The sequence below is a fragment of the Accipiter gentilis genome, chromosome 13, assembly GCF_929443795.1.
Source record: "Accipiter gentilis chromosome 13, bAccGen1.1, whole genome shotgun sequence".
NCBI lineage: Eukaryota > Metazoa > Chordata > Aves > Accipitriformes > Accipitridae > Astur > Astur gentilis.
The window spans coordinates 19,598-1,122,907 of record NC_064892.1 but is presented as its reverse complement, the minus strand read 5'-3'; the positions used below and the strand labels follow the sequence as shown (position 1 = coordinate 1,122,907).

Here is a 1,103,310-nt window from a genome sequence, read left to right as displayed (position 1 = left end):
CCGGCCCGGTCCGTTCCCTCCGCGGCGCCTTCCACCCGCGATGCCTCCGTCGCCGCTGTTGCCGTTGCCACCGCGGCGGCCAGTCCCCGGCGCAGGAGCGCGGCCGGCGGCAGCGCGCCGCCGTAGCCATATAAGCGCGGCCCCGCCGCCCCGCCGCCGCCGCTCATAGGGCCGCCGCCGGGCCGCCGCGCTGGTTGGGCGCCGCGTGTGTCACTTCAACCGCGGCGGGCGGGGCCGACGCCGGGGCCGGCCGAGCAGGGCCGGCAGGTAACACCCCCCCCCCCCCCCGCACCGGGACCGGCACCGGCGCCGGGACGCGCCGCCGTCGGGAGCTGAACCCCGGAGCCGGCCGGCGGGGTGATGGGGGAGAGCCGGCCCGCCCGCTCGCTCTTAGTCCCGCTGCGGGGCCGTGCGGGAGAGCGCGGCTGGGGGAGAAAAATAGGGGGGGGGGGGGTCAAATAAAAGGAAATAAAACCCGCCCCAACGCGCCTCTTCGCTGAACCTGAGCGGTTCTCAAGCACGCCGCCGGTTGGAAGAGCCGGGGGGGCTCTCCCGCACCCTCCCCGCTCGCCCGGGACGAGCCCCCCGTCGTCGTCGTCCCCCCCGGGAGAAGCCGCTCGCCGGCCCTCCGCGGGCGCGGAGCTCCCCGCGCAACTTTCCGCGGGCGTCCCACGGGGACGGCTGCGGGCTCCCTTGCCCTTTTTTTGTTGTTTTTTTTTTTTTTGGGGGGGGGGTGTCAGTTTTAGCACCCCGTTCTTTTCAGCCCCCCCCGCGTATCAACCCGACCCCTGGCTCTTTTACTTCATTTCTGCCCGGGGGGGGGGGGGGGGGGAAGCAACCCACAGCAGCGCTGGAGATGCTCCCCCCACCCCGACGGGGGGGGTCTCCGCACGGCAGCTCCCGCGGCACTTCCACGGGGCCACAGCTCCCACTAGCGGCCGGCGGCAGCTAAACCGCGGGGCGTGGGCGTGGGGAGCGGTCCCCCCTCGGTCCCTCTGTCTGTCCCTGGGGCTGGGGCTGTCCCCCCCCCCCCCCCGCACTGCCCAGCCGCTTCTCCCCCCACGCCGAAAGAAATGCCGGCCTGTCGCGGGTGGGTGGCCCCCCGAGGGGGCAGGGGGATGACGGGACACACACGGTCGGGGCTTAAAGGCTGGTGGATGCGATGTCGGGGCGGCTGCTGTAAAACGAAGCGGGGGAGGGGGGGGGGGTATTACCCAATTTCTTCCAGCGGGGATTTCTTGCCAAGCTCGTACCTGCAGAAGGGATTAAAAGCGAAATCCCGGGGAAATGACGGCGTTCTCCCGTTTCCCTGCCCCTCAGCTGAGACACGCACAGAGCACGCTGCGACAGAGCGTGGAAAAGAGCCGGTTTCGCAGAGTTTTATTCCCGAAGAAGTGCGGGAATAAATTACTTAAAAACCGGGTCAGTGGTGGTGGTGGCCCTTCGGCTTTCGGACGAAGGCAAAGAAACCCTTATAAGGAAAAGGACTGGCCTCGTAATCTATTTAATTTATTTCCCTGATCAAGTTGGAAGAAAATGATTGCTTCCCCCCCCCCCCCCGTTCTTTTTTTTTTTTTTTTTTTTTTAACTAACCCTCTCCCTCGCTACAGAAGGGAAAAGGAGATTTGAGGCTCGCTCGATGCCCCATAGATTTTGTGTTAATTGTGTTTGGGAGTTCTCTAATGAAATCTACCGCTCAAGGAAACGAGGAAATCAGTTTGCTTTTCCACACAAAACATCGAATACGTTTTAAGTAAACTGCTTAATTAAATTTAATTTGCAGTGAGGAAGGAATTGCAGATCCGGAGACACAATTTGGTGCAAAAGGATCCGATTCCCAGGACGGAAACTTTGGCACTCGAGTGGGAAGCGGCGCTGGGGTATCTGTGCACATCGAGGGGCATCAAAGGAGAGCTCCGCCCGTGGGGGGAGGAAATCCCTCAATTACTAAACTTTTAAGCAAATGTACGGTGGGTGTCCAGTGGCGAGGCAGTGTCAACACCGAACCTGATCAACGCTTCTAGCGACGGAGACGTGTGAAATGGGTTTACCTCAATTTGGGGCTTGCCGCTTCTGCTGTTTGTTTTGAAGCAAAAGGTTACGAGCGGTGTTTTGTAAAAGCTGTGAGTAAACTGTGACCTCTAACTCCCCGTATCCTTGCTTTAAGTAAACCAGAGGAAATGAAGAGCCCTGGTATTGTCTGAAAATATCCTCCTGTAGCTAAATATATCGCTCGACTTCTATTGTCCAGCGGCTAATCATTTTACGTAAATACAGCTGTTTACTCTCCAGCATCCTACTGATGCACGCTGTAGGGGTACAGAAACCCGCGTTAATAAAGTCACTTTTTAAGTAAGAACCTGGAAAACCCCGAGAACTTCTCTCCGAGATAACCCAAGCCACAAAGGTGAAGGCAGCCGAAGAAACTCGGGCTCGCTGACCGCCCCGCTCCGCTCCCCCTGTTCTGCCGGAGGGGCCGCTTGCTTTTTTTTTTATTTTAATTTTTTTTTTTTTTTTTTTTTTTTTTTTTTTTTTTTTTTTTTTTTGCGCCGCGGAGTTATTTGCGGGTCCGAGAAGGGGTCGGGACCGGGAGTGGGAGCGCGGAGACCCTGGGCAGCCGCGGTGCGGTCGCGGTCGCCCCCCGTCCCCATCCCAATCCTCATCCCCAACCTCATCCCCGTTCCCATCCCCGTCCCCGTCCCCCCGCTCCATCGGCCTCCAATTTTCCCGTCTCTCTTCCCAGGAGCAGCGGGAATCGGCCCCGACACGGAGGAAACCTGAGGGTACGCGTCGGGGCCGGGGGGGATGGGGGTTAAACCCCAGAAAAACTCACAAATAGGAGGAAGCGGCGGCTTCGGGGGGGTTTGTTTGGGAGGAGGGGCCCGGCAGATATTTCGGGTTTTGCGGAGAACGCGGTTTCCTGGCAGACAAACTCGCGGGGGACACGCTCCGGGGGAGAGGAAATCCTGCCGCGGGGCCATGGGAGCCCGGGCGTGGGGGTGTGTGTGTGGGGGGCGTGGGTGGGTCAGTGGGGCCAGCGAGCAGGTGAGACCCGTCTTTCCCTCTACCTTCAGGGGAAAAAAATGGGACTCCGCCACCGGCACCGCAGAAAACTTTTATTTCTGGTCCTCCAGCCAGCCTCACGGCCAAAAGCGGGTTTCTCACTGAATGACCCCTTTCGGCTTCTTTCTGACAGCGATGCGGGCAATAAGGACGTAGATATTGGCTCAGATCCTACGGAATCTGTAACAAAAAGGCAGCTAATCCGAACGGGATCAGGATTGGGCCCACAACCCCCAATCCTCTTTTAAACATCAGCCACAGTGAGAATACATGGCACATGAAATTTTGTACGAAGTGGAAAAGCTCACCATCGTTCACCGTTACTGCAAAATTTACCAATGATGTTGAAAAGAGATAACTCAATAGATACAATTATTGCTAAATTTTATAAAGACAAATGATTGCATGATTGACACTTACTGATTGAAAGGGATTGTTTGTTGCTTGTACAAAAGGCCAAGTATGCCGGATACTTGAAACAGCTCCTAAAATACCATTCACACTATAACAATGCGTTTTCTGCACTTACGGGTAGAGTGAGCATTTATTTAGATGTTAACTGGTCTCTTCCATGTCTGTTTTATAACTGCAATTTTGGTTAACCGTAGCTTCTTAGAAATGAGCTTGGCTCCTCCTAAATACAGCCACAAAATTCAAGCAGCCTTGTAATAAAAATCAGAAGAAAAGTCGGTACCGCCTAACCATGCATTTTAACTCTGATTGACTTATTTTTATACTGATCCTCAGTTTCACTCTGTGAAAACAAAAATTCTTGTATTTTGTGGTCTACAATGAGATATGTGGGATGGGAAACAAGAGCGGGGATCAAACTTCTGCTACACGACCGACCTTTAGAAGGGTTTGTCCCCCCCCCCCCCGCGCAGAGCTAACTGCTGAGCCAGCGTAACCCTCGCGTCAACATGTCAGTCCAGGAAAGACGATCGGAAGAATTAGGTTGTTCAGGACGGAAATGTCAACAGAGGCTCAGCACTCTTCAGTTGGCTAACAAAACAGTGGGATGGGAAGAGGGGGATAACCCTGACGTGGACGCATTTGGTGGTACTGGCACGAAATCGGAACAGAAGTGCGTGAAAGCCGCGGTTCTGTGCCAGCTGGACGGGCCTGTTGGTCCGAAACTGAACCAGCCCAGGCATTTGGACCATATCCTCCTGCCTTGGAATGAGCCTCGGGCACACAGGCAGCTCCACTGTTCTCTTCAGAAAGAAATCACCTCTGCAATGCGAACTGAAGAGTGTTTATCAACTTGAATTTCACCTGAACTTGCACCGAGTTGAGACCCTGCAGCAACAGAGCTAATCATTTTCCTCCCGCTTGCCAAAGGGACAACACATCCCCAAATACTCTGAAAATGTTTAACGAGACCCTCCACGCAGTTAAGAGTGAATCACAACCAACGCCTTCACATTTGGTGAAAGTGCAGAAAACAGCACAGAAACTCAAAATGATGCTAGGAGGGCACGTTAATAGCATCAGAAAGAGGGCTTTACGATCTCTGCATCGGCAAGGGCGATAGGCAGCCTGAGGTGTCCGAGGTGACACAAAGCTTAAGAAAAGAGGAGAGACAACGAAGACAGATCCTTCTTTTTCAGGACAAGATAGGAGCGAATAAAGTATTGATACTTGTAAGATAAGACTGACATATCTGTCTATACATAGGTACGCAGTTGCTTGGCACTTTAGACATCTCGCCAACCTAATTGCCTCTGCTTTGCTAAGCTTCAAGGACATCAGCTCTCCAATACATTTCACAGCAGTCAGCTTTCCACTTGTGCTTGGAAAAATGATGGTAACGAACATGGGAAGTTCAAAGGGCAGTTTAACAAATCTCCAAAGTAACAGCACACTACTAGGATACTGCTGTTAAGGCCTTCCGCTCGCTCCTGCCTCTGCCGGAGAGATGCATTGTTCAGTATTAAAATAAGTCTCCAGGGCATTTATGAACACGAGTTGGGAAAACGAAGATCTCTTCTGTCATGACGTAAGGGAAATGCATACTGCTCAAGGCAGGTGGCAACAAAAAATGCCTACCTGCCTCCTTGGGGAGGGAAGGGGGAAGAAAAAAACCCCAACACAATCCAAAAACTGTCTAACCAAAATGTGAAGTTGAAACTTCAAACTCAGAACTGAAAGAAAAATTAAAACAGCCAACATAATTTCTAATAGCAATTTTTTTAGGTAAGTCAATATCCTCATGTAGACCCCCCCCAACCCCAAGCTCATATTCAGTTTAATCACTACCTAAACATCAGCCTATGTTCTAACCTGCTTTGCGTTAGACGGGTATCAAGTTCTAAGGGACTACAAGAACATCTCAAGTTCTTACCACCAAATATCAATTTACACCCCTCCCAAACCGCACGCACCTCTGTTTTCCTAGAAATCAATAGTATCCCAAAGTCCTATAGTAATTTTAAAAAGAAAGCAAAGCCCAGAATAATGCAAATGTGACATCAACCCACACCGGGTCTACAAAAAGCTATGGAACAAACGCAGCATGCTTTAGGACAATAAAGAGGCAGTGGTTTCCACCCACTGAACTTCTGCCCAACAGAAAAATAAATATTAGCTGCTTTTCCTTTTATGAGGGCAGCAGGGAAGGACACACAGGTAGGGAGGTGTGGAACGGCAGAAAGGGCCATCTAATTGTGATTTTGTCCACACAGTAGTCCTAAAGGTGCGATTGAAAATAACCTCTCGGAGTCTAAGCCTACGCAATGTTAAGCGTAAAGAACAAATGTTATCATTTAGCAGCAAATTAGTGAGGTAGAACAAAATGCTAGGTACCACAGCTGTGTGTATGAGAACTTAGCTTCTTGCTTTTTGAAGAGGAGAGGAAACAAAAATGCATAGGTCTGTTTTGAGTATTGACTTTTAATAGCTTGTTTCTCATAAGGGAACAGGGGATGTTTTCTGTTTTAGAAATACAGGTATCAGTTGAGCTTTAAATACAGCCTGCTCCTGCCAACAGGTCATGTACATGATTTACTTGGCTTCAGTTTTTGCTTTTATGCGTTAAGCAACCTTCAACCTTCTTTTGTAATACAATATATAGACAAATTTAAGTACAGTAATAGTGTAGGTATTTTACTGTCTTCACATTTTTCTTGACATACTGGACAAAGCGATACATTATCGGTCGGCCCCCAAGCCCAGGTTTCATACAAGCCATGTTGAACACTGCTTTCAGTGGCACACTTAACTTGCTCCCACATTTAATTTGCCAAATCTACAGAAACAGATCCTTTGGGAATACCCAGAATTATTTCCACCTTTGTCCAGTGACATTCAAATGCTCAGGCAACTACCGGTAACTTTCATTTTACGGTTACTAGAGATGTTGCACACTAACAGGAAAAAGAAAGTTTTAGAACTGGACAAGCTATATTAATCCAGGTTTTGTTAGAAGAATTATATACAAAAGGGGACTTTTATATATAGTTTTCAATCTGTAGTTTCATTTTTCAAAATAAAACCTGTATATATAAATGGATAACATTCAAGATCTGTATATGAATAACAGTTGCTTTCTGGCTAAAACAATACATTTAGACAGAATTTCACTTTCTGTTTTTCACTTCGAGTAAGCTAGCCGGTCCAGTCCTTTGGGAAAAAAGTTCCATTTTTAAATCCTTTAGGATCCATCAGATTCATTATGTGGTAACGACCTTAATTTATACAATATACTATATTATTAGGTGAACTGAAGGGGATTAGATATGGGAGTATTGGTCTGGGTGCAGTAAGCCAAACAGCTGCTTGAACATGATACTACAGCTGAAGTAAGTCTCTGTCAGAATAAAAACCAACATTCATGAAAACAGCAGCAGCCATCAAAAACATTCACAACTGCAGGGAATTTTTACTATGTGTAATTTTGCATTATAAGTAGGAGAAGCCACAATAGTTTAAAGCAAAATTTTAAAAATACCACTATAGTTTTGAATTTAATAATGTGAACTGTCACTCATAGCCGTTTATAGAAGTGTACTAAAAAAATTTACTTAAACATATGAATTTAAGACTTTCACTTTATTCAGCAAATTGGTTTATTTACACAATGGGGAACGCTGGTTGAATGCTGTCAATGTAATAAAAACAAATCTAACAGAGACAATACTGAACTCTCTCTATGTATTCATAGCAGAAGTGACAAACTATTTCCTTACCTGTATCAGGAACATCAAGCGCAACAATGGGACAGTATCATAGGACACTGATTTAACAATAAACCACAGAGGTCCAGTAATACTATGGCAATTTACTCATGTATTTACTGACTTTAAAAAAAAAAAAATAATTAAAAGTCAGCAATACCCAGTATAAATTTCTGTCAATTATCAGAGTCAAACTCTGATGTGTAGGTCAGTAAAACCTTATCAGATCATCCACGATTCATGAAGTGACCTGATCTGCTTCAGACCACTAATACAGAAACAAAATTGATGAGAACAGATTACCCTCTAAAAGGCAACAATGATCTGATAAGGGTTTAACTTAATGGAAGTTTAAAAAAAATTAAGAATTGCAGAGCACAGCCCCTATTAGAACAAGCTAACTTTCCAGACTTTCAAAAAAGACAAAAAAAAAAAATATGAGAGAAAAAAAACCCAAAAAACACTTCAACATGAAGCTACCATACAAAGTTTCTTTTTGTTTTCCTTTTTTGTTGGTTTTTTTTGTTTGTTTCTTTTTTTTTTTCTTTTAAGAGTTCAGAGTTGCAATTTAATCCTGGCTTTTTAGTGAGAAGGACAGTTTTGGCCTAGACTTTCCTTTGCCCAGGATAATTTTTTGCTCTTCCTTTTGCTGACGTTGTCTCTCTTGTTCTAGTTTCATCCTCTCCTCATGAATCTTTCTTTGTTCTTCAACAATTTTCAATTGTTCTTCAGCCTATATATGAAAATGGTAGAATTTAGGCCAGCATATTTTGTAGTCATAAAAGCAATTTACAAGTCCATATTAACTTCCAAACACGTCCAATCCTGCACAGGTATGTAAGCAGTCCTACCTGAGCTAGATGCCATAGCTGGTTTCAGGGAAGCTATTTAGAAAATGGTTATGTGAATTGAGTTTAGAAGAAACACTGAAAACTTCCTACAGCTAATGTATCAAGATCTTGAGTGCTCACATGCAACGTTTTTCAGCATTGCCTTGCAAACAACACATTACATTTTAATTAAGGAAGTCAGTGTAGAGAGAGAAATTCCCCTGACACCGGTCATGTGTCAGACAAAGGCACGATATAATGAAGTAACAGACCTTCAAACTGAGGTCTCCCCACTCCAAAACCCACCTAAAACCCCCTCCTAATTCAAAACCATCTTTACTTGATTTGTAACAAGTCAATTCTTACACCGACTTATGGTTCTTACAGCTCTTCCAGTGGTCTTCTAAAGCTGCTTATTTTGTTCATTACGTCAGTTAATACTATACGTTTTCTATTTGTTCCACTTCTACCATACGAAGTTGAGAAAAGGGTAAAAGAGAAAAAGATCTAAAGCAGATGTCATTCAAGCAAACAGTTTTAAGAAGCGTCATCTTTACCTGAAAACGGTGTAATTACTTGGGTAAACGAAGCTGATAAAGAGTTCAATCAGGATTTAGAAGCAGCTTTGTTTGGCTTATCATTAATTGATTAGAATCGGCTAAATCATATTGAATGTTCTCATGAGACAGGCACCTGCTTAAATAGGATTGGAGTACCAACGCAAGCTAGACTTTCATAAGTTAGACACCTTAAGCTTATGCTGAAAGCCCCTTTCAGCACTTGTACATCACCATTGTACTAGTCTCAAATCCAGTTTGTACTTGTCCTGCTCAACAGAACAGAATTAGTCACTTCTGCTCTAGAAGCTGAACAAGTTTGCAAACTTTCTTCAACCTTCCCTGTGAGATACAGTTAAGAATGTACTTTCTAAATTCTGAACACAACTACCTTCCTCTAAATTAACTGCTCCTGAACTATTTTTTCAGACTAGTCTTATTGCTACGGATCTGGTCTCTCATGCTGAAGGGAAGGAGAGCAACAGTACTGAGGTAACCAGCAACATCCTGAGTTCAACTCCAGAAAGGGTCAATTTGTTTAATTGTGTTGCAAAGCAGGCAGAGGGACCTGTATTCCCCTACAGAATGGTTAACTACATCTTCACATACCAGTTTAGCTTGTGCTTCTGCAATTTTTCGGTTATTCTCTTCTAGTATTCGCTCTAGTTCCTCACGCTTTGCACGCTCTTCTTCCTAAAGGGGAGGACAGGGCAAGATGTTAGTAAAGTAGAATACTCATTTCTGCATGTTCACTAATCTTTCTCAGAATTCTTCTGTGAACTGACTTAAAGTGGCAGCTTTACAGCCACCTATTTTGTCTCACAACGGTAAATTGTGCAGCCACTAAAACTGGTTTCTAGTACTCAATTTAAATCACCCCGCCCAGTCCAAACAGCAACCAACTAAACCCTCCCTAATCATAGAATCCTGACAATTTATTACTAGAATTTTAATATCACACAAATCAACAAGGACAACTACAAAAACTGGATAGTATTTACCAAATTAAAAAGTAAAATAGAAAATATAAATAAAGTGAATAGTTTGTCTCACCAATTAAGTATACCTACGTATTCTTTACCTATACTCCTTTAATCAGCATTAAAAGTTGAATATTTACTGTCTTGTCCAGTGTCCTGCAGAGTGTGCTCCTCGGCTGCCATACGCGCCAGCTTCCTCTTTAAAATGATTTGTACTGTTAGCTTGGCAATACCTGCATCAGCAGCTCAACCATTTATAAAGAAACAACATACAAGGAAGGCTGAGCTGAGGAATGCAGATGTTTATGATAAGAAGGAACAAAAATATGTAAATCATTCCTAAGGCAAACAATTAATAAGAAAAATACATTTACTGTTAGTGAAAAATACAAATGGTAATCCATACTTCATGGAGCTATGGGCTTCTTTCATGGGGAGAATGGACTTAACATTCAATATTTTGACAATTTTAAAGACAGCTGAAACTGTCATTTGCAGTCTGAACTTGGAATTCAGGAGTCCAGGGAAGGCAAGATCAGGAAATAAAGCCTTGTAATTGTTGTTTTCTTGGTGAATTTTATGGAACTCTGTTATGCAAGTCATAAATATGAAGACTGCGTGAAAGCTTTTGAGGTGTTTCAGATCACGTAATATATATATCCGAATTATTTTAGTATTTGGAAGATTTAAAGTTAGCCAGAGGTTTGTGTCTGTGTAAGAAAAAAAAGTTAATACGAACAAAGCAAGCATATGAAGAGAAAACTTCTTACTATGACTAGTAACCAGCTACTAGCTAGCACAGTTCACTCCAGGCATGGAAGTTTATTCTGCGTTATAAAGAACTGATGGGACTTCTCCACATCACACTGACAATAGCAAAAATACTTTAAAAAAAAAAAAAAGTCATCCATCTGAACAAATGAAAACCTCTATACATGAAGCATTTGCTGACTACAGACGTCTAAATTCAACTTAAATTCTTTCATAGTAAAGTCTGAATTTGCAAGATAAGTGTAATGTATATTCTTAATATTTGTTGTAACTCAGTGTTCCCGTGGTTTTTTTGTTCGTTTATTTTTTATTAATTTAAAGATAGTACGTGACAGACAAGTCACTTCTAGTATGAAGGGGAAAGCTTCATTGCTACTGTCTTTCCTTTTGTAAGCCAATCAAAACATTAATTTAAAATAAATTGTGCAGGAAGTAGAGTGAAAAAGGCATCTGAGCTTATGACTATTTAGCACAAACTTCCTTTACAGTTTAAAGTTTGTCTTGAATTTTCTGGATCCTGGAATGATTGGTGCAGGCAGGCGTCAAAGCCTTTAGTAGCAAATTACTGTCTCACAGAAAGACATTTTCAGCTTCTGCTCCAGCTGCTGATTAAAAAAAAAAACCAAAACGGAAAAAAACCCACAAAAACCCAAGTCACATGTTCAGCTTGACTTCAGACAAGGGCAACCTGCTCTTTTATAACTTCTAGGGAAAAAAAAAGTTGTTAGTAGTTATTAAAAATGGATATAATGATTTGGACATAGATCCTTCATGAAGACGTGGATGGGCTTATGCTCGAAGTCCCAGAATTAGTCCAATGTACGCTCAAGGAAAATGTTCATTTTAAATGAAGAGTAAGAAACCTATTTGTTAAAGACAGGTACTGCAGCTCACTGCTGGACCCTGCTTTTTGCCTGACTGAAGGCAAAAGCCTCTTACAGTCTATGTAAACAAAATGAAACAAATGAAGGATACATAATTACAGATTTTCAATACCCTTCCCCAAAAATGAAAGGACCGCTGATAAATCCTGCAGCCATGGCAAAAGTTTCAAACAATTCTGAAATATGTAGGTCAGTTCCATTAAAATCAAGTATCCTTGTTCAGGTTTTAGGAGAATAACTGTTTAAGTATCAGTGAGCTCCTCTGAATAGGCTAGAAATTAAGTTTCGCAGCAATGCAAGTTTATACGAGAAGGGAATTAGATTTGCTGTATTCCATCTCTTTCTGAACCGAACAGGAGGCACAAACCGACACTGAAAGTTTTGCCATGGACTGTCTCTACTTTCCAAACGACCGAGCGTTACCTCTCTGGCTTTTTGTGCTGCAAGTTCAGCTTGTCGCTGTCGCTCGAGTTCTTCGAGCAACTGTTTTTCCATGATGCGCTTAGCCTCCTCCACCCTGCGGAGAACCTCTCGCTCAATCTCATCCTTCCTTTTCTCCAACTCTTCTTCTACACGTTTAGCCACAAGCTCTTCCACTCTTCGAGCAGTTTCTTCCTCTATGAGTTTCTCTTCAATTTCTTGTTGGCGACTACAAAATGCAAACACAAGAATTACCTTTTTAATCAATAAGGAATGGTTGCACTGAAACAAACTCTTTCAAATACACAGCATCAGCCACGCTACTGAATCACTTTTAAACAGTGATTTTATACCTCATACACACAGATCGTATACTTAAAAGAATGTTTTGCCCTACATTTAAAGAAAGTCAATATTCAGGCAATCAGTGTTCCTGCCAGAAGGAACCCATTCAAACTGTACCATATTTAGCATCTCTTCATATTTCGAGACAACGATTAAGAATACTGTTTATCATACTTCTTCTTGACCATTTGGGGAGGGGGCGGGGAAAGACCCCAGTCAACTTTGGCCATCCTTTACCCTTCAGGAATTTAAATAGTCTCAATTTTAAGCCACATATACCAATGTTTTGCAAAACCTTGTCTTAAAGCCACCACCTCAGATGCAACAAACTTATCTCTAATAACTTAAATAGAAGACAGAAGCAATAAAATTTGTGATTTGAATATTTTAACAAGAATTCCAGGTGTTGTATCTGTAATATAGTTATCCAATCATTTACCTTATAAAATTTCAAATACCTCAGCTCTCCTTAACTTCTTTATCGCAGCACTGTTTCTACCATAATTATCCAAATATACCAATACCGAGCGCCAAGTAAATTCTTGCAAAATTTATAGTTTTCCATGTTCCAAATTTTGGGAGCATTTTCAAATGTCTTCTTGTCTTTATTTTTGTTTAGCAGCAGCATTACCACTTAGCCTGATCACTGTTTTAAGTTTTCATTAAAAAGGATACAAAAAGATTAGGTCAATTTGCAGGTTTATTACCAAATGAAGGAAAAAAAATCTTTCAGGTCTTAATTACTAGTACAATATGGCAATTAGACATCCAAAGACCAATAAAAGTGAATACTGTATAGCTATGGTTCACATAGCACTGCTTATTTATAATCATTATGGGCTTTGGGGAGAAGGTTGTTCTTTTTAACCTTGAAACTGAACTTTCATTTTAAGTATTCTTTGAAGAACGGAACAATTTTATAAACATATCTTCTGGCCTGTCAGCAACAGAAATCCATGATTTAGAATAGCAACTACTGTTATAATATCCTAATATCCTGTCATTTTCATAATGTTTGCATTTTCTTATCTTATTTATATTGAGAGACATAAAAAAGCCTCATTTAAAAAAAAAAAAAGTCACAGGATTTACTAACTTTTAGATTTCCCAGGGTACAATTTGCAAACATGCAATAGGAGATAATGAAGTAAGGACTACTGACCTAGATAAACAAGTGAAATACTGAGGTGAAAGGCTCCCAGTTTCCCCTGTTCTTGATTCTTCTTTTCAAAAGTGTACTGAACCAAACAGATAGTCTATCTCCTTCAGTAAGAAGTTCTGGAACCCTCAACTTAAACATTCAGCCCCAGAAGACAAACTTCATTCTTACATTCCTCAAGAGATAGCAAACTTATCCCATGGTGCATTAGGCCAGCATTCACTTTTCCTAAAGCGACACAAAACACCTTGAGGTGATCTTTTCAGAAAGCCAAAAAAAAATTAGACCACCACCATCCAGAAAAACACATCAACCCCATTCTGTTAGTGTGTCGTTGCCAAGCCACTACCTACAATCCTTTTTGGACAGATTTTTAAACATCCTTTATGTACCAAATACCCTTTATTTTTAAAGGCTTTTCTTCCCTCTTATAAGTATTTATTCAACTGCAAGTACTCTCACCGTCCTGTACTGATACAGCTTAGCATACATAAGAGGCTGTTCTACAGAAATAATTTTTCAGAAAGCTCATATTGATGTGTTTTATTCAACTATTTTAGCTTTACATTTTATTCAACTATTTCAGCTTTACATTTAACATCGGGGAAATCTAGAATAAAAGTTAGCTCATTGAATAAAGATAGTACATAGTTACCAAAAATCCCCTGACACTCATGTCTGAAGTAAGTTTTCAAACATGCTCAGCAACTGATGATGTACTCAAATTAAGCACTGTGCTCACATACATTTCATTCTTCTCACCCCAACAAATTCCATTCAAATTTCATTATCACATTCATAGGCTATGACATTATTACAAATATATAATAGTATATATAATGGCTTTGAGTTTATCAAGAAAATCAAATTATAAACACAGATATAAACATCAAGGATTTATTGTGTAGTTTATACCAACCATTAATTATTTTTTTAACATTGCATGAACTTAACAGTATTTTATAAACAGGTGTAAGTTTATCATCCTGACCTACTGAGCCATGACTTGAGAGCAACAGATAAGTCAATAAAGTTTTTTTCGTATGCTCTACTTACTTCTTAAAAGACTAATTTTGTATAATCTGCAGAAAAGAAACTGCTTACATTTCAGCAGATTTCTGAGGAAAAAAAATGTTGAACTTGCAAGGCCTTTACAGAAGACTAGCATTATAGGAAAAAGCAGAAGTTAGGCTATATATTAAGATTTGAACAGACACGAGAAGAAGGTGGTCATTTTCAATATATGAACTGTCCACTAGTTAATTCAGTCAGCAAGAAAGTACTTCATTCCTTAACATGAGTATATACTAACATCTATGACGGGATTTACAGATGACTTACTCAACTACCATAGTTTTCTACTCTATTGAGTTTTGTTATCTCATCTTTTTGAAATTTAAAGCGCATTCTAGAAGCATCAAAATTCTACACCCACTCTTTTCCAATATTGTTTCACCCTCAAAAGTTTACTATTCTGTTGCCAATATCGCTCAAATTTCATATTCCTCCTATACAGACTTCTGGAGTATTTTAAAATTTCAAAGGTAACTCATATAGAAAACGTACCTGCATATGAACTCACATGAGTCCGGAAGACTAAGATAAACTATTCACTGTATTCTCAAATTGTTAAGCACATCCCAATTTTTCATTGCAGATATGCATGGAGTATTTTTTATTAATTTAGGTACTGATTAAAATTATAAACCACAAAATTAGGATCAGCAACTCAAAAAGCCTTCAACGTTTTCACGCGAGTTTGTGTTACTAGCCAAGTTTTTGATGGCATCGCTGCTGTCACATTCTGAAGTTAGCAAAGGAGATTATGGACAAACAAAAATGAAAGCGAGAACTCAGGGCGACCAAGCCTTCTGAACTACAATCAATATTTCATTAGCATAAGATAGCTGAAATAAAACTCAAAGCTCCACCTGAGAATTAACAGAACCACTTGGCTATAGTGCTATTTGTGGATTCAGTGCTCCAACGAGCAAGGGTAACAGTCAAAGAACAAGAATCACTTTATCACAACCGTTAAAACCATCGTTATCTCTACTGCATAAAGGCCTCCTTCACAACTCGACAGTATTGCTAAACGTCTTAACGCGCACCCAATGCTCATTAAAATAGAATTCATCTATCTCTGTAGACTTCACAAATAGCCACATTCCCCCCAAGGAAAACCGGAAAAAGCTTTCAGATGAAACAAGTCACCGGATGTCACCGTCCCGTTCGGCAAGAAAATGGACAGAAAACAAAACAAGAGAAAGAAGCAAGGCAAACCTAGCTGTTAAGACAACCGTCGCCCAGCACTCCCCCAAGCCCCTCGCCGAGGAGCTCCGGCCGCCTCCGCCCGACGCACAACGGGCTCCACGCAGCCAAGGGGAGGGGCCGGGGCCGGGGCCCGGGCCGGGGCACAAAGCCCACGGGGCGCGGAGGCCTCTGTCGCGGAGCGCGGTTTCCGCGCACGGGGAGGGGGGAGAAGACCGGCGGCGGCGGGAGCGGGCCGGCGCCCCGCGCCGGCGTTTTCTCCCGCAACCAGGCCTTCAGGAAGCGGAGGCGGGACGGCGGGAAGAAGTCGGGCCTCGGCGAGGGCCTGAAGGCCGTCGCCCCGGCCGCAGGCGGCCCCGGGGCTGGCGGAGGACGGCGCGGAGAGCACGGCCGCCGGGGCACCCCCCGCCCTTCCCCTCACCACCACCATCACCCCCCCCCCCCCCCCCCCCTCCGCGGCCGCCCCCGGGCTCACATTTTCCGCTGCCGCTCGAACTCCGCTTTTTTCTCCTCCTCCTCCCGCTTCTGCTTCTCGTCCAGGCTGCTGCGCTTGCTCACCGTGCGGCCGAAGATGTCGATGCGGTCGGGCGGGGAGGAGGCGCGCTCGCGCTCTCGCTCCCGGTCGCGGCGGGAGGAGGGGGCCGTGTTGGAGCGGGAGCGGGAGCGCGACTCCCGGCGCCGGTTCCGCTTGCTCTCCCGGGACTTGGAGCGTTTCCGCGCCCGCTCCTTCTCCCGGGAGCGGGACCGCGATCGGCTCCGGTTCTTCTTGTTGTGCTTGGAGCTCTTGGTGTGCTTGGAGCGGGACGAGCTCCGGCTGCGAGACCGGCCCATCCCGGCAGAGGAGGCGAGGAGAGGAGAGGCCGCGCCGGCGACCGCCCGGCCGCCCCCGTCCCCTTCCGCTAGCGGCGCCCGAGGGAGGTGCGGGGAGGCTCCGCACGCATCGGCGCCGCCCGGGCGGGCCCCTCGTCCTCTCCCTTCCCGCCGGCTCCGCGCTGCGAGGAGGAGGAGGAGGAGGAGGAGGAGGAGGCCCCGAAAGCGGGAGCGAGTCCGGACGCAGGCAAGATGGCGGCCCTAGCAGAGCGGTGACTCTCCTCTTCCGCCCCACAATGCGCTGCGCCGCACCCGAGCCGTTCGCTCCCCCGCCTTCGGCGTCGCGCCGGAGGAGCACGAACGCACTCGGCAATCTTCGGCGACCAATAGCGAGCGTCGCATCATGAGGAACGCCCCCCCCCCCCCCCACACACACTTTCTTCAGGCAGCCCGTGTGCCCCGCGCATGCGCGTAGCCGAGTCTCGTCGTTGCCGCCGCCGCAGGAGGCGTTTCGGGGAGGTTACGCTGGGCCGGGGTGGTTCAGGGCGGCGGGGCCGGGCTGTCGGGGGTCAGCCGGTGCGCTGGGGGGGCTGCTTCGCTCGCCGGTGTCCCCAGCAGCCGTGCTGTCCTTACCGTTAGCGCAGTGGGGCTGGGCGGGCGGCGGCTGGGCTGTGGTGAGGGCAGGCCCCTCAGGAGTCAGGGCGGGGTGTGTGTGTGTGAGGTGCTGAGGAGGGAAAGGTAAGGGGGGGTCGCCGGGTATTGGAGCTCCATCCAGCCGAGAGCGGGAAGCGTGTGAGGGCCTGCGGGTGTTTCCCGGCTCTCCCCTCCCGCCCCCCCCAGCCCGTTTGCAGGGTACCCCCCCCCCCCCCCCCCCGGCCGGCTTCCCCGGGGTGCGCTGTCCGGGGACCGGCATAGGAGGAATTACCGTATCTTTCTTGGAACTGAAGTTTTTTTCAAGCTTTGATTGGTTTGGGGGGTTGGGTTTTTTGTTGTTGTTGTGTGTTTGTTTTTTGTTTTGACGTAGGAGGGAGAGGGAATCTGTCGCTGTGGATTTTAAGGGAAGTTACGAAAAACAAAGCCCCCAATAAATTGTGAAAATTAATTTTCCTGAGTCCTCTGTCGAGCCACATAGGCGGTGAGGTCTCTTTTGTTGTAGCTAATCTTTAACGTGGCACAGCAAATGGCTGTTTGGACTGTATTTAGGGTGAGTTTGCCTGTATGTGTTACTATTGTTAACAACAGGTATGTAGGCAAAGCAAGCGGCCTCAGGTCAAGCAGAGTATGAACTAGCGGTTCAGTAGGCATCTCTGTACGAATATTTTTTTTGTCCCTGTTCTGCCATAACAAAATTTTCAGCTGATGTTATTCTTGATTTCAGGTGGACTGGTGCAAGCTATAGGTAGTTAAGCTTGCTCTCTACTTTCAGTGGAAATCAGCTCCTTGATATCTTTCACAATTGGTGTTGCGGTTTTTTTAATAGGTCTACATTTTTAGTAAGTTTTAAGTATACTTCTGTGGCAGGTTGACCCTAGCTGAACACCAGGTGCCCACCAAAGCTGTTCTATCACCACCCCACCCCAGCTGGACAGGGGAGAGAAAATATAACAAAGGGCTCATGGGTTGAGATAAGGACAGGGAGAGATCACTCACCAATTACCATCACCGTCAAAACAGACTCAGCTTGGGGAAAATTAACTCAATTTATTACTAGTCAACCAGAGTAGGGTAATGAGAAATAAAACCACATCTTAAAACACCTTCCCTCCACCCCTCCCTTCTTCCTGGGCACAACTTCCCCCCTGGATGCTCTACCTACCCCCTCCCCCCCAGCAGCGCAGGGGAATGGGGTTTATGATCAGTTCATCACACATTGTTTCTGCTGGTTCATCCTCTTCAGGGGCAGGACTCATCACACTCTTCCCCTGGTCCATTGTGGGGTCCCTCCCACAGGAGACAGTCCTCCACGAACTTCTCCAACATGGGTCCTTCCCACAGGCTGCAGTTCTTCACAAACTGCTCCAGCATGTGTCCTTTCCACAGGCTGCAGTCCTTCAGGAGCACACTGCTCCAGCGTGGGTCCCCCACGGGGTCACAAGTCCTGCCAGAAAACCTGCTCCAGCGTGGGCTCCTCTCTCCACGGGGCCACAGGTCCTGCCAAGAGCCTGCTCCAGCGCAGGGTTCCCATGGGGTCCCAGCCTCCTTTGGGCACCCACCTGCTCCAGCGTGGGGTCCTCCCCGGGCTGCAGGTGGAGATCTGCTCCACCATGGACCTCCCTGGGCTGCAGGGGGACAGCCTGCCTCACCAGGGTCTTCCCCAGAGGCTGCAGGGGAATCTCTGCTCCGGCGCCTGGAGCATCTCCTCCCCCTCCTTCTTCACTGACCTGGGGGTGTGCAGGGCTGTTTCTCTTACATATTTTCACTCCTCTCTCTGGCTGCCATTTTTGTTTGTCCCAGCAACTTTTTTTTTCCTTCTTAAATACACGCCTCCAGCCCCCCACTACTAAAACCTTGCCCCACAAAGCCAATACAACTTTGCAAAACATTCCTTTGGTCACTGGACAAAATCCAATCTCATCTTAAGGTCTTGTCATCTAATTCTTTTGTCTGACTGACTTGTCTTATTTTTCTTGAAGGGAGGAATTCCTTATTTTGAAATTCAAACTTACTCTAATTAGTACCAAAAATAAATAAAATGGAAGCATCATTCTGACAGACCACTTTGCAAGTAACAGCAGAGTAATGGACATTGTGAAACTTGCATGGCAGGAGTTCAAGAGTTGGAGACCCTGGGTGCACTTGTTTGTCTCTAGCGCTTTTGGAAGTACATGCAACAGGTAAGAGGTAACTAAGGAAGTTGACAGTCAGACCTTTTAGCTCCAGACTGGGTCGGTGAGTTTCCAGCTGGCATAAATTCTACAGCAACTTGGCTACAATTGAGTACCGGAGCTTTTAAATTCATATGATGCAACAGGTTCTGGTTATAAGGTCTATCATAATTTTATTGGTACTACATTCCATATTGGATGTACCAAACCTGACCTGGAATGGAGGGGGGGGGGGGGGGGGAGAAGAGGGACATCGATAATTGTTTTGCAGTCAGTTATAAGTATAAATGAGTTTTAAAATATTCACTATAAGCTGAGTTTTCTCCTTGGTAAGCCACGGTTAACAACCTATATTTAGCACCTTGCTTGTCTGAAGAAATATAAATTTGGACTGCAGAACTCTATCCCTATTTAGTAATATTGATTCATTGGAGCTATAAAATGCCATATACAATATTTTATGAGAACAATTCGTGATGATAGGTTGTGTGGAATTAAGAAATTATATAATATGTTATAATGAAATAACTTTCCCTAATCCATTATTGTATTGCTCCGTCTCAGTTTTGTTAAAACTCCTGAATTAATAAGAGCACAAGATTTTTATTACCTATACTAGGTTAAGGTCATTAGTCCATTTACTTCGTTATTATGAGAAATAAACTCTGCTACTTCTGGAAAAAGCTTCTTTTCCTCTTAAAAGATACATTCCTGAGAGCTGACAAATTGGTAGAAGAACATTGTATCTGTGGTTTCTTTTTTTACTTTGAAGTTTGGTTGGTTTTTTTTTATTGTATCGCCTTATTTTTCCCAGGTTAATAGTAATAAAATATTAATATTTAGGTTCCCCCCCCCAGTGTAATTACAATTGATATGGAATTACAGTGCCAAAAGAAAGTTTTAATAAATTCTAAATTTAAGAACCTTGTTTCATTATATAATTTCATTTCTTGTTTTCAGTTAATTGGAAAAGATGGTCATTTCCCATGTCAGTTCCATTTAAAAATTTTCAATAATTGATTAAACTCATGTAATTTTTTTCTGGATTAAATAAATTAATTTTTTTTAGTTTTTAATCACATTTAAATCCATGTATTATTCATGGTTTGGTAGCCATACTTAATTTCTATGCACTCTTGTGTTTTTGCATTATTTTTCTCCATTTTAATATATCTCAGCATAATTTGCTTCTTAAACTGGTTGCCTTAGAGTTGGAAAACACCTTATTTGACAGCCAAATGGTGGCATAATTAAAGCACCTCACCCTTCTTTACTTTGGCTGCTATCATCACATGATATCTCTCAACCTGTAGGCATTTGGGGGTAGCCTTGTGGAGATACTGTGTTCTGATAAACTCCAGATCATACCTGCTCTCACACCATCACTTTTGTCATTAGCTGGGTCAAGAGGAATCTTGGGACGTTAAATGTCATTTACTTTGGTTTGTGTTAGTGTGGCACAGCTGGATGCAAGATTTTTGTAATGGGTCTAAAATGAAAGAAGTCTGGAGGGTAAGCAGAGAAGGAAAGCAAGAGCATATTAGGATAAGGTGTTTGGTATATAATTTACTGTCATCTGGTGTAGTCTGGCTGACAACAGTAAGAGGGCAGGAATAGCACTGAAGAGCTAAGTTCTTGGAAGGAAAAAAAAAAAAAAGTGGTTTAAATGTGTGCCTGTTGGTTCTTTCAAAGTAGTTACTTCAGCCTGAGTTTATTACAAGGTCAGAAACTATGTGTACAAGGTTTGGGTTTGGTTTTTTGTTGGTTTGGTTTTTTTAAAGTATGAGTCAGTGATCACAGAAGCTATGCAGGTGTAGAAGTTGTATTACTTAATCGCATTTTTTTTTTTTTTTTTTTTTTTTACACCTAATGCCAAGGTTGCTTGTTTTGCTTATGCATTTTCTGTCAGCTGCTTTGTTTCTCTTTTAGCAGTGCTATGGAGTTCCGAGCTGCTAAGCTGTAGAGGTAGGGGGAGATGAAGCACCTGGGAGACTGGCAGAACAGCTGTGAGGAAGGCATGGGACGGTTAGCAGAAAGGGAAGTATCTTTTCTAAAAATTGAGACAGTAAGCCATTAAAACTGCTGCTGCAAAGGACTCTATTGAAAAGGGGGGGGGAAGTTTAATTGAAAGAATGGAGGGGAAACCCTGTACAATGAGAAATTAAATAAATGGAAAGGGTTTTCACATTGTACCTACACAGAAAGGCTGGGTAGATTGTATACATAAGTATAGTTATTAGCCAAAGTACTCCTATTTTCCATATGTTCAGATGATAATCATATCATTGGGAAATGAGCAATACTGTACAGAATGCTGTTGGAAGTGTTTTGTAATTTGGATATGAAAAAAGGCACAGCTTGAGTAATCAGGACTAGTGTGTGGATATATGATAATCAAATTAATTTAAAACAATATCTGTTTTCATTCCTATGTGGATTTAGCTTAGTGGGAATTTTAAAATAACATTAATTATCAATGTCAGAGATCATTTTACAATTTTTATTTTACGTGAATCCACTTACCAGTTTTTTAATGTTTGGACTACTTTCTATATGGAAGAAGGGAAAAAGAACATTCACTCGCTTGCTTTGTTCACATTGCCTAGTCCATTTAGGTCCTAAACAAAAGCTCTCAAATACTATTAGAAGTGGTGAATATAAGTTTTGATCACAACTTGCAACACTGATCTGCAAGCTGTGTAACCATGGTGATATGCCTTTTTCTCATAATGAATACTTTTTAAAAATCATTATATGGAGTATGCAGATTTAATATCACATATAAGTATTTATATCTGGACCTAAGAGTGGTTCATTGAAGACTGACTAATAAAAATCCAGCCAACCTTCTTCAGCAGCTGTATAATCATGGAGCTACTTTTAACTGTGTAGGCATATTCTGATTTATCTGAAAGACTTCATAGCAATTGTAGTGTTTGGTATGTGTAACTAGGGACTTAAGCCAATCAGAAATGAGTTGAAGTGTCATCTAAGCCTCATGAGGGACTGATGCAATGTGAATACTTGGATAATTCCTTTTAAAAAAAAAACAACAACAAAACAAACCAGAGTAGCAACATACACTGTTATTCAAAACCAGGCTGCTCATGATCCAGTGGTTAGCATAGTGGTTAGACTAGTTGGACAAGCGAGAAAATTGGATTCAGGTGTGTCCTCATTCACATCAATGTCTCTTCCTTCCCATGACAGTATGTTAATCACCAGGCCAGTGTCTAGGCTAGAGGAAGGTGAGAAGGGAGTTAGGGGTGAAGTCCCCCTCTGCTTCCTCAGTTGAAACCAAGTGGATTTCACAAAATACAAAATAGACACGTTCAGATGCTGGAGGCAATGTGGTTCTAACGTAATGACTGTGTGTATAGGGTTTGCGTGGCAAGGTTTTGGTAGCGGGGGGGTTATACAGGTGGCTTCTGTGAGAAGCTGCTGGAAGCTTCCTCTGTGTTCGACACAGCTAATACCAGCTGGCTCCAAGACGGACCCACTGCCGGCCAAGGCCAAGCCCATCAGCGATAGTCGTAGCGCCTCTGTGACAACATATTTGAGAAGGAAAAAAAGTTGCAGCAGACACGGAAACAGCAGCCAGAGAGAGGAGTGAGAACATGTAATAGAAACAGTCCTGCAGACCCCCAGGTCAGTGCAGAAGGAGGGGGAGGAGATGCTCCAGGTGCCAGAGCAGAGATTCCCCTGCAGCCCGTGGGGAAGACCCTGGTGAGGCAGGCTGTCCCCCTGCAGCCCAGGGAGGTCCATGGTGGAGCAGATCTCCACCTGCAGCCCGGGGAGGACCCCACGCCGGAGCAGGTGGGTGCCTGAAGGAGGCTGTGACCCTGTGGGAAGCCCACGCTGGAGCAGTCTGTGCGTGAAGGACTGTAGCCTGTGGAAGGGACGCGTGCCGGAGCAGTTTGTGAAGAACTTCAGCCCTTGGGAAGGTGGGAGGGACCCCACGCTGGAGCAGGGGAAAAGTATGAGGAGTCCTGCCCCTGCGGAGGATGAACCAGCAGAAATAATGTGTGATGAACTGATCATAATCCCTGTTCCCCATCCCCTTGTGCTGCTGGTAGGGGTTAGGTAGAGCATCCAGGGGGGAAGTTGTGCCCAGGAAGAAGGGAGGGGTGGAGGGAAGGTGTTTTAAGATTTGGTTTTATTTCTCATTACCCTACACTGGTTTGATTGGCGATAAATTAAGTTAATTTTCCCCAAGTGGAGTCTGTTTCGCCTGTGACAGTAATTGGTTGAGTGATCTCTCCCTGTCCTTATCTTGAACCACAACCTTTTTGTTGTATTTTCTTTCCCCTGTCTAGCTGAGGGGGGGAGTGATAGAGCAGCTTTGGTGGGCACTTGGTGTTCAGTCAGGGTCAACCCACCACACTGTGGTACTCTGGAAGGGGGGGATCAAGTTGTCCTGGATTGAAGTCTATTCAAAATACAGGTTTAGAATTTTGTTAAATAATCATGAGAAAAGAAACAGGGCTAATCTTGAGAGCTTGAGCACAAAACTTGGCAGGTGCTGTAACTGCCTGGGTCTTGCATAACGTGCCTGCTCCCATGGCAGCTTGCATTTCCAAAGGGGTGAGCTGTGCTCAGTTCTTCAAAGGCTACTGTAGGCACTGCCCTCAGGAGAGGACTCCAGTTTTTGGCTCTTACATAGATGAAGATGCCACTGTTGCGGTGCTGACTCAGACACCTTGGCTTTAATGGGGGAACAGCCATGCCTCTCTGTGCAGCATTTCCGCTTGGCTTGGTGACTCCTAGTTAGCATGTGTATTTTATGAGTTCCTAATCTTCGTTTAACTTTGAAAAACTATTTGGATGAAGTACTGGCTGTGGAAATTTTATATCCAGAATGTTTTGCATAGTTTATTTGTAAGCAGAATTTTTCCTGTTTTTTTCCCCCCAATTTCTTTAAACACACTAATATGTCTAGCAGTACTACTTTTTTCCATGTGAATATGAAAATGACTGGGAGCGGTTACTTTTTTTTTGAAAAGCAGTCAAGAAGTAACTTGTTTATGATAAAAATAGGGTTGCAGGTATGGGAAAAGCATCCTACCTACACTTAAAAATTAAATCAATGCTACCACAATTAATGAGAATTGACCCTGAAGCATTTTTGAATGTTAACAGCTATTCTGTTAAAATTTTATCAAAAAAGGTTGAATGAAACTTTTTTTTCTTACTACCATGCAAATTGATGAACTTTAAAATTAAAATTTGCACATATTAACAGGCTGAAAATAAGAGTTACTACTTTCCTAAAATGTTTTGTTAAAAAGTATAAGACAAATATGCTGTCTATATGGGCAAGCCAGTTTAGCAGGAAGTCTTCTGTGTGCCAGATCCTGCCTCCTGTATTCACAAAAGTAGCGCTTCATTTTGCAAGTAGATTCATTAATTCATTTCCCTGACTAGCTAGGTTAAAGGTTGAAGGAATAAAGCATTTGGGCATGATGCAATTTTATTATATAGTTTAATTTTAACAGAAGCTTTTAAACTTTTTTTTCAAGTTTTTGTGAAAATCTCATTAAAATGGCAAAAGCTGAGAGACTATACTTGTAGAGGTCTTCCCTAATGATCTGAAGAGAAACAAAATACTAGAGAAAAATGGTCATTTTGAAGTCCACCCTTCTGGGGATTTTCATTAGAATGTCTCTTCACTCTTTTTGGAAGGCATTGAAAGCATCGTGGCATGTGTTGTTTGACTCTATTATTGTTCCTCATGTCTTTTATTCCTAAATTATATCAGTAGTACTTGTCTGCAGATGGTTTGATAACTTTTAAGCCACAGTGATAGCAATTGTGCTGGTCAAACTGAATTGTATTTTTGTGAGTGATCTGGCTGGCTTTGTTGTCCCAGCTGATCTGCCACAGAGCTATAGCCATGACTTCAGCAATGTTAGAACAGGGCTGTCTTGATGGATCACAAAGCTCTGAACAGTGGGCACCCTCGGCGTACACAGCCATCTAACCCACTGCTTACGTCGTGTAGTGTCGTGCTGTACACAGCTGTGCACCCTGTCGAGTCTGTGCACAGTGTATTTAATCTGTCTTCAGCCCTGCTGTGCATTGGTTTCAAAATGGGCTAGGGGCCTGGTTCGTTTGGGTCTGTGTCTAAGGCGGCAATGTGTTAGAGCAGGATAGGCTTCTAAATGCATGGAATATCTAATGCCTATATGTACTACTTCTCTAGACATATAGCTGACATTGTCAGTGTGTATGTGGTTACCGGTCATTGGTAGTGTTCTGTGTTCACATACAAGTTTGATAAAGTTGTTTTCTGGTTTCTACAACAGATGCTAATTGCAGCTTTATGAATTCTTGGGATATAATCTCATTAGTGTGGGAAACAAAGTAAATGTGGAAAGGAATGCACCAGTCGTTCTCCTTTATCTCTTATTTGCATTATTACCAAGCTTTGAATGGATGAAGCACATCCTTCTATGACTTAAACCATTGCAACGCATAGTGTGGTGGTATATTTGTATTTAAACAGTCCTCTGTATTTTACTTTGTGTCCTGTTTTTGGGGATGGGGAAGCAGCTAAGGAAGAAGAAGAAAACTGCCCATACCGTGTTAAAACATTTAAAGAAATACTGTATTAAACACCACTTTTTAAAGTCAGGCACTGCTGATTGTGAGTAAGGGTGGTGGAAAATGGTTGTTATAGAAGAACCAGTGAATGAGTGTACAAAGGCATTTCAGCTTGGATAAATGGTTGTGGTTTTGCTGTTGAAGCAAATCTCTCAAACATCAATTTGATTGCATTGGAGTGGTCTCAGACTGGGTAAACTGGATTCTTTTTGGATAAGACTAAGTCTAAAATAAAAACTGAAACATGGTAGGTTCTGTTTGAACATAAAGAAGCACTTTTTTTTACTGTGAGGGTGACCCAGCACTGGCACAGGTTGTCCGAAGAGGTTGTGGAGTCTCCATCTGTGGAGATACTCTGGACATGGTCCTGGGAAACCAGCAGCTCTATGTGGACTTGCTTGAGCAGGGCAGGTTGGACAAGATGACCTCCAGATGTCCCTTCCAGTATGAACCATTCTGTGTTTCTATGAAATCGGATGGTGTATTCTAGGACTGCTGTTGAGGTTTCAGTCTGCAGGACTGGTCTAGAGCTAGTGGAAAGTAAAGCACTTCCCAAAAGCATGTAGCGTGGGCATCCAGTTCTCAGCAGGCACTGTCTTAGTTCACAGACTTTCTGTTGTAAACTGCTACTTGCTAATGTGGACTTAGCCACTAACATCACGTAGAGCTGAGTTAGCAAGTCCTTTGGTGTTAGCTTCTTTGCTCAGGAGCACATAGATATTGCAGAAAGCGCAGGCCAAAAGTTGACACAATTACTTTGTATATTGGATTTATACACACATAGCCCCTTAAGCCATTTTTTTTGCAGGCTAGAAGACTGTGGTATTTGGCTGCCAGCATCTGATAGATAGGCACTAGGCCAATTTGAATGTATATAGCATTGGAATATCTAGCCAATCTGAATTTGTAGACTTTCCTGCTAGTTGGTTGATGAGTTAGCATACCCTAGACTCTCTTCATTTAGCTCCTCACTGGACAATTATGTAGTCTTTCTGGCTTGCCAAAGGTAACTAGAAGAAACGAGTAGGGGAAGGTAATACTGAGTTTGAATGGCACAGGAGGCATGGGAAGAGATGATGGTATTGCACTAGATGCTTAGGGAGGATGTATGTAGTTTAGGGTTGGTATGATGAAGGTTCATCTGCCCACTCAAGTCTGGTGCTCCTGCTGTGTATATTAGGGGATGAAATAATACACTGACATGCTCTGACTGCTCAAAACAGGACTCCCAGGGCAAAATGCCATCCATGCTTACTCACCCCGCTGGATAGCATTGTCTGCGATTTTTCTCAAGCTGCTTCTACAGATATTCAGTCTTGGAGGTGCAGAGGGACCTGAAATTCTCTAAGAAGCTGTACTTCAGGAAAAGGTGACTTTGCTGCATCTGTGTGAAAGTGCTGCTGCAAAGAGCAAATGTGAAGAAAGTCTGGAGCTTCCCTCAGGCTTGGAGCCAAGAGCAGGCTTGTAGCTGATTGTGAGACATCTGTCATCAGCAGGAGTTGCCAGTAGTGGAGCTGGGGGCTACAAATGAGAGTGACAGAAGTACATGATGACCTAGTGAAAGAAGAGGATTTTCTAGGACAAAGGGTAGTAGTTCATGATAAGAAGGCAAAATAAACTATGTACCTGAAAGAGGACGATCAGGTGGGTAGGGTGGAGGGGTAAGTAAAGAGGACAAAACCACACCAAGAAATAAGCTGCCAGTGAGTAAGATTGGGGACAGATAGTAAAATGCGTGCATTGGTGAGAAAGGAATGAACACAGTGAGAAAACAAGTAGGAAGTGAAGAGCAAAAAAGCAAAGACATGAAGGATGCAAAACCCCAGGCAACACTCACTGCATTAAGGAAAGAAAAAACTACAAAAATGTATTTTCGATACTACTTTTCTGTATGGTCTGTTGCTAATGTTGCCAGAATGAATGTTAAACAGTTTAAATGGAATGGTGTCTGAGATGAATTCTCTTCAGCTGTACGTCTCCTAGGCAAGTGTGGGAGAACTGCTGATCTGTTCATCTTGTTCAGATCACATGAATGTGAACACAGCAGAGATTTGACTTGGTGTGCCCATCTACAAATACAGAGGGCGGGGGGGAATGGAAAGAGAAAGCCTCCCCTGGGAAGAAAGGGAGTGATCCCATTATAAATGAGAGTCATACAACATCCCTTCTGGAGGCGTGTTGAAATTTCCCATGGGAGGAAGAAGAATAAACAAAGGTCGGTATTGCTAATAAAAGAAAAATAGTTGGCAACCAAGGAAACAATAATTATTTGATTGCAGTGTCCTGAAAAGCTAGCAACAGAAACAATACTAGCTAAAAGCAACAGGCCAACTGCATCTCAGTTGCAACCCTACCTGTCATTACATCATGGACGTGTTTGCCTTACTGCTCTGAGAGCAATGCTTTGCCAGCAAAATAAATATGCCCTGACTTTTTGCCTTTGCTGCTTTACTCTTCTTACGACCACAGTGTTCCTGAGGGTTTATTGTGTTTAACGTCTCAACACTATTGTGAATCAAGCAAGGAGTTGCTGTAATCTCTGTTTCACAAATGAGGAACAGAGCCTGCAGGAGAGCTGTGCTTAGAGCTGCACAGCTTATGGTAGGCAAGGGAGTTTCCAAATCACAGGCCAGGAACTTCGCTCGCTTTCTGCGGTGGCAGAAACGGTAATGGAATAGTAGTACTGGGAGGGCATCTATAATGTTTTGTCTTGGACAGTGCAGTTTCCCTACCGGGAAATAAATGAGCAAAGCTCGCTATTGCAAAAAGATATCCCCAAATCATGACTTCAGCAATTTCGAGAAGAGATCCATGTAGTCTGGAAAAAAACACATCAATAATGAAATATTTCCGTTTGGACAGCAGCAAGACTGTATTTAAAACCAGTACAGTTTCATTTTAAGTTCAAAGTGGCAAAGCCTGTTAAGGCCAAATTGCAACAGGCATTATTATTTCTTTATGGAGGTGTGTGTGGTGAGCTGGGCAGAAGGAAGCTGTGCAGTGCTCTCTGGTCGTGTTTCCAGTCTGCCCGACGATGCAGCCACAGCCCGAATTGCACCTCCTCAGAGGTAACCTCACTGAATGGCACCATCTAGTTTAGCTTTGTCACAGTGCAAACAGCTGTTCTGCATTCCCAGTGACCTTATCTTTGCTAGCAGGGTATAGCCCAGTTGTGGGATGGTTTGTTCCTAGTTCACTGGGGGTTACACGGAAAACAGTGTGCTAGAGGTAGTTTCACTTTCTCAAGCCTGAGCACATGCTGAAAGTGATTTGAGAGGCAGCACTCTGATAAGAGTCGGAGCTAATGCTGGTGGGAAGGGTTAGATTGTGTAACACAACCTCAGTCCTCTTTTGGCTAGAGAATGGAAAGGTGTTGGGTGTTGCCAACACACCAATTGCTGCCCTTCTGGAAGGGCTGTAGCACACTGCTTTTCATCTGCAGGAAGACAAAGCCATTTGGCTAGATTGTCTTTCCTGATTATTTTTTTGTTTCAGCGGTGTCCATTTCTTTTTTTAGCTATTAACATTAGGGTGGGTCTTCAAGAGCTTCAGGGTCATCTTTGCTTTTTTTTTACTGCATCTTTGAGTTTTTCTTCTATCTCCTTTGTGTCTCTGTTGGGCATCACTACCCCCTAAATGACATCAGTCTTTTAGGATTGTTACTTCCTCTTAGTACCTTGGAGAACAGAAAAGAAAGAAAAACACCACTTTGAATTCTAGAGCTTTTTTTCTCACGAAACCAGATTATAAAACTGAATATTGGTTACAAGCAGAATCATCTTTTAGAACTTAGTTGCATTGCAGGAGTGAAAAACACAGACCATGCAAATTGGTGTTACTAATAATGCTGGGGTTTTATTCTGCCTGTAGCTTTTTAGGTATTTTAACATTAATTACATTTTCTTTATTGAAAGAAAGCCAAATCTGAAACTACACTGGTAGCTGAAGACTGATAGTGGTCATTGTGCAGGGACCCTTTCATATGGCTGTGCATGCAAGTGACTTTCATTTTGTAGTGTTAATTTATGATAGGAATTTATACCATGAGTGAAAGTAACTGTTCTTATTTCTGACATAGCTCTGCAAAGTTAGATATCAGCAGTATGTATTTTCCAAAGAGGTTGTAAATTTATGTTTCATTAGACATTTGTATGCAGCTTATTTAAAAATGTCAACCTCCTGAATTAGTATGAAAGCGATCAGTTCAAATATGCTGTTTGAAACAGCGATCTGAAAAAGAGCATGTAGAAGTGAGAATTCCCGATTTCTTTTTCTTTCCCTTTTCGGTGACTGCCTTGCCTGTAAGAAAAAAACAGCCACATTTTAGTTTCCTGTTTTGGTTTTCCTCTGTGGAAAATGGTGCTAACAGTGCTTCTCAGTGTCTTTACAATTCTTTGAGATATGTAGAAGGAAAATGCAAGCAGATAATTCAAATATTTTCTAACAGTGCTCTACGCAGTTTATTTTCCTTTGCCCGTAGAGTGTGCTAGAAAATCTATTTTCTTCTTGCCTGTTCCAAGATGGGATAAAGAGTTTTCCGTGTAGCTAGGTACTTTGGTTAACACTTTTGAATTGAAAAGACCTTTTTAAGAGCTCTGGATAGACTCACGGAGGTTGGCAAAAGGATTTGCACTCATGCTTGTGGATTTGGGTGGTGGTCTAGCTGTGTGCGTTAAAGAAGAATGCCAGGATGATTGTATAAATATTACATTAGCATGCCCTTCTAAAAACAGTCTGCAAGGCACCCTTGGATTGCCCTACTCTAGAATTCATAAGCGAGTACGACTGAAATAGGAATAGCCTAAATGAGTATGTATTTACACGTGTGCTGGGATCTCTGACCGCAGGAGGAGATGCTGGAACGGCCGGTTGATGCTTTCGGTGCCAGGAGATGGCACTCGAGAGCACGTTCCCCACTGGACGGGTCCGGCCGTGTAGGCTCCATAACCACGGTGAGGTTGGTGCGACTGACTCCTACCTGAAGTTCTTTGCACGGTGCTCTTAATGCAAGTTAAGCCTATTTTAAGCCCACTGCTAAAACGGGGCCTGGGGAACTTGCGTTTGAAAACTGTTACCCTGTGAATGTGAATTGTACGTTTATTTTTCTGCTGAAGTTCACCGGCTTCATTCCGGTTCTCAACGCTTGTTCTGCTTGTGCAATTTTTTTCAAAGCATAGGCGATTTTAAATGAATGCGTCCATTTGAATATATAAAAGGCTGCAATGAGAAGAATTGGAATGGTACAATTAGAGGAACCCTGCTTCCCATTCTGAACAAAAGCAGTGTCGACAAAAATCTACAGGAGCAGGTCGACCTTTGTTGAACAACATTCCATTTCCTGCTTTATGGGCACTATGCTAAACGCAGCCCCTTGCCTTTGATGGAAATAAACGCACCGTTTGTCGGTCCCAGTAGAAGCAGAATTCTTGAATGAGCCTAAATTTCCCTTTTATAAGCAAGCAAGTAAGTAAGAGCAATCCTCGGTGACTAGTCTGACGCCTATTATTACCAGTTTATCAAAGCCTCCGCCCGTTCCATGTGGATAATGGACTCACTCTGTCCTTACCATAATTATTAGTCTAGACTGGAGACATGTCAGGTTAATATTTCCACAGAGAAGGGTTTTCCCCTTTAAAACCAGATGGTGGCTTCAATCATGGCACTACATCTGGAACGTGGTCCTAAAAAGACCATGATTTGGTCCCATTGGTGAAGATTACTATACTGGGAACCACTCCCAGAAAAGGAAAAAAACCATGAATCAGAAATATGCTGTTTGATTCCCTGTGGAAGGGATCTAGTGAAAAAGTCTTAAGAATAGTTTAAAGGTATTTTACATTAACCATGAGTTTCATTTCATGTTTGGCCTTGGCCTACTGCTGTACAGAAATTACTGTACCCAAATATCTGATGAATTTCTGGGAGCGTCAGGTAGTACTTTTTGCTAAACTGTAATGAAAGCCATGCGTTATTTGATTGCTATTTCTCCAGCTTGTATTGGATAGATGATTTGAAACAAATGCCTTCAATTTGCCCTGGAAAGGGAAAGTTAACTTTGCAATGATATTTTGGCCATGGTGACTTCTTTAAAGCATGGTCTCTTAACAAAAAAAGTAAGGAGTGTAATTCATGCCTCGTTAGCACTTCTTATAATACATCTTCACTCATGACTTACAATAATTCTTGCTTCAAAGCTATTCTGGGAAGTCAGGAAATTTGCAATATAGGGATTTCTGCGCTTGTATCTGTGCTGAGCTGAAAAGCTGGGAAAGGTGGTTGTTCATTTTTGGTTACGGAAGCAGAGTTTATCAAAGAAAGCTTCAGATTCTTAGAGTGTCTGTGAGCATTTATGTGTCTAGCTAGCACTGGTAGAGTAGTCAGTCAGCATTTCCATTATGAACCTTAATTTCCAGTGTTTTGTAATAGTAACAGTCCCTAAAATTTCTTTCCAAGTGGAAACTTGGCATGTAAATTCTCAGTCCAATTATTTTTATATAAATTTTTAGACAAATCAGTTTGTCCATTTTTAAGTTATGTGGGAGATCATAAATTTTTTATGGCTTCAGATGCTTTATTACATTTCTGTAACAGTGCAGGAATTCATTTTAAAAAGTTCTTCATTAAAAAGAAAGTTTTTAATACATACTGTTAACCTGTGATTTTTGGGTTTGGTTTTGGTTTTTTTACATTAGAAAATAGCTACTGTGCACCTTGTCTTATTTAGCATATAATATTATTTCACAGAAACGGATTCACTTATTATGGACTGCTTGGCACTCTCCTGTCAGTGATCTGTAAATAAAGGACTATATTAAGTGTTAATTGTGTGAGAGCAAGTCTTCAAGTAGGCTGATGCTAGGAAATGCCTTTGAAGGTAAGCTAAGCTTAGATAAGGCATTGCAGTTGTTATCTAACTTAGACCTTTTTCCAAGTTAAAATCCAGGATATCTCTCCTCCTCCCCACCCCCCCCCCACCCCCCCCCACCCCCCCACCCCCCCCCCCCACCCCGTCCCGCCCCACCCCTTGATTTCCCTAGCTGGCATCCATTCTCAATGCCCATCCGAATTAAACTTGCCTAGTTAAGCTAAGTTAGAGTATTAACCCACACCTTCATGAGGGGAAAAAAGTGAGGTTAGCTCATGTGTGGATCAGCTCACAACTAGTCTTGAATAATTTTCTTAATCTAGATAAACTCTTTCTTGTAATAGACAGTAACAGAATGTAATAGAAATTGCTTTAATATCTCTAAGTTTCTTTAAAACTCTGTTCCAGGAGAAATAGAGTATGTTTTTAAGGGTGCTTTCTGTCACTGAACACTAGTTCAAGATTAGATCCTCATAAATAAAAAATACCATAATTTTATATACTTGAGTATGCCAGCTTTATAGTTGAAGTTAGTTGGATACAAAATATTTTAAAACATTAATGAGGTAAAAAGATCTAAAAACTTATATTCCATATAAAGTCTAGAAATTGGTAAGTAAAATGGAGTATCATCCTACTTGCTAGCCACGGTTCTTTGTATGATAAAACCCCGCTTAAGCAATACCTCCGCAGCATTGATATTAGAGTGGAACCACCGGGGAGTTAACAATTCACAGAAATAAGCACTTTTCCCTTTATTGTCCACACATTTGAATCCACAATTCTCTGAAAAGCATATTAACTTCCTTGATGAAGAAATAACTTAATCATTGGGTTAAAGTAATTTTTATTTATAGAAACAAAGTGTATTTGTAATAGCAGGTAGGTCTGCAGATACAACAGCATATTCAAAGTCTGTAGACTTTTTCCTGATCAGAGTGTTTTCTTTGCCCATCTGATTTCTGTGCTTCGTTTTAATGATGAGTGATAATGGTAGCAGCAATGACAGTGAAAATGATAATGGATCTTAATAGAAATACAATGTCTTGCTTCACAAAAACATTTGAAAGCAAGTGTATTCAGTGAACAAATGCAGTCTGATACTGTTTTATAGTACATGTCTTTTAGATACACCTGAATCCTCGTGAAATTGGGGAACTTCACTATAGGATGGGTCTCAGAAAGACAGGTATGATGACTGGCTGGGCGTCTGTCTTTGTAGCTGATGTTAGTAGGCTCTGTGGGTACAAAGACCAAGGAGAAGAGAGTTCTGAATGCCCCTACTGAGCAGGTTCTTGCAGAGACCGAAGTTTAACATCAATCCAAGGTGATTCTGCTCTGGTCTAATGTCAGGGAAACGCTTGTGGTAAATTTAGTGACGACTCCAGCATTACAACTTAAGATGCTGGATTTGGCTGCTCCAAATGCATTATTGTTATTACCGTCGTCATCATTACGAAGAGTTCAAAATCAGGCCTCGGACTGAGTGATGCTGCACAGCTCCAGGGAAGATGTTGCAGGTCAATGTCTGACCATTCTGCGGCTGTGGGCATCAATGTTTCCTCTTCTGCTCCTCCAACCACCCTCTTTTGCCTTGTATATGCAGTTACGTTAGGCCGCCGTAGTAGAAAATGAAGCCAACTATCTTGGGTTTAGGAAAGGCAGAGGTTTTTTCACTAACTCAGACCCAGAGAATATATTTTGCATAGCAGCAGAGGGGTTCACCACTCATCCTAGAACCCTAGAACTTTCTCCTTGATCTTTTATAAAGTTGAAAAACATTTTTCTTTAAGGGAAATGTTTACGTTTGTAGTACGTTGTCTCGGTAGCATCATCATAACATCATTTAAGCAGGACCTCTTCTGGCTCTGATACCTGCATTCCTGAACCCACCCTTGGCCGTTGCAGCCTTACTGCAAATGAAAGAGCGAGACAATCTTCGCTGTGATTGACATCAAGAAGGGATCATCTCCCTGGGGCAGTGACTGTGGGTGACTCACTGTTATCCTTCCCTGCTGGGCTGCAAATATGTATAATAATAGAGCTTTGTGAGGGGAGAAGCTTTCTGGCAGCATGTTACTTGTGTCAAACCACAGGGGTTTCAGATTTTCTTGAGTAACCTTACAGTAGTAGCTCAGAACTGGCAAACCCTGGTGGAAATGGAATTATTGCAGTGAAGCTATTCCCTCATTTGTAAAAAAATGTTAGAAGAATACAATGTGACTGGAGAGATTCAATATTTTATGTAATTATTTCCTTTAATAACAATTGTAAAGCATGTAACTTTTTAAAAATCTGTATTAGAATCATACTGATTTCTTGTGAAGTCATGTAAGAACAGGAGCATATGAAACATCACAGAATAGGCAAGTTCATTACACAGAACTTGGTTCTTGGCAGTCGTCTCAATTAAGGAGTTTGTTGTTTCTGAGGATGGCATTTTAGAGATGTTTATTGCAATATGATAACCTGCACAAGAAATGAACCCTTTCTGTGGCTTGGCTGTTGTAGCTACTATTGGACTGCTGGTGGTAAAAAGGTGATGAAGTATTTTTCCTGAAGTAATTTTGGTTTTATAATAATACAAAATTACAGTGATTTCATAGCCCTGCTTTGGGATCAAAGATTAATTAATTGGTTTTGTTTTATTGGGATATATCCTAATGCATGTATCCTATATGACTAATGCATTGTAATAGAACTAAAAATGTCCCTTAAAATTCATATATTTCTAAAGAATTTTTTGTTTGGGTTTTTTTTGGTTTGGTTTTGTTGTTGGTTTTAATATTAGTTAATTGATGTGTAGCTTAGAAAATGTAACTGTACTTTATTCTTAGTCCACGTGGAGTGGATGAATTCTTATCTAACTTTAAGGGTCAGTTAAGTCCCCTAAATAGCTGATGAGAAGAAATGGAGAAATGCTGAGGTCCTGTCCTAGGAAATGTATGGCAGTGTAAGTGGGAACCGTTATCCCTGGCAGCTGCCTGTCCATCTTTTCCCTGGGAGAGGGGTGGGGTGGGTTGGTGTCTACACAACTGCCTTGAGCAACACCTTAAGCTGAGGTTTGAATCCCTCTTCAAATGTACAGAAAACAGGGGACCACTTTAAAATGTGCAGATTTAAAAAATAAATATTTGGGTCTCTTTTTTTTGTTGTTTGGGGTTGTTTTGTTTTGGGGTTTTTTTTCCTGAATGCCTAGAGTTTATTTTTTATGTGTTTCTTAGAAGTTTCATGGGATAGAAACTTTTCAAAATTAAACCTGAGGGGTGTAGTATCATCAGAAAAACAGGGGGCTAAGTTTTTAAGAAAAAGATACCAAAAATCCCATGAATCATGATGAAATTGTGAAGACTGTCTGTACTGGTAGGCAGGGACAGCTTTTTGATTGACCATATAACTGTGACATGTTACTTTTGTCCTCATTGCTATCATTCTTACTGATACTAGTGGTGGTCCCTTTGCTGGTAGTAATGCATCACTGCAGACTTTATTAAGTTCAAGGGCAGTTGGACTTCTTTCTTTTGTGACTGATACGGCAAGAAAAGATCTCTTGTGGAAAAAAAATGCCCTTTATGTGATAAGTTTTTTGTTTGTTTCTTAGTTGATTGGGGAATATTTTTTTTCTTGGTCAAGCCCGGGAAGTATCTGTTTTGCAACCTTTCAAAGCTCAGTAGAGCTCTAATGTTACAAGTTAAGCGTATTTAAGATTTTTTGTCAGGCTTGCTGTATAAAAAATGTTGCCTTTTGTCTGTTCATAACAGAATCTAAAGGGACTTAGGCAATAAATAAGTACATTAAATACTTTTGCAGTATTGTATGCAAAACAGTTAAACCAACTGATATGCAGCTTGAAAGCCTAGCTGAAAAGATTACTAAAACATCTGTGAAGGTATTTTTGGACTTCAAAAGTATTGTAATGAGATACTGAGCATTACTGCTGAGAAATTATGTCACTGTTGCAGAACTATATATTACAGAATTAATTTATACTTTATGACACATTATTTTTAAGTGCGCATCTTGGAAAAGCTAACTCTTTAAAAACAAACCCAAAGAAATGCAGTAAAAGTTCACATCCAGTGTTGTCACCAGAGCTGAAGGTCTAGCCTAGGTTAACTTCTACTCATAGGAGATGATCTGCAGGGAATAGGGCGTTATCTTGATGTCCTCACCAATGCAGCTTTTTACTGTTTCTTCTGTTCTTGTGGAAAGCTATGACACAAACTACCTGGCTGGGTCAGTTTTGACTCTCATTTATGATCAGAACTGATAGAGGAAATGTCTGGTGCCCTTGTTCTGGAGCTGCGCAACTTCAGGTGATATTGAATTTGTCATTGATTTCTTCCTGTGGTGGATGGTGCGTACTGGAGACACAACTGTCCAGGGTGGGAATGCCATGCTGCCTGAGTTCACTTGAGTTGTACCTTGAGGAAGCTACCAAAATTAGAACAGATGTGGGACTGCGCTGAGGGATTTTCCTGAAAATTACATGTCTCCAGAGGCAAGACTTAGTAAGAAAATTTTCACATGGGACCTATAATAAATCTCGTCCTGTAGATTTTTATGAGGGGAAAGGGCAATCCAAGTCCAAATGTGGTATATCTCTGCCATTTTTTTTTATTTTTTTTTCTTCACAAATAACCCTAGTGGTTCATGACTTGAACTATGAAAAGAGAATTAGCAAGGAAAAGAAAATCAAACAATGTCATGGTTCTGTTAAAAAAAAAAAAAAAAATTAAAAATGGGCCAAATTACTTTTTTTTTTGTATAGTTTTCCTGTCTTTACTCAGAAGGAAAGGTGGCTTTTGTCAAGAAATATTTTGTAATTGGGAGGGGATAGAAGACCAAAGGCTCTTTTGTTACCCTTTTTTACAGTTCTTTGTGGAAGGTGTGAAGGACTCATTCGATACTGGTTCTGCTACACTAATTTTTGTTTATTTCTGGAGATGGAGGCAAGATTGCTCATTTCTTTAATACTGCTATGGTTGTCTTTCTTGCTGTGCTAACCTTTAAATTTTTATTCCCTTATAACACTGTATGTGGAATGTGAAATTCATGACTTAATATGCTTTTGTATCTTCTTTTTGCCATTGCACTCAGAAACAAGTAAAATTAATGGGTTTTACCCTTTCATATTTAATTTGCTTTAGATCTACATTGGCAGAATTTTGTAGAGGGTTTCTCTACTCCCAGTGTTGAAATTTGCTGTTCCCTTGAATGAAAATGACATTGTTTTCCTTCATCTGTTTGCAGAAAACAAATAAAGAGGGGGATGTTAAATATGAACACACACAATTTCCACTCTTATTTGTTAGCTTTAAGATGTGAGTGCATGGCCTGCTTTACATGGTAATGGAGTTAATTAAGAATTTGGCTACTAAGTGTAAATAATTTCTTCCCGTTAGGTGTTTGTAATTTCTTTTCATTTGTACAGAGTCTCTACAGCGTTGTAAACAAGTGAAAAGGAAGAAAAAAAAGAGCTTTTAAAATAAAGATATCCTACTTTTGTAGAGTGTAATTATTCTCAAAGAATTTTAAAAAGAAACAAATTTTCAGTTGCGAGGAGTGTGCATCGCAACTGAGGAGCTACATAAATATGCTTTCAACCCACCTTTCCACTCAATAAGAGTGGAAATAATGAAATTGTTCTGGACAAGCCTGTTCCTTAGGAGAAAGCTGCAGAATAAGGAGCTGCGTGACCGCAGTCCCTGCACTGTTGCAGCACAACAGACTGGCAGTGTCTGAAGCATTCCGCACCACCACGGATCTTCTCGTGCAGTGAAGGACCTGCTCGGGAGCCAGTGGGTCACTTAGAGCCCCTTTACAACTGTCTTTTTCTGGGAGGATGTTTGGTCTCAACCATTCGGAGTACTGCAATTGCTGTCTAGCTGCTGGGTTGGCAGTGTGCAGCGGTGTGAGATGGAAGTGAAGAACTCCTTTTCCAGCTGAAACTGGGAAATGTCGATCCTCTGGCCAAGGTGGTTTGGAAGCTGCTCTGGGGATAGTAGTACAGTGGAGGCCAGCACGGCTTCACTGCTTTTTTTTTTTTTTTTTTTTTTTTTTTTAGTAAGGATGCTGTGGGAGAGTCACCAGTGCGCAGAAAATCAGTCTGAAATCAGGGTCTAGTTTTACCATGGGATAGTCTGGTGGGCTGTGCTGCACCATTCTGAAACAGAAACATGAGTGTTACTAATGCGTTGCCTTTCCTGCAGCGCAGAAATTAAATAAAATGTATGTATTTATTTGCTTTTTATGCTCTGTTTCTTTATGTCCAGTATGCGCTATTGTCCAAGTTGTAGCATAGCCTGGTGCTACCTGATGCATAATATTTAAGAAAAGCCTACTTTGGGTTGCTGTCTGTATATTTCTCTTAGGTAGAAGATCTTTTTGATTTTTTTTTTCCCAGTAGTATATTTTCACTGTGCGTTTCAAACGGTGATGAACAATAGCTCTGATTACTCCACACAGGCTGTGTCCCTTCAGAATGTATTATCTCAACAGGGACTCAGAGTGAAAAGAAAGCTATTTCCTTGTTTTCTAGCAATAAGTCAATGGACTCTTAAGAGGACAAGCTTTGCCACAGATGCAATTCTTAGGCCATGAGCAAGCAGAAGATAAAAGAGATCAAAAGCTTCAGATTCTCGTGAGGGGGGGGGGGGAAAGCTGCTGTTAGCAAGGGGCCAAAAGCTATAGCAACACAACCATTCTCTAAGAAGTGAAAACTTAAAAGGAACTTTTAAAATGTGTATCAAACAAAATCTAGTGTATGTTCTCCATGGACAAAGGAACATATGCAGGCTCACCACTTTCTGTCTCTTAGTGAAAGGTAAACAAAAATCTTGTTTGATTGGTCTCTTTTGTATTTGCCTAGATACATAGAAGACAGTTGGGGGAAGGAGCGGCTTAGAAGCTGGAAGGACTGTGCTCAGCATAAGTGGTTTTATTGTTCAGGGAGCTGCGTTTTAACTGCTGGGTTGAATTAGTATATAAAATATAGCTTTGCAACAACTTAGGTTTTATTAGAGAATTATATTTCATTTGATCACAGTTCTCTTTTTAAGGATTCACAACTTTAGCTGACCTAAACAGCAACTGAAGCTGAGGGATACCACTAAATTATCCCTGGTACTAAAGCAGCATTCAGGCTGTCATTTGAAGTATCTCATATTTCTTCCTTGCTGTTCATAAAAGCACTTATTGCGGAGGACTTTGAGGTTTGTTACATTAACAAACACATTAAGTTCTGAAGATGAAGTCTATCTTCCTAAAAACATAGAAGTAATTATGTAATTCATTTACATTTAGATATGCAATCATATATAATTTGTGAGTCCTTATAGTCTTCTGTGCCTTTTGTACAAAAGCAGGTTGTTGTTACATATGCCCAGGAGATGCAGTTCTCATCAATGGAATATATGCTGGAATTCAGAGATACCACTTCTCACACTGTTCTTGTAGGCAGCATTAGGAATAAAATCTTTTAGTGTGATGATGACACAGAAGAATTATATGGTTGTGACATTTTGTTCTTCCAAATTTTAGCTACAGTCTTGTTTTCTCGGGGAGCAGTGTTGCCAGGTCATTTTCCATTCCGTACAAGGAAACAGTGGAAACTACTGTGCCTCTGAGGTCCTAACTTTGGAGGGAAACTTCTCAATTAATTGCCTTTTCCCATCGAGGGAAAATGCTTCCCAGTTAACTGCAGAGTTTAGGCAATGGTAGTTGATTGTGGAAAGAGTTTTAGTCTGCAAGATAGATATATTAGAATGTTACCGAGGTTTCACAAGAACATCTGCAGGTTATACACAGAGCGCTAAGGATAGTGAGCTGTAAAATACTGATTAGGACTCTAAATCCATTATGCTTTTTTCTCTTTTCTCCATTTGAATTGGATTAGCCGATGATGCATTTTTTTGGACCCTTTTCCTAAAATAAAGTATTTTATAGCTATGTATCTTCTGAAGCACTTGTAAAGCCTATGCTTGTACAGATATGCACACCAAGAGTCTGAGTAGAATTTGCTGAATACATGTAAGAAATTTTTTTTTCACCCTCACATATAGATGTGTTCACCTATACCAGATTGCATTATTATATGAGACTGAGTATATCTTTTTCAAATCACAATATATTTTGTTGGTCAGAGGTTCAGAATTAATAGAATGAGAATGACAAATCCCTAAGTAGTTTTTTGGTTTGATTTTTATTTCATTCCACTCGAATAACACTGGACAAATGAGGCTGCTGCTTGAGGTCCTTTTTTGTTACTTCAGATTTGGCATACTTCACGTTGTACTACCACAATCCCAAACTGTTCCTTAAGCCTTCATAAACATAGCCAGACCTTTTATAAATCCTTAACAAAGACTCTGACATCATCAGCAGAGAAAATGATCTTTTTTCCCTGTTCCGATATCTGTATGCCTTCTACAGCAGTAATCTCTTAATTTAATAAAGATAAGAATGCAATAGCTTGGTTAAGTAATGCAGGACACATAACAACATTCCTGGTTTATCCGTCTGTTTAGCCTTATTGATCTAATTACAGATTAATTATCCACATGGGTGCACTGGTCTTCTATACAGTATGTAGATCCATCTAAATCTGCATTCCTCTAAAACCTTTGCAGAAGAAAAATGCTCATGAGTCAAATGTCTCGCTGGCATTCATGGTCCAGAAATTCTCTTAAGTTCATTAATTACCTTGGCTGAGCATTCTGCGTGGAGCAATTTCATTATGGTGATCAGCAAACAGTGCCCTTTATTAATCCTGCGTTAGCCAGATGAACTAACTTGCGAATCGAAGTCAACCCATATCTTAGGCTTCAGAGTGTACAATATGCAAGATTGAGGTGTTGGACTTGCAGCGTCCTTCATTAGGTTTCGTGTTACTTTAACATCGTCTGGATAAATATAGACTGTGGAGTCTTCCTTACCTAGCAGTACAGGAGAAGGTCTGCTTTATTTTAATTGGCCTATTTATTTCAATCTCTCTTTTATTTTGGGCTCTCCCTATCCATTAATAATGAACTATTTGGTCACAACCCAACGTTTCTCTATATCATGTCCTTTTTAAGTGTCTCACAAAAGGGTCTTAATGGTATCATTATGAGGCTTGGTTATTCTTTTAATTTTAGTGCATTTTCTTTTGCTTTAATAGGGAGAATGTATCCTGTGGCTTTAATCGGGATTTAAGATGGTTTTATGTAGTACACAACATTCAGCAGCACTCTCTTTTGAGACTCTTCAGTACCTACTAACTTCCTACCTACCTTCAGTACTTAACTGCCCATTGTCAAATTGTCTTCAAATCAGAAGTTTTACCTCCTCATGTCATTTTGAGTCTGGTTCTTCAAATTTGGCTAGGACTAAAAGCTACTGTATTAAAACTGCCATTTTGAAATAATGTTTGCCATATTAATTTTTCTTTCTTTTTGATGGCAAAAAGAATTTACTTAAATTCTGACATACTTTCTCAAATTTTTTGTCTCTATTTCACTTTTGTGAGTTGTCACTGGAGTAAGCTATCCTCTGAATGGCACTATGTATGGTTTGGGGGTACAGTACTGGAGATGCCCAGTTGGAGCAGCCCAAAACAGAGCCGGGGACTGAAATTACAGTTAAACAACACAGATGATCAGGTCTAATGGCTGGGCTCCCTTCCTAGCTCTCCCTTATTTAGCACTATACCTCCATCCCTTGAAGTGTTTACAGTATGATGGATGTCTTTCTGGAAGATCCCTTACAGTTGAAGTAGAAGTTAGGAATTTGCTGAAAAGATAACTGTTAAGAAACTTTGTAATAATTTATGCATGAAATCAGTCTAAATAAATGCTGTGGTCCTTCCTAGCTTTAACATGTGTGAGCATATGTGTAATGACTGAGTTGTCAGCAAAGCATTCTCAATAATAAGGATACTTTATATTTCTCTCTGGAAGATTATGATTCCTATATTTCACAGATTTTTTTATCTACTTGGGATAAAAAAACCCTGACTGTTCTGCTCTCTTCCATATAGCTATAGCATTAGTGTTTTGTCTATGGGGTGATAAAATTACGTATGATTATCCTTGGCTTCTGTACACTTTCCTGCTGGGCTGTACTACCTCCTAGATGCATTCAATTTTAACTTAACTGTTGTGGGGATATAGACTGCAGCTAAAGAAACAGGGATATTTGTCCTCTGTTTCCTTCAGTAGTTCAGTTTTGCAGATGTTCTTCCTTTTCATGCTTTTTGTTCAAGTCTTCAATTCACTACTGTTTTCATCAGCTGTGTAGTTTGTTAGCCTATTCTATGTCTTATCTTTAATGTCCAAAGGCATTGTTTAATTTTTAGTGCGGTTCCTGGGTTGTTACAATGCTACTGTTTGTCTTTTCGAGGCTAGAGAGCTTCGTATCTCTGGCTTAAATCATGTAATGACTTATACATGCCTTTTATACAGTGGAAATTCTTGCAGTTTCAGTGGGAACAGTCACAGGGTACTAACTTTATGGAGCGACAAAATGTTGGTAAAAGTTTACCAGTAAGCAGCATTTTTGATAATGAGACAATATATTTCCAGAGAACTGTAGCTTTAAATGCTAGAGGCACTTCTACCCTACTGTGGTGCGTTTTTTTCCTTTATCTGCAGTTGTATATTTTTAATCTAATATATGAGTACTCCTCTGAGTGGCTATTGTTTTTGAAACACTGCAGTGAGATTCTGATGAGATAGGCGGATAGTAAGCCTAACCAGATGGAGAAGACCGTAGCTGTGCCACTGACTTCAGGAGGGCCAGGACCGAGCCCCTGATCTTCAGTGGCTCAATGAAATGCTGCCGAAAAGCCCTGCCCTTTGCCATTTATCAACGGCACGTTCTCCAAAGTGCTTACAGTCTTGCTCTGTGAACCGGGTGAGCACCCAGGGTGTGAGTAAGTGTCCAGTGTAATTGTTGCCGAGAAAACTGAAGTTCCAATCCTTTCTCCTTATTCTTTTGTACCCCTGCACCGATTTCTAGCCATATGGTTCCAGCCCTTCCCTTGTGTCAGCTTTTGCAGTAAGGCAATTCGTCTTACTAGTCTGGCAGGAAGCTAGTCAGGTTTTCTTCTGCTGTATTTTGCTGCCAGATTAGTAAAATGCATTGGCTTGCCAAGGGATCTGATGACAGCTTACTTTCTGTATTGACAACTGTCTGAGAAAAGAGCTCTGCAGACAAACCGTACACCATCTCGGAAGCAAGCTTCCCCACAGTCCAACTTCTCCCCAAGAGCCCCTGAGCTCAATTTTGGGGAACACATGCTGGATGTAAGTAGAGGCCAAACACTGGGCTGTGTGATCCTTGCTTTGAGAGTGCTATTTTTCCAACGGGAATTTCCCTCGTGGAGCGAAATCACTTACTTTGGGCAGTTGGATGATAGAAAAAGAGGCCTCATTCATCTTGATTTGAAGGTCAGCCCCAAGGGACACCTGGTGTGTGTGTCTTCAGTGCAGTTCTGTGCTGCTTGGAGCCAAGGACTGTAGGTGCTACACTATTCATTTAGGGAGCATCTCTGGAGGGTCTTTAGGGAAGAGGCTTTTTGCAATGTTGCCTGTCTTTCCTGGAATCTGATGTAGTGGAAAGCAACTTAGGCCTGACTCTAGGTGGGCCTAATTTTAGAGTAGAGGTTGCTTGGAGGAAGAGACCGTCCCGTCTACTGCTACTGAATGATTTCAAGGTGACTAAGGATATTGAGGATGTAGTTTGGGGGGTGGCAGTGAACGCCTGTTCTTCAACGGTGACAAGAATAAGGAGAGCAATGTATTTGCTCCAGAAAAAAACCCAAACGCAATAGGATTTTTTTATTAATATTATTTTGAAGGGAATAACATATTTAATTTTATATTCATTTTCTAATAGACACTCCCAGAGAACTAGGATTCTTCATCATTAACTCAATCTTCTGTCCCCAACAGATATACATACAGTCCTATGCCTTATTCCCTCCAGAGTAAAGAGCTGCGTTTCTGCATGCTGCTGTGATCTATTTGTACTGAACCACTGGAAGGTCCCGCTAGGTATGGGGCATCTGTGTCTCTAGACATGTGCGTGAGAAATTATTAGAGAAGACACACCATGTAGGACTATCCTTTTCGAGCAGTCTTCAGGCAAGCTGAATTTGCAAGTGGGAGAAGACTGAGTCTTGCAGAAGACTGTAAACATGTCTTCTTGCTGCCCTCTCCTGTGTTGGCACGTGAACAAATATGCCTTATGAATAAGGAGCCCAGACCATGGCTGAAGTTTCCTTCTTTTGTCGAGAAGTGCTGGCAGTTCCTGATATGAGTCAGACAGGGAAATTTTGTGTAGGTCATGGGCACGCCAGGTTGCTGGCACACAGATGATGGCATGGGGATGGGACCAGCCTCGGAAAATCTTGCTGGGTGAGGAGCAGCGGATAAACACAGTCCCGCAGGGTGTACCGACCTAGGTACGCTCTGCCCGTGGTGGTCTGAAGACACTCCAAGAGCCTGAAGTGGAAATAGTCTATTCCATTGTAGTGCCATAACTGAGACCCTTCTCAGGAATAAATCTACCGTGGAAATGGTCAAAGAGAATGAAGAGTACATTCCCGAAACAGAAATTTTCTGGCTTTGAAGGAAAGTGTTTCTTAGAAACTTTCATACGAGACATCTTGTAACACTCCACAGACAATGTGGACTGACTGAAGGCTGCCCGGTCGAGACGTTTCAGGCAACCAAATTCCAGACTTTCAGAATATTTCACCTGGCTGGTCACCAAACTGACAGCTCAAGTTTGACTCCTGAGAAATGAGTCTTTTAACAGAAACACTTACTTAGCCTTTTATGAGAGGAGGAGACCTTCTCAATGCTGAAAGTAGTATTCTGGTTTCCTAGTCTTGGTGGAATCAAACCCCTTTAGAAAAAAAAATAATAGAGTTTTAATTTGAACATGAGTACCTTGAAACTTCAGATAAACATCTTGCCTCACATCTTACTTGTAATCCAAGAAGATCACCGTTTCTCATCAGAATGAGGTTACCCTTTTCTAATTTTAGGTGACATCAGCTTTTGGAACAGAACTAATTGATCCAGAAAAAAACCTGATTTATTGTTTTACAGCAATACAGCCTTTATATTTTCTTTTGTTAATTTATCAGCAAAGCTCCCATTGTTTTTTTACTGATGATAAATTACACTTTTTTATGGAGTGCCGAGTCATAGTAATTTCCTTGTTCCAATTTCATTAACTTCCTGGTAGTATTGTCTGGAGCAACCAGATGCTGATGTGTAATCCAACTGTTTCCCTAGTATGTGGGAAGCAGTAAACTTTTTGTTTATCTTGTAAACAGTTCTGGCTATATATCTTTGGCTGTTTCTTTGCTATGGCCAGATAAAGATTGGCATAAACTGTATTCTCATTGGCACCATGTAGTGCCTAGAAACAGGGACAAAAACATCCTAGACCCGTGTCATTAGGCGGGTTCACAGAAGTTGAGTGACTTTGTTTTGTTTCTGGCTGGGTTATGTTATTTTTATGTATCATCTATAATGAACAGTCTCTGAGAAGCTGGAACTTTACAGTTGATCATAAAATTAAATATATTTTTCTAGAACCTTACTTAAAATCTTCTGCAAAAGGGGAATATTAACACTTAAAACCAATGCAAGAATATTAAATGATATAGAAGAAAGACATTTTCTTAATTCTCACAAAATATAGCAATTTCCAAACCAAAAATAACAAGTTAATAATTCTAAGTGACTGCAGTGAGAAAGCGTCAGGCATTTTGCATCTATTACAAACACTTATGTTTAAAAAGTGATTTTGCTAAGCATCAACTTGTATTTGGGTTCATGTTTGGATTTTGTATCAAATCTATAAAATCCTATTGCAGATTAACACTTTTGGGCTTGAACATCTCTTTCAATCATAAGAGTTTTTGGGCTAGTCTCAAAAGGGTTTGAAGTCTTGAATTACTATTTTTATTGGTGTAGCCAGGAATATCAGGGTCATAATGAATTGCCTATGCATCATATTTATAAATTGCTTGAATATTTTGGGATGAAATATCTTTATTTTCCTTAAGATTAGTTCAAAATACAGCATCATCTGACATTCTGTCCAAGTTATTCTGTCAAAGCTGGATATTTTTAGCAACAGCAAATATGAGTAACTATGAGCAGCTATAGCAATAAGATGTGTTTTTGTTTTCTAAGTGTTGAAAGCGTTACTTGAAAGGGGGGGGGGGGGGGGGGGGGAGAAATGCATTGTTCCTGATTTGGAATTTCTTTGCTTTATGTACTTTGAGACAGGCTTTATGAAAGACCATGGTGCTAAAAGTTTGACAGTGCCACTTTCATCGAGGTGTACTTACTTCAGCATTCTTGACCTGAGTTACAGTTTGAAATATTTTTTTTTTTAATTTTTAGACTTCCTAATAATGATTTTTGGAACTTAGAACAATTTGAATTTAAACTTCTGGTTTATATTTGGTATATTTTTATTTATCTTACTCTGTAATTGTGGAGCGCCCCTTTGCTTTATTTTATCTGGCTCGGAAATAGGCACTCTAATCTTTGCTTACATGACCAGATTGAGATTGGCATTCAGGCTGATTTTTACAGAATGTGGCACATTTATAGTGTTTCTTTTAGATGCAGCAAGATTGTGAAGTTGGCCGCAACTATATATAACTATGTATGCAACATAACCACTTGCAGGTCTAGATTCAGTACTGAGGCATATATAAATTAGGCACCAAAACTCTTCCATTTTGGGTGCCCAGATCTGTGGTGGGCCAGAATTGGACACCTAGTGTTCCTATACCACGTGCAAGGAGGTCCAAGTGCCTTAGGAAGATAACTGTGCTTATGCAGTAAGGGTTCCATCACTGGTAACTCAGAAATGGGAGCAGGAGGGAAGAGAGAGAATCACCATCTACGTGAAAGGCCACCTTGGAGAACGTAAGTGGACTTTGGAGCTTGGGAATTCTTCTTGATTTAGTTGTTTAGACATAGCCTCTGAGAGTCTGCAGGGCTTTCCAGAGGGCTTCCAGAGCTATGAATTAGAAAACAGTGAGTACAGCGATGTATTTAAAAAGCTTTCTCCTCCGTTGCCTGTTTCTGGGCTGTAGGTAGGCACCTCCATCAACTTGGGATCAAGAGTTCAGAAGCCACCGCTAAGAGATGTCCATGCATGACTACTGGAAACAGCAGAAAAGAATTTACACCATAATTTCTTAAGTTTATACGTTTTTTTATGACTTTTTATGTCGTAGCCAGTGCTGTAGGATTCCTTGAAGACTCCCCGAAGTGGCGGCTGAGCAGCAGAACTCCCCTGTCCCACCCAGCTGCTTTCACTTCCAGGAGATAGGTTCATCCTCCTTGGCTCCCTTTCTGATACTCTGAAATTCAGGATTTTTGCTGCAAAATAGGCTGAGAAGTTTGAGAGTGATCTTTCTTGCTCACGTAAGTTTAACTGTCCTGACGGTTGGGTGGCAGCTTGATAGGAAATTGCTATTTTGTACCTAGGCCTTTCCATTGGCCTGTATTTTGCTTTAGATGCCTGCATCCTCACTTGGACCTCACTCTTGGTTTTGTCTACAAAGCGCAGTAAATTGGCCTCCAGAAATACTGGAACTGGTTTCTCTGAAAGATAAGTTAGTCTGGCTGGAGTATCTCCATAACACAGTTATACTAACTCTGCTAATTTGGATAGTTTATTTAGAGTTATCTGTCTTTAGATGGAACTGAGCCATAAAGTGTAGAAGTATTCAGCTCTGTCCAGAAATTTTGAGATGGGAAGCATCTGCAGTTCTACCAGGGCGACTAGAGCAATGCCAAAATGGCTAGTATTATATAAGTTCAAAATTTATTGCTTGCAAAGTAGTTATTAGTTTGGTTCGTAAAGTGTCTGCCAGAATGGGCATAGCCAATGGAAGTTTTTACTATTGTTTCTTTTTGTTCCAACAATGAATAATAACCAAAGACATTGGATTTAAAGTTTTAATAATGCTTTGGGTTGAATTTTTCATTTAAAACATTTATTTATAAGTAAGAAATGCTTCTGTGTCTCATAAAAGTAGTAGTCATGAATGCCAGTTACATGAACCGATGTTTTTATTCAGCTGCAACTATTTTTATCAATGTTATTTATACACTTATTTGTAGAGCATTTGGTGAAAAATGTAAGGTATTGCTTAAAAGTAGCAGCAATAGTGATGAAAATATTGTAAAACTGATAGTAAACATTTTATTGGAAGAAAAGTGCACATTACTTTTATTAAAAAGAATTACTATATTAGATGCAGATGTTTCAATTTTACTACTAGAAGGTAAAATTAGGAGACTCACATACTTTAATTTCTAATCTGTTGACACTTTTCCACAAATTTGGTTAACATTGACTGAGTCAGACCTTGTTCTGTAATCAGATTAACATTGCAGATATTTAAAATTTTCTAATGGTGGAAGAGCTGGTATCCATTTCTCATCTGTTTTATAGTTTGTTTTTAATAATGAAATTGTATTATGAAAATAACAACTGAAACTAGTAAATAATTACTTTATTAAAATCTTCATACAGCTACTGCTTAACAGCCCAGTCCTATAGGATTTAATTTTAAAATGCATAGTTTTCATTGAAAGGTGCTCTACAAAATGGATCTAATTAAAGCCAATGGAACTGCAAACCTGAGTGTTTTCAAAATGTTTTTATGTACAAGACCTCCTGCCTATAGGAAAATTGTCACAGTGACTGTAAAAAATTATGGTTTCAACAAAAGAAACAAGTTCAATGTATGGAGTGAATGAGACATCTCCTAGTTATCTTTTTTGCTAAATGCCTAAGCAGGGCTTAATTCAGTCATGTTAGTTTGAAAATATTTCTGTAATCCCTCTTTCCTCACAATATCATAATAATCTTGTACACATCAAGTTGTATGCCTCTGTCTCATCTGATGTGGTGGTGAATTTTAGCATCTCTTCCAACGCTTGTGGTGACCATGGAGGGAAGTAAGGTGGTTGGAGCCAGCTCTTTGTGAGGGAACAAAGAGTCTGGGGGAGCTGGAAGGGAAGGTGAAGACAGTACTGGATTGAATGCATAAATCTGATGAAAGTTTTGAATGCACACAATATAAAGGAGCTTTTCTTTTTTTTTTTTTTTTGCGTCTGTTGGCTGGTCATACCAGAATAGAATAAAAAAAAATAAAGTCCACTGGAGCCACCTTGCATTTCCCTGCCAGTTGCCTTTTTAAAAAAAAAATAAAATAAAATTCGCTACATAGAAAGCTGTTCTGCAAACAAAAGGGAATCGGATTCGAAGGTCATAACAGAACTGAGGAAAGGAACTCAGAAAATTCCCCTTGCCGAAGAGCGGTATTGTTAATTGCCTCTCCCACTATAAAGTTCTGGTGTCTGAGGAAAGCTGGAAGAGCTACAAGTAGTGTTTTAATCTGTCTTCAAGCAGTGGGTGCCAGCAAGGATAGAAGACAGCCAGCAGTATGGTTTTTGTTTTTAGACTTTCTTTTCTGACACCAGCTGGCACTGAAGCACTTGATGTGTTTAACAGGCAGGAAGGATAGCTATGAAATGGTTTAAAATAAGTTTGAGGAGTACTGAAATCTGTGTAAAAACTAAACATATGAAAGATGTTTCTATATTAGTTAGGAACTGTAGATGAAAAGCCAAGCATTTGTGACTGTATAGAGGTTGAACATCCTCAATTTTGAGAGGCTGAATCCCTGGTGATAGGCCAGATTTAACTGCAATCTGGAACAAAAATCTCTAGAAAATGTGCTGTTGAGATATCCAGAATTAACCCTTGGCAAACCAAGTGCAGTTCTGTTCCTCGTTGGTTTAGGGACGTGGTTATGACTTATAGGTGTGCTTTGCTTGGTTTTTGTTAATCCTTGTTCACTGCCCTTATACAAATAGGAGGTTTATTAATTGTGTTTGTGGGTAAGATTTATCCTTGCTTTGTTTTGACGTCTTCAAATGCTGTGGAGGGTCTGTGCAAATTCACCTATAGAGAAGGATGGTTTTGTTTAACAGTTTTGGGGGACTTTGCTGTTACTCCGCACTGTCTAGCCTTTCCAATTTGGAAAATGAGTATGAGAAGGTAGTTTTATAAATCTAAATAAAACTTGTCTCAAGTGGATAGTCCATCTTGGATGGATTCTAGACTGGCTTTTAGATTTCACCTGGCATTGGGGTTATTTGTGTCTCTGACACAGTTACCTGCACATTTTGACCCTTGTACATACGCTAGAGCTCTCAGCTTGCTGATATGAGGGAAAACTCCATTTTCACTTTGGGTGATTTTCATATGGACATTTGACTTCAAGTGTGCAGGAGACTTATAAGACGGAGCTTGGAGATATTTTGTTTGGCAGTAGCATACAGCATGCATACGTATAAACTGAGGTTTACATTTGTGCCAAAATAAGACATGCCCATAGTTCATATCAGAGGTAGTTCCAGATTTCCAGCCAAACCAACAGATTCACGTCATGTTTTTCTGAAAATCCCATCATCAAGTGTCGAACTGTCTCTCCACTTTTTGGACAAAACCCTGTGTTTTTTTAAAATACAAACACAAATTTTTATGCAGTCTGTCACCATAATAAAGAGAATCACATGTAAAACTTGTCAGATGGACGTGAAATGTGTAGAGATTTGATGGTGGGCTGGACTGAGAAAGCACTCCAACAGATTTTGAGCAAAAATGGCAGCTTAACTGAAAAGATTAATGTTTAACTGATTTTTTTTGTTTTGCAGTAGCTGGAAGCAGTATATGCAACATTCTAATTTGTATAGGCAGTGTGTATGAAAGAACATCAGCAGGTACCAGGTAAATAACTTTGTACTGTATGTGGAGGGAAAGTTATTTGGTAGTGATGGGTAATTCTGTACTGTCAACTCATCAGCAGGAGATTTGAAATGCCATCCCACCTCTTATATTTCTCACAAAATTCAAAATAAGCATTCACAAACTAAGGAACAGCTGAACAAAGTTAATAAGGGCAATTAAGATAATCAGTCATCAGAATTTATGAACATTAGTTTTCAAAAGGAAAAAATAATGGTATGTAGTAGTAACAATTGCATTTTTAAAGTGCTTATGTTGATACTTGATTGGTTTTTTCTGATTCTTCTTCTACATGTGACCTGATTTAAGTTGCAGAAAAGACATTCAGACAAAAGGCATATTTAAGGAATAAGTTATTCACCCCCCATTACTGTCAGATATTAAGTAATAGTAATATTTGGAACAATTAAGGGACTACCATAAGCTATGTCCACAGAGCTGTAGATATCACTGATTTTATGAGCTGGTAAGCATATATGGTAAAAACCTGGCTAAGAATATTCCTCACCCTTTGCACCATTGACTGGTGAATATGAATGATCTAAAAATTAACGATAAATAATGTAGATTTTTTTTTTTTTTTTTGGTAGGCATCCTTAACTAATGTAGGTTTTGAAGGCCTCTGTTTTTTTCATTTTAAGCATTGAGTGTTTTACTGGTGTTACTGCAGAATGGCTTGTGATGTGTGAGAGAGGGGAAGATCTGATGTTTCCACCTTTCTGCTTTAATTTCTATTGTATGTTTATTTGCACTGTTTTATGAGACTGCAGTCATCTTAGTCCCCTTTGGTGGTATCACTGTGGTGTCCTGTAAAACTGTGTAACTGGCTTAGGAAGAAGGATGTTGGAGAGAGAATATGTTTCGAGGGATTTGAAACAGTATGTTCATTAATGGAGGGAAAGCAAGAGAACATGCTGGGCATAAAAACATGAAAATAGGAAACCCGGCCAATGGTATAAGGCCTAAAAGGTATGAAGTTTTAAGTAATGGCATTTTGGCACTACAGTTTTCAGAACTTCAGAGGAAACACAAAAAGAGAAAAATCCCACTTTTTGACAAAGAGGGGAATTTGGACTTTGAATTAGCAGTGAACTAAAGGAGGATAATAGGTGTGAATTGAAACTAATTGGTGTTTCAGATCACTGAGCTGCTTGAAAATAACATGTGTGGTGAGAACTGTAGAAGTTAAGTCTCTCTTAAATGCCTAATTAAGCACAGTTCTGTCCTGCACAGAGAGAAAAAATGTTATGTCACTTGCTGCTTTGTACTCAACTGAGTGATTTAAATGGACAGTCAGTCAAAAGATTTAGCTTCTGTGTGGTAAAGTTCCCCTTCTGATTAGGCTGGTGTACTGGTCCAAGAAGGGGTGATGCCCTGAGGCGTACAGCTATAGGCATAAAGATGGGCACAGGTATAATCAAAGCTGTCCAGAAAACATTGTGTAAATCAGAATGAGCAGGTGGTTGGCACAACTGATGAGCATTAAGTGCATGATTAATGTGGGTGCAGAAGTCCCGGAGCTGGGTGTCTAAATCGGCTCACACCCTGTGGCCTGGTTTAAGCACACACATACGTGAGTTAGGATATGACAAAGATATTAAAAATGAATTTTTCACTGGATAAATATCCATTAAAAAGCATGCAAGAACCTCTCTTCTACTCCCTTGAAAAAGGGCTGACAGTTGATTAAACTCATGTAAAATAAATTGGACAATTTGACATGTAAGATCCTTTGCTTTCCAACAAACTATTGAGTTCACTGGCCGCAATCCAACAGAGAAAACAAAATGTGCAGAATAAACACTGTCTATAGCAGGTGGAGGTAATGCCTTATTATACACAAATGCTGTTTTGTGTTGTGTAACCTGGGGACAATTTAGCAGACAATTTTGTACTTAGAAAAATCATGGTTTATGCAGAAAAGGAGAACCACGGATAATGAATTGTCTACATCTGAAAATACCACACTAGATCTGAAACACATGTCCTACCACAATGCCTTACAATTTCAAAAGCAGAGGAAGGAAGAGAGATTATTAAATTTAATTTCACTCCCTCATATCACTTTAAAACAGATGTTTAAAACCAAAACCTTACCCCTTCTTTCCAGTGTTTATTCTTAAATATTTTACTACCAATGTTTTGTCACTCAAGACCAAACATACAAACAGTGGCCCTTATTCATCATGCAACTAAGAAAGAACTATTGTAATTTTGTGCATGCAAATCTCAGTTTAATTGTAAAAACAAACCAAAATAAAATAAAATGCAAACAAAACACAACTCTGCTGTGAGAAGCATGGGGTGTATGTGTGTATGTGTGTGTGTGTGTGCAGGTGGGGCTGGCTGGCTCCAGGGGAAGCTGATCCCTGAGGCTTTCCTTCCCCAATAGTTCTTACCCTCAATTCCACACAATCAAATGCCAGTATTTTCAAGGGAATATGGGTTAACTGAGGTGTGAATTATACATTTAAGAAGCCAGGAGTCATCCGATGTATTTTTTTCAAGACCAGAGCATAGAGTTATTTCTTGCGCAGTTCAGGTGGTTGTGAGCAAAAGGGAAACTTATTAACGTTTTCGGATGCTGACATTTTGTGTAAATGAGTCAGTTGTCTTCACATTCCTACAAAACTGGAAAGGCAAAATTATGTGAATACTCCACTAGGAGTGTGGAGTCCAACAGACTTGACTGGAGTGTTAGAGCCTGCATCACCAATAGATTACTGCAGTTCTGTGTTTCCAACTTTGAGATGTAAAGGAAGAGGAAACAACTGCTTTCCCATGCAACGTGTTTTGCTGATTTCATCTGATTTCATAATTATCAGCAATAGCACTTTTTCTTCCAAGCGATTTAGAAATACTGACAAATTTGTTCTCACAATTGTCACAACAATCTGGATTTTACTGTCTCAGATTAAAAAATATCACGGAAGATGGGGAAACATAGTCAAATATTAAACAAAGGGTTCATTTCCTCTGTGAAGTCAGCCTCAAAATGGCATTAGATCTCATCTGGGCAGTTCTTATTTCCAGTGTACGTCTAGTCACTAGGCACTTGTTCGCTTGCTCATTTTCTGTGAAGCTGGTTTCTCTGGAACGTTATTGCCAGAGGAGAGGAAATTAAAAGAAAAAAGAAGTTTTCCATTGTTAGTGCAGCTGGTTTTGTAAGTTTACTTCAGCTTCATTCCCATCCTTTTCAGTTAATGTTTTGTTCTGCATATACTCAGGTAGAAACATTTATAGAAATGCTCTTTTCTTAAGATTTATGTTGCCTTCTCAAGCGTGGCATGTGTAAGTGTTACCCAGAACTTTCCATTCAGGCAGGCCAAAAGAGCTGCTGTTTTGTTCTCTGTGGCATCACAGAAAAGAAAGATGAAGGGGACAAATGAGATGACAGAGCCGTGCTCAGCCGGAGCCCTTAACGCTCATCAGAAGATCTGGCAAAGGTGTCCGACGTTGTCTCCTCCATGGCCAGGGAGACCTGGGCCGTACCTCTTGGTGGCAAAGGTTCCCCCACTGTCTCCTGCCGTGGCACGACTGGACCGTCGCCCGCTCCGGTTGCGGTGGGCTCTCACCATTGAGCCTGCTGGTTGGAGTGGGACCGCTCACGGAGAAGACGCTCTTTGTAAGCATGGCTGATAACAGCGGACCTGAAACGTGGCAGCGTTCCCAAAGATCTTACCCCTGGGCACCAGATCAGCCTAGTGCCCTTTGGTTGGTGAAGTCTCATGGAAGTGTAACACAATGGATGATGATGATGATACTGGAGGTCTCAGAGTGTTTTTTCCTCAGAGCGCTGTTCTGAAACCCCACAGAGAAGTACTTCTTTTCCTGCCTTGTGTGTGGTGTGAATTAACTCCGTGAGCAGAGTTGCGAACAAAAATAAGCATTTAAAAACTTTTTTCTTGGCAAATGCTTTCCAAAACGTGACATCTCCTGTATGTGTATCCATGTGAATGCAATGGGATGTTAAGCAATCCAATTTCCATTTTTTCTTTAATGCTCATTTAATAATCACAAGAGCTTTTACTTTTTAAACATTTGCTTAAATTCAAATATTAAATATTAGTGAGGTTTTAATCTGAAAAATGTGTAAGAGCAGTTCTACTTTAATTTTACTCCAACCTTGCGTTCACCTTGCAACTATCACATAGGGAAGCCTGAAATATTATTAGTGGCTATAATTTGTGACAAGCTTGTCTCTGAAGAACGTTACATGAAGTCAAAAAATGTGACTTCCTGTTGTCCCCAGGACAAAGACTTATACTCATTCACTGGGGCAAGAGATGGAGATGGCTATTAAATAGCAATGTTTCAAAGTTTTATAAAGCTACTGTAAGAGATTCAAAGCAGCTAAAATTTTTAACGATTATAGAATTTGTTCAGGACTTTAAAATGGAAGGTGCAATTTAGTTGATGGCGTGCTAATACAAATTAACAGTTTTCAACCCTTCTTCCTGAAAAATGAGATATTCTTTAAAAATTGACTGAATTCTCTAGCACCCTCTTCCTCTGAGATGCTGTACGTTATTGTCAAAAGGTGACCGGAATACAGAGCCACTAAATATTTCATCTTAATGATAATGTGTGCGGCAAAAGCTTTGAACTTTATATTGAGCTTTGAATTGACTTTTGATAAAAGACATACTGGATTCTCTCTCTCTCTCTTTTTTTTTTCCACATTAACTTTGTGCCAGGAGCAGGGGTCAAAGTTAGCATTTAAATTCAGACTTTTCTCTATTTATTGCTAGTAAAATGGGGAAATCAGGGGATTTATTTATTTTTATTGCAATTTTTAAAAGTTGTCTGGATCAAATTCAACTAGTTAGATAGAGATGGATGAGATAAATGTCAGAAGTGTTGTGTGTGAGTTAGTTATTTAAGTGAAGTATGTCCTATTCCACTGTAGTCAAAGGTAATTTTACAGTCCCTAACACTTTGAAAGTTTTGTGCTGTACTCAGCTGTGCACCCAGCTGTGTCCTACCCAGCTAGGTGCATTTATTAGTCAGAGAATTGGCATTAAACACCGGTGACATAAGAGCCAAGTGTCTATCATAGTAAAATGGGCTGTAGTTCAAGACAGTTCAAAATGTATTTCTTAATTTTCATGATTGACTGCAACACAAAACCAGGTATTTCCTGCATGTCTAGAATTGTTTCTTCTTTTCTTTATTTCTTAAAGGAATTTCAGAAAAAAGTTGTTCAAGCTTAACATAGACAAGTTGCACCCAGTTCTCTTTCAAGAGCATTTTACAATCACAGTCCCATTGTCCAAAGTTGCTTCTGTATATGAAGCAGCAATTAATTTATGTGCATTAAAAAAAAAAAGGTGAAGGTAATCTTTAGGGCTATAGGTATTTTTCTGGATGTATTGCTTTTTCCCCCTTTATGTTTATTGTATGCTTTCTACTGTTGAATTTAAGTCTCTCAAATATACAAAGTGCTATCCATGCTTTAATTCTTTTTTTCAGTTTATAAACTTTTTAAAGAAGGTCCTTATAAATCTTGCAACATAGCATTAATAACTTACCACTCACATAGTTCTCTCTTTGGAAGAATTTCCAGGAAAATTACCACAATCTCTACTCTTTCCAAATAGGAGTATTTGCTCTTAAAAATTGTGTTAGGGAAAAAAGCCCTGCATTTGCCCCAGATAAGACGGTTAATTAGGAGTGTTCTAAAAAATAACTGTTTTCCGGCATTTGCCTAGTGACTGATTTATAACTTAGTAGAATGGAAAAATTACACTGCTTTGTTATACTATTGCAAGGTCTAAGTGTCAATAGTGATTTTTTCCTCCTTGAACTGGCTGTTTGAGTTCTTCTCTTAAGACTGGTTGTGTTCGAAACAGATAAATGAGTTCAGAGTTTGAAAATATGGCAATCCAACCATTTGTGTGCCCCATGTCATACCTGCATCTTTTCAGAAACTAAAATGTAGTTTACTGCTATTTCCTTCAGTTACCAGCATTAGTTTTGCACCAGCAAAAGAGGTTGAGATGGTTCAAGGGCTTTTTGTGCCTTAACTGCAAATGTGGAGCATGATGCAGTCGCTTACACTCAAGCATCAATGAGAGGAAAATGCATTTAACATCTCATAGGCTTGAGCATGGTGAAACAAATAAAATTTGGACTTTAATCCCGCCTTCATTAAAGCTGATGTCAAAGTTTTTGCTGTCTGGAGTGGTACAGGATGGCGCAGAAAGAGGAAGTTTGGGACTGAAGGATGATGCCAAGGTCTTTGAGAGGTAAACAGGAAGTCTTAATCATGGAAAGAGGAGAAATGAAGGGAAAAAAACCCAAAAAACCCAAACCCTCAGCGCAATATTCTGTTTGCTTTGCAATACTTAACTGAATGAAGCTTGGAAGCTACAAATTTACTTGATCAAGGCAGAAAAAAAAAAAGAAGGGAGAGGATGTCAAAACACATAAGCTTCAGCAGATCAGTGGATGTGCAGCTGCTGCAATTAAGCTCTTTAAAGGGCATGTGTTAAGTTGTAAAAGTTTGAAGTCAGAAATGTTTGTTTTGCACAGTGGTTCATTGTGCTGGGCAATGAACATTTGTAGCACTATGCAAACAAGGACGTTTTCTCTGTTTGTCCCAAACATTGACATGAGTGCTGCGGGTGGCGAATTCCTTCATTGCCTGGGGTCTGTGGGAACAGCGAGTGAAGGTCCTGCCAGTTCTTTAAGCGGTGGAAACTGAGCGTTTCGTGCTGTCACCAGCACGGTGACAGACACTGTTCTCCACACGCCTTAAGAGAAGACATTTCTTACCTCTCATTTCTGTCTGTGCTATACGCTATACCCAGTGGCAGAACGAAGTACGATGCTGTAATAACATTCATCATAGTATATTAGTTGGGTATACACATATTACATTCAAATTACCTTAATAACTTTAATCAAGTCTGTAATTAATGTAAAGCATTAAAGAATGCATTTAAAGCATTCCTGTATGGTTTTTGTTCAAGTGTAAGCAGTAGAAAGGAGACGGAAGAGGAAGGCAGCATCAAGGTTAAATTCAAAGCTTCACTAAATGAACAACTCCTGATCTTCCAGATATTCCTCAGATGTTTCATTATAACCATTGACAGTAGTCCCGTTGCTTTTCTTGGGGTCATTTGTGAATTTGAAAGTACGGCAATGAAGCATGAAGTATCAGGATGAAAAACGGGAGAGGAAAAAATAGTGACCCCTTCTTCCAGCCCTCTGGCAGATCCGTATTTGCTGTTGGATATACTGAGCACAGCGTGAAAGTCTCTCATGAGAACTTTGTGCGAGGAAATGCACCGTGTCTGTCACTAAAAGTAAAAAAGAAACATGTCATCACTCCAAGTGTTATTGATTAAAACAATAAGGATTTCCTGGTGCCAACAGTTGAAACGACTGTGTGAAAAGCAGTGAAGAGGTATTACCGTATTGTTGGAGCTTTCTTAGGAAAATTCCAAATAAAGCGAAGGATTCCTGTCAATATTTGTATAAGGAAACATGCTGCCGCCTGATTCAGAGACGCTTCATACACATGTGCACACACACATGCCCCTCTGCATGCAAAATTCTTGAGAAACGTTATTACGACCACACAAAAAAAGGACACACTCAAGAGTTTGGTGCGCTCTTTCTCATGCTAATATTTACAACATCGATCTCTTATTGTCGGTATTTGAGCTACATTTTTCCCAGCTCCGGTCAGTGGAAGGCACAGCTGCTGAAACCCCATATTGTGTGGGCAGCGTGCCTTTGTGTTCTGCAGCTGGGGAGTTCTCAGGTCCACAATAGCAAGTCTAAGCACACTAAATTAGGGAAGATTATTGTTTCATTTATTGACTACACAAGTTTAAAAGAGCAAGTATATCGTTTGTTTCATGTTTTATTTGTTAAGGTCATTTTCACCAAAAGCTGGGCACACGGACACAAATACAGGGCAGCTGTACTTCCAGCCATCCCAGTAGGAAGAAAATTACAAACATTATTGAAATGAAATTGGATGGTTGGTTGCCGTCATGTGGCATAGCCTCCCACCTGCCTTCTCCCAGCCATCCATTTGTGAAGACTTGCTCCAGGTTTGTTTTTTTTTTTTATCTTTTGCATCCAAGTTCCTTCCCAATAAAGTGTTTATGCTACTGTACAATTCGTTTTAAGTGAAGCTGGTTTTACGTCGGAAGGGAAGACAAGTGAGTTCAATTTTTGAGCTCGGGTCTCCAAATGTTTCTTTCATGGAATGATCTACAGAAAAAGGAAGGCAGCAATTTTAGCTGAAAGCAAATATCACTTCGGAGTAACAAAAAAAGGGAGGGGAGAAAAGGGAGAAAAATCTATTTAACACTTTAGGTTATAATGGTATTCAAATAGTATATTTTTCTCCCATTTATTCAATTGTGAAGCAACTCAGTGAATAATAATAGCTGCTGTCAAAGATATTTATATTTAAGAGGGTCTTTATGTAAAATCATTTTTTTTATCAGGAGTGATTTTTCTCCAGGAGAAGTCTGCCATCTCCTAGCAACCGATATGGCTATCTTTTTTAACAGACGCTGCAACAACAATGGGTGCCTAACCTTTATATGGAAGCATTTGCACATGTACAATCAGACCGCTTACGAATTCAAACCGAGTTGTTAAAGTGCTCCAACGGAGACACTAGTTACCACTTTTATCTACTATGCATCTCACCTACCCAAGGTTTTATAATGACAGCCATTTTAGCTGGAGCTGAGTACCTCCCAACGAGCTCCAAACCTAAATCTGCGAGTGACCCACACCTTACCTTCCTTCTCCCTTCTCTCCCAGGAAATGATGGGACTCATTTTGGTGGTTAGGTTTTATTTCCTTCTCTCTCTTTCTGATTGTGTCGCTCCACTTGCAGAGCCGTAGCATCGCTTAAACTTGCTAGATAAAGCATTCTTTTAATTTGTAAGTGTAAACAATAGAGTAGAAGGACCTGTACCTGCAAGTGGGTAATTAATTTTAAAGGTACATGACTGTAAATTAAGTACCTCTGACTAAGGGTAGGGTCTTCCACTTTCTCCGCTTGGCTGGTTTTGGACCATGCAGGTTCAGAAGATTTGGACAAGGGGAAAGTCCTCCTAGCTGTAACACACCCAGGCTCATTCTAGTGATTCACACCTGCGTGCCTGAAGACCGGTCTGGATCATGAACACCATGTAACGCCAGGAATGAACGCTGTGAAAAAAGAGTAGCCATGCAAAAACGTGTGTGTGGTACCCCATGAAACATGAGGTCTAGCTTTCAGTAGCTCAGAGCTCTCCAGCTACTGCCCAAAGGCTGTTCCATAACATGTTTCAGTAAGGGGCCTTCCAAATTTCTGCTGCTTTGCAGAAATAGAAACAACCGTTGGCTTGGGAAGAGGGAGCAGCAGACTGAATGAAGCTTGGGACATGCACCTGATATATGGCTTCTGTTCCTGCTCCTAGGGCTGTTAATATCGTCTTAATATCTTGAACCATCCTTGAACAAAATACAGGAACAGCGTTGGCAGCAAACATGTTCCTGGTGATAGAAGCAAATGAAACGAGAAGCCGTGGCATTCCCACCAACAGCATGACTAAACTGGTAATTTCTTATCTGTATACCACAATGAGTAAACCAGATCCAACTCAGAAAGAAAGTAAGGAACCATTACAAGTAAATAAATTAAAACTTCCCCTTGAAAGCTCTTCTATCAGTTAAGTACAGCTAAAGATGGAACTCTTAACACCCACACCCCTAAACCTGTAGCTCAATCCCCTATTTAGTAAATTCATAGGAAGCTATGACAAATCACAAGGTGTGATGACAAACGGACCTTTCATTGAGCTTCAGCATCCTTCTCTGATCCCCGTTTATCCTCCTCCATTCTGCTATCAATTCCATTCAAAGTGATGCTTAAGATTCACAGCCTGAAAATAAGTACTTTTTTTTCATTTATGGTTGACCCCAAATTTGGTTGAAAACAAAATCATCTTATATATGCATTTTTAGGTCAAAATGTTTGAAAGCTGAGGATGAAAGCAGAAGTCATCCACTGTGGAACAGATTTTGCTTTCTTGTATTACTAACAACATTCTCTTTTTTCCGGCTGAAAACTGAAACTTTTACAATCAATTTGCTTTGTCTTCCTTTTGCCTTTTCTCAAATTTTTAGCCAACTGCAACTTCTTGTCTATACATTTGGATATTCTTTGTTTAGTGGTTGAACATTTTTCCAAGCAACCCTTTAGATCCTTCCTTCAAGTCAGAATATAGAGGTTCTGTTTCTCATTTTTGATATCTGTCTTTCCAAGTTGATTTACTGTGGTCTCTGCTTTTGCCACAACATTTAATGTTTTCCATTACTGATACTGTCTCCTTCATTTCCACTGGTAAATAAGACTACTGTGTTTGCTTATCTACAACTTTGGGATCACAATTTAGATATTTCCCTATAACTTTATATATATATATATATATCTTTCATCATATATAGATAACTTTCATAAGAGGGGCTGGCTGCGAGGTCAGTGAAGTGCCTTGATGATGTGTCAATACATACAGGTTTTGGACGCAGCAGTTCTTACTTTCAAAGTACATCTAACTTTAGAAGTTTTTACATAAATCCTTGATGGAAAATATGTGTCTCAGGAAAAAAAAAAGAAAAAATGCAAAATCCTGATGTCAGGGAAGTAAACAGTAGCCAGCATTCTTTGAAAGTCTGATGCGTGTCATTTGAGTGCTTAACCACAAATCTTTAATTTAGTCCTACGAAGGGAATTCATTAATATTGGATGAACTTCATTCACTACGTGAGTTATAGAATAATAAAACTAGTGAATAATTTGCAGTGGATAATTTACTTCTGAAGCGCATTTGACAAATTTAGCCTCTTTTTCTGTTTGTGGAATACCAACCAGTGCTGACAGGCCTGTGTTTGGTAAGGACACGAGATAAGAAAGGACATCCTGGGTAATGGGGAGCAGCTACAACCTCCTGGGTAACAGCTCTCTGCTGTTGCTGGCAGCCATGTCGTATAATTCCTTTTATAAACTTATCCAGTTTGATCTTAAAAGGAGTTAAGCTGCTATCTTACTTCGCTGGCAATTAGAAACCTTCTTCTAATTTTCCTGTCTAATCTTACCCAAGACTACTTTTTTTTTTTTGATCATTCTTGGATGAACTTCGGTTTTTCAGCTTTGCTAGCTCTTTGTCTTCTCTAGCGTATACTCGTTTCTCAGCATCTGGTTTGCTAAATTAAGCAAGACTCATCTAAATCTTCTTTCTATTCCCTGGACCATCCTAGAAACTCTTTTTTCCATCTATTCAGATTTCTTACTTTTATTATAGTTTGACTTAATTTAGCTGTATTTTCTAACTTCAGAGGGTAATCATGAACAGTTGGTAAGTATTTAATAATCAACATTCACCGTTGGTTTGTCTCAAGTATTGTTTTTATTAATAATCTTTCTCTATGCCTTTCTTTTTATTGTAGCCTACCTAAAATCTATTGACTTTACAGTATTCAGTGGGCTGAATCCGACTCCTAACAAAAGGATAGAAAACATCTCATTGTTTCCTCTTTTGAAGGTATAATACCTGCAGAATTACCAGACGAGTAAAATTAGGTAATTTTAGAACCATTTAATTTTTTTTTTTCCTGTGTCATGCATGTCTTGCCTAGGGTTATTACTCTAGAAATCATCCTGGTTTGTTAAAAATTTATGATGGGTGATGATTCAAAATATGTACAGTCTAACTTCTATGTCTAGCCTGTCCTATGTCTATTAAACCTTCGTTTCAATCCTTCTGCATGTTCTTCTTGTCACCTGCTATAAAATTGCTAGGCAGCAATGGCTGGATGAATTATTCCTGGCTGATTTTGGTTTTGCTTATAAAATTAACTTCTTTGCCCTGTTACTTGCATGTGTAGCTACTCTATAATTAGCTGTTTCCTTTTCAGACATCCCAAGTGTCTCTACTTGATTTCAAGTTGGGTGAGTGCAGCACCTTGCAATAAATGGGGAAAGAGCTGCAGAGGGGAAATGTGATTTCTAGTGGTGATCTTGTCATTGGTAGATCACAGACCAAGGCATGGTTTGCATTTGGCATATGGGGCCACAGGGCAGGAGAAGGTTGTGGTGCTGATCTGCAAACAGACGAAGTAAAGACGTAACTAGGAGAGAAAATGAGGCAGAAAGCAGTTGTGTGTAGTTCTCTCGATGCACAACACTTCTTGGATCTCTGGCTTGTTACTGGTGTTGTCCTTGCTCTTTCTCTAGCTGTTTGCTAGAGTTGCTTGCTGAACCAAGTTAGATTTTATGTATTTTGTCAAAAAGGCAAAGGTGAGAAGGTAATTAGCTCCTTTTTCCCTGTGTAATCCAATGAGTAAGGGACCACATATTACCAAGTGACCAAGAAAGGTTTTGATGAAGGAAAGATGCAATTTTAAGAAAATTATTGTGCCAGTAAATGCCGAAGGTCAGGCTCCGCAGGGGAGAAAATTGTACCTTTTCCCTGCTGAAAGCAGAGGGAGGGCTGAGCCTGCTTTCCCGGCTTGGGAAACATTCCTCCCCGGCTTGTGTTCTGAGAGCTCCCCCTCCTGTTCCATCCTGCAGCTGAGTGCTGGCAGATCTCACACCTCTAAAGCACACATTTCTGATGTCTCCTGGTTTTTTCTGCAGTATGATATACCGACGCAGAGAACACTTTTCGGTGCCAGTTAAATACATTTCCACAAGCTTAAGTTGTAAACTTAACCGAAGAGGGTATGCAGGAGGGGACGCTGCCCAAAACTTTCAGGTGCTAGTCCACACGCAACCGCAGTTTTCCCGTGTTTGACTTTGGGCTTATGGCATTAACTTCCCTTTTTCTGTTTTCTAACTGTAAGATGCGGATCATAAAATTTCCTCCTGGAGGGAATTTCACAAAAAAGTTGGCAATTTTATACTTAAAATTTCCCATGAATTTTCAGATGCAAAAAAAGAAAGAATAAAACTGTTTCTTGGACAACCAGATTTAAGAAATTTCCCCACCTCAGATTCAAGAAGGGGTGCCGTGGAACACCATGGAAAAGTAATCAGAGAGTATTGAAGAGGAGCAAGCGGTGACTCTGAGAGAAAAGGACGTTAAAAGGGACTGGGTCCCTCCTGTTGGAAATTTTCAGTTCTTACTATGTCCACAATATAGAAACTGAATGACATCTTCTGAGCCGCAGATGATATAGAATGACACATAATTTGTGGAAATCTACTCAATTTTGAAAAGAAAAGAAACAAATTAAATGTAGCCACAGCCACCTAAGACAGAGAGATGGTCTTTGCTGAAGACTTCATTGAAAGAAGGAGCAATAATATTTTTCATGAGTCTTGCTATTGATATCATATAGGCTCTTAATTCAGAACGTGGAGAACCACGGATGGTGGTGTACATGTAATGACTTGATTTCACTGGATACCTCTCAGCAAATTAACAACTTCAAGGAGCCTCAAAGGTTGCTAAAGGAGAAGAATTCCTAGCAATTGAATCAGTAATTTTTCACTTCCTTCAAGCAAAAGAGGATAGAGGACAGAAGATTCTGGAAATAACCTCCTGGTAAGGCGAAGTGATGAAAGACACAGATGCTTGCTTTTGTGGACCATTGTTCACTTTTGTGTGAGAAATGAGGGTTACATGGTTTGAATGTCAATAGAAGGAAGATCAAGATTAAATATCTGCAGACATATGTAACACTCACATTACTTGCAGTAAGGCAACATAAGAACTTGCAAAAATTTAGAGTGCTTCATCCAGTGGAGAAGAATATTATCTCTCTTTGTGACAGGCAAAAAGAAACATGAGAAAATGAAAAAAAAAAAAAAAAAGCGGCTACAGAGGTAGCAGAGCTTATGGCAGTTTTATTTATACAGGCAGAATAAAGTTCCAATGACTAATTAAAACAACAATTAGACATTATCCTTTAAAGGTAAAAGTTAGGTTATTATCAAAAAATATTCTCTACCATTTGATATGACATTGCACAATTTCTCCTTTCTTCCCTTTACCTTTTCCCTTTATTCACAAAGATCCTTATTCTGCCTGCTTTTCACTGCTTTACTGCTCGTCTCCATCCTCCTTCCAGGTTCATCTTCTGAATCAAATACTTCTTTTCTGTTTTCTCACAGTAAACACATTTATTGAAAGAAAATGGAATTGAGGCAGGAGGAAGGAGACTACAGTCACATAATCTTCCCTCTGTGTGTAAGGTACTGAAGAAAGTGCGTAAGAATGAATTTCCAAGAAATGTAACTAGGGTTCATGATGTTCTGGATTGTCTGATGTTGTATTTTTCAAGTGTCCTTGCAATCCCTTTTTCCCTGATGAAGTTCTTTTGGAAAACTACTCAATTAGTTTCTCATTGTGAGTGAGAAGACAAGGGGGTTTTGCATGATTTTTTTCTCAGTGAACTTATGTGGAAGACAAGGATATCTTGAAAAGGAAAATCATTACTTATGTCTTAGGATTTTAGACATACATATACGTTTTAAAGATACTTGTAGGAACATGAGTACATCCCATTTGAGGGATGGCCTTCCCTAATCTTGTTTGCTTATATAGATTCATGTAGAGCAAGGAGTCAAGCGTTTTGTTTCATTTCTTTCTGGTTTTTTCTTTTTTTTTTTTTTTTTTTTTTCATTTCCAAACAGGACCTGCTTTTTCTCTTCACCCCTGCTGTACCGTCTTTTGCAGCCTTGCAGGAGATCCGGGCAACCTTTGGAAAGCTGTGGGAACGGGTGGCTTGCAAAACGAAGTTTTGGTGACATGAGAAGTCAGCAAATCGTAGTCTGAGAGCGGAGCTCAGGCGCCTGCGAAGCAGCACCGATGTCTGGAAGGAAGCAGGGCCTCAGGAAGGATACGGTGAGGCTGGGGCTTGCAAAGCACATTGTGTCTAGAACTGCAATTGGGACGTTTTGTCTCTCTAAGACTGTGTTTCGGTTTTGTCTGTAGAAAGCAAGATTATACTTTTTTTTCCTTTAGGACTGATGCTTCAGGGTTGATAGTCCACGGGAGTTTCTGGCTCCTTCATTGCCGTGAAGTAAATCAGCTCTGAAGATGCCAGTGCATCCCAGGGGCTGGGGACCTAAAAGTCTCAGACTCCTAAGAGCAAAGGGTCTGCTTTAAAACAACCCTATCTACGGATAGTTTCACTAGTGAATTGCACAGGAAAAAAGATGTTCCCATCCTCTGCATTGCCTGGCTTTTAGGTACGTTTCCCAGAGGAAGTGCTAGTACATTAACTACTACTCTCCTTCTTTTGCCTACAGCTCCAGCCTACCCACGGGCACTGCAGGCTCAGGCACAAAAAGAAGTGTTTCTGGAGCCCACTGCTGCAAGACTGCGCAATCGCTCGTGCAATGCAGTCAGCGGGGACAGGGGAATGAGGCTCCTTCACTGCCGTCGTGTGTAGCATAAGCAGAGGAGTTACGGCTAAATAACAGCAGCAGCCGCCAATGAAGCATCTGTATTTGGCTGGCCACTCCGATGGGCGAAGAGGAGGATTTTTTCCTACTTCTTCGTTAACGTAAGCAATGGGGGGTTGTCTCTGCTGATTGCTACGTACAGATTACAGAAAACTGTGAGAAGAAGGTAAGAGACTGTGTGAAACAGAGGGAGAAATATACTGGAAGGTAGCTTCGGGAGGATGAGAAAGAGGAAAGGGAAAGAGTGAGATCATTACCGTGGAGATTAAAGAGCAATTCAAGACCTCTTCCTGTCAGCCAGGATTAGGATGGTAGGGGGAACGCTCTTACATGTTGCTGTTAATTTCTCTGCTTTTTTTGGACGCATAATAATCATCCGTACTATTGGATACAGACTAGGCAATAAACTTCTCCCATGGTTTTAAAAGCCATAACACAGGTGATGTAGCAACGACACTTCTTTTCAGCTTTGTGCTTTTTCATTTAAGGCAAATGACATGAGTTCCAGTATGATGGACCAGCCCCAGCCATGTTTCACAGGGCATGGTAGCAGTACATATGGACTTAATAATTTCCTTCGGCAATAGTGCCATTTACTTCCTAAAATCTTTAAGTTTGTAACATAGATTTGCATACATTTGACAAGAAATATTTTATCTTTTCATATTTAGCCTTGCAATGAGTCACTCTCAAAGTGCATTTAGTTACTTTAAAAGTATCTCAAGTCACTTTCAGCCATTTCAAACCTATACAGATTAGCAGAACAATCTCTGTGTGTTACTTGAACTGAAATTCTACATATTGAGACTAAGGAACGACAGTATTATGGCAGTTCAGTTAATATTTGACTACTGTCTACGTTTTTTTACCATAACTTTTTCTTGTCACATGCTGCTGTAAATCTGGGTAAGCATATATACTCTTGTAAAAATAAAAACAACACTTTAAAATCTCTAAATTAAGCACCTGAATTGGAAAATGTTGAGTAGTTGTTATGTATTCCATTTTACTTTCCCAATACAATTCCAAGTGAAAGAAAAAAATTGAACAGCTTTATTAATAAATTCCAGAGTATTCCTGTATTATGGGAACAATATATTCTTAAGTGCTCCATGCATCTGAAATTTGTCTCGATGTGGCCCATTTATTTTAATTTGGGTCTGTCAGTGGAAAAAAAGAAGTAATTAAACTTGTGACTAGCATGGAGAAACATTTTATGTCCTAACACTGTAGCTTGATACCCAGTAGTTTCTTTATATTTTTTCCAGTTGTCAGATCAAAGTCTCTCAAGCACTATAACTCAGCCATGCTTTGATTAATTACTTCACACAATGAATTTGCAAATTATATTTCTGAAGTGATTTATGTACTTTTTAACTTCAATCACACACACCCTCCCCCCGTTTCATTGTTTGGGGTTTTTTGTGTTGTGGTTTTTTTTTTTTTTTCTATTCCAATCTTTATTCGCTAATGTTGTCAGTCCGCACCTTGGAAAAATATTTTTGAAAAATAACTGATGTTATTTTATGCTTAGCGAATTGGTATAAACAGAGGTTTCCGGTAGAGAATGTAATCTTACCTGAACAGTGCAATTAAACAGAACTATAAGAATCACTTAAATTGCAGTCACCCACCAGCACTCCTAGTCAGGTCTTCAGCCTCAGTGCTTTGTACAAATACATGAAGTCCCTCCCTAAAAATTCCCAGCTGCAACTTTTGTCTAGGCTGGGGGTTTGCTCGAGGTAGGGCTACTGGAACAGCTGAGCTAAGGCAACCTTTAAAATACATGTTCAAACCAACCGTTAGGTTACTGTAGTCAGACATTGGTAAACAGTATTTAGGGAAGTAATAACTTGCCTGCACCAGTGGTGTGCTTGTCTGGGCAAACTTTAATATTTACATTTGTGGTTTCATTGTACAATCTCACATGGCATACTGCTGTTCATGTTCAAGCCGTTTGCATTACATAGTGGTATCTAATCTCCATTTAGTGGTCTTGTGTTTATATATATAAATATCCATGCCTTCCCTAGGACTTGATCTGACAAGCTTCTGAAGGAGTGCGATGAGCTTATTTCTCTCATTAACTCTCTCTGATATCCTTCGCTCTGAACGTTTGAACAGGGCACCCATTCGCACCCGTTAGAAGTAATTTTCATCTAGATGCTGCTTAGTTTTTTATTCAGGTATGAACCAAACACAGACATGTGGGTGGAGGTAAAGGGCCAGTAGCAGGGTCCTGACTGCAGATGTTTGACTGGGATACTGTCCCAAATACTCTTGTTCCTTCTCACAGCTGCAATGTAATCGTTTTGTCCATCCATATTAAGAAATTGCACAGAGTGAAATGAGATGAAGTCTTCCTTTTGAAGTATGCTTAATAGCTCTCCATCAGACAAAACCCAGCTATGGTTTGGGGACGGTTCGCTCTGAAGGCCCCTCATTGTAGGAAAAATAGGCAAGATTTCAACAAATTTGGTTATTGGATGCTCCTGGCAAGTTCTGCACTCTCAAACATCCCAAATGCCTTCACATCATGCCCCAGGACCTGCAACAACTTCCTTAGTATGTGACATATAACTGCTGTGCTGGTGGACGGATGTGTTGATCTCGCAATATTTTCAAGTCTTTGAACTGGAAAAAACCGTGCATACAAAAAGTAGTGTGTTCGAGGGCCACCAAAACGGGGCAGAAGGAAGACCCATAGGAAATGCCGTGCAATGTGGATGAGGCTGGTCTAGTCTACATGGGGACAGCCAAGTAATATAGGTGAAGGAACGCTGCAGCACCTGCCCAGAGGTGAACACTCATTCCATGGGACAGATGCATTTAGCCGTATGGATATAACACAGTCAGAACAAGCTGTCCAGCCCAGAGTCCTGTCTCCAATGACAGCTAGTAGTGGAGGGATGAGCTAATAGGTATGCATTTTAATCAAATTTAGAGCGATACTTCTCCTTGTATGCTTTCCCTGTCCTAGCTTGCTTGTGCTTTCTACATTCAATTTTGAAGAGAGCCATTACTTCTGGGTCTGATCTTGGGCATTGGTAGAGACAGGTCTATTTCTATTTGTCAGGAAACATTTTTCAGATCAATTTTCCTGGTCTTTCTGAAACTCTGTGATACTCCAAAATTTTGCAGGAGTTTTAGAAGACTGAAACCTTTATGACTCCTGTGCAATATTTTTTTCTTATTATATTGACATTTTTGCTACTAAAATGCTAATTTCACCTAAAAAATGAACTTGGACAAATGATAAGGAGGGTACATGTATAGGAATACGCTTTACAGACCGCTTAATTTGGCCACTAAAACATAAGCAGAGGAATTATTTCTGTAGTTTAAGTCTTGCCATTGCCTCATTCAATACTCTGTTTACGGCACTTGTCAAACTTCATTTTAAAGTAATGCGGGCGCAGCCTGTGTGCAGCTGCACAACGATACTGTAAGATAGGGCACAGCATTGCCTCCATTTTTTAAAAAGCAAACCCAGCTGACTCAGACTGAATGCCCGTGGTCATAAAAAGGAGCCTACATGTGCAATACGTTTTCCCATAACTCTCCCAAAGGATACAAAAAATGCAGATCACAAGATTGTTTCTATTGCTAGGTTCCCAAATCAAGAAATAATTTCAGCAAGCTAAGTGCCAGCTTTACGTGAAATAATGGAGTAGATCCTTAAAAAATGAGTAGGTTGATTTTTACATAGCAACTGTTATGAAAATTCTGTGTTTATGAAAAGAAAATCAATGTCTCCATTTCTGGGTTGCGACTTGAGAAACCAGTGGATCTAGCATAGTAAAAGGCATTTTAGAATGCTTATTATTAGGATATCAATGCGTCTTGTGTATTGAAGCAGGAAATACAAGTGTGACGTTCTTCAGCCACATAACATGTATGTCAAAAGACTGCTATCGTTGTAGAATAAATCAAAATAAATAACAAATTCCTGGAAAGACCGCATGTTTCTTAAAGTAGGATTCATTCATCTTTGTTTTCCAATGTGTTTATATGTATCTGTGTTGATCTTTGTAAAGGATCTGCTGGGATATATGAAATGTACTTCCTTATAAATGAAAATGAAAAAGTTCTAAACTAATTCTTTCTTTGTATCTGTTATTACCTCTGTGTGTGTAAATTCCTCTTTTGCTTGTTAAATATTGTCAAATCTACCTAAACTTATTTTGGTTTCTCACCCTAGTACCCACAATAGCCTGGTAGGCATTTTGCAATAGTTCATAGTTTAATGCTTCATAAAATTTATGTCGTTATCCCCTTTCAGTTTGCATGTTGCTTCTTCATAAAGGAAGTATTTTTAATAAATGATGAAAAAAAACACCCTGAAACAAAACCAATACACTAACCCTCAGTTCTTCATATATAATTCATAGTGATGTTTCATGTAGAAAAATAAAGAATAGTGGCAGAAAAACCATTGGTATGGCCTATCACATTAGAGTAAGGAATTATCATTGCTTGTATCGACACTGGAACTGACATTAAAACTTGGATTCAAAGAATACGTGTCCTCAGTTTTACTAGTTACAGTCCTTTCCCTGCAAAAGATGTGTTAGCTCAACTTTTACACATCCCGGCTTGTCTTATGACTGTAGCATGTGTGGTTAAATGCATGTGTAAACTTCTGAAGATTGATTCCTTGATGGGGAGAATGTCTTCTGATAATTTTCAGCATGTAAAATTAAGGTCTTACATCAATATTCTCCAAACTGGAGTGTGTTAAACCCAAATTAGAGCTAGCCATCTCCAACATATAATAGCAATCTGTTGAATTAATAGATGTTTATCCTCCTCAGTAAAATTTCATTTCTTATCTTCCCATCAGAAGAAAGTCTGATGGGATGCCTATTATCCTAGATTTATTTTTTTTTCTTATTTATTTCTTAAAAAAATAAATTTAGATAATATTTCTTTTGAAACATCGCCCAGTTGTGTTTGGTTTTTTTTTAGTTTGGCCTTTCACGTGCTTTCCTTCCCCAATACCTTCCCAACACTACCATCCTGGGGATTGCCACCTGATTGTCTGTAGGAGCACATCAGTAGGCTGGAGAATTAAGACCAGTTTCTTTATTTCAATAGCAACATTCAAACAAGAAGTGGCTTCCACACTTCTGCCAGCACAACTATCAAACCTGGTGTGTGTGGGAAATCTGTTTTTTACATTAAAGGACTCTCAATTGGTTTAAATTGGCACAGTGCTGCTGAATGATTCTGTGCTGATTTAGACAAGCTGAGGATTTGGCTGTTTTTATCTGAAAGAAGAAAACGGATTTAAAATTCAAAAATATGAGCACACTCTTATTTATGCTGAACATGTTTTTTATAATGATTTTCCAAAATTCTGGAGAAAGGTTTGTTGGCTGCCCCCCCCCAGCCTTAAGTGCACTTGAATACCAGCAGAAAAAGTCTCAGGCTGTGATGGAGGAAGCAACTTACTGACAAAACAACTCTTCTCTGAAGGACCAGAGAAAATAACCCTGGAACATCTGGTTTCCGTTTAGACCGGAAGCCCAGAAAAGTTGCCTTCCACTTAATTTTGGCATTTAGGATACGCAAGCATCTATTTTTGTCTGGTTTCCAAAAGAAGTGAAGCTGCTGTCACCATGTTGCCCGTCACTCTGCTCACTCTCATTTTTCTCTTCTTAATAACTTTGGAACCCACCGGCCAACTTCCAAATTAGACAGAGAGGTAGGTGTATGACAGATACAGACTGCTCATGTAGTTCTCAAAAATAACAGCCAAGTCGAGAACCTGCTTAATGCCTTTAGTGAGAATAAGGGGTAGGACATGGACTCAGGCAAAGATCAGAGATCTTGGGACAAGTATGGTATGAATGGCTTAACTGGAGAGGGGGAAGCAAAGCAAACCCCAATCTTCCTAGTCGTTGTTTATAATTTTTTAGAGATCAAGAAACCTACACATGATGTTACTGACAGCTGACATCTAATAAGACGCAAACACTGACTCAAGTTTTCCCCACAGTTAGGATATATAATTGTCCTTCTGCTGCATGGACTACCCAGTATATAAAAAGTACATATAAAAATTAAGTTGCTGCTTTATTCTAATTCAGTTAAAACGGAAAAGAAACATGTGATGCAACTCTGTTGGAAACTAGGCTTTGGGGGTTTGGAGTCTCACATTAGATCAAGAGGTAGGTGTGGGTCGAAATTAGAGGAGTTCTGTCCATTTGGGTGTTTACACTCATGCTTGTTTCAGGACCTCTTCATTTCTTTATGTTTAGCAATTTAGCTTGTCCTTATTCAAATCGCTTCCTACAGCATTTTCTTTGTGGTGGCTTTTAACATTTAACCCACAACATAAAATGAATGAGATATACATATTTATGATCTATTTCAAAGCATATCAGCACTGATTACACTGTTGCAGCCTTCAGTGTAAGCGAATCCTCGCATACGATGAGGGACATTAGGCCAAAATCTATTTTCCTCCCATTTTTGCCAGATATTACAGAGGACTTTGGACATGAACTGCATGATAAGACTGAAACTTCATGGACTCTGGGGGGAAAGGCAGAGTAACGTTAGACTGGAAGAAAAATTTGTTTCTTGCTGCATCATTGGTCCTTTCCCAAGTTGTGGATGTTGGGTTTTTGGTTTGGGTTTGGGTTTTTTTTTTTCAAATTAATACAGCTCACTTGAGCAAGCCTCTTCATATTTTCTAGCCCTGCAGTTTTCACTTCTTTAACTCCTCTCGTCCGGCACTTTTTTGGCATCAGCTGAGGCATTAATGTAAGAAGTCGCCAATGACTGGGCCCAAAGGAGCAGCGTCCCCTCCGCGTAGCCGGAGGTCTGCGTCTCGAGAGCGGCCGGTGGCTTTGGGCGACTTGTCCACCCCGCTGCTGCAGGACTGCACCCGCGTGTTCCCGGCACGGCGCAGGCGTTCTGCCTTCTGTGCTGATGGGAGAAAAAGCAGAAGAAGGAGACCTCCATGCGTCTGTAGTCCCTTACCATGGGCTTGCTCTCTTCCCTGAGCTAGCCTGAGGTATGCAAGCTTGCTGTCTGGTCGGATGCAGAACGCGGCTTGGTTTCCATTTCCTCATTCATATTAGGATATTATCTCTCTTTTTTAATGAAAACTTCAAATTCTGGGCAAATCTGGGGACAAGACACTTTTCTCTTTTCTCTCTTCTTGGGTCCTGTTTCCCCGCACATTATTCTGCGGTTTTGTGGACATAAACCGCTCTTACCTTGCCCTCCCTGCCTCTGTGTTCCTCCCATTCGTTGCTCCCTGCGTTGCTCTGCTACAATTGTTTATGAGGCAGAGTAAGCACTAGATTAGGATAAAGGAAAAACAACTGTTCTTCTGTAACGGTTTGGTTTTAATTTTTTTTATTTTTTTTTTTAAATCCGGATGGGTCTCTGACCTGACTCCAGGTGAAGGGGCAGGCTATGCCCAGGCTGAAGGGACAGTCTGGAGGCAGCTTTATGGTGGGGAAGTAAAGAGACATTCAAGTCAGCCCTGCCTCTGAGAGGGATGTAACCACAGTGTTAGAGGAGGCCAGTGAGCACTGTGTCCCTGCACTTGTTGAATTTACTGAGAACTTTACTGTGAAATTTATCCTCTCCTGTTGCGGACAGTTTAATCTGTCCTTTATTGCACAAATGCCTCAGATTGGGAAAATGTTTATACAACACTGAGCAAACTGTGATTGCTCAGAAGATAATTGCAATTATTTTCTCCATTATCTATTCATCTTTAAGCTCCTCCATTATATCTATTTTGGTGCTCATGTATAAAATGAAATGGGAGGAATGAGTGAAATTTCCTGTGTATGGATAATAAATACCTGCTTTGAAGGAAGGCCTTTATATTCAGATCCTGTCCCTTCCGTAAAACACTCCCCATGGTATACCATTATGTTAAACCAATAAAGAGGAAAATGGTATTCCACGCACATGTGAGCTAATAACAACTGGCATGCAGAACATAAACACCACAGTGGGTCACACTAAGGCAGACTGGCAAGCTGCTGTGCTAGCTTAGTTTCCAAATGCCTGAAGATAATTGCCCCAGTATATCCAAGCAAAACTTACAAAGAAAAAAATAAGATTATCCCAAGCATGAAACTAGCTGGAAAATTACTCAGCAGTGTTATTGAAAACTCATTTTACCTGCTGTGATATTTAGCTAATATGATTAGCAACATTAAGACGGAGACTTCTGCTATAGTTTAGAAATAGACTCCAACCTACCTATCACAGTGGGAAATTTATTTTGTTCTGTAACATATCAGCATTTCCTGCCTGCTCGAAATCTCTTAAACATCCACCTCTACTTTCTTATATCACTAGTGTCAAATTCAGCACTGATTTATGAGCAATATATAGTTCAGAACCTCCACACTCAGTAAGAATGGTAAGAACAGTAAGAGAAGCATTATTTCAGGAATTAATCACATGGTGCAAAGGTGAAAATCTTTTTTAAAAGTTATTTACAATAGATTTGCATGCACAAAATATTATTTTCATGCTGAGCTCCTTTTCAGGCTTTTGCATAGGTGAAGACTATTCTATTTGTACGGGTATATAAGAAGTTGAAATGTTGATGCCTATTTTTAATAAGATATAAAAACAGTTTTCCCTTTTCTTGAAACTATTTTCTTATGCTTCAGTCCTCACTGACCATACTACCTTCCTGCTTAATTTGGTAATTGCACCTCCCTCTTTCTTACAGACTCTATAATAATATCAGTGATTATAATAAAATAATATCATGTAACTCTAGCACCTGGGGCCTGCAGCCGTAACAAAGACCTCATGTGGTGAGGGCTTTCAAAAAAAAGCACAGAACTGGAAATTAGCTTTCCCTCTCACGGTTTCTCAAGAGAATGCGTTGTAAGACAAGAGGAGACAGATAATACACGCTTATGGGGAGGCTGCACGAGAACAATAATATCAAATAAGGTATGTATGTATAAAGATCGGGCTATCTCTGAATGAGGCGGTGTCCACTTCGATAATTTAAATACTAGAGCATCTGCTAACTTGAAGATTAGAGGGGTTAAAATGCCTTTTTGTAAAGTGTATTAGAAATCGACCACAGAACGGGTGAAAACTTGTGAATTTAGTTCAAGGAAAGCAGAAACTTTTCAAGACTGTTGGTACGTTTGTAGGAAATCTAGAAGTGCTAGGGAATGGTTCAATTAAGGCACCCAAAGGCTTGGGTGGAATGAGGTACACAGGTTTCTTGCAGAAAAGCATGGAGAAGATTTGGCATCTTGGAATAGAGCGAGGGAGCTACCTGGGGTCAGTAAATGGGTGTAATTCTGCCTACGCTTAACGAGTTGGACGGCTGGGGATATGTCTCAAATCCCACTCACTGGTTTCTTCGCTTGCGGTTTCTAGAGATGCTCCTCTTCATGTGTAACCTGCAGCGCAGAATGCAAGCTCTGTCCAGGAGGCAGGAATATAAAGCATTTTAAGAAGGAGTGGCTCATTTTGGTCTAGTGTTTTTAACAGGGCTTTAACACCTCTCTCTGTACCTGTGTGTGTATATACACGTATATAAGTAGACATTTGGTTCTAGGGACCAGAATTCACATCTCCTCTTGCAAACCAAGTGCTCCAACTATGAAGTTACAGCAGGCCTTCATCTGTTGTTCTCTCCTTTCATAGAGTAACAGAATTATGGCAAAACCGAGGTTGGAAGGGACTTCCTGAGGTCGCCATCTCTAGTTCCCTGCACAAAGCAGGCTCGGGTAGATCAGGTTGCTGGGAGACTTGCCAGTAAATTTTTTAGTATCTCCAAAGGTAGTGATTCCACGGCCTTTCTGGGCAACCTGCTCAGGCATCCAACCACCTCCATGGTACATTTTTCCCCCCTTACACCTAAAGAGAATTTCCTGTTTTCCAACTTGTGGCCATCGTTTCTCATACCATCAGTGTGTGAGAACTTCAGTGCTCCTCCTCTGGGAAGAGCCTGGCTCTGTCATCTCTCCGTCCTTCCATTTGGCAGCTTCAGAGAGCAGTAAGATTTCCTCTTCACCTTCTCCTCTCAAAGCTGAACAAACCCAGTACTCTTGGCCTCTCCTCATATGCCATATACTCATCTTGCTGCCTCTCCTCTGGACTTGCTCCAGTATCTCAACATCTTTCTTGCAGAGGGGTGCCTAAAACTGGAGAGTGCAGATGCAGCCTCACAAGTGCCAAATAAAGAGGAATAAACACTTCTTTCGACCTGCTGGCTACAATTAACTATGGTGCACAGCAACACTGCTTCAACAGCATTGGTTTGAGACTACCCTTATTTTGAATAATCTGTAGCCTGGTGGTTAGAGCATTCTCTAGGGGAGATGGGAGTTGTGGATTTGCATTTGTTCAATAAGGGAGGCAGCTGAAGCTATTTTCTATGCCCTGGCTGAATGTAACAATCGTTAGGTTTTATCTTAAAGGGGAGCAGCACACTTTGTGTGGGTCCTAATGCTTGCGCGTGGATGCTAGGTATGCTCTGAGAATGCTTATTGGATCATGACGTCAAAACAGGTTGAGAAGCATCTGATATTATTATTGTGATCTGGTTTAGGTAAGACAAATGTATTTGCTGACTTAGTCCTGTGAAAGCGGAGATACCTCTGTGCATTCTAGACTACCACAAAACTCCACGGACTTACCAAAGGAGTTTAGGTAGCTCCAGGATTAGGCAACAGCTGGAAAAGGCTTTTTAGAATACTACATCTTTGTCATATATGCCTAAATTCTGCTTAAATCCAATGCTTGAGCTACCTCTGATTGCTTTCAACTTGCACTGCCCTTAGGGATATCTCAGAACACAGCTTATACACAGGCAACGCAAGCTTTCCCCCCAGAAGGGCAAGAGCCTGAAGACTGACTATACCAAGTAGTCAATGCATGCGTAGCTACAGGTAAGAAAAATATACTATTTGTGTGCCTTGAGGCTTCCCAACATCTTAGGTCACTAGGCAGCATCTTTCCGAGCACCCCCTGAAGATAAGCTCCCCATGGATTTTTGTATATATTCAACCCCACCCTCAGCCCGTTTCTGGCTGGGTCTCCCCTTTCCACACCGAGGTGCCCGCTGAAGCAACGTGCTGTTGCCAACGAGTCGCAGGAGAAAAGGGCATGAGCAGGGGCCAGACCCCAGCTTAATGCTCCCTACTTTGCAATCCCCTTCCTTCAGGGCTGGGATGGTCCACTACCGGCACCTGCAGAGCCAAAGGCAGGGTTAAAAGCAAGGGCCGTGGTGCCACGGGCACACGTTGCTGGGGCTGGAGAGCCTGCCAAGCCTTGCCAAGCTGAACCGTTGGCAGAGCGGGCGCTTAGAGGGGCAGTTGTGCCAAGGGCTCTGAGCGAGCTGAGGCTGGCTGCACGGCTTCGATGGCTGATGTGAGGTCAAGCGACCTCTTTCAGAACAGATCAGGGTTTTAACGGTCCCACAGTCTTCCTCTCAGTCAAGCTCTCTCACGGGTATGGCTGACTTTCCTTTTGAATAAACCGGCACTGACCTTAGTAACACACTTTTAATTGACCTAAGACTCTATCAATGTTATCAGCTGGATCTTAAAACAAATGTATGTTTTTGTATGAAATTGCATTAGTCCTTTATCTCTGCTCTAAGGAACAGTACTGACTAAACAGAAACACTGGACAACAGTACACGAGACTCCAGTTGCTTATTTGCTGCATTTTTATGTTACTGTCTGAGAAGATTTGAAGGGTGGACCTCCTCTTGTCCCTCTGCTTCCACTGCAGGCAGGAAAGTGCTTCAGCAGTAAGTCACGTTTCTCTTGTTTACTCTCATCAAGACCTTTCTGTTGCGTAATTCTTTTGTTTTCCACTGTTGTAATCTCTGATGCACACGGATCCCGGACAATGTAGATGACCCGTGTGGGATGCATGAGGTTCTCTGTCAAGATATTGTTGTCCCTCGCTGGCTGGGATCCAGGTTTAGTGCTAAGCAGAAAAAAAAAAAGAAAAAAAAAGAACAATGGAGATAAGTTTAGATGCTGTTGGGAAAAAGAATCCAGCACACTGTCCATCCCAGCCCTTTGAAGCAACGCCCACAAAGCAGTTTCCTTTGACTTTCTCAGGGATTCCCAGATTTTCACAGCAACTTACGCAACCACAGCAGATACCACCTGACTAACATTTGGCTAACCCTTTGCAATCTCATTCCAAATGCAAGCTATGAAACAAAGCCCGGTGTCGTAACTTAGAGGCGCGCTGTGTGCGCACTGAACACAACTGCAAACAGCTGGAGTGTTGGTGGTGGTACCAGAGGTACCGAGGCAAACCGGACCCCTGGTGCACCGACTCCCCGGCAGAGCATTACTGGCAATGTTCCCCAAGAAGCAGTGCTCCCCAGGCCTGAATTTAATTTTGCTAGTACGAGAGCCTCCACTAAGACTGACATTTCTTCTAATAGCTCCTCTTAAATACTCTTAATCAGTGACTTTTTATACCCATTTATTATTGTGATTAATAACTTAGTTACATAACTGTCTTTCAAAGGTCCCATCGAGGTATTGTTAGCTAAACTGATCACTACATCCAATTCTATAATACTAGCGTTTCTATATAGATGTGACGTTTAAAAGGAGGAGGACATGTTGCTTGTACTAAGCGAGCTTCTTCACTCAAATTCTGGGGGCTGAGGGAGGCCTTGGCTACCTCCATACTTTGTGCTTTGTATTTTTCTCAAATGGCTCCTTTTTTGAGGGTTCTTTCTCTGTGTTTTGCAGATTCACATTCAGTTACTGATGAAAAGTTTTTTCTTCAGAAAGAAAAGTTTGTGTAACATATGTTTTTGAGTGGTATATGCCCATTCTGTATTTGGGTATATAATATGGGCACCTTAAGTAATGGAAATGCATGTTCCTTTTTCATTGTGTGCTTATAAAAGTCAAACCCTGAATAACGTAATTTTGTGTAAGTAAAGCTATACATAAAAATAACATCAAGTGCCTTGACTTACTGGTAAAAAATAAAAGAAGGGAAAATTTCAGTTTGTCATTCAGACACTCAAATCACAAAAGACTAGTAGGGAATATTAGACTAATTTGAGACCATGCCTACTGCCTTAACTATGGGTATCATGAATGTAGATACTGGCAGACTACAGGTATTTACCTTTTTTTGTTAATTACATCGTTTTATGAAATGGAAGTGTAATTTGTATTTACACAGCAGTTCTTATCCAAGAGAATGCCATGACAATTCTGATCTGCTGACAGAGGTAGCCCAAACTAATGTTTGCCATAACAGCACAAGACTTTTATTTGTTTTCACTTTTTAAAGTTGTAAAATGTTGGTTTGGGTCACATCTTGTGAATTTTTGTCTCATTAGTTAAATTGCTTTGTCCTAAAATAGTAGAATTTTTTTACCAGATAACATAACTTCCATTTTAACATCATGTAATTGCAATAGTTACTTTTTTCATTTCCAAATGATATTTTGGTACACAGTTTATTTTTATGGTTTTTAAAATTAAACCACTTTGTTTCATGTAAAACAATATCATCCAGTTGCAAATTATTTTCTCTTTCATTTTGTCACAAATGTATCAAAAAATGAATTACAGGCAGGTCACAAGTTTTCTTTCTGATTTAACCAGAAACTAAAAAAAAAAAAAAAAAAACAAAAAACGCTTTCTCACCAGTCCAGTCGTAATTTGTTCTTTAATACACAGTTTCTCTATGGGCAAAAACCCCTTTGGGGCGAAATTTGCATGATAGGATTTAGGTTTTTGGGTTTGAAGGCAGGTAGTATTTTTCTGTTCCTCTCATTCTGATGTCAAACCATGTCACCAAAATACTTTTCATCACTTAATGGAAAAATACTGGGGTGGAGAGTTAAACTGAAGAGCTTGAATAGCATCCCACTTGGAAAGTGCATGAATAACTATGAGAAGGGTTTTAGCTGGAGTTCCAAGCTGGCAAGCTATTTCAGCACACACCACTCTTCAAGGATTTCAGCAGTACCACAAGACCTATAAAATTATTTGATACATAATTTGGTGACATTTGAAAGCTTTTCCTGTGCAGATGTTTTGGTTATCTGACTATAATAACTCTTTGACCTTAACCTTGGTAAATAGGTGTTGCACGTGTTTCTAATCAGTGTGTGTATGTTGTTTTCATTTTATTTTTAACTTGAATGCCTGTCATTTAATACAAACCTATGCCTTTAAAAGTACCAAAATTTATTAATCCACTTAAAGGCTTAACCATCTATAAAAATATACTATGCAAATTGGACTTTTTCCCTTGGTCAGTCATCACAGCCAAGCACATAAAGCTTGGGGAAATTTATGCATTCCGACCATCTCTAAATCGTTAGAGGCCAAACCAATTTAAATAGCAATCACTGACCAAGAACACCCTTTGCTCTCTGAAGGTTTTTTTTTTCCTTGGTATTCTAATTATTTAATTCAAGCTTGTTACGTTCAGCTCTGATGGATGCTCCGTAGTCTGAATTCATTCTGCCTTGTTTAATTTGCCTTTTCCCTCTGCCATTAGACTGTTAGCTCTCAAGATGAGAACAGAGCACTAAGTCACCACTGCATAGTAGGAGGAGAAGCTGTTTCTTAAACTGTGAAAAAAAGATAGGATGATCATTTGTATTTGACATTTGGGACAGAGTTTTTGTGCCTAGTTTAATTGCTTTCCAGGCTGGGATCATTACCCCTAAGTTTTCCCACTTGTAAGACTGGACTCCTCTCATTTTATAAAGTGTTTAGAGGTCTTAAAAAAACCCCAAACCAACATGTAAAGTTTTATTATATTCCTTTTTCACTGACTTTAGTGGAGTCAAAGTTTGTCTCTGAGGTCTGTGTAGTCCATGAGATCTCTGCATGTGACCACAGTGGAAGCGAGAAGGAACTCCAGACATATCTGAAGGTTATTTTCAGAAGTGGCATCTTACAGTGGACTGGAGAGGCAAACATGTTATTCTCAAACCCTGTAACAAATCCAGCTCACTGAAATGCAACATTTTCCCAAAGTTTTAAATAGTCTGCCAGTTGAGAAATTGCATAGGTTTAAACCCTCACCATAATGTTTATTCTGTTGGAAAAGTCGACAGAGGCATTTAACTCTGGTGTCACTTTTATTATCAATTATTTCATCCCTTGTGCAAGATCTGGTCTCTGAAGTCATCACTGGGAAGAGGTAGAAAAATCTACTACTGGGCAGGTTTTTTATGTCTGTGTCGCTCATGAGGTATATGATGTTATAGTTTCTATATGCAAAAGATTCATCTTTTATGGCAAGATAGCTCTTCTGATGTCTTGAAGTGTCCTGAACTCATTACAGCTTTTGACTTGTTCCAGCCTTCAGATTAAAATGGTTCAGGTTACATCATTTTAAACTGCACAAAGGGTCAAGAGACCGTATCATTTCAATGAGGCCACAGTTCATTTGCTTTGGCTCAGGAAAGCCAGAGGATGAAATACATATTAATAGTCACAGTTTGAAAGAAGGATTGCAGCCTTGGCATTACAATGAGACAAAACATTTCATACATGATGCAGCAAAACAGTCACTGGATTTTTGCCAGTTTGAAGGAGATAGAGAGGGAGAGAGAATGAAGAAAAAAAAAATCAAAAAATGCACCTGCTATCTAATGCCTTTTTTTAAACTTTTCATTATGGGGAGAAGCAATATTTGCTTTTTGCTTCATGGAGTTGAAATCAGTCCATTAAGAGGGTGGGAGAAAAGATTAATAGGTAAATTCAGCATGCTGACTCCTTCATGTAGTTAATGTGCTTAATCTTACCTAGGCGATGAGCTGCATTTACACTGATGGTGAGTGGAGAGAGAGGAAAAGAGGTTAAATATGTGGTTAGGGGAACAAAGTTAATGAAAGCATATTACAGGATTTTACAAAAAACATATATTACTGTTCATTTAATTTTGTCCTTGGGACAATTACATCCCCAGTGTAATCTCATTAAGCTAATGAGATCACATCAGGGATGAATTTGGCTCTTGTATTTGAAGTTTTAAAATGGTGGTGTTACCGTAATTTTCTTCTTTGCTTAGAATGCAAATGAGATTTGGAAGCCTGAGAGAAGAATATTTTCAGGGATGATGGAGACCAGTGAGATAGGGAGGATGCAGAGTAGAATATCGAGCTAGTTCCTTTTTAGCTCTCATTGTCCTTGTCCAAATCATTATTTAAAGTTTGTTTATTAGCTTTGCACTTCTGTATGTGGAGGGACCGTTGCCATCTGACATCCAGAGTCTTAAAGATATAAGGCACCTACCTCTCCCTAAAAAGTGCCAAGGTTCACCTTTAGGCATGACTGACACCCTCAAAGTCCTCCTCAGCTGCACTGAGCCGCTGCAATCCCTTGTCAACATTTGAGTGTCTAAGCGTGCACAGCTTGGGTGGTGTGTTAGATCGCCACTCTGCCTGCTGACCATCCCACAGCAGGTTTCCCAACGGAAACAAAAGCTTCCCAGCCTCCAAAATATCGCTCCTCAAATGCACCATTCGTCTCCTTCTGTCTCCTGTGAGCTTGATGCCTAAAACATACGCAACGTACTTTTCGTCTGCGGATTTCTGGGTTTTGTCCTTGACAGTAGCATGTTCAAGTTGACTGTAACAAGCTGTATCCAAGTCCTTTCTTTTGACGACAGGACTTCAGACTGAAGTCTGTGAGAGCTCCAGCCATCAAGCTGTTGGGAGTTTTATTTCACGAAAGTGATGAGGTAGTCATTGGAGCCGAGACTTGCACCAGCATCTTGGGTATGTGTCTTATGCACTGGGGGACAGCGGCTCTTTCCATCTGTGGTCCAGTGAGCAAAATGGAATTTCTCTAACAGGGAGAATGACGTGGACCAGTAACATAATATTCAGTAACTAACCCACTGCTAAGGGTAGTCTCTGATAGAAGGAGTTCAGATTACTGCCTCCGTGAAGTTACAGGAGAGATTATTTAGATTCAAGTCTCTTAAAGCACAGGTGAATGATCCAAGAAAGCATCTACTTGATGGTTTCTCTGACTTTCTGTGGTTTTTCACTGATAGGGAAAACTAGATGTAAATGCCCTCAGAGTAAATTCATGCCTGACAGTCTGTCTCACTGCAGAGAAAGCTCAGCCCGGTGCTTCACATGGATCATGTCAGCGTGACAGGGGCATAAGCGTTGACTCTGAATATTACTCTTTGTTAAATTGTGCACAATCCTGCTTAGCTAGTTTTTGAGGTACCTGACTATCCCTATGTTTAAGGGAACAGAGAATATGGCTGCAGTGTAGCAATTCTCCAATTATCCCTGTTTCCCAGAACGGACGAGCAATCCAAAGACCTCTGAGAGTTACGCCAGCAAATCAAATCTTTCATATTTCACTTACATTAGCTCAGTAAGATTCCATATAAAAGAAATTACACTTCTACGAAATTTATCCTAAAAGCTACACAGTAATAATCCTTCGACATTTTTGAATTACCCTATATTGCACTTATTTCTCAATAAATCTGGGAACGGTTAAAAAATCCCTGTAGATTTTTTTTTCTGATATTTTCCCTTAAATATTACAGGAATTTTCCAACTGAGATATAATAACATTATTTCCTTCCAGCCTACCTTCTTATTCTACTCCAGCAGACTCACAGTGAACATGTTCTCAGAATGCACACCCAGCTGCACTTTCCTTTTATTACTTATGACAATCTTCAGAGGGCTTTTTTTTTTTTCCCCAGACCTTATTCTTTATTCATCATGACAGTGACACAATGCTCAAGACCTTAATGATCTTCTGCAATTTCATTTTTGCTATCAATAATAGTTCAGACATATATAATCCCCTCTCTCCCCCTTCCTCCCTTTCCTCACTAATGTGCTTCTGAATTTTTTCAGCAAGATATGTAAACATGTCATTTTTCTAATTATTTTGGTTGTTTTACCTGGTATTATAATAATGTGATGTTCACTTCTGTTTCAGTCTAGTGCCTCTGCCATAGTAGTGAAGAGGTTAGGTTATATAATCTCATTCTTCTGTTCAGCTGGATTTTAATCTTGAGTGAAGGTGGTTAAACTTTGGAATGTTTATTCTTTGGAAAATTCTGAGATTTAATTTTTTTTTTTAATTCAAAAATTGACTAAAATTTTCACAAAATAATGGGAGACCAATGGATATGTTCTGCTCAGAGACTATTGAAATATTGTGCTCTGATTCAGACCTGTAATTTTTTTATTCCACATTCGACTAAAAAAAAATAAATCACTAAAAATGAAACACAGTTCTGACATTATCAATATTTTCTATCAGAATTTTTTAAACAAATCCATCCCTGAACCAGGCTATTTCCTCACATGGTTTTTTTTCCCCTGTAAATGAAATGTCATTTTCTAATGTAAGAACATAATTGTTGGGAGCTTCTTACTCTACAGTGGAGCTGATAAGGTCTTGTAAGGTGTAGAATTCAGCTGAAATCAAAGAGGAGCCTAATCCATTCAGGAGGCGCCTTGGCCACAGGGAAGATTTTGGGGGAAAGAGCAAGGAAACCCTGGTGCTGTTCTGCAGGCAGGACTGCCTGGGACCAGAGTCCTGTCTCACCCGCTCTGCCCTCCTGAGCACTATATCAGTTTTAAGGTACTTAAGTAAACCAAATAAACAGAAAAAGAGGTAAAAGGCCATTCTTGGTGCTCAGATAGTGATGAGAAGGGGAAAAGCATGCTCTTGCAAGCCCGAGGGAGATATATGGTTACCCAAAGGTGGAGGTAAACAAAAAGGCTGAGTGAAATTTGTGTCTGTTTGAAATGTGTTTCTCCTTTTTTTTCTTTCTTTTTTTTTTTTTTCTGGTGACATGGAGGGACTGGAGAGTTACGAGTATGGGAACATTTTGTTTTGTGTTACTGAATTCGGAAGCCTTTGTGGGTTTCATTTCTTACTATAATAGATATGTCATTTTGAATGCTTTAACGTCTATGAGGCTCTCAGTGTAGATGAATGAACTCTGCCATCATTCCAAGCACATCACTCTTATATCTTCTTGTCAGACGGTTACAGTTATTAACAGCAGCATTTAAAATTCACTTTCTTCTTCGAAGAAAGCCCTGACTATAAGACAGAACAAATTACAAGTAGTACGTATAGTGCAGCAGTGTTAAAACTGCTGTCAGCATCCCAACGTGGCCATATGTCTGACATAAAGTACACAAAAGAAAGTGTTGAGGATTGGAGCACAGTCTAATGATAAGTAGGCCGTTTAAACAATAAGCCTCTCAAGTGAGCAATATACATTCTGTTCTGTTTTTCTTACTTTGTGCTGCTTTAAATCAAAGTCCACGGGTCTGCTATTGCTGGGAGGTTGGACATGTTGTCTGCAAGTAAATGGGCCCTCTGCCAAGTAACTAGAGCTCACTCTTGGTAAAGGAAGAACATTGTTCACTAAAATAGTTTGTCTTTTGATGCCAAAGGAAATCAAATTGTAATCAAGGGCTGAGAACGGACTGAAGTCATAAAGGCTGGCTTGCCTCAGACTTTGGCAGCCTCACTTGTTCCCAGGCATATTAAATATAATTTACATTTGCAGAGGGGAGAGGCTTTATTGCACTGAAAATTTGTTTTAAATAACACTTAAGTGAAACACCGTCAGGGGCAACCAGGGATACACTTCTACTGTCATTTAGGCTGCTGAAAATCCAGAATATGTTCATGGGCTTTACCACATTTGTTCTGAACTTACATCTGTGTAAATGGATATTTATGGTCAATGTTAATGAAACAATCACATTTCCTAGGTTCTGGTCACCCGTGCTGGATGGAAAGCTCATGACGAAAGGCTTACCTCAGTTACAGAAAAATGTTTATATGTTTTTCTTCCATTTTATCATGCATGTGAAAATTCACATTAACTATAAATAACCATCTTTGGATGAAAAATTGTGAATGCTGTGTAGGACAGTTGAATCAATTCTGTCCTTGATCTGTAATGTATGAAGTGGAATCAATTTTACTGATAATTCCTGTGTAAAAAGTTAAAGTTTGAAATATATACCTTATGGCTTCAGAAAGTAATTTTAGGATCACTTCAAAATAAAAAAAAAAAAATCTGGTTTTTATTTTTCTAAATGAAATTTATCTTTTGGAACAGTAAAACTTGCTTTTATTTCACCATGGAATTAAAAACTGATTTAAAAATAGCTTCTCCCATGAAGTGATAATTCTACTTTTCAGCATCTTGCTTATAAGTAGCCAGCTGAGGGAAAATACTGTTTTAATTCTTTGCACACTTTTGGACAAGATTTTTTCCTTCTAACCTGACACCATAATGTAGGTTACATCTGAAACTTGTTTTACAGATTTGCACTGAGTCAAAGCAATGGAATCTGCCTACTAAAAAAGTAAAAGGTCTTCCATGAACATCTCATTTAAGATCACAATAACTCCTTTGTTTTGCATCTTTGTCACATTGCATATAGCATTTGTCAGCAAATTCAACGTAGTTCTGTATGTACTATGTAAAGGGAAATTTGACCCTAGGGAAAATCATAAGGGGTAATTAAACTACCAAAGAAATGTTAGGGTAGCTGCTGTGTTTAAAAAGTAGGGGTTTTTGTTTCAATCTTTCTGTTGGAAATAACATTGCAATAGCACGCTTCCACCTTAAAATGGCAATGTTTGCATCATTTTGCACAGCTTTCCTCTGTCCAAGTAACAATTGCCATTTGAAGCAAATGAAGGTTAATTCTATTAAAAGACTAAGACGGATTTTAGACCTTGCTGACTAATTTGCAGGTCTAACCCAAGTTTTTAAGAACCTTAAGAATACGTTTTCTGTGTCTCAGTTCTTGAGGATGAAAATAGGTAGGCATCTGTCTGTGATGTTTCTTAAAGCCCTGCCCCGTCTGCGCATGTATTAACCTAAGTCTTGACATTGCCCAACATCTGAACGACTAGCTTAATGCCCAGACTGTGTCACCTCAGAACAACCTATAGCCTCATGATTAAGCTTTTTCTGGAGGCTCCTTTGAAACTGTGTGTTGTTCATGTGTTCTGGACAAGACATCTAATTTAATTTGACTCAGGGTGGTGGATCCTTATAAGAGGCAAGGTGTCTAGAGGATATGACCTGCATTTCTCACCATTGCCTGAGTCCTTGTGTGGGTTTAACCCAAGGCACCTAAAAATAGCTTGATGAAAATATAAACAAAACCTATCTTTTCCTGGAGCTGGAAGGAAGGGAGGTAGAATTTAAATCCATTATTTTCTGAACAACATTAATTAGATTGCCCTATTAATATTCAATAATTTTAAGGCAAAATATCAGGTTTTGTTCTGAAGAAATGAGAGTCAATAACTGCAGCAGTTCTGAAAGTAGCCTTACTTATGATATCAATGGCTCTGCTGAGGGGAAAATGACAGGATTAATTTTTTTTTACATCGCAGCATAAAAATACCGGGACTATCAACTATAACCCATGGCTGTCCTTTTCCCCAGCTGCAATACATATTTGGAAGATATATGGTGAGGGCTAAGAAACTACAAAAGACAGAAGGGTGACTGAAGAGGTAAATGCTATGACACTCAGACATGAACTAAGCTTCCTGGCACTTTTGACAGCCACAGGCATTCCTGGGGATGTGACAAATTGGTAGTCACTTTAAAATAGTCCATGTCAGTGAATAATACCACATGATCATGGAGCATGGGCTTTTGAGGCTAGTAAAAGCAGGACACTGCTAAAAAATGCTATCAGACTAGGAAGACGGTCCAAAAAGTAGCTGGAGAGACCTCAGGACACGTGTTCCCTTAAGCGCATGCAGGGATTAAGCTGCTATGTGAGCTCGCATCTGTGGCTCCTGCGAAGCTCCCCAGCTCACATACACTCTGAAGTCAGGGAGATGCTCTGAGACAGCCCCGTGCTCTCTGAAGAAGTCCACACAAAGAGCCTTTCACAAAATGACTTCAGGATCCAAGCCTGCCTTCGGTATTCCCTTCTCTAATGCCGCACAATCCTGTATCGCACTTTTCAAGTGCTCTCAAACTTTCTGTTGCTTTTCTTTTCCTTCCCTTTCAGTCAAACAATGTGATACAGCTTATTCAGATGTTAATAGGACCATGTGTGTATTTCTTGAAAGAGGAACAGACAGGCTGCTTTAAAAGTTTTTACTTTTATATATAGATGGGTATATAGGGATATTTATACTTTTGTTATGTTTTCTGCCTTCCCTTTGTATTGTCTTGTAAACATGTCATGAACTTGATCCTTCATTTCTGAAAACAATAGGAGCTGGATGCTGACTTCAGGGGAAGCAAATGAAAGACCCATCTCTCTATTGTTGCAGCTTTCTTAAAAAAAAAGCTGAGGCTTTCAGAAACATCCTTTGAAATAAATATGTGTATTGCCAACAAAATAGGAGCAAAAGGACATATTTCAATGCCCAAACTGTACTTGCTATCCCATCCACTCAGAACCAGGGTAATGCTAGGAAGCAGGGAGGCACATATGAAAGACAGCCCAGCTGAGCGTGAAAACAAAAATGTGCAAGAAGTTCAAAGCTTCCCCACCTCACCATTATCTTGTCTGTAGATGCTCATCAACAAATCAACTGGTGATATCCTACCAAGTGGTCGGGAACTGAATGGCTCACAGTGTTTCTGCAGTAGGAAATTAGTCCTACTGCTGCAGAGATTGGCAATCTATTTCTATCAGCTTACACTCTTCTGTTGGACCTGTGTTTTCTCTTCTCAGGGGACCCGAAGCCAGTCAGTTCAAAGTTAAGAGCTGTTCACATTGCCATACTCTTTTAGAGGAGACATGAAAATGAATGTGTGCCAGAATTTTGGTTGAGATTATGATGAAGTTAACTCATTTTGACAAAGAGATCCTCCCCCTAAACTTCTTTTACATGCTAAGACTTGGTAATATGGGAAAACCACGGCTGATGGGGGTAGAATTACTAACCTGTCATCTTAACAAAGGACTTTTGGAAATGCGTTCCCTCCTTGGGATTCTCCTGCACCAGGTTTTGTCTCAGAAAATGTACAAAAGACTGTTATAAGAGAAAAGTACATAAACAATAATGTTTTAAGCTCTGTAATATTCATATTAATTATCCTATATTATTTACTCAATCATCCTTCCTAACTTAAGAAACTATTTTTCAGCAGTCAGGCAATTGGGTGACATAGGCCTTGTAGTCATGTCTCTAAGTAAAATCATCGGAAACTCATGTACAGGTATACATCTGTGTGGATGTGCATACATCTGTATTATGCGTAAAACCATACACCTCTCTATATAAACACCAAGTATAATTTCAAAGAAGTTTGCTTAATTAAAATACCATTCAGACTAAACAAGCATCTGTTACTTCTGCTACAGGAGCAAACACTTTTTTCTTTTTTTTTGTTTGTTTCAGTTGGCATTAAGTGAAATGCAACATCCCAAATCAGCTACACTGCAAATTCCCAGTTTATACGACCTATCGAAACCATAAGCAGGTAAATTTTGATTTTCATCTGCTGAAAAATCCAATGCCATGAAACAGCGAAAAAAAAGAACAACCTTGCCATGCTTTAGTAAAGGAAGCAGTGATATTGATAATAGAGCCCCACAATGCAAATAACTAAATGATTTCAGCCAAAGTAAATTTAAACAAACAAGCAAACAACCCAAGCTCAAAACTCTCACTCCAGATCAGGTGTTTGTTACAAGGAATGTCAGAAGCCATGTCAGACAAAGCATAAAAAATTCAAGAGACTTATTTTGGAATGCTGTCAAAAGCAAACATGAAAGTCTATTCAAAGGCAAAGATATCTGTTCACTGTAGTGCATTATCATTCTGGCAATTCAATTTTTTGTTCAAGCTCAATGGTCCTAAAATAAAACCACAAACTCTCAATACAGATTTCTTTGCCCACATACATACAAATAACTTTAAAGATACATATTGTACTCATCCAAGCACTTTCCAGTGTATATTTTCATTCTTTAAACACTACCATTTAATTGCTAAATTCCTTAGGTGTGATGAATCTGTGTGATAAAAAGAAGTTTGCAAAACAAGGGAAACTTCTGTAGCAAAATTGTCCACTTTTCCAGTGAAAAAGATAAAAGATATGAAAAGACTTTTAACAACCTCTAACAATAAGTCTCTGTGACGTGAATATTAATGAACAATGAACGGTAGCATTTTTAGGACACTTGAGTGAAACCATTGAATAGTACCCACAGATACTTTCTGCCTTTCTCTACGATAATATAGACTTTTCAATATCTTCTTATTGTGTAGAAGAGATTTATAGTTTGTCTTGTGCTTTGCAGTTCCAAAAGAAGACACAAAGCAAAAGAAGCTCAAAATTCAAAGAAAAAAGGATAGCACATTTTCTCTACTGTATCAAGAAAAAATGAATAACTGTTGTGTACCTAATATGCAGAGACATCTTAGTATAACAAGATACAGCTTAACTCCTAGAGTCCTTGTTATTTAATCCATTTAGTTCTGCCCAGGGATCACATGAATTTATGGAAACCCCCTGCTACCCTCTTTGTTGACTTCCATCCCTGCTGGGAGATCCCCATCTGCTGGGAAGTGAAACTCTGTCCTGAACTTTACCTCATTTAACGGAATGCCACATGTAAATCCAACTTCTTCATTTATTACTTTGACAGAGCAGATGGCAATGGGCTTTTAAAAGACTGTGATGTTGCTTAAAACCAGCTATATTTGTAGAAATAATAGTTTTAGCTGCTTGGATTCTAGTGCCTGATTTTTAGGAAAAGAGTCTGACACAGGCAATTAAATTTTTGAGCCATCAGTACTTAGTGATGCATCATAATTTAGCTGTTTTCAGAAAATCATATTGTGACCAAATAATCATTCATTAAGACAGAAAATACTTTTTTAAGTGGAAATTTGAGACTCGTGTTTGGTGGCTGATATGAGTGACTAGTTTTCTAATAGCCTTAATCACTGGAGTATTTCTTTACTTGTTCATTTAAGCCCATTAATGAAAACGTATGATGTTAAGTCTAATATCTACTAACCCTTGATGACTGTTTTGACTTCCAGCATTGTCCTATAAATAACTGTGAATGACATGCACTGAAAATCAAAGAGTATTATTTCACTGTGATTAAAGAGAACAGGTTCACCCAAGACTTCCTTTTCATCCAGTAAGACCACAGAGAAATTCATTGTTAGCTTGAGTCAGATGTAATGTACTTCAAAATGTCTTGTCCTTAAAAATCTTACCCTAAATGCATAATGCAGCTTTTAGAAATAACCTGAAAACTCAACCTCAGCCACTGAATTTGCTTATAGAAGACACGTAATGGGATGGGGAACAGCAAGCACAATCACAGCATCCTGGGCTTGAAGACTACAAATACTATAAATTACTTGTCCTCAAGATCCAGTCTAATGGTTTGTTCATTTGTCTGTTTGTTTATATTCCGTGACATCTGAAAGGATTTTTAGCCCTGAAGAAGGAAAGTAAATCTTACAAAGCCAGTGCTGACTGTGCTTTTCTAACTTAAAATATCAGCTAACTTGATGCTTTGTGAAAATTCAAAAAGCGTGTGTTTATCTGATACAACTGGGATCTTTGGTTATGTTCATCTTGGCCATGAACCTTCTGATCATATTCTAAATATTATGGCCAAAGGGCACTGGTGGCTGGCATGACACTTGTGCTCTGTCATGCAATCATGTTGTCTTGTATGGCCGCTTCGGGCTGAGACCTCCTATGAAGTGAACAATCTGTGTTCTTTGCTGTAAATTAAACAAATACCTGTAATATGCACTTCCTTAGTTTTAAGTCAGGTGTTTTAAGGTATCTCAATCTTGTGCATATGCATATGCCCTAATGTCAGATACTGTGTTTCATAAGAGGTTTTTGCCTCTCTGATGATAAATAACACTCTTTAGAAACAAGGATGTCTGTCCCCAGAGGGCTTTTTTACTATGAACTGTGCAGGCCTCCTCTGCAGCTACACTAGTCAAACCTCTCTGATACAACACCCTGCTTTTATTGATCATCTGGAGAACTTTTTACCAGAAGGGGTTTGTCTCAGTGTCATTTCCTTTAATATACATTGTATTATATTTAAAATTGTAGTTAATCTATGGCAACTTTCTTGAGCTTTAATGTCATGCTGGTTTTCTTTGATTTTAGTTTCAGATACTTTTTAAGATTCTTGAGTTAAAAATTAAAACTTAAGGGCCATGTCCTGCATGAAAAGCCCCAGGGAGATAATCCTGGTGGCAAATTCCTTTGCAACAATTTCTTGCAATATGATATGCAGAAAAGTAATGCAACAGAGTAAAAGCCAGGAGGGCTCTGTTCTTCTCTAATAAATCCCCTGAGGAGAACCTAAGGAAAATTGGAGTCAGGTGTGGCTATTCCTGCTTTGACTATAACCTCAGGAAGACACCTCACCCTTTTCAAGGCACCTCCGATGGAAGGGGCGGCAGCGATCTTCTCCTGCCCCATTGCTGCTGCCTAAAAAAGTGATAGGAAATCGTTGGATAATTATCGGGCACGTATAACATGATCTGGTTGAGAAACTGGGCTGCAGTGGGAGGCAGTGTAGGTAGTATGAGGAGCTGAGAGGCCTGAAGAAAGGAAGGCAGATGAGTCCTGCTGGTGGAAAATGCGCTGGCATCCACCTACACGTGGCTCACGCTGGTACAATCTAGCCATGGTTGGTTTATGATGAAATAAAAATGCTTGCTCTTTCTTGCGTTTGAGAGCCTACAGGCTGAACTTTAGTAGGGAAAGAGTTATTACTCAGGATGAGGAGAACTGGTGGAATCAGGACCTTACTTTTTTTTCCTAAGTTGTCTAGGTTTAGCATTGTCTCCTTTGTAATTTAGAATTAAAACAAATGTAAAAAATGCAGCAAGTATTATTTACATAAAGAGAGAAATGTAATCACTAATGAAAGTTAACACCATATGGAATTTAAAGAAAAAAGAAAAGAAAATCCCCAACCCGATTGCACAAGGATTTAAAACCCCCCCATGTCAGTAAGCCAGCCGCTTCCTTTTCTCAATGGTTGTGTGTAGGCAGTTTATGGTATTTCGGTAATTCCGACCTTTGTTTAACTACACGGCTGTGTGTCAATAAAACGAGAAGTCTAAACAAGTAAAGCAATCACTCTGTGTACAGCTAGTTAAAATTCATGGCTAGCAGGGAACAGCTTGCCACAGGAAAGCCCTCAGCCTGTCCATCTACTGGTACCATACCACCAGCAGAGCTCCTTTTATTCAACCTTATCCCCCGGCCGTTGCCTCCAATTCTTTTGCAAATCTTCCTCTCCCCTCAGAAATTTATAGCCCATTGACGACTTTCCGTGGGTGGCTTGAAACATCTGGGTCACAATCCTTCAGTCTCTGTCCCACACCCTTCCGTCAAACAATGGCGTGTAGGCCGCAGGCAGCCCTGCCACGGAACCCAGAAGGAAGAATGGAGCTGGTTAACATGTATATTCATTACCCACGCTCAATTAGGGGGTGAGGGAAGGTGGAGGAGCTCAGGGCCTTACTTTGTCAGCCTCAGAAAAAAAAGGTTCCTGGGATTGTTACATCATGTTTCATTAGAGGAGTTCAGTTTAGGCAATGCTAATTTCCTCCTGGGTGTCAGGCCTATCACCGCCAGCTGCCACTTCTACAGGAGGTTTTGCAGTAGGTTCAGGCTGAGCTGGTTGAACTCATCTATCCTGCGCCATTGGCCTGACAGAGCCGGGAACATCTCAAAAGAGCGCATGCAATTCATTTACAGGAGTTTTACATTTAAATTAATTTAATGGATTTTAATAGAGAGGGCAACTTTTCCCCAGAGTTTTAAAAGCATGAGATAGGTGTGGTAAAGCTCCCTATTGAACTTTAAATATTTTATAAGAAACCTCTGTATTTCTAGGGATTTATCTGAAAAGCTATATTTTAGTAGATACTCTTTTACTTTAGGATAACCAGGCAATGTGAGAGAAGGAAGAGTGGAAGGAACCTTTTGCTACTTTTTTCTAGACAGCGTAATGATGCTAGGAGATTAAATTAGGAGATTTACAGCGGAAATAAAAAAATCATGCTAGGAGATTAAATTAGGAGATTTACAGTTGAAATAAAAATTCTTTGTTTTTTTTTTTAAATGTTTTCCCCCCCTTATATATCTGAGGGTGTTCAATGACAGGCAAAGGAAGATATAGCATATTCTTCCCTTGTATTTATATTACTCAGTGTGTAACAGTGTTCCTAAATGACACATGCTAAATCAGAGTTAGTTATTTTATTGAGATCTGTTGACCCACACTGATGGTTAACTTTCTCATTGTTGGACCAGCCAAGTGCTGCATGTCATGTACCTCACTGCAAACTGTGAATGCAGGAGGTATCACAACTTACAGATCTTGGTAAATTCTGGGCAAAATTTTGCTCCAGATCGAGGTTAATTCTCCCATTTTAGTATGTCAAGGTTAGGTGCTTAAATTCTGTAAATGACATTGTTTTTATTGTCATTATGTTCTATTATACAGCTGCTGTATTGATTTTTGGAAATTTTGAGCAGAGATAGAGAGTTGAGCCTTTTTTTTAAGACTGAAAGATGTCAAGCAGCTTATCAAAACACACTCATACAGGTGGCTTCTCTGACACTTCTTCCCTGCCCCGTGTCCCCGTCCCCGTCCACCCCCAAAAAAAGGAGGAACAGCAAAAAGCAGCATCTCTCACTGTAACTTGGACTGTATCATCCTTTGCTGAGTTTTTTTCCTGGCTTAATAACACATCTACATCTGGGTAATCTGCTTCATGCTGTTCTGGGACAATAGATCTGCGACCTCAAAAGATGCACTTCAGATTCACCCAAGTGGCAAAGCAGTGGTAAGATGACATACCAATCTATTATTACCTGCACAACAGTAAATATGTTAGGCGATGAGGCTGATTCAGAGCTGGTATTGATGGGACATGAACTTGTGAGATAACATACAAACATGTCTGACCTGTTAATCTATAACTGTTTTTCTTCAGTGTGTGCTGAAGAACAATGATGGCTATTAGTCTATTTTTATAGAGAGAGGACTATTGGCAGGTGCTGTAAGTCTCTCCAGAGAGCCTTGGTACAAAAATGATTAACTGACTGAGACAGGAGTTTGAGCACACACACAATTACTGTGTATCATTGCAGAGACGATAGTGTATGTCATATTAGTTGGGATGGGGAACTGCCTCAGTATCGAATATCAAATACTCGGAACAAATCATTAAGACTCAGTCTACAGTGCAGGAAAATGCCTTTCTTTAGGAAAGAATAATCAGTTTGCAGTCATTCTCAGAATAGAAAAACTTGCTAAATTTACTGAGAAAATTGTTTCTCTGTCTAAAGAAAATGTGCTTAACCAATGTTAAGCTGTGCATTACTTATCGGAGAGTAGAATGAGGTTATTATTGAGCAAAATATAAGTCATATTTAAGAACATGATAGAAATCCTGTCTTTTTAAAATACTTTTTGTATAAATGTGTTTTTACACTTCAATATTGTCATCATTTTGTCAAAAAAACCATGACAGGCATTTAAATTAGAATAATAAGTATCAATTTTCAGCCAAAACAACTCTTGTAAAAACATACTAGCAGTATATTTTTAGTGCTAAGTGATTAATAAAAAATAATTTTCAAGGTGATTCATTTATTTAGCAGCAGCTATAAATTACACATAAACGGATCCATCTCTGAGGAGAAAGGTGTATGGTTTAGTCCCTTGTGGAAATCCTTCAGTAAATTCCTGCAGGATACATATTTCATTGATTGGCATCTATCCAGGCTTAAAACAAAGGGAAAAACAAAAGGGGAAAGAATTCCCCGTGGCACATCCCCTGAGGACTGGGGAATTTCTTTCTTTCATCTATTGTGGGTGTAAACACTACATTTCACCCTTCCAAACTAAAGCTTTTGCTCCTGAAATTAGAGATACTTTGCACTTCTTGTCACATCCCAGCTCTCTGTGAAGAGAGGTCCTCTAAGGAGCTTCTGCTTATCTTGTTTTACTTTGAAACCTGTTCAAAGGAAAGAAGAAAGATCCCACTTAGCCTAGTTAGCTTGAGACTAGATCATTTGGTTTGCTTAGGGAAAGGCTTCCCTTTAAAGATAAGAGCCCCTAGAATGTGTCAGATAATTTGAGTTAAACTTTTGGGTTGTATGTCTTACTATCGGTCTAAGTACTTCCGTGGCTGTCTGCTCTAGCATGTGAGCACATCACAGTTACTCAGTTTGTCATTATAGCATCCCAATGAGATAAGAAAATGTCTTTATTTTGGGCCTGGGGAACTGAATCACAGGGTAGGTGAAGAATCTCGCCTGAAGTCAAATGGAAACTCTGTGGGAAGCTCTGTGGCTGATCCAGGGGACTAAACCTCTGCCTGGTGTCCCACAGCAGTGCCGGCTCCACAAAAACAACCGTTCTCTTCCTTTTGCCAGCTGTGCTAACATCTAGTAAATGCTTTCTGTTGAGAGTCATGTCCAAATCATGCACAGACCTGAATCAGCAGGAGTGCTGATTAGGTAGAGGTACAGCTTTTTAAGATACTACTCACACCATGTAACGGGCACCTTTGTGTGAGAGGTTGAGTGCTGTGCGTTCTTCAAAGATGTGACTAAATATTAAGGACTTAGCCTTATGAATAAATTTTTGTGGCTTCCAAGACAAAATTAGAGAATATATTCCTTTAAAGTTCAGATAAAAAAAATCTAAGTGAACATGTTTTATCAAAGTTTTGAGGTAAGAATATGTAATGATTTACCATGATTCAGCTGATTCACCTACCTTAAATTGCAATAGTATGATGACCCAAACTACAATAACGTGATTCTGGACTAACTTTTCCTGTATGCTTAACAAGAGCTAGTGAGAACTAGGATTGATTCTTTAATGGTGCAGATATTTTTTTCAGTTTAAATGGGACTTGGATATTATGTCAATTCATGAATTCAATTAAGAGAAGGTAGCTGAAGCAAGTTCTTTGTTCCCCATGTCTGCTGCAGTTACCAGTAACAGTGAGAAAGGGAACGACAGGATTTGAACTGAGCTGGGTTACAGCAGAGCAACATCTGGTGCAGAAGTCCATCCCTGCTCAGTTGTCTGTGTGAGTAACATGGGGTGGGAGAAGATGCAGTCTATCTTCTCTCCTGGGCTGCAGCTGGGGAGGCTACCAGTGTCTCCATATGCGGTGACTGTGACTACTGGCGAGGCCTGTGCTTGTCACACTACTTACACTAAGGGTCTGTACAATGGAATACAAAAAGTGCTACCCAAATGTGCAGGCACCCCCACGAAAGTGTCATGAGACTGGAGGAAAGGCTTAGAAGCAAAATGATGTAGTCACATTTCTGTTCCAGTTTGGGGAAGGATTTGAAATTGCCATCATCAGAAACACTTGTGGAATTTGATGGGTGTAGCCCAAGTGGAGTGATACTGGCTGAAGTGTGCCTGTGTTTATGTATATACACACTCACATGCATATACATATATATGTGTGTGTGTGTGTTCAACTGTACTTTAATTTTTTTTTTGGACTGTTCTTCCACACTTAGAAAAACAAATGTCAAACTGATAGAAGATCATATTCTCCTGCGCTGCCTTTGGAGTCTCACTTATTCAGGTAGTTAGATAAAAGTTATTTCAAATGTAAGTAGAGTATCATAAACCATCTTCTCCCACTGTTTTTTCTGTCACAAGCACTTTGTTTCTTTGTGCTAGTAGATGATCCACTTTTTTTAATATCCAACTTGTGGCAATCATTAGCTCCTAGGCTGACAATGCCAAGAGCATTTTAAATTTTTTGTTTAATGAAAGATTGCTTTACTAGGCTATTTGTCTAATATTAGACACTGGACTGAGTAGTCAAGTCGTCTTGTTTCTATCCTTGCTTGACTGCCTGGCAAATTTACTGATTTTAGGATTTCAGTGTCTAACGCCTCATGTCTAATGGCTCCTGTGCATTTCCATAATCTTTCTGGGACAGTTTAGATGACACGAGCTGTGTTTCCTAACGTGGTTCTTCACATGGCCTTGTAAGCAATTCGGACACCCCACATGCAAAGCAGACATGTTATGATGTTGCCTCAGTGAGCTTTAACTTCTGATACTGTTAGACTTTCCTCCACAGCCTCACTCAGATCCTTCACAAGCACAGGTGGCTTCAGATAGTTTGTGGTTGCATCACCATCCCACTTAACACAATGCTTCCCAGGTAAATGAACTTACCAGCTATAGACAGTGAATACTTGTAACTCGTAGCACACAAGATTTAGCAAAACCAACTACTTTGAATGCAAGAGCAAGACGCTGCAACATTTGTGTGTGCCCTCAGGCATCAGTTCTGAATTACAGCATTTTTTTCAGGTTAGATATACAAGAGTGATTATTTACTGAATTAACTCTGCTCTGACTGCCTGATTTTTGGCAGTGTGCAGAAATTTACAGTTATGGCAGTGAATGCAGGAGATTCTCATCATCTCTAAATATGGAACATTTGTGCTAGGCTTCAAGTTTTTAAAAGTACATTTACTGATTTTTCCTCCTATGTTCCTGTTATCCAAATAGATACTGGACTACGTTTTCTATATTGACATGGTAAGTTAGACCTGAAAATACGCTTAAAATATGCCAATTGTACACTAGTAAGGGATCTGATTCATCAAATAAAATAGAAGACATAATCTGGAGGTAATACTCAGAATGATATCACTCTGCAGAAATATTTCCAAGCGGATTTGTTTAGCCTATTTTTTTGCCTGCAAACTTTGCATGTAGATTCAAAATTCTGGGAATTTGGAAGGGAAGAGTTAGAAGGGAGGCTTACCTAGTACAAAAGCAAAATGGCATGAGAATTCCTTCTGTGCAGCCATTAGATACCAGAACCTGTCATGCAATAGCAATTTATTGTGGGAAAGAATAAGAAAGATCATGTGCGTAAATCAGTGTTAGCTGAGTTGTGGCTCAACTTCAAAAGCCTTCACACTTCCTTCCCTCTACTTTTTACTCTATTCTACAGCTTCTTTTCCCAGTGAAAGCTGCCTTTTTCCTTCATCTGTGCATTACTCAAGGTCTGACTTCTTGGGTACTTTAAAGTCCCCTGATTATAGCAGGGGTTTTGAGCTTTTGCTTTAGTTTCTGTGTTACTCTCCGTGTCCTGCTTGGGGACGTGGTAGATACTCTGCTGCACTGGGCTGAGAAGTGCTGAACTTTCAGAGGGCAGGCTTCATTGCTCTGAAACAACCAAAGGTCGTATTGTAGGGTAGCCATTAGAAAAAACACAAAACAAAACAAAACAACTTAAAAATGAGGCAAAATAAATAGCGTATCTTCATGTAGCGCCTTATGCCCAGCTGTCTTTGCCTCTGCAGATGGACTTGGCAGAATGCCTGAGCAATAATTACCGAAAAGATTCTTCTAACTTTTCCTAAGTTAAATGAACCAACTACTGAAAGAAAATTATTCACTTATAGAACAACATCAGAATATTAAAGTAGGTAATATCACAATAAACAAATACAGACTTTTTTTCCTTTATCTTTTATTAGACTTCAGTGACTTCAAGGTTAGCCTAGGGGTGTTTTTTTTGATGGGAGGAGGAAGCAAGTCTGAGAAAGACTGAAGGCCCTCTGGAGATGGGAGAGTATTTTCTGTCTTTCACCAGTTATTTTTAGCAAAGGACAAACTAATGAGTGTGTAAGCATGCAACCATGACAACAGTGCAGGAAAAAAAAAGCCTCATTACCCACAAAATTGCTGAAATTACTGTTCTCATAGGTTTCCACTGAAGAGATGCTGTTTTCCCTAGACTGAGTTTCTGTTACTTGTCCAGACTGTGTACTTTTTATAACTTTTGTTCACTTTTCATCTCTTTAATAAATACTTACACAAACAGCTATGACCGTCTTGGAACTCTAGATGTGATTGCAAGTCATAGAAACGTATTCGTGAAAACTTGAGTTGTGTAGTTGCTAAGCCAGGGTTTTGGCAGTATCTGCAAAACTCACTCCGGACTCTGTGCCAGCCTGGGAACCATGCTGATGTTGGTCCACCTTTATTACTCATCAACCTATCTTGTTTGGAACTGTTTCTGGTAAGCCTGCGTGAATTGTGACATCATCTTTCAGTTTCAGCATAGGTATGTACTTTGCCACAATTTCTGCCTGTTCATTTACCACTTCTGGTTGATATGTATGTGGAGCCCAATACTGAACGTAGACTCCAAATGTTTGGAAATAGTCCATGATTTAGGGCACTATCTGCATGTGTGAAGTCCTTACATACAGAAGGAACCGAAGTAACTTTTCATCGCTTTCGCAAGGTGGAGGGCAGTTATGGGTAGATGATCTTTCATCTGTGCACCTTTACATTTAGTCAAATATTTTGCAGAGCAGCTGCAAGAGAGGAGCCTGCTAGAGAGGGGTGCATGACATGGTCTTCTAAAGACCTTAATTCTGCAGATCCTGTTTTGTTCCTCTGCCATCATAGAACAGACTGAGTTCAGTGATATGGTTCCTAACCAGGGACAGAATCGTAGCAGCATTGAAGTGGCCCTGGACTACAGAAGTGAAATGACTTTGTAAAAACCACACAACCAGGAAGGAGCTATGGATGGGACAAAACAGAGGAGAAGGTTGTTTTGGCGCTTTGTTTGCCCTTTATCACTTGTAGGAAGAAGTCACTTATATGAGAAGACTTTTCAGAGAAAATCTGTTTTCTGCCTTTTTTTTTTCTTACCAATTTGTCTTTCCTCTCTGTCACCACTCTCTCTCCATATTCTCATTCAGCTGCACTGATGCCATCAGACTTTGGTATACCCTGATCACATTCTTGTCTGGTAATTCTCAGACTGCCTGTATGCTACATCTGTGAGCTGAATTAAGCACGCCATCTTCCATGTCACAATTTAAAACCTTAAATAAAACACAGCGTAACACTGATCCCTTCAGTAAGCCACTGGCCAGATCTCTACAGGCTAACACATTGTCATTCATCATTAGGCTTTGCTGACCGTACTTGCTTGCCCCTCATTTCTACCATAAAAATCCTATAGTTCGGGCACTAGCTGTCCGTAATGAGAGTTAAGACATTTGGCTCATTGCAGGTCACCTCAGTACCTTCATGTCCTTCCTGGAAACGGTTGCCAAAAGAAAAGGTTAGGAGTTGCACAGTAATAAGGTCATAAGATACAGAAGGACAGCAATACAAGGGGGAGGAAAACAATAGCAAGGACAGCTGGGAGAGCTGAAATAGTGAAAGTTTGCTTGAGAGAATAACATCAGTGGCAATGACATCAAGAGGAAATGGAAACAGTTATGAGAAGAGAAAAACAGATCATTAGAAGAAAAAGGAAGTGTTGGGTATAGACAGAATCCAGTATTATGTTCAATTAAACCTGTATTACACATCTAGTCAAGGCACCTCTTCAGAGGTTAAAAAGAAAAGAAAGTTGGGTAACTGCATTTAACAGCTGACATTTTATTCCAGCTAAAATAAAAAACAGAAAGAAGGATGCAGAAAAATCTCTTGTATTACTTGCTTGCCTTACAGGTTCTCAATTACCAAGGTCCAATGGATCTCAAATGGAAGAGTACCACTGTGTGTTACCACAGGCCTGAGCTGGGGATGTGATTGCTTAATATAGATAATCTAATATTGTGAACTGCATTAACGATATCTTGGGATAGTCATTTAAGGAGAAGTTTGTGTAATAACATTTGTCACTGTATTCTGCAATATTAAAGAAGAGCCATATTTTGAATTATTAAGCTATAGTTCTCTCTTGAGATGTAAATCAGCTGAAGTTTCAGTTCAAATAAATCTTCTCCAAAACCTCTAAGGGCTTCTCTCTTCCTCCCTTACTCCTCCCAATTCAATTGCATTCTTGATTACCCTCCAAAATCTATTCATTTATGCTGATTGTTAAATATCCTCTCCCCATTTCCACTAACTACATCATTATCAGCCTTACCACAGCAGGACCATTTATCCCGTCCTTTACTGCGCTCTCATATTACCATCCCTCCTCTCCTCTGACCACTGACCTTCACCTTCTCCACTGATTCCACTGTCTTTACTACTGTCAAAAGCTCCTTCCCTGTTTATTTCCACCTGATCTAATTTTAACTGGATTTTACTAAACCTCTGCTAGGTGTCAGGTGATGAATAGTGAACCTGAAGATTTTGTGTTAGTGAATACTCAGAAGTTCTTGAGTCCTTCTAAAGTGTATTTTGTGGTGATGATATGGCTTGGAAATGGTGAGAAAGGTTGAGGTTTTGTTATTTTTTAAAATTTTCTATACTATTTTGATAGAATTTGGAATAAAAAATGTTAGACAGGGAAAAGTCACAGGAAAATGTGGTGAATTTTCTAAGGTAAAGAGGTGAAAGCAGAAGGACTTTCATTTAATTGAACACATTTTTATTATTTTATCTTCTTTTATTTTTCCATCTTTTCTCTTCTTTTTCCATGTCCTCTCAGTTTCCCCCCACATTTTTCTTCCTTGCTATATAAAACATGAATGAAGTGATGTATCACCATTTGGTAGGTTACAAGGCTTACCGGGTTGCAAGTGCCTTGAGCTACTCCCAGAATTGAACAGGTTTTCCTACCACGCAGTTACAGCAGGGGGATTTGGGGAGATCTCTGTGGGATGTGGTGATCAGCTCTGTCTTCCAAATAACTGTCCAAAGCCTTAAGCATTCTTGAAAATTTAAGGATGGTTTTGTTTAGGAACAAAAATGTCGAACAGGTGTTTGTTTCTTTCTGCTTCCTTTTCTCTGTCTCTGGACAGAAAACAGGGAAGCAACTCAAATTTCTCTATACACAGGGCGGCATGGAATCCCAGCGAACCCCTAAACCAGCAGGATGAGTGGCAGGCTGGCAGGACCAAGCAGGGTGCTGCTTCCCCCAGCCCTCAGGGCTGGAGTGGGGAGCAGGATGGTGCGGGAAAGCGTTGGGAAGCAGTTGCATCCACCCTTGTAAGAAAAATGGAAAAGAAAGAACTTTTCTCAGCCCTTTCACCCGAATAAGAACTGGCAACAGTTTTGCTTTATATTTTTAGGACCTTACCAGCGCATGAGAGTCCCTTTGCTCCGCCGTTCTGCTTAAATCAAGAAGCCAGGCAAAGGTCACCAGTTTTATGAATGGTATCGTGCTAAGGGGGCAGGCCTCTTAGGTGAAAAAAAAAAAGGTCGAAAATGAACAGGTGAAAATAATCAAGATTTAAATCCTCTCTTAATGTGGTAAATTCCGTGGGTCAAGCTAGCGCAGCACTGAAATGGGCAGGCGTGGAAGCTCACATTTCCCCGGGGTGTGACTAATGCAACTCTAAAACAACACACATAATCCCAAAGTATTAAAGCACTCATAAAAGAACACTCCTCTAAGTATATGAATATTGTGTGAAGTGTGTGTCTGCTTTGTGGGATGTTGTTTCTTAGTCAGACTGCCTCAGCGTGGAATATCCTGGTGCTAACACACTGCTCTCTTTTTCTCTGTTTTGCAGCAAGAGTTTACTAATGTTAGTGGATTACCCCCTAGCATTTCTAGATGTATGGGACAATATTTTATTCAGCTGGTTTTTTCCCTGTAAACTGTGGAAAAGGCTACCTGAGTGGTCCTTACTTAAGGCTCTCTAAGTGCTGACATTCAGCAATGTACTGCACAATAAAAAAGTTTGTGACACAAAAGTTTGAGAGAGACTCTTCTGTCTCTGCATAGGTAGACACTATTTAATTGCCATGATATTTCACAACATCTTGTAATTACCAGCCAGATTTGCTTCTGACCCATGCACTGATGTTCCAGGTTTTCCTTTCAGGTATGCTGGAGCTGTGTCTTTGAATTAAACGGAGTTGGCAGTGTGTGCATTAAATACAAACAGCAGTCCTTCATGTCTGAACTAAAAGAGAGAGCACAGGTTGGTGGGAATTTTGTGTATCAAGGAAAAAAAAAACAAAACCCACACAACAAAGCCTGGCTTTACTGTATAAAATTCTACTTCAAAAAAGAAAACCCAGAAAGTGAGTAGTTTGTTACAATCAAGCGGAAAGTCAACAGAGACTCTTGAACTTTTCCTGTTTTTGTTGTGTCTTATGTCCAGCAATTGGTTGAGACTAATAGCCAGTTTCTCAGGGTTACATTAATAGTTCAAAGAATTTGACCAAGCCACAACTGAAAAATGGTTTTTCCTTTTGAAATTGTTGATGGCAAGTTTGATTAAAACCTTTTATTCCTCATAAACGACTTCTGCAGTTAAATAACCCTTTTATGTTAGACTTGTTTAATTTATTAAAGTTTCATCTCATCCATTTGCTTAGTGAAACTGTTTCTTTGCAAAGGTTTGACAGAAAAGGAAGTCTGAGATGCTTAAATGCAAATAAATATCTGTAGCATTAAAACCTTTACATCTACTTAAGAACAAACTATTATTTTGAGCTGAACATTTACAAGATGTTTAAAGGAAGACAGGATTCTTCTATCTTGGTATATGTTTCCGTGGAACTGCTTGAGCTGGAGATTATTCTTACATAATGAATGAAAGACGGTTTGCTACTTCTAGCACAATGTCTTCTCTGGGAAAGACTGGGATTTTTAGCTTTGCCTCTGGACTTCCCTATTCATACTCTAACTCCTAACTGCTTTAATAGGTAAACATGGGACTCCAATACTCATCAAGGCATTAAGTTCTGTCTTCAGAGAGATTTTAGCAGCTGAAATGTGGACTGTGATAGAAATGATTTTGAAAAAATGCTTTTAAAATTGAATACAGCAGTACTAATTCATTCTATTTCTTATCATTTGCACTATTCCAAAAGCAGAGGGAGAAAGAAAACCACCTGATCATCTTAGCAGATAATTCCTCTGCCCTGCAGAGTTTTCCAACAAACAGTTTGTCTCTCATCAATAGTTTATCTCCATACCAGCAGGGTTCATATTAAATGAAGTTGTCTGCCTGCACCACTTAAATGGAGTTACTCCACATACTCATCCCCTCCTCTACACCCTTCCGTCTTTAATAAAGAGCACTAGGAACACACCTAGGTGAAAACCAGTACAGAAGAAAGAAAGAAAGAAAGAAAGAAAGAAAGAAAGAAAGAAAGAAAGAAAGAAAGAAAGAAAGAAAGGAAGAAAGGAATAAAGGAAGGAAGAAAGGAAGAAAGGAAGGAAGGAAGGAAAGAAGGAAGGAAGGAAGGAAGGAAGGAAGGAAGGAAGGAAGGAAGGAAGGAAGGAAGGAAGGAAGGAAGGAAGGGAAAGAACTAACCTGGGACTTACTGGGTGTCTGAATAAACATGGTTTTCCACAAGGAAGAAACCAGTGTGGGAGTGAGAAGTGGTGACTGTGGTGATGGGAAGTGGGGACTACTTAATTTGGTGGAAATGCTGGCTGAAAATGGTAGCTGAGTTACAATGTAGCTTTTATTATGAGTTGAATATTGGCTGTCCTCCCACCGTCACTGCAAATCTGGAATAATAAAACTCTGTATCAACATATGCTAGCTAATTTAACAGAAGTGTGTTCATATAGCCACTCCCGATCTAGACAAACTTGAGCAGCATGCAATCTAGCAATGCCCAGGGCTCGTACAGGCGGTTTTGAAGCCTCGGACTCTTTTTGTATCCAGCGCGCTCAGAGATCAGGAGCTACCACCATCCACCTGGCAGTGGCCCCTGTCCCACTGCATGCACTGGATGAGCTCCGCGTCCAGCCTGCAGTTTTGTCTAGGCAGCTCATGCTGTTGCTCTAGAGCCCTGTTGACTCAGATAATGCGTTAAGGACACCCACTACACAGATTCAATACAGAACATAGGTATTCACGTTCAATGTGCTTATGCAGATATTGGTTACAAAACGATTCCTCAGAAAGATCATTTGGATTTTGTTCCGAAAGCATGATGGCAAAACATGTTCATACTGAAATAGTATATAGCTGTTTTAATTTCAAATGCTAATTCCATTTTTTTTTTCTAAGATCTTGTCAAATTAATTATTTGAGTAATTTATAGAGAGTAAAAGAGAAATATAGAAACATGAACACCCATATAATAACAGAGCTGACAGAATGATTAGTTTATGAAAGCAAGCAGTGTTCCTGACCTTTCTAGACATACCATTCACTCTGCTTAGTTTTCTTTCTCATTCTTGTGCCATTATATGGTTTCTGCAATGCTGGGGAAAAAGCCTAGCTTTTCTGAACAACAAGCACTTTAGATCCCTCGTACCTTATAAAATGGACATAAATATATGTCCAGTGGCAAATAGCTTTGGGGTATTTAAATCACGTTTGCTGCTTGTATTTAAATACATTCTAGCGATCTAGCACTCTGCTGACCTCTGGATAGCAAATACCTCTGTCTGAATACACCTTATTCCCAATTTTGTGAACAATCACTTTGCTGTTTCTTACAATTTTGCTTTCACCATATTGCTCTACTTTGATTTCCTCCTATTTTTCATCCTGACATACACACACACTAATGGTTGTTAATATCCTTTCTAGAAACTGAGTCCTGGTTACATTGCTCTTCAGGTAATAGCTGGGGGTAGGCAGGCATGGGACCATAAAAATACAATCTTTAATCTTAAGGACTTCCTGTTCAGGAAGGACTAAGTGCAGACCAAATGGCACCAAGCGAACAATGTGACCTGCGCTGACTTTTAATGTGAATAAACAAGTCTGATTAAGAGTTATTCACTGCTAGATATTCTCAGCAATTCTGAAAGAAAAATAATAGCTCTGCTGATACTGAAATTTCAGTTGTTTCTACTAGAATCAAATAAGCCTTAGTCACTGGAGAATTGGAGTGCTGGATTTCCTTTCCCCAGCTAAAGAAACAGAATAATACCTTCCCACTCCCTAACAGTTGCACCTCATGCTCTCGCTCTCTCACAGCTACAGACACGCAACTAGCAGCATGTTACTTTCTGGCTCTATTATTAGATTTACTCACAGAACCAACGTCCTGCAGTAGCCACCTTTGCAAGACCCTCCTTTGGAAGCTCCTCCTCTATAGGTCACATCTGAAGAATTGGATCTTTAGGCTTAATGCCAAATGTTTTTGAATTGCTGAACTTTACCACATATGATTTTGTTTGGAAATTGGCTGAAGGCAAGTTAGCTTTAGTTCCCGATGCTCTGTTGAGATGATGAGCACCAGGCTTTATGCCAAGGGAAAGCTGGTCTGAGTAGCATGAGGAGAAATCTCTACTTTCTTTCTGAATAATGTACAGGCCACCTTCATTTTGCTATTGAAAATATGAATTCTATCTGTATGATTATTGTATTTTAAGCATTTTATTTTTTTTTATCTAGGTTTGCAAGGAAGGGAGTAAAAGGTGGGCAAGTCTTTATCACAACACTGAATTCATGCCTCACTGACAGTTAAGGATAGGTAGAATGGTCAAAAAAGAATTTTACCCCCTAATTTAATTTTGTAGAGCTGAGATTTTTTTCCAGTCAGTTGCTGGTTAACCCATTGGTTAAGACATTAGTTTGCTTGGTGTTAGGTTAAAGCATTTGAATACGGTTTTGTTATTCACATTGTCTGTGATGCAGGATTTTGTATTTGACATACAATAACATTTCTTTTCCCTTTTTAGCAGGAGTCTCTCCTGACAATGTGACTTATCACAGAAAGATGTGGTGATCACAGAAAGATTTTTTGATACATATTATTCAGACAGCCCCGAATTGCAGGATTCGTCAGTTCAGAGCTTGGACTACAGAATTGCTGACATTCCTTTGTGCAAGGGTTGTGCCAGCGTTACTCCTCTAGCTATGGTGCCATCTCTTAGGCTATAAAATAAGTAAGGAGGATGAACCATTTGGCACCTACTTTCCTGCCTGTAATGGATTTTGTTCAAAAAGAAAATCAACTAGTTTTCAACAGAAAAAAAAAAATCCCACAACAAACCCACCCGAGAAAGTAAAAAGTAAACCCTCAGAACTAAAATTAGATAGAAGACATTAAGGCTGCTACAGTATATGCTAATTTGCAGGAGTACCGCAGGTATGGTGTTGGTCATTCAGCACTGTACACACACTTTTGAAGGTAGGACTGGATTCACAGTTGCTTTGACTTCCTTTGGCTTTTATGGGATTAAATTGAACCTAGGTCTCCATATAAATATTTTCCCAGATTTCACTGCTCTCAGCCACTCAATTGTACAGAATTGAGATCTATATTTTGCAGAAATTTTGTTTCTACTTTTTAAAAAATAATTTGAAAGTCCTAAACCTGAATACTTTCATGTAAATACCTAGTCCATATGTACTCCAGTATTAGTGGAAATGGATGTAGCTTCATGGACTTAAGTAGAATCTGTGATTTTACATTTCACGGGTTTTAAATATTCTCAGGCTTACTAGGTGCTTTCAAATCTGATTAACATCTCAGGAAGGTGGAAGGATGTTGGTAGAGAAAATGATGAGAAGCACTTACTTTAGCTTTCAAAATTAGGCTCCCACCACTGTTATTTAAGCTATTTTTTTCTGTGTGTTTAATGTTAGACAAAACCAGCTTCTTACTAAAATAGACTGTCCTTGTTGAAGTGTCCCCTGATACACTGAAAGCAGCTTCCTCTCAATTTGGGAAAGCCAAGACTACGCTTATCAGAAAAGAGTAAGGCTGTGTGTTTTCCTGTTGGTTTTGTTTGGTTTGGTTTTGTTTTATTTTCATTTTCTTTCTTTCCTTATATAGATAGCTTGCTGCGAACAAGAGGTAACTGCAATGCCTCTGATTTGGGAACAGGTATTCACAGGGCAGAAAAGATTTGTTCAAACTTAACAAGATGCATGGTAGTTTTAAGACTTTGAAATGAACTCAGTGGATGAGTTTTATTTCACATAACCAGAAGAAATCTCTCCCATGCAAACCACTGTCCTGATACTTTAGAGAAACAGGAAGCAATTTTCACAGCTCATTCACGCAACCAATGAAATGTGAAATAGGTTCCATGGTTAGGTGAGAATCCTGGATGTTCCCTCTATCTCTGAGTAAGGCAATCTTATTCCCATGGCATTAGGTTAAGGAGATAAACACAGAGCAAAAAGTATTTATTAAGACCAATGTTACTGCCTGAATAACAGAGAGAAAATGAAGGACTACCCAATGCTCTATATTCTTATTTACATCCAAGAAGTGTTACCGAAAAGAAAAAAGAATTATTTTGTTTCATCCAGACTCCAAACGAGTAGTTTGATGTAAATCAGTGGATATGGATATATAGCACAACAGATTATAACAGTTATCACCTTCTGTATTGGAGATATATATGTCAATCTTCATGCAAAAGCAGAAATTGTTTTTAGTGCTACTACAATATATAAATAAGGTGCTGAGGTGGAAAAATACATCTCAGCTTCTTATCAGGATTGCATTGACTTAAACAAGGCAATCTGAACCTTGCAAATGCATGGAACGACCGCAGGATGAAAGCTAATTACATTTAAAAAATTGTTCCACACTCCCCCCCCCCGCCCCATCAATTTGATTGACACTTAATAGTTAAGCCAGTCCATTTGTTTCTTAAGAGTGAAGTTCCCACAGCAAAAAAAATACAACACAATAGTCTGTGCTGGAGTCTTGTGGGCAAGTGCAGCGAGCATGGAGAAGCTCTGATGAGTCTATTGAAAAAGCAGCTGTTTCTGCCTTCCCTTCTGACCTGGTAGTGCACTCCAGTATAGCTGTGTTCAAAACCCTTTCACTATTTACTCAGTGCTGCTTGCCATTCAGTGGGACAGAAGCAAGATCTTTACGTTGGTTTTAAACTACTCCAAGAAGCAGATGCAGCAATTACCTTTAAAAGCAATAGCTAGATGGACCCTGAATGGTGGCCTGTTTTTATTGTTGCTGTCTGTCCAGGGAGCACTTTTATTGCTAGCAATCAGTGTTAGATCTTCAATAGCGGTTGATCATTTTTGCTTCAGGCTTTTGTGTGTCCATATGGCCTTGTGTGGGGAATGCAAAGAAGAACAAATTTTACTACTGGATTACCAGTTCTTGTCTTGCCTTTTAATTTTACATTATGGTCCATTGTGTGCATACCGCAAAACAAGGAAGCAATGTGATTAAACCATAAGTGGTAGCCAAACTGAAGGAATGCCTCAATCAAATACTGCATCTCTGGACTCAAAATTGTTAACATGGCAATTACAGAAGGTCTATAGAATTGCTGACACAGATGGCTTGGGAAACAATGTGTACTTAGCAAAGAATACAGTGTTCCCAAAGAGTTACACTAAGGGTGGTGCAGATTTCTTCACTTGTTAAATTTGTAATATACAATTGGTAGAGCTCAAAATGATAGGATTAGAAAAGTAGGACAGGTGTTAATAAGTGTACAACCTCTTTTAGCAATATAACTATTAGAGGCTTTTGGGTTGTCAAGTATTCGCTGAAGATATAGCGTAGTCATCTTAAAAGATGATTTCTTTTCAAAGACTTCGTGGATAAAAAATTACCACCCTCATGCCCCATAGCTTCTCAGATTCAAACATTTTGACTGTTTGTTAATTTTGCAAGTGGCAGTGAGCAACTAAGCACCGAAAGATTCAGGACTACTGATACTCAACACAGAATAAATTCTGTGATAATTGGGATCCATGTCATTTCATTAGTTGAAGTGAGATTTCTCAGGTGTACCAAAGACTGAATGTGCTGTACTATAATTAGCTCTGTCAATGCTCATTGATAAGAACTATGATATATCTTTTTTATTGTAATAGAAAAGTTTAGAAGGGTTTTATAGGATTTTTATGTAAAAGACAGTTGTTTTGTCTTGGAGTATTATGCAACATTGATCAGCTGAAATAATTTGAGTGGTGTATTTTTAATCAAAGCCCAAACCTCTTTTTTATTCCTCTGAAATTCCAGAAACAAAATTAAAAAAAAAAAAAAAAACAAACCAAACTAAACTGTCTCTGACTTCTATTCTGTGACTACTCCCACAAACTGCAACTCATAAAATACCTACTCCAAAGAACTGAACATCATCCTAATTTTATTGCTCTCCTAATTTACTCTCACCTGCAATCTAAAAAAAGTGACGTGTGGTGTAGTGGTGATGAGTAAACAGCAACTAGATGTTAATAATGTCCTATTTATCAGTATTGAAACAATAGTGACAAATGGTTATTATGGAAACAAATTACATTGCAGATGTTCAAACTAACCATAGGCATAGTGTTACATTGAGTTACCTGTGACTGTGGAAGCAGTCTATCTGTAAACAGCAAAACATCTTTTACTTTCAGGAAATAGCGGATTTGAGAATTAACTTCCCAGAGAATAATTTACTGAGGAAAAGATGGGGTCACCAAGTTATACACCACAGCTTTATGCATACTACCCAAACTGCAGATAACTTTCCTCCTTCAGAAGTGCTGCTCCTTGAATTGAAATCTTCAGATCACCCCAGTCTGGTGAAACAGCGGTGTTTCTGGGACTTACTGGGAGCAAGCTGTGAAGATTTGGATGTTGCAAAGCTGTTGGAGGAAAAGAAAGTTGTGGGGTAGCCTGCTCCGTGTAGAGGTGTAACATGCGCTTGTGGCTGAATGAAGGTATCTTTACAAATAACCCACAGTTTCCAGATGTTAAAATACAGTAGTTGATTTTGCAGTGTGGGGAAAGACAAATAATTCGATAGTGGTCCTCATATCGCATGTATTTAAAGAAACTGAACCAGAGACACCAGTCTGTGCTCTCCCTCAGTGTTGTCCAGATCCCAAATAGGCCATAAGACTGTAGATCAATGACTGCAGTTTTGGACATCTTTGAAGAATATGTGTCACAGGGATATTGAGTCCAGGGGACTTGGCTAATCTGAAATTAATTCCCTGAGTAGATGGAGGGGCTGCAGTAACAATGGGTTCAATCTACTGTTCTGTTTTTATTGCATGGAATTGCTTACTAAGAGACATACTTTAATCAGCATTAAATCAACATTAAATTTGCAGCACTAATATTTGATGTAGTAGAGCCACTGAAAGAATATCTGAAAAGTGAGGGAACTTTACCTGGGATTTTAATAGCTTGGTGCTAATTTATTGCCTTTGAGTTTCTGGGAGTTAGATTTCCAATTATTTTTCACCTGTAAGTTACGGCCAGTTTCCAAGATTTTGCATTTTTCAGGAGCTGAGCTGATGCCAAGCAGTAAGCTTTCCCGAGTTTATAAGGTTTGATGTGTAACTTTATTTTGTAGTGAAAGACTGGACATGGGCTTTCAGTCTAAATAACTACTTGTGAAGGAGAGGAGGTTGGAAGTAGATACAAATTGGTATTACAATTTACCTATGATAAAATAAAGAAGAAGAAATTATTAATAAACCCATAATTTTTAGTGTTTGGAAAATCAGCATCCTGCTGCTTAGTTGGTAGATATAGATGAGGACCTATTGTTTTTAATGAAGCTGTGTTTGTTTAACCAGCTAGAGGTCTGGTTTGCATTTTTTTGTATTGCGGTAATGTCTGTCGGCTCAAGCAAGTGCCAGTTGTGTGAGAACAGCTCAAAACAATTGGTTATATAATGTCCCTGCCTTAAAAATCTGTACATCTAGATAAGCAAGAAAGATTTTAAAAATACAAAAACAAGCGTCTGGATTTTACACCCACTAGAGTACAGGCTGTGGCTTTGCTAAGAAAATGAAATTCCCATCATAAAAAGGTAATTTCGGAAACTAATAAATCAGATTTTTTTTTTTTTCCTGGGGGTTGCTCTCAATGGCATATTAATTTCTCTGTAACATGCAGCTCCGCTTCTTTCCTTTCAGAAAATGCATTGGCAAGACGACCCTTCCCTCTCCTGTGGAGTTTGACTGACAGAGTGCTGCCAAGGAGGGAAAATGATTTTCGAAGTCTGACATAAGAAAAACCATTTCTTGTGCTCTCACCGGACTTTTGTTGCTTCAGGTGTTACAGGAAAAACAAATCAACTCAACTGCTCTGGTTCGTAATAAGAGTATTATTAAGATCCCCAAGCATAGCTGATACTGCTCTTCTAAACAGACCGAGGAAGTCCATTCATTTATTGATGCACTCTCTGTGAAGGGATTATGTTTCACTTTGTTTGAAGGACCTGAGAGCCCTTATTATTTTTGTTTGCAGAAACACTGTGGTGCACATGAAAGAGACACAGAGAAAAAAACCCTTTTTTTTGGTGGGGGGAGAATGGCTGGCAGTTGATTGCCTCTTTTTTTTTTTCCTTTTCCATTTGAAAAAGCTTCTTGGATGATTGATTTCTGATTTAGATTACCACATCCTCCCCGTTGTTCCCTGTTCTGTTTACTGAAATTTTCTAGCTGCCTTGTTCGGCTGACATTCAGGATATTGATAAGGTTAAAGATAATGACTGAGTTGCTTTAGCGGCCAGGTAGAACTCTGAGTCTAGCTTATTTTGATAAAGTCTTGCCTCCCTGCTATCCAGTAAAAACAAAGATTTACTTAGGTTTATAAAAAAGAAAAACACACAAAAAAAGAAAACGTCTCTCTTCTCGATTGCCTTTCCCTGTAGCTGCCGTAAGTCCTTGTGCAACAATACCTATCATGGGAAGCAAACGTAGGACTTGGTGGGAAGACGGCGTGTTTTTACGAGGCATCCCTCGCCCAGGGCAGAAAACCCCAAGCCAGCCGTCATCTCTGTGTCTGCCAGCAAATATGCGGCTCCTGGGGGGCAGCCAGTGAGGACAGCAACCGTGCCCAGGCCACGCAGCTCTGTGGAGGCTCCGCAGGTACGTGACCTTCTCAGCGTCCAAAATCCTGCGTGAAATCCACGGGGAAGGGGTGAGGAAAGGCTGACAGGAGGTTTATGGGATCCGAGAGACCACAGTAATTCTCCAGACTGGGCCCACTGTGCTTTCAGCAAGCCCGGTTGAGTTACCGAGCCTGAAAAATTGTCTCTTCCATACCTCTGTGTGCCTGTACCGTGATTTTTCACCCCCTTTTGAAAGTAACCGAATTGAGTATTTATGGCGTAATCCCTTTTTCTGCAGTTAAGACTTGAAAAATCCAAATTAGGGGCTCCATTTATTTGGGATTGTCAGAACACCATTATAACAAGACGAATGTTTTTCACACTCGTACTGCTCAAGTACAGTAGTTAGACTCATCCTTCTTATACCTAGTTTGAATTGTAATTGCTCTTGTGCTTTCTCTTATCCTGCTTCCCTTCTCAGCATGAGTCAGCCCTGGACAAACAGTTAATGACAGCTGAGCAGGATTTAATGTAACTGGAGAACGGCGTGTGTAGCACAAGAAATTATAACCTTTGCACCATTCCACCTCTGTGTCTGGCGGAAAGGGGGATTTACATTTTCGCTGCATGCCAGCAAAAGCTACAGGCTGCTGACAACTGGGGAAGGCCAGAACGTTCCTGCATCCCCGTCATACGTCCCCTCCGAGTGCACCCACTAGGTACCCCCAGCTGTGGATACCTCTGGGGATGGGATGCTGCTCTTCTTACTCTGGTTACGGTGTAATTTCCCTCTGCACGCAAAGCAGTCTGCAAGCATGTCACAGATTTGCAGAGTGAAGCAGATCCTTATACTTGGATAAGTAAAGGAGATATTAATTGTATCAGGTATACTAGATCCCTCGAGACAGTGAGGCGTTGTGTAAAATTTGCAGCCTCTGCCACATACAACTAGTGACAAATAAAACCAGAAAGGAATAAATTTTCTCTCCCAAGGAGATCGTAATAATTTGACACAACTTCTAAGACTTCACTTAAAAATGAAAACACCTTTGTTTTTTGTGTTTACCACATTATTAATAGTGCAAAATGTAAGCCATTAAAATATGACTCAGCTTACTAATACACTGGGCCAGATTTTTCACTTATTTACTATACCTTTTTATGGACATAGTTTCATAGGTTTTGATAGCTTTCTTCTGGATTTACGGTGTGTAATATAGTATAGGGTCATGACTTTTACTGTAAAGAGTGTATTTGCATTTAAAGGAAGTCTTTACAGACAGCTATTAAGCTAAAGGTTATAGAGAAAAAAATACAGTGACTGTTGCTAAAGCTATAATAGGGCCACAGCAAAGTGGAAGAGGAAAGATATTTTTAGGCTGTGAACTGCTGGCTTTCTTCCTGTGTCATGATTCCTGCTGCTCAGACCTGATGTTTTAGACTGTCTGACAAAGAGTTCTGATTTTTTTTCACTCCCATTTTTAAAGTTTTCTGCAAGATAAGGTCAACTTACTCCTGCAGTTATCTATTTTGATAGCAATGCAGAGAAGAACAATAAGATGTGGCAGCACTATAATGTAGTTGAGGTTTTGGAGGATTCTCACAAACATAAAAAGGGGTAGTTTGTTCTGCTTTCTGCTTTATACTTGGTGCAACTAGAAATCCAAATATGTGATGCCACCCCCCCTTTGGAAAGAGTGGGGGTAGTTTTGGTGTCTCTAAAAGATAATAATACTACAAAATAAATAACAGAGACAAAGTTCCTGCATCTCTCTTCAGGTTCTGCAGTGCTGTTCCCTTGTAATATGTTGAAAGTTTCCAAATTCTTATTGACATCTAATGGAATTTAAGGAGCTTAAGAAATCTCTGTCCTTTATATCTTTAAAGATCATTGTGGAGTGGTACTGATTCAGAACTGCTAACATTCTGTTCCAGTTCTTCATTCTTGATGGCAGCAAAAGTGTCAGGGAGGCCCGGGGAAAATTACAGAGAAAATAAAGATTTTAAAATAATATACGAAGTAGGGCATGTCTTTTATGTGAACTTTATAATGAAAAATATCAACTTTCTCAGCTAAATGTATGGATCAATCTCTGCTTCAAAGCTGTGAAAACCATCTTAGATCCTCTCATATCAACGGTATGGGGCTACTATACACCAGCTGAGAATCTCCCCTGAAATACAAAAAAGCCCCCAACATCACCGCAAAATTAAGTTTTCCACAGAAAAATGTTTAATAGCCTATTGTTTAAAGACAAAACCCTTTGTCTGAATCATATTCTGACTTTTGACAGATAATATTCTGTGCAAATTAACTTCCATATTGATAAGCACTTAAAAGAAGGTTCTCACTACTTGAAGATGAACGAATCCTTTGTTGATCTCTCTCTCTCTCTTTTCAAGACCAGTCGTGGTCAGACTTCATTTTTCCAACATAATTAATTTGATTTTGTTGGTATACCACACAGCAGAATTTAATATAACTATAACTGAAGAAAAACAATTTAATTTTGGACTCTTTCATTATGAACATTTTGCCATCTAAAGGTTCTAGCTGATGCAGTTATCTATGGTTTTGTGTTCAACCGGTGTTGATCATTTGTTGCATTAAGGTTGACTTCCATGGATTTGGTTTTGATTTTTTTTCATTAAGCCTTAGGACAAAGAACTCACTCCAAGCACACAAAATAAAAAGGGGAAAAGCCCTATAAATTATGACCATGTTATAACAAGTATCTAAATTTGCCTATTGAAAAAAGGGGCCATAATTTCTCATATAGTCTGAGAGGATATTTTGAATAAATAGCTAAAAGCTAGACTGCAGGGAGTGTTGGAGATGACACTGCAAGGAATTATTCTGCCTTAGCAGCAAATGGATCTAGATCTTGAATGTGGGGGTTACTTTGGTTCATGAAAGGATATGTGGAACATTGTCTTCTATGGTTATAAACTGCTTTCATGGCTGTCTTTAGAATTTTTTTTTCTTTAGAAATAGTGTTGGACAAGTTGATTAAAGTCCTAGTGCAATCATTTCTTCATATAGAGAATTCTATTTATTAGTAAGGTGTTGCTTGATTAGCCCATGTAATCAGTTTTATGTGTTTTGCCTCAGATCCACTCAAACATTTAGATGTGTTATGCTCGCTGACTGAAAGCCACTGAATACTTTAAAGACAAGAAAAGTCCAAAAGACAACTTTTGTAATGAAAGCACTATTATTATCCACAAAATATTCTATAACTAATTATTGTTTGTAGCATTTTCATTTAAAAAACCCCTCTTTTCTATAAAAAGCCTGTGATAAGGTGCAGTTTTAGATAAGAATATTATTTGTCTTAGATGGGCAGTCAGAATATTTGAGTCTCCTGCAGATGTTTGGTCCTCTTGGGAAGTAAGTCTGATAACTTTTCACATTGAAATAAAACTCCAGAGACCCTACCTCTCATAATCCTTGCTAAAGACTAGGCTGTACTTGAGCAGCAAAGTCAGTGGCTAGTAGTGCGGTGGTGAAGCAGAAAAGCGGGAACACAGAGGAGAATTCTCTATTTGTCAAAGCAGGGCTGCAAAAGGAAAACAGTCGCCTTCCTTTCACGTAGGAAGCAGCTTATAAATCAGTGAAAGGGAGCTGCGGCCATTGCATTTTCACCCGCTTTGCTGTAATGCTTTTCCTTAGCTGTCCTTAGGAAAACCAGTGTGTAGGCTTCCTAAATTGGATGAAAGAAGGTAGTCTGACCCTGTGTACAGAGGATGTGATACCACAGCATAAACCAATGGCCGAGGAATGGGTAAGACTTAGAAAAAGTCCCCTTGCATTTTGAATTTACGACCAGAAAAGTGCAATGTCAGAGACAAAGAATGGGGTTAGAAGGACCACTGGTTTGATCCGGAAACATCCAAATAACTTGCAATACGAGTCTGAAATGGTACCTTTGTAACACCTGCTCTGGTAAATTCACCTGTTGATGCCATGGCATAAAACCTGCATGTCCTTGCAAGTTACTTCCATTGTAAAGACTTTCAGTAAGATTGATAACTAGCATGAGTCATAACAAAGTAACAACCCATGTGTCTAGAAAAATATTTTCCAAATATATATCTTATGGCAACTGTGGTACTGATGATGCCTGACAAGTATTTCTGTGGGGATGAGAGAACATGAAAGCACAGGGGAAAATCCTAAAAGGCAGAGCTTGGGAGAATTTGGATGTCTTTGGTCAGGCACTCAGACAGAACCGGGTCAGCTGGGACCTACTGCTGGGGCGATTTTACTACTAAAAAGGGATTTAAAATAATTGGACTAAAACCATGCGTAGAAAAATAGGAAAATTCTGTAGAGCTTTACAAAATCTGAGGAACTCCCCACAAAATCACTAAAAAATCATCTTGCCTCAAAAAATCGTTCATTCCTAACCCCTTTATGCCTGTGCTCTTCACTCCAGCCTTTCAGGGATGCTAGAAGGTGAAACCAAAGATGTAAAAACTACAGTCCCTATGTTTAAGAGACATTTTTGACTCACAGTGCTCATTACTTTTCTACATTTTTTCCTGGTATGTCTGCCCAGAGGAGAAGCGGTCACCTGCCTGCTTTGTGACAACCGCACTCCAAACATTGCAATGGACCATTTGATTACCAATTGTGTGCTCAGGGAAAGAAGAGTTCCTCTGTGATGGATCTGAATGAACAGCCTACCCCTCCCGAGCTGTATCTTTGATGGGAGGTAGTAAGTGCTGTAGAGTGTGCCTTTGCTGGCCAACACAGGCACGAATAACACAAGCAGCTCCTTAGCCACCCACCCAGCCAACTGAAATGTCCTCTGGTGGAAGCTATATGAAGGAAGAATTTCTGTAGGAAAAAACTGTCAATAGATGAATTCGATTCCTTTGAAAGGAGTATATAAAAGAAATCCACTCTTGGCCAAATGCAAGAAAAAAATTGACTTCTCTCTTGAAGGGTTTATCTATTCATTTGATTGTCTCTTCTAAGTGAGCTGTAATTAGAGCTAGTCCTCTTCTAACCCTTGTGCTAATGAGGCTTTGCTCACTTCTATTAGTGACAGTACATTGTATTTTAATAAGGATCCCCTGGCCTGGCAGGACCTGCAGATAAGGGGAAGGAGAGCAAAAGGAAATGTAAAGAAGTGGGATCAGCAGGGGGTCCCCTTCTTGGCACTGGGCTCCACAGGAAGGCGCTGGCTAACTTTGTCTTAGAACTGTCATTTGTATTAACTTCTAACCCATCACCTTCTCTGGTAGGGTAGCTTTACTCAATGAAGCGGGATAGATCCTTGGCTTGGCCTCTCTATCCCCTATTTCAGCAAACTGAATACAACACAAAAAGTTCACAGGGGAAGCATTTGGGAAGATGGTGTTAAGGATAGGGTCAAAAAGAGCTTTTAACTCATCTTAACATTACTGTCCTTTTCCATTTCAACTCTTATCTGCCCATCAAGGCTTTCGGTTTGCTCGCTCATCCATTGCTAAAAACACCCCAAAATGCAAAAAGCCTCCAAATGGAAGTTATATGTGTTTTGAGATATGCAACACTTTGGTCTATACCTGCACGCTTACTTGTGTGTTTTCTCTGCATGGTTTTTTTTTTCCTGCTGATCAATTCCTGGTTGGATCAGAATTCTTTGGCTGATTCCACCTTCGCGTATGCTGATGCAAATTGTGGTAATTTCTTTGCCATTCAGTAAAGTTAGCAGGAAAAAGAGAATCAAGCCTTTTGTATCTTTTGTGTAACAGTCTTACATCTCAACCAGAAAAACCCTTTCTAACGAAGTCTTTTTGGAGATGCTGGGGGCTGTTAGAAAGTGACAGATAAACAGCTCCCTGTATGGCAGAAGGTAGAAAAGCATTATTCTTTTTTGTTTAGTTTCTGTCAATGACTTCCCAGAAGCTCTAAGCAAAATATATTTCTTACCGTTAGTTCTTTCAGAGCCTACCTTGGGATCTTTCAGACCTCCGGGGACATGACTCTGCTATGACTCAAATTCGAGAAGATTGTTTACATGTCAGTAAAGTGAATGCGAAACTTTACCATTTTCACTCAGTTTGCCATCTACTTCTCCTTTTATGCATATCTGTAAATGCCCTTACCAAAATGCAAAGCATGGAGGAATCAAGCCAAAGGCCCTCCATGAAATACTGAGACATGTATCAGATGTTATTTACCCCTTTAAATAACATGGTATGCTCAGCCGGCGTCCTTTCTAGTGGGTCATACATTAGTGACCACCTTCCAGGAGGAGATAATCTTTGGTGACGGAGTTGAACAGAGAGCATGGCACCTGTTCAGTCCATTACTGATATTGTAAACAAGTAGGATTTATAGAGATATAAGATATGAGTTTGTTTATGTTAGCTGAGACTCAAGTTCACACTCAGATCATTAGTAGAAAGAAAACTGGTATTTAAGTTCTGCCCCTATCTTGTGTGGACATGACAGGGACCAGGCCGGCTCCAGGTAGCTTGATCACAGGTCTCCAAGGTATTCTAGTAAGCTTTGAGAGTTTGAATGGACCTGCTTTGTCTGTCCTGGCATTGGTTGTGTCACTACATAAACCTACACTCACTTTAGAAACTGGCTTTTGCATGCCTGGGTGATTTCCCTAGGCATGATTTCAGATGGCTGGAACAAAGCTTCCTGAAACACCATGTAACTGGGTGGTCTTCCTAAATATCACCTGGCTGCCAGGATCAAAGGCTGTTGCAAGACATGTTCCTTAAGATTAGCAAGTGTGTTCTCAGTCCTAGGTGCCTTTCCTTCACCAGATGACTAGCAGGCAGTTCACGGCCTCCACCAGCACCGAGCCCAACCCTCCACTGCTGTCCCAGTATACCGTCCTTCCCTGGGCACCAGTGTGAGTCTTCCAAGAGGAGTAGATGTTTCAGGGTTAGTATCTGTGTGGGGCAGGAGAAAAGACAACCTTAGGCTAGAAGATCTTCAGAGCCACCAAATGTGCCTTTTGCTGGCAAATCAGAACATATTCGATGCATGGGACTGTTCTGGGTCTTTTGAAATTTTCCTGTTATCTGTAGCCAGCTCACACAGTTTTCTTTTCCTTTCCCTTGGCTGTGTTAGTGACCTGCTGTGCCATCTACCTCAAACTGGCAGTGCGTACTCTCCGCCTGGAAGGCGAGCATGGTGCAGGATCTTAATTTCCTTAATGGAAGTGTTGGTGTGTAACGTAGGCTTGATGCTGGTGCATACAGCTCTCCTGTCCCTTCTGCCACCTCCTTAGTTCTCTTCACGTCATTCTCCGTCTCCATCCCACTAGACACCGCTAACTCTGTCCTGGAAGACAATCCACCACACCTCTGGCTGTACCATGGCCATTCATCCCATACGGAGCCCAGGTTCCCTTTGGAATAGCGGTTCCAAGGGATACTGAATAGACGGCAATGTCATGAAGGACGTTTGGGGAGGAATAGGGTAAAAAAGAGAGAAAATGAGAAAACCAGTTGTACAACAAACCGTATTTTACCCATGGTTGTTATAGAACATCTCTTTTATGTCTCTTGCATGTAAACAAACCAGCAGTATTTCATGTGGGGTTTTGTTGTTGTTGTTGCTGTTGTTTATTTGTCTTTCAGTTCATTACACTATTTTATCTAGGCCAGTAACACAGGACTCAAAAGTAATCAGAAGTGGTAAAATATTATGGTTATGTAGTAGCAGTGAATCTATAATAATGCTGTAGTCTTCAGTACTCTGGACTCTGAATGCTTCAATATTTTTTCATCCTTTCCCCTACTCTCTCTCCCCCTCCGCCCCCATTTTCCTCAATGTTCTCTTTGTCTTACAGCTGAGGAACTGATAAAAATTTCCAAAATTATTTAGCTGTTGGTCTAATGGCAGAACAAAGTTTAACCTCATTTAACTTCTTAGAGGAATTATCAGACCTCATTTGTCTGGCTGAGTTGGTCACATGGGTGTCTATCAGGTAAACAGGGATAAGCAAGCACCTAAAAGGGGGTCAGAATTAGCTATCATCTGAGCACAGAGCCAAATGGAGGACATAGTTAACACACTGAAGCAATTGTTCTCACCACTTATTGATTCACAAAGCAATTTTGTACATACTTGGGCTTCAGCCGCGTGCAAGACTAAAAACCTGCTGCAACTGCAGATGCAATGACACCTTGCTTTTTAGTGGAAGGTTGGGTAGATAAATGAATTAAAAAGAAAGGAAAGAATTAATTTTTCTTATGGCTTTAGCAATTGATCTTCCCAACAGGCTAGACATAGGTTCCTACTACCACCCCCCACCCCCTTCCATTCCCATTCCAGTAGGCTCTTGAACTATGAACTTACTGCCGGAGCTGGATACCCAAGACATACCAGCCGTTTGTTTCTTTGCTATCTGCCTTCGACCATATCTTTTTGCTCTGGTGAGTTATTTAAAGTCCTTGATATAGTTAGTTTACTACCTTTGTGTTTAGAGATTATATCAATGTTAATGTCCATGCCTGGTGTCTCGTTTGCTGATGGGTTGAAAGCACAGTTCAGACAATTCATTCAGCTGTTGTAGAGAAAGAGAATTTCATTAACTATGAGAAACAGCACATCGTCAGGCCATAGTCCTCACCCCTTCTTGTCTGTCCTTGTCCCAGAGAGGAGGAATCATGAGCTGAGGAGATGAAGACTGCCTGTAGCGTTGGTATAAGGGTGTCTGTCACAAGGAGGGCTCTTTCCCTTCCTCTTGCTGTATTAGGGACGTCCTGCCAGTAAGTGTGACGTGCTTACCTCCGTGGAGAGTGGTGTAAGCTATGTCTCTTTGTTAAGAAAAAATGGTTCCTGATTTCCGACATGAGAAAATACCCCAGCCACTTACGTGGAAGCAAGACCAAGCCTGATGTTTCTCTCTTTACTTTTCAATACATACCTGAATGCTGGTCTTGTCCTAAACATTATACAACATTTTCCTCGGATTTTGAGTTCCTTAAAAAAGTTGGGTTTGTGTTGTAGAAGACAAGATCATACCTTGTAATTACCAAATACACTTTGACACTTGTGTATTCAAAAGAGGTGCCAAAAGATAGAAGTGTTTATATATGTGACAGCTACTGCCCAAATTGGGAAGAATATGTTACTCAAATATGTATATTTACTTCAAGAATAATCAACCATTTGCTCTTTTGAAGTCTTACACTTTTCACTCTTTTTTACAAAATCAGAGATTTCACTCTGCAGGACTCATGTTTTACAAATCAGTGAAATTTTAGTTCTTTGTTTTTGTTAATTATGTACAGGATAAAAAGTATTTTTTGGAAAATAGTATTCTAATTAATGTTTGATTGCAAAAGCAAAAAAATATGCTACACACAAAAGTCTTTTAACTTTTAGACTAATATCCTGTTAAGACTTTTTCTCAGCTGAAGTGTCACAGATGTAGTTTTGTATCTCCATCTGTGTAACATTATATTAAAAAGTTACAACATATTCAATTTTTAATTATTAATGTGATTAAAAATACTGTGTGACTATATTTCTTAGTTTGTTCTTAATCAGCGAGGACATATGTTAATTCCGATGATTCTTCATCTACAACTGAGTTTAAAGTACTATAGAAGAGTCTCTAATGACAAGATTGTGAGTAAATTTTAATTATATTGTTTTTAGCCTTTAACTTTTATTTTAGAATTTTTCTCCTCAGTAGCTAATATGTGCTGTAATCTAATGTATTTGCTTACCACATTTTCATGTTGGATAATCAACAAAACCTGAATCTGTTAAATGCATAGTTAACAAGTTATGAAAATTTATCATTTTACTTTGTCCTCAGTTGTAGAAATAAACAAGACGATCACCATTGTTTAGTGCAAAATTTGACAAACAAACTGCAAAGTCTTTATCACCAAAGACTTCTTGCCCTTAGGTCAAAGTTGTATGCTTTCTTAAGTATGTTTTTCGTAACACTTGTTCTTTTTCAGAAAGAAGAAAGAAGGTAACAATGAAGATCTTTGAAAAATCATTTATCAGACTACACGTCCCCTGGTGTGTTGAACAAGGAAGAAATCACGGAGGTAACTTCTGCCCCAATGGATCCCAGATCCAAAATCTTCTTTGTAAACAGAGCCTTTCATTTAGTACAACTGGATCATAAAGTGACAAGTTTTCCCCTAGAATTTAGCCTAAAGCCTCTTCTGGTCAGATTAACTCTGTTGTATTCAGCTGCAGACCTGGATTAACCCCTAAGAAACTCTGTATTGTTTCTCTTCATTGCATATATCCCCATGTCTCCTATTATCTCCTTTTTACACCAGACAAAGTGATACAAAGTTTAATCCACGATAAGCTTTTTTTAGTTTTGCGTATCTGTTAAGACTTCTTCTTTGACAGTTGTTTCCCCTTCTAATGCAAACAGCCCATCCAAATAGAAAACCTTGTCAATAGAATTTGCTAACCTGGAACACAGGGGAGATAGTTAGCAGGAGGAGTGTGCTTTTTGCAAGGACAAAGATGCCAGCGCTAAATCCGTCGTCCCTTATTGTTGTCGCTGATGTGTGCAAATTGAAAACACATACATGTCTAAGATGCGTAGTTCTTGTGATGGACCTACTACTAGGTTGTGGTTTTCAGCGAAAGCATGGCTGTTGTGAAGTTTTCTCAAAGTAAAAGTATCTCTCGTTAATTTTTAATAGCTTTTTTAAAGCCGCTTTTAAAAACTGTTATGTCTCTAATACAACTGACAGAAGGAACTAGACGGGAGCTGTGATGGAAGCAGTTATAAAAGTGGATGCTAGAGTAAGGAAGGGAATGGCCTTACTGGTGTACCTACCTAACTAGCTGTTTACTAGGAAAAGCAGGCGGAGAAACAATGCAACATGGGCCTCATTTTTTATTTGGATAATACAGCTCTGTTCGGTCAGCGATGATTTATATAACAAAGAACTTGCTCCAATATTGCTATTATTATATGACGATATATATGATGTACTAGCAAAACCGGCGCTTTTTCAACAACTAGGCTAAGATCCAAGGAAGCTTCACTGGCCTCATCACATGAGTTTTGCTGAAGTCTCTACAAAGCAGCGTTCTCCATGGGATAAGGTTAGGGCTAAACAGAGATAATCCTGTCAAGACTTTAAGATGTTTTCAGAAACTCAAACCAGGGCACAGTGCAGCAGATTATCCCCTGGCCTTTCACCTCCAAGGCAAGCAGACATGGTCTTGAGAGATGAGACACAGCTTTTAAAAGGCATATATTAGAGGTTTCTAAACTGACTGGTATTAGCTCTATTCCTGTAAATGTTTCCTGCAACCTTTGGATGGCACTGTTATACACCTGGCACAGATGGGCTGTATTTCCAGTCTTTCTGACCCCCTCCATAACTTTGTAAGCATCACTTGTAAGAGAAGTTTGTTTCCTCTGATAATTTCAAAATGGCTTTTTTTTTTAGCATGTTTTTGCTTTTACATGAAAAAGTTTATGCATTTTCATTAAAAAAATTAATTGGAAACTATCTTATTTTTGCTTTCAGGTTTTCATTTTTGGAAATGAAAATAAAATGTTTGGGGAGACTGTAATTTCCATTTTTTCAAAACTCTGTTTTCAACCAAAATTATTTTGTCAGAATTTTTTTAACTATGGGTAGTTTGTAGTTTAAGTATATTAATAGTCTTCAGAAAGAATATCTCTAGGGAGCTAGCACAGGAAGATTCTTCGGAAGCCCAAAATGCAAGATTATAATGTCTCCTGTTCTTGTCATTTCAAGTTCTAGATATTGCCATTGGGTCCTTTCTCCCGTTTCTTAACCACTTACAAAAACTCTGGGACTCACTAAGTAGATGACGTAGATGTATGCACACACAACTTACATACAGAGGGCATGGTAAAAGGGGACCAAAATACGTATTTTCTATCAGACTTGTGACTTCTGTCTTGATTAATCCTGCAGCGTGGTGCACTCTCTCAACCGGTTCTGTTCAGGGACATCAGAAGACCTTGGGGTCTTCAGTAGGAGTTTAAATATGGAGAAGTCTGGCTGCGAAGCATATTTCCGCCTGAGCTCTGGAAAGATCGTCTTTCCTGAATAGCAAGGAAGGTAGGCTGGACACATGCAGAGAAGAGGGTAGGGACAAGATGAGGTTGTTATCACTGACAGAGAGGTGGAGAAGGACAAGACAAAGGTAGATCAGTAGGGAGAGGTAAAAGACAAGCTTTTGATAGTGCACTGCAACAGTGCTAGTGGCATAGTGGGAAGAAGAAAACCATGTCACACTTCCAAGGAGACAGGTGTGCTGCTCAGCTGATAAGCTGATCTCAGTTCGCATGGGCTGAGTTGCGAAATAGCTACCTTAGGGAGAAAATGGTGCTGCAGACATCAAGGTGTGACATGACGGTGGCTTCAGCTGCAAATGGCAGGGTGGAAGAAAGCATTATAGAGATGCTGAGAAAAAGGACGGGTAGCTGGATTTGGATGCCACATGTAATCCTTTCAGGTGTGACATTCTCGTAACAAAATGTGTGAAAATCCTCTCTTTCCTTGAAAGAAATTTTTTGTTTGACAACCAGCTCTCATGTCTCTTTCATGTTAGCTAGAAAGGAATTAAATAACCATGCAAATTTATGAAGCTGCCTCAAAGGAATGTCTCTGCACTGCAGCTTGTACCTCCATACTGAAATTACAGTACTGTTATACTTCACTTTTTTGCAAATGTTGTGCTAATCAGCTTGATAATAGGGTTATCTTGAACTGTGTTGATGACAATATCAATGCAGCTGTCAAAATTTAATATGTTAAAAATTAATAAAACTAAATTTCTGAAAAAAAAAAACCCCAAACATCAAAGGCTGCCAGACCCAACTCTATAGAAACTCTGCCTCAAGAAATTCCTTACCCTTGGATTACTGGAAATAGGGATGAAATGCCAGGGTAAGGATCGTGTTATCCTAAACACAATGTTAGCTACTAGTGGTCATTAGTGGAGACAGAGTACCTATGTCAACTAAGCCATTGATATGATCCAGTTTGGTTGCTCTTATTTTCTCATGCAAAAATGCAGCATTAAATACATGTTATAATTCATCCAACAGCTGGTTTGGTCACTTAAGGAAGTATATGTATTGTCTGAATTTATTCTGCGATAGCCCTGTGTGCTACAGTCTCTTGCTCCTGTTACTGATCTCTGTATTTGTAAAATGATCACATGCAACTGTAAAATTAACACTGATAATTTTACTAGAAAATTATTAAATTAACTTTCTAACGTGTCCAGCACTCTTGACCTGATCCACTTTGATCTGCGCTTAACCTGGAGCATGTACAAATTAAATTGCTTTTCCACAATAGGGCTTTTCAAAATCTCAAGGTTCTGCATAGACTTGTTTTGCAGGACCAGCAGCCAAGGTGATTTTTGTTTGCAAGTCAAATTAAGTTGTTACGATTAAGCATTTTGTTGGATTAGGGGCCAGAATGCACCCATTTTACTGGATCAGTCTTCCAGTTAGTGTGGTACGTCTGGTAAATAAGCTTTCAAAAACAGATGTCTGAAAGATATAATTATTCCTAAGCTTGTTACTGACATCACCAAATATAAATATCCTTCTGAATTTCAGTGTTTTGAAACATACATCTGGAACAACATTCAGAAATGTCCCACAGCACTAAAAAGACCATTTTTCGAAATGAAGTTTCCTATCACTATGTCAGTTACCTAAAAATTGAAGTCACGTATGCGTGACTTCAAGAAAAGGTATGAAAAAGTGTAGGAAATGTATCTTCATCCTCCCAAGTGAATCAATGCTTCTGGAAGTTTCCTCTGTGACACTGAGAGTAGTCTGTTCCCACTGAAATAACTGCTGAAGAAGGAACAACTTTAACAAAATTTTGAATGAAATCCTATTTTAAATATACACCTTGTGGGTACCTTTGAAGATCCTTTCGAAAAGTGTGAAAATCAACTGTAATAGTTGTTATAGTAAAAAGTCATCTAGAAGTACTGATCATTTTTTTTGTTACTCTCATCAAAATATAGACTGTATTGCTCATATTGATGGAGTAGTTCCCAGTGAAGGGTTTTTTTTACAACAAGATGTTTCTTTTAATGGCATTTAAAACTATACTGTTTCTAGCTGATACTCCTTTAAGCAGTTCAGGATTTGTCTATAAAATGGAAGTTTGTCCCCAAACTGATTGCTTTTTTTTCTCAACTCTAGTCCTATCTGTGTGCGGCTTTCTTTAGCCCTTTGTAAGTTTCCTAATTAATTACATGTGAAAAGTAACAGAAACAAGATACTTGATCTTATCTACCATTCGTCTTGCCTTCCACCCTCTTCCTTCTCCTTCACCCAGAAAAGTGACTCCAGAAAGAAAGCTACTGTTGTCTTTATACCATCATTAACTATACTCATAATCAGGTGAAAACCAATGTCTTTCAGGAAGAAGTGTAGATGTTTCCACCCAAGAAACACATCACTCTAATGACCTATAAAAGACTGAAGAGCAGATTTCTGTTAGATCTCATCATTTAGTGGTTTGACAGATATTAGCAGGGACTTGTTCTTTGCACATGTCTGTCTTGCTGGGCGCATTATATCCAGGCAGGGGACATTAATCTGTAGCATGCACTTCTGATCTTTACAGTAGTTACTGCTTCGTAACATAAATAGCAGACCCTAAATAAACATGAAAGGCGTCTTATTCAATCCAGTGATGGACATTAAAGGCACAAGAATTTGACATTTCTCATCCAATTGGTAACAAAAGAGAAATGCCAGGGTCACTGAGAGAATAGCAAATTTGAATTATTTTAGTTTTACAAAAAGACTTGCTGCCTATGCCAGTCTGTAGGTTGCTATTTTGAAATATTTAAAGCTCATCTACATTGGAAAAAGCGTCACAGTAGAGGAGAAAAAGACCCACTATTTTGAGTAGCAGAAATGACTTACACAGAAGAGATTACTCTTGATTGTGAAAATTATACAGCAATGTGTTCCTTGTCTCTAAATCAGTACAGAAGTGTAAAGTCATATGAACATCAGAACATCATACCATTATCCTATATTGCAGTGAAACGGGTCACATACATATGGGATTTTCAGAGGTGTTCACTGATGTAAAGTCTATGTATCTGTAGCTAGGGGGGTCTGGGGAAGGAATGAGGAAATATCCATCTTTATGTAAATCATGTCAATAAATTCTATGCATTAGTAAAGGTGTACAGTTGTAAATAGTATTATGAAGTGATAAAAGTTGTTGTCTCATAAGCGAAACACTGAGCTTTGATTTTACAGCCATTTTTGAGAAGAAAATTGCTTTAATGACAGGATGGCACGCACAAGTTTTATACCACTATCATTACTGAGGATACGACTTTATGCTGCTACAGCTAAAATTTTGAAACCCATAGTGTGATTATAATGTGCATGTGTACACTCATCTATTATGTTGTCCCTTCACCATTTTAGTGAGGATTTGTTTTGGAGTACAGACCTGTTGGGTCTTGTGGTTTCCTGTGAAGGGTTCAGAGCTAAGCCAGGATGTAAGGGGAATTTAGCCTTGAGGAAGTCAAACTTGTGGGACACGGTAGCACAGGCTGTTGTTATCAGGCTAAAGATTTCTATACCAGTGTAGACTGTTGAAAGTGAAAGGAGGAAAACACTTGTAAAGGGAAATATTTCTCAAGATGTATTTCGTATTGTCAAATCTTCTACCTGGGGTACCAATCCTCCACATTTAAGATTCCTCTCATGCTGCGTTTGGCCTTTCTTCCTTTTTCTTTGTCCAAGGAACAAAACCTATCCATGTGCCTGCTCAAAGGGAGTGCAATTACGCATCTTACGTGCAGTCTACTTATGTCCCCCAACCCAGCCTTGTTTACATAACACACCTCAACAGATTAGATTATTATGCCATTTTCTACTGGTCCGTGCCTCTTGCTTTTGAAGCGATTCGGCCTAGATGGAAGCTTAGCAATGAATTGTTCTTTACCCCCTTTATTATATGACTGTTTCCTTGAGAATAACTTATCACCACATGTATCTGTCTCTAACCGTATGCTACAGAGACAGTAGAGAGTGCTGGTGATTGCATAGAAGGACAGGGGGGACTGGGAAAATGAAGAAATCAAGTTCCACAGGCAGGGACTGACAGAGTGGAAAGGGAAAGGAAGCCATTCAGAAAAAAGCAAAAGAAGAAAATGTGGGGAATGTAAAATGGGAGAATGAGAAAAGCCAGTCTATCTCTGCCCGATCTCCTTCCAGGTCTATGCAAATCTCCCTCGAGCCTCTGGATAAAACCTGACAGATCTGTGTATCTGCCAAAGCAGATGGAAATTATCTGATGCAGAATTAACGAAAAAAAAAAAAAAAAGGAAAGAAAAAAAGTTTTTAAAAATGTAAGTAAAATGCAAACATAAGCACAGAGATAACCATGAACGCTACCAGTTTAGTCCCTAAGCCTGAAAAGGACTATACATTTGCATATCTATGCACGCCATGAATAAACCCTTTGACATTTATGGAACTAATAGCAAGCATGCAGACCCCTTCTTTGCAGGGTCATGGTTTTACATTGTAGACAGAGCAGAGATCAATCTTGCAAAACCATAAGCTGGTTTGGATTCTATTCTTATTTCAGCAGAACATCCAGAATATGAGAGATGTTACAGAAAAGTCAACTTCAGTGCCTTTTTGGTTTTATTAATTCTAAGACTAATTATTTTTGTTCAGCAGGATACTCATCTAGAAATCATGTACACAGAATCAGTGTATTTCAAAAGAATGGATACATTTTTCCATATGTAACAGTAATGCTACAGGTTGCTTATCCAAGGACTGTGAAGATGAATTAGCCAGCTCTCACACAGCATACTTCACTGGTTTGGTTAGTATGCTGGGATGTATGCTCAACCCCTTTTCAAGTTGTTTTCCCCTTCTCTGGATAAATGCTGTAATCACAAAGATAATATACAAATGGCACCAAACCCATGTGAACTTAATGTTGTACAAATGAGTATAAGCCCATACCTACACCGTAAGGTCACTCTGTAGGTGGCTTTCTGTACACCTCCGATTTCCAGCAGAGCATAGGCATCTCTTTCACCAGGCCACTTTGTTTCTGATCATAATTGGGAGCATTAGGAACTTTGTGATCCAAAATTAAGAGGTAAATTTTAGTTGCAACTGAGCATTTCAGGAGTGCATCTGGATGAAGGTGTTTGATTTACTCTGTGAGATGGGACCTGGGAAGGTTTTAGCTGGGCTCACTACTACCCTATGTGTCATCAGGAGTTTCTCATGGCTGGTAGATGAGTAGAGACGTCTGTCACCTGAAAGCAGTTACATAGTTCTCGGTATGATACACTTCTCAATGGACATGTATCTTCCAGTTAAGGCTGGATTGTTAAAACGTGTTTGCATCAGGATGGAATAGCCATGAGCACTGGCTGGGCAAGGCTTATGGAAAGAGGTAATATCTTCTGTTGAATAAAATGGTGTAACTGGAAAGATTCTTTCAGGCAAAACCCCTCCTTCAGCTCTAAGCAACTTAAAAAAAAAGTTACATAGCTAAGTACAGAATTTTATTCACTATATTCCCCATGTATGTTTAGTGCATTTATTGTATTTACAGTACTTGTATTTAACTCCACTCATACTTTGCCCTGCCTGAAGGGAGAAAAATAAGGCAAATTTTGGTCAGTTTTATTCACTGAAATGTTAGCTAAAAGAGAGGAAATTCAGCAACATGGTTAGTAATGTCAAGCAAAAGAGCTGCTCCTGTTTATATCCATTAATAGAGGAGATAATTTGAAGGTAAAGTGCCAGCAATCCTAAGGTGAGTACTTATTAAGTCGTGGCTCAGCAAAGCCATAATGTATGCAAGCTTCCTAAATACCGCCTTGGCCATAACTTCCATTTCCTTTGTGTTTTAAACAGAAGATTGTACAGGCATGAGCCTAGCAATATTCTGCAATGTTCAAGTTTCTTAGATGTGTTTGGGTGGGGTAAGGGTTTTGGGTGGCTTCATTTAACCATACCATTCATTAGTGTTGATGATTTTAGATTATTAGTTGTCTTGCATAACCATACCATAAAACCTGAACAATAGAATCAGGTAGAAATGGACGCAGTTATTACATTCTTTCAGAGATCCCAAGAGCTTCCCAAATTTATTTCCATTTGTCATAGGTGAGTCTATTCTATTTTGAAGTGTATTTTATACACTGATTTTGAAAAGTCCTTGAGTTCCTTTGGCCAGCAAGAGTGAAAATTAGATTAAGAAGAGTTATGAATGTGTTTTTCATTTGAAGTAGCTCTATATAAAACGCAAGAGATCCACCATTTTTTTCATCAATCCCAATGTTTCTGTGGAGATTTCTTTCTTTACCCAGTACTGCATTGAAAAGGAAGAAAAATGGAACTCTTTGTCCATAAAAACTTACTTAGATTATATATTCTTAGACTATATTTAATGTATTCTTATAAAAGAATAATAGCTACTCTCAAATTCTTTAGCTAAACTTAACTGATCCTTCAGGGGCATCAAATCTGGCACGTGAGCTTCTACAGAAAGGGGCAAGCCCGTACCTACAGAGAGCTGTAAATCCTAGGTGGATATAGCCCTTCCGCCATATGGACTGAGGATCTATTTTTTACATTAGGGCACTATAATAAATCATGTGACTTTTACAGCTGTTGAATATATGACACACGCCCCCGCCCCGAGTTCAATGTGTCAATCTCTTCAAGAGCCCACCCTAAGCCTAGAGAGGTCAAAACATTCCATTAGTTTCGGAAAGATTTGTCTTATCCTTAATTAGCACAAAGATATCCATTCACAACTGAGCACTGTAGCCTGGCAATGCATTCTTTTTACATTAATAAATTTGAGGAACAGTTAAAATGAGGATCAAGATGCCTTTTTTTTTTTCCTTTTCCTTTTCAGTGCAGCAGAAACCTTGAATCCCTGCTAGCCTACTGAGTAAACTATCTCATTCTTTATATTTTGACCATTGCTTTTTCATTTTCACTTTTTTCTTCCTGGGACTTTTATTATCTATTTTGCAGATTAATATTACTTCTTCCTCTCACGCCCATCTGTCCACCCATCTGCTTATTTTAGCTACATTTCCCTTCACCCTGCTGGCTCCTCATCACACCCCGGGCATGTATCCTTCAACAAGATTTATAATGTGAATCATTTTGAATACCTTCAAAATAGTGGTATAAGAAAATCGGATTCCTACCTTTTGGTGAGTAATATAAAAATTATTTATAAGGTTAAAAATGAACACGGTTGCCCTAAGAGAGTCTTGAGGCTTCGGGTAGGATTTCAAAGAATAAAAACAAAAGTATATTTTATATCTAGAAGCTTAAGTACCACCCAGAGCTGTTCTAACTGGTATGCAGAGAGTGTGTCCTCCTCCTTGGCCAGTGGAAAGAAAGGGAGGCTGCACATCTGGGCCAGATGGGGCCTGGGGGTTCCACACCACCCGCCTCTTCTGCCTGAAGGGTGACCAGCAGCCAGGGGCACGCTGGCCCATCGGCCACAAGGTAAGCGGGAGCACACCTACGAGTGCGGCAACCGTAGGTTCTCAGGGGACAAAAAGAAATCAAAGAACATTTTCCCACTGTAGGGTCTTACTGCATATGCACAGTGGTGGTCAGCGCTGAAGCTAGGGAAGTGAGAGAGAGGAAGAGAGTGCAATCTGATCTTCGTCTCCTCCCTTAAATCATTTTATCTTTGCTTGTGTTAACTTAGTAGAACAAGGGGAGCCATAACAATACCTCTGCTGCTTGCCCATTGCTCAGCTGGCAGAGCTCCTTGAGGAGTGGTTTTTGGCATGGTACCTGCCTTAGGAAAAGCCATGCAGGTGGAAGACTGAACCAGCAGCGGGGAGAGGTCTGGGCTCCTCAGCTCCCCGTGCTCCTATTTAGCTTGGCTTGGTTTCTCTGAGCTTTTTTGACAGCCTCACTGGGACAATAACATCCAATTTGGTGGTGCTGAGGAGCCCTGCGTGGTCCCTGCTTCCAGGGCTCAGTCACCGTGCCGCCTGCTGAGGGAGGGCTGGCCGGCACAAAGCCAGGCGAAAAGCTGTCTGCGGATGCTGAGTGAGGAGGAAAACCCACGCTGGAGCTCTAGATGAGGAGATTTTTGCCGCATACACCCGGTGCTGCCTTGCCTCTCCCCGGCGCACATCTTTGTGGCGGGTAGCACTGCCTGCTGGGCTGGTGGTGAAGGAGGCTGAGGGCCGGGATCCAGCCTTCTTTATGGAAAGCGGGCTCCAGCCCATAGCTCTAGCTCAGGGAAATGACTGGGTGCCACAGTTTTCACTTCAAGGCTTCTTAGGGCAGCCTGCTCTTTTGTACCAGGAGCTGTTTCCAGAAGGTGCTGATGTTAATGGAAAGTTAGTTACGTTGGTGGTACAGAGACGCTTGGTGTTGTAGATACACATGAATTTTTTCTCTCTACCCAAGAAAGTGTATGTATTTTCTTTTATCTAAAGGTAGCTGCTTCTTTCTTTCTCCGCAACTGCTGATAGAGCTTTGTTTATTTGTATTTATAAATTATATTTAAAATATATTACTCAGTAAAGCAGTTTAACTTATAGTATTGATCCCTATCAGTGAGAAAAAGAAGTCCTATCTCCCTACAGTATAAAGAAATCTCAGATTTGTCTTATTAGCAGACAGTTTGCCTATGTCTAAATACTTTGAACAGACTTTAAATTCGTAAGCGTGACTCAAAAAATCGAATGACAACACATCTATTTAATGTGCTGAAGAAAACGGAAATTAACTTAAAACAACTGAAATATCTTCTAAGAAGGAATTGTCAATGACTATTTAAGCAGTAGGGGTTGCGTGTGTAACAGTATGTGATGTAATTGCCTTGTATTTTAAAAACTGGAGTTACTTTCACAAAGATGATTTTGTTTCCTCCCTTTAGTAAAAACATTCTTTTATTAAAGTTTATTGACCTCACTTGTGTTAAATCACCACAATCTCCCTTGCCTAAGTCATAGGCTCATTTAGTAACCATTACATGTTCTTTTTTCACACAATTGAAAGTGCCTATAAACTATTTTGGAACAGGCTTCAGTCCAGAAATATGTTTTACTTTATTATTTTCTGCTCTCTCTGGGGATGCCTTCACAAAATGCTAAAGCCCAAAGACTTCCTGAAGGCTAATCCTTTTCTGGGTCATATGATTCTTTTCAGATTCCATCTTGAGAGAGTTTTCTTATAACAATAGGTTCTGCTGTCTGCGAACTGGAGAAAATCCTGTTGCTTTAGTGCTAACAATGGGTGGAATTTTAGTGCAGGAGGAGTGTTTGCTTAATACAATAGAAGTTGGTACAGGCTGGACTCGCAAGTGTCAAGTAAACAGTGTGGGAAAATCTATACTGCTGCAACTGAGTCAACAAGGTGCCGAACGCCTAAATGTGACTGAACTATAACTGCAATAACTATCTGGTCGACTTCATCCTTCCCTCCAGGATAGGACTTGACACATATCTTATTGAGAAAGGGTTAACAAGAAAACGGGCTGCTCACAGGGAAAAGATGAACAAAGCAAGCATTCAGTCATGCATCAGAAACACCACACAATGTGCAATCGGAACGGCTGTGTTTCAGGACCAGATACCAGCCTTATAAACGAAGCGAATATGATGGAAGATAACTGTTTAGCCCCTGCTGTAATTGCGTAAATTCACCCAGAAATGTAAACCAAACAGTACCTAGGTCACAAAAGGGCAGCTTTTTTTTTTTTTTTTTTTTTTAAATGCTAACACTCCTCAAATTGATACCAATTCAGATGAGCCAGAGAAATTTGAGTTCACTTGGCAGTAACAGGAACCCCGGTATCCTATTCATGTTTGGACTGAGAACACAGATTGACTGAACCCTTAGCAGAGGCAAGACAAATGAGACAACATACATTTATATTCAATACAGCAAATAGATAAAGTGATACAAGTTAATCCAAGTCAAAAACTACCATTCAACCTAGCCTACTCCCTCATTTGCAATGCAGAAGTCGCTTTTGTAGTTTTAAGTTTGGAAGATCTCTAAAAAAAAAAGTCTTATATACTTGGATTTTCAAAAGCAGGAAGTTTTCCAGGTATTTTGTCCATACTTTTGTTTTCTGACTTGTATTTCTTTACTCTCATTTGCAGCCCTATTCTTATTTAAAGATTTATTTGTATTCAGATTGTGCCTATAATTTCCACATACACCTAAGATTCCATTCAGCTAGCACTGTCACAAAACTCCTGTCTTAGGAATAAAGATAAAGAGGCAGATCAGTGTCTTCCAAACTTCTTTAGATCAGATGCTGAGCTAGAAAGCTGTGGCATAGGTCGAACCTCATCTGCAAATCTGCCCCATGCAAGAAGCACTCCTTGCAACACTACAACTTCCCTCCACTGGAATCACCAGTGAGATGCTTCAGCATCACCAGTGTTGATTTAACCACTAAACCCAGAACTTTTATGAGAGCTAGGCTGCTGAGTTTGCTTTTGACCCATATAAAACCATGTGTGGACTCCAGTACTTCCCCAGGTAATGCTGGACGTCCATGCAAAACCAGTTCAGGGTTAGAAAACTCCAGCTGACTCATGCGAGCCACCGCTAGGGTCGGAGTTCCTGTGACTCACAGTCAGCTCAGCCTAGGAAAATCGCTGCAATAAAGTCACTGCCCTGTTTCTCAAACCCAGGCTAGCAGCCCTGCACAGTTTCACCACCGGCACTATGTCACGTACCAGCCTTGCTGAAGTGCGTGTACATAGTGGGGCTTTGTCCCATGCATACCTGCTCTAAATGCAGAACTGATTCAATTTTCTGGTACTGATTCATATACATTTACAGTACTTACAGTACTTTTTTTTTTTTTTTTAAATTCATTTTGTCCAGACACGTGTATATTTATATCTATATCTATACCTATATCTATAGCATCTATATATATCTACAGAACTACAGATCTATATATACATATAAAGTATATATGTATTTATATTTATACCTATAAAACACATCTTATGGGTGTATATATGGACATACACCTACACCAATCCAATATTTCTGCAAATTAAGCCATTTCTCTTATTGCCTGCTGCAAGAAGAAGATGGGAGAAAGAGAGTGAAAGATTGGCTCTTATTTTTATTTTAGAATATTTAGGAAATAGTCAGCTGGCAAGGGCACAGTAGATAGAGAGGAGTGCCTTGCAGCACCAGAGGTGTTCATTATTTGTGTGCAGATTTGTGAGTCAGAGGAAATAGGCTTGGGATTCTCTTACCTTTTGGCAGGATTCTGGATGTGTCTGTAATTCACAGAGTTTATTGTTTAGTGTTTCTTGAGAAAATGTCAAGAATATAAAAAAAGGGTGAGATTGAGCCTATCAACAAAAACTCTGTATGGCACGTAGTGGTACCTCCTGACTTTGTAAGGAGCTGGATAGGTGTTGCGTTTCTCAGTGCACCAGCCACCCATGAGCTCTTCAGCGTCCAGGGCAGCATGCGTGCCATTCTTTTCTGCAGCTGGCCAGCTGTGAGGGCAATGCTGCGGTCCATTCTCCTTCCCACTGCTCCTTGTCTAGCTCAATATACCTGTAACACTTTAAGTTCTACAGCTGGTGAAGAAACAGTGCATGGACCCAAGCATGGGTTCCTATCTTCTTGTTTGTTCCTCAGATGTGATCATATACCCGAGAAGGAGCCAGAGATAAACTTGGTTTTAACAAATTAAAGGGCCGTTAATGGCAAACAGACACGTCAAGATCAGCATGCTTTTTCTGTAGATCTCATTCTGGACTCTCCTTTGCCCTTTCTTCTTAGCGTGTTTTGTAAGCAGCTGAGCAGCCCTGCACTTGGTAAAGCTTAAGAGTAATGCAGGTAAACGGAGGTGCTTTCTATGAACCCGATAAAGCTTCAGTGACCTTGACAGAAATTGCAAACATTGCTTTATTCTGATATTACAAGTTACAGCAGTTTAGTTGTTCACCAAATCAAGCAGCTGACAACCTGCGTAAGTATTCTTAAATACTAATGCAGAAGCAGAATTAAGTCCCACAAATCTTGATTGCTGCAAGAGACTTATCAACACCTCCGTTACGGAATACTAACAGTCCTCACTTACTCCTGGGTGCAAGAATGAAGCACTGTTTCTGAGATATGCTGAGACAAACTGGTTTCTTTTTCTACTTCGTAATAAGACAAATGGCAGACAGGGGAAAAAAAAGAGAAAGTAAGTGATTTTTTTTGTACACAAAGGGATATGCATGTACCTATATTTAAAGTAACCTTTCCATACCTTGGAAAAAACCAAGATAGTAGTCAGCAACTTATGGAAGATCAAACATATTAAAATAAACACAGATAACACTTAAGGGAACCTGGATAAATTTGTTTCTCATACTCATCTGCTTCCCTCCACCACCCAGAATTGACTAGGAGAACATATTTTATTAAAAACATTTTTTATTTGTTTGTGGTCCCTAAATCTGCCAGCCAGCCAACTGAGAATTAAAAAACTAATTATATTTTCTGCGTGTGCCAAGGACCAGGCAGACATGAGATAAAAAAAAGTTATCAAACTTCAGAGGGGCCAACTCTCCATTTTGCAGAAAATAATGACCTACAGTTGCTGCAAATGAATGGAGAATTTGGCCCTATAGCCTTTCCTTGTTTGCCAGTAGCATAAGACGTTTCATAGACGTTTCAAGGTCTGTGAAAGACATTATTTATTATTAAGACGTTTCAATGACCTTTCCATAGAATATGTTTTGAAACCCACTTCTAATCACAAAAATAGTTGTTACTGTTGAGCTTTGCTGTATTAATTTAATAATACCAGTATTATTCCTACTTTACACTGCCTGGTTTCATAAAGCATTGAACAAAAAACCAGCCCATTTGCATTAACCTCTGTAAGGATGCACCATAACATGTGATGTAGTTCAATGTCTCCTAAGACACCGCATTGTGGTATCTACACTGCAGTTTGCTTCATGAATGAGGGATTTGCCATGTCCTATCAAGCACTATCCTCTTTGTGCTCTGTATTCACTGCGGAGACAGGACTGCATGGTTTTGTCATAAGAGCATACTTTCAGCACACCTATGTTGCACTCTTATTGCCTTCATGACAGCCTTTGGCTGAAAATTGGGTCTAAGATTTCTTTGCAGTTAGAACAAAATAGCAATTTTGAATCCTTTCCTCTTTTCAAGGCTAATCTCTGTCCCCAGACCTCTAATTCTGTTATTTGAAAGGAGCATCAAAAGGACTATCACTGTCTTGTAGTAAACATTTCAGATCCCTGGAACCGGTGTCTAATATAAGCAGAATCTGCAGAATGGCCATCATTTGTATTTAGCTTGAACACAATCACACTCAAATATATTTTTCCAACAATTTTGAATTCCTTGTATTTCACCTCAATTCTAAGGACACTATGTGTTGAACTCTACCCACGTAAATGCTTTAAATCTCTTCTCTGGCAGGGTAGTATGTGTTTGTTTCCTACAGGTTTATTCTGTTATTCTTTCCCTTTATCTCTGTGCAGTTCCTGGTAGCAAGACAAATTATTAGTGAGGCTGCATTCTTTTTGGCTTCCGAGGCAAGGATAGAGAGCAACGATTATGGAATAAAACTAAGATTTGGGGACAGAGAAAAAAGACTGGGAAGGGTAGAGGAGTCACTGTGTAGTTGTATTTTAGTAATGAGCCAAATTGTGAAAGTGAAAGGTTAAGCAAAGGTCTTTGCTCCACTTAGCAGGGAAGGTGAAAAGAGTGGCTAATTAGGTTATGCAAACCAGCAGACCGTCCAATTACAGTTGATAGGCCAGATGTAACCACTTGTGCCTGGAGGAAACCTGGAGGGAACACGTGCTCGATCAGCAAACGCAACCAGGTGAGAGCCCGCTGTGCCTGCCAGGGGTGGGAGGAGGCTGGTGCTGTCGGGAGATGAGCAGGTCAAGGCTCGGAGGCAGATGTTCTCCAGAGTCTGTCCATCCCCAGAAGAGCCCGTCTGATGGACGTTGTTTATCTGGTCCACAGAGAGAAGGACTTTGCCAAGGTGCAGGTATCAGGGAGCAACCTCCTGTCCCTTCTGGGCAGCTGGTGCCTTTGGTCGTAATGTAGAAAGTGTTACCCCCTGCTCCGTGTTTTGGGGAGCTGGCTTCTTGATGACCTAAGTGTAAGCATACGTCTACGTGTCAGGCCTAGGAAATTATCCTGATGTCAAGTTTTGGTTGTAGGGCCTGACCGTGGCATGACATTATGTTAGGATGACGGTTACTGGCTAAAATCCAGCAGTTAATATCCAGCATCTTGTTGACTTTCTATAGGCAGTTACGGACCAGAGATTTCAGACTTAGCTGAGAGCTTGTGTTTTTCTGTAGGGGAGAAAGATTTTGCAAACTTTACTGTTTCACCAAAGAATTTCATGATGTTTTGATTTTTGGACAGATTAAAGAACACTGCATAGATCTTTGATAGTTTTCAAACTCAGTTATGCTGATTTTATCAACATAAAGCCCTCTCCACTTTGTGAACTTGTGTATGAACTCACACATCAGCTTATTTTAAAATTTAGCATTTATTCAAAAAAGTAACTCAGAGTTTTGCAGACTAGAGGTGAGTTCATATATCACACTGTGGTTACAGCTACTGCTCCTTTTCCTTACGAAAGAAGGAAAAAAGAAGGAAAACCAGCTAGCATATTTGTATCTAGCATGCACTTAAGACAAATACAAAGAACTTTAAGCTTTTGATTATTTTTTTTTTTCAGTGTAAACACCTTACATTTAAACTGGTTTTAAGGGCTTGTTTTTGTTATTTTAGATTGTACTAAGTATTATACTTCACGTGTTTATGAGTCATCCTCAGTGAGTATATTGCTTGTGGAAGAAGCAAGCTCAACCATATGTTCTGTTTGCATATTGCTAGTTTGGATGACTGTTCATTCCTTCTCCTTCCTTTTTTCTCTCTTCTTCCTCCCTCCCAGTTTGGTATTTTTTTTAGCACTCATCTACATTTCTGAATCCTTGTGATTTTGCTCAGAGCTGGTTCATGGATAAGAGCATTATGTCTTATATATTTAGCAGTAATATCAGATTAAAATAGTAAAATTTTAGCAAACTATGCCAGAGCTGATAAGATAGAAGGCAAGAAATGTGTCTGTGTAGATGAAAAGCCTATAATGTAGTTTTGGTTTTTTGTCAACACATTATATTCTTCTATGGCTGAATCTAGCCACAGTCTGAAAATCTGCCTCTGTTATTTTGTTAACATGATGAATCATTGTGTAGCCAGAAAATCCTACTTTTATAAGTGAATTAATTGTTTTGTTGCTTCTTTTTTCCCCTGGGGAACAAAACAGAGCATTCTTTTGTTTATCTTTGTTTCTGTCTGCTGCGTATATCAACACACATCATGAAGCTATTAAATTGTGGAGAGGGAGGAGGATACAGTACACAAATTCTGAAAGAGAGTGGAGGACTGAGGAAAAATATGTGTTGTTGATACATAGCATACAGATAGCCTAAATTGAAGATCGTTAATTTGCTGAAAGCTGTGCGCCATAGAGACGCTGCTTTACAGTGTCCTAAATATCACACGTTCCCTCTCAGCTGGCAGTCTTACAGGGGTAACAGCTTCAGAAGAATGCTTGTTCTTGACTATTTCTTTCCTAGTTTTGGCACAAATGTGGCTTCTGTCAGCAGTCAATATGCCTGGTATTTTCCTCCCACCATCATTATTTCTTGGAAGTTCACGTTCCTTGCACCAACACATAGAAACCCACGTTCTCCAGCTGTGTTTGAATTCCCTTGTCTGAAGCTGGTATCAGGCCCTGACAGTTAGAGGTCCATGACCCACACCTGGGATGGGAAGGATAATCCTCGGAAGACTCCAAGCCCACTGAGCGTTCGTGTGACTAGTTACACGAAACCAGGCTGCTTCCCACTGCTTTGGCAGGATGTCAAAGTGCCTGGAGGTATCCAGGGCCATCAGCAGCCAGTTATGGCACCAGTGTTTGAGGGTTCAGGCATTTCAGGGAAAAGTAGGGGATGCAGTTCTATATCGGACTGAGGATAGACTGGCAGATATTTGTGTAGTTTTCCCGAACAAGCAAATGCATACAGAACCAGAAACATTGTAACTCTACCATATATTCAGTAATTTCTTATTTTATGAGTAGTCCTATATACTCCAACAGTTGTCCACGTGAAATGGAGCAATGACACTTGTGCTATGGACAATCAGCTGAGTAGACCTGCTGGCACACCAGAAGACCTCTAATTTTGGATGCAATTTGCCTCATGCGTTTTAACAGCTGTTCCATAAATACTTGTTCATTAATGTACTACATCTACAGTGTACATCTATATGGAAGTGTTGCACTATAAACACATGATGTGAAAACTGAAATTGAAATTCTTCCTGGGCAATGGGTTTCCGTTAGCATCAACAGTAAAATGGTACTTTGATTTGTGTGAAATTTACTTTACAAGTGCACTTTGTTTAAAAATGCACTAAATGGAAGCAACTTGAGAAGCTGTATGTATGTCTGTATTTTAGGGGTTCTGAAACAATTTTTGTCACTTAAATGATAGTTGTCTGCATCCAGATCAAATTCAGTCAAGGTATAAAATCTAATCCAAAAGTTTGTTCCAAATTTGAGCTGCACCTAAATTTAACCGTGTAATTTATCATTTATCTTGACTTAAACTACTTATTGATACTTTAGAGAGATTGTTTTCACTTCCAAGCTATGAGCAGTACTGAAAAAAGATCTGTCTAAATTCCTATGGAAAAGTAGTTTTCATAAGTATTTTGGTTCAATCAGAAGCAAGAAATAAATGAAGTCAGGTCTTACTGTTATTTTGATTAGAGTTTAATGAGTTCAAGAGGTTCAGATAAAGATGGGTATGTATCTTACTGAATGAATCTTTTCATTATTATTCTTATTTAATGCTGGTATTTGGATGGAACCCAGCGACTTTGAACTTTATTGCGCTAATCAATGCAGAAATCCGACCTTATCCATTAATTCTCCAATATTTGCCCATTATTCCAGTGCAGCATTTCACAATCTTTTCACTGCATTTCACTTTTAAAATGCTGCTAATTTGGTTTTCTTTGTTTAAAATCCTAGTAGCAATAAGAGTTTGTACTCATTGTTAGCTGAGGTTAATGTTATGCTTCTCACATAGGACTTAATATCCTTCACAAGACTAGCTCAAACTAATGATTGTGATATAAACCCACAGCTTTTGCCAGCACAGACATAGTTGCAGAAGCTCTGTTTGCCCCTTATTCATGCTCCATTGTTAACAGAAAGAACAAAAAAAGGACTCCCTCCTGACTGTGGACAAGTCCCTTCCCGGTAACATGGACAAACTGGGGTAGAAATATTCATGAAATGTTTTTATTTCTTGTCACGTAAAGTTAATAACTAGAGCTGGAAGGAGATAACCTGTAATTATTCTTAAAGAATATTCCTTAGGTGTTGCTTTTCAGACTTTATTTCTGTGCTACTGAAAGTAGAGTTTTACTTTCTGATGTCTTCATATGTACTTTCAGTTAAAACAATGAATGCCTGTATTTTAGGGGTTCTGAAACAATTTTTTGTCACTTAAATGGGCAAATGTTTACAATATGTAGAAGTTTTCTATCTTAACTAAGCATGTAAATAATAACTAAAGCAGATGATAATTGAAAATGGAGTCAAGTTTGGCATATTGCACAATATCCATCCTGTCAGTAGAGCATGGTGACTAGTTACTCACTTGTTTCTTCAGCTGATGGGAATGTATGCTTAGCAGCTTTAGAAGCATATTTAGCACTTTGTAATAAAAGTTGAGAGATGACAAAGTGGAAGAGACATTTAAAAGTATGCTTGAGCTATGAAAGTACAAACAGTGTCCGATGAAAATGCATGAGATTCCCCAATACAGTGTTTGAAATAGCTTTGTGACTGGAGGCTAACTTCTGATATGCAGTGCATAATACAACGGGAATTGGTCCTGCTTGATGTCATTACAAGCACCACAAGAAATGGTTATTGGTAAATGATAAATAAACTTGAAGAAAATAAGTAAAATTCTTTTTATAAGCATGTGAGTGCCTTACAATTGAGGGGGAAAAGTTACCCTCTTAAAGCGTTCGATGTCTTTGTTCGAGCTTTAACCAGTAAGTATTTGCAGAGTTCTGAGGAGCTTTGCTTTAAAAAAAAAAAAAATCTAAAAATAATCCCCAGCGGACTATGATGTGTTACGAGGAAGGATCTCCCGGGGGGTGGGGGTGGGGGGTGGTGGTGGTGGTGTCAGAATATCTGCAAGGATTTACACCTTTACTGAGAACAGAAGAGAGTATAATTTCAACCTTCAAGTTGCGCATAGATTAACTCTTCATTACAGAATTCAGCATAGCTAGAGGCTAAGGAAAGTTCAGCTTGATCTTTTGTGACATCAAACAAAATAGGACCATGTTCCTGAAGCCTGGTAGCAGCAGCAGCAGCAGCAGCTTTCAGTGTGAGAAGAGAAATAAAGAAGCAAATTAAGGCTTAACACTACATTTGCATGCAGTTAACCATTTGCTTTTACCACACTGTAGTTACAGTCCTTCACTGTCATTCTTGGAAAATGCAGAAGAGAATTAAGGGTATTATTTTCTTTCCTGTGTTTAATCCAGGAAAGATCATGAAAGCTCCCCACAGACCTAACTTCTTTGGTTTATGCACTCCATCACCACCTCCCCAGGTTGAAGGCCTGCTTCCTATTGAACAAAAAGAAATGCAGAGCTTAAAATTCTGTTACCCTGTCCCTTTCACTTAACTGCTTCGAGGGTTATACCCTGTTAGCATGTTAATTGAATGATAGAAAATGTGCAAACAACTCCTCTTTTAATTTTATTAGACACTTCCTACCTCCTTCCTTTCAATATCTATAAAGAAATTTAGGGTGGCTTGCTTACTTATTAAAAAAAAAAAAAAAAAGAGGAAGGGGAAAAAAAAAAAAAAAAGAAAAAGCCACTGGATATCCTAGGCTGCCTCCATTATGTTGTATATAACATATTTGTCTTTGCATCCTTTGATTAAAACGTAGTAGTATTTCTCTGAAGGGAAGAACTTTGCAGTTGCAATTACAGATAATAGGGTTGTTTTCTAAACCCCAGTGTGGTGTGAACATCAAAGTAGTGTGGATTATAATAATCCAAACAAATAACCTTCTGTAAACTCATAAGAAAGAAGAAGCTGAATGTTTTCATTAAGAGAGAAGCAATTCATTTAACAGTCAGTTGTTGCCTGTTTCTAGGTGGTGAAAAGTCTGTTAATTTGCATAAGAAAATAACCACCAAAGAAATGTAAATGATTGAACTAGGATCTCATTAGCAAAGCCTCTCTAGCTACCTGAAGGACCTACCTCTGCTGGCAGTAGATCGAGTTTCAAGTACCTTCTTACCTTTTAGAAACCAATTATCTTCAGGCATTTCTGTCGGTTAAGTCAGGGGGAAGGGAATACGGCAATGTTCTTGGCAAGAGATCTTATAATTTAACGAAAATATTCTCCAAAATAAACATTTGAATGACTTGCCTTTTTAAAAATTTTTTTGGTAACATTTCATGAAAATCTATCCTTTAAATAGCTACCTGTAAAACATACATGTTTTTTACTGCTTTTTACTGTGGTAAGGGAGGAGTATATACTTTTCTGGGGAAAAAAAAACCCAAAACAATAAATTCCAATCAAAATGTTCCAATTTGGAAGGAGAGGTAGAGGTCGTTGGAAGTTTTTCATTCACTAACAGAACAAGAATGTCTAGGTAGGGTGAAAAAAAGGTTGCTAAGTTACTTAAGTGGGTAAAGAGGAAATGATTGTTCTGCAGTGATGCTGGTGACAGACACAGTATAAATATATAAAATACAATAAAAATGTCTTGAAGTAAATTCATTTAGTTCTACTGGAGTCAATAGGTGTTTGCTTGCCCATGTCAAATGAGAATATGGTGTACCATATTCTCTCTCAACCCAGTACATATAGTCTATAGATGTTTTACACGTGTACAATTTCTAGGAGACAGATCGTTCGGTGCATAAACATGGTAACATTTCACCTCTGGAGTCCTGAGCTTAGCCAGGCCCGGTCAGGTTACAGGCAGCAGGAGTTTGATAAACTCTGCTTGTCTGCTGATGGAGGTTTTCAGTTTACAGGAGTCATTCGTTTCTGAATTCTGTCGTAAGCAAATGTTTTATAAGGGCTTGGAAGAGAGGCTGGAAATATGGCACGCTCAATTAGGGAGAGGTTTTCAGGCAAAGGCGTGCTGCCGGATTAGTAAGTACTTCCAGGGTCATGACGTAGAGCGTGGTTTTGAGGCCATAGGCAAGGATTTGCCTGTCTGAGCGTGAGTGGGTAGGGAAAAAAATAGGAGGAGCCTTATCTTGAGCACAGTGTATTAATGATAAGACTGTGTATCTTGCAAAAAAAAAAAAAGAAGAATGTACTAAGCAAAGTGAATGTAATTTTCTCCTGCATCAAGAAAAATTTCTCCAGAAATCTTTCCATGAGTTTACGGTTGAGGTCCCTCATCCATTCTTGCCCGCAGCTGGCCTGGCTGAAGACATTGTCCTCCCCTCCACCGCCTCTCGCCATTTCCTCACCATGTGCAGCTTCCCAGTCAGCTCCGACGATTGTGATGTTCTGTTACTGGCTCCCGCCTCAGTGCAACCAAGATGCATATTTGTTCTGCCATAACTCTCCATATTTCGGTTTTTCTCCATCATACCTTTTCACTGGGGGCAAGGTGCAGAAAGACAGCCAGACAGATAGGTACCAAAACAAAATAACCAATATAATTTGTCTTCACACTCTTGCTTACCCTGTGGTAAATTCTTCATTTGATACCGATAACTTCCTAGACCAGTATTGTTAAATTGTTATTAAACTTGTATATAAATTAACCTCTCATTAAGCAAGACATCTTCTGGCAGACAAGTGCCTGTAAGCAGATACGAAGATGCAGAACCAGTGAAGACGTCTGTGGGGCAAGGAAGTCTCTGTACTCAAAATAATCGCGTTTGTTCCAAATAAATAGTAGTGTAAACGTGATTACACACTAGAGCCTTTATTACAAAGTTACTACGAACAGATGATCTCTCCGTCACACTTTGTAAAAATCATTTAGTGTCCAGTTCAATTTTGTCTGAATTGACAGGCGATTTGCCCACAAGCCAGAATTTTGGGGATATGTTTTTGGGGCTTTTTTTTCTTCTTTTTTTTTGTTTTTCTTCTTTCCTTTTTTCACACCACGTTCAGCCTTCTGTTCCCACAAGACATATCAGTCATCCCTTTGACCTCAGTTACATGCAACTGTTGGATATTTCATTGTCTTTAATGGCAGAATCATGACGTGGAGGTCACTGAGCAGAAATAATATCAGAGCATTGTGCAGAAGAAGAAAATACTTGAAGATACCGAAGTGAGATTGGGTATTTTAGTGTTGGCTCAGCTCCATCTGCAGTTCCCCATTCATCAGTGAAATTTTAATCTGCTATAAAATTATAAATGAGTCTTGGGAAGATAAAGAGCTATTTTTACAAGTTTATCTCTTCTGAAAGAAAGATCAGTACATAACAGGTCAAAACCATTGTAACAGGGACTGGACATAAAATGGAACATTGGTCAAAGGCCAAAATAATATTTGAAAGCAAAATATTACTATTATTTAGAGGCACTTGTGTTAAATATGGTGAAGCTGAACTGTTTATAGAAGATGCTGGCTTCCCTCCAAACAAACTCTGGCTGCACCAGCTCAGTGTTATGTTTTTCAGAGACGAGGAATTCTTTTTTTTTTTTTTTTTTTTTTTTAATAGCAGCTGTAAATGAGAAAAGAAAAGGGGAGCAAAAAGAAAAGTGTACTTCTAGCTGCCACCCAGATTACAGCAAGGTTAAATGGCTGGGGGGGCAGGTTTGGAAGGGTGGCCGGCCAGCAGAAGTGTGTGCAGAATTAAACAACGCCGCCGTCCACGCACACCTCAGCAGCAGTGACTCTCCGCACGCTGTCCGCCCGTTCCAGTTTCGCCCTCCAGCAGCGCAGAGGGTTTGGGCTGAAAATGTGGGATGGCAAGCTGTCTTGTAACGAAGTCCGGGCATTTGTATGCTCCGAGTGGTGGTGGGAGGCATATTTCAAAAATGTCATTACCGCCCACATGCAGCTTTCAAAATTCCTCCGATACGGTGCTCCAGGTCTTGGGTACAATTCACGCTGGAGGGGAAGAGGCCACTAATATTCTGCCAGTTTAGCTCTTTGATCCAGCTCACTGCCAGCTCAGATGAATGCCAGAGCCTGTGCAAGAGCGAGGCGAGGGCGGTGGGAGGGAGCCGTCCCTCCCTTCAGCCACAGCTGGCGAGGGCTAGCACAGCTGTATTGCTCATCCACACCCTCAGATTCTCCACCCAGCACCGAACCCCTCTTCTGAGCAGGATTGAATCTGTAGAGATCTCATGACTTGACTCCAGGTATCGCCCATGGCTGAATCAGAAAGCAACACCTGTTCCTCTTAACAGGTTTTCCTGCTAGCTTCCAAATCCGTGCAAACTTCTCGTGTTCTTTCATTTTCAGTCCATTGCCTGTCATTTCGCTCTTTCTGCCCCTCTGATTTCAAGCCTCACACGATCTGAAAGACTTCAGTAAGTTAGTTTAGCAAGTCAATACCTCGCTATTACTCTTAATTTACATTAAATTTCTTCCTGTTCCTCCTTGGAAGTCTAATAGGGAGGGGAAAAAAATAGCTTCAACATGTGGCCTTAAATACTTCCCAGCTGAAAAAATACAGTTAACCAGCATGAGGCTAATGGGCTGATGTACAAACTGATGATCCACACCAGTTCCCCTGCAGCCAAATAACATCCTCTGGCCTGCATACACAGCAGCTGATTTTACCCTGGATGTTCCAGTTTCTCCTTTTCCTGCATTTCCCATCTCTCAGCTCAGAGCTTTAATGTTAATTCAGACTCTCTTAGCCCATTAACCGACTGATGCAGCACCAAGCTCCCTGGCTTGTGGAGTCCTGCTTTTTTATTTCTCTGCAGCTGATAGTCAGCTCCTCATTATTTACCTTGCCCTTTCCTTAATGATGTACTTCTCCATGCACATTCAAAACAGACAATATAATGATTTAAACTACTTCTGTAGGTTGAGTAGCTTGTTCACTTTTTCTGTTGTTGTTCTTATCTAAATAGCCCTTTCTAACAAAATATGTTTGAAATTCTATCTTTTGAAAGATCTTTAACTCAGAAAAGCTGCTTAAAAATGAAAGTTAATAGCTAGCATTATTTGTGCACTACCAGTAATATGACACTGGTTAAGTTTTCCTTTGGTATAGTTTTCCCCTTATATTTTTGACGTTTTTTTTCTGGTTTCAGTTTGGTTTTGGTATTTGGGGAATTTGGATAAGAAAAAATAAATTTAAGAGAGACAGGAATGTTGGAGGTTTTTAGCCTGCTTTCCTGACTGATAAAGAGTTATTACATCTTTAGATACTGGACAAAGTGTCAAGATGCAAGAGAACTCTTGGGAATTAGCATAGAATTAAAATATATGGGAAATTAATGTAGAGATGGAGAAAATTTCAACTCTCTAGATCTCTTACAATGTTGAGCAACTCATAAGATCACTCTGTAAATGAAGTCCATAAGAGTAAAGTTGGATGTTCATAGTTTGCAACTAAAATAATGCAAGAGAAGGAAAGAAAGTGTATGTTCTTTAAAGCACAAACGGCCCAACTCTGCTCTCAAATGTCTTCAAATTAGAAATAACTTAACCAGAATCAAAAGTCATTTAACTGATATGAAAGGAAGAGGAAAAAATAATTCCCTGGAGATTCTTTGGACCAATACAGGATAAAAATGATATAGCTATTTTAAAAGATCGAGTTTAATTATAGTGAACAAAAATCTTTCCATATATTTTTTTAAACTAGTGTTTAGACAGCAGCGATTTGCAACTGGTGGCCTACAAAACCGTCTTGGATCTGTGGGGCGGTTCTAAAAAGTCTCTGAAATGTAGCTCAGAAAGCAAACATATTTCAGCAGCCTAAATTCATAAGGATGTCAGCACATCTGAAAGGGTTGAAAATCATCACAAAGTGTTAGCAATGCTATTTCCCACTTCTACCTATCAACAAGAGAACATTGCCAGCCTCCCCCTTAGCTGAACTGCTCGATTTCAAATCAGAGCTCTGTACTGAATCTTAATCAACTTGAGAAGTGGAAGACGTAAGAGGAAGTCATTTGAACTCAGAGCTGAGTCTCCTTGGGTTTTTCAAGGCTTTTTTTTTTTGCGGTGATACCCTGGCTGTCAGAGTTTAAATGCTGTAGAGGCTCAATAGCTGTGATATTTATTAACCAAGTGGTTATGATCAGAAGTTTGACACTCAGACTTGCTTGGTATCAGCTGACATATGGTATCATGTTTGAAATACCACTCAGTAAATCACTGATAATGTCAATGTAATTGCTGAAAGCTAACACAGGGTATAATTCTTTTCCCATTGAAGTTGATGGTAAGAGTCCTGTTGATGGCAGTGGTGCAGGACTGAATCTGCTAATGAGAAAAGTATTTTCTTTTTCCTAATTGCACAGAAAGAATCAATAATTTTCTAAAGAAACAGTCTTTAAATGAGTTTACATTTATAAATGGTAGCACGTTAAAAATTTCATGATTGACTCTTTTGGTAGATAATGCTGCTGTGACTATTTCAATATGTTTTATTTGTGAGTCAGATGCTAATATATTCATAAGTAGATGAATATATGAATGTAAGAGCTCTGCATATATCTCTGTTCCATCTGTTATTTCTTTTTTGCCCTAAATTTAAGTACTCTGTGTTCAGTGCTGGCATTGTTATTAGCATTTCATCAAATTTTGCCATATATTAATTAGATCGTATCCATGGAATAGTTTTATTCTGCCTTTTGGGGTTTAATTTTTAACTGGTCATTTTCTCATAAAAATGTTAAATTCCCCAAAATAAAACTTTCCTGTAAAAAACACATTCTCCCTCCCCCCGCGCAGAGAGCTTCAAGGACAAGGATTTCTCATGTTCCGGGTAGGTTGTCTGGTGGAGAGACACTGCCACCACCAAAATGTGAGAGATTCAGAGTCGGCTGTCTGTTCTGTACAATTTGGAAGAGTCTTAAATCTGGGCCTCCCACGCCCGGGAGGTGCCGGGATGCCAACTCAGGCTCTCTCTGGCCGAATGCGTGACAAGTCTGTTGGGCGATCAGCTATTCTGCAGATTTATCTCTCTGCCTGATGTGTGGTTGCCTAGAATGCTTAGAAAGGTCTTGGTTTGTTCTAATGTTGGGAAAAAAATTCAAGATCTCGAGAGAGTTTAGTGACATAATGACAGTTGCTATGATTATGATGCATTTGCAGCACCTGACCAAAAAACAACCACTGTAAGCAGGGGTTAACTGAATACAAAAGGTTTCTGCTTCAGAACCACCATTTTCACCATTTTCACAATATTTGGATCTCTTAATAAAATGGTAATATTATAAAGCATTTAAACTTGAATTTTACAAACTCTGATTTATTGGAAATGTCTTTGTATTTGCCAGCTTGTTGTTTGAAAATTTCAAATGTTTTGGTGCATCTCAAGACCTTCATAAAATTGTTGTTTGTCTATTCCACTCAGTCCATAATATGTACCGGCATTTTTGACAAGTATGAAAACAAATTTCATTTGGTAAAGGTATTATAATCTAAGAAGACAGTGCACAGATGAAGGATAGGGAAAGTGGAGGAGTAACTGGCAAAGTAACGATGTTGGTTTGACTACATCAAGCGTCTTGTTTTGTCTGTTCCATGGTTTGTTTTTTTTTTTTTCTTCAGTTTTTTTTCCTCCTAATTGTCTATCTGATCATCACATCTCCTTTCTTACTCAAATGAATGTGGGAAATATTTTTTGTCCTTTGAGAAAGGTGGCTGCTGTAGGAGGGAATTATGGCAGCAAAAGTAATGTCCGCTGAAAATCAAGAACTTTTCCTTTGCACTGTCATTGCGGTCAAAGGTTAGTGCAAACAGCTCTGGAGATAATCTATAGATATAATTTTGAGTTTTATTTTTCTCTTTCTCTGAAGGCTATCCAGATAATGTGTATGTGGGCTTGTACATAGCAGGGTTATTACCACATTTGCCTGCTGCTTTTCAACTTCCATGTGGCATTTGACTCCTTTGACCATTGGCTGTAATTGTACTCTTTTTTCTCATTTTGTAAAATATATTGCTTTGATCTCTGGTGTCTTCAGTGTCATCTGGTATCCCTCAGGGACACATTCTGGGATCTATAGTATTTCTTTGTTATATGTAGGTTGGTTGGAATTACTTGTGTTCACAGTCCAAACTGTCAGACAAATAGCTCTTGGCTTATTTATCACTCCTTGAAGACCTTGTAATAGCAGCTGCAGTGCTGCCTGATTGTCCTTCCATTATCAAGGATTAGATGGTGTTAATTTTCTTAAGTGTAATGCTGAAAGGACGGTATGTAAGTGGAATAATTTCAGCTGGAAGTGGAGCCTCTTAGGAGTCTTTTATCTTCCCTGGGTTTTAGCTTTTCCTCTTTCCAAGCTTCCCAGTCTCATATTCATGAGAGTGCCTCAACTTTGGCTGAGATTCTACGTAATTTTGAATGGCTGATGTAATCTAGGAGAAATGGACACCTGGCTTAAATTTCCAGCTGGATATTCTTCTCATCTAGTGTCGGAAAATGGAAATTGCTTACTCGGGGTCATTCACTTCTGCACCCCCAGACCCTTTCCCTAGTGAAAGAGTCCAGAATCCCAAGATCTGCCACTTGTAGATAGTGTCCTCAGGCTTCTGACCCTCAGAGAAATATCAGTGCCCACTAAAACTACCAAAGCGTAGTTTTGGGGAGAAGGGAAAGGAAGTACGTGTAATGCTTCCTCAGAACCCTTCCCATAGCTCGATCAGCCAGAAAACTTTGAGGGTATTAGGAAGGACTCCACGTCGTCTGCTCAAACATCCTCGGGATAACAGGAGGCCTCTTCTCCTCAGGTGGTGACTGGCAGGTAAGCTACATTTAGCTTTACTCACAGGCAGTGGCTGCAATGGGCAGCTGGGCTGTGCTTGAGGCAGTTCCTCAGGCTCTGAGGGGCGGCGAAGCCTCCCTACCACAGCAGGTTCACCATCTGTGTTTGAGGAACTTCTTCATACCCACAGTGACTATTTACACTCTTGCCATCTCTCTACTGGAACTCTAAACTTCTCCGGCGTGGCCTTTTTGTCCTGAAACCCGCGGCTCTGAAATAATTTGGATCTACAGAGTTCTGCTAGTCTTCAACACTTTACAGAAACCGGTGTGTACTCTTCTCAGCAAACTTTCAATTGCCAATGCTGTGCATTTATTATTTAAAAGGATTCTGCAGATTAACTACATGTCCTGCAGGAGAGCTTGGGTCACAGCAGCAGTGCTGTACGAGGAAAAAGGGTGGCCAACTTCTTTTGCCCTTTTCCCTTACATGTGTACATGCAGACACTTGTGCATATACGTATGCAATTGATCACTCTTCTGCTGGAAGAAAGAAGCATGGATTTTCCTCAGTTTTGCAGCAAGAATGGGTTGACACTCCATTTTCAGACAAGCTTTCCTCCTTTCGTCATGAAAGTAAGAATAAGAGGTGAATCCTTGCTTTAAATGTGGCTGTGGGCACTTCTGTTGCCTTGATACTGAATTCCTTCCTCCAGGAATAAAAAGACTGAGTTTTTGTTGTTGTTTTGTTTTGGTTTTTTTTTTAAGAATCTTCAATTACTTTTCTAAAGGAAAAAATAAAGACTTAGTGTGTCTGAGACCTCTGTTTAAAGAAAGTTTTGGGCTTGTATTTTTGGCTGTGTGGCTTCCTTTCTTAAAAATACAATTTTATATATTTGTACTAGGGCTCTTAAATTAATTAATACTGATAAATAAGTCCAAATGTTGCAGAATAATTAGACTTAGTTATGACTGGCTAACAGTTTGAGTATCTGGAACAATATCACTAAATAATTCACACTGATAAAATTAAAATTTGCTTTTAATTCACGTCTGAATGTCCACAGTGGTAATGGATTCATGACAAAACAAAAAGCCAAAGGGAAGAATTTTTCCTATCCTATGTGCTACAGCCAATAAAGGTGACTCTAAAGGTCACTATTTTTAAGTATCTCTAAAAAGATGAAACTGTGGAATGTGCAAAGACATAGACAGCCTTAGCGAACACTGGTCTTGGAGTAGAGAGAGCTTCTTTCTACTCCTGTGTTGCTAACTTCTTTTATGTTATTTCTTTATGCCTCTGGGTTTCCTTGTTTTCTCTGTTTATTTAGAGTGTATAAGGTTCACAGCAGAGACCTGTTCACTTTTACTGTGTGCAGTTACCCACGCCTCACAAAAATGCAAATAAATAATTCACCTAGTGCTTCGCATTACATTTTCACAGTAAGGGGTTTTATTTATTTTTTTTTTTTAACACAGAGACAGTCGTCTTTGCCTGTGCTTTTAAAGGTCCTAGTACAATATGGTTCTGGTTCATGACAAAGGACTCCAGGTGATGTATCGGTGCAAATAATAATAATTCTTTTTTCTATCTCTTTCTATGGTTTCTGAACATAATTCAATTCACAGAAAATAAGTGGTCGGCCTGAGATCACTTTCATCCTGTAATGTAAGGAAAATGTTTATGTTAAGCACTTTCATTGTATGTGTGCGTGCTCGTGCATGTATGTGTATAGAGCATAACAATAGAAGAATGAAGTTTAGGATACAGGGCTGCAGAAATATTTTTTAGAAATAACACTATCTTAAAACCTGTGTTTACTTTGATTTTAGAAGGAAAATAAAAATATTATGAAGGAAAAGCTGCAAATGACTGAAAACCTGCCAGATGGAGTGGGAAGAAAAGAGTTGAAGGCCATAGGACACAGACTGTGTTCTGGGCGAAAAGCATTACAGAGGACAAAACAAAAAGCAGGCAAAAGTCAGCCCCAGACAGACGAAGGAAAAAAATTGGAGAGGAGATGGCAGAAGGATACAGCCACTGAGGTAAGAATTTTAATGCAGTTCCAGAGGTGACATTTTCCAGATCCTGTGTCTTTAGTCTGTGGAAAGACTTGAAGGAACAGAAGGAAGGATCACATTAAAAAATGCAACTGCACAAGACTGTCACCAAATAAACACGCTTTTTTTCCAATAAATTCCACATTTTTCCTGACCTTTTACACAAGAAAATCAATATTCAGATTTTTACCCCAGTAAAACCTGCCTAAGATATTTTTGCCTAAAGATTAAGACCAGGCAGAGGATAGGGGGGGAAGGCTGGCTGTGGAAAGGAAGGTGACCCGAGGAGCTCCGCAGTACCTGCCGCAATCCTTGCAGCGCAAACCTTAACTGCGATGCCAGGTGAGGTCACCTTGGAAAAGGAACATAGCACAGACCGGCTATGCCAGAAGCTGTGGAGACTCTTTGATGAAGGGCTGGTAACAACTTCATGTGGTTTCAGATATACTGGGCATCACACGTAAGAGAGATCAGCATGCATTTAGTCTTAAAAATCCCCCCCCCCCCCCCCCCCCCCACCTCCTCCCAGTCCAGGACCTTGTAAATCTGCAGTTACTCCTAGTCTTCGCTGCCCTCTACTGCTCATTCTCACCGCCGCAATGGTTACCTTCGTGCTTGCAGCTGGATGTTGTTTATACTGTGTTTGCTTCATATAGTTTAATATAGGAAGCATTTAGAGATGTAGGAACTGTTTAGGGTAATGGTTAATGTGAAGCTGGCATGCAGCTCAACGACTTTTCAGGGTAGTTGTTGGACTATTCACGTGCCTCTTCTATTATAGCAACTTATTTATGGATAGTGAACAAGTGAAGATTGTTTATGTTAAAAGGAAGAATTCTCAGAAATATTTTTTAAATTAATAGCTTTGCTACTCATAAAGTAAAAGGTAGGTGATGTTGTTTATTTATGCTGATGTTTAGCTACTTTGAAAGAGATGGAAAACACTAAGGCATCAAGCAGATCAAGCTGTTGGCGCAGAACAAGTCTTTATTATACTTCTACTTGTGTTTTGTCCAATCTAACTTTGAATGTTCTTGTTGACAGGCTTTCTATCATTTGTAGCCCAGACGTTAATGGATCTTTCTGTAAGAACACTTTTCTGCATCTTGCAGTTAATCGTGTTGCTAAGATTTCTCTTTCTTTGTTGTTCAAATATTTAGGGGTTGCTATTGTGTTCTACCGCCTTAGCCAAGCTTAGACATACTTAACTCTGTTTTTTTAAAAAAAATAATTCCTTGCATGTTCTTAACTGGTTTTCCTGTTTCTTTTAGAGTGCGCTGCATGTATCAGTGATGAGGTACCCAGATCTGAACACAGCACTCTGCACTGATGAGAACAGTGCGATTACTTTCCCTTGCCATTGAAGGCTGCCTCTCTCTGTGAAACCAAAATTTATGCACCCTTTTACACTATTTATTGCCTACAGTTTCTTATAATTTTTAATTTAATTGAGACAATGAGTATTCCCCCTTCCAATCTTTACTTAAAATGACCATAGTGCTGAATGCCTTTATAGTGTTGAGTATTCAACAGCCAAATCATTGCCATCTAGCATTGCTTTCTATGTGTCAGTTAGCCAGTTTCCATTAAACCGGAGAGTTGACCTGTCTAGAATAGAAGAAACTAGTTCTTCATTATATACTGCAAGAGGTAGAGCCTCAGGTACTGTACCAAGATCCCTGTGCATCGCTTTTCTTGCATTCTCTTCAACAATTCATTCTGGAACACAACAAAACAAGCAATCCAGTTCACTTTGCAAAATGCATATTCTTTCTAAACCTGTGCACCTTATTGCTCCCGTGTCACGGTCTGCTATTGATATCTGATTCAGCTAAAACTAATTGAAATAAATTAACTTGGGAACAATTGGAGTGTGTTTATATGCTCCTGCTGCTGCTTTTTTTTTTTTTTTTCCTTTTTCCTTTTCCATTTTTTCCCCAAAGATATTGAAAGAGTAACTTTTCGCTCTGCACGGTTTACTTGTGCCCCCTCAAAACTCTTTGGTGGGATTCTCTCAGGTCTTTTGCTGTTGAAGAGCAGAGATTTCTAATGCAAGGCTAAATCTTGCTGCTTTACCCCAGCTAGGTATTGTCCCTCTGAGCTTGGCCCCACACAAGGTCCTGCGCCTTCTGGACACTGTCTGGAGATGGACTTAATTTTGCCTCAGGTGGGACTGCTCTCCCGGACTGAATTTCAGCATTTTCTGAAGCTCTTTTGCAGAGCCTGGATCTCACAAGGGCTGTAAATGAAAAGTGCTTAATACTGCAGCTCCCTTGGGCTTGCAAGGTGTTTCAGTGTCTCCTCTGAAGTACGGCAGACTCTTTACTCCCACTTGCTTCAGCTCTCACCGCTCACTTCTTTGAATTCAATAAGAGAGCATATGTGCACAAGATGAACAGGATTTAATCCTCAGAGTATTCCTGGTCTTCACTGGACAGCAGGTTGCTTCCAGTAGTTTTTAGCTCATTTTTTTATACTTTTTTCAGAAGGAGGGGGCTGGCTCATGTTTCAGATGTGATCATCTGGTGTTGGCCGAGTAGCAGACGTGGATGGATGATGCAATGGGGTTGCTAGAAGGTGTCTGTTTGTTCAGACTGTGCTGCTGTTTTCAGGGCCGAGCAAAGGAATCAGACTCTGGAGTTCGGTGCAGCTTTCTAAATCACCTCTCCAGCACTAAAAAACTCAGCCAAAGTCCTTTAGGGGTGTTTATTTTTTACATGTATTTAGTTAATAGAAAAGGAGCCTTTCAGTGCCGATAAACTGCCCATTCTTTCAAAACCCAATGCTTTTTGTTACATTTATTCATTTATCAATGCTGTGAAAGTTTCATGCGCTCCAGCCATTGATTTCAGGAGCCAATGCTATTTTTCCTGTTTATTATAATTTATTGTCTCATTGTTGCCGGTAGTTTGCACTTAGTTGAGGTTCCCACACAATATACAGGAAACATCTCTATAGCATCAGGCTTCCTCAGATTGATTCCCACAGGGGCCAGGAGGGACAAGCCACTCCCGGGCGCTTTGTGATGTGGCTGCGGAGACTCCTGTTAAATCCACCATTTGGAGACTTCCTTCCTTGCACCTACAGGCGGTAGCCAAATCATGTCTGCTCCCACTACCCGCTCTCCCACACAGCCTTTGGGAAAATTTTACCTCTGTGTGTGCTTTCACAATTGTATCACTTTCTTTTCAGGCGCTTAACACGTTTACTACCAGTCTCCAGCGAGAATGTGCGTCTCTGAGGGCGTCTATTTGTGTTAGAACAAAGCTAATGAAATTATTCAATTAGGGTATTTCATTTCAATTTGCCTTTCCTCACTGCTGATTGACTGATGACTTGCAAATGTTGACTGATGTATTAAGTTGTCTAGGTGGAGGTGCTGTGGGTAGTAAAGAGGGCCGATATACATACGTTCCTTTGAAAACACTCCTTAAATAATACCCGCAAGAGTCTCCTGGGAAAGCTGCAAAATTAAATGAACATTGTCTGTGTCTCCCTCATGAGCAATACTTCCCTACTAACAAACAATGAGTTCAAGGGTTTAGAACAGAGACAACTTTATTGGGAGTGGGGGAGCGGCTGAGGGAAAGGTGAATATGGAATTAACTTCACAAAAAGTCGGTGATTCATAAATCAATTCTATTAAACGATGTCATCACCCTTTCCTGCTGCCTTTCTCCTTCACTCCCTTCTCCCGCAGCTCTCCCTCCTCGCCCTGGCGGATGTGCTGCACAATAGTCCTGAGCCTCCCCCTCCCTTGGTCCTGGGGCTTAGTCACTGCCCTACCTCAGAACACATTGCTCTTGCTTTTGGATTATTTTTTGTGTGTGTGTGTGTGTGTGTGTGTTTGGTTGTTTTTTTTTTTTTTTTTAAATCAAGTTTGACCAAACCGGAAGATTTTGGCTGGTTCCAATTCTTGACCATACAAGGTCACACTTTGCCATTTCCAAGGTGCGTTGATTCCAGCTCAGATGCTGGGAAAGCTGCTGTTGGCAGCCCTGGTTTGAGCACCTTCAGCTCTGCCTAACGTGCTGCTGTGGTCCTGGGGCTTTCTTTGGTTTTCTCAGGTTTTGGCAAGGAGCACTGCAAGCATTGCTCAAACTGGCATATAAGAAATTGTATTTAAACTCAGGAAAACACTTTTTTTACCATGAGGGTGGTCAAAGACTGGAACAGGTTGCCCAGAGAGATTGTGGAGTCTGCATCGATGGAGATGTTAAAAGTCTGACTGGAAATGGCCCCAAGCACCTCTGGGCAGGTGGGTTGGACCACCCTGTCTCCGGAGGTTGCTTCCCACCTCTGCCATGCTGTGATTCTGTAAAAAGTATGGTGCTTTCAGTTGTCAACCAAGATACCTGCATTAGCACTTCCAGAACAACAAATGCTATTTCATACGAACCAAATAAGTATTAAAAATTCAGTAGTGGCTTCCTTTTAAAAGTGATTGCCATAAGAATATATCTGGAAATATTTTGAGACCTTAAATGCTTACGTGGGTAGCACAAACTTTGACAAAGTTCATGGTCAAATGCTATAAATTAGGTGGTTAAACTGAAGTATTCATGCCAAACTCGTGACTGCTCAATACAAATTCTTTCTAAATGAAAGTTAACTGAATTTTTTGGTTTGCTAATAATTCCCTGCTGCCAAAAACCAACAGAGCACAGCTTTCCATTTTCCCATTTCTGCTCCTGTAGAAGACAGGCTATTGTTTTGTCTAATACGTGACTCCCACGACAAGAATACTGTAATACCTAGGTCTCCCTCAACAAAAAGCCAGGTGTTTAGTTAGCTCCTGGTCAGCCTGAAGAAGACATTGTTTTCTACGTTCTCACTTCAAAGCACAGCGAGGACGTACCATCTGGCTTTAGGCTGCCTCATATGCCAGAATTAATTTTAACTGACTGTACCAGAGGAAGAAATTTAATTGGCCAATGTTTTTTTTTTTTAGATTTGCTTGTTTATTGGCCTACATTTGTATGTGTGTTTTAAAACAAAACAAACCCAGCTAATTCTCTGTTTGTCTAGCAGCCTTTAGGAGTTGTTGCATTTCTTTTCTGTCAGGAAATTTAGTGAAAATGTATATCATGGGAAGATTACCATCTCAAGAAATAGAAAGCTGGATGAGTTTTTTTTTCTCCCGGGACCTTCTGCAGATTTACAAATATATTGACCAAGGCGCTTGGTGCTCCATCATTGCTTTCTGTCTTGGCATCCAGTTTGCTCTTTTTATCCACTGGCAATTACCTCCTGCTCAGAGGTGCTGCTAAGCATCTCTAAGAAATGTGCTTCTTTTTCTCACTGTCTTCCTGTTCATTCATCTGCTGATCTTGTGCTGATCGTCACTTTGTTTCTTTTCTTTCCTGCTACCCTCTCTTTTAACTTAACAATATCTTTTGTCCTAGTGAGCTTGGAAAGATGATAACATGCAAAGTGACTATTTTCCTCTGACTCTGCTTCCTTCCTTGTCTTTTGTTTTGGTTCAAAATTTGCATATTTGGATCATGCCCGTTTTCAGGCAGAACCTGATATAATTACCTGGCTGTGTTAACGTTATGGGATCTCTAGCAAGGTTATTAGCTATCGTTAATGATAAAGGTAATGACTAGAAAGACATGCCTATAAAACCTCTGTATGTCCTGAAAATGTATAGAAAATTTAGAATACCTGGAATCCAAAACACTCCATTGCACACTTCTTTTTTTCTGTAAGTTCTGTTAAGTTCACAAAATGCTTTTCTGTACTTTACAGGGCTGAGGTGACTGGATGAAATTGCTTAGATGCCTGAGGCAACAGACTGAGTTGTCTGGAATGATAATGATTATTCAAGTGATAATTATCCAAATGACCCAGATTTCTTCCTTGCTGTATCTTGACAAATTGCTAGGCAGTGACACCTCTGCTGTCTGTGGTTCCGTGGGCAGACACGTTCGGATAGCCACGTAGGTAAGCTGTATAGATCAACATTGCCAATAAGGCATATCAGGAGTTAGGTGTCTAAACTACAGCGTCTGTAGTGCAGTTTTCAAAATTATTAGTTACTGTAACAGCCTCCTTTTTTTCCTTTCTATTGTACTTCGTTGTCTTTATGTTACAAGTTCACCTTTGTATTGTGCAAATTCAGAATATGCAGTCTATTTGCAATCAGCTGTTGCCAATTTACCTGAATTAATTTTATTTTCTCGAATTGTTTGTCCTGAACCATGTACAGACCAGGATCACACTGACAGTTTGTTTAGCTTACAGAGTTTATAGTTGCAGGCTTGCAGTTTTTGTGGGATAAAATATGATTTATACTGGAAACCTCCCCGGTGGCATCTCCCTGCCTCCCTGATCTCCCTGATTATGCTATGGGAAGCTTTCCATCTAGGTTGGAGTAGTGCATTTTATGGTGACTTCTGCTAAACAGATTAGACTTCAAAAATAACAGTATAATAGCAAAGGATATTATGAATATTAAAATGCTTCTTTTATATATTTCTAGTCTTTTTACATTTAGCCTTTCTTCATGTTCTATTGCACGCCATTCTCAAGTAATACTTTGGCCTTACTGGGATTTTTATTTTTTAATTTATTTGTTTGTTTGTTTGTTTGTTTGTTTTCTAGATAACTTCTCTCCTTCTCCCCTTCCTCTTTGCCAGTTTACCGTGGATTCATCTTCCACACTTGCTTCTACAACTGTTGGATTCAGAAGTGTAAGTGCTCAGAACAGGGTGTCTGACTGTCCCCAGCACAGCTGTGTGCCTTGTAAAAGAGACTAGCCTCTAGGTCTCTGTTTTGTGTATTGATGATTTATATTATTCTTCCCTCTTACACTCATCTTTAATGGAGAAGAAATAGGCTAAAAGAATGGAAGAGAAGAACTGAAAAGCAGCAGTTGCTGCAGAAACAGCAGTACGACAAGGTGTGGCTATAAAGTAAATAGACAGGAAAATGTTAAGCAAAAGGATTAGCAGATTTGAGGAATATGAGGGAGATGCCATGACTCTTCTGGCTTTATAGTAGTTACCCTAGGAGTCTCTCCTCCATACAACCATGGGTCAGACTGAGAAAATCTGTACCAGTCCTCTCACCTGTTATCCAGTTCTCTGACCTGTTATCCAGTTCTCTGCGGTATCTTTTTCTCTCTAGACCACAATAATAAAAGAGAAAGGAACCTCCTCTGTCACTCTGCAACAAACCTGATGCCATTAGAAGGCACTGTTAAGCACTAAAAGAAATAAGCTCGAACATAAACAGTCAAGACCTAGCATTTCTTTCAGTATGTGACAGAAGAACAGCTTAGGCTGATGCTTTCAAAAATCTGAAGCTTTCAAGAGGAGCGCATCAGTGACCTCCTAGCTTTCTACACCGGTAGAGTACTGCTTGCAGAATACATTCCAGCACTTGTGGAATTTTGATGAAGCACCAGTTTGCACAAGATATTGTCAGCACATTTTTATCCCAACTGTTGCACTTGGAATGAAGTGCTATGGACATAAGAAGCATGTGCATCATTAGTTACTCAGGTTTGCAGCTCACACTAATTTTGATTCCCTACCTTTCTGGCTCTAAAACCTCTGCTTATCCTAAGAAGTTAAATAACATAAGAAAATGAGAAACTCTGGATGGGCCATACACTTTGAAAAGCTTTGATAATTTGGCCATAATACTGTCTTTGACATAGCTGCATAGGTTATTATTTGAAACTGATCTGCATCCAACTGGTTAGGAGAAGAAGCAGCGAGGACTGCTATCTATCTGTAAAAAAACAACGACTGCTTGGAGAGACTTCCCTGATTTGGACTCTTATGTTGCTTATCATTCTGTATGCCAGCTATCTCAAAAAATAACACATTACAGGATTTAACCACTACAAAGATTAGACGATAAATGAATATATGAAAAACTACACATAAGACAGCACATTTTTGATAGGATATGAATAAGAAAGAAATTTAGTACAAGAGGAAATGGCCTCAAGTTGCACCAAGGGGAGGTTTAGGTTGGATATTAGGAAAAATTTCTTCACCAAAAGGGTTGGCAAGCACTAGAACAGGCTGCCCAGGAAAGTGGTTGTGTCACCATCCCTGGAGGTATTTAAAAGATGTGTAGATGTGGTGCTCAGGGATGTGGTTTAGTGGTGGACTTGGCAGTGTTAACCTAACAGTTGGACTCGATGATCTTACAGGTCCTTTCCAACCTACATGATTCTGTGATTCTATGTTTCTATGAAATTTAAGTTGAGGAAGCAGAAGGATGCAGAGATTCTGTACCAAGTGGCTGTGATACCATGCTTCTGCAGGGCACTGAGCACCTGCAAGTGTCCTGACAGCAGCAGAAGTTGACGTTGTTGGTTACTTTGGATTGAACCCTAAGCTTTTATGTTATTGTATAGAGTGTATCACACTAAACTGGAGGGTAGAAACCCAGAAACACAAATTAAAATGAGATGAGGTAATTTGAACTAAATGTTCAAAATATTTCCATGCGTAGCACTGAATTTATTTGGAAAATATGTCATGTCTATAAGGCAGCATAATTCCTCACTCTCCCCAACAATAAAGCCTGGTTTAACCTTGGAATCTTGGGAACGATTAAAACGAAAGACCTATTTATGCCTAACTGATAACTTCTTAAAATAAAAGATCTCTCAGAAGTACCAAAAAAAGAAATTGCTGCAGTCACTGAATTTTACTGAAAAGTACCCTGTGCACTACACAAATGATAATATTTGCTTCAGAATCATTGTCACGTAATGTGTAATTCTGGGCACCCATATAGGAACTCTGTTTATTTTCTGTACAGAAATATATGTACAATTGTATGTACAAATAATGCCTCGTAATGAGTTAGTACATCTGTTACTGCAGACAGAACTCTTCATTTTTGATATTCAAATAAGAGTTATATTTTTTTTTTTAACTTGAAGATTGCAAGAACTTTGTCCTATGTACAAAATGTTGCTCTCCTCTTTTAGTACAGTTAAGTGTAGATAAACTGTGCTGGGATTTCTGAAAAGCAGGAAGTCTCCAAATATATATACAAATCAGTAATGACCTCAGGGAAACTAAGCTGCATATAGCAAGCAAAATGTCATTTTATACTGACATATCTGTCTTAAAACAGATGCCGCACAGGTGCCGGCATTTGATTCAATGGAACAGGAGTCCTCTAAGGTTTATGTTAAGAAGTAGTTGTTAGGCTTAGGGAAAACTGAAAACCTTCTTCCAGCCCTGGCTGTGTGATATAGGTCAAATTAAGAGAAAGAAATGTGCCTCTTTCTGTGAATGGCATTTGTAGTTCCTTAAATCAGGGCATCAAAGAGACTCAATCAGTGCTATCATTAGGCACACCATGTCACACCTAGATTAGACAACACTCTGCCATCAACTTGCCATGTAGTACTAGCCATTCTCCAGACACAGCCAGGGTAGGTAGGCATGGGGGATGATGAGAAACAGAAGGAAGAATTGGCTTGCAAAAGTGGAGTTATGTGATAGGAGAACGGGAGTAATAAGGACCCTGGGGTTGAAGACCAGCCTTTGGATCTTCAACCTTAAGGTTGATTTGAAGTGTTCAGCAAATTCCCCTTACGTTTAAGACTGATGAAGGATTCCACCTCTAAATATCACTAGTTGCCCTACTTTCTTCAGGGCAGTGAAGGCATTATTTTCTCACCATAAATATGGAAGGTGTGCTGAAAACTGAAAGCTGTAGATGAAACATTGCAGATACCTGTTGAAAATTCCTCTCCACAAGGAACAGATGGTTGTATGAGAGAATCTGTATTTGTGCCAACAGAATCATTCCAAACACCCACATCATGAAGGTCACCAAGTGCAGAATTAGCACAGACACCAGCTTCGGGACGATGGTTGCCAAGTCCTAGCTGCACCTGGCTGAAAGCGAAACGCAATCATCCTGGGGTGAGTCATGTTTGGTAACTGTAATCCGAGTAAACCAACCAAGTGCATATCAAGCTGAAATAAAACATTATTGGTTCATTAAATTACTTTTAAAAAGCAATTTAAAGTCTCTGCATCAGTAGCACAGAGGATAAAGAGCCAAAGACTGGACTCCTGAATGAACTTGCATGCAGAACTACAATGTCTAAGTCTTAGGTTTCCTGCCAGCTAACAGAATCTTGTACATGAGGAGCTACAAGAAGCAGCTTACTTTTAGCCAGGAACACTAAACACTAGAAAACACTTGCTAGAAAGCGCTACCAAGAAAATGCTGCTCTGAAACTAGCACTTACAGTTGAACTACATAGTTGAAAGTAACTTTACTGGGAATTTAGGATACAGTGAAAGGAGGATTTAAGGCTTATTAATAATTATTATCTTTTAATTCAAATGCTTAAAAATAAGTTAATTGTGTCCTCCTAATTGTCATAAGCTTCTCCAGATGTCACCTGCTTCACCTTGTCCAAAAGAAACGGCCAAGGTTTTAGGTTTTGAGAAAAAATGTAGCAGTGCCTTGGAGTGGACACTTTGAGGAGAAGTGACTGGTTTCCCCCACTGTTTTTGGATAGGGCAGGGTTTTATTCTGACTTAAACAAGCCTCTCCTAATTTGGGGATAGGGCTTTGTATATAGCCACTTGTAATTTTGTTTCTTTAAACTTGGGGATTTATTATCCACATTATTCTTCAAAGAAGCCCATGTTAACAGTTTTCCAAAGGTGGGGGTTTCTTCTTTTTTTTTTTTTTTTTTTTTTTTTAAATTTCTTGGTCCTGGCTCCAGTTGAACATATAGTCAGAAGTCAGTGATAGCCATATTCCATTAATACTTTTAGTAGGGTAAGAGTAAAGCTTGAGGAACCTGAATTCTCAAGAGAATGAACTTTTGTTAAGCTTCTTGGCACACCCAGCCTGAGTAGGAGGGTGCTATCTTTACCAAAGAACCATGTAGGTAGGTAATTACCAGATCCTTTTGTACACTTTCCCTTTCATCTTTTGTTCTGATCATGCTATTTGTTGTCTGTCTTCATTTTCATGTCATTTTCAACCCCATTCTGCAGATTTGCCTGCATTAGTATTGAATTTTTGTCTTTCTTTTCATGAACAATGCTTACTTGGCTTTACTTAATCAAATTAGTTTCTTATTTTCTGACACTAGACCTTCTAAGTGGTTCTGTGTAGTCTGTTTCCTTCCCCTTTTGTTCTAACTAATTCCCGGGTAATTCCTTTGTCCCTTCCAGATGAAGCTTCTATCCTGCTCAGCGGCTTTCTTCTCTTCATGTTCCTCACGCCTAGCTCTGAGACCAACCTCTTCCAGCCCTAGGCTCTTTTTTCATGTGGGGCACTTTGTCTCAGATTTGGATTCAGTATTATTATTACAAGTTTCTCTGGCAAGTTTCACCGATGCCATCATCTGCAAAGAAGGAAAACAAGTGTGAAGGACATTTATGTCCAAAAAAGGTTTTGCTCTGGGCCTAATCTGCATGTGCATTCCAGCCAAAGGAGTATTTATATGTATGTTAAAAATAAGGTTGACAGAGAATATACAAATCACAGCTAAATAGTCTAGAATTCTCTCTCCCCTCACCTTCCCAATAATCTTTGTTATAAACCCTCCTTATTTTTTAAATACCCCAACAAACAGTCAGTTACTTCCTAACATCCCCAAAACAAGCTTTGATCTGTTAGGGTATTGTCTTGGTTTCAGCTGGGATAGAGTTAATTTTCTTTCTAGTAGCTGGTACAGTGCTATGTTTTGGGTTCAGTATGAGCAGAATGTTGATAACACACTGATGTTTGCAGTTGTTGCTTAGTAGTGTTTAGACTAAGTCAAGAATTTTTCAGGTTCTCACGCCCAGCCAGCGAGAAGGCTGGAGGGGCACAAGAAATTGAGAGGGGACGCAGCCAGGGCACCTGACCCAAACTGGCCAACAGGGTATTCCATACCATTATGAAATCATGCCCAGTAATATAAACTGGGATGAGCTGAGGAACTAACTGGGCATTGGTCGGCGAGTGGTGAGCAATCACATTGTGCATCACTTTTCTTTCTTGGGTTATATTTCACTCTCTTTTTGTTACTTTCCTTTTTATTATTGTTGTTATTATTATTATTATTATTTTACTTTTTCTTTCAATTATTAAACTGTCCTTATCTCAACCCACCAGTTTTACTTGTTTTCGATTCTCTCCCCATCCCACTGGGGTGGGGGGAGTGAGCAAGCGGCTGCGTGGTGCTTAGTTGCTGGCTGGGGTTAAACCACGGCAGGTATACATGCTGCTCGAATCATCCTGAGAGAGCCTGAAGTCCTTACAGCAGCTAAAATAATAAGCATTACTTTCACTCCAGGAATCTTATTCTCCACTTCAGTCACTACATTTAGTTGATGATGTAATTTAATCTTTAAGTGGTTACATAAAGAAAGCCATATTCAGAGATTCCTGAAAGTCCTGGTCTCCACAGAGGTACTATCTAGTGGAAATTATCTATTTCCTAACGTTCTATTGCCTGAACCACTTTGCTTAACTATATCTCCAGCCTGCTGCTTTTACAGCTTTAGTTTCATTTCCCTCTCTCTTAAACAAAGTCCTGGTCCCGAAAGGTGCTCAGTACTTGAGGTGCAGTCACCTCCGTTTCCATTTGAAGTCAATGGGAAAGGATGATGCTTAGCCTTTTACGCTACTGATTCTCCCAGTGAGAGAGCAGTCAAAGGTCTGCAATATTGGTCTTTCAGATGATTGAATGTCAACCTCATCAAATTGAAATTCAGGCTTTCTTGACCTCTGGCTAATGTTGTTGACTTCATTTAACATTTTATCTTTAAAAAAAAAAAAGTAATAATTCAATGCTGTCTCCTTAGAGCTTCCTGTCAGCCTACCCAGAGTGAACTGGGGAATGTGAATACGTTTTGCTTTGTTTGAGCTATCTCAAACACCTTTCGTTTGATGATCTTTTTCTAGAAGAATCTAATCTTTGTTCAGTCTGCTGTATCACAAGTATTAGAGTTCATTCCCATTTCTGACACAGACTTGAAGTGAGGAAATCCAGGAGGATATATTCTATAATTGCTCCTGAAACCACATCTCTTTTCTTTGAGATTTGCCATACTAGCAAGAGCTAGCCATGAGCTACACAGAAGGTTAAAGTTTTCATTTTAAATTTGAAATGAAAGGAATGTAACAATAATTAGGGGCAGTATCAGGCATACAGGCAACACAGAGCAGAAAGTGAAAGCCACCGTTCCCATGATTACAAGCATGTGTCACTGAGGACAGGATGCTATGGACTAACTTGACCTCTCTGGGAAGGAGATGGGGAGGTTCCTCTCTAGTCAATGCACAGAAACACTCACCCCTCGAGGGCAATCCATGCCACTTCTTTTAAACGCTTATTCTGGACTAAAGAGGGAGCCTAGACAACAAATTTAGACTGGACGCATAGGGAACGAACCAGGTGCCTAAATGCAGATGTGTAGTGCCAATTTGGATACTCAAAGGAATTTCCTCTGGCGTAGGTGGATGAGGATGGGTGAACAAAGTGAGCTGTAATAAGGCAGAAAAGGAGATGCTTCCTAGAGAACTTAACATCTAAGATGACTATTTGTAGTACTGCATGGGTATTGGTCAGAAAGGGAATGTGGCAGTTTATTTTCACTTGCTGGTATGAACTAGTCTGGGTTCAAAATTCAATACTCGAATAAGATAACAAATTGGGAAAATTCTAAATAAAGGAACAGGAAAACTGGAAGGAAACTAAGACAACAAGAAAACGTTCAAGAGTAATAAAGTAAAAGTAAAGATAAATCCTAGTGATGATTTATAGCTACACAGCAGATCAACAGAAAGGAAAGATATTTGAGGTGGAGGAAGGAGGTGGTCATTAAAGATTATTATATGCTTTAGGCGTATGACAAGTTCTCAAATGAGGGGAATAATAGTCTGTGTTTGAGAGTAAAAAGGCATGTTCTGCAAGAAGGAAGATTTTATGACCTTGAACTTGTCCAGAAGTATTTAGAAGAAATTCAGTCAAAACCAATCTGACAATATCAAGAAAACACGAGCAAAATGATGGGACATTGAGGGTCTGTCAAACGACTGTGAGACTGCAGATAGGATAGAATTTAACAAATAAGGGGTTTGGTTTTATTTTAGTGTTCTATCTTCAGAGCAAAGACAAAAGTTGGACAACAAAACACATCCACGTCAGTGAAAGGACAATAGACACTGCAGATAGCAAAGGCAAGTTTGAAAGAAGATTCACAGAGAAGACGTTTCTCTCAGGGAAGTAATGATTATTCAAGGCACTGTGTTAAACAGATAAGATAAAGAACCGAAAATTAGAGAAGAATCACTTTAAAAATTAAAATAACTGCTCTGAAACTGTGACAAACTAATTGCAAAACCCTGATGCCAAACTATGAAAGGGTTTTTTTTGGCAGGAGAGTATGGTTGTTTGGCTGACTTCAAAGGCAGCTGTACTGGCAACAACTGAATTGTTTCTAGGTCAGTCACATGGGTGTATGGAGCTCGTTTCAGCATGAGTGTTCTCTCAGTTCCCTGTTTCCCTCTCACAGGTTTTCCCCAGTGTCTATTCTTTGATTCTGAGGGATATGAATAATAGCATATTTAATGAAAACACTATGTAAATACTTCATGAAACCCGTGCAAATAATTTTTGTGGCTGAAATGAAGTTGTAAAGGTAGTGGATATATTGTGTAAAAATTTATTCTGGTTTTTAGGAGAAAGCATTCATTCTGTCAGTTCCATTCAGCTATAGATAAGGTTTAGTGAAGGAAACGCACTGAAAGCATTTTTTAATGTTATGGGATTTTTCACTGTGCTATATCAGTGCACAAATGCACGTCTGAAATTGTTCAGCCCAAGAACACCATGTAATCTTGAAATACGGATAGCATTTCAGAGACATAGAGAATGTTAAGGGAAGATTTAATGGTCAACGTGCTGATCTCTGAAACCAATTGTGTCTGTTACAACACTATCCTAGATTTATATAGAAGTCTATGTAGTTTAATTGTCCGAACTATAGGCTGCCAGGAAACAGAAAGAACCCTAGGGAAATCTTTTGGAAAAGACTTGTTAATCTCTGGATGTTATCTCTGCCCGAGCAGGTAAGGAGCCAGGCAGAGACACAGCCTACAAATTCTGGGGAGCTCAAGGGACACCCAGTCCTTGGTTCATCGTTCGTGCATCAGGAGCCATGGCCCTGCCTCCCTGCGCTGGGTCAGAGACCTCATTTTGTGGTAGGAGGGCATGCAGAGAACATCAGATGTGAGTCCAGAAGGATTAGTAAGTGTGCGGCTATTTTTTTTAATGCTGTTTCTAATCACGTATATGCTTATTGACAATAGGAACGAGGATTGTGCAACTAGAGTATGTGTCTGTCTTCCCAATGCACTCTTCTTAGGAATGTTTGCACCTATCAGGCAGTTTTCACTGCATTTAATGTAAGCATAGACCAAAATCTGTGATTTTTTTTTTTCTTGTAAAATTAACTTTTGTGAAAATTTTGGAGCAATTAAGAAAGGTAGTTGCACGTTTTGACAAGATAGAAACACAGACTTTTATCATTGATGTAGTGCCAAGAAACATAAGAAGTAACACTGTGTCAGGAACTGATATTTCTATTATTTCTGATATGGTGTCTTCTGAATTTGAGATTGTATCAGCCTTATGGATGCTTTTTTCCCACTGAACGGGACGTTTTCTGTCCTCTCAAATGGGAGCACAGTATAAGCCAAAGCTCATTTTTTAAAAAATCCCTACCACAAAGATCCATGTTTTCCTCATTTTGTAGTACAACATCGCACTGGGTTATGCTTTCTAAATTGATATTCCATGTGTTAATCATCACTATTTATATTCATTTGTATAATGGCTGTAAAAACCCTATTCTAGTCATTATTTCAAACCCTGTCTTCTGCACCCAGACTTTTTCTCTTTATCAGGCATGATTATAGGGTAGGGAACAATTTGTTTAAAAAGCTGAAAACTGAATGGAGTTTAGATAAAGATATTTAGCTACAAACATTAGTGACAAACACTAATGTGCAGATCCATGGAAATCAAGTCACCATGGAATTAAATTTCTACTTGTTGGCTTTTCAAGTAAAAAGGATGAACTTTGCTTTCAACTTAAGGGAGGAAAAAAAGAGGAGTTTTGTTGGTTTGTTTTGTTCTGTTTTTTAAATAGAAAAAGTCGAGATCTCATCCAGCTGACTTTTAAAGCCATTAAAGCTGTTTAGTGCTCTATTAGATTTGGTACTCAAATTAATGTTAAATGATTTGTAGTTTTTCAGCACTGAAAAAAACATATTTTATGAACTCCGGCTCATGGCTTTACACACGTGACTTGCAGTTTTGAATCATGTTGTGTGAATAATTGATAAAACAACTTTGTATTGCTTTTGCTGATCGTGTTTCCTCACAGGAATTGCTTTGTCTAATGGTAGTCAATGCTTTATAAGGATGGTTTAAGTTTTAAAATCATTATTTTAACATTAGTAGAGTAGAGTAGTAGTATGGGCCTAAGCAAGAGTAGTAGGAAGAAGCAATATCTTTTATGAGATTAATAAATATGTTAAAAATGGTCAGTGGCCTCCCCACTCGAAAACAACCCCAGAACGAAACCTCCCACCTCCCCAGCTCTTGGTACCTAAACTCTTATTGTGTCAAGGCGATTTCCCTACATGGCAAAGTGGGTCATTTTAAACTCAAATCCAAATTTTAAAATAATCGTAACTACTTCAGTATTCGTTCAGTGAACAAGTGTGTTTGGAACAACAGATGTTTGACAGAGCTTGAACTGAGGGTGACCTGGCAGTGCCAATCTGCAGATAGTATTTACTTATATAATTTAATGGCCTTCACATTTTTCTATCTAGGTGTCTGAGGCAGGTTTCCTCTTTCATACAAATCTTGTTGTAACCTTTGCTCCCCAATGGTTTAAATCACATTCTTAAGGGATTAAACTGTTATGACAAAAGAAGAATGTTTAGATATTCTGCTCTGCAGCTAAAAATTTGTCAGATTAGAAATTGTGTATTTTATAATCTCAAGATCAAAGAAGCTTTCCATCAAAGCTTTATGTCCACTATAATATTTTCCCAACCTTTGTTGAACCTGAATTGTTTTGGATTATCTCACATTGGGTTCACTGAGTACGCCTAGCCAAATGTGGGAAAAAGCTTCCTGCCAAACGTTTTAAACATTTCACATGTGTAGGGCAGAGGCGGTAAGCCACAGATATTAGTTTACTGCAGTCGCGAAGCTTGCTTTAACAGTCTTTTTAACTCTACTTTTATACGAGATGCTTTTTGAGATTAGTATGACAGATAAAACCCCCCAGGGCAACCGTTTATCTTCCATTAGGAATACCATTCACTTTCTTTAACCTGGTGACCTAAGTGCTCCTGTAAAGAGTCTCTTTCATAGAGTTTTTACATCTCGATGGATTAAGTATCATTTCTCTGCTGAGGAAAAAAACCAACACCCCACAGTTCAATTTCTTTAGAAGAATGGTTTGTCAGAGGAGAATAGTTTTTGTCTTTATCCATCTTTAAATCCAGCAGTCATGTTCCCCAAACAGTCACAAAACAGTGATCATTCAAAGTTCAAATTGTGAGTTAATTTAAAATCCATGCACCGAGTCCCTTTATTACAGTTTCACTGCATATTTGGCAAGGCAAATAGCATACCAAGAGGACAGAGGAGAGAGGGTTTAGCTATTCTCTGTGCTGGGTAGTACCTTGAGTGTCTTTAATGTTATTTGGTGTAAGTTTTGTGAAAAATGCATATTTACAGTAGTATCTTTTTTTCTGCTAAAAATGTAACATTATTGAGAGGTATATATGCCTATATATGAAAACATACATAATCAAAGTAAATCTGAACAGACTCCATAAAGAAATAATCAAAGACTTTCTTTAGACATTTCTAAATAAAAGCTTGGAATTTAGTGTATGGAGACATGTGCATTCCCTAGTTTCCAATCAGTACCTTTGGGGAAAGCCAGATAGGTTGACTTTTTAATTAATATAATGGAAAATAATATGCCCAAACATAAAAAAATGTTAAGTGTCTCTTTTGCATTTGCTCTGTTTGGTTTATAAAATGTAGCAATGCTTTTGACAAGCTGTTTGGTGCTTTCACCTCTGTTTGCTTTTAGAAAGATCCATCTATGATGAGAGATTTGGCCCTGTGTTCAGACGCTGCCCTGCACCACATTTTAGACTGAGGCTCAGGAACAATTTATTTTTGGTGGCACTTGCTTGAAATAAACCTTTCCCCCTACCTTTAAAATCTTGAATATAAATTGTGTTCTCCTGATTTTTTTCTGCATTACTCTTGTCTAACTACTACTAACTACTACACTGTAATAACTGGCTATTCTCTGTTCTCCAGCATGTCTTTATTTAATTTCCTTTTCTGCAGTCAGTGGCCTGTTTTCTTGACTGATTTAGGTACCGTGCATCTATTTGCAAGACTTGGAAGACATTTTGGATTCCCTGTTCTACCTGCACTATTTTAGGCCCTGATCTTTTCAATTGCAACATGAAATGGCCCAGTTACTTTGCTGGAGCTCTGCAAAGGAGTAGTAGCTCACACCTTGCAACCTGAGTGCATTCCTGTTTCTGTCCATGCTCAACTTCTTTTGATTCAGTCAGAGAGTCTATAAAAAGCACTGGATGTAGCCTATCCTCCAAAGTTTTTATTTTTTTAACTCTTTATTATTTAATAGCATTTTTATTGATGTACTTGAAACACTTTATAGGTGTTATCACCAGTGGAGAAAGTCCACGGAAAGCATAGTACTTACATGTGTCATTTGTTTTTCAAGGGGTGTACAGATATCATTAAAATAAGCACAATATCAGTGTCTTCAGCTATTCAAGTTTACACAGGTGAACTTGTAGTGTCTGTATTTTTTTTATTAAAAAAACATGAAAAATACTATGACTAAGACAAAGATTTAGACTTATTTTGTACTCATACTAGATGGCAATGGAAAGATTTGCTATAAGTGCATTGCTATCATATCAAATGTTAAAGAATTCTTCATTTTCTTTCCCCCTTTTGTCTCCAATACCACCTTCCTCTTCCTAGTCTACTGCTGTCTGTACCCTGACATGTTTGTGCCCAACTTGCCACTTTAAAGGAAAAGATTATGTTTTCTATTTATTCTAAGAATGAAACTGTATTCTTGAGCTCTGAATTTTAATCTAAGTCTGCTACTTAGGGGCCACCTGTACTAAATATCAGTCCCCTATATCCACTGTTTATATTCTATTCTCCTGTGCTTATGGAGTCAGAACAAGACATCTGGTCCTATAACAACATCATCTTAGTGTGTGTCTTCACTCACTGGACCTATTAATTATGAGCTACAATGTTTACATTAACCAGAAAATTTATTTCTAAGTGCCAGAATCTTGTGATTTTGCGATACAGGACAAATCTTTTGATCATGGTGTGGAAAAGTATACTAAAAGGCTCTGCAAATACTTACTAATTAGTAGAGAAATTGGCATTAGTCTGAGAAAGATAAACTGTGCCAAAGAAATGTTACTGCAGTAACACAGTCTTCCCATGCTTGTTTAAATACAGTAACTCTGGATGCATTGTTCCCCATGTTCTGTTTTCTTCATATGTTATTTCCCCAAAATTAAAAGAGGATTTTTAGATTGAAGAAATTTTATGAATGAGTATCTTAAGGAGACGCTAACATATTAATGGAATTGTGATTTGGTAGAAGGATGTAAAAACTGAAACCTTGCAGACTAAAAACCCCAGAATTTAGAGAAGAAAACACAACATGCCTTCTGGGATACTTCATCAAACTGTTTTAAAGGACTGAGAAATGAGATTGTACTTGCCCATGGTCAAGGGATTTCTGAACTAGAATATTAAAGGTTTGTTAGAATTAGGTTTCAAACAATGTTGGGCATTTCATGCTTGAGTGACGAAAAGACAATTATTTCCCAGTGTCTTTGCTGCCTCTGGGCATGATTAAATAATGGAATTGTATTCTCAGAAAGATTTGGTTTATTACTTTTAACAGATTTTCAAGCTGAAGTCTTTATAAATAAAAAGAGCTATAATTTAAAAAGGATAAAAGCCATATGACATTTCAACCCCTCAAAACATGGAAGAGAAAGAAATGTGTGCAGTAATATCTATAACATTTAGCACGTAGTTTTCCTGAGGTATGTAGTCTTGAGGGAAAGAAAATGTGTTGCTCCAAAGGCTGACGGGCTGTGCTCATGCTTTGTTGTTTTATGTTTCTCTCAGTGATGGCTTATGCAAAAAAACCAGAGTGAACTGATTGAGGTTTGCTGAATTTTGATGGTGGTTCCACAGGTGGGGAATAAATTAAAAACAAAACAAAACAAGACACAGACAAACCCATATTTAGATATTTTACCTAGCTTTGCTGTTCATGAATGTCTCCAAACCAGACTGCAGGGTGTGCAAAGGCAACGGCTGTTGAGCAGGGTGAGTCCCGAAGCACTACGAGCATCCCGCGCCTGTAGACTGCTTGTAGTCAGGTCCTTGCCAGGTGTCATTTCTGGCCACATGAGCAAGTTGGGGCGCTGGGCTCCTCAGCAGCATTACGGTCTGGGGTTCAGCCCACGGAAGAGGTGTTTGTGACCTGTCCTGTCCCCACACGGGTGCTGGCAGGCTGGTTGGTCACACAAGATCGGCGGTGTTGTAGCTGCACTCAGAACCACAGCTGAGACCATCCACCAGCAATCAGTGGCTTTCAATCTATTAAAATTGGAATTTCCATTTAATGTTTCCAGTGAAGGTGAAGACTCGTGTATGAAAAGCCAGCAAAAATAGGACTGCTTTTATTTTCAGTTTTAAATGAATTTAATTTCTGTCCCTCAGAAAGAGACATTCTGCTGGCTGTTGCTTAAAACCATTTTGGCTATGGTTACCTGGTCTTTTGAATGTGGAAAAAAGCAGAGGACTCCCAAAAGGGATTGTTCTGCCCTCCTCTGTGGTGGGTCATCAATGCTTGTCCCTGTCTTCTCTGTAGCGGCAGATCCAGCCTTTGAGCCACCATATAATGAAACCCGTTGGGAACAGCCTTCTCCCAGAACCAGATTCCTGCTCCCCCCCGTGTCCCCCAGAGCAGTTTAGCTGGATCGGTTCCTTCTTTGAGCTACTGTGCATCTCCACAAACTCTGGAGCTGGCAAAACTGGAGGGGGAAAAGCAGCAGAGAAGAGGGAAGAGAGAATCACATCCCTGGTGCTGAGATGGAGTCGTGTATGATACAAACAGGCAGGACACACGCAAAACTAAAATGACTGATCTGTTCCGTTGCTTTATTGCACTAAGCCAGGATAACCGTGAGGTATTACGGCTCCATTTGCATGATATCTTAAAGATTCTGTATGTTTCTTATGTTCCCAGGATTTCGAATCTCTTTCATCAGGCCACAAAACCTTCCTCAGAGACTACCAGCTTTCCTTTATAGTAAGCAAGGTTAAGCTTTGTGACAGCAGCTCAAAAAGCAATACTTGTGTGTACACTCTCTGACACATCGTTATTCTGTGATATGTATCAAAGCTCTCCTCTTTTTATCAGATTGGAGAATTGTCCCATTTGTATAACTTCTCAAAGTAAATAAATAATCTAGACAATACTAAGTGCGAAGGCAGTTGAAACTATTCATTGTTTGGTCTCACATCAAGGAGAAAACACGTCAAAGAACTTGTCCAATCAGAGCAAGGTGCCAAAATCCCCAGATCTAGCCTTGGCATATGGTATTGAACAGATGTACTGGATATGAAAAATCACAGCTGCCAGCTAGCTGATAGCTACCTAAGAATCAGTTAGTGCTAATTTGGTGTTCCTGTGCTAGATAAGATCTATGTGGTGTGGCTGTGGGTAACTAAAGCTCTGTTTACATTAGGTTGATAAGAATGGATACCATACAGAGTGTCTTAGGAAAGATGTATCCATTTGTGACTGCAATCCACTTGACAGCTAATTATTTAACATGAACTCTGCTATTACTGCATCAGAAAACTGCATCTATAAAAGCAGGACAGAAGTGGCATCTTCTTCATGAGATCGGCTGGGAGTTATGAACAAGCAATTGTACTTGGAGTCTGAATCTTATTTTAATCAGGCCCTTAACTTTGCTGTGGAGTGGAAATTATCTTTAAAGTGAGTTAAGTTGGTCAGGGTAGGAGAACATTTTATTAAAATTGAAAATAAGGTCCACGATGACTAGGTACAATAGGAAGATCCCTGGTGAAATTTCCCTTAGCTGTATTTTTCTTTCATCTCTTCACATTCCTCTTTCAATGAAATTACTTGGGTAAGAAATGGTAGCATTTTGTCCCCTTTACTGTATTACAGAAAACATTGATTCTACACTTGTAATGATGCCAGTAAACATTTCTTCCATTGTGGCCAACCCCCCCCCCCCCCCCGCCCCCCCTTTTTTTCTAGCACCTTGAAATGAAATTAACACTGTCTTACTAGCTGGGGAAAAAGGAGAATAAAAAAAGGAAAAAAAAAGAAGAAAAGAAAAGAAAAGGAGTGTGCTATCAACTTCCAAACATAACTATTCTGAGTCCAAGAGGCCTGACATCTTCCTCAGTGCCTCATATCTATTAATTTGCAAGATTTCAGTTCCTGCCTTTCCTATATCTTACACCTGCAAAAAAGCAACATTTCCCAGATGACTTAGAAAAAGGGGACAAATTTAGTCTACCAAATTCAGTCTTCCTTTTTAAAGCAGTGTTCTCTCTAATGTCTACATTAATTAAATAAATGCATTTTTAATTGAAACACATGAAGCTTTCAAGTCAAACTGAGTTCGTGTCCTCAGGCACCCTATTAATGGAATTTTGGAGTGACAGTGCATGCCAACCAGCTGGGTCAGGGCCATGTTAATGCATCATCAAAGTTTTTTCTCTGATGGCACAAGCCATTGTAGATTCATTCTAGAAGGGAAAAGTCTATCCCTTCACAATTCTTAGAGAAATAATATCTCATAAAATCCCAACAGATTCCACATGCAGTTTAGAAGATATCTGAACCAAGTTAGTTCTTTTCAAATGTTTTATTTTTTAGGCAGTCAAGTTTTAACAGCAGTTAATGGTGTTCATCAAGAAGTGTTGTCTTCCCTTCCAAGGGCAGAAGAATCATTTATTGTTCTTTTACTCCAAAAGAACGATGCGTAAGTGCATTATGTACATAGAACAATAAATAGTTTCTGGGATTCATTGATGTTATTTTCAGAGGACCAAAGCATTTTCTTTCTTTATAAAAGGGAATAAGAAGAATACAGCACAAGTAAATCTGAATAAGTACACATCAAAAGGGGTTATCCTTATGCAAATACAAAGCACAGTCACCATCAGCAATGTGTATGCCAAAAAAAAGGCAAAAAAAAAAAAGAAAAAGCGAAGGCGTGGTTAATTCCCTTGCCCTGTTGACTAATGAAGCTTTCCAAGTTATGCACACACTGCAGCTGCACATCCTTTGTGTTCTGTATTGGCCAGGGATGCTGGAGCCTGCTCTGCACCTTGTCTATGTGAGACCTCCTGGAGCTCCCAGGGGGACTCAGCTACCAGTACGGGTTGGTTTCCCAAGGCTCATGTACATTAGTAAAAAAAAAAAGGCCAGAGTGTCTTATTTGGTCCAGAGGCAAACTGATGCAGGCTTATACATTTATGCCCATGTTATTTCTTCCCTCAAACTAGAATGGCTATACCCATACAGTGTCTGTAGGAAACTCTCTGCGATATGCCATATCCTGAATTTTTGCCTGCATCGTTTGAGAGAGTGTTAGTTGATGTGGATCAAAATTATAGCAGGGAATGTATTTACAGCTAAACATTAGAAGTGATCCTTGACCAGCAGGCAAACCCATGACTTTATAAGTATCAACACAAGCTTAGAGTGTAGCTCTGCCTGTAGGCATCACTATATCAGAAAGATACTTGAGGGACAAATTACCTACTTATCACACCACATGCAGACCTGAGTGAAAGCTCAGAAGCCTAAGTTCACTTAAAATATAGCCAGAAAATGAAGTAAGGTGTTGCTCTTATGCAAAGCCAACACCATTTTATTAAGGGGGGGAAAAAGAAAAATTAATTTACTCCAAGTATAAAGGCTAGCAGCTTCTAAATCATTCTTTGTCTTTTAGAAAGAAAAATTTAAATCTGGTCACTTCCTTCTTAGTAGGGTCCATTTTGAAGGAGACACTTTCAGCCTTGCCTACTAAGTCTGGTTACACATTTATTCACTGAATGAATAAATAAATATCAGAGGTATAACAACTTGGTGCAAGTCTCTGACTTCCTGGGTTTCAGAGTCCATCTCATCCTCTACCTCTGTGGCCTTCTGAATGCTTAATGTAAGAGGAACAAAAAGCCTTTTGTACATGCTGTGAAAGACATATTTGCTTGAGAACTTGTAGGTCCATATTCCAGATCAAGTAAGAATGTATGTTTCTTAAATATTGGCCATGTAAGGGGAAAGGGAGCTGGGTTTTTTGCCAGAGGAAAAAACACATTTGGCTTGTGAAGAAGAGGTGTGCCCATGATCCCCAAATTGAAGATGGTTAACTTGTAAGGTAATGGATCTTTGTGGAGCAGTATGCAGGACAACCCCACTGCCTACTGCTACTACCATTGGTCCCTCATTACTTAGCTTGCTTTTCTCTCTGAATTCTTGTTATAGGCTTCTTGCATCACAGAGGAACAAGCATTAGATTGTGGGTTCCAATAAATGGCTTTTTCTCTCCTCAAAACATTCCTCAAGCACCTTTTATAATAATCTGTTAAGACACAAATACTTTTATTAATACTTGTGAATATAAACTTTTGTTTCCTTGCTGGAGAACTGTTCAGGCAATCATGACACAATTCATAACAAAAGAGGTTCATAACAGGAATGAAAGAATAGCCACACAGTTCAGATTTAGCTAGTTTAGCAACACTGCCATTTAAGTACACATTCAAGGAGGAGAAAAAGAGCAAGTGCATGTGATACTTCTTCCTAACGCGTTCCTAGTCTGCAGTTATTTTCAGCTCAAGTGTTTCCCTCAACATCTGTGTTTTTTCTGTTTAGTAACCTTTTATGAACCTTTCTTTCAAGTAGTTGGTCAGTCTCCCCTTGAGTCCATGTATACTTCTTGTATTGACCAGGTCCTTTGGCAGGTTGTTACAAAGGTTAACTTCATGTTGCAGGAAAAACTACCTTTTTCTTTCTTCTTTGAATCTAGGTTCTACTAGCTTCTTTTGCCAGCAACCACCTCTTGCACTAGAAAAGCAGTGAGTAATGAGTCTCTGGCCAGCACTGCTTCTGTAGACCACTGTACCATTTGTGGTTCTGTAGAGCTTTGTCTTATGATCCCAAACCATCTCTTTTCTGAGCTGAAGATTTGAGCCTATTAAGTCTTGCCTTGTAAGACACCACTTCCATACACCCATCCTAGTAGTCTTTGAATCTGAGATGAGATGACTAGAGTAGAGAATTAAAAGTTGGAGCAAATAGATCTATATTCCAGAATAATATTTTTGGGTTTATTCTCTGTTTGTTTTCTAATAATTCCTAGTATTTGAATTTCTTTGTTGACTGCCTCTGAATACTAAGTTGATGCTTATTTGGAACTGCTTATCACACCCTCAAGGTCTTGTTTCTGTAGAGTGATGGACAGCTCAAAGCTTATCTTGCATATCTGAAGGTAGAGGGGTTTTTCCTCATATTCTCCATTTCATAGAATCATAGGATCATAGAATGGTTTGGGACGGAAGGGACCTTTAAAGATCACGTAGTGAAACCCCTCTGCCATGGGTATGGACATCTTTCACTAGGTCAGTGTTGTGGGGGAATTTAAAAATGAGAGGGGGAGGGAAGGGTCAGATCACTTAAAGAATCACCTTCAATTGTATTAGCAAGAGAAAAATTGTTTAATAGAAATTTATATAAAAGTGCAGCTTCACAGAATTCAATGGCAAGGTTCGCTCTATTACTTAGTACATGGATGAAATGCACACAGGAAAATTAAATCATAATCAAATTAAACTTATGTATATAGGGACCAAACCCAAAATAGGGTAAAAGGGAATGTGGGAAAGGGCGAGACACTCCCATTGAGTCATGAGGTTCAGAGAAGACCCCCTTGCTTTCTAAACTCCTGTCGGAGTCTTGGTGTGGCTGGATCGACTCCTAGTCCCAGACTTGGTCAACAGTTTATATCTAAAGGGATTATGAGTATAATAGCAACCTAAAATTTATTCATAGTTGAATAAAAAAATCATGACAATAATTTGAGTATAAATTTGAAAGTATTAACTTATAATGTATCTTATAATATCCTTGCTATAACTTACTTAGTATCTTTTACTTGCTATAACTTACTTGTTACAGACTATTCAGGTTAGTACACATGCATAAACACACTAAGAGAAATACATATAAGAGAATAAAAGAGAATAAAAGAGAATAAAAGGGAGAGAAAAGAGGTGTACCTGTTCAAAATGCCCCTCAAGGTCAGTGAAAATATTCACGTTGAATGCTTTGGCATTTGTCTCAGTGGGTGAAGGGTCGAGCCTCAAGGAGTGGAAAGAATCAGCCCAGGTCATGTCAGCTTTTGCCAACAGACCTCTGATTTTCGCAAACCAGAAAGTTTGCGAGCTCTGAGAGGAGTCCCACTCAGAGGGAGATGCTGGTCGCAGCCCACTGTGGTCCAGGAGAGCTCAAAGGGTCTCACTTCGTACCGCTGTTCATAGGTTCAGGAGATGACTGACTTTTGTCCTCAAAAAATTTCTAGAATCCCAGCTGTGCTGGAAAATTCCGAGACTGTTGGAGAATAACTCAAAACATAGATACGGGGTGCTCCAAGATTGTCGGGGGAGGACTGTGGTGTCTCAAGGTTGTTATGAGAAAGAACTGGCTGCGGGTTGTTATGAGAACTGGCTATCTCTACTCCTGTCCCCCGCCTCCGCCGGGCAGCAGAGTCCTCGAGACGCACGGCGCATCTCCCTGTCTCAGCTAGGGAAGAGTTCCTGGCACAGCCAAGGGTCGCTTCACCACCCCACTCATTACACTTATGCTAAGACCTAGCGAGCATTCCCCTCCCGAGTTCGTAAATCAGCCTGGAGAAGGGGAAAGAAATGCACCACCACACTCAGGTTGCTCAAAGTCATGTCCAACATGACCTTGAACACGTCCAATGACGGGGCATCCACAACTTCTCTGGGCAACATTTTCCGGTGTCTCACTGCCCTCTTTGTGAAAATTTTCTTCCTTCTGTCCATTCTAAATCTACCCTCTTTCAGACTAAAACCGTTGCCCCTTGTCCTGTCACTAAGCCCTCTTTATATATTGAAAGGCCACAATCAGGTCTCCCCAGAGTTTTCTCTTCTCCAGGCTGAACAACCCCAACTCTCTCATCCTTTCTTCATAGGAGAAATTTTTCCTTACTGATATTCTTCTGACATTTTGTTATCCACTTGTTCAGCCCTATTAATCTGAAATTCCTCAGCTCCAACCTTGTTCTCAGTGTCTTAAATAAAGTAGTGTTACCAGGTTATTTCACATGAAACTTTTTGTTCAAATGGCTTGACATAATTAATATAATAATAAACCTGTGTGGTTTCAAAAATTTGCAAATAATTAATAAACCAGCTAAACTTCATTAAAATTGCTAGCCATGAAATTAAGTATTCCTAGTAAGTCATCCTATTTAAAATGAGTATAGTGATTTTTGGCCTATATACCACAAGTGACCTACAAGTTTACCTAAAGGTATCTGGGAAAATAATAGTGAATTATTATTCAAACCACACTAACAAAAATGTGAGCCTTTTGGAAGTGCGCAGAGAACCTTGCATTTGACTTTGGTTCCAGTAACAAAGGGTTTTTATTTATCTTCCTTTTAAAAAACTATTTGTTGTTGACACACATGGTTGCGTTAGAGTGAGTGTTCCCTAATATAACAACCAACAAAAGATGTTCTTACTTCACAAAAGAGTACTCCAACCTCCTTTGTATATTTGCTGGACAGTAGACAAGAATCACCCCTCTCGCATGGTATTCACTTATTTTGTGCAGTACTCAGAGTGTGTCAGTAAGCGATTCCAGAGTTGTCCAGTCCTATCAAGACCTAAACCTTACATTAGCACATAATTTAAATGAAGGGCTTGCACATGGAGAAAGTTGCTGCCTGGTATATTGTAGTTGTCAGGGTTGAACTCAGCGTCTGTGCTGTAAGCACGGATCAGCCAGCTATGGCCCCCTCCTCTCTCCAACATCTCCTCCTTCTCCTCACCTCCCTTAACCTCATGCTTTGTACGACAGCTGTGGAAAATCAAATCATCCTGCAAACCTGCTTTCTGCTGGCCAGCTGGCAGCACGGGCCAGGACCAGGAGTGCCAGCACCTCACAGCTGTACGTGTATCGCTGCCTATCCATCTGTAGCATATGCCATATGCCAGTCCCTGAAGTAAGCTGAGAGGAAGATCCTTCTGAAACAAAACTCTTTCATCAGAACCTGAAAGTGTCCCTTCCCGCTTTTTCACCTTGCTCCTCTGGTCTTTTCTGCTAGTCATTTGTTCTCTCCTCCCTTCTTCCATGCTCTAGGAATCATATGCAGGGAATTAATTCAAGTTTGTGGCCCGCTGCTATTTTTTTTTTAGGAAGTATAAAAAATTCTGTGTGACCTTTTGAGTAGAAGGTGTGGCGAGTCCAACTTGTCTTGAGTAAGTAATGTAAATGTAGGATTTACTGCTCCATGAGTTCAGACAAATCTGTTCAGGCAATTTACAGCTGATTCGATTTTCTTTCCCACGAGGGCAGTACAGTGCATATAAGGGGGTATAAGGAACAAGAGGTTAATTCAAAGATACAGTCAGTTCTGTCTTACTAAAATAAGCATGTCCATCTAAGAACACATACATTTTCTAGTCTAAGTTATTTAAAACATTTGCTTACTTAAATAATATTTTTCTCCTTAAAAAGCAAAGGCAGATGTTTCTTCAGTTCCCAGATTTTTGAACAGCTTAAAATAGAGGTGGCAAAAAGCCAACATACTTAGTAATGTGCAGTGGCACTCTGAAGGCAAACACGAACAATAAAAATAATCCCGCACTGGCAGGGCTGATCACATTTGACTGGAATGTGGATTTCATTATTTGTTAAAAGATGAAGCCTTTTGCCATTCCAAATGCACACCCCTCACCACAGGCGGAAGGAAATTGTATGCAGAGAGAATTCAGGACAGACGTGCTGCCTTTTTTTTTTTTTTAATGCAAGATGTAATTGATAAAAGGATTGTGACGGTGGAGTAAAGTCCTTAGAGCTCTCTTACTTTGACCTGTATATATAGACCTGTTCTTGCCTAGCCTTTTCACTCAACAGAAAAATAATCAAGGCTTCTGAGTACAGGAATATCAAATTTTTATTCCTCATAGGCCATTCTTCTAAGTAGATCTAAACTTAATTTTCAAGAAAAAAGAGAATCCTCCTGTTGTTTGTACTAATTCACTTTCTGTCTTTTCCGAGTGTTACTTGTTGTAAAACAAAACAAAACAAAATACACCAAAAAGCCCAACAGCAGTGCTCTTCTGGAATTCTTGACCTGCCTCTTCTCTTTGCTGTTACCTGCTGAGTGGCTCTGGGTGGTTAGCCATATGTCGAAGGTTTCACTTGCAAATTATGGGGCTACTTGTAATGCCTAACTTCCAAGTATCTAGCTTGAAAGCTCAAAAAGCCCTCTCAGGGTGTCTCCTTCTCTCTTTGGGTTATATAGAGAACATGTGCTCCTCAACTGGAAGTCTACCAATTGCTCCTAAACTGCCTTCCCCAAGTAACAGCGCGAATCCTTTTCTTCCCCAATATTCTTATTTTTCTTCACTCATCCCAAACCATATCTCTAGTAGTATAAACTGTCACAGAAAGTCAGGCTCAGGTGCTTTCTAGAGCCATAATTTAACAGCATTGGTAGAGATTTTTTTTTATCTTGGAACCAAATTAAAATTTAAAAGACTCAGATCTGACCCTTTGGTAAGTGAGAATTATCCTCTTTTTTCTATTTCCTTCAAATATTTATATTGAAGAAACCAAATTTGTTTGCATAACTCTGAAAAGCTGCCATCTGGCAACCTGCTGTCTCAATTCATGGCAGAGTGTTTTGTTCCTGCCAATTTCAAGCCTTTGTTTTAAAATCTGTGCTGAAAACAACCCAATCCTCCTTCCCCTGAAGTCAGTGGCAGAACTCCCACTAGTTACTGAGGGAGAAGGATCAAGCCCAGACAATAATGGAAGGTAATTTAAAAAAAAATTTCAAAGTATCATCAAAGGAATTGCACTCCTAATTCTATTTGTTGCTGCTTTGAAAACATAATGGCAAGGTTTTGCATATATCAGTCAATAGCTCTAGGCAACTTGAAACTGTCTGGATTAACTACTGTACTTCTCAGTGAGGTTTTGGTTTGGTTTTTTTTTTTTTTTTAAGAATAAATCCCCATGGGAAAAGAAAGGAAAACATTAGCAACTGTGCATACGGTACCGTGATTTCTTTTCTGAAAGCTAAAAGAAGCTGCTAAGCAATTCTCTTATTCATCACTCAATAAATAGAGGTTTTCTGGAGCAGGTTGAATTACAGGACGTAAGATCATAGCCATGCTGCTTAGGCTGAAATCCCATCAGATCTCATCACTAAAAAGAAGGTGACTTGAGCCCCAAGGATAAAGCAGGGTGTTTAAGAAACAACTGGTGATTCACCATGCTCTAACTCCTACAGAAATCTTTCTATTTATTTTAGGGGAAGCTGGATCACTTTTTCCTAATGTTTTCTTCAGTGCCAAAGTCGGACTATGCCGCATTTCTAGGCCCCTATGGCTAGGCACAGAGCTGAAGCCTTGATGACCTGTGATCACAGAAATGTGTACATCACCCCTTTCCCAGGGCGAGAAGTCGGCCTCTGTGTTCTGGCCCAATTCCAGGTGAATTCCACTCCGCATCCCTGGAATTGCCCTGTAGTTTTAGACATGCATAAATATATGTTTAATTTCCTTTGTTTAAAACTGTTGCACAGTGTTACTGGTACAAAACAGCTGTGGTATTCTGATCTGAGATAGCTGCATGTCACTGGGAAGGAAAGTGATACCTGCTGAGGTCCCTGGGCTTGTAAATAGCTGTTGTTATTAGAAATGGTACTGATCATTCCTTCCCTCCTGCAGACTGCCATTTTCAACCTAACCCCAACATTACACCCGCCCCGTTCCCCGTATAGATATGATCTGAAAAGTAAACGTAGAGCAGATGTCCAGAAGTACTTGCTACCAGCAATCGAGATTCACGGAACGTCGAGTTAAGCAGGACACAATCTACAAAGAAAAAGCAGAATGAAACACAGACGGAGATGAGAGGTGGGAAAGTCACCTGCCCCAAGCTGGGTGCAAGCCTTAAGGTATGGTTGATACACAGGCCTTTTTTAAACTCTCACCCTTGCTGCGCCTGCAGGAGATGAGGAGTTTTGGCATCGCTATTATTTTAACTAATGGACTAGTTCTGTGTTTAAGTGATGGAATGCGAGCCATATTGGCTCCCCACAGGTAGAAGGAAAACACTACTGGTCCTACTTATATGCCAGTTAAGCATCTGGAGTCATTGTGTATGGAGCAAATAAAATTTAAATGTGAGGCTGGGAGTTGGGTTTTTGAAAAAAAAGACATCTAAATGTTTGAAATTTGCTTTTAATTGCATTTTTAGTTTCATTGTCTCCTTTCTTACTGCACATATAAAATTATTTGTTTCATTTTAAGTACACGTAAACTGACTCCATACAGAAATGTGACATAGAGATCCCGCCATTTTAGTCAGGTAGGTAGTTTCTTCTACTTTTTTGGGTGTCTGGTTCTAGGAGGCCATATAGAGCCTAGCTGCGGGGTTGTAACTGCATGGTATTTAACCCAAAATTTCTGCGTGAAAGGTGTGTAGCAAATGCAGGACATTGCACCTGACTCCAGGCTGGCTTTTACTTGTGAAATCTTTGTAGAATTCCTCTGAAATTTATGGAGTTACACACTTGACACTGGGCTTGCTATCTCTGGCCCAGAGAGTTAGCTGTGGGCTGTTCAGTATGACTCGCTGTGGTTCTCACAAACACAGCAAGGTCTTCTCTTTGAAAGAAAATTAAAGTGTCTCAAACTGTTGTGGTTGTGGAAAAAGACCTAAAAAGACCTGTCAAACGTAATCCGCTCGAAGAAAAGGTAAATGTCTGAGAACCACAAAGCTGGGATCTTGACTTGTGGTGTGAAGCTGGATGTATTTGGACCGGGGCAGGGTCTGAACGGAGTCTCCCTGGGGAAACAACCACAGTGTTTTGAATGGGCAGCATTCGGGTTTTACGGGTGTAAAAAGTGTTGAAAGGTAAATCACTTCTAGTATCTGACTACGAAGCAGTGGCCATGTATTCTCCTTCATGGATCATTTCAAAGTCCACACGACAGCATTAGCCGTTGTGCCCTTCACACGTATGGGCTTAAGCTGCCTAAATGACGATGAGTTAGCTAACAAAGATAACAAGTATTTAAGGAAGACAAATTCCTCCTAGCTGAACTCCGACGGTCAACAAAGAGCAAGCCTGCAACGTTTTAGTACAGCTTTGCTTCGGCCAGGCGACGTGACAGACGACGCGCGGTCAGACTCGGCAGGGCTCTGGTGCGTGGCCAGACAGACGGTGCAGCGAGCCAAGGGCATCCTCCTACCTGAGAAGAGGCTGCATCCATCAGAGAACGTGCTCAGGGGTGTCCTGTGGCAAAGTACAGAGCAAAAGTCACGGCGAGCACGAAGGAGCATGACTGTTTGGAGGCTAATGCTGCTCTGTGTTCGCTTTCTCCGCCACGATTCTTTCCCCATCCTTTAGTTTTATTCATTAAAATATTCTGATATAGCCAAATAGTTAATAAATATTAATGCTTCATTAAAAGAGATCCATGTTTTCCAGTCCTTAGTGCTGCCTCGTGTCCTAGGAAGCACTGCCTCGTGTCCTAGGAAGCACAACTGGAAATTGCCAGTTTTAGGAATGAGATGTGAAATATTCAGAAAAAAATTTTCAATTGACCTGAAGTGAGCCCTAAATTGGATACGATCACAATCTATGTCAGTTGACACAGGGTGTTGCTGGGATAAGAGATTGTGTGACATTGGTCTGGTATCTCCTGTATAAACTCCCACTGACAGTGCTGGAATGATCACCTCTGGTGAGATTTAATATTCAAATTATATCTCTAAAATGTAGCATCATTACTCTATACTTAGTTCAGGCATATTGAGAGCTTCATAAGGTTTGCTGTGAACTTTTTTTCCCCTTTCCCCTTCCCCTTTTCCTTCCCCTTCCCCTCAATCTCTTCCTTCCCCTCTCCTCTTCCCCCTTTGCCTCTCCCTCTCCAGCTCCCTTTTCTCCACCCCTCTGCCTTGGAAATCTATGGAGGTTTAACCTTGGGAAATCTACAGAGGTTTAATTTGTTCTTTGTTATTTTTGAACGTTACCAGTTAAAACACCCCTTAAAAATTCTGGGTATCTTTAGATGTGATTGCTGCAAAAATGAAATTTTTGGTCAAATTTTAATCCCATGTATTTTTAGGCTTTTGCTGTTTGTCTCTTCTTTAAAATCATATCCACACACAACATTAACTTCTCAGTGTTTTATTTGGGGAATATCTTAAGTTGGTGTATTTTTCCTTGGTTTTTAATTTAATGAATTAAGTTTCTTGTTTGTTCATTTTATGGTCATATCTTATAGAATTAAACCTTAATTGGTTTTTTGTTGTTGTTGTTTTTTGACAACAAAGGACAAGCTGATTGATGGAATTTACCTTCTGTGAAATCAAACAATCATTTAATCTTGGAGGGGAAGCCTGTGATGTATTATTACACATCTTAGTCCAAACACTTTTTTATCATATGTTGAATGATTTTCTTGGTTGATGTACTGAATCTTACAAAATACGTAGGTATAAATTACTCTAGAGGAGCTGCATAAAAATAAAGTAGAATTTGCACAGCAATGTAGGGATGTGGCTTGTTACGTATGAAGCCACTGGAGGTAAGTATGCACTGGAGAAACTGGATTTGGTGGGCCTGATGCAAATACACATACATACCTGCATACATATATATAATTTGCTCAGATAACCTGCATTTGCCCTATTTGGCGTCAAACAAATGCCTATATTCCAGACACATCCTGGACTGAAGTAGTCGAGATCAGTAGTCATTTTCAAAGCTAGGAGTGGACAAAGAGTATTGCTCAGAACCAGGCTAAGCCCTCTGTTACTTTGTTCGGTCTTTGGCTGATTATAGTCTTTGGACACGTCTGCGGTAGAAACATGTGGTTATAATAAAGTAACAGATCCACTAATGGTGATCTGGTTAAGCAAGACAAAACTTTCATGAGAGCCAAGAGTAGTGTGTCTCTTCTGAAGTGTACTACTTCAAGCAGGCATCATGAGATGCAGCTTCCCTGCGTCAGTGAAATGAAGAGATACAGAAAGTGTGTCCCACACATCAAGAGTCAGAGACTTCAAGCCTTTTGTATAAACAGTGCACCCAGAGAAAAAGATTAAAAATGCTCATCCACATTTGATTTGATAAGACATAGGTCCGATTCCTTTCCTTTCCCTTTCCTTTCCTTTCCTTTCCTTTCCTTTCCTTTCCTTTCCTTTCCTTTCCTTTCCTTTCCTTTCCTTTCCTTTCCTTTCCTTTCCTTTCCTTTCCTTTCCTTTCCTTTCCTTTCCTTTCCTTTCCTTTCCTTTCCTTTCCTTTCCTTTCCTTTCCTTTCCTTTCCTTTCCTTTCCTTTCCTTTCCTTTCCTTTCCTTTCCTTTCCTTTCCTTTCCTTTCCTTTCCTTTCCTTTCCTTTCCTTTCCTTTCCTTTCCTTCCCTTCCCTTCCCTTCCCTTCCCTTCCCTTCCCTTCCCTTCCCTTCCCTTCCCTTCCCTTCCCTTCCCTTCCCTTTCCTTTCCTTTCCCTTCCCTTTCCCTTTCCCTTTCCTTTCTCCTCTCTCCTCTCCTCTCCTCTCCTCTCCTCTCCTCTCCTCTCCTCTCCTCTCCTCTCCTCTCCTCTCCTCTCCTCTCCTCTCCTCTCCTCTCCTCTCCTCTCCTCTCCCTGTTTCATTTCTCATGGAAGGAAGAAGGCATTCTGAAACATACTTTGCTCTTCCAGTCATAATGATTTGCAATAATATATGAAATTACTTTGAGTCTTGAAATGTGATAATATTGCTTCATGTGATACATTGTCTCACGGGATGTTTATAAAAATATGTTTTAATATGACTAAGCATACTAATTTCTTTCATGCTTAGGGTTGAACTCTTGCATTCTCATGTGGGAACTGAAATTATTAGTAATGTGTATTGCCACTAAATGCCATTTGGTTTTGTGAAAATATTCCAAATAAAGATAACTTATTGTAAAATTTGCAGTAAGGATTATGATTTTGCTGTTTGAGGAAAGCATCATTTTGATGGCATTTTTTCTAGTCCAGAAAGGTCTTTTTAGTGAAGAAGCATATAAACCTGGCATAATGCATGTTTTACAGTATGTAAGGATAATATATCAGATTAACTGATACAGTTACTTAAAAAGGACCCATTTGCTGCTACCACTAATCTTAAGTTATGAGGAAGGAGACCTAAGAAAAGTTTTGGGTCTATGGAAAACATTACTTGTCTCTAGACCGTTGCAACTTGTGTATCACTAAAATTGTGTGGACGCAAGATCCCCACTGAAACTGAAGGAATTACTTACCTTCCTATGGTGAGATTAACAAACAAAAGTAATTAAAATATAAACATGGGAAAATAGTTACCTGGGGACTTACCTTTAAGTATTTGAATGGTTTTAATGGCTTAATAGTATTTCTCATACAACTAAAACTGAGCAGTAGAGGTAGGTTAAATCATCCTTATTAAAACATTTCCTGCTTTCTTCTGTTGAAAATATTTTCTTTTTTTTAAAAAGTTATTATTGCTTCAGAATGTAGTATTGAGTAACTTTTGGCATGTATGTAAAGAGAAATAGGAAATTCCAAACCTAAATCAAGTAAATATTGCCTTATAAGTTGGAATGTTTCTGTGATTTTTCATTAAGAATTTTGAGGGACATAAGGTTTTCAAAAACTTTTAAAAAGTGTTGTTCTGGGGAAGGACCCAGATAATAAACACAAAGTTTGTTAGGTAATAATCATCCAGGCAGACTGGCAATATTGATGAATAATGAACCATGAGAGTTCAGATTTTCTGTGTCCTGGTTTTATTAGAAAAAGGTTTATTGATTAGGTAATAAGCTGTATGCTAACACTAAGCAGAACAGGGCAAGATATTTTTGCTTGGGTTTGGCTCTAATTTTAGGCAGAAATACTGGCGTTTCTGAGTTGTGAGGAGCCTTAAGCAAGCTGTATGGCTTGTTCCTGCGGTTCAATGCCATTTGCTGTAGGATGGGTGTAGCAGTTAGGGAGGGCAGTGGTCCACAGCAGCCCCAGGTTGAGCCTCGCTGAAAGCTTGACTGTTTGAGAAAAGAAAGAAGGCTCAGAGTTCACCGGCAGTCTCCCCGCACAAGGGAAGTCCAACTGAAAGGCACAGAAGTCTATTACTTTCTAGTGGCCCTATGGAGCTTGGTCCCGTACAAGATTTGCGTACAGAAGTGATTTTCAAATGCTTCCTCAATGCCTGCACCCCTCGTGATATCTCATATATCACCTCACCTCACCTTATGCTTTCGAATGAGAAACTTGCTTTCCAATCCTTGCAGCTGATAAAAAAGGAGTAGTGAAAACATTGAAAATAAAACTGCTGTAATGCTACTCGCTGGTAAATATGTATGTCTGAGGAAGAACCACAGGCTTGACATTTTATAAATTAGTACATGGAGGGTTAAAGGCACATCCTGTGGGTATGTTGTAAGAAATGCCCAGAATACCTCGGTTCCCAGGATACTACTCCCCTGCAAAAAGTGCCTTCAGCCTCGTGGCAGTGCTGTGTCTGTTTCTCTAAGGGGAACTACAGACATAATCCCCCTCAGCTGCATCAAAAATAGTACCCAAGTACTTTTCTTGTCATAAGGCTTTCATTTACATTTATGTAGGAATAAAATTTTTTCACAGTTTAATTCCCAAATTAATACTTCAGTTTTGATCTATGTTTACTGATATCACTTTTAACAGAAACAGACCCCAAATTATTCCCCATAATTCTCAAGAAGAATATTTATGTGAAATATTCCTTAATTAAAGAATATATTATAGAATACCAACAAGGACTTTATGATGGAAGGAAGCAGAGTGACAGGATCAGAGGCTTGCTTTAGGGCTCCATCACTCATGTAGGCTGAAATTTAGAAACTGCATTAAACCATCAGCCAACATTTGAAATGAAACATGCAGAAGTGATTTTTCTTTCTGAAAGCTGGAAGAGCTTCAGAAACCTTTTCTTTTTCATTTCTCTTCATCATTTTATTGCTTTTGGTTTCAGCTATAAGCAGAAATGGCTGTGTCCCCTCCCAACTCCTTGTGCCCCTCCAGCCTTCTCGCTGGCTGGGCATGAGAAGCTGAAAAATCCTTGGGTTAGTATAAACATTACTCAGCAACAACTGAAAACATCAGTGTGTTATCAACATTCTTCTCATACTGAACTCAAAACATAGCGCTGTAGGAAGAAAGTTAACTCTACCCCAGCCAAAACTAGGACACAGGGTCATCAAAGGCACAGCAGACCACTTATCTTATTGTTCAAGCCATCACTGTGATGGCAATGAACAGAAAAATATTATTTTTCCATCTGTACAAGATAATTGCGTATCATACCTGTCTTGTCTGAAGCTGTAGACCACAGATTTTGCTTATTTTAGCTCATATATATATATATATATATATATATGCTTTTCTCTAGAAAGTTGATCAGATATGCAACCTGACTGTTTTTCTTAATTTGCTGGGAAGCAGAGGTGCATATTTTTGAAGTTCTGAATAATATTGTTGAAGCTGTTGCTAATAATCTGTGCTTTTCTAGTACCCTTATTCTCCCTTTGCTCTGGAACATGAAATGTAAATTGCAGCTAGTATAAACAACAGCAAATCAATTCTTACTGTGTCCTGCAAGTCAGTTTTGTTCTATCCATTTTCTATATGTAAGGTATATCTTGCTTAATATTTTGAAATAAAAATAAAGGCCAGTGAATTCTCTAGATCTGTGAATTCCTATTCATTATAATAAAACAGCACCATGAAGCACAAAAATGTTTTTATAATTATATGAAAAGTTGTTAGGGAGGTACTTTGTAGGTTTTAGTTGTTTAATAATAAAATGATTTTGTAATTTAGTGAAAAAAATGTAATTTTGATTAAAATCAAGTTTTATCAGAAATTGCAAGGGGCAATTTCCTGTGGCACCAGGAACATTTTGTTTTTCAAAAGGTGCAAGCATACTGTCTAACTAACTGACTTTATTTTTAACTTTTCTACTCCTTTCAAATCTACTGTTCTCAGTGGAGAACAAGGAGAGAACAGCAGAATGTAAGATATGGTACTTACCAGCCAGACCTCCAGCAAATACTTTGCAGGTGTTTTGAGGGCCCCATATTACAGACTAAAACTCCTTACACTAAATATTTTTTAATTCTAAGAGTGGCATAAAATTGTCTGGTGCTGCATATTTTTGATAAACCAAAACCAAATAACAACCTATTTGCTGTGTGCTAGGTCCTGGGAAAGCACAGAAAGAAAAGGAATGTCAAGCCACTAACAAATGATATTTAAAGAAAAATAGATTCCTACTGACATCATTAAGTCTGTAGAATTGTTTTTGTAAGGGTACATACCTATGCCCTATCAATTTTTCCCAAGAAATATATAAACAAAGAAAAACATGAAGTGTTAGAGCCTGTCTTGAGAAAATGACCAGCTATTTAAATATGCTGTTGCATTTTCAGCATAGCTGCTTGCTCTAAATTAGCAAATCCAAATATGCATATGGCAATTTACTGTGGTCAGTGTTATTTTCATTAACTACTAGTTATCAGCTTCTAAGGGAAAGTTTATTCTAAAATCAGTAAGAAAGCTTATATATAGTGGGGGAAAGCAGAGAAAATTTTTTGTGATTTAAAAATGTGTATTTATCTAGTTAATGAAAATTTGATTTAACTCTTAATGGAAAATTATTTCACAGTCATAGGGTTTGGTAAGGATCTATTTTCAATAATTAATTAGGTGGTTATTAGGTTGGTCAAAATACCTGACTCATTATCAACCAAAAAATATATTTCATCAGATGTTGTTTTATTTGTACTTCTAAAAAGAATCTCTGTTTTCAGACAAATTCAAGAATGTGAGTATATATAAATAGTGCAGGTATTCATGAACATGTATTTTAATATGGAATAAATATAAGGTGGATATAACTGTTCATGGAAACACAATATCAGGAAATGAAAAACTGTTATTCGGGGTCTAGAATTAAGTTTCATTGATTGTCCAGGCCAAATTTCTGTGTATCCATGCCTCAGTTACCCCTTCTGCAATATAGCTTTTATTTCTCAGGTACGATATTGTGAAATTAAGTCAGATTTGATTTCATGTTGAATGATACTGTGTAAATTGTGAGCCTAGTGTTGTATAAAAATATTGAAGGAGCTTTTAAAGCAAGCCACAATAATTTCCAACTGTGTGTAACTGTAAGGCCATATGTTTGCTTCATTTTTTTTTTAAATCCTAGAGCTATTTTGATTTTCTATAGTGTACGTAAATAATGAACATAAAGCACTCCTCCACCTATACGTAGATACCTAGCGGTTAAACTTCATGTCTAATAATAAGAATGGTTGTTGAGAGAGAGAATACAAGTCGCATGGCTGTACAGTCTTTAATATTCTTGTAATAAGACAGTCACAGATCTAATCTTGTTGCTGATAACATTTTGAAGGGTTTTTGTCTGAGAACACTAGGCACAGGAACTGGCTGGGAACTTCTTAATGAGACATTTCCTTAATCAGAATATCTATGAGTTGTGAAGACTAAAAGCCTCCCGTTTGGATGCCTTCTCAGGTGAAGGAGAGAATCTATGTTGGCAAGAAACACTAATTACAGCACAACCAAATGGCCAAGGCACTCTCTTGGGATGTTCGTTCCCTACTTTGCCCCTGTTGCAACACATTTCATTGGAGAACATTAACCGTATCTCTGTGGGCTACTCTAATCTCTCCCAAAAACATCCATTGGTGATTTTCTATAAATGATAGTAACCCCGACAAAACCCGCCTGTTGAAGCAGGCGGTTTACACTGGAAGTGGGGACAAGAGGTGATTCCAGATTTCAGATGAAGACTCCAGTCACTGGGCTGCTGATTTTATTTGAGGGTCTCTCTCTTTCTTGCATGTCTCTGGGATTGCACATGGAAAACTAATGAAAAATTTAAAACGCAAAATCAAATACTAAATTCCTTGCCAGCCCTAATAGGAACTTGCTTTTCCATAAAAGTTTTGAAACCATTAAAGCACAAGGGAAACTAACACGATCAGCAGGAAACACTCAACTCCTTGAAATGTGTTCGTTTTGCAGCTACACAGATTTCCAGCTGGAATGTCCCTGATAATAATTAATTTCCCCCTACAGCACTGTTTTCATTCCCTTGCTGGGAAGAGCACTACAAAGCCTGGCTCTGCTCGAGCGTCTGGGAACAAAGACAAGACACTCCCACTTCTCGCTGCCTCTTTCTCAAAACTAAACTCAGGTGGAAATTTCACTCCCTGTGTATCGCCTTGATTAATGAGATGATATCAGGTCCAGGGCTAAATACACTACAGCCTTCACAAAATGTTCAAATTACTGGAACTCTTTCCTCCTGACGATTAATATGAGTGTAATGGGCTGCCATTCCCAATTGTTTTGTCACATCTTTGCTACACAACCGGAGTCTACATTGGAACTGAGACTCACTTTAATTATTGAATTAACACAATTTCATGGTTGATATGCTTCCTTCTCACCTCTGGGCTTTATATTTACTGGTCTGCCGTGATCTTTTTCCCTATTGGTGCAAGGAGAAATTAATGTATTTGCTTGTTGCTCATGCATTACTATCCAGAACAATCCCAAATTAAATTTCACCTGAAGAAACAGAGTCTCGCATCAAAACTTTTCCCTACAGCTCCTTATACATTTAAAAATAAGCAAAACATCTTTCTTTTCACAATTACAGCCATACGTTTCCATTGCAGGATACTCATATCCAAACTATCTGTTATATATATATGTTTTATGTCATTTCTTGAAACCTGTGGCCCAGATTACTGAGACAGAGTAACTCTGAACCTGGTCCCTGGCCTGTCCCTGAACATCACTACGCTATAGCTCGTTCAAACAAAATAGCAGCCAGTGTTTAGATTCCAGAGTATTACAGTGTTCAGAATGTTTAGATACCCAGAATATTTAAGCCTACATCTAATGCAGGTTCTTCATCATTAGGCCCACATTCAGATATATCTGTGCAGCAGTAAAAAAAGGACATTGCCATCTGTGGTGGCAGAGTTCCCCATCGTCTGTAGTAAAAGAATTTAAGGGGGGGTTGTTCTTTTCTTCTGAAATGATGCCCACTGTTTTCTAAGCACTCACAGTGGGGCTTAGCTGAGAGAAACTTGTGCTGGATATGTGACAGCTCATCACAATCATCTCCTCCTTGCACCCTGTCACATTTAAGCCATCTGAAGTAATCTCCTATCATGGTGATGAGCTTGGCTAAGAAGGCAATGCATTGCAGAAAAGGTAAAGTCATACTTAGGGAAAACTGAAAATGTGTGATTTTAAAAGCAAACAAATTAGCCATTAAAAAAAAAAAGAAAAGCATTGAATAAAAAACTTCTTCCTCATTAGTGTTTCTTTTTTTGTTTTCACCTACTGTCTTTTTCCCTATTGCGTTGTAAATATTGTCCTCTCATTTCATTCTCATCATTTTTTTCTCCCAAAGGAGCGGAGAAGTGAGGACTACTGCTTTGCCAGCTCACCTGGAAGAACATGTAAACAACAGCAATTAAACTATGGAGAAACAAAGAATTATTCAATAACATAACAATATCGGGGAAGTGGGATATGCTCATTTCAGTATCTGGTTCACGTAATATCCAAGCATTTTTTAGAAAGACCATCATCATCAGCAAGCCTTTTAGCTATCCATGTCTTGCATGAACCTGTCAGCAGCAGGCCATTTAGAGTAGCAGGGGTAGTGAAGGGGTGGCCTCCCTCCGCTACCCTTTCATTTATTCTGCAAATCAATATTATTTTTTTTCCACCCAAAATTGTCCCGTATTGTGTGGTCCCATTTTGTTAGTAATTTCAGTGAAACCACAAATACCTTTTTAGCAAGAAAACTATTTAGTCTGTGAATAATTTCATGTTCATCTGACACCAGGAGGAAATAAAAGGAAAGTGATTTACTACCGTAGTCTCTTACTTTAAAAGTTAGTTCCCCCCCCAATCCAAAAGAGCAAATTCAGACAGATTGTGTTGTGACTTTGAGAGCTTTATGCTCATTTACTTACTACTGGAATTGTTTTGCAGATGGAAATGTTCAGGGCTGCATGGCCTCCGCTACAGCATTTACTTGGGAATATTTAATTTTTCACAGAAGTTATCCTTCGGAGTTATATGCCACTGAACTTCCTCCAGGAAGAGGGATTGCACACTTGAGTAACAGTTGCCAAGTTTGGTTCTGTGTTTGTCTTGTACTTGTTGAACTTAATACAAAGGAGACACACTACACTGTGTCAGTACAACTGAACTTTAGGTAGCCTTGCTAAAGCAGGAAATCCACATTTTGTATATTCTTTCTTTCAGAGTACATATTGAAAGTACATTTTTATAAACGGATATTATACAATAGGAGGTGCTTTCAGAGCTGACAAAGACCTTGGGAAAGTTAATGTTTTCCTATTATTAACTAATCAAGAAACCATACTCCCTGCTCATTTTTCTATGCAATGAGCCATAATTCTTTTGTTGTTGGGTAACCTTTAACTTTTATGGAACATTAACTGATCATGAATTAAAAAGAATTTCAATAGAAGATCAGACAGAATCTCCATGCATAGTATTATAAGATTTTAAACTGCCATTATTTATTAAACTTTCCAGACTTATTTTTATATCATAGCAAACCAATCATATTCTAGACACTTAGAATAATGATAGGAATATTCTATACTAGAAATGATAAAAGGCTACAATGCTACACAGTGCTTGTATATCCACCTGATAACTCTTCTGTTTCCAACACATGGATTTTTCTGGTAAATATCAAAAGAAAACCCATGCAACTAAGAAATTAAATGAAGACAATTCAAATCCAGCTGGAAAAGGGTTGCAGTAAGGATCAGAAAAGAGAAAACAGTTTTGGGACAAAACTATCACATCTATTGCCTCTATTTCAACCAAGAAAGCAAGAGTTTCTCTCCTGTCTCAATTCAAACTTTTTAGTTGAGCGGTTTGATGAAACTGTCTCAAATAGACCAAGGTTTTCCTCAACTTTCATCTACTGCATTTTGTCCTTTTTTAGCCAAGCCTGGTAAAACATCATTTTAAAGTCCTGTGTGTTTAATAAGATGTTGTAAAGTCTATCTGCATAATGAGCTGCATTAGGAAGAGCCAGCAAGCTAAGAGAAGAGCTAATTAACCTCTGCTTGGCATGCCTGCAATGTTCTGTCCAGTTCTAGGACGGAAAAAATATCAACAAACCGGACAGAGTCTGGTGAAGGGACACTTATGGACAGTTAGGGGGTGAGAACACACAACACACAAGAGAGGCTGAAGGAACGGGGTTTGCTTAGCCTGGAGTACAGAAGCAAAAGGAGAGGTCAAACTGCAGTCTTCCACTACCTGAGGGAGGATTATAGAGAAGAAGCAGCCAGACTCTTTTCAGAGGTCCACTGAGAAAAGACAAGAGGCAAGAGCCACAAAATATAGCAAGTGAAACTCTAATTACATATAGCTGTTGCCCAGAGGCAACCTTCTGGAGATGAATCTCCAAAGCGATGCATCATCTTTCTCAACTGTGCCTTTGCAACTCTTCATTTTTGTCCAATGGGAAAATGGCTATTTAGCCTCACATTCCTCTATAGCAAACCTGGGCACAGATGACTGCTATTGCCTCCTCACCTTTTGTGGACAATTAGATAGCATCACTTTTCCCTTTTAATGTAAACAAAATCTTAAATTTCTCATCTTAAGGTGACTCAATACTCTATTTATTATATATTGTTCATCGACAGACAACTCATCTCAAACTTACAGTTCCTGATACTTTTAGGTTTCCATAGTAACTACAGATGACACAATAAAACTTCAGAGGTAAGGAACGGGATAGAGTGCTGAGACCAAGCACACTTTTGTCAGATGCTGGTGGCATGTTTTCACATCTCAGAACTGCGTGACAGGGAATTACAGGGCAGGGGAAGTGAGAGAAAACTGACACGAATGACCTCTTCCATGTTTTGACCACCATGAACATGCCACAGTGACTTCTCTGCACTGGTTCGGGTAACCCCATTCTTTCACAGTAATTTCCACAGGTATTTTGCCTTATTTCTGTAAAAAATTTAACTGGGATAAGTTGTTAGTACAGTATATGTTCATAAGCTATTCAGTCGTTAATGTGGAATTGCAGTTATGTAAAATTAAAACCTTTAAAATAGATTGAATAATTATAACCCTCAGTCGGTAGGTAGGCTGGCAGATTGGCAGATCTATATCATTATACAAGACATATTTCTATTCTCATCAACATTTTCTCATTCATTAAAAACAATAAAGAACAACTTCTTGCTGTATTTTTTGGCTTCTTCTTTCTTTTGTATTACTTTTAAGATACCTTTTATCTTTTTTTCCTTTTTTTCTTTTTTTTTTTTTTGTTTGTTTGTTTTGTTGTTGGTGGTGGTGGTGGTTTGGTTTGGTTTTTTTTTTTAGTGTTTCTGGACCAGAATGTTGAGCTTCTGGTTGGTGAGTAGCTGAGCTTATTTTTTCTCTCTAAATAATTTTCAGGATATTCTAATTAAAAAACAAGGATGTGTTTGTAACATTATTGTCTAAAACCCCATGAACTGGAAAGATGGAATGTTAAAGAGGATCCAGGAACTGATTCATTTTGGTCACTTGTGAAATACCAACACACCTGAATTCAAATGAATGATCCCCATACCTCAACTCTCTTGCTCTCTAGTCTCACGAGATAAACAACTTTGGACCTTAAATCTTCCAGACACATACAATCCTGTATTCAAGCATACAGACAAAACTTTAATTCAAATATCCTGTTGACTAAGCTTAGTCAAGATCTGGAAACTGGTTCTCTGCCTAAATCCCCTGATTCATTTGTCATGCTCTGAGCGTGACCACAGGAGCAGGTTATTCACAGGATAAGTTTCATGCCCCTTTTAACTTTTCCACGGCAGCACAGCACACTGACCCAACTGGTAGGTGACCGAGCTTCAACTTCTTTTCAGTGTCAAAGAATTTTGACCCAGCATTCCCTCTCTTCAGCAAAATCCCACTAACTCCTTGAAAAAAAAAAGTGATTCTCTACCTTTGAATTGATGTTGTCTGTCTACAGAAAATGTATGAGGTCTAATTCAAGCCTAGTTGTAAGGACCCTTCAATGGAAAAAATGAGGACCTAATGGAATTTTCTCCTCTGTGGACAGTTTCTGTATTTCATCCAGTCATACTTTCATTTCAGGTGTTCACATGAACAAGTCACTTTGGATTCTCTTCTGAAATTATAAGGAAGCCTGCACACCCGCCACAAACTTCAAGCTTCCCATCTAGTGACCTTGGAACCTAAACCACATTCAAGCCCATGCTTTTTAAAGAGCCCAGCTCTGTTGCCAGTTCTAGCTCCTACCCTTGAACCAGGAGGGCAGGCAACAGATGGTAATGCAGGCTGAGGTGTCTCTGAACTCCTTCCTTTGCCTTTACCACATCTGAAACTGCACTTCAATGCCCTTCATGCATGTTCCCTGTATTTTGGTGTGTAGCCTCATGCTGATGGCAGTAGCCAAAGATCAGTATCATTTTAAAGGCTTTCTGCAATTCATATGTTCTGTGTTTATAGATATCAATTAGGTTTCTTTGAAAAGAGATACCTGCACAAAAAGCAATTTTCTCTGCTTGTAATATTCTACATTGCACTAGATATTGCTGAAGATATTGCTGTCTGAATAGGATTGTTCTCCCTCATTACCCCACATTTCAGCTTGGTAGTGTGATGAATCCACAATCCTGTATTTATGACTTCACGGTCCTAACCATGGAAACAATCTGTAGTAGCGCAAATTCAGTGCTGTGGCTTTACTTAAGATCAAACTGGTAAAGCAGACAAGGAGTGAAGAGAAAGGCTGCTATTTCAGCAGAAATAATTTGAAAAAGAGAAATGAATATGTGGAACGATAATGAAAAGCCATTCTAAATACAGGGAAATTGTTTAAGTCTTTCTTTAACCCATAAACAATCATATACTTCATTTGAATTACTTTGGGTAGCACTAAACTAGGGCTTATTTTAAGAGCATTTCAAGGCATTGGCTGTGATGCCTTTCCATTTAAATATGAATAAGAAGGAAAAAAAAGACGTGTTGTGGGGTGGAGGGAAAGCAAATCCTTGTATGAGGCTCTGTCACCTGGCCAAATTCTCGGCTCTGTGTGCAGTTCATTAGCTTTAGAGCATATAGTCATACCACTACATCTGGTCCATCTGCCCTGGAGGGAATGAGAAATCAAGCTACAAAGATGAGGGAGAAAAGTGAGGCAGTTGGCTAGCCAGAGGAATAATTTTGTTTTTTGCAACTATTGGCAGAGAGTACATGGGATGTCCACCAGAAGGACTGGCTGAAGTTATCTCCTGTTTCCCACTCCTGACTGTAAAAGAGAGGCTGAGCTCCTCTGGAGCTGTAACTATAACTTTCCGTCTGGAAAAAAACCCCAACCAACCCTATGATGGGAATGGGAGGAATTTCCACTGCTCTGAACGGAGCTTGAAGACTGAATGACTGCAGGAGTCGCTACATGCTGTGCTGGCGAATTTGCCAACACTTGCATTACATCTTGTTTGATCTCTACTCAAATTTCCTTATACGCTGTCTGAAGAAGACACCCTCAAATCTGGTCCAAACCCAGCAGCTGCAGTGGCTGGCTCCCAGAGCTGTGATCCAGTGGGCTGCAGTTGTCTGTAGATGACTGCTGCCAGACTGCAGTAACCTGTAAAGGCATTAGCCACAGCAGGAAACGTTTCCTCTGCTTCTTTTCCTGCCAGAAGAGTTGGATGTGGCAACGTGCTGAGATGGGAATGCTGCCTGTAGCTCCTTCCTCCTGTCCCCTTCCCTCCCCCACCTGTATCCTGCAGAAAAGGTGTCCCTTCTTTCCCAAGAGCATCCATAGGCATTGGGACAGGCAGTCTCTGAGAAACAGGACAGCAGGATGGTGTTGCCAAGCCATGCATGGGCAGGGCACGTCTGCCTCCTCCCCCTTTACATGCTCTCAGGGCCAAGAGTTCGCTTTGTCTTCGAGGAGGTCCTGAGCAGGAGGAGGTAACTGCTAACGAAGAGACTACTGGGGATGGATGGAAGAATCTTAAGATGAGCATCTTCATAAACTGTGCGCTGAACTACATTAGTATAGCCATTTTCAGAAAATATTCTTAATGTATAAACTATTTTTTTCTCACATTCCTTCAGCCATGCTCAAAATTATGAACTTTGGAGTTTTCCAAGATTTGGACACCTGTGGGAAGAGCTTGTATTTGATGAAGATTTATTTTAAAGCTAATTATGACTTTTAAATCCGCGTGCAGACATGATGTTTTGGGAAAGACTTGGTCAGAAAGCTTGTCACACCTACAGTTACACATACCCCTACGATCATCAAGTGCCATCAGAATATTTCAGATTAAAATAGAACAGGGTTCACATAACACTAAACAGTCCCTGTTTAAGTCACTATTAGGACGTTACCTAACCCCTCACAACTCTGTTGATTCCACCTTGATGATGTCCTTAATTACTGTCATGCTGCAAAGGCTGCCTGTAGCCTACATGCTTTTGATTAAAGTGATATTATGAACACCATATGAATTAGCACCAAGCAGGGAATAAGAGATTATTGCTGCCAGAAATTGATCTCAGGCACTGAAGAAAGATAAAACATTATTTTTCCCTTTAAGCAGCACTTCCTCCTTTTGCCTTCATATGCTTTCTATACTGTGATTATTCATTGTATAAATACAAGTGTAAGAAGTGCTACATAAAGTATATTACACTTGCTAAACCTTAAGCCACGTTGATACATCCTTGAAGCACTGCAGCATGGACTGAAAGATACTTCTCCAACAACTCTCATTATTCATGGATCATTGACATGATAGACCCTAATGGCTCCCTCAAAGCCATTACAGTGTGCTATATGAATGTGAGCCCTTAATCCATGGATCATTGGCATGATAGAATGCAACATTCTTTCAAAACCCTTGCAGTCTATCAAGTGAATGCATGCTATTAGAGATCTTTAATTTGTGGATTATTGCCACAATTGATCATTACACTTCCTTTGGGGCTGCTATGGTCTATCCTGTTAAAGTATATTCGGTGAGCGCTAATTGGTAGATTATTGATACAAGTATTTTCATCTGTTTTGTCAAAATAACTGACACAGTTGAGGGATCTCTCTCTTTTAGGCTCTTCTAGACTCTTTAATTCTTTAGTTCAATGACTTGCATTTTCACTTCTTTCTTCTGCTGCATTATCAATTGCTTATGCAAACAAACAAGTTTATGTGTTCAAATGGTGGTTTATATTCATCCTAGTAAAGTAGGATTTCAGCTTTCACTTCTATAATCTGTGAGATCAGGCACAAGATGACACATGCAAAAATATGTGTTCTTGCTTGAAAGTGTAGCCCTGAGACTCCTGTACCCTATGAACCCAGATACTATTATATTTTGAGTGGCAGAGATGGTAAAAACATTCATGAAAAAAACATATTGCACTTCTTTTATGCATACCAGTAATGAGTGCTTTTAAATGGACTTTCTCACACGATTCTTCTATTAAAATTCCTAAAGCTATCAACCCAGACCCTATGGATTTGTAGTCTTGAGATTAACCTTTTAATGTTTAACTATTAGAAAAGTTCTTATGGTAGCCCAGTGGCATTCAGCTATTTCTGACCTGTAAGTAATAAAATGGCTAAATCTCACCTCATAAACCCCCATAACTTACATTCTTGCCTATTCCTGATAGTATTGTAGTGATAGGTGGTTGGGGTGGGAAACTGATGGCCTGAAGAGTGGCTCCGAGCACTACAGGCTGGTAGGCAGCAAAAGGACTGTATCCAAGGCTCTTATGTTGCTTGGATTCCCAGCCAGGACACAACTGCAATGAGCTGGCTGCTTACCTCCCCCTGAAAACTTGCCTTTCAGTTTCAGCACATTGACATTTCTCAACAAAAGAAAAAGTCTGCATTGCTAGAAAATTCCTAATAATCTGTTTTTCTTCTTGCTCAGTTCATGCCGACCATGGTTTGGATAGACCCTTGGACGGGTCCAGTTCACGTCTATCAGGCATACATCTAGCACTGATGCAGTGAGTGCAGAATCTCAGTTTTCATTAAAAGATTTTCTTGTTCAGCTTTGGTGGTTGCTAAGAAAAACCCGGAATGTGAACTGAATGCAGTGGCTTTACTTACAGCTGCTTGGAGACACGAAAGAAGAACAGCAGATGGGGAAGCAGCAGCGGTTGCTAGAGCACAAAGCCGGCGAGAAAGCCACTTGCTCCCACACCTGCAGGAAGAGGCATGGTTCTCATTTTTCAGGGGGTGATGGGAGAGTGAAAGGCCGGTTAAGAGGAGAAATCTGCCTGGGGAATGGACATGGGAAATGAGCAGAGATGTCTGTGGCAACAACAGCAGGGAATAGGATGAGGAGGAAAGTTTACTCACCCTTCCCTGCCTCATCACCTGACTCAGAGACTCAGATATTTGCTGCTATCAGCCAGGGTATGTGGTTTCCTATCTGAGTGCTTATCTAGTCTAAAACTGCTGATGTTGTTTTTTTAAGAGATAACTTCCATTGTAGCTAAGACTTCTGATTCTGTAAAGCCTGCATCCTTTCACAATGAAGGATTGCCATATAAACTCTGTTGCAGCAGAGTGTAAGATATGTGAATTCCTTAGCCCTTTTTTCAGCCTTCTATGAACAAAAAGATAGCAAAATCAATTTAGACCAGATAGGTCCAATAAATAAAGGTGTATGTGTGGGACCATCTCTGCTGAGAGCATATGTGGTTTTTCAGCTAAGGGCATGTATTTTCAGAAACCGTGACAGCCTCTCAGTGGGACAGCAGTAGGTAGTTTAGGCTCCAGATCTGACTTATGTTAAAATGATCACAATCTAATGGAGATAACCTCAGCAAGTTATTTTATTTGCCTTCCCTCTGTGCTTTTAGAAGAGAAAATCTTAAATTTCCATTGATTTTAGGGAACGTAAACAAATTCTTTTAACTAATGTGCTACTATTTGTCTTGCAGCAGTGCTCAGTGTAACTCCACAAAATTACTATCCAGGATGCAGTTCCTCATTAGAATTGCTTTGAAGGCAAATCTGTAGTGAGAGTTCCCACCACAGCCTTTTGCCTCACCACACGTTGCTGCCCTCTCAGATGTACTCGTTCAACTGTTTGTGTATCTGTGCTCTAAAGCAGACCGGTGAAGTGACCTTCGGTGCGCACAGTAGCTGTTTTTTGAACCCTGCTGTTTTCACACAGGGACCTGTTTTCACTGATCCCATTTGTAGAACAGACCATGTGGTGCTGTTTGGGAAGGTAATGAGTAGTGGGAGGTGAGCTTGCCTCTGCAAGGGTGGGACAAGGACCTCTAAAATGGTTTTCATAGAACCATAGAAATACAGAATGGTTTGGCCTCGAAGGGACCTTTAAAGATCACCCAGTTCCAACCCCCCTGCCATGGGCAGGGCCACCTTCCACCAGACCAGGTTGCTCCAAGCCCATTCTGACCTGGCCTTGAACACTGCCAGGGATGGGGCAGCCACAACTTCTCTGGGCAACCTGTTCCAGTGCCTCACCACCCTCACAGTGAAGAATCTCCTCCTTACATCTAATCTAAATCTACCCTCTTTCAGATTAAAGCCATTACCCCTTGTCCTATCACTCCATGCCCTTGTAAAAAGTCCCTCTCCAGCTTTCTTGTAGGGCCCCTTTAGGTACTGGAAGGCTGCTGGAGGGTCCCCCCCGAGCCTTCTCTTCTCCAGGCTGAACAACCCCAACTGTCTCAGCCTGTCTTCATAGGAGAGGTGCTCCGGCCCCCTGGTCATCTTTGTGGCCCTCCTCTGGACACGCTCCAACAGGTCCATGTCCTTACGTTGGGGGCCCCAGAGCTGAAGGCAGCACTCCAGGTGGGGTCTCATGAGAGGGGCAGAATCACCTGCCTCGACCTGCTGGTTACACTTCTTTTGATGCAGTCCAGAATGCCACTGCCTTTCCGGGCTGCGAGCACACATTGCTGGGTCATATTTGGTTTTTCATCCACTAATACGCCCAAGTCCTTCTCCGCAGGGCTGCTCTCAATCCACTCACCACCCAGCCTGTATCCATGTTTGGGACTGCCCCAACCCACGTGCAGGACCTTGCACTTGGCCTTGTTGAACTTCCTGAGGTTTGCACAGGCCCACCTCTCCGGCCTGTCCAGGTCCCTCTGGATGGCATCCCTTCCCTCCAGCGGGTCGACCGCACACACAGCTGGTGTCATCAGCAAACTTGCTGAGGGTGCGCTCAATCCCACTGTCCGTGTCGCTGACGAAGATGTTAAACAGCACCAGTCCCAATTCTGACCCCTGAGGAACACCACTTGTCACTGGTCTCCACTGGTTTTGCTGAGAGACAGCTCATAATGTTGGATATTATATGGAGGTTACACTCGTATTAGTGGTATTACAAAGAAGCTCTTCAGCTGTATTGTTGTGTATATTCTTGCAGACGTATTTTGTGGTGTGTGTGTCTGAACAAGGATGATGAAAAATGCTCTACTGGCTTTTTCAGAAATAGAAACAAATATGGAAATAATGCAAAAAGGCTGCATTTGTTTTCCTTCTTCCAATGGCCTTTGGGAGGTTTCTGTGAAAGAAAAATGTAATAAAAATCAATATTTAAAAACAGCCTGGAATTTCCCTTTAAACTATAACAGCGCTGCTGGTTGTTGCTACATTAACTGCTCTCATGAAGTTGCTTAATGACATCTTGTTAGTGATGGAAGATAATGAGATGATAAGGGCAAAATTCATTGACCTTTCAAAGCTTTTGATTCACTAAATGACACTGTTAGATAAGCTAATTAAATTTTGCTTTTTCTGCTGGAATGATGGCTTGGTCCTGATCTTATTTGATTAAGAGGAAAAATCAGTGGCTGTTTTAGGCTATCATTCTGATTTATTACTATTACTATTGAAAGGTGCCTTAGGGCTCAAGAACTGATTTACTTCTTTTTATTTAGTCCTAAATTATCTCTGAGATATTTGTGATAAGACCAACATTCACTTACATGGTATTTGACAATACTATTTTGTACAACAGTTCTGTAATATCTCTGCTTTAATATGCTTGCTTCCAAAATCACTGTCATAAAAGCATTTGGAAAGATAAACTTGAGATAATGATAAAAGACTAACTTCATCTCGGTTCCCCAGGAGACTTGTCAAGGGGAAAGAAATACTCAGCTAACAGTAAGGCTGCAATAAATTATCAGAGAATAACATGATTAGTCAGAATATTTTACTCATGGCATTAATATACAAATGCTCCGAGATAAAAGTGTGCAGGCCCCCAGTTCTGCAAAACTTAATCATGCATTTACTTCTAGGCATTTGAGCAGTTTAAATTTTATGTCCTTTAGCCCATCACTGGGAATCCAATTGGGTTTGATGAGGCTTCTCATGCTCTTTAACTCAGCATATGTTTCTGAATCAGACTCATAGTTCACAAGAAGAAAAGTAAATGATATATACTGCTAAAGCTACTGAAGAAAATGGTGAAAAGCATGAAGTCTGCTACCAGCTGCATGTGCAATATAAAACTTTCTTGATTTGATGATGTCTTAATATTGCTAGCTACTTTATGTTAAATATTAGCTAGTCGACTTAGATATCACTATTTTTAGTCAGGTTATTTTATGAAGTACAATATCTCAGACTGTATAAAATATTTTACAAAACTAAGTATAGTACATCCATTCGTCTAACTTCATGTCTCAAACTTTTAATCTCACTAAAAACTGATACCAGGACTCACAGTTTATTTTTCTTAAAATTATGTTGACAGCTATTATTAATACATCTTGCCTTAATTTGTATCAGTTAAGTTTAAATAGATTTCACACACACACACACTTGAACTGGGATGCTGCCAGAATGACTGAGCTCTAGCTGGTCAGGCAATTCCAAAGACATTGGTGCTACATTAGTATTCTTCTACTCCTCTGGAATTTCCTGGGCTTATTATTAAAAATGACACCCCATAAATCAGCAGGGTTTCTGGAAGCCCCCTTGAAACCCAGTTTAGGTGAGAAGTGCCAGCACTTCCAGATTTTTTGCTGCAAAATTAGGACTCAGAGCCTGGAAGTCTTGCCGTGGGCTTTGGGCTCCGTAGCTCCAGCCAGGCCACAGGCACTGCAATTTTATTTGTCTGTTTGTCTGACTCGGAGGCAGATTCTGCAGGAGTTTACCTCATTAACCTCACCCCGAGCTGGGGATGATGCGACATCAGCGAAGGCAGTCTATAACGATCAACACAGGACCCTGCACGTCCTTTTCAGACGAGATCTCTGCAAATGAAGTTTTCCTGCAAAGTTGCAGAAGAATAGGAAGCTACCAAAATCCACAGAAGCCACAAAAATTTACAAGAGGGATATAAACAGTGAGAGGCTCACGGGTACACGTAAGACACAGCAGCATTTTGCAGTAGATCAGCAGCCTTCTGTGGCAAAGGTAGGAGAGACTGGTTTCATATGCAAGATCAGAGAAGACAGGCCGATGCAGAAAGACCGTGTGTGGTGGACGAAAGCAAAGTGGAGGCTCGTGGTTCTCTCCAGAAGGCAGGACTGCCCAGCCCCGCAGCGCTTCAGGTTGGCTAGAGAAAAGAGACAGAGGAGCACAAGCAGATTTTATTATTTTGATCTTGCTTATGTAGTTCGTGTTCTTGTAAACAAGAACATTGTACTGAGAAGCTTCAAGTAAAATGTACCCTAATACTTGTGGGTCTGTTTGATTATATTGTTCATTTACTTCCTGAAAAATTGAACTATAAACTCAAAGCTGACTACCACTGATGGTAGCCTGGGAAAGGTACATTGAAGCTACCAGAGAATTCTGACTTGTTTATCCTATTTTTCAAATTCTAAATAACTAGAAGACACGTTTGCATACTTAAAAAGATAAAATAATCAAAGGGTAAGGAAGACTATGCCTGCTAGCAGGTAGGGTTGCACAAGTAAGAGTAGACTCAGTTCGGTGATTGGTGCTGAGGACGGGATGTTCTTGTGATACGTATTTAAGAAGTTTTGTTTCTTTGGACTAGGTCTAGTGTGCACACAGCCTGACCAGATGGAGGGTGTTAAGTGAGCTCCTGGAGTACCACTTCTGGTTTAGTTTTGTTTGGTACAAATATGGTTCATGTGCCCTAATATTGTTCCACAGAGCAAAGTGAAGCAAAAGAAGTGAGGGTGACTGAGAAATTTTCTTCAAAAGCATGATTCATATTGAAAGAACAACATACCCCAAACATCTAGAATCCCTAAAGTGGGGAATGCTGAAGCACTTTCAGGTTCAGGGGCTTGAAATATGTGGTGAATTTAGCAGTGGATCCCCCTGACCAGTAATGGTTACCAAGAGGAGAAACTCAGCCAGATTCCTTCACAAATCTTGTCTAAAATAAAACCTGGTTTATCATTTGACTTGTGAAACAACATCAGAGATTTTGGATGGTTTGGATTCTGCCTCTACAAGCTGCACTTAAGCGTGGGGATTGCTACAGATGGCACCTTTCAGATCAAGCAAGGGATATTTTAAGAAGTTAACGGTCTAGAGGATTTTCTGGTTTGCTTTTGAAAACACAAACATGTAACTATGGTGCTTCTAAAAGTTCTTTTAGAACCTATAGGGGAATAAATAATGTTTTACAATCATAGTTTAAATAAATAATTAGACTGATTTCTTGGCATCTGTGATAGATGATAAAGTGCAGAACATTGTTACAGGTTTGATGGGTAAAGAAGTTTTTTTTTTTACATCAGGCAGGGCAAAATTTTACCATTATTCCTGTGAATGTAGTGGATTTATGCTTACTATGTTCTGGTTCCTTATTGTAGAGGAACACAGTCATGTCTATGTTATTGAGTTAGGACCAGTTAACATTTGCAGGCTCTGGAATTTTAGTGTCTATATAGTTAAGTTTTTTAAATGACCCCTGGTGGTGTTGTGGCTCATGTCAATCAATATTCTCCAAAACGTATCTCCACCAAAGTTCTGGAGTTATCATAGGACAGAGGCCTAATGTGCCTTTAGACACATTCCCGGTGTGGACACCCTGTTTTGGAGAGCGAGTAATTTAATAGCATGGATGCAGCTGCTCTGCTCCCCTTGGCCTCATCAGGAGACTGGAGTCCTGGGTATACTCAATTTACTGGTTTAGGCATAGCCATATGGACAGAGGTTTGGAGAATGTTGCATCTTAAATCTGCTGTATTTTCTGCATAATGTACGAGACCTTGAAGCAGATTCTGTGTATCATTCTGCTAAGATGCTGTTGTGCTTATTATAGTGTAGCATAGCACAGCATTATGAAGTACAGTGTTCAAACCAGGTCTGGGAGCAGCTAGAGCTGTCTGCTCCTCTTTCACATGTGCAAGAATGCGAGCGTTGCCCCATGCAGTGCTAAATGGCATGGCTACTGAAATACAATACCGAGCTGCTCAGACAAAATATGTTACAAGCCTATAGGGTAAGAGGAAATATTACTTTACAGTTCAACCAGTTACAAACTGGATCACTTAAACATAGAACACTAGTTTTGAAGAATTTGAACAAATTAATGTATAATGCTGCAAGCTCTCTATGCCTGGAATTCCTATTGGCTTCCCAGAGAGATCAGTATGTGGCAGATTTATAGAAATAGTTCGTAGGCAGTTTGATCGTTCAATAAGCAAAACTGTGTAAGGCACATTTTTTTATATAAAGTCATGTCTGCTTTATTCTCCAAACTTCTCTTTCCCTGTTTCCAATTTCATTTGCCAGTCATGCAGAACAATGTGGTGTAACCCAAAAAGGAGACTGAGTAAAATGAAAAAGGGCAGCATACACTATAGCATGCAAAATGCAGCCTGACAGTGGTGCTGAATGTTGATGAGTAATTATTTGGTCTCACCCCAATCAGTCTTGATCAGATAATTAATTCAGGGCCTGACCATATGACCTGAATTTCTGAATGCAATTGCTGCATAATATCATTTTTCAATGTGTGAACAGGTGGTTCACAAAATGCATTCATTTTTTACAAAATAAATTCCCTTCATCTCAGTTTTTCAAAAGCTTAACAGCATAATGTGCACTTAGAAAAATCTATAAATGTAGGTTGTTAATATTTTGGACCCAAACAGCCTTTCTTCAAGATCACCGCCCACGTAGAGGTCCTTTGTATTAGTATTTAAGCACAGTAGAGTTACCAAATAGTTGCTTATAACCTCCAGGTTATCTTAAATTCCCACCACTAAGCATCTATTTATTAACTAAAATGCTATTCAAACAGAAATTTAGATCTGCAGCTTCACCTTGGCTAACTCTCAAAATGTAGATTCTTCCTACATGCAGAAAAGTAAATGAGTAATGGACTGTGTATTACTTTAAGTATTACATTTTGTGCTCTTTTATTTTTGCTTGCTTTGAAACTTTAAATTCCTGTGAGACAATGATGGATAAGGGATACTGGGGAGAGAAGATAGATTTTATTTCCTTTGAATATGTACCTAAATATTTTCACTTATGAATATAGGCAAATGTGGAATATAGGCAAATGTGGAATAAAGGCAAATGTAGTCTCTAAGGAAACCACATTCCTTCTCTGAGGAAATCACATAGATATGCTACGTGAAGATCTGAATTACTGAGTGCTGCCTTGAAGCGACAAAGAAGGTATGTGGTATTACTTGCGAAACTTGATTTTTAAAGTCTAACGTCCTGCATTCTAGTTCATGCTGTCAAGAAGGTCAAGACACCATTTCCTCCTGCTCACATAGCTACAGATTCAGGAGGTAAGTCAGAACAAAAAGATTTCATTGAGCACCCTTGATGTGAATAAATAAATACTTACATGGAGTACTTGGACCAATTGGATCTGGAATCAAGGTTATAAATATTGCACCTGTGGTGCCTTGGATTTGGAGGGGTGTGTGTGTGTGTGTGTGTGTGTGTGTGTGTGTGTGTGTGTGTGTGTGTCTGTCTGTCTGTCTGTCTGTCTGTCTACTCTGAATCGGGAAATAAATTTGGGAAGTGGGGGAAGGAGGAAGATTTGACACAGGATCTTTAGCACAGTCACAGAAAACTCTTAGCATCAGAAGATTCACAGCAGTTTTAGTTAGACCAATGATGGCCCCCTTTTGAGTGAAACAGACTTTATTTTTAGAGGCAGGAGTGACTGTAAATCAGTAAGAAGGTTCAGGAGTGTGTTAGTTAGAAGAAGAGGGAAATGGGCAATTATTATGCTCCAGGTTGGAGCATGACCACTTCTGGTGGATTCCTGAGCATGAGTACTCGGGAATCTACTGCATTAAAATCAAAGGAAAATTGGAAAGGAAATGAAAAGAAAGAAATTAACGTTGGAAATGTTAGTTAACACAGGTGAGCAGTCATCAGCATGACAGACTCTCCAGCTGAAGAGCAGTATCTCATCTGCAGGAAAACTTGAAAAGATGGAAGACATCTCTGGACTCTGGGCAATAACAATGGAAGGTAACCGGCAAGTCTTTGAATCACATGGGACTCATTTGAACTTCCTTCCTATCCTGATGTAGACTTCTATAGATAGTGTTTCATTTTCTGGTGGGAAAGAATTAAGATCCAGAGGAATCATGAGACAATACAGTACTCCTTTGGGGGGTTCAGGGGATCTTTTCTTTTGGTTTATGCCATCTGGTATTTATTATGGGGCTTTGAAAACTGGTTTATATGTGACATATATAAATTTCTCTAATGCATCAATTCAAAAGTCCATTCAAGCCAACATCCTGTCTCAAATACTTTCCACTTTCTTGTGCTGAAGGAAAAATTGTAAGAACAGGTGTAGAGTGATTCTTTTCCCCTTAAAACTTCCCAGTTTCCTGGACCTTGTGGAGGCAGATTGCATTTCATTCATTGTGTTTAACAGCTACTGATGGGCCTAATGTCCATAACCTTTCCTAATCCTCTCTTTAACTCTACTTACATTTTTTTGGGTGCCATTAACATAGATTATATTTCTTTCTGAGGCAGCAGGTTATTGATGTATGAAGCAAAACTGCATAACTCTATAAACTGTGGGACCTGGAAAAGAAGGTATCTGTGCTCGACTTTCATGAGTTAGTTGTGTAGGCAAGGAGATGATAGCCAGAATAATCTTAGTAAGTCTGGGTAATGGTAAGCATAGGATATGGGATGTGCTGTGGATTGTACCAAATCTGCATGTTACAAAGAGCCTTTGTGTTACCATTTATACTGCACGCCTGAAGGAGGAAGTTGTTCTGGTTTTATTGACAGTTTGTCAACAGTGGGTTTGGGTTTTTAGTTTTTTAATAAGGATTTTAATTGGTTAGTTATCGTGACTAACTGACCAACATCTACCTCATATTTATATGTTGTCATTTATTTAAAAAAGAAAAGGTGAAGTTTTGAGACATTCCAGTCTTGGAAGGAGGTTCTTCTACGTTTTTGGGGGTGAATCAGACATTTGATCATTTTAGGTAAGAGGTATTTATGTGCTGATAACCTATGGAGTTGGTTAACACTTGCTTGAGCCAAGGAAACTTGTGTTACAGGAGACAGATTTGGGGCTGGTGCAGTCTGAAAACTAAATTTTTTTTTTTCTTTCTAAGATTGCTAGAAAAGTCAAAGACATTTTCAAAGTGCAAGAGTTCAGGAGTGTTGCAAAACCACACAGATGAAATGGGAGTTGACGAAGTAAAACCTGTTGGTTTTTTTCTGTGTTCTTTTGCAGGACACAAATATATATCTGCTTGTTATCTCTTCCTAAGATTGTGGTAAACTGTGGAACTCATGGACACAATCATCCTAAGGAAAGTGGTTACAGGAGAAAGCTGGAGTCAGCTGTATTTGTAAAGGACTGTAGATGGCAGAACAACCTCCTTTAATGTATTAAGGAACTGAAAATAGAAGAGGGTACAAACAGGTAGGATTATAAGAGGCTAAGCATACTGGGAGAGTATAGAAAGAAACTGCTGACATGCTGAATATAGTTCAAGAGTATTGCAGTAAACTCTTTCAAGGACATACTATTCTTTCTTTCCTGCAGAGACATTTTTCAACAAGTATTTCAAGTTTTCTCATTTTAGTGGTTAAAGGTGGGATGGATGGACCCTGCAGTTAGCAGAAGGGATGGTGTTAATTAAAACATTTGTTACCACTTGCTTTTCTGTATCACAAAAAAAATTGTTACCTACCTTGACAACTATTTTTCTGATGTTCAGAGACAATGAATGCAATTTATAAAGTATCTGCTGACCACATAAAGAAAGGATTTAGGATTGTCCAACAGCCTTCTTCAGGTTGCTTGGCTGAGAGTATAGAGCAGCAGTTCATTTTTCACAGTTACTAGGAAACATCAAGGGCTTCCCAATTGCTTCTGATGGAGGTAGACCGAGATAGATATTCAGGACGTGTTTTTGTTTGCCTGTACTTTGACTTCCGTAATTATTACTTTAAAGCTTTTATTTGACAAATAAAAACACTCAAGCTGAAGTATAAACTGCTTGGCTCAGAAAGCTGTAGTTAATTTAATCTAGAATTGAGGCATACATGTGTCTATATGTGTCTTATCTTGGAGCATCCCTTCAAAAATATTCATAAATGAAAAGGATTGCACCTGGCTATGCAATATGCATTTGATTTTCCTTTGCTGCAGATGGCACTGCTCATCGGCTGGATTGGGGTACAAAATTTGTTGACGCACAGATATGATTCTCTCTGGGCTGAAAAAGGTCACCTTGCCAATGAAGGAGTCTTTAACTTGTCTTGCCAAAGCCACATAGCAATGCTTATTCCTGCCGTAGCTAATTAGCAGTGTTACAAAATGAGGAAGTAAGAAAGGAGAATGGGAAGAAGTTAGGATTCTTTCCTGGCAGTACAATGGAGTCAGAAGCATTTCCATAGGTCATAATAAACTGTCTCAGACGTTAGTAGTTTACACTGAGTAGCCTTACTTGCTGGTTGAAACCATACATCAGTTTCTAGTTGACCACTGTCCTCATGCTCCTGTAATTCAGTTTCTTCATCATTTCCTTGCACCTCTTTGTTTCTGTTGATGCCCAAGGAACATTGTGTTTCAGAAATTTTTGTAGATGATGGCAATGCAGAACCCTTTCAGCACACTCTTTCCAGAATCAAATGAGAATCCTGTGTTCCTGCTAGAATGTTTAAATATGATATATAGTATCCAAACAACTCTGACTAACAAAGCACAAATTATAAGTAGAATCACATACAAATGAGGAATTAAACACTGAGAAGTGGTGTATGTAGAATGACTTCACCCAGACATCACAAGGCATGTGATGTGATTGACGGTGGTAGCTCTCCATGGTGGGACATAACATGAAGGTGGGCTTCCCTGTATCAGCTTTGTGCAGCTTATCTTCAGGGCCTTTGTACCTTCTCTCCAACCAGCACCAAAAGTCAGAGTTCGGAGTACTGCAGAGGGCTTGGCAGGGTTCTGGGCTTGCTGCTGGAGGCTTTATGGCCATTTCGTGCTGTCACTTGGATGTAACGACAAATGTGTGATGAATAGCAGGTCTGGTCCATAGCTGGTGGTTTCAGGCCCAGGCCGAATTGTTTAGTCTGGAGTTAGAGAGCATCTATAGAAATTTCTTCCTTTAGAAACATCTCAACAAGATATTTGTTTATGACACCTAGAGAGATGATGTCTGAAACCTGGGAGGACCTTCAGGAGGAGGGCAAAAGTGTCTGAATGCAGAGAACAGTGAGAATCAATCACTCGGGTTTTGTGTTCTCAGAAGCTTTCTGTGGATGTTACCTAGGCTACTTCACAGAAGTAGCAATCGGGTAAATATTAGAAATGATAAATGAGAGCTCAGCTTTTATAGCCTAAAGTGTGCAATCCAGTTCCTAGGCTTTTTGAAAGAATTCTGGTCATGGTTTCCTCCCTATTTTGCCTCTGAATACCACATCTGGTGTAACCCTGGCTCTACCACTGTTCTACATGTGGAGGTTTTATATGACTACTCTCTCAAACCTGCAACTTGAAGTGTTTCCTTTGTCTGCTGTATTAGAATTACTGTAACGTAGGCTGGAACTTTGCAACCAGTAAATCGGTGTAATCAATGAAGTCAATTTTATAATCGGTATCTACTTCTACTGTGAAAGTCACTGTTGTGACTTTAAGATATTAAAGATAAGATAGTAAACACAAGTAAGCAAATATTTTCATTGTTATGTACATCTTCTTTTGATACAGACCACAGAATCGCAACCAATGTTTTTTCTATACCTTTCACTCAGGGAAATTCCTTATCCCGGTTTAGAGGCTGGACTACAAATAAAATGCTTATCAGTTTACTAATAATCTGAACTTCCATAACTTTGATGATACAAAATATTTGATCCATGATGGTAAAGAGCCTGTAGTCTTCAATCCAGAGTCCTAGTTGTGAGCCTTACTGTCCACAGTCATTTTCAAGATGCTATCATAGGAATGAAAAAGACTGTTACTGCTAAATCTTTGTGAATAAATGTTGGTTTGTTGAAACTGAAAATTCTTGTGTGTCAAGTTCTGACTTAAGAAATCAACCAATTCACACTTTGAATATTTGCAGAATGTTTACTATGGAAGAGCCTGGTGGTTATAACAGAATGAAGCATGAGACCCCTGCTCCCCTCATTCTCAGTGCTAGTAGACACCTACATGTAGCTTTCCCCATTCTTGGATGAACTGCTGGTCTCCAAATGACTAGTCCTGGAGGTCTTTCTCTTCCCCTCCATTCCCTTGGGATATGCCTTACTGATTCCTTGGAGAAGAAGAACCGTTATTCACCCACCTTTACTCACGCCACTTCTGTACTGCACTCAGTAACATACACCGAAAGTGAATAATCTTTTAGTAACTGCAGACTTCAAGTGATGGAATAACTATCAAGCTCCTTCAGAAGCTGCTTGAAGTTTTTATCCTGTTAACATTATTTGCTTAATTTTCATTTGGAGTTTTTCTCATTTGAGCTTCTTAGCAGTACATCTTGGAGGAACTCCCTCCTACAAAAGTGTGTATTAGATCAGGCCATAAATGAGCAAAATGAAGAATATTTTCTGGAATGTAACCTCTTTATATGTAAGTGATTATAAGTATTGTCGCTCATGAAATACCGATGTAAAGGAATAATTCCTGTGATATTATGAGCTTCTAAATAAAGAAAAGTCACAGTCTAATGTTACTATAAGCTTTAAAAATATATTCTTAGGTAAACATTATGATCACAATCTATAAGATTAAAACTGTATTACGTTTTAGCCATTAAACAGCAGATTACTAAAGAAAAAAAAAAGACTAAATGCACTGAACATTTTTGCTTGAAATGTTTATAATTTTACAGTCTAAACTGTTTTTAGTCATGAATGTGTTCTAAATGTCCATTCAAATTTTTTGTTTTATCTTTAATTATATCTCACCTTGACTAACAGTTCTGACAAATTTTATAGTAATGATGTAGTTAGATACACACAGAATGACCAATAAATAAAAATAGTTTTGAACCTTTAAAATATACCAGTAAAAACCAAAAGGGTAGTAATACACCAGGACTTCATTCTGCCTTGTTTATGAGTGGCATAAAATGGAAAACCTATATAAACATTACCTAAAGTCTCAGATCTCTTTGAATGAATGGAAGCAGCAGTGCAATGCCTCTAAATGAAGAGTGGAAGAAGCACGGATGAAAAGCCAGTACCCCACTGACATTAGAGCCCAGGTATCTATAGTCTGTTTCCAGCCACCTATTTGTTAGCAAGCTACGCCTACTTTATGAAATAGTGTTTCTATGAAAGCTTCTGGCTCACCAGACCAGAGGACCAGTTAAATGCGGTGTTCCCTTCTCTCTGGGGTGGGAAGGTGAAGAGGGAATGGTCCTACATGCCACAGGTGAGGCATAGCTACAAAGCCACTTAGGATGCATCAATGCAGAAATGATGCTGCTTCATCAAGACCTTTCCACCATTGTATCTCCATTACGTATCACGATTTGCCCAAAGCAGTCTGCAAGCTGACGTGGGATTGCAGCTGTCCCCAGCAGCATCCCCCTGTGCCTCTCCCCACATGCCTTCATATGAGGTCAGCTAAAAGGAGGTGTTGCCAACGATCCTCTCACTTCTGTGAATTCAAAATTGTAGGTGAACCTTTCAGAGAGCTGACAACAAGTTCACTTACTTCACAACAATTATTCAGTCTGTTCTAGTTTACGTGAAGGTATAGAGTTGATATGAACCATTCTGAGGATGAAGGAGTAAAAAGCCATGAATTTTTTTAGGAATATTTCATTAGTTGATTAGTTCTTCATGGCCTCCCCAAGCCCAGCTGGGGGACATCAATTTATGGTGTAAATATGTCTGCAGGCATATAGTTCAAGGGAAAACCTGACTAAAAAAAAACCCAAACACAAAAATAAATAAAAATAAGTAAAGACATCTTTGCTCAGTGGGCATGAGATTTATTTGCTTTTATTTTATTCTATAAAAACTAGCAGAGAAAGAAAACACACAGTTGCTGCACACTGAAAATGTGCACACACACACAAGTAATATTGAACAGTACAAGTTGCTTGTTTAATTTTAGCTCTGCTCCCTGGATATTTAAAAAGAGTACTTAAAGACTAGCATTTTTGGAAGGCTTGATCAAAATGCATGTGAGAAGGTATCTGAGAAATTTTATTTAAAATGTAAAAATGTATTATAAAAACTTCAGACAAGACCATACACTTATAGTGCACCAGAGGCCTTAAGGAATGTATCTAGAAATAGCTTAGACATCCTTAGAAATATAGCAAGGAACTGCTATAAAACAAGGCTTTTACATTAATGTAAACAATATTTTGCTGTCTAATTGCTAAATTGGCTAGCAGTTCTCAAGAAATTACTGAACCAGGTGAGCACATGGGAATGCTAAACCATGGGCCCCTAGGGAAAAGAGGGCGGTTAGTTGGCCTTGCTTTACAGAATACAGATATGAAAAGATGACCTGAAGAGAAAGAGAGGTTTTCCTGCAAGTTGGCGGATCCTTAGATGTTGATCAAAGCCAGTATGTGTGTAATGCATTCAGAACTGGCTCTCAATTTATTAAGGTAACAGAAAGGCTGGGAGATCTTCAGTATTGGCAACACCTTGACAATAGGATTTCTAGGAAAAATGAAGGTATTATGAGCAGGTACTTCTGTTTAGAAACTAAGCTCTGCCCAGCTGTTCTATGAATCCTGGAACTTGTGCTGGTCGTAGAGGTGAGGAATAAGACTGTTGACTCAAGCCAGCTCAGCTCAGCTGTGTTATCACCTCTCAGATTATTAACCAGTGTACATGTGCTCTGGGGAATTGTCACCTTTTGGATTATTTACAAAGAATCACAGAAACATAGAATTGCTTAGGTTAGAAGAGATCATCTAGGTGACCCCCCCTGCTCAAGCAGGGTCAGCAACAGTAGGTTGCCCAGGACTATGTCCAGTCAGGCTTTGAACATCCCCAAGGATGCAGGTTCCACAACCATTCTGGGCAATCTGTTCCTGTTTTTGACCACTCACACAGTAAAAAAGTGTTTTCTTGCATTCAGATTGAATTTCGTGTGCTTTAATTTGTATCATTTGCCTCTTGGCCTGTCACAAGATACTACTGAGAAGAGTCTGGCTCCATCACCTTCATTCCTGACCATCAGGTAAGTGTGCTGTTTACAATTGTCCCAGTTCCATACTCACAAAACCACTCAATCTTTCTTTGCAAAGAATGGCTATACTGCATCAAGATGGAAATGCACCTGGAAGAAACCTAAGAAGATTTGAATGGTGCTGTACTAATAAGTCTTTTCAGACCTGAACCAATTTACACTGCCTACAACCATTGTTCTGCTGATATAATACACAGGTAATCAATCCCTAGATAAGCAAGATGCATATTCATATTTATAATCATTATCAAGAAGTGTAGCTATTGGCTGAGAGTTATGCTTTAATTGCTCTTTATCTTTAGTCTGTGGTACATCACAACAAATGTAAGCCCAGAAGGCAGCATTGAATCATTTTGATCCATTGCATTAGGTAGCTTAACAGTGTGACATGCTGAAATGACAAAATACCAGATCTCTGTCGACGATGTGAAGTGCTTAGAATTACTTTTCATTCAGACCGAACATAAAATGTTAGAAGAGGACTTGTGGAACAGAAATAGCATGATGAAGGATAAGACAAGCATCTTTCAAGGTCATAGGCTGTCGAAGTCAACAAATTCAAACACAGTCTCAAGAAGCAGGAGTTTCTGAAATATAAATACTACAGATTTTTCTCAGAATCTGTGTTATGTAACTCCAATCTTGGGAAAACTGTCTTTTCAGTCTAAATGCATCATTTCAGACTTTTTAATCATATTATGATATATCCTGTTTCAAAATGTTTAAACAAAGCGAACTCCAGTTTAATGCACAGGTGACCTTAGAAGGAAACCTGTTTTTCACCTCATTAATCTATGACTTTACAAAGACAGAACAGAACTTTTTTTAAAGGCTTATTATATTTCTTTTTTCTTCATGTTTGCCCCAAATATAATCTTTAGTGACATTTCAGGTTGAATTGTGAAAATATATGGGTTTCATTACATTTTGCCTTTTGTTATATAGATATGTATTAATAAAGGGATCTATTTTATCTGAAATGGCATACAATGCCATTATAATTAGTCTACAAAGTTCACAATGCCTTCAGTAAAAACCAGGAGACATATATTTCAAGGCAATGATTTTCTTACTAACAGTGAGCAGTCTTACTAACAGTACTTTCCTCATACAGAGCATCTCTACAAGCACTTCCATTTAAACTAATGGTTCACACCACATCCTCCAACACACAGATTTCCACCTGTTTTAACAAAAATGACCATGTCAGCATAACTTCCCCTCCAAGACACTACAAGCAGAGGAAATTAGGTACATATAAGTGTGGAGACGCTATTAGGAAGAAGTGGGAAGGAAGACCAAACTGAAGAATGAATCCACCTAGTTCCCTCAAGTTGAGCTGATGCAATTTATACCATCTGTGCGAACTGTAGCATATTGAAAAGTAGGGGGAAAATGTTAGCATGTGTTAATGGCATTTTGTAATTTTCATGGGCTTTCCATCCATAAAAGAACAGTAACAGCTCCTGCTGATGTTTCTGAACTTCAAAATCTTTTCTGAACTAGGCTTCACCAGGGACTCATAAGGGCTATGTGATCAAGAGGAACCTAAAGCTGGCAGAGATTAGTTTGAGAGTTCAGCTGAAGAAAAGTATCAGATAGTTTTATACAGCAAGGTCTCAACTATTGAATTAGTTCCCACAGAAATTAATCAGCCCACATCCTTAACATGCCTGAACAAAACCACAAAATGTACTTATTTTTAGAAGACATACCCGTAACAAAGCAAAAATAAAAAGAACACAAGAAAAAAAGGCTAAGACATTGGAACAGAAAGGAAAAGGAGATGTCTGCATATTTATGATACCAAGTAATAATTAAATGCTTGGCACCTGAATCATATTTTGATGGACAAATCAGAAAATGAAACAAAAACAGGCAATTAACATGCAATATGACCTGAAAAAGTTAGACATCATACTCAGATTTTATGTTAGTCCAAAATATTTTTTTTACTTGAGAATGCATCTGGGTGTTGTTTTCTAAAGAAAACTAGCATCTATTTTTCATAGTTTGTTTCCTTTCTACCCTTCAGAAATGTTACCTTTCATTAAAGAATCAAATCTCTGCCAGATTCTCCTAACAACCTCTAAAAGAGTAATGTCTCCCTGTTAGTTTACCTGCCAAAAGAGTAGCAGAGAAAAAAAAAAAGCACAGGCTGCTAATCAAAGTTTTAGAATTTACCTTCAAGGTGACTACGCCAGAGTAACTTTAAGGTCACTGTGAATGAAACAATTGATGGATGAGAAGTAATAACACAGACAATCTTTAGTTTCAAATATCAGAATAACTCAAAATGTCCACACTTTAATTACTTTTGTCAAAACACATATTTTAGAAGCAATCACTTAATATCAGTATTGTGAAATGCCATGAAAAATTGAAAACTCAAATACTTTTTCTTAAATGATATAACACTATTACATTTTTGAGTGTTGTACTTCTAAGGTGGTTGCTGAAAATTTATGTTAACTGTTCCCTAGTACAATTTAACTTTGGTTTATTAAACTTTTATGTTCAACTGAGGAAAACGATGATGAAAACTAGGTTGACTAAAAAATTAAGTAAAATAGAATGAAAAGGTGGTTAAAATCTCATTAGTACTGGAATGCATAGTTCAGTCTAAAAATATTATTTTTCACATACATATTTTGTAATTTTTGTAATGTTACTATTGATCAACGTAGCTTAATTAAATAGAATTGCATTGTATAGTTATAAGGGAGAATGGCTTAGATCTGGTAGTAAAGAATTTAATAGTCTGTCAGTTTGGAACAATAAAGGAGAATTGGGGGGAAAAGATATGAGAAAGTGACAAACAAGATATTTTTTGTTTAAAGTATAGTTTAAATAATCATATGGAGTGGGAATCATCAATAGTAGTTTTTTAAGTCTGAGCTAGTCATCTAGACTCCGTCATGAACAGAGAGAGAGAGGCACTTCCAGGTGAAAGATTTGCCCCATCCACTGCTAAGTGCCTAAGCTAGTTGGGATGAATCTAGGTTGGGAAGTAATTTCTCTCTCCACTGGCAAAAGAAGGAGCTTTGGTTACCAACTTGGGCCAGGTGCCCAGAGGCGATGTAACTGCCAGCCCGAATCATATCTCAACATACTTATCTGGGCAGAATCATTTTGTAGCTCTACAAAAGCTCAGAAAATAAAAGAAAATTAAACAATTAACCAAAAGACACATTGCAATTATTTTACTTATTGATGTTACCTAGAGTGATAAAAGAAGGAACACTCGAGCTATGACTTAGTGACATGATTATAGACTTTTAGTGAGGTTTATGCTGTAAATCAGTCAAAAAAGTATCGTTGGGGCAGAAGAACATTTCTGATACTCTGACATTTTGTACAGCTCACTGTCTAGGTGATAGTGTTGAAAGGTGCACTAGAACTTGATGGTCATAAAGTATCGTATAAGAAAAAATACTAAGACAAAATTAAAGCATAAAGTTAGCAATTATGAGGAAAAAAAAAGAAATATAAAAAGCTCCAATCTGAGTTACAACAGGTGACTATATGAAATGAATTTAGTGGATGTAAATATGTACAAAGAACCTTAGCTTTTTGGCCCTTCTGTGCAGTGTATGTCATCAGTTCTGTGTGCACAGTGCTTTTTCTCTGAAACAATCTCCATAAAACATGTTACTGAATGACTATCTCAGGCTGAGGATCAAATATGTGTATTTACTGTATGCTGAATAAAGCTTACTCTCACTGTGAGTAGCATTTGTTAGTATGAGTATTGAAAAGATTAGGGCAGAGAGCAATAATAACTTAGAGAATGCAGATCATATAACAACAGACTATCTGAAATTTCCTTTTTTTCTTATTTGCATTATCTTGTACACAGAAAATCGAGTACATGCGTATCTCATATTCCATCTTTAAATATTTTTTTGATGGTTGTTTCGGAATCCAAATTCACTTTAACTAAAATAAGCTTTATTTTCTTATACACAGGTCTCTGTTTTCTCAGAATTGCCCCATGGAGAGAAGACATGATTTGCTCACTCTCCAGCATTACAAGATGTCTACTGTGGATCTCATTTGTTGTATTTCTAGGGATGTACCATTTAATTGTCTACACCTAAGCTAATTGTCTGAGCCTCTACTATAACAAAAGACAATGAAGAGGCATTTTTAGGGCATGATTTATGTGATGTATTTTAAATATTTACTTTTAAATGAGATTAATAATTCTCTCAAAGTAGCCTTTTTTATTTTTCTCCATCAGTTGTAAAGAGAATCTGGATGACTAGTTCAGAAGTATCTGTCTACGTTTTAGATGGATAAGATTTAGCAAGATGAATCACATCTTCAATGACTCAGTCATCTAAAAATCTTACCATTGGGAGGTTCGTGGGCTAACATTTCTGCCATGACACTAGTTGAGCTTTATGCAGTCATTGTCTACAGTTCACCAAGACTCTACAGTAACTTCCATAGATATAATCCAGAAAGAAATAATATTCCTCAGGGAGGGCTCATTCTTCATTTACAGTTTGCAGAATATTTACAAAGTCATCTAAAGCTAGCCATAAATCTAAATAGAGACAAAACCACATAGACAATGGCAAGAGATTTTCATAAAGACCCAGGGAAGAGGGGAAAATGAAAATACAGATCCTTACCTACTCTACAGTCTTTCAACTTGCAAGAATATATTTATACTTTAGAAAGCGCAGAAAGTAACTCTTGTTGACATTATACTGGTGCTGAGGTAATGCCTGACGGATTTTGTTTTCGGTTTAGTTTTGTTTTGTTTGTCATTGTTAATGGAAGTATATTACCAGCTTTTTAGCTTCTTAAAAAGTTTCTGCACATGAATTAGTCAGATACACTGAAGTAAAATACAGCACTTATAATTGATTTAGACTTTCTAAAGATGATGACAAAGTTTCCCCTGAGATTTTTTTTGAGGAATTGAGTACTCATTTGATGAGAAGTAAGAAAAGTCACGGATCAGAAGCTAGCTAAGAAGCGGAAAACAAAGAGTAGAAATTAATTATTATTATTCAACAGGGTGAAGGTTAACATATCAGGAGCTCTTAAACAGTACTGGTAAGGAATTTTAATGGTCCTCTAAAAAGGTATGGCACACAGGTAACAAAATTGTGTGGGAGTGTGGAAAGCTTAATATCTGTCTGGCTTAAGTGTACTGATAGAAAGCATTTATATATGTGGGGATGTAACAATTCAGCACTGGGGGGAACACAGTTACCCCAGGAAAAATAGACAGAATTCTACTGATGTGAAGTTGCCCTTTACAAATCTAAGATATTTTGCTTTTTGAATTGCGGAGATTCCTGCCTCTCAAAACAAAACAACTCTTCACTAGTCTGGGCAGTTTTAAAGCAGAATATCTGCATACAAGCACAGAGGAATATGTCTGCTTTACTCAATTCTTAAAGTGACAAACTGATCAGGCATGGACAAATCTTAGCACGGCTTATAAGGCAGACTGAGAAACTTAAAAGGTAGCTAGTATAGCCTCACTGTCTTCATTTAACATTCATCAAGAAAGCTTCAGAAGCAATCTTGGAAAGATAACAGCATCTGAGTTCTTTAGAGACTTGGTTGGTAGTATACTGTCTGCTCTTTGGAGCAAGCTTGTATAGGTAGTCCACAAAGGAGCTATGCAAACAGAAGATACCCAAGAAGTGGGGTGTACTGTACTTTTGTCTCCTTCAGAGACTGTCCTTTCAAAGCATAGTCAGCATTCTTCTTTTTAATAGTTGAAATATAATTTTTATATTTCATTACATATATGTTTGCATATTTTTCTATTATAATGCAGAATGTTTAAAAAAGTTCTTGTTACTTTTACTGTTTCAGTTTTAATAAGCAACATGCAGAACTCACTCACTGCTATATTATATCATTTAATTCAAACATCTGTTAAAACTAAAAAAAAAAAAAGAGGGATCCTTCATTTGGATATGCATTACAGCAGATAATTCTACATAAGCGTTGACAGATAATCTAGCTACTGGCCATAATAAAAAGTAATGCCCCTTCAAATAAATTGTATTATAAAATTTCTTCAGATTTCTGATGATTAGACAGAAGATACAATTCTAGATAGATAGACTATCACAATCTGGATGTTTCCTTCCTGGTAACTAAGTTATGGCATTTCCATTTGGGGAAAAAAAAAAAAAAAGGCACACAAGATAATTTAATCATTTCACAGTTATTGATTAACACCTCAAAGCCATCTTCATGCATATCAGTCATAGATAAGAAGTGAAAGAACAAGAGAGGATAATAGCCAAAATGACCAACAGCCAGAGACAATAAAGAAGCTGCTGCAGTCTGCTGAGAAAATCTGACACATATGCGTTGTTACATACACATGCATAGGTACACAAATGCCTACAAGTATCCTCAAATGGAAGCATTGCCAAGTATTGAAATAAAACTCTGATTTATAAATACAGATACCATATTATTAATCTCTATGGAAAAGAGATTTTTCTATGATATTCCAGGCTTTTTTTTTTTTTTCTTTTTTTTTTTAATGTAAGAAAAGTATTATCTCTGACATAGAAATGATACATTTGAAGTAACTACATCCATTTTGCTAAAAACGCATGGTCTCAATGAACTCCTGAAGTGAAATAATCATCAACTACTACTACCATCTACTTAACATGCTACGTGTAAGATAGGATCTAACTGCTGTATTTTGTTTGACTAGTGTTTTTCTTCATAACCTTTTCCAAACATTGAAAAAATAAATGTTTGCCTGCAGAACCTTATGCTTTTTCCTCATGCTAGGATTTTCAAATGCATTCAGAATGTCTCTCTTCTGTTTTATACATGCCAAAGCTGCTTTCTTTCAAAAGTGTTTCAACTATATCAATTTTAAGACTAACAATCTCCAAGTCTTTAACCTTTCAGTTAAAGGTGTTATTGTACCTAGTTAGTTTCACTTTAAAGTGAAGTTTTAAATAAGGAGTGCAAAAATTGAATGGAGGGAGTCTGAAATTATCATGAATCGGTAATTTCCTCATATATACGTATATAAATGTATGTATGTATACAACAAATGTGAAATGAAAAGAAATACTTTCTAAATATCACCCTTGGAAAAATTCCGTCTGGGATCTGAAAAGCAATCTGCATTAATTTGTATTGCATTGTTTGCACTTCAGCACAGAAAAAGAAATCTGTTAACTTAAAAGCTGCCATTTTAACACAGACACTTTTCCAGTGTAGAATTTCCCTTTAAAGGTTATCTCAACGCACTTATCAACATCCAATAGACAGTTGCACAAGTGCAATTTTGTAATTGGAAATAATTTCTCACAATCCTGAGTTGCCGCAACATTCTGTTAATTGATACTATTTGTTAAAGCATGTGTAATGAAGAGTACTGTATTTCCATCCAATAAACCGGATTCATTAGTGTGTTGTTAAACACTGTGGTTTTGAAGAATGGGTAAGAAGCTGCAAGAACAAAGTACTTTCCCAGTTCTTTGCTTCATTAAACAGTCTGAAGGACTTCTCCAAAGGGCACAGCCTTGAATGCATGGGTTATCTCAACTAAACCTCTGCATTGAAGAACCTACTTCATCGGTAGAAACCCCTCTGTATGCGAATGATAAAAAAGAACAAAAGATTCAGCTCATTCAAACAGTAGGCATCCATTGAATCCAGGTTCTGTGTGGAAGCAGAGTTTAGGATGCTTGAAGCACAACAGAACAGCGAGGAAATAATTTACTCTAGTGTTACAAAGTTGGAGAGTGAAAGCTCTCCCAAGTGAGGGAGGATTGCTTTGAAAGCAGATGAATCAAGTTAATTAGTAGTGTATATAACACAGATCATGAAATAGGCCTTCAGGATTTAAAAGTATCAGGCTAATACTATAAACATGCACAATGCATTTTACATTTGCTTCTATTATAATACTTTTTAATGAATGAAATGAAATGAAATGAAATGAAATGGGGATGTGATTGAATGACAGCATAATAACCTCTAAAAGCAAATCCCTACACAGAAATCTTTTACTTTAATAAAGTATTATTACTACGGTTTTTCAAAATGTTGCCAAGCTTTCTGCAAGTAGTAAAAGCAAGATAAGCAAAAATACACAGTCAGTCTTTGCAAATAATAAGCTTGACAAGTTCATCAGTAAGGTAATGCAGCTAATAAAGTCCTTTGATCTCGTCAGAGCAAACTACAAACGAGTAAGTTTCAACAACACATACACACATTACAGATGTGAACTTCCTTGAGTCTGCCCCTCCTCATCCTCCAAAGTCTGTGATCCCAGGAAAAGAAAAACAGTACAGTAGGGATTCATTTGTAACTAATGGAAATGAGCATGAATAAGTTTTCAGTAAATACAAGCAATTCTTAAGGATTCCTCTTCCACTCTTAGTATATGTTTTGGTCACAGGATTTTGCAATGGATCTGACTTATAAAACCACATTTTATTAATCATATTCCTTGTCTGATTTCCTGTGGAAGTAAGATTTGTGTCCATGTTTAAGTGTGTGTGTTAGAGCTTCTTGCTCCCTGGCCCAAGAGCTTTTAAAATCAGCTCTTTTCAGTCAAATTTAACAAAGGAACAGAGGTCTCATGTAAGTTCATTATGTCAAATTTTCCGCAAATAAGCAAACTGATAGCAATGAAGGTACCTCAGCTGAGGGAAAAACAGCAACATGAGCACACACATTAGACACCTGAGAGTCTAGATCACATCAGGAGATGGAAGAGAGCCCTTATAAATGCCCCAACAAAGAGAAATGTTTTCATCAGAGCTAGCACCTTTTTGGGACATCAAATTTAATCAATCATGAGACAGGAACTGTAGAAAAACAGGCTTCATTAGTTCTAGTGCTTGTACTCTTCTAGCATAGATTTGTGAGGAAACATAAAATTTTCTTCAGAATTATTCCTTTTGGTTTCCTTCCCACTCCCTTTTTTATTCTACTTTTCATCCATAGATCTCACCAAAGTTAAGAAAGAAAGTGTCTTTACCACATAAAAATGGTGACATTTTGAGGAATAAATGTAGTTTAGGTAAAATTGCATTATTCATAAAGAATATATTTTATGGGAAAAATATTGACTTGTTCCCAGAAGACAAGAAAAAACCACATGTTTAAAACTGTATTTTTTGACATCACTTGAAAACTAATTTAGAATCACACTTATACCTGACAGAACTCTAATTCATGCCTGGCAACCAATTCTTTCAACACCCAGCTTAAACAGAGAAGACCCTATTTCATCATAGGGAAGGTAGTCTTTTCCCAGGAAGAAGAGCATGCCGCTCCAAGCTACCAGCCCTGTAAACCTACAAGAAGACATTTAAAAGCAAGAGTCTGGTTTGTAGATAGATTTTCAGTCTTTAAATTCCTATCCAAGAATTAGAATTCTCCACAGAGAAATAAAATTATTTTAGAGTGCACATAACAATCCAGACTTTTCAGGTATCACAGCCTTTAGATACAACTAAAAAGAAATTAAATATCTGTAGTTGTTTCTACACGGAACATGATGAAACAGAAGTATCTGAGCTAGCCCTCATACCAAAAGAAATATATTAAGGCAAGAGAGTACTTTGTTCTGGCAATTTTTCACTGCTGACTTCAGCCCAAAGTATATGGTTAAAATTATGAAAAATTTACATTTACTTTTTTTACTTCCTTTTTAACTTGCTAGGGTGGAATTGGCAATTCTCCAGATGGTGACTGAAATGGCATGGAGTTAAATCATATGAGAAACATCCACAAACTAATATCCAGGATAGGGGCAATAGAACCTGGACCTATACAACTGCTACAGACAAATCTCCCTGTGATATGTAATGTGTATTTTGACTGGACTATTGAGTTGCTGTTAATAATATTTCCCTAAATGCATATCTGAACTCATTGTTGATTTCAGTGGAGTTGCATTTCCGCCAGAGTGCACATTCACATTCAAAATCTCATATAATATACATATTACATTATGAATATAGGATATTAAAATTCTATGTATAATATATGAATATAGAATATTCATACTATGTGTGAAGGTTTTGTTATAAAATAATACTCTTTCCTCAAAGTGACCAGAAGCCATGAAGCCACTGACAATGAACGCATCTGTTTGTCATACTAATACAATATTTTCTTGTCTTACTTTTATGGCAATAATCACTAAACAGCAAAAACCAGAAGTATTAGGGGTTGGCACATTAAACCATAAGTACGTACACAGAAAGATGCAAATAATTTAATGTGAAAATTTGGTTCACACCATGACATTACTTTGGCAAAGAATAGATCAGACAGTTACAAGACTGGGCACAAAAGGTTGTCTGAAAAGACTTTGCCTATGGAGTGAAGTTTGGTGTTTCACAAAATTTCCCTTCTGATATATGATGTTTAGACTCACCACTGAACATTTCATCCACCCCACAAACATGATTTATACTGTGCTGTTCATCACCATTTGTTAGAATAATGCTTGCTATATCTCTAAGATCTTTCACCTTCTGAATGATCTTTCACAGGTGAATGAGATGACTAATATAACTTACTGTGTCTAGAAAATAATACTGTAATAAATTACAGACCTTACAGCATGTTCTGTAAAGAAAAGATAAGGTTATAGATGGGCAAGTATTGGTATACTTACCAGCTGATGAAGAAATATAGTGAAACAGAAACTGACCCACTCTGGGAATAACTCCATGTTTGACCTGAAGGCTGGCGGACATTGTCTTTTAGCTAAGTTGATTGAACTGAAAACTCATGTATGTGTGTGTATGTACGTATCTATGTATATATATACATATCTATAAGTATGGAATCAGCAGTAATCAGCATGTGCATTTGCGTTTCAGCTAGGATTTGTTCTTAAGTATGAAATCTCATCCCTAAGAACAATGACTTTAGTTAATCATGCTAGACTCATACTTAAGTTAGCAAATGTGATGCCCATCTACAGGAAGGGACAGAAGGAGGATCCAGGGAACTACAGGCCTGTCAGTCTGACCTTGGTGCCAGGGAAGGTTACGGAGCAGATGATCTTGAGTGCCATCACATGGCATGTACAGGACAACCAGGTGATCAGGCCCAGTCAGCATGGGTTTATGGAAGGCAGGTCCTTCCCTGATCTCCTTCTATGAGAAGGTGACCCGCCTAGTGGATGAGGGAAAGGCTGTGGATGTTGTCTCCCTAGACTTTAGTAAAGCCTTTGACACCATTTCCCACAGCATTCTCCTGGAGACACTGGCTCCTCGTGGCTTGGATGGGCGTACTCTTCGCTGGGTCAAAAATTGGCTGGATGGCTGAGCCCAAAGAGTTGAGGTGAATGGAGTTAAAATCCAGTTGGCGGCCAGTCAAGTGGTGTTCCCCAGGGCTCAGTGCTGGGGCCAGTTCTGTTTAACATCTTTATCCATGATCTGGACAAGAGGATGGAGTGCACCCTCAGTAAGTTTGCAGATGACACCAAGTTGGGAGGGAGTGTTGCTCTGCTGGAGGGCAGGAAGGCTCTATAGAGGGATCTGGACAGGCTGGATGGATGGGCCGAGGCCAATTGTATGAGATTCAACAAGGCCAAGTGCTGTGTCCTGCACTTCGGTCACAACGACCCCATGCAGTGCTACAGGCTTGGGGAAGAGCGGCTGGAAAGCTGCCCAGCAAAAAAGGACCTGGGGGTGCTGGTTGACAGCCGGCTGAATATGAGCCAGCAGCGTGCCCAGGTGGCCAAGAAGGCCAACGGCATCCTGGCCTGTATCAGAAATGGTGTGGCCAGCAGGAGCAGGGAGGTGATCGTCCCCCTGTACTGGGCACTGGTGAGGCCGCACCTCGAGTCCTGTGTTCAGTTTTGGGCCCCTCACTACAGGGAAGACATGGAGGTGCTGGAACATGTCCAGAGAAGGGCAACGAAGCTGGTGAGGGGCATGGAGCACAAGTCCTATGGGGAGCTGCCCAGGGAACTGGGGTTGTTTAGTCTGGAGAAAAGGAGGCTGAGGGGAGACTTATCGCTCTCTACAACTACCTGAAAGGAGGGTGTAGTGAGGTGGGGATCAGTCTTTTCTCCCAAGTAACAAGCGATAAGACAAGAGGAAATGGCCTCAAGTTGCACCAGGGGATGTTTAGGTTGGATATTAGGAAAAATTTCTTCATCAAAATGGTTATCAAGCATTAGAACAGGCTGCCCAGGGAAGTGGTTGTGTCACCATCCCTGGAGATATTTAAAAGATGTGTAGATGTGGTGCTTAGGGACATGGTTTAGGGGTGGATTTGGCAATGCTATGTTTACAGTTGGACTCAATGATCTTAAAGGTCTTTTCCAATCTAAACAATTCGATGATTCTATACTAAAAAAAAAGGACTTCTACTACTGATGATGTTCTGAATTATCTTTCAGTGTTAATGTAGCATGCCACTCTTTCACAGAACTAAAGAATTGGGTTCATTAAGATGGTTCTTATGCAAAGATCTTCTCTTTCTCTTATTTTCTTAAATACACACTAGAGGAATAGTAGTCCTTTCACTGAACTGAGAGATCTTCAGGGCAAAGTCTACCTTGCTGTCACTTTTTGGTGCATTCTTTGATTGCAAACGTTCCACTGTTTCTCAAAAATGATAATAATAGTGACAAAGAGCTTTACTGAACGTGGCAAGTAAGAAGAAAGAGCACAATATCACCTTTTTGCTCTAAGCCATAGTTTGCCAGTTTAACTGTCTAAATGATACATACTACACAGGATTCAGTACTAGAAGATCATACAGGAGTTATTACCAAAGTAGCTAGCAGTGCTTGATATTATTGTTGTATATTTATGGAATAACTGAGTGTTCAATGCTTGCTTCTGTTCTGTCACAATCAAGGGGTGGGGGTTCCTTTTGCTTCACCATTCTTGATCTTTTTCTTAAGTGAGCCCTAGTATTTATGTGGTCAGCCAGATAAGACAACTGATGCAGCTGAAGATTATCCCTACCAAACATATCTGTTTACCTCTATGTGTGTGTGAAATTTGCCACTGGATCAGATCATTGTTCAGCTAACAGTGCAGTCTTAAGAGTGCTAGCAGTGGTATAAGACACGAGGTGGGAAGACTTAACAAAGGGCAGGAAAGTGAGACTACTTGCTCTTAAGCTGTCTTAAATCAACTGTGAAATTGCATCCCCCTTATAGACCTTCACTGGCTGAATGAAGTTCACTGTGAGAGATGAGGCTAGATTCCACAAACGCACCCAAAAGTCAGGTACTGCAAGATGTGGAATATTTATATTTTCATCCTCATTCATACAGATTTTGAGGAAAGTTCATAGCTCTTTTTTTTTTTTTTTTCCCCCCAATTTACCTTTGTGTGTGAGTTAAGTGCTACAGTGTTAGACAATTTCACTATCAAGAATATAAATATGGAACAGCTACTTGCAGTGACTACTTACCTCAAAGGGACATCAGATATGAAGAGGCTTCTGATGTCTTGCAATCCATACTGGGCAATTCAGAATGGTAGTGAAAAGTAACTGATCTGTGTTAAAATTATATCCTCATAATACTCACAAGTATTATGCAGACAGGGAATTATTAATTATTTGTGGTTTTAAAGGTGTGTGATAGCTTAGTTGAGAAAGTGTGTTATAGACCCTCAGAAATACTCCTTCCATAAAAAAACCAACAATCCTCCTTCCAAAAAAAAAAAAAGGGTAATCACTGCATTTTTGTTAGCTGAAGCTGTAGTCAAGATCACTGGAAAATCATGGGCAGTATAAGATAATGGGTTCTGTACATTTCACGTAATTCTTCAATTTTCTGCCACCTGGCAATAATACTGTCTGTTTAGCAGCCTCTGTGGAGGGCAGCAGTTTGTAAAAATGCTTATGGTCAGAAGAAAAGTGAAAGCACAAGAGAAAGAATTATAAAGAATGATCTTTACAAAGTGCAAAGAAAGGAAAGTGGTGAAACTGGAAGGGAGATAACTTTAAGAAATTCAAAAGAAGAAGAAAGAGAGATGAAAAGTAGAAGTAAAGCAAGCACTTAAAAATTGGAAGGTAAGATGGGAATATCCCTTGTGATATTTAATAGCTGTATCTAAACTGCCATATTCACACAGGCGTGCTTGTAAAGCCCTTTGTGCCATGTATTTGCCATTTGAGGTGAAATATTTTGTGATCATTCTTCCCTCCCACAACCTCCATGTGGCCTGACTGTGACGGAGAAGAAATCCAGAGGGATTTGGTGGGAAGGGAGCTTTAGCACACACAGGACTTCCAGGTATACCACAATGCACGTCACTCAGGCATACAACTCTCCTTCTCCCATTACTGAGTGAAAAAGACCTCTGTAGAGACCCTTTGCACTGGCAAACCTCTCTACAGCCAGAAATTACATTCAATAACTATGCAAACTGCTCATGTGAAAGGCTTAGGGCTTGACACACCTATAAAACAAATGCAAACATCAAGAGAACTGAATTCTAAATAGATTGTCAAAATGTCTTTTTTTCTAGTTAGGCTAAAAATTCAATAGGAATTTGCTTTGAGACTATATTTCCAGATTTAAACTTTCTATCTGCATTAGATGTTCACAGACTAGAATGAGCTCAACCTGCAAGAAGTCCTCAAAACCACAGAATGTTGAGATGGTGACAATTTTCATGTTCTTATCAAGTTTGTGTACTTGATAAAATATACATTTTACTGGCTCAAGTCCAATCCAAGGGCTTCATTTCCTGGGGCGGGTCTCATCTCTGAATTTTAGCCATGGAAGAGCAAGGCTTCTAAACTGAGATGTATTGGCTTCCTCTCTAGCTAGTGGGGGGAAATAAGAGCTTCCAGAAAATAATTCGTCCTGCTTAATTTAGAATCAAATTAATTGCTTTTCTTGAGGGGCTTACCTACCTTTCACCACTGATTGTGGAAATGAAATGCCAACAATTTAACTAGCCAATATTAGTTGCAGTGAATCTAAGCTTTGAACTTTGACTCAAAGAACTGCATACCAAAACCCAGACTGCAGGTCCTGCAAAATCTGGCTCAGCCCCTGAGTAATTATGAAGGTGCCTTACTTTTTACGTTGAAATACTCAAGGTAGGGAACTCCTATATGGGTGTCTGCATTTGTAACTCCTGCTGAAGACAGGAATTCAGAAACAAGATACTGTTCTGCCTGAGTGCCCTGCAGGGCTTTTCTGGGAATGACTGCTGTAGGGTGTGTGAGATTAAGTTCCGCACAGAATCTGTTTGCAGTTGCCACAATTTTTTTAAAAAACACCACCAGAAAAGGTTGATTTATCCTCACTTTAAGTACCAAGGGGTTACAGTAGTCCCGTGGGAATGGGGATATAGATGGTCTCAAGCCTGACACTTTCACGCTTCAGGAAACTGCCTTAACAGTCAGGCTGCAGGCTAATGCAGGCAGAGGGAGGAGGAAACATCCACACACCAAGCAAAATGTGTGTCTATGTAGCAAGGAAAGCAAGGTGTTTGGGGTTTTTTCTTACCTTGTCCCTAACCTTTTCATGATTTCCCATTAGCCATACGAAGAATTAATTCCTTAACAGCAGCTTGAATAATTTGTACAGAGTGTCAAGGTAATGATCTGACAAACATCCCTAGAACATATTTAACCTTATTGGTAGGAATAATTCCAAAATAGGTTGTGAGACAATTGGTGTATGATTGCTTGTTCAATAGGCAACTGCAAACTGCAGAGTAAATATCTGTATCCAGGATCTCTTGATCCTAAACAAATGAGTCTCTCTGGTCTCTTAGTCTCTTATTACATAGGAATGATGAGGTGTTCTTTACTCTTTTTTTTCTTTTCACTTGCCAAAATGTTGACAGATTGAGTCAATTAATCCTTATTCAAACAATGTTTCCTGTAGAAAAAGCTCTGTTATAGGCTTCCTCTTTCTGTACAACAGTCGACACACTCTTATCACTGTTTTACCTTGTGATAAAAACAGGGAAACCAAAGAACCCCAGCAGGTACACTGCACAAAGGTACACAGAAACAGAAGCAAAGCAAACTGCCTGCTTTTATTCTGCTAAAAAGATAAAACTAAAATCAAACCCATCAAATGTAGATGCAAGAGTTGCTAGCAAAGGAACAAAACTGAGTCCAGTCCAATGGAACAAGGTAAAGATCACCAGTCCTCCTCCCTTCAAGACCTAGCAGCCCAAACTTGTAAAAACATTCCTCTTCCAACTCATTAGCAGTGGAGATAATTGTAGGGACATGAGTCTGATTTCCTCGTGGTGTTGATTGGCAGTCTTAGAACTGCTGGTCTGTTTACTTTCTTGGCTGCGGGGTTAATGATATAGACAGCTGAACAATTGGAAGGGAATTGAACTGTATATTGCAAGGTTTTTCTCAACTGCCAGGAGGATAGATGACCCTGCTGTGCTTTCATTTTCTACCCACCCAAAATTATTTTTCCTGAAAACCTCCTACCGATCTTATGCTTTCAATAGGTTAAAATTGTAGTTTCCTCTCCTTGTGGGGGTGTCTTTTGAGGTGTCATTTCCCATCCAATTTATGATACAGTACTAACTTGGTGTTGTGAAGGCTTGTATTCCAGCATCTCTCAAAATATTGAAACAATTTATAACATGGAAGGGACGTTTGAAATTTAGGAGAAGACAAAAAAATACTTTAAACTTATTGGCATTGTCATATGGGGTCATTTTTTCTTCTTCTCTCTTAAAACCGGAAGAGACTCACACACATAGGGAGTCTGGGCTGAAAAGCAGAAAACCTGAAAACACACTTAAGGGTTCACAGAAACTCTCCTCCTGAACAGTCTTCCTAATTCCCTGTTACATTTCATGGATCAAAGTACATGATATGCCAGAAAAGAGAGCAAAAATGTGCTTTACACAGCTATTCCAAGGCAGAAATTTTGCGCATATGGGTCCCTTCAGGGAAAAAATATGTACGGTATGATTCTTCCTTTATTTCATGTTTATCTACTACTAGATCAGAAGCTTCACTCTCTCAGACTGCTTCAAAAATCCTCCATCTTCTTCCAAAAAGATATGGAAGACCTCAGAAATAAATTTAATAGCTTTTATCCACTTCTTGTAACAGTCAGGGATTAAATATCTCTCTGTGACCCTGAATCTATAAAAAGTCTATCAGGTAGACTATACAAGTTGCTGGGCAACCTAACCCAAACAAGGATCAAAGCTAAATAGGGACACCAGGCATGTGTATTCTCATATTGTAAAAAAAAGAAAACAGGAATGACCATTAGCTCTCTTACTGGAAGCCAGTATGAGAACCCACATGATTACAACTTGAACTCATATTCAAATTTTGTTGGAGGGAGTGCAACACAGCAGAGACACTGATTTGCAGCATTTGGTTGTGCCTTACAATTACACCTTCAGAAAAGTCTGCTGTCACTATATAGATAAAACTTCCAACTTCCAACTTTCAGATTTCATCACCAAAACTGAAACCTGCTGTACAAAATATGAACAATTTTAAATTTTCTACTTTTTTCCTCATTCCACTTTTGGCTACAAAACAAGCTGCAGTCAGAGAGACATATTGGCCCTAACAATTTAAAGACTGCAGTAAAGAAATCTTGTTGAAAATGTAGTTCTAACTTCTTAGGGTAACTATGTATTTTTTCAAGAAAGCACTTCCTCTTCCAGTACAACATTAAATTTTTGATTCATAGGCTATGACAATTATTTTTCTGGGAGTGAATTTTCCCTAGGCAGCCAACCAGAATGAGGCAGAAACTTCACTTGGATGAGGAGACTGAGAGGGTAATTGTTAAATAACACACCAGTTCTTAACTGTTGGTCTTAACTCTTGTTAGATACCACTTAAGTTCTAAATAGGTTAGATTTCTATTTAAGGACATAGGAATGACTGGACTAACTGGGACCTGAGTCTGGGAAGCCCAGTATCTTGTCTCCAGTGACAGCCAGTAGTAGATGTTTGGGAAACGTGTAAGAAAACAACAAATATTCTTCCTTTGTGTATTTTTATACTTTCCAGATAAATCCAGAGACTGAGTCAGAAGTTCAGTTTTGACCACGCTTTGGCTCCTTCCCCTGTGTACTCATCCTTGTTTGGTAAGCTCTTGCACTACAATTTCCACCACCCTCTCCTGTAATGAGCTCTACAGCTTAATTATCCACTCTGTGAAAGGTTGTTTCTCTTTTGTGTTAAACTCTGCATGATGATATCACTAGGTGCTCTTCTACTTTTGTGTGGCAAGGAACAGTGAAAGAATAGTCATTCCTTAGTCACTTTTCCTTGCCATGCATGATTTAACTGATACCTAGCCCATCACTTCTGTACTGTTTTTTTTCTAAGCAGAAGACACCCACTCTTCCTGACCTTTGCCAATATGTTGTCACCATTACCTGTATATTTTCCAGTTTCTCTGTAAGTTTCTGAGAGAGCAACAAGAGTTTCATGCAGTATTCATTGGTGGGGACTTACCATAGAATTATACAATAGCATAATGACAGTAAAACTTCTACTTCGTTTCCAATTCCTTCCTTCATAATTCTTTATGTTCTGTCATTTTCCCTCACTTCTCCTGACTACTCGGTCGATATCTTTGGGACTGATATACTGTGACACTGTTATACTTTTCTGAGTAGTAATATCAAACTTAAAGCTTGCAATTACACAGATGTTTTTATGGTTATACTTTTCCACATGAGGCACTTTCTGCTCACTGATGCTAAGTTTCAGGTGTTATTTTGCTACCTACTTCCCCATACCTTATGAAATCTTCTTGGACTTTTCACTTTAAATTTTATAGCCAAGCTTTGAAAGGATTTCTTGTCATCTGCAACTTTTACGCCCAATTATTTTTTTTCCAGATTATTTATGATTATCTCAGGTTGTAGAGATGCTAGGACAGATTTGGAGTAAAGCTGCTTATATATGCCATCATTCTGGAAACTGAATGTGTCTCCTGTCTTTTGTTTCCTATTTATAGACCACTTGCCAGTCTGTAAGAGCACTTCTTCTCCTAGAAAAAAATTTAGGATTTTTCTTTTATGAGCGCCTTTTATGAATATTTTTCTAGCAAGTTAATAGCAGTATACTAAACCATTTCTGATGCTTTCCTGTTGATGTTTTTTTCCTTTCTCATTTTTAACCTTGTTAATTTTATGCAATCTTTTATTATTATGATCATTATCATTTCAAGTTCTTTGAGCAACTGATATATAACTCAATAGAATGTCAAACCTGTGTTTTCTATCAGTTTTCAATTAGAAGGCCAAGATATTAAAAAACAACTAGTGATTTTGGATCCTTAACTGCATAGCTGCAAACATAGGACAATTTAAGACGGGAACTCTTCAACAAATAGTTGTAACTCATCTAATCCGAAGGTTCAAGTCTTGGAACAGGTCAGAGGAGTCAATCATTAAAAATCCCTGGTTTTACCCTGACTAACTAAGAGAGCTTAGATGATGACCTTGGGTGTAGCAGCCTACAGATGTAGGGGGGTACAGACATATCCCACCTTGCTTATCTAGACACAGTTTGCATGAGGAGATAACATATTTGGGGCATATCTAATGTCAAAGCTATCAGCTTTCTTTTTGTTGCTTAGAATGAATAAACAGATAGCAAGCATATGAAATTTGTATGGGGTCAGCTAAAGTCTTCTGGAAGTTTGTAGACTTCTTGGTAATGTGGGAGAAAACAATTGGAGAACAAAAATTTAGGCTCATTTGACAATGGTCTGCTTGTAAACCTGTCAGGAATCCATGTATGACATTACCACTTCTTGATAAACATCTTTTATACTAAAAGGCGGGGGGGGGGGGGGGGGGCTGTTTTTATTGTTGTTTGTTTGGGGGGGTGTCTGTTCTTTGACTAAAAAATAAATAAATAAAAAAATTTAAAGTTTCTTAAGGCTAGCATGGGCATGGAAGAGCAGACACATCACCTCACATGGACGGTTTAATGCAGGCAGTATTGTAAACAGCACTCTAGGGAAAGGTTTCAGAAGTGCATTTAATTGCATTTTCCACTTCTCGTAACAGCAAGGGATTAAATTGAGACACAATGTAATAGAACCAGTTCTTTCCTATCTGCTTAAAGAAAGACAGGAAGCTAACTGAAAACTGTGTTTATTAACTTGCTAGGAAAAAAAAGCCTATCAAAAATTAATGAATTTATAAGCCTATTACTTCTCATGACTAATGGAGAATTCTTCAGCTGGAATCTAAATGAGTGTTTTGAGAGGTTAAGAAATGAGGATTGTAACCTACTGCATTTATTTACAAGTGTTTAATTCCCATAACCTGATGAAGCTAACTAAGGACATTGCAGCATCCACGTGAAAAGAGAAACAATGCTCAGTTAGATATTGTACATTACTCAATGGTCTAACAGGTGGGATGTGTTACTCAGGATTCATATCTACTCAAGAGAAATACCTGTCTTCTGCACTGCTCTAATACTTGCCCATTATCTTTATACTTGCCAGAATGCAAATCCTTGAGGTTCTTTCTGGGAGTTTTCTTCTACAAATTGTAGTCCTGTAAAATTTTTATTTATGCTGCTACTTTCTTTTTCTGGAAGAATTCTTTGCTGGGATAAACAGCAGAGGAATAAAATATGCCCCTTCAGACAGACAGTGACAGTGACAGAATCCCCATCTTCAACGTGGATCAGTGGATACCTGCATGTTTCAAGATAACAGAACTTAATTGGTAAGCAGTGACACTCTCCACTGTGAACGGATTGATATGAACCCCCCCCCAAAGAACAACTATTTGAGGTTTCAAGAAACAGTTGTTCTAAATACTCATACCTGATATTATCTTTCTGCTTTTCAAGGGGTAGTGTTTTTAAATGCTGTATTCCCATACACAGTATCTCTAGAGGTGGAACACTCAACTGCCTGACTCACTAGAGCAATTAAGAAGAGTAATATTAAGGCAATAGTACAGACATCTCTGAAGTTGTTGTAAATGTTCCTAGGCTTAAAATGTCATGTTATCTTGCAACTTGAGCTATCATATGAATATATAAGGATGGACATCTTGAATCAGACCAAAATTTCAGCAGCGACAGAATCCAGTCTTTGGCTGTTGTTAACAGCAGAAAGAATAAGGTAATTATGTGGTAATGTACCCTTTGTATGCGTTGTCCATTTCTGGCAATTTGTTGCTAAAGGAATTTTCAAGACAGGTGGAGAATTGGGTCTGACAGGTCTTGATAGATATTTCTTCCAGAAATTAATGTGGCCTTCTTGCTTTTTGAGCTCAGTGTGCAACATGGGGCAAAGTCCCTTCCTGCTGCTTGCTCTCAGAAGAGTAGACCCAACACTAGATGAACTTGGGAAGTAAATGACAACTTTCCTTGTGCAACAGCAGTAAAAACATTACGTGCATGGGAAACAAACAAGCATTGAAAAACATCCTTTCCCACACATCTGTGGTGCTAGGCATTTGACACATCGATTCCTCCTTGCCACCCTATTCCATCCAAGAAAACTCTATAGTCTAGGGTTTGGTTTAAGCAGCCTTCACAACAGCACTGCTTAACGTGCAACCTTGCTAGCTTCACATCTCTGCTGTGTGACCAACTGGGTACTAACAATATGAAAGACTTTGAAGAATCTTTCACTCTGATTTTTAGTCTTGAGAGAGTTTTATTAAAAACTAACTTGCAAAGTCCAATGCATTTGTAAGGTCTTTGGTGGGTTTTTTTCTTTTTATTTTATATTATAAGGGGATTAGTCCCTTTTTATTCCATGATCACTTTTTTGTCCATTCTGATTTTTGTCTCTGATGACTCTGTCTTCTTCACATATGTACAGCCTTATTTCTCTCACCCTGACATCTTGTCAGTTTTATTTTATCTTGACAACCACAGCTGGGAGTTACTTAGTGTCTGAAGTGGAAGAATGAAAAAATAAAGGCAGCTTTTAAACTTCTGCATTCTGCCTACCCTGCACTCGCTCCCACAGCTCTTCAGTGGGTTAGTTTCATTTTGCATTGAAAAAATACAATCAGGTGAACAAAACAGCACCCAATTGGATTTTTTTTTTTTCACCACTAAATTAAATTACCCAGCTGATCAGATGAAGGGAGGAAGGCTCTGGAAATTCAGGGTAGTGATTAAAAAAAATAAAAAGATAAACCCCTCGTCTGTTTAAAATGTAAGAGCACTAAAGCAAGCTTTTCTCCTAACTCCATCTCCAATTACTCTGTTATTCTGGTTATATTGTTTACTACAATATACCTCATTATATTGTTTAATACAAATGCACTGGGCAGTAGAAAAGAGGGTTTCTTGAGAGGTCTAGCAGCAGTAGAGGTAATCTGGACTAGAGAGGCTGATCAACTGCAGCAGCCATGGGCAAATTAGAAACTAAAAGGAATGGGAGGCTCCTGAGTAAAAAGAGAAGCTTTGAAACAAGGAGAGACAGCAGCTTTATTAAATGTGTTTAGCATATTCATCCTTGTTCTTGTTCACAGTTGTGATAGGATCTACTTGAAGAGGAGTTTTAAACTGTGGTGCAGCCTGCTAATTAAACGCACATCCACACATGAACTCTTGCACTGCCTGATCACAACCAATCTCCAAAGAGATTTGAAACCTCTTTCATGAGCCAATTTCCATTTGGCTTTCTTGGTGATCTGTAAGACTTTTTTGTTGTATTCATCTTAAGTATGGAAGACTAGATCCACTGGGAAAACGTAGCAGTTGCATTGTCCTAAGTTGAAGCACCTGACTTTTACAGTATTTAGCAGAATTTTGCCATTCAGGTTTGGTACCCAAATTACTTGTTTAATACTAGAGCCAGATCACAGTGAGTTGAACAAAGTAGCTGATGAGCTCAAAATGTACCATTTCTAGTGGGAGGAAGGGCATTTTCAATATGTTTTCAGTTGGATCACCCCTGTAATTGTGGGATCTTGATGCTGGAGGAGAGCTAAAGCAGGACCAAGGCATGCTGGACCACCTCTAGTAGATCTGTGTCCTTATATGCATCATAATGGGATTCACAAATATGGCTTCTTTAGTAGGACCCTGTATTAGCTTCCCAGACATGAGCTCTGGAGTAGCCTAAATCCCTGCCTTCTCTGAGTTTAGGCTCTTATTTTGACAGAGTGAAATATATCTCTTTGCAAGAGATTTGCAGTAGCCTTACAGGGGAGTAACTAGGGCATAAAGTAAAATGAGGAAATACTGAGAAGGCTTCAAATAAGGAAAATAAAAAGTGTATTATTCTGCTTTATTATCCTGCCTTTCAAATGTGCATTGCTAAATGAAAAAAAAAAATAAATTAAAAGCTATATTTTTCCATTTCAAAATGATGGAAGAATTGCATGAAATAAAATAGTGTGGTAAGGAAAAGCATACATTAAAAATATCTAATAATCACTCCAAATTTAGCTCTTCAGTTTCAAGGTCTTTGATAGCATTGCATATACTTACCCCACGTCTTTATATGGAATCCTTTTTCTGTTGGATTATGTTGGAGAAATCATATGACTTAAATAGAGATCTGATCTAAGCAGATGCCTACCAAATTATTTGCAGTGTGCTTGTATGGTATGTGGCTTTCTGTGCTTTGAGTCTTTGGAGTGATGATTGTCCATTAATTTACATTTTCCTGCTGTTTTTTCCTTAGAAACAAAATTATAATATTGTATGCTTGCTCTCTCTTTGTTTCTCTTTCTCTGTCCACCCAACCTCATGCACGATATAGTCTGAAAAGCTCACAAGATTTTAGCACACATATCATTAATATAGTCTTTCTGGTTCCTATACAACTGAAGAAAGATATGGATTATTTTAAAATTCCTAGTGTGTAGAAATAAATAACATTTTTGAATGCTTTTTTTTCAATGTATGAGCTTGCTGGGAATAATAAAAACATGAGATTTGTGTATGTACTGAAATGAATTACATCTAGCTATACCTACTTGCCTTGCCTTTCAAACACAGATTTGTGGTATATGCATATATACCACAGAGAGTCAGGTAAATTTGCAGCAAAACTATATGGACCTCTGGGATTGACTGGGAGCTCCTACAACCTCTTGACCTGGCCATCATGATACTGTACAGATGTGATATCTGTCCTATGAAGAGTTTGGTGTGACCTTATTTCGCTCAGTTGTCTTCCTGCTGACTAAGGTTTTCATGGTCAAGTAAAAAATGGTAACCCTAATTAAATGCAAATGCCTTAGGTCACTCTTTCCCGGACAGCTTTGAATAAGAGAACAAAAACCTTTGAACTGAAACCTGACTTTAAATGGGAACATGCGCAGAATGGATTTGTGAAATAACATGTTCATGGGACACTATTACCAGCTTTTGATAAAAAGGTTCAGCTGAGGCCAAAGAGGACAATACCAACATTATGTTTGACAGGTTCATATATAGCCAGCAGGTCCTCCTAATATCTTGAATGAAATGGTTTTGGATGAGAGAGGGACCTTTATTGTCTGTATGAGGACTACAGGCTGGGGCACACTTCAACTAACTTTAAATCTCCTAAAGTTTGATGTCCAGGTTTGAACTACTCAAGATTTGTTTATAGTCAGCAAAGAGTAATAATAGGCATTCTTAGACTGCACTTTGACCTCTCTTAGATGTTTCTACCTTAGGAATATTAGGGTGAATTGAGTCACTCAGGAATTTTCTAGTTCTTTCCATAGGGAACCTTGGATGACTATGTCAGGCCGTGACACCCACCTTTAAGATGCCAGAGTAAGATCCTCCATAATGATGTCATAAATAGACCATTGTCACTTCTCTTCCATAATTTGCTTTCTCGAGGGTTTCATGCGTGAAGATCTACATGTATATGCCTCTGAGACATAGGGAGGATGTGGGAGATGTCTCTGAATATGCAGCAATGTGAACATTGATCTAATAATTACTTATGAGTAATTGCTAAGGTGAAGAATAGATACTACGTGCCTGGGTGTTGCAGATGAACAATATGAAATTCATCATATATTCATGCAGAATGTCTATCAGTTCTGGAAGATATTTTCTATCTGAAGAGTGGCAAAATGTCAACATAATTGTCTCTGAGTTCAGATAAAGTGAATGCACTCGAAGGATTTTGTTGCAAATGAGCTTCTGACTCATTAATGCAAAGAAGAGAAGAGAATGGTTATGGTGTCTTCAGTTTGTTTGTTTATCTCTCTTGGCCTGAATTTGTGACAGCTGTCTGGAAACCTTCCACTGGGAAATGCACATTCAACAACATTTCAAATGTTCCACCAAAACATGTCAAATTCTTCTAATTTCCCAATTGGATCCAGGAAGGTTTCTCAGGAAAAATCTGTTTGATTAACAGCCGGTTTTCTGCTTCCTTGGCACTCCCCATGGCAAGCTCCTGCGGTGCTAGTAACCTGGGGAGGCCAAGGAATGCCGCCTCCAGTGATGGCTTCCAGGTTGCCTGCTGGGCAACCGGGCCACCAGAAGCCCTGAGGACCTCGGCTTGCCTTTCAGCTCCTACAGCTTCCAGACGACGGGCCACATGGCAGATAGCCTGGCAGTGAGCCAGCTTAGATTGGAGGAAGGTTGGAGAGTTGCACTAGGGGAAAAAAAAAAAAAAAAGAAAAGAAAACTGTATTTTTTAAAAGAATGGTACTCAAGGAGAAGTGTCCGTGTGCTGCTTAGATGGCCTTCTGAAGCAGGTAAGAGTGGGCAGCTGTTCAGCAGTATGATTCAGGATGGTAAAAAGGTTTTTGAACAGAGAGCTTGTGTCGGTTACAATGAGGCAAAAGCTGAGCCCCTGCACCCGTATTTTGCACTTTTGTGAGACAGTTCTTTACCAGTTTATGATCGTGGTCTGATTAGGGAAAAGTTGCGTGCTTAGTGGTTTAATCAGTTTGAACCGATGAGCAATTCATTGGAGATCTGGCTCATTTTGAATGAAACGTTTTAGCAATTGGGCGAGCTTCTCAGCTGACTCTTCAGATGGAGATAAAACTGGTTGAGATGGTTTCTAGGGCCTAAATAAGGATCTGCTGCAGGCGGTGACAGCCTACCCAGCCCTCCTACAGCTGGAAGAATATAGATATTACAACCAGCAGAAAGTCTTTTATGCCAATACAATTGCATCACCACTGTAGATGGGGGCATTGCAGTCCTTTAGTCAAACTGGCGTGGTTAAAGTAGTACAAATATTCGTGGGCACTTACAGCCATACTTCCCTGCCACGGAGTTCAGGCAAGTTCTGGGAAGAATCAGCAGAAGTTTGAGCAAAGAAACACACCTGCAGAGCCAGTGCAGCAATCAGCGGTGAGCATAGCTGAAAAATTCCAGGGAGGTGCACCAGATAGACTGTGGAAGATTGGCTAAATAAAATGCTAAGGGAAAGATGACAGGTCTTTTCTGGAAAGGTCAGGAAGCTAAAAGTAAACTAGGGTTTTTGTGAAGAGGGAAAGAGAGCTAGGAAAATTGGTGTGAAGAAGAAAGGACGAAGAGCTAAGTACATGCTATTCCCCAGTTTCTTCAGAGACAGGATTTTGTGTTGTACACATGTTATAGCTCTACTTGAAATAGTTCCCTGGAGGCTGGGTTGAAAATGAAGATACATCTTTCAAGGCAAAATGAGTATGAAGTATTATTGCTTTGTAAATGAAAGCAAACGTATTAATTAAATTGCAAACAATCTAAAAAAAAATAAGAAAATTAATTAAACATTCTCTTTTTTTGGTGACATATATGTAAAATATGAGTCCAGAATAATCCAATTACAAGCATTTTCAAATTATTGGGACGAGCTGTTAGTGAAATAGGATGCATAATTTTCATACTATCAAGGAGTGTTGTCACTCTGGTCTTCATCCTTTTGCTTTAATATCTCCTGTGTAATGATAAACAAAGATCCAAAGACAACACCAGCACTGCTGAAACGTACAATATGGGTGTCTAATATAATTATAATTAACAGTTTCTATTCATTTGCAGGATATACCCTGATGGCATTGCTCAAGAGAGGGGGACCATTAGTGGTAATTATGCTTTGACTTTGTAATGTTGGATTGAAGTGATGGTTTCTGACAAAACCAGAAATAAAAGACTGGTGCTTCGAAAAGCGTAACACCACTGCCATCTAACAGCTCCTACAGAGAATCACAAGTTAGCGGCAGAGAAAAATACCTCAGATGCACGAAGCTACAGAGTCCTTGTATTTTTTTATGGTGACCACATAAAGAAAGTCTCGCTCTATATTGTTTTTAAATCAGGAATTACCTGGTTTTGCTTTTTCAAGGAGTAATATTAAACTTTTGTACTTGTTCTGAATTTGATTGTAAGCAGTGAAATTTAGTTTATCTTTGCATGACAGAGGGGAAGTTAAAACTGTAATGGAAATGTACTTGACTTCGGAAATTTGGCTTTGCCCAGGGACAAGATACAAGACAGGGTGTATGCTGGAGGGCAGTGAAAAGTCAAAGGAGACAACAGACTGCATGATCTCAGGAATTTCTACATCAAATCACACAACTGGACTACCAGTTTGCTACCTGGTACCTAATAAATGCTCCGGAAGGATGTTGAAGAGCAGTTAAAATAGAAAACGGTAAATTTTTAACTCGCAGATCGTGTTATTCTATAAGGTTCTGTCTTCTCTTTATGCTACCTTGTGTAAATTGGGATGATCCCGTTATTACCATTTTTTCACATCCTGTTAACATCGCTGCTTCTGAAAGTGACTTTCACCAGCGTACAGGACACTGAGTACAGAAGTTTCTTATTTCCATGCTCTAAACCTGATGTCCTTCAAGCCTACTGGAGGGTGGATTTTTTTCCTATGCCTGATATCAGGGGCTACCAGCAATTCTTATTCCGCCTTTTTTTTTTTTTTTTACTGTGAGTTCTCTTATTATTTCTAATTATTTAACTTTTCTTTTCCAGACATTCTTATTATGTTTCTAGTTATTTTCATCATCCGTTTTAAATTCTTTTTGCTTTCTGCCATTTCTTTTTTTTTTAAAGGGAAAAATGTGTGGCATAGTCAAAATACAGAATTTCATCACATTAGGTAAAATCAGTGTATCCATTACGAATCTGTTGTGTTGTCTTGTTTTCCAGTTAGCTGAAATGAAACTAAGCATAGGACAGTTTCTCGTGAATCCAAAGGGATGGGAGCTGAGAGTGAAAGATCTATAGGAAAAGCTCTAGACACAATAGACCTGAAAGAAAAACAAAACAAAAGTGAGGTAAGTTTTTCTTTTGGTCCAAAGAGCTTCCGCTCTGTGAGACAGTGAAGGAGTTAATGTCTCAAACACTGTGGTGGGGCAAGTTCTGCTGAACTCTGCGTCACAAGGATCTCTGCCTGGCAAGGAACCCCAGGTGAAAACCGCCGATCAGCACCCATCGGCGCCAGGATGGGGGGGGCCACGCCGGAGGGTGCCCAGCTCCCTGCTCTGAGGTGCTGAGCAGGGCAACTCACGGCGCAGGGAAGGGGAAGTCACCCCAGTCCCAAAGGCTCACAAACTGCTCGTGACGCCCGATTAGCCTAATAAGTTCAGGTGCCTGCCCGAAGGAGGGGCCAGGGTGATAAAAAGACACGAACTGAAGCCCCACGGGCGCAAACCCGCCGGGCCTGGACCCCTCGGCTGACTGGACCAGCGCTGGGCCCAGGGCCGGTGAAATCCTTCTCTTCCCTCTTTCCCTCTTCCCTCTTCCATCATCCCTGCACCTCATCCCTTTAGCCATGAACCATTGACGCAGTCTGGGACCCGGAGCGGATCCAGCCAACCCGGGCTCCTCTCTGAGAAGGAGTCTGGAAAGCGAGGGGTCTGCTCTGAACCCCCCGACCCAGCGGGAGGGATCTCCTCACTGTCTTCCCAAAACTGATGCCCAGATGAGCAAGGCCTGTAGATATGTTTGGCGGTGTAGGGTTAGCACGTTACGCAGTTTACTGACGTAGTATCCATGCCAATTCTTGTTCTGAGCATAACAGTTCTTGTGGTGAGGGTGCCGTTTCTTGTTGTGAGCAAATAAAAATTGAGTTTTGTGTGTTAAAGGATCCCTCGTGTCGTTTCACCTTAGTCCTGATCTGGGAAACAGCAAACCTGAGTCATCGTCCTGAGAAATTGGGACGTGACACCCTCCTACAAGTCAGCGGGATTTTGGATCTTTAAACACTTTTGAAAAAAAAAAAATAAAAATAACCTGCTGATCTTTAGCTATAGCTCAACAGGAATGTTCAGAATGACACACACATGTGGACCAGAGCTTTCCATCTTTACTTTTCAGAGTGTGGTGATGGTGTTGAAAGCCGAGCTGCTGTCACAGGGCTCTCAGCTCTTTAAAAGCCAAATGACATGAGAGGAAAAGTGCAGAACCTCTTTCTCTGCCTGCCATAGCTCTGCAATTCCTCACTGAAAGCCCCAATAGAAGACAGAGAAAAACAAGTACTCTAGGCCAAATTATTATTAAATTAGATATTTTACTTGGGTAGAAAAGGCAATTTAAAAACCCATATAGATTTTCTGCAGGAATGTTCACTGTGGTCACTGTCCAGAAGGCTGAAAATACCACATGGATAATAAGCTATCTACAGGCTCTTTGTGAGACAAAGTACATCTTTCAGCAGAACACATTTTTTCAAGGTTAGCTGCTCAGGACTTAATGAGATGAAATATGTAATTTAGAAGCATGAACAGGGTTTCATGTAGTGTCACCCATGACAAACAACATAGTATAATAGTCACCATGGAGATACCTTTTTCTGCTTTATGCTTACAGAGTATTCTCAGCCTGCAGTAGCTGCTTCGGAAGAGTTGATGGAGCAGGCTAAGTTTATGATTGCCACCTGGTGGCTACTAAAGAAAATCAATTAGATTTTGGAAGCTCCAGGATTATTAAAAATAGCAGTACTGGACATGCTTCAGTAAAAAAAAAGGCATTTCTGGTGATTCAGGAGGTATCCTGTGGAAAACCCAGCAGAAATTACGCAGGGAAATGTATGCAAAATTTTCATTCATTCTTTGCCTCATGCTTCATTTTTTTAAAGCATATTTAGATGTTAAAAGAGAAATCAATACATTGAACAGAGGAGCTGAGATTCCGTCAATACATCATTCATGAGGGGCTCCTTGAACTACCTTCCATCAACATACACAAACGGTTTTTTCTTAACAGCTGGAATTTGTTTGGAGTGAAACTTATTTATAAACAGTAGCATTGTTTATAAACAATCAAAACCAACAAGACCCCTGCAAAGTTTGTTTCCTGCATTTGCTTTTTGTCCTGTATTTACAGTTAGATTCTAGGGGAACTTCTGTTATGGAAATAACAATCAGAGCAAGCAAAGAGCATATGTTGTCAAGATTTAAAATGCTGGGTTACAAATCTCCCTTCTGGTTCATGATGAACTCAGTAACATTGACTGCTCAGGCTTACTGTAATGAAAAAGTAAAGGAAATTGCATTAAGTGACCAGCAAATGCCCAACTGTTTCAAATAACAGGCTAATGGTACTTTAACTAAGAGAAAATGAAACTCGTGACTCTGGGATCACTATGCCATTTGAAAATAGGTAAAACTGGTTAGAATTTTTTTTTTCTCCCTGTGATTTAAAAAAAATTTAATATATTTGAATGAAGAAAAGTTGTGAATGCAAAGTGAAGTGCTGGGATTTGGAAATCCTGTGCCTTATGGTAGATGGAACGTCTGACTCTGCCTTCCTCTTTCTGGGCCAGGTGTCTGGAGCGGGCACATCCCTGGAGGACAGCCTTTTGGAAAGAGGAGGGAATGAGTCATGAAGTCCCTGGATGTGATGGATGATGTGAAATGTATTACAGCAAGACACTGAGACTTGGAGAAGAAAAAGGATATGAAGCAAGCAAATTTATCTGCCCCCTTGACTATTTCATTCCTGTTTTCCAGGCGCTCCTTTTCTGTCCCCATTAACTTGGAACTGGAAAAGTGTCACACGTGGTGGCAAAAGAACAAAAAGAGCAGGGGCACCAGTGCCCACTAAAGTGAGGGCACTTGCATGAAGGATGCAGATCTCAGCCACAGGAAGAAATTGAACCACCGTCACCCACATGCTGCATACATTTAAACCACTTTATTGAAAAAAGTGTGAGAGTGTGCAGTAATACAAGGAGGGCAAGAGGAAAGAAGATGAGAGAGAAAGGAATTAACTTTCCCCCCCTCCTATCAAAAAAATTGCTAAATCTCCTCCCTCTCATTCCAATTCAATCCTTGGGCATTTGGAGAAAGAGCAGGGATATCTCACATAAGGAGAGGAATGACATTTGGTATTCTTGCATACATTCGTTTTTCCTGCAGTGTTGAATATGGTGTCCAAATCCTGGTGAGGAAATCATTTCAAGAATATGGAATTCTTATGGATGTGGAGAATATTTCCTCTGACTAGCTTAAACAGTTTTCTGAGTATGTTTATATTCAGTGAAGAACTTTATTTTCCCACGTATTTTAGAGAGCCTGTTTACCTGACTCAGAGCTGTAGATTTGCTGTAGAGCTGGTAGATGTCAGCTAGGCACTGCAAGCCTCAATTTGCATTACATTTTTTTTTTGTTTATTTAATCCATTATGCTTATAATGGATATATTCATGCATTTTATTTAGGGTAGAAATTTATTTATTGAGTTTTAAAATTTGACACTTCAGGGACATCTCTTAAGGAGTGAAATGAGATCTGAATTACAGATGAGACAGAGCATCAGCACCTAAATGGGAATTTTGATTACCAGAAGATCAGAGAAAGGGAGGTTGTTCAGCTCTAGGTCTTTGATTCAGTTGCACACAGTACAGGACCTGGCAGACAAATTCAGTTCCAAGTTTCTAAATGCTAAGATTTATTAAGAAGGAGACTCTTCAGACCCTATGGAACATTTGTTTCATGTCCATCTTTGCTTTAAACAAAATATTGTGTAAGTTCAAAGACAGTGTAGATAAGCATTACTGCTGAACTTAGTCTCTGGCTGAAGATGAAGAAACAATTCATAATTGTTTTCCTGTGGGTAAATTTTGCCCCAAATTCTGTGCTTCTGGAAGATATAATATCAACATCCATAAGACCTCATGTAATAACTATAAACAGAAAAAAAACCAGCCCAAGCCCCATGAAACTAATGCAATCTGGAAAGCCTCCACAGAGCAGCTGTGGAACTACCTCTTGACTGTAGCAGGATTCCTCCTGCTCGGTATAGCAGCCCCCTGAGTAACCAAAAATTGCCTACACCTATGAGTAGAAATTCAAAATATTAATAAAGCCAAGAACCATATACTGTGAATATGAGGGCAAAATGTTCCAGAACAGTTTATTGTCGACAAGTCAGAGTAACTTTGATCCTATTGCGTTCTGTCAAAAGTAGTGGGAGTAAGTGTGCAACTGGATTTAGGACCTAGAGGATTTGAGCTATAAGGATGCCTCAGTACCGAACCAGCCATGGTGCCAGTTTGTTTCCATTTCCCTAAAACACGAAATGAACTTCCAGGATTTTTAAGTCACGTGAGTCTAAACTGACTATGACATGGCTTCCATGTATCATTTGATATTTCTGGATGCAGTTCTTAATACACATTCTGTTGTTTTGCAAGACTTATTTTTACAGCTCTGTGTGGAAAACTTGTATTCTTATAATGTCATCACAATCATAAGACACCTTGAAGAAAATATATAATTATATATTATTTTGATAAAATAGGAATACACAGTGCTCCACTAACTCATATAAAAAGAAGACATATTTGATTTGAAGTTGACACTGATTTTCCCCTGTGTGAATATAATGGTATGTATAATAAAAATACTGACAAGAAGGTGTATTTCTTATATTGTATAATTTTCATTCAAAAGTAAGTTTATTATGATTCCTTGCTATTGGCTACACCCAGTTCTTACTGTAGCACTACAATAGCTTTGCTGTATTCTTCAATCTATTTAATATAACAGATTGTTTTCTTTTTTTCCCAAACAAGAAATTCTTGCTGGCTCAGAAAAAAAAGCTAGTACACTTATTTGCTGCAGAGGTGTAACATGAATTATATTTTTTTAAGCTAATAAGCAGCTTTTTTATTTTAATTTTTTATTACTCAGGAGCACAGTGTCAGAGCAGTATGTTATCAAGGACAAGAGAATGGTCACCACATGAAGAGAAGCAATTTTCCAGAGTAGTCTGGAAAAATATTTTCAGTAATAGCAGAGGATGCCTTTAAAATGGTGAAGAAAAAAACCTGAAACAATAAACTCCTCAAAATTACAAACAATTTTCATAATGGCAAAAAAATACTGAATTCTTGAACCAGCTTCTTGTTTGTTTGGGAAATTTTGTTTGTCACTTTTAATTTTGTTCTTACATTGTAGATTCTCACTCGCTAATTTGCCAGACACAGGCTTCCACTTGCCTTTTCATTGCTATACAAATTATATTATTAAATTTCATACAGGACTGTGTGCCTATGCCTAGTAGTCCTTCTCCTGGTGTCTGACAACATATCCCTGTACTACATGCCATTGTACCTCCAGTTTTATCTGTTTCCAAAATCTGTATGTTCTTCTGAATTTAAGCTTTCTTAGAGCCCCTGATTGATTTGCTGTGAGGGGGGAAAGCCTCTGCTCAAAAGCCCACAGACAAATCAGAGAGGATTTCTATAATAGCAGAAAATGTAAGGCATAAAATATTTGCCTAAAGATTTTTTCCAACACTACTTACTACATAGCAAATTGGGAAAGACATCCTAGAAAGCCTTTAAAAAACTTATATTTTCCATGAATCTTCAGAAGCAGGAAGATTTGAATCTTCTTTTAGCGGGACATGAAATGTGGTACATAGCAGTGCAGCTTTGCTCCTGGTAGCTTTCTAAAATCTTCCAAGGAAGCCAAGGCTTCTCTGAAGTATCTGAGGAATAGCTTAAGTAAAGTAAAATGTCTAGTTATGCCTATCACTCTGGTTTAATTGTACCTGGGACAAAAATTACCTGATAATCTTTATTAAATCACTGTTAGATTAAAATAATGCTGAGACGAAGGCATCTATGCATTTGACAAGAAGAGATATACTCCCATTCTGGAAAGATAGAGATTTCTAAGAGTGCAAATCTCTCAATCCCCTGAACCTCAAGGCAGGGACTAGGGCAATGAAGGCCCCCCACACTGTAAGCGAAGATCAGATTCAAGACCACCTGAGCAACTGAACATGCGTAGGTCCATGGATCCTGAGGGAACTGCCTGATCTAGCTGCCAAGCCGCTTTCCATGATATTTGAAAAGTCATGGCAGTCAGGCAAAGTCCCCAGTGCCTGGAAAAAGGGAAACGTCGCACCCATTTTTAAAAAGGAGGACCCTGGGAACTCCCAACCAGTCAGCCTCACCTCGGCGCCTGGTAAGATCATGGAACAGATCCTCCTGGAAATTATGTCAAAACGTGGAAGACAGGAAGGTGGTTAGGGACAGCCAACATGGCTTCACCGAGGGCAAATCATGCTTTACTGATCTAGTGGCCTTCTACAATGGAGTGACTGCATCAGTGGACAAGGGAAGAGCTACGGATATCGTCTGCCTGGACTTCTGTGAGGCCTTTGATACAGTCCCCCGCAACATTCTTGCTCTTAAATTGGAGAGATAGGGGTTTGATGGATGGCCTGTTAAATGGATAAGGAATTGGCTGGATGGCCACATCCAAAGTCTTAGAGTCAACGACTCAGTGTCCGAGTGAAAAGCAGTAACAAGTAGCATCCCTCAGGGCTCTGCACTGGGACCAAATCTATTTAATAGCTTAATCAGCGACAGAGCGGGACCAAGTGCATCCTCAGCGAGTTTGTGGCTGTGTGGCAGCGCACACCGCTGAGTGGTGCAGTGTGCTTGAGGGAAGAGATGCCATCCAGAGGGACCATGACAGCCTTGAGGGGAGGGTCCATTTGAACCTCATTAAGTTAAACAGGGCCAAATGCAAGATCCTGCTACCTGGATAGGGGCAATCCCTGGTACCAATACAGACTGGGGGATGAACAATTGAGAACAGCCCTGCAGAGAACCACTTAAGGATATTGGTGGACGAAAAATTGGATGTGAGCCAGCAATGTGTGTTTGCAGCCCAGAAAGCCAATCTTTTCCTGGGCTGCATAAAAAGCAGCATGGCTAGCAGGCTGAGGAAGGTGTTTCTCCCCGCCACTACTCCACTCGCGTGAGACCCCACCTGGAGTACTGCATCCAGCTCTGGGGTTCCCCAGCACAGGACAGACAGGGACCTGTTAGGGCAGATCCAGAGGAGGACCACAAAAATGATCAGAGGGCTGGAGCACCTCTCCTGTGAAGACAGGCTGAGACAGTTGGCATTGTTCAGCCTGGAGAAGAGAAGGCTCTGGGGAGACATTTCAATATATAAAGGGGACTTATAAGCAAGATGGAGAGAGACTTTTTACCAAGGCATGTAGTGACAGGACAAGGGGCAATGGTTTTAAACTGAAAGAGGGTAGATTTAGGTTGGTTTTCCGATGAGGGTGGTGAGACACTGGCATAGGTTGCCCATCATAGGATTCCCCCTCATTGGAATTGTTCAAGGCCGTGTTGGACATGACTGTGAGGTACCTGACCTAGTGAAAGATGCTCCTGCCATGGCAGGGGGGTTGCACTAGATGATCTCTAAAGGTCCCTTCCATCCCAAACCATTCCATGAATCTATGATTCTAAGAAATGCTCAGGGCATATTAAGCAGGAGGCCACAAGCAAAAGGGCATGGAAGAGGACTGAATAAGCTAACTGGGTAGAAGTGATGAATACACGCTTGAAAAACTCATTGCTTGCTTGGTCTGGTAAATGCATTTACTTTTGAAGAACATAGTCCATCACTTTTAGTCTAGAGTATAGGCTAGCGTAGTCTCGTGAAGCTTTATTAAAAAAAGTGGAACAACTCAACGTTAAACTAAAAAAGATGGAAAATATGTTATAAAGAAAAAAAAGAAAGACAAGGTTCTTAAAATAACATTACATATATATCAAAAGCTTAATGAGTTTTACTTTGGTTTACAGATACTCCGTTTCCTTCTTCTCATCCCCATGTGAATAATGGCCAGCCAGAGAACATATTGAATTCCGAGTTCCAAACGGTTTTCTTAAAATAGGAACCACACTTCACTGGCATTTACTTTAGGCCTTATGGCGTTGCACACGTAAAGCGACACCTTGATCTTGTTGCAGTCAGGGCGATTTGACCCCAGGTTTGAAACAGAGTTGAGGCCTCACGTCTCTTCCTGGGAACCCAGTGGCCTAATGATGAACTGGCACCACTGGCCCACTGGTTTTACTCTACTGAGTCATTTAAATCACTCTCATTCACTATGTCTGAAGCCGTTCATGGCAGGGGAAATCCGGCTTCAAACCATTCTGACACGCAAAAGGAGTTTGTATGGAATCTGTACGTTGAAAGGGAACCGTCGCGGTGGCCTTCGCTGCACGCACCTACCCGTGCGAGCGGGTGGTTGGGCCAGAAAGGCGGGTGGCTGGGAAGGTGTGAGTGGAGATCTCAGACAGGGTACAGGGCTGTGAGGGAACTGGGACCCTTTTGGCTTAGTTCCTCACCGTATTTATGGCTCAGACTGTTACAAATGAGTTTTTCTTTTCATCTGTTTTTTCCCACAGTACCTTATGCCGGCTTCACTCTATTTTGGCTCATCTTATCAGGAGGGACAGCACTGGTTTCCACAGACGTATTGCCATCATTTAGTGTCACCTAAAATGGTTCCTAAAACATTTGAAATCTGTCTTGTAAGCGTCTCCGTACTTACCTCTTTGAAGTGTTGTTTTGTTACCAATCCCTTTTGAGAATAACCAATCCTCGTGTGACCAGACAGACAAATATCTAATACCACTTGTTGGTTCAGATCCTCATCATAAACTATTGAGTATCCCGTAGGTAATAAACGAGCATGTATTTTTGTAGATGTCACATCACTGAAATTTGATATACACATGATCTAAAAATTAATGCTTTTCTTTTGTAGGTATTCTTTTTCATTTCTTCTAATTTTATTCCCTTGGTAGGAAGTCTGAGATGAACAGCTGGAAAGTACTGATGTTATGTTATACAGTACAGTCTGGAAAACCAGTCGAATATGAGGAAATTACCTCAATCTTTATATTTTTGTCAGAGGCATTTTACAAAATAGGTAGCTGCAGTCCAGGTGAGAACACAGGTTCTTTTCTGTTTTGTTTTGGGTTTTTTTCCTCTTTTTTTTTTGTTGTTTGTTTTTCTTTTGAGGAAAAAGGAAGGTTGTTTAAATTTAATCATGATTTAAAATCATTATCCCCCCCCAACACCTTGGGCTTAATTTCATTCACAAATCCCTAGTACCCAAAAAGTCAGACTCACTGGTTGCATCTTTAAATTTATTCTTAGTAGAGCATTATTTTTAGTATTTTTTTCACAATCTTCAACAGTTTCTCCTGTCATTTTGAAAACAAGTTTTTCTGTGAGTCATTGTAATAAATTATTTCATCAAAGTTCTCTGTAAAAAATTAAAGATAGTATTAGTTGCTTAACTAAAGTTGCTATAATAATACAATATTTAATATATTATTACAATTTACAGGTTTTTTTTTTCTTTTTTTTTTTCTTTTTTTCTTTTTTTTTTCTGGCAGGACCACGTAGCCCTCTTTTTCAATGCTAAGAATTATAGGACATTCCATATAGTTAAAAAACACTGATGCCAGTTTAGGCCATTTCAAATAAAATCCAGTCCTTAACTCTGAAGAAATTAAAAAAAAAAAAAAAAAGAACAGCAAAAAAAGAAGGAAAAGCAAAAGGAAACAAGATTAAACACAGTTAATTAAATTTGCTTTTAACATGAGCTTTCTGTTCATACAATTTGGGAATAACAGAAGAGTAGAATAATTTTAATTGCAAATCTGTTAACATAAGCATGTAATTTGTAGCTGCATAGTTCAATATGAATCTTTTAAAGGCCAAAAATCTGGTTTTGAACAAAACAAAAGAAAACAAACAAATGAAACCAAGCAGCTTCTGAAGAACTACATAAATAAATTGTCATTAAGGGTTAATAATAAAAAATGCAATAATCAGAATTCTTTAATTTAATTTTCACTTGTAGGAGTGAAAATATTGTCAATTTTTTCAATATTTCTTCTAGTATTTATAATCCTGTGTAAGTTTTTGCATATTCAAACCCTGAATGAAGCTTGTTAGATTTCAGAAAAAGAAAGGTCTATCAAAGCAAAGCTCAAAGCTTTGGCTCAACATGACTTTTGCATAGAGCTGCAGCTAATTATTTGACCAACCACTTGGACAAACCTTTGGAACATTTCAATATTTCAGCTGTTCACATGCTTATTTATCTTATCCGTGTGAGTTTATATGTGCTCAAAGGGACCTTGGGCTTTCCAAATCCTCCCTGAAGTCAGTGGAAGGACTTGCACTGGAACTGGCAGGTTTTGATCCATAGCATTAATCCTAGTTCTATCTAAATGAAAAGCATGAGTCCCATTGAATTCAGTGGACCTGTGGACTAGTGATGGATAGAAAATTGATGGGAGAACACCTCTCTGTGAAGGAAAAAATAAATCTTTTTTTGTGGTGTTTTTTGTTGTTGTTGGTTTGGTTTGGTTTTGGGGTTTTTTTTGTTGGTTTTTTTTCCTGCACATGTAGCAAATATGAAGTAGGAGAGCTTTACATCTTATCAAATGCATTTAATTTTTCAGAGGGCTACTAAATCAAAAATATGTCCTAGGTCAGACCAGTGACTCTGTCAGAGAAAGGGGAAAGTGGAGGGAGGGAATGAATGGGAGAAAGAAAGGACATATTTTTCCTTCTTCTGCCTTTGTTTTTACTGGTCTTCTCCAAAACCCACAAAAACTAGTGACTATTTTTCCCATTATTCACAGGCCTGATATCTTCCAACCAATGTAGCTGCTCTGCTTTCTTTTCAGAGTTTTCCTAGAAAGCTGATTAGTAGCTGACGATGGTTAAGTACCGCTACCACATAGGAACTTGGTCCTGTAATGTGCTAGGTGCTCTTCACCATCAGGTGAAGTAACTAGAACTGAGCACATTTGGTTGAAATCCTGTATTGCCTGTGCAAATTGTAATAAATGGTGTCAAAATTAGGTAATGCTACCAGGTTATCGACTGCTTAATATATAATCTGTCTACATTCCTCAGAGAAGAGCATCCCTCTCCCACATGTGTGGTGTAACCAGACCTTGCATATTTTGACTAGGCCAATTAATACTTCATTAATTTGTGTCCACCGGAGCAACACCAGAAAAGAAACAGATAAAAATACTTCTTTCTCATTCAGTAAAGAGTAGCCTGCTGATTAGAGAGAGGACTAGTGTGCATTCACAGGAAACTCAATCACTGCATTCTAGCTGGTATAGGGTTATCACTTCATCCTCCATCCGTATTTCATGCAAAAAAAAGCTGGTGTAGGAGCCTAAGGCTAGTAAAAAACTTTAGAAACATGAATCCCTGGTGGAGATAGGTACTTCCTGGATGCTCAGAGGACGACTCTGAGGGCGAAATAAGACTATCCTGTCCAGGGGAGACCACGGGCTTAGGTGGCACCTTCCTCAGTAGATTCTCATTCTATATCACCAACTCCTATTGTGTACTACTCTTCACCCAGCTTAATTCAGAGGTGTATATTCACCACTTATAAGATGCACGAAAGTTTGGTGCAGCCATGCTCAGCATTGTCCTGACTAAGGATACTTTCAAATAAAACTTCCAGTGGTGTATGAAGACGTTCTTTCCCTCTGCCGCCTGCTTTAGCCCTCTGACAGAAAGTACCTCTCTGCTTGCTTTAATTCCCTCCACCGCTAGAGTCTCGACGGAAAGGTACGTGTGCCTGTGTTACAGACGTCTCTGTTGGCAATCTAGTCGTCACCCAGATGCCCCTCATTTTGCACTGGAGTGGGACATCATGTCTTCTCTTCTGCTTATCCTACTCTGGGACAATAAATCCTGGCAAAATCATACAGGGAGGCAGCTGGGAGGGGTAATGCCTGAGCTGCCACGAAGAGCGATTTGTCAACAAACCTCTTGTCCCTTCTGCTGAGATAGTCCTCGGTCTGAGAATAGCAAAAGGATTTGAAGACATACGCAGCTGGTAAAATCCTCACCCTTTACTCAGAGGGCTGGTTACAAAGCACGCCTATCATTTTAATCCTACCTCAGGTGTTCAGCTCCCGTCTTGCACTTAAAGTACACTAGTGCTTTCCCTGACCTTCCTAACGGGGCCTGACCGAGGCTGAAGGCATGAGCAGGGCAAGCACAGTCCGCTCCGAAAAGGAAACAGAGTCATTTTGTGTATGTCCAAGAGGTAAACGCAGCATGAGGAGAGTGAGAGAGTCTGGAGAACGGGCTGAAGGGCTGAAGTCAGCACTTTGAATGGAGCCTCTCCCCTGGGACCCGGGACGGAGACCTCCTGCGCTCCTGACACCCACTGGAACCGCTGGGATGGGGGCTCTGCTGGGAACCTGCTGCAGAAGTCAAGGATTTGAACGAAAAGTTCAGAAGAATAATAACTAAGGTTATAGGAGACAGGATAGTGGAATGAATAGCTAAGTATGTCCCTTCCCCCCAAATTTTTTACTTTTCTTATTACAAAATACATTTCTGCTGCTGAAATTCTACCTGAAAATTCACACTCCATAGTAAGGAACATAAATACAGTAATTTGGCCCTATTTATTTTATAAGCCTTATCCTTTGGTGGGTGTTTTTGTATTTGTAATAGTTGGGGAGAACATATATTGCTGTCTCTCTTTTAAGATAGAACTATTTCTATACAGATCTACACCTCCATAAGTATCTTTTTTTTTCATCTCTGTTATATTTTGAAGAAGTATAGCTTGTTTCTCAGATGGATTTTCCAAACCGGCCCAGCTCTAGTTTTGCTTTTTTTTAGTTCCATCACTCACAGTAGTTCTCTCTCCCTTCTTCCCCCTCCAGGGACAGATCAAGCCTGTTAACATTTGGAAAAAATGCCAGAAAATACTTGAAAACTTAGAGGTGTTCAGTAAACGCGATTGCTCAGAGTTGTTGCAGAACCTGCAGGCAAATTATATCCCTCAGTTGAAATGTTATGCGCTCCAGTCCTATTTGCCATCCCCAAATCTAGTTTTAATGAGAACTATCACATTCAGAACTGAACATATTCTTTTCCCAAGCTTTTCTAAAATACTGCTGTCTCCTGACAGCTGCTGACTGATGACAGAGCCTCTTTTTACCTCAGAAAGGCTATTTAATTTCATTTCCGCAAGGACGAGGTTTCTGTCAGTTTGTCCTCTGTGTTCCTAGCTAAATTCTGAAACCGCTCCTCCACCCAGCTAATAAAATAGCAGACAACGGCAAGAAAACAGAACCATTCACCATTCATTTGCCATCGCCAGGCTCTTGTTAAGACTCAGCATCCTCTGTTGATGCACTATGCCCACGAGCAATTCCTGAGTAAAGACTACGGGACAATGAACCGAGACCTACGTGCTACGGAGGATGTTTTGTGGGTGCATTCCCGTGCCTGTATGGAGGCCCACTGAGGTCAGCGTGACTCTGAGCCCACTCGAAGCCTCCCTGGGCAGGGCTCATCACGGGGCTGGGGCGCTGAGGGGAGGGACAGTGAAAGCTGCAGTAGGGACCCGGCACCGTCACAAACCCCTTAGGTGACTGCTGACAGGCAGCTTGACGTTTCCGAAGAGAAATTTGTTTCCTAAGAGAAATTTCACTTTCCTTAGAGCTACCTCTACTCTGCACGTGAGTTTTGCTTGCGCTTTGGATAGTCGCTTAAGACAGGGTTCACTGTGTAAATTTGCGTGCACGTACATAAGCTGTCTTCAGCTCTCGCAACAAGCAGGCATCTTCTGTGCGGAGAGGCAATGCTTACAAAAAGGACGTTCATTAGAACAAATGCAGAGAGAGCAGAAGACAACGTCCTTGTCCCTTGCTTTTTAATAGAAGAGTATAACTATATAAGCTGAGCGCCACATTGCGTACCAGATGAAACCTGCCATCTCTGCTGTTTGAAATACAGCGCTCATTCTCTCTTCTTTAGTCACTTAGGGTAACATTATTTTTAACCCTCAGGAAGGAATTTCTTGAAAGACTACGTTTGGTTTGTATCTATTGTTCCACAGGTTCTTTGGCAGCTGATGGCTTGGTTTCATCATTTATAGAATTAAAACTTCATTCTAATGTTTTGTTGATTTTGTCTGTAAATTATGGCATGCAGAAGGACAGCCTTCACCTGCTATATTTTCAAAAAAAAAAAAGATACTGTCTCTTTAATGGAAAAAAAAAAAAAAAAGCGTCAGTATAATGTATTACCAAATGCAAATGCAATAAGGAATAACATATAGCTCTAGTTATGTTATATGACATTTGGCTTAGCAGTATTAACATATTGCACAAAATTTGGATTTTCCCTATTGCAGAAAATAAGACGATAAAAGACATGGGAAATTTCTCTCTTCCATATGATCATAAAATAAATATTATTCTATTTTTTTTCTTTTTTCATCTCATCAGTCATTTGCAGAAATATTTTAGTACTATTTCTTTGTTAAGCCAGCTCTTTATCATGTATGTGTTAGGCATACAGTACAAGGAGAAATGGAACAAGATGGCAATTACAGCAGTGGCAAGATGCAAATTTATTCTGGCAAAAAAGTAATATGTGCACAATATCAAGCATGCTTAAGTTTGTGCCAGGAAAACTATTACGAATGAGGAATGGATGGAATGGAATTTTGCATCATACATGATTACGTGTTGCTTAACTTCTTAGAAGAATCTTTGTCTATTCCTGATGTCCCAGGCGCCACCAAGAGAAGCTGCGTGCCACACTGCTGGAGTGAAAATGGCAACAGATACCCCAGCAGCAGTCATCTCTGCAACATGACTCTTTGTTTCAAAAATTAAAGAAATAGACATCAAAAAGATGACAGAGGAAATTCACAGACCATTGAACTGCAGGCACTAACTCCAGGTGGGGAAAGGAGGAGGAATTTATGACATCTTGTACTTCTGTAATAATTGAAAGTCTGTAATTTTTTTTCCCACTTCATTTTGCCCAAGCTTAATTTGGCTACTTTATGGATGTGATGATGTTGTCACTGTTTTTCCTCATGTCTCTCTCATATTGTATGACACGTGACTGAGTGTAGCCAAGCAGTGGAGGAGTCATATTTTTCACTGTCACCACCTGAAAACATTTTTATAGAAAAATAAGGGATGAAGAATGAAGAAGAGCAGGAGAGAAGAAAGAAAATGCCTTAAAGATAGCTCTCTACATTAATTCACCATGAGGCAAAACAGAAATAATAACTCTTCTTCATGTGCCAATTCAATCAGGATGAACCAGGCTTGCTACTGTATTGGTACAGTGTAAAAATAGATGACAGTGAGTAATGGCGTGAACAAAAAACCATGAGGAGTGTCACAGAAATGGATGTTGGATGGCCTTTGCACAGCAGAGGTAGATAAAGGTTATAACAAACTGTTTACTGACCACGCACACTTACTAGAATTAAGAGGTCAGTTGAACAAGAGCTCACCTAGTAAGAGCTTTCTCAGTAGTGTGACTCATCAGCTGTTGTACAGTACCAGAGCACTGCCCAGTTATTGCTCCATCACTTTTCAGTAACATCTCTGTCCTTTCAAAAGTCTACATTCTACCATTAGTTAAGGCTTTTTCATTTGCATTTCTACATTTTTCCCCACTTTTTGCATCAATTCAATATAATTAATACATGCCCCTCTAACAGAAAATAAAATAACTAAAAAGCACCATGTTTTATTGAACAAAATATAGCATGTGTAAGGAAGGGAAGGGAGGAAGTATAGAAACAAACCAGTGCTGAAGAATTTTGCATTAGCTGGTGCTTTTTGTTGTTGTTGTCATATTTGCACAGATTGTTTTAGGCTCTTCAGTCCGGGTTGTAGTAAAACACTATCAAAACAAATACTCTTGCAAAATATTTGAGCTTTTGAAGCTTAACATGTGCATCTTGAACCGCTTAAGCAGCATGGTTATCTTCTTTTTGTTTTTCTCCAGAATTTAACAGACCATAAAGTGTATACAAAAACGCATTATGCACCAGTGATTAAATGTTCTTACAACATTAATATTTATCAAGGGGTATCTCATAGTTAGAAAGTAGGTAACTATATTTTATTTCCTAAGACAACATTTCCTATAGTTTTCCTTCATCTCCCAGCTACACAACAAACATCTCTAAAGTGCACTTCCCAAGTGTAGTTAGAGAATAGGAAGGAATGTAAAGTTTTTAAAAACAGCCCTTATTAACTTTTCCTTCCATTGATTCTACTGTAAACTCTAAAAAGCCTTTTTAAAAAGCAAATTCTCATACACTCAGCAGGTGAAATGTTCCCACAAAAATAAAAGTAAACAAATTAAAAACCACCCCAAACAATGAAAAATCAGCAATCATATTACAATCTTTTCTCGACTACTCATTTCCTAGTATATCTTTACTGTTTTTATTGCACATTTATGAAAACGGTTGTCCTATATATTTAAAAAAAAATAGTTTCTTTATCTGTGCTAACACATTCTTGTGCACCCTTAATAACTAGAGTAACTTTCAACAACACGTAGATATTAGAAAAACAATGGAATCAAAACCAAAGGGATACTTTGTATCGTAGATGCTCAAAGGCTTCCAGTGTAATCCTGTTGAGACAAAAAGACTTGGATTTTGGAAGCTCTTGGCTCCCATTCCTTATGGAAAGCTGCTGGTTATGTGACAGCAGGAGAACTCAAAACGTAATTCACAATGAATGCCAATCCTTCACCTCCAATATGAAGGCTTCCCAACTACTCAACTTGCTGAGCATAACTGGTTTTACGTAGCATATCTAAAAAAGGCTGCTCCTGTTCAACTGACCAGTGAGAAAGGACTGGACTTCTTCAAAACGGGTATTGGAGCAACAGTTTGTTATATATTTCTTTACATTTTTTAACTGTCCAATCCCACCTTGTAAGGAGAGCACTTGTTTGTTCAGCTAAAAGGAACCCCCTTCATGCTCCTTTTGGGTTTGCTCAGTCAACTGGTTTGTGCAACAGTGGCAGAGGCACACTGGAATTGTGTACCCATTCATTGTGATTACACAGACAGAAGCAAATGTACGTTGTCTGCGATGGGAGATGGGAAGGGGAAAGGAGATGAATGGTTCCCGTGGGTAAGAGGACAGTTAGGTTGTTTGGGTTTATTTGTGGTTGCTTTTTTTTCTTTTTTTTTTTTTTTTTTTTTTTGTTAAATATTGTTTTGTTGTTCTTTTTGTGAGTTTTTTTTGTTGGGTTTTTTTGTGTGTGTTTTGTGGTTTTTTTGTTTTTTTTGGTTTTTTTTTGTTTTTTTGTTGTTTTTTTTTTTTTTGTTTTTTTTTTTTGCTATGTCATGGAATCATAGCAGTCATTCCTCTAATAGAAACTGACAGGACATAAAAGACAGAACTATCAGATGAACACACACAATGACTAGAAATATATCGACAGAGAAAAGACTTAATTTAGCTTTGAGAAACCGTCCCAAAAATAAAATCCTGTATTAACAAGTGCAAAAAACAAACAAAAAAGAAACTCCAAACATTAAAACACAGTGTATAAAATGGTGTGAGAAATTTAAGTCACCATACAGCCTTTTAGTCAATAAAAAGCTGTGTTCGTGCGTCCTTGTTGTTTGGGTAGTGGCCCATTCTTTTCATTTTACCCAAAAGGTCATTCGAGAAGAGATCTGAGGGCAAAGCGCTCAGTCTTTGCTATTTTTGACTGTAGTCATTTGGGCCTCTTGTGTTTCTATTATGTAAGATGAATCCTTTCTTTTATTCCTCATTGGTTGAATTATCTTCCAAAGTTGTTATGCCTCCAAAGCCCAGTCCTGTTGAGTTCTGTGCTGCTGAGACTGTAAGTACTGTATGTAAGAGAATTAATACAAGAACACACAGTTTAAGTCTGCTGTTACACAGTCTTGATGCTGATGAAACTGTGAGCGATGTCCTGTGACACATTGTTGAGCCACTTGTTTTTATAGTCCCTTTGGATTGATGATCTGATAATAGTCCCCATCTGACATCACAGCATTCTGGTTCTGCATTGGTTGGATAGTTTTCATAGAGCCCTGTAGGGTAAACACGAGAAAAAAATCAACATCAGGCACAACAAGATTGGCAGAAGTTGGTGGCTCAAAGGAACAGTCAATCGTTTAGTCTAAGCTATCGAATGCACATCTCTGGCCGAGCCTGAGGCCCTCAAACCACTTGCCGTTTTGTATAGAGTCGCTTGTATATTAGTCGTTGTCTAACTGGAAGCAACACCAAAAGATCATTCAACAGAAGTATGACACTGAGCATGCTTGTGTAAAGAAATGGCATTAAAAAGTAATTACTGATGTTTGAATGATAAGGATTTTTGAGGTCTTCCTTTGTGGGAAGAAACAACTAATGATGAAGTAACAAGTAATCAAATGACATTTCCACAGAATTTGAAAGGATCTTGAAATTCTTCCCCAGTCTGCAAGCACATACCACTAATAGCACTGTCTATGAAAAGTTAGGCATTAAATAGCAAATAATTGATATACTGACAATAGTGACAATATTGATTGTCAAACCAATACAGATCCAACAGCTCCACAGGAACAGCTTCCAAACAGAGCTGTTCCGAGTCGACCCGTTTACCCCACCTCAGCCGAGTTCTTCCAGCTGGGGTGTTCTCTTCGGCACATCCCAGAGGTGAGAGCAATCTTTCCTTACCATGCAATAATTGGATCTCTTGATATTTCTCACTATACATCTAGGCCATTTCTGCCTTTGGAACGTTACTGAGTTACTCAGCCCGATCTGATTATGAATTTTTGAGCAGTTAGAGGAGTTCTGTCTTCTCCAAAAGACACAACTGTCCTTCTGGAAATCGCCAGTGCTTTCTGCGTTGTTATATAGGAGAGTAACATAACCAGAGTGTTCTGTTTGCTTCTCACATATCTTCTTTTCTGACAAATTAAAAGAACCTAATTAGGCTGTTTAACAAATAGTCAAATGCAAGAATGTCTAACAAAATGGGCAAGCACCTTTTCTCCATTTAAACTGATCTTGGAACAAATCTTGCAGTAAATACTCTATGGTAGTGCTAGGTTTTATAAAAAACCCCCACCTATCTGTGTTGAAATATTAGGATAAAGATTTTGAAAGCAGCTACGTAATTTCTATAATTTATAAATTAACTTTACTTCTTGGAACAAGAACTACATTTTGTCTAAAGTATCACAGCAATGATATTACTTTCAAAAAACAATGCCTACAAGTCTAGGCATAACAGTCTTGGGTCCAGGCACCAGACTGCTTGTACTTTGGGAATAACCTGTAAAGAAAAGCATCACACCTTAAAATAAGATAAAACTGAACTCTTTCATTCCTACTTCCATAATATTTATCTGCAACTAAACAAAAAGTACATTAGGTATGCTGAGCATGTTCAAATGCAGATTAAACCTAGACTGGTACTTTTTTACATAGCTGACACAACAGTCTACTATGTTATACATGAGTCCAAATAAAGTCGCATCTATTTTTGGATTTAACCAAGTTTTTAAAGGTACAGGAATGAGAACAGATTGCTTGATTTCTGTAAAGTCAGGGTTTACTCTGTAGGAAATCAGGGCATTTTTGCACCTGTGTAGTCAGATGCTTAAGGCAGCATCCCAATGCTTGAAAATTATTTATTCTCTCTCAGATCATCCCTAAATGTACTTCATACTTTTGAAGAGATTCTGTTACATTTTGGAACTTGTGGACAGTTGTTTATTGCAATAAAGCAGTCTTATTGCTAACACCCTATTTTCTGAGACCCATCTTTTGGTGTTTGTGTGCATAAGAATGTTTTTAAACATGGTAACGAACAGGAAGTGTTTCCCAGAGCAGGTAATTACACAATCTGTGCTGTGACTGCAGTAGCTCCAACTATTAGCGGTAATTGAAGAGACACAGAGAATGGTTAATACTTTGATCCCACTGAGGCTTGTTTACTCTTCAAACTATTTTTCCTGCCTTTCTTGTTATAGGAAAACCCAGACTTCCTTTGAAATCAAAGCCTATATATACAAGTTGGCAATCATAAGGTATTTAAATAGTTTGTATGCACTTACTGAATTATAAATAAATTGAAGGCAACTCCACATTCGAAGCTGCATTGAACTTATTCCTTAATGCAAAATTACATTTCCTCTTTTTTCAATTCAGCAATCGAATTTAGGTTTTGAATTTGCTGTTACATATTTAATAATCAATTAACTACAGAACCACTATTCATATGACAGTTGCAGCATATTTAGATAAATTCAGTCAGAGCGTTTGCACTGAAATAATAAAACTTTATGACTGTGCTTCACTACGTACTTGTTTGTAGCCATCAGTATCAGTTTTGACCCCTTGGATCTAATCAGTCAGTCTACTCAGACAGAAGGCTACCGTGACTTGCCAGAAAGCCTGGAAAGCTGGCTACATCAGCATTGGAAAATCCAGGAGAAAAAACCTAGTTTGTTCTTTTATCAAAACATTTTATATGGACACAGAGTTTGGGATAAGAAATAAAAAACATCAGTTCAGCTTATGGACAACGTTACTCTGTAATACTCGAATGTTCGTTAGTTGTATTTCTCAGACTGACTTACCAACTGTTACTGGCTCAAAACATACTTTGATTTTCACTTTTCACCTAAAATTCTCAGCTCTGGATCTCCCTTTCCCAACTTTTCCCAGCACTCACCTATATTTCACCGGCAGAAATCTCAGGGCATATGGAGGTTCTTGGACCTTGGTCATAATCAAGGATGTAGAATTTGCCAGGATACTTTTTGTTATCAAACCATTCTCCAGACAAATATGCTATCACTCACAAAGGTCATGTAAAAGCTATCTCTTTGGTTTTTAACCAGATAGTTTTTTCACATGCAGAAAACATTTTGATGATCGGCACAGCAGTTATATCTGTAGGGAGTGTGTGTTACTAATACTGATGCAAGAATTAAGGCTACTCATTTGACTGAGATTATGTTAATGGATACATGACTGTAGATAAATCTAGTGTATCCTGTTCAGCTGAATCACACTGGAAAAGGTGTGACAGCATGAGCATGTTACTCACTTTGTGCGGAAACAGCTTTGGGGGGGGGAAGCAGCAAACTGCACATAAGTTCTTATACGAGGATTAAAATCACAAAGACTGTCTATGCGTGCATGGTCTGCTGCCCAGCTAGATCACCAGCTAACTCAGAGAATGCTCTGGTTTCTGTTGAGCACTTGCATTTCTTTTGCTCAGGAACCAGCATGCAAAAGAGGTGGTTGCGTTTCCACAGCTCACCGCAACACTTCCCAGGATGTGTCATGCTTGTAGCTGGATCTGCACCTGCAGCAGCTGGTCTGGCTTGGCTCACTTCTTGGTTTCTTTGCTACAGAAACAGCTATGGAGCCAGAGTATTCTGCATCAAAGGAAACTGGCCTGGTTGATGTATTTATTGTCGTTGCTGGATAAGTATTTTGGAAAGCCACAGAAATAAACCAGATCTTACTGTATGTTTTTTTCCTCATGTTCTTTCTGTAGAGCTCTAAACTGTGGTTCTTTTCAACATAGATTTCTGATTATTTTGAGACGCATACGAAGCTTCTTGTGCTTGAAGAAAAGGCCGTGAACTAGAAGAAGAAACCTGGTAAGTAGATGTAGTATACCAGAACTTTTGAATGCTCCATTTTATTGTGAAGCCCGAAGTAAATAATGTCTGCCAAGAGTGATCCATCCAGCAGTGACATCATTGTAACAGTGAACGCCAACACTCTGCATGACATTTCTCTTTCTGGGGAATTATTTCTGAGATTTCAGTATTAACATTTCCCAACTACAGAAGGCAAGAGAACACATTAGATATTATCTGACTAGATTTCGCTGCTTGCTTACATCTGATCTGCAAGCCAGCACTCTTCGATCTTATCCAGATGGTCCTCTCAATTTCCAAATTGCTGTGTCTGTGACACATTATGATGCTTCTGTTTAGGCATGTATTTTATACCCTTCATATTATAAAAAGTAATAAAATGAAATGTAGAAGAAGGCTTAAAAAGAAATAAATTATTCTTTAGTCAAACAGATTCTTATTCTTAAACTGGTGAATAAGGCTGTTCAGCTCTTTTAAAAAGGATAATTTCCATTTCGGACTCCATTCCAACGGTTGGGGGAAATCTGGGTTGCTCTGTTTTAATTTTGTTTTATCACTATACGTTGGTGACTATTTTAGATAGTTGCCTCTGGGATATTTTCCTGTGTGTACGTGTCCACATTCAAGAAAAATTCATTGTGTTTCTTCACCATGCATGGATTTTTTCTCCCTGAAATATTTACAGGACCAATTTCCTCCTGTTGGTGTTATCCCTGTAAAAGTGACTGAGCTGCTGCAGGTCAGAAAAATAAGTACATAGCTAACTCTCAAGGCTATGTTTTATCTCTGCTGTGTTGAGATACAGGATAAGGGTCCGATAACTTGCTTCTAGCAAGCATTTGGCTTTCCCCAGCTCCCCCTCCAGTTTTGCTTCTGTTATGTACAATTTTTGATCAAAATTATTTACTCCTGTGACTCCTGAAAGAGTCGGGTCATACATACCTAAAAGTACTGTGTTACCATAGAAAGTTCAGGGATATCAATGAGTTAATTGCCTGGGGCTTTTTATGGAAGAACATTTGCAGCTAATAAACTTATTATGATATGAGACTTCATTCATGAGAAAGCCCCAATATTCTAGACTAGAAGAAAACTACAGTCAAAAAGATTAGCCATTTAGTTGACAGATTCTGCTGCAAAACCGTGTCAAATTTTCCTTGTAAGCAGGTCCATAGCTAGTAACTATTTAAACCATGCTTGTCAAACAAAAATGGGATTTATCCTGCTGTCTGTGTTAGCTTAATATTTTGATATTTTAGGACCTACTAAGAAGTGTAGGCAGGAGGCAAATGACACATTATTATGAGTTATTTTTAGAGTAAGAATTTGGATTAAGTATATAATTTTTTTTTGAGTTTGCCAAGAACATAAAGCAGATTGAATTCAGAGATTTTCTCTTCTTGAATTGTTCTACAAAGAAAAGATCGTGATGCATTCCATATATCAAATTTTCTCAAGGAAATTGCTTTTCAAATTGCACTGAAATCAGGGCATCTGTTTTGAAACAGACACTCCATAGCTAAACCTGCTGGTGAAACCCAGACACACATTACCCCTTGAGAGGAAGCTGCAGTTTAAAGAATTGTTCCTAATACCTTTGTTGAGCTTTGTTAGTCAACAAACTCTTTCTACAGAGTGGTGAGAATTCTCTGTAATAATTCTCACTATGTCCTTAGAAACATTAGTGTGTGCTATGAAACATGATTGAGTGTTCTGGTGAATACTCTTCTTTACTCTAAAGGAGGAGGAGTTTCTGAGGAAGTATTACTTTGCATGGATCACATAAAAATATGTTACTGATGTTTGCCAAAAATAGATATGTGAGAGAATATTCACACCATGCATTCCAAGCAACTGTGGTGTTGATTGGAACACATGAAATTAGGAGCCTAAATTAATATGAACCGAACGGAAAGATATGAGTGATTCAAAGCACCTGAATCATCTGCCCGCTCACCTCTTCTCTCCCCTTACTTTCTCTTTCTACACTGAAAAGTATCAGAAGTGTGTTCAGCTCAGGAAAGCAGACAAATTTGATGCTCCTCCTGGTGACAGAAGACTCCTTCTGATGACGCCGCTCTTAGGAAGTACCAGCGGGTGCCATGCTGGTTTTGGAAGAAGCTGATGCAACGCATCTCTGCCTTATTGCTGCTCACTACATTCCCTTCCTTTCCTTCAGAGAGGAATTTAAGTGCTCCTTTAAATTCCATGACATCTATTGTACAGGCAAAGAGCGTGAGAAGATGGCTGAGATTTCCTGCCTGATACTTGCTGCTGGGTGATGGCCCTGTTATGCCACAAGGCACAAAGAGACCGTGAGTCTTGATCAATACAAAGAAAGCCCCTAGCAACACAGCTAGCCCCAATTCTGTACTCTGAAGTGATCCAGACTTGGCACACGGATAGCAGTTTTGGGACTGTACTCCCAGCAGGCAGAATAGGCTACATCTGTATTAACAAGTAGTTTGGGGCAAGAAGAGAAATCTGTATAATGAAACAGCTGGTGCTGAGTATCTTGTGTCAACCCTAAATACATTTGGAGGGGTTTTACCTCACTCTAGCTCTAGTCTAGTTCTGTAGACCGTTTGTGCATTAGCGGTTGGGGCGTGCTAGGCATGGTCCTGTAGCACATCTCCTAGTTTAGTTTAATCCAAAGGAACCCAGTTTGTATCCTCCAAGACCTCTCCCCAGTGCAAGTCAAAGAGCAAGGACTATGAACAGGAGATTTGTTTCAAAAGTACACTCCTGAACTAGATTGCTAATGTGGATGCAAGTGCAGCGTTGGTCTTGATGGCATATCCTGGCTGCTCGGGGAAAGGTCGTGCGTGCAGAGGAGAGGTGATCTCTTCTCCCCTCTCTCTGGCCAACTGCTCATCATTTGGTGAAAACCGAGCTCTCATGTTTTCTGCCTTGAGCAAACTGCAGGCCTGAATGTATAGTTTTGGCTGTGAAGAAAAGATTTACGGCCTCTGCATCCTCTTTCTGTCTCCACTGGGAGATGGCAGCAAGTCAAACAGAAACAGTCCATGGGCTGGACCAGTCCCCAGGCCAGCTGCTGGACCACATTACTTTGGAAGGCATGGGAAAAGCAGGAGTTGTGAGTCATTACCAGTCTCTTCTCAGTGCCCTGTACATAGAGTCATACAACTTTCAGCTCTCTTTTCACACTCAGAGAACATGCGTGAAAGAAATCTTCCACATCTTCCATTCGCACTGGGGGAAAAAAAGGAAAAGATGGCTACATAAAAAACTTTACGTGGAACTTTGCATGGGACTCATTCACTGGAATCTGCCGCGTGTGTGTATGTATGCCTAAACACTATTATTATCTCCCTTCAATAAGATTTTGTTTTGCCTGGGCAATTCTAAACATCTGAGCTGCAGAAAGAAACATTAGATGAAACCACTAGAAACTTTAATCATATGGATATAAACTCTGAAAGTCTAAACTGAAAGCAACCATTCAATTTTAACGAATATGAAAAACAGTATGTTCCAGAACAGCACCTGATGGAAAGAACGACTTCTTTCCTTCTATTTCCTAGAAGAAAGCAGGGAGAGGGGAACACAAACTTCTTCCTAGCTAACTGCATGTTTCCATAATCAGAACCACACTGTGATTCTGATTGTTTTGATTAATCTCCCAACTACTTCCTCTTGCACTGCAACTGTCTCACATCCTCACATGCTTTTTTACAAAAGCCAAGTTCTGGTGATAGACAACTAGTATAGCATGCCCTCTGCTTTTCCCACTATCTACTTTCATTGGAGGTAATCAAATAAGACTTTCTCAGCATTCTCAGGCTAGAATACTTCTTACTTACTATACCAGTCCTTCAGGAATTTCCAAGAAGTCATTATTAATCCATATTATAAACTACAACTTTTTTATTTTTTTATTATTTGATGGTGTCAAAGATAACAATGACTGCAAAATTTCTTGGGAAAAATAGCCAGTCCTATGCTGTTTTCTCATCACGTAGGCCTTCCAGGGAAGGATAAAACCTCTGTTATTATTTCTTTTTACAACCTCCAGTACTTTTTTTTTTTTTTTTTTTTTTTTTTTTACAGCCTCCAACCTCGAGAAAACCCTGCCCTGAAAGAAAAAAAAAAGTATGTGAGTTCCCTGTCCACCGGTGCCCCCATGGCCCCGCTCCCAGCAGGCGGTCACCGCTGCGGTGGGATGGGGATGGGGTACCCCTGAGGCAGCTCCTACCGCTGCTGGTGACATGAAGCCACACCAGCCTCTTATTTAACTGCAACTGGAAAATGGTCTGTAATATTTGTATGTACATCCTGTGCTCTGTGCTGTAATCAATATCAAATAAAAACAGTATCACTGGTACAACTTTTCCTGTTACTTGCCTTCCGCTGTGTATTGAAATGTTTTATAGAAATCAGTCCTCTGTCTTTCCATTAACCAAATCTTTACCGGACCTTAGAGGAAATAGTCCGTTACCATGGAGTGGATGAAGGGAAGCCCTTCTTATAAAACTGTTGCTTCTAAAACATTATTAAAGAAAATCAGAATCCACAAGTTCTTGAAGTTTCTCAGAGATAAATCATCCTATAAACAGAGGGGTTCTTTTTTTTTTGTCCAGAAAATATTTTATAATTAACAGTGTTCCTTAGTTAGCCAGCTAGTCTTTCATTAGTTTCATGGGGGAAAAAAATCTTATACTGACATAACCCAATTCAGTTCCTGCTGGATTTCTCTGAATGTGTAACTCAAAATTTCAAAAAAGGACTTGTAGCATTTCTCTCCATGGGATGCCATCGGAGCCAGGAGCAGCAGAGATATTGAAGCCTAATTTAAATGACTGACAGGCTGTGGCAAAATGCCATTCATGAGGAATCCCTGAACATGAAGTTTGCTCCTGCTGTGTTTCCAATAGCAGAGCTCAATGCTGACCAGCTTCCTGGTAAACTTAGGTCGAAGGGAGACACCAGACAACCAGCTCTAGCACATAAATATCAAATAGAAATACCTTTGGCCTGACTCTTTTGGGGTTTGCCAATGAATTTCACCCAGCCCAGGAAGAGTAGGATCAGTAACTAGAAATCCCAGAACAGGTCTGCCAGAAAGGAGCTCGGAGAAAGCGGAGCAGAAGACATCCCCCATGACATGGGAGACCTGCTTCCAGTTGCTTTTCTGCAAATGGAGTTCAAGGTAACTGTCGAGCCACAAGCTATGCTGAGGTAGAGTATGCTGTGTGCTGTTGAACTCACCGCACTTTGCATGAAATTATTCTGCCTTCACTAAACTGCAGAGAAGTGTAATTCTTTAGTCCCACAGCAGATACCAATTTCCCGTTGTTTAGGGCCAGGAGGTGCTCTTACGGTGAGCTGCTGATTAATGAGGGTGACAATGAGCCTGTGTGCCAGGTAAAATCTGGATTTCAGCCCCGTACCTCTCCTCAGCATCTTCTCTTGCACACAACTGCCTAGCGTCAGTGTGCTGACTCCTGCTGGTCCACGAACACGAGCTCTGCTCTGCTGATGCTGAGGGTCTCGAGAGGACAAAGAGTTCAACCAAATATCAGCTAGCGGACTGCTGAGATGAGATTCAGGTCACCCTGGTTTTAAGCGTCCGCAGTAAGATCTTGGGCACCGACGGCAGCTACAGCAAATGGAGAGGAGCCAGCGCTGTTAGCTCGTCAGCTCCTCAGGTGCAGATGCCTACTTAGGTTGAATTAAATAGCGCTCAGCTCTACTGACTACACCAGATCTTCAGTGACTCTAGTGAGAGCTTAGTCACAGAGTTTATGTGTAGATACCCACGCTACTAATGCCTGCACTAAAATGAGTTTAATCCTCCTCTAAATCTGCTTTTCATCCCAAACTCAGAGCTACTGACTGTCAGTAATCTTTGCAAAGTCATCTATTTTGTCTGTTTTAGGAAGGAATTTGGACTTGGAGATATTCTAGGAAAATGAAGAGGTGGATATGTATTTCCTGAGAGGTTTTCTGAAATAATTACTAAGATGGTTTTATTTTTTTTTTGCTTGTTCTTTGCCATTGTGTGTGTAAGTGCGCACACATGCGTATATACATGTATGCACACACACATATATTGTATACATGTTGTAAATAAAAATGTCCTAAGTCTCTCACTTCAGCTTTTCCTGTCCTATCTTAAACTGGAAAATAATGCTCGTTTGCTTGCTGTGTTTGCATATTGGAAGGCTATTAATATTTATGAAATGCATTGAAGTGCTAAGCACCATTACCTTATTGATGACTACCAAATTATAATTCAGCTTACATTTTATTATATTGTCTTTTCCATATGGCTTGATTGTGCACAATAGGCTTAATCTTCAAGAAGAAATACAGTAAATATCTTGCTACCAGAACCCCCCTAAATCCAAACACAGGGTATAAGGTGAAGTGAGCTGCCACAAATACTATGCCTGCTTCTGAGATTGTATAGAACATTTATGGGGTTCTATATTTTACTCTGCTTTTAAGTAGCTTACCTTGGGCAGCGTATTTGGTATCAAGCTTTCCAGTGCAGCCCTAATTTAAGATGGAGGCTGTCTAATTTCAGATATTGGGACCAGGCTGTCAAATGACCTAAGTGTTGAAATGCCTTTTTACTGATTTAGTGGGAATAAGTTGCCTAAATATCTTCAGGATTCTCAGATGATACTCTAGACACCAGAAATCTTCAGAGAGCATTGATATGAGATGAAATTTTGTGTGGATGACTCTCAGCAAATCCTGAAAAAAAGTATCTGAGGTACCTGAGATGTACCAGAAGTATTTCTTGCCTACCACGTCCTCTCTGGTTGGGTCATTCTGGGATAGTGTTTGAAGCAGAATGGAATGTAAAAAAGGAACCAAATAATTTTATCAATCAATGCGTAGACATATATTAGCAATACCTTTTAAAATTAAAATACTCACAGAATGTAACAAGACTCAAGAAGAGACCAAAAGATCAGGTCAGGTGAACAACTGATTCTTAAAATTCTTCACTAGTGAAAGACCTTTCCTTAGACATTTACCTTCCAAGAGCTGCTGCACAGTTTTGAGTGCTATGCCTCAGATTCTTCATCCATCTGAGATAGGAAAGCAGGTGAACAAAGGTGAATATATTACAAACTGGTCTTGCCTCTCTCTTTTTTTTTCCTGAATATTGCATGACACAGAGCCTCTTTCTCTGAGTACTGCATGACACAGAGCAACAAAAATCCTCCACCAAATTATTAAGCATAAAAAATAACCAGAACAAATTTCTTCTAGTAATTTTATTTTGTAAAGTTAATGACTGTGGCAAGCTGTAGTATAAATGTGCATTACTAAATCTGGGCTCAAATCCTAGCACCTCTGACAAATCTTTGTGATGAGGAATACCTTCATGCTCTCACAGTTAGATCTAATGGAAGAAACATTATCCATACTCTCCTTCACATTTAGATTTACGAAAACAAGTGAAATTAGCTTTTCTATACTATACCTGTACAGATGAAACTTGATAGTCCTCCATAGATGACATCATCATTGTCTGGTAATATAAAGGGACACCTCGTCTGAACCTCCAAACAGTATTGCTTGCAAGGAATTCTGTTGCTGCAGTGAAACTGTGTGACTTCAAAATACTGGGAACAGAGCCAGGCTTTGTAGACAGTCTGGAAAAAGAGAAGAACCAGAAGTATAGATGGATGACAATAGCACTGTCATTATTAGAAGAACATGCTGTACTGCACACCTACATTAACGCTGCTTCTGAAAGCAAATTTTGAGAGAATATCACCTGGGTGAAACATAATCTTAACTTTTGACTATCCTCCCACTTCAGAAATGAAAACTCCAGCCAAGTCATTTAAAAGCAACACTTAGTCAGGACTAGGCTTATGCTACTCTTTTGTCTTAGTTTGTAAACAAGTATGTCTCTTAGATGCACCTTTTTATTAGATGCATGCACACATGCCACACACGCCTGTCCCTGTCCCTTATCGTATACAAACTGAGATCCCAACCGCATTTGAAGCTGGTCTGGGAAAAACTTATGAAAGTACATGCAAGAAATAGTTTAAAACTCAGCCCAGGCCAGCTCTGTTCTTTGTATCACCTAGAGCTAAGCTATCAGGTTGCAATAGATGGTGCTGCTTCCCTTCAAATAAAACCTTATCCAGCCAACAGCATTAAAACTCACATTAGGGTTCCCGAACACCAGCAGCTGTAGGCTAGGGGATAAATGTGCAGCAGTGAGGAGCAATGCCTACGTTTGGGAGCTAAAAGGAGCACATTAAAGATGCTGTCATCTGATGCTGTGTAGCCATGGCTGCAGGACCTATGATTATTACAAATATTATCATCATTTAAACAGAAAAACAAATAAACATCTTGATTTTAGTTCCTTTTGCCTATTCTCTTCTAGCAATGATCTTTGTCGTAAGAATTAAACTAGCCTTTTGGACAGAGAGAAGTTTCACATGTGATCACACAAAAATGGATTGGACACCAGGCTATGAAGGTGATGAAAAGCCTGTATGACTGAGTACAGAGAGGTTTGCTTGTTTCCCATTTTATTTTCCACTTATCTGTTTTGAAGTACATTATTTACTGGTTAGGTGCTTGCTATCTAGGTTGTTATATAATGAAAATTTCCTTTTCGTATTCATTCAGAATATCTGAAAATCTTAGCAACTACCTTTCCTTTATCACAGGCTGAAAAGCAATATAGTCAGCTGATTGTTTTCCTTCTTCCTAGACCTGTTTTTAATAAAAAAGGAAACTTAGATTAAATTTTGAAGCACTGAAAATTCAAAAACTGACACCTGAAAAGAGCAATCTAACTAACAGTTTGGGTTGATTTCAGTATATTTCATCTCATGAATTATAATTTTATTAGTGTCAAGAGTGGGTTACGCTGTATAATTAGTTTCAATTTACTAGTCCCAGAATTGCAAAACTTCTGTCTTAGCTTGTTTGCAATGGTGGCAGGTATGGGTAGGGTTGCTAGGTGATAAAGTGTAGCCTGTATCACTAATCTATGTTTTGTGATTATCTCTTTATAGAGATAGTAGCTGTTGCCTACTGCATTCTGTAGAACATGATTTTTTTCATTACAAATTCAAATTGCTTACAAAGGTTTCTTATCCACAGTAAATGATTAATGAGAAGGAAGACTAGGTGGTGTGTGTACTTTTTGTTCTTAAATAAACTTTTAAACAGCGAGTGGTTTTCCCAGTGTTGACTATATCCCCCACCACATTTTTAATGCTTCAGTTGCTATATTGACACTTCCAAGAATAAAAGAAATAAGGTAATTGTTTTTCTGTTTTTAATTAGTCAGTGAGCCTAGTCTATTGCTCGGAGACAGGAACACTGGGTCTGATAACAGATAAATATCCACAGATGTTCCTTTCTGATCACGAACACTGTAAACCTGCTTAGTATGAATGCACATCTTCTCTTCATAGAAGAGATCTAGGAGTAGTAAGTTGGCTTATGAATCATATTTGAAAATGTACATCAGTTTATAGGGAGTGTATTGAAGAGCACACCATGCATGGTAACAAGAAAATGAGCAAACCCATGTGTCTACTTAAGCAAGACGGTAAATAAACGTTTATTCAAGACCAGAACTAAATAATGCAATCATAAGCTTCTGTGACCATTTCTCTGTATCCAATCTCAGTTTGTACACATCATCTTCCTGCTCTGATTCACAAGTCCTCAGCTTTGGCTCAAAATTACATTTGAACTCTTGTCCGTATTTTTAAAGAATGCTTGAGTATACCTGTTCCTGAGATCCATTTCTCAGATAAATGCCTCCCACTTTGTATCCTTTTTATTGCAGCCCCTTTCAACCTTGTCTGCAGTCTGTATCAAGATTTTTAACATGTTGGTCCCATTTTGCTCTGTTTTGGCAAGCGAGATTACATGGAAAGTAAGATTTTCAGAGTTCTGTCTGGATGTGAACTAAGGTCATATCCCACTTCAGGGTGAGATGGTGATACTTATCAGCCTTCCTACCCCCATACTCTGGTTTCTGCAAAAGAAATTTCAGGTCTGTGGGACAAGATACCTCTGCAGAACAGTGTAAGATGTCCAAGTAGTAGTAGGTGAAACCCTCAGGGGGTCCTGAAAATGAGCCTAGGAGAGAGGAGATGCTGGTCTTCAGCCCTTCCCACTAAGATCCTCCATTTTTCCAGGTCTTTTTCAGGCCTGAGAACTGGCATGAAATAGCCTGAGTAGTTGGAGGAGTGAACAACATGGAAAAGCACCAGTTTAATACTCGAGTACTTATAGTGCAGCTGAGGTAGAATTAAGTCACATCTGGATAAGGAAAAAGAATAGGGTCAGAGCCAGACTTGAGCACCAGAGCAGGCTCCGCTGTAGTACCTAGCTGCTAGCACGCTGCCTCCACGGCTTTGGCTGTGCTAACTCACATATTTCCAGACAGTGCCCAGCCATTGGTCTGGGAAAAGGCGTATTCCAAGCACCGTACCCAGTAAACAGTTTTCATATGGCCATGCTGTTTTCTGGAGAAAAAAAGAAAAAAAATGTAGACGTTTGCAGATGAACTGTGCTGGGCTAGCTGGTAGACCAGAGAATAGTCCCTCTCCGCTCCTACTGACTAGGACAGACACGATTTAAGCACCTACTTTCCCAACAAAGACCCCAAATAACCTCTCCTATCCTTCCTGGACATCTAAAACTTTCTAGGCACCAAAGGTTTTACACAGAAATCTTCCTTTCATGCCTAAAGATGTGCTACCCACCGGGGAGTGCAGAAGAAGATCTGATCCTGTATTTGTGCATACCGCTCGCTGCTCAGCAGCCTTTGCGTGAGTCCCATGGCTGATCCAAGTGAGTTAAGTAGATCCCGAGCAGTCCGAAGTCTTTTCTTTGTTTCAGTGATAGTGAAAGGTGACTTCTTTAGCTTAAATACTAGAAACCCATGATTTGGAACTGAAATGTATTGAAATTTCTTGAAATTTTCTTAATAGAAAAGCAGATATTAGGGCCTTGGATCAGCCAGTATTCCTTCTTATACCCTGGGAAATGTTCTATCTCCTAGCAAATCCCAAATGCACTTAGAACATGCACTGTATAACAAGGCCTGAAACTGTCAATGAAAATACATATTGGCTTGTATCTTGAGTATAGTGTGCACTTTACAAACTGTGCTTTAATAAGAGGGTATTTTTCTTTTTTTAAAAGACATCAATGGCTAAACCCCCAAATTTATAATCACAATAAATGGTCATCTTAAAAAATATTACATATAGAACACCATAAAGTATTAGTTAGATTCTATTAGTATTTTCCTATGTAATTTTCAGTGTGTCAATGGAAAAGATAGAAGGTGGATGTGAGGAGAAGACCATGTGTTAAATAACCAGAGGCACGGAAAATCCTCTAGATTTTCCATTAAGTAAAGTTTTCTAGAGCAAAATTCTTGCTCCTTCAAAACATGCACTTTCTCAAGATTCAAGTCAGTCAAATAAACGTCTCCGATTTCAAGGAAAGCAAAGAGGGTCTGTGACAGCAATAGATAGGGCTTTCACTTTATTGTATCCTCAACTAAAGAAAACAAAACTAAAACTAACTCCCAACATGAACTGAATTAAACTGAGCTATAAGATTGGGAAAGATATATAAATTATAGAGAAAATATAAGAATACACAACTATCAACAGCTTTTGAAGAAACAAGAGGAAATCTAGATTTTTACAAAAAATGAGAGCTTTAGAAGACAAAAGCATCATTTTTGTTAACAGATATTTTGTGAATTTAAGTTCTGATTTAGGCACTCTATTTGAAAGAGGTACAGTCCTGGCTATTAGTCAAGACACTATGTTGGGAAGATAGTATCACATAAGAATAAGGTCATCTTTCATGTACAGAAGCATAACTACAAAATCTCAGAAGGGTTTAGTGGTAATTTTGCTTGCCTAAATAAATTAAACCTACACTACCTTGTTCCTGTAGGAAAAAAATTAAAAATTACACTTTTGAAAAAGTCCACCAATCAATGCTGGCTTTATATACCTGTATTCATACGCAGAAGTGCCTACCCAGGACAATCATCCTCACTGCAATCTTCTTGGTATTTGAAAATGATAAATAATAAAATGATTAAAATGTAATATTAATTAGGCAGATTAATTCATTATTTGGCATTCATTTTATTTCTACTGTATAAGTTTCAAGCCAATGTCTGGAAGCAGAAAAAATATTCTGCGACTTCATTGACCAAGAACAAATACCCAGCTTCAGCAATTCAAGGAATGAACACTCCACAAACAAACCAGACACTAAACGGCATTTGCTTGTCAAATCATTACAGATAATAATTGGATTCAGAGTTAAAAGGAAGAAAGCAAGGTTGTGTGTGGAGAATTTGGGGAAACTAAAAGAGCAGCGTGTGCTGATCAGGAGATCAGGAAGAACACTGATTTTTGTCTCTTTGTGGGGAAGAGCAGCCCAGATATTGTCTCTTTTGAGGAAATTCTGTGTCTCATATCACATGTGAGGTTAGACAGTGCCTCAGAGTTATTCTTTCTGGTCTTGAAAGGCAACCAGATAGAACTATTAGGTAAGACAGCTGCATCACTTGCCCAGAGAGGGGCCCATAGCTGCTGCCCACAATGCGTACGGTACCACCAGGTAGAACGGTGCATTGGCTGACCACAGCCCTGCTCCTTACACTAGCTGACTCACAGCTGGCTGTGCAACTGCACAAAACTAACTTTAATTGTGTGACCAGTATTCTCTAAGACTGCAAAAATGATGTATTTGTATTTACTACGCATATATGCCCACAGTCTTTCTCCCTGCCCCTCTCATTCTCACTCACTCATACAAGCACAATACACGTAATACAAAATAGCCTGATTTCTGTTAAAACAGACTGACTACATAGCCTGAATCATCCGAGTCCCACTGCACGAGAATTATCAGTAGAGCAGAATGGAAAAGCTCGAATGGTTTCATTTTCTATGGCTGTCAATTCTTCATAGTTTTCAAGAGATGAATTCGGCTTTCTTCTGTCCCTTCCCCCGTTGTACCTGACTGCCGTTGCCATCACAGTTCTTAACGAACAGTGTGAAATTTCCAGGAAGTACTTACTCTAGCTATTCTCCATGTAAATGACTTTTTTATTTTCACTGAACAAAAATTTGATGTTACTGGCTGGCTTGTCAAAATAATAATACAAAAGGGAACCTAGAAATCATCAAGTAACTCTTACTGTGTCGATGTGGAGGATGGTGGGAGGGAAAGAAAGTAGGAAGCGAGAAGTCACAACAGAAGCTTTCTCAAAATGGTAAACTTTCTGAATCAAAATAGATTTCAACTGCTTTGCACTGATGTTTGCAACCATATTAATTCCTCAGTATGAAAATGAAGTCTTCAGAGAACAACTTCACAATTCCACCTGTCAGTTGAAAAGGAAGAGGCCCTCATGAACTTCAGAGGCATTCTGTTCACTGACATTTTCACCCACATCAGGAAACTGTCCCTTCTTGGGATAAAGGAATCAACAATATTGCCTTGAGACGGTGTGATATGATACCAGCTCAGCTTCTCTCAAAGCTTGTGAGTATTCTGAGCTAAACTCTGCAGTCGTTATATATCCTAAGGAGTACCTCAGGCTGTCACTGACTTAACAATTAATTTTGCCAAGAATATTAATGGCATAACTTATTATGTAAGCTGAGCTTTTTCAGCAGACCTGGATGCAGAAACAGCATTCATTAAAAAATAAAAAATAAAAAATCTGGGTTGCAGAATAGTGAAGTGGCCTTCAAGTTTTGGTGTGTTCTACCCCAGTGGTCCCCAGCCCATGCTGACTCACTAACAACAACAGTGAATAAGCAGTGTACGGAGAGCAAAACCCTTCTTTTCCTGTCAGCCTCAGTTTCAGCACATGATTTTCTGTAGCCAAAAGTAACCTTAAAGATTCTAGTACGCAACATGCTGCCTATATACAACAGGTGATGACTACTTCAGGTGTCTAATCTCTGCCTGATTCATAGACCTATGAACGTATGAACTATTTAAAGGCATTATATGTGCATTTAAAGTTAGAGCATAAGTTTAAATCCCATGCATTGCCTTTTTTTTGAGTCTGGGTGAATTGTTGTCTCTGTGTGGTATTCTGTGACATTACCACAATCAATAATGTTGTCTCTTCTATGGTTTCCATCTCAACCTTTCTAGAAACATTTTTAAAGCATTGACTTCAGCCTGACTTCCTTTACTTCATTGTAGTTTGTTTTAATATCTCACAACCTTAAAGGGTAGGGTCACCAGGTATATTAGGGGGTTAAAAATAGCAGTGCTCTTCATGAGCTGAGATGCTGTCAATAACAGCGTTGGAGAAGAGCTACTCGTAAAGGCTGGAAAACCTTCTAAGCCTTCGCTTACCCAAATAAAGATATCCACTCATGCACTCAGAACTGTGCCTGAACATTGGCCAGGCAAAGATGAATATATCAAACAATATATACAGGAAATAGGGGGACGAGATCTTAATGTAATTATGGGTTTCATGCCAGCAGTGAGGGCCCTCAGAAGAGCATGCCTATTTCTTCCTGTGCTAAAGCTTTTGCTGTAAAATTCACTTTAAATCTTATGCATGCTGTTCAGCAGAGAAGCAATAGCTACTGTCACCTACCAACTAACTCACTGTCTGGGCAGTGCAGTTTCTAAAAGGCTTTTTATATTTGGATCACCAGGATATTATGTGTTGGTTTGAGTGACAGTGCATCTCCTTTAAGAAACACTCAGGTCAATCTCAGCTTCTGCTCTGTGCATCAGGACCTGAGATATCACATTGTACAAGCAGAGATGTCTTTTAGATAGGTTACAAGTGTATTTTATATAGACTACACAACCCAAATATAGGTGGTTAACTGGTACAAGACCTGATTAAGTCTGACAAGGGTAGTGTTACAAATGTGAACTCCCCCAGGAACTTTGTCAGTTTTGAGCAGTAAGGGCTGTCTGACTTCAGGAAAACTGCATTTTGCATGTGTAGTATGGAATAAAAATCAGCTCTTACGGAGAGCCTTCTGCCCGTGAGAGCTGCGGGGCTGCTGGTGACATTCCTCTGCTGCCAGCCTTCGTTTCCAGTCCCGTTCTGAGATTGGGGGCAGCCTCAGGATAGGGCTGACTACGCACACAAATAGTGCAGCAATAGCGACTGGGTAGGAGGATCAGTCCTCCATAAGGTGTCTTTGCCAATGAGAGTCAGTGGTACCATCAAGTGATTAAACGTTCTTCATTACATACAGTAGAAAATATGTAACAAGGGGCTTTCCAAGATGTCAGTTGCTGAAAATAAGATATTTCACAGGAACAGGCTTTCAACAGACAAAAGGGTTTTTTTTTAAAAAAGTTGTCATTTTAATTTTATTTCAACACTACCAAAATCAAACAATTTTGACTGGAGAAATATTTTTCAATAAGGTTCAAACATTTTTTTTCCAAATAAACTATTGTCATTCTGTTTATACAACCAAACATTGCTCATAAAACATTCATTTAAATACATATCACACTTCTGTATTTTATTACATTAATATTGACTCAAAGCTGTTCTGCTTTTTGGAGAACTTGCTTTGTACATGCACACACCCCCACACCCACACCCAACATTTTTTTTTTTCTGGGGAATTCTAATTTTGGTTTTGATTATTATTTTTTTTTTTAAATCTGATCCAGAATGAACAGAAATTAGTAATCTGAGCTTCCTGTAGAACAGACATTATATTTTCCAGTTTTTCCATTCTACATGCATTTTTTTAAATTCTTTGTGTTAAAACAATGCACCAGGATATGAGAACGTCTGTTTCATATTACAGAAGCATGCCTGAGATTTACAGTAATTTGGGAACAAATATATCTGCCTGGTGGTTATTTCAACCTTTGATTTTATTTATATTTTATTATCATAAAGACTTTCTGTATCTTCATGGATGGAATATAATAAGTTAAGTATTTTAATATTTATCCTGAAGATCTTGATGTTAGTGAATGCAAACAATTGTATTAAGAGACAAAAACTATTAGTGTTTCCTAAAGGACCGTAGATTAAATAGGAAAACTTGTTTCTTTCCTTATTTTGCCTATTATATGAATAATTTCATCTGAAAGACACACATGCTATTTTATTTGAAGATAGGGGAAAGGAAAACCAAGGTTGAAATTAATTTGCCAGAACATTGTTGATCTTAGCTTCAGTTCATATACTACATAACAAGATTTCCTTTAACCAAATACAAATGAGAGAACTGACAAGCTGCTCTGCTCACATCTTTGTTGTTTATATTGGAAAAGACAACCAGAAAGATGCAAATACGCCAGCTCCTAATACAAATATGTTTCTTTGATTATAGAGAAATTACTGCAGAGTAGATGGCATCAACGTCTCACTGTCACTTTGGCAATTTAAAGAGAAATTAGACCCAGATATAGAAAAGATCTATAATGTTCCTATCTGCCAAAAGAAATTAAGCTTCTGCAAGGAACAGATGTGCAAAAACCCAGATCCATCAGTCCTATCTTTCTGGTGATTAGCCATCCAATCAATTGGGGTCATCATAATGATTAACTTCTCTGTTGTTTTATAATATCCTAAAACCTGAACTCATAATCTGTATCAGAATTCAGTCTTAGCTCTTAATATCACAAAGAAACTTTCTTTTGAAGATCACAAGCATCCTTTTGGGTGAGCTTAAAGGAAATTGAAAATTAAATAACTCATTACAGAAATAAGTGGTCTGGTAAAAAGCAAAAAGGGGGCACTAGCCTTTGGGTTTGTGAGCTTAGTAGTACTCCACCTAATCAGATGCTGTATTAAAATGTTCAAATGACTAAAATAAAACAAATGAATAATCTTTAAAGTGTCTGATCAGCTTCCCTGGAAGATATTAGGACCACTGACTTTGAGTCAGTTCGCAACGGGCAGGGGCCTGTTATAAAGTTTTACAGTCTGTTCTAAAAATACATCTGAATTCATGACCCAAGAGACCTGTCAAGGTGGGAAGGTCTTTGTGTTCAATTCTGCTCTCCATCACTTTTAAAGTGATGGCAGTCTATATAAATCAGCTTAACATGACATTATTCAGAAGGTTGATACTGCTGACTACCAGTGCATGCAGGAGGCCGGGACAGTCTCTCTCTTTCTATCCTCTGCATCCTCAAATTAAGGATCTGATTTTTTTCTCCTTACAAAGCTCCAGGGTTGTTCAGAAGAGACAACCCCTTATGGGCCCAGAGGGCCTCCAATCAACTTGCAACAGCTGCTGCAGGTTCCTGGCAGATGAGGGGACTCGTCATAGGCTGATATAAACATACACAGAGAAATAGTTTTCTGTGCCTTGACTTTCTCTTTCCATTTGGAATTATAACCTCTTTAAGCACAAGACTTATTCAACTGCGATGCTGAATTTCCATCTTGATCATGCAGGTGGGAAAGTTCTCTGTCTAAATCCAAACGAGCAGCTGAAAATTCAGTAAATAAGATGACAAAAGCTAAAGTCAAGGAGCCAATGAATCCAGAAGAAATAAGAAAATTAAGGCACCAGAGATAAGACAAATCCTTTAGAACCTGAAATCTATTAAAAAGGCAAAAAACCCCAAGAACTCATAACAATGGAAGGAGCCTGTCGTAGTGTAGACTCTATTAACGATGATGTCGGTATCACCACCGCAAGTTTATTTTAATCATGGTCTTTTGAAATTTATTAGAAGAACTTTATGGTGTTGTAAACTATCTAGAGACAAAGCAGATTGGCCTTACTCTTTCTCTAGACATTTTTGAATGCAGGAACAGAACTGGAGACGCCACTGCACTATTCTACATTGCTACACTCAATGTCTTCAAGTTGTGCTACCTCTCCCCTTTACATTTAATGGACTGACATAAAGACCTCAGAGTTGCATGCTGTTGCTACGACATTGAAGTGACACATCCAGACACCTGAAGATGGTGAGTGCCTGGGCTTAAAAGCAGCTCCCAAGGAAAGGAGACAGGTCCCCTCTTCTCATGGTTTTTTTCTCTCACAGCTCTGGTTTGAGGCAACACAGCTGCACCAAAAGCTGGCTTGACCCCAGGTAGCCAAACCTGGCCTGGATGGGGATATATATGACATTGCAGTCAGAGCCATGACAGCTTGTGATCATGTATTCAATAAATCAGATTTTCTGGGAGAGCACAATAAGCTCTCCAAAGAGTTCACCAATAAACTCAAGAATAATTTCACCCAAGAGCAGGTGTCCCAAGTGAGGAGTTTCCCCAGTCTGGTGTGGCTCTGCGAGGGACTAGACATTTGCCACAGCAGAATGAACCTTGTTATCACAGGAGATTACAGAGCAACACAACAACTTGCACATACCTTTTGCCATTTCACCTGCCAATCGGGTGATCACCAGCAGAGAGGCTGAAATACAATCTTCCCACCTCTGATTTCCCAGAAGGGTTGGAAGCATCAAGTGTCTGTCTAAGAATCTGTGCAAACTGTCTGCAGTTTAGCCCACAGTGACAGCTCACGTCTGTAAGTTCAGCGTTCAGAGCTCTTACACCATATAATACAGTATTCATGAGACTTCAAGCTCAAGCAACCCCCTTAGGAAGCTGTGTTACTTCCCCCCCCAGTTTTCTATTTTATTTGTGTAATCTCAACATAATATAGTTTGAGAAATCCCTTGGAACCTAGTGTATATGTTGTTTACCAGCATACAGAACCCATGATGCCTCTGCAATTTATACTTCATCATCAGGCTCATAGTTCATTGACTGTCTTTGAACTTTTCTTTTTATATATTAACCCTCCCATAACTGGATTTACCTTGGAGAGAATTTGAGGTGTAGTTTTGATCTTTTCTACTCCGTTTACTCATGTATAAAGATAAGTAAAACAAATTTAAGATATTTAGGACCCTCTCCATTTATTCAAACACTACAGTCATATACTGTGTCATGCATGTAGGCAGAGATGGCTGATTCAGTTGAACACAAAGAGCAATGCTGGAAGCACAGATTATTGCCAGATATTGTTGCTGACATTTAGAGATTAAAGTGGAATTTTGCAAGCACTATTAACACTAGAAATGCTTATTCAAATACCTAGATTTATCAGGTTTTGCCACTTAAATTCTAATACATCTTTTATATCCCCCAAACTTGTAATTGTGCTTTACCACTTTAAGCCACTTAATCTTGATTATTGGTCAATTAGAAGGAACAAATATGAAGATGAGATATTGAATTGTGATTCCATTGAAGACAAGACAGGTCCGTGACTTCTACCTAATTTTGTGTGCCAGACCATTAGTTCTGTCTCATACACGCTCTCCCCAGGAGAGTATGAGATAGGTATTACTTTGAAAAAGCTTCAGTCTCAGGGCATGAGAGTTGGTAGTAGAAAATAAGCCTCAAGAGCTTTTGGATGATGGGATTAGTGCACAGTCATCAGCTACTGCTAGTGATGGTCTGTGGTCTTGAAGAGCTCGTAGACTGCACTGTTGTTGACTGATTGTTCAACAGTGAGACCACAAGCAAATCACGGATGCAGGATTCAAAGCTGTTGAGCAAGCAGGCAAATGAAAACATTAACTTTGAGTATTTTTGCAACAAAGAATCTCATTAGGCTTTCTGATAGAATTTATGAAAGCTTCTTTTTTGCTTGTGTAGCATGTTTGCTTCCCTCAGTTGTCAAGAAGATGCGAATAATACAGTTCTTTTCACTTCCTGTCTATTTCCATTATTTTCTTCCTACTTTCCTATCCTGCATTTCCAAAATACAATTGTTTGTTTACTTTTCCCAATCCTTTTCTACGTTAGTGGTGGTCTAACATGTTCTCATGTCTGGATGCCTGGCAGTTCTTGGAAGGAAAAAATAGGTCTAACTGATCCAAACCTTGTTGTGCTTCCAGAGAAGACCCAGGAATGTCTCAGTGATTCCAGCCCAAAAGGGCCAAATTTCAGCATTACCATACACTCCTGCAGAAGAAATAGCTGGGTTTAATAACATACAGAACGTATACAACATGCCTTATCTTTACAGTGCCTAATACTTGGATCAGTTCTGCATGCCTAGTCCAGGGAAAAAGCTCTTGTTTTGTGCTAGACTCTTGGGGCTAGCTGAGGTGGAAATTACAAGACAGGTCACATTAGGTAACATTTTTAGCTAACAACACAAAAAAAGCCTTATCTAGTTGTATGATTAGTGTGATACTACTCTGTGAGCTGCTGTACTAGCAATTATCTCCATAAAGAGAAATATCCCTTGTTTTTCCTCTGCCAGATTTCCATCATCTTTAATAGTATCAAACTTAAAATATATGATTTTATCTGAAATATCAAAATGCTTTCACTGCTTTATGCAGTGTCTGTCTGGGAAAATGAATAAAACGCTATATCATAATGTGCAGTGCTTGCTATAAAATTCTTTCTATTTGATCCTGTTGGATTATATCATGCTGTTTCAATTTCAGGCATTTTGCTTAACCATGTATATTCTTGTTATACATCAGACATTAATATCAATTTACTTACAGCTAAAATGTGCCTTTAGAGGCATCCTGTTAAGTGTGGTGCCATCTTAGGGAGAATCAGGGGATTTGGGGCTCAGTGTTTTTTTATATTTCATTTGTATTCCTTCACTGATAAGTATGCAATAATGATATTCAAAAAGATACTGTGTCTTCCACAGTGATATTGTAAAAGAGTTACACACAAATGAAACAAGACGAGCTTGTAATGAATGCACCAAATCACTACCACATTATTTTTATGGCATTATATATATTTAACTTTGCCGTCACAATAGCATGTTCGTCCCCTCTTTCTTTTCACAGAGGACTGCCTGAGTTATGCAAAACTGGTATTTCTGCAAGCTGTTGTAAAGGGGACTTTTCCTCTCTGAACAGAAGTGTTGTTTGCTCTCAGGTTTTCAAATATTTACTTCATTGCAGCTTTTCTTAGATGATTTCATGTGCTACACGGGGTCAAGTCTGAGTGCAACTATCTGCTGACACACCTAACAGTTTGCATAGGTCAGAAACATCAGGGAAAATATTGTGATGCAGAGTTTTGCCCTTCAAATTTACTTTCATTTGCTGTTGCTACAGCTTGTTCAGCAAATAGAAGACAATGTTGGAAGACTACCAAAGAGCTTGAGAATAAAACACCAGACCCGCTACCAAAAATTGTACTGTCTGTCATTAAGAAAAGATGGCTTGAGAGTAGAAAATATTGTACTTTGTATTTCAGAATGATTCCCTGAAGCATTCAGAGACTCTCTGACAAGTAAGGCACAGACATATTTGGAAGCTAATAAGTTGGTTAAGACAATATTTCAAAGTGGAATAATAAAACAAAGTGTAAATGGTGATATGAGAAAGGCTAACCAGTGTGATTTCTGCAAAGGTAAATTCTCTCTCTAATGCATTAGAATTCTTCCAAAGCATAAAAATGAAAATGTGATTCTGGTGCCAATTTATTTAGCCTTTCAAAAATCCATTCACAAGATCTCCAGAAAAGGTAGTAAACAAATTATTACTGCTTGCGAGTAGTATACAGTCATGTATACGAACTGGGTAAGGGGAAACAAAGGGAGGGGAGAAAATAACCAGTTGGTTTTCATCAGTACAGAAGCTTAAAAGCAGGGCGTCTCAGGTTTTCATAAATGCTATGTTTTGCTTAGTAATGTATAAATGCATTAGAAAGAGGGTTAAACAACAAGAAAGCAAGAGTACAGAAAGAAAAAAAGTTAATGACATCCAAAAAAAACCCAAAATGTTCAGCTGAACTCAAAACTTGTTGAATAGTGAAGTTCAGTGCTGAAGAATTGAAAGAAATGAAACTTTGTGAAGGAAATTTAAACTACTTGTATACTATAAGGGATTTTAAATTTAGTATGTGATCCAGGAAAATTATCTGGATCTTGCTGTTCAGTGATGTCTGTGCAGTTACAGCCAGAAAAGATAACAAATGGATGCACGAATGCTGGGAAGTGAGGTAGAAACAGTTGTCTCCTGCATAGCTAGTGCCACAGGCTTACCTGGAATACTCTACCCAGAAAAAGATAAACCTACCCACAAAATTAGAGAAAAGCAGACAGCATTTCCATCACTGGGACCTCTGAAGAAAGACTGAAAGACTGAGTCATGAAACTTCAGAAAAGAGATGGTGGCAAGGAAAATTCTAAAAATTATGAGTGTTGTAGAGAAGAGGGACAATTTTCTGATCTCCTTATTTTATGTCCCAGAACCAGGGTGCAAAGAAGTAATAAAACAGAAAAGTCTTACTTTTGAAATTATAAAGGGAAATATTTTTCCATATAATGCTTAGACTTGGCAATCAAACAATAATATTTTCTAGAGAACAAGCAAATAAGATTCAGAAAATTCTTTCTAAGGTAAGGCCATATGTTCCTTTGTATAGTTAACAGAGGAAAAAAAGTTTTTTGAAGACCTTCAGGGAGCAAAACTGTGCCCATCTTAGATACCTAGGTGTACTGGCTACTGTCTTTGAAGAACCTGATTTCTCAGTGATTTGATTTCTCACTTTTGCATATATAAAGGCATTTATACTTGCTTTAGGAGAGCTACTGCACTAGATACTTAAAATGCAGGTGTCCACAAGGTGGCTTGGATACCTTATAGTGCTAACAGAAAGAGTACTAGTATAATAGAAACAAAGTCTTTAAGAAAATCTCTCACTTTCAGATTTAATGATCAGGAAATTTCTGTGCTATTGCGTATTCTGAAATTTCTGGCTTCTTCCTATGCAAGGTCTATTGCTGACTACTGTGGAAACAAGATTGAGGATGGGATGGCTTATTGATAAAGTCCTGCAAGTGACAGTTGTCTTGTGGACAGTTGCCTTCTAGGGAATTACTCTTAATTTCAGTGGGAGACAACAGTGAATAAATCATGTGCTAGTGCCCAAGAACTGGACACTCATATTTGCCTCCAAAGCTAATGGGAACCCTACAAAAGCAGCAAATGGAAATGCATGGTCTGATTTGCCCACATTGTTTAATAAAATGATAAAAGGTAAAAAGATATCTGTTTACTATACTAAAAGAACTTAAATGTTTAGCAAAAAAAAGGTCCTGAAGGATAAATTATAAAAGAAAACAGATTAGCTTTTTTATAATGCAAGTCCTTAGTTTAGACCCAGGTTCTCTAATTACCCTGTTCTTTCACGTTGTTTCCATGATGACTGCAAGTCAACATAAATACAGGCTGTTGTAAAAATAGCTGAACCTTCCCACATCTTTACAGTAGATGCACATTCCTGCTACCACTCTTGTACTGGGAATAATATTAGTGCAGCCATATCTTAAGGCAGACCAGGTCTTTACTGACTTAAGTCTCAGCTGAATCAGACCTGTGAACCAGCCCTGTGACTTGCAAGCGTGGGAGAGACACTAATTGGGAATGAGGAGTAAGGAAGCCCTATGTCTTTTTGTGCGGTCCCATTCATTTATAGACTTCAGGTGACTGTGGAGGCTAAACCTGCACCTTTAGGTAGCTTGTGACCAGCTGCAGCACCAGGACAGACCATGTTTCCTGTGTGACATTCCTCCAGCAATGACTGAAGAAAAAAAAATGCAGAAAGACATAGAAAATGTAATCAAAATGGTTCAATAGCAACAAACTTTTTTTTTTTTTTTTTTTTCACCAAAGGCATTAACATCTCATAAGTTAAAATTAAGCCACGGGTTATTTTTGATCTTTAAATTTCTGTTTGGAACTTTAGATGCTTTAGAACTTTCAAACATATAGCTATTTTTAAATTTTCACTGTCATTTTGTGATGATTTTTGTTCCTTAATGAAACCCTGTTATGTCTGGAAGCTCTGCTGTGACTTTCAAAGTGCCTCTTTCCTGAATGCACTCAATGTAATAATTGCAGATCTTTCTTTGCTAGCCTGTGACCTAGTTAATTATCCTTTTATGAAGCTGTATTTCTTCTCATATTGACAGGTTTTATTCTTTTTTTTAATGAAGATGCTGTCTTTTTGAACATCAAAGGCATCTTGGAAAGCCATCACTGGCAGCATAGTCTGTCAACCTGTGCTGTATACAATGGTATTTTGTGGAGTATAGACTGGGAAAAAAGCACAGAACCAAATCCATAATTTCTGCCATCAGCTGCTCTTCTTGATGCTGGGAATCTCACCCATACTAATAACGATCTTTACAATGGCAAGCCTGCGTATCTTCTTAAAAAGTTCTCCTCTTTAGCAGAATGAGAAAATAATACATTAAGCTCCTGTGCTCCTTTGCCTTCAAAGTTCTAAATTCCTTCAAAGTTGGTTAATCTCAGAAACTAGCCTCAGACATCTCTTTTTTGGGGTGATTACAGTTCCACTGATTGACATACAGAATCCTTCATCTAGGCGGTGAACTATCTGTGTGACATGATAATTCCTAAAGATCCACTCTCATGAATGCTAACAAGCTGCTTGGAAACAGCAAATCTCCCCTGTCTACTTTTTTCCTTCTTAATGACTTATTTCTGCTAAATTATTTCCCAACCATGCTGTGTTAGCTGAATTTTTATTTTTTTTTAAACTACATATTTTGCTTTCATTTCTTTTGCTTGTTCACCGGCACTAAATGCACTCACATTTAATTACCTTTTGTTCACAACCTTGTCTAGGGGCCACAACTCCTGGTCAGAATCAGGGCCCAGTCATGCTACTTAGGAATTAAGTGCGATGGGCGAAACCCAACACTGAAGCAGACAACTGACAAGTCTAGAGCTGAAGTTTTAAAAATGAAATCTGTTTGCAGTCAGCTAGTCTGCACGGGTGTTAAAACACCATAGAACTCATTGGCTGCAATTGAATTGATGATTCCTGCTTTCTTAGATAGAAAGCAGCCTTTACATAATTAAAAAGATGCAGGAAAACTGGTCACAAAGGCAGAAGCCCCAGAGATTCTGAATTCCCACAAGTTCGTAAAATTACTTGACGGAACACAGTAAAGAAATACAACAGAGAGAAAGGTCAAATTACAAACTTAATCCTTACTAAACATCAAAGATGTCACCCAGGAGTTTAACAACTCCAGACATGAAGCTAAGCTTCAATGGTTCTGCTGTTCATGAATATACCTGTTTTGTTGGTATTGCTGTGGTCTCATCACTGTAATAAAAAACAGCCCTTGTGATGCTAAATAAAAATTCTTTCCACTATATTTGTTTTCAGAACTTTTATTCTTCAAATAAGCAAGTGGTTCCATCATAGGCAGCCACATTATGCAATGATTTGGGGTATTATACTGGGCTGTAATCAGAGTTGATTGTGAACAGAGTTGTCCAGCTCAACCTCATTTTCGAGAATGGTGATAATCTGTTTTGAGAAGATTTCTCAATAAACCATTCTCTTGGAGGTTACCAGAACAGGAATTACAGTCTTCCCTGCCACTCCTGTGTTATCTGGATTAAAGGCATTTATGCACTATTTTCTCCTGTCTTTCATAAAGCAATTCTGTCCCATGTCGCATCTCTGTGCTCTTTGGACCAGCAATAACAGGAATAATATTTAAGGAAATAGCTTCTGCATTAATCAATTAATTAATCATTAATTCATGAAAATCCTGTTTGCGGGAAACCTTGGCTTGGAATATCAGAAGATGATACAGGCCCGGAAGATCCATGTGGTTTTGAGGGAGAGGAAAAGCTCAGAACATGAGCAGAGTGGAGGGAAAGAGTTGTGGTTCAGAGCAGCTTGAAGAGATGGGCATGTGTCTCTGTGGAACACTCCGAGTCTGCAAGAGAGTGGTCGGCCGTAGGACCTATCAGAGGGTCAGTCTAAGTTAAAGACTCCATACGTCCTTCCATATGGCTTCCCGCCTGGTGCAAACACTGAAACGCCGTACCTTTGCCACTCCGTGCGGTATGAAATACTAGGTGGAATGTTCTGAAGCCTGCTGCCGGTACCACAGCTCGGCTGTCTAGGCGTACGTCAAGGATGCTGGGATACGCTTCAGGAAGAAAACTTGCTAACCCCACCGTTCTGACCACTGTTTTCTATGGCAGTGTCTGGTGCCAGGAGTTTGTATGAGCTATTGCAAACTGAATAATAAGTATGATTTGCAAATCCTATAGGGGTTGGCTTGTGAAGGGTCTTTCATGAACTGAATCCAACCATGTAGTCGTCAAGACCAGGAGTTAATTTTTAATTTTTTTTTTATTTTTTTTTTTTAAGGTATGTTCTGCTAACAGAATTAGACAGAGGGATACAAGAGAGAAAGAAATGGCTGAGGAGACCTAAGAAATATAGCAGCATATGTGACGACCTCTCTTTCTCTGCAGCTATATTCAATTCCTTGCAGGCATAACTTCAAAATATAGAGATATACTTTCCTGTCTCAATTCTACCCAGTTTGATGTCACCTCGCTTTTGTTGTCTAAAATACACCAACCAGAAATAAAGAACAACAACCCAGACTTTGTTCTTTTTGCCATGATAATTTAAAGCTTTAGTTATTTAAGTCTCCACACAATTATTTACTCTCTCATTTTGGATCTGTTTTGTCAAATGTGATTAATTTTTTTTTCGTGACTCTCTCTTGATATGCTTTGTGGAAGTCGCTGTCTCAAACACCGCTCAGCACCAGATATCCTAGGCTGTGTTTTAGCTGTGGGAAAGGGAAGTGTAGGTGGAATTCATGCCTTCGGTTTCTAAAAGCAAGTCTCACTCTTAGCTCAAGCAAGGCTGTACTCGTATTGCACGGATGAAGCTTTTATCTGTTTAAATGTTAATGAAGCATTACTAGCTGGGCACTTCAGGTGCCAGGGTCATCTTTTTCTGTGGGTTCTGTATAATCAATAGAGACACACTGACTCCTACTATGACTCACTTGCTGAAAGAGCCTGCCTACCTACCCTAGGGATGCAGAGGTTTAGAGAGATTATCCTCCCCTACTCCGAACTCCTATATTAGGGCATATAAGTAATTCATATTCTTTTGATAAACTGCAACTAATTCTAAAGATAGGAAACAGACCCAAATAAGTAAAGGAAGTTTATTAACACAGATTTTACTGGGGAGTCTTGTCTTATACCCACAGATCATGGAGTGAATGAATGCAATGAGATGTCTGTATTTGGGAAATGTGGCATTCTCCCGATAAAAAGAAGCTTATGATAGGGAAAATTAGCCATTGTGGGGGTCTTTGTTTTGTTTTGTTTGTTTGTTTGTTTGTTTTAAATATGATTGTTCTGTTAAAGAGCATGCCTCTGTACAAGCAAGTAGACTTTGTGCTCTGTGGATTTAGATCTGGACACAGGGAAGAGAAGTGGATACATACTTCTTGTCTGTAAATATAACCTTCTGCTAAATAGCTCAAAAACATGTTAGAAATTGGCCAGTACCAATATTACTGGTAAACTCTAATTCCAAAAAGTGCTGTAGCCACAAAATCAGGAACAACTTTTTTGGCAGTCAATTCCTTTTTTGAATTGAACATGACCTGTTAAAAGAGAGGCCAAGGACTTTGCGACAAACTGTACAAAGTAATTTCTTGTCAAAATTTGCTGTATAATTTCCCCCATCAGGAAGTCCTCTTTGTGAGATGTAAAAATAATTCTACTGTCCATCTTAGTCCTGTACAATGAAATGCTGGAGCTAGACCAAAGTGGCAGTTGTTTAAAATTAAAGATTAAATAATTACACAGATTTATGCACAAAAAGAATGCTGGGGATAATGTGTTCAGTCTGCATCAGCCAATGACACACATCACAGCATACAGTATCCTGTCACGTTCTAGTATTGTATATAAATGTCAACTCTGCTATTTATTTTCAATTTAAAATGCATTAATATTAGCTCTATCATGCTGACAAATCTTATAATGCAGACAGTTGATTAATTTTTTTTTTTTCCTGAAGGACGGGCAAAGACAAGCAGGAATTTCAATGCAATGATGAACATGTCTCATTATTTTATTGGGAACTTCATTCATTCATCCAGTTCTTATTCATGGCAAAATAATCTATAAGCAAAGACACGAAGAACGAGAGATGAGAGCTAAACACATAAGAAAAATTGCTAGGAAATGTTAAAGAAAAGCCAAGAACAATGTTTTTATTTTTATATACTTTGATACCTATGATTAATTGCTTTACATTATGACTAATTGCTTTACCTGTATTCAACTTTTTGTTAATTTTAAATTGCTTTACACTTTTCAAAGTTTATACAGACGTTATTATTTAATCACTTGGTTTACTTGACCACAGAACAAATCACTGGATTGATTCATTGATTCATTGATTTGTATTTTCTTTAGCTAACAAAAGACAGTGCTATGATGGAGTGGTGTGTTTTTAAGTATATGCAAGGTCACGTTTTAACATTACCTGTTCCAAACACTTGAAAACGCGGGATCGAGCCTGAGAAAATCACAAGGCTAGATTAATTATCATGTACTCTTATAAAACAGTGTGTTCAGGATTCATCTTCACTAAACAAAGAATCACACTGAGGATCTGGTTTCAACAACAGTTTTTGTGAGCAAAAAGTATAAGGCAGTTACTGAATGAAAAGTTGCTTTCATTGAAGAAATGGTCACTAAAGACTCTATGATATGGTGATGCTGAAGCATGTCCAGAGAATCATGGGCTACGATCACTGGATAATCCAGGTGGGAAGGGGCCTCAGGAGATCTCTAGAGCCCCCCTCTGCTCAAAGCAGGGCCACCTGTGAGATCAGAAAGGGTTGCTCAGGGCTTTGTCCTGAAACCCCCCAAGAACGGAGCCTGCACAACCTCCCTGTCCCACTGCTGATGATCTTCATGGGGGAAAAAGTATTTTCTGACAATCTTCTGGAACCTCTTTTGTTTTAAGTTACGTCTGTTCTCTTCTTGCTGTGAAGAGCCCGGATCTGTCTTCTCACTGACCTCCCTGTAGATACTGTTAGATTGCTATTAGACCCTCTAAACTTCAGAGATGCCATCACTCGATGTTTACTCATCGATGAGCAGTCACACTCAGAGAAAGTGTTTAAGGCTTGATAAACACTGAGTCTGATCCATCAGGTTTTTTCTTAGATTTTTCAGATTTTTCAAAAAATAGTAATTTTTCTTCCTTGCATACTGATCAAAAAGGGGCTGAATTCATATAAGGTAATTGCTGAAAGAGTTTGAGGTGATGGAAAGCAAATTTAAACAAATTCACTGAACTCTTCTGTAACCTACAGATAGACTGCTTTTGAACAAAAGAGGAGATTCTTATCTAGTCAAAGGATTTGATTAATCTTACACCAGTGTAATTTCAGATTTCAAATAAAGCACTACATTTTGTGAATTTTGATTGATAGAAATTGTAAGATATGGCAACTGGCACAAGATGTGCTAGACTTACATGTTCTTTTCCAAAAGTTGTTCCTCCCCTGTTTCTGTAGAAAAGATGAAGGAAAATTTTCAAATTGGGAAAGTTTCTGAAGAGCAGAGAAACCAGCAGTGGCAAAAGACACGCAAGGCCAACGAGTTTGTTACTAAAAGTCATGAGTTGTGTCATGCTGTTACTTTAAAGCATAATTCCATCACAGAATTAATAATAATTGTTTAATGTTAATAATTTGCAGCACAGTACAGCTCAGTACAGATACTTTGTACTTCTAAATTTACAGTTCTCAAAGGCACTGTCAACACTGGGTAACTCTCACCACCCACAGCGAGACATGAAACATGTTTGACATGTAAATGTGTAAAAAGTAGTAGAGAGTAAAAGGTGAACAAATGTAAATATGGGAGCCTAATATTAATCCCTTAAAGTAATACTTATGCACACAAAGAAGGGGCCTATTTCTACTTCATTAACAGGGACTAAACTGCTCCACATCCACTCACAAAAGATATAAGGCAAGATTTTAAAGCAGAATCTTTCTCTGCTGTTTTCTAATTAAAGACAAAAGTGCTGAGGGCACAAAATGTAATTAATTTAAATGAGCACAAGGTGATTGAAAGCAAATTTAGAGAAATTCACTAAATTCTTTTGGAGCTTAGATCAATAATGTATGTTCAATTAATGCTTAATCATAAATTATTCTTGTAGTAAAATACAGGTTTGCTTTAAATAAAGAATGAGACATGCCAGGAAATAAATAAGGTATTATTGTTCAGCTTTGAGGACCACATTGTATTCTGGCCATTATCCAATCATGGGATCACAACACACTTCCAGATGCTGATCAATATCTTCTCATTGAACAGGCCTGAACTAAAGGGGCTAATTCTCATGTTTGTAGAGGAGCTTTTACATTCCTACAAGGAATATGCAATATATTCCAATAATTTTTCCAAGTGTGCAAAGGGGCATTTGTGGAAATGTATTCAGGAGACTTAGGCAGTTAGTAAATGGTTTGCTTTGTCCCTTGTGCTGCCTCCATTCTGAAGGTCATGTTCACTTTTTCTCCTAAAGTATCCTGTACTTTGGCTTATCTCAGCCTTAAAGCATCAGCGAGAAAGCTGAGAGTTAAATCTTCCTTTGCAGTACAGCTTCAAAGTGTAGAACAGGAACTGGGGAAACAAACTGAAGTTAATCTTTGTCATATATGCCATCTATACCAAATCTGTTTTCACTTTGGTTTCTTAATTTGACCACAACGGATTACTTTCAACTCCCAGTACTGTTAGGATGCTTCAAAACATTTACATTTTTTAAAATGTATTACTATTTCTCTGCAGAGTTCTTCAGTTTGCACTGCAGCCTTTTTTTTCTTTCAACTACATTTTCTGTGCAAGTGCATTCTATACCTGGACGTGACCGCTGGTCAGTTAGAGTCTTACATATTCCGTATTTATTATCTCCACTTTCAATTAAAACTGAACAACTCATGTAGTTTCAGGGTTAAAAAAGCATAAACACTATAAAAATATCAGGAACCGAAGGGAAGAGCTGTTCAGGGATATCACTATTCACCTAGGTTCAGCAGCTATTTATTTTCTAAATGGGCCAAATGTGAGAAAAGTTAGGACCGGTCATGTCAGCCCAGCCAGGAGGAGCCCACCTCCTGGGTGACGGGCTTCTGCTAAGGGGAAGAAATTAGGGGAAGAAAAGGTTCCTATCTCCCTGCCCATTTGAGGATGACAGCTTTGCCCATTCGCCACCCCTGCCGTGGATGCTCCTGGCAGGCTGCGAACCCCACTTCTCTCTCATTTGGTGGCACCGCTCCCTTTACGCCCCCCTCTGCTCCCCACCACAGATAAATCGCACGTTCCCGGACAGCTCAGAGCACTAACCCCCTTCTTTTGGTAATCCGGCAGTTTTCCCTGAGTCGCATTTCCCCCGAACCCTGTTCGGTCCAGCTCCTGATTAAACCCAAGGGCGATGGAGCAAGGACAGCAGCGGGGTCCCGAGCGTCCCCTCGCAGCTGCAGACCTCTGGTTTTTCTTCTGCAAATCTGAGCGTTTCGCAGGTAGAACGGGCCACCCGTTTCCACCAGAAATAGCTCTGTCCGTTTTAGAGCACGTGTCTGCACTCATGTCAGCTTCGCTGGGGTTTACACTCTCTGATCTGCAGGACCAGCAGTGCCGCTTTCATCGCCGTTTCGCAAGAAGCCTATTTGTAAACCTTGTTTTTCACTCACTAAAGAGGAAACTTGTTGAAACTGTAGGATATTGCAGCGTAACCCGGAAAAATTCTTAAATCACTTGACATTCATCTGTAAAGCAACTCTTCTGTCGCATTGGGAAAGTAAGTTTCTTGCCAACTTAGCCTCGCTCAGTTCCCTAAGTGTCAATCCTTTGCGCACCGATAGATTGCTTAAAGAAATCTTATAAAGTCTGAAGAGAAGCTACTTGCTATTTATGCCACAAAGAGTTTTTGCAGCTCTGGGGAGCTGAAATGTGACCTGTTTGTTTCACTGCGGTGCACAGCAGCACGCATGAGAAATCAGCCAAGAGAAACTTAAAAGGAAATATTGAGCTGCTCCCTGTCTTTTTAAGCACTCTAATCTCTTAATAAGAGTTGGCAGGTGCTAACGGTTTTGCACTGATTTCTTTCTCCTTTTTTGGTTATCTCAGTTCTGTGGAGGTAGATTCATTTTCTGGGTTCATTAAGTATTCCTTCACCTGCCTCGAAATGGAACTGCAGGCCCTTTAATAAATAGATTAAAAGGTTATCTAATTTCACTGTTGCTTCTACAAGTGTCTTTGTTTTCTCTGATGAAATGCTCTTTTGTAGCTTTCTAGAGCGGTAACCTCCGTGGATCACAATAAATGTCCCTACTCCTCCCACAGCAAAATCAAATGAGGGTGGGAAGGAAACGCTTTGCCTTAATTCTTCAGCAAAGACGTTCAAAGCAGTGCTAAACAACAGGACTCTCTTCTGTGCTGATTTCAGCAGGTCCCCCATGAAAACTACAGTGCCAGCTTAACCCCTCACTAATGCCATTAACAGAGGTTCACCAGATGCAATTTCCTCCTGTTATTAATAAGAGCAGTTTATGTTACAAAGCACGAAGGAATACAAAGGCACAGAAAGCTCCGGTGCCTTCACCATATACTTTCACAGCCACGTCTGAGAAAAGCACCAGGCAAAGTAGAAAGATGCGGTAAAATTCAGCTCTTGAACATTAACAGGTTTAAGGTGGTTTAAACATCGGATACAAAAAGTAAGCAATCCGATTAGAGCACCCCTAAAGTAAAACACTTTCGGAAAAAACTGGCTGCTGAGACAGGGATTTACGGAGGGGGACGCAGAGGCTGTAGCGTGTCCTGCCTGACAAAGCCTGAGCTCCACGGAGCGCAGGGAGAAAGGATCGGTGCTGCCGCACCCCCCGCCGTACTCGGCACTAAGCTCCGGAGCACGCGACCGGGGACGCGATTTTGCCACGGCATGAATTGCTGCCGGGAGACAAAACGGAGAGAAAACAGGGACGTGAGCTCTCTAACCGATAACCCCTGGGAGACAACATCTGCCAGCCACGAATGCATTCCGTGCTGCTGTCGGTCGGAGACAACCACAAACTGGTAGCGCTTCTGTAGGTACTGCTCTTGTTTTCTCCGAGCGTACCTCCTCCAGATGCACTGGAAAACCACTTCGCCAAATAAGAGCCACAGACGTTATGCACATGTAAATATATTGACTTCAGAGGGAGTCAGGTTAAGCGTGTACCTGAGGGCCTTTCTAAATCAAGGCTGAAGCACAGACTGCGAATGGGAATAGTGCCTCACGCAACTTTCCTTGCGCTTTGTATAAAATAGCCCTATTGCCTGTAGTTTTGCAGATTCGTCTTTTTGTCTTCATTTATTCACGGTCTAAAAAGACCGTTAAGCAAGAGAGCAAGCCTGATGACAACATAACCCATGCCAATATTACAAAAGACAGCCTCTGTTCTGCTAAGTAAAAGATCAAGACCAAAGGACACCAACTGGCTCACATCCACGCTGCTCAGGGCTTATTTAAACCTCACGGTAGATTTAAGTATCTGCAGCAGTTCAAGGGCAGAGCTGAGGAGACAACTAACCATTAGAGTGTGGGTAATTAGGATCTAGAGCTTTCTCTCTTGCTCTTTTTCTTCTCTGGCTTTCTTTTTATAAGTATCAGATATTCTGCACATTTCCTAGGACCTGAGGAAGCACCTGTGACCCTTGTGATTTTCCGGTGTCACATTCTAGGTCTGGGCATAACTTGGTAGCGTGCATATAGTCGGTGTGTGAGACATTTCGTCTAACTTGCTGAAATGCAGCTGCACTCCAGATTCAGCTGCAGAGTAAAATAGAATAGTCCTTGGCTTCTGCAGTCCTCAGTGAGTTAAAATACGAGACACTCAGGGAAACAACAAAAAATCAAGGGTACCTTCATATAATATTGCAGAAGCTCGGGACTATACAAAGAGCAGAACACTTGAAAGCAGTGACAGCAAGCACTCTAAGTATATAGAAGTATTCAGAAAAGTGCTTTAATAAACAGGCATTGAAAATAATTTTACATTAGGAAAAGAAAACAAAGTTGTTAAAAATTCAGGGACATTTATCGGACAGTCGCTTCTTGAGGTCATGGATGTAATCAAAGCCTATTACCATGTCAGTGAAGAATTTGCACAAGTACTTTTTACCACATCATTGTTTTGTACAATGTGAAGGAAAAGCCATTCAAGATCGTGAACTAAAAAAATAAATAAATACCCAAGTTCTACAAGGACAAGGACAATGACAATAGGACACACAGTTCTCCTAGTGAATCTTATGCTGATATGTTTTTCTGACAATAAAATAGCGATTTCTTGCTATTCTGTAACTTCTGCTATTTTTCTGTTTTTACAAAGGCATATATTTTTCATATTCATTTTAATTAAATGATATACAATGACCAGAGCCTACAATACACTTGTGAGGATTTAAGAAGGAGGTAAGGTAGGACAGCTTCCCTCCTCTCTACTTGCAGGTTCGGTGACTTCTTACCTCACGCAGGCTTGAGGCACACTGAAGGGGAAACTGGGACATTTGCCTATTAGCTTCAAGCCCAGAAGCAGCTCTAAAAATGTTTAGTCATGGAATTTTTTTTTCCTTCTGAAATAATCTGTACCTTTGAGAAAGAAAAAATACAGGAAAAATGGGAATACTTTTGGAACTAATAATGTCTATTCTGTAAGTAAGCATTTGACTATTTCTCTGTTACAGTTTTGTGGAAATTATATGTGTAGGGGAAAATAAAGATGGGAAAAGACAACCACTCTCTCACTATGACTGATCTGTTATCCAAATCAATTTAAAATGGAAAATATTATGATTTCTAGAGTTTTGTGAAAGCTAGCAATTTTTGTAATCCTGGCAGAGCAATGTTCTCTTTTCCAAGTGTACACTTTAAGGAAAATCTGTTGAATGCTCCATGGAGAGGAGAAGAACCATGTGGAAATTGCTTTCTAAATATTTCAACTCTTTCTGTGCACCCTGGGACACCCACTGACTTTCATTAATGTAAAACATCAAAAACTATGGATTTGCTTGTCAGTTGACATAGTAGAACTATAAGTCAGCTAAGGCTCTGGTATTATAATTTATCTAGGCATCTTAGGAAGAAAAGCCTTGTTGATACCCTCTGACTTTGGGACATAAGTAAAACTAGAATTCAGACCGGGAAAGACATTATAGAATTGGAATACTAATGTTTCCAAAAGCACTGATGCTTCCAAAAGATGCTACATCAATGGTGTGGTCTAGCACAAGATGACCCAGATCCACACTCTTGCTGAATAATGAAACATCCAAGTCACAGACCACTTAGCCTATCCTGGGGCTTCTAAGAAGCAGCAAGAAAATTACTTGTTCGCATATTCCTCATTTAAGCCTTTTCTTTCTTTGTTTGTTTCGAGTGTTTCAGCACTGACATAATCAGCAGGTTATTTCCTGTAACCCTGAACAACCACAAGATTGGATATTGGTTTTAAAAGATTTTAAATATATATTTTCATAAGAACTTTATCTGATGTAATAACTTTCATCATGCCGTCACACCTTGATATTATTTTTATGTCTTTTCTTAAGTCATAATTGTCTATTTAAATTTAAATTTAATTCTTGGTGTGTGAGACCTAGCTAACTGAAATTAATAGCAAAAAAGGAATAGTAAACTTCACAGTACAGGATGTATTAAATTAATTTGCTGGAATTATAAATAGGGTATGATGTCAATCTGTCAATAGGCAAATGCTCAGAATCAGGTGAGAATCAGTTTATTTCATTTCATATGCTATCTGTAAGAGAAGAAAAAGAGAAAGAAGCCATGAAAAAATATCGTGCTTGGGTGGATTATGGAATCCAAGAGACATTGAAGTACCCAGTAAAAAAAGACCAAAGAAACCCAAGAATTTCACATTTGAGTCTACAAACTGACTTCTACAGAAGTACCTCTGAAGGAAAAAGCACCTCTAGAATTTCCAACTCATATAATTACCTGGAAACATAGTCCTAGTGAAGAGTTATCCTAAATAAGTCAAATATAAGGAAAGTCCTCCAATGAAAATGAAAGCAGAAGATTTGATATGCTTTGAAACTTGAAAAATATAGCAACAGAAGCTCTGATCACTATATAATATCATACAACTAAAGAAAAACAAAGTAAATAATTTATTCTTTTAAAAAAACAGGAGACACTGTTATGATGCTATAACAAAACTAAGAAGACAGAAATTAAATTTAACCAGGAAATCTCAGCAAATTGATATTGATCAAAATTCTAGGACTAGGCAAACAAATTCTTTTCTTATTTAATAGGGATAAAAGTAGCTTAGGTGAACACCAGCAGAAGTTTAATGACTATCGCTGCCAGACTACATCCTAAACTAAAATTCTTCTGTCACCATAAACACCAATATACAAGCAGGTCATTCTAGGCTTCTTGTTACAGCCAATGAAAAAGAAATATGTGTTTGTGAAATTTGGTTCATCTATTATGAAGTATAAAAGAAGTAAGATGTCCTTGGCACAGAATCTTTTCTGGATGAGTTCCTCTAATTCACAGTTATTGTATCAGCCAATGTGCACCTCCAACTGGATGAGTACAAACTTGAAGTTTAGGTGTATAACAGTGGACCTTCAGGTTGCTCAAACACACCACTTTTTTGGTCTTTTGCGTGTGATGGATAAGATACAACACGACCGACAGCAGCAAGGAGATGCAGGCAATGAATAGATGTTCCATTATGTTGAAGGTAAAGAATGTGTGATTCTGACTTTATTTAATATTATACGTATATAAATTTACATCTATGCACATAGCTCTTTAGCTGTCTGCACAATCTGTTGGCAAAGGGGGTTCCCGTAATCTCCCCTCTAGTCTGTGTCAGAACTGCTGTTTCAAATACCATTCCTTCAACTGAAGACTGTATCTAAAAAACCAGACTCAGAAACTTTTCTGGATTCAGTATTCCCCACACACTGCAATTATGTCCTGACTCTATATTGCAGTAGGATGGGGACATGCTCAAGGAGAAATATCTGCTTTCTCTTCTCAGACATTCTGGCTTGCCCCCAAGAAACCTGCTCATGTAGGGTGTGTTACAGCGTGCTCCTCCTGGTACCAAATGTTGTATTCCTCAGGAGATAAACCTGGAAAGCAATTTCTCTTTGCTGTCCTAAAATTTTTCAGAAATCTTGAACCTGTAATGGAGGGGGTTGAAGGAAAGCTGAAGATTTTTGCTCATTGAGGAGGTTTCAAAGAAACTATTCAGTCAATGAAAACTTTTTTCTCTACAACTCTTTTCTTAGCAGTACCCTCAGAACTATGGAGACCTACAGAACATTTATTATTCTGGCTTATTACACAGCAAGAATAAAAGTCAAGGTATGTCATCTTGTCCTTTAAAAATCAAGAAGTATTTGCAAATACTAGTAGTACTTTTTTTTCCTGGAATGCACTCTCTAAAAGGAAGCTAAGCTTCCCAGAAGAGAAATTTTCAGTATAACCACAACTTCTTACAGCTGTAACAAGTTGGACAATTTGGAATATATTATTCCAGAATATCTCTGCTGCTAAAATGAATGTTAATGTAAAAAGTAATAAAAAAAGATTACTGAGCATCCCCAATGATGCTGTGCTTCTGAATTATACGATTTTACAGTCTTCTTCATTAGATTCTACATTTCTCAAAGTCAAACATGTAATTTCATCATTTCCACAAGCAAAACTTAAGATATGGTACTGGATTACATAATTAATGAAAACGACACAATAAAGCACTTAGCTGTGTTCGGCCTATGAGACTACTTGTATGCATGGATTTAAAAACCTCTGCAATTTTGCCTGTAGATGCCTTACATGGTTTTGCCTCGTGATTATGTTCAGCCAGCATGTGTTACCATTCAACTAGGGGAAAACAGATGTTCTCTATTAATGCTAAATCCAGCAAAACTGATTCATTTTATGCTTTAGAATGAATTTATATGCTGCCTTGGGGGTAACCTTTCTGTAATACAGGGCATCTTGTTCACAGTTTGGGCAAGCTAGAATAATTCTACTTTGTTTTATAGCTTTATCCTAGAGCTAGCACAAAACCCTCTAGAACATAAAAGATTTTCCTTATCAGCATGATATACAGTATTATTGTTATAATTCTCTCTAAACAGATAATGTCAGTGCCATAGAATCAGTACATTAATACAACCGTTGTCAAACTCCTCATCTTAAGCAATCCCTAAAATCTCCCCAAAATTTTGCACTCATAGTTTATGATTACATATGCCAAAACCTCAGTTATCACAGCAAACTCCAAAATTTAGGTTCCCAGTACAGACATCTGGCTTAGGACCCTCTTATGATCAGCAGAGACAGATATACTGCTCAGAAGGGCAGTTCAGATACTTCAAGGGCTAAAATTCCTGCTGGAGATATTATTAACTCTTCAGTTTGGTAGAGAAAATTTTGAAACTACAATCCTTTATAAAATCTTCTTCCATAAGCCCAGGCCCAAATATAAATATGTTGCAAATACGGGGACATGATATGATTTAATAAAGGACACTGAAGTATAAAACATGTCTTAAATCAAAATACTTTGTAAAAGGGATCATTTCAAAAGTTCTATTTGAAAGTCTTATCTGTAGGAATTGGTTTCTCCTTCAGGATTCTTCAATCCAGGCCTAGAACTGGATTTCACTCTCATTTATGAATATATGGGAGCTTAAAAAAAATAATCTAGTTGACACCCATAGGAAGAAGTACAATCTGCCAACAGGGTGCAGTATGTTCTCACATGTGTGGTCTTCTGTATTTCTATCAAAGAAAACCACCTGAAAATAACTGCTTCTACTGAGAACAAGTAGTTTCTGCTGCTCCCAACAGAAGTTCTATGGAGACATAAGTATAACAGACTATCCCAAATTAAAACTCTTACCAACTTTACTTATTTTTATCTTTAAATACAGCTGATTTTCTTTCTTTTTTTTTTTTCTTTTTTTTTTTAAAGCAGGTTTAACTATATGCACATTTTGAAGGGCTTGTAATGAACCATTTCTGTGTTCTATAGGAATAAAAAGAAGTTTTAACAAAAGGCAATATTTTAAGAGAGTATGTTTTAAACTTAAAATTAGAAAAGGAAAAAAAGAAAAACAAACATCCATGTTCTTCAAGGTCTGGAAGAAAGTTCACCATAGTGTTAACTTTTACAAAAAATAAAACAATTTTAAGGTTAAACTAAACCCAAAAGGCCAAAAGAAGGATTTGCAGAGAAGGATGTTAGTAATTATAGATCCAGGGAGGTTCATTCATTCTGGAAGATTACAAGGCAGTCTACTCCCAGTAGAATATTGCTGAAGCCAATACAATCTGTCTGTGACATGGAGTAGTTTAATTCATTGTTTTTATGTGTTGAAAGTAAAAAAAAATAAATAATAATTTGCAGCAAATTTGCTTCCACAGGCCACACTTTACACATGTAAAGCAGCCAAATAAGTTGAAGAGATTGTTTGCTAGTTAAAAAGATTACAGCTTGCATACTTTTATGCTTTATGTTTCCAATTTCTCTCCCAAACGCTCCTCAAAGTATACTTTGTTTCCGCTCTTTGATTTAACTTTCTGTCATTTGCTTACCTAACTTTTTTGTTGTTATTTTGTAATAATAGATATTAGGGGGTTTTATGAGTAAAATCTTTCAGTCACTTCAATGCACTTTGCAAGACATTCACATAAAACTTGCTGTTTCTGGAAATGACAATAGTTTTCTATAAGGTTTTCCATCAGCTCAACAAATTTACAGGAAACCACTCCTTTTTTTCAGCAGTATCTAGGATAATAAATGATCGCTTATGTAAATTAATCACGTTATGCCATGTTGATCTTCAGTGTCATCTCTGGAGCTGGTATGTTGAGATGCACAACGTTTTTCAATATACCTTTGCTTGTTCTTCATCAGCTTGTGCTTCAGTCCTCATTCAAACACAATTAATTCATGACTGTAATACAAAAAAATGTCTGGGCTGCAAATCAGGTTATTAATTTTCCTGGGTTGGGAGGGCTAATAATGACAAGATACTGAATAAAGCCTTACCTGCTTAATCCTCCCTTTCTGAAGCAGAAAAAGGGTGCCCAGCCGAAGGTTCGTTTCCCATATCCACAATTCACTGCTAAACAGCGAGAGGTGTTATCACCTGGCGGTGTGGACAGCTGGAAAGGACCACCCTAGTGTAAACCAGGGAGCTCTTATGGAGGGAACGAAATGTTTCCTGTGGTCACTTCAGGTGTATTTCAGCTTTTATAGCCCTGGTCATTTGAACTATTGAATATAATGCATGACTGTAAGGCCTGATTAAATGTATTGCATGACTGTTAGGCCAAAGCTAAAGATAATAATGCAAAAGTAAAATCAAAAGTGGAAAAGAGCCAGAGATAAGCAAAAGACGGAGATAAGTAAGTATTTGGGTATTATAATGTGCCAGATTTTATGATGAATATAATTAGAAAGTTACTCCTTACAGTAGGTCTTATACCTTTTAAGACTACTGATATTTAGCCTTCTCTAAATCCCAGTTACTCCAATAGAACAGAATTTGCTTTTTCTTGATATTACTCCCAACTTCCCATCTGTTTTTTATGAGGCTAAAGGTGTCAACGCCTTCAATGAAAGAACTGTTAAAAGCAACAGCCATTCAGAAAGATGAGAAAATGCAAGACTGATCCTTCTATACAACTCTCATCTTCTTACATGATTGAATCATGTTCTGCTGTCACATCCCATTACTGTTTTAAATGTGTACAGGTGGTTTCATTTGTGCTTACTTCACAACGGCAAGCTTGGACTTCAAAACCCAAAGTTTACATCAGGTCATTTAATGGAGCTGAAGCTAAAATTTTAAGGCAGAAAACCCAGAAAAAGCAGCAGTTCTTAAAGGAATTTGCAAAGTCTTTTTGATATGGATGTAAAAATAACATAGTCATTTCAGTCGGTGTTTTAAGACAGATTATTCAGTATAATAAAGATGCTGCAGGAAGTCCAAATAATTATTAATAAAAAGCAGCCCTTAAAAGTCAAGAGGAATCTTTCACAGGAGTCTTGTTATATACAAGGAGCTATGCTATTCGCCTAAAATTTAGTTGACTGGCTTCTCACCATCCCCTGCTCCTCCCTGAAATCTGTCTTTGACTCTGTTTTCTGAAAGAAAGGCCTTTGTCTGCTTGTTCATCTCATTGAATAAAACAACATAATTCACTGCCCAGGGCTGTGCTCCTCACCAGATTATCCTCCGGACCAGTTTTTAACCTAACTCACCAAAGACTACCTAGCCTTCTTTGAAAACAGCTGTGGAACTGTACAGATACCTGCAAGCAGTACTGAATGCAGTAACTCAAAAATAGAATAGACAATATCTTTGGAAAGGGACTGTTTTCATAAAAAATATTTTGCATTAACTGAAAACTTCCACAGCTGTATGCTTTCAATTAGTAAGTAGTATCAGCTGGAAAAAAAAAAGGGGGGGGGGGGGGTTATTATTAAATTCAAAAGCTTTGTATGGATATTTTATTGAAAAAACATTTTGATTTTCCCTTTCAAAATGTTATTTTTATGTAGAACATTGGTTAAATTGACTATTGGATACAATGGTAAAGGAGAAAAGAAATAAAAATTTGACATCAATATTCTGCTTAGATTTGACCAAAATATTTTCACTGATTCAGAATGAATTTTTCTCCAATGTACAGTTTGTCTAGTTCTAAGTCAGGGCAGGTACATCAAAAGTTAAAATGATTAATTACCTAATTTCTTCTACTCAAAACCAATAGATTAAAGAAAATAAAGTACTAAAGGTAAACATTATACACATTTCCTATTACTTGAATTTAAAACTTTCCAAAATGTTTGCATATATGTTTTATCTCACACCTTCTTTCTTGGGTGTCACAACTAAATTGTGTCTCTGTAGATCAGCTCCTTCTGCCACAGCCTTCTTTCATGCTTAACTCTTCCTGACACAAAAGGTAATTTAAAATATTATAGACCTTTGCTGTTTGTTTTCAATTCTGGGAAGTTAATAAGTGCCACCCAGCTGATAGGGATCCACAGATGTCTAAAGAATCATTAAAGTATTTTCTTAAATTAATCTTAATTTCTATTAATTATTTTCCTTTTCTACCTACTTTTTAAAGAAATCCTTCTTAAATATTACCTCATGGTTCTTCTAAGTTGCATCTATGGTATCTACGTATTAATATAGAACATCCTCATGCTCCAGTGTCTATAAAGAAGTTTGCTATAATGACTGTTTTGTTTCCTTTACTTGTAAAAAACTTGAATCTCTTTTCATATAGAATTAGTGTGCTTGTTTAAAAAAAGCTACACTTGTAAGATGTTAAAATGGAATTTTTAAAGAAAAAAAGTAATTTGATGCTTATGGTTTTTCACCCTCAAATTCTGAAATTTTTTTCCTCCAGTTTTTGATGTAGTCAGTCAGAACAGATGCTTTTGCAGAGGTCTAGGCAAAATAGAAAATAAACCATTGATTTTTATATACCATATCTACTTTGCCCAAAATTATATTAGTATTTTGAATTTTAAAACTTTATTGTCAAATGTCTGTGATTTCATTCCTCATATCTAAATAATGTAACAATTTTGATTACCTATTCATTCTCTACTAACATTATCTTTTTAAGTTGACAGAGGAATATATAGGAGACAGTATATATGAGTGGCAATGAGGATAAGCGTGTGTGCATGTGTACATATAGGTGTGTATGTGTGTGAGAGAGTACTTCCGTGCCATGCTTATGTCTTTTATTCCTCCCTTACATATATGCAAGCCTTCACTGTCTACAAAGACATTAAAAAAGCAAAACATGAAGAACTAAAAGAAAGCGTAGTGTCACACGCACATTTCTTTCAAAAACTTCTTTCTTTTGCAGCATTTCTACAGCATGAAGTATTCCATGCTTTTGAAAGGAAGTCCAGGGGGTTTGTGGGTTTGGGTTTTTTGCTTCCATGTCTAGGAATTAAAACATTGCTACAATCCATTGGAAAATGTTAGATAACTTTGAATATGAAAATATCACCATAAACATCTCTCAAAGTTATTCCAGGTGAAACCCCTTATTTTATCAGCTCTGAGTCTAACACTTTGACAGCCTGACAGTCTTGAAAGATGTGCATAGGAAAAAAAGAGAAATTTTTTTTTCATAAGAATATTTATTGCTCCAAAAAGTCATCTAAAATTAGAGGAAAAAACCTAGAACACTAGGGAAAGGTCTTAATAATTTAATAATAGAACTTAATCAGGACTTAAAGGGATCACTGGAGTTAATTAGCAAGAAAGAGTGCTTGTAATATGCAGTCAGGCTGAGAGGAACATAAATAAAATGAAGCAGTGATCTATGCCCTAAAGATATGTTACGTATAACCACAGAGGCCATATACTGTACCAGCACAATAGCACAAAGATTAATTATCGCTAGAAACTATTTCCATATATTCCATCTGTTACAAAATATTTTAATATAACTTATTTCAATATATATCCGTATGTTCCTTCAGGGAGGAAGATAGAACAATCACTAGTGTACAGATTGATTATATAAACATAGAAGAAAAGGAGAATCAGATATAGTGATTAACACCAAAGTTATCTCAGATATAAATTACAAGGAAGGATAATACATGAGCTAAGCTTTCACAGCTTGTTCCGAGTCATGAAAAAGAGAAACTTTGAAAATAATCCTAGATATAGGATAACCACTTTCAGCAGGCCACTGTAATGGCTATGTTATTTTCTCCATTACATCGCTGTCGTACAAATGCCTGGAAGCAAGAAGGTAAGGTAACCAGAGGGATCCCCTACCCACTCCCGCAAAAAACACCCCAAGACAGGGAAAGGCATTAGGGCTGAATGGTGGGGACAGATGGGACGTAGCTCCTCTTTAGGTTGGTCAGCTCTTTCTTCAAAATTTTCTGTCTCCCTCTCGGTATCCTTGCTCATTCTCTCTCTGCATAGCTGCATTTGCATTCAGTGACTAGACGCATTAATGCACAGAAGAGTATAATGTATAGTTGTGTCCGTACAGTGGCAGCGAGGTTATGTCTGATACAGGGCTGCTGCAGAAGCAGGACCTGCAGCCTTGTGATTTAGAGATGGACAATCTGCCACTCAGGCAAGTTTCCCAGCTACCGATACAACCGCTTTGTGCTGGTTTAACAAAAAGTGTTGGCTGATGATCTACTGACTAGCTACTGCCAAGCATTGCTGTGAGTGGGAGGCTGGCCTAGATGATGGTCAGTGGTCTCTTCCCATCATTTTTTTCTATGTTTCTACTATCGAAAAAGACAGTTTCTGCCCTCCTCTCTCCTACTCCCTCACTCTTCTCTGGTCTGACCCTTCAGTGAGTCCATTTAGGGAGTTAAGCTCGTACAAAACTACTATGACCCCAAAAAGATAAAAAACCCCCTCATTATGGCATTTAACTCCATGAAACAGTTCACCAACCATTTGGCAATTTTTTGTTCTGATACAAAATATAAGGGAGATGAGGAAATATGTGGCCAGCATGAAGGGTGGAGAGAGGACTGCCCTTTTCTGCAGCAGCTAGCCTTTAGGTTGCACAGCTGAAACACCAAATTGCATGCTAAGTTTGGGGGTTTTTTTTGATATCACAGCAATTCAGGAAAAAGCTCAACAGGAGAAAATTTCCACTGATATGCTATACTAGCTTAATCAAGTTGCAGCAGTATATTCAATATTCTGTTAACAACATTGATTTCTTAAAAAAAGTAAATATAAGAAAAATATCTCCTACTGACTGTTACATTTCATAAAACTCTCATGTCACTGCTTTTCCTGAACTGCTCTATTTAAATAAAAAAAAAAAAAAGAAAAAAAAAAAAAAAAAGAAAAAAGAGTTTAATGGATTTAATAGGCAGAGTGTGTTTGTAAAGATGGTTTGTATATTTTAGTGAGAATGAAACATTTCATTCATGATACTTGATGTCTTTGGTGAAAATCAAAATCAAAATTAATATAAAATCACATAGGAGAAGGACACAAATCCTTTTTTTCCTTTTCCTTACTTTTCTTCCCCAAATATTAATCCTTCTGCTTTTAATTGTTTCAGTAACTATCAATATTCTGGTGTAGTGCCAGGAGCACGTCTAGTTGAAGGCCTGTTCAATTTGTTCAATATGGGAGAAGAATATAGGAAGATATTATCTCTGAGATGTGAAATAACTTTAGCTATAATATGGATTCATTTAAATCTCCTTAATACTTAATAAGTTTAGTACCTGACACAAGGTTAAGTTTTATAAGGATTCTGTTTCTCGTTAGTATAAGAAAACAGAAAATTAAAAATTGCAAATTGGCTAATATTCTGTGATTTTAAGGAGAAACATAATTTTAGTTAGTTTTTAACAGGGTAGCAAAAACCTGGTTTTAAAACTCTCTGCTACTGGATGTCAAGATGTTACTCCTATTACCTGGCTCTTGATTTCAATAATTTCTCTGCCAGTTTACAGCTTACCTCTTGTATGTCAGAGTTTGTAGCTGATCCATATGTTCACCCAGGTAAGGTTTGGACATGGGACTGACATTCTTACAATATTTCTTTAAAATGCCTTGTAAAATTTACCTGCAAGAAATCTGAATTCCTTTGGAAAACAATGTAAGACAGCAAAGCCCTCACCTTTCTGAACAATGTGCACAAAGATATGAATTTAGGAGCAAAGTTGCAGCATGTTTAAATAAGTGCATAATTAAAATTCTGTGCATAGCATACCCACTTGAGCGACACTTAACATTTTCTTAAGGTAGACTCATATTCTGAAGTACCACGAATAAGGACGCAGACACAAACAAGTCCTGAATTTTGTGGACAGTTTATGTTGATCTTCAGTGTGATTTCAACAGGCACGTGTAGGTACGGTGTGTGCATGTGCATGTGTACAAATAAAACTGCTAAACACTGACATTGTTTACTCATAGTGATGTCTGTTACCTTTGAATAAAAGATATAGATATATATGTATAACAAAGAATTTTCCACTGATGATAAAATGTAGAACTAAGCAATTTTGTATTTTAAACAATTACATAAGAAATATGCATGATATATACTCATATACTATATATACACAAATAGCAATCATATGTACTTTAATAACACTTGTTCTACATTTACAAAATCTAGCTTTGTGGTAGGTCTATGTCCACATAAAGGTCCAATGCCTGTTTTAATCTGTAAGACCCAGAGGGCAGATACAAAATTCAACTCCAAACAAAAGAAATGAAACTTTGGTCTTTACTCTAAGAAATAAAATGATGTTCCTCTAAAGTAACGATTTTCCAAGGTTATATGCTACAGCTTTAAAACATTAAAGATCAATTGTACAAAGTACATGAAGTTGTCTCATAGTATAAAAATCAGAGTACTTATTTTGTGTATAAATTTTATTCAAATTTAAGATCCACAATTGAAAATGTTAAAGATGTCTTGAAGCTAGTAATCAGAAATTTAGTCCACTATTACTACCTAAGATACAGATAAATTATGTATAAATGAAATAAATCCTTAAGTTACCTATAGAAGTGTTAATTCAGAAGTTAGCTACTTTCTTTCTTCCACAATACCAATATAAATTCAAATCAAGATTTTATTTCATATGTAACTAATTCTTTCTTGACCTGTGGATGAAAATATCAACTTTGATGATCTCTAAAAAAAGAAAAGGATACGGATGAGTTGGATACACTTGTTGAAAACAATTGTTCTTTCAGTATGATTGCTTACATCGACTCTATATATTGTTCAGCAAACTTCATTCATCCAAGGTGAAGTTAAGAAAAGATCTCTATCATTAAGCTTAATTTTCTTCTAACTCAATCTTTTTTGTCTTTATACTCCATCAACCTACTTTTGTAATTTCTATGCAAAAAATCAAGGAAAGGTTTCCCAGTAGCCCTACTGGAAAATTAATATGCTGAAACAGAGCATAGGGTATAGGTCAAGTTAACTTCTCATATGAAACAGATTAGGTAACAACAGGAGAAAAAATATGTGCCTAATGGATAACAGTAATCATCATCATAATAAAAGTGTATTATCTTGAAATGTAGTGAAGATATACTGCCCTTGCTGTACAGCAGAGATTATTTCATTAATTGTTAATTATTTTTACAATCTCCTATTAAATGAAAAAGCCTATTTCAGACTTTGGAAGTACTGGGTACTTTCTTTACAAATAAAATAGTCATCATGGCAGAGGGGAACACAACAGTAAGGAAACTGGGAAAACTAATCTGAGGAAGCAAAGCCTTTCTGCAAGATCCCTAGTGCACGACTCATTTTCTTAATACAATTTGCTAAAGGAGACTTAGTGCACTGGCTCAACACTGTTTCCTAGTTTTTCTCCTTTTCACAGTTATTTTAAAAATCACAAACAGCTCTCCCTGTAATTTCCAAGCTCTTAAGGAGTGAGCTATAAAATACAGAAAAGACTTTCTATCCTTTCCTTAATAAGACCATACAAGAATTCGGAACAATCTGAAAGTAACAAAGTTCTGAAATGTCTATATTGTATTCCAGTGACTGGGGAGAAAGTATCAATCATCTTTGTGTACTAATATTTTTTTCAAAAGAAAATTTAAAAAAATGCATATTGCAAGACTGCTGCCCCTGAAATTTCAGGATAATGTGGTACGACACATCGTTTTATTTACTACTTACAGAGCTACTAAGTAATTCGCAGACTTAGAGCATTCACCTCCCATCGCCCACTTGGCCAAAACAGAGATGTGAAAAGCCAGGTTTACTGCTCAGCAGGCAGGGAGAAAACTGCTGCACAGAGAGGGCAACCAGTGCTTGGTAGCAGGACCTACCCAGGAGGCTATGAACACAACCTTCAACTTTTTGCTTCCCTGAAGGAGAGCCGGAGTGCCAAATCCAACCAGTCCTCCTTTTTCTTTATCTTGTATCAGCTTTTAGTCTGCTCTCTTCTCCCCAGGAAAAGGGGAGGGGGGTGGTGGCGGTGTTTGTAAATCAGTGCTGTGTATTCTTCTGAGAAGCTTGAGCTGACTGATTATTTATAATAGCGGCTGTGGTTTGGAGGCTCTGAATTCTTGGAAAGTCATTCTGCTAAGCACTGCAGAAAGATACACGTAGAAAGCACAAAGCCCTGCCCCAAGGAGCTTGCCCACTAAAAGGCAAAAAAACCTAATTAGACAAGTAAGCAAGATAAAACCAACAACTAACAGAATGTTTTAGTAAATCCTAAAGCACTGATGGTAAATTAACTAACTCACAGCAGCGAGCACAGCTCCTATCCTGCCTTGCCTATCTTAGCAAATACAAGCTTTCTGCATGCATTTTATAAAATTCGGTGTTTACCTTCGTTCCATTTCTGTTTATGTCATTAATCCCCAGATGAGCTGCAGACTTCTCTGAAGGAAAACTTTATTCAGTAAGTAAATGGGTCATTCTGTTGCTGTGCTAATGACATATTCTGATCAGCTTCTTTCGTCATAAATACAAACTGTGGAAAGCTAAATAAAGCTGGGATGACATTTGAACAACTGAATAGTTCAGATTAAAAGGAGGAAGATCGGAGTGATTTCTTCCATAAGACACAAAATGCAATGGGAAAACACCTGGTTGTTTCTCACTCTGTTTGTTTCATTTTGCTTATGAAAGTTTTCAGTGTGCTGAGGCAACTTCTTGCAATGAATTCTAGATATGAAATATTCTTATATTTCCTAGAATCAAGCACAAAGTCTGGAAAAGTTGAGACTTATTGCCACAATGACTGAGACTAATGGAAATGTTTAATAATTTTTAACTTAATTCTCCATTCTTTGACATCTAGCGAACTGTTCTTCTGCCAACCAAATGTATAAAACGCTTTAAAATTACCTCAAAAATAAGAACTTTATCCCTGTACAACAGTAAATCACTGTATATGTGCAGAACAAGATGGAGAATCATTATGATTATATCAAAATCAGAATGTCTTGTGGAGGTCATATTTATTGAAAGGCACTTATCTCTGGAATATGCTGTCCTCAGAGCCTGATAAGCACTAATCCTATTGCTTCTTAGGGTATGACATGAAGCACATTTGTTTATAAATGCATGTTCATAAAGTCAATTCCTGTTTAATGTTATATTTGTCAGCTGGTATTTTTATAAACTAAAAAGATAAGCAATAGAACCAGATTAAAAAAAATTATATAAAATTTTGCATATTTATATTTCAACAGTGATGGAGTATGCTATTATTTTAACATATATGTGGAGAAATTCAGAATAGTTTTGAGATATTGGAATTCATTCTTTATTCTGTGCAATGCAGAAAAATATTCCCAAGGACAATCTCCTTCAACTTTCTATATATCCCCAAGCCAAAATTTCTCCATTGATATGAAAACTGAAGCTCATTCATGAAATTTGTGTTGATTCTTGTCAAACTGAGCCTAAGGAGCTACACAAGACTATCTATTCAGGAAAGAAAATGGCTCAAGGGTCTTAAAATGCCTGTGACACCTCAGTGCACACTTGAACATTTTGACCCAAACCAAAGAATCATAAAATCATGGTTTGGGTTAGAAGAGACCTTAAAGATCATCTGCCATGGGCAGGGCCACCTTCCACCAGACCAGGTTGCTCCAAGCCCCATCCGACCTGGCCTTGAACACTGCCAGGGATGGGGCAGCCACAGCTTCTCTGGGCAACCTGTTCCAGTGCCTCACCACCCTCACAGTGAAGAATCTCCTCCTTACATCTAATCTAAATCTACCCTCTTTCAGATTAAAGCCATTACCCCTTGTCCTATCACTCCATGCCCTTGTAAAAAGTCCCTCTCCAGCTTTCTTGTAGGGCCCCTTTAGGTACTGGAAGGCTGCTCTTAGGTCCCCCCGGAGCCTTCTCTTCTCCAGGCTGAACAACCCCAACTGTCTCAGCCTGTCTTCGTAGGGGAGGTGGTAGGTAAAAGAAGAATGATAGGTAGGAGAACGTGGTTGCCAGATTCAATAGTAGGTAAACTGTCTGTGCCCAGCTAGTTAAACAATTCTCTCAAATCTGAAGGACAGCAGAAGAAACTGAGGGGGAGTGGGGGCAGGGGTGAAAATTCTTTTTTCAGTCAGAGTGCATATAAAGATAGCTAGGTTTTGTTGTTGCTGTTGCTGTTATTTTTTTTTTCCTTAGTAATAATTCACTCCAGATATTGTACAGAAAGATAAATAATTGAAACAATATTCCTTTTTTCCTTGCAAATGATAATAAGAGTGGGACAGAAACCAGGTCAAGAGTTTTATGTGCTGAGAACTGAGAAGCGTCAGCTGACCTCAAAGGAAGCTACTTAATACTCGGTGTTTTAGAAAAGCGATCACATACTTAAGAGTTTAGTATAAGATCTAATTTATTCTTTTAATTTGTTTAAAAGTTAACGAAGTGATCAACTCCTTGAACTTCAATAATACTAAACAGTCATGTAAAATTTTACAAGTCCATGCCTGAATTGTTTTTTACTATATTAGGTACCAACCCCTCCAGAGTCAAGAGGAAAGTAGATTTAAAAACACTTCACTGTCCTATACTACTTCTTACCTATACTGAGGAGTGCAGAAAACCCCATTATTTTACAGTTAAGAAACAACTAGAAAAGAATAGTAAAAAGTCTTGAGTAGAAATATAATATGACATCTCCTTGCCCATGCTCCATTCTCTCTTGTTTCCTTAGCTCCACGCTACTACATATGCAATTGCATATCTACTAATATCATACGCAATGCTGAGATGCCTTACTTCATATCTGAATAGCAAAGGACTTTAATGTCACAGTATGTCTTCACTGAACACATCTCACTATTTAGAAATTGTTTCTGGCACTTAAATACAGTCTAGTATTTATTTCCTCTCACTCCAAACCTTAAGGAGCTTATCATATTTACAAAAAAATATTTTTTCTTTATGTTTATAGATCTCTGATCTTTCTTTGTTGGACCTTAGCAATGACATATATGTCTTTGAGACTTCAGTATTAATTCACTTAACTCACTGTTCAACCTCTGCTGTAGTCTCATGGGTCATTCATAAGAATATTTTAACTTTTCTTTTCTGTGAATATGCAGGCCGCATTTTTCATTGAATAGTCTGCTACCATATGTCATTACAACCATGAATGTCTACACTGGTATTATAAAATTTTTGCTTGTTTTATTCTGCATTTGTATCTTTGAATGGAGCCAAGTGGAAAAGACATTATTATTTGTATTAATGAGAATAAATCTTACAAGAAACAAACTTCTGTTCCTCAGAAGAATGAAAATAAGAGCCTTTCATTGTTGCTTTGGAGACAACTATGAACCTCAAAGATTTATCCTTTTCCATATAATTTTAATTACTGAAGTGATGAAATTAGAAGTGTAATTTTATGTTCCCATTATATTCAATAGAAAGAGAAAGGGTGAGAGACTGTGACAGATGGCAATGCAGAACTAAGTTAGGGTTTTCCTCTGCAGTACTATGTCTCTTTGCTATATGCAGCATGCCTGACTAGCTTCTTAATCTAGAACTTAGTCACCTAAAATTAGGTGTTCTGAATACCACCGTAAACATTTATTTTCAGCTCTTTTCAGCCTAGATATAGCACAGCGTTTCATAACATGTTTGTATTAAAACTAATGTTTTTTTCCTAAAAGTTTTAGTGTTAAAACACAAAAGACATGCTATTATTTTTCTAGCTAGCACCAGAATTTCTTCTTTCATCCAAACCCATTAGTCTGTTTCCTGTCACAATCCTTTACACATGTAAAACCTCTCTTTTATAATATCCTCTTGTATTGGGCCATATTCTCACAGTGATTTGCAACACATCATTACTTATTTTCTAGACTTGTAATTAATATTCTAGTTATTCTCCCTTTCAAATACTAAATGAAGAAACTAAATACTATTGTTGTTATGTTTTATTATTTATTCATATACTCATTTTATATTGTATAGTATTATATTAGAGATAATTATATGGAATAACACAGGCAAGCCTCGGACGTGATGCATCCTTATTCTGCTTGCCTCTATGCAGCGTGTGTAGAAAATTATTTGCAAACATTCTGACAAATTAAAGAAGTTAAATGTTGCGGCATCTTGGCCTTTCTGTGTTCACTTTTCTGGAATATGAGCTGCTCCTGTGAGAGTCTGATGAATTTCAAGTCCATTCAAGCTTGTTTTCTGACAAAATACAATTATTTTCAGATGGAAATGAAACTGCTTTTTCTTTTCCATTTGTTGTTCTGTTTTTGCAAAAGCTCAACATTATCTTATACGAGGAGCAGTGACAGATTGTGGTGATAAAGCCACGCTGACAGAGCTTTTATTGTGAGAGTCCTTCCTCATGTTTTTATGGAACTTAAATGCATCTTTGACAGTCCCTAGCCTCTCTTCACTGCTAGCATTTTTATTCTTCTTAGGCTTATGATAACGCTAAGCAGTAGAAGCAGCCCAGCATAGCACAAAAGTTAATTAACACACCAGATGGAGAGAGAGACCTGTTGACATGTTCTACAGATTCTTGGCCAAAGCCCAGGCACAGAGGTTGTTATAAGGTCCAGCCAGAGTCCTGGCTGACACCGGACTCACGACACCTACAGCACCGGTGAATACGCGTATGGTCGGTAACCGCACCGGGGTACGTGACACATTGCACCGGGACACTTTATTGCGCAGGACTCGGAGCAGGCAGGCGGACTAGAGGATGCCTTGCTGCCCCTTCCAAGGATCTTTCATCTGATTTGCATGAGTAAATGAAAATGCCCTCTGCTGTCATTTTCTTTTGATATGCATAGATATAATTAATATTAGGTTCATCGCTTCCAAAACTATTAAAGTAGTGACTGGCTAAGGCTTCTAGGCTAACCTCATCACCTAGGCTCCCTCTGAAGCCAACAGAGACAGAAAGATCCCTTCCAAAAAAAATTCACCCCTCACGTTGCAGACATTTATTAATTATATGGGGTGAGATCCTAGCTGATCTTCTTCCAGGCCCTCTCACTGAGCTATAGAAGAACCACAGGCATAAACATTTGTCTGGAAGAAAAGTTCATTAACCACCAATAAATTTAGATAGTATATTTATTTTTTTAACTGGTATTGAAAGATATAGACTTCTGAAATGACAACGATTAATAAGAATTACATGGGATTGTTTGGCTAGTTTAGTGCTTTCGGCATTAAAAAGTTTAGAAGGAATTAAATGGTTTTGTTTAGCTGTGGCAAACACCTATGTAGCACAGAGCTACATAGGGCATCCTTAATGCAAAATATATCTTAGAAAGGAAAATACTCAGCCTCTTGTTAAAATGTGCAAAGTTATCTAAAATTATTAATGATCCTCTCTGATTTTAAATGGAATTGTCTTATAACTTCTTTATTCTGCTTTGCCTCTGACTACTCCAGGGGATTTTTCCTTATGTTTTCTGTGCTAATTAGAAAACAAACCCACACCTAGAGGTCCATTTTGTTGCCCCAGTGGAAGTAAAGAAACGGAGAAAATAATAGAAAAAGAGAAAAGGAGACAATATTTTTAAAGAAAAACTCAACATTGAGAAAATCTGTCATTTGAAATGCTTGTTCCAGATAGCTTCAAATAAAATAATATTATGTATAACAAGTATTGTAGCGATCTCCAATGTTTTCAGCAGCACTGTAACGCATACCTTCCCCACCCCCTTTAATATTTTTGCAAACGGTCTATGGTATTTTCCCTTACACCTTTTTCTATTCATCTAAAAGTAAACTGAAGTGAACCTTTTAAAACATAAAAATGCACTCAGGGCATTGAATCTTGCACTGACTGTGAGTAGAAAAGCCAGGAGAGTGGAGAGCTGCACGCCTGCTCTGTGCCCTTCCTTCTTTCCTTCCTTCCTTGAACCTTTTTCTGAGGGGTATTTGAGGGACTGTCTGCTAAACCTCTGCTTTCCATTTTTGATCACTTCACTAAAAGGACAATTAGTAATATATGTTTCCAGAACTTAGTGAATTCCAGCCATATAGAACAAATACCAAACTGGTCAAAAAAGCCTTGGACTGATGTATTATGCAATTATTTTAAAATCTATTGCAGATAAAAATATGACAAACTCAGTTAATTCCTTCTTTAATCTGTGCATATTTTGAAGGAGGATCCCGCCCCCTACCCCCCCCCCCCCCCCCCCAGTTTTTACTAGTTACACAATAAATGGTGAAAATTAGCAGGTCTGTATGGGGCCCCCTGTTTTTTTGAAACCTATTACATAACTATGGAGAGATGTCACCACTAATGGCAATAAAGCTTTGCAGCACTTGCTCATCTGGCTTATTTCCCCCCTGTGATGTTTCCATCAGATTAGACATATTAAAATTATTTCACCAGAAATATCAATAAATGAAGTTCAAATGAAATTAAATTTGGTCAACTGCTGGTTATTTCCCACCTTGTGTGACAGAAGTTTGAGCAGTGTTGTAATAAACTTCTGACCTGACTCTCTTCTTTTGTATTTATTTATTTATATATTTGTTTAAAGTTTAGAAAGAGACCTTAAATATCCTTTTGGCTACTTTCTATGGCACCTACTGGTGACAGAGGAAGGTGTGGGAGAAATCTTATTTTATTAAGTACAGAACTTTTGGGTTCCTGTCCCTTTGAATTGCTAGAACCCTTTTACACTTCTCCACAATAGACTTTTATCTTATTGTGCTCACATTTTTACTATGTTAAAAATAATAATAGTGTATTTTAATGAGGTATTAATAATTTCAAATCATTCCCAACATAAGGCAAAACACAGTTTATTTTATAACAGCTTGGTTTGCCCTTTCCTGTTAGAAACCATATTCAAATTTCAGGTGATTCATGGTCATTGATTATCCCTTGCAAAGACTGCTACAAAGGCATGTGGATTTATACATAGTTTTGGTAATAGTGATTTGAATTACAGAAAATAAAGTTTGCCAGAAAAAATAAATTGAACTTATTTCACATTTGAGTGAAATACTGTGTTTGAAATTTATTTTTCCTTTTCAATGCTACTTAAACATCACAATCTGACAAACTCAAAATACCTTTTACTGCTTAATCGTACAGTGCCTTTGTTCATGTTATTTATACTGCACCCTTGATAGTATGAAAGTTTATTGTTTCAGCTGTAATGTTTTTTCATCGTCTTTTAAAATAGTTTTGAGGTAGACTGAAGAAAAACATTTCCCATCTGAATAAGTTCAGAATTTTTTGTTCATCTCTTAATTTCATAGCAAAGTCCTATTTTATTTCATTTTATTATCTCTCTGTCTTTAATTTCAGTTATTTCACACGATGGGAAGGCTCTGGATTTATGCATAGGACATAGCATGAAAAAAAACATTTGTCAATTGTTAAATGACCCTGATGTTCTTATCATCTCCCACTGCTATCATCAGATGCCCGCCCTGCATAATCTAAAATAAAAACAACTGAAAGCCACAAGAATTGTGATCATCGACCCTCTCCCAGGTTTGCCATTCCTATTCCAGGAAGTTCCTGAGCTAAAAATAGTAGGAAAGTTTATTTCTAGTGTTAGCGAGAATTGATGTTTATTCTCTCTCTTTTCTGACTTTGCTAATGGCCACTTCTGAACACTAAACTAAATGGATGTTTGGTCCTCCCTGGACACTCTTTACTTTCCTAAACGCTACTAGGACATGTCTATTGCCTTTCACTGTCAACAGTAAATGATATATTTAGGTCAGAAAAGAGACTCAGGATGGCACTATACAACATGGAATGGGTCACTAATGAATACATCAAATTAGAAATTCCCCAAGAACATCCTGGTGGCCACCAGAGGCTGAAGAAAACTTTGAAAAGGCTTCTCAAAGTGTGGTATCCTGCATCACTCTGATGGAGACAGATTTTTTTAAGTAGCTCCCAGCTTGCTGTCCTGCATGTTAAATTGTCCTCTGAAGACAGGAGCTTGACTTGCTCTGCATCACTGGAGGGTGATTTAACTACATCAGTTTGCTTACTTTTTGCCTACATACTTCCTTTTCTCTGTCATTGGGTCTTGTTTTCCTGAACCACTCAGCTCAGGAATGAAGTGGAGGAGGTTGATTGGTATAAATGAGACAGTTTGGGCTCATTTCAACTGTGAATTAAAATATAACAAGACCAATGTGATGACAGTTAATTTTTTATTATTTCAGAACATTATGTAACTTACTAAAATTATCGTCTTCCCCTGGTCCCCCTCTCATTTTACAGGCAGAAAATCCTTAAACAGCTTCCTCTATACTACCTGTCTGACAGCTTTGCCTGGGAAAGTGTATGAATTTCCAATTAAGTCAGACTAGATAAATTTGCTTCTGCCATCATCAAAATGTGAAAATCAAATCAAGTATTCAACATATTACAGCCTAGTGGCACAATATAAGAGCAAGCTGAGACGTAGCAGAGTATTTGTTATCTAATAGGCAGCTAAAGAAGATTATAGCTAATAATACAGGTTACTAGGCAGGAACTCTTCTTTCCATTCCTCCCTGCTTCTTTGGTCTGGAACAGCAGTAGAATATACCTTTGAAGTTGCTCTGTAAAACACCTTTTGAAAATGATATAACTAAATGAGCTGCCTGCTTTATGCTAGGGCACAGGACCTGTTATTTTTACAGCTCTGAGGGTCTTGAGGAGCTATTGTCATCATCTACACCTGGATTTCTACTGCTCAATTCCCATCAGAATTCCATTGTTAATGCCTTCAAAAAGTCAGACACCTACCAGAAAAATAGGTACCCCAGTTAGCATCAGTAGAATTGAAGCACTTTAAGGCTAACAGAGGTCCTTTCCCTGCTTCTGTAGTTTTGATGCACAGGAAATGAGAAACAATCTGGATTTTGGAAGTGGAATTAGAAGGCGTTATTAACCTCCATGAAGAATCATGCAGAGACAAAATCTTTACTTGATATCTTTGCTTGAGAGGCTGACATATAGCAACCAGCTTCCTTTGAACTACTGGCTAGGCCCCTTGTATATTCAGTTTAGTCAAAGTTAGTCAGATTTGCCAATAAATATGGATCTAATTCTTTCTGTAACTCAATTTATTTTGACTTGAAGTGATCACACAAGCACCGTGCTTGTGTGCACAGCTGAGGGGGTGGAAAACTCTGACATTTCAGCTAGTGTTTGGGGATAACATATAATAGATACAAGAGAGGATGTGTGCTGTGATCTTACCATGAAAAAGACATGGATATAGACAACTACCTGCTCAGGACTGCTTGCAATATCTGTCGTAAGATGTCAGGGGAGTCTCTCCCTAACCTCAAATTAATTATTTCTCCAAAGTTCCTCTGGAGTTCAGCAGCAAGCAATTATGAATGTTCCAATTTAGATGCTGGCTTTGGAGGAGGACCTCCACATCAGACGTTCTCACGCAACAGTTTTGGTTATAGAAGAAACCAAGTGCATATACAAGGGCGTGAAGATAGAGAACTAGGCGTAACCCATTCTCACTTCCAGAAATAAAAATATCTGGGTTCTAGCTCACTCCTTGCCAACTGCACAAAAGGAGAATCTAATTTTTGTGTTTTCACTAGTCATGCCCTTACTCTGATATTCTCCTTACAAACAGTACTTACTAGATCTGTATCACTGAAAGTCTTCCAGAGAAAACTAACTGATGGTATAGCTGGATGAACAAATTCATTGTTGAAAACCCATCGATGGATCAAATGACAGAAGAAATTACGGATATTTTATAACAGAAAACAGGAAAAAAGGGAGGAGAAGATCTGCAAATTCAGAAAAGCTTTGGATGATATGACAACAACTGCAGTACATATATTACGTGGCCATGCTGGCCTGTCATTTATGGGTACCTGCAGGCTGAGTGAATGATGAACTTAAACTCCCACAGAGAAAGTGTCTCCTTTGGCTGCAGGTCAGAGGTGAAAGTGGTCTTAAGCTAAGAGAATTTCAGATAATCTTTTAGACCACAGAGTACTCCAGACAACAGTTTGGAATTTTCAAAGACAGTAGTAAAAGGCCTTTACTAAAAACTGTCAGGAAAGGGAAAGAATCACAGTAAAGCTAAGCCAGGCAAAAGGTTCTAAGATGTGTCATTGGAGCGGGGATTTCACTGAGTAAAGATTTTATTCTAAGCAAATGTATAGTGGGCCACCATGGAAGACACTGCAGTAGGAGACAGTGATTTCAAGCAGAATCTAGGCAGAGTTTAACTGTAGGCCTTGCTTGCAGAGACCCATACGTTAGTGTGAGCGACTGCTAGACAACCTGAGCACATACTGTGACATGAGCACGTGCTGCCTTCACCACAACCTGTACAGACTTCTTGCAAGAGCTGTTCCTGTGGAGCTGTGTAAGAGCATAACGCTCCCTGTGAACCTTGGTGTGCCAGCTAGAAAGTTGAGCATTGTCCAGGTAAAAGCCTGATACCTCTGTCCACTTTTCAGAATGTAGAAAGAGGTGGAGAACATTGAGGCTGGAGAACCTCACCGGGGGTGGGCTCTGAGCAGCTTGCTGCAGTCTACGAGGAGGGGCTCAGCTGGTGTTACAACAGCCAGGGTTCCCAGCACCAGAAGGGACGTAAGGTTGCTAACATCTTTTCTGTCATTTCCATCCTTTACCCAGTAAACCAGTTAATTAACCTTGAGTGTCAGCACTTTTCTTACCGACATCCTAAAAGAATTGATCTCCCCTGTGCGAAACAAAACATCTGCACTCCAAGATTAGGATTGCAACAAAACTGAGAATAGATAGTTTTGGTCTGGAAAAGGAAGGTCAGTAAATTAAAAGTAACTGAAGGTGGTAACAAACATACTAAGAAAACTACTAATTATTACTTTTAGTATTCAAGCTCAGACTGGCTGTAAAATAACTAAATTAAATTGGTGTCTTATACTGTTATGTTGGTCAAATGATTATGTATAGACAAAGCCTTGAGGCCAGACCTTAGGTCCTAATTTTTGTTAACTTTATCACTCCTTCATACTAACTGGCTATGTAATGGAATACTGGAATAAAGAAAAAGTGTCGGGCCCATCTATTTCCTTAGCCAATGCATGTTTTACAATGAAAACTGTAATAAATATTGGGGGGGGGGGGGGGGGGGAATCTTACCTACTTTTTATCTTAATGTGGATAGATGTTCCCTTTCCTTAGTAGAGAACAGAATAGAACTAAAATATTTTTTCAAGAAGATTCTACAGTATTAATTCACAGTTTTAGTAAGTAACTGGGTTGACATTAAGAATATAGCCATTATAACCTGATCAGTATTAGACATTCATTTTTGTAGATCTGTAGATGTTCAGAAATGAAGAAAGAGGTTGAAAACTAAACTCTTCCCCTACCTACAAATAAAAAAAAAACCCCAAAATCATCTTTCCCTCTCCTGTAGCTATGTAATTAATAGCAAAAATATTATTTGAATTTTCTCTCTCTGTGCCTTCAGTCAATTCTTCAGGGCCAGGCCAACGTACTCCACAGTCACTGCCAACTTAAGCTGCCCTTAATTCCTGGAAAAGAAGGCTTTGGTTTTCAAAGTTCTGATGGTAGGTAAGTGAAGAACCTATGCTACAGCTTCTTTTGACAAACAATGTATTGGGGAAAAAGAAGAAAAATCTGAAGCAAAAGATTCTGCCAAAAATATTTGAACTTAATTATTCCCTTTCAGGACTTTATTAAAATACTTTTAAAACTTTGATCATCTTTCATCTACTGAAAAGTGAGTGGTTTTGAAGGTAAAGAAGAAAACCCCTAATAATTTAGAAAATATTTTTGATATAGTAGTTTATGTCCTCTGTTTTTAGCCTGGCGAATAAATAAATAAATAAATCAAATTCTTGATGAAAGCACTGTTTGTGTTAATCATACAAATTGTATAACAGTATTATAGCTGCAAGAACTGGTCAGCTTTGGTCCAGAGATCTTACAGTGTCCTTCTAAACATTCTTCATCCATCAGTATGAATTTATCAAAGAATTAAAAATATTAGGGGTTTCATATTATTTGCAAAGTTGCATGCAAAATTCTAATCTCTGTTAGGTTTCCAAACTAAATGTACTTCTTTAATTTTGTAAATTTTATATACCTCTTAAAACTTCAAATCATAGTACCAAAACCTTATGTAACCTACAATCCTTTTTAATTTTAAAAATTACTATATGAAGTAGGGAAGTATCACAAGTTCAGTGTTCCGGTAGAGAATGAAAACCTTTTTCAAAGTAAAAGAAAGCCTTTGATAATCCATAGAAATGCACTCAACTCCTCTGAAACTTTAATCCTTATAATTAATGACACACTCTTTCCTTATACTTTTTAATATGTTTTATGTAGTCATCCAAGCAATTAAGTTGATACATAAGAAGGGCCAGCCAGTCTCTCAAAAGCCTCTGGCAATCAAGGGAAAAAGTACACAATCTGAACATGACATAGGGAAAACATCATGACCAAATGATTTCTATATGCATAAATACTGAAGAAATCAGATTTCCTGACTCTGATATTCAGCTGAAAAGCTCCTCTACATAAGCTTCTCCCGCGGACTTTTCATTGCAAAATAATTTACACAAGGCTAAGCATGTGTTTTGGATAGAGAAGTACTGTCCAACAGATATTAGCACCTTAAAAGGCAGAAGTTTCTTAATGCCCAGAGTGAAGTCTGTTCATAATTACAGACATCTATGAATTAAAAAAGAAAAATAAATCCACAAAAAAACAAAGCCCCAAAACAGGGCTGCTGTGCGTACACAGGACAACTGTGTCTGGTCACACGTACGTAGTTCACGTTCATGCGCTTCTCCAGTGCTCACAGCTCAGGTATACCAGATCCGTTGTGCCTATTTCTTAGAAGAGACATACGCATCATATGAACAAACAACTATACAGGCCCTAAATCTTCACATTAATCCGATTTACTAATGCAAATGACAGATATCTCATAGAAGAGTGAATTTTTGTGCACATGCTTCAGTCTGACCTTTTGTTGCAACAAATCTTTCGTTAGGTTGTATTTTGTCTAAAATCAAGTTCGCAATCAAGATTTAAGATAAACTACATTTCTGAAGAGTATTTTAACCAAAAAACTGAGACCAAGTGATGACTACCTTTGGTAGTGCCATATGAAATACAGCTCTAGTTCTTTTCACCATGCTACATGGAATTGTTTAATCATTTTTCAGTTGCTGAAGAATTTACAATTCAAACCTTATGGTTTTTGACATTTTTGAACCAAGTCATTTTAAGACAGGCCAATCTACCACAGACAGTGCAGCATATCGAGACAGTTGATACACTTAACTAACAATTATTTTGTTTTCTGTATTAAGCATTCCTTTATGTGGTTTGTGATACTATGAAGAAATATATTTAGAAAAAGAAAAAGAAAAAAAATGGTGAAGCAAGCCAAGAGATATAGTGAAAAGTTAGGAAAAGGATTCTAATTTTACAGTGAACCAACAAACCCCTGATAACGTCGGTTGGCCCTTACTACCGCAATGCCTCCTGCTTCCTTTTGAGTTGGGGACCAGGTTTTCACTTCCACAGAGGGTCAGGTCCCCCTTCCTGGGGAGAACAGCGGAGACAGGAGCCATCTGCCCTACAGCTCTTACAGGCTGCTGTGGCTCCTATGCCAAATCAAAATGTTGGGCTTGAGACCAGTTCTTTTTTGATTTTAGGCTGCTGTGGGGTTTTTGGTGAAAAGCCAGGCCGACTGGGCTCCAGAACCTCACATAATATACATAAAAAAACCCAACAAAATGTAAATGAGAAAATTTTAACCAAGTGTATTTGACACCAACCTTTAATCCTTTCAACTTTCCACACTGGAAATGCTTTGCAAAGCACAGAAAATTGTGAAGAAATTAAGCTGCAGTTTTTCTAACATACCAAACAACACTTGAGAATGAAATGTTTTTATGAATTACAGAGGCAAAATGCAAAACAGTTGAACATATGTTAATTTAATGAATGTCATCATCTATGACTGGAAATAATCAGTATTAATCTTGATGAAAAGTAAGACAGTATTAAATGAAATCATATTTGTGAGACCATGTTCAGAGATAAAAAAGTGAAAGGAAGCAGAATATTTTCACCTTTTTTCTGCTTAATTTCTTTTCCCAGAAATGTTTTGCTCCCACACTACAAAACAGACTTAAATCAAGCTGCACACCTGTGACAATGTATCTGTATTTTCTTTTCTCTAGGACCTTTTTCTTAAAATATCAGTTCGGGATGGCAGAATGTACAATTACTCTTTCAATAGAATTGAGACAATTCTGCTAACAATTTTCTTACACTGTTCAATTATATAGTCTATTATTTAGAGTGTTTTAAATCCCTTCTTCCCTATATCCTTCAAAAAAGACTGTGTTTTACCACCAGAGGCAAAGTTCTCTGGGAGAGAAAGTAACAATGCACGTAACTGGATCCCTCACCTATTACTTTAAATTACACCAAAAGAACACTTTTTCAAATCTATAGACAATAATGAAAATACTTCAATAGAAAACATGGACAATTTTATCTGTGAAAATTTAATGAAAAAAATTTACTTTAACAGTATGTATCAGTAGGGACATGCAGAATTAATGTCACTGTGAATAACACTGTTGGAAAACAATTAACCTATGAAGCAATATCTTGCAAAGTCTTTTCCTAAAGCACTCAAAGTTCTGATGCAAATCTCAGAAGACAAAAAATTCTGATTATTCAGTGTTGACTAATACATTATCACTGTTTACTGTAACATACCTTTGCTTTTCATGCAGACTAACACAAATTAGCTAGCTTTCCAAAGCCTATATTTTGATTTTATATTGAGCTGGTTATTAACCACAATCAAATATGCAAAGTCACATTCTAAATTTGTACCTTTTTTCCTCAATGACTGTTATTTTCCCATTAGTCATATTGGTATAATCAAGAATTTGTCAAATTATGTTTTGATTAATGAATTTTTTTCTGCTATAGCTTAATAAAAACACAATGGCAATCATCACTGAGAGAAACCTTCTCCCATCTGGGCTTTCATATTACAAAGAATGAATGTGTTATTAATTGGCTACAATTTTCCTCAGAAACCAAAAGATATTATGAACCACAGTCAGAAAGTATGTGTAATGACTGTTTGCATGTCTAAACACAAGTGGGTACTTTGCAGCATCATTTTATGATTGTTAGCATAACTCTGAAGACAGTCTTCGGTAGTGTCTGAACATATGTTTGAGGAACTGGCAGCGATAGTAGTTTTTCTTGAAGTAGTTCCATAAAAAAAGAGCAAGTTCCATTTTAAAGGTGTGGATTTCCTTCACGCTCCTATCTAGCATGCTTACAGGAAATAAAGTGGGAGTGGAAAATGCAGTTAGAAAATTCCTTCACACCTTAACTTATTTTGGTTAACAAAGAAGAAAATATGATTTATGAGCTACTGCAGTAAATAATAGATATGAAGCAAGCAGGAAGTGTAGGAGTATTTACAACAGAATAGCTGAATTTCTAGGAAGGATATTGCAAGTGAAAGGAAAAAGGTAGCAGGAGAACTTTTGCGTAAATTTGGAAGTAAAAATTAAGTCTAAATTCAGAGCTGAACAAAAAATTACAGAAAATGAAAGTGTCTAATTTTCCTGATAACATCCAAAATACTGCAGGAGATAATAATAAGGTTTTAATGAGAACTGTCATCAAGATAAAATAAGAATATATACAGACATTTTGCTTTTGCTACCCAAAAGTTCAATTCAGTTCATTCACAGCAGAAGGTGAACATTTTGCTGTTGTAGCCACAGTCTATTGAGAAATTTGAGCTTTCACCCAGTGACTCTTGTTTAACTAAGGTGTTTTTACCAGCCAGCCCTGCTCTTCCCAACTCAATTCCCTGTATCCCGAGTCTTTACTTCTGTCTGATGAAGAGTTTTGCTGTCTAATGGCAGTGTGTGTTGTGTCTTCTTCCCCAGCTCCTTCACCAGGCCTGAGGTCACCCTCTCGTCTGGATCCAATCCACCCCAGAGATGCACGCCTTGCCGAAGAAGCGCATGGGTGTCAGCCATGTCTATACAGCAACTTTGTTCTTTTATACATATATATATGTGTATATGTATATGTATATACACATATCTCTCTCTCTCGTCACTGAGACAAACAGTCGGTTGTCCCTGCTCTTTCTGGTTTGGTGTCACCTCTACCCGTGCACATACATGAGAGACTCAGACCAGGCAACTGATGTGTCACCGAGCAAAAATGAATGGATTTTTGCTTGGTTGTTTTTTTCCCACATGTATTTTGATGCCATAAGGAGGAAATGAACATACCAGCGCAAGGAGAGACAAGGATCAAACAGCTAAAGGTACAGGAGAGTAGGAGAAAACCATTTCCTTCTAGAATATACTGGATTTAGAAGGACACTGAGTTAAAATTGCTGTGTGAACATAATTTTGCTGTTCGGAATTGGTTTTCCTGTTCTCTTTTAAAAAATCTAGTCATAAGAAGAAGTAATAAGTAACATAGCAAAAGAAACCTTGAATCAAAACAATAATAATAGTATTAAAATGCTCAAAACCTACAAAGAACAAGATCTGAAGTTGATTAGACAAACTTCTGATGAAGTTAAATGTGATATGGTGTCCTACTTTCCCAAGGAATGTGAGTCTCATTCAGTCCATGGGATGGGCAATACAAGATTTCCTCAGCTGATGAAATACCCCAAGAACACAGTCCTCTATGGCAAAGTAATATAAGAATATTTAAAATGAAGAAAAGGAATTAAATTCAGACCTTATCTGCAATACTTTCACGCATTATACTCCTAGAAAAAAATGTCAAATTTCTAGAAAAACAAAAAGTACCAAATAAAATACATTAAAAACAAAATTTGACATCACAAAGGAACAAGTGGCCTGTAATACCAGATATTCTTAGACATTAGGCATATTCAGGATTCAACGGCCATCTGTTGTGAAACAACCAGTCTCCACCTCATCATTTTCAATTACTGCAACCCCCATGTTTAATCAATTCCAGGCTGCTTTTATAAAACTATAATACTAACTGGCCCGATAACATACTATTAACATTAACAAGTAACAACCATTCTAGAGGACATGAGTAACACAAATAAGAAGTTCTGTGTTACAGGAAATAGGTCTTGTTGGGAAGGGTAACTTTGAAATAAGAGTGTGGATATAGAGAGTAATTTCATAGTTGCTGCTGTGCTTAGTAAAAGAATTCTCCCTCCCTCAGCAAAACAAAATTGTACACATAAAAAAGACTTGATTGTTCAGTGCACTATATCATGCTGATGCTTTTCCATATCAGGAAGACAATATTTAAAAAGGGAAGACCTGAGACCTGTGCCCCACAATATTGTGACTTACTGAACTTTTGCAACTACATTGGCAGTAAACAACCATTTCCCTCCTAAGAGTTCAGTGAAAAAATTCTTGCATCTCTAAGGAGCTCTTCTATAATGAATTGCAATCTGCTTGGTCACAAGGCTTTCAGACCATATCTTGGTTATCATTTACTTATTTTGACCTGCTAACTTCATATTTCATTTATTATCAGTTGCACAAATATATCAACAACCTTGTCATTCAAAGCCAAAATGTAGGAAGTTCTTCAGGCAGAATGCAATAGAATTTCTAATACAATCACTTGTTGCAATTACTATATGCAAAATAAAATGCTTCAGAAAATTTCAAACCAATAAAAGTTGTATTTTTTCTTGTCATTACTAGATATCCCCACTCTATCTGTTTTGAAAAGTTTTGTTTCTGAACTCAACCTAAGTAGAAAAAAGATAATAACTTGTGTAAGAAGAAATTTCACCCAACTAAATGAAGATATTCCTCACTCAAACTGGGGAGCAGGGGTGAATTATGGAAGGTTACGACCTTGAGTTCCTATTTTCAGAGAAGTGCTCTATTTAGATATAGAACTAAAACATCTGTTTAAGTGTATTCTATTGTCAATCTGTCTACCTGAATGAGCAGCTTTATGAGAACTTAAAATATTGGCACAGTCTGTTCTGCACAGTCAGTACTTCTGGATGAGAAAAAGAAAAGAAGAAATCAGATAGAATTAGGCTGAAAGAGATTTTGAGAGTTTAATCAAGTTTTTTTCCCAAGACAGGATCAGTTCTTCCTAACACATTCTTGACAGATGTTTGTTTTATCCATTCTTAAATCCCTAAGGATTCCAGCATTCTGGCTAGGCAAGCGATTCAAGTTCTTAATCATCGTTAAAATTAGCAAGTTTTCCACTGTGTCTAATTTAAACATTCTTTACTGCAGTTTAAACTCATTATTTCTCTGACAACAGGAGGTATAGAAAAGGTTTTCCCTTTATCTTTTCAGCAAGTTTCCCTCTGTGAAAACCCTTCTTATGCCACCGATAGTCTTACTTTTTCTAAATCTTTGAGTTTCTCTGAACATCTAAACTTATGACTCTTTCTTCCCTTGTCCTTTTCAGCCTCAGAAGGACAGACCCTGCTGCCTCTGAGCTGCAGCTTTACTTCTCAGTGTCTCACCTATCTCTTGAAAGACACACCACAATCCTGCTCATGGTATAACAAAAAAATTATCCCAACCTTTGGTCATCGATGAAAAACAAACTATGAAAGAAGTTGAGCAGTTTGTTTCGACTTCTTGGTATTAATTTGTATCTGATTAGAAAAGTTTTAATTCACTGAGGGAGGGAAAAGGGGCTACAGACTCACTTTTAATTTAAGAAGTTATATTCTGAATCTCTGAACGGCTTTTGAGATCATCATTGATTGTTAGTCAGTGGGAGTCTTTCCATTAACTCCTGTAAGAATTTGAATCAGATTCTTACAATTATAAAACCCCAAAGTACATAATTCTCATTATGTCAATGGATGTTAGATGCCTATCTGTGTGTGTTCCTGCAAAACCTGTCTTTAGTGCTTATTAATTCAAAGAGCACTGATGAAAAACATCAGCTTGTCCTATCAAAAATGAGATTAATGTTCCATTTGCACAACTTTTTAAAAGCATGGCATGTAATATATATACAATTAACATGATTTTTACAGCAGAAGCAGCAAAAGTAACAATCTGTACACACCAGCTGCTGGCAGCTTAGCAGAGCACATGTTGATTTCAAATGTTTGATGTCTCATGTCATTTAGAAAGCATGAGATTTGGACGAACAGCCCTCTCCAGGCTTTTGACATACTCTAGAAACCAATCTGTTCTCTTGGACTTAGCTGGTGTGCACAGGACAGATATACCAACCGCCTTAATGAAGTACTGTAAATTCTAATTTAGTGTCTGCAGAATTAATGAGGCTGTTCAGAAGCAATCTAACTTACTTACAGGTCACCATATTAATAATTGAAGAGCGCTGTCCCATACTACACAGCCTACGGTTATCGAGCAATCTCTCTACAGTTCCACCATTCTTCCCAGGTTTTTCACAAAAATTACATCATTCGGACTATTGCCACATGCTGACCTTCTACGTTTATTCTCAGGGACTAGCCCAAGTGAGACGGAGGCACAACTGATGACACACACGCAGGCTCAGCCAACAGCAGAGCATGTATCTATTACTGCCATTACTGTCTCATCTCTAAGAGCCTAGACAACCTCAGTTGCACTCGTAAGATTTCCTCCAATTCTCTTCCATGAAGTATTTTTTACCACATTAAGTGCAATGCACTCTGCCATATTGTACCTTCTTTATCTTCGACTACAGTTGTATTTTGTTGCCCCCTCTTTTTGTGACATCTGCAGCTACGCCACATTCTTATGAAATACGGGTTTTCTGTAGTGTAAAGTAATAAGAAATGTCCATTTCTACCTATTTCATGTTTCGTTTTCCCGATAAAACTACACCCCTAGAAAAGTATTTCCCTGGCTTATTGAGACTGACTTATTCTAGAGGTCCAAGGAAATGTCAACATGTTATTGAAGGATTTTGTAAGACTCTGTGAAACAAGTCTATGAATGATTAGGTTGCTGAAAGGCACCCTGATTTGGAGAGGACATAGACTAAGAAACAATACTATTGCCCTCCCTAAGATTAAATAGCAGTTTTCAAGTCACTAAGTGATTGTCAATTCCAATATTCTGGTTTGTCAGTGTGTTCAGGGATGATGAAAAAAAATAATTATAAAAGTGCTACATCTTTTAGCTGATGATTTTAGTGTGGTCCAGAATTATAAATGTTAATAGTTTAGCATCCTTTTTACAAGTGTGCCTAATCCCATTTTACTGGTTATGACATTGAGGTATATGAAGGATAAATTATTTTTTCATTTTCTTCTCTTCTTCTCTTTTATGTATACATATATATGATATACAATATGGTTGAAAAATGAATATAATACTTTAATTATCAAGTCATGGTGTGGGGAGGCACTTTCTGGTCCACGGTATGCTTCAGATGCTACTGCAATTAATTATAAAGAATAAGAATAGCAACAACTCTGATATTTTTCCAGAAATTATGGTTTTTTCTGAAATCAGTTTTGCATACCAGCTAAGGATATATAATTTTAAGTGAGGGTTTTTTTCAGTAGTAAATATCACAAAGTAGTTGTATACTTAGGAAAAAACCAAACAAACCTGTTGATATGTATTTGTTTTAGAAAGAAAAAACAACATTATAAGTGTTCTTATGATGTAAATGATTCAGGAGTTCTAAATTGAGTATTTCTCTCTCAAATTTATGTCTGACTTGTGATTTACAAAGAGAATATGGAAAGATGTGTTTCATCTGAGTATTTCATATCAAAGGAAAATGCTGTATTTAGCATAGGTAGCTGATTTCTTGCTGGTTTGGGAAATCAGGTCCTTCTTTCTATATGTGAAAGAAAAATAGGTTAAGATTTTAAGAACATGTAAAGAATATGAAAACTGTAACAAAATGTTTTTATTCCGTACTGGAGAAGTATTTTTCTGCTTGTTTCCATTTTAAAATTAACTGACATTCAGAGTTTTGGGATCAAAAGGAATCAAAAAGATTTTCTTAGTGACTTTTTCTTTTTTACTGACAAGTCAGACACACACTCAAAAAATTGCTAGACTGGTCGGGAGTTTGGTGTTATTGACTATTTATCACAAAGATATTTCAAATTACTTCTGCTTATTTAACTGTATTGTCCACTTGAGCTTATGGCAATGATTTTGAGATCTCCTGGACAGCAGACTCAGGTCAATCAAGTAACTCAATGACTTCAATGGGATTATGTGCAAGCCATAAAGAAAAAGAAGTAAATATATTTCAGATTTATGAACATCAAAGCATATATGCATACATTTATGAACATCAAAACGCATACAAAGATGTGGGTTCTGTGGTACTTGCATGAATTTTCTGTCTATCAAAAATACTAGCAAACTTCCACAACTTTCTGCCTGTCTGCCTAATGATAGAGCTTCTGTAGGACTTCTGTCATCTTTCTGTCTAATTCTATAGACAAATACTGAAAGATGTATTTAGTTGTTCAATGACAACAAGCAAAAGTGGCTAACACCTACAAATTCTGCAGAACTGTCTATCCTAATAAACAAAGAAAACTTTCAATATGAATACATATAATTCAGTTTTACTTTATCTTTTTTATATTTATCATAGGTTTATAGTAATCCTTTATAATTTTTGTAATCAACTTGCTGAAATTACTGTAAAGAAGTGTTTGACTGCACAAATTTGTACAAAGATTTTCTTCTTGCAGTTTAAAGAAGCTGCCTTGAAAAATTTCTGCCAACTTACTAAGAGAAAATACTAAATTATTGAGAAAGTCTTCCCTTAATTAATTTTATTGCTTTTTTAAAGTGGTATCATGTTTCTGAAACTTACAACTAAGTTAAATTCAGTGCCACGCTATCACATCAAAAAATTGGTAAAATGACTCAGCCATTATCTTGATGCAATATTTATATGCACAGTGATTATAAGAGCCTATTCAGCTGTCACCTAGAAGGTGCATTAATCAATATTGTATATTCACATTAATAAGAAATGTGATTATCTTTTCCTTCAGTTTTCATACTGACAAGTCAGGAACCTTAAAACTAATCTTTTCAGAACTAGAGAAAGCCAAACTATTTTACATCAATAAACATAAAATACTCCACATATAAATTTACATTATTAAATGAATGTATATTATCATATAGGAAAACTTGCAAATGATCAAGTAATGGCTGGATAGCTGCTTCTGAAGGCTTAGTTTCAAATTACCTTCCAGAATGCTGGATATGTTCATTCAAAGTCATACTGTGGGGCTTTTTGTCCCTGTTCTCTGGTGTCCCAATTTTATTCTCTCAAAAGATACAAATAAATGATTTAGACTGGGTGCTTTGTGATCCTGGTGGGTTTGGGTTTTTTTTTGTGAGAGCTCAAACTGAAGAAATTGTACTGACAAGTGCAAATATCTGTGGATCAAAAGCAAAGCCAGTTTTTATCCAAACCCCTAAAGACTAAAATTGCTGAATTTTATAGTGCTCTGTTAATTTTCTTCTAATAGAATTATTCCTGTAATTTATGACTCTGCTGTAATTGGAATTTTCTTGACCTATTGAAAGTTTTACCAGAACTGACATGCTTCCATGAGAAGTTCAGGTTCTGATGGACTAAATCCAGCAAAAAGACATTTCATCACAAAGTCCTCTACCAGATGTAGAAGTAAGACTCTTGAATTTTACTGTAATGTCAGCATGCAAGCTCTGGCTAATTGACATGAAATATTTAGATAGATGTAAGGAAGAAGTTCTTCACTGTGAGAGTGGTGAGGCACTGGCACAGGTTGCCCAGAGAAGCTGTGGCTGCCCCATCCCTGGCAGTGTCCAAGGCCAGGTCGGATGGGGCTCGGAGCAACCTGGTCTGGTGGAAGGTGGCCCTGCCCGTGGCAGGGGGGTTGGAACTAGATGGGCTTTAAGGTCCCTTCCAACCCAAACCATTCTATAATTCTATGATTTAGATGTGCCTCATAGTGTGTGCCTGTGAAGAGCTGGCATGCTGTTAACCATTGACTCCTCTGAAACAGGTACCTTATTCCTATATATATCACCACAAGTTCCTGGGGGACAGTCATTTATCTACAGAAGAAGTTAAGAGTACTTTCATAGTTTTGTACTTCTATGCAGTATTATAACTGGGCTACAAGCAAACTAGACCTTAAACAAGCATTTCACAGCTGTCTGAATCAAGATATGTAAACACCTGAGGATGCAGATAGACATTAAGTACAATTTCCACAATAGCACGTACAAATGACAGTTCTGTTGCTTTCCTACCAGAACTAGTTAAAAATTACAACTGAAGTGAATGGAACTCTGTGAATATCATGCAGGACTTATAGAAATGAATGTGTAGAAATGAATTAATGAGAACATGGCAAGAACATGCCCTGTATGAGCAGAGAATTTGTATTTGGTGTGCAAGTCACTGAAAAGGCTCTTTCCAAACTGCTGCTGTTTGTGTGCTGTTATTAGACTTTACTGACACATATTGTCTCTACAACGACTAATCAGAGTACTACTAAACAACTACTATAACTGAATATGTTCAGTCACTGGGGCTGGGATACATTTCCAGTTCATGACAGTATATTTATTACTATATTGTGGACTTTAACTACTACTTGGAAAAGGGATTTCTATCACTGTCTTTCAAGCTGCTCTGTCATTTAATGTGGTTGTTCAAATGTAAAAGATTGCTTGGATGGTAATATAATTCTGTTCACATTGTAATCAAAATCAAAATGAGCTTTCATGAAAATAGTATTTGGCTTTATCACACCATATTGAGAACGACTAATAGAAAAATCTAACCTGATTCCTTATTTCTTTTTCTTTGGTTGATAAAGTAAGATATAACCCATCTTATTTTCAAATTCAAGAGTATCTGACAAAATGAACAGACAGACTTTATGGCTGATGGCTTTTATTGTGATCAACAGATGAATGACATCAAGGGTATAAATAGAAAGCACATATCCATATTGTGGCTTATCATTCTGTGTTAAAAAGAGGCAGTTCTCATTTGAGTAAGTGAAGGAACTCAATGTTCCATCAGAGAAGGGCAAAAAGTTATTCTTAGATGAATCTTAATACACATACATCTGAAGCAGATTATGAATTTAGCAAGCAGCTTTCATTCCCTCTTTCTCAACATGTTATAATTGTAATTAATATGGCTCTGACTGAGAGATGGTCTGAACTTTTTTTTCTCTTCCCTTCTCTGTGAAAGACAGGTGGGGATAGAAAGCTTTGTTAGACTGAAATCAGTAATGATCGCTCTCAAAGGAAGGAGTGGCAATTTGGGCAGGTCGAAAACCGTCACTTTCAGAGAAGCAAAATGAGCAGATAATTGCAATCTTCAACTTTCAAGGTTCACTTGAACCTTTAAATGACACGAGCATATTCATGTAATTTCCTCCTCCTCTTTTACAAGAGGCCTAAGTTGTCCCTTTCTTTTTCTGGTGTAAAGGCACCGATAGGAAGATGGATGGGAGAGCAGGAAGGTTCCTCCTCGTTTTGCTGGTGGTGTTTGGGGATTTTTTAACCTTAACGGATCATCTGAAAATGATATAATGATAATATAACGGTGGATTCCATTTTACATGCTTTTCATTTCTCTGACCTTGGGACTATAGGCATGTATCAGATGCTACTCAAAACCATTACCTTCATCTAGAACAAAGATTATCGGCTCATGAGCTATCGAAGCAAAACAGCACGCTGATCTCCACGTCAACCTAGACTGTGGTCGTAGCGCCATTTTAAAGTCACACTGTCAGATCTTAGAAGCTACTGCTTACTTAAAAGTTACAGTCTGAACTTTCTGAATACAGCAGGTACAATGAAGAGCCTCCTTGTTTATTGGTGCACACTAATTAATCACCAAATAACCAGACAAAGACACCTCTCATGATAGGTGACACCAAAAAGACTGGGCGAGGCTTTCTTGGTTCTGTTAGTGCAGGCAGGAGGTATTTACAGACTGAAACAGAACCCATGAGCACTGCCAGAGAAGCTGTGCTATGGCTACATATGTACTGGTGGGCTAAAAAAAACAATGCTAGAGGCAAGATCATCTGTGCGCGCTAGTTGCCAGTAGTGTCTAGTATATATCTGATTGGCGTCAACATGAACTCTTTCAGAAAATGCCTAGGAATGGTTTGGGGTGCTGACTGATGGACTGTCGCCAGTACGCAGTATGCACAAGGCCACTCTGGGTAGTGGGTGGGAAGTCAGGTGTATGGACACTGTCCGAGCTGAGCCATTTGTCCTCATAACAAGAAAATTATGTTTGGACTATTTTAATTACTGGTTTAGATGTAGCTACTGGGACTGTAGTGAAAGGCTGGAAAAACTTAGGTAAGATAAACAGGTATATAAATGCTTAATTTGTAAGTCTTTTTTCCCCTCTGGAGGTTTTCTGTTACCGATAAAATAAACTTGTGATTTAGAGGGATTTCAAATCACCTTTCCTTACATTTTCCAGACAGAAGAAGTATGTGCACCCAAAATGAAGGATATGCACTGTCAGTGATAGACACCTGGGTTCATTCCACATATTTACAAAATTACTTGGCTCCAAAGGCTAACCTAAGCTTCAGGTGAGCTTTTGTGTGTTGCACTACACTTCCATGCTTTTAGTTAGTTGTTGAGGCAAGTAAGCCCTAAATGTTTCTTCTTTGCATTGCATTTGACTTGGGAAGCAACTTGAAGGAGTGAACTATCTCTTTTAAGTCATAATAAAATTCAAGCATCACGGTTTAAAAGTCTCCTTCTCCACATGGGGTGTTAGATTATGTAGGAACAAACAGATAGACAAATGTCTGTATTCTTAAATCAAAACTACTTAGGGAAGCAACAGTAGCACTGACAGGGTGTGATGTTTCCTGGCACACTATTCAGAACATAGTGATCATCATTTATTTCATAATTGCTATGGACTTCAACTGATTATCTAATAGGTCTTGAACCAACGGTCACCCAGTAAAAGGTACAATACCGAACTACCATCCTGTTGGGTTTTGTTAATGTAAGAGGAGATTCTGAACAAACTCATAAGATTCCAGTTAGAAGCAGGAGATACCAAAAGGCTGTGCTGAAATTCAATTATCTGAGACAATTCAAAATCTGACTCCAAAGGGGTGCGTAATCAGATATGGGGACACAATCAGAAAAGTTAAAAAATCTCTGCTGCAGCCTCTCTACCTTGACTTTTTGCACTCCTACCCAATACAGTTTCTTCTCTTTTTTTCACTACATATAGCCACTTTGTTACTTACACATAACAGCACTTTCTCTTTAAAAGCAGCTTTTTTAAAAAAATCTATGTAAGTGTTACTACTAATGGGGAAAATACAGGGAAACATCCTTTCACCCTGAAATTGTGAAGAATGTTATTTTTTCATTTGGCTGTGTAAACTCCCTGTTCATAATATAGGAGCTTGAGGCTTGGCATGGGAGGAATGTTTATACATGTCCACCAAACTCATCAACTTTTCTATTTTTTTTCAAGATGACTGTACACTCCTAGATAATGACAATGACAGCCCCACAGAGATTCACACAATCTGTAATACCTGGGAGCCTTCTCTGTTACTCAGGTCAGACCATCTTTAGGTGAATCAGCATTATAAAATAAATAAATTTTAAAAAGGCACTCACTATATGGAAAAGTTATAGAGAAAAGTGGAGTTTTAACCTTTTTCAGTGCAGTTTAATCAGCAGATTCATAAATGAAAAAATTTATCTTAAATATTTTTCAGTTGTACATAAAAAAAAGATAAGAGAAATGTTACAGTAAGAAAGACCACTCTAATTTTCCTCTAACACCTTTCTTTTAGAGACAGCATATTTACAAGCCAAACTTCTATTGTAATTGAAACCTTTTTTGTTTTGTTTTTTTTTGTTTTGTTTTTAATGCATCCAGATTAAAAGGGAATGAAAACTTTAACCTAGGAAATGGTAGGTTTTTTTAATGGCCAGTATGTTAGAAATTTTCAGACTTCTACCTAATAAAGCTATTATAGAACAGAAATTAATTTAATCATTCTTACAGAGGAAGAAAGCAGATTATGTCAAGCAAGAAGGAATGTAAAATAGAAATTAATTAACTGAAATGTTGGGTAACTGTAGAGATCAGTGACAATAAGATTAGTCATGGACAGAAATGAGTAAGAAATGTGCTGCAGTACTAGCCTACAAAGCACTAACAGAAGAATTAAAATTATTAAACAGATTTTCAAAACATTTTGATATATTAGTAGGCAAGGTGGGGTTTTTCTGTTGTTTTTAATTTACTCTTTAAGGTTAACATCTAGGAAAAATGGCCAAGTGAAAACACAGAAGGAGGTTAAAAGGTACGTGAAAATTGCAATAAATTGGCAATAGGTAACTCTGTGTGTGTGTGTGTGTACACACTTCTTTTTATACAAAAATGAACATACACTTTCCAGCAAATAATTAAAAAAATCCAACTGCTCATGCAATCAAGAACTGAAGAATTGTATTTGTCAAAGAAGATAAATTGCATTCTTGTGATTTTTAAGGTATGATTAATGCTAATTGACTTCAGAATTGAAAACAAAATTCTTAGTCTTATTATATGATCAGTCCAGAAAGATTAAAGTGTCAGCTGTTTAGCCTAATGTAATTTCCATTGCTTGTGTAATTGCATATATGTGGATTTCTTTTATGAAGATTGGTTCTAATATCAAGTTTAATACCTCAGTCCTTTCTGACAGTAAGAATATAGGGAAGTTTCTGATTATGCTGTTCTTATTCATCCCCAATAGACATTAAAGTACTTATTTCACTGAGGTGTATTTATTGCAATTTTTATGTACGTTTTAACCTCCTGTGTTTTAGCCTGGCCGTTTTTCCTAGATGTTAACCTTGAACAGAAAATTAAAAACAAATAAAAAAAACCCTTCCCTACTAATATATCAAAATGTCTTAAATATCTCTTTAATAATTTTAATTCCTTTGCTAGTGCTTTTTAGGCTAGTACTGCAGCGTGTTTCTTACCCATTTCTGTCCATGACTAATCTTATTGTCACTGATCTCTACAGTTAAGAGTTCAAAGTGAAGATTTTCTTCTTACGTTACTCAATTAGCAGGACTGCAGTTTACCTGGTCATGTTTTCATGATGGTATTGACAAATATGTGTGCAAGTTTTGTGTAAATATCTACGTGTATTTTGTCTATAAATCTCAAAAGATAGAGTTTGTTAAAAATTCACAAATTCTAAAATAACAGAATCTGTACTAGTCTCTTGTCTTTAACCATATCAGTTATTGATGTCAAATGTGAGGTCAAAGCAGGAATTTCTCTCACTTTGTGCTCAAATTTACCAGTTAATCCTTCCCAACAGCTAACCTTTACACCTCAGAGCTATCACTAATACTGAATCCAAAACTGTGTAAGAGCAAGCAAAAACCTGAAGCTTCACAAAATCCATGGAGAAACTCAGAAAAAATATCTTGCTTTCCTAATGAAAACCCATTGTGACCGTTCTGTTCTAAACCCCTAAATTAGACAAACATCTTTGAAATCACTCTGAAGGCAAAGAAAAAGTCAGGATGATATCATAAAATTTATGAGCTATCTTGCCTTTTTCTTGGACTAATGGTATAGTTCAGTTAATGATGAAAGGACATATATACTTGTTTATTGTTTAGGCAGAAGTAACATAAAATGTTCAGGGAGTGTTTCCTACATTAATACTCTACATTTCAGATCTTGGGCACATGTAAGCAGCTTCCAAAAGCAAATAACTCTGTGTCCTTTATTACTGCATAAGTTTATTTTTTAAATATATATAAATAAAAGCAAGGAAGATTGTGTTTGCAGATAGACACCCTTGCAGTTTTAGTCAAACTATTTACAACCTCTCCTACGCCGGAGATTTTGGATATCACAGTTGAGATGCAGTAACTGATAGTGTGAGCACAATATAAAATCTCATATCATAAAAAAGTTCCATCTAATCACTACAGGATGGTGATTTAAGTTAATTTGTCATATGAACAAGGAGAGCTTCCTTAATAACATAGTGTTCAGGACGCAGAGATAGTAATTGAACAGGTGGGGACAGTAATGTTTTACATCATTCTGGCCAGGTTGGCAAAAATATTTTTGTGCATAGCCTGTGTAAGCTGTATATTTTAATCCCTGCCTTATATGACAAAGGAGAAATAGTTAAGAATATGCTGCTCTGTAGAATTTATTCCTAGCTGAACAATAGGTAATTTAAAAGTTATGATTGTGAGAAAGTCACGTTTGCGTAATCAGTATTCTTACATACAAAGGCAATAAGTGAAGTTTTATAAGGGCAAATTTATGCAGAAAAATACACCAAAAGTTGTAAAATACAAAGATATGCTTTCTAGCTTCAGAAACCCACAGCCACAAATTGCTGGAAGCTATGAGTATGTTCTGGAGAAGTACTCCTATATGCTTGAGCTGTTCTTAGATTCCTCTGTGGACATTCACTGTCGACTGTTGGAAAAAGGATATTGGGCTACATGTTCTTAATTTGTCCAAAGCTAGAGCAACTTCTTGAAGGTCAGCCTTTTCCTGAGTGCTGACAAAAACTGCTTATAGCTTCTCCCTGTTAGTGGTTCATGTAACCATTATCGCTTTACAAACAGAATAAAGACAATCACAGCCCTTTAAATAACTGGATGAAGACAAAATGTAGATGTTAATAATCTGTGTAAATATAACCGTAAAGCACTACTATCATAACAGCATTCTCTTCCAAATAGTACTAATATTATTCTGCCACTCTCAACTGCAATATGCAAGTCTGACCATGTGACCAGAGTAAAAATAAATGCCAATTTTTATTGCACTATGTGAGCCCATAATTCCTTTTGTGGACTTCAACTAGTTGATGAACTTGTCTGTTTTGCACCTTCTTCTATTCTGTAATGAGCATAATGATAAGTAGCTTTTAGGGGAGGCTATATAAACCAGGAGAAATTTCTCACTATACAGATCTTATTTACAATATTAAGAGTGTGTGAAAAAAAAAGACTTATTCAGGTATAAAACCTGCTGGAAAATGCAATGCATTCAAGGACCATTGGAGCAAGTCCATAGAATTAAGAATATTACCTGGACTTTATTACAGTTCTACTAGAGATTAGCTCTACTTCAGATCTGTTATTAAATCAGCTCACACCCAGAAAAACCTTGTAAGTAGGTTGTTCAGGCATGCAGCTGCCCAATGACACACTCCTGAGTCACTTAGCAGGAGTTCACGTAAAGTGCAACGCTGCTTAGTAGAGATTTGGCATGCTAAAAGAAGTGATCATCTGTGAGTGTCAGACCTATTCAGATAAATATTAGTTAAATTTGTGAAATGGGAGGTTGAGAGAAATGTTGCTCATAAGAAAATTCGACAAAGTTTTTAGTGTGCACCCAAAAATATTAGCTAGGGTCTCAGATTTCTTTTCTTTAAACATTTAATTGGCTGTCTGGAATTCCTCAGTCCTTCTTCCAGGCAATTATGTACTTTGAAACATTCATGTCTCTTTTGGTAGTAAGCTTAATCAAGAAGAGCCAAAAGGCTAAATCACTTCTCACTGTAAACTGGCTACTTCACCACATCTTTTTTAATTAGTAGTGCCTTCATACTGTATGCTTAAATTTAGAAATACATGCACAGCTTACAGTTTTTAAGCTTTAAAGCCTGGGTTTACTCTTCTCTTGTGTCCTATTGCTCACAACAGCTATTGTGCATTCATTCTATTTCTTCTAACAGAGAAGCAGATCTAATATGAGAAAATTTGGCTTAAACCACTTTGTTTCTAACCATAAGATTTTTCAAGGTTTGAGTCCAATGTTTGGCCCCTGAGAGTCCAAAATGACAGACCAGCGTTCATGGACAATTTATTCCTTGGTCAGATGAAGTCAACTAATAGTATTGCTGCTGTCAGCTGGAAAGACTGTTACACACATGAAAATGCATGTCCTGCAAAATACAGCATTGTTTGTAAGGACTATTGCATTTAGTTTCTGGATTCATTCTAATAAATGCTTATCCCTAACAGTTCTGCCTGAATTCCAAAACCTTTCTGCCTAAATAAAAACAATGGTATGCAGTTTATAAAAGTAGTGTATGAAAGACCTATCTGCCATACTTAAGTAACATTTGCAGTATTTCTGCTCTCCATCAGAGAAATTTACCATTGCACAGAATCATGTTGCACCAATTTGGTATCTCATCAGCTGGCAACAAAACAAAACATTTTTCATTTTTTAAATCTGTTAAAAGTATGTTTTATTTTCTGTCGTGTTACAAGTAATTAAAATTCTTCTTCTTCTCTGAGTAACAGTAATCTCTTTTTTCATGAATATTCTTCTGAAAGTAAGCTTATTATTCTCCTAAATTTGGGGGGGGGGGGGGATATTTAGAACAAGTAATTATTAATTTTATGAACCCAGACAACTTCTTCCCAAGTGTCTTTTACAGTGCCCTGCAGCTACTGGGGAGTTTGCAGGAAGGTCTGCACCCTGCGCCCAGCACCAACGGGTGCTGAGAATCAGACAGGCACGGCCCTCTCATCACTATGTCTTCTGAGGGTTCCCAAGTGCCTACATTTGTGTTAATGGAATCTCAGAACTACTTATTACTCTTTCATTCCTCACATGTGCAAGACAGCTTGGTATTAAATTATGTCTACGCTGAGATTTTTTTTTCATTCAGAATACCAAGAAGGGCTTCTAATCTCTGAAAAAAGGTCAGCCAAAAATAAAGCTTTATGGCTGGGACCCACATTTATGTTGTTATGAGAACCTTTGTTGAGGGTATTCATTTGTGTATAGAAATATTTCCATATCATGATCTTAAAATACACCTACTCAAGTCATGCAAAGTAGTTTGCTTTTAAACTTTTCCTCAGATCAACTTGCCATGGAAAAAATAAGTACCCTGAAGTTTTTCCTAGATAAAATTTTCTACAATAATAGCCGATAAGCTTAAGTGCCTCCTAAGACAAAGGACAGCTCTTCACTGAACCCATGTAAGTGTCCTCTGCTTTCCAGTTCAGATTCTGCCACATCATGAACTCATCACTACAGCAATACTGATATTTATGTGCTTTGAAGAAGTCAGGAATCATTTTTCTTTATTGGCTGAGTTATTTTCCTCACAGAAATGTTCTTACTAATAAATCCTCTTGAATTATGAAGGCAGTTATCTGAAAGCTCTGTAACTTACTTAATTGCTTCACTACATTGAACAGTGAAAATCCTTCCAAACTGAGTAAAGAAAGACAGAGTTTGAAAGAGGAACCAATATATACTATGATTATTGTTTATGAAGAAAGCATGGGGTTATAGTAATTTGCTTAAAGAAGTGTAAGGAAACGGCTCCATTTTGCCGTTTATGATAAGTCCTCATTCCGCTTCTCCCCGTATGCAGAAAAGACCTACTTCTGGTATTCCCAAAGATGAAGAAAACACAAAACATCAGCTACTGCACTGCATAGCTTCCTATTATCTCATCAGTCCAATCTCTTCTTTGGTTAAAAGGTAATGTTTCTGGTAAGACTAGAGCAATCCTCAATTTTTTTGATGTTTTGAATTCTGCTAAAAAAAAAAAAAAAAAATTGAAAAATGCTTTAGAGCATCTGTTGTTCAGCTTCATGGGAATCCGCTATTTCTGCATGTCTGTACCTCCACACCCATCACATACATTTCAAAAGTCACTTGTTAACATTAGAATAATATAATTATTAGGAGAATAAAGAAGCATTTACACCACTTATTAATCTATGTACTTTACTGGTAATTTTGAAATAAGAAGTAGAAAAAATAAAAAATGAGATGAATGCATAAAGCTTACTTGCATTTTTGAAATATAGAAACAAGTTTTAAGCATTCTGAAGGTCAAACCCCCTAATATTCAAATAAATCTAACTGCTGTAAATCAGAAAATAACCCACAGGTAAAAATAGGAAAACATAGCACTGACATGCATGCAATTGCATCATTCATTTTCATCTCTAAACCAAAGGAAATAATTATAAAACATAAGGAAGAATAACAAAAGCCATGGAAGCAGTTGAAAGAAGCATATAATGTAGAAAGTAAAGAAAAAAAAAAAAGAAAGTATGTAATCTGGGAAAGGGTGGGCATCAACTGTCACTGATTCAAATGATATCAGTAAGTAGCAGAAAAAGTAACTGTGAGGTACAGAAAATGGGTGAACCTGATAAATTTAATTTTTGTTGTCCATATGCTAGCCTTCTCCGAAGATATTATTTACAGTAGAAAACAAACAAGCAAACAAAAATTTACCATAAAGGGAGTATTTCAACAAAGCTACCTCTGCCATTGTTGTTCAAGTATAGGTTACAAATGTTCCATGTGAAGTGTCAGACAGCTTTGAAAAACAAACACCATAAACATGTTACATGGAGGTGGCCCTGATAATTATGTATCTACTTGAAACTGCTATTATTGTAATATCCCAAGCAACAGTGAAGAACAGTTATGGAACTGAATAACCATTTATGCAAAATATCCCTATGCTACAGGGCAAGTAGAAAGTAGAATATAAAATTATTCTCCTATTAACTTTCATTTGACTCTTTCTTCAGAGGGGAAAAAAAAAAAAAAAAAAAAAAAGCAAAAACCTAAACCCCTAAAGAAATATTTATGGATGGCAAGTAGTGCCCTGACACAATTGTGCTAGATCACATCAATATCAAATATCAAATGTTAGTAAACAAGGCTCTTCAATTTCCCTGTCACAACTCCTCATGTTCTCTACTGAATGTTCATTAGGTCTCTATCCTGTGGGTGCAACAACAAGCAGCAGATCCCTAGGACATTGAGCCTCCAACTTTCCTTCAAAATTATTGATAAAATACTGTTGATTTCAGAAAAAAACAGGATTCAACTCTAAAACATTTTGTGATACATAGTTCTAGTTGTAATACCTGTTATCAAATTAATCAATTATTTAAAATACTGATTGAAGTATTTTTAATACTTGCTATGGACAGAATACAAAAAAATCATGCTTGCCAATTTGGATTTCTGATCAGATGAGTTATATGGTACTGTTTCTATTCCTTGAAGAAATAAATACACAATTACATCCCACATTTTTCTGTTTTAATCTTTGGATATTATGGCTTATAAAAATTTGTGCCAATAAAACTATCGTATGAATGTTGATGGATAAATAATCCAAAAGGGCAGCAGGCACAGACAAAGCATAGACTAATGACTGGTCACAGTCAATATGTCGAGTTTGACTTGCTTTTGAGCATATCTTAATTGTGCTTGTCGTGGTTTAACCCGAGCACCACGCAGCCGCTCACTCACTGCCCCCCAACCCCCTCCCAGTGGGATGGGAGAGAGAATTGGGGGAAAAAAAAGTAAAACTCATGGGCTGAGATAAAGACAGTTTAATAGGACAGAAAAGGAAGAAAAAAAAAATAGAATTAGAATATACAATCCAAGTGATGCGCAATGCAATTGTTCACCATCCACTGACTGATGTCCAGTTAGCTCCCGAGCGGCGATTCCCCCCACCTACACTCTCCCCAGTTTATATACTGGGCATGTAGAGCACATTGTATGGAATACCCCTGTTGGCCAGTTTGGGTCAGGTGCCCTGGCTGTGTCCCCTCCCAACTCCTTGTGCCCCTCCAGCCTTCTCGCTGGCTGGGCAGGAGAAGCTGAAAAACCCTTGACTTAGTCTAAACACTACTGAGCAACAACTGCAAACATCAGTGTGTTATCAACATTCTGCTCATCCTGAACCCAAAACGTAACACCGTACCAGCTACTAGGAAGAAAATTAACTCTATCCCAGATGAAACCAGGACAGTGCTCTATCCAAACGGTAGCACAGTTCAAGCATTTTCTGAATATTTTAATGGCATGTTGCTGAATGGAATATTGTAACAGCCATTTTGGCTGTATTTTGTTCTGTGAATATCAGAATTTGCACTCCCTTTTTCCTACCTCCAGGGAAAACACTGTATCCATGGAGTGGATAAAACCACAGGAAAATCTACAAGATTAATCTTACAGATAATTTAACTGCTATGGTTTTTTTGGTTTTTTTTTTCTGTGACAAAGTGCTCCTTGCCTTAAGCATAACATGACCTGGGTGGCCATTACTGTCATTATGAGAACAAGAATAGTATGAAAAAGGACCTCATGGCTGAATTCTCAAAATCCTAAGATCTAGATTCATTTCAGCTAGGGCTTTTAATGAGACACCTAAGTGACATTCCCTAGGTGAAGAGAAAGAAATTGAGAGATAAATTGGTTCAGCCCACTTAAGATATGGATGGATCTGCAAATTGATTGGATAGATTCATGTCTAAGTCCTTTGGGATAAAAAACATCCAGAAATCTCAATACATTTCTTATTACATGGAGTCCATTAACACTTATGTCACATAGTCCTGCTGGACCACATCCTGAAATTTTACCCTATTTATAGTCAATCTTTCCTCAATTACACAACCTTTGAATTTAATGTGAGCTTGCCCAAGTAAAAATGAGATTCAGAAGAGTAATATCTGCAGGATTTGCATCACTGATAGCAGCAGCAGAAAATTTCTGAGAAGCAGAACTATTCAATTGATTCGATCTTAATTAAAATAAAATTGATTATGTGAAAAATATTCATTTGCTTTCACTGTTTCACAGACACAAAAGGCAGCACTAATTAGGTGTCTAGAAAAGGGAAGAGCATTCTTTTCATTGTTTTTTTCTCAGTTGTGCTTACTGTGCTACTGTCTTCGAGAGCAGCAAAAAACCATGACACACTACAATATTAATATTGTCATGAACTGAAGATCATTACGGTACCCATTCAAGTACGCTGCCAAGAAAGTACTTTGCAGAGCCGGAAATGGAAGGTTCAAAACCAAAGGATGATGGTTTTAGGCTTCTTGAAAGACCTTTGTTGTTCCTTATGGGAGTCCTATAGTAAAGAAGGATTTCAAGTTGTGCCAAAGTTGTTTGTCACTGAAAGTAGGAAATTTTCATTCTTTTTCATCACTTACATGAAAACGTAGTAAGGAAAAGTACTTTTCTGTAGCATGAACTCAGGAATGATGCGAAAATGAAAGTAGATTCTGTTCCTTGCAATAAACTTGGAGACTGAAAGCTGAATAAATATGAAACACTACAAAATTTTGAGAGATTGTAAATTTTGAAAGAATAACTTCCCAAGAAGCTCTACTTTGATAATTTCTTCCCAGTTCTAAACTAATCAGATAATTTTGCCATTTTTTAATAGCTGAAATGTACTGATTTGTGAATTAAGAAAATAGCAAAAAACATAGTTGAATATAGATGGACTTCCACATATAGAATCTGTGCAGGATTGGATCTGTCAGTATGTCCAAGCCCAATAAACCCACCACAGAAATTTATGAACTTCTCTGAATTAATACAAAGATATTTTCATCCAGCCCTTCGGTATTACTGAAGTAAGTGGTAAGGAGACATGAAATTTAGAATCAACTTTGCACGACATCCCTTTGCTCCTAGAAGAATCAGCTCTGACTTTTATGCCCCTATTACAACACAGGTAATAAATGTTCAATGTATAAAAATCAAATACATATGGAGAAATTAAGATTTTGGTAGGAGCAATAGTCAAGTGTTCATGTTCTGCAGATCTTTCAGAAGCAGCTGTGTGTCTCAGAAATATGGTGTGTTCTTAAAAGGTATAGTAGAAAATATTTGCATGGGATTACAGTATACACTCAAATACATTTCTGTTAGCTTACTGAACAAATGTACATCAATATGATATTCAAAGCTGATTTAATTATCTAAGTGTAAAGCTAGAATATTTCTCTGTTCATGTCTTCAGTACTAGAAACCAGAAAAGGAAAGACATTTGGGAATGTCCAAAATTAAAATTCTTTTTCCTGCAGTTCTGCTTTTATAGTTTACCTAAGCTGTGGCTCCAGTTTTTCTACCACTTTCACTACACGACTGTGGATAGTGTTTTTATATTAAAGCAGAAAGATTTCTGCTACATAACAGGACTTAGTGTTGCAATGATTTTATAGTTAAAATATAATGATATTGCTTTTCTTATGGCTGAGACAAGATAGAGGTTATATTCATGTTTTAGAGCATGGAACCTTCAGAGCTTTAGAAAAATAAAACTGAGCACCTTTAATTTCCTGTTAACCTCAACTATACTGAAAAGGAACTTTATATTTGACAATTGTTGCAAATGAAGTCTTGTGAAGGTGAAAAATGTCTGGATGATCGGGAGACCATGAGAAATCTGAAAATAAAACCTCAATTCAGTTAGCAAACATAGGAAGTGTTGATGCTTTTGAAATCTATTAGAACTTCACCATCCACTCAAAATTGTCTAACAATCTATGGGATAATCATAAAAACCTGAGGGGAATTCTCCTTACTGTCTGGATGATTCTTCATATTTTCACTTAAGGTTAGGGATTACCAGTAACTATAGTAACACTACTATTTGAGAATGCATTTCCTTTCCGAATAATTTCTGGATATTTGTATACAAACTACTGAAGTGCATCTTTCAAACTGAATATGAGACTGTTCTGAATTCAAATCCTATGACAATGAACAAAATATAATATAAAACAAGAGGAAAAAAAAATTATGTTAACATAATTCTCCCAAATACACAAAGAGGCTTCTACCAAGAGCTTGTTCTTTTGTGCCATCTGTTCAACCTCTCCATTGAATGAGGTTGCAACTGTGATTTTCATTTCAATGAGTATTCTGATTCCATAGGAAACAAATAAAGGCTTATACTGTTGATGAAGTGAGAAAAGCCTAAGTAAAATAACCACTTTGATAATTTAGAAAGAAAGATGATGCTTAATATAATCACTGTATCACAATTATTTACTCTATTGAGCAATGGTATTGTGAAATGCAGTTTATCAAATGTGTAACTTTTGCTAGAAACTCTAAAAGAAATCAGAGTGACAGAACTGTGCAATGAGCTGGTAAGATCAAATGGTTTGTAATTGATCTTTCCAGGAAATCTGGATAATAATGGGAAAAACTAATGGAGTTAAGTTGAATTCTTTGCTAAACTTTGCTAGAAGATGACAGAAAACTTCCAGAGTTGGTTGGTTAATTCTGTTTGTATTTTAAAGTACAATCTTTCAAACTACTACGGAGAGATTTACTACAGCACTGTAATGTTTCCTAGATTACACATATAGATAATTTAATGTGCCTACATCTAATATATCTGAAGTTAGGCAAGCTTTCTTAAGCTCCTGTTCTGCAACAGAATGCACACAAGATTATAATTTCACACTCACTGCTTCTATCATATTGCTAGGCTCAGGGTACTGTAATTCATGGACTAATAATTCTGTAGAGCTACAACACTACTTTATTGTAAAGACTAAATAATGCAGTGCTGTGCCTCGAGGTTCTACTCATCCAACTCTTTCCAAAGTTGCTAAATACAAAAGAAATTATAAAACACAACTATCATGATTTCATATATCAAGTCAGTGGCAGTTCTAAAACTGGTAAACAAAACACTTAACCATGATGAGTCTGAAGTGGGGAGCCTCTTTTCCGGGAATTTCTGAGGTGTCTGTGAGAGGAGTTCTAAGATAAGGTTATCTGTGGAATGGAAAATGGTACATCGATTGTCTCCAAACTAAAAATTACTTTTATTATTGAAGAGTTTATTTTCTGAAAGCACAGATGGCGTCAACATGCTTCAGTAGCCCTCTTTCAGTAGCTGAGAACAGAATGAAATTGCAAAGTAGTGGAAAAGACCAGGTATAGAGAGCAGACCTGTGTAGTTTTGATGAACAAAATGGAGTTTTATTTCATTAAGATCCAGGAGAAAAAACCTCAGGTTCTTTTTTCTTTTCTTTTCTTCTCTTTTCTTTTCTTTTCTTTTCTTTTCTTTTCTTTTCTTTTCTTTTCTTTTCTTTTCTTTTCTTTTCTTTTCTTTCTTTTTTTTCTTTTCTTTTCTTTTCTTTTCTTTTTTCTTTGTTTTAATTTAGGAAATTTTTAAAACAAAACTACTCTTACATGTCAAAAGGTCATAACAGTTTTACATTTTCCCAACTGTTCTTGGGAATAATAATTGCTCAAAGCCTGAGCTTAAAAATACTTTTGCTACCCCTAAAACTATTCTCAGCTTTCACATTATTTACTTCAATCATGCATCTTATTGAATTCTTCTCTCTTGGAACTGGGGTGGTTAAGACCTTTCTAATAAGCCTGTAAGTCAGAGAGGAGCAGATATTGCAGCTGCATATAATCAGGCACGACTCTCACCTGAAGATAGTGTGGTTCAGTCTCAACAGAGTTTTATAGACCTCGATAAAATCTTTCTTTGAGGTTATGTCTTAACAGTGCCATCCAGTAGCAGCACAGCGCCATGGAGGTCTGAGAACAAATCATACAAAACAAGAACTGTGTAGGTTATTCATTTCCAAGGTAATACTAATAGGGCCAAAATGGTTAGTTGTTATAAAGTGAAAAATGAAAAAAAAAGGACATTATCTTGCAAAGGACATTGTTATTTTGTCCTGTTTGCCCCTTTTCATGAAATTCCTGTTGAAGGTTAATGACCATGCTTATTTTCATTTATCTCCTATCTGTTGTCAGGTCCAAACTAGTGCCAGAGTGAACTGCAAAGCATGTTTCTTGGGAGTAGGTCTTGGTCAGCCTCTCCACCTGCAAGCCTCTGGTTTCAAAGTACAGAAGAATGTCCCACTGCCGTACCCTCAGGGGTGACTTCTCTGACTACTCAGGCTTGCAGAGATGAGCATGTAGCAGCTGGGGCTGAGCAGGAACAGAGGCAGAGGACAAAGTTACAAGGTCCTTTACAAAGTCATTAGCATTTTTTCTCTTCTCCAGTGTACGACAGCTAAATATTTTTGTCTTGTAAGCATTACTTTATTATCTTAAAAATAATGAATCTATACCATTCTTGTTTCCTATGATACTGTACTCTTAATTTTTTCTCCCTTATACATGCATGCATACAAGTGTGCAGGCACACACACAAAATGCAAAAAAATCTACTTAAAAATTATTCTTAATATCCCCACCAGCTAAAAACCACTAGAGCCACCACTGAACAAACTATTCCACCACATCTACTATGGTGTGTAAAACCACACCTAATCTTGCACACCCACCCCTGCACTCCAAATCCAAATCTTAAGACATGAAGTCCTGTATGTGCACCAAAAGATTTTTTTCTTTTTCAAAACCTACAGGTGCATTGACTTTACTTGCACGACTGCCTTTGCAGAACCATCTCTATAAACACCTCCCCTTAATCCTTGAAAGAGAGTATGCCAAAAAGCTCTCACAAATAATAAAATCACAAAACTTCTGCTCAAGGTAAGGAAAATATATAAATACAAGTTTTATGCCCAACATTTTTGCCTGGCCCTAAGATGCTTGCTCATGCAGGACTTTCAAAGACCTCCCTGAGAAGACTGACTGACTGACTTTTGACTAATAGGATCCTAATTAAGTTAAGCCAGGACATAAAAAGGCCGGTAAGCAGAAATGTTCATGGTCCTCAACTCATCAGACCTGAAAGGCCATAAAAAAATCACTGCCAGCCACAGAGAAAATTATTCATAGCAGTGCTTGGGAAACATAAAAACATTAAGGAGAAAGAAGTTAAAATTGTTCAGATACAAAATCAACAGAAAAGGAACATGGGGAAAAACCATAGCTGACACTCCCTACCTTCCCTTTCCCATTACCATCTACTACTTTCCTTTCACCTGCTCTGTCAGATTTAATCCCTCACAGCACCAGATTTATGAAAAAAAAAAGGCCTTTTCAACCACTGGAGGATATTTGGTCTGTCTTTCTGGAATACGAATGTTGATGCTTTCATTCATGGTAATCACACTAGTGACAAGACTAAAGGGCGAATGATAATGTCTCCAGAAAGTTTGCAAGGGAAATATAAGTTAAAAATACTCTTCACTGAGTATTTTTTTCTCTTCTGCTATTGTGAAGTGGTTTTAAAAAGCTGAGCACTGCGGTGAGCAGTATCTCAAGAAATACACTGATGTACAGCTGGACAACAACTTCAGAAGAATTAGGGATATTCAGGTCTCTTCATAAGGACAAACTTATTTTCTTTCATAGAACTGGTGGCCACAGTGCCTTTACCACATGCAGGTATCATAACTTTTCTCCAAAAAACTTTCTGAATTAAATTCTTTTGCTTTTGTGTTGCACCTGAGTGCCTTTTCAGAGACACAGAGCCTTTCAAAAATTACAAAAAGTTATATTTCTCCTTAATTTTTCTGCTGGTAAAAGGAAGGTGATTCTTCTTTTAACTCAGAAGAAATAAAGTGTGCCTGCATATAAGGCAACTGAAATGGCTGTAGAGGAAAAAGCTGCTGTTATTTTAGAATAGATCAGGAAATAATAAGCTTAAGTTACAATATAAGAGATTTTAGTTAGACCATAGGGGGAAAACATAATAGTCCTGTAACTTTAGTTTGCTTACTTAGTGCAAATTCATGTTTAGTTCAATTCTGATATTCTCAACATTGTTTTAAACAAACACTAGGGAAAAAAAAGGTGAGATTGTGTTCTTGGTATAGGGTGACAGAATGAAAAGCTTGAAAACAACAGTATGTGGGCTTCAGAGGGACGTGATTTTCTTCACTGGCACTATTTTTACAGTTAACATTAGGTGGTACATGATACTTCAATTAGTATTGAAATATTAAAACTTTAATGCTATTGCATTAGTACTCACTAAACTAAGGAAAGCACCCGCATGGTTAAAAATAGCTATAAATTTATTGTATAAGTAAGGTTTTTTAAAATTTGAGACAAGTAGCTAGTCTTTCTCTTTTTCCTTTTTTTTCTTTTTCTTTTTTTTTCTTTTTTTTGTGTGTCAGTAGTTGCACTGCTGCCTTTTTGACAAGAGAAACCAAGAACAAAAGACAAGGCAGTTGCTGTGAGAACCACTGCCTGTCTCCTTTGCACCATCTCTTATGAACAGTGTCACATTTTCCCCACAGCAGAAGCAGATCCATAGATGTAACTGGGATCTGGCTTTTTCCATAGCACTACATGGAGTCTTAGTTTAATGTGTTGCTAGCCACTAGTTTGCTAGGGCAGTGCAGGTCCGCCCCCCCCCGGGTTAAAAGCAGGATGTAAAGATATTTCAGTGCTAAATATGTGCAGGGGCCCCTTGTGAGGATTGCTACCTAACCTCTCAAAACCTTAAACATATCCTTAGCAAAAAAACCACAACAACAAACCAAAATCCCACCATAGCAGCATTCTAGACTAAATTACATGAACAAAATATGTATAATCACATATACACATCAGTACAGGGTTTCCCATCACCATTGCTTATTGCTTAGCAAGATAAGAAACACTTAGCAGGGTAAGAAATAAAAATAGAATAATTTCTGTATTCATCTTTCTGTCTCAACTTCCCTTCTGAGCAGTTGCCAGCCTGCAGCAGGAGCCATCTCAAGGTGTTTAAATGCCTTCTGAAATTTGTGGTTTCTTTCCTGATTTGTGGAACCTTCCTATCACATCTAGGAAGGTGATCCTGTCTTCTGATTTGGCTCTCTAGTTAGGTCAGACTATTTCTGACCTTGGCCTAAGCTCCCCGTGTTCTGAACTGGGTTTGTCTCTTGAAGATTCCTATTTGGTTTTCCTCCCCTACCTTCCTTTTTTTGATGAGGCTTCCACCAGCGTACAACACCCAGCAGATCACAGACTGCTCTGCTTTGGGTAACTTGCCATTCTTTCAAAATAAACTCCTCCCCACAGACGGAGAAGAGAACACTGGGTCTCCTGGGCTTCTGCTAACCCATCATCCCAACTTGCTTTTAACTACTGTCTCTGGTCTGGAGGGACACAGTGCAGTCCTTGCCAGCTGTACTGCATGCACTTTAATATGGAAGAATTTAGAATAAAAAAAAGAAAAGGGCAGAGGAATTTTGTAATAACTCTACCTTGTGAAACAGAATCTGTAAATTGTGTATAGACAATTATTTATACCATCACAGCCAATGAACTTATTTGGACTTGATACATATTTTTTTCTCCCAGTAGAACTATTGAGTTCACTGGCAGGAGGAGTCCTCCTGGGACAGAAAATTATATGAGATCCAGATAATCTCTTTGCAAAAATCTCTAGGCACTTTCATCTCTCTAAGCTACTTTTATACAATGAGCTAAAATGGCTGTGGCACACCATGCTAACAAAAGACTCATGGATTTTCATCCTCTGCTTGTCTTCTCTCCCAGATAGTGGAATGGAGAATGAAAATAATGCCGTGCATCTTCTCTCTTTACGGAAAGGGCTGTGCATAGCTGGTATTTGTAATCTACAATACCAGTGAGATTTAGCAGTTTGTAGATCTGTATTTTGTTAGCATTTCTACAAAAGATTTACTGTCAGAATCTGGATGGACCGTTTTACTTTTCTGTGGCCATGTAATGAGAGAAACTATGTTTATAAATATTTATATAAATGCATATATATATTAATGCAAACCAGAACATATAAAACCAGAAAATGGATGAAGCATGACGGGGTTTTCAATCTAATTTTAATAAAGCAAATTAAAACCAACTGAAGGCCAGCTTTCACAGCAGCTGTTAATATAGTGAACTTACTCTGAGATCAAACCTTGCTTGAATCATTAAGACTTTGGGTTTCTCATGCTACCATACTATCTTGCCCTTGAAACTCACCAGTGTTATATAGACTGCAGAATGAACTTTAGTTGGAAAATTACATGCCAGTGAACTAGAACTAGATCTCTAGTTCCATTTTATACACAGGTTGAGCAAAAAAAAAGTAACCATAATTTCCCCTCTTGCTCTATGACTCTTTTTTCCTGGGAATAGAAAACAAATAGTACCTCCATCTTGCTTTCCAAAAAGTAAACAAGGTGATAATATAGCAACAGCAATTCTGTTAAACTTTTCCTCATGCAGAAGGAACTTTGGATCCTGTAGGGTTCTGCCAAATAGCTTTGCTTCAGTGCAAAAATAAGGCCAAATGAATGCACGGTGGTTAGTCCCTAACTCAGCAGGAGGGAACACAGAGCGAGGACGCTGACTGGCAAGCGATGACAAATCTTGCGACAGCCCCCAGCTGGCGACTCTGCCCTTCTGACAGGGGTCAATGGCAGAGTCAGCAGAGAGAACGCTGGCCCGCTTGTCAGCTGCTTCGGCACAAAGTCCTTCGCTGGCAGCCTAAACCGAGACTTCCAGCTTTACATTTACATCTCTGAGGGTGAGAGTTTGTGATAAAGCTGAACCAGTCTAATGGCTCGCTTCCAGGAAAACTGGCTGTCCCTTTCTCCCGTGTTCTCTCATCCTAGATGCCGACTGTCACCTCCTCCCCGCTGATGACTTTGACACTCATCTGACCTCAAAATGAGACCGTTCAGTGGAACACTAACAAAATTAAAACAGCAATGCATGCCTAGTGGTGTAGGTGGAAAGGAGGACAGAAAACTTTGCCTCTAAGTGAGCAAAGGAGGACTGCTCCCTTTGGTGCAAAGAGTTATTAGATCGGCTTATTCACATTGTAGAGCCATGTATTGGGTTTGCGTGGCAAGGTTTTGGTAGTGTGGGGACTACAGGGGTGGCTTCTGTGAGAAGCTGCTAGAAACTTCCCCTATATCCAACAGAGCCAATGCCAGCCAGCTCCAAGACGGACCCACTGCCAGCCAAGGCTGAGCCCATCAGCGATAGTGGTAGCGCCTCTGTGACAACATATTTAAGAAGGGAAAAAAGTTGTGGCGGACACAAAAATGGCAGCCGGAGAGATGAGTGAGAACATGTGAGAGAAACAGCCCTGCAGACCCCCAGGTCAGTGAAGAAGGAGGGGAGGAGATGCTCCAGGCACCGGAGCAGAGATTCCCCTGCAGCCCGTGGTGATGAAGACCCTGGTGAGGCAGGCTGTCCCCCTGCAGCCCAGGGAGGTCCACAGGGGAGCAGATCTCCACCTGCAGCCCGGGGAGGACCCCACGCTGGAGCAGGTGGGTGCCTGAAGGAGGCTGTGACCCTGTGGGAAGCCCACGCTGGAGCAGGCTCCTGGCAGGACCTGCGGATCTGTGGAGAGAGGAGCCCACGCTGGAGCAGGTTTTCTGGCAGGACTTGTGACCCCGTGGGGGACCCACACTGGAGCAGTGTGCTCCTGAAGGACTGCAGCCTGTGGAAGGACTGTCTCCTGTGGAAGGGACCCCATGGTGGAGCAGGGGAAGAGTGAGGAGCCCTCCCCCTGAGAAGGAAGGAGCGGCAGAGACAAGGTGTGATGAATTGATCATAACCCCCATTCCCCGTCCCCCGGTGCCACTGGCGGGGTAGGTGGAGAATTCAGGAGTGAAACTGTGCCCAGGAAGAAGGGAGGGGTGGGGGAAGGTGTTTTAAGATTTGGTTTTATTTCTCGTTACCCTACATTGGTTTGATTGGCAATAAATTAAGTTAATTTTCCCCAAGTGGAGTCTGGTTTGCCCGTGATGGTAATTGGTGAGTGATCTCTCCCTGTCCTTATCTCGACCCATGAGCCTTTTGTTATATTTTCTCTCCCGTCTGGCTGAGGACAGGAGTGATAGAGCTGCTGTGTGGTGCTTAGTTGCTGGCTGGGGTTAAACCACGACAAGCCTCATCCTGTGAAGTGGAGTGGAAATGGAGAACTCGCCTCATACACCAGCTGCAGTGCATAGTTACTGTCACCAAAGAGAGAAGAAATAGTTGTGGATGGTAAGGTAGCCACAGCACGATCTGCTAGAATTAGCATGCTGCCTGGGGTTATCCAGTATTCAGGCTACATTGGAGTTAGCCATTAAATCAGCAAATTGCCAGGGTTTTCCACCACTACGATCTAACTTGCTGCATCACTGTTGTGCTACTATCTAAAGCCATCAACACTTGAATTCCAACTGCTCCCACAAACAAGCCAGGTAGGATGAAACTAAAGCATCACTTAAGTTTGTGTACGCTGTAATTACAAAATGCAATCGCAACACATGGAGGATACTTTTATTAGCTTTAATCCGGCTATCACGTTGAGAGCAGTGAAACTAAAGTAGTATGGCTTCTGCAGGAGCCATATGACCCTGTCTAACAATTTGGTTGTGTTATGAATGTTTGCTGAACTCAGAGCACCTGAAGACCACTTTATGCTCACCAAAGCTTAATATCAGCCTAGGAACACTGAAATCAGCCTCAAAGTGCAATGCAGACATCTCTTTCATTTGAATTTTTCCAAATACAATTTTGTTGTTCCCATGAACTACCAAGAAATCCAGCAGCCCCATTTTCAGGTTCTCAGAGTTGAATCTGGCAAGGAAAACTTTGGAAGGCTTGCCTGCTTTCTACTGATTGTCTTAAGCAAAAACTAAAAGCATTCTGAAGAAATGTGCCAATTTAAACCAGTCGACATCATTGGACAAACAATTTCTGACTAATTTCACATCTCAGATTGTTTCTGTTGGCTAACTGTTATTTGGCCCTTGATTACAAGAATAACAGAATTATCCTCTTAAGTACAGCCTCCTAAGCAGAGGAATTGCTTTGCAATGTGTTTGCTCTGGATGATACAGATGCGGTTCTGGAAATCAGAACACAAGAGAGCCTGAGTCCTAGAATGCAAAAATATTGCCATGGAAAAACATAGCAAAACCCAGGAAACATCACTAAAGCTGAGGAGCTCTTACTTTCATTTAACTGGCAACAAACCCAATTATTTAACAAATTTACGATTCTCTGTTTTGGATCTTAACCAGCCAACTGAAGCAATGTTTGCAGAGAGGGGGAGAAAAAGAGAAGGCAGGCAAGTTTGCTCCAAACCTTCTGTTCAGCTTCTTGAGCTTAAAACATTTCTGTTCTGTTAATTTCATGTCATTCAGATGCTGACTGTGAATGTCAAATACGGTTACAAGCTAGAGCAGATCATTTTCCATTCATACATCTCAGCCTAACCAAATGGAGGACCAAATCCATGTCAGAGCCTCGCATCAATTTTGCTCAGACCCTGTAAAGAAGTTGCGTGCATTTCTAGTTGAGTATCATCCCCTAATCCTAGGATTAATTAGGTATAATGTTGGCACGTAGGGCCTGGGTGGAGCTGGAACTGCTTCTGGAGGCAGGACCTCATTTAAAGTGACAAGAGTGCCCTCGTAATAAGCAGAAACTGTTAGAGGAAACAGCCTGGCCCAGGCTAACATGCTCCAGTTAGCTGTCTGCGCTTATATCGCAGTGAATTATGAAGAAATAAAAGACCTGCACAATATCACCCTCTTCATTTTCCTACCAAATTACTCTAGCTAAAGAAAAAAGACTGCAGGCTTCCTGAACACTTTTGTCTCAGCTTTTTCATGCCTACTTTATAGGAGGGCATGATTTACGTGTCCTCCCTACAATGCCTACGTTACATATGACAATAAGAAACTGTGGCAGAAGAACATTTTATTTAAAAGCAAAACAAATTCAAGTTACTTAAAAAAAATCTTGCTATAAAATTCTTTGTTCAAGAAATCAGAGTATTTAGGATTGTCTGCACAGGAATATATTTTCCTCCTTCCATTTTAATATAATGAAAATGCAATCATTCCTTTCTGTTACCCGTGCAAGCTGAGTAGCTGAGAATCTTGCTTTATTACCCCAAAGAACAAGAGACAAACATCACATGAATACAGTGCAAATGCTTCTTCGTAATCACAATTTTAATTAATAGTCAAAAATAACCAATAAATGGCCAAGCTACATATACATAAACACCTCTCTTCTCTCGAGATGTACAATTTAAAGTCTGAATCATTATTGTTGATGAAGATCCTATGAAACAAAACCTGCTGAAGTAAGAATCCAGCTCTTCTTTCTGTTCTGGGCAGCCTTGGGAAATTTCATTCTATGTGCTTTAGTTCCTTTGTTCCTCCTGTATCATGGGAATAACAGTACTGGTAAATGAGCAGATGTTTTTAATGATGTTTGCAAAAGTATTTGCACCCATCAGTTCTTGCATTCTGTGCATAAATATGCTTTGCTTCTCATGATATATACTACCTCTATGAACATTTCTGTCAGTACACTATTTTGGGAGAATGTATCAGGAACTAGATAAAACAGGAAAGAGTAGCAAGTTTAAGCTAATCTATATTAAAAATATGAAGCAAAAAGTCACTAACAGTAATTTATATGACCCCTATATGCCATATCTTCTCAGCAAGAGGTTTCCAAAACTCCAACCCTTTTCCCTTTAACTTGTACAATGTAAACAGAAAGGTGTATGAAATAGGATACAAATCTAGGCATGTTTGGTTTAGCAGCAATAGATCTTCATTTAGGCCTTCACTAATGGGGCTTTTTTTCTTGCTTTGTTGCTGCTTCTCATCTCCTCCTTATTTGAGACTTTTTTTGGTCATTAGTTGCCTCCTGTACTTTTCCTTTAACCAATCATCAAATGTTCCCATAGAAACATCTGGGGGTTTTATCTGCCATTATCCTTTCTTTTATACTTTATTATTTTCACATTTGTTTTATGTTTCTCATCTGCCACATTTTCACCTCCAGATCTCCATCAAAAATATATTTTCTACAATAGCTGACTCATCTAGAGATGTAAAGACATAGTTTAATTATTTCAGTTCAGTTTTTGGCAAGATGACAATAAAAGCTAAGAGTGTTAATCCCAGGCTTTCAGAGCCCTTGTGAAATTAAATATTAACCATGTACAATAAAACAGATCAAAGAATAATGTGCATAAAAGCTCACAATCCACTTAATACTAACCTGCAACAAGTCAAAGTAATAATAGAAAAATGCAGTTGTAATGAGCATAATATTTTAACTGAGGGAATAATTTATCACTGGAAAGATTTACCAGAGCACGTGGTTGATTCTGCACTATTTGAAGTCTTTATTATCAAGCTACTAGTGTGTTTTAAAGGATATTTTAGGCAGAAAACCTTTTAATGAGTGGTTTCAATTCATGAATCACAGGAAATCCTCAAATGTTCTTACAACTTATGCAAGACAGAAGTTAGAAGGGGAGGTCTTGCAGGTAAAGCATTCACTTTTCTTAGATTACTGTCTTTAAAACAGTTTGCTTATAAAATCTAGGAAAAAAGATCTAGTGAATGTAAAGAAGAGTGAAGGGCACTTAGCAGGATTCAGGTATTTTCCAGACCTGGAAAACAGGTGGAAGAGGTGTTCTAATTGCAAAGGCCATGTAGAGAATTCTTCCCAGCACAGAACAGCCTTCCTTCTTCTCATGGTCCCTTGCAGCCCAAAGGGAGAAAATATAAGTTGGTTCAGGGAAGGTATAGTGAACAGGATTTGGAGGAGTTGGTAGAAACAGGCAGACGCTACAGTGGCAGCAAAGACATTTCTTGGAATACCATTCTGTGCCTGCCAATCTCCAGATAGTTTTACTAATGCCTTGTATTAAAGCAGCAGACTGACAGCAGTATAGAACACAGCTGTCAGAGATGGCCCCTGCCTTTCTTGATGCTGTAGGTCCTGTTGGAGGGTGATGCTACATTAAATCTCTGCTGGGAGTTTATGTTATTAAACAGAATGCATACTACTAAGGAGAAAAAACATCAAATATATTGGTAAAAAGGCTATGTAGTTGCCCTTGTATAATATAATATGCAGCACTTGTATATGTAGATTCATTCACACATAAAATTATGCAGCATATTTTTTGAGGCTATTGTCTTTCCATTGCTTTTATTAAGAAGCTGGGATTATCTTTAAATCTTGGCACGGTCATCTCTCCAAGGGTATAACGAGCCCTTTCCCCTTGCTCAGCGACTCACCCACCACTACAGCATGATTGCTACTAAAGTTCAAGGAGAGTTTCTGTTAGATACTAATAAGCAGTATGACTTTTTCCCCCACCAAAAGTTGTAACAGCAGAGGCTTCACCTTCTTCTGAAAATCACTAATACAGCAGATATGCCACCTAAATACACTTACTTAAAGAATGAGCTATTTTACTGAAACCCTCATGAAAAAGCTAGCGAAGCACCAGATTTTTGAGAGCATTTGAGGACATGGAGATACAAACAAGATTTTAGGCAGGGTTTTTTTCAAATCATTTCATTCTCCATCAGATCAGTGGATGTCAGCATCTTTACAGCAGGAGCCATCAGCTGGTGAGTTTTTAAGCAGCTCACAAGTAGCTTGCTTACAGCTCCCTTGGGTCGCTCCTCTGCTGAGGTGGTGACGTCCAGTCAACAGAGCTGAGCTGGCACAGACACTTTTGGGTACTTTTTGAATATTTGGGTCTTTACCTCCCACTAATCAAACGCTCCCTCGCTTCACAGCCTCCTCAGCTCAGGTATGTGTCTTCACACAGGGTTTTGATATATGACAGCTGGGTCAGGAAGATTGGTCACCTTTGCATTTAAATGGTTTCCAAAATGCAACTAGGGTCCCAGTATATACATGGAACATGTTTTCCTTGCTGGACGCATCCTGTATTTTATATACAACATCATGCAAACTTGGTACTTTCCCCTGAAGTTACATTAATTTAGATGTGAGCAGGGCAGGCTGCAGCACATGCCTTGCCTGCCCCCACCCCCCCAGACCCCAGCATGCTTAGAATACATCTGGCTTTACTCAGAAAACTAAGAAAAAAAAAATAATAGGTTGGCTGTATGTCTGGACTTCAGCTGGTTTTGTAACGGAAGCTGTATTGGAAATGAACGGGAGTACTTTTGTGGATGAGTTGGTCTTTTACAGGAACAACTTTCTCTAAGAGGCTCTTGCAAAGCGGTTCAGGTACCCTGCTGAACCTCCAGAAATAAGGTCTGCTGGATTTATGACAACAGTGGTCCTGGCTGCCCCACCCGATATTTCAGTCTGGCGAGTTCAATATGACTACAGTAGACAGTACCTATACCACTCTTACATAGGATGTTAATTATAGGAACGCTCATGTCTGACCCAAGCACTAGTACACCCTATCTTTAAAGGGATATTTTACTCCTGCAGAGGTTCGCAGGAAAACAATGCGCTCTAGAAGAGGGTTCCTCATCACTGTGTTGAGGGGCTGTTTGCCAGTTCTCAAGTCCATTTCAAGTGCAGTCTCCCAAAGGTGTTGATTTTTCTGTGGAATCATCAGCTCTTGGCTCAGATGCCACTTCCCTGGGACAGCCTCAGAAATTTGGGTTGAAATCTTTTGAAAAGCCCTTTTATTAAAGAGAATTTATCAGGAAATATCATGCCAACATGCTCATTCCTTGTGAACTGGACTGCATGCCTCTGAAATGGGGGAGCCACACTTTCTCTCCAGAAAGTTCCTAAAGATAACAAATACCCTCTGCAGAAGTATAGGGACATCCCCTTGCCATACAAAGAGACACAGTAATCTCATTCTTTTCATTATAAGAAAGTTTTTTGACCACAAAATACGCCAAAATTCAGTCTGAAGTCCATAGATCTATATTTAGCCGCTGTTTCACTTCCTTAAAAAGAAAAAAAAGTTCCTAAAAAAGTCCGTCATCAGGTTTCAGACTATGTTTTGCAGACTTCAATGGCTTCTGTAGCGCAGAGGGCTATGCATTACTGTGGCTAAAGCAAAACCTCCTCCTAGAAAAATCATCTGGTTTTAGTGAGAACAGATGCTTCAAATTGACTTTCAGATTGAAACATAAACTCCTCTAAATCAGGGTCATGTTTGACCGTAGGGCAGCTGAACTGCTTTTTTACTGCATATGGAGGATGTATCTGGAGTTATGCTTATTTTGAAGCAAAGATATTTTGTTTTCCAGAACTATTTAGTCTGTGGGTAAATTTTTCAAATAATTCTAATCATTTGGATGAAGTGTTGTCCATTTATCTGAGTAAATAGGCATTAAGTGCAGCAGTTGAATGCTGTTGGAAATTTATATTCATTTCATTCTTTTTTTTCTTATGGAGCAATGCTTCTGTAAATGATCCAGGTCCTATCATTCAGTTTAAATTATGTTAGATGCTGTGTTAATTTAAAACTAATGCTTTGGTTAGACTGATCAAAATACTATGGCTCCAATGTCAAATGTTAATGGCCAAAATGAAAGGCACATGTAAGGGAAACACTATAAGAAGCTTAAAATAATTTGGAGTTTGTGTAACAGACCCTATAATTTTTGTTTCATGAATCACTAAGTCAAACCTACAAAATGCATAGTAATGAAAGTGATATTTTTTTGTGTGACAGCAGTAAAAACAGATACTGTTTTAAGGATATTGTGTAGCTCTGTATCCTTAAAAAGTGTTGTCTTATCCAAATATCTCAGCTGAAATTTCTCAGTATCCAAAAAAGAGTTAGAGATAGCTGCAATACCCTGTTGTAATCACATTAGTTAAGAAGGTCATACTAGCTTTATCCTGGGGGCAAAAGGATGTGCATGTGGTTTATATTGAAAACAGCAGCGCACTTTGATCAAAAACTATATTTTGATCTGCTTTTGTAAAAGAAAAATTATATAAGTGAAACTTGTTCAAAGTAAGCTGTTGACTCCTTCCTATTAACATACTTCTGCTATATTTTTGCAAAATGCTAATGAGCTACAACTGATGCATTCATTTGGAGTAGGAATACCCCAACTCCTGCTTGAAATGATGCTATGGGGCCCATAGAGAAGAGTGCACACCTGAAACAGTGGTACCATTTCAACAGTCAAACTGAGGAAATTCCCCGAGACTGGACTTCCATTTAGCCAAGGGCATTCCACAGCACAGTGGGACATAAATTTTAGCAGAAAGGGATGAGTTATTACTTATCCCAATCTTAGTCCCAATCAACGGGCTTCTAAATATTTCAAATTCATTTTTAATTGCTTCTTTTCCAAGAATCCACAAACCTTGCACAATCCCCACAGTGGCACTTTACCACAAAGCGGCAAAAGTGTTTGGAGTTGGCTTTGTAATAGCATGCTTGCATGAACTTGCCCTTGAAGCAGAAGAAACTCTGGCATCAACCAAATAATATTGACAGAAACATATCACAGTGGCCAGATTCTTTCTTTCTTTCCTTCTTTCTTTCTTTGTCTTTCTTTCTTTCTTCCTTCCTTTCTCTTTCTTTCGTTCTTTCTTTCTTTCTTTCTATTTACAATGGTTTTTCACAGAAAGAGAAAGTCCTTTATAATGATCCTGAGCGGCACATTCCTTCTGTCTGGCTCATAGCTCACAGACCAAGTCAGCGTAGGACAAAATGTGACAGTGTTAAGTTACTTTTTTCATAGAGAAAAGAAAAGGAAGACGTAAAGCACATGGACTCTTGTCTTACATGACCCAGAGCAGCAGAAGTGTCTTTGCCGCTGCTCTGGATTAGGGGAGCATTTTACTGCTTCAAACTAAGGCAAACTGTTGAGATGTCCTGCAAGACCTATTCCAGCAGTGAGGCCTTAGCAATTCTGTAGCCCCTACAGAAGCTGTAGGAGACAAGAATAACACCTGTAGCAGCAGCAAAGTTTCATAGATATGTTTAGGGATTCTTTCATTAAATTCAACAATTTTTTTTTTTTAAGAAGTCACAGTTGAATAATTATTTTAATTATGCTGCAATTGATCCAGAAAGTGAAAATAAAACATACAGAAGAAATTCTGCAATCTTAATCCAGAAAAACTTTCCAGATGCACAATTATTTTAATTTGCTGACATGCAGATTTTTTGGATGATGTTTTCAACAATTGTTAAGAGTAATTTCTCATATGAAAGAGAAATACAAAGCCTTAGAAACCCTGTTCTCAGTTTACTGCTTTTATTTAAGATTCAAGTCATCTTTATACAGAACAGGAGACTTAGGACAGTATCAACAGGTAGTGAAATTTCTTTCCATGCACCTCTGAGCTCCAAGCAAGGATCAGGTTTAACATAGCGATATATCAGATATATTTAGGACTAGTGACATTCACAACCACTCTCCAGATGTTTTTAGACCAAAATAAGTAGGCCATAAATAGGTTTGATCTAAAGCCCTATTGTTACGAGCCAGCATATTCATAAACGTAGCAAAATGTGTTTGCCCTATTATTTGAGCCAGAAGGTAGTTGTCCCTGCCTCCCCCTACCCACCCAACTTTGTTATTCTGGTGGTCAGAAACCTGTTTCTAGTCTAGCTTTATTCATGACCCGTGTGTACTTATTTCTTTTTGTACCAATATTACCTGTTGCGTACATGTTTCTTCTTCCTCACCAGTGTTTATGTCCCTAAAGGATTTAGAAAGAACAGTTGTATCCGTTCTCAGCTCTTCTCTTGCTAAAGTACAAAATTTAGGATTGGATCCTGTAAGGTATTTGTGCGCCTAACTCCTATTTAGGCCTTATATTTACACTGAAACCAATTACTTCAGTGGGCATTACGCTCCTCAGTAGTTCAGTGGATACAGAACTTGGAGAGGCTGAACTGAAGCATCTCTGCTTTTCTTTCATTATTTTCCTAGTTTCAGCTGGGATAGCGTTAATTTTCTTCCTAGTAGCTGGCACAGTGCTGTGTTGTGGGCTCAGTATGAGAAGAACATTGATAACACACTGATGTTTTCAGTTGTTGCTAAGTAGTGTTTGGACTACGTCAAGGATTTTTCAGCTTCTCCTGCCCAGCCAGCGAGAAGGCTGGAGGGGCACAAGGAGTTGGGAGGGGACACAGCCAGGGCAGCTGACCCAAACTGGCCAAAGGAATATTCCATACCATGTGACGTCATGTCCAGTATATAAACTGGGGGGAGTTGGCCTGGGGGAGATGGCTGCTCAGGAACTAACTGGGCATCAGTTGGCAAGTGGTGAACAACTGCATTGTGCATCACTTGTATATTCCAATTCTTTTGTTATTATTATTGTCATTTTATTATTGTTGTTATTATTACTATTATTATCATTATTATTTTTTTCCTTTCTGTTCTATTAAACTATTCTTATCTGAACCATGAGCTTTACTTTTTTTCCCCCGTTTCTCTCCTCCATCGCACTGGGTGGGGGTGGAGTGAGTGAGCAGCTGCGTCGTGCTTAGTTGCTGGCTGGGGTTAAACCACAACAGACCAGTACACAAATATTTTCCTGTTTGGTGTGATGATCGTATAAACAAGGACGGAATGAAAGTCCTTTAACATTCCAGTTTATGCATTTGGTTAATGCATGAACAGTGTTGACTGTGCCTCAGTGATTGAGGTTTTTTCTGCAGCGTGTTACATTTCATGGACAACAGGTAATTAAGTTTCATCAGCGTAACAACTTGGTCAGTGTTTAAGTGCACTTTACATTTGTATTTTTAATGGAGTGACAATTTTTCTAACCTTTTATAAAGACAACAGTGACACTTAAATGTTTTTGCTTGACTGATGCAGATAAATCTTTAACATCCCATTACCATATTAAAACAGAGCAGCTATGAGCTTGACTCTGGCTGGCTTCAGACAGCAGCAGAGTTGTGCATGTTTGAGGTGGTCTGTAGGTGTGGAACAGCCAGGAGGGCTGCTACTGCAGAATGACATTTTCAGATACAGCAATCGCTCTAAATTTGGAGCCAGCCTACTGGGGGAGAAGATGCAAATAAATCAACCGTTCAGGAGATCATTTACATCTTAGATCAAGCAGATCAAATGAAAAGAACATTTAAACTCATTGAAGTAAACGGAGAATGAAATTAAACCAAAGGTAGATCATGTCAGACTAAGATTGTATTTATCTTTGATAACTCATCTGCCAAATAATCTTAGTGGTTAGTCTAATCTACAGAGACTTCAGAAAAGCACTGATATAGTACTACATGGGGAAGCACTAATTGGGCTGGGAAAGCAGAGCAGTAGCACAAGAATTACAAAGCAATGATCAGAGCACGATCAATCGAAGTTTCAGCTATGCAGCTCTGCATTTTCCTGTTTTCCAAATCTTGCTCAAAACCACAACCGCCCACCTTGGAGCAAACACTGATGAATTGTGTGGAGTCATGAATCAGAAGACTGGAGAGATGCTACTAGTGGGATTACTCAAAGACCAGAGTTGAGAGGCATAGTAATTCTGTTGATGACATCAGGCCATGGAAATGTTAAGCTAGAGGGTATGGATAGTCAGAAATACTATGTAGGAGGAACTGCGTGTCCTCAAGTGGCCTAGGTGAACTAGGATGAAATTTTACAGTTACAGGTATGCAATTAAAGACCAGTAACAATAATTTTACTATTAGATCTTTTATTGGTAATGACTATCAGTAGAAAGGCTTGATTACACTAGCTGGACAGAGTACCTCAAGTGCAGTTCAGCCTATAAAAAGGCAAAGTTAACTGAAGATAAAAGCAAAGTTATCCTAAAGACTTGGGAGAATATTAATAGCTTTTTATAAGGCACTGAGAAGACATTATCTTTGGTGCAGTGTTGTCAATGTCCACGAAAGATAATTGTCATGATTTAAACCCAGCCAAAGAACGTTTCAAAGAGCAGCTTGAATTCCCACTGGAATACACAGTGCAGATTTTGCCTTTGTGTTTAATGTTATAAACTCATGGTGCTTCCCTCCTAATATTTGTCAGCGACAAATCTCTGGTACTTACAGTCTCTCCCCATCACTCCCCCAATTAAGTCCAAGCATCAAATGCAAGAAGCTGGATGTTTTTCTTGTACTAATATCCTTTCTGTGAACAATGCTTTTAGTCATATTTTACAAACACCAGAAGAAATTAGGTTTTCTTTGCCCCCTTTATCACAGAATCAAGAATCAGAGAATGGTGGAGGTTGGAAGGGAGCTCTGGAGGTCCTCTGGTCCAACCCCCTGCTCAAGCAGGACCACCTAGAGCTGGTTGCCCAGGACCATGTCCAGGCAGCTTTTGAACATCTCCAAGGAGGGAGACTGCTCAGTCACCATCACGGTGAAAAAGTCTTTCCTGATGTTCAGATGGAACAGGTTTTTCCTATTATGAAGAATTATGAAGGATTAATTGATCCAGGGGTTTGGGGGTTATTTTTGGTTGGGGGTTGGTTTTTTTTGTGGTGGTTTATTTATTTTCCCCTCTGCTATTGAGACATAAAAAACATTATGAAATTGTTTTGCCCTTCAGGAAAATAAATGGGGTTGCTCTTGAGGTGCAGTGATAAAATGCTGGATTTCTTGGTGTGTGATCATACCTATAACTCCATACAGGTTCACAGGGCTTCTCCTGGAGGTAAATTCTTGTATCAGCACTGGGCAACCTAAGAGAATTTCAGGGGACGGTATAAGAACTGGGGAACAAATAACTCCCCTTGTTCAGTCTGTTACTCTCACCTGCCAAACACGGGTAGGGACACTGATGAAATGTCAACAGAGAATCTCTCTAACTTCTTTTACAAACAGAAACATTGCCTGTCTTTGTCAACTGCTTTTCTTTGCTATTACTGATATATCTCATGAGTAATTAATTTTAAATTTTTTTAACTCAACCCCTAGAACTTGGCCTAACAATCTTGAAGCTAATATCCATTCAATAGATGTTGGATGTTTATGTAGTAGGGACAAAACACAATAGAAACTTATCTGCAAGTCAGTTTATGACTGTTGTAGTTCTATAAGGAAAAATATATCAAAATCTTAAAGCTCAAACAAAAAGAAAATGCTGATGTTTATGCTACTTTTTATTTTTACATTGTTTCCATAATTAATTAAAAAAGTTTTGATTTTTTGATAGTGTTTTAAGCTGGCTACTAATCAATATTGTTGATAATTAAAGTATATTGCAATCAGTAAGTCCCATATGAATTTTAGCATAAGTAATCCAGCAGATCTGCAGTTTTATTCTCCCTCTTTCCTTTCCCCCTGCCCCTAGTTCCTTTCCCACTCAGATGGCTTTTAATGAGCTCTCACCATCTGATGACTGCAGGAGACTGATATCTCTTTAATAAAATTTTGTAACCGCTGTTGTAAGGAAGGCAGAACAGATTAAAATTAAAAGATTTGGAAAGCTCTTTCTTGGGCAACCATCAGTTTTGAATACACACATTTAGATTTACAACAAGAGTAGCAGGAGCAAACTATGCAACTACCTCTTATTATAATTTGCTCATTTACACTTTAATGAATAAATTATTATGCTGTATCAGTTCTGTTCTGCTATCATGATAAAACTTGCATTTATATAACCTGTAATCAGTTTCACTATGGGCACAAGGGAAAAATTGATTTTGAGATGACAACCACAAATTATTTTTTTTACATACCGCTTGGTTTTGAGAATTTACAAATGGTTTGTAGCAACATGCAAAAGGGAAAGTGCTATTAGAGGTGTGTCTACAGCAATTATTACTGTGCTAAGAGCTAGAATGGGTAGAGCGAATAGGCTGTGCCATCCCCGTTTCACTTGCTTGAGCTATAGCACATATTTTGCTTCTTGTGATTTACTTTGCTGCTACTCTCTTTTGTCAGAAGGAAGAAAAAAGACTTTTTTTACATCTATACAAGATAAAAAGTGGATTTCAACATGAGATTACTTAATCCCAGCAAGCCTGAGATATTTTGCTAAATGGCCCACATGCATTTTTATTATATAGGTATCGCTCTCTCCACTGAGATTTTTTCAATGTCTATAAATAAAGGCATTAAATATCATTTGTTCCCATCCTTGGGAATCATTTAAGTCCTAATTTTTCAGATCTTCAGTAAAAATAGAAAAATGATATTAAATCTCACTTTGTTTTCTCCTTCATAGAACACTAGCTGGTCTCCTTTTTCTATTGTCAATTGACTGTTATTCAAAGCAGCTGACAAATTTGAAGGTTAACTTCAGAATATGAGGGGGAAGGCTTATATCTTCCTACACATCACATATAAGTCTTTCACAAAGTTCTCACACTTTTTTTCCTCACCAGGAAGGACTAAAACTTATCTGCAGAACCTATATCTGTAGCTTTACTTTCATAAATTCATCATTGTGCTGACTGAGTGATACAGCTCTCCTGGTGGCATAGCCAACATTCTCAATATCTTGCTGTAGTTGTAGCTATGGTGGAAAGAAGTTGAACAGAAAAACGCAGATGTATGCTTTTGCCATCATCTTTTATGGCAGGATAACATGGTATCCTTTTGTAGCCAACTTTTTTTCAGTACCTACCTAACCTCTGTGTCATGGTATTTACAATTTATCATGACCAGTAGGTTCAGAAAAGAGCTTCAGTGCCATGGCCAAGCAAGAGGTAGAGCAAGAATGGGAAGCCTAAGTCATGAATGCAGACCTCAGTGCTTTCCAAATATCGTAAATTTATCTTTACAACACTCCCACGAAGAAGCAAAACTCCCAGTACTTACACAGATCTCAGAAACCTGGGACTTGCCTCACCTACAGCTAGGGATGATTAGGAAGAAGTAAAAAGGTGGGAGTTGACTACGTGAACATATCTCTTGTTCACAGTCGGGAAAACTTAGTTGATGCCCAAAAACAGCTTCTGAAGGATGCTTTACCAAACTGGGACTGTAAGTAACCTGAAACATGTCCTACATTCCATTTTTTATAAGGACTCAAACAACTCTAGCTCCCTATTTGCCCTTATCCTATGAACAGACTTCCCCAACATCCATTTGATTATGAGAACTGGTAAATTTCCATAAAGAGCAGTTCTGACCCTCTCTGCCCCCCAGTTCAATAGTATCTCAGTAAAATATTTATGTTAAATTCTGGCCATACCAAAATAATCTTATTCTATTCTTTCTTTTCTAGCTTGACTTTTATTGAAGTTGTCAAAAATGTTAGACCTCAAATTATAGAAAGGCAGACAAATAGCAAGATATTTACTATTTTTTAAAATTTGCTTTGCTTTGTTTACTTATGCACGGTATGGTGTCAGAATCTGAGTCTATGTAAAATACTTGTATATAACTGCCAATTTTTTATTACTAGATTTGCTTAAATTTTCAGTCCTTTTATTTAATTTCAGGGTGATTGCTGGGAATCTAAGATATAGTAACTAAAAGCACTTGCCGCAGAATAACTCTGCTGTTGATCAGCTTTTTTTGAATGTTAATGACCTGTTCTGAAGCTTTTTTTTTTTTTTTTAATTAAGAAAATGTTGACTCGCTCAGTTTTAAATACAAATTATCAAACACAGTGTCAATTCATGGTAACAGAGAGAACCAACAAAGATTTAGAATTCAGGCAGTGGTCGTTCCGCAGCATGCAGCAAACATTCTTTACTTAAATTCTGTTTTCACAGCTAGTAACTTTTCAGTGATTCAAATCATGTCAACTGCTGCCACAGTGGCCCTCTTGAGACAAGAGGGGTGTAATAAAGGTTTTCAATTTGTCTGCACTGGTTTAGCTGAGTGGCAACATCAAGTAGAGCTTTCACATTTATAATGAATATGATTAAAGAATGTATTTGTAAAAATGCATACTTGAAATATGAAAATAAGATCAGAAACAATGTTATGACCATTGAGCCATATTTGGGAAGAGGGCTGTACATTTTACTAAGATCTGAAGGTTACTCCTTACGTTCAAGCCTCTCAGGTATTTTAATCATTTATTTTTCTGTGTTACATTGATTAACAGCTAGCAGGCACACTCACATTTGTTTCCAGACAAGACATGGGCTGTCCAGCAGTGAGTAATCTTTGCTCTCGTGGTTCAGTTCTTTCAAAGAATGCCTTTGAGGGCCAGGGAAAGAGAACAGTGGTGCCAGGCAGAATTAAATTGGTTTGCGTATCTGCCAACTTGGCTGATCTTGGAAATTCAAAACAGCAACCATGCAAAGAAGTTGTCTTCTCTTGAAATTTAAAACTGAAAGGTGATATGAGACATAGCTAAGCACACAATATTGGTGTCCGAGGCAGAAGACAGCTTTTTTCTTTTGTTGACAGTACTTAACCATACCCAGTGTATGTTAAAGAATAGCGGCAAAGCATAGAAAATGACTGAGCATTTGAATTAATCATTTACACCAGTAGGGTATTTGGGCCACATGGACAAAATTCCAGTTTTAGCCACAGTCTTTCATTGGGGGTGCAGGGGCTTCTCCCCACCTGCTTGGAACATTTCTGGGAGGCTTTCTTCTCGCCTCAGCTTTTCACCACCGACACCGCCCTGTGCCTTGGAAGCTGAATATGGAAGTTAAGTGGCACCAGAGGTCTAAAAGCATTAATGCAAGGAGTCACAAGGAGGCTGGACAATGACGGTCAGAAAGGGACACAAAAAGCATGTAGAGAACCAATGGATTTGGCTTCACTTTATTATCACTTCAATAATATGAACAAAAGAGATTTGGGAATGCAAAGCATAGCTTGCACTTATGCTACTTGTTCTAGAAATGACTCCAAGTGTTTACTTCAGAATATCACCCTTGCAAGAATCCATAAAGGGAGTAATGAGAAACTGGTGTTCAGCCTGCCTTCTTTCTGCTCCCAAGCCTGGCAGAGGATGTGTTTAAATTGGAGGAGGTGATACAATTTGTGAGGTGTCCTTAACAGATCAGAAGAGGACTGTAGAATTTCCTTCGTTACATTTATTTTCATCTTTCTGGACAGGTTAACCCTTTCAAATAATTTAAACCATAAACTATTGTACTTTTTCCTTTTTTACCCCATTACTTTAAGATCCTGAATATGAAACTCCACTTAAAACAATAAAGTAACATTAATTAAGCTACAGAGTCATTACTTGATAACTCACAGCAACCGTAAGCTATTTATTCCCAAATTCAGGGGATATTCGCTGGAGAATGGTACCACAACCCACACTCCTGGACACACTCTATCTCAACCAAATTCTTACCTCTCTTGTTCTTTGTGTAATTCTTCCTATTTTCCTGTCAAAAAAATTGCTATTTATTTTTAACCACAATATTCCATTACATCACAAACCTTCCAAGCATATAAATATTTATATTTGTACACAATCTGTCTACAAATACAGAAGTTAATTTATGAATAAATTTCAAGTCTGCAAAATTAGACAGTATTCAAACACAGAATATCCATATACAATGTGTATGCATTTATAAAAACACACATACACACGTGTGCATGAAATATGTATAGATAAATAAAGAGTATGTACTTATCTGTGTATATATGGATATAGATGTGTGAGTGGGTATACACATATATTCACTTACACTCCTCCAAAATTCTGTAATTATTATCATTCTGAACATCAGTAGTCAGGGATATTCAAATTATTATTATAATTTCCAATTATTTTCCATTTTCTACTAAATTAGTGAATGCCAAAAGCAGATGAGGTTTCCTCTTTTTCAAAACAAAACACTGAAATCACAGTAATAACTGTTAATACCGCTACCTTACTTGTATTCCAGTTTATCCTTCCCTCAATTAAAATAAAGACATATACATGTTTTTCACTCTTGCCTCTTCATTTCAATTTTTTATTTATTTTTTTTTCCCCCAAATTAAATAGTGCTTTAGTTTACCTTGCTCTCTTTCCCTCCCTCTCAATTTTCTCTCCTGTCTTTGTTCTCTTTGGTTGAGATAGAGTGTGTCCATTTCTCTGACAACCCAAAAGTGTTTCCTAACTTGTGGATTAAGGCCTACTCTTAAATTTTAGACTTGGAACAAGGAGTGTCAGGCTTCCTCAGTTATTATATTGAAAGTGTTTCACATTATTGATTAGTAAAAGAGAGTAGGAGTGAAAAACAACTTACTCTTGTGACGCTCTTCTTTTTCCTAGGTGAGATATTCTGGTAAATTTAATACTAGTTTGAACACATTTTTGACATAATTAAAACTACCTGTCAGCAAATATGTTAATTGCTGAAATAAAAATCATGCTTACTTCAAATTTTTTGTAAAGCAGGTCTTCACATACAGTGCTACTTTATGTCAAGTTCATGACAAATGTTCTATTAAGAAAAACTGAGTGTGTAGCTGGAATATGTGTGATCATTATCATTATCATTTAATGCCTATAGGATTGAGGCAATATATAAATTCTTCATTTCAGTGCAAAACCACTGCTACAGGGCTTTCAGAAATGTGACAGATTACATGGAAAAATTCCAACAAAGTAGAATGAATAATCACTAGAATAAAAAAATAAATTAATAATACACCTTTTCATATATGATTGATCTAAGTTGTCAAATATTAACAAACAAAAATTTAAAAATTGTAAGATAAAGAAGAAATACCTGAAAATGTACTGGCTAACCTAAATGTGTATGAAATCTAGTACATGACCACAGGTTTTATGATTTCCATACAAACAATGGCATCTCTTGGGCAATTCTGAATTCCTCATCTACATGAGCAGGCTGCACCTTTCACATTTCTAAGTGCCCCCAAAGCGTCTATTCTAGATAGCTCATTGTGTGTTAAACATCAGAGATATTTTTACCTGACAGGAGCAGCATTGCACTAATCCTAACTAAACACTTTCTCTGCAGAGAGGCAGAGGGGGAAAAAAAAAAAAGAAAAAAAAGAAAAAAACAGGCGTAACAACACAGCCAACCCCCAAACTTTCAATTTCAGTCAGATTTTCTGATTAATTATATTAATTCCTTCCTGTTCCTTATTATATATTGAGTGGGCAAGCATTTTAACTAACATACCACAGTTGGAAAGTGCCATGTCTCCATCTGATGCTCAAAAACATCTGTGAGGAGAAAGCTTTCTGTGTCCCCAGTCACCTTGGAGCTTACACGAATTCTCAAGGAAAATAAATTACAACCTACTTATTCATCGGCAGGGAATTTATGGATCTGTCCACAGGGAGTAAAGATAACCTTTGCATTACTCTGATTTGAAGACCAGGTGAGGAAACATTTCTTCATCTATATAAAGCTACGTGAAATCAACCAATCAGAAGAAACAGAAGATCCGGAAGTAAGCTTGGGAAACAAGGAGAAGGAGGTGCAAATGGACAGGCAGCTGCTCGCGTGATTTTACACCACCTGATCTACCAAGGTTTTGGGTTGGGTTGGGTTGGTTTTTTTTATGAATACTGTATGAATAAGAGACCATTGTGGTCAGTATTTGAATCGGATACATTTACATTTACAAGGTACAAAACTAGTTTCCAGTGCTGGCACAGTAATCACAGCGGGCCAAGACTGAAAATCTGGTTCACGTTTTCAGCAAACTGGAGTTTGAAAAAGAGACCAGCTATCCACGTGTATATAGTAAATATTCCCAACGGATGGTTGTGACCCTTAGGCAGCTGGCTACCAAAGCTTCAACGTACTCTTAGAAAACCTCTTAGTATTTTAGATCTCAGCCCTAGAAATTCGTTCCTCCATAACTTTATGAAAATTGATGAAACTATAAAAGTCAACAAGGCCACTTATGATTGAAAGTACTGCCCCAGTGGGATCAGGCCAGTATATGGTAGTCCAATGCACTCTGTGTTATATGCCTTAGCTAGCTTTTTTTGATGTGTGCATGAGTGAAGAGGTGTATACACTATTTGTTTGAAAGCCATGACAAAAGGAGAGCTTACTGAGTGCCATAAAGTAAATCTGCTGAGTGATAACCAGAAAATAACCATTCCTTGGAAATGGCAGTATCGGTTATATTGAAGGAAACAGAATTAAAACAAATAGCACCTTCAAATATCCCAAGATAAAATCTGCAATGCAGTAGTAAATCGCAGTGATTGTTTCCTCAAAATTACCTGAAGTTTCTAAGTAGAATGCGGTGAAAAAGAAGAAAAGGAAGAATGCATTTTTGTGCCTCATATTATAGTTCTTTTCCATTGCACTGCTTGGTGTAAAGTTACAAGGTGTTCACTTTCGCTGTTTTCCTCATTCTGGCTTTGGCCTTTGTTTTATTATACCCTCTTTGCAGAGTGAGGAAAAACATTGAATTTGGGATGACTAACAGAATTTTCAGGAAAAGAAATAGAGACTTTTGGAGATATGGGAGAATGAGGGTAAATAAGTCTTCAAACTTGGAAAAAAATACCATGGGGAACCTTCGTTTTCTTGGGATCACTTATTTGTTCATTCATAAAAAGCAAGTCTATGTATACTTGTCCGAGAGTCTGAACAACCTCATAGATGCTAGAAAGTGAAATCTCTATCATGCCACAGCATTTACATACTGTTTACATACTATGCTATCAACTTCTAGAAAAACAGGAAGAAGTGAGAAGGCGTTGGAATTAGTTTTGTGAGAAGTTGCTCAGCATCTTTCAGATTTCGGTCAAGTGAACCTAGTTGAAAAAGCAGCACTGAGATTTTTTGCTTTTTATGAACTGGGTAAGTAGGGAATGTAAGAGAGGACTTTACAGTCTCTGTTCCGAGTAACATTCTGTATTGCTTGGGCAAGTTTCTAAGCCTACCTGAGACTCAACTCCCTTTCCATAAAAATATAGCTAGTAATGCTTCCTTTACACCTTTCTTCTCTCTCGCCTACTTAGAACCTAAGCTTTTCAGACCAGGGAACATCTCCTAGTGCAATCTCTCTGGGATCTCTTCGAAGGTTTGTAGAGCATTGATACCCAATACATAGCAAATGTTCTGCTAAATGGGAACCAAAAGGATGAACGTAGGCACAAAGAACACAGATCCTTTGACAACATCATTTGAGAAAACTTTCCTGAAGAAAAGACAGCAGTAAGAAAGTATAAAGGAAGGAATAAAGAAAGAAAAATGTTCTGAGGAAGCCGAGAAAGGATTAATGTTCAGTTAATATGAATGATTTAGAGCACCTTTTTAATCCTCATTTCAGGATCTATATAAAACTGATGAGCACAAAATTAAGAAGAAAAAGAAGCTGAGATGTGATTAACATTTCTCAATATCAGCCTTTGTATTCTAACTAAGGATAAAGTTGCTATGTGACCTATTTTTTGTGCTGCAGGCAGATGATACAAGGCATAGTTTTTTCTAACTGTGCCCATCCAGGTACTTATTCAACTTGTTTTCAAGAGACACATAGAAGCTGAGTTAAAACATTCTGCAACAGCCTCAATGAAAAAAACCCACACCAAACAACCCCATCAAAACAAAAATGCAATTGATTTGATTCCTGTTGTCCAAACACCACAATATAATGAACAAATTCAAGCACGGTGAAGTTCAGGGAAACACAGAGCAGTTTGCAAATACTCTTTTGATAGACAATTTGTTTTGTATCTATGCAGTTTCAACCTGTTCTCTGAGATTTGTTTACACCCCATAAAAGACGCAAGCAAGCTTTGCAGTGAAGACCATGGCCTAGATCCCTCTTCTTTTTCCTAGGGCGCACTAACTACCAAATTACGGAAGCATTTCGCTTTTGTCTTAACCTGGACTATCGATAGCATTATTACTCAAAGTGGCACAAAGAGCAGTGAGCATCAACACACGTGTATACCCCAGCCCAGCTTAAGGCAAAGGGTTAAGAAAAGGGTATGAGAATCACCTCACAGGTGACAGAGACAGAGAACTCAATTCTCCCAAATACTAGATTAGTGCAGTAATTGCAGTTACTGGACAAGCTCCAATAGTAGTGCTCCATCTAAAAGCACAAGTGAAATTAATATGGCCATGCCCAGTGCACCTTGTACAGCACTCAGTCATGCCAATGTTTATTAAGGAAAATGTGAGTGCACCAATTATGTTACATTCCTCTGGATATATAAGAAATGAGAATGCACATCTGGTTGAAGAATCTTAAAACAAAAGAGGTACTGAGCTGCTCAGTGATTTCAGGACAGTTATTTCTGTACAAGAAGTGATGATCCTTAAGCATACAGTGAATTTAGCAGTAGAATCTTAGGAAGCTAGAAGCTAAGTATGTGGTTTTGAGATTATAGTCTTGGACTTAGACTAATAAATTTGACATAGTATCAGTTTAAGTGCCTTTATAAATCTGTATCTGTGGCAGTGCAGCAGCATTTCCATTAACAGGTGGTTTCTCTGTGGTTTCCTCTGGTGACAAACGCATTTACTTTACATGTCAACCCTCCAGTGTAGCATCAGTTCACTGTACTATTTGATCCAGATGTCCTCTCCAAAAACAAGATCTGCATGCGCTTCTGCACAATTTTACAGGTATCTTGTTCCTTTGTGAAGAAAACCTTAACTTTTGTTTTTGAAGATTTTTTCCTAAAAAATTTCTGAGGAGTAAGACTATCACAGACAGGTCTTATTTTCTATAACCAGCCTTAGTAAAGATTATATCTCTCCTCCTAAACAATTGCGACATGAAAGAAGTCTCCATTTAAGCTGACTTTCAGCAACTTGTGGAAACAACCCTTCACACTACTGTAGGTAGGTAACAAATTTATAAACAACTGCTATCTGGGCCTCTAAATTATCCTCAAGTGCCACTTACAAGGTTTTCAGAATGGTTTATATTTTTCCTGAAAGTAGAACCATATAAGCTCTATTTCTACAATGTTTCCATCAATGACAGATTTTGTACATGAAAAACAGAACATCATATCCACAATATTTGCAAAGGATAACCAGAGACAGAAGTTAAAGAATTGGGACTAGTCCAAACATTTAATTACTTTTTAAAAATACGTAAGTAACATCCCTTTTTTTCTAAAATATAAGAATAGCTAGGAAAATGTTCCCAGATCCGTGCAAAAGCCTTCAAATAAAAATGTTTTCTAACATTGTTAAATGACAGAAGGATATTCTGGCACGATGGAGCTGACTTGCTTCCCCTTCCCTCCTGAGTGATAAGACTTCCAAGGAGAAAGGTCTCCTCTCTTCCTACTTGATCAGAAGTTGCCACTGTTAGTAATGTGGCTTAAGTGTACTGACTTCTACAGGACACCCTCTTACACTCCCTTGCAGGCAGGACTGAACTCTGCTGTGATAAATGAGTTCTATTTAGTTCATCCTCAGAAAAGTTTTACTCAATTACATAGCAGAGAGTTTTATCTGCAGGTTATTAAGGAAAGAGTGAGTTCAAGGAAAAAGAGCAGTCTGCATAATTTATTTTTATTCCTTCTCTTCTTAAGTAGCATTAGAAACCCAAGTAGTGGTATGGGTAATGGAGGGACATCACTAAGAAATGAGATTTAAACAATTTGAGAATGAAGAAAATAGGTTGAATTGACAAACTGCAATACAATAGTTTTTACAGTCTTGGGACAGCATTTAAAAAAAAAAAAAAAAAAAAGGAGAAGTAAGTGTGAAAAAGCATTACCTTACTTCCTTTTTCTTGGTCTGTTTGCATACAAAAGATCATGTTTACATATTGGTTTGACATTACAGTGGTTTCTCTCGTTTTATATTTTGCAAATCAAATAAGAAATCTATCAGTAATGATATTAAAAGGACTTTATCTAGTATACCCAGCTATGTTGGGATTATGAATAGCTGAAGCGTATTGTGCTTGTTTCTCACTTTGATCACTGTAAAAAATTTTAAACCTATATTTTTTAAAAGAAAGGAAGAAGGTCAACTGTATCATTATTTTATTTTGGCCTTGGTGGTAGGCAATTTTGTAATTACCCTTTTCTTAATACTTTGAAATACTTCAAAGCTCCTTAAAACTCAGAACACTTTGACTGTAACATACCATCAAAGCACTGAGGCATGGAGTGTAATAAGATAAGAGAGATAATGTATCATATCTACCAAGTCACATAAAAGCTAATACTTCGATATTAATGTAATATAACCTAATGGTGTCTTTTGTGCTAAAATGGTATCTAACTGTTACTACAAAATACACATATTTTTTGATAAGGGCAGGGAGAAAAGCAAATCAATCTTTTAAGGAGGCAATAATTTTAGAAATGTTAAGTTGTGTAAAATATGTATATATTATCTATGTATATGTCTATATACCTACCTATATATAAAGAAATGTTGTCCTGTGTAAATAAGTTGTCACCTGGGAAAATAAAAGAAAAATAAGGCTAGACTGTGCTTCCAACTTTTCAGTAAGATATCTGTGATATCTTTATCGACTGCAGCTGTACCTTGCATGCCTCAAAGTAGGCTCAATTTCAAATGACTTCAAAAGGCAAACTGACTACTCAATTCTCTAACTTACTAAAAACAGCTACTAATTTATGAGAACAGAACAACCAATCAATCAGAGCAGCGTCCTATGTGGTAAAGGCATTATACTGACACAGGAATTACTGCACCCAGCTAATGGTTGTACAGGGAAAGATCTTTGGTCTGGTTTTGAAGAGATCACACAGTAGAAAATTTGTCACAAGGTAATTTAGCACAATATATATATCACTGTTATTCTGTTGATTTCATTTTTGTCTATACAACTGAAGAATCTCCTACTACTCAGTAACTTCCCCCTACATAAATAAATATATTTTCAACTCCCATTCTCTGAAGTCTTCCCTGTTTTTTTCATAGTAAAAGGTATGCTGAAAGGAACATGAACTTTAATCTCCAGCCTGGCATTATGGTCTTCCTTCCCAATAAAAGAACAATAATAGTTAGTGGTCATAAAGATTCAGCTACATATTTATGGTTGACACACCATTCACCTCTCGTACAAAGTTGTGGTTAACTGCAATGGAGAACTTTTTTTTTAATTTAATATACTTAGCTCCACCTGAAGAAACATTGCAGGATACTTCTCAGGGTGAGGTGACAATACCAATAGCTTGTAGGATGGTTTGACTTGCACTTTGTGTATCTTTGAGCAAGTTAAGTCTTACCCAAGTCTCAATTTTTGTGAGTAGTTCCAAAATTATTTTCGGTTTTGTCTGTTGTAACACGGAGAGTATGAAGTCCTGATGGAACTGCAGTATTGCAAATGCACCTTGCAGTTCATTCATGGTCTTAAAAGTAGAAATAGACTGGATTCAAAGCCTTCTGAAATCTATAAAAAATGGAAAATTTTCTATTAACTTGAAAGAAAGTGTCCCAGGCCTTAGATCTCTCCTGTTAAGAGCTAGTATCTGGATACTGAAAAAAGATCCAAGAAATTATTTTTTGAGAACCTGTCCCACAACCTAAGCTGCCCGCTTCTACTTGTATCCACTTCACAAACACAATACAAAACATGAGAGTACCTATTGCCTGCTGGAGATGTCTAAATGTCTCTTTTATTGTAAGAAAACTGCCACAAAGGCATTATGCTATAATAAAGGGTATAGAAAAATGTGATACTCTTACAACAATAAAAGTAAATAAGGAGTAAATACAGGTTTCATCTTGCTTTTCACAAACAGAGACACATGGCAGCTGCCAGGGTACTTCATGGCTGGTGGGTTGAGGTAATGGAGAGGGTTTGAGCATGTGCACAACTCCTTCCAGCAAAGCTGGTTACCGATGTTTTTCGTTACTCAGCAGTGCCAAAATCTTCAGAATTGCACATAATTTATCCTTAATACGTCAACAGGCCATTGTCAACTTCATCTGCCTGCCTGTCTGCTGCTGTTTTCTTCAATTGACATATGTGCTTCAAGATAAAAAGCAACACATGGGTGTGTGGATTTTCATTAGAAATGCAATCCTAACATCGAGTGGTATAGTAAAACTTACCACAATTCAAGCTGAAGAACACAACACAAGCACCAAGGCGCTAATCACCGAGATCTAACACCTAGGAATCAGCCTTTAAGCCAGGAAAACGTGTATGCATCTGACAAACTATTTGCTGATACAATCATTTTTTCAAGGACTGCTATGCATTTGTGCCTGCAATTGTGCAAATTATGTGTGCAAACTCATGAAATTTACTCACACACTTGCCTGTATGCTATCCTGATTTGTAGTTCCAGAATTTTGCTCTTAAAAAAAGGTCTTTGCTTTCTTTTTGGCCTTAATTTAAGATTGTGGTTCAATATTTTCAATTCTTTGCTTTGTCATGGGATTTAATATTGAATTCAGAGGAGTCTCACATGAACATATCCAGAATAGATTAAAACCAAAATTATGTTATGAAATTTGCAGGAAAACAGGAAGTTTTATATACCTATACAAGTACGAATGAGCAAATTTTAATTAATATTACTACTTATAAAATTCAGTAATGTTTACTTCCATCATGGTGAAATTAAATTAAATGAAAGTCTGATTTCACCTGAGCTATTTGCAAATGGTTTACATTTTTCTCAAATGTTTGTTAAAATCTTTTACAAAATAGTTTCTTAAGGTAATTGAGGTAGGAGATGAAAATTCAAATAGACACTGCAGTGGCTAGTTTTTACTGGACGTAAACAGCAGAAGGAATTTCACATGCACAACAGAGAAAATATCTATGTTTTGAAAAACCAACTCCTATAAAGATCTCTAGTATGTGACTGATAGTTTCTGGAGCTAAATTAATTTGCTAGAATATTTACAGGAGCTGAACACGTAATAAATTCAATCACAATAAAAGGTAATATAGTTTTTAAAACAGCCAGAAGGTAGTAATTAAGTTTTATCTTAGTTTAATGGTATATCCTATTTCAGTTGCCCCACCTGCCTCCTAACTGCCAGGAATTCATTGTGTCACAGGAGCACAGGGGGACACCAAAGCCTGATCGTCATACCCACGCTATAAGGAGACTTTCACCTTACCTAACTTTAAGAAGTTAGGTTTGGTGTGCAAGTCAGAAAGCTTGTTTGTTGATACTCCCAACAGAGACTTTTCCATCCAGAACTTAATGCAGTGAACGAAGATATAGGATCCTTCTCGGAATCACCTTTTAAAGAACCTTCTCTTTCCGCCATGTATGAATGAAGCGTAGCAAGACAAGTGTCCTACCTGGGACACATCAGCAATTTCTTTCAAAAAAGGCAGCGCGGGCAACTCCTAACCTATACAATCATTCCAAGTACAGATGAAGGAAGAGCACTGGGAGGACATCAGCAATTCTGTAAGTCTGAAATTATTAAATTCATTATTATATCATGGATATGAAATCATGGCACAGTCCAGGAAGCAGAACAGAATGTCTAATTTTCTCCATCCAGAAGCCCCAAGATTCTCCAGACACAGGGAAAAGTCTTGCAGAAATGTGAACTGAGGATGTGATGTATGAAAAAGGGAAGGACATCTGTTTGGATTTTGGCAAGATCGAAAAGCAGAGAAAGTGAACGCTTGATATCGGAGATATACTGTAGATAACAAATAAACAGGGAATTTAGATGGACCTAATAAGAAAATATTGTGGATTTAAAAAGGCAAATCAGTAGTATCGTTTGCATAGGGGGTAGGTATGCAAGTCTATAATAGCTGTTCCCCACAAAGTTTACTTCTCCTTTAATTAGAAAACACTAGATCCTTAGCTGGAAAACACTAAGTTGCTCTTAAACCATGAAACCTACTCTCAAAGTACTGCTAAATTATGATGAATCACAGTGCAGTGAATTTAAATGAGAAGTCACATATTCTCTCTATAGACTACTCATGGACAATGTAAGTAATGGGTTGGTTTTTTTCAGATGTGCATTTTGACTAAACTGGCTTCTGTGAAGAAAATAGGATTTACAACCCAAGATTCTGATACTATATAACTAACTAATAAAATACCAGTCTTGTCAAGTTACTGATCACCCATAATGACAATTCACTGGTAAAATTCTGGTAACCTCCATTGAAATCCTACAGAAATAAATGAATTTTGAGGCAAAATTTGTGAGGAAAAAATAATAATAAAAAAAGGCTCCTTGTAGCTTCAAAGCCAATTTCAGAGACCCATTAATCTCCTAGCCCCAGAAATTATTTTTACAATACCAAAATGACAAGTAAGTGGTTAGCTTTTCTAGTCAAAGTGAGTTTGAAGAGAGCAATGGTAGACAACAAGCATTTTATCAGAAAGATGGGTTACATGGTCAATCTTTTACATTTCTACCTCTTGGACTTCTACATCTTCCTATAAGATAGGCTGCCACTTTCTTACACTGCAAAGCTCCAAATAATACTAGCTTTACAATTTGAGCGGTGACCATTGTGATAACAGTGGCAGTTTGCATTGCAGGCTATTGCCCTCTGCTCATCTGTTCTGTAACTGAAAAGAAGAATCAGACAAATGTTCGGAGTGTTTCAGGAAATTGGAACAGTGTAGTAAGCGTCTAGTTTCAGTAATAATATATGTAAACCTTGGTACATCAGTATTTAAAGTGAATAACACTAGAAAATAGCAAAACCTAAGTAAATAACTGTGTTCTTAGTGAAGGAATCTAACTGCTTGCAGAAAAGAAATAGGATAACACATTTTAATCGTAAAACTGTATTTTATACAAAATTCGGAAGCGACTATGTCTATCAAAACTTGAATATTTTATTTGTGCTTTTCTGTTCAAGGTGTCCTTTGCGTTAAGTACAAAAGTGAATATATGTGAGACACAGACTTCTCCCAGCTCTCAAACTGCTTCAGAAAAGAAAAAGTGTCTGGATCTGGAGAGCAAGGAGGAATTCCTCTGCACTTTCAAAGAGCTCTGAGAGAGAGTTCAGAGGAGGCTGGCATCGTCAATAATGCCTAAAGGAATATATGGAATAAATAAAAGGAAATACCTAGGTAATTTCTAAAGATATTTTTTAAGAGAGTTTCTGAAATTAAATAAAAATAGAAGTTGAAATCCTAGGCTGCTCACACCACATTTTCTCTGTGAAGAAAAAATAATAATTTTATTAGCCTTTGGCAGAAAAGAGCCTATTTTTTCTCAGTGATAGTGTCTCCTTGTGGTAATAAAAATATCAGAGAAGTTTATTATGGTTAAAGGAACATTATTAGTAAATTTGGGGAAAACGCACTGCTTTGTTCCTACCTGAACTGAAACCAGTGGGATTTTCTCCACTGATTTTGATGTAATAGGATTAAGACTTCATTTTTATCAAGCAAGTTATTAAAATTGATGAGACTGACTCTGAATCCCGCTCTTATGCAAGTAGTAGCCACATCTCTATGGGATTATTCAGAAGATGACCACCTAAAGCAGATTTAAGGCCAACAAACCTTTTTTGCTGTTCTTTTCACTCACTGTTTATCCAGTGAGAAACCATCCAAACGGGGGGGGGGGGAGGGGAGAACACAAACCCAAACAAAAAAACAAAGCAATTTTTTTTTCCCGTTGGGTGCTTGCAGTCAAAATTTTGCAGTACTGTGTATTTCAAGTTCAGACTTGAAAAGCACTGGATAGTGATTCTAAGTAAAAATCAAGTTAAACTTTTTATTTTTAATTTCCCAGACTGAGAGAAGTGTAAATTCGATGAAGAACACATCTGAAATACACTGTCAAATAAGATGTTACTCTCTATTTAAAACATTTTTTTTATGTTGCATCGTTATTTAAACCAAGGATAAGAAACCAATAATATAATTATTTTTTCTAACCATTCTGATCAAGGCTCACTGCTTAAGTGGCAAAAGATGCAATTTATGGCTTATGCTGTATGTGGAAAAAAGCTTGTTAATGGTTTTTTTCAACAACATATCCATTTCATAGCTGACTGCAATTTCCGGGGATTAGGCTCAGTCACCCAGGTTCTTCCTCCCCTTCCTGTGCTCCCAGATGCTATTTAAAGTTCCCTTAAAAAGTGTCACTGTCCCGTCGTCCCTCTCTCCCCCCCACTTTAACTGTATTAATCTTCCATTGCTCAGGCTAGAATATTCTTTGTAAGCTATAACTGAAGAGAAATCTTTATTTCGATTCTAGTGAAATTCTTCCTTCCTTTCTCAGAATGACATTGTGGATCATCAAGTTCACTGAGGACATCTAGGATCTCACTGCTTCAGAGCAGGGACCCGCTCCATCGCAATGACTAAATGGTGTCTTTTGTATTCCCATTATGCCTCTTGTCTTCCCTTGAAATATATCCAAATTTGCTGAAGTCATTAATCTCTAAACCAAAAATTTTAGATTACATAGATTAATTAAAGTCTCTCCCCAGGATCAGCCTGCAATAAGCATTCCTTCAGCAAGGAGAGAGGTGGCACCTCCACTACCTCCCACAGACTCTTTACGACTCTTTTGTCCCCAGGATGTGAGAACTTAAGGGACTTTCCCTAGAACTGCTCATTCCAACTTCCCTGTCACCATGTGGGAATTCACCTCCCTGACTTGAGATCTGAGGTCCTCCTCTCACGCTCTCACTGCCAGTCTTGTGGATGCTTTGGCAGTGAAAGAGGAAGAGAATATAAAAGGATAAAGTCACATATGCAGAAGAGAAATGATAGTGCCCCCACTCTAGAAACATAGTGTTATGCAGCCCTGTTTTTTGCAGGCCTTGGAAAATGTATCGTGTATGGAGCAATGATTTCAGGAAAAAAAGGAAAATAATTTTGCGTGTAGCTGATTTCATGTCTGAGAGAGATGAATAGCATGGCTGGATCTTTTTCATGACAGTATTGCCCTGGCGATGAGCAAGTCACCTAAACCAAAGATTTTTAGAAATGCTTACTAATAGCTTCTCCTATTTTCTGGATTAGCAATTTTGGTTTTAATAATGAGCATTAGCAACTGAAATGTGAAATTGTTATTCCTATCATATTATTGTTACTTACTCAAAGAAAAACAACAAAAAAAAGGCACCATAAATGGTGGGTTTGATCCATCTGATACTTGATGTTTAAAGAATAGGTTTTTAAGGTGTGATAGTTATCTACTTCCTTCATGGCTAATGGAAACAATTAGCACCCTTCGATGGCAGTTTGGCAGGATCTAAGAAAGGTGTGCTGCCCTCTCCATTGACAACAGAGGGCAGTGAGATGACAAGCTTAGGCTAAACACACAAGTGTTAGGTGGATATTATAAAACAGATTAATTCAACAGTGATTCATAATTTTGGAAAATCATTAGAATAAGAACTTTAGTCTAAAAATCTTGTTGCTAATAGTGATGTCCGATTTTCTGTATGAAAAGTATCATTTACTCTAACAAAGACCCTGAAAAGACAAATACTTTAGAGTTTTTAAATGAGTAAAATAGTGGACTAAAATTACCACAAGCTCCTGAAAAAAAATCCCAATGGAAACTTTATATTTGCCCATGAATTCCAGGAGTAAATGAGAACACAGCACAGAAAATGTGGATCCCAGTGACCTGTAGGCAAAAATGAGTATCTAACTCTAATTAGTGAGTTTCTTGTAATGTTTAGGTACAGACAAATATGGTTTTCAGAATATTTGAAAAAAACAAGGTTAAAAACGTCACTGGCACTCTTGCCTACTTTTTGGTTTAGAATAAAAGGCTCAACCAGAGCAATATACCAAAGAAACCAACTGCTGAAATGAGATATTTGAAAATGTGTCTCTGGCCCTGTGACTTCCCGTGCAGCACAGCTGACCTTTGTCTTTGAAGGTCCAGTGACTCCACATGCAAAATACAGTGTGACTCTGTGATAAAATAAAAAAGCTGCCACCCAGCCTGTGGCAGAACAAAGCAAACAATATTTTTCTAATACATGCCACTGAGTGGTGGCACTAGGAACCTTCTGCAAATAAACATTTCAAATCATCTTTTCAAAGACACAAGTACCGTCCCTAATTAAGAACTACCACAAACGTCGTTTGGAATCAGCTTAGATATTCAATGATATGAAAACATGTCAGGATTCCTATATATTCCAATCTGGTCGAACTAATCAGAGGTTTTCCCTTTCCTTACCCTGCAGAGATTGATGTCAGCTCTTTCATTTGAGCTCTTCTCCAACATATGCCTTTTGCTAGTTGCCGAGCAACCAGCATCATTGAGAAAGCTAAACATGTGCACCAACTATTATTCCCATCAATGCGTTATTTCAGAGTACCTCGAAACATCTTGGCCAACCCACAAGTTTGGTTTCCCAGCCTGCAGTCCCCGAGGAATGGCTTCACATCACCAAGTTCAGGAGGAAATGTGGATGCAGTTGCTTTGAGCAAATAAAATCCTCTGAAAATGCTATTGAAGGAAAATACAAACATAGGTCTAGAATACTGAGGTTGGTTTGGGTTTTGGGTTTTGGGTTTGTTTGGGTTTTTTTTTCTTAAAAAACCCCAACAAACAGAACCTGAAATATTGATTATTCATTTAGACCTCTTCAGGAAACCTTTAATGAAGTAGCACACCTGAAGTATATGGAAAGATTTACACTCTTTCTCACAAGTATAAGTCATTTTCTAATGGTCCTGTAGAGGTTGTGAGAAGAAAAGTCTGCAGAGTAGCATCGATATTGGGCTATTAAGAAACAGAAAAACAGACAGTCTGAAGTAATGAGCTGAATCTATCATGGTATTCACAGACAGTTTTTCAGGTGAAAGAATGAAAGCATAAATTAAATCACCATACAGTTTAATAACTCTCTAATATTCTTCTCTGTAAATCCAGTGGCATACACTGAACACATGATTGTGGAGTCTGGTGGATGGTTTAGAAAGGTCTGTGTATAGGTTAAATGGCTCCCACTGTGAAGCCTAGTAATTTTATCTACTGCTTATTTCTGATGGGAAGTGGCTATCATTATGATAACTAACAAAAATTGATAGGACTCCAGCTTCAAAGACATTACATAGTAAAAGCCCCAAAACATATGCAGACAGGCAGAGAAACATATAAAAAGAGGTGCATAAAAAAAATGAGAGTAATAGGCATGGCACCTTGCCAATATATGTTTGTTGTGATCCAATGGTTTTATAAAAATGAGAATCAGAGCTTTAGACAAACCATAGTCCTTTGAAACGGAACTACTGACAAATATGTTAACACTTAATTTTGATATATGTGCAGTTCTTTCTGATCTGAAGCTACAAGGGTAAAATTAAAATTTCATTCTTGCTGTGTAAGTGGGATCTGTTAATCATCTTTTATTAGGAGAAAAGTAACTTCATGGAATATTTACACTAAGAAATAAAATCTTTCCTAACTGGAAATGTTATTTCTACTACAATATTTATGTCTTTGTTGCATTTTCTTTAGGGCTTGGGGTTTGTTTTGTTTTGTTTTGTTTTTTTGTTTTCGTTTGTTTGAGTTTTTTCATACATTTATTATTTTTATATATAAAGTCTGTAATAAAGATTTCTCTTTCCTTTGTATGTCATATGGCAGCACACGGTCAGGAAAACAACAAAACAGTTTCAATGTTCCCTAAGTAACAATAAAGTGAAATGGAAATTTGAGATGTTTTCTTCCAGTTTTTTCCTGTCAAAGACAGTTCATCAGTAAAAACTGTAGAGTCTAATATTAGCTCAGTTCATATCACATTGGGATAAAAGATGAAAGGATTTTTAGGTTTATTTATTAGTTGTACTCTACACAAGTGAGGATGTCATCTTCATACAACTCTGGTCATATCAAATGGTGATTTCAGTTTGTTTAACCTGAATCCTTTTATGAAATGGGATTACTTACATCAGACTAACATTTCACTAGTAATAACTAGCTTTCTAATATTTTGAAAATAAAAATGTCTTTCAGAGTATGAATAAGAATATTCTTTGGCAGAATCTGGGTCCAATTATTATGTTTTTATAAACACATGTATATATATGCATGCATATAAACACATACATATACATGCAGTCCTAGATATGTATGGTAACATACCAAACCTTATTTTAAATGTCCACATTTCATTAAAATACTGTACCAATTAAGAGCAGTGCTGTTCTGCAGAGGTTGCTGGAGCTAATTTGTGTAACGATAAATCCTGGCATATAATTGACATTGGAGACCTGGATGGGTCTTCTGAACCTCAGTTTTAATTTTGTGTATTTTTGTTTGATGCTAAAATGAAAATTTAATTGAGGGGATAAAAAATATGCAGTGGGCACACAGTTTGTGATAGCTCACAGTGAGGAAACCTCTACAAGCTCATAACCAGGCTAGTAGGAGTTCTCAGTTTACCTAATCATTAAGAATAATTCATTAGCAATCAATTTGTGCCTGTAGTAATTGTGGACACAGTTCAAACTGTTGTTTTATGCTCCCCTGAGTCACACAGTTTTCAGCAGATGTATCATCCAAATGTGGTTGTATATTTGTGAACATATGTTGATTTTTAAAAATATTTTTACCTGAAAAAAAATCAAATCTTTAATGTCCCTGAAATTTATGAAGATGACCTCACAGTTTGTGCATGGAAATATCCCTGATAAAAATATTAAGGAACACTAGGAAACAAACAGAGACAACAAACCAACTCTAGCAAGTTGGAAATTATAAAAAATATATTATCTTACTCTCAGTGGAAAAAAAATCTAAAAGTAAATGAACCGATTAAAAGGTTTTTTAAATTACAAATTAGGTATCTACTTTCCTCTCTAACTTCTAAAGCCTTTTTATTCCATTTTGTTTAAACCTTCCCTAACCAAACAAAATCAGCTTGCAGAAATATGTATTAGTTTTTGTTTCGTCCTCTCTTTCTGTTTGCAAGAGTAAAAATAAACATATTTGCTCCGCAGTTATTCACAAGGGAAGATTGTATGTTGCTGTCTCCCATTACAAAAGTAGTTGAAATGGGTCCTGTTCCAGCTTGAAGAACTCCTACAGGTTGTTATAAATTAAACAGAGGTGGAAGAAAAAGAGAAAATCCGTTCTACGCAAAGTCCAGCATTGTTGTTAATGTTGGTGTCTGTATGATGTGCAGCTCTAACTGGTATAGCCTTGTCGTTAATATTGCCACTGTTTTCACATCATTAGCAGATAATCCAGTAAGATTTGGAAGTAAGAAGTACAGTTTACTTCCCTTCCTTTCCAAAGTTATCTCTAGAAGTAAAATTAGCTATATTGTGTCTTACAGAGTTCAGTAAAGTATTCGAAGTTTTCTGAGGTTAACAGAAATTACAATAATTTTATTAAAAAGGAGACTGTCTTTCTTGATTGAGGACCAGTTAGTCAAAGAATTATTCAATAATCTCAAAATAACCCAGTAAGAGCTACAATGCATGGATGATTTTCTCTGGGTCCACAAAATTATTACAAGTTTCAAATAGGAAGTCCTTCAGAAAGAAAGAAGTCGGAAGTATAGACCTGTTTCTTGGTGTCTTCCTTAACCCTCTGAGTTTGGCAATTGCCTAGTTCAAAACACCATAATAGTCCTCCTGCCTTGAAAAATCAATCGGTAATTAAATATCCACAAAAAGATTAACAAAATGGGAAAATGCATCTGCTATAACAACTATCCTAAAGTTTTGGTAAATCTGTGGTAACGAGCACCTAGTCCTCAGTTACAATACCAACTATAATGAAACAGTTTCCTACGCCATGTGCCGTATTGCACCAGAGTGGAGCTGGTTAAGTCTTCTGCCAATTCTACCTTCACACCGTGCTTGAAACCTGCCAGCAGGGCTGGCTGGGAATTGAAAGCTGAACAGTTAATGCATCGCTCTCCAGTTTAATCCACGGTGGTTACAGGGGGACTCCTGAACTCCAGGGCAGCCCCTTTTGTCTCTTTCTTCCAGGATGGATCCTTTGGCTTCCAGGAGTCGATGACAGTAGACCTAGGGCAGAGGATTTTTCCCTAAAACTCAATACCCTGGTGCCAAGCCCAACACTGTAATGACTTCCCTTTCCGTAGTAGGCTGTCCTGCAGAACAGCAATTCTCCATTTTGTGAAGGAGTGAACTACACACTAGGTCCCAAAATCTTGTGTGACACTGAGGAGCTGGACTTCCATGAACTGCTTCATAGACAGGGCCGTACATATCACAACAGTGATTAAACAGCCTGAAGATAAGACACAATATCCAAACATTCATTTTTCTCCAGGATAGTGCCCACAGCTCAGACTTGGGGTGAAAAGTTCCTATAAACATTAAAAAAAATTGAAAAGTTTATGAAACTAATAAGCTGCTACCTCTGGTCCTTCAAAAATCTATGTATAAAACAGTTTTCCCTCAATTTATCTACCCCAGTATAACTAGACATGACCCAACTAGGTCTTTTCTTTTACTTTGCCAGAACATGTTCGCCTCATAATGAGGACATCATTATGATGAGCCTCATAATGGGACATCTTATTTTTGTTATTATAGCCATTTCAAGTGCTATCAACACTTTTATCAGCCAAGATGAAGGAGTGAAAAGCAGTATGCAAGTATGGACAAGCATTACAGTGAGTAATGAAGAGACATTCAGGTATCACAGAATCGTAGAATCGTTTAGGTTGGAAAAGACCTTTACGATCATGGAGTCCAGCCATTAACCTAACACCACCAAGTCCACCCCTAAACCATGTCCCTAAGCACCACATCTACACATCTTTTAAATACCTCCAGGGATGATGTCTCAACCACTTCCCCGGGCAGCCTGTTCCGACGCCTGACAACTCTTTCAATGAAGAAATTTTTCCTAATATCCAATCTAAACCTCCCCTGGTACAACTTGAGGCCATTTCCTCTTGTCTTATCACTTGTTACTTGGGAGAAAAGATCCACACCCACCTCGCTACAACCTCCTTTAAAATATATTTTTCTAGCTATTTTCTTTCAGAATCAAGCATTTATTAAATTAATTCCAAGCTAGCTAGCTTTATTGAAGTGCGGTATATGCAGAAAAGTACTGAGTTTTGTTTAAAAGTGAGGGAAATTATTCTCTGCTAAATGTTGTAAAACTAAGCCTTTAACTACTTCAGATTAGTTTTAATATGAGACCTCACAATCTTTTAGAATTTCATAATAGATTTGAGAAAACAAATGTGCCCAGACCAATTTCCTGTCTCTTGAGGGAGATTAAGTTTGCAATAAACAGAAATTAGCTAACTCTCAATTTATATTGCAAAGTTGGAAATAATATCCTTTCTTTCAACAACTGAACATACTGTACAATTGAGTGTGAAAATTATTTAGGAACAGTCATGACCCAACTTGCCAAATTTTGCTTCACACTAATTATTGTAAAAAAATTTAAAAAGCTCCAATTCTGTCAGTTCTGAAAGAGATGCCCATACTACTTAGTAGCAAATAAGAAAAACAAATGCAGTAATTAACTTTCCAAGCCCAAGTCCTTGATTTTAATTTAAAGCAAATAAGTGATAAATATGTCAAAAAATATCTTGGTGAGTAAATTAACTGTTTAGTCTTTGGCATGGCAATTCAATGGTAGTGACAGAAACTGCATAGAACTAACCCAGTCCAGCTCAGCCCACACCAAACAACCGCTAGCTCAGTGAAAGGGCTGCTTTAAGAACACATACATTTTTACAGTGCCAAAGAAAATGAAGAGTGGATATCAAAATACTAATTTTCAAAGAATGGGAGAACTAAAGCCTGTCTTCACTAGGGTTTTTTATTCAAGTTGACTTCCAATTCCCTGCTGTTAGTCTATACAGTAATATTATGTTTGTTTGAACCCTCTGTAGTTGTGTCAGGAGGCGAACATGCTGTCCAGAACTTCTCACATGCAGATTAGAGCATTCAAATTTATGTTGACGGACCATTACATAATTTGAATTAAACTCAACTATTTTCTTTGAGTTTGGTGGTAATCAAAGACCAGATCACAACAGAGAGGACCTGCTGATGCATCTTGCATCCCTGTGCATTGGCAAGCCATTATTCTAAGCGGGCAAATTCCTTTCAGATGAGATGAACGACGACACAAATCACATGTTGAGAAACTTAAATGTATTTGGCTTGTTAAAAAAGGGAGTTACCTGTTAAAATACAGTTGGAAATCTAAACCTTCTTCCAGACCTCCTCTTTGATGGATTTCACAGAGATTCAGAACATACAATGTGTTTAATTCTCCTGAACTAACAAGTGACTTGGCCAATACAAATGCCCCCAAATCTGTGAACTGACAGTGATGTCATGTATCCTAGACTAAGTGTACAAAATGTGTGTATAGGGATGGTCTCTTTAATTTATGACATGTATTTCAAAATGTACCTCCATGCACCCAACTTATCAGAATTTTTATTTTACTGTTTCAAAGTAGAGCTTAACTGTTCACAATTTTCTGACCTTTAATGCTCTTCCAGGGAAAATCCCCAGTGCACGAATTTAAAAAAGGCACCAACTACTGATTTCCTTTTCTTAAAAGGACTCCATAGGTCCTAAAGGATGTTAACAGTAGCAGCTGAAAACTGACTTAAAAATATTTTTAAAGGAATGTAAACAGTGTCCTATTTCTTCCAGAATCTTCAGACTATTATATTCAGTCCAGATAAATGAATATTCCTTTTACTAGTGTATTGGTTTTGTTTGGCAAGGTTTTGGTAGCGGGGGGGGGGTTACAGGGGTGGCTTCTGTAAGAAACTGTTGGAAGCTTCCCCTGTGTTCGAGAGAGAGCGAGCCCATATTAGCCGGCTCTGAGACGGACCCGCCGCCGGCCAAGGCCGAGCCAATCAGTGATAGTGGTAACGCCTCTGTGATAACATTTTTAAGAAGGAAAAAAAGTTGGGACGGAGAGAAACTGCCGCCGGAGTGAGGAGTGAGAACATGTAAGAGAAACAAGCCTGCGGACACCAAGGTCAGTGCAGAAGGAGGGGGAGGAGATGCTCCAGGCGCCGGAGCGAAGATTCCCCTGCAGCCCGTGGTGAAGACCCTGGTGAGGCAGGCTGTCCCCCTGCAGTCCAGGGAGGTCCACGGTGGAGCAGATATCCACCTGTAGCCCGTGGAGGACCCCACGCCGGAGCAGGTGGGTTCCTGAAGGAGGCTGTGACCCCGTGGGAACCCCGCGCTGGAGCAGGCTCCTGGCAGGACCTGCGGATCTGTGGAGAGAGGAGCCCACGGAGCAGGCTTTCTGGCAGGACTTGTGACCCCGTGGGGGACCCGCGCTGGAGCAGTGTGCTCCTGAAGGACTGCACACCGTGGAATGGACCCATGCTGGAGCAGTTCGTGAAGAACTGCAGCCCGTGGGAATGGCCCACGTTGGAGGAGTTCGTGGAGGACTGTCTCCCGTGGGTGGGACCCCACGCTGGAGCAGGGGAAGAGTGTGATCAGCCCTTGTCCTGAGGAGGTGAAGCGGCAGAAAATAACGTGTGATGACCATAAACCCCATCCCTGTCCCCTTGTGCCGCTGGGGGGGCTTGGTGGTGAAATCCGGGAGGGTAGTTGTGCCCGGGAAGAAGGGAGGGGTGGTGGGAAGGTGTTCTGAGATTTCATTTTCCTTCTCATTACCTTGCTCTGGTTGATTTGTAATAAATTGAGTTAATTTTGCAAATTGAGTCTGTTTTGCCCGTGACGGTAATAGTGAATGATCTCTCCTGTCCTTATCTCGACCCGCGAGCCTTTTGTTATATTTTCTCTCCCCTATCCAGCTGAGGATGGGGGAGTGATAGAACGGCTTTGGTGGGCACCTGGTGTTCAGCCAGGGTTAACCCATCACAGTCTTTTTGGTGGAGAATGCGGGCAATGCGAGGAATTTGAGATAAGGATAGTAACTGAGAGAGGTAACGGGCAAAACATGGACTGAACGCAGCTAGAGAGTTAAGAGCTGCTTGATGAGTGGGGAATCTTTATTGTTGTAATTGTGGTGAAGGGATGAGGGGTGGATTGTGTGTGTAAATTGTCCACTTTTGTCAGTTTTGTGATGATATTATTTTGATTTTGGTGTGGGGAATTATTTTTGTGATGTGAGTGAAGACTTTGTGTGATGAATGTGGATTTTAATGATAGTTCTTAAAAATGTGATGCACAGAGGCGAGGGGTGGAATGTATTGGTTTTGTTTGGCAAGGTTTTGGTAGCGGGGGGCGGGGGTTACAGGGGTGGCTTCTGTAAGAAACTGTTGGAAGCTTCCCCTGTGTTTGAGAGAGAGCGAGCCCATATTAGCCGGCTCTGAGACGGACCCGCCGCCGGCCAAGGCCGAGCCAATCAGTGATAACTAGCAAGCCACAATCATCTTCATAAGGTTCCTTTTTGTGGCCAGCAACATTTATCTTCATCACATTAATGATGAATGGCACTTCTTACTGCACTGTATGAATTACAAGTTCTCTCATTCTTGATATAAATTCTGCAGTTCAGGTCTTTTCTATTGGCTTTGGGGAATAAAACAGGAGTGGAATGAGGAAACAGAGGGCAGAAATAATTCACAAAATTTCTGAACATGCAATGTGTGAATTTGTAATTTGCACTAGCATCCAAGTGGGAATGATTTGATAGAGTATTACTATCAGCATTAATTGCTCCCACAGAAAAAAATAAAATCATCATTCTATCTAAAAAACCATTGCCTTTGAAGTAGTCAGATTTTTTTTTTTTTTTGTGAAATATTTGTATTCCTGAAAATAAAAAATATGTATCATTACACTGGCCTGCCTTTCTGATAAAAATACAGAGAATATTTTTAAAACAATTTCTTAATAATGTTTATCACTGAAGTCTAAAATTAGAGGTGTTTCAGTAACCTCCATAAATGAGTCCAAAATATTTCCAGTGCAACAAAGAATCAAGATTTGTGGGAAGGAAGCACTGCAAAGAATGAAAAATATGTCCATTTTCTATTATTGCATTGTTTGCCTTTAATGGGAAAATTTACATTGAACACGCTACTAGAACACAAAAGATTTGATTCTGACTTTTGCAGCCAGCAGAGCATTGCAGGTGAATGACATTGCGCTGGAAGCCTCAAGTGGCTTCCACGGTCCTAGGGCCATCCTGTCAGTGAAATAATAAGCTTTCACATGGCTCAGTTTTCTGAGCTTACAGAGCTCCCTCTTTAGTGTAGACTAGATACTTCTGCAGAACTGATCACATGTTCTATAACTACATGTCTGTTCTATAACGCCACTGAATTTAAGAGGCGTTGGGTCAGTGCTGGAATGTATACTTTCCTGTTTAATTTCTCCCATTCCGTCATCATGTTGAGAATCTCTAAATCTGGCGTCTTCCATTTAGCATCCAAACAAGTCTCAGTCTCCAAGAGACATTAGACTCAGCTTTACCAGACTAACCTAATGAAAACTAAGGTTTCAAGGTCAGGAATCCGTGCCATCTTAATGATACTTTAAGAAAGGTCAAACACTAAAAACGAGATTTACAGAAGCCAGCAAGCTGTGAGTAATCTCAACAATGAGTACTGGAAATGAGTATTACTAACACCTTCCCTGTCTGGGAGAATTTAATAATGGTCTAGAAAAAAATGTCTACCTGAATTAAAGATTCTCAACTATGGACTATATTCTTTGTGTTCAGGCATGCAAATTGATGAACTCACCCTGAAATGGAGAAAAAAAGGTCTTGGTTGCTTTCTATGCAGTAATTCAGCACTCAGAGAACTCACTGCTTATATAAGAAAAACCTGGTTCCAAGCTGCCCTCCTCTGATATTTGCAGTAGGTAGTTACATCTAGGTATTTCAACCCACATCTCTGACTTGGCATATTCAAGGTTTAAGGAGTTGGGTCTCTTTCACAGTCTTACTTATACCACAATTTATTTGCAGGTCATTCAGAACAGGGACCGGGACCAATGCGTTCTTTATGAAGGGTATTTAATGATTTCCTAGTTCAATATTTAATCATTTTTTTCAAAAAAGCAAACCAGATTAAAGCATGTTTTCCTGTAGACAAGCTCTGCAAACATCCAGCAGGTAGCCAAGAGGACCTCTGATTAAGGAAATGCAATGGGAGAGGGGTGTTAAATTGGTCAACTTCATCAAGCTGTGGCTGTTCACATACTTCTCAATGAAACTTTAAGTACCTTAAAGAACTTGACCATTTCCAGAGCACTTGAGATCTGCTCTTGGACTTTGGGTTTTAAAGGAGAATGTAGGTACCCAAATCCATTTGTGGATCTTGCCCTTTGCCATTCATTCTGGCTTCCAGTGGCTGAACTCACAACAAAGTAAGTGTAGATAAATTTATGAAATCACTGAAAACCTCTAGTTTTACAAGTTTAGAAAGAAAATAAACAGCAATAGATTGGTTTCTTTTTGTTCTTTTTATGTGTGATCATAAATGACATAACGTATATTCTTTTAGAAAAAAACCTTACAGAAACGTTACAAGGAAAGCACATTTTTCAAAACAGTGTGAATGCAGTAGCCATCCTCTGCTAGGTAAATCTTTATACACTTAGATTTTGTACCATACAACGCAATTTGCATTCAAAGTACTTATAAAACATGGCCCCATCAGCATGGCTATACCTTATAAACGACGTCCTCAGTTACTTCCCACCAGAAACCCCTCTTTTTCCTTAGGTTTCAAGCCAGACGGTCAGTGAGACGTCTTGGTTCTGGAGCAAGATGTCCATCTATTGTTCTCTAAGTCCGTAATTGCCTCTCAGAAAGACCTTAATCTAGATCTGGGATCTGGACACTGACATTAACTGCCCTTCACATATTAGCTGCATCGCCTCTTGCTATTGATGCAACTGTCACTCTTCAAGTTGGAGGACCCCTACGCCTTCTCTTAAAACCAGGGTATGGTTTTACTGTGCAGTTAAAGCCATGGAATTCTTGAAATTCCTATGCAATCTTCTTACCTAAAACCCAGTTACAGCTGTTTCTCAGGTACAGTGACAGGAAGGCCCAGCCACGAGTTCCCTCATGAGACTCATGGCATTTTTTTATTTTTGAAAAAAACCCATTGTGTAGAAAAAATTCCTACTCACACGGCATTTGCACAACCTGGCAGTTTTCCATGTTCAAAACTGAAGATACAATGTCATGTTTTTATGGAAAGATATTTTGTTTTCATAAACTTCAGTAAACACTAACTGCATAAATCCCTCGTAAGCAAATATAAAATAAGCTTATCTTCCAGCTTATAGGAGAGGAGCTTAATAACCACTTCTTTCAGATAAGTAGTTTTGGAACTGCACTGGGTAAACATTTCAAAAGCAATTAAAAAAGTAATCCTTGATTTTCAATAAAGAAGAACTTGAACAACCAGTGACCTGTGAGCATATTAAAATATTGTTACATGTTCAGAATGGGTTTTTAATTGAAGAGTATTTTATTGTGTATAACTACATGCACCCTATCTGAAAAACAAGTAGAAGATTATTAAACAGTGAGAGTAGGCATTTGCTTTACACTTGCTTTAAAGACTTTATTTGCCTGGAGGTGAAACTGGACATTTTTGTCAGCTGCAGTGTAAGCAGCATAGCTCTCCTTTGCAAACAAAAAGCAGCCCTGAAAAAGGTTAACACATAGGTGGGAAATGAGCATGCAACATGAAATCAACATCTGGATTCACATAACAATCCAATGGTAACAATTCCTAATTTCTAAGTCAAACGTGATTATAGCCGAGAAAACAATGACTGGTTTTATAACATTGGGACTCAAGATTTGGTGAACAAACACAATGTCTGAAAAGAAGGTTAACCAATGTTGTAGCTTTAGACAAGGATGAATATAAAATTTGTGACACCGTCCTTAATTTTATCACAACATGGCAAAAAGAAGAGGGAGGGGGGAGGAAAAAAGAGGGGAGGGAAGGAAAAAAGAAACAAATACTTTTTTTCACTTGTATGCACCCTATCTGAGATCACCGAGAGAGAGGAAAATTATTTTATAAGGTGTCATATGAATTGACACACAGGCACTGTTATTCAGCAAGGAAAGAGAAGATGATGCAGAAACTCATACTGTACTTGGCGGAGCTAGAAGAATTTGATTTTTCTTGAGTAAATGGAATAAAGGTATCCCCAGCATTTTAGAGCACACATAGAGCATCTGATTAAAAAAAAATCTAAAGCTGATTGATTAAATTTTGTTTAACTGGAAATAAGAACATTTTATTGTTCCCTTATTTAGCCTCTGATTCCAATACTTTAGCTGCTGTTTTCTTTCTTTCTTTGCTCCCTAAATGAGTCTGGCTCTTCATATGCATGACACAGTTTAACTATTTAAAAACAAAGCCAACAAAAAACCCCAAACCACCACCACCAAAAAAACCCTACCAAGAAAACCCCCAAATCCTCTTGCTCTTTACTAACTGTCTCTTGGTGAAGAGTTAGATGTAATTGAATTCGTGTTTTTTATCGGGTTTGGGTGTTCCCCGATGGGATCCCATAACAAGCTGTAGGTTTTGACAGCGGGGGGACTGCAGAGGTGGTCTCCGTGAGAAGATGCCCGGGGCTGCCCCATCCCAAATACAACTAGCTCCAGATGGCCCCACCACGGGACATGGCTCAGCCCTTCGGCCAAGTGCGTGGTGCTTCTGGGAAACGTGTTTAAGAAAGGGCAAAACACCAGGAGCGGGGGGAATGAGAGAACACTGACGCCAGAGGAACAGGAGGTGGTACCACCCCCAAAGGGACTGCAGCCTCTGGAGGACACTCACTGGAACAGGTAATTCCCCGAAGGAAGTGCAGCCTGCGGAGGACCCACGCCGGAGAAGTGGAAACGAGTAAGAAGGAAGGAGTGGTGGAAGAAAAGGGTGGGGAACAGGAGCGGCAGAACGAAACTGCTACACGCTGGCACCAACCTCCTGCCATTCGCTGACGGGACTGAGCGTAACCTGCGGTAGTGACAAGGGACTAGAGATTAGGGAGTGGGGAGGAGAGGTGTTTTCCGTAACTGTTTAAATATTTGTAGTTCTTTCTGAATACCTCAGTCAGTATTTAATTGTTTAAGTTAATTGGCAATAAATTAAATTAAATTCCCCAAGTTGAGTCTGTTTTGCCTGTGGCAGTAACTGGCAAGTGATTTCCCTATCTTTATTTTGACCCACGAGTTTTTTCACTGCTGGTCTTCATATTTTCTTCCGCATCCTGTGGTGGGTAGGACTGAGCAACTGGATGGGTGTTTGGCTGCTAGCCAGGGCCAATCCAACATCTAAGATAAACATACAGGGTTTAATTTTAGGCTTTCGAGGACTGACTGCCCTATGGTGCAATAGTTTCTGTCAATGCAAAGTGAACAGAAAAAAAAAAAAAAAAAGAATTTCTGACAGGGATGAGACTTCGAAAGGATGGGAACTTCAAAGACTACATTATGATAGATGTTATGAGCGTAGATGATATTGAAAAAAAAACAGTTTTGTTGCTAGAATTGTTATGTAGCATCCTTAAGCTGGTTCAGTTGTGAGATAAATACAACAATCACAAGGCAGGCATCTGAATCCTCAAAAAGTATTGCTCCTGGAGAAATGCAGATACATGCAAAATGAAATTGTACACAGAGGTTTGTTGCAGTGGACAAACAAAAAAAGCTAAGAAGAAGGGAACAGTCCTCACACAGGTCTAAATCTGACACGTGGAAATATCTTGCATTTTTTTCCTGGACCCCATGAAGATGGTTAGTGCTAGTAACTGTTCCAGTTCCTACCATGTATTTTTATTTTATATATATATATATATATATACACACACACACATATGAATTCATACATATATACGCACAAAACCCATCCTATGTTTATATGAGAATTGTCTGGGACATGTTCATATTTTGTGTTTTCAAATATATACTTTCTCTTTAGAAAGACTTTCCCCTGCCTTCCTCTTTCTCCGCCCCCCACCCCTGCCATGACTATACTCAGGAATTTACTATTTGCTCTCTCCGACATGAGCTTTTTACATTATTTTATCATAAGTATTCCTTATGATGCCTCTGTCTTTGTCTGTTTCTTCTGTAGACATTTTCTAATCAGACCTGGAATTGTCTTAGAATGGAATTCCACAAATTCACAATACCTTCGAACAGATCAGGGGGCTACTACATCTGCTTGCCCCAGCAGCATAAATTTGGGCATATCCCTATTACAGGAGAACTCAAAAGTCATAAGATGGAAAAACAAATCCTTTCAGACATCCAAGAAAAATAATTGTCTTGAAAAGAGCTGCATTAATACTGTGAAATTTAAGTGAAGCAGCCATGAAATCTTTGTATTGCGACTGTTGAGTATCATTGGCATGAACATAAGTCACTGTGAAAACTTCATTTATCTCCTCAATTCTGCAGCCATTTCCTAAGGGTCATTAGCATGTGGTTTTCCATTGTATACCATATTGTGTGATTTTACTACATACATTGCCTTTATGGTAATTTTGAACACGTAACAACATTTTCTTCTTCTATGGTGCTTTCTCTTGCTTCTCTACCTCCACGAGATTTTAAGGTTTAACAATAAAGTACCCGTATAGAGTCTTTGCAATGAGGAGAAGCATGCAAGCTGAAGTTGTTAACAGGGCATTTTTTTGCCTCGGCCATTTTTGCGATCCCTGAACTTTCATTATATCTTTTATCAGATGTACTATACTCAAAGCAATCACAATGAAAATCTGTATTATAAGACTACCTGATTTTTGATACCTTCATACATTCAAACCAACAGTTATGGCCACCCAAAGTGTGCGGTGTACTTCAACAAAATGCAGAACAAGAAAAAGAAAAAAGAAACCCATTAAGCTCCTAAATCAAATAAAGGTACGGAGAAACTTTATATTCAAGTATGAATAACAGACTAGGTAAGACAGTTGTTTAATTATGATTCAGTTGTAATTTAACAATAAGGGCAAGCAGAGGTGAAACCTAGTGTACACCCATGCTGCTTAGCCCATCTTAGACTCTTGATTTTTTCAAGTTTTAAATAAAAGTATTCAGTCCCTTGCATATTGCTGGATCAAATGATCAAAGCCACTGTAGTATATGGAAGGAGAAAGGGGAAATCTGTCTCATTTTTCTATTCATTGGCAAAAGTAGTTACAGTATTGTGAACAGAGGGAATATTAAGATTCCAGCTAGGATTAACCATCACTAGATTATCAATATTAAAAGTAGGAATGGAGAAGAAAAGAAATAAATATTCACAGCTGCACCTAAGGTATTGTATTTCATAAATTTTCACTTGGCATTGATGTGTTTGCACATGCCTAAAGGAAAAATTCTGACTTCAATGGTTTTTCAATGATGTATGATACAACGCAAATTTGGATATAGTACGATTATAGCAATAAGTTCTTGTAGTACTAGGTAATACTTGAAAAGAAGAAATTACTGAGCTCGAACAAGGGACAAAGGTTCTGTCACAACTGCCCTTTTGCTCTCTCCACATGAGTCCGTCACATAAAAAATCCCCAAATGTGTTGTGAGGTTTTTTATTATTTTAGTGGAAAAATCCTGTAGCACTAATGTTTCATGCAGAGACCCTGATACAGATATTAAGTACTTAACTCACATTTATACCACTTGTTTGGTATAAGTATTTTGCCTCCTTTCCAGTCTCCACAAAGAAAAGATGACATGAAGGCAGTAAGTTTTTCTTCTAATTAAGCTAAAAAAATCAGGAGTTAATTTACACGTGTTGGGGAAGATGATGCTCCTCTATAGAGGCAAAAAAGACTTCTTCTTGAGCAGCTTATAAAGAAACTTTGGATTCAGTATAACAGGGGGAGTAACAAGATATTAGGACACAGAATGGCAGATGAAACCAACATCCATGAAAGTACATGGTTATTCAGCAGGAATAGTGCAAGGCATGATGCAGGAAGAACATTACATTCTGTCTTCCATTAGAAATAAAAGCATTAGGTAGTTATTTTCTCTAAGGTTTTAAGGAAGAAAAGGATTCTAAGGAGAGAACTGAGCAAAACAAGAGTAGTCGTTTATGTGTTTTATGTTAAAAAAAGAAGACCAAGAAAAATATGTTTTCTTATACCAACAAATGCTAGTGTAAATTTTTTTTTCTCTAATTAACAAAGGATTTTGCCTTACATCAATGACAACTGAAATTTTCTAACCCTTTTTTCTTGATAAACAGCAAAGAAATAATTATAGTTTCCACTCAAATAGTTAGTTTCCACGTAACACTTCTTTTGTTCGAGAAATTTCTCATAAGCCATGAGAAATTTAGATTTCAATATTGTCTTAGAGCAGAAGCTAAGGCTGCAAAACGATAAACTATTTTTCTCACAAGAACAAAAATAAGATATTGCTGGCTACATAGTCAATAGAGCCCATTCTCTCTCACACCTGCCCAGCCCAGCTTCCTCCCTCCCTTTCAAAAGAAATCAGAGATTATGAATGGTTAAACAAAGTCCATAACCAAGCATGAATTTAGATAAAGGAAACTGATGATTTATTTGGTGTAATAGAAAACCTTATTAATTCCTTCTCCCCCAGCACTATGGTACATCTATGACAAAAGGGAAGAAAACACCTAAGGAGCAAACAGTGAGAGGAGAAGTAACACAATACTGACCGGTGTCTCAGGCTCTCAGACGTGGGAAGGTATTTGAGAAAATGGTTCACACTCTTATACTGAAAACCCTTAAAGATATAGTCCACCACCACTATCCCTGAAAACAGCAGAAAAGCCCGTAATAATCATCTTCCAAGATGACCAGACTTTATAGAACCCATCCAAAGAGGAAAAGGAAATGATGAGGGGGAAAGAACAATCTCAAAATGCTCTTTTTTCAGGATTGCAAGACAGAATGAATGCCTTGATGAATATAAAATGGTGAGATCCCTTCACTAGGCTGTGAGAAGTGAAATTTGCTCTGATTGCCAAGATCTTTGCAACTGAACAGCATACTCGCCATCGCTATAATGGAGGATGCCAAGAGGCATCTATAAGAAAAAGAAGCAGAAAACAATGCAGGATAAGCCAAGATATGAAATGCTTTTATTTTGTTTCATCTGCTGCCGGCAGAGGCCTTGTCCTAAGACCTGGCTTAGCACCCAGTGTAAACTTTTCTAAACACAGTTTATTCTGGCTAAAGACCGTTGTGTTCGCAGTCATGCTTTTTTTCCAAGAGAATCTTCTCAATTTTGTCAAAATTCTCTTCCTCACTATAACTACTCTTGCATTTGAATGGACTTCAAATATTCATTTCTATCTGCTTACTGATTATGTTACCAGACATGACTGCATAGTTTTGGCAAAATAACATTTCCAGAGACCAACACAGCTTTATATTTTGCATGATGGCTAGTCAGCTTTCAGGGATCACCTACTTGTTTCAATATATTGAATATGCATCTAACGGCAGAAATTACAGCTGAGTACTGGGTGGCGAAGGAATTATCAGCAACACGGAAATAGAGCATTGAGGAAAATTGAAACAATGATGATGTTTATTTTCTTAAAAGGTAGAATTATACTTCAAGTAATAGAGCAGTGATGTACTTGTACTTGATAAATTTGGTATGACACATAAAATAAAATACAGATGCTTTGTATTCCAGTATACAGTCACACACATTAAAAACAGGAAATCCAAACATTACCATTCCAGATATAAGGTTTTGTCAGAAATGTCTGTAGCTGACAAACAGGTAAACTTTCTTTGCACTGTGTACACTAAACAAAAGAAAAGTTGTGGCTCCACCGTAAATGCTGAATGTAAGATATTTTAAAATAATGAATGTGTTTAAATTCACCTAAATTATTTGTTGTTAAAAATTCACTTGCTTCTAAACTTGTTAAAATCTTATTAGAAGGTGGAAGTTTTGTTCATATTTTATGATGTGAGTTGCTAAAGACCTTGCTCATGCTAAACTGTGCCACATTACCTAACTAATCATCACAAAATCCCTCTTAAGTTGGCATAAGAATAATGAAGCTTTTTTGTACAAAAGAATGAACAGACAATGGAACAGACAAATAGATTCATAAATATTTGTAAATTTCCTTTTGATTACCTCAGGAATTTTTATGATCTTCAGAGAATGTTTCTGACAAGATATGAATGTGTGTCTGCAATTAAAACCTTCCAATATGCAGAGGATGGGAATATAATCCTTATATACAAGACACAGCTGTCATACAGAATTTAATTGCTTGTAACCCATCAGCATCCCTAGCCAGCACCACTGTTTACACTGAGATATTTGGTAAACTGATGGTGAATAGGATGAAGACCGATTTAAACAAAAAAAAATAAATTGCAAAACTGAAATAGCAACAAGAAAGTCACTAAACTCAGAGTAAACGGACCAAGAACATGGCATACCACATACTTTGTGGAAAGATGTGTTACAATAGTTCCTTGGTGTTATTTCAGATCTCCCTTTAATGCACAGAATCAAAATGAGGAAGATCTAGCTTGGGTTTTAACTTTGTTAAATGCTCAAGAACTACTTTTGGCATATAGATTGCAAAGAGAGAATTTCTTCCAGCAATTAACAAGGAATAATGTATGAATCAAAAATTAGCAAAGTCTTCCTGTGTTCTTAAAACTAACTCCCATTTGCAGCACCATACCCTTCTTAGAATCTAGTCTTCCCTGATTACTTAGCTGTTTCAAACAATGTTTGGAAAAAATAGTCATAATATTATCATTATAGTTTCTTAACACTTTTAAAATATTGTCCTGTCAAAATAGTATTTCTCAAGATAGAAGGAGAGAAGAGGCCCTCCCATCAGCAAGAAAGATGTATTACAAATATGCATCTATGGACCAGAAGGAGAGAGAAGAGAATGGGAAAAAAAATTAGACTTATTTTTCCCACCATTTCATATTTTTTAAAAAAATAGAGGAGAGTTTATTATTTAACCCCAAACTGGACAACAGACAATAAAGTTTGAAAACCCCCGATTTAAACCATCTTTCAATAATCCAAGAAATATAAGTCTTTCAGGTCTTTCCTTTGGCCTCAAGAGTGAACTTTGGCAACCAAATATAACTTTGACTTCTGTTGTCTGGCACTTTGATTTCTTCAGTTGGAAAATAACTTTTTTCAGGTAAGCTATTAAGTATCATTATCTTATTTTAATGGAATTCTGATTCCAACATGTCTTCATTTTATTTCATCAGTTATCACAAATGTTGTCAAGCACTGATGTTTGAGTTCTTCAAGTTTTAAATGGAGACACCTTCTTTAAGTGCCTGTGCTGCGAGTGGGAGCTCTCATCATAGCTGTTGAAAAGAGGTAGACTGTTTGAGAGACTAATTTTAGGTAGGCTATCTCTTTTTCATTAGACAATGCTAGATTCCTAGTTTACACACTCCGTTAAGTGCCTAAGGTTGGACGGAATAGGCCTGGGCCTTAACACAGACATCTTTTCTTTGTGTGAATAAAGAGTACAGTTAGAAAAACAAGAAGTAGAACGTTCCACTGACTACACTCAATAACTCCAGCTTTCAGCAGTCAGGGATTTGGAAAACAGACCTTGACACTCCTGATAAACAATGAGGAATTAAGTAACTCCAAATAAATTGCTAGGTAATGTTACTTTTATTACTGCTCTAAAGAAACATGTCCTATGCAGTCACAGTTCACACAACTCAACAGATACATTTCATTTTGAATTTATCCTTGAGCTGAGAAACTACATGCAGTAGGAAGTAACACTAGACAGGACTTGAAGAGAAAAATGTTTCAATACTGATATGTACTGTATTTGTAGCCCTTGTAAATGAAAGGAGACAAGGAAGAACACTACTTATTCACTGTACAAGTTTATTACCGTCTCCAGAATCAACATTAACAAGAGGAAAAGTCAGAAAGAGTCCACTTCACACTTGCTGGATAGAGAAGAATTACTGGTTACTTGATCTCTCAAAAGCACTGGGTTAAACTGTAGAAATTCTCCTAATAAGGCCATTCGACTTTGAAATCATCAAGTCACAGAGTGCAACCCATACAAGTTCAGTCCTACCATGACCAGGCATTGTTTTGAAATTAGCAGCCGTGATCCAAAACTTTGCTAGTGACAGGTAAATGGGAATAAAAGAGAAAATATCTATTTTCTTTCTTTTTAGAAATAAGAGCTTAGAATGGGTTTGGCAGAGAATTCTGCCTGGATGGTAAAATCTGTGCTGTGTGAGCTTCCAGGGCAGATGAAAAACCTTAGCTTTGTCAGTCCAGTACCTTTTAATGACATGATATAGCTGCTTTCTTTTCAGTATAGATTATGTTACTGTGGAACAATCAACTTGAGATATATAATAGCTTAGTGAACAGGTTATGTTATTGTAGAATGATCTGCTCAGGATATATGATAACTCAAAGGTGGTTGCACACTAACCTACCTATTGCACCCTTTCCCCTCACTACACACAGACCAACTGAGGAGGTCCAGTAATAAGAATGGAGAAAATTCTGCATATGCTCCATGTGGCTTATGTGAAGTGTGCTTGGTCAAGGTGAAATATAAGCAGAGAAGCAGAACAACATACTCTTGAAATACCGATGGAAGTTTCTCCATGATGAAACAACTACGATAGAAAGTATTCAGCAAAAATGACTAGTTTAGAAGCAGTTTGAGATATGCACTAGGGATGGATCGCAAGGCTGGATTGCTCAGGGAGGCTGTGCAGGTTCCATCCTTGCAGGTTTTCAAGACCCAGCTGAACAAAGACCTGAACGACCTGGTCAGATCTCACAGCTGATCCTGCTTTGAGCAGGACTGCACTATAGACCTCCTGAGGTCCCTTCTAGTCAGAATGCTTATATGACACCATCTCTGCCTCCAGCTTGTCTTGTCACTTTTTTCCTAACCTTGTGCATAAAATGAGGCTCATTACTATTTCCGTCACGTATTATATCATTGTATACTACGTAGGATATAATAATGACAATGTTATTGAAATGAAAAGGAACGTTAAGGGAAGAGTAACAATAAATAAACTATAAATAAAATATATTTCAACGTCTTATGGATATTTGTGGAACATGAGTTTCAAAATTTTGCATTCACATGTGTGAATGGAAAACTAATTTTGCTGCTGTAAGCAAAGAATATTTAATGCTGTTCTTATTGCTGTGGCTTAACCACCAATACCTTTCCAATAGGTGAAAAAAATATATATGGCTTGTCTCCTGAGGACTACTTGTTCCTATTACTTACCTCAAAACTCTCTGGGTGCTGAAAGATAAACTGATGAAAATACCATACCCAGGGAAATCTTATTCTGCTTGCAGATATTCCAGGAGCAGAAAGAGTGGCTAAATTTATCAGATTAATTATTCATTGTGAATTAATATAAACACTAATAATAATAATTATTATCATGATGATGATGATGATTACTACTACTACTACTATTTCCATTGTTCCTATGCCACAATTTTCACTGCTGCATGTCAGATGCATATATTTTGTGGTGCACTGATTAAAGATAAAATTAAGTTCCTTTTCCTGAAAAAAATCTTCCCATTCCCTAAAAATAGTTATTTTCATCAAGTCATGTTAGAAGCACTGTGACTGCTGATAATATACTCTCAAAGAAGACAGAGAGGAAAAAAAATTTTTTGCTTGAAGATCTTTCCTCACTGAGTAGTATAAGATATTAAGTAAGTTTCCATATGTTGGATTCAGGAAGGAAAAAGTAATTTTAGGGAATACAAAAAGCAGGCAGTTTCCAAGGTGACAGCCAGAGAATACTAACAGTTTATTAGTTTTTAAGTCATGAGAAAAAAACCCCAACAAAACAAACAAGAACAACACCTCCCCCCAAACTGTCAGGATTCTTGGAAGTTTGACTGTCATGTTTGGCCCTCTCTTTACGTGAATTACTTGAGCTTGATAGCATAAGGTCACATTAGCAGCTCTGTGCCAGTGAAAATAATGTTAGGTTAGTTGGAGGCACTTCAATAACCTTACAGCAGTGATTAGGCAGGATACAAAGTTGAATAGAGACTTATTTAGGTCAAAACATTATAAACTTGTTTTTACTGGGAAAGGAGCAGAATGCAGATGAACAGCATAGTAATTTCTTAGTGAGAGATATATGTACCTCCTGCTAGCCAAAGCGGAGGGTTTCTTCTTCATTTAAGAGTTTTTATTTTTTTAATTGACTTAATTTTTTTATGAAACATGTATGTCCTCTTGTTCCTGTCCTCTTTGCTGAAGTAAACTCGACCGGTCTACATTACTCCAGTTTAGCCACCGCCAGTATGCTAATTTAGTTGACTTGTGTGATTGACCATTTTCTTAATGTGCGTTTCTACCATGTTGCAGGCTTAGCGACCCAAGGTTTATTAAGTGCATCTATATAACTTCAAAACATGTTTCGGTGGAAGGTGTCAGCTCCTCCAAACACACAAAGGAACACCGAGGCATGACAGCAGATGGAGAACCCAATAACTGAGCCAGAGACACGAGCCCCCCCCCAGCTGTCCCAAGGGAGCCTCCAGCCCACGGAAACCCATCACAAGTCCACGGGAGATGCTTTGCTCCATCACCTTTTGGACTGAAAGGTGTGAGGCCCCTTATGGGACGCAGGGAAAGAGCGTTTCAGGTTTGCACAAGAAATTACAGGACGTTTGGGAGGAACCAAACATGGAGAAAGAGCAGGTTCGAAGTGGAGCAAACACGTGGAAGGGAGGGATAATGGTTAAAGAGCATTGGTCACACGCAAACCATGCAAACACGTGGCGGGTCAGGCCACGCCCTGCACCCAATCACAGCGGTTTGTCCTGTCTTCTCACTGAACTACATTTCCAATTCCTTTCCTGTGTGAAAGGACTCTGTTCAGTTCGTCTGTGTGTATGGAGGTGTGCGTGCCAGCAGCTGGAGTCAGAGCAGGATGTCTGTCTGTCCGTTTATCTGTCCGTCTGAGGTGCCAGCAACTAGAGAGGCCAATGAGCCTGCATGTTGAGTTGGGGGGGTGTGTGGCACCATGGGATTGCTGGGGAAAATCAAGTTGGACTAGCTGGCAAGTAGGATAAGAGGTTTGAGAGTCAAGTATTGGAGCAACCGTAAGTCTGGGCCAAACACTGGAGAGACAAAAGGATCAGCAAGTTGGCTACTGGACGGGCCAGGAGGGCTGAGTCAGCTAATAGGGAGACCACAGAGATAGCGGGTCATCTACTGATATGGCCGTGGGTCTGGTCCTGCTACTGGCAAGACTTTTTTTGTAAATCTGTGTCCCTGTGTGTGAGGACACGAGAGGATCCAGGCACAGATTGGGTGACTGTAGGGTGCGCACACGTGGCGTGCAGGTCTGAGTTCTGGCAACAGGAGAGGGGTTGTGGGCTTCGGTGGCTGGCATGCCCAGATGCCGGCAACTGGGGGGACAATGGGGACCCAGAGGCCAGCTACTTGATGCAGCTGCTGGGGACCCAGTAAGTTTTCTGGCTGGGGAAAGACCTTAAGAGTGTTTTGGAGTCAGCAGCAGAAGCAGGAAGGGAACGGACTCTTCCTTCCTCCGTTAGTAAAATGCTTTGTCCTCATCTCATGGCTGTGTCACAACGGCTGAAGCTTGCCAGCTTCACTCCTCCACCACAAAGAGGATGGTGAGGTCGCATCAAAGCATGGTGCATGTGATAAAGCCAGAATTCCTCTTAAGCCCCATGGTGGCTATTTTATGACATGAGAACTACATTTTTATTTTCTTAGTTGAAAAGCTATTATTACTTAATAGTTCTATTAGAAAAGCACCCACAGGTCCTGCTTTAGGATTGGAGACTGGCTGTGATAGGCATTGCCTTCACAGAGAGACAGATTTAGTTCCTGCCTAAAGAGACTGTAGTGAACAGACAGACTGGCAGCTGAAGAAAGCTATTACTGGTCCCAAAATTACGTAACCCCTTTTCAAACAATCTAGTTTTGCCTTTAAAGCACACACACAGAAGTAAAAAGTTTGTCTCTAGGTATAATGAAACGCAGATCCCGGCTAGATCTTTAAGTAATGTAAATACTTATGTGTATATATTTAATGTTTTTGTTTCTGTGTTTGTTATGCTCTATAAGAATGTGAAAAAGCAGGACCTGATTATGATTCCTTATATACTAGTCCATTTTCACTTAAGGATTCAAACACTTATTTTCGATAATGTAGCTCATGATTTGCAAATATAATAAATACATATTGCTTTCTAAAATCAGTCAACATATATGATGATGAAATATCTGCCGTTATGTTTTGCAAATCTGCACACTAATGTGCTACCATTTACTGTAAAAATAACACTTAAACAATATAGTCATTGTATCATTGCGAGTTAGAGATATTAGAAAAAAAGGCCAAAAGAGCAAGGGAGAAAAAGGGCTTTGTGGTGAACAGTGTGAACTAACAGCATGATGCACAGCTAAGTGGGAAGCCTGTGCAGATTCCGAGAAGGACTCTGAATCGAAGGCCACAGGATGGGGGAAGAGACATATGCTTATGCAGGTGAACAGGCAGAGCTTGCAGCATGTGAAAACTTTGTGAGATAGCTAAGAAATCCCATTAACAACCTCTCAGCTGCAGGGCTGTGAAAAGATGAGGTACAATAAGCACTGATGGGAAACCTCGGGAAAAAGAAATCTGAGGAAAAAATTAGTCTAGAGTGAGAAGTCAGATGACCCATTTAGTTGACAGTGGTTTAGCCTGCTCTCTTAAATAAATGGAACAGAAGCAATAATTCATCATTGTTCTACCTCCTTGTCTCTCTTGTCAACCCTGAATGTATTAGAGCTCTCTGACTCTCTCCTGCATGATTACATTAGAACATAAAGTCTGATTATTCATGCATAAAATGATTAATTTTTGTTTTAACTTACGGAATATCCTTTGCTGTATCAATGCCGTGATTAAAAAAGCTCTTCAGTGCATAAAATAAATGGCTTAAACTTGATCATGCAATAATTAACACCTAAATGCACACAGGTATAAGTGTATCAAACAGAGCTATGTGGCAATGATGCAATTCACACCAGCGGTCTAAACGGTATGGGAATTTTCTACTTTTGTTCCTTTTTGGAAAACGCCTGTTCATGCATATCAAATAAGTCTATGAAAACTTATCAGTGTGAAGAAAAAAGTCATTGGAATATGTTTCTTAGCTCCATAGTCTTATATACTAAGACATCCTTTTTCACACTAAGCTAATAACAAGATAAACAGAAGACCTGGGCATAAGTCTTTCCTCTCAGTCTCTCTGAAGAGGGACCTGAAAAGGATATTCTGTATCCCAGTTAAGTCCTGTGCATTTTTCCTTCATAGTTTGAAAGTCTTCTTTATCACCATGATGCAGAACAATAATATTTTTTGAATTCTGGAAGTTTCATGGGTGGGAAAATGGTTCTCCATTTACTTCCAAATCAACTGAGTATTGAGATCTACTACAAGTGAAAGGTAGCCTGCTACAGCATGATTTCAGTCTTGAAACCATGTCCATCAACACCACAGCAACCATTTATCCTTGCCATGGAAACATCTTGCAGAAATGACATGGAGAAGAAACAGATGAAAGAACAGATAGATTCATACATGATCCAGAATTCAGGTTTTAAACCGAGGAAAATAATCATAACCTTCTGTGATACAGAAGAGCAAGAACATTTAGCATAACTGATCAGGAAATGAAATTTTCTAAAGATTTTCCTTCATCTTAATGAGATGTTGCATGTAGATTGGTTCTTTAAAAATAATATACCTACATCAGGAATACAAAGATGTGCACATTCTCTAACTCTTCAGTGTTTTCATGGTACAAAACAGATACCACAAGACCACACATACACACAAATGTAATCTTCCTCCCTCCCTCTCTTCTTCCGTCCTTCCTTCCTTCCTTCTTTCCTGCTTTCCTTCCTCCTTCTCTTTTTCATTCCTAATGCTGTTGCTTAAGGCATACGTTGGCTGAATTAAATACTTTGCTCCATACTGGATTCCTGGTTGACTTTCAACAGAAACAGCTTGTTTTTATCTTTATTTTTCTGTGGGATGTGGAATGTTTTCTTAGCTTCTTTTTACTGAAGTAGTAAGAACCGACTGGGGAAAATGAGGTGGAAAATGTAATGCTAATACTTTCCTGATTATAGATGGACTGCCCAGTTACCAAACATAATAAACCAACAAGAGACTATGCTAGGGGAAAGCTATTTGCTGTTCATCTTCAAGTGTTAGGAGTGTGTCTCTTTCTAAGAAACACAAACATGAATTTATACCACACAGATGTCATTCTGAAGAAGTAGAATTTGCCCTGAAAGAATTTAGTAATGTATGTCTAAAACCCATAGATAGTTTTCGGGGGGTGGAGGGGTGCCCACATGCCTGCTTCATATATATTTGTTGGTGGGTTTTTTTTCAGAAATAAACATTACTACATGAATTAAATCCAAATAATGTTGCTCAATTAGATTTAGTAAAGAGAATTAACTTGCTTTTGATTCCAATGAAGGAAAAAAATCATGGAAAAACTAGTACTAGGGAAAAACAATGGGTTAACCAATCATTTTTGTTTATAAGGAGAGGATGAAAATCAAGTCAGAACCTAAAAGATTTGATGAATAGTTATTCTTTACTCCAAAAAAGAAATTAATTAATTTGCTTCCTAGTTCCCTGCCCTTTTCCATTCCCTCCATTATACAAATAGAACTCTTATTTTACCACTATATGAATCTGAGCAGTGAAATATTCTGTGTTTATTTTAATTTTGATTTTTAGCTGAGATATTTCAGATATTTTGTTTACTGCAGAGTTTCACTAACAATTGGCACAGCAGAAAAGACAATAGCTTGTTACATGAACACAGGAATGAGTGTCCAGCTGTTCTTAAAATGGCTTTTCTGCCAGAGAAAACACACTGTTGAATGACATCCTTTGGTACCATGTCTGAAAAAGGATAAAAAGAAAATGGGTTACATTCCAATCTTGGTTGCCCAGTGTATGCTTCAAAACACGTTGGTATACTGACATAGAGGGAATTATTTCACACGTAACATGAAGTAGCTGAAATTTGATTTTTGTTCAAGTCAACAACTGACATGTAAAGCAGAATTTGCAGGCTAACATTCAATTAAAAAAATGATTGAATCTGCAATCAGAAAAGAATGCTTTTATTTTAAACCTTTTCTTGGCACAAAATCTAAGGCATTTCATTTGTTCCACACAGTGACATGGAAAGACTAAAGACAACGCCATGACTTAAATGGAGGAACGTGACAATAAATACTTGTTTTGAATAACACCTACAGAATATAGCAGCCACTAGCAAATTCTCACAGTTCCTTGCTGCAATGATCTAAGTGCCAAACATACAATAAGAGATATATCAACCAACTTTATAGAAATATTTCAGCATATCCTTGACTCTTTTTTGAATAAGACAGACTTTGTATAGGGAAAGTTTTGAAAATTCAGTGCTGAAAAGGGAAAAATATTCTTCATTATTTAAGTCCTTTTCTTGACTAAAGACAAATCCCTAGCACAAGTTTAACTGTTCAGTGTTTAACAGAGCACTAGATGGGGCAGCTAAGAGAAAGGGGGAGGGGGCTAAGAGAACTTTTTCATGAACTCTGGTGGAGGTTATGAAACGGTCCCATCGTGTAACACCTTGGCATTATGTAGACATCAGTCTATAAATTGTCAGGGACGTGTGATGTTTCTCCAAGATCCACAGCAAAAGGCTGATGGCTGCCCAACAAGAAGGGATAGACAGAATGCAAGGAAGCACTACTACAGAAAATGAGATGCTTTGACGAAACAGTACTTCGTCAAAAACCAGAATAACAAGCAGGAGAAAGGAACAACAAAATAGACTTTCATCGTGTTGGACTATGGAACTAGCCAAGGAAAAGGGAGGAGTTTGGGTAATAAAACATTTTCTAAATGTAAAAGATGCTAAGAAGCAAAAGGCAACACATTCCTCAACATGTCTAATATTTATTTCCTAGCTAGAAAATTCCTGAGCTATCTACTGTAGAAAGTGTTTTCTTTCTTGAACCTGTGCATACTTGTTTGCTTCCATTATCAGACATCCCTGAAGACATGACTTGTAAACACAGAAGGCCTACAAGATTGGATCGCTAGAAAATTTTGTAACTAAGCTACAAGGAAGCCAAAGAATGCATTTATGAGAAAGTAGGAGGATTAAAACTAATCCCCGGCTTTAAGGTAGTTGTGAAAAGTTCCTGAAAAAAACCCGTAAGACAGCCTGCTGGGATCAGAGGGCCTAGTGCAGTAAGAAGCAGGGAGTGCAGAAGAACCTCTCGTTTTATATATTTGGCTTGTTAAGACATTTTACTAATTCTGTTTGGGACCATGCTCATGTGCTCCTAAAGTCCTAAATCAGTTAAGAAATGTTTGATTATACTACATTCAGTGAAGCTCCTCAAATTTGTTGACTGTTCACTTAATAAGAGATGCCAGGTACTTAAAGGGTCTATGCTAGGACTGGCCATAGATGGCTTATTGTTTGAACGAAAAGAGTATTAATCCTTTGCATAAAGTTAATAGAAATAAAGTTGAGTGACAACTGAATAGATAAGCAATGTTATGGTCAGTAAATACTTCTGAGGATTCTTAGGTACAAAAGCTAGTCAGTTATGAATTGTTTAAATACAGATTATATGCTTATGAGGGGACAGTATATACCCAAACCAGCAGTTATCTGCACTTCTGATTTCAGGAAGCATTGAATTCAGAAAAAACTAAGTGCTAGACAATAAAGTTGTTCTCATGATCTGCATTAGTTGATTTTCTTTCAGTTTATTTTTAAAATCTCTAACCCATAGCTCTAAGTAAAACATTGCAGGCTGCTTGTGAACATAACCATAAAACGTTACTGGTTTGCTTCAATCCCATTTTAACATGGCAAAACTAGCTGAGCCTTTGGTGGCATATTCTAAATCAGGAATTATAGTACCACCGAAGAACAAGTGAGTGTTTCATTTCAACACTGTCAGTCAGTCATCCTTCTTTAATATAACCTCCCCCTGGAAGTAATACTTTGAGAAACAGAGTATGCTAAACCTGAGCAGAAAAACAACCTGTTAGCTTTCTCGAGACAGGCTGCAAGCATCTTCAGTTTCTACTCATGTCAGTGGGAACTGCCAGAGCTCAATGATTTTGAAACAAGTTTTGAACAAAACCATCATCAAAATAGCCATCCTTCCATTTGGACCGCAGAAAATAGAAACGGTGTGTTTCTGTCGAGTTCAATCGATGCTGGAGATACCAAATAATCTCCTATAAGAATTATTCATTTCAAATTACAATAATTTCTGAATATATAATCCAATGTCAGGTAGCCCATAATCTGTTTGGATACGGGATAAGGAAATGAAAAAAATCTTTATTGGTCTTTGTTCCTTACAGATGCGTAGCTACAAGATCTCAAAGAGAATCTGTCACTAGCAGTAGCTGTAGCAGCCTCAATGAAATCACAGGAGAAAAAAGTCTAGACAGATGAGAGTAGGCTGACTATGCTAAACTATTTTATAGTAGCAGTAAAGTGAGGAATACAAAGGATGTGGAAAACACACTGAGAAACTAATTTATGTGGGGAAAATGCTTAAAGTGATGCACTGTCTACAAAATGAGGCTGCAGTCATAACTGCTTTTATAAAACAAAAGAGACATCCCTATGAGATGCTGCCAATGCATTTGTAATACCTTAAAAAGCCATTTTACTATTTGTTGTGCATATTATATATGAAATAATTATATACATGCATCCTTCAGCTAATGCTGGTTTCGTCTACTTCATGTGCTCATGGTGGTTTTCATATGAGAAGGGAATGAATATTGATAGACATTGTAGGCAATTAGCTATAAATCTATGTAACAAGTAATTAAAAGGCATAACTTCTATGGAAACACTCCTGAAAGACAGCATGGGCAAAAAAAAAAAAAAAGTATTTAGGGTAGATTACCTCTATTCTATCACAGACAACTGCTCTTTAAAATGCATACTTTGTTCCTGCCAATTTGCATAGCTAATACTGAGTTAATTGAAATCTGAGATCAGGAGATTCTGATATTTCTTGGGCTTTTCTAAGCCTGCATACAATTATATTTTTCCATTTGAGTAGGCAAACTGACATGAATATCCCTAATCATGGAGGAATACAGTACTGTCCTTAAAACTATTGTCAAGGTAAATAATTTGTTCTTCATTTCTGAGTATCAGAACATGAAATGGTTATAATTTTCAAGGTAGTAACTCTGAATCTCTGTTTGCCAGGCAGTGAAAAAAATGACGTTGAATGGGGAGTCAAGCAAGATCAGAGATCATTTTTTTTAGTATGCAAGACATTTTTTTCCTAATGATTGGATCAACAGAAATGTCCAAATAGTTTTTAATTACTTGCAGTTTAGGGGTAAATACACTGAGCCAGTTCAAAGTGTTTTCTCCCTCTCTTAAACTGCATACAATCCTCTGTTAAGTATGTTGATTTCCATTTTTATTTGCATGAAAGAAAAACAATTATTTGACATAATTACTGGCATGCTGTTGACAATTTGTCATTTGATTCATCCATGGTTAACATTTTCAAGGGCAACTGTTGTGATATTTTTAACATCCTTGTATAACAGTAAATTGGAGGGGGAGTGGGGGGGTGTCCTTTTTTTCCCTTCTCCCCTTTTCCTTTTCCTTCTCCTTCTCCTTTTCCTTTTCCTTCTCCTTTTCCTTTTCTTCTTCCTTTAATGATGACTATTTCAGAGTGCTGTGCAGGTAGTTTGTCTGTGCATTCATCTACTGTCTTCTTCATTCACCCTAGTAGTACTGCAGAAATGTTACACACTCCAAACCAAAAAAAAAGAAAAAAAAAGAAAAGGAAGCAACTGACTGTAAAACAAGCTATATTCAAATTTAATTTAGCAGTGGCAATTGTAATTGGTTTGAACACTTGAAACACTTCCAAGATTTTACACGTAAAAGCTCAGATGAAAATGGAAGATCTGCAATTTGAGCTACTGAATCGTATGCTATGGCATAGTTTAGACTGCAAAAAAAGAAGCATCTGCACTTGTTCCCTGAATTCACTTTAAATATGGGACTTAAAATGTTTCCACAACCTAAATGGTAAATAGTATGTATTCAATGTGCTTGTATGTCCTTTTTCTCAAAACTCTAACCTTAGGAAACACTGATTTAACGATTCACAGATTTTGTCTGAATTGGTAACCACTCACTACTAAGAAAAGAAACACTTCAAAGAAGAGTTTAGATATCTGTGGATTTCTGCCACCGTGCTATTTTCAGTATAGGCAATGAAATGTTGTCGAGGAGAGCTATACTGTAGGTGATATTTTGTCATTAACAACTGTTTAAGCATTACAAATTTCTATGAAATACAAGTTCTGGTCCTGAAAAGTGCTGGACACCCTCAAGTGCTATTACATTAAATGGGAGTCAAGAGCTTGAAGTACCTCAGAGAAGATGCTTGGAATATCCATTCAGCCCCACTATAAGTTAAAAACTTAAAATTCATTCAAAACTTAATGTGGGAGTATACCAAGAGATGTCATTTTCTCTAAATACAAACCTTTCAAGCAAAACAGTCAGGGCTGTAATAAATGGTACCATGATGATTTTCAAGGACTACATATTTCCTTTAGGCACAACAAAAAGCCACATGTTTAAAATTCTGAGACAATCTAGGAAAGAAAGTCAGCCATGTCCTGTTTTTTTCCTTCTTAGTGAATAAGTTGTTATTCTGCATTTTTAAGTCTCCCAACATGAAGTATTAGATATGGTTATTGCTGTATTAAAGATTACATACACATATCATTAAAAGATACTATTTTTACACTACTGTGTGATGCAAGAAGTGGAAAAAATTAAAGCCCATCATTCCTTCTGAAGAAAACTCCTTCTTTAACTTTATAATTAAGATGAACTAAAAGAATTATTCGTCAAATGATGTTAAAAGATCAATTTATTTCCTCACTCTTTTCAAGTGTAAATTTGAACTGCATTCATATGAAGTTAAACCAAGTTAAATTATTGAACTGCAAGTCTCTGTATGTAAGCAGTAAGGTTCATTTAAACCAGCCTTGAATTTCTAGACTGAATTTGAGTCACTTGTTCTTATTAGTATTTCCTGCACAAAGTAGAAATCATCACTTAAGGAAAAATGAATAGGTTTAGGAATTGTTTTAACTGCCACTCTTATGCTGTTCTGTAGACAAAGATGTTCCATTTTTTTCTCATTAACTGCATCTCCTGTACCCGTCCTTTTCCTCAGATGCAGACTATCCATTACATGTTATTTCTAAGTGTACTTGGGCATGACAAGGCAGACTAGGGAAGCACAGTTTGCACTTCTTGTATCTGTTCCTCCAAAGACAGTCATACTCTATGTACAACATCCTACACTGAGTCTGAGAAGTTGGAAAGGATTCTGAAAATCCTGGCTTCTAAGTTTTTAGGTAAATTGGGTGATTTGCCTTCTTCTGATATACCTCATCTTTTCACTCAGGAAATTGCTAAATTATCATCTCTATCATACAAAGTAGTACATCCAAAGAGGAAATACTTACACTTCTAATAAACCAGATGGTACCAAATGATACAATTCTCAGAAAAGGATGTCTAAAGACCCTTACAGAATTTTCTTAACCAGCCTATTCTCTTGCCTTGACTTGAAAATACAATATATAGCTGGCTGGATATATATTTTTATCATTTTATGGAAAGAATAAATTTTTTAAAAATTATTTCCATTCCACTTTGTGATGAAACTCATACCATTTCAGGCTGAAAACATGTCCAGTACTAGTTGTTAGAGTATTCGGATGGGGTGTAAGAAATCTGTTTCTGTCTTTTTTTTTTTACATATAAGGATGAACAAGAAGAAGGATCTGAGCCTGCTATTTCCTGAATGTTTGTCATGCTTGCTGTCCTGGCTTTTTTAGAGTTGGGAGTGAGCAGGGGAGAATTTTTCTTTGTTATAACCAGAAATTTCATTCAGGACAATGGAGTTATATTTCCTTAAAAGCTTCTGCTCTCAGCAAAAGGCTATTTTCTAAAGTAAAAGTGGCAGGTTGAAAAATTTCACACCAACACTGAGCTAACTCAATATACTTAGTATACTTCATACCAAAAAATAGGAAACATCATGCAAAACCATGTTTTGTGGTTCTGTTTTTCCCCCTAATTCTGGATTCAAAATTATGTTTTTATTTTTTTGGGGGGGTGGGGGGGGTGGGAAGAGCCTCCGAGGTGGTTTTCACTCTACTCTTGACTTACCTGCTAATTTAAAACAGAACTGCCATACTTAGAAGAATGCTTGGAGGTGAAACAACTGATGAAATTTTATATTACGTCTCCCACTGAAGAGTAAGCTCTGTGGGCATCTCTTCAAATACCAACAACCACTGCAGGTTATTTTCCTCTACCAAAAAAGCATTCTTTCTCAGCATGCTGTCTTCTGTGAATAGCCTTCTGGTGTTCACTAACTCCTATATACCATAGGAGTAGGCATTTTATCCAGTTTCAAAACCTCGTGGCTTGAATCTTTTTCCATCCTTATCTTCTACACTCTTTTCACCTACTCCTACTGTGAACTCATTGCTATGTGGGACAGCAGCTGATGCATGAAGGTCACAGACAAGGCACACTTGAATAGGCAGTGCATTGTTCAATTCTGAATGCAACTTTGCTCTAATACACTTATTATGATAATGAATGTCATACCTTAAATAACAGAAAGAAATCACAGTTTACAAAGGACAAGGTTTTTAGGACAGAGAGAAGTAGGGAAACGGTCAGACGCTTCAAGGGAGAAGTCACCGTTCCTGACATTCTTCTGGCAGAAAGAATCAGAGATTCAGGGACAAGCTCAGGAGAAAGAGTTTAATCTCAGAGTATCACATGAAGTGCTTGAATGCTGTAACTGAGTGATAGAAATGTATTTCTCTAGTCAGACCACTTCATATCTTGTGTAAGCATGGAAATACCTTGTTGTTGTTGTAACCATTTATTGATGTATTCTGAGTGTTTTTTTTTTTTTTTTTTTTGGTTATATCACTTCTATTTTTAGACTTGTTTGTGAATCTGAAAAATTTTATGACGCGACTAGCAACTTTGTAGATTATATCATGAAGGAAAAGATTCTTCAGTCTGCTCAGCTTGAAAGTAACAATCTAGAAAGAAAGAACTAAAACCTCCTTTTTACAGTGTTTTTTCAAGCCTCCAAGTGCACAAGAAGTCTATAATGACAATAGATGAGTGCTAAGTATGGCAGGCTAAAATGACAGTGGTGTGCATTCACCCAGGTGGAAGGAGAGAACAAAAGTCTGACACCCACCTGCTATGAGTCATGACCATTTTAATGTTAGCTACATTTTGTGATGCCATCATCCTAACCCAGCTCAGGCAACTTTATTGTGGAATAACCTCCATTTCCACCAATTGGTTACTTGAACAAAAACTTATGTGTTAATGATACAGACAATCACACACATCTATCTCTATCTAAAGTCTTTCAAAGGCCTTTGAAACCTCCCAAGAGGCTGTCTTACAAGAATAAAACTTATTATTCATTTACATCAGCTGTAATTCCTCCTTAAAAGTCCTCTTCTTCTGTTTCTCTAGATCTAGTTTTCCAACCAACATTTGAGGTAACCAGTGTGAGCTTCATCTCTTTCAGATGTGTCCCTGTGAGGAGGCTGAAGTAGGAGTCTGTGAAACGTGCTCGAGGCAAGCTCAACCTTTGAGCAATCTTTTAGCATGCGACAGCAAAATGGGCAGAGAGGAGCAAGAGGGTGATAACCCTGGACTGATCAAGTCAGCTGAGAGGTTGTTAGTAGATATTGTGACTATTTGGAGCTGAGGAATAGAAAGAAGTTCTGTAGCTCCAAATGTAATGAATTGGAGTACTTAGTTACATCTTCCATACAGAACACACATCAGGCTTTTTCCACTTAGATGAGTTACTTGGTGATAATCAACAAGGAGTCAAACTTCTGTTCCTCACAACATGTCTCCCTCTGCTACCAGGAACAAAAATCAGTCTTCTGATCCTGTCATCAGTTATTTGTACATTTGTGATGTACACCTGCCATAGAACAAAACCAGCAGACCATTTTTTCGTATTGAATATGCTACTTTTTATGGATAAAATTCTCAATCTGCTGAATAATCAAGTTATGTGATTAGAGTGTAAACCTCATCTCCGATGGCTGACACTATAATGCTACAAGAAGCTTGTAGCATTATAAATTAACGTTTGTTTTGTGTTATTTATCATATTACAAACTAGAAGGAGAAATTTAAATAAAATGTTTATAAGCAGTTTTCTGGAAGTAGCTTTCTTCCTCTACCTTTTCTGCCTTTGCTTTCCTTCTTTCCCAGCTTTCTTACCAGATAATGCTGATGTGTTCTTAGTAGCTTATTTTCTCTATAGTACTACTACAGATGTGTTTACAGAATATATACAGTTTAAGACAGACATATTAATCCTGATTTAAAAAAAAATAAAAAATAATTCAAATTCTACTTTACTAAACATCCATAGCTATATATCTGATGATAAGTTGTTTCCTAGTAGATGTTTTTTAAGACTGTACATTGAATTTGTGATACATAGTACATCTGCAGTGTTTTCTGGTATTACCAAGAAATGTTATAGTCTAGCAAAATTTTGCTTTCTGTGCATGAATTAGAAAATTGCACCAGAGAAACTGGGCTAATGTAGAAACAGATACCAGACTGCAACAAGAATGTTAAAAAAACCCTAGTTCGATCTGCAATGTTGACAGTGTATATTGGTAAATTCATGTCACCAGGTGAGACATCTGGCAATGAACTGTGAATGATAGCATGAAGTAATTTAAAAATATCTGAAAGTATGGTAAAATGCCATCTGCACATATTTTCATTGTTATATTAACTGCAGTCAACCCAGCAACAAAAATTAGCATACCTGCTTATCTTGCAGCAAGGCTCTTTTGAAATTCTATCACCACAAAAAGCACGTCAGTTACATTAACATTGTTCATTTATTTGTTCAAGGCTTTAGCTACATTAATGTAAAGCAATATTAGTAAAAATGACTTGAGTTTTCTGGAGTGTGAGTACTTATTAATTTGAAAGGGGATCAATGACTCTGCAGAATGTCTCGAAACTAGATTTTGTGTACATACACAAAGTTTAGGGGCCTGTTTGAATAACTCAGGTTTGAACATATTGCACTGAAGAACTTGGTTCCACTCTACCAGTCACTGAATTCAGTTTCTAAGAGTACCTCAGAAGGTTCAACTGGATTGAGCAACACATTCTGTGACAGTAAGGAAAAATACATCCCAGAGACTGTTGCACATAATGGTAATAAAATCTTCACAAGACATCACTCTAATATGCATGGCTTTGAAGAAATTAAGTTTATAATTTTTCCATATATTATATATTAGTTAATGCTATACATTAATGTTAGAACCAAAAATCTGGATGTGTCATTCATGTCTGTGCTGGATTACTGCATTTGAATCAGTCCTTGTCAAGAAAAAAAAAAAGGGGGGGGGGGGGGGGGGGGGGACGGGGGACGACAACAACAACAACAACAACAAACCAACCCCAAAACCCAAAGAAAAACAGTCCTGTAAATATATTGAAAATTTATAGTCTTCGGTGTTAATTCTCCTTCTACATACACCCTAAAATAAGCTACTGCTTCATCTTGTGCCAGGTTTGATTTATGGCATTCAAAGTAAATACAAGAATAAAAGACATGAATACTTGTTATCTCCCAGTAAATTATAGGCTTTCACAAGCTTGTGTTTTATAGCCTGATGTTAAGGGATATAAATATAAAGCACACTATAAAAGCTTCGTCAGTGATCACCCAAAGGACTTTCAAAGACTGTTCCTAACAACTGTCAGATCTTTAACTAAAGGTCAAGCAAAATAATACTGCAAGCCATGGGAGACCTTCAAGTTGTTATGTAACAGGAGATTACTTTTTGGAGATTTCTGTTTACAATAACAAAATGGCATGAATATATATATATATAAAATATATATATTGCTATGTAAGATGATATCAAGAGGGATCTGGGAAATACCAGTGAGTAGAGCGAGAAGAATCTCAAGGAAATTCTTTAATATGCTAAATGTAAATGTATTTGTTTGTTTGTTGGTCTTTCTCAGTGAGTGTCAGGAAGCTGTGAAAAATATGTTCAGGGAGATGTGAACTGAAGGTTTTGATAGCTTTTGCCAGGCTCATAGGTGCATTCTTAATGAAATGCAGGAAGAGGACCCAGCAGATTAAAAGGCAAAAACAAGTGGTCAGATGGGAAAAGAAGAGACAGCAGTTCATGGTGATATGGACATCTCTACATAGCACTTGAGAGGAAAGCTGGTTGCAATTCTTCTAATATTTTTTTCTTAGAAAATCTAGGTTGGCTAAAAGTACATACGTGAGGCTTTTGACAAGCATAGGATTTCCAGCAAGAAACGCATGGAAGAAAAATCATTCCTGGACAGCCAATAAATCAGACATTTGGAAACTCTGTGGCTTTTAGGAGATCAAATTTCAAATTCATACAATGCACACTAACAAATTGAACCTCATTCTCTTTTGTTTCAAGTTAATGCCCTGTTGGTTAATTGGTAGAAAATGTTTGACATTGTTAAAACTGTATAATTGAATATGAAACCGCTCAGAGGAGAGGTCAATTCACACCATCAGAGATTTATACACATTCATGAGATCTCCCTGTGCCTTCTCTTCTCCAGGCTGAACTGCCCCGGCTCTTCTTATATGACAAATGCATCTGTCCCTTCATCATCTTTGTGGCCCTGAGCTGGACTTAATTCCATGCAAAAGTAAATCCACATCTCTCCTGTACTAGAGAGCCCATGTCTGTATGCAGCACTCCTGATGTGCTTCACCAGTGCTGAGCAGAGGGGGAGGATCACCTCACTTGACCTGCTGGCAATGTCCTGCCCAAAGCAGGAATTCTTTCTTGATGAAGAATACAGAAAAGGTCTAAATCAAAATATTTTGCTGGATGGATAGATTTTCCCATAAACACATTCAAAGGGAGGAGGTAGGATGGCAGAGAAAAAGGAAGATGTGGAAAGCAGCCAAACGAATTCTCTTTTGAGCATCTAGATTCAGTCAGGGGATCTGCAGCTTTAAATACTGTATGGTTTGCAGGTATTATGGATCACACATGAGTTAACACTAGGCAGGATACCAGCAAGGTATGTTTCTGATTCGCTCAGGTTTTGATTTATTGTTCCTGCTATAGAGAAGAAGGTGGTAAGATTTGCTATTGTTACTCTAGGCCAAAAAAAGCTTTTGGAAAATGCATCTTTTATGGGCTTCAGGAATTTCCTTTTTTTACCTTTTATTCATGAGTTATCTTTGCGAATCCTTATACACAAAAGGAAACATGTTGGTTCGGAGGTATGCACACGATAAGCTTTTTAATGTCTGGCAATGTTATGATGCCCCAATTCCCTGTCCCTACTCTTTCAAGATCTGTGGTTGAACAGAAACTCTCACTTGTCTCAGTTTTGAGATGACCATGTGATGTACATAAATTGTGACTTTCGGGAAGCTTCCTAAATGCCACCTACATGAATTTATGCGTTTGGAGGTGACTAAGTCAGCTAAGTGAGCAGATCTTGCTTATTTTAAACGTAAAGAGCATTCCCCTTGCACTCTTACGCCAACTATTTTCACCCGTTTGCAGTGGGAGCAGGAATAGGTGGACTCCACAGAAGAGCTGCTCCTGTTGGCTTCATAACCTGTGGGCTCTTGGCCCATATGGGACTCGTGGGAGGTACAAGAGGCAGCGAAGCAGGAAGGGAATCCCTCTCCTCCAGAGTGGCTCCTGGAAATGTTCAGCCAATGCTGGACAACCCCAAACATAGTTATGAGGTTACTTCTCTATTTTGTAACAGAGCCAAGAGATATTAAAGGAGATTGGGAATCCTTTGTGCTAGACAGCATGCAGCACATCACAAAACAACCTCTTCCCTTATTTCAGAAGACTGGAAAAAGCATTCTGTTCCATTTTAATGATGACAAATTGAGGTTCAGACTTGCTGAAAGCAACAAAGATCTTCACAGGAGATCTGGAAACTGAACTTGGACATTTTGAATCCAGCACAGTTTAAGAATCAAGTCCCATTATGGTTAGCCTGAAATACAGGACATTTCAGGGTATGGACTATAAAACCAAGTGAACTTTAAAACTTTTTCAGTCAACTAATGAGCACCCTTGCAATATTCAAATTAACTGTTATACAAGCTCTTTTCTTTTTCTTTTTTTTTTTCTTTTTTTTAGTTACTTGGACATTCTCTTTAAAACTCTTTCTTTTTTATAGCAGTCTTCAGTCCAGTTTTCTAATTTTAGGTTCTTCATCAGCTTTTAGCACAGTACAGAATTTTTGTATGGAATTAAGTTGCCTACTTTATTTGATTCTGTATCCGAAAAAAAAGAAAAAAAAAATCTTTTGCTAATTCTATTTCTCTATTAAATTTAGCTCTAAAGTTATACTAAAGTTACAGCTGAACAATTTAACACAAAACTATGAGAAACAGATAATTGCATTCATAAATGTACTTTGAACCCCTAAGCACCAGTTGGCACTTTTTATTTGATTTGCATGTTTAAAGTGTTATTACAGCATTGTGACATAGCTCTGTTGCTTTTTCTTTCTTTTGTTTTTTCCCCCTCCATAAAATTTGAAAAATAAGTTGTCATCATTTCACTAAACATGCAGGGTGTTCACTGAATATGCAGGATAACTGATCGGATTGGGTTTGTGTTTAAGAAAGGATTTTCTTGTGGATAAGGAAGGGAGTCTGTGCGCACACGATTGCTAACTTAATGCTCTGTGAACAGCCTTTCTGAAGTCAGGTTCTACTTGAAGGGTAGGAAGCTGAACACACACATCACACTTCATAAGATCACGCACTAAAAAGATAAGCAATCCCTTATTTTCCAGGCTTTAAAATACAGCAGTGCATAAGCTGAGCTTTCCCCATACAGGTAAATGATGGCAACTGCAGATGTGGCACTACTGCTGCTTCTTTTCCTGACACTATTGCTTTTGTCACCATCTCCGTCTCCCTCACTGTAACTCTGATTGCTAGCATTTATGGTGGTGACAGGAGCAGTGACAGCAGGCACAGCAGCAGGCAGCTTCAATCTGTGAGATACATCTTAATTTTAGATATCCTTTGGAAAGAGATTGTCTTCCATAGAATAGAATATGAGGAGCAGCACAAGATGCGCAACGTAGGTAAAGGACGTTCCACATATACTCTACATAAATTCCTTAAAAGCAAAGGACCAAAGTGTGGCAGGAAATGTAGGCTATGTCTGGCATTCATATTCTGTACATTTTTAATAAATTAGCTTGTACTAAGAACACAGTCAAAACAGCCTTTGCCGTCCTCCAAGTATTTTTTTGTGTGTGCTGAAACAACTCATTCTCAAGGAAGAAAATGCCAAAGGGAAGGATTTAGTTATTTTGACTAAAACTTTTTATGAACTCTCCAAGGGAAAGATAAAGGAAGAACCAACTGAGTTGCAAATGTGCAAAATTAGGTTCTTCTGTTTTCGTCTTCATAGACTGCAAGGGAGGGGGAAAAAAAGGGGGGGGGGGGGGGGGGGGAGTGAAAAAAAACCCCAAAGCCACAGTCAATCTCCTTTACCTTCAGGGAATACTTTCATTTTTCTGATATTTTTCTTTCCCCCAGATGTAAGACAAGGCAATGCTATTTACTGAAAGGTCCTATTTTGAAGCTCCTGTGTTGGAGCCTCACACAGCAGCAGTACTGTGGCCTCATCTGAGTCAAACAGGTGACATTTTCTGACTTAGTTCATTGGTTTTCTTTGTCATCTTTATGTGTTCATGGGTGGCTGGCATTTATACTCCCTTATTTCCTCATGCCCACTGTGACAAACTATTTGTCAGCTATAATTTGCTCAAAAGCAACCAACCAAAACTGCATACAGCAGAGCAAAGAAAAAAAAGAGCAAGAGGGTGAGGAGGTTTACAGAAAACTACAGACTTCTAATGGTGAAGGGGTCCTTTAAAACCACCAGTAAAACCAGTGAATTTCACAACCTAATTCTAGCATTGCGTTGTTTCCTTTTGCAAATTCCGATGGAAAGGAGTATTCCTCAGCACCCTACCGAAGTGTTAAAGTGGGCCACAAACTGCTTGCACAGACCAGGGCAAGCTTAGTTCCCTTTATCCCTGGCACCAGCTCAGCTCATTTTGCCTGGCTGATGAAAATTTATACTTCCAGCCAGTAGTTATATTAAGTTTTTCCTCCTCCACTTTAAAGCAGCCACACTGCTGTCAGTAATCAAAGGTAGGTAGTTGCTACCTGGCTTGCATAAGTACTGGTAATTATAGCACTTTCTTTCTCCTGTTCTTCCAGGAATTTACAGCTCCCCTGTAGCCTGAGAAGGAGAAGAAAGGCGAGAATGATCTACGGGAAGGGGAGCAGGGGGAGAGTCACAGAGGGACAGGTGAACACAAAAGAGTTTGAGAGAACACAAGGGAACAAAGCTAGATATTTTTCTAAATGCTGAAGACAGAAAAGTTACCTTTTTCACAGTATCTGCCACCCACTGCAGCTTCAGTCTTACATAATTTGGAAGCACAATTTTCTAAAGTTTAACAGATGTAAATAAAATAAAAGAGCATTCACTACAGGGTAATCCTTATATATATATAAAAAAAAGGAAACAAACTTGGTAAAAAGTAATAATAACTTGGACTGCCCTTGACTTTATACTGCAATATGTGTAGCTTCACTATTACATGTGCCAGACCACATATGCAGTGCAAGTAAGCAAGGCTTGTAATAAAGGACAAATCTTTTATTAGGCCAAAGTAGTATAGCTGGGGAAAAAAATTAGACAAGCTTTTGGGTGCATATGCCTTTCTTCAGATCTGAAATAGAGGGAGCAGCTACAATTCTGGAGCAGATTTTGTCAGAGGTTAGCAAATAATGTACTAACAAAATGTCCTCTGGAAGAAAAGGTAATTGGTACCAGTAGAATAAAAGAGATGATGCAGGGAGAAGGAGCAAAGAAGTGAGGGAAAGAGGTGTGCTAAAGTTATGTTACAGGGAAGAGAGAGAGAGGGGTATATAGAGTTATTGGTGTTGGAGCAAGGCTGCTTTTCAGAGATATTAAAAACTAGTATCTCTATTAATTCAGTGATTTTTTTTCTCTTTACTGTTTCTTCTTATCTGCTTAAGCCATGATAGCTACGGCAGCACTGTTCTGAGATACAATATCCAATACAGCTGCTTAGATAAATAATATGCTATTACATTTCAGTTGTGACTGCTGGCTCTGAAGGCATGGCTAAGGCTTTCCTGAACCTCATGAGTTGTGTCAGCCTCTTGAGACCTTCATTAATCCAAATTTGTTAGGATAGTTTTTGAATGGCCCTTGCACTGTACTGATGAATGGTCCCAAAGACCCAGTAAGTCTATTCTCATGTGCAATTCTTGGTTACCATTAAAATCTTTTTCTTCTCTGAAACTTAAGGAAAGCCATTGATTTTTACTGCAGATGACCTTCATAATGCCCACAGTTTCTTCGCTGACTGAAAGGAAACGCCTCAAACCATAACCCATTTCTTTTTTCAGCGTTTTTTGTGTGTGGTGTGTGGTCAGGAAAGCTGGGGATTATGATAAAATTTCCGCTATTTCGCTTCACATTTTTGCTGATAATATGAATAGTGTTTTGCGCACAGATTAACATGATCCTTTGCATTATCTGATTAACTTTTGTAACTCTGTTATAATGAGCCCATACTGTTACTTACCATAGTAATTGGTATAGTGTATATCTGTCTTTCACTGTATTAGTTTTGTATTTTTAATAAAATTAAATCAATACCAAGAAATTACCTTCTAAAACCCTGCTTCCTGTTATTGTATGGGCTGTTGCCCAAAGCATTGTGAGAAAAAGGATGCTTAGGTGAAGAGGAAGGTACCTTTCTTCTCATGACCTGACTACTGCCTATATATTGGAGGTCAGACTAAAGACAGAGATGGGATTGATCTTACTTCAGCGCCATCTGAAACACCATAATTTTATTTGAATTCATGAGTATTTAAGATAAATTAGTGTTTTCTGTCCATAATTCACTATGTCAAGTGCAGACATCTCAAGTAGTAGGATATAAACTCCATCTCAGACCTGTGTGTTAGTTCTTACGGACTAAAGGAGAAACAAGAGTGGTCAGTGAAAAACTATCTCTCTATGTTGGAAGACTTTTCATATGGTCACCTGGGGCAATTCTGATCCCAGAACTTTGGGGGAACCTTAGGAAAAAAATTAAAATTACACAACTGAAGTACTATCTGCAAACTCTACCCTGGTCTTCAAGTTTTACCTGCTGTTAATGGTCTCAAATTCCACATCACCATATATGATCCACAGTTTTATGTGGCTATACATAGGGACTTTCCTGAAACTTTGCAAAACACATTTTTACTATAAATTTCCGTGATTTTTTGATTTTTTTATTTTTGACTTAACCCAAGAAATTTTTACTTCTTATTCCCAGGAATATTCTATTTGTTATGAAACAAAACATAAAATTTTCATTCTGAAAGTCTCTAATTTACAGTCAGACTTGCGCAGTAGTTCAGAGATTTTTTTACTGAAGTTTCCTTTTCCATGAATTAAAAATTATAAGGGAGAAATCTTAGATTTCAGGGATCCATTAATTAGCTTAGAAAATGTTCAGCTTTGCTAGAATAAAATCCTGGCCTAACAAGAATAGACACAAAAGTAATATATCTATTATTCAGATAAAAAGATGGTGAGTTTTGGTTTTTTGCTTAATTTTTCTATCTATCATTAACGTTTAGAAGAATTACAACCATAAAATGTACTTATTAGCTTAAAAGGAAGTTAAGGGGAATTCACATAAACTAGTTGCAATTGGAGAAAAAGGGTTTTATACGGAATCGAGCAGTCAGAAGCAATATCTGGGAATACTGTGTAAAGTAAATGTGCTCAAGTGATTAAGGAGTCAACTAAAGTGAAAGAAAAATTATTTTCAGATATAAACTAAGAAGTGAAAGGAAGGGGAACAACCCTAGCAATGGTTTAGATAATTATGGCAGACTAATAACTCCCAATATTCCTTTTAACAGTATGAACGTGTGGCACCCTGAATGATTCAATAATTGTTCTCAGAAGCAGTGTTTGCAGCGAGAAAATCCTGAGAAATGGCTGTTTTTAGGAAACTCAAGCAGACGGGGGGTTGTGGGCTGAGTGCCCAGAGGACGGCTGCCCCATCCCCTTTGTTGGCCACCCTGGCTGCTGCCAGACCAGTTCTGCTCTCCGCCCCCCAGTTAAAGAAGGAGAAATCTCAGCTCTCGGGGGAGCGACTATCTAGGAAGAGGCTGCAGCTCCTGGGGGGGCGGTTTCTTAAGAGGCACTGCAATCCAGCAGGTCGTCTCCTTACCTGGCAGGGGAACAAATGAGAAAAAGCCTGCCAGAAGCCCAGCATCCTTTTTTTTTTTTTTTTTTTTTTTTGCTTTCTCTTAAAACTATCGAGTTTGTATGCCTATTCTTTGTAATTTCTCAATACTACTTCCATTTCTGTATATTGCCAATTACCTAAGATTACCTGTAGGAGTATAAATTACAACTTAACAATGACTAATTAAAATTTACACGTGATTACTTTACATTTTAAGAATAAATTATACACCATCATATTCAGTCATGCTGCATTAGTTGATTCAACAAATTCAAAACAAAGGCTTTTATCTCTCCCTTTCTACTAAATGACTTCACTCTTATCATGCCATTTTGTCTACAATAAAGTTAGGAATTCATTCATGGTTTTCTTTCTAATTCAAAACTCTAAAACTGAGATATGTCAGAATTCTCACTGGATGCAAATTATCTCTGAAATGTTTTCTTCTTTCAGTCTTAATGAATGAAATCTTTTACAGAGATCTTCCCAAGCAACTGCTTATGCAAAGCAAATGACTATGACATTCCTAAAAGCATTTCACACAGCTCTTTTTAGCTTCATTAGATATTGATTCTTCAGCCTTCTGTGAGTCAAAAATAAAAGTTAAATTTATAAAATCATTTTTGAACAGTATTAGAAGCAGCTGAGACCAATAATCTAGGGTTTACCAAGAGCTAGGTTTAAGGGCTAGTGAAAGCAATCTAGAAAGCTGGACAGGCTTTTGGGGAATATCATCATCCTCAAACTCTCTCTAAAATATTTCAGAAAAATTAACAATTTCTTCATATCCCCCCCCCCCCCATTTAATTTCCTCCTTATCCTCATGATAGGAATTATTTTTAAGTCTGAAAAACTGGGGGTGTTTAAACTTATTCTGTAATCTTCTCCAAAAAAACTTCCTAATTCTTATTTCTTTGTAATACACCTCCTTCAAGTCAGATAGGCTTTCATTTCAAGATGCACTTTCATTCCTAAGATGCGCACATACTATGTGCTCAGAAATTCAGCAAATGTGGCATTCCAATACGGATGTCATATTTACTTATTTACTCATACTTACTTTCCAATACATGAAAGAGAGGTTTTACAGCCCACCCGCTGTGAAATACAATAGCTTGGTATCAAGCATTAAGAAATTCCAATTTATGCAACATCCAAGGCTGACAGCAAACCTTATTCAGTTCCGCTCTCCAGCAGCTCATGATCATTGTAAACAAATAATATTAAGAATTGGGAAAATACACTGCACAGGAGTCTGTACTCTGAATAAAATCCATTCTTCCCGAGCAGAGGGTGGAAAAAGGAAATCACGACATTCTGTGAAAAGAACAAGCTTGAGGCATTCTCTCAAGAAGGAGAATAAGGGTGACTAAAGAGCAAAATTAACAATAGTACTTGAAACGCAAGCTGATAATAAAACCAGCTTTTCAAACTTATGTCCTTCTTAACATAGCATCGGACTTTTTAAAGGAAGTTACCTTTCCATTGAAAGATGGTTCATAACGATTTGAAATGATCCTATAGACGGTGTAAGTACCTACAAGTTAGTTTCCATAGAAAAAGACCTTACAGGTGGTGAGACTCCGAAGTGGGTACTGCAGCCCGAACTCTGCGTATGGGCAGAAATCAGTCTCTGCACCCTCTTATTGACTGCTAGAAGAAGGACCGTTAGCAATGGGAGTGCGAGGCAATAAGGATGGTCGGAGGCTAAGGAAGTACACATGCCTGAACGGTAGTGAGTGGTTAAAGGAACCAGTAAAAGGTGGCAGAGCTTGATTTTCAGCCCTGCACATAACTTATTGTTACTTACTCCTACTTCAGATCCTCTCGTGGATCCCAATCCAATTGTTTTTCCCTTATGTCATACAGAAAAGGTATTTTCTTAAGACTGAATTTCATTCACAGGAGCGAGGTTTAACAACACGCACCATCACTGCGGTTTCCCAGCTGGGTCCTGCCTGGAGTATCACGAGAGCTGTGCAGTGCGTTAAATCGGGTTTTTTCTCTGTAGGAACCAAAGCTTTCGTTCCTCAGCTGTGGGGCTGGGAGATGGATATATGCACAGATGTAACCTGCATGTAGGGTTGTGAGAGAGGGATGAGAGTATATCTAGCCTTGGAAGATGGAGAAGCCTTTCACAGTCTTGCAGCTATGTTGACTGGAGGCAAATAACTGAGAAATCACTTAAACCTCTGTATCACTTCTTCCTGTTGGTAAAACGAAGGTAGCGATATTTCCCTTCCTTTGACCCTCTTTTGTCTGTTTATAATTCAAGCCAAAAATTTATATATAATGGCAAACTATCACTAAGACTAGCCTAAAGATATATAATTGACCTACAAATATCAGAGGTTTGTTTCTAAACATAGCTTCTAAGCTATATGCTTAGCTTTCCAACAGCTGATTTAGAAAGCAGATGCACCAGCATAAAATGAGACTTATTCAAGATGTTTATCCTTTATTTCAAGTGTGTTCTATTGCAAGAAACTGAAACCATCAGGGTATTTTGGGGTATTTTGTTTGGGGTTTTTGGGGGGTGGGGTTTTTCTTTATTTTCTCACATTGTCAAAGAAGTATTTTTCTTATTTTCTCCTTGTGTCTCTTCTTCTGTTGATACTGTGCACACTAGGTTAGCAGATGTGTTTCCTTACAATTTACTAGTGATTTCTATTCCTTAGCTGCATGTTGCAGTGTTCCAAATAAGGACTTTCTTGAAGGAACGTGTCTAAAACCTTGAAAGAATAGTTGAGATCTTCCATAATAGAAATCAGTTTAGAAAGATATTTTTATTTTAAATCCTTAACTTCATACTGGTTCAAAATACAATCTTAGATTCTTTCCAATACATTTTACTCCTCTGTAAATTACTAGTGAAGATGCAACATCAGTGATATGTACAGATTTTTTGAGTTCAGTGGACTAATATGGCTCATTGAGAAATGCACACCGTTAACCACTTATTTTACGTATCTCTTTTTAAAACAAAAGAGAAAGAATAGAAATGCATACATCACAGAAGGTAAGAGATTAACCAGAAGGTTAGAGAAAAAAACAAAGTAAAATATCACTAAAATTTATATATAGCAGAAAATACATTGCCAAAATTCTTCCTACAGAATAAAACTTGCAACTGCTTGAGCAGTATGTAGGAAAATCCAGTTCAGGAATCATGCTAAAATTCTGTCCTTTCCCTGTCCAGTTTTTTAGCATTTTGTAAAAAATGGAATCTCTTTGAAATTCAATGCCATTGAGCCAGTCTGAACTAAATTTTTTTTTCAGAACTATAGAAAACCTGGAGATTGCAATAAAAAAAAAATAATCAGAATTAATTCTTGTTAAGGATATCAACATTCAGATAAGGAGTTATAGGCAATCAAAAGGTTCTCTGCTAAGAGTGAAAAAAATTAATCAGTATGACAATTCAAATATTACTATCTCATGACTGTCAGAGTTCAGAGATTGAGAATGAATACCCAAGAAATGGGACCTTATGTAAGCTCACTGCCAAACAAAGTGACAAGTCTTATGGCTTCAGGGGTTTCAAAATCTATTGTCTTGCTCTACTGCATCATCACATTTGCTTCATACTGTTCTTACAAGGCATCATTACAAGTGTGAAGATGTAACTATTTGGCAGTTAAAACTCTTACTATATATTTGAGAAACCTTCAAAGACTAGTAATCTAAATTCTTCTTTGAACAAGATGGCAAAAGATACCACTTCATGAAGATAATGGGTGTCTATGTCTAACTCATTTATAGTTGCACGTATTCAGCATGAAGTAACAATACAATTTAATTTTACTTAGCAGATTTTGCTTGCTTGGAGATGCTTTCAAAAATAGTAAATTACCGACAGAAACAATACACTAAACATTCCAGTATAATATGGTTTTTAGCAGCAATTTCTTTGTTCTTAAGGGCAAAAGCTTTTTTTTCCACTAAGAAAAGCATTATATGTGGAAATAACATGTTATTATATAGACCACTTGGCTGAGCAGTAAGGCTTAAGATGAGATTTTTCATATTGTACAAATAGGAGAAGGCCAGACTTTAGGACTGGCAATGGCATAGGATGGAATGCTTTTCCTTCTCATCAGTGGTTTGAGGTGAGCCATGTTATTACAGACCAAAAAACATATATGACCAGTTTTCATATGTATTTGATGTCACATGTAAAAGAAGTGCATGATTACAGATTTCTAAGTCACATATATTTTAACATAGGAAGTCTTCACCAAAAATAACAGGTACTGAACCAAGGCAGTAACAAAAAAAAAAAAGAAAAAAAAAAAGATGTGTTTGGCTGGCTGAGGAGAAAAACAAAACAAACAACTATAAAACTTTCATGCAACCTTTATAAAAAGGAAAGAAATATGAACATAGTAGTATGAAAAACTGGGTATACTGCCTCCCATGTATCATGTCTATAAATCATGAGCCCTTCCTATATGATTAGAATCTCTAGATATTGCCACAATTAAAAAAAACAACAACTGATTATGGTTTATTACAGCTGAAAGGCTACTAATCAGTATTTCTCCCTCTCTGGTTATTTCATGCAGAGAAATAGAAACACACAACATTGCAAGTGCAGTGTCTGTTATCCACCTGAGCCCATGTCTGAAGAAGATAACTACAGCAGAGGAAGACATGCAGAATTCTCTTGAAATACAAGACAGTTCTAAAAACTTGCTTTCTCTAACACACAGTACTGTGTAGGAACAAATTATATCGATAGAAATAAAAAAAAAAATTCTTGAAGAATATACTACACCATGTATCACATCCAATTCTGCCTTTCCTGGCAATGCGTTAGTCATTGTCGCCTGCATAATACACTACTGAAGGACTTTAAAATACTGTGGTCATTATCAAAGCCTATTTAATTTTGAATAAAATCCTTAAGTTCTTTTGTCTTGCTTATTTTCACAAGCCATTATACTCAGTTTTGTAGGCTGTGGCAATTCAGCTGCAGGTCGTTTTGGGGAATGAAGTTATCACATTATAGCCAATTTACAGATGGACCGAACAACACCAGCTGTTACATCTGGTTTTGGCCAGAAGCCTAGGGTGTGAATGCAGCCCACTCAATATTTTATACACAGTCAATGAATATTTCTTATCTCATGATTACAGTGGCGACTGGCTCTTTTAAGAGATTTAAGCTGAAATATAAACTCCCCAAAATATTCTGACTCAGAGTGGTTATTAGAGTGAGTTACTGGTAACAAGTAACAGAATCAGACAACCCTCACAAACTCTTTCCTCTAATATTTGACTGCATATTTTTTTTAAAAAAATAAATCAGTGCAGTTACAAACCTAATACTAAAAATTATGGAAGAATATGATATTGGCCTCAGAGGTTCTACCGCGACTGCAGCGACAGTTGGAATTGAGGACGAACTCTGAGCTTTGCAGCAGCCGCTCCTTTGAAATCAGTCCTTCAGAACCATATCTGTGCACATCTGTAATTACATGCATTTACCAGTAATGGCAGAATCAAAATAATGCTAAAATCAATAAGAGACCTTCCTTTCATTCAGGGTAACGTGGGATAAGGCCCTGCTATGGTACACAGATTTCTCTGTCTTCCACAGAGAACATAGTCTACTGAGATCAATGTACAGCTCCCCTATAGCAACCAGAAATGGAAAGTAAAGCAAACACAGGATCAAAATGCAATATAATTAAATAATAATGATAACTGTACTAAATTATTAAATATTACTAAATTCAATAGTGCTTCAATAGTATTAAAATACCAAAAGATTATGTCTTCTAAATTTTTAGAGCAAATTAACGTCCAAGAATTAAAGTGAATAGACTACATTCCACTAATACTCACAACTGGGGATAGTGAAGGAAGGACAAAGTTAAAGCTACTCAAGCCACTAGATCTTTGTCATGTTATAGGAAAGTCAAAATGCCAATATGATTTTTCCTCCTTTCCTGCTGTGATACAGGACTGTTCCATGTACAAGAATATGGGGAAAGAGGAGAGAAAGAAAAGTGGTGATAAATGCCACAAAAACAACAGAGCAGGAGCTGGAGATGTGTGTGGGAAATGAGGATTACTGCTAGTAAACACTAGACATCAAACTAGAGCCTTAACAGTCCTGAGGAACAACTTGTACCTGAAGGTTCGACAGAATTTATCTATCTTTGAACAGTAAGAGTATCGCAGCTTCTATCTTTTTCCAAAACAAACACCCGGTACAGACACGCACAGAAACTTTAACATATTCATTAATTGTTTCCTCTTTCTCTAGGGGAATTTTTAAATAAGCAAAACAGAAGATGGTAACAAGAAGAGTTTCCTTCTGCAAAGGGAACTCTATTGGACAAAATCAGAGGGCATGCTGCTCAGTTAGGCCTGAGATAATAATGGTAGTTTAGAAAAATATATCTGAATATCTTAATTTGGGGATACTTAAAATTTAGAGTTAATTATGGATCTACACTGAAGAAAGCATTGGAAAATTATTTCTGAATATCCTTCTTAAAACTATGAAGCTTCCTTCAGTTTTGGTCCAGACTATTATTTTGTCCAACTAGTTGATAGAGTTATCAAGACGTCTAGCTCAATGAATACAACCAGTTGCTGGAGTTTATACAGAGAGCACAGACATTCTGTTGGAATTAATAGGAAGTTTTGCCAAAGAGTTATTTTAGTAAAATTACTGTGCTATTTTGGGTGCCTGTGTTTACAAAGAGTTGGATAAATTACTTTTTAGTATTCAAAAGAATCGATTATTGAGACTGAAGATTCATTATTGTTTTTATAAACTAATTTGACAGCTGTTGATTCGACCACTCAAAGTAATCTCTGAGCATTTATAGCCTAATACCATCTCAAATGGAACTTACTCTGGGGAAGTACATTACTAACCACAGAAATCATTTGATGATTTGTGAGAACATGCCTGAAATCTGCTTGAAGTGTGTAGAGAGACAGAGGCTATTGTTAAAAAATTCTCAGAGTTCATTAAAATGAATGGTTCTATGCAAACTAGTATTGTTTTACAGTGTAGTCTGTATTTAAATGTTCTTAAACTGCATTATTCAAATCAGAAACTGATTAACATCTGCCTTGTTACACACAAGCCATTTTGTCAATATCAATGACAATAAACAATAACAAATAATGATCAAAAGAACAGCTTTCAGTATTCAATATTTCAGCTTGGAAATCAGCTAAAATTGTACTTGAGTCCTGAGTTTCAGAGACTTTTAAATTGAAGACACACTGGAAAGATACTAATGCTTGTTATAAATTCAAAAGTTCGTTCTAAAAGATCTCAATGTACATGTAGTAATTTGATATGGAAAATGAGCCAAATTTTAAGGAGTTTAAATTCACATTATCTAGTGTACTCACTAAGTGTTGAGACTATGAAGAATCTTCTTAGATGCAGTAGCTATCTCAGAATTATCCACTATAACTTTTCCTCCTATTTAACATGAACATCTAGCACTGACTACCGTTGATGGTAATTTATATGGTTCATTGATTCCACCTGATTCAGTTATTACTAATAAATCATATATCAAAAAATGATGAAATGAGGATACGATATTTTGAAATGAAATAATAAACTTCTATAAACATAACATGTAAACTATGATTACACTTAGTGATTCATTAACCCTATGATAACAGAGTGCCAGTGTTGAACTCTGGGTTTTTACAAAAAATGTATCTTTTGTCATAAAATTCTGATCTCTTAACTCACAAAAATAGATCTAGCTTTTTTACTAAGATTGCTCAAAATATTAGGCAAATACAAATGAAAACATAAACATTTCAATAACAAAAGTTACCCAAATATTTTAAGCGGTGTGCTGCATTTATGTGTGCCACATGCTGGCAGCTGCAACAGCCAGACACTAATATGTCATTGAAAGACTATATAATGCAATATGAAAATATCTTCATATATCTTATGTCAAAAATCTCATGACTATCAGATAGAAGTCAGTGTGAGACTGTTTCAGCTCAAGTTATTATAATATAGGTAAAATTATAGCATAGCTAACATTATAGCAGCTACCTCCCTGGTTGTTCATATTTATGATTTACATGTGTTTCATTTTAAAATAAGCTATTTCAAGACTATTGAAGACTGTTTTATCAGATAAGCAAGTCTATTATACAGGAATTGCAGATGGTTTTTTTAATCTATTTGAGCTTGAAACAAGGCGTCATGAACTTACAGAAATCTCTGCCCTGCCTTGGATGTAGCGCTAGTTATTTATTCAACAATGACTTCTCTGCTTGGTTTTAGCGAGTTGTTTCTTTTTGCCTGTGTATCTGTAAACTAGTTTAATTGACAGACCCACATTTCTCCAGCTCTCTAAGGTAGACTGTATAATATTTTTGCCTTCCTGCTGCATGGAAAAATTTGAGAGAAGTATTCTGCTCAAGTACACTTTGCCCTAGAGGAAAATTTGCAAATATATTTAATGACTGTTTATCACAATGCACATGGAAAACAATGTGATTTCTCTTGCAAGGTTTTTTCCATTTTTTTTTCTTCTGCAAGTAGGGAAAATGTTCTTAACTGAGAAACAGAAACACTACTGAAGCTGAGAACACAAAACTGAATGAAAGAATGAGATCTGGCACAGCGTAGTGAACGTTAATGCTCAAAGATGGTCAAATTTTGCACCTTTTGAGCCAGCCACTACTAAAGGAGCAAATCACTGCTTAGAAAACGCAGTTGCATTAGTACATGAAGTTACTAATTACAAGACAAAATGAGAGCAGTTAATTCACCCAAATTCTAATTTTCTCATGATCCAGTGATTGACTACATTTGAAATGCACTTTCTTATTAAATGTGATACTGCAAATGACAAATTCAGTTAAAGGGGTAATATTAAACAAAGTCAGTATTGAAAACTGCATATAAAAATCATATTTTATCTGATTTCCTATTTAACTAGAAATAACAGTGTTCTTTGGGTGCTAAGTATATTCAGCATTTGCTCAACTACATTGTGGCATTGGAGAAAAAAACCCTGCTTTAAGCATCTGAAGAGAAACTAAATAAACACCAGGGATCACCTTATAAAGACAGGCTTCTTATAAATTCCGTCAGCACAGAATAATCTTAACCACATTAAGCTAGGTCCTCAGTTCACATATACTGCCATAAATTGTTGCTAGCAACAGAGATTGCCCTGGTGTAAGAAAAAAGTGGAGGAATAAAGGAATCTTACTCTGATCATAGGGCATGAAAACAAAAGGCAGCTTAGTGTACAGATGAGAGGGAGATAGCTGTTGTTTAAAGCAACAGCTGAAGCAAGCAAACAACTGCAGTAGAGAAAAATAAAATCTAAACCCAGCACTAGCTGAAATCAGATTGGATAACATGAAGGATGAGTGGTCAGCTGCCAAACACATACAAAAAAAAAGAAAAAAAGTACAAAACCAGATTAATGATAAAGTTATTGGGAATCCAAAACATTAGATAATTCTACAGTAAACATAACTGATGATTACAAGAAATAGAATTTCTGGATGGGATTATTTAATTTGTTTGCAAATATGTTTACTGTATTTGCCCAGGATAATCCTTGAAGTTCTGCTTACATAAAATTAAATCTGAATAGTCAGTTGCCATAACAACATAATAAATTAGTTCTCTAGATTTATTTTCGATCATTCGACTGCAGGATTTTTTGCTAGGATCTTTGTGATTCAACTCCTCAATGTTTCCCAGTATTACTTAAATGAAGAATCTGCATATTTAATTAAGCTCTAGGATACTTCATAATATCTTTTCCTTAAAGAAGTAAGACAGACTCAAAGAATCTGATACTTAAATAACAACACCAGAAAAAATATTGCACTTTCTTTGGTAGAATCATAGAAAGCCTCAGAAAATAAAAATAGATAAATATATTTCATCCTTTTGTGTTTTTACTGGCTGTATTAGATTACAGCACCACATTCTGCTAAAATAAATACAGAATTAGACTATCTACTGAAGACCCATACTCCTACATACAGCTTTTAAGTATAGTATTGCCCGTATCATTTTGCAAACAACTACACTCTTGGGGAGTGCTGTGTTCTAAAGACCCAATTTCAGTTCCTGCCCTCACAAGGTGAAATCAAAATTAAAATTAATTTTAAGAAAGACAAAACTAAACAACCCCCCGACAATCTAGTTAATTGTTGCCAAGTGGAGGAGATATTACTTTTAATGTGCCTGTCCCCAGGTGAGAACCCGCAGGAAGGCAAATGGAAGAGGTGGGAACTTCTCTCCGTGCCTCCTGCCTAAGGACGGCTGTACCAGGACTCCACGCCAGTCGTGAGGAAGAGTGAAATCTCCTACACCGGTGGGCCCAAACTCAAGTGACTATGTTTGTAGCAAAGGTAAATGGGAGCGCACACAGCAGCTAGTGCTAAAGCTGATCAAATGCTAATGCTGGTAACAGGTATGCTAACAGCCCACAGACTACTCATGAATAGATTAGTATATGTTTGTCCTGGTTTTGGCTGGGGTACAGTTAATTTTTCTCCTAGTAGCTGGTACAGTGTTGTGGTTTGGGTTCAGTATGAGCAGAATGTTGATAACACGCTGATGTTTTCAGTTGTCGCCAAGTCGTGTTTAGGCTAAGTCAAGGATTTTTCAGCTTCTCCTGCCCAGCCAGCGAGAAGGCTGGAGGGGCACAAGGAGTTGGGAGGGGACACAGCCAGGACAGCTGACCCAAACTGCCCAAAGGAATATTCCATACCATGCGACGTCATGCCCAGTATATAAACTGGGGGGAGTTGGCCTGGGGGGATCGCTGCTCGGGAACTAACTGGGCACCAGTTGGCGAGTAGTGAGCAACTGCATCGTACACCACTTGTATATTCCAATCTTTTTATTTTTATAATTGTCATTTTATTATTATTACTACCATTATTATTTTCTTCCTTTCTATCCTATTAAACTGTCTTTATCTCAGCCCACAAGTTTTACTCCCCCCCCCCCCCCCCCCCGATTCCCTCCCCCATCCCACTGCGGGGGGGGTAAGCAGCTGTGTGGTGCTTAGTTGCTGCCTGGCGTTAAACCATGAAAATGTTTAATTGTAAAACTGTTCAGCTCAATCAGAAGAGGTCTTAACTTTCCACTGATGCATCAAGTATCCATCTACTGAAGGATCAGCAAATAATGTAAATTGTTTACATAGTCATACGTTTACACTCAAAAAGTAAAGTATATTCTCTCTCTTGGCACACTTGGAATTCATGTTCTCTCCCGTGCTCTTTGTTTCTCCAAAACACACTTGCCTACATACAAATTATGTTCAAACTTGTTTTCTTATTGTCATCCATAAGGATTACATGGCAAATTAAAACACATTCAAGTAGACGTAGCCAAGAGAAGAAGTAGGGAGGGCATGGAAAACCTTTATAAGTGCCAATGCTGCCAGTGGGATTAGACTAAGACAGGCAGGTAAAAATCTTGCTTTTCACAAAAAGAACTAGACTGTGTGAAAACACATTGAATGAACAGATACTAGGGGGAAAAACAAGGGGGGGGGGGGAAAGAACTAGCTCAGTATTTGGGGATGCGGTTCTTCATTAGTTATTGTAGTTTGCCATCTTTTTCATCTTCTTCAGTTTTACATTTTGACCTGTTATATCTCCTTGTTAACTGTTTCATACAATGAAGATTCATTCTTATCTCTTGTTCTTAAGTTATAATAAAACCAGTAAAAATACCTGATCCCTTATCAGCATAAGTACCTGACCATCCCAAATTAACCTGAAAAAGGCTCACCTGGTTCTGACATTCACGCAGCAACGAAACATAAAGAAAATTCGTAAGTGCTGAATCAGATATGAACTTATCCACTCTTTCAAAGGCATCACCTAAGCCTACAGTGGGGAATTGTGTGCGATTGAGCTGTCTGAGCTAACACCAGTCTCGGTTAGCTTGTTCATGTGGTTGAGCTCTGTACCCCTAGACAGAGCTCTTTCCAATCCTGCAAAGAGTAAAACCTCCTTAGTACAGCTAATGGCCTTACACATAATATATTGTTAACAGTTCTGCAGATTGTTTTATTGTGTTCATTGTGTGAAACAGCTGTGCCTTAAAAGGTGTAAAGATGATGAACGTTAAATGATAAAGAAGAAAGGAGGCTCCTTCATGTTTAATATCTGCATAGAAATTTCTTTCAAGCTCGTTTAAAAAAAGTCTAAAAAGTTGCAAAATTTATGCATGATTTTCACAGGAAAAGTTTCCCATTAAAACATACTGAGGGAAACTTAACAACATATTTTGCCATTTTTTGGATCATCCATACGTACTTTCAATTCAGCTTCATACATTATATAAAATGCCTGTGAAAAGTTGCAAGGCTTAAGATAAAATTGTGGTATGACTAAGGAAAAAAGGAAAAAAGCACATAGAAAGTGTTTCTGTCAACACTGTTTTGTGTCCCCATTTATTAGCTGTGGTACTGCAAAATGAAATCATCATGAACCTATAAAATACAGTAAAAACTTCACATCAGTTTTGTGTGTGAGGAGCTTGGATAATTCTATTATTATGCTGTGTAAAACTCTACAAACATAAATCAGAAATTAATAAGTTTTGAGAATGCCTTTAAATAACAAAAAAAAATAATAAATTGACTTGTGTATTATATAAGGAAAGGGTTTTGGGGGTGAGATAGGGTAAAAGGGGAGCCATGAGTGAATTGCTGGGGCGCACAAGCGGAAGATGGAAAGGCACAACGTATAGTGACTTCAGTGACTAGGCAGGGGAGGGAAGTGGCAACTGGGCTCAGCTCAGAAGCTGAGGAGAGAGAAAAAAAGATATTTTACTCCTATCTTCAAAATTGTCATGAATCTTACAAAATTTGAGGATAGTGACTAAAGAATGAGGTTTTAGTTACTCTTATTTATATTTAATATGTCTTTATTTAGCTGTCAGGGTCATTACAGCTCTGCAATGACACTGCCTCTAAAAGAGAGGAAGCTGAACAAACCCATTTGTGGGAAGATAAGTTGGCAATACGTGTTCCCATGCTAATGCCTCTGAAGAGTATATACAAACATGTGCGACGTATCATCATGTCACAGTCTGAATTGCATAAAGCTTTCTATTACTTTCATCTAGTAGAACTAGAAGGCAAGCCTGCACCAGAAAATTTCTGTTTGCCAGGTGATATAGTAGCAAAGGATTCTCCACTCTCGGACGCTGTCTGGCAGTAAAGAATAATTGTTTGCTGCCTTATAAGAAACAGGAATTCAGCATAGTGCAGAACAACAACAGCTACACTTGGGCATATTTTAACAACTCACTACCTTCAAGCTCACCATTAAATAAGAAAAGGCATAAGAAAGATTAAATTACTTTTGCTTGGATCTTTGGCTTCAGAGTTGCCTATTTTGTGCAATTAAAACACCTAGAGAGGATTGTTTAGTAGTCAGTGGATTAAAGACAGGAGCTGGGACTGTAAACCAAATACTATTCCATCATTCTATGTGCCTTGCCCTCTAAGATGTAAACTGTGGACTTGCTTTTTTGATTTCACAATAGCATTTTGAGAGTAGTCATCACCAGACTCGTATATTAGCCTTCTCCGATGAAATGTGCGTCTGAGTTCTCCAAGTTGAGAAAAAGATAGAACCCAGATCCCCTATTTCTTAGACAAATGTCTCACCAGTTTTATCAGAGGTTGATGGTTTCACTTCTTATCTCTATTTTATAATCAAAGCGTAAATCCTATCCCTGTCTTTTAAGCATAATTATAGGCACCAACTCTTGGGAAAGGATTCTTTAAAAGAGGTTTTCTGATTTCTTGATTTATCAAATTTATTTTAATTTACTATGCTTCTCCAAGTTCAACATGCTTACTAAACTCTGATAGAATCTGACACATCAAATTTAAGCTGCAACTTCAATTTTACTTTTATTTTTTTTAATGAGGAGGTCCTAACTAGTGGTTGCAAAACTCAGACAGGACATTTGAGAAGACCAGCTTTTCTTTCTAATAGCATTTAAACCCATGTTTCCTCCATTCTCTGCTTCATTCACTCCTGTCAAGAATCCTACACAACCAGGTCATAGACCATTCAAGAAATGCCATACATGGGAAAAACGTGACACATTTGATCTCTTCTATGCTGTGATAACTAAATAATTTGAATTAATTTTAAATTCACTGGACCAAGACAAAAGCAGAAATACTATGACAACTGTAGCATAATGTTTAGGACACGTTCTTGGAAGCTCTGAGTTCTAAACTAACTGGGTCTCACAGAAAATACAGAAAAACATCATAAACCAAAGACCAAAAGCAGTCCCCCACCACTTTCTTATGTTACTGTTGGGTACCAGAGAAAATACAGAACTGGGATGCAATGAATATCTCGGCTATTTTTTGTAACTATGATCCCACATTGCCGCTGCCTGTCAGCACTAGCCATCATTTATTTATGCTCATTAAACATAGGAAAATTATTAGTCCTGTCACCCTTTACCCTGATGGTCATCATTAGTCACGCCGTATGTCCCAAAGAACCTCCCTGATGAGAACTGCTGCGTTATGCACCCCTCTGCTCACGCAACCCCAAAGTCACCACTTCACCTTCACAAAAATTAAGCAGTGTTCTCACATTCATGCTCAGGTAAATCCTTTGTGAGAAAAATTGCGAGACCTGAAATCCATTTTCCTCTTAAGAAGATCCCACATACTCTCATACAGTTCACTTTTCATTACGGAAGAAACTTTTCAAAAACCAGATGTTCACGGACCTCAAAAGATAATGTCGCAAGACCCCAACAGCTTCCTTCGCTGATTCCTTACCCCTCCTCCCTCCCCCAGGGCCTCCTCTGGCCACGACTTCCCAAAGACACTCCACATGAAGAGCAAAATTTTTGGCAGCAGGGAACTTTTTAACGGTAGACCCTTACCTTCTAACTTCTTTTGGTAACACAGTGAAGGAAGGTGGTGCTCAGGTTGGAATAGTTCCTCCATCCCTAAGGCACTGCATGTTTTAATACACCATTACTACTGATCTGCCACATACCTGCTTATTTGCACCCATTTTACCTTATAACCCTGCTACTCTGCAATAGCTGTTACTAGTCATTATGCATCTGTATTTTTTTAAGAGGTATTTTTTAAGTAGAACTGTAAAGATAACTCTGTACTACTTTGCCATACACTTAAAGTCTTAACTTTGCAAAATTTAAACACACCAAGCTCAACATTTGGACTATTTTTACAGCAGTTTTGTATCAGCAGAAGAGCTTGTTTAACATTAGAAACATGATTTCCACATGCAATAATTGGGTGGATCAGTCCCTTAGCATAACTTATTTAACAAGTCATTATTTGATCCTGACTCTAAACGACAATCCGTTCACTCTAAGTATTTACCCAATGATTTCAGTTAAAGAATGTTAGCTATCTTTTCCCCAAAGCATTCACTTGGAGTACTCAAGGGCCACTGTATTGATATTCTGTAGCTGTGAAAGGCAGAGGCAAGCAATTATCCAATTCCAAAAATTTAATGAGGCTCAGGTGGATTTAAAACCACAGTCTGATTTGCCCATTATATTCAAGGTCTACATGCTGTAGATTTCATGCTTTACAAAATTATGCATTAGGTTTGTTGTTCAAATTATTTGCCTTTTGGTTTTTTTTTTATTGATTATACCATGAATCTTAGGCACTTTCTCAGTATGCTTCCCTAATCTATAGAGTGCTGTGCTATTTTAAATTTGTAATACTTATTCCTGTGCTGCTTACTTATCTAGTTCCAGTGCCCTCTGAGAGAGTTAGAGTGTGTTTTATTATTTAAACCATTAGCAATTTTTTCAGCACTGCTTAGGGATGGTTTTATCTTAAAACTGATAAATTGCTTATCACTTGGTATCAGTGTTAAAACCAAAACACTTTCATTTCTCTCTCGGAAAATAAATAAATAAATAAATGTAGCATTCAGAAGTTAAGAGCAATTAAGCTGAGCTTTGCTTAGATGAAAGCTTCCTATTGCAGCAAAGAGGTGATACCAACATGCAGATTTTTTGTGAAGGTTAGAAAGCCACTTAGCTTTCTATTATGGAAAGTAAACAGATGTGGACAATTCAGAGACCATTCAATATGAGGGGAATCCGTGGTGTTTCAAGGCAGCCTGAAATTCAAGAAGAATTCTTTCTTTGAACAAAAAGTCTTGCTTTTGTAAAAGGAGTGGACTTTAAGTATGTTTATTTAACCACATTGTTGGGAAAGAAAAAAAAAAAGCGACTACCAGTGAGAAGATGAGGAGTGAAAAAGCACAAGGATGGATCACAGGGTAGGATTGTCAGCCTTGGTACCTGTTCGCAAGCCCTGCAGCTATAGGTCCCTCAAGCATAGCTTTGAAAATTTGGTCACCTGGAGTTGAAGGCAAAGCACTGAGGGTTATTTTGGCTGTCAGCTTTAAATAACAACCAACTCCCGGCTCCCTTTCTCTTTAGCATATCCTTCACAAACAAGGAAGATCACACTCTGCTACAAAATGTTAGGCTGTAGTGATGGGCGTAATGACCTTTATAGTGTGTCACATCCTGCAGAAAGTTATGTGCAGTGACGGATTTGATTATGTTTTCCTCTCTGACCGTACCACTCTCTATTGGAGTATTTTTTTTTACAATTGCTTAGATTGCCTGGGAAATTGGATTCTAGTTTACAAGCAGTCTTTTCATTATTTTTTTTAACTAGCAGCAATACACTGGAATTTATACTTCACATGCTGCACTGTACATTTCTGGAAGTCTCAAGTATTCTGCTGCTTGTATAACGGTTGACATCTGTTATGCAAGATATGCTATTGCTCTCCAGACTATTATATGCACTATTATTAGATAAAAGCACATGCTTTTGCCCATGCATTTTGCCACTAGTTTTACGTGGTACAGTACATCCTTTAGGGACTCCACTTTTCCAAGAAGGCTTTAGACACAGCAGTGAGTAAAACAGAGCAACACCAATTGACTAGAAAAAGTTATTTCAAAATATTCAAAAAGTTATTTCAAAACATTCAAATACCTTTTGTAGTGCTTGATGCAGAAAAATACAGACACTAACCAGGTATTGGAGAGTATGCATAGGTTGGGGGTTTGGGGAGGGTTAGGGTTTTTTCCTCTCCACTATAAAAAGTAAATCTTTTCACACTGAACCAATAGCAGGCTTATCATCTCAATTTTACTAAGAATTTGTTTCAGGTAGACCAGAGGCTATCTTTAATATGGTCACATTTATTTCAGTGAGCTTTTGAATGTAGAAAGATTTCATGTTACGGAAGACAGACTATGCTTAAATTACATGATAATATACATCTTTTGACATTTCCAGAGTTCCCCAAATTGAGGTAAGCCTTTACCCAGCTTAAAATACCCATTAGAATAGACAAATCTTGCACAGGACTAAACCACCTGCTTAAATATTTCAGAGATTCAGTAAGAACACAAATTAAAGGAAGCATTGGGTTTATGTCGTTTGATAGTATGAGAGAATTGTGGGGGTTGATAGCTCATAAAGTATCTTCACGGATCTTTTGCCATCAGCTCCTTTTCACAGTTAGTACTAGGGTATAGCCCTGAGCAACCCGCCTGGAGCATGGGGGCGACCAGGAGACCTCAGAAAACTCCCGCTGTCCCTAAATCTATACTGCCGCAGCAGAAAAGAAGATTCCTGGCAGTTTTTCTAGGACATTTGCTAGGTGTTTTAAAAATTAGAAGCTGCTAATCTGTAACATCCTCGGTACAAACAGTAAGCTCTTAGGGGTATAATATTTTAGCTATACTGAATGCATTTCTTTTTAATATAGTGGTAAAGTCACTGCTGTTCTGGAAAAAGGCTAAGAGAAAGGGTTAGAAATTACTGGCCAGCACCACTCCTCCTAATAGCATTACTCCCTAAATAGAGGCTGTGTACTTAGCTGCCTTCTGCTCCCCTCTTCGCAAGACCTTGCTTCGAGACTGGAATTTCTCCTTCTGCTCCTACAGCTCTCCTTACCTTCCGTGTTCCATCTTCCTACTTGCACTTCTATTTATTTTTCCTCTTTTCAGGAAATAAAACTTTCTGAGTTTTAAATAGTAACACTTTATTTTAGAATTGGTCTGTAAAGTACCAGAAAGGAAAAAAAAATAATCTTGGGAACTCCTGAAATGTTCCAGGACAAGTCATTCCTCGTCCCTCCTCCCCCCCCCCCCCCCCATACATTCGCGTATAATAACATAATAAACATGTACTGCTGAGTTAAATATGAGAGATCCAGCTTTGCTGTAACTCAACATATTCTATTGAACTTGCTCTCCTGCTTCCACATTTTCACCAGGTCAAACATGCTGTCTGCATAGCCTTTTGGTAACTCTTTTATTTCAATAAGAAATTCTACCTCAGCTACAAGAAATCTCTCCTATGATGTGCCCCTATGAAAAGTTTCTTCTTCGAGTAGCTGATATTTTTTCTTTCTCCCCAGTTTCTAACAATCTTCTAAATTTTTCTCTATGATCAGGCACTTGATTTTCTTACAATAAACTGATACTCTCTTAAAGGAAAGAAACCCCCCACATTTCATAGGACTTACTCTTTTAGTCTCTGTGAGATATCAAAATTAACAGAAGCAATTGTGACAATATTTCTTTTGTTTTTTTCAGAGCTTGCTGGGATGTGTTTCATCCAAACCTATGCTCATATTACCAATTTATTCGACTTTTCTTTCTCATTTCTGCTTCAAATGTCACTTTTTTTTTTTTTTTTAACTATTAGATTACATACCACTAAATTGAGAAATAGCCTTAATCAGGACATTTCCCAAGGAATGGAATTAAACCTAATGATACTTATCAGCAAGAACTGCTGCTTAATTGGGATAGTAATTCGCTTAACTGGGATGCCTGTAGGTTATTTACTGTAATCAGATAAGGACATCTGATCCTTATTTTCCTGAGAAGGTTATTAGAAGTGCTAGTTCTAGAAAGATGTTGTAATTATATCACAGTATTTCAAGTGTGATACCCTCCTTTGAGTTCTTGTTCACCTGCTCACAGCTGCGCTGTGGCTATATTCACTGCCTAAGCCATACCAGAGGTATCCTCCTCTGCGGCAGGGGAGTTGAGGAGGTGACAGCCCGAGCACTCCCTAACCCTTAGGGCAGGATAAAGAATACAGCAGCTCATGCTGTGAATGAACTGGGAACTCATTCATAAAGCCAGGTGACCACTTGATCTGCCTGGCAGCAAGATCCCATAACCAGCATTGGACTAATGGAATAGTCTAATAATGGCTAATAATGACTACAGAGTAACTAACATCAGCTAACGGGTCGTTCTTGTGAGGTCTTGGAGGATGCACACATGCAACAAGAATTTGAGTGGTATTTCGGTGAGCTGCAGACGTTTTATAACCGCAGATGTAAACTGCTCTTTCTGAGCTATTTAGGAGACTATGCTCTCTGGGATGGCTACATTAAAAGAGCGTTTAGGAAAGTGTTTCAATATGCTACTTTAATTCACTACATTTTAGCTCACTTGGTCAAATATAACAAAAGTTGAACTGCTGACAGAAGACACGACATCGTTTTCAGCTCCTTAATGAGACAATAGTTTTGAGAGGGGTAGGGCAACAGAAAGCTACTTCAGACTCAAAATAGCATTTTGCTAATTATACTCCTTCACAGCATTATGCAGATGAAAGTATTCAGCCTCTCAGCACTAGACATAATGGAACCAATCATGCAAAGTAACACCGTCAAGCTAGAGGTTGTTACAGTTAGGACTAAAACCAACAAAAAACCTTTTTTTAAATTTTTTTATTATGTCCTGGTTTCAGCTGGGATGGCGTTAACTGTCTTCCTAGTAGCTGGTCCAGTGCGATGTTTTGAGTTCAGCATGTGAAGAATGTTGATAAAACTGATGTTTGCAGTCGTTGCTCAGTAGGGTTTAGACTAAAGTCAAGGATTTTTCAGCTTCTCATGCCCAGCCAGCGAGAAAGCTGGAGGGGCACAAGAAGTTGGCACAGGACACAACCAGGGCACCTGACACAAACTGGCCAACAGGGTATTCCATACCATGGGATGTCCCATCTAGTATAGGAACTGGGAAGTGGGGGGGGCAGGGAATCGCCGCTCGGGGACTGGTGGGGTGTCGGTCGGCGGGTGGTGAGCAATCACACTGCGCATCATTTGTACATTCCAATCCTTTTATTATTGCTGCTGTCATTTTATTAGTGTTATCATTATTAGTTTCTTCTTTTCTGTTCTATTAAACCATTCTTATCTCAGCCCACGAGTTTTCCTTCTTTTCCTGATTTTCTCCCCCATTCCATTGGATGGGAGGGAGTGAGTGAGCAGCTGCGTGGTGCTTAGTTGCTGGCTGGGGTTAAACCACAACATATTATTAACAATTTTATTGCAAGTTGGGTACACCAGAGCTTTAAAAGTTGTAGGTAATGGACAATCCATTCTTGATTGTTCTCATCCTGAAATTCACTGTTACTCTTTTCACTCCATTGAGCGTCGTGCTTTGCTTGGAGGTCAGGAGTTCACTCCATCTAAGCCTGCTACTCAGGGTCCTTGGGAATGGAAAGGATGAAGAATGACTGATTCCATCAACACAGATCACTTAACCACGCATTCACAAATGCCAGTAGGAATGGCAGTGAACATGAAAACCATGCTTTCTAACATGCAGAGTTAATGCCTGTCACCCTAATTTCAAAGACTGTAGAAAGCAATTATACTTTCTTTTGCTTTTCATTCTCCAGTGGACATTTCTGCTTCATTACACAGGACTGTGCTGAGCCCAAGCACCATTCGCAGACCTCATCTGAAATTTTAATGAAAAAAGAGAGTAATAAAATCCGGATATTTCCATAAAGCAGAACTACATCTCTTTCTCTTCATTTTTTGCAGGTACGGATTTAGGAAGGAAGCTTTGTAAATTCATTGATAATTAACCTGGATTCACAACAATCTGCATGAATGCTACAGTTTCTTGGACAGGGGAAAGCTGCTATTAGCTTATAAGAGTGGTCTAATAGCCATTTTTCAGCTGCTCAGGTTATGTTTAACCACTCAGCCATCTCATCCCAACAACAACAACGCACAAAGTCCGTATGTCTTCATTGCAGGACCTCAAAACCACACACGAATCAGGCAAGAGAATGCACAAATGTGCAGATAACTTTGAAGAAGCATTTATACGTTGAATCATATAGATACTCTTGCTGGTCCTACTGCTACTGACATCATCTGACATAACATTCTCCATCTGACTGATTTACCCAAATAAAACAGAGTATTTCTGTTTAACAGTTCCATTTCACCAATACATTCTGGCATAGGTTTCTAGGACAGTTGAATAAACAACAACCTCAATCTATTTTCGTATGCTTTTAGAGATTGATCAACTTTTGAAATGACTGTGTATAGCAGGGGAGATATTGAGCTCCTTCTAGCAGCCACCAGAGATCCTGTGCGATGTGCAGCAGTACTGTACAGCTTCTGCGGAATATTCCTAGACATCGATCTTTTGATGGACATTTGTAAAAAACCAAAGCTTTTCTAGGCAGCGTGCAGTCTGTTCCCTGACCCAGCTCCATTAGAGTGTATGGACCGGTGAAGATGACAAAGGTTGTAAAGCTCTGGCAGCTCTTTTCCAGGAGTCTAGGGCTGCTGCCACTGCTGGAGCTCACTGGAATTCCATGTTCCTGTAGCAGAGCTCTGCTCATGCTGCAAAGCAGCCAATGATCATGGAGCAAAGGCTCCTTGATCTTACTGTCAGATGTATGTTTCCAGTAAAAAAAAACATGGGCAGTCTCTAAAACTACAGTAAATGATACAAGTATAACAGTGAGTGGTATAGCCATATCATATGGATATACTAGTGAGGTCTTTTTTGAGCTTGAGCCTAACATTATGTTGATCTCACCTCTGAACTCTCTGTGGGAGCCATCTGAACCACATATACGTGGTAGGACAGAGGTCGGCTACTTCTTGCTCTATATTATAATCAGTCATCCTTCTTACCTAGTAGCAACATGCTGTTCACAGTAATCCTATTTAGGATTTGTTTCAGGTTGGCCCTCTTCTCTCAGAAGGGCATGTGCACGTTAAACATACTGTTCATTAAACTGCAGAGTCCTAATGCCCAAGAACACTTTGCTGTTGTATTGGATATGTATCCCAAGTGCTTAAAAAACAATACTGAAGATATTTTTTTTGTTGTTAGTTTCAGAGTAAATACACATATATTCCTTTCCTCCCCTGCCAAAGTATTACTTATGATAGAATATTTTTTACTTGGTTTCATTTTGATCAAAGGTTCATTAAAAGACAAGAATGTCAGGCAAAAAATAGATGTAATTTGGGGAAAGGATGTTCTGTCTCCTTACGGGAGAAGAAAACTGTTTTGGTCAAGGGGCATATTTAAATGCACAACTAGGAAAAGACAGATCTAGCATGACTAGCAGATATCGTGCCATCACAGTATGAAACGGACAGCACTTGGATCACATGATCACGGTGATATCCCTGTAGAAAAATATCCCTTCTCTTAGGCAGAGCTTGAGATTCAGTTCCTTTAACAGTCAAAAGCAACAGAGAAGCAGTTTGGTGATGGAAGAGGTCTTCACCCTCCAGCCATCTCTTTTGTGCTGGCATTAGCTGTGGTGTAACTTTGTGGTGAGACAGATCAGAAAATTTATCTCAACAAGAACACCCAGACTGAAGGGAATAGAAGAAAACTGCCCTGTTTGATGACAGCTTACAGTCACATAGAAATTAAGTTATTCCAGATAACATCTGAAGTACTGCAGATAAACTTTTGACCAAGTTCAATAATTACGGTTACCACGCTGTGCTCTGTGGACTAGCTTGTGTCAATCAGTCTGGAGCTAGCTCACTATTAGTATTACATCGCGTTGTACAATGCAGATGTGTGTGTGGAGAATTCTCAGGCAATATGACAAAAATGCTCTTTTTATTTTTTAAAGCTAATGGTTTATGGTATAATTACAATATCTACTCTATGTAACTAGTATAGTATGAATAGTATTAGTATTAAAAATTTATATCGGTGTCAAGATCAGCATTCGGTTGTGCTGGTTTTCTTTTCTATGCAAAATTATTTGCTAATTTATAAATGAAAAGCCTCTGTGGAGTTGAAACAAACAGACACAGCAGATGGTTACTTTCTACTAAAATCACAAGTAAAAATAATTCTACATTTTTCTACAGTAGTTGTCCATATGACAAAACAGACACTCACTAATACGGAAGTACTGTAGCACGTTAATTACAACTTTATGTTTTTAGGTAGTTATCACAAGTAAGTCGACATAGTTAATCGTGTGTTAATAATTCCCTTTCATATCTATTTCCAAGGTTTCCAAACTTTTTTTTTTTCCTAGCGGAGTATTGTCTGCTGAAAGGCAATATTTAAATATGCATTTGGGATTGAAAATCATGCTCTTAAACACAGGAAACAGGGTACATATTTTTTGGATTGGACCTAACCTCAGTCCTGAATGTTCACGCAAAAACGTCCATATGCCATAATGCTTAATTGTAAATGGAGACACATGTTTAAAGGAAGCAGCTTGGCTCTATGCCCTTGTGGTTAGGACACTTGCTGGCTGAGGATGTGAAAGACCTAAGGTCATGTACTACTGAAGGGCACAAAAGCACTGAAGGGGTTTTGGAGGGTTCCACCTTAAGGCCAAGAAGAGAAGAAAAAAGTCAGGATACATATGGTCAACTGTGTAATGCTGGATGAAGAGACAAATATTATTTCTTGATCAAAGCACTGATCTGTTTATTCCCTGAAGCATGACATTATGAAGATGAATGAAATTTTCTTCGTTGTCATTTTTCAACACAATATGCCACCTGCATTAGCTGACATTCACAATTCATCAGCATTTTACATTTTAGGAAGTATATCAAGACCTCATCGCTCTTTTCTTAAAAAAATATGACTTCAAATAGCTTTGTGGCTTTTCTTTATGTGAAAGAAAAGACAAAACCTTTTCCTATTATGCACTTAGACAGCTCATAGCCACTTAAATAAGAGGGATTTCTACAGCATACTTTAAAATATTTTTCCAGCTATAAAGACTTTTATTTGCAGCTGGCTTCTTTGCACTTAAGTGATCTCGAATTTACACATAAATGAAATCAGTAACCAAGACAAAATTCCTCAGGCCATTAAATCTTTGCACATTTAAAGCACTAGGAGGCATAATCTTACTGTGACCTTGAGGCAGAACTGTGTTACTAGCTATATTAACTCCTGAAACTATAAAGACATCAAATTTACTTCCAAACTAAGAATATATTTCATTTTCAGTAAAGAACTGCAGGAGTTATCATTACAGCTGAAGAAACATCTTCCCCTGAAAAACAGTGTAAAAATGTGATACTTTGGGACATTCAAAATGAATCATAAGTTTCTGCCAAATTTGCAAATAACTTTAGCTGAAAAAAAAATCAATTCTTGTATCCAAGCAAATATTTCATTTGGAAATAAAGATAAAATTAATTAAGAAGAAAAACATTTCGAAAATGCCAAAAGCCAAAGCTAAATGGTTTAGATTGAATGTCATTTTAATCCAGCAACCTAACCCTATGTTGCTTGAATGACAAATTCTTTGGTATTTCAAAAAACTGTTCTTACCGCTGGTGTAACAAGAAGCTATATATTCATCTTGTTTGGATGGGGTGTTTTTTTATATAATGTATCTGCACGTAGGAGAGGGAGTAGCATTTTGTTAAAGGAATGATGTCCAAAAGTCCCAAATCGTTCTTATTATTTAGCTTTATCAGAGATATTTTATTGTTTGCTTTTTAGCTTTTATCAAACCAAAATATAAAAAGAAGAAAATAACTGTGATGGATTGTCTCACAAAGATTTTGTCCATCATAAAGTATGGGTAACTGTTTGGTTTTTATAGGCTCTTTTAACAATTGAGTTCAAAAATTCCAAGATTGCCGAGTGCATCTAATTATATTCATGCAGTCCTACAGGGAAAAGTCTTAAAGAGCTGTCTGACAGATCAGTAAAGTTTAGCTGTGGTAATTCCAGTGGTTCCTACTTTCAGCTAACTTTATTCCCAGGTCCTTATTGAAAGTCATGTCTTTCACATAGGGATGGCTCAGTGGCTCATGAACCAATTTACAGCCCTACTTTCTAAAGTAAACAAGCCCTCAATTTCAGTTTTCCTTAATTCACCAGAATGCAATTTGCAACAGTTTAGGAGCTGTCACCCAAGCGTCTGAGCTACGCTAGCAGTAGATGCAGAGAGATAACTGAGAGGGGTTTTGGCAGCTGGAAAGCAATGCTGCAAGGGGCAACTCTTCCCAGCCAAGCCATCCCCAGAGCAAATCAGAGCCATCAGAGAGCAATTCAGTGCATGCCGAGAAGGAAATCCTCACTGAAATCATTAGCGATGATCCAAACACAGATGCAATGATTAGTTTATAAATCATTAATCATTTAATAATAATAATAATACCTTATTTATCATGAGGCAAATTATTTTTCATTGACTCTCACACATGTTTGTAAAGTTCCTATACTTTTTTCTCTCTGTTATAACAGTATCTTTTGGGCAATGTCTACACTTTTGCTTAAACCTAAAATTGTTCTGAAGAATACATCTTCATCCAGCTCAAACATAACAATTACAAAATGCATTATTAATTCATGAAAATCCTTCTCTTTTCTGTAAGCAGCACATTGTAAACTGGTGTTCATTGATTTGCTTGTGAATCTGTGTGTATTATTAAGATGCAGTGATATGATGCCCAACTGGGCAGCTCAGAATGACAGAAATTCTCCCTAGGGAAATTGAGTTAACATTAAAGGAGAAAATCCATGATCATAAATTTTCCTTAGATAGAATTCCTAACTACGTAAAATAAGATACTATTATTATTAGAATGCCAATGTAATAAGTCACCTAAACTTTTCACCTAAAAAATCACTTTCCATACCTAAAGCCACTATCTCAGTAATCCTCTCATTTATGTATCTGTGTTTGCATCTGTTTGCAATTTCTAACTGGAGTGCCTTCAGCGATCGTACTCGGAACTAGCACCTTGACACTACTAACACAGATCAAGGTCAAGAGACGCTTTTCCTTTGCCCCTCTAAGGCAGCATTTTGAAAGCTGTCGCTTTTATCTTTTATTAGTCACTTCAAAGCTAGTCTGGCACACCCATTACCATCTGATTACCTCCTAAAATCCTGATAAACATAATTAGTATTTTAATATCTTTGCACTGCACAATTGCATTTTAATATCTTTGCAATCAAGAAGACAATGTAAGGAAAACACGTCCTTTCAACATTTAAATGAATGAATTTCATGACTTAGCTCCTTTTACAAGACTGAAATATTGCAAGCCAAGAATACCTACTTATTAAAATCTTAACTTGAAGTGGTTTCCAAGTAATAATTCTCTTTTCAACTGCCACTGTTGAAATAATTTAGTGGTGCAAACTCTTTGCTTTACTAGTAAAAAGAAACAAGCACAGACCAAGAAAAACAAAAGATGTGATACTTACCCTTTCTACCCATTAAACAAATTTGTCTGGGTAATGGCATGAAATGAAAGAGAAAATACATAGTTATTACCCTCCCTACTCCCTCAAAGCTTGGAAAACACCATATCACTTCTTTTGTTTTCTGTTTTCTTTTGCAGAACACTTTTATGTTGATCATATAAGTAAATGAACTTTGGGACATAAAAATTTTAGGACATTAAATGAAAATAATCCATTATTAAAAATATGTGCATTAGAATCATAACAACATAAAACACAGCGAGCATATAAAAGCTTGCTTTGCATTTATTTGCGAAAATTTTCCATAAGCAGAGCTGTGGACACTGTAGCTCTGGCTTTTTTGCAGTTTGGGGTTTGGGTTTTTTTGCTTCTGATAGGTCAGGAGTCTCCTGGGGAAACAGAAACATTTTGTTAAATGTTCAAATTGTTAGTGACCTAAAATTCAGTTAAAAATTAATTAATTAATTCAAGTAGAATGGTCCTCTTCCAAATGAAGCCTTATGTAATCAACATACGTTACACTCCTAATAGAGAAAACTTTAAAATTTGCTCCTGTTATATCTCAGTAGTTGATAGGCACAGCAAGTATTTTAAGAAAGCACTTTGTGTACTAGAACTGCCTTGGAGATATCCAGTATACGTCTGGAAACCTAAACCAAGGCGACACATGCCTGAGAGAGTATAGTGCCAGAAATGCTCAGGCTCTATCACTACATGTCAACTTAACACTGCCAGTGCATGAGCTGAGGTCTGGACACTGCTCCAGACGTAACGTGGTCTCTGGTGGGGGGCTCTGGCCCACGCACCTACAGCTTTCCCAAATAATTCCTCAGCACGGGCCAGCAACCGGTCCAAAGAGGCAACCTGAACATGGCCACCCCCTTTAGAGAAGGAGTGATGTTAGTGAGGCGGACCGGAGCGCTGCGATGGCCCGTCCCCACCTCGTTCTGGTCTACTGCCCTGTAGCTTTGAAGTCTCTCATAGTTAAAAGTCAGAACATTGATGTGTCATGGCAAGGAAATTGAATACTGGGATCCTAGGATGGGTGGAAGTGGTAAGACGTTACTACAGTAAGTTACTCTTTTTCCCTCTCAATAGTTTAACGATAGTTACCAAAGCTGAGACTTACAAAAGTATAGTTACAGGGTGGTTACTGACATGAAGATACAGCTGGACTGGTCTCAAACTAACCAGCTAAGGAAGTGCAGGCTGTGGTGTTGAATGTTTTTGTCTACATTCTCACGGGTTTTTAGTGGTATAAAACATGCATGGAAGTCAACGGAAGGGGTAGGAAAGCATCATGTAAAGGAAGATTAGTTAGACTGCTATAGTAAAGTAGACCTAGTCAATCACCTCTTTAATCAAGTAATTAAGAAAAATATGAAACATATTTACCAATACATATTTTTTTGTTCTAAATAGTAAGATGAGCAACAAATCTAACATTTACCATACTTCATTTAATTTTGTAGCCAACTGGTATTACGTATATGTGTATAGGTATACATATATATATAAAAATACCAATTTTGCTGCAAAAAAAAGGCTTGTAGTTAAGTGAAGCTATACACTTAAATCTGAGGGAATATTTTTGCAAAGGTGTTTTTCTCTTACTTAGGATTATCCCCGGTATTTAGAATCTGATTTATGAAAATGCCTTTTCTTAATATTACTATTTTGTTTACTCTACAACAGTTTATCCTGGCTTTTCATTTCTCTGAGAGACAAAAATGTAGACTGATAAAAACAATTTAAAATGACTTTTCACTCATTGCATTAGATTAAACTCCACACATACAAATTTCTGTATCTTTCATAGGTAGAGGATCATTAACCTCCAGAACAAATGTTTTCCAATAAAATGATGAGTAAACAAAAAAAGTCAGAAGCACACTCAGTTTTCTGAGTGAAACTAGACAACAGCTTTGAGTTCAGGACGCTGATTTCTTTCAAAGCCTAGAAAAGCAAGAAAGAGCTCTGACAAGAAAAGCTCTAAATAACAAAATCATTGGAGGATAGATCCTTCAAAATGTGAGCAAATCAGTTCCTAAGTAATCCATCCCTAGGATATACCATTACAGTGTTACTAATTCAGATTTATAAAATAACGGAGTCACTGCTTTTTTTTTAACTGACTAACAAGGACAGAACCACCAGGCAACAGCCTTTTTCCTGAGATGTAAACTCAGCCTCAAGCTGTTCCAGCTTGGGACTCCTGATGATGTAGAAAACACACTGCTAGCCAGGGATTCCAGTCAATGGCCTGGGAATTAAACTCTGGGATCAGTCCCAGTTAAACCGTCTTAGAAAGGGAAATTGCATGAGACCTTGGAGTTTCCATAGGCAGACAATGAAAGTACGTAAGAGCAGTGAAATCTGCATGCAGTTTCTAAGTAATTTCTGCCTGGAATATTCCACATAAATAGGATGCGTTTTCACAGAGCTGGCATGAATGTGAGAAGGAAGAATGTAAATACAAAGTATTTTCAGCTTCGATGGATTTCTCACTGTCGTGGTTTAACCCCAGCCAGCAACTAAGCACCACGCAGCCGCTCACTCACTCCCTCCCCCACCATCCTGTGGGATGGGGGAGAAAATCGGGAAAAGAAGTAAAACTCGTGGGTTGAGATAAGAACGGTTTAATAGAACAGAAAGGAAGAGATTAATAATGATAATGATAACACTAATAAAAAGACAACAGTAGTAATAAAAGGATTGGAATGTACAAATGATGCGCAGGGCAATTGCTCACCACCCGCCGACCGACACCCCGCCAGTCCCCGAGCGGCGATTCCGCCCCCCACTTCCCAGTTCCTAAACTAGATGGGACGTCCCATGGTATGGAATACACCGTCGGCCACTTTGGGTCAGGTGCCCTGGCTGTGTCCCCTGCCAACTTCTTGTGCCCCTCCAGCTTTCTCGCTGGCTGGGCATGAGAAGCTGAAAAGTCCTTGACTTTAGTCTAAACGCTACTCAGCAACAACCGAAAACATCAGTGTTATCAACATTCTTCACAGGCTGAACTCAAAACATTGCACTGGACCAGCTACTAGGAAGACAGTTAACTCCATCCCAGCTGAAACCAGGACATTCACAAGAATCATGATTTTAAAAGTGCATATATTCATATATGAATTTATATATTACTTGAGATCAAAACATTTTCTCTTTAAGTAATTGTTAACCCAAGTATGAGACTGTAATCATCATGTTTTCTGCAAGATTTAACCAAATGTTCAACTATAATATTAGTACCTTTATTAAATATGGTCTCACACATAATTGCCATGCATATGAAATTAAAACTTCATCAGTTGTGTTGTGCCTGGTTGCCTTCCTAGAAGCATTAAAATAGTGCATTTTAGCACTCCTAGTGACTGTATATTAGTAAAAAGTAATTAGACACTTTAATAACACTTTGGCTAGAGCATCAGCAAGCTTATCTTCTTAGTTTGTGTTCTGGATCTTATTAGTTTGCATTTTGCAGTATGGTACACACCCACACAAAGCAAAACCTGGCCAACACCTGAGAAGACACAGCCATAGACTTTTTTTTTTTTTTACAGCAGAGCCTTTATTCAATTTTGTAGAATAAAGTAGCAAGCATTAAGAGTTCTCGACAGGCTTAACCACTACCATGTTTTAGTTTACTTACAACTTTAAGAAACTTTTCTACTGTAAATTTTCTTATGAATATTTTCATGCTTCAGATATCGCTTGAAAATACATCAGCTATGGTGAGCTATGTCTCAGTGAGCTGAGTACTGCAATTTCTTAACAAAGATAGTGCTTTTTACAGGGGGATTTTCTCTTCTAGAGAAGTGTACGCACCACGTTTCCCTCAGCTTGTGATTAAAATCATTGTTGTTTTAGCTGCGTGCACAGAGATTAATGCCATCATCAAGTGAGCAGTTCCTATGATTAGTCTGGAGAATTATGTCCCAATCCCTAACAGGCAAACACCTAAAACATTCCTTTAGAAAAGTTGTGGGCTGTAGAAGTCAAATAAAGCACTAACTGGAAAAGAGAAAAAAAAAATAATCTAACAGTATGCTTGACAGGTCATCTCTAAAAAAAGCCCTGCTAGAAAAATAAGTTACAATTTCTTTTCTTATATAAATCTCATCTCTATTAAGTACTTACATCAAAAACCATTACTGAGCTACAACATTATGGCCTTTTTTGTGCAGTGTTTATCAAAACCAAACTTTTTAATGATGCCCTTCTTTATAAGTAAACCTTACAGTAAAATCCAGAAACAACAATGAATGTAGATTTGCCCGTAGGCAGTCCTGACTGTAGACAGGTCCAAAAATGTGAGAGTTGTCTAGGTTTCCCTCTGTCAGAATGTGCATATGATATAAATGTTATTAAATATTAATATACTATTAAATATTAATATTAAATGCTTTTAATTATTAAGATACACATATTAAGATAAAAAGATTAAATAACAATTCTCCAAATATATTTCATGTATCAGCTAGTCATATGCATAGTCTACTGTGTGTTAAACTCCATGATTGATACCATCAATCATAATATGATATATAACGTAAAATAATTTTCTAATATGTTAATTCTACCTAATAAAGTTTTTATTCAAAATTATTTAAGGGACAGGTGTGAAATTTCCCAAAGGAAGCCTCCCACCAATTCTAGATCAGGCACCCTGCAGGTTCAGGTTCCAAACAAGAATGAGAAATAAGAATTTTACTAACACTTTAAGAACCAAGCTTTCTGTCAAAGAAAATCTCTTCCTTCACCAATTCACAGGAAAGCTTCTGAATGAACAGTTTCCGCTGCTTCCTTTCACTTCTGATTTCACTCGCCTACCACACACAGAAGTTTAGCACATTGAGTAAGGCATTTCTGGGTTCAACATGTATGCAAATTCTTCTATACAGAATATGTCATTGCAACAGCACTAAAATTGCAAAGTCATGTCCTCAGAAGTTTTTTAATTCCAGAGTTTTTCAGGAGTGGCCCATTACTTGAAAAGGCTGGTGAAGATACAGTCTAGATAAAGTCTAAAAAAGAGCCGTAAAGATTTAAAAAATCCTCATATTTGGTTACTATCTATCCCTATAAACACCTCAACTTTCCAGTATTCCAATTGCCAGAAATTCAGTCCTTTAGTTCTAAAATTACCTGACATGTAGCATCATCACAGTAAGTAATGCACCAGGCGACCAGTTGAGCACAGCTATTGGCCGCCACAAAAGTATTTTCCTCTTCCTTCGATTCCTGCAAATCAACTAATGAAACTAATGCTTTTCAGGGTGGGTGGGAGGTGAATGGGGTCAAACTGACCTCTCCTCTTCCAGATCATTAAATTATTCCAGGAGAGGAATCCTTCTGATGCCCCTCCACTCTCCAGATGGCAATTATAATTCATGGGGGTAGAAAGCATGGGTGGCACCTGGAACACAATTCTGAGTTTATCTAGTGGTAACAACAAAAACAAGGGGTCCAACATGCTAACCTCAGCTCCAAAAATGAACTAATGTAAAAATGTTTTGGCCTAGGTTTGGATCTCAGAGCTGCTCAGGTCAGCTCCTCACGCAGGCAATGATCTGCTGATGGCTGACCTCCAACTCCTCCTGGAGTTCAGAGCAGATAGCAGCGCAGCTTCAAAGGGAGATATGGAGAGCTTCCCCTCCAGCAGCACATTTCCCAGGATGAAGATGTTCTCCAGAGAAGTGAGAAGTCAGCTGGGATTACTTCAGGATGGAGGTGGATACCTAACTCGGTTTCCAGTGTCCCAAGTAGTGGGATCCCATCAGTTATTGTATAAAAAGACCACCATCTTCTCCTCTGGTTTTTTTCTGCATGGACATTCACATTCAGATAGAGGTTAAGGGGCTCTAAACCCCATGTATTCTCTTCTGGGGCCCGACCCGGAGCAGGCTGTATCGTATCATGGCCTTCCAGACTGAATCAGTTGGGCCAGGTCAACCAAGCACATTGTCTAATACAGAAAAGAGGATTAGCTGCCACTGCTTAAGCTGTGAGCCTTTTTCCACGGGCCATTCCGATTTGCCTGATGCATCAGGTATTATTAATTGAGCAAGGGAAGTAGATAAGTTATTGCAGTATCACAGTCGGTCTTTGCAGCTGATGAGAATTGGGGTTGCTTAATTCTAAACATGATAAAGACTTTAAAAGTTAATGTGCAGCTTGTACTGAATAATAACAGGAAAATATTATAATGAATAGTTAATCATCACTTAATTAAATTTTCAGGATACAAGGGCTACTAAGCAATTAAGCAAATATTCTGTACTTAAGGGCATAATTAAAGGGCCTTCCTGCTTCCTGCATATAACATCATTTTAAAAACTTTACATTTCTCATGATCATTTTTACCGGGAAATACCTGTGAGGCAGAAGGCAGATTATGCAGCAGTATTTCTTTGTTTCCTCAAAGCTGCCACAATTAAAAATAATGTCTTAAACAATTTACATAATAATCAGTCACAAAAGCAATTGTTCATTAAGTCTAGCATATTAAGGGTCAATGCCATACAACTAGATCGCTGAAATAATAGAATGTGCTCTTTTCAACAGTTTGATATCTGACTGATTCATCACACCCTTCCATCTGTAGTTAATAAAGTCTGGCTGGCGCTCTGCTTTTGAGCCTTAGTTAGCTGTAGAGTTTATATGATAGGGCATTATGAGACTGGATGTTGTCTAAGGACAACAAACATGTACGCAAACATTGCAATATTTTACAAAGAAGTCAAGATTTATAAATCAAAGTTTATGAAGTCTAGCAGACTTTATCAAAACAGGTTCTGACTCACCTGTTCCTTCTTTCTCAATTCATCCTGTTATTTAAAACATTCCTGCCACCATGATATCATAAACCGCCCAAAACAACTGGACACTTTTGCAAGAATTCCAATAAAACAAGCAGCCATCTCTGTTTTTGTAGAATGTGCTTTGTAGCTCTGTTTGTAGTAGCCTTATTAAACCTGTTCAACAGGATGCTATGACAGTGGTATCCACTACTCCGGTTTACCTTATAGACTCCTTTTTATTCCATGGGTCTCTTTAACAATATTGTTTATTCCATTTCTTATAACACAAATTATTGATAGAAAAAAGACCAGCCTAGTTATCTTGTCACTCAATCAATCTTCTGTATGTTTCCTGAACTATGTACATACAATTTTCCTACATTCTATGTGGCTGTGAACAATAGCTAATGTAATATGGTTATGCTCTTTTTTAATGTGCTATCTCTAAAAGAATGGTTAAACTGCATCATGTTATGAAACAATGGCCAACTGAGAAAATGCAGAAATAAAGGCACCTTTGCAGATTTCGACAGTTGCTTTGTTCTATTTGTGGCTGACATTTTTACGCATATTTCCATGGGTTTCCTCCTGGAAGGCAGGTAGGCCATGATTATTCTAATTTTAGCATGTGAAGTGCAAGGTGAAAAGACACACAAAGAAAGAATTTCTTCACTATTCCTCCTCAGAAAACTTATGAACTGTGTGAGTCACCAGATTTCTTTGCTATTTATCCTACCAGAACAGTATATTTGGATGTCAGGAAAATTATAACCCAATCCCAGTCTACACTTTCCTAAATAGAAGTGGTTGCACAGTTCTCCCCTCCTACTCATAGTCTACTGCAAGACAAAAAAAAAAAAAAACAAACAAAAAAACCCACAACAAAAAAAACCACCAAAAAACAACCCCCCTCCCCCCCCCATCCCCTCTATAATATCAACATTTTAAAGCTGCCAGTGCTTTCCTCTGTCTCTCACTTTCTCTCTGGTTAAATACTCATGTCATCACTAGCACACACCATCTCATCTCTTCATGAAGACAGCTGCCAAGATCTAAGCTGCTGAAACAGCAATGACTTTGTAAAACAAGCCAGGCAAAAGAAAATAAAAAGTTACATTTTTTCAGTGATGATCTCCAAGTTCAAACTAGTGTAAGGTTCACATGCACTAGTATTCAGTCTCAAGAAGACAATTTAGCAGCAGACAGAAGCTATGAATTATCAACATAAATTGATTTCACATTGAATCTTTCTTAGGACCTTCTACAGTCCACATTAGCATTTAGCAGTCTACCACTGTTTTAATGAACAGAATGCTGATTTGACAGCACACCCACTTTCACTCCTTCACATCTCTCTACATATGAATCCTTAAAATGCAGAATAAATTTTATAGCGACACAGCATTTGAAAATCACTGAGGAGTTCTGCTTTGAAATTACAACTTATTAAACAAATACCTTGCTTACTGAAAACAACCACAAGCATATTGATGTGATGGAGATACTTTTCATTAGCCAGCTGTCTGTTAGGACACAAAAATACTTTCAACAAGACATTTTCTGAGGAATTTTTGTTTCTTCATAAAATGTCCTGTTGGTGCTATCCAAGTGATCTATGGAAAGGAACTTACTGTGTTCTAAAAAACTTACCTAAAAATTTGAGAGCTCAGTAGACTAAAGACACTACAATCTGGGATGTCTTTTCATAAAATACTCCTTGAATCTCACCTTGTTAGCATCTCTGTCAGGTCATTCATTTCCCAGCAGCCCACTTAGCCTCCTAGATACATTTTTCTTGAGCCTGTAAACTCTGAAACTGTCCAGCTTCCAGGGAACTGTGTGCTTTGGCAATCCTGTTTTCTGTAAAAACTAGTTAAACTAAGAATTAAGAAGTAAATATGCTGCAACCCTTGTTGCATCCCCTTAAAGTCCACTGAAGAGAGTGCCATATGGTCAAGGCTTGCAGAAAGTCATAGACATGATCTATTGGACTCCAGCATCAACTAGGGCCTTCACAAAATTGTTTTCTGCCTAGGAAAACTCCGTTCCATAATTACTGAAATAAAAGAAGGAGGAATATTTGTATCACTTATCTGTGGGGACCTAATGTAGCGTGTAAAACTTCCTCAGTCCCTTTTGCAATCCATTGGGGAAAAAGGTGGTAGGAGTGGAGTATTACAACTGTCCTTTGGATACTCCTCTCTCTCTGTCATTCATTTTTTCCTGACAGCAAAGACTCTGTGTAAAATAGTAGGGCAACTAAAACGGGTGATGTGAATGTTCCTCCAAAAAGATTCAGTGTAGTGGATTTCTGTTTTGGCAGAGCATTTTTTAAATCCAAGTATCTCATTGTTATATTTGAACGAAGACAAATTCTGAAACCTTGACATTCTTCATAAAACCTTCAGGTGTTTACTCAGGTTTAGTTATACACTTAGGCATCAAAATCATCCTGATTTTGTGGGTTATCTGACATCACTGATATACAGTATTAAAGGATTTTTAAATCAATTGTACACGTGAATCTTAAAAGCAATGAAGAGAAGGTAAATCAACACTGGAACAACACTGCACAGGGTGCTTTAAATTCTCTGCCACCTGAAGTCTATATACTACAGAAGGGGTAACTTTCCAACCACAACTACTACCAGAATTCACATTTGAAGCAAGGACATGAACAGTAATGGAATGAAGTGCAAGTTATTAACAGCAAGTGTGAAGGACAACTGTGCAGGAATGCCAAAACATCCCTTTCTTCCTCCAGAGAGCATCCCTGAACGCCAACTGAAGTCACTATCTTGTTGCAACTAACAGAAGAAATGTCTCAGTGTTAAGTACCTGAATAATAATAATGAGGAGGAAGAAAGAATGTTCTTCATTGTTTTTTCTTTCTTTTCCCTTGCTTTTGTGTATCTGCTTGATCTTACATAAATGTCCTTTTTATTCAATGATCTTCTCATCAGGAAAGTCTGAGCTTTTAAGAGTTGCAACAGTGCCATGGGACTCCTGTTCACAGAATTTCATTTGTCTTTGTAGTCTGCAGCCTCTGATCTCAGAAATACAATACTGAGAGTCCAAAATATGAACATGAGGAGCAGCAGCAACAGCATACTCAAAACATAAATTTCTTGGGGACCATTGCGGAAAAATGTCAATTAAACAAGACACTATTACTAGTTGTTCTATGACAATGAGTTCCCTTCTGACTATCTGTTATGCTATAAGCAAAACTGACATATGTTCAGAGTATGTTTGGATTATTCGTCCAAATAATTTCTTCCTCAGTTATAAGATTCTGCTATTGAATTTCTCTCTTCTTCATCCATTGTTCACTCCTGAATTTCCTTCCAAGATGCTTGCTAAATACTGCTAATGCTCTTTTAGATTAAATTGAGAATGATATTTATCAAATGCTTGCCCAGTCTCGTCTGCTAGCTTCCTGGAGTAAATGTTGAAGGAATTTAATGTTTATTTAATGTCGGGTTTCATTTTGGCATACAGAATTTTGGAAATATATTCTTAACCTAAATACAATTTATGAAATGGAATTTAAAATGGAAGAGGTCTCTAGATCAAATTCACTGTTAGGTTTTGATAGCTTCTGACAGCACAAAACCGTGGAAACATTACTTTTAGTTGAAAGCCATGAATAGCCTGTATAAACAGTAAAACAGAGGTAAACTCTTCTAATCCAGGTTAATTAGGTCATTAGTTTATGATTCTGAGAAAGGTTAATACAATTTATGCCAGACAACATAGGGTAATGGAAAATATAGCTTGCTCAGCTTCTTTGATATTTCCTTTTCTTTTTAATGAGATAACAAAAAAGACTGATTAGGTTAGTAGAGTCAACACCATATTCATAGGTCTTTTCAAATTAGGGATACAGCTGCTATGTAAACCAGAATATAAATTGTATGGCTTTTGTTTCTAGCTCACATTTGTCTAAGTTTGCTTTTCAGATACTCAATTTAATTACATGTAATGTATAGTCATGAGGGTAATTAATGGAATATAGATTCCAGTGTGGCACTATCAAAAGACTGTCACAGTCCTTGGATAACTGAACAAGGGAAATATTAATTAGCCATGGGTCAGTTATTTTATCCATTTATTTTTAGTGGTACTGAGAACATTTTGCAAGCAGTTTAAAGAAAGTAATGAAAAACAATTGGAGACAGTTCAGAAACAAGGATCCAGAATGATGAATGGACTGTAAAACATGCCATTAACGTCCATTCAGCAACATTCACCCCAAAATCTATGTAATTCATCACACTGAAATTAAATAATTAATCAATCACACCTGATGTATAAGTTAATACAACCAGACCCAAGGCTTGAAAGTTGGGTAGAATCTCACAGAGGACTGAAAAAGCACTTTTGTTGAATCATGATAAACTTCTAGTGAAATTTTTAGCGTCTCTTTAACTTTTCTGTTGAAAATGGTCGATGAGATCTTTGAATTCTTGGGAACTTTTTTACTTCAGTTTGGTTCCAAATGGACGTTCACTAGCTCTGATAGTAATGGATTGAGTGAAGTCCCATGAGCTCTATTTGCATACATGGCCATACTAGTCCTCTGGACTTCTAGTTTGTGACTCTATTTTAACATTTTAGTAAAGGCAGTTATAGTACTTTTTTATATGAATCTTGAGTTAACATCCATGAATGACTGTTACTGGAAGGAGAGAAGGACATAAAATGTACTTGCAGAGAGAGTTAAGTGTTTGTCTTATGTGTAGGGCAAAGAGAAACATCCATATATTAAGTACTTTTAATAATGCAAGAACATCAACTCGCAGATTTAGAGGCCCAGCTTTGAAGTACCAAAGTGTAAAGAGGGGTTTTTTAGTAAAATAGAGTATTCCAGAAGGAAGGTGATTTTCATCAAGCATAGAGCTGCAGGGACAATGAAGATTGGGAACCTTGCATCCGATTTAGTACTGAATGAAAGCAGTTCCCAGGCAGAGTTTTTGCAGGGATAAAAAGAACCGTCAAATGAAATCAGAAATTGGCGTGCAAATTGAGAGCTATAGAATGCTATAATTAACTGAAAGAACTGGCAAGCTTGGGCTTGATGACATTAGTAATCAAAAGTAACCTCAGAGATTTGGGGACTTTGTTCTTATTCTGAAATCTTAGAGATAAATTATTTGTAACTACTGTTTTTCTGTATCTGTCTCAGTTCTTGTTAGACTATTGTGTTAAATGATTTCTACATCATTTGCAAATCATTTTATTGCCACAAAAGGTAAAATTATGCTTTATACAAAAAAAACCCAACAAAACGAAACCATCCTCAAATTTATGTTTAAAAGATCTGCTTTTTATTTACTGTCATTTTTCACTCTTAGCTTTTGGTCTCATAAATCAATACACCTATACCCCTAATGTGATCAAAATTAGCAATCGTATTACATGCTGCATTATTTGGGGAAGTCAGTTCTTCTCTTTTGACCTCGTTTGCCATCTATAAGCAAGAAATTACATGAACATGCTAATTTTAGTTTTGGAAGGAAGGGATTCTGTCACTGTGTAAGCGTTCGTGTGTGTGTTGGGTTTGACGAAAGGCTAGATAAAAGGTACAACATTTGAACAGAAGGTTTCCTCTCTCCAAGACACCAAAGCTCTGCCGAAATCAAGCACCATCATCTACTTCAGAGTTTGCTGAGTAGCGGGGGGACTGGACTCAGCCCAAGGCACCCTTGGAGGCCACTGCTGCCAAACTTCGGAGCTCTGGAAAGCAGATCAGAGCTGGGTTTCCCACTGCACAACTTGCAGCGGGCTCCTTCAGTCTTTTTTCTGTTTCCAGAAACTGCAGAAGTATGTCCTCAGCTTCTTCACACCTTACACTGCGCATAAGTGAGCCATGTTCACAAGCACAGAAACTCTTTCTTCTGCATGCCAAGCAGAAGAGGACATCAGATAAAGAAGCACACGGGCTCTACTAGTGCTTCCTCTGTTTGCAGTATTTCAATATTCAAAAGATAACTACTTGCTCTAATCAAAGCCTACTTCTTCCAGAGGCAAGGCTTCATTGCAAAATGTTTGGGTTTTTTCCTGTCACAATTCTCTTCGGGAGAAAGAACTTTATTGCCACACAACAGCTTCAAATTTCACCGTCTACTTTTCCCCTTCCTCAACTAGGAGCATAGTAGACACTGAACCCAGGGTAAATATTTATGAGCGCTGAGAGAGAGAAGCCGGCATGTAGAGTTACAGCTTGCATTTAACAGCAACATTTCTGGCTATGTCTATATCCGTTAAGTAAATAAAGTAAATAAAGAAACATTTCAAGTAGCCGATAAGTAATATGATGTACATCATTTACCAGTCTTGTCCACTGCAGAAACGAGCTGTTTCAGTCCTAACTGGGAAGTTAAAACTATCTTGTAGCCTCTGCACAAGAGCGTTCCCAGGAGCAAGAAGCAGCACCCCCATGGCTGATAGAGGGGCCCCTGGCAGGGCAGCCGGGAGGTATAACGCAATAAAACCCACAGGGTCCCACGGAAGAAACAATTCCTCCCACTTTCTGGACTGTGTCGTAGGCTCTGCCAGCACCAGGTGGACCTTAGTTACAAGCAAAACGTCAGCAACATTAATATAACTTCATGCAGACAAACGCGAGGCGACGCATCTATGCTTCATCTTATGTACGCAAACGAAGGGCCCGTTTAGCACCACTCCGCAGCGCAGCTTGTCTCCTGCATCAGGAACCAGTCACGAGAGCAGTTGGCCAATTTCAGTTTCCAAGCCTGGAAATCTTAGCAAAGCAGGTAATTTGATCTGATTTTCCTTGGACCCTGTGTATTTCTAAAACTATTGTTTATCACTTAAACTACTCAAGCAGCACTCGGCCTGAAAAGGCAATTGAACTGAGCAAAAGTTAACATTCCTTTTAACAGCAATATTCTGCCCAAGGTTCTATTCCTCCAAGTCTTTTGCTTTGCATATTCTTTTCTCCTAATCCAAGTTCTAAAAAACAACTGAGACTTTCCTTTTTAAACAACTTAGACTTTCCTTTTTTTTTTTTTTTTTTTTTTTTGTCATCACTGCTGTTATTCATGAAACTTTGAAATTTTGGCATCCTAAAAAAGACAGATGGAATAAATATCACACCTACAAAATAGATGTGTACATCTGTGTTAACTGTTGAGACTTTTTCTGTGGACATTAAAGAGAAAAAATCACATCATATCTGATCCTACAAGGCAAATCAGTTGAACTCACGTAGTGTCTACTTCTCTATGTTGACTATGAAGGGATTTTATAGACTTAGTTCAGATGCAGTCATGTACATTGTAGGCATCTAATCCTACCCCAGGATTTTCACAATATTCCACCGGATGTGTCAGCCATGTGCATAAAGTAGGTACCCAGTAAGAAACACAGAAAGACAAACATTTCTTAAATATCTAAAATAACTCCTCTGTGGAATGTCCCTGTGATTTTGGTGTAGGAGGCATTCAGCACAGAAATGTAGTTCTAAGTTAATTTTCATGTTTCCTTTTCATTTTGCCTCTAACTGTTTGGCAGGTTCTGCAGCCAAGAGATGGGTGTTATTCCAGAAAACAAGAAGCACAGTTTGCAGGATCTTCCTATTGAAGTAGGCTGAAACTTCTCACGCAGACGCTATCACGTTTAGATTTTCAGAGCACAGCTTTAAAGTAAATGATGGTATGCAGGCACAAATTATAGATACCTTGCTGGATCAGATGAAGAACTAATGGGCAGAAGAAGAGGGTAAGATTCTGAAAGAAGTCCAACAGTTCTGCTTGATTTATCTTCCTAGCCAGGCTGAGCTTACAATATTAAACAGCCTTTTGCTTTATTCTTCATCTTTCCTCCCGCCCACATTCCCCAATTTCCTTGACATTAATGATGTTCAAATCTGGAAAGGACAATCACTGGATGCAAAGTCGGCACAATGTATAGTAGCCACTTGTTTCACAGCAGAATACATATTCTCTTGTCCCTTAGAAATATCTCACCCCAACTTACATGTATATGTGTTTCTAAAAAAAAAACAACCAAAACCCAAACTCAAAACCCAAACCAAAACAAAAAAAAATCAATGAAACAAAAAAGTTTGGGTTTTTTTACCGGTACTATTTGAAATTTCAAGAATTTCTTAATATTTATATTACTTCTCTTCATAAAAGAAAAACCTAACAGCCTTACAAGCATTCTGTATATAACCATACTCAAAAAAGTAACACTGTACATTTCTTGATGTATTCTACTCACAGGATTATTTCCTTCTCTGCTATATTTCTACTTCCAGACAAGCTCCAGTGAACCTCAACTTCTTAATTTGATAGTTGATATGGCTAGATATTTTTATTTTTATTTTTATCCTAAGCTATTGTTTTAAGAAGTCTTTTAAGGAATCCACACATGATGTTGTAAAGAAGTAACTATACAAAAATGACCCTTCTTAATCAAGTAAATCTAATGTTTATTTATCCTCAGGGTTGTGTCTTTAACAGCAAAAAAGTGCTTTTTTTTATTGTTGTTGGCTTTTTAATACTCTCAGTAACAATGTAGTGTTTATAAAGAAACGAGACAAGAATTTTCCTTATGACACCCATTAGTAGAATTGTTAATTGATTTGATCCTTGTCTATATTATCTTTCTCCACTGAAATTTCTTACTCATTCTAATAATATTAGTCAGGAAACACCTGCAAATTAAGAATGATGTCTTTCTTTGAACTTAGTTTACAACATCATGATTAAATGTCAGCCTCATTAGTATAGGAGTATTTTCACCGTTCCAGTTGTTGCAGCAGCAGTGAAGAACGATAGGGGAAGCAGATTACTGTAAATAACAACTTCATTTTATCTGTATGATCCACATAAAAACCAGCTGCTCTGGTAAAATTGTATGAAGCTAGATTAATAATTATTGATGGATTTATATAGAAAAATAAAAGAACAAAGTTGACTTTTTGAATCACAGGCTGAGTTTATATGTATGCCAACTGAAAAAAATATATATGTGTGTGTTGTTCCTCTTGCAAACACATTTTAATTGGGAAGTCATTGAGATGTGAAGAATCACTGAGACATCATGAAGATGAAATCACTTTTTCACAGGAACAGCAGAGTCACTCCCATACTGCCATGAGGGAGAGATGCTTGTAAAATATTTGCTAGTGGATGAGCAATTGCTATGCAATGACTGAAGCTTATAAACCAAATCACAATCACCTGGCAATTGTTTTTCATCGCATCCATAGACTACAAGTACTTTGGGAGGAACAGTCTCTTTTATACACAAAACTATCATCGTTGAACTGAGGCACAACTGAAACATCCATAAATCTGTAACTAAATATTTTAATTAATGCACTTGTAACCAGATTTAACATATTAGTTCAAAAGTGGTTTAACTGAGTGTAACCCCTGAACTTGAAAGACGTGTTTGTTTCTGTTCCTTTGCTATTTAAAAATATGCATCTGTGTTTTGACCTAAACACTTCAGAAAAATGAAGAGATTATTTCTGTGACAGCATTAAAAGCTATTATACAGAGAGCTTTGAAACTTTTCTTTTTAAATGCATCTAAATAAATGCATAATGGTTCTTCATCTATTTGATTTGTAGATTCAATATTTTCACGGAATGCTCATCAAATGAATTTTAAATTTGCCTCTGAGGTCATGCTTACTTATGTTTCCCTAATGTGAAGCTACTGTTTGTTAGTCTAGCAGTTCCTTCAAGATACAACTGAAGATTTGCAAATTTAGTAAGTTTATCAAATATATATATGTCAGGAAATCTGGAATGAAAATCATACTGAAAATCATCCATTTTCTCTCAGTAATTTAAGAGCTAAATCTACTTCATAGTTAATAAAGGTCTTATTTTGAGAGATTGATCCTTTTTTCCCTTGTCTCATTGGTATATTGGCATTTCATTATTCCCTTCTAACTCACCAGCTGAATCATACTCAGAATCAAATTGGAAGAGCTTGAATCATGTAACTGAAACATGAATAAAATCTAATGAGCTATCTTTACTGATAGGACATTTTTAAGCTGATTAATTTGAATAGGATAGTTGCATTTAGAATTTGCGCATACAGCAAGACTACAGGACACAATGACCCTAAAGAGCTTTGGGGGCATATTTGGTAGAACATCTGCAAGTAACTCTAATTTATGGTCTTAGTGAGCAAATGAAACATTTATTCAAATACTGAATAGGTCTTACGACTATAAGGAAGGTAAGAAGCTGCCTTCATATTTGCTTATTTTCCATTTCAATGAAGTAAGAGCTTTTCTTTTTCCCCACAATGGGAGGAGTGAAAAAGTATCACCGGAAGGAGAAAAAGTTAGGACAGAGAAGGAGAATATATTTCTTAAGGGCTTTGTTTTGGCCTTTAGAAAAGGAATAACACAATTCAGTCAATGTTCTTTTTGGCACAGAGCATAAAAAATTATACATAACATTTCATGGCACTTCATAAAGCTGAAGACATCTTAATTGGCTGCTTTTGAATGAAAGGCTCTTTTATTCTTCAGTATCCTATACCTACATTTTAATAGGCATGCTTTTTTGTAAGAGTGTTTGTCCAGACATTTCTCCTCCGATTTTTAGGAAAAAAGTACTTGGTATATAGAATCCTCTAAATGGAATTTTTAAATCCTATTTACTGTGCTTTTTTCTCTAAGTTAACTGCTTCCTTCTTCCACAGAGGAAACAAAGCATTTCCAAATGAAACAAGAATGCCCTTATTCCAGGCTTCATTGTGAGTGTTATGCTATTTACCATCCGTGTAACAGAGGGTAAAAATGCAGTGGCTCTGTTTCAGAGAAGTGGTGGATCCCAACTGCAGGAGTCAGATATGTGTTAGTGTTTCCTAACCACATTCCACCTCTGTATGAGCGTTAAAAGGAACATCTGACTGCATTTTAGCTGATCCAGCCAAATATCACCTTCCCAACCTGAAAAAAAAACCAACCACAAACAAAAAAGCTTTTTCCCCAGTGCTTTTCATTAATATTATCCTCTGAATTAAAAAACAAACAAACAAACAAACAACAAAAACCATAGTGGAGTGGAGAGACAGGTCAAGGCTGTTATCTTTAATTTCTCCACAACTGTGCTGGAAAATAAGCCTAGAGGTAAAAAAAATTATGAAACATCACCCTGTTTACCACCTAAAAGGAGAAAGTTGGCATGTACAGATTGTTTGTGATAGTGAAATTAAACAGCAAACAATTCTGACAGTGAAATTAAACAGCAAACAATTACACATCCATAAAAGAGAATACCCATCTGAGCAGATGATGGCATACATTTATGTGTTGAAAGCCTAGATATACCCAAGCACTAAAAAGCAAAGATCTATAAAAACAGATTATAAAACTCTCCATTTCTACGCTCTTACATAACACTTGAAAGTTAATTCCAGTAGAGCTAAACTGCTGCAGAAACATTCAATACACCCCCAAAATACTGAAACAGGCAAAGAAAATACATACACTGCTGTTCTCAGATTGGATGTTAATGGTTAGGGTGGCCCACTGCATCACTGTACATCAGACTCCAAGGTCTTGATCTGAGTGATGGGGTTTAGATTAAACTAGAATTACATATGGCTTTTCATTTGTATTGTTCAACTGTACATTAACTCCTGGAAGACCACCACTACAGTCAGATGGATTAACTGACCCTGAATAGCACTACATGTACCTGTATTTACACTTGAAGAAGAAATTGTTTATTTTGTTCTCACACTGGGCTTTCCTCTCCTTGCAATCTGCAACTACAGCTATGATGCTGGGCTAACGAGAAGACCCCGAAGTGCCACAGGTTTTCCACATTTCATGTAGCTGAATATAATCTGCTGTGTAACTCTGCCAGCTCATTGCAGCGTTTGGAACAGCATGGATTCCTTTTTGGGCTTGGCTCATACATAATAGATCGAGGGACAGGAAATCACTGTGTAGTTCAGCTGAAGTTTGTGTCATGGAAGAGACCGAAAATAGTTGCAGGATATAGAGCACTAACTGCTGACAGGCTCTTGGTCAACAAAGCCCAATATAGCAAACTAGGACAAAGTGTTTTCCCTGAACAGCAGGGTTTGAGTTCTAGTTCAGATGGTTACAATACAGACACTTTACAAAACTTTCCTTCTCGTATTTTAGGGCTACTACTACAGATCAACAGTCAACCTGGCATGCAGTGCGCTCCACATGTAATGGCTACAGTCTGAGTCCTCAAGCAGGACTGAATGAGGTAAATCTATTTAATCCTGTTTTTTGATGTCATCAAATATATCAGCAGAATAATATAATACCTACCACTAGCTGGATTCTAGCTAATAACATCTCTTAATAAATGCAATTATATTCCTAAGGCATTTCATCTTCTAACATTAATTTTTATCAGCCTGTCCATTCTGTAGACAACAAAAGCAATCATTTAATGTAATTTAAGCAAACTGGGGTCTGTTTCAAAGTATGATATATCACTGGAACCCACAGCAGTTCGTTACACTGGATATATAAAAAAACAATTTGTTTTCCATGCACAGGAACTAATGAGGCTTGTTGTCTTTTGGATTTATATACAATATCCTTTTAAGTCACATCACGATAAGAGCTCCATGCTTTTTTCCATCTCACTAGCTTTTGCACCACAAAGTTGGTAATTCCCTCCTATATCCCTGCTCCAGCTTTCTCCGTGTCCCCTAAAACATACCCCAGCATACACACCTCCCTCTTTGATCCTCTAGCCAGAGCTGGACCCGTGGCAGCGTACGCGCTGGCTCTGGGAGCAGCCACTGGTTCGAGGACAGGGAACTGCCGAGTTCACTTTCCATCTTTCCATCCATGGACATATTCACTGGGAATGCTCCCCTCTCTCCACCAACTTGCACGATACTTGTGTAACTTACTACCTTTGAGGCGCTTAATCTTTTATCAGATTTGGCTAAAACTGGCAGGAGATTCTAAAATTAAGGGGGGAGGAAAGTCAGAGATAGTGAAAGCAAATTTATACAGGCTTCATTTCCTCAAGAACCACAGTAAAATTTGATTCACCTAAACATGTGTGAATCTTCACAAAGTACTTTAAGAAATATAGTTATGTTAGAAATTTAGTAAAGGATTATGAAAATGTCTAAGCTTATCATATTAAAGTTCTTTAAAAGCCTCTGTGGATGAAAATACATGCAAAATACCTTCCAAAACCATTGCAGGCTTGTTGTGCATACTGAATAAATTACTCTATTTTTCCATGATTCTATTTTCTATGATTTAAGAGGTGCATTTATAAGTATGTCCTCAAGTCCTTTGTTGGCATGTAATCAAAGATCTGTTAGCAAGGCAATTCTCTGCACAATTCTCTCTGTCCAGATTGAAGCTGCATTTGACACGACCTCTTCTAGACAGAATGCAATAAAAATTGCTGTCACTAGTCAGAAACTAGTGTTCCTTATGGTCAGAAATACTAACTTTGCTGTATGGGATTGTTTCACATTCATCGTACAATTATATTCCCAGCTATTTTATGTGGGAATATATTCAGCAGTTTCTTGATGATCAAAGTCCAAGATGAAATTTCTGGTTAAAACCAGACAGGGAACCATTCCAAGCCATACCTGAACACCCAGCAACCCAGCAGTTACGGCACACGTTTAAGAGAGAGAAGCAGCAAACTAAACCCCCTGCCTTCCTAATTCAGGTTCTTTAGTTTCACATGTAGAAACCGTAACCTGACATCTGTAAGAAGTAAGCAGCACACGCTGCCTCACCAGAAGAGCAGGATTTTATGTCCTTTTTGACTCACTTTATCTTGGCACGAATGCCCGAGCAAGGTTCAGAGTGGTAGGGTGCCCACAGACTTTCAGCTTTGGTGGTCAGACCAGCTTTCTGTTTGTGGAAAGGCAGTCTATAAATACATCTAACGAGATGGCTTGAGAATTTATTTCCTGGATTGCTGTGTAATGCTACTTGGTTTGTTAAGTAGCTGTCACATCCCTGTGTGGGCTGAGAAGATTTGTGCACTGGGCACATTTACAAGGTGCTTCAAGAGGAGAGGAGCGACAGCAGCCAGCGGCACGAACACAGAAAGCATCCTCAGCACTGAAACCCGACACGAGCATCCTCGGAGCTGAAACCCAACTCGAGCATCCTCGGCGCTGGAACCCAACTCGAGCATCCTCGGAGCTGAAACCCAACTCGAGCATCCTCGGTGCTGGAACCCAACTCGAGCATCCTCGGCGCTGGAACCCAACTCGAGCATCCTCGGTGCTGGAACCCAACTTGAGCGTCCTCGGTGCTGGAACCCAACCTGAGCATTCTCAGCGCTGAAACCCAGCTGGGCGTCAGGCGGGTGGCACGCTGTCCCCTCAGCTCTCCCGTCTCTTACAGTCAACAGGTGTCGATAACTTCGATTCGTTCTGCTGGTTCGTTAGTTCACGTTCAGTAATAGCAAATTTATTGCCCCGGGCAAAGAAAAATAAATGTTACAGTATGGAGGATCTATAGCTGTGCAACTGGCTTGATTTTGTGAACTCTTACTGCCCCGAAGCAAAGGACGCGGAGTCGGCGTGCTGCACGGCATCACTGACGTAACATCCCCTGTTTGCTGCCCAGGAACCCCCCCAGACCCCTCGTGATGTCTTTGAGTCTCTGCTTTCCAGTCAGTTTGCACCTTCTGTACTCTACTGCTAATCTCCATTTTATATAATAAACTGAGGATGTGTTGGGGAAAGACATAGCAGGTAAAAACATTATAGTGCTGTTTCCAAGCAGCGTAAAGGTAAAGTTTAGTCACTATTTACTGTTGAATCTTTCTGTCCAACACTTCTTACCATGAGTAAGCTTTCGCCTGTGTCTGCACTCGCCTCCCTCATTATTTGTTGAACTAATACTGACCTTTTTATCTCCTCTGCAGAATTTAACTTCATGTATTCAATATGCATTTTCTGCTGGAGTAACACCAACAATAATTACTGAAGGACATGAACGTTTTAGCTAGGCATTTCTGCAGAGTATTTTCCACTGATAAAACAAAGGCATACTTTCCTACATAGACAAAATTTGACTTTAATTTTGAAAGGGTAATGGCTGAAAGAAGAAGGAGCCGAATCTAAAACAGAGACATTAGTTGTGTTCAAATCAGATAGACAAGTGTAAACAGCACGGTGGAGAGGGGAAGACTATGAATCTTATGATAATTTTTTTTTTTTTTTTTTCAGTCTCCATTGTGTTCTTTTGCTACTTATTTTTAATTTTTATTCTTTTGTTTGAAAACCAAGATCATTCTTCTGTATTCCTGAGAGCAAATGTTTTCTCCTGTCTTTTCTAACCAGCTTGTAGTGCGTGCAACTGAGTCTAAGAGGAAGCCCCAGAAAACACCCTGTGCTCTCTCTTATGGACTCGTTGGTTCACTTTGTTTTTTCCAGTGCCCCCCACCCTCCCCACCTCCATGACTTTTTGTGATGTGGAAGCATAAATAAAGCCACATCCTTTTAGAAAATGAGAAAAATCTAACTTAACATTTCCCTAGTGAAGAGATGATCAAACATCTGGTACTTTTCTTGGAACACATACATATTGACAGCCTGTGAATTTTTTTTGTTCTGTACTTCTGCTTCTGTGTGTGTGTGTGTGCATTTTAACTATTAAGGATGTATAAAGCTCTTCGGGAGCTTTAATAAAAACTGCAAAACAATACAAACAATAAAAATGCTACTGTGGAGAGTGCTAGGAATAGTTATCTGTAGTTCATCTTCATGATATATTATTACACTATCTGAGCTATAACATTTTATTAAGCTAACCCCAGGGTACTCCAGATCTCTTATAAATGGGGAATATTTTTTCTGAAGTGAAGGCAGACTTTTTCCTAGTGATTAATCATTAAAATAGTCCCTAGAGAATGAAATACCAGATTCATACCAAACTTGCATTTTTAAAAACAGAGATTAAGAAACCCTACCTAAAGAGGCTGGGAACACGCTTTCGTCTTGGAATTAATACATAAAACGTGTATGAATCCACAGTGTTATCTGTAATTTGCTTATATATAAACTTTCTTGAAAGAACGAACTGCCGCTGCATGGACTATCTTTTGTGGAATATTAATTATGAAAATATTTAAATTCTGCCATTGAATTGGAATTATAGCCTATTTGGAACTGTAATCTGTTTCATCATCAGAACAACGATTTATTTTCTCTTTCCTTTTCCCATAGATGACTCAGGAAACCCTCCCACTAACCTAGTCCATTCATCAGCCTGAAGCAGAGCTGCTAGTTTTTTAATGGGTTAGATGTTGACCCTGGGGAAAACTGAACAATTCACACACTTTAAATCAAATCAGGATCAAAGAAATTTATTGATTCACTAATGACATGTAATTAACCAGCAAACACTATGCCGGGGAACAGTATCCGAAACACACCAAAACACCGTAATAGACACTTGCAAGATCGCAGCACATACCTTCAGATTTCTAAATGCAATTTATTTCTCATCCCGAGCAGCTGTACACCACCCCGCTGCGGTGAGGGTTCCCTCAGCCGTGGGGGTCAGAAGCTCGCGGCCCACCCCAGGAGCGGGTCCCCGTTGTGTGTCCCCCCTCCTGCAGGACAAGTGGGTGCCCTGATGGGGGGCTGTCCCTGTGCTGTACCCTGCACCCCCCGACCCACAACTGGTGAGAAAGCCCCCTGCCCCCGCGGGATGGCTGACCCCCTCTGGGGCAAGGTCTGTGCCAGAAATCTCTTTGGAATTCTCTGCCTGCTCATTAATTTTGCTGATGGTTGTCTTCCACTTTGGTCCGATCAGCGTGGGGCAAAGGCCCTTTTGGGTGCCCCCCCCCCCCATCACCCAGACATACACAGGGCTTACTCCCACTTTCCCATTCTATCAGCTGTGGTTACAGGGGCCTTTCTTTTTGTCAAGGGCCAGCGACGTCCCCACCTTCACGAAGTTTGAGTCGAAGTCTGAGACAGAGCATTTCCAGCTACCATTGGGAAGACAGAGGCAGGTTGAATACAAAAGTCCCAAGAGTCATTCAGTGAAAATATTAGTGGTTTAACTGCATACTGTTTGTATTGTTACGCTGACACCTCACAGGGCATCTAAAAACAGGTTTTATGACAGACAAAGAGAAGGCTACCTGAAAGGATCTTAACGTAAAAGCATACAACTTATCTGCAAGTCCTTGCAATGCTATGAGGCCAAGGAAAAATTTAGATGACATAAAGGAAAGAAATGGTAGAATAAAGTCCTATAATTATTATCTTTTGGCTGCCTACCACCTAAAGTGAATCTCGAGCTCTTGGAGAGGTGCCTGGGTCTTGCTCCAAAGGTCCAGGGAGGGAACTGGGCTACTCCACCATAAGACTGTTACTAACACAGACCATAGCACAACTCTGACATTACCACATTTCAGTGTAGGAGCCAAAGTAGTGCCTGCACTGAGCCAGAGGACACAGCTAAGAAGAAAACACTTGGCTAAAAGGTGAATGGTAAGGCAGCATAAGGAATAATCACGGCCAACGTGCAATAGAAGCAGCAAATCTCTAGACGGATTGAAATTACTGAAGGTCACAAAAGTAAGGGAGGAGATTATTCTATGTTGAAGGTGGGACTTGACCAAGGGTAGGTCAAGATGACGACAGAGGACCTCTTGCATAATACTTCTGCATTAGGTAAGTAATGCCTTCCAAGATAAAGGTAGAACTAAAGCAAGGTTTCTTAGATCCTTCAAGGACTCCTCTCCTCCCTTTCTCATTCCCTCCCCCTCTCTCTTCTTTCCTTCCTGTCTTTTCACCAGTGTACTTATGGTATTACCTTAAAATCTAAAGAATTTTAGCTTTGGACAATTAGACAATCGCCCAACTGTCATTAGACAATTACAGTATTATAATGTGCAGAGCCTACCTCAAGGCAAACCCAGGCTCAACATCCTATAATTGAAAAATGAGGCCAAAACTAGTAAGCCAAATGCATTTTTTCATCCCTTGCATGTGAACCAAAGATGCCTGTTCACTGGTTAAGCAAGAAAGAGATAAAAGCAAGTCTGTTTGTGAACATCTTTTAAATATGGAGTGACTGATATGAACTGTACTCACCTACAGCTTCACACTGACTTATACAGTATCTACAAGTTCATCTAAATTGAATTAAAGGATCAAGTTGCTTTACTGTCATAATAGTTTGAGGAAATTATCTTAGAAATCAAATCCTCACAGTTTATACCAACCTTACCATATAAATCTTCACTGGAATTTTAGTTTTCCAGTTTGGAAAATATGTTCATTTTTGAGATATAAAAATGCTGGGAGTTCATTAAGAAAACTCTAGAAAATAAAGGCTTCTATATGTCAGAAAATACTTTTTAAGGAATTACTTCCAACAGATACATAGACCAGCTTGGTAGATAGTTACCTCCTGGATAAAGTGCGAATGACTGTTGCTTAACCTACTTTAAGACGAGAACTCATCCCAAGTTTCAGCTCCTCAGACACTGACAGGAACCCAGAAATAAGACAGAAACTTGCCTGATTTTTTCCCTGAAATTCTCCCGTTAATTCATATTATATAGCAACTTTAACTTTCAGTAATAAAAACAGTAATAAAAATAGTATCAACAGTAAGATTAAATTTTTTTATAATTATTATAATATTTTTCCTTAAATAAGTGTTGTTGGCGAAGACTGAGAATTTTGAACTAGTGAAATGGGAAAAATCTGGAAAGACAAATTTGGCATTTTAATGAAACTGCTCACAGCTATAAGTCTAATGCTCTTACACTTTATACAATAGTTATAGGTACCCACTAGCACTGTCATACTTAAGGGTCTGTCATCATTTCCATTGTAAACCCAGTTTTTCAAGGATTAAAATTCAGCTGTGAAAATTTTCTTCTGCTTTAGATTTGGCATTGAAGACCCAGATTGGGAAAGCATTTCTTTAGCATCAGATACCTTGTGTACCCTGATAGCCCCATATCAGCTGTGAATATCACATTTAAATTTTAATGAATAGGGGGAAAAAAAACCTGAAAAATTAAATTCCACTTTCTAAATGGTTTTGCAAGTATATTTGTGAGGAATGCAAACAGAACAGTTGAGAACCAATCATACAGTGTTACAGTAGCAGCATCTAGTAGTTTGGGAAATAGATCAGTAGATGAAAACACCATTCAGACTACCTGACTTTTAACCTAGATCTCAGTATTTTTCCTTTGAATTATTGTTTTTATCTTATATTTCTCTTGTGCTGTCTAATCCAGATCATCTGAATTACAAGGGATGCAGAACTAGAAACACTAGTGGGTTTCACTCACTCTAAATTAGGCATTCAATTGTCAGGCATCCAAGTCTGAGCTTAGTCTCCATTTTAGTCAATGGACAGACACATTGTAAGAAAAATTTCTTTCAAAGATGGGGTTTTAAGACAGGTTACTGAAATTGACTTATTCAAACTTGCTGTTCTAAACAGGGTCAAAATAAAGCACAGACTGTATTCTGAGCACTTTAGCACTCCTTTGTAATGCTTTGAAATGAATAAATGATTAAACATCTCAGTTTGTAAGTTATCCCCAAATTCATATGTCAGAATGTTAAACTTTGCTACCTTGAAATATTTGCCATCACTTGGAAGCATTCAACAAACATATTTTACTGAAAAAAAATTAAGACATTATATAAAATTTTTACAATAAATTGAGTATGTATCGAACCAGCAGTTTTGTGACGCTGATTTCTCTGCTGTATAAAATGATCCGAGTTATCTGGAAAATTCCTGATAGAATTCATATTGTCAGCAAATGTTTAATGTTATGTTTAACCCACAATTTTCTTAGAAATCTACTATGTCTTTGCAATATTTTATCAGGAAAGGTTTGGCTGAGAGGCAGCTTGTCTTGAACAGCCAGCATCCATTGGTACTCACCTAGTAGACACAGGAGAATTATAGTTTTCACACAGTCTGTTTCAGGTTGAAATTCGAGCCTCAGCCTCTTGAATACCAGGGACACCCTGGACCAAGGACTGCTGAACATACTGGTTTTGGAGGTTTTTTTTTTTGGGGGGGGGTTCATTAAAACAAACAAACAGAAATCTTTGGCAGGTCTCATTTCATCATGGGGATGAAGCAGGAACACTCTTAGATCTTGAAACTTTCCATTTAACCTGCATGGGATTTTGTGGTTTATGTTTTGTATCCATCACACAATTCACTTTGTGAAAGTATATCTAAGATAACTTGTTGTAAAACAGTAAAGATGATAATAATAATAATAATAATAATAATAATAATAATAATAATTTTAAAAGCTACAGCAGTGTTTAGGAGGGATTGTTTCATGTTAACCTCAGAAAAAAGCAAATAAAAAATACGTAGCTAAAAGACATCCATGAAATGATAAGCAGAAAATGTTAAATGAAATAGGATAGTAAAATTTTCTTACCACTCCATGTCATAATGCAGTAACATATATATAGATGTGTGTGTGCATATGTATGCACATACATTTAGATATATACCCCTATATACATATGTTTACACACACATATTTCACAAATTGTTTCACTTTTGTAGAGTCTAGTACCGTAAGACAAATTCACTTAGGAAGCTTATTTTTCTGGTCTTTTAAATGATCTTTTCAGAGCTTTACTGCTATATGTATGTGTGAGTGGGGGAGAGTGAGAAGAAGAGGTTGGGGGGGATGAGCAGGACTGCTTTGGAAGCATTCTCATTGAACTACACTGTAAACCAGAAAGTAAATGGATCAAACACCACCTTCATTCTTAATTGAGCTAAATAGTCCATTCTTATGTGGGTAGTCTATGGGACTTTCTCGGAGCATTATTCATTAATTTAATTGGGAGTGCTCTTGAAGTAAAATACTAAATGTGAGGAAGCTGGAGAAAACATGACGAATAAGATTGTATAATCCAGGTCTGGGAACTTGTCTACACTGATGCTTTATCACACTTGGCTTAGCCTTAATAAAATGGATGCAAGTGTCAATACCAGAGGAGCAGCAGCAGTGAGAACTGGAGTCACAAGACCATATCTGACCATTCTCTGACTGGCCAGTACTGAAATTTGTATTGAATGTAACTGAGGTATGTCTGCTTGCCTCACATTGGTAACTGTGGTTAAATTTTCCCTCCTAATTCTTTGAAAAAGAACTGGGAATAATGATATTTAGAAAGCTATGAATGCATATGGCAAGTTTTGTTGCAAAGCCAAGGCTCTTTCTGGGCATTGAAACTTTCACTCCTAATATATAGTGATAAGAGTAAAGTTCAGATAAGCTACCAGCTATAGATAACAAACATGGGCATGCTGCAGCCATTCTTGGCTGTGGTTTTCTTGTATGCCAGTGCTAACCTGTGTGTGCCACATCTGTGATGTTCATAGGAACATTCTTCCCTCCTATATATTCATCGCAATTCATGTAGGGCTTTTTCCACTTTTAAGGACACAGTTGCATCATGCAGTCTTTAAAGTAACATAAAGTTTCACCACAAGGAAATTCCAAGTTATTTTCCACAGCTAGAAATGGTCAGAAAACTTGTTTTTTTCTAGTATCAAACCACCTTCACTATGAGGTTCCTCAAATATAACTAAAATAGATATGTTTATGTTTTTCTTAGGAGAAACTATAATAAGTGAATTTGTAGGTGTGTGAGACATCTGTGTGACTGGGAAAAAAAATACAGGAAGGTATTGTATTTTGATGTGGGGATATAATAAAGGGAAGACTGAAGAATCTGTCCCTGTAATTCTATGCAAGTAAATGCACAAATACATACACAAAATAGGCATATTCATTGTTCCTCACATAAGAAATAAGTTAAGACAGTTTAAACTGGAATAAAATTTACTTGTATATGTTCTGACAGTTCAGAAACTGCCCCCCCGATCACTAAGAAAACCTCTCAAATGGTGGCAGTTATCAATAGGTATTGACATCAGTAAGTAGTTGGAACAATTCTGTATCTGGATCCACTTTTTGAGCATTTTGAATGAAAGATGAAATCCCAGCTTCAGACAGATAAGTGTAGTTATTTTGCCTTTAGCCCTGAAGCTGTTGAGGAAGCTACACAAAGCTTTTTTTCTCAATATCATGAGAAAATATGAAATGGAAGTGGAAAATTCACTAACAGAGAAGACTAACAATTGCAATGAAAGTCAAGCTGTTGCTGGAAAAGACACTAGATAGCAGTCTCCACAGAAGACGACTAACGTAAGCCAACATAAGACATGCCAGAGAAATAGCGAGATAGGCATTTTTTCTTCTTTTTCTGGAGTAAAGAGCTACACCAGAAGTCCTGAATTCTAGCTAATCTTGTTCATCACAGGAGGTAAGTACAGAAATTCCGGTGTTACCTGTCTTCATATTCTTAGCATAGTCACATGCCCTCAAGTTTCAGACATTCATGAACTGAAATACTAGAATATCATAAAGGTACTTTCAGTGGTAACTGTTAACTTCTCACACCATTTAAAACCAGAAAAATACAATTTAAAAAAAGACATGTTTTGAGGAGAGAACAGGTCCTTAAAATTTTCATGTTAAGTCATGTACAGAAAGTCTTTAAAATCATGCTTGAACAAACTTGGCCCAATCCTTTTCAGATTATATAAATAGGAAGAAAACATACTTCTACTACAAAACCAGGTTGTGACCTATTTTTGGATACTTTGAATTGGTTCAACCTATAAACTTGGTATAAACACAGTCTTCCATGAAGAAATCAGCTTGTCACATGAGTTTTCTTGCTTCATATAGGAAATAAAAAGTGATTTAGTATGTGCACAAGCTGTGCAAAAAACTCCAGTAAAAACTGTCCACCCAGCAGAACTGCAGTGTATAACGTAGCTTTAGTGAAACAGGTAGAAAGAACTGATTCTGTAGGGGCATGTAAGCAAGAATCCTGTTGTTGCTCTCTTATCCCTTTCTCTCAGCTCCCAAATAGAGGTGGAGAAATTAAGCTTATCCTTTTCTCAATCAGGTTAGAATTACTGTGTCTGAGAACTGGTAGGAAAAAGGTGAGGTGGTGGAAAGCCCACCCCATTTACACAAAGATATGACCCCCCTGCAAAAGAAAAAGGGCATCTCCAGCGAGGGAGTGATGGGATGTGCACCCTCTGTATTAAGACAGATTTTTGCATCTCCATGGTGCAAAATGCCTTGTTGGGCTCCTGCCGGAGCAGTGTCCATACCATGGTCCTTATGCCAGATTTAGATAACAAACCACCATCTGTCCTGGAGCTTATGTGTAATACCAGTTAGCCAGGATATCAGATTACCATTCAGTTATTTGTTTCCAACTGTAGGTTTAGACATCCTGTATAAACATATTTATTTTTACAGTTTCAGAAGAGGATAAAGGAACTCAAAATATCAAGCTTGTAATGCTAATTAATTGTCCATGTGCCTACAACAAAGCCGTCATCCCAATATGCTATAATAGCTGTTTATTTAATACTGGTTTTATTTCAGAAGTATCACACTTAATTTCTTGTTCTTCCGAGAATTTTTTGGGAAAACACCTAATACAAGTTCTCTACGTTCAGAATTATTGTCCTGACTGAATAAATGGAAGATCTTATAATGTTCCAAAAGTGGCTATCACAAACCATCTTCTTGCTTTTAATGATAATAGGAAGATTAACAAAATGTATTGCTTTCCGGATTTAGCAGAATATAGATCAGCGAAGGAACTCGTGCCTGAGACAGAACTACTGTGAAAACTAACTATTGTAGCCAGTGGAAATGTCTGATAAGGAAACCCATAAGAATCTGTAGTATTCCTTTTCAAAAAATAATTCCAAGATTTACCCAGTTAAATTAGCATTATAGACTGCTAATGGATTTCTTAATTGGACATTGTTATTAACAAGAAAATTAAATTGATTGCACACAGACTGGGCATTCCCTTTCGATAAACAAAATTAAAAGTAGGATTTATGCCCCCTCCCGCAAAAGCTTTCTCAAATGCACTGCAATTAATAATTCACCTGTGAAAGATAAAATAGAGAAAGATCTGCGTGCCCATGCAGGGAGTCTCCCATCTGTGACTTCAAAGGGGAAATTCTGTCTTCTTGTGTTGCTTCTATTATTCTCTCTGTTCTGCAGAGGCTACTGCAGTTCTGGTGCTGCATAATCATATTTCTACCCTCTCCTAACAGTGCTCTCTTTCACTTCTTCTCAGCATCCTGGCAAGACTGTCTCCCCACTCTTTCCTCCCTCCCTGTGCTCTCTCTTTTCTTGAGGAGTTCCTTCATAGCTCCCCAAATATTCTTTTCATTAAGGATGCTTTCAGGAAGGAAAGGCACAGCCCTGGTCAAATCAAAGGCTCTGGAGCAATCAGCCAGCCTGGGAATCCCTGGTGATTGTGGAAATGAAGTAAAGCACTTCCCCTGCGCTTGCAGAGGTAAAGCCACAAACCCCTTGCTATGGACTATATGGATGGGTATTACAGCAACTGTTCGTAACTTATGTGGTCCTTAACTTCTTGAAAAAACACACTTACACATGCAGGAGAAGCAAACTATGCAGTACAATATGCAGACAAATAACTACGCACACGTGACAACCTCTGGCAAATGCGGCACTCTTTGTGACGCCAAAACCACAGGAGACACACCTGAAGTGGCCAGGCACTGGCAGAGGGCTCTAGGCACCTCAAGAGAGTGGACAAATACACAGAGAAATAAAGAAAAAAAGTCAGAGGAATATAGAGCATAATATCTTCAGACAAATATTTTGCTGTCCATGTAGGAAAAAAAGGAGGAAAAAGATTCTGCCCCATAGAAGTGACAATGTAGAACCTTGATCACAAAAATAGAAGGGCTGAACTCGATTCAAACAAGGTGAGTTTGGGATTGCTCCCATGTCAATCTGTACTCAGAAACATAGAACCTCACAACAGGGTCAAATATTTCCACCACTCTTAAGATATCCTTCATCAAACTGCTCGTCAGGATGGTGGTGCCACAACCTTCCCAATCTCTGGCAGGGCTTTGCTGACGTTTCAGAAGAGACGCAGTGTTAAGCCACCACTACTTGTTCCTATCCCCACTGGATACAAAGAACAGTTACCTCCCTCTGAAAATAATCTTCTTTTAACTTGGCAAGCTTATGTTGAAGTAGATCAGCTAGATAGATTGAAGCAATATATCTAAGAGGAGTAGGGGAAGGACTATAATTGTATCCTTTCCATATGCCAGCTATGCTAAAGAAAGAATTTTGCACATTATAGATCGTAAAGTCATTGTACACACAACTGTTATCAACAGTCAGTACTCCTCTGTACCGCTCCTAGCCATCACTGTTCTCTACAAAAGTAAAAGTAAAGCTGAGATTTCAGTTGCTGCAGTGGGAAAATGCTGTATATTCTGACAGCAACTGATGTTGTTCCACTAATTCTTTGTAAACAGGTAGTCATGATCATTATGACACCAAGAATTATACTAGAGAACATGTTTTGAAAAATGATACATAATCAGAAAAGAGGCTATCCAACTAATTTTAGAGCATTATGGAATACACAATTAAGGAGCTTTTCCATATGAAAAAAGCTCATCATTCTGGCATTCAGTTGTTGGAATCGTTGCTAGAATGTTACTTAAACAGTATTTTAGAACAGAATTTCACAGTAATAAGTACTTCCTTCTTCCTGAGTCTCCTTTTTTTTTTTTTTAATCTGAAAGAGGAAAATTCAAAGCATGAATAATAGAATATAATAAAAGTGATTCCCTACTTTTTGAAGGGCAATTTGCTTTGCAATCTATTGGAAATGATTAATAGAAAGAATAACACAATAGCAGTGTGGCATTAAATTAGGCCATTTGTCCAAACAGGGCCATTCCACTGATTATTAGATGCCTAACTACTTTGTACAAATTTCTCTAGCAGATGTTAAAAGCCAGTATAAAAAAAAACGGAAGAAAAAGAATGAAATGGAAACAATACTACAAAATTTTCTTCTGGCTTTAGATTCTGCCATTAGCTGTGTTTTCATACAACAAAAGGAAGACACGTACAACCACTATTTGATTAATGATATTTTGGTCACTCAGTACCTAACTCTTTGCAGGCTTTTACAGGAATGCTCATCTGCTCCTTCCTGCTTCCGTGGTCCTGCTCTGGGAAGCAATTACATTTTGCAAAGAGCCCAGCTTTGCAACCTGGTCCTGTACAGCATTTAGGTACGTACTTGGACCTAATCCCCAAGACATGGGGTATTGATTAAGGCTACTTCTAGATGAAGAACAGTCTTGAAGACAGGCTCCAGGGAAAATGTAGAGGCTGTTCATAGCAATTATTCCCAGGGCTGCACACAAGGTTTACTTCTTGTTGAACAAGATGCACACCATGGGGAAAAAGGCTCAGTAGAACAGCAGTGTACGCTTACTGCTTGGACCCGTCCTGGTGTTGCATCTCCTGGCTCTAGGTGACAACCTAGAAGTGTCCCATCTATTGGTGATGCCACATGAATAAAGCTTGGTAGAGGATGAGATCATTACAAACTTTCATGGCAGAGCTAGGATACTTCCTGCCACAAGGCAGTTTTTTTTGGTAAGAAGCCTTATTTCAGTCTTCTGCAGGACTGAATGGATGGATCTGTCCTGACATGTCTCAGAAATGCATTAGGCTCTCTACCACATTTATGTCAAACTGAACAAGGCACAGTGCTGGCATAGTTGAGGTGACTCCATAAGTTCCTTTCCAGTACCTCTTTTCTTTGACTGTCCACATGAGCTGACACAAACCCATGAGAAACTGAACATTTATCCTCTCAGAAATTCACTGTTCATCCATCCTGCCTTTAAAAATCCAACCCAGCCTCAATCCCAAACCAAAACTAAAACTGGAGAGCTCACTAGATTATTCTCTATAGCTGAAGGTATTCAAGAAAGGAATTCGATTTCCTGGCCAGCTACCCACTCACAATTAAGATGACTGAGAGTAGCTTTTTAAGTCTGAAGCACAGTTCTAATTTACGTCTGTGAATCTGCAAGAGCATGCTTAAAACATGCTATTTATTTATGTTTAACCAAAATTAAATCATTAAACCCTCAAACTTTACACTAAGCAATACGTCATGTGCTGAACCACAACTCTAAAGCTTTGAATACCTTAAGAAAATGGATCTTGAATACGTCACCCTGTTTTCATCCTCCTGATGTGTATGAAACCCATTTCCAAAAGTCTTAAGTTTTTCCCATACGTATCTCTTTGAACCTAATCTTTGGATGACAGGTGAAATGACTCAAAGCAGGATTCTGTATCAACTTTACATTACCTTTGTCCTATCTGTGGTACAAATATTTTGAAACAAGCAATCTGAATCTTATTGTCTAATAATAATTCCATTTTCTGTGAGAAACTACTCATCATTCTGCACATCACGCTTAAAGAAAAATGGGATATAACGTCTGAATTTGCTGGGGGGGGGGGGGGGGGGGGGCGGAATCTTGCAAGAAAAATACTTAAGTCCAGCTACAACAGCAGAACAACTGTATTCCTGTGCTCAGAAAGCTGGTTCTAAAATCCTATCTCAGTCTTTTTACAATCATAGTTATTATCTCTCAATCTAAGTGCCAAGCAGACAGAAGAGGGATAATGAATAAGCTAAACCATGGAGATAGCAGCCAGTGAGAATATTCACACTGGCACGATGGTCTTCCCCTGATCTTGGTGCAGAAGTCAAAATATATATGACCCACATTAATAACTTTACATTAATTTGACTGAACGCAATGGCAGGGAGTAGTGACACATTCATTCACAAACTGTGCAAGTCACTGTGTTTAAAAGGAAATACATTTCATTGTGCTACTCAGTTGTCTGCCCTGTGTCCTTGTAGTGACCGTGGCACAGTGTTGCCAACTGTTTTATCTGGTAGCAGTCCAGTACTGGTGCCTTCAAAATAGTTTTTAGAAATTACAATAGAACTGGTACAATAATAGCATCACAACACAGTGTCTGCTTGGAAAATGTGGGTGCAATTCCTTACAGTCATATTTGCATGTGGATTTATAACTGTAGCAAGTTACTTGGTTTACCAAGTTTTATCTCTAATCTAGGCAAGTACACGCACACATGATTTCTGTGAAATATCCTTTCTTTGCCTATGTACCCCACACTTACCAAGGTTTCTAATTTTAAGAAGACCATGAAACCTTTACGAGAATTCACATTAACTGGTAAGACAGTCTTCACTAATGACTTAGGATACACATTTATAACTTCAGTATGTTCTGCGGACCAAATTTCACTATATCTCAGTATTCAAGTCAAGAGGAACATATGGATATTACAAGAATATTTTCTGTTGCTTTCAAGGAGTATGCATTTAACAGAGATTTAAAGCACATGCTTAAATGGTTTGCTGAAAAGGGATCATCTGGAGAATCAGAGCTGAAGACAGGAGGAAACAGTAAGGTAGCTTTCATAGCTATCTGAAATTGCTTTTAATCCTAATCGAAATCTGTAAATATCCATATACGACAGTTCAAAGTCTCATACATTCTTTTATAGACCTTTTATGGACAAGTCCGTAAGGTCAGGAGTATTTAGGATTCAAGATCAAGCTGTGTTATTTTTGTATGTAACTAACACTGCATCTCACTATTAGTAAAGCCTAAAATTACCGTTGTTATTTTGTCCATTCAGGGGTGATTATTTCTTAGTCTAGCTGCCAACTGGCTTTGCGGTGGCTCTCTCTGAACAATGGAACTTCTCCCAAGGAGAGAAGAGTTGAAAGGCAATTCATCATCTTACGCTTGCAGTACAACTGACGTATTGAAATAAACCCACATAAACTGTATTCGATTTAAATCATTTAAGTGCCCAAGTATTCCTGTATTAGCTAATTCACTGTACTGAACTATACTTTTTACTCATTAAACCATTAAGATACTCGTCAGTTTGTCATTACAGTTGCCATTATCTAGGTCTAATTATGAATTCCTTGATCCTTTCTGATGAGAATGCATTGATATTGGACCTTTAGGCAATGGTAAATACTTGGAGAATTTGAAATTAATTCACATTATATGGTTCAGGATTTTGAAAAATGAGAGTATTTATATACTTTGAAAAGTCTCCTCCTTCATGTTTTGAAGCATCATCTTTCAAAATTTTCTCACTCTACTCTAGGAATTCCATATTTATTTTATTTGCTCATTTATTTCTGACAAAAAAAATATTTCCAGATTAAATTTTCTATTCCTTATTCTCATCTCAAAAATGAGTTTTGTTCGTTAAATTTGAGAAAACTGTTCAAATGTACACATTGGGAACTAAGTTGAAAGAGGATTTTTTTTTCTGTAAAAATAAACTATGAAACTAGATTACTTTTTAAGGTTACTTCTTCAGTTACTTAAATAAAATTAACTGCTCTGACAATCTGATAGGCAACATGAAATTTTGGAAACTAAGTAAAATAGTAATAGGCAGTGAAATAAATCATTTTGCAGCAATTAAGGTACATCATGCTCACTAAGTTTTAGAGTAATGGCAATCTTTAATTAAGCCTCTGTTCCCTTCCCCAGATTTCATAAGCAATAAAGAACGCTGTCAGAAGAGGATGGACAAATATGGGGCAGAAGCCCAGAGAAGATAAGTCATTCCTGTGCTAAAGGAAGCTTTCTTTCCCTAGGCATGGCTCAGATCCATACAGTTAACAGGCTGAGTCCTTTCGCTTTCGAAGAGCGACTTTCTTCATTGGCAAATTTGTTCTTTTCTTTTTTTAGTGCTAGAGTTAATTAGCTTCAGCTGTTTTATTACAGGAGCTTCATGTTCGGGACATTACTCAACTGTTTGCATTTTCATCAGTGTCTCTCCCTTCTTTAATAATCTAAATGAGAGTTGTCCAAGCGCAGAGGAAAATATATAACCTCAGCTTCTCAACTGATACGTAATTCCAAAGTTTCTTTCACTTCAACGAATATAAGCTGATCTGGCACTGAATGCATCAGCTCAAGAAGCTCCTTAGCTTTGGAGCGCTAACCCTGTCATTTGGCATTTGACATATGTTTTAACTTCAATAAAGCGAACATCAAATTCTGTGGATATACAATTTCTTTTAACATGGAATTCAATATGGCTGTAAATCTGTATATATCAGAGATAAGCAGAATTTTGTTTCCCAAACAGAAACTTGGTGACATAAAAGACCTTTTGGGGTGAACAATGCATTTTCTTTAGAGCGATTAAAATATCTTTTGAAAACGATCCTATAAAAACAATTATTCCATATTTGTCGCTAGAGATCCTCTGTAGAAGTCCTCTTTGCTCTCTTCTCCTTCCAGCTGCTGCTGTTGAGGGCACTCCCAGATTCCCAGGGAGGAAAAATATACTTGACCTTAGGACCCCTCGCTTCCCAAGGCTATTGTCAAATTAATGACACTTGGCAAAGGAATTTACAGGGGTATTAACTGAAACATTGGCCGGCCTTTACAAGATAAAATACAGTGCAGGACACATTTTAATTAAACTTCTTCTGCAGGAAGATGTCCTCAGGCAGCAAAAGCCGGGCTCCCCCTTGCCTCTGTGGTTCTGATGATAAACTGCTGAATCCTATGTGTACAAAAGGCTACCAACTCCCGTGTGTGCAACCTGCGAAGAAATAACACGCTATTTTTCCAGCCACTGTTACTCCTCCACAGGTTATATTTTCTCCAAGTTTGTTCTCAGTTTTAAAGCTATGATCCTAAAATTTGCCCGGCAGACAGAAAACCAGTAAAGATTAGAGCTTCTGCTTGAATTTGCTGCCGGAGTGGGATGGGAAGGGGTGAAGGAGAAAACATATGCTTTTGCCACAGTCTAAAGAGCAAATTTTTCTCCTCAGTGACAGTATTGGCCTGAGAGAAAAAACATATTACCCTTTAACTCTGCCCTTACCAAAGCCTTCTGATACATTGCTTGGTCATGTATGTTGACCTGTACCCTTGAACACAGCCAAGGTATAATATCAGACCTCATTTCATAAATACTCACAGGTTTCATCTTTGAGCAAGCAAATTATATTGATTGTATTGCAACCCATAATATAATAGAAAGGAAGAGTAAAAATATACTTAAATATTAATAGTGCAGCAATAGCTGTCATATGGCACTCATGGGAAAATCTGCTAACACAGAATATTATACATTTTTATTTTTATGTATCCTATTTCTCATAAACTTTAACAGATAAACCCAGGAAATTCTAGTCCAGTATACTGTCAGCTATATGACGGCAGTTGAAAACATGAAGTACCTTTTAAATCGTCTACTGAATATGAACTGTTGGCCAGATATTGTATCAGGCTTTCCTTCTGAGACATATAGTAAGCTAAATCCTGTAAATCCTCATACACATATTGGTCGTATGGATAAAACATCAAAAGTTATTTCGGTGAAAATTCCCCTGCTTAAAACCAAATGGGGTTAGATGTTTCAGGATCAAAAAGCTATTCTTTAAGTAGTCTTTCTGTTTTCATTGAGATGATTTGAAAAGATACTACTCAGGCTAGGAATGCAGAATCTATCCCACCATTCATGCTATGCAAACAGCTTAAAACTCAGGAGATACTTGGAACACATAAGCTGAAGTTTAACATCCACGGAATGAATAAACATACTTTATGTGACATTAAACTCGAAAAATGTTTTAAATAATATATTGGAATTCTAGGCACAGTAACCCCCTTACCACATCAAAATTAAATCTGGGTTTGGGACACTACTGAGAACGAGCAAGAAGTATTTGCAAAAACTGACTGCACTGAAGTGTGAAAAACCAATTAAAACTTCCAGGCACCCCTGGATATAAATGTTTTCCATAAAATAAAATGTTGCTAAAAGACTCATGTTATGATTACACACTTAAGAAAGAATCCATTTTATTTAGAAGAACTGCTAGGAGAGAAATTTAAATTGAATAGACGCAAAAGATTTTAATTACAGTTTTAAATAGGATTAATTGGGTCTTTAAATACCGCACCCACAAATATTATTTTTAGCACACATTTTCTGCTTCATATTTATACAGAGCCAGTGTACTTGGGCCTGACCAGGCAACCTTAGACAAACGATACTCCATTTGATCTGCGGAGCCAAAAGCCTGCAATCGCTGCTGTACGACCGAAGCCTCTGTAAAGCTGAACACCACCACGTCTGCTGTACCACTCCGAAGCTTCGTCCGTCAAGCCTCAGTACGCCTTCACCAGCCTTACCCCTCCACCTTCCCTGCGGTTCGTGCTGTTACGACATCCTCCTTCCAGCCGTATCGCAACTCTGCCGCTTCGTTGCTTCACCTCGTTCTGCTGCCGCAGCAGCCTCCGGCAGTGAGGGGCAAGGAGGTGGAGGGCATCCCTCCCTAACTCCCCACGTTGGCCAAGTGTCTTCTGGCCAAGGGCAGCGCTCTCAGGCGTGTAGTGACAGGGGCCAAGGGGCCACCCAAGTGACTCCACTGGGGGGACTTCACCAAGGATAGCAGTCAAGGTGAAGGGACGTTGGTCGCAAGTCCCACTTTTAACAGCTAGGTAAGTGCCGATTTCTAATTCCCAGAACTCTGGGAGACTTTTATTTTAGCAGGGGAAAACTTACAAAAACAAACAAGCCAACAAACCAAAGTAACTTTCCTTTACTACCATAATGTCTACATTTCTCAGAGTAGTATTTTTATAGACAGACCTGCTGAGAGACCTAGCGCTCATTCCTCAAAGCAGGTTAGAACACAAAAGTTAACACCTTGCTGGATCAGACCAGCACGTTCAGAGAGTTTAGCGTCTTGTCACTGACCATAGGTATAGACGGCAGTTGGGGGAACACTTACGGCACTTATGGAAGTACTAAAAGTAAATTTAAACTGTCTAGTTTAAGGAACAAATGCTGCGAGAATGTGTCAAGACAGGTTTATACAAACCTGTCAGAGACTGGGAATACTAGTCCACAGTGAATACCATACTGCTGAGGGTTTTTTGCATCTGGCTTGGGACTTTGTTGTTGTTGTTGGGGTTTTTTTTGTTTTGTTTTTGGGTTTGGTTTTTTTTTTAAGCTAGAAGGATTTAAGAGTGCTAGTATGCTTACTGATGCTGTCATTACACTCTGAGTTATGGTAGAAATCATAGGCAGTAACGGTCCACAGAAAACGTTTGAAAGGGAAGTACGAGAAACTCATCAGCGCAGCAGTACTTGAAGCGCACTCATGGTAAAAATTTCTTTAAAATATAAATGGTTAAAAATCTTAAGACAGTTTAATACACTTTCAAATATTGTTTTTCTCATCTTTAGTATAACAATTACAGACAATCCAGTATAGTTAATTGACTAAGTTAAGGCCAGAAAATTGGACATAATGTCCATTGGGAAAATCACTTATTTTGTACGGATATATATTTTTTTTAATCATTAGTAAAGTGAAGAAAATAAACAGCACATTTGGGAACATGCAGGCATGTGGATTAGTAGGATGTCTGATGTTCAGTTCTGTAAATTATTGATCTACTCTAATCAGTTTGTTATTTGGTAACCCAAACTCAGAATGGTTTAACCTGACAACCTTGTACAAGTAGAATATTTATTTTCTATAAGCAGACTACATGATTTTCAGGATTATTTCAAGAAAGCAACAGAAAGGAGAAAGTTAGCTGATGAATAATAGCCTGAGGCTAAAGGCTATCCTCTCAGTCCTAGAAAGCTCATACCAATTTAGCTCCAGCATTGCTGTAGAGGTGATTCTCATACTTTAAATTGGTTGACCTTTCCTTGAAATCCACGTCCCAACAAATCAGCTACTACTATATACAAGGAGCACATGCCAGCCTGTGCTGTAACCAACTGTCCCTGCGCCTGTTAACTTTGCTACCACAGAAAGAAACATTTTCACGGAGGAAGAGAGACATGAGGGTGAAGGAACGAAGAGAAAGTCAAAAGCTGTGCAACTTCTGCTGGGGCTTCATTCTCCATCCCTGCTGAAGATACCTTCCTGCTTCTGCCTTCCCTAACCCCAACATGGCCCAGCTTGAAAACAGGTCATTAATTTATACAACAGACCCCAAATACAAAAGCTGAGCACCAGGATAAAAAAGAGGTGTCGTGGTTTAACCCCAGTCAGCAACTAAGCACCACGCAGCCGCTCCCTCCCTCCCTCCCCATCCTGTGGGATGGGGGAGAAAATCAGGAAAAGAAGTAAAACCCGTGGGCTGAGATAAGAACGGTTTAATAGAACAGAAAGGAAGAGACTAATAATGATAATGATAACACTAATAAAATGACAGCAGCAATAATAAAAGGATTGGGATGTACAAATGATGCGCAGTGCGATTGCTCACCACTCACCGACCGACACCCCGCCAGTCCCCGAGCGGCGATTCCGCCCCCCACTTCCCAGTTCCTAAACTAGATGGGACGTCCCATGGTATGGAATACACCGTCGGCCACTTTGGGTCAGGTGCCCTGGCTGTGTCCCCTGCCAACTTCTTGTGCCCCTCCAGCTTTCTCGCTGGCTGGGCATGAGAAGCTGAAAAGTCCTTGACTTTAGTCTAAACCCTACTGAGCAACAACTGCAAACATCAGTGTGTTATCAAGGTTCTTTGCATACTGAACTCAAAACATAGCACTGTACCAGCTACTGGGAAGATGGTTAACTCCATCCCAGCTGAAACCAGGACAAGAGCCCATGAAGGCAGGTACACAGGGAAGAGCTGTGGGGTGTTGATGTTCTCCTTTACCAGGAGCAGCACAGGCAGGTGCAGTCATGAGGAGGTATTTTCATGGGTCATTTTCTTTTCCAGCACTCACCTTTCAGGAGGAGCAGCAGTCAAAGCAGTTGAGTATGTGTGACAGGTTTGTACGAGACAAAGCCTGGCACTAACAGCATCTGACAGGCTCTAATAGAGTCCTACAGGAAAACAGTTTAGGAACTTGCCTTTAAAGCTGAGGGAAACGGGAAAAAAATCACACCAGCACTCTTACCACATGTACTTAGAGATAGAAATGCCTATTGACTTTATACAACTCATGATTTCACTTGCTGTAGGATTTCATTTTCTTGTGGTGGCAACAATTGACCCAACGAGTCTATTTGGTGAGGCTGCTATGCGAGTCTAGAAAATGCGATGTCTTCTGGTGCTAACATTGTGTCTTCCCTATCTTAAACAAGCATGTGCCAATGCTTCTTATTCTGAATTAGTAATCACATCCTACACATTACAAACCATCAGATCTCGGGGGCTAGCAAGCTGTTCCATGTTGCCAGCTATCCTCGACATTAGATCTGATAGTTGCCTGGTGGTTGCTAAGGCAGTCTTGCTAAGTCTCATTCATGCAGAATAGGAATTATTCACTGCTTCAGTTTCCAAGCTCCCTGTCTTCCAAAGCGAGATTCACAATGGATTTGATGGCAAATAAAACAACAACACCCTTGCTCAGAGTTTTTCAAGAAATCCCCCTTATTTCAGTGTTCACGAATGAGCAGGGCTTGATTGTGACAAGCTTCAGACAGAAACCTGCCACATAAACCTGAATTTGAACTTCGTATACTGTCTGCTTTTCTGCTCTTCAACCTTATCAGACTACCCTCCTATTTCTAAAAGCATTTCTAATTAGATTATATCAAACCATATATTAATTAGCAGACTCCATATTTCCCCAGTACAGGATGTAGATTCTAATTCAGATAGCGATTTGACTAAGGAAAATCTAAACAGTTATTTAGCTGGCTGCACAAAGAAACACAGCACTGCAGTCCTTATTCATGCTCTGCTGAGCAGAGGAATCAAAGTGATACCAGGAACCCAGGAAAGCCACTTTGCGTGCCAAATCTCATCTGTTTTTAATACACCATTTAATCTCATGATCACTTTCGCAGTGTCTGTTCTACTTTAGCAAAACAGTATACCATGGCTATGCTTTCATACCAACAAATTCAACTATTCAAAACAACGAAATAGAGTTAGATCGAAGATTTTTCTTCCTAATAACTCAATTGCTAAGGGAACACAAATGCACCTGTATAACCTTTAATACATTGATACACTTTTAAAATATTCCTTTACAGATGACATATACATGTGCCAAGTACTGCGCCCTGGGCAGATTTTTCGCTGTTAGTTTAACCGGTGTGCAGATGTGCTGAAGTTGGAAGAAGGTTATATTTACAAACACTAAATTAACCAAAGTATACCTTTTCCAAAACGTGCCATCAACATCACAAAATTGTGTATGCATTTGACTGAAATTATCATAGACTTTCATTTGGGGAAAACCAAATGCTCAGACCCAGCAAGGTTCAGAGGGGAGGCGAAGTGACCCCTCCACTTGGCACATCAGGGATTAGAGCCATTCACAATCACTGTGAAAGGCAATTTTTATTTTTGCTGTCTTGCCTGACAGCATTTCAATCCAAACCTTCTAAGAAATATTCCTAAGAGCAGATCTTTGAGTGTCTTTTCATGCCAGTGAATTCTACTACTAAAATTAGAACTAGTAGAATTAGTTTGGGTTTTTTTCTTTCAAATGAAGTAATTGGTAGAGTAAAAAGCCTGCTTTTTTTGTATTATTCACTCATACAGTAGAGTAGGCAGAAATTTACTTGTCTGGTTGCTAATATTTTATTTAACAAAATTAAAATCTTGTGTGGTGGGGATTGGTTACAGGGTAGGAAATCACATACTTTGTCTCTGAAATTACTGTTTTGTTAAAAACCTGGTTTATATGAAATATAAGAATTCCAACAAGAAGGATCATTAACTCTATGGAATGCTGGATTCACGTCTCCAAAGAACAGAGGAGAGAAATGAAATGTCCTTTCCTTTGTTGTTGATGAACTTTGTAATTATCAGTTACCCAGCTTAACTGGGAATGACACTTTTATCCAGAAGTTCAATAAGAATGGTTGAAATCAGTGTGCCTTATTTTAAACTAAAATATGGGATTTTCCCACAGTTTTTCAAGAATCAGAAACTTTTCCATGTAGTAAAACTACAACAAATAAGTTAACCTTAGATTATGGGTATCAAATTAAGATATGTATTTGTTTTTTTCTCTAAAACTAAACAGCACTTTACTATGATATCTCAGTAGTCATTTTATGCTCCTTGAATTTTATATTAAGCTGCTTGTTTCCCCCACATAAAATTTTAATAGCAGGTGTATGAACTTGTGATCTGATCAAAAAATAAAGGGTCAGACTCCTAAGGACAGCATCCGATCTCTATTATAAAATGTGGTTCAAGATATAAGAAAATCTGTCAGAGGAGTGCATTTTAAGTAAATCTGCTGTAATTTATATGTTTGGGGGTCGAAAAGCTGGTATGTTTTACAAGCAAAAGTTGCACAAGGGTTATTGTGGGCTATGATTCTGTTATATAAAATCTGCCTTGCAGTACAATTTTCTATAATCTTCTTCATGCTTCCGCATTACAGTGCAAGAAGATTTTATGCACCAGCCAATACAAAAGTATCGTGAGCTGCAGCTGTTCCCTGCTTGACCTATCCAAGCCTTTTTGTTCTTGCTGGAGATTTTTTTTAATATATGAAAAGGAACTCTGTTGTGCTCAGGTGGGGTTACACAGATAAAAAATCTGCCCCAAAGTCAGGGAAAAAAAAGAAAAAGAAATGTGAGGTGATTTAGGAATAAATGCCCATTTACAGTATTACCATGCTTACAAGTGCTGTGCCATCCCACCCATCCCTTAATGCACTGAATTGCTCTTGGTCCCCTTTTACTAAGCCACCTTCTCTCAATACAACAGAACCAAAAGGCAATAACTGTGATGAGTACAATTAGAATAACTTTACCTACTTATTAATACAGCAAGTTGAAAGCACTGAATTTCAATTTTGATGTGTGTCTGTCTTTTGTACCAATATGTGTCAGAATATGAAAGTGTCTATCTGTATCAACAGGCACAGGAGGCACTCTGATAAAATTTGTAGTACAGAGGGCAGACGGGAAAAGCTAGCACTGCAACTGGAAAAAGCCATTTTTTTTCCTTTGGGTTTGTTTGTGTGTTTGTTTATGAGTGAATTGAAGGTAGAGTGCATCACGGTACAGCATAACAGAACAGCGAGGCTACAGACATAGATAAGAAAAGGAAACAGCAGTTGCTGAAGAATAAAACAAATATCAAGTTATACTAGAAGAATGAATGTAAGCTGTGGAAGTTGTGGTACATTATGAAATCTTAAAGAGCAATAGGAGGTTTTACTTGAGTAAGAAAACAGAAGATGCCAGGGAATGAATTATTCCACAAACAGGCGTGAGAAATATAATTTTTTAAAAATGTTAGCGCTTTTTCTTTTTTTTTGGGGGGGGGGGGGGGGTGGTGGTGCACGAGAACTTCTTTAGTCTTCTAAATGGTTTCCTCCTTCTCTCTACTTCTCCATTTTTGATATACCGAAGAAGGCTTTTTCAGGTCTGGTGGAAATAGTATCTCAAACCCACATGGATTTTGACTCAAACAATTAGGCTTTTTACGTCTTAGCTGTGATCCAAAAGCCCTGCTTCCAGCAGAAGATGTACAAGCCTATGACAACCCCCCAACCATAAGTGTTTATGTGCTTTGACCTTTCAATTTCCTTGAGAGAGAGCTAACAAGATAGCCATATCCACTGGATATGATTATTAAAGGGAAGAAAAGCTTTGCTGCAATACAGCATTTTCAGAAAAAAAAATCCAGCTAATGGAAAGTGCTTGACAATGCTTGCTTTTGTCTTGCCCTTTGCATGTTCAGCTGTACCTAATCTTTGCAGTTAGACAAAAGCCAGGACAAATTACATGTTTGTCTATGCCTATCCAAAGAAAAGGAACAAAGGTTTCAGAACCAGCTATAGAAAATGGAGTTATTTTTCTCACTCTTTACAAATATTTAAATTATAAGTATTTGAGCTGCAGAAATAGCAAACCGAGCTGAAACTGCTGCTTCCCAAGAAACTTGAAAAGACTTTTTTTTTAAAAATAAGAAATTTCTTTTCATTTGTCATGCAAATACTTTCAAGAGTAGTTCAAAGGAAGAATTTTTAGGTTTGATTTTATGAGATGAGAGTCATTTTAAGTATTACAGTTTGGGGGTTAGGTTTTTCTGATGAAAGAATGCAGAAAGTGGACAAATCCACAAAAAATATTTCTTTTATTTTGAAAGCATTTGTTTAATAACAATTCTGCGGTACTTCTGGTCCTAAGAAATGTCATACTCCACAAATTTATATAATTTTAAATTAAATACATGCTGTAATTTTACAAGAGAATTTTTACCGTTAGTTCCACTGCACATTTTATTTATCTCTGACCTTTTACTGTACAACCATGTTGCTTCTTGCAGCATGTCTTATGTCATCAGTAAGGTACTAAGTCCAAAAGACACACACTTTACTGTACAACATGGAGCAGTGGGAGTGAAGAAATGTCTTCCAGGAAAGGTTAGTCATTCAAAAAATGGTTAAATGTATTTTTTACTGCATAATTTTCACTATCTTGAAAAACTCAGGAGATTCTGGTAGTGGGGTGGATGGTAGGCTACTGTATCATGATATGAACCCTGCCACCTGTACACACGTAAGTTTTGAGAGGGAGTGGTGCCGTAGCATCGTCTTTGGTAGTTACACCACAGTCATAGTTGTTGTCCACTGCTGTGGTTCTCCTCTTCTGGCTGTATGCCATGTTAAGGGATAATGAAAAATATTGCCATTTGTGGAGTGAAGTAAAGGTCCTCATTCCTTTACAATGCAAAATCAGGCAGCTGCAGGCCAGAATTTCAATTTACCCATACAGCTTGTGTGGAATACCTGAGCAGGAATGCAGCTACTGTATTAAGGCAGAAGGAATGGCAACTATCTGCCTTTGAGCTCTGGAGACACGGAATTAGGGAACATAGATGTGGATATTCAGAGGAAAACCCTGAACTGCTACTCTCATAGGATACAAGTAATTAACAATGCTTTGTTTTAATAATACAGGTACACAGAGCTTGTGAATGGGCTGAAAAAAACCCAATTTTGTTTTAAAAGATGGTTGCTATGTTATAATTTTATTTTTTTTGGTAGCAACTAGACATATCAATCGATCATTTTGTTGATTGCATAATTATTTAAGGATTCACCCTTCTAAGTACCCCCCCAGAGTGCTAAAGCAGCAGAACAATACCAGTTCTGCAGAGTGAGTGTTCAGTTTTGTGTAGCCAAAGAGATAATGTCAATCCATTTGACACAACCTAGTACAGGAAAATGAGAGTTGGATTTTCTCCGGGAAAATGTTTCAAGATAAGCAAATGAGATCTTGGTCTAGAGAATGTCATGAATATCTGAAAGTACATATGTAATTGCATATGCATATATGTCTGAGATGAGTCAATTCATCCTTGTGTTTCTGTAGATATTTCCACAGCATATGGGTATGTGTGTATATAGACGAGACTGTTTAGCATTAGAATTTATTAGATTTTTCTGCCTCTATTCTACAAGTTGATATTAAAAGTTATGCCATGCAGTTTATGATATGTAATAGGAAAGTACACAATGCAATTCCTTGATTTAAAAAACTGTATTTCTGATCTGGGACTAGGGCTTCTCTGTAAGGGTGCAATAGAGAAGTGTTCTTTGGTGACTGACCAGAATAGCAGAAGAGCAAATGGGTCTTGAACCTTCGTTCTAATGTGCTTGCATGTTCAGCATTGAATAAAAATAATCTTTGCACATAGTCTGAAATTACTGTCACTTTTTCAAACCAACTAGGGGCCGAAATGGATTCTTTTTAGTTTGTAACACAAGCTGAACTTGTCACAGCAATAGTGGGCAAATTTTATGCTCTTCTGTATGTCTTATTAGCTGCTCATCCACTGCAATTTTAGGTGAAAAATCTAAATTGTTAGAAGAAGCCTATTCAGCCTAAAGAATGCTTGGTTTTCTGTGATACATAAGCTCCGAAAGTTCATGATTACTTGCTGTGCACTCTTCACAAAGGTTGGCACGAGGTTAAGCAGTCATAAAAATCCCTGCTCTGTACTGTTAGGCAGAGAAGATGTTCAGGCTCAGAGGGACTGAGTTACCTTGTCCTAGAAGCTGCCTGTAACCCTCACCTGTTCTTCTGCCCTCTGCTAGAATAAAGGACCAATACTTCTATAATTCTTTTGGTCTGTCCAAAAATCTTGCTAAATTTGTCCAAAATTTTGAAGTCAAAAAAGTTTCATCTGGGAAGATGCCATTTCCTTTACACCCCACTGTTTGTATTTTAGCAAAATCTATTTAGGATCTCTGCAAATTTTTTTTTGATAACATGACATGTCCCGTTCCCAGAATTTTTGTTTACCATGAGCATTTCAGTTAAAGTGAATCCTGGCTGGAATCAAAACCATTCTCCAAACTTCCCTATATGCAACAAGCTAGCTTCTGTAATTCTCTTTTCTTTTTTTTAATAACTTCAGCCAAAAAGAAATTACTGGGTAGCTAAATATTTTATCTCTGTGTAAAGGAGACAAACAATAAGGGGTTAAAGTAACAGACCACAGGAGCAACGATCAGGGATTATTTGGTCAATCTTGTGGCTACATTCTAAAATGTATTGAATTCTTCCTTAAACTGGAAGGCAAGTGCTTTTACCTGATGGAGGAAAAAATGTTTGGCTGATAACCTGCAGCTTGCTAGAGAAAAGAACAATAATGTGCTTAATGTGATCAGCAAGAAATGAGCTGGGCCCTCACTCTTTACCTCCCTTTCCTCATGTGTGGCCATGCTAAACCATGCTGTTCTTGGCAAGAAAAAACATCCTAACCTACTCTGCCTATACAAGGTGGTTATCTATGTGTTGAAAACCAATCCATTTAGAATGAAGTACAGGAAAAACAAAGGCTTTCTCCATACCTAGAATATTATTTTACTAGAAGGAGTTTCTGCAATGCTGATGATTTTCAACTACCTTTAGCTTTAACTGGAGTTCTAGGAACACTTTGAAGGTTTGGACCACTATTTTTCGTAACATAAATCTAAAAACTTCCTCTGAATACACTCTAGCTATTATATACTGGCTTGCTTTTCACAGACAGCATAACAAAAGAGATTCCTGAAGGTACGGAGGAGGCAAGAATTAATTTTGGGAATGCTAATAGCATCACACATAAATTTACCTTCAAGCAATTGTTCTAGTAATTATTTTTCTCATTTATTATATTATAATGAGTGTATTTAAAAAAACCTGACAAAATCAATAAAGTAATTTCTAATAAATTTCATTTAGAATAGGTGTATTGAACTCTCCTTTTATAAACTCATACACCCTAAGCTCATCAAATGTAACTTCTGATAGCTAAAAAAAAAGAATTGCCAGTGGATTTCTTTTGATTGTACAGTGCAGCATATTTCATTTTCCTTGGTATAGATGTCTGTAGGCACTGGATTACATTTTCTCAAGTATCTTCCAGAAACTGTAGCACAAACTTACTGTTTTCTTCTGGATTAAAGCTAGGAAAGTCGACAGCTTCAGCACCTCTCAGGATACAGTCTCACCTGATTTTTGCTAGCTGTTATTTAATAAACCTCTCGAAGGGCAAGAGTGGACTTGTGCTTCTAAAATTTGCATTCTCTGTTTTTTTCAGTGAAGTCCTGATGCACAACTGGCTGGAGCTCCCACATCAGTGTTCCCCACGGATCTCCCTGTGTCTCCGAGAGTTAAGTACACAAATGAGAAGGGCAAAACGCAGCATGAATATTAATGTCCTGGCCATGCATCTTTGAGCTGGCAGGGCTCGTTTACCTGGGTGGCTACCAGATGTGATCATTTGGAATATGAAACTACTTTAGGAGAAAGGTGTGAAAGAAATCAAGAATCCACAGGAAAGCACAAAGCTATCATTTGTTTTTTTACAAAACTATGCATTTATTTTTGTCTACGGTCTAGTCGGATATCTGCTAGAAACTTAAAAGAAAGGTAGGTGTTGCCCAAAGTTGAATAAAATGCTGCAAGCCAAACTTACAGAACTAATAATAGGTGAAGATGTGCAGAACCAGAGCTAGTGCCTTTGTTTCCTGTCTCTGAGACATTGAATAGATATTAGCAATATATTTAATGGACACTTGAGTATTAATGTATTGCTGCTTTTTTCCCCTTCTTTCCCTCCCTTTGGAGGATATTTTTTGTGGGTAACGAGAAAACAAGGCTCTCTGCAGACTGGCAGTGGCTAACCCCAGCTGTTTCTTGTATTTTTCCTAAGCCGAGCACCTCACGTTACCAGTTGCTGTGACACATGTAATGTCATTAGACAGAGAATAAACAACTTCAAAACCATCTACAGAGCCCAACATCTAATTAGTCAAACAAGCAGGCTGGGAAATCAGAAACACCAGAGCCAACTCTATCTTGCAATGTGCTGTGAGAAAAACTTATGCCAACTGCCTCTGTGCTCCAGGGCAGTACTGAAATGACTTCAGGTACAAATAATCGTGATCAGATGAGACTCAAAAAATATCAGTTTTGTAATTCTTGAGAAAAAAGACGGATTTTGATATGCTATGGCTGTGTTGTAGAAGGAGGGGGGAGAAAAAAATAATAACTTTTTCAGTGGTGAGTGAAATGGTATCCTCTGGAAAGGGCAGGAGGAGGATGCCAGGGCATTTTGGGATGGGAGTCTTAAGATTTTCTTCTTGGCAAATTAATATAAGATGATTGTAAAATACCCAGCAGAAATCCTACTCTGACTGTGATGGGGCTGGGAAAGAAGTGTAACTTTCACACTGGAAGGGAGACCTTCAGCTAGACTGCTGCTGTTCCTTACCCTGAAGGGCTATAGAACTTGCCTGCACAACCTGTGACTTTATAAAGAAAGCACTGTCATCCGCTACGGAAAGTGGGGTATAGAAAAGACAGAACCAGGCACAAGAAAACAAAAAGAGGTGACGGGCTGTAGCAAGGCAAGTTCTGACTGGAGAAAAGGGAAAGAAAAAAACCCAAAAAACCTCCAGGTTGCAAGTGTTTCGACATCAGGCTGTATCATCGAGAGAGGCTCCGGGAGACTTTCAGAACTGAACCAGAAGTCTTGAGCAACCTGATGTCCTTTGAAGTTAGCTCTGCTTCGAGCGTGTGACTGGGCTCGAGGAAGACCAGAGGTCTCTGACAACCTGAATTATCCTGCGATTCTGTGGTATCCTACCATGTTTCAGGGATGGGGTCCTCGAACTTTCAGCCAGGACTGTATGTCGGGAGTGGAATTGATAGTTTGGGGGAAGTTGTTCTGACACAAGGAATGAGATTGTCATTCTTTAGAGGTGAAGCAGTTCTTAATGTGTTTGTAGATTTGATTTAGTTTCCAAATCTATTAGTTGTCCTCTCTTGTTGTAACTAGAACTCTCTGCAGCATTTCAGGCTGCTTTCTCCACCTGGACACCTTTTCTTAGATTATTTTTTAATTGTGTGAGTCAGAAGCAATGTCTTCTATTGCCTCTGTTCCTCAGGGGACTGTAGGACTCTTTAGGCTTACTATTTACGTAGCCTATTTGCTATATGCTTTCTCCTGACAGCTGTGAATGCCATTGCTAACTCTTCCTTATATTTCAACAGCCACTAAAAAAACAAAAAAAAAAACAAAAAAACCCCCCAAAAAACAGAAGGGAAGGGGAGAGCGGAGGATGAGAGAAAAGTCCCTAAATAATAAAATATATCTGATAGCAATGACTGACATATGGCTGAATTACAAAGAATTAAAAGTTCTTTTTTGTAATGAATGTGGAATTTTTTTGTCTTACCAGATGTGCTGCAATGTTAATAGGGTGGGTTTTTTTTATGCAAGACTTCAGGGCAAAAAGGATCTGACAGAAGAGAATTTATCCTTTGCCTTCATCTCTAACTTAAGTCAGCCCTTGAACTCTTGAGCAAAGCTACTCCTAGCAGTCTAGGTCTTGCTACTGTAGATAAAATAAGATATAAATTCCTTCCTTTCTCTTTAATTCTATTCATTCTAGACTGAAAATATACATAAAGGGAAACAAGTTACTCATTCTTAGAATATATACAGACTCCATCTCTGTTTCCTCCTCCACTGAGAAATCAGACTGTAAATGTGCACAAATATTACTGCTCAGAAGGTAAGTAACATGCTACTCAGGAATTTTGTGAGAAATACTAACTTAGTGCCAAACAAAACATGTAAAATGATGATAGATTTCTGACTTTTCACTAGAAGTTGACACATAGACTTGATTAACTTTTAATTTATTTTTAAAGGGAAGAAACATGTGAACAAAATTGTTTTTGCAAAAATGCTATTGCACGTTTCTCCCAGCTCCAATGGGAGGCTGTCTAGAAATAGAACATTCCTCTGGTAGCTACCGCTAGAATGAATACAAGGTAACAGCTAAGCTTTTAAAAGGTTGCCCGAGATATGTCTTGCCTGAAAACCAAGAAGATCTGTGTACATATTATTAACAGCAATGTATTTAAAGCATGAATACAGGAATTATAACATAAAGACTTTCTCCAACAAAAGTCAGACCTGTCCATGGACTGAGAAACCACTACTTGGGCAAAGAGTAATAAATACCATATTACACCTTGTAAATATAGTTTCTTAGCATCAAATTAACTCTTTTTCTAAAATTAATTCCACTGAACCTGAGCTTACAAAGTTTTGTACAGTACTTCCTTTAGCAATTTCTTTTACAGAATTTATTTTACAGAATTTATTGTATACAGAAGTTTGTGGGCAAAATCTTTTTTTTTCCCTCTGCGTTCCACCAGTGTTTGCCAACACATAGGTCTCAAAATACTTGCATTAATACCCTCCTCATTGTACCACATTGTAGTTGCAGTGTTGCTCAGTACTCATGATGTTCTTTATTTCTTTGGAAAATATCATACTTTCTTTTTCTTGACTAATACTTATTTCCAGTTTTGTTCATAACTTAACTGACCCAAAGAAACCAAATTGCCTTCACTTTCCAGCCGCTGTAATACATAACTATGCTGGTTTTAACTACATAGCTACATTGCAATCCAAAAATAAAATGTAACTCTGAGAAAAATCACCTTATTTCTGGTTTGCAGACAGAATTTTCAGTCTTTCACAAGCATTGATGCTATGTAAACTAAGTGTTTATTTCATTAAGGCCTGAAGGATCATTTGTCATTCTAGTGATCAAAAATAAAACAAAAAACTAGGCAACAACACTGACTTACTGTACAAAGAAGACATTTCCAGGTCAAAATGAAAGAACCTAGACTGTCTTACCACTTCCATATTTACATGCGTCCCCTGCATCTGCTTTTTTTTCTCCTCACTGTACAACCCATTGAAGACAATACTGTTAAAAAACTCTTGTTGCTACATGAGAAAGAGAGAAAACATTATCATGCTGATCACTAGTGATAACAGCTGTTACGTAATTTTGTTATGAAGCTACTTCCTGCTGCTAGAGGGCTGGAAATAACATTTACTTGTATAATTGTAATTCCATTTATTTTATTCATCCTGTCCTAAATAAAAAGCATAAGTTGATCCATATTGAATATTTCATGGAGATAACCTCTTTAATAAAAAATCACTTAAAAGTTTTCACTAATATTTGACATGTTATTATAAAATAACTAGTGGTAAAAGTCGTATCTCAAACAACTAAAGCTATACTAACGTCAAATATCAGTTTGTCCTCCTCATAGGACTAGACTTCCATCCAATTACCTTTCATCAACCAGTAAATTATTTACTTATTATTTATTTACTGGTTTTATACATATATATATATATATAAAAATACATATATAGGTCATAGTACCCTCTTTAGCCATCTGAAAATTTGACATCTGCATAAAGCCAGTCATCCAAGTTATCTCTATGGTGAATGAAGAGAGAGAGTCTCTAGAAGCCAAATAGCAAATCCTTTAAGAGATGTCTCAAGACAGGTATGCTTTTATAATTACTTTTCTCCTCAGATATGACTAGCTTAAACTATCTGTGCAGCTTATCTATGTATATTATTATGTATGATGAATCCTGCCTGAAATGTGGGAGTCATTTTTCTTAAATTATCCAATTAAAGGCTAATCCTAACAAAAACAAAGAGCTGGGGAGAATCAGAGGAACAATGAAAGACAGAGGGGCCCTCATAACCTAATAATCACTGCAAAGAGAGCATACAGACATGGTTAATCCCTAAGACCACACAAGGAGACCGGTGAGACCATTGTCCCTGGTCAAAAGGAGTCACAGAAAGGAACTTTGTCCCTGTAAAGGCATGACATGCAACTGAAGAGGCTTGCTGTCTCAACGGGCGTGGGACTTACTGGCAGAAGAGGTTTGGGGAAGGCATAAATCTTACCAAAAGATGTTTTCAGGGGATTGTGGGATGTAAGAAACTCATTAGGTGATGTTAAGGAGTGCATCGATGAAAGAGGCACTCGGGATGACAACGAGATGGTTCCGAAGCAATGACAAAAAAGAAGGAACTCTTCATTGTCTTTTACTGCATACTCATATGTTACTAACACAGGAGCGCATATCTGGCCCAGCTGGGATGATTGCCAGTCCTCAGAACAGTTAAAGATAAAAACATTCCATAGACACACTCGTGACTGTCTTCAGCCACATCTTCCCAGGCCTACACAAGGCCACCCTCCGACCTGACCTTGTGAAACTAGTTCTTCAAAGGCTTGGCAAACATGCAGCACAACAAATTCTAACGGTCACTCTTGAAAACAAATGCCAGGTGTTCTGAGCTGCTCCCGCAAAGGAGCGAAGTCAAAGGTGGGGAAAGGAAGGGATCAAGGTGGATCCGGGAGAACAAGTGTGAGGGAAGAGGTGACAACATGGGCTGGCCAAGTGCCACAAGAAGGAGAGGCCACAGCCGGAGGGTCCTGGCCGCTAGCAACTCAAGGAAGGTGCAGTCTAAGGGCCTGCTACCAAGTGGATTGACCATGAAAAGCTACACAAGGGACTCGCGTATGGCATGTGTGTGTGCATATATACTCCACATCAATCCTGATAATCCGGAGCAGAGGAATAGCCTGTGCTGCTCGTGTTGGGATGAGAGACATGCTCTTCTGTCCCTGTTGGTCTGAGCACCTCGCCACGTTCGTGCTGCGCACACGTCTCTGCTGGGAGTGGGCGCTCAGCCTTGCAGAAGGCTGGACCTGGGGCCAGAGGAGACCCCCCAGGTCCTGTAACCCCCAGATTCAGGTGCCTCTGGGGAGGTGCGACCTCACTCTGCCACAGGAACGACAGAACCGCGGAAAAGCACCAGGGCAGGCTTCCTCTCCAGCTGCTTACAAGGGCTGGACAGCATTAATTAACAGGTCATTCCTCCCTCTCCGCTCTTCATCTTGGCAACAACTGGAAGGAAAGACCTGCTAGATCTTCATCCGTCCTCATATCTCTCTGCGTTATTACCTGTCTGTAATTCCCCTGTAGGACAACCTTTGAAATCTTAACATGATGGATCTATATGTCCTTCTAAAGAGTTCCCTAAACCCCATGTGACCTGTTGAATGGGGTTCCTTATATGTATTCAATTAATTTTTAAAAATGGTTAATAAACCACCACCACTGACAATCAAAATTTTAAAAATCAGTATTAAGTAACCGGAATCTTAACATACATGAGCAAATTGATAATGTGCTCATTTTTCGGTGAGACTGCTTATCTACTTTCTCTACTGGTTTTCAAACAGTTGACTCTGCAAAGAAAATTAGTGAATGAGAGCTCTCTTTAATTCTCTGCTGGTTTCCAGGTCGTCCTTCTGCTTTCCACACAGCACTAGATTCACATTCTTCATTTGGTTATCTGTACTATTAGTAAATCAGAGGAACAAAAGGCGGGGGGAAAGCTGCTATTCAGACACAATTATACACAAATTAAGACTTAAAAAGCTCTCATCCCTGCTGTTGACTATACAGCTTCACCTTGATCTCAGTGCATGGCTCACATTAAGTACCATCTTGAGTGACAATAGAAACTTGAAACTTGAATCACACTTTAATCTGTGATTGCATCTGAATATATTTCATTCATCTCCCTGAATATTTATTTTTAATCACTCTGTAGCACAATCTACCAGAGCACAGTGAAAGAAGAGATGAGAGGACAGAAAATGAAAGAAAGGGCTCCTGAAGAAAAATCATGTTATTGCCTCTTATTTCTTATTTTTTCTCATTCTGTACTTGTACCATACCTAGTAGTCCAAGTACTTGTCCTAGGCTTCTTATCCAGGAATGAGGTGCTTGTGCTCCACTACAATATAAATATTAGTTAATAAAAGTATTCTGGAGTGTTTGGTTACAGCCTACAACCAATATGAATGTAACACAAAACCAATGGGTTTATAACTTTCCACCAATATTTTGCTATTGATCTAGATTTAGAACAGTCTTCTAAAATCCATCTTTTAGAAGATGAGTTGTGGATAGCAGAAAAATAATCAATTACTGATTAGAAACAGAAGAAAAGTACAGGGAAAGATAATAGATTAAGGATGAGAAGTAGAAAAAGACAAGAGAAAAATAGAAAAAAGAAAAAGAAAGAAGGGTGAATCTGAGAGAAAGGTAGTGGCAGAGAATATTATTTACATGAGATAGATGAGAAGAATGCAAGAAGAAAGAGAAAACTGTGAAATAATAATGAATAAAAAGGCTTAGAAAAGTTGAGGAGAAGAAAAAAGAACACAGTAAAACAATCAAGGCAAAAGAATTAATAGGGAAAAAAAGGATTTTTGAACACTTTTTTCTGTGCAACTTGTAACCAAAGGAAAGGAGGGTAGATGGAATAGGACACGAAGAAAACTAAGAAAAAAAAAAAAGAAGGGAAATCTGTAGAGAGACTACTAAAGAAACAAAAGAAAAGGCAAAGAGCAAAGGAGTAGAACATGATATACCTTGTGCTGCAAGCACCAACATTCTAAATATATCAACATTTTACAATATATTTTACTTTCTCTTCATTCCCATTCATTACATTCTATACTCTTTTTCAGAAATTCAGTCTTGAGCTATATCCTGCAAATTGACAGATATGAAATTCCATCTGCAATCTTAAATAAATTTCTAAAGGTAGAACATTGGTGCTAAGTATTTCCCATAATACAGCAGAAGTTTTATTTTAGTTTCAAGTCAATAGATGGCATTAGTTTATTATAATAATGATATTTAATATATTGCATTTCACACCGGTATTTGTGATAGATTTGAAATATGATGCAGAATACCTCAATACAGTATGACAATCTTAAGTATATCTTTTCAATGTGCATCATTAAGCTTACATTTCACTGCTGTTTAAAATAGTTGGAAATGATAAACACTTGAAGTACAAATAATTTACCACTGAGGTTTGATTTTCATGAAGATTTTCACTGGTACAAACTACAAAGGTAAAGTGGATGATTTCTTTATACACTTCAAAATTTGAGAGGTCTTTTCCATCAATAAAAGTATCTTCACACCATGTGTAAGGCTATACAAAGAAATAAAGACATCTCAGCAGGTCTTGTAAGAAACACCAATCATTCATCAGACTGAATTTGCTCATTTCCACAAAAGTAAGAAACAAAAAGAGTAAACTTCCTTGCTTGCCAAGCTTGCCAAGCATGACTGGGATGACAAATGTCTCTAGCACCGACGCACAGATTCAGGCAAACCTCTTGTAGACTGGTTTTGCCCCAGCTGGGCTAAGATCAACGCAGTCCTGCATCCTGTTTACAGTACTAGCGTATTTCATCAGTATAGCTGAAAGGGAGGCAGATAATAAGAGCAGAACATTTTAAATCATATCTGCCACTTTAGTAAGATCCAGGTTTCTATAGGCAGATTCTCTGCAGAAGACTATTAGGTGTCTCATGTATATGTCTAAATCATAATCTATGAACCTAAAAAAAATTTACTTTACTTCCCTGAGTAGAATCCTGCTGGAATTATGCCACTTTAGACTTGGTCTAGAAAAGTTTTTAATTTCAAATGAAAAGAATTATTCCTTTACTGTATCTCTTTTAGGGAAGTTTGAAAAATTGTACTCAAGTCTTAAATTAAATAGCTCAGGTTTCAGTTGCAAAACAGACAGCTGATCACATTTTTTCTGCCTCCTTTTTTCTCAACAAATCACAATTACTTTTAGGCCAGCAGGTAGTTTCTGCAAAACTGCCAAAGTCCAAATTTTTTTGTTTTAATTTCTGTGAACAATCTTCATGGTTAAAAGGAAGAAGCGAAAGCTCATTCAGATGCAATATTGACTTTGTTGAAAAGCATTTCAGATGTTTCACACCAAGTGTTAAATTCTTACATTCATAGTTATATATCATCGGTGTGTTTATATACCCTTAAACACTATGAAACAATCCCTGTAAGGGTTGCTGCACAATGTCTTTCCTGGGATGTCATCCTGGGAAGTACCGGTACAGAATTCTGACATCTTCTGCTTTCTAATATCTCCTGCTCTCTAAATATTACTACTCAGTGCCCTAAAGCTCTCTTTTTACCTTAACTCTTACTGATTTTGTTGTATATGAAAAATGTCCAGAACAATCATAGACATACCTCATATCTTGCTGTCTATGGTTAAAATGCTTAGATTTCTGGAGGCTAAAAATGCTAATTGTTATTGTGTTCCACCAGCTAAAATATTAGCAGGAAAACCAACGCCTACAAAATTAAGATGTTTTCTTTTGAAGGATATTTTGAAATCTCAACCTGAAAAGGTAGCAACACTGCATTCAAGGGACACAGGATCAAACCCTTGCAGTTTTAAGTGATATTAAAGTTCACTTTCAGTGAGATATAAAGGTCAATTAAAATCACATATTTGTAACCTTGCATGTTGCATAGGCAGAAGCTGTACCCAGGTATTCTTATTTTTGTAAGCCCAAATTCCTTAATGCCTCAAGACATTAAACTCAGGGCTCGAAAGGACTGCATCAGCCACCAGATCCAGTCTCCTGGAACTGTGGGAAACAATGCAGTAGGAACGGAACTCAAAAACATTCTGCAGAACTTCTACCCTATTATCTTCTGTACAATAAAGGCATGAGACACCTTTAAAATATGACACTTTTCAGACTACTATACAAAGGACAGCATGCCTCGAGGTAGCGGAAGAAGAGCAGGAGATAAGAAGGTTGCCAGTAATGCATTGAATTGCTGAAGTGCAGAGAATTTGTTATCCAGAAGTGAATGCAGTCACTTCCCTAATGATCTCTGCCCATCTGCCCGGAGGAAAATTGTTTCCTATTTCCTAACAAGAAATATCTGGTAATTACATTAAATTGGCTTGTAAATATGGGAGCAAATAACAATAACCAACAACTTAGAAATCTGGAAAACAGCTCCTTGTATGGAGAAGCTGAACAATCATATCCATCCTTAATTCTGAGCACTGAGAGCCTGGGATTTAATGCAATCACTGCTAGAGTAAGCCAATTTCTTTCCAGGAGTGGGATTTATTGCTTATGTATGTTGTACATATTAAACAGATATTTAGATTCAAAGAATTGACTGTGATGTAAAGACCAATAAACTCAGGTCAAGGGTTGGGGGCGGAGAGGGAATCACAAATGGTATTGAAATCCTTTACTGTTGAATTATTAAGACAACACTCCAGTAACAAGTATTAGAACAGACCCTTCAAAAATTCACGGACGGATATTTGTAGTCAGCTTCTCAGCTATAGAATAAAACCCTTCATTAATCATTTCTATTAATTGTTTTCTGGGATATTGTTTAAATGTTGACTTGTAAAATCACCCTTCCAAATTCATTTAGCAACCACAATATGATCAAAGGAAACATTGGAAAAAAACAGCAACAGAACCTGATGACCAAATCAGAAAGAAGACTTCTTTCCCCAGGTCATGTTGTTCTGTGATCAAAGAAAATTTCCACTCTAAGAATCCCTGTCTTATGCAGTCAGGGAACACATCATCAACTAAATAAACAGAGCTACCCAATCTATTGCTGAATAGATGTTGATTTGGAAGGAGAGGAGTGAAAGCGAAAGACAGAGAGAGAGAGAACCTTTTGGGATGGCTATGCATGTATGGCAACAAAAGTTGGTAAATTAGAAATTGCAATACTTGAGATATTCTAGAAATAAGGAGGGGGCTAAACCAAGCCTCCTACAAAATAATGTGCCATTAAATTCAGTCCAAATAAATTCTGACCTTTTACTTCAGCTCGCAAGTATTTTCCTTCCTTTCTTTCTAATCCCTATTAACTTAGGAAATGTTCCCTCAGGAAACACAACGGATCATAACTTTCCCAATAAAGCAACTGTTGAGAATAGGGAGGCTTCCAGTATGGTTGAGAACTAGTCTGAACTAAGTAACCAATAAAAATAACATAGGAATGAAGAAACTGAAAATACATCCATTTAAAATTATACTTTGTTCCCATGCCCACTCCTTGAAAGAATCAAACTGACAGGATCATAGCTTTTTACCCCAATGCTAGACTTCTGGCCATGTTTAATAAAAGTCCTTGGAGAAGGGATCTAGCAAGAACCGTTCTTTCCCTAGACCACCCATGTTCTTCAGAAGGTCCATTTCTCTCGTACTTAAGGGATGATACCAGTGACAAGAGATAAACAAAAGACATCTGCAAAAAGTACGCTAGAACTTATTTTGACATCCGTGTTAAATCTGAGTATGCAAAGGCTGTCTACAGCATACTTCCACCACTTTCTTCTAAAAAATCGCATAAATGGATATAACCCACTTTAATCATTCTAATTTGTACTTTACTGAATACATAAGAAACAAACAAGTCATCTTCAGAGTCCTCATGGATGTGGCACAAATGACCTAAGGGATCATTCCACTCTAACGATCATGACCTGCTCTGACATCTACAGAGGAACAACATCCAGAGCGATGTACACATCTGCACAACTTCCTTTTTCACCCATCGACAAATTTTTTCTAGCTTTCAGGGTGAGCTGTGCCATCAGGATTTTTAAAGCAAAACCACAAGATTATGCTTTCTTTAACCAGCATTTATGTCTTAAATATATGAAATTGATTTAGATAACAACTCTGCTGATTAGAAAAGAGAGACTTTTTTTCCCCTGTCTCATAATCATAATATTGTTTAACAGTATACATGAATAGATCTATTCATAGTAATGTTGCATCCACAATCAGGTTTATGGTGCAATCATCTATCTGTAAGCAGAAATTGCTACAGTCAGGTGTCAAGCTGAAATGTTTTGCCGGAGCAAAAGCCTGCCAGACACTACATATTTGCCACTATGGATTAGGTCTAGTCAGAAAGTATGTGAAATGGTGTTGGGAAAATTCAGCTTGCCAAAACCCAAACAGTAGTTCAAGCAAAATTCTGCCATGCATTTTGGAGAACTGTCTAAGCCTGAGAAATCAATGCTTTTGGCTTTCCTTATCATCCAGTACATCTGCTTGCAGTACTCAAGTCCTGGAATTCCTCGTCTGGGAGTCTCCTTTTGCATCTGGCTTGAGCCATAGGACGGGAGTCCTTGGCTGTAGGGTGACCTTGTCCTCAAGCCCTGAATGAGAGTCCTGCATCTGCAGCCCTCTGCTTGATAGACCGTCAGACCAAAATAAAATCTAAAATTTCCTGACATTTCCTAACTGCATTCTGGACAGTTCTACTCCTGATTTACTGTCAGAGCAAATTAAAGTTATTTCTTTTGAAATACAAATTTAATAAAATAATTAACAATTCTAGGCAGGACAAACTATAATAGTAAGTTTCATCACAATCTGCTTCCAACAGGGGAGATAAAGATGAAGCATTTTTTCTTGAGTGATAAGAAAGAAGGAAAAATGTCTGGTTTATCTTTAAAACTTCAAAGACAGGTGAGCACATCTGCAACATACTCCCAGAGACTTCTGGAGAGATTTGGTACTTCGCGTACATGGGCAACAGTAGATCTACATCTGCAAGTGAGTGCATCACAATTTCATTTTGTTTGCTAGGAAACATCCAATACTTCCACTTGCCAAACCTGCAGACTGTACCAGGTAAACCAGTGAACTGTGTGGCATGACACTTCTTAATAAACGATCATGGTGGTTCTCATTATTAATGACTGTGAAGTGCTCACCTAATGAAGGTATTTGTAAATGCTGGCTTCTAATGTAAGCATGTATTAGCTAATACAGGAATAGTCACAATTAGTTAAAAACATAAAAGCAGCATAATTAATGTGGCTAGCAAGAAAAACTAAAGCCTCATTTATTTCAGGATAAACTTGCTGCATAACTGTACATAAACAAGGGAGCAGGAGTGACTGGAATGTCATTACTCAAATTCATGCTTCCTTGATAAAAATAAAGCAAACAAAAATAGTTACTCAGCTCATTCATTTTATTCCTCATTTCTTCATATGTTTTGTGTAGGGATGAAAGCCCCAGCCTGCCCTCCACTTGTTCCAGGAACAGATAATTACTGCACTGCCTGCCTCAGTTCTAAGTTATTCTGAGCTTAGTGACTGCTAGCTTGTTTTAAGTGCCAGCTTGTTTTAAGTGCAACCTAGATGTGAAAAAATACAGAAAAATCGAAACAGAAAAGTGTCAATCATTTTCTCTTTAAAATGCTAGCTTGAAATAATAAGAAGAGCTTCATGGCAGTTTGGGGTTTTTTTAATGTCAGATAAGGATCAAAACGTCTAAAGTACCAGGGGACCTTAACTAACCTGTCTGTCGTTATCTAAATGATAAAAGGCTTATGCTGGCCTTATTGCTTAAATATGATATATCTACAGTAGCATTTTTCTTTTCTTGTACTGCTGGAAGAAGAGAAATGGCAAAGCAAACATCTACTCAGACCTGAAAGCTACCCAGGCAGCAGGGTCCTTTTGTGAAGCTATGCAAAACCAGTGTTGACCAGCCTACAACAGCTTAAGGTAACTCTTTAAAATGACGTGGCAAAACCCATACCCCACAGGGTAAAAAATATTGCCTTGCAAGTATGCAAACTTGCTCCAACAAACTGTTACAGACACTACTATCTGGGCTACTAAGAAATCAGCTTTATAAAGTAGGTACCAATTCCAACAATTAGAACAGCTGTGTTTCTTCAGATGTGCAACAACAAAAAAGATCCCACCAGGCGCCACAGAGTAATGGTGTGGTAGTGACATAACCCCACATAACCAAGGTTGCCTGAATTGTCGTGTTACAACAGCAGCATTCACCTTCTGAGAACCAAGTTTTAAGTTTAATCTTTTGTGTGACATTAATACTTGCTGGCTAAAAAGGACAACCCATAAATTTAAGCTTTTGAAAGTTTTCAGTTCACCACATATACAGAGGCATATTCTGAACCTTTTAGCGACAACTAATGGAATGAACAGGTGGAAAAGAAACGGAAGAGCTCTATACCGAAAAAATACTATTTGTCAAAGTCTAAAAAAACCCCCACAAATAATAAATCTTAATTACATTTCATTTTAGTAGTGATACTTCTATATTATTTTTAATGGCATAAAGGAGTCTATTGTTATTTTTTACTTTGATACACAATTATGTGAAATTAGAACAATTGAGAACTTTATTTAATTTCCAATTAGCTATAGTCATCTGGCACTGGGAAAAAAATTCAAAAGACTTATGTTACTTTTTTTATACTTAAACTTCTCCAGTTTGCTTAGGGTTTTCCTGACTTTGCTCAATAGACTTATACATGTTGAAATTTGTTTTTCTAGGTATGCCTGCTCTGGGAGTCCTCAAGTATGATCTGTATTTCTGGACCTTGGCATTAAATAGACTTCATTTAATAAACTAAACTATATAGTTCATACCTATATTCCAGCTCTGCAGTTTAAAATGGTAAAGACATCTGATTTAATGAGCTAAACTAAACTAAGTCAACACTGTGCACACAAATTTTCATTATCAACATTTCAATATCAACAGTACGGATATGTGGAATACACTAAAAACCAGTAACTGTGAAACACACTTCCCTTAATTCTTATCAGAAAAGTTACTGAAAAAGAAGAAATAGATAAATATTGAATTACTTCCTAGTTCTTGAACTAGTATACATTTACATCTAGATTGCATGAGGTTTTGCTTGATTTTTAATTCAAACTGAAGTTTCGCTTTCCTTCTCTTTAAATAATAATAAAAAAATATTATTTGAAACATAAAGGTATTGTATTTTTTCTAACTAAAGGTTTAACTACTCTTGTGTAGGTATGTCAGCTTAGAGGAACAAATTATATTTGTCTAATCAAGATATGGTTGGAAGAAAAAAAGCACAATAACATTCCATGCTTTGGAGAAAAATAACAAAAAAACATAAAAAACCTTCCCCAAAAGTCAGAAGATTGTTCCAATGATATTTTATCCCACCCTCTATTGACTTTCCCAAAGCCTTCTGGACTGCCCTTCCACTGTGGGAAAGGAACCGTCATTTATCATAGCCTGCTCCTTGCTTGCAGGGCCCTATTAACCTCACTGTCAGGCCCTGCCATCTCTTCTTGGGTAACCGTGAAGGACATCTTTCCTGTCATCAAAAGATAAAAGAACATCTCCTTTGTTAGTCTCCCTTTTCCTAGCTTTTCCCTACCAAAAATAAGCAAAGCTGCACAACTGTTTTATGCCCATAGTTAATTCAGTCATGTTCTTTGAAAAGTTGTCAGGTATTTGGAAACTGCCAACACAAATTTGTTTCTTATTTCTTCAATATGTTGCATGTGTTATTAAAAATCTGAGGTGAGTATTTGAAGGGGAAAAAAGGAAACTTCAAAGCTTAAATTTACCGTGTAGGGACTTATTCTGTTCAGAAAAACATAAAGATCTCTGGTGGGTGACATTCTGTCCAGGTCAATGTATATCCAAATACATCCTATTCATTTAAACCTTCTCATCCAATGCACAGCAACAAGCACCTCTGGGGATTAAAAAATAACTGACGTTTCAGAATTTCCTGTGCTCTATTCACTCCCAGAATTGTTCCATGGTATTTTCCAACACAACCCTATGCTTGTATCCATCCGCTAATCAGGTCTGTGCTTCCTGATAATCTCAATTTGTCAGTGTGCAGTGCACACAGCTGGCTCCTCAGAACTCCTCACCCTCCGAAATCTCCCCAGTTCCCACGTGCTGCAGCCCCAGGAAAAAGGGCAACCTGCATCCAAAGATGCCACGGGGCCTATTTTCCAAGCATGAGCCCAGCACAACCTTGATGCCTACAATCACCTTAGAAAAAAAAAACTTAGAAAGAAGAAAATCACTCAGAAAGTATAAACACTCATCACATGTGCTTTTATTATGTGGTTCACTTACGTATATACTTACCTTCCTAGGCAGTTTACGATACGTGCAGCCATACAAGCATAATGCAACCAAACACACCATAAGCCAAATGCATGGAAGGATTTTTGGTAAGTGAAACAAAATTTTAGTATCAACAGAACAGAATAAGATCCTTCCCACTGAAGACTATTTCCTGGCACAATTTGTACTTTCTACCCCCAGCTGCTCTGTTGTTTCACTTACTAAGAGTGTACATCAGAAATAGGTATGTAGCACAAAACAGTCTTCACATTTTTAATAACAGACCTATACTTTTGCTCATAGTTTCCAGGGAGGACAAATGAATCAGGAAGTGCCTGTGGAAACTTTTAGCTCAAATATTACCATTTTAAGTAAAAGTGAGTTAATGAGAATAGAACTAGAATAGAAATACTGCTAAAATGTAACCGCAATAGTCATTTTCATCCAAACACAAGGCATCTAACAGCTTCACACTGGGATGACCTGCCATGGTGAGGAAATCACAGGGAAAGATAAGAAGACAGTTTTCAATAGAATCCCTTGTTTCTTAAGCAGAAATTGTGTATAATATATGTGAGAAGGTTCTATTAATATCCTTGGACAAGACTGAAAGGACTGGAGCAGAGAAATGCATGTATTATTGTTGTTTCATGCCTAACAAGCTGTTTGGTGCTTTCTCTAATATGTATTCCTTGTCAAACTGTGGAGGTGTTGATAAAAGTATTCTCCATGTCATTTTCCCATCCTCTCTCATAAAACATTGATAGAAACAGAAAAGGAACTGCACTGGGGAAAAAAGTACCTAGAACACATCAACTTAAGTGTTTTTAAAGCAAAAGCCTCACTTTTCTGTTAAAAAGTGTTGAAAGGGATTTTTTTTTTTAAGTATCCCTATCCAAAAGGAGTTCTAGCTGGCAGAATATTTGGAGCAACAGCCTTTAAGCTATCATTGCCCACCTGAAATTTAAAAAAAAAAAATATGTATTTTTAAGACACAACACAGAAGAAGGGAAATTTTAAAAATCCATCTGGGACCATGAATGGCGGTCTCCTCACTAGATATATATTCTAGGAACTGAAATTTGGTAACAGCTTGGTACAACAAGGTGGCAACGATTTTAGTTAGAGTTCATCTGGGCATATATGTAAAAAAATGCATGCTATGCAGTCAAAGACTCATCTAAAAAGGACCCAAATCCACCTTCCCAATGGTAAAATTGAAAGCATGATACTATACTGAATTGGATAAGTTTGCCGTTGATTTATTGTCTCTTCCACAAATAGTCATTGCAAAGACTGCAACAAAAACCACATGGTGTTTGATAAAATCTTCATGTTTCTGCTGGGTAGAGACAGAACACACAGCAAAAGTTAAATCTACACAGCAGAAGTAGAATCTTCTATACTGCTTGCTTTTTTCTTCACTGTTAAATGTCTTGGGGTCTTTTCTTATGAAGTCCACCAGCAGAACCTTATGAGGGCGTCTAGTTCATACTCAAGGCATGCCCACAGTTTAACAAAGTAATTTTCCCCAGTAAATTTCCAGAAAATGCTGAAGTTCCTTCATGCCCCTAGAAAATATACATCAAATCTGGTATCAAGTGTGAAAGCAGCAGCGCAAGGACACCTGAACTGGAAAAGTGAGAAGGGGAATCGACACTGGAATCTGCTTCCAATCTGTCTGTTGAGAAGCCAGCTGCAACAGAGCTGAAATAGCAACAAATGAAAGATCTGCAGGTATAGTCACAGGAATATATAGATGGTACTTTTGACACTTTATGTTTTCTGACTCCAATGATTTTTCCAATTTCTTCACTCTTTGGCTGAGTAAAGGTGATTTAACCCTTTTTTCAAAGCCTGCCTAGTATGAAGCATGATCCTTCTCTCAGCCTTTTCACTCCTGCCCCGAGATTATTTCTTATATTACACATATTTTGAAATTCTTGAGAGCTGAGAAATGTGCTTTCCAATTTTTTTGGCTTTCCTCTCCAAAAGGTGGTTTGAGGTCAGGTGATAGTGAATAACACGCAACAGTCAAAAGAAATCTCCTAGCTAGCTTCTCTGTTAAGAAAGAGCTTACAGCTCTGAGAGTACTTTTTTTTTTAAAGAAAACTAGCACATGTTCCTCTATAACTGCACTTCACAAATAGAAATACTGAAACAAATAGAAAATGCAACTTATTTAACAATTTGCTGTGTATTCATAGGATGCAATATTCTCTCCCAAAGAAATTTGTTTTCTTGTATTACCTCTTTTGTGATTGCCTGAGCTGTCTGACACTAATAAAATTAACTCACTGGATTCCTTATTTTATAGAACTGGGATCGCTCTGAACTATCATTTTATTTGGTAACAAATTCAGTGAAAATATCTCTTGATTTTCACATGAATTTGAAATAGAATAATCACAATTTCTTTTTTAATACTTACTACAATTTCTAAAGATGAAACTATAGCATGTCACAGAAAGTAGGAGAGATTGCTGTGGAAGTCTTTTTTTTTTTTTTTTTTCCTGGCCTTTGGCCATTATTCTGTGAATCAGTGTGGCCATCAGGTATTGACAAATGTGTCACCAGTGACAACGCTGAGCAAGAGGGATTAATACAAGCAGACATTTCTTGGACTATTTGGAAGGGAGGCTTTGGAATTGAATTAAATGTGACTTTGCGGACCATAGACTCAGAGCTTGACTGTAGTGGTGAAGATCTTTTCCCTGTGAATCTCTGTTTCTCTTGACTGGTGCACATTTGCCACTATTGAAATGGCATTCTCTTTGGATACTAATCTGATAAATCACATTTCTCGGGAGGAGAAAAAAAGTTTTGCATCTCTACACTAGGCAACTGACAGCACCAAGTGGCTCATAAAGAGATCATGGAATTAATATTCTGTAACTGTGCGAGAAAATCATGCTGGGTAGGGTCCTATTCACCAGTCACACAAATGTGCCAAGGAGTGATAGTGTGATGCAGTTTTGATACAGCTTAAACATTTTAATAAGCTGAAAATTATCAGCTTAACCAAAGGTTAGTGCAGGGTACTGATAGAACTGATTTGATTCTAGTCCAGTTTAATTTAAATGCTGGCAAGGAAACCTGAGGCAGTAAATGATAAACCAGTCACTGCCAAGATATTCTTGACCTCCTTTTTACAATATGAAATTGTTTGTTTCTGTGGGTTTTTCCTGCCCCCATGCAATGTTTATACTGTTACCAATGTAAGCAAGTGAGATCTCTGACCAAAAGGCAGACATTTGGTGGAAAGACTATGTTTTCACAGCATTTTATGAAAGAAGTCCTACTGTGAATTATGAATGAACGATGGCTGCAGAGGTACCCACCCAAAAGAATATCCCTGATTTCCATCCCCTCAGTGGTCAGTCAGCCCTCTCCGTCTTCTTCCATTCCTCTTGGACTGACCGTTAAGAACAGCTGAGTTCTTCCCTCTGTCCTGTATTCCTCAAAGGACTTCTTGACAAGGAACTTAGCTTCTGCCATTTGACTATGCATGTTAAGATCTTCTAATAGGCTGACACAAGGAAGGATTCATACCCAAGGTCAGTTATTCTGGCAAGCCACAAAGCTGCCACTGTACAGGAAATCCAGCTTTTAGTAGTAGAGAACGCAGTATTGCTATGGTCAAAATCCATTTATAACGTGTAAAGCAGCCTTTCAAATCAATCAGAGGCAGTGAGCTGTAAAGGAATTGCATCCCAAGGAATCTCCTTGCACTTCCATTTTAGTGCACAGCATCATTATAGATCTCATGTCACATAAAATCTGACTACTGTGAGAACAAATGAGGGCATTAAATTCTTTTAACTTCCACTGACATGGCTGCAACTATAAATCATGTTCAGAATTGCCTGGAAGTCACAAACCTAAAGCAGAAAATAAAATAAAACCATCAAAATTACTTAATTCTTGTCCTGGCTCTATATCATGCACAAATGCAAACCTGTATGCAGGACTGATGCTCAAACCCTGCAAGCAGTTACCTGTATGAGAACCTTTATGCTCACAAGTAGCCTGAAGTCAACCAGTAAGGGAATCCAATGGGACAACACGCATTCATACGTGTTTGCGGGTTCAAAGCATTACATTGCCTTCAGGTGCCGGGTGCAAGTACTGGCTTTTCCTTCCAAATTCTGTTCAGACATCATAAACTGTAAAGGCCATGTAGAATTTTAAATTTCCCTCCAGGAGATAGTGCGGTATTTCATCCTCTAGAACATTTCCATGTGTTGATGAAGGTGAAACCTCCAAGACACCAATGGAAAGTTTATCAGCCTTGCAAGGATCTGACAGGTTTCTCAGCAGTCTGTGAAAGCTTCTACTGCTGCTCTAGGAAATGGAGCGGCTAGAAGGAATTTAAAATTTCAGCAACAAATACAAAAACAGCCGCTGGCAAAAGAAGTGCTAGTTACAAACTCAGTACAGCAAAAATACTGATGCTCTAGTTCAAGCATCAACAGCACATTCCCTGATGGCACAGCTAGATGACTTCTACTAATTCCCATATCTCCTACCGAGTATAGCAAGACTGTTGTTCCATCTGTCGGCAGCGGAGGGGAGGGGGGTAGGGGGGGAATCACTTATGCCAATTTGCTAAGAAGAAATAATATCCATCTTACAGCAGCAACAGCAGCATAGCAACAATATGCCGATATGCGAATAGCAGAGCTAGAGCCCTGCATCTCAGAGGTTTCTTGGTTGTGCTAAAGACATATGATGAACTTTGTCTCTGCAAAAGTCAGTCCTGCTGTTACACTTACTGCTGGCATTGTGGCAATTACAAATGCCAAATTTGCAAATGCTGGCAAGGCCTAAAGCACACTCGCTTGGACTGTGGGGAGTAAAGAGGTAAGCGACCTCCAGGGAGGACTTCGTGTCCAAAGACAATGTTTCGTGGGGATAGCAAGAATGAAGTGGTTATTAAAAATGTGGTAAAACAATTGCTCTGGGGTATGGGCAACAAAGCTACCAGTATGGCAGACAGTTATGGCAAGCAGTAGTAGTTGACTAAATATCTACTTGTTTTACTCACTATTTGGGGTCTGTGCTAGAAATTGTCCAGCAGCGTGCAGGAGCTCCTGGGGCAGAAACAGCTGCTCCTGCTATACTGTCTCCTACGCGGTGCAAGAACCCATCTCGTGTCCTGGTCCTTGTGCGTATTTCAGTGGGAGACGGCAAACAAGATTTACCCCTCTTATTGTTGGGTTCCTTTTATGCACCGTGAGGGGAAACATCCCCTGCCGTACTTCACGGAAGACAGTACAGATACACAAGGATTTTGTGCGAATGAGAAAATCTGCTTGTGGTTTTTGTTTCACATCTTCCTTTTGGCCAGAGCTTGCTCAAAAGAGCACAGAGCATGATTCAGGTGTTCTTGTTTTATGGAAACACCTCCATATATTATTTTTTACCCCAGAGGACGTTTTAACCAATAATTCACATTTTAAATTTCTTTAATTAGAAATATGCTTTAAAAGTAGTAGAAAGAAAAGGAATTAAACCCTCTTGGCAGTCTTTCACTTAAAGAAGAATACAGTGGGTTAAGGCAGCTCCTGGAGAGAATAAAGATGAAATTATTCAAAAGACAGTCTTTTCCTGATTTTAAACAATAGTATTTTTTAAATTCTTTAAACTGTTGAAAAATTCAGATGTAAGGTGCCAGGCATTTATATTGATGTTATGGTTGCAATCAATAGTAAATCTCAGAACTGCAGCAATATGAGTGGGCAGCAGACAGAACTGAAGTCCTTTGCCCAAGAATAATAAAACAAAATCTGCATACATAAAGGCATCAGATACACCAAATCGAAGTCAAAATAAATTCTAACAATAGCAGAAGAAAAAAACCTGGTGAAACTATGGAAAACATTCATAATTTCTAAAGTAGGGTGCTCCAGTCACGTAGAAATATACCATTTAAATTTCTTCAGATCCTCTTTGTCGGGGAGAAACAGATTTGAAGCTTTTAAATACCTGTGAAGGCTGCCGAGGCACAGATAAGAAGGTGTGCCAAACCCTCAGCTACAGAGGAACCCCTCATGGGCCAAAGAAACTAAACACAGCCTGGTGCTTACTTCTTCCATTCCTGTGTCACTAGGATGAAGTCTGAGGTATTGTGAGTTATCACAGAACTTTGTGGATATAACTTGAGCATCATTAGGGAAGAGCAAAGTTCCTTGCATAGATTAGACATAACTGAGAAAACAACAAAACAAAGCTGTCTTTTAACTTAATAGAAAATCACATTAATAGAAAATCAACTTCATAGAAAATTCACATTAACCAATTCTCATGTGTCCACCAGCTCTAGGTATTATCTATTCCATTCCTTTCTATACTTTCCATTACTGTACTTCTCACTTGGAGTAACCGAACCCCACAGTTGTTAGGACTTAGGAATGTAAATACATGAGATTGTAAGAAGTGGAAGCACATATCGCATCCTTAAAGCCACCTGCTATCACACTGCATGCCACATTAACTTAATTAAACCTCCTATAGGGTGTTCCGTATTGTTTCACCAGTTTTTGCTCACGCTAATTCAGACAGGTCAGAGGAGGTAGACCAACAAATCAACAGTGGAACAAGGTCCAGATCATGATCCTGTGTGCAATAAAAGTGATTAAATTAGTTTAGAGAATGTGACTTCAGTGAGGGAGCACACAGGATACATGTTAACGTCACTATATTAATTTGCCGAAGTGTGATGTAAGGAAAACAATTAAACAAAGGAACTTCCTTAAGGAGAACATCTACTCAGCCATAGGAACAGGAATTCCTTCCCAAAACTTCAAAAATTATAGGAGATTTTTTAAAGGTGCAATAAACTGGGAGTAGCTTGACTGATTCTTGATCAAATAAAACAGTACCAGGAAACAAGACGATTTCAAAAATTTTCCTTGGGGAAAAAAGTAATAATTAAAACCAAAATTGTTTTAATTTGGATCAAAAATGTGACTGGATTTCAAATGACCATCACAAATCCCATCAACTCTAAATACTATAGAATTTTGCTGTCTGAATTCCGTAATGAAGTTAGTACTTGAACAAAACAGAAAATATTTAACTTTTTAGGAAAAAAGGGCAGAAGATTAAAGACAGATTTATTTGACCAAATTTTTGTACATGTGTGCAATATGGTCTGTAACACTTAAGTTAAAATCCAATGTGTCATTAACATAGATTTATGAGCCACATTCCAGCCAAAATATGTCCCTTAACTTAAAGAATAATTGAGCTTGGAGGGTGTGTGAATGGCTAGAGACATGCTCTGCTGTCAAATTAAAATGCAATCCCTTTTTAAGTGCAAACCTAAATATTCCTCAAAATCCTTCAGTTTAGGATGGAAGAAAAGGAGCATGATGGGTCAACTTTTTGCTGAGTTTGAAGGGAGGTGAAATGAAAACTGTGACTTGCTTTCACTGCAGCACATGCCGATGTCTATCCCAGCACAGTGTGTTTGAATAAGATCTTGCGGGCTGCTGTGGAATTGGAATATTCAAACACTTACCAAATTTAAGGAAGCACATCGACCCAATGAACAGTTATCCAGCACATGCACTGTAGATCTTTTGATTTTGGTGAGGCACTTAAAGCCAGTCTCAGCCATGCTGGTGCCAAAACAGCCCCCAGTGCCGTGCTCCTGTATCCCTCCTCATCAACCACGTCTCTCGGGGGGAGTGCCTGATGCAACTAAACAATAACAACTTCCATTTCGTAAACGTTTCTGCTCAGTCCAGCTCACCACGTCTGGGCGTTCAACTGTACTTAAACAAAAATGTGGCAGAAACATGTGGTGATGTGGAGCAATATCACCCTTCTGGGCACAGCATGTCTTAGAGCAGCCGCACCTGTAAGAGACCACAGCCTAAATAATGATGAGGGAGTGTTCATTTCTACTGACGTTAACAGAAATTTTGTTAGCAGTGTCCATGAGGCCAAGATTCCACCTCTTGAACTATATTTGCCTTTGACTCAAGGTCCCTAAGCCTGTGTATGGATCAGCATGTGCGAACACCTTCAGCCTCCTTGACTGCCTCCTGGTATCTTGGCGTGACAGGTTGGATATTCATATTTGATTTATTATGTGGGGAAGTCCTTCCTGAAGCAAACAACAGCTAGAAGGGAGAAGCTGGCTCTCGCTTAGAAGCATTTAAATGTTATTTTTAAGTTGTCTTTAACTCTGAAGAAATTCCAGATTTATGTTTCCTGGAAAACAATAATAGCAGCAGGCTTTCTGAATCAATGTGAATAAAATCTAAATGTGTTATACGAGGAACACATAATAACTCACTGATGGATAATTTGAAGAACTGGCTCTCAAAATATGAAAAACTGTCTCTGTGAAATAATTGCAGTATTCCTCCAAATTACCTAACTCTTTTTCAGAATGAGAGAACAGTTTGAAAAAGCTTTCCAAATATTTCACAATTTCCACTAAAAATGGAGAAGTGTAATTTTGCCACAAAATGTAAAACAGAAGAAAGCTTCACAGGTTGAAATGTGCTCTTTTTTGGTTTTTTCAACAACATATTCACTTTGAAATTTTACAGTGAAGAAAAAACAAAACATACCTCTTTTCCATTCTAGCCCACTTTGTTCAAAGAAATGCTTTAAAGGCAATGATCAAGAAAATATACTTGATCACTCATAAAAGAATCGTGACGCATACTACCTCAAAATTACCATCAGTGCTTTTCCCACAACTAAGATTAGAATGTCCACAGGTTCTAATTGCCTGCACTCACTTGTTAAAAATCAGCCTTTTATATACATTCATTCTACAGTAAATCCAAATTTCATTACCCACCTTTTAATTCAGGCAGAACTCCTACAATATACAAAAGTCACAATAAATGCAACACTAATCAAGGTTACCTAGTTATTTTTATTGTATGTTTTGCTAAAATTCCTGTTCTGTTCAGACTTTTTATTATTATTATTTTGTAAAATAAATTGCATTTTATTCTACCTTATGGAAAGGGTCAAAGTTGAAGGTAGATTTTTGGAAAGATGATGAGAAGGCTGATAATACACTTCCATTCTAAAAGACTTTCCATCATGTATCTTCATTGTTTGTGTATCAACCAATTTCAGTGAAGGTTTTTTGTGTATAAACTAATTTCAGTGAAGATTGTTTGTGTATAAACCAATTTCAGTGAGGAACAGTCTTGTGTATGGTTATGGTTTCCACAAAAGCTCTGGCTTTAGCATTTTGCAGCAGGCATGAAAATGTTTTCTCTAGGTCTGCCTTTTTTCCTCTGTTTTTTATTTACCTCTTTCTCCCCCGTTCTGCCCCCCCCCCCCCCTTTTTTTTTTGGCCATTGTTTGGCTGTTGCTTACAAACGCAATTCATTACTGTCCAGTTTCCCTGGGAAGGCGACGTTAAGCAAAACTATTCTTTGAGAAACCATCCAAATCTATCTATATTCATAAAGGTTTTGTGTATGTATGTTTGGCAGAAAAGGAAGTCTGCCTCCCTTAATTTTAAAGCTATCTTCAAGAAGAAAGAGGCGAGATTCTCCAGTGCTTGAACAAAGTGAACAATATACACAATAATATTGTGCAAGTCCAGTAACATCACGGTATTTATCTTTCTACTGATGTAGTCATAAAAAGATTAAGCACTGACAAACTACAATTTTCGCTTAATATTTCTGTGCTTTCTCTTATTCTGAGAATCCATAATGTTAGGCCATCTTTCATTTTAAGTTAAATCCCTGCTCTGGCAGAGTTTCCTGTTATCCATGGCTTAATATAATACAAGTCCATACAGATGAGGGTTCAAAAGCAACTAATCTTAGCTATTAGCACAAAATCTGTTAGAACATGTGAAGTATGTATATGAGGGCGAAATTGAAGCTTAGAACTTTTCTCTACAGTAGGTTTAGAAAACATTTGCATATTTAATAGCTAGTGAGCAAAGGTCAACTCCATCAGCAGCACTGCTGTAATGCTACATAGAAATCTGCACAATAAGACTTCAGTCTTTCTGGTGTTGAAATTATAGTGGTCTGCCCACTGTTGAGGCCAAAGGCATAACTAATTCCTGTAGCCCTCCTAAAAAAAACAAATTGGCTGCTACCATCTAAATCACAACACATTAATATGTACTTCTCAAATGCAAAAAGATGATCAAGAATGTAAAATAAGTGGAATTACCATAAACCCATAGGAAATTAACTATCAAGCAAGCAAGTAGACAGAAAAATGTAGAAAAATTTATAAAGGTAAGCACTAGAAAAGAATTTAAATTAGTGGCCTTTTAGTAGAAACCCAGTAAATTTTTGCAACAAAAAAAGTTGGCTTTGAAATGCATGAGTCTTCTGTGGCTATACCTTTACTCAGGTAGTCCTTCGCTTGCTAAAATGAGAATTTCTTTCCACATTTCTTGGAGGTGCTTAATACTGGCATTGCAGAGAGCAGGATCTTCAGGGAGACAACTGTTGTTAATCAACTTTTGTACCACTACTATTTTTTATTTTTAACAAAGTATTCACATTTTTCTCTGAAGGCTCCATTTAATTGTGAGGATATTCAGATTTAGTTCACAAGATGGGAAACCTGATGGTTATTTTTCTAATTAGACATAGAGCCATACACAAAAAGACATGTGACTGAACACAAAGACCAGGTATTTAACATTCATAGGTGCTTAAATGTGACTTAAATTACTGACGAATGCAGTGAAGATGATACTATGCATGAGAAAGCATCATGAATTCATACAAACCAAACTGTCTTTTTAGCATAAATATCCTGGATTTGGACTGAAAAATAAATATTCCAAAGACTGTGACTCACCAGTTGAAAAACTAAAACCAGAGATGAGTTCCAGAAATCTCAGTAACTGGGCGTGTGACATCATAAAATATGTTTCCTGAAAATGATTCTCACATGAACAAAGATTTCATTAGAAATCTTCCAGGGGACTCAGCCACTGGAAAAATAATTTGTTTCCTTTTCACTGACTTGCAGCTAGTCTGAGGTCACTTTTCTTTGTATTTTTAAAGAAGCTACTTCATCATAGCCTTCTCCCATTTTGCCACAAGTCAAAAGGATTTATTGCAAAGTCCTCAGCTAATCAGAAAGGTGAGAAACAATAATGACTGGGTATTTCTAATAGTAACCACAATAAAAAGTTACTCCATTGGACTGTGTGAATAGTATCTGGATATTAAATTAGACTCCCATCTTGCATGCACACCTTCATGATGAGATAGACAAGCATGCACTCCGTATTAACTTTATTTCTCTTTTTCCTAGCTCTGCAGAAGTGCAAGAACATAAGAAGGTGGGGAAGGAGGAAAGGAGGTTTGATCAGCATGTCAGAAAACATTCAACACACTTGTAAGAAACAACTGAAAAGTCAGATTACAGCCACAGACCTCTCACAGAGTTAGGAGAGTCAGCCTAGCCGGTTCCCAGCTTGCGCAGGTATTTGCTCCCTACAGTACAGATGCCAGCAGCCACCTCCAGGTGATGGATTTCCACCATGACCACCACACTGTATCACATTCCGGATGATGAAGCATCTTTGCATTGAATGACTGGTAGTAAATCAACTTTATTAACAGTGCCCACAGAAGTCACCAGTTCCTTTTCAGTCCTTCCTCCTCCTTTTCAAAAGGGCAATTCAGGAACTGAGGTTGAGTAATGGTGTGGCTGCTAGCACAATTTATGAAATGAAGATTGTATCTTAGAGGGTGAGCAGTCTGTATGATAGCAGGTTCAGCTGAACTATTTGGGAAGAAATCTTCGCAACCAAAAGGGCTTTCTTACTACTTGGTTACCTTTTTTTGTACATAAATCAACCAAACATACTAGGGATTCACAATGTTGGACTGAGGTGGGCTTATCAGGGAAGTGCTGTTTCAGCAGAACACTGTAGCAACATCACCCTTAAGCATGTGGTTACCCTGATTGAAGTCAGAGATAGCTTGGGCACGGAGCTGGGAGAGGAATTATATTCCCAGTTACAGAGGGTTTATGACTATAAAATGTTCTCCTCCCACAACTCTAAGTGCTTTCAACACAGAAAAACATAACACAAGATGATATTAGTATTCCATGAAATACGGTAGTATTACAGGAGAGTCATCTTATTTATGATGTGTCGGAAGGGATGGGAAGGGAAGGGAAGGGAAGGGAAGGGAAGGGAAAGGAAAAAGGAAAAGGGAAAGGGAAAGGGAAAGGGAAAGGGAAAGGAGGAAAAGGAAAAGGTGGAGGGGGGGGGGGAGAAAATGGGGGGAAGAAAAAAAAAAAAAAAGAGAAGAAAAAAGATTCAGATTCATGCCAGGGAAAAGAATATTAAAAAATGGAGAAAAAAACCACAAAGCAGTCTCAGGAAAGCATGAATAGCAGAAAATTGTAGACACACAAAGGCATTACAGAGAAGAAAAGGAAAAGCATAGTAACACCAAGAAACAGGATGAATAACGACAGGATGAGGATAATATAGAATAAATGGAAGAGTTACATAGAAGTGATGAGACTAGGCGAGGGGAATGAACAAGATGCTGGGAAGCCCAGAGAGAGTGGAGAGAGGAATGAGTTGCACTTACTACTGATTATGACGATTTCATGAAAGAGCATAGTATAGGGACCATCACTTATTATAAGAACTTAATTTGGCAGACTTCCCTTTTGGAGTGCGTTATATAAGGTATTTCTCTTCTCTCACCACTTAGTATATCCATAATATTGCTTTGGTCTTTGCTTGTTAAAAAGATACTGTGACTGACTTTGAGGTAATACCACACATCTCTAGGAAATAAGTTTTCATGTGTTATAGTTCTTTATTATTTATTTATTCTTTTCCTTTTAACACATTCTTTTTCCTACATGCCACCCTGGGACATACATTCAGAGAACTCTTACTCTTCTTGGGTATGTAAGGCCATTATAGAGCAGCTTTAGCCTCACGCCTTATGAACAATACTGCTGGAAACATGTATTAACAGGGAGATTCACTGCCAATTGCTAAATCATATCCAAATCCAAGAGCCTGACTATAGATGCATTCATATCTGGTGGGATGCTACCTCCTATCCAAAGGCCATCTTTCTACATACTTTTAAATTTTCCCTGTAATTGAAGATCCAGAGTCCAGAATGCCTAGGTGGCAAAATGGTTTTCATGGTTTCTTTGAGAATTAAAACCTACTACGGCAATATTTTGTTAACATTTATGAGAAGAAAATGTCACTCTTGGGTGGCAAACCTCTTTAGCTGAACAAGGCACACCTTTATTTCTTCCACTGTTTCTTTTGCGAGAGGCATTTCTAATCCACTGGCTAGGATGCAGTATATAAAACTGAACTGTTGGGCTGGATTATTCATGTATGGGTTTCCTGACGGTGCAAATGACATACAGCTAATAATGATCAAACTAATTAGCACGTGTATAGCACTTTGTATCTTGGACGCCCATACAAACATTAACTAATTAATTCTCACAATACCCCTGTGAGGAAAGGAAGTAATTATCCTGAGCCCCATTTAACACACGCAGAGAGGTTAAAGCATTATTCTGGCTGGAAAACGTAACCCGGGGGTTGGTATTAGGGTGCTTTATTTTTGGGATTCCTCAGTGATACCGCTCATCAAGAGCCAGGCCAGCAAGGTGGGCTTTTACGCTGGCATTGGAGAGGGGACAGCCTGCCCGGGGCAGGTTGCCCTTTGCAGGAGGAGACCCCCTGCCTCTTCGTGCCTCCTCCCTAAAATTCCTCCTTCGTAAAGCCCTTTCCTTCAGTTCCACTATATCCTAGGCGTTTTGTGGTTCCAGTGAGGCCTTTTGGTCTGTGGTGGCCTCCCCACGTTCCTGCTGCGACGGCTTTGGCCGGTCCGCGGCGTGGGTACGGCGGGCGCTGAGCTCAGCCCAGGCAGCAGGGAGGAACGCGAGGGAAATCCTCCGCGCTTGGCTGTGAGGGCTGAGGCAGAGGAAGAAGCGAAACTATTTCTGACATTAACGTAAATAGGTTTGCCTTTTCTATTCTACACCTCAGGAACAGGCCTGTTGTGTGAGAAGAGGCCATGAGCCTGCAATTCATTTTGGGAACAAAACCAGTTTTAAGATACTTCCTTTCAGTGAAAGCAGGTTACTGCAGAACTAAAGTCTGCCTTCTTGCATGGGAGTAAAATAAGCACAAGAATTCATGTAACAGACTATTTATCTCCCAGTTAACTTTTGAACACATCATAGAGGCAAAATGTGCAATGCAAATCGAGCAGCCCAGGTGTTGAGAATACAGGTTAATGATTACAAGAAATAGTCCCCAATTAGAATATATCTTGGTCAAGAGCAGGTCACGACTACTTATCATTACCTTACCTTTCACTAGCATTATTTTGTAATCCAACCTGTTATAGTTATGGAGAAGTACTGCTTGCATAAATCCACCACCCATTTTGGAGGACAGACCATTGCACTGGACGCTGCCTTCAAGAACTTACGAGTTCAAAAATGGAGAGCAAGAACTAAAGGACTACAATGAGAACAGAATAACATGTCTAAAGCCACGCAAAAAATTAGAGGCAGGCTCCCTGTTTTTCAAAACCTGTGCTAACATGGCTTTAAACTACAAACACACCTGCAGTGGCTGTATTTTTCTATCTGTAAAGCCCAGAAGGTCCAATGGTTAGATACTTTTGGTTTGACATTCTAAGAAATGGGAAAATTGCATGTGGTACAATTTTCTACTCTTAGAAAACAATGAGAGTAGATAAAGTAATCACAAAGGATAAAAGAGTAAGGCTTTCTGAACTTTGCTTTGTTTATGGATTTTTCCGAAGAAGCAACAACTTGTGCAGGGCTTTATCTCGGACTTCCAGTAATACTTCTTGTTCAGCTTAACTTTCAAATGCTATCTCTTAGAGAGAAGCACACTATCCGACAGATATAATATCTACTTGTAGACCTTTAAGAGGTCAAACAAGTTCAGGAATCAAGTCAGATTTTACTCTAGATGAGAATGAAACAATTAGGTAATTCATCTAATTAAGTATTACGTATTTATGAAACAAAATTGATTTTGTAGTGTAGGTATATCAAGAGAGTACTTAATGGTAATTAATCATCTATCATCATTGCCAGGACTTGTCAACCACAATTATGCAAAAATTCCTCTCATTAACACAGACTTAATCGCACAAATCCAACTTAACTTATAACTAAGGCAGGGCCACCAGATGGTATAATCCGACAGAAGTGTGTCACAAGTAAACAAATGAACCAAAATAATCTCCCATAATACAAAACCAACAGGGGAGGAAAAAGCCCAACCAAGCCCTCATCTGTTCATTCCCATGATGTTTTCAGTATCTCTGTTTATGAAAGACTTGGTGCTTTATATTCAGCTTCATTAAGTGAGCCTTGAATCACTGATAAGTGGTGAATACCTTGGGCAGGGAATGGCCTAACAGCCTCGAAACGACACTGTGCCATTCCTAAATCCCTCTTGCCAGGGGGTGCTGCTTGGGGAAATAATGCTTCTTTGGGATACAGGAATTTTCCAGGCATCTTTATGTTTCCAGAACCACCTACGAGATCTGCTCCATAGCCACAGACGGACTCATTGTCTCTTTGGATCAGACCCGGATCAAGGGTCAGAGTGAAGGGGCCACCTCCATTTCTGACTCCGTTTTTGCAGCTCTGTAAATTCACCATTTCTACACTGTCTGTAAAGCAAAACCTTCTGTGCTCTGAAATGCACTACACTGGACTCCCTTGGTGCTTTCTACTTTGACCTGGTTGGTAGAATACATGAAGTTGCATTCCCTACATAAATCGGTAATTTAATAGTTTTCTGCAAAAAATTTTCTCTCTCCAGTAAGACTGTATATTAAAGAGAAAAAAGTCTATATGTATGTTTATATCCACATAAAAAAGTCTATTTCAAATCACTGATTAGATGGAGTTTATATTTCATAATGAAATGAGTCTACACAACTGCCATTATGGGAAATGTGCTTAAAATTCATACACACTCCTTAATAAAAATGCCAAATTAACAGAAAAGAAATTAACAGAAAGAATCGGGAGCTGCCATATCCAGCTTTCACAATGTTTAATCGGTGAAGTTGGCAATTGAGAAGGAGTGTTGATATTTATTTGAATCTTTTAAATACTTTGACACTTTATAAAGTTACTAGAAAGTAGTAACATGCGTTCTCTTTAGTAATCTACATATTATCGATACATATTTCAAGTTAGCATATGTCTCTAAATAATGAGTCTGACATAGCCTCGTATACACATAAGAATTTTAGTAATTAACTAATTAATACATGGCTTCAATAGTTATTCCCAGAGCTGGCTTTGCTTTTATGCTGGAGTTGCAGCTGCATTTCTACATTTTAACCAATAGGTGGCACTATGAATGTCTAGAAAATATCTATAAATTTAACACATTTTTTGATTGCAAATTAGTTTCCAGGTGATCAGTAGCCAAACTAACAGCTAGATATAATTAATAATTATATAGCAGTAATTGGAGTATGAGGGAAGCATACAAGAAAAAAAAAAACAACACAACTAACAAGAGCCATGAAACTCAAACCCAGATGGAATAAGAAATGATGAGACACTGTCAGAATAGATTTACAAGAACCGAATCCTGGCAGCAACAATACAATAACGTACAGATTGATACAAATTAGAAAGGCACAAATTAGCAAAGCACACATTTCTGTGATAGAATTGCTCTTCACTTCAGAAAATAAGATTCCTATAATATGGCTCAAGCTAGACATCAAAACTTAAAACACCTTAAATAAAGTTTTTGGAAAAACAGGTGAATATCTGAACATTTGATATGTATGCAAACTTTTAGATTGTGCCAAAACTAAAGGAAAATGAGTGTCCGAAAGGACAGCTCAGAAAATGTGAAATATACCCAAAAGCTGGCAAAGTGTAGCCGTGGCCCAGGGAAGGACACACAAACACCTGTCATACGACATCCTGACCCACAACGGCTTGCAACAGTTTGTGCAAAACATATAAAACAAGAGTCAAGGTGCTGCCATGCCAGAAGACATTAAAAGGAAAGAAGGATAATGGGTATTTCTAAGAAAAACTGAAACACTAGACAAAGGAATTTACTGCCAGCTCCAAACTGGGATGCTACTGCCAAGTCAAGTACTACACCACATGATAATAAACATATATCCATATACACACACACACACACACATATGCACGCACAAACCCAGGTTTTTAACATATTATTCCTTCCTCTCCTCACTATAGAGACAAATTTTCATACAGAGACAATCACTCACTGGAAACACTTCCTGCAGAAAGGTAGCCAAAATTATTGCTTCCAATATTTTGCTTAAAAGATTAAAAATAAATAAGAAATGTTGCAAGAAATTGAATGCAGTATGTTATGTGAACCCAAAGAAATAATTCATTAAAAATGCTTTACAAAACAGCAGATGACATATCAGAAAATTGACTAGAAAGCAAAGCCTTTCAAACAAATGGAGGAATATTTTCTGAAAGACACAAGGTTTTGTTTTGAAATAAGAGGGTGCTGTAAGCTACAGATGATTGTTTAGACATTTTTTGAAACTCAAATACTTGCACTTAACCCACAAATTTGTATTTATTCAAAGCTGAAGTAAAAATGGCTTACACGTAAATTTTGTTTAAATATTAAGATACATAACTATGCACTTTTTGGAGGGAACATAGTGCCATCCATTAACAGAATGAAAAGCTTTTTTGTAAGTGTTAAGGAGTGACTTAAGGAATCGGAAAATGTGAAAAACATATTTTTTAATTTGGCTCCTAAGACTCAAAAAGTCTAGAAGTATAAGCTTGGCATTGTCTCAAAATGTTTTAAAAAATAAAAGTTAAAAATCCTTCCAAAGTGAAATAACAACAACAGATACAAAAAGCCAAGAATTTGCAAGTATCCACCCCTTTGTGGTTTTGATAAGTGTAAATATCTAACTGAAAGACTCCACCACTACTTATGAGGGTCCAGTAGACAAAACTGTGAATGGTGGGGAGAAAAAATAAATTACTTCAGCTTTTAAAAACCATCTTATTAAGAAGAAAGCTAGAGACAGATGTTACTAACATGTATCACTGACATCCTATACATACATATTTATGCCAACACAGGAATATATTTTTGACACTAAAGAAATCTGAAAGGAATTTCAGGAAAAAGAACTTTATCAATGTTTCTACTGTAAATGGGGAAAATGCAAAGGATCTTTTTTACTCAAGAGGTTGATAAATCAATGGCAACAATGTAAATTCTGAAACTGAGGAAAAATCCATCATAATTAAATGGAATTAAAGCAGTTGCAGTAGGAAACAATGTTGAGATATATTACATGAAGAAATTAAATTTTCTTTTTTAAAACCAATGTAAAAAAAGGAGGGAACATCTAATTGTTACTTAAGAGAATGAAATTATTTCATAAAGTTTTAAACAACCCACCTTTGGCATTCAAAGAAGGTAAACCACTAAACGCACTAAAAAGTTTGCAAACTCTTTGGCATGTCATGCCTGACTAGATTTGTTAAGGGAGTACATTAAATGAATGAAATTTTAAAAAAGCTTCTCGCTCTTATTTTACAGACTCCACAGGAAGAAGAACCCAGAGCTCTGCTGTTCACTCACCCCTATGGCTCTGCAAATAATTAATTTTTCAGTTCACTAGTCACTCACTAGAGTAAGGGTAACAGGGAAAAAAAAAAAAAAGCAGGAAGCTAAAATAAATATTTCAAGCGAGATGGAAAAAATTCTTTATGGGGCATTTCTTTATAAAAGAGAAAAAAAATATTTTGAGAGGTCTTTAATCTGAATTTTGGCATCTTTGTAGACAGAAGTCTTGCTTGAAAGAAAAAAATATTTATTTTGTATCAAAATGCCAGAACAAGATACTTCAGAGTTTCTCCTATGAAGGAAAAGGAAGGTCCCAAATTAACTAATGAACAAAGTTCTCTTTAGTCTATCATAGAATAAAGTCATGTTACTGAAGAATTTTATGTAAAATCACACCAGGAAAATGCTTGGCACAAACATCCATACAGCAGCCTATAGGCAGTCTAAAAAATATGCTTATCTTAAATATCTTTTTTTTTTTTTTTCTAGCAAGCTGTTACAAACCACTTTCTGCTGGTGAGACACTGCCACTTTCATCTAACAGGGACAACCTTTCTACCCCATGAAAGGAAGAACACTGCAGAAATCCCCTTTTTTCTCTAACTGAAACACCATGTCTACACCACACAGGAGAAATTTGGGGTTTAAAGGATATTAGAGCCACATCTTCATGACACAACACCTGAGCATTTAAGCCCTGCTCCTCCACAGAGCTAATGAGCATTCAGTGCTGATTATTCACACACTCTGAGATACTTTTTAAACTTTACTCTTTATGATAAACTGTCATTTAAGATGACTAGTTGTTTGTGTAAAATTCTTTCCCAATTAATTGCATCCATGCCCACTGGTACGTGGTTATTTGGGCTGTATTTGAACTTTTTTGTAATAGAACCTGCAAGAATTGGCAAAGCTTATCAGACTGAGACCATTTGCAATTTCATTAGGAGTATTCAGCAGTAGCAACAGGTCATGACTTGCTTTCACAGATCATTTAGTTGTCATAAAACAGAGTGGAATCAAGATCTCTAAATGCAACAACAACAACAACAAAAAAAGATATCCAAACAATATGTAAGTGATGGTCGGTGCACCGAATTCCTTCTGCAGATCCCTTCCAGCCCAAGAGCCTTGTTTTGTTCATCTTTAGAGAACATTGATTTACACAGCTATACAGCCTGAGATGGACTGGCGGGTTCCACCAGTCCGAGCAGACAGACATTGAAGAGGAAATCCCCATCAGTATGGCTGTCACCCTTTGAGCTCAACTCTCTTCAGTTATACTTACTACAGTAAAGGTCAGCACAGTTCCACTGCTCTCTTTTCTGGACATCAGAAATACTTATCCCCCTCCCAAAGAAACTACCTCAACAGAATTGATCATTTGAGACTGAACTGATCTGAACTAGAAAATCTGCAACCTTCCCTACCTTCATTTTCTTTTGAGAGGGGGTTGGCTTACTTTTTTTGCTTTACAGGGTTCAATACCCAGAAATGAATGAAGTTGTCCGAGTTGAACCTGAGAGACACAAAAAGTCTTTGATTACCATCTGTAAACAACGTGCCAGCAGGCCTGACGTGGGTATGGAAGTAGCCCAAGCATGTATATAAAATCAGGTATAATGGCATGCCAGACCACTCATAGCCTATCTAAGGAAACCCCTGCACAGTACCTTCTCACTCATGGGCAGAAGACTAATCTGAACAACACAAGCATGAGTTCAATTTGCCTTGTATTTGCCTTGTAGCTAAAACTGCAAATAACAAGTCGCCCGTTCAGAACTGCAGTGTCGCAACAATACAACCACATTAATTTAGGAAAAGAAATAGAAAAGAGAACTTAATTGCTTGAGAAATACCATGATAATGAAATACTAAATCATTGAAAGTTCACCTGGAATAGCCTGAGCAGTTCTCAGCAGACTGGTAAGGAAAGAAAGACAGTATAGCCAAACAAAGGCAAAATGGATAATCCAACGTATTACAAGTTGGAGAAGATATCCATGATGGCAAAAGACAAGCAACATTCAAATATACAAGATATATATAAAGACAGGCACTTCAGGGATCAGAGGAACACACGGCACGTTACATCAAAACCTGAAGGAATTTGTCAGCTTGAGACCCAAGGGCGCACATCCATGCCGCTGCTCTTTGCCCTTCAGCAGGACTGATTTGTTTGGCTTCCCTGCTACGTGACATGGTTAGACACTTTCCATTGCAAAACAAGGAAACACGTTCCCTGTTCCAAAAGACTGCTGTAACAGAAGCATAGGGTTTCTCTCTCTAAAAGCTATGCCTTTCTAGCATAAATAACCTAAGCTAAAAACATGGCAATGACTCGGTGTTGACATCCACATAGGGTTTTTTTGTCATTTAGGGGCAGAGTGCTTTTCGCTTGTGCCAATGTAATAGCTTGAAGATTAGCAAGTTTTCATCAGGTCCCTGGCCTAGGGTTCAGATTCTGCTACAGCCTCAGATAAATAAAAGATTCACCCTTATCCTCAAGTGATTCCAACCCCTCCTGCTGAAACCTTTCTTCCAGATGTTGACTTTGCAGACTGTATCTTCGTTAGCGATTAATGTGGTGCAACAGCAGTGGATCTGTAGTGCGGAACAGTTGGTACGTACGGCGAACCTGATCGCCACGCTGCACGTGATTCAGGGGAAGTTTACTCCTGGATAGCTCTGGTGTGGTCCTATAACTGGAGCATCCATTAGCAGTCGGAGCGCACTAGGAGAGCTTCTGGATTGCATCTTGCTGTTTAGTTTTACTTGAAAGGACTCCACTGTGAGATCACAAAACCAGCCAGCAAGAACTGGGTGATTACTTCAAAAGTGCATGTCTGACCTGAACAAAAACGCTAATGTCAGCAGACCACGGGGTATCACCCCAAGACCAGGCTGTGACCTACGTAGGATTGCACAGGCTGAGAGGACAAACTCGAACGCGAAGGGCCCTCTCAGGAGAACAGGGAATGAAGAACATTGCCTTGTTCACTTGAAGGATTACACTAGAAGGAGCAGAGACAGTATCAGTGACATTGAAACATAAACAAGTAACACATTGGTCTATAGATTGTAAAATAGAGCTCTAATTGCTGCACTGTATAGAAAAAAATTAAATCAGGCTACTAATATGCCCAAATACTATGTAACTAGCCACCAGCAGCTGTAGCCGAAAGATAAATACTTTGTCCTACTACAGTCTGCTGTTCCTTTTGAGTCCAGCCCTCAGTTATTGAAAGACGTGGAGATAGCATTGAAGGGCAATAGGGGAAAAAAGAAAACATCCCTCAGTTCATTTTTTCTGTAATTGCCACTGCTTTTGTGGTTAAGATCTGACAAAAAAAAAAAAAGATTGCTTTGCTCTTCTACCTAGGGCTTTTTGTTTGCCTGGTTATCTCAGGCAGGAGTATGTTATTTTTTTTCATGCTTCTAGATCAGGACTCGTCATTTATGATCATAAATAAAAGCTAGAAATCTTTTAGAAAGATGCTTTTTTATGGTTTAATTTTATACTTTCTAGTTATAGTTACTGCATATTGATTATAATTACAGTTTACAGTTCATCAAAATGGCAATGTTCCTATACATAATAGAAGACAATGTCTTTTCAATCACGGATAGCTGCTAAAATCACAAACACTTTACATAGTTTTTACTGAACTTTATTTTTAAAGTTTACTGTGTGCTTTAAAAGTTTTGCCACCTTAGCTCAAACGGGGAATTAGCAGTTCTGGGTTTATCACTGTAGCATGCAGTAATTAGGTCTGCTTACTTACATTTACATTAAAACAAGTGATTCCTCCAACTTGCTTGCATTTTCTGGAGACATTCATAATATCTGGTTATGTTAAAAAATGACATAACGCAAAATTTCAAAGCTCCTGAGCTTTCCACACTTTTAGAAACAAGGCAGTTCTTAAAAGAATGGGGAAACAAAAACAAGGTGAGACAACAGCACTGCTTTAAATCATAATTATCCAGAAGCTCAGGTGCTTAGAGCAGGCCAAGCTCCACTGGGTTCAGCAGAGCTACATGCTCTTGCACTGCTTTAGGATGCAGTCGGGATTATACAACACGCCTCATGTCTGCCTCCTCGATTCCGCGTTTTGCCCTTGCTACTTGAAAACAGACTCTGAGAAATGCTTTGTATTCCAATGTCTATTTAATCACAGCTGATCTATTTTAACAAACTTTTCAAACACTGTTTCTGGATCTCTCTATTTTCATTTTTAATAAGGCTATGTAAAAAGCAAGTATAAATAAAGCCCTACTACAATAGTACTGCATAAACACATGTGTTTTGCTCAGAACAAGAACTCTGGAGAGATAATTAACTCAAATTGCAGGGGTTTTGTCCAAACACTCTGCAGTTACTGACAATTTCCCTACTTTTAACTACCTTATAATTATAAATGGTCTATATGCCAGACCACTTTGTCATTTTTCTATTGGCTAGTAAGAAATAAAAGCTTTAGCTGTAGTCTGCCTTCTTTCTTTATACCATATTGTACCATCTCCATGGTTGCTATTAGAAATGAGAGAAAAGGATAACTCTAACCTTAAAGTCCCTTCAGTCAAAATGCTGCTAATTTGTAAATCCCATTGGCAGTCACTAATAGCAATGAAGGTTTACCTGCACTCGCATCCCTTAATATAATATACAAATTCCTTTTACACAACAGCCATTATATTCACATCTCAAGATCTATTCATAATGACAGTGAGCCTTTCTTATTATTTTTTTTAAATAATTTCATTATAATTATGTAACAGTTTAACTCATGTTCAGAACATCATAATATTTTATTTCCCACATACCTAACCACCATTGTTATGGCAATGCTATCCCTAGAACATGGTCTGAAGTGTCTCCTCATAGAGGTTGATGATCTGGTGAAAAAAGCAATGTTTTCAGGGTTTTTTTCAGTAAGAAAATGTATTTGGTCAAGTTAAGGTTATGCAGTAGTTATCAGCCTCAAAGATGAGTATTATTCATCTTGTTGGCAAGCAGGACTTCTTGTTTTCAGGTCTTAGATTTTTTTGCAGGAGATGTTTCTGTTGGGTTGAATGTTGCTTCCTGGTAGTAGTCTAATTCCCCTGAGCAGATATTAAGATTCATATTACCTTTATATGTGTATTAGATCAGCAACTCAGTATCAGGACGTTGTGAATGGCCAGAAAAATACTATTTTTGAGGAAGTCATCAGTTATCCATGATGGCAGCATAAGTATTAAATAATTATCACTGAACGTCAGGAGAAAGAAAAGGCAAAACCATCCAATATGAAGCTCAGTGTCCCTTCTTCTTTCCTATATTTGTTTATGACAGTTACTATGTAAAACTTCTAGTGATGACAACTTTCTATCTTTCCTGTTTCTAAAGGAGCCAAGACAGTCATTCTAGAGAAAAGACTGGACTATGAATATAGGCTGATTTTAATAACGAGGAACTGCCAGTGTTCTGTGAGACCACCTAAGCCACATATTCCAGTATGCAACAGTCCTTTGTGGATCAATTTTCCCTTGCCCTTGCTGGGTTCTCGCTTTTTAACGAGCCCAGAGGGCCAAAGGAATCACTTTCTCAACTCTGTTCACACTCCAAGTGTCATGACCAGATCCCAACTAGACAGACTAATGCCAAAATGGTTTCATAAAAAGTCTTAAAATGAAACTTTTTTAAAGTAATAGTACATCAATAGCAAATTGCTTTCTTTTGTCAAAGAATTACCCAAATAAGATCTCTTACATTGAAAGAAGGAAACAGGACACATGAACACACATTTGAAGGACTGATTTTGTTTGTTTTTCTATCAGCACAATGAATATTCGTACAATTAATTTTTTCTTATAGCTAAAGGAACTGATTATATTGCAGCCAACCTCCAAATTTATGCATCAGTACATATTCCTAAACAAGTGTTAGGTATTTGTGCAATATAATTAGAGTGCATACCAATGCAACATAGTTGTATTGGGAAACAAAAGAACCCACTCCACTTCTATTTTGCATCCATACAGACCTAAAGCCTGAATAATTAGCCTGGCATCTGGAAATGTTCCTTTGATATGAATGACAAAACTCCTGCTGACGTTAGTGGATCTAATGGCCCACTCTAAGCAACCTCATTTCCTTCAAACAGATTTTGGCTTTGTTTTCCTGGATTTTAAAAGTATTTTGGCCATTTTAAATTATACTATATGTTTTTAATCACCTCTCAGTTGAGTAGTCACCACTCAGGCAAAGATCCCATCAATATGAGAAAAGGTTATTAGATAAGACTGTAATTAATGGCCATAGACATGTGTCGTGGTTTAACCCCAGCCAGCAACTAAGCACCACGCAGCCGCTCACTCACTCCCCCCCATCCAGTGGGATAGGGGAGAAAATAAGGGAAAAAAAAGTAAAACTCCTGGGCTGAGATAAGAACAGTTTAATAGAACAGAAAAGAAGAAACTAATAATGATAATGATAACACTAATAAAATGACAGCAGCAATAATAAAAGGATTGGAATGTACAAAAGATGCGCAGGGCAATAGCTCACCACTCACCGACCAACACCCCGCCAGTCCCCGAGCGGCGATTCCCTGCCCCCCCACTTCCCAGTTCCTAAACTAGATGGGACGTCCCATGGTATGGAATACACCGTCGGCCAGTTTGGGTCAGGTGCCCTGGCTGTGTCCCCTGCCAACTTCTTGTGCCCCTCCAGCTTTCTCGCTGGCTGGGCATGAGAAGCTGAAAAGTCCTTGACTATAGCCTAAACACTACTGAGCAACAACTGCAAACATCAGTGTGTTATCAAGGTTCTTTGCATACTGAACTCAAAACATAGCACTGTACCAGCTACTGGGAAGACAGCTAACTCCATCCCAGCTGAAACCAGGACAACATGTATGCAAGCCACAAATTTATAAACTATGGGCATATAAACTTTGGGAAATATTTCAAACTCAGTCCAAACCTATTTCAATACCAGAAATAAAAAATTTTTAATCTTATCATAAGGTGTGTGACATCAGTGAGGTATTCTTTATTTATCCAAATGATATACTCATCCCACATTTATACAAGCTAATATTTGTCTTTTATGTTATGCCACTTTCTGGGCTTGCTATTAAGAAAACTGACCAAAAAAACCCCACCCCAAAGTAATCTTGGATAAGAAAAATATATACATATTAGGCATATATAAGAAATGCAGAAAACTTCATTATTAGCAATGATGAGAATTCAGTGAAAAAAGCCTACCTTATGCTATTTACTTCCTCATAATAGGCAGAAATTCCAGTTTGCCCAAGACTGACACTGCGATGAGCTGACATTGCTACTTGCAGGTAAATAATGTGAGAGACTTAACACCGATTACAGAATCTTCTGGTGCTAGTGGGGTGTAAGGAAAGTACTTAACTCTTAGTCTTGCTCCCAGTTTCCTTCCTCGTGAAAGGTATGGCATTATCAACCTCTAGAAAAACAGTGGAACGCTAGAGAAGCTCCTCACACACTTCTGAACATGAGAGAAGAAAGACAAAGCTTAATGAAATAAAATACTGACCCCAGTCAGTAAAGCCGCTTAGTAGAATTAGTATAGGATCTCCCATTAACTGCAGTGAGGTCATTCCCTCCCTAGATTTTAAAGATAGGTGGTATAACAACCTGTTATTAAAAGCAAAAACACTGCCAAAAAGCAAAAATGTGGCAGAAGAATAAAAGGTAGGGAAAGAGAAACAAGGCAACCTTCAAAAAGGTCAGTGGGAGAGATAACAGGCAGAGAATCAGGGAGCTCAGTCTCTGGAATCCTTTTAGTCACTAGTGTCTTATACCTGATTAAGATGAAATGATTGTTATGTTTGACTTTGTGTCAGAAGAGATGGAAGAAGTGTTGTATGATCTTCTCTATTAGGGCTGGAGGGAGAAAACCCAGTAATGAACATAAATGAACTGGAGGAAGAGAAGAGAAAGCTCCAGCATGCAAGCTCAAAAAAAGTGCCAGGGGAGGGTAGTTGCCTTCCTGAAATATGGGCATGAAGAGGTCTGAATCTTTTAATATATATAAATATATATAAACATACCTACATATATATATATAAAAAATGAGGAAGTATACCCTGCCCCCTTGGGGAAGTAGCTTAGGATGGTAAACACGGATAAATTAGAGCTTGTTGTAGTAGATAGGATGGTGTAATCCTCAAAGATATTGTCAGTGGGTTTGAACTTGTTTTGGAGTATGAGAAGAAGACTTGAAATAGCCATCTATTTCTTCAGAATTTGCATATACATCACGACTGTTGTCTCAAAGCTCCACTTCTGTGGAGAGTATTTCCAAAATATGGTACAAACATTGGCCAACATGCTATTTTGCAGAACTGTTCCCTTGGTCCCCATCCCCTTGTTTAACCTTTCTTGTGATTTTAGGGTTCTTTACTTTCTCCTTTTATTGGCTTTTTGTGGCGAGGTTTTGGTAGCAGGGAGGGGTTACAGGGGTGGCTTCTGTGAGAAGATGCTGGAAGCTTCCCCTGTGTCCGACAGAGCCAATATCAGCCGGCTCCAAGACGGACGTGCCGCCGGCCAAGGCAGCACCTCTGTGATAACATATTTAAGAAGGAAAAAAAGTTGCTGTGGCAAACAAAAATGGCAGCCGGAGAGAGGAGTGAGAACTTGTAAGAGAAACAGTCCTGCAGACCCCCAGGTCAGTGCAGAAGGAGGGGGAGGAGATGCTCCAGGCGCCGGAGCAGAGATTCCCCTGCAGCCCGTGGGGATGAAGACCCTGGTGAGGCAGGCTGTCCCCCTGCAGCCCAGGGAGGTCCATGGTGGAGCAGATCTCCACCTGCAGCCCGGGGAGGACCCCACGCCGGAGCAGGTGGGTGCCTGAAGGAGGCTGTGACCCTGTGGGAACCCCACGCTGGAGCAGGCTCCTGGCAGGACCTGCGGATCTGTGGAGAGAGGAGCCCACGGAGCAGATTTTCTGGCAGAACTTGTGACCCCGTGGGGGACCTACGATGGAGCAGTGTGCTCCTGAAGGACTGCATGCCGTGGAAGGGACCCACGCTGGAGCAGTTCATGAAGAACTGCGGCCCGTGGGAAGGACCCACATTGGAGAAGTTCATGGAGGACTGTCTCCCGTGGGAGGGACCCCACGCTGGAGCAGTGGAAGAGTGTGATGAGTCCTTCCCCCGAGGAGGATGAAGCGGCAGAAAATAACGTGTGATGAACTGACTGTAAACCCCATTCCCCATCCCCCTGTGCCACTGGGGGAGGTTGGTAGGGAATCCGGGAGTGAAGTTGTGCCCGGGAAGAAGGGAGGGGTGGAGGGAAGGTGTTCTGAGATTTGGTTGTACTTCTCATTACCCTACTCTGGTTGATTTGTAATAAATTGAGTTAATTTTCCCCAAGCTGAGTCTGTTTTGCCGGTGACAGTAATTGGCGAGTGACCTCTCCCGTCCTTATCTCAACCCACAAGCCTTTTGTTATATTTTCTCTGTCCAGCTGAGGAGGGGGTGTGATAGAACGGCTTTGGTGGGCACCTGGCGTCCAGTCAGGGTCAACCCACCACACTCCTCTTGGGAAAGGAACCAAAAAATGCCCTCTGGTAGCTGAATGTGACTGTAGCGAAAAGTACCCAGAAAAGAACTGACCTGCTGCTGAACTCCGATAACAAGCAGCTTATGCCTACAGCAGACAGCTCATGCCCTTTAGAGAAAGGAGACAGACAAAGAGAGAAAGTTGCACTGGCAATTGTACTGGTTATTCTTCTACTTTCCCTTCATGAAATGACCACATAACCCTGTTCAAAATCCAGTCAGAGGCATGAGGAATATGCAGTATGGCCGTTAGGTCTCAAAAAGCAGTGAGGAAGTCAAGAAAATAAGTTTTTCATTCACCCAGTTGTATTTATACAGACTATGCTGTCCTTTTTCCTTCCACATTTTTTCCATTTCATACATTGTCAAAATCATCTCAAGTAAATGCAGTCAACTGACTTGGATACGTCTTAGCCTCCTCTGATTTACCGTGAAAGAATAAAGATGTGTCTGTTAGTGGATGAGAAGGCGGTACAGTCAATGTGTCTTTAAGTATAATAAGCAAATAATCCTAGCTTCCCAATATATTTTCAGAAACATCTCAGTCTGAAATAGCACTTTCACATACATATCCAGGAGCAGTTGGATTTTTATAAAAAATACATGGCACTATTAATTGTCAGGTTAAATCTGATTTCCTGGTACAGGAAGTATCTATGAGGTAGTTCATCTAACAGCAGAGGTGAACCCGAATAACTTTCTTGTTCATGTAACATTTTTCCTCAGATTTTAGAAAAACAGGTCAATGAAAACAAGGTGTTTGTTGTACAGCAGAAACACAATGAATGACTGGGGCATAAGAAGACTTCTCTGGAGCCCAAAGGGCTGTGCAGAAAGAATACAGAAGAACAGAACAAGCGTCTTCAGTACAAGCTCTGTGCTTTAGACACAAGTTATCTAATAGAGGATGATTTAAAACATTTTTAGCACTAATTCACAATAACAACAGAAAAAGATTCAGAATAAAAAGGAGGAATTAGAACAACTTCTGAAAATGTTAAAACCATTTCATACTAGCTTTGTTCAAAATGAAATGCTTAATTTCATTACCATAAAATGTTTCAAAATTAGCAAAACAAAACTCTTTTTTAATTTTGAAACATCAAAAAAATTGATTTTTTGATCTTGAAAAAATATTTTAAGAGGCTATAAAAATGAAATTAAGCATCCTCTCTGCATTTACCCAAAGTAGTTTTGTTGACAATGCAGTAGCTTTTTTATAGCAAAATCTTAGGGGAAAAAAAAAGTTCCAGTTCAAGAGATTTCCTGTTTTTCTTAATTTTGTTTTAGCTACTGAATTAAAAATTGATTATCTACTTAGCATTAATCCTGAATTTATTTAAAAATTCAGGTAGAAACACATATACATTTTTTAACAAGAACTCTTTCTAACAATACTTCTGACCTTGAACATACAGAGCGTATGAAACAATTAAAGTTTAAAGCATCCTTTAATAACTGAGACAGAGAATTTTTCTTATTAGAAATTGGGTAATCTTTGCTGCAGCTGAAGGAAAATGGGACCTCATCTCTATTTATGATATGTCAAACCCCAGGTGTATTACATCTGGGGAGCGGGGAGATTATCTGATGCTGAAGACCAGGTAAAAATTAGTATGTTAATGTCAATAATGTATTACCACAGTTGGGAGTTATGATGGTATTGAATTAATGATTTATGACTGGTATTGCGATGAATATTGATGTTTCTGTTACTACATATAACTTCAATAGTTCAGTTTATTTATTTGGGGGGACAGCTGCCTACAAAACTCTAATTTTAAATCAAAGGGGTTTAGTGAGTCATGTTACATTTAGTCATGCCACCTCCTTGTCTTCCAGAACCCTGTGATTTAGAATCTGAATAAATTTGTGTTTAACTTGTTAAAACTAAGGGTAAGGTCCTTCTCTACTGTAATATCATGCTGAAGGCCCAGGCAGAAGGTCCAGCTGTGTCTGGCTTCAGCACCCATGTTAGAAGACGGCTCTTTAGCAGGAGATGTTGGAGCATGTTGGTGGAACCAGCAAATGATCACGATCCGGTATTGCAAAAATAAGAATCAGGAAAAACTCTCAGCTTTAAAAAAAATCAAACTAACAAGGAGACACATTCAGATCCACATCAACCTTCTCTTTCCAACATATTCCAGAACTAAAACAAGGAAGTTTGGGATCCTCTAAGCACTATACTATGGTGGACAAATATCCTACAATGGTACCTACGAGCTGATTTATTAAGCTGTAATCTGCTGTTCAGGCTCTCTCTGCATCACAGTGACCTGTGATGGAGTCAGTGGCACAGATCCCATACTTCACTCTTTATTTGCTATGAAACTTCCTCCAAACCCGTGGAGACAGAAAGGCTCCGCATTCACTCCAAATGCGGAGCTGCAGACTGGGAGCACGGCTGAGGCCAAGTAGTATTTTAGCATGTTGAGACACTACCAAGGCAGAGGTTTCTTTCTTCGGTTGTAAAAGGAGTGTGAATGGAGAGAAGCAGGTTAATGGGGGACCGTGAACATTTGTTTGTTCTGCTGAACTGTGCTATACTTGTCTAAATTTTGTTACTCTTTTTATTCACTCTGACCAAGGAAGGAACATGAATCATGCCATAAGGAAAAACACACATTTGTTTTTAATGAATGAATCTTCTCATCATTATAATGTGTTAATCACCCAATAACCAGAGACATTATTTAGGTAATTATTATGGACATATGAAACAGAGGTTGTTGAAAATGAACACTTAGATGCTAAATTAATTCCACAGCATTTATGCTTCCTGCATTAACAAAATGTATGTCTTGTATCTGGGTTTCAGTATACACTTACAGATATGAAGTGAGGCCATTCATGATTTATTTATATTCAGTTAAGTAAGTGTTAAGAAAGAAGAGATGTCAGTCTGCCTATAAAAATGTTAGCAAACAAAGAGGAGTTTATAGGAATAATAAAAAAATATGTTTTAGTCACAATTTTCCGCACATCTGATATGTAGCATAGAACTAAAACATTTTGCCTACAAAACTAGAGGCATGAACGAAGGCGACCTGCCCAGGGTTACCATTCCAGAGGCTTTCTCATGGGATGGAAGCTGATCTGTATTCAGTACATGTGTATCAACCCACATATTTATTCCAACCTTGCCACCAAGACATCTAAGGATGCTTTAGTCTGGACGAGGAACTAAGTTCTCAAACACAAGATGGCAATGCATCCACCTTACTCTGAATCAGAGAAGCCCAGACACCTTAAATATCACCGAAGCAAGGAAAATGGAAAGCTTGTGATGGATGGCTGCTAAACTGTAAAACAATAATAATACAGCTGGTAGCAGAAGCAGCAATACAGATGTATTAAGTGTGAGACTGTACTTTTCAGACTATAGGAAAAAGACTTCTGACCATAAGGTATTTACAATTTCTAGAAGAGTGGTTGGACAGAGACTTATCAAGAGACACAAAACCTTTTAACAAAATTGCTGCTCACATTTTAAATAGAAATCAAAATAGTCTATGTGAGGAATTGAGAGTGGTGGGAAGAATGAAAAAGAAATTAATTAAAACTTTATGTTTGGGGTATTTTTCCAACTTACTGACCACCCTCTGCCACAGCACCGCTTCAAAATACTTTCCAAAGAAAAACAATTTATCGGTTTCATAAAAATCTAGCTCTGCAAGCCACAGCAACAACAGCGAGCTACATTTTATGCTTTAACAGAGTTCAGCTTTGCCTAGGTCACTGGTAGGAATTACTGAATATAAATATACCTTTCTTCATTACATAAATTAGATCTTCTTTTTTTTTTCCTTTTTTTTTTCTTTTAAACCACAGATTGCAAGCTTGAGAGCATGTTATCTAGCTGTGTAGGAAAGTTAGCTAGCTTCAACTGAGAGAAAGAAAGGCAATTGTAGAATTAGATTTGAGCTAACTTTAAGCTACAATTGTCACTATGTATGTCCTACATAAATACCTTCTATTTCATTCCCCTCCCATAGCTCTTAACAGGTAATATTATATTTGTCATTTATACAAACACCTCCTGGGTTTTTTCTCTCTTCTGGACATTATTCTCAGTTAGCCAGAGAAAACTCAGTCTCAATGCTTGAATGCTAAACACTCCGTTTTACTATCTGACACTAACAGAATCATTTATCTAGATACAAAGGAGCTGGTTAAGACAGATACTGAAAACATTGGATTATGAGTCACACACCAGACATACATTCATAGTTACTTATTCCTGTTTTTTTTTCAAGCCAGTGATTTCTAGTTTTCTAGTGATTCTGCTTGTAGTTTACCCGCAATATAACTCAAAACCAGGTGCCTTCACTCAGTTAAAAAATGCTTATTTATATCTACACCATAAATGCAAATACAGCTGAGAAGTGCAAAAGAAAAACTCTTAAGATTCTTCAGCACTATGCACGTGTGCTAAAATACATATTATGACTCCGAAAGGTGATGTGTCAGCTCCAGAGGAAAACAAAAGTCCCTGCCCCGTTGCAATGCCCAGCATCCCCTGGACATTGTTTAGTGCCACCAACGCTCACTGAGGTCATCTCTCACTTTTTAATGGTGCTGAACTCACATGTCTGCAACCCGACGAAGGCTGGCTACAGAAAGTTCTCTCAACTTGCTTATATGGCTTCCTGTCAAAGGGCTTCCAAAGGAATGACCATGAAATCTTTTGGAAAAGAATTTTTAGTTTTAGTAGTTTGATAAACATACAGAGGTGAACACTCCACATATTCTCACCTTTAGCCTTTTTCTTAATTACACTGCTATCAAAAAGATATATGATCTATACAGAAAATAACAAGAATAGGACAATACAGAATAAGTTCAAAAATATTAATAAAATCTAGGAAGCCTTAAAAGCTTCACAGTGGTTCTTCCCTTTGTACATATGTGAGCACATGTCTTTTTTCCCTTTTTAAGTGGGCATTTTCTGAAATCAAAGGGTCTGTAATTTTTCAAAGCATATCGGGTTGTTTCAGTAAAACTCAGGCAGCACATAAAGAAAACAACCAAGACAGCAGAAAAGAAATATCCTTTACTAAGCTAATTACTATGCTTTATACAACCAAATTAGGTCTGAAATTTTCTAATTACATAGAGAATACATGAATATTTCCTCTGGCATATGGGATTTCAGGAGTGAGTTTGGGAAGATATGAAAGGAAATGAGCACCTTGAGAGATTAAATATGATACCAGCTTGATTCCATTACAATAATTTGTCAGCTGCTGTCTGATTAAAATAAAACAGAATACTCAGGCTCCTTTTTTTTTTATTACGATACTTACTATGACAATTATTAGAAAAACTTATAATGAAGGGCAAGACTTTGTGTGAATGGCTTATTAATTTTCAGGTTATTTACTATCATTTCCTTTTTTCTCGGAGTTTAACATAAGTCCAGTCAAAATTCGTTAGCCAGTAGGAACTGCATTTTTGTTACAAGAAGCCAGAAGCAATTCTGTGTAAAAAGCAAAGCTATTTCTCAAAGTTTTATGTGAGAGCTTAAAACCAAGGACCTCTGGAGAAAAACAGAAAACTTGTTCAGAAAGAGTAAGGGAAGAAAGGAATACGAGGTATGTATGCTTATTCCTATACAGTGTATAGAGGTGCATGGTAACTTTTAGTTATTTAGTGGTGCTCACCTACCAAGTCTCAAGCATTCCATGGGACATCGGTGCCAGTTTACCCAGGCAAGGAAGAGTAGGGCCAAGCAATGGTCCTGGCTGTGTGGCAGGACCAGTTTCACTCCTCGGCAGTGACGGTCACTGCTAACTGTTCTGTTTCCTGAGAACTGCTGTTCCCGACAGTTCCTAATGTTTCCATTGACTCCACAGGGCAAACCAAAACACCTTTTACACTTCCCTTCTTCTCTCGTCCCTCTGTCTCCCACCAATAAACATAATTTCCTGCCAGAAAGTTAGATCAAATATTTTAAAGTCTTTATTTATAACTGTAGTAAACTGTATACACACGCACACACATGTAAAAAGAAAATTGGGCCAGTAATATCTTCTGAGGACTGATGAGAGTAATCAAGATGCTTTTGCTCTTCCTGCATGAAAAGATTAATTATACCTCCAATATGTTCAGATATAACAAGCAGGACAATAGCCAAGATATTTTCTTCCTGGTCTCTCACACATTAGTACCTCATCAGTCTACACTGACTAGATTTTCCAAAGCTGCCAGAGGTGCGAAAGAATAGGGAAAGAAAAAGACAGAATTGGCTGTGTGCATATATAAACTGCAGCATGGCTCACTTATTCTTACCTTATAGCAATGTTTAAGTTCTCAGCTCTAGTCCATAGCATGACTCATTATTGTGCCTGCCATCTTGCAAGGCATCTGAGCACGAGGCGTATTTCTCTATAGGTAAGAATCTGTTAAGTGTTCTGGTAAGAACAGCTGTATACCTTGAGGTATTCACACTGTCAGCTTATTCCTTTGTGGGAAAAGCTGGACTTAAAAGCCATGAGACTACATCTTGCCAGACAGTCCATATAGATTTCTTACACACTTAAAAACTGTTCTAAAGGCAAAACCTGTATTTGGAAAAGATGCAAAAGAGGGAGTTTTTTGTTTTAGTTTCGGGGGGTTTTAAGGAAATAGGAGAAATGACCTGTACCAACTGCTTTGCTAGCACAGACTGGCTATTCTTCATATCAAATTGATGGAAGCCTATTAAGAGTCTAACAGAACTCCGGTGCTTTTATTTAACACAAGTTCTCGTTTCAAAAAAAAAATAAAAAAGACAGAAGACCAGGCTTCATGTACAGGTCAATTTCTTAATAAATCATTTGATGTTTTAAGTCACTTAATTTGCACTTCTATCACTTCATTTGCAGGCAACCTGAACTCTAAACTCCATTTCACAGAGCACCTTTTACTATTTTCATTAAGGCGTGCATGTGTGTGTGTAGGGTCGGGCAGGCGGGCGGATCTGATTGATTTTCCCCTTTTCCACCAGCAGCATGTGGAGTGGACACAGTAACTGATCTATGGCAGCTCCGTTAGAAATTTAGACCACTAATGATTTGTTAAGCGTTTTTATTCTAGGCAGAATGGCCTTTTATCTAACTTATTTTGTGTTTCAAAAGACTGTGAAATGTTAAAACCTTGTAATATTCCATAAAATATGTTTCACAATATTAAATATGTACTAATAAGAATGTGTTTGCATGAATATGACAAATTGAAGAGATAATGAGCTAAAATAAATTTGCAGAAGTATTTTACATACCAAAAAAGTAATAGGACTGTGCCGTTGCTTCAGGTAATTTTGTTTGTTCTTTTCAAATGCGAGATTTTTAGGCAGTGTTTTAAACCTCCAAGCAAGGCCATCCCAAAAATTATTTTTAAACAACTTTTTTTTAATATCCTCATTATCCCGTCAACATAACATATTTAGGGAATAACCATTATCTAAAATTTTGTTGTCAGTTTGCAAGATTTTCTAAAGCATGCAGTCCAAGCAGTGACTAAAGCACTCAAAGCTTTTGTGTGCATCTACACAGGTGTGCATATTATTTTTCACATAAAAACGTTAAAATTATTTCCTCAGTATTTTTCATTTAAAAGCCCCACAAATTAAAAGCACAGAACCCTTTCTGTGAAATATGCACTAGGTCTTCAAAGAGCTTCACTGATCCACACAATTTAAATGCCAATAAACCTTATATTTCTTCATGATAGTAACTTGTGTTGACAAGCATTGCTTTTTTCCTGAGTCAACCACCACCACACAATTATTCCTTCCTAAATCTCCCTATTTAACCCAGGCAGCCAAAGTCACTTTATAATTTCCTCAGATATATTATGCAGGGGTCTAGTTTGGGTTTTTCAGGGAGGGGTGTTTGGTTTTTAACTTGAAATCACTCTTTCATGACTACTTTCTTGAAAATATATATTTGACAAGACTTTATCCTTTCACACGTCTTTCCCTTCCTTCCCATTTCTGTAGCCTCAGTAGAGGTTTATCAAATACCCTTCTGCTCCTCAACTCTCTGGAGAAATTTGCAGCCATAAAAATAACAGCCAGAAAAAATCTATGTATATCCCACATGAAGTATGCTGTCCCTCAGACTCAAGCAGATATCAAAGATACTGTAACCTCTTCAGCAGGAACCTGTTTGAAACACACATACAGAAAAATAATGAGTTCAAATAATCGATGCTGTTGCGGTGTCCTTTTAAGTCCATGTTACTTTGTGTGACTGTTGCCTTGCGTCACAGTTTTCTCTGCCAAATGCCATGATACCAGACCTTCATTTAGCATTCACAAGAGCTGAACCAAGGACAGAAATTGTTTTCCTGGGCAACTTCTGAGGTTTTCAGAATTACCTTTGTTTCTTAGTGAAACAGATGCATTTTGTGCACGTTAGTTAAAACAGCATTTTGCAGGGTACAGTTTTCCATAAAATAGAGCACTGTGGGGAAAGAAATGTCCTCCTCGGCACGCGGGGTGGCTTTGTAAAAGTTGCCAGTTCAAGTCTATGGGCTGCCTGATTCACAGCAGAATTTTTCATTTCAGGTCAATAGAAAAAAGCTTCCAACTACACCTCACTTCTCTCAGTCAGAATTTAACCATCTAATTAAAGCTAGAATATCCCTCCTCTGTTCTCATACCTTCTTCAGGTTTGACAAAGCTACTGATTAGACACATGAAGGAGATGACTGGGAATGGTCTGGATGGATTTCCCAAGGATAAATCACACATAACCTACCCAATTGCCTTATGTGCTAAAATGAGGACCTCTGTGGACAAAGAGAGAGCAGTGGATGCCATTTACCTGCCCTTCAGCCAGGTTTTTGATGCTGGGGGCCCCGGGCAGGAGCCGGCAGCAAGCCCTGGCAGTGGATACAGCCGGTGGCATCGGGATGGGGACCGAAGCCTTCCCCCCATGGGGACTGGCTGCCCAGGGAGATTGGGTGGGCTCCATCCTTGGGGGGCTTAACATCCAGGTGGGCAAAGCCCTGAGCAACCTCACCCGGTCCCACGGCTGGCCCTGCTAGGAGCAGAGGTGCACGAGAGACCTCCTGAGGTCCCTTCCAGCCTAAAGGACCCTACAAAACCATGATTTTTCAGTGAAATATAATTTTCCAGAGGAAGTATTCTGAGCAGCTTTAGTACTTAGCCTTCCCGGTTTTCTTAAGTCTCATTTGAGAGCCGTGCTCCTACAAACTGACGGGGAATGTTTTAAGGTCCTAGGGGACGGCTAGGAACCTCTTGGCTATTCTGCTAATCGATTATGATAAATTTCTTGATTAAAATATCACCAGGACAGACTCACAGGATACTCTGACATGTGAAATATTCAGTACATGAGTCAAAATCATAAGCGTAAGAAACTAAAATTAACAAGGTTGATTCCATGCTGAAGCTGATTTTATGTAATGTGAGTAACTGATTTGATATTTATATGGATAAGAGAGTGGAAAGAATTATTGGAAATACACGGTTAGAAATGAAAAAATTGTTAGGAACTGCAGTATGGCTGGGAGGCAGCTACTCACCTCCCAGTTCAGTTTAACCACACAACATTGTTTGCATTGGTCAGAAATTGTCCTGTTCCTCCTGAAGACCATTTGCTCTCTTTCTGTCAAGCACTCACTGTGCAAAGCCTGCTTTCCCCTTTGCCATCCATCCACCCAGCACCATGTCAGCCATTGCTGAAGAAAACCAAGGTATTCACGGCTTTCTCAGATTGTTACTTTCCCCCGGGTTGTTCATCTTGCTTCATTCCCCTTCCTTTTGACGCTACAGAAATTAGTGAAGCCTTTCATCATGAAGTTCCAGTTTGGGGGACTTCAAGGACAACTGAGAAAATGCAGCCTTCTTTATTTGCTGTAACATTTCCCTGCAAGTCGCTAAACAGTAGCACAGAGGTACGGCACCCTTTCCCTGAAAATGTTTGATCGTACGATTGTATCTGGAGGCTTCTGCGTGTCCTGTGCAACAGCCGTGCCTCCATCAGTGCAGGTGAGTACGTACAGTTCCCTTCAACAAGTCTGAGGGACAGTCAGCTTTTCCAACAAAAAGAGACAAAGCATTCAGAGTAAGTCAAAGGAAATTCTCCAGTGTGAATAGAGTCTATTTTCAAATTATTAGAGAATCATTTTGCTGCCACTTTAAGTATGCTTTGTCTGAGATGTCAGAAAGAAATAAGAGCAGAGGCTGTTGTGTGGGAAAGTCATGGAAACAATCCAACAGCTCCCATCAAACCTGCAGTCTTACAGCCAGAGTTACTACACTCGAGCTCATGGGGTGGAGATGCCCTAAGTCTCAGTTTCTTCATTAACTTTGGTAATATTGGTGGACCTCGAAACCTTCCCAATGACTCAAGGTGAAACTATACGACCATGAACTTCACCTAAGCAGAGTCTAGCTTACCTGGACCCAAGCAGAAACGCCAGACACCTGTCTTGTTATCACATTAAAACTCAGACTCTTAACTTAAACTCTTAATATTAGGTGTCAGGAGATGGAAGTTTGTTTTCTAAAAGGCAGAATTTAGCTCTAAGGAAAATCAGTAAGAGCTTGAGAAATGATCACTGGATGCAGGTGCCTTCATTTCTGTTTTAAAAGGCCAAACCCTAGATGAAGGAGTCAGAAAAGAACGTGACGGGTTTCTCAAGGCTAAAGAAGCTCTGAGCTGAGCGGAGCCGAGCACGGGTGCTGTGAACAGAGATGCTGCTGCTGCCGCGGGGACATCGCTTGACTTGAAACTGCTCATTTCAGACCTTGGAGACAGACTTGGGATAAAGACCTTTTGGAGGTTTAAATTCCTGAATGGAGGCAAGAAAAAGTAAATAAAAATATATTTTGAAGCTGCTTGGACAAACTTGGCTACTTTCGACTAGTTTACATATTGCATAATCTTGCCAATCTATTAAGGAGCCAGAGAGCTTCTAGATCATACGTTATTTCCCTCCGCCACTTCAGTGACAAATAAAGGAAGGTAAATCACCTTGCTTACCATGTGCCTGAGACGAAGCTTAATCTAAAATATTTCAAGGCTAACAAAACCTGAGTTAGCAGAAAAAAATGTAGAATTTAACCTCAGTGGGAAAACAAGGTCTAATTCCTTCGCACATACGTGACCGTGATTAGCCTTCTACACTTAAGCAGGATTTGCAGTGTAACAGAGCTCCTCACATGCAGAGAATTAAATGCAAACATACACACTTGCAGGCTCAAGGCCTGCAACGCTGTCTTCTTCTCAGTTCCTTAATTATCGTTTTGCCTAACTCTGCTACTCAGAAATCACCAAGAAAATACTAAAGAGCTATAAAAAAAAAAAAAAAAAAAATTAAAAAAAAATCCCATCTTCACCTTCTATTTAGACAGCTGATGTATATAGGAAAAGATGTTTACAGAAAAATTAATTGGAGTTTTACAATCAGTAAAATGTTTTTCTATTCATTCATTACATGCAAAAAGAGGTTTTCTGCAGTGACATTACAACCAAATTAATTCCCTCTAGTAGATTTCATCTGAGATTTTCATTTTCTACTTTTAAGTGATGTCACATTTTCTTCTTGTCTAGGCTATATTTAAATTGAGTGATTGCTAAAATTGGACCTGTCCAATTTTTCTATTGGAAGAGCTAAAAGATTTTTGGAGTAAAAGTCTCACCTTTTATTTCTTTTTTTTTTTTAATTGAAAATTTCCAGAAAAAGACTAAAAATCAAAATGAAGCTGTGTGATAGTTAATGGTTTTTTTTATTATTTTAAAAAGTAAATACTGAATATGTGTATAATCACAATGGTGGGAGGTGGCATTACAAAGGTAACAGCCAAATAGTAGAGAGAAGCATAATCAAGTTTGCTTGAGATTAAGCCTTAAAGATTGTGAAAATATTTAAATAAAGATCAAAGCTGGGGGGGTTTTAAGTCACAATAAAATTCTTTGGAATTCAGTCATTAGTCTGGGTGCTTAAAGCCTGTTACTTTTCTCATCATTAAAGAAAAATATTTGGATTGCTAACAATACACACGTATTTTACTTGAGAATTTGGTCATAGCCATTTATTATACAAAACCTATGCATGCACATATTTGGAGGACTCAAGATTCACCAAGGACGTATAACGGTAAACAGAGAGAGAAATAAAAATTTTCAAGGCAGTTGAGGAGAGCTCTGTCCAAGTACATGTTAAGAATGTATTTCATTATCATGTCTGACACCAGAAATATAGTTTAGGTTCAGACTCAATGATTTTGCCTAACTGGGATGTGACTATTTTATTTTCCAAGAGTACCCTAATTTTCTCCATTAACTTTATACTATTTCTTTTCTCTTCACGATTTTAATTAGGTCCTCGTTCATAAACACAGCGATATTATTGCTGAAAGACAGACAGCCAGGCAGTAAACTCTACAGTCACAAGTGTTAATAATCTGTTTAACTCACCCAATTTTCTATTGAAACTTCCTCAGACTAAGAAGGAATTTTCATTTCTACAACATGTTAATCAAGGTAAAGAAAATACCCCATTAAAAAAAGCCAATATTCTTCTATAATTCAGCAAAAATATTTTAAAATGTACTAGGTGATTAAGATAAATTCCATTTCACAATATGTGGATCTTATCAGATTAAGGTTGTTTCATTTTTGCCACCTCCAAGTCATCATCACAAATAAGCAAATGTATCTAATTTGACAGCTTAACCTTTAATGCTCAAAAAAGCCAAAATCCTCATTTAGCCCAGGAGAATATTTTTTATAGAAAACAAGGGAAGACCAAAAGGAAGATTAGTGTCAAGAAAAAGCAGTTTTGAAACAAACATTGGTTTTGTCTTTAGTATTTCAAGACTGATGATCCTATAAGAGACATTAGTATGTAACAAGTATCGATGTCTTGATATGCTCTTTCCCAAACACACGCATTTTGGGGGCAATTCCTCTTCACCTTTTAAAGAACAGTTCCATTAACTTAAAATGGATTACTTGTTTTAAGGAAATCATGTGTGCTTAGCCATAAATTCGTTACTTCTTTCTGCTCTGAAATGTGAATAATTGTAAGCCTGTAGAACAGGGGGGAAAACAGGTACAGTGAATAAATGTGTACTTTCCTGAGGTTCAAACATTCCCTCTCTAGCATTCTATTTCCCTTAGGAATTTGTCAATATTTATATTTACTATTCTTATTATCACCTAACAACTCTATTTATAGAACATTTTCCATCAATTTAACTTTCTTGACACATTCAGAAGCCATAGAGAAACAGACAGGATGTTGAAAAGGTGGGCATTTCATGCATATAGTAGGTCAGGTGACTCTATTTTCCCAAATAAACAAACAAAACCCCCACAACGTAACATGCACTGCAGTGTTTCCTTGCAATGGTCTTTTTCTTTCTAGTTTAGCGTACTACCTCCTGAGATAACATTCACAGCAGTAGGACTATTGTACAAACAAAAATGAACCCACAGTGGAATATGAAAAATGCACAAGGAAATTCAGTAAGACTTATTGAACTGACCTGCTACTTTGAAAAAGGCTGAGGAACTCTAACTCTGCCTCTCCATCACCCCATTGTACGTTCCTCTGTGTCAAGTTTTGGATTTTTTTTTTCCTTTCCGTGGAATACATGAAACAGATCTGCAGCACCAACTCCCAGTTTTTCTGTGGATCCACGGACTTCAAAGTCATTCAGTGTCACCGTTCATGAAATGCTGTAAGAATTTTTAGGCAGCTAGGAGATTGTTCTCATACTTGGGCTCTTTGTATATTAGCATAATCATTTTTAACAATTTCTGCATGCCAAGATAAATGAATGCTGTAGGTGATAGAAAGTCCACAGAAAAACAATGAGGCAGTGTAGAAATAAAAATAAACATTTTTCTTGTTCTTTTTCTTGTTGTTTGGCTAAGAGATAAAGCAACCAATCTGTTTATCAGATATTCTCTGGCAATTTTTTGCAAACAAATATTGTCCATAGGAGGAGAATAGGGCTTTTCTTGTGTTCTCTAAACCAGCTGGTTTTAATCAGACCTCAGGTGCACCAAATAGCTGTCTTCCTCTCCATTCAAGAGAAATTTCTGATATGGGTTGTGAATGACTCCTTGCCTACAGAATGCAGTTAATTTATGAAAGAGAATAGGAAATCCTTAGCCTTTGTCAACAGGACTTATTACTAAATTCACTAATAATTGAAATATGAAGTCTCTCCAGATGTCTTAAGACTCACAAGCACATTAATCTAAAAAAGAAGCATAATGTGGAAGTAGAAACTGAGGACTGAACCCTGCACATTTTGCTAGGTGAAGAAAGGCAAAACTAGAAAAAAATAACCTGCCTTAAAACCTTTCTGTATAATGTGTATATATAGTGGTCATTTTTAAAATATATAGAATCATGGAATGGTTTCAGTTGGACGGGACCTTTAAAGATCATCTAAAGCAACCTCTCTGCTGTGGGCACAGACATCTTTCACTAAAGCAGGTTGCTCAAGGCCCCATCCAGCCTGACCTTGAACAATTCTAGGGAAGGGGCATCCCCAACTTCTCTGGGCAACCTGTTCTAGTGTCTCACCACCCTCGTCGTAATAAATTTCCTCCTTCTGTCCATTCTAAATCTGCCCTATTTCAGTTTAAAACCATTACCTCTTGTCCTGTCACTACAGTCCTTGGTAAAAACTCTCTCTCCATCTTGCTTAAAAGCCTGCTTTAAGTATAAAAAGGCTGCAATAAGGTCTCCATGGAGCCTCTTCTTCTCCAGGCTGAACACCACCAACTCTCTCAGCCTTTTTTCATAGGAGAGGTGTTCCAGCCCTCTGATCATTTTTGTGGCCTCCTCTGGACCTGCTTTAACAGGTCCATGTCTGTCTTATACTGCCAATCCCAGATTTGGACGCAGTACTGCAGGTGGGGTCTCATGAGAGCTGAGTAGAGGAGGACAATCACCTCCCTCAACCTGCTGGTCACGCTTTTTACGCAGTCCAGGATATGACTGATTTTGTGGACTCCAAGCACACATTGCCAGCTCAAATCTAGTTTTTCATCCACTAATATCCTTGAGCCCTTCTCGGCAGGACTGCTCTCAATCCATTTATTCCCGCAGTCTGCATTGATGTGGCGGATCTCCCCAACCCAGTTGCAAGACCTCACGCTTGGCCTTGTTGAACTTCGTGAGGTTTACATGGGCCCACGCCTCAAGCCTGTCAAGGTCCCCCTGGTTGCATCCCTTCCCTCAAGCACATCGACTGCACCACTCGGCTTGGTGTCACCCCCAGACTTGCTGAGGGTGCACTCAATCCCACTGTCCGTGTCATTAAAAAAGATACTGAACTGTTCTGGTCCCAGTATGTACCCCTGAGGGACACTACTTGTTACTGGTCTCCATTTGGACATTGAGCCATTGACTGCAATTTGTTGGATGCAGCCATCCAGACAATACCTTATCCAATGAATAGTCCATCCATCAAACCCACATCTCTCCAATTTACTGACAAGAATGTTGTGTGGGAGCATGTCAGTGCCCTTACACAAGTCAAGGTACCCTTGACTTGAACTTACAGCTAAGAATAAGTTTACCACCTCTAAAATAAAGAACCAACCCTTTCCTCAAAACTCGGGGAAACAAGATCACTTTCCACCTATGGGACATCAATGCTTTCATTTCATTAGATAATGCGGTAATAACTCACAGATCACAAATAAAACACGAAGAAAAGGTTTCTTCTGAATGAAGGCTCTCTCTCTAGCTGAGAGTGCACTCAGCTCTAATTCCCAAATGCACTGGGAACAGACAAAAGCACGTTCACTACACCACACACTTGAAGTAAAGGAAGAGCTGGCTTTAAGCTGGGCTGACAAAACCCACAAAAAGAAACACTTTTCTAGGACACTGCAGCTGGCTTAGCCTCTTTTAAAACCAATTCACATCAAATTTTCTACCCTTTGGAGACTGCAATCAGGTCCTTCATGTGGAAGGGACAGAAAAACAGCAAGTAGCTTAAAAATTTCACCCAAACCTTTAGCTATCAATCCCACATAAACTCAATCTGAAAGTTTGGTGGTTTTTTTCTTTAATTCTAAGCATTTTTTGATTAAATACAGATACTATTTAATGGTTTAGCAACAGATATGAAAGAACATTGACCCTAGGCTTTCCTGATATTTCCTTTTTCTGACACATCTGAGACCATGTGTTGCTATTGATTAATTTTTCTCTAAGATTGTTTTATTACAAACTCCTCCCCTTTTTTCATCTCTGCTTTATTTCCTCCACAGTACCAGTGTGATATACTTTGCTATCCCGTCTATTGCCTTTTTGCATTTCTCATCACTGGAAAAACATTTGCATCTAGAAGGTTAGTTGAGTTTTTATCCTAAACTTTCAAAATAAAGTGCCTTCTCCTCTTCAAATAAAATAGTAAATTTAAACCCATGAGGTTTTACATCTTTTTTCTTTTTTTTTCTTTTTTTCTGGTAGCATAATGGTTTGTGTGCAAAGACAGATTTATATTTTTATACAGATATATATATCTGTGTTTCCCCAGATTTACATTCCCTCAGAATAAGTCAGTAGTCCATTGACTGTTAACTTTCAGAAAGCTCATCCAAAACCAACAGATAATGAAGGGGTTTTGTAGAAAAAGCAGAAGTCCACAGCAAATTTTTTTATTAAAGGGACAGCATTCCATTAAGCATCTTGCATTTTAGGGATACTAGTGTAATTGACCTTGCCAATGTATGAGGTTTTTCTCATCACTGGTATTTTACATTACCATATGAGATGGACTGCAAAATAGGGGTGTTTGTTACTTTTAAATGGAGTCAGGCTATGTTGTTTACGTTTTCTTTTTATTGTCATGAAAAGTAGATTTCCTAGGTTCTCTAACACTAGTAGTACAAACACAACAAACAAAAATGAAAATCCCGCCTCAGCACCCAAAAATGTTATCCGTTTTCTCTAGGTAACTATCCCGTCATACAATGCAAATGAGATTGACTAAATCAAATAGCGCAATTATGGTTGTTCAGAATTTAGTAATCAGCTTGGAAGTAAACTTCTGGCATTTAACATTTTTTTGCATATGAGGCCTTATCACTAGGCTAGAGGTTTGAACATGAGACTTTAACTCTGATACTGAAAGATCCTCCTGAATCCTTCCTGCTTACCTCTTCCTTCCAACAGGTCAACATGCAAAATTTCTCTCTCTCTTTCTGCACATATTTACACACATATTGCCTATACAATTAATTACCTCCATGATATATATGCCTTCCCAATAGATTTTTTTGAAGGTTTAGCATGCAATTGTTAATTTTTATGTACTATTTGATATTTATTGTGGTTTAAACACAGATATATTCCTGTCAGGATAGCTGAGGACAGGTGGAAAGAGGAACATGAAAAAAAGAGCAGCTAAGTGAAAACTTTGAGTTACTGAAAGAATGGGAAATGATATTTTATCTAATCATGGGTTTTTTTCAATGGAAAAAAAAACTCGTAGAAGCCATAATGAAAAGAAAACTTTTATTTTGCTTTTTGAAATAATATTACAAAAGAAATATCAGAATAAAATGTGCAAAATTACATGCATCATGATCATGAGTTCCTTGCTACTTCCTTCTTTTTTAAACGAGTCGGTTAAGAACCACACTTGCAGCAGTCCTCATAGGATTGGCCAACAGAGAAGATAACTCCCCTCGGAACATGCAAGATGCTCTGCTATAAAAATTGCCTTTTTCCAAACTAGCTAAAACCACTGACCCCCAAAATTCATAGGTAAAAACATGATGTTAACTTGAAAGATAATTCATTGGGTTTGACTGTTTCTTCACTGACCTGAGATTTTCATCCAAGACTTCATTCTCACTGATATTCTTTCAGCATTTCCTTGCAGAGATAAATTTTGGTAAGAAGATGTGAGTATAGCATGGAAGAAAGTCACATACTTGCTCCAGGGTGCAGAACTGGCTTTTCTTCTGCTCTGCAAGTTGAACTTTGATTTCCTTTTCTCATCAGTTCAAGTCCGTTATGGCAGACAGGGCATGTTCTCCTTTGCGTACATCCTCTACGAATCTACTTATAATACCTGCTTGTCTCAAACAATTCGAAGTCACATACACCTCTGCTTGAGATAAACTGGGTGGATGCTGAAGAGGGAAAATAACTTGAGATCAAACAGAGGTTTCTGCTTCAAGGCTGTCTTTGCTTTACTGAACTTTACAAAGAACAGCTGTCGCCTCATGCTTTTTCTTTCAAACTACTCAAGCAGCCTTAATGTCCAGCGACTCTCTAGTGACAGCACGCGACTGTGGCTTACAGGAGAATGTCTGCTGACAGATACAGAATCGGCAGATGAAGAGTCCTGTAAATTAAAACAAATAACATATTTTTTAGAGACTAAAATCCAATAGCTTCACTTTTTTTTTATTTATTTAGTAATTTCAAAGTTATAGAAAAGATGCCGCTTGCTGGATACAGACTGAACTTACTTCTGGAGCCAGGAGAAGTCTTCACCAGTAAGGAGCAGGATCATGCGCTCTGCCTGGCTACTTCAGAGAACACGGAAGGGGAAAGGGCATCTCCAAGGCAGATGCTGAAGATGGCTTTAAAGATAAAGCTGGTGACTAATAACTACTCTTTTAAGAACTTCCAAGGAGCACCAGAGATTTGTGGTAAATGCTTATTGTGTGTTTGCTAATAATACCCTGTTCTTCCAGAAGACAGAAAACCAAAATAGATTGACTTACAGCTTACCACTTGGGATAGGCTTTTACTACATACTCTGAATTTATATAGTTTTATTAATATTTACTGTTTGTAATGCACTTAGCAGATGGTCACTGAAACTGTGTCTTCTTGATGCTTTCTTGCATATAATACAATGTTCTTCTCTCCCTCTGTGTCTTGTAGGGAGAGAGAACAAGACACTTTGGCCTAACACCTGAATAAGACCAGTGGTATTTTTAAGATAGCATTCCTGCAAAGTGACATCACTCATTAAAAACAGGTGATATCACCACTACCAACAGCAAAATCATACTGCTGGATGGATTGTCACAAAAATAGCACTTGCTTCCTTTGCTCCAGGCCTGCCTAGGCTCAGTTTTCAAGAGGTAACAATTATTTTCTTGTTCAAAAGGTCCTCAGGTCTTCTAGGAAAAAAATTACATACTAATTGTTCTGAAGAAACAATCCATTACAAGTTCTCCTCAATATTTCTTTAGACAGCAAAGTTTCCTAAACACGTTTATATTCCCCAAGTCCTCTTGTACTAGTCAAGTTAGTTGATGCCAGTCAAACTTACTATCACTGAAGGTCCCCAACCAAGTTCTTCAAATCAACAGAGATTAGATGGAGCAAATTCAGACTGCCTACTGTAGCCTTGAAGGCAAACGCAGGACCTACAAGAGCAGTTAAGTTCAAGGCAGCAATGTCTCACTGCTTAAGACTCAGCACACAGATCCTGTTTTGGTAATGTGGATAAAAGTAGGCATGATGCCTAATATACAACCACGTCACTGATGCATGGTATCACTTGGATCAGTTTCTTGTGCAAACTCCTTACACCACTGCTTCATGCTCTGAATTAACTGGTTCAGTTCAGTAAAAACACCACTGCTTGACCCTCTGTAGGATGTGTTGGATTCTTACTCTCTACTCAGTAGAGAAATGTCGAATTAAGAATATTGCTAGAGCAGCAGGGATTTCATGCACGGATCTTGGAAAAAAAAATCACAACAGTGTGTTCTGGTCTCTTTCCCTCTCCATCTCACTTTTTAATATAATTTTGATGGCATACATTCCTGATAAGGCAATATTATTTCAGCAGTCTATGAGCGAACTTAGAGCAATGGATTGGAATCAGTCTCATGAGAAATCAAAAGCAAGCATTCTCTCTCATGGTCACACAAGCAATACACTAGCTAAAAATAAGGATGAAAAGAAGGCCAATGTTTACCTAGAATATAAAATTAGGTGGTTAAGATGAGATACACTGTAAAATAGTTCTAAAAAGACTAAAATTAACACTTTTCTTTTAAGATTCTGACATGCAATATATAATTTTCCTGTATGAAAATTCAAATGTACTTTAGCTAAAAGGTGTATGAAAATGCCCTTCTGAATTGAGTCACTTATCAGTACTTAGGGACAGCACATCACAGGCCCCTTAATTTTTGATTTTGTCTACGTGAATCATTCACATTAAAACGTATCTGGCTTCTTTTAAATATTGCTGTACAAAGTAATTGTAAAATGTTCATTTCACCAAGGACTTTTACATCTGTTATACACGTTATTAAAACTGTATTAGAGTAAATAAAATATTCTCCTTCAGGTCAGCCTAAATGTTAAAAGTCAAGATTATAGCTTAGTTGAGCAACACATACTGTATGTTGAGTTCTGAGCCATCCAAGTTCAAGAAGGCTGTCCAGAAACCAGAGGAAGGGTTAGCAAGTTCAGGGAAGGGTTAGCAAGAAAGAAGACCTAAGAGGAGAAACTGAGAGTTCATTTATTCTGACAAAGAGCTCAGGAGATAGTCACTGAAGCCTACTTGACCAACAGTTACATAAATGAGAGACTCATCCCAAGTAATAGCAAGCGGTATAAGAAAGCACAGCAGTCACCTTCACTTTCAAACCACACTTTAGGAAGACCTTTTTCCCTAGAAGGGTAGTGTATGACTGGAACAAGCCAACATGAGACATTGTGAAATCTGCATCTTTCCAAGGCTCAGATAGACAAAAACACAAGGAGCTGGTGCAGTGCTTGAAAGTGCTGCTTTGACAGGGCAGTGAAACTAGAGGGCTCCTGGAGGTCTCCCCCAGCCAACATTTGTATGGTTCTATGAGGTAAGCTCATTCAATTTGTTTATTATTAGAGTGCCATTACGTCTGCCTATAGGAATAAAAAGCAGGAAATAAATGTCTGTCTTTTACTTTTTAATGTTCAAATTCAGACTATAAAGGCCAAGGAAAGATGTGAAAACCCTTACAAATCCACAAGCTTGAGACAATAGGAATATGGACATTTCTTCCTAACTCCATAACATTTATTTAAGTGTCGACCCTTAAAATCTGTGCTAACTATTCTTTTTTATACTAGCCAGCCAAAGAAACTGCAGATGCTCTAATGTAGAGGGTTGATGGCAGACTGCATTCAAATGGGAAAAAAAAAGTCCTGTACATTTGAAGAATAAATTTATAAAAATAACCTGAATTTATTACGATAAATATAGTTCCATCAACCTTTAGCAGAGTTTTTATTATCTATTTCTTAAGAAAGTAATCCTATTATTGACAGTTTCTCCTGGTATATAGTTAAATAACTTTGAACTATTAAGACAAGAAGCCTATGTCCCTTGCTGGCTAATCTTCCTCTTAAAATAGACAGTTGCTTGAAGGAGCTATTCACATAATATAGATGTATCCTCTGTTACCATATTGCAACAGTTTTGCTTCTGTTTCCTCTTTGTCTCCTCAAATTAAACAGGGCCTTAGCTGTATGTTATGAATTATTAATTTGAATGAGTATCTTTTCCTTTCAATGATAAACTGGTTAATTTCATTGTCTGCAAAGTCTGTCCTTTCCTTTTCTAGAGGAAAACCAGGCACTTTGTCTTTAGCTTGAATTTTTCAGCAGCTAAACCAGCAAATTCTGTATTTCTGCAAAACTGGTAAGAAAATCAAGGAAAAATGTTCTCGTAATTTTGGTACAACATGCATACTATTTCAGTCATGTGTATCTAATCTACATGTGTTTCTGTTGCTTTGAATTTCTGTAACAATTCACTGCATTCACTTTTCAAGTAAAGGGTTATGAGGGAGCGAACTTACCATTGATTCATTCTACTACAGGGCATAAACTTGATTTGAGCTACAAATTCTTGATTTGAAACATGTTGATGAACGTGAAACATTTTGTCTTCTTTATTAATCAAGAAGGTTTGTAATTTTGCCCATTGTAGCAATTAAACATTTTTTTAATTTAGGAATTTATTTTGAATTCATAAGCGTAGCCGTTCATTGTCATAATACTGTCAGTGCAATGTAATGAGTACCAGGGAGCATAAGAAGGTATTATTCTGAGACTCAAGGGAAGAAAGAAGGAGTTCCTTGAAAAGTATGAGAAAAAAGAAGTTATTTTATCCACCACCTTGAAAAGAAACTTTGAACTAAAACATTAGACAACCATATCTTATCAACCAGCTGAAGAATCCCAGAATCAGAGAATGGTGGAGGTTGGAAGGGAGCTCTGGAGGTCCTCTGGTCCAACCCCCCTGCTCAAGCAGGACCACCTAGAGCTGGTTGCCCAGGACCATGTCAAGGCAGCTTTTGAACATCTCCAAGGATGGAGACTCCACAACTTCCCTGGGCAACCTGTGCCAGGGCTCGGTCACCCCCACAGTGAAAAAGTGTTTCCTGATGTTCAGAGGGAACCTCCTGTGTTTCGGTTTGTGCCCGTTGCCTCTGGGCTTGTCACTGAGCACCACTGAAAAGAGCCTGGCTCTGTCTTGTTTGCACCCTCCCTTCAGGTATATACATTAATGAGATCCCCCTGAGCCTTCTCTTCTCCAGGCTGAACAGTCCCAGCTCTCCCAGCCTTTTCTCACAGGGAATATACTCCAGTCCCTTCATCGCCTTAATGGCACTGCACTGGACTCTCTCCATTACATCCATGTCTTTCTTGTACTGGGAGCCCAGAACTGGACACGACACTGCAGGTGTGGCCTCACCAGGGCTGAGGAGAGGAGAAAGATCCCCCCCCACCCTCGACCTGCTGGTAATATTTTGGCAGATGCAGCCCAGGGTACCATTAGCCTTCTTTGCAGCAAGGGCATTTTGGTGGCTCATGTTTACCCTGGTGTCCACCAGGACCCCCATGTCCTTTTCTGCAATGCTGAAGACTTTAAGTCAAAGGACAATAAAAAGTTTAGTTACGGTTTCACAGTAATTTTTTCAGCAGACTGTGAAGGACTTGATCAGAGAATTTAAAATCAGAAATCCCTGAATCTTTATTCTCCATGTTTCTTCATGCAGATAGCCCAGGATTTTAGCGGACTATGTGTGACACTATGTGAAGTTGCGCACTTGGTAGCTTTTATGGTATTATTATTCTTTAAAGCTTTAACATCATTTTTTCAGTTAAGGTTGGTCTCTCCCCTAAAATGAAAGCCAATATTCATCTCATTTTTTCCCATCAGTTAAAGGGGAGATGATAATTTTCTGTCTCATCAGTTGCTTTCAAAATTTCTTTCTCTTGCCAACTTCAGTATAACAAAGGAGTCTATTGACACTTCATGTTTCCCGTGCGGTGCCAAATATAGAGACCCTAAAAACGGATCATATACTTTATTTCCTACACTTGCTACAAAAAGAGAAGAAGAAGAAACACCCTTAGTAATATGAAGAATCAAAATGTGAGAAAAGAGGTGGATTTGAATAATCATCCCAATCTGTCATTGTTTCTTGTTCTTCTCTTCTGAAAGAAGCTTAACTGGTTTTGCACCATCTTTGGTTCTCCTGTTGTGCATCTTGCTCTTTTCTTCACATTTCTTTTTTTAGGTTTGCTCATTTTTTGTTTTCTTTAGCAGGTCAGAAACTCATCTCTCAAGCACTCCTTCCTGCAGGTCTCCCCCAATGTACTTCCTTTCAACTCCCTGGAGCCCACAATACACTTTATCCCACAACAAAACAAGAACAAAGTGTTACTGGTCTGTGTTTTTACAACCAATTTGCTATAATCACTTTCCTTTGTATTATATAACAGAAAGTACAGTACATCATCTTCAAGAGCAGGGAGGCTTTGTCTCAACTATTTTTAACAGACTTCTGTTTGTGCTCTTTTTCCAACTTCTTTTCTGCAACTCCCCTGCTATCTTTCTCACACTCCACAGTGCCTGGTTTGACAAATAAACACTGTATTTTTGAAGCCTGTGCTCAAGGTCAATTGAGGCAATGAACCGTTGAGTCCGGAGAGGTAGGGGTTTTTACATTTCTTAAAGATTAAAAAATATATGTAACCTGACACACAGTGTGTAATACATAAAATACCGAAGTTTACGTATTCTATTTTTCACTGAATGGCATGCTGAAGTTTTATTCTTTTTAGCTGTCTTAATAATGCCACACTTATACATTTATAAAAAAATTGACTGACTATTGAGTAAATGGAAAAAAAAAGTATATAAAAAAGTATATATATACTGCCCTGCCATTTGAGTAACATTGATAAATGCAAACAAGAATACATAGCCCTCCAGTGGAAAAAAGTTTCATAAATTGCAAAAGTATATGTGAAAGCTTTTGAGAGAAGGAGGCTTCCAACATGGCCTGCCTACTTGGAGAAATTGTTCTCTTCTTCCCTTGAGGAATCTTTATCTCATTCCCTTACACTTTCATTTTAATGGGATGATTGAGTACGTTCTTCCCTCCTCTTATCTTTGCTTCTTGTACAGGATTCGTGATTTATTGTGTCCCAACACAGAGATTAATTATTTTCTGATTTTAGGTCTCAATCATTTTATTCTTTGCAATGTCTTCATCAATGTCAACTCATGTTTTTAACTGGTAAGGCCACAGGGAAGCTAAAGGGCTCACAGAAAACCCACCCTGGATGTTTATCTTAGGAGGCAAACTTACGGGAATCTCTATGGTTTTTTTCCTAGAAAGGGGACTCACACAGCTTCTCTACAGCTTTCTGATGAACTAAAGAAATGCTGACTCCTGTAATACAGGATTTAGGAAAGGGTAGGGAGTTTTTCTTTACAAAGTTGCTAGGATCACATTTTATTACTGGATGTAAATTCTGAATAATGCTTGAATTACAGTGAGCACATGTGGTTAGGAAATTAGCAACTGTCTCTATGAAGCTGAAAAACCTAAATGACAGGCACCAATTAGGCTGTGCCTGGTTTTAATTTTTATCTCAAAACTGATAATATTTGAAAAACTGAAGCATTTCCTTTCTACTCTATTATTTTTACTTCTTCTGTTTCTGATTCTTCCAGCCCTCCTCACATCTACAATGCCAACCAGCAGTGGGCAAAACTAGAGATGGGGGAGCCTAAAAGTGGATTTTCTTTGTCATGCAGAGTTGTTAGATGACTTACTGAGCTCGTTCGCAAGAAGCCTGAACAACATGCAAGTGCCCACTGAAGATGCACTACTGCTTTGATTAGCAACAGTAGGTTTATCAGACATACGTTACTGAAAGCACCCTTCAGTGCTTGAGAGACCACAAATGAAAAGCATGCAGAATTTTATATGCCATGACAACTACTGCTTGCGATATTAAAAGCAGAAGGAAACAAACAAGTACAATGATTTAAAACTATGGATGTGTCACTGGGTTAAGAAAACTAAAAAATAAATAATTTAACAAATACATTCTGTTCTTGTACCTGACAGCCACGTGTTACTTCAGCCACAGGTACCATGAAGCATGACTATTTCCTTTAATTCTACTCATTGAGGAGTGCCAGATGTCCTGTATCCCATTTTGTAAGCTCTTTCCTGCTAGCACATTCAGATCACTATATTAAACTTCCACTGGTAGTGTGTATTATTTGGAGCATAGGAGGAAAGATGGTAGAAACAGATTAGTTTTATAAGTTTGGTATACAAAGTACTGAAAAGCTGAATTTCTGTAAGGAGAAAATTATAGTTGGGTTACCAGAAGATGAGAGCAATGGGTGGAAAATAGATATGGTGGTCATTTGGAGTGGCATACATTTCACTGAACTTGAGTTACCTGTGAAGTAGGCATGTACATTGGGAAGTGATTAACTACCCCTTCTAAGTGTCTGCTCCTCTGAAATAACATTTTTGGGCAAGTCTAGCCCATTACATGTAATTTTCTAAAGTTAGGCAACATAAGTCCTATCTGAGCTTACTATTCACTGGCTTTCTTAGCTTTCTAGAAAGCACATTATGTATGCATCAACAGTAGCTTTTCTGTGTCAAGCACTGTTGGGTATTAGTCTATTCTAGAATTTTTTATTTGGAAAAATCATGTCAACTTGCACTTGAGACTGTTTGCATGCAGCTCCAGTAAAGCCGTATTTTCCCCTTCTGGAGGCAAATAATATACTTTCAAAATGTGCTAATTACTGTAAGAGTGTCGTTGAAAATATGACAGTCTATATTTATACTCAAATACCATGTTTATAGTTCGACTTTTTTTATTTTATATTCTTAGAACTAAGTGCATCCTCCCCTTTCCCTCCTCCCCCACACACACTGGCCCAGAACTAATAAGAAATGAATCAGCTTACTGAAACGCAATATAAACTTCTGTACACTTTATATCCTATTCTTTCAGCTGTTGCCAAGACAAGGCTAAATCTCTTTAGAGCATGTAGCTTTAATATATAATCAACTAGAAGAGGTTTACTGCAAATGCTACACAAAGTGACTGTTCAATTTACTAGATACTAAACTTCTCATAGATTTCACCTATACGTCTCACTTGTGCATTGCTGTGGTCTAGAAATTTATGAGCAAGAGCTGTTGTGGTTCCAGAATGGGACTGGTGTAATGCTGGTATATATACACACAGTCCATTGAGCTGAGTCCTGCTTTTAGAGATTAAATGGAGCATGTAGGAAAAACAAAGGGTTTATGTTATTGCTCTTGGCACATGATACAATAGGATGCAATATGGCAAGACTGCAGCATTGGAATGGGTTCGTGAGTCAGAATAGACATAGAAACAGCAAAAAATTGAGCAACATTTCAATATGGTTGTTCTTATATATCTTAAATGCCATTCTTACAATTATCTCAAAACAATGATACGTTAGTAGTGTGTTTCTAGGGTTAACCAGTACCTGTGCTTATGCAAGTTTGTTGCTGGTCTGCATTGCCATTACCATAACTTAAATCCGCACCCCCATAAACCGACTAAATTCTGACACAGCGTCCTCTCAGATGGAACATTCTCTAGTAATGTACTCAGCACACATAACGGATATTCAGCCTATTGCAAGTATCTAGACTGTAGCTATAAACAACATATTGGTTATTTATATATTTATTTATTTATTTATTCCAGAAACTGTTGAAAGAATGATCAAATGGGAAATGATGTCGACTTCCTACTAGGTGCCTTCTTGCCCCGGAGTATCATGGATAAACCTGGCCTAAGTGGCCTTCCATACAAATACTGTGGCGCAAGGTGAGAGTTTGGAGAAACACCTGATATCCTTTTCGACTTGTGGCCGTAACAACCAAGCTTGGAGGATCAGCCTTCCGTGCTAAAAGTATAGGCTGTGTAATGGACACTTGTGGACCTTGCCTCACCTTATATAGGAGGGTGGCTGTTCAACAAGAAGTCGTCCATACATATAAAGTTAATTTCAATTGGGATGCAAGTCAAATTTCAGCACAAGTTGCCAGTCAGAGAAGCAGTCACATGGTGTGAAAGACCAGTCCAGCGTGGATACCAACACTGTGTAATGGCACACAGCGTGCTAACGAATGCGGACTCAGGTCTAGCCTATGCATAACAACACGGGCAACAGAGCGAGAGGAGCTGACTATAGGCACAGACGTCCATAACTCTACTGCTGGCCTTGCCAGACCCCTGGAAAGCTAAGACAATCGCTTCTACTACTGCCAAAATGCTGAAGAGTGTGTGTTAGAGGTTATTCTTAACCAGCAAGACCATGGTTCTCAGCTCCCTGTTACCCACAGTAATTTACAAGGTTGTTTCTCCCACTCAGCTGCACCTTTCAGCCCATCATTTTTCCCTCTCAGGAGTATCTGTGATATTCTCACAGGAATATCACAGACAGAAATAGACTCCTGTATATTATAATAGCGTACTTAAAAGCTGTTTATGCAGTACATGTATAAATGGAGCAAAGATTACCATACCCATATCAAAGTGTTAATTTTGCTCCATTTATATGCATGCTGGTTTAAAGTTTATGGCCAATGTGTAAAGAAAATTAAAGCAGTTCAGCACGCTGCTCCCATCTTGTTCATGCAAAAATCCAAATTAGTTCAAAGGGACTTTGTGCAGTAGCAAGATGACCCAGTTCTTCACTCCTGCACTCACTGCATCCATGCACAGTTGCGTAGTAAAAAGTTTCCGTAAGATGAGAATTCACTGTGAACAAAGCAAAATACTACAAAATTTAGAAAGCTACAACTGGTGTGATGATCTTAAATTATCCTACAATCTCATGAATAGTGCTGTAAGGAAATAAGGATACCATCCATGCTTTGCTAACATACTTAGATTTTTTTTTCCTCATTGGCTTGTAAGTTTTATTTATTAACTTTTTTTCTCACCACAACTGGTGTGAAGATTAGGGTGCACAGGGAATGGATACCTGAATGCTATCAGTTTTTGGAGGTGGGAATGGAAAGAGGAATAAAATATACTAACGGATCATAACCAGTCACAAGAAATTTTGAAAAGCATAATTTTCTATTCAAGGAGAGAGATGTAAGAGAAAAAGAGTGGAAATAAATGACTGAAATGATGGCAGCAATCAGGAATGAAAAAAAGTATGTTCAAAAAGATATTCCTACCACCCCCACCCCCCCTAAAACACTGGAAGACATGGGGTTTAAGCCATTATGTGAAGACAGGTTAAGTCTTGGGAGAATTTTGACCACTGACTCCTATACAAAATACATCCTCTGTCCTCCATACAAACTGACAGCCTACAATGATAGTGGTGAGTTTACGTTCACACTATGGATGGAAGTCAGTGAAGTGAGAAAACACATTACAGGTGTTCTACCTCAAATTGACTCAACCAAGTCCACTATTATTCTACTCCCTCCCTATTAAAAGCCAGATTCTGCATACAATAAGCACATGAACTATTCATACAATTTATATTTTTTTACTTTTGAGTTGCCTTTTTTTTTTTCCTGGGCTGCTGCCCTAGATGCACCATTTCCAGTCACCAGTGTTCAGACTGTAACAAAGGAGCAGCTCTAACGAAGACAGCATGATCTAAAGCCTTATCTTGGGGAGTGGAATTAAGGTGAAAACATGGCCTTCCCATAACCTTTCTTTGTTAGCACTGAATGACTATGAAAACAATAAATCAGTTAATGGCATTGAGATTTCACTTTTACATTAGTTATGTAAGCTAAGACCAATAGATTTTTCCTGACAAAGATGTGTCTTTTAGGGTGCTGACCACGAACAGGAAGGAAAAATGTCAGCATTTTTTTAAAATACCCAAAGAAACAGCTAAAAATACCCCACAACTCATCCAGACACAGCTCTCACCTGAAAACAGGAGATACTTAGTCTCTAGAGAGTCTACAAATGTGTTTTCAAGAAGGGTGTGCAAATGCTAGGTTGATCCGTAACCATACAAAACCACAGTATAAAACACTTCTCAGCAAGCGTAGCAAAAGAAAGTTCTGTGCAGTGTACAAATTTAATCATTAATTGCCTCTGAAAAGGGGATTGAATTGATTTCACATTCTGCCTCTAATATTTTTACATTTGTGCATTAGTTTTTCTGTCAATATCCCCCAAACTAACTTCACTAAGAAATCCACTCCGAGAACATTTGTAGAACATCTCATGAAAAAAAAAAAAGTGGTGAAGTCCACTCCTCATACAGGGGAGGGAAGGAAGTGAAATTTCTCTGAACGTTAACACCATGTAAAAAAGCTTTTTTGTACAGCAACAGGGAATTCTCAAACTACAGATCTGTTTAAACAAAAACCCTCCATGACATTACTTGCTTTTCCCAGCTCTTAAATGTGTTGTTAGTTAAAAGCTTGATCCCAGCACAACAAGGTGCTGTTCATGACCTGGTGAATGGGATGTTAGACACATTCTCAGCTAATTGCTGTAAAATTACTGATGTTGCAGCAGCATGCCATGTGAAAAAGGAAAGAATAAAAGAAAATCACAGTCTGGCTGTATGAATGGGCAAGTTCATTTCCTCCTGCATTGTTGCTACTGCAAAATCACCATCACCTATGGAGTACAGACAGGTTTTAAACTGGTGTTCTGATTGATACAGAAGAAACATCAAATTTAACACTGGACTTAACAAAACACCAGACTATCCCTTCTAAAGCATTTCAGTGAAAAAGATGAAATGGAAAAGAAATAATTTCTAATTTCTTATTAGAAATATTTTTTCTCATTCCACTGTACTGGTCAATTAAGTATCTCTTCTTCCCAGATGTTGTCCTGTATTATTATACATAATAGCTTTCTCCACTTCTGTATTCTAATGTAAGATGTTATTGAGTATGAGATTAATGAAATACCAACCTGACACCAAAATCAGAGAACAATTCAATATTTTATACCTGGTATAACTCAAGTCTTCTGAATTCATCCTATCCCCCAAAGAATCAGCTGCTTTCTTGGTGTTTTGGGGTTTGTGGGGTTTGTTTGTTTTTGTTTTGCTTTCCAGTTGTTTCATATTAGACTCCTTGGAGCCTTTCATTGAGACTCTTGAGACACAGCCCTGTTCTCACAGATCCAGTTTCTAGGCAGGGGCTATTCCTGTCCATACTAATCATGTACGAAAAATATCAATATTGACTTCTTTTCTTTATAATAGCTTTAAAGTTCTGTAACAACAACACTGTGGTATTATCCTTAATCTTTATTACTGATGCCCAAACCAGCCCTGGCAGTGTGTATTGCAGTGAACACGCTCACTAAGCATGCACTGCTAAACAATTATGTTATAGCCGTGCTTGGAACAGCTTGAGACAAAGCTGTTCAGACTTCCTGGCACAGGTTAGCCAAATAGATACACAAAAATTACTGCCTTATTTGCTGTATATATAGTATCAGAGACTACTCAGTGTGCATTTTCTTTTCTTTTTTATTCCCCCGATCAAAGATAGGAGTCAGAGGAGGAAAGCTGAAGCGGGTAGAGAGGAAAGCAATGTTCGTGGGTTTTGAGGGCAACGGGAAAAACAAGGCAATACATTTAAAACACATAAAACAGTACGAAAGCAACCTGGAAGGAGGGTTTAAGGTCTGAACCACCGACGTCCCTTGACGCTCCGTCGGTTTCACTGCAGTGCTGGGGATCGGAGACACCAATTGGCGCCGGGTCCGCCAACTCTTCCAGCCGTCCTGGCATGTCTAGCGAGACCACTCATGTGTGCAAGGTCTTGCAGAACCAGAACCAGGCAGTAAAAGGTGATGCAGAAGAAATGTGTCATGAAGGAACACATCCTAGCAGGGCCAGTCTTGACTTAAGTCATATTTTCACTTCCTTCAGTATATGAGTTAGAACAATATTTAGATCTCTCTTAGCTGCACTTGACGTATTTTCCCCAGCCTTTCCCCAGCCTTCAGCTCAACACTTGGATTCGGAAAAAGACACAGGTCTAAGCCTCTGTTATGACACTACTTGTAATACCTGTATATAAAAGAATAAATCACTTTTCTGTTTTTCAGACTCATTTTTATTCTCTTTCTAAAATTCAGAAATGAAAATAATTATTTATCTGAAAACAGATGGATGTAAAGGTGTGTTGGATGGGAGCTGTCAGGCCAGCTCAGCATCTCCTCGCTGAGCCATGTGTTGCTGTAATATTTGTAAGGAATAGCAGTAGAACCATAAGACATACAGTCGCAGCTTTCAAATGTTTTATTTTGAAAAATTAGAGTTACATATGTCAGTTTTCATTCAGCAAAACCACACTTGTTTAGACATTGTAATATTCCATAAATATTGATATTTAATTATTTTACAGAATCATAGAAAAGAAGGAGGTATTTTTAGGCAAAGCTTTTGTTATGAGAGATATAACAGAGCTAACAACATGTTTATAGCTTTGGGGCTTTTTCTTTCAAGAGAAAAAAAACCACATAACCCTAAATTTAAATCAGCATTATAGGTTTGGGAATCTGCAATCTGGAAAATCCGTAGAAGTTCTATTCCCTAAGCAGGGACTGAAAAAATGGGGGAAAAAAGATCAGACAAAATCCCAGTATCATGGTCTTTCATTTTGACTTATAGAACACTTCACTCGGTTTATCCTTTTTTTGGTTGCAAGAATACTTCATGGAACCTCCACAGCCTTTATGAAAGACAGATGTTCATAAAAACTATGTAGTTTGCACTAAAATAAATATCTTTGGTTTTAGCAACTGAAGATGTTCTTTTTTTAAACAAAATCTACTGATGTAGGCATATTAAGAAGAAACCTTTATAGTTCAGCATTTATCATTTACAAGACTCATGTTTGTGCATTTTATGTAATAACAAATTGCTTGCTTGCAGTTTAAATTTGATCTCTAAGAAACCTGTGGGGTTTTTTTCCATAAAAGAGTTCGAACAATATCACCATGCACAATCTTTTCTCTACATAGCAGTCTCTGAACAAAGCTGAATCCCCAACTAATTTTATGATGTTTATGTGCCTAATGGTTTCACAATGTTGGGTTCTCTTTGAAGAAAATAAAGTTGACTAGGCAGCATTTTGGTGCATCACAAGACCGAAATCATTGTAATCAGGAAGATACATGACTGCGGCACAGCAGGCACAGAAAAATTATATTTCATTTCATTTACAGTGTCAGACATGACTAGACACTGGAAAATCTATTCTTCCTTTAAAAAGAGAGAGAGAGAGAGAGAGAGAGAGAGAAGGGTATATCAAAAGGTTTCAGTTTTGCATAGAAAACACTTTTTGTTATAGAAAAAGTAGTCTAACTGAGCATTCCTGACCAGTTGTAGTCAGTACATCAAAATGTGTAAGGCTTGCATTAAGAAGTTGCTTGTTTTCCCATTAACTTCTAATGCAGCCTGGGGAAAAAAACACTCTGAAAGACCAAGTCCCAAACCTATATTTAATATGCAGGAGTACATAAAGTGTTATTTTAAAGCTAGCAACATAGAATGATTCTCAACATTGATGCAATACGTACCCTGAAAGCAGCTGTAAAATGAGCTTAAAAATCCATTGTTATGATTGACTGAGAGATTACTTTGCATGTACAAATCAAACCTTTTCCCATTTAATGCCAGAAAAACAGAGCTCCTTATTCTATTCTGAAACTCAATTTTGACTAAATAATAGGAATTTTGACAAACAGAATGGGGACAGAATTTTTACTTTGTGTGTGGTGCATGTGTGAAAAATCATATGTTGCTATTTGATTAATCTTAGTGCTTCAATGTACACTGTTTTCAGAGAAATAAATTGTACTCATAATAAATATACCACTGTTAACATTTTAGCTTTCTAAAGAAATTATATGCTTCTGAGTTTCTATGCTTTGATACTCATCACTTCAAAAAAACTTTTTGATCTGAACTTTTTTTTATGCTTACTCAACTTTCCTATATACCTTTAGCCAAACAAATTTCTACAGCCCACATAACTAGTCACATTGATCACTTTTTCACATATTCCCAGTGAGGAGATCTTTAGACTATCCCTATCACAGGATCTCAGCTGGTTTTGGGCATAGAAAGAGAGCATTAAATACCCCTTCAGGGTAGGAAATGTGCATTACACAGATGCATATTACTTCATACATTTATACATAATCTTGTCTGTATAAAAGCACATCCATGTACACATATGTAAGCACATATTCATATAGAAACATCTGTGGGTATGTGATGAGCTACATTGCCACAGTTAAGTATCTATCCTACCTTCAGCGACTAAGTACAAATATTTTTGTCACCGTAAAATATCCAAGGGGTAATGGTTTTAAACTAAAAGAGGATAGATTCAGACTAGATATAAGGAAGAAATCTTTTACGATGAGGGTGGTGAAGCAGGTTGCCCAGAGAGGTGGTAGATGCCCCATCCCTGGAAACGTTCAAGGCCAGGTTGGACGGGGCTCTGAGCAACCTGGTCTAGTGGAAGATGCCCCTGCTCATTGCAGAGGGGGGGTTGGACTAGATGACCTTTAAAGGCCCCTTCCAACCCAAACTAGTCTATGATCCCATGATCACCTGGTGTATAGGCTAAATAGTCCATTGCTGGTATTTAAGACCAATCAGGTCCACTCATTGCAATCCAGAAGGGTGGGAAAGAGATGAAGGAATGCCCCTCAGAAGTTCCCCCCTGCCATGTCTACCCAAGTTGCATATTGAAATTAAACAAACACAACTGTATTGAACAACAAATGTTCTAACCAGTAGGTTAATCAAATGCCAAATAAATAGTAAGCATTCTAGAAAAAGCGGTCACTCCAGAATTATAAAAAAAAAAAAAAAGTTTAAATAAAGCAAGCAGTATTTCATGTATCTCCATTAAAGATGTCAAATGAAACCCCAAATCAAATCTAATTTAAACATAACTTTAGTGTGTAATAATCCACTCATGAAAGTTACTCTTGATGCCTTATTGTACACTTACTATAAAGTTAGAACCAACACACTGTCCAAAACTGAATCGTATTAAGGTTTCACAGCTATGTTTTCTACTTTAGTATCACAGATTAAAAATTCCTTGAAACCTTGTTTCTAAACAAAAGTAAGTGGCAAGAGAACAGACTGAAGAGATGTGATTTAGTGACAGCATTCATTATTAAAGACACAAATGAAATGTGAAGACAATGTGAGAAAGCAGTGGTCATTTCAGTAAGTCAAATGCTTGTTTTCTTTTTTTTTTTTTCTTTTTCGTAGGGAGTAATGATTCGGGCTTCTTTCTTTCTTGCATAGCATTTTGTTTTATGGTTTAGAACCAGCACCTCATTGGCTGGAACAATCCCAATGCTTATATAAAAGAGATCAAGGAACTATTTTCTTCTGAATACGAAAGCAGCATCATGATCAAAAAATCCCTGCTTTCTTTTCCTGACTGTTCTCCAGATGACTTTGCAATCCTGAATTATTTACGTTTTGACAAAGGCTGTGATATAATTCCAGAAATTTTAAAAGAGGATGTCTCCAAAATTTTCCACCTCAGTCAACAAGACATATGATATTCCCTGAGCATAACAGCTTTCCTGCCAGAAAATAAAATATGTTTCTACTTACTGCCAACCCACCTGACTCTACCTAAGTAAAGTCCTTGCCAAGTCCATCAGCCTTTCCACCCTAAACCCTCAATCCATTCATTCTTGCTCAACCTAATATGCATTCCCTTACCCACCAAATCATGAAACACCATTCAATGGACCTAAAATACACTAAAGTGGTATCTTTCCGAAGTGGGGCATGGAGCGTTAATTCTATGAACGTTGCTCTTGTCATATGAAGTGTGGACTGTAAATTCAGAGATCTCATTTGATCTGAGTGGATTTCCCCTGACAGTCAGTGATCTGTGCAGAAGAAAGGCATTGGCATAGAAGTGCCAACACATTGGAAGTAGGAATGGGCCCCCGCAGAAGGCAGGGAAACACAGTCCGCGCCTGCCAAAGAGCCACTTTGAACCACAGCCTCTACTAAATTCAAAGACCAGGTTTCTTCAAAAGACACATTGGGAAAATTTCAAGCTAAAGATCACCTTTATACTTGTTTATTATATTGTAAGAACCTAGAATGAAAGGAGCTTTGATTTGATTATGATTAATGAAACTAAAGCAAGCAATAAGTTTTTCCCGTCAGCTCCTTCCCCTCTACTAAGATTATAATCTCTAAACAGGTAGGAAAGATTCAAAACCCCCTTTGCTTTTCCTTTTCATGACTGTTTAGCTCAGAACCATGGGGACACTTAGGGGACTGATACTACTGTGTAGGAAGCCAGACCAGCTAAACACAAATGGTGGAAAAATAAACTTAGGAGAGTAAGATCCTAGTACAGCCAGCTCATGCTATTTAAAAACCTGATTAGAGACAGAGAAAAAGTTGCAGAATCAACTGGATTACTCAGTCTGGCTTGTAACCTTACCTCCTAGTTCTAACTGTTGACGCAGGAGGAAATGCTGGTGCTAGGACAAAGAGGGAGCAAAAGCAAAATGATAGCACAAGCCAAAAAAAAGGACAAAAAGAACTTTGAAAGGCAACAGGCATGGAAAAGAGAGAGACTTTTATAAGGGCAGAAAGGAAAAGGGCCTAATCTAGATAGAGCCCATACCACTGAAAAGTAAGCGCGTAGTTAAGGAGCCTTAGCTGAGTAGTAAGCTCCCTGTACAGCCAATCAAGGGCAGCAGATGCCTTCAAAGCAGTGGTATAATTATAGCGTGAGTCGGGTGCTGTGAATCCCCCTCCTGAAGAGAGTCACATCTCTTCAGTGACTGCATGTGGAATTTCAGGGCACCTGTGCTGCCCGAAGTGGATGACACAAATAACACCTCTGCATAAATAACACCTCTGCGTAAACAACCCTTTGTGATGATGAGACATACCTTCCTGTGCAAACCATTTGACAAGAAACAAAGAACAAAACCCAAAAGCAAAGCTGAGATTTTACTTCAGGAAGTTTCAGAACAGTCTGAATTTATCAATGAATTCACATCACAGCTCTCCATTTGGCTAGCATGCAAATTACGTAACAGTTTAAAATTTACTTTAGTATAGTGAAGCCATTCTGCCCTATCTTCAAGTCACTGAAGTAATTGCTAGGGTTTTTTGCCAAATTCAGGCATCATTTTGTTTCTAGGGGGTAACATTGCAGTACAGTTAGGTCCTTCTGATGCTAATTAGTCAGAGAGGATGGTTTAGATCATTTTCCGACTATGGTAATCCAGCCAGCCCAATACTACACAACAGTTTATGAGTTGAAATTTACCTGGATATATATGTACATACACAGTCCATACACATTTTGTACGATATATTATTCGCAGTAGTCCTACTTATGTTACAGGTAATTGTAACTATTTTCCTTTCACGTCCTCTGTGGATATGAACACTTTGGCTGATGTTCTGAATGCTGGATTAATCTCTTTATCGTAGTAATGACAGATGAAAAGAAATGACCTATTTTTACAATATGATTATTATTTTTTTGCTAGAATTCATTTTTATTGCTTTCTAAGCTCCCCTGGTATCATGTGTTTTCCTCATTTCTTAAATCCTAATGTTCCAGTCTTCCATTTCCTGTATAAAATAGCTATAAGTGGATTATAAGGCAAGCATTAAAGATACAGTCCATACTGCATAATCAGATGATGAAATGTTAGCAAAATACAGGGCTGATGCTCCTAGGTGCATTTTAACTCTTTGTAATCATATTTGATCCTTTCTGGAGGGAGCTGAACAAAACATTTAAAGGAAAACTGTGGAAGTCCTTGAGAAATTTTGTTGCTTGGAAAAAACTGGATTTTTAACAAGACTTTTCTTCATTAAGTCTGAAGGAAAATACTACACAAACAGATCATTTCAAAGGAAAGATGATTTTCAGCTCTCCTCAATACACATTTTGTTGTAATTCAGAAACTACCAGAATGAATCAGTATCTTTGATCCTGTCTTTCAGTGTTGGTCAAAATAAAACATGAGTCATTTAAATAATATGTGAATATGCAGATATTCACATTTTAAAAACACAGCATAAGTAAATATGAAATAATCTATTCTTCTACATTAACTTCCCTTGGATAACTAATCAAAGGAGAACTGAAGCAGAAACTTGATAATGCTTTTAAAATACATAACAAAGTAACTTAAAATATCTATATATTTCCAGATATATTTTAAAACTCTTACTGTCTATGTTCACACACTTTTATCTATACTAGTACACATTTGCAATCCATTTTTAATGTAATGCCACGCATTGTATTAAATTTGGGGAAATACAATATGATCTTAAAGGTTATACTTTACACTATATTACAGACCTGAAAAATATGTTAAGTTTTATTAAAGTTAAGTCATGCCCCATAAAGCCAGGAAAGGGTAATGTTAAATATGCTCTCCTGTACATGCATATTATGACTGTATAGATTTTTGTCTCATATAGACCCTGCTACATTCAATGCATACATACTTTGCTTATTAAATGACCATCCAGTACTTTCTTTTTCTTAAAGTTTTTAATATAGGGCCTTATTCATTGTGTATTTTTCAGACCTACTTTGAAGGCACAATTGATCGTTCCTTGCAGGATTTTGGAGTGATTATCTGTACAGCACAGGAGTGTTTGAAAAGACTTTTTTTCTTCCTCAGCACCTATTCAATGAGTTTAGGAATTAGTGAACTTTAACTAGACAAAAGAAGAGGTATCTAAGTGAAAGGCTTCCAACATTGGGTAAGGAACTCAAGGTGCTAACGTCTAATTTTTCAAAGTACTTTAGCCTTCAGAGATGTGTTCAACGCTGCTTTGTCTGAGCAGAGCAGTCCTGAGATCACAGGACAGACTAAGCACTCTTATTTTAGGTTATTAGGCCAGTCTCCTGGGAGGTATCAGCTAGTTCGAGTCCAGAAATTGCCACTGAGCATATGCAAACTAGGATTTTTGCCACTTGGCCAAATCTGGATGGAATTTTACAAAGGTAGTGGAAGATTCCTTTCTAGCACAGATATCTCACAACATCCTGTAATGTCTATTATCCTGCTCCAAATCTGTGAGCTTTTAAAAAGACTTATGACCCTAGCCTTTTTCTTGAAATTAAATGAACTGAACCAATATAAATTCAGTCAATCTGAATAAAATATCAGTCTCTAATGTTTCCAATCACACAGTCGACAACTGACATGTGGCTCAGAAAGTAGTCACCTGCTGCCAGCCCCACCAGGACCTTTCTGTTTTTCTAAGGTACTTTTATACTAACACAAGAATAGTAACACTATTTATATGCAAACCATATTTGCCCACCTCATTCCCACTCAACTCCTTGTCTTTCTTAGAAGTGAAATTGCCTGTTTCACGTACTCAGAGTACTTCCAGATTTGGTTGTTTCTGTAGGGAGAGCACAGTTAAGTCCCACTAAGTTATTTGCTGTTAGCCTATACGTTGCATTCACTGTAGCTGGCATCCAAACCATTGAATACTGAATTGTAGCAGAATCTGTCTGCAGTAATTAATTATTAATTAAGCAGACTGGTACTAGGGAAAAAAAGAAAAGGCAAGAAGCCATGTCAAAAGCACTGATACTGTGAAATCTTACTAAATGCTGTAATGAGCATGCAGCAGTTCACCACATGCATACAAAGCCACGTAAGTTACCTATCTATAGATCTTAATTTCCAACTAAAATGAAGGATCTGAAATTAAATCTAAACACATAAATACGTAGGTTCTTAGTTTTATAAACTAACCTGGGAAACGACAGGATTACCCTCAGAACTATTCAGGACAATGAACTCTGAACTTCTGAAACTACTTATTTGAGCTTAATTAAAAATACAATAAGAAATTAGGCCATACATTTCTTTTACGTGTATAATAAGCGAAATGAAGCAATAGAATTGCTTCATGGGAAGCTTTTGGTCAGTAGTGGCAGTATTTAGGTTCTGTTTGGCTACATCTAGTATGTGTCTGTTATTCTTAACCCTGAAAACTCAATAAACTACCCTCCAAGTACAGAATGGTAGATGGGGTAGTGAAAGACTGCTTTTCATGTGATCTTTTATGTTGCCTTATCAAGGAACACATCTTTTCGGAAGAATTTCACACACATAAAATAAATGTACACCTATTCCTGCTAAATGATCCTCTTCTGCAGTGTACCAATGACATACACACAGATTATGAACGAAGTAGTTTGAAAGCCGAATTATCTGCCAACAAATAGAACCTTCAACTCTGTGAGACTAAAGGCAGCCCCATGCTGATCATGCTGAATTAGGACTCACTTTAAAACAACAAAGCCAAGAAAAAAGTATGTGATTTGTTGAAACTAATTAGTCATCAACATGCAAATTAGTCAGTAATGTGAAGCCTTCTGTGGTCAAAATCAACAGCAGTAGCAACGTGAGGGAAAATAAATCGTTTCAAGTGAAGTAACAGGTTAAGACCCCGCTTCCTCCTCTTTACTTAGGCTTCTAAACGACAGGGCTAAATCAACAGTGTTGCAGTAGCTTTCAATCCAACCAGGAGCTGAGTATCATTTCTACCAGCCAGCTAAGGAATTGTTCTTTGTGGTCTTCCTCTTCTATTATTAAGCATTTATGGAGACCACTGTGCCTATTCTTTCAGTGAATGGTAGGTGACCAAAATTTGATGGGCTCAGCTAATTACATCTAGTCAGACCCCTCGCATAAGAAAACCTACAGAGGGTCTACACAGAGAAAACGTCACCCTGTAAAAGAGGAGAAATACTTTTGATTTAATTCTGCATAGCTACTTCACTGGCACATGACTTCATTTGACAGCTCACTATACACAATAACCACATCAGTTTTATTTCAATCAAGTATTGCATTCATATAGAGGCAAAGACGTGTCACCTTCTCATGATGTCTCATGGCAAACTGCACACACTTCAAACAATGTATATCAACAAATAGATGGTTTAGTTTCACAGTGTACATTACAGGAAAAATCTTCCCTGACAGCCTATTTGTCAGTGCGTCGGATGCAGCACTGTAACACCAGACCATCTGGAGATTCCAGTGAAAAAAACACTTCGGGTGAAATTCCTCCTTCGGCTACTGCTCGCTGAAAGGAGAGAGAATAACGGGCCTTCTCTGCGGTTTGTCATAACGTCAGAAACCAGGGACTGACTGTGCTGCTTTTGTTTGTATTGGTTTGCAAAAAGATAGGATATGCTGTAGCAATAAAAGCAGAGGATCAGAAATTAAGATTGAGTCATGACAAAACACTGCTAAGATTTTCGCAAGGGGAGGAATGTGTATTCCATATACATGCATTTTCAGTCTTCAAATGTCATGGCACAAAAATCAGCAGACTACTTAGATTCAAACAGCAATTTTCATCAGATTTCTTGATGACGCTATGCACACTACTGAATTATTTTGACTCATTTGCATCTAATGACCCACAGTCACTAATGACTTATGAACTCCCAATGCTCAGGAGGTAAAACTCACTAACATGTTTATTGCTCTAATTCACCAGGTGGAGTTTTAACAGCAAAGTTGTCTTTCTTATAACAAAACGTAATTTTTATAATTGCAGTGTGACATCTGTTACATATTACTTTTATTATTTAGACCAGTCTTTCCAATAGACTCTTACAAAGAGTAAGAAAAGAATCTTCACAGTTTTTACAGTGGTTTCTACTTGCTGCAAAATAACATTTAATACTGCTGTTGGTGGAAGAAGTTATTGGGACTATAGACAGTTATATAAATTACACCTAGGTATATACTCCGAACAAAATACCAGAAAGAATGAAAAATATTCAGATGTAGTTGGATTACAGTTAACAATGTGCTCAGGGGAAAAAAATTTGGATTGGACAATGTATTTGTGAAGTAATTAAACAACAATCCCACAGTAGCCATGCTATACTTAGTTTAGTAACAAAACACTCATCCATTTAGGTTTGCTCACATTTGCTGTTAGATACATTATAATTGAGGAATACCAAATGCTGTGCTTTAGTCTGATTTGCTGCTGATTAACAGCAGAAGAAGCCAAACTTAGAGCTTTTTAAGAACAGATGGTGCTTCTTTCCTCTTCTTACTGGTCAAAAATTCAGAGAAAATAAGGATGAAGACGGATGTAGATAGAGAAGAGAAGCAACCGAAAGAGAAAAAAAAGTTTGGCAGTTCCCATAAGCAGCTATAGAAACAAATTATACCCATCTTCCACTGTGGGTGTGCAAGTTTGAGGATTCACAGATGGCTTGGAATTCAGCTCCTCATCAGAGCTGAATCTGTTTCGAAGACAGTCTGAAAAAGGGGTGACGACTAATTGCAAAATGTTTCTTTTCTCACTTTTACTACTTGATAGTCTCCCATCCTTCCCTTCTTTTTCTCCAAATTAATAAAACATGAAGTAAGAATGGAAGTTTATTGAGGTACCAGGAAAAAATGGATGGTTCCGGTATTTGCCCAGATCAGACACCTACAAGTTGTTTTCACTGTGGGTTTCCTAAAGTCTAAGGGGACTTGAGGAGTTCTCATATCCTCCCACCTGCTCCTTATAAATAAAACCATGACTCACTTTTAAAAAATTGGTATCAAGTGAGTCATTCTTTTGCACAATCAGCTTGAGACACCTTAAAAGGGTGGTCTCCTTTCCTCTATCAAGAGGACAGGAACATTTCAAAATTCTAGGAAATGCAACCAAATGTAAAGGGAGGTGCCCGGCTTTCTGAGAATCAGTCATAAAGATAAAGAAAACCATCTCAACTGTGCTGAATAAGTGTTCAGTCAGTAATTAGGTGCTGGAGTCAGTAATTAGGTGCTAGAATATAGTGTCAGAAACAGACTCGCTGCTGTTGAGAAGGTATTGTCCATCTTTGTTCCAAAGCACAAAACCCCCCATTTGAATCCTGGTATTTCCAGCTATATACCGGCTATAGCCCTTTCTTCAAAGTCCACCAACCTATCAAAGCATCTTTCACATCTGAAGATGCTCCCTTTGCCATCCAATTGCACCAGGCTCTGTCTGCTAGGACTTGCATTAGTCTGTTCTCTAAGCTGAAAAAAATCAAGAGTTCACCCTCCTAGCACATCTTCCTATTGATTAATGTTATGAAAGAAGTGAGAAATTTCTTTTCATCTCTGCCAGACTCACCAGTGGAGCCCAAATCCCCTCATGCACTGACTTACTGCATGATCTTCATTCTCTGTGGTGACCCACTTGAAATTTCATCAATACAGCTCAGCTAGTCGGTCTGTTGGTGAAAACCAATGGCAACAGCCTTGCTAAGCCCTTGTTTGCTTCTGTCATGGAGTTCGTGAGGGCTCTCAAGAATGGGAAGGCAAAGGTGCACAAGTGTCCCGCTTCAAAAATCCCCCGTGTCCCATCAGATGGAGGCATTTAGTCTCTCTGTAAAGAATTCAAAAAATGTGGCTTAACTCTGTCTCCTACCACAGAATATAGGCAAATACAGTTCGGCTTACTCTGTTTAGAAAACTGATGGGGATTTCATAACAAGAGAAAGGCAAGACTGCTATGAAGAATGTCTTAAAAGACATAAAATGCTTCCAAAGCTAAGACAGCCGCAAGGAAGATTTCTCTGTGGTCTGCTAAGTTTCCCGTGGAACTCTCCTGGGGTACACACTAAAATGCCTCCTGTTCTATAGGTCTGACGCAGTCATGTTAACAGCATGTAAATGTTTTCACATGCCAGACACTGAAAAAAGGACTGCTAATTGGAATCTTAATAATGTCTGTAGGTTAAACTACAATAAATAAATAATGCCTAATTGTTTCATAAATGAACAGCTGAAAACATGACAAATATAAAAAAGCATGAAATCAAAGTTTAGAATCCAAAACAGCAGACAGATTCTGTCTACACATGTTGGTGTCTGAATTACAGAGAACTGCTATTTCCACAAACCTTTACTTCACTAAAATCACCCTGGACATGAAACAAGACAGTAACCTTTATTGTCCTTCATTGTTCTTAATGAACTGCTGAGAAATAAATTTAGCAGAGGGGACAATTAAACTGAGGTCTTCATTTTCTGAAATGAAACTATTATGTTAACAATTATTCCTTCCCTATACATGCTATCATGTATTTCAGAACTCTTAATAACTTTGTGCAGCAATGAAGCAGTTATTTACCTACTGCATCTGTCAGCAAAATGCTGAGTTTGAGTCTTCATTCCCCTCCATTTACAAATACTGTCTCATAAAGTCCACCTTTCTGCACATATTTCCAAATTGACCTATGTAGAACCACAGATTTTTTATGATGGCAAAACATTTTTATCATTTATGTTTATGTTTTAAAGACAGTGTTCTCCACAAAACACTAAAGAAAATGCAGACGTTAATACTAAAAGCTCAAAACTGCAGACTGTACTTTCCACTATTCATTGCAAATCTCTCTCTGGACCTATCACACCTGTGAATACCTAGAAGGCAGTAAAACATCTCAGTCATAAATAAAAGCAATGAGCATATAATGCCCCACACAAGACATGACACATATCTTAAATACTAATTCAATCAGCATCACATAAAAGTTCTGTGAAAACTGAATTACCTTCCATCTCACAGTTGGAGATAACTTCCTGTCATGTCTAATCACTGGGAGAAAAACCAGATGCCACAGGCCAGCTCACATTTAGTTAATTATGCTTAACTATATAACAAGAACTGTCAAGTAGTAAATTTTTTTTACACCACCAATTTCGTCTTGTATTTTAAGAACAATCTTTGGACTTCATGAATATTCAGAAGGGTTGAGCATGTTATCTAGTAGGTCAAGAGATAGCCCATATTTTTTGATGTATTTACTGTTATTTTTTTCCCCATTCTTTGAAACTACATCTCAAATGACAGAATACATCTGCAGAGAGGCTGTTTAAAAACCTGAACGTTTGAAAATCCCTAGAAGGTGCATGAAACAAAAGAGCTATAAAAGTAACGGCTCAAATTATTGCTGCTACTGCTTATTTGCTTACATTCATTGCAATACGAAATGCTAGAACAGCAAACTGCAGTTTTCCTACTTGGAGTAAAGGTATTGTCGCAAGAAGAAAGACTGTGGGTGGGACTTACTGCAGGGTTTAAACGCCTACAATGTACGAGAGCTTGGAGGCTAACCTATTGCAGTTAATGAAATGTAGAAAATGACTCAGTAACTAACCACTGGGTGTCTTCTTTGGCTAGATAGGCTGAATTACTTTCTAGACTCCATTGACCACATGGGGAACTCAAACTCCCCACAGACAGCATATTCTGGCACTGAATCTCACACTTGGTCTGCTTGACCAAAAACCAAAACAAAAACAAAAATTATATTAAACTGCAGTCAATGCTAGAAATATAACCACCATGGTCCATATTTAGCCACATATAACTCCAATGATTATGACAGAAATCATGCTCCATTATAGCCGGCGTAAAATACCTTGCAATTATACAATCAGTATGTCCAAGAGTACAAAGTAATTTAAAGCATTAAACATGTATTAGAAATAGGATGACAAATGCTTTGAGGTTTCATCTGACATGGAAAGAATGTCCCTCATACTGAAAGACCTGATTCTCAGGAAATGCTTTTTATCCGTGGCTAAAGTTTTCCCTTTTATAGGCCAGTCTGGGTGTTAATCTAGCAGATTTTCAGATACCCAGCCGCTCAGGGCACATTGTCTAGAAATCCTTCCCAAACGACCCCTCTGCATATACCAATCCACTTCATAAAGCACATCTGCTTACGGCCTGCTGCGCCCAGACCTACAGATCCTTCCCAAGCGTTCTACGGGTGTGCCAAACCGTAGCCGAGAACAGGGAATTAACACAACCGGTGCAGGGAGATGAACACACGCGCTTTGTCGGAGAGTCTGTGTTGAGAGAGTGTGCACAAAGGCACCCCGGAATGTTAAACCGGGGGCAACTCATGAGTGATGGTTTTCCAGTCAAGGATTTTTCAAGCAGAGATTGGGTATCAGTTTTGATGATATCCAGATGAGAAAGGAGATTCTCCTAAAAGCATTACTTTTACTGGTGTAAATAAATAACAGGTCAAATTAGTATGAGAGTATCATGTTCACCAGTGTTAGACAGGAGTTACTTCTTCACCACAGAGCATTGGATTCAGTATCAATCCCTAAACTGTGAGTACCAAAGTGTTACACTAAGTCTACTCCTCCCAAGAAAGAAAAGTTGCTAATAAGCAAATTCAGGCCCTTTTACGAATTTAGTAGAACCTTAAGAAAACTGCAACTGCGTTTGTTATACACAGACCCATGAGATGCTAGAACAAGTTCAACATATTTTTATTATTTATGGGTACACAAAAAGCTTCCTTTTTTACAAGGAATTCGGACATGCTAAAATGCTAATACTACGAGTGACAATAGCTTTCTTTTTCATCTAAGCCACAGGTACTTGTTTTTCAGCTCCCCAGATCCTTTCTCCAAGACCTTTAAAGTTAATCTCAGTAATTAATTCACATGTGTCTGTCATATGTGTTAAAGAAAATTCTCTTGACTACACCATATTTTTCTCATTTTAGAGCTGTCCTGTGAGAAAAATGGGGGGGAAAATGCAATCTCAATTTAGGTTGGCTTTAAAATCAGTAGGGAAAATTTCAGCTGCTCCCCAAACTATTTTCATTCTGTTTTTATTTCTCATGTCTTTTGTGCTGCAGGTATATACAGTTCTTTTGTAATCTTTTTCTTCCCAGCTTCTGGAGATTGCGAGGGCTCTTTTTCATTTTATTCTACGTTTTGGTTTCATGCACTAAGGCCAAGTATAAGACACGAATTGCATCTTGGAGTTGCCTATTTCATTTTTCCCTGATTAGAGAGGGAACTATGCATCTAGCTCAGACTAGCTGCCTAATTTTTAAAGAGCTGAAACTAAATTAATTCACAAGATTATCCCACCCATGGATCCGGCTCTAGCTGGAGAGGAGCAAGGGAGTGATGCTCTTAACTTCCCACACCACACGAACGCAACCCGCGGCTGCGTGTGCATCCTGAAAGCTTTTCACAATATTGCTGAGCCCAGCCCTCATTTCACCGTTTGGAATGACTGGATGACATTTTGCCTGCACGCTGTGGCACTCTGACAGCTTTAACAAGAAAGTGACTGGCTGGGCCAGGATTGCACGGTTGGACTAATATCAGTTTGACTTTGTCCACTCTTTTGTAGTAACTCCTTCAGGAGACAAATGTCATCTGTGTATGCAGAAATCCAAGGCTCAAGGTTTGTTTGTCTCTGACCTTCTCCAGCTGAAGCCTGGGGTGTATCTATATGTGGCAGTGGCAGCTTTCCAGTCTTTCAGCAAAACTGCTTGTGTGGTTCACACTATTTAAGTCACCTGTACATTTTCAAGCTTGCTCAGCTGCACTGTTCTCTAGAACACCTACTTTTTTATCTTGCCTCAGGTTTCATATCAGTAAATTATTATCCTTTTACTTGCCTTAACACAAGTTTAAAAGGTATCTTATCATGACAAAACTGTGCCTAAACACATTTCAAAGAATTACTACTCAGGAAAAAAAAAAAAGAAAAAAAAACCCACAAACCAAAACACAAACCAAACACCGAACTGCATTTATACTAAAAATGCAGTGAGAGGAAAATTGTGATAAGATATAACTTCTGAAGGAGTGGAAATAAAGTAGAATAATGCACACTAGTCAATGACACTAATGAGGCATGCAAAATCACAATTACACAATTGTGCCTGTGGGTACAGTCTCTGTTTATGACTTTTAACATTGAGCAGGTAATAACACAGACATGTTTTGTAAATCCCTAAGAGTCAAGTTCAGAGCTATTTAGCTAAATACTGGAAGAAACATTTTGTCAAAATATCATGATGTCCATTACTTATTCCCAGTTTACACTGCATTTAAAAAGCTTATCAAAGCATTTTACTATTGAACAATATTTTACAGAGGTGAGATGCACAATGATTATTTGCAACATAATAATTATGGCTAAATTAGATATTTAACTGTGATTACAGTCTTGTTATTTTTGACAATGCAATAGGACCCAGAAGACTTCAGACAGTATCGGGTCCTTACTATGCCAGACAACACAAGCATGCCATGAAGACAAACACGGAGCAGGAATGGACTTGAGAGAAAAGCACCATAAATCTTAAATCTGCAAATCAAATATCATCAGAACTATCAGCAACAGTTCTGGGGACCGTACTACTATGTTGTATACCTTGAAAGAATTTACTTCAGTAAATGTAATAAGCACTCACAAGTGCACTGTCCTTCTGGGATGTTCTATCTTTTTTTTCTCTACTGCCCATGAATAATATAATAGATTGCTAAACAAATATATTAACACTAATAGATTAACAACTAAAAAAAAAACCCAAACCTCTAAGAATCCTCGATTCTAAAGAGAAAAGAAACATTTCCAGAATAAGTTTCTAAATTGGATTCGCTTTTAAAAAGGCTTTTGTAAATGCCATTTATTTGCCTAGGAACAATCAGCTTGGCAATCACACCTGTTTTTCTATCGAGCTGGTTAACATAAATGTGAAAGGATCAAACATGTTTTTGATTTTCAGAAACCCGCATCAAAATTTCAATTAAAAAAGGTCAATTCTATAGGTGGCTGAAAAACAAGAAAATAAAAAAGCAGCAAAAATAAAGCTTCTGAAATATTTCAATCAACTCTACTTTGTAGTAGCAACCACACTGTATTTAACTCACTGCTAGGCTGACTGACCCAAAAAAAAGAAAAATAATTCCCCTAATTTCACACAGCAAAAGATAATTTTGCAAATTATCACAAGTATTTTGATATCTATAAAACTTTTATACAGTATGATTGCAGCCAAGGGTCAATTGACTTCACAGGGTGCAAAATCAGGCTATTTCACTGTAAAGGAGCCATTTGCACAGACTTCTCTGGACCAAAACTCAATTTGCAAATTTCCTGAGGACAAACTAGGAGGCCTTCATCACCCTTTTTGCTCCTCTGAGCTCTCCCCACTGCCACCTCAAGCTAGGGAGAGTCATTTGTTTGCTTTAATTTGTCACAGCTGCATAGACTTCCACTAAATGAAATAACATGTTTTTATAATCAGATGAAAACAACTGAGAAAATAAATCTCAGATTGAAAATCCAGAAGCTGTAACAGTTGATAATGATATCAACTGATTCTCAGAGATATTAACCATCTTCAGCTCTTTCACTGATACCAGTCTATATGCTAGGTTGAAAATAACTGGCTGAAGGCCTCCTTTTAACAGAAAGGAGATGACTGTAGCAGGCTACCAAGAGCAGCGTAATAAACCCTTGGTCCAAATTCTGCTACCTTCTGTTGATGTTCTGATTCCCCCAAGTAGTTAAGATGCTTATTCGTCTTTGAAATCAATGACCTGTTGGTAGCTGAAATACTCTTTTGAATTTGAGCAAGTGGCACAAGTTTCTGCCACCCAAATTTATTGGTAGCTGAAGTGAAGGAGGCTGAATCTCACTCTTTGGGAGCGTCTCCTTAATCTGCTTTCGGGTCAGGAAAATGAGAGCGCATCATCTGGCTTTGCTGCATGCATAAAGTGGTCTCCTCTGCAAAAGCGGCAGTGGTTGCTAGCTTTTGAATTAGTACATTATAAATAGGAGGGTTTGAATGACATTCAGAACTTGAGAGTAATAAAGGCATGAAAAGATCACAGGAGTTTATCCAAGTTGTAAAGCAAGCCCCGGGAGGGACCTGAGGCACAATCTGTGTACCATCTCAGTCCCACTAACACACACCATTTCAGTAGCTTTCAGTATCTGTACAAACAACAGCAAGGGGACTGGGACTAAATTGTAAAAATGACATGACCGTACATTCTCAGTTAAAGTCACTAAAAGGCTACCGGCTTTTCCACGTGCAGAACCACATCTTCAGGCCCACATTCTCAGGACAAAACATCTGATGACATGGAACATTCTGAAGAACGAGTTAAGCCCTTCTATTGCAAAGGACAACACTAGTAAGAACAGAATTGGATAAGGAAAATATTTATTTTAAAGATTCGTGTTATGATAGTTAATACAAATACATAGAAAATAATTGGAAATCATCACCTGGCATGACTGGCACTACTGGACATCTATGGCACTAAACAATTCCACCAAAATAATATCAGAGGAGTGAAACGTAAACAGCCAAGCAATTTCAACTTTTAGCACAACACTAAATACTCTCCAGGAGTAAACAATTACATTAACAAAAAGAAATAGTAAGAGAAAAAGAAGTTACTGCATCCACACCCTCATTTTGCCAACATTTACTAATTTCTTTAACTGCGAAGGCTAGAACACAGTACTTCCAGAAACTTGAACTATGGATATGGAGTGAACACACAAATAAAATTACTGAGAAGATCAGGACTTCAGCAGGTATAGATACATAGTTACAATAATATTTCACTAAAAAAAAAATAGTAATAGCTTGCATGTATAAAATTTATATTGGTTTTGGTTTAGGATCAGAAGATTGCCAGACCCCTTAACCTTCAATGATAAAGGTGTAATACAGAAAAAAAATAAAAGAAAAATTGTTGCTTTTATGAAGTTTAACCTTTATCCAAGTCTGACTTCTGAAACACAGAACAAAAAAAGATGTTCCTAGCCTGAAACCAGCCTAAAAACTCAGCCTAGTCTACCAAGGAATGAAATGAGTGTTTCCTCTGTAAGTGAATTATGTCCAGTAATAAAAAATAATAAAGGCACACTGATTTATAAATTCTATTTTCTTTTAATGTGTAGGAAAAAAGTATCTTTATTATCTATGGGTCCTTTACGGTTTATCTTGTTTATGAACTTAACAACCTAGGTACAAGTGTCCTCAGCTCAGCTGGGACAGAGTTAATTTTCACAGAACCTGGGAGGGAGCACAGCCAGGACAGCTGACCCGAATTCCGGACGGTGAGCAGTTGCACTACGCATCACTCGTCTTGTATATTCTTTTATCAGTACTGTTGCTGTTGTTGTAATCTCTCTTTTTGTGTTGTCCCAGTAAATTGGCCTTATCCCAGCCCACGAGGTTCTGTTCTTTTTTCTCTTTTCTCCTGTCTGATTCTCCTCCCCATCCCACCGGAGGGGAGCGGGAGGAGTGAGCGAGCGGCTGCGTGGTCCTTTGTAACCGGCTGGGCTGAAACCACGCAAGAAGTTAACAGTTCTGAGAGTTGGCACTTGTTCCGTAATGCTACTTAAGGAAAAGGGTGGAGGTAGGAGGGAGAAGAGGAAAAAGAGAATAGAAACAAAGGTCACAGACATCAGAATATTTAATAATTTATAAGCACTGTATGTATTTGTCTTCTGCCCTGAAACATCTTAGGGATTTGAGCCCAGAATGCTATTTACCCTGCCAAAATAAGGCCATCTCCTTCAGTGGGCAAGTAGAACAGCTTTAGACTCAGCACTTAGGCAAAAAAAAGTCACATGTCTTTTTGCCAACATAATCCTCCAGCAAAAAGTCTTCCCTGGGTGGGTAACAAGATTTATATGCAGTAAGGCTGGCTGGCAGAAGTAGACAGGCTACATTGAGAACAGCTCAGGAGCGTAAGAAACTCAGCAGAAAGCTGAGATATGAAGAGTGCATTTACATCAGGCTTCCAGAAGCTCAGCCGTCTATATACCCCTCTGGATTATTACTAGCTAAAAGTGCCAACTAGATTTTAATCTTTCTTTCCCCCCATCATTCTTTTTCCATGTTGAGCAAGTACTCACCTTCCACTGTTTGACATTGCAATCCGCTATTCTGTACTTTCACAAGCTCTTTACAACCTTTGCTGATATTCATACTTGAAGTGAAATGCAAAGGGTAGAAGAAGTCAGGCAATTCTATTTTGAAAGTGCGATGTTCTGAACAGTAACCCCATATTAGCCTGGGCACTTCCAAACCACATAATCTGTCTTGGTGATGAAGAATCAAAAAGAAAAGTATTCAACATTTGTACAGGCCTTTCCATTTTGAGCTTTATGAATATTAACGTTCCTCCAGGGAATCATTTGGACCCAACAACTAAAAATAACAAAGTAGAAATTGACAGTTCCTTGAAAATAGGTCAATATTATCACCCATATTCTGCAAAAGAAGAAACTGAGATACTTACAAGACTAAGAAAAATGCTTAAACTAAAATACCTAGAGCTTTTCTCTCTTACAAACCATCCTTAGATGCTAGACACATGGCTTGATTACCAGAGATGACAAATACCAACTAATCTAATTGATTTCATACTAACCAACAGGGTCAAACAGCTGTGCGTGGGTCTGCCATCACCGTCAACAGAAAGGCAGAAGCTTATTAGGGTGCAAGGATGGCCCTCAGGAGACATCACTTGTTTGTTCTGTGTGTGACAAACCTGATGATTAGATGAGCTAGTACAATAGAAAAAGTTCCCTCGCCAATTGGGTTGGTCCCATGTTCAGAGTTAGGAAAGCGAACACTTTGGAACCAGTGACCCATTTTTTTGAATAATGAAATATATTCATTTTCAGAATCACTGCCTCCATCCTTTCTCTGTAAGTCTCTAAATCTTGCCTCAGTTGTTTCTAGGACCTTGCCAGCTCTCTTCTCATTTACCAAACCCCTCTTTTTTGCATGCTTCAGCAATTTGTACATAGCACTCATCAAAGACCAAAAATACTTTCATCTCCTTTATTTTTATTACAATCGTGTTTCTCGTCTGCCTACATCCCTGTTCTGGCTTCTGATCTCTTTCCATATCAAGTACCAGATGTTCATCATGGCCTCAACACCAGCAGGAAACCTCGCAAACATGCATTGGGGCTGATGGATAAGAAAGGTGTAAAAAGTACACTCGCTGATAATAAGGTCAGAGGAAAAAACTAAATTACTTCTTTGCATCAGTGTTGACGGTAAAACAGTTTGGGAAGTTTCCAAAACTTGAATTTTAATTTGAAGGGGAAGGCATCAGAAGAACTTGCTCAGTTGAAAAATCTATGGAAAAGATCTTGGAAGGACTCAGAAAAAGAACAGTAAAAAATCCACCACAAACTGAATACATCAGTTTCTCTAGGAATTAAAGTAGGAAAGCACTGAGCTGTCATTCAAACCAGTCTCAGTATCAGAGGACAACAGGTAATAATACTAATAATGCCAATTTCTGAAGCACTCCAGTATACCCAATTTCTAGCCAACACTTCGATAGTAAAACACAGAATGAAATTAGTAGGCCCATAGTAACTATAGTGAAGATTCAACACTATTCTTTTAATTAGACTTCACAAAATTATTAGGGGACATTTTGATAAACTCAGTGAGCATGGGAGATGAGTGAAATAAATGGATGAAACAGGGAACTGGAACTCCAAAGAGCTCTTGGAAATGTCTTTCACCTAAAGCCAGAAGAAGCTTCAGAGGCCAAGAACAAATGATTGGTATTCACAATTTCAAAATTATTCACGGTAATAAAAAATAAAGCCAACAGTAAAAGGTGAATGAAGGAAGCCTTGTTATTAAGGGATTGAATTTCACCTTTTATTTCAGTGACCAATAAAAAAGCATGCAAAGTACCATACATGGAGAAAAACAATTCTAACCATACGTACATGATGCATTAAATTATCTGTTGCCATACGAGAAAGTGATGTTGCAAATATTGTTGGTGGTCCTCTGAAGATATAGTGGTTATCATTAGTGATCAGAAAGACAGAATGCTAGGAACTGTTAAGAGAGAAATGCAGAAAGAAAAGAAATGCCTCCATATTGGTTAGTAATTTGCAATTCTGGCTGCCCCATCTCAAAACGAATAAAGTAAATTTAGAAAAGGTTGACTACAATGACCGGAGGTAAGGAACGGCATCCATCAAAATTGAGGAGAAACAGACCACCAGGATGGCTTTGCTTTGAAATCAGAACGTGCAGGAATCTATAAGGTAAAAAATTATATGGAAAAGAGGAATAGGGGAGGGGGGGGGGTTCTTTTTCATAATGCAAGGACTGGTGGACACTCAAAAATTTGCAAAAAAACAAGACTTAAAATAAAGCATTAGGGAGTATTTTTTCTTTTGACAAGTAATCAAATTATGATACTTGTGGGGGACCTCAGCTGGACTGAGGCCCCTGGACAGGATGACTTTGACCTTGAGAAGATTCCAGTCTACCCATGAAAGAACAAATGGGAACAAGAAGAACTGCAAGATAAACAAGTTTTGAGGAAGCGTCGACCGCAAGAAAAGACGTACATGTCCTTTTGGCAGAAGAGCCGAGTTGTGACGAACTGTGCAAATGTTAACGAATGATAAGACAGCATAACGACTTCGAACCAATCAGGAAGAGATGCGAGAGAAGTCAAGGTGTAAACAGTATCAAGAACCGTTCAGTCATGAAAAAAGAATTATTTCCAGAATTCAGAACTTCAGGAAGATTTACTTCATGGAAAAGTCATGAGAGATTTAGCCCTGGACTGCTGATTCAATTCAGTCTGAACTCTGGTGGTCCCTAAACCAATGATTTCTAGACTTTCCAGAGGAAGTATTTTTCTGTACTTTCCCATTTCTTATTCTCTTTCTTTAAAATCTTACATTGGCCAGTGAAGTTAGGCTATTAGGTAACACGGAGCACTATAGCTGCTGCTACGTTTTCATCTTTTCTTATGTTGTAACAATTTTTTAAGCTCTTTCAGTGCTTACATATGCAGTATCTGCTCTTCTGCAGTATTATGTCCTGAACTCCTAGCTGTACAGAGATTTGTCTCTTTCTCCCACACACGGTTTGATGTTGTAAAGCTTCTGTTTGGCTACTGATCCTCTGTGTATCACACAGCCCACTATAATTCTCATCCTTCAGCTCCTATCCTTACAAACCCCTTCCTTCTGTCAGCCTGCTAACGTTAATTTATGCTTATAGTTTCTGCTCCAATTTCATTTCCTCAAATTACGTTCCCTTGTCTTTTAGTCCTTTAATATTCTACCTGTCCTTCCAGTGACCCTTGTCACTCTTGGCTACCTGATGTATTATATCTATTTAAATTACTGGCTTTCTGGGTTTCTTTTTCAGTTACTTGCCTGGAAAACTAACTGCACACTGATGGTGCTGCCCGTATGATGCATACTGTTGGAAGTGCTAATAACTACCGTGCATGGTATTGAGGTCGCATTTCCAGTCCCCACACAAATTGCAGAACTTACACAGAGGCTACATATTTGATCTCTGTTTTACAACCCATGCTGCAGCCCCTACTTTAGATAAAATACCACATTCAGCCTCATAAAAGATTTCACAAATAAATATAAAATACACATTCTTATATTCTGTTAGAATTCGGGGCATAAGAAGGAGTACTACAGTTCCTGTTTGCAGGATTCAGGGCATTCTGTTCAATTATTCAGTGATCCTATTGCAGCAGTGCCTGTAGGTCTGTGGCATGCATTAAATCTTAGGAGGCAGAGTAGTAGGAGGTTTATTGAGCAGTATTCACTCACGGATACAAACTGCTTAAATCTACCTGTAAGAGGCATATCACCCAGCTAAGAGGCCAGAAGAATCATCCAGAAGCCAAAGAGAGCAGAGGAGGACCAGGGTGAGAAACGAGGTCGTAGACAGAAGAATACAACCTGCCAACTGACTGCTGAAAGCTACCAAAAGAGAAATCATAACTTGATTTTCCAATTTGCAAAGGAATAAATGTGCAGGTTACAGGAAATGGAAAAATAAACCAGAAAGTGCTTAAGCAGCTGAATGTCATACTAGAGCAGGACCCCTACAAAGAGGAAGAAGATGAGCTTTGCCTGAATATATACGTTTCTAGACCTCACAGTGTAATGTTTCTTGGTTTAATGGCAAACTTAATAAAATCTGTCTGAATCTTGTGCTTATGTCCCACATTTTGAAATCTTTAATAAACTGTTTGGAACATTTTTTAAATGATCGAGTTCACTTTTGGAAGTAATGTTTCTTGAAATTAGATGAATGATTCTACAAACAATAACACAGTTATCAGAAACAGCCATCAAAATATTGTTATCAGTAGTTCAGTGATGGAGGCAGAGTAGTGTTATAAATGGGATTCTTTTGATATGCACTGCCATACGCACCAAAACATCTCATTGTGATATTAAACAATAGCAAAAATCTATGGAACTGGAGGTAACAAAATAGGATCATAAGCTGTATATGCCACAAAACCCCTAGTGTTATTTATTCCTGCCATTGCTAAAACGTAGGAATGTGAAATCACTGCAAGCAGGTTCATCTATTCCTGGGCCAAGAAACTACAACTGTTCTGCTAAATAAAATGGGCAAGGCCTTTAGCCCTGGGAGTAACTGGGAAGCAGAGCTTGTGTCCCTATAGCTAAACCCTTTCGTGCCCCAAAACGGGCTGTCTTGTCTACGCCACTTATTGGGAATAGGTCCTGATCATGGTATCTTTGAAGCAAGCATGGGCGCTATCTGGAAATGTGTTACTACAGCCAAAAGCTCTATCAAGAAGTGTGTCATCAAACTCTGAGGAGGATTGTGGAGGAGGATTGTGTGACAGTGCTCAAGCCAGAGTCCTGGCTCTGCCAAGTTTACTGATGCTGCTGCAATGAGAGGAACGATGTCTTCTTCGTTGCTGTGCTTGACCCTTCTCAAATTTTCATTCTGGATGAAGTAAGGAGAGCAAGCTACTTGATTAATATTTCATGTTGTATGCCAATGCAGATACTCTCTTCCAAAACAAGAGGAGTCTAGACTTTACTCCTCTCGTTCCCTTCCACTCCAGCTCTTCAGCCCGAGTACTTGGGTGGCACCACTATACCAAGGGACACGTTACTACCAGGACACACGCTACCAGCTGATGCAGTGGGACCTACAGCTCCCTTAGGTACCTCTTTCTTCTCCTCTCCCCTCTAAACCTGTTTCTGTGCTATCTGTGAGAGGGGAGTTAACACTTTGATCGCCACAGCCAGCTTTGCCTAGGCGAGAGTCTAGCCCTGAGTCAACACTCAGATAACAGATCTGAAAAGTGCTGCTCCTCCAAAGCTTTTCAAATGAGTTAGCTGTACTTAGTGCTCATTTGAATTCTGGCAATTACTCAATGATTTCATTATGCCTGTTAATGGGATTTCTAGGAAAAATATTATTATGTGGAGACCAAAAGCCATTGTGAGCTGAAATGATACTGAAATTAGCACTAAAAGTTCAAATTCCTTCTCCAGTAAAATAGGTATTCCTTTTACTAGCAGCTGGGTTTACCTTGAATGTAAATTAAGGCTGCTTGGAATCTACAATTTACACAACTTACTGCTTCATATAACTCCAAGGAAGTCATTGAATTACAGCAGGCATGTAGCTTCCTACTATATTTACATGCAAGCTTTAATGGACACTGGGAGACTTCTTGCTCTTTTATTAATTTCTGTTTAATTGTGAACACTTTTTTGTTCAGTCTTAATCCTAGCTGAAAGAACTATGTCTGAACTGTCTATTAAGCTTAAACTATTTTAGCCAAATTTAGGCTAGTTTTCATTAGTAATTGCATAGCCTGAATTAAGAAGTATTCTTTTAACAAACTTCTAAGTATCTTTTAATGAGATAAAACTCAAGTGATAGCATTTGTCTACATAAGTAGTCCTTGAATGTATTTCACACTGCTTTTGCATTTTAATAGCACTTAGTATAACATTTCCTTCTTATTTGTTCTTCGCTTACTCTGTAAACAGTCATTGACCAAAAAAAAAAAACCACCAAAAAACTGGAAACTGGCATCCAAGTGTCTGTAATCCCCGCAGAGTGCTCTAACCAGTCATACACAGAAATGTGCTTCTTTTTCTTTCTTCTTTCTTGGAGAATCCTCAATTATTTTCTGGGGGAAAAAGAAGAGAAACAACTTGACATGCCAAATGCTGCCTCTTCTCTCCAGGACTGCTGGGTGATTAAGACACTCTTGAAGATGTGTCTAAGGATCCTAATCAGAGAACTTGTGTCTCCGAAACCATCAGTGAGTATCTTAATCACAAAAACCTTGACAAGAAAGGGAAGACACCAGCAGTATTTCTACTTGAAAGACTGATCTCTGCCTGGGTTCAGGAAGAAAGGAGAAGAAACCCAGGATCCAGTTGTCAACCCAACGGGGGTGATGCCATTTCAACATCACAGTGCATTCAGCACGTGTCGAGATGCTGCTACGGGGAGCGGGGGGCAGCTCTCCTGCAAATCCTGGACCATACCTGCAAGCTCTGTGCAGGGACCTCAAGCACTCTGAAGAAATTAAACCAGGACTAGACAAGAAACAGTAATGTTTAGGCCAAAGAATTGCTTTCCTAGAGGTGAGTAGTGGAAATTGTTTCGCTGTTGGTTAAGCCTAGGTAGCCAAGTCTTTAAAAAAATCTCACAAGGAGCTGCAGTATCTATCTAAGCATCCTGGATCTCAGTTTTGTAGCCTCAAAACTGAGCGCTGCTTGGCTGAGAAAGCCGAAGTCCCTTCTGGAGCAACACCTAGGTGTTTTAATGAGATACTTTTAGCCAAAAGCTTCAGCAGATTTTCATATTATTTTTATTTTAAGGTTACAGTTGAGATGTTAAAAGGTTTCCTGGTGAATAGTAACAGTTACTCAACTGCACTAACTTCAATAAATAAAATTTTAACCTTATTAGCAGGCATCCCTAGAAGTGTTTCCTCGTAGTCCTGTCCTCACATACATTATGTTAGACTAAACAAATTTTTGCCTAGAGGCAATGAGGACTTTTAATCAACCAAACCATAAATGTGCCCAGAGGCTAATCTATAAATACTATTATGCTCTCTGTACATGTTAATAATAAATAAAAAAAATTAATACTTTCAAATTTCAAAACTTGATTCTTTAAAAACTAACTACCTGTTGCTGTCATGATCTATTGTCACTGCACACAGCATATAATATGTAGCAACATTCCATCACTAACTTCAGAACAAAAACAACTTTTAGCAAAATAATTTAGGAAATTCTGGGGGAAGAAAGCTTGTCTGGAGGCAGAGGGACAATATCCAAAAATCTTAGGCCTCTGTGACTCCACTGGCATATGTTGTTTCACTGGACAGGCCACGTAGTTGTTCTCTTTAAAAATGAGAACTGCGACTGCTTGTAGACACTGGCAGATAGGGGCAGGAACCAAAAAGGTGGATCCAGGTAGAAGCTGGGGGCTCAGAATCTGATAATTTGTCATAACTGTTTCTGATCGATAGCATTTATATTGAACCAAAAGTCAGTTCAAAAGTGAGACTAGAGGGTTAAAATATTGGTAACTATGCAAGTTCTCACTGTTGTACACAGGCAAATAGGAGTTAACATACATGTATTTCACAGCTACAGCTTAAGGGAGCTTTCTGTCTAAAATTCCCAAAAGCCCAGCACAAACCTGTTCCAAGCCAAATTCAGAGATCATACAATTAAGAAATGGATTTACATCTGCTTTAAAACTGCTACATCTTAAACCTATCTATCTCCCACGTGTAACCTGTCCTGACTTGCCCAGCAGTTGCAGTTCAAAGAAAATCAACAAGCTTTGCCTTGAGATTCTGCAAATCTCACTGTACAGCCAGTTCGCCCAGCTTTTCTTCCAGAGCATCCAGCTGTATCCATAGATCTCCCGCTGAGACTGAGCATAACTACACCTGTCACAGTCCACCGGGCTATCAACATCCCTGACACCACTGCTTCTTTTACAGATTGCGATTTGCTTCCTATCGTTCCCAGCCTCTCCTTCTTTCTCTGCTTGGTTCACTTGTGTTCATCGGAAACTTCATTACAAAAATCATCTTGTATATACCTGTGTCTTTAGTAGCGTGATTCTGAACTAGCCCAGTCCAGAAAGGAATTCCCAAAGTTATTTATCATAAGCACCACCAAGGTGTATGAAAGTAAATAAAAAATGGAAAAACAAAGCCAGGATTTCCCTTTTTGACTGTAGAATAAGACCTGACAGTCAAACACAAGTAACTCTAAGGAAACAAAAAGGTGACTTTGGCTGTGTTTTCAGAATACGCTGAAATTAAAGTTCATTACTCAGTCTGAGAAACCTAGAAAAATTAACATCTGTGTGCTAGCATTTTTTTCTGGTTATGCGCAAAGGCCGACTGACATCCTCCTGACATGAGACAGACGGCGCAGTTGAGAGCGGAAGGGCTGTGGCACCTGCAAGACTTGGACTCACTAGTGTAAACTTGGCTGACCCTGCGCCAGTTAGGATAGTCCTCTAAAAGACTGACCGACTGGAGTTTGTTGCGGCAGTTCTCCGTGGAGCATACGTGGAGTACCCTTTGCAGGGAAATTGCATCAATATACTGAGGGCAAAATAGGAGACGCAGGAGGGGGATAAGAGAGATTTGGGCATTTAGCATAGGTGGGGGTAGGGGAGAGGCACTGGAATGGGGTCTCCCTCTTCTTGGCAAGTGCTGAAGCTGCTCCAGGCAGCCAGCGGGAGCAGAAATTCACCTCGGCAATATCGGAGACTTTATCGGCACAGACAGCTAAAAAAACCTGCCTTGTCCTCTTCCTAGGACAAATTCATTCACAAGTAACTCTGTTGATTTAGTTGAACTGCAGAGAGGATATAAAAAGCCTGAAATTCCTGCCTAATCCTGTATGATTTATCACCTCTGGGAGCTCTTCTGATGAAGGAATACAAGTCCCTTTTGTTTTCTTCCGTTATTCATTAGAAAGAATGCATATGAATAACAGTGTGTTATTTATTTTCTTGACATTTTTTAAAAATTCCCTTAAATGTGCACGGCTTTTTGTTATGTCTCAGTTGAGAGTAGGGCTTTTACTGTCTCATTTTTCCCATTTGTGCTGGTTTTGGCTCAGCGAGTTAGTTTTCTTCATAGTAGTTAGTATGAGGCTGTGGCTTGGATTTGTGCTGAAAACAGTGCTGATAACACAGGGGTGTTTTAGCTGTTGCTGAAACAACAACATTTTATATTTTCACCTTTAGATTCTCAAGAGTTGGACTCTGTCACTTTATGCCATAGGTGGTTTGCTATCAACAATGTGAGGCATTAATTAAACTAATTATTCACAAGTTGGGCAAAAAGTAGCTCTTTAGGTGGACTGCCCTGAGTATGACAGAAGTCCCTAAGGAACCAGCACTGGCAAAATTCTGAGTAATGCACCACTGAAGATGCTGACTTCTCTGGACCTATAAGGGAGGGAGGGAAAAAGAGACAGAAATTCGTATTTATTTGTTCTGAAAAAGAAAAAGGAGTGTACCTTGCTTTCATTACTTACATAAAAACCACCTAGGTCTGTCTTCCCTCTAAGGCCAGTGCAATTCCTCATATTTCAAATTCGATGTAAACCAGACTGTTCTATTGTGCTGCCTTCCCAGGCAGCAATAATCTTCAAGTAGCTGTTACCCCTTTGTGCTACACTGACATAAAGATGGGGGCACCAGAACAAGGCAAAGACCCCAAAGGGTCCCAGCTGACAGAATCTTCTAATATCTTCATTCATTTTTTTTTTAGTGTTTTTCATTAAGTAAGGAATGTCAAGTTTGGATGTAACCAATCAGATAGCAAGTGACCTGGAAGAGGGAAGTATTCAAAGCAACATTAAATTTGCATAGCATGATAGAAATTTGTTACTAAAGACATGATTCTAAAACTTTCTTCCCTTCTTTCTTACACACAAATAAATTGCATCTTCAAAGAACACCCCACTATATTGTTCATGTGGTTTGGGGGTCTGCATGCGTACTTCTGTATGCAACGGAAGACAAGGCATTCTGTTGAAGAAAGGAGAATCTCTTTTCTCAGTGTCTGATTAATCAAGTCCCACAGATTGATGGAATAGAAGTATTACTGTTTTCTTAATACTGAAATTGCACACAATCCATAGTGACCATACGTGATTTTAATATCCATGCAGCTAGTTAATAATGATAATAAATAATCAAATTTGGAGCATTTACTGCTAATTTTCATTTAATTTTACCAAGAATTACACAATAGATGACACAATGGTAAGGAACTCTTAACTTAAAGGTGCAAAGTGTTTAAAAAAAAAATTAATTAAAAGACAGATTTCTTTTTTCCATTTTCAGTACTATTAACCTCAGACTCTGACTTTTTGTTTATGCTGTCCTCTGGCATTTTCCTTCTTGCTCTGTCCTTCTTGCGTCCCCCTTGACAAGATGTCTAAAATGTTGCATTTGGTGTTCTCCATTAAAAATTCTAAAATAAAAGTTTACGTAAATGCATTTTGAAGGAAAATCTGGTTTTCACTGCAAAGAGTTTCTAGTAAAGTTCAGTGAATAAATAAACAGTGGGCACTATCTAAATATCATGTTTTGCAGAAATGATGCAAGGGCTTTAAAGATGCAAAGTGCATCTACACCATGTTTATATATTTGGCCTTCTCTTTCAATGTTATCAAGTTTCTCAGATGAAAAACAACTGCTGTCAAGCCAGTAAAAGCCCTACAACTTATTATTCAGTTGGAAAATTTGTCTCCCTACGAATTCACATAGAAATAGCAATAAAGAGTAGAATTTTAGGCTGATTCCAGGAAAATGCTCTGTGTGCTGGACCAACAGGGCTAAAAGATGTTCTGTTTCACCGCTCCTCTCCAATATATCCTGCAGCTATGCCTGATTTTGTGGTGGGGTTTAGAGACTGGATCCCGTAATAAAAGTGTTCCACAACTGTTTTCATACTAGTCAAAATTTAAAATAGTGAACAAGCACTAAGGCACATTCTCCAGAAAACCTTCAAAACTATTGCTAATATGTAAGTGGATGTAAAAGGCTATTTTAAACATTATGAAAGGAAAGGGAAAAGGTCATAACTTCCATATAGCTATTAGCAAAAGCACAAGAAGCATCAATAAAAAGTACAGCTACAAAATAATGGAGCAGAGAAAAATGCCAGCTTAACATGTAAAAAACCCCAGCATTTCAACATTGTATTTTAAGTCACGGGCAAAGATGTTGCCGTTTGGACGCTGCATGCCTAATAATAGTGAAATTAGATAATTATCTAGCTGAGAAATAGGCAAGTTTTCAAATGTCCAGATGGTTCCACCACCCACCTCATTTAGCAAAACTTCCTTTATTCGCACTGCTCTAACATGCTGCCCATTTCCTCAATTTGTACCCATTAGCTGACACGAAAAGGGCTGAGCTCAGAAATCAACAGGCTCTGACAGGAATCAGTTCCCAGGGGCCCTCTTAGAAGAAGCAGGATTTTAACCAATATGTTGCCCAGGAGACAGATGTAGCAACTAAGTCCCTATCTGAAGTAATATTAGTGAAGGAGGTGAAAGGATTTACAGTACAAAGACCTCTTAATATTCTCGGTAAGCTGCAAGGAATGATCTTTAGCCCATGGGAAGACGAGCGCACGGGCTCAGGATCGGAACGCTAACGTCACTTATTTCCCATTAGCGAGTGAATAAAACTCCCACGTGGATCACTCCAAGTGATCCAACGGCAAAATGTGGGGTTTTATAGTCCGGCAGATATAAGGGGCAAGATCAGGATTACGGCAGCTTCGAGTCAGGGCAAACATCCGAGGGTTGGCCGGGTTCTGGGGAGAGGTGGGCTTGATGTGCGATGTATGGGTCACACGTACGTACGGAACGTATGCAGCCTTCTGAGGGCAGAGGCGTGCAAGGCGTTAAAAGGTAGGGCAGGTAGGAATGAACAGACAAGGTCGTCTTACAGATGTCATCTTCCAAAGTACCAAGAGATGCTAACTTCTAATTAATTTTATGTTTATGAATATTACATCGGGGCGTGCCCAATTAGGTCTGTATTTTCACTAACACTTCTCTGATTAAGCTGGTGATCCTAAAAGGTATTCTAAAGCATCATTGCTTTAACTGCCTTTAAAACACGAGTGTTCATTATGCCAGAATGGCAAAGAGATCACTTTATTTAATTTTTAGTATGTGGACAACAAAGAATAAATAAAATGTTTGGAGTTTTATTTTGTTACCGTGAAAGCAATCAGCAAATAATGAAAGCTTCATTTCAAGGTCTTTAATGGTAACTGCCTCGGAGAGAAATGTAATTCACCTGACACTGAACAACAAAGCTGAGATGCTGTGATGACTGTATCTATTACACAGCCTGGGAAACATATTAGATAATTATCTGTAGGCATAATGATTTCCTGACAAAACCTAAATTAAAATGGAGTTGCTACTGAGAGTACATATTAGTAGTTTAAGGTAAATTACAAAGCTGGCATTTTATAATTATGCTTAAATCTTGCATTTTAATCTAAGACATTGAGTGAAGGTTAAAAGAAGGCCATACATGTTGCAGGGCAGAAATCCAGTGAGGGGACCAAAACCACCTTACTTCGAGGATGCCACAGATCGCCAAAGAAATAGATTTGTGCATTGAAATCTAGTGCCTACACGGCATCAGATAGCAAAAAATTCATTTTGCTTATAAGTGGATGTGTCAAACTATCAAACTTTTCTAATATAACATAAATAGGGGACGCTTTGGAACTGACAGTGTATCAGGCAGTACTGGGTGACAAATAATCAAATCTTTAATAACTACAAAACTAAAATCTTAATCTAAAATCTTTAATAACAAATAATCTAAAATCTCCTAAGAACAAAATTTGCATTGGGCACCCTTTAGAGAACAAAGATACAACTCTGAAGAAGAAAAAGGGGAAAAATACACAGGAAGATTAATATTTACAAGCCTTAAGAGTAGCAGAGGAGGTTGATCTGACCTGCAGAATATAGTCAATGTAGAATACTGAGCTGATGGATGCTTTCAGTTACTTCTACCTTCTGCTACAGAAGTGGTCAGTAAGAGATTACCAATATGGACGCAATACCCTTAAGAAGAAAATGAAAACAAATGAGACAAATCAATAGACTAAACCTCAAAAGGGAAAGAGCAAAGCATCTGAGGCACTCTAATTTATCTGTCTGTGTTATCAGTTATCTGTTTAGAAAGAGTGGTATATAAATAATATCATCCTTTTTGTCCTTCAGCTATGTCTATTATCCCAGGTAAGGGAGATCTAAGGACGCATAAATTCAGCTCAAAGACAACAACATTTTTTCTTTCATCAGCTTAATAAGTGACTGCTTTTAAAATATTAGTCTTTAGAAAGACTCTTTTGAAATAGATATTCATATATACTTCTTAAAGGATTACATTCTTATTCCTTCATTATGATATATCCATTAAGATGAACTGTCATCGCTTCTAAATACGCAGAAACCTGAAAAAAGTTCTATAGTGATCTCTCACAGATTTCAGAGTAAATATCTCCCAGAAAGTCAAAAGAATAAAGAGGCAAACAAAACTAGCCAACTATTTGTACTTCATTGGTTTGATTGAACAGAATGGGAAAGGAGTGGCAATCAAGGTTTTGGATTATTACAATTTCCAATACTGTAATTTCCAAAGGGATTAAAACAGCTTCAGATTTCATTATATTCCTTTAACTCTTTCCTCCATTTGTTGGAAATTTAATCAGGGAAGTGAAGCTTCATTTACTTTCCTGACAAATAACGGGCAAGGCAACAATACAGTTGCACTCCCTGACTCCTCAGAGTTACCAAATCCCCTCCGCTTGCCTCCCCCAGCTATGCTGGCAACGGCATTTTTTCCTCTGTAACTGGTGAGACATCAGGATGGAAGAAGCACAGATCAAAATATGATAAGTTTCCCTTGGTAAACATTGTCTAACAAACACTGAAGCGTACCTATCAGAAGCCTTTGTGCATTTCTGGTGAAAAACTATAATCAGCTTTAATCTGTACAGTTTCCTTCTTCTCCCTGGCTCGGTAACACTAATACTAGAGCGGCCAGGGCTCAGCAACAAGCTGCTTTGCACAGCTAACACAAATTGCTTGCTGTTGTTTAGCAGCACTGTTTCACTCAACCACGCTGAGGAAACACCCTCCGTTCTCCTTTTCTTAGATTTCAAAATTTACCATCTTAAAGCAAAGGAAAACATCCAGCTGTTAAAATAGCTATTAATTCCATTTTAGCTGTTAGGCTCTTTGGAAAAGAAACTTATAGGAGGCTGTGTAATGACATTTCTCCCTCTTCATATAATTCCTGACTTTCAGCTACTGGGCATCTGGTTTGGCTAATACTCAATTAATATCAGAAAATCATGCCTGTATGAATATGCAATTGATTTTTTTCACTTTGAGGCTGATCTACACGTACCTTTTGCACCAGTTTAATTTTGCTATGAGGAGGCTGCTTTTACCAAATTAATCAAGTAAACCTTCAATTTTAACTACCTAGTGTTAGATTGTCTCTGACCAGAAAAATGTACTTCCACTTAGTTTCAAAATAAGCTGCCCTGATATAAGCACGTTTTACTTTGTGCTGCATTAACAATGTAACGGTATGGTTTTTTACACTCTACAACACATTAACTATACAGCTAGTAGGATAACTAGAAGTACTGTGTAGAGAAGCCTCCAGAAGGCGCAGATTTCGGTGAAATGAAGATGTGCTAGGACAAGTAAAGGCAACCAGACATAGGTAAATATGACTTTGTTATGTAAAGGCATAACTATAAATCACATATTTCACCTAAAAACTGAAATAGACCACTTCAAAAAAATGTTGTGTTCACGATCTTGGTATAGAAGGGGCCTTGGAGACTGCATCTACCTCACCCAGCCCCCAGTTTTCCCAGGATATGCTCCGTGGGTGCATTCTCATTTTCTCAGGGTGACCCATCCTCACAAGTGTGCCTCTTCCCAAGTGTGTCTGGTTCCCCCCGCTGTGTGTTCCTCCAGAAAGGGCTGCAGGGTGCTCTGAGAGGTATCTGGCTCTATAATGCTCTGCAGCATACTCCAGCACAGAAGTACTGATAGCCTCAAAAGGTTATACAGACTCAAAAGTAATATATTTGTGTGTGTGACTCTTGGCATTCTTGTGCATATTTCCCTAAATGAAGAAGTTGTCTACGATATACAGTACTAATAACATCCATCCATTTATCGGTTCATATATTCAAGCACACATTCATTTATTCATGACTAAATCAATAACCACATTTTCTACTTCCACCCAAGCTGAAGAGCTCTTTGTTCACAACTTGAAGGAGAAATTCAAGGACAATGGGTTAATGCAGTTAGAAGGGAGGACAGAGAAGGGCTGATCTAGCTAATGTTGTGCTACACTGAAAAGTACTGGAATGATTTCTGAATATATCACTGATGATAAAAAGCTATATGGCTATATACATACAAGTCAAGCAAAGGCTGTTCCATTTTTCTCTTCCTTGTGTCGCTTTCTCTTGAAGGACAAATGCAGCTAAACCACAGTTTTTTACCTTTACATATAAAGGTTTTGTTGCATTTGATATCCATGAAAACACTGTTATTCTCAAGGTTTCCCGACTTGAGAAGTTTCACTGCAGAGGAACTGAACGAATGCAGAGATGCAATATATTAAAATGCTGGTAATTACAATGGGGTGTTACAGAGAAGTGTGGATTGGGACATAGAGAACAATGAAGTATGGGCTTCACTTTTCAAACACCTTATTTTTACAATTCTAAACATTTGCCCCAAATGACAGAAATACCTAATATACTATTAACACATACACAATCTATAGAATACACCTCAATATAATGTGCGCGGTTCCCATGGCCCAGTTCACATCGTCTTTAATGGATGTCAAGCCAACGCACCCTATCAAATGACTGCACAATCTCTTTACCTCGAAACACGCATGAATACATTCAATATTAAGGACACGACACTATTCAGCCTTCATGGACTTTGCTGAATCAAAATGGGACAATATTTAAAGATGGATACTTTCATAAAAGGAGATTCTTCATTTTCTCGTAAAATTTGAAGCTATCGCAAATAAGCAGAAGAACATAGTTTTGAGCAAACATCACAATATTGCACCATAAGGAAGCTAGGGAGGATAGAATGACGTAGAAGTAGTTTCAGTGCTCAGGACCGTGTACTTAGGAATGCAACCTGTACCGAGGCAAAGTGAAGGACCTGGCTGTTGACTTCACTTAGCAGCAGGAAAGCAACAGCACAATCCTGAATACGAAATAAACAGATGCCTGAAATTCAGAAACTGTTGCTAAAACTTGACAAGTATTTTCTTTTCTGCCAGCAAATAGCTGTATTTGAGTAGAGGATTTGCAGCAGTGGGAGAAGAATTGGCTAGTTACTGTTCCAGTCAATACATACTGTGACTGTTTGCAACAGCAACAATAAAAGAAGCTCTAAATAGTAGTAGAGTGGCTTAATATGCTGAAGAGTTGAACAGTGCAATTTAACCTGTGAGAAACCATACCCACAGCAAATGCCTGGCAAACCTGGTAATGTCCTGATGACAAGGACTGCACTCCTGCTCAGGGAACTGTGCACTGAAATTGCTTGGCACTTTCAAGAAGTAGTCTTCCACAGCAATGAAAATGCACGCCTCCAGTCCCTCCCTGGGAAAGGAACTCCTCAAACAGGCAGAAGAAACCCAGAGAACTCAGAAAACTTCTAACAGTTTTGCGTTTTTTTGTTTTCTAAAGTAGACAGACTACAAAACACATGACCCTGGAGTTTAGCAAGACTGGCAGGCTTGACTGGGCTCTTTTTTCCATCGGTTCACCAAGCCTGATCTGATCTGAGCACGCAGAGCTCCTGGGCTGTTCAGCTTTGTCCAGCCTGTCTTTGTCAGCCAGCTCTTGACGAGCACTCTTAGGGGGTTGTGGCATCTAGGCGGTTAGGAACATTCCCATTAAATCAGACCATCACATTAAAAGCTAGCCTCCCACACAAAAGATTTGACAGTGAAAGCTGGTCTCAAGGAAACCACAGCAGGTTTTTGCACATACGCGGTTTCTGTGTTAACATTTCATTAGAATGTAGGCTGATACAATGGCATGAATGAGAGAAACCAGGCAGCAAAACCCAACCTTCAAATCAGAGCATTCCCATTTTTATTGGGTTTTTTTCAGCATCCTCAGCTCAGCTCTGATGACTGGAAACATTGCTTGGCCTTGGTTCCTTTCCTGCTTTTAAACATTTGCCACTCTCCTAGCAAAATTATGTGAGAAGTTGAATGTTATCTCTGGATGTTCAAAATAAATATTCAAAAAGTTCTGATTTAATTAAGATGCACTTGGAATCTGCCTCAACAAAAGGGAGAAAACACCTGTTTTCATTTCAGCTTCTATTAGTAAACATACCAGATTTCATTTGGGACATATCCCATTTTCATTACTTCTGTATTTAAGGAGTGGATCCTGAAGTAGTGGACATGCAGGGATTTCACAGAAGCCATCCATTGCCTGAAAGAAGCTATATTCTATTACACCAGTTAAGAATCCAGCCCTTTGTTGTTACTGCAGGTGGTAGGTACTTTTTAAGAACACTACGCAGGCTTCTGCAGTTTAGCATCTCAGGGCATGACCAACATACAGGAGATAAAGTGAAGTCTGATCAAAGTTCTGCCTCCTGACCTGAGGTCCGGTGGACAGATGTGGTGGTAAAATTCAAGGTGTGTAAAAATCAGCTTGGCCAATACCACTGGCTCAGTATTTTTAAATGCTCACCCCACTATTCTTACTGGAGTTTCTCATGTTGTAGCAAAGGCGGCAGAAAACGACGTGCCGGCACTGAGGCACTCCTGCTCAGAGAGGGGACAGCAGGGAAGACTCCGCTATCACCTTCTGAACCAGGACTGCTGTTGATGCTCCTTGCTGCCTTTTGTGGTTGGATGTCACCGTGTGTACGCAGGGCTGGTAGTAAGATGACTTTTTCCTACGTAGGGTGTCAAAAATGTACGCGAAAATCCTGCCTTTGGTCCGGGAAATTCAGGGAGTGGTATCACGGACCTTGAATTCGAAATCCCTCTCCTGAACATTTTAACTCTCCAAAGACCTCCACTCAAAATGGTGTCCTACAAATAATTTTCGTTCTGTTCTATAATTTCCATAGCAGGTTCAGACTCAGTGCAAGCTCTAGACTGCTTGAATGATTGCTTTTATTAAAGCTAGCATTTTAAAGCAAGTAGCATCAAAATGTGCTTTATTAAGGCCTTGCACATTTGGACACTCTAGCTATCTAAGCCAAATGTTTCTGTTGTAGGGTTTTTTTAGTTTTGAGTCAACATGAAAATAATGAAACTTTGAAGGTCTCCCTGGAAACAATATCAATTTGGGATTTACAAAATGTTTCAGTATTGTGGATTCATTTGTTTCAGTATTTGTTTGTTTCAGTAAAGGAAAAATGTTTTATTTTGGTAATGTTATATGTATGGCAACACTGTTTGTGTCAACATCACAATCTTGCCTGATTTCTGTTCAACCTGCATATCATATTAAATTTAACACATATTATATACAGTATATATATGAAAAGTAATGCAAAATATATTATTTTTTTAAAAAAATTAGTCAATATTGGCAAATAGATGTGTTATATTATGCAAAGTTACATATTGGATGTTATCAAAATGAAGGTTCGAAGTATTAAAAAGGAAATAAAATTTTCATTTTCCACAGTGTTTGTGTTCTAGATTTATATGAACACTATACTAAGTATTTAATTTCAAGCAATTTTTAAAAATGTGAAAACTTTTGTCAAAATTTCTTTCACTGCTCCATTTATGACAGAAAGATGGAAGTTTGGAAAGAAAACCACTGAGCCTTTTGGATCTCCAACCTGTCTTTACAAGACAGGACAAGCCTTCTCCATAAAAAAGATCATTGCTGACCTGTGTTTCATTATTGGAGTCATTGTGGAATCCTATGTAAAAAATATTTAAACTCTGTCTACATGAGGAAAACTGGAAAAGAATGAAACAGGAAAGGAATGACTACACTAGAAAAAAACACAAAGTATGATTTCTCAAGAAAAAGGATACAACCAATTCCTTCCAGGGGCCATTAGTAGGGAGGCTGCTGAAGAATCTGAGTTGCAATTTGTAAACTGTTTATTCTGGGACCGTAGAAATTTGGGGGTTTGGGCAGATGTAAGCACAATGAGTCCATCTTATTTATGGTCTTTAGTCAGTATAGTTAGTAATGCAGGCATTAACTCCTCAAATTTTAGAAAAAGCCTGTGGAATTACTTTTCCTAACTGTCTCTCTCAGTTTGACCTCATTCTTCACAGAGTCTTCCAGCAATGTTTGTATTATTTAACTTTGCATAAGGATTTACAATGAGGTTTTAATGCTGCTAGTGTCCTGTTCTCACTCTTGTAGCATTGGAATGACTTGCACTTCTTATTAATAACTCCAGAAATATTTGCATTCCATAGATTTTCACTGAGAACAGTGAGCCAACCACCTCTGTTATGGTAGAGTCATCTATGCTACCTTGAAGTGAGAAAAGTCTAGGGTGCACCTGTAACACTCTTGGAACACAGATCCTCAAAACTCAAATCCTTGGCAACCTTATCCTCAAAACTCAAAATCTTAGTGTTTTTTTCTTGCTAGGAAAGAACAGTAGGTGATCATTTTATATGTCTGCTAAAGCAATCCTTACATTTCCAATTGAACAAACATCTTAGAAGGACAAAGGTACTGAAAATGACTTCAGCGTCTGATTACTCCTCTGCACCAGTGCCTGTGGGATCAGGGACTGTGGGTCTGATTCAACAAAATATTTATGTTAGTAACTTTTAAAAAACATTCTTTTTCTTTTCATGAAGTCATCTAATGCAAGATTAATGAGATTTCTACAAGCAATTTCTCCCCCTTACTATAACCCCCTGGTTATTTATAAGCAGTGGAATTAGACACATGTTGCTGCTTTTTCATTGGAATCTTATCTAAGGTCAGTAAAATGTCTCCCAGCATGCAAAGAATATTACCTTTTTTCTGGTTTATTAGTCAGTTCATCCCACCAGTCAGCTTCAGGCTGGAAGGATGGTGCAATGGTTAAAGACCTCATCTAAATCCTGGTGAAAAATGGATGCAATTCTTGTCCGCAAGGCTAATTTGTCGACAAAACTAGTTCCAGTAAGGGAATCAGATGCTATGATACAGAAATTACAATTATGCTGCTATGGTTTAATAGGCTTTTAACCCTTTACTGGGGGGTGGGGTGTCTTACTTTTATACTAATTAAATCCTGTCTGGGAACTTCTTATTCTTTCTTTGTTTCTTACGCCATTCCAAATGCCTTTCCAAATCTTTAGATAAATAAGTTTCAAAGTTTCTGGAACCTTGATATCTCCACTGCTTCTCCAGAATTTCATTACAAACAGTGCACAGGGACACTCAGTACAAAACCTGCTTCAAATAGTGAAAGATTCAGGAAACATTTGGAGGTACAAAGGTGCCTTCCTCGTGGTGCTGACAACGGCCTGAATTACCTGCACTGTTAAATGACCACCACTGCCTTGTAACCTAAACTGAAATTTGTATCTGAATTGGTTTACAAGGGGAATTCGGTAAAGATAATTTTTAAGTATATTAATTTATTTTAAACGTGACCAGTCATTTTTTTATTTAAAGAGCATGTTGCTAACTTATTCTAGGCTCATTTGGCTCTTCCACTCACCCACACCACTAATAATATGGCAGTAAGCAATAGCTCCATGTATTATGCACAGTCCCTAAGGTGAAAAGGTAAAACAACTATGCAGTGCAATAGGAAAACAAATGCAGCGTTTCTCACCAAAATTAAAGGCTGCAGGTGAATTGACAGAATGACTGGGTAATTGTGGCAAAGCTGTCCAAGCTGGCCACCCAGAAATCCACTGAGGGTAAGTCTCGTGTCTCAGCTAATATAATGTATTCTGAAATATCCTTTGATGCAGGCAGATTGGAAGACTTTTTGGGTTTTTTTCTCCTTCTGGCCTGTGCCCTGAACACAGGTCCTCTGTCCATTTCTTCTTTACAAAACAAATTAGCAAGCTCTCTGAAGCAGTGCTGATACTTGGCACCCTGCAACGAAGAGCATAAGCACATTGTCTTGTCCACAGCTTCAACCTTGAGAAGTATCTTGGGTTTACAGCTCACCTCTTCGGCGGCATGTGGCAACTGAAGCAAATAGACAGGAAAGTGTCACAAGGGCGCTGCGACCCACTCCTACCTCACCTAGTTACTGTGAGGAAATAGGACTAATGAATGTTTGTTTGCCCTCAGAAATCTCAGAAATTTCGTGGGCCTAGAACATAGTCCTCTATAGCACTGAAGATACATCTCCAGAAGTGTGTGACTTCTCAGCATCTTTGTGCCTCTCCTACTCTTTTACTCAGATTTAGAGTTTTGAATTTTACTTTGTGTCCAGCTCTACCTAATATGAGGAGGAAGACAACCTGATGCACATTCTTTTAAAAGAAGATTCCCGTCAGGTTTATATAATTCCTCATTAATAACAACACTGTCATTTAAATGTAAAAATCGAGTTTGCTCTGTATGATAGGCGACCATTTATTCATAAGATCTCTGTCTGACTGAATGAAAAACTGTATTTAATGGCGTTCCATTACGATCCCTCTGACAGGTGCAGTATTTTTTCATGTCACTTCCCATTGACTTTGCAGCAAAATATAGATACACAGTACAGAAGTGAAGGCAACCAAACCTTAAATTCAGAACGGAATTCTGTCTGACAGATACATGTAGCAATTCCCCAATACCAAACAGAATGAATAACCCATACGCAGACTCCTCACATCATTGCAACTGATTAAACCTATTGCCAAGCTGATTCTGCCAAGTCCTTCCTGCACAGATTGCCCAAGTCAACTGCTCCTTGTGTATTCTATGTCAGCCTTTAGATTTTGAACCCAGAGAAAATATTTTAGAGTATACATTTGGTTAAGGAATCTGCATAATAACCACGGGCACTGTAATGAGCTGTGTAGCCTGGTTTTAGTCAGCAAGATGTTGGGTTTTGCATAAGGCTTTTACCTGCTTTTCATCTCTGCAGAGAATTTCAGGTACTAACTCTTTGACAGGATTTCCATTTTCCTGCGTTTCTACGTTTCCTTTCTGCTTTTATTTCTAGACACATCAAAGGCATGAATTATGCTTCATATTTCTGAAATGTGTTTTGTTGTAGCATTTAAATTCTAATTAAAGTAAAGTTACTGATTAGCTACATTTAACAGAAATGCAAAATACCTTAATGTCAGTATTTGGAGGAGAGGGGGGCTTCCATGGTAGGATGTTGCAGTATAGTGATTTTATATTTTCTAGCAATATTCTCACACAAGTCACATAAAATACAATTCTTATTCATATGTGCTCTTTTAGAGAGTTACAGGTATCAAACACACAGCAAAGTGAAATTCTGAAAACAGTAGCTGATGGATACATGAAAAACTAACATTGAAGAAATAATACCACAGTTCTTATTTAGAGAGAGCTCAATACATCACATAAAAAATCCATAAGCTTGAAGGCAAGGGCAGTCCATCCTTAAGCAGGGAATCTATTCATCATAACTCACATTAGCTGTGGTGGCAACTGATAAGAGGAAGGACAAAAAAAAAGCTTTATGGTTCTAAGCAAAATATGTAATATAATATACATACATATGTCATCAAAAATCTATAAAACTCTAAGGCGAATTAATTTATACAGACTCTAATTAACTATTATTACTTTTCTCATCACAGCATGAGAGAAAACTTGGTAATTTATCCCAAATCCCAACTAAGCTGAAGGTGAAATGAAGAACTGCTGCATGAAGTCTTGTTTAATAGTCTGTACACTGATTTCAGATAAGTTTTTACTATTTGAAAGTGCCCTTATTTTTTAATACTAGGAATTAGCCAAACTCTGAGCTTATTCTTTCACTCCAGGCAGGCATGGAAAGCATAGCTGTAAGGTAGTTGTAGAGTGTCTTGGCGTCATCTTGAAGCTCAAGTGTTTATTTTCAGTTTTCCTCTCCCTTTCTTGCCTCATTGTCTTTACACCTTACGGGCCAATATCAAAGGCAAGTAAACCTTTCATTCTCCACAAGTTCAAAGCCAGCAGTTTAATCAAGAGCTACCTTTTGGTCAGCATTCAAAGCACAGCCTAGCAAGACACAGCAACGTCATCATACGAATGGCTCGCCAGTTCGGCAGTAAGTAATCAGTGTACACCATGACAACGCTCAAACATCACAAGATGGTTACTGTGCTATGAACATTTACTTGTGAGTTCTCTAAATGATCCATTTTGTACTTCTAAATACTCAATAATGATATCCAGAAAGTACATACTTTCTGCTCCTCTCTGTGCTTTTGTAGTTTACGTTGCCTTTACCTAAATACACTGCACTATGAAGTTCTGTTACCTACTGCAGTTCTTTTTTTCATTATACAAATACACCACTCCTTGATTGTTGAAACTGTCATACGAATAAGAAAGAACCTGAGTCTTAACAGTCACAAAACATTATTTGGAAACCTTAGACCTTAGGGGCAATTTTGCCAAAGTGTAAGTTCAGCTACCCTGGTTTCATTTGGCAAAGAAAAGAATGTGAGAAAATGTACAGTATATTGTATATTACCTGTTATCTGCATATGTATGATGATTGAGCTAGCCATCTTTAGGCACAGAGTACTTAAAAATAGTAATAAAGCAAAATTCTGTCTCTTGGTGCGTGCGTTACGCTGTTCAAACTAGTTGAGTGACAGCTGATGTTATTATCAACAGTAAATTATCAAGTCTTTTTCATACAGTGAAAGACTTTGCAAGATACATGGTAACCAAATAAGGTTAATTTTCACTCCATCAGCAGTTGTTAAAAAAATATTTAAAACCTAATAATTGTCTATTATGTCTTTCTTACATGGTAATGGAAGGAGAGCTTGAATGTTAAGTTTTCCATGCCTTTATTCCTAATACAGAGAAAAGTAAAAAATAGTAGCAGCACAGAAAATTTCTCCCTCCCATCTGCCAAAGTAGGTAAAAGCCACTATTCAGATCATTTCATTTAGGCCTTAATCTTTTCCCATTTTCTACATTTTCTATTCCTGTGAAACAGCAAATGTTTTTCAACTCCATCATTTTATACCAACAAAACACTATAATTTCCCATGCTTCCCTCTCTTTCCCCCCACACCCATCCATATTAATTTTGAATAGACTGTGTGAAATTCACCCATCTGCTACTTCTGTTTAACTTGTATGCTGCTGATTTTACATAGTGGTTGCTGATACTCATTTGAAAAACAAAGACAAGTGCTGGAAGCCTGAATTATCTATCTACTAACAAGCTGTCTGTAAAGTCGTTAGTTTATACAGATTTTAACAGAGAGAGAGATTGAGAGAAATAGAGTACTCCTGACAGGATCCCCTAGCTCTGTTGAAGGTGATTTTTGTTAGTATTTCCCACACAGAAGGAAATAGGAATAAGAAAAGATTATTTAGTCTTAAATGTTTTACTTCATGAAGCCATTATGAATTGGCAACGAAAATCTGATGCTATTAATGGTTGGTTTAGCGCTTTGTGCATACTGATGAAAATACACAACAGTGGTCAAAATTATTTATTTTGGTTTAGAATATCAGATGGTTTTTGTAACATGGAGAACAGATGTTTTTTACATGTATAAAATAAGTGATTAGATAGATAGATTTATTTTTTTTTTTTTTTTTAAGCCGGGGGTGCAATGACTCTGAAGACCAACTATATAGTAAAAAAACTATAAAAATTCCAATTAAAAATGTCATTTTGGACTTAAAAATCAGTATAAGCATGCATATATATATATCCGCACACACATATAGAGTATGTACGTATGCAGTACGCATCTATTTGTTTTCTGTTTTTTTCAGATGTATTTTGATCTGGCTACCAGTTTTATATTGTGGTAAAATCATACTTGCTCTCTAAGTGGTTCTCCCAACTGGCCCAATTCACATGCCCCTAATTGCATATTTTTGGTCCCTATAGCCAGATAAATCAGTACATCAAAATTCTATTACATTAAAACCAGATTAGATTAGACCAAATGACAACAAAAAAAGCTGTTACAGTTAATTAGGAGATTCCAGCTCATTCATTTCTGCTATCAGTAACAGTGATTCATATCTAAATAAAAAGTTATTTGTCAATAAAATAAAAATGAATAGAGAAAGGAATAGAATTGTGTAGCTTCCCTCTTTCTGAAAGACTTTATGGCACCTGATTTTAAAACCATGACATTTTTTACTTAATTAAATGTTCATCTATTTTGTGAAGCTGAATCTTCTCCCAGCTGGGGCAAGAATGCAGCACTGCATTACAAAGTAATGCGGTGATTAAACAAAAAATTATGCATGTGAGGACTATGAATACTTCGGTGAAGTCAAAGTTTACCATTTGCAACCAAAGTAACTTCCGTTAATGCAGTCTGTATGACAGATGTGATAGTTTACAAGTATTTCTAAGAAAGAGGTTTGCACTGTACAGACCTACTCACCAGTATAAAAGGACTTGGAAAAATCATTTAATATTTTTCTTCTCCTAGTTTAGCTGTCTAACAACTATATCATGTTTTGTAAAACTTCTTAGTGGGTTTAATTTTGTCTCTCCCTTATATTCACATTGATTGCAATTACATTATTGCTCCACACCCTGAGTATACCTGATTTTGAAGGGATTTCTTTTTTTTTAATCCAATCCATACTTGAGAATAATTTGGTTTCTCTGTAGTTTCTGTGTTGAAGATTATTATCTTGAAATATAGAATTGAATTAAAGGATTTGGTTTCTAATGGATAAGATGAATTCCACAGCAAACCAGTTTACTGGTGCGAATATATTTACCACCTCTTTGCTTGGAAATCTCTCACAGACTATTCACGATCTGGGATTTTGCAGGTTTGGAAGTACTTTTCTGTCAACAGATTGACTTGAAAAATGAGAAAACGGCATTTCAGAATAACTGTATTCAACAACTTTGTTCACTCTTTTTTTGATGACAATGCAGATGAGAACAAAAAGGACAATCTGAAGTTCCTTGTCTTTTTTTGTTTTATTGGATGCTCTAATTCATGTGTGAGTTACTGCAGTCCTCAAAAATACTGCTATTTTGCAAGTTTTATGTTCTTCACAATCATTTGTTCATCACTTAGAAAATACACTTCCCTTGCGTATCTTTGTAAATTGTTTTTTTCAGCTATGTGCCATTACACGCAATAAGATTGACTTATCTGTGTGTATTTTAGCTGCTGTCCAGAACTCATTTTGAAGCTAGGAAAGCGGTCTACACCTGATCAACCATCCAGGACATTAATAAAGTATTACATTTAAATCAACTGGGGATTTAGGAACGGTGACAGATTCATTGCACCAAAACGTCAGCCAGACAGAAACGAGGATTAAGAGAGAAAAAACAACGGGGTTTGCCGAGGCTTCCTCCAAAAACGTCCCCCCAACCCGGGAGGACGTTCGCTGGCAGCGTCTTTCTCCCGGCAGCACCGTGCCCGTGGCCACCACCAGAGTGGGACGGCAGAAACACCAGGCTATGTGGTTAATCATTTTAAGTCAACCGTTTTCCCCAAACTGTTTGACACCGCCTCCCTCTGTTCCGCAAAAGTGGGTTCAGTAAAGCCAAAGCCTCCCTGATGAAAACGTGGCTTCTTCGTCCCTCTGTGTTTCGATTTGTATGTGAAAATAGGAGTGATATAAAAATGTTCCTACATTGTTTCATTGGTGTCAGAGTAAGGAAATATCTGAAGTAAAAATAGCATATATTAAAATATTTTCTTCTCTTTCAACTAGCTTTGCAACTGCTCTTCTGTTGAACTGAACCAAATTTATGAAATACATATCACCGATATGAATTAAATTGCACAAGAGGACTTTTTTGCACAAGAGGACTTTTTTGCCCAGGATCCCTCAGAAAAGGGAAACACATCACGCTGTGAGAACACAATTAATTAAGCATTAGTCTGGAAAAATAAAGTGAAATCTCTGCATCTACACAACTTGTCACAATTATTTCTCTAATTTATTTCTGATACCTAAAGATGAAAGCAGATCCAAGAGTTAAGACTGTCAGCAAAAATGTTTTTGAACTTGAAGAAATACTTTTGAAATTAAGAAATATTAAAGATTTCCAGGTATAATACATTAAGCGCAATTAGACATTCCCACCTAATTTAACATCTTACTAGAGGAATAAGTTTCTGAAATTATTACATTATCAGTCAAATTTTCATCTTCTATTTCCAGAAATACACCACCAGTTGTAAATGTGTGTTCTGAATTTACTCTACTGTGAAAAGTAACCAAAAATGGAAACTACATTATGAATTAAAAAAATTTCTATACTTTCTGAATCAAAAGTTATTATTTTTATTTAGACCATGAAGTCCCACTCAGAATTCAACTCATTTGGCCCATTTTTTTCACCTCACCTAGCTACTCTTTTGAGCTAGAGAGGAATGGTTTTTTTATTTGCGGCAATTAAATATCTAGCTTTCGGATAACTGATGCTAATTTTGCCACTTGCAACCCATCCCTAGATTACTTTTTGCTGCATTAATGAGGTAGAGAGACCGGTTGTAAGGCTAATCTCGATTGCAGCCTGAAGTGTGACTGTAGCTTACTCTCAGCCTTAAATCATTTTGGGAATTGCTGGCAGCACAGCTGCCGTACCGTTGCCTACGCCACGGACCACTGCGTACCCTGAAGCAGCCCAGGATTTCGGCAAGCACAGCCTGTGCCGAGCTGTTTCTCCAGTCACACCTCCAGCCGCAAGCGAAGAAGAACTGAACTACAAGTGAAATCCTAGTTTGGCTGAAGGGATGATCTTGATTTAGCCACGTGTTGAAATACCGTGATTTCAGACCCTGGTTTGGGGGAGCCGGAGGATTTTCGGAAAAAAACCCACCACATAAACAGACACGGCCCTGGTGAAAGATGACGGCCTTGAATCTGTCAGTGCGAGACATACTACAGAGCATTTAGTTTCTTTGCATAGTGCAGCAGTTCAGCTTGTGCGTAGCAGTCCTAGGCGAGACAATGAAATCCCTGGCAGCTCGGCAGACGTTGCCTGACAGCCCTGACCGCTCTACAGAGCAGAGCAATGCAAAATTAAACAGATGTGACAGGAATATTTCACTAAAGGAAAGTTCTCTCTTACATAGTGTATACAGCGTTGATGGGCTTGATAGGAAGAGAGAGAGAGAAGAAATGTCTTTTGTATCAAATATTTGTTATTTGCTAATGACAAATATGGTTTACGAGGACCAAGAATGCTGTCGCTGCCTGGAAAATTTCTAGCCAACGTCTCTAGGCTCAAACATCAGTGAATATGACAACACCACTGAGTGTTTTGGAGCATCTGGAATGTAACTCGGCAACTTCTCCTACCAAACTTTTCCTGGTAGCAGAAGTGAAAATGAAGAAGCCAAGCAGCTCATCTCAGTTCAAAGTGGGTAAATCCAACCGACAAATCGCCATAAAGAGCCAAGCAATCCTTGAGCGGGTTACTGCAAGTCCCATGTGCAAAATCCTGCTAGACATTAGAATTAAGAGAGGAAAAGAAGACACTACCTTGTAAGCAAATAACTACAGCAGATGTCCACATGATGCATGGAGATTGTTCAGGAATATAACAGCAAATCCAGCCTCCCTAATATTTTAGCTAGCTTACTCTACAATTAACGCAGACTTCAGAGAAAGGGCAATCAATATTGCTGTACTACTTTCCTCAGCCTGGGAAGCACACTGTTGGCTCTGAGGGATGTCGCAGACCACACAGAGAAGGGGTTTGGGAATGTGGGGGAAGCTCCTTCCAACCCCAAGTACCGTATTTCTCCTCAGTACCACCTCCGCCCATGCGCCCATGCTCTGGGAAAGGATGAAACCCATGGGAGGGAGGTGGGTACACAAGAGTTGGGAGGCAAGGCAGGATCATGTCACCTAATTTGTTCTCCAGAATTAGTCACCCAGCCTCCCTACACCTCTCTGTGTCTCCTCATTGGCCTCAACAGAAGTTTTAAACACCACCTCGTGTCTGGGCATTTACTGTGACCGGGCAAACGCCACCGCTCGTTGCAGGATCTTGGTTAGGGGACATGAGAACTGGAGTTGGGTGCTGTCAGACATCTGGTTATGCCCAGGACGTGAGTCACCTTAGAAGATTTAAGGTTAACACCTGAGGCACCAGTAGGGACAGGGGCGGTCAAAGGTAGGGCAGCCCTGGAAAGGGGGTCCCCTGAGGGAGGAAAACACTTCTGGAAGTCCCACTCCTTCCTCAGCGAAAGATTTGCTAGCAAGTGTTTAGCATTGTGGAAGATACTCTGAATAGCATCATTTTCTATTCAGGTGTTTGTCTTACTGCTTTTACTGAAAATAACAAAGTTATCAGAAAAGTTTGTTTGTCATAGATTTATTGTAGGAAGAAAACTCAGACTAGATAGTTATGATTTTTTTGCTCAGACCAGCTGTCAAACCGAGAAAATAGATACAATAACTTCGCAGCATAATTGGCAGAAACTGTGCCAGGCCATAGTAACACAGTCAGTACTATGGATCTGCAGCTGATTAATTTGGTTTTGGCAGTAACTGCATGTGAAACCTGTAAAATTTGTTCCACTAAATTCAGACTGATCACTAAGAGTTTGGAGTAGTTTGAAAATGTGACTAATCAGCCCAGGATTACTTAGGACATGGGGATGCACAAATAAACTTGGACAAATACAGGAGTAAGTTTACAGAGGAAAACATAACCGTATTTTAATATATTGTGTTTAATGTATTATATTAAAATTTAATAATATTTTAAGTCACATGTAAAAATATCTTAACAATTGTGAAGATAACAGGCCTCTCCCAAGAGGCCTGATCTAGTACTCCTTAACCTTGGCTAAAAATCTGCACCTGTGCAAAACCAGCTGTAAAGTGCTGCTTTTCCCATTTTGTAGTTTTTAACGCCCAGACTGTATATGACACACACAAGGTGAAAAGTAAAGTAGAATCAAGAACAGAAGCCACGTAGGCTGAGAGTGAAAGAGCGGCTAAGTACAAGTTTGAATGTTAACAGCAGAAAAAAAGGTTAATGTTGATCTGTCAGAGGGCTGCCTATAAAGCCCATTGAACTTCAAACACCAAAAAATAACTTTATCATCCACACCAGACAGAAAATCTTGTTGCATGGTTCCAGAAACTTAAAGCAGGCATGGGAATGTCACAACTATTGGAACAAATACGTAGGTCATATCTTTTTTTTTTTTTTTTTTTTTAAAGGTGTAAGCTACTAATAAAAATTTAGTTGTTCAGCCCTGAGATATACTAATATCACACCTGAGGACCCAGATGAAACAGGGTCTGCCCATGAACAAATTAACCCTGCGTCACTATAATGACTTGAATGGAGTCAGATCAAACTCCAAATCCCGGAAAAATGCTTTTCCTACTTTTGACCAGAGACCTCTTTCTTCATCAGTTCTTTCAAGTTTGGCTACCTCTTCTTCCCAGAAAAAAAAGATATTTTAAATATATTGCAAGTTTCAGAGTTTTGGGCTTTTTGAAAATATATGATGGTAAGAAACATAGGGGGTTTAAAGTATATTATGGAAACAATCAGTAAGTTAAACAAGTTTCTGTAAGCAATTCATTTTTGTGATTTTGGAAATGCTATTTCTGGCTATGTAGTCTGCTATGCAGCCATTTTTTTCCTTAATGCAGTTTGATGCCTGGAAATAACCCCGTGGGAATTGCCAGTAAGGCAGGGAACGAAGAAAAGGAAAGAATATAAATTTGAAGGTATTTTCACTTCATGAGAATTAATTATGGTGCCATGAATAAATATTTGAATAGCGTTGTTCGTACAATGCAATGAGACCTCTCTGGTGGCAAAGAATTATCATTACATTGCATCTCATTGTTTTACAGGCAATAAGGGGGTTTTGACCTGCACATTTCTTTTTCCACTTCACTTCAAATATAAGCAAACTGTGTTTACAATAACATAGTATTTAACTGTGGCGTTTTTTCCTGTTAAGAATTTTAACTTAATAGATTCTACACTTCTACTCTTCTGTACCTGCACTAAGTTCGTACCAGAGCAGTGATTTCTTCCCAAGGTCTGCCTCACAACATCAGTTCTGAAAGGTCTTATTCATCTTATCAGGTGTTCCTAATGGCCATATTTTATATTTCATTATTTGATACCATTTGCATTTTTTAATTATTTTTAGTGGAAGCATAGAAGATACATACTACACAGCATAAAACAAGCTGGTTCTAAACAGTATGCATGAAAATCTATGAGAAAGCTCTACTTACTCCTTTCTGACAGAAGCTAACAACACTCCAGTTTTTGTGCTGACAATGTTTACAATGCAGGCAGGATATCAATACAAAATTGTATGTGCAGTGCAAAACAAGTAACAATATACTCGATAATGCAATACAATACAATGCAATACAGTAAGTACTGGCCCAATGTCCTAATCATGAACATACATATTTCTACATCGGCAACTTAGTTGAGAGAGAGTCTGCCTGACAGAAGCATCTCAGTTCTTCCTAAATTTTACGTCCCTGACACACTAGTCCTCCCAAAGTGATTCCCTACATACCCTAGATAGTAAGTGGCAAGACAGAGGTACTTTTGAAAATACTGGAAGAAGATTCTGCCCACCTAGTTAATGGGCTTAAAATTGCAAATGGTGTCTTCTTTCAGAGCCTCAGAGATATCTGCATTGTTAACAAAGTAATTAAGACAAGAATCATGAAAACTAAGAGCCACTTTTAAGGATATTAATACCTATTAAGACTTAACGCACAATCAATGCTTTTCATCTAGATTTTGTAAACTTCTCTGGGTTTTGTTCCATGCAAAGAACATGATTCATAACATCACTAGCAGAAGCCAAGAGAGCAGAGACCATAGTCCAAGTCTGTCAGTCTGTCCCAGTCTCTTGCTCCTTCAGGTCCTTTGGAGCTGGCCAACACCAGGAACTGAGCCAGACCACGAAAAGAGGGAGGATTTTCTGTAGTAAATCAGCACAGTTATCAGGCAGTCTCTAGCAGGGCAGCTCTTCAAGTGCAGTACAACTTACACAAAGACTTCTCCTGGCCATCTTCCTTCACACCCCTTTTGCCCTTTTTTGTGCTAATAGGGCACAAGCCCGTTTAAAAAAGTACCAGAAATTACTGGATTATACTTTTCTACTGAAGTTCTATCAGTGTTAGTAAAACAGTTGCAACTTACCGAAACAGAATCTGTAAAAATGCAAATGGTATCAGCAGTTCTTCAGGCCAGTGGCAGCTAATTTTTTTCATGAACAGAAAGCTTTTATATGCTTAAATATGCCAAATTACTTGCTTGCAAAGTGCTCAAGGTTGGATGCCTCTAATGCATGCTCCTGAGGAGATGCAAAACCTCAGCAGGAGTAGACTGCGGATGCCTACTTGTAATGCAGAATTTCCTTCCAAAAATACAAGGGGTTTTGTGTCCTACAAATCATAGCAATGTTAGCTTGTACAGTTAAAAGATCCATTCACATTTATACAACACTCAGTGAAGTTGCTATATCCAGATTTACTTTTTTCTCCTTATCCAAAAAAAGCTGCAAATAAGCAAGAGAGACCAACAGGTTGCCCCTTGAAAGTAACTGGAGAAGAGTCCAGATTTTGCTGAATGAAAACCAACTCCTATGCTATCTGGTTGCACAGCTTTAACTCATCCATTCACACATTTCCCAAGACTTCTCTAACTTTAGGTATATAAAAGTGAACGAAATACAAGTGTGATAGGTAGCAACAAATAGCTCATACTGCCGTCAGTGAAATATCTACCTCGGCTGTGAATTCAAAACAAAGAATCTTTTACATGGATAGCAAAGATATATGCTCCACCCAGAAATTCCTTAAAAAAAAAATTAAAAATTCAGGTTCCTCTCATAGTGCAAAATTCTTTCCATCCACCTCCTTTCAGCACTTGCTTGCACTGTTAGTTGATTTCCTTCTATAAACCACAGTGCTCTCCCTAATTATGCCCTCCATTGCCATTATCTTTATTACCATAAGCTGTGTGGATAGAAACAAGAATAATGGAGAGAGTCAAATGTGTTAGAAATCCAGATAAAACATGAAAGAAACAAACAAAAAAAACCCAGAAATTGTTCTTGTCTTACTGAGCTTTATAGCCTTTGCATGAGATTAAAAATGCAAACCAAACCAAATATTACCTTTTTCACTGTTTATTTTATTAGGCATGAAACTGCTTTGACAATCTAATTACTCTCCTCAATTTTAGAATAATGGAAATTGTAATTCATACATTGAAAACCATTATTTTCCATATATAAATAGTTAAAATACATTTGTGTTATTGTCTGTGGAGTGAAAGCTCATAAGCTGTGAAAGACCCTGATAAAATGGCTGGTTTAGGGGACAGGGCGTCCTTGGTCAGCCTCTTCGCCTCCTTAAAAATGGAGGAGACGTAAGTCAGACAGTTCAGGTGGATGTTCTTCACTCGGTTACCCCCAAATTGCAGAACAGAACTTGGTTTTAGGAAATGCTGTAAGATTTCTCTTAGTATGCAATTTGAGGAAAGGAACGGATAGAGTGTCCGTGCCACATTACTGAGGGGAAGCGACCTCAAAATTTGGGTCTGATGCAAACTTCTCGTTTCATGAACCTCAGTCCTGCCCAAGAACCTCCACCACAGGTCTCTGAGCGTGCGCGTCTCCCTTGCCTCCCCAGTAGATAGAGTTAGTCCTGAGAACATGTGTTTTTAACGCGGAGTAGAGTGTGAAAACCAGCATTATTACAGAAGGTTGACACAAAGAATGAGACTGAAAGCAAACTTCCAGGAATGAAGGGGAGTTGCACCTTGGATCGAAGTACACAGACTGTTCTTCAATTAGCAGCATCATTCATGGCAAGCTCCATGCATTACTTAGAAAGCATACTAAAATGAAAATAAAGATCTGCCTATCGATGACATAATCTAAACCTGAGAATGTGAGGTAGTTTTCGGTTTCAAAGGAGTTTGAAGTATGTTTGTGACTCCCCACTGACATTTCAAGGAAACTTAACATGTCATTTAATTACTGTTGATTAATTTTCTGTATACAATCAACAGCATATTTCTTAGAATGTGTTTGTCTCATAAAATGCAATTCATGCTTGGGATATCAATATGCAAGAAGGGAAATTTTCACCAAAGATAAGGACCCAGAACATTACTCATTAATCTCATATTTGTTCTGATAGAGAAGTCATGCAAAGCAATCAAAAGCGTATTGAGATGCACTACAATTTCTATAAAATGGCAGATTAAAAAGAAAAATTTTTAAAAAAAATTGTGCAGAAGGAAATTTTGAGTTCTCCTAACTGAAACATTTAAATATCAGTTTAGAATGAGCGAAAGTTAGCTGTGGGAAGAGCAGCCTCTTGTTAGCAATGTGGCAAAGATTTGACGTCACTCATGAAAAAAGGATTAATTTGCAATCATAGGACTTTTTAAAAGAAAAAAAAAGACATCTTTCACTTATCAGTGAATGGAATGGAATGGAAAAGTAAAGTGCTGTAAAAAAAAAAAGGCTGGTTTAAAAAAGGTTCCTTTTTATTGCAACTTAATGTTGATACTTGAAAGGGTCATGTGGTGTTCACCACGTTATTGAGGGTTTTTTAATAAAACCTGAAACACTGACAAATTCGCATAAATCTAAGATCTGGAGCTTTCAGTTCAATTAGTTGTAATGAGATAAAAATCACAAGAACTGGCAATGAAACAACTAAAATAGACTGAATTGTATTATGTGCTGGATGCACATAGAAAAGAATCCCATTTTTTTTCTGTGTATATTTGTTATAGTCTCAGAGAGAAAATAAATTTGAGAATGTTCCTTTTACGTGGAAAACTGTAAAACGCTAATACAGGATCATTACAGCTTAAATATTAACATTGGAAAAAAGCACACATTCAGAGCTGCTTTCTTGAACTTATGTATGTAAATAGGTAGTTCTTTAAAGATGAAGTCCTCTAGTCTGAAACGATAATACCTACTTCTCAAAGTGATACTGCAAATTATACTGGGAGCCAAGATTTATGTGTCTTTGTTTTTCCATCTGTAAAATAAGCATTATAGGTATCGTATGTGTTACAAGTCACAAAGTCCATATAATATTTTTTAAAGATTTACATTCTTAAATTTAAGTATGAGTGTATTTTTTAGTACATTTATTACAAATGGAAATTATTATTTTGCTGTAATTTTGTAGTGCACATTCAAACATGATTAGCTGTCTGGTGAACATGTTGAAATTTATGTTACAAAAGTAATTTATTATATTCAATTTAACTCCAAAATAAAGTTCTCCATTTCTTAAAGGTGTTGAATTCAAGCACCATGTGGGCTAATTTCAGACTTTTAATCTTTATTGTTTGAGAAGTCTCTTGTATACTTTCTCTCTTACTGCATTTGCTACACCAAATTGTTCTCTCAAAAGAAGCAGCAACAACAAAAAACTAATTAATAGCATTGCTGTCTCTGGGATACCTGCACTTCAATCTGGTTAATTTTGTTACAGCATAGGAATCTGTCAGTTCAAAGTCGCTTCATATTATGAACTAAGGATCCGTTTTGTACACAGAAAGTTGTCGTAAATTTGTGTATGCTCCCAGTCGGAACCCCTGAACCCCTGCATAATCTGTCTTTGGGACATGGCTGAAGTATAAAGAAATCATGGGCTTTAGTGGTCGTTACAAGGTGAAAAAGAAAATCACCCATTATAACAGCCTTATAGCTAAATAGTGATGATGGATTATTTTTTCTTCTCTATTGGCTTGGAAGTCTTTTTTTTTCTAAAGGCAATACTACCTTTCCTTACCCTCAAGGTGTGTAACTGGATATGTGTGTCACCACCCCAGATTGCTCTGTTTTTCCCTTTAGGATCCTCTTCCTGACCCAAGATTATGCTAAATCTCTTTCTTGATAATGGTAACAATGCCTGAAGCCATGTTTGATACCCACATATCGAACGAAGGATGCCGATACAATCCTGGCTGCCCTAGGTACTTAGGACTCACAAGGACAGCCTTATGAGAGTCCACTGTTGTTTCCATCAGCGACAAAGTCTGTTGGCATCAGAAAAAAGAGAGCAATGACATACGTCACAAAATAGGATGAAAACAGAAAAGGCAGACAGACAGTAGGAGAAAGCGAAATGCAGTGAAAGTCCGGTGGACAGCCAGGATGCCGTGAGCATTGCATACATTAGCTACCAAGCTCTTATTCTTTAACATTCTTCCCCACTTGTTATGTTTGTATTACAGCTTCTGCTGTAACAACTCATAACAAATCTCCTCAGCATGCTTATGGACTGCTCTCCAGTTTTACGAACTACAAGGACTACTCTTTCTCTGGACTCTTCCGCACACCACGCTGTTCAAGGCAGAAGTACACACATTCTCTCCTACAGCAGTAGCCCACAGGACTGTAATGTATATTACAGCACCCTTAGTTCTCTGAACTTCATTAATCTCTATTTATACACCACTTCCCAGAAAATATATAACATCATTATTCCACAGTACTGTAAAACCACCGTTGTCATGGCTACATAAGCTACAAGCCAGCACTACCCCTCTATGTTTATGATCATGCTTCAGAGACACTAGTCTTTATTGTATCTACAATATACGATACTGTTGCCATGTCTTTGTCACCGATATATGTCCCAGAGATACTCTTCCTTGGTTGTGTCCTCCTTTAACTCCTGCATAAAGAAACTGTTGGCTCACACTGATGCTCTCGGAAAAGAAAGTCATCTAAAACTGCCTCAGCCAACTCGATTTCATCAATTAGAATAGCAGCAATCAATTATATCAGTTCCAATAGCAGTATCTGGGTCTACATGTTTAGACCCAGCCAGGGCTGGAGATAAATACATATCCAATGAGTGAGCTGATTCTTCAAGACTTTTTTGATGTCTAAAATGACATTTAAGTAGAATCTAGACACCAAATTCCCAAAAAACAATGCACTGACTCCAAGTTCTGGTGGCCACTGCACACTAGAGGTACCTGTAGTTACTTGGCATCCCTCTTTTTGGCATGAGGCTTCCTCAGTGCAGATGTTCCACCGCCCGTACCATTGCTGTGTGTGAGGAAGATTAAAAGGGGTTCAACTCCCTGGACCACTGAGCTCCAGATGAAGAGCAGCAGCCACAGCCACTTTTGTCCAAAAATATAGCTAGAAGAGCCAACCCTGCCCACATTTTACAGCAGTCCATTTTCTGACGCTTCACCCATTCACTACAGTGCACCACCTGTGACAGTCCTTAGTTCTCCTAAGTAACAAGGGTTTTTTCTAGAGATTTGGTGACAGAAAATAAATCTGGTTCAAGTGATCATGAATTAATTCCCATGTCAAATTATTTAAACTAAATAATAAAACAAATTACTAATCAATCTGTTTCATTTCAAAAGGGAAACGAGATAAAGGTTACTCAGCAAAACTAAAAGAACTAAAGAACACAAGAACCTACATGCAGAAATTGCCTTAAATTTCTAAAATCAAAGCTTAAAATCCTTGTGGGAATTGCATTCCATCCAAGAAGAGAAGTAGGTTAACAAAGCAGTAAGGATGCATCTGAAAGCAAAGTTAATACAGATATTGTTGGAAAGACAAACAAATATTACTCTAGATTTCAATGAGAATGACGTTTTCTATGATAGCTCCTAGGAGTATTCATATGTATTTGCCATGTATGTATTTAGCTTCATCATCATTTTTTCATAAAATGACAATTATTTTATAAACACTGATACTTAGTATGCTACTATGCAAATGAACATATTCTCAGTGATCCTTCTGTATTTCATCCATTTAAGGAATGGCATATTTACTGTGACTTCTCATATAAAATACGACATTTGTGAGTTTCACTGTTGGAGGATGTCGATAATTGTTACCTAAACAGTGAATGAAGTGGTTGTCAGTTCAGGATTCCATTTCCCAGGCAATAATTTCCAGCACAATTCAATTATGATCAAAAGTACTACAGATCTTTAAAGTCTATTATTTTCCTTAGGTCTTATTTAAGTTATGAATTTGTGGTTTAATATTTTAGAGATTAGAATTTTTTACTATATCATAAAAATATTTTATTATAAAAATATATTTTGCATGTAATCATTCCATAATTCAGGTGTGATATTCTCATGGGTTATTATACACTAAAAATTCCATCTTCAAAAGTTAAGAGTTGAAAGAGTATTATCATTAAAGAAACAATGAGCAAATGTACACATAGTTGACTCTTTACAATATTGTAAAATTAATAATATATTCAAAGGTAGTTTGAAAATATCTAATGTTAAGCTAAATTTAAACTTTTCATATAGTCTTGCATTATTTTTTATTTCAAACTGTATTCATCACCACAAAGTTTTAGCTTTCTTTTCAATATTTTTTAGAGGATTTGTTCATTATTAAACAAAAGGACGGGATCCACCCTCAAGTCTTTTATCCTCTTTTCTTTCATATAGAAGTTTGTTTTAGAAAGATAAACTTGCATATATAAGTTTCTGTATTTTTTCAAGACAAATGGTACGTAATTTGTAGCTTCTGGGGAGAAGACATAATAGTTACTGCACTTTGCGTGGGATTTTTCAGAATCTATAGTGCAAGGGTCACCAGGCAGCATGGGGCACAGGTGCTACCTCATATGCAGCTGACCAAAGATTTTCTCGGATCCTAAAATTAGGTGAGATGATTGCACTCTTTGTGCCTTCCCAGTCTGAGCTGCTTTAGGATAACAGAGGTTCCTGTAGTTATAACTAACGGACTCTTGAAATTCTGTCTAGATAAAGTGGTCTCATAAGTTTACCGAATAGATGGCAGCATTGTTCAGAATTTCTGCAATGCTGCAGCCCACCTTCTCTGTCACTCTTTGCTCTTCATACACTTTCTATATACAACTAAGATTAAAGAATTTCTTGGAAAGCAGGTTTTCTACCTTCTTACCACATTGCTAAAGGGATTTTTCTTTTGAGTACATTTTGAGCTTTCAGAGTTCCATCAGGCATCTTTGACCTTTATATACATTGTAACTGCATCGAAAAAAGTCTAGGCTTTTCTTCGTGTACATATATAGTTACTCAGCTACGTATACCTAGAAGCTAATGAGCTCTTAAAAGTTAGTCAGAACCTATGAACTCCTTAACGTAAGAACTGCTGAGGCCTTGGAGTCCTTATCAGCAACACATAGAATTGTGAGCACTCAACATCACTGAAGATCGGGCCCACAATGGTTTCAAATTATATTATTTTTGAAAAAGTTAAGCATCTAATAAAGCATTAGAAAAAAAATGAGCAGAAAAACACAGAAAGCCAGGAAATTCAAAGTAAAGATGAAATGGTAAAGAAATTAAAACTTTGGACTCAAAAATACAAACTTGGAAGTAAGGTAACCATGATCTGTTAATTATATCTCTGCAAGAAAACTCATCCAATATCAGCCTACTGTAATGACTTGCAGAATGCGTCTGTGATTGTGTGTGTGTGTGTTGGGAGCTCCAGAACCAAAATTGCTTACTCTTTAATGTGCATATCATGGATGCTTCACAGCCTAGAACAAAATTAGATAAAACTTTGCCCAAACTTAGCCTTAATGTAAATGCCAAAACTATCATTTAAGGCACTATTGCAAGAGAAAAGTTTTCTTTTAATTTTAATTTTACTGTTGTGGGGTTTTTTAATTCTTATTTATTTCTTTTTTAAATGCTACCAGAATGAGAGTTCCAAGTACTATATCACATCGTGCGTGTTTTAAGTGATCTCTTTTTCTTCACCCAAATCGTGTCAGTATGCCTGCTGTATACCCAGATATTTATGAGTTATGCCCACACAGGATACTGAGCTAATTCATAGGAATAGCCGTCCAGATCAGGTAATGATCTAAGTGTATATGCAGCTTGTTTACACTTACATAAATGTGGTCTGTGGTGTTAACACCCGTTAATATTAATGATTTATTTAGTAAAGCACATAAAAATCCTAGTTGGGAGCAAGAGCGCCATCTCCATGACCACTAAGGTTACCTATTAGGCCTTCTGTTAAGTAAACAGACCAGAAGCACAGACCTGCTTTAGGGACCTCAGCTTCTAAGCTTGCTCCACTGAGAGCGTTTCATTACATATTCTGGTAAAAGTAAAGACATTTTTAAGACCAAATGATCAAAATGATGAATTCAGAAAGACCACAGACCAACATGGAGACTTATAAGAGATTATCAAATTGTCTCTTTGATACCTTTTTTTTTTCCTTTCTCTAAGCTGAAATTGATTTTTAAATCCAAACCAAACTTATAAGCTCTAAAGACAAAATTATACACACAGGTCTGTGTAGCTACCAACATTAATGCAGAGATTTAGCAAAGCAAAGCAATTTACCATTCAGAAAGACATCTACTGTCCCCCCTGGAAAATATTTCTAACCATTTATTGGTGGTGTTTTGGTAAAACTGTAGTCAGAATAGGCCAGCCTCCAATTGCCTCACTCAGGGTTGAACAGTAAAGAGGATAAATTGCTCTAGCATGAGCCTTTCCATCTTCTCCAGGGTCGTGGTTTAACCCCAGCCAGCAATTAAGCACCATGCAGCCACTCACTCACAACCCCCACCCAGTGGGATGGGGCAGAAAATCAGGGAAAATAAAAAAGCAAAACTCGTAGGTTGAGATAAGAACAGTTGAACAGAACAGAAAGGAAGAAACTAATAATGATAATAATAGGAATATTAAAATGACAATAATAATAAAAGGATTGGAATATACAAAACAAGTGATGCACAATGCAATTACCCACCACTCACTGACCGATGCCCAGTTAGTTCCTGAGCAGTGATTCCTCCCCCCCAGGCCAACTCCCCCCAGTTTATATACTGGACATGACTTCACATGGTATGGAATACCCCTTTGGCCAGTTTGGGTCAGCTGCCCTGGCTGTGTCCCCTCCCAACTCCTTGTGCCCCTCCAGCCTTCTTTGCTGGCTGGGCATGAGAAGCTGAAAAATCCTTGACTTAGTCTAAACACTACTTAGCAACAACTGAAAACATCAGTGTTATCAACGTTCTTCGCATACTGAACTCAAAACATAGCACTATACCAGCTATTAAAAAGATAATTAACTCTGTCCCAGATGAAACCAGGACATCCAGTAACACAGCTACCTATAGTGCTTCATAAAATTATGGAGAACACTGAAAATGAACTCGTGAACAATAAACACCCAAGTAAAAACATACTCTCCTCCCAAGGAAGAATAAACACACAGCAACAGCAGATTTTGAGCACATCAACACCTGTGTTTGCTTTTCAGTTCTTTAAAAACAAAACAAAAAGCCTAAATCTTCATTCATCAAATACAGTCATCAAGGCAGCATTAATGTTATGACCATGAAACAACCTGACATGAGTTTCTGAGTAAAAGCCTGTTAAGTAGCAAGCTTAACTTACGCCATAATTTGACTGAATGATGAAACACACCTGAAATAGATAACTTGTTGTGAGCCACACTGCTCAGCTGATTGAGTTTTTAAACAGTCCAAAGTGCTAACTCCATCTTCTGTCATCGGAAAATCCACCCTCCAGTCCAGCAGTACAATTAAGAATGTTTCTTCTCTTTTCTTCCCTTTTCTTAAAAATTACACAGTAATCTTTTGGACGTAAGAGTTTCACTGACTTTGTAAGCAGAAAAAGAATAATTGAAGGCAGGCTTTTTTCTCCTTGTTTATCTTGAAGTTGTTCATATAAATGTGGATATCTACATGCAATGTGCAAAATTACCTTACATATTGCATTAATATTTCTATTAGGTAAGACCATTTCTACGCTTTGAGTAAATCAATTCCCGTCCTGTCTTGTTTTCCAATATATTCTTTCAGTGAAGCTATTTCCATACAGAAACTCTACACAATTTAAAGAAAAATGTACTACTTAAAACATCGGCTTCTCTCAAGTTGTATTAATATCTACCTTACTGGCATCACAGGCCTTCATTACAAGAAAACTCATGCAGCAACACAGAAGTCCCCTCCTTTCTTTTGTCAGTGTGGTGAACTAGTGTTTCTTAGGCAAGAAAAAGCAGAAGGACCGAGAAGTAAATCTGAGGAAGAACCACCTAAATATAGTGGCCCCGTTCAGGTAGCAGGTCACCTAAGCTCCCTATATTGTCTATGGGAAGAAAGAAAATCCTTGAGAGAGACTGAGACTAACTTCCTAGTTTAAGATTTTAAATCAGGTGGCATGAATACACTTTTTGACTCTACGATAGTTGCTTCTGTGGCAAGATGTTTTCTGTACCTTGACTGGAGCGCTTTAATTCTATATTTAATTTAAATAAATTGTTCTTCAACCAGCCAAAATAAAGACACTAAATTTCTTATCAGTGTGTTTCCCACCATCTACACTTCCTCACTGCACTAATCCAGATACCTCCCCTGGTACTTTGCACCACTTTTCACAGCCCACACTCCTCCCATCTCGTTGCAGTCCTGGGCTCCTGACCCAGCACCATTTGTGGACACACACCAGGCAACTGCTGAGCACGAATGTCAGCCATTCCCGTAGTCTTCCTCCTCTGTGCAGGAGTCATTGCTCAGCAACCTCGTGGGAGTTTCAACCCTTTGCGAGGTCTGCTCATCACTGACGGCAGAAACTGGCCAACGGGCTCGAAACTGTTTAAGGGTGGAAGGAAGAGCAGGCAGACAAATAGCGTGATTACAGAGGCTTTAGGAAACTGAGCAAAAAGGGAAATCGAGACAATTATCTCTGCTTCACTGAGATGATTCCCAAAGTCATTATGCGTTCTCCCAATGCGAACCCTGCTTACCTTCTAAGTACCCTTTTTTCTTTCCTTTTATATGGTAGGAAGTGGCTGAGCCCATATAGTGTGAAAACCAGGTGATGCCAAAAATGAAATACAGGTATAAGACTGGATTGAAATACTTTTCTTTAAGTAATCACTCATTTAATTCACTTTGTAAAGACCTGTCATTAATTTACTCATAGTGACTATGTTGTAAATACATAGTTGTGCGCATGTACATTTTTTCTCCAAGCCAATAATAAAGCATAACAAGCCTCTACATGAATCCATTTAATTTTCCTCCATCGCTTGTCAAGACACAATGCCTGGACCATTGAAGAATTAACTGTCAGAATTAACTGAGACTACACTAAGGAACTAGGATGCCACTGTTCATCTAGTCATCTAGTCAGCCACCAGCCCAACACATCACTTCGAGCAAGTAGATTCAACTTATGTCTCATTTCCAGATTTCTCACTGCCAGCGCTTACAAAATTGAGACAAGACAGAAATGTTTCAAGATCTATAGATTAAATATGTTAAGAAAAATGTAAGGCATTGGTGGCATGTAATGGACTGTCCTTCCAAGCACTGTCAATTCCAAATAAAATCATGGGAGCTGAAGTTCTCTGCAAAGTCAGTAATTCTGAATTGCCATTTACAGAATAATTGCACTTTTGTTTCCCTGGGGATCTTGCTGGTGTGCTTGAACCTGCGAGATCCTTCTTAACCCTCACATTAAAATGTATACAGCAGAAATGGAAGTCATGAGCTTGTAGGTCATTAATGCAGAGCCGGGCCTAAGGGTGTCTTTAATAGTTCTGTCAAACACATCCTTACGATGACTGCGTTTTTAGGGGAGTGCAAAGATTCTGTACAGAAGGACACAGCTGGATCTATTCTGAGAAAGGTTAGCTGGGACAGCTGAATGTCCCTGAGGAGATAATAAATTGCATTGGCCAATTTGATAGAGCTCATTCTGAACTGGAGGAAATCCAAACAGCAAAAGCCTTTTGAACAGTAAATACTTCCCTCATTAATTGCTGAAAATACAGGTAGGCTTGAGGGAGTTTCAGTTCGACTACGCTTTTTTTTTCAGTGACTTAGAGATAAAAAATGTGCTGTATTTGAAAAATGACTCTCACGGCTTTGATGAGGCTCGGGTTGAAAAGAATTCCCCTTTCTTTCCTTTCCGGAACCACCAAGGGAGGAGCAAGGCTAACAAAGTTAATGACTTGATGTCAGGAGTCAGGAGTGGCGGATCTGAGGCAGGAGGGCAGCGCGGCTGCCTCCCGCTATTGTGCCGGGTAACTGCGAAGGCACTGCATTAGCCAGAACATCGTCCCAGCCACGCTTTTGTCATGCTCTGCATAGAAGGTCACCGTCTCCCTCATTTTTCCCTTCCAATCAATATTAAGCCTGCTCAGCAGCTGCCGGAGCTGGCTGCCTCTGAACTCCATCGCTCTAAGTTACTGAGAAACTGGCTTATTATGACAACTCAGATCTCCCATCTGATGTGACCTGCAGCGGCTGCCCTGTCTCTTTCAATCTACTCCAAAATACAAAGATGACTCCAGCACATGGCATTTACTGTACAAACCGCTGCAGAGAAGCTCCTGATCAATAGGGAAAGTAACAGGCTATGAAGGGATTGGGGGCCAAGTATGTTACATAGGACCAAAAACTCTATGTAGTAAGGTTCGGGTAACTACTTGGTAAAGAACATAGCTATGAGGACTTACTAGTTAAAATCATCTAGTTTTACTTCCTCATCTTCTACCAATCAAAGTCCCAGCACGTATGGATTTTTTGAAGGTTGTTTCACTTTTCACAAGACCTTGGACAAAACACACACTATCTGCAATGTCACAAGCTAGCCAGAAATTTTTTTGGAGAGATGTTAGATAAACACACAGCAACAGAGTGATTTTAGTAAAAATTGTCATGCAGACTCACTGATTTACAGGTTCAAATGACTGGTAACAGTATACACCACTTTTAGTCCCTTGGTTAGTAGTTGGATGGTAGCAAGGGTCTAAAACCACCATGGCAGTAGTTTCAGGAGATGCTAAGAACTGAATGAGCACAGCAAAAAAAATCACTTGCCGTGCTGTTAGGTAGGTAGCTCACAAGAAGTTATCTGGACGAGGCTGCCTGCTTGACAGTGCATCTGTTAGTACATTTTACAACAATAAAATATTTCCATTCATTTAGTCTTACCTGATTTTTACATGAAAGCAGGAGCTGGAAAAGAATGTTCTGCCTTTATCAAAATTAACTTTTCAATCTCAAATCTCAGATTATCTTTTTAGGAAGCAGCTTATGCCTTTAATATAACATAGCAGACCTTCATCCACTGCAAATGGACCTTCAGCTTCAGCCTGAATGCATGCATTCAGACAAGTTATTCCCTAAAAATGAAATTGCTTCATGAATTGCACACTGTTGAAAAGCAATATGATAACATTACAAGATTCTGTCCTCTTACTTCAGTTAAAACTGTTGAAATCTAGTTACTGTACAAAACACAACCAGTTTTACAGAAAAGACCATGAAAAAGTTTTATTTTCCTATGGTAATCTACTTTGAATTCTTTTGGCTTGCAAGAGACCAACCACAAATCAGTCCCTAAATTTTCAGTGGGATAAAAATGCTTTTGGATGGAATCCCTTTAAACTCTGTTTGGAGCAAGATAGTAGAATTGGTTCAGAAAAAGCAGGACTGAGGCTAAATCTTTGACCAAAGCAAACTCATGATGATAAAAACGATAGTAACAATATAGCTGTGTTTGTAAAATCTAAGAGAAAAAAAAATAAAAAATCATCACTCCAACCGGCCCTCTTCATTTAATTCAGGTAGAAATTTCAAAGTACTCTTAAAGAACATTTCTGAAGTATCTCATTTACTTAGGAAGTACTGCTACTCCTACTGAAACAAAACTTTTCAAGGTTTGCCCACCATTTGTGGGGGAGTTTTGATTCACCAAGAGCTGTGTTTTGACTACCTTTGCGTGATACCTCAGGGGGAGGGAAGTGATATATTAGTTAAGGCACAATTTTTGAGCTAGGCTCTATTCCAAGTTCTGTCCCAACTTCCTCTGTGACCTTGAACAAAGCACCTAATTCCTCTGTTTTTCAGTTCCATTTCTAGAAAATGGGACAAGGAAATCGTGCTATCTCAAGAGTCCTGTGAAAAGAAATTAATTAGCAGTTGTGAAGCACTCATATGCTGTGGCCATGGCAATCTTCAGTCTGACAAAAATGGGGCAATGTAGTAAGGGTTTTTCCATGTTCTGTACACCTACAAAAGAGTCAGTGCTACAAGCTTGATTCTTAAGCACTTGGCACTGATGAAATCAATCACAGTCTGTTTCCATCCCGTTTGCCCCTAAAGGAGTACAGCTATATAAAAATTCGATTATAAAGCAGCATGCTTGCTATACAAATATATATTTTTTTTATTTGCCTGCCAATCCAAAAACAAGAAGAAAAAAATTCAGTTACAAATCTTATTCCTCCACTCAAACAAGCTTCTCCCGAACTGTTTCTTAGAAAATGTATTTTGGGGTACACTGAAAACAAACAAAGAAACAAAGAAGAAGAAAAAAATAAGGGGGGGGGGGGGGGAAGAAAATGGAGCATCAGATTCAGAAAATACCTAGCAGAGGAGATCCCCTTTTACCTACTATTTTAGTAGCTAGCATACTCGGCAAAATACGCACAGTGATCTCTCCTACAGGAGACAAGGCTTTAAAGCTCATGGCTATCTCACACCTCCCACATCCCACATTTCTCATCTATTCCCATTATTTCCATTTGATGCCTTCCTACAAATTCATCACAGATTCATAAATAGTTTGGGGATGACTTAAACTGGGGGTGGGATTGGCATATTTAGTATTCATGTAACATTTTTAGAGATTTTGATGCAAAAACAACATTTTAAAAAAGTATTGATAACTGTTGAGTGATACTGTGTATGCATGTAGAACTATTATTAATATGTTTATATATTGCCTATTTGTGTTACCTGCAAGTTAAACACTCAGCTGCATGCTCTGGTCTGTTTTGAAATTTTAAATGGGTAATTCTCTGTATTATGAGTATTCACACTTCAAGAATATGAATAGTATGTCTGGAGAGGTTACACTGTTGTAATTCATTCCTGTGAGGTGGGTACTATGTATACCAATTTCACAAATGTAACATGGGTCGGTTAGTGTCTGAAAGGGAAACAGGAAAAAAACACACCACTAGAAGAAACTTTAACCCTTATAGGCTCAATTGGTAATTTTAGTACTGTTCTCTGGAAACATACACTAGATTGCCGTAAAAATAACTGTTCCCTCAAATTTAAGTTTAAAGATGTACTTTGAATGATATTTTGAGCAATTTGAATAAAATTTGTTGTAATACAGCTTCAAATTAGTTCACTGATTATTTTTTCCCCGACAATACTGGATGTCAAATGCTATTGCTGAAAGCCTTAGTTTCACAGAGATGATTCTATTGTTAAAGATTTCCTTGATGCTTCAAAACTGTAAGAATTCTTAAAGACTATTTTATGCACACCTATCTGTAAATGCTCAGAAAACATATGAATGCTTCACTACTATTGTATGTACACATATCTACAGATGTTCATCACATGCTCCTAATCCAGGAGGTCATTTACGTGCTTCCATACCTTTTGGCATTCCCGTAGCACAAGAGTGTTTCTCCGTAATGTGTACATTGAGCACCTGGCACAACGCCTGACTAATCCCACAGAAAAAGCTGCAACAACGATCATTGATGAGACAGAATGTCATGCTGGTAATACAGAAGTTACAGGCATTGTAGACCAAAGAATGCTCAAGTGTGGCCGATGTTATTCTTCCCTTTCTGACACTTAATTAACACTCACCTGCCTTTTTTTCCTTGAAAGAAAAAGACTATTACTCTCTAAACTTTACTGCAGTAATTTCAGGTACTGACAGCCTGGTAGTATATCGCCTCGCTATGAGCTTATAAATGAGTTCTTGAAAGGCAGCACAGAAAGGCTGGCACTGTAGATTCAACACAATTTAACAGACACGCACAACTGGATTTGAGAGGCAAAAAAATGCAACCTGCATTTTCTGTAGAAATTGCCTTCAATTTTTAGCTGAGATGCTGAAATAAGCAGAGACCCTAAATCAGGTTACTCTTGTTTAGCACATGTTGACAGGGCTTTCAGTAGCCACTGGGTAACAGACAGGGTTACCAGCATTCCAGGCTCCTAAAATATATAAATTAATAAAAAAAACATGCTTCTTTTCTTCATTTTTTTCTTTTTCTGCAAGTTACTTATCACTATTAATACAAAAAAAAAAAAAAAAAAAAAAAAAAAAAAGCCTTGAGAGATTAATTTCAAGCATGTAACTTATGTTGTTATTGAATTGGAAGTTACTTCTTTTCTGAACTTGTTAGGAATATATACATGACAGCTGGAATTTCTAGAGACAGAGTTTCTTTTATTAGAGAGAAAAAAAACATTTTTGCATGTGGAAACCTGTAACTTTTGTTTATTTTCTAACGGGAAATAAGTTTGTGTGGAAAAAATATGTTTAGTTCAGACCAACAAAAAAAAAATCACCAAAAGCTATCTTGTCATTAAAAAACTAAGAGGATTTTTCATTTTTCCTTTGACAGCTTAACTTTCAAATGGTAACATGAAAGGGAGAGGGAGAAACTTATTGTTTTATCGCTATTGCACCTTTGCACCTGATATTCCTCAAATTAATTTTAAATACTGAGCGTGGGTCCGTGGAAAAAGCAGGCTTAGGCTTTTCTCTCACTTCTCCCTAATTCTGTAGTTATACTGTGAGAAAACTGATTTGGGACATGGCAAGGACATACCTGTAAACAACACTTTTCATCAAACCAAATTAGAATTTTTTGCTTTCAGTGGGATCCTAAAAGACATTAAATCCCCAGACCATTTGCTGCCGGAGGAGGCACTCGGGGCTTTGAAAGGTCAGATTCCTTCCCTGTATATTAGAACTAGGCACAAATCCCATCATTACGGGATTCATCTCACACTGATGTGTGAGATTTAGATATCTGTTAGCACTGCAAGAAACACTCAGGAGTTGTCGCCCTTCCCAAGCAATGGAGCCGGCTGTGCGGAGTGGGGTCTAGCTGTGTACTGCACATTACGCACCACGCAGACACTGTAGAAGTCTTCAGAACCAGAACTTCCCCTCTGCCAAAGGAACTACCCGGAATTAATAAGAGATCTAGGTAAGCCACCATACAACTGCATGTGCTGCCCTGGCACGTTATGAGCCCGTCCGCTAACGGCGGTCACCTGCCCGCGTTGCCTCGGCAGCCCTATGGCTCTACTTGCGTCGGCATTTCTGTGCGCAACGCGTGGATTTGTCGCCTTCTTGTGTGGCGGGTGCGAGGCCTGATCCTACACCCAACTTCCCGCGAGCGCAGAGCCTTTTGAAAACAGAGTAGTGCAAGAGCAGAACTGAATTCCCAAGTAGGGTTTGTCTGTCGGTTGGCTTGTTTGTTTTTCAGTGGAGCTTGTTTATTGATTAGAAACCATCTGAATGTCCCGGGAGCCAGAATGGCTATGTTTACTTGGTGTCCCATTACATTTTATGGTGTTTGCTGGGTTTAATAAATGAGGGTATAAACCAGCAACAACAATAGCATTTAAATCATGCACCTCACCTTACCCTACCGAGGTCAATAAAAATTATTTATCTGGTTTTTATATTTACTTTGTTGTACAAGATGATACAAATGAAGGGGTTGAATTCTTACCAAAACCACAGTGCCATGAGGTTAGAAGGGGAACCCTCGGAAGTATGGTTAAATTTGCCTGCTCTCTAGTTGTGATTTCAGTGAAAACTACTGGTAGGCACTGTTAAGGTGAAGAGGTGATGGGGCGACGGCAAGAGATCTGGTAGGAAATCCGTGTAGGGCAAAAGAGGTTTATTGTATCTTCAGCAATAGGAAAGTAGGCAGCAACAGATGGTGCAGAATGAAAAGTTCACAGCCAACACTCCTCCCTTAGATTATAGATACTTTTGTGGAACAGAATATACATACCTCAGTCAAAAATCTAGCCTTAAATTTGAAATCGAAATGAATATTCAAGTACCCATCTCCCCCAGCTGCTATGTATGATTATGCTGTGCAAGCTGGTTCAAATGACGTAAGAAAAGATCAACCTGAATTCCCAAACAAATTTAATCTTGATTTTGAGGTAAAAAAATGTTCTCAAGTGCTGTCTGAAATATCCATATACTTCCAATCCCTCTTTGCTTGTATGCTTGTTTAAAACAAGCCCAGAAAAATACTGCATTGTTAACTCAGATGAGCTCAGGAAACATTTGTAGTTTCTATAGAAAATATATAATGGGAGAAGCTTTGTGTAATTCTATTGTTTTAGACATTTATTTCTATGTCAACTTGTGTAATATCATCATCTTACGAAAAATTACTGTATCATTAGAATTAGTACAGTCTACAAAATTATGATGTAATCATATCCTATATCTATCCCCAATTTAATTACACTGCCCAAAGAGTAAGAAATATATTTAAACGAGATAAACAGCTTTAAATAGGCTGTGAGGTGGACTTGAAAGCCTCATTATTTAGGAATTTTTGGAAAATGTATTTAAACACACAGATCTGGAGTGATATCTCACAAGAACCTGATGTGAATTCAACACAATTTGAATCAATGTTCCCACTATTCCTGAGGTTAATCTTGAAAGAATATTCTCTAATCAAGACAAGAATATTGTATAATCAAGAATGAAGCTGAACACTTTCCCCTAAAACCATGAAGGAGGAGATATCAGTTTCACAACTACATTTTTGTAAGCTTTGTTCCCTGTTTCATTCTATGTTTCATTAATAAAGCATTGCTTTTTACACTGTAGGCACCTACAGTCAAGTAGCAATTCTTTCTAATTCTTACTAGGCTGCCCAAAAGGTATTCTGTGCTAGTTCAACTAGACTACCAGGTGCAAAGCTACCAGTCATTTACAACAGTACTTGTGACTGGAATATTGATGGGATACTGCCCATAGGTTGTGACTACTCCTCCTGCAATGTCATTACGGAGCACTTACAAAGGATTCACCACCAGCAGGGCAGGCTCAAACAAACAAACTTGTTAGGCAACACACATCTTCAGCTGAGAAGTACAACTGCCACACACCACACAGACATGCATGTTTCTTTGTCCTTCTGAGAATAACAGCCTCTAAATGCGTTGGGTTTTTTCCCCGTTATCTGCAACTTGACATCTGATTCTATTGTGCTGTAACATGTATTCTTTTATCTACCTTTCTACTATCTCGACTTGCATTGTTTCTCTGGAATATTCCTTGGCCCCTGCTCCCATGAGCTTCTCCACTGAAGCCTTGTATTAGAAGACACTACTCACATAGATTAACAGATGCTTTGTAGGACTCAAGCTTCTATTTGCTTTGCTTTCCATACCAGCCACTCACCATAGCCCCTGAATGCCATTCAATCGTTCTTTAAATGACATGGATGGCTTTTTGTCACACTCTCATTGTCTTTCATAACCTAAGAAAACAATGGCAATGGCATCGTCCTTTGAGCTAAAAGAGTTCAAAGAGAGAATTCTCTCCACTGGTTATGCAGGTAGTGGAACGAGACTGGAATTACTGCCAGCTGCACTTGATATTTTTGACTTGGGTGAACGTTAGCTTCACCTCGCTCCTGAAATTTAGCTACTCCAATTCCAAATGCTTTGCACTACTCTACTGTCAATCTTCCAGCTGCTGATACCAATTTCACAGGTGTCTGTGCATCTATTCTCCTAAACAACATACTCATTCTTTCATACAACAAGCTACAATGGCTTTTAAGTGCTTTCCAGCCTTGATGCATAACCCCCAGCAAGCATCACAATCGCAAGGAACAAGTTCAGGACATCAATAAAGGCCCTTGGGCAATAAAACTTTCATGCTCTTAGATAGGTCTACCCACAGTGTTGGGTGCTTATGTCAGCATATTGCCTACATATTTTTTTTTTGCTGCTGACAAGATACCCAATAACACTTCATATGCACATCACTGGTTCTGAAGTCACAGCATGTGCATCAGGCAGATCACAGTAGACGATATAGCATGGAAAGCAATCAAAGAGAAATCTGGCCAAGATTTTGCCAGAAACCATCAACATTAACGTTACACAGTAGCTTCTGCACTCTGATTTTATCTTTTCCTCTTTCAGATGGTGAGGACGGTGGTGTTTTGACATCCTCCACTATTTCTTGTTTTTCTATACGGAGAAAGTAATCACCAAAAGGTCCACATCACCCCTGGGTAACATCAAGCTGTGGACTGTAAGTGATTATTGTGATCATTTTACCAACTTTTGAGCTGGATCTGTGTCTGTCAATGTACTCTCACTACCTTTTTAACATCATTTACAACTTTTGATCAAGGGCTAGGAAGATCATGGAATTAAACTGCTGTTGCTTAACTCATATAGTTTAAAAATCTTCCTCTTCCCGTTCTCCCCTTGCCTATGCACCCTCCGTTCTACCACAATGGGCTCATGGTTCTTTTCTTCTTAGCAAATAATTTCCTGCCTTTCAGCTCCTTTGTAAGTGTTCATTCTCTGCTCTGGGACTGGATGACAGTTTCATCACTTCTGCGTGACTAAATACAAATGGAGCTCTGAGACATTTTGGGAAAGCCCTTCTATCAAGGAATGACATTCCCATTCTTCAAAAGAGAACTTAAAACTAAAATGTATTTAATGTTATTTAAGCACTACAAAAGATTTTTTATGTTTTTCTCTACAAATAGTATAATACAGTTGTGTTCAGGTTTTCAACCTTACTCCAAATGGAGAATGCCAGTTAGAATCGCAGAGTTTTTCACTAGCTACTACATCACAGACAATAACAATCTGTTGTAAACAATAGTATTTTACAACAAAATATCAATAATAATGCCACTGAAATGGTCTTTCAAATGTATTTCATGTGTTTTCCACTTTAAACTGTGTGTCTGTTAAGGTAAAAACCCCCAATATTCTCAACACAACCTTTTAACTGAATTTACAACATTTAATTGTTTTCCGTCAAATGTTCCACAGGGGCATCTGTGCTAGGATATCTAGCATTTTCCAGTTAAAATCAATAGGAAAATGGTCACTGAGTTCAATGGGGAAAAGTCAAATCTGAAGAGAGTATCATCAATCCACTACAACCCCAGAGAGCATGTGCAACCATTTACACTGCAAAAACAAAACTGTTTTCATCCAGATTTAGGTGATAGGATTTACATCTATTGGAAAGCCAACTTTGCACACTTCTTTCTAAAAAGTGATCTAAAAAGTGACTCTTAAAAGATATTTTTTGCCTTATCTCTTACCATGAGATGCAATCAATCAAGGTAATAAGCAATGCGAATGCAATCTAGATGCACAGCCAGCTGTCTCAGACAGCTCACACCATGAGACTCTTTCTAGCTCATTTTTAATGATATTACAACAGACATGTTCCTGAACTGTTTTTATTTTCTTCGGTTTTAGGAATGTGTTCTGCTTACTTCAAGGAAACACCAAATAAGGTGTTAATGATCATCTTTTCCCTAGATAATTAAAGAACTTTCCTGAGAAATAATCATGCTGTTGCTCAGGCTTTTATACAATGATTACCAGCAGATATCAAGTGTTTGCACTGAATATGACACAAATTAACCTAGCGGGAACCTCATTACTGCTGTGTACTGAAATGGTTATGAATTAACATATGTACCCATCTACATCTGAAGGTGGGAATTGTTTAGCATGCTGAAACTGGAATGATGTTGCTACTTTTCATAAAAGACACAGATTCCCTTCTAGGCTACCATAAGCAACTGGTTAAAATCCAAATGGCTGCCATAAAATACAGATAAATCATTCAGCTTTTGTATACCATGTTCCTCCCACAGCCTCCTTTCTCCGCTCTATCTTTCCTTTCACCACACCTATGGGCCTACTTCTTCTGCTTAACAAAATGTACTTGATTTCCATATTCTTTGTCTTCTATTACTGATAACCTACTTTACAGTAGTTCTGTAGCCTAATTTATTACCTTTTACTTTGAGAGTCTGATGTAGAGACCTATGAACGCCTGAATTTATCATACATGTAAAATAATTTATCACATTTAAAATGCATTTGAAAATATTCCCATAATATACTATAAATGTTTATGTTATCGATTTGGAATTAAAAGTTTGATAGACATTATAAACAATTACAAAATAGGAGGTTGATCTTCTATAAAACCTCATAGTAATTTAATAGTTGATAGTAATTCTGTAATTTACTTTCTAAAGGGTTGTAATGGTTGTACTGTTCCAGGTAAGACAGGTAGTTTGACTACTACTCTGATTTTGATTTAGAGTGACAACAGTGAAAAGAGAAGGAATAATATATAAGAGCACTTAGCCCTGTAGTTTCCAAATGTTTGAAGAGGGCCATTAAGGAACACAAGACAAATAATGCAATAACAAGATATTTCTTGATGATAAATCCAAAACCCTGTTACGGAGAAAGCTTAAGTGATAATGTATTATTTTTTATCATTACAACCTGATCTTTGTATCGAAATCTAGCTTTTTTTTGATCAAGACCTATGGCTAGTAAGAGACGTAGCAAGTGAGGATGTCAGAGCTTGCTGAAATTGGAAAGGTATCAAGAATTCAGTGATATGTAGGAGAGGCTGATCCCTAAAAAGCTTTTGAAAAACTGAGTGAGGTTTTTTTTCCCCTCATGCAGCAGGCAATGTGACTTGTCCAACATTATAACCAGAAAAATGCTTTAGGGTTATTTAAGAGAGGAAGATCTGCATAACAGGGACAGTCTGACCTTAGAATGTTAAACCAAGAATCTTAAACAAGAGAGGCCAGATGTGCCTCTGCTTCTCTCAATGATGCACATAGTGTGCAAGTAGTGCAATGCCTTTAACTGCTTCTTTTCATGGACAGTGCCACTGTTGATTTAACAGACTGGGGTTGCTCAAGCACTTCAATATGCTCAGGAGCAAATGCTCAGTGCACACTGATGCAAAGCCGTCTCTTAATATCTGTCCACTTCTTGGAAATATATAAAAATGGGTCTTTAATGCGCTGATGCATAAGAATGCCAAAGAAATGGATGCAGAGTGATCCAGTATACATAGATTAGTGATCTTGAGGTTAGAAACCTACATCTGCCCTAAATTCTGATAATATTCTTTATACAATGGTAGCAGTTTCAATGCTAAAGACCCTATGTTTGAAAAATTCAAGCTTTGAGTAGATCCCTCAAATATTGCTCAGTGAGCTAGCCTGTAATCAACAGAAGCTTAGTTCTCAGAATTGCTACACAGTTCTGCAAAACTCAAGAAAATTGCTAGAGCCAAGATGCATTCACCCTAACTTACAACTAAGGCTGTGCACCCAGTGCTCTCTGTTGGGTAGATGTCTGTGAAGATCCAAATTTTGTCCATAGGAAACTTAAATGGATATGCATGATAAGCTGGATTTAATCAGTGCTCCACTCTGCTCTGGCAGGGGAAACACCATTTCCCTACCTCAAATGAGTTTTATGATAATAGCTATGCTAAGTTTTACAGGGTTCTTTTACAGTCATGGATGCCATAGCTATCTGAGGTGCCTGTAACAATACAAACTGAGATACTCTGACTGAAACAGTCTGTATCACTGACACTGAAATATCCCTGTGAACAAGTAGACACATTCAGTTAAGGAGAAGATAAACCAATGTTTTTCTAACAGTGGAAGTCTGCGTAGCATTCCCTGGGAATAAAAAGGTGTGATCCCTGACTTGAAGTGTTACGGTCACCAGTGGATAAACACAGAAACTGAAGGCAGTAGACCAAAGAAGATGAAGGGAAAGGAATGTAAGAAAAAACGATAATGTGAATGGTAATTACAGGCGAGTCTTAGAAAATGAGACTGCGATCTCCAATTCATAAACTTGGTTGGATCTAGCTCTAGCAGCTAAGGAGGCTGCTGTGCCCAGCTGTGCTCCCACAACCTCTTCTAGAGGCTAGGGCCGTTCCTGGGTAACTGTATTTCACGAGGTGTTTTGTTAGCTCAAACCTCCACCATGTTAGGCGAAAGGATGTTTTTTGTCAGCAAGACAAACCTAAGGGCTGTGGCAGCTCAGAAACAACAGGCCCCTCCACTCCGTGCCCCCACTGGGGACGCAGAGGGGTGGCACAAACACCCCCCAGCAGCTGCCGCTGCGCTTCCGAGGGCTCCAGAACCGAAGTTGGGGGTTGTGACAGCATGGAAGAGCTCAAACCCACCTGGGGCAAAGGGAAAAAAAGGCTTCCCTGTTCAGTTAAAGGAAAGAGAGGAGATGCATGAAGGAAAAGACAAGGCTGAACAGCAGTTTGTTTGGTGTGAGAAGAACCAGCGTGAACGCCACGGGCTGGGTACGCCCTGTCCCAAGAGTAAGAACCGATGGGTGTTTCCACTAAAGGAATGGTACGGTACAGCTGGAGGTCTCCTCCCAAGCAGGTCTGCTGCCTACAAGCTCTCCCTGGATCTGATCCATTCTGAAACGCTGCTCTGGGCTTCAGTCTGGGCTTCAGTCTGAGGAGAAGGTTCTCAGCGGAGAAACTGCCCTTTCAGGCAGTGAATTAACTCATTAAGCATGAGCTTGCCTGGAGGATGTGAATATGCAGACACATTCGAAAGTGTTTGCTTATACATTTCACTTTTGTCTAAAAACATTCTGAGGTCACCTCTAAAAGAATTACTGTAGCAACAGACATCCCATCTTACATCTCCTCTGTGTGGCCTGTATTATTTCTTATTTGTATTTAGGTCAGGCAGGTCCTTTACCAATGAGGATGGTTTTTAGGCTCCTAAAGGCAGCCATGAGAATGGAAAGTAGAAATAAGTAAGCCTTGAAACACTTCAGGTCAGCTTTCCCAGCTAGGAGACTGTAGTCTAGAGGCATTCGGTGGTCATTTCTGTGTGATTTGCAGTTGTTTCCCAGAAGAGATGGGGACCAACAGTTTGTGTAGATAGGTCTGCCGAGTGGCTTGTCAGCTCTTATGTCTGGCACAGTCTGATTCGGAGAATGGTGCCGTTACTGATAATGGGAGCAAGGATAATATATCAGCTCATTCAAAACCAATCCAGCTTGTTGTAGGTGCATCACGGATAATTCTGAGAAATAGGTAGGTGTGTTGGAAAGAGTGGAAAGAAAGGCAGGGCATAAGAGGGCAACCAAAAGCTTCATCAGGCTCCTGCAGTTTCTGGCTGGACAACCCTCTCTCACCTAGCAGGTATCTGCTTTAAGAGTGCACGCAGCATCCGCTGCGTCTGGATGTCTGCTGACACCGTGTCCTGGAGTTGGAAATGACCTGTTAGCTCTCTGATACAAAAGTGAGAATGTTACAGATACCTGATCATGGAAGGAGAAGAGATTTATATTGGGAGTCTAACAGTCATGAGCTCAAACCCTGTATGTTATCAAAAATCTTAAACTAGCTATGTCTAAACTGTCTTACCCAGTGAGATCAATATCATTTTAATCAATAAGAAAATCTGGGCTTCAGATTTTTTTAGAAGGTGAGAAAGCCAACTCCAATCTCCTTTAAAAATGAATTAGTAAATTTTCTAGTTTGGCATGTAACTAGGAGACATGCTCCCAAATGTTAAAGGCATCAAGTGATTCAGGGGAAACTATGGAATGACTAGGACTGCCTACAGTCAAGGCACTTATTTAAATGCTTTCCTAATGAATTAAAGCTAACTTAAAGCAATACATTACACGTTGCCAAGAGTCTACTGAAGAACACCTCAACAGAAGTGCTCTTCTCTTCCAGCATGCTGCCTGTAAGCAAAGTTTTCACCATTACTCAAGTGTACTAGTTTCCAGGCAAACCTAGTACTGATCAATGACCTCTAAGTTTATGTGGTGTAGCTCTTTGTCAAAAATCACTAACAGCATATAGGAAAAGTGATATAAAAGAGAGAGCCCGACCAATGAAATTAATCTGAAATACAAGGATGAGCATTTTACTTGTTGGTTTGATTTTGTTGTCTTAGCTCCATGAAGGCATCAGGTAATTGGGCTTTCATCCAGTTCTAACTCACTTCTCAGTTAATCCTCCCTGGCATTCATAACATTTACATATGGACAAGAAGAACAGAGCAATCACGAAAATCTGCAAACATGGAAAAGCTGTCATTTTTACCACAGTAGCATTTGCTGCATGAATAGAAACCTAAACCCCAAACTTCAGATCACAGTTATGCAAGTATTTGCTCACACTTTAACACTGAATAATATTGCAGCAGGCATACTAGACCTTTACTGATAATACTGCCAGCATGACATAAAAATAGCCTACAGTCCATTTTAACATCGACTCAATATGCCAACCACTAATTTACAGGAAACTCAGTAGCTGAGAAGACAGAATTAAACAGAATTCTGTTCTCAAATCTTTCTTTTTTTTTCCCCCTTTGTGTTAATTGGAATTAGCAGATTTTCGCCACACCACCAAACTTCAACACTCCACAAATACCACTGAAAAAACACACTTGTTTTAAAATAACCACAATGAAGGTATTTTCAAGCTTGTAGTATTCTCCTGCACATCATTTTTCCAGTTCCAGTATGTCAAGGTACTTGTGGTACTGTAGTTATCATATACATTTGATCAGGCAGAAAGGCAAAACAACTTGCATGAAAAAATGCTGCAAAGCACTTAAATCACAAAGTCATTCCAACAAGATAGTGGAATTTAAAGCATCAAAGCAAAGTCAGTTCTGCTAATTTAGCTTTTGCATGTATATTTTTTAAAGGCCTGCATTTGACAGAGGAAAAAGTAAATGTGAGCAAGAACTCCACAGTATTTTGCTTATCTGTTAATACGAATAATAAGAAAGGATATCTTTTCTCTTCCCCTCTTAGAAGCAGTGGTGAATGTCTTGACTGCATTGTTTACAAGTCAAAGTAATATTGAACTTGTTCTGAAATAGTGCTTTAGTTTATTTAGTTCTACCAGCCTAGTAAATACCACAAAGTATTTACATAGCTGTCATGGTTTAACCCTGGTAGGCCACTATGCCCCATAGAGCTGCTCGCTCACTCCCCCCCATCAGGTGGGGGAGACAATCGGAAGGATAAAAGTGAGAAATCTGGGTTGAGATAAAGACAGTTTAATAGATAAAGTAAAGCTTTACAAACATTGGTGTGTTATCAGCACCGTTTTGGTCACAAATCCAAAACATAACACCCTGCAAGCTACTATGAAGACAATTAATTCTATCCCAGTAAAAAATAACACGAAAGTAAATACAGCATAAAAATATTTGTAAAAGACTGAAATATTTGGGAAGTCCTTAAAATTAAGCCTATGTAAATATAGTGGCAAAGCACTGTGCATGAAAAATTATTTTCCTTAGCTTCCAGCCAATCAGCTGGCTTAAATTCCCATTTGCATGTCAATGTATATATCCATTTCAAGTACATACTAGTACATTAATAATTTCTGTCATTTTAAATATATTGGCCCAGTGCACATTACCGTGTAGTAGTACCTGAATATATACAGCTGCTTCGTTACCAGCAGTTTTGACAATGCAATTTTTACTCTGTCTTTATGGATACATGTGAGTCTGTGATACTGTACACGTGGATGTACCTTTGGATGCACCTTTGCACTAATATTTGGTTCAACCCTGAAAGTAAAGCACACACCAGAAAAAAGAAAAAGTCAGGACCAGTGTGCTAGCTTGAGAAGGCTTCTCGTGAACCCTGTGATTCAAAGGTAAATGCTGGCAGAGGCAAATCAAATGGAAAATCAAATCAAATCGGAGGATAAAACTGTAGGCCACAGGGATCTCCTAAAAGACCTCGTGAAAATCTCTACCAAAAATTAGTGCTTGTTTAAGAGGGAAGAAAGAGCTTTGGGAGGCTGGTAAGAAAAACAGGCTTTTCTTCCCTTATTCTACAATTCAGGGTAATCGACTTTCAATTACAGCGGTATACACTCATTTTCTTCCCTTCACCCAAGAGTCTAGTCTGAATAACACAATTTTCCCAGAGCTACACTATTAAGATGCACAAGAGTGTGTGTGTGTGTGTGTGTCTGTGCCTGTGTTCGTATCTGAGCAAGGAAGCAAGCTAATCTCAAAATCTCATTCTTCAGAATGTCTCACAGAGTTCACTATCTCTTGCAATTTTAATTCTACAACAATTTTTCCGTACTTTGAATAAGATGCTACTTCCTCTACTACCTCAGAACAGAGAAAGAAAAAAAGAACCAGCTCCTAAAAATAATACTATTAACAATGGCATGTCTTTGTGGAATGTTTACTGTCTTTAACTCAAAAGAACAGGTTTTTATGTTCTTCATCAGCATACTTCCTTTACGTTCATTTTAATATTGTACCATACCTGCCTAGCTACTGAAGTATTTCGTACTAGCTTCAGCTTCCTCAGTTCTGTTCTCCATTTCTTAACAGTTCCTGACATGTCTCCTGCACGCAGCTCTCACGGGCTGTGTCAGAAAAAAAGATGATCGTGCACCTGGAAGGTGCACGCCAGCCAGGGACATCCGCCAAGAATAAGCCAACATAGACCCTGAATAGTAGCAAACCATATCTAACACAACAGAATAAGGAAGGAATTTTGCAAAATCACTTCTTTCTCCCCCGTGGAGAATTACGGTTTTCCAAAAATCACATCCCCCTTCCAAAGGAATCCCAACCAACTTGGGTAGTAGCAACTCTTTAAAGCGAGCAATGTAGAGAAGGAGATTGTTGGGAAAACCCTTTCCTCCCCAAATTCCTTTGCTTTGAAAATGAGGCTCTGACCCTAGGCAGAAGTGTTTATCAGTAACACTACAAGACCGGACAAGCTTTATCCATGGGGTTACGCGCCGCTGCACTGGCAGAAGGAGGAAGGTCCCCTGCCCGCCCGCCTCCCCCTGCGCTCTGATGGCAGGGAAGCACTTGCTGCAGCCCCCTGCCCTTGCTTTCCCTCCCTCCTACACGGACGAGGTCTGAATCCATACACCGGCCCCCTCCGCTCCCTGGCTGGAAGTCCGTGCGGAGATTGCACGGATCGCATGAGCGGCGCCGGCAGGCTGAAGGAAGCTGTGGCAGAAGGGGACTATGTGTCCCTGCCTCTGCGCTCTGATTTGCTGCACAGCAGCTAAAGACTAATTTAATAACCAAATTGTAAATTTTTTGTTTTTAATAAACCTGTTTTTCCTTTCAATAGGACCATCATTCAGTTAAGTATTTCAGAACATAATGTCTTCTTTTTTTCTGTTAATATTTTCCCCGTTTCATTTCTATTAGCATTCTACAATCTCGTCAATGCTTTTGACATTTATTCTTCTATTTCTTCCCGCTGGTCTTCTTCATTTCTCTGTCAATTATCATTTTATACACATTATGAATCACTTCAGAGTCTGCCCGTTCCAAAACATCAATTGTTAACCTTTTTAATAAACAAGCACTTTTAAAGAGCTGCATATACTGGGTTTTTTAGGAACAGTGTATATGATTTCCACCAGAAATTCCAGTCTTACCCTCCTATAGCAATGTATAGGACTGCAACGGTCCTGAACTGGCGGGGATTTCAAGGCTTTTGTGTGGGTAAGGCAGAACCAGCAATCTCTGGAGCAATGCAGGAATTGCTGCAATAGCAGCAATCACATAGGGAAGTTTATCACACAGTTGTCCCATATCACATCGTCTCTGACCCTGTTCATTACACAGGAAAACAAGGAAAGTCTTGTCCTATCTCTTTTTGCTTGTCCTACTTTCACTGCACTGGGATGATGGAATCCATAGTTTACTTGTGTCGTTAGTCTATGAAATCACAACAGAATGACCTCAAGTGTCTAATTAAACAGTTATTTGACTCAGATCTATAAAGTCATTTAAGTCCTTAACAGGGTAAAGGTTAGGCACCTGCACTTCCCTCTAATCTGAGCCCGCATCCTTTTAGCAGTAAGAAAACCAAATCCATCCTGAGACTAGAACACATTGCTTTGTTTGTTTGTTTGTTTGTTTGTTTGCAGGAGGGGAGAAGGTTCTTTTGCTTTTTGGTGGATATTTCCAGTGAACTATTGTCTGGCATTTGATTGCTAGTTCTGCTTATATAAACAGCCTGACTGCTGAACGCATATCCATGGTAACTGATTTAATACAGAATCAGACTGCAGTGGTGTTAACTTGGTGTCGTTAATGTCAGCGGCAGATCTCCTACTGATTTCGGTGCTGCCAGTAACGCTACTGGTCTTATAAACTGCACACATAACCCTAACTCTCGTCAGGGCTGTTAACAGATGCTGAGCATATCTAGAAGTACGAGCTTAACAAGGTTTCCATATCAGAGGTCCTCCTGCTACCATTTATATACTAATGTCTCTGGGACTCTGTACCTGACGTACACATACCATGTACCTGGTCCGCATGGAATCGTCCTGTTCAGCTTGAGCTGGACCCTGGTATCGCTTCTGCTCCTCCGGGACTTGCAGATGGTGCTGGATCTAGCCTTGCCTTTCCTCTTGCCTTTGAGACTGCTCCTCCACACCTTCCAACTCTCAGGTTAGTATCTCAGGGTCCTGTGCCTCAACTGGTCTTCGTCTGACACAGTCACTTATTGGTTGCGTTATTTATGATGTTACTGATGCTCAGCTATAGCATTAACACCCATTATTCTTCCCAACTGCCTTCCCCCTAAACCAGTCAATGAAGAGAAGCCTTGCCTTAATTTCAGTAATATATGAACTCTGGGCAGGTTGCTCCAGATGACCAATCAATTGCACAACTCAATACCAATCACGAGGCCCTCTTCGGAGGCATTACAGCAGAAATCCTTACTGTTCTGTTACAGCCTTGGATGCGATCTGTTCGATGATGTCAGCTACCTTTCACTGTTCATTACTCCACACCGACTGTGTGAAGACTCTCAAAATGATCTTTTGTAGTCACTTAGTGCACGTAACATTTCCTCCGAATTTCCCACAATGTCATATCTTAGTTCACTAATTTTCCAGTATATCTGCCCACATTCCCACTTTCTCCTGATAGACAAATTTAATATGCTTATGACATTCACATTCAGTGACCTCACTAGTAAGTCTAACTGCAACTAAACTTTTTTACTGTACTTATTTGTTGATTTATGGCCACTCAAACAGCACGACTACTAACTGTCAATTATTTAAATGTAAAGACATTGTTTGGGGCAGAAAAAACAGTGGAATGGCTTCAAGAAATAATATGAGAACCTTGCTGTATTTTCAAGGAACTTCTGCACAGCATAAAACATTGTGCAATACTTAACCTTCACATTTGCCCAAAATAGTCCAGAAGCAGGTAGGAATACCATCAATAAATTAATCCTAATTAAAGAAAGAGAAATAATTGTGTCCTCATTTTTACAAAACTACAAGCATTATAAACCAGGCATACTAAAAGCACATGAGTTCATTTGATTCATAGTATCATGAATTCTTTATGTCTGTAGATCTGAGAAGCTTTCAAAATATCCTGAACGGTCTTGGGTGTAATCAGCAAGGATTTTGTGCATCTGATTGTATATCATAAAAATATCTGTTACTCACTGTAACAGTTGCATGGATAGTAATAAATAAGTTGTTTATGAAAAGTAAATAATGTATCCATAAAAAAAATACATATTTCCCTCAAAAAAAATTGATATGAAGAGAAGCCTAAAGTCAAGTTTAGTTTGAGGTAACTCTGAAGGAATTACAGATTAGAAAATTTGATTTTACACTGCCGCATACCACAGATCCAAGCACACATACACTTTTTTGGGGTAGACTTGATTTGTACTGTGCCAGACCCAGTCCTGTGGGTCCCGTCTGCTTCTGGAATGAAATTACATAATCTCAAATTCCTTCTATGAAAGACTATGATATTACCTGCCAGAAACTAATGATAAATAGGATTTATAGGCCACCTCAGTTTAGCCTGTTAAAGAGCAGCACAGATACCAGCAGCTGAGCTGCCATTTTCACAGAGGATAAGCAAAGACCGGTCAGGGAACATTCTGTGGTGAGTGAAGGGACCATACCGAGGAGCAGACTAATTAAACTCATTTTCTGTGCCTAGTTACGGAGGATGTGGAAAACAGTTTCCTTCTCTGCTCTTTCTTTTCTCAACCAAGTATTTACCTTTTCTGGAACCAAGAGAAGCTTTTATTTTAGAGTGCGTGTGTATATGTATGTATGTATATATGTACATACGTATGTATGCATACAAGCCTTTCTGTTTCGGAAGAATATTAAAAGTGAAGGCGCAAATATTTGCAGGAAGCATCCTCATATACAAGAAGGACTACATGGAGAATTCAATATATATATCTGCTTCAAGACTGTGGTAAAGAATTTGGGCTTCATTTTAAGAGTTCCTCTGGAAGTGATAGGAATTAGAAACATGCAGCACTTTGGGAAGCACCTCCTCTGTTTCCATGATGGAGGGAGGCAGAGGCCATGTTTGGAGGTGGACTCCAATGTTAGGTGAATCAAATTACAGTATTTGTTTTGGTGAAGCCCAATTAAGATGTATCATCTAAGTAAGCTCCTACATTTAGCTGCACTAGTCACTATACAGGGTATTTTTCTGTAGGAACATATTAAGATTTTACTGAAGTTGTATTAAGGAAAAACTCTTTGTAAAAGCCTGAAAAGGATATTGTAAGGATCTCCTCAGTCTATTTTTTTTTTCTCAAGATCTCACGTTAATATTCCAGTTATAAGTAAGAAAACAAAATTAATATTCTGTAATTAAGGCAGGTGGGAAAACGTACAAACACAATGAAGACCAAATTCTTCAAAATATAAAGCAAGTGGAAATTTCTACCAAATTAACCACTAACACTAACTTTAAAGCAATGCTACTGATAAATGCACATCAGACATACTTAGGGAATGTAAAGCCATGTTTAGTAACAGTGAAATACTGTAAGCAATTTTTAACAGGTCCATTCTAAATGCAGAGCAAAACACAGTTGTCCTAAAGACCAGTGTGGTGGGCTTTGAGTGTTGTAATTTCAAGTCATACTGCCTTGACTGAGCTAACATCCAAAGAAGAACAGTTTGCTGTAAACTATAAAAAGTGAAATAAGTGGAATTCTAAGTCATTTCTATCAATACTAATTCTGTGACTGTAACAAGGTTAAATTAGTTGACTCTATAGTCAATATTCTCAGAGTCGTCTGGGTTTTATGTCTTAATTATTGTGTCTTCTTCAACAGAACAAATTAAAGTTTCAGCGATGTGCTGTAGGCTTACCCTTTTTCCCTCTGCTCCTTCAAGGCTTTTTCTAGTGAAATAGGCTTTTCCTAGTAGCAAGATATCTGAGGCACAAACAGTTAATCTGAATCAATTTCTACTGGAGCTACAGTTCAAGTCACTCATGCCTAAAGAAATGTATTATATATTCAGATATCCAGATATAAGACAAAAACCTTGAAAAGTGACCTCTGACTGTACTTTTTAGTTATAGCATATGTTTGTTTCACTGCAGAAAGCTTTGTACTTATTATAAATTTTCAAAATGTTAAAAAGTTAAAGAAACATCTAAATACAGCCTTTCTTTTAAGTCAGATAGCCAAACCAGTCTCTGTAAAAAAAAAGCAATTATACAAATTACAGATAAAATTTTCAAAAATAGATGAATTGTGTTTCCAGTAGAGCAATTATGAAAAGGTTGCAAATTCATTGTACATTTACAAATAACTGAATGAAACCCAGTAATTTTGTCTACTGTGAAAGACATTCCCTTCCAGAGATGTATAAACGTCACTAGGAAGAGGCTTCCTAGAAGAATGGCCCAGAATCCTGTCTCTCAATTTTAAGAAAATAACTGCAAATGCAGATATATTGAATAAAATGTCAAATTTTTTATAAGATACCATGCATCGTAGTGATATTTGCCTAATTTTTTCAGGACACAAATCATTACGTAGATCTCCATGTAAATTATTTAGTGCTCTGTCCACTTGATCCTGTAGAAGATCAGACTCAAACCTAGGTAAAGTTTTTCATCAAAGATCAAATAGTCTGAAGACAATTTTTTTTACCACCCTTTTTCAAGCAAATATTTTGCTATCTGGTATCTTTACTACAAAAGGTGAAGCTGAATAGTTATGAGCAACTACTGAAGTCTAAAATCTCTGTATCTTTTAAATAACTCAGTCCCAGAAGAACACAGTGCTACTTTCTGTAGAACAGACAGTAAAAGAAAACAGATCTAAGAAGAAATGTCTTTAAAAAGTAAAAAAAAAAAATTCAAAATCCAATTGAAATATCTAAAAGTCTGCCTTTCCTTCATACATCTCACAACATTGTTTAGAAGTATCACCACTCAACTATCCAAGGATACCTTCCTTATTTTAATGATCCCTAAAAAACTGATGCAAAGTAGGTGATATTTACAGTAATTAAAAAAGTTACATAAAGCTGTTGAAAACAGCAATAAACAACAACCAGTGGCTGCCAAAACCATACTGGCAAAGGAAGAGTTAGGAAGAAAAATAAACCACACGGTACAAAACTCCCATTTCAGTTTTGACCATAATTGATGAAATATTCACCTTGGCCCCAAAGTCAGTATAGTCATTTTTGTGTGGATCTGAGCCGGGGCAAACAACAGTAATAAATATAGCTGTTTCTAAGGCTAAATACAGTAGACTGATAACTCTCATTTCCAAAAATTAAATACTAGTTTATAAACTTTCTGTTGACTCTTCTTACAGAAAGACTCTTCTTATGGCAAAGACATATTCTGAGAGGTGTATGTTTCGATGTGTGAGGAAAGAAAGAAGTTGATGATGCAATTGTATTATGATGCGATTCGCCACTTTGTTTTTGAAAACCTTTCAAATTTGCTTGAGTTTCTTGATATTTTGCCTTCAGGAGATGGAACTGAGGGGTGAAAATGGCCATAATCCTGACATATAGCACAGTTCCTCCACTATTTTCTTGGGCCTTGTAAGAAGAAAGTTTTTCACAAAACGGAAAGCAGTGGTTATAAATGCAATGTTAATCTTCATGAGGAAAAAGAAAAAGCAAACAACCTCACTGTGAAGAATAATTTTAATTTTACAGCTTTGACAATACCCCATTAGCTTAGAAGACACAACTACAAGCAAGTCATACTACACTTTTATTGTCAGGGTATGAAGCAGAGCAGGGAAATATTAAATTTTCAAACAGCATTCACTTTCAAATCAAGATTTGGTAGAAAATGCCTTTTTAAATAGTGGTTATCCTTCACTGTCAAAACACTGCTTATGTGCTGTCTGGAAAAATTATCATTCATATTCATTTGTCAGTACTTGTCCCACTCTTCACAGTCAGCCAGAGAATGTTCTATCCAAGTCAAAGTTGTTTTTTGTCAACGATATTTACTGCTCCTAAATACCAATACGCAGACAAACCTTTCCTGATTCTTAATGCTGCTTGCATGTTTTGCAATGCTGCGTTTCAGGCCAACCCTTTATAATTTCCGTGTGAAGTTATATTTGGGAGGGGAATGGGATCTTCTGTTATGAAGGAGACAGTATATGTCTTTTCAATTTAGTGATATACATTATTTTTCTGACATGCTACAACATCAAAGAAAGCTATTCTACAAAAACCTGACCATCACATTTCAGAGAACTTGCTTTGTATAATGTATCTCCGTTAGTGTTTCAGTCAGTAGACCAGTTAAATGTCTTCATGTATTTCTATCACTTCATGTAATAAAATGTCAAATGTCCTATGCACCCTGAAGACAAAAACGTACAATATGTAATGTAAAATCAAGATGTGCACAACCAGAGCAAGACAATATTCTATAAACAGGGGTAGTTGGTATCAGACTGAAATCTAGAAATTACAGTCTCTTAGGTATAATGGTTTCATTAAACTGTTCAAACAGTGTCTCCAAAGCTAATTTTCTTTCCAAAGTACCCATGCATAGAAAGTACAGCACTAAGACATCCCCCTGCTATGCCTTTCTGAATAGCAGATTAACTGCAGAGCTAGAATGATGTCAATTTGTTTCAAAATATTGCAGCAAAGCTTTTGAATGGATGAGCAATTACTAACAGAGGGTGCAATTATAACGGAGTCACAGGGAATGCTTTAATATGGTTCTTCTCATATGTACAAGGAATAACAAGAAAATGTAATGAAAGAGGAATAATGAGACAGCTGGGTTTGACAGGACCTTGGCAGATGTCACTAAGAAAGTAAGTGCATTAGTTCAGTGGAGTCCATTCTGCAAGAGATCTCCTATGGAAATATGAGGAAAATTAGCATCTTGTGAGAGGGTAGCTGAAAGCTGTGGCTGCAGAATATTTACTTGAATCAACCCAAAATTTAATTTTTATACTTATTAACACTTAAAAGACAGTCATTTGGGCAGTTTTAATGAGAAAATCTTTGCTTTTCCCCCCCCCCCCCCTTCTTATCCCAGATTCCCAACCTGGGTTTCGTTAGCTCTTTGGAGATGATATAAAAATCTATTCACTTGTGACCTCTCTTCCCCACAAGCTCACTCAACAATTCACTCTTTTGTTTCTGAATGAAATTTTTACAAAGTGCTTGTTGCCATTTGTCACATTAAGGTAGCTTAATACTATTTCTACACTTAAATAGGTCCTGCCTGGAGCCAGCTGGTCTGCCTAGAGAGGTTTGGAAGGAAGAAAATTAAGTTTCAGAAGCAGTGGGCCAAATTCTCCTTTCAATTATCCATTGTAACCTCATTACATGCAAAATCAATGATACAGTGTGCTCCCGTATTTTGCTAGTAGAATCAATATAATTGCCTTTTATGGTATTCAAACGCTACAAATATGTCAAATGTTTTTATTAAAGACAAACAACTGCAACAAAACTCCCAAACAGAAAAAAGCTTTACCTAGGCTACTGCCAAAGTTCCTGTTTTGAACATCATTGTTCTTAAGTTACCAAAAGCTATCTGAAACAAAACTGTGAGATCAAACTCTACTGTGACCAGTTCTGGGCTCCTCAGTCCAAGAAAGAGATGGACATACTGGAGAGAGTCCAACGAAGGGCCACTAAGGTGTTTAGAAGACTGGAGCATCTCTCCCATAAGGAATGTTTGAGAGAGCTGGGATTGTTTAGCCAGGAGAAGAGAAGGCTCAGGGGGATGGTGTTAATGTGTATAAACACCTGAAGGGAGGGTGCAAAGAGGGCAGAACAAAGCTCCTTCCAGTAATGCAGGACCAGAAGCAATGGGCACAAACTGAAACACAGGAGGTTTCCTCTGAACTTCAGGAAAAACAACTTCTCACTGTGATGGTGACCAAGCCCTGGCACAGGTTGCCCAGGGAGGTTGTGGAGTCTCCATCTTTGGAGACCTCCAGAAGTCCCTGCCAACCTCAACCATTCCGTGATTCTGCGATTCTCTGAAATATTCATGCACTTGGTACAAACTCTGCAGAAAAGGGATGAACAAAAGATATCCAAACAGCACAAGCTGTTTCTTCAGCATACTACATCTACACTTACTAAGTAATAAATTCTTTTTGGAGTGACCCTGTCTAACTAAATAACTCAGCCAAGAGAAGAAAGGTATCAGCATACCTACGCTAATAGTATACTTTAGATTTGAGGGGTTTTGTTGTAGGTTTGTGGGGGTTTTTAATGGGCTTACAGTGATTTACAATTTCAACTTCATAAACATGAAAAAATCCATTTAAAATGTATTCCATCTTTATTTATTAAAAACTTTTTGCTTGGTGAAGGTACAGATAATTAAACTGGAATTCTTGAACAGCCTCACTGTTCATAGAAGTGCTAACCCCAGTCCACTCAGCTACCTGCGTAAACCATAAATATCAGGTTTCAGAGCTCCAACACAGCATTCAGCTGTTCACTGTCTCAGAAGCAAAGTGAGATAGACCTTTACCATCCAAACACCGGGTATCACAGTTAAGATTTATTTAGATAAAAGTTACAGCATCAAGTGCAAAATACTATTGGCATATATACACCCCACAGAAATTGCCCTTTTTATTACCATCCCTAAGTATGCCTTTTGATTTTTCTCACGTATATAAGTTTCTTGGCTTCTTATTACTAGTTGGTGTTGCTACTGGTACTATCTGCATAAGCAAGAGATTTTACCATTAAAACTATGCTTATTAATACCAGGAACAATAATAATAATAATAGAGTATCTAGGAGCACAAGAGAGACAGACCATGACTCCATTGTGCTATGCACTCTAGAACTGCAGGACTAAAATACAGTGACTCCCCTAAAAAGCTTTAAAAAGTGTTCCTTTCTGTGCTTTCATGTTGTAATTCATACCTAATTTTTACTTTGTAGAATAAGAAAAATATTCTGAAAACATGCATAACTATGGTGGAAATCTAGAGGCAGAATTAAAGCACAAGAGTATTTTCTTCCATATCTCATCAGTAACAACTTAAATTTTCCCATTGTTATACTACATACATCCCAGAGCAATCCAAACAGGAAATTAGGTCTTCTGGCTTTCTCAACCGTTTTTCAAAAGAATCTGTGCATGAGAAGATAGCCTACTTCCTAGACTATATTAACACATGATAATTACATTTTCAAAGCAAAAAGGAGCACATGTCCTTTGTAGTCTTTGATGGTAACTTTAAATTGCACTCATTGCTTTATAGCACATAACTCACTGTAACAAAAAATAAAGTTATAATACTGAATAATTGTTCACTGCTTTCCAACTTCAAAGTGCTTTGTAAATATGACCTAATTCATCACAATTTTCAGTACTCGAGGGAATTGGGTACACAACAGCAGAGATAGGAAAAGCACGGCAGACAGAGCTAATGGTCAAATTCCGTAATTTTTGCCTAGGCATGTCCTTGCTCAGGATTTTCCTTAAATAAAACCTGAATCTAAGAAGGGGGGTAAAATTATTCAAAATCAAAAACTGTAGCTAAGAGCGCAGGTCTCATGGATTTGGTGTTTGGCATTTGGCAACATTACTTTCAGAAATCTCCGTAACTCCACAGAAAACCCGAGGATAAGGACATTGTGCCAGGCCCTCAGAATCTGCATGTAGCAGATATAAATTCCTTCCTCCACATCATAAAGCAAGTAAGCTCCTATAGACTTCTACTACCGGTTTTTGCTTGCTTTTATCTTCCTGTAAGAAGATTTGGCTAGTCAGCTCACATTATATATGGACCCCTTAACAATCCATTCAACTTTTGCCCCAAAAGCTTCCTATTCTGCAAGCTAGAACACTTCTTCCTTGCAATCGCTGCAGCGTGCAAACCCAGGACTACAGTGGATCTGTGGCTTTGAATCCATCCACATCCATCTAAAGGCAACAACGTTATTCCTGAGGATTTAACCACACAAGAAAGGAAGCGTCATTACCATGATTTGCCCATCTCTATAACTTTATGTGATCAGTGAAAACATGAATGAAAATAAGAAATGTTTCAATACGTGAATTCTGGAGTCAGCAATGGTATTTGGTGTCGGCAATATTTCTTAGTCTCTTTTTCCAAACCTTAGTCAATGCACAATAACCAATGTGTGGTTTTAAGCCATTTTTAATAGTGGAAAGATACATTCAATTAATCTGAATATATATATATTATTTATTTATATTTACGCATATAAATTTTAATATCTCTACATTTATACACTGTACAAATATTTACGTATATGTAATGTGAAAAATATTGGATCACCATGGAACAAAAACAGTAGGGAAAGCAGACTTGCTGATATCAAAGATCATTTATACATATCATACACAACTGCTCAGATAAAATGTCTGCTTGTCATTAAACAGCTATATAACTAATTGTTTGAAGAACACTGGCTAGGCTTCCAGAAATATATATTTTTTTTTTAAACCTTACGTTAAGAAATAAAATAAACTCTGTATGGTTTACATTTAAAAAGGCCAAAAGATAGCTGATCTGAAGACAGGGTCTTGTTTATCTGCTTTTGATGATACTATTTTCCACTATTCCTGTTATGGCTACCACTGAAATAAGGAAAGAGGCAGGGGGAGAAAGCAAGCAAGAAAGTAAGAGAAAGAAAGCGAGAAAGCAGGCAGGCAAACAAGCAAGAAAATTACCCTGTTCATCTCTTTCCTATGCTAAATGCTTGGTTTCCTCACAACAGCTGTAGATAATAGGGGATCACGTAACTCAGAGGAATTATCCCTCAGTTTGCCAGGAGTAGCTAAGCCAATAAGTAGCTGGAAATATGGAGGAAAATAAATGGGACAAAAGGCATCCAGCTTCATACAGGAATTATCTGAACTAAACCACCACTAGTGTGGGATGTTCTCACCTCTTAAGATTGGATTAATGACTACGACCATAAAGCCAATTGTGTTTTATCCTAATCCAGCAGGAAAGCATGTATTTGTACTGTAAAACACTTTTTTCATGAATGTTTGGCCACTAGACCAGGGGCATTTTATGCATATAAGACCACACATGCTGGGAATTTTCACAAATGCTTTTGCCTTCTTAATGCTTGTACAACATCCGAGCATTTCTGTGAACATGTTCACTGGCCTCGAAGATGAAACTGGGTTTCCATTTACCAAAAATGTGTGTGGGGTGGGACATAATCCAGCACAGCGGGGCTGTAAGATGTCTGTTACCAAAGTGCTTCTCCTTCCAGGGAACGAGATAAAACAGTGGTATTGGGCATATAATATAATAATTAGATCTCTTTGTTAGTTTCAACAGTGCCATATTTTACTCTGCTTGTAGCTCGTTTTATGTGTTTAATGAGCTCAGATATAAGTAGATCAATAGAACATACTGTTCAAGTAAAACCCTAGTAGTTAAAAGGTCAAAGTTTGGATCTCATCAGGAGAAAAAAAAGATTCTTAGAAATGACCATATGGCACTATCTATATCTACTGCGTGTGTCTGACTATGCTGCCCACTTCCCTGAAGCAGCAAAGCCCCCCAAGTCACCTGGATCATCCTATTCAACCAGCTATATTTCACAGGGAAAGCAGGTCTAAAAAAGCCACAGGATAATGTCACTGCTATGCAGTTTCAACTTACCATCCAGAACTCAGAAGAAACAAATCACCGGCCTGTTAACTGAGGTTTATCGTAAGCATCCAACCTTCGGTAACATGCATCCAGACGGAGAAACTCTCAGCCGCCAGTTCTTGGCCGTGGAAGCGCAACAACCAGCCAGAGTGTGGCCAAGTCCTCCATCCTCCCTGCCCCACCAGCATCCCCAAAATAAGACCTTTTTCCCCTGGGTCTGGCCCAGCTAGTGGGAGGGAGGAGGAGAGCTCCGAGGGCTTGGCCGTGCCTGGCTGTCTCACCGCCCGGCTCTGGCAGGGCTGGGGGAGACCCACCGGCACCGCGGTCCACAGCCCTACGAGGCGGTAGTGCCAGGGGGGACGCGGGAGAGAGGGGTCACCACCACCGAGCCCCCACCGTGCACGAGACCGAGGAGCGCGCCATCCCACGGCACCCCTTCTACAGGCAGTAACGTTCTGGAACGACATCGCTTGTTAACTAGCAGCTACCTCTTTGTTAGGAACAGACTTAGGAAATGAGACGGGAAAAGTCAAAAGTTTATTCTATCAAGCTGTAACCTACAAAACAAAAAAAGACATTTCACGTAATTGAGTCCTGCAGTTAGTTGGTGGTGGTTTGAGTTTGGCTGGAGGGAACGTGTCCTTGTTTTTTATTTAATGTACAGATTTATCTCAGTTGTAATGTTGCCATGATGGTTTTTACAGAGGAAATCAATTGAAACCGTTTACTGATTTGGTTTTCTTGTTGCTACGGAAATGGAAACCTGAGCATGCCGCTGCTGTGCTAATATATGTAAACCATAAAATTACACTGGCCGAGGACAACAGCTCGAACTAACTGAGACAGACAGCATGCTACTTTCATTATCCAGCTAAGTGAAACCAGAATACTGAGAAGCAAGAATAAAAAGTGAAAAGTAAATTAGGAACTGATGTTTTAAATCCGTGTGAGCAGCCTGCTAGTCTTCATATATGAACAACAATCAAATACAAAATACTTCCACAAATAAAGGTTTGCAGGATTGGAGCAACAGACTTCAAACAACGTCAATAAAAAAAGAGTAATCTAAGGTGCTATTAGCAACAAAAAGAAAGATTTTTATAGTGTATCTAATTATTGCAGTCTTGATTAGGTCTATTATGTTGCTACTGTTTAGCTTATTATGTTTTTTTCCCTTTTTCAGTGTTTTTTCCTGATAAGATACATTTTTTACATTGAATAAAAATTTTAGTGAAAACATGGACAATCTATGATTCTAATATGCATTATGCCAAGAACATACCAAATTTAATTTAATTGTTCTTAATAAAATCAAAGAAGGTCATCAGAAAGTTCAGGAAGGAGGACACTAACAGACAAATCCATCCAAAATGATCCAATCAATTACTTTTCATCAGTCACACAGCTGGGAGCAAATTTGTACTGTCTGGCTCAGCAAAACATTTGCTTAAGCCCCATCCACATGCTCAGTGTTGAGCACACGCTTACAAACCTCGGTGATCAAATGTTTAGAGACAGAAAACTGAATCAGAATATTCGTCTTCCCTATTCCTATTCCCACAGAACTCCTCCAAAAGATGAACTAGTTGCCAAAAGCTAAGCCTAAGTATGGAATTTGATACTAAAGTGAATCCAGCTTTGAAACATGTTGTCAGATCAAAAAAATCACAAGTTCATGATACAAACCATTGACCATGTGCAAATTCAAGTGCTGGTTCAAATGTATTCAAAGGGGGGTTTTGACACATCAGCTTTACGCTGCAAGCTTGAGGATTGCTCAAATTTTGTCTGTCCTCTGCTACCCCTATAAAACCAGCATAAAACCATGAGGCCAACATAAACCCTGTATATGTGCCCCAGTTAATGTGCCAGAAATGCAACCGTGTGTCCATTCTTCATCCAGATGAAATTAGCACTCCTGGGTCACCTAGTAGCACACAGATCAGATATTAACAATTGTGGAATGAAAGCCTAATTACATTTACTGTAAAATGGGTATATTAATAGTTCGCACCACAGCCAGAGTATAGAGAGGATTAATTCAAATCCCTGTAAATCCCAGAGGCCCTTTGCCTCATTCTATTGTGGAAAATTCAGCAAAGTATTAGTATTTCAGAACTTAATTTTTGAAATTGTCTTGACAGGAATATATATCAACATTATTGTTCACACTACATAAGCAAACGATAACAGTAGAAACTAGACTACAAAATCCTAAATAATGTACCTCATCCTGATATCTTCATTATCCAAACTACAATTCAAAACGTCTTCTTACTCAAATTACTTATTAGATAGGGATTCTTAGTCAAATTCTCATTGGATAGTTTGCCTCAACGTGAACAAAAAATGATCTACCAGATATTCCCTGAAACATCTGAAACTTTATTTAACTCAGTCCATGAACTGGTTGGAAAATTGTAAATCAATCATTTGTGAAATTGGTGCACATTGACACAGTCGATGCTGGGCATTACTAGCAAGGAAAAATGAAGAGTTTCTTTCCATATTTGGAAGAGACATAAACTGACAGCAGCAATTATCCTGTTTTGGCTGGTCATCTTCGCAGGAGGATGAGCTACTTGACCTGCCTGCAGAAGCTGAAGGCCACTGACTCGGTGCAACTGCCATTTTCCCATTTCTCTTTCATCCCATTACACAAAACTACCTGGCTTCTATCACATTAGCTCGACTCCATATTCTTGTAAATGCAGTAAGGCAGAACTGCCTTCCCTTTCTGCATCATAAGAAGAACTGCAACATCAGAGCTCCACCCCTCATTTCAAGTGTAGAGCTACTTGAAGTCAAGCCTCCATTTGTTTCCAAGGTAACAAAGAGAAACTCAACTCCAGCCTGCTTCTGGATATACAAGTAAAAATTAACCAAGAGATGGATATATATGCCTTGCTTTCACTGAATATTTGTCAGAAGTTAATGACTGTACCAAGTAGAATGAACAAATTGAAATATATTTCAAATAAAGGGAACATTTTGGAATAAATAATATCAACAAAAATGAAAAGATGAATGAAAATGATAAGATATGTCTACATCCACAGCCCTATCTCTGTAAAGAGAGTACATGATTTAATGAACCAATTTAGGAATAACATTGTCTTACTTTACAGCAGCCATTTAGGATAAATGTGAGTTCTGCTTTAACAGCTTGCGTGTAACAAAAAATAGACTGGACACGCTGGCTAACAGTATTTCAAAATACTTTACTATGCATTGTGCAGGGTTAAAGCTGGGAAACGTACGTCACTGCTAGGGATTGTTCTGCATTTAAAAGACTTTTCAAGAACAGAGCATATTGCAAGTTACAGACAAATGTGTGATTTCAACTTGGAGGGAAGCAATAAGCTAATCAGAGCCAGAATAGAAGCAAGAACCTTTTTGCAACCTTTGGGACAGAAGCGTTTTCCATGGAACTGACAACCCCAAGTTTTAGCCTGTGCAAATTGCAGTGTACCCCAGAGAGAACTCAGGGAAATAAATGCAGTCACAAATTTTTCTTTGCCATCGTGCCATAATTCCTATCTCCATCTTTGCCCTTTCCCATCCAGTGCTACCTACCATTTTCCTTAACGGATTTCTTTTCAGCTTACCTCAGGTACTGGCAACTCATACTCAATGTGGTAAATAACCCAGTTAGCATACTTCAGATGCTACCTTTATTTTGAAAACAGCTGTCTCTGGTAGATCATTGGGTCACACACTTAAAAGCCAGTTCAGTGTCTTCTCCCACCCAGATACGAGCAATCTTTTTTTTTTTTTTTTTTTTTTTTTCCCGAGAGAAAACACAAAGAAATGCAATCCTCCCAAGTTGTTTTCAGTAGTCCCCAAACTCACAGTGCCAGTGTGATTACTTCTGTCCTCGAACTTTTGCTTCCTACTTTCACTGTATTTTTTGTCTGGATTACTTCAGCCACAGAAGTGAAAAACAAGTAACTAAAACCAATTTTAAGCCAAGCAACCTCAATTATATTCTCAACCTCATTTGTGATTTGGATAACTCCAGGCAAGCAATTTATCCATGTATATAATCCATGTGCTTGTTTGTGTGTGAAGACTGAGCTATACAAACCCACTCACATTTTAAGACATCTAAAGAGAAAAATGGTCTAAACAGGCAGAGACTAGATAAATAAGGGATATAGATGCCAAGCTGCAGCAAGTAGCATGGGCTTCTGAAGAGATGTATCAACAAAAATTCCAATTATTCAACTACAACTCTCCCTCATTTAACTATTCTTCTCTCAAATTTTTCTGATCTTCAACAATTATTTCCTCTCCCTTCCAGAGAATGAAGAGGACTATTAAAGATCTAAGACTCAAGAACATATCTAAAACTGATTGTCCTGACTTTTGACAGAAACCTTTAGTCAGAGAAAACACGCTGGAAATTGACACAGGAGGACTCTGCTTAAAAACTTCAGCTGCAGCCAGAAGAAAATTACTTCCTTCAGATTCCTGCTGCATCCTAAGTAAAGGCTGGATAAGAAAAGAATACAACAAAGAAACTTAACCAAAAAGCTCCAACCCAGAAAAACCTTGTCTGCTAGGACTGCTTAGCCAAACAAGCATTTCTAGTAAATCCTTTGGCACTGTTTCATCTCTCCTTCCAGCCCAAAAGATAATGAGCTGTCTCAATGCCTACAAAATATTTTGTTAAAAATCTGTTGGATGTAAGTAGAGAAACAGAACTTTCTGGTGGTCCCTAGACTGGAATGTGAAAGAAAAAAGGAGGTCTTTGGATGGAGGAGAGGAGGCTTTTAGAGGCAGATGCAGGAGCTTGAAAGATGTTATAAGCATGTAGAATGAGGGGTGGCTTGACAGATAAAATGAAGATTCTGGTGGCACTGTTAGTCACTTTGGGCAGTCAGACAAGTTGGAAAGAACAGGTTATATCGTGGTCAGTGAAGAATTCCTAGATGCTGACTTCAGGAAATTGAGGAACAAGAAAGTAGTGGTATAATAAGCTATTTCTCGGTGCTAAATGGAAAAGAATCTGGGACTGATCCTTGACCTTGAAGCCAAGTGGCTCACATGGAATCTGCCTAAAGCTAGCCCCTTCTCAAGAGGAACTGTGCTGGAAAAAGCCAGATGTAGTTGTCCTAAACAGACCCAGGAACTGAGCTAAACCTGTGCAACGGTGGAGCTTCACGGCTGCAGTGCCCTTAGCCTTTTCAATTTATGCATATGTTCAGCGGCATAAACATTTGCACAAAGTGCAAAGCAGGATCACAATAAGAAGGGATTAAGCTATGTTGAAGCAGTATGTTAAACACTTAAGTGTAGGAAAAGGTGTAGTCTTAGCAGCAAGACATGCATTTTGGTTGTATGAGGTGAAAAATGTGAACAGGTCTTTATTAGCCCACTTGGAAGCCCCACCCCAGCTTGACTTCAAATGAACCAATCTAGAAGGATACCGCGTATGACTGCATGTCACTATCCCTTCCTGATTTATCAAGGGCTAAGCTGTTTCTGTAGACTTTTTGGTTCTTGCAAACTAGGGCCGAAGTAAAACGAAAATGAGACGTTCCAAGTACCGTCATTCTCGCGGAGCTTGCTGACTCCCTGGGGGCCCAGTGGGCACCAGACTGTGGTATCACAAAATTTACTTTCAGTCAAAATTCAGGGTGAGAGGCAGAGAAGCTCAACTCAGTTCGCCCAGGATCCTGAAAGGGCAAAGAGGGACCAACACTCTCAGAAGCACAGTCCTTTCCTGATTGCCTACAGGGTAGTAAACTAAACCTTTTGCTATCCTTAGGAGGATACTGCACTATCATTTTCCTGCTTTCATTCACAGAAATCAAGAAGGCTTTTTTAGAAGGTGATACATACATAAGATGCAGACAGAGGGGAAAAATAAATCTAACATATGTGGTTTTAAATATTTTACAAATAATGCTCCCCTTCTGTCTCATTTACTGCAGCATTTTCTCCCTGTCCCATCTTTAGCTGAACAGCAGGTGGAATGAAAAAGGAGGGAAATGTTGGTCTGCTGATCAAGAAAATCACTCTCTGTTCACACAGGTGTCTCAAGTTTATCGCTTTTTTTCCCTGTGCTAGGCAATAAAAAACAGTGATTGTACAGCTGGGGATTTCAAATATAATTTTGTTTACTTATACTTCCTGAGATGATTTATCTTTCTCCTTTCCATTTGGAATGGATTGTATCTCTGTATCTTCCATAGCTGATATATATAGCTTCACAGGTATTTCCAACTTCCAGGCAAAGGCTGTTTAAATGTACTTTGCAAGCCTATTTAATATACAGCTTCAGCTGTGGAGAAAAAATATATACTAGAACTTGATTAGATTAATTTTTCAAACAGTTCTAGATGAAACCACTGACTTCCTACCTTATAAAACAGTATCTCTAACAGAAAATAAGAATTTCTGTGGCATTATGGAAGTGATGAGCACACTTCCCTGTTTTAGAGGAAGGTCTGAGTTAAACTCTGCACCTTGAAAGGGGAATTGAAGCATTTTAATCCCAGCATCCTTCCAGCAATTAGAGAATTTAATATTTCAGTATTGAATAAATTTTCTGTCAAGTTAAAAGCAAATCTCCTATTTAACTGACTGATGACACTGATTCTAAAAGTGCTGTTCCAAGTTGTGAGAGACTGAATTGTTATCTTGAGCTGTTTGTCTCAAAGATTGTTAGGTGTGAGAGACTTCTCAAGCCATTCATCTCAAGAATTGTGGACTGCTTATCTCGACATTCCTCTGTCCATAAGGACAATTCCTGGGCCACCGAGGCATCCAGGAGAGGACAGGGGCTGAAGCCGACAAGCATGTAAGGACGTGGAGGCTACCACTGTCACGGAAACTGTCATCTCTGAGATAAGACACTGGTTTCTGGTGTTGATCATGTGAAGGTCCTGTGATAGACGAAACCTGCAGCATGTGAACAGTGCATGAACAACACGTATGTGCATACCTCACTGAAATATGCCCTATAAAAAACCGTGGAGACAAGCCGTGGTGTGCACCCACCACGAAGAACTGAAGACTGAGGGACCAACGGGACGCCGCTGGATCCGTGGTGGTGACTATCCTTGCAACTCTATCCCAACTGCTTGCTTGATTTCTGCCTTTTCTTCCATTCTATCCTATTGCTACTATTTTCTACTTTTGATACTTTTGATAATAAAAGCTCTTTTGGGTATACGGCATTTGACCTCATCTGTGTCTTAATCTTGCTCTTGGGATCATAGCGAAACCTTCCCCAACATTGGATCAGGACACAAGTATTAGCAGGGTATATTAAAAATGTTCAATTCAGGCAGTTTCTCCCAGAGAAGTTCAGCAGAAAGTTGTTTCATTGTAAGCACTGGGTGATTTTCTTTGAAATAAGTTTTGGGTTAATGATGTAAATATACTTGTGTAAAAGTGATAAGTGATCAGAGCTAAGCTTGAGGCCTGTATAATATACATATTGCTGCTTTTATCCTGTAAACATGAAAACATTTTGGGCTGGCATTAATATACCATATTCTCCATTCTACATGAACTTTCAATTTACAGTTTTTCTTAAAAATAGCACTTGGACTGTGCAAGCATGAAAAGTAATGTCACTCACGTTTATACTGTACAGCCCAAGTATCAATCATGCCTGCTCCACACAACAAGCAGGGCAGACGAACACTGCTTCCAGCACCCACACGAACTCTAACCAGCACCACGGTATCCACATGATGCTTATACGTCCCAAAAGGGAAATAAAGGACATGTAAGCAAATACCCGTGTTTCAGCATATGGACTTGCTTGCAGGAGAACTTTCATTAGACTAGATTGTTCACACGTCAATTAATATCAGTGTATGATATTAATATAATCTTAACGTCATATAGACTCATAATATATTGATACTAATTGTACAACCAGTTTAGTATTCAGCATATCTCTAGTTGTGTTAAATTAGGCCTGCTGTCCTAATTTAAGAAAGCACCGAGTGACCAGCTTCGAACTGCCCTGTAAGGCCATATTTTTCAATATGAAAGTGCTAAGAGTTTGACACTGGTTTTCCAGCTCAGTTCAGTCGCATACTATATAAGTTCCTCACAAATACTCACCTGAAGCTAAGACTTGGCAGGGGTGAGGAGGTGGGTAGAGGAAGGTGCAGTAGAAAGGAGAGAACAGGGGGCTGCTCTTTGGTAATGGGAAGGCAAGTCCAGGCAGGGGAAGGGAGTTGTCCGCACTTCCAGAAATTCAAGATATTCAGCAAAAGGCACCCTCTGCCACCCCAGCAGCCTTTGTGCTAGGGAGACAGAAGACACAGCTCCTCCGTAACCCTCACACCATCTCCCACGTCTCCTACTCCTTGCTCAGAGCCTTGCCCAGAATCTACCTCCCAACAATCTGACCTCCAAAGTTAAAAAAAGGTTTACGTAAGGCAACTAGTTTCTTTGCCCTGAATTACGACAAGCTGCAAGTGACCTGAGTGTCTGTAGTGTAGCTCATTGCTCCCCCTAAAACCTGAAACACATTTTCAGTGCTCTTAACCCAAGTGAAGAGGGCTTTCAAAGGATCAGGATCAGGCAGAGCAGGTGGCTTTGCTTTTAAATGTAATAAAACCTGAACAAATACATGGACGCAAAAGGAATTCCACATAGGAACAATTTTAGAGCGTGTAACAGACTTACTTTTCATGACTTCTGATTTTCATTAGTTACATGCACCCTTTGTAGTTCAAAGTAAAGCTTTAGAGGAAAAAGATTTCTAAACACAAGGGCCATTATTTCACAATCAGATGGATGGGACAGTTTAAGTTTATGCAATCTTTAGTGCACCTAATTTTTCTTCTTCTTCAATACTACAAAGGTGCAAAGCTCAGCTTTTTTTTTTTTTAAACAGTGAATGCTCATTTCCAACTGTTGTAAACCAAAACAGTCTACTCAAATTTGACATAGAAGTAATTTTTTTAAGTTATCAAAGAAATACATTTTAATAAAAAAAATTGTTACATGTGGTTTTGATATTCCGTTACAACAACTGAAACCTCTGCTAGTTTATATTTAATTGCAATGTAAAGTCTAAAGCTTAGCAGTACTCAAAAAAAACCTACTAGTTCGGTAAAAAAATATCAGCTCATAAGCCTGCCTTAACCAAAAGCCAAAATCTGGCAACAAAATGTCATTGTGAACTGTGTGCTTTATATACTGGTGGGAAAAGGTTTGCAATGTTAATATTTCAAAATCAATAATTTTGTAGAGTTTCTCAATGATTAATAAGCTTGCCATTTTTAATTTTAAACATGAAACACACATTTGCATGCCTAACAATAAGTAGGTGGAAGTTTGTAAGCGGTTGAAGAAAATAAATTATTTTTTAATGTCATGTTTGCTGACATCATGAACACCACAGTCAAGAACAACAATGCAGAATCTGCCACGTTACGTGGGAAAAACAAACTAAATGCTTCTGGTTTGACCATGAGATACCCTAGTGTATTCACAGAGCACGTTTCAATTTTTAGTTTTACCTTCCTGCCTTATTTCTTTCCCTTTAGCAATTCTGGTGCTTGATAACTGCTTCCATCCCTTAGCAGGTGCTGTTGTGACAATTTCTATTACCAGAAATTATTATTATTCCTCTGGCCAAAAGCTGCCTGCTTGTCAGCCTTAGGTTTTCATCCCGAACCCATTCCCGCACTATTTCTGTGCCCACTATATCCCCACGGCTGGCGGGGCGAGTGTGGCGCGGCATGGGGAAGGTGGAAGCACCGAGTCTGTTCCCAGATGCTTCCCTCTCTGGCAGAAGGAGCGAGTGGGGCTTGCCTGCCAAAGAGGGCACGACTCCACTCTTAGCTCAAGCGAAGTCTTGGCTTTGCGGAAGGCCGTGGCTCGACGCCCACCCTCTTCGGCAGAGTCGGGCTTCTGGCCCCGCAGCGGTGACGGGGAAGGACAGGCAGCCTGGGACAGCGAGGAGGGCACCAGGTGAAGGGAGCGGAGGTGCCGTGCTCATGGGCGAGGAAAGGCTGCGAAGGACGGCAGGTAGCAACCGGTCTTAGGGCTTTGGTCTCACTTGATGTGGTATATAAAGACGGATGATATCCACAACATTACTGAAATTATTTATTGACCAGAGTAGGCAAAACAGCACGCTCGCCATTCTATTTTTCTTTATTATCTTACACAATTTATTCTTACGCCTAACCCGAGCCCTCTAACATTTCATCACTCTGCTCTTTGTCCCTCTTTACCCCAGCATCATTCTTACTACATGTCATCCTCATTCATCATGTCATATTTAAAATTTAGATGGTAAGATCTCTTGGAACAAAGCTATATCTCACTGAAGCTCCTGAACAGAGCCTGCAGCACATCCTTCTTTGCGTGCAAAATGATGAAATCAATGCAAGTTTATTTTCATTGTTCTCTTCCTATAGCAAGAGATGACAGAAGGTTCCCCAGAATCTAATACTCTCAAGATATCATTTGATTTTGTCACCCTTGAACCCTCTATATTATACGGTATTCCCTTCATTTTTAGATTGCAGATCTTTAAGACAGCAGCTGAGGCAAGCAATTTCAAGGATCTTTTCCCCAAAATGCACATTCCATCCTTCACCACCACTTCAGAAACCAAAATACCACCACCAGCTCTTCCTTGGTGGGAAACTAGAGCTGCTTGCCACCTGCTTCACATCCCCTGCTAAGTCACCTTCCTCTAATACCAGCTCTCAACAGTTTGGGTTTTGTTCTTTTTTGTTTTAATCTCTCTGACATGTCTCTCAACAGAGCAAAAGCTGTAAAACACCAAACGCCTCAACTCTGTGAATTCTCCTTCCTTTTGATGATGTGATCCAGACTGACAGCCTCACAAAATGCATGGGGGAAAGGAACAGGAGAGTCATCTGGCCAACAGACGTGGCCAGAAGCCAGAGGAACTGTACCTACAGCAATTCCTGCCGCATCTCCCGTGGCCATGGCGAGCTGCATACCCCTTTTTTCTGTGGAGACCTTTCACTGACTCGAAGACTGAATACCGTGCTTGTTAGCTTACCAGCGCTAACTCAGCTCATCTCCTGTGATTATTTTGCTACCAGGCTTGACATTTCTGGGCATTCCGATGTCCTTTACTTCGTTTGTTTTAAATGTAATTTGTTCTGCACCATCGCATCATATGTTTGGTATTTCAGTGCAGACTCCCTAGGGCAGGTGTCAGCAACCTGACCAGAAGAGTTTGCTGAACTGCAGGTTTATTTCTCAAACCCAAGAATATGTTTATTGCCAGTCACCTTACTGATACAATCTTAAATGCATTTTCCAGTGGGGCCCGGTTCCTGCTTATCTGGACCTCCCAGAGGTCCCAAGCTGCCTTCCACTCTTCCCAAACTGCCTTCCTTGGGAAGCAGAATTCTGAATTCCTGCCCCAAAGCTGAAGCGTGGCATCCAAAATCTAACCCTCTTCCATATTATAGGTGGTGACTTCTTCCCAAGCAGACTTTTACTTTTTCCCACCACTGCAACTGCCCTGGGACTTTAAAAATAGAGAAACAGAACCTTGTAAGCTGCAGAGAGTACCGGCAAACTTGACATGCATAGTAATATTTTAACACATATTAGTTCCCACACAGATATTCTGCAACCCTCAAAAAGTATCAGCACCTGAAAATAAATTCATAGAAGACTAGCAGCCTTTCATGTTTTCCATACCCTTAGATGACTACCCTAGCTTTAAAGGCCAGGGGAAGCTCTGACAGCTATCAGGATGGAGAGTAAAGGCCGCAGAAAACAACATTCATTGGGAAAATGAAATGTTTTGGAGTAGCACAAGCAAAGATACTATAGGCAGAAGGGGTTTTGGTAGTTTCCCTCTTACTCCTGCCGTATTACTCCCTAAATTACTGCTGAATTGCAAGGACGGCAGGAGGTTTACAGATAACCTTGGTTATGGGAGTTTGTTGCTACATCTAATAAATTCTAGCTCTCCTACTGATCTGGTATATTAACAAATATAAATTTGATTCTAGTTCTCAGTAATTTCACAAGTGAACACAAACTAAAATAATGTATTATTTAAATTAATAAAAAGAATCTGTAAAACTATTCTGAGAATTCTGTAATAAGCTACATCAACTATTGTTGCTTAAAGTTGCTGATTTCATGTGAATATTTAGACATGGAAGATAGTTTGAATGCAAAAAGAGACAAACTTTGTTTTCAAAATCTCAAAATTATGAATTTCATATATCATATTTTTCTGTAAAAGTCAGCCATGTGGCTATGGCTTATCTTCCCTGTGTCAGTCCCGCCTTTGTGTTCCTTTGCCAGGCTTTCCAGGCAGAAGCAGTAAACATCTTCCCTATTACAGTATCAGCTGCAACACTACTTTTCAGGAAAGACCTTCTTTAAAACTCTGGTGGTTGACATGCATCAATGCTATAATTTAGTCCAAGAAATCATTGGATAGATTGTGAAATAAATTATAGCAGAAACTGGGTTTTTTACTCATAAAAACTTCCAAGACTTTAATTAATCCTTCCACTCTGAATGGTATGATAAATCAAAATCAGATATTTTCATGAATCCAAATAAAAGAAAAAAATTAATCAAGTTAACCAAAATAATAATTTATCCTAACTTAGATATTCTGGACTTTTTTCCTTTAATTTTAGACTTCTGACATGAAAAAAAAAAAATTTTAAACTTGGAAACTCTTAGCATGCAAAGCATCAATACTTTATTTTAAAATCTTTTGAGCATTAGAAGCATGCTAAATATCAGTTGCCTTTCATACCAGAAATATGGAAACTAGCATATTCTCTGAACTTTCCACTTCCCTATGCATGCTTTAAATATAAGAACAGAACAAAACTAAAACCCAAACCAAACATATTTAATTGAAAAATTTCAGTCCCTCTACAGTAAAAGAAGACAAAAAAGTTCCATATTTAAATTATTTCCCCTGAGAACATAACAGGTAAAATGAGAGAGGGGAGGACAGAAGACAGGGAGAAAAGAAAAAGAAATCAGAATCTGGGGGCTGTCAGGAACAGGTAGCACCTGACATGCTTTAAAAACTGTATTCTGCTCCCATTGTGTCAGGTTAGCTCTAAATACCAAAGGTCCATTTTTTTTTTACTTTCTGGGAATCTTTCCCATGTCATGCTGATGCATTTACATTTTACACAAATTAACATGCGACTGCTAGACTGGATGGCTAATGGAATACATGTTTAATAACGTGAAAGCTCGAAACCGCTTACGAGCATTAAATGAGGCACCATCACCTGCCCTGCCGAAGAGGTTGCCAGTGGCATGTCAGAGACAACGTACTTCCCAAATGAGTCGACCGGGAAACAGAGGTGTCTCACTCCAGGAGGACAAGAAGATTCCCAGAAAAGAGGCTGCCTTAGTCCTGTCCTCCGTGCCTCGCAGAAGTGCTGCAGACGGTTCCCTTGTGCAGAGGACTACACAGAGCGGCGTAATACATCACCCACAGCTCCTGCGTCCTTACAAACTCAGCCAGCTTACCCCAAGAAGAGACACTTGTAGCAGTTGCCAGTAGAATCAACAGACTAAAGCTAATCATCGGCTGGTCAAACCCAGTAGGAACCACCCTGTGCTAGAGTCAGAGGAAACGCAAGAGAGACGCGCTTGTTATCTCCCTCAAGATCATCTTTGACGGTCTCTCATAGTCAACATCGTTTGAGAACTCCATACTATCGTTCAGCTCTGCCAAGCCTGAACCATCACTTTTGGATGTTTCTATAAGACAAGGGCCACCAGAAGACCTCCTCTTTTCCTTTTTCCCAAGGGTGTAGGGAAAAGAGGAGAACCCGATGTCCACTGTCCCTTACGGGTCGCCTCTCACAGCTCCCAGTAGAGCATCGGGGTCTAGCAGAAAGGTAAACGAAACCCAGGACTGGTTTCGTCAGTCTTCTTCCCTGATCCTGAGGAGTCAAGCTCCGTACCTACTGACTCACTTTACCATCTGCTCAACATCATAGGAGTACTGTGAGGATAAATACATTACGAGTAGGAGGCACCAACTTACTACAGTGATGAAGGCAATATAGCATGTCTGCTACCAAAATGAAGGTGTAATTGTAGCTTATGCTACATTCTTCTGCACTAGTAGTAAAGCCAGCATAGGCTTTAGTAGGTGGTAGCTGCCACAAAAAACTATTTTCCAAAGAAGCTGAGAAGGTAGATAAGAGATACAGATTCTATTTAGTGATAAATTTACTCACCTCAGAAGAAGAGACTCAGGCTCAATTTCCCACACCATCAGCTGTTCATTTACATAAACTGGAAGAGCTTCAACAACATAAATACAGAATAATCCACAGTCAGTCCAGAAAGTACCCAGTGGGTACTCAGTTGGGCTGGGCTGTACGTGGCTTCAAGATCTTCTGAATAAGATGAAACAGGAAATTGAATCCACGTCTTCTGTGTTCCATGACAACTACCTTGGTTTTCAGTGTCAGTAATTTTAAGAAGCACCTTTTTATTTTTCCCTCCACAAAATAATTCTTTCTGAAATTACATTCCTGTTGCTTGTATCCTGCGGAGCTTTTATTTCTTGTGTTGTGAAGCATACAGCAAGGGCAGCTTTGAATCTGAGAGACAAGTACCCCTTTGCACCCTCAACAACTTTTTAGTTTCTTCTATACACCACCACCACAGTTTTTTACTTCACTCTGTTACTGGCAGCGTCTTGGTCGCTAAAGTACTTTGTTGTGGTGAATACCACACTCTTAATATTTCCTTATTATTTTTTAATTGGCTGTCCTGATATATATTTAAAGTACGAAAGAACAAACTGTTAAATTCTGCTGATGACTTTCAAGATGGACTGTGTGATCAAAAACTTACATCAATCCATGTCTCAATGTTTTTCTCTACAAAAAACAATTAGAATAGCTGCCTCTGTTCCCAGGGTTTGCTCAAACTTAACCATTACTTGAAAAGAGTTTTGAGTTCCTCAAATTAAATATGCTATAGAAATGAAAAATATTTTCTTTAATCTTTGTTTTATTTTAAGTCTTTCCTTCCTTATTTATTTATTAACAATGACTGTGAGAATGTTGGATACTAATGAACAGTTTAAACGTGTATTTATTTTATTTCTTGTACATGGACTTCTTTAGAGACTTTCCAAACAGTTACCCAACCTTCGAATAAGACTGAATTTTACTTTTTTACAACCCACAGACACATCATTGGAAAAAATGGCAAGCAAGCCTTGCTGCTTACCAAGGCTGAGTACTAACTGCCTAAATAAAAAGCTCTAAGCCCAACTTGGCCATGATCAAAGGAATTATTCCAACACCTCAATGCTTACTCCTTGAACTTGACGTGTCAGGCTGCCACCATGGGAACAATACCTTGGCCCAGTGTAATTGAATTACAAAGAGATTTACTTTGTGCTTTTTGCCTTTTTTCCACCAACTGGTAGCTGTACAGGTCTTTAAAAAAGACAGTTTTGAGAGGAGACAATTTACAGAGAATAAGGTTATCTGGTAATTTTCACAAATATAAATGCATATATTCTCCTTGTGGGTTTAAGCTCCTAAATTATATTCCTTTCTTCAGGGTACTAACTAGTATAATACCCCTTTAATGTCTCTATTTAGAGAAACTTTATAACTTTCAGGAAGGATTAGGTAAAAAATTAATTTCTTCTATGAACAGCAAAGACAAAAAGAAACTTTTTTTCTCAAAATTTGAAAGCACATTTTTATTTGAAAAACAGATCAGCCAATAGTGTCGGGAACCACTCAGTCCTGCTGTGCAAACCTAACACGTAGCAGTGTAAAACCTGTCACTCCAATGTTTATTTGTACTTCCAGGTACTCTGCAGGTGGTAAAGGCCTTAAAGCATCTGAGTAAACAAAAAGGGTATTTGAATTACCATTTCATGTCATCTCTTATTTGGGCAAATTTCCATTTAATCTTAAAAAGCTGACCGCACTTTAAAAATATCTTTTAGTCTTCCCCCCCCCCGATTACTTATCAGTAATTATAACTAACAAGCTCTTCTGGTTTGCTGAATTGCAGGCACCTGTCTAATTCAGGAGTAGTAATGATTTCACATGTACCTGAAACATCCCTGCTACTCTACATAGAGCTGCTGCAAAAAGTACTTAAAACAAAATACAAAAAAAAAAAAAAATCTAGCTGTGATAGATCACATACAGAAAGTGATCTGACAGACTGCCAATCTGGCACAGGTTGCCCAGAGAAGCTGTGGCTGCCCCATCCCTGGCAGTGTTCAAGGCCAGGTCGGATGGGGCTCAGAGCAACCTGGTCTGGTGGAAGGTGTCCCTGCCCATGGCAGGGGGGTTGGAACTAGATGGGCTTTAAGGTCCCTTCCAACCCAAACCATTCCACAGTCCTACAAAAATGCCGTCCACTTCAGCTAACCTTCACTCACAAAGCTTAGCCATTTTTCTTTTAATCTTTATAAGCATTATTCCCATATGCCTGGAGAACCAACCCAAATATAACTAGGATGGAACGAGTTGAACCACAGGAGGAGTTCTGCACCACTACATCTTTGCACCCAAACACCTTTGAGAGAGCAGTTGTTCATGACGTGATAGGAGCAGCAGCATGCCCACAGAGAGCGATGCAGCAGCAGCCTCACGTGGCCTCCCACGACAGTTTTGGGGGAAGACATCAGCTCTCAGGGCAGGTAAATGCAGAGGAGATGAGCGATGAGGGGTGACTAGTGAACTGACCTGACGTCTAGGTGTCCCTTCCCAGCACTATACCAGGCAAAATTGGCTACAAGATTCAAATACAGCAAATGAAAATAGTTTTAAAACAGATGGCATATGCCAATTTTTCCACATTTGTTTACATAGACTACTTTAATCCAGAACCTGGGGTATGTCAATGTGAACTAAATTAAAGTGCAAGTATAGAGGTGGTTATTGTTGCCTATCGGTGGCTATCAGCGGTAAAGCTAACTGACCCACTGTTGCAATTAATTTTTTAGCTTTCCACCCTTGTGTAACAGGACCTGGGGCAGATGAATGCAGTAAAACACCAAAAACTATTCCTGCAGAGATATAAAAATACGCAGGGATTCCTCACTAGAGTTCTGTATTTGCCTGTTCAGCTCCTATGCATGCACTATACTTCTTAAGACACACAGGATTTGCAAGTACCAGGCTTTTTTTCTCAAAAAGAAAAAAGAAAGTTCAGCACTAGATTTACCAAAACATTTAAGAAACTTTTCTCTAATTCATGGAGTGAATTCAACTGAAAAACATCCTGAAAAAAAAAATGTCCAATTGTGTGTTCATGGATTTTAAATTAAGCACATTTTCATTTTACTACAGCTTGTTACAAATACTTCAGTTTAACTCAGAAAATGTTGAAAACCACTTTGAAAATTAAATTAAACATTTTGAATCATCCACATTATGATCTTTTTTTTTCTTTGTTTTAAAACTGCAAACATAACTTTGGGGATGAATCAAAAATTTTTATAATCTTCTATAATTTAACTGAAGAATATGAAAACCAAATATTTATAGAGAGATACCTCAGATTAATCCTTCTAGAATTTTTAAAATAAAAGGTTGAGAGAGACTAAAAGGTATGATGCATTCTGATTCATATTACTTTGCATAGGGGAGTTACAGGCTCACATGTAACCAAAAGACAGTCATGCCAATATTTAGCCTGTTTAACCTTTCATTTGGATAAACAAGGTATTTTAAACTCCAATGCTATCCTCGTAGCACTTTTCCCAATTAGGTAATAAACAAACCTCTTCTCTGCCTTCACAACAACTCTTACATCTAAGGTACATTCCATCCCACTTCGTTTAAAGAATAACACTTAAGCGAGAGTGTATTTCTGGGGAGTCATTAGCTCTTGCATGTTTTGCAGTAAAAGAACTAATGGTCAAGGTTCATTAACTGCATGAAACATCCTCGGAAAGAGGATAGCTGGAGCTACAGTCATTACAATTGTGATGTGAAAATCATTAAGACAGTGGAATCTTCTTTATGGACGAGTGTCATACATAAGATGTTCCTAATAATTTGTCAGAAAGGTTTTGGCTTTTACAGTTCAGACCAACACACAGTTCACAAATGGCACAGCAAAATACAACAGAACATGACTAATTAATGGCACTGCATTTACCTATTTTATTGTGAAAAAGCACTTTACTATTACTTAAACTATGCAGCAGATATGTTATATAAAAGACTCTGCAATCTACACATTACTCATAGCGAAAGGCTGAGCTATAGATTATTTCTTTAGTCAGTGTCTAGAAAATGTCAATAAAAGCTTTATATCCACAAACTGCAATCATGCATTTCCTATTTTATGTTGCAAATACCATGAAAATATTCTGTACTTTAGAGACTTAACATTTTACTGGAGCTATATCTCTGCCCTTAAAACAGGAATTCGTAAAAGAATGTGTCGGAAAAGCTTTCCACTTGGTGAAAGGAAAAAAGCAGTAGCACAAATTTTCAGATTTTTAAAAATATGCTTTATAAAAGGTGCAAATATATTTGTGAATGTGTATACTAGCAGAGAGATGCATCATAATGGTGTTATGTATGGCATCTCCTCAACTTGGATCATCCATCAAAAGGATATCTCCCAGTGGAATACCAAGAACTCTCTGAATTTCCCAGTCTTGGTTCAATAATCCCATCTGACATCAGATCAGTTATCTTTATGGAGATATAGCTGCTAGTGGCCCGGACTTTAATCTCACCTGAAAGGCAGATATGGTTTGCATAGGAGCTCTAATTTTATGTGAGCAAAATCAAAAACACTTGTCTTACAATGGCTTTAAAAACAATCTGTTTAAATCCTGTCCCTATTTGAAATATCAGAATTCTGAGATATACTGCTCAGCTATTTTTGACCATATGATTTGCCTTATGCTCACAAATTCAAATCAATAGTGATACGGCAGATATTAATTTATTTTATAATATGCCTGTGTCAGCCCGCAATTACAAATGTAATAGTGAGATTTTTTTTTTCCAGCATTCATATACACTTTTCTAAAGCACTAATTAGTTTTTAAAAGTTAACAGCAGCAAAGTGATCAGTGGCTAAGAAAAAGCTGCATCCCTGCAAGTTTTATTGCTCAGCAGCTCTAGCTTTTAATTTGGGGGTTTTATACTGCATCATATAAAAGCCCAGAACTAATCAACCATATCACCTCACTACATCAGCCTACCACTAACTGTGAAGTTAGTATTTAACTTGTAAAACCTCACATACATGTAAATTATCTTCAATGCAAGCTTTACATTTTAATCAATACAAAATCCATTTTTCTTACTTCAAAAATGCCATCCAACTTGCTCTCAACTCTTACAGAATTCACGATGCACCATTAAACTGGGGGGGTGCGGGGGGCAGGACTGTTCTGATGCATGGCTTTCTACAGAGAGACCTTTGGATGTTTTGCATTTATAGGTATAAAATCCAGCAATTAATCCTAAGTTAAACAGAGCCGGGAATCTTGGGTTTCAGTAGGATACTCACAAAATTACACAGCAACAATTTTACAAGTAAAGGAAAAAATCAATTGGTATCACAGGCAAGGAATAACAGCATATATTAGGAGGGAGAGAGCAATGAAATGCTATATTTTAATCTCATATACTTTGACCACAAGGGGCACACGCTACCAAAGCAAGCATCGGCCTCCCCAGTGCTTAAGTATATATAAAACTGCATCATTAGTGCGCTTTCCTCACAAATAAAATAAAGGGGAATAATTATACGCTAATATGACCAATAGTTCAGATTTTATCTGAAACCAGAAAGGCTCAGCTCATTTAAATTGCAGCAGAAAATCCAAGAACATTACTTTTCATTATATACATTTAATAATACCTGGATAAAAAATACCTACACTACAGTCTTGTGGAAAGCAGTGCCTTAGAAATCACTGTTAATTTTGAAAGATTCACAAGGTGTTGGATTATTTTCAGTGAAGAGTTCATGCCTGTGGGCAATTGCAACAAATGGTATTCCATTTATCACATATACATCATGTATCATACTCTTTAATAATAACTGTGTATCTAAGGCTTTTAAAAATTTTGTTTACATTTTAGCAAGCAAACTAAGAACAACCAGCTACGTAACATCGTGGTGACAGTAAAACAGCGGCACAAGACCCACGCATTTCTCTACACAGGGGTGCAAAAGCAGTAATAAAGCAACAAGTATAAATCTGCTACAGATACTCCCAAGCAAGCTGGATAAAACAAGTGGTTCCGCTTCATGTCTGAATTCCTTGCCAGACCCGTGATATCTGAAGTCTTCAACTGCGGTCAGTCAGTGCATGTGAACCCGTTGATACTAAATCAGAATCAACGCCTTAAACATCCCCAAGTAATTCCTGACACTGTGCCGGAGACCAAATTCTGAGCCAGTGTAACTTTTGGCGCATTGCGAGCTCCTGAAGTAAAGGCTGGTAGCAGAATTTACGGATGATGTAATAACATTTCCTAAGTCTGATGCAAATGTCTGGTTTGTCACTTCAAGAGACTCTAAACCAATCAGATTTCCAAAATGAAATTACTGCATATAATGCTTCAGTGCCTAGATTAGCCATGACCTTTCTTCATCTGATGACTTTCTAAACATGATGGACATTGATCTGTGGCTCAAAATTGAAGAGAAGGCATTTAGGACTTGAAAATATAAATTAGGCTAATTCAGATGTGGTGCTAAAGTAAGATGTGCAATTTAATTTTGATAATCCTGTCAAAACATCATTCAGTCGTAAATGTACCTTCCTAAATGTGGGATGATAATTTCCTTTACAGGAAATCACTCAGAAAGGTTTCTAAGGAAACCAGGCAAGCACACCAAACTAATACCAGGTTTTATATGACAGTGAATGCCACACAAGGAGAGTTGGAAGAGAATTTTCAAGGGAAAATGTTGTAAATGCCAATAAAGATAAATCTAGGTTTAAACACTGACTCTGTTAGAGAATTCGGTGCTTCTTACTTAAGATATCTTACTAGGTTAAGCAAAAAAGAGGTATCCAGCACATGTACGGAAACATGAACATGCACAGCGGCATGTGGGAGACAACTTAGGTGGCAAAATCCAAATGTAACGGGAGGAAGGCGAGAAAAGGAAAAGGCAGATTATTTTAATGGCAAACACTTAGAATGGGCAAAGCAAGTGAAACGGGAGGAATCTCAACACTGCAGTAATGACGGCTGCTTTCGTGGTTTGACTACGGTCAGCTAAAAATACGGCCAAAGGAGAGAGAAACTGCATGTAAGGAAACTAGATGGGAATCTTTTTTCATGTACCAAGCATGTCCAGCCTGAATGCTGTTACAAATCGGACTCCCAGAAAGAGAAAAGGGCAGAGGACCTGTCTGGATTTCTGATTTTTCAAACTTCAGGGGTACTTGAGTGCTTCTAGCCCAGCCGTGAATGTCTTTAATTACATTCCCCAGCACAGCTAAACTGCTCGCTTTAGGTGTAAGGGACCAGAGGGAGGGGTGGTTCAGGTAGTGTGGGGCACCAACTGGGATTTAAAGTCTCCTGCTGTTCAGGGTGCAGGTGCAACATCTTTTTTTTTAAAAAAAAAAAAACAAACAAAAACCAAACTCGGGCTGGAGGCATGAGTTTTCTCCCCCAGCAGAAGGCAGGGAGAAGGGATAAGAGCCGTCGCACTTGCTGGGACCTGGGAGCGAAGCAGGTGACGGCACCCAGCGCGACGACGGCAGGCACGTACTGCGAAAAAGCAAGAGGTTTTGTGCCCCAAACCGGGTGTCTCTTACAAATGAAAAAGTGATCAACTGATGTCAATGTCTGTGCTTACAGGAGAGGCGAGCTTTCCGGGCAGAATTAATGCCTTCCATTAGATCATCTCATCTTGTCGGGAAAAGTCACACTTCTGGGAGATGCAAACATCGTGTCCGGCATCTCTGGTTCCATCCGGATCAGGGGCCAGACAGGAGCTCACCTGCGGGGCAAGGCGCCGCGCTTCCCACCCACCTCTCAGGGTTCTTCCAGGGGAAACCCAGGTGCAGGAATCGGGAGGACCGTGGTGATGTCCGCTCTACTTCCAAGTAAAATCCCCCTGGATATGCCTTACTGACCTTAATAACGGGGAAGGTCTTTCTGGTCCCACAGGTATAACCTCACTTGTGGTTATGTAGGTGTCACAGCATGTGATACGTATCATATCATATTATAATATATTCTTCTAGATTTACATTCTGCCAAAGAGATTTCAGAGTCTAGGCCTCTACTGACGGGATCTAGATAACCAAATATCAAGTTCTATGTTCTCTGTTTATCCAGGGTACATTCTTTGGGTTTCTTTTCAATAAGTTGTCTCATGTTTAATAAAAATATATTGCTGTTTATATGACTTTAGTCTTATGTTTTGCTGGCATACCAAGCAGCTAGTTGCATTTCAAGTTCCAGTCACAGGACTCTTTCTAATTTTTATTTAATATCCAATTTGCTTGCCTGGACAGCCTTCAGCTAGTATGACACATCAAAATCACTCTTAATTTCATTATTAATATCTTAAGAGCAGACAAATCTTTGATTTACAATTTTAGATAGTTCTTCTCTCATGACAAATTGTATGCATTATTTTATTTATCACTGCTTGGGTATCTTTATTATATTGTAAACCACTGGGATGTAATATGCCATTTGCAGCTTTAGGCACATGTCCTTTGGATTACTGTATTATAGAGAGATAAATGCAAAAATATTAAACAAATTATTTCATTTATAAACTATTTTATCACATGCCATGAATGCGAATGGAACAAAATAATAAGGTTGCTTCACTACACCTCCTGAAAGTATTCACTTATTAATCACCTAGACAGCTTTTTTACCTTCCTTATCCAGTGGTGTGTTTGATTAGCAACCTACTATTTTTGAGATCCATGCTGGAACTGATTTGGAAGTAAAATTATTTTACAGACAAAAATATCAGGATATGTTTAATTATGCTTAGCAGATCTTTATCCAGGAATTCCTCTATGCAGGTAGCAAAACCCTAAATACTTTGGGTACAACCACCTGCAGGGTCTTAAATATGCCCTTATAAAGAGGGAGAACATGCACCCTTCACCTGAACTTTGCAGAGAACTAATCCTTTACCAATCTCTATGCCTTAAAAGCAGGAAACAGAACACATATTGCTGTCACAGATGAAAAATTTTGGTGAGAAGAAAGCTTTTCTATTTTTGCTCCAGAAAACAAAACAAAACAAAAAGCAAGCATTTCTCTCTCTGAACTTACCAAAAGGGAATCCCTGTTTATCAACCCATCTGCAGAAGAAGGAAATTACTTGCCTATTTTCTGGCCAACAAATCAAGCCCTCAAGATTTATGTATGATCTTAAAGTAAAAGGTACCTCCTTATTTAAAGACATTTTTATATATATTTGTCCTTTGGAAAGTAATTTTTTTTCTCCCTTTCGCAAACATTTATATACACACATTTAATGAGTATCTAGGCTCTTGGTGATTTAACATCATCTGGACACAGTAAAGGAGAAATTAATGTAAATCATAAACAAAGTACTACGCCTCCTCCCTAAAAAAAAGCCCTTAGGCAAAAACAATCAACAGGTTAACTAGTAAAAGCAGATGCTAAAGGGTCACCTAATTTGCATCTTGTCATCATTGCCCGAAGAGTTCTGTAGATATAAGGAGCAAGCCACAGAGCCAGATCCTGCTGTTCAAGAAATACGTTTCACAGCCAGGTAATTGCTTTCCTCAGACTATTGTACTAAAAGGAGGGGAAAGACAAACAAAAACCTAGTGCAATAGACTGCTTCAAGAAGATCCGGTCAGAAAATGTTTTGGGTAGCTTTGTTTTATTGCAACAATCTGTAACTACACATTACCTGCAATAAAAAAGTAAACTTTCAAAATCAAATTCCAGCAGTGTTAAACTATAAGCAATACTGTAGATTATAATGTAGCATAAAGATCAGTAATGCCACTTGGAAATGAAAGAATGCTATCAAAAGATACTCAAATTACTGTACATACACACATTCGAGAAAAATGAGTCTGCATTCTATACACAGATGTATTTATATAAACATCAGCCTTAGCTTATATTATTTTTCTCCCCCTCCCCCCTCTTTTTTTACATTTTACTCTACATCCTTTGACAAAGAGGATTCCTGTAATACCATTTCACTACAGGACACTTCCAAATATTTTCATGAGACACTTACACAGCCTAGATGCTGATGATAAAAATGAACAGGTAAGCATGCTCAAAAAGTTAGAAAAATTAAAATTCTTGTTGTTTTGAAGAGTAGAAATTATTTTTATGTCACAGATATTCATTGTATTAGTGGCCGTTTCTAAATGATGGATTTATCTATGCAACAATATGTCAAAAGCAGCAGCTCGGGCTTATTCTAGTGTCCTTGTTTGAAAATTTGAGATTGTCTTGCCACAGCTTGGTTAGATGCTTCTGTTTCTGTCCTGAAGAACAGATGAACATCGACTTTGTTTAGGTGTCATACTGTCATGCTTCCGTTTTTTTTTATTTTTTATGCAAAAAAGTTATTTTATTATTGGTGGCTTTTTATCAAATGATGCGCTGTAGTTCTGCCACAACAGCACTTGTGGTTGTAGTCAAGTAGGTTGGAGCCTGGTATTGCAACAGAGTACTGACGATAGAGCTCTATGTCTACTGTCTGCAGTGGCACGTGCATGAAGGATTCAGTACAACATCTGGTCTTTTTATTATATTTTTTGTTTATGCAGGAAGGAAAAGAACCAATTTCTTGGATGATAGATTCTTAGATTTGAAAAAGTAGGATAGAAGCTTTAGTAGCATTTAGCTGCTGCAGATGTAAATTGAAGAGCAAAGAGTAATGCAAATATCACAACAGGTCAGTAAGTCAGGCACTGGTCATGGGCTTTTCCATGCAAAGCACCTATACATCTCCTTCAGACACCATAAATTTCTCCCACTGTTGGGTATCTGTTGAAAAATTGCACAAGTGCATATCTGCAGACTCAGATCTGCAGTGCATTGAAAGCAGTAAAATCGTTCCTTGTTTGATTACCGAAACAGATATTCTAGACAGAAACCAAACTTCAGGCCCCTTTTTCCAACTTCAGAGGAGTGATGCCAGTTTACAGCAGAAAAGAAATTGGCCTATTAAAGAGAAAGATGGATAAAACCTGAAAAATGAAAAAAACTCCTCTTTGCCTCTAATTTAGAGATGGCTAAACCAATTTAAACTAAAATTCGTTTTCCAGCCTCTCACAGGATGAAATCCCTTTCTAACAATTTTGTTGCTACAATAAAGCCTTGAAAAATCAGAACTTATAATGGAAGCTGTGATAGACCATTAACTATAGTGGATGCCGCCATAAAATAGCAGGGAAGCTGTCAGTGGGAATACAACTTTCAAGGGATTTACTTTTGTAGTTATATAATACTAAATAATGGTAGTATAATACAGGAAACCCTGCTGCATTAATTTTACTTGACAGGTTTTACTGTACCTGTTTTCCTTCAAAGCCCCTTTTCTCATTTCTTCACCAATATTCTTCTCAACAGGTAAAAACTCTTCAAACAACTGTAGCAAACTGGACCATTATACAAAGACGGACTCAAAGCAGCACGCTTAAACCCAAGAATTTAAAAAGCATTCTGCTCCATCCCATGTGTTTTCAAAAGCTAGCACTGTCTTGCTGCTGGGACATACCTGACGGGACATTCCCAACAGATGACTGGTGGTGGGAAGAAGTGCATTAGGGGTGAAAATGGAAGTTGCCTCCAAAACTCCACCAGCTCCTCTGAAGGGGAAAAGTATCTGACAGTTTCTCACCTCAGTGACCATTTGATGTGCAGTAAATGTTTTGCCCCCTCTCGCCTTATACTGTGCTGCTAAGGAGCTGTGGCTTTTCAGTCTTTCTCTGTTTCAAAATTACTACACTCTCTAGAGTGAGTGGGGTTTTTGTTTATCTTCTGTTTTCCTTCTTTTTTGGTTTTTGTGCAGGCAGAGACCTGAACTAAAACACGAGGCAGACATAATCGACAGACACATGGACTGCATGAAGCAGACTGTCTCTTCCAAATTAAAGCAGAAAGCAAATCATAAAGAAAGCAAGTTAAATTAAGGAAATTTATAACTTGGTCTCTTGTTAAATTTTATCCTGTCTGCTCCACGTTTGCAGCCTGTGGGTGGAAGAAAAAGTAAATAATGGATTGTCATTGGAAGCATACCTGAGTCATCACAGCTCTCCAGAGGAAAGGAGTTTACAGGTAACAAAAGCTGTTGGGTCTGGCTGGTGAAGGAGGATGATATCTGTACCAGCCTGAACCCAGCCACCAGGCAGAGATCGTAGTTCTAATCAAACCAGATGCAAGTCCCAGTGGTGGGGCTGCTCTCTGCTGAGTTCAGCCCATCAAAAGCACAGTTACCACAGCCTGAGCCACAGTCCTAACCTTGACAGCCAGTTCTTTTAGTAGAGGATGGCTTAACAACCTCGAAACCTACGCAGGCTTTGAGCAAGTTGTTGTACCCTGCTAATTTACACAGTTTTTCCCTTTCTGCATTTAATTTCCCTTATGTCCTAATCAAGAACCAACTTTTTTCCACATAAAGGGGCTGGGAAAACTGTAGTTCAAAATGTGGTGCCACCAGCTTTAAATTACATCTATGTTATACATTACTCATAATTGAAAGAAATCAATCTCTGAAAGTCTACTATATTTATATTGTTCTCTCTCTACTTCTGTTTTAACAGGAGGATCAGCATCTTCATGAATTTCCAATGAAGCAGATTCAACTGATACTTTTCACACTCTGTTGGGGGGAAAAAAAATTACTAATAAAATGAATACTACTTTTGTTGAGCACTTTTGGGGTTGGCTTTTTCTAGGTGTCAGCTTAAATTTTAAAACACAGTTTAATTTTGTTTAAAATTTCCAGAAAAAAAAAAAAAAAGCATATTAGATACGTGGTTGGGTTTTCTTTTTAAGAAAACATAAAAAGTGTTTATTTTAGTTTGTGTATTTGTTTTGCTAGCTCAGGGTCTCTTCTTGCCCTGACTCCCTTTTTGGCACTCAGTTTTGTGGTGTTACAGTAAAAATTGCTAAATTTGTTTTTTTCACTGGCATATTACCATCACCTCACTTTGCCTGCAGAGGTTATCTGCACTATCTGTACTGCCTGTACTATCAACAATAAGTGATCTTTGTGGTTTTCTCTAGTAATAAGTAGTGGAGCTCAATACGGGTGAATTTATGGATTGAAGCACTTGGTGCTGATGTTTTGATCCACACCGTGTATACCTTTTGGGGGACAAGGACTTCAGAGTAGGTCTAGCTTGGTTGCACAGACTGAATGCCTATTAGCAGTTGAAGCACACCTTCCAGTTGAATTTCATCCCAAAGAAATCCGGTTCACGTGCTCTGAGGCCACTTAGCAATGCGAGCCAAAGCTCAAAACCAAAATTGATCAGGAGATTCACTTCAAAAGAGTCATGTGGGTCAGAACTAGAGAACTAAAATACTAAAATATTTCTGACAGCCAAGTCCCATGTCCATTGAAGTAAATTAAAAAAAAAAACAAACCACACCCAAAACCCCAACCTTTTTGAGAAGGACTGATCTAATTTACTTTTGGGTGTCAACAATTGATGTCTACGTTTAAGCCAGACATTTAGACTATCTTTATAATCAATTTAAGAAATAAACGCCTACAGAAAGTTCCAACTTAAACACCTACCATAGATCAGATAAATCCCACCTTCCTGTTCCTATTCCGCCTCATTGACTTTAAAGTTCAGATCAAGCATTAATTTAAGACGTGTTTAAACTAGCCAGAGGATCTCAATGAGTTTTGTCATTGTCCATATCAACAACTAAGAAAATATTAGTACTCATGCTAATTTTTGCTATCCCAATAAAATATGTTTTCTATTTTAAATCATTATTAAGCTTAGAGGGAGTACATATAGATTTGTTTTCACTCTCACATTAAGACATGTCCTAAAGTCTGATAAATACAAGTCATAAATTAAGATCACCTTTACTCCTAACTTTTTGTCCAGTGAAAATACAAATTTGTTTTAGATATCTGACAAGTCATAGCTCTCTAATCCATATAATTTACGTGAAAACGAAGACTCATAAGAGACATTTGGTCAGGCCTTTAAGTCAGCTAGGTTTTACATCTATTGAAATCCTGAAAGACTGTTTAATGTTGTTACTTGCTGAAAAGAATTTGACTTACTTACTTTCACAAAAGATTAATTTAAATAAAAATCTGGAAATGTACTACTAAAGCTAAGGTTTTCTTAACAGTAAATTAAAGCAGCAAAGTATTAACCAATCATAAATTCAGAACTGAATAAGAGAGTTAAATCATTTAGTGTATTAAATTACTGTATGAATGACAAAAATGATCTTTATATAGACGATAAGAAAATAGCTATTTGATTAGAAATGTCAACTGAACAGCATAGTCAAAATCAGTCAGCTCTGGCTTTTATAGAATTGTGTGTTTAAACTGGATTCAAGTTATTATCTGACAGAACTTTAGAGTAATTTATATAACCTTTGTCTTTAACAACTCCCAACACACCTCTCAGCAGAAAGCCTAACCCAGGCTACAAACTTCACGCAACTCCAAGTCTGTGTTCAGAAAACTAATTCAAGAATGCCTGCTTAGGTTTGCGAGAGATTCAAAACCTACAGGTTTCTGGAAAACTTCTCCACTTGGCTTAAGTTGTGCTATCATGTAAACTCAGTAAAGTTCCCATCTTCCCGAAAGCAGGCATCTACCCAAGTACTGGAAACAAACTTCCCTCTTGTCTGACTTCAGCGCACCGTAACTGAGCACTGTGGCTGGTGTAAACCACCACCTGGTTAGCTGACGCTCTTCTACACCAACGTGGTTCACTCCATGCGTAGTTTCAGCTGCGTGATTTGCTATACAGAGTCTTTGTACCTATTTTCAGGTTTAGGGATGCGAGCTGCTAGCGTTGCCTCTGCTTTCTGGGTCTTCACCAAGTAAACCTCTATCACTATAGGTTATAACGCAGAATCTGACCCTTTGACATATTATTTTCTTCCAATGTAAAACGTGGAACAGGGTGGACACATTCTTCCACCAACTGGTACGTGGAGGAGTAAAGCAGTTTGTACAGACTCAGTAGGTGCAACTGCATCCCATGAGGAGGGAAAGCACGTGATGGAGTAGGCAGTACTCGGGCAGAGGGGGGGGCTTCAGCCTTCTCAAGTACCTTGAATAAAGCCACTCAAGCCAAATAGAGGGAAAAACATAGTTATGTCCTGAACACTCCCAGTAATAAGTAGAACTCTGGTTTACAGACCGGTTCAGAAATGTAAAATACCGGCATTACTAGGGAGACACAGCTGGGTTTAAAATTAGTTATAAATGTGGTATTGCCAATTAATCTTCCTAAACAACATTTCTCTGTTTCTTAATTCTCTGCAAAGTAGTTGTAGCATGGACTACCTGTGCAGAAGTAATGCATACTTAACAATACAAGCTCTGCTATTCACTGATCTAAAAAATGATAGCTCTTCTTTTTTTCTCTGCTTCATTTGTTTTGTTGTCTTGAGCATCACTTATATACATATTTAACAAATGCTTATTAGATATGGTTTTAAATGTTAAATTACTTTGCTCAGATAACAAGATACATGTAACAAGCGGATTTTATACAGCTGACAAAAGCAAATATTTCAGATGTTTCCATGAAAGAAATTGAAGTAAAACCAATCAACCGAACAAATAAAATCACTGCAAGAATATTCTAATTATCTTACTAATTAGAATAGGTTGGATTTGGGGTTTTTATAGCACATTCTTCCTGTCTATGAGTCTTTGCATCTTGGATTCCATATCACAGATTATGTTTACAAAAAAGTTTCAATGAAATTGAAAAAGTCAGAAGGCATAATCTTCCATTCAAACATAATCTTGAGAGAGATAATGCCAAACAATGACTGAATTCATTTAAATATTGAATGTAGCTGTTCCCTTCAAAATTATTTTTTCATGTTTAGTTTCCCTTTTATTTGTCAGAAACCTTTATAAAATGTTGAGTCCTTTAATAAATATAATCATAATACAATAATTATATGAATCATACTTTGATTTAAAGAAATCTAAAACTGCTTATAATTTGACAGTGGCATGACTATACTTTCAAAGAATACACGTGGTTTAATATTTCTCCCCACTCTTCATTTACTTCAGTCTAGCTTTTGCACACAAATCATCCTTGCTGTCTTGACATTGCCCTCTCCCCCAACGCCTCATAGTGAGAAAGTTCCTTCCCATTTTCACACCCAATAAGGCTGCTTATGTCTGTAAATATCTCGGGCAGGTGTTATTCAGCTGAAAGAGATATCTCCGTGGCATTTTTTCTGATGCCACATACTCATCCATGCCTCTTTCATCTGTGACTAACTGCTTGCAACTTCAGCTAGGCACTGGAAGCAGCCTCCCTGGGAACATTTGGTGCCCTGACTCATGGGTGCTGGAATGAGCAAATAGGAAAAAGCTGATACATCCGGAAGAGCCTGAGGCTGAATTCTCAAATTCAATTTCCATTCCTATGGACTACTAGAGAGATAAATTGAGTGATACAAAATCTCTAAAGACTCAAAAAAGACATCTAGATTTTTTTTTTTTTTCCAGAGCAATCTAAGTAGTCAAGAGAAGCTGTTGGTAAGAATATTCATAGAAAAGGACTGAAAATTATATTTAGAATTTTTTTTTTTTTTTTCCTATACAGAGTATAGAAAAGACTAAGTTCCACCTACATTCTGCCTTGGGATCTTTTTGGTCAATCTCTCTGAGAGCAGAAATTTATCCAAGTACCATAAAATTGATGGGTAAGTATAGAGTAGCTACAATGAAGCTAAAGTACTTTTCAACACAGCATAAAGTTTTCTCTATTTGAACAAAACCCCATGCTTATTGAGTACTTCATGTTGGTTATAGAAGAGGAGCTCAACCTTTAAGAAGCAGACTTCTTAAGAGTACAACATGGTGGGGGGAACCCACAAACATTCCCAGAGCCACATTTACTGCTTTAGAAATGTGGACTTATGCAGGATATCATAGTGGAGAAGCGTTTTTGAAGAAAAGACATTTTTAGGATTTTTACAGATAAATTATTTAGATGTTCATTTTCTGTCCCCTCTGTTCTGATTCTTACATGTCCCTGATAAAAACATGGGATGTGGATTTTTCCTCTTTCACAGCTTCCTCTAAATTTATAGTCAAACTCTTCTTATTCTATTTCTGGTTTTATTCTCAAGTTTCCTGCTTTTTCCTTAACTTTTAGCCTAGCATAACATCAGTGATTTCAACGGTGTTAGACCTGAACTACACACATGTACAGGACAGAAGAATCCAACACTTTTTAACAGAAGTCGCATGAGGTTTCCCGCTTTCTTCAAAGGCTCAGGTTATGCTTTTGCCTCACCCAGTACCATTAGCCAAACATTTCCTAATTCCAGTTTATTTGAATCATTCCTGATCAAAATCCCTGTGGCCCTCTCCTCCTGCCCAGGTAAATATTTAGTAGCAAGGTTTTCAGAAAAAAATACTTTGTTTGTCTCTGTGAACTATACTCAAAAGACAAAGCTCAAAGTGCAGCCAGAATGATCTCATTTCAAACAGTCTTTCAGGTTTCAGCCAGTAACTTTGGCTCCTAGACACAAATATGTTCACATTTTTCACTAACCTACAAATTGTCTGATTCACACTTTAAGTTTATTCCATCTCCTGATTGAAGGCAAGCAAAAATAAGAGCTGTTGAAGGTTCCACTTGGCCATTTTCCTGGGAAGCAGCAGATTTGTAGCACTAGCTAACCCATTTTTCAACAGCATGAATTCTCACTGCCCTGATTATTATGTGCTCATTTGCACTAATTCAAAGTCAGTTCACAAAACTAACACAATCTAATTGGTAACAATATCTATCCACCTATAAACTGAAAAAATTATTAGACAAGGTTCAGCTGTGTAGAAAGTCATAGATGAAAGTCTTTCTCTTTCTAAAAAAAAATGTTTTCAGTTATTTTTAGAAAAATCTTTCTAAGATGAATGGGTAGGCTACAGTTGCCAAAAAGTGGTGTCTCACATTTTCTTGGAAAAAAATGGTCTCTCTGTGGCCCAGATTTGCTCCCAAAGACATAAACACTAATATTCCTATTGCTTTCAATTGAGAAAAATCCCATTCTAAATTAAATCCTATCTTTTTAATGTATTTCTATCTAAATGCTGTTAAAGTTCATCCAATGAAATACAAAAACAGTATTCTAAAACAATGTTAAGTAGTTGATGAAAGACATGCACTATTGCATTCCCCGACTTACATGACACAAGCAGCTTTTTAAACCAAGCAAACCCCAATATCTCAGCTTCACACCAGCAACTTGATGCAATTCCTCTTACTTGGCCTCAATCAGACAATGTCCCAAGAAGACAGGCAGGTTCTTAGACTCAGCAGTCTGTGTTGTATTACCTCAGCAGTGCCAAAGACCTTGCTAAGGAATGTTCCTAGTGTTATTCTGCTAGCACAGGCACTCCAGCTAATCTCAGCTGCAATCATCATACACGGTAGAAAAATGATATTCCAAATTATACATGCCTATACCATGTCCAGCTTTCCTTTTTAAAGCCTACCCTCAGCCACAAAAACCACTCCCATGCGACTGCCAGAGGATCAGTGCATTGTGCTTCCTTTAACTAACTCCACCAAGCAAGCTGAAAGTTGAATGAGCTGAAGTATTTGAGTGCCAAACTTTCCATTATCGTTATGGCTTAAAAAAAGCCAATGTTATTTTGAGTGCAGTTGCAATAGCAGGCCACCTGTGAATAGCTAGCTGGAACACCACATTGACAAAAGCCTCATTGGCTTATATGAACCCAATTTCCACCCTCTAGCAACAGCCTAAACTACCCAGATACGAAACTCACTTGTTTTTCACTGTGCTCTAAAGCTACATCTGTACAGCAGCTATTTTTTCCAGCATTTTTTCAAACATTTTCTCAAGCATCTGAAGTTATTAAGGATGGGTATATATGTACAGACAGACGTGTTAACTGACAGCACTCTCAGGTGGAAGGGACTATCATGATCTGCACCATTTTGATGGGCCATTTTGATGATCAGCTTTATCTATCAGATTTCTTTATTTCTGCCAAGAGCATCCCATTGCCACCATTAGCCTCTGTGTCGAGCAGTAAACGTATCTGAAGCTGTAAATCAAGAAGATGCTGACAGACATGAGTATTTTAGTGACATCTGACAGGCAGAGATGCTTTGAAGGTTCTAGCTCAGCGATACTTTAAATTCAGGATTCTCACAAAGACATATGCACTGTCCTGGTTTGCCTTTCCAGGAAGTACTCACTGTGCATAAAATTAAACACATATCACAGCTCTAGTAAATCTCTTCAGCTGAACATTGATCGGGTTGATGTATTTTACTCTAGTACAGGTCCATCTCCTGTTAAGCATCCCTGGGTTCACACGGTTTCCCTGGACGATTTCCGGAAAAGAAGGAAATCCTTTCCCGGCAATGAGACCATGCAATTTCCCTGACCAACACCATCTACTGCCACTTCTCCGGTAGCTTTAGTTTGTCCTTTCCCAGAGTTCAAACCTGTGGGTTTGCCATTTCCTTCTTCAAAAACAGGCAATGAAGAAAGCAAAAAGACACAAAGTCACAAGCTCTCCATTTAAACTGATGCAGTCTACACAATTAGATAAATTCTAAATATCTAAACCTCACTGTTTTCCTACTTTAGCTTTACTATAATTCATAGACATCTCAGCAGTTTAGGATATCCTTTTGTCTAGATATGGCTTTCCTTCTGAGTCATGGAGTCTCTCTCCCTTTCTCCACATCTAGTGAAGTCCTTAATTTAACCCTGTCTCTCTGCTATAGACATGACCCTCTTGCATATGCTTTCCTTGCCCTTTTGAAGAGAACTTTGAATTTCTCTTCTATAAGTTACTCTTCTTCACACCTTTTCTCTTATTTTTTTTCTTGGGAAGTGGAGAGAAGAAGGAGAAATTTTGTTTTTAAGACCATGCACTGTTATCTATCCCTGTTTTCCATGTTCCAGACTATACTGCCTATAGATGGGAAGGAAAAAATTGCTTCATGTAGGATGCTGCTGTCCTGGTAGCCTGGTACGCTTCTATATCAATGGGATCAAGGCAGGTTTTAAAGACTCTCCAGTGTCCTTCTCCTGAGAGATGAGATACCATCCCGACAGCAGACACTGACTCCCACATACATATATTCAGGATATTCAGTGATTCAGCAGAATACATCCAGTTGTCCACACACATATTTCCTAGACTGTCACGACAAGGTTAGGTCTTTTTGAAGGTAGTGACTAACCCATAAAAAGGTTCTTTCTATAGATAAAGTGTATCGAGATATTGGAGTTTGTTACTGTGTTCTACCTCATGGAAACAAGAAGGTAAATTCCTTGACAAATCCCATGGGTTTATGTAGCATCCTTATGGTGATTCTGTGCCACAACTGCTGTTTCTGCTACAGCTTCAAATACATTCTGATGCAGGCTTTGTTTGCCTGAAATTGAATTACAAAATCTGACATTCCTTTTGGCTTTTTATATTGCAGTCATATATTATCTGGATTTACAGACAGTCAAAATAAAGTATAGACTTTCTAGCGTGTATTGATTTTTTTATTGTAACTGATATAGTGGGCTGGCACGTTCTTTTCTAATATGCTCTATTCACAAAATACATGCATCTTCTGTTCTTGGCACAAGAGAAATCAAAGCTAAAATCAGGAAATAACATCTCAGAAGTACAATCGAAACCTGCAGGCATTAAATCTGCCCTATGTCAGTCCACCTGCCCAATGAAGTAGCATCACTGATAGCAAAGGGACCACAGGATTTCAAAAATGGAGTAGTATCATAGCAATTTCTGCCCTATTTCCCTATCATGTTCAGTGAACAGTAGCTGACTGTCTGCCTTTGAGAAGACAACAAGCTGGAGATAAGGCAACTCGAGTTCAGGCACTTGCTTGCATCCGACAGGTCAGCTTAAGGGGTTCTTGGTATTATTTTTGACCAAGATATTCAACTGCTTCATTATAAATGATCAGTGTTAAACTAGCAGAACATGCGTTGTTAGATTTCAAAGTTACTGAACAGGAAGCCATAAACGTTCTTGTAACGCAAGTTAATATTTTCACATGCTGTGTTCACAGACTTCAAATAGCAACATTTGTTTATGGCTGGTTCAGATTCAAGCTTATCTTCAAAACCAGACTATGGAGTTGTCTTTAATTTATTTACTTAACTCTTACAAAGAACACTTACTTGGAACATAAGATTTCTGAACAGTCTGCATTCTGCACTATTTTCCCAGAATCAGAGAAAAAAATCCCATGGCTAACGCTCTTTCTCCTCTGAACTCGAGAGCCGTGGTCCTGTTTCTGCTCAGGGCTCAGTGGATAAATAAAAGGATAACATGCAAACTTTGAGATTTAAGCATATAACATCTAAATTTTTCTTCAGTTCTGGTATCACTTGATTTTTGTACTCAAGACTCACTCCAGCTTCTCTTTAAAATGTGAAGTCCATGCTTTGTGCTCTGTACAACACTACAATGCTCAATGCTGCTGTTACTAATTATTTCAATGAACTGTATAGTGTTGCTCTGAATGTTTCATAATGCAATCTACTATGTTTCAGCTACTGTTACATTTAAGTTGCTTCTTTCCTTTCTAAAAGTCAAATAACCACAACATTGTGTTGTTTCAAGTGTTTCATTAGGTCTATGTAGACAGAGGCTCACCTAGTTTATTGTGAAATTTGCTTGATCTGGATAAAATTACTATAGATAGTATAAAACTTACACCTGACTTTCAAATTGCCTCTGGGAGATGTGAAGGCTGCCTTCAATTTCTTTCAGCCTGGCAACAGATAAAGACTTTCTTGCATTTCTCCTAGATTTCCTTCTTCCTTTTCCTTTCTCTCTATCCTCCTCCATCACACCTGCCTATGACAAAGATGTACCCAGGAGGGCAACAGCAAAGCCACTGGAATAAACATACACAAATGTGTCAACATGGACATAAACCTCTCCCTCTGTTCATCAGCTGTTTCCTAAGCACTCCAATGCCATCCTTGTAAACCTGCACTACATGCTACATCTCAGTATATTTTTTTAAAATCATTTCTCCCTTTTCCTCTTCTAGTGTGTCAGTTCTTTTCATTCCTTATTCTTTTTTCACCTAGAGAATGCAGCAACAGTGACCACATTTCCAGTGGTCTCTACTGCAATTCCCCACTATGCCACAATTATGCCTAATTATGCCTTATCCTTTCCCACAGCACATGCGGAAGTTTAACGTCCATTTGATGGGACAAGAGATGATGTAAGTCTCAGCCAGGGACAGGCTGTCGTTCAGGCATAAGTCAGATAGCCCAAATGGTACGCCACAAAGCTGGAGATAGGTAGAACATTGGATCATTAGAAAAAGGACAAAAAAACTACAGAAATATTGTCAATGATATGCAGAAACCGCCTGGAGAAATTTTATTTATAAATATCCCATCTGTGATGTTTAGAACTTGAAATCTCTCGTCACTTCAACATAACAAAGAAGAAATTCTCCTGCCTCTCAGAGAGCTCTGCACTGTTCTCAGCCTGATCTCCCTGCTGCCTACATTTGTGGTGCTAACCAGGCATGTGTCTTAGGCTTATCATTCCCTCTCCTTGGCAAGCAGGGTACAAGGAAAGGAAGGAAATCTAATATGAATATGCTTCATTGAAGATTCCCTAAAAAAAAAATGCTTAGTAGTATGAACCACATTGTATTAAGGCTAACTCTTAACATTGCATTTTTCTTTCAGAAAAGTGTCACGTCCTGAAGTTGTGTTCTTTACAGGGAATTTGGAGATAATTTTCACACTAGAAAGAAAGAGGCAAGTATTCATCCTCATTCTTTCTGAGGAACACAAGAAAATTTAAACCTTTCTAAAGCATAAACAACCAGGTAAATAAAAATCAGGTCATTTTACCACATTTTCACGATCTTTAAATATTTTGGCTCACCTTCTGCCTTTTGAGAGGCATATTAATTTCTAATTCAGAGGGTAAGCTAAACTGCTAGTCTCCCTTCCTCCTTTTGGGTTTCAACTAGAGTAGTCCCAAGAGGGATGATGATATGGTCATGGAAGCAGATGTATGGAGAACGAAAATAAAAGATCAAGTCCAGGACGGGATAAAGCTATAGAATAAAGCTGATAAAATACGTTTTTATGATCACGAGGATTACTTTTAAGGATAACCTACTTATTGCAGTTGCCTTGGTGAGAAAGGGTAGGTAGATGAAGAACCTTAAGTTCACCAATACAACTATAACTTTTATTTGGGTTTCCCCACTCCATTGTTACTATTCAACTTTTTAACTGCCCATCTTCTATGAACAATTGACTGGAGACAACTAGAGAAGTGTTTGGTTTCCCTTTTTGTGCCCCACACTTCTCTGTGGGTGATCCTGGATGAAAGGCAGGAGAGTGGGGGGAGAGAGAGAAGAGAGGGAAAAAAAATCACCTCTTAATATATCTTCCAGTATCTCCATATGTTTGCTTAATAATACTGACAATGTGGGTAGAGTAAGTAGTGTTGAACTACTCTCAAAACTGTCAGAGTACAAGCATATGCACACAGGCAATTACAGGATAGTAGCTGGCACCCTGCACATCTGCATTCTACTTGACACTGCGGTAATTTATTCATGAAACCAAAGCCTAGAGAAATAGGTTTGCAGTCAAATTAGGCAGCAATGACTCATTGATCGAAAAAGTTGAGAATTTCCCCCCCCCCCCCAAAAAAAAAAACACTGCAATCCAGAGCGCTGCTAAAGATAAGCTTGTTTTTATGTGTGGGTTACAAGGAAATCGCTGGCTGGTAGAGAAGTACAGAGAGTATTATGCAGAACAACATCATTTGCTCATGAGGGGAACCACGTACATCTTGAGCGATCCAGTTCATTAGATCCCCTAATCCTTGCTTTTGCACAGAAAATAATTTGAAACTACATCCCTTGGCACTTAGGAAATGTAGTATTTTCTTTTCCAAAGTCTTGTTGCGAACAACAGCCCCACCTCCTTCAGACATCTAATCCTGCGGCACGTCTGTGGAAGGACTCCAAAGGCACAGCGCTCAAGAACCCCCACCGTACAGAAGGCTCTGATGCAGAGACATCCTGCAGAGGCACTTCACTTCTCAAACACACTCTGAAGTACCATATAGCTCTTCTCCTACCGCACAAAATCAGGAGAAGGGGCGATGGGAGATCAGCAGCACGTCTATAACATGATGGATTCGCAGCCCTACTTCCCCCAGAGAGCACAAGCACCTGATCGCCAGTTATTATGGCTAACTTGCTGTCCAAGTAACCAGACAGAAATTCATCTCATTTAATTTTAGCTATCCAGTCTAACCTGTCATCTTTTTTAGGTATCTGTCACCTTCGGCTCCCTTCATAGATTCATTTGCCCTGTCACAAACGCCTATGTTAGAGGAAGATGGACAGCTCTCTGGAAATGCTATTTTCCCCCATTTGATACACTGAATTCAACTAAGACTTTGAAATCTAACTTTTAGACATTAGAGCTGATGAATGTCTCTCTAATTAATGGAGAGAGTGCAGAAACTCCAGAGGGTAATTCAACCCATCTATTTTAAATGCCTATTTAGAGATGAGAGGAAACCATTTTCTCCCCATTAACTATGTAGGGAGCCAAGTTAACTTGCTTAACTACACACTTAGCTTTCGGACAGTAAAAGTTGCTGAGATGAATTATATCCCAAGCGTTCTTCAGCCCATAAGGGGATTTTTTTCAATCCCCTCAAATCCTGGAAAAAGCCCTCTTAAAGCTTGTTTATTCAGACTTTACACAGAGGTCATGATTTAGCTCTCCAACACTGAGACAAATATAATTCAGGGATGCCTGGTGATGCTTTTTTCTTTTTGTTTTGTTTTTTTTTGTTGGTGGTGGGTTTTGGTTGGGGTTTTTTGGGTTTTTTTCGAGACAAGGGAATACACCTCCAAGCTAAGTATCACTTCTAACATACTAGGTCGCCTTCAGCTCCTAGATCAATACATAGCTGGAATACAACTGTGAAGGTCAGCTTGGAAAAATCCCTCCTCATAAAAAAAATCAGTATGGAAAAAAAAGTAACTTACAGATCTCTTATTGAAGGCCAGTATTTCCACCCACTTTGATGTTAGCAAATCTAATTGCTGTATGAGTGATCAGCATCTCTTAGGTTGAAGTGATAAGTACTGAAGGAATGCATTATTTGCTTGTAAATCCTGTTCATAAGTAGAATTCAAAAGTGATTTAATTGACAACACTTGTATTCTTACATTCTACAGCACTCAAGACCTTTCAAAAGGACACTGCCCTATTGTTCTTTTACATTAAGACAATATAGGTAATTTTATGTGTTTATTAACTGAATAATGGCAAATTACCAGCCTAACGCATGTAGTGGCCTTATATACAAATTAGAAAGAGAGAACATCATTCACCTCCAGGTAAAACTTTTCACTATAATATAGAAAATTTAATCTTTGAGAAGGTGCTCTTAACTTTTCCTGTCAGCATGCAATTGGTCCCTCAAAAATAAAGATAAAGTTTCTCTGTATTTTGCCTTTTTGGAGAATACTAGCCTGAGAAATAATTCCCTAGTTGTTAATGGAAACCTACAAAATTAATAAATCCTCACTAATCTTCATAAAGGCTGAAATAAACACACTTGATCCCCTAGATCTGAGAAATTCTGGGATCCCGTATTTGATCCCTGAATTAACAAGACAGGCTTCACAATATACTGTGTATAACGTTTTTTGATTTAGTAAATCTATCCAGGTTTTTATTTAAGAATTTCTTGGAAGCTCCATTACACAAATAAAATACTACAGGTATTACAGACAGAAAGCATCCAATTGTAGTCAGCCTAAACTTACTGTAATGGCCTGTCAAGTTTCCAGTCGAGAAACATTTGAGAGGTTCTTAACATTGCTACTTTAATGTGCATTGAATTCTGACTTTTTATACAGATGCTCAATCCAGATGCAGTTTTAATGTCCTCAAGTGCAGTTTATGTGTTTTAGAAGTTAAAAGATGCATGAAAAGATACCATCTTCTGTTCATAAAAAAAAGAAAAAACAAACAAACAAAAAAAACCTGTAGCAAAAACAGACAGGCATTTTTCCAAAACAGCCATTCCCTAAGGAGACCCAATGGATTTCCCTTCTGGACACAGGGAGCTCATCTTATGCTTTTAATGCTAATTGTGTTGATTTACTGGGAAAGAACTTAGAGAAGTAGGTGCTATGTACAGAAAACAGTTGTACTGCTCAGAAAGTGAGTTAGCCCTTTTCTCCAACACTCATTCAAAATGCTGTCTATGTGAGCTTGATCTTAGCAAAACTGTGAGCTGCTACTATTTATTCTTGTCGCCCATGATCCCAAGGAACTGCTTCAGCTGCTAGGGACTGCCAGCACACGGGAACATCGTGTACATGGAAACATCTTACAGCTGGGCCAGACAGAGCAAAATATATCCGTTTTTTATGGTGGGAAACCACAAGGGATTATTTTAAGCCAGCCGACCGCTTCTCTGAGGAATGATGCACAGAGTGCTAAACGTCCAGACCCCACATCTGGACACCCCGACACGCACCATCCAACACTGGACACCCCAACACACACCATCCAACACTGGACGCCCCGACACACACCACCCGACACCCCGGCGGATCCCAGCTGTAATGCCACGGGCACACGGCCTGACGGACGTGCAGGCGCTTAGTGCTGCCACGTTTCCAACGCCGGCAGTACGGAAAGTGCCCTTGCTCTGTATACGTGCTGTATATGGTCTCTCAGTCTTTGAACAGTGAGCTGCTGCAAGAGAAGAGTAGTCCTGGCAAGCAATCATTCTGCTCATGGAGGTGACTATCAGAAGAAGAAAACGGGGAAAAAAGAGCCGTTTTGGGTGCATTCTAGAAGAGAGGCTTCTTTTGACTGAAACATTACCTCAAAACATTTGGGCTCACCTTTGTCTGTGATAGTCTTTTGGAAGACGTTTCGCGAAGTAAGTTTTCATTGACGCAGCATAACTAGGTAGATGGTAAGGGGATATTTTTCTTACTATGGAAAGGAAGAAAACAATATAGAACTTGTCCATGAGAAGGAAAACTGTGTGATAAAGCTTCGGACCTTCAGTAGGTCTTTGAAAAGTAATGTGTAAGGAAGGATTTGTCCAAACGGTTTCTGCTGTCCGTATTTTGCACAGTGAGTGCAAGAACTTCTTTTAATATGTTGCTTAACCAGGAAAGCAAATCAAATAAACTTTTGATTATAATACCTTTGCAGTCCCCCATCAGTCAGCTTTTGCTAGCTAAACAGAAAGCAGAAATACTTTATCACAAAATCCCTAGCCCTTGCGTGTGCGACTGACCACATCCAAACAGAATGCAAAACCTGATATGATGTCACTGAAAGTGAATTGTTCACAGGCAACTTTACCAAAGTTTAAAACATTCCCTGGAATGCATATCTTGTGGTAGGTATGCTTAGATGAGAATTATTTCAAACAGGCTAGCCGTTCCACTGTTGCTCTGTTTGAAGCTTAAAATCATTAATGGGATAGGTAGGAGAGTTCGTGTAGTTACTGCACACTTCTTGTAGCCTAAAAGTACCTTTCTCTGCTCAGAGGACAAGGGGTGTTGTGCAGCAGCAGCAGCCGAGTTTTGGATGAGGCGAAAGCTATCTGAGACATATGTGATAAAAATAATTCAATAGATGTGATTGGAGATTTTCTGTCAAAATACTTTGAGAATTATTACTAGTACTAGTCGTATTAAAAATAGTTCCCAGCAAAATCTAACTGGAAATTTGGAAATGTGGAGGAAAGAAACCAAATAATTTTGAAGACAGAGCTAAATAATTCTCATACAAAACCCATCAACTAACAATTGATGCTATTCCTACTGCTTCATTATGTTCAAGTGACTTTGAATCTCTTCCAGCTGTGGAGGGCACTGAACATACATCAGCAAATTCCCTACATGTTAACTGAGTTCACTGGCAATTACACAAATGGTGGAGAATGGCATCCCCCAGTCTGGGTTTTTTAGGGGGGAGAGGGTTTTTAACAAAAAAAAAAAAAAAGCTGTTTGTTTCTCTGAAGGAACAGGTGCAGAAATGCGTATTACAGTGGTTTTAAAAAGCAGCACCTCAGAAAATGAGGTATGTGTGTGCATAGATGCTGCAACACATCCAGGCAGGAAGAGACTTGGAAACAGTATCTCAGTAAAGATTTCCAGGGTTCTCTTTTGTCCTAGATTTCTCATCAGAATGTAAGTTTACTCTGTTATTCCCTTTCAAGCTATGACACTCTTGCAGGACCCAGCACACACGGCTCCACTTCTGCACCTTTTCTTGCAGAAAAACGTGTTACTCTTCATTCCAAGCGGTACAGAGTTAAAAATAAAATAAAATAAATAAACCCAATCAGATCTTTGAACAAGGAATATCCAAGTTACTTTGGGGACTGCAACATGTAAGCTATTTGTGGATTTGCCAGTGTACCTGGCGCAGAACACTTATGGTCTTCAAGATGCAGAAACAGTGACAGGCACATTATAATAGGGAAGTGGGATAGCCAAATGAGAATATATGGAGTAACTAGATATAAAAAATATGACCAAGAGAGATCATGATTACCCTCCCGAGAAGTTAAAGAAGAAACTGGACAAGATAAGAATATAGAATAGAAAGTAAATTACCTCTTACATCACTTTTTGTCTCAGAGAGCACTGAGGAGATACCAGCCTTTTCAAGTAAAGATAAGGAGTTTTCGATGATTCAGATATCATAAGAGGAATGGCCGGGAAAAAATCAATAAATAAAAGATCAATGTATCTCAAGAATGGGATGCTGTTTATTCAAGGCTCCCAGAGGAATTTAAGACTAACCAAAAAAAATCCACAATTATGCAGCATCACATTGAAATCAGTTTGTATGCTGAACCACGCAGGAGAACAGTCATCTTCATGTAACTACTGAGAGAAACAGAGGGAATTGAAACAGCCCCACACATGTATTCCTGCAGTAATAAATACACTAACGGAGGTACCAATTAAAAATAAAAATGTTAAATATCTGGATTAAAGTTAGAAGCATTAATGCCTCGTACACCTCCTTAACCTATCAGAATTCTTTTGGCTTGTTAATAAATAGCAGCTAAGAGAGAACTGGCTGATACAAGTTTTCTGGACTTCCAAAGAGCCTTTGAGAATGCTTCCCACATAAAGGCTATTAGAGAAACTAAGTAATCACAGGGTGAGAAGTAAAGCGTTATCATTGATTAGAAACCAACTACAGAAACCAGACTACAAAAGCAGAATACATTTATTAGTGGTCACTGCTCCACGTGGCTAAAGGTTAACAGCAGGGTGCCCTCAGGTTCTTTACTGGGGATGAGAGTGTTTAATCTCATTATTAATCATCTGGAAATGGGACTAACAACAAGATGGAAATGTTTACAAGTGACACAATGAGTCTTAGATGAATCAAGGCCAAGGCAGGCCAAGGAGCTTTTGAGTTGCTTAAGAGCTCAGTGAAAGGAGAAACAATGGCAGATGGAGTCCAGCACTGCCAAGCCTAATAGATGCACATTGGAAGGAATCATATGAAATAGTTTGCCTAGAATTAAAAACTCAGTGTGACCACTGATGGGGTGGGAAAACCCTCTTGATACGCACAGATCAATGAAAACACTCCTCTGGGATCAACCACAGTCTAAAATAAAAGACATTGTTGAGAAAGAGACGAAAATAAAAGCATACTGGCATAGAGATTACAAAGGCTAAGATTTATTTATTTAGGGGAGAAGCCTGACACCTCTAAAGGAAGAGGCTAAAAAGACATAATGAATAAGTAAATCACTAATAAAATAAATTATATAATTACTTATCTCTCTTCATAAGACAAATGAAGAATTCAGCAAAACTGAAAACTGCATATTTAGAACAGACAAATATTTTTTATTTTTCATTTAAACCAAACAGATGGAACTCCATATATGTTAGCAAGCCCAAAGGTAACACCATTTTAATGAAGGACTTTGATTTTTCTGTGGATTTATACATAAAAGTTCTTCACAGTAAAGCACTCTGCTCTGTACAGCAAGCCAGAATCAAACCAACACAAACAATAAATGAAAAATCAGGCTACCTCTGCAGTTACCCTCCTCTGTTTCGTGGGCACACACCTTATTCTTATTCCAACTTCTATACACTATAAACTACACTTCTCAGTTGTAGGTCTGCTGTCATGGCCACTCATCTTTCATTTCCCCTTTCAGAAAATTGTCCTTAGTACAGCACATTACTATATCAAAGATCCACAGTGAAACGTACCAGGACAGGTTAGTTTGGTAGAGAGCTTGAGGAAGGGGAAAGAGAAAAAGCTAGGTCTGGGGAACAATAAAGGGAAAAGAACAGCTATGTCCTAAAAGATATTTTAAATTGTCATCTTTACCACTGGTGGGCATGAATTGGCAATGTTGTATTTAGCACAACCCTGGCTGCATCATAGCAAAGCATGCTGTGTACCAATGTCCTTTAGCATGTTAAAGTAGGTAAACAGTAACATGTGAAACTGTGTCTATGAGAAACTGCTAATAGCGAAAGCTTAATGCCCGAGGACTTGTTACACGCGTCCTTCCTGCCAAGAATCACAGGTAAAAGCCTACACTGTAATGTGTTGCAGCTGCGAAGAAACTCTTGCATTACAGCAGATGTACAGACGTTCTTCTCATTTATGTGTACAATACACAAACAAAAACCTCCTGTCATGCAGATATCACGCAGAAACTGCACTTAAATGCCTTTGTCAGTCAGTAGCCATTAATACAGCCCAAAAGCCATACGTGCAAGGGGCATATAAGCAGCAAATCCCTCCACTAGTATTTCAATATAGTCATAATTATGGGTTTTTTCTGGTTTTGGTTACTAATTTGGCTGTACCACTTTAACAGAAATTACATAAATATCATTCTCTCCTTCTACCCTAGTCTCTGCTTTCATGCAACAATTTGCCACTAGATAACAGAAATAAAATCCTACAGAAGCTATACAAAAAAATCAGTAAGAACTGTAGGAACAGAGATCCTATCTTATTACAAAGAACCAAGAAAACTAATGCATGAAACACAGCAAGAACCAAATTTTGATGAAATTTTGGTGGGTTTGCCAGAAAATTAGCATTTTGAATGCCATTCTAAGTGCCTTTGAAAATGAAATTTATCTCTAACAATAAGATACCCCTTCATGTATGAAATTATACTAATAGAAAAGTATATGAAAAAGTATTTGTTGAATCATAAGCATGATAAATTGACTACTGCCTAATATGAAGTAAGAAGAAACTCTGCAAACTAGCGAATGGATTTCTAACTGTCTGGCGTAGCATTCGTTTCACCTCCCAAGCTTATTCCCAGAGATAGGACATGACATCAAGCAGATCGCTGAGCAGCATAGGAAGTCAGTTCCCATATCCTCCTTACCAAAAATACACTCTTTTCAGTTTTCCAGTTCTTCAGTACTGGCTCCTTCAGGCTTCAAGATAAAGCAACGCAGGTATAATCTGAGATACATCCAACCGAAGCCTTATACGAATACTTTGCCTGTCTACTCTTACGATGACCTATGTTAAATATCTGCACTTTTGGCTCCCTGCCGCTCTGACTGCTCTTCCTGCTGGCAGGACAAAGTCCTGCCTCTCCTAGCTGGTCTCCCGTGCCGCGCCTAGTCAGCTCAGGAGCACCTGCTGGTGAAGGAAGTGCTGATGACCTGCGGGTCTCTCCCCGATGTTTCAATCAATCACACACACTGATACTATTTCAGCAACTTATTTCTTTATCCATTTTTGCTAGGCCAGTGAATCACTTTTCTTGCCTCTTTTTAACCTCACTGGAGTTTTGGGTTGGGGAAAAGGTAAGAAAGCTTTCTGGTGGCTACCAAAGGCTAAAAGCATTAAACCCCACAGATCTTCAGGAACATTGTTACTATTGGAACAGGGTTGGTCGTGACCTCTAGAAGAACTCATTTTCTTCCCAGAAGTGCAATAAACCTACTTAAAGACAACTCAATACGTGGCATGAAGTCTCAGGGTTCAGAAGCAATGACCACCTGTAATTACTGGGAGTACTGCAATAAAAATGCCTAAATAATAAAAATTGGAAAGGTAGTAGCTCCCCATACTAACAACAAATATTCTATCAGCAAGGCAATATTGTTCTAGTGTTATATTTTCAAAAGAACTACACAGTACTTTTTTAATCCTTCAAAGAAAAAAAGCTTTACTCTGTGAAGAAAAACAATATCAGTCCATAACATCGATACAGTTTTGTCCTCAATGCTGAAAAATCCAAAGAAAACAAAGTCTTCAGAGGTATACAGAAAATGAAATAATTAAAAAAGAATAACAGTTACTTAGGCTTTCCTCTGTGTCTGGTTGTCAGTTCAGTGGTTACCTAACATCCAGACTGAACACTGCCCCATCATCTTTTTTTTTTTTTTCCTAGTAGGAAACAAGAAAATAAGTTGAAAGATAGGGAGGGCAGTATTTTACGAAGGAAGGTCAGGCTTGTTCCATTGCTGCTGATTTCCCTCCCTCCCCGCACGAATTTTTCATTTTTGTGACTGCACCCTTCTGAAACTAAGAGGAGTTGCCATAAAGCGGCACTGCAAGATCCATCCAGCCTCAGGCCCGTGTGCTGGGAAGGTGCCGAGAATTCCACGGCCAGGACAGAGGCAGCCCAAGAGCCCAGAACACAGCAGAGCTGCAGTGGTTCTGCTGCACACAGGCTTGGCAGCTGCAGCAAAGGCACAGAGCAAAAATCTGCACCATGCTGTGCATCACCTCCATAGGCATGCCAGCAGAAACAGAGGGGAAAAAAACCTAAAAAAAAAACTAAAAAAAAAAAAGAAAGAAAAAGGATAATAGATGATCACTAATGCCATGATTATATAGAGCCAGGTGCAGTGAATCATTTCAGAGGTCTGGCTCAGGGTCTTGAGCTGTAGTCCAGAAGAAATTGCTGAGATATTTTGGGAATTATCTCCAGGCAAGGGTTGAATTTCAGTCTCTTTAACCATGGCTATGTGAATATTAACAAGGAAGGAGGGTGGCTCTGCAGGAACACTCTGAAGGCTGAAACAGCGCTGAGAGCCTGGCATCCACATCGTATGTGTTTCACCGGTTTTACTCAGGGCTAACCCTAGCCCTACAGACTGCACGTCCCTCCGTGCCCGCAACTCATGGGATGTGCTGCTGGGGCACTTCTTTGCCTCCTTTCAGCGGAAGGCAATCCAGTTTGCATGCCCACAGATTGCTCCGTGACTTGGATCCGGGTGCAGTGGGAGTGGGAGTGGGAGCGAGGGGGAGACTTGCTTCAAAAGCACACCCCTGACCTGAACGAAAATGCTGAAGGAGACGCAGCCTCAGGGCAGCTGCCTGTACACAGTTCAAGCACTTGAGATTTGTGAGCTGCTGCCCAGGTGCGCACAGACTGCAAGAAATAAATAGTTGCCTTTTAACTCTATGAAGACACCAAGTGAAGAAAAAACTGTGTAGCAGGACCAGCCCTTTGAGGAATGTAACAGGCACACCTCACCGCACGCTGCATGTTCTGGGGCCACTGCAGTGCTCAATTACTGTAATATTTCAGTTCCCCAATAGTACTACTACTTGCACAAAACAAAGCCAAAGCACCTTCAGGTCTTTTGCTTCTCTTTCAAACGTATAACCAAATGATTTTAAACATCTCTTTTTTCATATATACTTTAAATTCCATTTCCTGTCCTGTACACAGGACCACAAATTCAGAGTAACCCAAAAAAAGCTTATTGATATTCACAGATCTCTTATTCCTCCCTGCGAGCCTACTGATCTTCCCTGCCAGTCATGATTTTGGTAAAATTCTGAGATGTAAATATTTCCTGCAAGCTGCAAAACATATCATCTTCTCCTCTTGCAGATCTAAACAACTATAAAAGGAGAAGAAGATCCCTTCCATCCCAACTATCAGCTCTCTTCACATCAGGCCTATATTAAAAACTGTGAGAAAAAAAATCACGATATGAATATTTATATTCATAGCAAAATTTAAGGAGGAATGTTTCTCCAGTAATTGAAAAGAAACAAGCACAAGTAGACAGGAAACTGCAAAAAAAAGGTTTAAATAAATATTTGAGAAGTCACTGAAATTCATGCTTATATTGCACAAGATAACAGAATTCTGCCCTTTAAAATATTTCAGAAAAAATACAAAACTCAGGTGATACAACAGGAACAAAAACTTGATCTCCCAGATAATCACAGTAATCAAAAGATCCTAGTCTTAAAAAACCCAACACATAAACAAACAAAAAAATGTTATGTAATATGCCAATAAAGAAGCAGAAACAAAAATAATCTAAAATATTCCAGTTAAGAAAATACAACATTTAGAATCATGGAATGGTTTGGGTTGGAAGGGACCTTAAAGACCATCTAGTTCCAACCCCCCTGCCATGGGCAGGGACACCTTCCACCAGACCAGGTTGCTCCAAGCCCCATCCGACCTGGCCTTGAACACTGCCAGGGATGGGGCAGCCACAGCTTCTCTGGGCCACCTGTGCCAGTGCCTCACCACCCTCACAGTGAAGAATCTCCTCCTTACATCTAATCTAAATCTACCCTCTTTCAGATTAAAGCCATTACCCCTTGTCCTATCACTCCATGCCCTTGTAAAAAGTCCCTCTCCAGCTTTCTTTAGCCCCCTTTAGGTACTGGAAGGCTGCTGGAAGGTCCCCTGGAGCCTTCTCTTCTCCAGGCTGAACAAGCCCAACTGTCTCAGCCTGTCTTCATAGGAGAGGGGCTCCGGCCCCCTGGTCATCTTTGTGGCCCTCCTCTGGACACGCTCCAACAGGTCCATGTCCTTACGTTGGGGGCCCCAGAGCTGAAGGCAGCACTCCAGGTGGGGTCTCACGAGAGGGGCAGAATCACCTGCCTCGACCTGCTGGTTATACTTCTTTTGATGCAGTCCAGAATGCCACTGCCTTTCCGGGCTGCGAGCACACATTGCTGGGTCATATTTGGTTTTTCATCCACTAATACGCCCAACTCCTTCTCCGCAGGGCTGCTCTCAATCCACTCACCACCCAGCCTGTATCCATCCATGTTTGGGACTGCCCCAACCCACGTGCAGGACCTTGCACTTGGCCTTGTTGAACTTCCTGAGGTTTGCACAGGCCCACCTCTCCGGCCTGTCCAGGTCCCTCTGGATGGCATCCCTTCCCTCCAGCGGGTCGACCGCACACACAGCTGGTGTCATCAGCAAACTTGCTGAGGGTGCGCTCAATCCCACTGTCCGTGTCGCTGACGAAGATGTTAAACAGCACCAGTCCCAATACCGACACCTGAGGAACACCACTGGTCACTGCTCTCCACTTGGACATTGAGCTGTTGACTGCAACTCTTTTGACTGCGACCATCCAGCCAATTCCTTATCCACTGAGTGGTCCATCCATCACATTCATGTCTCTCCAATTGAGAGACAAGGATGTCATGTGGGACGGTGTCAAACGCTTTGTACAAGTCCAGGTAGATGATGTCAGTTGCTCTTCCCTTATCCACCAACGCTGTAACCCCATCAGAGAAGGCCACCAAATTTGTCAGACATGACTTGCCCTTAGTGAAGCCATGTTGGCTGTCACCAATCACCTCCTTATTTTCCATGTGCCTTAGCATAGTTTCCAGGAGGATCTGCTCCATCACCTTGCTGGGCACAGAGGTGAGACTGACTGGCCTGTAGTTCCCTGGGTCTTCTTTTTTTCCCTTTTTAAAAATGGGGGTTATGTTTCCCCTTTTCCAGTCAGTAGGAACTTCCCTGGACTGCCATGACTTCTCAAATAAGATGGATAGTGCCCTGGTGACTATTTAAGGTAATTTCTTTCATAGTCTATTAATCCTCCATAATCTATTATCTTCCATATTAACTACTATTATGTTATCTAGTATTATTATTATATTCCATAATCTATTAATCTTCCAATCTATTAATCTTCCATAATCTTATTAATATTAGGTAGCAGGGATACATGGAGTTTTAGGTGGTTTGTTCCAACCAGCGATCCAAATTTCAGTCCAAACACACAGAGGGTTTCTACAAAGGAGTTGCGAAGACCGATGTAAAAAAGGGTTAGTGCGCATCCTGGCTGTGAAATCAGCATTGATGCTTGTGTATTCCACATTACTGTGAAGCATTTCTGAAGTCTTGATAAAAGAAAGAATGTGCCCTAAGTAATTTACATTTCCAGATCAGTCAGAAAACAAACAAATCAGTGACTGAAAAAAGAAAAAGACCATTTAGAAACAATCGTTACATTTTCCTGTACTTCCTAAACTACTTCTTAATTTTAAAGAATCCAGGATATTTCAAAGGTTTCCATAGGATTCTACGTCAGGACTGTCCTAGCCTCTCCAAGATGCTTGATCCTACTAAAGTAATTTCCTTGTTGCATCTCCTGTAAGACATATACATTTATATCACTCTCACACACATACATACATACATATGTGTGTATAATACCTGTAATTTTTCTTTAAGATGAGTCATTGTTAAAATTACTACCTTTTTTCTGAGTGTTGAAATGTACCACAGAGTGAAACTTCCATTACCTGATCAATTCTTCAACGTTTGCTTAAATTGTAACTGTATTTATACCAGCGTAAATACAGAGTGTCTTTACAGCAATCAAAGCAGCTTCTCTGGATTTAAACTAGCAACACTACTGATGGGCATCTCTCCTTTTAACCCTGACGGAGGACCTGGACTCTTGGCTGGAAAAGGCAAAATAATTCTGCTTTGTTTTCTTCAAGGGTCCCCCCCCGCCAATAGCTGAACAAGTTAAGCTCATGCTATTTTTCTACAGTATGCCTGAAAAATCAATAGACTAACAGAATAGGATCAAGACCAAGTACAACATGAAAGAAAAGGGAAAAAAACATTGATCTGACAACAATAACAAATTAGTAACATCAGTCAAAGACAAAGAAATGAGTATTTAAAGAACTCTACATATTGCTTTTTGTAGCAAGGTTTGTAAAGCAAATCCATCTGAGTCAAATCTGTCCCTCTGATTTCATATATTTGAGTTTTAAAGTATATCATGTGCCTCCTGCTCTCAAAACAGTATTACATTTAATTAAAGACACTGATTTCAATGGAGTTAGTCCTGGTTTATGTCATTGTAGATGCCTCACTAAAGAAAATTGGTCTATATTTACAAATAAAAATAAAACAATATTTTAAATTCACATCTGTCATACAGAGATTGGCTTGCAGTACATTTACTCAGGTCATGTCCCAGGAATCAATCTCAGATGCTAGATTTTGAAAAGCTATCGTTACAGTAATTAATAAATTTCATTAATGTAGTGAGGTTGCAAAAAATGTATATTTATAAGATTCAGCTTTAACATTTATAAGATTTAAATAGACACAAAAGAGACCATAATGCACTTCTAACTGAATTGACATATAAAAGAGCAAGCCTCATTTCCTGAACTCCAGTGATATACTATATCTCGTTAGCTAAAGTTAGCTTATAATTGGGGTCATTTCCGCAAGGATTGTTATAGAAAGCATAAAAGAAAAAAATAAAAATACAAAAATTAATTCTGCTTTTAAGATAATTTGGCCAATATTTCAAATGTACCTTGTTCAGAAACTCCTACTTCTTCATAATACTGGTCCAAGCCCTGTCAGGTTCTGTGTAGAAATATTTACAGGAGGACTTTAACTCCACAGCAGAATGGGACTGGAAATGAACATCTCTCACGTCTGAATGCATGAAGAATTTTAAAAGCCACCCCACGGGACCTTGGCTACGTTTTTGTTTTGCCTCCTTTTTTTTTAAGGGCAGAACTTCAAGCCGATGGAATCTAATCCCCACGTACCCCATATATCCACAAACAGCCCTGGCCCTGCCTCCAGCTCTGTAGACAAGGGGGTAGAGCCTCCCTCTTCCCGGCAGCGTGGGCTGGGTATCCCCATCCGCAGGATGCTGGGTGCTTCCCATACTTGTTCCCTTCCGTAAAAAAACTTTTTTCTTATCAAAACTGCCTGGTCTCACTTTGAAGCACTGTACCACAATATTAGCAGGTTGGACATAGAGCGCAAGGAAAAACATGAAAGGATGTTTTTGTACTTATAGGGGTATAAAATTCTCAATATTCCAAAATAGATGCATTTGGAATACTTAATAATAAGAAGGTCAATTAATTAGACTCTGACGACATGGATCTTTCTCCACTGATTACGCTATTTGCCTGACTTTAACATGGCTGGAATCAGGACAGACACGTCCCACTGGAAAACCACCAGAAACTTGCTTAAGGAATTTCGTAATGATCAGGATTCTAAACAGATATTACAGTAATACTTCTCTTGAAAATTTCCAGAGGTTTTAGTCTTTACCAAAGCATAGATTCTGGATTATCTGTAGCTGATTTTAACAAAAAAGATTGTGACTGACATATGTAACTTTATTTTTATCATTTTGATATTAGACATTGGAACTTAAAGATAGAGTTTTTTCATATTTTAAAAATAATTTACTTTTAAAGAGAGATGTGCAATACGAGATTTCACCACAAAGTAATCTTCTCTTAAAAGTCAGTTCTAAGTCTTTGAATACACAAGCATTTTTACTTGCAACTGTGAATAAATAAAATGTCCTTATTATCCTAAAGCTCTTCTATGCAGAAATCCAGTTTCAACAAATATCATATGTGAAGGCAATGTTAAAAGTACTCATGGGAAATTTGCATGTACTTTCTGTAAGTACATTTTTTAAAAATATAGACTTGCATTATTTATTCCACAATAAAAATAGACTAAAAAATATTTTTTGTTGTTTATTTACTATTTTTGTTGTCCTTCTATTAGCTGGGCTTTATTTTAAAGAACTTCGGTCTTTTAATCCAGTGTGCATATATACAAACACAAAAAATTTTCTCAGCAGAGATCATTTGAAAATGTAACTTTACCTCTAACAGCAATAAAGACACTCCTCTAAATGATCAAGTTATACTAATAAATATATATTATTTTTTTTTCTTGAATCATGAGCATAATAAATCAATTACTATGAGTTAAGAATAAGCTTTCCAGACTAGCAAAAGATCTTCTGTCTGGTATACTGTTCCTCATGAAGAATATGTATACATGAGTAAATTTTTTTCTTTATGGTCTTATATTTAGTTGTCTACTACTACACACAGAAATCTGCAAAGTATGTAATTAACTTTTAATGCAGATCCTAAAGCATTTAAGGGTTGCTCAAATTCTTCCTTAACAGACTTTAAACCCAAGTATTTATCCAAATGAATACATCTCATAAAAAATTAGTTTTTCTGAGAAGAATCTGTGGGTGTAACCCCTCAAATATGGAGGGCAAGCTAACCAGTGTAGAGCAATGATCAGCAAACCATCAATCAACAAACCCTGGAAACTCTCTTATTCTCCTAAAAGAATGAATAAAATGAGAAAAACTATTTTTCTAAATATCACAGACAATCCACCTTTTCCCCTTCCATTTAATAAAGAATATCCTCTGGTTCTGGATTGCTAATACCTTAAAAATACTGCTAATACCTTAAAAGATACTTCATCATGATGTTTTACAGACATGAAGTGTGTTGACATGCCAAAGATACCATTTACATAAGCGTTCAGGCAAATTGAAGGCAACATCTAAACTAACATGCAGAGGATCAGGACGAATTAATCATGCATTTAAAAAGCATTCTAGATATCGTATTTGCTCCCTGGAGAATATCTCCTGAAAACTACAATATATTGCACATTCTAAAACAAACAAACAAAAAAAGTAACTACTGTTTTTTTCTTTTTCAAATTTTTTAATGGATAAATTTGAAAATATAATGGCTTGATAAAGGAGCTTGCCTAAATTGTAACATTAAAAAAAAAACCTGTAGAAATGCTACTGTTGTATCTCAAAAGTGAAAATTTGGACTTCTTAAATTTTGTAATCTCTCAGGTATCGTTTCCCCCTAATTTCATTGAAATCATTTAAAACATCCACAATGACTTCCAAACTGCTGCAGAATTTCTAAAAACCTACACCCAAACATACTCTTTGTTGATAACTTCAGTTCAGATCATCTTTGCTACTATTTTTAATCAGCAAGTTGTCTCCTAATGATGAAACCTGTGAATGATCTCTCAGCATCAATCTATAGGGAAGGTGAACATTCCCATCAGGATCTCCAAGACACTTCAAAGGACCAAGATATTCATACAGAACTGCCGAAGTTTATCAGTTCAACATTCATCATCACCATTCATCCCAACAATTTGTTTGCACCCGAGCAGTGCTTCAAAGGGTCCTATCGGGTTCTTCCACAAAGGCTTTAAGAATATGTTATTTCAAACACAGCTTTGGAGACATGTCCATCAGTTTGGATGAAAGAGATGGCATGAAGGGTGGGAGAGTATCAAGTGTTGGTCAACTTCACTCCCAGCTGCTTACATCATGCCCTGTTCTCTTCGTCATTACAGACTGGGAGCTCATGGGACGTAGCTCTTCAATGGGCATGTTCTAAAGGAGCAATCTACATCTTTCATATCTGCCCTGTTTGTAAATAAGGTCAGATCACAAATCCAAAAATAAATCTGGTTGGTTTTTTTTTTTTACGTATCTTCAAATTAATAAAATCTCTCTACAAGGCAGAATATGTCTCTAGTGCCTCACTGAATTTGTATTCATCTAACTGATTGATGCTGTAAAGTAAATCAAACTATCACACGCTCTCACTTAGCGATGTTTGCTCTACAGTTCTGACAAGAGGAAAGTACAGTGAAAAGTACATAGAAAAGTACAGTATGGTTATTTTAGTAAAGTGGCATAAAAGTCTAAGAATATGTGCCTCTTGAGTGAGACAGATGGGGTAGGCTGGGGAGTTCCCTCTGATTTGGTCTAAGGGAAGAAAATGAAACCCAGGGCTTCTCACACATATAGACACCTCCACACCAAAAAACCCACCTTCCTTGTAAAGAAAGAAGGGAGAATAAAGGAAATAAGCTGTAGCACATTTACCTGCAAAAATTGCTATGAAGAAGACGACCTACAATTGTTATTGTATGGTTTCTCAGTAGAAATAACAACTGGAAAAATAGTACGTATAAGCTCTTGCCCTCCCCTCTCTCAAAAAAGTGATAAAAATATAGTTACGTCATACGAGGCCCCTTCCTATTCTCATCCCTAAGAAGCAGACTGCATAGCTCACACGTTCTTCAGTGACAGAACATAGTTATCAGAGAAGTGAAAGAGGCTTGTGATTTCACTATGTTGGTGTGGGACAGCACAAGTAGCAGGATTTTACAAACTTTCTCGCAGTTAAACTTTGCATACGAACACAGTTTCATCCAAACTTATATTTTTTATACCAAAATCACTTTGTTAGGATTCATCTAATATGACTTTAAAGGTCAACAGTGGAGGTGTTTGTATCTGAGATAAAATGACAGTATGTGCTCTTTAGAGAAAAGGAACAGAAAATAGGTACTTTTAGGGCATAATCCATTTGATCTATTTTAGATGTCCACTTTATTGTGAACTGACTCAGACTCTAGAATCACCTATGTATCTCCATTGGCTACAAAGAGAGTCTGAACTTTTATATTTGATGTGGATGTCCATACTGAATATCTACTTTTTTTGTGTGTGTGTGTGTGTGTGTGTCAGATGAATAATCTAATTTTTCTATCTTCTGGGGTGTGATACTTACCAAAAAGTAATATTTAAGAATTCACTTTCTAAGTTACTTTTTCCCTTTCAGGCAATTCACAGACCTAAATACATTATGGATCCTAGTGCAAGACTGAAGTGATAAATTACTAAGTATAGACCAAATGATTTTGAGGCAGGATAAGTGATAGAACTATAATTTGCATTTTGATTACTTTTCCTAGAAGAATATGAAATGAAAAAGCAAGACAGTCGCATTCTCTGCAAGGTGCATGTGAAGTGTACTGCTTGACGCAAAGAGAACCAGCAAACAAAGTAAAACTGAGGGCAGAGCTATGGCGTCCCTGGCCGTGTGACGTTAATACCATGACGTGTTAAATGGTGGCTGCTGAACTAGGCTGGAATCCACTTCAACTACTCCCGCCAGTCATCTGCAGCCCTTTTTCCCCTAAATCAGGAATGAAGTACCCATCTACACTACGAATGGGAGGAATACCTAGATGATCAGCTAGATGCAAACTTTTAAAAAGTTGGGTGGGGTGAACTCACTTCTGGAAGGAACACCCTGGGAAATTTGCTCTTTTAGGACTGAAGAGATCTGATCCTGATCCAACAAAGCATTTAAACGACTGAATGACTACAAGCATGTGCATAGTCTCCCCCGAGCGCAGTGCCATTCATCTAGCTCACAACAGGAGACAGGAGCAGATTGCTGAATCAGGGTTTTAGGCCAAAATAAAATGTCCATTAGTACATAGTCAGTGTCGCTTCTATTAATATACCAGTGCACTGTTGCAAGAACAGTTATATTAAATTCATCCACAGTTTTATCTTAAATTAGTATTGAAAAATAATTCAATAATTCTACTTTTTTTTTAATTGACTGAACAAATAGCATGTGCCAACATCAATTTCTGCAGTCACATTAGTTTCACAGCATTTTAAAGAAAACTTTTAAAAATATATACAATTAAGTATCATAGGTTTTTTAATACAGCATATTATTCATTTTAAAAAGACCTTTAAAATAAATATTTAAATTTAAACACATTCTGAAAAGGCATCAGTTCAATAGTTAATACTTATTGTTTCCCGCTTGTATTAGATGCTGACCATCAGTGCAGATTTCTGAAGGTTTTATTTGTTAAGAGTTTCTTCTGATTAGCTTAGTTATCACTCTTGCATATAATATAAATACTCTGTGAGTGAGATGTGCAATTGAAATGTCTAACTTTGTGGCAGATGCTGGTCTATGTGACCTTTTATAACAAAAGGGTTCTTGAGCTTCTGGGTTTGTATTTTTCATCTGCTCTCTTCTGCCAGCTTAACTGAGAGCTTAAATCAAAACCTGATGAGACTACATATGCTGTTTAGGAAAAAGTTCTTGGAAAAGTCATGATTCATATAAGCTTTGATATTTCCAGCTAAATGAGAACAAATGCGATTTTAATTGTTTTAAATAACTTTCAATCATCCTCTTACTCAAATAAAAGTAGTTGAACACAGTTCTTTGATCAAAAAAAAACCTCTAGTAACAGAAGCACCAGCTCTATATGCCTATCAACTATACAATCTCTTTAATGATGAAACCCTTTATTGATATACATGTTTTTCAGCTAAGCAGTATTATAACTCAGCTATTTTCTTACATATTTCTGATACCAACTTCATAAACCTCAAATCAGAAGTTATTAAATGATATTTAATTCCTGAAAAAAAAGGAAAAAAAAAGTCTGCGTGTACATGTTGAGCACCTAGCATGTCAGCTAAAGTTTGCTTTTTAGCAATGTTGATATAAAAAGAGTTGGTACTTTTTTTTTCTCCTTTGATATTCTGGGAGGAAAACTGAATTATTTTAATCTTATTTTAATTATAATGCACTTACCTGAATTACAGATTTCAATATTTTAACTAGCACTAAGGAAGGCCACATTATAAACACTCTCAACTTCCACTAGGTTAAAGAAACCCGTGTCAAAAAATGATAACTGACGTTTTGTTCAAACATTAATAACGACATTTACCAAGAAAGCCCTGGCATCTGAAATTTTTCACAATGACGTAAGTTCTATCTCAAAAAAAAAAATAATTAAAAACCTTTACATTTATATGTCCTACTTAGTTATTTGACCCAGTTTTTAATCAGAAGTAGCCAGAATTTTCTTTTATTCCACAGAGCGATTGCTTGCTGTCGTAAGAATAAGAACTTGAGTATTTCCCCTGATAGAAAGCTGACAAGTCATTATGAGGAACTGTGTCTTCCAACGTCAAGCCAATACAGTTCTCTGTTAATTGTCTGAATAGAGAACTGTGTCACAGTGCGTATAAAAATGGTATTCTGGAAACCAAGAAATTATAGATATTGCCAAGAACAATCTCTGTAAATATAACCAGGACTTTATAATGTGCAAAAGCAAAATTTCATAAATATTACCAAAAAAAAAAATTTAAATTAAATTTAAAACGGAAAAACAGAAATGTAGATCCAGATTTTCAGTAACTCTGTCACTTTAGTGATTCATTAAAGCTACAGCAATTTATGATGTCACCTTCTTGAATATGTAACGCATTCAAATATTTCTCTTACATTTATTGTTTAGCCATTGCTGATATGTGACTATCAAGGCAAGAACACAATATATAAAGACATCAGACTGCAAGGATATTTTTTAAGAAATAAGCTGAAGATGGATTTATAGTGAGACAACACTGATATCCCAAACTTCTAAACAACATACAAAGTCCACTGACATCCTAACAATATAAAATGCATATGCATGTTCATTGATACTATCGAAACCAATGACCTTCCAAATGTTCTAAAAATCAAGATCCCCAGCATCTTCTACAAATTTTCAAAAATCCCAATGCAACTCAATGAGAAGTTTAATAGTAAGCACTTAATTACAGGACGGCATTCTTTAAAAAAAAAAAAAAGAGTGAGTGAGAATATATTAAAACCAAAACCAAAACTCATGATGTAGAATAGCTAAATGTGAACTGATAACCCAATCAACTCCTGCCTGCAAATTTCTGCAACACAAAGCAATTTACTTAAAATATTCTTCAGAGACCAGGAGTCATGTAGTGGAACACAGAATATTTTGAAAGTAAAGTTCATTTTCTACCGGTTTCAGATAAAGGAATCAAAATGTAAAGTCTGAGGTTTAGACTCGTACATCAAGAGTATATTGATATGTACTATTTGTTATAACCAATAGTGCTTTCCGGAAAGGTGTAACTTACTGGACTGAGAAGCCCCCATGATCTTCACTCTTTACTGTAAGAACTGACTGTGTCAAGGGTGGGGGATAGTGGTGGGGAGAGTTGGGGAAGGGGGAAGTAATACCCGATTACAGGTTTTAGGCTGACTGTTATTCAGGGTGAATTTTATTGATTTTGTCATCAGCTGCAATTGGTCAACTGGATGAAAAGCTCTCTTCTTCTGTGAATGGAGCAGCCCTCCCAGAATACTAAAGATGTCTTAAATAGAAATAGATTCTTTAACAAGCCTTTCATTGTATTAAGCCAGTGCTTCCATACATGATTATTAGCTAAAGTCAGCATTTTTAGCGCTTTGTTTGAAAGAAAAAGCAGCTCAGCTCACCACACAAACCAACCAAATGGTGCGTACTTAAGGCGCATCGTTAGATGTCAAGTTATTTTCTATTCTGATTCTTAAGCTAAGAATCATCTAGATGTCCGATGCTCAAAAAACTAACATGTTCTTACACCCAAAAAAAAAGCCACTTCCTGACTGAGTTTTATAAACGACCTACGTACAAAACACCAGAAAGTCCAGCAAAATCCTGCAAGAATCACAAAGTATTGACGACGCGTTGCTAGTTTCACCCGCACACGCTTCAGGGCAGACCACGTACAAGCACATCGACACACGCACGGCTGGACCCGCCAAACGCCTGGCTCCCTCGCCCACCAGAATGAACCCGAAGGCTGCGGGGGGTCGCCGAGCCCCGCCCCCGGGTCAGAGCGGCTTCTCCCCCCGCCCCGCCTGCGCGGACGTGCAGCACCACGGACGACCTCCGCCCCCCACCGCACCGCGGGGCGGAAGAAAACACCAAGTCGTACCCTGGGTTTGGGCTTTGTTTTTTCTTTCCACTGCGGGAACTGCCTTCATTTTTAACACTGACTGGCTGGCCAAATTCTCAAAACACAGAGCGATACCATCTGGCACTCGGAACCGCAGAACCGCAGGTCATTGGCACTGCCTTTGTCCAGTTCATTTATAGGCTTCACGCAATCGTTTTAACGTCAGCCGTTTTCCCTGTCATTAGACAAGCATCTCTCCTTGCTCAGTCTCTGAAGGGGAAATCGTTACACAGTGTACACTTGCTGTTCTGTTCACTCTCAACACCTTTTACACCACGATACACTGTAGAGCAACTGCACGCTTTGTGGCAAAGTTCAGTCAAACTAAACTGTGACACAAAAAAAATCACTTTAAGCGTGTAGATGTTGATCGCTTGGCAGTACAGACTAGTAGTAGGTCAACGTCTAGTTAGAGCGAGTGAAACGGCAAAGATGTCCTTACAGCAGTAGACATCTATTTATATTCGATATGCTTTTTACTTATCCAATTCGCTCTGGAAATAAAATACATTTACACCATCAGTAACTGAGTACACAACATACATACAGTGAGTGTGTACACGTACAGCTTATAATGTAGAAAAGTGGGGTCAAAATTACTGACGAGACTACTTTACTTTTGTCAGGTTTAACAAGAAAAAATAAAATCAGCAACTTTCCTACTTTATCCAATTAAGATAACAGGGTATTTCAGCTTCTGGAGGAACGGTGGATCGATTTTTGTGGCAAAGATATGTGCAAATCACGCTAACTTATTGGTGATTGGGATTCCTTAGGCATGGACTGTTATCGTGAAATGATTTCAGAAGGCGCTGGTGAAGTTAGAAAGCGTGGAGGTAGTGCTAGGCCTTCTGTTCAGAGCAGGGATTTGTATGCACCGTTGTGTTCCACTGCTAAAGCGGGATTTGGTTCAGACTGGTTGATGTAGTGCTACAGCAGTCGAGCTAATCCAGTTCAGGGCAGAAACCATTCACCTGGCCCGGCTCTCAGCAAACACTCAAACAAACGGGGCAAAAGGCATGCAGTTAGTTACTTCAGGCGCGAGGACAACACTTTTTTCCTGCCCTTTCCCGTCTTGAGGGCTAGGCCAAGAAATTTCGCGCAAAAGTAGAGCGAAGGCAACGACCACAAAGAGCCAAAGCGGGACCCTGCCTTCTTTCTAACCGAGGCAAAGAAACCCCCTCGAGATCTTTCTGAGCGGCCACCGGTGGCACCAAAGAAAACGGCGGCGGCTTATCGAAATGCTGTCACCGTCGCTCCCCCGCCAAGGGCCCACCGCCGTGCCCGCTGACACCCACCCTCGCCCTCCAGCTCTTCCCCGCTCCGCAGATTTTGGCCGGGCGCCTGCGGAGCACACGGTCCCGCTCCCCGCTCCCGAGGCGGCCGGCAGCCCGCCCGCTCCGCCGCCCCGACGGAACCCCCCCGCAGCCGCCGCTGCGCGCTGCCGGCCCCCGCGGGGGGACGAGACGCCCGCCCCCCCCGCCCCGGCCCCGGGCCCCGCCGCCCCTCTGGCCGCCGGCCTGCAGGCTCCGGGCCCGGCCCGCCCCCGGGGGGTGCCGGCGGGCAGGGCAGCGCCGGCGGGCGGCCCCGGCCCCGGCGGCCGCTCCGGGCCCCGCTCATTGGCATGCAGCGCCTGTCGCTGCCCGCCGCCGGAGCCGCATAGCAGCCCGCTGGAAGCCGGCAGCCGAGCCGGAGCCAATCGCATATTCATGAGGAGAGGGACTCCAGCGCTGCACTCCCAGAGGACCGAGGATCGCTTCTTTCCTCCTTTTTTTTTTTTTTTTTCTTTCCCCCAAGCTTCCCCCCTCTTTGCCTCCCTTCCAGCCACGCGCTCGCGGGGGCTCCCCGCCGATCCCCGGCTGCGCCCCGAAGCCCGCGGCCGCCGGCGCCAGGAGCGGAGACCGAAGCAGCCACAACACGCACGGCGGCAGCCACAACAGCGAGGGAGGCACGCCAGCCCGCCGGGCAGGGACAAGGAAACACAGCGGGGGCTCCTACCTTACAATCCTCAGGACACGATTTCACCGAGTACTCCTCCGACTGTAAATACTTCTGGAGCGTAACCTCAAACTCTTCGTATTTCTCCTGAGCGTGCTGGTCGTAGCGCTGGTAAGCCTGGACGCACTGGCTGCAGGAGCCTCCCCCCCTCAGCACCACATCCAGACTGCAGTTCAAAGTGTCCGGATTGGACAACCCGGCGAACAACTCCCAAAGTGTGTAGGAATTACAAAAGGAAAGGTAAAAATCCGTCGGGTCCCAGCCGGGCGCCGGGCTCTGCCCCGCGCCGGCCGGCCGGCCCGGCGCCCCCCGCCGCCGGCACACCGCCTCCGCGTCCCCCAGGCTGAAGCACTGCCCGGACGAGGAGCCGGCCGGGGGGCACGTCTCCAGGGGCCTGGCGGTGGAGTTCCCCAGAAAAGCAGCCTCGCCGTGCCGGGGCTCGGTGCCGCTGGGGCGGCCGCCGCCGCGGCCGCCGCCGCCGCTGCCGCCGCCGCTGCCGCTGCCGGGGGAGGGCGGGAGGGAGGGCGAGGGGGGGGCGAGGAGCCGGGGCGCGGGGGGCGCCGGCTCCCCCATGCCCGCCGGCAGCTCCGGCGGCTCCGCGGGCTTCGGCGTGTCGGGCGGCGGCTGCTCCTTCTCTCCCGTGCCCGTGAATTTGGCCTCGGCGCAGAACCACAAGTGATCAGAGAGCAGGACCGTGAAAAACAAGAGCGAGGCCAGGGACAGTCGCCATTTCTGAGCCCTCTCGGAATCCGCGAAGGGCTTCTCGTTCTCCCGGGGTGCGAACCAGATTTTTAAGCCGTCATCGTACTGCCGACTGCACATCCAAGCACCCCTGGTCATATTTTGGGAACGCACAGCCCTGGCCGACTCCACCGTGAGGGCTCCTTTGCCGGTGTCACCACAACATGCATTGACTTAAAAGATTGGGGGGATTTTCTTGCCTGCCTTCCCTCGGCTCGCTCGCTCGCTCCCTCTTCCACTCCCCCCCCCCCTTCCCCCCCCTTCCTCCCTCTTCTTTCTTTTTCTTCCTGCGAGAGATCGCCGGGGTTCGCCGGTGGCTCTGCCGTGGTCTCCCCACGCGAAGCAGCCCCAGTCCATCCGACGCGGAGTGCCGTGGAGAAGAGAAGGGCAGTAACGCAGAGGGAGGAGGAGGGAGCGGAGATGGTGGTGGCGGTGGCAGTTGGCGGTGGCGGGGCTGCGCGGCTGGTCCTCTCCCCCTCTCACCCAGGCATTGTCAGATCGCAGCTCCCCATCTCCCTCCCGAGAAGACCCCGCTGCCCCCGGACAGCCGCATGCCGCTTCTCCCCGCTGCCGACGGCCGGCTCCGGGCGGGCTCCTCGCCTCCTCTTCCTCCCCGCCGCCGCCGCCGCCGCCGCCGCTCCTCTTCCTCACAGATGTCCGCACCGCTGTCTCCGTCTCCTCTTTCTCCTCTCCCCCCCCCCCCCCCCGCTCTAACTGGAGAGACGCTGCTGCAGGGCTCCCGGAGCGCTGCCGAGGATGCTGAAGAGGAGGAGGAAGAGGAAGAGGAGGAGGAGGAGGAGGCTGCCGGGGCCGCCGCCGCCGCGGGTGACAATGGGCTGCGGCTGCCGCCGCTGCTGCCGCCGGGCGCGGTGTCCCCGGGCGCACGGGGCGGAACTGCCTGGCTGGGGGCCCCCAATGGGCACAGGCATCTTGGGCCCCTGGGCTAAGTTGCCGCCATCTTCGTCCTGGAGAAACACTTTTTTGGGGGGAGCTCTGCCTTTTGCGTCATCTCCTCCCGCGCCGAGATCTCTCTCTCCTGGCGCATTGGCAGCAGCGGCAACTCTGCCTCCTCCTGCCTGAGGAGGAGGAGGAGGAGGAGGAGGAGGAGGAGGAGGAGGAGGAGGAGGAGGAGGTGGGAGAGGCACTGGGGACCACATGGCCTCTCCAAAGGGCTGCCTCAGTGCAACTCTTCCTGCTCGTCTCGCCCAAGGGACTGCTCCGTCCCACCCGCCGGCCCTCTCGCCTTCAGGCTCTCCTTCCCGATGTGGCCCTGAAACACCATGTCCACGCAGGATGGTGGCTGTGGAGGTCCGTCGCCGTGTCTGCCCTTGTCACAGCAGATCACGGGTGGCACGTGAAACTCCAGGCGCCGGACCTTGGCAGGTTTTGGCCCCACAGTAAAATGCCTGAAGACAACACTGCTGCCTGAATTTCACTCAGTGAGACGGAAAGCGTAACACCCGTAAACCCCAGGCTGTTCCCCCAAGACGAGTTTTGCAAAACCCTGGTCCAGCACACGAACCGGGTGCATGCTGCCAGTCTTCGGGGTTCACCTTGTAGATGTCACTGCCTGGAGAGACAGATGACGAGAGCAGGCCTAACTCGGGGGCATGAATCGCTGATCATCTCCGCTCAGACCCACCGCAGAGATCCCACCACCTTCCAGCCCCGACCAGCAGGGTCTCTTGCTTAAATAAACACACTGTTTGGTCACTCTTTAGTTACCTTCATCTTGCTTGCTGACGCACCGTACTGTAACAGCAACAGACAAACTTGGATCACGCACGAGGCAAGAGAAGGTGCCAGCTAGAGGTTGAATGCTATCAGATGAAGACCTGGAGCGACGAGGTCTTCCTCCCAAGACGTCAGGTATGTTATCCGGCCATAGCATAACCAAGAAGTATATTTTAATTTCTCCTTTGGAGTGGGGGAAGGTGCAGAGGCTGTACCCTTCCTTGTTCAGAGGCTTTCTCCATCCTGGGGTGAGGGACCATTTAGAACTGCTAAAGGCCCTCGAACAAGGTGCACAATGTAGCCCAAAAGGTGGCTTTCCTCCACTATTTGGTTAAAGAAAGCTTTATTCCTTAAAAAACATGGCCATGGTCTATAAGCTGATATAGATCGCTGACAGCACTCTAATTCAGCTTCGAAAGGTGTAGCGGGAAGAAATCTGACGCTAAACGGTATCAGAGGAGGACAAAACTTGTACCTTTTCTGACTGCAGCTGTTGTTAACCGTGGGGTGAGCTTATCAAGGTATGTGCTGGAATTTCCATCACTTTGAGTAAAAATCAAGGCTGGATGTCTTTCAGAAGGAGATGGTATACCTCCAACAGAAGAGCAGACCCGAGGGAGGAATTGCTGAGCGAGGTTCTATGCCCTGTGTTATGCTGGGGGTCAAAGCGCATTATCATAATGGTCTCATCTGGCCTTAAAAGATCCATGAGTCAAATTCTACACCGAGCAGAAGTTTTCTGTGCCTTTTATTTTGATAGACTATTTAAAGACACAGAAATAAGTGCTAATATTGTAAGAAAAAAGGCTACAGTACTCATATCAGAATGCATCTTTGCAATTCTCAGTCAATCAGCTCACACCATCTGCTAATGGTACATTATTAATTTTGGTCTTGGAACTTTGATTGCAATGATTTGACATACTGGGCCCTGTAATGTACCTGCATTTTTGTGATGCTTTCTGTTCTGAGACAAGACCACGACTGAGTTTTTAAAAGGGAATCAGAACAACTTATCTTCTCTAACATGTAGTGTCATTTATTTAATTATGTTTTGCTTGGTTGGTTATAAATTTCGTGGTGGAATAGAAGGACTGAAACAGAAACACAGGAGGAAAAAAAAAAAAAAAAGCCAACACAACTGGGATAAGCAACAGGTTCCTGAAATCAGGTCTGAGATTTTCAGAACGTGCTCTATTAAGATATGTGGCACTGACTGCGTAATTATGTTCCATTTGACAGCTAAACTCAGGGTGAAGGAAGTCAGTTTTGTAGTCCACACCTGGCAAACAGGCTTGATTTATTTTTTTTTAATATTGTTCTCCTATTGTCTCATTGGAAAAATGAGAGGGTAGTAGGCAATTTTGCAATCCACGGGGAAATTAGAAATGTTCTTTATCTCCACAGTGGAATTTTAAGAACCAGTAATGAAAAAATGCTGGTATCCAGACCTCATCTGAAACTTAATATGAGAATGAATTCCTAAGTCTGTGCTACTCTGGTTACACTTGTCTAGGATCAAAGCAAAGATACTCAAAGTCAAATCTGCTAGGATTTTTTAGATATACTTGGCTTCTCCAAAAAAAATCCATTTTCACATCATACAACATTTTCTCACATTTCCCAACTTTTGTCTGGAAAAATAGAGTGAGAGTTCTTTTTCAACACCTAGCGATAAACTATAATAAGATATTCCGTGTTCCCAAAATGAGCGACTCCTTGCTTTTCCAGTGACAGTTTTCTGTAACAGAGAATGTGTCATGCAGAACTGTTGTTTCGCCTGTTAATGTTTGTTTCCCCCAAAGCCCCATTCCCTCTCCACCTGGCACGGTGAATAACTTAAAACATTAGTTGCAGCAGCTAGCTCCTGATGGATCTGAACAGATGCAGTTCAGTTCTCTGGTGCCCCTTAGTGTTAGGTCTTGCAGCTCAAGGGAAAAAAAAAAAATCAGGCTATAAAATAATATCTGAAAATCAAGAAGCTGACTGCATGAGGTGGGGAAAAGAATCTGAAGTATGTACTGTAGCTGCTTTCTCTCAAAGCTCCTTCAAAATTTTGTTAGCATAAATCCGATCTAAATAACAGAATTTTATTTAAACTAGGTTAATGAATTATATGAACGTGAAGAAAAATGACAAACTTCCCTTAAATATATCATTACAGAATATCATCCCCATATACATCATTCATCCTAAATAACTCCAGTGGCGCAAAATACTGGCTTCACTTTGAAATGACACTTTTTATTGGGAATATTTATTAGTGGTGTTCTAAAGCTTTGCAAGTTTGAGGAACTCATGGAAGAATGCCTCCCTAGCTGGTGGAGTCGCCAGATGTTTCACACACAGACCTCCTTAATGTAATGTAGTTCAGTGTCAGCTCTGCCATACAGTGCTTCGATCAATACAGTCAGAGCTGATGTTCTTTAATTGTTTGACTCATAATATGTAAGATAGCTAATTTATCGAGCACTGATGACAAAGTCTAACAGAATGAGCACAACAACATTCAAGACACTTGAAGCTATTGCTTAACCTACATACCATGTGTTTCTTTGTGAAAGTACTTTAGTTTACCAAGCAGAAATAATTCTTGACATAACACATTAACAGTAATAAACACTTGTCAGAATAGAAGGCTTTACTGTTTCAAAGTAAATGTTCTTAAATTTTTGCCTAATATCATGCATACTGTAATTTCCTGCACTAGTCTCTTGCTTTTCTTTGATTTTTTTTTGGTACAAATTTGTAATGTCTGAAGAGCTGTATATAGGTCTCTCAGATGATTTTAACAGGTTTGAGAGCAGTGTCTTGTCTTCGTAATGTATATTCTTTATATAAGAAAAAAAATGATTTTGTAATTTCTAAGCAGCGCTTCTTTTTGTAAATTCTTGCAGCAGACTATTTTTAAAATAGTAGATTTCGTTTTATTTTGGGGTTGACTGGCTTCTACTGATAGGAGCAATTGTTGCAACAATCATTAACAGAAATACTCAGTCAAACCCTTGCATTGGAGTGTCATCCAGCACTTTTAGTACCAAGCAAACATTATCAGACCCTTTACTAGTTCCTCTTATATTAATTATTTTTTACAGTTTAAACAATTTGTATTCAATAGGAATATCTATACATTCTTTGTAGGCAAAACAATATGTCAAGCATGTGCTTTACACCCTCAGAGTTGTCTATTTTTTCTTTTATTTTGACTTCTTACAATAAATTGTGGATATTATTTTACCCATTACCTGGGAGGGGAGTCAGAGATTTAATTATCTGAGTGTATTATGAATAGTGTCCATGATAGTTGTAAGACACAAGCACGTTAAGAACACTAAAGAATTCATTTTCTTTCCCATCACATTCCTGAGGTATTAGTTTCCCATTCAGTACTTTCCAGAAAGCTGAATTATTGTGAGAAAGCTTCAGGCATCTGGGGCTGATTGCTCCAAAACAATGGGAAATGTATGTTAATGTTAGCAGGCACTGAAGCTACTAATCCCTGTTCAGACAGCTCTAATTCAGATTTTAAGATTCTTGCACTCTCCTTTGTTCCCACTTTCCACATTACCTTCAATTTTGTCCCTTTGGCTTGATTTTTTTTTAAGCTTTTCTTACAAAATTAGAGCATTAACTATCACCCAGTAAGTTATAAAAGTTTTTCAGACTGGATTTTAAAAGGCTGTGCAGTACAAACTTGGAAGATACTAATGTCATTAAGTTGATTGAATTATCATGCAGATGTTTGCTCCGTATCCTGTGAGACTTCCCGTTAGAGAATAAGAACATGGTTTTGTTTGTTGACATTTTCAGCCGTGGAACAATGAACAAATAACATGGGATCTGGAAGTCCGATAATTTCTCTCCAAAAATTGTAGGTCATCTTTATCATGACATCTTTATAATGAGAGCTCAGTCATAATATTATATCCAGCTGGTATATTTGGGCATGAGCTGAAATGAACTGAGGCTATTCTTCATTAACCGAAGCCATCAAACAAGTGAAATATAACTTTTGCACATGACTGCAGCAGGAAGAAGATAATATAAATGTTCTGCACAAATTAGCCTGTGCCTGTTAGAGTAAGGTCTCATCCAAAGCATGCTGAGATCAGGGGAAAGATTGCAATGGGTTTTTAAACCAGGCTTGTAGAAAGAAAATAGAGAGAAGAATAAAGATTCCCACCATAAGGGGATGGAAGAAAAAGGATTGAAAGAACCACCAAAAGGTAGATTACAGCTTTTAAAATATTTTTTCCTCCTTTCCCTCTCTTACTAATTGTATACATTTGCTGTCTTCTAACAAGTGTTACAGCCTGATTATGCATTTACAGATATCAAAGTCATCTTTTTGTCTTTTCTGCTCAGTTGCCTTATAGATATCCTAGACCTTCCTTGTGTCAAAATTAACCTCATAGGAAAGAGTTAATTCTTGATTTTTCCCAGAAATACTCTTTTATAATCTTTTTCTTAAATAAAATAAAAAAAATGTGTGTACTATGTAAGAAGTCTTAAGTTTTGGTTGATCAGCCAAATAGTTTTCATTTGCTCTCTCTCACCCTCACTCAAAGAAAAAAAAAAAAAAAGTACTTTTAGATATAACCTCTCATAGTCTGATTTTCTGTTTAAGCATGTTACTGTAGAATATTTTTTTATCAGCTTAAGTTACAATGCTTATATTAGGTAGGTTTTCTTTGTGATGTACTGATGTAATGCTGCTCTTCTGGAATGCATACTAACTTGTATTTGTAGCCCTGTTTCCACGCATGTCTGTGGTATGAAGAATACGGAAAAGAGAAAGAATTCATTTAGAAATAACATATGTTACCAAGTAACCTTCTCCCTGCTTATTACCCCACATTTTATTCCACTTTCCTGGAAAATATGCCATCCTAGAAAACTCTTTTCAGACTGATCATATGAAAGTTTGGTAGTATCTTTATGTTTCGAATACTCATGGCTGCACTGTGAGTTTTAAATGCGTTTGAGAGTGGAGGCATGCAGGAGAGAGAGCTGGCCAGTTCTGCCCTGAGGTTCCCACATGTGGGGGCTGCTTCTTTTGACCAGAAGAAATATCCCTACTAATAAAACATAAGTAATTATGTATAGTGTTGATACAGAGCTTGACCATAGGTTGAATAATTATCACTGCAATATCTATATCTATATCCTCAAAAATGTAAACCATTTTCTGGAACTTTTCATCTCATCTAGCCTTAGCTATCTAGACTTAAGCATCCAGCCAAAGCTTATCCTTTCATCATCTTGCTAATAAAAAAGATACAGCTACATCCGGAGCACAGCTTATTCCATCCTTAAACAGATGTCTAGGACAGGCACTCTTGTATAGCAAGTCATCTTCTGCCATCTCTTTGCACTGATTTTGGAGGAAATCTCCCTGATTAACTTCAGATTGTGGCCTGTCGAACCTAGCTTTAATTCTCTAAAAGGCAGGTGATAATTTTAGGTAAATGAGCCAGGTTCCTGGCTTTGTCTTTGTGCCCTACAAACAATTGTTCCTGAAGAAAAGGCTGTAAACAAGTGTGGAAGTACATATTTGAGACTTTTTTATCTTTCCTTTCATAGCAACTTTAGCCGTTGTTTACTAGGAAAGCAGACATGAATGAACCATACATTGACACTCCTTATTTTTGACCCAGGACTATCCTTTTCTGCTGAACTGTAATATCCTGCCTTCTGCCAAGTGGCTGCAATGCCATCTGCCAGCGAGGGAGAAGGTGGGTTTTTTCTCTCTGCCTTCCAGGGTATTCCTGCAAAGAAGGCATGTGACTCAAGTTGTAGGATGACTGAAGCTCTTGGGGTCTTCTTGGAGTCGTCCAACAATCAATTTAATGTGTCTGACCTGAAGGCAAATGTCTCCTTTTGTCTGCGACATCACCAGCAATTCTCTAAACGGTTTGGCTTCTGTTCCATATGCCTTGCGAGAGGTTCAGAGAACTGAGTGCAGGTTGCATGTAAAGAGCTCCTGAGATTTTATTCTATTTCCACTCATTCGATGGGGCATGGTTCTGGCAAAGCATCCATTCCCTCTTCCTCAGCATCTCTATTTATAAACAGGGGAGGCTGGGAGAATTAGCTAATGCCTGCAAAGTGCTGTTTTAAATAATAAAAATAATGAATTCACCTCTTGATGGGCTACTATATAGGTCATCAAGGCGTGCTATTTCTTTTCTCATTTAGCTCCTAAGGACTGAATATTTGCTGTTTCAAATCAGGTTGCTCTCCCTTTCTAAGTGGCGTACATACCTTTGTGAATAAATAAAGATTTTCTACAAAAGGGATCTCATTCAGATCATTCTCAATGCTGGAGTAAATGAACAGTATTGCTTTTCTAATTTTCCAGTAAAATACATTACTTGATATTTGGTGATACATTGCATTTTCACTGCATTACATTACTGGGAAAGCAGAGCTTTATTTTCATTGCTTTTTCTTGGGGGGGAAGACAGAGAAAGGAAATGTAATTATATTGGGTATTTTAATCTCCTAATTAGTTTCACTGGGTCTTCAATTTAACTCTTACATTCTGTTGAAGTTCATTTTTCTTCTCTTTCCTTTCATCTTGTTCTGTTTTTTGCTCCTGGAGACAGCTCCTGATGGCCCTGCTGTGGCTGTGCAATGCTCCCTTCCTCCCAGAGCACCAAAGCAAATACAGCTTCCAGCCCATTACCTAGAATATTCAGAGTCTTGCTAGGGGTAGACAGACAGACTCTGCCTTTAAGTGCCACCATTACGGCCATAATTTGCTCGAAGCCACAAATAGGGCTGGCACAGGGACAGTGGAAGGGCACTGCGTGTCCCTGAGGTGACCGCGTGCACTCAAGAGTTCACAGACCGTCATTTCGTATGGTGGTGGCTGGCCCTGCTGCATAAGGGCTTCGTCAAGCAATAAGAGAGAAAACACTTCAGAGGGGCACTGATCTTCAGCTTCTTTCTGGTATTTCTCTAAAAAAAATATCAGTGCAATTTCACTCTCATTGCTTTTTTTTACTTCTGTTATAATTACTTACAGGAGAGAACTCCTTGAAAGCCTGAATTACAGACCAGAATCCCCCTTAGTACACAAAGAAAAATGCGAAAAACGAGGGGGCGTCACTGCTGTACTTCCGATACCTAACACTGATAGAGAGGGAATCGGTTAAAGATAGTTCGTCTCTCTGAAGTCCTTCCTTAGTCAGTGTAGAGAGACAGGCTCCTTTGCAGGGAACAACTTTAATCAGCCCCCCTTCTCTGCATCACCCCACGGAAGAACCTCCTTCTCCCTTCTCTGTCCACCGGGCCTCAGGACGGAGCTGGCTTAGTCTGGCACCTAAAGCAAGGTTTGAGACTACTCTCCAGAGTCTCTGATGTGCAGGCTTATAAGTTAAAATCATGAGAAGATGTAATAGGCGGTTAATACACATACAGGACCAGAAAGAGTGAGGGTGTTATGGCAGTAAAGACATAGTGCAGGAGTAACCATGGGGGAGACTGTAATCCATACGGATACTACTGAAACTTGGAGACACCCTTTTGAAATGGAAAACTATTGGTATTCTTTTTCCCTGCTTTTTAATTAAAATAAATGTTTCTGGCTTCCTTATTTATCACCTGCTGTGAAAGCTGCACTGTCTCTTTTCAGTCTGAACTTTCTGCAGTGACTGGCTTCAAAAAACAGGACAGATTTGGGGGTTCAAACCAGTGAAACTTGTGTTCTCATCAAGGGTGTCAGGGCACACCAAATTAAGTGATTCTTTGGCCTTCAGGTTTTAAGTTTACCGGTAGAGTGAATATACTCCTGCCTTAAGGTATTTTAAAAGCAAAACTGAGATATCTAGGTTAAGGAGTGGCACAAAGAAAGGACAAGAATAGTGGAGAATTTATTTTGGTTTATATATACAATGATATGGAGAACTTAGAGTACTTGATGCAGAAATTCCATCCAGAAATGTGGAGTTAGGACTTGAAAATTTCATAAGTTTTGGTGGCCTTCTGGCAGAAACTTGATTTCTTAATTGCAATTTATCTATCCTTCAGATGGTGAAGCTGCAGCTGAATAAATATACTCCAAAAAACGATGGCATATTTTTAGTATTAGGCATTTCAAAAAAGTTAATCAGGTGTTAAAAGTTAACCAGATGTTCAGACAGCATGTAGGTGACTGAAATGTTTATGGTATTCTACTGAGGCACAAAACCAGTGTATGTACTTTGCACAGCTTCAGTTTAGAGGCTCTGTCATATTTCTTAGGCAACTTTCTTAGCCTTTAGGTGCTGTAACAGTAGAAGCATATATACTTGGGGGAAGCAGAAGTTATTTTATAGTAGCTAATTTTAGCCCAATGAAGATTTTTCTCCTACTTGCCAAGAAAAAAACGGAAAGGCTCTTTCAGGGTGATTCAGAGCATGTAAGTTTAGCTCTCCCATGCCAAAATAATTTTGGATATGAAAATTGAAGCTTTTAGTCTCACAGATACATTTGAGAATGCTGCTCCTACTTTAATATACAGAATTGTACATGCACAACCTTTTTTTCCCGAAGCACCAATGCAAACCAGAACCTAATGAAAAGTTATTTTTTTAGGCATCAACTGTGTCTATTAATAATTTTGCATTATGAAAAATGAAAAATGTATGTTCATCATAAGCACATACAGACATCTCTTCTTGGGAAGAGATGGGAAAGATAATCTGCTCTTGACTATGAGTTAAATGTCACAGCTTATGCCACTTGCCTACCTGTAGTTATTGATACCATGAATTACAAAATTTTGAGCCATTGAAAAGCAAAAAGCACAAATCTAAGGTGAATTTAGGAATTTCCTTCCCTTCCACACACGTAACCATTCCAGGCTACCTTCACAGCAGAGGATCTAGATTTGCCCATCTTCTGCTTTGAGGGTTTGATGAAGGAGCTTTGTCTTGTGAAAATATTTCCATAGATGCTATGCTTAGATTGTCCAAACATACTTAATATTAGGCAGCAGGAAAAACAAGGGAACGTAAAACCATCCTAGGGCTCACAGTAGCTTTTTTCATATGCAGTTAAGCTTCTTCAGTTGTTCCTAACTTAGTAGTTCCTAACTTGTGCACCAAGGAGGGGCACAAGCATTCTGGATGCAGCAAAAAGTGGTTCTGTCATTGTTCTGATGTTACAACAAGGAAACATACAATACAATTTTAATACATAAATGTAAGAAAAATAAAAGGAGAAATAAGGTGTTGTAGATATGAAGTTGGATACTCTATTACAAGATCATTTCCCTCAGTGGAGCTATAGGAATTTGCTAAGTAGTCTCTCTGTTCTCATTCTAAACATGAAGGAGTTATTCAGAGCGCATAACACACAGACGGTTTGGGCATTATTAATAAGTATTTTCAATTTAATTGTATTTTCAATTATGTTCTTAGTTACAAAACAAACTAAGCAACATTAATTTTGAAAGGACTGCATAATTCTTGGATGTATTTCTGTACAAATATCTTGGTGAGACATCTGCCCAGATAAATATTTCTCAAAGCTTTCCCTTAAATCTAATCTGGCAAGGTGGGCAGAGTATGCGCTTTGATATTAATTAAAACTATCTGCATTAATTTACAAAAAACCTAATTCCTCTGCCTGTACAAAGCCTGAATTTCTTGTTATGTTTTGCATTCCCTTAAATAAGCTAATTGTATTTCTGCCTCTTTCTTACTAATCTATTTTTCTCCTAGAAAATACATGTATTCAGAAAAATTAATCAGAAATAGTGCTGAAGTCCCTATCATATTACAAAGACCTACATCTCCATGCAATCATTGTTGGCATACTTCTGTTGCAATTTTATCTGCAGATTTACATCATTTGAGTATCAGACTCAAGGCTTAAACTACTGATGTACATTTTTCAGAAAGCTGCAAAATACAGGTAAAAAAGGTATGAAGAACGATCATTCTATAAATAAGTTTGCTATGATGTTTGGGTTGGTTTTTTTTCTTTATAAATCCATTTCCCTTTTGCTCTCCAAGCACGGACAAAAGCGTGTGGCTATGAAAGTTGCAAGTTAGATCTGGGGAAATTTGAAGATTACTAAAAATATATTTAAAAAATAGAGACGGTTCACTAAAATGCCAACATATTTTTATTAATATGTTTTTATCACTTAATAGTGTAAGTGAGTGATAAAAGTGATGAGTAAGAAGTGAGATGAAAGTAGTCCTTATTGGGACTACAGTTGTCATTGGAATATCTTCATAATTAGTGTGCTGGACACCACACTGCACTTTAAAAAAAAAAAAAATTAAAAAAAAGTTTCATGTGAGGCTTTCCCTGGTGGCAATGCTAGTTTAATATCATCCCACCATTTCTTCCTCCATATGCTTTTTCCTGCCTGTCCCCTCACTTGTTTCATTGCTCTGTCCCTCTGGGCCAATGCAACCACTCTTGTGCAAACTGGACTAGTGAAATGATGCTAGTATCCCAATTCATTTCAGTAGTGCCGTTTATTGTCTCACTCAACAACTAGTTGGTGCAACTGAATGTAACACAAGGCAAACTACAACACGGTGACAGTAACTTATTTAAACAGCTTTGTTGCTGAGGAATTGTATTTTCAAACTTACCCAGAGAGAGAGAGAGAGAGAGAGGGTTTCCTTGTGGAAAACAGAAATGCAAGTTTGTTTCAAATATCATTTAACAAATATGCACAAAGGGCCCTCAATTTTCAAACCTAGTAACATGTAAAGAAAAGGCTATGTTTGTTTTAAATGAAGATCTGAGAATATGCAATTAGTGCAGAAGAAGTGAAAGGCTACTTCGAGTGGGAGAACTTATAAGGACATAAGATGAGGTGGAAAACTACATTCTGGGGGTTTTTGTACTTCCTGAAAAATTTGGAATAAGATTTTGGATTCTTTGGCTTACTTACAAATATTTTTTTAAAGTAATTTGTTTCTTTCATAGAAATGCTACTTTGGTTTAGAGTTCCAGTAAGTACCCTAGATTAATTCACTGCACTGGGTTATTTTTTCTCCTATTATCACCCCATCTTTACTGTTTTTGCTAATATTCCACTCTACCTGAGTAAAGGTATATTGCAAAACAAAACCAATTATTAATTGGAATTCTTAAATAACTACTTTCTATGAGTTCATGCACCCTTGCTAGAGATTTTTAACTAACTTAGTTTCCAGTACAAACATTCACAGGGAAGAAATGATGAAATCGGAAATACAGAGAAGCATTAGTTAGAAGGGCTTTCTAACTCAGGAAGCAAAGCCACATCCTGTGTCTTGTCTGAACAAACATGTTTTGACAATATAAAATTACAGAATAAGCTATCAAGTGTGGAAAGTAGTTATTAAATAAGTATGAACAACAAACATTTTGGGAGCCCGTGATCAGTTCAAAAAATCTCTTTCAGACATGAAAAACAAATCAAGTAAATAGTGTGCTATTATTAATGCAGACCTAATTATACATTAGCACTTTGTTAGGGATTTTCCAATGACCCTGTCTGTTTTCGCTACTTCTGTATAAATTCACCTTTTTCCTCCTTCCTGATGCAAATATGTGTCTTGTGTCACACCCCACCACCACCACCTCTTTTCTCTTTCTAAAGACAGGCTGTAATAGCATTGCTGCTTGACTAACAGGGCACTTTCACTATGTGCTCATAAAGATGGTTTGCCTGACTTTTTATGTGAGCAGAACCACTGAAATGCTCTGTAAGGATTCTCAGTGGAACTCCTTGCAGTACTCTAATTTAAGGAGTATAAATTACAGAGCAAAGTCCATATTGCTCAGGAGTAGTTGCAAGCACTGTGTCAACAGTTTCTTTTTTCACTTCTCTTAACCAAGAACCACTGTAAGAGATTACCTGGTTTGGAAAACATCTTTGAAATGATTCATGCATTCCAATTATTCCTTCCAAGAATTCACTAGCCTTATTACTATAATTGTCTCTGCTTGGACTATGAGTACTAACTATACAATATACATGTTTCGCTGACTGATGATGCGCTAAGAATATGAAAGCTTGTTCTCTACCCATCCTTCCTATTACATTCACAGTCTCCCAAAACAGTGTCCTTGTACCGACTGCTAGTCAGCTGGCACAGGCCCTGTGATCTCACCAAATGTATTGCACAAGACTTACATGCTGTCCTTTGGCCCCTGCATGGCAGCCAAGTTTTACCCACAAGCACCATGTGCCCAAATCAGCAGTCTGTGCTGCATTTATGTGCAGGGTGCACATGCCACCTTGCACACAATACCTGTCCCCCAGAGTGGAGATTTGGCACCCCGGAGACAGCGTCCCACAGGTGGGATATGTGGGGCAGCAAACAGGATGATCAGTAGTGGGTGCAGAACATCCATGTTCCAGTCATTCTCTGCAAGGAGCTCTGGCCGCCCTCTTAAGTCCATCCCAATGGAGAAATGAGTTGCCATCACCTTCTGAACCATTGCTGCCTCTGACTATCCAAAATCTACTCTGGAAGTCATTATAGCCAGCACTGTTAGCTATGCCAGTGAATCCCACCACGCCAGACGATACCTCAACATACTCTGCTGTCCACAGCTGAGGCTGTTGTGTTTTAAGCCCAGCCGGCAACAAAGCACCACGCAGCTGCTCGCTCACGCCTACCCACCCTGGCCCTGGTGGGATGAAGAGAAAATATAAATAAAAGCTCGTGGGTCACTCAAGACAAGGACAGGGAGGGATCACCCCCCACTTACGGTCACAGGCAAAAGACAGGCTCAACCTGGGGAAGAAACAAAATCAATTTAATTGACTACGAATCAAATCAAAACAAGGATATTAGGAAGTAAACCCCAGCCTGAGAACAGCTTCCCCCCGGGGAGCCCTCCCGCCTTCCCGCCTCAACTCCACTCCCCGTTCTCTCCACCTCGCCCCTGCCGCGGCGCAGGGGAACAGGGGACAGGGATGGGGGCTGGGGTCGGTTCCTCACCCCTTGTCTCTGCCGCTCCTTCCTCCTCAGGGGGAGGAGGACTCCGCGCTCGGCCCCTGCTCCACCGTGGGCTCCGTCCCTCCCGCGGGAGACAGCCCTTCCCCAACTTCTCCAGCGTGGGTCCTTCCCGCGGGCTGCAGTTCCTCACAGACTCCTCCAGCGCGGGTGTCTTCCACAGACAGGGTGCAGTCCTTCTGTCACAGACTGCTCCAGCGCGGGAGCCGCGGCCATTTTGGGGGACATCCGCTCCCCCGCTCCCCTCCACAGGCTGGGGGGGACAGCCTGCTGCCTCCCCGCGGGCTGCGGGGGCATCCCCTCCTCCCCCGCTCCTCCTCCTTCCCTGACCTCGGGATCCGCAGAGGGGTTCCTCTCACGTCCCACTCCCCTGACTCCCTCACGGGGCGTTCCCCTTCGGAAATCTCTTCTCCCAGAGGCGCTACCGCTGTCGCTGAGGGGCTCGGCCTGGGCCAGAGGCAGGGCCGGCTCCGAGCCATGGAAAATTCTAGAAGCTTCTCCCAGGAGCCGGCCCTGCGGCACCTCCCCTGCTACCAAAACCCCGCCACACAAACCCAAAACAGAGGCAAAAGGGCAAACCTTCAGTAAAGGTATTGGCCTGTGCATGGTTCTTATTCCATTCTTCATCACGGCAGGTGTTACTTAGTCATTACAGTTGTGAGTTCTGAAGTTAGTTCAGGACAGTCACAGACTCTGCTCACTTCAGTCCTGATGGGTCTTGGAGAAGTGTGCATTCAGCCACCTGACTGAAGAAAGGTTAGTCTTGAAAGGCAGGTTGGACAACATGGTCCTTAATGCTAACTAGATCATCAGCTCTTGCTCTACTTTATGCCCAAGGATGCTTACAAGCCATTCTGACAGGAGACATCCTAGCTGGACAAGATCCTTCGGCTCTTGTTTGTCCGTCCCAGAAGTGAGTGACAGGGGATGGAAACGTGCATGTAGCCATCTCAGCAGGCTATAGGTTCACCGAAGGTCTCAAGAGCAACTGGAGAAGCAATGTAATGAGGCCTTTCAGTCTTCCCCCAACAGCTGTCAAAAAGTGGATCTGACTCCTCTTCCTCTCCCACACTTCTTGCACTCAGCAAGCATTGCCAGTTCCTGGCATCTCTGCTGGTCTTTCCGTGGTCTTTTCTTCAGAAAGCCTTCCTGCCCACACACTTCCCAACCCATCCCCTTCCCTAAGAGCTACAGAGTCATGGCCTGCTTCCCTCTGTTCCCTTGATCATTGTTCTTTATCCACAATGTTTCTTTGTCTCTCTGCTTTCCTCCACATTTTACCCAGACAGAAATGATTTCTGTCCTTCCCCTGCTAGAGGTGCTTAACATGCAGGCACACTGTCATGACCAAGCCTCTTGGTTATTCTCCCTGTTCTCCTCCAATCAATAACCCTGTGTCTTTGATCTCTGTATCCAGACCATCTCTACCATGACACCTGCACAGCCCAGTAGATGGGAGACTTCTATTTTAACAAAGCCTTTAACACAAATCTGAACTATGTGTAAACTCTGCTTTTAAAAAAATCAATATTTGGGAAGAGGAAAAAGTAGACAAGAAGGCTTTCCAGACTTTGGAAAACCAATGGATAGGAATGTGAGGGGCAATGTATGGTGTCTTTCATCCCAGTCAAGGCAAATGGTCTGGGGGTGGCACCAGCACTGTGGTAGGCATCTGCTTGGAGGGAGTCACTGAGGATGTACCTCTGGCACCCTTCCCAATGAGATGAGGCCCTCTTTGAGGTGTAAGAATGCTCGGGCAGGAGCAGAATCTAATATGCCATGAAGGAGCTCCCTTTCTTCCTCTGACCTTCAGTTGATGCCTTGAGCCACTCCACTCCCTGCCATGATCACGTTCTTAAAAAGGAAGACAGTCCAGAGTGTCCAGTGGGTTTCTTCATGCGGGCTGCAACTCTCACTTCAAGCTGTTTGCCTGGAGCCATTTCCAGCCCTTTCAGGGCAGCCTCTAGAGTAACCCTGTGGTTGTGCTCTTAGCACAAGATGTGTTGGGGTCCCACAACATGTATGAGGGGAGAGGGTGGACACAGCAAATAGGTTGTGGCAGCAGCAATGTTCTCCAGGTGGTACTTTAGGAATTCAGGAAAGACTGGTTTTCTAGGTGCAGTTCTTCTAGGAGCACATGGAAGAAATGTGCTGGTGTCTAGCTGTGATGCGCAGTGCTGTTTTTAAAGATGGTGTGACGTCCTCCACCAGGTGGAGCACTCAGTTGGGTTGTTTGCTGCCATGTTTGAGTGCTGCCAAGGCCAGTCTTATTCAGGAGACCTGTGCACAGGAAAACAACATTAGCTGTGACCTGAGCACGCATGGGTGGTGGTGTGGGGTGTAGCTGCTGAGCTACAGTCTGACCATCTGGCAGCTGCTCTTTTCTTGATTTCAGTTTGGCTGGCAGGCTGTCCATTGAGAAGACTCCCTTCCCTCCTTCAGGTACAGTGTCTGTCATTGTGTTTGCTGCCTGCTGTCAACAGACATTGTACCCAGAACACTGTCCCCTCGCCTCCACTCCTTTCCAACAAGTAAAGAAAACAAGTGATCACTCCCCACTACTTCTCCTGGGCTCCTCAGCTCAAGCCCAGATGGAGGGTACTTATGGCAGCTCTACCAACCTGCATCAGGTCAGTGCTTATGACTGTGGGCCCTGACATAGGCAACTTTCAGGGTTTTTTCAAATGTCTTGCCAATCAAGCCCAATGTTTTGCAGCTTATCTCCATATAAGAGCCGATGGGAGCTCTTTGCTATTCTTCTCACCATTCTCAAACAACTTTCTTGCTGCTTTTCTTTTGGAACTGATGAGACTAGTACAAGACAATGTATTCTAGATGAAACTGCAGCACTGACTTCTATCAGGGAATTATAATATTCTCTGCGTTATTCATTGTTTCTTTGCTTATGCAACCTGCCTTCCTGATTATTTTTTGCCACAGATGCACACTGAGTTGTCTGCAGTGATAACCTGGTACATTTCTCATTTTGATGCACTTAAGTTTTCAGTCATGTCAAGTATTTGAGTAGTTAATATTATTTATTTTTTTCACATCCAAGGTGCATTTGAGTTACATTAAATAGCAAATAATATTGCTAATTAAAAAATATACATTTTCTACATTGTTCAAGTAGGTCATTTGTGTCCTCAGTATTTTTTGTGATTTTCTTTGGTCCTGACTGTCTGTGGTAGGCTGACCCTGGCTGGGCACCAGGTGCCCACCGAAACCGTTCTATCACTCCTTCTCCTCCTCAGCTGGACAGGGGAGAGAAAATATAACAAAAGGCTCATGGGTCAAGATAAGGACAGTTTAGTAAAGTGAAAGCAAAGGTTGCATGTGCAAAAGCAAAGGAAAAAAAAAAACGATGTTATTCTCTATGTCCCATCAGCAGGTGATGCCTGGCCACTTCCCGGGAAGCAGGGCTTCAGTACACGTAGTGGTTGCTCCAGAAGATGAAAATGCCCCCCCGCCTTCCATCTCTCTTTACTAGCTTTTATAGCTGAGCTGATGTCATATGGTATGGAATATCTGTTTGGTTAGTTTAGGTCAGCTCTCCTGGCTATGTCCCTTCCCAAGATCTTGCCCAGCCGTAGCCTGCTGTTGAGGGGGGCGAAAATGTTGGAGAGACAACCTTGATGCTGTGCCAGCACTGCTCAGCAGTAGCCAAAACACTGGGGTGTTATCAACACCTTTCTAGCTAACAATGCAGAGCACGGCACTACAAGGGCTGCTGCTATGGGGAGAATTAACTCCTTCTCAGCCAGACCCAATACACTGTCCTATACACATTTTATCACTTGTGACAAACATAAGGAGAGCTTGAAGACCAGCACCAACAATGAAAAGAAGATGTGACTCCTGCTGTAAAATGTATGTTGGTGAAAATAAAGACAAGAATATTCTAACACTTGCTACAGCTGTGTTTACGCACAAAGGGAATTGATCACTTCTTGCAACTTGAAGTAGATGAACTAGTACTTATGACCACCTGGAATCTAAGATTGAAGATGCAATAACCCCATAGCAGGTATGTTTATTGGCATCTCAGCAGGACATAGAAAACTAATACTCAATTGTTTTCAATTAGTTTACCGTCTCCTAACCAGACTGGAGACTTTTCTTGTACCCATCACCACAACCTAGGCATTTGGGGAGAAGAAAATTAGCTAACAGTCAGAATGCTAAAAATATATGTATGAAGATATACAAAACCCATATTAAATAGCATCCAACTCAGTTGCATTTATTTTACAAAGCCTATTTAATTTCATTCCAGTGGCTGTTCACCCAAAACATACAAAGACACATTCTTCCTTTATATTTTTCTGAACATTCAGAACAGTTACTTCTATGAACTCTTTATTCCTGAGCACTGCTTGAAAGGTGGGACAGACACACAATTTACAAACATAGAAGGAAGGAAGAAGGGTCACTTCCATGAAGGACTTTACCTCTGCATAATCCTAGCAGAGGATAAGTTTCTACCCTTTTATGGAATCAGTCCCCCCCTTTTTTTCTTCTTCTTTTTTTAAATCTTGTCTCTCCTCATTATTTAAGCTCTGCAAATATAATCTCCTCAGGATTTAAAATGGATTTTTTTTTTTTTATTTATTTTTTCCAGTCACACTCAACACTATCACAGAAAATATTTTTTTAAAGTGAGCCACTGAAATTCATAACCCTTCCATAACACGATTGCCCCAAACATCCTATAACTTCCTTACATTTTATCTAACCAGGTCATTAGCCTGATTGATTTATCTCTCTTTCTGCACACCTAATTATTTTGAGAATGTAGAGCATCTCTACTTGTCAAGTATTAGCTCTCATTTTGGTTTCATTTAACTTCTGGAACTCCTCTAATAATACCTTCAAATACATCTTCAATCATGTTCAAAAACTTTCTATTTTTGCTGGTTCTTTCTCTGAAATTAAAATTTTACATAGGTGAAAAATCTCCACAGTTTTTACAGATGAATGATTTTTTAAGGGGAAAAAGTAGTAAAGGAAATTAACTGTTCAGAATTATGGCATTTGGGAGAGCTAGTTCTCAATCTGACTAAAATCCCAAGTGGACAATACTGCATTGATTTTATGAAGCAAAAATGAAAATACATTTTGAAAAAAAAGAAAAGAAAAAATTAAAGAAACAGACTAAGAAACTAGCAAAATGTTTTTCATGATAAATTAAGATCTCACAAGCAGTTTAACCAAAAAAGGGTTCTTGCAATTTATAGTATGACGGAGGAAAAATGAGTTGGAATCAGAATCATGTCATGAATGACATGGCTATATTTGTTTTTGTTAGTTAAGCTTAACTGTTTGAGACATCTGCTCATGAATTTGATGGATGATGCACATTTGTTGAAAGGGACTAGATGATTGTCTTCAGCTATTGCTAAGAATCATGTTTGACATAATTTCTATTGGATTTCCTAAGGGTGTTGAAAATTTTTTAGTTGATACTTAACATGCTTAAGTAAACTTACTCTTGCAAAAGTTTGTGTTTTGGAGTGGTAATTAAACAGAGTAATTATTACAGATAAAGATTACCTAAGATTTTCATTCACTTTTGTATTCCATAAAAGAAGGAGATACACGCGTAACTTCCTTAATTTTTTTTGCAGTCATATGCACAGAAATCGAAGCAAATGTAACATCATGAAAACCAAATTAAGCCAAATACAAAAGTCAAGCAGGTATTTTAACCAGTTTAAATTATTAAAAAGTCATTATGATTTCTGATTTTCTGTTAAAACAGACAGGCAAATAGATGCTTTTTGCCTAGACATTTAACACTTAAATTTGATCAGGCTGACTCCTAATTTATGATTCATCAGATCAAATGCAGACAACTACCTTACACTTATTTACATCTGAGCTGGTCACCTTTGGGTCTTTCCATAGTCACTGCAGAGAAACAGGCACTTTGATGGTAAATTTATCTTTTCCTAAAGGAATTGCACTTTGGCGGTGTTCATTTCTCCCCATTGAATGGAAGTTAGTCTTCAGTGACTTGTATAGATGCAGATATTCTACACCAAAATTAAAAAAAAAATCAAATGAAACTGATTTTAATCTTGGCCTGCTTAGTTTTGTGGGTTCATTTACACCAGCAGTATAGCCTATTTTAGCCAATATTAGCAATAAAAGCAGAGCATACTTACTGAAGGTTTATTTCTGTAGTCTTTAATACAGAAGAAGTTCACGTCGAGTCCAAATAAATTTTAACTATGCAATGCGTAACCTCACTCCTTAGAATTACTATGTTATAGAAGGATAGAGATGAGACCATAATGGTGTCAGTCACAATGAACCAAGAGGGAAGAGTGCCATCTTTAAAGAATGCCGACTGAAAAACACGTGTTCTATCCATCTTGTGCTGTCTGTAGGATTTGGGGATTTTTGTGCGTTTGTTTTGTGCTGGCTGTAATTTTATAGGAAACTTGTGGCCAAAGATAGTACTAAAAAAGTAATAAGCAAGGCCTTAACTTCACTGCACAATGTAATGCATTGTTTTTAAATCATGTGCATTTCTTTATTAGTGGTTTCTTTCCATTAACTATGAAATATTTTCAGATATGAAAATATATATGAAAATCAGTGTGGTCAATATGAAAATCTTAACTAAAAGATATGAAAGGGAATATACTACAGAATTAAATTTGTAAAATGAAATTAAGGTGAAGCTTTGTGCATTTTCATTTGTTTAAAGTGGTCTTACTTCACAAAACACAAATTCTTAATTCTTACAAGTTTATTTTCTCAAAATGTAAGATGTCTGGCTTGAAGTCATTCTGATTAACTGGACTAGATTTAACATTCAGGTTTTAACATCTTCAAAATATCAAGATTATAGATGGCCTCGCATATTTTTACCCTAATCTTGGGAGGTGGTGAAGCAAAGATTTCTGTGAGCAAATTGATTACTCCTTCAGATCCCACATAAGTTGTCGTGATGAGTTAGACCAATTATTTTGTTCGGAGTAAAATTTCCAGTATGTCTTTAGTAAATTATGAGTCCTAGTTTCATTTTCCAATTCAATTTCAGGATTAGTATTTAAATATTTTTGAAACTCTTATACCATAAGCAACAAAAATCTTGTTTTTTAAGTGATGTGGCAATAACTACAGGTTCTCAAGTCCAAGTTCCTTTTGCTTCTGCAGAGTTACCGGACTACAGTAAATTCCAGAAAATTTCCTGGTAGTGTCTGTTTAGACAGATACATTATTCTGTCTAGCATATGTAGAAACTAGGCTTACAAAACAGAGGAATAATAAGAAAGGCTGACAGGATATGACAGACATAAAGTAAAATGATATTTAGTCAAAAAGTTTCATGGCTTTTTTTTTCTCAAAATTCAGCTGAAATTTTTTTATCTTATTCCTATTCAATCAATATCAAATAAAATACGATTAAAATAATAATTTCTTGGAAAAAACCCACAATATTTCTTTCATGTGTTAAAATCCAGTCTATTTTAAGTCATCTGGTTCTATCAAAAATTTATTTAAATTAAAATCAATTAGAAGCATAGGATGATACGAGAGAAGCAACAATGTAGCTGCCTAACATTGAACTATGTCTCTTAACAATCAGTCCTAAGTCTGGGATCTGAGTAATAGAAATGCATTTTTTTTCTTCAATTATTTAATCATTCATAAAAATGGATTTGCAGGCAAATTAAAGTTTGGAGACCTGAAAAGGCTCATGCAGATGCTTATCTTCCTGATAGAGCTTCACTTTTTTTCTTAAATAAGCATGTCCTGAGGTGTCTGGAAGGCTGGAACCCCACTTGTCAGCAAAGTGTAATCTATCATTCAACCCAGGGGCAGGGAAATAATGACTGCATACTGAACAGTGATCAGTACCCAGATTTCTGCTGGTAAAGTCCCCTTAGTGTCAATGTTTCTTTTTATGGGAAGGTACAGAACTTCCTCAGTCTTGTAATCACAAAACTGCTCAGGCTCTACTGCAAGCCCATATTCCAGCATGGTTCAAAACATAGGTATTAGCCTGCCTGTATTTCCAGAGCAGCTAATATGAAAACTATTTTTGGAAAGTGCCCATCTAATTGGAATTCATGCAAAAAAAAGAGGAGGAGCTGAGGCAAGAGAAAAAGTTCAATTTCAGATCCCAAAACTTAAAATTTTCCTCTGGGGAATGAGAATTCAGAAGGGACTTGCAATGATTTAACACTGATTCTCTGGTCAGATAGTCCAACCCTCATAGAAGAATGCTCTTCGGTATAAATTGCTTTCGAAAGGGACCAGTGGCCTTGTTTCTTGGGGTGACAGGTCACAGAGGGGATTTTCAAAGCCATGTAATTGCCATTTGTATGTGATATCATACCATGTGCCGACCTGGTGTTAGTGGTTTTGAAAATCTCACATCTTCTTTTGCATCTTTTATGGAAAAGAATATTTTTAAAATATAGAATAAAAAACACAGTAAGAGAAGAGTAATACTAATCAAAACAGTGCAATGAACACTTTCAATTAGAATTGAGGAATAATTATTCTTTCTAATATTACAATTTGTGAAGATGACATGGTGGGAAGTGTTATTTCCTATCTCTAGTAGGAATCCAAAATGTAGTTTCAACCCCCAGGAGAAATAACTAATTTCCTGAATCCTGAAAGTCTTCTAGGCTTGACATTTTCAACAAGACACCTCTTCTCCCCAGTACTGAGACTTCCATTTTAATCTTCACCAAGAAAATCTCTCTTAATTCAAAAGTCACTAGCTGCTAATCAGCAGTTGTGATAAGCTTAATGCCCCCCTCAGAGGAAAGCCCATCCCTGATGGACACAGCGTTAGACATCTTAGTCCTGGTAATTATCCAAGCAGCCTTTATATAATGACCTGTAAGTAGCTGCTAGGCCTTTTTTTTCTAAACAGCAAGACCTCACACAAACTCTGACAAGTTATTATTCTCTTTGGAGCAGCTTGGCCACATTATTTCTCTAGCTTCAGCACAACGAAAACAACTTACATGATCTGTCAAGCCTTATCATTCGAATAACTCCTAAATACTTCACCACAGAAAGTAAAACATGGTGATTAATGCTCTAACATCTGTTGCACATTGTCATGTATCCTGCAATTGCCAGCCAGCTAAAACGGCAGCACATATTGCAGCCAAATGTGTCAAGCTTTCATCTGCTTCTTCACTGGAATTCTAGGAAATCTAAGACCCTACATCACTTACATTCTAAAAGATAAGGCTAAGAATCAAAAATCTTCTCTCCAGAGAAGAGATGGTGTGTGCTTTTGGTGTGTAAAGAGTTGATATCCTGCTTTAAGCTTCTATTCTCTAATTGAAGATTCAGTTTTAGAAACATTTACTCACAATAAATGGTTGAGGGGAATGCCTCAAGACGTTCCTACTTTGATGGATTATAAAGTAGAGGTAAAAAGATCAAGAATCAGCCATAATATTTATTTGGTCTAATGAAATTAGTTTCTTGGAAGGATTTCTACAGTTAATAAGATACGTGATTTTGAACACACCACACCACCCCCTGGCACCAAACATTTTATGAACTGAAATGATTTTTTAAGAGTAAGATCACAGCTGGCTTTCTTGTCTCAACCTGATTCTTTATGCTTGAGGTTTGCACATATTAACTCTTGCCAGGGAGACTTCATATGGTAATTTCAAAATAAACCAGCTAAGTCCTACAGTCTTATGTGAAACTTAAATAAGAAAATATTCTATTCTGTTCTGTTCTGTTCTATTCTATTCTATTCTAAAGTAGAGTAGATTTTTCTGACTTTATGAAAGTTTTTCCAGCACTTGTTTGCCCTGTCAGAACTACTGAGAAAATTTCTGAGAGTCAGATTAGCTGCAGTTCAAATAATTTGGAAGAGTTAATTAATAAAAATGTTCTACAATGCATGTTCACAACACCACAGAGTATATGGAAATCTTCAGATACCTAAGCTTAGGATAGCTGCCTAATGGCATTTACAAAATACCTAAATTAATAAGGTACCTAATTCTCCTTGTCTAGCAGTATGTATTAAATGATTAAATGACTTGTCTGTTTACAGCACTTCCATAAATCCTAGGATGTATAAATCTAAATATTGTAGTTCAAATTTATTGGTATTTCCTATTACATACATGTTCCTAATAAAGTTGAATTTTCACACAGGTTCAAAGAAGCCACACAAAAAGCCTCTTCCAGTCATGAGTTATTGTGGAGACCATTTTATAAGGAAGCCTTCAGTTTCCTTTTTACTGTCCCTATGCTTTCTGGTTGCCCTCTTTGGAAGTCTAGATAATTCATTAAATTTCAGATGACTGTAGGATTCTTATTTTTGTTTTATCAAAAAAAAACCACCTCATTTATTTTCATCTTTGGCCATTTGATCTTCATTTTTATTTTATATTTTCTTTAATCTATTCTATAACCTTCTTTGCATGGCAGAACCACACTGACATTTTTTTAAATTTTAATATTTTAAAGAAAAACTGCCTTTAAACATACCATCTTATACTAGGATCCCATCAGATCTCATAAGCTAGGTGAGGTCAGGATGGATTAATACTTGTAACAGACACCTCCTAGAAATATCTAGGCCTCTCGGAAAATCTAAATTGATATACAGCACAGTGCTAGAGGGCAATGTACTACTAAAAGTGTAATCTTTTATGTACATTAAAAACTGAAGTCTTGACATTTGTAAAATCTTGTGACAGAAATTGTATTGATTTTTCATGATTTGCTTTTGGGTATTGCACTTGGAATCTTAACATTTTCAAAAGTTGGGCTGCGAAAATACAGTATTTCCAGTTTTGGAAAACTAGGCCATCTTAGTTGTCCAAACAACACTTGAAAAAATGGAGGCTCCCAAGATGCCAGTTCTTTCTAAAACTTCTGGCCACTGCCTATTGAAAACCTGTGGTGGGTTGACCCTGGCTGGACACCTGGTGCCCACCAAAGCTGTTCTATCACTGCCCTCCTCAGCTGGACAGGGGAGAGAAAATACAATGAAAGGCTCGTGGGTCGAGATAAGGATAGGGAGAGATCACTCACCAATTACTGTAATGGGCAAAACAGACTCAACTGGCGAAAATTAGTTTAATTTATTGCCAATCAAATTGGAGTAGGACAATAAGAAATAAAACACAGTCTTAAAACACCTGTCCCCCACCCCTGCCTCCTTCCCGGCTCACCTTCACTCCCAGTTTTCTCTCCCTCCTCCCCCCAGCAGTGCAGGGGGATGGGGACGGGGGCTGGGGTCGGTTCCTCACCCCTTGTCTCTGCCACTCCTTCCTCCTCAGGAGGAGGAGGACTCCGCGCTCGGCCCCTGCTCTGCCGTGGGGTCCCTCCCATGGGAGACAGCCCTCCACGAACTTCTCCAACGTGGGTCCTTTCCACGGGTTGCAGTTCCTCACCAACTGCCCTGGTGTGGGTCCTTTCCACAGGCTGCAGTCCTTCAGGAGCACACTGCTCCAGCGTGGGTCCCCCACGGGGTCACAAGTCCTGCCAGAAAACCTGCTCCAGCGTGGGCTCCTCTCTCCACGGGGCCACAGGTCCTGCCAGAAGCCTGCTCCAGCGTGGGCTTCCCACAGGGTCACAGCCTCCTTCAGGCACCCACCTGCTCCGGCGTGGGGTCCTCCACAGGCTGCAGGTGGAGATCTGCTCCCCCGTGGACCTCCCTGGGCTGCAGGGGGACAGCCTGCCTCACCATGGTCTTCATCACCATGGGCTGCAGGGGAATCTCTGCTCCGGTGCTTGGAGCATCTCCTCCCCTCCTTCTTCACTGACCTGGGGGTCTGCAGGGCTGTTTCTCTTACATGTTCTCACTCCTCTCTCCGGCTGCAGTTTACTGTGCTACCACAACTTTTTTCCTTCTTAAATCTGTTCTCCCAGAGGCGCTACCACTATCGCTGATGGGCTCAGCCTTGGCCAGTGGCAGGTCCATCTTGGAGCCAGCTGGTATTGGCACGAAGCTTCTAGCAGCTTCTCACAGAAGCCACCCCTCTACCCTTCTGCTACCAAAACCTTGCCAAACAAATCCAATACAAAATCTCTCCTCCAATGTCAAGTAAGTAGTAACTGACATTTAAGAACCTCTAGGATTTTCTTCGGTGATAAAATCAAAATTAGAGAATCCATCTTAAGCAAGGAAAGAAATTTAACTCTGTTTTTTACTGATTACTGTTGATCTTGCTTGCAGAGAGCATAAACTGATTTGACACACAGATTATCCCTACTTGAGCTGTGAACACAGAGTCTGGCCCAAGTTGTGACATTTTGGTACAGTTTCAGTGTAAGATCATCTCTAACTGAGAAGAAATAAAAATGGTTGACCTATTCTAAGAATCTTTGTCATGCAAAACTTTTCCTATCTTAGATGCTTAATGAGTAGGCATGCCAAAAGCTTCTAAAAGCAGATTCTTTTTCAGTGTACCTCCTGTACACTGCTATGCAGGTCTTACGTTGTTTTTTCTAGCAAAGCAGTGCATACTGTGTTGAAACGTGAATTCACTGAGCAAACTAATGCACATTAAATGGGAGTAGGGCACAATAAGAACCAACTTTTTGAACTGAACCCACATGAGCTACTTAAGCTCAATATATCAGAACCTATCTGGCATAACTCAAAATCCAATTTAGGTAGCTAGACTCCCCCAGTACACTATAAGAATTAGGTGCCGAAGGGTGAGATTCATAGAAGTCAGCTACCAGAGCTGCAAGCAGCCTGAGTTTGCTTGTTAGAGGCTCCCTCTCCCTCTAAACTCCCACAGTTTGATCATTCCTGTAGAAAAATATGTATTATAATTTACAATTCCTAACCCCGTGAATCCTTTACTAGAGTTAGATGAACTTGCTCTTATACAACACACAGCCAAGAAAAGAGATTTGAGCCTTACTCCTTAATATACCAGACTGGTATCTCAGTTACCACAGAATGGTCACTCACTGTCTTTTTGTGGCTCACTGTGTATTTAATTATTTATGTTGGAACAGCTTTAAAAAAAAAAAAAAAAAAAAAAGTGCCTTACTTCAGAATATTTTGTCTGCCATCATGTGAAGATACTCTCTTGAGTGAGCCACTCCATGAGAACAGGCACATAAATTACCTAACTGGAATCTTACAGAGCTACTCTACCCTAGGCAAGGGGAAAACTGGAGAAGAGTATGCTGGGATCTTTCCTTTTGCATTTTATGGAAGGCCTAACCTACAGTCATCTTCTGACAATGCCAATGGATTCAGTATTTCTACGTGAGATCAGGTGAATTTCAATGGAGCTTTCAAATCAGATGAGTGTAAAGTAGTTCAGGGCTGTCAAGGGTGCAAATGCATGGAAGAAAGCAAGCAAAGATATTCAAGCCATCTCAGGTACCACAAACAGCATACACTAGTGAAGTTAGTGCTTCACATAGCTGTAAATATATATATATATATATATATAGCTTCTCAGCAACGGTAACTAGACCATTCAGAGCACTGTGCCAATACAGCTCTGATGCTACAGGAAATCAAATGAGTACCTGTAGTGCAAACACAAATATATTGCCATAGCATTCAGTTATGCTCTGCTGATATCCCTGTTTATGCAGAGACATATATAATCTATGTATTTCTAAAAAGTATATTCAACCTATAGTATGGACTTGGGTTATGAGTACATCGCACGTGATCTTAAGAGTGCGTCTTGGGAAGGACTATTGCTTTCTCCTGAACTTAGCCAGTAAGATTTAAGCAGTAACTAAGTTCAATCCCATGGCAGTGTGTTTTGATGGGTAAGAATGGCAGTGCTTTCATTCTTAACCCCTTTTTTAACTGAACCATAGTTTCACAGAATCACAGAGTAAGTTACATAGGGAGGGAATAATCTGGTCTCAGGGCCTGACTGGGGGCCTTGTTCCTTCAAGTTCTGAATATCATTAAGGCTGGAGCTACCACAAACTCTTTGAACAACTTAATGGTGAGGTTTTTTTCTTGTATTTAAGAGGAATTTATGGTATTGAAGCTTGTGTCCATTACCTTTCATCCTATCAATGTGCACCTCCAAGAGAGTCTGTTTCTGTCTTTCTATACTCTCCAGCTAAGTAGTTGAAGACTTCTCACATCTCACCTTACCTTTTTTTTCCCTAGGCTGAAAAAAAAGCACATCTTTCAGCTTCTCCTCAGACATCAGGTGGTTCAGCCTCCTAATCACCTTAGCAGCCCTTCATTGGACACAATCCTGTATGTCACAGAATCACAGAACGGTTGAGGTTTGAAAGGACCTCTGGAGACCATCTGGTCCACCCTCCTTGCTCAACCAGGACCACCTAGAAACAGTTGCCCAGGACCACGTCCAGACAGCTTTTGAATGTCTCCAAGGATGCAGATGGACATGTCAATGTCTGTCTAGTGCTGAGGAGCCCAAACCAGCATAACAGATGCAGTCTCACAAGTGCCAAAAGAGAAAACAGTCAGTACCTACTCCCTGCTGGCTAATAAAGTTCAGTATGTAGTTAGTTTTCTTTGCTGCAAGAGCACGCTGCTGGATCACCTACTTCTTGTCCACCTGGAAGCTCAGGTCCTTTTCTGCAAAGCTGCTTCCTAGCCAGTTAGCTGCCAGCCTCTACTTTTGCATGTGGTTATTCAATCCCAGAGTCAGGATCTTGCATTTGCTGGACTTCATAAACCTCTTTTCTGCCCATTTATATTTCCTGCTAAGGTCTCTCTGAATAGCAGCTCTATTTTCTAGTACCATTCCCTCACAGTTTGGTATCATCTGCAAACTTGCTGGGAGTACATTCCACCCCATTGTCCACACCATTAATAGAAATGTTAAACAGTATTGGCTCCTATATTGTCCCTGAGGGACAACACTAGTAATCAGCTGCCAGTTGGACTTCATACTCCTGATCACCTCCCTTGGAGCCCAGCTGCGCATCCAGTTTTTCACTCATCTATTGTCTGTTTATCCAGTCCATATTCACTAATTTGCATACAAGGAATACTGTCAGAAATTATGTTGAAAGTCTTGGCAATGTCAACAAGTCACTAGTCTCATCTGCTTAGTCATCTCATCATAGAAAGCTACCAGGTTGGTCAAGCATGATTTGCCCTTTGATTAATTTTTGATGGTTGTTCCCAATTACCTTCTTGTTCTTCTTTGGCCTGGAAATGGCTTTGTGGAGTATTTACTCCTGTCCTGGGTTCAGCTGGGATAGAGCTAATTTTCACAAGAAGCTGGGAGGGGACACAGCCAGGACAGCTGACCTGAACTAGGCAAGGGGATATTCAATGCCATGTGACATCACGCTCAGTATATAAATGGGGGAGCTGGCAGGGGAGGAGGTGAGATCGCAGTTTGGGAACGGGCAGGGCATCAGGTGGTGAGCAATTGCATTGTGCATAATTTGCTTTGTGTATTCTTCTATTAGTAGTAGTATTTTTATGATTACTACTACTACTACTACTTCTGTCCTTGTGCTGTCCTATTAAACTGTCCTATTAAACTGTCCTTATCTCAACCCATGAGTTTCTACCTGTTCCTTCTGATTCTCCTCCCCATCTTACCAGGGGAGTGGGGAGGAGTGAGCAAGCGGCTGCGTGGTCCTTTGCTGCCAGCTGGGCTTAAACCATGACAGTCCATTTTCATGCCCAATGTGGGGCCCGAAGCGTTGAGATAACAACAGATCTGACCAGAGTGTGTTAAAACAAATTTGTTATATGCATTTCTTATGTTAGTTAAATAGTCATTGGTCACAATGTTGGTTTATTTGTTCATGTGGTTGTGTTATATAAATTTTTATATGCACTGTGTATTCCCTGTTCTGATGTTTATCACCTCTGGGAGAGGGATCAGGACTATCATTTTGCTATACTGGGTAATATTGACTTATGATATGATTACATCACTGGTCATGAGGTTAAGCTGGAATTTGTATGTGGCACTGTTGTCATGCCCATACCTTGGGTGCCTTCTCTCAGAATTTATTAGTAATCACACACAATCTATGGGGAAGACGGCGGGGAGGGGGGATATTTTCTCCTGCTCTTTCACCTGCCCCTTCCCCTTCAGGCTAATTATAACAGCTTTTGAGAATCTTGAATATCCTTGGGATGTTCAAGCCAGCATGCTGTTATTGCTATGTCTCCTGAATGTGTTTCAGGTCTTGTTCAGGGTTACACAAAAAGTTTTTTAAGAATACCACCCAGAGATCCGCCCCAAGGCTGGACAGTCATGGGTGGCGTGGCATGTGGGAGAATATGGGCAGGTATCTAGAGGACTTCTCACCTCTGATGGTTTGGAATTTCACTCCCAAACAGCTACAGGACCCTGGTGAAGCGATAGAATATTGGAAAGGAAAATGCAGTGCCTATTCCAAAGAGGCACAACTTACCGCACTGTGCTGGGCCCTGGGCCAGTATCTACCAACCACTGCTCGATATTATGCAGCACCCTCAGGGGGAAGGGAGGGAAAACAGACCGACAGGCACTGCAGCTATTCCAACCCTCGTGACAAGCACTGCAGCTACCCCAGCCAACCCCGGCGACAGGCGCTGCAGCTGAACCAGAGAACCAACCTGTGCCGGTGTCAGTCGCCCCTATGCAGAAAAAGAAATATACGGAGAAATCGGTTCAACTTAGCGAGGGATGGAGGTGAACCAGGGCCATCACGAGAACAGGAGGAAGAGGCAGAACCCGAGATAATCACCCGATCCCTATCCCTGAGTGAGCTGCAAGATACGCGAAAGGATTTTGGCCGCCATCCGGGCGAGCACATTGTTACCCGGCTGCTCTGCTGCTGGGGTAACGGGCTGGTAGCTTGGAATTAGAGGGTAGGGAAGGCAAGCAGGTGAGATCCCTGTCTAGGGAAGGGGCCATTGACAAGGCGATTGGGAAAAAGACACGAGCCCTCAGCCTCTGGAGGGGACTTCCGTCAGGCGTGAAGGAAAAATACCCCTTCAAGGAAGATGTTACGTGTCACCCTGGCAAGTGGACCACCATGGAGAAAGGTATCCAGTACCTGAGGGAATTAGCCGTGCTGGAGGTGATTTATAATGATCCGGATAACAAGCAGTCACCAACAGGTCCAGATGAAGTCCAATGCACACAACCCCTGGGGTGGAAGTTTCTACAACATGTACCAGCGTCGTATGCCAACTCATTGGCAGTGATGTCCTGGAAAGAAGGTGAGGCACAAACGGTGGATGAAGTGGGTGGCCGACTCCGGCAATATGAAGGAAGTCTCTCTTCCTCCCTACGGGCCCGTGTCTCGGCTGTGGAGAAACTGCCAGACATGCTAGCCGAGAAACTGTCCCGGAAGTTCCAGTGATTCAAGGATAAGTTCTGCCCCCCACCTGTATGGGCCTGTATCTCAGCTGTTAGGAGTAAGTGTTCCTCTGCTCAAGAGAGAGGAGATAGCAGGTACACACCATGGTGTACCCTGGGGTTTTACCTGTGTGACCACGGAGAGCACATGAGGGAGTGGGATGGAAAACCTACCTCAAGCCTAGATGCACAGGTACGTGAGTTGCAAGAAAAACCAATCACAAAAGGGGATTCTTCCTGAAAAATGCTGCTCCAGTTTCCAGCGGGCAGTTCCCCAGGCAGAGCAGAAAGGCTGATCTCACTTCTGATCCTCTTAAAACCACAACTCCATAACCTGCAGCAGGACTGATGTACGGCTGACTTGCATGTAATTCTCTGGATCTTCCTTCTTGGAGATAGATGTGAAGTTTGTCCTTTTCCAACCATCATGAAGCTCCCCCAGCTGGTGTAAGCTTTCAAAGATGAATGTCAGGCACTCTGGGACAGAGAGAGAGGCAGGAAGACTGCTACAGGGGCTTTGTATCCATACCTGAGCTGCATCCAGCCCTATTCATGACAGTAGGAATATTTGATATACTCATTCCCTACCACATTTTGATTTCACTTTTTAATGAGGACTTTTTTGTACTTAGTTTTGCTTTTTTAGGCACCCATAGATCATGGGTAGCTTTATAAGTGAAAGAAAGGGGTGTCATGAGGATTGTTACATGGTGAATCACTGTTTATTCTATCTCTAAAAATGCCTGGAGCCACATAATTTGACTTCAACATTTGCTATGCTCTACAGTGAATATACTATTATTAGTCATCTTTTGTGTAACACCAGTACCACTTGCTCTGATAAAAAGAATACATACAAAAGAGTTATCTGAAACACCTGGATTATCTTTAACCTGCTGCTTGCTGAAGTGAACTTGTATGCCTTCTGTAGCATCCCAAAGTGTTGGTGTTTAAATGAATAGGGCAAGAAGAGTAATTTTTTCAGGCAACACTCCATGAGCTTTACTGGAAAATTGTGGTTCCTTAGACTTCTTTTTGAAGCAGAATAGAGATTAATACTATTAAGATTGTAATGACAAAGCACGTATGAAGCAAAATTATTTTGCTTGTGCAGCCTATTGTTTATGGGTGAAAGAAATCGGGATTTGGTTTCAGATGTAAATATTCTAATTAGTGAGAATTTATTTGCCTTGATTTTTTTAAAGTTTTAATTTAAAGCTTCCAGGATATAGTAATTATTAACAGATAACTTAGAATATTCTTAGTGTTTAACAGCGGAATTGTTCAGTTTAGCTGTGATAGGATGTATCTGTCAAGTGAAATTGTTTCCTATCTCTAAGCATATGAAAGAAACTGCTGGGAAATGTATTTTGAAACTTAGAAAAGACTGAAATCTTTATTTTCAGACCATCTAGACCTTGCCTAGAGCATTGTTCCTACAATATTTGGTTATAATGAGATTTATAGGGATAAGTGCAGTAAGCAATTGTTATGTCTCATCCTCAGATTTAAAGAAAGTTTTGCATGCAGAAGGTGCCTTCACGGCCTTCTGTGGCTCATTTCCCAGTCCCTGGCAAGAAGATTTGAAACTTCTCTTGTCTGTTTAAGACTGTGTAAATCCTAGGTTAGATTTGGCTAGGAACTATTGTGCTTTGCCATCCCTTAATCTCAAACATAAACACACAAAAGGCAAGCTAATTTATTTCCTTGAAGAATTCTCTTCATACTTGTAGCTTGCAAGAAGCTTAAAGCTGAGCAGGTGAAAGTAGTCATTTCTAGCAAAAGTTTTGCATTTTTGGAGAATTTAGAAGTTAGTGACACCAGATTTTACCCTAAATATAAAGCAATTTCCATTGTAAACATTCTGTAAATAGTTTTTTTGCCTCTGTTACAGATCTAAGTTCCTAAATATTTTCAACGCCTGTCACTAATGAAAAAATCCTTTCTTACTCATTTATCAAGGTTAAGCGAAGACTTGGAGTTTCCAATTGCAAAAAAAAAAAAAAAAAAAAAAAAAAAAGTATTGTTATGGTGATTTTTAAGAAGCAGAACTTAAAATCTCTTTCCACAAGCTTCCATAACAGTAAAATTTCATCCAGCTCTAGAGTAAGAGAGTACATTTCCACTATTAAGCACCTAAGTAATATGCTGGGAGAGAATATACTGCTGTTCATCCAATGAGATATTGATTTAATATCAGTAATCTACAGGATCACCATCTCTAAATTAAACCTGAGAGTGACTAGTTCCTTACAGCTCTTAAGGGACTTAAAGTCAATAACAGTAATGCTTGACATTTGTATAGCACAAGATTTTGAGATACCTTATAGATGTTAATTATCCTTCACAATAACCCTTGTAGCTGGTAATAAATTATGTACCACATTCACTATCTAAAAGTCAACATCATCTACTTCTTTTCTGATACTCAATGTATCATAAACTATTTCTGACTTTCTGGTCACAGTGGCATGAATATTGCATATGGAAAGTGACCACAAAATAAAACTAATTGTGCACCCAATAGTAGCTCTGTCTTTGTACCACAAATGCAATAGACCTGGTAGAACCTGGTTTATTAAACCCTGAGTTAAGCTACAAGATTCAGCTGGGGCCAGGCGCTTCTCGTGCCCTGGCTCCATGCTGCCCAGAGGCCACAGCTGAGCACACCCGTACAGCTCGGAGGTCACTAAATTATTGGAGCTCACACTGCAACGTCTTAAGAGAAGCAAAAATGGAAAACAGCTTAACTCAGCATGCCTGCAAACTGCAGTAGGAGTCAGTCCTCCCTCCACTGTCTTGGCAGGACGGGCAGCTGTGAGGAGTCGGCTCATCGGCTGCCCCCAGCTCAGCTGCCACCTCTTCCAGTCGGGAACCCAAGCGCTGTGGAGCATCTTGAAGATGAAGGACAGAGGATGCTAACTGGCATAAAATTACAGCAAACATTTGACAATATTTTTGCTTGTCTATGAAAAGAAGTGCTGACTGCTTTCACTGCATAGGTTAATAAACCGTATGCCTAGAAAAATGATTTCTAGAGGGAAAAAAAAAGGTGTTTTGTGAAAAGTTTTTAAGCTGCCAAAATCATGCTTTCTTCAAAGAAATTAGAATGTTGCTTTAATGATTTTCTCCTTCCACATCTTTCTTTTAGAAAATAAGAAAAGAAAAACAAAATTAGGAAAAGGCAGAGGAGAGAAAGGCAGAATGTAAAGAAGAGCAAGGAATAGAAAACAGTATTTTACATGTAGATGGAGAACTTTATGTCATTCATGGAAAATTGTCATATTTTGAAGGCTGATAGACAAAAATTTTGAAATTAAAAAGCATAAGTGTGTGTAAAACTTTTCATGTTTTCTAGTTAACACTATTTATGAGGTTCTGTTACACACTAATGCATTAAATTAGTGTTACCCTAAGAAAAAGACTGTGGACTGAGCTTCTCAACTTTGTGCAACCACAAAGGAGACCAGGCACCTGATTGCCAGAGGCCACTGCCTCCTACAGATCATTGCCCCCGATTGCAGTGCCTATCTTTCACTTATATCTCATTCAGTAACAACTATCAGTACTAGAGCTGGAGTGGGATCCAGGAGACGTAATTTCCTAGTGTCTTACTTGAATCACTGGACTATTCTCTTCTGTATGGTCTTTTCTGATTACAAAAAAAAAAGTGAGGCATTTTTTTAAAGATGTGCATTTAATTTTAGGACTTTTTCCTGTGTTGCCCCATGAAAGTCTGAGGTAGAAAGTTCTTTATTTATGAATCAAACTAAGAATTGCCAGTTTCTCCTCACATTAGCATTCATTTCATGATTTTTATTTTTTTCCCTGACTGGAAGAACTGCCTACACCCTTGCTTACCATGGCAACTGAAGAATCTAGCAGCAGACTCACGGTAGGAAAAACACAAGAAAAAAATAAAGCTCAAAAATATCCCCTGATACTAAAATTGGTTTTGTTTTCACAGCAACACGCTAAGCAATTGCAAGAGAAAGAGAGCTATCTACCTATATTTCAGTTGGAATCACCCAGCATGGGAGTAGTACCAAAAAGAGCGTGTATGTTTGCATGTTACAGTGGAGTATGTTAAGGGTAGGTGGCACTTATTTTCAAAGCATATTTTGGCTGCTGAGGGAAAATGAGATGTTGACAATTATATGTTAGTGGATGTTTCTGTGGAAGAGAAGGTATTCGTATGTACTGGATGGAAGTCACAGCAATTTTGTTTGAAAAGTTTTCCTTCTGTTCCTGAGTTGGTGCAATAAATATAGCTGTTGACAAATATTTATCAGCATGTCTAGACATATGGAAAGACGAATAAACCAAAGTCTTTCAACCACTGTCAGAATGAAAACAGGCACTGATGTGTTTGCTAACAGCATAATCAAATGTTATACAACGAATACGAGCCTCATAAGTTATAGTTACTTAGAACAGCAAAGAATGTAAGTTTATAGAATAATTCTACAGAGATTGCTAAAAAAAGGCATTTTAAACATTACCTGGACACAAATTTGAAACTAGTAATAATTAAAACAATACTGAATTATGTTGTTGCTTTTCTAAGCAGGAAACCACATGTATTAGAAATGAGAAAGGAAAAAAAAACCACCATAGGGACTCACCTTATTAAAGAGGAAGGAGTCAATATCAAATCCAGTGGGTAAAAAAAAGGTCAATGAAAAGTTTTCTTCATTTCTGTGCAAAAACCACTTGATTCATACAAGTAACGAAGACAATCTGGCATGCATTAATCTAATCACTGCAGACAGGCTTACTGGAAGTTCTCTTTTCTTCCATAAAATTAAGCAGTCTATTTTTCTTAATGAGAGGACAAAAAGTAAAATAACTTTGTTTGCCATCAGTTGCAAATGACTTGCAATTGAGTACAAAAAAACATAAGAAAAAATTGACCTTCAACATCATTTTCCACCACATTTTAAAGGCAAATTACTCCGTATAATAATAAGAGAGCTGTTAAGATAAACACTGCTATCTGGAGGCCAGAGCTCACAAACTCCTTGTGTGCTCAGCAGACCCACTGGAACACCGTGTTTCCCCCCGAACACCCCTTTCACACACCCCTCCTGTAGCAGAAAAGCAGTGGTCGCCCAGCTCTAGCCCAACACAGGAGAGTCGCAGGCAGGGGACGCGGTTGGATTCAGGAGCCGAAATGCAGACCTGTGTCTACAGCACAGAGGACAGCCATTGTAAAAAACCTGGTGGTCATGGTTTTCTCCTGCAAAGAAATTGGAATAGGTGGTTGTCAGGTTTGACAAGCTGGATAGTAATGGGCATGTGTTCAGAAAGAACTGGATGAATTTTTGTTTATTTTTGTCCACATTCAGCTCACTGCATTTTAATTTCATAAAATAGTTCTCTGTTGCTATTTATTCTCTAATTCTCTGAGTTATTCTCTCTCAGTGAATGTAAGTTGCAGGAGAATGAAGGACAGGATCAACAAAATGCAGAAAATAGAACTAGTGCTACAAGAAATGGAGCCAGAGTTGAAGACAATCGAAGGCAATTACAACTAAAACAGAAGAGTGGAAAAGTATGCATTGATAAGGAAAGATAATAGTAAAAATGCTGAGGCAGTGTTGTAAGTTAATGATATGAATTATTGGTTAAAAAAAAAGAATTACATTCTTTTTAAAAAAAAAGAATATTTAGGTTAAAACCACTTGGGGAATAACTGCAAAAGAATTAATCTTCAGGCAGTTTTAGAGCAATGTTCTATACCTCCATGCAAATTCTGCTGTAGTTAGAAGCCCTGAGGGACAAAGGTACTTGATAGCCCTCAGATGTAGAACCACCTTTGAATACCAAGTTAAAAGCATTAAACTAGCTAGAGTTTGCATTTCAAGCAATGGGAAAAAAAATGTAGAAATGCTCCAAAGACAGTGCATGAAAGTCACCCAAAGACAGACATTATGACTTAGCCAAGAGACAAGAGGGAACTGGAAAAAGGACTCGTCAAGGAAGTGTAAGAACAAAGGCAGACATGCCAAAAGTTGAATGATAAAGGTTGGTTTATTTATGCAAATAAAAGGAGGATAAGGTGTAAGTGGACCACCCTCTGTGATCATCTTCTTAACATTAAAGATAATCAATGGATAGTACTAACACTAAACTAATCATTTGCATCTGTGTTCAAGAAACAAGGATGTAAGTAAGACTTGGGGGTGAAGGCAGCATAGGTGATAGTGAAATCTGTGAAATATTCATGAAATGTCCTTCCCTGAAGTAGCAGGGGTTTCAACCAGATTATTTACTCCTATGTATGTCTGACCTATCTTTTCTATTTCCTTCATCTTTTCCTTTTACCTAATATTTTCAGTTTCTTTTAGTGATAACTTAGTCATGGGAGAATGACTAATCTGGACATTTTCTCGAATTAGTTTTGTAAACACTAAAGAAGCACTTAAATGGAAGCACTTCGCTACTGTTTCCAAAGGTATTGCTGAATAATCAGCTGGTATCAGTAAGGTTTGCAACACGCATACTTGCCTAGGAAGAACTGGACTTCTATTTTCTGATTTTCCCATTAGTTACCAAAGAAATGTATTTCCTAATATTCAGTTGCACCCTATTTGTACCATGCCAAAAAGAAACAATTCAATTCCTTATTACCAGATCTCTGTCAGCAGTGTAGCACTAAGTATTTTGGGTAAACTCTCCAGTTTGGCATTCTAGGATGAGTAATGAGAAACGGGAAAATTATTATATTCTTTATTTCCATTCATCTGGAGGTACTTTAAACCACTTCAACTAAATATTTTAATTCACCTTTTTTAATGAAAATAAAATTCTCTGGATCAAGAGCTTGAATTTGCCATTGAAAATGAGGGGAAAAAAAATCTCCAGAAGTATATAGCAAAACTGCCAAAAAAGTACAATTTTCTTTGGGAAAATTTCATGAGAATTTGCCTCTAAAAGAAAGAAAAATATTTGCTGGAAGTTTGCATTCATGCTAGTCCCCTTTCATTATGCAAAATGACATCTCCAAATGCCTCTGGCAGGCATTTCTAATAGAAACCAAAGGAAGAAAAAAGTGATAAAGAAATCAAAATCTAATAACATATTATGGTAGAATATTTATAAGTGATCAGCAGTGTATTAAGCTGTAAAGAATACTCATCACAGTCACTCTGGCTGGTTATATTCTCTCCTACAGAACTACCTAACCCAAGGCTAGATTGCTTTGAAATTTGAAAACAGGTTTCTCAACATTAGACAGTGCATCTGTTATCATAAACAGCTTTAGCATGTGAGTGTGCATATATACTAAATTAAGCAAGGTGCTACCTGCAAGGTTTCTTATTTATAGATACACTTTTCTTCCAGGTTTTTTTAAATTGTTTTTTAAATGAATGATACTGAGGAAGACAGCTTTAGTACAAATGAACAAAGAGTCCACATCAGTCTTTACATGGCATGAATCAGAGTTACTGCACTGAGTAACTTAGCACCAACTGAGAATCTACTCAAAACATCAAACTTTTCATTCATAACAAGGTAATATCCAAAACCCTTCATCCCAAACCCCATATCTAAATCCCTTAAATTCAACCCTTTCATAATACTATTCCTTGTGCCATAGTGAAATCGCATTTCATCAAGACAGATTATTTCAGCATAATACCTTTCTTACAGAAGTAAAGCAGAGCACCAATTCTAGTTTCCAGATCACCAAAACAGCTGACATTTTACTAAATAAAACCTGAGTTTGATCAAAATCTACATGTAGAATTCCTGTATTTTAAAAGGAATGTTCTAAGCATTTGGAAGGGAGAAGGCAAATTTGGGCTGCCGATTGTTTTAATTTCACATTTTGGAGTTGGGGGGGGGGGAGGGGGGCAGATTTTTTAGCCATACCTTATTCATAGCCACTGCCCATAAATTAAGGAATTTTAAAAAGTGCCAACTTTCTTTTTAAGTTTTTTTGATTTCTTCTTATAGTCTGAATTACTTAACATTCAATGGTGGATGTGCAGAAAGTATTTTACTTAGGCATGGAGCTGCTATTGTAAGATACTCAATTTCAATTTTATTGCTACAAATCTGTCCTGTGCTACGTGAAGTTATTGTTTGCCAAGAAGCCAAGGGCACGATAAACCTAGTTTAGCTGGAAAAGTCCCGCAATAGTATGCAGTAGGTCTCTGACAGTATACCAGAAATGACAGAAAAGCATACCTTCAGCAATCATCAACGATTGCTGAGAATAGGATTTTGCCTCACATTTGGAATTGTTCAACAAATTTAGTGGGTATCCTGTAAAAAATTTGGCCTGGAGTTTGTCAAGAAGTTTGAGGTGGTACTGACATATGGGCAGCATCTGATGAGGTTACTTCCAGAAAATCTGAAGGATATTTTGAAGTACTCACTGTTAGGAAATATGCTTGATACCCAAGGGTTCTCTCAGAAAAACAAGAAAGACTCAGTGGAAATATGAATTAAACAACCATTTCTCTATTCTCTCCAAACATGACTAATTTCCAATTTTCTCTTTTCCTTTCACCTAAATTGTTTTCTTATCATCCTGAAACTGGGAGTTCTAGCAGGATGACTTGCTTACTTATCCTCAGTTAATAGGCAAAGAGGAAGCAGAGCTCTGTATTGAGGGGAAAACACTAATGAATGAAATATTTGAGAAGAATTCGGGGGCGGGGGGAGCCCTGCCTGATTACTTATGCCAGGCGAAATATGAAATCAGAGACAATTAGAATGATACCTGGTGAAAGAGGTATGGTTATGAACTGTCGTGGCCCTGAGAGCGCCCAGGTGCCTCCCTGTCCCTGCCCGGCCTCCCCCAGTGCCTCCCCCTACCCTGCCCATGTCCCGGGACCCCCGTCAGCCCACCCAGGGCCATCGGTCCCTGCCCCAGCCGTGCTAGAGGCGTGCCGGTCTCCAGCGCTGTCCCTGCAAATCCCAACTTGCTCGCTGGGCTGCCAGGCTGACCTGGGACTTGAGTCATTGTTCCACCTTCTCTGTCCAAGGAATCTTATTCCCCGAGCCCTGGCCCCGTGTGGGGCAGCAGAGCAAGCCCTGTGCTGGCTCTTCCCTGACAAAACCCAGGGAAACTCTGTGAAGGGACACCATGAGAGAGTAAGAAGCCAGCCATACGGTTGGGGAACTGGGACCCAGGCAAAAGGCAGAAGTGTGAAAGGAGAGAGAAAGCAAGCAAGCGAGAAAGAAATCCATTTTCATCTTTATTTCCATAGTTTTTACTGTACCGTTGCTGATACTGGTTCAAGGTTGAATGGCTTCAGAGGCATTTCATCCACGATGACTTGTCTGTGGTTTCTAATTGCTCTTCATAGAGGAGACTCGAATCAAATAACTGTTTTGCAAGCTGAAAATACTCCTTAAGTAATATCACAGGCATATAAAACAAAGATGGGAACTAAACTAATGGGAAAAGAGAGAAGTCTGAGGAAGCAGCCTGACAGTTGGGGTTTCTGAACTAGTTTCTCTGACCAACAAAGAACCAAAGGAGGTTGTGAAGAGAGGTGCTGAACAATATGTGTACAATATTACTTCACAGCAAAAGCTGAAAATGAGGAGAATGAGACGTAACTCTGTCTCTGCATATAGCAAAGCTGCATCAATGCAATATTTTGTTCAAAATATTTCATAATGGTTTTTTCCTAAAACCAAAAAACCTCTTTACTTTTTCTCCCCCAGACAAAGCTGCTTTGTCAGACAACATGAAATATGAAGATGGCCTGGACCAGGAGCAATCGGCTTTTTTCTGTGAGATTGCGGTATGACAGAGCATTCAGCCTAGTCAAGCACTTCGTGCTGTCATCATCCAGCCCATCACCTTCTCCTGCTCTTCTGGAGCTGCAGTCACAGTCAGTGTAAGTGGAGGCAGCCATATGGTTAGCATCATTCTGGTTGCTTGTGAACCACAAGGATTGCTGGTTTGCCCTGCTTGACTAAAGGAAATTTGTTACAGGATTTTGTCATTCTTTGATGGGCAGGACTGTATACAGAGCCAGATCTTCTACAGGAACCAGCATTCAGCTGTTCACCACCTAGAAACTGTGGGCAGCCAATACCACATTGAAAACAGTGGTGTCCCCTACCCGTGTTTGGAAGTACCGTTATCCAGGTATTTAGGTATGTCACTCACCATCGCCTTCTGAACTGTCAAACTAAACTAATACACACCTCAATTATTCCCTTTCTCTGTCTCTTTTTGAAACTAAAGTTACTTTGTTCGAAAGTTTGAGGCTTTCTCAACAGTGACTGATTTTTCCTCTTAAAAAAGGAAGACGTAGTAAATAAATGATGAATACGAAGTGGGGTTTTGGTGGAGTTTTTTCTCCAACTTCTGACCCAGCTGATGATATCACTGTTTGAAGCTCAAACATGGCCAGGAGTTTTTCATAATATCAGGAGAAGTGTAGTGAAAGAGATACTGAATCGTAGCAGTCTTAGGCAAAACTTTTAGTCTGATTTAAATCTTTGCAAAAAGTATTATGGTCTGGGGTTTGTTTGGCTTTTCTTTAACTCATCTGCAAATAATTTCATAAATCCTTTACATTGTGAAAGATCAAAGTGAAAAATTTGTATGCCTAAAATTTAAAAAGAATCCAAACAAATAGAAAGAGTTTTCAGTAAAGTTGAGTGTGTTTTTAGACTTCAAAAAGGAGAATCAAAGGGCAAATCTTCCACCTTTATAGGCATTTCTGTGATTCACCTTCCATGAAGACAGATGCCTTCAGGGGATAATTAACTAACAAAAAGAAATGTCAGTATATATTGGGTTCTACAAGGAAAAGTGATTTCTGTTCAGCTGCAAAACAACATGTCCAGAGTCAACAGCAACAGTTCTTTGCTGTGTAGTTTTGGGCTTTAATACATATTGCCACCGCTTTTTATTTTTCATTATTTGGGAAAATTATTTCTTACAAATTTACATTTACATTTCCTTACATGCAGGTAGATATTCTCTCTATAAATAGCGGTAGATATTCACAGACATGATAATGATGAATATACACATACACCCACATAAACTCTCTATTGCTTTTTACTTTTTTCTCTATCTTATGTAATAGAGCAGGTTAAGTACCACCATGAAGTTGCCACACATACAGCACAGCCCGAGATACCTTTTTTCTTTGGGTCTTGTTCATTCTCTCTATAGACCTTACATTTTCAGCAAGTGCCATATGGACAAAACAGTTCCTGGTAAAATTTTGGACAACAATTAACATAAGCACAGCAGGAGAACCCAACTGTTGACCCCTAAAAGGTGGTTAATCAACAGCATATGGGTTTATTTATCTCAGCATGCCCTTTTAATTAACAGTTCTGGAAAGTGTATGTTTTAATGAACACTTTGTTATAATATATTGAGAAAATTCTAAATAGTGTAAATGAAACTCCAGCTTGAAAGAAAATAACATTGTTTATAATAAAAAAAACTGTCAAGTAGTCAACCCTTCAGAAACACTAATACTATCCTCAAGCAATGCTAGAGTAACAATGTTTGTGTCTAGAATCAGATCTGAATTTATAAGAAAATCTTTAAACTGCATAAAGTTTGGATTTAGTGTTTAAAGTCATCTTTAAAAAAATAAAGGTACATTGTAAAGTTCATCTTTAGAGTAAAAAAGGTCAGTAGAAAAGGGAGGAAGGTCTCCAATCCTGTGTTTTGGGTTGAGCCCACCCTCTGAACAATACCATGACATTTACTTTCAAGCTGACAGTAGAAGATACGTGATAATAGGGTAGGTTGAAAGGAAGAGAGGTAAAATATAAACAGTGATACCAAACTAGAAAAGAGAAGCAAACACAAACAAGTGCACACACAGCACAGACTAAGTAAACACAAGAAAAGCAACAAACGTCCAGAGTCCTTTTTAATAATACATCTTTATTAATGCAATGCAAATTATTTAAGATAAGCCTTAGGTAACCCAAAGCCTTAAGGTAAACCAAAATATTTAAGGTAAATTATTTAAGGAAAACAGTAAACCAAAGTTTCAGTTGGTGTAAATCAAGGTAACTACTTATAGAAAACTGATTTACATGAGTCTTGAAAACATAATGAAGTCCTTCATACTAGGAGAAATTCAGACAACAAACCAAAGAGCCTTTTCTTTATCTTCAATCAAGTAAAAAAAGAAAAATGTCTTTGATGGTATTGCATCAGCTTATAAAACCTCCTGGTAAGCTTCCTGTAAATTATGTCCCAAAGATGAATGCACTGGGAGCTCTTAAGGCACTCACACACCTCTAATTAAGAAGCCATGCAAATTGAAATAACTACTGAACACCTTGGAGTATATTGATGCTTCACCTCTCAGCAAAGAATTCTGCCTTTGTTTAACAGCAACTGCTACACCAGAAGGACTATTTTGTATGTACTTATTCAGCAGCAGAATCTGGTCTGTCCTAGGAGGCAGAAACACGAAAGTATTTCACTCTTTTACAGTATCTGTACTAAATTAAAGGCATTCTTCTCTTAGAAAATAATTTTCTGATACAGAGTATTGGCATCTCCTTAGTTGAGATCTTTGACTGCCTACAGCAAAATGGAGCATTGCCTTACAGAAGAATGCATATTTGAAGTACAGTGAACATTAGGGCAACTCCAAAATGTAGCTATAGCTACAACCTTCTAAAAATGTTTACCAAAGTATCTGTTAGTCAGCTGAGATTACACTAAGTAAGGTGTCACATTCGCCTTCAAAACAAAACAGAACAAAACAGGTCTCTGCATTGTCATTGGTGTACTTTGGCCACATTGGAAATAAGAGAAAACACAATCAAAATTGTCAGTCATTATGGACCCCGTATTATGTGCTAATGAAGAGTGAGAAAGCAATCACAATATGAGGAGTCCACTAGAAGAAGTAAAGATTACATTCTCAGAAGGAACTTGTGTAAGGGACTGTTGTCTCCTTCTCTGTTGAACACCATACAAGACCAGCTCAGAGCAGCAACTTTTTTAGAGTGCTAACCCTTGCAGCTCTGTAAAACTATCAAGAGAAGCAACCACACATTACAAAGCTTAGGGTAAATATTAAAGACAGGGACAGAAAGATACCCTGATAGACATACATCCATATTGTCCTCTATAATACACTTTACCATTTCATGTATTTTAAATTAGTGGGAGACTTACTTTCAGTAAAGACTTTTTACATTAAGAAGGATTTTCAGGATTGGCCACTACCAAGTAAACATAAAGACTGAAACTTTAATTACAAAATGTTGTTTTTCTAAGAATGATGTGGGACTCAAGTATCTGGTGGTTCTAATTTTGAAGAAAGACCATTGTGGAATGCCCATAAAAATATGATTAAGCACTGAATGTGTTTTACAACTTCTGAGTAAACCTGGATGTCTTCAGCTCTGCAGATAACACAATGAAAGTATTCTTGAATCTGTGTGAAGGAGGAAAAGAAAGAAAGAAAAAAATGTGCTGTATAAATTACACCAGCTATCAACCTCCAGCACATTGAAGACTAATTCTTGTAAAAAAGATGAAAAAGGCATAGATCAGTCCAGAATGTTACCTTAAGTGAACAAGTAATTTCATAAAACTGAAGACAGTATCCTGTATAAAAATACAGAAAAAATGAAATCCTTTGTGACGATTAAGCTAAGTGATTCATGCAGAGATGTTGATTTGATTTTCAAAAGCAAATCAATGATTAGGCAAATCTTCCATCTTGGATTCTCTCTGTCATTGCCAGTGAAACATTTTATTTTGAAAAGATCTTTCACTCCACTAGAAGATAATTCTGGTTTTATTTTTTAAAGTACCAGGGAGTAATAAAAGCATACTTGGTAAGGTAGAATTGTGCTTCATTAGGTGTTTTTTAAAGATGTCAGCATTGATTTGTTGGTTTTGTGGTTTTTTTAAATTAACCAATACACACTTGAAATTACATCTATCTTATACATAGGGACTGCCCTCTCAGTAAAAAGCAACTTGAGTCAGCTTTTCATCAGAATGAACTACCTGTTTGGTACCTGCTTAGTCCTGCTGTGTGAACTAGACTACAATTTAGTGTAGATCCCGCATTTTCTTTTTGATCATTTCTAGGAAAAGAAGAAATAGCTAAGAGTTGTTTTGGGTCTGGTCACTGCTTCTGATTTGTATAAAGTGTTTCTTGTTTATATGTGTATCCAGTCAGACACATTAAGCAACCTGACATAAATGATTTAAGAGATTCATCCAGTTCTAGTGCACCAAAAGTAAAAATCAACTATAAGCCACTTTCAGTCCAGTTATCTCAAGAAGGAATCTGCTACCAAGACTAAAAATTAAGTCCTAGGAAACATATATTAAACATCTCAATCATGCAAGCACAGTAGAGCACTAAAGGGCTATATTCAATATTCAGCACTGTCAAAGGAGCCTCGTCCCTAGTCCTTCCTAACAATGTGAACCGCCAGAACAAAGATATTTGCAAGTTTCTGCTTTAAGAAATGGGTCCCAGTTTAACCCTGTTAGAAATAAAACTTCTAAATCTAATGAATTATAACAAAGAATATGACCAAGGTATTACCAGTAACTTTTTGTGATGATGCAGCAAGATATGTGTACATAATCTGTAGTATAATACTATATATTTTAGAAAGATAATAATTTGTTACTGTTACAGTATTCCTATGGCTCTCTGTTTCTTAAGTCTTTGTTAAGAAGAAGGGAGAAATAGCATTTCCTTTAATTATGGAGTTTGGGAGTTAGCCAAGTGAAAATTAGTGAGCTTCCACTGTAACTAATTGAAGTTAGATATTGTTTTCATTAAACTCTCATCAACTTCACATTTTGTTTATTTTCAAGTGTAGGTTTCAAGTGTTGCAGATGTGTTGGTTAGGTCTCAGGGAGGGAATATCAGCTGTCACACCTGGTTCATTTGCTATGTTATGCCTTTTTGGAACTGAGTTACAGAACATCCTTTCCTTCTCTAATGCTTGGAAGGTTTTTTTGGGTGCCTTATAATTCATCTTACTTTCTAGTGGTTAAAAATCAATCTGTGGCTAAGTGTTCACATAATTTGAATCAAAGTAGGCAAGCCTGCGTGATTGTTAATACCTATTGTTCATGATGAAAATCTTTGTACTAATGTAGACTCACACTGTTGATGGTTCATTTTATTTTATTTTCTACATCTCTATGTTTTCAGAATCTGACCAAACTACATAATGCTTAACAATGAGCATCCTAATATTTTAAAGGAAGAATTGCAGTACACGAAAAAGAGAGATGGCTTTTGTCTTTCAAAAGAGAAAGTGATTTATAGGGGTAGGCAGGTAGTAGGGGTTACAGTTATTAGCAAGCCATTAACTGGCAATAAGACAATATCAAGTAAATAAGTAGTATGCTTCATTTATGTATGTAAACATATTCATACCTTCTCTTCCTTTAAGTGGGGTCCAGCTTTTTCTTGTGTCAATGGACTGATCTGCTACTGATTTCAGTAGGGATAGGCTCTGCCATGTTACCAGCACTTTCAGAGGAGCTTGGGATACAGACTATCTGATTAATTCTCAGAGTTATGCTCAAACTAGAATAAATGTTCCATAACAAAACACAAAATTATTCAAATCGGCTTTGAATATTGCTTGCTATATAATAGCATTTTAAGTTAAGCAGTTGTTCAAATTCAGTACATACTTGAGTATTTTGCTGAATATGGGTCTGTTAAGCATAAACCCAGAACCTTTGTTGAGAAGAACAAAATGATCATTATGGATTTTGGTAGTATGATCCAAAATTTAACAATATACATACAAAATCATATTCAAGGATTACAATAGAATTTGCCCCAAACCAATATACATCATTTTACCTATTTACAGGAATATCACATAATAAATGTAACCATCAACATTGGTGCTGGAGCAATATTTTTAATGAGTTAAATCTGCATTTTATATTTAGGTTATAGGTTTAAATGTATTACTTAGGCTGAAATCCATCTGGGCTTATTAAAGCGTAGTCCAAAGCCCAAAATGTAGCTAGGAAGGCAATAAATAAGTTAGCCAACTCCAATGTGACCAACACAATAACAATACAGCCAGCTGCAAGCTGAATGTAGTAGAAACTTCTCAGCAATTAAAAATCACTATGCATGCACAGATTCTCATCAACTATTTATAACTGCTTCCTTTATTTATATTAGAGAAAATGTAATCATGTCCAGCAGCATTCTGTTTTAAAGAACAAGAAATAGTTTAATAGGTAAAATTACAAGAATCCAAGCAAGCAAATACAGGCCTTAGGTTTTTAAACAATATCCTACTTGTAGGAGGAAAGTTGCCAGGATCTGCTTTGAGTAAGTAATGGCATTACAGGAAAGTAAAAGTCAAGAAAGTTCTTTGTGACACCCAAGGCAAAGTCAAGCATGCCTAAATTGTCTTTACAGATATCCAGTAAAGAAAACTATGCCAGGGGTTGCTGGCAAACTAACACGAACAAATTGTAGGAGAAGACTTTACAAGTTTGGAGGCTGCAACAAACATCTGTGGGTCAAATCTAGGTTGACAGGGAGAAATATGAATCGCCCAGCCAGACAAAGATCAGATGCATGACTTCTGAGAAACCAAGGAGTATAGAAAAAACAGGTGAGATTTTTATATAAATAACTGACTTTATCAAACTGCTTCAGCACCTCCCTCTCATTAAACAATGTATTTCAAAGTTTCATGCATGTGTAAGGTGGGTATTAAGAAAATCTTTATTTTTTGAGGATAAAATCCATGTTTTTCTGTACTTTTTTCATTGAACAATCCTTCCTATTGAAGTCCCTTCAAGCAGAAATGTTTCATATATCATAATCCTTCTGGCCTCCCTCAGATTTCTTTCTCAAGCTGAATGGAAGGAATTCCTTCAACCCTCCCCATCTAACCTTGTAACAAATACATGTTCACAAAATAAAAGCTACCTTTGATGCCACTAGGCTTTGTGGGAAATGCTTCAGTTAATAATTTTTAGTCATTCAATAGAAACTGCTTGTCCATACTTAAAATTTCAACCCAATTTCATTGAAAATTACCTGAAAAATGTGATTGATATTTTTAAACTGTAAGATTCTTTTTTTTTTTCCAAAGCTACTGTTAATTTTAGAAGTGTTAATTTATATTTTAAAAATGGGAAAGAGTATAAAAAGTTCAAATTTAAAAAAAAATTACAAACTCATTCCCTTTTTCTTTCTTTGTTAATTTTCAAGTTGATTGAGTTTGGGTCCTAAAGAAATTCATTTCGAGTTATATTTTCAATTAAATTCTTAGCATACAACAGCAGCATTTAAAGGTCAGATTTCTGTCTCTAAAACACAAGCCTTTAGAGCTTGTTTTTATAGGTTGGAGTGGAAGGATTAGTTCCATGGTCAACCATTTCACATGGTGATATAACTTCATCCAGCTGTCCTATTTCATCTTGTGGAGTACAGACATATATGTGTGTGTGTCTATGTGCACATACATATAATATCTTAATAAAGATTATACAAAACTGAAATTCACTGAAGCATTCTAGAGGTCCATTATATTAACTTGGGGCATATTACAGCATCTTGAAATAGCACAGCAGTGACTGTCAGCTAGCCAGGCTGCCTAATGTGGAGAATTTCCCTTGTTAGGTATCTTATTAAAGTTCTCAGCAGGGGTTTCTGATTCGTCTCAACATCAAATGAACAGCACCAGCCTTTATTCAAGAAAGAGATAACTACAGTCTAACTAGATTATGCCAAATTCCAGAAATGTGCTTTCACAGTTGCCAAAGACCTTTTTTTTTCCTACTGTGCATATTTCCAAGGGGCCTACCACTACGGACCCTATTCATAGAACTGTTATCCCGGGTTACCTGCACTACCACACCAATGACAGCAGCTTACTTGCATAAGGTGATTTGAGGTAAGTTGTTCCTTTGTTTTGGAGTATCCATACAATTTTTAGTCATTTGGAAGTAGCTACTACAGCAAGTAAAACGATGGAAAGTCATGGCAGCCTCCCCTGTTCCCCTGGGGATTTTTTGAGGATCCTCTTGAAGGAGTAGAAAATGCTGCTACTATATCAGTTTTAATGTAATTCTAGCCATCAGTTACCAACTTTTATTAAAAACTCTCTCAGCAAGAGTCTTTGCATAGTGCAGAATCAGATAATACACAGACAGGAAATAAATAGCTGATCTCCAAAGTAAATCTGCAAGTACATTTCCCTATGCCCTACGTTCAGCAAGGAAGTCATCTCTTGATAGATACCCCAAATGAAGTAGAGTTTAAGAGCTTCAGCCATTAGAGCAAGTGAAACCTGCATTTAACTCCTTGCTCTGCCAGAGTGGGCTGATGAGAGAGCAAGTTACTGGGAATAAGAGCTATTAAAGGAGAGAGTAGCTGTGAAAACTACCTTTGAGGACCCTGCTCTCAAAGCCCAAGGTTAGATACCTGTAATCGCTACACAATATACAGAGATAGTTAAGTACCTCAGAAAGGCTACTTAAACTTGCTTCAGGGGGAGTGGGGAGGTGCCAATCCAACAGCAAAGGCTGCAGACAGTGTCTATAATCCCACTCACATTTGAGGTTTGAGCAGCTTACTAAAGGCTGCAAACAGATGCCTCTGTCTGCTCAACATCTGCAGACAGGAATACTGGCGGTAGGTGACTACAAACCATTCTTGCAAAGAGCTAAGTAAGGCTTGTTTTCTTTCACTGATGGTGCCTGTTAAGTCTTCGTGTAAGACCTTCATGTATAAACCACTCAGGGAGATCTGAGCACCTCTCCCGTGTTGATATCTGTTTTCTACCAAACACCTGATTCATACAAAAAAATCCCAGGTGCAGACACTATTTTTGTCCCTCCTATAAAGTTACAGTTGAGCTACCTTTTGACCTCTCTCTTCCTAGTCCCAGAAATCCTGCATTAAGGGATGCACTATGACTCAGCTTCAGCAAGAAAGATGAAGACTCCCAACCATACTGAGGCTACATACAGACTGGCACTTGGCAGATACCTAGAGACATCGATTTGATACTTACGGTTAAAGATTGAATTCTCTATTTCTGTAGGCTTTGCAAGTCCTCTAGCACCCTAGAGTAAAAGAATGAGCAAAAGGTTGATGGAAGCACCACAATATTTTCAAAAAGAAAATAATCACAACCACATTTTCTGGGAGGTCCAGTATAGCCTGACTGCATACAAAAATCCAAGTATTATGGGAAGTTACGATGCTGTTTTGCCTAGATCCTAATGCAGGAGCTGGTTATCTAGCTGCTCAGGACACATATAAGCAGACTTGGAAGCATATCAACATCCTCGCTCAAATCCTCCAGGCTCCCAGTACCTCCAAGCAAAGGAGAGCTGGTGAAATCACTACAAAGAGATCTAGTAAACTGCCTCAGAAATGTTTCCCATTTCTTCCTGAAAAACATTACTTTCAGTCCTCACCGTCACGTACTTCTCAGATGTTACTTGCCTGTACTTCCCAATGGACTACTAGTCTCTGGAGTTTCTTGTACATCTTTGAAAGTATCATTTTATGATTTTGTCACCGGATGCAAGATTACAGTCAATGGTGGAACCTAAACACACACACAAACATCAAGGGGAATCCATTCCTCATTTATAGTTAATGGTTTTCCTGATTAGCTAAAAATAGATCTGATAAAGAAACAAAAACTTTAATACAAAAATATGCATTCATTTGATAAAGTTCAGGGCTGAGCAGTGTTTTTCAGGAAGGTTAACTGGGAAATTATGACTCAATTATAATTTTAACATATCGTATCTCAGTAACAGTGGAGAAATTGTCCCTTCTAAAGGATCTGAAAAGATTGCTGAAGTTGGGGTCATGAAGTACTTAAAAAGCAGTAGAAAATTCCAGTTTTGTTCTCCCACAGAATGCTTTGCTCATATAAATCCTAGTCATCTTAACACAACCTCACACTCAACTTTGGTAATTTTGAATCAGCATATAAATCATAGTATATAGTCACTGAATATTGACAATATTGAGTAAATTAAAATAGTTTCTTCAAAGTCAGTTAGCACAGGCTATCCTCTCATCTTTAACAGACCTTAAAATCTTGTGTGGTCTGCAATTTAATTTACTCAGTGTTCTAATAATGGGCTTTTTCGGCAGGGTAATATAAACATTAGCCAGTGAGGTCATTAGGAGCTTCAGACTCCTCCTGAAGGCTTTACTTGAGAGGTTGGTGGGAGGCAGATTGCTCAGACAATCAATTTCTCTTCTTTTAAATTAAATTTCTTTCATAACAGAACAGTTCAGGTTACAGTAAGAGGGAATCAGAGAATGGTTGTAAAGTCTTAGGAAGAACTATTTTTAAAGTAATGGTGGGAACCAGTGTCTGGACTGTAGTGTCCCTACCCCCAAATCATCTGTTCTGGCCTAAATTTCTAATACAACCTACTTGGTGAAGAATTTGCCTGTTAAGATTTAACTTTCGAAAGCACTTTAAAAGTGCATGTGATAAATGTTGACAAAAGGTTTCCATGTTGAGCTTGATCTGATGCTCTGATCTTATGAAGAATTTAAGAAATTTGGACTAGGCTGTCCTCTATATAAATAAACACATCCTGGGATGTTGTGTTCAGCAGATGGTAGACTGGATAAAAACAAACGAGCTGAATGAAGAGTTTTGGGGGGTGGGAGTGGGAAATACCAGAGTAACATCCTGCAAAATTGTATGGAGAACTGTAGTATAGTGGTGGTGCAGGCAGAAGGCTTTTAAGAAGATGGATTATAGTTTCAAAGAAGATGAACATAAGCTGTTACATAAACACAAAACCAGTTCAGATAATCAGGCTTTCACTTGACTTAGCATCTTGAGAAAGAAAGGAGGAAACACAGTGGAATTCAAAACAATACATTTCAGGAAAAAGCTCTTTAATTTTAACCCAACCACCCTGTGGAACTTGCCACCATTATTTATCATTAAATCCAGTATCTTGGATTTAGTGAATTCATAACAATTTTTAGCATTTATATAGATAAAAAGATAATTTGCAATTAAATATGGATAGATTTTTCAGAATAAATTGACCTCCAGACTTCTGCTGTTTCTATTATTTACTGAAGGCATATTGTACCAGTCACAATAGACAGTGAGAAATCAGACTACTGATCTGATCTTGGAGACAAGTGATACTTTCAGTGATACTGATGTTTGTACAACTGCTCTTCTCCTGGCTCATTCAAAACCAAATATGAAAGTTATGCAAAGAAGCAACAATTTTCTATTGTTTAAAAAAGGCAATATTGAATGGCCTGAGCACAAAGAGCTGTTCAGATATAGTCTGTACTATAGAGGAGACTTCCAACATCTCATCTTCATTGTCTTTTTTTGCTCAATATTCACTCAACTGTGGAAGGATGTTTTCAGACATCAAATAGTCAGAAGAAGCACTGCAAAAGGAGTAACACTGCTTCCATTAAAGAAAGCAATAAAACTCACATTGGACTTATATAGAAGAAGAATTTGGACAATGCAGATGGCTTCTGAATATCTGTATATATTCATATTTGTTTCTCCTGTCTTGCTACAATCTGAGAACCTAGTTATTGTATTCCTTAAACCAGATCCTGCAAAAGCAAAACTCCCACTGCTGCCAGTTTTAAAAATACAAAGAAAATCTTTTGCATAAAGAGCACGGATACAGTCTTTTTGTAAGCCAAAGGTTGTACAGTGCCACAGGAATATAACACTCAAACACAAAATAAAGGTTACATATTTCTGTCAGGAGGTCTCTGGCATCTTGCTTTGACAATAGGTGCACTGCTCATTACCTGCTGCTAGAAGAAGGGTGCTTCTTGTTCAGAACCTGTTACTTATGTTCTGGCAATTTTGGTTAGATAAGAAAAATAAAGTAAAAATGAGAATGTATCTATAGAAGAGAAAGAAAAAAATATTTCCTTTTGGAGGAAAAGGCAGATGCATTCTAATTGTTACACATAGCAATAATTGTTGGAAGGCATGAGGAAAAAAATTATTAATAAATTCCAACTATGAGATTTCTCAAAGTGTTGTTATCTGTTGAGAAATTCAGAAAATTTCAAGCTAAGGAAAGTAAACACCATTTTTCTGAATCTGCAATTTCTGTCAATGTAGGCAGCATACAAATGAATATTAACCTCTTTGACTGTCTTTAATGTATAACATATGGTTTCTGCTGCTGGGCTTGTTGAAGGAGTTAGGCTGAGGGTATGGGGGAAGGAGGGAAAAAGTAAAGATGAGCGATTCTGCTGAGCATTTGCTGCTTGTACTCTAGCTGCAAAGACTGAACATGTTTGCAAGAAGGAAGAAAATTCAGCACTGCTGAAAACAAATGGCCTCACTTAAAGAAACCTGGAGGTGGCTAGGGAAGGGAATTTCTTTACTGAAAACAAATGTATTCTCACTGTAGAAAAAAACCCACAACAACAAACAAACAAAATGAACTCAGTATCTCAAGACTGCTTAATACCTAGCTGGGAATCTGTTTCTCACTGATTGGAAGAGAAAGGGCAGTAGGAGGGGTTGCCTCGAATTTCTCCCAAATGAAGGATTGTGGGGGTGGATTAGAGGGGGCTGAAGACTGTATAACATCAGGAGATACATTTGTTCAGTCTGCATTGGCATTTCCAAGCTGAAGAATTTGTTTCTGCAAAAAAGGTTAAAAACTGTTTTGTGACTTGGGTTAAATTAATTTCTTTGGCATGAAAAGATACGACTTTTACTTCTCTCTGCTTGGTGCCCAGATCAGAGCAATCTTATTTTGTTTCTGTTCGCTGTTTTAGTTGGCCAGCATTGTTAGGCTTTCTCTTGTTTGCACAGAAATATTCTGTCCCTGAATCTCATTTCTTTCCCTTGTTAAACATCCTAACTCACATCTTTGTCCACCACTGGTCCTTCTTGTCTTTCCCACTCACTCAATACAAGAAGCTGGAACTTTCCTAAGTTTCAACAGCTCTTGTGGGTTTGGGTTTTTTTTCTTGCTTGAGGTATTATTTTTAAATGTCCTATTACAGAAACTGTATTCTGTTACCTGAAACATGTAGTTCAACTAACAATGCATGTTTTAAAATATTTTCCCCACCTGAGATCACAACTAGTTAAAAGTATATCCAAAACAAAACTAAGGTCCAAAGAGTCTGCATCATTCTCTGTGAATTCCACTTTTGCTACAGTTATGGTCAATGCCTACATAATGTTCTGACAATGCTTATCTAACCAGTTTTTGAAGACTTCCAATGACAGAGACTCTACAGTCCTCCTAAGAACAGCACTTCAATGTATTTATTGTGACAAAATTTCTGGTTCTTTTTTCCTCATCTCTTCCTAATCTACAACAGTTTCTTGCTGCAATTTAAGCTCATTATTTCCTGTACTGTCTCACACAGATATGAGAATCAGATTATTTCCTTGCTAACAGGCTTTTATGTTCCTGAAAGCTGTCCCCTTTCTCTTATGAGAACCCTAGTTCTCTAATGGTGAGACTCACAAGATCTATGGGTTTTCCCCTTTGCAACTTGTGTAATACTACTGACATATATTCTGCATATCATCATGAACCTAGACTTGTTTATAAAAAACAACCAGATCTTGATTAAATGCACAACGATAACATAGACTGCATCTTCTAATACTTAGTTTCAGTTGAAAACAAAGCAGTTTTGTTTCGTCTGACTCTCTTTAACACACACTTTTCTAGTGTTCTGGGCAAAATTCTTGGTAAAGCAGTGGTAAGAAAGAAAAAAGTTACTTCATTTTTTGGTAGCCTGGTGTACATACCTTCAATAAACATAGGAGGGGAAAAAAAAAAGCAGGTCAAGTGTATGTCCTTCCCAGATATATTTCTTGTTTTGTATTTAGCTATTTCTTTTCTGCCCCAAACTTTATTATTTTTCCTGTAGGTGACACCGGATTTATCACTGTCCTTGTGTAACCTCTGCCTCATGCAAGACAGAACACAAGAGGGAAACCCAAACTGATTCACTGGGGAGTTCTGTAGCATGGCAACTGTCCCTAACTTTCCATTTAAGTAGACCTGGACTAATTTAATGGTGCATTGTTTAAGGTCTTCCTTCTTGCAGCCTATGTTTATTACATCAATTTGCATGCAGTTGGTAAGTTCTATATATTGCTATCATTTTACTTGTATGGCTCTGTGCAGTCATCATGACAAAGAATTACTCTTGAGAGGTATTCGAAAGCTTTCCAATTTTTCTCAACATGACAGGATAGGATGCTGGAAATGGTTGAAGTCATGGAATGAAAAACATCATGGGAATATGACTCAGGACTAGTCATCACCACCTGGAAAGCTGTCATTAAAAAAAATTCATGTTAGATTTCAACATACAGCTCTGAGTCTTGCAAAGTTGCTGGAAGGCATGTTAACAAACAAGAACCAGGTTCTGGAGGTTTACATCAGTGGTCTTTCTTCAGGGCAAGAGTTTTGTCTTAAAGAAAGAGACCTTCCAAAGTCAGACTTGACCTCTAGAACAGGTTTTCAGAATGAAGTCAAAATGGGCTTCAAACTTCCTCCACGCTACCTTGCTTCCCTCTAAAGGGTGCAGCCTATTGCAGGAAGCGAAGCAGTATCTGATATTCCAAATTATGCTGGATAACAACACTTCTGAGAACAAAGCAACTGTAATTAATGTGAGATCACTCTCAAGCCACTATAATCTTTTCTGCAGTCTTTGGGGCATAAAACAAAAACCACCAGTTGTTCTGCCAAGCTAGTTTCAAGGTTGGACTTTGTGCTCTGTTAGCACCCAAAGGATTCCTGAGGATCTGCTCTGAAGTATTTAACCACAGAAACTGGTCATGTATACATCTTAGAACCATCCTATTCTTTTGTCTATGTTGAATCATAGTTTTGTATTTTAATCTGTTTCAGTATTTAATTTTATCTTTCAACCAAACGGTTTGAACTCTATTTCACTTTATTTTTTTCTACTTCTTGTACTGTTCTGCCAGTTCAACTCTTCAGGATTCTCTCAGCCCTATTATTTTATTTTCCCCATTAACCATCATAGTGTCATCTAGCATGCCAAAGTGCTCTGAAGTCCAAAAATGTCCCATAGAGTGGTCTTTCAGGATGAGTTCCTACTTAAGTTCAGTATTAAAACATAAATGAGAATATTGAATGGCCCCTGAATCTACATGAGAAGTGCTAAAGGACTTTTTTCTTTCATCTACAATATTTACTCTCCTTTCTTCCTAATCCGTCATAATTCTTTGGAAGCACATAATTAAACTAAAACTAGAAGCATCAAAACTGCTTTGGATTTTAGTTATTTTTCCTTTTAGCTCCTTTCATTTCTAGCTGTCTCATTAGCATAATGGCTGTATTGGCAGTTATTACAAGAATGAGATTATATCATGATGAACGCTTCCATAGTGAAGTACTTAAACTAGGGTGTAAGCTCATTAGGAACTCAATGGCTGTAGTGGGAGTCAAGAATGCTCAGCACCAGCTAAAAAATACACAGCCTCTTGCAAAATTTGCCCTAACTGTTTAATTCTCAGTTCCATTTCATTTTCAGTTGCATTTGTAGTTCTTTTTTATCATTTGCTTGATTTATTTTTTTTTTTAACTTTTTTCAGAGGACCTCATAGTTAACAATTTAGATCAGCAAACCTACATAAGTTTGGCAGGAGAAGGTGCTCAGCACATCATGAACTGAAGTAATTACAGTGTCCCATCTCTATAGTATTAGGATGCTCCATAAATTTTAAAATATTTATTTTCACAGGCTGTGCTCAGCACCTCAAATAATCTTCCCCTGAAGATTCTCAAGTTGAGTTAAGTGCATCCTATAACTTCTTGGTTTTACAGTAATTTCTGGTTGAAAATGTAAAGTACACATCAATTATAGAGTATTTAATCTTTTTTTATGCAGCTAAAACTAAAAAAGCCATTTTTTATGCTTAATCCTCTTGATTTATTTGCCCTGTCCATTGATTACTATTTTCTAGTTATGACCTTATTAAACATAACTATAATTCTGAGGTTTTATTGCATATGTTTGTATTGTTTCATTACACCGCAACCAAGAAAAGAGCCATACACATGATTACACTCAGTTCCTCAATGGTATCGCACTATGTGAAATATACCACTTCAGTGAATGATCTTCCTATTTTCACACTATTTCACACTATTGCACTGGAATTTGTAGAGTAGTAGGAGAACTATATATATATATCATCTAATGCAATTAGGAATAGGTCAGCAGGAATCCCTAAACTGCTGACTGCCAGAAGCCTGTAGGGCATTTCAAGGAAGAATATTTAATAGATTCCTTTTAGTTATGCACTTTATTCAAGCATCTACTACTTGACACTGTTAGAGCAAGGACATTGGACCAGATGGACCCTTGGGCTTACAAAATTTGGCTGTTTCTATGAAGAGAAAAGGCTCTTTTTTTTTTGGAACCAATAATATTAAAGCAAGAAAGTAGTTGGCATGAATGCCACAAACATCAAACTTTACTGGAGGCTACAACGTCAAACTACAGTGAGAGTAAGGATGTGCTATTTGACCAAAAGTGTACTAAGACAACTGGAAATGAGCATAAGATTTCTCACCAAAAACTGTTCTCAGCTTTGGAGGGCAGTCTTCACAGTGCACTCTCTTCACCCCTGACAGAATATATGGTTTTATGAAGAACCAGTGTGGCAGCCCAAGAACTTAAGTTCTTTACATATTCACAAAGAAGAGCTGGTTTGGGAATTACACTACTGCCTTCCCTGAGATGTTCTGCTAGTGCAGAAGCATAGTCTGGAGCTGGGGCTTCTGAGTTCTCTCTTGTCCTCTCCAGAGACCATTTTACGTGAGCTCCAACCGACAACAGTTATTGAAAACAGACAACCCTTAAATGCTTGGATTGTGTGAACTGGTGATCTGCTCTGCCGCCTTTTCAATAAGAAAGCCAACGTTTCTTACTTTGGAGTGTAACATACTCACTGTACATACCCTACATTGACAAGTGCAGCAACAGGTGGCTAATGGACACAGCAGTTTGTGCAGCAGTCTGTGGGTTCTGCTTTGGGAGCTTCTGGATCTTCTGGGGACAAGGTCCGGGATCATTGGAGAATGCCTGGGTTTCAAGCCTGAGAAAACTGAGGGTACCTGCTGCTACCAGGTGAGGCTGAGGTAAGCTCTGTCATATTCTAAGAGCTCGGTCAGCTGCCCTTGACCTGAAAGCGCCTGAAGCCTTTGTTGAAGCTGTCCCCCGATTACGGATGGTCAAGCACTGGTTTAGGTGGTGCTAGGAAGGGGCTTATAAAAGAGCTAGGCCTAAAGTACAGCTCCCAGATGTAGCAGTGTGTACAGAAGTTGGCACAGCAGGGTACAAAGAGGGGGTCCTTATCTCAGTTCAGACCAGCATAAGCATTCTCATGTGGGGTTGTAACGTGCCACAGTGCACATTCCCCAGCAGATGCAGCCAGAGTGGAGGCTTTGATCGAGACAGGACTTTGGGTGGTGGATGCAGGCCTCCCAAGTCCCAGACTGCAGATAGTGCCTGGGGCCTCTTGCTGTGGCTGGGAGAGGTGGTCTTCTTTCCTGCAGGAGGTGTGTCATTGTTGAGAAGCCATGTTACCCACTGGATGAGTCACGGGAGAAAGTCCACAGGCTGCACAGCTTCAGAGAGGATGAGAGAGAAAGAGACACACAGGATCTTCTCAGGGACTCAACAGCCTGAAGAGCCCCAAACCCCAACTTCAGTGGAGACACAGAGTCTGCCTCTAGCAGAAGAGTAAGGCCAGCTTGTAGATGAGGGTCAATCAGTGGATATTGTCTACTTAGACTTCAGTGAGGCTTTTGACACTGTCTCCCATAGGATCCTCATAAAGAAGTCGATAAAGTATTGCCAGGATAAGCAGATAGTGAAGTGGACTGAAAACCGGCTCAATAGCCAGGCCCAGAGGTTGGTTTTCAGTGACACAAAGTCTAGTTGGAGGCCAGTAAGTAGCAGCGTACCACAGGGGGCAGTACTGGATCCAATCATGTTCAACAACGTCGCTAATGATCTGGATCGCGGGGCAAAGTGTACCCTCAGCAAGTTTGCAGATTAAACCAAACTGGGAGGAGTGGTTGATACACCAGAGGGCTGTGCTGCCATCCAGAGGGACCTCGACAGCCTGGAGAAATGGGCAACATAGGAATCCCATAAAGTTCAACAAATGGAAGTGCAAAGTGCATCTGGGGAGAAATAACTCCAGTAACCAGTACTGGGGCCAGCCAGCTGGAAAGCAGCTTTGTGGAAAAGCACCTGGGGGTCTTAATGGACAGCAAGTTGAACATGAGCCAGCAGCATGTCCTTGTGGCAAAGGCGGCCAACAGCCTCCTGGCCTGCATTAGGCAGAGCGTTGCTAGCAGGTTGAGGTTCTCTCTCTTCAGTGCTGGTGTGGCTACACCTGGAATTCTGCGTCCAGCTCTGGGGTCCTCAGTACAGGGGCAGGATAAGAGGCAATGGGCACAAACAGAAACACAGGAGGTTCTGTCTGAACATAAAGAAAAACTTTTTTTACTGTAAAGGTGACTGAGCACTGGCACAGATTGCCCAGGGAAAATTGTGGAGTCTCCCTCCTTGGCGATAATGAAAACCTGTCTGGACATGGTTCTGGGCAACCAGCTCTAGGTGACCCTGCTTAAGTAGGGTAGTGGGACAAGATGACCTCCAGAGATTCCTTCCAACCTCTACCCTTCTCTGATACGCCTAAGGAACATTATGGTGAAGGCTAACATTGGAGTGCTAAAGAATCAGGTCTAATTTAGGTGGAAGTAGTTGCTTATCCCAGACTTCAGCCATGACCTCTTTAGCCAATACACATGATGATCACAAACACAGATATTTGACATATTGCATTCATGCAGAGTAGCCAGAAAGCCACCCTAAATACAAGGTCCTGCACCTGGGTGAGGGCAACCTGCAGTATCAATACATATGAAGAGATTGAGAGCAGCCCTGAGGAGAAGGACTTGGGGGTACTGGTGGATGAAAAGCTGGACATGAGCCAGCAATGTGTGCTTGCAGCCCCAAAAGCCAACCATATCCTGGGCTGCATCAAAAGCAGCATGGCCAGGAGGTCGAGGGTGGGGATTCTGCACCTCTAGTCTGCTCTGGTGAGACTCACCTGCAGTACTGTGTCCATCTCTGGAGTCCTCAGTACATGAAGGACATGGACCTGTTGGAGCAGGTCCAGAGAAGGGCCACAAAAATGATCAGAGGGATGGAAAACCTCTCCTATGAAGAAAAGCTGAGAGAGTTGGGGCTGTTCAGTCTGGAGAAGAGAAGGTGTTGTGGAGGCTTACCAAATTAAATTAGGCAGGTAATAAACTCAAAATAAACTTTATTCCAACCCAAATTGTCCAACAGGTGATAAACTAAGAATGAAATTTGTTCTAATCAAATCTTTTAACACTCTGACAAACATTAATAAACCACAGGTCCAAGATGCCAAATGGAATCAATACTACACAACTGACTTGAGAATTCTTAAGCTTTAGAAATGAGGATCCAAAATGCACAATCACTCACCTGTAAGATAAGAATGAGGGCTCTCAACCTGCAGGAGTTACCTTGGGCAGCATTGGAACCCAGTGGGAGAGTTCCTGACTGCAGACCCCCTGCTCTGAGGAAGACTGGCTCAACTTGCCCTCCAGTGGGGCTCCATTTATGCCCTAGTCGAATCTGGTCTGTGGTCATATGTGGTTAATGGTCAAGAAGTGTCTTTCTACTGAGGTGTTTCATTGGCTGAGGGCCTTGCCTCTTGACGAAAGCATGTGAGTTTACAAAGAACTGAGAGAAATATCTGTTGAAAATATCTGGTTGAAAATAAAACAGAATAAAACAGGCTTGATTTAATTGTAGGTATTTAATAAACAATTAAATTAAAAGAAGGCGTGGGCTGAAACAAACCTTTCTTGTGAATTATTAGGTGAAACAGAGAACAGTAATGGAAGTTTTCGCCACTGTATTTTTGGAGGAAAAATATAGCAGTATATATTTGAAAAAGTAGGTTTGAAAAAGTTGAAAGCAACAATTAAAAGCAACTCTTTTACAGTACATTTTGAATAAGAAGACATGAGCTCACAATGTAGAAAAGCACAATGGATAGAACTGATCACAAAGCAATAGAGTCTGTGATTTTAAGATGAGGAACAAGTGAGAACAGTGGAACAATAAAAATCTTCAAACAAATGCAAATTTCAGCATAGAGAATTGCTAGAATAGACCCCAGGCAGGGAAAAAAAAGTTCAGAAAAAGCTTTAGTTTTCACAAATGTCACTATTAAGTCAAAAGAACAAACTGTTTCAATACAGAGAAAAGATATGAAATGATATGCCATTACTGCTACAAAATCTTGAAACTAAAAAGATTTGTCTGTAACCTGTCCCTGTCTCTAAGACCCAATCCCATAGAAAATGTGTACCCTTATAGAGATATAAAACAGGAAAACAGAAGACTGAAAGAAATAACACTTGGTAAGGTACACAAAGTTAGGAAAGCTTTTATAAATGAGACAGACAAACAAGGAGAGCAGGGATTTTCTTACTGGGCAGCAAGCAAACCATAGCTGCCTCAAAAAAAATTCAATGCTCACTTTGCTAAGTAAAAAAAAAACCACAATTGAGTATCATTGTTATCTTATGGCAGGCAATTATTTTGCATTGCTTCATGCAAGGTAAGCCTAAGCTGGAACACTGTGTCCAGTTTTAGATACCACACTAAGAAAGATGCCAACAAATTGGAACAAATTGAAAGAACAGCAGAAATACGAGGTTTTGAAAACATAACCCAGAAGGAAATATTTAAAAGTAAATTGGATTTGCTTAGAGAAGAATGAAAGGTTATGTAATAGGTGTCTCCAGGTACATATTAAATTATTGTAAAAAGAGATGGATGATTAATATTTCTTGGTTATGCAATCTGCCTAATTTGCAACAAGGAAGATTTAATTTAGAAAATTTTACCCAACAGCTATTTATAAGGATAGTAAGCCAAAGGAACAGCTATTGAGGCTATGAAACCTGATCAATGGTTAGGTCTGTTCATGAAGTGATCAAGCAGTTTTAAAAATAAATTGGATCAACATTCATCAGCAGTGTTGTAACCATACCTGGTTCTTCAATATGGATGAAAAATATGCTTACTCTTCTTGCTTTCTTGTATATTACCACACCATTGTGTTTGTTACTTAAAAGTCAATCCTTTTTCTGATTTTTGTTTGTTTGTTTGTTTAATGTTTTATGGTATTGTTATAGGGTTTAAAAACCCCTTTTCCTTCTTCATCCAGTTGTGATTTATTTTGGATGGACTGTGTCAAGACCAATTTCATTGTGCTAATTCTGTAATTTTTTACTGAAATGTTTTACAGTGAAGTATTTTGCAGCTGAATCAGTAACCTGATTCAGGAGGTGAGCTTCTGGCATCAACTAGTAAAACTTGCTTTTTACTGAAAAACTAATGTGCCTGTTTTTCACTCCTGCATTTCACATGACACTGTGCTCTCCTGTGCCTGTTTGTGTGGCAATCCTTAAAAAGAGAATACAGTCACTTTTACTTTAAAAATTAAACAAAGAAAACAACTTCCAGGTCATGTGTTTTAACTTCACCTTTCATTGAGACCTCAAAATTAACTTCTATTCATTCAAGCTTCTGAGTTCTGAAATGTAAAACAGTAAGTTTAGTTCAGTTTCAAATTATATTATAGAATATTGTATTACTGTAAAAAGAGATGGATAGTTAATATTTCTCAGTGATATAATCTGCCTAATTTGCAGCAAGGGAGATTTAGTTTAGAAAATTGTACCCAATATCTATTTAGAAGGATAGTAAGCCAGAGGAACAGTTAGTGTGGTTATGAAACCTGATCAATCATCAGGTCTGTTAAAATGTTAGAATATTTAATATCTTCATTGTTGTAATTCAACCTAATTACATTTAATATAATTCGTATGATCATAAAAATCAGAAGTTAACTGGTAAATTAAAATAAAACCTGTACAGTAGCAAATATATATGAAATCCCCATGACTTTTTTGAATTAAACCATTAATTTCACAAAGTAATTTGTAAAATTAAGACATGTCTCTCACAAATCAAATGTTTCATTTTCCAGTAGCAAAAAGCCATTTTGCATTTAGGGGCATCTTGCATTTAGGGCAACAAATGAAGCTGTCATTTGCCTTTCTGGCAACAATAACTCCTTGAAAAACTCTTTCTAGACTTCTGCTGAGACCCCTAATCCAGGATCTCTGCTTTCACCCTAGTGGTCCCTGTTAAAAAGACCATATACTGTTTGTCAGTCAGTTTTTGTTCTCCTGTGTCCTTCTTTATTGTAACACATTATCTACATCATTATCGGCAAGTAAAGCCTCTTGCTGCTGCTCTGCTCAGCCTGTTCTTTTCTACAGCAGCAGTTTCCTTTGCTCTCTTCCCATCACCTATTAAATCCAACCATGCTGCTATGAGTTTTGCCGATCACCTTGTCCCAACTCTCCCTTCTTCAGGCAAGTGTGAAATGCTGTCCTTGTACCTTCCAAAGAATACTTTTATTTGTCCTAACCTGTGGGATTGTCTTTCAGTGTGCTTTAACGTAGTGCAATATGGAATGGAAATAATTTAAGATCTGGAAAGGAAGCTAACAAGTATAGTAGTATAAACCCCTTGGAGGTAAAGCTAGAGGAATTCCAGAGACCAGCTTCCACTTCTAAGCCGTATGCGGTTACAAAACCTTCATAAACAGCACCAACCAATGTTTTCTTTCTATTGGACCCAAAGAATTTATTGATGAAAAAAATAACTCTTGTTATACTGAAAAGAAAATTTGTCAGCCTTGCCACAGGGTTTTGGCCAGGTCAGTGACTAAGCTTGAAAGATGTACTGCTGTCACTTCACCTGAAGATGGCAGGGGTTAGTGCGAACATTGTAGGTGTTAATTTTTACTCCCTAAGAAAACTTAATATGAGGCTCATGCTGGGATCAGAATGATAGTGCTTATTGAAAATATGCAAAACACAAGGCCTAATCACCTGTAAACCAGCTGGAGCTTGGAGTGTCCTTAAACACGAGATCTGGTAATCATCAGTAGCAGATTTACAAAGTATTTAAAGAGATACTACTCTATCCTACAAGTTTGACTCTATTCTGGGTCTACCAGGGTCAGCTGGGTAATTTTTATAAAGGTGTATTCAGCCAAAACCAGCATAGCGCCTCCAGCTCTGCTGCCCAGCTAGGCTTGAGATCCTCCCATGGCAGCAGCGATGGACTGTGCCTACTCCTGAAGCAGCCTAGAACACAGAGAAGACTCTGTGATGGCTTTGAAAAACTCCAGAAACATCACAGGAGGATTTATTAAACTGAATTGCATACGTCTATAATGTAAATGTCTACATCTGACCATTGTTTCTGTAAGGAGCTGGGGAGGAAGAAGCCATTTTGTGTAACAATTCACCTAATCATTTCACGTCTTTATTTCAGGGTGAGATGAATTGTACTTATCTCTGCGCTGCCTATCAAGGGAGGTGAGCGTGTCTAATTCAGATGTAACTATCTATGCTGTAGAAGTTGAAAAGAATGCAAGATGAAGCCTACTCTACTTGTTTTGAGAAAAGCTTGCTGACAGAGTTCAGACTTTAATCCTCCCTATTTGAGAAGACCTGCCATCAATTGTGAACCACTTCCTATTCTTTTTTCAAAGCAAAGTTTAAAAACATATGTACCATTAGTGGTGGCAGCGTAATTTGGTTTAGAATCCAGTCTTTCCATATAGATGGAATTTTACATTAGTGACATGATGTGCTACCTCTTAGAAGAACTTTACAAATATAGGTTAATTTTTACTGTGACACTTCTGGATTTATTCAAAGATATTCCACTTCCATCATTTTTTTACTTCTTTTTCTCTCTCCCCTAGTTTTCTCCTCAAAAACAAGGACAGCTAATTTCTGGCTGTAGCCAAAGGAATGACTGTATTTTTCCAGAACAAAAGTAGTGGTTTCAAGATGACTTTCATTTCAAAAGTAATCTTAAAAAAAATTTAAAAGCATATCACATAAGTCCAAAATGAGATCATTTCAGGTTAACTGAAATGCTTGAGGATACTTCTCCCAATTTCCCTCCCTACCATAAAGCACGGAGCTTGTTTTATCGAGGAAGTTTGGAAAGCATGCTTTGGCTAGTTTGCTTTTCCCTAACGCAGATCTCCCTTCCTGCTTTCCACCCCTCTATCACACACAAACACCCCCCACCCCCAATAACTGACCTACTCTCATAGGCAGTCTACTAAGAGCAAAGTGATTCCCCTTCTTGTACAGCCACTGTGAGGGCTCTTTGATCTGATTTTGCCTCTTAATTATTTCAGAGTAAGGGCTGCCACACCATACACTCCAGTCCAGAGATTTACTGCCAGCTAACCAGAGAGCTGTTTATTACCTGTCCATGAAAACAAATAAAGCAAATAAATAAGGAGACAAAGGTATAAACCTGATAGTCTGCGCCCACTTATCAATATCCTACTGTAAACCAAAGAGCAAACCAAAACAAGCTGGCATCTGGCACTTCGGATGTTGCAGAGTTTGCTGCCAGCCACAGGGGTTTCACAAAATCAAACTTTAAAAAAAAGAAAAATCTGTGGGTTAGTGTCTGTATTTTGTAATGTTTACGAGCACTTGGTTAATGACACAGGATGCTGGCAGTACCATGCATATAGCATTGGTAACATTATCTACTTCCTATTTTATATTGTTTCCAGTGGAGATGCATGAATGTATTTGCTCTCATGCTGTTAGGGTAAAATGCCATGCTGTTTTTCACGTTAACTCACTAAAAGTACTACCAGAGCAGAGGAGTCAAATTTTGCTCAGCGTGTGGCACCGAGTGAAGAATGACTGAAAAGAAAGATGAAGCTGCTAGACTTCTGTTTAATGTATTTGGTGGAAAAGCAAAGAAAAACTTCCCCCTGCAGGGAAGTATAAAACTACCTCCCCAAAACCTCATCTAATTTCTGATAGAGGCAGACTTGCTGTTGCTTAGTGGAACTGGAAAATTTTCTTTTTTGTGTCCTCGCTCTCTTTTTTCCTACTGGTGAAAATAATTATTATTTAATTATCCAACATGTTACAGTCTCTGTAGTGTTTCCAGGAAGACATAAAAAAATCTGTTGTTTTTTTTTTCTTCTAGAAAAGCTTGATTTGGGGAAAGGAAAACTTGCCCCAAAGGCTGAAGCAGGAGATGTTGGTAGTGCCATGCCACAGAGCAAAGCTGTGGGCCAAAATCATCACAGTCACAAATTTAATCTCAAGTAATTCATCAAATTACCTGTAAATGTGATTTTCCTGTTACATCTGATTTTAGTCAGCCTCCCAGTATTTCTTTTCACTTGTGTCATCTGCTTTCTTTAATTTTTATCTTGAAACATCTATTTTTACTTTGACTGTTCCTTTTCAATTCCCTCCCTCACTGAGGCTTCATTAGATAGCTTTCAGATTTGGGGCTTTTTTAAAATGGGGCAGTTTTTCCTCTGAGAAAAGAATGAACAACTGTGCATATTTATATGTAGATTTTTTTATTACTATTATTTTTGGTAATCAAAATGTATACACAGTATTTGCTGAACTTGAGCAAAGGTGACAGAAGAGACTGGGAGAAAAATAAAAAAAAAAAGAAAAAAAAAGTCATTGCAGTCTAAGAAAGTCCTAGATATCATAAAAACAGATAACCCAGTTCCTGAAAAAAATCCTGTGAAAGAACAGGGAAGGCTTTCTCTCTGGTTACTCCTTCAAATTCCATCCCAGCTCTCTGGTTGTAAACTCTGGCCTCCTTTTATTTTCATGGTTTTTACCTGTCCAGCTTCACCTCCAAAATTTTGATTGTGTCAAAAGCCAAGAGAAATAACTGTACCTGCCTTCCAGACTTCTTAAAAAACATATTGTAAATCACAGTTGCTAATGCTTCTTTTCTGCATTATGTCAAGTAGCTGGAATTCCACATTTTCCCCATGTTTTTAATAACTGGAAATGTCACCAGGAATGCACCAGCCTGGTTAAGCAGTTGACTGGTGTCACAAATATTAGTGCTCCACTCATTTATTTTCACAACTTCCACATGCTGTACCTTGAGTCCCGCTGCTACCCTATTTAACTTGACATGTTTCTGTTTACGCCAAGCAGGTTGGATCTTCCTGCATCCATTTAGGAACACATGTCACTTAGGACACCCTGCACTCCTGCGTGCCGTCTTTTGTCACAGCTCTCAGAGCTGACTGCGGGTCGTGCGCTCTCCTGTCCGCATCACCCTTCCCACAACAGCTCTGGGAAAGAGAGAGGAAGAAAGATGAGCTTTTAATGTTGTTACAAAACCATATGCACCCTGATGCCACCATATCAGAGCGTCTTTTCTCCCAGAGTGTTTAATACACCTCTTTTGACGCTGCAGAAAATTAATTGTGAAGGATACTGCAGTTAGAAAAGTGTTGATTTTTGCCTGGGGAAAAGAAAATCAGAAAAGGTTCTAAAATTCACTGTTCAATATTAACTTAATCACAATACATATTTTAGCAATGTACAGTGTGTTAGTTTTAATGCACAGCTACAGTTCTGTGCCTGTCTCTTTGTCTAGCCTAGCCTGCGGCTCTCGCTGGCTGTGAAAGTTAAGATTTATAGCGATAATATTTTCTATCTGACAGTAAGTTTCAAAGTTAACAGCTTTGTGGTGGTTTCCCGGTCTTGTTGCATATGTTTTTTGACTTGCAACACCCATTAAGTTTAATAGGAGAATTGTACACATCATGAACATGAAAATGAGAATATAATTACCCCTCTGTTTTCAGATCACTAAAATCAATCTTCTTGTTTTGTTACAAAGTCTCAGGCTGGCTGTAGCTGAAACTATTTTCACAGAAGTCCTCAGAAAACCTAGTAAGTGTAATGACTACCTACGCTACAAATCAGAATATTTCTTCTGACGTCTGAATTTTGAAAGCCATTTATCCTGTTCTCATAATGCATTATCCAAAACCAAAATTCACAAAGTATATAAATATGATGCTATTTGTCTGAAGTGATTTTAAAGGAAATGCAAAAATAGTACCAGGAAAATTGCTAAGCAGCCTTAGACCACCTGCTAGACTGCTCTGCTTTTTATAAGGGGCAAGGGTTTGTTTTTTCTTTAAATAGCTTTAATTATGCATATAACTGATATGGAATTCTGTCTTCGGGAAATAACGTGTGCTGGTAACAGACATATTTAACTTGGAAATATGATTCCATAACCATTCCTAGAGTACAACGGCAGTTGCTGGAACTCAGACAACCCCAGAGCAAAGCTACCGGCTGACTATACGGCCAACAAAGCTTCGTCAGCCAAAGCAGCACCTGCAGTTGATTTTGTTGATAAGTCTTCTCTCCTTGAGCGGCATTTGTCCCAGGATAAAGCCCACCCAAAAGCATCACTCAGGTAGGTGGGACCTTGACCACAGCATCCCAGCCCTAACTGTTTAGGTGGTTCTGGTGTGTGCCCGGACAACAGAGATGCGCGATTAAAGATCACGGGGATGCCCGACCGAGAGCTCTGCGAAATGAGACACGGGCTCGCCTCTCCTGCTGTAGTGGTTTAGTTACCTGCAGGAAAGAAAGGAGAAAACACAGGCAAGCTATTAGCAGCTTGCTATCTCTGTAACTGGTTTGGGGCAGGAGGCTGGAAGGTGATGGTAAGGCAGGCCATGAACTCTAATTGGCGCTGGATATGGGGAAAATCACAGACGTCAGCCTGGGTCTAAGTATCAAGGCCTTTGGCAGCTTATTCTGACAATCTGTTTTTAAGCAGCAATAAAGAGTGAAACCAGCTGCCCCTCGGGGACGCTCAGTACCGGGGTGTCTGGCAGGCCGTATCAGCCTGGGCTTGAGGTGCAGCTACGCACCGGGGCTGGGGCTGCCAGCCAGGACCGCGCTGGCGTGAGCGTCCTCCTTCCTGGCGTCCGTCGTGGGGGTCTGAGCTGCCCCAAAGTCTGTGGGAGACCTGGGGCCGGTGCTGGCATGAGCGAGCAGTGCGCTTGTGTCGAGGTACAGAAAGCTTAGAATTGGGATCCGAGCACAGAAATCATTATCGCGTCTTCCGCGTAAATAAATTGTATTTCGTGCCACTGAGTGGTAGGGTTCTGTTCTTGTGGTTATGGCGCCCTGAACTCCCCCATGACAAGCGCTGCAATAAGTATTTAGTTCATTCACAGGCAGCAGCTGTTTATCTGGGTAATATCTGGTTTATCTGATTTCAAACCGTCTCACATCAAATTTCCTGAAACCTGGGATTTCTCATGCACCAAGTAATATTTATTTCTGTTGTATTTCAGAACAAAATCCATCATGAAAATCTCACCATTATGGCACAATTTTATTTCTAAATGATATAAATATCTGATTCCTTCCCTCCCGCCTTCTTCAAAACCATCTGCAAATTCTTTACTTTTGGCTAGCTGAAAGCATAGAGAAAAGTGCATAAAATGTTTCATTTGTTTCTCCACAAGTGTTCAATTTCAAAGAGAATTCTTAATCACCATTTGCTCTTCATGCAAAATATGGTTTCAGAGAAAATTTTGAACTTGAAAAAAGCTTTTTAAAGAAGTTGTTAAAAATGTATTTCATAAATAGTAGATGTTCATATGGTCTTTGCAAACACATACATTTAAAGAAATTTGAAATACCTTATGAAAGAAATCTGTAAAAGCATGATTAGTCTGAGAATCTTCAGTACAGATACTCTGCAATGATAAGTTACTAGATGTAAACAGCAATTACATCTATCACCATATAGTCTAGATGTCCTTATCTGGATCAGTCTCCTGAGTACATACAATGTAAAAAAAGACAGTGGATCAGGTTCTCAGCTGGTCTTTCTAAGCATACCTCTATTGACTTTAAATGACCCTTTTCAAATGAACCAGTGAAAGGTCTTGTCTACTGAATGAAGACTTATGATAGAGCTTACATTTAACCTATGGGGAGTATCCTATTCAGACTTGTTTGAAACATTCCATTTTGATAATATTATCAATGTCCCCCTTTTATAGTAAATTACTGTAACCAATTGACTTTCACTTTGGCATTGGAGATGTTTATCAACGAGTTTCAAAGATTTAATCCGGCTGGTCCAAATTTTTAATCCAGTTGATCATTCTGCTGGTTTTTATTCATAGTGTGCTGGTCTTTAATTAAGCCATTAGGTCTTCTGTTGAGTCTTTTAATATAGAAGGATTTTGAAGACCAGAGGAAGTACCTTTAACTATGTGTTCCACCATAAGCTTTCCAAAGCTACACGACGGGTGTCAGTAGCTCTTTGACAGGGTGAATGCCCTCACACCTCAGTTTGACCCTGGGTTCTGCTCTTCCCTTGCCCCTGGCACGTGCTATTCGGCAGACGGGCCCTGTGCACACCAACCACTCCAGCAGGACGCTGGCTCCTGCTCAATACCACCACGGGCACGTTAGCTTCAACTCAGCTCCTCACTGAGCCGACTATAACGTGGCTGATGTTGAAACTAGGAGCAAGCTAGGCTGTTTCAATGTAGGCGCAACCACTTTCTCCATCTCCCCTGCCCTGCCTGCCCCCCCCCAACACCGCCCCAGCTCCCCTGCCCGCACGGGGCAGCACCCAGCTGCTCTCTGGCAGCAACTCCTGGCAGTCGGCATGAAATGGAAATCTGTCAAAGTATGTACTACCTCTGTCACTTAACATCGATTTTACCACGATGAACGCCGACTCGAGGTCCTGTCACAGAGTAGATTGATGATTGATACCCTTAACTGCTGGAAGATCATTTAAAAATGCTTTCCAGCAAAGACCTTTTTCAGAACTAACTTTTGGACTCAGGACTGCAATTGTTCTAAGGACCAGCATACAGAGATGACAACAATTTTTGATCTCTGCTGTAATCTTAGGAAGACTATAGCTCTTCTTTGAGAAAACTTATAAAAGTTTTCAAAATATTGATTAAAGAAAGGTTCCTTCATTTTGACGTAGATTTTGTTTGGCATACTGACTTTTAAAACCAGACAATTTTTCTTTGATTTTTTTTTCTTTCTTTTTTTTTTTTTTTTTTAACTAAAATTTTACAATCTCTTCTAGTATAAACTTGAACTTGCAATAGGGAAGTTTGGAAATGGGATATACAGCATTCTCTTTAAACTTCTGTTTAAAATTCAGGTCTCTAAGTAGAAGAGCTTTTAAATTCATACTCTATTTTGTAAACAAGGCTATAACTACAAAGGATTTCTAATACCAAAAGAATTAATAGTATGTTTCATTTTTTCGGTATTTTCATAACTTCTCATCCTAAGTAAAAAATTACATGATGTATATTAAATACATGGTGGGTTTGTATAGTATATCTGTTGCTGTAACTGCAAAAAGAGGTCTTTATTTAATGGATGACCACTGTGATAGTCATTGCATAACTTGAAAGGGTGAATAATGTCAGTTTTATTTATTGTTTTGTAACTAAAAATAGAGTGAAAAGAGAGGCCTGCAAGTAAATCTAGCTAGCTTAAAACTGAAGTTAAACATCGTTGCTTTTGTAATCACAAGTTTAATAACAACTTCAACTTTTGGGAGTGAGGAGTGGGTTTTGGGAGGGGTTTTTTGATGAGGAAAATTGGCCATCATAAAGATGGTGGCAGTACAAGGCCACCAGTATTAGTAATGTTAACTTTTTCCTTATATTATAAAGCATGTGGTATTTAACTTGTAAATACTAGTTCGGAAGAAAAAGAGATGCTTAAGTGCTCTGGGCTGTATGCCAGTATTTCCCGCACTGCACACTAATCGTTCCAGAAAATTATGCTATTGTGAAGATAACCTGCAAGCTTGAACATTGCTTTGTGTGGAGCACCTGCTGACAGAACTGTGCCCTGAAGGCTGGGGTACCTCATTAGAATCATCACCAGAAATGTACATGTAGGAGTCTTCCTATAAGAGCAAATATTTGAAGACACAAAAGCATACAAAGCCTGTTTGCAGACTGTAGCTGAATAAACGTTAGGGAAAGGAAAAAGAAATAATAAAATATATTACACATACAAAATCTATATTAGAAGAACATTATTAAGGCGAAAAAAGTCAGAAACAAAAAAGTTAGAAAATACCAGCATGACTACCACTTGTGCAATGCCACTAATTCATTCTCTTGCACATATTCCCTAGGATTAGAGTTTAATTATTTTTTTTATTAATTCTTTCTGAAAAAAATCATTCTGAGTGACTAAAAATACTCATGCATTGATATCAAAGTCGATGAAGGGGTTTGAAAGAAACAAGTGGGAAAAATAACTTATTGAACTAATTCTTTGAACTTTTCCTAGCTGAAATATTTTGGGAACTAAATTCAAAAGGATCCATTCCTAGAATTAGGGAACAGAAATTATATGCTGTGGCTTTTTATATCCTTCTTTATATCTGGTGCTCAAGATATACATCTATAAGACAGTAGAAAAATTTACATAAGGCAGTGAAAAAACAGGTTTCATTCCAAATTTGTTTGTTGTTAAAAAAGATGAGGCCATTAGTTGGCAACTTTAGAGGATCTAATCCTCTAAAGAGCAAATGTTGCCTAGCCTCCAACAAAAGCAGGACAACAGGATGACATTTATAGAGGGAGAGGTGGTGATGTGGCTGTGATCAGTCACCCTTATCAAAGAGCCACACTAAGACAATACAGGTTATGTTCTTTGTGGAGATTTACCCGTGGATGCTACTGCAAGATAGTAGTCTAAAAGTCTCAAGCGATCAGGGTTCCTCACTGTGAAGGAGTCCTCGGTTTCAGACTTCGATGGCCAGGGCTAAAGGGATCCTGGTAACTGTGGTTGCAATAAATGTGAAGTTTCTGTATCTAAATTAAGTCATAGGCACGTTAGCCACCATTCAAGCACACCGAATTGTAGTGTGGATTTTGTGCTTACTGTTTTCTAATGGCTGGCTGGAGGGCTTCAGAGGCTGGAAAACCATGCATACAAGCAGGGTAACTGAAGTATGAGGTGAGAAGTAGTATTCTCAGGCAGTCAAACCAGCCACACTTATCTCAGAATAGAAAGTATAAACAACTGTGAGAAATCTTCCAGAAACAGTTAATCTGAGAGAATATATATATTAATTTCCTTCATATATATATATATATATATACACACACACTGTCCTGGTTTCAGCTGGGATAGAGTTAACTGTCTTCCTAGTAGCTGGTACAGTGCTGTGTTTTGAGTTCAGTATAAGAATGTTGATAACACTGATGTTTTCGGTTGGTGCTCAGTAGTGTTTAGACTATAGTCAAGGATTTTTCAGCTTCTCATGCCCAGCCAGGGCACAAGAAGCTGGCACAGGACACAGCCAGGGCACCTGACCCAAACCGGCCAACAGGGTATTCCATACCATGCGACATCCCATCGGGGAGTGGAGGCAGGGAATCGCTGCTCGGGGACTAGCTGGGTGTCAGTCGGTGGGTGGTGAGCAATTGCCCTGCGCATCATTTGTACATTCCAATCCTTTTATTATTGCTGTTGTCATTTTATTAGTGTTATCATTATCATTATTAGTCTCTTCCTTTCTGTTCTATTAAACCGTTCTTATCTCAACCCACCAGTTTTACTTCTTTTCCCGATCTTCTCCCCCATCCCACTTGGGGGGGGGGGGGGGCAGTGAGTGAGCGGCTGCATGGTGCTTAGTTGCTGGCTGGGGTTAAACCATGACACACACACATACATATATATATGTGTGTGTAAAAAAATAAATGGCTTGCATTATAAAATTTCAGTATCTAGCCACAACCTAAAGTGCACTGAATCTTCTATGAATGGATGACCTACTAAAGTTTCCTATACCAAGTTTAATTTTAGCTAATCATGCAGAAAAATTGTCCAGGCCTCTCTGCTTTCTAAATTGAACTTGTAGATTTGCATGATGCGTACTAATCATTACATTACCTTTAACAGAGACACTCCTGTCATTTGTCAATGGCCCAGTTGTAATGCAAATTCCTAATTAACAATACCCCAGATTCTTCTGCTAGGTCTATCTGTGACTTATTTGAACCACATGTTTTAAGAGAAATGCTACAGAACACTAACCTAAATCAGGTAACTAGCCACTTTTTACAACATGCTAAGATTTTACTTCCAAGTCAACCATAGTTTTATTAAGGGAAAGTCATACAGGAAAAAACCCCACAGTATGATGACTCTTGAATTCTGAAATCAGGCCAGTATCTTGGAATCTGAACGGTAGCCTTGCCTCCTGAAAATGTCTGGTTTTACCAATTATGTCCTAGCCTGAGCAGAGATACAAAAGATATGAATGTATTTCTTTGTAACAGATTTATGTTGAATGGGATTGTATCACTTTTCTGTGTCCCTTCTTTTCTTATCCTTCCCCACCTTTTGTTTTACCTATTTGTCAGCTGTGCTTGTACACTTACATTGCAAGACCTTCAGAACAGAAGTGGCTTCATTGAATGACAGGACTCTATCTAACACAGGGAGACATGGCCTTCAAATGTCACCAAGATGCAAAATGTAATTTGTTACCAAGGTTGGTGGCAAAAGAAAAAAATTTATTGAAAACACTATGTAAGATATTCTTCATTAAATGTTTGAGAATTTCTGAAATTAGATCAAACATTTCCAAAATAACTTGTGCTTACCATTCTCCATCTAGGGTTTCTTGACCACACTGCCTCTCCCACAGAGCAAGAAATTTTGTTGTTTTACTGTTGAGCTGCTATGGCAGAAGGAAAACTTTCCTGTTCATCTCAATCTTCTTTAAACTCATGAAAGGTTAGATTGAAATTGGGTGATATGATGTGTATCTAAACTGCTTGGCATATTATCCTCTGATCCTAAGTATCTGTCACTTCATTTCTGGATGCTGTGTGACTTACTAGCAGCTGTGGCCTGATTTGACCACACCTGAAAAGTTTCTAAAATAACATTTAAGTATTCATTACATTTCCTATTTAGTGACATGGTTAACTAGTAGCAATTCCTCTCCTAAGATTTAATTTACATTCCTCAAAGAGCTAAGACTGTGTTTGTTGCTCCTTACTAGAAGTAATTGGTCCAGAGTTTGGCAATTTGCACTTTCCCGTAGCTGAATACCAAATGTCAGCGTTGTTTACAAGATATCTTACATTTTCTAATTGTGGAAGCCTCCTTGCAAATGTAGATATGCACATTTTCATGACAAATTTCATCTTACGATTCTTCCACATACATTGTGACTGAAATGCTTCAGCCTATGCAATCATCTTGCAATCTGCTGTATGCAGCATGCTCAGCTCCTTACCATAGCCAAAAGGAGTGCACGTGCCTTTCCGTGCACGCTGTGCTAACCTTCAAACCTGCAGCCAGATTTACCAGATCTACCACAGGCAGATTTAATGCTGCCTGAGCAACCGTTCCATTAGCCTCGCACAAAAGATGTCTGCCCGCTCTAACGGGTGGAGACAAAAAGTTAAGGTACATAGGTGGTAGAAAATATAATTTTATGCACCTTGTGCTTAGGCAGAGATGCCAGCCTACTGCCCTGAGACAAGGGCTGATATTCTGCTCTGTGGCAAAATTTCAGGGTGTCCCCAGCATTTTCTCTCAGCCAGGTTTAGGTGGTGCCATGCTCAGCAGTTGGAGCTCTGATCTCCTCTTTGAATATCACTTCTTCCCATGCCTCTAACTTTAGATTTTGGATGTCACTGTAGGAGCAAGACGTCTCCGAGTCAAACACTGCTTTCAAATAGGGAGCTGCAGTTATCCTTCTTGGATTAAACTCCTTGTTTGTGACTGAAAATATTGTAAACCCAACCCTCTACAAGCCTCTGTCAAGGGTCTAGTCGTCCTGGAAATACGACCACCTTGTATTGCTGAACACACCCTCATTTTCCAAAGCCTTTATCAATTCAGTGTTTCAAGTAGTCTCTGAGACTGTCAGACATTTGAATTGTACGAATGCTAAAAATCCAGATTTCCAAGAAATCATGAGTTTCTAAGCATCTAGTTTCTACTTTATATATTTCTTATCAACTGCTGAAACCATGCCAGAAGTAGGAGATAAAACAGATGATTAAAGAGATGCAATTTTAGATTACACTATCTGATACAGACTATTCTAAAATACAGTAAAATACTTTTAATGCTACTGTTTTTATCAGCAGATGGACTTTAATTTTAATGTAACTAAAAACCAGTTCCATTTAACAATTGATAAGGTTTAGTCCAGGATCTACTTTTCCTTGTTATTTTAAATTGCCAGATATTTTTTTCTTAAGACAATATCTACACAGGTAAAGCAGTAACTGTAAAAGTAAAATAGTGATTTTACTGAAATATATCCTATTAAATAATTCATTTGCATTTGAATACAGAACTACATTTAACAACAGAAACAATTTACAAGCAGCCATTCAGGCATTTTAAAAATACATTACTCTAGTTTCCCCAAATGATGCTGCACATATCAGAAGGAATGATCAGAAGGCATTCAGAAATTCTATTAGCAATACTTTAAATAGCTGGAACATAAGAGTGTACATGTAGCCTATACATCTTCAATGAAAGAGCTATGAGTTATTTTGTATTCAGGGCTGTTAGTTCAATAACCAACTAAACTAAAGAAAATTACATTAAAATGAGCTAACGATACTTAAAACTTTTCTTGTTTCCCCTTGCCTCTCAGTTCAATAACTTCCATCTCAACAAATGTTTTCTGCAATATTGCTTTAAAATGAGTCTAATATTAGGGGTGTCTAGGCAGCATCCATTTGGCTGGCTAAATTCTTTCTTCCTATCTATTTAAAAACTCACTGTTTAAAATTCATGGTCTAATATAATCTGAATTTATTTCTCTGTTGATCCAAACTTTAGCACAACAGGAGCAAAAGTAGATCAAAGCAATTGCTGAGAACTCTACATCTATAATAAATGTAATTTGGGGTTTTAATTCAAGCTAGTCAGTTCCCTCGACCAGGCACCCCACAACATGTGATTTGAATCTGCTGGAAGAAGCAATCATTGCCTTGGACCAAAATTTTCCCATTAGAGGCTAGAGTGCGTTTAGTGAGCGCCTGAAGCAGAGTTTCCAATGTCATTATCCCTGAAAGGAGTCTCACACAAAGTTTTGGTGTGTACCAAAACCTCTCTGTGAACCACACCACTGTTAGGGGGAATCAAGGGATTTGTCTCAGTATCGCATTGCTGCCCCAAACCAAAATGGTAATGTAGACAGAGCCTTAATGTTCCAATTTTTACTACTTTGATTTGGCAGTTCAGCTGTGCTTACCTCTCCCTGGGTTCACTGGGTACTGCTCCATGATCCAGGCATTCCTCCTTTATCTGTGTCTCTAAGGCAATGAGTCTTTTTTTGTTTTTTTGCAAAATGAAAGAAGTTCAAAAAGAGGTCAACCCAGAACAGCTGGTGGTTAAAGAAACTTCAGTTAAGTATGAAATACATCTCCTTAAGCAAAAGAAGGCATTGAACCCGGGCCTCCCACCTCCACAAACTGGTCAACTCATCCCACTCAAATATAATTTTCAGCAGCAGCTTTTTTGAAAGACGTGCCCCAGCCCTCCTTATTTTTCAGAGGAACCCCAGTGAGCAGGCTAATGGTCAGGCAGGATAATGTAAATCCCTCCATTCAATCCCAGCTGGGTACTGAAGTCAAAGGAGGAGCTAAATGCACGTTGCTCTTCTGCAGTCCCCACCAGCCAGCGTGGGCAGCTCTGTGCTCAGTGCAGGTTTAGGCACCTAACGCATTGCCAAGCTGTTTTGTTAAAGACAAATAAATGTATCCAAGACTTTCTAAGTCATAAAACATGACGGTTTATAGCCAGGAGAGCTTACATTTAAAAAAACCAAAAAACGTATTTCATGCAGACAGGAAGCACTCAAAGTCTACAGGAGGTGAATACCAAAAGTTTATTTAATATTATTGACTTCCTCATTTTAAGGAGTGCAAACACAGCAAGTCACTGGACTAACATAACATCTCCGCAGGTCACACCAACTGATCAAAAAGACTGAATAAAGGTCCAGTAAGGTTGATCCAAGAAATACAGTTTCAGACCTCACAGTGCTGCTAGGAAGTAATACCAGTAAGCCAGCTCCTGAAGTCTTTCACTTTTTTCTCAGCTAAGAAAACCAAATGGAGGTGAACGGGGTATTTTCTAGAGTGAAAAAGAAAAGAAAAGAAAAGAAAAGAAAAGAAAAGAAAAGAAAAGAAAAGAAAAGAAAAGAAAAGAAAAGAAAAGAAGAAAAGAAAAAAGGTATGACAAAAAGAATAGCTGAAAAAAATAATAGCGTGCTTTAGTCCATTTGAAGTTACAATTTCTAAGATGCAGTATAACTCCCAGTACAGTAGTTATTTGAGTATACCCTTTACAAATATATGAGAGAGGCAGACAGGGCAATAAACAGTCAGTGTATATTCCGTGACAACATACAGAATCCCAATACGGTTAGCGTTGCCATACTTTGGGAGATACAAAGACAAAAAAAAAATTACACATATGTAGAGGCTTACAAAGATATTGGGAGACAGCAAAAAAAACCAGTGTTTGCTCTTATGTAGTTCTAGAATGCCACAATACTTGTGCTTTAACAATAGTTGTCATGGATTAGCTTTAGTTATCATCTGCTGCATAAAGCAAAGGAAAACTAGGTCAAGCTGCACTAACAAGCATATAATTGCCATTGTTATCTATAGGATAAACCCACCTCCGTTTGTGACTCAACTTCACAAAAGCTGCCAGGTTGGATCGTATCATTCGTCCCTTTTACTCAGTATCCTGTCTCACTGTGGTTAGCAGCAAATGATTTTGAAAGGGACAAGAAATTCCAGCATTGACAAATACAGAATAAATTGCTGATAGGACGTATTTCTACATATCTCCTGTAACTTAATGACTGGTTTGTGCCTTGGAGCATAAGCTTTAAATATCATGTATGTTAGGCAGGATAAAAAATATTTTTGTAACTGTGAATTACAATATGAAATTATTTGCACAAGCAAACATCAATATTCTGAAATGTGAATTTGATCCAAAACTGAGACAAAGCACTGCATACTGTTTTGCTCTGCAACTTTCAGTTTAGAAACTTTATGTTCTGGGCTATAATTGATGTTAATGTGTGTTTCCTAAGAAACTGCAACATTTTATGCAACATGTAGAAAATGATACTTCTTCATCTTGGTTTCTTAGATTCTCAAACTGATTCCTTCAGCCTTGAAAGCACAACTTTTGGAGTATCATGGAGAAATACATGAGACGTCCAAGCTGAGTATGGGTATTCTAGAGCTCCAGCTAAAAGAACTACCACAAAAATGGCAGCAGATTGCCTTCTGTGTTAGAGATGGACCTTTCAGTCACCACCAGCTTAATTTAATGGCAAATAGAAATAGGTGACACATTTAGAAAGGTTTGCAAACGTAGGAAAAAGAAGAAAGCTACACTTAACCTACTTGGTTATTCATCAGTTTATGTCTTTTCTGCAGGCAATGCCAGTTTAAATACTCACAGTCTGTCTCATTACATCCTGGCCTGTTTTCCAACACTCTGCAATTTCTGTCTTCCTCCTCACCCCAGTGTTCCAGCTCATAAATTTGGCCCCACGTTAAATTGAACTGGGAAACTGATGTGAACTGAAGAAAAAAAATATCATTTTTTTAAAAAACTACCTAGGTTACTATTTTTAGCTGGATCAACTCCATAGCATGAAGTTTTCTAAACACTGAATATTAGATTTCATAGCTCTTCTCAAATTTGCAAATAGACTTTATTCCAGACATTTACATGGGATTAGTACTCCTGGTGCATTGCCAACTATGGCTTTACGTCAGGTAACAATAGGAAATAGTTTTGCTATGGTTAAATCCCAGGCCAAATTTTTAGGTTTATCAAAATACAAAATCTTAAAGAAGTTATTGTTTAATAGCTCTATGCCTTCAATTTTGCCTTGTGACCAGACTTCCAAGCCAAGTGAATTCACTTAGGTCAAACCACATCAATCCAGAGTACGCTATGGGCTAAAAAGTGTTTGTAAGACTGCTGTTTGCGAGAAAAGTTTAAATTTTCCCATTTCCTCCTTGCCTACAATGAGAGTTGTGATAAATACGGACCTTGCCAACCACCTAAGACTTGCTGCCAGCTCTGAGATCTTGGTATACCCACCACAACCAACGGGGCTGTGACCCAACCAGAAAACCAGGCCAGTTATCAACTTAACCCAAAAGAAGCGGAGGTCTTCTGCCTCGTGGCCCTGTGGCCGGGCAGGGCCGGGCTGTGGGGAGCTGGAGACCAGCCCTGGTGCAGCAGGGCTGGGGCAGGGACTGACGCCCCGGCAGGTGAAACAGGGTCTGGGGCCATGGGCAGGGTGGGCTGAAGCCCCAGGGAAGCTGAGCAGGGACAGGGAGGGCCTTAGTGCCCCGAAGGGCCTAACAGGACTCATCAGAGGTGTCGTTCAGAGCAAGGCCCAACACAGGAGCTGCTTCACACCATGTCCCACACGGAGATTATCTGCCTCCTCCCATAGCAAGAATAACTCATATTAAAGCTGTTCAGAAAATTCAGAGAAAATCTTTCCTTTGGGGATTTTTTTACTTCCTCAGAATGCAAATTTTTCACTAAAATAGTCCAATTATGATGAAATCCCATTGGAAATCTGCCACCAGACAAGCTTTGCAAGTTTTCTTGGTGTCCTGCCAGCTCATCTCTATGGTTCCTCAATAAAGCACCTGCTGTGTGCCACAACCACGAGCTCCAGGTCTTCCAGGGGCCAAAGGACAGACAGACAGGTGGATGTTCCTAGCACCAAAACTCCATACTATTTCCTCACAAATGTGAATATTCCTAGATTTTCATCCAAGTCAGAGTGAGAACAGTTTTCCAAACATCAAAATAAGCCACAAAAGGGAATGATCTTTTTTTTTTTTTCCTTTCAGCTCTACTCCAATGTATTCAACAAATTAAAAAATGAAGGATTCTGGCAGAAGAACCTTTTTTTTTTTTTTTTTTTTAATGAAAGTCTTAAAAAGAACAGTTTTGTATTCTGGTTTGGGGGGGGGGGTCGCATTAATATGCAATTCTTTGTTATTATTCGGACATTTGTTTAAACAAATCTTATTTATTGTTCACATGAAGAGCTATTTAAATTTTCAGACAAATGAGAAGCAATTGATCTAATCTCTCTGGATTACTATAGATCATCTGATGGGATGTCATGTAAGAAATTTTATTAGTGCAGTTGAAGAGGGTAGGGATTAATAAAATCCTGTCAAATGGAGAAGAGACTGTCTTAGGGGGAAGACAAAAATGGGTAGCTTTAAATGTACAATCTGAGTAGGTAGAGGTGATCAACAGAGCTCCTGAGTAGTGCTTGAGGCCACTCACAAATTCCACTAAATGGTCCTGGCACAAGGAGTGGAAGTGATGACATCTGACAATGAGGGAAAGCTGAGTGATAATCTCTATATTACAGAGGATCAGTAGATTCAGAATAAGGAAAACACTGTCTGTCTTTGAGGCCCTATGTTCTAAAAATGCTATTTAAGAGAATAAGATGCAAGGTCATGCACTTAATATTGAGAATTTCTGCTCTGAAATGGAATTTATCAGTTGGAAATGAGAAAACAGAATGGTATTCTGTGGCATTAGATAATCAAGGCATTACTATGACTCAACAGCATAGTGTAATGATAAAACCAAGTCCAGAATGTATCAGCTGATACAGTCCTGTGGAGACAGAGGACTATTAATGTCATCATACAAAGCTCATGTGGAATGGTGAGTACAATCCCTATCACCTGTACTCAGAAAATATGAGATCATACTCGAACAAACACAGAGAAAGCAGAGCAAAGGAATGGAGATACTATCAAATGAAGAGCAAATAACAGCTCCTTATCCTAGTCAAAGAAAGTGTAGGACAGTGCTGCTGTCTATGCGTACAGCAGGTGGTAATCACTGCAGCGAGAAAAGAACTGTTTAACTAAGGAAGAATATGAAATAAAAGGTGAAGGAGTGTAACTTTGCCATACACCCAGAGACTATTTAAAACTACTGAAAGAAAAAGTTAGTAAACATCAATGGCAAGCAGAAAAGCAAAAGTAGCAGTAGAGTGGGTTTGGGGGGATTGTTTTTTCAATTTTTAATCTTCCAATGTCAAGAAGTTTTTTGATAAATTTAGAAAATGGGTGTTACTTCACATTTTCCTGCAGTAGGAACTGGACTGGACACCAGAAAGTCACTTCCAGTTAAATTTAGGGTGACATCCAATTACATTTAAGATCCCAATCTAACTGATAGGCAAAGGCAAAAAGGTAGAATAAGTGGAAATATCCTTTACCAAAAGCATGAATGACATGGCACTCATAAATAAGCAGTTAGCCTACACTTAATTTAGATAGAGTGGATCAGCCACTTCATCTTTTGTATAAGAATGACAAAATTGTGGACACTGATTGCAATAAAACACATCTTTTTTCTTTTTCTTTTTCTTTTTTTTTTTTAATTTATTTTTTAATTTGAAAGTTTTGACAGTTAGGACAATGAAGGAGATATATGGATCACTTCTGGTCATGCCCTAAAAGAAAGAATTGCACTAGTGTAGTAAAGTGTATTGTATTAGTGTAATAAAGGGTGTGTAAACAGTGCAACAAAGAGTAAGACTGCAGCCAATATTACTGTTGGCCTCATCATTCCAAACCACCATAACTCTAATAACAGAGGCAGAAAGAGTTGAAAATAAGGGCCAAATAATTTTAACGATAGCAAAGGCCTTAATCAACAATTTGCTTCATTAAACACAGAATGCATCTCAGCCTGACAGAATTTCAAAGCTGATTAAAAACAGGCCAAGTGCCAATTTAAAAATGCTTGTCAAGGAAGAGATCAACTGAAAGTATAATTCTCAATCCTTTTATACGCATCAGTGGGATACTAATACATTTGTGCAAAAGCCACTTGACTACATTCAAGTTAAACGAACTCAAACTGGGTAGAGAGAGACCATTATTAAGTGGATTTTTTAATTATTGGATAAAAGGTGGAACACTGGGGCCTCCAAGTCTGCCATTCAATGATGATACAATGCAGAAAGTCTGTTGTAAGGTAATGTGACAAACTCACTCAGGTCTGCAAACCCTTAAGACAAATGTGGGTTAGAGTTTCCTACACTCGTGTCCTAAAGTTCCTCAGCTCGTGTCCTAAAGTTCCTCAGAACTTAAAATTTGTCAGCAGATAAGAGCTTTCAAATATAATGTGTTGTCATGGAGGTTGTACAGACATTTTCTTATAGCTCTGTGGCAAATTGCAGAAGTCATAGTGGAACAGTTAAATTTCCTGGCTCCATCAAGTATACTCAAATCTGTTTTGAAAAAAAAAAAAAAAAAGGATTTAACTATTTCATGGGAAGCCCTGGAACTATAAATAGGGATATTTGTTTAATCATGTCACCCATGGAAAGTTTTTTTCAGTCACATAACAAGTAATAGGCCATCTTTCTTTCCATCCATGAAGTGGTTCTTCTTCTCCTATCCTAATATCTCCCTCCAAGATATTGCTGGACTCGTTAGCTCTCAATCTTTCTCTTCTAAGTGGATTCTTGTAAAAAGCAAAGATCTGATAGAAACTCCACATTCCATAACCAAATAATTTCTTTAATTATGTGGCCAATCCATTGGTACTGAGTGCTGAAGTGCTTCTGTAACATTCCTTGTCTCGTCTCAGGGCAAGACAAATATAATCCTTTCTGATTAATTAAAAGAGAGGCATGTAGATCTTAACATTAAAATATAGAAAATATTTCAATATTCTCCAAATTCTCCTATTCTTCATATTCTCCACATCTTTTTGCTAATGAAAACGACAAGAAAAAAATCTTCAGTCAGCTACCTTATTCACAGAACATATACCTTCTGAATAGAAAAAATAACCCTCCTTCTCTTCTGGGAATTTTGACAGTATTTCAACAATGGATGCAGTAGGACAAATAGAAATAAAGGATCATAAGTTAAAAACTTAACTGTTTGGGGAAAAAGAATAGCAAAGCTCCTTTAATGCTTCTCTATTAAGCACCACCTGAAGGGTGATGTTTTGGAGATAGGAGGACAGAGGAGATCATGCACTGTGTCAGTGGAGAGACACCCGTGCCTGCAGTCCATTTTAAAAAAATTTCCATAAAGACCACAAGTAAAAAGAATAAATGCAAGAAAAGAGACGAAAGGACAGATTTTATTTTTCTGAATGACTGAGAAAGACAAGTTCTGAAAAATTAAGCACATGTATTTTTTTCTAGAAAAAATATTTTTAAAACAATCATAAATTATATTATTACTGTCAAAAAAAAAAAAGAAAATGTATCCCACAGCCATATATAAATTAAGTTATTTTTACTAGTAGGTCATACGTAAAATTCACAGTAATTACATGGGAGACAAGGCTCTCCCTACTGAAGGTCTATATTTATTTTAGTATTTCCATCTATATAAAAGCAGTACCCACTGCCTGATATTTTTTTTGCCTTTGAACAACACTGGTGGTACAAAGAGCTCCACAGGTTTCTCATGCCATCTTCAGGAGACTACTGCTTCCACGAGCACTCCCAGTCCATGACTCAGGAAGGAGCTTACATTAGCAAAGTTACTGGAGCCATTTCTTGAGATGGTGATTATAGTATTTAAAAGGCTGGAACACATACTGTAGGGGGAATTGTAGCCTCAGATATTATGGGACACAAAGTACAATGTCTCACATATCTTCAGCAGTTCTATACCCAAAAAGCTTTAATACAAAGTATGTCAGAGTTCATTTTTTCCACAGAAATCACAAAAAAACACATTCCCAGTTAAGTTTCCTCAATCCATTTTCCTACCTAATCACTTCCAGTAGAGGCAAGAAACTATTCTCTTTTCTTTTGTGCCTTCCAGACAGCTTACCTGAATGACTGAGAGCTGTTGTGTTGGGGATGCAGGCAGAGATAAGACACAGAGTTAGACCATATTTTGATTGACTTGCTTCATTTGGAAGCTGTCCACTAATAATTCACGCTGCGTTGGTCATCGCTTCTTCCTTAATTGTTTGTACGTGTCGCTATCATCAGCTTCAGATCCAGTGCCCAGGCTATTCTGGATGCCATTATCAACCTTTTGCATGAAATCTGAAGTGGTGAATAAACTGTTTCCAGTGTAGTCCATACTAGACTGTGTCAGCTCCAGTAGGAATCTTCCTCTTTCTGTTCTTTGATGAACTAAGCCTAGAGTGAGGCCCTGTTAAACTGCAGCAGACTGAACCTAGTTCCAGAACCATGTAAGTGATTCCTGGTGATGATAGAGGGAAGATCCCACACATATTTCTGCCTTGATCAACCTAGCTGTGAGAGAAAATGTCCCTCCCAATTAAAAAAAGCCTTTACTATTAAAACTGGCCTTTAGGGATCCCAGGCCCCTGAGGCCAGAGGGAAGTTCTGGAACAAGACTTACCCTTGATGGAGGAGGAGCAGGATAGAAAGCATTTGAACAAACTGAAGAGGTGGGACTTTTCAGCTGGGAGAAGGCTCAGGAGAGATCTTCTCGAGGTGTGTAAATGCCTGATGTGAGGGAACGAAGATGAGGGAGCCAGACCCTTCTCAGTGGTGCCTACTGACAGGACAAGAGAAAATGAACACAAGAAATTCCATCTGGACACAAGAAAAATATTTTTTACTGTGAGGGTGGTCAAACACTGGAATAGTCTGTCCAGATAGTTTGTTTTGGAGATATTCAAAACCTGGCTGGACAGGCTCCTGGACTGTTGGCTTTATCTGATTGTGCTTGAGCACAGGAGTTGGATTAGATGATCTCAAGAGATTCCTTACAAGCTAAATGTTTCCATATATATGTGAAAATATTACTATTTTCTATTTGTGTTACAAATCGGACTGAGCAAACATTTGTAGTGCACACAAACCATTCAATGAATTTATACAAGATTTGATCCAGCAATAGTTTCTAATAGACATGATAAAGTGGTTTTACATAGAAGCCACCAAGGAGGACAAATTGGCCTGCTTTGTGCTGCCCAAATGACCCTGCTTCTTAAACTAGCTCATATACAGCCTTCTTTCACTATAATTGGTAGATTAGCTGCATCTTTAATTTTTGTGACTACTTTTATTGTACTTTAGGACCCCTGCTTACCAATTTTAGCAGAACTCCCTATGGTGTAAGCAAGGCCAGACTTTGACTTGTGAATCTCATCACAGATGGTGAAAGGGCTGGGTCTCCACTTTAAGTGGGTATTTACATCCACACAAAGTGAACATTCATTTGTAAATTACTAGCAGCACCAAATGCCAGTGCTTCAAGTACCAAGCTAAATTATCCATGCTAGATGTAGGGTACATGAAAATCTAGCTTGAGTGTTTGTTTATTGAAAAAGCAGTAGTGATGAATTGGAAATATGATTTCAAACAATTTCACTAAATCCATGAACCTTGAAAACTCATCATTTTAAATTGGACTTCTTTTAGTTTAGCTGAAGTTGCCTAGGAATCAAATTTAAATAAGGCAATTCTAAACAAAAATAAATCCTTCTATACGTTGAATCTGTACTATTTTAACTAATACTGTTTTAAATTGGTGTAAACTCATGTTCTGCACATAAACCAGCCAAGCACTGGGGAATAAAACTAGCAAAGACTGTGAATCCTTTTATATGTAAACGAGAAGCAGTGTGGAACATGCTCAGTAGTATTTGGTTGGGCAGTCATTTACATTTGTTAATTAGTTCCTTCATGCAAACTAGATGTTTTGTTAATAGCATACAAAGTTGGCAGTTTGTTTCTTGCTGTCACAGTGAATCAAAAGCTGAAAAATACTAGGATGTTGGGGGTTTTTTTTAGTAAAGTGTCATTTAAAGAATATTTGACTTAGGTCAATTTTATTTGTGCATGAGGAGCTTTAGATACAAGAACACATATATCTATGCCTTCAAAAAGAGAGCAAGGTATGAAAAATAACAGGGAAAATAGGGGCCCAAACCCTGGAGTCCCTTACAGTAGAATTCTTTGTGCAAACAGACAGAGTCCTTGTGCAAACATGACTGTCCTTATTGAGACAGTGAACTGATTCCCAGCTGTAGGTATTTATTAGAACTAGCTCATAAATTGTGGATGCAGTGGTAAAGCCGTTGCCAGACCAAAAAGCATCAGACTCTGCTTCAGATGCCCCACATATGACAGACCGGTGGAGGATTCTTCTATTCAATCTAGGTTAAGCTCTGCCTTTACCTGGGGCCTATTGCTTTGATGCTCCATACACGACCCTGGGCATCAACTCACTGAGGCTGTCAGAGAAGGAAAAAAAAAATAGATGATAGTAGTAGAGGCTCCCCAGTCTAAGTAGCTTTGTTTCCCCAACAAGAGATTTCCAGTGCACAAAAGCATGAGACAAATCTAAAAGCAGACAGACATTTTAAGAAAATATTTTTATATTTACATGATATTACTCAACAATCCTGTTCCAAAATATAGTCCAAACATAACTTTATTCTTTGCTGTGGCTGGACAGCTCTTGACCCCAGAGCAGGAAGCTCTGGAGTATATGGTGCAGCAATGTCTAAGCTGGTTCCTCTTTTGGGCTCAGAAAGCACGGAAGACGATCTTTGGGATTGTTTGAGTTTAAAGTCCCATTCTCAACACTTGCAACAAGCTTTGCTGTTTCCTAATTTGGTCCAAAATGTCTCTGGACCCTGGTTGGCACTGCTGCGTTAAAGAGTAATGAAGTTTGGCAGAAGATAAACCTCCTTCCATTCCAGCTTGTCCTCAGATATCAGAGGGGCTGGGAGCTGCTAGGCTTAGATTCTGGGTGATGCCCAATTCAGCACTATAGGTCCAGTTGTGTTCAATATATTAAACTATGATTACGGATGCACAAATAGTGCACTGTACTTTCAATTTAGTCACGTTCAATGAACTATCACGGCCAGACTTAAGGAATTTGGTCGTATTCAATGAACTATCATGGCTAGATTTTAATGAATAGTACAGTTTATTAAAGCAACAGGAGTACAGGTTCTTTTGGATTGCCAGTGATAAATACACTGTCTGCAAATCACATGCAAATAATAATACAGTCAACTACAAGCACACTAAATTTTGGAAAAAATCTATAGAGATTTCTAAGTTTCCCAGGGAAGCAGTCAGTATAACCAAGGATTCAAATCTTACCCCAAAGATGTCCCTATGGGGGGAAAGAGAGATTCAGCCCATCGACTGATCCCAGAAGTCAGTGATGTCCTCCCAACTTGTCTATGATGATGTCTTCCCTCGTATTCCTCCCCTCTTAAGCCCTTTTATATTTTCTTATTTTTAGGTAGAGCTTGAGTGACTCTAGTCATACATAACTTTATTATGATTGGTGTAAAACTCCTCGCTTTACTTTTAAAGGTATATACTAGAGAAAATTCAGAGTGCATGCTCAGTGAGGAGTGGTCACACCTTGAAGGTGGGTAGCTTTTGGGATGGAGGTGTGTTTTCATATTATAATGAAATTATAATGAGCAAAGTTCTGTGTCAGTACTCCAGAACTGGGCACTTGTGATATAAATCAGAAGTAGGGCAGTACCTTGACAGAACCCCCATTATTTCACCTCCTTGCTTCAGTGGATTCAATGCAGGGACCTTCCATTCCTGTTCCAGTAGTTCCAGTTCCCCATCCCTGCAGTGATATCGCAGAGCCTGGCTGCAGTGTCTCCACTCCGCTCCATCCTCTGTGTTGCTTCTCAGAGTCAGCATACCAAGCTCCCCAGTGCTGCTAACATCTAAGGTTGCAGGTTATGTCACTTAGGGAATTATTATGGAACAGATTTCTTGCACATCCACTGCATTTTACCACGGAGGTTTACCTTCACTTAAGAGCAGGGGGACACATATCAATAAGTCACCTCCAGCAATCATTCCACAGGCACACTGGAGCTAACCAGCAGGTTTTATTTAACCTAGAGATCTGTACAAAGTCCTATCATGCAATATAGATATGTCCATAGGAGTCTCAGGGTGTACATGCATAAAAAGGAAATAAAGTAGTGCATAAGGAGGTAACTGGTGACAGCCAATATGGCTTCACTAAAGGCAAATCATGCGTGACAGATTTACTGGTCTTTTACAATGGAGTTACAGCATTGTGGACAAGGGAAGAGACACTGACATCATCTACCTGGACTTGTGCAAAGTGTTTGACACTGGCCTGCACAACATCCTTCTCTCTACATTGGAGAGATGTGGAGTTGATGGATGGACCACTCAGTGTATAAGTAATTGGCTGGATGGTCGCACTCAAAGTGTTGAGGTCAATGGCTCGATGTCCAAGTGGAGAGCAGTGACAAGTGGTGTTCCTCAGGGGTCAGTATTGGGACCAGCACTGTTTAACACATTTGTCAGCGACATGGACAGTGGGATTGAGCGCACCCTCAGCAAGTTTGCCAACGACACCAAGCTGAGTGGTACAGTCAACACACTGGAGGGAAGGGATGCCATCCAGAGGGACCTGGACAGGCTTGAGAGGTGGGCCCGTGCAAAACTCATGAAGTTTAACAAGGCCAAGTGCAAGGTCCTGCACATGGGTCAGGGCAATCCCAAACATGGATGCAGGCTGGGCAATGAGTGGATTGAGAGCAGCCCTGCCGAGAGGGACTTGGGGTTATTAATGGATTAAAAACTGAATATGAGCCAGCAATGTGCGCTCACAGCCCAGAAAGCCAACCGTATCCTGGGCCAGTAGGTCAAGGGAGGTGATTCTGCCCTTTCACTCCACTCTCATGAGACCCCTCAGAGTGCTGTGTTCAGCTCTGGAGGCCCCAATGTAAGAAGGACACGGACCTGTTAGAGTGTGTCGAGAGGAGGGCCACAAAGTTGACCAGGGGGCTGGAGCACCTCTCCTATGAAGACAGGCTGAGACAGTTGGGCTTGTTCAGCCTGGAGAAGAGAAGGCTCGGGGGGGACCTAAGAGCAGCCTTCCAGTACCTAAAGGGGCCCTACAAGAAAGCTGGAGAGGGACTTTTTTCAAGGGCATGGAGTGATAGGACAAGGGGTAATGGCTTTAATCTGAAAGAGGGTAGATTTAGATTAGATGTAAGGAGCAAATTCTTCACTGTGAGGGTGATGAGGCACTGGAACAGGTTGCCCAGAAAGGCTGTGGCTGCCCCATCCCTGGCAGTGTTCAAGGCCAGGTTGGATGGGGCTTGGAGCAACCTGGTCTAGTGAAAGGTGTCCCTGCCCATGGCAGGGGGGTTGGAACTAGATGATCTTTAAAAGTCCCTTCCAACCCAAACCATTCTATAATTCTATGATTATTGCCACCGAAAACCTTCAGTAGTCCAATCAGCTTCTCTGTTGAAAGATTCACTTTCAAATAGCAAAATGTGTTTTCCTTGCTTTCTGTATTTCTGTAGTGTACACTTTGGTGATGATTCATTTTCTTCAACTAGCTGATAGAATTGCTTTCAAAAGAATCAAATTGCTTGCTACTATTTAGTTTAAAGGGGAAGGAAGTTATCTTTCTGCTCACAGGTCTTTTACTACTGGATATTTAAGAAAAGCAATAAATGTTCTGATACCCGCAACAAAATCTGGAGACTGGCAAACCTGACTCTTTGGCAGGTAATTTATCAATGCAGTTTTCATGGTTTTGAGCGGTGCTTAGGTAAAGACATGCCAGTTAAATATTTACTGATCAATACGTCTGTGTATGGTGTTATCTGATGTTATCACCATTTTAAAAATGGTATGAGAATGCTTACCAGGGGTTGTATGATAATACCACATGCTATGGGCAGTAGTAAGATTATGAAAGCTTTGGTGTTGTCATTTCTTGACTTCTCTAATGTGAGAAAATGTAGTTGAAGAGCACGCTTTCATGTCTGTAGGAAGCAGGGCCTTTTCTTCCAAGCCAAGCCCCAATCTTTCCGAGGGTAGCAATATGCATCTAACTGCAGCTCCTCGTCCACTCTCACAAACTTTCATAAGCAGAGGAGACGGGAGGTTTCCAGACAGGTTTCACTGCCTGATACAAATTCAGCTAAGTCACTCCTGGAGAAACGTTTTGGCTGAGAACTGTAGTGACATGACCCTCTCCTCTGGAAGAATTAGAAGTAAAATGGAATAAGTCAAATTTTTCTATATAAAGGTGATGTATGCAACAAAGGATGCATTTTCAAATCTTATAGCCAAGCTTTGTATTTGCCATAGCTGTCAATTCACTAAAGTCATTTGGAAATCAAGAACAAATAACAGTTATATTAATAGGGGAACTCTGTAACATGGTGATCAGGTTTAAACAGCATTTTCAAGGATAAGTCAGACTAGAGAGTGAAGACTGGATAGCTTTTGAATTATTCTGCTATTATTGTGCTAGCATCATGTTCTTGACACTATCACTGAACAAACTTGCTTTGTGGTTTCTGTGTGTTATTGCTATGGGCCAGCGATGGGCCAGCTTCTTCTTGCTATTAAGAAATTGCCATGAAATTTCTTCCTGATGCCAAACACAGCAGAAGTTTACACACTGATTTAAACTGATAAAGGACTTGAGCCACTAAGCACTGAGTAAGTGATCCAACTGAATCGCCTCCTTCCTTTCCGGTGTGCTGTCACATTAGTCTGCCAGTTTTCTGTTGCTCCTAATTGTTGTTCATCTCCAGTGATGATGTAATACAACCCTGCTGAACGAGGTTTCAACTTTCTTTACTCTTTTTATATTTAATTTAATAAGACTTACCCAGTGGCTTTTCTTGCTTCTTAGGGTACACATACCTGTGACTGAAGACCTTAAATGTGACAAGATGGTGCCTAAAACCACTATTTCAAATGTCACTGAAATTTTTGTAATTGTGTTATGCCCATGGGTGCATTGTGCTCACTCCCTCTGCTCACCCTATGACTTGCATGGTGCCTCCCTGCCCTGTAGGTCTTAAATTACAAGCCAATTTCCAAATGACAGACCTGCTTCAGCTACATGAAGACTCAGTGCTAACAGCTGAAATTCAGACACAAGATGCAGCAGAGATCTGTCAGGCTTTTGACAGATCAAAATGGTTTCAATGGTTTTGAGCCATTTCTTAGCAGCACACTGAACTGCCGTCCTCCGTTCGTTGTCTGCACGGGAGGCCATCAGAATGCCTCAGGAGTAGGTGCCAGACCGCTCCATCCTCTCCCCTTCCAGCCGGACCCCCAGCGCAGACAGCCTTTCACCCTATTGACTGGAGGCTTCTGCCTCTGGGGCTCAGAAGGGACAAAAGTCACTATTCCAGAACAGTTATATATGCTCCTCAGGTTCAACGTAGCAGTGAAATTCCCCAGCTATGTATGGAACTAAGGGCAGCTTTTGAAGCTGGAACTTCCAGCAGGCTTCATGTCCCTGATTGTCTTCCAAATCTTTGTCCTCTTAGTCCTGCTGGCTCCCTGCCTCTACCTGTTACCACCTGATGTAGGCATTTCAAAAATGCCGTGTGGAAAATCAATGCAGTGCACTAATAAATTTCGCTATATTTAACTTTGAACTTACCTCTTTTGTCAACATGTTGCAACTAGTGTTATGCTGTACTTTGGCTGCAGAAACACAGAGCCACAAAGTTAGAACAGGTTTAACCTCCCCGTTACTCACCACCGGCTGGATTTACAGAGAAAGCCTGTCATTAGGGATGTCTTAGCTACCCAGCTCACAGCAGAAAGGGGTTTGTGTACAATGCGTCTTAGTCCCAGCACTGAGCTGAGCATAATACCTGGACTTGGAGGATCCCTGTTGACTTGATGGAATGACTAAGTTCATTAACAATTCTGAATTAGATTTTCTTTCCATTCATATTCTAGAAAATTGTGGTATTACTAAGAAAGTTAAAATATTGGTTTGGAGCACTGAAACTGTTTTATTTCTGGACAGAAAAAAAAAGTATTTCTTTTATTAAATAGATAGGAGATACACTGTAAAGTTGCAGTTTTCCAGCAGAGGACAAAAGCATCTGGTATAATGCCACCTACACATGTTCTTTTGTCCTGCTGTTTGCTCGTAACAGGACTAGGGCAGAGTAGTATAAAGTGCATTTGATTTCTGCATTTGTCTGTGGTCTGCAACCTGCTGTTTTTCTGCAGTGTTAACTGCAGGAGATTGACAAAGGGAAGACCCTATGTTTAAGATAATGTCTCAAGCAAGCACTGTACTTTCTCAACTTTTATTTTAAAACTAAACAAAGCATAACTGCAGCCAACAGGTCTGTACTTTGAAGAGACTCTATATTTATAGAGCCAGTAATTATCTTACAAAATAATGCAATTTTTCATCTTAAAAAGCAATTTCTAGGAAGCAGATTAACAAAACAGCAAGGAAAAAAACTAACCAACCAACAACAGCAACAACAACAAAAAACACCCCAAAATATTCTTGCCCTGGTTATCTTTGTGCTTGAGTTTCTGTATGGAAGCTGCAACTGAAGTTTGTAACTATAGATGTTCATCATAAAGCCTTTCCAAAGAAAAGCATGTTTAGCTACCTGTTGTCTCACTAGTAAAGAAAAGATATTATTTGGAATTTAGGTTCCCATGTTCCTTACTGATCTGAACTGCTTATTCTGGACACACCTTCTCCAAAAGCAAGAATTTTTAAAATGGGTAATTCAGTACTGAATAGTACCTCATTGCAGATGTCATACCTGGAAAGAAAATGTGGCAAGAGTATTGTTCGGCACAACTTATATATGTGTGTGTGTGTGTGTATATATATAGGTTTCATTCAAAGTTGGCTTAAGTGAGTCAGATAAATAGAATGAAATTATAAAATGGAGGGGGCTACACTGAAAACTCACAATACAAGATTTCTGGCTTTTGTAGCCTGTTTATTTTAAAAACTTGGGTTCACAAGATCCTAAATGTAGACATGTAGCAATTTTACCAGGTCTGAGGCAACAGGTTAATACTCAAATTTACTCAACAGCTGCAGTTCTCAGAAACAAAACGATACAGCCCAGAATTAGGTAATATTAGCCACAGAAAAAAAACACCTCCAATGTCAATCTGAAAAAGTTTCTTCCAGATTTTTTTCCATGAAGAAGAACTTGTCTTCCCACAGAATTGGTGGGAAAGCTCGACTGCAACCTTGATGTTAAGTGATAGATGAGAGTCACTAGGGATGGCACTGCTACTAAAGTGGAAATTAAAATTCTTTTTTGCTGCACTTCAGCTATTAACACTAAGAAGGAACCTTGATTTCCGAATGATACCTGCAGGTTACTTAGATTGAGAGGGGGAAGTAACAGAAAAAGTCTGTACTGGATTCTGTATCCTATAGCAAGTTGTCATAAAAAAGGGGATTCATCAGACCCTTTTGTGAATGGGCATGTGCTGGCAGAATCAGCTCTGATGTTACCTGCGCTGTACGGCAATCAGTGCTTATGAGTCAGAAACACTTATTGCACTGGTAAGTACCTCAGCAGACCTGACTGGAAGAAACAGCATGTGCAGCAAGACAAAATAATGTGCAGATAACATCTACTGTATTTTGCTTTCATTTCTTTAAGACTTTTTTTTTTTTCATTTAATTGTAAGTATTTAGTAAGAGTGCTTGATTGACACCTGAGAAGAAGCCCTCTAATTTACAGTACATGTTTCTGCTGGGCTGTCAGTCCAATCAAGGCAGCTGTAGGGATTTGTCCCTTCAGCAAACTTTTTGGATGTCCGTGTTGCCCTGATAAATGTTTGTTGAAGGGGAAAAGTAAGTTTAAAAGAAGATGTGCAAAGCTGTGAGGATGGGGGAGGAGACGTGTATGTGCTAAATAAATAGGAAAAACAGTCAAAAAAGCAATTCCTCCAAGTGAAGGAAAAAAAACCCCAAACCACCAAACCTTGAAATGCTGCTTCTGAGCTTCTTATTGAGCTGGTTGAGCAGCTGACTGTGCCGTTACTGTGACGTCCCTAAATGTTCTGTGTTCACCTGAAATCTCTAACAATCTTTTCTTTTAACAAAATTGAAAATGATAGGCTTGATGTTTACTTATCAGGTGACATTTTTATTACCTCTGTGTCTGACAGCTGTGAATGTGCTGGACTTCTGCAGACTAATGCTGTGCAAACACCTAGCCCACTGTCCTGATGAGGAAAGAAAATTGGGCAGAACAGCTCACATCATGGCTTTTTAATGCAGAAGGTTAATGGGTTATATGCATTCATAGGCCCACCAAGTATGGCCCTTTTGGTATTCTTATACCCCTCCCAGAAAATCACAGCACTACAAAGTGCAGGAATCCTAAAGCACAGTAAGGAGAGAAAATCCTGCAACATGTATTTTTAGTAGCTTTAAATCTTCTTCACCAGAGCAAATTAAAGCAGTTAGATAGTCTTGTTACTGCTTCAGTGATAAATGGTAAAATATAAAGCTGTTCTCTAGAGAACGTCAGGACACAGGAATGTTATGCCCTGTGATTATTTTCATGCAACAGAAGAATCCTTGTTTGTCTATGAGAAAAACAACTTATACCACTGCACTTCATAATAAAGTTACAGTCATGGTCTATAAAGATTTCATCTGGTCTACAGTCAGGACTAAATTTTAAACATATTTTGCCTCATTTGAAATTATTTTCTTTTAAATGTTTTATTTTGATTTCCTTTTCATCACTTTTTTTTTTTTTTTTGCCTCCTAATTTCTGTCCTATTTCAAAAATACAGTGCTAAATTGTTCTGAGGGCAAAGCTCCTACATTTCACACAGAGGTTAATGGCATTGACGTACTTTTTTTATTTCAGCCAAGGTTTTGTAATGTGTGTGTGTGTATGCAGATGCTTTCTTCTTGCAATCCAAGAGCACTGCTAAGATGCTAATGCAACTAATTCAAAATTTGAAAATACCACAGTTCTGGTTTCCTATACATTATTAATATCTTCCATTTTTTCTCTTGTTTCTCATTCAGACACAGTTCCAGCAGGTACCCAAAGCAGACCAGCAGCAATAAGAGGCTTTCCATCGATAGGAATGGACTAATCTAATCTCAGTAAGAACCTGCTTGTTGTGTCCCTAGATCTTCACAGCAAAATACATTATCTTAGATTTTATATATTAAACACTGAACTCAATATAGAATTATTACCTGCCATCCTGCATTTTCTTAGGGTGTTCAACACCGAAGTATCTCAGCATTTTATCAAGATGCAATTTTTCACAGCTTCCTCAGGAGGCAAGGAGTCACATACGGGGTGGAGGCTTGAAATGTATTGGCTGTGAGTAGAGTAGGGGATATTAGGGAAAATAGAATAATCTTTGCATTTATTTCTGTAAACAGAAAAAAAGTGAGTAGAAGTAACTAGATGTAACAACAATGTTTTTTCAGTTATGCTTTTTATAACATGGCTGATGCCGTAAGTTAGAAGTTATGATATCTATTAATACTATTTAAAAAATTGCCTGAAATAGGGTTTTCTTTGAAGATTGGTACAGTGCTGGATCTTTCTATAAGCTTTGTATATCTTTGCATATCTCCAAGGCTTCTCCAAAACTCGTAGTATTCAGTACGTTCATTTAGTATTTCCTATATATATACTATATGCTATTTACTATACAATAGAATGAGTAGTCTCCAGATATACTTATCTGTACACAGTTAAACTTCCCAAACATCCCATTGCTTCTTTAATTTCAATAGCTTTTTTCCACATTTTCTTTTTAACTTAAGCAACATTTCCTTTTTAGCTTTTTGAAAAAGACTCAGGTTAGAAGGAATAACAAAGGCATAAAAGGAGTCACCAAAAATACATTTGTTCTTGAAATTTGAAAAATATCTGTATCTTTTTGTATGAAGAATGAGTGGTATAATATTCCTTGAACTCTGATATCCGGTGAAATCAAGGGTTATCACAAGCCAGGCTAGGGAGTTGCTATCACCTTCCCATGCTTTCTTCTGCAGTGGAATAACTGCTGAGGCAACCTCTGTATTAAATATGTTAATTTCAGCTCTGTGCAATCACTTTGACCTGCAGGAGGTGAATCATTCAGCCATTTATCTGCTAATCAATTCTGACATCTTCCAAGAACAGGCATAATTAATCACACCTCCCTTGGTTTTGTGTTTTCATAAACAACATTGTTCTGCTGTCAAGATCTCTTGGTTCGATATAGTTGGGAGCATGCCACCTGTGATTCAAGACTGCTTTCTTTCATGACAAAACATCATGTTGATAAAATAAGCCTTTTATTCTAATTTAATTGTACTATAGTTTTGTTTAAGATGATACCTATTTTGGCTTCTATTGAAGAGTAATAAAATACACTAATTCTGTGGAATGAAAAAGCATCACAAATACATTCGGCTGTATGACCTAACATTGGACACAGGAATAGGTTTTGCCACACTGCTTAATCTTCCATTCATGTTTATTATCCTGTGGTTAGTTTGGATTATGGCGTCTACTAACTGTGCCTGTGCTTCAGTGTTATACATCATTGTTCTGGGAATGGTGATCTGCCTCTTCTTTTTATTCTAAATTCTGGTTCCAGAAAACATTACCTGAGATCTTCCAAGTATTTCTAGAGGCAGATATATTTCAGGTGGTTTTGGTGATTTTCCTAGCACTCTTTCTCCATATTTGCTGCCACATCCCATTAGATATATCCAGCTGCATTTTCAGAACATCACATATTGTTTGATGATGCATGAGGTATACAGATTCCATAATATCCTCCCAGCACGTTACATTTCAGTACCCCAGGTCCGTCTGATCTTAAAAGACTTATGTAAGTCCTCTCTTACAATGCACTACGTGGTAGCAAATCCTGAACAGAAGTGAGGATGGCGAGAGATGATCAAACTGGCTCTCTCAAATGTCACTAATGGACTGTTTCAGCTGTCAAGCTGAATAGGTCTCGGACCTCTTAGCAACCAGTTTCCTGTATTCCACTGAAACAGACCACTTACACGATCTCTGCGGCGGCAAAGTCCACCATCAAAACTAACCTGGGTTAACGATTTCCTTACAGCCTTCAGCACAAAAGGTCTTAAGACACTTTGCATGTCACAGGGTAAAAATACACACATGCAGACAGGACCTGTGCAGCAGATGATGCTACCCATACCCAGACTTTCTTCACAGGAACCTCTTTACATGTCCACATAATGGGAAAAGCTGCAGGCTGATAATGCACCTCTGAATAAAAAGAAGTATACAATAATAATCTCACCAACTTAATCGTCTAAGTCACATTGAGATCTTAGTTGCCAATATGGTGCCCCTCTACATCTCTTGATACCTAAGCAAATTTGAAAATAAGTCTTCTAAGTTTCAAATTCTTCCTGCTCTAATTAATATGAGCCCAAGCTATTTCAGGATTTTCCCCCGCTTTTCAAAAGAGAGCATACAGAGGTCATTTAAGTTGTTCACTTACCAAATCATTCCTGAAAAGCATGAGCAGTTAAGAAAATACAAATTCCCTAAATCCATTTTATAAATTTACTGGATATGAACTGAAAATAATAGAGATAAAGAGAAAAATCGAACAGACTAATTGTCAAACTAATCTGAGTGTTTCAGTGTGGTGTTTAGTTGTTCTATGCTGAAGAAAATGCAACTTCAGAATACCAAAAAGAATGGTATAAACATCAACTGAACAGTTAAGCTCTCTCCTAGCACCATGGAGCAATTGTAGCACAGTGATACGTTCTTCAAATTGTAGAACATCTTGGTTCCTAAGTGAAAACACCTGCATGTAGGTATGGCTAAGAAAAAGGATGTGAAATACAGAGCAGAAATCAATCACATCTGTTTTAAGTTTCACTCAAGGATCCAACAATTTTAGCCAATATTAGTTTTTAATGTTGAAAATTAGGACAAATAGCTGGATCCCAAAATAAAGTTATATTTTGCCCCTACTTTAAAATACCTGACAACCAGCTACTTGAACAGAATGAAGGCCAGATACAAAAAAAGCACCAAGACAACCGGAAGAGAACAAGCACAGAAGTCTAAGATTCAAGAGTTATCTAAATTAATAGGTATCACCTATGATTTTCTTTAAGAATCTACCTCTCTATATGGCTACATTTGCCACAATATTCTCTTTGAACAAATCAAAACTTCTACTCACAGGAGAGTTCCTTAGTTGTTGAGCTAAGTGGAGTGGCACTTTCCACCATGTCAGGTGAAGCTGATGCCCCTCTAATCCTGACCTGGATCTGGGGAATCCTGGGCTCTGATCCCCAGGACTCCCTATTCCACTGGCACATAGGCAAGATCACTCATTGCAGACCTTGATATTTCGGTTCCCTTCACTTTTCCTCTTCTAGTCTTCTTTCTTAGCCTACTAAACTTCTTATTCTGCACTTCCTGGTTAAAATACTTTATTAGGAATACTGGCAACAGCCCAAGCCTTACAGAGCATTTAGTGCCAGAAGATACAACTTGGAATACTTATAAGGCTGAGGGTATATTAAATCTAGGTCTGAGGATATATTAAATCTAGGTCTCCCATTTGCTGTTTAAAAGCTGTAAACATCAATAACTGCATTTTAAAAGAAAGAAGCAACTCCGGTTCGTTCTCTAAATGAATAGCTCTAGCTATGTACCTTCAGGTTTCAAGCCCCAGGCAAGGGAGAAATCTATCTGCAGCCTTGCCTCCATTACCTCATTTCCAGAGAAGATGGAATTTCAGAAATACCCCAGGCTTAACATTTCCCCTTTGCCTTGTTTCTAAGAGTGTTCTCACTCAGTGGCTCCTAAATGTCTTCTCAGGCATGCAACTCCCTTCAGGCACTGCAGAAGGAGCTTAGGAACCCAATCCTAGTTTTTGGATTCCTTTGTGATACTCAAAGGTGTCTAATTTAGAAGCTCCTTTCATTTTATCACATATTGTACATCTGATAGGTATATGCATCTAAAGATAGACCCTGTTGCCAGATATAATATAGATCCAAGTAAATCCTATTCTGTCTAAATAGCAATGGTGCATCAACTATGTCCAGAAAAAGTGCAGTTTGGCAATTTAAATATTGCGTGATTTATTTACCAGTGTAACACAAAGAGATCAGCTGCAGAAATAGATTATTCCTGCGCCCTTCACCTGTAAACAATCTTAAAATAAAAATCAACTGCTTCAGGAAGTGTGATACAGAGGAGGCACAAATCCTGCAGAAATGCTCGAGAAAGCTATCCTTTTTCATTACATTCAGCCCATGGGTTGCAGGTAATGGAGACCGACCAGCTGCATCCATCACTTTGTGGTACAGCTCTGAATGATGGTGACTCATGAGATCTGACAAAAGGTCATTACAAAAGAAAGCATTGATTGTAACTTTAGCAAAAAATAATTTGAAAATAAGATCTATGTATGCAGACTCAAATGTGTGATTACTGCTAGTGAACTGTCCTGAATTTAGCATACTGAATGGATGACTAGATAGATGTAAAAATTGGAAGAAAACCACAGGGATTCAGGTCCTAATTCAAGCAGTATATACAGTCAAAAATTCCCATCAATTTCATAGGGATTTAAAACCCTATGTTATTTTGAGGCTCTATGTTGCAGCAAATACCAGTTCCTAACTTCTGCATTGTTCCATCCAATACTGATAACATCTAATTAGATAACATCTAATTTGGCGTATCCTTAGATCTCCTACATTGCTGTCAATAGTAGTTATGTCTTAGCAGGAGCGTGTAGTAAAGAAAAAAAATCAGCATTTCTCCCAAATATATGTCTCTACAACAAATATGAGGAGGCTAATTCTAGTTTGTCTTTGAAATTCAAGCAACTTTCAGACCAACTAGTTATGGAAATAAGGTATTTGTGGTCATTCTGCTTGCAGGCATGTCCATCTGCAAACCCTTCCTTCTCCGCAGTAACTTTTGAGACTATTGACTGATTTCCATGCTAATGGATACAAAAATAATTATCTCAAAGGTAAGACACTATGTGTTTCAGGAAACAGGGAAGAAGGTAGAAATGTTTATTAATGGTTTTCCTAAAAGAAAGGCTAAAACATGACCCTTCAAACATGACTACATACCTGGCATCAACATGTGATTTATAAATGTCTCATGAAAGGAACATGACATGATACAAAGTCACAAAGCATGAGGCAGAAATCTGTGGAAAATCCACCAATTTCAAGGTTTTCTCATTGAAAATTTAAGATCTACTCCACTCCAATGCAAATTTCATATCTGAAATTAATTCTGAAAGTAAAAATGTAATTGGGCATAGTGGTTGTACTTCACAAATAGGTCTCCCATCAAGCAGATTCTATGTTATTCCTCTGAAAAATCAAATTGATGTTTGCTTTCTGCTTACTTTAATAGTGGAGTAGGAACTCTACTATGTCTCTTGGGCAGCTAATGTTAAATTAGTGCCATACACATACTGCTAACGCAGGCTGCAGACACATGTATGTACCACTACTTACTTGCTGTCTTTTAACATTTATGTGGGATGAGTGCACTGACAATTTTGGGGCAGAGCTTTCATAAAGGCTGCACTCAAGTAAAAAAGGTGGCTGTATAAGCAATCGTATTTCAGCCCGAATTTTTTGTTTCTCCTGCAATGCTTGCTGTTTATTGGCATACTGGAAGTTACATATCCAGTTAAATAAGTTATTGTTGGCAGTAATACAGAAATAACTACTACAATAGCTAATGCCTTCTAAGTACATACAGTAAATAGGAGTGAAAATGAGTACACTGATAACTACAGACAGCTTTGCCTGTAGGATCGAGCTTTCTACAGGAAAGAAATGGACAACCCACTTGCCATGCACACAGAATCATCCTATGAGTTCAGTTTGCTATCAGCTTCTGGACAGACACTTTCAAAAGTTGCAGCGTTATAGCATGATGACAGCAGCAGTGAAACCCCTATGGAATCCCATGGAGTTTGCTTGGGTAATGCAGAAAGCCCATTAATAGATGAAGCTTTTAATTTTCTGGAGAGGAACACGCAGAAGCGGTAAGCCCTCCACCCCTGGAAATGTTGAGTAAAAATTCTACCCTGGGATTTCTCCATTTATGAATATTGGTATCTGAGATTATGTCTCCAAGAAACAGCATTTCCTCTGTACGTGATTTACTCAAACTGGGAAGACACAAAATAAGAGTTTTTCATCATGTAAATTCACCTTTTTACTCTGTATACTTGAATTGGTCCTTTAGGTCTAGTAACACATTTGGGAAGAAATGATGGGGTAAAGCAAAAAAAAAATCAAGAAAGTTGAGGCTGTAACTGTGTAAAGCTGTGCATCTTCTGTAATTATTTACCCCTATGTAATAGTGACATAAACAACCTGTTCCTTGGAAATTTCTATCCATTCATATAATGACAACATTTTTCACTCAGTTTGCCAAAACTTTTACCAGAAAATATTGAGTAAGGCTAAAGACTGAAAAAATCAGATTCCCTTTGCAATTCTGCCACAAATTTTGTGGATAATCCTAAGAAGTAGTTTAACTTTTCCCATTTACCCATCTATGAAATATAAATATATTTGTTTTCATAAATGCTAGCACAGCTGAACATTTGTTTGCTCATATATGGGCAGTACTTGTATTCTTTGGATGGAAAGAACAGAGCAAGAGTTATAATATCATTACTGCATAATAGCAGGAAAACTGCTAACTGATGTGCGAAACCTGATACTTCAACGGTCTACAGCTAGGTAGAAAATTTGTGCCTGAATTGCCACGTCCAAGTCAGAAACCTCATTTACTATATTGTCTCCTATGCTTTTGTAATCTCTTAGACTTCTGACTCACCTTGTTTTATCTGTAGTACTTTTTTTTTTTTTTTTTTTTTTAATTTAGAGGCCTAAATTATGACCCCAGAACTTGGGCCAGGCAGCTCCCTGATGTGCAAAGGTACAGCTGGAAGGGAGATTCAGGCACCCAAGTGCACTGAGGTCATCACCTACATCCTGATAGAGGCAGAGTGCCCACTCACAGTAAGTGGATGGGAGAAACTGGGTAACGGCAAATCTTTTAACCACAGCTGCCTTCTGATCTCCTTCTGAGAGTTAGTTTAGCCAAAACAGTTCTGCAGCATCCAGTTCTCTGTCACTTTTAGTTAAACACAAATATGGATTTTCTGTGGTTAAAATTTGGGTAGGCTATTAAGAGAAGCAGATGGGTAATTTGTGCAGCAGTACCTTGAATTTACATCAGAAGTACGTGGACTGTGCATGCCTAATGAATAACTGCAACAATAGTGTTGTATCTGACCATACAGTTGATTTGTGTACTCTGGTGGTTGTGATTTCAAACTAAGCATGCTAATGAAAGGATGGGCTATGAAATCACATGCAAACAATATGTTACAATTTGGCTCACAAGGATGCAAGTGTGCATGCAAGTACACTATTATAAAAGCATTATTAGAAAATATGGGTGATAATTCTTGTGTAAGCATACATATATAAATTCCCTGCTTTAAGATGTGTAGGATGAGTAATCAGACAGTATTTTTCTGGATGATTGTTGCATTATGGATTGATATTACATCATTGCTGCTCCCACTCAGTAGCAAGAGTTGACGGTGTTTACCACTGGAATGACTATGAAGTTGGGGTTTTTTTAAATATTTACCATAGGTGCTTTGCTATACATGGCACTACCTATCACAATTTAAAAATTTGAACACTATGAAAGTAACCAAAACACAAAAAATATGTCTAAGTAGTTCATAAAAAGCTAGTAATTTCTTTAATGTACAATGATATGTTTAATGAAGAATACTTTGAAAGAATGGTGGATCAATTCTCCCCACTTACCTTGCAGCGATATAATGCTTCCCAGGGTATATACAATAGAATACCTACTCTAATCAAAATAGGCCATTAAAGCTATCTCCCTGTTCCAAAGCAACATCAATTACTAATTCTAAGTTATTCAAAACAGTTTTCTCTGAATTATTCTTTAAAAAAATGTTCTCAGAAGGAAAGTCCATGATCCCTACTAAGCAGTACATTCTATTGCTTAGAAACTTTTGTTACTCTCTAGCTGGACATCTGCCAGTCTACACATAAATAATGCTATTTGTTTATATTGAGTTGGATTTGCAGAACAACTTATTTCCTTTCAACATGTAAAAAGTTTCTACAAACTTTGCAGGATGTTAGAATATGAGAGATTTTGTCTATGGTTCACTGATTGCCCCAGTGAAGCTCTTGCTCCCACCTCCGCAGTCCTCAGCAGCACCCATCCTGTCTCTAACCCCCATGTCCTCTGTACTCCACCAGTTTCCAAGTACGCAGGGTACCACATGTTGATGCTGAGACCTTGGCTCCTTTATGAGTCATTTACAAGTGCCACAGCTCTTCTGTGCCTTAGCTCTGAGCCCAGTGTGTGACACAACTACCCTTCTGCTCCCCCTTACTATGGCTCTGGGTCTTGCCACAGTTTTCTCATCTCAAGACTGAAAAGCCCCAGTGCATACTTTTCCTTTGTGTTAAAAATCAGATTAATCCTGCTTCTCTCTACTGAGCTTTTTTACTAGTTCACAGCTTTCCTGCCATGGGGTAGCTTAAACCAGAGCAGACACTTCAGGTGAGATCCAATACAGGAGAGGGAAAAAAAAAATAATCATGTGTCTTAAAGTGATGAGAGATGGTGGTACATCCCAGGTTAACATACACATTTTTGCAAGAGCTTGGCTGGTTTTCGCTGACATTCAGTATGGGACCCACTAAAAACCTCCTTCTGCTGGGCTGCAATCTCTTCTGTCACTCCCAACAGCATAAGGGCAGCATGATTAACCATGACACAGAAGACAACCAGCAATCTATGGAAGACAGGCTTTTAGTATGAAGTCACGTCCAGCAGTCACTTTTTCTGTGATGCCCACAAATAATGTATTAAGTATAAATTGTAAAATATTTACACAGAATTTTTTTTTTCTGAATCTCTTTGTAGTTTTTTATTTTAACTTTTGAAAGAGATTTTTTGCCCTCCAAAACACTGAGCACTGGCTCAAGTTAACATGTAAACAAAATTTTTCCAGAGCGTCCTAAATCTGGAAACATAATCAATTTGAAGACACAAAGGACTATCATTGGAAGGCTAAATCCATGATCACTGATACTTATACATGTACTGTTTTCCATTTCTAAGACACTATGCAAATGCCAAGGTGTAGGCAGAGCTTCCAGAATTCTTAATTACGCTGAACACAACTGCAAGGTTCACTGTTTCTGAAGGTATCTAAATAGGATCAAGAAAATAACCACAAAATACTGTGCTATGTTGATCAGCCTGCATCTGCTTTTTTAAAAATGTTTTTATAATTTAAAATAAAATTTAGAAAGATTGGGTTTTTAGCATACCTTGGCTTTTGTCAGTTGTATCAGTATTAGATTTCAGTTTCTGTGTTATTATAACACAGAATCAGTAATCCTGTACAATAGACAATAGAAAAGTTCAGAAGAAAACACAAAGCCTGAGAGTTACTTCACAGTGAAGATAAAATTTACCTAGAAGTCAAATTAAATACTTCTGAGAGGCAACCTAGATGGCATACCAAACATTGGTGACATAATAAATAAGTAAGAAGAGGAAGGATAGCTGATAGAAGTGAGGTCAGAACTGAACAGAAAAAAAGGAAACTAAATGTGTACATATCCACTGAAAAATTAAGCAGGCCAATAGCTTTGAGATAGTTGAATAACTAATGTACCCTCCACGCTTTTCACTAGAGCTATTTTTTATTATTTATTGAAAACAAAATTCCTAATGTTAACTTGTATAAAAATTTATAGTTTTTCAGTTTAGAGAATTATTTGACTTAGCAGGATCATTAAACTAAAAGAAAAAATGAAATATTTTTAAAAATGTAAATTATATATGCCGTTACTGATTCTGATCACTGTTTTCTTTTTTTTTTTTATTTAGGTCAAATATTATAGTAAAAGTTCCCTTATTAAAAACACAGGGGAAAAATGTGATCTCCTGTTTACTAGAAAAAATTGCAAGTGACTTCTTGTCATACTGAATGCACTGTATTTAAAATAATCTGTTTTCTGTTTGATTTTTAGTCTTGAAATAGGCCTACCACGCTTATTTATATCAGAACGTTGAGATTCTGCTCAGAGTTTTATTGACCTGGTAATTAATTTGCCTGATGTTGTAAACCATTAGTTTATCACCTTTTTTGACAATAGAGTACAATATGCCCAGGAATCCTTAGTGAGATAGAGATACCATTTAAAACAATTATATCGCACCTATTTCAGTGGCATTTCTATGGCTTGAATAATGCTGCTTTGAGAGTTTTGCAAATATTCAAAATTCTGATCTTCTCCTGATACTAGAAGAAATAAAGAAACGTAGACATTTTCTTTACATCTTTCTAAATTGACATCCATCATAAACAACTCCTTACACGTGTATTGAAATATATTTTATATCATCACCATTTGCTTTAGGGGTTATTCTTCAGTCTTCCCTCTAAGTAACATCATAGACCTCATCTAGTCTGTAATCTTTGCCAGTTTTTAACATATTTTTTTTCTGTGTGGCATCTTTCCTCAAACAGTGTCTTTTAGTGTGCCAAATTCATCCAAAGTAGAGCATGGCTACTACGAAGACAAATTGTGATTTGTGGAAGTAGTCGCTATCTGTACTACAGAATGAAGATGCAGACAGATGGGGAAAGCAACTGCAGCTACAAATTAAAGGGATTTGAGCCTCTGTGGCAAATTCTTAGTGTGTGGCAGAGCTGACTTGTGCCAACAGAGACATAAGAAAAATATTGGAAGGAGATACAAAGAAGACCCTTACACAAATGCTGGAGAGATAGTGGCCAGGGAGGTGGCAGCTGTAATTTGGTGACCTGTTCTGAAGGGATCCTGATTTCTGTGCATGTTTCTTCTTTCCCAGCAGGACACAGGTGGAAGCATGTCTATTATCTCTGCCAGCTTCTGCTCCCTGGCCTTCTCAGTGAACACTGCAACGAGGATTCATCTATTTCTTTGCAGTATTGTCTACCCTTATGTCAATAAATTATCCTTATCTGTTAGAGTTCCTGTCGTCTCCTTTGCTGACCTTTTGTTCTCTATTTACCTGAAACATTTCTTATCATTTATCTGAACCCCTGGTGCAATCTTCCTGTCATTCTCTGCCTTTGCTTCCCTCTCTTTTATTTCACAGTGGCTTAACTTCATTTTGTAATATTTCCAGTCCTTTATAGTTTTTGGTTTAGATCTTTTGAATTACTCTCTTGTATTGAGAACTTATTGTAGCTTTTTTTCTATATTCACCTTTCTGGCCTTTTCATTTTCTTCCTTTTTAAAGCCAGGAGGAAAAAAAAAAAAATAAAAAAAGATAATTTATTACTACACAGCTAATGTTCTATTTACAGGTAGCAGCCAATTTGCGAAAGCATAACTGTTGCATGAACTACTTTTCTTTTCTTTTCTTTTCTTTTCTTTTCTTTTCTTTTCTTTTCTTTTCTTTTCTTTCAGCTTTTCTTCATTCCAGAACTCAGGGAAACTTGATGGTTGTTACATCCAAAATCTGTTGATGATCATATATAAATATGTGATCCTCCCTAAGTTATGAACCATCAGTGCAGTGTTAGACCACAGTAGGAGACGTTTCCCAAAATTTCAGGGACGGTCCTGGAGTTCATCATTTCTTCATTCTTTTTGCTTCTTTCTCTTGATCATCTCCACTATACTCTGTCCACTGCTTACACTCTTACTAAGGTAGTCCAATATTAACATGCTTTCTCCATTGGGCTACACTCAAAATATCTTTGAACAATGTGAAATAAATTTATTTATTTGATGTTAAGTTTGAGGAAAGGAGTTTTCCCCTTTATCTCCACTTTGCTGTTAGAAACAAGACTTCCCAGATATAGGTAGTTCTTGCTAGTATAAGTCTGCAAACATTTTCACTCAGTTCACTCTACATGAAGTTCAGACTTTCAGCTATCACAGCACTGGCTTTCTTCAGCTGTTACAGGAGCCTTACACGAGTGTATACTCAGTATTCACAGGACTCATTAAATAACATGTCACTTTAATATATTTAAAATAAAATTCTTATGCCCATTGTCTTTAAAAATGTGTATGGATGCATATAATTAGTGTAATTAGTTAGACTTAGAGCTTCAGGTCTTTTACAGCCCCTTGTTAATTTTACCTTAGTGTTTCTAAACAATGACTAGAGGTATTTTTTTCCTGAGACATATATAAAATGTCAGCAAAAATGCCAAACTGATATATTCAGAGATTTATCAGCAGTACCTGGTAGTAGTTACAGTCTTGGGACCCTTATTTTCTTGGTTTCTTCTGTTTCTTAATTCTCTTGAATATCTGTGTTTGCTTCTTTTTACTTAAAGTGTATAATCATTTTCAGTGGCAAACAGGCAAATCAGTTTCTTCAAATAAAAGTTTTTCTTTTCAGAAACTGTTTCTGTGGGTTGGGTTTTTTTGTTACAAAGCAGCTACATAAACATGCAGAATATAGACATGAATACGACATTAATGAAAACACCGTATTGCAATGCCCAAGCTACCATGCAGCCAGAGACTCTTTAAATGGCCTGTCATTGCTCATTATGTGGGGCTAGCACCTCAACACTGGTAATAGCCCATCATAATTCAGAGAAGCACGTAAACACTGCACGAGACACAAGCCAAGCTGGCCTTTTACATTTCCTATAAGACAAGCTGAGGCACCCTTTTTCATGGTTCCCTACAATGTCTATAGATATTAATATGAAATATCTGAAAGAGAAAAAACCCTACCACCTCAAAATCTGCATTCTTATTTCTTCTGAACACAACTTCCCTCTTTTTAAAAGCTTTAAAGCTATCCTGCTATTTTGACACTGGTTTTTGCTCATGCTTGTTCAGAAGATTGCATATATATCTGAGGTCTGTAATTGCCCTAATTTGATGCTCCGTACTGCTTCAAACTCTTTCAGCATTTAAGTTTTTGCACTTCTGCATTGTTTTGTGTTACAAAATGCAAATTTTCTGGAGTTCATAATACATGTTATTGCATCTTGCTTTTACTATATTCTCAATGCATATGCTTAGCATTTGGTCTTCCTCCTACATTACATCATGAAATTTTTTCCCCATGTGATGGGGTTTGTTCTTTGCTCCTTCATGGCCATTGCACAGATTGCTATAAGGAACTGCACCTGCTGAATTACCAAAATGTTTTGAGCTTTTGTTCAATGACCAGATCCATATTTTGACTTTCCTTTGGAGTATGCAAATGTATCTGAAATGTGAAACCTCTCCTTCATATGCCCTGTCTTAAAAGCTGGAGTCATTATTTCAGCTATCAGTCCCCAATCTGAACTCCTCAGTTTCTACCTCTTTGCCTGAATACCATGCCCCCCAACCACACCCCCAAAACCCACCAAGTTTTTAAGCATTGCTTCACTAAATCTTGCCAAAGGCATAAGGCTAGGTGCTTCTCAGCAATCCTAAGCATACTGAGATAGAAAGGCACTACACAGAGCATAAAAGAAAATTCCAAAGAAAGAAAAAGAGTTTAAAATAAACTTTCTGGTGAGATTTCCTCTCCTTTGGAGTGATTTCATCTTCCTTTTGGTTGGGCTTCGAGGTACATCTCTAATCTTAACTGTTAAAAAAACTACCTTTTCCTCTCATGTTAAAATATCTTACTTTTTTAGTTCTTTCCTTGTTCTTCATTTGTCACACACCTTTTTGTTTCATTGCTAATAAGTGTCCACTCTTTTCATATCTTCCTACTAACTTCAAATAAGGTTTTATGCTTGTTCTGTCATTTTAATCCATAGTTCTACCTTGTGAATAGACAGTCAGTAGAATCCATTTATTAACTATTGACTCTAGACTGATAGATACTTGGTTCAGTCCTGCTCAGCCAACATGATTCTCTGAACATGAATTCCGTAATCTGAGAATTGTCATTATTACAGCTTTGTAATAGTGACCAGAAGCTGAGCAGAGAGATTTCCCAGATAGTAACAAAAAAATTGGGGAGAGTTCAAAACTAATGGGTGTACACTAATTTCCTTTCCAAACTATTGCATACAGAGACACTAATAGAAGGAAAGTCCTTCATATCCTGAAGCATGTGTTAATATTTTGAAACAAGAGAAGCAGCAGCATCCAATTACACTGTGTTCCAGGGATCACTTGTCCTGTGTTCTGAAACCCTCAGCTTAGTTGTACAAAGGATGGCATTTCATTTCCCTGCTATCAGAGTGTTAGGTATTGGTTCTCTAATTAAGCAGTTCTCTTCTAATAAAAAATTAAATTAGCAAGTGTGAATTGTTAAAGTTAGCTGTACAAATTGTCTCTGTAAAATCATAGAGAAATTAACAATTGCATGCTACACACTTTGCCTCATGTCAGTAGTTTACTGAAAATTATCTGGAAATGTAATTAATTACAGTAAATGATCATATTTTGAGAGGATCATCTGAATATTAAAGAGAAAGGCATGTTCACAGCACAGTACTTATTTTTACTAATGTCTTCCTTAAGACTTACTCTTGTAATGCATTTTTAAAATCAGTTTACATTAAAGTTCTAGTTCTTCATACTCAGTTTTATGATATGCATGTATTGTAAACTACCTTTAAGTCCATTGTTTCCTATCAAATTGTCTCATTACAGTCAATGCCAGTTTTGTCTTTTGCATTTTAATAAAATAATGATACCAATTTTGCTGCAAGGAAAATGAAAGAAAGTGATGGAATAAAGAAAGAACATTTGATTGCTTTGCTTAGAAGAATCACTAAATTGTCATTTTAGGCATAAGCTACTTTAGGAGAAAAAAATAAAAACTCTGATCAATAGTTCTAGGTAATTCTGAGCATCTATTTTTAGAAGACCATGCTAGAAGGTTGAGTGTAGCTGGAAAGGCAGGAGGAACTATCCTAAGAAACTAGAAAGAAATAGACTTTTCTGTACATTTCCCAAGTATTTGCTTTTATTTCAAATATAGTGTTGCAAAACACTAATGAGAATTGCAATTAATATTGCACAATTTAAGTTTATTTGCCCCAACCTCTCACTGAGCTGGGACATCATCCTAAATCTATCATGCCATATGACCAGCCAAGTGACCAGATCATTTATGTGTTTGCCAAGCTGTCACAAACCTCTATTTGTGCAATATAAAGTACAAACTGAAAAAGACTGAGAACTCATTACTTTTTAAAAAGGCACCAGAGAAGAATGCTAACATGTCCATCACATTATGGCATGATAGAGTTGTATACATTAGTGGAAGTCAATCTAATAAGAAGCAACAAATACACTTTTTCTCCCTGGAGCTGCTCACTGGTCTACCTTTGTTTAGTTTGAAACCCAGCTCTCCTCCTAGCTCCCTGCTTCCAGTTCCCTTTTAAGTTCCCTAAATTCTCACCAGGAATTAAGAGTTGGCATTTATTTACTCTGTAGCCCTGTTGAACAGTGATGAACTATATCAGACTGAAAAGAGACAACTATTCATTGTCTTGACTACTGACTATTGAATATTTGATGTCTTGAATAAATTCCTTGAATAGGGAATAAAGCAGTAAGCTGCACCAATCTGTTGTTTTGTCAGGGGGAAAGCTAATATATGTCAAGCAAACTGAAACATTGTACATTTTATTCTCCAACTTCACATATAAGAGGTCATTCAGGATTTCACCAAAACATGCATTAGGGTTTCCCATCAGTAGAGACACACAGTTTTAAGAAGGAATCTTTTATTGGCTATTTATCTTACCTTGCTATGTCTCCAAAAAAGCATGTGTTTTATGCAGTCTAACCTTAATTGGGATTTTTACTTAAAGGAAAATCACTATGACCTTTGAAAACAATTTTCTGGTGTTCTTCAGGTATTTGATTTTAAAAGTAGTAGAGCCAGGAGAGGGAAATATCTGCTATGCTTATACCCAGAAATTACACTGAAGGGTTAGAGAAATTAGACCTCTTGTTTTGCACCAATTACTGTGTTAAAGAAATTGTTGCTTCACACAGTCTAGGGAACAGCACCAGTCTAGGCACCAAAGAGAGAATAAGCTACACAGACCGGAACCACAGATCCATTCTGGAACAACATTCAGAACTGACCTTTGGGAAAAAAGGCAGTGAATAGAACTGTTGGGATAAAATATATAAAGTTCTTGCATTTTTGCATCTGAGAAAAGCAAATGTGTACTGTATCATGTGTGTTGTAGTCTGAAGATCAGGAAAATGGAGGCTTCAGGGTAGGTAGAAGCAACAGTAAAAGTGGGAGCCATTGGCAGGATGGTGGATGGTGAAGAAAGACAATGGAGAGTAGTCTCAGTAAAAAGGAGGATGCTCAGCAAAGCAGCTTTAACAAACTGAGGTGAAAAGTTAAATTCTTTGAAGGACAAAGTGGCTTTTTAAAACAGGTAATTTAAAACTGACCAGCATTCCCATTATGTTCATATTGAAATTGTTCATAAGTTCCCAGAAAAATCTGCTTGTTCCTCATATCTGTGAGAGGGATAATTTCTTGAGCTAGTGTCAGCAAAAACAGTGGCAAGGGAATTTTTTGTGTCCTATAAAACATACGAGTGATGGGGGGGGGGGGGGCGGGGAATACATTTAGCTCAACAATACCCTCTGCTATCTAACATTGAACAAATCTTTATGAAATCATATAAGGAGTGTAAACTTTTGTTATTAAAAAGTATTTATTATTCTTAATCTAAAACAGGCTTCACTGCACAAGTTCAGGGACACTACTGGAGCTCTAATGAGCTTCCAGATAGATTCCGATACTCCTGTGAAAGAGCTTTGAAGAGCTTTCTGCTGGAAGTTCATTCTGGTTGTTACCATGCAAACAAGCACACCGCATCTTGTGAGTCATCCGATACAAATAAAACTTTGATTGTAATGTAAACAATTTTCTACATCTGTTTATTTAGCCCAAATGGCTTTATTGTTGCTGTACCCAGAATACTGAAAATCTTTTGTGCCATCAGTGTCCTTTGCTCATAGCACATGGGATTGAAGGTACCTTCTCCACAGTTCTCTTCAGAATTAAAGCAGATCTCACATCAGGATTCCTTGGATGACTGTTTTGCACATGGAATGAACTTAAAGACAGCAAAGCTAAACCAGTTTTCTGCTAATTTTTATTCTATAGATGTAAAGGAAAGAGTAGGTATTTTTCAGATGAAAAAGAAACTGGGTAAACTAGATGTTTTCTTACTCTCAAGATATGGCAAGAAAGGATCCTAAAATCAGTGAATGGAAAGAAAAATATTCTAACAAGCTTTTTTAAAAACATCAGAAACACAGAAATTAATGCCACATTGACAGCATGGAATATTTTTAAACAACTTTCATGGCTGCTGCTGTGTTACTTCTTGTATGTTCTTGACTTAAGTGTAGGGTTGAGAATTTTTGTGAGGTTAAAAATTGAGGTACCTCATTATGATGTTAAATTTTAATAAAGTTCATCCTCCAGTCTAAGCAATTCTATCACACTTTTACTTAATTGCTATAACTGCTTAATATTACCATGCATTATTTTGATTTTGTAGTCATGAAATAATTAGAAACACCGATGCTATGAAACCAAATTGTGATGAAACACTTTTTATGGGATTTGTCTGCATGCTTTTTAAATATAGTATAAGTCATAGCTGTAAACGTCTATCTTGGATGTATAGAATGTCACAGGATATTCCTTATTAAGAATACACAGCTGCCTCTCAAGCAAATAGGCACTTACAAATCAGGTTAAGGCAAGAAGTTTTGCAAAGAACTCAATAGACAGTGTATTTGTCTAATAATCTCTAATAATACTATGCTTGTGGGCAGGATTATGAATTGTGAGGGAAAAAAAACCAACAAAAAAAACAGATGAAGTGTTGAAAAAGAAGATAAAACATGACAACAATGGCACTGGTCCTTTCAATTCATTTCACTGAGATTTCTGCATTTACACAAAGTTCTTTCCCTTAATATATTCTTTTATACATATGTATTCTTGATTTCATTATGTTTCTCTTGACTGTGGCATAAGAAAACCTTTCAGAAAAAGGAGGTTTACTTTCTTAGTATGGGATATTGTAATTCAGGCAATATTTTGTCCATGGTTTTGCTTACATTTTGCCTATTTTCCCTCAACAGCTGTATCTTTGCTTTCAGCACTAATTGTCAAATGATAGTATATGAACTATGAAACAATTACATTGTATGTATTAATATGTTGAGTTGATGATGATTATAAAGATTTTATGTTTATAAAATACAGCTCGGCACTAACAGATAATTATTACAGAATGAGCCAACACTAGGGATCAGCATTTGTTTTTCAATATAAACATCTGCACTCTAAAGCAAAAATGACAGTCCTTACAATATTCCGTTGTATTTATAGAGAAACAGCAGTTTTAATTTGGTCAGATTCTTCGGTAACACAGAGGTCAGCCTGTTCATCAGTTCATGTAATTCACTACTGTGTCTCAGTGTAATATGACTACTTAAATCCAAATTAAACCCGAAACCCAAACCAGGAAATCAAAAAGAAATTATGTCTGGTCTGCCTCCAATTGAGTATTTTCAAAAGCAGAACCATATTGCAGTAAATATTACTGGAAATGGTTTTGGTTTAAAATATATTGTGTGAATAGATGCTTTGAATACCTTTTGAAATTATTTAAGATACCTCCTTTTTATAAGATATATCTCTTATTCCATACATTTTGGTTCATTCTATATCCATTCCATTGAATTTAAAAATGCCTTTGTGTAAGTCAGCTGCATATTGCTGTTGAGATTTTGTCAAGCCTGTTAGAAACAATATATATGCAGAATCATGCAAACTACGAGAGGATGCTTCATCCAGCAATGTCCATTCTTATTATTTACCTTTGGTGAACACCTGCATGCGTAGCTTTTGGTTTGGGGGGAAGTTTGGAAAATGTCTGTGTGCTTGACAATTAGGCATGGCCAGTCACTTTACTATGACAAGGTCCATTGGCGCTGGTAGAGGCTGGAACTGAATTTGTAGAAGAGGCAATGGGAGCTTTGTTTCCCCTCTTTAAGGGCATTGCTATATTTTATACATATGTTTTAGATGCTACTACACAAGCTCACATTTTAATGGAGAGACACAGCGCGACAGGCTAGCTACCTTACTTCTAATGGCTCCATCAAGTGGCCCACATGCTCTATTACAGCCAAATACGTTTGCCATTGAATTAGTACCTAGCTTCTGTTCTAGCCAACTAAATTAAATATCAATAAAGTTGCACAGAAAAATGTTGCTCAGTGGCACCAGTTGGATGTACTTGGAAGAGATCAGAATGACTTGACAAAAACATTTTGTCTTTTTCTATGTTCTAAAACAAGCAGCTTTTGCAGAGCAAATTAGATGTCATGAAAGCCTTTTTATTACCATTAACATATTCTGAGTACAAAAGGAAAGCTTACTCATTGGTAGCCCTTACATTTCTCTGCTCGTGGGTAGCTTTGGGGGTATATGATTAAACAAGATTTTTAAAAATAAGAGTTGTCATCTTTGGTATTATTTGTGTCTCCTAACTTTTGATGGTTAGAACACAGGCACCTCTCCCATTTTAAATGCTGGCTCTAAGATAAGAAGAAGAAGAGTGACCTAAAAGTGCCTGTTTCTCTGCACTGATTATGAAGAGGACCTAAGGGCAACTAGCTAAGATAGACACATCTATACTGTATACGGTTACAGTTAGTCAGACAAATTGCACATCTTTTTTCTATCAAGGGGCTTGGAAGTATTCCAGGGACATGACAATTATTGCATATTCATAGCCTTTAGATTCAGAGAGCTATCTCTTTGAAACACCCCCAGGCTGAGATTTTGTTGAGGTATCAGATTCTAATCTTCTAGGTCTCCTGCACTACAACTAGGAAAAGCAAGTAAATTTACTTATGAAAGATGGACCATTTTTACACCCTCTGAATCCTTCTTTAAAACATGCTTTACAGAGCTTAATTTCATTTAGCAAGCAGGTTTTATGAGCAGTGACTTGTGAGGAAATGCCATCAAAATTAAAACCATACTTCAGCAATTTAATCTCCATATCACAGCCAGGATTCTCCACATGTTGGAACAGCAAACAAGTGTGTTGATCTAGGAACTGTGGACTAGACCCTCTTGGGAGAGCTAGATTTTTAATATTCAGATATCCCATGCTTTCTTAACCATCTCAATAACTCTATCAGAGGTCAAATAAAAATGATGATGTCCAGAAATAGGACAAAATATTGTGAACTCCAGCAACATGGACTAACATTAAGATTCCCCCCACTCTTTTTTTTTTTATAATGTATTACAATTCTAACGAGTAATCTGGCATATGTTTAAGACAAGCGACTGAGACTGGAGATCCTTTACTGTAGTATAAAAGCATCATCACTCACTTTTTCTGGGTTGGAAGCCTGTCAGCTTGACCTCAGTACTGGGGAAGATTATGGAACAGTTCATCTTGAGTGTGCCCTCATCGCATGTGCAGGACAAACAGTGGATCAGGCCCAGTCAGCATGGGTTAGTGAAAGGCAGGTCCTGTTTGACCAACCTGATCTCCTTCTGTAACCAAGTGACCTGCCCTAGTGGATGAGGGAAAGGCTGTGGATGTTGTCTACCTGGACTTCAGCAAGGCCTTTGACACTGTCTCTCATGGCATACTCCTCGAGAAGCTGGTGTCTCATGGCTTAGACAAGTGTACTCTTCACTGGGTGAAAAACTGGCTGGATATTGTGGTGAATGGAGTTAAATCCAGTTGGCAGCGGGTCACAAGTGGTGTTCCCCAGGGCTCAGTATTGGGGCCAGTTCTGTTTAATATCTTTATCAATGATCTGGATGAGGGGATCGAGTGGACCATCAGCAAGTTTGCAGATGACACACAGTTGGGAGGGAGTGTTGCTCTGCTGGAGGGCAGGAAGGCTCTACAGAGAGATCTGGACAGGCTGGATGGATGGGCCGAGGCCAATTGTATGAGGTTCAACAAGGCCAAGTGCCGGGTCCTGCACTTGGGTCACGACAACCCCATGCAGCGCTACAGGCTTGGGGAAGAGCGGCTGGAAAGCTGCCCGCTGGAAAAGGACCTGGGGGTGCTGGTCGACAGCCGGCTGGATATGAGCCAGCAGCGTGCCCAGGTGGCCAAGAAGGCCAACAGCATCCTGGCCTGTATCAGAAATGGTGTGGCCAGCAGGAGCAGGGAGGTGATCGTCCCCCTGTACTGGGCACTGGTGAGGCCGCACCTCGAGTCCTGTGTTCAGTTTTGGGCCCCTCACTACAGGGAAGACATGGAGGTGCTGGAACATGTCCAGAGAAGGGCAACCAACTTGGTGAGGGGCCTGGAGCACAAGTCCTATGGGGAGCTGCTGAGGGAACTGGGGTTGTTTAGTCTGGAGAAAAGGAGGCTGAGGGGAGACCTTATCGCTCCCTACAACTACCTGAAAGGAGGTTGTGGTGAGGTCAGTGCTGGTGTCTTCTGTCAGGTGGCTGGAGATAGGACAAGGGGAAATGGCCTCAATTGTGGCAAGAAAGGTTTAGGTTGGTTATTAGGAAAAAATTCTTTAATGAAAGGGTTGTCAGGTATTGGAACAGGCTGCCCAGGGAAATGGTTGAGTCACCATCCCTGGAGGTATTCAAAAAGCGTGTAGATAAGGCACTTCAGAACATGGATTAGTGGGCATGGTTGATGGTTGGACTCTATGATCTTGAAGGTCCTTTCCAACCTAAATGATTCTATGATTTTTTTTTTTTTTTCTTTACTTATGTATTAACACAACAGCATCAGCCAATTAACTTTTCAGTATCCATTCTCTTTTTCTGTATCACGTGTAACACTGGATCCTGCCCAGTCAAATCAGAAATATTAGGGTTTCTGTGTATAAGAATTTAATAAGTCCCTTGAAGATGAATATCCAAAAACATCCAGATATGAATTTCCAATTGTCATCTAGGTATTCAACTGTGGAAAAACCAGCAGTTTTTTCCCTGTTACATTCACAGATAGGACCTCCGTAGTTTTGGCTATTCTGCATGTACACAGAGAGGATTAGGGTTCCTACTGGAACCTGTTTCAAGAAAGGAAGGATAACAGCCATATGACACATTATTTTTATGGTAAAAAGGGTTGGACATATGCCTTAAAGCTACTTAGAAGCCTAAACATGCAAATAGTCACAGGAATTTTTAAAAAGAGCCAAGGCATCTAAATTCTTACATCATGAGTCATACAAATGAGGCATATTTTAGCATGTGAACTATTCAGACCTAAATCTGCAAAGTGAGAGATTACAGAGTCATAGAGACATAGAGTAATTCAGGTTGGAAGGGACATCTGGAGATCATCTGTCTGGTCCAACCCACTGTTCAGTTTAGATCAGGCTGCTCAGGGCCTTGTCAAGTTTTTAATATCCCCAAGGATGAAAAGTCCACAGCCTCTCTTGACAACCTCTTTCAGTGTTTCACTACCCTGTTGTGAAGTTTTTTTCCCCAATATCTATTCAAAATTTCCCATGTTGTAACTTTTGTCCTTGAGCGTTCCCTCCTATTAAGTACCTGAAAGCAGCAACATCTCCCCTTTGCCTTCTCTTTCTAAGAATGAACAAATCCATCTCTCTCAGCCTCTCCTTGTATGTCACATACCTTCAAACATCCTAATCATCTTGGTGGTCCTCCATCGGGGAACACAAAACTGGGCACAGTACTCCAGATGAAGCTGACAAGAGCTGAATAGAAAGGAATAATGACTTCCCCCAGCCCACTACCTACACATCCTGCTCCCACAGCTCAGTATGCAGTCAGTTTTCTTTGGTGCAAGGGCACGCTGTCTGCTCATGTTCATCTTGGTTTCCACCAGGACCCCCAAGGCCTTTTCTGCTGAGCTGCTTTCCAGGCAGTCAGCCCCCGGCCTGCCCTGGTGTTTGGGCTTATTCCTCCCCAGGTGCAGGACTTTGCATTTGCTTTTTCTGAACCTCATGAGTCCTGTCAGCCCATTTCTCCAGCCTGTTGAAATCTCTCTGAATAGCAATCCTGCACTGCAGTATATTGACCACTTTCTTACCTACGCGTCCCCAAATTTGAGGGGCAAACACTTAAAATATAAGTTTCTGACTGCATCACAATGACTCCAAGTACCAGAGCTAGATATTTCTACTGCTGAAAGAAAGAATAAGGTACCTCTGACAACTAACTGAAATTTAGAGTAAGGACACAACAGGAAACACCAAAACCCCACACATTTCACTTGTATCTCTTCCTTCCAGAGTTTAGGTTCAATAGCTCCATTGTGATCCAGGATGAGAGGTCTCTTAAGGACAGTTCCAATAAAGCAATAGTAATCTTTCCAAAAAAAACCCACAAATGGTGGTTTGTCTTTGGCCTAGCAGCCTAACGCTTACAGCACTGGGACAAGAAAAAAAAATGGGAAGCACAACTTTGAAACTCTTCCTTACCTGAGGAGGGACCAAGCCCACATCTCTAAACTTCCAGGAGAGTCTCATAATCCTCAGGCTTAAATCCAGAATGGGGAAAAATATTCCTGACTTCCCCTTGTAAAAGACCTACTTGTTTGCTATGAATGAAAGCATTTCATAAGGCAGGAAAAAATGTAACATAGTTACAAGAAAGAGCTAGATAAAGCAATGAGGTACTCACCTCAGTTTGTGTTTTTACTCAGTGCTCTCTGGACAGAGAGTAAGCATGTACTTTACAGTAAACAGTCACTGGATAAAGGCATAAGAACTTAATTTCAAAAGGAAATGGTAATTACATTGACATGCAACGACACTGCTCATCAATAAATTACAACATTTGTGCTGATTTGTGCTGATTATCAGGCATATCAATCTATTTAAATTTGTGATCAGTATACAGTATTGATAAATAGTTCTAAACGTTACTTTAGTATTCATCCTGAAGGTTGTTTAATGATTTAGATTTGGCATATTTCACCTTTCAAAATAACTGCTTTGAAATCTTAGGCTGCTGTGAAATATGAATGAGGTTCTACTGAATAACGGTATCAGAGTCTGATCTCCATATATTTAAAAGACCATGTATATTTTTAAATGCTTCTGACTTCTCTTGAGTGTGCTATAATGTTTTTTGGTACGGTATTAAAACATTAGTAAATACTATTGTAAGGATGTCAAAAAAAATGTGGTGTGGATTTTTTGTCTTCTTTTAGTAGCATGAGTTCACTTACAAAGTGATTGTTACCAAACCTATTAATTGCTACAGGACTACAATAAGATAAGAATTTTTTCACTTCTAAAGCCAGTGTGTTTGGGATAATCTTAAGATTAATGACTTTTAGTGCTAGTTTCTGTTTATTTAATTTGAAATGTAAAAATTAGAAGCCAACTTGATTCCTAATGTAAATCAGTTACAGAAGACCTGAGTCTGTCTGATGTTTGAATCAAAGTTCACTACAAAAAATTATTGCTAAATATCACCAGTCCTAGTCTAATGCTTTTTAATGGTTAGAAATGGCTTCTGCTACCTAGTGCACCTCTGCTGTCCATTCTAATCTGAATTTGGTAACTCATTAAAAAGAAAAAAACAGAATATAAGGTTACAATATCTAGTCACAATATTTCATCTTATCTCAAAGTGTTGAGATGATTTTGTGGGACTGTTTGTGATAACTCTTATGATAAAGCCCTAGACCTTTTTCATTATCACTCTTAGTATCTTTTTCATTGCTTGAAAGGTAAGTTCCCAAGCCAATTTTCTCCTTAGCAAGCAGAAATATCCCCTTTCAGGTTTCGTATACTTATTTCCCTAGAATATGAGAAGAAAAAATATTAAAAATGTGGTTAAAATTAAAAGGCTAGATTCCCCAAACTATTCTAGTTTCTTAAACAGGTCATGCTCCCACTTGTTTGTTCTCCCTGGTTTCAAGCATCTTTTACCCTCTGTTGCACAGTAGCAAAGATTTGTCAGGCAGGGTTTAAACTGTACAAAATCTACCTTGAAGGTTTTGCAATTTTATGTGAGAAAAATGTGAGCTATATAGGTAATGTGAAATTCATTGAAGTTCTGCCACAGCCTCTATTTATTGCAAGCCCAAAACTTCCCAGGACTTTGTTACAGCAAACTAGAGAGATTACAGGGAACACAGTTTGTAGAATTTATACGGTAGTTCCTGTTTTTCTCAATATATTGTCCAATGCGAATAAACAAATTGTTACACACACTAATGACAATTTCCTACTGATTTATGACTTTCATCCTGCTGCCTTTCCTGCCACGATAAGCAGAGCTCCCTAACACCCACAGAGCAAGAGAGAGCACTGAATGTGGCAGTTTGAATCTGAATGCATGTTGACTGCCTCACCAACATATGTGTTTTGACTAGTCAAACAGTGTATATTCCACTAAACAGAACATTGAAAAGATGTATTAGGAAATTATCCTAAGACTCATGATATCACATTATGTATTATACTACTTTCAAGTATTTAGAGATTAAAATCTCCCAGGGGTAGAATGAATCTTTTGGTTACATTCATGCATTATTCCAACACAGGAATTTTTTTATCCTTCATTAGAAATTAAATACATCCTTGTAACACAAATATTTTACAATATTAAATTTGGTGGATATGTCTACTTTACATGTAAAGTACAAATCAAGCCACAGAAATGTCAAAGGCTTGGGTAATTTTCCCTTCAGCTTACATGTATAATTATATCTGAGTAACTTGGTAATTAACTACTATGCCTGCAAACATTGAACTGCCTGAAATTTAAGATTTTCATTTTTTTTATTGTACTGGTTTCAGCTGGGATAGAGTTAACTGTCTTCCTAGTAGCTGGTACAGTGCGATGTTTTGAGTTCAGCATGTGAAGAATGTTGATAACACTGATGTTTTTGGTTGGTGCTCAGTAGTGTTTAGACTATAGTCAAGGATTTTTCAGCTTCTCATGCCCAGCCAGGGCACAAGAAGTTGGCACAGGACACAACCAGGGCACCTGACCCAAACCGGCCAACAGGGTATTCCATACCATGCGACATCCCATCTAGTATAGGAACTGGGGTGGGGGGGAATCGCGGCTCGGGGACTGGCTGGGTGTCGGTCGGCGGGTGGTGAGCTATTGCCCTGCGCATCATTTCTACATTCCAATCCTTTTATTACTGCTGTTGTCATTTTATTAGTGTTATCATTATCATTATTAGTTTCTTCTTTTCTGTTCTATTAAACTGTTCTTATCTCAACCCAGGAGTTTTACTTTTTTTTCCTGATTTTGGCCCCCATCCCACTGGATGGGGAGGGAGGGAGTGAGCGGCTGCGTGGTGCTTAGTTGCTGGCTGGGGTTAAACCACGACATATAGGCATATTTTATAGGCATATAAAATCAAGCATTCCATTATATACCTGCAACTGAACAAAAATAACTTTTCTCTATCAAATGACTATATGTAATTTTGACAATTGTACAAAAATCCATACACTTCAAGGTAAGTACTTCTGCAGCAAGTTAACTGAGGAGGAAAAGTTTCACATGCAGTAGTGCTCTCCTCAGTAGTGGCTCCCTGTAGCTTATGGGTCACATACAGAAGAAAGGCTTTTGACTGTTCTGTTGAAGTATGAGGACCTTTGGTGAGAGACAGGCCACATTCATGGTGTACTTTGGTAGGAACTAGCCAGAAATCCCTCAGTAACCAACAAAGTAGCATGATCTAGCTCCACATATCTTGCTCACAACTCATCACCCTCCCCATGCACTGCAACATATGACACCAAAATTTCCATTTCTTTTTGTCTGCACAGCCATATTGCTTTTTTTCTTTTTTCTTTTTTTTTGTATGTAGTTGCTGCCAGTGAGACTGCCAACACTTGAACCAGAAAGAGTTGACTATCCTTTGACTCCTTGGACTAACACACTAGGAAGGTGATCCAAACTCAGAAAAACTGAGCTTGAGATTTCAGCTCTCTAGATTTTGAAGTCAAAGAGGGGTTGTTCTTTTGCTTCCTTTAACCTCCACCCAGATAACAGTCTAGTATGGCCAACCTGCTGACAAAGGGGTAGATTTTTAAAAAAATCAACAGCATAGTACATAGGGTTGCATTGTCAACTCCACCTTGGACAGTAGGTAGTAAGTTCAAATCTGCTCTGTGAGTTTGCCAACATCACATACCCGGAGTGGATCCATACCTGCCAGACAGACAACTGAGTGATCCTTTAAAAAGGTTAATCAAAGAGTTCACTTTCTCCTTCAAACCCTGGATCAGAGGGGCAGAGCCTCTTCTGTGCAAAAAAACCCCAAGCACGTCCCAAAGCATGTCTTTCTTTTTCTGAAGGTAGGACTGGCTTCTGGTCACAGGGTACATCAGCAGCCCCTGATATAACAAGCAATGAACCAGGTCCAGGGTCCATCCAGGCAGTCCTATCAGGAGCAAAAGGAGCCCGGGCCAGCAACAGGACCCAAGAGCAGGCAGCAGTGTGAGTCCAAAATCTGTCACAGAGACAGAGCCATATGAATCAAGGGGCCCATCCCATCCCAGGAGGCAGGCTATCTACAGCATAGGTCTGAGGTCCATCTGGAAGGTAGGACCAGAGACGGGAACACCTACAACACAGCTCAGGAAAGGAATTAAGGCTAAGCTGAAATGGAGCACCAGGACCCCAAGAGCAGGAGGAGAGGGGAGGCCCCAGGGAAGACTGGACAGGGACTGAAATGCCCCTTAGTGCCCTCAGGACCCCGACAGCCTGCTACCCAAAAGCCTTGTGCAGTTCTGCAAAAGAGAAGTCAAGTATGCTGAGCTACACGCAGAAGCTCAGCTTATTTGAATGCATGCTGGTTTAAGATTAAGTGCTGTTTGCTGGTTTAATTGACTGAGCCAGCATCAGTCGTTTTCATCATACTGCTGGCAGGAAATTCTCCAGCTGCAAAGCTGTCTCTGAAAGAATGGTCCCAGCATGTATTGACAAGGGTCCCATTCTCTTCTGGACAAACAAGTCGCTTCCCTCTGCAAATGTGTCATTTTGTACAATTACCCATAAAAAATGAGACAGCTGCTTTGGAGTTCAGCAGAGGTGTTTGTTTATAGCGACAACCTGTAAGGCAGGCAGGTATTGCGGATATCCCTGAAAGACAAGAGCTAGAGCGCTAGGTGGTTTGCTGCTATCCTGTAGCTACCACCAGGAGACACTAGATCTAGGAGAGTTTGCTCTACCTCCTATCTGCTCTTAAGTTGGCCTTCATAATAGAGTTAAAGTGAGAATTAGCATATATATAGTGTGGACAGAAGACAAGGTCAAACCAGGGTGTCCCAGTGAGACAGAAGGGGCCACCCACTGATAACAGGTGCTAAGTGGTGTGGTTCATAACTCTGAAGAGCTAATCTCTCCTGCTTTTCATCAGTCAGCTTGTCATCAGCCAAATTACAAACTGAGAAACCACTTATTTTCAAAACTTGATGATCTTTTCATATTATTGATAATTAATTCAGATTTCTACTTTTTTTAAATGTTGTCGTGTTTGTATTAAAAAAAAAAACAAAACAAAAAAAACCCAAAAAAACCCCGACAAACAAAGAAACAGCCTGCATTGGTTTCCATATACTATAAATTACCTAAGACAAGTGAGATCCATGTGTATAGTTAGCTAAAACACTTCACTGAATGGTAGGAGAAGACCAAAATCCTTGACACTCCCTACCAGGTCATCAAACCTCCAGGGCATACGCCCCAAATACTGGCAATACATTCAGCTTTTCTCCTTCTGCCAGCAATCCTTTGCTTAAGTAGGGAGTACCCATGAAAGAAGTCACCATAGACAAATTCAAGTGACTCCTCCCTGATCTCCTTCCTGGATGCTCCTGTTACATCAACAATAAGCACCCCAGGCTGGTTCAGAGGATTTCACTTAAATGCTCATCGAGAAGTTTTCACTTTTCCATGTGCCAGAAGGAAGGGGTAGTTTGAAAAGTGAAATTACCTTTGAGGAAGAATGCTGAAATAGAGTCATTTGTTCCCTGAGTCATGAAATAGTAATACGCTTCCTGGCTCCTAGACAGGAGCAAGAAAATACAACGGAAGTAAAGCTCTGCAAAGAGTAGAAATGTGTCAATTTAGGAGTAAAACCCAACTGAGAAAATAGGCATGCCAGGAAAATGGTTGCTGCCAGCTGTCCAGGAAATGACAACAGCATGAAAAAGCTTAATATAGGTAGAGATGAAGAGGTGACAAAATGAGAGCAGGAAAGAGATGCTGTCCTCATGAGGAGCTAAGTGGACTAATTGTTGCATTCCTTACTGTATTTCCTTGGTCTTTTGAAATCATTACAGCAATACTATTATTAGCTTTGGATGTAAGCCCCTATTATTCTCTACAGTTAGATTTAGAGAAAAAAAAAACCTGATGAAGTATGAAGATAAAGAGAGAATGAAAACAAGACAGACAAAGTTTACCAACTTAATAATGCAAACTGATTTCAACAATCTGAATCACTAGCTTGTTGACATTTCTGAACATCTTTATGCAGTTATCTAATAAAACTAGTTCATGTGAACAGGGGGATATTATAACAGTTAAGGAGTAATCACCAACTTCATTTGGTTATTACTGTTCATACTTTAGAAAGTCTTTTTAGTTACAGAATGTAATTGACAAAACCTTACATTACTATATATTCAAAATTGAAAGCAATCATCCTCATGCTTTTATAGCAAACATATAATTAATTATTCAGGCACTCCTATGTTCTTTCAGATACCCTGCAGTCCTCTAGGGAAACATTTCTAGATAAAGCCAAGAGGTCAAGGCAAATTTTATTATGGTATTTACGTAAGTATCTGAGAGAATATCCTTTTCTGTTACACTGGAAAATCCAACAACATTTCTTATCAGGTTCCCTGAAAAATATACAGCAGGTAAGCTGAGATCATCTACTTAAGACAGACTTGGGTCTGAAGGAAGCAAATATTAACAAATACAGGAAATGAAACCTCATTGTCCCAAATCTAATTATGTAGTCACCTAATTAACATTGCTTGGCTAATTAATTAATATCTGTATATACCCATTTTCCCTCTCTGCTTTTATTCTGTAGAAGCTAGTATGTGCATTTGAATATGCTGTTAATTACATGAACCATTTATTCAAGTCTTTAACAGGGATACTTAATTTACCAGCATTACTAACTAACAAAAAAACTGTTTTTAAAAAGATCTCTGAATTTCAAAGCCATTTCATTTTGAATATTTTTCAGATGTGATCTGCATAATAGATTGATTCAGGGAAGAGTTGGGGGGTCAGAATAAATTTGAAACAGATCTTTGCCATAAACTGCGGCTCCAAACTGAATTTACAGAATACGACCTGGCACGACTCTGCCTGATGCAGCAGCTATTGATAGTGGGTCCCCACGCTAACTGCTCTTGAGGGTGAGCAGAACCACTGCTAATAAAATGCAGGATTAAAGCTAGAGACTCTGGATTGAAACATTTCAAGCTGGTTTTCTTGGTGTAATAAAGAGCTTTCTATGCCTGTATTATGGATCAACCTCTGAGGCTGTTTGTTTTCTTTCTGTATGTTTTGCAGCCAGTTTTGGTGCTTTCTTACAAAAGCAGTGTGCAGATCTCCATCTCGCTCAGTTTTTGGGGACTTCACAGGCTCTAGCATATTATATGCACACATTTTTTTTCTTCACTGTCACATTTATTTTATAATACTTAATCTTAATGTTCTAATTGGGAAGGGGCTGAGTGAACAGCCAGTTGTGAAGAGATTTGTAAGAAGTAATTTCACTGAGAGTCAAACTTGATTAATTTGAGCCTTTCTACTTATGTCCTACTCATCTACTTTTGTTCTCAGCTAAACAGGTTTGCTTCATGAGGGCCAGGTTATTTGTAGTGCTGGGTGATGATGAACTCTTTCTCCTGCCATCTCACTCAGAACTTCCCTGCTCATCACCTCCTTTGCAAAAGGACTCCTTCAGGTCAGCACACATGAGGATTTGGGTCTTCTGCATTTCAGTGGTGGAGCTGCTAGCACACAACTGCTAGAGCCATCCTCATACTGGAAGACAATTCTTAGCTGAACTCTATTTCTGATGCTGTGCTCCACACTTTGCTAACCTGGATGATACATGCAATAATGGATTTTCCTCGCATCTACTAACTGAATGCCTAGCCACCATTCTTTTTAGCCAGAACATGCAATTGATTCAATAATAAAAACTGCTTCCTGACATCACCTACATAAGAAAGGAGCTGGACAGAAGATTTAGGGATGCACTAGTTTTCTTCTCCATCCTTCACCAAACCCTCATACAGTGCAATGCACAGGGTGGACAATACATGCAATAACTGAAGCAGTTTAGAAAGGATCAGGCATTGCCACTTGCTAAAAGATCAGCTTGACATTTTTTAGTATTCAGTGGGTTTCAGTGCTGTTCAGATATTGCAGTCAGTGTACACTACACTCACACCTGCCTCATTCTGTTACATTTCAGCTTTTCTGCCTTTTAATACAAAAAATCAGACAGGAAATATTGCTGCTTCTGTCACCGTTTTGCTGGTAAGCTCCTCTCTATCACCCTACAGTAGGCTTTACTTCAACTCATTTCGCAGCATGAGTCTAAGAGACAAGTTATCAGTTTTTCCAAGCAATACAGCTCCCTTAATGTGCTTGCCCAGCCACTCCCAGAGGTAGGATCAATATCTCTATATTTAAAAGAATGGTTATGGTGCTCATGTAAGAAAAAAGTAATGGCTGTGGCTTTTGTGCACAGCGGAAGCAGACGTACTGCAGAGAGGCATTACGCTGGTTTCCCTTGACAACTTTGCCAATATCTTTCAAATCATGTAGCAAGCCCTATTCTGGCCCCAGCATCTCCAGCATGAGTAAAGAACTCTATATGCATTGTATTTAATATGTGTTTCAATATAAAGTACAGTGTATGTCTTGACAAGAAGAGCTTCCACAGCTTCTCTTCCATTCCCTCCAGGCAGGAGGTGGCTGCATTGGCTGTTAGTTCGTAGGCTCATACTGACAGCTTTTCTGTGGCCCGGGGTTACTGTTGAGTAGAACAGCTTCAACTAAATGCGTAGAAAGTACCCCCCGTCTCTTCCCTTCTGGCCTGGGAGCGTGGTAAAGCTATAGGAAAAGAGGATTTCAAAGGTAACAAATGAGCAACCTGCAGGATGAGTGATTTACCTGTTAGGCTGCTATAAAAAAGTGGCAACATAGGCTTTCCAGGACTAACACCTTGAAAAGCAAGAGGTGATTTCTGCTCTGTTACCAGAATATGATTTAAAGGGTGGAGCCAAAGAGAAAGGAGTCATCTGCCTGCAACCTTGAGTAGGTGTCAATGCTCTGGATGGCATCAAGAAGTGAGCATTTCCTACTGCCAAACTCTCTCTGTTCTCTGTGGGTGCCCTGCGCAGGACTCTAGGTCACCCTCCAGGATCTGAACTTCTGTTAATGACACAGTGCAAGAAGTCACAGCACAGCAGCACCTACTTGTCTCTTTGGGCACAGCTTTACGAGCTGTGTTCTCTACTGTCTCGATACCCTCTCCAGCACAGTTGTGGCCCTTGTAGCCCCTGCATAACTTGTGTTTACATTATTTCCTCTTTTAGAGTAGCAGCTGCTGGGACTGATAAAGATAACAATTGCTTCTTGTTCTAGTCATACCTAACCCAACATAAAGGGGATGTTTTCACCTTTAATTTAGACACAGAAATTTCCATTAATGCAATACAAGCATGTTGCTGAAAGATTTACAGACTTACAGTGAATGTACGTTAGAGATACTACAGCTTGCACACAGTGCACTCTCTTTCTCTTAGATGATAATAATAGCAGCCCTAAGTACCTTTAATTTCCTTTGGCTTCAAAATCTAGAGATACTAAAGGGTGAAAGAAAGATAACTGAAGAATAAGCAAGTGATTGTCAGAAGGCTTCTGTGTTCTTTAGTGGAGCTTATGTCTTTCTCTGTGTGAAAGTGTTTGAGAGCTCAAAAAAACATTCATGTAAAAAAGGCCAAGTAATGCCCCAAAATATACATATGTGTTTTTTCCACGAGGCAGAGCACAAGTCTACCACTATTTTTGAGGGCATTAATGCATTGCTACTTTCAGCAAGATCAATAGATAGAAAACCTTACCTGTAGCACTGAGGAGCATTCTTAGACTGTATCTGTGCAGATGCCTTGCATGATATCTGGCATAGATTTGTATTTATTTGTATTTTCCAGTCAAAGACTGAGTATCTTAAAATTATAGAAATATTGACTGTAAGTGAGCTCTGGAAGTCCTGTCATTCAGCCTCCCATTTGAAGCAGGATTATCATGAGCACTACACCAAGTCAGCCGTGATGACTAAGAATTTCCATTATAAATACAGGAAAAGAAGATTTATGAATCAATCAGTTTCATATCAGTAAAACACATTTGCTTTTATAAAAGGGAAATGTATTGCATAAAATTACTGCTTCATTCATTTGTGCAAATATGTTTTGAAAAATTTTAATAAGACATTTTCCAGATTTTTCACCAGCTTATTTTTTGTCAAACTTCTTAAAAAATTAAAATTCAGCCAAAAATGCAAACAGTTGACACATTTTATTATTTTAAAAACATCATATTTTTAAATCCACTTTCTTCTTAAGATTTGTCAGTCGGCTTTAATGGTATATTCACTGTTTTATTCCAAGTATCATTTAATCCCCAAATATGTGTTTCCCTAAACTCACTAATTAAAAAAAGCTGCAGTGTTATATCTGAGATAATAATCACCCCAAAGCCTAGCTGACTTTTTCATAATATCACATCATTGTGCCAAAGTTCCCTTAATGAAATATGCATTACAAAAGAGAAAGCAGGAGAAGCTGGTTTTCTTTTGATAAGATGGAGTAGAAATGATGCAATCTGAAAAAAAGCTGGTGCTTTGGGTTTCAGTCCAAGTTAAGGACAGCAAAATGAGATTCCCACCCAAAAGGTGATAGAGCACTCTCCCCTGATGAAGGAGGTCATAGTATTTCATTGTACATGAAGCTGCTGTATCATAACATAAAAATATTTCTTTCTTCATTGCTCAGCCTGTATTCCTTACTTCAATTTGACTTCCCATAATTTAAAAAGCATTTCATATCTTCAAAGCACTGTACATGCATTAACTAATTTCACTTATTAAAATTTGATGCTGCTGTCTAATGATAAATTCCCAAATGCAGTAGATTTGAAAATTTCCTGCTAAGTATACCTTGATAAGCCTTCTCAAGTGTATAGTCGTAAACTGTCTTTTGATGTTATTAGATCTGTAACCCTTCCTTGGTTAGATGCTCTCAGGTAATAAGGAGTTACAAAGATTACTGAACTTCTAGACCGGGAAGGGAGGTAGGAAGGCAGGATTTCTTTTTTCTTGGGCGAATTTTGCTACCGTGGGCAGGCATTGCTTCGTATCAATGTTGAAAGCCTCCATGATAACTTGGCCACCAAAATGTACACACTGCCTGACAGACCGCTTTGGTACTGTATTTCAAGTGTTGCATGATAAGCTTATTCTTCTAACCTGAATGCACAAACAAAAGAGACACCTGGCATGCATTTACTCATTAGGTCAAGATATTAATGTCCTTAGCAGCAGCAACTAGCAATGCTCTACATCGAGCGTAGATGTTGTCTCAGGTTGGCTCCACATGACCTTAGCATGTATATCATGGCTGGGGCCACTCCTACATTCTTCCACTTTTCAGAAGCAGATCTGAAAGTTGCCAGTCCATAGGCAAAAAATACCTGGTGAGTGACTGCAAGGAGCGGGTATCAGGACCCTGTGTCCTGAATGGCACAAGGTGGGTCAGTCAATGTCACCTAAATTAATCCTGGAACACAAGGTAGCATTCAAATATTGCAAAAGACAGAGATGATAACCTGTTTGCCAAAGGTGATTGATGGTGAGAGCAGGTGTTAATTCTTAATTCTTTTGATCTTCCCCACTTTAAGAAGACAACTTTGATAAAGCATCTGTTGAAGACCTCAATGGGCTAAGGAAAGGTGTGCAGGAATGACCACAGAGAAAGACTTCAGGGGTTCAGACAGGGCATTTCAAATCTTGACATCTCCTGTTCCAAAGTATATTAGGTGGCTTGTTAGATGTACAGGTCTCTTTGGTTACATCAAGGCAGCTTCACCTTGCTTTCTAACATAGGCTGTAGATCATTAAAGGGTAAATCCCCTTCCTGGCCACTAACTCCCATTAAGCATTGATAATATGACCTGCACAGTAGAGATCTGACAGAGTGATAGGCTAAGTAATCACTAGCAGTAAACAATAACAGTGAATCAGCAGAAAGAAAACAGAGCACTATTTAGTTCTAGAGATGAATTAGGACAATGCACTTCGTGCATTAAATGAATTTCCCTGCAGTACTTCAGACTGCCTAGTTTTCATACCTTCAGATGTGCCTGCTCCTCCCGAGGGTTGCTGTAGTCGCTCTGCTGAGCTCCTGTTATATAAACAGAGAAGTCATCTCTCTTACCCTGCCCTTCCCAGCTTGTCTCAGCATATGCTGCTAGCTTTCACAGTTGACAGACACTCTGACAACTGGCAGTCTGTCTGTCAAGAAGATCCTAAAAGATGAAAGTGTTGAGTAGAAAGTTCAGTTCAGGATCATCTCTGTGGCTTTAGGAATACGTTTGCAACATAGATCTTGTAGCAGAGTGCTGATAAAATCATATACCTCGTTCTCCTGTGAAAGCAGAATCTACTTTGAAGTGGTGATATTCACTTCACACAATGTTTAATCACCAGAAAATTACATATTTTAAAAACCAACCTCTCTCTTCCTTTCCCTGGGCCAAGTACAGTCCTCGCAAAAGACAAATAACCACCTCTCACTGCGCCGTGAGAAGTGGGTGCTTTGCCTCAAGGTGACCCTCCTAGATCTACCTCCCTCTCCCTCCCCCCCTTCCTGGACACTTCGCCAGGCTGCTGTCACCTTCTTCTTGCTTCTTCTCACCTTTTAGAACATTGTCTACTTTCCTTCTGCCCGGCTTATGTCAGGTGAGGAGCTGATCCAACGCCGTCACACCAGGCAACTGGCTCCTGGCCGAACAATATTGTCCCTGTGCTGCTGGCAGCGGAGAGCGGGAGGAGAGGAGGCGGTGACCTGCCTTGCAGCACTGACAGCAGGGGAGGGATGCCAGCGGGAGGGCTGGGATGGTGCCAGGAGCCTTGCTGGGACAGCTTGGGCTCTGCATGGCAAGACCTCTGCAGGAATGGGGCAACTTTGCCGATATCCCTGACAAGCATTTACGTTTTATCCTCTCAAGTGTAGTCCTTGATGGAGTTTAGGAGCTGACGGAGTGGAGCAGCTTTGTGCTGCTGCCACTGCTTCTAATTACCAGCTCTAATAAGTCTTCATCCTGATTCCGTCTCCCTGACTTTTAAAATGGTGTTACGGCCTCCTGGGTGAGTGGGCTATTCTCTCCAATAAGCCAGCAGCAAGAGCAAATCCACGGTCCCTGTTTGAATGTGAACAAAACTGACTTACAGTAAAATAGAAGTGCAGAATGTCGTGCAAAATATTCATCCCAGAAAAACTAAGACTTAATACAACAGATGATGGGAATGCTACCCAATCCTCTCCCTCGTAAGTGGTTTATTTAAGCCAATTCATTTCAAGCATACAACAAATTTTGATCGCAAAGAAACAGCTTGGTATACTGCACACTACCCTGTTCTTTCTGAGTAAGAGTAGCTCTGCTTAAATAGATCATTTGTCTTTGATAGCAATCTGAAGGACTTTTGATGCAGTCACCTTGCTGCAAACTGACAATGCTACGCAACTCATCCACAAGCTGTAGTGCACTTGTGTTACGATGAGGTTTCTTTCCCCTCATTTAGACTCTGTGCTGTCAGATTTGGGGATTTTTTCAAAGTGGGTTTTCTTCTTTCTTTCTTTCTTTCTTTCTCAGTGAGTTGATTCACCGAGTCACACAGTTCACCTGAGTGTTTTATACGATAAATCTGAAAGATAATTTAAATTGGCACAGACTCTATAAGATACGCCAATCAATTCTAAATGCCATCTGTCACAGTACACTCAAAGTGGAGAGAAGAAAGCATGCACTGGTTCAGATCCCCCACACTACCAGGCAGGTGCCTGACTGCCCGTCAGCAACCTTGTGTCTTCCTGCTTTCTGAAGATTAATAGGACAACCAGTCATCCTGTTTAATCCTGGGGTCTCCAGCAGACTTTGTAAAAATTACATCCAAAGCTAGGGTTATATCCTCTCTTCCCAAAGGAGGAGTCAGAGCAGCAAAAATCCTCTTAGTTTTCCCTACAAAATTTAGAGGGTAATTCTTCCTTTATCCCTCCTTTCTTTACAATTGAGCATAGACATGTATCTATCTAACAGTTTGTACATACATGGCTCCTTTCCAACCCAAGAGCATCTAAACTTCTCACTTCCCTGTAAGAGTGAGATCTCCTGCCCCAGATCATAATTTACCTTTCCAACCCACAAGTGCTCAAAAAAAGTGGCTTGTGGTTTTCTCTCTCCATGTTTATTTGGGGTTTGCTGGGACAGGTAAGAGGGGTGTCTTCTGGGGGTTTTTTGGTAGGGGAAAGCAGTGCATATATATATACAACAATAATGGGCTAAATACTGATATGCTTTGCTTTACCTCCATCCCCTCTTCTGAACAGGCGTTAGCTGTAAAGTGGGTACTTGTGCCATCAGCAGTATCAAGTGCACCAAGAGCAGACTGGCTGGCAGAGATGGGCCACATCACACCCCATCCCCCCCCCCCCCCCCCCCCCCCCCCGGTCTGTAAACCAGACTGCATTTAGTGGGCTACCCAGCAAAAGCTTTTCTTCTCCTTTTTCCCCATCTGGTGTTATCTGCAGCCACAGCAATGAGACTGCTGTAGCTAGAGTTCTGCAGGCAAGAGGGGCTTTTCTTAGATTTTCCAAATCCTTCCCCCAGGGTGCCTCTGGTCTCTAAGTGGACTTTACCAGCAAGGCTTTTTTCCGTTATTTCCTGACTATTATTAAAAGACAAACACCACATTAAACTCTTCTCATTTTTATCCCCAACTTTCCTCAGCCAGCTGTCTTTATTCAGCCTTTTGAAATGATCTATAAGTTTATTCTATTCACTCCCTCATGAAATTAGCAGCTTCAAAATCCTTCCCAGCTCCTCTGAAGCTTTGATGAGTGCTAACAATAAAAGCAGCAGCCAGGTTTCCGGGATTTTTGCAATGGCAGAAAGATCTGAAATGGCCTTTCTCTGCCTGAGAGGGTTGCTCAGAGTGGGTGAATTGCTTGATGTCTGTTTCCTTGCAGGACCTTCAATCTATGTGCCGGGAGATTATGTCCTCTGCCTCTGAAAGCAGTCCTGGTGACTAAAAAGTATCTTCTTCCAAAAGCGTTATTTATTTACTAGAAACAACAAAATTATCACTGCAATGTCTTCGGCTAAAGTCAGAGCTTGACTGTGCAAGGGAAGAAGAACTAGTTCTTGTCCTGAGTAATTACACAAACAAATAAGACAGAGAAATGGTCGAGGAAAGGGGTATTAGGTATGTGAGACTCTGACCATCCCTTCTTCTGATTTTTTATGGATATTTTGTGCTTGGTCTCAACTAGATACTGTTTTCAAACATAAATATAAAAGAAAGACAGTTACGCTGGAAATCAGGACAGCTACAGGTCATTAAACAACATATGTTGAGATTCACTGATGCCATGAAGCACCCACTTAGTGGATGAGGTACAAGATACAACCTAATTTTATACTTGCTAAGCAGAATGTATGCTAAGAGTGGGCAGGTGGACAACAGCCTATTTTTGAATAATAGTTGTTTTTCCCTAATCAAATAATATCTGTCTTCCCTAGAGAAGCAAAACATACAAACTTTCAAAAATTATTTATAGAATTTAATTAGACAATCATAAAATATCTTAACTGTATTAAATTACACGGATAAGCTTTTCTGCCTTGTAAACATGTAGCTTCATTTAAAATCTTATAGGCATTATCCACTTTTTTATTAAATTCCATAGGTTTCAAAACAATTCCTGCAGAACTTGCACAGACCCTTATTGCTATCATCTCTTCTGGAGGACTGTTCGAGAAAAATGCCCAATGACTATACAAATAGTCAGGAGTACAGTTTGCAATTCCACATGGAGATGAGTTTCATTATGGTTTGTCCTCACTCCATATGCTAAATCAACCTCAATTTCTTTTCTTCTCAGGATGAATCTCAGATGAAAAGATGGAATCCAAGTTGCTTGTTCTTACCCTTTTGATTTCATTTTCCTTACACAATCACAAAATTACAACACTTCGTCTTGTGGAGTGTTCATACATTTGGATATTTTTTTTTAACAGGCACTTTCCCATTTCCATTGATAAGCTGTCCACCTCCACCCTCCCCATCCCCATTTGAACCAGTCACCGCATTCTTCAGGAAATTGCTTCCCGAGGGAAGGAAGGAGCACCTATAAATGCTCCAGCAGTCCCCCTTCCCCTGAGCCAGCAAGTTCCCACCCTCTGTTTTTACAGCAACTCATTCTCAACAAGGCAAGTGCTGATACCAGATATAAACATTTGACAAAGGGACTATGATCTCTTTTTAGTATAGCCCTTCTTACAGAGACACTGTCTTTTCTTCAATTAATTATTTAAAATTCATTTTCTTCCTGTTCTTTTATTACACCATGACATCCCCTGACTTCTTCTGCAGAGTTCCTTTGTAATGTCTGAGAGGTCTAAAAAGGCTAACATCTAACAGCCACATATCAGGTTGACTGATGCCTTCCACAGTCTGCTATGAACAGCCTGCTTCCCTGCTCTGGAGCTGCACAGCAAGCTTCTCAACTCCAACCAACTCCAAAAGCTGCCTGTGCTCTACTGGTGCTCAGAACTCCACAAGCATGATGTAAAATGTATTATCTGTAATCATGTAAATTTGTACAGTCAGAGAGTCAATTTTTATTTGCTTGGCAGGAGAATCCACAGGCCTGCAACACTCCAAAGCTTTTAAATTGCTAGGTACAACTGCTGTGACATTTCAATTCAGTTGTGTTCATCCCAAATGATAGAACAACCATCTCTGACCTTTCATATGCACATATATGCATAAAACTCGACAGTAAGTAAATGTTTGAAATCTCTCTCAGAGTACCAAAAGCAGCTGCTGCCTTGCATGTGTACGTGCAAAGATTTAGAAAATTTTCATTAATATTCTGCCAAAGTAAGCCTGTGAAATTTTATTGTTAGCAGTACCACTCAGCCTCAGAGAAATAATAGGTGAAAGACAATATGTGGCATGCATTCACATCAAACCTTGACAGAAAAGCAAAGCAGTATGCTATGCTCCTTACAAAGGTTCATCTCCTTTACCCCTGAGCAGAGCTGCCAGGCTGGTGTGGGGCTGTATCACCTGTGGCCCACTCCTCTGCTGTGTTATGCCAGCAAATGTCAGGCAGAGACCTGCATCCATACTGTGCCACTCCGTTATTGCTTCCTTCATCCTGCCAGAGGGCCTGAAGTACATTCCCCAGAAGAGGAGAGTGCTAGTTGTCAGAAAAAATTGTGAAAGCATATGGGCATATGGCATACGGGAAATGAACTGATTTGGTGTGGCTCTTAAGTAATCTCTTGCAAACACAGATCCTCAGATGTTCTGCTTGTCGATCAAAGCTTGTTCCTCTACCAAACAGTGGCGTGTAAATAACTACTCATTTCCTCTTTCTGGCAGAAGGTTGAAGGGCACCTTCGAGAGCTGTATCTACTAATGTACATAAATTTTCTGCTTATAACCCTTCATAGGATTTGATATAGCAAAAAGTGACCAAAAATGCTGCCTTTCATGCTGCCCTCTGTAACAAGAACATCTTTTTCTCAAGTGTGAGGAACTGACTTCCTACAAGAACAAAATTAATGACTTTATAACCCTTCTACGAAAAGTGTCTAGTCCAAATCTCTGGGCAATATGTCACACAGCTAAGCTGAGTAACAAATCTGCAGCCTCCTCTGTGTGTGTGAATGGAGACATGATCTTTGGATCATGAAGAGAAGGACCATCACAGACTGCATTGCACTTCTTCAAAAGCCAATTAATTTCAGTACTTTGTCAGCAAATACATTTTTTATTTATACCGGCATTACTTGCCCTAGAACCCAGGCTTACACATAAAGTGCCATGCATGCCAAGGGGAATCCCAATTACTTGCTGTTTGAACCATCAGAGAAAAGAATAAAGCAGAAAATGGCTTTCCTAGCCTGTGATATATTTTGATACATCTTTCAAAAAAATCTTTCCCATTCTACAATGACAAAAATCCTAGATTTCAAGATGTTCCTACAGTACAAAGGGGGCAAGAAAAAAAAGTGACTCTGACCTCAAAACACCCACTGGCCCAATAGTTTGTAAAAAAAAGAGAGAGTTGGGACTGTTTATCCAACCCTTAGAGGTGTTCCATGACCATGAAAACATTAACTTCCTGGTTAGTAGCTCCATTTCTGCCTCTGAATTTCATTTTTTCTTGTGAAAAATAAAACATTCCAGCAAAACATGTTTTGGTTTTGAGGAACATTGATTTTCTGACATAAAAACCCTTCTGAAAAAAAATTCTGACAAGATCCACCTGAACAGAGCTCTTCAGACCAAAATCAATACAGAAAGTGAATTACAGTTCACCAGAACTTTCAGCCACAATAAACTTTGTTCACTGTCATGATATTTGGAAAATTAGAACGTAACTATCTAGGCAAATGTTATTTGTTGTCTGCATTTCCTAGTCAAATGCGAAAAACATGCATTTTCCTCTAATTACTGTTTAGAATTTAGGATTATTATCTTGATCTTCGCTGTTGTATTGAAAACCATTCAGCTGTTTGGCTGCCAGAAGGAGGTACAAAAGGACTCAAAAATCTCACTTTAAAACATGAAGGGACTAGGTTGGCACTTCAGAATGTATTGCTGAGGTGAGGTCTCTCCCCTTCCACTCCTCCTTTCCAAGGTGTTTGTTCATGGTAGTGGACTCCTAACGAAGGAGGAATCTGTTCAACAGTAATATTTCAGAACAACTCCAAGGAACTGTAAGAGCTCTAGAGAGCATCACAGATGTTGAAAACAGTGGGAATAAGCAGTAGGATTTCAAATGTTTTCTGGAGAACTCCAGTCTAGAGAGGAGAGTCCACCTTCTGCCATCCTTTGTACTAAAGCAAAAGGCTAAAGGGAAAAAGGTCCCTGGCTACCCTCCTGCAACAGTAAAACTCAGCAACTGCAGACAAGAATGTGAGAGAAAAAATATTGTGAGGGCATTAAGGCCATTTTGGAATCCAAGAGGAAGAGGAAAGTGACTCCACCTTCTCAAATCTTAGAAACAATGTAGTTCACTGTATACTTAGATTTGTTAACTCATGCAGTTAGTCACTAAACTAATTAAACCATCTAGAAATGAACATATTAGAAAACTATTAAATGTAGCATGTTTAAGACATTCATATTTCTTTCAGCTAGAATAACCCAATGCAGATGAAGGTGGGTGCCAATCAATTCCACTGAATTAATGGAATAAACAAAAAAGTGCTCGTGTCCTTCTGAAATATCATCTTCTACAGAACTAAAGAGCATCATAAAAAAAAGCACAAAGAAAAACTAGACCCTCTAAAGATAGAAAATAAAAACTAAATGATAGAAATTAGCTTTAAGGGTGGATTGAAAGGGAAAAGAGAAAGTAACAAGTGAATCACTGCAACTGTTGTTTAGAACAACAACAACAACAAAAATTTATTCTTATTATTGCAGGGATTTTGTTTGAAAAGTGTCCTACAGTTAATCATAATTTTTTAAAAGGTGCATGCTTTTCATATTTGTTAGGCAATTTTTATTAACATACTGATTTTTGTGAACTCTTTCTAGCTGCTGTGAGACTACTACAGCTGGGTTTGGCCACTGTAGACCAAACTCTTCTTCTGCCTGGACATTAGAGCACAAAGTCTGTTTACTTGAAGTTTCATGAAAGACTAGCATTGCATTCTGCCCATTTGTTCACACACTGGATAGTCAAACCTTTACAAACATAATCAAGTGGCTAAAGAGGTTACTGGACAGCAAGTCTCTCAGGAAATTTTGTGGGCACTTGCAGGAGGAAAGCACGAGTGACTAGCACAGAGGCTAGCAGCTTGCTGTGTGCTGTGTGAAAACCTGCATTTCTTTTTTCAAACTAGAGCCTAAGCAGGCTCAGAGGCATCGGACACGTCCTACCCATCATCTTATTCGCACTTTCTTTCCCTCTCTGGATAGGAAGGTTTCTGCCGGACTCAGAATACATGAGACCTTAGAATCAAGGGCTACTGACTTTCTTAAGTGGCAGAACTTCAGCTGGCCGACTCCAGCTGTTACAATTTGTCCACTTTTCACTGTGGGCAGCAGGGCTATAAATTACTGAATCTCAGTTAGCACCTCTAGAATATTTGAAATTCTCTCTCATTACCTTTGTCCTGGAACAGTTGTTTACTTATATCTATGAACACCACTTTGAAACATGCACTGAACATGCTATGGTATAAAGAATACAGGAACATACACATTCCTACAAGGAAAAAATAGGTATAAGCTATATTTATTCCTCTGTAGCAGATTTCACACCTTTAAACATTTCTCTGTGAGGCTGTTTAAAAATCACTGGTATAAGGGAATAAAGGACTGGAAAAGAATTTTACAAAGCTGAACGTACATGGTAAAAATGTATCATTATTTTAAAAGTTATAATATTGCAAAATTAAGAATCTGTCTAGTTTTAAATCTAGTTCCTAATTTTGTGTTTTTAAATGATATGTTTATTTGCTTTAATACAGCTTATTAATTTTTCACATAATTAGGGCAAATTCTGATGATGATTAATATTCACATAATGCTAACCTAGGCTAAAGGTGGATTTGATTTAATAATAAGTGTTCTTATTACTTTTACTTCTATTTACATAGATATAGGTATTACTAATACTAAACCATTATCTATTATAAAGCTGGCTGTGTAAGCAATTGTGTCATATATATCACGTCCAGTTTTAACTGAAAGAGACATTTCTTTTATCTTCACTGTTCACCTGAAGGGCATGTTAATCCTGAAAGCAGTTTATTATATTAAGCTTGATACTGATTATTAGTTAGAATTAATCATATTTAATTTTAATAGGAATGTAGAATTATAAGAAATATTTTAACAAAACTATACATATCTATTTCATTCTACACAGTTAACCATGGGAGTGTTAAGTTTGAAATATAGTCATAGGAACTTAGGAACTTCAGAAAATGTATTATGTGTAACCATAAGAATTCAAGTATTGTCTAAAATCATTCAACCACAGAGACTTTGACAAAGATTTGTGGATTTGTAGTGTTTTGTTTTAAGAAACTAAGGAAACCGTTATGGACACCAGTTTGCTGCTTGGAAACCCCTTACCCTTCCCACCTCGATCTAATTATCGAGGATTCCAATCAGTAGAGTTAAGTGAGATTAACCAATGATTGTTTGAACATAAAAATATTAATAAGATGGTGTGACTGAGGACCAATCACTAGAAACGTTAAATTCAAGAATTAACACTGAATGTACTTTTATGTAAATCTAATATATGATGGCGAAAATCGTACTGCGCAGAATCACATAAGAGAGGTCAACTATCGGACAAAGTGAGGAAGACTACGGAAGACCACCAGAAGGCTTCTGAAGACCACCAGAGGCTTCACCACGCCTGCGTAGAAGGACATTTGCATATGCTAATAAGTTCCCAGAAATCTAATGGGTATGTATAACCCTTCTCGGAAATCTAATGAATATGAATGAATAAGTTTAATATAAGGTGTATGAATCTGGTGTTCAGGTGTGCATGGTTCGTGAGAGGACTCGCCCGCGCACCCGGCTGTCAATAAAGAAGTGTCTGCTTATCTACACTAAATTGGTGTTGATAAGTTCTTTATTCTGAGTTTTTCGACAACAAGCTGACAAACAACTTTTGCTTTAAAGGAAAGGAAACAAGGTCAGAAACTTGTAAAAAAATGTGTGTGTTCCTGGTTCCTATTCTTCAGATTTGTTGGAAATTATTAACTATTATTCTTGCAAATAAGATCCCCACTAAGATAAGGTAGTCCTTTATATGATGCTAAACCAATATGCTTGGTTAGCTACCTCTGAAACTAAGCTAGTAAAACAGCATATACCTGTACAAGTTAAACTAGATTTGACATCTTTACTTGCCTTGAATACTACTGACTAATCTTACATAAATATTAAGACATAGTACAAGGACAACAGCTCAGCCTCCTTCACTGTCATACAGGCTTATAACCAGATCAGTCTTTCAAGCATCCTTGATAACCTATAAGCAATTCTTCTTCACAATTGTCATTGTACCCAAAGGTGAAAGATGAATTATTATTTCTGCCAGGGCAGGAATGGTAGCAAGATTTTTGAAATGATGGTATGAACATTCTTCACTTGATTGGAAATGATTGAGAGATTGGCTGATTCAAACCGACTTCTTGTGTTGAATTTTAAGTGATGGATAGTTCTTTGACTGCAGTAGGACAATGCTGACAATAATAACTGCAGACATTTCAATATATATATAACTATGCACAGTTAAATTGTAATCAATATACCTTGTTTATTTCTTGGCAAGAAGACAGCCTTACTAGATATGATTAGTGCCTAATCTACCTCCCAGACTATAGTATACATACAAGAAACTTCGGTAGCAAGCTGTGGAGAAGGAAAAAAAATCAGACTGACGGCTGAACAACAAATGAAAACTTTTGAGAATTTCAATAAGAACCTGAAAGAAAACTATTAAATGCAAGCATGAATAAAACACCCTTCTTAAAACTACGTTTCTTTACACTATTTCCTTGTGTGTTTGAATCAAAGTGCAGTGGGCTGGGCTGGCTGGCTCAGGAAGGCATTCGCACCTTTTGATTAACTCAGGGAAGGTGATTTACACAACCAGTTGATCCACTCAGCTGATACAGACGATTATCCAAAACAAAAGCCACTCTCCATCCCCTTAGTTTTGAGAGATATTCAGCTTTCTTTACAACAGCTGTGGTCACTCTCTCTATTATTCTTTTCAGTTCCATGTCTTGCCTTTCGACTTTTGTAAACTGCCCACAACCTTTCAAAGGCAGGTAAACAGCATCATTGCTCTTTTCAGTATGTGAATGGCATGAATGGACAACACTGTTCCAGTACTGAATCTTAAAGGTTTGGGACAGGGTTTGGAGGTAAGCGTGCACAAAACACCATTTCCTCAGGCATCATGTATGTATGCCACTCTGGTACAGGAGAAAAGCCTGGAAGACACCTTTGTTACCACCATTGCCATCACTCAAGTTTGTCCTCATTCTCCATCAGCTTCTGATTCTGAAAGGCTCCTCAATTCAAGTCCATAGGTGAAATTCCTCCCTAAATTGTGGTATTTCTATGGCTCATTGTCTGTAAAGCTACTTGCTACAGTTCAAGTGTGTTCTGTGCTCTGTGCCAGGTTGCATCTAACCACAGTTCATCGGCCACTTTGTCCTAATTAATTATGGTTCAAATAGTGCCGACCTTAACATGTCTGAAGTCAGCAGTGTGGGTTTTTTGGTTTGTTGTTGGTTTTTGGTTGGTGGTTTGTTTTGTGGTGGGTTTGGTGTGGTTTTTTGCAAGACAGGTCTTAACATGGAAAACGAATTTTTTATCAGGAAATCCAAAGGTGTGGGTGTGGTCTGGAAATCCCAGATATGTCTGCTTGTCCTTACGAGTTGTATGGGTTTAAATCCTCACCAGCAAAGGAAGCCTTCTTAATATGCCAAACAGGTTCAGCTGAGATGGAAGGCTGCCTTCTTAAATCAGCCCTGTTAATGCTGATGTGGAATATTGTGTACTGAATCCCATGGGAGGAAGTGAAACCAATTCCACAAGATTTGTTGCTTATCACTTCCCAAATAGGGTTTAAGATTTAGGTTTGATTTAGTAAAACATAACTGTATTGGGAGTACATGTACCAGGGCAAAGCTTTTCTATGTACCGTATCGCTGTGGCTGTGGTCAGCAGAGACATGTAAGTTAGAGCCCTCTGTTTAAAAAATAAAATATTCAGACTTCAGCAAGTTATTTTCCTTCAGTTTTAGAACTTTCCAGGATATTTTTAATTAGAAACATGTTTAAATCAGTGACCTCCAGGACAGGCTGTGCTTTGCGCTTAGTAACTGTATCTTCTGAGGTACAAAGGACTGATAAGAATGGGCATTTGGGAGTTTGGTGGGGAATTTGGTGTACCCTTCCATCATTATTTTTTTTTTCCCATGATGAGCAGAAGCTGCTATTGCATTTCTTATAAGGTGCATTTATTATTCATGGTTATAGGACTAAAGATCAAAAAATGTGCTAAAACTTTAAGAGATCAGTCCCACCCCCTGCATGTTTTTCTTGGGCTACAGTGCTATATCTTCACCCACTTCATATCTACTGGGGGGAATGCCCTTTTGAAAGTGGGTATCTATTTTGAGAGAATAGCCATGGTTACAAAAGGAGGCCCTAAATTTTGCATTCAGCACAGCAAAATTATCTTCTTTCAACAGGAGAGATGTACAGTGATCTTCCTCCTGAAATACCACAGAGTCCTGTGGTTCAAACACTTTAAAAAAATGAGAGTAGGTACTTCAAAAGGTGTCAAGCTATGGAGAGCCTGTATCCCAAATTACTCACTTGCATATTCACACGCTGCAACTACAGAATTGTGCCACAAAGGAGATTTCCTCTCCCTTTTCTCTACATTTAGACAAAAGATCAGCTTTGTGAAATGGGGAAACCTACTGTGAAGTTCTGAATCAGGGATGTAGGGTTTTGTATAAGAAGTACTGAACCCTTTTACAGAAATCCTTGGCTCTTTACACAGTGAATAACAAGGGCCTTGCTGAGACATCTGAAAGCACTTCTCCCCCTCCTTTGAAAGCCTAGGCACCTCACCTTGACTTAGCTTGCTATGGCAAAAGCCTTACCTTCAGTACATTGTCACACCTGCTTTAGAGCCCCAAATATGTCTGCAGATTCTGGTCTTGAACAGTTTTCCTCAGACAGCTTCCACGCTGAAGCTTCTGTCTCTGCCAGTGTTACAATCTTCATTACCCACCTGAACTCCTTCAGTTTCTTTGACTCTCTACAGGCTATTTTTTCCCTTCTGCTTAATTCAGTATCTCCAGCATTTGCCCTATACTCCCTGCTTTTAATTTGGAGGCATTTGATGCTAAGAGATAAGCCTGTGGCAGATGTAATTATCCAGCAGGGTATTAGTCACTTGTTACTGCCACCTACCTGTCCATTGTCATACCAGAGTGCTGTGGCTGGGAAGGGAGAGCTTGGAAAGCCTTTCACCCTCCTTACAATTACTTCTTCCTAATAAATAGCTGTGTGGAAGCTAGACACAAAAATCAGAAGTTTAAACCTGAAACCTGAGACTCATCAGTCCTGTAAATCAATAGATCTGACTCACAGAACTTACCCCATGCTTTATGTCTGTTGCTGGCATCACCGTGTTGACTTTCTAAACTGAAAAGAACAAATATAATCACCTAGCTTGTCCTTAGGCTTCTACTGTTTCCTTCAGGCCTGTACCTTCAGCTGGACCCAGACACATCTTTCAGAAAGTCATCCATCTTGATGTTAAAGCTTCAAAGACTGGAGTATAACTGAAGTGTACGCTTTACTCTTTACATTTTGTAATACTTTTGCATCAGTTTTCCTCGTTTCAGTTTGCAGTCTTCACAGCTCTTTAGGACACTTGTTATCGTAATGCTGCAGGTGAAACTCACATTGCATTTGGACAAATAGATGATGCATCTGAGAACCGCTAGCTCTCTTCCATCCAGGGTAATGGAGTGGACTTGGACTTGGGTAAACAAGCTGGTGAACCACCCCAGATCACAAGGATGCTAGGCAGCACTGTATACAGAGGCTTCCAAATAACTCTGTGTAGACTCAATTCGCATTAATCACTGAATCACTGGCTGGACCTGAAATTACTCTCACAGTGGCTTCCTTGCATCAGGCCTCTGGTTTCACAGAGGTTTACTAGTTCAGATACAGCACTGCATCTGTGTTGGCTCTATCCGTTTACCTCATTCTGCATCAGAAATGGCAAATCCTTTTACCAAGACTGCTGGAAAATGTTTCTGCAGAATTTCCCTCAGATACCTGTGACCATATTCACCCTCCCCCTGCCCCAGCCATGCTGGATCTGGACTGGCTTTATCCAGCATCATGCTGTTGGCTCTGTGTCACTCTTCCCAGAGCTGCCAGTAATGGGAATGAGTGCCACGAGGTCTGGGCTGGGTTTGCATGCAGCAGTTCAGGAGCTCCTGGATGGCACATTTACTGACTCAAGATCCAAACTGTGCAAAGGTGACTACTTCTGGACACATATAGCCATATTCATATGGCACTGCACTTGAGTTTAAAAGCCCAGCTCACAGAAATTGGCTCTGCACTGAGTTAGCTAACTGTCTTTGCAACAATTATTGGAGTGATTAATCAGCAACTGGATAAACCACCCACATATAATTCACAGTTGATTATAGTTTATTTTGTCAGACTGTGCTCCAAGATTGAAATTTTATGTAATGCACAAGCCAAGAGTGTTTCAGCTAAGTTTCTGGTGGGTATTTGCAATCAAGATACCACAACGGGGCTTGATACAAATGTTGACTTTTGCTCAAGGGCTTATGGGAATGATGGGGTTATTGTAGGTCAGCATAAAATGCAAGGATGTCAGAGTAACAGCCCAGCTTCAGCCAAAGCTGACACTGAAATTCTTAAGATTCTGTTCAGTGAAGGGGAATCTCGCTCTTTTGGGGACTGCAATTTGCAGAGGTATGGTTTGGATTTGTTTGGTTTTAAAAATGAGCCTCCAAGGTGGAAGACAAAAGTGCTTCTCCACTTTGCAATGGAAGGCACATTCTCTGAGGAAAAATGTTTCAGTTGTACAAAATCAATGACACATAAGGATTGAGATGGCTTATAAAGAACCTTTGCTCTCAGGTGCCCCTGCAAGTCTTATTATTTGGTACCTGACATTAACGCAACCAAAGGTCCTATGGGTCCTACATTTGCCATGTTTGAGCATAACTGGTAGCCAAAACCTTATTTTGAGAATTATCAAAATCTTAATTAGATGTTTCTGTGAGAAGAAAAATCACTTAAATTAACAGCTGGTTTTGTGCATGTGCAAATGACTATACAAATTCCAAGAAGATGGCTCAGTTAAAGACCATGCTGTGCTAAATTAATATTACAAGGGGAACAACCTTTAGACATATCGTATTAATGTAGTAAATGAGGGTGAAAGGCCTTTAGAGACTGAAAACAACCTACAAAAATTCACAAAAGAACTCAGGTTCACAGTTGTGTCACCAAGCTGCTTGACAACTATCTTTACTGCTGTACAACTCTTGTAGGCATCTGAAATGCCATGGTAACTATAATTTTGTGGATAAACTTACCCTTAATATCTGCTGCTAGCTTCACCCTGAATCAACTGCAATCTGGAAGCTGGTAGACATCTCGCTGATTCTAATTACTCATTAATCATACTGCCCCTCATCTTGCCTCTAGAATCCAGTCTGGAAGATGCTGTCAGAATTCACCTATGCAATGGAAAATATACGGTAGCTGTGCAGGGGAGACTGCTGCTGATCACAGCATCTCATACGACATGTAGGAAACCTGTGTTCCTATCCACACAGAACTAGGTCCCACAGTGGAAGTGGGTATCTCAGTCTTCTGTTTGTCACATGTGGTCCCTATGACAGGAATTCATGGTCCCTATGACAGGAATTCGTGGTCCTTGTGACAGGAATTCGTGGTCCCTACGACAGGAATTTGTGGTCCCTATGACAGGAATTTGTGGTCCCTACAACAGGAATTCGTGGTCCTGTGCAGGTTCCCCCGGGGGCATAGGGAGAGACAGATCTGGATCTGTCTGAAGTCGGTAGGTTCTGGATGCAGAATACATGGAAGGTGAAAATGGAGACGTGCAATGAGTCCATCCCCAAACACCACAAGAAGGTATCTCTTCTGTGCAGGATCCATACAGTTTCCTCTGTAAGTAGCCTCATCTTGTTGGCTGCGGGCACCACATGTACGCACACACATACTGGTTCAGGAATGTTTCTGTGGGAACATCTATACTCTCTAGACCCAGTAATTTTTGGATTAGACCAAACTGTTGGAGATACGCGACGAATAAAACGAAGGACACGACTTAACCCCTGTAATGGTTAACGAGGCGCGACGCTGAGAGAAGGGAGCACCCGGGTCAGCACAAGGGAAGCTCTGCTACTGTAAAACTCGAACTTTGAGCGAACTACCCTAATTAAAGGCAGGGAAAGCCCCCCCTACCAACAGCGGACCCCCTCACGGCACAGGGGCATCCAAGGGAGGTGAGCGGGGGCAGCGGTCCCCGGCCTGCGGTGGGCTCGGTGGCTGAGACTGCGGGGAGTCAGCTCAGCCCAGTCTCGGGCAGCAACTGGAAGAGGATTAACAGAGTTACCGTTTTGCTTTTGCCCGCCTGAATTCCACGTGTATCTTGTCCTGAAGTGCATCGTGTCTGCCTTTTTTGTAAAAGGCTGCGAGATTAGAAGACCGTGGGATTCATGGATGAAAACCGCCCTGTGAGACTTAGGCTGTTTGAGTTATTATTTTTGGTAACATATCTGTGGCTTGTCCATAACTATCCCCCAGATGTTACTGCTGTAGTCATACGGCAGAGGAACAGGAAGCTTTAATTTTAAAGAAGTAATAAATACTCAATTTTCTAATCTAAAAGCTTTCAACACATTTATAGCAGTCATTTTCTTGCCCATTCTACTCATGTTCTTATTAACTAAGCAGCAGCCTTTCCTGGAAGTGAATATTTTATTTTAATAGCACATACTACCACCTGCTGTAAGGAACTGAAATTGCCTCTGCAATTTTAGAGCCTTTAAAGCTGCATAAAGCAGCCAGCCTTAGATTTAAAAGACAGCTAGATTGTTGATGTCTCTGATGATAATTTAATTATCTATTCATCCAAATATTTTCTGACCATACAAGTCTCTAAATTACATATGATCTGTAATAGCTGGAGCTTGACTGTCTCTGAGATGCATAGAAATTTAGGGAACAGTTCTGCTATAGCTATGAAATTGATAGCACATTATTTCAATAATAATTTTGAAGATTAACCATTTCCAAATACAGAAAATTCAGTTAAGAAATTAACAATTGCTCCAAGTGAGCAGAAAGTTTTTAATAAATCAAGCCATGAGGGATCAAAAATTCAGAACATAAATTAGTAAAGTATTTATTGTTTTACTCAGTTGTCCATTTGACTCAAAGGAAAGCTAAGAAATGTTCAGGAAATCAAGACACCTCTTCATGACTTGTTAGAATAAGAATACTAGGGGGGGCAAGGGACACATTCTATATGGCTATTTTAGCGTGTGCCTCTCCATTTTCTTCTGGTATGTTTGCCTGCCTCCAATTAAGAAGCTGAATTATGTGTCAACAATTTTTTTGCCAAATCCTCAGCAGGCATAAATCCATGTAAGTGCTATCAAGTCAGTGGCTTAGGCTGTTTGTCACAATCTGGAAAATGGTTTCTTATGTCTACTCAAGATTTTGGAGGGGGAAAAAAAAAAGACATTAAGCCTAGGGGCAAAGAGAAAGAAGGCAGAAAAGAGGTTTATGTGGTTTCAGTAAGTATGCATATATAAACGTAGTACTTACCACTATACTAGAAAACACAAGTACAAAAGAAGCTAATAAGGAAAGACAAGCAAGTTGTCCTGGAGCAAATCCAGTTTCTGTTCCAGCTTCTACAGGTTGCTTTTCATCAAGAAACAACCCCGGTCATCTTGTCCCTGCTGCCAATCTTTCCAGCTGTCTTGCAGCGTGTAAGAATTCTCTCTCTTCCCCGTCCTCGCAGGGAGCCTAACTCCGCACCAGCCACGGGCTGCCAGCCGGTGATGCAGAGCAGAGTCATCCTCTTGCTGACCTGAACCTGGCTGTAGGCTTATGTTACTCTGTTGCCTGGAACTGAAGAAACACCCTTCTGGTGTTCTCACAGTGTAGCCTGTGGTGCGGCAGGAGCTACCAGAGCCATAAGGATAGCAGGAGGCGATGGCAGCTCTCTAGTCTCCTTTCTCCTCCTGCCCACAGCAGCAGCAACCCTCCAAGAGTGAAGCCCATCAAGGAAAGCTCTTTCCTAACAGCTGGTATGTTTGCTGACATAATCACATCTGAAGACTGGTGGGAGCAGAGGAGTCTGCAATGTAGACCCAGCTACTTTCTCCCGTGCTGCCGGGCAGCACATGTTTCACTGAGGTTCACGCAGGCTGGAGATTCATAGTGCTAGAGCTGGGTACTTTCCTACCCCTTCATCTCATCACCTAGGCAGCCTCACATGGCAGGGCTAGGACACCAGTTCCCGCACTAGCCCATGCCGGGGTGTTACTCCTGTTAGAGTGTAACTAAGGCACAACTACTATTTGGCCTAAAACACAGAAAGGCTTGCCCACCCTACTGCAAGCTACTTCTCAGGCCATCGTGGGCTTTTTCACTACCTACCCATGCTAATGACAGGAACCACTTGTGTAGTTCTAAGCACGATTATTAATAGCAACAACAATAAAAGTAGCAAATTACTCTTTTTCCTTGTTATTTATTTAGTTTTTATGATCACCTGTCTTGTCGCTTTGCCTTTTCTTTTCCTTACCAACTCCATTTGCTCCCACTGTTTTACCAACTAATCCCACCAACATTACTTCTCTCACTCTTTTCTCCTTTTGTCCAGGTCAGCGTTTAAGGCAGCCTCTGGACACCTTTTTCTTGGAGGTTTCAGGTGCCATTTCAGGTATAGAATCTCCAAAACTGAATGCCTTCTCTTTTTTTTTTCCCTAATACCTCTGTTCTGTTTTTCTTCGTTTTGTCTCCCACTATATTTATAGACTTAAAATCTTTCACTCATAACCATTCTCTTGCTAGACTTGATTGATTTCCCTTTCCCAAAGCTCCCCTTTTCTACCTGTTACAATTTCAAAATGTTTTGCCATATGTTCGTGCATTGCTTTCAAAAGCCCTGACGTCTTCCTCCTTGGAGCAGAGCTTCCCAAGCCTTCTTGTCTGAGCAGCACCGCCAGCAGCAGTAGTCTCAGTGGGTGTCACGCCTGGAAAGACACTGGAACACACCTCACTTGGGACTTGTCTATCCTGAATATTGCAGAAAACTGTACGTGCTGCCTGGGATCCACTTCACCAGGAAATCCTGATCTCTTTCCTTCCATCTGTTGGTGAATGGGGAAAGGAAAGGCAATCTCAGTTGGCTTTACTTGCATACCCTCATTAGTCAGAATTCCTTCAGTGTCACGCTGTAAGTCACCCTTGAGTCAGAATTAGCTTAATAAACTGAAGTAAGGGAAGATTCAAGAAAGACTACGAGCAAAGAGGCTGCTGGGGGACTCCAGGTGATTTGTGCTCCTTATCACCCTCTGAGATACTTCTGTCAGTAAGACTTCTCTGTGAGAGAAGAAATTATGGCTGAAAACTTTATGCTACCAGATTGAGCTAAGGAAACTTCTGTGTAGAATAAGATGCTGGCCATTGCCTCCCTTCCTTAGCCATTAATGACTAATTCTTACTTCAGTTTTCTGATCTCCTTTTTGTGCAGTCTTTCCCCATTTCATTATCGATCTCTCCTCCCAATCTGTCAGTTGTACTGTTTTTGTCCCTAAATTAATTTCCTTCCTTTTGTCTACTCTGGCCTCCATATCCATCTTTAAACCACACATCTTCTAATGATCCTTCTTATCTTAACTATGAACACTAATACTATCTGTTCCTTTAACACCTGTCCCATGTTCTGACTACCTTAAACGGGGAATAGACCATGTGTTGTTCCAGGATGCACAATGCTAGAAACTGCACTGCAGTAGGAACAAATACGGCAATTAATTTTTCACTTTTTTTGAGCATGAAAAAGAAAGATTCACCTATTTTAATGTAAGATCCTTCCTTTTCAGTTTTAAAAAAAAAGAGAGAGAGAGAGAGAAAAAAAGAATGACTGTAAAACAATGGCCCAGAAATTCCAACATGTTCTTTGGGTGATGGAAGTTAAGCAAACCTCACTTCTGCTTTAGTGATCACCTCTGTCTTAGTCTAAAAAACCGCTGCCTCTGTGGAGAGTCGCCATACCCCTTCAAATATCTAGGCCATTTCCTGTCATCTTGTTGTCACGTAACAACTATGTTTGTTGAGACATGTCTCATCTTGAAGCATTTTCCTTCCCTTTCTACTGTTTTTATAGGTGTCATAATTTATGAGGTACGTTTATGTAGGTGCCTCATAAATTAAATATTTTAATATTTATGGGTACATGTGTTTGATAACACCTCAGTGGCAGTACATCTTCTTTTAAAGCAAGTGCATCTTCTTTCATTGTCAGACTAATACAAATGCAAGATTAGACAAGAGAATCTCTTTCAGTAACATTCTTTCTGTACAAATATTTTTATTTTTCCTTTTATTTTGTTTTGATTTAATCAAAACAGTGTGGAGAATAGATTACCTGCATTCCAGTTTTATTGCTGCTGTTTCTGTTCTGCTGAACTCTGCAAGTTGTCTCCAAAAATACTGTCTGACAAGGAAATTGTTTCCACGCTGTTTTCTGCTTTCACCCACAAGAATCTGTCAACCAAATCCACCAAAAACTGACTGCGATAACAAAATAGTTTGATTTCAGCTAGCGTAAAACAGGACCATTCAATCAACGTCAATGGCTGTACCAGGTTGACTTTCGTCAGTTAAAGGCTTGGCTCAAAATGTCGCTTGTGTGTAAAGATGTCTAGAATAATCTGTGCATATCAGATGTGAAAACTAAATTTTACATTTTAATTCAATCCTACACACACTTAAATACATGCCTTTTAAAAATTAATTTAAAAATACAGGAATCATTAGAACTGCTTCCACACTTAAAATTAACCACACACTTAAGCAGCTGGCAGGATGAGAGCAACAAAAATGCTACAAGCCAAAGCACTGAATTTCTTTGCCTTTTTTTGATAGCCTCTGATCTTTCATCTGCTACAACGATGACACATGTAGGAAATTGTTTGCTCTCAATGCACTAACCAACATGGGTTTTTTTGCTTGTGTTGCTTTGACTTAGCATAAACAGCAAACGTGTTTTCAGCAGTGAAAGAGTAATATATCTTCAGGCTCTTTGAAATGCGGAAAACAGAAAAGGTCAATTATTACTGCAGATGCTCTGCTTCTTCACGGGTGATACTGTCAGAATAAAAGTGATGTTCTTCTCAAAAGTCAGCATTTTGATACAAACCAATGTCCTTCTACTTTAAAAGAAATACTTATACACATGTACAAAACCATAAAGAAGATGAGTATCTAGATATGTTTCTCTTTTTTGATTTTCCTTTTATTAAAATGTCATTTCTATAAACACAATCATTTGGTTTTCTGTATGACAGTAAGGTCAATTTAAATTTTAACTCCTGATTTGTATCACAAATATTCTGTAATTCTTTCTACACGTTAGTAATAGTCAGATGTGGCTTGTCTCTGAATATGTCTTGGAAGCTCCAAGTATCTCTAATCCTACTCTTAGTATTTATACAGGCATAAGGAAACAAAATTCTGCACAGGTGCATATGGAAAAAGGATTGCTTTTTCTGTTTTGCCTACTAAGGAGGCATGACCCAGAAAGCAAGGACGCAGGTGTGCCTGAGAGGTCACCTGCCTCCAGGGCTTAGACACAGGACTCCAGGCTATCCAGAGGCATTTCCATCTAGTTAAAATCTACAGCTGGGACCTCTTCTGCAGGAGGACACCTATATTATATTATATGTGTGTGTATATATGTATACACAAAGCTATGTTTATATATATGCACAGTGACAATTTAATCAGTTTGCTTTGTGATGTTTCAGGATGCAGAAGCTCTAAACTCGAATCCATTTGTGAAGGATTGTTTATGCATCCTGCATTAAGCTGTTACTGGATAAAATGTATAAACAGCTCTTGAAGCAGAGTCGGCAACACAGCGCTCCTGCACAGCTTCCAGAGGCAAGGTGAGGAATGCTCACAGTAGCCCATGGCCTCCAACCTGCTCGCCAGGGTTTCCTCTGGCAAGCTGGGACAAGTGAGCCTGTAGCCTCTCAGCCACAGGATATTCAACACAGGTCACCCACAACCTTCATGATAACGCTTGTTATCACACCAACCAGCATCCCTTTAAAGAAACAGTGAATTTCATTGCATGTCAGGCTGGACCCACACCAGTAGGCTCACTGTGAAGTGCTAACTGGGCTGAGTCCTTGTGGAGAGGTGGATGGAGTAGTTGTGGAGTATCATGAGCCTTCATTACCAGCAATGCTCAATGCTGTAGAAAACTGAGATGCTGCTCTCCATATTCAGTAGCAGGAGACAAAATGCTTTTTAAGATAAGGTACCAAGGAACTTACAAAGCTTTAGCAGCGTTTGGTAGCAATTAAACAGGTCTTCCAGGATTGTGGTGCTAGTTAGGAGTCCCTAAACGCTACCTAAGGTGCTTGTAATAGCTAAACCCCATTTTGCAACTTTAACAAAATGAGGATAACAATGTGGTCATATGTCAAAGGACTTAGAAAACATGAATGATATAAGGTGCAAATTCTCACACCATTAGAACTACTACAAATTAGGAGTTAAAGGCTAGCCTGTACAAGCTGACGGGTGTCTTTCAAATATGGATTTTCTGATTAAATGTTTCACTCCTGTAATGCTGTAGTTCATATCCTGGTCTTGTTCACTGCTGCACTTGAGAATGCTGACTGATAACTCGAGAACTGTGTATTCAATACTTCATTTAATGTTTGCACATCCTAGGTAATCATTATAATTTCAAAAACATAAAGAGTAGTAGCTTTGCTTTATTTTTGTGCTCAGGAAGTTAAAGTTGTGCTGCTTTGGCGGACCTTGTGCTGTTATATGTCAGCTGAATTTTCATGTACAAATGTATTCCCTGAGTTGATTTATCAGAAGACTTTAAATGTCAACTCAATATTCGTAAAAGGAATCTTTTGTCTGCATTAAGAGCCGGCTGCTGTCAGTGATACTGGGTTACAGAGCACAAGAACAGCCAGCCAAAAAAAACCCCAAAGTCATTGCTCGATTTTATTGTTATTCATTCTTAAGTACTTCCATTCAACTCTGATTGCCGTAGAATTTGTCTGCTTTGTGAGTGCCTTTAAAAGGAGACATTGATGTTTTATGCTGTCTTAAGTGCTAACAATCATCACTGTTGATGAACGTGGACTCATTAATGTCTAAATCATTCACAGCACAAAAGTGTTTCTTTCCCTCTTGAGTTTGCTTTTCCTGGGACAATTAATTTCTGTATTAGCTACTACATCTGTTTCCAACACCATCCATGAATTTTAGTTTATCCTTTGGATCACATCACTAAGTTTTTCACAGTAAAGGTGGCATTTTTTAATCAGGAGAAGAGTTTTTAGAACACCCCTCTATCCACAGAAATACACATTTTTATTTTTACTTTTTAAATTCTTAAATCTATGACCTATAGCTCTTTTAACTATTCCTTAAATGAAAGCTTCCATTATTAATGTAAATAACATTACACTGTGAACCACAGAGAAAACAGATACACTATTAAAACTGAAAGTATGACAGTGTGACATTATCAAATCATGTAGGAACAAGGTAAAGAAGGAATGATATCATCATACCTGCTCTTATCTTAGTTTTGGATCCTGAAGAACAATTTCTAAAAAAAAAAAATAAAATGCTTTTCAGTGATATATTATTGTGACCATTTCAGGAAAAGAACAGCAATGCCAAAGGCTTGGGCTGAACCCAAGCCCTGAAGTTTCTAAGGAAGAAACTGCATTGTCCTGAGAAAAAATTAATACTCTGAAACAGCATCACCAACAAAAATATACAATGAGTAGTTCTCCTGTAGGGTTGGACAGTGCAGCATCCCTTCATCCTGCACAATACCCAGTAACTCCTGTGAAGCACTGAAATACCACCTAAACCAAACCATAATTGAATCTCATGGTTTTGATGGGGATGTCTGTTGATGATCAAACCACCCTTCCTATGCTGTAGGCTTGGCAATTATTTGGTTTATGGAACTAAAAGGAACAATCTGTGGAACAGTTTTCAGTCTATCAGTCTGTTTTCCTCATCTTTGGCTCTTTCTGTCCAGGTAGAAATTGCCTTCTGAGTACTCTCCTTTTATTTCCACAGGATTTGGATTCACTGAATATTCATAAAAAGGATGTGATAGTGTTGCATTTTTAGTACCTTTCTTACTAAATAAAAATGACAAACAGCACCAGCTTACAGCAGACCGTAGCATAGTAGGAATCTGTTAGGTTCTGAGAGTCTGCATAAATAAAGCAAATAAAAATGATAGCATTTGCAAGAGTGATGCACATCAGGAAACATCAAGCACTGCAGCAATGCTGAACACATGTAGTTCTCTAAGCAACAGAACCAGATGAGAGTGGTTTCAAAGAGTTTTGTGGATTACTGATTAGATACTTTGATGCCTAATGAAGTATGAGATTTTCCTGTGGCTGGGCATTTGTAGTTCCCTCTTTACATGAGCACTAAGCAGCAGACTGGAGCTGGGGAGGCAGTGTCACAAATAAAGAAAGTTGTTCCCATATTGCTGTGCCTTGGGTAGACTGACTTCATGAGAAGATGAGAAAACTGGGGTGAGTTCTTTTAGCATCTGAAATATTTTTATAATTTCTTCTTTCCAGGATGAGTTCACAAACCCTTTCTCTCATAGAGGCCATTAGTGCCTTCTCTTCTACTCAGGCACCTACTGTATTGGATCTTGGGCAGAGGAATGGGCAGAGAGAGGGATATCACTATTCCTTTGTGAAATTTGGTTAGAACTGGCTGGTTGGTTCAGAAGTTATTAGATATGAACCGACACAGGCATTCACACTTTGATTGTTCAATGCTCATTCTTTCCAGGCAACTTGATTAAAAATGTGAAGGAAGGCAGAGGGAACAAGTATATCATCTGCCTTCTGTATGAAGGGGTCTGACTTTTAAGAAGTTGCAGCTCCCTTCAATTTACCTCTGATTTCTCACTTTATGGTTAACATAAAATTCTCCTAGTGAGGGAAGAAAAGAAAGAAACAAGTCCCTGGAAAACTGATTTTACTACACATGATACCGAAAAGCCGGTCAAAGAAACGGTCTAAGACTCATTTTGGAGTTTTAGAAAGCACGTATTCTTTACTGCAGCACTGGATGCACAGGGGATAATTCCACCTAGCGTGCATGCCACAGCTTCAGCACAAACAGGTTGTATGGAGTAACAATTACATATTAATCAGATTAATATACATATACATAAAAATTGTTGTAACTGATTATCATAGTACTGCCTAGATCCGATCATGCACAATGAAGGATCCCTTTGAGTCCAAGGGCTGCTTTTACGACCTCCGACACATTTGAAGTTCTTGCTGGCTGTCCTCGAAGTCTTTATTCCTGTCCTTGTTCTTTGATCTTGAAGCTTAACGCAGTTTCAATCACATGTGGTCAGTTTCAACATTGTTCTTATCTAGCGTACAGGAACATCTAGTCATAAGAGCAAAGAACTGCAAAACTTATGAATGATTACTAGTTAATCACTTGACTACACTTTTGTAATTATCTCCCCGGCTACCCTTTGTCTATTGTTTCAACCATAATGTTAATACATGATCATTTATCAAATCTCTCTTATACAGTTATCTAGCAGCAAACCAGTTTTCATACAAGGTACAAAATATTAAAACCAAAAAAATTTGAGCAAACCACGTGAAATGTATGGACATATGCTATCACACACAGCACTCAATGCATGTAGATTTTTTCTGAATTTATTCCAGAAAAAGTGGTTGTTTTTCAAGTTCCATTAAATATATATATGTTTTATGAACGTAGCCCCTTTTTATCTCCTTCTTACAACTCTTCCTGCCTTCTTGTAGGATTTCTGCTGTCTGTGTTTCAAAAACCCAAGGCTTAGCTCTGGTAGGGAAACCTGGCTCAGACTTCTGAGGAAATTGCTAAGTTGTGAGAAAGAGCTGTGACAACATCTGAAGAGTGGAGCTGTGCAAGATAAGAAAGGTAAAATTGCCAGCGGAGGTAGGATTATTGAAACTGGGACAGTTAGCAGCTTAAGGATTCAGGAGGTAAAAATGCCAGCGTGGAAGAGAAAAAACCCTTAAGGAAGAAGAGGGAGGTGGAAGTGAACAACTCAAGAAGAGCTGAGATCCAGAGAGCAGCAGAGGCCAACCTGTGTGACTTTACCTGACACAGGATCCTCCTGAGCCGACCTCATTACTGACTCCTGCCTGGCTAGCAAGGACTCTCCGAGTGTCATATGGGAAGGGGTAAAGACGGAGCACGCTAATGTTTAGCCTAGCTCTTTATTAGGTAGCTATCTTCTGTATGTACCAAGCAACGAATAGTTGCTATATACTTTAAAGCTGTATATATTATGCTGCCATAGTCTCTTTGCAAACAGCTAAAGGTGTCCAAAGTGATCCTAACAGTTACATCAGTCGGTTACATCAAACAGGTAATGACTCAGCCATGCTAAGTTTCTGTGGATGCCACCAAAACCAAAACAGGCTAAAAGCAATTGGTTGCAGAGCTTGAATGGGGAGAGACTTTTGAGGTATAGTTTCTAAGAAGAAAGGTGTTAAATGATCTGTACTATCCATTGCATTGTCCAGCCTTCGAAATCTGGCTGTTGAAGGGGAAATTCTAATTGTAACTGCTCAGCAGTGGGAATTTGTGACTGAGCAGTGATCTGGAATGGAGGGCAAGAAGGCCCAACTGCAAGAAGGGGTTAAACTGGCTGGAAGCAGGAATGCCAGAGACAGAAGGACTCCTTGCAAGTGAGTGAAGTTTCCCTGGGTGATGAGATAAGAAACAGCCTCAGCATTGTCTTGTAGACCATCCTGGAATGGAAGCACTCAGGGGCCCAAGCTCAGGGGCCACTTTTGGGCAGCAAAGCTGGGCTGGGGGATGGACCCACTGCAGAGCTGAAGTGCTCCATGCAACCACTCAGAATTGGAGAGTATGTAAGGAATCTGCTTGTGACACATCTTTGCAGACTCCACATCTGTCCACGTATTGTGGTAGGACTCTGCCCAATGCATTGTTCATTAACTTTTTCTTTTGTATTTAAGCACAAACATGTGTTTCATTTGCCTCGAGGGGTAACATAAAAATTCCCCAGCACTGTATATGTCCCCTTTTCAGACTGGACCACTGTATCTTTTAACATCTCCTGATCAGTCAGAAGCAATATGGTAGCTGACAGGTAAGCTATAGTCCCAAACTGAAACTCTGAGCTGACAGTTGGGAAACTTATATATGTCTTCAACCAGCAGAAGAGCTGTGATGTGTGAAGTCTCTCTCCTCTACCTGAGAACTTTGCTGGAAATACAGTCTTCCTTGCATCAGCCCCAGACCTCTCACTAGATTCTGTGGGCCATTTATCTGGATTACTGTCTCAGTTCCTATCATGATTTCTCCTTTTATATAAAGACTCTATGATGTAAAACAAATAAACAGCTTTGAAAGCAGGGACTGAAACTTCCCATGGCAAGTACTTCATCCATGAATCCAGGCTATAAAGCCATTCTAAAATCTGGACTTCAACCAGTCCTTTTCAAAGAATAGATTATGTTCACCCAACTTTAGGGAGAATCCAAGCTCTGTGCCGGTCTTGCCTTAGATATATAAATGGGGGCGGGGGGGGGGGGGGGGGGGGGGGGGAAGTAAATTTCTTCTGGTTAATGAGATTTTTTTCTTTGCCCTTAATAGTGTTCCACTTGGTTTGTGTGGTTTCTAGAGGCCCCTTTTGGTATAACAGTCCATTTGTGAGAGTACACACCCAGGCAGTAGCATGTTTTGGGTTCAGTACAATACAACACTATCACGGCCCTCCCATTCCTGGGGAACACTTAACAGGCTGTAAATAAAGTAGGTGAAATATATAGAAGGGTGAAAGCTCTATTAACTGTTCTCCCAAATCCATGCAGGATTATCTAAGTCATGGGGCAAGAGATGCAAAGAGCCAAAGGGAATCAGATTTCACTTTGATGAACTTCTTTGGGACAGGTCAAGACAGGGTTTCTGCTTCTGGCTTCCTAGGGTATGAGTATATGTTGACTATTTTACTAGGAAGCAGTCCTGGGAGGAGGACCCACTGTATCTTAGAAAGTGTTCATAGACAGCTAAGTTTACAGCTGCAGTGAACAGGCTGGACACCTACGTCAGCAAACTGCATGATACCATGGAAGTGCTTAAATTTTTTGTACAAGTAACTGGAAACAGGTGGACCTGTTTTCTCTCTGCAGCTCTCCAGAGGCTGTTTAGCAAACTTGAGCAGTTCTGCTAAGCAGCCTGATCACCATTTGAAGCTAAATACATATAATGTTGATGGGTCAACATTTAAGTTAGAAGGATATATTGGCAGAAATTATTTCTTCCTTGAGATGGTTTTGAAACCGCTCATAGTACATTCTTGGATGTAACACAGACAATCTAGCCTGTTATCCTTGTACACAGAAATTATCGCACACTATTTTCAGTGTTTACTGCTTAATGCCAATGAGTGAACTCCTTTTCTGCATTTAACTAACTTCCAAGTCATCCTGCCAAATATGCTAATTGAAACAGCCTGTCTCCCACCTAAAAGAAGTAAGTAGAGGATAAAAAAGCGGGGGCGGGGGGGTGCTGCAGAAGGTTAGGCTGACAATGCAAAGACCATTTCTGCTTGAATACTGATGAGCCAAGTTATCTATGCTGGCCACCTGCCTAACTATTTGGTTCCTGCCAGTGTTTCATTGCTTGTGCTGATCTTTGGGGAACTGTTACTGTATGAATGCTGCTAAATGATTTTAATCTTTATTTTAATTCTTGTTAGCTTTTAATATAATTGTAAAAGGTAATTTGTGATTTGTGCATTGTCTGACTGCTAAAACCTCTGTGAGATAATAAATTAATATTAAAATTCCCTACGGGAATTCTGGAATTCAGTCAAAGGGCAGACAACTGTGGGTGAAGCCTTATTGAACAGCAGCAAAGTCCTGCCACTGCTGTTGCTGGACATTGACACTGACCACTTTGGTTGCATCAACATAGCATTCTTCATCTCTCCTCAGCCTGTATAAGAGGCAGCGGTGGTCTTTCTTCTTGGCTTCTGGGCACTCATTCTGTTTTGACATCACCTATAATAGCACAGCCCACAGCGAACACTCACCAGTCTTCCCATGAGCTCAAATTCTCACAGCAGAGCTCTGCCTGTGCTCAGGGACCACGAAACCAAGCCACGTCTCTGCATTTCCTCTCCGCTCCTGCACATAACCCAGGGCTTAGCATGGATTTTCCATGGTTCCAGGGCTGTTCTCCACGTCAGACACTCAGCCCAGGCTCAATTCTTCATCCTGGCTAGACACAACCATGGCACAGGCCTGCCACTACCATGCTGTTGTCCATAATGCTAACTGTTTGGCCTGGACCAAATAACATTTTCCAAAAGAGTGATGAAGAACCAGCTAGAAGGGCCTGGACACGGCTGTTTTAAGAAATGAGAATGTTTACTGTATGAATGAGAAATAGCTGGTGGCTGACATTACAGATTAAAGAGCTGTAACTGGGAACCACTCCTTCTGTTTAGTGTAGGCAGCAGGACGCAAGAAATGGTCATACCGTCCGTGCCTAATCCTGGGAACTTTTTGTTTCTGCCGAAGTAAAACTTCCACGGTCCTTTTTCTGGACAGGGGGAAGAGGTTCATGTGTAAGGCACATCCACACTGTAGCAGCAAATTTGGTTAGCCTGGGGAAGTCTGTAGGTATCAATCCTATGACACCATCAGAGATTCTTGTCGTCCTGCCTTCCCATCCACTTCTGGGATCTCTAAAAACATTCCTCTGCATTGGTAAAGGCAAAGGAAGAAGAAGAGGTGAGGGCAGAAGAGAGCCATCATAAATCGCCACATAAATATATCTGTTTCTTTCTCAATATATGGACACACACGTGTATATATATACACACTATATATGTGTGTGCACATCTATACATAGTCCAGCAGGTTTTGGATACTCTAATTTAGAAATCCCCCTCCCCTCCGTGCAATCCCTGGAGCTCTCTCACATGCTGGACAGACAAGCATGCAGCAGCAGAAATCCAGAGCTGGGCCATGACCGAGCCACAGTCCATCCCTGGGCAGGGGCCAAAACATGGGTCAAGGGTTCAGCACCCCGATATAACCACAGAATTGAGTAAGTCAGACCAGAATTCATAAACAAAGCAGACCCACCACAAAGCATGTGCATTCATGCATGTACAGACAAATACCATGTCATTCTAAGTGCATTTTACACTAAAAGATAATGCAATATGAGAGAAAATGTGAGCATGATTTTGGAAAGGTTGAATTGGCTGTGTCTGCCAAAAATACAGGTCAGGAAGGCAGGTTATCCAAAACAGCAGAATATTTTTCCTGTCCCATTATTTATTAAGACCCAGCTCTCTTCCTAGTGGTAAGATGTCCCTTTATATCCCCCAGTCACTAAAAAATGTCAAATATTTCAGTGTTAAATTTTTAAATATTACCTGTACTGCACCTCAGATGCCATTTAGTGTGTGTCTGCCAGGACTCTGTATGAGATCTATATATAGCAGTTCATGTCTTTAAAAAGCTCTTCATCAAGCATAAGAACTTAGACATATCAATGTAGAAAAAAATGTTTCAAGAGTTACCACATAAGTCAGAGAAAAAAAAACAGGAGTAAAATTATGTTTTTCTTTCTCTTAACTGTCTTTTATTTATTGCTGCATGTGATCCCACTGCTCTGCCCTGGTTGCTGTTACAGCACCATGTCAGGCAGTCCGCTCGCAGCACCTGCTGTGTTTCAGTTATTGTTCTTTTGTTCATACAACTATGTTCAGAGACCTGAACAGTGTGACACCTGTCATCTTCATATTTAATTTTGCCTTGAATAATCTTTAACTTATTATTATTACTCCAATCATGTTTATAGGATAGACTGAAGCACAACACAGAGATACGCAAACTAGCTTTAAACTAGACGAATAAAATCATTCTGCTTTCACAGCACATAGGTCTGGTATTTAAAATGTGTAATACACTAATCAAAGAGGCTAAGGCTGGGGAGAAGCCATGGGAGAACAAGGAGGAAAAAAGCAACCACAAAACCTAAACCAAAACCTAAACCTAGCTATGTTACACATCTATTGCTGTCTTTGACTTGAGCATGCACATCTATGCACAGACACGCAGGCATAACCCATTTACCCACCCGCCTTTGACCAGACCGTTAGTTCATTAACTGCAGGTGCAAGATGCGGAGGCTCAAAACATGGATTTGAAAGACCACATTGCCTCGTGTCGCTGCTGTAGCAAAGCCAGCGGAGGAAGGGTGGGCTGGAGCAAGCTGCCATGTGCAAGAACGCAGAGAAATCCTACCTCTCCCTTGGATCCCTGCTTGCCCCCAGGCACTCCAACTGTGGTTTGGAGTAGTGTTGTTTGTAAAGCTTACCATCACGAGAAAGAAGCTGTTACTTAAGCACCCCTGGATCGAGGCTGGGCAATTGGACAAAAGCGATTTAAGTTACTGGAACCTGTTTTCACTTTCAAAACTGACACAGCTATATATCACCTCAAACTGAAAGCAAGCTCTTCTGTTCTTTCAGATATGGGTATTACTTAAACATTTATACACAGTGCTTATAGAGTTCTTTCCACTGATCATGAGACTTTGAACAACCTTGGTGTTCATGTTCAGTATAACTCAATTTGTTTTATGCTTTGTTTCTTTGGGTTTTTTGGTTTGGGGTTTTTGTTGGAGGGGGTTGTTTGGTTTGGGGGGGTTGCCTATGGACTCATTAGTTTAGAATTGATTTTACAGTACAGTATTATATAAATCCTGTGGCTTGCCTTCAGCTTAATGTGTAGCTGTCAGAATCAGACAGATGAGAGTACTAGCTATACTAATACCTCTTGTACTGCAAATGAAAAAAAAACCCTATTATTGCAATGTATAATATGCCACCATTTGACAGTTTGCCTATTCACAAGACACCAGAAATTAGACTGGGAACTTCAGTTCATACCTGGCTCACAGACTCACAGAACGGTCAAGGCTGCATGGCACCTCGGGAGACCTCCAGTCCAACTCTGCTCCTGAAGGGACGGACAGAGCAGGTTGCATCCAGTTGGGTTTTGAATGTTGCCGAGGATGGAGACTCCACAACCTCTCTGGGCACCCTGTTCCTGTGTTTGGCCACCCTCACAGTCAGAAAGTGTTTTCCTAGTTTTAAACAAAATTTCCCATTTCATTTTGTGCCCATTGCCTCTTGCCTTGTACCTGGGCCGTTGATGACAACTCTTCGAGCCTGGCAGTTCAACCAGTTCTCAGTCCACTTCCCCGTTCATTTATCTAGCGCATACTTCATCAGCTGGCTGTGAGAATATTACAGAATACAGTGTCAAAAGCCTTCCTAAAGTTGAGAAAAACAACATCTAGCACTCTCCCCTTGTCCACCAAGCTACTCTTATACTACAACAAGCCACATAATGCTAGACAAATTTAAAAAAATGAAATCAGAACCACAAGTGCTTCTATCAAAAAAACCCCCATCTACCTGAATCTATCTCAAAAGGCTAATTTGAACTTTTTATAAAGTGACAGTAATATCATAGTTAACCTTTTCTAGCGGACTAGTACAACTCTACATGGAACCAGACTATGTAAATTTGTTCTATTCTGGGAAAGATTGAGGACAAGAGTGTGGAATACACAACCCCTCACACCATACACACTCATTTTGTGTGTAAAAATCCTTCTTTTTTCCCTGGTATCTTATTTATGGCAACTTCAGTCCTGAAAACTATATTTTACTTTGTGCATGATACATGACACAGGAGAAAACTGAACTATGGTTTCATAGTTTTACATAGTTCCTCTACCCGCAGCATTAACAGAAGAATGAATTTAAATATAATTTGTCACTAGCATAGTGACAAATATACGTGTTGAAACATTCTTGTTATCTCAGTTTTCAAATACAATCACATGCTTAGGGACTCTACATCTTTCTACATTCTTTGTAAGAAAAAATGAAGAACATTAATGCTTGCAGTTTGAACTTATATCCCTTATAAGTTCTTTCAGAATAACCTTCCCCAAAATTACAAAGAAAGGAAAAGCTGTATCTATTGAAAACATCCCAATAAAATGCTAAACATATTTTATCTAAAAGAAAACAATTTCAAGATGGATGCTTACAAAGAAAGGAAAAGCTGTATCTATTGAAAACATCCCAATAAAATGCTAAACATATTTTATCTAAAAGAAAACAATTTCAAGATGGATGCTTACAAAGAAAGGAAAAGCTGTATCTATTGAAAACATCCCAATAAAATGCTAAATATATTTTATCTAAAAGAAAACAATTCAAGATGGATGCTTACAAAGAAAGGAAAAGCTGTATCTATTGAAAACATCCCAATAAAATGCTAAATATATTTTATCTAAAAGAAAACAATTCAAGATGGATGCCTTTTAATTCCTTACTTCTAGAAAATAACATGGAGAAACATTTTAATTATACCTATACGCTCCACCTTCAGTGTTAGGCTTGTATAATAATTCAAACTTACAGACTGTTCTCTCATTCCAATCCCCTTAGAGCAAAAAGCAGTACAGTCAAATTTTATAGGCCCATCTACAGTTCTGTGGTACAACAGCTGTTACCAGCTGGAGATGCTTTATGCTCAGTTGAACTGACTACGTTAAAAGGCATTTCCCTAGCCACCTTCAAATGAACATTTTCTTTTTCTCTTTTTCAAGAAATTTTGTAACTTAGAACTTCAAGTCCCTCTTTTGAAAGAATTCAGACTGAAATTACATGTGGATTGGAAAGATAAAATGACCTCTTTTTTTTTTTAACAGAAAGATTGAAACTGAATATTATAAAAAACTGTGTGTTAACCCCACTAGCAAACTAATGAGCTTTTTAAAATCTCACACCAGATCATTATATTGAGGTGCCATAAACAGAATAATACACATTACCTGTCATTTACCATAGGTGACAGAGATTTTGGCTGATTTCACCTGAATAAATGGACCTTCTGTTTTTCAAAGATATTCATGCAGACTCTTTCAAAACATACAGATGTATTATTTCAGGGAAGAGTAACTGGATATTGAGCAACAGGGACCACACAGTTTTTAAGTGTTTCACCAAACAGATGTACTATGGTAAAAATTTATAAGATTTCCACAATTTTTTAATTCAGTCCTGGAAAGGAGTTCACATCCAAACTAAATATCAGATGAATATCAGGGACTAAGACCAGGGGCCTGAACTTAACCGCGGCTTCCAAGCTGATCGAAGGAGGTCCCTAGCAAGGCTTGTCACAACTCTTTTTGCACACAGCAATTTTCACAGCTGTCTGAGCAAGGTGATACAGCTACACCACAGAGAGCTGGCCCTGAGCACAGGCACTCATGCCCCAGGAGGAGGCTGGGGCACCGAGGGCTCTGAGAGCTCCTTCCCATCTGTGAAGCTCCTGCACACTAAAAATCCTGCTCATGTGTGTGGTTGAAATAGTTTCCCTTGGAAGTTATCGTTGTTGGTGTATGCCAAATATCAAAATAAATTGACAATATAATTTAGCTAGACAGGTCAAATATGTGGATCATCTTTGTTCATCAAAAAAAAAAAAAAAAAAAAAAAATTGATTAACTGGGAGGGGATGGTTTTCATTAATTGTTTAAATAATGACTTTTCATCCTATTTTAGGCAAAACATTATTTATGGCCTCCTATCTAAAATATTCATTTAACTAGTTTGTGACCATTTCATACAGTATGTATAAAGACCAGTGTATATGAAAATAGGTAGTGTTTCATGTTGACTCACTGAAGCTTCTTGCATTTCTTTCTCCAGCAATTTATCTTCCTAAAAGTAGGGGGGGAATGGAGGAATTTGGTTCTGATGTTCACTACACTTACAATAGGGTCGCATAAAGAGACCCAAAGCTACCATAATACTACAGCTAAGTTGTAGTAAAAAGAGACAGAAGCTTTTTTCATCCATGGAGTAGAGCTTCCCCAGTGCTACTACTTACAAGACTTTAAATGTAAAATTTCTAGGATAATACATCTTCAACACAGTCAACAGGTTGCAATCTATTGTATATGCACAGTTAACCTTCAGTATTATCAGCTTTCAGGTCTTCAAAGGATAATTAAACAGTTAATACTATGATATTTTGCAAGACTATTTCAAATCCTATCTGCAGATGCAAAAGTAAGATCTTTTTAAGCCCCTTAAAATACAAAAAAAGTCAGTTAATTATTTTCAGTGTACAAGCACAAGCAGAAGAAATGTGAAATAAAGCAAGGGGGCTGATTAAAGTTGTGCTTATGTGCAAACACCTAACGACTAGTCAAGGCTTGCTCGCTCTCCCGTTGGTGCACAAACAACTCATGTTCTAGAAGGGCAACCCTAGCCCTCCCCACCCCAGTGAATAGTTTTTCTTCGTATGTTTAGGTTTCAGCTTATTCAGATACCTGTGGTTTGCTTAACAAGGCAGGCACATTCCAAGTGGAATTAGAAGAATTCAGTAAGTTATCCTAGGAATAAATAGCCCTTGCCAGTACCATATTCCAATGCCTTCTCAATGTCAGCTACTTAGGCTTTTGGCTGGCATAAACGTTTACAATATTAGCAAGCCCCAGTCTTTCATTTTACATCATTAAATGTGAAACCAAGATGTATATTCTAACGTATGAGAACATCTGAGATTTTGCCAGCTCTGTATGGTCAACACACACTATGTTTCCACTGACAAGTCAGAGAAATCATATGAAGAAATAAAAAAAATATTGTTCCCTGGCAAGAGTTCTCATACTTTGTGCAAGGTGCCCACAGGCTTTTAATTCCAAAATTGCACTACATCAGTTTGAGCATATGCCTTTCAAAGCAGAAAAAAGTTAGGTGTGAACCTGTTTTATTAAATTGTTTAATAAAAGTGAACAGTGGAAACTTCTCCCAGGGATTGTGAAGTTTATTGCCTGTGCAGAACTGTCTTTGTAACTAGCAAAGAAATCAAACCATCATTCACCAACATACAGCTGCAAACAGGACGGGCACCTACCAGATGTTCTGCTACAGCAGGTCCTGAAAGTTGCACTCTTCTTTCTCCATCACTGGCAGCTTTATTGAAAAGTGCCAGTTAAAAGCCAGTGAATAGGAACAATACTAAACTCTTCTCTACTTCCCACAAACTGCAAGGTCTACAGTCCCTCTTTCTCTTCTTTCTTTCTCCACTTCTTCAGGAATATAATCTTAAAATAAACTTAAAACTTTATACTACAATGCAAATTGGAAGTCTTGCTCTCAAGACAAGTGCCTATTAAAAAAAATATATATATAAAAATCAGCTTTGCACAAAACATAAATAAGCTAAGAAATCTTCACCTACAAAATCCCTATTTTCAAAGATCTAAATGTAATTAAGAAAACAGGAGTATTTATTGCAGTAAAAAATACAATAGGCTGATGTTTTGTAATCAGAGGAGGTCCTCTGGAAGTTCAAACATCAGCTTAATGTTTCAGCATTTTGATTCCACCTTTTCTTCTTTCTTGAACACTACTGTTAATGAATGATGATTACCTGAAAATAAAGGCTAGTTTTATATGTCAAAACTTTTTTTTTATTAGACCAAACAAAATAAAGACTTTTTTTCATACACAGACACTGATGATCCATAGCAGCTCTTACTGCTACCTACAAATCTTGTCTTATATTCATTCTTAGAAATCACACCTGAAATTCTCTGCATACCTCCTGAATTAACTTGACTTTTGTGTCTGGACAACATATTCTTACTTTCTGAATAATTTCCAGCCTTCATTTGCTTCTTCAGCACAAACCAGAATTTCCTTAAAACTAAGCAGATTCACAAACTTCTTCCTTAATTCTCTTATTTATTTTCCTGCCACTACTACTCTCCCATCACAGTGCCTTTGCTTAGAGGATCCATGTATTCTCCTGTCCCCTGGCTTGTATTCTAGGTACATAACTTTAATAACAGCTGGGTCGTTTCATGCACAGATCCATGCAGTCCATCCCCCTAAGTCGCCATGTAAAAAAAACATCTCAAAAGAAAACCTGACCTGCAATGCCTGTATTTTTACAGTGTAGTAGCAAGATTCTCTTTTTACACTGACATACAAAGTACAGCATTTCTTATTCAACATTTTAAAGTAAATGTAAATTTGCAAAACAGTAACCAAAAGAAGAAATACATGCCATCTAAATTGCCTGACATTATTCAGTAAGCTAATTATCATGCCACATACAAATATGCATGATTAACATTTAATTTCTAGTTCTAACTGGAACTGAGGCAAAATACAAGCTAAACCAGCATACTGCATGTGCAAGGTGGGTTTTTTTTTGTGAAAAAGTAAGCCTTCAGTTTAAATACATATAAAAATTAGCCTTCGCTACACTGTGCTGAGGAGTCAGGAAAAAGAATAACAATTTTGTTGATAAGTTACTAGTTCTAGATTCCCCAGCCTTGCATAGCTTTAAGAGAACAAAAAGACATGGAAACAATACTTTTAAAATACATCTCTGTAAATAATGTTTAGATCTCAAAGTGATGTATTTGACAATGTCTCAAGAGTCAGCTGTAATTCCTATTCGCCTTTGTTTCTCTTAACTTTCGTAACCAGGATCACCTAAAATACATATTTTACTAAAACCCTTTTAAGAGAAATCTGTGTGGGTATGAAGACAAACTCTCTTCTCATTTTCTAAGTCAGAATATATGATGTTACACAGAAGCAGCCCATTAAGTTAAAACTGAAGTGTTGTATTTCACATATACTAATTTTCTACTTGACTTATTAGAGGAAAAATGATGCACTGTCTTTCAGTATATACTATGTTTATGTATACAAAAAATATTCTGCTTTTTAGCAATTTATATGTTAAGAAAAGTAGTTATTACATTTTACCTATTTAGTATATTTCAAATAATAAGGGAGATCCTAATGTTTACACCAACTATAAAAGGTAAGAATAAACTTCCTTCCAATTAGCCTTCCATATAACATTTCCCAATTCTTTTTACAGTAATTTTTTATATGAACACAACCACAAAAAGCACTGAAGAAACAAGTCAGCCAAAAATGGGTTCTGTGTGATCAGCCCAACAGCAGTTCTGTTTGATACCAGTATTGATGTAACAAGAACTGAGGCCTCAACCTTTCTCTCCTCAAAGTTAATGCATAAATTATCCAACAGAGTAAAATCAGAAACTAAGTTTTGTGCCTTTCAAAAGAGTTACTTCTCACTAAAAAAAATAATAAAAAATACCAGACAGACTTTAAAAATAGATTTTATTTAATAATTGAAAAAATATACATTGAACTGGATATTTGGAAATTAATCCTACATTACTGAAATAACTTATGAAACACTTTTTGAAAGATAAACTAATAATTAAGTGTAAAAGCCTTCCCCTGTCACACTTCGCAGTGTGACACTGCAACTGTAATGAGCACAGGAGGTAATTACAGTTTTTAAGTAATTGCTTTGTATTTTATAGATATATAGGTCACCACTAATTCATCAGTACCTCAATCAGAAGTTTAGGTTCTATTTTACAACTGTTATTTACACAAAGAAACATGAGATCAATGCAATATCTTAAAACCAAAGCGCTACTGAGGCTGTGTGGGGCATAATGCTAAAACCAATGCAAACAAATTAAAATAGTACAGACAAGGTTTATAAATTACTGAATTCTATAGCGTATGGAATATACACAAAACAATACCACAAAAACATGAATGTGATTGTAAATTGATAAATAAGCAGTATTTTAAATAGGAGAATCTCCATAAAACAGTAAATTATTGTCTCCATTTTGAACAATGGAGGCAAGCACTATTAAAAGCTAGGAAATCTCTTATATAAAATATTAGATCTCTCCTGAGACCTGTCTGTGAAGTAAAAGGCTTACATTATTTATCTTGTGGTATTTTTTTTTTTCTCCTCCAAGAGTTTAGCATCCTCTTGCTTCCGCAACAGTATAATTAAAAGCCTTCCTCCGATTTCAACATCACAGTGTTATCCTTTAGCCAGAGCCAGCTCTAAATAGACATGAAAACACACAAAAAATGTACGGTAACCTCATAATATCCAAGTCCAATCATGCCAACAAGAATGCTTTTGCTCCAAGCTTAAAAACTATTTTAAATTAAGTACTGATTTTCATTCTTCAGGACTCCTCCCTCCACTGACTGTGTTACCCACAGCTCAGATACAATTTTAAATTTTTCCCCAAATGTTCTTCTGAGTGCTTTCATCTCTTTTACCCGGGAATGATCTTCTCCTATAACAACATGGGAGACACCCTCTTCAAGGTGAGAGACTACTTTTGCACCATAAAAACGGAGCTCCAAAGCCCTAACTGATAGTGTTGTTCCATGGATTTTGGTTCTGGGCTCATTAACAACAGCGTAACAGTCCACATAAATAGTGTTTCCTCTGAATATACTGAGCTGACAGCTGTTCCACGAATAATGCTCTTCTAACTCTGTAATCATGTCCAAAGGCATCACCTTACTGTCTTTCATTCTTGAGAACACTTCCTTGAGTTGTGCAACATCTGTGTCTGCTGTATAGCTGTCTCCATAACAATCATACTCACAAGCAAAATGTTCTTTTGTGTCAGGAGACATGTGAATCATAAAGGCCGGTTGCCAAGGCACCAGCTTTTTGGTTTGAAAACACTGAAGGAGCCACTCCGCCCTCACCACGTCGTATTTGTTGGAAGCAATGATATTTTTCACTCTGACATTCTCAGCTCCTACAATGACACAGTAAGTCTCTGGCCCCGGGTTCTGTACCACGCTGCCACCACATTCGGCTATCCTGCTTTCCAGTTCAGACTTTGAGTACTTTCCCGTTCCCGTCATAACACAAAACTCAACATCTTCAAATACATTTGAAACCTTGTTTACACCAGAAAGATCAGGAGCTTTAAATTGCTCAGCTATTCCAATCACCTTCTTCACCTTTGATACAGTTTTCCTTTTTTTCTCTTGTGGCTCATCATACGCATCCATATGAAGGTGCTTAGATGCCAGCTTCCCTTCTGCTTTGCTTCTGAGATCTTCTAACATGTCTGAAGTCATGCACTCGTACCATTCTTTGTCCTCTCTTATCTTCTCAATTCGGGGGAATCTCAAAGTACAGTCAGTTTTGTACACATCACTGTTAACAATCTCAGCTGCCTTGATCTGAACAATGACAGAGTTGCAAGGTTCAATGTACATTTCAGGTTTTTCAGTTCCACACAAGATGTTAGAGGGAGGGTCCTTCCTATGGTAGGGCTTCCAGTGTTTAGCCAGTTTCAAACCTAAATCATACAATTCCTTCATAGTATAGCCAGAGCCAACACGACAAAAAGAGCGGAAAATGGTAGGTTTTTCATTTGGAGGGGGCGTCTCTGCAATAGCACACAGAAAATGAGACATCATTCCACCACGTGAGCCCTTCCCCCAGTAACCACCAACAATTAAAAGGTCTAGTTCATCCATCAGTCCATTGACATATTCTGGTTTGATTTTTAACCAGCCTTCCCCACGTTTGTCAGGCTTGTAGGTGGACATGGGATCTTTCACCATAATCCCTTCCTCTCTGTTATCTATTGCTTCATTTAAAGCATCAATTACTTCTTTTCTTGTTCTGGCACTTTTTTTCTGTACAACATGTATCCTGCCCATTACCGCAGTAAATACGCTACTTAAGATTTCGTATCTTTTGCTTAGTACTTCATGCCCCAACTTCTGATCATTAACCATCAATACATCGAACACACAGAAGCAGGTCTGCAGATCAGAGTCCTCCACCATTCTTTTTATGTCGAATCTGTTTCCTTTTTGCATAAAGGTTTGTGTCTCGGGATTGTAAGCCATCATTTCACCATCGAGAATGCAATTTTGTATATTGCTCTTAAATACATTATGAATAAATGGCGTTAACGAACCATCAAGGGGGGAAGCGCCGAACTGCTGAGTATAGTCAAACCCATTTCGGGAAAAATATTTATACACATCTCCATCTTTGTGCATCTGCATACGCTCACCATCCAGCTTAGTTTCTATGTAGAATATCTGGTTATTCATTTGTTTCTCGATTTGCTGGACATCAGCAATAGCAGCAAGCATTGGTTTAAAGGCAGAAAACAACGTGATAGAAACATCACTAAGTGAGACATTGGGATCGTGCAGTTGTCTGCAAACTTTTTCCAAATCAGTTGTAACATTGTGTAATTCAAGAGCATCAGGATGAAAAATGGAAAGTATAGTTTGTTGACTAACTCCAAGCTTCAGATCCTTTATAATCATGCGGATGAGCCATTTCTGTTCCAGTGCTGTGCTCTGGGTAATTAACTGAAGAAGACTTTTCTTTAACAGACCCTTGTTTTTAGCAGCATTATTATTAGCTATCGCATCCAAGTGTTCATTGACTTGTTCTATTGTCAGTCTGCCTTGTTTCAGGCTCCTAGGTTTTAACACAAAGTACGCGATCATTGCAAAATCCCCGGTATCTCCACGTGAGCCAGCAGGTGTCCTGTAGTTTAACAGCTTTGCAGCATCTTTTCCATCTTTTGGTAAATTAAGCAGTTCAATATACAGCTTCGCAAGCATAGTTTCTTTAATTCCATATGCCATCCTTTCTCTTTCCAACTGTGGAAGAATAAGTCGCATAGCCGGATAAAAAGAATCTGTGGTGTCCTTCTCGTTTTGATGAAGAGCACCGTGGAATTTTCTCCAGGAGTCCAGAAAATCCTTGAAATACTTGGTTTTCTCCGGACGAGGTTTACACGTCTGCATTCGCTCCAGAGTAGCACACAGGTCCGCAAAAGGCACCTGAGCGGCCACTGTTTTTTTTGAAGGCTGCGAAGCGTGCGCAGAAGCCATCGGGGTCCGTTTTTCACTAAGAACAACAACAACAAAAAAAGATCTATTTGTAGAGAAAGAAAACGCCAGCACGTTGTCCCGCCTCGGAAAAGATCTCTCTAAGCAGGCTTTACCGATTTTCCCTCCTTTTTCTAACTCGGATTTAGCCGCTACCTTTACCGAAAGGTCGCTGGCGGGGACCACTGCCCTTCCTTACTGGCGAGCCCCGGCTGCGAGGCCCTCACGGCGAGGCGGGGGCCCTCCCGGCAGGAGGCCGGCAAGGCCGGCGCCCGCCGCCCGCCGCCGCGCACACAGCAGCCTTCTCCGCTCCTCCACCGCCCTCCCCGCCGGCATTGCCCGTCCCCGCCGGCCCTGCCCGTCCCCGCCGCCCGCCGCCCCCGGCGGCTGAGGAGACCCGCTGCGGGCCGGCTGCTCCCCGCCCCACACCGCTACAGCGTTGCCATGGACACGGGGCGAGGGGGAACGGACACTGCCCGGGGCCGGGGGGGGGGGGCAGTAGGACGGACGGACCCTTCCGCTCCGCACCGGCCGCCCCCTCCCCGGAGCGGACTCAGCGGGGGGACGGGGGCGGGGGGAAGCGGGGAACGGCTGCCCCCCGAGAAGACTTACGCGGAACCGGAGGCGGAGGAGCACCCTGTTGACGCCGCAGCCCGTGCCCGTGCCCCTCCCCCGGGCGCGGTGGTTGCGGCCGCGCGGGGGGGGGGCTGGCTATGCTGGCGGCGGCGGCCGCGCCTGCGCAGTTACCGCAGCGGCGGGGAAGGGCTGGCAGAGCCCGGGGCGGGGGAAAAAGGAGGGCGGACGGACCCGGAAGCGGAAGTGGCGGCAGCCGCGACTTCCCGTCTCGGAAGGAGCGGAGGTTGAAGTGGCTCGTCGGGGTCCGCGCCGGCCTGAGGCACCGACAGCGGCAGCCGCCGCCGCGCGGGAGGATGCGGCGGGTGGGTCTCGCCTCGCCTCGGGCCAGGCCGGGCCCGGCTCCGCGGGGAGGGAGCTGGGGCGGGGGCAGGCGGTGGGCCGGTGCCGTCCCTGGAAGGTCCGCGGCGGGCCGAGGAGGGGGGAGCGGCCGGCAGACGTGGCTTTGAGTCGGTGCTGGGGGTCTCGCCGGGACTAAACGCGGCTCCTGCCCGGGTGGGGGCGGCCGCCGGCGGGGGGCTGTCCCGGGGACGGCCGCCGGCGGGGGGCTGTCCCGGGGACGGCTGCGGCTCCTCCGCCCGCACGTCCCGGCCGAGGAGCTGCTGCCTGGGCAGCGCTGGGAAAAGTTGCTCCGGGCGCCTCTCTGCCAAGGCCTGGAAGGGCTTTCGCGGCGGGACCTTGCTGTAGTGTTACGCCTGCCCCCCCTCCTCTCCCCCCCCCCCCCGCCGTGTGGAGTAATTTCTGCGGGTGGGGATGCTTGCAGAAGGTGGGGTGGATGACGATAGCTTTAGCGGTGCTTAACGTGCCGAGTGAATGCACGGAAAAGGCCAAGCAGGGTTGTTTCTTTCAGGTGAAAATGGGAGTAATTTAATGTGCTTGGAAAGTGGTATGTTTTAGGAGCCCACGCTCGCTCGAAGGCCAAGGTTTTAACATGGTAACTGCCCTTGGTTTGTTTTTTTTACACAGTGCTGTCACAATTCAACACGTGCTTATAAGGTTCATTAAGATTTGTCAGTTGGAAGGGGAAGTATAAGAAAAGTTAAGGGGAAAACACTTTCAGCTATGAATATGTACCACTTGATGCAGAGCTGTGGAAGTTTGCTGTCTGAAATAAGTAGGACAAATGGCTCGCTGATTTTAAAAGCCAGAGCCCTTAAATGTCTGACACTTAGTTGTTCTTACTCTGCTTTTTCCTTGGCTAGGAGTAGCTACTTTGCTTTTTAACTTTTTTTTTTTATTAATGAGAGCATCTGTAAGATTTTAGTACTAAGAAAGTGTGTTTTTCCTGTCCTTACTAAACTTGTAGGTTTTCTTCCAAATTAGTTTCCTCTCTGAAACTAATTCTTTACAATTGAGGACTTAACATTTCTACTGACAGAACTCTTCTGAATAAATATGAGTAAATGTAAAGCTTGTGTAAATCTTGTCTGTGTCTGGAGGAGGTGGAGTGTAGAGGAAGGAAGTGCAGTAGAACGAAACAGGTGTCTTCAGATATTTCTCTGTGTTCTTAAGAAATAGCTGGTTTTGTTTGTTTTGAAACCCGTGAAATCTGAAGGATTGCAGTGAGTGTTAAAAATGCCTTTTTTTGTTTGTTTTAAAGCTCTTTAATGAGAAAGCAGCCATTAAACACCTGAATGCTCTTCTTAGCACTAACTTTAAGCCTGCTCATGTGCTGGAAGTTAGCTTTAAGGAGGCAATGTAGATCTATTGTAACTTTGTTGTTACGCACTGTGTATGTTTCATACTGTGTGCTGTATGTATAGTCCAGGACATTTCAATGTGATTCTTGAACTTGTTAAAAGATGTTGTTTTCAAGTTTATCAGATGTTTCAAACGAGCTGAGCTTCATAGGAGGAGCATGAATATGATATGCACAGTTTCATCAGCAAAGCAGATGTAACTTCTATGTGTATTGGCTGTTATCACTTTTTAATTTTCTTTCAAGTAACTGAAAACAAACAGTAATTATGTGTGTAATTCAAAAGCAATTTTACTCAAAGTTCATAAATGGAATTGTCTTTCAGGCAGAGATGAAGCCTGGGAAATCATTGCATCCAAAGGTAAATGTTTTATAATGTGATTAGTGTATGAAAATAGCACTTTTTAACATTAAAAATGTAGACAAAGTCAAAAAACACAGCAGAATTTGTGGCAAATCCAAGAGCAATTTCAACTGCTGTTCAAAATGAATGAAAAATTTTTCCTGAGTACTTTCAGTATGCACTTGGGGTTTTCTGATCTTCAGCTGATAATGACATTAACCATTTAAGAGTAGCATTAGGGCACAGCAGAACATTATTAAAATGTCTTGATCATAAAGACTTTATTTTTTTCCTCAGAATTTTTATTGTTATGAGTGATTTATATTTTTAGCAGTTACTTAATTATGGGATCTGTAGCTCCTCTGATAGAACATACCGGCCTGCATTAATTCCTGGACTGCTGATTCAGCAGTGGAGACATGTAGATACAGATGTGTGCGTGCGTATCCAAATATGTGTATATACCTGTGGCATAAAATTGAAACTCATCACTTAGAAATTTCATTTCTGTTTTGAGAGGCAGTTCAGTTCTGTGGCTGTGTAAACTGAACTGGTCTTTAATGGCCTTTAAGCCAAAGGCACAGCAGCAGTCTAGCTAAGCCTTAATTTCATTAGGTCTTAACATTGAATTGGGCCGCATTGCTGTTCTTCTGTGTTAATGGTTTCCATGACAGAACTTTGTATTTCAATATTGTCTTCTACTTGTCTCAAGTTTACAAGCATCATCAAAAAAACACTGGTAGGAACCACCAACATTCACAAAGGCTAGCCTTTCTAATGCACCATTATCAGAGGGACAGAAGGAGACGTGAAGCAGATAGATGCTAGAGGAAAGACCTCTGATCATATTTGCAACTAAGAAAACAACATCTGAGAGGAGAATGCAGAGGAACTGAGTTTATGTAGTCTGGAGAAATTGAAGCTAGGTTACATATTTGGAGGTCAGTAAACATTGAACTAGAAGTAAAGAATTTAAGTTAACAAGTCTCCCTTCCTGTTAAGTACTGAGAAATATTTTCTAGTAGCAAGAGTAGCTAAGAACAAGAACAGCTTATGTAGGAATTTCCATTAATATAAGAGTTACCTAGGAAGACATCTACCAGATAAAACTATATGGTTCTGTTCTTGGTGACTGTATATTTGTCACGGGCATTGACTTTCATGGCAAGTTTAAAAAAAAAAAACACAAAACCAACAAAACCCCAAAAATCTCCCTTATGTTTGTTTTCATAGCCTCTAACTTAGTTTAAATAATCAGTGGTTATAAAATACTGTTACTGTGTACGCTGTAAAATGGGATGTGACTTCTTGTTATAGGAGAGCCTTGTCATTAGCGAAGTTATGACAATTACTTGAAAGACAGTGCTGCAATGTAATGTCCCTTAAAAAAAAACAAGGTTTTTTTTAGTGAAGTCAGAATGATTTCCAAGGGGTTAATGTTTTGTCTAGGAGATTTGAAAAGGAAATCTGTAGAGAAACCTTATTTCCCTGGCTGATACAACTTCCACTAGCCTGCCACTGGCCAACTTGCTGACTTCCCTTGGTGCCAGGGTATACATGGATGATGTTGCATGCCATCTCTCTGTAGAGCTGTGATACTTCTAACTGTACAAGGTAATATAACTGAGATAATCATGTTAAGCAGTCAGCCATTAAAAACAAAATTAACCAGTTGTATTTGCAGATGACAGGAATTAATCTAAAAGTTCTCTTTTAGAAGACATAAAGGAGTACACGCTTCTTGCCTTAACTGGGACATCAGGCAGTTATGGAGCAAGTCTGTAAGTGGTTCTTGTAGTCTAGGAACAGAAGTAGTCTTGTCTAGAAGGAGAAACAGGCTTGTCCAGGTGGTGAGTCCACTCTTTCTCAGATTGACCAGCTCACACATCAAAGTCTAAATATATTGTTCTCTCTTTCCTTCCCTATGCCCCCTGCCTTTCTGTGATTATTCTGGCATCCTATTAGTCACAAAAATTAAAGATGCAGGAGAATCGCAACATGTGCGATTCAACATAGAGTTTCTGGGTTGTAAGATGTTATATTGTAAACTGTTTGAAAGTTTTATAACTTCCCATCCAGCACAACAGTAATGGGAAATGAAGACCAAGAAGAGATTTTTTTTTTTTTTGTGTGTGTGTGTAGTCTTGCAGTACGGTCTGGACTAGTGAAGTTTCACATAGCTGGGAAGAAAACTTTAACAGTCATGTAGTTGCTCATTAGTGCAGAGTAGTCAGCTTTTCTTAAATACATAGGTGAGTATGAAATGCTTATGGCTGTGTAGTTTACCCTTCCTGCTAACTACTGTATGTTGAGTTCTAGTTGTAGGATGCATTGGTTTTGCAACTCCAGTAGCAAAGTTTTTATATATGCTTATGTATGTATTAGAAGTAATCACACAGCAGCAGTATCTCAGTAGTATAGCATTTTGATAATATCCTGCTGAAATGAAAATAGCAGTGCACAGATGAAACTAACATGGCTTAGTCTTCAAATAGGAATCCTTAGCATATGAGAGCTATCTGCAAAACTTAATCACCTTAAGTAAGATTTTTTGAGACTGTTTTGGGTTTTGGTAGTTTTTAATGATGGGTCTTATACTCTTTTGTGAATGTCTTGTTGAGAAAGCATTTTTACAGTCTCTTTCATTTTGTAAGAAACTCAGCAAAATTTTGGATAGCATACATAAGGACAGTGTTTTTACTATGTCGTTATCGATGTTCTTAGTCTTGAAATGTAGTGCAGGAAAAGTTTGTCAGCTTCATTAGGACTTTCTCTTACAAATTAAAGTATCTACTTTGTGTCTCCTAATTACTGTGGCTTCTTTACTAGAGAAATGGATCACAAGAATTAAATCTTCATATAGATAATTTGTGCATACTTGGATGTGGATATTGAACATGTGCTCGTAAATAATGTAAGAGAACAAAGGTGGAATAACTGCTGCTCTCTAGACTACTTTATATTTTGCCACTTTTACATATTTGGAGTAGATGCACTATATAAAAGCGTAATTTCATGTTGCCGTTGGTTAATATGTGAATCTTAAGATGTAACAGATTTATTTCTGATTTATATCTAATTGTCACATAAAATAATCAGAGACGGCAGTTTTTCCTGGTCGTATTGAGTGCGTATCATATTTGTGTAGTGCAAAGGCTGCAACTGCAGAGGTCACCTTTTATCATACAGTCCCACCAAGATGGCTGGTGCAGTGGCAGCCCTCTCCATTAGTATTAGGCCATGCAGGTTATTTTGGTGTGGGTCCTGTGACTTAATTGCATGCTTGGATGCATCTCTGCATGTCAGACTCCTTTGGAGTTAATTCAGCTTCTTACTGCACTACATCATTTTAGGAGGTTATAACTTTGAGTGTGTCTAAACTGTAATTATTATCTGCTATATAACTTAGAGTGTTCTTAAACAAGTGAGCTTGTGTTGTCACTTCCAGGCAGTATGGGTATTCAGCTCAGTGGTGACTGAATGGTTACTGTAGTTCTCATGTAGGTTTGGCAGGTTTTGCCTATTTCCATATGACACTTGAACCCAGCAGTGAGTAATGTGAGAGATTCTATGTATGCTGTGAGACATAACTATCTCTTATGGTTGGAAAGAAGATTTAATCTATTATCATTAACATCACTCTCCTCGTTTTATGCTGTGTGTATGTTTTTGTCATGAGTCTGTTTTCATGTTTGGACTTTTCAGTAGTTGCACTTTTCATTGATCAGAGAACAATGCAGTTAGCTGACTGTGTTCAGGGGTCTAGTATCATGACACAATCTCTCATTCAGCTGAAGATTTAGTATGGATTACTGTTCTGATAGTGGAAAACCATCATTACAAATCGGAACCAATCCAAATACATTTATGACAGCGGTTTTGCTGTAACTACAATGTGGTATCTTACTATAGAGGAGTCTCTTCTGACTAGTTTACGTGTTGCTCTGTAATCATAGTTGATCAAGATTCTGAAAGACATCCACTAAACAAGAGCAGACCCAGTATACATTGTGAGCCTCCACTGGTTGCAGAGTGAACTGCCTAAGCTTATTGAATGCTCCTCTTGGCCTTGATAATTAGCAACTTAGAAATAAGGGCTATTTTTGTTTGTTCTCTGGATTCTAGAATTACTTTTATGGGAAACTTTGACAAACTGGTGATATAGTCTGTATCGTTGTTCTGTTGGTTGGTAGGGAAGACTGAGGGCAAGTGTAAGTTATTATGGTCCCAGTCAACCAATTTTCTAGTGCTACTGATTGACCTTGCCTGCTGAAGTAATGTAAGTGGGATTTTGAAGAGTTCTAAAGCCTTTTCCTTATGATTGCTTTTCTGCTTGTTTTGCAGAGCTGAATGGTTTCTAAAAATTCAAAGGGAGTTTGCCACCAAGTTTGATGTTTATGCTTTAATGTGTTGACTTGCCATTAATATTCTGCAAGTACGAATGCTTGAATCACTTCCTTTTTTTCTTTCCCCAATACTTATAAATATATGTTTGGGTTTTTTTGCAGGATTTACTTGGAGTAAAAGATCACTGACTTCTACAATGGAAAAGTCATGGATGCTTTGGACCTTTGTTAAAAGATGGCTACTAGCTTTGGCTTCCTGGTCTTGGAGTCTCTGCCGTATTTGTCTTTTACTCTTGATAGTAACTTTTCACTTGTACGGAGGCATTATACTACTTATATTAATATTTGTATCAATAGCGGGTATATTATATAAATTCCAGGATGTGCTGCTTTACTTTCCTGAACAGCCCTCTTCATCACGCCTTTATGTTCCTATGCCTACTGGTATACCACATGAAAATATCTTTATCAAAACCAAAGATGGAGTTCTTCTCAATCTTATTCTACTGAGATACACAGGGGACAATGCAGCTTATTCTCCAACCATCATTTACTTTCATGGGAATGCAGGCAACATTGGCCACAGGTTGCCAAATGCTTTGTTAATGCTGGTAAACCTGAAAGTAAACTTAATTCTTGTTGATTATAGAGGGTATGGAAAAAGTGAAGGAGAAGCAAGTGAAGAAGGTTTGTACTTAGATTCTGAGGCTGTGTTAGACTATGTGATGACTCGGTCTGATCTTGATAAAACAAAAATTTTTCTTTTTGGCCGTTCCTTGGGGGGAGCAGTAGCTATTCACTTAGCTTCTGAAAATTCCCATAGGATTTCTGCCATCGTGGTGGAGAACACCTTTCTTAGCATCCCATACATGGCCAGCACTTTGTTTTCTTTCTTTCCAATGAGATATCTTCCTTTATGGTGCTACAAAAATAAATTCCTGTCCTACAGAAAAATCTCTCAGTGCAGAATGCCTTCTCTCTTCATCTCTGGGTTGTCTGACCAGTTAATTCCGCCAGTTATGATGAAGCAACTTTATGAATTATCCCCAGCTCGGACTAAGAGATTGGCAATATTTCCTGATGGAACTCATAATGACACTTGGCAGTGCCAGGGTTATTTCACTGCACTCGAACAGTTCATCAAAGAAGTAATAAAGAGCCACTCCCCTGAAGAAATGGCGAAAACGTCATCTAACGTAACGATAATATAACTGATATTCTTCTTGGGGGGGGGGGGGGGGGGAGGTACCTGCACTGTACCTTGATTTGTGAAAAGTGGTAAAAGAATGTCCATTTTTAAATGTATGTCATGTCTGTACTTGCCTAAAGAGTGAAATTAAACTTGGAAAGGTCTGATGCTTTATTAAGGTGTTCCAGATAACTTTTACATTTGCAGCATTGTAAATGAACCATTTTATGTCTTTCTCACACTTTTTGGTATCTCTGTCCATATATTCCATTTGTTTGATATGTACAACAGATGTTCTTAAAGGATCTTGCTACAAAAGTAGTACAGAATGTATTAGTTTAGAACAACGGGAGGCTCTTCAGTACTCACTGCTGTGTGTGTGAGCTTTTTGGACAGTCATGGTTAGCACAATGATTTGTTTTTTCTCTTGGAGTTTATTTGAAGTGTGCCATGCATGAGATTAGTGTTTTATTCCTTGAAATTTTATATTATGCAAGGTGGGAAGTCTTTAATGTGCTAAATAATATAAAATAACATTAATGGTAGAGTATACTTGCAGGTATACTATCCTGGGTTATTACTGTTTTTTACAGTTATGCATACATATATGTATTTCAAACTGCAACTGAACAGGAAAAGACACTTTCCCTGTTTTCATTTTACTATTTGTATTACAGTAGTGCCCCAAAAGTTGTACATGCCTAAACATCATGGCTTCAGGATTTTGCCCAGGTGGTTTCTTTATAGAAAACAGAAGTAATCTTCAAAAAGTCAGCAGTGTGATCTAAGCTCCTTTCCGCCCCAAGCGCTCTTCACTAATGTACAGGCAAACTATTTGTTGGTATTAGTCTGCTTGTGGATTTGAGGTGGGATTTCCCAAGGCAGTGTGGGTGCTGATAGAAAGGAGTGTCATACAAGGTAACAGTATGTTATTTGTATTTGTGTTCTTTTTTTTTTTTTTTTTTTTTTTAGGCTGGTGTAGTTAAATGTCTGTGCCCTTTATTCTTACCTCCAAAAGAAACAAATACAAATAATTACCAGTGATCACATGAATAGAGATTAATGTATACAGTTGTTACAGTAAGGATAATAAAAAGGATTAGTGCATTAAATTTAGTAGACCTAAGCTTAGTTAGTCTGAAAGAGACAACATTTATTTTAACACTTTTACCCATTTGCTTGCAAAAAGTCTTTTACAGTTCTGTTGTACCATGTGGAAGTAGCTTAGGCTTCAGCAGAAGTGAGTTTTCTTTAGCTCTGCTGGGATTTTTTGAAGTTAGTATCACCATTTCAGAGCCAGCAGTACTTAAATTGAGAGAATGTTGGGGTTCGTTGTTGTTGTTGTTTGTGTTTTGGTTTTGATTTTAGGAGTCCTTTTCCTAGGTAGTCATATCAAAGTTGTATGTTGTTAGCTCAGTCCGTATTGGAGTGTGGGGCTGTTTAAATCTCTTCTGCAGGTTTAATTTCTCATTTGCTGCAGCTGATAGTTTGCCTCTTCAAAATACTTTTTATGGGAAGAATGAACTGTGGAAAATGTTCCACACAATCTGTACAATTGCCCTTTGGATTGAAATTTTTAAATAAAACTTTCTGCCATGTTGTCCTGATTCAGAAAAGCATCTCGGCACACACTTAAAATCTGTTTCCTGGTGGACAGTGGTATTTTAAGCTTGTGCTTAAGTTCTCTGGTTGAATAAAACTGCTTTCCTGAACTGGTGCCTTAATGGTTATGCCTCCTAAAATTTATTACATGGAGTTACAAGTCTTATGTACACATGGGTAATAGTTGTCAGCAATTTGTAGATAGGGTGATACATTTTTACTTAAATGTGATTTTTTTTTTTAAATTTATTTTATTTTTATTTTTAAATAAACATATTCATTCCAGAAGTTGCTGCTTTCTCTGGTAGGTATCCTTTGTCATACTATTATTAAGGTTTTCTTAGAGTTGATTGAAAAAGCTATATACCTCTTTGGATGTGTAGACCTAAAATCATAGACAGAGAGCAGTTTTAAATCCGAGTGAAACCAGAACTATCTCGTCAGCCTTCCAGTGGTGGTATTTTGGGGGGGGGGGGGGGGGGGGGGGGGGAGGCAGGTGGGGAAGGTATATTGGTGAAGTTTGGCTAGGGGGGTGGGGAGTGTTTATATAGCAGAAGGGAGTCAGTAGGCATAGCATTCCCTTTCCCTGCTGTATTCTAAAATGACAATGTGAGCTGCTTGCCTAGATTGTTTCAGCTACTTCACATTGCTTTAGAACTAAGGTGGGGGGAGAGAAGGAAAATAAATGGGCAAATACTGCTTTTTTAAAAATGAGTTGATAAAGCCAAAAGAATAGATTACTTGTTGGAGACAGAATGAAGAGAAATAATTGTTTCAGAAGTTGTCATAACTTGCCATTAAATACCATTGTTGTTTTCATAAAAATGTCGATTTCTAAAGTAACATGACTTTTTACCCCACTTCCTGCCAAAGACAAACAAAAACTTCAACCCCAAATACTCCCAGTATTATGTGGCACTTGTATGCAAATGAAATATTCTCATTTGGGCACACAGTTGCTAAGTCAAAGTCAAATGTGTGGCATTAGGTTATGGCAATCTGGAACGGTTTGAAGTGGACTGTATCTAAACATTACTTTTGATTATCAAGCCATATCTTTTCACTATATTGTCTGCAGGACAGAAAGAGGAAACTTTGTCTGATTTTTGCAAGTAGTGGGTGTGAGAAGACACAGTTGTCATATATGCATCCTTTACACTTAATGTGGTTTCTTCCACCTTCCACATAGGCGCATTTTTACTTCTCCCTTAATGGGTTGGGTGCGTACACTTGTGAATGAATGTCTGTTATCGTGCTATTTTTCATTGCATTGGCTATGAAATCCACTGAAAGAAAATAGGAAGGAAATTATTTTTTTAATGCAAATATTCCACTGCTGTACGTACAATCTTTTAAGGGAGGGAGAAGGGGGAAGAAACTTGTTCTGATAAGTCAAGACTTGTTTTTATTTTATGGTCTGTGTGATGGAGACCCACAGTTACCTGCTTCTAAGAAGTGAACTTCAAGCAACAGCGTAGTAATAACTTCAGATTGCCTAAAGGTATATTATGGTACTGTTGCATTTACTCCACTTAATATCATTGTATGTTTTCCCTTAACAGTTCTCTGTTTGTGTATAGATGTTTCCCAAGTATTTGTCCTGTGTATATAAATTTCTAGTTTGGGAAGAGGAAGTTGGTTATTTTCACAGGTTTGTAAGAAAGCCTCTTGATTTAAATATACTCATTAAAGGAATTGTCTCTTTTATAAGAGGAACTTTGTGTATGGAGGAAAAGGGAAAAAAAAAAAAAGAAAAAGAGTGGGGGGGTCAGGAATTGAACTGGAACAGCTGTAGCAGTAGAGTCCTTGTAAGGCAGCATCCAGTATAGGACCTTGTGTGTGCACACATGTGTGGTTTTAATTAGTGGAAATACTTGAGGCTTCCTGCTACTGCAAGTTTACATTCCCAGTATTTGTTTCTGAACTGTGAAACGCAGAGAGATAAGCTATGTTTTCATCTGAAGAAAATCTAACTGGTGTAGCTGCCCTCATGTCCATTTCTCAGGTAAAATTAGAAGTAAGAGCACAAATACGTTTGGTAGGCTACGGACAATCTCTCAGTTGAAGGGCAGATGGATTAACTATACAAAATATGCATATCAGCATCTCTTAAGCTAATCATTTGTATCACATTGGAAGTTCACAGTGAAGAATGCAAGGCTGAATTGAGACTCCAAGGTATGGTCTCTTCTATTAGCAAAAAGATGCAGACATACCTCCGTTTGTATTTCATAATTTAACTCTTGAGAAGTACATTTTTTTTTAATGACAGGTGATTTTGCTAGGGGCACTTCTGCCAAATATGAAATCTGTGCCTCTTGCTTGTAGTGGGATCAGCCTGATGTATCCCATTAAGGAGGATTTACAATGCCATCCTGCTTTGTATAATTTAGGGTAGAACCCTGCAGAAGTGTAAGTAGAGATAGCATATTGAAGTTCTAAATAACACTTGTGTTTTGAATTCAGAAACGGTCATTGAATATATGATGCAAGCTTTTTGTTTGACTTCAATATATACTCAAAGCAAAAATGTCTTATAAAGTATTCTTAAGTTTTGTAGACAAAGCATAAATGTTACTGTATATGTGCTAATTGTGGCAAAGTTTTACAGTCTCATTCTAGTCTGGTTTTTACAATAAATTTAATTTTACAAAAAAAAATTTTCTATTTTTATGTACTGACATATGCAATAAATTGATACATTTAAAGTGCTGTTAATGTCTTGTTCATAGTTTGTGGCCTGTCTTTAGTATGTGTACAGGGGTATTTTTGTATGTATGGTAACTGATCAACCTCAAGGTATCATTTTGAGTTACTTACTAAAACCAGAGCACATGGAATAGACATCTGCATTGTTAATGTGGCATTTGTGGAAAGCTATTACAGCAGGGAAAAACTGTATTACAAATACCTCTTTCTAAGCTTTGTCATGTGTCCTCACTTTCAGCAAGTGTTAATAAGTAAAACTGATAGGTGGTAGCTCTCCATCACTTTCTAACATGTTCTGTTATCTGGGGGACTAAGAGATGGTCTAAATATTATGTCACTTAGGAAATATTTTTAAGTGTTTCTGACTAGTTTTACCACCTGTTGCTGGTACTATTTTAGATGCCAATTTTAAATGCTATAATGCCACTCTAGCAGGTTTATAGTTAATTCATGTAGCTACAGTGGGATACTTGGGCTGAAGCAATTTCTACTTTCTTACAGAGAAATGCCTAAAACTTCTATCACCTCTGCTCCCATCCTGCATGGTTAATGTGAAATACCCAGAAAATAAGGATTTAATGCTGTCTTTTCTAAAGCTGCAAAATGTGTGTCCTCTCCTGGATTATTGCAAGGCTTATAGTTCAATTTTAACCCAATACCTAGGAAGCAGGGGTAGGGAGGTAAGTGGTACATGTTGACACTTTATTCAAGATGCCTGTTAATTTTGAATGCAAAAAAAATAATTTCAAAAAATCTAATTCTTGAAGCAATGAAAGTAAAGGAGCAACTCAGATTTGGGTTCTTATGTGAATATTGCCCTTCGCAAATGAAAAGCAGTTTGCTGTCTTGTGAACTATGTCACTAAACCTTATATGTGCAGTGTTACTCTGAAGAATACAAGTCTTGCATTTGCTTTTTCTTATTTAAAAATTCATAAGCATCTGGGCTACAAGGTACAACGCAAACTGTGTACTGGAATGTCTCATGATGTTATATTCACTTGCTTAGTAGATATGTATAGGCTGTCATATCAGACAAAGGTAAAATATAGTGTTTGAATTTCTCAGAATTTGCAGGTACTGCTTAAATTATAGTAAATATTCATAAGAGCATAGGACTATCTGAACGGAAATGCTAGAAATGAAACCTAAACCAAAGGCAGGGGACTTGTCTGTTAAAAAGATCAAGTATAGGTAGGTAAGATTTTGCGAAAATGCAGAACTATCAGCTAAACAAAAATTACTTGCAGTGAAGATACTGAACGTGTCTGAGCTTTAAATCCCTTGTTGGACCCTATTCAGGGTCTTCATTTACAGTTTTTGTGGAGTTCTGTCTCTGTAAGTAGATAAGGAAGATACACATTATTTTCTGGAAATGTTTTGAAAACCTTAGTGTGATTAATTTGTTATGCTTCAGCTTGGGTGGGGACAGAATAACTCTTATGTTTTGAAAAAAACAGCAGTTTTTGTTTCTCTGAAATGCAATACAGCTTAAGAGCGGACCTGATTTTAATGTATTACAGAACACGGTTTCACTCGTAATAATTAGAGATACATCTTTAATCTTAAGCAATGAGCTGAATAATGCAAAACTGCAAGGTTGCTGACAAAAATGTAAGCATGCTCACGTACCAAGTTCGGAGAGATGTTGCCGCTAGTTTTGATGAGCGACTAAGGAATGGATTTTGCTGCTTGAAGACAGAAAGGAAGTTCTACAGCTGTTTTACATTATGCTTACATCTGGTATGTGCTAATTATTTACAAAAATGCAAAGGGCAAGGTCAGGCAGAGAACTCGGGGACTGTGTAGCAATTGGCTAAAGCTATGAAGAAATAATGCTATGATTTGAAAATACTTGGATCCCTGTCCTGTGCCCTCTATTAAAGGTCCACAGATTGTAGCAGCAGCAGAGTGGCCACTCCCACATGAAGGGCCATGGCTTCTTGTTTATTTTGCTACCATACGAATGCATTTTTAGCCCATCTGTGCAAAAGCTGTCAAGTTGCATAGTGTTGAAGAGGTGGAGAAATGCAATACTCCGTGTTGCTGAATAGCCAAGCCAGTGAGACTATTAGAAGTGAGCTACAGCTGTATGACAGAGCTCCTTTTTCCCTATGCAGTAAGAAGGATTTGCTATAACATCATGGGGGGGCGGGGGGAGGGGGCCAGGGGGAGGGGGGCGAGGAGGGAGGGGAGGAGGCTGGCATTAAGCTGCTGTAGTATATAAGTCTTGTGTTTTCTTTTTATATTGTATATGTTTTAAAAATTATTTTCTATTTCTTGTTGCTTCTGCTGCATACTGAGAGACACCTATAATAATTGCTTTTCCTTCCTGTGCCATTTCCTCTTCTCTTTGAAAGCACTATAGTAACCATGTAAAAAGTAATGATGGGTGCAACTCAGCTGTATGTTTGCTTAGTATGCATGGCAGATTTGGACCCAAATTGTCTAGATGTCTGGAGAAATAAAGTCTTATGCAAGGAATAAATCAAGCATAACTAAAATGTGCAGAGACACTCATGTTATCCTAGGCAATATTGAAATTGGGAGGCAAAAAGAAAAGAATACCTTTTTTGCTTCAGAAAAATCTCATAAGATTTTTTTTTCCTTTAACAAGCTAATATGTCAAATAAGTGTTTAACTGTTTGTATAACACATCCTTTACTTGCAAGGTATGCAACAGCTTCCTAAAATTTAAGATAATAGGATGCAAGATACATAGCCACAGGAGCACAACATCCACAGAGTGATTTTTGGTCTGTATCTGAGATGGGAACTTACCTGGTTTTGCTACTGTGTAAATTGCAGTTAATATCTGAAAGAACTAATTAAGTATCCCTGAAGGGAATGTGTACTCTTTCAGAGGGCTTTCTATGAATACTCTTAATGCAGCTATCTCTAATAGCAGAAACTGTCATACAGGATTTATTCTGATCTCTTCCAAAATAGTCCATCCTTTTTGTCCATCTTCAGAAAGGATCTGAAATTAAATGTGTTTAAAAATGGAACCTGTGCATATTCTTTGCTCCTCTATCTGTTCTGCGCAGTCTTGTGTAGTAAGGCAAGCTATCGTGGCCTCTTTCTTTTTGTAATAACCACAGGGCAGGAGCCAGTTTCATTTTATGGCTACTTCAGAAGTATGCAAAGCTGGACCTTTGCCACTGGAGGCGTAGTTTTAGTATGGCCATCGATATTTGCCTGGATCTCTGGGTTGCAGCATCTGCGCAACCTTCCTTTTTAAAATGGAACGTTTGTTTTTAAGTAAACTTTTACATTTCTTCAGTAAATTGGTTTTTTACCCAAGTCTTCATATTCGAATCATCTGCTTCTCTTTTGTACGTTAAACTTCATTATGGGATTTTCCTCCCTCTCGAAGAAGATGCTTTTGTGGTTAAAATACAGGACTGGATTTCAGGAAATCAAGAGTTCAGTTTCTGGTTCAACCACAAATTTCCTGTGTGATTGCTTACTATCTCTGCCTTGGTTCCCCGCAGATGTAGTGATGATGTTTTATAAATTTGCACGTTAGCAGGGCGCATCTTGATCATTTAATCTGATACTCTGCATAACAGAAATGAAAAAAAAATTAATTGCCTGCAGAAAAGACAGGGTTTGTTTCTGGTGTAACATCCTGGAAGGTTTACCCGGCCTTGATTTTGTTGAGAATTAGATGGCCAGTTCTAGGTTTCTGCTATTTAATGCAGTGGCATTTTCTTTTCTAGAAATAGTCTGGAAAACAGTGATTTGAACTGCGCTTGAGGTGGTCACTTGTTGTCCTAAGGTTTTACTGTGTGCATGTGTGGCATAGTGTGTGTGTCTTGAGCCAAAAAGAGTTAACATGGTACGTACTTTTGCAAAAGGGTTTTCAGGGAGGCTGGCCAGTAGGCGCAGGCTGCTAACCACAAACTGAATGCCCTTTCCATGATGAGCTCTTTAAGGCCTCTTCTATTCATTCTGGATTTTTGTTCTGAACCCTTTTCACTGTTAGGTTTTGGCAGTTATAACTATATGTAAACAGTTTTGTCGATATAAAAGCACGATTACTGCTACCTCTTATTTTTGCTTAATATTTTGCTTCAGTATATATCTCCAAATATTACACTTCTGTTCCAAGAAGAATGTTCCACTGAGAGCTCGTGTTCAGCTGGAGTGAACACTCTCCCATGTCTGCTAATGGAAGGCTAATCTGAGCACTCCTTAGTCCTCTTTAGTCATACCTTAGTTTAAAATGCAGAAGAAACTGCACGTGTGTTAATTTTACTGACTTTGCTTTAAGCAGGTTAAGGATTACTTTGCAGTTCTGCCAACAAGAGGAATCATAAGGACAGTACTTTATGACAAGACATAGTGGCAAGCATCGAGGCACTGACTCCAGGCTCTGCAGCTGGCATGGGTTTTTTTGTTTGTTTGGGTTTTTTTAAAGTAATTTTTCTGAGTTTTTACTTTAATGCAATTAGTAGTCTGCAATTTACTGAAGCTTCATTTGATTGTGTTAAAATGGAAGTTGTTCAACTAAGTATATTTCTAGGTAATTCATGTTGTTTTTCACGATTGATTTCTCACTGTCATTATTTATTGTTCCACTATGTTTTTGTCATCACAAAAGTTGTCTGAAATTGTGTTTTCTTTCAAATCACTTAATTGCTTGTGATGCTGTACAGCAACACAATGTTGCAAACAGAGTGATCCCTTTGATACTCAAGTAGGAATACCTGTTGAATTTAACAATTTGCTGAGGGGGGCTGTTCTGATTTTCCTCATGACCCCTTTGAGATTCTCATTTATCAGAATGATAAGCAAGACAAAGCCAGATGTCTTACAGAAGTCCTCTGTGTCACCACAGTTATTTTGTCAGCCCAAATAATGACCCCATTTAAAGAGGGTGTGGAGGCTGGCAACAGCCTATTTTCCCTAGAAGGGACTAGAGTGATGCTAATTATATACCCATCTGTTATTTTCTTACATGTTAATGACTGCAGAGACCTCACCGGCCAATTGTTTCTCGATATTCCTGGCCAGCTAGTTATAACTTTCATTCTCTCACTTGGCTTCACTTTCTTAAATAGCACTTCTTTTCCAACTGTCATTTTATTTTTGGAACGCAGTCAGTACCAGGCTGGCAGTGTTCTGATGTGATACTTCAAGGCATGTCTGCTTAGTTCCAATAATTGCTTATTCTGTTCCAAAAAAACCTACCTTGGTTTATTTCCTTCAAAATGCAGCCCCGTTTCCACCTTAACTTAGCCTTGAAAATAGGTGCAGAAACGGTATGGTATTCTGCTCTTATTCCACCCTGCACTGATTTCTGTATCATTTCTCACAGTAGGTACGTGCTTTCTAGGGGCATGTTAAGATATGTGGTATAATTGTTTTTCCTCTGCATTTAGGAAAAGAATTACTTGTCTGTGCAGGATATTGGGTGGTTGCTGGAGGTGGCAGAATAGTCTTTTAAGTGGCATTGGCTGATATGCTACCAGGAAACTTTACATTGTTTCTGCTTTTCTAGATAAGGCTCTAAATTACCAGCGGTACCGGCTGTGCCTGAATTTAAAGATAATGGTAATAGCAAGCTGCCACATAAATAAATAGTTGAAAGTGAAAGGAGGAAGGTAGCTTAAGCAAGCAGCTCATGAGAAAGTATTCATTTCCAAAATGCAGCAGAGAAAGAAGAAAACTAAACAGAGACCGAACCTTAGATGTTCGCTCTGTACATTAGGTTTAATGGTTCTATCAACGGCTTCATATGACAGGAAATGATCTGGGCGTTTTGTTCACTTATTCTGGATGCCCTTAGTTTCAGAGAGCAACTGGTAACATGGATTGCACCTCGGAAGGGGACAGCTGAACTCTCCCTCTGGCTTTAGTGAGGAAAGAGCAGCGATGAAATCCGTGGACTGTGTGCACGTCATCCAGCAGAAGGATACCGCCTCCTCTCCCTCTGCCCCCCCTGGTGCTGCTTCAGGCACCGCGGGACTTTTTTCTGTCACATTCCTGTGGCTTGCAATGCTCCTGTCCTCTTGTCTTGCAGCAGTGTCTCTTTACCATGTTATCGCCCTGAAAACAGAACTAGAAGCTCTGCGCAGCAAGCTGATCTACAGGGTCCAGGCGAGGTCTCTGCTAGACCAGCCACCCGTGTCCTCCGACGAAAATAAAGCGGGTACCCCTGCTTCTTCCTTCCTGCGAGCGTCTGCAGCTGGCACCGGGCAGGTAAGCCAGAGGAGGGCTGGGTTTTGGCTCGCAGGGGATGAGCGACCGCAGGGCTGCTCTCATGGATTGCTGCTTCTCCCCCGCAGGAGAACAGGCTGCCTGGCCCCGGCCCAGCCGAAAGCTTCCAGAAGGAAATATGGAACGGGAGCGGAAACAGGGGAAGGAGGTCTGTTGTGCACACGGAAGAAAGAGGTAAATAGCATCTGGTGGAGTGGGTTGGGATGCCGCGTCTGGATACTGTCTCGGGAAAAGCAGCAGTGCTTGACCGGTGCCTTCTCCTGTCGGCGGACCTGTGCTCCCAGAGCCCGTTACGGTTTTCACAATTACCGCTGAATGAGCGGTGTTCACTGTAGGCATGTCCTCCTAATGGTTACCATCCTACGTAAGGTACCAGATATTCATGCTATCTGCCAGTTGGACTTCGAACGTTAGATCCCAAACCTGCTGCTTGTAGCAGAGGTATTGCTCGATGATGCGGTAGAGCCGAGTAAGGCAAACTTTAAATCATTCCGACAGTAAACTGCTCGGTTCCAAATCCATCGGTCCCAACTCAGGCTGATGCCTAACTTGTTTCTCTTTGATCAATAGTAGGGAGGGAAAGCTATTATTAAAAACGCCAAGTCATTTTTCTGGGAAAACATGCTCATCCTAAAAGAGAGAAGTAACAAGAAAGCTCCTTAACTTTAGGGAAGTAGGAGTTTTCAAAGAGAAAGGCTGACTTGTACCTGTCAAAAGAGGCAGACTACAAGGAATTCAGAAGTTTAGCACCATTTCTACATTAAAACAATCTATTAATATATTGGCAAAATTAATAAAGGCATGCCTATCCAGCAAGATTTTTCTTCTATCGTGGCCTTTTTAAAAGGTACTGCAGAGAACACTGAAGACTGTGCTCCATAAAAGACTTCTGATGCGTATTATAATGTTGGAATATTGATGGCATACATTTGTTTCCTTTGGGGATAAAATGCCTACATTTTTTTTTCTTTTTCTCTTTCCAAACACACCAATGCCTGATAGGATGAAATACAGAATTTTATTATAAGAGTTTGCATACATGCTTTAATTGCACCGAGCAACTAAAAATGTTCCCGAGTTGCTAAATCAGTTCAATCCTCTTACGGATACTTTTAGATTATTTTAACTGATGAAAGCTGATATCTTAAATTAATAATAGATGAAGTGGAAATGGAGTAATTTGTAGGTAAAGACTAAATCAAACTTTGCTTAAAATATGCTTTTGAGTAACTAATTAATGTGAAATGTATTTCACTTAAGCTTCAGCAAGCTAAATGAAATTTAAGTTCTAGAGTATAATCACTCTACTTACCTCCACTATTCTCAAAAGAGAATATTCATTTAGGACGCCACCCAAAATCCATAGGTTTAAATGGGCTATATTCTATTTCATTAGTAACCTTTGGTTCAGGGTCTTGGCTAAGAGCAATTTCACAAACAGGACGGAGGACAAGATTGCTTCAATTGTATTTCTTGCAGCCTGTTTCCTATCACAGGAACCACAGAGCTTCCCCGTTCTCCCCACCCTAGCATCTCCCAAATAAAAACTAGTGATCTAAAGCACAAGTATCATCAAAAATAAGGAGGCATGGCTTTTTTTTTTTTTAATTAATTTTATAGCATCACTACTCTGCAAGTTATGTAGTTCCTTTCATGGTAGCTTTCATCTTTATTCCTGTTACTATTTGAGGGTGTATGGGGGAGAGAAGGGTTGTGGGCTCCTCAGCTGTGCTTCTGGCAGACTTAAGATTCTTCTCATCAGGTAGCCACCTCTGATTATACCTATTTACCTTTATTCAGATAAAATTCTACTTAAGCTACTTATTCCTGTAAGCTTTTTTTTTTTAAAAAGATACAGCTGGCTTCAAAATTATTTAGGATGGATGACAGAAGGCACAGAAATATGAACATTCATTTAAAAGGGAAAAGCTACATAGGTTGACCCACTACAAAACTGTTTTCTCACATGGCCATCATATTTTTGTCTATAAAACAGTAAATTACAAATCTTGCATTTATATAAAAGGTCATCTGTTAGACAGGGCTACCTTTCTGCCTGCTCTAATTAAAACAAATGAAGCCTGTCAGAGTTCAGTAAGATGTTACATTTTCTTGGATCAGATTTCACTGATGGTCATGAACCTACTAGTTAATAAATTTTGTTTTAGCAGAGTGCATGCAGTAAGAGAACATGGTGTTGTTCATGGTGCTGAATCCTGTCTGGCCCTTAGTTGTGTACACAGAATTACTAGCCCTGCATTTTGATCTTCTCGTGTCCATTTCTGGGTACCGGAATCCCAGCAGTTCTCCAAATTGTCCCACAGATGCACTGCACTCATTCTGGTACCATGGCAGATAAATGAGGGTATTGAGTGAGGTGCCTTGTTCTTGTCCTATTTCTGTTTGCTTCAACAAGGTCTCAGAGTCTGGTCTCATAATTAATTGTTGATCCATAATTTCACTTTAACGTGGACCAGTTCCTGAGAAAGTGAATATTTGAAAATGTCACTGATATATAATTGCTTCTCTTGTGCTTCATCAGAGAGCAGAAGTAAAATATAGAACCATTATTTTGTTTATAAATAAAGCTATGGTTTGATTCTGTTTCCTTTTTAAACTTTCATTATTAAATTCCAAAAGTGGATGCCCCATGATTCTTTTTAGGCCCAGCACAGCCTTTCTTGAACATATGGTATTTCCACTTTAATTTTTTTTTCTATTTGCTTGACGTTCTGTGCATAAAAGTGGCCACAAATTAGAATTTTAATTAAAATGACAACCGAATGAAAATGCTTATAACACAAGGTGGTTCTTTCATATTTTTATGGGGTATGCGTTTGTCTGTGTTCATGCATAAAACTATTAGTCATCAGTAGTTGTACCTTTTGTGCCTTGAGAAAATTTCCAGCTCAAGTAGGTTGAAGAGATTGGTTTCAGGCATCAATTCCAAACAGCTAGCAGTCAGAACCAGAGTTCTCAATACAATGAGTAGGAATTAATAGGTGATTTTGAAAGTTACATATTATTAATATTCAGGCAGATACATCATCTAACCACTTCGAACAAATGTCATATCAGGACACATAAGAACAGATATAATTTTTCTTATTTGTCTTTATTTTTATGAATTTTGCCCGTAGAGGAAAATCAATGCACAACAAAAACCTCTCCTTAATTTTGCACCCTGTTGACAATTACTGATTGCCTTGCCTGCGTGTTTCTTTCTAAGTTGTATACGCACTTGAGTCTGGGAACAAGATATAGGTTCCATTACCTAAGCCAGTTCAATGTACAAATGTCAAGTTTCATTTACATGCTCTCTCTGTGCCTCGTTCTGATCGTTATTGTGGGATTCTGTTTCCTGCGGCCAACTAGGGAGGTGAGCATCAGGTGTTCTGTAAACTCAGATTCAGGCAACATTCTGCTGGAGAATGCTCAGGTTGGAGCACCCATGGACTATATTTACTTTGGTGTACTGAGGTTGTCCACCTCAACCAGACTGATTGCATGTGTGGAAGGAACTGAGGAGAAATTCTAAGTAATTCCACAAAGCAATGAGGCAGGCTAACCTGGCATGTGAATTGGCAATTTTATTTTTTTTTTTTTTACTAGCATTCCCCAGATTCTACTCCAATATCAGTTGTGTCCATGGGAAATGACTATTGCCATGCAAGTGTGGTGTTTAAGTTGTGAGAATTTTGCCATTGTTCTTGGTATAATTACCTTACTGGCAAATTGATATATTTGCTTTGGCAAATTGGCACATTTGTTGGTTAGAAGTGTTTTGACTCTGTATGTTGTTGTTTTAGATCTCCGCGACAGAGGGATAGCAAGAACTTTCACAAGTGGAACTTGACTTTAGTGATCTTTGAATCAAGAAACCTAACCTTTTGTTACTAGTCTAAACAAATGCCATGTATAAAATTCCCTCACCAAATATTCAAAATACTTATTTTATTGTTTGAAGAGGGGAAATATAAGAGTTCTCTTAATTTAAAAAAAAAAAAAAAGGCCTACTTCTTGAAAAGATATGTTAAACTTTTTTGTTTCTGCTGACAACAGTCTAACTCAAAAGGAAGTAGGCCCTTCTATGTGAAAGGATAGAAAATGACTTGATACAATGCTGCAATTTTACATGAAGAATTGCACTTAATGAATGAATGAGTCAGTGCTGTGTATTATGCAGAACACTGTGCAATCAAAAATACACAAAATAGGCTCTAATTTTTGAAAACAATATTCTGCTTTATACTGTATAATAGAAGTCTACATAAAGTATTCTTAATTCTTAGTAAATTATTTCGTTGTTATTCTGATTGTAACATGTTACTGGTAATTCTGTTAAGGTCAAAATAAATCTATCAATATGTCGAAGATATTTGTTAGATCTGAGTCATATCTGTAACTATGACCAAGCAATTTTAATGCAGGGACTGATTTAATCCATGATTAATACCATATAAAGACTTCTTAATTAAAAAGCAGCAAACTTAACCGGTCTAGAAGAATGCACAAGCAAAATGTAAAAGAAGATCTCTTGTGATGAGAAACAAAGAAGTTAAGGGAAGAACTACAAATTGTTCAAGAACATGCATATCATTTATAAATGTAATTATCTAGTGTTTAAGTATGTTTTGGGAAGTCTACAGAGAACAGATCTAGACCAAAAAAGGAACCTAAACAAGCAGGTCTGTTTTTTAAAGTTCAGGGGTTTTGCTTGGTTTTATTTCAGCAAAAATTGAGATAGATGTTTCAGACCTCAGATATCACAACTTTAAAATTTATGCATGAGTTCACAGATAATAAACTTGAAGTTTTGTTTGGATGGATTATGAAGTTAGATTGCAAAATATTAAAATGATTATGCAAGTTAAATAATACAAAAACTTGCATGGGAGGGCAAATTTGATTCTATCAATATCAGGTCTTAAATCATGCAGATATGCAGAAAGCTGCATTCCTATCCTGCTGCAAAAGCTAGCTTTTTTAAAAAAAAATTGTGGTTACATTGCTCAACCAGTGGAGAACACAACCCTTCATGTGCTGGCTGTGGTTTATAAAGGCATCTGGAGTCACTAACTTCTTCAGAATTGGCTGTTTTGTTCATGGAAGAAGGCAGACTCTGAAATGTTGTTCTCCCCACCCACATCCCGCAGAGCGGTTAAAATCACAAAAAAAAAAAAATATGCTTGTCAAAGCAAAGCTGTTATATGAAGTCACAAGGGGACAGAGCATGCTTTATTGGTCTAGATACAGTCTGTTTTATACAGCTAGACCTCATGGTGACACTCAAGTCTAGATATTTTTACACATTTTTAAGAGGTGTTTTACAAATCCTGTATTCTGCTTGCTTTATTAATTATTCAGAAATCCTCTAGACTAAAAAGCTGATGCTCAGGTTTGATTTACACTGGGCTGAAGGCCATTCAGGTAGAGCTTTTGATTTATTCTGCTCAGTACTGTTAGTAACTATTCAACCCATATTTTGTAATGCATATATTCTTGACATTGTACTTCAGGTAAGATTTGGGTCCTTCTTGGAATAGAATTGCTAACATTTCTTAACAATGTCAACTTTTTACTGAAAATCCCCGTTAATCTTCCCAGAAAATATACTCTGTACATCCATATCTTCTCCTTAATAGTAGTGTTGTTTACTCTGAATTTGTTTCAATGAATTACTTAATTTTAAACCTATGTAGTTCCATTGAGGTCAAAGTGAAGTACCTGTATATACTGGAAATAGTTGTGTGTCAGTCTTGGCTTCTGAACATTTCTTTGAAGCATGTTGTTATTCAATCCCTCAAACAGTTTTTTAGATATTATTTGTCCTTTGCAGCTTTAGGTAAAACAGCCACTGTGCTAGTTTCTGTTCTCTTTATTGTTATGAATGACACTGTTGTATCCATATTTCTCCATGAAAAACAAGCTTACTGTATTCTGTGGAGCCTTATTTCTACCTGCATACACTAAAAAAAAAAAAAAAAAAGAGACAGTGAGACTTCTTTAGAGAGTATATGTAGCTTTGATATCTGTAGCATAAAGCAGAGTTGGTATGTGTTTTAAAAAGATGGAAAAGATCTCAGACTGTACGGAACTTGCCAATATCAATTCCTGTGTAGCAGTTCTCAGCAATAACGATTAGTATTTCAATGCTGCAAACAACTGAAACCTAAATCCAGACTTGCAAACTGTGAATCAGGATAGTTTCAAGAATGTCAAGTCTGCAGAGCAGGTTTAACGAGGTTGCTAAAGTAGCCATATCTTTCATTGCTTGTAGGTGCTACTCCTTGGTACCCAGCTGGATAGCAGCTGGTTAGCATAAATCATAACAAATCCTCTCTTGGTTAGTCGAAAAATCCAGTGGCCATACTAATGAGTTCTTTTTAAAAGCAGGAGTGAAAATTTTGATTTAGCTTACTGAAATACTAGGGAATCAGCAAATTCCATTCAGTAGGATCGCACTCTGCTCCAAAGGAGAGTGAATTAATACCTTGCGAAATAAATTGCCTGATATGCTTTGTTGTGCGACTCCAGAAAACCCCATTTCAATTTTATTTGGAAGCTTCTTTTTCAGAAAATTCTGTCACTTGCAAGTGTGATAGAAAAATGACTGACATATAATACCTTTTTTGATTTCGTGTTGGCTTGGTTTTTCTATTCCATTCCTTATCAGAAGGCAGGGAATTCAGATGTCTTTAAATTCTTGGTTTGAAAATCGGTAGATTTTGGCACATTATTGATGAGTATTGACAGCACTCGAGGACACGTTCCAGTGCAGGAGATGGGAGCTTGCAGGACAGCGTTCCCGTCAACGTCCGTAGATCTCGCGGGTTGCGTGATTGCTGCGACGCTGATGTGCTCCCAGGCATGCGCTTGAACCGTTGTCCGCTGCCGGCTGGCACCGCTGAGTGCTGGTGAGCACCCAGCCCTCCTCTGGTGTTTTCAGGCAGGTCCCCTTGGAAAGGAGACTTGGATACAGAGAGAGGCCGCTTTCTCCTCAAACCCTTCTGCCGTGCAGCGAGAGGTTTGTGCTGCTGGGCGCTGGGTTGCACGTGTGGGTACCACTGGCTGATATAGAAACAGGACCCCATGGAGCAGGGCACTGCCTGTCATAGGAAGAGTGGCCAACTCTGACCCACAGCTTTCTTACCTGGAAAGAGGTAAACAAAAACGGAGATTTGGCAGTCCACAGCAGAATTTTCTTCTCTTGACTCTTAGTAAATTCCTTTGGTTTCTGTCAAGTGCGGTAAATGTTACTAGTCAGTTTTCCAACCTTCAGTGTAGCACTAGAACCAGATGTTTTCATTAAAATCTGCTCTATGCAAATGCAACTATCCTTTCTCTCTTTTATCCAGTTCCCTGACGTTTATGCTAAGCAGATTTTTTTAAAAGATTTTTGTTTCATTTGCAAGCCTATATTTTAACATACTGCAATATTTTTCTCTGATCAAACTCCTATTTTCTCAGTGTCGCCAGTCTCTACGGTTTTGAGTAATGCATCAGTTTTGACATATACAAAGCTATTTGTTATGTGTGCATTAATTGCTAACAGTCATCTCTGTATCTTGCCTCTTAGTCTCAGTATAGGTTGACTGAGTGTGGGTATCTGAAAACATATTGAAAGTACGTGTATATGGATTTTGAAAGTGTAGCTTGAAAGTACCGTGTAACCAGTATATATGACTAATATTTTATAACAACTGTGACTGGAAACTAATTTCTCTAAATAGTATAGTAAACATCATTAGAAAAATCTCATCTCTGTCAGAGGGTTGGGGGCTTTTTTGAGCTTTTGCTTAGAAAATCAGGCTAACTGATGTGGTGATTCCTAGCTCATTTGACTTACTGCTACATTTTTCAATTATATTAGGACCAGAGATTAAAACAAGCAAGTATTACTTGTGCTACTATCTGAGGCCTCCTGCTGAGCTGCATGATCTGTGAAAGTTATCTAGTACATGTTGTGGTATGAATTTTATTTTGGCACATTTGAGTAAGATCTGCATTAAAATCAATAGATTATGTTTTCAAATAAGTGGTGAGACCAAGAGAAGATTTTTTTCATGTCCTGTTTTTTTTTAAGTAGTTTCTTTGATTTCAAAATGCTTTCACTTTGCAGTGCTGCAGGCTTGTTTGCAACTGATTGCTGACAGCAAAAGTGACATCCAACAGAAAGGTAAGAGTATGTTCCATGATTTATAGCTAGCTATTCCATGTATTAACTCTTCCATCCAATTTTATCTAACTTCAAAGCAGTAACTGAGTTATGTTACTGAATTAAAAAAAAAAAAAAAAAGAAAAGAAAAAAGAAAAGAGGTCCCTGCATCTGGACAGCCTTTGCAAATATCTTCTTTTCAGTGGGGAAATCCAGCTAGGGAGACTGGAAGTCTTGACTAGAAGTCAGCTTTGTTAATTTTTGACAGATGGAGATAAAGAGAGTAACTTTTCCTTCTGATTACCCAAACTTATTGTTTACTTATTGATTACTAAAACTTATTGTTTCTTTTAGATGATTCAAGCATTGTCCCTTGGCTCCTGAGCTTTAAACGTGGAACAGCTCTGGAAGAACAAGGAAATAAAATAGTGATCAAAGAAACAGGATATTTTTTCATATATGGCCAGGTGAGAAAGCTCAATTCATTTCAGCATCTGACTGTGTAAAGGATTTTTAATGTCTCCATACAATATATTTTAAGTCTGCACCTCTTCATTCTGTAGGTTTTATATACTGATACAACATTTGCTATGGGACATCTAATACAGAGGAAGAAGGCCCATGTGTTTGGTGATGATCTCAGCTTGGTGACATTGTTTCGCTGCATCCAAAACATGCCACAGTCTTATCCGAATAATTCTTGCTATACTGCTGGTAAACATCTAAGTTTTCCTTTTCTTTGCAAATAAACTGTATCGAATAGAATCTGTAGTGTTGGATGATTAAGTGTTGTGGCAGTTGTAAAGAAAATGGACTGCATTCATGGATCTGGTTAATTGCAAAATTACAGAATACTTAAAAAAAATATACAGTTTTATATGAAGTAGAGGCAGTTGGAGGGTATGCATCTGACTTTGGTGATCTCAACAATTCCCCTCTCTCCATTGACTATACAATATGGTTAGATACTTTGGTGCTTTCAGTTAGATGCAGCCAAAGGAGTATATATTGTCCTTATCAAAGAACTTAGTTTAACTTAAGGGTTGAATTCCACATTTAGTTATCCCAGTAAAGTACTTAGGAGCTATGTTCTGCTTTAAAACATCATATATGAATTTTAGCTACCCAATTTTTGCATACCTGACTGTAGGATTTCCAAAGATATTTCTTATCAGCTTAATTCTCTACTCCTTGTAATGGCTGCTGCAGTTTTTACTCTTTGGTTAGATGAGAAGTAGTTAATTCCTATAAAGAGCTCTTTCTGACTGCACAAATTAGAAACACCACAAGGAAGACCAATTAAAATATTTAATGCAAGTCCAGCAGGCTCAATGCTCTATGTATATATATATATGTATATTCCTGCAGTAGCATTTAAGGAATTATTGTCAAGGCCCATTAAACCTTGTTTGGTAGCTCTTACCTGTCTGTCTTTTCCCCTTAATGGTGGGTTTGAGGGTTTTCTCTTTTGTTGTTTTCCAGCAAGATCTGTGTGAATAAAAACTACCTTTTTTTTTTCCAATGCCTTATAAAAAAAGTGGGTGACATTGAATGACAGAGTTGCCTGTTGGCAAGTAATGGCATTAAACAAATGGGATGGGGAAGGAAGCTAATTTCTTCTTTTTTTTTTTTTTTCCAAATAAAAATAAATTAGCTACTTCCTTCTGGCAATTGAGGCTACCAAACATTTTCTTTAACTTTCTGCCCCTCCACCCATACATTCTGTCATCATAACCACCTTCAAGTTCATCTGTCCTCTTATTTCACCCTTGTGTTACTCCCCCTCTTAACGAGGCTCTCTGCTCCATCCTGCCACTTCAGGGTTCCTGCTTCCCAAATTCCCACCCTTCTGCTTTCACCTGGGAAACCAAATCTCACTGCAGTATCTCATGCTGTTGAGCACGTGTCGCAGCAGATGTCAGATGCGCTCTCAGCTCAGTGGCTGCGACGTAAAGGCGAAGTGCTTTCGGTTACCGCATCAGCTGGTGGACGGCTGGCAGGAAGCAGACTTCTGTGCTCTGCAGTGGGTCAGCTGGTGTCTGGTAACTTCATTTGGTCGGTAAAACTCGTCAGACCTCCTCCAGAATTCTGTGTGGGAACAGAGTGGTCTAGGACCGGCAATACCCAATGCTGACCTTGACTGCCACACCACCGTAACGCGAGGAATCCGAGTACACCGCCGTTACGCATTTTTGCAGTGCTTGCTTAAGTGGACTGTGCTATGGTGAGTGCAGAGTGGAAAGCAGGTCCAGCTCCACAGAGGACATCAAGTGTCAGCTTTGGGTAGGCTGCAATTTGTAAGAATGTGCCTAAAGATAAAAAAAGCACTCGTCACAAGTAACAAGCCATGCTTTTGTTTGTAGGATGACGTTTAGTGACTTTTTGAATACTGTTTATGGAAAGAATGTATTTGAAATATTAACTTTAAAATATCCCAAATCTTTTGCCAGGCATTGCAAAATTAGAAGAAGGGGATGAACTTCAACTTACAATACCACGGAGGAGGGCCAAAATATCCTTGGATGGAGATGGTACTTTTTTTGGTGCAGTTAGACTCCTCTGAAGCCCTTCATTTCTGCTGTCATGCTTAGTGCAGTTTTCTTCTTTTCCTATGCCTTTGTCAGAAAAAAAATATTCAATCGTAATAAAGATGCCAATTCAGTCTCTCCCCGTCCACCACTAGCTTCTGGGAACTTTTCTTCGGTTTAATAAGCAGACCCAAAACAGGAAACACACCAGACAAACTTGTGAGATATAACCATCATGTGACTACCAGAAAGCCAATTTATTTTAGACAGTGGGAGACTCTAAATAACAACTGTAAAGCAATGGCTTTTGGCTTTAAAACAATTTCTTGTCCATAAGGCAAATCAAAGGAGTTGACCATAAAGTATAGCATAAACAAGACCACTGACTATCAAATTATTATCCATAATTGAAAAGAAAAACTAAAATACAAGTACATCTTAGATTTGCTTTGTTTCATCAATAAAATATTTGAAGTACGAAGTATGGGGAAGAAATATCAAAAAGTAGATTCTTCATCACAAAATTGAGGTGTCAGGTGGGTTTTGCAGGTTTTTTGTTTTTTCTTTGACACCAAGATTTTGGGGGAGGAAAAAATCTAAATGTATGGGATAATGAAAACAAACTCCTCAGAAATATACAGAATAGTAGCCACTGGCTTGCTGCTTCCCTGTAAACAAAAGGTGTATAAGTTACTAAAATCTATTAGTATTTACTAATTAGAATTAATTTTACTGGGAAAAGAACATGTAAGATGCTTCAACAGCTCGATCTTCAAAGCATTGCTACTCATCAAGGAATATATGTATACTTCTATGTAAGCAAGGCAGGTATAGAAAGAAACAGTGAGGTTAGACACAACACAGTAACTGGAATTGGATTTCTGGCTTTGTAATGTCTGCAGTCATATATAGATGTTGTGTGTATATACATATACACAGTATATATATGTATATATATGAAAGTATGTACACACACCCATAAGCCTTTGACATTTGGGCATAGAATTTTATCTTCTTTTGAATAGTTTATGGAATGGAAATATTACTGCATACATATTTTTTTTATTTTTCTTGCTTTTTGCTATGATCCATTCTATGCAATACAGTAAAAAGAAAAATCCAATAAACCTGGAACCAGCCACACAACTAAGAAAGTACATTTGTATCCCAGATATCTAGGCTCAGTCCCTAAGTTAACTATAGGCTTTTCCTGCAGTTTTGAATATATTGCTCAACTCTGGTTTACAAAAAAAATCAGACCTGTAGAAAGGCTAAACAGATGTCTGTTTTTCTTTCTTTTGTTTGTCTGCTTTGTTCAATAGATTTATGTATTTTTAACCCCAAGAATCTGTGTGTACTGTGTGGTCGAGGTAATAGCGTGGTCAAGGCTTCTAGGAGCTATTGTAATACAAACATTGAATACTTACCCACTGATCTTCAAAGGAGTATTGAAGTGCTACTGGAATAGATAAAATAATAAAACCGACAGTAATGAATTGTACTTCATTTGAAAATATTTTTTAGGGGCTGAGAATTGTCATATAAGCTCATTTAGTAAAGAAAAGATGCTTTGTATATTGCAGTCTCCTCGTCTGTTTTTATAAATTGTGCTGATTTGATTGAGTTCTCATGGTGATAGACAACAAATAAAAGAGATTTGGAGCTAGGAATTACAGACTATGGTAAACTAATGAAACAATTAATCCAACTTCTCTGTGCTTCAGGAAGATATTTTGGCAATAAGCATAGGTGTATTGGATTACCACACCGGGGTTTTTATGAGGCTTAACTACAGTTACGAAATGTCTGGAAGTCCTCCTTATACAAATTTATTTATTTATGTGTCCTGGAGCCAAAGCAGCTGCTGCTGCTTATTATTATTATCATTATTATTATTATTAAATTTTGATGTGCTAAGTTTGCCAAAAAGACATTTGAAATCCTCTACAGGAACCCTCAGTTTAGCCAAAGGTTGTGTGAAGCTGAACGTAGATAAAACAATTATTAGCATGCAGTGAGTTGTCTGTTATTACTGACATACCTTAAAGACATGCTCTGAGTCTCTAATCAGAAGCCTGTTGATTTTAGCATTGTCTGATGACAGAAAAAAATGTTGTTGCTGTTGCTTTCCCAGAGACTTGATGGCTAAACCTGCAAGTCTTTGGTATGTAAGGTTCCCCCGTGCTTTCAGTGGGCTTGTGTGTGCTTAGCTTAAGCCAGTTCTGAAGGTGCTCGGCACCTTGGTGTCAGTTTGATATAAACAGACGCAGTGTAATATTTTAAACATACAGCGCATAGCAAAAATTCTGTGAAGCTAAATCAGTTGTCATCATTGCCCCTTTTCCTCACCATATTTCTTCCTTCTGCTGCTGGCAAATGTGGACAGCACAGAACTTTGGAAAGTGTTTGGGGTGTGGTGTGGCTTGGAGGAAAACTTCTCTCTTCTGAATAAAAAGACTTCTAAAGTGTTCCCTTCCTTTAGTAGGATGAAACCAAATCTCAGGTTTCTTCACAAAAAAAATGTGACTCCCACATGTGTGCAAAATGCAAGTCAAAAGACTGTTCAGGTACTTCTACTGACAAAGCTGGCAATTTTGTTGTTAGATTCATTTTCTGCTGGCTTCATAAGAAAACTTGTCTTTGCAAAATTAATCTGCTTCTGCACAAAGTTGAGTTTTAACAAGTCAGCATTTTCTGACCAAAGCAGGAAGAAAAGGAGGATACCTCATTTCTGATGATTCTGCTAACAAACTGGTGATACATGAGGTAGCAAAGTGCATCTAGACCTCAGTCATGCTTATGCTTCAGTTAGTGGGAGTTACTGAAACTTTCTGCATTTGATAGATGTTATTTAAATAAGTGTTAGAGGTAATAAGTAGTATCTAATTGGTTCATACTGTATTTCACATTCTTATCAAGGATACCTAGCACTTAAGATAGGTTTTTGCAAATGCAACAAACTGTGCGAATACTCTTGTTCTTTTTTTTATGTGGTGTTAAGCAGCATCATGGCAAACGTAAGGGACTTGAACATTTTCTTTCCAGTAAATTTTCACAGAAAGTGTGAGCTTGTATCATTCTTTCCTTTTTAATCATGTGCAGTTGGCAGATATATAGCTGCTTTGAAACATGTAATTTGTGCCTTAAAAATGAAAATATGTCTGTTATATAATACGCAGTCACACACCCTACTGACATACAGAGTATGCTCATTGCATGGCTCTCCCGTCTCTGACTATTTCTCAAATTGCTCAGCGTTTGCCATTGTAAGACCTCAAATTCAGTTGTCCCGTAGTTTTGGCAAGCTTATACTGCTGGAGTTGAGATTTTCTGTATCTCTGGTTTATGTCTTATGTTGAATTGTCTTGGATAACTTCAGCACCCAAAGTTCTACTCCTCTCAAGATGAGGGTAGGGAAAATGAATTGTTTGGATTTTATTTTAATGATTTGGCTACTTTTTCTTTAGAAGGGTCTAGAGACTCTATGCTTTGAAAGAAGAAATGTGTGTAATGTGGGGTTTTGCTTTCTTTTAATCAGGATTTTCTTTCTTTCTTGTGCACTTGTGCTGGATGTATGCTTTTGAAGAATATTTTATGCTTTCTCATGTTAAGCATATTCTGTTCCTACAGAACTTTCAAAAGGGAGAGGAAAATGTTCCCAGCAGTTTTGTCTCTTGGCTGAGTCCATGTATTACCACCATCAGTAAGATCTAAGGTTGTCTTTCAGGGTCAGTCCGAGCAGCAGTGAGAAGGAAATTGATGCAAACACTAGGAAGGGGGAAGCTAAGTCTGTGATGTAGAGAAGATCTCATGGAGTTTGCAGGTTACATAGAGTTTAGGGGTGATAGGGAAAACAAACCCGATTTGGAGCTGGACTGCAGAAATTGGAGAGAGACCTTAACTAGGATTTGGTTGCTTGTGAGGTGGGGAGAAATGCAAGGGCATGAAATGGACTGGCTGTGAAAAGCCTGGGAAATAAGTGAGGTTATGCAAAGACAGCAGCTTTGTGGAAAAGGGCCAAGGGTTCCTGGGGAAAGCAAGCTAAACACAAGTGCAGTGAGCCCTGTCAGAGATGAAGGCTAACAGCATACTGCTCTGTATTAACAGGAGTGCCACCGGTAGATTAAGGGAAGGGGTTATTCCCCTTTTCTTGGCACCTTTCAGGGTGTATTTAGAATACTGCATCCAGGTTTGGACACACTACACCACACATACAAGGACAGGGAGAAACTTGAGGGAGTCCGTTTGTAATGCAAGGGGGTGGTTGGGTGCACACGCTTGCCCTATGAGGAGGGGCTGAGGGAAATGGGTTTATTCAGCCTGGAGAAGAAGCTTGGGGGGGTCCTAGTAGCAGCCTTCCAATGCCATGTCAAGAAAACAGAATCATACCCTTTGAGAGGTCCATGGGGAGTAAGAAGAGACAATGAGCACAAATCAAACCAGGAAGTTCATATTTGACATAAGGAAAAAAATTACCGTGGTGTCATGGTCTATTTGGATTTCTCAAATTTACTGGTCAATGTACTCTGTAAATTAAACTTCATTTTATGAGCTCATTAGGAAAGAAAACAAGCATGACAAACAAAGGTTCAATCCCCTTTGTACAGACTAGGCTAACGTGAATTCACTAATTCATCACTTAAGTCATGAGGTTTCTAACTCATGAGCTCTCTAATTCGTAATTGGCAACTTGTAACTCATGCACCTATGAGCAAACCAGTTACCTAGCTGATGGGGAGAGCACTCATCCTTCCTCCTCCACCACAGTGAGGGTGTCCCCTGTATCCCACTGAGAAGCATGAAAGCCTCAGCAGTCTGGCTGCTGTGGGATCTGCTTCAAGAACTTTTTGGGTAAGCTGATGTATTTATGCCTTCCAGCTTGGAAGTTGGGTCTACGCCATTTCTGTGAGTTAGCAGATTATGAAGAAACTGTCAGACAAGCAATCTGCAAGGATGATGGCTGCAGGAGACAGCCAGCTGCAGGCGGTAATGGCTGCATCATGGCCTTTTAGCTCTTTCTGGTCACTGTGTCCTGCCTACGTGTTGCCATTGCTTTGACCCAATGGTGCTGATCCCAGGATAGGTCAGGCCTTAGCACGAGCTGTGTGTTGGCCAAAATCTGAGCAGGAATTGAGTGGAGTCAAACCATGGGGACTGAAGCAGGTTGCCCAGAGGCTGTGAAAAATCCATTCCTACAGATTTCCAGCACCTTAACAGATAAAGCCCTGAGCAACGTGGTCTGAATTCAGTGTTGATCCTGCTTTGAGCAGGCTGGAGTAGACCTCCCAAATGATCCCTTTCCCCTGATCTATGGTAAGAAACCAGGAGATGTGGGAGGCATAGAAAGGTCTGAGACTGGTGGAAACAGGTCAGAAAGGGTCCTGCTGGGGAAGGAAAAGGTGTTCGTTTTCTGAGCGCAAATGGAACGTGGGTTCCTCAGTGTGTGCTTCAACAGTAACAGCAAACATTTCTGTAATGCACAGGGCAGGTTCCAGTTAAGCACAGCAAACTGCTAGCAGTCATTGGGTACTGAGTGACCCAAAACTCAAGAGTGTAGATTGAATCAAACCATGTCGCCAAGTAATAACCTTCCTTTACTCACTTGCAAGTTTCCTTCAGCTTTTTTTTCTTTCTGCCCCCTCCTCCTCCCCCCCCCGCAATGGATAGGAGACACTTACTTCATCCTGCAGAAAATGGAATACTGATGGAAAGTGTTTTAAGCTGGGTCCCAGACTAATCTTCAGAAATATTGGAAGGAAGTAGTAAATGAGACAGAACATGCAAGAAGAGAAGTGATGATGTCCTATTGAAATGAGAATTGTATTCCCTTTCTGTCTGTAAGAGCTGGCTGAAAAAACATATTTACTTTCTGCACAGATTTTGTGGGGGTTTTTTGTTGGGTTTTTTTTTCTTTCTTTAAATCTGGGGTTGTTTCAATTTTGACTTAAAACCATTTCTCCCAAAACTTTTTTGGCAAATGTAAGTTCTCTCTCTAATCCTGATGAACATGAATTATTCCAATGGCTACAGGAAATCCTGTATCTCAATGTGCAGGTGAGTTCCCCTTTCAGACTGAGCTTGGGGTACTTGCCTTCCAAAGCTTCCTGGCCTAGGGAAGAGTCTTGATGAGCTCCTCCTAATCTGGAGGCTGCCACTTTCAATTTCCCTGGCTTAGTACCCAAAAGCGCTTTTGGAAATCCGAGTTCCCTCCAGGCATCACTTTCAGCTTGGTAACACTTCCTTCAGTCTGAAATATTTTAAACAGAACATACTAGGCTCTGCAAACTGGCATTTTTGGCAAAGCTCTATTTTGTCTGAAAATTGCCGAGCTGCCCTAGTCTTTACCGCAGAGTTCCTTAAACCGGATTTTTCACAGGTGGTCACTGATTGAGTGTTCCTCATTCTCTGGCTGACTGACTGATGTCCTTGTGGTTTCATTTGCAGAAGTGTTGGAACTCACAGCTGAAACTGAAATTAGCAGGAGCTGTGCTTTGAATATCTGGAGGGCTGTATAATTCTGTTTAGAAATACTACACCAACTAGTATTCTGGAAAAGCCCTGGGGGAAATAAATTCTGATCTGGAGGCAAACTTTTTTAGGAGTGTGCAGTCAGCCAAGAGCTATGCTTTGGAAAAAGTGGGAGGAAAGTTCTTAAATCATTGCTTGGGTGCTGGACATTGTGTGCATTCAGTGTGACAGGGAATCTTAATGGAAAGGGCAATGTGAGGTTATAATAAAGGAACTTCTGTTGCAGGTGCAAGGAAGTAGAACTAAGATTACAGAGACGATTTTGGCCCATCTTCACTGTGAGCATTTAACTTTGCATTGGAACACTTGGTGGGTGTTGGAGACAGGACCTCCAGGGGCCTGTTCCTATTTTCAGGGCCAAAAGAGAAGTTCCACTCCCCACAAACCTCATAGAAACTACTACATGTAGCTGTGGAAGGGGTGGTGACAGTTCTACCTGTGCTTAGACAGTGTTTGCCGCTCCATTAAGGGAACTAGAAAGCACCCACTTCACAGTTCCTGACACCACTGGAGAACAAACCTAGCACTTTTAAAGCAGGAAGAGTAAGGGGGAAATTTGCCAGAGGACAGCAGATAAGCAGTGTCTGGTAGCAGACTGCTGGCTCAGGGTTTCTTACCTAGTTTTGTTTGTCCTCTGAATGAGAAGGTCACAAGGATGACAGAGACTTGAAAAGCTATACAACTCTGTTTCACAATAATCACTTTATTGAATTTTTTTTGTTTGTTTTTTTTTTCTCAAAGAGGATATTTGCCACCTCCCCCCACCCCAAGAAGGGTACAGTAAGAGCAAAGTGAGTAGATGGGGTGCAGTGACATGTCAGATGCTATGGCAGGCGGGGGAGGAGAGGTGGCTGTGTGGGCGGGGGGCACAAAGCCCAGGCAACGGCAAGAAGACTGCAGTGCTGCTGCTGCCTGTCTTCTCCTACTGAATCAGTTGCTCCATGCAACCTTTCAGTCCTGTGCTAGTCTGGCATTTAATCACAACTGGCAGGTTTTTTGAGAGCAAGTTCATGATGGGTCATACTTATGTCTCTATTCAATTATCAGTTGCAATTACCAGCCAAAATCACCAGTCCCAACACTGAACCTGTAGAAGAATACGGGTGATGCTCTATTGAGATGCTACACTGGAAGTGTAAGTCAGGGTTGATGCAATCAAGCTGAGCAGGCTGATGAGAAATGAGGTTGAGACTAGCATTCTTCATCTGTAAAATGATGACAGTATACTTTCCTACCTGTTAGGCTGCCAGAAACGTATCTTCCACCATCAGTAGAAGCAGTGAGCAGTGGAAACAGAAGCACATAGTCTGCTACTTTTTCCATCACATATTTGCCTTCTTTCTCTACTTATTCTATCCAGAAGCCCCTTTTCCAGCTTTCTTTGGCCGTGTTCTCTCTCATATTCATCACCACTATACTCAGAACATACAAAAAAAAAAAAAAAAAAAAAAGGCAGCTAGAAAAACCAAGAGTTTTTAAAGCAGAAAAGTAGCTAATTTGGATTGCCTCCCTCATTAGTTCTTGGTGGATAACCTCATAGAATCATCATCATCACCATCACCACAGCCCGACGGTACAGCCGCCCTTTCCCTGCCCAAGGGCATTAGTGCACACGCCAAACCGAATGATTGCACATTTTTCTCTCTGCACAAAGCAAACTGGTAGTAAAAATCCTCTCCCCTTTAAACTGAGTGTATCACTTCTGACACTGCAAGTGACAGAGAAAAAGGAAAAGAGAAAGAGAAAGTAAAAGCTTCTGGAGCACCAATGCCGATGAAGTAATCTTTTGTGCCTGTGAATTAACAGTGAGCCAAACCTGTCTGTTAGGTATTGCATTTGCTTTTGAGCAAACCCACACCAACAAAACTGCTTCCTTGAGCTTCCTTTGGTTTGTCTAAGGGAAGAGAAACATTTCTGGTTTATTTCTCAACATGCAATATTTACTTGAGAGAAAGAGTTTGAAAGGGAGCGCAGCTGACATACAAAGCCCGGACAAAACTAGTAATCTTAAACAGCAAAGAACTGGGCCTTCCATCCTGGGCCTAATGTCAGAGAAACTGGGGGGGGGGGTTAACTTTTTAAGTGTTTTGGTCACTATTCTAGTATGGATTAGGCCTACCTTATCATTGACTTTCACTTCCTTCTGTTTGCATGCCTGAGTCTATGCACTCTTGATGTATATGTTTGACAGTAAGCTCCCTGGTATGAGAAATTCTGATTTATACATTTATTCATTCACACATTCCTAGCATGAATGGATCCTTCTGCAAACCCTGAGCAGCTGAATGCTTTGTTTTGTTTTGCTTGTTAACCAGGTTGAAAAACGAGGGTGTAAAGAAGAATATGGTTTCTGTCATTTAGAAGCCAATGCTCTGAGGTGTTTTTCAATAAATCCATTTTCCTCCCCTTAACAGCATAGGGGTGAGAAGAAAAATCAGTACTTGTTTTACCATAAGTATCTTACCTTTTTGAAGGCATTGCTTGTATTCTTGTAGCTATCCTCACATTTTCATTGGTTTCTAATACACATTTCATATTAGCTGCAAACCTCTTTTCTGGTAAAACCGCAACAATGCAAATCCCACCCCTTCAATACTACTCTCAAACTCACAGCTTCTAGAGCTGGCTGATGTGTTGTTTTACTCTCCTCAAATACTTGCTTCTTTGGAGATGGTGATTGCTTATATATATTCATTAGTTCTCTCCATAAAGGAATTGTACTAAAACTGATCCCTTGGGATGCACAAGCTGCTGGTCCGTGAAGAAGAGCCAAGCAAAATGGCAACATTATGCACCATTGTGGCTAACCTCTGCCTTATTGCTCTATTTTCTTACCCTGATGCTTATGAATGTAGCAGATCACATTGGCTTTCTTTAAACACCCAGGACAAGGTTCTTCTGACTTAATGAAGACATCCGTAATGAGGATGCTTCCACATTTTGAGGCAACCATCTGGAACGCCACTGTAGTCCATGGGGAGAAACAGGCACTTCTGTGTCAGTCTGTCTCTTCCTAATGCAAATGATTCATGGGTTGGGTGCATCATAGTGCAGATTACCTCTTTTTTTTTTCTTCTGTGACTATAAAACCCTCAAATTACCACCTCACACAACGTAGCTATCCAAATTTAGTTCCTAATCTCACTCTTGATTACTGCAACAGCTGGGGGATCACAAAAGGGAGCATGCCATTTCATTGCACAGCTTCCCATGCAGGAAAGGAGCAGGACTATTGCGGAAAATCCTACCTGTTGCAGCAAGAAAAGTGAAGGCTGAGAAAGGAAAAAGACTATTGTGTTACACACCAATGTCAGGCTTGCGATAAATCTCTTTTATGTGTTTGTTAATCAAACCGGTTCTGTAAAGCCTTGCACACTGTGTTCGTTTTTGCAAGGCAGAGTTGGCCTTTGCGAGCAGGTGCGATTGGAAACTTCATAACTGCAATGTCTTGCTAAGCAACAAGATGTATTAGCTTTCATTGCCTAATAAGGATGTATTTTAAAGTAGGCATGCTCCAGATGACAAGAAACACAGAAGACGACTATGACTCCCCCAGTAACAAGGTGCAGGAGGTACTAAACAAGCCCACGTGGGCCCAGACTCTGGACTCTAACCCAGCAACAAAAAAACTATAAAAAGGGGGACTCTGAAGGGAGGGGGTGCGCGCTGTTGGTAGAGCAGAGACTCCCCAGCCGCTCAGCGCTGTTTTGCCTGTTTGCCGCTTGCTTCAGTAAACTTTGATTGGATTATCCACGGACTGGCATACAATTTTTCGTCGCCGCTTATAACAAGGCTCATGTATAGTAGAATTATTGTATTACACCCAACTGCAGAGGGAGAAGTGTGATTTAATTGGAATTAATGGGTTAAATCACATTACTAATTTAGAGATTAAATGGGTTGAGACAAGCTTTGCAGGAAGGAAAAACAATAACAGTCTGCAAAAGGGGCAACAATGGCATATAAAAATAAATAAAAGATGATAGCCTTTACCGCATTATTTGTAACTTGGCATTATGTCACAGATTTAAAGGTGATCTCTTTTTCCCTGTTATGTAAGACTCCTTTAGAAGAGGTTTATTGGGCAATATTTGCTAATAAACTGGGTAAGCCAAGTAGCCAAAGAAATTCTGAGTGGAAGTGAACTATATTGAATTGGAATATATCAATAGTCCTGTTAAGAATATGAGTGTATTCATAGATTGTTTCTAATGCAGAATATTGTTAGTGAGCAGAAAGCTGGAGAAAAGTCTCAAATTTATATATTTTTTTATATATAAATATACACGCGCACATATGTATATACACACATATACTGACATTTAAAGAATGAAGTGGGAAAACACGTAGATACTGTTTTAAAAATTATCAAAGACCTTACATGCATTTCTTAAGAGGGTGGTGAGGCTTGTGGAAACCTAAGGCCTGTACAGGAAAAGCAGTAGTTTTACAGAGTGCCTCCTGTCTTCTTCCAGCATCCTCCTGTCTTACCTCTGGTCTCAGAACCCAATTCAAACAACAAGCTTGTGAAATCCTTCCTCCTGAGGGCCTCTGGGTGCAGCTTTCAGGTATCTCCTTGTGCCTTCACCTCCAGGGCCACCTGCTCCAGTGTGTCCTGTTCTGCTTCTCCCCAAGGAAAAGATGGTGGTCTTTATGGTATCACATAATTTATGCTATTTGTATGCTATCATATGGAACAAACTATGTTAGTTCAAGATCATAGTCCATGCTTTGGACAAATTATTTCAAGCCCTGTCAGTTTTCCTGTTTTCCCCCTTTTGCAATATCTTATTGTTCTGGTTTCATCTGGGATAGAGTTAATTTTCTTCCTAGTAGCTGGCACAGTGTGTTTTGGATTCAGTGTGAGAATAACATTGACAGCACACTGACGTTTTAGTTGCTGCTAAATAGTCCTTATCCTGAGTTAAGGATTTTTCAGTTTCCCATGCTCTGCCAGCAAGCAGGTGCTCAAGAACCTGGTGGGGAGCATGGCCAGGACAGCTGACCCGAACTAGCCAAAGGGATATTCCATACCACAGAACATCATCCTCAGTATAAAAACTGGGGGGAGCTGGCTGGGAGGCACGGATCGCTGCTAGGGCATCCATCAGCAGGTGGTGAGCAATTGCATTGTGCATCACTTCTTGTCTTCTCTTGGATTTTATTTTTTTCCTTTTTTTTTTTTCTTTTTTTGTTATAGTCCTTTTCATTACTATTGTTATTATTATTATGTTTTATTATTATTATATTTTATTTTACTTTAGTTAGTAGATCGTTCTTATGTCAGCCCATGAGTTTTACTTTTTTTTTTTAATTTTCCTCACCACCCCACTGGGAGGGGGAGGAGTGAGCAAGCAGCTGCATGGTGCTTAGTTGCTGTCTGGGGTTAAGCCACGACAGACCCCAATACCTTCAAAAGCAGATTCCCAGGGGGCCTTACTCACCAGCTCCTTCAGCGGCCCAAGAGTGTATATATATATATATATATATATATATGTGTGTGTGTGTATTTATATATGTTCCTACCCACGGAACTCCATGCTGCTCAGCCAGAGAGGGGAGCAGGGTGAGGGCGCTGGGGCTGCTTGTGTTCGTGGGAGCACCCCAAGCACCCATGACCCGTGTGGCAGGGGGTGTGTGGGGGTGTCTGTGTCATGTATGTGTCTGTGTGTGCCTACCCATGACACAGCTTCACTTTTGCTCCAGGTTAGTGTTGGGTATATGGAGCAGCTGCAGCCTCGCCTGTCGCAGGTTCTCAGATCCAGCAAGATGTGTTTTCCTCAAACCAGGAGTGTTAGTGGGGTCGGTGTCTTGTGCCACCCGCCCTGTCCCCGCTGGGCAGGTTCATGCCCCTGCGAACATGCCTGGACACCAAGCACCCTCTTGCCTGCTCTGCAGCTCCCCCGCCACGGGTGCTGACCTTTTAATTTTAGTAAATGCGGCTTTTGCCTTTGCAGTTTCGCCCAGAAGCGAGGCTGAGGATGCATCCCACAGGCCACACACACACACGACAGTGACATGGCCAGCTACACAGACTGCCACGGACAAGACGCTGCCTTCGGCTGCACCTGCTTATACAGCTCCCACAAAACAGAAGACAGCCATGTCCCCTTCCACATCTTGGGCTGGTTAGTTAAGAAAGGATGTAATGAGATACATTTTATATTTAATAAGATATTTCATAGCCCTTTATCTATTCCCCCTTTTGTTCTTTCCCCATTCCCTTCCCCTGCACCTTCCCTCACCAGCTTCCATAGTTCCACTGCCCCCCTCCAAATAATGGGACCAGCTCTGCTGTAAAATTCACTGGAAACATGGGAGATATTGGTAAGAGCTTCAGTCTCTTGCACAATTTCATCTGTCTTTCTCTCTTCTAGTGCCATTGCTCCACTGCCATCCTTAGCTGGGACCTCTTATTTTCAAGACCGAGTATTACCCAGCACTGTTTTTTTGCAACAATAAGAACGGATCGCAGAAAAGGATCCTCACTGAGATGAATAAAGAGGCTAATTTGAAAAAAGAAACAAACAAACAAACCACCCGCCTTATTTTCCTCTCTCTTTCCCCAACTTTGCTTTCCTTCCTCTGCACCTGGGGAAGAATCATGACCGCTGCTGGAGTTGCTCTGACAGCCAGACTGAGGGAAACATTTTGAAAGCATGGCACAAAATAACTTCAGGCTCCTGCCATTTTCTTCCTATATGCATGAGAACACCTCTCCCAATACAGAATGGTAAAGCTGAGCTGAAACCATGTGCATTCAGCTGCATTTAGCAGATGCAATCTGCTCCAGCTGACAGATTAAATCAATAAAGGCACTCTGACCTCAGCAGCTGGGAAAACCTTTTCCACATGATGCCCTTCCCTGCCCATGAGAGGATGAGCCGTCCCTCAGAAGAGGGAGAGAAGAGAGGCCATGCAGCAGGGTCCCTTCATCCCAACCGTGGGCACCCTTGACAGCTCTACATGACAGACATCAGCCTCCATTCTGAGGAGAAGCAAATGGGTTTGGCAGCTGGTAGTCGCTTTCCAAAGTCTGGGGGAAAGCACTTTCCCATGCTTCTAAAGCAGGCTCACAATTGTCACGGCAACAGGGGAAGAAAGAAAACATTAAAAATATAGATATTTGTTCTGTCAAGTAAGCAAAAAAGTGAGCTGTCCTCAACTGCTCAAGAACATGATCCAGCTGAGAAGCTGGATAACCATCACCTTGCAGACATGCCAGTGGCCAAACAGAAGCGAGGAAGAGTTCCACTGTGCTGTGATATACGGCCTCCCAAACTAATTGTACTTGTCATTAGCAGCAAACATTTCAACACAGTTGAGATTTTAACCATGCCACATTCTGAACCTCCCTGTGCACAGACAAGAGGGCTTACCATTTAAGCAATGAATGCATTAAGCTCTCTGTGCCACATGAGTAATGGTTTAATGTTCATCTGAGCCAAGGGGTGGAATGGGACTGACCAAGAAACACCTACAATGGAAGAAGGCTCAGTGGAGATGGGAAGAGATCAGCTCCCATTACGTATTCCACAGAGCTCTTTGGATTTGACTGGAAGCAAAACACAATGCAAACACCCAACTACTCCCCAACACTTGCCAGCCTCTTCTGCTCCTGAGTATCTTGCAAATGCTTTCTGGGGACCTGCAGTGGCACCATATTGGCAGAAAACCAACTATGCACGGAGCTGTCAGCAAGTCCCACTCTGCTCTTTGACCTGGCAGAGCATCACCAGGACATTGTAAGTTACACTCACAGAATGGGTGAGGTTGGAAGGGAGCTCAGGAGGTCATCCAGTCCTACCTTCCTGCTCAAGCAGGGCCACCTAGAGTTAATTGCCCAGGATTGTGCCTAGTTGGCTTTTGACTGTCTCTAGGGCAGGAGGCTCCACAACCTTTCTATTCCACATGAACAAAATATTGAAAGGAAGTGCTGCTTCTGGGGAGTGAAGGAAGAGTGACTACTTGCCCCTGCGATACTACTGAGGCTCAGGGAAGGGATCTCATCAAAAGGCTGAGAAAACAGGCTTCTGCCTCATGGTGTTATATATACGGCCTAGAGGCACACCTGCCATGAAATATAGAGACAAGTTTTCATTCCGTGCTGTAACTGGCTGCTCCATAGGGGAACTGCAGTGATGGAAGGGGAATGTATGAAGACATGGGATTGCCACAGAGATCGGCATACGCACAGCTGCAGAGTGATTAGAGTGAGCTTTTGCCCGTGACCTGGCTGCTCTCAAAGTGAACAAATGTTCAAGACGTCCCTGTGCCACTCTCCTGCAATCTACAGATTCTCAGCGGGATCCTGCTATAGAACTTCGGAGGGTACGCATGGATAAGTCACGAGTCTTCACCTCCTTTGAGAGCTGCCAGGTTCTACCCAGAAGGTCACCCCAGCCCCTCTGCAGCTGCTGCTTATGAAGTGTCTCACAACATGTCATGAACACATTTTTTAATCGTTTAGGGAAGAGTTTAGAGCTTGCGTGAGCTCCTGCGAGTCCTTTGCCCTGTCAGCTCCCCACACTGTTGGTTTTGTGCCAGTACCTGTGCTTCTGCCCGCACCCAGTTACCCTTTACCAGGTGCTCATGACTGGAAGGAGAAGACAGGAGTGGGGGATGAGACAGGAATAACCCAGACTGTCTTCCCTAACATATTTTTTATGTGCACTACAGGGACTTTATCCCCTTCTACAGTACATAAAAGTTCTGACTGGGCAGGGCCACCCTGATCAGCAGATCCTCTGCTGTTGACTAACCAGGTAGCTTTTGCTAAATGTGTATCCCAGTGTTTGAAGGTTCCATCCCCCATTGCTCTCAATGTAGCCTTTAACAGTCCATCGTATCATTCCATTTTCCCAGAGGCTGGTGCATGATAGGGGATATGATACACCCACTCAATGCCATGCTCTATGGCCCAGGTGTCTATGAGGTTGTTTCGGAAATGAGTCCCGTTGTCTGACTCAATTCTTTCTGGGGTGCCATGGCGCCACAAGACCTGCTTCTCAAGGCCCAGGATAGTGTTCCGGGCAGTGGCATGGGGTACAGAATATGTTTCCAGCCATCCGGTGGTTGCTTCCACCATTGTAAGCACATAGCGCTTGCCTTAGCGAGTTTGTGGGAGTGTGATATAGTCAATCTGCCAGGCCTCCCCATATTTATATTTCAGCCATCGCCCTCCATGCCACAGGGGCTTCTACTGCTTGGCTTAATTGCAGCACGTTTCATGTTCATGGATAACCTGTTCAATGGCATCAGTAGTCAAGTCCACCCCTTGGTCACGAGCCCTGATGGCCTGAGGTGTCATGGGCTCACCGAGCCATAAATAACTCACCTTTATTTTGCCAGTCCAGATTTACCTAAGCCACTTCAATCTTAGCAGCCTATTGGTTGTTTTCAGTGGCCCAACTCTTGGGTATGCGAGCATCTGCATGATGTACTTTCACAACCAGGTTCTCTAGGTGGGTGGCAATATCTTGCCACAGTGCAGCAGCCCAGATGGGTTTACCTCTGCATTGCCAGTGGCTCTTCTTCCATTGCAGCAACCACCCCCACAGGGCATTTTCCACCATCCATGAGTCAGTATAGAGATAGAGCGCTGGCCATTTTTCTCATTCAGCATTGTCTAAAGCCAGCTGGATGGCTTTCACCTCTGCAAATTGACTCGATTCACCTTCTCCTTCAGCAGTTTCTGCGACTTGTCGTGTAGGACTCCATACAGCAGCTTTCCACCTCCGATGCTTTCCCACAGTGCAACAGGACCCATCAGTGAACAGGGTATATTGCCTCTCATTTTCTGACAGTTTATTATACAGCGGGGCTTCTTCAGCACGTGCCACCTCCTCCTCTGGTGACATTCCAAAATCTTTGCCTTCTGGCCAGTCCGTGATCACTTCTAAAATTCCTGGGCGACTGGGGTTTCCTATGCGAGCCTGCTGTGTGATCAGTGTGATCCACTTACTCCACGTGGCGTCAGTCGCGTGATGTGTAGAGGAGACCCTCCCTTTGAACATCCAGCCCAGCAGTGGCAGTCAGGGTGCTAAGAAGAGCTGTGTCTCAGTACCAACCACTTCTGAGGCGGCTCTAACTCCTTCATATGCTGCCAGTATCTCTTTTTCAGTTGGAGTATAGCGAGCCTCGGATCCTCGATATCCTCAACTCCAAAACCCCAGGGGTCGGCCTCGGGTCTCCCCAGGTGCTTTCTGCCAGAGGCTCCAGGTAGGGCCATTCTCCCCAGCTGCAGTGTAAAGCACATTTTTAACATCTTGTCCTGTCCGGACTGGTCCAAGGGCTACTGCATGAACAATCTCCCATTTAATTTATTCAAAGGCTTGTTGTTGTTCAGGGCCTCATTTAAAATAGTTCTTCTTCCGAGTCACTTGACAGAGAGGCCATACAATCAGACTATAACCTGGAACATGCATTCTCCAAAAACCCACAATGCCTAAGAAAGTTTCCGTTTCCTTTTTACTAGTTGGCAGAGATATAGTTGCTATTTTGTTGATCACATCAGCTGGGATCTAATAACATCCATCTTACCATTTTATTCCTAAAAACTGGATCTCCCAAGCAGGTCCCTTGACCTTACTTTGTTTTATAGCAAAACCAGCCTTCAAAAGGATTTAGATTATTTTCTTCCCTTTCTCAAAAACTTCTGCTGTGTTGCCCCATACGATGATGTCATCGATGTATTGCAGGTGTTCCAGAGCTTCGCCTTTTTCCAGTGCAGTTTATGGCAAATGGTGGGGCTGTGTTTCCACCCCTGGGGCAGTCAGTTCCAGGTGTACTGGATGCCCCTCCAAGTGAAAGCAAATTGTGGATGGCACTCTGCTGCCAGAGGGACTGAGAAAAACGCATTACTGGTATCAGTTGTGGTGTACCATTTGGCAGCCTTTGACTCCAGTTTATATTAAGGTTCTAGCAAGTCCAGCACAGGAGCACTCAGCAGCGGCATGACTTCATTTGGGCCATGATAGTCAACTGTTAGTATGCAGTCTCCATTAGACTTTCGCACTGGCCATATGCGGCTCTTAAAAGGTAAGCGAGTCCTGCTGATCACCCCTTGGCTCTCCAGTCAACAAATCAGGTTATGGATAGGAACCAGGGAGTCTCGGTTCATGCGATATTGCCGCTGGTGCACTGTTGTGGTAGCAATTGGCACTTGTTGTTCTTTGACCCTCAGCAGCCCCACAACCGAAGGGTCTTGAGAGAGACCAGGCAGGGTAGACAGCTGTTCAATTCCATCTCCAAGGCAGCTATACCAAAGGCCTGCCTGTACCCCTTTGGGTCCTTGAAACACCCTCCCCTGAGGCAGTCTGTGCCAAGGATGGATGGAGGCTCTGGGCCAGTCACAATGAGGGGTTTATGCCACTTGTTCCCACTTAGGCTTATTTCAGCCTCCAATACAGTTAGCTGCTGGGATCCCCCTGTCAGTCCAGAAATACAGATGGGTTCTGCCCCTTTACAACTCAATGGCATTAGGGTACACTGTGCACCAGTGTCTACAAGAGCCTTGTACTCCTGTGGGTCTGATGTGCCAGGCCATCAGATCCACACAGCCCAGTAAACCTGGTTGCTCCTCTCCTCCAGCTGGCTGGAGGCAGGGCCCTTCTAGCCTTGATCATAGGATTAGAATTCCTTCTCATAGGATCAGGAGCAAGATCAGCCCTTCCACTCTGTCAGGAACACTGCTCACACTGCACACTGGAGACGGAGCAGCAATTTTCCTGGAAGAACCTTCATTTGTGATTATTTTTCCTCACAATTCACATACCCATGCATCTAGGACTAAGGTAGTTTTTCCATCCCATTTCATCATATCCTCTCCGTGTTCACGCAGGTAGGACCACATGGTACCTCATGGTGTGTACCTTCTATCTCCTCTCTCTTGAGCAGAGGGATGATTATTCCTAATAGCTGAGATTTTGGTCCGTACAGGTGGGAGGCTGAATTTACCCTCAAATAGCTGGAACTCTCAAGGCAGTTTCTTGGCTAGTATATCTGGTTGTTTCTCCACAGCCGACATGAGGGAGGAAGAGAGACTTTCTTTGTATTGCCAGAGTCAGCCAGCCAATTCACCCACCATTGGTCCCTCTTCATCTTTCCAGTCCATTACTGGCAATGAGTTGGCATACAATGATGGTGTGCTCCATGTAAACTTCCGCCACATGGGTTGTGTGCAGTGGACTTCGTCTGGATCTGTGGGTAACTACATTGGCTGGGCCATAATAAACCATCTCCCGCATGACTAATTCCCTCGGGTACTGGATACCTTTCTCCATGGTAGTCCACTTACTTGGATGACATGCAATATCTTCCTTGAAGGATAACTTTCCCTCACACCTGATAGAAGTCACCTCCAGGGGTTGAGGACTTGTGTTTTTCTCCCAGTCACCTTGTCAATGCCCCCATCCCTAGACAGGGATCCCAGCTGCTTGCCTTCCTCTAATTCCAAGCTGCTGGCTCTGTTATCCCAGCATCAGAGCAGCCAGGTGATAATGTGCTCACCTGGACAACAGCTGAATTCTTTTTGCTTATCCCACAGCTCACTCAGGGATAGGGATCAGGTGATTATCTCAGGTTCTGTCCCTTCCTCCTGTTCTGTGATCACCCTGGTTCATCATCCCTCACTATGCGAACTGATTTTTTATATTTCTTCTTCTGTATAAGGGCAACTGGTATTGGCACAGGTTGAACCAGAGTTTCAGCTGCATTACCTGTCGCCAGGGTCTGAGTGGCTGCAGTATTTGTGGGAGTTGATCTCTGGGTGGTATTTTAAATAGTGGTTTAACCATAAACAAGACCTGAACCATATTAAGGAATATGCTGTTTCCTAGCAATAGGACCATGCTGGTTTCAACATCCCAAGGACATTAAAAAATTTGCAAAATTCTCAAACGCTGTTGTAATTAGCCTGGAGGAGAAGGGGAAGATATCTCCCCAAGAGGTTGGCTCTCCGAGGAGGAAAGGTAAAGGGTGTAATTGTTAACAATTTCCACTAGATGACTCCCGAAGTACGGAGGTAACGGCAATGCTGCGTACAAATACCGGGTTAGTCCCACGACCAATAATTTTATCATACCATAAGGCAGTATGGGAAACTGAAAAATCCTTAACTCGGGATAAGGACTATTTAGCAACAACTAAAACGTCAGTGTGCTGTCAACGTTATTCTCACACTAAATCCAAAATACACTGTGCCAGCTACTAGGAAGAAAATTAACTCTATCCCAGACAAAACCAGGACACCTATGATGGTGAAAACTGGATTTTTACAGTGTAAGGCAACCATTTTGCAAAAGAAAATTATAGAAGTGTTGCCCTTATTTCCTCTTTGGCAAGCCTGCCTGTCCTTAGGAGCTATGGCATCTCCGTGGATTGTACCAGAGCTCCAAGCAGGGTGGCTGAGCAAAACTAGGAGCTGGGGTGTCCTTTGACTGCCATTTGTCAGGTCTCTGCAGGGCAGGGTGAAGATAATTTGTAGAGCATGGTGGTCTTTTCTGCTGCTTTGATGCCCAGGTCCGGGGGTCAGCAAACCCAAATTAGGGCAGTTCCCAAAGAGACTGACTGTCATTTTACAGAGTTTTCATTCTGCATGTCTTTCTACATGTTATCCTGGGGACTTACCCACTCCTGATGCCAAAATGGAAAAAGTGCTCTGGTCAAACAGGGGAGTGGTGTCTGCTGTGAAACTTGAGATAAAACATCTCTTTAACATCTGCTTCCCATACCCCAACCTTCTCTTTTTTGAAAGGCCACCCTGCTTTTCTGTGTGGTAGAACGGGACTGGTTAACTGTGAAGGGACAAAAAACCCTTTCGCTCTGGCAGGTTTCTCAGATTACTCTGTCTAAGGAAATGATGTTCCAGCTGTTCCAGGGGTGTAAATGGGGGACAAGCTGATGGCACACAAATCCACTAAATCCTGACTTGCTGCTAGCCACAGTGGGGAAGGAGTCTGAGTATGACCAGTGTCAGTCCAGTTGCCTGGCTGATTTGTTCCTGTGAGGCTTAGAGAAGTCAGTCCCTAATCCAACAGAGCTCTGTTTGTGTGAAGTGTTTTATTTGCAGTATCCAGCTCTTCTGTATTTCAATGCTCTGTCAGGATGGCTGCTTAGGTTGTACTTCTAGTGACTTTCACTTTAATTGTGTAATCGCTTGCATGATCATTTGCATTATTCCAGTAGTGCCTGCTATGTCTGATTAAAACTGTTTTGTTTCCAAAAGTATTTTCTCCCTCTCCCTTCTTTGCAGAAGTCAAATAAATACTTAGATTCATGCTGAGGTATCCTGAAACATGGGGTGGGATGGATTGAAGAGCTGAGGTGCCTCAGTTCTTACTACCTGGGGGACTTGGGGTTAGTTGTTGCTACCTCCAGGTCCCTGACTTCTGATACTGGGCTCCAGCACTTGGCAGCATGGATAACGTACTGTGCAGAGAGAGTTACCTAAGGCAGGGGCTCTGCTTACGTTGCAGAAGGAACGCTGAGGACAGGAGTGGCTGAAGCAGAGGGAGCAGAAAGAGGAGATGGCACTTCAGCAGAGTGAGCGGTGCACATCCCCCAGGCTGGGCTCTCCCGGAGCCAGCACTCCAAGGGACGGGGGAAGACAGCGAAAGGTGAGGGTTGCTGGGAACTTCTGACCCTCTGCTCCAAACTGAAGAAGGGTGCTGGTTCCAGCTGGCAGCCGACAGGACACCAGCAGGAATCCTTGCCTGAAAGAGCAATTGCTGGCTGTGCCCACAAGTGCTTGCTGTCCCATCAGAGCTCAGTCTGCTACCACTCTGCTACCCAGATGGGGAAATGGAGGAACAGAGAAAGGCCAGGACCTACCTTTTGTCACCCAGAGGTGCATTGGCAGGGCTTGAGTGACACTTGCTTTCTTCCACTCCTCAAGAACCTCTTCTGATCACCATGATTGTTCAAAGATTATTGAGGTTGATCACACAATGACATCAGCCAGCTCCCTCAGCACTCATGGGTGCATCTCATCAGGGCCCATGGTCTTAAGTATGTCCAGTTTGTTTAGGTATTCCCTGACCTGAGCCTCTTCCACCAAGGGTATGTCTTCCTTGCTCCAGAATTTCCCCTTGGTCTCCAGGGTCTGGCGTTTCTGAAGCTGATGTTACTAGTAAAGACTGAAGCGAAGAAGGCATTCAATAGGTCACCATTTTCCATATCCTTTGCCACTGGGCTCCCTGCCCTATTCAGCAGCGGGCCCACATTTCCCCTAATCTTCCTTTTGCTATGTATGCACTCACAGAAGCCCTTCTTTTTGCCTTGGACACCCCTCGCCAGGTTCAATTCCAGGTGGTATTCAGCTTTCCTAAACACATGTCTGCATGCTTGGACAGTGTCTCTGTATTCCTCCCAGGTTACCTGTCCCTGCTTCCAACTTCTGCATAGTTCTTTTTGATGTTGGAGGTCTTCCAGGTGCACCTTGATTATCCATGCATATCTCCTAGCACTTTTGCCTGACTTTCCACTTGTTGGGATGGACAGCTCTTCAGCTTCAAGAAATGAAATCAGCTTAAACAGTTCCCATACGTGGAGGTTTAAATTTCTAATATTTCTTCTTTTTTCAATCCTTCAGGTCAAACTTTCAAGTTGCTTGTTCTCCATGGCAGTTAGGTACTTACCTAGAAGAACAGAAAATTATTATCTTGGACATGAGAATTCCAAAACATGGGACTTAAAAAAAAAACCCAGCAAATAACAGATTTCATCATGAGATGGCAGTCCTGTTTGTGAAGAGTAATTTGTGCAATTTTTAAAAAACTTTTGACTCAGTTTTGCTTTGATGGTCAAATTCAAGCTTATCTGAACTTACCCTGAACTTTAACAGGGCTATACCAGTTTTGATCAACTCAGGGTATAATCTTTAGCTCCTGTACACTAACACAGAATGTTGATTGTGGATAGAGTACAGCATGAGGGCCATGTTTCCATGTCATGGATGGAGTCACGCACTTCACCTGCAAGAGAGAAGCAACAATATATTTTATTGATATAAGACAACAATTTAACAAATTTGATAGCAAATGCGACTGTGGTTTAACAAGATTCACTATCAAGGGACACTCAAGTATGTACTGCATAGAGGACAGGGTCAGAAAAAACTGTCAGGGAGACCCTCCTGTTGAGTCATGAGGTTCAGAAAGGACCCCCTTGTGTTCTAAACTCCTTCTCAGAGGGAAGTTTAGGTGCAGCTGGATCCAGACTTAGTTACAGACTTGGTCAACAGTTTATGTCTAAAGCATTATATGTGCGCAATCAATCCTTTATATCACTTAGCTAAGATTTCAAAGTTTCAGTGCGCTTATTCCCAATTCACTTACCAAGTATCTGATGTGATAGGGATTCTCTCAACCTCGAGGAGTAACCCTGAGAGGAGTCCCTACTCAAGCAGAGATCCTGGTGTGCAGCCCGCTGGTGTGCAGGAGAGCTCAGTGGGCCCTGGGCTGTCCACCACAGAGTAAGATAATTGACTCATAGTCCTACCTGCATACCAACTACAAACGTTAGTTTCTTCCAAACTTGGCTTGAGTCAGACCTTGACCGGCACTATAGTTAGGTGGGTGTATTGCTCAAATTAGCCCTTGGCTATTGTGTTGTTATCTGCCTCCTCCAAATCCACTTTGAGCTGGATGCAGCCATCATGACCAGACACATCCAATAGGACCACCGCTGGTGATTATCACCTGAGCAAGGTTATGGGAAATAAAGGTCAGGTGGGGCAGGGGGAGCACACCGCCACAATCCTGCACATCTGGATTTCCCAGTTTGAATTTCTGTATGTTTTTCTAGAGAGCTTATTCAGAAGAAAGTGGTTCAATAATTCAAATGTGGATGAAGCTATCTCTTTCTTGGCAGGTCTGATTTCCTCTGCCTTCCTTTTTTTTTTCTAGTGTTCAAGATCTAGTGTTCAAGATCTAAACCAATTAGTTTCTCCAGGGAATATTTGCCTTAGCTTCACTCAGAAAACTTACTTGTTGAAAAAAAGAAACTGTGTAAATAACCTTCCAGCTCAGGCACCCTGGCCAAGTGCCTTATAGCATTTTTCTCTTAGAATTTAATTTGTTCTAGGCATTTGAAGTGCAGCATTCACACTGAGCTCAGAAGCCTCTGTGCATCCTTTGACAGCTGTCTTCATCATGATCAAATGAGCCCTCATGGTGTACAATGAGACTTCTCCACATTATTAATAACAATTTAGACCTATAGAGATCCTGTTTGTTTCTGGGAGGGGAGATCTATCTGCGGTGGCTCAGGAGCAGTTGTAGCCCTTTGCGCTTGTAGGTGAGCATCAGTCAGTTTTATACACACTGCAGTTTTGCACAGCCCCTGCCACCTCAGCCAGCTAAGAACAGCACAAAAGGCAGACATATGTTTTTTCAGCTTGGCTAAATCTGGAGCCTTCATGAGGTGTTATTGGGCCATTGCAGGGAAAAAGTCTGCAGCGCAGTCACTTTGAGTTGTGCCTGATGTTCAGACAGTTAAAGACACTTAATTAGCACTCTGCTTTCTTTACCTTCTATGAGCATCCTAGAAATCACTTTCAAACTGAAAATTCTGGCTGACTCTCAGGCCAATCAAGCAACAAACATCTGAGGAAGATTTGCAGGGTCTTTTCACAAGTAATCAATCTCAGTCTCAAAAACTAAAGTATGCAGGGTTTTTTATGTGTGCATTTATTCATGTTTCATAAAGGCAGTCTATTTGCAAGAGACATGTGCATTAGAAAGCTATTGTATTTAGAGGTATTTATCATGTTTCCACGTTCTTTTTCTTTAAGCTGTTGAAAAAAAAACATCCTAGCCTGCAGGAAAGTCTACTGCTGCTGCCTGTTAAGTATACTAAACCATACAACAGTTTAAGACTTTCATGCATGATAGATTTCACAGGTATAAATGGCTGAATTAAGTAAAGAAAAATAATTTTCTTCTTGTTTTTCCCCTACTAAAATTTAATATATTTACTTCCAATATGAGTCTAAATAATTTTTCTAATATGAATATTGTTGGCTATATTTAAAACTGAGCAAGAAATGAGTAAAATAAGAAGAGATCTGGATTACAGTAACAGTTATGTTCAAAAATTCCACTGTAAAAAATATGATGAATTTGTAATCAGAATTTTGAAAGTAGGGGACAATACCTAGTTTCAGCATAGTGAGCAATACATTTTAGGTTTCTGAGGGAAGATCTGTGCTATGTGTTTTAGAAGTGCAAGGGTTGGCTATAAGGCAGCTGTTTGTTCTCATGAGAAGTATGAAAAAAAAATTTTCATCCAAGTGATGTTTCGGGTTACAAGCAGGCAGGCGTAGCTTGCCACATCATACCATACAGCTGCCATTCCAACTCTGCTGACCTGATGCAGGAAGAACAACCTAGCTATCTCCATGGACAGCTTTTCCAAACCGTGGGATTTCGGATTTAATGCCTGGCAGCTCCCACACAGAATCCTCCTGAAGGACAGCCTTGTTACCTGCCCAGTCCTGATTAAATTCCCTCCTGAATCATGCGGACAGGGACAAGACAACTGTCAGCTTTCTAATGTTTTTAATAAAGTCTCTTTCTTAATGTCCCACATAAGGGAGAGAGATTTTCTACCCATGCCCCAGTGTGATGAAGTCATTGTTCACCGACAATGAAGGCGTGATTATAGTGAAGATGTGATGCCTGATACTGCAGGGCAACGAGCATGTTTGTTTCCACACATCCCACTGCAATTTAGCCTTCCTTGACACAGCAACTGTAGTCAGTGTCTGCTGGAAAACATGGCCTGCAGAAGTAATGCTGACTGCCTTGTGGGTGCTGGAGGGGGGGAATGAGATATGGATGGGAGACACCGTGGTGCCAAACAGACAGCTGATGAGGAAGGGCCAAACAAGAAAGCTTCCGCAAGAGCCTTGGCCCTGGTTGTGCTGTTAAGAAGAGCTGCCAAAACTTGGGCATGGTCTTCTTGGTAGCAAAGTTCCTCTGCTCTTTCACCTTTTTTGTTGTCCAACTCTATGACAAGGAGGTTAATTCTCAAATATTTGAAAAAGAAGCCACTTGGCTATACAGTGCCCATTTTTTCCTTTCACTTGCACGGGTCTTATTTCAGCTTCCTTTGGGCTACTCCAAGTCATTTTGGTTGTTGGGGCCAGTTTGCAGAGGAGGTTGCTTGTGCCACTGGAGATCTCATTCAGCTTTGTTTGCTGTGTATATGTTGTATCTTACTGAGCTCAAAAGGAAAGAACTGTAGTGTTATTGCCACGTTGACCTGCAGGTTCTTGGGGGAGCAGCTGACCCAGCAGGAATGACACACAGCCCAGGACTTTGGTGAGATGAGCTCCAGCCATGCATGGGTGATGCTCTGAAAAATCATCTTGTCCTTTTAAATGCGCTGGTAACCAGCTTCCCTATCCATAAAGTGTCCCACTTCCATAAAGAGGAGCATAGATGTCCTAATTCCCCTTGTGTCATCTCTGGCAGGGCAAGGGTCCAGGAGCAGTGTATTGCATCTATGAGGTCTACCCCGTGGAGTGGAAGACCCATTTCACACATGAGGACCCTAAGGGCTGCTTCTCTGAAGCAGTGTTACGGATACACGCATACTCAAATACAACAGGTGTTAAAGCTCAGATTTATTCTTCAGTAGGAAAGTTAGAACTCTGGTAACAATAGTGAACTACAGGCTCTATGATGTGAGGGGAATTAGTACTACACAGCCGACTTAAGAATCCTTGAAATTTAAAAGTGATGGCTCAAAATGCGGTGCCCCGACCCAAGGGGGAGTCCTCAACTGCAGACCCGCTGCTCTGAGGAGGACTGATTGCAACATGTCCTCTGGCGGGACCCCCTTTATACCCCTGTCAAATCTGATCTGTGGTCATTTAATCCCTATCGGCCAAGAAGGTCACCTCAGTGTACCTGGCACGTCTCGATTGGCCAGTTCAAATTTCAGCCTGTGGCCTCCAGGGTTTAGGGGTTTTTTCCTCTTCTCCCTGCCTGGAGAAGTTTCATTTCTGGCTGGGGTTGGGGGGAGTGTACTGCACAAGCAGCTGGAAGAGGGGAGAAGTCTGCTCCCCAGGTAGGGCCATCCATGTGGGAAGATGGATGTGTCCTCTCAGCTGAGTTTTCGTCTAGTAGAAAAGAGCAAAACCATCCCAAACAACCAAAGCAGGCAGGCTCTGTGTTGGAAGATGACCCAAACGCACACCATCCTGCCTGCCCTGCAGCCTGTTCTGCTACCTGCGGCAAGAAGGTCGGTTTTCCACTCTCCTCATGGCCTTGAGGCAGGGAAAACTCTTCCTGAGGGGCACACAGGTATCAAGAGTTGTTGGAGATTTGAAGCTGAAATACTGGACAGCAGGATGGAGTGGCATAAGGGACACTTAACCATTTGCAGGGTCTAAGCATGTGATGCTGTGCATCCTCCAGAAAGCTTCCTGCCTGCATTTTTAGCAAGGAGCTGCAGCTTTCTTAGGGAAGGGCTGTAGGTTGCTGTTTTCCTTCTCTTTCCTCACTGTATTTCTTCTTTTATCTCAGTCTTTTTTTTCTTTTCCTTAAAAAAGGAACAAAAGCAAAGAAAAAATAAAATCTTAAAAGTAATTCAGTCTGGCAGTCTCAAGATAGCTCTGCTAAACTCACCTTGGGAAGCTCTACTCCCTTAAAAGACACATTTGGCAGCTTCCTGCTGCTTTTCTTCAGGAAAGTCTGCCCCTTTTGGTTTGTTAAGCACCTAAAATGTCTGGGTGAGATTACAATGCTGTCTTTTAATGATCCCAATAGAGGCTGATGCTATTTTTTTCAAGGCATATACTACCCGTCCTGTAATTGCTAGCAGACAATTGACATGCAAGTGTCTCATTTGGGGGAAACTGCAAATTAGAACGGTTACAATGCTGCAAATTAGAGAGAGGTAGCACAGCCTATATTCCCAGTCCTGCTTGTGTGACACAGGGTGCTGCTGAGGCTTGAATATCACACTCTGAGTGACGTCTGCAGGTCTCCCCTACCTGCAGCAAGGAGCTGTGTGTGAGAGGCTGGGTTGGTCTGCAGGCTCCATACAGTCACAGGGCTGCGTCAGCCCAGAGGAGCCGGGCTGGGGGTGGACATGGCCTTTGCTCACCATCTTGGCTCTCCATTGGGAATAAAGAGGAGTCCTTGAAGCTGAAGGGCAATGCTCAGAAGAAATGAGGATGTGCAGGGTGAAGGTGAGGGCCTGCCACAAATCTCTTGGGACCTCAAGCTGTCTGAGTCTCTCTGCTAATGCCCCCAGCCCCTAGATAGTTTTGGTAGCATTTTTCCTCACTGTCTTTGACTTTTCAATGCTTTCTTGATCCCCAGATGCCTGAAGGCTGTAGAGTATCCCAGGACTGGTCTCCTTGTCACAACATGAAAAGTCACATGCAGTAGACAAGGATTGTGTCTCTTGGCCAAATCCTCATGCTGGGAAGTCACATTCAGTCCTGCAGCCAATGCAACCTCCATTTTGGGGTACAGTTCCTCTCCTATGTGTTTCTCCTTGTTAGACACATGATTTTGCATATTCAAGCCAACTCTGTGTGAGTGGTTCCCACTCCCTCAATGACCCAGATGTCTTGGCATGGCAGCCTTATCATCACCACTCTCTGCTGAGCTGCTGGTGTTTGCATCACCTGCCAGTTTTATCTGCATCAACTCCCAGAACACAGCTGAAAGCAGCAAACCATTCCAGGCATAGTCCTGCTCCTTGATCCACTTCATTAGACCTGTTCCTGTTTGATGCTGGTTCCCTCTGACTGGTTGCTGCTTGATATCTGTCAGGTAGGCAGTTCTTAATCTGTTTAGTTCATGCTTTATTGATGCTATATAGTACAATTTTTTTAAAACCAAATGCCATTTGATACTAAGCCAAACACCTTCCCAAGATCTAAGCCTATTACATCTGGACAGTTCTCTTTATCAACCAGATTTGTAATGTCATCATAGAGTGAAATCAGACCTGTTTGACAAGCCCTATTTTCCATAAAAACAGATTGATTTGCATTGTTGGATTCACTTCTTTAATTCTTCAGAGAATGGGTCCTGTGTGGAGATTTCTACAACATCGTTCTGGATTGATGTCACATATCCTTTCCACTCCACTTGCATATTTGCAACATTGGCAAGAAGACATTACTATTGTCCGAGGCTGCTGGGCTGGCTGTGCTGCTCTGAGGTGATAGAAAAAGTAATTTCTCAGAAACCAGACTCCTAACTGTGCCTCAGAGCAGGGGAGCAGGGGATCCCATAGGAGGCAGTTTGAAGAGCAAAGGAGCTTAGGAAAGGTGAGAGGTCTTCAAGGACAGCATCCTCCAGGGGCAAGAATGGGCCATCCTGATGCTATGGACCCACAGGTCACCTCCCACCAAGGCACTAGGAGCCAGGTGGCTCCTGGCAGAGCAGGTCTGAGTCCCATTCCCCTGGGCAGTAATGCCCCTTACGACTCCCAGGCCCATGGGGTTGATGGCTTTCCTGCAACAGCCCTGAGAGGAACTGAGTCAGGGCATAGTTCGGTGTTTCCTACCTGCCACTCTTCCTCTGTGAGCTGGAGGCAAGACTTTGTCATGTAACCTATGAACTGACACTCAGAAAGACAAACAGATGCATCAGGAGACTGGCTTAGCTAGGTGTCATGACCCAGACTGGACAGACCAGGGAGTCGTGTTTAATTTGAAATTCCCTTGGGCTAAATTAAGATGGAAGGACACCAAACTATCAGTTAAAGATTTTATTCATGACAGAAGCACACTGAACTGGGGAGGCGTGGTAGTAGGTGGCAGGGTTCCTCACAATAGGAACTGACATAAGACTACTTCTGTAAACCGTGTAATCCAAGGTAGCCATATATATCAATTCAGGGAATAAGGAGATCCCTCCCATTGAGTCCCGAGGTTCAGAGCAGACCCCCTTGCTTTCTGGACTCCTCCTCAGGGAAGGGCCCAGAGGCAGCTGAATCCACTCTTAGTCTCAGACTTGGTCAACGGTTTATGTCTTGAAGTGGATGAGATGTAGGGATTGTGGAAAATGAAAGAGAGAAGAAGATAGAGAGAGAAAAAGGAAGACAGAAAGATTTCACCGGTCCAGTGTTGGTTCCGTCAGCCAAGGAGTCCAGTCCCCGTGGGCTTGCACACCTGGGCCTTCAGTTTGTGTCCTTTTATCATCCTTGCCCCTCCTTCGGGCAGGCACCTGAACCCGTCAGGCTAATGAGCAGTTTGTGAGCCTTTGGGCTTGGGGGAGGTTTGTGGAGTAACTTCTCCTTCCGTGCAGACGTGGCCATGGTTTGATCTTTGTATCAGAAGAGCTTATCAGAACAGGGAGCTGCGCACCCTCCAGCACGCCCTCCCCCTCCTGTTGCTGATGTCTGAGCTGATGGGCTTTTCACCTTGGCTCCTGGCTGTGCAGGGTTTGTCTATAAGCAGAACTTGCCCCACCACAATGTTTGAGACATTAACTCTTTCAGTTTGTCACACTAGGTAGTGGAATCATGATCTGACCTGTGTCTTGCTCATCAAAAATGGAAAGAAACCAAATTGGAACCAGTAGTTTTGTGGGAAGTGCAGATTCAGAGAGGTGTTTTTTATAGCACCAAGCACCCAGGGGTTTTGGGCTGGGGATGATGGGTGGTTACTGCCATATAGACAACTCATGTGAGTAACCTTCAATTTACAGCTGTCCTTAGTCTCCTGGAGTGGATGAGCCAGAAAAACCCAGGTGAAGGTGCTCACTTTGATGAGAACCAAGGCGTTAAAAACAGTCTCTTACCATCTTTACCTTTGTTATCTGCCCAGAAAAAGGCTAAGGCTGGCACATTAGCAGTATTGGTGGGAAGCCAGTCTTAAGGAGACCTTCTTCTAAAAGCTGTTGATAAAGATTACCTTTTGCAATGTGTCACAGGTAATCTGCTGCCTGCTGGATGATAAGACAGCACAGGGAGGATCACAGTGTGTTCAAAAATAATACCCCGATTAATGCAGACTGCCTACCTGTCTGATGCAAGACAGCTTTGATAAGCAGTATAGAGAGGCTTGGTGAGTCTATGTGCCCCTGTATTACTGTGCTGACTTCTTTAAGTTCACCTGTGACCTTGTCTTTTTTTCCCAGCTTTCCCTGGAAATCCCTTGTTAACCTGACCTATTCCAATGTGCTATTTTGTCCACTGATTTGGATTACTCACCAAGCTACCTAAAAAGCCAGCGCTGGGTTAATGCCTCCTGGGGCTGAGCAGAGAGGTTGCCTTCCTCACTGTACTGGCAGTTTCAAAAAGGTGAGGAAGGCTGATGTGCTTGAACACAGCAGCTCAGATACTGATGCTAGGGACAGCTGCTTCACCAGAGTGCCTTCTCCTCACCCTTCTCACTGTCACTGCGTGCAGTTTTTCTGTGACCAGATGTAATGGCTGCAGGGCAGGTAGGTATGTTCATCTCTCAAGCAGGGGAGGGGAAAAGATGCTGAGGGAGGTGGAAATACACTCAGGAGACTGACCAGGGATGGCAGACTCCCATAGAAGAACTTTATCCTCTGTGGAGTTTTTTTGCCAAAAGGAGGCCAGGTTTTGCCTATCTTATTTACTGGAATGGTCTTGTATGTTATAACCTTTCCTCATTGCCAGTGGGCTGCAAAAATTTCCAGATATGCAGCTTAGGGAAGGAGAAGGCTCACAGCAGAGGAAATATTAGAGGGCAATGTCTTGCAGCAGTACTGTGCTGGAGGCTGGAACTGGTGTTCATGCTGGAGTCAAACACTTTTGCTATTCAACATCACCTGAAGCTTGATCAGGTGTGCTGGATCAGACCTGAATCCTGAGGGGCTCCCCTTCTAAGAGGTCCAGCCAACTTACAGAGGTGGAAACATGTTAGATGGAGAGGGTCTGTCTTGTACAGGTGGCCTCAGCCATGCTACTTGGAGGGATGAGAGGAGTTTGTGCCCCACAGCTGCCTCTTCTCCCAGGCAAGGGGTGATGGGTGCCTTATCCTGCATCAGTCAGAGGCAGCTGGATGTGGTGTGATGGAGGTCAGCACAGAGTCCTCCCCAGTATGACCTATTCAGCAAACAGGAGATGTCACAAGGAGCTGAGAAGCAGCAAAATTTCCCCACAGGGCATAAAGAGACTGGGAGACAGGAAGGGCACTTGACTGCAGAGGACAACCTGTCTGCAGGGCGAGACATAAACTGACCATGACCAATTGTTCTCCACTGTTGAAGAACATGGCCTAAATTACTGTCAGACACTTTATATTGATGATGCTGAGCTCAGTTTTGATGACCTGTATGTCATAACTTGGGCAGCAGCCAACCGCAAACACCAGAGCTAGAGGACATGTGAGAGGAAAAAATGCCACCAAGAACAGCTGAAATTGGGGCAGCCACCCCCAAGGCACAGGGGTTTTGACCAGCTGTACTCCCTCCTCCTGAGGGAGCTGCAGTGCCATGGTTTGAGGCCGCTACCTCAGCCCAGGGCTTTAAAACCCATTTTCATTCTTGTTTGTGGATATTCCTGAAAATCACAGGTCAGCAGTGGCTCCAGTCAGTTAACCTTGTCATGTTCCCATTTACATCCAGATTTCTTCCCTGGCCTCGTGGAGGGCTCGTGGTCTCTCACCCAGCAGAAATCTGCCCTGTGGGCACAGTGGAGCTGGCGGGAAGGGAACAGATTGATGTTTGTGGGTAACACCTCAGAAACCACCTGCCTTCATCCTCCAAACTCCTGCCATCTTTTGGACACATTAACTGTACCTTCAGCCACCTTCACCAAGACTAGTTTAAGAAATGGAGCTGCAGGTGAATTAAAACTACTTGACTGACCTTCTTTTTACAACTCCCTCCAAATCTTTAGTTGTCTCTATTTTTGGTAAATGATTCGTGCCTGTCTTCAGTCAGCCTTGGTGGCCAAGTGCATCAGAGCTGGGTGTCAACATCCCAGAGGACACAGTTTTTTCTCGTGAGCCCTCAGGCAGTGGGGGAAGGCCTGCAGCAGTCAAGCTGTGTTTTGTGTTGATATCCACATCTATATAGATACCTAGATGTCTATAGTATTTATACCATATCGGCCACCATGTGTGAGCAAATGTGGTGACTGTCTTTGCTTGGGAACGTTTCTCTTCCCCTGCACACATCTGCCACAGTCCTTTATACTGCTGCCCATGCACAGTAGCTAATGTCTTCTTAAGTATTTTGTCTGCTTTAGCCACTCTGATGCAGGGTCTGCTCCTTGCTGTCTTCACATACAGCAGCTGTACAACTAGGGTGAAAGCCTGGCAGGACTCCAGCTAGCCTGTGTTATCAAAGATATTCCTACCACCTCACCTGGTGCCTGAGCCAGCTCCGTTGGGCCCTTGTCTTCTCACAGTATTTATCAGCCAAACATCCTTTTCACACAGCTGGAACTGCTCACACAGGTCTCACTGGAGATGGAAAATTCATATAGATTTCCTCTAAATGAGGCTTAGCTAATTTGCAATGTCTCAGGCATGGTTTAACCAAAACTATGGCAGTTCTGCTTGTTTTCTTGGCAGAAATACTGAGAAACTGGGTAGTGGAGTAACTCTTCGACTGACTTTGCACAACCAGTACAGCAAGCAGCAAAAGCAAAAAGCAGCCGCTAGTGAGCACTAGACTTTCATATACAGCAAGGCAAACAAGCCATATGGCAAGCATAGAAGCCTGCCAATTAATAGCTAAACAGCAATAACAGTTATAACTTCGATCTAGCACATTCCAATCAAATCTGTCATTATCTCAAACCCTTTGAGCCCCATGTTGGGCAACGAACATGGTCATGGTTTAACCCCAGCCAGCTGCTCACTGCCCCCCCATGGGATGGGGGAGAGAATCAGAAGGATAAAAGTCAGAAAACTCATGGGTTGAGATAAAGACGATGTAATAGGTAATGCAAAAGCTGTGCATGCAAGCAAAGCAAAACCAGCAATCCATTCCCCACTTCCCACGGGCAGGCAGGTGTTCAGCCATCTCCAGGACAGCAGGGCTCCATCACTCGTAACTGTTAGCCATCACCCCGAAAGTCCCCTTCCTCCTTCTTCTTCCCCCAACTTTATATGCTGATCATGACGTCCTATGGTGTGGGATGTCCCTGGGGTCAGTCGGGGTCAGCTGTCCCGGCTGTGTCCCCTCGCAACCCCTTGTCCCCCCCCAGCCTGCTCGCTGCTGGGGTGGGGGGAGAAGCAGAAAAAGTCCTGGCTCTGGGTGAGCCCTGCTCAGCAACAGCTAAAACATCCCTGGGTTATCAGCACTGTTTTCGGCACAAATCCAAAACATAGCCTCATACTAGCTACTGCAAAGAAAAATAACTCTGTCCCAGCCAAAACCAGCACAATGACCTTTCATCAAAGAAAGGTGGGGGAGTATGAGTGTGTTCACAGTGTATTGTATTGGTTTTAAAAGTGGCATTGGTTTGACTGGAAGTTTTCACAGCATGTTTGTTTGTGTTGCATATGAGTAGTAAAGCAGAGGAGGAAAACTTCTGGGGAGATGTTTTGCAGTAGAGTCTGAATGACTTTGGAGTCTCTATTTTCCAGGCTCCTGAGACTAAGGCTTCAGTCTCAGACTTCGTATTTCTGAAAAGCATATCTGTGACCGGTGCCTCCAAGACCTGTCTACAATGCTGGGGTATTAAATCCTTGGATCCATCACTATTTTGCTTTTCCTGTTGTCTTTTTAGAGGAAGATATAGTCTCTACTAAACACATACACAGCATCAAGCACTCAGATCTTGGTGGGCACTTCTGTCCACACTGCCCTCTAAGTTACCACATGGTTTTGCAGATTTTCATGCAGTTTCAAGTTTTGCAACAGAATCATGGTGAACTGTATGATTTCAAGTATCTAAACTTTGAAGATTTATCTAATACTGAGAACAGGATTACTTGGCAGCTCCAAGGTTGGAGAAAGCTTGGTAGAAGTCAGGGAAATAAGTTATTTTGGCAGGCTTTTGAGAAGTATAACATTTGGGCACAATGGAACACCACATAGATGACAGAAAAAAAACAGGTAAGGATGCAAAAACTTCTCTTTTTTTTTAATTTAAAGGATCCACAGAAGGCAACTTTGACAGTCACTTTGCCATACTCTGCTTGGCATTTGCTGTCGTTCATTTCAAGCTTTATCCTCAAATAACTTCATTTCCCTGTGTCTTTTTTTTTTTTTTTTTTTTTTTTTTTCTCCTTTAAGAAGCAAAGCATGAGAGAATCAGGATAAAACCAAACCTCCTCATCTCAGGAACTTCTGCAGCCAGAAATTTTGGAAAATGTGACTCCTTACTACTCCTTTATCATTTAAAAATAAAATTAAGTAACCTAACAAGAGAACCCCATTTGTAGCTTGAAATTAAGTTAGAAAATTAAATGCCAGGTTTGGGGCTAGGTTTTCAGCCAGTTTAAACTGATCCATCAGAGTCAGAGATATGCTAATTAGCAGGAGCTGAAAAGCTCTGTCTCTGCATAAAATCATATAATGCTGTTAGCTGAATTTTTAAACTTTGTACTTTTTGTTTCAGTAGCTAAAAATACATACACAGATACATATATATATGTACATATATACTAAAAAAGAGAGACTATTTCAAGAGAATAAATTAATTTCTCTGTAGCTTTATCATATTTAAACAAATCCTATGTATCCTGGGAGATAAGAAGTTGCCTCCTATCACTGGATTTTTACAAAATAGTGTTGGGATGAATAGCCATTATCTTAAAGAGTAAAAACACTTAGCACAAGTACATGGAAATAAAAATGAGCATTTCAAAGTCTTCTGCAAGCATGGGCTGTTTTAGCTTTGGAATTTGCAGCATTCAGGATGTTAGGATGCTCAGAAGCTCCCTGCAGTTTTCACCACAGAGCTGATGGCTGGAGAGTAGGACAGCTCTCCCTGTGCCTGATACTAGACAGTTTACTCAAAATTCCCAGAGATGCACTATTACATGACTGTCTTTAAGCTTCCTTGTTTGTTTGTTTGTTTTTCCTAAATAACGATAACTTGAGGTTCTTAAGCAACCAGCTCCAAATCCACAGGCAAAGTGATGTTTCGTATTTCTATTAGGTTGGCACCTGTTGGGTATGCAGCAGAGCACCCCTCCTGTGGGTTTGGGGTTGGCAGCACAAAGGCGACAGACAAAAGGCAGGGAAGAGCAGGAACCAGAGCGTGGTGATGGCTGCCCCCCTCTGGCACGAAGCAGCTTTGGGTCTCCTGTGGCCTGCCTTCAGGCTGTCACCTGAACCAGGCGTTATTTTTTGTTGTAAATCTCTCGCCAGCGTCTGCTGCCTGGCTGCTGTCGCTCCTGCAACCCTGATGCCCCATGCAGAGGGATACAGCAGTCCCTGGGGCTTGCTCCAGGGGACACCCCCCTTGCCCCCCCCCCCCCCCCCATTTGCAGGTTCCCTGTGCTGCTTCTCCTCTCTAGATAACGGGGTGGGGGGGCAGGGACAGAAGCGGCCGCCCGAATTGTCTGTTCCTTGCACTTGACTGCTGTAAACGCTCCAGCCGCTCGGGTGCTTTTTGGAAGGGAGGCGATGAAGAGGAGTGCCCGGGCTGCGAGTGGCGAGAGGGCAGGGCGACGTCAGCCCTGTGCCCCCAGCAAGGAGTTGCCGCCTGCGGCTGGTCTCTACTGGGCTGAGCTGTCAGTCGCCCCTCATGCAGCTGACGCTCAGAAGAGGATCGTTACGGCGGGGATGCTGCTGCCCGGCGCCCAAAATCCGGTACTACAGCTCGGAGGCTGCAAAGGCGCGGTGGTGCCCCTGTAACGGCACCCGTGGTCCGACGGTACCGGCAGTGCGGCCCCGGGGGAAAGTGCCGCCGCGCTCGTTGCTTCCTCCCTCCCGGTAAGGAAACGCCGCTGCCGCCCCGCGGGCGCGGTGTCGGCGGGCGCTCCGCGCGCAAAGCGCCGAACACGCAGCGCCGGCACCGCACAGGTGCGCAGCAGCAGCGCCGCCGCCGCCGCTGGTGCCGCCTTGTGGGCAAAGTGCGGTACTGCAGCCCGGCGTTCGCGCGCCGGCTCGGAGCCCTCCGGCGCGCCGTCGTACGGCCGGCGCGCATGCGCGGTCCCCGGGAGCAGCGTGGCGGCGCGCAGGGCGCGGGTGTCGGCAGCAGCGGGCGAGCGCCGGGACCGCGGGTGAGGCGAGCGATCCCCTCCGGCGGGGGCGGCGGCGGGTGCCTCCTGCCCGCTGGCCGCCCGGGGCCGGCAAGCTGCGAAGCGACCGCCGCGGCAGGCTCCCGGTCCGCCGGAGGCGAGCCGGGCCAGGGCAGCGCCGGGCAGGTCCCCGAGAGCCGACAGAAGGGAAGAGGGGACGGAGGCGGGCACCCCCCAGGCGCGGCCAGCGGGCGCCTCCCCGAGTCGCCGGAGCTCCCCCGCCGCCTTTCCCCAGCCCCGCTCGGCCCCTGCGGCTGCCCCCAGCTGCAGCCCCTCCCCTGAAGCCTGTGCTGCAGCCGCAGGCAGCCCCCGAGCCCTGTCGTGAGGGCGGCAAGCTGGCCCTCCGGTGTTCTCGAGTCTCCCTTAAGGCGGGTGCCGTTAGCAGCGGCGCGGGGAAGGAGCGGCGTCCGTCCGCGGAAGCCCCTGCGGACGGAGGGGCTCCGGCCAGGGTGGAGCTGCGGTAATAACGGTCGCTGCTGCCTCTTTCCCTCTGCCAGAGGCCACGCTGTGAGCGCGGTTCTCTCTTGTTCCCTCTTTGGTTTTCTTGTTTTCCGGGTGGCTGGGCCTGGCTACCCGCGGGGGTGCTTCGGCTGGGGGGTTTGGGGTGGGGTGGCCTGGCCGTGCCGCAGATGGCGGGGAAATAAAGCCTGAAACGGCAATCGAGAAGCGGCGCCCTGCCTGTGCTGGGGCTGCCCCGCAGAGGCGTGGGGCCGGGCCCTCCGCAGGTCCCGAGCGCTCCCCGAAATTACGTGTGGGGCCCCGGGGGTGCAAGGCTATGGGGTGGCGACGCTCGGCGTCGCCCGTGGGCGCTGCAGGGTCAGAAATGGAGAACAAGTTTTCTGTTCCTGGGGCTTGACAACAGGCTCGTGTGGCTGATGTGGGGGCTCGGAAACAGACCGAGCTGCCCGGCTTTGGGCCCAGAAACAGAGGTCCGCCCCTGCGTGTTTGGGCCTTGAGAACAGGCTCAGCAGCCGGGTTTTTTGGCTCCCAAATGGGCCCCGAGTCAGCTGGTGTGGGGGCCAAAAGCAGGAGCCGGCTTGGCTGGTTTTGCAGGCGGGTGGGAGGGTGTTGGGGGCTGCGGGGGGCGGGCAGGGTGCGTGGACCCTCTCCGGAGATGGGGGTCTGGTTGTGTCGGACACCAAAGTTCGGGAGGCCGGCACACAGCGGGCCGAACTCAACATCTGCGGTGGTCTGTGGGGGGAAAGGCGCTTTTCAGACCCCATGTACCCTCTTGGAGTCCAGCTCTTCTTTCTGTGCTGCTCAGAATAGTTGTTAAGTAATTAATCGCCCAAACTAACGGATATTTACTTGGCGTGTAACTCTGATGTTTAATCCTAATGCTCCAGTTTTGACAGCAGTTGATATACAGCCTTATGGAAAGCCCAAACCGTTGCACGTAGCTGGAGCTTGTAAGGAGAAGCAGCTGAAATCAGCCGGAGCTTCAGTGCGGAGCTGGGGCTTCAACAAGCCAGAACTGTAGCAAGCGGGAGCTGGAAAGAGGTGGGGTGTCCACTGTCTGGAGCGTGCGTTAGCCAGAGGCAAAAGTACCTGCGGCTGTAACGAGCAGGAGGCGCGATTAGCCGGAGCATCTTTTCGCTGGAGCATCCGTCGGCCGGACTGCGCTCCCAGCACGGCCGAAGAGCGGCCGGGCACAGGCAGGGCTGTCCGCAGCAAGCAGCTCCGAGCAGCGGGGAGGTGAGTTGTCCTTCTGCCAGCGAGGAGCCCAGCCTTTTCCCTCGGGGATGCAATCCACGCCACGCTCCTCTCTCTGCGTGGAGGGTCTCGCCCAGTCCGTTCCCGCAGGCAGAAGCGAGGTGGGGGTCCCCCGGCTCTCCAGGGCCAGCCCCCCCTGCAAGGGGGCGCGGGTGAGTTGTCGTCGTCCCCTCGGTACCGGGCAAAGGGGAGAGAAACCAGCCAGCAGGAGCTCCTGGGGTGCAGAGCCCTTCCGGCAGAATCCTCCCCTGTCTTTTCACTGTTGGCTGGGTATGACAAGCAGGTTCATTTCTTTGTCTCCTCTTCTCCCAGTGTCACCTTCCGCGTCACACGAAGAAAATCCTGCGTGGTCAGTTCCGCTTGCTGCTCAGGTAATCGCACGTATCGGGCTGGGGGAGCAGAGAGAAACGCTTGCGAGTTTGAGGGCACTACAGATGCTCCACGTTAAACCCACAGAGAAGGCAAGTTTGCTGCTAGTGCAGAAAAGCTGATGGAAAAATTGCTGTTAACAGATCGTGCCCTGTTCCTGAACTGGTACCTTGGTGTGTTTTTGTTTCAGGCGAAAGAATGAAATTTCCTGTCTGGTAAATTCAGAGCTGCCTGTTAGCTTCTTCAGGGTCGAGTGTTTCTCTTCTCTCTGTTCAGGCTGATTTTATGGGCAAGTTGGAAATAGCCTTTTACTTTTTTATGTATAACTGAATTTTTAGGAATATGTGGTGTCCCTGTAGTTCATTTTTGAGCACCTAGATGCCAGTAGAAATGTAATGAGTGAAACATGATGGGAACTGGTACTTAAACTTGATTTTTATTTGTTGGGTTGTTTGTTTTTTTTTTTCCTTCCCCATTAAGAGTGTTGATGGCATGTTGTCCCATGGCACAATCCCCATTCCGTTCAGCGGAGTCTTCAGTCTAGGACTTTTAAGTGAAAAAGTTTGTCCTTCCAAAAAGGGGCTAGTCATTCCTAGGACCGAGGCATAGACTTGGAGAGTCGCTTAAGTACGTGGTTGGAATTAAAGCCAACTTTCAGTTGAAGTTGCTGCTGTTGGTCTTTGCTTTCATTGATTTCTCCACCATTCCCTCGTGGTTGGGAGCTCTGAATCGTAACGTTTTTCAGTCTCTAACACATTTCCACCCCCACCCCCCAAAAAAAGAAGAGGCAGCGTCTAAAAGTTAATTAGTTTCCTCACAAATGCGTGAGTACATAAAATTTGAGTTATGATGATTAAAACCATAAAAATGATGCCAGTCTTGCAGATCTGGACTATTTCTGGACAGGCGTTCATCACACGCAAAAGTCGTCAGGGTACGGATCACTTGCGCTTCATGCTCTGTCAAGACAAAATGCTGAGGCAGGGATGAGCTCTGAAAGAAAGAAAAAAAAAAAAAAAGGAGTTCTGCTGCCTGACCTCTCCTTCTCTTTCATGGCTGTAATTGTCGTTTGGATAATTGTAGAAGAGCAGTTAAGTTACTTGCCTCTGTGAATGTGCTGGTAATACCAGGAAGGCAAATGCTTGAACCAGTAGTGAATAACTTGGCTACAAGTAGAATTTCTGAAGGAAGAACAGCAGCAGCAACAGGAAGCAAATAGCAAGTGACCAAAAACTTGCGTGTGTCAAACGCATCAAAGCTTTATTGCCGAATGTTGTTTGGCAATATGTTCCAAATGGCTTTTTTTGGTAAACGTAAATTTTCAGGAAGTTCAGGGTTGCGTGTGGCAAAACGTGTCCCTCTGCGTCTGCGTCCTGCTACGTAAATAGCATGGGTCGATGGCAAGTCCAGTGGCAGGGCTGCTGTTCCCTACTCTCGACGTTGCCTTAGTAGTGTTGCAGCATTTAGACCTTAACGGACGGGCTGAGGAATGGAAGGAGAATGCCCGTTTTCTGTAAGGGCTCAGAATGCCAACCCTTTTCTCTGCTTGCCGCTCCCCTGTGCGTGAGATGAAGTTGTTTTATTTTTCTCCCTTGTTCCTGGTCTAAATATTTCTGGAGCTGTTGCTGCTGTGGGTTTGCAGTTGGTGTTACTGCATTTTTGTAGCGTCCTAGCGATGGGTCGTTTCTGCTGTGGCGAAGCGTCAAGATACGGTTTTCGGTGTAAAGCGTCAGAAACTAAGTTCACTGCAAACCGGTAACTCGCGGCGCAGGTGAAACCGATCTGGCGCGTGCAGCTGTGCTCGCAGGGATGCTCGGCTCCTCATCAAAACGGCAGGCTGTGTGCGTGGACATCCGTAGGGTTGCTCTCTGGGTCCGAGAGCGTTAACGTATTTTTGCTGTTGGAAGGTGGGATGGAGCATGTGCCTGTTAAATCTCAGGGCGGTCAAAAGCTAGGAGAGACCCTGAGCGGGTTTGGTGGCACGACTGCGGTTTTGAAAGATCTTGCCCGTTTGGAGCAACGGACTGGAAAAAATGATTCCTTTTTTGCAACAAGACAGTTCACAAGGACAGATGTGTTGCTGTGCTCTTTAGCAAAAATACTCAACTTGGGACGTATAGGTTTGATGGAGCCTTGGCTGTACTAAAGCTTGAGAAAATGTATGTAGGTCTCTGGGTGTGTCACCTGCGTGTATCTAGGAAAGTGAGTTCTAGTGAAAGTAAAGTTGCCAATGAGTCAAAAAAGACAGGAGAGGAAAAAAAAAAGGCACGGTTGTCTGAAAGATGCAAAAGCTCTAGTGGCTTGTGTCAACAACTGTACCGAAGATGACGCAAAAATACTTTCTCCTCCGCTCAGTCATACTGTCTTCACAAACGTTCACAAAAAAAAGGCAGCTTTGGCTTCCTACCCAGCTTTGTGCTAAGGTGTTGGGTTTTTTTCTTCTCTCAGCTGGATGTCAGCTGGCACCGTTTCGCTGTGGTTGCCCTTTCTTCTATATGAGACAGAGGGAAAGATTGGCCTGCAAGTACAAGGTACGCCTACGATGTGTGTCTGCGTTTTTGCAAAGGTACTTGTGGTATGGACTTTAACATTGAGAGTGTGCCAACTCTCCTTCTACTTTTTTTTATGTGAAATACTTTAACAGAAATACTAAAAATAAGTTCTGTTCTGGAGCATGTTACACCTATACAAAGCTTAGTTCCCTCAGTTTATTTTCTCTTCCTGAAAGCATAATCATCTGTTTCTGTGTGCTTGCTAGTAAATGATACTGTGAAAATAATTTTGTACTAAAAGAGGGAAGAAACTGTTTGTAAGAGTTCAGGTGTTCAGAAGAAACAGACTTTGTTTTCATGGTAAAAGCTTTATGCTTTTACAGTCAATGAGTTTTTTAAAATATCTTATACTAGTACTCAAAAACGTTACGGGGATAATTAGCATCTGTACTAAAAGCAATCAAGGTCAAAGAAGAGACGGGACAAAACAGGACAAATGGGCGTCGCATCTGTGTGTTTCCCAGGCTTTCCCAGGAAGCATTAGCAGCCTTGTAACTAGTAACAGTGAGCCCTGAGGTGGTTTTGATGAGTTACTGCTTCAGGAATGTATTTTTTCCTTTAACCTACAGTGTGTAATTTTGACTTCAGTTGGAAAGAGATTTTCCAAAATGGAAGTCTTTCTCACTCAAAGAAATTTTGTTTTATGAACTTCCCATCAGAGTGGATCTTCAGAGGTGATTGACTTGACAGTAGAAGTCATCAGTAACGAGACTTTTCACTCTCTTTAAAAAAAAAAAGAAAGAAAGAAAAAAAAAGTCCAAAGACCCAAGCACAGCCCATCTTCCTAAAGTTGATGGCATCACTGGTCTTTGCTTTCTCAGTTGTAACAGTTGAGATAACATGAAAACGTGTTACTCTGCTTCAGTACCGCCAAAAGCATTAGGAAATCCACCAGTGCTTTTTGGTAGTCTGAGGTATTGCAGCACTGGGGATTTTACAAACTGACTTGCATTGTTTAAACTGTAACTGCCAAATAGCTGTACTATATGATGTGTTAGGTGTATGTAAGCAGTTAGGTATTTTTCTAAACGTTTAACAAGAGAGGCAACTGAATGTTATGGGGGTTTTTTTCCTGTTGTTTTGACGGAGTGCTCTGAAGTACTTTCTTTCTGTCTGGCTTTCAATGGTGCATTTCCCTGGCAGTTCAGTAGCGCCTCTCTTGGGCAGCTCAGCTGGCCAGGTGTCCCTCCACATTACGCAACATGCACAAAACCCCCTAGTCCCATTATAACTGTGTACTTTGGAGAGGGATAATTTAACGGTACGAATTCAGAGCTGTGCAAGTTATGGTAATGGGAAAGGGAAATCAAATACTTTTACAGTATAAGTATTTTCATTGGATGTATATAAACATGGGCACACCTTTTTAGTGTAAACTCAATTACTGAGATCTATTCTTTATTTTTCATTTTGCTCTTTGAAGTTTTCCACTTCACTTTCAGCTTTATTCACCAAACAAGCAAGATGCAAAGCAGCAGCGCAAAGGCTGTAGCTGTTGTGGTGGATCCGTAAGTGTAGATTCTGATTGTGTACGACCTCGTCCCGCAGCCTCCCAGGGTTATCTCCCTGCAGCAGTGCTGTAAGGAAGGGAGGAGACAGTTTTCCAACACCGGCAAGAGCGTTTACTTGTATGCTAAGAAGGTGTTCAAAATGGTATCGATTAGCCTAAATGCTGATTTTAAGTGTTCAAATCGCTCTTAACTTTTAGAGGAGGTGGTGTATTTCAAGCTGACCTTTTTTACCTGGAATCCCCCTTTAGCTCAGCGACTCTTCTTGTGCACCCCCAGCCTCTGCTGGCAGGGCGGTATGAGAAGCTGGAAGGTCCTTGACTTAGTATAAACACTGCTTAGCAACAACTACAGCATCAGTGTGTTGTCAACATTATTCTCATCCTAAATCCAAAATGGCCCTGTACCAGCTACTCAGAAGAAAATTAACTTTATTCCAGCCGAAACCAGGACAACCCCAAACCCCCTGATTCTGGGTCTGCAATGGAAAAAAACAAACGACGTTGGGACTCCTGGGAAAGCCAAATCCGCCTGGATTTGTGCAGCTGGAAAGCAAAAACCCCACCCCATTTTCATGCACAAACCACAACCAAAAGATCACCCCTTTTTATGTTGTGGAAAAGCACTGAAACACACCCCAAACTGAGTATTTTGAAAAAGCAAAAAACTCCCCAGGTAGGGGAAGATTGGGGGTGAAGCACAGGCAGTTTGAGGGGCGTTGCTGGGGGTCCTCCCGGCGTGGATGATCTGGTGTGGATGTTCTGTTGCGGGTTATCCCAGCTGAGTTACTGCTGTGGATCATCCTGGGTGGACTCCCTGGGGTAGGTCATCCCCACCCGTGTTCCCCCATGCACCTTTGTACCCTCACCTACCCTCTCCCCACCGTGTGTTTCTCCCCCATATGCCCCCCGCTGCTCCAGCCCGCCCCCTTCACCCCTGCGAGTTTCTAACCCATGCGAGTTGTTTCCCCCTGCACCCCCTGCTCTCCTATCTCCTGCTTCCCCCCGCTTCCTTTCCCTCCTCCATATTCCACACCACCCCCTCTGACCCCCATCATCCATCAGGCTCCAGACCCCTGGTGTGCTGCCTGCACCCTGTTCTCTGTCGTTTGTTCTTCTTCTTTTCCTTACAAGTTGTTGTTGTTGTTTCTTTTTAATGATGATTAAACTGTTTTCGTTTCAAGCCACCAGTTTTCTCACTTTTGCCCTTCCGATTGTCTCCCCGTCCCGCTGGGGGCGGGGGAGCGAGTGAGCGGTCGCGTGGGCCTTCGTTGCCGGCTGGCGTTAAACCAGGACACGAGGTGAGTTGCAAACCCTGCCTGGCTAATGCTGGAGGCTCTCTGTGTTCCTCCTGCCATCTCGACGGGCCGTCCTTGTTCTTCATCGCCGCTTTATAGCGAGCGCCTCTCGTTCTGTAAGCGGCAGTACTGGGGCCGTGTTGCAGGCGGCAAAGGGCAACTGTGACGCTTGCTGGCAGGAGCGGCAAGGAGCGCGGAGCCACGCTCCTGTAGGGAGCAAAGATGGAACCTCGAGGGCTCTGTGGTCCTCTGCTGAGGACATCTAATATCCCGACAGGCCTCTTTGCTTTCCCTGCTTCACGTCTGATTACGTTGAACGCCGGAGGGCAGGGCGGTAAGTAACACCGTGCAGCGTCTCTTCGATAAGAGACGAGCCCCGCGCAAGAAGCCTTGCGTGCGTGCAAGATTAGGAGAGCCGCGTTCTGATAGCACGGAGGTGCCCACCCCGACCGAGCCCCAGGGTCACCGGGGTATCGCTAGCTTGCAGGTGGGTCGCTCGCATCTGGTGCGCTGGGCCGCGGCCTTTCCTGCCGAACAGAGCCGCCCCTCCGGCACGAAGCAGCTTTGGGTCTCTTGTGGCCTGCCTTCAGGCTGTCACCTGAACCAGGCGTTATTTTTTGTTGTAAATCTCTCGCCAGCGTCTGCTGCCTGGCTGCTGTTGCTCCTGCAACCCTGATGCCCCATGCAGAGGGATACAGCAGTCCCTGGGGCTTGCTCCAGGGGACACCCCCCTTGCCCCCCCCCCATTTGCAGGTTCCCTGTGCTGCTTCTCCTCTCTAGATAACGGGGTGGGGGGGAAGGGACAGAAGCGGCCGCCCGAATTGTCTGTTCCTTGCACTTGACTGCTGTAAACGCTCCAGCCGCTCGGGTGCTTTTTGGAAGGGAGGCGATGAAGAGGAGTGCCCGGGCTGCGAGTGGGGAGAGGGCAGGGCGACGTCAGCCCTGTGCCCCCAGCAAGGAGTTGCCGCCTGCGGCTGGTCTCTGCTGGGCTGAGCTGTCAGTCGTCCCTCACGCAGCTGACGCTCAGAAGAGGATCGTTGCGGGGATGCGGATTCTGCTGCCCGGTGAGCGAAGGTGGGAACTGGCGTTGGGGAGGCGCGCATGCGCGGTGGCGTGAGTCGGTGGGCTCCTGCTGGTGGGCATGCGCAGTGGCACATTGACGTGGCTAGCCGCTGTTGCCTGGCAACTAAAGCACATTACGGCACTTCGGCACCCGCGCATGCGCTCTGGGCCTTGTACGGCCCTCGCCGCTGTTGCCTGGCAACCAAAGCGCGACACGCCGCCTCGGTAACTGCGCATGCGCGACGGTCGCGGTTTACGGCGCTCTTGCTGACCCCTAGCAACCAGAACGCATGCGCGCTGCGACTTGTACGGCGCTCGCCGCTGTTGCCTCGCAACCAAAGCGCGAAACGGCGCCTCGGTAACTGGGCATGCGCGGGGTCGCGGTTTACGGCGCTCTTGCTGTCCCCTAGCCACCACAACGCATGCGCGCTGCGCACTGTACGGCCCTCGCTGCTGTTGCCTAGCAACCACATCACGTTACGGCAGCTCGACATGCGCGCTGCGCCGTGTACGGCGCTCTTGCTGTTGCCTAGCAACCAGAACGCGTTACGGCAGTTCGACATGCGCGCTGCGCCGTTTAAGGCGATCACCGCTGCTGCCTGGCAACCAAAGCGCGACAAGGCGCCTCGGTAACTACGAATGCGCGGGGTCGCGGTTTACGGCGCTTTGCTTTCCCCTAGCAACCAGAACGCATGCGCGCTGAGCATTATACGGCGATAGCCGCTGTTGCCTAGCAACCACAACACGTTCCGGCAGCTCGAAATCCGCGCATGCGTATTGAGCCTTGTACGGCGCTCGCTACGGTTGCCTGGCAACCAAATCGCGACACGACACCTCGGTAACTGCGCATGCGCAGCGGCTCTCCTGCTGTTTCCTAGCAACCACATCGCGTTACGGCAGCTCGGCATGCGTGCATGCGCGCTGCGCCCTGCACAACGCTGTTGCTGTTGCCTAGCAACCAGAACGCGTTACGACGGCCGGCATGCGCGCTGCGCCCTATACGGCCCTCGCCGCTGTTGCCTGGCAACCAAAGCGCGACATGGCGCCTCGTAACTGCGCATGCGCGGGGTCGCGGTTTACGGCGATCTTCCTGTCTCCTGGCGACCAGAACGCATGCGCGCTGCGCCTTGTACGGCGCTCTTGGTGTTGCCTAGCAACGAGATCGCGTTACGGCAGCTCGGCATCGGCGCATGCGCGCTGCGCCTTGTACGGCGCTCTTGCTGTTGCCTAGCAACCAGAACGCGTTACGGCCGCCTGGCCTCCGCGCATGCGCGCTGCGCCGTTTACGATGCTCGCCGCTGTTGCCAGGCAACCATAGCGCGACACGACGCCTCGGCAAATGCGCATGCGCGGGGTCGCGGTTTACGGCGCTCTTCCTCTCCCCTAGCAACCAGAACGCATGCGCGCTGCGCCTTGTACGGCGCTCTTGCTGTTGCCTAGCAACCAGAACGCGTTACGGCCGCCTGGCATCGGCGCATGCGCTCCGCGCCGTTTACGTCGCTCGCTGCTGTTGCCAGGCAACCAAAGCGCGACACGACGCCTCGGCAAACCCGCATGCGCAGAGGCGCGGTTTGCGGCGCTCCTGCTGCCCCTAGCAACCAGAACGCATGCGCGCTGCGCCTTGTACGGCACTCTTGCTGTTGCCTAGCAACCAGAACGCGTTACGGCCGCCTGGCCTCCGCGCATGCGCTCTGCGCCGTTTACGGCGCTCGCCGCTGTTGCCAGGCAACCAAAGCGAGACACGACGCCTCGGAAAACGCGCATGCGCGGAGGCGCAGGTTACGGCTCTCCGCCTGTTGCCTGGCTACCAAGCCACGGTAGAGCAGCTCGGCAGCCTCGCATGCGCGGTGGCGGCCCCTTGCGCCAGCGCTCTCATTCGCCACCTAACGACCAAAGTCCGGTACTGCAGCTGGGGTGCCGCGCATGCGCGCTGGCGCGTTCTGCCAAGCCCTCGCCGCTGCCACCCCGCGGCCAATGTTCGGTACTGCAGCTCGGAGGCTGCGAGTGCGCGGGGCTGCCCAGGTCCTGCACGTGCCGTCCGACGGTACCGGCAGTGCGGACCCGGGGGAAAGTGCCGCCGCGCTCGTTGCTTCCTTCCTCCCGGTAAGGAAACGCCGCTGCCGCCCCGCGGGCGCGGTGTCGGCGGGCGCTGCGCGCAAAGCGCCGAACACGCAGCGCCGGCACCGCGCAGCAGCAGCCCCGCCGCCGCCGCTAATGCCGCCTTGTGGGCAAAGTGCGGTACTGCAGCCCGGCGTTCGCGCGCCGGCTCTGAGCCCTCCGGCGCGCCGTCGTACGGCCGGCGCGCATGCGCGGTCCCCGGGAGCAGCGTGGCGGCGCGCAGGGCGCGGGTGTCGGCGGCAGCGGGCGAGCGCCGGGACCGCGGGTGAGGCGAGCGATCCCCTCCGGCGGGGGCGGCGGCGGCCGCGGCGGCGGGTGCCTCCTGCCCGCTGGCCGCCCGGGGCCGGCGGGACGGGACGCTGCGAAGCGGCCGCCGCGGCAGGCTCCCGGTCCGCCGGAGGCGAGCCGGGCCAGGGCAGCGCCGGGCAGGTCCCCGAGAGCCGACAGAAGGGAAGAGGGGACGGAGGCGGGCACCCCCCAGGCGCGGCCAGCGGGCGCCACCCCGAGTCGCCGGAGCTCCCCCGCCGCCTTTCCCCAGCCCCGCTCGGCCCCTGCGGCTGCCCCCAGCTGCAGCCCCTCCCCTGAAGCCTGTGCTGCAGCCGCAGGCAGCCCCCGAGCCCTGTCGTGAGGGCGGCAAGCTGGCCCTCCGGTGTTCTCGAGTCTCCCTTAAGGCGGGTGCCGTTAGCAGCGGCGCGGGGAAGGAGCGGCGTCCGTCCGCGGAAGCCCCTGCGGACGGAGGGGCTCCGGCCAGGGTGGAGCTGCGGTAATAACGGTCGCTGCTGCCTCTTTCCCTCTGCCAGAGGCCACGCCGTGAGCGGGGTTGTCCGTTCGTCCCCGGGGATGCCGTTGACTGCAGCAGCCTCAGGCTCGCGTGGCCTGTCTCTGCCCGGCCTCCCTCTCCTCGCGGCGCAGAGGGACAGGCGGAGCGCTTACTGGCTGTGGACGGGAGCTGCTGAAGCTGGAGAGGCCACAGAAAGGTAAAGAAGAAGAAACCGAAGGCCATCTGGCTGGCAGCTGCCTCCCGCTGCAGGCCAGAGGGACCCTGCCTCTGTGGGTGTGGGAGGATCCCTCCTCGTAGTCCACAGCAGGTCAGACCGCCAGGGTCTGTATGCGTGACCAGCAGCGCGGTACGGCCACGTAGTGAGCGAGCGAGCGAGGCTATGTGTCTAGGAGGCCTCATCTCGCAAGAGCTGCGAGGGGCTCGCGTGTTCCGTTATGCGGAGGACAGCCAAGCGACTGGAGTTACAGAAGAGGAAGGGAGGAGAAAAGGAGAAAGAAGCGGCTGAACTGGCAAAGTCTCTTGGCAGCGCCAAGAACAAGAGCTGCGGTGAGCCCCGGGCCCTCGGGGCCCCGTCTCCCCTCTTCGGTGTTGTGGTCCCTCCCTGCCCCCTCCGTCCCCTGGTCCCCTCTCTTTCCCACACCCCTGCTTTTTTTTTTTTTTTTTTTGCTTTTTTTTTTTTTTCCTTTCCTCCCTTGTACCTCCGATACTGAAAAGCCGGTCGACGAAACTCCCTAAGACTCATTTTGGAGTTTTAGAAAGCAGGCGTTCTTCATTGCAGCGCTGGATGCACGGGGGATAGTTCCACCTAGTGTGCGTGCCACAGCTTTAGCACAAACAGGTTATATAGAATAACTAATTGCTTATTAATCAGATGAGTATACGTATACATAAAAACGACGGCAACCGATTATCATAGCACTGCCTACATCCGATCACGTGCAAGGAAGGATCCATTTGAGACGAAGGGCTGCTTTTGCGACCACCGACCCATTTGAAGTTCTTGCTGGCTGTCCTCGACGTCTTTATTCTTGTCCTTGTTCTTTGATCTTGAAGCTTAACGCAGTTTCAATCGCATGTGGTCAGTTTCAGCATTGTTCCCATTTAGCTTACAGGGGAACATCTAGTCATAAGAGCAAAGAACTGCAAAACTTAGGAGTACCTACCTCTGCTAGTTAATTGCTCGGCTATACTTTTGTCTGTTGTTTCAGTTGTAGCGTTAGTATAAGATTTCTAACCATTATTTACCAAATCTCACTTTTACAGTCACCTAGCAGCAAACCACAGCTGGTACAAAGTATTAAAACCACCCAAATATTTAGACGTGCCATACAGAACGTATGGAAATGTGCTATCAGAGGTGTCCGAGGGGCAGGGGGAGCGCCGGGGGGCGCCCCGAGCCCCGGAGCAGACTCGCTGGCAGGACTCGATAGGCGCGCGACTGACTGAATAGACGCTGGCCGGCCGGCCCCTTTGCCCTCCGGGCTGCGTTTGCGCTCCCTCTGCACGGGGCGAGGGGCTGTGAGGGAGCCCAGGGGAGGAGGAGGAGGTGAGGCGCTGGGGGGGGTCGGGCCGTGCCCCTCCTGTTCCTGCTGGGCTCCAGCTGTTGCAAATGTTCTGGTAAAGAAATCAACATTTAATCACATAGAAGAGTTAGGTTTGATTAAGAAGTAAAATTGTGAAGCGTAACGTATAGGATTGTTAAGTTTGAAACGTAGCCATAGAAACTTTAGGAGCTGTGTTATGCGTGACGCTAGGAACCGTAATATTGTTAAAGTCTGAAACAGCTAACCCTAGAAACCTCACCAGGAAGTTACTGGTTTTCCTACGTTCTGTTTCAGGAAACTAAGGAAACCGTCGTGGACACCAGTTTGCTGCTTGGAAACCCCCTTACCCTTCCCATCTCGATTTGAGTATCGACGATGCCAGTCAGCAGAGCCAAGCGTCACTGACCAATGATTGTTTTAAAATAAGAATATTGATAAGGTTATATAATCACAGGACCGATCGTTACAACGGTTAAATTTAAGAACGAGCATAGTATGCGTTTTTACGGAAGGAGCTTAGGTAACAATGACCTGACGGAAAAAGCCTGTAAAAACTGATGGATTTTGATACTAAGTGGGACACGCCTTTGGAGGAGCGATCCCCCGTGTCCCCAGCGCTGCGATAAACAAAGTGCCTGCTTCTTAACTTCACGTTGGCGTTAAGGAGTTTTATTCTGGATTTTGGTAACGGTTTTGGCGACCCAGATGGGACCTTGCGAGGGAGACTGGACGGGATGGCGTGTCGATCGAGCTCCGGCCGGCACCGAGGTATTCTCGGGGAGAACCGTCACCCTCGACACGCAAAGCTCCTCGCAGCGTTCCCTGGAAAAAAGGTAAGGCGCTGCTTCTTTGGAATTTGTTTGGAAAGCCTGCCCGTGAGGCGCGGCGAAAGCTTCCCAGGGTTGGGGCTTGGAGGGTAGCCGTCTGCACTGGAAGCCTAGGCGTCTGCCCGTAAGTCATAAGCGAAAGCTATTGCTGGGTTGGACTTTGTGTATTATTTGGGACAGCTGTCGTTTGCATTTGTTTGGTATTTGGTATTTGAATGTATATAAGTATAATGGCATTAGCAAAATTGTTTAAGAATAAGAGTGCAGGAAATAGAACTGCTGATGAAAAGTTACCAGAAACATCACCGCTGGGATGTTTATTGGCACGTTGGGGTGAACGGCAGGAAAAATGGTAAACAAACAGAACTTTGAGTTACAATACTATATTGCAATTCCTGTTGTTTTGTAGGAGAGAGAGTAAATGGAATAAAGTGCCATATGTAGATTTGTTCTTTTTAAGTGAACGTATCGGGCGGGGACCGGAGGGGAGTCTCCCAGCAGAACCTCTGGTTACAGCTAAACTGGGAGAACAGAAAATTGAATGTGAGTTGACACTAGAGTCACCTTTTCAGTTTTAAATACCTCAGAGGGAGAGTTAAGTTTTGAAGAAATTGGTGGTGTTGGTGCAACAAGCGAACGAGAAACTAGACCCTTCTTTAAATCTTTAACAATGAAATTAGGAAAGCAATGGGTCACTCGGCAGTTTTTGTATGTGCCAAGTTCTCCTAAACTCCTGTTAAGGAGAGGTCTATTTGAGAACTTAGAGGCAGAAATTAAATTTAAAAATGGAGAGCTTAAAATTTTAATTCCAGAAACTAAACGTATCGAAGCAGCGGCTTTGTTGTTAACAGGATGTTTACCGAAAGCAGAAGATTATACCGGTCCAAGTGTAATGCTGTCATTCCAGTCGTCTGGACTGGGAAGTTCCCGGTAAATCCAAAAAGCAGAACCTGTGAGAGTTGATTTAAAGCCAGGATCGAATCCGGTAAGAATGAAACAATACCCCCTAAAACCGGAAAGTCGGAAAGAGTTAGTAATGGTAATACAAAAATTTTTAAGATACAAATTGTTAATAGAATGTGAATCCAGATATAACACCCCGATCTTGCCTTTTAAAAGGCTGATGAAAAAGATGATAGATTAGTTCAAGACCTCCTCAGAGCAATAAATCAAATAGTACAAGGTATTCATCCGGTAGTAGCAAATCCTTATACTTTGTTAACAACCCTAACGGAGAAATGAGAATGGTTCACAGTGTTGGACCGAAAAGATGCCTTTTTCTGTATTCCCTTGGATCCCAATAGTCACGAGGTTTTTGCTTTGGAATGGGAAAATCCTGAGACTGGGAGAAAAACACGATATACGTGGACAGTCTTGCCTCAAGGCTTTAAGAATAGTCTTACCATTTTTGGAAATCAATTGGCACGAGAATTAGAGATTTGGAAGAAAGAAAATAATCAAGAAATCTTGCTGAAATATATGGACGATCTGTTAATGGTAGCTGAGACGGAAGAACAATGCACAAAGTTAACTCTTAACTTTTTCAACTTTTTGGGAATCAGTAGATATCGAGTGTCAAAAGAAAAAAAAACCAAATAACCCAGAAAGAAGAAACTTGAATTTGAGTTTTAAAATCCTAAAAGGACAGAGACAATTGGGAACTGAGAGAAAAGAGGCAATGTGTCGTCTCCCCGAACCTAAGACTAAAAAAATGAATGACAAGCATTTCCGGGAATGGTCGAGTGGTGTCACCTGTAGATTACAAATTGTGGCTTGCTGGCCTGACCTTTATAGGAGCAGCTCAAAACCTCAAACGACGGATTGGACCGATGCCGAGAAAGCTACCTTCCAAGAATTGAAACAGGCTGTAACAGGGGTGCCAGCCCTAGCGTCTGCCAGATCTCACAAGAGACACTTGAACTTTTTGCTCGTGAAAGAAGAGGTAGAGCTCTGGGTATCCTGGCCCAATATTTAGGGCCAAGTGGGCGAGCTGTGGCCTACTTCTCGAAGCGATTGGATAACGTGAGTCTGGGATGCTCTGGTCGTCCGAGAGCCGTCGCTGCAACTGTGCTACTGATCCAGGAAGCTCGTAAGTTCGCCTGAGGAGAAAGGATTACTGTACGTTTCCCATATGATAACTGTTGTGCTAAAACGGAAAGGGGGGCACTGGTTATCCCCTAGCAGAATGCTGAAATACCAAGTGGTGTTGTTGCTGGAACAAGATGATGTTTACCTAAAAACTACTACCGCCGTTAACCCCGTTGCGTTTTCAACAACTGACCGAGTTAAAGGAGAACTGGAACGTGACTGCTTGCAGGCAATCGAAAGAGTTTACTCCAGCTGACTGGATCTCTGAGATGTGCCACTAGAAGAAACAGATTGGGAACTATATGCCGACGGAAGCGGTTCCATCTGTGAAGGAAACCGTTTTATCGAGATAGACAATAACTACTGAGGAGGTACTTGCGTTGCCAACTTTGCCTTCGACGATCTCTGCCCAAAAGGCTGAATTGATAGCTCTTACTCGAGCTCTGGAACTAAGTCAAGGAAAGCGAGTCAACACTTGGACAGACTCAAAGTATGCTTTTGGAGTGGTACGTGCGCATGGAGCGATACGGGGAGAAAGAGGACTGTTATCTGCACCAGGCACCGCCGTTCAGCACGCACAGCAAATACTGAAATTGTTAGAAAGCATTCAAAAACCAACAGCAGTCACGATGATGCACTGTAAAGCACATCCGTTAGGTAAGACCGGTCCTAACGCAGGTAACCGACTGGCTGATAAAGCTGCTGAAGAGGCTGCAGAAAAAGGCATCCTAGCACTAGTTCCAGAGAAAGGTATAAAATTGCCTAAAGAAACTCCAAATTATAATGAAAAAGATGAAGAATTAATTATTAGATTGCAGGCTAACAAAATGAAACAGGATAGGCCGTAACACCGACAGGTCGAATAATAGTCCCACCCACAATAATAAGAGAAATTGCCCCATTGAACATCACAGAGTATACTGGGAAACAGAAAGCGAAATATGACAAAGATTGTTTAAACAATTATAAGTGGACGTGAAATGTATATGTAAAATTATCCCCGAACCAGTAATAAGATCATCTTTGGGATTATTAAATAAGGCAATTTTTTAGAAGAATATTAGCAAATTGATTTTATAGAATTGCCTTGAAAATAAGGATATGTCCTAGTTTTAGTTGATATCTTTACTGGGTGGCCCAAGGCTTTCCCTTGTCGCACCAACAAAGCAAGGGAAGTAGTCAAAGTCTTGCTCAAAGAGATAATACCAAAATATGGGGTGCCTGTAAGAATGTCATCTGACAATGGCCCTCATTTTATAGCAAAGATTATGAGACAAGTTGAGCCATGGATTATCTATGGATTGAGACTATCACACCCCACATAGACCACAAGCAAGTGTGTGGGCAGAGAGAGAGAGAGAGAGAGAATGAACTATATCCTTAAGCAACTGTCGAGTAAAATTTGTCAGGAAACCTCACTCCTCACATGGGTTACAGCGTTACCCGTGGCTCTATTAAGAATCGGAGTATAGCCAGAAGAGAAAGAAAAGTCAAGTCTTTAGGAAATGTTGTACGAAAGACCATATCAAGAGTCCTGTGTTCTGAGTATCTTGAGTGCCTTTGGAGATATGTTTTTAAAAGGTGTTATGATTTCTTTAAGCAATTCTTTTCAAGAACTTTGTCAGTATGTCTCCACAGCTGGACCCTTAGAACTGGACGTAGCAGCGCATCCCTTCCGACCAGGAGACTGAATATATATAAAATCACCGAGAAGTGGAAAGGACCGTATCGAGTCATTTTAACAACACTTGTAGCAGTAAAGGTCTGGGAGAAGAACCTTGGCTTCATTATTCGAGAATAAAGAAAGCACCCAACAAGAAACTGGAAGTCTAAAGAAACTGTCCCTTTAAAACGGAAAATCTATAAGTAAGTTTCACGTTATCTATTTGGGAAAACAGTTGTGTAAAGTTTATAATGTTGGGGTTGCTATTAGGAATATTGTCGAGGGCAATAATCTTTTTGTGTGTTTAGAGGGTGTATGTGGGGTTTTTTTGAGGGGTTCTAAACATGAGATAAACAAAATGAAACAATTATTGTTTGAGCTATTCATCTTGATATTAACCGGTTTTGTAATTTGAATTAAAAAAAATAATCTAGTTTTGTAACTGATTCAAAGTTTTGTAAAGACACAGAATTTAACCTCGGTAACAGCCTGCCTTTCCGATTCCAAAGTCAGATGAAAATCTAGTTCCGTGGAGAATACTGACATTGAATTTAACCAAAACTTGAGAAAAGAGGTAGAACAATGAGAATCATTTTAGCAGATTAAATTGGATGGATTTAAAAGGCAATTATTTTTTTTAAATTTGAAAGAAGGAATTATAGCGTTGTGAATTACAACGTTACCAAACCATCCACCTCACGGACAAAAGAATTAATTTACTCGCCCTTCGGGAGAAACTTGTACAAGCACCCCTCGGGGCTGTCAGCTGCCAAAACCGTAGAGACAAGTGCAAAAAGGAACTTGGGATCATGTTTCAAATATAAAACGATGTTTAGAACTTACTGGAGTTCCAGGATCCTTGTTAGAGCCACCCAGAGTCGGGACCATCTGTGGAAATTTAGACCGGTTTAGACAACCAGAGAAACATCACACATCCTAAACAGAGCTGTATGAAAGTTTGTACTTGCAGCTAGCTCCTCTGACCCCAAACTCCCAAGACCTTCTCTAGTAGCTAAAGCTCTAAGATGGGGGTGTATTTGTAGAAAGGATAATAATACTTCACATGATCTTTGGTCGCCTCTTAATAACGGGAAAAATTTAGCTTGGAGTTGACGGCATTAAAGGACAGGTGAAAAGTTCAGGCTTAACTGCTTGGGTGACTAGTGATGCTATATGATCCACTCACCTCTTCATGAAGGAGAAAAGCAAATCGTGGTCTTGAGACTTAATAACTCTATCCTCTCTCTGGAAGAAATCTCCCTTGTGGCCTCGCTCGCGGGTGGACCTGGGGAAATCGAAAAGATGATACCTGGCAATCGCCAAGTCTTAGAACTAAAATCAGACGGGTAATAAAATCTGTATTTTGACCCCAGTTAACACCTCTTCCACATCAGATGACTCTTGACATCTGTCACTCAGTCAAGGCAGTGCCTGCTGCTTCACTTCACCTTGGTGGTGAGGGGTTTGGTTCCGGGTTTCGGTACCACAGCTGCGGGCCGGGGCTGGAGGAGCCGCAGGTGCGGGCAGTGAGAGGCTGATGGCGACGCCCCCTCCCTGGCAAGGGGAGGGGCTGCCGGGGGAGGGGCCGCCGGGAGCCCAGGCAGGAGCGGAGCTGAGCAGTGACCGGGCTGCGGCTGCCCCGAGGGAGAAGGTGAGCGGGGCCGGTCACCCCTCGGTACCGGCGAACGTCGGAGGCGGGGGTGGCCCGGGGGAGGTGGGGGCCGCCTGTGCCGAGGCCGGGGGAGAGCCCTGGGGGCTCACAGGACGGCTGAGAGATCGTGCGCGCGGGGTTGGGGGGCGGGGCGCTGTCAGGGCGGCTGAGAGAACGGGCGCGCGGGGGTGGGGGGCGGGGCGCTGACAGGGCGGCTGAGAGAACGTGCGCGCGGGGGTGGGGGGGGGCGCTGACAGGGCGGCTGAGAGAACGGGCGCGCGGGGGTGGGGGGGGGGCGCTGACAGGGCGGCTGAGAGAACGGGCGCGCGGGGGTGGGGGGGGCGCTGACAGGGCGGCTGAGAGAACGGGCGCGCGGGGGGGCTCACCGGGCCCCGTGGCGGGGCTGCGCAGTCGGCCGGCGGGTCCCGGGGAAAGCCCCGAGGAGGACGGCGGGGTCCATGTTGCACGCACGGAGCGGCAGCGGGGCCGCGCCATGCCGGAGCTACCCGGAGCGGCGCTGGGGGCTCGGCGGGAACTGCTGCTGCGCCGGCGTGGGGAGGTGGGGGGGAACGGAAGCGGCGTCCCCTCGGCGTCAGGCAGCGGTGCAGGCTGCCTCCCGGGGCATGCCGGGAGCTGTAGTTTTCGCGGACTCGGCAGCCGGGCAGCAGCGCGGCTCTCGGGCGCGGCGTAGTCCGACCAGGTCAGACTCAGGAGCGTTGCCGGTTTCGCGTGGTTTTCCGCGGGCTTCCCGCTGCGCCCGCTCCCCGACCAGCCGTGCGGATGCGCCTCCTGGGCGCATGCGCCGTGCTTCGCGTTGGGGCAGCCCGGCGTTCGCTCGCTGGCGCAGGCGCCGTCCCCGTCCCCGTCCCCTGAGGTTTGTGATCTTGGGAAGCCCATGTCCTGGATAGCTGGGGTTGTGGCTTGCAAGCCTGTGACTCCCACCAAGTTCCCAACAAATTCAAACGTAGAAATTGTGCATCAGCCCTCTTCGCCCCCTCCGAGCTGGTCTGTTCTCTGTGGTCACCATTAGTAGCCTCGGTTTCCCACCTGTGGTTCTCCACAAACCCAGAGCCTCGCAGCTCCATGCTGAAGGGAGTGGGGAGCTACACACGGAGAAGGCAGAGGCCCGAGTTTGTCTTTTGGGGATGAGAAGTGGGGAGGAACTGCCATAAATGGGACGCATCCCTGCTTGAGGCATGGCTGTTTCAGCTGTGCACATGGAAAATCCTCAGATACGTTGCATCTAGCCCTCCTTTCCATTGACCCCGGGAGAACTGGCCTCCTGTGTCCCCCAAGTTTATTTACTTCCTGCTGCGGTGAAGTGGCTATTTTTCTTCTTTTCTCTGAGGATTTTGTGGATCTGGGCGTGGGAAGGAGTGCCTTAATGCTGGCTTTCTCAGCCTACTTCTGGGAAGCCAGGCATATCTGCAGATTAGAGCCGGGGGAGTGGCCCAGACGCCTTTTATTCCTCGGAGGGCAGTGGATTTGGGGAGTTAGAGCAAGGCATGCCTGGATGTTGGTCTCCCTGAGGGGGAGGGGGTTTACAGCCAGATGACTGAAGAGCCTCCCCCAATCACTCCTGGGGAAAGAGTTGGGGGGTGGCTTTTAATGTACCCACGGTATCGATGTGGCAGGTGAGCATACACCCCCCTCTTGGCTGGGGGATCTTATGTGGACGCCTGCTGAGCCAGGGCTGGAAGCCCCTCTGCACACCCTGGAGGAGCTGGGTGCAGACTGGGGACGTGAGGGCAGTCGTGACATGGACACAGAGCGGCAGAGAGTCCTGCTCTTTCAGCAGTTAACGGTGCTACCGCGTGGTCAAAACCTCAAGTGCACCCGTCCAACCGTGCATTCTCTTTCCTGGGGTTTGTTTATGGGACAAATAAACTGCCCAGCACTAGATGAGAAGGTCGTCTGCACTCCACCTCAAATCAGGTGCATCACCTCTCCGTCGGGAAAGAAGTATGGGGGTGGGCATAAAAGGAACAGTAACTCCAACGTCGGGACTCTTTTTGGCTCTGGGCACAGAGCAGGTAACCACAGCGATACAGAGAGGGAAGGAGGTGCTGATGGGTTTGTACCTTGGACTTAAACTGTAGAGGATGATCTGTTCAGGACATCCATGTCATAGAGTAGCTGTTGCATGATTTATACTCGTAATCCAGTTCCTACCTGATAGCCTTAACTTTGCGTGGATTGCGTATTGAACTTTGCAGTAGTTTGTTTGTTTTTACATTTCCTTAAGGTCTAGGCAAAGGTTTAGAAAGTTAGCAGACTTAAGGATAAGTATTTATTACTTTGTCCTGCCACGTTGCCATTTGAAACCTGTTCTGAGTGTTGGTGGTATTCAAGAAATTGGCCGAGATTTCGAGGGTGAATCTGTATCTTTAGGTGTACTGAGCAGAAAAGTACAATGGATCTTTTTAGTTGCCAGATAGCTTTCTTTATCCAGGCGGTCAATTTGTCAAGATCAGGCTGCAGTGTCCAGGGGGCCGGGGAGGGAAGGTTGGTGTTCAAGCTTCTCATTCCTATCAGCGGTGACTCCGCTTGCACCACTAAGTGGTGCTGTGTACATACGCTTAATTAAATTGGCAGCGGCCTGTGCCTGCCTGCTTGTGCAGTTCGGAGTGGTCATTTTGGAGAAAATGTTCTTTTGGCTGCATTTGTTCTCCTGTGATACAAAAACTTGACAGCGATTGGGGGCAACTACTACTTTAGGAGGATTTCTATAAAGTAAGAAATTGCTGGTTTTATTTTGTCATGATGGGCAAAACAATAACTGATTCAAAATCACGTTCACTGCAGCTTATGCTTCTGTAACACACCACTCAACTGATTTCTATGCGTAAATGTCTTCGGAGAGGAATCACAGGTGCCTGCTGTGACTATAGGGACAAGCAGTATGGGCTCACAGGAACAGAACATGCTTTGCCTTCCCATCACCAGAAGAAAGAAAGAAAGAAAGAAAGAGGTGAAGAAGGGTGCTCAGGAGCAAGAGGCTGCAAGGAAGTTGCTGTACATGATCCTTTTGCCTTGCTTTATCTGACAGAAAAGCTGCCTTCTGCTAGTTGGGTCTTGGCTTGAAAGACAAGGGGAGAGAGACTCCCACCCCTCTCCCAGGGAGGGTGCTACTTTTGACTGGCTTGTTCTGACTATGTGATCTGCAATTACAATATTTAGATTGCGTGCTGACAGTCTATACCACTGACTCCCTGAATGGTTTTTCCTTTCTGTCCCCGCTTCCTTCTCCAGCTTTTTTCAATATATCAATTTAAAAAAAAAAAAAAATAAAAATTAATAAAAATTTAACCTTACATGACCATCATGCGTTGGCTTTGGCCCCAAACACTTTATTTCCTAGAAATAAGTTGAGTCTTTTCATCAGAATATGTAAAAGATTTCTGGCCACTGTAGTACTATTGTATTGTTTGTTTTTTTAAATAAGATTCTGTCCAGGTTCCAGCATGTGCACTAAATTTCTACTGCAGTAGAAGAGAGTCTTAAGCTGAAGAGAGATTTCATGCTTGGGAGAGAAAAAGAGCAGATCTTGACTCAAAGGTAACTTTTCCAAGGGAAAGGTAAACTCTTTTGATTCTTTGGGGATTTTTATTCTGATAGCACAAGCATCTTGTTCTCTCAGGATTTTGTTATCTCTGGGACAAAAAACCTTGGTGTTGTGTCACTTCCTCCTTCCCTGGTTGTGTTTTTTTCACTCCTTTCAGAGGAAGTGCTAATACTGTTATAATTTAGGAAGACATTTTTAACTTATGACTCGGAGGTCTGCAGACATCACTGTAAAGACAGTTTCTGTGCATCCAAATGCTGTTAATCCCTTCAAATACGAAATGAAAGATGTGTAACTTGGAGCTGAGACGTCAGATTATTCCAGATGGGTCTGGTTTACTTTGCATTCAGTGTTCCTGTAGCCTGTTGCTTTGGAAGGTGCAGGTAATAAGCTTTTCAATTGAATAAATGAGCGGTAGTGGTTTTTTGTTTTCCTCCCCTAGAAATGTAGTGCTTGATCAGACTGCACTGACCTGTAGAAGTTGTGGGCACTGTGGTGTTCTCCAGAATGCTACTTGGGCTGCCACTACAAGTAGGTCATTTAAAATAGTAACCTTAGACCTTAAAAACACATAAAAACTTCACGATGCTTAAAGTATAGAGCAGAGTAGTCACCAGGTTAAAATAACTTCATGCTTATGACATGCACAGCGATGGTTCCTTTCAGGTTTTTTGGTGTTGGTTTTTGTTTTTTTTTTTTCTTCTTCTTTAAGATGGCACTGGTTGCAGTGATCTTCAGTTTTACGACACAGCTAACTGTCTTAGTATGGATATGGTTCCTTTCTGCCTACTATTTCCGTTTACTGGCAGACATAGTTAAGATAGCTCTTTGGGGTTGTGGAGTGCGCGTGTGTGTATAGATATATGTGTGTGTGTGTGAATGTGTATGAAAATAAGAAGACCTAAAGTCCCCTCCCCACATCATTAGCTTTTGCTGACCTGTATTTCAGTGTTACCAAGATTTTAAAGTGGCCCAAGTATTGCTGTTGCAAATGTTTCCATGTTTGTCTAACTATTGTGATGACATAAATAAAAAGAAGAAAATCAAAACACTAAATGTTTTATTACTTGCCCTATAACTATATAGGCGTTCCCTGTCTAATATCTATTTCTTTTTTCAGGATTCACTGTATTTATTTTTTTTTTTTTTACCCTATGAAACGGAAAGAGATTTCTGGCTTACTGTTGGCTTTTGATAGACGTTTTATCCTTGGGGAATTGCCCACCAATTAATTCATAGAGTTTGGAATTTAACTGAAGGACATTTTGCATGCCCGTGTACAAGTATTGGTGCTAACAAGCCACCATACGGTTCATGTTGATAGCTTTATGGATACTTAAAGGTAGGCAATAGTCTTATTTTTTAATAATGCTTAACCTTTTTCTCTTTGGCAAGAACAAGCAAGTCTGCCTGGTTTTGTAGGACTTGCAGCTTTTCCTTAACATCAGACTTTAAAAAGGGGAGAACCAGTAGTATCAGGTATGCAGTTAGGATGGTGATTTTTAAAATACTAAGCTGCGTAACAGTCTCGGGAAGAACATGTGTGAATGGGCGTGAGAGTCTGTGGTACAGCATTACTAACCTTTGCTGAAAAAAGTTTTGAAGAATGAAGCATTTGCTTTATGAACGGTACTTGAGGACGAATTCTGATGCTGCTAAAGTTTATTGAAAAATAGGCACTGATTTCAGTGATGATGCAGGTGTGGTTTCTGTTCATGCCTTAAATCTGAAAAGAAGAGAACAGAAACCTGCATTTGAAGGAGGATTTTGTATGAAGGGTAATCAAACCATTAACCTGCTTTAAGAACGACTTTAACATATTTGGAGCATCGGTTAAAGGCGAATAAGTAAGGTTTATCATATCCTCCTACCTAAGCTGTGACTATTGAATACAGTCAGCAGTCCACCTCAGAACTTGTTGGTGTGCAGCTGCAACGTGTTAAGTTGTAAGGCTTCACAGCCACGAGCTGATGGGCCACAGTTCTCTCCCAGCATGAAGCGCTGTAAGTTTTAGTTTCTTGCACAGCAGTGACTCTTTTCAACATTAGTAACTATACAACAGGGTAAAAGGCAAAGGCAAATTTAGTGAATAATAATGTGTCGTTCTCAGAGTAGCTGTTTGCATTTCACCGTGATGCAGATGCTTTTTATAGCAGTTGTGTTGGCACATGTCTTAGAATTCGCTTAATCCTCTCCTGAACTCATGTAAACTTTTGGCTTCAACTGCATCACTGACAATATGTTTCACAATAGAATAATTATTTCCCTTAAAAAAAAACGGGGGGGGGGGGGGGGGGGGGGGAATAGGAAGAAGGGGTGGAGGAAGTGGGTATAAAAAAATCTGTTGTCTGCCAGTGCTGTGGGCTGCTCACTCATTTTTCTGTAGAACTCCTGGGTTGTTTTTTTTTGTTGTTGTTATTTTTCTACCTTAGCCTATTAGCCTATCCTCTGCACCTTTGGTCATTTCCTGAAGTTTGTCTGTAGTTTCCTACATGAGTAGGTAAATGTATCTATTTTACTTTACAGAGCTTTGATAGTTTTTTTTAAATTGTACAAGTAATTTAAATCTTGGAACAAATGTCTTTGCTTATTGATTTTTGTGAGTAGCTGCAAAAATCTTATGTATTAGTTGCCCCTTTTAAAATTAAAATAAAAATGAATGCTATGCAAGAAATAGGTTGCAAGTAACTGTTAGGGTCTTACTACTGCTCGCTGTTGAGAGATCGTGGGAAGTGCAGAGAATTTGTGTTAAAAGTTATGGGCATTTTTCAAGATAGTTTTCCAGGTCTGAGGCGTGCTGAAATACCTCTTTCCTGTGATAGTGTGTTTAGTTTCATTGACTTCAGCGGAACACACAGAATACATTGACTTAAACTAGCTGAGAATCTGATGATAAGGTTTTATACTCTACCTAACATAGTATTGTGATGACCTGTCTTCCAAACTCAAAATTATGTTTGATGATCTTAACAGGAGGCCGGATCTTTGATCTGGAAATTATGCTGGTAGCGACGTTACAGAATCCAGGCTTGTGACTTCACTGGTTTCTTGCAGCCCCTCAAGTTCATGAAGGACAATTAAGACCCATTCTCTTTTGTTCTTGTGCTATGATCAGTGATGGAAGTATGACATTGTCAGTTGTAAGAAGTGGCTTAACTGCTGTTGGAGTCTGCTTTTATGCCTGAAAAACCTGTTGATTTGCATGGGTTTGCACAGCTTATGCTAATGATGTGGCTGGAATGAGACAGGGTCTTGTGTAGTCTGCAAGGGCTGTATATGGTCCTGGTTTATAGCGGGGTGGGAGGGATTGGTTCAAGTTACTTCTGATTTGCCCTATTTAATATCTTAAATAGGAGTGAACAGGGTGATTGGAACGGTTTCATTTTTACAAGAGGACATTTATAAATCGGTTTTTATCCTGTGTTAGAATTAAGATGTGTATTTACTGGAGACAAGGAGTCTAGCCTGAACACTGAAACACCTCCGTTTTGGGCACACTATTGGAACTTTTTTAAAATTTTCAAATCATAACAGTCTGCCAGTTTATGCTTGTTGAGTCTGAGACATTACATGATGCCCTTTGAACAGGTAAATATTGCTAGTACTTGATACTTGGTTTGTAGACTATACCTTTTGTATGCTCTGAAATCGCATATAAATAACTTCTGTTGTTTCCCTTTCATTTATAGAAGCTCTGTTCATCAAACCATATAAGCACATACCTAAATTCAGTGTTAAACTTCCTGAATTGCTCTAAACTATTGTGTTGCTGTAAACTGTTTTGGCTGATAAACCTAAGCGGTCAGCTTGGTATTCCTACGTGTATATGTGATTAAGATGCAATAGCTCGGAACAAGTTACCAGGCAACTGCATGCTCCAGCTGCATAGGAGGCACAAAGCAGCTGGCCCGTTCCTTGTAATCAGTGGGAAAGTACAGATTCTCCTGTGACCTCGGTCACTCTTGTCTAACATATTAGATAAGAGTATTTTTATACTCCTCTCGCAGTGGGAGAAACAATGCTTGTGTCTGTGCAGTGTGTGAAAATCACTTTACCAAGATGCTTTTATTTTTAAGCCCTTGGGGGGAAAAAAACCTCAAAACAAAGCGGAATTGAAAAACTTTTTTAATCCAAGGCAAACGTCAGGATTCTCATTCTTACAAAGTATTTTACAATTGTGTAACCTTGTAGACTGTACGGAGAATGAGGATCTTGCATGTGACATACTCAAAAGTTTCATTTTTGGTGTTCTACACGCTTCTACTGATCACAGTGCCTTTGTTTCCTAACAGCAACTGGCAACAGACAATGCGTATGGGTTTCAAGGCCCTGTGGAACAGAGAAGGTAGTTTGCCAGTGTTCTTACTGTTGTTGCAGACATTGTTTCAGTGGACTGAAAGTGGCACGTTCCAAGTACCTTTTCCTACCATTGCTGCGTATTTTATTTTATTTTTTTTTAATCCAGAAGAATGTTTCTGTACTTCCCTTCCCTTCCCTTCCCTATAGGTGCATGTTGATTTACATTGCGTGCTATTGCAGTGTTCTTAGTCTACCAGTTACAGATTACTCCTTTCAGTTCTTGTGCATTTCTGAATGTGTATCTACCTATACACCTACTAAACTCACATTTCTTCAGACATGATATGCAACTGCTACGGAAGTCAGCTATTGTGCTAGTTATGGTGTTTGCCCCGTCAGTTGTTTTACTATCTAATAAGTACCTGATGACAGAGAAGGGGAGTGTCAGAAAATAGACCAGTCAGGTCAGGCTTTATGTTAGAAATGGTTTTCATAAGATTTAAGAGAACGCAGTTTTGGCATAAGGATTTACATACCGCTCCCGGTGTTCTGTTGGGCTGACGTTTTGCAAGAAGCTGAGGTGTTTAACTTTCAGAAGCTGTTTATGTAAATTGGCTTACCTATGAGTACTCTCCTTCACCTGTGTAACGAAGAAATAAATGTGCATCCCTAGACATGTGCATATGCAGATATAATTGTAAGTGCAGAGCTGGGGATGATGCTTGTGTTTGAGGGTAGAAATACGGAGAGGGACAGCAGTGGGGAAAGAAGAACCTTTGAAGATAGTCTAGTGTTGCTCTCATTCTAGAGGTGAATGATCAACTTTCTGTACCATTCTTGACAAATGCTTGCCTAATTTATTCTTAAACATTTCCTGTAATTGTTACTACTGTTGCAAAGATTGCCACATACCCTAAGTTTTTCAGGTTGTAATTTAAGCCCCATGATTCCGTGTAACTGTGTGCAGTGGATGCACACAAAGGTTCTTCCTTACAGCTACCTTTTAGAGTTTAAACATTGTTATTTCTCTTCAGTATTGCCCTTTCTAGGTTAAGCGGCTGTTTTTCAATTTATGCTTTGAAGTCAGACTCCTGTACATCGTTGAGCACCCTCTTGGACTTACTGTAGACCCTCGCCAGTTATACTACACCCTTCTTGAAAAGCAGTACATCATCTGGAGGGTTCAGCAGCTAATCCGTGCATATGTAGCGCGGCAGAAATAATGCTTGGACGTACTAACTCCAGTGTGATGTGTGAGGAGGAATCACTGGGCCTTTTGATTAGCAAGAAACGGTACGTAAAAACTAGGTGACAGAAATAGGACACGCAGCTGGCATCCTCGTCTTCAAGCTTACAGTGCAGCTCCGTGGGCTTTGGCTGACTAAAGAAGAGCATGAGGCACAGGAGGGAACTGCTGCTGGATCTTAGTGAAAGGATGGTAAGTCATTTGGAGAGAGGTTTTCAAAGCCGGGAATTCAAGTCGGGTGCCCGATTCCAGATTGCCTGTGAAATCCCTGTGTACTTCCCTCGCTTGTCTAACTTTGTGTTGTATATTGTCTAGCAGCTTTTCTTTGAAAGTTAACAAAGCTACACTTGTGTGATAGGTGATGTAATGATCTCATAACAATAGGCAAAATCCAAGTCACAGAAAACGCCAGCATTTGAAAGAGAGCCCTGATAAATTGCTAGTGCCTTATACCACTGCCACTTACCAGGCCTTCCATGTTAGAGCTGTCTTAATCATTGATGCTGTTTCCTCAGACTTGGAAGCTGTAATATCTGCTTCTTGTTTCAGGGTTTATTATGAAGTTGCTGATGGTACTGCCTTAGCCCTTTGGCTAAGAAGAATAGCAAATAATTTGTGGATTATCCGTAGAAGCAGCAGCCAAACAGCATTCTCTTCCAATCAATAGGGAAGAAAGCTGCTGTGTAGGGTTCAGTTATATGGAACTTAGTTATTGGGCCTGAAAATAGCTCATGGTCACAAGTCTGTTCCAGGCGCCTTTAGAAGGCCTTGAACAGAATAAATAAGAGGACAGAAGAAGAAAGATCCCAATTAGGAAAACACAGGTGCACATTCCACGATAAAGGGAGCTTGGCACAAACAACCTCAATTCAGGGGCTTATCTTGACCAATTGGACTAAGACAAGTCTTGTATGCTCTAATTAACACAACCAATTATGTCTTGTGTTTGTGCGCGTGGACGGTACCGATGTAACCAATCACCGCTTATGCTTGTGCGTGTGGACACCAAGTGCTTGCGTATAGTAGCCAATCAAAGTCTCTCAACAACTTAGAGAATTGTATAAAAATGATTAGCTAAGCTCAATAAACGGGCGACTTTAATCATCACATTGGTGTTCCGTCGTCCGGGCCCCGCACGGATTAATCCCTAAACCCTACATTTGGCGACCTCCGACGTGATCCGAAGAGGAACAAGAGGCAACGCTACTGAAAAGGCGGGGGAATTGCCGCGGACCACGGTGGCTTGAAAGACAGCACCGGCACTGCTCGAGAGAGGCAGGACACTGCTTGGGAAAAGCAGGTAAAATCGTAAGCTTACGTTGATAAAAAGGGCGGCAAGGGTTTCGCAGCATCTGCGAGGGAAAAGACAGCCGGGAAGATATTTATGAGGCTGGTTGAAAAAACAGAGAAAAATATTAAAAAGGACAGAAACCTTTCAATTAGTGTGGGTACAGCTTTTGAGCTTAGTACCTGGAAAGCTATCGGAACCTCCCTATGGGATGAAATTAGTGACAGGTCTAAAGAAGTTAAAGGTCTTGCAACTTTAGGGAAATTGATTAAGACAACTCTGCAAGAAATGAAAGCAGATCGTAAAGTGTCTGCGTCTGCTTTTGCTGCTCTCTCTCTCCAACCGCAAGTGAAAGGGAAAAGCAGGGAGAAAAACATAATGCAGCAAGAGAGACTTTTTGGAGCTTGTCCGCCTGCTCCTGTGCTCTTGACTTCTGCTCCACTCCCTGGGACTGCCGATATTAATCAGCCATCTGACAGTTCCCAAGCCTCCCTAACTGTACAATTAAAGGAAACGCTACAGAATCAGGGAGTGAGTAAAAATCCGCCTATGAGAAAACAGCCCCCAGATACCACCGTTCAACATGAACAAATTATACCTAGCATATACCCTGATTCAAATAATGCAAACGAGGATTCGGCTACTATAATACAAGAACAAGAGAAAGCTAAAATACATGCTGAAGCTCACGCTGTAGCACTCGCGGTAGCATTACGACTGATGGTGCGACAGGGAAAAGGAGACTACGGCCCATACAAAGACCCCCCCACGTGTCATCGGTGCGGTCAACCAGGGCATTTGAGACGTGCGTGCCCTCAACACATAGCAACGCAGCCTCGATCTGTGCCGGCGCGGACTAACAGCAGCCGGTCAAACTTTCCTGGGGTCTGTGAGAGGTTGCAGAAGCCTCTGTACATCCACAAAAGCTATCGCTACACAAAGACATACGAAATGTACATGATGTACAAAAACTTGTCGGAGACCTGCAGTGGATCCGGCCTTATTGTGGCATCACAAATACAGACTTACAACCACTGTTGGACTTATTGCGGGGCAGCAATAGCCTAACTTCTGTACTACATCTAAGTGCGCCCGAGCAGCAAGCCTTGACAGCAATTGAGCAGAAAATCGCATCATCTATGTCTGGCAGATATATCCCTGATTTGCCCATAAATTTGTATGTATATAACTCAGACAAGGAAGTTGCGGGAATTCTGGGTCAGTGGGATGAGCAACAAAAACAAAACCCATTGGTAATACTAGAATGGATATTCTTGCCTGCTAGCATGTCAAAAACGGTAGTCACTAGAATTGAAGCTCTGGGGATGTGCATTCAAAAAGCAGGGGTAAGGGTGATACAAGTTTCAGGGAAGCAAATGGACAAAATCATTTTACCTGTATCACTTGATATTGTGAGTAATGCCATGACGAAAAATGACTGCCTTGCAGTAGCTCTGCTGGACTTCAAGGGGGAAGTAGATAATCACTACACCCCCCCACCCCCCACCCCCCATTATTTAAAACAATGTTAACAATGGAACCACACTCTATCTGCAGCAATAAGCCGCTGGAGGCCATTACCGTTTTTACTGATGCTAGCAGCAAGACAGGTAAAGCAGGATTTGTATATTTACAGGATGGATCCTGGAAATCCAAATTCATTCTGTCAGAGGGGTCAGTACAAGTGCTCGAGCTATTAGCCGTATGCTCTGTTTTTAAAAAATGGGATAAAACACCTGTCAACATTATTTCAGATTCTCAATATGTCGTGGGGATAGTCAAACGTATGCATAGGTCCCTACTAAAAACTGTAAACAATAAGCAGCTGTTTATGACACTTTTAAAATTATGGATGTTACTAGAAAAACGGACAGACTTATTTTTTATCGATCATGTTCGTAGCCATACAACGCTGCCGGGATTCATTGTGGAAGGTAATGCGCGCGCGGATCAACTGGTAGTAGCCAATGCAAACATCTATTTTAATACACCCAAACCTGATTTGTTTGGACAAGCACTGCTATCCCATAAATTTTATCATCAGTCGGCAAAAGCGCTGAGTAAACAATTTAATCTTCCATTGCAGCAAACCAGAGCTATTCTTGCTGCTTGCCCAGACTGTGCGAATATTCCAAACTTACAACCACAGGGGGTGAACCCCCGGGGATTATCACCATTGCAAATTTGGCAAACAGATGTTACGGAATATCCCAGTTTGGGGAGATATAAATTTATTCACGTATCTATTGACACATATTCGAACCTTATGTGGGCTACTGTTCATATATCAACCAATGCTAAAGCCGTAATTAAGCACCTTTTGGCAGCATTTGCCGCCATGGGAGTGCCAACAGAAATTAAAACAGACAATAGCCCGGGATATCGCGCACAGTCATTAGAAACATTTTTACAGATGTGGGGGGTAGCTCATAATTTTGGCGTACCCCACAATTCCACTGGTCAAGCTATTGTGGAACGTGCACATCGGACCTTAAAGGATCATTTAAACATTTTAAAAACGGGGGAAGATATGCGGCACTGTACTCCCCAAGAGTTAATAAGTAAAGCACTGTATGTTTTGAATTGGCTACAGCCACGTGGTACTGAGGATCAGATCCCAATTAATAGGCATATGTGTGGGAACAAAAATGTTGATAAAAATCAGCCGCAAGTTTCAGTATTCGATCCGATTTTACAGCAGTGGCAAGGACCTTGCAAATTATTTACGTGGGGAAGAGGGTATGCTTGTGTTTCCACAGGTAACGAACAACCCCATTGGATACCGGCGAAATGGGTCAAGCCGTGGATTGAGCGACCAGATGCCACAGACAACTCAGAAGAGCAAGAGGCAGCGGAGACGTCAGCAGGTCCTGAAGCCCTAGATAGACCGACTAGACAAATCACGACGGAGACCGGCAGTCAATGTGGAGATTAAGAATGCGTGTAAAAAACATGGAGTATGATATCGGTTTTGGATATGTATTTTAGTGCGAGTGGGTAGAAAAGAGAGTAAATCCTAAAGAAAAAAAAAAAATAAAAAATTTTTTTTTAACCACTGTAACAGACATTCAACTAATCATAATCAACTAACCTACTAACCTATAACTAATTGTATAGAGGCTAAGCAGTTTAGAATAAGTGCTGTAGAGAATAAGTAAATATATATATAGTTTAATGTTAATCAGTCCTCGGCGAAACATTACTCACAGAAGCCGAGTGTGGAAGTAGTTTTACGATACCTGATATGTAGTCATTCATAAAAAAAAAAAAAAAAAAAAAAAAAAAAATTTTTTTTTTTTGCTAACAGTTAGTTAAAACTGAAAGTAGAAGTAAGGTCATAGACTCAGTTAAGAATCTAGAAATAGGGCGATGGGAAGGTCCATTTTTCATTAATAACCTCGGGGCGAGATTATGCTTATGTTTTCACAGGTGCAAGCCCCTGATGGACTTCCGTTTGATTTATGCGACCATCATCACCTGAAGCATCATAGATGGTGCGGCAATACGAATTCCACCTCAGCCAAAAACTAATGTGTAGGTCATCTTAGCTAACATAACAGATTAAAATTCTCAGTGCATTACGGCCGCATCACAAAGCCCATGAACGAATTGATAAGATAACTATGACTTGTGCAGTGCGCCTGGCCAGCGAGTGCATGCGTCATAGGTTTTCAATTGAGGTGGATTTTGGCACCCGCTGGCCACGTGTGCTAAAATCCATTCCTCTGAAAATGTATAAATACCGGGATTTTCCAAAGAGCATCAGGCTGGTGTGCAGCAAAACCATAGTTGCCTCCGTAGGGACACCCACATAAAACTGACACCTACTGATTGCTGGGCTAAGTTTGCGGAACAAGACAGCAATATGTTTTCAAAAAAAAAAAAAAAAAAAAAAAGTGAGAGAGGGGGAGATGTAGGGTTCAGTTATATGGAACTTAGTTATTGGACCTGAAAATAGCTCATGGTCACAAGTCTGTTCCAGGCGCCTTTAGAAGGCCTTGAACAGAATAAATAAGAAGACAGAAGAAGAAAGATCCCAATTAGGAAAACACAGGTGCACATTCCACGATAAAGGGAGCTTGGCACAAACAACCTCAATTCAGGGGCTTATCTTGACCAATTGGACTAAGACAAGTCTTGTATGCTCTAATTAACACAACCAATTATGTCTTGTGTTTGTGCGCGTGGACAGTACCGATGTAACCAATCACCGCTTATGCTTGTGCGTGTGGACACCAAGTGCTTGCGTATAGTAGCCAATCAAAGTCTCTCAACAACTTAGAGAATTGTATAAAAATGATTAGCTAAGCTCAATAAACGGGCGACTTTAATCATCACATTGGTGTTCCGTCGTCCGGGCCCCACACGGATTAATCCCTAAACACTACACTGCTGCACCGGTTTGTCTGGGTTCCCTCATACCAAAGGTCTTTCTCACATTTATTGATCCTTTTTGCAACTTGTTCAGGGTCAGTTGATGACCTGAGGGAACTGTCAGGTCTTTGAAAAGTGCTTGTAACTGTGAAAAGAGGTTTGTTGACTTCCTCACGTGATAAGTAGACATTGAAGAAATTGCATGTTGCTCATCTCTTAAGTCAGAGACCGGAATTGGATAGATGCTGTGTTACTAGAAAATAAAATACAGCTGGGCCCCTTGAGACAGAAATGTCTTGATGAAATCGTGTCATATTATCACAGAGACATAGTGATTGTTTTCTCAACTAACAAACAGATCCTAGGCAAAAAGAATGTTTGTTCCAGGTAATTCTGGTCAGTCTCCCAAGGCAGTGGATCTGCTTTGCAAATGAGAAAAAGTGGACCTAAATACTATTTTTGTTCCCCAGTTCAAAATGGGCACAGCAGAGCCTCTACAGTTTTCAAATCGGTAGCAGCTCCTTCGCCTGCTTGTTAGCAGACAGAGCAGAATCTGTACTTTCTCCTGTATGGCTCTTGAAAGAAACTTGGTTGAACTCCTTTGCTTGGTGGAAAAAAAAGTGGGATGTTGGATCAAGTGCAACTGTAGCAAATACTGACCTTCCTGAAACTATTTAGAGTGTTCATGTGTTGATACTCGTTAGAAAAAAACAAAACTTGAAAAAAATCCTATAAGGATTAAGCTATAAGATTGTTTTCAGGGGAAGAAAAGGGGAAAAAAAAAAAAAAGGAAAACTAAATGGAAGATAGTTTTAGAGAAAGTAACTTTCATAGCACTTGGAGGTAACATAGCTGTCTGTAAACAGGATGTTTAAGGAAAAAATACTCGGTCTCTTTATGATTCTTTCTGTGGCCTTCTGACTGAAAAGTCTGACTGTGTGAACCCTGGTTATCTGTGTTACAGAAAACTGATGTGCTTTGCAAGCTGAGATTCTTCTGCAACAGAGCAAAGTAGGAGAGACGTGGTCTTGTGGTTTGGGTTACTATCATGTAATTTACACAGACTGTGTAACAGCCAAATCTTTTTGTGATTTAAAAACTTCATTTAACTGCATAAAGGATGAATGTGCCCCGTGAAGAGTTTCTTGTGTTCGTGCACATTGCCAGTGATTTACCGCTGAGAGAAGTCCTAGCAATTGTAAACAACTAGATAATTCATCAGAACATCACACATAAATATATCTCCAGTAATTTTTATATCACAGCTAGTCTAATGCATTAACTTTTTATCTGTGGAGCTCTTCCGTAATAATCTACTTCTCATTTTATGGGATAGACAATGAAAGAATTTCTTGAAATATCTAAAAGACAACATTGGATGACAAAAGGGGAGAGACAGAATGGGTTTTGAAGTGTCGATGCAGTATTACAGATTGTGTTGCCATTCATAGAGGAGAAGACTACTTTGGTTATGATACCAAAAGATTTCTCTTCCACATCTGTAAGCTACACTAATTATTTTACGCTTAGAAGCTTAAAAGATCCCGAGAAGGTAATTTCAACCTCTTAATAAAGGCTACATGGCTAACATGATATTATTCACTTTGTGTGATTTAGGTTAACACAGATCATTCTCGGTGAAAACTGTTGAATTGAGAGTGTTATTTTCACATATCCTGGATATCAGAAATTAGAAGACTACGTAAATTGTCAGAGGTTTCAGTTTGCAAGTCTACTGAAGCTTTTAAATGCCTGATTAATGTTTAAGCGCAGAAGAAACCCTACTACTGAATTCAGGTGGGACCGTATTTCTGTGAAGCAGCACATCTGGTTTTAGTACCCCCCCGTGCACCTTTGTACCCTCACCTACCCTCCCCACTAGGTCCGTGTCTCCCCCATGCACACCCCCATCTCCTGCTCCAGCCCACCCCCTTCACCCACACGAGTTTTTAACCCACGCGAGTTGTTTCCCACTGCACCCCCTGCTCTCCTATCTCCTGCCCTGCCTCCCTCCTTTCCCTCCTCCATATTCCACACCACCACCCCCCCATCATCCATCAGGCTCCAGACCCCTGGTGTGCTGCCTGCACCCTGTTCTCTGTCATTTGTTCTTCTTCTTTTCCTTACAAGTTGTTGTTGTTGTTTCTTTTTCATGATGATTAAACTGTTTTTGTTTCAAGCCACGAGTTTTCTCACTTTTGCCCTTCCGCTTGTCTCCCCGTCCCGCTGGGGGCGGGGGAGCGAGTGAGCGGTCGCGTGGGCCTTCGTTGCCGGCTGGCATTAAACCAGGACACGAGGTGAGTTGCAAACCCTGCCTGGCTAATGCTGGAGGCTCTCTGTGTTCCTCCTGCCATCTCGACGGGCCGTCCTTGTTCTTCATCGCCGCTTTATAGCGAGCGCCTCTCGCTCTGTAAGTGGCAGTACTGGGGCCGTGTTGCAGGCGGCAAAGGGCAATTGTGACGCTTGCTGGCAGGAGCGGCAAGGAGTGCGGAGCCACGCTCCTGTAGGGAGCAAAGATGGAACCTCGAGGGCTCTGTGGTCCTCTGCTGAGGACATCTAATATCCCGACAGGCCTCTTTGCTTTCCCTGCTTCACGTCTGATTACGTTGAACGCCGGAGGGCAGGGCGGTAAGTAACACCGTGCAGCGTCTTTTCGATAAGAGACGAGCCCCGCGCAAGAAGCCTTGCGTGCGTGCAGGATTAGGAGAGCCGCGTTCTGATAGCATGGAGGTGCCCACCCCGACCGAGCCCCAGGGTCGCCGGGGTATCGCTAGCTTGCAGGTGGGCCGCTCGCATCTGGTGCGCTGGGTCGCGGCCTTTCCTGCCGAACAGAGCTGCCCCTCCGGCACGAAGCAGCTTTGGGTCTCTTGTGGCCTGCCTTCAGGCTGTCACCTGAACCAGGCGTTATTTTTTGTTGTAAATCTCTCGCCAGCGTCTGCTGCCTGGCTGCTGTCGCTCCTGCAACCCTGATGCCCCATGCAGAGGGATACAGCAGTCCCTGGGGCTTGCTCCAGGGGACACCCCCCTTGCCCCCCCCCCCCCCCCATTTGCAGGTTCCCTGTGCTGCTTCTCCTCTCTAGATAACGGGGTGGGGGGGAAGGGACAGAAGCGGCCGCCCGAATTGTCTGTTCCTTGCACTTGACTGCTGTAAACGCTCCAGCCGCTCGGGTGCTTTTTGGAAGGGAGGCGATGAAGAGGAGTGCCCGGGCTGCGAGTGGGGAGAGGGCAGGGCGACGTCAGCCCTGTGCCCCCAGCAAGGAGTGCGGGTGTCGGCGGCAGCGGGCGAGCGCCGGGACCGCGGGTGAGGCGAGCGATCCCCTCCGGCGGGGGCGGCGGCGGCCGCGGCGGCGGGTGCCTCCTGCCCGCTGGCCGCCCGGGGCCGGCGGGACGGGAAGCTGCGAAGCGGCCGCCGCGGCAGGCTCCCGGTCCGCCGGAGGCGAGCCGGGCCAGGGCAGCGCCGGGCAGGTCCCCGAGAGCCGACAGAAGGGAAGAGGGGACGGAGGCGGGCACCCCCCAGGCGCGGCCAGCGGGCGCCACCCCGAGTCGCCGGAGCTCCCCCGCCGCCTTTCCCCAGCCCCGCTCGGCCCCTGCGGCTGCCCCCAGCTGCAGCCCCTCCCCTGAAGCCGGTGCTGCAGCCGCAGGCAGCCCCCGAGCCCTGTCGTGAGGGCGGCAAGCTGGCCCTCCGGTGTTCTCGAGTCTCCCTTAAGGCGGGTGCCGTTAGCAGCGGCGCGGGGAAGGAGCGGCGTCCGTCCGCGGAAGCCCCTGCGGACGGAGGGGCTCCGGCCAGGGTGGAGCTGCGGTAATAACGGTCGCTGCTGCCTCTTTCCCTCTGCCAGAGGCCACGCCGTGAGCGGGGTTGTCCGTTCGTCCCCGGGGATGCCGTTGACTGCAGCAGCCTCAGGCTCGCGTGGCCTGTCTCTGCCCGGCCTCCCTCTCCTCGCGGCGCAGAGGGACAGGCGGAGCGCTTACTGGCTGTGGACGGGAGCTGCTGAAGCTGGAGAGGCCACAGAAAGGTAAAGAAGAAGAAACCGAAGGCCATCTGGCTGGCAGCTGCCTCCCGCTGCAGGCCAGAGGGACCCTGCCTCTGTGGGTGTGGGAGGATCCCTCCTCGTAGTCCACAGCAGGTCAGACCGCCAGGGTCTGTATGCGTGACCAGCAGCGCGGTACGGCCACGTAGTGAGCGAGCGAGCGAGGCTATGTGTCTAGGAGGCTTCATCTCGCAAGAGCTGCGAGGGGCTCGCGTGTTCCGTTATGCGGAGGACAGCCAAGCGACTGGAGTTACAGAAGAGGAAGGGAGGAGAAAAGGAGAAAGAAGCGGCTGAACTGGCAAAGTCTCTTGGCAGCGCCAAGAACAAGAGCTGCGGTGAGCCCCGGGCCCTCGGGGCCCCGTCTCCCCTCTTCGGTGTTGTGGTCCCTCCCTGCCCCCTCCGTCCCCTGGTCCCCTCTCTTTCCCACACCCCTGCTTTTTTTTTTTTTTTTTTCCTTTCCTCCCTTGTACCTCCGATACTGAAAAGCCGGTCGACGAAACTCCCTAAGACTCATTTTGGAGTTTTAGAAAGCAGGCGTTCTTCATTGCAGCGCTGGATGCACGGGGGATAGTTCCACCTAGTGTGCGTGCCACAGCTTTAGCACAAACAGGTTATATAGAATAACTAATTGCTTATTAATCAGATGAGTATACGTATACATAAAAACGACGGCAACCGATTATCATAGCACTGCCTACATCCGATCACGTGCAAGGAAGGATCCATTTGAGACGAAGGGCTGCTTTTGCGACCACCGACCCATTTGAAGTTCTTGCTGGCTGTCCTCAACGTCTTTATTCTTGGCCTTGTTCTTTGATCTTGAAGCTTAACGCAGTTTCAATCGCATGTGGTCAGTTTCAGCATTGTTCCCATTTAGCTTACAGGGGAACATCTAGTCATAAGAGCAAAGAACTGCAAAACTTAGGAGTACCTACCTCTGCTAGTTAATTGCTCGGCTATACTTTTGTCTGTTGTTTCAGTTGTAGCGTTAGTATAAGATTTCTAACCATTATTTACCAAATCTCACTTTTACAGTCACCTAGCAGCAAACCACAGCTGGTACAAAGTATTAAAACCACCCAAATATTTAGACGTGCCATACAGAACGTATGGAAATGTGCTATCAGAGGTGTCCGAGGGGCAGGGGGAGCGCCGGGGGGCGCCCCGAGCCCCGGAGCAGACTCGCTGGCAGGACTCGATAGGCGCGCGACTGACTGAATAGACGCTGGCCGGCCGGCCCCTTTGCCCTCCGGGCTGCGTTTGCGCTCCCTCTGCACGGGGCGAGGGGCTGTGAGGGAGCCCAGGGGAGGAGGAGGAGGTGAGGCGCTGGGGGGGGTCGGGCCGTGCCCCCCCTGTTCCTGCTGGGCTCCAGCTGTTGCAAATGTTCTGGTAAAGAAATCAACATTTAATCACATAGAAGAGTTAGGTTTGATTAAGAAGTAAAATTGTGAAGCGTAACGTATAGGATTGTTAAGTTTGAAACGTAGCCATAGAAACTTTAGGAGCTGTGTTATGCGTGACGCTAGGAACCGTAATATTGTTAAAGTCTGAAACAGCTAACCCTAGAAACCTCACCAGGAAGTTACTGGTTTTCCTACGTTCTGTTTCAGGAAACTAAGGAAACCGTCGTGGACACCAGTTTGCTGCTTGGAAACCCCCTTACCCTTCCCATCTCGATTTGAGTATCGACGATGCCAGTCAGCAGAGCCAAGCGTCACTGACCAATGATTGTTTTAAAATAAGAATATTGATAAGGTTACATAATCACAGGACCGATCGTTACAACGGTTAAATTTAAGAACGAGCATAGTATGCGTTTTTACGGAAGGAGCTTAGGTAACAATGACCTGACGGAAAAAGCCTGTAAAAACTGATGGATTTTGATACTAAGTGGGACACGCCTTTGGAGGAGCGATCCCCCGTGTCCCCAGCGCTGCGATAAACAAAGTGCCTGCTTCTTAACTTCACGTTGGCGTTAAGGAGTTTTATTCTGGATTTCGGTAACGGTTTTGGCGACCCAGATGGGACCTTGCGAGGGAGACTGGACGGGATGGCGTGTCGATCGAGCTCCGGCCGGCACCGAGGTATTCTCGGGGAGAACCGTCACCCTCGACACGCAAAGCTCCTCGCAGCGTTCCCTGGAAAAAAGGTAAGGCGCTGCTTCTTTGGAATTTGTTTGGAAAGCCTGCCCGTGAGGCGCGGCGAAAGCTTCCCAGGGTTGGGGCTTGGAGGGTAGCCGTCTGCACTGGAAGCCTAGGCGTCTGCCCGTAAGTCATAAGCGAAAGCTATTGCTGGGTTGGACTTTGTGTATTATTTGGGACAGCTGTCGTTTGCATTTGTTTGGTATTTGGTATTTGAATGTATATAAGTATAATGGCATTAGCAAAATTGTTTAAGAATAAGAGTGCAGGAAATAGAACTGCTGATGAAAAGTTACCAGAAACATCACCGCTGGGATGTTTATTGGCACGTTGGGGTGAACGGCAGGAAAAATGGTAAACAAACAGAACTTTGAGTTACAATACTATATTGCAATTCCTGTTGTTTTGTAGGAGAGAGAGTAAATGGAATAAAGTGCCATATGTAGATTTGTTCTTTTTAAGTGAACGTATCGGGCGGGGACCGGAGGGGAGTCTCCCAGCAGAACCTCTGGTTACAGCTAAACTGGGAGAACAGAAAATTGAATGTGAGTTGACACTAGAGTCACCTTTTCAGTTTTAAATACCTCAGAGGGAGAGTTAAGTTTTGAAGAAATTGGTGGTGTTGGTGCAACAAGCGAACGAGAAACTAGACCCTTCTTTAAATCTTTAACAATGAAATTAGGAAAGCAATGGGTCACTCGGCAGTTTTTGTATGTGCCAAATTCTCCTAAACTCCTGTTAAGGAGAGGTCTATTTGAGAACTTAGAGGCAGAAATTAAATTTAAAAATGGAGAGCTTAAAATTTTAATTCCAGAAACTAAACGTATCGAAGCAGCGGCTTTGTTGTTAACAGGATGTTTACCGAAAGCAGAAGATTATACCGGTCCAAGTGTAATGCTGTCATTCCAGTCGTCTGGACTGGGAAGTTCCCGGTAAATCCAAAAAGCAGAACCTGTGAGAGTTGATTTAAAGCCAGGATCGAATCCGGTAAGAATGAAACAATACCCCCTAAAACCGGAAAGTCGGAAAGAGTTAGTAATGGTAATACAAAAATTTTTAAGATACAAATTGTTAATAGAATGTGAATCCAGATATAACACCCCGATCTTGCCTTTTAAAAGGCTGATGAAAAAGATGATAGATTAGTTCAAGACCTCCTCAGAGCAATAAATCAAATAGTACAAGGTATTCATCCGGTAGTAGCAAATCCTTATACTTTGTTAACAACCCTAACGGAGAAATGAGAATGGTTCACAGTGTTGGACCGAAAAGATGCCTTTTTCTGTATTCCCTTGGATCCCAATAGTCACGAGGTTTTTGCTTTGGAATGGGAAAATCCTGAGACTGGGAGAAAAACACGATATACGTGGACAGTCTTGCCTCAAGGCTTTAAGAATAGTCTTACCATTTTTGGAAATCAGTTGGCACGAGAATTAGAGATTTGGAAGAAAGAAAATAATCAAGAAATCTTGCTGAAATATATGGACGATCTGTTAATGGTAGCTGAGACGGAAGAACAATGCACAAAGTTAACTCTTAACTTTTTGAACTTTTTGGGAATCAGTAGATATCGAGTGTCAAAAGAAAAAAAACCCAAATAACCCAGAAAGAAGAAACTTGAATTTGAGTTTTAAAATCCTAAAAGGACAGAGACAATTGGGAACTGAGAGAAAAGAGGCAATGTGTCGTCTCCCCGAACCTAAGACTAAAAAAATGAATGACAAGCATTTCCGGGAATGGTCGAGTGGTGTCACCTGTAGATTATAAATTGTGGCTTGCTGGCCTGACCTTTATAGGAGCAGCTCAAAACCTCAAACGACGGATTGGACCGATGCCGAGAAAGCTACCTTCCAAGAATTGAAACAGGCTGTAACAGGGGTGCCAGCCCTAGCGTCTGCCAGATCTCACAAGAGACACTTGAACTTTTTGCTCGTGAAAGAAGAGGTAGAGCTCTGGGTATCCTGGCCCAATATTTAGGGCCAAGTGGGCGAGCTGTGGCCTACTTCTCGAAGCGATTGGATAACGTGAGTCTGGGATGCTCTGGTCGTCCGAGAGCCGTCGCTGCAACTGTGCTACTGATCCAGGAAGCTCGTAAGTTCGCCTGAGGAGAAAGGATTACTGTACGTTTCCCATATGATAACTGTTGTGCTAAAACGGAAAGGGGGGCACTGGTTATCCCCTAGCAGAATGCTGAAATACCAAGTGGTGTTGTTGCTGGAACAAGATGATGTTTACCTAAAAACTACTACCGCCGTTAACCCCGTTGCGTTTTCAACAACTGACCGAGTTAAAGGAGAACTGGAACGTGACTGCTTGCAGGCAATCGAAAGAGTTTACTCCAGCTGACTGGATCTCTGAGATGTGCCACTAGAAGAAACAGATTGGGAACTATATGCCGACGGAAGCGGTTCCATCTGTGAAGGAAAACGTTTTATCGAGATAGACAATAACTACTGAGGAGGTACTTGCGTTGCCAACTTTGCCTTCGACGATCTCTGCCCAAAAGGCTGAATTGATAGCTCTTACTCGAGCTCTGGAACTAAGTCAAGGAAAGCGAGTCAACACTTGGACAGACTCAAAGTATGCTTTTGGAGTGGTACGTGCGCATGGAGCGATACGGGGAGAAAGAGGACTGTTATCTGCACCAGGCACCGCCGTTCAGCACGCACAGCAAATACTGAAATTGTTAGAAAGCATTCAAAAACCAACAGCAGTCACGATGATGCACTGTAAAGCACATCCGTTAGGTAAGACCGGTCCTAACGCAGGTAACCGACTGGCTGATAAAGCTGCTGAAGAGGCTGCAGAAAAAGGCATCCTAGCACTAGTTCCAGAGAAAGGTATAAAATTGCCTAAAGAAACTCCAAATTATAATGAAAAAGATGAAGAATTAATTATTAGATTGCAGGCTAACAAAATGAAACAGGATAGGCCGTAACACCGACAGGTCGAATAATAGTCCCACCCACAATAATAAGAGAAATTGCCCCATTGAACATCACAGAGTATACTGGGAAACAGAAAGCGAAATATGACAAAGATTGTTTAAACAATTATAAGTGGACGTGAAATGTATATGTAAAATTATCCCCGAACCAGTAATAAGATCATCTTTGGGATTATTAAATAAGGCAATTTTTTAGAAGAATATTAGCAAATTGATTTTATAGAATTGCCTTGAAAATAAGGATATGTCCTAGTTTTAGTTGATATCTTTACTGGGTGGCCCAAGGCTTTCCCTTGTCGCACCAACAAAGCAAGGGAAGTAGTCAAAGTCTTGCTCAAAGAGATAATACCAAAATATGGGGTGCCTGTAAGAATGTCATCTGACAATGGCCCTCATTTTATAGCAAAGATTATGAGACAAGTTGAGCCATGGATTATCTATGGATTGAGACTATCACACCCCACATAGACCACAAGCAAGTGTGTGGGCAGAGAGAGAGAGAGAGAGAGAGAATGAACTATATCCTTAAGCAACTGTCGAGTAAAATTTGTCAGGAGACCTCACTCCTCACATGGGTTAAAGCGTTACCCGTGGCTCTATTAAGAATCGGAGTATAGCCAGAAGAGAAAGAAAAGTCAAGTCTTTAGGAAATGTTGTACGAAAGACCATATCAAGAGTCCTGTGTTCTGAGTATCTTGAGTGCCTTTGGAGATATGTTTTTAAAAGGTGTTATGATTTCTTTAAGCAATTCTTTTCAAGAACTTTGTCAGTATGTCTCCACAGCTGGACCCTTAGAACTGGACGTAGCAGCGCATCCCTTCCGACCAGGAGACTGAATATATATAAAATCACCGAGAAGTGGAAAGGACCGTATCGAGTCATTTTAACAACACTTGTAGCAGTAAAGGTCTGGGAGAAGAACCTTGGCTTCATTATTCGAGAATAAAGAAAGCACCCAACAAGAAACTGGAAGTCTAAAGAAACTGTCCCTTTAAAACGGAAAATCTATAAGTAAGTTTCACGTTATCTATTTGGGAAAACAGTTGTGTAAAGTTTATAATGTTGGGGTTGCTATTAGGAATATTGTCGAGGGCAATAATCTTTTTGTGTGTTTAGAGGGTGTATGTGGGGTTTTTTTGAGGGGTTCTAAACATGAGATAAACAAAATGAAACAATTATTGTTTGAGCTATTCATCTTGATATTAACCGGTTTTGTAATTTGAATTAAAAAAAATAATCTAGTTTTGTAACTGATTCAAAGTTTTGTAAAGACACAGAATTTAACCTCGGTAACAGCCTGCCTTTCCGATTCCAAAGTCAGATGAAAATCTAGTTCCGTGGAGAATACTGACATTGAATTTAACCAAAACTTGAGAAAAGAGGTAGAACAATGAGAATCATTTTAGCAGATTAAATTGGAGGGATTTAAAAGGCAATTATTTTTTTTAAATTTGAAAGAAGGAATTATAGCGTTGTGAATTACAACGTTACCAAACCATCCACCTCACGGACAAAAGAATTAATTTACTCGCCCTTCGGGAGAAACTTGTACAAGCACCCCTCGGGGCTGTCAGCTGCCAAAACCGTAGAGACAAGTGCAAAAAGGAACTTGGGATCATGTTTCAAATATAAAACGATGTTTAGAACTTACTGGAGTTCCAGGATCCTTGTTAGAGCCACCCAGAGTCGGGACCATCTGTGGAAATTTAGACCGGTTTAGACAACCAGAGAAACATCACACATCCTAAACAGAGCTGTATGAAAGTTTGTACTTGCAGCTAGCTCCTCTGACCCCAAACTCCCAAGACCTTCTCTAGTAGCTAAAGCTCTAAGATGGGGGTGTATTTGTAGAAAGGATAATAATACTTCACATGATCTTTGGTCGCCTCTTAATAACGGGAAAAATTTAGCTTGGAGTTGACGGCATTAAAGGACAGGTGAAAAGTTCAGGCTTAACTGCTTGGGTGACTAGTGATGCTATATGATCCACTCACCTCTTCATGAAGGAGAAAAGCAAATCGTGGTCTTGAGACTTAATAACTCTATCCTCTCTCTGGAAGAAATCTCCCTTGTGGCCTCGCTCGCGGGTGGACCTGGGGAAATCGAAAAGATGATACCTGGCAATCGCCAAGTCTTAGAACTAAAATCAGACGGGTAATAAAATCTGTATTTTGACCCCAGTTAACACCTCTTCCACATCAGATGACTCTTGACATCTGTCACTCAGTCAAGGCAGTGCCTGCTGCTTCACTTCACCTTGGTGGTGAGGGGTTTGGTTCCGGGTTTCGGTACCACAGCTGCGGGCCGGGGCTGGAGGAGCCGCAGGTGCGGGCAGTGAGAGGCTGATGGCGACGCCCCCTCCCTGGCAAGGGGAGGGGCTGCCGGGGGAGGGGCCGCCGGGAGCCCAGGCAGGAGCGGAGCTGAGCAGTGACCGGGCTGCGGCTGCCCCGAGGGAGAAGGTGAGCGGGGCCGGTCACCCCTCGGTACCGGCGAACGTCGGAGGCGGGGGTGGCCCGGGGGAGGTGGGGGCCGCCTGTGCCGAGGCCGGGGGAGAGCCCTGGGGGCTCACAGGGCGGCTGAGAGAACGTGCGCGCGGGGGGGGGGGGCGGGGCGCTGTCAGGGCGGCTGAGAGAACGGGCGCGCGGGGGTGGGGGGCGGGGCGCTGTCAGGGCGGCTGAGAGAACGGGCGCGCGGGGGTGGGGGGGGGGTGCTGACAGGGCGGCTGAGAGAACGTGCGCGCGGGGGTGGGGGGGGGGGGGCGCTGACAGGGCGGCTGAGAGAACGTGCGCGCGGGGGTGGGGGGGGGGCGCTGACAGGGCGACTGAGAGAACGTGCGCGCGGGGGTGGGGGGAGGGCGCTGACAGGGCGGCTGAGAGAACGGGCGCGCGGGGGGGGGGGGGGGGGGCGCTGACAGGGCGGCTGAGAGAGCGGGCGCGCGGGGGTGGGGGGGGCGCTGACAGGGCGGCTGAGAGAACGGGCGCGCGGGGGGGGGGGGGGCGCTGACAGGGCGGCTGAGAGAACGGGCGCGCGGGGGTGGGGGGGGCGCTGACAGGGCGGCTGAGAGAACGGGCGCGCGGGGGTGGGGGGGGCGCTGACAGGGCGGCTGAGAGAACGGGCGCGCGGGGGGGGGGGGGGCGCTGACCGGGCGGCTGAGAGAACGGGCGCGCGGGGGGGCTCACCGGGCCCCGTGGCGGGGCTGCGCAGTCGGCCGGCGGGTCCCGGGGAAAGCCCCGAGGAGGACGGCGGGGTCCATGTTGCACGCACGGAGCGGCAGCGGGGCCGCGCCATGCCGGAGCTACCCGGAGCGGCGCTGGGGGCTCGGCGGGAACTGCTGCTGCGCCGGCGTGGGGAGGTGGGGGGGAACGGAAGCGGCGTCCCCTCGGCGTCAGGCAGCGGGGCAGGCTGCCTCCCGGGGCATGCCGGGAGCTGTAGTTTTCGCGGACTCGGCAGCCGGGCAGCAGCGCGGCTCTCGGGCGCGGCGTAGTCCGACCAGGTCAGACTCAGGAGCGTTGCCGGTTTCGCGTGGTTTTCCGCGGGCTTCCCGCTGCGCCCGCTCCCCGACCAGCCGTGCGGATGCGCCTCCTGGGCGCATGCGCCGTGCTTCGCGTTGGGGCAGCCCGGCGTTCGCTCGCTGGCGCAGGCGCCGTCCCCGTCCCCGTCCCCTGAGGTTTGTGATCTTGGGAAGCCCATGTCCTGGATAGCTGGGGTTGTGGCTTGCAAGCCTGTGACTCCCACCAAGTTCCCAACAAATTCAAACGTAGAAATTGTGCATCAGCCCTCCTCGCCCCCTCCGAGCTGGTCTGTTCTCTGTGGTCACCATTAGTAGCCTCGGTTTCCCACCTGTGGTTCTCCACAAACCCAGAGCCTCGCAGCTCCATGCTGAAGGGAGTGGGGAGCTACACACGGAGAAGGCAGAGGCCCGAGTTTGTCTTTTGGGGATGAGAAGTGGGGAGGAACTGCCATAAATGGGACGCATCCCTGCTTGAGGCATGGCTGTTTCAGCTGTGCACATGGAAAATCCTCAGATACGTTGCATCTAGCCCTCCTTTCCATTGACCCCGGGAGAACTGGCCTCCTGTGTCCCCCAAGTTTATTTACTTCCTGCTGCGGTGAAGTGGCTATTTTTCTTCTTTTCTCTGAGGATTTTGTGGATCTGGGCGTGGGAAGGAGTGCCTTAATGCTGGCTTTCTCAGCCTACTTCTGGGAAGCCAGGCATATCTGCAGATTAGAGCCGGGGGAGTGGCCCAGACGCCTTTTATTCCTCGGAGGGCAGTGGATTTGGGGAGTTAGAGCAAGGCATGCCTGGATGTTGGTCTCCCTGAGGGGGAGGGGGTTTACAGCCAGATGACTGAAGAGCCTCCCCCAGTCACTCCTGGGGAAAGAGTTGGGGGGTGGCTTTTAATGTACCCACGGTATCGATGTGGCAGGTGAGCATACACCCCCCTCTTGGCTGGGGGATCTTATGTGGACGCCTGCTGAGCCAGGGCTGGAAGCCCCTCTGCACACCCTGGAGGAGCTGGGTGCAGACTGGGGACGTGAGGGCAGTCGTGACATGGACACAGAGCGGCAGAGAGTCCTGCTCTTTCAGCAGTTAACGGTGCTACCGCGTGGTCAAAACCTCAAGTGCACCCGTCCAACCGTGCATTCTCTTTCCTGGGGTTTGTTTATGGGACAAATAAACTGCCCAGCACTAGATGAGAAGGTCGTCTGCACTCCACCTCAAATCAGGTGCATCACCTCTCCGTCGGGAAAGAAGTATGGGGGTGGGCATAAAAGGAACAGTAACTCCAACGTCGGGACTCTTTTTGGCTCTGGGCACAGAGCAGGTAACCACAGCGATACAGAGAGGGAAGGAGGTGCTGATGGGTTTGTACCTTGGACTTAAACTGTAGAGGATGATCTGTTCAGGACATCCATGTCATAGAGTAGCTGTTGCATGATTTATACTCGTAATCCAGTTCCTACCTGATAGCCTTAACTTTGCGTGGATTGCGTATTGAACTTTGCAGTAGTTTGTTTGTTTTTACATTTCCTTAAGGTCTAGGCAAAGGTTTAGAAAGTTAGCAGACTTAAGGATAAGTATTTATTACTTTGTCCTGCCACGTTGCCATTTGAAACCTGTTCTGAGTGTTGGTGGTATTCAAGAAATTGGCCGAGATTTCGAGGGTGAATCTGTATCTTTAGGTGTACTGAGCAGAAAAGTACAATGGATCTTTTTAGTTGCCAGATAGCTTTCTTTATCCAGGCGGTCAATTTGTCAAGATCAGGCTGCAGTGTCCAGGGGGCCGGGGAGGGAAGGTTGGTGTTCAAGCTTCTCATTCCTATCAGCGGTGACTCCGCTTGCACCACTAAGTGGTGCTGTGTACATACGCTTAATTAAATTGGCAGCGGCCTGTGCCTGCCTGCTTGTGCAGTTCGGAGTGGTCATTTTGGAGAAAATGTTCTTTTGGCTGCATTTGTTCTCCTGTGATACAAAAACTTGACAGCGATTGGGGGCAACTACTACTTTAGGAGGATTTCTATAAAGTAAGAAATTGCTGGTTTTATTTTGTCATGATGGGCAAAACAATAACTGATTCAAAATCACGTTCACTGCAGCTTATGCTTCCGTAACACACCACTCAACTGATTTCTATGCGTAAATGTCTTCGGAGAGGAATCACAGGTGCCTGCTGTGACTATAGGGACAAGCAGTATGGGCTCACAGGAACAGAACATGCTTTGCCTTCCCATCACCAGAAGAAAGAAAGAAAGAAAGAAAGAGGTGAAGAAGGGTGCTCAGGAGCAAGAGGCTGCAAGGAAGTTGCTGTACATGATCCTTTTGCCTTGCTTTATCTGACAGAAAAGCTGCCTTCTGCTAGTTGGGTCTTGGCTTGAAAGACAAGGGGAGAGAGACTCCCACCCCTCTCCCAGGGAGGGTGCTACTTTTGACTGGCTTGTTCTGACTATGTGATCTGCAATTACAATATTTAGATTGCGTGCTGACAGTCTATACCACTGACTCCCTGAATGGTTTTTCCTTTCTGTCCCCGCTTCCTTCTCCAGCTTTTTTCAATATATCAATTTAAAAAAAAAAAAAAAAAATTAATAAAAATTTAACCTTACATGACCATCATGCGTTGGCTTTGGCCCCAAACACTTTATTTCCTAGAAATAAGTTGAGTCTTTTCATCAGAATATGTAAAAGATTTCTGGCCACTGTAGTACTATTGTATTGTTTGTTTTTTTAAATAAGATTCTGTCCAGGTTCCAGCATGTGCACTAAATTTCTACTGCAGTAGAAGAGAGTCTTAAGCTGAAGAGAGATTTCATGCTTGGGAGAGAAAAAGAGCAGATCTTGACTCAAAGGTAACTTTTCCAAGGGAAAGGTAAACTCTTTTGATTCTTTGGGGATTTTTATTCTGATAGCACAAGCATCTTGTTCTCTCAGGATTTTGTTATCTCTGGGACAAAAAACCTTGGTGTTGTGTCACTTCCTCCTTCCCTGGTTGTGTTTTTTTCACTCCTTTCAGAGGAAGTGCTAATACTGTTATAATTTAGGAAGACATTTTTAACTTATGACTCGGAGGTCTGCAGACATCACTGTAAAGACAGTTTCTGTGCATCCAAATGCTGTTAATCCCTTCAAATACGAAATGAAAGATGTGTAACTTGGAGCTGAGACGTCAGATTATTCCAGATGGGTCTGGTTTACTTTGCATTCAGTGTTCCTGTAGCCTGTTGCTTTGGAAGGTGCAGGTAATAAGCTTTTCAATTGAATAAATGAGCGGTAGTGGTTTTTTGTTTTCCTCCCCTAGAAATGTAGTGCTTGATCAGACTGCACTGACCTGTAGAAGTTGTGGGCACTGTGGTGTTCTCCAGAATGCTACTTGGGCTGCCACTACAAGTAGGTCATTTAAAATAGTAACCTTAGACCTTAAAAACACATAAAAACTTCACGATGCTTAAAGTATAGAGCAGAGTAGTCACCAGGTTAAAATAACTTCATGCTTATGACATGCACAGCGATGGTTCCTTTCAGGTTTTTTGGTGTTGGTTTTTGTTTTTTTTTTTTTCTTCTTCTTTAAGATGGCACTGGTTGCAGTGATCTTCAGTTTTACGACACAGCTAACTGTCTTAGTATGGATATGGTTCCTTTCTGCCTACTATTTCCGTTTACTGGCAGACATAGTTAAGATAGCTCTTTGGAGTTGTGGAGTGCGCGTGTGTGTATAGATATATGTGTGTGTGTGTGAATGTGTATGAAAATAAGAAGACCTAAAGTCCCCTCCCCACATCATTAGCTTTTGCTGACCTGTATTTCAGTGTTACCAAGATTTTAAAGTGGCCCAAGTATTGCTGTTGCAAATGTTTCCATGTTTGTCTAACTATTGTGATGACATAAATAAAAAGAAGAAAATCAAAACACTAAATGTTTTATTACTTGCCCTATAACTATATAGGCGTTCCCTGTCTAATATCTATTTCTTTTTTCAGGATTCACTGTATTTATTTTTTTTTTTACCCTATGAAACGGAAAGAGATTTCTGGCTTACTGTTGGCTTTTGATAGACGTTTTATCCTTGGGGAATTGCCCACCAATTAATTCATAGAGTTTGGAATTTAACTGAAGGACATTTTGCATGCCCGTGTACAAGTATTGGTGCTAACAAGCCACCATACGGTTCATGTTGATAGCTTTATGGATACTTAAAGGTAGGCAATAGTCTTATTTTTTAATAATGCTTAACCTTTTTCTCTTTGGCAAGAACAAGCAAGTCTGCCTGGTTTTGTAGGACTTGCAGCTTTTCCTTAACATCAGACTTTAAAAAGGGGAGAACCAGTAGTATCAGGTATGCAGTTAGGATGGTGATTTTTAAAATACTAAGCTGCGTAACAGTCTCGGGAAGAACATGTGTGAATGGGTGTGAGAGTCTGTGGTACAGCATTACTAACCTTTGCTGAAAAAAGTTTTGAAGAATGAAGCATTTGCTTTATGAACGGTACTTGAGGATGAATTCTGATGCTGCTAAAGTTTATTGAAAAATAGGCACTGATTTCAGTGATGATGCAGGTGTGGTTTCTGTTCATGCCTTAAATCTGAAAAGAAGAGAACAGAAACCTGCATTTGAAGGAGGATTTTGTATGAAGGGTAATCAAACCAGTAACCTGCTTTAAGAACGACTTTAACATATTTGGAGCATCGGTTAAAGGCGAATAAGTAAGGTTTATCATATCCTCCTACCTAAGCTGTGACTATTGAATACAGTCAGCAGTCCACCTCAGAACTTGTTGGTGTGCAGCTGCAACGTGTTAAGTTGTAAGGCTTCACAGCCACGAGCTGATGGGCCACAGTTCTCTCCCAGCATGAAGCGCTGTAAGTTTTAGTTTCTTGCACAGCAGTGACTCTTTTCAACATTAGTAACTATACAACAGGGTAAAAGGCAAAGGCAAATTTAGTGAATAATAATGTGTCGTTCTCAGAGTAGCTGTTTGCATTTCACCGTGATGCAGATGCTTTTTATAGCAGTTGTGTTGGCACATGTCTTAGAATTCGCTTAATCCTCTCCTGAACTCATGTAAACTTTTGGCTTCAACTGCATCACTGACAATATGTTTCACAATAGAATAATTATTTCCCTTAAAAAAAAACGGGGGGGGGGGGAGGGAATAGGAAGAAGGGGTGGAGGAAGTGGGTATAAAAAAATCTGTTGTCTGCCAGTGCTGTGGGCTGCTCACTCATTTTTCTGTAGAACTCCTGGGTTGTTTTTTTTTGTTGTTGTTATTTTTCTACCTTAGCCTATTAGCCTATCCTCTGCACCTTTGGTCATTTCCTGAAGTTTGTCTGTAGTTTCCTACATGAGTAGGTAAATGTATCTATTTTACTTTACAGAGCTTTGATAGTTTTTTTTAAATTGTACAAGTAATTTAAATCTTGGAACAAATGTCTTTGCTTATTGATTTTTGTGAGTAGCTGCAAAAATCTTATGTATTAGTTGCCCCTTTTAAAATTAAAATAAAAATGAATGCTATGCAAGAAATAGGTTGCAAGTAACTGTTAGGGTCTTACTACTGCTCGCTGTTGAGAGATCGTGGGAAGTGCAGAGAATTTGTGTTAAAAGTTATGGGCATTTTTCAAGATAGTTTTCCAGGTCTGAGGCGTGCTGAAATACCTCTTTCCTGTGATAGTGTGTTTAGTTTCATTGACTTCAGCGGAACACACAGAATACATTGACTTAAACTAGCTGAGAATCTGATGATAAGGTTTTATACTCTACCTAACATAGTATTGTGATGACCTGTCTTCCAAACTCAAAATTATGTTTGATGATCTTAACAGGAGGCCGGATCTTTGATCTGGAAATTATGCTGGTAGCGACGTTACAGAATCCAGGCTTGTGACTTCACTGGTTTCTTGCAGCCCCTCAAGTTCATGAAGGACAATTAAGACCCATTCTCTTTTGTTCTTGTGCTATGATCAGTGATGGAAGTATGACATTGTCAGTTGTAAGAAGTGGCTTAACTGCTGTTGGAGTCTGCTTTTATGCCTGAAAAACCTGTTGATTTGCATGGGTTTGCACAGCTTATGCTAATGATGTGGCTGGAATGAGACAGGGTCTTGTGTAGTCTGCAAGGGCTGTATATGGTCCTGGTTTATAGCGGGGTGGGAGGGATTGGTTCAAGTTACTTCTGATTTGCCCTATTTAATATCTTAAATAGGAGTGAACAGGGTGATTGGAACGGTTTCATTTTTACAAGAGGACATTTATAAATCGGTTTTTATCCTGTGTTAGAATTAAGATGTGTATTTACTGGAGACAAGGAGTCTAGCCTGAACACTGAAACACCTCCGTTTTGGGCACACTATTGGAACTTTTTTAAAATTTTCAAATCATAACAGTCTGCCAGTTTATGCTTGTTGAGTCTGAGACATTACATGATGCCCTTTGAACAGGTAAATATTGCTAGTACTTGATACTTGGTTTGTAGACTATACCTTTTGTATGCTCTGAAATCGCATATAAATAACTTCTGTTGTTTCCCTTTCATTTATAGAAGCTCTGTTCATCAAACCATATAAGCACATACCTAAATTCAGTGTTAAACTTCCTGAATTGCTCTAAACTATTGTGTTGCTGTAAACTGTTTTGGCTGATAAACCTAAGCGGTCAGCTTGGTATTCCTACGTGTATATGTGATTAAGATGCAATAGCTCGGAACAAGTTACCAGGCAACTGCATGCTCCAGCTGCATAGGAGGCACAAAGCAGCTGGCCCGTTCCTTGTAATCAGTGGGAAAGTACAGATTCTCCTGTGACCTCGGTCACTCTTGTCTAACATATTAGATAAGAGTATTTTTATACTCCTCTCGCAGTGGGAGAAACAATGCTTGTGTCTGTGCAGTGTGTGAAAATCACTTTACCAAGATGCTTTTATTTTTAAGCCCTTGGGGGGAAAAAAACCTCAAAACAAAGCGGAATTGAAAAACTTTTTTAATCCAAGGCAAACGTCAGGATTCTCATTCTTACAAAGTATTTTACAATTGTGTAACCTTGTAGACTGTACGGAGAATGAGGATCTTGCATGTGACATACTCAAAAGTTTCATTTTTGGTGTTCTACACGCTTCTACTGATCACAGTGCCTTTGTTTCCTAACAGCAACTGGCAACAGACAATGCGTATGGGTTTCAAGGCCCTGTGGAACAGAGAAGGTAGTTTGCCAGTGTTCTTACTGTTGTTGCAGACATTGTTTCAGTGGACTGAAAGTGGCACGTTCCAAGTACCTTTTCCTACCATTGCTGCGTATTTTATTTTATTTTTTTTTAATCCAGAAGAATGTTTCTGTACTTCCCTTCCCTTCCCTTCCCTATAGGTGCATGTTGATTTACATTGCGTGCTATTGCAGTGTTCTTAGTCTACCAGTTACAGATTACTCCTTTCAGTTCTTGTGCATTTCTGAATGTGTATCTACCTATACACCTACTAAACTCACATTTCTTCAGACATGATATGCAACTGCTACGGAAGTCAGCTATTGTGCTAGTTATGGTGTTTGCCCCGTCAGTTGTTTTACTATCTAATAAGTACCTGATGACAGAGAAGGGGAGTGTCAGAAAATAGACCAGTCAGGTCAGGCTTTATGTTAGAAATGGTTTTCATAAGATTTAAGAGAACGCAGTTTTGGCATAAGGATTTACATACCGCTCCCGGTGTTCTGTTGGGCTGACGTTTTGCAAGAAGCTGAGGTGTTTAACTTTCAGAAGCTGTTTATGTAAATTGGCTTACCTATGAGTACTCTCCTTCACCTGTGTAACGAAGAAATAAATGTGCATCCCTAGACATGTGCATATGCAGATATAATTGTAAGTGCAGAGCTGGGGATGATGCTTGTGTTTGAGGGTAGAAATACGGAGAGGGACAGCAGTGGGGAAAGAAGAACCTTTGAAGATAGTCTAGTGTTGCTCTCATTCTAGAGGTGAATGATCAACTTTCTGTACCATTCTTGACAAATGCTTGCCTAATTTATTCTTAAACATTTCCTGTAATTGTTACTACTGTTGCAAAGATTGCCACATACCCTAAGTTTTTCAGGTTGTAATTTAAGCCCCATGATTCCGTGTAACTGTGTGCAGTGGATGCACACAAAAGTTCTTCCTTACAGCTACCTTTTAGAGTTTAAACATTGTTATTTCTCTTCAGTATTGCCCTTTCTAGGTTAAGCGGCTGTTTTTCAATTTATGCTTTGAAGTCAGACTCCTGTACATCGTTGAGCACCCTCTTGGACTTACTGTAGACCCTCGCCAGTTATACTACACCCTTCTTGAAAAGCAGTACATCATCTGGAGGGTTCAGCAGCTAATCCGTGCATATGTAGCGCGGCAGAAATAATGCTTGGACGTACTAACTCCAGTGTGATGTGTGAGGAGGAATCACTGGGCCTTTTGATTAGCAAGAAACGGTACGTAAAAACTAGGTGACAGAAATAGGACACGCAGCTGGCATCCTCGTCTTCAAGCTTACAGTGCAGCTCCGTGGGCTTTGGCTGACTAAAGAAGAGCATGAGGCACAGGAGGGAACTGCTGCTGGATCTTAGTGAAAGGATGGTAAGTCATTTGGAGAGAGGTTTTCAAAGCCGGGAATTCAAGTCGGGTGCCCGATTCCAGATTGCCTGTGAAATCCCTGTGTACTTCCCTCGCTTGTCTAACTTTGTGTTGTATATTGTCTAGCAGCTTTTCTTTGAAAGTTAACAAAGCTACACTTGTGTGATAGGTGATGTAATGATCTCATAACAATAGGCAAAATCCAAGTCACAGAAAACGCCAGCATTTGAAAGAGAGCCCTGATAAATTGCTAGTGCCTTATACCACTGCCACTTACCAGGCCTTCCATGTTAGAGCTGTCTTAATCATTGATGCTGTTTCCTCAGACTTGGAAGCTGTAATATCTGCTTCTTGTTTCAGGGTTTATTATGAAGTTGCTGATGGTACTGCCTTAGCCCTTTGGCTAAGAAGAATAGCAAATAATTTGTGGATTATCCATAGAAGCAGCAGCCAAACAGCATTCTCTTCCAATCAATAGGGAAGAAAGCTGCTGTGTAGGGTTCAGTTATATGGAACTTAGTTATTGGGCCTGAAAATAGCTCATGGTCACAAGTCTGTTCCAGGCGCCTTTAGAAGGCCTTGAACAGAATAAATAAGAAGACAGAAGAAGAAAGATCCCAATTAGGAAAACACAGGTGCACATTCCACGATAAAGGGAGCTTGGCACAAACAACCTCAATTCAGGGGCTTATCTTGACCAATTGGACTAAGACAAGTCTTGTATGCTCTAATTAACACAACCAATTATGTCTTGTGTTTGTGCGCGTGGACGGTACCGATGTAACCAATCACCGCTTATGCTTGTGCGTGTGGACACCAAGTGCTTGCGTATAGTAGCCAATCAAAGTCTCTCAACAACTTAGAGAATTGTATAAAAATGATTAGCTAAGCTCAATAAACGGGCGACTTTAATCATCACATTGGTGTTCCGTCGTCCGGGCCCCGCACGGATTAATCCCTAAACCCTACATTTGGCGACCTCCGACGTGATCCGAAGAGGAACAAGAGGCAACGCTACTGAAAAGGCGGGGGAATTGCCGCGGACCACGGTGGCTTGAAAGACAGCACCGGCACTGCTCGAGAGAGGCAGGACACTGCTTGGGAAAAGCAGGTAAAATCGTAAGCTTACGTTGATAAAAAGGGCGGCAAGGGTTTCGCAGCATCTGCGAGGGAAAAGACAGCCGGGAAGATATTTATGAGGCTGGTTGAAAAAACAGAGAAAAATATTAAAAAGGACAGAAACCTTTCAATTAGTGTGGGTACAGCTTTTGAGCTTAGTACCTGGAAAGCTATCGGAACCTCCCTATGGGATGAAATTAGTGACAGGTCTAAAGAAGTTAAAGGTCTTGCAACTTTAGGGAAATTGATTAAGACAACTCTGCAAGAAATGAAAGCAGATCGTAAAGTGTCTGCGTCTGCTTTTGCTGCTCTCTCTCTCCAACCGCAAGTGAAAGGGAAAAGCAGGGAGAAAAACATAATGCAGCAAGAGAGACTTTTTGGAGCTTGTCCGCCTGCTCCTGTGCTCTTGACTTCTGCTCCACTCCCTGGGACTGCCGATATTAATCAGCCATCTGACAGTTCCCAAGCCTCCCTAACTGTACAATTAAAGGAAACTCTACAGAATCAGGGAGTGAGTAAAAATCCGCCTATGAGAAAACAGCCCCCAGATACCACCGTTCAACATGAACAAATTATACCTAGCATATACCCTGATTCAAATAATGCAAACGAGGATTCGGCTACTATAATACAAGAACAAGAGAAAGCTAAAATACATGCTGAAGCTCACGCTGTAGCACTCGCGGTAGCATTACGACTGATGGTGCGACAGGGAAAAGGAGACTACGGCCCATACAAAGACCCCCCCACGTGTCATCGGTGCGGTCAACCAGGGCATTTGAGACGTGCGTGCCCTCAACACATAGCAACGCAGCCTCGATCTGTGCCGGCGCGGACTAACAGCAGCCGGTCAAACTTTCCTGGGGTCTGTGAGAGGTTGCAGAAGCCTCTGTACATCCACAAAAGCTATCGCTACACAAAGACATACGAAATGTACATGATGTACAAAAACTTGTCGGAGACCTGCAGTGGATCCGGCCTTATTGTGGCATCACAAATACAGACTTACAACCACTGTTGGACTTATTGCGGGGCAGCAATAGCCTAACTTCTGTACTACATCTAAGTGCGCCCGAGCAGCAAGCCTTGACAGCAATTGAGCAGAAAATCGCATCATCTATGTCTGGCAGATATATCCCTGATTTGCCCATAAATTTGTATGTATATAACTCAGACAAGGAAGTTGCGGGAATTCTGGGTCAGTGGGATGAGCAACAAAAACAAAACCCATTGGTAATACTAGAATGGATATTCTTGCCTGCTAGCATGTCAAAAACGGTAGTCACTAGAATTGAAGCTCTGGGGATGTGCATTCAAAAAGCAGGGGTAAGGGTGATACAAGTTTCAGGGAAGCAAATGGACAAAATCATTTTACCTGTATCACTTGATATTGTGAGTAATGCCATGACGAAAAATGACTGCCTTGCAGTAGCTCTGCTGGACTTCAAGGGGGAAGTAGATAATCACTACACCCCCCCACCCCCCCCCCCCCATTATTTAAAACAATGTTAACAATGGAACCACACTCTATCTGCAGCAATAAGCCGCTGGAGGCCATTACCGTTTTTACTGATGCTAGCAGCAAGACAGGTAAAGCAGGATTTGTATATTTACAGGATGGATCCTGGAAATCCAAATTCATTCTGTCAGAGGGGTCAGTACAAGTGCTCGAGCTATTAGCCGTATGCTCTGTTTTTAAAAAATGGGATAAAACACCTGTCAACATTATTTCAGATTCTCAATATGTCGTGGGGATAGTCAAACGTATGCATAGGTCCCTACTAAAAACTGTAAACAATAAGCAGCTGTTTATGACACTTTTAAAATTATGGATGTTACTAGAAAAACGGACAGACTTATTTTTTATCGATCATGTTCGTAGCCATACAACGCTGCCGGGATTCATTGTGGAAGGTAATGCGCGCGCGGATCAACTGGTAGTAGCCAATGCAAACATCTATTTTAATACACCCAAACCTGATTTGTTTGGACAAGCACTGCTATCCCATAAATTTTATCATCAGTCGGCAAAAGCGCTGAGTAAACAATTTAATCTTCCATTGCAGCAAACCAGAGCTATTCTTGCTGCTTGCCCAGACTGTGCGAATATTCCAAACTTACAACCACAGGGGGTGAACCCCCGGGGATTATCACCATTGCAAATTTGGCAAACAGATGTTACGGAATATCCCAGTTTGGGGAGATATAAATTTATTCACGTATCTATTGACACATATTCGAACCTTATGTGGGCTACTGTTCATATATCAACCAATGCTAAAGCCGTAATTAAGCACCTTTTGGCAGCATTTGCCGCCATGGGAGTGCCAACAGAAATTAAAACAGACAATAGCCCGGGATATCGCGCACAGTCATTAGAAACATTTTTACAGATGTGGGGGGTAGCTCATAATTTTGGCGTACCCCACAATTCCACTGGTCAAGCTATTGTGGAACGTGCACATCGGACCTTAAAGGATCATTTAAACATTTTAAAAATGGGGGAAGATATGCGGCACTGTACTCCCCAAGAGTTAATAAGTAAAGCACTGTATGTTTTGAATTGGCTACAGCCACGTGGTACTGAGGATCAGATCCCAATTAATAGGCATATGTGTGGGAACAAAAATGTTGATAAAAATCAGCCGCAAGTTTCAGTATTCGATCCGATTTTACAGCAGTGGCAAGGACCTTGCAAATTATTTACGTGGGGAAGAGGGTATGCTTGTGTTTCCACAGGTAACGAACAACCCCATTGGATACCGGCGAAATGGGTCAAGCCGTGGATTGAGCGACCAGATGCCACAGACAACTCAGAAGAGCAAGAGGCAGCGGAGACGTCAGCAGGTCCTGAAGCCCTAGATAGACCGACTAGACAAATCACGACGGAGACCGGCAGTCAATGTGGAGATTAAGAATGCGTGTAAAAAACATGGAGTATGATATCGGTTTTGGATATGTATTTTAGTGCGAGTGGGTAGAAAAGAGAGTAAATCCTAAAGAAAAAAAAAAAATAAAAAATTTTTTTTTAACCACTGTAACAGACATTCAACTAATCATAATCAACTAACCTACTAACCTATAACTAATTGTATAGAGGCTAAGCAGTTTAGAATAAGTGCTGTAGAGAATAAGTAAATATATATATAGTTTAATGTTAATCAGTCCTCGGCGAAACATTACTCACAGAAGCCGAGTGTGGAAGTAGTTTTAGGATACCTGATATGTAGTCATTCATAAAAAAAAAAAAAAAAAAAAAAAAAAAAAAATTTTTTTTTTTTGCTAACAGTTAGTTAAAACTGAAAGTAGAAGTAAGGTCATAGACTCAGTTAAGAATCTAGAAATAGGGCGATGGGAAGGTCCATTTTTCATTAATAACCTCAGGGCGAGATTATGCTTATGTTTTCACAGGTGCAAGCCCCTGATGGACTTCCGTTTGATTTATGCGACCATCATCACCTGAAGCATCATAGATGGTGCGGCAATACGAATTCCACCTCAGCCAAAAACTAATGTGTAGGTCATCTTAGCTAACATAACAGATTAAAATTCTCAGTGCATTACGGCCGCATCACAAAGCCCATGAACGAATTGATAAGATAACTATGACTTGTGCAGTGCGCCTGGCCAGCGAGTGCATGCGTCATAGGTTTTCAATTGAGGTGGATTTTGGCACCCGCTGGCCACGTGTGCTAAAATCCATTCCTCTGAAAATGTATAAATACCGGGATTTTCCAAAGAGCATCAGGCTGGTGTGCAGCAAAACCATAGTTGCCTCCGTAGGGACACCCACATAAAACTGACACCTACTGATTGCTGGGCTAAGTTTGCGGAACAAGACAGCAATATGTTTTCAAAAAAAAAAAAAAAAAAGTGAGAGAGGGGGAGATGTAGGGTTCAGTTATATGGAACTTAGTTATTGGGCCTGAAAATAGCTCATGGTCACAAGTCTGTTCCAGGCGCCTTTAGAAGGCCTTGAACAGAATAAATAAGAAGACAGAAGAAGAAAGATCCCAATTAGGAAAACACAGGTGCACATTCCACGATAAAGGGAGCTTGGCACAACCAACCTCAATTCAGGGGCTTATCTTGACCAATTGGACTAAGACAAGTCTTGTATGCTCTAATTAACACAACCAATTATGTCTTGTGTTTGTGCGCGTGGACGGTACCGATGTAACCAATCACCGCTTATGCTTGTGCGTGTGGACACCAAGTGCTTGCGTATAGTAGCCAATCAAAGTCTCTCAACAACTTAGAGAATTGTATAAAAATGATTAGCTAAGCTCAATAAACGGGCGACTTTAATCATCACATTGGTGTTCCGTCGTCCGGGCCCCGCACGGATTAATCCCTAAACCCTACACTGCTGCACCGGTTTGTCTGGGTTCCCTCATACCAAAGGTCTTTCTCACATTTATTGATCCTTTTTGCAACTTGTTCAGGGTCAGTTGATGACCTGAGGGAACTGTCAGGTCTTTGAAAAGTGCTTGTAACTGTGAAAAGAGGTTTGTTGACTTCCTCACGTGATAAGTAGACATTGAAGAAATTGCATGTTGCTCATCTCTTAAGTCAGAGACCGGAATTGGATAGATGCTGTGTTACTAGAAAATAAAATACAGCTGGGCCCCTTGAGACAGAAATGTCTTGATGAAATCGTGTCATATTATCACAGAGACATAGTGATTGTTTTCTCAACTAACAAACAGATCCTAGGCAAAAAGAATGTTTGTTCCAGGTAATTCTGGTCAGTCTCCCAAGGCAGTGGATCTGCTTTGCAAATGAGAAAAAGTGGACCTAAATACTATTTTTGTTCCCCAGTTCAAAATGGGCACAGCAGAGCCTCTACAGTTTTCAAATCGGTAGCAGCTCCTTCGCCTGCTTGTTAGCAGACAGAGCAGAATCTGTACTTTCTCCTGTATGGCTCTTGAAAGAAACTTGGTTGAACTCCTTTGCTTGGTGGAAAAAAAAGTGGGATGTTGGATCAAGTGCAACTGTAGCAAATACTGACCTTCCTGAAACTATTCAGTGTTCATGTGTTGATACTCGTTAGAAAAAAACAAAACTTGAAAAAAATCCTATAAGGATTAAGCTATAAGATTGTTTTCAGGGGAAGAAAAGGGGAAAAAAAAAAAAGGAAAACTAAATGGAAGATAGTTTTAGAGAAAGTAACTTTCATAGCACTTGGAGGTAACATAGCTGTCTGTAAACAGGATGTTTAAGGAAAAGATACTCGGTCTCTTTATGATTCTTTCTGTGGCCTTCTGACTGAAAAGTCTGACTGTGTGAACCCTGGTTATCTGTGTTACAGAAAACTGATGTGCTTTGCAAGCTGAGATTCTTCTGCAACAGAGCAAAGTAGGAGAGACGTGGTCTTGTGGTTTGGGTTACTATCATGTAATTTACACAGACTGTGTAACAGCCAAATCTTTTTGTGATTTAAAAACTTCATTTGACTGCATAAAGGATGAATGTGCCCCGTGAAGAGTTTCTTGTGTTCGTGCACATTGCCAGTGATTTACCGCTGAGAGAAGTCCTAGCAATTGTAAACAACTAGATAATTCATCAGAACATCACACATAAATATATCTCCAGTAATTTTTATATCACAGCTAGTCTAATGCATTAACTTTTTATCTGTGGAGCTCTTCCGTAATAATCTACTTCTCATTTTATGGGATAGACAATGAAAGAATTTCTTGAAATATCTAAAAGACAACATTGGATGACAAAAGGGGAGAGACAGAATGGGTTTTGAAGTGTCGATGCAGTATTACAGATTGTGTTGCCATTCACAGAGGAGAAGACTACTTTGGTTATGATACCAAAAGATTTCTCTTCCACATCTGTAAGCTACACTAATTATTTTACGCTTAGAAGCTTAAAAGATCCCGAGAAGGTAATTTCAACCTCTTAATAAAGGCTACATGGCTAACATGATATTATTCACTTTGTGTGATTTAGGTTAACACAGATCATTCTCGGTGAAAACTGTTGAATTGAGAGTGTTATTTTCACATATCCTGGATATCAGAAATTAGAAGACTACGTAAATTGTCAGAGGTTTCAGTTTGCAAGTCTACTGAAGCTTTTAAATGCCTGATTAATGTTTAAGCGCAGAAGAAACCCTACTACTGAATTCAGGTGGGACCGTATTTCTGTGAAGCAGCACATCTGGTTTTAGTACCCCCCGTGCACCTTTGTACCCTCACCTACCCTCCCCACTAGGTCCGTGTCTCCCCCATGCACACCCCCATCTCCTGCTCCAGCCCACCCCCTTCACCCACACGAGTTTTTAACCCACGCGAGTTGTTTCCCACTGCACCCCCTGCTCTCCTATCTCCTGCCCTGCCTCCCTCCTTTCCCTCCTCCATATTCCACACCACCACCCCCCCATCATCCATCAGGCTCCAGACCCCTGGTGTGCTGCCTGCACCCTGTTCTCTGTCATTTGTTCTTCTTCTTTTCCTTACAAGTTGTTGTTGTTGTTTCTTTTTCATGATGATTAAACTGTTTTTGTTTCAAGCCACGAGTTTTCTCACTTTTGCCCTTCCGCTTGTCTCCCCGTCCCGCTGGGGGCGGGGGAGCGAGTGAGCGGTCGCGTGGGCCTTCGTTGCCGGCTGGCATTAAACCAGGACACGAGGTGAGTTGCAAACCCTGCCTGGCTAATGCTGGAGGCTCTCTGTGTTCCTCCTGCCATCTCGACGGGCCGTCCTTGTTCTTCATCGCCGCTTTATAGCGAGCGCCTCTCGCTCTGTAAGTGGCAGTACTGGGGCCGTGTTGCAGGCGGCAAAGGGCAATTGTGACGCTTGCTGGCAGGAGCGGCAAGGAGTGCGGAGCCACGCTCCTGTAGGGAGCAAAGATGGAACCTCGAGGGCTCTGTGGTCCTCTGCTGAGGACATCTAATATCCCGACAGGCCTCTTTGCTTTCCCTGCTTCACGTCTGATTACGTTGAACGCCGGAGGGCAGGGCGGTAAGTAACACCGTGCAGCGTCTTTTCGATAAGAGACGAGCCCCGCGCAAGAAGCCTTGCGTGCGTGCAGGATTAGGAGAGCCGCGTTCTGATAGCATGGAGGTGCCCACCCCGACCGAGCCCCAGGGTCGCCGGGGTATCGCTAGCTTGCAGGTGGGCCGCTCGCATCTGGTGCGCTGGGTCGCGGCCTTTCCTGCCGAACAGAGCTGCCCCTCCGGCACGAAGCAGCTTTGGGTCTCTTGTGGCCTGCCTTCAGGCTGTCACCTGAACCAGGCGTTATTTTTTGTTGTAAATCTCTCGCCAGCGTCTGCTGCCTGGCTGCTGTCGCTCCTGCAACCCTGATGCCCCATGCAGAGGGATACAGCAGTCCCTGGGGCTTGCTCCAGGGGACACCCCCCTTGCCCCCCCCCCCCCCCCATTTGCAGGTTCCCTGTGCTGCTTCTCCTCTCTAGATAACGGGGTGGGGGGGAAGGGACAGAAGCGGCCGCCCGAATTGTCTGTTCCTTGCACTTGACTGCTGTAAACGCTCCAGCCGCTCGGGTGCTTTTTGGAAGGGAGGCGATGAAGAGGAGTGCCCGGGCTGCGAGTGGGGAGAGGGCAGGGCGACGTCAGCCCTGTGCCCCCAGCAAGGAGTGCGGGTGTCGGCGGCAGCGGGCGAGCGCCGGGACCGCGGGTGAGGCGAGCGATCCCCTCCGGCGGGGGCGGCGGCGGCCGCGGCGGCGGGTGCCTCCTGCCCGCTGGCCGCCCGGGGCCGGCGGGACGGGAAGCTGCGAAGCGGCCGCCGCGGCAGGCTCCCGGTCCGCCAGAGGCGAGCCGGGCCAGGGCAGCGCCGGGCAGGTCCCCGAGAGCCGACAGAAGGGAAGAGGGGACGGAGGCGGGCACCCCCCAGGCGCGGCCAGCGGGCGCCACCCCGAGTCGCCGGAGCTCCCCCGCCGCCTTTCCCCAGCCCCGCTCGGCCCCTGCGGCTGCCCCCAGCTGCAGCCCCTCCCCTGAAGCCTGTGCTGCAGCCGCAGGCAGCCCCCGAGCCCTGTCGTGAGGGCGGCAAGCTGGCCCTCCGGTGTTCTCGAGTCTCCCTTAAGGCGGGTGCCGTTAGCAGCGGCGCGGGGAAGGAGCGGCGTCCGTCCGCGGAAGCCCCTGCGGACGGAGGGGCTCCGGCCAGGGTGGAGCTGCGGTAATAACGGTCGCTGCTGCCTCTTTCCCTCTGCCAGAGGCCACGCCGTGAGCGGGGTTGTCCGTTCGTCCCCGGGGATGCCGTTGACTGCAGCAGCCTCAGGCTCGCGTGGCCTGTCTCTGCCCGGCCTCCCTCTCCTCGCGGCGCAGAGGGACAGGCGGAGCGCTTACTGGCTGTGGACGGGAGCTGCTGAAGCTGGAGAGGCCACAGAAAGGTAAAGAAGAAGAAACCGAAGGCCATCTGGCTGGCAGCTGCCTCCCGCTGCAGGCCAGAGGGACCCTGCCTCTGTGGGTGTGGGAGGATCCCTCCTCGTAGTCCACAGCAGGTCAGACCGCCAGGGTCTGTATGCGTGACCAGCAGCGCGGTACGGCCACGTAGTGAGCGAGCGAGCGAGGCTATGTGTCTAGGAGGCCTCATCTCGCAAGAGCTGCGAGGGGCTCGCGTGTTCCGTTATGCGGAGGACAGCCAAGCGACTGGAGTTACAGAAGAGGAAGGGAGGAGAAAAGGAGAAAGAAGCGGCTGAACTGGCAAAGTCTCTTGGCAGCGCCAAGAACAAGAGCTGCGGTGAGCCCCGGGCCCTCGGGGCCCCGTCTCCCCTCTTCGGTGTTGTGGTCCCTCCCTGCCCCCTCCGTCCCCTGGTCCCCTCTCTTTCCCACACCCCTGCTTTTTTTTTTTTTTTTTTCCTTTCCTCCCTTGTACCTCCGATACTGAAAAGCCGGTCGACGAAACTCCCTAAGACTCATTTTGGAGTTTTAGAAAGCAGGCGTTCTTCATTGCAGCGCTGGATGCACGGGGGATAGTTCCACCTAGCGTGCGTGCCACAGCTTTAGCACAAACAGGTTATATAGAATAACTAATTGCTTATTAATCAGATGAGTATACGTATACATAAAAACGACGGCAACCGATTATCATAGCACTGCCTACATCCGATCACGTGCAAGGAAGGATCCATTTGAGACGAAGGGCTGCTTTTGCGACCACCGACCCATTTGAAGTTCTTGCTGGCTGTCCTCGACGTCTTTATTCTTGGCCTTGTTCTTTGATCTTGAAGCTTAACGCAGTTTCAATCGCATGTGGTCAGTTTCAGCATTGTTCCCATTTAGCTTACAGGGGAACATCTAGTCATAAGAGCAAAGAACTGCAAAACTTAGGAGTACCTACCTCTGCTAGTTAATTGCTCGGCTATACTTTTGTCTGTTGTTTCAGTTGTAGCGTTAGTATAAGATTTCTAACCATTATTTACCAAATCTCACTTTTACAGTCACCTAGCAGCAAACCACAGCTGGTACAAAGTATTAAAACCACCCAAATATTTAGACGTGCCATACAGAACGTATGGAAATGTGCTATCAGAGGTGTCCGAGGGGCAGGGGGAGCGCCGGGGGGCGCCCCGAGCCCCGGAGCAGACTCGCTGGCAGGACTCGATAGGCGCGCGACTGACTGAATAGACGCTGGCCGGCCGGCCCCTTTGCCCTCCGGGCTGCGTTTGCGCTCCCTCTGCACGGGGCGAGGGGCTGTGAGGGAGCCCAGGGGAGGAGGAGGAGGTGAGGCGCTGGGGGGGGTCGGGCCGTGCCCCCCCTGTTCCTGCTGGGCTCCAGCTGTTGCAAATGTTCTGGTAAAGAAATCAACATTTAATCACATAGAAGAGTTAGGTTTGATTAAGAAGTAAAATTGTGAAGCGTAACGTATAGGATTGTTAAGTTTGAAACGTAGCCATAGAAACTTTAGGAGCTGTGTTATGCGTGACGCTAGGAACCGTAATATTGTTAAAGTCTGAAACAGCTAACCCTAGAAACCTCACCAGGAAGTTACTGGTTTTCCTACGTTCTGTTTCAGGAAACTAAGGAAACCGTCGTGGACACCAGTTTGCTGCTTGGAAACCCCCTTACCCTTCCCATCTCGATTTGAGTATCGACGATGCCAGTCAGCAGAGCCAAGCGTCACTGACCAATGATTGTTTTAAAATAAGAATATTGATAAGGTTATATAATCACAGGACCGATCGTTACAACGGTTAAATTTAAGAACGAGCATAGTATGCGTTTTTACGGAAGGAGCTTAGGTAACAATGACCTGACGGGAAAAGCCTGTAAAAACTGATGGATTTTGATACTAAGTGGGACACGCCTTTGGAGGAGCGATCCCCCGTGTCCCCAGCGCTGCGATAAACAAAGTGCCTGCTTCTTAACTTCACGTTGGCGTTAAGGAGTTTTATTCTGGATTTCGGTAACGGTTTTGGCGACCCAGATGGGACCTTGCGAGGGAGACTGGACGGGATGGCGTGTCGATCGAGCTCCGGCCGGCACCGAGGTATTCTCGGGGAGAACCGTCCCCCTCGACACGCAAAGCTCCTCGCAGCGTTCCCTGGAAAAAAGGTAAGGCGCTGCTTCTTTGGAATTTGTTTGGAAAGCCTGCCCGTGAGGCGCGGCGAAAGCTTCCCAGGGTTGGGGCTTGGAGGGTAGCCGTCTGCACTGGAAGCCTAGGCGTCTGCCCGTAAGTCATAAGCGAAAGCTATTGCTGGGTTGGACTTTGTGTATTATTTGGGACAGCTGTCGTTTGCATTTGTTTGGTATTTGGTATTTGAATGTATATAAGTATAATGGCATTAGCAAAATTGTTTAAGAATAAGAGTGCAGGAAATAGAACTGCTGATGAAAAGTTACCAGAAACATCACTGCTGGGATGTTTATTGGCACGTTGGGGTGAACGGCAGGAAAAATGGTAAACAAACAGAACTTTGAGTTACAATACTATATTGCAATTCCTGTTGTTTTGTAGGAGAGAGAGTAAATGGAATAAAGTGCCATATGTAGATTTGTTCTTTTTAAGTGAACGTATCGGGCGGGGACCGGAGGGGAGTCTCCCAGCAGAACCTCTGGTTACAGCTAAACTGGGAGAACAGAAAATTGAATGTGAGTTGACACTAGAGTCACCTTTTCAGTTTTAAATACCTCAGAGGGAGAGTTAAGTTTTGAAGAAATTGGTGGTGTTGGTGCAACAAGCGAACGAGAAACTAGACCCTTCTTTAAATCTTTAACAATGAAATTAGGAAAGCAATGGGTCACTCGGCAGTTTTTGTATGTGCCAAATTCTCCTAAACTCCTGTTAAGGAGAGGTCTATTTGAGAACTTAGAGGCAGAAATTAAATTTAAAAATGGAGAGCTTAAAATTTTAATTCCAGAAACTAAACGTATCGAAGCAGCGGCTTTGTTGTTAACAGGATGTTTACCGAAAGCAGAAGATTATACCGGTCCAAGTGTAATGCTGTCATTCCAGTCGTCTGGACTGGGAAGTTCCCGGTAAATCCAAAAAGCAGAACCTGTGAGAGTTGATTTAAAGCCAGGATCGAATCCGGTAAGAATGAAACAATACCCCCTAAAACCGGAAAGTCGGAAAGAGTTAGTAATGGTAATACAAAAATTTTTAAGATACAAATTGTTAATAGAATGTGAATCCAGATATAACACCCCGATCTTGCCTTTTAAAAGGCTGATGAAAAAGATGATAGATTAGTTCAAGACCTCCTCAGAGCAATAAATCAAATAGTACAAGGTATTCATCCGGTAGTAGCAAATCCTTATACTTTGTTAACAACCCTAACGGAGAAATGAGAATGGTTCACAGTGTTGGACCGAAAAGATGCCTTTTTCTGTATTCCCTTGGATCCCAATAGTCACGAGGTTTTTGCTTTGGAATGGGAAAATCCTGAGACTGGGAGAAAAACACGATATACGTGGACAGTCTTGCCTCAAGGCTTTAAGAATAGTCTTACCATTTTTGGAAATCAATTGGCACGAGAATTAGAGATTTGGAAGAAAGAAAATAATCAAGAAATCTTGCTGAAATATATGGACGATCTGTTAATGGTAGCTGAGACGGAAGAACAATGCACAAAGTTAACTCTTAACTTTTTGAACTTTTTGGGAATCAGTAGATATCGAGTGTCAAAAGAAAAAAAACCCAAATAACCCAGAAAGAAGAAACTTGAATTTGAGTTTTAAAATCCTAAAAGGACAGAGACAATTGGGAACTGAGAGAAAAGAGGCAATGTGTCGTCTCCCCGAACCTAAGACTAAAAAAATGAATGACAAGCATTTCCGGGAATGGTCGAGTGGTGTCACCTGTAGATTATAAATTGTGGCTTGCTGGCCTGACCTTTATAGGAGCAGCTCAAAACCTCAAACGACGGATTGGACCGATGCCGAGAAAGCTACCTTCCAAGAATTGAAACAGGCTGTAACAGGGGTGCCAGCCCTAGCGTCTGCCAGATCTCACAAGAGACACTTGAACTTTTTGCTCGTGAAAGAAGAGGTAGAGCTCTGGGTATCCTGGCCCAATATTTAGGGCCAAGTGGGCGAGCTGTGGCCTACTTCTCGAAGCGATTGGATAACGTGAGTCTGGGATGCTCTGGTCGTCCGAGAGCCGTCGCTGCAACTGTGCTACTGATCCAGGAAGCTCGTAAGTTCGCCTGAGGAGAAAGGATTACTGTACGTTTCCCATATGATAACTGTTGTGCTAAAACGGAAAGGGGGGCACTGGTTATCCCCTAGCAGAATGCTGAAATACCAAGTGGTGTTGTTGCTGGAACAAGATGATGTTTACCTAAAAACTACTACCGCCGTTAACCCCGTTGCGTTTTCAACAACTGACCGAGTTAAAGGAGAACTGGAACGTGACTGCTTGCAGGCAATCGAAAGAGTTTACTCCAGCTGACTGGATCTCTGAGATGTGCCACTAGAAGAAACAGATTGGGAACTATATGCCGACGGAAGCGGTTCCATCTGTGAAGGAAAACGTTTTATCGAGATAGACAATAACTACTGAGGAGGTACTTGCGTTGCCAACTTTGCCTTCGACGATCTCTGCCCAAAAGGCTGAATTGATAGCTCTTACTCGAGCTCTGGAACTAAGTCAAGGAAAGCGAGTCAACACTTGGACAGACTCAAAGTATGCTTTTGGAGTGGTACGTGCGCATGGAGCGATACGGGGAGAAAGAGGACTGTTATCGGCACCAGGCACCGCCGTTCAGCACGCACAGCAAATACTGAAATTGTTAGAAAGCATTCAAAAACCAACAGCAGTCACGATGATGCACTGTAAAGCACATCCGTTAGGTAAGACCGGTCCTAACGCAGGTAACCGACTGGCTGATAAAGCTGCTGAAGAGGCTGCAGAAAAAGGCATCCTAGCACTAGTTCCAGAGAAAGGTATAAAATTGCCTAAAGAAACTCCAAATTATAATGAAAAAGATGAAGAATTAATTATTAGATTGCAGGCTAACAAAATGAAACAGGATAGGCCGTAACACCGACAGGTCGAATAATAGTCCCACCCACAATAATAAGAGAAATTGCCCCATTGAACATCACAGAGTATACTGGGAAACAGAAAGCGAAATATGACAAAGATTGTTTAAACAATTATAAGTGGACGTGAAATGTATATGTAAAATTATCCCCGAACCAGTAATAAGATCATCTTTGGGATTATTAAATAAGGCAATTTTTTAGAAGAATATTAGCAAATTGATTTTATAGAATTGCCTTGAAAATAAGGATATGTCCTAGTTTTAGTTGATATCTTTACTGGGTGGCCCAAGGCTTTCCCTTGTCGCACCAACAAAGCAAGGGAAGTAGTCAAAGTCTTGCTCAAAGAGATAATACCAAAATATGGGGTGCCTGTAAGAATGTCATCTGACAATGGCCCTCATTTTATAGCAAAGATTATGAGACAAGTTGAGCCATGGATTATCTATGGATTGAGACTATCACACCCCACATAGACCACAAGCAAGTGTGTGGGCAGAGAGAGAGAGAGAGAGAGAGAATGAACTATATCCTTAAGCAACTGTCGAGTAAAATTTGTCAGGAGACCTCACTCCTCACATGGGTTAAAGCGTTACCCGTGGCTCTATTAAGAATCGGAGTATAGCCAGAAGAGAAAGAAAAGTCAAGTCTTTAGGAAATGTTGTACGAAAGACCATATCAAGAGTCCTGTGTTCTGAGTATCTTGAGTGCCTTTGGAGATATGTTTTTAAAAGGTGTTATGATTTCTTTAAGCAATTCTTTTCAAGAACTTTGTCAGTATGTCTCCACAGCTGGACCCTTAGAACTGGACGTAGCAGCGCATCCCTTCCGACCAGGAGACTGAATATATATAAAATCACCGAGAAGTGGAAAGGACCGTATCGAGTCATTTTAACAACACTTGTAGCAGTAAAGGTCTGGGAGAAGAACCTTGGCTTCATTATTCGAGAATAAAGAAAGCACCCAACAAGAAACTGGAAGTCTAAAGAAACTGTCCCTTTAAAACGGAAAATCTATAAGTAAGTTTCACGTTATCTATTTGGGAAAACAGTTGTGTAAAGTTTATAATGTTGGGGTTGCTATTAGGAATATTGTCGAGGGCAATAATCTTTTTGTGTGTTTAGAGGGTGTATGTGGGGTTTTTTTGAGGGGTTCTAAACATGAGATAAACAAAATGAAACAATTATTGTTTGAGCTATTCATCTTGATATTAACCGGTTTTGTAATTTGAATTAAAAAAAATAATCTAGTTTTGTAACTGATTCAAAGTTTTGTAAAGACACAGAATTTAACCTCGGTAACAGCCTGCCTTTCCGATTCCAAAGTCAGATGAAAATCTAGTTCCGTGGAGAATACTGACATTGAATTTAACCAAAACTTGAGAAAAGAGGTAGAACAATGAGAATCATTTTAGCAGATTAAATTGGAGGGATTTAAAAGGCAATTATTTTTTTTAAATTTGAAAGAAGGAATTATAGCGTTGTGAATTACAACGTTACCAAACCATCCACCTCACGGACAAAAGAATTAATTTACTCGCCCTTCGGGAGAAACTTGTACAAGCACCCCTCGGGGCTGTCAGCTGCCAAAACCGTAGAGACAAGTGCAAAAAGGAACTTGGGATCATGTTTCAAATATAAAACGATGTTTAGAACTTACTGGAGTTCCAGGATCCTTGTTAGAGCCACCCAGAGTCGGGACCATCTGTGGAAATTTAGACCGGTTTAGACAACCAGAGAAACATCACACATCCTAAACAGAGCTGTATGAAAGTTTGTACTTGCAGCTAGCTCCTCTGACCCCAAACTCCCAAGACCTTCTCTAGTAGCTAAAGCTCTAAGATGGGGGTGTATTTGTAGAAAGGATAATAATACTTCACATGATCTTTGGTCGCCTCTTAATAACGGGAAAAATTTAGCTTGGAGTTGACGGCATTAAAGGACAGGTGAAAAGTTCAGGCTTAACTGCTTGGGTGACTAGTGATGCTATATGATCCACTCACCTCTTCATGAAGGAGAAAAGCAAATCGTGGTCTTGAGACTTAATAACTCTATCCTCTCTCTGGAAGAAATCTCCCTTGTGGCCTCGCTCGCGGGTGGACCTGGGGAAATCGAAAAGATGATACCTGGCAATCGCCAAGTCTTAGAACTAAAATCAGACGGGTAATAAAATCTGTATTTTGACCCCAGTTAACACCTCTTCCACATCAGATGACTCTTGACATCTGTCACTCAGTCAAGGCAGTGCCTGCTGCTTCACTTCACCTTGGTGGTGAGGGGTTTGGTTCCGGGTTTCGGTACCACAGCTGCGGGCCGGGGCTGGAGGAGCCGCAGGTGCGGGCAGTGAGAGGCTGATGGCGACGCCCCCTCCCTGGCAAGGGGAGGGGCTGCCGGGGGAGGGGCCGCCGGGAGCCCAGGCAGGAGCGGAGCTGAGCAGTGACCGGGCTGCGGCTGCCCCGAGGGAGAAGGTGAGCGGGGCCGGTCACCCCTCGGTACCGGCGAACGTCGGAGGCGGGGGTGGCCCGGGGGAGGTGGGGGCCGCCTGTGCCGAGGCCGGGGGAGAGCCCTGGGGGCTCACAGGGCGGCTGAGAGAACGTGCGCGCGGGGGTGGGGGGCGGGGCGCTGTCAGGGCGGCTGAGAGAACGGGCGCGCGGGGGTGGGGGGCGGGGCGCTGTCAGGGCGGCTGAGAGAACGTGCGCGCGGGGGTGGGGGGGGGGGTGCTGACAGGGCGGCTGAGAGAACGTGCGCGCGGGGGTGGGGGGTGGGGGCGCTGACAGGGCGGCTGAGAGAACGTGCGCGCGGGGGTGGGGGGTGGGGACGCTGACAGGGCGGCTGAGAGAACGGGCGCGCGGGGGTGGGGGGAGGGGACTGACAGGGCGGCTGAGAGAACGTGCGCGCGGGGGTGGGGGGGGGCGCTGACAGGGCGGCTGAGAGAACGGGCGCGCGGGGGGGGGGGGTGGGGCGCTGACAGGGCGGCTGAGAGAACGGGCGCGCGGGGGTGGGGGGGGGCGCTGACAGGGCGGCTGAGAGAACGGGCGCGCGGGGGTGGGGGGGGCGCTGACAGGGCGGCTGAGAGAACGGGCGCGCGGGGGTGGGGGGGGCGCTGACAGGGCGGCTGAGAGAACGGGCGCGCGGGGGGGCTCACCGGGCCCCGTGGCGGGGCTGCGCAGTCGGCCGGCGGGTCCCGGGGAAAGCCCCGAGGAGGACGGCGGGGTCCATGTTGCACGCACGGAGCGGCAGCGGGGCCGCGCCATGCCGGAGCTACCCGGAGCGGCGCTGGGGGCTCGGCGGGAACTGCTGCTGCGCCGGCGTGGGGGGGGGGGGGGGAACGGAAGCGGCGTCCCCTCGGCGTCAGGCAGCGGGGCAGGCTGCCTCCCGGGGCATGCCGGGAGCTGTAGTTTTCGCGGACTCGGCAGCCGGGCAGCAGCGCGGCTCTCGGGCGCGGCGTAGTCCGACCAGGTCAGACTCAGGAGCGTTGCCGGTTTCGCGTGGTTTTCCGCGGGCTTCCCGCTGCGCCCGCTCCCCGACCAGCCGTGCGGATGCGCCTCCTGGGCGCATGCGCCGTGCTTCGCGTTGGGGCAGCCCGGCGTTCGCTCGCTGGCGCAGGCGCCGTCCCCGTCCCCGTCCCCTGAGGTTTGTGATCTTGGGAAGCCCATGTCCTGGATAGCTGGGGTTGTGGCTTGCAAGCCTGTGACTCCCACCAAGTTCCCAACAAATTCAAACGTAGAAATTGTGCATCAGCCCTCCTCGCCCCCTCCGAGCTGGTCTGTTCTCTGTGGTCACCATTAGTAGCCTCGGTTTCCCACCTGTGGTTCTCCACAAACCCAGAGCCTCGCAGCTCCATGCTGAAGGGAGTGGGGAGCTACACACGGAGAAGGCAGAGGCCCGAGTTTGTCTTTTGGGGATGAGAAGTGGGGAGGAACTGCCATAAATGGGACGCATCCCTGCTTGAGGCATGGCTGTTTCAGCTGTGCACATGGAAAATCCTCAGATACGTTGCATCTAGCCCTCCTTTCCATTGACCCCGGGAGAACTGGCCTCCTGTGTCCCCCAAGTTTATTTACTTCCTGCTGCGGTGAAGTGGCTATTTTTCTTCTTTTCTCTGAGGATTTTGTGGATCTGGGCGTGGGAAGGAGTGCCTTAATGCTGGCTTTCTCAGCCTACTTCTGGGAAGCCAGGCATATCTGCAGATTAGAGCCGGGGGAGTGGCCCAGACGCCTTTTATTCCTCGGAGGGCAGTGGATTTGGGGAGTTAGAGCAAGGCATGCCTGGATGTTGGTCTCCCTGAGGGGGAGGGGGTTTACAGCCAGATGACTGAAGAGCCTCCCCCAGTCACTCCTGGGGAAAGAGTTGGGGGGTGGCTTTTAATGTACCCACGGTATCGATGTGGCAGGTGAGCATACACCCCCCTCTTGGCTGGGGGATCTTATGTGGACGCCTGCTGAGCCAGGGCTGGAAGCCCCTCTGCACACCCTGGAGGAGCTGGGTGCAGACTGGGGACGTGAGGGCAGTCGTGACATGGACACAGAGCGGCAGAGAGTCCTGCTCTTTCAGCAGTTAACGGTGCTACCGCGTGGTCAAAACCTCAAGTGCACCCGTCCAACCGTGCATTCTCTTTCCTGGGGTTTGTTTATGGGACAAATAAACTGCCCAGCACTAGATGAGAAGGTCGTCTGCACTCCACCTCAAATCAGGTGCATCACCTCTCCGTCGGGAAAGAAGTATGGGGGTGGGCATAAAAGGAACAGTAACTCCAACGTCGGGACTCTTTTTGGCTCTGGGCACAGAGCAGGTAACCACAGCGATACAGAGAGGGAAGGAGGTGCTGATGGGTTTGTACCTTGGACTTAAACTGTAGAGGATGATCTGTTCAGGACATCCATGTCATAGAGTAGCTGTTGCATGATTTATACTCGTAATCCAGTTCCTACCTGATAGCCTTAACTTTGCGTGGATTGCGTATTGAACTTTGCAGTAGTTTGTTTGTTTTTACATTTCCTTAAGGTCTAGGCAAAGGTTTAGAAAGTTAGCAGACTTAAGGATAAGTATTTATTACTTTGTCCTGCCACGTTGCCATTTGAAACCTGTTCTGAGTGTTGGTGGTATTCAAGAAATTGGCCGAGATTTCGAGGGTGAATCTGTATCTTTAGGTGTACTGAGCAGAAAAGTACAATGGATCTTTTTAGTTGCCAGATAGCTTTCTTTATCCAGGCGGTCAATTTGTCAAGATCAGGCTGCAGTGTCCAGGGGGCCGGGGAGGGAAGGTTGGTGTTCAAGCTTCTCATTCCTATCAGCGGTGACTCCGCTTGCACCACTAAGTGGTGCTGTGTACATACGCTTAATTAAATTGGCAGCGGCCTGTGCCTGCCTGCTTGTGCAGTTCGGAGTGGTCATTTTGGAGAAAATGTTCTTTTGGCTGCATTTGTTCTCCTGTGATACAAAAACTTGACAGCGATTGGGGGCAACTACTACTTTAGGAGGATTTCTATAAAGTAAGAAATTGCTGGTTTTATTTTGTCATGATGGGCAAAACAATAACTGATTCAAAATCACGTTCACTGCAGCTTATGCTTCCGTAACACACCACTCAACTGATTTCTATGCGTAAATGTCTTCGGAGAGGAATCACAGGTGCCTGCTGTGACTATAGGGACAAGCAGTATGGGCTCACAGGAACAGAACATGCTTTGCCTTCCCATCACCAGAAGAAAGAAAGAAAGAAAGAAAGAGGTGAAGAAGGGTGCTCAGGAGCAAGAGGCTGCAAGGAAGTTGCTGTACATGATCCTTTTGCCTTGCTTTATCTGACAGAAAAGCTGCCTTCTGCTAGTTGGGTCTTGGCTTGAAAGACAAGGGGAGAGAGACTCCCACCCCTCTCCCAGGGAGGGTGCTACTTTTGACTGGCTTGTTCTGACTATGTGATCTGCAATTACAATATTTAGATTGCGTGCTGACAGTCTATACCACTGACTCCCTGAATGGTTTTTCCTTTCTGTCCCCGCTTCCTTCTCCAGCTTTTTTCAATATATCAATTTAAAAAAAAAAAAAAAAAAATTAATAAAAATTTAACCTTACATGACCATCATGCGTTGGCTTTGGCCCCAAACACTTTATTTCCTAGAAATAAGTTGAGTCTTTTCATCAGAATATGTAAAAGATTTCTGGCCACTGTAGTACTATTGTATTGTTTGTTTTTTTAAATAAGATTCTGTCCAGGTTCCAGCATGTGCACTAAATTTCTACTGCAGTAGAAGAGAGTCTTAAGCTGAAGAGAGATTTCATGCTTGGGAGAGAAAAAGAGCAGATCTTGACTCAAAGGTAACTTTTCCAAGGGAAAGGTAAACTCTTTTGATTCTTTGGGGATTTTTATTCTGATAGCACAAGCATCTTGTTCTCTCAGGATTTTGTTATCTCTGGGACAAAAAACCTTGGTGTTGTGTCACTTCCTCCTTCCCTGGTTGTGTTTTTTTCACTCCTTTCAGAGGAAGTGCTAATACTGTTATAATTTAGGAAGACATTTTTAACTTATGACTCGGAGGTCTGCAGACATCACTGTAAAGACAGTTTCTGTGCATCCAAATGCTGTTAATCCCTTCAAATACGAAATGAAAGATGTGTAACTTGGAGCTGAGACGTCAGATTATTCCAGATGGGTCTGGTTTACTTTGCATTCAGTGTTCCTGTAGCCTGTTGCTTTGGAAGGTGCAGGTAATAAGCTTTTCAATTGAATAAATGAGCGGTAGTGGTTTTTTGTTTTCCTCCCCTAGAAATGTAGTGCTTGATCAGACTGCACTGACCTGTAGAAGTTGTGGGCACTGTGGTGTTCTCCAGAATGCTACTTGGGCTGCCACTACAAGTAGGTCATTTAAAATAGTAACCTTAGACCTTAAAAACACATAAAAACTTCACGATGCTTAAAGTATAGAGCAGAGTAGTCACCAGGTTAAAATAACTTCATGCTTATGACATGCACAGCGATGGTTCCTTTCAGGTTTTTTGGTGTTGGTTTTTGTTTTTTTTTTTTTCTTCTTCTTTAAGATGGCACTGGTTGCAGTGATCTTCAGTTTTACGACACAGCTAACTGTCTTAGTATGGATATGGTTCCTTTCTGCCTACTATTTCCGTTTACTGGCAGACATAGTTAAGATAGCTCTTTGGAGTTGTGGAGTGCGCGTGTGTGTATAGATATATGTGTGTGTGTGTGAATGTGTATGAAAATAAGAAGACCTAAAGTCCCCTCCCCACATCATTAGCTTTTGCTGACCTGTATTTCAGTGTTACCAAGATTTTAAAGTGGCCCAAGTATTGCTGTTGCAAATGTTTCCATGTTTGTCTAACTATTGTGATGACATAAATAAAAAGAAGAAAATCAAAACACTAAATGTTTTATTACTTGCCCTATAACTATATAGGCGTTCCCTGTCTAATATCTATTTCTTTTTTCAGGATTCACTGTATTTATTTTTTTTTTTTTACCCTATGAAACGGAAAGAGATTTCTGGCTTACTGTTGGCTTTTGATAGACGTTTTATCCTTGGGGAATTGCCCACCAATTAATTCATAGAGTTTGGAATTTAACTGAAGGACATTTTGCATGCCCGTGTACAAGTATTGGTGCTAACAAGCCACCATACGGTTCATGTTGATAGCTTTATGGATACTTAAAGGTAGGCAATAGTCTTATTTTTTAATAATGCTTAACCTTTTTCTCTTTGGCAAGAACAAGCAAGTCTGCCTGGTTTTGTAGGACTTGCAGCTTTTCCTTAACATCAGACTTTAAAAAGGGGAGAACCAGTAGTATCAGGTATGCAGTTAGGATGGTGATTTTTAAAATACTAAGCTGCGTAACAGTCTCGGGAAGAACATGTGTGAATGGGTGTGAGAGTCTGTGGTACAGCATTACTAACCTTTGCTGAAAAAAGTTTTGAAGAATGAAGCATTTGCTTTATGAACGGTACTTGAGGACGAATTCTGATGCTGCTAAAGTTTATTGAAAAATAGGCACTGATTTCAGTGATGATGCAGGTGTGGTTTCTGTTCATGCCTTAAATCTGAAAAGAAGAGAACAGAAACCTGCATTTGAAGGAGGATTTTGTATGAAGGGTAATCAAACCAGTAACCTGCTTTAAGAACGACTTTAACATATTTGGAGCATCGGTTAAAGGCGAATAAGTAAGGTTTATCATATCCTCCTACCTAAGCTGTGACTATTGAATACAGTCAGCAGTCCACCTCAGAACTTGTTGGTGTGCAGCTGCAACGTGTTAAGTTGTAAGGCTTCACAGCCACGAGCTGATGGGCCACAGTTCTCTCCCAGCATGAAGCGCTGTAAGTTTTAGTTTCTTGCACAGCAGTGACTCTTTTCAACATTAGTAACTATACAACAGGGTAAAAGGCAAAGGCAAATTTAGTGAATAATAATGTGTCGTTCTCAGAGTAGCTGTTTGCATTTCACCGTGATGCAGATGCTTTTTATAGCAGTTGTGTTGGCACATGTCTTAGAATTCGCTTAATCCTCTCCTGAACTCATGTAAACTTTTGGCTTCAACTGCATCACTGACAATATGTTTCACAATAGAATAATTATTTCCCTTAAAAAAAAACGGGGGGGGGGGAGGGAATAGGAAGAAGGGGTGGAGGAAGTGGGTATAAAAAAATCTGTTGTCTGCCAGTGCTGTGGGCTGCTCACTCATTTTTCTGTAGAACTCCTGGGTTGTTTTTTTTTGTTGTTGTTATTTTTCTACCTTAGCCTATTAGCCTATCCTCTGCACCTTTGGTCATTTCCTGAAGTTTGTCTGTAGTTTCCTACATGAGTAGGTAAATGTATCTATTTTACTTTACAGAGCTTTGATAGTTTTTTTTAAATTGTACAAGTAATTTAAATCTTGGAACAAATGTCTTTGCTTATTGATTTTTGTGAGTAGCTGCAAAAATCTTATGTATTAGTTGCCCCTTTTAAAATTAAAATAAAAATGAATGCTATGCAAGAAATAGGTTGCAAGTAACTGTTAGGGTCTTACTACTGCTCGCTGTTGAGAGATCGTGGGAAGTGCAGAGAATTTGTGTTAAAAGTTATGGGCATTTTTCAAGATAGTTTTCCAGGTCTGAGGCGTGCTGAAATACCTCTTTCCTGTGATAGTGTGTTTAGTTTCATTGACTTCAGCGGAACACACAGAATACATTGACTTAAACTAGCTGAGAATCTGATGATAAGGTTTTATACTCTACCTAACATAGTATTGTGATGACCTGTCTTCCAAACTCAAAATTATGTTTGATGATCTTAACAGGAGGCCGGATCTTTGATCTGGAAATTATGCTGGTAGCGACGTTACAGAATCCAGGCTTGTGACTTCACTGGTTTCTTGCAGCCCCTCAAGTTCATGAAGGACAATTAAGACCCATTCTCTTTTGTTCTTGTGCTATGATCAGTGATGGAAGTATGACATTGTCAGTTGTAAGAAGTGGCTTAACTGCTGTTGGAGTCTGCTTTTATGCCTGAAAAACCTGTTGATTTGCATGGGTTTGCACAGCTTATGCTAATGATGTGGCTGGAATGAGACAGGGTCTTGTGTAGTCTGCAAGGGCTGTATATGGTCCTGGTTTATAGCGGGGTGGGAGGGATTGGTTCAAGTTACTTCTGATTTGCCCTATTTAATATCTTAAATAGGAGTGAACAGGGTGATTGGAACGGTTTCATTTTTACAAGAGGACATTTATAAATCGGTTTTTATCCTGTGTTAGAATTAAGATGTGTATTTACTGGAGACAAGGAGTCTAGCCTGAACACTGAAACACCTCCGTTTTGGGCACAGTATTGGAACTTTTTTAAAATTTTCAAATCATAACAGTCTGCCAGTTTATGCTTGTTGAGTCTGAGACATTACATGATGCCCTTTGAACAGGTAAATATTGCTAGTACTTGATACTTGGTTTGTAGACTATACCTTTTGTATGCTCTGAAATCGCATATAAATAACTTCTGTTGTTTCCCTTTCATTTATAGAAGCTCTGTTCATCAAACCATATAAGCACATACCTAAATTCAGTGTTAAACTTCCTGAATTGCTCTAAACTATTGTGTTGCTGTAAACTGTTTTGGCTGATAAACCTAAGCGGTCAGCTTGGTATTCCTACGTGTATATGTGATTAAGATGCAATAGCTCGGAACAAGTTACCAGGCAACTGCATGCTCCAGCTGCATAGGAGGCACAAAGCAGCTGGCCCGTTCCTTGTAATCAGTGGGAAAGTACAGATTCTCCTGTGACCTCGGTCACTCTTGTCTAACATATTAGATAAGAGTATTTTTATACTCCTCTCGCAGTGGGAGAAACAATGCTTGTGTCTGTGCAGTGTGTGAAAATCACTTTACCAAGATGCTTTTATTTTTAAGCCCTTGGGGGGAAAAAAACCTCAAAACAAAGCGGAATTGAAAAACTTTTTTAATCCAAGGCAAACGTCAGGATTCTCATTCTTACAAAGTATTTTACAATTGTGTAACCTTGTAGACTGTACGGAGAATGAGGATCTTGCATGTGACATACTCAAAAGTTTCATTTTTGGTGTTCTACACGCTTCTACTGATCACAGTGCCTTTGTTTCCTAACAGCAACTGGCAACAGACAATGCGTATGGGTTTCAAGGCCCTGTGGAACAGAGAAGGTAGTTTGCCAGTGTTCTTACTGTTGTTGCAGACATTGTTTCAGTGGACTGAAAGTGGCACGTTCCAAGTACCTTTTCCTACCATTGCTGCGTATTTTATTTTATTTTTTTTTAATCCAGAAGAATGTTTCTGTACTTCCCTTCCCTTCCCTTCCCTATGGGTGCATGTTGATTTACATTGCGTGCTATTGCAGTGTTCTTAGTCTACCAGTTACAGATTACTCCTTTCAGTTCTTGTGCATTTCTGAATGTGTATCTACCTATACACCTACTAAACTCACATTTCTTCAGACATGATATGCAACTGCTACGGAAGTCAGCTATTGTGCTAGTTATGGTGTTTGCCCCGTCAGTTGTTTTACTATCTAATAAGTACCTGATGACAGAGAAGGGGAGTGTCAGAAAATAGACCAGTCAGGTCAGGCTTTATGTTAGAAATGGTTTTCATAAGATTTAAGAGAACGCAGTTTTGGCATAAGGATTTACATACCGCTCCCGGTGTTCTGTTGGGCTGACGTTTTGCAAGAAGCTGAGGTGTTTAACTTTCAGAAGCTGTTTATGTAAATTGGCTTACCTATGAGTACTCTCCTTCACCTGTGTAACGAAGAAATAAATGTGCATCCCTAGACATGTGCATATGCAGATATAATTGTAAGTGCAGAGCTGGGGATGATGCTTGTGTTTGAGGGTAGAAATACGGAGAGGGACAGCAGTGGGGAAAGAAGAACCTTTGAAGATAGTCTAGTGTTGCTCTCATTCTAGAGGTGAATGATCAACTTTCTGTACCATTCTTGACAAATGCTTGCCTAATTTATTCTTAAACATTTCCTGTAATTGTTACTACTGTTGCAAAGATTGCCACATACCCTAAGTTTTTCAGGTTGTAATTTAAGCCCCATGATTCCGTGTAACTGTGTGCAGTGGATGCACACAAAAGTTCTTCCTTACAGCTACCTTTTAGAGTTTAAACATTGTTATTTCTCTTCAGTATTGCCCTTTCTAGGTGAAGCGGCTGTTTTTCAATTTATGCTTTGAAGTCAGACTCCTGTACATCGTTGAGCACCCTCTTGGACTTACTGTAGACCCTCGCCAGTTATACTACACCCTTCTTGAAAAGCAGTACATCATCTGGAGGGTTCAGCAGCTAATCCGTGCATATGTAGCGCGGCAGAAATAATGCTTGGACGTACTAACTCCAGTGTGATGTGTGAGGAGGAATCACTGGGCCTTTTGATTAGCAAGAAACGGTACGTAAAAACTAGGTGACAGAAATAGGACACGCAGCTGGCATCCTCGTCTTCAAGCTTACAGTGCAGCTCCGTGGGCTTTGGCTGACTAAAGAAGAGCATGAGGCACAGGAGGGAACTGCTGCTGGATCTTAGTGAAAGGATGGTAAGTCATTTGGAGAGAGGTTTTCAAAGCCGGGAATTCAAGTCGGGTGCCCGATTCCAGATTGCCTGTGAAATCCCTGTGTACTTCCCTCGCTTGTCTAACTTTGTGTTGTATATTGTCTAGCAGCTTTTCTTTGAAAGTTAACAAAGCTACACTTGTGTGATAGGTGATGTAATGATCTCATAACAATAGGCAAAATCCAAGTCACAGAAAACGCCAGCATTTGAAAGAGAGCCCTGATAAATTGCTAGTGCCTTATACCACTGCCACTTACCAGGCCTTCCATGTTAGAGCTGTCTTAATCATTGATGCTGTTTCCTCAGACTTGGAAGCTGTAATATCTGCTTCTTGTTTCAGGGTTTATTATGAAGTTGCTGATGGTACTGCCTTAGCCCTTTGGCTAAGAAGAATAGCAAATAATTTGTGGATTATCCATAGAAGCAGCAGCCAAACAGCATTCTCTTCCAATCAATAGGGAAGAAAGCTGCTGTGTAGGGTTCAGTTATATGGAACTTAGTTATTGGGCCTGAAAATAGCTCATGGTCACAAGTCTGTTCCAGGCGCCTTTAGAAGGCCTTGAACAGAATAAATAAGAAGACAGAAGAAGAAAGATCCCAATTAGGAAAACACAGGTGCACATTCCACGATAAAGGGAGCTTGGCACAAACAACCTCAATTCAGGGGCTTATCTTGACCAATTGGACTAAGACAAGTCTTGTATGCTCTAATTAACACAACCAATTATGTCTTGTGTTTGTGCGCGTGGACGGTACCGATGTAACCAATCACCGCTTATGCTTGTGCGTGTGGACACCAAGTGCTTGCGTATAGTAGCCAATCAAAGTCTCTCAACAACTTAGAGAATTGTATAAAAATGATTAGCTAAGCTCAATAAACGGGCGACTTTAATCATCACATTGGTGTTCCGTCGTCCGGGCCCCGCACGGATTAATCCCTAAACCCTACATTTGGCGACCTCCGACGTGATCCGAAGAGGAACAAGAGGCAACGCTACTGAAAAGGCGGGGGAATTGCCGCGGACCACGGTGGCTTGAAAGACAGCACCGGCACTGCTCGAGAGAGGCAGGACACTGCTTGGGAAAAGCAGGTAAAATCGTAAGCTTACGTTGATAAAAAGGGCGGCAAGGGTTTCGCAGCATCTGCGAGGGAAAAGACAGCCGGGAAGATATTTATGAGGCTGGTTGAAAAAACAGAGAAAAATATTAAAAAGGACAGAAACCTTTCAATTAGTGTGGGTACAGCTTTTGAGCTTAGTACCTGGAAAGCTATCGGAACCTCCCTATGGGATGAAATTAGTGACAGGTCTAAAGAAGTTAAAGGTCTTGCAACTTTAGGGAAATTGATTAAGACAACTCTGCAAGAAATGAAAGCAGATCGTAAAGTGTCTGCGTCTGCTTTTGCTGCTCTCTCTCTCCAACCGCAAGTGAAAGGGAAAAGCAGAGAGAAAAACATAATGCAGCAAGAGAGACTTTTTGGAGCTTGTCCGCCTGCTCCTGTGCTCTTGACTTCTGCTCCACTCCCTGGGACTGCCGATATTAATCAGCCATCTGACAGTTCCCAAGCCTCCCTAACTGTACAATTAAAGGAAACTCTACAGAATCAGGGAGTGAGTAAAAATCCGCCTATGAGAAAACAGCCCCCAGATACCACCGTTCAACATGAACAAATTATACCTAGCATATACCCTGATTCAAATAATGCAAACGAGGATTCGGCTACTATAATACAAGAACAAGAGAAAGCTAAAATACATGCTGAAGCTCACGCTGTAGCACTCGCGGTAGCATTACGACTGATGGTGCGACAGGGAAAAGGAGACTACGGCCCATACAAAGACCCCCCCCACGTGTCATCGGTGCGGTCAACCAGGGCATTTGAGACGTGCGTGCCCTCAACACATAGCAACGCAGCCTCGATCTGTGCCGGCGCGGACTAACAGCAGCCGGTCAAACTTTCCTGGGGTCTGTGAGAGGTTGCAGAAGCCTCTGTACATCCACAAAAGCTATCGCTACACAAAGACATACGAAATGTACATGATGTACAAAAACTTGTCGGAGACCTGCAGTGGATCCGGCCTTATTGTGGCATCACAAATACAGACTTACAACCACTGTTGGACTTATTGCGGGGCAGCAATAGCCTAACTTCTGTACTACATCTAAGTGCGCCCGAGCAGCAAGCCTTGACAGCAATTGAGCAGAAAATCGCATCATCTATGTCTGGCAGATATATCCCTGATTTGCCCATAAATTTGTATGTATATAACTCAGACAAGGAAGTTGCGGGAATTCTGGGTCAGTGGGATGAGCAACAAAAACAAAACCCATTGGTAATACTAGAATGGATATTCTTGCCTGCTAGCATGTCAAAAACGGTAGTCACTAGAATTGAAGCTCTGGGGATGTGCATTCAAAAAGCAGGGGTAAGGGTGATACAAGTTTCAGGGAAGCAAATGGACAAAATCATTTTACCTGTATCACTTGATATTGTGAGTAATGCCATGACGAAAAATGACTGCCTTGCAGTAGCTCTGCTGGACTTCAAGGGGGAAGTAGATAATCACTACACCCCCCCACCCCCCCCCCCCCCATTATTTAAAACAATGTTAACAATGGAACCACACTCTATCTGCAGCAATAAGCCGCTGGAGGCCATTACCGTTTTTACTGATGCTAGCAGCAAGACAGGTAAAGCAGGATTTGTATATTTACAGGATGGATCCTGGAAATCCAAATTCATTCTGTCAGAGGGGTCAGTACAAGTGCTCGAGCTATTAGCCGTATGCTCTGTTTTTAAAAAATGGGATAAAACACCTGTCAACATTATTTCAGATTCTCAATATGTCGTGGGGATAGTCAAACGTATGCATAGGTCCCTACTAAAAACTGTAAACAATAAGCAGCTGTTTATGACACTTTTAAAATTATGGATGTTACTAGAAAAACGGACAGACTTATTTTTTATCGATCATGTTCGTAGCCATACAACGCTGCCGGGATTCATTGTGGAAGGTAATGCGCGCGCGGATCAACTGGTAGTAGCCAATGCAAACATCTATTTTAATACACCCAAACCTGATTTGTTTGGACAAGCACTGCTATCCCATAAATTTTATCATCAGTCGGCAAAAGCGCTGAGTAAACAATTTAATCTTCCATTGCAGCAAACCAGAGCTATTCTTGCTGCTTGCCCAGACTGTGCGAATATTCCAAACTTACAACCACAGGGGGTGAACCCCCGGGGATTATCACCATTGCAAATTTGGCAAACAGATGTTACGGAATATCCCAGTTTGGGGAGATATAAATTTATTCACGTATCTATTGACACATATTCGAACCTTATGTGGGCTACTGTTCATATATCAACCAATGCTAAAGCCGTAATTAAGCACCTTTTGGCAGCATTTGCCGCCATGGGAGTGCCAACAGAAATTAAAACAGACAATAGCCCGGGATATCGCGCACAGTCATTAGAAACATTTTTACAGATGTGGGGGGTAGCTCATAATTTTGGCGTACCCCACAATTCCACTGGTCAAGCTATTGTGGAACGTGCACATCGGACCTTAAAGGATCATTTAAACATTTTAAAAATGGGGGAAGATATGCGGCACTGTACTCCCCAAGAGTTAATAAGTAAAGCACTGTATGTTTTGAATTGGCTACAGCCACGTGGTACTGAGGATCAGATCCCAATTAATAGGCATATGTGTGGGAACAAAAATGTTGATAAAAATCAGCCGCAAGTTTCAGTATTCGATCCGATTTTACAGCAGTGGCAAGGACCTTGCAAATTATTTACGTGGGGAAGAGGGTATGCTTGTGTTTCCACAGGTAACGAACAACCCCATTGGATACCGGCGAAATGGGTCAAGCCGTGGATTGAGCGACCAGATGCCACAGACAACTCAGAAGAGCAAGAGGCAGCGGAGACGTCAGCAGGTCCTGAAGCCCTAGATAGACCGACTAGACAAATCACGACGGAGACCGGCAGTCAATGTGGAGATTAAGAATGCGTGTAAAAAACATGGAGTATGATATCGGTTTTGGATATGTATTTTAGTGCGAGTGGGTAGAAAAGAGAGTAAATCCTAAAGAAAAAAAAAAAATAAAAAATTTTTTTTTAACCACTGTAACAGACATTCAACTAATCATAATCAACTAACCTACTAACCTATAACTAATTGTATAGAGGCTAAGCAGTTTAGAATAAGTGCTGTAGAGAATAAGTAAATATATATATAGTTTAATGTTAATCAGTCCTCGGCGAAACATTACTCACAGAAGCCGAGTGTGGAAGTAGTTTTAGGATACCTGATATGTAGTCATTCATAAAAAAAAAAAAAAAAAAAAAAAAAAAAAATTTTTTTTTTTTGCTAACAGTTAGTTAAAACTGAAAGTAGAAGTAAGGTCATAGACTCAGTTAAGAATCTAGAAATAGGGCGATGGGAAGGTCCATTTTTCATTAATAACCTCAGGGCGAGATTATGCTTATGTTTTCACAGGTGCAAGCCCCTGATGGACTTCCGTTTGATTTATGCGACCATCATCACCTGAAGCATCATAGATGGTGCGGCAATACGAATTCCACCTCAGCCAAAAACTAATGTGTAGGTCATCTTAGCTAACATAACAGATTAAAATTCTCAGTGCATTACGGCCGCATCACAAAGCCCATGAACGAATTGATAAGATAACTATGACTTGTGCAGTGCGCCTGGCCAGCGAGTGCATGCGTCATAGGTTTTCAATTGAGGTGGATTTTGGCACCCGCTGGCCACGTGTGCTAAAATCCATTCCTCTGAAAATGTATAAATACCGGGATTTTCCAAAGAGCATCAGGCTGGTGTGCAGCAAAACCATAGTTGCCTCCGTAGGGACACCCACATAAAACTGACACCTACTGATTGCTGGGCTAAGTTTGCGGAACAAGACAGCAATATGTTTTCAAAAAAAAAAAAAAAAAAGTGAGAGAGGGGGAGATGTAGGGTTCAGTTATATGGAACTTAGTTATTGGGCCTGAAAATAGCTCATGGTCACAAGTCTGTTCCAGGCGCCTTTAGAAGGCCTTGAACAGAATAAATAAGAAGACAGAAGAAGAAAGATCCCAATTAGGAAAACACAGGTGCACATTCCACGATAAAGGGAGCTTGGCACAAACAACCTCAATTCAGGGGCTTATCTTGACCAATTGGACTAAGACAAGTCTTGTATGCTCTAATTAACACAACCAATTATGTCTTGTGTTTGTGCGCGTGGACGGTACCGATGTAACCAATCACCGCTTATGCTTGTGCGTGTGGACACCAAGTGCTTGCGTATAGTAGCCAATCAAAGTCTCTCAACAACTTAGAGAATTGTATAAAAATGATTAGCTAAGCTCAATAAACGGGCGACTTTAATCATCACATTGGTGTTCCGTCGTCCGGGCCCCGCACGGATTAATCCCTAAACCCTACACTGCTGCACCGGTTTGTCTGGGTTCCCTCATACCAAAGGTCTTTCTCACATTTATTGATCCTTTTTGCAACTTGTTCAGGGTCAGTTGATGACCTGAGGGAACTGTCAGGTCTTTGAAAAGTGCTTGTAACTGTGAAAAGAGGTTTGTTGACTTCCTCACGTGATAAGTAGACATTGAAGAAATTGCATGTTGCTCATCTCTTAAGTCAGAGACCGGAATTGGATAGATGCTGTGTTACTAGAAAATAAAATACAGCTGGGCCCCTTGAGACAGAAATGTCTTGATGAAATCGTGTCATATTATCACAGAGACATAGTGATTGTTTTCTCAACTAACAAACAGATCCTAGGCAAAAAGAATGTTTGTTCCAGGTAATTCTGGTCAGTCTCCCAAGGCAGTGGATCTGCTTTGCAAATGAGAAAAAGTGGACCTAAATACTATTTTTGTTCCCCAGTTCAAAATGGGCACAGCAGAGCCTCTACAGTTTTCAAATCGGTAGCAGCTCCTTCGCCTGCTTGTTAGCAGACAGAGCAGAATCTGTACTTTCTCCTGTATGGCTCTTGAAAGAAACTTGGTTGAACTCCTTTGCTTGGTGGAAAAAAAAGTGGGATGTTGGATCAAGTGCAACTGTAGCAAATACTGACCTTCCTGAAACTATTCAGTGTTCATGTGTTGATACTCGTTAGAAAAAAACAAAACTTGAAAAAAATCCTATAAGGATTAAGCTATAAGATTGTTTTCAGGGGAAGAAAAGGGGAAAAAAAAAAAAGGAAAACTAAATGGAAGATAGTTTTAGAGAAAGTAACTTTCATAGCACTTGGAGGTAACATAGCTGTCTGTAAACAGGATGTTTAAGGAAAAGATACTCGGTCTCTTTATGATTCTTTCTGTGGCCTTCTGACTGAAAAGTCTGACTGTGTGAACCCTGGTTATCTGTGTTACAGAAAACTGATGTGCTTTGCAAGCTGAGATTCTTCTGCAACAGAGCAAAGTAGGAGAGACGTGGTCTTGTGGTTTGGGTTACTATCATGTAATTTACACAGACTGTGTAACAGCCAAATCTTTTTGTGATTTAAAAACTTCATTTGACTGCATAAAGGATGAATGTGCCCCGTGAAGAGTTTCTTGTGTTCGTGCACATTGCCAGTGATTTACCGCTGAGAGAAGTCCTAGCAATTGTAAACAACTAGATAATTCATCAGAACATCACACATAAATATATCTCCAGTAATTTTTATATCACAGCTAGTCTAATGCATTAACTTTTTATCTGTGGAGCTCTTCCGTAATAATCTACTTCTCATTTTATGGGATAGACAATGAAAGAATTTCTTGAAATATCTAAAAGACAACATTGGATGACAAAAGGGGAGAGACAGAATGGGTTTTGAAGTGTCGATGCAGTATTACAGATTGTGTTGCCATTCACAGAGGAGAAGACTACTTTGGTTATGATACCAAAAGATTTCTCTTCCACATCTGTAAGCTACACTAATTATTTTACGCTTAGAAGCTTAAAAGATCCCGAGAAGGTAATTTCAACCTCTTAATAAAGGCTACATGGCTAACATGATATTATTCACTTTGTGTGATTTAGGTTAACACAGATCATTCTCGGTGAAAACTGTTGAATTGAGAGTGTTATTTTCACATATCCTGGATATCAGAAATTAGAAGACTACGTAAATTGTCAGAGGTTTCAGTTTGCAAGTCTACTGAAGCTTTTAAATGCCTGATTAATGTTTAAGCGCAGAAGAAACCCTACTACTGAATTCAGGTGGGACCGTATTTCTGTGAAGCAGCACATCTGGTTTTAGTACCCCCCGTGCACCTTTGTACCCTCACCTACCCTCCCCACTAGGTCCGTGTCTCCCCCATGCACACCCCCATCTCCTGCTCCAGCCCACCCCCTTCACCCACACGAGTTTTTAACCCACGCGAGTTGTTTCCCACTGCACCCCCTGCTCTCCTATCTCCTGCCCTGCCTCCCTCCTTTCCCTCCTCCATATTCCACACCACCACCCCCCCATCATCCATCAGGCTCCAGACCCCTGGTGTGCTGCCTGCACCCTGTTCTCTGTCATTTGTTCTTCTTCTTTTCCTTACAAGTTGTTGTTGTTGTTTCTTTTTCATGATGATTAAACTGTTTTTGTTTCAAGCCACGAGTTTTCTCACTTTTGCCCTTCCGCTTGTCTCCCCGTCCCGCTGGGGGCGGGGGAGCGAGTGAGCGGTCGCGTGGGCCTTCGTTGCCGGCTGGCATTAAACCAGGACACGAGGTGAGTTGCAAACCCTGCCTGGCTAATGCTGGAGGCTCTCTGTGTTCCTCCTGCCATCTCGACGGGCCGTCCTTGTTCTTCATCGCCGCTTTATAGCGAGCGCCTCTCGCTCTGTAAGTGGCAGTACTGGGGCCGTGTTGCAGGCGGCAAAGGGCAATTGTGACGCTTGCTGGCAGGAGCGGCAAGGAGTGCGGAGCCACGCTCCTGTAGGGAGCAAAGATGGAACCTCGAGGGCTCTGTGGTCCTCTGCTGAGGACATCTAATATCCCGACAGGCCTCTTTGCTTTCCCTGCTTCACGTCTGATTACGTTGAACGCCGGAGGGCAGGGCGGTAAGTAACACCGTGCAGCGTCTTTTCGATAAGAGACGAGCCCCGCGCAAGAAGCCTTGCGTGCGTGCAGGATTAGGAGAGCCGCGTTCTGATAGCATGGAGGTGCCCACCCCGACCGAGCCCCAGGGTCGCCGGGGTATCGCTAGCTTGCAGGTGGGCCGCTCGCATCTGGTGCGCTGGGTCGCGGCCTTTCCTGCCGAACAGAGCTGCCCCTCCGGCACGAAGCAGCTTTGGGTCTCTTGTGGCCTGCCTTCAGGCTGTCACCTGAACCAGGCGTTATTTTTTGTTGTAAATCTCTCGCCAGCGTCTGCTGCCTGGCTGCTGTCGCTCCTGCAACCCTGATGCCCCATGCAGAGGGATACAGCAGTCCCTGGGGCTTGCTCCAGGGGACACCCCCCTTGCCCCCCCCCCCCCCCCCATTTGCAGGTTCCCTGTGCTGCTTCTCCTCTCTAGATAACGGGGTGGGGGGGAAGGGACAGAAGCGGCCGCCCGAATTGTCTGTTCCTTGCACTTGACTGCTGTAAACGCTCCAGCCGCTCGGGTGCTTTTTGGAAGGGAGGCGATGAAGAGGAGTGCCCGGGCTGCGAGTGGGGAGAGGGCAGGGCGACGTCAGCCCTGTGCCCCCAGCAAGGAGTGCGGGTGTCGGCGGCAGCGGGCGAGCGCCGGGACCGCGGGTGAGGCGAGCGATCCCCTCCGGCGGGGGCGGCGGCGGCCGCGGCGGCGGGTGCCTCCTGCCCGCTGGCCGCCCGGGGCCGGCGGGACGGGAAGCTGCGAAGCGGCCGCCGCGGCAGGCTCCCGGTCCGCCGGAGGCGAGCCGGGCCAGGGCAGCGCCGGGCAGGTCCCCGAGAGCCGACAGAAGGGAAGAGGGGACGGAGGCGGGCACCCCCCAGGCGCGGCCAGCGGGCGCCACCCCGAGTCGCCGGAGCTCCCCCGCCGCCTTTCCCCAGCCCCGCTCGGCCCCTGCGGCTGCCCCCAGCTGCAGCCCCTCCCCTGAAGCCTGTGCTGCAGCCGCAGGCAGCCCCCGAGCCCTGTCGTGAGGGCGGCAAGCTGGCCCTCCGGTGTTCTCGAGTCTCCCTTAAGGCGGGTGCCGTTAGCAGCGGCGCGGGGAAGGAGCGGCGTCCGTCCGCGGAAGCCCCTGCGGACGGAGGGGCTCCGGCCAGGGTGGAGCTGCGGTAATAACGGTCGCTGCTGCCTCTTTCCCTCTGCCAGAGGCCACGCCGTGAGCGGGGTTGTCCGTTCGTCCCCGGGGATGCCGTTGACTGCAGCAGCCTCAGGCTCGCGTGGCCTGTCTCTGCCCGGCCTCCCTCTCCTCGCGGCGCAGAGGGACAGGCGGAGCGCTTACTGGCTGTGGACGGGAGCTGCTGAAGCTGGAGAGGCCACAGAAAGGTAAAGAAGAAGAAACCGAAGGCCATCTGGCTGGCAGCTGCCTCCCGCTGCAGGCCAGAGGGACCCTGCCTCTGTGGGTGTGGGAGGATCCCTCCTCGTAGTCCACAGCAGGTCAGACCGCCAGGGTCTGTATGCGTGACCAGCAGCGCGGTACGGCCACGTAGTGAGCGAGCGAGCGAGGCTATGTGTCTAGGAGGCCTCATCTCGCAAGAGCTGCGAGGGGCTCGCGTGTTCCGTTATGCGGAGGACAGCCAAGCGACTGGAGTTACAGAAGAGGAAGGGAGGAGAAAAGGAGAAAGAAGCGGCTGAACTGGCAAAGTCTCTTGGCAGCGCCAAGAACAAGAGCTGCGGTGAGCCCCGGGCCCTCGGGGCCCCGTCTCCCCTCTTCGGTGTTGTGGTCCCTCCCTGCCCCCTCCGTCCCCTGGTCCCCTCTCTTTCCCACACCCCTGCTTTTTTTTTTTTTTTTTTCCTTTCCTCCCTTGTACCTCCGATACTGAAAAGCCGGTCGACGAAACTCCCTAAGACTCATTTTGGAGTTTTAGAAAGCAGGCGTTCTTCATTGCAGCGCTGGATGCACGGGGGATAGTTCCACCTAGTGTGCGTGCCACAGCTTTAGCACAAACAGGTTATATAGAATAACTAATTGCTTATTAATCAGATGAGTATACGTATACATAAAAACGACGGCAACCGATTATCATAGCACTGCCTACATCCGATCACGTGCAAGGAAGGATCCATTTGAGACGAAGGGCTGCTTTTGCGACCACCGACCCATTTGAAGTTCTTGCTGGCTGTCCTCGACGTCTTTATTCTTGGCCTTGTTCTCTGATCTTGAAGCTTAACGCAGTTTCAATCACATGTGGTCAGTTTCAGCATTGTTCCCATTTAGCTTACAGGGGAACATCTAGTCATAAGAGCAAAGAACTGCAAAACTTAGGAGTACCTACCTCTGCTAGTTAATTGCTCGGCTATACTTTTGTCTGTTGTTTCAGTTGTAGCGTTAGTATAAGATTTCTAACCATTATTTACCAAATCTCACTTTTACAGTCACCTAGCAGCAAACCACAGCTGGTACAAAGTATTAAAACCACCCAAATATTTAGACGTGCCATACAGAACGTATGGAAATGTGCTATCAGAGGTGTCCGAGGGGCAGGGGGAGCGCCGGGGGGCGCCCCGAGCCCCGGAGCAGACTCGCTGGCAGGACTCGATAGGCGCGCGACTGACTGAATAGACGCTGGCCGGCCGGCCCCTTTGCCCTCCGGGCTGCGTTTGCGCTCCCTCTGCACGGGGCGAGGGGCTGTGAGGGAGCCCAGGGGAGGAGGAGGAGGTGAGGCGCTGGGGGGGGTCGGGCCGTGCCCCCCCTGTTCCTGCTGGGCTCCAGCTGTTGCAAATGTTCTGGTAAAGAAATCAACATTTAATCACATAGAAGAGTTAGGTTTGATTAAGAAGTAAAATTGTGAAGCGTAACGTATAGGATTGTTAAGTTTGAAACGTAGCCATAGAAACTTTAGGAGCTGTGTTATGCGTGACGCTAGGAACCGTAATATTGTTAAAGTCTGAAACAGCTAACCCTAGAAACCTCACCAGGAAGTTACTGGTTTTCCTACGTTCTGTTTCAGGAAACTAAGGAAACCGTCGTGGACACCAGTTTGCTGCTTGGAAACCCCCTTACCCTTCCCATCTCGATTTGAGTATCGACGATGCCAGTCAGCAGAGCCAAGCGTCACTGACCAATGATTGTTTTAAAATAAGAATATTGATAAGGTTACATAATCACAGGACCGATCGTTACAACGGTTAAATTTAAGAACGAGCATAGTATGCGTTTTTACGGAAGGAGCTTAGGTAACAATGACCTGACGGAAAAAGCCTGTAAAAACTGATGGATTTTGATACTAAGTGGGACACGCCTTTGGAGGAGCGATCCCCCGTGTCCCCAGCGCTGCGATAAACAAAGTGCCTGCTTCTTAACTTCACGTTGGCGTTAAGGAGTTTTATTCTGGATTTCGGTAACGGTTTTGGCGACCCAGATGGGACCTTGCGAGGGAGACTGGACGGGATGGCGTGTCGATCGAGCTCCGGCCGGCACCGAGGTATTCTCGGGGAGAACCGTCCCCCTCGACACGCAAAGCTCCTCGCAGCGTTCCCTGGAAAAAAGGTAAGGCGCTGCTTCTTTGGAATTTGTTTGGAAAGCCTGCCCGTGAGGCGCGGCGAAAGCTTCCCAGGGTTGGGGCTTGGAGGGTAGCCGTCTGCACTGGAAGCCTAGGCGTCTGCCCGTAAGTCATAAGCGAAAGCTATTGCTGGGTTGGACTTTGTGTATTATTTGGGACAGCTGTCGTTTGCATTTGTTTGGTATTTGGTATTTGAATGTATATAAGTATAATGGCATTAGCAAAATTGTTTAAGAATAAGAGTGCAGGAAATAGAACTGCTGATGAAAAGTTACCAGAAACATCACCGCTGGGATGTTTATTGGCACGTTGGGGTGAACGGCAGGAAAAATGGTAAACAAACAGAACTTTGAGTTACAATACTATATTGCAATTCCTGTTGTTTTGTAGGAGAGAGAGTAAATGGAATAAAGTGCCATATGTAGATTTGTTCTTTTTAAGTGAACGTATCGGGCGGGGACCGGAGGGGAGTCTCCCAGCAGAACCTCTGGTTACAGCTAAACTGGGAGAACAGAAAATTGAATGTGAGTTGACACTAGAGTCACCTTTTCAGTTTTAAATACCTCAGAGGGAGAGTTAAGTTTTGAAGAAATTGGTGGTGTTGGTGCAACAAGCGAACGAGAAACTAGACCCTTCTTTAAATCTTTAACAATGAAATTAGGAAAGCAATGGGTCACTCGGCAGTTTTTGTATGTGCCAAATTCTCCTAAACTCCTGTTAAGGAGAGGTCTATTTGAGAACTTAGAGGCAGAAATTAAATTTAAAAATGGAGAGCTTAAAATTTTAATTCCAGAAACTAAACGTATCGAAGCAGCGGCTTTGTTGTTAACAGGATGTTTACCGAAAGCAGAAGATTATACCGGTCCAAGTGTAATGCTGTCATTCCAGTCGTCTGGACTGGGAAGTTCCCGGTAAATCCAAAAAGCAGAACCTGTGAGAGTTGATTTAAAGCCAGGATCGAATCCGGTAAGAATGAAACAATACCCCCTAAAACCGGAAAGTCGGAAAGAGTTAGTAATGGTAATACAAAAATTTTTAAGATACAAATTGTTAATAGAATGTGAATCCAGATATAACACCCCGATCTTGCCTTTTAAAAGGCTGATGAAAAAGATGATAGATTAGTTCAAGACCTCCTCAGAGCAATAAATCAAATAGTACAAGGTATTCATCCGGTAGTAGCAAATCCTTATACTTTGTTAACAACCCTAACGGAGAAATGAGAATGGTTCACAGTGTTGGACCGAAAAGATGCCTTTTTCTGTATTCCCTTGGATCCCAATAGTCACGAGGTTTTTGCTTTGGAATGGGAAAATCCTGAGACTGGGAGAAAAACACGATATACGTGGACAGTCTTGCCTCAAGGCTTTAAGAATAGTCTTACCATTTTTGGAAATCAATTGGCACGAGAATTAGAGATTTGGAAGAAAGAAAATAATCAAGAAATCTTGCTGAAATATATGGACGATCTGTTAATGGTAGCTGAGACGGAAGAACAATGCACAAAGTTAACTCTTAACTTTTTGAACTTTTTGGGAATCAGTAGATATCGAGTGTCAAAAGAAAAAAAACCCAAATAACCCAGAAAGAAGAAACTTGAATTTGAGTTTTAAAATCCTAAAAGGACAGAGACAATTGGGAACTGAGAGAAAAGAGGCAATGTGTCGTCTCCCCGAACCTAAGACTAAAAAAATGAATGACAAGCATTTCCGGGAATGGTCGAGTGGTGTCACCTGTAGATTATAAATTGTGGCTTGCTGGCCTGACCTTTATAGGAGCAGCTCAAAACCTCAAACGACGGATTGGACCGATGCCGAGAAAGCTACCTTCCAAGAATTGAAACAGGCTGTAACAGGGGTGCCAGCCCTAGCGTCTGCCAGATCTCACAAGAGACACTTGAACTTTTTGCTCGTGAAAGAAGAGGTAGAGCTCTGGGTATCCTGGCCCAATATTTAGGGCCAAGTGGGCGAGCTGTGGCCTACTTCTCGAAGCGATTGGATAACGTGAGTCTGGGATGCTCTGGTCGTCCGAGAGCCGTCGCTGCAACTGTGCTACTGATCCAGGAAGCTCGTAAGTTCGCCTGAGGAGAAAGGATTACTGTACGTTTCCCATATGATAACTGTTGTGCTAAAACGGAAAGGGGGGCACTGGTTATCCCCTAGCAGAATGCTGAAATACCAAGTGGTGTTGTTGCTGGAACAAGATGATGTTTACCTAAAAACTACTACCGCCGTTAACCCCGTTGCGTTTTCAACAACTGACCGAGTTAAAGGAGAACTGGAACGTGACTGCTTGCAGGCAATCGAAAGAGTTTACTCCAGCTGACTGGATCTCTGAGATGTGCCACTAGAAGAAACAGATTGGGAACTATATGCCGACGGAAGCGGTTCCATCTGTGAAGGAAAACGTTTTATCGAGATAGACAATAACTACTGAGGAGGTACTTGCGTTGCCAACTTTGCCTTCGACGATCTCTGCCCAAAAGGCTGAATTGATAGCTCTTACTCGAGCTCTGGAACTAAGTCAAGGAAAGCGAGTCAACACTTGGACAGACTCAAAGTATGCTTTTGGAGTGGTACGTGCGCATGGAGCGATACGGGGAGAAAGAGGACTGTTATCTGCACCAGGCACCGCCGTTCAGCACGCACAGCAAATACTGAAATTGTTAGAAAGCATTCAAAAACCAACAGCAGTCACGATGATGCACTGTAAAGCACATCCGTTAGGTAAGACCGGTCCTAACGCAGGTAACCGACTGGCTGATAAAGCTGCTGAAGAGGCTGCAGAAAAAGGCATCCTAGCACTAGTTCCAGAGAAAGGTATAAAATTGCCTAAAGAAACTCCAAATTATAATGAAAAAGATGAAGAATTAATTATTAGATTGCAGGCTAACAAAATGAAACAGGATAGGCCGTAACACCGACAGGTCGAATAATAGTCCCACCCACAATAATAAGAGAAATTGCCCCATTGAACATCACAGAGTATACTGGGAAACAGAAAGCGAAATATGACAAAGATTGTTTAAACAATTATAAGTGGACGTGAAATGTATATGTAAAATTATCCCCGAACCAGTAATAAGATCATCTTTGGGATTATTAAATAAGGCAATTTTTTAGAAGAATATTAGCAAATTGATTTTATAGAATTGCCTTGAAAATAAGGATATGTCCTAGTTTTAGTTGATATCTTTACTGGGTGGCCCAAGGCTTTCCCTTGTCGCACCAACAAAGCAAGGGAAGTAGTCAAAGTCTTGCTCAAAGAGATAATACCAAAATATGGGGTGCCTGTAAGAATGTCATCTGACAATGGCCCTCATTTTATAGCAAAGATTATGAGACAAGTTGAGCCATGGATTATCTATGGATTGAGACTATCACACCCCACATAGACCACAAGCAAGTGTGTGGGCAGAGAGAGAGAGAGAGAGAGAGAATGAACTATATCCTTAAGCAACTGTCGAGTAAAATTTGTCAGGAGACCTCACTCCTCACATGGGTTAAAGCGTTACCCGTGGCTCTATTAAGAATCGGAGTATAGCCAGAAGAGAAAGAAAAGTCAAGTCTTTAGGAAATGTTGTACGAAAGACCATATCAAGAGTCCTGTGTTCTGAGTATCTTGAGTGCCTTTGGAGATATGTTTTTAAAAGGTGTTATGATTTCTTTAAGCAATTCTTTTCAAGAACTTTGTCAGTATGTCTCCACAGCTGGACCCTTAGAACTGGACGTAGCAGCGCATCCCTTCCGACCAGGAGACTGAATATATATAAAATCACCGAGAAGTGGAAAGGACCGTATCGAGTCATTTTAACAACACTTGTAGCAGTAAAGGTCTGGGAGAAGAACCTTGGCTTCATTATTCGAGAATAAAGAAAGCACCCAACAAGAAACTGGAAGTCTAAAGAAACTGTCCCTTTAAAACGGAAAATCTATAAGTAAGTTTCACGTTATCTATTTGGGAAAACAGTTGTGTAAAGTTTATAATGTTGGGGTTGCTATTAGGAATATTGTCGAGGGCAATAATCTTTTTGTGTGTTTAGAGGGTGTATGTGGGGTTTTTTTGAGGGGTTCTAAACATGAGATAAACAAAATGAAACAATTATTGTTTGAGCTATTCATCTTGATATTAACCGGTTTTGTAATTTGAATTAAAAAAAATAATCTAGTTTTGTAACTGATTCAAAGTTTTGTAAAGACACAGAATTTAACCTCGGTAACAGCCTGCCTTTCCGATTCCAAAGTCAGATGAAAATCTAGTTCCGTGGAGAATACTGACATTGAATTTAACCAAAACTTGAGAAAAGAGGTAGAACAATGAGAATCATTTTAGCAGATTAAATTGGAGGGATTTAAAAGGCAATTATTTTTTTTAAATTTGAAAGAAGGAATTATAGCGTTGTGAATTACAACGTTACCAAACCATCCACCTCACGGACAAAAGAATTAATTTACTCGCCCTTCGGGAGAAACTTGTACAAGCACCCCTCGGGGCTGTCAGCTGCCAAAACCGTAGAGACAAGTGCAAAAAGGAACTTGGGATCATGTTTCAAATATAAAACGATGTTTAGAACTTACTGGAGTTCCAGGATCCTTGTTAGAGCCACCCAGAGTCGGGACCATCTGTGGAAATTTAGACCGGTTTAGACAACCAGAGAAACATCACACATCCTAAACAGAGCTGTATGAAAGTTTGTACTTGCAGCTAGCTCCTCTGACCCCAAACTCCCAAGACCTTCTCTAGTAGCTAAAGCTCTAAGATGGGGGTGTATTTGTAGAAAGGATAATAATACTTCACATGATCTTTGGTCGCCTCTTAATAACGGGAAAAATTTAGCTTGGAGTTGACGGCATTAAAGGACAGGTGAAAAGTTCAGGCTTAACTGCTTGGGTGACTAGTGATGCTATATGATCCACTCACCTCTTCATGAAGGAGAAAAGCAAATCGTGGTCTTGAGACTTAATAACTCTATCCTCTCTCTGGAAGAAATCTCCCTTGTGGCCTCGCTCGCGGGTGGACCTGGGGAAATCGAAAAGATGATACCTGGCAATCGCCAAGTCTTAGAACTAAAATCAGACGGGTAATAAAATCTGTATTTTGACCCCAGTTAACACCTCTTCCACATCAGATGACTCTTGACATCTGTCACTCAGTCAAGGCAGTGCCTGCTGCTTCACTTCACCTTGGTGGTGAGGGGTTTGGTTCCGGGTTTCGGTACCACAGCTGCGGGCCGGGGCTGGAGGAGCCGCAGGTGCGGGCAGTGAGAGGCTGATGGCGACGCCCCCTCCCTGGCAAGGGGAGGGGCTGCCGGGGGAGGGGCCGCCGGGAGCCCAGGCAGGAGCGGAGCTGAGCAGTGACCGGGCTGCGGCTGCCCCGAGGGAGAAGGTGAGCGGGGCCGGTCACCCCTCGGTACCGGCGAACGTCGGAGGCGGGGGTGGCCCGGGGGAGGTGGGGGCCGCCTGTGCCGAGGCCGGGGGAGAGCCCTGGGGGCTCACAGGGCGGCTGAGAGAACGTGCGCGCGGGGGTGGGGGGCGGGGCGCTGTCAGGGCGGCTGAGAGAACGGGCGCGCGGGGGTGGGGGGCGGGGCGCTGTCAGGGCGGCTGAGAGAACGTGCGCGCGGGGGTGGGGGGGGGGGTGCTGACAGGGCGGCTGAGAGAACGTGCGCGCGGGGGGGGGGGGTGGGGGCGCTGACAGGGCGGCTGAGAGAACGGGCGCGCGGGGGTGGGGGGTGGGGACGCTGACAGGGCGGCTGAGAGAACGGGCGCGCGGGGGTGGGGGGGGCGCTGACAGGGCGGCTGAGAGAACGGGCGCGCGGGGGGTGGGGGGGGGGCGCTGACAGGGCGGCTGAGAGAACGGGCGCGCGGGGGTGGGGGGGGGGCGCTGACAGGGCGGCTGAGAGAACGGGCGCGCGGGGGTGGGGGGGGGCGCTGACAGGGCGGCTGAGAGAACGGGCGCGCGGGGGGGCTCACCGGGCCCCGTGGCGGGGCTGCGCAGTCGGCCGGCGGGTCCCGGGGAAAGCCCCGAGGAGGACGGCGGGGTCCATGTTGCACGCACGGAGCGGCAGCGGGGCCGCGCCATGCCGGAGCTACCCGGAGCGGCGCTGGGGGCTCGGCGGGAACTGCTGCTGCGCCGGCGTGGGGAGGTGGGGGGGAACGGAAGCGGCGTCCCCTCGGCGTCAGGCAGCGGGGCAGGCTGCCTCCCGGGGCATGCCGGGAGCTGTAGTTTTCGCGGACTCGGCAGCCGGGCAGCAGCGCGGCTCTCGGGCGCGGCGTAGTCCGACCAGGTCAGACTCAGGAGCGTTGCCGGTTTCGCGTGGTTTTCCGCGGGCTTCCCGCTGCGCCCGCTCCCCGACCAGCCGTGCGGATGCGCCTCCTGGGCGCATGCGCCGTGCTTCGCGTTGGGGCAGCCCGGCGTTCGCTCGCTGGCGCAGGCGCCGTCCCCGTCCCCGTCCCCTGAGGTTTGTGATCTTGGGAAGCCCATGTCCTGGATAGCTGGGGTTGTGGCTTGCAAGCCTGTGACTCCCACCAAGTTCCCAACAAATTCAAACGTAGAAATTGTGCATCAGCCCTCCTCGCCCCCTCCGAGCTGGTCTGTTCTCTGTGGTCACCATTAGTAGCCTCGGTTTCCCACCTGTGGTTCTCCACAAACCCAGAGCCTCGCAGCTCCATGCTGAAGGGAGTGGGGAGCTACACACGGAGAAGGCAGAGGCCCGAGTTTGTCTTTTGGGGATGAGAAGTGGGGAGGAACTGCCATAAATGGGACGCATCCCTGCTTGAGGCATGGCTGTTTCAGCTGTGCACATGGAAAATCCTCAGATACGTTGCATCTAGCCCTCCTTTCCATTGACCCCGGGAGAACTGGCCTCCTGTGTCCCCCAAGTTTATTTACTTCCTGCTGCGGTGAAGTGGCTATTTTTCTTCTTTTCTCTGAGGATTTTGTGGATCTGGGCGTGGGAAGGAGTGCCTTAATGCTGGCTTTCTCAGCCTACTTCTGGGAAGCCAGGCATATCTGCAGATTAGAGCCGGGGGAGTGGCCCAGACGCCTTTTATTCCTCGGAGGGCAGTGGATTTGGGGAGTTAGAGCAAGGCATGCCTGGATGTTGGTCTCCCTGAGGGGGAGGGGGTTTACAGCCAGATGACTGAAGAGCCTCCCCCAGTCACTCCTGGGGAAAGAGTTGGGGGGTGGCTTTTAATGTACCCACGGTATCGATGTGGCAGGTGAGCATACACCCCCCTCTTGGCTGGGGGATCTTATGTGGACGCCTGCTGAGCCAGGGCTGGAAGCCCCTCTGCACACCCTGGAGGAGCTGGGTGCAGACTGGGGACGTGAGGGCAGTCGTGACATGGACACAGAGCGGCAGAGAGTCCTGCTCTTTCAGCAGTTAACGGTGCTACCGCGTGGTCAAAACCTCAAGTGCACCCGTCCAACCGTGCATTCTCTTTCCTGGGGTTTGTTTATGGGACAAATAAACTGCCCAGCACTAGATGAGAAGGTCGTCTGCACTCCACCTCAAATCAGGTGCATCACCTCTCCGTCGGGAAAGAAGTATGGGGGTGGGCATAAAAGGAACAGTAACTCCAACGTCGGGACTCTTTTTGGCTCTGGGCACAGAGCAGGTAACCACAGCGATACAGAGAGGGAAGGAGGTGCTGATGGGTTTGTACCTTGGACTTAAACTGTAGAGGATGATCTGTTCAGGACATCCATGTCATAGAGTAGCTGTTGCATGATTTATACTCGTAATCCAGTTCCTACCTGATAGCCTTAACTTTGCGTGGATTGCGTATTGAACTTTGCAGTAGTTTGTTTGTTTTTACATTTCCTTAAGGTCTAGGCAAAGGTTTAGAAAGTTAGCAGACTTAAGGATAAGTATTTATTACTTTGTCCTGCCACGTTGCCATTTGAAACCTGTTCTGAGTGTTGGTGGTATTCAAGAAATTGGCCGAGATTTCGAGGGTGAATCTGTATCTTTAGGTGTACTGAGCAGAAAAGTACAATGGATCTTTTTAGTTGCCAGATAGCTTTCTTTATCCAGGCGGTCAATTTGTCAAGATCAGGCTGCAGTGTCCAGGGGGCCGGGGAGGGAAGGTTGGTGTTCAAGCTTCTCATTCCTATCAGCGGTGACTCCGCTTGCACCACTAAGTGGTGCTGTGTACATACGCTTAATTAAATTGGCAGCGGCCTGTGCCTGCCTGCTTGTGCAGTTCGGAGTGGTCATTTTGGAGAAAATGTTCTTTTGGCTGCATTTGTTCTCCTGTGATACAAAAACTTGACAGCGATTGGGGGCAACTACTACTTTAGGAGGATTTCTATAAAGTAAGAAATTGCTGGTTTTATTTTGTCATGATGGGCAAAACAATAACTGATTCAAAATCACGTTCACTGCAGCTTATGCTTCCGTAACACACCACTCAACTGATTTCTATGCGTAAATGTCTTCGGAGAGGAATCACAGGTGCCTGCTGTGACTATAGGGACAAGCAGTATGGGCTCACAGGAACAGAACATGCTTTGCCTTCCCATCACCAGAAGAAAGAAAGAAAGAAAGAAAGAGGTGAAGAAGGGTGCTCAGGAGCAAGAGGCTGCAAGGAAGTTGCTGTACATGATCCTTTTGCCTTGCTTTATCTGACAGAAAAGCTGCCTTCTGCTAGTTGGGTCTTGGCTTGAAAGACAAGGGGAGAGAGACTCCCACCCCTCTCCCAGGGAGGGTGCTACTTTTGACTGGCTTGTTCTGACTATGTGATCTGCAATTACAATATTTAGATTGCGTGCTGACAGTCTATACCACTGACTCCCTGAATGGTTTTTCCTTTCTGTCCCCGCTTCCTTCTCCAGCTTTTTTCAATATATCAATTTAAAAAAAAAAAAAAAAAAAAAAAAAAAAAATTTAACCTTACATGACCATCATGCGTTGGCTTTGGCCCCAAACACTTTATTTCCTAGAAATAAGTTGAGTCTTTTCATCAGAATATGTAAAAGATTTCTGGCCACTGTAGTACTATTGTATTGTTTGTTTTTTTAAATAAGATTCTGTCCAGGTTCCAGCATGTGCACTAAATTTCTACTGCAGTAGAAGAGAGTCTTAAGCTGAAGAGAGATTTCATGCTTGGGAGAGAAAAAGAGCAGATCTTGACTCAAAGGTAACTTTTCCAAGGGAAAGGTAAACTCTTTTGATTCTTTGGGGATTTTTATTCTGATAGCACAAGCATCTTGTTCTCTCAGGATTTTGTTATCTCTGGGACAAAAAACCTTGGTGTTGTGTCACTTCCTCCTTCCCTGGTTGTGTTTTTTTCACTCCTTTCAGAGGAAGTGCTAATACTGTTATAATTTAGGAAGACATTTTTAACTTATGACTCGGAGGTCTGCAGACATCACTGTAAAGACAGTTTCTGTGCATCCAAATGCTGTTAATCCCTTCAAATACGAAATGAAAGATGTGTAACTTGGAGCTGAGACGTCAGATTATTCCAGATGGGTCTGGTTTACTTTGCATTCAGTGTTCCTGTAGCCTGTTGCTTTGGAAGGTGCAGGTAATAAGCTTTTCAATTGAATAAATGAGCGGTAGTGGTTTTTTGTTTTCCTCCCCTAGAAATGTAGTGCTTGATCAGACTGCACTGACCTGTAGAAGTTGTGGGCACTGTGGTGTTCTCCAGAATGCTACTTGGGCTGCCACTACAAGTAGGTCATTTAAAATAGTAACCTTAGACCTTAAAAACACATAAAAACTTCACGATGCTTAAAGTATAGAGCAGAGTAGTCACCAGGTTAAAATAACTTCATGCTTATGACATGCACAGCGATGGTTCCTTTCAGGTTTTTTGGTGTTGGTTTTTGTTTTTTTTTTTTTCTTCTTCTTTAAGATGGCACTGGTTGCAGTGATCTTCAGTTTTACGACACAGCTAACTGTCTTAGTATGGATATGGTTCCTTTCTGCCTACTATTTCCGTTTACTGGCAGACATAGTTAAGATAGCTCTTTGGAGTTGTGGAGTGCGCGTGTGTGTATAGATATATGTGTGTGTGTGTGAATGTGTATGAAAATAAGAAGACCTAAAGTCCCCTCCCCACATCATTAGCTTTTGCTGACCTGTATTTCAGTGTTACCAAGATTTTAAAGTGGCCCAAGTATTGCTGTTGCAAATGTTTCCATGTTTGTCTAACTATTGTGATGACATAAATAAAAAGAAGAAAATCAAAACACTAAATGTTTTATTACTTGCCCTATAACTATATAGGCGTTCCCTGTCTAATATCTATTTCTTTTTTCAGGATTCACTGTATTTATTTTTTTTTTTTTACCCTATGAAACGGAAAGAGATTTCTGGCTTACTGTTGGCTTTTGATAGACGTTTTATCCTTGGGGAATTGCCCACCAATTAATTCATAGAGTTTGGAATTTAACTGAAGGACATTTTGCATGCCCGTGTACAAGTATTGGTGCTAACAAGCCACCATACGGTTCATGTTGATAGCTTTATGGATACTTAAAGGTAGGCAATAGTCTTATTTTTTAATAATGCTTAACCTTTTTCTCTTTGGCAAGAACAAGCAAGTCTGCCTGGTTTTGTAGGACTTGCAGCTTTTCCTTAACATCAGACTTTAAAAAGGGGAGAACCAGTAGTATCAGGTATGCAGTTAGGATGGTGATTTTTAAAATACTAAGCTGCGTAACAGTCTCGGGAAGAACATGTGTGAATGGGTGTGAGAGTCTGTGGTACAGCATTACTAACCTTTGCTGAAAAAAGTTTTGAAGAATGAAGCATTTGCTTTATGAACGGTACTTGAGGACGAATTCTGATGCTGCTAAAGTTTATTGAAAAATAGGCACTGATTTCAGTGATGATGCAGGTGTGGTTTCTGTTCATGCCTTAAATCTGAAAAGAAGAGAACAGAAACCTGCATTTGAAGGAGGATTTTGTATGAAGGGTAATCAAACCAGTAACCTGCTTTAAGAACGACTTTAACATATTTGGAGCATCGGTTAAAGGCGAATAAGTAAGGTTTATCATATCCTCCTACCTAAGCTGTGACTATTGAATACAGTCAGCAGTCCACCTCAGAACTTGTTGGTGTGCAGCTGCAACGTGTTAAGTTGTAAGGCTTCACAGCCACGAGCTGATGGGCCACAGTTCTCTCCCAGCATGAAGCGCTGTAAGTTTTAGTTTCTTGCACAGCAGTGACTCTTTTCAACATTAGTAACTATACAACAGGGTAAAAGGCAAAGGCAAATTTAGTGAATAATAATGTGTCGTTCTCAGAGTAGCTGTTTGCATTTCACCGTGATGCAGATGCTTTTTATAGCAGTTGTGTTGGCACATGTCTTAGAATTCGCTTAATCCTCTCCTGAACTCATGTAAACTTTTGGCTTCAACTGCATCACTGACAATATGTTTCACAATAGAATAATTATTTCCCTTAAAAAAAAACAGGGGGGGGGGGGGGGGGAGGGAAAAGGAAGAAGGGGTGGAGGAAGTGGGTATAAAAAAATCTGTTGTCTGCCAGTGCTGTGGGCTGCTCACTCATTTTTCTGTAGAACTCCTGGGTTGTTTTTTTTTGTTGTTGTTATTTTTCTACCTTAGCCTATTAGCCTATCCTCTGCACCTTTGGTCATTTCCTGAAGTTTGTCTGTAGTTTCCTACATGAGTAGGTAAATGTATCTATTTTACTTTACAGAGCTTTGATAGTTTTTTTTAAATTGTACAAGTAATTTAAATCTTGGAACAAATGTCTTTGCTTATTGATTTTTGTGAGTAGCTGCAAAAATCTTATGTATTAGTTGCCCCTTTTAAAATTAAAATAAAAATGAATGCTATGCAAGAAATAGGTTGCAAGTAACTGTTAGGGTCTTACTACTGCTCGCTGTTGAGAGATCGTGGGAAGTGCAGAGAATTTGTGTTAAAAGTTATGGGCATTTTTCAAGATAGTTTTCCAGGTCTGAGGCGTGCTGAAATACCTCTTTCCTGTGATAGTGTGTTTAGTTTCATTGACTTCAGCGGAACACACAGAATACATTGACTTAAACTAGCTGAGAATCTGATGATAAGGTTTTATACTCTACCTAACATAGTATTGTGATGACCTGTCTTCCAAACTCAAAATTATGTTTGATGATCTTAACAGGAGGCCGGATCTTTGATCTGGAAATTATGCTGGTAGCGACGTTACAGAATCCAGGCTTGTGACTTCACTGGTTTCTTGCAGCCCCTCAAGTTCATGAAGGACAATTAAGACCCATTCTCTTTTGTTCTTGTGCTATGATCAGTGATGGAAGTATGACATTGTCAGTTGTAAGAAGTGGCTTAACTGCTGTTGGAGTCTGCTTTTATGCCTGAAAAACCTGTTGATTTGCATGGGTTTGCACAGCTTATGCTAATGATGTGGCTGGAATGAGACAGGGTCTTGTGTAGTCTGCAAGGGCTGTATATGGTCCTGGTTTATAGCGGGGTGGGAGGGATTGGTTCAAGTTACTTCTGATTTGCCCTATTTAATATCTTAAATAGGAGTGAACAGGGTGATTGGAACGGTTTCATTTTTACAAGAGGACATTTATAAATCGGTTTTTATCCTGTGTTAGAATTAAGATGTGTATTTACTGGAGACAAGGAGTCTAGCCTGAACACTGAAACACCTCCGTTTTGGGCACACTATTGGAACTTTTTTAAAATTTTCAAATCATAACAGTCTGCCAGTTTATGCTTGTTGAGTCTGAGACATTACATGATGCCCTTTGAACAGGTAAATATTGCTAGTACTTGATACTTGGTTTGTAGACTATACCTTTTGTATGCTCTGAAATCGCATATAAATAACTTCTGTTGTTTCCCTTTCATTTATAGAAGCTCTGTTCATCAAACCATATAAGCACATACCTAAATTCAGTGTTAAACTTCCTGAATTGCTCTAAACTATTGTGTTGCTGTAAACTGTTTTGGCTGATAAACCTAAGCGGTCAGCTTGGTATTCCTACGTGTATATGTGATTAAGATGCAATAGCTCGGAACAAGTTACCAGGCAACTGCATGCTCCAGCTGCATAGGAGGCACAAAGCAGCTGGCCCGTTCCTTGTAATCAGTGGGAAAGTACAGATTCTCCTGTGACCTCGGTCACTCTTGTCTAACATATTAGATAAGAGTATTTTTATACTCCTCTCGCAGTGGGAGAAACAATGCTTGTGTCTGTGCAGTGTGTGAAAATCACTTTACCAAGATGCTTTTATTTTTAAGCCCTTGGGGGGAAAAAAACCTCAAAACAAAGCGGAATTGAAAAACTTTTTTAATCCAAGGCAAACGTCAGGATTCTCATTCTTACAAAGTATTTTACAATTGTGTAACCTTGTAGACTGTACGGAGAATGAGGATCTTGCATGTGACATACTCAAAAGTTTCATTTTTGGTGTTCTACACGCTTCTACTGATCACAGTGCCTTTGTTTCCTAACAGCAACTGGCAACAGACAATGCGTATGGGTTTCAAGGCCCTGTGGAACAGAGAAGGTAGTTTGCCAGTGTTCTTACTGTTGTTGCAGACATTGTTTCAGTGGACTGAAAGTGGCACGTTCCAAGTACCTTTTCCTACCATTGCTGCGTATTTTATTTTATTTTTTTTTAATCCAGAAGAATGTTTCTGTACTTCCCTTCCCTTCCCTTCCCTATAGGTGCATGTTGATTTACATTGCGTGCTATTGCAGTGTTCTTAGTCTACCAGTTACAGATTACTCCTTTCAGTTCTTGTGCATTTCTGAATGTGTATCTACCTATACACCTACTAAACTCACATTTCTTCAGACATGATATGCAACTGCTACGGAAGTCAGCTATTGTGCTAGTTATGGTGTTTGCCCCGTCAGTTGTTTTACTATCTAATAAGTACCTGATGACAGAGAAGGGGAGTGTCAGAAAATAGACCAGTCAGGTCAGGCTTTATGTTAGAAATGGTTTTCATAAGATTTAAGAGAACGCAGTTTTGGCATAAGGATTTACATACCGCTCCCGGTGTTCTGTTGGGCTGACGTTTTGCAAGAAGCTGAGGTGTTTAACTTTCAGAAGCTGTTTATGTAAATTGGCTTACCTATGAGTACTCTCCTTCACCTGTGTAACGAAGAAATAAATGTGCATCCCTAGACATGTGCATATGCAGATATAATTGTAAGTGCAGAGCTGGGGATGATGCTTGTGTTTGAGGGTAGAAATACGGAGAGGGACAGCAGTGGGGAAAGAAGAACCTTTGAAGATAGTCTAGTGTTGCTCTCATTCTAGAGGTGAATGATCAACTTTCTGTACCATTCTTGACAAATGCTTGCCTAATTTATTCTTAAACATTTCCTGTAATTGTTACTACTGTTGCAAAGATTGCCACATACCCTAAGTTTTTCAGGTTGTAATTTAAGCCCCATGATTCCGTGTAACTGTGTGCAGTGGATGCACACAAAAGTTCTTCCTTACAGCTACCTTTTAGAGTTTAAACATTGTTATTTCTCTTCAGTATTGCCCTTTCTAGGTTAAGCGGCTGTTTTTCAATTTATGCTTTGAAGTCAGACTCCTGTACATCGTTGAGCACCCTCTTGGACTTACTGTAGACCCTCGCCAGTTATACTACACCCTTCTTGAAAAGCAGTACATCATCTGGAGGGTTCAGCAGCTAATCCGTGCATATGTAGCGCGGCAGAAATAATGCTTGGACGTACTAACTCCAGTGTGATGTGTGAGGAGGAATCACTGGGCCTTTTGATTAGCAAGAAACGGTACGTAAAAACTAGGTGACAGAAATAGGACACGCAGCTGGCATCCTCGTCTTCAAGCTTACAGTGCAGCTCCGTGGGCTTTGGCTGACTAAAGAAGAGCATGAGGCACAGGAGGGAACTGCTGCTGGATCTTAGTGAAAGGATGGTAAGTCATTTGGAGAGAGGTTTTCAAAGCCGGGAATTCAAGTCGGGTGCCCGATTCCAGATTGCCTGTGAAATCCCTGTGTACTTCCCTCGCTTGTCTAACTTTGTGTTGTATATTGTCTAGCAGCTTTTCTTTGAAAGTTAACAAAGCTACACTTGTGTGATAGGTGATGTAATGATCTCATAACAATAGGCAAAATCCAAGTCACAGAAAACGCCAGCATTTGAAAGAGAGCCCTGATAAATTGCTAGTGCCTTATACCACTGCCACTTACCAGGCCTTCCATGTTAGAGCTGTCTTAATCATTGATGCTGTTTCCTCAGACTTGGAAGCTGTAATATCTGCTTCTTGTTTCAGGGTTTATTATGAAGTTGCTGATGGTACTGCCTTAGCCCTTTGGCTAAGAAGAATAGCAAATAATTTGTGGATTATCCATAGAAGCAGCAGCCAAACAGCATTCTCTTCCAATCAATAGGGAAGAAAGCTGCTGTGTAGGGTTCAGTTATATGGAACTTAGTTATTGGGCCTGAAAATAGCTCATGGTCACAAGTCTGTTCCAGGCGCCTTTAGAAGGCCTTGAACAGAATAAATAAGAAGACAGAAGAAGAAAGATCCCAATTAGGAAAACACAGGTGCACATTCCACGATAAAGGGAGCTTGGCACAAACAACCTCAATTCAGGGGCTTATCTTGACCAATTGGACTAAGACAAGTCTTGTATGCTCTAATTAACACAACCAATTATGTCTTGTGTTTGTGCGCGTGGACGGTACCGATGTAACCAATCACCGCTTATGCTTGTGCGTGTGGACACCAAGTGCTTGCGTATAGTAGCCAATCAAAGTCTCTCAACAACTTAGAGAATTGTATAAAAATGATTAGCTAAGCTCAATAAACGGGCGACTTTAATCATCACATTGGTGTTCCGTCGTCCGGGCCCCGCACGGATTAATCCCTAAACCCTACATTTGGCGACCTCCGACGTGATCCGAAGAGGAACAAGAGGCAACGCTACTGAAAAGGCGGGGGAATTGCCGCGGACCACGGTGGCTTGAAAGACAGCACCGGCACTGCTCGAGAGAGGCAGGACACTGCTTGGGAAAAGCAGGTAAAATCGTAAGCTTACGTTGATAAAAAGGGCGGCAAGGGTTTCGCAGCATCTGCGAGGGAAAAGACAGCCGGGAAGATATTTATGAGGCTGGTTGAAAAAACAGAGAAAAATATTAAAAAGGACAGAAACCTTTCAATTAGTGTGGGTACAGCTTTTGAGCTTAGTACCTGGAAAGCTATCGGAACCTCCCTATGGGATGAAATTAGTGACAGGTCTAAAGAAGTTAAAGGTCTTGCAACTTTAGGGAAATTGATTAAGACAACTCTGCAAGAAATGAAAGCAGATCGTAAAGTGTCTGCGTCTGCTTTTGCTGCTCTCTCTCTCCAACCGCAAGTGAAAGGGAAAAGCAGGGAGAAAAACATAATGCAGCAAGAGAGACTTTTTGGAGCTTGTCCGCCTGCTCCTGTGCTCTTGACTTCTGCTCCACTCCCTGGGACTGCCGATATTAATCAGCCATCTGACAGTTCCCAAGCCTCCCTAACTGTACAATTAAAGGAAACTCTACAGAATCAGGGAGTGAGTAAAAATCCGCCTATGAGAAAACAGCCCCCAGATACCACCGTTCAACATGAACAAATTATACCTAGCATATACCCTGATTCAAATAATGCAAACGAGGATTCGGCTACTATAATACAAGAACAAGAGAAAGCTAAAATACATGCTGAAGCTCACGCTGTAGCACTCGCGGTAGCATTACGACTGATGGTGCGACAGGGAAAAGGAGACTACGGCCCATACAAAGACCCCCCCACGTGTCATCGGTGCGGTCAACCAGGGCATTTGAGACGTGCGTGCCCTCAACACATAGCAACGCAGCCTCGATCTGTGCCGGCGCGGACTAACAGCAGCCGGTCAAACTTTCCTGGGGTCTGTGAGAGGTTGCAGAAGCCTCTGTACATCCACAAAAGCTATCGCTACACAAAGACATACGAAATGTACATGATGTACAAAAACTTGTCGGAGACCTGCAGTGGATCCGGCCTTATTGTGGCATCACAAATACAGACTTACAACCACTGTTGGACTTATTGCGGGGCAGCAATAGCCTAACTTCTGTACTACATCTAAGTGCGCCCGAGCAGCAAGCCTTGACAGCAATTGAGCAGAAAATCGCATCATCTATGTCTGGCAGATATATCCCTGATTTGCCCATAAATTTGTATGTATATAACTCAGACAAGGAAGTTGCGGGAATTCTGGGTCAGTGGGATGAGCAACAAAAACAAAACCCATTGGTAATACTAGAATGGATATTCTTGCCTGCTAGCATGTCAAAAACGGTAGTCACTAGAATTGAAGCTCTGGGGATGTGCATTCAAAAAGCAGGGGTAAGGGTGATACAAGTTTCAGGGAAGCAAATGGACAAAATCATTTTACCTGTATCACTTGATATTGTGAGTAATGCCATGACGAAAAATGACTGCCTTGCAGTAGCTCTGCTGGACTTCAAGGGGGAAGTAGATAATCACTACACCCCCCCACCCCCCCACCCCCATTATTTAAAACAATGTTAACAATGGAACCACACTCTATCTGCAGCAATAAGCCGCTGGAGGCCATTACCGTTTTTACTGATGCTAGCAGCAAGACAGGTAAAGCAGGATTTGTATATTTACAGGATGGATCCTGGAAATCCAAATTCATTCTGTCAGAGGGGTCAGTACAAGTGCTCGAGCTATTAGCCGTATGCTCTGTTTTTAAAAAATGGGATAAAACACCTGTCAACATTATTTCAGATTCTCAATATGTCGTGGGGATAGTCAAACGTATGCATAGGTCCCTACTAAAAACTGTAAACAATAAGCAGCTGTTTATGACACTTTTAAAATTATGGATGTTACTAGAAAAACGGACAGACTTATTTTTTATCGATCATGTTCGTAGCCATACAACGCTGCCGGGATTCATTGTGGAAGGTAATGCGCGCGCGGATCAACTGGTAGTAGCCAATGCAAACATCTATTTTAATACACCCAAACCTGATTTGTTTGGACAAGCACTGCTATCCCATAAATTTTATCATCAGTCGGCAAAAGCGCTGAGTAAACAATTTAATCTTCCATTGCAGCAAACCAGAGCTATTCTTGCTGCTTGCCCAGACTGTGCGAATATTCCAAACTTACAACCACAGGGGGTGAACCCCCGGGGATTATCACCATTGCAAATTTGGCAAACAGATGTTACGGAATATCCCAGTTTGGGGAGATATAAATTTATTCACGTATCTATTGACACATATTCGAACCTTATGTGGGCTACTGTTCATATATCAACCAATGCTAAAGCCGTAATTAAGCACCTTTTGGCAGCATTTGCCGCCATGGGAGTGCCAACAGAAATTAAAACAGACAATAGCCCGGGATATCGCGCACAGTCATTAGAAACATTTTTACAGATGTGGGGGGTAGCTCATAATTTTGGCGTACCCCACAATTCCACTGGTCAAGCTATTGTGGAACGTGCACATCGGACCTTAAAGGATCATTTAAACATTTTAAAAACGGGGGAAGATATGCGGCACTGTACTCCCCAAGAGTTAATAAGTAAAGCACTGTATGTTTTGAATTGGCTACAGCCACGTGGTACTGAGGATCAGATCCCAATTAATAGGCATATGTGTGGGAACAAAAATGTTGATAAAAATCAGCCGCAAGTTTCAGTATTCGATCCGATTTTACAGCAGTGGCAAGGACCTTGCAAATTATTTACGTGGGGAAGAGGGTATGCTTGTGTTTCCACAGGTAACGAACAACCCCATTGGATACCGGCGAAATGGGTCAAGCCGTGGATTGAGCGACCAGATGCCACAGACAACTCAGAAGAGCAAGAGGCAGCGGAGACGTCAGCAGGTCCTGAAGCCCTAGATAGACCGACTAGACAAATCACGACGGAGACCGGCAGTCAATGTGGAGATTAAGAATGCGTGTAAAAAACATGGAGTATGATATCGGTTTTGGATATGTATTTTAGTGCGAGTGGGTAGAAAAGAGAGTAAATCCTAAAGAAAAAAAAAAAAAAAAAAAATTTTTTTTTAACCACTGTAACAGACATTCAACTAATCATAATCAACTAACCTACTAACCTATAACTAATTGTATAGAGGCTAAGCAGTTTAGAATAAGTGCTGTAGAGAATAAGTAAATATATATATAGTTTAATGTTAATCAGTCCTCGGCGAAACATTACTCACAGAAGCCGAGTGTGGAAGTAGTTTTACGATACCTGATATGTAGTCATTCATAAAAAAAAAAAAAAAAAAAAAAAAAAAAAAATTTTTTTTTTTTTTGCTAACAGTTAGTTAAAACTGAAAGTAGAAGTAAGGTCATAGACTCAGTTAAGAATCTAGAAATAGGGCGATGGGAAGGTCCATTTTTCATTAATAACCTCAGGGCGAGATTATGCTTATGTTTTCACAGGTGCAAGCCCCTGATGGACTTCCGTTTGATTTATGCAACCATCATCACCTGAAGCATCATAGATGGTGCGGCAATACGAATTCCACCTCAGCCAAAAACTACTGTGTAGGTCATCTTAGCTAACATAACAGATTAAAATTCTCAGTGCATTACGGCCGCATCACAAAGCCCATGAACGAATTGATAAGATAACTATGACTTGTGCAGTGCGCCTGGCCAGCGAGTGCATGCGTCATAGGTTTTCAATTGAGGTGGATTTTGGCACCCGCTGGCCACGTGTGCTAAAATCCATTCCTCTGAAAATGTATAAATACCGGGATTTTCCAAAGAGCATCAGGCTGGTGTGCAGCAAAACCATAGTTGCCTCCGTAGGGACACCCACATAAAACTGACACCTACTGATTGCTGGGCTAAGTTTGCGGAACAAGACAGCAATATGTTTTCAAAAAAAAAAAAAAAAAAAGTGAGAGAGGGGGAGATGTAGGGTTCGGTTATATGGAACTTAGTTATTGGGCCTGAAAATAGCTCATGGTCACAAGTCTGTTCCAGGCGCCTTTAGAAGGCCTTGAACAGAATAAATAAGAAGACAGAAGAAGAAAGATCCCAATTAGGAAAACACAGGTGCACATTCCACGATAAAGGGAGCTTGGCACAAACAACCTCAATTCAGGGGCTTATCTTGACCAATTGGACTAAGACAAGTCTTGTATGCTCTAATTAACACAACCAATTATGTCTTGTGTTTGTGCGCGTGGACAGTACCGATGTAACCAATCACCGCTTATGCTTGTGCGTGTGGACACCAAGTGCTTGCGTATAGTAGCCAATCAAAGTCTCTCAACAACTTAGAGAATTGTATAAAAATGATTAGCTAAGCTCAATAAACGGGCGACTTTAATCATCACATTGGTGTTCCGTCGTCCGGGCCCCGCACGGATTAATCCCTAAACCCTACACTGCTGCACCGGTTTGTCTGGGTTCCCTCATACCAAAGGTCTTTCTCACATTTATTGATCCTTTTTGCAACTTGTTCAGGGTCAGTTGATGACCTGAGGGAACTGTCAGGTCTTTGAAAAGTGCTTGTAACTGTGAAAAGAGGTTTGTTGACTTCCTCACGTGATAAGTAGACATTGAAGAAATTGCATGTTGCTCATCTCTTAAGTCAGAGACCGGAATTGGATAGATGCTGTGTTACTAGAAAATAAAATACAACTGGGCCCCTTGAGACAGAAATGTCTTGATGAAATCGTGTCATATTATCACAGAGACATAGTGATTGTTTTCTCAACTAACAAACAGATCCTAGGCAAAAAGAATGTTTGTTCCAGGTAATTCTGGTCAGTCTCCCAAGGCAGTGGATCTGCTTTGCAAATGAGAAAAAGTGGACCTAAATACTATTTTTGTTCCCCAGTTCAAAATGGGCACAGCAGAGCCTCTACAGTTTTCAAATCGGTAGCAGCTCCTTCGCCTGCTTGTTAGCAGACAGAGCAGAATCTGTACTTTCTCCTGTATGGCTCTTGAAAGAAACTTGGTTGAACTCCTTTGCTTGGTGGAAAAAAAAGTGGGATGTTGGATCAAGTGCAACTGTAGCAAATACTGACCTTCCTGAAACTATTTAGAGTGTTCATGTGTTGATACTCGTTAGAAAAAAACAAAACTTGAAAAAAATCCTATAAGGATTAAGCTATAAGATTGTTTTCAGGGGAAGAAAAGGGGAAAAAAAAAAAAGGAAAACTAAATGGAAGATAGTTTTAGAGAAAGTAACTTTCATAGCACTTGGAGGTAACATAGCTGTCTGTAAACAGGATGTTTAAGGAAAAGATACTCGGTCTCTTTATGATTCTTTCTGTGGCCTTCTGACTGAAAAGTCTGACTGTGTGAACCCTGGTTATCTGTGTTACAGAAAACTGATGTGCTTTGCAAGCTGAGATTCTTCTGCAACAGAGCAAAGTAGGAGAGACGTGGTCTTGTGGTTTGGGTTACTATCATGTAATTTACACAGACTGTGTAACAGCCAAATCTTTTTGTGATTTAAAAACTTCATTTGACTGCATAAAGGATGAATGTGCCCCGTGAAGAGTTTCTTGTGTTCGTGCACATTGCCAGTGATTTACCGCTGAGAGAAGTCCTAGCAATTGTAAACAACTAGATAATTCATCAGAACATCACACATAAATATATCTCCAGTAATTTTTATATCACAGCTAGTCTAATGCATTAACTTTTTATCTGTGGAGCTCTTCCGTAATAATCTACTTCTCATTTTATGGGATAGACAATGAAAGAATTTCTTGAAATATCTAAAAGACAACATTGGATGACAAAAGGGGAGAGACAGAATGGGTTTTGAAGTGTCGATGCAGTATTACAGATTGTGTTGCCATTCACAGAGGAGAAGACTACTTTGGTTATGATACCAAAAGATTTCTCTTCCACATCTGTAAGCTACACTAATTATTTTACGCTTAGAAGCTTAAAAGATCCCGAGAAGGTAATTTCAACCTCTTAATAAAGGCTACATGGCTAACATGATATTATTCACTTTGTGTGATTTAGGTTAACACAGATCATTCTCGGTGAAAACTGTTGAATTGAGAGTGTTATTTTCACATATCCTGGATATCAGAAATTAGAAGACTACGTAAATTGTCAGAGGTTTCAGTTTGCAAGTCTACTGAAGCTTTTAAATGCCTGATTAATGTTTAAGCGCAGAAGAAACCCTACTACTGAATTCAGGTGGGACCGTATTTCTGTGAAGCAGCACATCTGGTTTTAGTACCCCCCCCGTGCACCTTTGTACCCTCACCTACCCTCCCCACTAGGTCCGTGTCTCCCCCATGCACACCCCCATCTCCTGCTCCAGCCCACCCCCTTCACCCACACGAGTTTTTAACCCACGCGAGTTGTTTCCCACTGCACCCCCTGCTCTCCTATCTCCTGCCCTGCCTCCCTCCTTTCCCTCCTCCATATTCCACACCACCACCCCCCCATCATCCATCAGGCTCCAGACCCCTGGTGTGCTGCCTGCACCCTGTTCTCTGTCATTTGTTCTTCTTCTTTTCCTTACAAGTTGTTGTTGTTGTTTCTTTTTCATGATGATTAAACTGTTTTTGTTTCAAGCCACGAGTTTTCTCACTTTTGCCCTTCCGCTTGTCTCCCCGTCCCGCTGGGGGCGGGGGAGCGAGTGAGCGGTCGCGTGGGCCTTCGTTGCCGGCTGGCATTAAACCAGGACACGAGGTGAGTTGCAAACCCTGCCTGGCTAATGCTGGAGGCTCTCTGTGTTCCTCCTGCCATCTCGACGGGCCGTCCTTGTTCTTCATCGCCGCTTTATAGCGAGCGCCTCTCGCTCTGTAAGTGGCAGTACTGGGGCCGTGTTGCAGGCGGCAAAGGGCAATTGTGACGCTTGCTGGCAGGAGCGGCAAGGAGTGCGGAGCCACGCTCCTGTAGGGAGCAAAGATGGAACCTCGAGGGCTCTGTGGTCCTCTGCTGAGGACATCTAATATCCCGACAGGCCTCTTTGCTTTCCCTGCTTCACGTCTGATTACGTTGAACGCCGGAGGGCAGGGCGGTAAGTAACACCGTGCAGCGTCTTTTCGATAAGAGACGAGCCCCGCGCAAGAAGCCTTGCGTGCGTGCAGGATTAGGAGAGCCGCGTTCTGATAGCATGGAGGTGCCCACCCCGACCGAGCCCCAGGGTCACCGGGGTATCGCTAGCTTGCAGGTGGGCCGCTCGCATCTGGTGCGCTGGGTCGCGGCCTTTCCTGCCGAACAGAGCTGCCCCTCCGGCACGAAGCAGCTTTGGGTCTCTTGTGGCCTGCCTTCAGGCTGTCACCTGAACCAGGCGTTATTTTTTGTTGTAAATCTCTCGCCAGCGTCTGCTGCCTGGCTGCTGTCGCTCCTGCAACCCTGATGCCCCATGCAGAGGGATACAGCAGTCCCTGGGGCTTGCTCCAGGGGACACCCCCCTTGCCCCCCCCCCCCATTTGCAGGTTCCCTGTGCTGCTTCTCCTCTCTAGATAACGGGGTGGGGGGGAAGGGACAGAAGCGGCCGCCCGAATTGTCTGTTCCTTGCACTTGACTGCTGTAAACGCTCCAGCCGCTCGGGTGCTTTTTGGAAGGGAGGCGATGAAGAGGAGTGCCCGGGCTGCGAGTGGGGAGAGGGCAGGGCGACGTCAGCCCTGTGCCCCCAGCAAGGAGTGCGGGTGTCGGCGGCAGCGGGCGAGCGCCGGGACCGCGGGTGAGGCGAGCGATCCCCTCCGGCGGGGGCGGCGGCGGCCGCGGCGGCGGGTGCCTCCTGCCCGCTGGCCGCCCGGGGCCGGCGGGACGGGAAGCTGCGAAGCGGCCGCCGCGGCAGGCTCCCGGTCCGCCGGAGGCGAGCCGGGCCAGGGCAGCGCCGGGCAGGTCCCCGAGAGCCGACAGAAGGGAAGAGGGGACGGAGGCGGGCACCCCCCAGGCGCGGCCAGCGGGCGCCACC

The 1,103,310-nt window shown here is 39.9% G+C and overlaps 5 protein-coding genes and 1 long non-coding RNA gene across 17 annotated transcripts; 2 read left to right on the top strand and 4 right to left on the bottom strand.

Annotated features, from left to right (window-relative positions):
• Positions 1-7,094: 7,094 nt before the first annotated feature.
• Positions 7,095-16,576, bottom strand: ARGLU1 (arginine and glutamate rich 1). Of its 3 annotated transcripts, none has more exons than XM_049815872.1 (4): positions 15,931-16,573; positions 11,684-11,909; positions 9,235-9,318; positions 7,095-7,971 (listed from the first exon to the last, which is right to left on the bottom strand). In XM_049815872.1, exons 1-4 carry the CDS (start codon positions 16,284-16,286, stop codon positions 7,807-7,809), a joined length of 831 nt encoding a protein of 276 aa, XP_049671829.1. In that variant the 5' UTR covers positions 16,287-16,573; the 3' UTR covers positions 7,095-7,806. The 3 variants fall into 3 exon arrangements, 1 of the variants encoding a protein (XP_049671829.1); XR_007507939.1 differs by having other exon boundaries at positions 7,902-7,971; positions 9,235-9,803; positions 15,931-16,576; XR_007507938.1 differs by lacking the exon at positions 7,095-7,971 and having other exon boundaries at positions 9,236-9,318; positions 9,746-11,909; positions 15,931-16,575.
• On the bottom strand, positions 11,911-15,866 carry LOC126045163 (uncharacterized). The gene is made up of 2 exons (XR_007507940.1): positions 13,188-15,866; positions 11,911-12,671 (listed from the first exon to the last, which is right to left on the bottom strand). It is a non-coding gene; the product is annotated as an uncharacterized LOC126045163 (long non-coding RNA).
• A 249,666-nt stretch (positions 16,577-266,242) lies between the features above and the next one.
• NALF1 (NALCN channel auxiliary factor 1) lies at positions 266,243-745,886 on the bottom strand. 2 transcript variants are annotated; one of them, XM_049816016.1, is made up of 3 exons: positions 745,047-745,886; positions 277,931-278,102; positions 266,243-266,883 (listed from the first exon to the last, which is right to left on the bottom strand). In XM_049816016.1, exons 1-3 carry the CDS (start codon positions 745,884-745,886, stop codon positions 266,588-266,590), a joined length of 1,308 nt encoding a protein of 435 aa, XP_049671973.1. In that variant the 3' UTR covers positions 266,243-266,587. The 2 variants fall into 2 exon arrangements, 1 of the variants encoding a protein (XP_049671973.1); XR_007507965.1 differs by lacking the exons at positions 266,243-266,883; positions 277,931-278,102 and adding an exon at positions 576,457-577,265 and having other exon boundaries at positions 745,047-745,157.
• Positions 745,887-914,287: 168,401 nt separating this feature from the next.
• Positions 914,288-920,610, bottom strand: LIG4 (DNA ligase 4). Of its 4 annotated transcripts, XR_007507964.1 has the most exons (3): positions 920,508-920,610; positions 916,931-919,914; positions 914,288-914,304 (listed from the first exon to the last, which is right to left on the bottom strand). XR_007507964.1 is itself a non-coding variant. In XM_049816013.1 (2 exons), exon 2 carries the CDS (start codon positions 919,896-919,898, stop codon positions 917,163-917,165), a length of 2,736 nt encoding a protein of 911 aa, XP_049671970.1. In that variant the 5' UTR covers positions 919,899-919,914; positions 920,508-920,610; the 3' UTR covers positions 916,338-917,162. The 4 variants fall into 4 exon arrangements, 3 of the variants coding, with proteins under 3 accessions (XP_049671970.1, XP_049671971.1, XP_049671972.1); XM_049816013.1 differs by lacking the exon at positions 914,288-914,304 and having other exon boundaries at positions 916,338-919,914; XM_049816014.1 differs by lacking the exons at positions 914,288-914,304; positions 920,508-920,610 and adding an exon at positions 920,095-920,212 and having other exon boundaries at positions 916,338-919,914.
• Positions 920,611-920,699: 89 nt separating this feature from the next.
• Positions 920,700-929,817, top strand: ABHD13 (abhydrolase domain containing 13). Of its 2 annotated transcripts, XM_049816024.1 has the most exons (3): positions 920,700-920,833; positions 922,553-922,588; positions 927,079-929,817. In XM_049816024.1, the coding sequence occupies exon 3, from the start codon at positions 927,114-927,116 to the stop codon at positions 928,125-928,127; it is 1,014 nt and encodes a 337-aa protein (XP_049671981.1). In that variant the 5' UTR covers positions 920,700-920,833; positions 922,553-922,588; positions 927,079-927,113; the 3' UTR covers positions 928,128-929,817. The 2 variants fall into 2 exon arrangements, with proteins under 2 accessions (XP_049671981.1, XP_049671980.1); XM_049816023.1 differs by lacking the exon at positions 922,553-922,588.
• Positions 929,818-937,513: 7,696 nt separating this feature from the next.
• On the top strand, positions 937,514-963,599 carry TNFSF13B (TNF superfamily member 13b). Of its 5 annotated transcripts, none has more exons than XM_049816017.1 (11): positions 937,514-938,622; positions 938,709-938,814; positions 946,763-946,819; positions 947,153-947,265; positions 947,362-947,512; positions 949,249-949,329; positions 959,362-959,426; positions 960,330-960,510; positions 960,812-960,971; positions 961,561-961,656; positions 961,812-961,859. In XM_049816017.1, the coding sequence occupies exons 1-9, from the start codon at positions 938,296-938,298 to the stop codon at positions 960,910-960,912; spliced, it is 1,182 nt and encodes a 393-aa protein (XP_049671974.1). In that variant the 5' UTR covers positions 937,514-938,295; the 3' UTR covers positions 960,913-960,971; positions 961,561-961,656; positions 961,812-961,859. The 5 variants fall into 5 exon arrangements, with proteins under 5 accessions (XP_049671974.1, XP_049671979.1, XP_049671975.1 ...); XM_049816020.1 differs by having other exon boundaries at positions 937,521-938,622; positions 959,359-959,426; positions 960,330-960,422; positions 961,812-961,857; XM_049816018.1 differs by lacking the exons at positions 961,561-961,656; positions 961,812-961,859 and having other exon boundaries at positions 937,518-938,622; positions 959,359-959,426; positions 960,330-960,887.
• Positions 963,600-1,103,310: the final 139,711 nt, after the last annotated feature.

Bases quoted from the DNA above. Each gene is read 5' to 3' on its own strand.
- ARGLU1 (XM_049815872.1), bottom strand. From the start codon at position 16,286: ATGGGCCGGTCTCGCAGCCGGAGCTCGTCCCGCTCCAAGCACACCAAG. The intron at 11,910-15,930 runs GTGAGCCCGGGG...TGCATTTTGTAG, and splicing joins TTCGAGCGGCAGCGGAAAAT to TCGCCAACAAGAAATTGAAG. The intron at 7,972-9,234 runs GTATGTGAAGAT...TTTCATATATAG, and splicing joins CAGAAGCACAAGCTAAACTG to GCTGAAGAACAATTGAAAAT.
- NALF1 (XM_049816016.1), bottom strand. From the start codon at position 745,886: ATGACCAGGGGTGCTTGGATGTGCAGTCGGCAGTACGATGACGGCTTA. The intron at 278,103-745,046 runs GTAGGAGCCCCC...CTCTTTTTCCAG, and splicing joins CGTGTCCTGAGGATTGTAAG to ACTGTCTACAAAGCCTGGCT. The intron at 266,884-277,930 runs GTATAGTATAGA...TTTACCCTACAG, and splicing joins ATCAAGTTTCATCTGTACAG to GGCTCTATGAAAACTATCCA.
- LIG4 (XM_049816013.1), bottom strand. From the start codon at position 919,898: ATGGCTTCTGCGCACGCTTCGCAGCCTTCAAAAAAAACAGTGGCCGCT.
- ABHD13 (XM_049816023.1), top strand. From the start codon at position 927,114: ATGGAAAAGTCATGGATGCTTTGGACCTTTGTTAAAAGATGGCTACTA.
- TNFSF13B (XM_049816017.1), top strand. From the start codon at position 938,296: ATGAAATCCGTGGACTGTGTGCACGTCATCCAGCAGAAGGATACCGCC. The intron at 946,820-947,152 runs GTAAGAGTATGT...TGTTTCTTTTAG, and splicing joins AAGTGACATCCAACAGAAAG to ATGATTCAAGCATTGTCCCT. The intron at 960,511-960,811 runs GTATCACATAAT...ATGCTCTGCCAG, and splicing joins AAAAGATGGTGGTCTTTATG to CAAGCAGGTGCTCAAGAACC.